The 1,153,433-nt window shown below is 36.0% G+C and overlaps 1 protein-coding gene, 2 long non-coding RNA genes, 2 other non-coding genes and 1 pseudogene across 13 annotated transcripts; 3 read left to right on the top strand and 3 right to left on the bottom strand.

The window, feature by feature from the left end:
* The first annotated feature begins 6,477 nt into the window (after positions 1-6,477).
* On the top strand, positions 6,478-7,025 carry LOC123784344 (enolase-phosphatase E1 pseudogene; annotated as a pseudogene).
* A 177,720-nt stretch (positions 7,026-184,745) lies between these two features.
* ROBO2 (roundabout guidance receptor 2) lies at positions 184,746-766,303 on the top strand. Of its 9 annotated transcripts, none has more exons than XM_087861722.1 (29): positions 184,746-185,766; positions 256,539-256,865; positions 594,293-594,450; positions 597,232-597,352; positions 609,388-609,526; positions 637,982-638,109; positions 642,651-642,662; positions 659,791-659,915; positions 663,801-663,972; positions 668,507-668,712; positions 673,033-673,114; positions 673,532-673,694; positions 675,275-675,441; positions 679,473-679,594; positions 687,217-687,448; positions 690,348-690,472; positions 692,837-693,008; positions 702,377-702,559; positions 712,717-712,759; positions 714,195-714,322; positions 719,747-720,019; positions 725,380-725,536; positions 734,018-734,278; positions 738,775-738,980; positions 748,899-749,081; positions 751,305-751,478; positions 757,843-758,115; positions 760,294-760,494; positions 762,391-766,303. In XM_087861722.1, coding segments are annotated over exons 1-29 (4,596 nt in total). In that variant the 5' UTR covers positions 184,746-185,705; the 3' UTR covers positions 762,393-766,303. The 9 variants fall into 9 exon arrangements, with proteins under 9 accessions (XP_087717848.1, XP_087717847.1, XP_087717846.1 ...); XM_087861721.1 differs by having other exon boundaries at positions 184,747-185,766; positions 719,747-720,028; positions 760,294-760,485; XM_087861720.1 differs by having other exon boundaries at positions 184,747-185,766; positions 719,747-720,028.
* Positions 530,917-531,032, top strand: LOC123784447 (U5 spliceosomal RNA). Its single transcript, XR_006777443.1, has one exon. It is a non-coding gene; the product is annotated as a U5 spliceosomal RNA (small nuclear RNA).
* Positions 766,304-778,431: 12,128 nt separating the features above from the next.
* LOC123784453 (U6 spliceosomal RNA) lies at positions 778,432-778,538 on the bottom strand. The gene has a single exon (XR_006777448.1). It is a non-coding gene; the product is annotated as a U6 spliceosomal RNA (small nuclear RNA).
* An 11,700-nt stretch (positions 778,539-790,238) lies between these two features.
* On the bottom strand, positions 790,239-797,115 carry LOC148110268 (uncharacterized). The gene is made up of 3 exons (XR_015724104.1): positions 796,939-797,115; positions 795,491-795,542; positions 790,239-790,504 (listed from the first exon to the last, which is right to left on the bottom strand). It is a non-coding gene; the product is annotated as an uncharacterized LOC148110268 (long non-coding RNA).
* Positions 797,116-843,283: 46,168 nt separating this feature from the next.
* LOC123784343 (uncharacterized) lies at positions 843,284-1,153,085 on the bottom strand. The gene is made up of 5 exons (XR_006777431.2): positions 1,152,657-1,153,085; positions 953,962-954,125; positions 929,104-929,192; positions 907,515-907,601; positions 843,284-843,394 (listed from the first exon to the last, which is right to left on the bottom strand). It is a non-coding gene; the product is annotated as an uncharacterized LOC123784343 (long non-coding RNA).
* Between the last annotated feature and the right edge of the window lie 348 nt (positions 1,153,086-1,153,433).

Here is a 1,153,433-nt window from a genome sequence, read left to right as displayed (position 1 = left end):
CTTGACAGGAATTACAGGGGCATTGACCTCTGTGGTTAGTGCCAGTTTCCTTAGTTCAGTTTCCTTAGCTACTTCTTGAGGACACAGTCGTAATTCCCACTACATTCTATTTGTATTCTTATTGAGCTATTGAGATTTTCAAGACTTTTATGTCAAAACTTTTGTGATGGTTTAAAGATTTGGTGGAATACACCTTCTTCATGTGTCTAAGACCTTGCTGCTACTTGAGAGCAGAATAAACAACATCTGGGGGCTTATTACAAATGCAGAATGTGGGGCCGCACCCCAGATCTCCTGAATTATACCTGCATTTTTCCAAGATCCCCAGGTGAATGGTCTGTACGTTAATATCTTAAAAGCATTGTTCTAGAAACCACAAGCAGTAAAAAGCTATGCTTTTGTTGGACGTAACTTTGATGTATAGTGAGAATAGGGGAAGATTTAGGATACCCTAATCTTGTAGCAAGAAGAGTTTGATTGCAGGAGAAAAACAAAGAAAAACAAAAGATCCGATATCCTTTCAGGTGTAGAAAATATGGGGGAATTGTTGAATTGTATCATTTATTAAATATAGAAGTTACACATTTAGTGGTTTTAGGTTATTTTATTGACTTAGTGAAGTTAATTTCCTTAGAAGTATTCTGGCTCCTTGTTGCTAAGGGACTTTGGCATCTTTGTTTGTTTGTTTCTCCAACACTTTACATTGTTTGTATAAATAGCATGTTTATTTAGGGTTAAAATGCTTCATGTAACATTGTTTGCAATTGAGTAAATACTAGTTAGTTTGGCTCCAACTGTTATAAATGATAGTATAATCTTTCGGGAATATAATATGGTTATCTAGTCTTCCTGAACAGGTTTCATATTACCAAGCAATTTTAATACAAATTCATCTGGATCAGTGACATTTTCACGTTAATAAATCAGGATATATAGAAAGAGCTGTGTATGTAGTAAGCCACGTATGCAAATTAAACTGCCTTATCAAGAGAAATGATTTTTCCCATCAAGGCTGTGGGGTTCAGACCATGGAGCAGTAGTAAGTGAAAACCATGAATAGTTTTGTGTGTGTGTGTGATTTTTTTAAGAAAAATGCTTAAATTATTGAATTTAACATTATATGCTGAAGTATCTGCCTTTTCCTCAGCAGTTTTTCTCTGAGCCTTACTTACACCTGGATCCCATTAGTTCCATAAGTGTTTTATCCAAATAGGATTTTGGGGTTCCAATTGCATATACCTTATAACATGCCTACAACTATGTACATAAAGCTATCTGTGTCTCTGGAAAGCAGAAGTTGCCATTGATTTGTATAGGATTCTATTTTCCTTTCTCAGCATTCAATCTATAAGTTTGACTTCTCCACCAATGTCTCCTTCTTTTCCCTAAGACTAAAGGAGAAATAAAAATCTAAGCCTTAGTGCACTGGCAATATAAAGATGTATTTACTTCATTAGAAAGATCAACAGAGTAGAGGCTTTAGGATAGTAGAAACAATGAATTAGGAATAGCAAATTGAAGGAGAAGGAGAGGGAGAGGAGAAAAGGGAGGAGGAGGAGGAAAGTAAAGGAGGAGGAAAAGGAGGAAAAGAAGAAGAGGAAGGAGGAGAGGAGGAGGAAAAAGAAGGAAGAAGCAAGAAGAGGAGGAAGAGGAGGAGGAGAAAGAGAAGGAGAAGAAGGAAAAGAAGAAGGAGAAGAGAAAGAAAAGACCAAATATTAAACCAAGAAGGAAGGCCTTCTGAAAGATTTTTTTTTTAAGATTTATTTATTTATTTTAGAGAGAGAGAAAGCCCAGACAGGAGGGGCAGAGGAAGAGTGAGAGAGAGACTTTCAAGCAAACTCCAAACTGAGCGTGGAGCCCAATGTGGGACCCCATCTCACAACTGCAAGATCACTACCCAAGCTAAAACAAAGAATCAGACACTTAACTGACTGCACCACTCAGGCACCGCTGAAAGATCTTTTAGACGATGTCCAAATTGTACTCTGGACCTTATATGAACATTCTCAGATTCATGAAAATATAGCTGTATTTTTTTTTAACTTAGGAAATCAAAGATTTCATAGCCTGCCACAATCTAATAACCTTGGCTTAAAACTAGAGTTAAAACTGCAATACCATAGTTAACAAAATGCAACTTTGGGTATTTTTAGCAATTTAAAATGCTTAACATCTCATCTATGTTCTAGAAATGATCTTATAGTTAGGATGTTTTAAAAAATGAAATGGGACTTAAGCCCTTCTGATAGGGTATGTTATATAAAAATCTTAACATGTTTAAAGCTTCTGAAAATTCTATACAATGTGAATAAAATGTAATTTGAGAGACTATTACCTTTATAAAAATTATTTTAAAAAATCAAAAGTAGTATATAGTGATTTAAAATTTACTATGTATTTTTACATAAATTACCCCAATTATTTTTATTGAGTTTAACTAAATATTATTAACATCTCCATTTTTTTGAATGAGATTCAGAGATATAGAATGGCTTAACCTGAGATCTCAAGGTTAGTAAGTATGGAACTGGGATTCAATCCCAGGTCTCCTGTTCCAAATCCTTTGTCCACAGCATCATACTATTATTACCTCCTTCAAGTTACTAAGTCTCTTGCTCTCTTTAAAACTTAACATACATTGTGTACCCATATTTGACTTTTTAACTCCTTTCTCTGTGGTGCTTCAAACTTTCTTCAAACACGTTTATACATAGATAACATTTCTTCACTTTTATGTTCCCGTAACCTTTTTTTTTTCAAATAATACAATGACCTTTATTTGTTCCTCTTGAATTTTATCATAATTCTGAAAACTTGTAGAATTTTTTAAGGTTATTTTATATTCTCATTCTTTTCTTCTATAGTGCTGGAGATGTCACTCTCCATAACTTATCTGCAAAATTAATGATCATATTCCCAATTCAATCATCAAAGTCACGGATTAAAATTCTTAATAGTAGATCTGGAACTAACCATTGTGGAACATGACTTATGTCACCTGAACTTGACAATGGGCAATCAAATACAACACATTGCCTATAATCTTATGGCTCTGTGCTGTAACCCATTGGTGGTTGAAACAACGCAATATATCCCAATTTAGTGATGACTTTTGGCAGGTGGTATGGAACCAAAACCTTTAAGAAAAAAATTGTATTGGATCTATTGCTTTTCCTTAATTGGTCACATCTGTCATTCTATGATAGATGCAATTGATCATAGGATATATAGATATAGATACAGATACAGATTTAGATACTAGATACACATATATACCTTACTGGGAATTAAGAAAGGAGTTATTCTTTCACACTGGTAATTAACAGAATAGTTATTCTGTGCACATATACCAGTCCCTGAAAGAAATATTTTACGTAGATTGTTTACAGCTTGTTGCAATGAATATGATATTCTGTCCAAATTTCACCATGCAGACCTTCTTACCATTTGCACTAGCTGGATTGTGTTCATAATGTACATATGGTAAACATCTTAAGATGTTTAGAAATCTAAAAACCTGGAAAATGAATGGATTTCTTGTGTTTCCACATTTGTATCTCCAAATGATAGTTTGAAGAGGCAATACAGTAATCCCCCCTTAATTACAGGGGATTGTTCCAAGATCTCAGTGGATGCTTGAAACTGCAGAGAGTACCAAACCGTGTATATTCCTTGCTTTTTCATATATATATATATGATATATAAATGATATATATGTTATATAAATATATATGTCATATACCTATATATACAACATATAAATATAAATATAAATAAATATATATATATGATAAAGCTTATTTTATAAATCAGGCACAGTAAGAAATTAAGAACAATAACTAATAACATAGAACAATTATAATAATATACTGTAATAAAAGTTGTGCAAATGAGGTCTCTCAAATACCTTCTTGTAGTGTGTTCACCTTTTTTTTTTTTTAAGATTTTATTTATTTATTCGACAGAGAGAAAGACAGCCAGCGAGAGAGGGAACACAAACAGGGGGAGTGGGAGAGGAAGAAGCAGGCTCCCAGGAGAGCAGGATCCCAGGATCCTGGGATCAAGCCCTGGGCCGAAGGCAGATGCTTAACAACTGAGCCACCCAGGCACCCTGTGTGTTCACCTTTCTTTTGACGATGTGGGATGATAAAATGCCTACGTGATGAGATGAAGTAAGGTGAATGATGCAGGCATTGTGACCTAGCGTTAGGCTACTCTGACCCATATGGATCTCTCCTCCTCAGAGGGAGGATCATCTGCTTCCAGACCACAGTTGACCACAGGTAACTGAAACTATGGAAATGAAAACCAGGAATAAAGGGGGACTATTGTACTTCGATTTACTATTGATGCTGGCACCTTATTATTCTCAATACTCATTATGTTGTCTGGGCCAAAAGTGGTTTGAGAATATTTTTGCTCTTTATGTTTGTACCTATTTAGTGGCTCTTCTGAGGTCATATAAGCTAAAATAAGCTATATGCTTAGCTCAATGAACTATTCATGATTCCTTATTCTTTTTTAAAGTCATTATAATTAAAAACTTCAAAGTTAGTTTTCTGCATGTTCCCTTGTCAATACACTGGCAGACAATGACAGTCAATCTATAACATATTCTCAGTGATCATTGCAGTCCGCTTTTTGACCAATACTGGTCTGTTTCTATAATTTAGTGGTAATGCTGGTAGACCTTGTGATTCACATCTTTCCTGGAACTTAATTAAATAATTGAACAACAATCAACTTATTCACTCTCAGTGGCCCCACAAGCTGGAAATGTCAATAATAATTCTCCTTTACAGAAGCAAATTCAGTGTTAATTTAGGGCTATTGGTCTGCTTTGTTAAATATACCAAATGCACACTTGGTTGTGTCTACTTAGTTGATTTACTACTGTACAAGGGTTTGTTTTTTCTCATGTATCTTTTTTTTTATTAGAAGAAGATGTGGCATAACACCCACACTGTTCCTGTTACATATTCAGAAATAGAAAAATAACACTTAAATACATTGACAATAGCTTTCTAGAAGTAATTACATGAGGAATAATGGTCTCTAATCTCACTTAAAATAAATGAACATTTTTAAAGACATTGAAATAATATTTATCGTAGTTTGAAGGCCACAGTGCAGTGTTGAACCCAGGATGTGCCAGACCAGCTACCAAAGCAGGTGTATCAGGCCAGGCTTAACTCAGTTTACCTTGTCTCTAGATAGGGTTCTCATTTTGCTCATTCTGAAACTGCATGTTACCAATACACAGAAAGTATCACACTCAGTGAAATGTACATGAGACTAAGGGATGAATCAAAATGACTATTAATTTTAATGAAAGATAACTGGCAAGGAGACAACATAATTGTATTTGCAGATTGCCATATATTCTGTGTATAAAAGTAATTCTGAAAAAATGTTTCTTATAAGAAATGTACTTGAGTGAGCTTAGAGAAGGAAGCCAAAACTTAGATAACCTGAAAAGTCATCCTCAGCTGGGAGAGCTATAGACGCTCTGTGGCCTTTGTCAATGCAACTGGGTATTCTGTCTGGCAACTGAAACTCTCTCAACATGGTTCAGAGCTCCGTTTTATCTGTTTCTTTTTCCAGAATATTATTCTTTCAATGGTTGATTGTTAAGAAAAATTAATATAATTATCATGTGCACGTTCCAAAGTACTCAGCCAGCTTGTAACAAAGCTTGTACTAATATGTAGTAAATGGTAATGTAAGACTGCAAAGTTTTCTTTCCTAGGATGAATTGTAGTGTATTCAGAGATTATATATTTTTATTTTTATTTTACTTTTCTTAGTATTAAATGTGCTTTCAGTCACGAAATTAAGATGAGAGATGACAAGAGGTTTTTTGAGTGATTTCATTAACAGAATAAAAATTGAAAACATTGTGATGGTCCCAGAATTAAAGAAAAAAAGATTTAGTTGCAAAAAAAATATCAGTCTGGACACTCCTAGTCTCCATCATTACTTCCTCATGCTGTAGCGTAGAACCAGTATTACATAAAGCAACACTTCATCTTTGGATTCATGTGGGTTTCAGACAAAACACTTTGGTCCTCTAATTATTATATATTGTGCAAATGAAGTGCTTCTATGCATAAATCTGGTGTTGAATTAAATTAGTTATGAGTTCTGGGATGCCTCATAGTCTTTGCCACCTAATGGCATACTTGCAAATGGTGCTGCTTAATGTTTAACGACAGGATGGAGAAGGGGGCAACTTGATTTGTAACACTGATGATTTCCATGGTGTGAATACTCCCACCATGATGAATTTCAGGTGACCAACATGAAGTCTCTTCACTGAACGTGGTCGTGAGAAGAGATGTGTGCAATCAGCTGAACAAGCTATCCTGGTATAAGCTCCAGAAAACACTGCCCCAATGTATCTAACTATTTTAGTTTTATTAGTTTCATGAGAAGCATATCAACAGTTTCCATTTGGTAACATCTGCCACATCTGGGAATGGAGCAGATGACCTGCAGCAGATGATCCAAGCCATGGTGGATAACGTGTGCTGGCAGATGTCTCTGGACCGAAAGACCAGGGCGAGGAAACAGCTGCAGGGCCATCTGTGGAGAGCAGCATTCACATCTGGGGGGGCAGGAAAGCAGAGTTCTTTGAAGATGTAATTCCCGCAGTCAGGAAAGGGACAGAGGCTGGAATGAAGGTGTGTATCTCATCCTCAGGGAGTCTAGAGGCCCAGAAGCTGTCATTCGGCCATTCTACAAAGGGAGATAGTCTTGAGCTTGATGATGGTCACTTTGATACCAAGATTGGATACAAAGTGGAGAGTGAGAGTTACCGAAAGATTGCAAACAGCCGTGGGTGCTCAACCAAGAATATCTTGTTTCTGAAGGACGTGACTCTAGAGCCCAGTGCTTTTGAGGAAGTGGATGTGCATGTCGCTGTGGTGGTGAGACCTGCCAAAGCGGGGCTGACGCATGATGAAAAGACTTACCACAGCCTCATCACGTCCCTTGGCGAATTGTACCTGCCTTCCTCAACCTAGAGGAGTTGTGAGGAAGACTAACCTGTCCTCGCAGAGTGGTCCTTGTAGTTTAGTTTTATTCTAATGGTAAAAGTAACTTACTTTTTAAAAATTTTTTTATTTATTTGTTTGAGAAAGAGAGAGAGGGCACAAGCGGGGAGGAGGGGTAGAGGGAGAGGGAGAGGGAGAAGTGGACTCCCAGCTGAGCAGGGCAGGAAGCCTGACCTGCAGCTTGATTCCAGGGCCCTGGAATCATGACCTGAGCTGAAGGCAAACCATTAGCAGACTGAGCCGCCCAGGAGCCCTAAAAGTAATCTGCTTTACAAAGACGTATATACACACCCACATGGGTATGCAAATGTATATATCTGTATGTTTACATTGCCTTCCATTGGCACCTACGTGAGAAAAATCTCAGTTCAGTGAAAAAAAAAATTTAAAGATGCTTCCAATGCAGAAATTGTTTGAAACCACAACTCTAACCCTTACTGAGGGCAAAATGTAGCTGATAGAAGAATTACTGCAATGCAGATCACACGTGTTGGGTTTCCCAAGTCGTGTGCCAGAATGGAAAGGTAGGTTCGAGAAGTTATTCAGAAGCCTTGTATTTTAAAACTGAGAGTAGTTCATAAACTTATTCCTATAATAATTCATTTCTCTTTTAAATTACCAGAAGATTACAACAGCTGAATTTCAAAATATTAGCCTCCCTCTATACAAAACACAAAGCTATTTGCTTCTACTCCAAAAGAGAGCAAACCTGGGAAAGGAAATTCATTTGAGTCTTTTTTTTTTTTTTAAGATTTTATTTATTTATATGACATAGAGACAGCCAGTGAGAGAGGGAACACAAGCAGGGGGAGTGGGAGAGGAAGAAGCAGGCTCCCAGCGGAGGAGCCTGATGCGGGGCTCGATCCCAGAACGCTGGGATCATGCCCTGAGCCGAAGGCAGACGCTTAACAACTGTGCTACCCAGGCGCCCCAGAAACTTAATTTAGTCTTGACAAAGCAAACATCTATAACTGAAGAAACTTGCTAATCATCATAGTACCCCCAGCAAGCGGTTGCCTTACCAATGAAAAAGGTGCATTGATGTAATAGCTAAAACAGGAATGTGGTTCTTAATGTTTAACAGAATAGTCCTAATCCTGCCAGTTGTTATTAGAGATTTTATAGTTGCCTTACTGACTACTTTTTAGCACAATTTGAGACTATATATTGGTATTTACTATTGAAAAAGAAAAGGTTTACTGAAATCATTCCATAAAAACCTTGTAAAAGAGCCCTAATAATGTAATATTTCCCCCCGAAATGGATGTGAAGAATGTAAATTCTATAACAGCATTATTTATCCTGGCTCAATCCTAATGGGATGTCATGTCAATTTCATGTTGTGATTAATAAAAAGATTTTCTTCTTCAAAAAGTAAAATAAAGTCAAGGAAATATAGTAGGCATCACATCTACCATATCTAATAGGAGCTCAGTGTGTACTGTAGGTGGTGTTAACAAGTGCTTTGGAAACTCTTCGTTGGAAAAATAAACTTAAGAGGAGAAGTAGTATATATTTTTTCCAACTCTATGTGTTCTCCTAAACTCTGATTTTCTTTCATGGCCATATCTGCATTGTATAATTCAGAAGACAACTAATTTTGCAGCTAATGTTAAACATAATAATATGTAAGAGAAGCCAAAGTCCTTAAGCTTCCATCTCCAGGTTTTAAAACGAAAAGTGATTCCAATATAAAAGAACTTCCATGTTAGAGTTAAAAATAATGCATTGGGGCGCCTGGGTGGCACAGCGGTTAAGCGCCTGCCTTCGGCTCAGGGTGTGATCCCGGTGTTATGGGATCGAGCCCCACATCAGGCTCTTCAGCTATGAGCCTGCTTCTTCCTCTCCCACTCCCCCTGCTTGTGTTCCCTCTCTCGCTGGCTGTCTCTATCTCTGTCGAATAAATAAATAAAAAAATCTTTAAAAAAAAATAATAATGCATTAAATTATAAATACTAATTTGAAATTGTCATAATGTATATATGTTTTTTAAAAGAAAATACGTAAAAACCTATTTATGCTTTGTGGTAGTATGATATAGTAATAACTAGTATATTGAACAGAGTATTGCGGTGAGGAATAATGAGTTGATGTATGACAATTATTTAGAAATAGGTAGTTGACAATCAATTAGTATTTACTGCTGAGAGTAGTAAGAGCTGTAAAGTATCAAAATATTATGTTGTTCTTTTGTCTATTATGTTGACAAGATTAAGTTATGACACTAATTTGGAAATCACTTATTTTGTGCCAGACACTACATTAGCTCCTGGGGTACAAAGTATTTTTATCTTCAAAAGGTCTTTGTTCATTAAGATTCCATGATTTAAAGATGGAAAGAACTATATATAATCTTAGTAATTGAACAACTACTGTAGTTTGAGTCTGCACTAAAAACTAAGTAGAGAGCAAGAGCACAAACTGGAGACGTCCCACTGATATGTCTTTGGCCTTGCTTCATCATTGAGATCTACTGATTTCCAAAAGCCTGGGAGTGTTGACTGATGAGAGCAGACAAATAAATACTCCAGATCCCTCATTTGACACCTCCCTTTGCCAAACTGGAATAACTCTAAACTGTGCATTTTAAACTATATCCAGATTTTTAATGTCCATAGTATCTGTCTTGATAATGCTTTTTATTATTACCCAACCTTCCCTACGTCACTCTCCTTCTGGTGTTCTTCATACCTTTCAAGTAAACCACCTGTGTTCTAATCCTTGCCTCAGGGTATCTCTGCTTCCAGGCAACTCCAAAACAAAACACTAGACTAAGCTTCCAGTCTCATGGGAAGATCATATACAGAGATTAATTACCCATAAAATTTTAGGATATTATGGCAAATATTACTGCCCTAAGAACAAAACTACATGAGCTCCAGTCCTTGATTCTTCACAATTTGGCTCTGAAAAAAGGAAACTTGTCTTCTCTGGACTCAGTTGTCTCATTTGTCAAGTAAAGTTTGGATGGCTGAATGATCTAGACTATCCTCCTTGGCTAACTTTATGATTCTAAGATTATAAATCTCTAGAAGGTTTGCTTCCATAAATGGTCTGTCCTACTTTTGAAAATGAAAGTTTGGGTACAGATAGATATTTCTTACAAACATGAGAAGTTTTGTGTATGCATGCATTCTCTCATTCATTTATTCCTCAGAATTTATTAAATATCTGCTCTGCATACATCCCTACAGATGTACATTATTAATAGGCAGCTACTAGCCACATGTGACTAACTTTAAATTTAAATTAATTAAAAGTCAATAAAATTAAAAATTCAATCGTCAGTCTCTCTAGTCACATTTCAAGTGCTCTATAGCCATTATGTGTCTAGTGCCGACTATATTGTATGGCACAATTATAGAATATTCCCTTCATGGAGAAAATTATATTGGGTAGAGCTGTTTGGAATGATGAAAAAATTAAATCAGACAACTAGCCTTCAAGAAATAATACCTAAAAATTTCAGTAAAAGTTGAATATGCAATTGGGCATAATTGATATCAAGTGTGTATTTTCAATCACATACTTTAAAGTCATTGGTATGTAAGTTTTCAGGGAAGGCTTCATGGTAGATAGAGAATCTGAAGGTTAGTCAGAAGAGCAGACTGTTGCAGGCTTTAGAGGCTTTTAAATAGAAATGGGTCAGGGAAGTTGTTTGAGATATTGATTTGACTTAAATTAATAGAGAGAAAGAAAAATAAACTATAGAGTAAGTCATAAAATAGTCAAGTAACACTGCTTTGAATATACCCTTATAACCACTAACATTATAAGACTATATAGATGAGAGTCACAGAAACAATTGAAAGTTTCTTTGTCTTATATATTTTAAGTTTCTTACTTGATATAAGTGGACACTATTTATAATAATAGAGCATTTTCAAAAATCTTGCCTTTGTATTAGCTTTTAGGTTTTCATTCATATCTTTCTTATTTGCATCCACCACAATACCTAACAGTAAATAAGAAATACCTGTTGGATGATATCATGGATAATTATCACCCTTCCAGTCTTGTAATCTTTCTTTTGGAAAAAAAATAAAATAAAATAAGGTGATTTAAAACATCTCTTTAATGTCCAGTGTAGTTTAGTTGTGTTTACATGTGTAAATTTCCTTGGTTTGGATTTAAATTCTCCACAAGCTCTGTGACCTTGAGCAAGATAAGTAAATCCCTCTTCACCTCAGTTTCCTCAGCTCTAAATGAGTTAATAATATTACCTCTGGGGCTGCTTGGGGGGCTCAGTTGGTTAAGTGTCTGACTCTTGATTTCAGCTCTGGCCATGATCTCAGGGTCTTGAGATTGAGCCCCCAGTCAAGCTCTGTGCTCAGCGGGGAGTCTGCTTGAGTTTCTCTCTCTCCGTCTCCCTCTGCCTCTCCTCCTGTTCACTCTCTCTCTCTCAAAATAAATAAATACATCTTTAAAAAAGAATAATAGTATTACCTCCATCGTGAGGTGGTTGTAAAGAAACAAATGGACTAAATAATCTAAAAACACTTAGAATATTGCTTGGCACATAACAAATTCTCTGTGAGGGCTTGTTTGTGAATATTATTGCTGCTCTTATTGTTGTTTTCAGATACTCATTAGGATATCTGGGATCCACTACAAATAAGACCTGAATTAAGATTTCTAGCTGTATAATCAGATACGCCAGTAAAATTGTCATCGATAAAGAGTGAGCACATACCTTTGTCCCCTTAAATGGGATACTTATTAGGAAGTGCTTCAGTTTACCTATCAGCTCCCTTTGTTCCTTTAAAAAACTGGGGGGAAAAGGTATTTTGATAAATGCTTTGATATCCAAAATAGATGTTATAGAATATTCTTTCCCATCATACCCTATAAATATGGATTTCATAGCTTCGTCTTTCTGCATTTATTAATTAAAGGGAAATTATATTTGTTACCCAGATATGAAGTAAAGTGCTGAATCTAAGACCTGCACCCTTTAAACCTAATCTTGACCTCTTAATAGCAGAAGCTCTTACTGCCTTATCTAAGAAGAATCTCTGTATGTTCTAGATGTGTGGTAATTATGTTGATTTGCCTAAAGGAGTGTTGTTGAGATCATGATGTCATCTCAAGGGTAATGGATGCTTCAGGGTTGTTGAATATTTAATTTGTCAGAAGAGGTCAAAGGAAAGAGATGTTAGGCTACTTTTCAAATGTTTTAAGACAGAGAAAATGAGAAGCTCAAATAAACACATAAAAATAACTGATGTAAACCTCCATATACACAGCCCCAATCTGAGAGAATAGTGATATTGTGTTAAGAACAAGATATCTGTGGTGCAATTAATATCTTTCTTTATATTGTAGTAATTATAAAATTTACATTAGCAAATACATCTATGTACTCTGTGTACTTAGCAGTTGATGTTGTATTCACTACTATTATTTTAAAAGTGTCATGATTATAGCAAATATAATACTAAAAGAAAGTCCATATACATGTACATAAAAGCATTCATTATCAGCTGTTTCCTATGAAATATATGTTACTTAATTTAGAGTAATTGTTAAGGAATTGTGTGCATTCAAACAGGTAGTATCTAAGAGACTTTTAGGTAAGACTCTTTTAAGCAAGACTGTTTATTTCTGGATTAATATATATATTGAGATTTATATCTTAACATAACATCAGGCCTCATCACACTCTTGAAACTAGTATCAAGTAATCTTTTTAAAAACATACAACTTCCATATTGTTACTCTTTAACTCTTGGACTGTAGTAACACTTTCTTAATATTTAGGTGTTGATTTTTTTTCTCCTCTCAAGCTTCTATTTTTAAACATTTTTCAGTGATGATAGAAATGTTGCCAAGGTACAGAATGACTAAAAGGAAGTTGGTAAGATGGCCACTTGGGACTGTAAATGTATTGTTTTTCAGAAGTTACTTGGGCTTAGATTATAATCACAAATTTCAATTTAATACATGTACTTATTCTTAAAGTCTTGTCCAAAGTGACTATTAGAGTCATTCCTATACATGATTTGAGAATGAAATGAATGATACTTGATTTCTACATTTATGTCATTATTCAAACAAGGGACTGTTATCCCAAGATTCATGGAGCATTAGGGATCCATGGATAGCCTTGGAGTGGATACAATAAATAAGTCCCCTGGATTTATTGCAAATTTGTGGATGTTTGCATGTGTGCAGTTTTGGGAGGAGAAGGCCTATAACACAATCAAATCTTAAAGTGTAGCATTGGCTGCAAAAGTTTAAGATATAAAATATAGCTGATTGGATAAAAGAACTAAATGAGAGGCCACTGGGAGGATATGCCCTAAATGTTCGTAATGCACAATGCTTTAATCTTTAGGATATGGTCGTTTGTTCTATATCTGCCTTAATCCATACCCTTTCATATTGTGGCATACTTTTGGAAATGAATTATTTGCAATTAAAATTTTATTTCTTATATTTATTTATGTAGTACATTTACATGATAAATATCTTTAAAATGCAAAAAGATTTAGTATGAAAAATGTGTGTATTCCTATCCCACTCACCTAGTAGAAACAATCATTGCTTTGAATCTCTTGTATATCCTGGACTAATATATAGATGATAAACAGAAAAATAGATTCTCTCTCTCTCTGTGGCTTACATTAAAATTAGAGCATATTATACACACAATTTTGTGGCTTGCTGTTTTAATTTAAAAATACACTTTAAGGGGCACCTGCGTGGCTCAGTCGGTTAAGCATCTGCCTTCAGCTCAGGTCATCAGGAGCTCTGCATCGGGCTCTGTGCTCAGCGTGAAGTCTGCTGTCTCTCCCTCAGCCCTTCCACTCCATTTGTGTGCTCTCTCCTTCTCTCTCTCAAGTAAATTAACCAAATTAAAAAAAAAAAATAAACTTTAAAGATCAGTCCACATCAGTACATATAGAACGACCTCATTTTTTTAATGTCTTCAAATACTCCATTGTGTGGGTGAACCATGATTTATTTCAACTGTCCCCTATTGATAGACATTTAGATTGCTTTCAATCCTTTGCTGCCACAAACTATGATGCAATGAATACTTTTGAATGTAGAAAATTTTTATATGTTCAATTCCTTGAAATGGAATTGCTGGCGTAAATGGTGTTTGCATCTTTAATTTTTATATGTTGGATGAATTATCCTCCATAACAAATGTTAGCAAGTTTTCCTCCATAGACAACATTAATTTACACTTCCACCAACAATGAATGAATGTGATAATGCGAACTTTTAAGGATTCAGCACCATTTACTTTGGTTTGTCAACCAAATCGATGTGTTGGGAATACATTTAGATCACTTCTACTTTAACTTGTTGGCATAGCTGAGGAACAATAATGTTTCAGATCTCTGCAATTCTCTTCAAATGCCTCGTCTTGTAGAAAAAAATGCCACGATTGCTGTGCCAAATATTTAGTTGAAATCTTACGATTATTGGGTGTAATACAACCCAAAGTCTTCTTGGTCTAATAGTTCCATTACTATTTTATTCAATTAATTAACATGAAACAGCCCATTAGTATTAAATATGTATTTATTTAAGCCATAAACTAAAAGGGGAAAAAATTCTATAGCTATTTAAAAGATTGTATCAGAGATAATAGCCTGAAAGGAGTCTAAAAGATAAGCGAAAAAATATCTGAACCAAAGAAGAATCAAATTATATGTGAGAAAATAATGAAATTATTTGAAATGTAGTTTTTATTGCTTCTGTGATCCTTTCCTTTCCTATAAATGAAAATGCTGAAGTGCTCCAGGAAATGTTATGTTTTCGTAGCACTCCAACCCTGGTAATAATCAGAAAGCACTAAAAATGCTCATGAAAACCATGTTCCACAAATTAACTGAAATTCACACATGGTTAAATAAGTAACCTAACATGCCTAAACAAACATTTTATATGGTTTCTCATTACTAAACCTTGAAAACAAATCCACTGAAGTAGTTTGTTATCATCCATTTAAATTATATCCTCTAATTTAATCAAAAGCTTTTCTTTAGGGCAAAAGAGTTCAGTGTGTGTGGATGTTGATGTAAATGTTGCTGAAGAAATGAGGCAGACATTCTATGTATGACTTAGATTGTTAATGAGTATCTTTACACGTGGCTTTACCATGACAAGGTGATAGATGTTTGGTTTCACTATCCTCCATAAACCACAAGACAGGGTGCTGCTCGTGGATACTGAGTTCAAATCTCAGACCTTGGAATCTGCAGGCATAAAACTAATGTTTTCACAATATAAAAGAAATAGGTCTTTTTTTGATAAGATTGCATAATTCCAAGATCAGCATCCATCTGTGTATATATTTTTTTCTCTTAGCTTATGTTAATAGCTTTATTTGACAATTTAATGTTTTCCTTTTTCCTCCTAACAGCAGGTGAAAGAATTCATAAATCTGCCATGAACAGTTGCCAATGAATATTCATATCTAGGATGTCTGATTGCAGCAGTTTGACATTTTTATTTGATTTCCATCAAGAAAAAGAAATGCTTTGTTTCTTAATTCGTAATGCATTCTAATCGGTTTCTGCACATTATACCACTGGTTAAGTTATTGTAATTGTCAGTATCAAACAACTAATTTACAAAATAAGAATATTTGATATAACCCAGAGAAAAATGCGACCAACATTTATTCTCACAAACTCATTGAAAATACTATACCTTGAGTTTTATTGGGTAATTTGTATTAAAAAAAATGTCCATACTGAGGACCTTCATTTCTTATCCTAAACGTATTTTCTATTGAATGTGCTGGTATCCCCTGTTGGATGAACTGGTCAGGTCTCTGTTGATGTAGGAGTCTCAAGAGTAGGTAACATAAGCTTAGTGGGGTTATTTCCTATAGATCATTGTTACATGAATAAGAAGACATAATTGGTTCAACCAGACCCCATATAGGTTTGGTACAATTTTAGTGGGTATTTGTGGTTATCTGTTAAAAGTCCAGACATTCTCAGCAGCAAAATTAATTTTTTTAAAGATTTTATTTATTTATTTGACAGAGATAGAAACAGCCAGCGAGAGAGGGAACACAAGCAGGGGGAGTGGGAGAGGAAGAAGCAGGCTCATAGTGGAGGAGCCTGATGTGGGGCTCGATCCCATAACGCCGGGATCACGCCCTGAGCCGAAGGCAGACGCTTAACCTCTGTGCCACCCAGGCGCCCCGCAAAATTAATTTTTTAATTAACTGCCTTTATATTGTTCTGATTTTGGATTGATCCTTTACCACAATTCTTAAATTTAAGATACATAAGACTCATCTGGAAAGCTTGCTAAAATACAGATTCCTGAGCCATAAGCCTAGAAATTCTTATTCTTTAAGAATTGGGTGGGGCCCAATAATTTTTATTTCTAACAAGTTCTTAGGTAGTGATGAAACTGATCTACCAGACTATATTTAAATATCTCATGGTGCTGACTATCTGTTGGCCTTCTATAAAATATACACAAGTCTTTGAGATGAAAACACAGCACAGCAAATGATTAAGAAGCATGTACTGGCAGACAGATTGCAGGAATTAAATGGGGGAGGAGTGTTCAGAACAACATACACATTCAACAGTTCAAGACAGAAGTGTTTTCTTTAATCCTGGTTCTGCGTAGTGTTGTTTACATATGGTTTATATTATATGCAAGGAGTTAAAAACTAAGAAGAATTTATTTTTTAAATCCTCTTATGAAGTAGCATCTGCATTCCCCAGCTCCATTTTTTTTATTGAAAAGCTGAATATAATGTCACAGTAAATTAATCAATCTCTATTCTTAATTATCTATGAATAAAATACAAGAGAAAAATATCTAACAAATTAGAAGAGAAAACCATGGGAATTAGAGGGCATTTCCCTAGCCTGTTACTGAATTCAAAGGATTTATTTTTACTTATATGATTTATGAAATGCTGATCTCTTTGTTTTGCAAAGTAAACCCATATTTAATTTTTTTTTATTTTAATACATCTTCGTTACCAAAAATAATTTTGTTGGCCTATTGGGTTTCTGCACTGACTGTGAACAAAAGTGTTTTTTTCCTGTGGGGGTGGTGGTACGGGTTGTTTTAAGCAGTAACTTTTCCCAAGACTTTGTGAGAAACCCAAATTTCTTAACTTGGTCTCTCTACTTCAGTATCATCCTTTCCAAGGGTTTTTCAACTCTGTTGCCAGGCATTTTTCTAAAACACAAATATGGTCATGGAATTCGTTATCTTAATTAAAACCTTTTGAAAGTCCCATTGCTTTCAGCATAGAATGAACATTTCTTAGTCTTGTTCACAAGGTCCCTCATAATTTGACGCCAGCCTACCTCTTTAGTTTTATAGCTAACCATTGTATTCCAGCCATAAAAAAAAGCAATTTAGGATTCCTTAAAAATACCACGTATCCTCAAGCTACTGATCCCCATACCTAAAATGTCTTCATCTCTTATCTTTCCCACTTAATTCCTATTTGTCTTTTAGGACTCAGCTCATTCTTCTGCTTCTTCTGGAAACTTTCTTTTCTGGCCTGAGTTTCTATTAAGTCCCTATTCTCAGGATCCCCATTATACCATTTTCATTCTTCTAGCATAGCACGATCTGCACTATTTATCCACGTCACTGTAGGTCTTAAACTCCTGGAGAACAGGACTGTGCCATGTATTGCTCTGTTTATCACAGTGCCAACATATAACAGAAACTCAGTAAAGACTTTTTTAAGACATTAATTTCCAACCATGTCATGAGTGATGAGAATAAGATTTTGATATCTAAAGTTAAATTGTAGAAGGCCTGCTAAGGACTCTCACAGTATTTTGAATGGGAAGATGACACAATGCAAATAGTGATTTAGGAAAATAAAGAGAATGTATTTAAGCTGTTACAGTAGCTCATATGTGGGAAAAGGAAGTCCTACATTTATATGGTGTTAATGTTGTGAAGCAAGGAGAGAGATGTTGAATGCAAGCCTTGATAACCCCACGATTTCTGTCCTGGAAGATAAGCTTGGTGGCGGGGTAATTGGAAATAGAGTGAGGAGAAGGAGGGGCATTTGTCTCCTGAAGGATGATGGAATTTTTGGAAAAACCAGGTTTATGTAGAGGTCAATGGAAAGCAAGGAGAATCTGTAAGCAATTAAAAATAAGACTCCATGGTATGAATGAGGTTCTGAGTTCGAAATTTTGAATATGGGTAACAGTTGCATAAAAATGGGGCTGATTCCATGAACACTGAGCATCTCCTTTGTCAGGTAAGAGGTCAGAGGATAAAGGACCATGATAACAGAAAAGAGATCCTGACCAAAAAAATATATGGCTTTCAAGAGAGAAAAGTCAATATTATCAAGATCGTGAATATATAAAACTTCTAAGTCTTTGTGTGCAATAGATTTTTAGTCATGAATGTTAGATATTCTAAAGTTTTGGACACATACAAAAGTGAAATGTCATTGTGACTAGCCCACATGGATTATTTTACTGAGTGACTTTTCTACTCTTCTGCTCTGGGCTTACCCCCAGGTATTCCAATCCAGGTACAGTGTGTGCAGCAGCACCGTCTGATGAGTCCTGCCTCCCCAGAGCTCTGCTTCCTCCCTCCTCTCCCAGCCTCTCCCTCATCCTTGTCCTTGGTACCTCTCCACTTCCTGTCTCCTAGTTCTGGCTGCCTTCCTGCCCCTGCCTATTACTTTGCATCTCTCCCGAGAGCCCCACCATGGAGGTCCATGAGGATGTGGCGAGACCACATGGGGAAAGCACAAAGATTTCCCATAAGTGCACTGAAACTGCCTCAGCCACAATCTCCGGCAACATCTTTTCCCCACCCCACCAGTGGTGGCCACGCATCTTCTCCCTGTTCTACTGGATAGCATATGGCAGTTAACCATTCTTTGTCCAACAGAGTCATGATCCCCTAGACCACTTCCTTTGTTCACAGCACTGCCTTGCTGTTTAAAATTAAGTGTGACTCATCAGAACAATAAGGAAACCAGATGTGACATCTGTAGCAAGTCTACCTCTCACCACCACTGAGAGATTTGGATGTGAATGGTATTCATCATTTATTATGCTGTTATTATCTTGTGTTACAAATGATATTTCATGATTCCCAAGAGAATTGCTTGCCTTTGTGTAGTGATTCATATTATCAAAGAATTTTTTGTAAGTTAGTTAGTTTGATACTTAAACAAGTCTTTGATCTCAGGACAATTATCCTAATCTTACAAAAGATGTGATCAGGATCCAGCTAGGCTGAGTGATTTGCTCTCAGGGACACTGCATGGATATGGCATAGCTGACCCAGAGCTGGGATTTTTCTCATGACACCACTTGGTAGCTTTCAGTTTATTCATGTGTCCCCTGATGATGATAAATTCGTGGAGCATATTCTTTTCTCAGAGGCTTTTTATTTCCATTTTTCATGCAAAAATACTGTTTCGGTAGGGCCACTTACAAATAAGAAAATTGAGAGATCATAATTCTAAGGAAAAGTTCTGTCAGTGAGTTTGTGGCAGAGCTAATACTTGAAACCAGGCTTCATAATTATCCCCATACTATTTTTATGGTGGATGCTGCCCTCTGGGTCCTTTTTGGTTCTGTTCCTTTTTTTTTTTGTTCTCAGAACATACTTAAGAATGCATTACTTTCCAGTAGTTTTTATTTTGTACTAACTACTAAAACATAGAGGAAATTCGCATTCATATGCTCCTACCACATAACCTATTGACGCCATTTTCTCCTACCTTTTCTTACAATTTGGCCCATGAGTTTTCCATCTTTCTTCTGCGTTTTCAAATAGTCTAATGGTTTCTTCACTATATATGATAAATCATACTTAATTCTCTATGATCTAACAACAAATTTTTTAAAAAGCCTTTGTCCCTATTTTTTTTTCTCACAGCCTCTCACCTTTAATTCACAGATGAATGGTATGCCCTTTCTCTCCATTGCCTCATCCACTTTTTAAAAACAATGCTTTTTTAAATGTGTGTGCATATGTGTTTGTGATAAAAGGGAGGCATGACTATGGACTCTGGCAAACAAACTGAGGGCTTCAGAGGGGAGGGGGTTGGGGGATTGGGCTAGGCCGGTGATGGGTATTAAGGAGGGCACATATTACATGGAGCACTGGGTGTTATACACAAATAATGAATCATGGAACACTACATCAAAAATTAAGGATGTACTGTATGGTGACTAACATAACATAATAAAAAATTATTATTAAAATAAATAAATAAATAAATAAATAAATAAATAAATAAAAGGAAGGCATGAACTTTCTCATCAGCCCATCCATATCAAACTTTGACTCACCATTCCACTAAAGGGGTTCTCGGTGAAGTCACTGGTGACCTCCAAAATTTCAAATCCAGTCAATGCTATCTTTCTCTCTTCCCCTGACTTCTCTGTAATATTAATAAGAGCCAACAACTTCATCATTTTCAAATCCTCACCCTTTCTCCACCATGATAGCACTAAGAGTATCTTCATGACCCTTTGAACATCTCCATCTATTTTGAGAAAGTAGGGTAGAATAGTGAAGAGGAAGGGCACTGGAGCCAGGCTAATGGACACCACCGACAGTGTCATACTGGGCAACTTCCCTTTTTTGCCTGCTTCCTTTAAAATGGGGGTAATAATAGTACTTCACTTATCAGTTAGGTACTACTGATAGCGTTGTTTTGAGGATTGAAAGTGTTAATACATGTAAGGTGCTTATGGAAGTGCCCAGCATCTAGTGATGCCTGAGGAAATGATCCGATTACTACTATTGTTACCACGGTCAGCACCACCATCACCACCATCACCACTATTGCTTCTTTTCCTCTTGCTCCCCATTTCTTCTATCACCCACAGCCTACACATTGGAGCTCCCTACATACAGGTCTTTCCTCAGCTCTCTTATGTTCTCTGAGTGGTCTCCAAGGCCATCATATCTATTGGCAAGGTGACACGTCCACTGCACATACTTTTATGTCTCTCAAATCTTTATATCCAGCCGTTCACATGAATTCCAGACTGGTATTCTTAACTACCTAGACCACTCCTTTTTAAAGTCACTCTGGTATTTTTAAGTCAAAATTTCTAAACCTAATGTCAGTATCTTCCCTCAGAACATGAATTTTAACTCAGTAATCATCCAAGCTAGAAAGCTCTACTTGCTTTTTCTCCTTGCCGCCACTTCTAACTGCTGCACCATTAGGAAGAGATCTTATTATAGGTAAAACGGAGACCTCAAGTAGAAATGGCTTGTGTATGATCCTTTATTTTGTTTTATTGATATCTTCAGAAACTCAGACTCTTGTAGGTCACTGTTCTCCTTTCCTAAAAAGGAGACTTCAAGGGAGCAGATAGATTTCCAGCAATCATGCCTATAGTTTTGGCAGCAATTAAAAGGAAGAGATTAAAAAAAAAAAAAAGCCAAACCTTCCATCTTGCAGGTAGGAATTATTCCCTGAAGCTGCTATACAATATACTTTCTCTTATATCCCATTCACCAGAACTTAGTCCCATGGTTACATGCCACCACAAAGCAAGCTCGGGAATGATGTCTATTCTGCATGGCCCTATTTTCATTTAACAATTGACATAGAAGAAGAGAATAATGTTTTTGCTTTTTAAATTTCAACTTTATTGACTTATAATTGACATATAAAATTGTAAGACTTTTAAAGTGTACATCGTAGTGATTATACACATACATAGTGTATGTGTATAAAGGCTCCTCCCACCTAGTTAATGAACAAATCCATCACCTGATACATTTATCTTTTTGGTGATTTAATGAGTGGTATCCAATGTCTAGTATCTTATAAACTATAACTTTAACAGCTTCCCATATTTTTCCTCTCTCCATTACCATTGCCACTGACCTAGTTTAATGTCATCATTCTAAAAAGGCTAACGCTATTAAATTTGGTCCTACATTACTGACAGAGTCAACTTTCTAGAACACATACCTGATCATTGCACCTCTCATCTCAAATTCTTCTTTAACTATCCCATACTATAACACCGGCATTTTTTGTTAGAAAGGGCAAAAATTGTACTTAGTAATGAACATCAGCCTAATTACATCAACTTAGCTCCCAACAGTCTTTGTAGCTTGTCTTGCAGCCACGTCAAATTATTTGCAATCTCTTGAGGTTGCTGTTCATTTATTTGTCTTTGTGGGTTCGTACATGCTATGTCAAAAGAGCATGAAAATTTTTCCTCCCCTTTTATGTCCTTCAAAATCCAGCTCAGACATTACTTTCCTATTAGTTTTTTGTTAGTTTTTTTTTATGTCCTTCAAGATCCAGCTCAGACATTTCTTTCCTACTAGTTTGTTGTTATTATTGTTTTAAATCAGGGTTGAGTAGCTCCACTTGTGCCTTCATACCGGTAGATCGCTGTTTCTTGATATATCACACATTCGAGTGCAGAACTTATTCTGTTGTCTTGTAAGGGGCATTTTATATAGCTTTTTTTTCCCATTTGAGACTGTGAGTGCCATGGGTACCTGTTGGGCTTATCTGTTTATCTGCAGTGTAGATACAGAATTGTAGGTACTCAATAAAGTTTTGTTGAGCTGCTAAATATCTGAAGTTAAATATATAAGCATATATAATTATTATAATAATGCATGTATGCCTGTAAAAAAAATAACTACTCCACCAAGCAATGTTTCAAGCAAGAAAAACACTACACTTTATAGGACCTCTAACTCTATACTTGAAGAATATAGTTAAATTGCCTTTTACTAAATAAATTCCTTTTCTTGATGTTTAACAAGATTTTTGTTCTTTAAATGAAAATAATCCTGATGAGACTCAAGGAATTCTACTGTCATGAAATGTAAATGTTTCTAGTTCAAAAGAATGCATGTTTCTAGGTGAGTGCACATTTCCCGGGGGCCCAGTGTAGTTCTCTGGTGTAGTAATCTACTACCCTTCATTCTATTGAGTTGAACAAAATCCTTCTCCAGACTGGGCTCCCTTATTTAATAAGATCTGGGTCATAGATTAAAAAAACTATAAATGCTTAAGATATATGTGGGAACTCTGCCATTCACAATATATTTTATTTGATGGCTACATGTCTGCAGTTTCTTGTGTTTACAAATCTGATTGTTGCTTTATAATATTGAGGATCTTTTCCTTGATTTATATTTTCAGTAAAATATCCCTCACTGTATGAAAGAAAGTAGATTGAATCATTTCTCACTTCAATCGTTTTGTTCTAGAATATCAGTTAAGGTACCAAACTTCCCTCACTTTATCTTGATGAATAGGAAAATTATTCCACAGACATCACAGAACTAATCACAAGAATCTCTTGGTCTCTGTATTTCATATCCCAGGTTCCATTTTTTCTCATCCATTATGTCTCTAAGGTAGAATTGCCAGAAACTCAAGTTGACATCATAGCATTTCTGACTCCCAGCGTGTGCCTTTATTTTGACATTCATCAAAAAATTGTGTCACTGTACTTGTGTCGGTACATGCAGGTCTCCACATATGAGCAGCAAAGTGCCATTTATAAAGAAAAGGCAGTTTATCTAGCCCTTGATAGTAAGTTGTGTTTAACTTTGATATCTGCAGCCAAAAAAATTTTTTTTTTCTTGCTTAACAATTAGCTAAATAGATTATCAGACAATGTGTATATTTGGGAACATAAACAACTAAAATCAATCTTTATAATGATCTAAACTTCCGAAATGCTGTTTTCCATCCATGTTACAAAAATGACCTGAGAATAGACTTGTACTAAAATAACTAGAAGTGGCAAATGACACAATGTGGAACTAGCTTGCAGTTTTTTTGAAGGTCAAGACAAATTTTAATAATGCACAATATGATACGTGTCTAATAGATTTAGCATAGCTAAATTGAAAGCACTGTTAGAATGGCAGAAAATCAGAATTTAAATTATTGAGCAATTGAGCTGTCATTAAAAATGTCAAGTATGAAGTTTATTTTCCCTTGAGAATATTCTAGTTCTACCCTGTGCTTTTTCTTTTCATTTTTTAAAATACATCCAAAAATAGAGGCAAGCTTATCATCTACCCCATCTTTTGTGAATTTGTTTTTCTTTTGCATTCTCTTTTAGCGCAATAGTTTCTATAATACAATCAAAGAAAAATAAAAAGGCAAAGCCATATAAATTAAAACCATCAATTCTTAAATTATTTTTTATGATCTATCTGCTGCAGATGCAGATATCCATAAATATTTGACACTTTATTTTTTTTAAGTAATCTCTATACCCAAAGTGGGGCTCAAACTCCTGACCCGAGATCAAGAGTTGCATGCTCTACCAATTGAGCCAGGCAGGAGCCCCCCCCCCAGTTTTTAAATTACTACTAGAATCAGCAGCAGAAAATAACTATTACATTGCTATCAATGCTCACTCTCAAGATTTGTGCCTAACACGCTGTGAACTGGTAACAAGCAGTTTGTGGACAATCATTGGTCCACGGGCCACGCTTTGAGTAGCACTGCTTTCACTAGGGCAGAACACATTCTCTGGCACATAAATACTGAGTCGATCTTCTCTGTTGTACCATAGTCTAGGTTGCTTAAGGGTATAGATCAGTTCACTAAGGTAATAACCAGATGTATTACACTAAATTTGCCATATTATTCCAGATTATCAAATAGGTGTCACTGATATTTTTGTCACTAATATTGGTTAGCCTAGCCCATGGTAGATAGACAAACTTTTGTTACAGGCATTGAATGACATTTTAAAAGCTATAAGGAGTATCCTGCTCTACCCACCCAGATTATTTCAAGCAGAGCTGATTGAATTCATGTTTTGTTCAAATGCTATATTACATTTTGAATTAAGAGGCATTTTATTCCTGCAGGTAGAATTTTAGGATCAATTATAGCTACTGTGTATTTTAGTAGGTACTTCAGTGTGATTATATTAATTTAAACATAAAAATCGGGCTCCTTATGCAGGAGTTGAAGTATGAAAGAGCTTCTCAATGGCTCCTTATTTTCAGCCTTACCAGCCAAATTACAGTGTGATTGCTTTTATTTGATCTTTTCCTATCTAAAAATTGTCTTGAGGGTGCATGTTTCACTCCATTTAATTTGATCAAAGAAAGAGAAGTCCATGAGTTTTTCAAAGAACTTCCAGATTCAAAGCAGTAAAGAATATTCTATGTATTTTTACTACTCCATATGGATAAGTAACTTCAACTGCTTTTAAAAGAAGGAAGGAAAGAAAGAAAAGACAAGAAAGAATGCACATAGGTCAGTTGTGCAATAAAGTTATTTAACTTCATATTTTGAAGACAAAACTAGCTATTTGGAAGAACACTGCTTATATTTGCCATGATTCTGTTATCAATCACATAAAGCCTTTGCCGTAAAACATAGGCCAACTGTTTAAACATTATTTTGTGCTTATTTTTACTCCAAGTTTAGAATTCTCAATATTACTATTTTAAAATATTATTGCTGCCAGACTAATTATATGCCAAAACGTTAGTTTTATTAACTTACCTTAAAACAAAGTTAATCCATTTGGGAACTAATAATGATACATTTAGCACTATCCAAGACTCCAAGTTTAGAGAAATATTGATGACTGTCTTTGTTAGTTAGCCGAGGTATTCCGTCTAGATATCTTCCTTACATTTAATTCTCAAATAGTATCTTAGGGTTTAAATCTTAAATCAGCATCTGTTCCATTAATCTTCCCTGCCATAGATCTGGCAGTTATTTTGTTTTAGTATTTCATTTTATTTTTGGCAAATAAAAAACAAATGAAAAATGAGAGTGATTGTTTATACGTAATCAGGCTGACTAAGAGAAAAGTAGGATAATTTTCATAATCCACACTAGCTATAAGTAGACGCACCTGCACATCTCAACTGCTACTTTCCAGTGCCCTGGGATTTTCTCAAGGGCCTGATCTTACTCACTTAATGAACTGTATGTTAATTGTTCAGCCATTTCTAGTGACTTACCAGGGTAAAGTCACTAAGTGACTTGGAATATATAATGTACTGTCTCACAACCAGATAGTAGCTACATTTAACTGAAAAGCATGACCACCGCTTATTTTTAAGCAAGGAAAGGAGAAGGGCATTGGTTCAATTCAACAGACATTTATTAAGCGTTTATATGTTGAAGAGTATTAACACTAGCCTAAATTACTGTTATTTTGCAAGACAGGAGGAAATGACATATAATGGACTATCAGCTTGACCTTTGCTCTCCAGGGAAATCCCGTTCAGTGAAAAACTTGTCATTTGGGCTGTGATAAGACATCCGTTTTTTACTTTAGTAAGAAATATAGGTGAATGGGCATTTCTACATTATACAGACAGCAGTCTCGGTCTGTTGAGTGGGAGTGCTACTGAGGCAGACAGGCTCAGGGATCATCTTCCAAACAAGACCATTTTATGAGGTTTATGTGCATTGTTGAGTGTTGCGCATTGATGTTGCTTCCTCTGCTTTATTTGTTTGGGTTAATCTTAGTTTGGATTTAAGCAAAATTTAGCCCATAGAAATTTAAATTTTAAAAGGCCACAATCACTGAAGCTCAATGGCAGGGGAGGGGCATTTTATTTAATTGCTGTTCCATGGGACAGGAAGGTTTCCAGGATGAACTTGAGTATTCATTCTACGTCTTTTCATAGAAAATGTCAGCATCAATTTCCAATGGAATGCATTATGGCTTCAGTCTTGTAAATTGTTTCAAATTAGAAAGGAATTCTAAAAAATTAAAGAAATGTTTATTTAGGGAAAAACATTTCCAATTCTGTTCTTGAAAACATGTTTTGGGGAAAAAATTAACACACTGCATGAGAAAGGGAAAGGGCAAGTGCTTTCAAAAAGAGAGAACCTTGTTTTCTCCATGGAGTTTTAGACATGACACCACGGCTGCCAGTAATACCTGAAGCAAATGATCAAAATATCAGGTATGTAATTCTTGCCAGGGACTCTGCTTGACACGCTCTGCCCTCCCTCTTACCACCCAAAGGTATTAGAGGCTTGACAATATCCTCTTCCCACCCTACACCCATACAAACTGATTTTCTTCAGTATAAATTATCAGGCAATATGCATTCAGCCCTACTTTAGGAGTACTCTGTGCATGTAACAGTATACATGTTTATAGGCAGAGGGCATAAAGGTAGATCTAACCCAATTTCAGATATAACAAAAGAAATATATATTTCAATTTTGTAAATTACAACTATTTTTCTTATTCAACACAGATTCTTTTTGGCAACCTCCCTAATTTATGAATGTTTGCTGCCCCTAAACATCTGCAGTTCTTGGGTTTCGGATTACGAATTTATAATCTGTCTACCCAAAGAATATGCTCTTCTAAATAATTTTTTTTCTTCCTCTCATCTTCCACTTTCTTCTTTTATAACATGTTTTTTCTTGATTCATTGCTCCTTAATGAACAACTAGCCACAAAGTCTCTTTTCGGAGTTGGAGCCCTCACCCTCAAGTACAAATTTGTTCCGTTCATCAGTGTTTTAAAACTTAGACAAGGCAACTCAAGACAATAAATCACAACTTTCAATTTATAAATTAGGGCAAATTGCACTGGTAAGTTTCTAATAGCATCTTATGAAATTGTATCCATACAGTTATCAGATGATACTCAAAGTTGCTTCTGTTGTTAAAATCACTAAGGGGGCACCTGGTTGGCTCAATCCATTAAGCATCCAACTCTTGATTTTGACTGAGGTCATGATCTCAAGGTCGTGAGATAGAGCCCCACGTTCTTAGGCTCCATGTTAAGTGGGGAGTCGGCTTGAGATTCTCTCTCTCCCTCTCCCTCTGCCCCTCCCCCCTTTCATGCTCTCTCTCTCTCTCTCTCTCGCTCTCAAATAAATAAATCTTTTAAAAAACTACTAAGTAAAGTGAATATAAAAATCTCAGCCAAAAAACTCAACAGGAAATCACAGGAACCAGATTATGTTTTACAACAATAAATGGATTAACAATGGTAACAATATGGGAATAAAAGGGAAATATCTAGATAGTCTTTAAATGCCACATTACACTTACGAAACATATAAAACCACTCCTTGCTTTTGCAACATAGAGTAGTAGGAACTAAATTCACATTTGTCGAATGAATAGCATGCATTGTGCTAATGCATATTTCCTCTTAGGTGTATCACTACATAATATTAGGAATAATTATCTCTAGCAGTAATATATGACTACGTGAAAACTTTAAATTCTAACCAGAGTATTTTAGTTCAAGAAAGAGAGATAGGTATGCACAAAAAAAGAAGTCAGAGAAAAGAGATAATAACACTCAGTAAACACTCATTCTGTGCATGGTTTTTTCTTCCTCAGTGCTTTACATTTACATTTACATTACTCATTTAATCCTCTGCAAACCCTAAGAAATAGAAATCATTATGCTGTTTATGTAGATGAAGAAATGTAGAAATGTAGATGAGAGCTCATGTACCTTGCTAAAAGTGACATAAGCAATAGACTTAGGATTCAAACCCAGTTACTCTTAACATTCTGTACACTGTCTTTACACTAGTAAGCATGTAGATCTGCACACACATTGTTAGGAACTTAAAGAACTTTTTTTTTTTTTTTTTTTTTGAAGCACAGGGATGTTTATGGCATTGGGGAAATATTTTTTGTGACTGGTAGATACTGACCACTTTTTTAAATTTATTTTACCATTGAAACTGAGAATATCAGAACTAGAGGAGTCCTGAAAAATAATATATTGCCTTCATTCATATTGAAAAAATAGTCATTTCATAATTGAATTTGTCACTTGCTAGGGCTATTTATACTTCTGACGATATGCTGGGAGCATAGAAGTGCAATCCAAGTTCTGTGGATTGGTTTCAGTTTGGTTGACTCTAATTTAGAAGTGTTCTTAACAATCTTAATTCTGTTCCTCCCACTCCGTCTTCATGCCCAATCCCAAGTAATTATGACACACTTAATATTTTCTCCTAATTGAGTTATTAAACTCTCAAAGACATTTTTAAATCACTGAAATATCACGTAACCTACCCAATTTCCTAAGACCTGTTGAATTAGGGCAAACCTAGGAGGAACTTCAACCCACATGATTAGGATATTGGTTCCCTGATCCCCAGACTGGAGAAATGTGGTATGATGACCCCCCCAAAATTCCCAGGGCAGTATTGGTTTCTTCTACAATCTTCAAGTGTCTGCAGCTTTGGCAATCCTGGGAGTTGAACAGATATTTGGCTTTTGCAATATTCCCAGAAACAAATGGAGGGTGATTTTAGCCTTGTAGTGCAGAGAGATCAGGGGCAAAAATGTTCCTAAAACACACCTATAAGCTACTATCTACAAAAATAATTCTATTTGTTCAAGATATCTTTAGAGAGTTTTAGAGACATATGTGTTTAAAGACATTATCAAAGTTGTATCCATATATATATATATATATATATATATATATATATATATATTTAGTAAGAAAAATATTTTGTTAAAGGTTTTACTGATGGTTGTGACAAGGATTAATGAATGTAATAATGAAGGAAAAAGATACTAATTTTAAATGGACACAAATGGTAAATTTAATGATGTTTTTGACTGAAATTCTTTGGAACTGAACAAATGCAGGGAATTTGTGTGGGTGAAAAGTGAGCGGGCTTTCCAATAGATAGTATCACTAAACTAATGGCCAACACCACTTTCCTATCCTTGTTTATGCAGAAACTTGTCTCCAAGGTATAAAAGATGATAGGAGACAAGGGATAAAACTCCCTGCTGGATACACAGCAAGACACAGTAAAGAAACAGACAAACAAAAAAGACTGAACATTGTCCTTAAATATCATATTATGCTTATGAAAGATCTAAAATCATGTACTAATTTTGCAACACAGAGTATCCTGAATTCCAAAAGCCTCTGTCAAAGGAATAGCTTTGTATTGTGCTAACATGTATTTCTTCTATTTGGTGCATGACAGAATAATATTTAGAAAAATTTTCTAATTCAATAGTATTACCACTATGTGAAAACAGTATAAATAATAGCTGTATGGTCTCATGCCACAAATGATTGACTTCTTTAGATATATGCCCCCCAAAAGAAGATTTTTTAAAAAATATTTTATTTATTTACTTGACAGAGAGAGACAGACACAGAGAGAGCACAAGCAGGGGAGCCACAGAGGGAGAGGGAGAAGCAGGCTCCCTGCTGAGCAGGGAGCCCAATGCAGAAGCTTGATCCCAGGACTTGATCCCTGGGATCATGACCTGAGCTGAAGGCAGACACTTAACCCACTGAGGTACCCAGGCACTCCCCAAAAGAAGATTTTGAAACTTGCAGCCATTCGTGAACTTCACTTTCATCAGAATTACTGAGGGGTATTTTGGGGGGCACCTGGGTGGCTCAGTCGGTTAATCATCTGCTCTTGATCTCAGCTCGGGTCTTGATCTCAGGGTTGTGAGTTCAAGCTTGACCCCCTCCTCTCCTGCCTTAGGCTCCATGCTTAGAAAAAAAAAAGAATTACCTGGGGACATTTTTTAAATTATAAATTCTCAACCCACCTCCATGCAATAGACATAATATGGACCTTAGGTATCTATTTTTTTTTTATGTTTTCCAAAAGATTCTCCTATAGCCAATCAAGACTGTTATTTAGAAACATGTGTTCAGATGATCTTGCTGTTTTCTAGAAAGACCAAGTTCCCATGATGTGTATGAGCTTAACTTTGGAGATTATCTCAGGTGTAAATCTGGGGAGGGATATCTCTGTACTAAACTATAGTTTCTCTCTGGACTATGAACTCCTAGAGACCATGTCTCATTCATCTTTTTTACCCAGGGTCTAGGACAGTATCTGGCATTCAATCAATATTAATTTAGTAAATTAAATATACCAACAAATCAACATAACTTCTTATATGAAATAAACTGTAATCTCTCTTTATATCCCTAAATTAAGAGAAATACATAAGTTAAGTAGCAAATACTTTGTAAGCAGAAAATGAATCTTGCCTAGTTTGCAAAATGTCAGTTTTCTCAAAGATAAGGCAAAATGACATAGATAGACAAGATTTTAAGTGTCCACATACTGAAACAAAAAATTAATTAATTATAACCCAGCTTCCCTCCTATACATCTTGTCACATTCTCCAATTACCTGTCTTTCCCATTGGCCCTTCCTTCCTTCCTTCCTTCCTTCCTTCCTTCCTTCCTTCCTTCCTTCCTTCCTTCCTCTCTTTTTTCCTATTTTAGAGATATAGTATAAGAGAGAAATATCTTTTGGCTTTTAAAATGAGGAAACATTAAAGGAACTCTGCCAAAAGCTCTCTCATCCACCACACAAAGAAATAAAATTGGGTCATAAAATATATTTAGTTATTTAGTTTTTATTTGATTAAGTATGGGAATTGTGAAATTAACTCGGAATGTTTCTAAAGTAGAACAGGATATGTAGAGAGTTCTAAATAACAGATTTACTTCATCAGGCTATGTAGCATTATACCCATAAAGACCAACAAAAATGAAGAAGGCATTAGGCTTATTCAGTAGTTTTGGAGTTGAAAATGATATATGACTTAGTGACTCTATTTTTGTTCTGGGTCATGTGGTGATCAGCTCTTCTCAGGAACTATTTTCTCTACATCCTTGGTCTTCAGCCACTATTTTGAATTCTCTAGATAATTCTATACTTTAGTCTCATTTTAATTCCTCTGTACTTTGTGGAGTTTCACCTAACTTAATCCAGGATTCTGTCTTTGAAAAATATTGAGTTAGCTAAAAATTCCAGCAATCACTAACTCACTTTAGGAAAATGATTGGTGGAATCTATAAAGAAATGATCACATTTTTTCATGGAAATTGGGAGCTGAGGAACAGGTCTGTGATTGTTACCTATTATTGAGAGATTCGTGACTGTGAATGGAAGCCAACTTGTTTCCTGAAAAGTCGGTGTCTGGCTGACTGTGCCGACAGTAGATCTGAAAGAGACCAGCCTTTGGTTCTATCAAAATTGGGCTGACCATGGCTGTAATTAGCAGGGAAGGGCTGTGGCTGCAGATGGCTGTAGGGATGTAAACCTGGCGGAAGTAATGACAGGGCTGGCGCTCAGCAGTAAGTCTTCATCTTTTTTTTTTTTTTTAATTTTCTTTGGTTCTTTTTTTTAATGAAAGCTCTAAACTTGGAAAATTGTAACACCTGGAGATTTGTCATAAATGTCACTGAAATATTAATTGAGTCATCAACAGAGAATAACAACTTTTGATTTTCTTATATTCTACAAAGATTGTATCTCTTAAATTTTAGAAACATAATCCAAAAATGGTATTTATAAATTGAGCAAAAAGAGCAACTCTGCCTAATAACTAAAGTTAACCTGTGATTTTTTTTTTTTTCTTGATTTGTCTTGCAGACCAGAAGCTAGTGTGTTTTTACCGGGAACACTTAAAATATGACTCGAATAGGATGTTTGGATAGTAACCTGAAAATTTTAAATACAAAAGCAACTCAGACATCCGTAAAACACTGAGAAAATACAGAAAATGCAGTGAAACTAGAAATTATTCATAACCCTAACACTCAGAAAAAAACATTTTTATTTCTTTGCAGTTATATTTGTGGATTAAAACCTTTTTATTTTCATTTTTGTCTTCAGAAAAAACTCTGCATATTAGCAAGAAATATATAAATTGCCCAAGGTCAATACTTTTTAAATTCTTATAATATTTTAAAATAATGTATTGCATTCCAAGAAGAGAATTTAATAGTCAACCTCTTTGTGAATTTCTGAAACTTAAAATCAATAAGGCCACAATCTGTGTAAGCTTTGGTAAGAAAAAAATCCTATGGCATCAGGAAATTTTTTCATATATTTTCCCCCAGCTTTAAATTAGAACTAGATGCACCTTTAACACCAAGTTTGTTTGCATTAAAAATATTCATACCTGTAGATCTAAGGTTTTGAATTTCATATATTTCTGATTCTAGAAAATAAATACATTTACTTTTAAGACTTCTGCATCCTTTCTTCTGTTGCTTTCCATTGCATCTGTTAAGTATTCTATATTTATGTAGGCCAGAGTCATCAATGTGTCTGGGCAGGAAAAAAAAATTGCATTCATTTATCAAAGTGAACAATAGCAGTATAAAAATCCTAAATATTGTTAGATGCGGACAATTTCAAGACTGTAATATAAAAGTGGTATTCTGCTTCGTTCATGCAAAGAATTCGTATGAATTTTGATGTTTTAAATATCCTTTATAAGAAAAACAAATCTTGTATTATTAACTCTTACTTGACTAAAATATATCCAAAAATTTTTTGTTCCTTAGAAGAATAACGTTAAACCAAGATTACTTTTAGTGCACATTAAACATTACATAGGTTAATAAATGTCACATTACAATGGATCAGTCAATATTTAAGCCTTTCTAAGGCAAAGTTCATGGGCTCTAGGGCAAGAAAAAAAGCTTCATAAATATTTTAATTATTTCAGAACCGGAATAAGGGTATATTGAATGACTTGTAAACCATGGGAATTATTTTTTTTATGTAGTGTCTGGAATCGATATAGACTCCTGAGAACACTCAGCATTTTAGAAACAACAAATCTCCTTGTATAGTCAACAAACTTTTGTTTGAATTTCCATTTTTTTTTTTTTTCCTGAAATGTGCTCTGAATTATGGAATGGAGTGAACAATGTGGTTTCTGGAAATTTGTGGCACTTCTCGCTTCCATAGGTTGTCTTGTACTGTCAGTTCCAGAAATGGGAAGAATTGAAACAACAGTAGCACACACTTTGAAGATATACTTTGCTGTGAAAGCTTTTTCATAAAATTTGCTCATTTGACTTAAGAGCGGCAATGCTCTCTTCATTCCTTCTTTCTATTTGTCAGAGGCACACCGGGTATTCTGAAGTTTACCACCCAGAAGGACCAGGCTTTGGTCTCCTTCTAATTTGGTTATCGACCCTGGTGGCCTTGAAATAGAGAATGGCACTAGCTGAATAAATAGAAGAGAGAAAGAGCCAAACAGAAGCCTAACAGAAGTAAGCTTAAGAATGTCAATTTCCCTGAGACTCCCAAGTTTAAGAGGAGAGCACGTTAGTGGGCCAGCCACATTTGATTGACTGAGAAGATAAGTCACCCTGGGAATTTGAGAAAAGGAATTTAAGTGCCATTAGGTTAAACAAAAGCTTTAGGTTAAACATTCTGTATAGAAGTTAGTTGTTTGTTTTCAGACCAATAAAAAAAAAAAAAAGTGCCTTTGACTTCCAAGAGCATTAACTCTGTTTTTGTCTGCCCACCCTTCATCTCACCATTAAGACTCTTCCAAAGCCAAATTGTAAGTTATTAGATGAAATAAATGATTGTGCTGCCATCAGATTTCTTGACTTTTTTTTCTCCTTAGATTAATTATTCATTATTGCCCAGAAATCTTCTTAAGAAATCCTGAGGGTGCTCCTGATTAATTCTCAAACTATATAAAAAGTTCCAGAGGTTGGTTTGGCATGGTTTTGTCTGAGGTCACAGATTTTCAAAGCCAAGACGGTCCTCTTACACTGATTCTCAAGCCAGTGGAGATGCTATTCCACCACCACTTCCTCCACAACCCATCACAGAAGTTCATGTCAAAGGCTAGGGGACAGAAGGAAATGATGGTTTTTTGAAACACACACACACACACACACACACACACACACACACACACACACAAATGCACTTATTTTACCATAATTCAGACAACTGGAATTAAAGTCTATTGAAATTTAAATAGAAGAGTAGGAGAAGCTTTGAAAGGGCATGGAATTAGTAAAGAAAATTTAAAAGATGATGATTTTGTTTAATTGCTTCATAGTTGATGCAAAGAAGAGGCAAAATGACTTCTAAAGTTACCCAGTTAGTCAATGACAGAGCTAAGACAAGAACACGTATCACCTGACTCCATGGGAACAGTTGATTGATATGCTACCTATGTAACCAAATTCACTCTTTCTGTGACTTAATTGCTTTTTTGATTTAAAGTGAGAATCCTTTCCTTGCTATGTAGAGTGTATGAGTTTCCTATTGCTGCTATAACAAATTACTACAAACTTAGTAGCATAAGACAATAGAAATGTAGTCCATTTGAGAGGTCAGAGGTCCAAAATGGGTTTAAAGTGCTATAATTGGGGTGTCAGCAAAGTTGCCTCTATTCTAGAAATTCTAGCGGTGGATCCATTCCTTGCCTTTTTGGGCTTGTAAAGATCACCTGCATTTTTTGACCTCACTCTCCACTCTACAAAAATAAGTGCCCAAGTATTCAAAGGAATAAGACCTTAACCAGAATAATTGCATGCAAGAAGTAAAATTTATGAAATTCTTGCTATTTCACTGCAATGAGAAGTTGCTGACATTTTCTTCCAGAACAATAAATTTAACCCAATCAAACTACAAACAGTTGCTATTTGATGACCTAAATGTTAATAAATAGATTCCTACCTGATACTTCATTTTTTAAGATAATCAAATTTAGAAAAAAACTTTTCCAAATCCTAGGAAGATATTTTATATTTTCCATAAAAGTGAAAAAAAAAAAAACCTGAACATTGTCCATGTTTTCCAAGACTCCCAAATTATACAAATATTTTATATGAACATGTAACATAAAATGGTATTATTTTATTAGTATTTGAACATTAGAGCTTCTAATAGCAGTAGCACTGAACAGGAAATATGGTAATGCAGAGACCAGTTTAATGTTAGCTTAAAGGTTTTTCTCAGAAATATTTTAGTTCTGGTCAAAGGATGGTAATCTGAATCATATGCAAACAATACACAGCCAAATTTATTTTTCTTTCAGTATAGTATGCTGTTAGGTCAGAAACCAAGCCTAATTAATTTTCTATTCTGTGCTTCATGGCCATGTAGAACTTCTAGAATACTAAGCAGTCAAGAGAGAGAAAAAAATTATATATCTATCTATATCTATATCTATGTATATATATCTTCTGTGAGGTGGGGGAAAGAAGGGAGTTGGCGGGAAGCGTGATAAATAGGAACTAGTAGTTGATATTTTAGAGCCTTTTTACTCCTAGTAGGAAATAATTTATGAGACAGGTTTGTTTTGTTTTTGTTTTTAACCACCATTTTCTACTTTGTATCTTCAAAAGTTCTATGACACACAGTAGATATTCTATAAATATCTGCTCTCTGAGTCAGATCCAGCTGCCATAACAAAACAGCCATAGACTGGGTGGCTTAAACAACAAAAAATGTATTTTAACATAGTTCTGGAGGCTGGAAGTTTCAGATCAAGGGCCAGCATGATCAAGTTCTGCTGACAGCCCGCTTCCTGGTTTGCAGATGGCCCTCTTTCACTGGATGTTCACATGGCCTTTCCTAGGTGTGTACACAAGGAAAGAGACATCTCTCTCCTCACCCCCATTCTTCTTATAAGGCTACTGATCTTAACAGATCAGGACCCTACCCTTATGACCTCATTTATCCTGATTACCTCCTAAAAGCCTTATCTCTAAATACAGTCCCTTTGAGGATTAGAGCTTCAACATATGGATTTTGAGTGAGCATTCAGTCCATAACTTTTCACCCTGACCTCCTAGACTCATAGCCTTCTCATATGCCAAATACATTCATTCTACCCTAACAATCCCAAGAGTCTTAACTCATTTCACTATCAACTCTAATATCCAAAATTCAAAGTCTCATCTAAATATATAAATCATATATGAGATTGGACATATGATTAATCCTGAAGCAAAACTCCTCTCTAGTTGTGAATCTGTGAAACCAGACAAGTTATTACTTCCAAACTACTATGAAGGGACAGACACTGATTAGACATTCCAAGTCCAAAAGGGACAAATGGGAAAGAAGGAGGCAACCGTTCCCAAGCAAGTGCAAAACCCAGCAGGGCAAGTTCTATTAGAACTTAGAGTCTTAAGAGACTCAAGAATAATCCTGTTTGGTTTGATGCTCTGCCTTCCAGGCCTACTGGGCTGGCAGCATCACTCCCAAGGCCCTAGTTGGGGGTCTCACTCCTATGGCTCTGCTAGGTTAGGGTCCAATCCCTAGGGGAAAGGCCATTTGGCCAGGTAAAACCAAGCATGTGGTCCTCAAGATTTCTGAATCACCTTGGGGGGGGGTGGAATCTCTCCTTCTTCTTATGTAATAGAGCTTATTTACAACTGAATAGCTCTCTCATCCTGTCTTGTCAAATCCATGAAATACAGCCCTCCTTCATTTCATCCTGTCTCCACCCCATCAAGTTCCAACTGGCAGTGTCTCCCCTTGTACAATCCCACAAATTCTTTAGCAAGTGATAGTCCAGCCATACTTTTGGTATTTTCTTCATAAATGCTTTCTCTTTCCCTCCCCCCCCCTTTTTTTTCCAATATGGATAGACTAAAAAGTTTCCAAATCTTTAAGTTTAGGTTCCTTTTTGCTTAATAATTTTTTCTCAAATCATTTCTCTTCTTTCACATTTTACCAAAAGCAGCAGTAGGAACCAAGCTGGTTCTTCAACATTTGACTTATAAGTCTCAACTAAATATCTCATTTCAATGTTTGCATGTTCAATCTTCCACAATAAACTACAAGACAGTTCAGTGAAGTTCTTTGTCAGTTACAGCAAAAGTCACCTTTCCTCTAGTTTCCAGTAACAAGTTCCTTATTTCCACCTGAGATCTCACCAGAATTGCCTTTAGCATTCATATTTCTAGCATGCTCCTTAGAATGTTTCCTGGCTGCACGCATTACCCAGTTCCAAAATTGCTTCCACATTTTTAGGTTTTTGTTGCAGGAGCACCACTCTCCTCTGTACCAAAATTGGTCTTGGTCTATTCAGGCTGTCATATCAAAATACCCTAGACTGGGTGGCTTAAACCACAGAAACTTCCTTTCTCATACGTTTCCAGGCTGGAAGTCCTGGATCAGGGTATCAGCATGGCTGGATTCTAGTGAGAATACTCTTTTGGCTTGAAAACATCTGCCTTCTTGCTGTGTTCACATGGCCGTGTGTGTGTGTGTGTGTGTGTGTGTGTGTGTGTGTGTAGAGAAAGTCTAGAGGGAGATTTCTTCCTCTTTATAAAAGGCCACGGAGCCTATCATATTAGGATCCCACCCTCACGGCCTAATTTAACCTTAATTACATCCTAAAAACGGAATCTCCAAATGTAGTCGCATTGGGGGTTAAGGGCTCATTATATCAATATTGAAGGGACACAGTTCAGTCCAGTGTATTCTGCCCCTATGACTCGTTGAGTACTTCATTTAGGGAACCTTCAGGCAACCTTATAAAAATGGATACAGGGTCACCTGAGTAGCTCAGTCCGTTTGTTAAGCATGTGACTCTTGATTTCGGCTCAGGTCATGATCTCAGGGTTGTGAGATTGGGCCCTGGGCTGGACTCTGTGCTGGGCATGGAGCCTACTTAAGATTCTCTCTCCCTCTCCCTCTTACCCTCTCCCACCCTCTCCCACTCAAAAGAAAGAAAAGAAGAAAAAAGAAAGAAAGAAGAAGAAAGAAAGAAAGAAAGAAAGAAAGAAAGAAAGAAAGAAAGAAAGAAAGAAAGAAAGAAAAAGAAAGAAAGAAAGAAAGAAAGAAAGAAAGAAAGAAAGAAAGAAAGAAAGAAGAAAGAAAGAAAGAAAGAAAGAAAGAAAGAAAGAAAGAAAGAAAGAAAGAAAGAAAGAAAGAAAGAAAGGAAGGAAGGAAGGAAGGAAGGAAGGAAGGAAGGAAGGAAGGAAGGAAGGAAGGAAGGAAGGAAGGAAGGAAAAAAGAAATGGGTACAGAGGTAAATAAAAGAAACTTTTAAATTCCAGCTAATGGTAATTTCACTCAAGCATTTTTAACAACTGGGGTTTTGGAAAGTTCCTTAAGAAGCTAGCCTTAAATGAAGTGAAATAAAAACTAAAATTGACTCAAAGGGACTTATCCATTATTCCACTTTACCAACGACTATTCAAAAGAATAGAAAAAGCAAAAAAAAGTCAAAATCTCTTTCACTAAAATTAATCCTTTTCATTCTAATAAGTGTATGTAACTGGCTTCTAATGGAAAATATTTTAGGCTCTCTTTAAACATTTCCCATGGAAATAAGTATAAAATTAGAAAAATAATCTGATACTTGTTTTATATTCAGTAAGTCAGATCATTGCTAAACTATAATACTGAATAAGTAAGTCTGAGCTAAGACCAATATTAAAAAATTGTAAACCAAAATTACCAAGTCATATTTTGCCAACTATCACTATTTTCCTTTATCATTTATTCAGTAGAGAGAAGAAACTTTTGTAACTGGAGACCATGTAGTCTAGAACATAATTCTGCATGCTCAGATGCCCACAGATACCATAAAAATAGAAAAGAAGCTGAAAAGGAAGCAAGGCTTTGATGTCTTGCAGCATAATCATTGAAAATTCTAAGCTTCAAAAAATAAAAAGAAAAGAAAAAAAGAAAATTCTAAGCTGCATGTTAATAATGTGAAAATGAATGGTGTAAATGTTTATTTTTAATCTCCTGATGATTCATTTCAGGCTCCCCTTTTGTCTTTGGGTGCTTACAAAGAGAGATAATATATCATGGTTCCTAAAATTAAAGAAAAATGTGAAACAAATAATGTATTCAGCTAGAATAACACACATATGAGAGGGGAATAATTTAATAAGATTCTTAAATTTAAATCTAATTTATTTTGAAATTCGAATGTAAATTTCAATCGCACCCAAGCTGGAAGACTTATTCAGCAAAACGATCCACCAGCTGATTTCTCTAGTTGTACCTTTGTGTAAACTTCCATTCCTCGACTGAATTTCCATGCCATTTCCAAATGATGTTTTTTAATTGGAAGTGCAGTACAGGAAATGTGTACGAAAGAGGAGAAAAATCACATACTCATTTTTAAGCCAGTATGTACTTGGTGCCAAGTGCAATGCTCCTAAAACTTGAGTGTGCATTTGGTTTTCCTGGGATCTTGTTCAAGTGAAACCTGTGATTCAATAGGTCTGGGTTAGAGGGAAAAGAATCTGCATTTTTAGCAAGCTTCCAGCTGAGGCCCGTGGGACATCATTTTGAGTATCAAAGTGCTAGAGACCAGATGACAATCCCTAAACAATCCCTGTAAGTGTCACATCCTTCTTGAAAAAAAAATAAGAAGACAAGAAAATTCAAATTTAAGGAACATTAAAAAAAATAAGCTCAGAAACAGAATGTATCCATAAAAGCCTCTAAGGTTATTTCAAGTCTAGAAGATCAAGGCTAACAAGGGCGATCAAGAAGCCAGAGCTATAGCAGCAGAACAAATCTGATATGGATTGTATACAAAGGGAGACATTCTGCAGCAGTAATTTAATAATAGTGATAATATGATGATAATAATGCTAATATGTTATAGCACCTTTATACTGTCTAGAATGTTTGCTCATAGTCAACTTGGATTATAATTAAATCTGAACCATTGTGTTCTAAAACTGCTCAACATCTGTCCCTATGAAAAAAAGATAATACTATTTTAAAAAGTGAAAGCAAAAATAAATTAGAATATGATATCTTTCATATTTGACCAAGTAAATTTTGCTGTAGGAGATACATGCATTGGGATTCTGTTGCAAATTATTCATTATAAGACAAAGAAAAATAATAGAAGTAGTTCTCAAAGTAATGATTTAGGGCTTGAATTTTACATGTTTTCCAAGGGCCTTTATGACTATACATAATTCATGAATCTGTATTTCTGTAATGTTAGATTTTTTCCCCCCTGGAAGTGTTTTTTAATGATTAGGTCACATGGCCAGAGCAGTCCTTTAATGTCCTTTAATGTCTCTCTTTTTCCTGGTTTATCATTTTTCCATTTTGCTTAGGAATACATTAGCCTTTGCTATATACCCTCAAAACATCTACTTTTGCAATCAGCTTGGAACAGAAAATGAACAGTGGGACCTAATTGAATATTATGTATTTAAGATGTCTAAAACTGATACAATTTTGAAATGAGGAATGCATGTACATATACACAATAAAGATTAAAGGATCATCAGCACAAAATAGAGGAATGTATGCCATCTGAACACATTTTGCTGTGTAGCCAAAAGTACTTATTGAATATTAAGAAAAGCATGCTGTCCTGAAATGATGCAAATCTTTCTATATGAAAAGGAGTTTCACAATTTACAAGTTAACTTTTACTTATAAATAGTTCATTAGACATGCTAGTATGGTTTTTAATTTGAAAAATTAAAAGGTTTTTAGAGGCTTCCTTCTTAAAAATTCTAGAAATTTAGATAAAAATTCAATGTCAGTGGTCTTTGTTTTGCCTCGCAGATCATTACTACTGGTTCTCATACCTGATCCTTAGTAGCTCTAAATTGTTTGATACTCACTTGGTAAATGGAGAAAAACAATCATTGCTGATTACCCTGAATGAAAACATTTATGAGTACAGCAAACTTAAAAGACTGTGCTACAGAACAACTACATATAAGTATTTTAATGCATTCTTTAAAAAGTTTGGACTTGGTGATACTTTAATAACACAGACTTTTTTAAATGAGAATTTGGAAAGAATCTTATTTTGTTTATTACTCAGTTTTTTCTCTCCTGGGAGAGTTTTCCTATATTAATTGCTTCTGTGCTCAGATGCTTCTAATTATTAACCTGCAGGTGTCTCTAATCACTGTGTCTTCCAGCAGAGTTTTGTTCGAGGGCCATTAGCTGTGATGCTTAATTACAATACACTGTACCTAGTTTTGTGTACTGTTTGATCTTTCAGATGGCTTACCAGACCTCAGAAAATAGTCATTGGCAATCATTTTCTACAATTAACCACAGTGCCCTGTATCTCTTTCTCTGTTAGGAAATTGGATCAGAGTGTATAGAATTATACAAGAGTGAATCCTTAAAACGGAAGAGACCATGCTCTGAAACAATAGCTAATGGTACTTAATCTCTAGGATATTTCAATGCAAAGAATGTAAATGTATTCCTATACTTTAAAATCTGAAATCTGATTTCGAAAAATATATAGTCACTGAATCTGGAAGTGTGCAGGGTTCTTAGAACTACTTCAGTTCTTACATTTTAAAATGAGAGAAGCACAGTTGCAACAGACTTCAGGTTAAAGGAGACTTCCGTTTCTGAGCCTCATCTGCTACATTGCACTGTTTGACTTACTGACTTTCCATGCCATTTCCAAAATGTTCAGGAATATGTTCAATTACGATATTTGGAATAATGACACTATTAGGACATATTCCTGCTGCAAAATTATTCTAGAGCTTCAAACTATGTATCGTCTATTTTACATCAGAATAAATTTCATGTTGAATAAAAATCAACATGCAAGTAAAGATGTTCATAGGTCAATAGTTTTCTCCTACTCAGAGTGCTTATTTGGATCTCTGAATATGTCTTTTGACCCAGACGTGGCATCTAAATGGGGCACTATGATTATGGCCCTGACTATGACAGAAAGAAAAAAAAGGCAAAGCCTGATGTGTGATCAAACATAACTCTGCTGGTTTCCATGCCTGCCCCCATAATTACTGTTTGGTTTGACTCAGCAAGATCACCAGGGCATTTGTTGTGTGGTAGGTTGATTTTCTTTGCGGGTAATATTTATCTTGTTTGGCTCTTGATCTGTCGGTTGTAAGTTTGGGTTTTATTGATGCTGTTATTATTAGTTACAGTACTGGTTTTAAGAATACAAATTCTTATAGAGGTGAAATAAGTGCACTGTCTATATGTTAATGTCACACTCAATGATTCTAAATAATCAGAATTATTTAGCAGGTTTCATAGCCTTACTTACCTGGCTGGCTTTTACCTCTTCATATAAAGTTAATCTTAAGCACATTTGAAAATACAATGTCATCACTCCTCTCTCAGATAATTCACTTTCCCCTCTGTCCTCTGGAACTTACATTTCAAATACTTTCGAAGTGACAAAATAGCTTTGAAAAACTCTTTGTATTTCTTTTTTCTTGAAAATAACGTTAGCATTTTTAGCACTTTCAGCATCTGTTACCTGTAGTGTGCTAAGCAAAAAATATATTCAAGTAACAAAAAAATAAAATGAACAAAAACACGCAGCTCTGATATAAATAAAAAATTGAGGATATGAGTAAATGATTTTCAAAATCTGCTGAGAACTTTCTAGAAAATAAGTTACTTGTATTAACTTATTGATGATTATTTACTACATTTGTGCACTGTTAAGTTTTTTTGCCCATCTATGAAATTGGAAGAGATTTATTCTTGTACAGAATTTTATCCTAAGAAACTTAAATTTTATCCTAAGAAACTTAAATTTTATTACACTCAAAACTCAACTCTTGCATAGAAGCTCTAAGCAACTCTGTGAAGGAGAATTTTGAAGATGAGTAACTCTTAAAAGTGGTATCTCAAATAGTGTTGGGTTCCCAGCATTAATTAGTTTCCATTATCAATTTGTTATGTCCATGTTAGGGACACTCATATCTGTAAAAGGATATTAACTTGGAGTTCTGCCTACAGGAAGAAGAATGACCTCATTGGCTTACATGATAGCAAACAAAAATATTATCATCACCCATTAGATCACTTATTTTAGAGCTGCTCTAATTTTTCTAAAGCATCAATCAGCTATATTATAACTGTTTAAAAGGAAATATAATGACTCTTCCTGAAATAATTACCCAAAATCATGAACAGTGATATGTATAATTTACTCCATAATACATGTAAGTATAAATGGTTGACTTAAAATTTTCATTGAAAAGTTCTTGTATATTGTTTCTCTTAATCTATTAGGAAAGTCTATACAATCAGATTAATTACTTCATAAGCTTACAAGAGAAAAACTACTATAAATATGTAAGAAATACTAAAATATTATTGAGACATATTCCTAATTACTTAACACTACTGTCATGCTCACATTTTGTGAGATATATATATAAATAATCTTAAACTTTGTAGTCATTAGCAAAGCCCTCTAATATGCTAGGAAAACAATCTGCAGACCTGTTATCTTCGTTCTTTATTCTAATCTTTCTGAATGATTTCAGTATATTAATAGTGTCATTTTCTGGTTTTTGTCCTCAACAGAGGCGTATGATGGAAACCATTTATCTCAAACCAATTTAGTATCACACTATAGAAGGAAGGAAGTAAATGGAAGAAGTCTTGTATTATGATTTATTTCATGCCATGTGATCTAAGGTTGCTAACTATCCATTTACTTTATCTGGTGTCCAATACAAGATTGCCTAATTAAATTCTGATGTCCAAGGAGTAGCTATTATCAAACCAATGGTTTCCTAAGACTGTTAAAAATATTTAGTGTAGAGTTGGTGCTGGAACTTGTTGTTCAACAATGTTCTCTTTCAAGATTGCATTAGGGAGTTTTGCTTAAGAGAGTCCTTGATTTAGTTATTCAAGTTGAAGCTACATTCAGGCAATAGAGCAATGCAATGAGAAAAATTCCATTCTGAAACTAGACACCAGCTGATTCTAAATGACCCAATATATATTGTCTTTTGTTATCTATAGCACATCCATAATAATTAATAAACATTTATCAAGCCTCTGTGTGAACACACTAGGGGGTTTAATTATCTCTTCTTGCTTAGTATGGGCATAAACAATATAATGAATCATCTAAGTGGCACATCTTCACTTGTTTTTTATGATAAATTAAAAAGCTTCTTAAGGAATTAAGTTTAAATTCAGCATAATTCTGTTTTATATTATAACAATTAGAAATACCAAATAAGCACAAATTATCTTCATTGTCAGTTAATGAAATTTAATTTAACATAACATACTTTGAGGGGATTGTAAGAATTGAGAAGATTTTATGTGGAAACATGGCATAACTTAAAAACTTTCATTATATCTTCAAACATTTATTGAGGACGTATTATCCTCTAAACTATGCTGGGCATCAGGGATATAAATATAAGAGATGGTCCCTGTTTTCATGGAACTCACTTTTCAGCAAGGTGGATGATTCTGGAGAGACCCAAGCACAATACTGTTAGAGCCCTAAGGAAATGCAGCAGAGAAGTCTTTGGAGGGGGTCAGCTCCTATGTCAAGGCAGGATTTACTAAACAGAATTCCCCGAGGACCGTGACCACTGCTAGCTTCAGTTCTCAGCTTTGCCGTCTAGGAACACAGTTGTCAGCAACTAAAAGATCAAGTCAGGGAAGGGGTCTTTATTTAGCAAATTACTAGAAACCTAGGGATGTTTGGGTTTTTTTTTTTCATGTTATTATTCCAGATGCTTTCCTATCAGATTTTATTTTAATCCTTCCTATTTTTAATTCTAACTCTAGTGTCTCTTTAAGGAGGCAAAACATTATATTCAAATGGAAGATGGCTGTAGGAAATGCCTCACTGTCATATCTCCCCCAAATAGACATGATAAATATGATAAACTGTCTGCCAATAGCATAAAGAGGGTGATATCAAAGTGCAAAGGAGAGATGGTTAATCTTTGTGAGAAGGTCTGGGTCGGTAGAGTTGAGTCACATACCTGACTCCATTAAATAAACAATAGATGCAAGTCAGCCTGAAACTCAAGGGCAAGAATGATAAAGAAATGTGTGGCTGATTTAAGAGGCTCAGAGCCACACAGAAAACACTGACAGGCCAAGACCTGGGAGATTCATACAGGTTTGGATAAACAAACTAATAGTTATATAATAATATAATAACAATACAATATATATAACGTAATATGTATGAATTTAATACTATTTCTAGTGGGCGTTTTACATTATTTTCATGGGTAATTTTGACTGTCCTCAATTTTTCTTTACAGAGGGACTTAAGAACTTAAACTAAAGTAAGATTCAACTGTACAATACCATCCTTAGAGACAAGATGACTTTTTTTTTAATTTAAGATTTTATTTATTTGTCAGAGAGAGAAAGAGCATAAGCAGAGGAAGCGGCAGGCAGAGCAGGCAGAGGGAGAAGCTCCCGGCTGAGCAAGGAGCCCCATGGGGGACTCAATCTCAGGACCCTGGGATCATGACCTGAGCTGAAGATAGCCGCTTAACCAACTAAGCCACCCAAGCGTCCCGAGACAAAGTGACTTTTTAATTTAGCCTTGAAGATGCATGAAGTTTTGTTGGGTGGAAAAGGCAAAAGTCCACTTCACATTGATGAAATGCATGTTGATGAAACAAATATTTTAAAAAATAACGTATCTAAAGAGTATAAGATTCCAAAGATTAAGCTGTACAAAAATAAAGCTGGTATCAAAATTACCATCATTTATTGATATCAGCGTTAAGAAAGTGAGGCCATTATTTCTACTTAAACTATCCCAGGATATGTATTACCTAAAAATATCTGTGTTCACACACTTGTGCATTCACTGTCCATAATTACCCCATCACAAATATAGAACTCAAATTAGAGGCTGTAGGCATGCCACCCTTGAGTTGTGGGGTCAGGGAAGAAAGAATAAAGCGGACGGTCTTGTGAACTGTATCAGAGACCTCTTCGTGGCATCTAAGAACCGCTTAGTAGGATCTCTCTCTGAAGCTTTGGACTATTTCATTCCAGATACTGCAACTACCGGCTTCGTGTGGGCCAACATTACTGCATCTTGCTTGATGCCCACGTGGCGCACTCCACCTTTCTCCTGGAGCTTTTCTTACTGTTTCCGAGACATGAGGTGTCATGGGACACAGTAGGGAGCCTGTGGGCAACCTGGAAGTGTGTGTATTTTCGTGGAGGAGGGGGGTATGTTAACAGCTCATGAAGCAAACCTGTGCAAATATAAATGCGAGTATGAGATATAAATTCTCCTTTCCTTACTTCAAGATGGACTGAGATTTGGTAATTCATACTACCTCTTAAAGATGGCGAAATTGTGCTTGGTACAAAGTGTAGAAAGGTTGGTAATTCACCTCCATAATTTTGCTCTCCCACTTTCCTTTTCCCTCACAGTGACTTCCTTGAAAAAGCACTTCCTAATACAATATTAGCATATAAGTTTTTGTTTGAGGTTCTGTGCCCTAAGGTCTAAGAGAATAACCTATTACAAAAGATCATATTAGCCCTATGTATTATAGACCCCTTTTAAACAAAGCTTTGGAAAAATAATGACAAAATATTTCTTTAAAATTATTTGTATTAAGCTTTAAGAGGTAAACCTTTACTAGACTTTTACTTTCTATCTCTTAAAAACAAAACAAAACAAAAAATTTTATCTGGTCCCAAATACAATAGAGAACAATAATCCCAGCCTCTGAATTTATGGTCTTAGATCTGGAATAGAACCCTCTGGCCACCTGAGAAGTATGTAATGTCAGTATTTATTTTTGCACAAGGCATAAGAACGAGAGCTGTCTCAGACATCACCCACTAAGACTCTATCAATCCAAATTTCATTTTCTCACTTTTTTCCAATTTAGTTTCCCTGGGTAAGTCAATACTTTTAACCACGGTCCCTCTTTAAAACACTAGTCTTCTGATTTTTAAAAATATTTCTAAATAGTCTGCTGGCATTTCCACTTCCTTCTGTCTCCTTACTTGGATACATTTAAATACTTAGTTACCAGTTTATTTTCTTCTTCCTACACATTTCCATAAAAAACCCCACAAATAATCATATGGCTTTACTATCCCCAACTTTTAGCTTGATTTGCCAGTTACATTCTCAATAGTCATGTATTACCAACTGCTTCTACGGCTTTATCACTTAGACTTTTCACACTTAGAGATGCCTCTGAATTTACTTGTACAGCATCATTTTCAACAAACATCGCCCAAAGTTTTGTTTACTTTCCAAATGTAATATCTTCGTTTAAAATCATATCTTATGAAAGACACATTATTTCTGACTACTCTTTTTTTTTTTTTTTAGTTCTATTCAACCCAATTATCAACATATCTTTCAGACTCACATCTTCTTTTCCATGGCCGCTTGAATGACTCTAGTCCAGACCATCATCACTTCATGCCTGACTATTAGAATGGATATCTAGGCAATATTCCATCTAATAATCAATTCATCATACTACTGTTAGACTGAAGTGTGGAATTAGCCTGTCATTACCCTGCTTGAGAGATGACGATATTTCTTGACATTGTATCCATGTTTTTTTCTGCCCAACTTTCAAAAATATGATTAATACAATTAAGTAGACATTTAAGCATTAATTTATTAATTCATTTACTCATTTGTTCAAAATACATGTGGCAAGTCATATGCTTGTTACTGGTGCAACTTTTTCCACAGAGACTCTCACACTCTTCTGGGTGGAAAGGGATAGCAAAAATACAATTGCCCTAGGCAAGATGAAGTGCTATCTACCTTAGGTAGACATTGTCTAAATAGGATTAAGGTAGGAAAGGGTTACAAGGAAAGAGACATCTAATCAAAACACAAAAGGTGAATAGAAGTTGGCTAGGAGTAGGGGAGTGAGAAATTAGGGAGTGATACTAACAGAATGACTCAAGTTAGAAGGGAATGGGAGTGATACTAACAGAATGACTCAAGTTAAAAGGGAATGGGAGTGATACTAACAGAATGACTTGAGTCAGAAGGGAACAGTTCCATTCATAAAACTGGAATTTTATTATGGAAAAGCTATAATGTGATAGGTGAGAGTGTGGTTAAAGATGATATAGAGTGGAAGTAAAGGACTAGGTCTGGGCTGTCTGACTTGATGACCCCTAGTCACATTTACATTAACTTACATGTAAATTAGCTAAAATTATTTCATTCCTCAGTCACACAAGCCACAGTTGAAGTGCTCATTAACTCCATGTGGCTAGTAGCCACCATATTGGACAGAGCAGGAACATCACAGGAAAGTTTTATTGGGCAGAACGAGGCTAGATCTCGGAAGATGTAGTGTTTTCCTATGGACTAACCAATAGTATTTGTTAACAGGTTTTAAGTAGTAGTGTTTGTTTCATAAGTACCTATTTAAAAAGAAAAAAAATGACACTTTCTTTTTTAAATGTGCATTTTTGGATTACTAGTGAGGTTGTTCTACCTTTGCTTCAGGAAGCTTTTTTTTTTTTTTTTTCTTTTTGAGGGTTGATGTGAGAAAAGCACTAGTCCAGATTCCAGTTCAAGAATTAGCCCTGTGATCCTAGGGAAATTATCTGGGTTCATGGCTTCTCTGTTGTTTCAGCTTTTAAATAATGACATTAAACTGCCATGCCCACCTGTTCTCAGCTTTAGGTAATAAATCATTTAATATAAAATTAATTAAATTAAAAATAAATTTTAAAAAGAGAACCTATTTTCAAAGCATCTTTTATTGAGTCCTAAAATACAGAGGGGTGTATTAAAGGTAGCACGGTGACAAATGGGGTTGGGGAGATGGTTAGTGGGATGGTCTTTACCCTCTGCCTTCCCCACCCAATCTTCATACTTCAATTAAAAAGAAACTTGGGTTATTAAAGTAAGATTCCAGGTATTGCTTCATTTAAAAATGTTCTGCTACTAAAACCAATAAATACAGTTCTCTCCAAACTCTTTTCTGATATTCTCTGATTCAACAAAACCTGAATTCCAGCACCAATATTCTCCAGCAATCACATTCCGGGTAAACTGAAGTGCATACTTTCTATGGTGTGCATGTATTAGTCAAGCCTTAGGAAGCCATCTTAGACATAACATCTCCAGCCAAGAGACTTGCCATATTCCCATTTGGATTATTATTTGCGTAAGATGGAACTAGTGAGTGGTTTGAAGCATAAAGTTTATTGGAACGAACCCCGACTGTTGAGATTGCTAACATACAATTATCTCTAAAACTCTGTAACTATAGATTTATATTCATCTAGGACGAGGAAATTCAAAATATTTCAGTTAAATACGTTCAAATTAAAATAGCATTGTTAAAGCATAGTAAGAGTCTAAGAAAAAGACTCTTAAATGAATCTAGTTAAGTATTATAATGGTGAACATTAGTAGAAGCAGAGCTAATACTGAGTTTCCAAAAGTCTTAATATAGATAAATGGAAAACGGGTATAAAAATCCAATTAAAATACATGTGAATATGGATTAGATGAAATTTTATAATAGCATCAACCAAATTCATATGTGTATTCCATCAGGATTATCATTGCAGCCATATATGGGAAGAATCATGTTAAGCAGATTTTGTTACCTTGTGACATTGCAGTCTTTACCATGTACGAATCACCATCACTCCAAAAAATGCTTTTGATTATCTCATGCCACTGAAAGATTTGGGCTCCAGGTTTTAGTCAATGCCAGTAAGAGTTAAGGAAGCTGATTTATTGGCTCATTTTCTTTTGTAAATGTTCACACGTGTGTAATGCTTAAAATCCTCTAATCTCTGTGGGGCTGCTTTGGTTCATGCTTCCTCCAGAAAATATTAACTGTTGAGGACTTATCACCTTTAACATAAAGGCCAATTTTTCCTGGATCTTGTAATGCCCTCAAAAGTTGACAGATTGTTTGGTCAGAACTTTAAGAAGTTCTTCATCATTTTTATTCATTCTTCACACCATTTATCCACCACAGTGGCTCCTCTGTTGGAGCCAGGCCTACACAACTTCCGATGAGCTTCTCCAAATCATAGCTGTGCCCCCAAGGCTTGACTGATGATAGGTGTTGCGAATCTGATTCATATTTACAGTGATAGAGAGAAACCCTTTCCCAAGCCAAATTGCTGCCTGAGATGGGACTGGCTCACTGGCTCAGGCACTGAGGCTGATTTTTTAGTCTTGGCATTTGATTCTCAAAGTAACTTATGGAAAATACATTTGGAATGTAGGCATTATTTTTTCTTTTAATTGTAACTTGTGAAAGCATAGGACCTTAAAGAAATGGATATCAAGAACTATTTGAGAGAGATCTACCTAGGATATTAACAAAATCACAGGTCAGGATAATCAAGGACCACCACATCTGGAAGGTAGCTTTCCTATACCAAGAATTAAAGGGAGCAAAATGATAAAATCATCATAAAAATATGCTCTTGAAACATGAACATTTTAAATATTTAATAGTCCATATTAATGCATGGAAATGAATTCAATAGCTCCAGTTCATTGTAATGTTGGAATAACAATCATTATAGTCATGTAACAAATATTTATTGAATATGTACTGTATGCCAGGCACTGTTCTAGATAAAGGGGGAAAGGAAAGAAGAAAACAGGTGAAGATCCCTGCCCCTGTGTAGTTTGCACTTTAGTAGGGAAGACAATAATAGATACTCATATCAAATATAGTGCTGGGGTGCCAGGATGGCTCAGTCCGTTAAGCGTCTGACTTCTGCTCAGGTCATAATCTCGGGGTTCTGGGATGGATCCCTGCATTTGAGCTCCCTGCTCAGCGTGTATATATATATATATATATATATATATATATATATATATAATGCCTATTATATAGTAATAATGGAAAACTATTTTTAAAAGAAAATGGGAATAGGGAGTGCTTAGGAAGGGAGTTTGGGATTTGTCTAGTTTTTCAGTTTTAGATAGGGTGGTCAGGGAGGTTCTCTACAAAAAGAGACATTTGAGCAAAGAGATGAAGGAAGTGAGGTAATAAACTTAGGGCAGAGTGCTTTGAGCACAAAGAGCGCAAATTCAAGGTTCCTGAGAAAGAAGTGGGAGTGGAGTAGAAGAGAGGAAACAGGAGACCAAATAAAAAGGTCTTTTAGTCCATTGTAAGGACTGCTTTTATTCACATGCAAAAGAAGTCTTTTAAGGATTCTGAGCCAAAGAGAGCCAAGGGTAGCAGTGGGGAGACTGGTTAGGAAGATATGGTAATAATCCATTAGAAAATGATAGTGGGTTATTGAACTATTGTCATGTGACCAACATCACACTAATGAATTTACATGGCATATCTCACTTTTAGTGACAGTCCAATAAAAATATTATCATTTTTTGTTGTTATTAAGAATATAAAATTGAGGATCAGAAGAGTGAAATTAACTAACATACTTAGTATATTGTGTAGTCAAGATTTGAACCCAGTTTTTCTGTTTTGAGTCCACATGATTGGCCACTATACTTCATTACCTAAAATCAGGCAAAAAATCCTACGAGACTAAGCAGTTTATGTATATAGTTTTATATATACCTGTACCTTTATATATACGTTTTTTTGAGTAAGCTCTACACCCAATGTCGGGGTCAAACTCACCACCCAGAGATCAAGAGTCCCATGTTCTACCAGCTGAGCCAGCCAGGCACCCCTGGGCTAAGCACTTTTAAAGTGGTGATATTAAGGGTGTTCTGCCTCCCCTAAAGCATCTGTCCTTCCAGAACAGAGGAATTTTCCCAACATTTTGATATAGGGCTTGAAAACTTCTTAGAATGAGTTCTAGTTTTTTCATATATTTTTGTTGCTATGGTGAATTATATATTTTCTATCATATTTTACCGATCGCTTATAATAACACTTTTTCTACATTGACTTGTAACACTGACTTTCCAACCAGTTTCAATAAAGTAGTATTTTTTCATTGATTATTTTGTGCTCAGTAGACACTATTATTAAATAATGACAATTTTGTGTCTTCCTTTTTATCACTTGCCACTCTTTTTAGACGTTTTTAAACATTTTAATTCCTGCGTGGTTAGCATAAAGTTCTATATTAGTTCCAGGTGCACAATACAGTGATCCAATAGTTCCATATATTGCTCGGTATCACTTGCCACTCTTAAATATCCTTATCTCACAGCTCACCTTAGTGGTAATGTCTCTAATACTTCACCATTAGGTGTGACATTTCTTGAAGGTTTCTGGTGGATACTCCTTATCAAATCAAGACAACTCTTTCTTTGCCAAGCTTGCTAAACAATTTAAAAAGTCTGGAATGGGTTTCGAATGTTATCAAATGCTTTTTCAACATCAATCAAAATCACATGGTTTATTTTTTCACGTTTCTCTCATTAGCATGATTGATGACATTTGTATAATTCGTAATATTTAACCACCTTTGTATTTTTCATGATAGATTTTTGTAATACTTCTGGGTTTTATTTGCCAGTGTTTCAGAATTTTATGCTTATCTTCATAATTCATATAAATTATCTTCCTAATATTGAACAGTAGTTTTCTTGTGTGCTAAATATTATGCAGTTTGTGTTTTAAGAATACACTACCTGGTAGAACAAGGTGGAGAGATTTCTATGTTTTTCTATGTTCTGGATCAGTTAAATAACTTAGGAATTATAAGTTTTGATCTTTCATAAAAATCAATGTAATGCCATTAGCAATTTGATGTCTTTTAGGAGTAGATATCTGATTACTTTTCCAGTATTTTCTATGGTTGTGGGTGTATTGGTCCTTTTACCTCTTCTTGAATTGTTATGAATAGTGAAATGTAAGAATTACGACAGGTGTGGTTTGGGAGGGAAAGAGAGAGTTTTCAGGCAAGTGCCAATTACTTATATTCTAAGACAAAAAAGCATGATGGAAAGGTCCTACGATGACCAAAACAAGTACTGTTGGTATATGGTTGGACTTAATGGTGTGAGCTCCATAAAACTAAAATAAATTGGAGAGAGAGAGGAGAAATCATGGTCTAGATTCCACTTTTAGCTGTCATTTCCTGTCTGTCCTGTCCAACCTATCCAGTGCCAAGATGCCAACAATATTTCCAATACTTTTGGATTTCTAATTCATTGACTCACTGTCTGACAATCCTATACTGCCTTCAGTTCTCTCCTTACCTGACTTAAATTTCCTGGACCAACCTAATCATCACTTCCTCAAATACATGCTCTCCTGGTTTGCAATGTTTCCCTTCATCTGCCCTCCTCAACTGGCAAAAATGTAAATCTGATTAAATTCCTCACCTACTTTTCACCTGCAGAGCTGGAGGGAAACACACAACTAGATTGGCTTCATTCATTTTAGTTTCGTGACCAATGAACTTCAATGGAGCCAAGAACTCCTTCTTCATTTCTCTAGCCAATTCATTTTCCCTCTTCCCAAGATGTGATACTTTTTCCACTCTCTGCAAACCTGTAAGACATCCTCTCCACCCCTTTCTGTAAGCTGATTATTTTCCTTGTTAATTCACTGGGGAAACATAAGCAATTGAAGAGAATTTCCACACACTCCAACAACATTTCAACCTACCTTCACGACCTGCATAGTGTGGCCAACCTCCTACCTCAAAAGATAAATAATTATTCTGGTTTCTGTTCAATGACAGCTCTTCCAAATAAAACACTGGATACCATTCCATTCCTGGGTATATCTCATAGTTTTATCAAATACTTAAAACTAACATTCTTGGCTTTTTGTAAGTATATATTAAACATTGGCCTGTGAATGATTTTTGCAATGTCATTATTATTTCTTGTCCCTTTGGCAAGACACTTGCATACATACATTCATTTAATTCATTTCTATCTCACTGGAGAGGGGCAGAATGGCCAGGGATAATCTTGGGAATGGGAAAGAGGAACTTCTTCAAAATCGACATAAAGTCTAATTGAACAAACTGATTATTTCCTCTGGAAAACTTTCAATTTGTTCATTTTTATTTTTATAAGCAAAATTTAAATAATTATCTTAACATGAAGCCTGTATTTTGATAAAAAGTTCTAACTGATATGGCAAAAGTTCGATTTTTCAGTAGTAAGGATTAATAAAGCATTCCCTTGAGCAGTCCTACCTCTCTCTTTTAGTCTATACTCTGCTATTGAGGTGGCAGTGTCAATTATGTCTGGAGAAAAAACATCCATTCCTCCTATTTCTCAAAACCTCTTACCATTACTTGCATTACAACTTGTTAATTCAATGCATTTCAGATCCTATTAGGTTTTTGGTATACAAATATGATCTTGTACATGTTTTGATATTTCAAAATGTCATCTCTGTGGATCAAAAATATGGTAACTGAATTATCTTTTTGCTATTGCTGTGGATCCAGCTGTCGTCTTCTAAAACTGATAAATGCCTGTTTAAATCATAGATGTCTGTGATTTAGTATATCTTTCTATCTTGAATTGATTGGTACATCAGAGTATATAAGAATGCCATTGTTTTGATGTATTTTTGAAGATAAAATAATTTCCAATTATTATTATATAATTTTCTTTCTATTGAAGAATGATGTTGTGTCTTTGAAAAACAGATCTATTTACTATGTTTGCCTGCCACTGGCAGTGTTGTCATATGAAAGAGATGTCTGAGAATGAAACACTTTACGACTTGAGCTAAAGTAGTCATAGCAAATTATGGCAGTTCTCATTTGAGTAGTTCTGGGCTTCTGAACTGCTTCCTAACTAAAAATTATTCTAGTCAAATGTAATCTTGCTCAGAAATATAAAAACATTTTCTCTCTTTATCAGAGTCAGAGTACCTGGAGAAAACATATTCCTCTATCCTGAATCACCTTATTTTTTGAATCATGACTGGTTTGACTTAATCCAACTGTATTAATTCAGAAAAACCCAATTTTTTTTTCATTCAACAAAACAAGTAGGATCATATTTGTACGAAAGAACCAGGATAGTTTTCCTTTAGGTAACTTTGTTTTGGGTTTTGTCCTTTTAGAAAATGTATTAAAAAGCATTGTGTTAATTTTTTCCATACTAAACATGTTAGTAAAAATTGAAACACTAGAAGCAAAAAATAGACTTTAGCTTCGAATTGCAGCATATCTGCCAGGAGTTCAAAAATCCCTTTTTGCCCTTTTCTTCCTCTATTGCCTACTCTTCATCATCCTATTTATCTTTCTTTTCTTATATTCTGTTCTTGAAGAATCTTCATGATTGATTATTTTCCAATGTTTTGGCCATAATATTATTTGGCTCTAAAAAGTAAACATGTAAAATAAGTTTACCAAACAAATCCATCAAGTGAAACAAATACGTGCTGATTGGTAGTATGCAAAATACCCAGCTGATACTTTCCCTAGTTGAAATGCTCTGTACCCAAATCATTACAGATTTTTAAATAATTTAAAGTTCGAGATAGTTCAAACAGAGGCCAGAGGATCACATGTTTAGTGCCATGAAAATTACACATTTCTATTGTATTTATAATTGAATTATAATACATTTGTTATTCATTAACATTTATCACAGTATATATTTATAGCACAGTGCTATATAATTTCTTTAGTAATTATTGGGTGAAATCTATACGATTAGGCCCAAGTACATGCTCACATAATGATGTTTTAAAAGTAGCTTTGAGAACAGTAGTAGGAATCTTCAAAAAAGGAAGCTTTACTTTCCTTTGGATTCGTAAGTAGCAAAGCTAAGTTCTCGGGATTCTGCAATAGTACACCAAAATAGCTAAAATAGCTTCAAAATAGGATTATATTACATCATAGGGCACTTGAGAAAAAGTTTTATGTTCCTATTTAAGAAGACACTTTTCATTTACTCCAGCTTGGTTATTTTATGGTTATTTAAAATTTTTCTGATTTGGAATAAGATATTTTTAAGTAATTTCATTTTGACAGCTCCAATTCTCCCAAGACTGCCCTATACATTCCTCACTTTGTCAAAACTGCACTTTTTGTTTACTTGACCTTTTGCACTTGGAAACAATCAGAATCTTTCCATTTGCTCTTTGAACAGTTTGCCTTCTCGTTCATCATAACCATGTGGGGGAGTTCTCACCTCGGCTTGGAGTTCTATACCTGATCCACCACGAGGAGCTCATTGCTTTAATTGCAATGTCACTGACAATTTTGTGTATTTGAATGAAGACTGTTTTCTCTATCTCTGGCAGAAGGAAAAGATCATTTCTAACCTTTCACCTATATATGAACCTACTTTCTACTATAAACTTTATATATGCTCTCAATAATTGGGTATGAGACATCAGTATTTCTATTTAGAGATTCCATGTCACTTAATACTAAGTCGATCTTTATTTTTTTACATTTTTTAAAAGATTTGTTTATTTGAGAGAGAGGAGGGGGAGGGAGTGCCTGTGCACACACATCCACACACAAGCATGGCGAGGAGCTGAAGGAAAGGGAGAGAGAGTCTCCAGTAGACTCTCCGCTGAGCATGGAGCCCGTCATGGGGCTTGAGCTCAAGACCTTGAGATGATGACCTCACCTGAAATCAGGGGTCAGAGCTGAACTGACTGAGCAACCCAGGTGCACCAAGTCTATCTTTCCTTTTCTTTCTTTCTTTCTTTCTTTCTTTCTTTCTTTCTTTCTTTCTTTCTTTCTTTCTTTCTTCTCTTTCTTTCTTTCTTTCTTTTTTTAAGATTTTATTTATTTATTTGACACAGAGAGAGAGAGAGCACAAGCAGGGGGAGCTGCAGGCAGAGGGAGAGGGAGAAGCAGGTTCCCTGCTGAGCAGGAAGCCACAGTGGGGCTCGATCCCAGGACCCTGAGACCATGACCCGAGCCAAAGGCTGACGCTCAACCAGCTGAGCTGCCCAGGCACCCACCAATTCTATCTTTAAATATAAGGAATTAAACTACCATAGCTGCCTGTGAAAAATTTTAAAACATGATATTTTCAGTTAAAATAGTAAAAGTAGGGGCGCCTGGGTGGCTCAGTTGTTAAGCGTCTGCCTTCGGCTCAGGGCGTGATCCTGGCATTCTGGGATCGAGCCCCACATCAGGCTCCTCCTCTGAGAGCCTGCTTCTTCCTCTCCCACTCCCCCTGCTGGGTTCCCTCTCTCACTGGCTGTCTCTTTCTGTCAAATAAATAAATAAAATATTAAAAAAAAAATAGTAAAAGTAGCCTCAACATTTGAATTGTTCATTTTACTGATATTTGAACTTTAGAACTTTGTATTTATTGGAGTTGTGACGGTGTATTGATTAAATTTGGCATTGGATACAAAGACAAATAATAATAATAATGAGATATTTTTATATTTTATGTAAATGTTTTTGGGTGAATAGAGTTGGGATAGATGATGTTATTTCACATATTTAAATGCTGTTATTTTCCATTTTAAATCTTAGAATAAATCTTATTCAGTTGATAAAATTAGTAATTAGAATTTTGTCAAGTCCGTGAATTAAAATTAAGCAATGAAATTATGGTTTTATATAACTTACTTGACACAGTTTTCATTTTCTGATGATATTGTTGACTGGGAGTTTACCATATTTTCATTAGACAGGAACTATTAAGATTTAAATATCTTAGGACATGAGCCCAATGATTGTGATGTTAAGTACTTAAGAATACCGAGGAGAATTTTTTAACATTTAGCAAATTTCTGAATATTTTTAAAATATTATATGTTACAGGGCGCCTGGGTGGCACAGTCGTTAAGCGTCTGCCTTCAGCTCAGGGCGTGATCCCAGAGCTCTGGGATCGAGCCCCATGTCAGGCTCCTCTGCTGAGAGCCTGCTTCTTCCTCTCCCACTCCCCCTGCTTGTGTTCCCTCTCTCCCTGACTGTCTCTCCCTCTGTCAAATAAATAAATAAAATCTTTAAAAAAAATTTAAAAAAATATTATAGGTTAAGCTCTAAATGTTGAAATATGCAGTAATCAAATCTTGACTTCATTTGCTGTAAATTGCTACATCGCTGCTGGGTGATGCAGGGGTGCTAAATTACACTTAGCACTTAGTCCATAGTGTGGACAGCTGTAACTACTGTCTGTGAAAACTAAACATTGTACCGTGAGAGTCCTTTCAGATCTTTTAGTTATACATGGGTCTAAAAATCTGATGGACATTGAGTGTCCAAAATATGAGTACCCAGTTTACATATGGTTCGTAAACAGTATGCAAAGCAGTTTTCATTTTTACTTCATAGTTATGACGGATCTATCAGTAGTTGGAATAGGATTGAAATTTAGACACACATTAAAAATGCTAATTATATTCTTGTGTAACTGCATAACAACATCAGGAAACAGCTGTCTTCACAAAAAAACACTGGCTTTAACTTTTATTAAAGAGAGTTTCAGCAGTTTTGTAAAACTTTGAAACCCCAGTGAATTTTTTGATGATTTGTGTGAGGCCTGGAAATTCTACCCCAGAAAATGTCTAAGACACAGGAGGCTCATATTCTTAAAAAAGCAAAATAGAGGGTATGATACTGACATCAGTATCAAGCACATAGAAAAATCATGTCCTGCGACAAGTGCAGATGTCCGTATAAAGCTGCAGACACAGTAAACCAACCAACATGACTTGATTTTAAAGAGGTAAGTGCTAGGAGAATAAAAGAGCTAGCAGGTCCTGAAGGTCAAATTGACCTTATCAATGTGTATTTTTCCCTTCATAAATGTATGTCCTATTTCCCTAGTTAACATGAAAGGTCGTCAAAGACGGTGTAGTCTCCATTTTTTAAAAAAATTTTGAGTAGGATTGGAAATACAGAGTTTATATGTTGTTGACTAAATCAATAAACAACATGGAAGCTTTCTTTTCAGTTGCATGTCCAATGGGTACATCCAATAGTGGCACCATGTTGTCATATAGTTAGCCTATCTATATATTTAATTAATTAAATAAACAATTAATGACAAAAAACAAGCAAAAATGCTCATAACTGACTTGGTATAGTTTTTATACTTCTGTAGTTATTTTATATGGTTTTCTAAAATATATTTGCACATCAGAACACTCCAAATGGTGAGATAACCTCTTGACCACTAAAGGATATGAGTATATGTATTACATTGTCTCTCAAAAAGGACATGAGGGTTTGTTCATTTCCCCCATAGGATCAGCAGTAGCAGATATTCGTTATTGCTGGGTCTTTTGGTGTACTTTATTATTTAATTTAAAATATTGTATCCCATGGAGAGAACACAGGATAGAATACTTCCATAAAATAAATGTTATAACAATTACATGTATGTCTTATTAATATAAAATCTATATTTTTATAGTACTACAGTTTGAATTGCCTTTATATTTTTAGTACAGTTTTAACACAATTAAATCACATAAGTCAACCCCAAAAATATGACAAATGAATAATTCCAACAGATCCAATTAAATAAATTCATATAAATACTAAAAATTACTAAATTACAATTTTAAAGCAACTATCCTTAAGATGGGTACTGATACACAGAATGCATAGGTAGTGCGCATAGAGGAACCTGGAACACACATGAAGTCTAATTTATTATATGTATGTCAGTTGGTATGTTCTCAAAAAACATTGTGAAATAACAATGGCTTACATGCTAAGATCCTATGTTTGGTACTCTTAACCTCATTTTGTTTTTTGACTTAATCTCGTTTTGTCAATGAATATCAACAATTCCTAACTTAAGTTTAGACAAAATTTATATATAAGACAGGAGACTTTCCCCACCCAGCCACCCAATTAGGTTTTAGGAGAAATTTTACTTAGTCTTTATCAGTTCAGTGAATCTCCTTACATCTGTTTGAGACAGTGGAATTTCCTCAGGTAGTATGTACGGTGGTGTGAAGAATCACTTACCTTAACTTTTCTATATATATATGGGGTCATCTCAGGTGTTTCAGTAGCATAAATATTTCTTAGAAATATGTGTTCTACTATATCCCGTATAGAAAGAAAAAGACTATTTCTAGCTGGCATTTGTTATATTCCAATTATTGGTGGAAGGGAAGGATTCCATGCCAGGAACTGCAGACATTCAAGCACAGAGCCCTCATCTTCGAGGTATTTGGTGGGAGAGAAGAATAGGTCACGTGACAACCCTAAGATGTGGAAGAAGGGTAATTGCACAGCAGTTCCATGTGTTTTCAAAACCACCAGTACCAGATGCAGGAGGTATGCAACCATTCCTCCACTTTCCTCAAAAGGAAAATCTTTTTTTTTTTTTTTATAGCCAATCTAGTATAGCACTATAAATAAAACCAGATTTTTTTTTCAAGGGGGTTGGGAAAGTTTGATAGAGCTCTTGATCTGGCATTTCAAAGTCTGTTCACAATTTTTTCTCAATTGTTTATCTTCTAAAAAAATAGGGTGATTGAAAAAAGCAAAAATCTAATCCAGTTGCTATGTCAAAAGCATGCAAGCTCATATATGTGCAGATGATTATTATGTAAATAAAGAAAATACCATTGTATAATGAATGTAAAAAATGCACGGAGATTTAGATAGTGCCTCCTGCTTAAGATCTAAAACTTAAATTATCTCTTAGATTATTTCACAAACACTTGACAATCTTGCTATGTAGCACGAACATTTTAAAGTAATTTTTAATATTTTTTAATTATAATCTTCATAAATTATTTTTAAATTACTCAATTTCTTCAATAGCCATTTTCTTTCCATAAAAAAGATAATCCTTTAATTTGCAAGGATATGCATTAACATCTACCCAGATTTATTTGACATGAACAGATATTATTTTTTTCATTTATTAATCAAAGATTTATTGAGCACCTCTTGAGTATGAGACATTGTTCAAAGTGAACAATTTAGGCAAAGCCCCCACCTGGGGTGTGGTTAATTTCACATTTCGTTACCTCAATGTCACACACCCAAGATCATTTAGAATTAGATGAATATTAATGACTACTTATTTCACTCATTATTATACACTTTGTACTCATTAGTATATATTTTTGATGCATAAGGGAAGGTTTATTCCTCTGGAGCAATATTAATGGCGGATTTTATGACCTTCTGTCATGGAATGAGAGTGGACCCTTTTCCCAGTTTGACTAACTTTAATTTTGACTCTAAGCTTAGATAGTTGGAGAAGACCCTTCTAACATAATTCATGAGATGGTCTATCACTTCAGGTGGTGTCATAACGTGACACATGCATAATGGAAGTTGGGCCAAATCATTAAAAAGATTATCAATAGGAATTCATCCTGAGTTGTCATATTTTTTCCAAGACTCTGGAAGATTTTTTTTTCTCTGTAGCCCTCGATAAGAGTTAGACATAATTAACTTATTCTTGGTGATTTTAAAATCCCCAAAGGGAAAGCGACCTGCCAGCTAAGGCTAGAAATTGGGACCGATGCTGCTAGCCTATATGTAAAAACAAAACAACACATTACAAGAGAAGCTGCTGTTGATCATTAAGAAATGAACATTCCTGTGGTTCATTTGAAGGCAAATGCATAGTAGTCAGCAGAGGATCGATGTGACCACATCTGACGCCTGGAATTTTCAAGTTCCTGTGCACAATGAGAAACTGAGTACCACGGCAGTACAGATGAAGAAAAGATGGTGTCGAGCTGTTTCCTTTCCATCTGGTGTTTTACAGCAGCTATGCTCACAGTTACTCTTAAAGGAAAATAGAACGAAGAAAAATACATTCGCAGCCGTGTGTTGTTTAGGCTGAATCATCTAAGCCAAATTATTGCTTAGGAATAAATTAAATACTGAATAAAGCAGAGTCCAAACATAAAAAAGGTACCCTGGAGCAAAGCTTCTCACTGTAATGAGATCCTGAGTTAATCTGATTTTCTCAGGTGCAACAGCCTACTGATACCAGTCCCCAGTATGAGGGTTAACATGAATTTGGCCATTTTCACCCTATATTAAATTGCAATTCTCTGGTATTCTCTACCACTTTCCCTAATTTATTGTTGTCTATAGAATGTATCCCCAAATACCGTATTATATATTTACTTTTTATCTTTGTTTATATTCTTTCTTTGGCACAGGAATATAAGCTTCGCAAGAGCAAGGATTTCTAAGTGTTTTATTCCATTTTAAATTCTTGGCTTACAGTAGGCACTCAACATAAATCTTTTAAAGAAATAATAAATTAATTTTCTTTCTTTAAATATGATACAGGCGCATAATCCCTTATAGGTAATATACAATGCAACAAATATTTAGTACAGATGCCTTCTAGGTGACAAAGGACACTTCTGAGTCCTAAGGAAAAGTCTGTTCATTAATAATTTTTTTTTACCCAAATACTTCAGAAATATGACTGTTTTCTTTTTAAGGCACTTTATAATCCAATTTAATTTCTTAAGAAATATGTTCATATGTGTAATTTACAAATTTAGTACACATTTTTTTTCCTTTTTTCTATTTAGTGTGGCTTAACCCGCCCTTTTTCTCCCTGCTCCCTCCTCCAACCCACCACACACAACTAAGAACAACCATCAAATTCATCTTTCTCCCCTAGAGCACATGGTAATTTATATAAAGAATATTCAAGTGCTTTTTGTCATATTTTAAGGTTTTTTTAAGGTTTAACTTTTCGATAAATTTGCTGAAAACACTTTAATATATCCTTAAGGATGTATGCATGTTTGTGCTAGGGCAAAGACTTACTCAGTAATGGAAATCTAGGAATTGTTCATCATATGCAGAGAGTACAACAAAATCTATGAATTAAGGAAAAAGCTTTTCTTCAAATTTGTTTCAATGCATTTTATCATATTAATGTTGCTAAATACAGCAATTGGTTTTATAGGTAAGCCGACAAAATGTATTGAACCAAGATATAATTGAGGTATCTTACTCTTCTAAAAATATTTTAAGACTTAGCATCTACTAATGGAATGATTCCAGAGAAGATTTTGTTATCCAAGTCAAGTACTAGCCTTATACCTGTTCAGTCACAAACTCCTTTCTCACTGCCTCCACCTGCTGGCAAGTGAGACTGACAAATGTCCATCCTGGACGCCAGGGTCTACGATTTAAGAACTGGCAGGTCCCATAGTCCGTTTTGTCTAGAGATCCATCTTAGTTTGGTCCTGAATCTTTGATTTGCCTGTTCTATCTGTATTTATCCCATGAGTGTGAACCTTCAAGGGCACCCAAAATCTCATATTTCATATCTCCAGAACATTTTTGTTGCTCAGTGGAGTTTGTGACTGAATTTCCTATTTGCTTTTCCCCTGCCACCAACGATTATTTCTGCACCATGTTTCTCTAGTCCAGGACTAACTCTGGTAGAGATATTCTTTATGCATCTTTAATCTTTTCTGCCAAGGACATAGTTCTTTGAGAGTTTCAAAGCATTGCTTCTGTAAGTAGTGAAAATAATTTTTTAGAATTCACTCAAGCTACCTTTGAAGTTTAGTTTTGTTGTTTTTTAACCTAAGTATCACTGGAAGAGCAACTAAGTTTCAGAATTTCGCTTAAATTCTGAATGAGGACATAAACTTAGCGAGGACATGAGTGAGACAAAAAGAGTGGGAATGTACCAAGGAAATCGATGTTGTACCCCGGCTGCTGTGTATGAAGACACCTGAGAGGAGAGCCATGTTTTCCTCTTTGCTCTTTAGTTCCTCAACTACAGGCCCTGCGCACCAGAAACGAGAGGAATTAAAATTGGGATGAAGCAAGGGAATGAGATGAGAAAGGGCAAGGCAGTCGTATATTGAGGGCACACAAGAGAGAGGGAGTAGAGAAAATCCAGGTAAAACTAGTATAAAGTCAGGGAAGCTTTCATGATCTGACACTTGAAATTATAATACGCATTTTGACATCTACATTTTCAAGTATCAGATTATCTTGAGGATAGTAGGATTGATTCCCGCTAGTCCAAATAATAAGATTTTGCCTTAATCTCAAAGCACAGAAGAAGAGCCAAGACCCAAATCCTTTTTTCCAATTCCCACTTCAGTGCCTCTTCACTGTCTTGCCCTTGCTAGAGAATGCTTAATTAAAAAACATAGCTGTTGGGCGTTTGGGTGGCTCAGTCAGTGAAGCATCTGTCTTGGGCTCAGGTCATGGTCTCGGGGTCCTGGGATCGAGTCCCTCATCGGGCTCCCTGCTCAGCGGGGCGTCTGCTTCTCCCTCTGCCTGCTGCTCCCCTTGCTCATGCTCTCACTCTCCAGTAAATAAATACAATCTTTAAAAAAAACCAAAAAATCCCCAAAAGCTATCTGTTACCTTTTCCCATCAGGAGATGACCAGTACTGAAAAATTATAAATCAAGTATAAAAATGCAAGATATATGGGGCGCCTGGGTGGCACAGCGGTTAAGCGTCTGCCTTCGGCTCAGGGCGTGATCCCGGCGTTCTGGGATCGAGCCCCACGTCAGGCTCTCCCGCTATGAGCCTGCTTCTTCCTCTCCCACTCCCCCTGCTTGTGTTCCCTCTCTCACTGGCTGTCTCTATCTCTGTCGAATAAATAAATAAAATCTTTAAAAAAAAAAATGCAAGATATAACTTGGAAATCTTTTTTTTTTTTTTTTTTAATTGTCCACATAGATTGCTGTGGGTCTGCTACATGCTTGTTATTTCGAGTCCTCACTCAAAACCAGAGTGTCGTCCTGGGACATTCTCATGAAAGTATCTGTTACTATCACTGCTATAAAAATCTAGAACCCGCAGCTCCCGAATTTAGATCCTGGCATTAACTGCATTTTTCATCTTTTAATATCTTTGTTTCTGTCATCAAGTCATAGTTTTGAGACAAGTGTAAAGAAAGATTGATAGCTATCAATAAAAACTAGCAACTTCTTTTCTGCTCTGTGGCTTACGTTTGCTCTATCAGTCAGGCGGAAAATGAACTGCTTCTCCTAAATTCAACGCAAGTATGTGATGACATTAGATGAGATTTTTTAAAACATGTATGCTGGTGGCCTGTTTATTATTGTAGTTCACAGATAATTATGAAGAGCTGCCATGAGCTCCACTAGCAATTCTCATGTCAAAAACTAACTCATTTTTGCCTTGAATTTTTCCTTACAAAAAGTAAAACCTTAATATTGGAAATAAACATTATTCTTCAATACTACATTAGCATAAAATTATATAATTTAATTTAAATATTTCTGTATGTTTTATAACTGTGTGTAAAATAAATCAGATTGCCTATATATAATCCAATGCAGTATGTGTAGGTCTGGGGGATTTATTTCACAAAAAATACTGTTAGGACAACCGGGATTTCAAAAGAACTTCTTGATTCATTAGGTTACTTAGTTGCACGGACACACAACACATGGCTGATAATTCACTGAGTTCATCAGATAATAATAATAATTAGTATATGAAAAGAACCTGGAATGCAGTAATATATAATTACTGATTTATTTGATCCTCACAATAACCCTATGTGATATGTACTGTCATTTTTACCCAGTTTATAGTTGATAAAACTATGACGCAGAGATGTTAAGTAACTCATTTGGGGCACAGACAGTAAAGGGCCTTGTTGGAATTAAAACTTAGGCAGTTTGAACGCCAGAATCTGTTTTCTTAACCACGTTGCTACACAAGCTCTAGTAATATAATTATTTAAATGTTCATCCCTTTTCCCCACTGTGCTATAGATTTACTGTACCCTCTTTCATCTCTATATTGATATGTCCCAGTTTGACTACAAGTGTATTCAATGATGCATTTTGAATTTGTAAGTCTATTTGGTTAAGATCCCATTAGACTGCAGAGTAATTTACTTTTTATGAAAAATGTTAGTATTTAAGTTAATTTTCTGCCTTTCCTACATGAAGATGATAGAGTTTCCCTCAGTAAAGCCAACATTTTAGATTCTTAGTGTATAATGAAGTTGAATTCTATATTTTTTACATCACATATCTTTTGCCCCTCCTCGTTTCCTTCTCTCTTCTCTTGTAGCCAATAGCAGATATTTTTAATCAACTTAATGAGGGTAACAGATGCAGTTTTTCACCATGAATAAACAATGGGACAAAATAAGAATTCTTGACTTCTCAAAGATTCATTTAATCATTTGATAATATTTACTGAGTGCTTACTATGGGATAAGGAGTCTATTAGATACTGAAGCCAGAGAGAGGAACACAAATTTACATAATTCCTACCATAATGGAGCAGTCTAATGGGAACACAGTCATTAATTAAATGGCTAAATGAAACAATCCTCACAGATATTGGTACATGCACCTCTGTTTTTGATTTTTTTAAAGATTTATTTATTTATTTATTTATTTATTTATTTATTTATTTACCAAGAGGAGGAGGGGAGGGAGGGGCAGAAGGAGAGGGCAGAGCCAGGTGCAGAGTTCCATCCCAAGATCCTGAGACCATGACCTGAGCGGAAGAGTCAGGTTCTTAACCAACTGAGCCACCCAGGCGCCCCACCTCTCTGTTTTAATACCGTGTTCCATAAGTCAAAGCCATAGATAAATAGTCAACCCTAAACATTTTTTTTAGAAGTTTCTTTGTAACATTGATTTCTTTCTGTGCTTTGGACCAAGTTTGGTGTGTGGGGGAAAGAATTAGTGAGTTTTCTGGTTTCAGGTCTTATGTTCAGGTCTTTAATCCATTAACAGTTAATTCTTGTGTATGTTGTAAGATAGTGGTCCAGTTTCATTATTTTTCATGTGGCTATCCAATTTTCCCAACACCATTTATTGAAGAGGCTTTCCACATTGTATATTCTTGGCTCCTTTGTTATAAATTAATTGACCATATATGTGTGGGTTTATTTCTAGTTTCTCTATTCTATTCCACTGATCCATGAGTCTATCTTTTATGCCAGTACCATTCTATTTTAATTACCGTAATATAGTTTGAAATCAAGGAGTGTGATGCCTCCAACTTTGTTCTTTCCCCAGATTGCTTTGGCTATTGGGGGTCTTTTGTGGTTTCATACAAATTTTAGGATTCTTTGTTCTAGTTCTGTTAAAATGCCATTGGAATTTTGAAAGGGATTGCATCAAAACTGTAGATTGCTTTGGATACTATCTTTCCATTTATGTCTTCTTCAATTTCCTTCATTAATGTCTTATAGTTTTCAATATACAGGTATTTCACCTCATGGGTTGAATATCTTCCCAGGTGTTTTATTCTTTTTGATGTAGTTGTAAATAGGACTGTTTTCTTAATTTCTTTTTCTGGTAGTTTGTTTTAATATGTGGCTCCAACTGGGTAGTCCAAACATTTTGGCACTGTTCCAACTTTCATTCTTGACTAAAATGATAAAATGTAGTTCACCTACAAGGGAGCATTCTTAGCATAGACCCAGATATAGCAGACATTGACATGGAACCATGTGGTAGAAAAAAACTAGGTGATTGGTTTGAGTAAATGTCAGAGTATAACGATTCTCAAACCACAGCCTTGCCAAGTTTGTCAACATGACCGCCAGTCTTTTTTCTTGTGGCACTTACACTCAGGACTGTACACTAAGCAATTTACTTAAGGAATCCTTTTATGAGCAGCTGCTACTCAAGAGGCACAGAGAATTCAAGCAGAGGTGAAAGGTTAATTTGGGGGAAAAATCACAAATATGAGCGAAAGATATACTTTAAAAGTTTCTCCTTAGGAGAGTTAGTTATTTTACTCTTCATGTCCTATATACTTGTTTTTGAGGAACCTGTATATTAGGGAAGTTGATGGGAATTATACCTCCAAAGTGATCAATGTTCAAATAAAGGACTTGGTACATAGTATCAAGATACTTGCTTTATTCCTTTTATAAAACTAAAATAACACACCTTCTTATTAAATTTTATTTTTGGAATTTGGGACAATAATGAGACATTTTGATCCCCAAACTTTTAAGATATTGACCCTGAAAAGCCATATGTAAACAGATAGAAATGAATCCAAGGAGATTTTTATCTTTTCACACACACACACACACACACACACACACACACACACAGTGACAATAATATGCTGAGACAAGGCAAATGAGGGTATAAAGATCAATAGAATCTGACCTCAGCTGAATTTGGTCTAATTGCAGCATCCTTCTCCATTCAGTCATTAGTAGTAGATTATTTTTTAAATTGACATTTTAATTCAGAATCTTTTGGAATCCTTTTAATACTTAGGTCTTACTATTCAAAATTAAAGTTTCATAATTCTAGATTATTAAACTCAAAATTTAAGGCAAATTTTACCTCAGATAAAACTCTCAGTTGGTCTTTCCAAGAGACTAAAAATTCTAAAAGGAAATATATTTTCCTCTCATTGTCATACAATTTACTGGGGAGGCAGAATGATGTATGGAAAAGAGCACTGGACTTGAGGTCAGAAAATAGGGTCCTAGGTTTCCCTCTCGAGTACTATTTTTTAAAAATTGTATTTATTAATTTGACACAGAGAGAGAGAAAACAAGCAGGTGGAGTAGAGAGCCCTGTGTGGGGCTCCATCCCAGGGTCCTGGGATCATGACCTGAGAGGAAGGCAGACACTTAACCCACTGAGCCACCCAGGCACCCCCTCAAGAGCTATTTAAACTGAAACAAGTTCTCTGAGATTTCACTTTTTCCCACTATTTTTGGGAAGACCTAAAATCAACATGGAATCATGTTTATTAAGCATTGCTACAAAACTAGCAAATAACAGCTGTCATTACCCTTAGTAAAATCTGTGGAAGGTTGGGTCAAAATGGTTATAAAATTTCCTCTTACATACTGACTGTTCTCAGAGAAGCATTACTTCTGTTCCCTACTCAAGGTGTCTTAATCATCTGGTTGGGACACTGTTCTCAAAAATCTGCAGCATTTATTAACTCATTAGCTACTATAAAACCCTTGAATGTAAGGAAACTAATACATCCTCAACAACTACAGATGAGTCTGTTGAACTTTGATAAGCATGAGGCTATTAAAATTATTTTTTTTCTTTATACACTTATGAAATGATGAGAAAGCAGGTAAAATTTGGTTTGAATGGGCTCTGAAAAAAGGTTTTAGAAGTCACACACATTTTGACCATGTAAATAATGTTTACAGTCAATGAATATATAATCAGAAAGCATTAATCATGAATGTACTTTTCACATTATTTCCTTATGAGAAGAGGCAAGTGTCATGTAATTCTTTGAAAAAGAGATTTTGGGCAGACAAGTTCTTTTTTCATTACTTCCCAATGCTTAGAGTAGTCTACTTAAATACTCTTCACAAGATTGTCTCCTAAGTGATCTGAGAAAAATACATGGTTTTAATAGTGTATGTGTTGGTGGGCATTTGGAAAGTTTCTAAAATGTGCCATCTGTACTTCTGAGATAAACAAGTTTGAGATAATTTAGCAACTAAGCAGGAACTTACTTTAAGAGAAGAAAAAGTGTTGTGCTTTCTGGAGATTTCATTTTTAAGATCAAAAACAGTGTGACACACAGCAAAGTCCTTTCTGAGGAAATGGAAATGATTGTTAACAAGTGATATAATAATTTGTTTCTAACATAAGTCTTATTGATCTGATGTTACCTTTTCTTTATATCTTATAATGATATATTTGAGTCTCTTTGAAATTCATTGCCACTTTATATTTCCAAGAAGAACTGGAAACCCTTTCCCGAATATATTTTTTACTCCCTTAAAATCATGGGGGAAACATGGCAGTGGATTTCAGTTTAAACCCAAAATGATGGGGTGACTGGGTGGCTCAGTCAGTTAGGGGTCTCTCTTTGGCTTGGATCATGATCTCTGGGTCCTGGGATCAAGCCCCACAAGCTTCTCCCTCTTCTTCCCGGTTCATGCTCTCTGTTGCTATCTCTGTCTCTCTCTCTCAAATAAATAAATAAAGTCTTAAAAAAATAAATAGGAATTAGAGTTATATAATTTCAAGGATTAAGAAACGGGTTGTGGGACACCTGGGTGGCTCAGTTGGTTAAGCTCTGCCTTTGGCTCAGGTCATGATCCCCAGGGTCCTGGGATCGAGTCCCACCTGGGGCTCCTTGCTCAGCAGAAAGCCTGCTTCTCCCTCTGCCTGCCTCTTTGTCTGCTTGTGCTCTCTCCCTCTCTCTCTCTTTCTTGGACAAATACATAAATAAATAAAATCTTTAATAAAATAAAAAAGAAATGGGTTGGAATTGAGGCAAACTCAACAATGATCAAATGACAAAAGAACAATCAAAATTACAAAGAGTAGGGTAGGTGAGGAAAACTTGTTTTATGTAAGGGTTACTTTTGAAATTCAGTTTGTAAAGTAAGACTTTAGTGTACCCAATTATGCAACTCACTGAAGTTTGTCAGCAGCGCCTGTAACTATGGATGTTCTGTAGCTAAAAATTGCAGTTCTTCCAGATTCTTCAAATATGTGCTATTACTGTTACCTAATTTGAATGTGTTTTTCATTCTCAAAATTCATCAGTGGATTATTTAACTAGGAAATATTTTTGACCAACAATGTATACAATATCTATATCAGATGTTCTATAAGTTTTCTAAGAAGGCAACAAAAAACCCAACACTCCTCTAGTTAATCTCCCATAGGAGTTTTCAGTCATAGCCGGAATTTTCAGATTATAAAACCAAAAGCCAGTTCTGAAAGTGGCTAAAATGTTAAACAATAGACATAAGACCCAAGTTTCTAAAGATAATTGAGTCACGAGTTGTGTAGCCTGAGCAAATTATTTCTCTGTATATGTTTCCTTTTTTGTGATGGGAAATAACTAGATTAGATGCTCCCCAAATCCCTTAAATTTCTAGAGAGGTCATGATATAACAGCTTCTATCCCCAAATCACACCTGAGAAGTTTTTAGTTCTAATAGTACAATAAGGCTTATATTCAAAAATAAGATATAAATCGATAAGAAAGTTCTATTTATTTCCTTTCTGAAGTGGTGATTCTCTTTCTCGTAGTTTTTTGAAATTCTAAGTATCGTGGGAACAACCCAACATAAATTGCCTAAGAATATCTATCAAGGCACATAAGTTGCTCAGAAGACTAAAATTCTGTTTAGTCGATTAAATAATTTACAAACCTGTCCACTTTATCAGCATACAATACTCAGTAGCCAATTAGCATTCTAGGTATTCTTATAATTTTTAATCGATAACGTTTGCTCTGTTTTCCAATTACTGTTTCTCCAACTAATGACCCAAATAAAACTTCAAAAAGAAGTAGAAGTGAAAAAATCATATGAGAAACAACCTCAAAATTGTTTCGTAAGAAGATAATTTATAGATAAAACTTCTGTTTGAACTAAAGTTAATTGGGTAGCATAGTAGATAGTCCATCTTAGCCAATGAAGCCTTTTAAACAAAAAGTGTCTTTTTTTTTCCCCTGAATTGGGAGGAAGGGGACTATTATGATGAATTACTACTTTTGCTCTTTCCTCTGAGATTTCTAAGTTGAAATGGAGAAATACAATGATACAATCCAGAGCCCAGTCAGCTAAGATTACATTCTTTGTACCGAGGGAGTTTAAAAAAAATAGGCCCTAAATGTCCAAAGGGCACACAGATAACTTCTGAGTAACTCAAACATAAACAGGAAAGAAATTTGATAGAAAACCTTGGTGGTGGTCCAGATCAGGTCTAATTACTGCCGCTCCTTGTAAAAAATCTTGAATTAATAGGGTAGGAGGAGAAAGGAAATGGCAAAGCATGATGAGCTTCCCGACTTTATAATCTGAAACCTTGACCCTCTTTCCAAATGGGCCTCCCCCCATGAAACTGCCTGAGTTGATGTATGAATGAGTATTTTATGGGGTAGGAGAGGTCCTAATGAGACATCTCTCTGGTTATTTTACCTGTTTTGAAGATCATCATTATGGAGGTTGTCAGGCTCTCCCTACTCGTCAAAGAATGCAAGGCATTCTAAAGGCTTAACATTCAGTTACTCACAGGTGTCAATTTAAGTAAACAATTGGTTGGGTCTATTATTTAGCATTAATTAGGGACATGTTTCTACCTGCATGGTGTGTGTATATTTTACATATGAGTATTTCTTGAAACATCATTTCTATGTATTATCAGTGCTACAATAAATCAAGAAATCTGTGATTCAACATCTTAAGTCATTTTTTATTACAAAGATAGTTAAAAACTCGAAGAAGCTTTTTTTTTTTTTAAAGACAGACTAAATCTGGTGAATATGTAAATCAATGCATTGTGTGTGTTGAAGAGATTTATTTTTTTCAGCCCAGAAACACTGTGGCAGTTATTTCCTTCAGACACTCACTTGCTGGACCACTGCAGGGCCGTTCCAACCTCTTGCTGGTAAATAATGCCCCTTAAGATTAGTTAAGTGCAAAGCAGGTAGAAATTCATTTGGGTTCCTGATATAATTTTGTGAGTCAAAATAATAGCTTAAAAGTTAGAACTTTTGCCAAAGCATTTTGTGTTGGGAGTTTGTAACAATTATTCTTAAATACTTATATCCATGGGAAGCGCTAAGGTTTATTCTCAAATGCATGGAGTACGCCCCAGAACTTAAACGCAGAGCATGCAACCTCAAGGTTATCGGCATTACACAGACTTCCATGCCAAGTGCCTCCTGAATTCACCAACAAGAGTCAAATCCTTCCATGTTGACCAACTATTTAGAATTAAAATGCAAAGATATAATGGGACATAATCTCATCATTTCCCTGCTCAAATATACATAAGAAAATGTAAAGGAAAAAGGGAAAATTTAGGCTCTATTTAGTGTTACTAGTGTTCATTAGTATATTATCTTTTTTTTTAATATCATCAATAGCTGTTACCTATAGTTACTATGATATCAAAGGTACTCACTTTACTGAAGAGCCACAAGAGAAATAATTCTTGAATCTTGGTGCCGAGAACATCCATGTCACTTCTCCATAGTTAGCAAGTCTTTTACTTTTATTTTTTGGTCAATGCTATGCCTTTCTCTTTCAGAGTTGGCAGGAGGTTGAACACAGTAATTGCGACAAACTTATACAAACGTGCAGTGCCTTTTGGTATCCATTACAATACATAAGCTGGTATTACAGTGACTACATCAAGATCAATGGCAAATAAGCAGCTAATACTGCATATACTTTAGTAAGCTTTCTCAATTTGGTTATAGAACAAGGTGCTGGGTGCACGTGTTGGAAGAAAGAAAGCAAAGGAAAAGAATTTCAAAAGATGAAAAACAAGTGAGCTGTGTTCTAAGAAAAGAGGAAGGCATGGGGCCCCTGGGGGCCTCAGTCAGTTAAGCAACTAACTCTTGATATCAGCTCAGGTCATGATCTCAGGGTCATGAGATAGAGCCCCATGTGGGGTACCTCTCTCTCCTTCTGCCCCTCCCCTGCTTGCATTCTCTCTCTCTCTTTCTCTCTCACTGAAAAAGAAAAAAGAAAAGAGGAAGGCAGCAAAACATCACATTTTCACGGGAAGAATGTGCTCTTGTATCCATTGGACTTTGCCATTGCTGAGGTGAAGGAATTACAAAGGGGAACAGAAACTTCATCCCTCTAAACATCAATATAACTTCAGGGAAAACTCTCTCTCTCTCTCTTTCTCTCTCTCTCTTTTTTTCCTCTCCTCTCTTTTGAAACACCTATTTGTAGTTTTACTAATGTGGTACTTTATTCTTTCATAATTGTCATCACAGTTTGAAGCTTTATTTTTATTTGTTTATTTATTGTTGGTCTCTCTCACCGGAGTGTAGGTTGCATGACAGCAAGGATGATGCCCATTTTATTTACCACTTCATTCCAGTGCTTAGCCACATTGAGCAAGGAGTTTGAAGCATGCATGATACCCATGAATCATGTGTCTTCTGTGTACTGAGAAACCCATTATAAAAGGTTAAGGACAAAACATGAAATGATTTTAGTCTTATCACTCAAAGACAAGGGTAGAATGAATGAGGAGAATGACTTTAGCGAGCCAGCTCTATGACTTCCTCGTCCTTTCTGCTTACACATACCTTACCCAATACCTTACTGTCTTAGTCAATGTTAGCTGTTACAACAAAAATACCATAGACTGGGGGCTTAAAGAACAAACATTCATTTCTCACAGTTGTGGAGGATGAAAAGTCCAAGATCAAGGTGCCATTAATTCTGTGTCTGGTGAGGATTCTCTCCCTGGTTCGTAGATGGTCATCTCATATCCTCCTGCAGTGGAGAGCAGTGAGGAAGCAACCTTTCTCTTGACTTTTCATCTGAGTGTTAATCCCATTATGAGAACTCCACCTCTTCCCCTAATTACCTCCCAATACCTCCTAATACCAACACATTGAGGGTTAGGATTTCAACATGAGTTTTGGGGTGACAGACACATTCAGTCCATAACATGTATGGAATCAGTTTTAAAATGTAATAGTAGCTAACGGTTCTTTTGAATAAAGGTGGGGTTGTTTTAACAAGCTCATCTTTTACTTGACCTTTTGGTGTGAATTGCACAGATATTTGCACTTGAATGAGACATGGTTTTGCAACAATCTTAGCTTTGGTAAAGAAAGTCTGATACAGCAAAACAAAATGGTAAGACAATGGAAATGAAGGAGGCTTTGTAGACGGGCACTTTTTTCGTGTATTAAACACAATTTTTGCAAACCTGGGTATATTTAAAAATATATGTGAGGTAGTAAGTTGTCAGAGTGATTTTTATGTGGTCATTTGAAATTAAATAAAAAGAGCACATGACCTAATACCATAACATTTCCATCTTGTTTTTTGTTTTTTCTTTCTTTCAATATGTTCAGGTAACATTCATCATCTCATATAGTACAATAAAAGAAAGAAAAAAAATTTTTCTCCTTGTGATAACTCTTAGGATTTACTCTTTTAACAATGTCCTATATATCATACAGCAGTGGTAGCTATGAATTTCTTTCCAAGTGTTGTTCAAAAGGAAAATGAAAAAGAATAAATCCAAAGGGATTCTTTGAGTTCACACAAGAATGTGAGAACAAAGGTTTTGCCTCCCTCGCTTATTATGAGCCACCATATATGTTTTTTGGGTTTTTTTTCTTTTAATTAACAAATGTCTAACAAGTAAGGAGAGTACTAATCCATTTAAGGAACAGAGAGATGCTGGCTTATTTTTTTAGTTAATTGTAGGGTCATTCTCTCCCCCAAAGCACAAACTGACTAGAAAAACAGATATGCCTTAGCTTGAAAGGGGGCCTTTAAATTTTAGTGGCTCTTAAAGTCAGGTATTGATGATGATAACTGATAAACCAAGGCTAGGATCCATGGACAGGGTGGTATCCATACCCACAGGGAAGAACACTGCAGCTTGGCATCAGGCTCGTAATGTTTCTGCTTCGTTTTTATGTTCCACGTATGGTAATCAGGAGTCCCATTAAAGTAAAGAATGAAGTCTGGTAGTCTGTTGCTTATTATGCACTGGGATCATTGCTATTTGCTTTTTCAGTAATAGTGGTTTCTTTTCTGTTGAGAATTATGAATTTTCCAGGGAAATTCTTACCTTGAGAGAATTCAGAAATTGCAGTACCTTCAGGCAACATTTAACATGGAAACAAACAAAAAAAAAGTCAGAGTTTTACTGACAAGAAAAATGATTGATGAGTGTATGCTGAGAAAACCATGAAAATGTTAGGAAACCCAAGAAAACTATTCAGTGGAATCAGCTCTATGCAAATGAATATCAACATTTGCATATTTCCCTTTCCTGCTTCATACATTAAGAGGCCCCAGGTGGTGCTGAAAGAAGAATGCAGTTTGTTTGGGGATTCTGTAACAATTTGTGTCTTTTGCTCATTCACCAGCTGTGTCAAATATGGCTGGATGGCTGGTGGGAACTTCTCATTGAGGTCACCAAAAAAAAAAAAAAAAGTTTCTTTTAAAAATCTGGCTCCTGACAGTCATGCAAGTGGATAATCTGGTGAGCTAGAAAACTATATATTTTTTCTTATCTTGTTGGAAAATATGAGCAGGTGTAAAGAAAGGTAGGTAATCAAGGAGACCCAAAGCACTGGAAAGGGAAAGAGAAAGATCACAATAAGAAAATAGTACTATGGGGCACCTGGGTGGCTCAGTCGGTTAAGCATCTGTCTTCAGCTCAGGTCATGATCCTGGGATCGAGCCCCGCTACGGGCTCCCCTCTCAGCAGAGAGTCTGCTTCTCCATCTCACTCTGCCTCTCTCCCCACTCGTTCTCCCTCCCTCCCTCTCTCTCAAATAAATAAATAAAATCTTTTTTAAAAAAAGAAAGAAAATAGTACTGTGTTAACATTTCCAAATATCAAATGAACAGAAATGAAAATTTACCTCTTGCCTGTTTATTTTAATTAAGAATATGGGTATACAAGAGTGATCATGATTGGTTACATAATTTGTAGAGCCCAGTGCAAAATGAGAATGTAGAGTCCCTTCTTCAAAAAGTAGGGGGGAGGTACAGTTAAAGGTAGTAAGATATGGAACAATTTCTTTTAAAATAATTTATTACTTATAAAACATGATGGAGAACACATGAGTAATAACTTACAAATTTCAAAAAATATATTTTGGTGTCATAATTGTATACAGTACATTAGCACTTTGTTAATATGATATCTTGATTGATCATAAGATTTATTCTGGCTTTTTTTCTATGAATTTATTAAGTCATCCAAATTTATACTTTTAACAACTTCATTTTCAATCAGCATTATTCAGAATGGTGTCAGTTACTCTATGCAAATGTTTGATAGCAAACAACTTCTGATAACTTTTAATTTAAAAGTATTATTCTGAGGTGTGGGAGCAGTTAAGAATATTTTTATAGACAATATTGGGATAAATTTCTGATAAATTACTTTAAAATGTAAGTTTTAGTACATGTTTTATAAAAGTACAAGATTTAGTACACATGAAGCTGTTGATTCTTTATGGGAAATTTTTTCCTGAAGGTTTACCTCTTCATACAAATCAATTCCACATTTGTCTGAATTTAATTTTAAATGTAAATTTATATAACAGCATTTTCATGTTTTCTTTGACATTTCCTACAACTTGTAGGGGTCATACAATAAATAAAAAACGGCTTTGTGATTTATATATAACTCAAGCACTTGCAGGTGCATTCTATCGCTGTGTCTTTAATTGCAGAAAACAGTAATTGTCTTCTCCATTAATGATTGGTTCATCTAAACTTCGTATTGAAAATGGTAATCTTTTGCACTGAAAATCAATCTTAAATTTAATTTATATTTTTAAACCTAAGGCTATTTGCTTTGCAATGTTGCAGCAGTTTTCAAAACTAGAAATTCTCAACTCTTGGGGCGCCTGGGTGGCACAGCGGTTGGGCGTCTGCCTTCGGCTCAGGGTGTGATCCCGGCGTTGTGGGATCGAGCCCCACATCAGGCTCCTCCGCTATGAGCCTGCTTCTTCCTCTCCCACTCCCCCTGCTTGTGTTCCCTCTCTCGCTGGCTGTCTCTATCTCTGTCGAATAAATAAATAAAAAAATCTTTAAAAAAAAAATTCTCAACTCTGCAGAAATCTAATAACTCCTTGGTATGCTTTATTGCAATGTCATGTGTAAGCTTATCACAAAATAATGTGATAATTTACTGACAAAGTTTACTGCCCAATTAGTTATCTTTTTTAAATATTAAGATAAACAGAAAAAAAATTCCCACTTACCTATTTATTTTAATTAAGAAAATTGGACATATAAGACTTCAATCAGAGATGGCTGTGCAATTTGTAAAGCCCAGTTCAAAATGGAAATGTAGAATCTTGTTCATATAGCAGAGGGAAAAAGTGTAGTAATCCAAAATCCAGTAAATTCAGGCAACTTTTTTCCAACTAGTGTATCATTTGTCTTTCAACTCTTTCTTTTTTTTCTTGATTTTAGAATATTTTTTTCATCTTGTTTTTTTGAGAAGAAAAAAAACAACTTAGCCTAAAGTCTCAGTATTGTAATAGAAAACACAGTAGATCTCTAGAACTTATTTATCTTGCATTTAAAGAAAAGACCACTTTATACCCATGAGCAGCAATTCTTAATTTCCTCCCTCTCCTCCCAGCCCCTGGCAACTACCATTTTATTCTCTGCTTCTATGAGTTCAAGTATTTTAGATAGTTCTTATAAGTGGAATCATGTAATATTTGTTCTTTTTGATTAGTTTATTTCACCTAGTATAATGCCCTCTAGATACGTCCATGTTGTTACAAATAGCTGAATTTTCTTCTTTTTTAAAGATGACTAATATTCCATTATATGTATATACCACATTTTCTTTATCCATTCATCTACCAATGGGCATTTGCTTTGTTTCATATCTTGGTTGTACAATATAGTATCTACAGTTAACAATAGAGTATTATGCACTTTAAAACATATTAAGAGGATAGATCTTGGGTTAAGTGTCATTACCACATAGCACACACATACACATATGCACATGTATATCAAACGACATAAGGACAGTTTTGGAGGTCTTGATTATGATGGTGGTATCACGGATGTATGTGTATGTCCAAACTAATCCAAACCATTTTTTGTATATCAATTATACCTCAATAAAGCTTAAAAGAAATGATAACATTTACTAGAAAGTTATACTTGAAGAAATCAAAACTCACTTATTGATAAAACGTTCTCAAAATGAGATAGTTTAGAAGAAATATTATTAATAAATATTCTGTCCTCATTTATATCAGATTTCATTAAGGAATAAAATTTGAGTTAACTTTTTGTCACTTTTTGGTCAATAGCAACAACTAACTTTTATTACAGTTTAAAAGTTCACCCTTTCCTGGTCTCAGTTTTAAATTTTGCCATTTGGTCTCTTCTAGAGACCAGAAAAATCTTAAATTTATAATATGTAGTAAACTATAAAGCTATTCATTTGGTGCTATGACTACTGCACCAAGCTGATACTTTCGAAATTTAATTCAGTCTCTGAAATACTTAGACTTCCAAAGCTGTAGCTTACTTAAAAGCATTGCATATGAAAATAACATACTCTTTAACATGAATGTGAGTTTTGTTTTTAAAGTTTACATAATGCATGTGTTCAACTTTAGTATCAATTAATTGAACTAGTTTAGGTTCAAACCTTTTGGAAAGAAGATGCAAAGTGATGCAAACATATATTCCAAGCTACCAGTTAAGTTTGATTACTAAACAGACAAATTTAAATAGAATGAGTTTTAAATAAAAATGCAGTACATAAAATGAAAGCTAAAACACAGCAATGGTTTTAATAAAGGCTCATTAAAAACTGTGATTCTTGGCAGGCGTATCCATTACTACGTTAAACTATAAAATCTATATGTTCAGAGGGCAAACAGTATTCTCTTTGTTGAGCCAGAGAATGAAAAAAAAAAAAACTATTTCAAGCTACACTAATAAATTTTTAGTGAGTCCTTTCAAGTTCCTTGCCAAAACATTAGACAGGTTTAGGGGAATGCTTGGCTGCAAATTGATCCATAATAAATTGATTGATGTCATCACTTGAATATATGCTTTCCATGGTTGGTGATTTAGGATGTATTACAGTTGGATATGTGTTTGACCCATAAAGAATTCCTCTTATTAATGTCGTTTAATTATTAAAAATAAATGTAAAAAAGACTAAATGAGAAGTAGCCATTATAAATATACCCAATTTTGCTATGTACAAACTCAAATATCTGCAATGATAATTTGCATTGACTGCTTTTTAGATGATAGGCATCATTCTTGGCACTTAAGATACTGAATAAAATAGACCACAAATCAGGCATGAGATAGTCATATTGCTGCTATTGTTCTAAAAGATGAAAATGTTAACAGGATTGTTAGAATCATCTTTGACTATTTGGAGTCATGTGAGCTGGGGTAATTACCCAATTTTTTTTTCTTTGGTTTTAAATGTGTTGGGATGTGAGTAGGCATACCAGAAGAATCATAAAATCTCATCGTTTTTTACAAAGCAGAATGAAAATACTTTTCTATGAACAAATAAAAATACAAATAGAATGGAGTCAAAACAAATTATTACTACAGAATGTGTAATGTTCAGGCTACTACTATGGTAGAAGCTGGAAATTCTAAAGCTGAGGGAGGCAGAGTCCTACACTCTGGTATTTTTACTAACCAATTGGTTCAAAAACACAAGGAAGAAATAATAATTGGAGCTTTAGGTACCATTTTGGCATAAGTAATAAAACTGAGACCCAACCAAAGCATTCCACTGAAAGAACCTCACACCTTTGTTCTTTAAAGCATGAGAGGGGTGAGGGGAAGGTGTGATTTTGAGGTGGAAGCTGACATATTTCAGGAGGGAGGAGAGTGGGCCAGGAAGACCTACCTTGGAATGTGAAGTGAAAAGCAATTTTATCCAACCCAGCTTACAAAAAAATACCCACTTGTCTTAACATCTCACCGAGTTTGAGAGGCGAAGCTAGAAGTCATTCCTTATTACTTCTCCCACCGCGGATATCAGTGGACAGACTTTTGGGCCAGGGGCCTTCCAGAGTCCCAAGACTCATTGTAAAGGCCTCACACTCTACACAGAGCTTTTGGCTCCATCAAAACCATGTAGGACTCAATGCTGTGCATTGGGATGCTAGTACTTCATTTAGTCACTGAAACTCTGCCTCCCAACTTTCCTGACAGAGTGCAAGAGTAACATGTTTTCAATCTTCTTGTGATCAGGAATTCATTTTTATCCCCTGTCAAGACAACTCAATGAAATAAAGCTTTGTTTCCTGAAGAACACAGTAATAGTGGGGATGTTTACATTTATTTCTGTTTCTGGCTGTCGCACAGTTGCTTCGGGCATACAGGGCAGAGTATATGGGCTCCATTCCTTCTGGTGCTCCCAGGATTTATGTCTTCATCCAGGTATAAAGAGGCTGCTCTGACAGAGACAAAGCTTACCTCAGTCAGAGCTATCAAAAATATGAATCATTGCTGGAAGCTCAGAGGAAGGGCTCCCTGCCACTTAGCTTCTGAACACCATTATCATCCTTTCTGAAAATAGAGGATAATGTTCCCTGATAATGTACTACTTTGGAAAGGCAATATCTACATTTTAATTTTACTGTGATTTGCCCTAGAAAGAGAACACATGTAAATAGACATATATTATAACTAAATATAGCATAGCTAAAATGGCACTGTGGCCATACGTGTATATCTGATGATTATTAGCAATAATGCAGTCCCTATTTCATCAAATAGGCTCCATCCAAACTCAGTGAACTGAAGGAAATGACCATAATGAGAAAAGGAAAATGCTAATAATGCTAGCCCCTTTTTGGTTTATAATCAGAGTTCTTCTGGCTCACTGGCCTAGCTCATTGGCCAGGAATGAGGGAAAAGAGCAAGTAACTACTGGTAATCGCACTGTTCTGCAAAGTATCACTGATGCATCAGAAAGATTAAACGCAAAACACAGTGTCCTGTCTAGTACTGTGCTGACGGACCTGAAACTAAGCAGTTGTGCTTCTGAGTCACACTGAAGGGGTTTCTGGCAGCTTGACCCTTTCTCCTGTGCTTTCCCCACTTCAGATCTAGAAGATGAATGAGAAAAGACAATGGCATGAGGAACTAAAAAATGTGAACTTGAGTTTGTATGACCTAGAAGTGGTCCATTTCTTAACACATTGGCTCACGAACCAAAAATGAGTAAATCGAAAATACTAGAGTGTTATATCATAATTGTATTTGACTTTGGAAAATCATTTGCTGCTTTTAGGTTCCATCTTTTTTTCCCAGTTGTTCAATGAACAAAACGTTTGAGAATTTGAACAAAGATACATAGGCCCTCAAGCTATAAATTCATCTAAACAAGATTTTATCATATATTACAGTGGTAACAGACCTACATCTATCGTTGTGCCATACATTCTACCTTGTATTACTAGTATATTTATGTATCTATATTATTGCTTTTACCAACTAAAAGCTACTTAAGCCAGAATCCATATTCAATTTATGTTAGTATTCCCAATGGATACCTACCAGTGCTTTGCACAAGCTCCGTGAATCTGATTGAGACATGGTTGTACTTACATATTCAAGGACCTTAGATCAAAAAGACCATAAATAGGAATCCCAACTCAGCCAAATGACAGTGTATCCCCTCTGACACTTAGACTCTCAGTGCTTCATTTCTTCATGTGAAAAATGAGAATAAGTCATATATAGAATTAGTAAAATGAGAAAGTGTGTTTATATGTGTGAAATGCAAAAAAACAGTGACTAACATTAAAAAAAAAATTTCTAGTTCACTTCTCCTCTTCCAGTAAGTAATTTTTGGATAGATAAATAAGTAACTATAAAGACCTTACAATTTCTGATTTATCTTCTGGTTGCATTACGTATTTGGCTAATAAAACCCAAATTTTATGTTTGAACTTGAGTAAGATTTTAGGTACTTTTAGTCAGTTTCACTAAAACATCAGTATATTAAATGTCTTCCATATCAAAATGTTAACCATACCTAAATATTAAAGTGAAATCACATGTATTTGGGGGGATGGTACCTAAACGACATAGCAGAGGTGTCTTTAATTGACTAAAAGGAGTAGAATATTGTGTCACATTTACAATGTGCTCCTCATATTTTCTTGTGCTCTTAAGTGCATGATGCATAGAACGGAACACAGTAGTAGGGGGTGGAGGGACATTGGAGCCAGGGTGCTACTGGAGCCAGAGCAAATCCAACCCCAGGAGATGGAGCCACCTAGAAAAGAGGACTAACTAGAATTATGGAGATCACATGACTGAAACTTGCATCACCAAATCATGGTAGATTCATTCACTTGTTCAAAAATATTGAATGAGTGCCAACTACGTTCTATAGAATTACATGGATAAAGCCAGATCAGAAAAAGCCTGTACTACTCTGGACAAAGAAAAGATCAAACTGTCCTTCAGAGATGGAGCCAGTGGAATGATGAAGGGACAGACCTGTCTTAAGTGGCTCTGCATTCCTCTCCTGCAATGATTGTCTTAAAAACTGCCAAACTGCCAACAGGTTGGAAGACAGTATCTTTTTATTTCTATCTCAATTAAATCTGGTGACTTTAATTTTAACTTCTACCTAAGAATTCCATATTTCCACTTTGATTCAAATTGCCTTTCCCTCTACAGAGTCCCAGAGTTGCTGTCTCATAGAATTTTGACGACGTCTAAATGATACGAAATTCACAGTCAAATGTGGCCACATTTCTTGGTCTCATGTTTTGAAATTCCTTTGGTTGTATGAAATTTTTGGCTTCTTGTTGAGCATGAGGTTACTTAGGCAAAGAGGTTAGCATAAAAAAGTGATGGCATTGTAATGGTGCATGAAGAACCCAAGAAAATTGGTCCTAGGAGGTAATTATGGAAATGTTTCCATGGGATCTTTCACTGGAAAGAAGGCACCATACTCATCTATAAATCTCTTTCTGTCCATCTGGAGATTTTTATTTTTGCTTTAATTTTTATTCATAAAAATCATCAGGATAATGCATTTGAAGTATTTGTGAAAGTATATTGTCACTAGTAGTTTCATTATTCATTTTATAAAGCTTGGTTTCTCCCACCTATCTCATATCCATAAATAATTCACTTCACTGAAGTGGATGTCTATTCACTTTCAATGACTGAGTGTCAATACAAGGTACTAAGAGAGAGGATCCGGGTAGTTTCTTGAAGAGATGGGGTTAAATCCTCCACTTCAAAATATAGAAAGTTTTTTGAGTTTGAAATTGTCAATAGTGTGAATTGAGCTAAAGATCTACAGAGGGGAGTTAAATAACTCATCAGTAATAATGAACCCAAGTAATCTATTACTGAGGACAGTCTAGCGCAAAGAAACACCATTGTAATCTATTTGCTGGTTCATTTCATTTGAAAACAAAAGAAGATGAATCATTTTTCAAGCTTTTAAGGTCCAGCTGCAAATAATGGAAAAAGTCATTATTTTTGTCCAAAGTAATTTGCTATAATAAAATTTCTTGTTACCCAGTCTCACCTTAGACTAAATTTTTGCTGAACTTAAGAAATTACTAAGACTGCAGCAGTACTTATGGGAGCATTGCTGGACTCTGAATTTTTTCTAATTCCTCTCACATGATATAGAAAAGGACTTAATATGTAGTCAATTAATTAACATTGAATTTAAGTGGACACACCCCTAATATGTCCTCAGAATTAGCATTATCAAATACATTTCCACAAAGTTTATTGGGAAATTATCCTCTCCCTAACAACAACAGCAACAAAAGTTCTTGGCTCAAGTAAGGTTTTCCAGGAAATTCTTCCAAATTTCTAAGAACCTTTTAAGATAATTCCCATACAATACAAACTGTGCTAAACTTTACATAGTTTTCTTCCAATTTTTCAGTATTACAACCAGTACAATAATGGACATACTTGTACATAAATCATTGACATCTCTGATTATTTCCTAATGGTATATTTCTAGAAGTGGTATTGATAGAACAAATTCTATAAATATATTTTTTTTAATTCTTGCTACATATTGTCAAGTTGTGCAGGAAAGAAATACTGTTTTATATAAACAATATATAAAAACACTTTTTTTTCATCTGCACTTCTTCAACTTTGCCAATAAATAAAGAGTACAGCTTATTTTTTTTAAATACATATTTTTAAAAGTATAGAAGAGTATGGAAGCAAATATATCAGTAATTTGCAGTGATTATCTTTGGGTTATGAAATTGCACAGACTTTTATTTTCTTTCCATTTTTGAACCTTTGAAGGGAGCAAACTCATTATATACTTCATATGCTCCCTCCAAAACCACTTCACCCCTCCATCCCCCAAATAGTTTCTCAATTTAAGTTTTTGCTATTTATGTTGCTATTTATGCACTCGGTGTCTTGAGGTTGAGTGTTACCACAGATTTCTGTGTTCTGTAATTTTTATATCCACTGTCATCAAATTCTCTTGTTTTTTTGTTTTTGTTTTTGTTTGTTTTTTTACTTCACGTTCTGGTTTTCTTTCACAGTTTCTCTCCCATCTATCTTTTGAATTCCATTTCTAAACACAGTGGTCCACTTTAAATTATTGTAATCTCGAATGATTAAAATAAAATCTTAACAGGTCTTTATAACTCTGATCTTTTCCCTGTATAATCTATTTTATTTATCATGTTAGACTAATCTCTTTCCAATAGTGCTTTGATCACTTCATTTGTTCTTAAAAACCCATAATGACTCACTATTATTGAATTCCCACTCAGGTTTAAACTGACTATCTAGTCAGATAAAAAATAAAACTGACTTTTTAGTTTTTTTCCTAATAAAACCCTACATTGTGGTCTTGTGAAATCATGCATATAGTTTGGTAATGTCCTGCTATTCAGTATTTGCCTATTTATTGAAGATTTTAGTATGTTTATGCTCTATGCACATATATGCTGTTACAAAATGCTGAAGAGCAGCATTTTTATACTGTCACAGAACCAAGCACCTTACATTATATATAACATGAATTTAATAAATAATCATTTTATTTGAAGACAGAGAATTTTTTCACAGAAATGAGAAACATAACAGACATTTCCCCTAGTTTTACTGAAGTATAATTGACATATAACAATGTGTGGGTCCAAGGTATACAACATGACTTGATATATGTATATATTGCAAGATGATCACAAGTTAAATAACATCAATCACCTCACATAGTAACAATTTTCTCTTGTGATGAGCACTTTTAAGATCTACTCGTAAGAGATAGTGTTGCACTTCCCAGTAGAGATTAATAGCACGCAATAATTGTTTAGAGCATGAAAAATTATCAGTGCCACACAAAGAAACATACAGACTTCAACATAATTACTCAAGAAGGCCTATCTCTAAAGATTAGATTCCACATGTTGCCCTCTGTATAATTGTTATGACTGATTTTGAGCCAATATTGACATAAAATTCTATCTCACATATTTGTCTCATTAAACTTTATTGATGTCTTATAAGATTTTCCTAACACCAATTCCTATCCATGCTTCCTAACTTTGCTTCTGCCTGGCAACCAAAATCTAACTCTCTTTCCACCATTTCCTTCAAGGCAGTCAGCTGGCTTTGGCTCTTTCTTTACTTCTGCAACACAAAACAAAAACTGAACAATTGCACAACATTTCTCAATTTCCATAGAGTCAGTGTTTCTATAGATACACCTTTGTATGGTATCCATTTACATCCTAAACTTTTTTCACATGCCAAATTTAGGATTTTATTGCTCAAGGTTGCTTTGGCTATTTGGGGTCTTTTGTGCTTCCATATAAATTTGAGGATTGTTTGTTCTAGTTCTGCAAAAAATGCTGTTGGTATTTTCATAGGGTTGCATTAAATGTGCAGATTGTCTTGGGTGGTACAGACATTTTGACAGTAGTTGTTCTTCCAGTCCATGAGCATGGAATGTTTTTCCATTTCTTTGTGTCATCTTCAATTTCTTTCATCAGTGTTTTATAGTTTTCAGAGTATAGGTCTTTCACCTTTTTGGTTAGGTTTATTCCTAGGTGTCTTATTGGTTTTGGTACAATTATAAATGAGATTGATTCCTTGATTTCTCTTTCTGCTGCTTCATTATTGGCATATAGCTGTGCAACAGATTTCTGTATGTTTTGTATCCTGCAAATTTACTGAATTCGTTCATCGGTTCTAGCAGTTTTTTGGTGGAGGCTTTCAGATTTTCTGTATATAGCATCATGTCATTGGCAAATAGTGAAAGTTTTACTTCTTACTTGTCAATTTGGAAGGCTTTTATACTTCATCTGTTGCATATACCTCCCTATTCCATTTCAAGAGTGTAGCCATAATTGGTTAAGCAACAATATGTTTTATATATATTTTACTTTGTATATGAGTTGTACTGGTTTATTTACTTAAAAGAAAATGATCAGGCTTAGTGGAAAAATAAATATGCTGATAGAAATAACAAGAAAAAAAGATTTCTCATCCAAAAGCATTTTATATTCTCACTGCAGTAGGTGAAGTAACAGCCCCTCCCCAAAGATGCCCATGTCCTAATCCCCAGAATTTGTCAATGTGTTAATTTACATGGCAAAAGAGAATTAAGGTTGCAATGAACAAGGTTGTTAGTTAGCTGACCTCCAAATAGGCAGATTATATTAGGTTAGGCAGGTGGGTTCAGTGTGACCCGAGGGCACTCAAAAATGGAAGAAGAAAGAAGAGAGGGGGAGATGAGACAATGGAGGAATGGTCAGAGAGATGTAACATTGCTGCTTTTGAAGGTAGACAAAGAAGGATGAGCCAAGGAACATGGGTGACCTCTGGAAACCCCAAAAGGAGAAAGAAGAGCTTCAAAGCTTCCAAAAATGAAATGCAACCCAGTTAATCCCTTGATTTATTCCATTGAGACCCGTGTCTGACTTTTGACCTACAGAACTACAAGATATTACATTTGTGTTGTTTTTGAGCTACTAAGTCTGTGACAATTTTTTGCAGCAGGAGTAGAAGCTAATACAGTCATATAACTGCCTTCCAATTCCTACCCAAAGCATGTTTACATATTAGTCTTGTTCAGAACCTTAGGGAGACTTCTGTGCCTCCATTTACTTAGTTTCTCCTCTTCTCTGAATCCATCCTTATACATTTTCTCAGGGATCTCAACAACAGTACCAACTCAGACTGTCTTCATTAGACTTCCAGACCTTGCTGGTGTTATCAGCCACTTCTTTTCCTTTGCTGGTCCCTCCTCAACATCCTACACTCCCCCAAGCATCTCAAACATTAAATATCCAAAGCTGAGCTGCTGATTTTCCACCTCATCACCATCTCAGTAGGGAGAAACTCCATTCTTCCAGGTGCTTTGACCAGAAATCCTGGAGTCATTCTCTACTCCTCTTTATCTTGTGAATAATAACTGTTCGTCAGCAAGTCCTTTTGACACTATCTTCAAAACATATCCAAAATACAACCACTTCTCACTACATCCACTGTGACCAACCTGGCCTGAGTCACAATCATCTCTGCCCTGAGTCATTGTAACAGCTTCCCAATGATTCTCCCTGTCTCCACTATTACTCCTCCTCCTTCAAACTAACAGACAAGGTAACCCTTGAAAATGTAACGTGGGATATAAAAGCACTGCTCAGAACTCTCCAATAGTTTAGATCTCTCTTTAGATCTCACTCGGAATAAAAGGTAAAACCCATATAGTGATCTCCCATCCATTCTCCTGAGCTTTCTGACTTCATCCTGATTCATCTTCCTCTTACTCCCTCTACATTGGCCTATTTGCTGTTCTTTGAATGTGTCAGACACACTCCCATCTCAGGGAGCTTTCCTGCATGGAATACTCCTCACTGTTCATTGTGCATGTCTCTCACCCTCACTTCCCTCAAAACTTTTCTCAAGTGTAGTTTATGAAGTTTTAACTGAGCACCATATGCAAAATTACAACCACTGTCACCCAAGCACTTTCTGTTCATCTTCCCGGCCTAATTATTTTTTAACCACTAACATCATGTATTTTGATTAATTATCAAGCTGACTATCTTTTTCTCTCCACTAGAACGTAAGCTCTGGGAGTGTTGGGATGTTTGCCATCTTTTTGTTTCTGTATCCCAAGTACTTAGAGAAAGTCCTGACCCCCCCCCCCCCGAAAAAAGAGTTTTATGAATGAATAAATAAAAATAAGGGCAAGAGTTGAATAGAAGAGAGAGAAAGGGAGTATTTTCTGCTGCTATCTTGCAGAGTTCACAAATTTCCAGTTTTGGTATCAGTCCCTTTGTTTTGTTTGACGTTTAAATGATGTTTAAAATTTAATTTCACTGATTTAGTCATAAGTTAAAGGTTTTTTTTAAAAAACTTTGATTTGGGGCCAATTAAGGAAAAACTTTGAGATTAGTGAAACAGATAAACAAAACTAAAATCAATTTGCATTTTTATAGAAATACATAGCACATTGCCAGTCTAATTTTTATTCAGAGAGTAAAGTAGTAAAAACTACCAGTTTTCATTTGATTTCAATTCAACCCACATGTACTGCAGGTCAAACATATGCCTCTTTACCAACCCAAAGGAAGACATAAAACTTTTGATTCCTTTATTGACTTACATAATTTACTTATTTATATTACACTTAAAAATATACCACAGTATCATTGTATGTTTCATAACATTCACACATGTGTGCACACACATGCACGCCTGTGAGAGTATTTAATTTTAAGCTTATTATATTGTCCTGTCATTAGCAATATTTTCAAATATTTTTTATTAGCCTAGTACTCTATCTACAAGGATGTTGAACACATTTCTTATGCTAATATAAATGCCCAAATCTCAATTGAGAATCATCACGAAAAGGCTTTAAGGTAATTTATATGGTTGAATGACTTTCACACCACGTTGCTTTTTCAACTTTTCTTGGGACTTCTAAACATAGAATAGAAATAAAAAATTTATAGCATGTAGAAGTTATGAAGTCTAGTAGCACTCTTGCTTTGGAATTAGTATTCTGGAAGACACGAAAAGGAATATAAAATGTTTGTCATAATGGAAAAATAAAAGACTGAAAATACTTTCTACACTCATTTAATACATTTAATAAATAGCTCAGCATCTTCATACTGATTTAAAGTAGGCCTTTAGGGGCACCTGGGTGGCGCAGTCATTAAGCATCTGCCTTTGGCTCAGGGCGTGATCCCAGCGTTCTGGGATCGAGCCCCATATCAGGCTCCTCTGCTAGGAGTCTGCTTCTTCCTCTCCCACTTCCCCTGCTTGTGTTCCCTCTCTTGCTGGCTGTCTCTCTCTGTCAAATAAATAAATGAAATCTTAAAAAAAATAATAATAAAGTAGGCCTTTAGTCTATACCATTAGATGTTGCATGAGATAAATAGAAATAACATCTTATTTGCACAAAAAAGAAATGATCCTGCCTCATCTATTTGTATGCATGTTTAGAAACACACACACACACACACACACACACACATATGCGAGCTCGCGCGTGCGCAAATTCTCTGAAAAGAAATATAAACCATAAGTCTATTTTGCAACTCTAATCCCCAGTGTATTATGCAATGCCTCCACTCTCCATATGCTATAGTTATATTTTCCTCTTCACTTGAACTGCAAAGAATCTTCTGGCCAAAAAGAGAGCCATTTCCTTCCTTTTTTTTTTTTTTTTTTGCAGTTTAAAAATTTAAATTCAATTAATTAACATATAATGTATTATTAGTTTCAGAGGTAGAGTTCAGTGATTCATCAGTTGTACATTACATCAGTTGTATATAACAGTGCTCATTACATCACATGCCCTCCTTAATGCCCATCCTCTGTTACCCCACCCCCCCAAAAGAGATCCATTTATTTCTGATTGTTGCACAAAAGTACACCCATAAAAAAATAAATTCGAAAGAAAACAGACCTCCATTCTAAAATTTTATATTTACATAAGAGAACTATCTAAACAAAAATTGCTCAACTCTCAATAAAGTTAGTACTTAATCTGTTGTACTTTTAAAAAGACACAGAAGAATTGAGCTTTCACATTTCACTCTTCACATAGCATTGACACCTGTGCATATTCCTGGAAAATCTCCCAATTTCTGAATCCAATCTACTCTTAGATGTTCACAGAAAGAGAACTCTTAGCTAAAGGTAATGAGTCCACCTCCTTAAAAAAGTCTACTGTCCTTACTATTCAAGACTGAATTGAGTGATCCTGGACAAACATATTTTGTGTTTCAGGATACATGCGTTTTGCCAAGACAGGGGTATTCTTTTTAAACGTCTGCAACTGAAACTAGGTTTGAGGAAATGTATGGGAAGTAGAACATAAAATTATATTTATTGAAATACAAGATGTTAAATAGTCAAGAATTATGTCATAGTATTAGCATCATCACCAAGAATACTATAATCTTTCCCTAATAGTCATTAATTCTTCATATCCCACATACTATAGAGCTCCTAAAAAGTATTAATCTAAAATAGGATATATTTTATCACTCTACTTATCTCATTGTTTGTGATTTACTACTACAGCAAACTTATTACTTATTCTATCATCCTACATATTGTGCTGTGCTCCCTGAATAAACTGTTTCCAAAGAATTCAGCACATTTTTAGGGATTGATTGTCTTTCGGAGCAGTAATGCCCTATGGGAAATTTCTTTAACTTCATTAAGTTATCCATATAATTTGATGACCTTAGTTGCTCTAATGATCAATATAGGGTGCAAAATTGTGAATGAAACTCCTCTATTCAAAACAAAATATATGAGTAATGCTGGAATTGATTGATAGTCATTTGTGATCATGCTTGATTTTGATTAAATCTCAGAAGTCAGCCTTGTAGCAATGATTTCACACTTGGTTACAAAGACTTCCCCACTCTAAGTTTGGATGGTGGAACTCATCCATTATGTATTTCCTTTAATGACCCACATAGCCAAGGGATGGCACTTTAAATTGATGAAGGTTATACATTCATATGTAGAACAAATTAGTTTAGAGACAAATGAAGAATAGATGTGCAGTTGCGCAAGCATGAACTGTTACAATTATAGTGATTATTATAACCACAGTCTAATACCTTCCAGACATCAGCTGTCATTATATGTGTCTCTATCATAAAGACACAACCCTATCTCTCCTGAAACAACATTTCATTACAGGAATATTATTTATATAAAAATAGTTCAGATGCTGCCAGTAATTCCATGTCAATCCACAGTTTTCAGGAGTTTAATATTTAGTGGCATAAAATATGCTTTAAGGCATATCGAGGATTACAATTCATCCATTTAAGAGCTTTTATTGTATTGTGTTCTAGAAACTTTGTTTTGAGAAAGATTATTGAACATAATGACAATTTCATTCATAGTCAACATAAATTGCTGCCTCATTGCCATGTTGTCATATTCCTAGAAAGTGACCTATGGATAGCATGAGATCATAAGTAGGAAAAAATACAACACTTATTAAACCACCTTTAAAACTAGTTTTGGAACAACATTTCATAGATGTTAAAGGTTTCAAATCAGAAAAAATTTTAATGGGATAATTATATTTTACTCCTTATGAATTTTTATGATATCATATTTTTTAAATTCTTGTGGCATTTATGGTTTGATGAATTGAAGAAGTAGATGTATGAATAAAATTTAATCAGTGTCCTTTTGGCATTTGCTTCATGGGGAAAATCACTTCACCTTCGAAGTAATAGAAGGGTTACAAAGTATGATTTTACTGGTTAAATTTTCTGCAATGCCAAGATCTTTTGTAGGAACTATCAGAATTATCTTATGTTTTGCAAACAGAAAATACAAATTCAGGCCCTTTGGGCTGAGAATGTGGAATTTATTTTTCTTTATTTTAAAAATAATGTTATACTTAAAAATTTTTTGTTTTAAAAAAATTTTTTTGCAAAACATAATATCCATTATTCTCTTATACCTTTACTCACTCTCCCCTAATGTTTATCTGATTACTATATTTAACAATGATACACTACTATTAACATACCTACAGACCTAATTTAAATTCTGCCAATACTCCTGCTGATATTCATTTTCTGGTTCAGGATCCAATCCGGGATATTACATTGCATTTGTATTGAATGTCTTCTTATTCTCCACCAATCTAGGACAGTTCCTTGGTCTCTCTTTGTCTTTCATTACCTTGTCACTTTTGAAGAGTACGGTCAATTATTTTGTTGAATTTTTCCTCAATCTGGATTTGTCTGAAATTTTCTCATGAGTAGACTGGAGTAATGCATTTTAGCAAGAATTCCACAGAAGTGATTTTATGCCCTTCACATCAAATCATATTAGGTAGCACATGATGTCCATATGGAGAAAGAAGTGAGATAAAGGTATAAACCAGAGATATAAAACACAGAAGGGAATTTATGCTCTCATTAAAGAAATAGACATACTCTTTCCAGGACAGACACCTAAGTTCAGGGAATCATAGATAAATTGTAGCTTTTCAAAATAATGTGAAAATCTCTATCACAGAAAAGTAATCTGTTATATGTCCCCTTCTAACAGTGATTTGTATATTGTTATATGTATAAAATATCCAGATAGCCTCTAGTTGCATACAAATTTTGAAAGTTCAGTTAAATAGAAATTACATTTGCAATCGAAAAGAATTTTAAGTGTCTAAGTGTTTCATGTGTAACAGCTTCAAGGCAGAAAATGAAAACATTACTGTGAATGGTGTTGGTCCTCCAAGTCAGAGAAGGTGTGGCCTGAGTATTTATGAGGTGTTAAAAGCAAGAACTGATAAATTAATTTTTGGCTGGAGACAACTATTACAATTAGCACCAGTGTGTCCACATTAGTAGACTTTCTCTGTAAATGAACATCTCTTACATATAAAGATGCCCGTTATGAAAGTGTGGTCGTTCTTACAACATTGGTTGAGGAAATGGTTTTAAGAACTCATTTTAATCACAGCAACAGTGTCTCTTTAGACTTTATATTAATTATGTTTTTGGTGGTTAACACATTTTTAGTTTTTTACCTTCTGTATTTGTCTTTAGTTCTTTTTCTCTAAATGTAAAACCTAGTTAAATATATATATTCTTAGGAGCATATCTGATCCTGAGCTGGTTGTTGGAAACATTATTCCAAGACAATTACTGAGATTGCCAGAGAGTGTTAAAAGGGAGATTAGCATGTAGATTAACTACCCAAATTTATATAGTATTCAGTGACTCCATAAACCAGTATTCATGTTGACCTACCCCTCCTTAGCCTCAAACCACCACATTGATGGATTTTCCATTTTCCTGCTTGAACTTAGCAAAAGCCTAAAATGAAAGGTAGGAGTGAGATGAGATACTTCTGTAATTTCAGCCATTGATCCTTACAACAGAATACAAGTTCGGGCAGGTAAGATATATGGCTATCCATAGAACGGCTAGGTCATTTTACTCTTACGTAAGTATGGATACCTGATTCAAATGTCTACTCTACACATGCCTGATATATGGCAGATAATGCTATCTATTAAATTAAAGGTTATGAGAAAAGCTATGCAAAATAGTGAAAACACCAAAAAAAATTAAATTTAAGGTTATGAGAAAAGCTATGCAAAATAGTGAAAACACCAAAAAAGAAGAAGAAGAAGAAGAAGAAGAAGAAGAAGAAGAAGAAGAAGAAGAAGAAGAAGGGGAAGGAGGAGGAGGAGGAGGAGAAGAAGGAGGAGGAGGAGGGGGAGGGGGAGGGGGAGAAAAGGAAAGAAAGAAAAAAGAAAACCCTATTCTACCACCATAAAAAATTATTGAAGTCATGTCAAGATATACCCTTCAATTCTTTTTAATCATAGGTGCAATCATAATCTACTATAATCTTGCATTCTGTTCTTTGTTTTGATTTGTAATAAGTATATTTTCCTTTTCTTATGTAGTTTATTACTCTGATTAAGAAAATAATGAGTCCTTATTTTAGATAATGTAAACATAAAAGCCAGTGATGTAAAATAATAACTTATAATCTCATCAACCAAAGAAAACCACTTTCGCATATTTGATACCAAACTAACTATATGATTGTACCTTTTTAGCCTTTATTCCAAACTCAATGCATGCATGGGTAATGAGATTGTAATTTTCAGTTTTGTAGATATAACACCAATTATTTATACTCGTCTCAATTTTTTGGTATTACGCATAAGGTTAAATAGCCATCTTTACGTAGAGAGTGTCGTCCCACCCTCTACCCACCCATACACATTTGGGCGTAGTCACTTAGTACTGTCTTGTTCTGTTTGAAAAAATAAACTAGCTCTAGTAAACAGAGTGGTACTGGGTACGGTGTGTCAGTATGAGAATACAGGAATTATCATGGAGCCGATAGGTAGAGAGTACAGACAAACCTCATAAAACTGCTCCCGAGAATGGAGTCAGCAATCAACACAACTTTTCTTTCTTTGAGGCTTCACACTCTCCCTTACCTCTCTATCTCTCTACTCTTTAATTGACCTGCTTCCATCATCAACTGATTCCTTTGTCGGATCTTTTAGGTAGCCCTACCAGGGCCACCAGCCTACACTGTGTTCCTCCCAGCTGACCTGCTCATCTTTGAATTTTTACAGTTCTAGAAATTGGTAGATGGTCAGCTGATATGAATGACACCATACAAACCACAGGTGGCTGGACAGCGAATCCTCCAGTCCTTTCTTATAATTGTTGGCCACACATAGCACAATCAGCAGTCAACTGTACACACACACACACACACACACACACACACACAGGACAACAAAAACAAACAAAAACAAAATCAAACAGCCCTACACTGTTTCACTAAATAGGATGCAGTGTACAGAATGGTTTAAGAAAGAAGGGGAGGTGAATAAGGCAGGAAATTGAAAGATAATATCTGTTATTGATTTGGTATAATAAATTAAAGGTGTGTGGCTCTGTTTTAAATACTTTATATTAATAAAAACAAAGAAGAAAAGAGTTGCCCTATACTTACCACTAATTAGGTTTTGAAAATATGTTTATTTTTCCACTAACTTTTTTTGAGGTTTTTGAGATATTTCTTGATAAATCTTTATGGTAACATATGTGAAAGCAGGCATGTTTGTTCTGTGATTTAGAGAAATGGATTGTGAAAATTATAGTTTTTAGCATTGGTAAAACCTGTCATGAGGAAAACTTCTAATACATAGTCAATACTAATGATGAGGTACATGATTCCTTTCTTGTGAAATTTTCTTTTCCCCCCGAAATCTAAAGACTCATGAACACAGAGCAGAGTGTTCAACATCCCCATTTTCTCACCATTACATATAACAAGTTGCACACCCATGAGTTCTGTAGTTGACGGGATCTGTTACTAAGACTCTCTCTTAACACTATGTAAGTTTCTAGACCAGTTTATGTATCAACCATTAATTTGGGAGGAGGCATGGCAGATGGGGGAAGGGTCAATAAGAAATTCTGAAATTACCAAATATTAGAATCATAGACTTTTTTTTTTTAATTTGGGTACATTTGAGGCACAATGTTACATTAGCTTCAGGTGTGTAACAGTATTTTACAAGTTTACATATTATGCTATATTCACTACAAGTCTAGCTACCATCTGTCACCATACAACACTATTACAGTATCATTGACTATATTCTTTATCCTATGCCTTTAGTTCCCGTGACTTAGTCATTCCGTAACTGGAACACTATATTTCCCACTCCCTATTTCTCCCATCCCCTTACCTTTCTCCCCTCTGGCAACCATTAATTTGCTATTTATAGATCTCATTCTGCTTTTTGTTTTTTTATTCATTTGGTTTTTGTATTCTATTTATTTATTTATTTTAGATTCCACATGTAAGTGAAATCATATGGAATTTATCTTTCTCAGTCCGATTTACCGTATTTAGCATAATACCTGCTAGGTCCATCCATATAGTTTTAGAATGGTGTTTTGTTTTGTTTTGTTTTGTTTTGTTTTGTTTTGTTTTGTTTTGTTTTGTTGTTTTGCTTTTACCATATCAGTCTAATTGCTGTTCTCAGGATAGGGTCAACAATGATTTGGTCAAGTCAGGGAAGCTGTTAGGAGTTCTCACTAAAACAAAAACTCCACTTATTTTGCTCAAATTGCTTGTTTCACTCAAATTACTAGATGCATTTTACCAAAGCATTTCATTTTCTTTGATTGTATTCATTTTATTAAAATAACCCTTTCTTTGTCATTTACACTGAGTCCGCTTTAATTCGTCCCCATGTTACTCAATAGTCATCATATGCAGAGTTTGGCGACCCAGATTTGAAAACAGATTGAACACGCTCTGTAGCATTTGTACAAAATAGGCATTGATCTATAAGCTAGTCTCACTAACTAGGTTCCTATTTCCTTGTTCACTCTCTCCCCTGGTAACCCCACCATTCCAATGGCTTTAAATCCACCCAGGCTGAGGATGTCCAAATTTGCAGCTCTCATCCAAACCCCTTTTCTGAATTTTAGATTTATATATCCAACTGCCTGCTTGACTTTGTACTTAGATTTTTCAAAGGCAGCTTCGACTTACATATCCAAACTGAACCCTTGATTTCCCCCCCAAATATTTTCCATCCTTAATTTTTTTACTTCTCACCAACTTATGCCTTCAACCACACTTTTTCTTAAGTCTAAAGCTTAGGAGTCATCCTCAAAATGTCCTTTACCTCATCAGGAAAAGTTGTCAATCCTCATTCTTGATCTGTTTTGCCAGCGTACTCTTTTCCAGTCATCATTACAGTGTGATTTTAGTTGGCCTCCTTGCTTCCATTCTTGACTTCCTTTACTGCTTTCTCTGCACAATCCATAAGGGGAGAATTCTGAAAATAATTTAGTAAGTCATTCCACCATTTTAAGTTATTCAAAATGTTTTATGTTATTCATTTATATTAAATGTTTAGAAGGTACCCCATTATGGCATAAATTCTTCAGTGAGACTCACAAGGCCCTTCATGATCTGACCTCTGCCTTCCTCTCCAGGACAATATTAAGTCACTTTCTCCCTAACTTTCAAGGTTTCAGCTGCATTGGCCTTCCTTTAAAGCCTTAATTAAGCCAAGTTCTTTTAAAGCTGAGGGATCACACATGCTGCTGTCTTTGCTTGAAAGGCTTCTACTCCTTTACCTCGTTAACTCTTGAATTGTGCTATAATCTGTAATGATAGAAGTAATAATCTCTTGGACCCAGTGACCTTTTCCCTCATAACACTAATCTCTTTGTATTTATTATGTTTCTCTTTCTTACTTGTCCATAATCTTTGGGAGGGTGTTGCTATAACAGAACTTGATCTCTGCTTTATTACTAGAGCATAACCCAATGCCTGATACATAATAATTGCTTAATAAACTTCTTTTGGCTGACCAGCAAAGTTTAAAAATACAAATGTTTTAAAATTAAAGAATAGGATCTCTTCCACTACAGAAAAGGGACTCTCTTAGGATATAATTGGTAGGTAACTAGGAATTAAGTATTAAATAAATGACATTATTAAAAGTTTTCTAAAAGAAAACATTTCCTTGACTTAATAATAATACATGTTATAGTTCAATTTTCTAGAAAGACCCTGCTATATATTTCTGAGAGTTATACAGTCACTGTGTTATGAAAGAAGTTTGTACAAATGAAGAATTATTTAGATTATTATATAGGAAATTTATAGTTATTTAGAAACTGGAAATTTAAACTATTTAGTGGTTTCTACTTTTTTTTTTCCTGTTGAAACACATTGATTTGTTTTCCTTTTCATCCTTCACCCCTGCAGCTCTAAATTTGACATTTTTATCACCCCAATGGAATGCCTGGTTTTCATTTGCAAAGCACACCTCACTTTTACAAGTGAAACATTTTACTTTTACAAGAGAAACATCAGGGGCTAAGTAGCACATGCAAATCTAACAACCAGTTCTATTTTATTGTTCTGACTCCATATTTCCACAGACAGGGCATTTCTCTTAAGATAAACGTATTATATAAGCAAAATTCTTTTCAATGTAGAAAGGGAAGCTCTGTCCAGTGAGTTTGCTTCTGATTCTTTGCACAGGAAGCACCACTGACATTTCAGGAGTGTTGGCCTCACTTATCAGAGTGCTTATGGGAGTGCTGAAGCTCCCGTGTGCCTCGTCTTGCTTTTCTGCACTTAGTTACATTGGCTGGACATACCCATCTTCTTGACTCCAGGGAAAAACAAAATAGAAACCTATCAATGTGGCTCATAGGAAACACTAGCGCCTGGGAGTCCAGAAGTCTAGTTTTAGAGTTTTAGATGACTCCAATTCTAGTTCCATCTTTGACATTGAACAGTCCTTTTTTTTTTTTGAAGGTGTAATTGGTTTTATTAAGTGATTCATAAATTAGGCAACATCTCATATAGCAGGTAGAGAGATACACTTAAATTTTCCTCTTCATTCTTCATTTCAGCTCCCCCATCTATAAATAAGGAGTTAATCTGGATAGATTCCCAAGAAGTCTTTCATCTCTCATTTTCTATTACTCTAATTTTCCATCTCTTAGCTGAAAAAAAAAAACCAATAACCTTGTTGAAATATTATGTTCTATTTTATTATATTGAACCCCAAACTATGGCTAGAAGTTCATGTTCCTGTTCATTGAGAATCCTAAGATGTATACCTTTTTTATCATATATACTTTTGACATTATTTTCTTCTTATCCTACTATCAGAAGTATTTTGTAGATACATAGACTTTAATGCAATGCTCCTCCTTTAATGCTTACCTAACCTCATGTGAGTTCTTCCGCTGTGTGTGGAGAGGGAGGGAATGTATTTTCATATGCCAGGAATAAAATGTTTCAAATTTATTCTACTATTTCTTCAGTAGATTGACTTTCAGTTGGTCCTCTATAGAAGTCTGTACCATGGCCTATTGAAAGAGCTGACTCAGAGGATTGCTATTTGTGTTTGGGAAATTCCCCTTCCCCAACCCTCCAACCTTCTCTGTCTTGAACTTTAGGTACCACTCATTGCTGTGTTAGTAGGTGTGTCTACAGACCTGGCAAGAACATTTAAAGACCCCTCCTGTGTATTCTGAAGGTCGTCATTCAACTATATTTGTTCTTCTCACGTTTCCACCCTGCCTTTTAGTGATCGCAAACTTCCCAGATAATGAAATTTTGAATTAGATTTTTAGGCAAGTCAGAAAAATGCATGCTAAGTTTCTGTAAAACATATTGGAAGGTACCATTTAATCTACTGCTCCTTTGTAGTTGAAATCAGTTACAAAACTAGAAAATAATGACCCTATTTTATAACTGGGGTTTGCACAATAGATTTGATAACTACAACACACATTCACAGTTATCTAGAGCTATTGCAAGAAGCAAAAAGAAAAAACCCACTTTTTGTGTCAGTACTTTTTTCTACCTGGTTCCTTAGGCAGTTAAAAAAGTTTACTGAGATTTAGGATAGTTTCTGTCTTTTATCTTTACAATACACATTGCCCTACACACTGTGCTGAATGCTATTAGGTAATATTATGCTGTGTTATTAAATCCTCAAAGGAACTTGGAAAATAAGTAATATAAATCCTAATTTATAAACAAAGAGGAAACTGAAGGTATGGTAATATAACAAACTGACAGATAATAATTCAATCTGGACTTTCTTACCTAATTCAAACCTTTTTTTTTTTCAAGTAAGCTCTAGGCCCAACGTGGTGCTTCAGATCAAGAGTCTCATACTCTACCAACCGAGCCAGACAGGCACCCCTCTAATTCAAAGCTTTTTATTTTTTTGCTTTAAAGAATACTTTGGACTAATTGGAGAAAAATTTTGGTGAATTTATAGAAAGTCAAAATTATTATTTTTAAAAGTTTTAAATTTTAAAATATATATATATATTAAAGTTTATATTATTTTTTAAAGTTTTAAATTTTAAAATAGATATATGTGTATATATATATATATATATATATATACACATATATCTATTTAGAATTATCTTAGCAGCTAAGCTAATTTTTTTCCACTGAAAAGATCTGTTTATGTTAAATTCCCAGTTGTCTCATGTAAATACTATTTATACAGTTAGTGAGAGTCATCGAAAAATTGAAATTTTCAGGGCACCTGGGTGGGTCTGTCGGTTAAGCGTCTGACTCTTGGTTTTGGCGCAGGCCGGGATCTCATGGGTCTCGAGATTGAGCCCTGTGCTTAGCAGAGAGACTCCTCGAGATTTTTTTCTCTCCCCCTCTCTCTCTAAAATAAATAAATAAATAAATAAATAAATAAATAAATAAATAAATAAACATTTTTAAAAATTAAAACTTTCCTAAGCACTTTGTATACATGCTGTGGAGTTATATTATACTTTTACTTTATTTAACAAATGTATTTTATAGAGGGTGAAATGTTAAATGCTAGCCTTAGCCTGAACGAATTATCACAGATTTTAAAAGTACAGATGAACAAGGTTAATTACACTAAAAACAAAATAATTGTATTTACTAAACCAACAAAAATAAATAGTTGATATTTTCAAATAATAACATTTTCTCAAGTAATTTATAAACAAGGAGGAAACTGAAGGTATGGTAATATAACAAACTGACAGTTTCACACTCTCACACTCTACCAAACAAATGACGTACAGTTTTCTTGGTTTTTCAAAAAAAAAAAAAAAAAAAAGAATTTGTAATTTTATAAATCTATAGGTATTGTAGTTCCAAATTAAATCCTACAAGATTTTCACCATCAACTAGAAACATGGTATGTTTTAAGAAACTGAAAAAGGGAAGGAAGATATAAATTTAGTTATATTGGGGTTTTTGTCCTCTTTCCTATATTGGTTTCAAAATCCAGCAAATAGGATATTCTCAAGGCAATATAAAATAAGAGCTATGATCCTAATGTTTTTTAATAGCCATGGATAATGGTTGGACATTTCTGTATAACAAGAGAAATTATTTTCTTATGGTTAACTATGTATACCAAATTTCTGAACTTAGAATTACCCAAATCCTAATAGCTAAGATGAATATTGAAAAGTAGTATGGACAGATGGACAGATTAAAGATGACCACATATGCTTTAATGCTTCTCCTATCAGGAGATGAAGGTCTATGTTTCCCCTTGAATCTGCGTAGGTGTTGTGATGGTTTTTAATAAAAGAATATGGTGGAAGTGATGATGTGCTAGTTTGGGGGCCCAGGTCTTAAGAAATAAAACTATTTACATTTAAGCATTCACAGAATGTAAATTTATTAGTTTTATTACTGAGGTTATTGCTATGTACATCAATTTAAAAAAAAAACAAAACTAAAGACAGAGCTTACCATCTTTCTAATACTTCTTATGAAATCTGAACTGGAACCTGAAGTATCCTATCACAAATTAGGGCATTTGTTAGCTTGTACATATATGCTTGGGTTCATTAAGCTCCTTGGTTCTGTGGACTTATAATTTTCATCAAATTTTGAAAAAATTTGGATGTTTTTTCTTTACACATGTATTCAACCCCACCCCAAATACACCTCTTTTTTTTTTTTCTGAGAGACTACAATTACACCTCTATCAGACCAGCTGAAGTCGTTCCACAATTCACTGATGCTTGTAGCTGTGTTTTGTTGTCTTTGTTTTTCTCCTCTACTTTATTTTGAGTACTTTTACTGTTACGTCTTCAAGGTCTTTAATCTTTTCTTCTGCAGTGTCTTACTAGCTATTATGCCCATCTCATACATTGTAGTTTTCAGTTCTTCAAGTTCAATTTAACCTCCTTATTTTGTATCTCTCATGTCTCTAATTAACATGTTCAATCTTTCATCTGTCGTTGAACATACAGATTACAGTTATTACAACTTCTCTAATGTCTTCATCCACTAAGTCTACCATTTCTGTCATTTCTGGGTTGGTTTTGTTTGTATTACATATTGTGGGTTGTATTTTCCTGCTTCTATGAACTCCAGATAGCAAGAATTTTACCTTTTTAGGGACTAGGCATTTTTATATTCCTCAAAACATTCTCGAGCTATGTTCTGAGATGAGGTTAAGATACTTGGAAGTAACATGATTCTTTCTGGTCTTACTTTTAAGCTTTGTTAAGTAGGATTATGGTAGTGTTTAGTCTAGGTCTAATTATTGTCCTAGTGAAGCAAAGTTTTCAGGATACTTAACCAGATATCCCTTGAATGATGAGGTTTTCTCTCAGGCTTACCAGGTCAATAACTACTCCAAGCCCTTTATGATAATCAAAGATTTTTTCCTCTAGTTCTTTTAGATGGTTCTTTGTCTGGTGATGGGAATTTGCTCACTCATGTGCACTGATAGCTACTCAGCTGAATACGTGAAGAGAATCCTCTGCATGCAGCTCTTTTCTCTCTGGAACCCTTTCCTGTGAACTTTGGTCAGTAGCCTCCCCAGACTCCCAGTAGTGTCTCCTCAATTTAGGAAGACTGCTGGGTTCCACCTGAATTCCCCTCTCAGTGTGTAGCCTACAAATTCTCTCCAGCTATAAGCTAGGGACAAACCTAGGGATCCTTTCCCTTCCTCTCTCAGAAAGGCAATGCCTTTCTTTGCCTGATGTCCAATGTCTTGAAAAGCAGTGTTTAGTGTCTAGTATGATATTTTCATTGTTTCAGGTCAGAGCCTATATTTAGTTCTTGTTACTCCATCTTAGATGGAAGCAGAATTTAGAAACTATTATTCTTATCATTCAAAAATCACCATATGATTAAAAATTTCCATATATTTGTAGGTCTATTAATGGGCTTACTTCCTTTTTCACAAATCAAGAAAAAATATTTATATTATAATCATAATCCCAGAATAGTATCTCTTCAGAAGAAATATTACAATGTATTTAATCCGTCTGTTTGGTACTCGAATTTTTCCTGTAAGAACACATATAAGCAGCCATTCAACCTATGTATGATACCTCTAGAGACAAGAACATTATTTCTTTCTGAGGAAGTCCACTCTCTTTTAGAATGGCCTTAATGAAAACAAGTGAAATCTGTGCTTCATTGTTTCTTGCTCTACTGCCTGGTAGGATTCACAATAAAATATAAGTGTTCCAGTACATTACAGCATTTACAATTATTTAAGGAAGATTTTTATTTCCCCAAGGTTGTCTTCTCTTAGCTAACAGTTCCAAATCCCTTCAATTCAATCAACTGTATATGATGCACTTTTGTGCTTTGTCACCATTCTCATCTGAAAACAATACTTTATACTTCAAGTCACATCATTGTTTGGTTGTTGTTTTGCTGGGGGTTTTAATCTCCAAAGGTTCCAAATTATTTATTTGTTTTATAGTAAATTTTGGTTTTTATTTTCCCACATGTTTTTCTATGTCTGTGCTCATCATTACTTATTGCATCTCAGCATTTCCTTATGGGATATTTTTTCCTTTATTTTTGAGGAATGTTTCTAGGATTCCATTCTGTGAGTTTGTAGTGGTGGGCAACACTCAACTGTTACTCATATTGGTATGTGTTTCCTCGTGTGTTTTGCAATTTTGGATTAAGCATGTTGTGCCTTATTAGAATCCTGTGGGGTCTACATCGAGGCTATGTTTTTCCAGAGAATTCAGTTTTTGTTTTTGTTTTTGTTTTATCTAGTTCCACATCATCCCTGACCCAGTGCTAACAATAAAGAAAACTTTAGATTATTGACTTGAAGTTTTCTGGATTAAGCAGGAAGAGTGCATTTCTTATTTATTTTTATTTTTATTTTTATTTTTATTGAAGTATAGTTGACACACAATGTTATGTTAGTTCCGTGTGTTCAACATAGTGATTCGACAAGTCTATACATTATGCAATGTGTAGCTTCCATCTGTCACCATACAATGCTATTCCTGAATCATTGACCATATTCCCTTCCATCTCTGTGACTTATTCATTGCCGGACTGAAAGCCTGTATCTCCCACTACCTTCACCTCTTCACTTCCCTTCAGCCCTTTCTGCTCATCTTTCCACCCACCTCCCCCTGTGGCAATCACCAGTTCGTTCTCTGTAATTATGGGTTTGTTTTTGCTTTTCTTTTTTTTTTTTTTTGGTTTGTTTTTATTGATAGCAATTACATATTGATATAATTTGATAAATTTAGTTAAGATATATTTTTTCATTTTTTTTAATTTTTATTTTCGTTCCACTTAGTTAATATACAGTGCTGTACTAGTTTTGGGTGTACAATAAAGTGATTCAGCAATTCCATACATCACCCAATGTTCATAATGTCAAGTGCACTCCTTAATCCCCATCACCTATTTAACCCAAACCCCAATCCCCTCACCTCCCCACCCCCCCCCACCCCATAACACCAATTTGTTTTCTATAATTAAGAGTGTTTCTTGGTTTACTCTCTCAGGAAGAATAAATTTGAACTCCAAAATAGATGGAAGGTAGTAATGTAATTATGAACTCTCAGAGACTTTTTTTCTTAATCCAAGAGTTGGGTTGAGTCTGAGAGACTATCCACCTGTTTCCAATTGTTAGTGGGTTGACTTTGCTTCTAATATACTTTTTCACTAAGGTTGCAGCCCTTTAACATCCTGAATTCAATGGAACCAACTGGTTTACCTTGCCTCCTGTCCCCAAAATGATTATTAAAACATTACACTTTAAGGTACTAAGATTCTTAAAGATTCATTGAGCAGCTATAGCTTCAATGAAGATATTTTTTATCAGCTTTCTTGTTGCTACTTTGTTTTTTGTCTTTAAGGATGTCTTTTATTATCATACAAACTTTTTAAAATCATTATTATTTATTTTAGCAAGTATTCCCAAGGTTTTGTAATGGAAATATTTTTTCAGGTTTGCTTGTCTAAAACACTGTCGTATATTCCATTACTTCTAAGTCATTCAGGAGCATGGTTCCTGTGATAAAGATAAAAATGAAGTATTACATAGCATTTACTTAAGAACTGTGTTGTTTATGATAACCATAAAGCTTAATTATGGCCATTCTACTAATTTCCAATTCATTAAATTGTCTTTACATTCAGCCCTCATTCCTTCATCTTGTCCCCAGTACAAATAGTCTTCTAATGTTCAGATATACTGGGTGTAAAGTCAGAATTCTTTCAGTTTTAATGATAGAATCCCAAATCAAACCCTCTTAAGTCAGAGATGGGATTTTATTGGATGTTGTATTAGAAAAGTCCAGTAGTTAGAGTAGTTAATTTCTGGTGGATTAAAGATGTCACCAAAATTCTCTTCATGTCTCAGATATGCTCTCCATATGTGGATTTTATTTTTCCCTAAGAAGTGTAGAATGACAACCAGCTAACTCTCACAAATTTGGCACTCCCAGCCAACTTCAACCCCAGTTGAACTTCTCTTTTCTAATCGTTCTAGAAAAAAAAATCCATGTATCATTATCATTTGTTTGTATAAAATGTCAGTTCCTGCATCTGGAGTATAAAGTTAGCCCCATCAAAATGACATGAAATTAAAAGAGCAGGCAGGGCACACTCCCCGAAGAAGAGTTGAGTCTGCTACCACTATAAGGAATACTCTGCAGGCAAAATCAACAAGATTCCCACTAGTTTTGTGTGTACTCTGTTTTTGTGCTCTAACTGCCTAAAATCAATGCAAAGAGAGAGAAGAAATTTATTCTAAAATCACTTCTTAGTGAATCACACTGGACATAGTAATCATTGCTTTCTCAATGAGATTATAAACCATCTTAGTATGGTTAGCTGAACCTATTTTCTTCTACTTTATAAAATTAGAATCACTCATACACTTTTAATATCCCTTTTTTTTGTCACAAATTCTCCAAAATCCCTAAAATTGGCTCGGTGGTCATCTTTTGAATTGCCTGGGATGCAATGCACAGAGGCCAGATATTTTAATGAATTTACATTGGTAGGGGCTTTCTTCACAATTTCCTAAACTTTGGGAGATTAAAATCCCTCATATCAATATTTATTCTACAGTGTTCAGTTTGAAGATTGTGATCTATGACAGAGGTAATAAAACAGTAATTGAGGAATTACTCCATTCTTTCTGTCAGTGGAGTCATTTAGCTCCTACTCAAGTAAGAACGCAAAGTTGTCCATGGTTTTCTTCTTTCTCTAACAGAATCAGATTAGTCTTTCTGTTGCTTAGTCTTTTGTAAGCCTCAATTACCATGTGAGTAACATATGTACACATGAAACTCTCATTTTCTACAATGGAGAGTCTCATTTCAAAGCTATATATAATGAGAAAATTGTTATTATTCACTTCTAAGACATCATGGATTTTGTAAAATACAGTAAAAGTGAATTATTAGGATAATTATTACATATTAGAAGGTTGCAGCCATTTCAGTTGCCATGAAGGCTTCTGAACACTTCAATTCCCATACTCATCTCATGGCAGTGGTTCATGGGCCACACTTTGAGTAGCAACAATCTAGGGTGTGAATCAGGCCATGCTTAACTGATCCCCCCAGGTTATAATAAACTCTAGGATATGCTTTATTTCTTTTCATCGTCACTGTCTTAAGGATATGAGTTGAAGATAGATTCATTTAATCATCACTTAATCACAGTATAGTTATCATCAAGGTAATAAAAGTGAAGAACTTACCAGCTTTTATAGGTATACGGAAAGTTAAAACCACCATCAATACTACACTTGGCCTCAGTTCACTCTTGTGAACTCAATCTGAATTCCATCAACCATTTATTCACACATTTTAAGAACTGAAATTAATTCCTACAACTTGTATTTTTTTGCAGTGTATTTCCACTGTCCTATTTGTGAACTAACACTCTAGTTATATCATCTTCTATCCTAACAGATCCTATTTCTTTCACGGCGCTGTCATCTTCAATTATTGCCTTCCAGCCTTTAGGTTCACTCAACACTAACTTGATGAAATATTTGAATTATATTTACTTCTCTGCAATATATATATCACCTGAAGTAAAGGTAATATAGGAAAAGTAAACTTGAAGTTATGTGTGCATGTGTGTATGTGCTTTAATTATGCATTTATATAAAGATAGGAAAGAAACAGAGGCAAAAGATACTATTTTAAATCCCTTTCTTAACTTTTTAAAGTGACATACTATTTTTTAATCTTCCTCATGTTTGCTATTCCTTATGTTTGCTATTCCTTATGTTTGCTATTCCTTATCCTCATGTTTGCTATTCCTTATAGAACAGAAAGAATAAACTATTTTAAGCATGTTGTCTTTTTTGTTCTTTTTTAGTTTTTTGTTTTTTTTTAGTAAGAACAGGTAACTTCTTTAAAACAAACAAACAAACAAACAAACAAACAAACAAACAAACAAACATTGTCTTCTACCTGTTCATAAGATTTGAGCTATTCTTAGGCTAATACAAAGCATGATTTGAAAATTGTCTATATTCTCACTTTTCTTGTAACTAACTGGTATACCTTCATATTTTTTCCTGTTTCCAAAGCCCAAATAGTATATATAAATAGCCATTGACCAGGAAATTCTCGTTTTCTTCAATTTTCACATCAAGTTTTTAGTGGCAGCCTTTCCCCAACTTTGTTCTACAGGATGTAAAATGTATTCCTTAATCCACATGGTCCACGATTACATAGCTTTGGTAAATTGTGTCTGGTAATTTATTTTGAAAGTAACGTGTCCCTCTGAATCAACATAAGTCAATGGCATGTGAGATGCTAGGTCCATCACATAGTCAATATATTCTTGAAAACTCAGCCTACCTTCAAATTGAACATGTCTACTAATATTTTTTTAAGTCAGCTGGTACAGTAGTTAATTGTCAATGAACGTAAATAATTCCTGCCTCAGGTCATGGCAAAACAACTCTCCCGTTAACAGACTACTTTTATACCCAACCTGTGAAATACATTTTTGTAGAGTCATGAGATTATCACGTGGCATAGTTTTGTCTTCTCTATATTTAGCATGTTTCTACATGTTTATGTATATATTTATGTATAAAATATTTAGCAGTTATATTTGTAATAATAAAGAATACAATTTATAAACTACATTTGCTTTTCTCCCAGTTCGGCTGGAAGAATTTTAATTAAACTAAATGCTCTAATTCTATTTTAACTTGTACAGATGTCAATTTTTTAATTTATTGACTAAGATTTGCACACATTACATAAACTTCTACCAAATGGTAGTTAGTAATTCTAGCATTTTACTGTAATCAAACACCAGGGACTTCTGACAGTATTCATCACAAAACCTATAAAAAAAATTCCCATCCCCTTCCATTCTGACAAAAATCATGACAATGTACTAATGCTGAAATTTTAACAATTTCTAGATAGAAAATTAAATATAAATTCTATTCAGCATTTTAAAAATTGATTCTGAATATGTATCTCTTTATCTTTGAATAAATACCTCTTACTATCATAGACAAGTTTGTGAAGATTGACACTGTTAACTTCAGCTGTCTGCTGCTTGTGAATTACACCCATCTTGAAAGTCACAAAAAGAAATTTTAGTAAATGTGCATTTTAGTTTGAGACAAACAGATATGATTGTTCCCATGAAGGAAACTTGATGTAATCTAAATGCTTAAGCTGCACATCCATGTGAGGGCTCAATCAAGGGATGAATGTTTAGTGATCACCAGAAAAGGGCAGCATATGTCAATATTGTTGTAGTGTGCCTAGGCAGCTTTAGGGAGCAAATAGGACTTGAGGGCATTTAATTCAAACTTAATTTTATGCTGAACAATAAGGATTGGACCTAAAAAGCTGCAACTCTATTCTATATACTCAAGGACATCATTGTCTTCCTGGTATTCACATAATTCAATAGACTTCCAATTCAACAAGCACTCTTCCCTGATAGAATGTTGAATTTCGCTTTGGAAATGAACTTTTACAACAAAATGGTCCTTTCAATCTGTATTACTGGTTGAGTAAGTACAAGATATATCAAGCATCATTTTGTATTATTTGGTAGGGAATATGGTTACCTGTGAGGAGACCCTGTCCCACTGTGTCTCTCTCCATCTCTCTGTCTATCTCTCTCTCTCTCCCTCTCTCTCATTCTCTCTCTCTCTCTCTCTCTCTCACACACACACACACACACACACACACACACACACACACGGCTCCCTCCCTTATACTTTAATCTCAGTAGGTTAACATAAAAGACCAGATGTTCCTTTTTTAAATTTGTATGTGAATGTGTGTGTGAGTGTGTGTGTGTGTGTGTGTGTGTGTGTGTGTGTGTGTGTGTTACCATTGTACACAGAAAGGCTGGCAGCTTATGTTCCACTGGAGTAAATCTATACTCAAGTGCTCCTTTGCTAGAGGGAATTTTTAAATGCCATATAGCTGTAGTCTTAACCTTGACTGTCTTTCATTCTCAAATATCTATTCAGTTATATGTGCTGAGTGACTTGCAACGAAGTGAGAGAAAATTCAGTGACTTGACATTTACAGTTCCCAACTGATTCGTTTATTTATTCAACAGAGTAAATATTTAGGCAGCAGAATTAAATTGGAAAATGTTTATCAAGTTTGAGACCACCTTTCTTTCAATATGTAAAACATAAACCCAGAGGCCTACGCATAGGGAAATTTACCTATAAATGCGCCCTCTAGAGAAGGGCACATTTAAATGTCCCAGTAGGTTTTCATCAACCACTAGTTTGTTTGGGCTACTTCTGCCAATATTTTAGGACAGTGCAATTGAAATGGCACCTAATAAAACATAACTTACATTCAGTTGCACTTTATGAATCATTTCGTATAATCTTACCATACGAGCAGTTCTCTGAATGTATTTTCTCTCTCTGTTTTAGGCCAAGGATCTAATCTAGTTAGTTGCCACACCTGAAGTGTGTATATTTCTCTCACCACATGTAACACCATGTATTTATCTACATACTTGAGAGCAGATTAGCTCAAGAACTCCTATAACCATAAACAGAAGACAGACTCTTAAAACAGTGTCTCAGCACAAAAAGCATAATAAAAATAACAAAGGTTTGAGGTTTCTGCTTATGATAACACTGTATGATGTCCAAAAAATAGTTGCCAATGGTTCTTAGAATGATTTTACTGTCATTAAGGAATAAAAACAATAACATCATATAAATGACCTTTAAAATCTGAGAATATAGTTTGTCAAAATGGAGAAAATAATTACAAGCCCAGCTTTTACATCAAAGTCAGGAAGCATATAACTGCAATTTCCATGGACACATTCAAGAAAAAGAATCATATATGCATATATACTATATATATAAAATGTAAAATATAACGAAAAATTACCATTTTAATCATTTTTAAGTGTATGACTCAGTGGCATTAATTACATTTACAATGTTGTGTAATCAACATGAATATGTTTCTAAACATTTTCTTCACCCCAAGCAGAACCTCTATACCTCTATAAGCAGTAACTCCCTGTTTTCCAACCTCAGAACCACTGAATTAAGATCTTCAACGGAACATGAAAGGATTTACGTTTTTAATAATACAACAGAAGGGTCTTATGATTAGGCCAGTTTGGGAAACAAGGGAGGGTAGTGAGGTGTTGGTCTAAACTAATCTTAACAGCTAACGTTTATATAATTCCCATGTGACAGACTTCAAAATTGAGGGTCCTGAAAACTAACGATTGTGCCTTGAAAACAGAATCTAGGCTTTGTTTCAAATTCCATGTTTAAGCATATATATGCATATATCTCTCTATATATAGATATCTCTCTATTTTTCTCTCTTACATATATAGATATATATATATGTTTAATATCTAATTTTAAATACATCATCTCCTTTCAAAATATTGATAGTTTTGTGCGTAAACTGTTGACGTTTTAGTCTGTTGCTGTTTTTGTTTTTTGTTTGTTTGTTTTAAATACTAAAAATAATAGTGCATTTCTACCAGATAAATGGTAGAATAGTCTATCTGGATTCTGATTTTTATTTGCTTATTATGTCCACTTTCCTTCCAATATTCTCTTCTTTAGAAAAGAAAACTCAACTTAGTTCCCTTGAATATTCTTTTTTAATTTTTTTTTATTTTTAATTTGTTAATTTAAATTCAATTAGTACATATAGTACATCATTAGTTTCAGGTGTAGTGTTCAACAGTATTTCAGTTGTGTATAACACCCAGTGCTCATCACATCACGTGCCCTCCTTAATGCCCCTGCTTTTCCAAAGAGTAATCAATATTATGTTCCCAATATTAAAGGTAATAAACATTAGAACACATCTTAGGGGATGCCTGGGTGGCTCAGTTGGTTAAAAGTCTATCTTTGGCTCAGGTCTTGTTCCCATGGCCCTAGGATCGAGCCCCACATCAGGCTCTCTGCTCCCTCCCCTCTCCCTCTACCTGCTGCTCCCCTTGTTTATGCTCTCCCTCCCTCTCTGTCAAATAAATAAATAAAATATTTTTTAAAAGATTTTATTTATTTATTCAACAGAGATAGAGATAGCCAGCGAGAGAGGGGACACAAGCAGGGGGAGTGGGAGAGGAAGAAGCAGGCTCATAGCGGAGGAGCCTGATGTGGGGCTCGATCCCGTAACGCCGGGATCACACCCTGAGCCGAAGGAAGACGCTTAACCGCTGTGCCACCCAGGCGCCCCAATAAATAAAATATTTTTTAAAAAAGAACACATCTTAGGTCTTTTACTAGGACTTAGAATGCCTCTGTAATATTTGAATCAACATCATTTGTGAGTTTTTCCAACTAATTCACAAAGAATCAATGGTAGCTCATGTATACGAGTATCTACTGCCTTTGACATAATTAACCATTTTTGTTAAGAAAGTAGTAAAATTTAACTCTGGATGAACTTGAAATGAGGACATCGTGTTCATGACCAGATTGGAAGAAAGTGTGCAGTTTCCCCACATGGAAATCTTCTGAGCAGCGTGGAAACCCAAGTGAAGGAGCTGCCTCTCCTTTTCATTTCTCCTCCTTCATTTCTCTCTTCTTTCCGTCTTTTTCCTGAGAGCTTTCCTTCAAAAGTGGAATTATGGGTGGAATAGTGCCCTTTAGAATGTGAAAAAATGAAAGAGTAAATATTAATCTTTTCACTGCAGTGAAAGAAATATTTCAGACTAAAAGCTTTGTCCCAGCACTGCCATCATGATATGCTAAGGTTCTGAATTACAATTGCTTTTCTAAGTATGCAAGTCCCATCCAATATTAAAACAAATAATCTCTATTCAGAATATAGTTTGTGGTTTTTATCAGCTTGCTGTTCCTCTCTTTGCTCAAGTTTAGGCATCAAATCGCACTGAGTACGCACATTTAAAATCCCAATCCAAACGGCGCAACTCCGCCGCAGTAGTTCAGCCTGGAGTGTTACGTTATACTCGTGCCCTATCATGGGTTGGCAGACTTCTTTTGCTCATGGAATCCCAACTGTTTCCAAGTTTTAAGAAGGGTATATTTCACTAGAACTTTCTGAAGTTGCATTTTATCACAGAACTAACATGACCCTCTAGCCATTGCCAAATGCATATAGTTTATGCATTTGGAATGATTTTTAAAGCTATGTGTTCAGTTTAGTGCCAGTTCACATTATACTCAAGTGGTCAGGTTTTATCCACATGGTCACTTGATGAAGCTAAATATAAAGCCAATGCAAGAGGCTAAAACAACATCCATTTTTGTGCATCATGTATTTACGTATGTGTTCTGAAAGTAGTTGGGGATAAGATGTTTACCTTTTCACTATATTTTCAATTATTGGCATAACTGATATTCTCCATTCCTTTAATACAATTCCCTTCCCATCTCTTCTCCCTGGTCAGACTTGTACAGTTATCTCCATAGCAACGTTGCCATCTAATAGAAAGATACATCTTCTGAATGGCTGGCAATACAACATTAACTGTTAGAACATAACATATTTTTCATGTTGGAAACATCTGGAATTCACAACCCATCGAGATATATAAAAATGTCCGTGGCTCCCTAACAGTTACCCAAGGCTGAGCTTGCTTGCTTTGTTAGAATTCATTTACAAACAACTCTTATTAACCAGTTCTGTAGAATAATAAAAGAAACCTTTATTTCAACATCAGAAAAGAAGTTTAATTTACAAGTGAAGTTGCTTATAAAGACTCAATTTGCCCTTTGTGGAAAAGAGTTTATGGTGGAGTTGGGCTGTGTTACCAGCCTATTACTACTGCACTAATACCTCTATTTACTGGCTGATTATGTCCTCTGGCAAAATTCGGAACTGTCTACTACTCTGGTGCAAACTAATCAGTTTTCAAAATTAGTTATTGATCTCAGACCTATTGTGGAAGGACCAATTTAGTGGCTAGTTCATTGAGTACTGAAGTGACACCGTTTGCATAAGTAGCAGAAAAAGAGCGAATACAGTGTTCAAAGACAGTGCTCAAAGGTAGTTTTCTAGTGCAGGGAATTGACAAATACGAATATTCAAGGATGCTAAGTTTCTGTCATTACAGATTAATGATACAGGTACACCCCTGCCAGTCACATGAACTTACGCTTTTCATAGGTACGTTTGTTATTCATTTTCTGAATTTAAATAACTAATGGATGGTAAGTCATTTGTTTAAGCCTTAAGAAAACATTTCCTTCTGTTTCTTCAAACTTAATTTTTTATTGAATTTATGTGAAGGTGACTAAAAGGAGTTTTCATTTTACAAGTATAAAGTGATTATTTACCGATAAGCATACTGAAGGGAAATGCTGGACAAAATAAACCAGAAATTAGGAGCCCAAAGCTTCTGTGCCTAAATTCCACCTCACAGTTCTCATAATTTATCAATCATTATTATTTTATGGACTGTTTTTTTTTTTTCCTTTTAGAAATAACTTCTTAATGGTTTGCTTTCTATGTTTTACTTCAGGAAATGTTAGAGAGGATTGAGATTTGAAAGTTTTCGGAGTATCTCAGAGAAACAAAATTATGATTTCTATCACTTGGCTGGCTACCGAGGTGAAAATTATTCAAAAGTTGTCGTTGAGTTTTCTCATCAATTTTGCATTCCTGAGGAGAGGTTAATTTTAAAGGTTAAGATACAAAATTTACCCAAACAACGCTGAATAAGATTTGCTTATTTTTAGCTATAATTATTCTTAAAAATATATTCCACATAGACAATACACAAATCGACACCCACATGGAGACCATAGGTCAATATTGGGAAGAAAGTTAGAGGAAGTTACAGTAGAAATATCTTTGTATATTTCTTGTTGGTGTGGGTTGCTAATCATTTTCTAATCACCTTGGCTTTCAGCAATACACTGATTTTTTTTCTTTTCTCAACCCCCTTATAAATGTAGATGTGCATACCTATGTACTTAACTTGTAAATGTAAAATACAACTTTCAATAATTGTTTTAACTTAAAATATTTTAAAAATTTCCACTGAACTCTAGTATTAAGATCATTTTAAGTGAGAAAAAGAAAAAATATATTTAAATAAATACTTGGAGGTGAAACCTCACATCTAAATGAGGTCAACCTTACATGGAGTTCCTGTGAAATTAAGAAGGTATGAACAGCTCTTTAAGGTGTAAAAGTGATACAGGCTCTGTTGGTTTATATATTATCACAGAATTTCATAATTTAAGGAATCCACTTATAGCATTTTCATTATAATAACCTTTTTAATACCTGGCAAAAAATGTAGCACTATTTACATCTTAAAAATATAAAGTAATATAATCCTGGGAGCAAGAGAACTAAGAAAAAATATAAAATTTTCAGACCTTCGTATTATTAAAATTAAATCTCCTGTATAATGAAAGGTGCATCACTTGTCAAGCAACTAGCAGTTTCTTTAAGACAGCACTGTTAGCATCCAATAGTATATAGCACATGAAGACTCAGGCGGCATCGGCATTCGGCACAGTTAACAGATCTAGGAACATTAGTAAAAATTTGCCTTGGGCCAATGTTGGGCCCACATTCAATCAGATAATTTCTTTAGGACTGTGGTTTTTAACCTTGGCAATTCATCAGAATCTGCACCGAAGCTTGTTAAAAGACACAAATGCTACTGAATCAACATTTCCGTCAGGAGTGCCTGGGTGGTGCAGTCGTTGAGCGTCTGCCTTCAGCTCAGGGCGTGATCCCAGTGTTCTGGGATCGAGCCCCACATCAGGCTCCTCCGCTAGGAGCCTGCTTCTTCCTCTCCCACTCCCCCTGCTTGTGTTCCCTGTCTCGCTGGCTGTCTCTGTCAAATAAATAAAATCTTTAAAAAAAAAAATAAAACATTTCTGTCAATAGTTCTAAACATTTATATTTTATATACTAATGTGCCACGGAGAAAAGCCAGTCTAGATTTTCTCTGGACCTCAAAGGAAAATGTAAAATGAATCCAAATATGTGATAGCTAATAAGGTGCATGTATCCCAAGGTTGCATGTTTGTCAAGCATGCTTCCCAGAGACTTTTCGGTGCATGGACCTAGGGCATTGTTATCTAAATGTGTCAGCTGTCAACTTACAAATTAGCAAGTCAGGTTCATATGTTTTTACCCACGTTAATTTGGGGGGATAAAGGGAAGACTAAGACAATGGTTTAAAACATTAAGCTTTGTATATTAGGGTTAAAACAAAATGTTCTGGTCCTTTGAATACAGATTATTTGGAACTAGCCCTGGAATCTATATTCTCAGTAATATGATCATAAAATGTGTAAAGGACATGATTATGTGAACATGGTTATTTGGACCAGTTGTCTTAGTTTATATATTTCATCTTCAAAATATTTATTTTAATTAATTTTGCACTCTCGACTAACATTTTAAAGAGTTCTTATATAAAATAAATGCAGAATTAATCTGAAAATTTCAGAAAGCATATAGAACCACAATTGTGCACATGATAGATTAAAAATATACTTTTACCACAAAAGGAACTTAGTAGTGATGAAGTTCCATGACTATACAGAGTGATTAAAGAAGAAACGTTTTATGGAACACAAGCTTCTTCTCTAGACCTGTTTCTGTTTAGATATTTCATAATTTGGCAAATTTGAGCACTGGACTTTTTATCTCTATTTCCATATTAGCACTACTTAAACTTTTACAGACAATAAAGTAGTAGACTGTATAAAAATAAGCAGCAATTAAACTGTCCAAATAACTTCTCCTCTATTCATATTTATTATCCTTTGTTTTTCCAAGTAGTCCCTGGAGAGACAGCCTGTAAATCAAAAAGACCTAAATTATCAAAGTACTACAAAGAGCTATTAGGACATATGTAGATTTAAACACTAGAAAATTAAAGTTTTAAGCATAAAATCCATGAAGAACAGTCAAAGAAACAAAAAGTCAGAATAAGTTTCAGATTCCATCCTATTTATTTTATCCTCTCCCTGCCTCCAGGACCAACTGAGCTCAAGCCTAATTATAACATGGACAAAAAGGACTAGTCATTTCACATGAGTGAAACAAAAAGAGAAAGAAAATATGGTTTTGAGTTCAACTTCAAGGGTGAAAAGCAGATTAGAAAATTTCCCCAAAGAGGAACACATTCAACAGTAAAGCAGGACATTGTGGAAGGTTGTAAATTTTCTTTGGAAATGTTGAAAACCCAGGATTGCTTCTCCTGTGTATGGTCATTAAGGGAAAAAATGGATAGTACCGGAGCTGGCATCACATTGGGTTTAATTCATATTAAGGTTTAAATGATTGATCAAATTATTCGATAACCTTTTGAATTTCATCCAGCTCTTAATATACTCCAAATATATCATCTTCATTGCCTTAGTTGTCATCTAAATAAAATAATATGGTTTGAATAGATGACTGATATAGGTTGTTCTCTCTGATTCAGATCCTGTTATTCCCTTTGCAATGGTAGGATTTCTTTTCTATACTGTATAATGGCAAGAGTGCTAATATTTCCGGGTTGTTTTTTGGTGCTCTAGGAAGTAACACACTGGGTATCACCTAAAATTGTGAGCAGCAAGCAGCTCAGACTTACTTTTGTTGATGATTTATAATCATTATAATAACCTAGAAATTGACTAGTTACTAGCTTATCTCTTTAATGACTAGAAAACATTTCTGTGGGCCACTTTGTAATTAATTATTATAAAGATATCACATCTAAACATCTTTGATTTCCCAAATGGACTTTAAGCTCCCTTTGTTGGGGTGGGGGGACATTTCTAAAAGAGCTCCTATTGCTGTGCAAAAATGTCATATAAGTAAGTGGGTAAGGCTACAAGACGAAGAAGGAGACACAGTCACTGAGCCAGCAAAAGGCGTGAGCTGACAGCGTGCTTAGTTGAAAATGGTGAAATAGGAATGGAAAGGAGAATCTCCTGCTTATTAGGCTGAAGCCACACATCTTCTGGTTTATAACAGAGGTCTCCAGCCAAAATCCAGACAACCTGAATATCACCTCCATGGGCAGAGATGGCCTGTGTTCTGGCAAGCTGGCCTCTGGCATTGAGATAGGACAAGGTGTGTCTCCAAGGTACTGCTTAGAGATCAGTAACCTCAGCCTTCCTGACTCTCCTCGCCTTCGTGTCTGTGTGGGTTCCTTAAACATCTGCAAATGCTCCAGCTCCTGTTCCTTGGTCTTGGCATAGCTGTAGCTCGGGGCCAGGTCTCCACCAAAGGGAAGTTGTGTGTACCTGTGCTATGCAGGGAGAAAGACTGGAAAGTGGAAAGCATATAAGCTGTAGAATCTAAATCCTTGTTTTGACGTTTGATAGCTGTATGACGTTAGGCTAGAAGTTAAATTCCGAGTCTGCTCTTCCGTGTCAATAAGAGATGAAAAAGAATACTTCGTTAAGTTGTGATAAGAATTAGACATGTGTGTAAAGAAACTTCCACAATGACGTTATTCAAAAGGTAGCTGCTGAACCATTAGTATTTTAATGTTAATTATTCTTCCTTTTGTGGGCGCTGGTAAAGGAATATTCACATCAATAAATTTTTCCTACTTGTCCTTTTTTACATTTATTTAACGAGGCAGATCTTTTATTTGACTCATAAAAATTACTTGAATGCAGATCCTCATAGTTTATTTGCTATAAATGATACATATATAATATTTCTTGAGGCCCTAACCGGATTGAGGCACTGTGCTCGTGAGTTTTACCTGTGTTACTCCATTTTTTTTCCATTTTACTATGAGAAACTGAGTCATAGTATAATTAAGTAAAAATTTCCAAGGTCATAAACTAGTAAGGAGCAGAGCCAGAACTTGAGAGCAAGTAGGGTTTAAATCTTTCTACTAGACTGCCTCTTTCTGTGTTGGATATTAAGTCTTAATAATGAGAGTAAAAATGCAGAGAAGAGAGAATATGAGCAAATGCATCACTGATGAATGGGAAGATAGGGAGTGGAAGAGGTCATGGTTTACCTAATAAACCTATTAGTCACAGTTATTAGGCGGGGCTCAAATCCTAACTTTTCACTTGCCAGCTACGTGACTTCAAGCGAGTCCACTCGCCTGTCCTCAACCTTTCGTATTTCCAACTGTAAAATGAGGTTAATAATAGTGCCTCTATTTTGGTATTCTTGTGAGGATTCGACGAGGTAAAACAGGTGGTACACAGTAGGCGTTCAAACAGTATTGCAGATGTTTACCATGGGTCCAAAAAGAGGAGGTTTAAGGTGTAGAGGAGAATTTTCATCTATACATCACAATTTTACTTGTAACAGCTTGGTAACAAGGCTTTGCATTAAATGCCCCCACCACAGGAGACAACATTCATTTATACAGCAAGCAGAATGAATATGTTACACTAAATGTACTACTTATTAAACATCTATCGTGGCCTGGAGAGTTTGGTAGACACTTTGTATACAACCTCTGTAATCCTCACATCAAATTAGTAAGTTAACTACTATTGTGCCCATTTTACTGCGGATGTAAGGGGAAAGCCACACTCTGGAATTACACATGCACACTTAGTAGATGACCAAAATACTAATGCGTTTTAGAGAGACTGAGGACTTATTCTACCACGTACAGTTCTTTTTCACAATACTATTTTCGTCTTGTTCCAATTGCTTATTTACATTTTAGACACTGACAGTTTAGCAACAGAGGATCTCACAGGTCTTACATCATCGGTGGTGTTAGAGAAGTGACTGAGATATTTCCATGTCTTGACTTTGGAAGGCTTATATTTTATATGTTTTTGTTTGTTTCCTTGGTTATGTTTATACTTTTCCTGGTATTTGGAGTGAATTAGAAGGTTCATGACATGACTTGAATATCCAAATTTCTCATTAAACTCAAGCATCATGTATAAATTTTAATATTTCTAATAATTTTTAAATATTTCTAATAGTTGTCCAATAATAATTGAGAGACAACCAGTCCATGGTAAATTGATCTAAGTTAAATCTCTCTAGAATATATATGAGACACAGTGTCTTATACATTGGTCTTACAGATGTGTCTTATGTTTATAAAATTTCTAATATCATTATATGTAACAATGTGTCCCAGGAACCATCTACAACTCTTTAATTTAACCTGAATGCATGCTAATAATATATATTAACATGATAACATATATTAACATATTATGGAAGTCTCACAATGATCTAATTAATGTCTCCTTTTGGGAAATTTACATGAATGTAACATAACATGAATATGCATAAAGTCAATAATTATTGCTTATCATATGATGTGAGTCACATATATATATACATATATGAAATTTGAAAATGCAAAATAACTGATATTCTGGTTAAAGATCAGTGATAAGACAATGATTCAAACTTTTTATATGTTTCCTAGAAGTGTCTTACAATTTATTCTTTCTTGTTCTACTAGCTTCCAGTGAAGGTTAAATCTTGAATATTTCAATTTTTAACATTGAGGAGGGTCTACTATCATATGCAAGTTTTCATCAGGTTTGTACTGTTTGCCAGAAAACCATCATAAATATTATAATTTCATCAATGATTGATGGATACTGTCAGCTAACTATGCGACATTCTCTCTTGTTATGTACATTATCTTTTTTACAATAAGGTTTATATTTTAGAATGCTGTTTCAGTGGTTTACATTTTTCAAGACTTGCTATTTCCCTTTTAATCATTTTTAAAAGTTAATTCAGTGACAGCTGTATAACTGCGTGATCGGTCTCAGTTTTATTCTATGCAGCATGGATAGCTTTTCATTAATTTATATTTTAATCTAGGTATGTGTGTCTTAATACTACGGCATTTGGAGACTTATACATTCATTAAATAAAGACTTGAGGCAAGTGAAAGACATTTCTTTAACTGTTTGTAAGGTGGAGCTATCAACTGGTTCAATGAGCTTTGAAAATAAGTGAAAATCATAGAATTCAATAAGGTGGATAGGAAATCTGACCTTACCTACTGAAGATTTCAGAATCAATACATAAACATGTTAATATAGAAAACAATGTTAAAGTATTCCTTCTGGAGAATAATGAAGCTTTACAATTTAATGACTAATTGAAATACCAGGCCCCTTTTGTGTGACTGTGGCTTCTCTCATTATACTAAACCAGAAATTGGACCGGACTGCAAAGCACATACAGGGTCTTTGAGAGACTGATCTTTGTTGCAAGAGACTCTCTAAGCTCCAGTAAATTGTTCCAATAACCTAATTTTATTATTTTAGAGAATCTGATGTACTCTGTCTCTTAGTACCAAAGAACCACAAAACCTGAGACAGTACATTTGCTGAATCATATACCAAACTGAGAATGATTTGTTAAAAATAATTCTTTTGAAGAATATACTCAGCTTCAGTTCTATAGTGTCGGCTGGCCACATGCTGGTTTTTCTCTCTTGATTTCTACCCTTTTAGCTTTCCCTTTATGTCTTCTTCCTGGTTGTAAAGAGAGTATTCTAGCCTCTGATAATGACTTACAAGCTTTATTATAAATTATTGGGGGGCTTTGGAGATTTAACAAAGAGGACTGTTTTTGCTTAAGCTGTGTTAGAACCAATCATATCAGAAGGGTTTTGTGTATGTGCGTCTGTGTGTGTGTGTTTGCTAGTTGTAGAATTTTTGAAGCAGATGATTTTCCTTTGAAAATAACTGTGTCATTAATTTTTAAGAATATAATTATAGTGAGTGTTATAAGAGTACCTTGCAAATCTCTCCAAAGGGACAAGATAAAGCCAACATAGTTCAAAAGTTCAGAATTCAAAGCTTCAAAGTCTAAGCCTGGAAGAAAGGAAATTCCTCCGGGACCACTATCATTTTCTTACATTTCCACCAATGCTTTTCTGGTTTGTTCTGAGGAACCATTCTCCATACACCCCTCATTACAATTTCTGCTGTGACTGGCCACAGTCACTTGAAACTTGGGTTAAAACACAAGGTATTTATCCACGTTGTCATTTTGCTTCTCTGTGGTCAGGGTACTCATCACTTTCTCAAGGGCCTAACTCTACCATTTCCTTTACTTTCGGGAAAGGAGATTTTAAGAAAATGCCACTGTGTGACCACAACTTATTCTTTAAAAAGAAACATAATATATCATTTAAAGAGGGAAAATTACCAGGAGATAAATTTAGCCAGAATTCAGTTATTTAATTCATATTTGAGAGGTGACCTCACATTGTAGCCAAATCAGGACTAGAAGTACCCTTCTAAACATGGTGAAAAACTAATGTCTTCAAATGAGGGAGCCTTGTGGCCTGGCCGGGTGACAAGCCTTTGGTCGGCTTCCATTTTCACCAGCTTAAATCTACAAGCTGGAAAAGAGCTAAATGCAAAGTGACAGAGGAGTCTTTCCAGGAAACAAAACTGGTAGGATGCGTGAGGACTGATGCCTGGCTCAGGCAGTGAATCAAAGTAGTGAATCCCGTGTCAGCATCACAAATGGCTCAGTTAGAATACTTAATAAACCAGTAGCATTTCACTAAAATAGACAAAGGGCAAATGAGTATTTAGGATGTGATAGTTTCTAAAGAAGAAATTCATCTCATATTAACACTTCATGTGTTAGTTTCGTTAGATTTAATTATTTTTATTGAGTCTCTTTCATTAGCCATGTAATATCACATATATCATCGTGTTACTTTTCGTAGCAACTTTTATGAAATAATGTGTGATTGTTATTTCTATTGTATGGACAAGAAAAACTGAGTCAGAGAAGAATTAGGGAACTTTGGCTAACATTACATATTCCATACATAGATGACCCATAATTCAAGTTCTTAATCCAGGTTTTTCCCATTGTACTATGAACTTCTGGTTTGAGATTCATGTATTAATTTATGTATATTCACTTATTATATATAGTTACGTATAGTAATCAAAAACTCAAGAAAAATTATATCAAGGAATATCTTTTCTATGCCTTTAAAATAATAACAAAATCCTCTCCTTCGTTCCAAATATAATCTTCTATGATTAATTGTCCATCATTTCTCTCAGACATCTCTACCTCTCAAACTATAATTAACATTAGTGTTTTGCATCCTTTAATATGGAGATGATTCTGATAGGATTAAAAATCCTCCTATAGGAGAAAGATATCCTAAATATTACGGAATTTAAAATATATTGAAATTTGAAACATATTGCATTTGAAAGAGGTCTAATTACCTAACATCCATATAAACTGAACTTATATACCTAGGTATACTATCGATTTGGGAACAGTTGAATTAACATAAGTGAGTTTTATATGTGGGATGCATTAAAAAATGAAGGATAAACACATATGTTTGGCAGGAATGAACATCTCAATTTTTCCTATAAAAAAATGAGCAAAATAAAAGGCCACACACTGGGAATGCATCAATTTGACTTTAGCTGTCAGAAGAATGTTTCTTCACCTGTGTTATTTGCTTAGATAGACAGGCACATGGTAGTTTAGAGAGCTTAAAGGAAAACCATAACATTTACAATTTTGCATGGGGTTTGTAGTTCAAAAGAACTCTATTGTGGAGGCAAATTATTGAACAAAGGTAAGAGATGCCAGATTCAGCCAAAAACCTATTCACTTGATTCAGCGCACCAAATGGTGGTATACGGGCCCTCAGCGATTGGTAAGCGGGCAGCAAAGGGAGTCCCTGTGGCGGGCAGCGTAGAGGTAAGCAGGAGCAGGATCTAAGCTGGTGATTCCAGCGCAAGGCTGATTAAACCAGTTCAAATAACACGCTTCCTGAACTTCGTTTTGATCGTATGTAAATGCAAACTCTGACAACTTCACTGTTTAGCATCCGATGCTGACTTTCTCCAAATACCTTAATGGAGACTGTGTGTTTCTCCTTTCCCCTTTAGCTCAAGAGCCCCCTGAGAATCATAGCTAGCACATTAACAAATTCTTTAAAGGAAGTTGCTGCTGGAACCCTTTCTTACCCATTGATCTGTAAAACAAAAAGTTGGCAAGTTTCTAGTCTCCACAGAAATTTCACCTCCTTGGTTGGGCCCCATCCCTACAAAGCATTTTATGTTTGGGAATGAATCACATTTCACTACCTGTCATTCAAGAAAAATATTTATGTGAATGGATTTCCTTTGTGTAAGTAGGTTTAAAAAAAAACAACAACATCTCTTCATTAATCTGGAAAGGTTCATGTTTGTTATTTGTTGCTGATTTTTTCTAAGTATTTTTGAATATATAGAAGAGTGTTAATTGTATTTTATTTTTTAAAGTTACATTTTATGAGTAGGAAAGAGCATGACTGAGACTCTTTGTTCACATTCATGAACATATGTCCATATATGCAAGCATATATATTATATATATATAATGTACATAAATATGTGACATTTCTTATATTAAGGATGACTAACAGCAAAATAACATTATCAGCTGCTAACAAGTCAGATAAGGAAACTCAATGTTCTTTTTGTTCTTTTTTTTACTTTTTCTTATCCTTAAAGTTTTTAAAGAGCTAGTCAGTTATTTCATATAGAAGTTGTGTTTTTATTTCACAAGTTATGGAACAAATATTCAACTGACATAACCTTGGCTTGTGGTCACAGTGTTTATTTGCTTCCTCTTACAACAGGATAAACTGAGACCCAAGTTCAGCTGTGTCAAAGCCTAAAATTTGTATCTGTTCAAGTTTGGGCTTCCCACCCCCTTTATTTTTCCATTTGGACTTAAACTCTGCCCAGTCCCAGTGCCAAAATCTTAGACCAAGTCCTAGAAATTCAATGAGCAATATGCTTCAGTAGTCTGCTGAAAATTAGTACTTTATCTATTACCTACTTCGGGTGAGTATCTATAAAATTTTTGCCTCACCTGTCACCCTGAGAGAGGCAAAGAAGCACTAAAAATTGTTTGGAGAAAAGAAATCATTACAGAATTCAAGTCAGTATACAAAACATTATATTAACAACAATACCACAGAAATAATAAGTATAATATTCACATTATTATTAGACATAATCATTAGTACACAGCCCAAAGCCACAATCTCTATTATAAAGGAAGAAAAAGTCACCATGTCTTGTACCCTATTATCAATAATATTGTCTTCATGTATGGTGGGGACCATATTTCAATATGTCATGGGCAGTTAATAAAAACACAAGAGACATGTCATGACTTTTTCTGAAGAACTTTCAAATTTCAGTTTAATAGTGACCATTTACAAAGTTCTAACTAATTATGAGATCTGGTGCTGGGAATTCAAATAGTAGGATGATAATAAAAAATTAATTAGACATTGTCCCACCCCAGAGCCATTATGAAAGGCTCCCAGTCTTGCTCAAAATGCAATAGACAGTATCATCCTGTAAAGGGTTTTCACTGCATTTGACAAACTGCGGTTCTGAGTAAACTGGAGGGAAGGGATATGACAAACTCAAGGAGAAGGAACATTGCAGAATGAAGAATTTAGGATGAGTTGTGGCAGTATGAGAAGTTTTAAGTCTCTCCATCTTATAACAGGCAGATAACATTTCATAACACTTTTTCTAATTTTGATGATTCTGTTAACAAGTCACACTATTTCCATTTCTAAAAGAGTCTTTCTTGCATACATTAGCTTTTCACATCCATATAGCAAATGGAAAAATGTTATCTAATATTTTATTTGAAAGACAACAATTGACCTCAACATTAAAGAGACAAAAACTATAATAAACTGCTTCTTTTAGTATATATTAAAACTGGAGGCAAAGATTTTGGACCTATTTCTTAAGCCTTTCACAAACTTTTTTCTTGTGGGGGCAGGGTGTAATTCTATTACTTGGGAGAAAGATAAATATTTGATGAACAGCTGGCCAGAAACTGTCATAATCTGGTAAAGTCATGTGAATTAACTAATTTGATCTTCACTAAACCGGTGTTATTATTAACCTGGGCTTACACATGAAGAAAGTAACTTGCCCAAGGTTGATTATCTAGTAAGGTGGAGGACCCTGAAGTTATGTAATGCAAGGTGATCTGGTCACTGACCTCATGTTTCTCATAAATGTACTAATATATTTACTTATTTATTCTTCTCTACTCCGGGAACCCCCCTGATGTGACATTTGCCTTTTATGACCTTCATTGTAAATTTCTGTTTCTAAATTCCTACAAGATCTGCTGCTTGAAATGTGCCTTTTTCACTTAGTCTTTAAAACCATCTATTCTTAGAAATGTTTCTGGCCTCTCTCCCCCAGCTATTGGTAGCCCTTCAAGGGCTTTGTGGGATGGTAATGGTTTGCTACAGTCGGCTAAATAATACCATTCAGAAAAGCAAATGTAGGGCAGCGCTTAAAGGCAGCTAAGATGTGTCTTCATCTTCCCATCTTCCATAATAGTCTATCCTCACTCTATATGAGGATTCCTTTTTAGTTAAGAAAATGAAATGAACCCCCATAATACAGTAATAGTACCTTACGGAAAATAACAAGATGCTTAGAATGCAGAAATGCTTTAATGTGAACTTGTATCTTATTATGTAACATATGGAAGAAACCAGTAACAAACACATGGAAAATACATTGTACTTTAGTGTGTTCTTGGGACTTTGCAACAATTCCCAGCACTGCTCTATAGGGTGTTTCTGCACAGGGATTGGGAATGGCTGATGTAGACCAATATTATTACATCTCTTGTCTCAGTTTGACATTTCATATAACAGCGACAGTGATGTTAAAGTTGTTTACTCTATTTTCCCCAAGATTTCTTTCCTGATTTACTTTTGGAAGAAACTATTAGCTTTGGCCTTACAAAAGCATCTCCTGATTTATATTATTTTTAAATTCTGCCTTTAACTTTAACCACAGTCATTTCATCACTGTAGTTGTGAAAACATCAATGGTTTCTGAAATCTGAGCATATTTTTAAATTAAGTCAGTTTTCTTAAGAGTTAAAAAAGAAAATGTTTCTAAACTGCATACCACCAAAACTCTCTTTACAGACATGCCTTTAATTATATACAGCGGCACCCAGGTGCCTCAGTTGGTTGAGTATCTGGTTCTTGCTTTCAGCTCAGGTCATGATCTCAGGGTCCTGGGATGGAGTCCCAGGGTCAGGCTCTGTGCTCAGTGGGGAGTCTGCTTGAGGATTCTGTCCCTTTTCCTCTACCCTTCCCCTGCCCAAAATAAATGGATAATTTTAAAAAATGATATACATGTATTGATTATGCAAATGAAAGCAGGATTTAACTGTGTTATAGATGTAACTAGAACTCAAATATGCTAGATCAATGACAATGGAATAGACATTCCTAAAGTGGACAGCTAGGGGACACCCAGCTGACTCAGGTAGAGCATCCAACTCCTGGTCTCTGGTTGAGATTAAGCCCCATGTTAGAGATTAAAAGATAAATAAATAAAGCGGGCAAATAGGAAGTGGAAATATAGAGTCCCACCTGCCACTGAATTCCAGCTCTTTGAAAGGAAACTTAGCCCTCTGTCACGGGCATGCTATTTTTTTTCATGGTGTTTTGTTTAGAAGTTCTTAGAGAATATGAAGCGGCAATATGTCTTAAATATTTAAACCTCAAGCTCATGTCACAGAATGTGAAAGAGAAGAATGGAGATTTGAAATTCAATTTAGTCAATGTGATAGAAAACATGCAGAACAGACATTTTCCAGGTAGATGAAACATGGAAATATATTGAACTAGAGAACTATCTACATGTTATTTTAGAGCTTGTATCTCAATATCCTGTAATATTTTATATTCTACAATAACATAAAATAACCTTTTTGTAGGTTGAATAACACTTTCACATAAGCACACAGATCTACATTGCCATGAACATAATTTTTGTTAATTTGTTTTAATCGTGTAGTGGGAAGAGTGGAACATTCTCTAAATTGTGTGGAAATGACTGTGCAATGACTGGTATTTTCTATTTAATCTTTAGATTGTGTTTATAGTATGTCCATAGGAAACATTACAAAGAATGGCTGGTAAGCAAATTCACATGTAACATGAATGGTGACATTTTATAACAATTTATATCCTTGTGTATTCAATAGGACACCCCTGCCCCCCTACCATCAGCCCCAAACGGGACACATAATGACTTTCCATATAGATTTCTATTGAGTCACATCTTGAAAGCTGTTTAAATGAATGATTCATCGGAGAATATAGGGGAATGTTTAGAAAAGTTAATACACGAAAACAAAGCAAAACATTTTTATTTTTTTTTAAATCCCATTGCTAAGAAGAATTTCATATCAAGCAATGCAAAAATACATGAACATCATGTTGAACCTGAGTGAAAAGTAATTACTGACTTCACCTTATGGTATTGCTAAAAACTAGAGTATAACAAACAATTAAATCGGAGTATAAATTCCATATTCACTTTAATAATATATGATTCACTTTTGCTACTGAACATTTGCTACCGAACGACAATTTCTTTTCCAGGCTTTGCTTTATAGTTTTATGAATTTATTTGCTATTCACACTGGTAATGGCATCCCTATGTAAATGCTTTCAGGCCAGTTTGAAACTGAAGGGAGGGCAAGCAGTGCATGAATTAACAAGGGGTAAACTATCCTAGCTAATGTCATACAAGGAAGCTCTGTGTCGTTAGACAATTTCGGCAGCTCACTGTGTAGAGATTAAGTTTCCCCACCAGTTTCAAGGTCACTGTCTATTATGGATTGCATTATAACAAACCTTTTAAATGAAAACTTACCAGAGAGGAAAGTGTTTCAATAAGGAGTAATAATGAACATTTGTTATGATTTCTGAATATTCTAATTGATCTTGTGGGAGGGTAGACGGCCAATGTTGTTGTTTTTATAATGTCTAAAAAGGTAAATAAATTGTAGATAATTAGGGTATTTTTCATTATAGGCAGATGTAAATAGGAAGATTATTTTACAGAAAGCTATACTAAACTTTATGCTGATGCAAAAAAAAACACAACAATTCTGTCATGGCTTATAAGATATTCTTTGAGAGTATTTAGAAATGGAAATAGTGCTTCTTAGGGCAAGTTCTGATTCCCTTAAGTCAAGACAACTAACTTCATATATTTTTAATTCATTATTAAGCTTCTAATAAAGGGAAAGTGATAATGTAACTAGATTTCAGCTAACCATTTGATATCTACTGCTTTGCTTTAACTACAATTAAATTGATTTGTATCCAGCGTGCCTTGTTTTGATGTAAAGCATTTGACAGTCACATAGTATCCTTCTAAAAATAGTACTTCATAAATATAAGAAAATAATCTGTGAATTTAAGATAATAATATATCCTCATCAGAAAATATATATGTAATACGAATGTGCTTAACACAGACCAATTTATATTTCAAAGCGATCTCCAGAGATCTTTGGCGATACTCTAAAATATATGAATTTCTGTGCATTCGTTCAAAGCTCAAGATTCCAAACCTCAGTATTCTTTCATTTAAGTATGAACTTTCACGTTTGAATTATGTATGACCCTGAAAATATTCTTGGTTATCTCTGTGGTTGTTTTTTTGACTCTGTTAAAATTAACGGTACTAGTAAAGTGATTGAAAATTCAAACCTGAATAAAGCAAGTAATCGAGCTCAAGATAGTGAGAGTACATGTTCAAGACTCTGATTCAGGTTTCATTTTACATTATAAGCCTATTTGTTAAGTAGAAAGTAATTGAAATATATTAAAGGTTACTTTATACATCATTCCTATGGTCTATCTCAGAATAAAAATACTAATCCTACATGAGACAGAGCACTCTTTTCTATTTTTCCTGTCAAAATACATATTGACATCTTTTTATTCGGAAGAAAGAATATCACAAGTGCTCTTAATGACCTGAGATTTATAGAAATGCATTTGGGTGTCTTTTAACAATGAGTAAATGCTATGGATTCTTCTAAATAGCTGAGTTTGGCTCTCTGTTGCCAGGTGGAAACTATATTGCTCACAAAATCAAAATGAATAACCAGAGAAATCAATACATCTTGGATTTAAAAAATGAAAGCAACATTATAGCGGATATTTTCAAGGTTCTGAAAAACTGAGTTGTCTATGCCTGAGAAAAATCAAATAGGTAAGCAGATGCTTGACTGGTTTTGAGAAGAGAAACTGCAGCCCTATAATCAATAGTGGAAATAAAGTGTGTTATCACCTTGCTGTGTATGTGAAGTTCTACAAACAAATATACCACGTGTACCCTTGGGTTTTTAAAGGGAATTGCCCATGCAAAGGCTGACAAGGGTATTTCAGGGTCCTGAGGGCTCTGTTCGGTTTCTGTTTCTGTTTTGTTTTGTTGTTCACTGTGCTGGGAAAGTGAACAACTTCTTCTAATTACTTTTTTGTGTATGCACATGGGCGCGTGCACACACACACACTTACACTTTAAGGTCTTCATTTCCTCATGTATTTTGTATTATCTTCCTGATATTCTCTTTTATTCAGTGAGAACTCACTGCAGAGCAATTTGAGGAGATTTCTGACAACAAGATTTAGACAGTTTCTTAAGGTCAAGGACTAAGTAGGAATCAGTTACCGTCGTGGACAATTGAAGAACTCCCTGCTCTGAACCTTGCGTGGAAACCCAGTAGAAAATTAGTCTTTGCTGAATTGTTCCCCAAGGTTATCAAGGGAGTAAATTGAAATATTTGGCAATAATGCTAGAAGGACACGTGTCTGGTCCCAAACACCAAGAAATAACTTAATTTGATTCATGAGAAGGTGGTGAAGCTTAAGAAAGATGACATGTAAAACTCCGCAAATGGGGGATGTTTTTTCCGTGGCTGGTATTGGCTGCCTTCTAGCTTTCAGAGTGGCTCAATGTGATGTAGCCTAAACTCAATCTCAAAGGCTTTCCTTGGTCACAGGTGGCCACACCACATTGTTCCTACGTAACCAAAAGGAGAAAAAGCACTCCCTTTCTCACCTTAGCCTACTGAAGCCATGCTAGCTTTCTAAATCCATAAAAACAGCCCAAGATTGGGGGTGCCTGAGTGGCTCAATTGGTTAAGAATCTGCCTTTGCCTCAGGTCATGATCCCAAGGTCCTGGGATGAAGCCCCTCACCAGGCCATCTGCTCAGCGGGGAGCCGGCTTCTCCCTCTCCCTCTGCGGGCCACTCTGCCTACTTGTACTCTCTCTCTGTGTCAAATAAATAGACAAAAATCTTAAAAATAGTCCAAAATTGTAACCTAGAAAGCATCAGCTATCATGTGGTATTAAGGGTGTGTTAGATGGAAGCTGGAACATCAACTTTTCTATTCTTGCCCCTCATGCTAGGAGATTCAAAACAGAATACCACATATCATATTACTGTGAGAGCATAAATAAGAAAGAAATTGTTGAATATAAAGGGAAAATAAAATGCCTATTCTTCAAATATTTATGCAACTCGAACTGGGCATTTTTAGAAGTGGATTTAACATTGTCATTAAAGTACTTTTCTTTTTTATAGCAACATTGAATATAATTCAGATACCAGACAATTCATCCATTTAAAGGGTACAATTCAATACTTTTTTTAGTAGATTCACAGAAATGTACAAAAATCACCCCAATTTCTTATCATTTTCATCACCAAAAAGAAAGCCCCCACTTTCACCTTCAATCCACTCTTCCTACTCCCTCTCACTGGGTGACTACTAATAATCTTCTCTCTGTCTCTCTCTCTCTCTCTGCATGTTAGATAGATACTATATGGTAAACATATGTACTTGCCTATTCTAAGACATTTCATGTAAGTGGATTCCAATGTCATCCTTTGTGACTGGATTCTTTCACTTAGCATAATTTTTCAGGAGTCATCCATATGCTAGAACACATATCCCTATTTTATTTCTTTTTATTGCCTAATAATATTCCATTGTATAGACATGACACATTTTGTTTATCTCATCACCAATTGTTGGATACTTGGGTTGTTCCCACATTTTGGTTATTATGAATAATGCTGCTATGAACATTTATGTATAAAGTGGAAATGCTGGGTCAAATGGCATCTCGATGTTTAATCTTGTGAGGAACTGCCAGTCTGTTTTATCAAAGTGACTGTGCCATTTCATGTTTCTACAAACAGTGTATGAGGGTTCCCATTTCTTCACATCCACAAAAACACTTGTTATTTTAGCGATCCTAGTAAGTGTGGAGTGGTATCTCATCAGGATTTTGGTTTGCATTTCCCCAATGGCTATGTTATTGAGCATGTTTTCACATGCTTGCTTGTACTTTGTATATATTGCTTGAGGAAATATCTAGCCAGATTTTCTGTCAATAATTGGGTGATTTGACTTTTTATTAATGACATAATATTTTTAATCCTTTAGATTCTAGATATAAGTTCTTAAACAGATTTATGATTTGCAAAAATTTACTCCCATCCTGTGGGTTGTCTTTTCACTTTCTTGAAGTATGAAAGTTTCTAATTTTGATGAAGAACAATAAATCTACTTTTTATTGTTGTTGCTTTTGGTTTCGGCGTCTTATCTAAAAAATGATCACGAAATCCAAGTTCACTTAAATTTATCTCAATAGGGTTTTTTTTTTTTCTAAGTTTTAGCTTTTATGTTTAGGTCTTTGATTTATTTTGAGTTAGTTTTTGTGTATGATACGAAGTAGATATACAACTTTGTTCTTTTATATGTGGATATCCTGTTGTTCTAGTGTCATTTGTTGAAAATAATGACTCTTTTCCAATTAAGTAGTATTGCACCATTTTTGAAAATCAATTGACTATGGATGTGAGGGTTTCTCAGAACTCTCAGATATGTTCTGTTGATCTATGTTCATCTTTATGTGTTCATCTTTATGCCAATACTACATTGTCTTTTTTTTTTTTTTTTGCTATTTCCCTGTCATTATTTTCCCCAGTTTTATTGGGAAATAATTAATATATAATATTGTGTAAGTTTAAGCTGTACAACATGATGATGTGATACATATATATATTGCTAAATGATCACCAAAAAAGGGCAGTTAACATATCCATCAACTCATAAAATTCCAATTTTGTGGGTGTGTGGTGAGAACACTTAAGGTCCACTCTCTTATCAACTTTCAAGTATATAATATAGCATTGTTAACTATAGTCACCATGCTGAATATTACATCCCTAGAACTTATGCATTATGTAACTGAAAATTTGTACCCTTAGACAAACATTTCCCCATTTCCCTCACCCCATCGCCCCTGGCCACCACCATTCTGCTCTCTGTTTCTATGAGTTTGACTTTTGTGGATCCTGCATATATATGACAGCATACAGATTTGTCTTTCTCTGTCTGACTTATCTCACTTATCATGATGCTCTCAAGCCCCATCCATGTTACAAATAAAATGTCTTTCTTTCTTGTGATGAAATAATGTTCTGGTAATATATACCTCACATTTTTTTTTCTTTTCCCCCTAGATTTATTGAGATGTGATTGGCATATAACATTGTGTAAGTTAAACTGTTCAATATGATGATTTGATACACATCTATTACACCACGTTTTCTTTATCCATTCATTCATTGACAGACACTTAGCTTGTTTCCATGTCTTGGCTTTTGTGAATAACACTGCAATGAAGACAGGAGTGTAGGTATCTCTTCAAGACAGAGATTTCATTTCCTTCAGATATTTAACAAAAACTGGAGTTGCTGGATCATATCATGGCTCTATTTTTAATTCTTTGAGGAACCTCCACAGTATTTTCCCTACTGGTTTCACCTATTTGCAATCCCACCGACAGTGTACAGGGTTTCTTTCTCCACAACCTTTCCAATATTTTGCTATCTCTTGTCTTTGTGATAATAGCCATCCTAACATGTATGAAGTGATATCTCATTGTTGTTTTGATTTGCATTTCCCTGATGATTAGTGATGGTAAGCACTTTTTCAGGTCTCTGTTGGCCATCTGTATGTACTCTTTGAAAAAGGTCTCTTCATTTTCTCTACCCTTTTTAAATCTTATTGTTTATTTGCTTTGGCTATTGAGTCATATGAGTTTCTTATGTATTTTGGATACCAACCCCTTATCTGATATATGGTTTGAAATTATTTTCCAACGTTTCATAGGTTGCCTCTTCATTCTGTTGATTGTTTCTTTTACTGTGGAGAAGTACACTATCTTAATTAGTGAAGCTTTGTAGTAAGTTTTATAATTGGTAAGTATGAGTCCTTCAACTTTGTTCTTTTTTATCAAGAGTTTTTGAGCCACTCTAGGTATCCCCTGACTTTTCTTATGGATTTTAAGATTAACTTATCAATTTTTGCTGAAGTATATTTTTATTACATGAAGATATATCATGAAACAAACTTTGAGGGAGGGATATATATGTTAATTTATGCCTATTTATTTTCTAATTGCATATGGATAATCTCAAATTTAATTTTAGATATAATTGTTCCATGCAACATTAAAATATATTAGAAATTACATTGAAAGTGTTGTTTCATATTGAGGGCATCAATGAATGAATCTATATATATTTTTTCCATTTCACAATGGTCCATTAGGAGAATCTCTAAAAATCAATGCCCATTAGAAATCTTCTTATTTATTTGAATTAGAAAGTCATACCCAAGCAACAAAATATCCAGTTTCAATAATTGCTAAGTATTAAAGGGAATTTAGCATTGCTTTTATCTCAATTCAGTATTTAATTGTGAAATGTACATATTCAATATTTAAAAGCGAGGATAAGAATCACTTATTCAATAATTTTCAAATTTTCTCAAGGATTTGAAAGGTATATGCTTCATTTTGTAGACAACATATAATTTAGTGAATACATTTATCTAAATCAAATAAAAGTATAAAGTAAACTCAAAGGATAAATTATTCGTGTTAATAAAATTCATCCATGAACTCAATTGATAATGTCCACATTGATTGCTTTGATGCCTTTTTTTCCCCACCAAATATTAGAGTCTGATCTTATGTTTGAAGGAATATCTGAAGTATGTACCTGAAGAACACTGATTGTTTTAATAAATAGATTTCACCAGATCTTACTCAAAGATTTAAAATATATATTTATTGAGGGGCGCCTGGGTGGCTCAGTCGTTAAGTGTCTGCCTTCAGCTCAGGGCGTGATCCCGGCGTTCTGGGATTGAGCCCCACATCAGGCTCTTCCGCTGGAAGCCTACTTCTTCCCCTCCCACTCCCCCTGCTTGTGTTCCCTCTCTCGCTGGCTGTTTCTATCTCTGTCAAATAAATAAAATAAAATAAAATAAAATAATAAAAAAATAAAATAAAATAAAAATCTTCAAAAAAAATAAAGTATATACTTATTGAGAACCTATTATGTCGTTGACAATAGATAATGATGTGACTTCATATTCATGATCATATTTAGTCCACTCTGTCTAGATAATAATAACATGTCCTCACTTTTTGTTGTCGTTGTTGAGGAAAACGAATTCCTACAGTTTAAGTTACTTGACCAAGATCAGTTAAATAACTGGTAGAGTGGTGAATTATATTCAGATTATGACTGCAAAACTGTTTTTCTTTACACTTGCCATTCTGTCTCTCTCTTCTTTAAATTCCTTTCTCTGAATTTGAACTACTAAAAAGATACTTACACCAGCTGTTTTGCTCCCTACTTATTGGAGCTCAGCCTTCTTCTAAGACTCAATATGACAGATCAAACCATTTAAAAACAGAGTTTAAAAGAGGTTAGAAAAAATATTAAAAAAGCAAAATCAGATCTGTAGCCTGTGCTAAACCTATAGTTTTCCAAGGGCTCAACCATAAGCGACCCATATTCTACTAGCCTCACGAGTGTAGTTTGGCTCCAGGGAAGATAGAAGCTTTTACTGTAATCCAGAAAGGGTTTGGACTTTTGCTTTAAGTTAACCATTCTGCTGGGAAAAGACTAAAAGAAACACATGAAAAGGGTTGTGGGAAGGGCACAACAAATAGCAAAAATGATATTCATAAAATATGAAAAGAAGGATAAATTCTGATTCACATAGAATAGATTGGATTAGGATCAGGGTGGTACAGGAAGAATAAAAGAAGAAAATTGAGGGAGTGGAGTAATGAAGTACAATAAAGGGGAAAAAAGAGCTAGAATAAGGAAAACTATTTATACTACTATAATAATTTAATACAAAATTTTTCTAAATTATTACTTATATCCTTTCATTTTTCATTTGTCCAATTTTACACAAAAATACATATGTATATGTGAAAACATTTACTGCAATAAAACCTAAATACATATATGTATAATTTATCTTCAAACCAAAACGATGCATGCAGAATTATTAATCAATATAAAATTGATGTGAGTTGAATAACAATATAATTATTAATGAATACAGATTGATCTGAGTAGTCTCTATTTATGTTGAAACATACTTTTCTACTTTTTTTATTTCTTTCCTCTTTTGTTCACGTTCAGCCTCTTGCATAAATCATAGTATACTGAATTTACTGTGCTCAGCATTTTCAATTTTAGACTTTTAATTAATAGTTATAATTAATCTGAATAGCATTAAACATTGGAGATCATTTAAAATAGATATGTTAATTACTGAACGACTTTTAAATATCAGTTTTAGGAAAACATTAGTTAGGAAAATGGTAAAATGAAGAAAATCTCTATTTCCATAGAAGTTGGAGTGGTTCATTTCTGTGGTGGGGGAATAATCAATTTGATAATTATTGCTAATAATGCCTAATGTCCTTCAGAAATATTTCCATTGCATATTCAATGTTAACTCAACAGGTGAGATATAACTCAAGCCACAATGAGGGAACGGAGTGGAAATCTTGGCTATATATAGTTTCAAAAATAACATGCAATGCCAGTATTTCCTGAGGATTAATGATCAAGTGGAAGTGCCTGTGGTCCTAGGGCCATTAACTCCATGGGGCCATTAATTCTGTTGGAAATATCTTACAAGGACATTTGTAACACTTACTCCCCTTCTCTTAATACAATTTTTGGGCAGGACTTTTTTAATCTTCCTTCTTGAAGATGCTCTTTTATTTCACACTGACTACAAAAAAACAATGACTTTATGGTTATGCATCAGAAGCAGATTCAGATTATGATATTTCATGGATATTTTGACCCTGGTTTCTAGTACCACCATGATGGCAAAGATGTATTATATCCTCATTAACAAATGACTTCAAGTAATTTAAAGTCAAAGCACCTATTTTTTTTTCTCTCCCCACCCCCCAAAGCTCCTATTTAAATAATTTGCTATGTAGTACTCACTAGCCCATGATAAAATTTGTATAAATCCAAGTTACAAAATGTGGAGTGTTTATCTTCAGGGTTGTTTCCTACAGATTAAAATTCTGAGGAGTTGCCACTGCTTGAATTATGTTACTGCTTTCAAGATGCAGGTCAGATTTATGGTGAAGGTCTGATACCTAGGTTTATGTGGGTTCTATAAAGAATGATTTCTTCCCAAAATGTATTTTTAGTTATTTAAAAACAGAAAACAGTGTCTTAATTTCCTGTAACCCATCACCGTAATGACTAGAAAAGTACGAATATCCTACTTTAAATTAATTTTCTTAATTCTCATAGATAAAAAATACTCTTTTTGGTTATTACTAAAATAACATGAGATTTTTTGGTAATTCTTTTTAAAAGAGATGCTTTTAAAAATAACATTATAAAACCAATATGAACATGTATGTAAATATTAATCGTCACTTAAAAAATACGATGTTAAAAAGTAAAAAATTGCACAGTTATGCTATTTGCATAACTCAGTGTGGTATCATCAATTTTTATATTAGGCATGTATAGATAATTAACCTCCATCTTTAATTGATATATATATTGTTGAAACCAACAGGGAATATAATAAGGAAACTCCTAGCTGAAATAAGATGCAACAAGCAGCTAAAAACAATGTGCCAGATTAAGGCAGACTGAATCCCACACTATCTAAAATAAGCATTATATTATAAAAAACTGATGTCATATTGACAGTAAAAATGTCAAAAGCATACATGTTAGATTAGAGCTAACCTAATTGGAGGATGTGGGATGTTTGATGTACAGTAATAGAAGCAGCCGCTAATCTCTGTCGTGATACGCCATGTCACCACTGCTTGAAATTCCATTGGGCAATATTAATTCAAGCAGAGGTCTGAGCTACTAATAAACGAGGCAAATTGAGTCAATTACTAATTTCATGCTTTTATGATTTGGGGTTTAGCTAGATAATATCTGCAATTTAATACACTGCCCTCTAGAGATCTTGACCATTTACAAAGAACATGCTTTTACAGACCTATTTGCACTGTTCATTTTGTTTAAGCTCCACACCACCATGGGGTGTGCAGGGGAGGGGAAAGCCGTGGCCATGATGTTATTTTCTTTCTTAATGCTATAGTCTCTGTGTGACTTCCCTTTGACTGAAATCTTCATCAGGGTTTATAGCTGAATTCCTTGCCTTCAAACAATATTTACTTGCCCCTATTTGTCTTTGGGGAAAAGTAGTCACAAAAGATAAGGCAAAAACTATGTATTAACATATTTTACTGGGATGCTGCAAGGGAATTTATGCCATTAAGAATTCATGCACTTTTTGAAAGTTAGCTTGATCTTCCACTTTTATTATCATTTTTTATTATTTTTTAGAGAAAGAGAGTACGCACAAGTAGGGGGAAGGAGTAGAGGGAGAGGTTTGACCCAAGCCTCCAGGGCTACATGTGGGGCACGATCCCAGAACCCTGGGATGATGACCCGAGCTGAAGGCAGATGCTTAACTGACTGAGCCACCCAGACACCCTGAACTTCTACTTTCTTAAAAAGCCTGTTATATTTTATATTCAAATCAGTAATTCTAAATTTCTTTATTCTACACCCTATCCCCAAAATGATATTGTGGGTCTCACATATTCTTTGTATCAGTGCTGATTACCAAGTTATTTGTGCATAAACAGGTATCCCCATGCAAATAGCTTAAAGTTATCCCAAATATTCATCTCATTTAGCTTATAAGATTTTTTTTTTTTGCATGGCAAACATCAAATGAATTAAAAGTGTATTTGTTAATATTTAAAAGTTTTAACTCTGGCACATACAGAAAATGAATGAAAAACAAAGCAGTATGAGGGGATGCCTGGGTAGCTCAGTCAGTTAAGTGTCTGCCTTTGGCTCAGGTCATAACCCCAGGGTCCTGGAATCCAGTCTGGGCCCTGCGCAGAGGGGAGCGTGCTTCTCCCTCTCCCTCTGCCTCCAGCTCTGCCTACTTGTGCTCTCTCTCTCTATCAAATAAGTAAATAAAATCTTTAAAAATAAATTAATTTAAAAAACAGCATTAAAGTAATCTATAAAGATCTTTGTCAACATATATGCTTTTATTTTTGAAAATTATACTTTTTTGCATTAAAAATGCATAAATACAAGCTATACTTTATTTGGTTAAAAGGTAATTATAAGACAAACTAAAATTTTATGCAGCCTATTTATTGATATGGTCACTACAGCATTGCTCATCTTATTTCCTGTTAGAAAATCAGATTTTTGAAATAATCATATGAAGTACTCATTTGTACCAAATCTGAAGGTAGAGCTATAAATTTGTTTCCCAGTTTCACCAAGGACCAAATAAAACTATAGTTTAAATCAAGTATTTCCATCTGTGGTTAACCTGATTAGGAAGAGGTCAGTAGGGGAATGGATGGTTGCCAAAAATCCTCTTTGGCCACATCCCCACCACCAAAGTGAAGCAGTAAATTGAGAATTGAGTCAATTATGTGAATAAGTCAGGCTAAAAAGCACTTTCCACAGAACTCTATCAATAATTTACCTAACTTGTGTTTTGGGAGTTTGGGCCATGGTCAAGGTCAGAAATCTAGAAGATAATATTCTTATTTTCTTCTTCGTCGTCCCTTCCTCCCTCCCTCCCTTTCCCCCTTCCTTCCTTCCTTCCTTCCTTCCTTCCTTCCTTCCTTCCTTCCTTCCTTCCTTCCTTCCTCCCTCCTTCCCTCTTCCCTCCCTTCCTCCCTTTCTCCCTTCCTACCTTCCTTCCTTCTATTCTTTTGTCCTCCCTTCTTTTCCATTGAGTTATCTTGTTAAATTTCTTTATTTTCCATGTCACTCTGCTGGTGTAGTCTTTACTTCCAATACCCTGTTTCTCCCAGCGGAGTAATTGTCTTTGTTGCATAGAACTGAGACATGCATGCCTCTGATTCCTTGTTCTGACAACAAAGCCTAAAAACAACTTCCTTTCTGAACTGCAGTTTGTGCTCTGAGATCAAATGGATAGAGATAGCCCCCGCACTATGTTTCAGTAGAGTTAGTTGAGAAAAGAAGTGGTTACCCCAGTCCTGCCTGTTCTGATGCTACACATTTAGAGACCCACTTCAGTGAGAAGCTTCAAATTTCCCCACTGTGCTATTTAGAAAATTAATGTATATAGAGTAAAATATTAAGTCGTAATTCAGGATTTGTAGAAGAGATGTTAATCCTATTTTTTCATATTTATTACCTCCTTAAAGTCCTTATTAAAATGTTTCTTAAGTGCTAAATATTGACACTTTCTATTCTCATTTTCACTCACCAAAAGAAGAATTGGTCTCTTAATAATTTAAAAAAGGAAAATCACTTAATGTGAAATTGCTAAAATAGGAAAACAAGTTGCATAGAGTAGATAAGAATAGATAACATTTAATGAGGACTTATACAAAATTGTCGTATTTAAAGAACTTTACAAGAGATATTATTATATCCATTTTATGAATTGAGAAACTGAGGCACAGAAAAGTTAGGTAAACTGGCCAATGAAATAGAGTACCTTTTGAATTGGTACAGGCTGATCCCACTCTTAAGCACTCAGTTATGGTCTAGTGAGTATAAGCAACATATAACGTGATAAGACTAAAAAACTCAATTTCTATTACCCATTATTGTAATAGTAAATAGTTTGGGAGTGATTTTGTTTTAAGGTGCGTCCATATTTTAAGCAACATTTGGGCTGAAATGTGTGTTATTAACATACCACTTTTTTAGGATAATATTTGAAAAAATAGAAAAAAAAGAGTATTGTGCTATTGAAACAATATTTAATTTAAATTTTTAAATTAGTTCCTTGTTTTGAGAATATTTCCTCCGATATGCTCTGACTTTTCACCTTGCTGCAATCCCAGTATTCAATAAGACTCAGCCTTTAGTGCTGGAACACTGATGCAACAGTGTGGAGAGAAATTTGGCAGGATGTTTGGAACAAAACATTTCAAGTAGTTACAATGATAGATGAAATAAAATTTTCTTTCATGGTGTATGTGTGTGCTTTGTGTATACACACATAGGCACATGGGCATGTGTGAACAAGGAAATACTTGTGCTTTTACACCTAACAGATTTATTATTCTGTCTTTCTTCCTCCTGAATCCTATCATTAGCATTAAGCCTATGGATTTAAACTAATGAATGGTTTATATTTATGTTTTTTTTATCTTTTGAGATCCAGTAGATCTCAGAACGGTAACACTATTGTTTTCCTTCGCAACCCCAGTAATTTACTTTATGAGGCTTATTGAAGACTTTTTGTTTTAATTTCCCTCACTCTTCCCCTATTTATTTAAAAAATAAAATACAGGGCTCCTGGGTGGCTCAGACAGTAGTGCCTGCCTTTGGCTCGGGTCATGATGCAGGGGTCCTGGGATCAAGCCCCGCATAGGACTCCCTGCTTAGTGGGGAGCCTGCTTCTCCCTCTCCCTTTGCCCTTCCCCCCGCTCTTGCATGTGCTCACGCTCTTTCTCTCTCTCTCTCTCTGGCGTGCACACATGCACTCTCTCAAATAAACTTTATAGGGTTACTCTTGATTTAGTTTCTTCACCTCTCTTAAAATTACTATTCTGAAAGCCTTAGCCAGAAGGCTTTGTTTCTTCAATTTAACCAGGTAGCTTTCCTGCCCATGTATTTCCGGTGAGGACATGTGGACATAAGAATACACTGTCTACTCAAAATCATTAATAGTAGAAACATAGACCTTCTAAAATAACAAAGTTGTTTCATGTTTGAAGTTTTTCATGGATGTAACAATTTAGGAAATCAACATATTAAAGTTAAAAAACACTCATTGTACCGAATGTTGGTAATTTTTTAAAAATCATGATATTCAGCATATAATTCAATGTTATTAGCGTTAGCAAATAAAAGCCATAGAAACTTATGATTATTTTTTTCCTATGGGAATTGATGGTTAAGAGTTAAGTCAAACCATTGTGTAATATGCTGTATTGCAACATTCTAAATCATATAAGTAATTAATCTAAATGCAATATCATCTCACGGTATACACTGTTTTCTAGTTTTCACTTTCTCTATGCAGTTTGAAGTCATCAATACCAATTACAATGAAATGTAGCTCATATTTTTACAACCACCATCAGCTAGAATCTCTGTGTTTGTTCAAGGAAGCTGTATAAATCATGGTTCCACCTTAATGTTTTGTTTTGTTTTGTTTTTGTCATAGTATTTATTGAGTTTCGGGGATTTTGAAGAGATAATAAATTGGCAATCCAAAGAAGAGAAAAAGAATTTTTTTACCATAGAAAATATACATAAAGCCCTAATGTTAGATTAACATACAATGCTTTTAGCGTATTAATATGCACAGCATGAATATCCTGACACTTATTGATTTGCAATAAGAAACCAAGTGAATAGATCGTTAGTGGGAGTAGAAAGGCTTTAACTATCAGACAAAATAGAGTATGGCAGAGTCCAAAAAGCTCTGAATTCGTGTTTTTCATTCCAGTAAGGCTATTGACCCCAGCTTGGAGGACACATATCCTCAAAAGCAGGGTTATTTGAAAAGCTTTTAATCAGATATTCACTCTGCTGTACATATGGAAAACTATATAAATTAAAGGGGTTGGCCCTTATAAATTTCCATGACCAAACAGAACTTCCAGGTCTTCGATGCTGATGCTTGTTTTTATTATGAATGTGAAATTTATGCCACCCAGAACATAGACCTTCTTGTCCTCCCCAAAATTACTTACTATCCTGTAGCGTAAGCAAAATACATTATTAGAAATAGACCTACCCTCCCACAGAATTATTCATCCTATGCTAAAAGTAAGTGAAATAAGGGGCATGCAATATAGAGGAGGCATGAGACCAGTGGCATTAATGTGTTTTCACTCCTAGGTCATTTACTCCAAATACTCTTGCGTACCTTATCAACAACTCTAAAGAAACCATCTATATCCATATAGTAGCAAATACATATTTTAATTTTAACTTCAGTTAAAAAAAAATTGTAAACGCATTTAAAGCTCTGCTCTCCTAAATGACAGATACACATTACCATTGCTGAGACACATCAATGAAGACTTAGCACCACCTTGGTGAAAGTAACAGTGGGTTATTGAAGATCACACATTCTGAGACACATGGTGAGAAAAAAACAATGTAGCTGGACCAATATTTCATGAGAGAAACTTATTTGAGATCTTGGCATAACATTAAGTTTTTCCTAAAAATACAGGAATTTTTTTGTTTCTGTACACAAGGACTGATGTCCCCGCGGCTAAATAGAAATCTACCTCCCCAGGCCAGGATTAGCACTGCATCACAAGAAACCATAGAGTGTACAGGTCTAGTTTTCTGTTTTTACAGAGACTTTCTTTCTACCATGTTCATTCTAAAAAACAAGAACTCAAACAGTAGTTTGACTAGAAAGGAAAATGTTTTGAGAAAAATCAAAGCGCTCCTTGATTTCAAAACTTCCGACTTAATACCTAATCTTCCATTCATCCATTTTCGTTCCATATACCCTGTAATATGAGCTACTGATATCCATCAATGAGAAGTATTATTTTTAAAAAAACATAAAATTAGATAAATTTACAACTTGCAGTTTTTACTGTCTTGAAAAATGGAGGAATAAAGAATTTGTGAAATTCGAAGCTGTCTTAGAGAAAATGATCCTAAAAATCACATACAAATAATTAAAAATAAACCTTTATTTGTTCTAGCTAACTGCCCCCAAATGTCTTCACTCATATCATCTATTTCTTTTTTTAACATTACTTTGAAATAGTGCTTGAAATCCTTTCAACTAAGGTTTAGTTGGTTTAATGACCTACTTTAAAAAAAAACAAATGCAAATATCTCTCTTGAATCTTGTTAAAAGGCTTTCAGTCATTCATGCTTCAGTGTGAATTGGTTTAATTAGCATGTTTCCACCCTAATTGCTCTATTTAAACAGGAAGAGGAAAGAAAGGTAAGTTACTTGCCACTTTGATGGGTAGGGTTCCCGAGATTTTTGGGAGCCCTGAAGTAGGAGAAAGTTAAAAAAAAAGAAAAAGGAGGAAAAAAGCTGGTAAATGAGCCCAATAGACAACCTATATATATTTTGAAATGTTAGTATTGGACAACTCTGTAATAAGAAAAGGAGAAAAAAGTATTTTTTTTCTGTACAGTAAGACCATCAACTATCAGAACTTTGGATTTAGACTTGTTCCGATAGTAATATAATTTAGCTACGTTAATGATTAAATAGGAATTTGTGTTGTGGCCTGGGAACCTAATTATTTGTAAGGTTGTTTCTATGGAAAGGCACTTTTTTGAGTTACCAAATACGAACTATAAACCTTTCGAATGTGTTGTGTAACTTGGAAACTGCTTTAATTGGTCATCCTTTTCTTTCCTAATTATCAATAATTGACTAGAACATGATTGCAGTGAGCAAACAGGATTATAACAATATAATAATAAGCAAACATTTGTCTTATAACTTCTCCTGAAATTCTAATCTGAAGCCTTAATTAATGACTGAATCAAGATAGCTAGTGAGAAATCTTTTGTTCTTTCAGTCCCTCTTTATTGAGGACATATTATGAGTCGGATGGAGTGCAAGGCTCTGTTAAGATGTAGTTAGCTTGATACCTGCCCTTAGACAGATTGCACTCTTATGAAATTGTATCCTGTTTTCCTGGAGAAGCCTATGTTAATATTTTGTCCTCACTGTCCCATAAAACCACAAAAAAGTACTAAAATTTTTATATTTCATCAAAAACTAAAGAAAGCATTACAGTGAGCAATATAATAAAAACATAACCTAATTTGGCAAAATCTCATTTTAATCACTAAGTCCCATTTTTTAAATTTGAAAATGTTATTGTCAAATCTATCCCAGATGCTAATATAGGTAGAGTTTTCATTAATTTACAATTAGGAACAATTTGAGCATAAGGCTGATGTTTATTTTTACATTAAATGTAAATAAGTAAGCAAAATAAGAAATTAATATGATGACTGTTTACAACAATCTTTAAAGGAGGCTCCGTAAGATATATTTGGCCACATTCTGAATTGCTGCATGCAAGGGTAGGAGGGAGGAAGCGGATGGGGGAGGGAGGGAGGGAAGGACAGTAGGAAACAGGACTCAGCTAGATTGTACAGACATTAACCCGGGATGAGAAGGACAGCAAGAGAAATTGAAGATGTTTTCAAGGAATCTGGATGACTGAAAATGTAAAGTCAAAGAACATAGTCTCAGACAATATGAACAATGCTTAACTTACATCTGGTACTTCATAGAGTTTCAAAGGAAACTTACACATATATTTAATCCTTGCATGACAAAAATAATACATGTGTAATCTTCACAATAATCAGTAGGACAAATATTATTAATCACAATTTATGGGCATGGAAACTGAGGTTCATAACATACTGTGCATAGTAGTTATTTTAAATAAATCATATTTCCTTTTAGGGAAACAGTTATACGATTGAGTATTAAAAACCTTCACATCTTGATATTCTCTAGTGTGCACAACAAGCCTATGACTAATTTTCACGCCTAGGGGAGTTTGGTGATTAATGAAGCCAACATACTGGTGATTCTCTGGAAGGTTTGAATTAAGTGTACCTTCTCACACACTGCAGAAAGATTTGCCAAGAATATTGAGGGTGTAAGCCTGATTGTAGGAAACATTTTTATTTGCTTAATAAAACGGTTTTTAAATGACCTTAATAAACTTATTCTATTTATTGAAGCAGTCCCAGCAAGATTTCAACTTATAAGTATTTAATTAGCTCTTAGCTCAAATTAATATTTATAATCAAAATCAATGACACTGTGTTGAATTTAGTACTGGCCTCCCTCCAAATTAGTCCACATCCACGAGGTTTTCTGTGTTTTGTGCTTAGGAGTACTGCTCGGACTGATAATGTTGCATACGGAGTACATTTATAGTCATCTACTAATGGAACAGAGAAGATTTTTACTGCAAACTGGGTGATGATCCCAAACACCTATTTATTTGTTGTGAAATGTACTCCCTTAGACTCAGGATTGGCACTGTCACCTACAGCCCGGGTGGCTCTCCATCTGACCATGTGTGAGTACAAGAGTGCGCCTGAGGTTATCGCTAGTAAAGTCAATAACCCTCTTGGAGATAACTGGGGATACCTCAAGACCCTTACTCCAGATAACAGTGCCCTTTAACTTAAAATGAAAAACGTGTCCACTGTTATTTACACTTTTTTTTAAACCTATGTCTTTACAACTCAGCAGAGCCAAATGCTTTTGTCAAATGACTCCTTGTTAAAATAACATTACATAGTTTAGAAATGTCATTCTTGTTTTATCCCCCAGAGAAATTGTAGTCTAGTGAATGGTATTCCCTCTAGTAATAATTACAGGAATTCCGGTTCTTGACTAAAAACAGAAAAGACCCAGATTTTAGCAAGAAATGTGTGTCAAGACTGATAACATACGTGAGGAGCCCCTGAGATTTGTATGAAATACATTTTTGAAGAGTTGTACGCTTTCTGCCAGTGGGAAGGCTCCTAATGCAGGCCTTCTTTCAGTCCTGACCTTCTGCGTGTTCAATACGTACTTTCCAATTCACTATCAAAGCATATATCCCTGCGTATTCTGTGTCATGCACTGTTCCTTTATGTATTGGTAGATACATTGTAACTTGACACAGTAAATTTCACTGCTTTTGTAACCTTCGCTGCAACTCGCGTAAAATGTAATACATAGGTTCTCAACATATACCTCCTGGTAGATTTCTGGCAGTCTATACTCTATACTCCCAACATTTCCAGACTTATTTTATTCTTCCTTTATATTATGCTTCTACCTGGGACAAGATGGCCTTATTAACATCCACTGAGAGAGACAGAGAGAGAGCAAAAGAGAGAAGAAAAAGTATCAGTCCTTGACTTTGGCTAAGAATATGACCCCTGACCTTTAAGAACCCTCCCAGAGAAATAGGCCACTGAGAAAGTTATTTCACACATGATCTATAATCAGATATGGGTTTACTTTCTCAACCATTGTCTCACTGTCATATGTATGACATGTTCCTGCTAGGTCACTAAAGGTCTTTGGGTCCAATAAGAATTATTAAAACAGCAAATATTAAATGTCAAAGACCTACCATATACACGCCCTATCTCCAGATTTCCCCCCACATTTTGCGGGTATTGCAGTCTGAACGTCTTTTTCTCTATGTCTACATTTATTCAAGGTCCTGCCTCTCCTGTTAAATTTCACTTAATCCATGCCTTTGCTGGTCATTTCAAGCCAGAGTGGTCATTCCTTCTTCTGAAACCTCTCAGTATTTATGTTTGCAAACACTTATTAGAAACTTATTTATGGGGACGCCTGGGTGGCTCAGTCGGTTAAGTGTCTGCCTTTGGCTCAGGTCATGATCCCAGGGTTCTGGGATCAAGTCCCACATTGGGCTCTTTACTCAGTGGGGAGACTGCTTCTCTGTCTCTCTCTGCCTGCCACTCTGCCTACTTGTGATCTCTCTCTCTGTCAAATAAATAAATAAAATCTTTAAAAAAAAAAAAAAGAAAAGAAACTTATTTATGGATCGCTGATATTTTTAGCTACTTTTCCCCCTACGGTTGGCCTCTTGAGATATTTTAAAATTACGGCAGGCAGGTGTTTGAGGGAACGGAGGAGTGAATAGGCTGGACACAAAGGATTTTTCAGGCAGTGAAAATACTCTGTGTAATACTACAATGGGGACTATAAGTCCTTATACATTTGTTAATCTCAGAGCATCCACATCACCAAGAATGAACCCAAATGTAAACTGTGAACTCTAGGTGATAGAAAAAAAACCCTTGAGGATAGGGATCATGTCTTACATGTTTTTATATACACAGTTATTAAAGCAGAACTTTGAATATAGTAGATAATTGATAGACATTCGTTAATTATAACACTGATCTGCTGAGAGGCATCTTGAATGTAAAGAAGTGGAATGGGGGATGGAAACTGCAAAACAGAATGATATTAAAATAAATATCACTCAAATGGACATGGTTTTTAGATTAAAAGTACATTTGCAGATACTATCTCATTTGTTATATACATTTGTAATTTATGAATAATGAATTGCCTTAGATACAGAGGTACTTTCCAAAACCTGACCTGACATGCTATCAGTGTTAATCTATCCATTTCAGCACCATAGATTTAAAAGTCAGGATTAGATTTGGCAGGTTTACCCAATAGACACTGTGTGCCTGCTAACTTTCTAGAATAAGCACCAAATCTAAAACAGACTGCTGGCTTCACCTAAGAACAAAGAAGCCACAGTGCCGCCCCATTTCTTTTTCTTCCTAAAATTATGTTCCATAAATGAAATCTGATACTACTTTGAGCAAAAGTAGGGCAAGAACAGAGCTATTACTTTAGAACAGACTCATTTTCAAGCAGAAATCAAAATTGGAATGTCGGCTAATGCCAGTAGTAGCAGAGTTTTGGCTACAAAACCATCAGTTTACGGACTTATTAACAGTTCATAAAATGTATGGCATTCTTCTGGTTCTTGTCACTGGTGAACATATGCTCTGAATTCGCAACAGATTGAAGCGCCATTCCATAAATATTAAAAAGAATTGTGAGCATCACAATGGAACTATCTCAAACCACAGTATAAGTATGATTCATATTCTAAGATCAGGAGATCTTTCCAGACAAGGTCAGTGATGGATACCACTGGGCAACACAAGCGGAGGGGGTTTTGAGAGGGGATTTTCAAAAGGGGATTTTCAAGGTCTTCTAAATGGTGAAACTTGTAACTTCTGAATTTCATAGGGACATGATAAACCCCATTCTGCTTCAAATTTATGATTCTTCTCCACCAGAATTCAAGTTGGCTACTGGTGCCAAGATTCTTTATGCGTGGGCCAAGGGGTCCGTCCTAATGTCAAACTCGAACAGTAATGTCATTACGAACATACTTCTAATCCTGAAGGAGCTAATGGTTTTAGAACTATAAAATTACTGCTGTCTTTTTTGTTCCAAAAACACTGGTGCTTAATATGTTTTGTTGTACACACGTGTGTGACCATCTTCCTGCTTCCTACTCCGTGTTAGCGATCCTGTCTTCTTCTTTGTGTGTTCTTTCCACCTACTTAGTGTTAGCATAATGTCTAGCACAAAACTGAACATCAGTGAGAATTTTGTAAGTGAATGAAAGCATTTCAAATATATTATGTCATTGGAGAGAGTATGGTAAATACATCTGCAGACATGTGTATGAATCCTGTATTACTAATTATCATGCATGAATTTGTTTTCTTAAAATGAATTTTACCTTTCAACCACACTATTATTTTAGGTTTCAAGTTTCTTACTGTTCAGATTAATGCTTTATTTTGTTTGGCCTTAGATTATCACTCTCAGCTCTTGGTATGACCTCTATATCCCATATTATGGGACTTGACAAATTAAATCTAAATTTATTAATATAATTAGGATAGGCATTAATTTACACATCAAATAAAATGTTTCTTTTTCTGAACATTTTATCCTAACACGTATATATTTCCAAAATCCAAATCTTAAGGACTCTGGCTCTATTTAAAGATGTGAATTATACTGGTAATGAACTATTTTGTATTAAAATATTTGTCATATTCTGGATCATCTATTTTATAACCACAAATAATTCTTTGAAATTCCAAAACTGATGCTTTATTAAAGTAACTGAAAATATTCAAAAGTCCTTTAATACTAGAATAATAAGATAGTCATGATTCTGCTTATAACATTGTGTTGAAAGAGGACATCTTTATTTTCTAAGAAGAACTAACACAAATATAAAACTTCGTTTTAGCTTTGAAGTTTCTAGTCTTGTCTAAACACTGGCAAAGGACTTCAATTTGGATGTTAATCTTCGGTGATATCTTTTTGTCTCGGTCTCTAAATCCAACCCATAGATAATTATTAATTTAGTTGCGGTTTATGTTACCTTTTAATGTTTTCCTTTTTGATCTGGCACACCCATGAAAGCCAGAGAAATAGTACAATAATATTTATTTAGTACATGTCCAGAATATGTATTAAAGGAGGGAGGGGCACCTGGCCAGCTCAGTCGGTGGAGAATGCGACTCTTGATCTGCGGGTTGTGAGTTCAAGCCCCATGTTGGGCATAGAGCTTACTTAAAAAAAAAAAAAAAGGAGGAGAGAAATACTCAAAATTCATGTTTAATGACAAGATCAAAGCATTCTGACAAATGCCTGTATGTCCAGAAATACACTGCAATTAAGGTAGATGAATGGAAATATCCCCTAAGAATCTTGTGTAACCACGAAGAAAACTCAAAGGAGAAAGCAACCTCATTCTTGAGTATATTGACTATATTATTCTCTACTTTTCATCTCCATATGGAGAGGGTCTAATATTTTTCTCTATGAATCTGTGAATATGGTAGCTGCTGAATAAGCGTTCCTTGTTCTGTAGCACCTCTATAGTTCCTTACCTGCCTTAGAAGCAATATCCTCTATGAAATTAGAATCAGCACCACACTTCTACAGTTCTGGGAGCACATCAATTCCATGATAGTTACTGTCTCTACAGCTGGGGAAACATGGGAGCAAGAGACGGCCATATCCAGGAGTAACCCATGGGACAACAAAATAAGCCATTTCTTTCAGAGGAACACTTTAATGATGTTACATAACTCCTAGTGCTGTGAGAATAGATGAGATGGTACTTGTTAAATAGTCAGATAAGTATGTTGTAAATACCAGATTCTCAACAACAACAACAGAACCCTCAGTCTTTGTTCTTTTTCAAGCCACTTCTCTACCCAGTTAGACTAGCTTCAGGGCAGGCTTTCTAGAGATGGGGATTCTTCAATCAGATCTAGAGGATCTTTCCTGGGAATGCTGCGAAATCCATCTTTTCTCTCTCAGCCTAGAATTTATCGAATTGGCTGACCCACTAGCCATTCATTATGAACGAGGCAGCCCTAGAATATACAGCCACACTTAAAAATGTGTTTTCATGTAGAAATTCATGTTCACTTCTTTAATTGTATTTCAGTTGGTAAATCAGCTTTTTAAAAAGCTTTATAAAGTTTAAACTCTTATCTGAGTCAAAGATGATTAACTTTGAATATGTATATTCCTATGTAATAAACTCTGGGCACTTTGAAAATGTGCCTCAATAACAGGATTATATTGTTGTCATGTTAAACTTTTTAGAAACCTTGGGACTTAATGGCTATTGACATTAATAAAATCTTCATAGCTCTTTGGGTTGGCTTCTTAAATATCAGAACAAGCTTTGTGGCTTGTAATTCAGCCAATTGTATAAAATAAAGAAAACAAAAAGAAAAGAAAAGAAAAGAAAAGAAAAGAAAAGAAGAAAAGAAAAGAAAAGAAAAAAGGAAAGGAAAGGAAAGGAAAGAAAAAAAGAAAAGAAAAGAAAAGAAAAGAAAAGAAAAGAAAAGAAAAGAAAAAAAAAAAGAAAAGAAAAAAGAAAAGAAAAGAAAAAAGAAAAAGATATAAAGAAAATCTATAGGCAACAACGGTTTCAGCTTTTAGTTCTTTGTTCCTTGCTGGCATCTAGTTGAGTAATAGTTCAGGATTGAAAGTAGGAGAGACTGTAATTGAAGGTATACTTACTTCCACATTTTACTCCCTCTGAAAATAGGAACCCTGGTTAGGTGATTCACTAGCCTGGAGCTATATAATGTCTATGGTATTTCTAACTTATCCAGGGAACCAATCTAAACCAAATGTCTGAATTCAGTTGAAAGCTGCTTATCATCAAAGTTCTCATTCATTCTTTTGGGACCAGACTGATTACTGAGAGAACAGTGGCAAAAGTCAGAAGAAAGCCCCATTTATAGACATTTTGCCTTCAGTAAAATGTTTTGGTGCTGGTATTTGTTTCTTCAGATATTTTGCAGGTGATTATCTAATGTAATATCATGGTGATGACATAAACTTTTCTTTTTATAGATTCCACCTACCTTAACAGCTTTTCCAGCCCTCTTACCCTGCAATCCTCATCTTGTACATTTTAGGGGCAACATTTCCCCCAAATGCCATGCCTTTTCCTTTTTTTTTTTTTTTTTTTAAGATTTTATTTATTTATTTGACAGAGAGAGAGAGACAGCCAGCGAGAGAGGGAACACAAGCAGGGAGAGTGGAGAGGAAGAAGCGGGCTCCAGCAGAGCAGGGAGCCCGATGTGGGGCTCGATCCCAGGACCCTGGGATCAGGCCATGAGCAGAAGACAGACGCTTAACGACTGAGCCACCCAGGCGCCCCTGCACAGGCTTTTCCCAGGAACTGCAAATTCCTTCCCACTGCCCAGATCTTGTCAAACGTCTCTCCATTCAAATGGCATCCCCACTGGGAAGCACTTTCTAACTGCCCTTCTTTGGTGTCTGACACTGCATTTTAAGTATTTGACAACAGAATTTGCTTCCAGCCTCTCCAGGAGCTTCTTGAAGACAGAGCCCATGCCTTCTTTACATTTGTAGTGACAGCACCAAGCATAGATTCCAGAACAGATTTGACACTCCCTATTATCCTATTAAGTGACAGTAGTGTACTATTTGTTGGGTATACATTCCTTATATTTGTTAGTCTATATATTTTATAAATAAAATGGGTTTATGCTGGGGCACCTGGGTGGCTCAGTTGGTAGAGTGTCTGACTCTTAGTTCGGCTCAGGTCATGATCTTGGGGTCCTAGGATCGAAGCGCACATTGGGCTCCCTGCTCAGTGAAGAATCTGCTTGTCTCCCTCTCCCTCATGCTCTCTCTCTCTCTCTCAAATGAATAAATAAATCTTTTTTAAAAACTTTAATAAATGGGTTTATGCTGTAAAGGCAGGTATCATTCAGTACTGATTAATTTTATTTGTTGTTCAAATGGATTTTATATTTTTGATAATGTTGATAAGCTAGGTGGAAAAGAAAAGAGGTTTGTTGAAGGCATTTATATGCCTATGTACCCTTTATAAGGGCTAATAAAAAATGTACCTTATAGGGTTAAGGAAACAAAATAAGAATGACATAAATGAGAGCAGAAGGCTGAAAGGAGGCTAGACTAGCAACTAATGGATTAGCCGTCTGATGTTGATTCTTTCATGATAGCAGATTATTTATGGTTTGTGTATGTGATTCTGAGGAAATTTACCAAGAATGTGAATTTGCTTTTCATAGCTGTCATACCCTCAAATTCTTAAAGAAGATTATACCATAAAAAGTATGGAATCATTTCTCTTCTAATTGGAACCTCGTTTACATTAAAACTTGAATATCTACAAATATTCTGTCTCTTTGTCTTTCAAAGAACTCAGTGGTTCCGCAAATTTTTATTTTTTAATGAGTCAATTATTAGACTACGTGCTTTTCTTGAAAACGAATTTAGTGATACCTTTCTACTATATATTATGTAAGAAAATCAGAATAGCTTTACTTGGATTGTAAATACATTTGCTTGTGAACTTTTCTCAGGTTGTTTTCACTATTAGTTAATCTTTAACTGCATAAAAGGTGAGCACAGTCACTTCCATAGTCACTGAAACATGACAATCTGAGAAGATTGTTAGTTACAAAAAAAGATGAGCCAGGAATATTTCTAAACACTAAAGTTATAGTAATTAATAAAACAAACAAAATTTTTATTCATGATCTCTAAGGATATAAACCATAAGGAAGCTTATTCTGGAAGTAATGATAACAGACTAACTTAACCTACACCACAGAAACTTGCTCAGAGTTTCAGAAAAGCACTTGTTACATCTCAGGCACCATATCACATTGGAGTTTCAACAGTGGGTATGGACAGTTGGGTCCAGGAGTGGTAAGAGAGCATGGCAGGTTAAAAGGAAAAAGATCATCAAAAAAAGATGGCTTCCACCCTAAAGAAGATAAACTAGGAAGACTAACTTACGTGATCGGTTGTTCTGGCCCCTCAATTAAATATTTAAGGAAGCTCCTCTTAGATACAAAGAAGAGATGGATACTAGTTAGATACTATAAAGAAGTTTGTGAGAATTAAGATGTGATTGAAAATGAGATTGTTCAGATGTTTTCCCTTTTTGACAAAAACAACTCGCCACGATGTATGGCTCCTAGGAACAATCTTAAGAAGAAAAAGTTCAGGTGTCCTGTGGATAGGACATAATTGCTGGACACAATAGCCTGTTCTGTTATGATGGCCAAGGAGTCACTATACCTTTAAAATTCAAGTATTATCCAACCAGGACTCTGTATGGAATTGATAGAAATACAGAAATCAGAGAGAGATACCAGTGATGAACACACCGGCCAAATGATGATGGAAAATGAATAGTAGAGTACGCGTCCGTGTGTGGATACGTGTGTGTATGTATGGGTTCAAGAAAGCTGTGTGATTTTAAAATCTCCCTGAGAAGTTCTGATGTGAATCCAAGTTTGAGGAGAACTAAAGGAAAGATAAGGGAAGTGGGAGAAATGCGACAGTATGTAAGACTTTAAAAGTTATTTTAGAAAAATACCTGTGAAAGTGACAGCAAGAGGAAATCAGGAAGAGAAAAGGTCACACAATGTGATGGAGAAATCAAGCGGGCACCTGGGCAGCTCAGTCTGTTTAGCGTCTGACTCTTGATTTCAGCTCAGGGTCCTGAGATGGAGTCCGGAGCCAGGCTCCACTCTCAGGAGAGATTCTTTCCCTTCCTCTGTCCCTCCCCCACTTCTCTAATATAAATAAATTAATTTTTAAAAAAAGAAATGGAGAAAGTGATTTAGATTAAAATAATCCCAATTTGCTACTTATTGAATATAATCAAGTTCATGTCTAATGATTTCTCTGAGTCTGAGTCTTTGGTTTTTTTTGTAAATTGTATACAAGTCTCTTGACTTCTCTGAATATTAGTGTTTTATTGTGTTTTTTGTTGTGGTGGTAATGGGTTTTTTTATTTTGTTTGTTTTGTTTTTGTTTTTAAGAATAACTATTTGATAGGACTAGTAAACTTATTCCATGACAGTGTCTAAGAATGTACCTTATAAATGATAAAGCACTCTTAAAATATTTATTACCATTGCTCTATAGTGAGAGAAAAAATGAAATTTAGAGAAACTACTTTGGAGGTTTAAATCCTAGACATAAGAGAATAAAAACTAAAGGAGAAATAAAGTTTTAAAGTAAAATCATAAAACTGATGTAATGACAAAAGCATACATGATAAAAAATATGAAAGAAAATTATAAAAATCAAAAGGTAGATATTAATAAATATAACAAGAAGTGTAGTTAATAATTGTTGTAAAATCTCTATTAGTTAAGAAAAATATCAAAAAGATAATACAGCTTGCTTGGGAACAATGAGGAAAATATATGGAGATTAAGTAAAAGGTCAAAGGGAATTTGTACCTTAATCTATTGAAACTTTAAAGCAATAGACTCAAGCAAGGTAATAAGAATTAATTCAAGATCCAAAAATAGAAACCATACTTTCTTTAGTCAACATGTAAGGCTTTTATGAGGCGACAGAATTTACAGTCAGTGGCTACAAGAGCCATGTTGATGAAAGTGGGGATAGTTTTCTTTCAGCTGATACAGTAGCCTCCTCTTATCTGCAGGGGATACATTCCAAGACCCCCCAGTGGATGCCTGAGACCATGGATAGTACCAAACCCTATACATACTGTTTTTTCCTATACATGCATACCTATGATAAATTTATCAATTAGGCATAGCAGGAGGTTAACAATAACTAAGAATAGAACAATTATAACAACATATTATAATAAGAGTTATGTGAATGTGGTCTCTCTCTCTTACGATATCTTATCGGATTGTACTCACCCTTCTTGTGATGATGTGAAGTGGTAAAATGCTTATGTAATGAGATGAAGTGAGGTGAATGACTAAGTATTGTGACTTAGCGTTAAGCTACTACTGACCTTTTGACAATGTCAGAAGGAGGATCATCTACTTCCAGACCACAGTTGACCTTGGGTAACAAACTCTGGAAAGTGAAAGGCAGATGAGAAGGACTACTATCCTTTAAAAGCTGGAATAAGGAAATCTACTCCAGCTCAAATTCTTTGCTAAAATATGTGATTTTTATAACTGTTAATATTTTATATAAACAAGTCATCACAAATGAATTAATAAATTGAGGTGATAATTATGAATGCATTAAAAAATCGATACATGCCCATTTTTTTAACTTTCATTATATACTTTTCTTTTTTCCCACCAAATTTTCATTGTATAAAATGTTAAAATTATGAACATCTGTCTTCATATCATCCATCATTCCAACTACATTTCTCAGAGACTGTGCCTCTGTCCGTATTTTCATAGGACTCTTTTCTGTCTGTGTTCTCTGCATTTACTTACAAACACAGAAACACAGTTTATTTTATTAAGCAAATTGGGATTTTACTAAAGATAATATTCTGCAACTTACTTTTTTTAAAAAGTCTTCAAAATATTCTCATGCAAGTACATATAAAATCTGCTATAGTTTTTAAGTAGCTGTAGAGTATTACATACTATGGATATATCATAACTTACCCATTTCTGTACTTCCGGATTTTAAGTTGGGTCTAATTTTCTTTATTGCAAAAAAGTCCTGCAGCATTTTTGTATGTACATCTTTAAGCATATATGTGAGATACATTTCTATAAGTTACATTTCTAAAAGGGAAATCACTGGGTCTAAGTAAATACTTTTTTTTTTTTTTGGCAATTTTAGTCTGTTCTAAAGTTACTCTCCAAAAGGGCTTTGCTAATTTTCATTTGAATGTTAATTTTTTACTAGCTAAGAAATTATGCAAAACATTATTATTTTAAATGGATTTGAACATTGCATGATTTAATTCAGTCTGATATATATTATTATCAGAATATCTGGTTTATGCTAAAATTACAGATTTTTAAAATTTTCTTCTCATAGTTCATTTTTTCCCATCTGGAAACGATCAGAAAAATTAAATTCGAGTTCCTGGTGCTTCAAGCACACTGTATCAAAATTATTAGCATCATTGTGTTTTAAGAATATCACTCTATGATTTTTTTTCCAAGAATAAAAGTAGTAGGAAAGTTTGGCTTGCTGAATGTGTAATCTAAAACAAACCCCAAATCCAAATTAAACTAAACCTAATCTTTGCACAACTGGTGTTACAAAAAAAATCAACTGAGACCATAAATACAGGAAAGAGGGAGAGCAATATCTTTCCATTCGAGAACAGTATCCATATATAGAAATTGATTTTCTTTCTGAGTGAAGTCATTTTTAGCATCGTATGTGATTGTTCTCATCGCTGCACGTATGTATGTAACTGATGTATGTTCTGAAGGAATTATAGATAAAAGTGGTAAAATGTACATAGTTGTTGACTAATTGTTAGATGAGGTGAGGGAGAAATATATGTCAATCCTAATTCCAAATTTCTTTCCTTTGCAACTGAGAGAATGATGATTCTATTGATTGAGCCACATAAAATAATGACACGTTTGATTATAACTTTAGCCACTTTGCATCTGATAAGATGGCGAGCCATATACACAGAAAACACAGAGGCTGTCTAGAAAAAAGTTGTTAGCAGTTATTGCCAAAGATGAGCTACCCCCTCTAGGCACTGAAGTTAGAGTAATTAATGAAACAAACCCCCTGCCCATGATTTCTAAGGACATAAAGGACATAAAGCATAGGGAAGCCTCCTATGGAAACTAATGACTAAAGAATAGCTTAAACAACAGAAACCATAGAAGGTTGCTCATCATTTATGAAAAGCACTTGTTCCGTTTATTTTTAGGTCTCTGAGATCTAGGCTAGAGGTATAGAATTGGAAAAATCTGTTGCGATATGAATCTTAGAGCCTTGTTTCAGATTTGCTTAAAATCATCCAGAACGAAAGCACAATAAAAACTAAACAGAAAATGTAAAGGCCTAAATGGGGAATTTCCACAAAAGTTGAGATTTTTTTTCTCATTTTGTTCACTACTTTATCACTGGCACCTGAAATTAGGTATGACATGAAGTAAAAGCTCAAGAAATATGTGCTGAGTAGATGTCTAAACTATCGTTCATTTATTATTTTTCTACTCTGTTGATGTTAGCCATTGAAAAGTGAGGCTACATTCATTATAATAGAGTCTGTATTTTATTATCAGTGATTGTAAAATAACTGAAGCATGTTTCTGTCCAAAGAGAATAAATTAACACTGACTTCAAAAAGTAGAATTAAGCAATATAACCTGTTTAAAGGACTTAGCACAGTAATTGGTTTATGATAAACACTATAATGGTTACTATTGCTATTATCATTAATGTTAGATGGTGGACTAAGAATTCAGAGTTTGTGAATACTTACCCTCACTCTACCAACAATTCACTTAAATACTGAGAAAAAATTCATTGAGGGTCTGAATTTATTTTTTTCTTTGAGTAAATCACTGTTAACCAGACTAACTTATGTAAAAGTTAAGGTAAAATTTTTAACAGTGGCTAAAACCAAATTTTTAAACAATTAAAAAATAAAAATTCTAAGCCAATGTTCTTTATATTCTTGGTAGTTCTAATTTATTCATTGCATAAGAATTATAGTTAAGATACAGAGTTATTTCATAAAAAATATTTAAGTGCAATATGATGGTAATGACATTTGGTCACAGCTGGTCCTTACAAATTTGTATGTTGGTTAGTTAGAGAACCCCAAAGGATAAAATAATTTTTGAAAGGATTGTTCTAAAATTATACTTCTTTACCAAACAATTATTAATGAAAAAAATCACCTTTTTAACCAAGTTAGATCTTGGCTTACAGATATATTCAGCTTTTAAGTTTAATTCGTACAAATTCAGAATTCTATTAACTTAGTTGAAATGACTGTTTAAGCATAATCAGAAAGCTGACTCAAAGGATCAGTTATTAGGTTTAATTTTATGTCATTTTCACTGAACTTGGTTGATTTCAGAAACAAGAGGTGGGAGAGTTTGACCATTCAAAAGTCATATTAGTTGTTTGATTTCAATAAAATTGAACTACACATATAGGAATGATCTTCAACCCACATGCTGAATCTCATTGTCCTCACTCTCTCTTACCTACCACCAGGCCATACCACCATCATGTTTAGCCTGGACTGTTGCAATAGTTCTATAACCTGCTTTCTGCTTTTCTTGAAGGAAGAATAGCCAGATCAATCCTTTAAAAAACTTAAATCATAATTCTGCTGAAAGCTCTCCAAAGATATCTACTCACAATGAAAGAAACACTTTTCATAATAAACCACAGTTGCCCACGTGAGCAGGCCATATCTTGCCACTCCAACCTTCTCTCCAATCAGGCTCCACCATCTTACTGGCTCCTTCTTGGCCCTTTGTTTTCTTCCTTACACACACCAAACCTGTTCCAGTCTCAGGACCTTTCCACTTGCCCTTTCTTCTTCCTGAGAAGTCCTTCCTCAGATTATCCCATCGCTGTCTGCTTGCCATTTTGTGTATCTCACAGAGGATGCCCTTGAACTATTAAGTAAAACACCACTGAAACTCATACCACAGTCACTCTCTACCTTTCATCCTGCATTATACTTCATTAAACCTATAGCACTTAAAATTTTCTTTCTGTCTTTAGCTGTTTATATACAGAAAGCCCTATGAATGTAAGAATACTGTGTGTTTGCTTCACTATTAGATCTTTGGTGCCTAGCCCAGAGCCTTGCCCATAATGGGCACTCAGTAAATACTTGTTAAAGGAATGAATGTCTATCTGTACATGCAAATCAAAATAGGTATACATATTAGTAGCATCAAAATGACTTGTTCCCTGTGTTGGGTATCTTCTTGCTTGCTTCTCAAGATCCATCTCTACCCTTCACCCTGTTTGATGCCCTGGGAGACTGATCCATTTAGACAACATCAGCAGCTTGGGCTCTACTTGAATTTGGCCAATGGTAGGCACTTGCAAGTGATTGTAAAGCAGGATGAACTTGGGAATTTTTGCCAGGCTCCTTTTCAGACTTAATGACCCAAGTTGGCTTCATCTCTTCAGCCCTCTACAAAAGGCTACAGTCTTGTCAGAGAGACATCTCCGTATAGCTATCCTGCTTAGGACTAGGGGTGGTAATATATCCTATGACTAGCCCCAGGGCAATTTTCTTTAAGCCTTACATAAACTTTTGTAAATAATCCCTTTATTAAACTATCCTCAAAATACCAGTGAGAGTGTCCCATCTGTTTCCTGCTAGGTCCCTTATTTTGAAAATTCATTCAAAAGATTTTTTACCCAGATTTTTAAAAATAAGGAACTGATTTATCATTTGGTGGCATGTTATTTTTTTTTTTAAATGGGAGATATGAGCACCTAACTTAAAGCAATTTTATGTAGGCTTATAATTTCTTTGAACTGTATTCTTCTCCCTAAGAACAAATATATAGAGATACATACACATACACAAACGCACACACACACACACGAGGGATATATGAATATATAAAATGTTTTACTTCATAATATATTTGTGTCCATTATAATATAAATAAGATAAATAAATAAATTTGATACTTCAGGAGTATGCACATTTTATGCTGTGGTTTTCTGTATCCCTGGGTCTACTACTGTATATCTTAAAATTATTCATGGTCCATCTTAAGATGTATGAGTTCAGAGCAGAGAGATACCAAACAATGGAGATTTGCAACTTTGTCTTTGGGATTTTACCTCTTATGCTGGCTTTCCATTTCAAGGTGTCATGAAACTTCCGTATGAACTTGGGGAAGTTATGTTAACAAACAACAAATGTCACATGATTCTATGACACTATCCAACAAATCTGAATGACATATGTGAATTTAGTCTCCTGGAAATGGTAAGTATACTTTGTTGGAAATTGAAGAGTCACCTGATAATAGGAATTTCAGTTATGTGGATGGATTAGAAAGATAAGATAACCACTGCATGAGAAGCTTTTATTGTCAAAATTGGTCTTATGGAAACTTATAAATCAATGATTACCAAATTTGGCTGATTATCAGAATTTCTTATAAAATTTTTAAAATACAGGTTGTCAGGCCCAAGCCCAGAAATACTGAGTTCAAATGCCTATGAGTTGACCTGGTAGTCTTTATTTCAATTAACTCAAGTTCTCCTGATCATCAGCAGCTGTGATTACTTTCTATGGCATCTTCCTAAACCTAGTTCAGCTCTATTTCCCTTTGCATGGGCAGATTTTTATTAATTCCACTTTTGCATTTGCAGATTTCTGGTTCTAATACCTTTTCACTACCTGATTCCAGTTTCTTTAACAGCACTTTTTTTTTTTTAGAAAAAGTGTTTCTATTTTGATCTCAGATGTTAAAGTAAGAATTAGAAAATACAGTTGACTGTAGATATAGTCATTTAAGAAAAAGAAATAGAAATTTCTATAAAAATCCTTTTATCTTTAAGCATTAGCCAATATTAGTGTCATAATACAATTTGCGATCGCTAGGCATCACATCACTAATCTAATAAGAATTGAAATATTTTTAAAGGAAAGTAGAAAAATAATGATAAAATAAATTAGATTATAGGTACACCTTAATTTATAAGATAGATGTGTTTCTGAAAGATTGGCTGTCGAGGTAATTTCTATTAACTAAATTATATTTTCCCATTGACTTGGGCTTGTAATTGCAAAGGCATGGCTCTTACAGTGGGATGCAAAGAAGAATGTGGTCTAGAAAGCAAATATAACTTTGATGTAAAGTTATTTTACAAATAATGTAAATGTATTTAAATATATTTAATTAATTTATTTAAATATAATATAAATGTATTATGTATATGATTTATTTAAATGTATTTAAATATAAATTATAGATTTTGATTAAAATAATAATACAGTTGACCATAGAACAAGTTTGAGCTTCATGGGTCCACTCATATGCATATTATTTTCAATAAATATGGTATAGTACTTAAATGCATCAAGAAATAGTACATCTCAGTCGCCATGCATTTAAGGGTCCAGACATAGGTGAAAGATTTATGAAACCTGTAGAGAGATAGCAACTAGATAAAGCATATTGATGCTTCCTTTCTTTTGGGGTAAGGTAGTATCTCTGTATTCTTGGTAAATATAGCCTTTTTTAAGATCTTAAAACAAATTTTAATTAGCACAGGTGCCTCAATTATTTTCTTGTCCTGTCATATGAAAGGCTATGGGGATTAAGGGAGTGTAGTTAGAAACAGTGTCTCTAAAACTGGAAAATTTTTATGCATTTCCACTAACCTAGAACATTATGTAACATAAGTTACTCAGATTTCGTATTTTGATAAACATTAGTTTCTCTGTGGTTGCTTTTTTTCAGTGACATCTGCCCGAATACTTTTAGGGTGAGTCCCATTGTGTGACATCTCATTTTCCTTATTTTTGGGCCTGAATTTGAGAGGGTATAAACATTTGGTCTGGTAGACTCTAAAGTTTTAATGCATTAAAAAGTTTTTTAAGGGCTGCTAAATTGGCCTTTTCTCTTATTCAAGATTCCCTACACAACCACCAAATGGATTTCTTTCTCATTTGACATTCCTCTTTCCCAAGCAATTTAGGTAATTTGTCCACTGGAAGACCAGGGCAAAACTCTGATTAAGCTCACAATAGCAACGGGGAGGGGAGAGGAATGGGGAGGGGAGTTCATTCTTTCCCCAGCTACAGCTGTGCTTGAATAGGGAGTGGCCCAAGCTACTCACAAGGTGAACTGCACACAAGTGTGTGACTCCAAATGGGGCAGCCCTGTGATACAGATCCCAGCAGTTTTCACACGCACTTTCTAAGGTGTGAAACCCCTGAGAACCTGACATGGCGATGCTGGAAGTTCTTACTGTCAGACTCTTACATCTTTACTGAAACTGCGGCGTCACCAGCTCAATAAAAATGTGAGGTGCTGTATCAGAAAAGACGTGGTTTTGTTAAGGGAGGAACAATCAGGGCAGCTGGAGACTGGGGGTGGTCGAAAGACCACCTAAGTTTTATTCTGTTATCACAGACAAGCAAAGGAAATGTGGATTGATGCTGGCCTTTAAAGAGAGAGAGAGAGAGAGAGAGAGAGAGAGAGAACTCACCCAAATGAATAAGCAGAAACTTTTTCAACATTTGTGTTCCCGCTTTCTTACTTTTGCTGAATAATGAATCTTTCGCTCTATTAGTTACACTTCTGTTGTTAATTTTGTCACATGTATTACTACCACAAATCATAGATTATAATCATAAATATATAAGGAATTCTAATGAACTTCAGATATTTGCTTTCTAAACTGTATCCTTCCTACATATTAAAAGTTCAACTTACAAAAAGTCTTCTAGAAAAGAAAGTACTCATTTAAGAGAAAAAGGAAACATATTTCTAGCCAGCATTTCAGGAGAAATCTTGTCATTTCCCCCCAGTGCTGCTCATCATAAGAGCTCTAAGGAAATAGTGTTTAAAATCAATTAACCAAGGAGGCCAAAATCAATTTAACAAGAGTTAGCTAATGTTTTACTAAAGCAAAATCTCTTTTCTTTAAACATGATTAATATCGTTTAGGGGTTGTTATTAGTGCTGTCACTTCTAAAAATTGTGACCAGTTTGTAATGAAAAGGCCTTTGTGTACACGAAAGGGATTTATAGGAAGCACAGAAATGTAACGTGGTATTCGTGATTATATCTTTTCCTTGCCTTTGATATTTTAAGAGAACTCTCCATTTTTACTCTGTCTTCTTGGAATGCCTCCTAAAAGGTCACTGAAGGATCAAGAAATACTTAACCTATAACCACCCACGATTAAAACAACTCTATGCAAATTATATTCTAGGATGACATTTAGCAGTGTTGATATTGGGTAGAGTTATAAAAAATCAATGGATTTTAGAGATAGAAGGGGCTAAACGTATAGGCCAGTAATTTCCACATTTTTAACTGCTTATTTCTTATAAGAACCCCTTAGACGTACAATGCTAAAAATGTACCTGCTGAGACTGAAGGGAGATGCTATCTAAGCTGGGCCTAGATGGGTTTCTCCATCATCATACGCCTATTCCCAGCCCATGGCCCACAGTTTGAAAAACAGACAATGATCCCTTACCTTCATAGGAAACTAAAACCTTAACATATCAGGAAAGGAAAACCCGTTTAAATGACTTGTCATGTTAGCACAACACATTCATACATTTGAGACATAACTGGATCCATATCTGGTATTAATATTTGGTTTTATTGACTCATTGCTTTTGCCTCTCACTATCCATGTCCTCACATGTAGTTTTCACTACAGTTTTACACTTGATATTCATTTCCTTTGTCAGATCATGGTGCCACTGGGAATTAGACCCATACGTAAATCTACATCTCTTCTCTAAAAAAAGAACAAAAACCAAAAACCTGAAAATGCTTTACTGTTGCTTGTGAACAGCACCCTTTGACTATCTTAATATGCGTATAAGATTTTCAGCCACCAAAAATGACATCATATCCATTTATCTTTGTAAGTCCAGCTCCTGGTAATAGTAATTTAATACCATGTAACCGAGATATTACCTTCATGTGTGTTAGCTTGAAGCATGAAAAAATTGTCGATATTTGAACTTTCTAATCTACAAAGACATGTTCATAGAACTTAATCTAATAACAACCTCTAATCCTTAACGATAGCCCTGCAATGCAATTGCTATCTTCATTCTCTAGGTGAAGACTCAGGTCCCCAGAGAAGGGTTTTGTCCAAGGCCACTCTGCCGGGAGTGGTAGGGCGTGGATCTGGCATCCACATCTCTCCAAATTTCATGTCTTTTCTCTTGCACCAGCTACCCTATATGCTCAAAATGTTTGAATGTAAAGAGAGCAAGTTTATTCAAAGAAGAACTTAGTTCCATAGGTGCATGAAAGTGGGAAACCATTCATCTCAGACAGAGTAGATTTCTTTATGAAATGGGCTTCATATATTAAAACAATATTTACTAAGCTTTTGATCAGATATCAGTAGCATAGATTATCGAAGACTTTAAAGCTACCTCTAAAGCCCATAGCTACATCTGCTGTCAATCTCATTTAATTTACTGTATAGTTCATGTGCACAATAATCTTACCTCATGTTATTATCGAACCAGGAGATCTTTATTTTGTCTAGAATTTTGAACTAAAATAAAAACACATTAGACCAAAAAACAACAAAAGGAGGCTATTAAAACATGAGAATGTTGCCTTGGAATTTGCACCTAATTCCAGAAACCGTTAGGTGGAAAAATAATCAGACTTTGTGTCTATGACCTGTCATCTTATAAAGTCAAAGGAAATGAGTTAAAAACAAGACAACCACAACAGAAAACCTTCTACTGTAAAAGGAAGATGAAGTAAATAAATGGGGAAGTCACGCTGATTTATGAAAAGATTATTTGACCCCATCAGAGATAACATCAAATAGCTATCAGAACCCAAGAAATTAAAGTGTATCTGATGTAGATTGGACATGGTTTTCTTGCACAATCATTCTAGAGTTCAATAAAACTAGCTCTTTAACAGTTCCTTAGGCTGAAACAAATTGAAAAAAAATTCACATTTTATTACATTTTGTCCCATCCTTAGAAAAAGACTTTTAGGTCTCTTATATAAATCAATTTACTTAAAAAAGGACAAAATTAAAAATGAGACATATCAGGAAGAACCATAAACCCATGAAGATTCTAATACTATTTACTGTATTATTTGCATGATTTTATTTATTTTACTTTTGTTTGTGTGTGTGTGCGGACATGTATCTGAAGATCCCAACTTTATTTTTAAATATATGCTGTGATTCACACAATTTTTATTAAATATTCAATAAATAGTCAATTTCTTTTTTGACTTGCACTGTACCTGATAATCAAAAATACTATGGGCATAAGGCTGCATCTTCTAACTTTGTTTTATTTTTTATTTATATTAATAAAATATTGAAAGCCTAGCCTAGCCCAAGACCAAATGCATTTTGCATTTGAATAGAAAAGCTTCTGAACATGATGTATACAGTAAGGGAAAGCTCTTATCAGTTCAGAGCAATATTTTAAATTTATTCTCATTCTAACACGTATAAACTCAATATAGAGATTTTTTTTTAAATACAAATTAATGGAACATTAGGATAATCTGGCCGCATCTCCTGCCACCTAATGATTGTCATAGTTGATTCTGCCATTCTGGATTACCAAGAAAAAGCATCCTTCCCTCTCCATCTCTGATCCAGGGGTAGCCTTTCCCATGTGGGTGGTTGGCCAACAAGGTCGTCCTTCCAAAATAGAACATCCTTCTTCTATCACTGATCTAACGTACCAGTGGTTTCCTACTAGAACCTCAAAAAGCTTAGGATAAATTTTAAATGAGTGTGCCCAAAAATAAGTATTACAAAGGAAGAAGAATTCTCTGTGGCTTAAAGATATTAGGAAATTCTTCATAAACAGAGGGGCCTTGAAGGGAATGGGAGGAAGAAGGTAAATAGGAATGGTAAGCAGGGAATTCCAGGAGGGAAAATGCTACGTGGGAAGGACACAGTTAGGAATGCCCAAACCAGCAGACCCTTCATTTTGTGGATTTCATCACTTTAAAAGATTTTTGAGTGATTCTTTCATCTGCAAGTATTTATAACTTTGCTAAGAGATTGTTTCAAATTTCTGTGGAAAATTTTGAAACACAAATCTAAACAAACTAGTCGGTTTCTATAAAGTGATGTTTCTGTATTGTCTCTTGAAGTGAAGATTTTGGATCCTAGATTCAGACAGATTTGGATTTGAACCACAGTTCTACCACTCCTAGCTGGGTGATTTAATAAAGAGGAATCACAGTAACGGGGACTTGGTAATAAGAATCCAAAGGACAATAATCAAGTTCATATATATAAAATGCTTAGCATAGCCAACATAAAGCACAATCATTGATTCTAGTCATTATCATTTTCAATATACTGTTAGAACCATTAAAAGAGGCTTTGATGTTTTTAAAAGTAAGAGAGGAGGAATTATAAATAAATAAAAATTGAATAGGTTTCAGGAAACGTAATTGAGATGTTCACATTACTATATACTAAAATTGAAAAACATCTTGATTTCTACAGTTAAATGTAAAAATAAAACCACAAATGAAGCAGAAAAAACTGAGAACTGAGTAATTTATTAAATATTTGGATGGGGAGAACTTTCTGTATATAAAAGCATTATTGAAATAGATACTCTTATTCATGGCTAGTGAGAGTGTAAATTTTTAATGTTTTTCTCAGCATCTTTGCAGTGCATATTAAAAACCTTAAAAAGTTCATGTCCTCAGAGTCACTAAGTCAATCTATTTAAGCAAACACTTAAATTCTAATGAAGAAATGAAAAATGTGCACAATGGCTTATTGAAAATAAGTTCAAGTCAATGTTGGTTATTAAAGGAAACAAAGAATAATCCTGGAAATAACCTAAATGTCAAATTATAAGAGAATATTAAATAAATATGTTGTATCCATATTATATAATATCATATACCATATAAAATGGTAGTTATAAGTTTAATAATATTAATCCAAAATTATGTGGAAGAAAAGCAGGATACAGAATAATAAATATTAAACTTACAACTATAAAGCAATATGCAGAGAAAAATGGAAATGTATGAAAACATTGTTTATTTCTTGAATGGTAAGATGATGAGTTGTATAAAATTGTATCCTTATACTTGTATTTGAACATTTTCTTTAATAAGCAGTGGAAAAATCCACTTACCAAAGAAAACATGTAAACTCATACATTTTTTCAATTGTGGAAAAATATACCATAAAATGAAATTTAATCATTTTAGGAAAACGTAAAATTTACCATTTTAGCCATTTTTAAATGTATGGTTCCGTGTATTAGGTACATTTACAATGTTGTGAAACCATCATAACCATCCATCTCCAGCACTTTTTCCATTTTCAAAACCCAGACTCTGTACCTATTAATTAACAACTCATTCTCCCCTTCCCTCAGACCCCTGCAACCAACATTGTACTGTCTGTCTCTATGGATTTGACTACCCTAGGAACCTCATATAGTGAAATCATACAATGTTTGTCCTTTTGTGACTGGCTTAAGAAATAATATTTTTACAAACCATTTTTTTTCTCTCCAGGAAAGTCCTAGAAAGTAAACCAAATAGTGGATAAGGAAATAAAGTCATAAAAGGTCAAACAGCCTCCAAAAGATTGTAAAATAGTTGAGATATATTATGATTGGATTTAAAATGTCATGATGTACAATAATTTTAATAACCGTTTGTATGTCAAAGGTTTCAGTATTTTTAGAGTTCAAGGAATTTAGATACTGTGTTGAAAGGATACAGCCTCTTAGAGACAAGTATGAAAAAACCCTAATTACCCCCTTATCAACACAGAATTATTTTAAAATACTTCTTTCAAACATTTAAGTAGACAGAAAAAATTAAAATCTGCCCATACTAGTGAAATTCTCATGCCAAAGTATTAACTTTTCATTTTAATGAGTCTGTTAGTCTATAATATCTATAGCCAAAGGAGTGTCTAGAAATATTATGATCACACTTAAGTTACAAAATATGCTTAAAATGACACGATAAAAGGCATCTATATTTTTGAAAATTAAGAATATCTACAGTATGTTTTATAGTTACAATTAGACACCTTAATTTAATCTCTTGAAGTACAAAAATGTGGTGTTTAATATGACATTTTTTTCAGGACTAAGAATTCAGATTCTCTGTATATCATGTACATTTATGACAAATATATGCATAGAAGGTCAGTTCTATGTTGAAGGAACACAGAGACCAACAGGGTTCACTTAGTTACTCTAGGTTCTCAACCTTGCCCCCAAAACACCACTCTACACATTGATTTAGCATGTTCCTACCCAGTTAAATTTCTGAATTTAAGTTAGGCAGAGCATTGTCTGAATATTTCAACATCGATGGAATTATTATCTCAGAAATCTTTGAGAGGAGGTCAGGTGGAAGAAGATGCAGGATTGAGTCTCAGGGACATCAGATGGAAAGATTTAAGCCCTATATGTTTATTGTTCTGAAGATTAGTGTCAGTGCAGAAACAGGTCTGGCACTGCCCACAACCGTGTGGAAAGCGAGGCAGTCAAACAGGCAGTTTGAGTAGCTAATGTAGAGGGACAGGGACTGACAAAACAGGGAGTCATCTCAGCTACAAAAAGAAATTATGTCTGTATTCCATGAACATAAACATAGATGATACTATGATCAGTGTTGAGAGAGAATGGAGTACTTAGAGTAAAAGCTAATGTTGGATTTGTAGCCTCTCACTGTACTGAGAAAAATAACTCAGGGCTGGAGACGTGGGGATTCTGTATGTACCAGTTATGGATTGCATTTTGAATAATAATGAAGCAAAAGAAGAGAAAAAAGAAATTCAAATTTGCTTTCATAAGCTTAATCTTCATATCACCATTTGGGAGCATTTTCCTATGTTAACTATTGCTCTGGAAATCTCTATTTTGAGTTTGTGACTGAATACCATATTGGAAGAGGAAAAGACATGATTTGGAATATATGAATACCATAAAGTGAAGACATTGACGCATTAGTGAAATGACCACTAGTTTGACCTTTTCCTGCTTTGTTTTATTTTGTTTTTTTTTCTCTTGGACTTTTTTGAAAAGACAGAAGTTCTGTCCTTTGGCAGTAAATTAATTTAGTGTGCCTTCCTTTAAAGGCAGAAGACTGGGTGGCTAGCTCCTCCCTTTAGAATGTGTGATGGTTATGTTGAAAGGAAGTGGCCATAAACTTCTAACAAAATATTTCACTATAATGAAAAAATTATTTCTTTTAATTTTTGTTACTAGATGTTTTAGATCAATGGATGTCATTTGCATTCCAACCCTTAATTATTATTTTGGACTTGTCTTTACTAATGACTTCTTAAACCGGTCATTAGCTCATAAGACGCCTCCAAAATTGTCGCTCTTTATTTAGGGTTCTGCTACGATGTTACATCTTAAAATAAAATCAAACATGTGACACCAATAATTAGATTTGTGGGAGCTTTTCAGTTCTCCTGGTGTAACAAATTCAGATATAAATTTATTGCTAAGGTCAAAACCAGAGTAATGTCCTGTAGTGACTTGGAAATTTAGTTAACATGATAACTAACAAAAGTTTCTGAAAGAACAGACAAATTGCTCCCAACTGAACATAAAAGGGGATGACATAAGGTTAGACAAAAGATTCGTGATTTAAGTGAATGTCTTTTGAAATGCAAACAACCTCAAGAATCTTTACAACTCTCTTAGGGAAAATCTCCTGGGTGGTATCATTTGTGCCGAGGAGTGTTAGAATGGGCTGGTAGGGTGCTAATGGAAAGTATTACGGTCTTAGTGGTTAGGGATTAACATGTAAGAATCCCGGGAGCCCTTACTGAAGATGCCCATATCAATCTCTGCATCACTCCTTGAGAGGTAGTTTCCTTGTTGCTGCTTTTAACTTGATGTTTTACATAGTTTTATGCTTTAAGTGGTACCTGATAGGGAAACAGCCTTCAACAGTGTCTACAGGCAGATGTAATTCTGCTATGAACACCCCAACATTTCGATTTATTTATTTAAAAAATTTCCTTCCCCCCAATCGCCACAATCAAATCAACCGTCAAAACGGAATGTTCATTGTTAAGTAGATAGGCGAACGGCAGAAATGTATATATGATCATGCTTGGTCTTAAGTCTCTGTTTCTCATTTTAATCGTGAGAGCCTACTATAATTTTCTTCCGTCCTATAGGCTTTAATAATGTAACTCAATGGAATCCCTAGACACTACTTAACATCGACTGGTAAATTCTGACCCTTGTGGTATGATATATGTATCATTATAAGCTGTGTTATATCAAGGATGCTCATATCCTCTTTTATTTTAACAGAGGGTTGTGATATTAGAATAAGGCAGGTACATTATGCATATGTAATGTAGCAGACGAACCAGCAAGGGATGACCACGCCTTCCAGTCTACACCTGCCCCTGAAGAAACACTGCTAACACTCGAACAGCTGGACGTCAATATAAGCATAAAGGATTGGACTAGATTGGCCAATGAAAGACTATCAAAATAAACACCATCCCATATCACAGCTTTCAAAGTAACCTTATTTCACAGAATCTGACACTTGAGGCAATGATTATCTTCTGTAAAGGGCTCAAGCCCGATTATTAATACAAGAGCTGAAATTCTTGGGAATACGTTCTACGTGAGCAAAATTAAGTAATAGGATATCTGTTCTTAGGAGGGACTAGTCTTTAGAAGTCACTTGTCCAGCTCTCTCATTTTATAGATGAAGGAACTAAAATCCAGAAAAGCAATGTATGTTTATGAGGCTGACATTATTTCTGTTATAGCCTGGGACATTAGAGCACTCAATAAAAATTTGTTGAGTGAATTGAACAAATGAATCATTTCTTCCCCTGATCTTCTTTATTCTAACCACTGAAGTTTCTCATGCCTTAGAGATTTATCCAGGAATAGGTACAGGCTTTTGACTAAGATAATACATTTTGGTGTTTGTCTTTGGCATAAAAGTTACTGTTGTAAAGCAACAGCTTTCTGAGGGGGGAGGTGGTTAATGGATTTGTAGCTAGAAGAATAGAATCATACTGCTACTTATCAAACATTCAGATAAAAAAACTAAATTACATCAGCAGTGAAAAGTCATGTAGCTCAAACATCAATTCTAATTTAAAAGCATTTCTGGAGACAAGGCAAAATATAATTCTATTCCTCAGTTGAGACAGTACTGTTTCAAGGAAAATGAATATAGAAGTCTGACAAACAATAATGTTAATAACCCCTTATATGTCTTTCTGATGACAATAGTGATGACAAGATCATATTACAGAAAGAAATCTCAGTCTGAGGGAAACAGGTAGGAAGAAACCCCCTGCAGCTCCTAATACGGTTAGGTCTCTTGTCAGACTGATGGCCCAAACACTCAGAAGGTGACATCTCCAGGAAGCTGATATTGCGTATGTGAAAGGGGCGGCGAATGAATTGCTAACCTGTTGCTTCCAAAGTTCATGCAAAAGCACACACAGACGTTGCCAGTGTGGACACCCCAGAGAGCATGCATTGCAGCGAAAGTAAATAGGACAACCCACGTAAAACCAAATTCTGAGCAGGAAATTGCTACATGACACTAAGTTGCTTTAACTCTTTCACTGTAACGATAGGAGGAACGTTAAGGAAAATCTTTGCTACATTTATGTCAGCATAGTACTGGACTGAACTACAGCAATTAATATAATCCTCTAAGCAGTGAGAGCTCCCTTGAAGACCATGGAGAATCAGGTTCAGATCTCTGGTAAGGGTATGAGTCAAGTATACCTTTCTGACCCACTAGCAGATTTAACTTAGTGGGGCTGGGGTGGGGGGATTGCAGCTAAACTGGCTAAATCCAGTGGTGTAAACTAATGAGGCCATATCTCAGTTTTCTTACAAGACAAAAGTGAAGCGGGTAGAAGAAATCAGAAAGAAGAATCCTCACTAAGCTGAGAAGTGAAATTGGGAGCCCAAGGAATATGGAATCACGTCTTTCTCTTGCTTTTATCTTAGAGAAACCACGTTGATCCAACATTCCTTTCTACTGCCTCATTTTCCTGCCTTTCTGTCCCCCAGCTTTATTTACCTCTTCTTCTGTTTTATTTCCTTACTCCTTTTCATAATTGATTAAGACCAATAAACTAGGAACTGCTGTGAAATCCCTGATTTTGCTAATCTCCAGTGTTTTCCTCAAATTAAAAATATTCCAGAAAAAAAAAGTATTTGGCACACGCTCTTTATAGCTGGAAAACAATGATCAGCATTAAATTAGCACGATTTAGTAGAAATGAACTGGATTTGGATGTCAGTCAGGATTCAGCACTCTTATTCGTTTTTGCACTCTTTCATTCGTGTTACTTAATTTCTCAGAATCTCAATTTTTTTGTCATTCATAAAGAATAATCTTTTTCCCTGTCCCCAATCTGTTTTAGGTCATCCAAAAACTTAACAAAACCATCTGATATCTCTTGTCTATTTTTTTTCCTGGTTCTATGTACATGAGGTTTTGCACTTCCCTCCAACTCTGCTCCATGCCACCGTGCATGGGGCTGAATATTTGGGGAATGTGTTACTCCTTTCCAAAACCTCCTAACATCTATCTTTTCTGGGTTTGGTTTTGTTTTTATGTTTTGTTTGTTTTTTACTTTGGTGACTATAAGACAACTGATAAATTCTTTCTTCTTTCCACCGCCTCCCTTTCACACTGAAGTTTTATTGCAAAACATAGCACCAAGTCCTGTACAACAAATCATTGATTGGCATATCTATTTAGGAAGTTGGTTCAGATATTGGTCTGGACTTCATGTATGTTTCTCTGTATAAAATAGCTTCTGATACATTTCAGTCCTTGTTATTATGGATGTTCCTTTAGATTGAAAGTAACAAACTGATGAGACTATGTTCCTTCAACTTGGTAAGAGGCTCCACATCTTTATTCCTGTGCAGGGCAGGTGTTTTTATTGCTATTTTGTTAACGATCATGGTGATTGACTGGCTCAGGTCAGGGCTATGGTACATATGAAAAACGTTGCCAAGATAGGTCATGTGTTTGGTAATTTGGGGACGTTCTAAATTTGGAGAATACATTGTTTTTTAGAACATAGAAGAAAACTGATGGAGGAAATGGACTAGTGACGTAGAAGCTGAGATTCGGCTAATTCTTTTCTTTATTTTAAAACAAGAGCTGCAAAATGATGGGAATGAAGCCTTCTCCCTCTCTCAAACTATGTTCCATAAATCAACAGAGGAAATGACTTGTCTTCTATTCACTGCAGTTGTGCAGTGTGCAGTTGTGCAAATTTGGATCTGTGATAAACTACTGCATTTTGCAGAGGCATTCAGTAACAAACATCAATAAAACCAGGACCGAATATTGTTATTTATATTTCCACATAGAGACTATAGAATAGACTTTAGCATTTCTTCTAATATTTTCATGATATAAAGTTACTTTTTTATTTTGATAATTCTAATTATATGAAGAATTTAAAATGTGCTAATACGTATATACTAGATTTTAATCAGAAACCACTGGCAACTGCCATAACAATTAACGAAAGACAATATCTAAATTCTAAAATTGTCTTGGTTAAATTAATATGAATTTTAAAAGACTAATCTATGAATAAGATGTCTATTATTAAATTAAATTGCCCTCTTATCCTTGAGCTGTATAATGAGATTATGATAGATGATCTTAAAGATTCCCATTCAGTTCTGAAATTCTAAAATGGATCTTTTCAATTAAACTTTTTAAATTTAAATTTTTCTTTAATTTTAGTTTTCTTTGAATTTAGATGTATATGTGTCTATTTGTGTGTATGTACATATAGGATAAACTTGTGATTTAAACAGATATATAATGCATATCACCATTATTTTTGAAGGCTTCTACTAATTTACCAACTGTCCACTTGGCTTTATTTTATTTTTAAAGATTTTATATATCAGAGCGCCTGGGTGGCCCGTGCATTAAGTATTTGACTCTTGATTTTGCCTCAGGTCATGATCTCAGGGTCCTGGGATTCAGCCTAGTAGGGCTCCAGGCTCAGTGGGGAGTCTGCTTCTCTCCCTCTCTCTCTGCCCCACCCTCCTAAAATAATTAAATAAAATCTTAAGAAAAAGTTTCTATTTATCTATTTTGAGAGGGAGAGAGCACACGTGCACACAAGAGAGCTGGGGGAGGGGCAGAGGGAGAAAATCTCAAGCAGACTCCCCGGTGACCACAGAGCCAGACCTGGGGCTCAATCTCAAGACCCTGAGATCACGACCTGAGTCGAAATCAAGAGTTGGATGCTTAAGTGACTGAGCCACCCTGGTACCCCTCCACTTGGCTTTAGTAAGTAAAAAATTATTTTCCCATTTTGAATTTATTACAACAGGTAATGGCTGTATTAATTTCCTAAGGTTGCTGTAAAAAAGTACCACAAATTTGGTGGCTTGTAACAACAGAAATTACTCTTACAGTTCTAGAAGCTAGATAATCAAAGTGTGGCAAAACCGCGCTCCCTCTGAAGGCTCCAGAGAAGAATCCTTTCCGGCTTCTTCCAAGGTCTGAGAGCCGCAGGCATTTCTTGTCAAATGGCAGCATAACACCAGTCTCTGCCATTGTCTTCACATAGCTGTCTGCTCCCTGTGGCTTCTGTGTGTGTGTCTAAATTGCCCTCTTCTTCTTTATTTTATTTAGAGTCAGGGAGTGGGAGAGAGAAAATTTTAAGCAGGCTCCATGCCCAGTGTGGAGTCCAAGGCAGGGCTCAATCTCACAATCCTGAGATCATGACCTGAGCTGAAACCAAGGATCAGATGCTTAACCCCTGAACCACCCAGGTGTCCACCTTCTTATAAGGACACTAGTCATTAGATTAGGGCTCGCCCTAATCCAGTATAAACTCATTTTACTGGATTATATTTGCAAAGACGCTATTTCTAAATAAGATTACATTCTGAAGTTCTAAGTGGGCAAGAATTTAGAACCCTACTCAGCCCAGTCCAGAATCATATAATAGTCAGAGTATCTCTTCAATCTGTGATAACCCATATTGCCATAATGAATTTACATAATTCCTTTCAAAAGCAAATATATCCATAGGAAATGGATATGTGTGATAGTAAATAGAGTGGTGCAACAAATATTTCCAGCTTTCTGCCATTCATGAAGGGCGAATGCCTGGGTCCTGTGCCTTGCTTTGGCAACAAAACATAAACTATAAGAAATAGTGCCATTTGTTTCCAGCCAGAGGATTTAACAGCTATATTCTGCCTTTCCATTTGTTTAGAAAATGGGTTCTCCATGGGGCGCCTGGGTGGCACAGCGGTTAAGCGTCTGCCTTCGGCTCAGGGCGTGATCCTGCTGTTATGGGATCGAGCCCCACATCAGGCTCCTCTGCTGGGAGCCTGCTTCTTCCTCTCCCACTCCCCCTGCTTGTGTTCCCTCTCTCGCTGGCTGTCTCTATCTCTGTCGAATAAATAAATAAAATCTTTAAAAAAAAAAAAAAAAGAAAGAAAATGGGTTCTCCAGCAAACTAGGTCCTGGAATGAGAATGATGTAGAGCAGAGCCCCCAGTAGACTCACAATATATCAAGAAAGAGCCTTTGTTGCTTGAGATTTGGGGACTGTTTGTTTGTGTAGATATGCATTCTTAGTGGGAGGAATGTAAAATTGGTTCTTGAGGGCAGAATAAAATCTTACTCTTCTTATGTATAAAGTGCAAACATGCATATAATACATAAACATATATACAGTGTCTATTAAAGTTCCATGGAGAGGTGATTACAAAACGAAATGTCTAAACATGCTCCTTAGGGGAGTAACAATGAAAAAAAGATAGGAAAACTGTAGTAGAATAACCTAGTGGATTCTCAGTGTTATCATAGGCTTTGTTGACACTGGCTAGGTTTCTGTTTCAAATTTTGACACTTTCCAAGTTTCTTCATCAATTCGTGGTTACATTAACTACTCTGAAGTATGGGGCTAAAAATAATACAACCCTCTTATGCTTTGTGATAATTAAGACAATCAACATAAAAGATTATAGCGCTTGCCACATAGTAATTATTCTTAAAAACTTAGGTATTATTATAATTTAAATGTTATAACATTAATCATGGTTTAATGTCCTGTGAAAAAATGTATTGCATTTCCATTTACTTTAGGCAAAATTCAAAGGAGCTGGTCGTATTTGTTAGTATAAGCTAAGTGCTAAAACAAAGAATACTAAAACCTCAATAACACATTACAAGTTATTCATTGTTCAATTCATAGTCTCAAGTATTTGAGAGAAAGTGAGATAGTCTGAGCTATACCATCATTTTTTTCATTTTTCATTCATTTTTCATTCAGATTTTCCATCCGGTGGTTCAGTATTTTCTCTAGGATTTGACCATTAAGTGAATGACAGAACAGTCAGAGAGCACTGAGGACGGTATGGGAGGTATCTTGGAGGCCGGACCTAGAAATGCCTGTGTTCCGTTGGCTAGAACTCAATCACATGATCTCATTTAACTGCAAGGGAGGCTGGGGCATTTGGGAAATTTGGCCAAGCTCTGAGTGAAAGAAGGAAAGAGGATTGTGGGTTAACATTTAGCATCATAGCTGCCACCATGACAGAGATTCATTAGCACACTCCAATGACCAAAGTGTTGGAAACCAGGGAAAATGTATTTTGTGCCAAGGCCTTTAAGTGCATCATCCAAATGCTCTTCTGATTATTATTACCTTTGTTTCAGCTGAGGCAATTGTTGTGATCATACTGTGGGTAGTAGAACCAAGATTATAATCCAGATCTCCTTGATCCAGAGCCCAAGCTCTTAGCCAGCATGTTCTGTCTTTCCACATGTAGGTACCCATTCATCATCCCTTCTTGCAGAGATAAGGGAGTAGAAAGGCTACTTCACATTTAGATTAGAGAAAACTAAAATTTTCCTGATGACAAGTGAATGGTTTACTTAAGAATATTGTAAAATCTCTGGAAGTCTTTAAAATAAATTTTCATGTCTTTTTGATAGTTTAAACATGATTAGAATGAAGGCTGGAAAATAGACAACCAGACACCTTGTTCATCCAGCCTTGTGTTATAACATTTTTTTTTTTTAAGACTTATTTCTTTATTCATTCCAGAGGGTGAGAGATAGCAGCATGGGGGCAAAAGGGAGAGGAAGAGAGAATTTTTCAAGCAGACTCCATGCTGAATACAGAGCCTGACAGGGGCTCAATCTCACGACCCTATCATGATCTGAGCCAAAACCAAGAACCAGGCACCAACCCGACTGTGCCACCCAGGTGCCCTGATATAACATCTTTTTAATGGGTGTGTTTGGTGGGAAGTGGAGAAGGAAGAAACTAAATAATAGATTAGTAATAACCCGCACTTAAGTCAGCTATAGACACAATCTTAAAAAAAATCTCTCAGTGATCATCGTGCCACATAATTTTCATTGGCCCCGTCCATAACAATCAGTACTTCAAACACTCATGTTTGCCCGATCACTGAAGGAGAGAATCCTAAATGAGTCATCTTTGGGGGAAAAAAAAAGATAGAAATTAAAGGACAGAGATTTGGTGAAACTTTTCTCATTGTTAAAAACCATAAATTAATTTAGTTGCCCAACATATATTAGATAAAATGTAAGCATACTTAAATTTCATATTCCTGGGGCGCCTGGGTAGCACAGCGGTTAAGCGTCTGCCTTTGGCTCAGGGCGTGATCCCAGCGTTATGGGATCGAGCCCCACATCAGGCTCCTCCGCTATGAGCCTGCTTCTTCCTCTCCCATTCCCCCTGCTTGTGTTCCCTCTCTCACTGGCTGTCTCTATCTCTGTCAAATAAATAAATAAAATCTTTAAAAAAAATTTCATATTCCTATTAAATGTAAGGAACTAGTTATTGGAAATAAAGAAAATATATTAAAAATGAAAACAAGCTAGTGCAATCGGGAAACCATATAATTTGTATTAAGTTGTCAAGAATTGTACTACCACTTTTTAATCTTAATCATTTAGTCCATTGGTCCCTCGACATTAGTATTCGTATATAATAGAAAAGCTGAAATTACAAAAATCATTTATTTCTCCTTTTTGTTAAGTAAAAGATAAATCAGTAGAAACTGTTTAAAAGAGAGACTTTTCATCCAAATTAAAATATTTTGACATGAAGTAATTTATATGTCATATTATTCTTTCATTTGCAGGTTTGTCTGTAAAGTTGGACCATGATGATTTCGTCCATATATTTCACTTTATCACTTAAGGAAGAGAATGTGTATTTACATCTCTCATGTTTTTAAGCAAAACAATATTCTCTAGACTTCCTGATGGTATCTAACAACTAAAAACCTAGTATTCACTGTAAAAAAGGACTTCAAGTACTCCACAGGCAGTCAGAAGTTATTTTATCAGGCAGAAATAAGACAATTTGGATATTGGAAGAAAATCAGATTCTGCTCCCAAACAGATTAGTTCTTCTGTGTGATAGAAACAGAGGCAGTTCAATTGGATTACATGTGCCCTTGGATTAATTCCATGATATTATTGTGAAGGAGAATAAGCAACTTCTTTTGAATTTGAAGAATCCATTATTAAATATGTCTAAAAGGCCCTCGGTGAGCAGGTAACTGTAAAAATCTGAGACCTATAGATATGAGAAGCCTCTTCTCACATCTTTGACAATCCCTTCTTTTTAAGAACAGCAGAAATTCTCTTTTGGATTTTTAAAAATCTTCCTTATTAGGATTACAGTTATGCATTGCTAAAATTCAATTATACAAAGCCCAGATTGGAGCAGATGGACTTGAAATAGTTTGGCAAAGAATCAAAGGGATTTTCTTTGGTTCATGATATTGTGATGTAAAAATAGCAAAAAGTATATTACTTAACGTCATTGAAATTAGGCTATATGCTAAAACAAGAACTCAAAAGCTTTAAATAGAGATAATAAAATATGGAACAACAACAATAAAAAAAGCACGCACATGTGCAAAACCTAGCCTGTCATGGTTAGAGGACAGAGTTGGGCTTGTGGTTTGTGAGACTGACTACTTTGCTTATTTTATAAAAACACTTTTCTAATCTAGGTGAGAGGTTATCATCTTTGCTACCAACGAGCTAATTTTTAACTTTGGCACGGGTTGAGGGTTCATAGATTACTAAAATGAAGGCAGGGGAGCGGGATGGACAACTTCAGAATAAGGAGTCCTAACATTATGAAGATATAATATTTTCAGTGAACTCAGAGATGTTTTTGTGTGTTTTTAAAAATTCCAAATTTTAAGGTGAACACACTTAGAGAAATTAAGCCTCAATATTACACTTACTGTAATACTTTATTGATTCAATAACTATGTTAAGTTTGAAAGTATCACTTTCAATCAAGATAGAAAATGATTTTCCAAATTGATATTAATTCTAAAGAAAGGAAACGATTCTTCTTGATCACAAGTGATGGTATTTGGGAGGAAACGCTTTATTTTTATGAAAGATTGCTATATATTAGTCACCTTGAATTCCAGATTTCTAAAAATAGAATATCTTAATAATTACATGTGACACGTCCAAGGTACTAATCATCAATAGATACAGAGCTAAGCAGACTTACTATATATATAAAAGTATTGATGAATACTTGAAAGTGAATTGATTGAAATTAGATCCTTAGAACAAATTTCAGAAGAATAATAAGTAATTTATTTTTGCTCCCTCAATTCACTTTTGTAACAAGGTGGAGTGTAATAAAAAATAACATTGGAGGGAATGACTCATCCTTCGCTGATCTGGATTTTTAATACTCTGCTTATTTTAATTGTCTGCTATCCTTTTGTAGATAACAACCCATACCTTTCATCTAAATGTGGTGTTTCTGTATAGTATGCTAAGACAATCTTGCATAGAAAAATTGAAACTGAACAGATAATACATGGCGATCTCTTGGCTTTAAAACAATTCTTCAATTTTGGAAACAAAAACTGATTACATATTTCTGTATCTTTGGTGCATCAGGGATTTCCTTAAATGTATCAAACAAAGCAATTTATTAAAGTGTTTCTATAATGTGGAAGGTATCTTAAGTTAATCCTGGGAAACATAGCCTAACACTTAGAGTAGGTTTTGTGGTCAGATCTAGATTCAAAGGAGCATTGCACCTTTTATTAACTTGGGCGAGATATCTAATCTTCAGTATTCTCATCTGCACAACAAGAATGATATCACCCACACAACACAACTTTTATAGGAATTAAACACTATGATGAATTTTTAAAAACTAGGAAAATCCCTGACACAGAGTAAGTGCTCACCACATGGTGGCAGATATTAAAATTATCATCCTGGATCAGACCTTTGATTTGCCTCTATATACTATCTTACAATTATAACAAGAGTATATTGGAAAGAGTGAAAAAAATGGATTGGGGTTTTTCCATTTATACCACATTTTTGAAGAATCTGGTATGGAAAAGAAATGTTTAATGTTTTCCATCCTATATTGTGCAGATTGACTTCAGATGAGTATTTTATGGTTCTCCATGAATGCCAAGTTATAAGTACAATCGCAAAGAAGGCCATTTGATCACCTTACCCAAATTAGGGTTAATTATAGTATCTTACACACAGTTGTCTTTAGATGTATTAAAATATATATTTATCTGGTAGGCACATTTTGAGTACATAATAATACCATTCCAAGTTTTACATAAAAGGAGCTTAGATTTCTATGTACATCCTCTATCCAGCTGCTTGTTTAGAGAAGAAAAAACAATTCGTATTGGAAAGATATTGAAAACAAAAGCCCACTTAATTTTCTGTATCTTAAACTCTCTGATTTAGTGGTGGTGGGGCTTCCTTGTTCTAAGCCATCTCTAGCTTGTGTCTTACTGAAAACCTTAAAAAACTGTTTTTGAAACTAAAGCACTGCTAAAGTTGAATTTCCAACTTCTAGTAGAATGCTCAGCTTTTAAAGATTTTTCCTTTACTTCAAGAAAAAAATTAGAGCGGGAAATCAATTTTTTACATAGACAGTGCTCACTAGAAGTGTGCTAAATTTAATTGAAATATACACATTTCACTAATATGGATCTTATCAAATCTCCCAGAAGGAGATGTCTTTGTTCCCCTTGGACTTAACATTGTCCATGTTACATTTCTGTCAGCTGACTCTCACTGTTGCTGATAGTGTGAGAGTTTTGTTCCTAATCTTAAACCATCACTTGGTATAAGAGTCTTAAAATAAAAAAAATAATAACAACATCAGTTTTCCTCATTTAATATCAAATGAGATACTGACAAAGCATTCTTTTAAAATATCACTTATGAACTTATCTTGGAGAAAAGCAGGAAACATGAACTCCAAAAATTCCTTTGTTATAGACATTATTACATAATGTAGGTAATATCTAGCAAAAAGTGGCACCAGACAGAAATCACTGGCTTTCTTTGTCACTTTCAGTAGATAAAGTATTATGAATGCAAAATGATGATGCTTGGCCCAAAATGCCAAGTAAATATAACCAAAGCGATTTCCTTTAAATAAGCCTTTCTCCCCATGAGCTCATTTGTCATATCCTATGGAAGGACAACTTTCTGTAAGATATGAGGCAACACTTTTCTGCCCTAGAGGACAATAGTAAATGGTAGGTCATTCTCCTCCAACCTATCCCCCCTTCTTCCCACACACTCCCTTTCCACCTCTGAGTGATTTTATAGATCACTTAAGGAAAAGCATCTATAGATGGTGAGTCTATCAAGTATAAAATGAAATTTATCTTTTGTCCTATAAATTAATAGCCATGAGAAAACTCTTCCAGGTGAAATGTTCTAATATCTTCCTTTCTGAGATCTATGTTAAAGTTTAAGGGCTTAAAATCTGTATCATTTTAATTTCTGCATTCTTTTATTAGGGAGACTCTATTGTCAGAGTATTTTTATTGCACACATGTAAGGAAATTTGATTGAGAGAGAAATTGTGTGTGTGTTGGGGGCACATTATTTAGAGGAATGAGGTAGACTTTATAGTCCCTTGCTTTAAATCTTAGTCCAAACGTTTAAAATACATGTTTAAAGAATTATCAGTTATTTTTCAGTATTACAGATGGATAAGAGAGATGTTACTCCAATGAATGTTGGGTTTTTCCCAGACTACTGTATTAATTTAGATTTGGCCCTTTGGGAAAAAACAAGAACAAAACAAAAACAAAAAATACATGAACGTATTTAGCCCTTCTTTCATAGAGTGGTAAAACAGTAACACCGTCAGAATCATTACTGTGAGGACTCAAGTGATTTAACTTCAGCACATTAATGCACTTTTTATATTTTACAACTAAATAATGTAGATCAAAAGTGTGGTGAAATTACTCTTAATGCTTCACAAGAAAAGTGGTTTTATTCTTTTGCAAGACTATTTCATCACCATAATTTTCAAGCATGCTGAGCTGCCATAAGAACTCTCCTAATTGCTTAAGCGTCGCTGACCATTATTTTTTGAAACACACAATATCACCCCCATAATAGGCAAGGGAGAGCTAAATTAAGTGGCAACACCAAAATGTATCCACCAAACAAAAGGCTCTTCTTGCAGCCGCCTCAAACGGAGGGCCTCTTTCCTAATATTTTCCAGTAGGGGGAACTAAAGACTCACCATCCAGCGTTTAGCAGGGCTCGGGGACCTGCGTGAGTTCCCATAACCCGCCTTCTAATCACCGGAACAAGCATCAAACAGCTACCCGTGAGCCTGTGATCACACGTGGGCCTGGCCACACCGGCCACACCGGGGGCACCGCATACACTGGCATCCCTTTGATCTAACGTGGCTTTCCATAATCATCCCCAGTCCTGATGGCATTCACTTGGTGGTTTTTGCCTTCATTTTCAGGGTTTGTCATCTTTGGGCTGGAATTCGGCTCTTTTTGAGCTTCTTTTAGCTCAGTGGGTTTTCAGCTTTCCTCCATCCTGTGTTTTCCGAATTTACGTTCAGAGGTGCTAGTCTCTGGATAAGGGCTTCGGATACACCCCTCACCCCCAAGTCTCTGATCCCCTCTCCCCAACCTAAGCATCTTCTGCTGAACTCCTTGCATCCCACAATTCCTCGTCAAACTCATCTTTGAGGGATCATGAGGCGACTGAGTAACATAAGAGGGGATGCCACCCCTTCCCCTCCCTCCTCCCCCCGGGATTCCTCAGGGGGCCATAGATCTTGGCGAAAACGAGCCGGCAGAGGCTAAAGATTTCTGTACAACCCCCCCCCCTTTTTTCTTGTGCCTTTTTAACGACATAGGAAGCACCCACACACAACCTTTCCGCTCGAAAAGGTGGTTATATTTTGTTTCCTTTCCTTTTCGCCCTCCCGTTCAGCTTCTCATTTTGCTAAAAGGTGAAGAGTGACTGTTTGTGTGATTTTAACGGGTAATGAGGCTGCGCCCTGGGTCCTGGAGGATGAACCTTTTCCAGAAAGCGCGTGCATCTCCGGCAGACGGAGGGATGAATAATTAGGAAGGGCTTCCATGAAATCACTCACCGAGAAAATTACCTGCCCATTAAACGGGACGCCGCGAGGAGCAGGAGACTAGAGCCCACCTATCCCCTCCCGAGGCTAGAAGGAGGAGGGAATCAGGAGGCACGGAGAGGGGGAAGGAGTTGACCGGTGGCCTGGGCTCCAAATTTGTTAATTTCCGTCCCCCTAGGAATCTCGGCTCCCCTCCCCTCCGCCCCCCCCCCCCCCACGACTGCCCAGCGGGCTGGCGCCCCCTGCACGTGCGGGCGGCGGACTCCGGAGGTGGAAAGCTCTGCGCACCCCCTCATCACCCCCGCCCCCCTCCCCGGGGCAGACTCGGAGCAGCTTTCATTCCTCCCCACCCCTCCCGCCTCCTCGCCTTCCCTCCTCTAAGTCCTTCCACCCTCGGCAGCTGCAGGAGGAGGCGGACGCTCTGCTGCGGGGCCGCGGGAACAGCGGCAGCGGCGGTGGCTGGAGCGGAGGGACTGGCGGCTGCGACCCGGGCGGGCGGCTGGACCGCGCCAGGCGGCTGGACTGCGCGCTCCCTTTCGCGCCGGCTCTCCGGCTCCCGGGCTCAACTAGCCCGGCTCGGGAGTCGCCCGCCGCCGCCGGGGTTCACAGCCGCTCTGAGGCGGCACCGCGGGGGTGGCCGCTGCCTCAGCCCTGCCCCTCGTTCCCTCCCTCCCTTGCAGCCCCACCACGTAGGAGTTCGGATTCTCCACCCGAGTCGTCCTGATTTCTCTTTGCCTCTCTTTCGGAGACGGGAGTGGTGGAGGGAGGCAACGAGGCTGCAAAGGAGAGGCCCGCCAAGTCGGCCCGCCTGCAAAGTGTTGCTTTGACACATCCTTATTATGGAAGTTAAGTGAAAAAAAAAAATAATAAAAAAAATAACTCTGGACGTGGAGCTGCTACCGAGAAGGAGACCGGGGAAAGAACACCAGTAGGCAGGCCAATGGTTTTTCGGCAGCGCGCTGGCAAGTTTGTGGAACACTTTCTAGGAATTAGGTCTTTTTCCTCCCCCTTCATCTTCTTGACTTCTGAAGAAAGAACTTGGCTTTGGATGGCAATGGAGCCTGAGGAGAGAGGGTTAGACACACTTGAATAATCCCTCCGGCTGGGCTGAATTTGTGGGAATTTAGGAAGCCAGAGGGTGGAAATACAGCAGCCTTTGGAGTGCCCTCAGTTAATTTGGATGGATCTAAATGTGCCCCATTCAAGACCTCGCCACTAACCCCTTCTGATCTTACGATTTGCTCCGCTTGACTTTAATTAGCATCTAGGAAAGTCTAAACTTTGGACCTACCTCTTTTTTTGATACTTATTTTTGTACTTTTGCTCTCTGGGATTGGTTTCTTAAACAATCTGGATCCTTTTTAATATGTCAAAATGAGTCGGCTGATGTTTACACAACTACTGCTCTGTGGATTTTTATATGTTCGGGTTGATGGTAAGTTAAAAATACTTTTATCCTTACCCCCCCCCCCCCCCAAAAAAAACCCCATTTCTTTCTGAGTGTGTTGTGGGCTATAAATAAAATGACATTATGGCTGTTGGTCCCCTCTGAGCCGGCACAGGGGCTTTTTGGGGGCAGAGGTTTTAAGTCTTTGTTTCTAAACTGCTGCAAGTGGAACGTGTTAGTAGTCACCTATTGTTGTTATTGTTGTAATTTACTTAATTAATTGAGGAGTTGGATAATAAATAATGGGCTCTCTGGTCTCGTTAGAAAAAGGAACATTAAAGCAAATCTCTCTGATACTCTTGTACCTACTCCCTTTCAGTGTTTGTTCTTGTATCTGAACTTTGGCTTAGAAATTCAAGTGAAGAAAAATAGTAATAGACACTTCCACGAAGGTTCAATGGGTTAGGAATTTGAGACAGGGTATCTCAGGGATCAATGGGTATCACTTGTGTGCGGCTGAGTGCTCTTCTAGTGTGAAAGCAGAATCAAGAATTTAGATCATAGGGAGAAAACTGTCAAAAGTGAGACTGGGCGAGGCTCCAGGAAGGGGGAAACATAAGCTCTGGGCTGGCTGTGGGCACAGAACACTCAGCTCAGTCCCCAGTGGCAAACACAATGGGGATCTGAAACAGGTGCCCTAGGTGTCTCCCTCTAGGTTGAGTCAGTCTGTCAAGCAGACAGCATTCTGCCTCTGATTCTCCTCTCTTTTGTTCAGATATGGTTTCCTGGGATATTTTCCCAGAATGTCAGTTTCTTATGAGAGGATTACAAAATCTTTTTTTTTTTTTTTTTTACATAGCTCTTTTGAATGATGTGCGGAAGTAATCATTAACATGTTTTTTTGTTTGTTTATAAGAAGAAAGTGGAAAGAACGGTATTACCTTCTAGGGTCTTTACTTTTTAAATCAATGACAAGAATATGTATAAAGAGAAGAGTAGAGCATGTTGTTGTTGTTTCCTGAAAATGTGGACTGCGGGACTTTAGATTTGTAACTATTGTACTTGTAAAGAATCTGTGCACTGGTCCACCTATTTGAGCCACCATGGTAGCTTGTTGCTACATAAACTTTCCTCCAGCATTTGCATTGTGGACAAATTCATTTTTTGGGACACTGCCTATTTGTGCCTGCCTGTAGGAGCTAACTTTGTTTCTGGCAGCTGCCGCTGCATAGAACCCGGTGTGTCGGATTCAAAACAGGAAGGCTTTCTATAAACACGAGGCGATACAGATGAGTTTACCTACTGTCAAGTGGCTGTTTTCAATCATGGACTACATGAGTACCTTTGCCCCCAGCAACAGTAGGCAAGGCGTTCATGTGGGCACACTGCTTTTTCTTTTTCCTTTCTAAGTAGTAGTTGTTTAGGAATGAATCATTGTGAATCACACTGTGACAATATCCACAGTCATACCTAATCATTCACCATACATTTTCTTTAATACACTTACCTTTACAATATTTCTCCCAAGTGTGTTCGGTTATCATGATAAGAAGACTTTGATGTAACTTTTTGGATAATATATCCTCAGAAACCATGAATTTACATATTTCAAAACTGTATATTAGACTACAGAATTATCACCAAGTTTTTTTTTCTTTCTTTCTTTCTTTCTTTCTTTCTTTCTTTCTTTCTTTCTTTCTTTCTTTCTTTCTTTCTTTCTTTCTTCCTTCCTTCCTTCCTTCCTTCCTTCCTTCCTTCCTTCCTTCCTTTCTTTCTTTCTTTCTTTCTTTCTTTCTTTCTTTCTTTCTTTCTTTCTTTTCTTCCTTCCTTCCTTCCTTCCTTCCTTCCTTCCTTCCTTCCTTCCTTCCTTCTCCTTTTTTTTTCTTTTGAATTAGTGTGTAGCTAAGAGGAATACAATTAAATTGCTCAGTGGAAGTGACAGAGGGAATGAGAAGAGCTTGGTGTTACAGAATGTAATTAATGTACCCGGGTGTTTGGAGATATATGAAACAAATGCAATTAACCAGCTTGCTGGAACAGCAGTAGCAAGACATCATCTCCCTCCTTTCCTCTCTCCCTCCCTCCCAGCCTGACTCCCTCCCTTTTTTTCCTCTCTCCCTTCTTTTCTTGCTTCTCCCCCTGTCTCACCCCTCCTGCCCTAGAGACACACCTAGGACCTTTGTTCTGATATAATATTATAAGATAAGGAGGAAGTTTATGTCTGGATCACAGTTATGCAGCAAAATTCATGGTAATGTAGTGAAAAATGCCCAGGGTTGAGAAGTTGAAAAGGTAATGGTAAATTTGTGTGTGTGTGAAACTAGTTTTTATTTTTAGCATCTACTACTTGTAAAGCAAAGGAAGCTGTGGGCACTTACTGAATGAGTACATAAAGCATACATTTGACATTGGATTGCCTTTGGTTTACTCCAGAATGATGACAGACTCTCCATCGGGATTGTTGAAAATTTGGGATGTAGACAACACTGCCCTCTAGGCTATTTCAACACTCTGGGACTGAATGTTCACATATATAATGAGGGGGTTGGTTTGTAGGATCTCTAAGCTCTTTCTCTTCCAGGATTCTATGATTTCTATTTACTTATTATCCTTCTTAGAAGTGTGTGCTTATTCTCCCCATGAATTTCAAATTTAGAGAAGCTTGTACCATTTCAAAGATATACTGACTATCCTTGTGCTAGACACAGAAATTAATTTTATTCAGTGACAAATGATACATAGATTTGCATTGAAATTTGCTTGGTGGGTTATTTATATGTGCATTTTTATAGTATATGAAAAATGTTGGAGTTTTGCCTCCTCATAGGAGATATGTGCTAATATTATTTATGATTTTTCAGTATCTTGTGTCTGTAGGAATCCATAGAGAATAAACGTTAAGTTAGTTGAGAGCTACAGAAAAACTTTTCTATTTGGGATGTAAATAAAGATTTTCTCATTTGATACAGATTCATGAACCATATGCATTTTTTTCTTTACTGTTCCATAGGAGGATATGTATTGAATTTAGCTTTTGTTCTCCAGATTTTCTTTATTTTCAGATGGGACTATGGTTTTACAGTTATTTACGGGGAACTAAACATAAATTACCACAATGCTTTTTAATTATATCAACTTCCTGTGCATTGTGTCAATTTAGCAATTCTACAACAATTGTGAAAAGACGTTTTTAAAATGAGAATAATGTTCTTATCTTTAATTTTTAACTGTTCTTGAATGAAAATGGCACACATGATAGTTGGGGAGATAATAATGTGTGTGCATAGTGTAGATGCATAATCTCATACAGGTTTATACATTTTGCTGAAGTCTTTCTTTTAGTAATGGGCTCATTATCATAGCCATATGTAGTCCATTTCAGAACTTAAATTGCATGTAAGTAACCTGAAATTTGTTCTTACAACTATGTAGTAATATCACTTTGAATTGGCTTTGTTTGAATAACCTTTGATTCTAGGCAACATGTGGACCACAAACCAAAAGGATTTCTTAGAACATAAAAAAAAAAAGAGTATCTTAAAGGAAAAAAAAAGTCATGATTATACAAACTAATAATAATAATAATAATAATAATAATAATAATAATTGTGGTCATCTCATCCCTGAGCAGCTTGTATAAAATAGCATCTTTGACAATCAAAATATTGATATGTAAGCACATTGCATATGCTGGGATACATGTATAGTAATGAAGGGAACTTGGTTACGTGAGATGTGTGTGTCTAGTGATATCTGATTCAGTAGTTCCTGCAGTCTGTGCGAGACACATTTGCTTCAGATGTGCAATTTGGTTTTTTGAGTTTTAGGAAAAAAGGATTTTCCTTTTACTTATTTCTCCTCCTGCTTCTCTTCTACTCCTGCTCCTCCCCTTCTTCTTCTTCCTTCTCCTTCATTTCTTTCTTCTTCTCCTCCTTTTTTTTTTTTTTTTTGAACCTGATGGAAAGAATTAGAGAAACACTTGAAGAGTGAAGAAAATAAGTTTCTTGAACAACGATTTAGAAAAATCTGCCTTTAAAGGAGATGCATTAATAATGTTCTACCTTTGGATATATGCAATTGGGGTCTTGACTGTTATTTTTCTTTTATAATACTATATAACTTTGTGCAAACTTATTTTGCACAGATCCTGTCTTTTTCCAGTTAGACAAACAGGAGTCTACTGATCTGAGTTCAAACAGACAATGGAAATTTCCAGAGGGCCATTTTATAGATTTATTTTTGAAGAAGAATAGTGTAAGCTTCTTATAGTGTTTCCAGGTATAAACTTATCAATCTAAATCAATACATTGATACTGATATTGATTTTCTTTTTTTTAAATTATTGAATAAAGCTTGAATGAATGATTACATAAAGTCATTTAAGGGGGAATTCCCATCAATTCTTTCAGTGTTTTAAGTGTATGTTATACCATCACAGAGATCTAATATAGCATCTAATATATAGTATACTTACCCTAAATACCTATTTCTATTTATTTATTTATTTATTTATTTATTTATTTATTTATTTATTTGACAGAGATAGAGACAGCCAGTGAGAGAGGGAACACAAGCAGGGGGAGTGGGAGAGGAAGAAGCAGACTCATAGCGGAGGAGCCTGATGTGGGGCTCGATCCCAGAACGCCGGGATCACGCCCTGAGCTGAAGGCAGACGCTTAACCGCTGTGCCACCCAGGCGCCCCTTAAATACCTATTTCTAACTAAAAACTGTTTTGAGATAACCTAGGCCTTAATTCTTAGTATTTTCTCCTCCCTTTGCATCTAATCCTTAAGAATTCTTATCTAGTCACATGGGTTTTAAATCCATCTTAATGCTGATAATTCTCATATTGCTGTAATTGTGTGGGGGAATATAGCTTCCATGAGAATACACCTTGGCTTTTCTATATACTGTTGTATCTCCAGTGCCTGGAGGAGTGTTTGACATAGCCAGCTGGCTACTTGACATTTTTGCTTGATATCTAATAAGAGTATATTGAACTTGGATGGTAACTGGACATACTGTGGTGATCATTTTGCAATGTATACAGATATCAAGCCATTCTGTTGCATATCTAAAGCTAATCTAATGTGTCAATTATATCTCAATTTTTTAAAAACAGGAAAAAATATCCAACTCAAGCTGAGAATAGAATCTTCTTCTCATTCTAGTCTTTTCCAGCTCAGTAAATGGATCACTATTCACAGAGCTTTTTTGACCCCAAACTAGAAATCATTCTTGACTTATTCTCATAGTCCATATCCAGCTTGTTAGTTAAACCCTTTGGAATATATCTTGATACCAACGATTTTATGTGTGTTTTTGTGATTTCCCCCCAACATTTTCTTTTAAGCATTTTCAAACATACAGCAAAGCTGAAAGAATTGTACAGTGAGCACTCAGATATTCTCTCCTAGATTCTAGCATTATTTTACTGTACTTGATTACCACATATCTATCCATTTATCCATTCTTCTAAGCATCCATTATACTGTTTTTTAATAATGTTTTTAATTCCAGTTAGTTAGCACAGAGTTATTTTAATTTCAGGTGTACAATATAGTGATTCAACACTTCCATATATCACCCTGTGCTCATTACAAGCGCCCTCCTTAATCCCCCTCCCCTATTTAATCCATCCCCCATCCCATCCATTATACTGTTTTGATGCACTTTCAAATAATAAGATACCAAACATTTCTTACTAAGTTAACAACGATCATCCTGGTCAAAAACTGGACTGTTACAATAGCCTGAGAAATGATTATCCAACTTCCACCTCTGCTCCTCCAAATCCACACCTTACCCCATACGACTTAGCTTTCCACAGTAGCCAGAGGGACCTTTTAAAAGCATATACATAAGATAATGGCAGCTTCTTGCCCAGAATAGTGCAATGGCTTCTAACCAGAACTCTTGTAAACAATGGTTTACAGGACTATTCAAGCCTCTCTCTGCCTCTTTGATCTCATCTGCTCACATCCCCCACCTAGATTTGAAACTTTCCTTTTTGATGTTCTGTTTTTGACTTAGAGCTTTTGCATTTGTTCTTTCTTCTTACTGAAATGTGCTTCCTCAGATTTTTGCATGGGTAAATCTTTCAATTGATTTAAAAGTTTCCTATCCAGTATCATCTCTTCAGAAATATGAGCATCCCTATCTAAAATTACTTCCCTTAAAACAGTATTGGGCTGCCTCCTTTACCTGTCTTCATTTTTTTGTTTTCATAGCACTTATCACCTCCTGGAAGTGTGTGTGTGTGTGTGTGTGTGTGTGTGTGTGTGTGTGTAAACAGCAATGAAGGGACTGACACCTTACTCTACTTTCAAGCTAAGAAGTTAAGAGTGCCACAACTTCATGAATGCTGGGAGGAACATCTGGGGTCAGAGATGATGGACTTCATTGTCATGCCATAGCAAGCAACGTGATGTTATGTTCATTTCAATTTACCTTGCCCCTGAAGTGCCTTGGAGGCAGTGTAGTGGGGCCCAGGTAGATGATACACACATAGCGGGTTAGCCACACAGCTGAGGAAGCCTGCTCTTGGGAACCTGAATGTTTTATAACAGGCAATAAGGAAACTGCCTAACGTTTGCCCCAGAAGAAGACATTGCCTTGACTATATTGGATAATAAGCAAATCTGCCTTCTGTTCTCAAGAGAGTCCATCTCTAATTTAGAAGACTATTTGGCATATAAGTATACTTGAAAAGAGAGTTCGTAATAAAAGAGTATTAGTGACTTTGTTAGCAATGTGTGCAGAAACACGAAAGACCCATGGAGAATTTTCTCCCAACAATAAATAGGTAGAAATATTTATTTATTGTCTGACTCTTCCACTGAGCTCCTAGGGCAGAGACTTAGTTTTATCTGTCATGCTTCATAATGTTCTTCCAGTGCCTAGAGCACTGAATGACACATAGTAGATATTCAAATATTTGTTGAATAAATGGAAATGTGCTCCTGGAATGCTTTTGAGATGTTTATTTTCATGCCCTTCTTAACACATAAGACATTAACCATTTGAATAAAGTTTATTTATTTATTTTGGTATCTGTGTGTGGGCACCTATGATGTGTGTCTAGTGAGAGACAGAAAGAGAGAGTTCTCAAACACGCATATTTTGACACAAATGACATCATGAGTTCCAGTGGTTTAATATTCTGCTTTTCACCTGGCAGAAGATAGAGAATTGACCATTTGTTTTGATGAGCTTTTTTCCATCCAACCAAGAGTATTTTCTATAATGATGGTTTTCACAGTCACTCACCCCCCAAACCCCACACTAACACTGCTGTATTTTTAGCACATTGTTGAACAGTATGTGTATAAATAAGGAACTACTTTAAATGATTCTGATGTGCCTTAATAGGAGCATACACGTTCCCTCCCCACTAAGGAACGTTGACTTGTATAATGATATCTAGTTTAGAAATTGATACTTCTCTGTACATTTAGGGCAGCTTTCCATATATGCATTAGCAACAGAAAAGCGAAGTTTTAGAGATAGAATTAAGTGGATTACTTTTAATATTAGTCTCCAAATAAATGTCTCATTAATAGTTGAAAAAGAAGAGGAAGATTAAAAATAATATCCCCAGTAGTGGACATTGTCCTGCCCTGTTGTTGCAATCATCATATCCAGGGCCCTATTTATCATCATTGACATTAAACTGAAGAATGGTCAGGAATTAGGCAGGTTGGACCCTCTTTATAGACTTACTTTGGATTTTTAAGAAAAAAATTCAAAGGGCCTTCACTGGAAAATTTACTTTTTAAAAAAGAAACTGAGATAAGGGCCAATATAGACATCCCTAAATTTTGCTAATTAAATATTTTTTTCTCCTAACAAGTTTATTGAGATATAATTCATATACCATACACTTCACCTACACAAAGTATACAACTCAGTGATTTTTCACATATTCACAGAATTGTGCAACCATCACTACAATCTAATTTTAGAACTTTTTTTGTTATCCAACAAAAGAAACCCTATATCCTACTGCTCACCTACCACCCCTCTGCCAGCTGCAGGAAGCCACTAGTCTGCTTTCCATCTCTGTAGATCTGTCTGTTTTGGATATTTCATGTATAAGAACCATACACCATATGGTCTTTTATGACTAGCTTCTTTCCGCTAGTCTAGTTTTTTCAAGGCTCATCCATGTTGGAGCACATATCAATACTTCATTATTTTACATTGCAGAGTAGTATTCCATATCATTTATCCTTAGAATTAATCAGTTCATGTTGTTTCCACTTTTTGGCTATTGTAAATACTACTGTTGTATTTGTGTACTAATCTTTATGTGCCCCTATATTTTCATTTCTGGAGTTGATGGGTTATATGGTAACTCCACATTTAACCTTTTAAGGAACTGCAAGACTGTTTTCCAAAGCAACTGTACAATTCTACATTCCTACTGGCAATGTATGAGATGAATGTATTTTTTTTAAAGATTTTATTTATTTGAGAGAGAGAGAGTACAGTGGGGTGAAGTCAGAGGGAGAAGAAACCCGCCGCCCCCCCCCCCCCCACCGTGAGCAGGGAGCCCAACCCGGGACTCGATCCCGGGACTCCAGGATCATGACCTGAGCCCAAGGGAGATGCCCAACAACTGAGCCACTCAGGCGCCCTGAATGTATTCTTCTAATTCACCTTGGAAGAAAACATTGGGTGGCCTTTATGATTTGAATATGGTGTTTTATAGTGAAACAATTTTATATTATAATAATACACCTTCAATTTCCATCTGTACTAATTTCTAATCCCTTTCAATGATTGTCTCTCAAGTCTTCTCCAATCACCCTATAAAGTCTTACAAATGAAATTAACCTGAATTGAACTTTTCACTTTTAGCAGAGACTTCAGTAATACTAAATATAAATCATGGAACAATAGCACCTCAGAGCTAGAAGTTTTTGCAGTTATGCGTTACAGCTCTGTCATTGGTTGGACACATGGAGAACTGAAGCTCAGAGATTTTATGTGCCTTGTCACAGATCCCTTTGCTACTTAATGGTAGAGCTGTAACTAGGGTCCAGAGATGTTTGTTTCTATACCATGCTTCTCTTGAGAGACTGTTTCCAACTTCTCAGCCCTGGAACTCTTGTTAAAGAGTTTAACAAGAGTTCCAGACTCTCATTGCTGAAATGACCAGCTGTTTTCTGAACATGTCAACAGAAGAAATAGCTTGAGATACTTTGAGGTTATTTATTTGATTTAGCTCATCCTTATTGAGCATTCACTTATAAACAAGGCAACTTGCTGTGGGCTCTGTGAGGAACATAATGACCTGTGAAATAGTTCCCACCTTCAACAAGATCACCCTTTATAAGAGAAGATAATACATATTTGAGTTACTAAAGCAAAAGTAGTGTCTGATAAATGGTTGAAGATACATACAACATAGTGTGGGAACTCAGAGAAAGAAGAGATGATTTCCAGCTGGTGCAATCTGAGGGAAGTCAAGATCAAAGAGGTCACTTAGAGGAAGAGTGGGGTTTTAATAGGCAGAAAGATTGGAAATTGCATTAAAACAAAAGGAAAAATAGGAGGAATGGCACAGAGATGACAAAGATGTGCTAAGGGAAAGGCAATAAATCTAGTTGAGTTGTAACGTAGTTTGTCCATAGGGCACAAAGTGTAAGATTATTGAAAGAGAGTCAGTCAACAAACACTACTGAGTGAGTTTACATAAATATTTTAAACTTTTTATGCCTTTTTAAAAAAAGATTTTATTTATTTATATGACAGAGAGAAAGACAGCCAGAGAGAGAGGGAACACAACACAAGCAAGGGGAGTGGGAGAGGAAGAAGCAGGCTCCCAGTGGAGGAGCCCGATGCAGGGCTTGATCCCAGGACTCTGGGATCATGCCCTGAGCTGAAGGCAGACGCTTAATGACTGAGCTACCCAGGTGCCCCATAAACTTTTTATGCCTTTTTATCTGTAAAATAGTCATGGTGATAATATGTATCTCATAATAGTTGGTATGAGGAATAAATATGTATATATATAGGAAAACATGCATATATATGTATATATGTTATATAGAGAGAAATTATATGTAAAATATTCTGAAGAGTGCCTGGTTCTTAATAAGCACCATTTAAATGTTGTTTATTATTATTTTTATTATATTGTTATTCCCTTTCCAGTATCATCTACAAGTAATTTTCAGAGGACTTTGGCTGTCAAGCTAATTATGAACTATGTTTGAGATGCATTTCATGATAATTTTTCATATAATCTTTCAAGCATGAGTCTTCAGGTGACTGATTAAGAACTTTTGTTGCCTCTTAAGGGCAGTCATCTGTGGCCACACCTATGCAACTGTGACAAACGTACTATGACAGGTGTGTTCCCATTGCATCATATGCTGATTACAGAACAAATGGGATTCCCAAGTGAGTGGCATTATGAATGAAAGGAATAAATAAGAGAGACCTACTACAAATAGCAATTTGTTAACAAATAGAACATGCTCATATAAACCTGCATTTTGGTTCATATTGACCGATTTTCATATTATCCAGAGTATTTTTTAGTTGGTGTTTTTGATACAGAGTACCATGAAATCAATATTGTATGAGACAAACTTACTTTGTTCTAAGTAAACACTCCTAGTACAGAAAATATTTTTGTAAAAATCAACATTCAGTCTGCTCTCGTATTTTTTTTCTCTAGTCCACTTATCTTTCTTTCATTTAGTATAGACATTGATTCTAATAATTCTGACAATTATCCATTAATTAGTTTTCTATATTGAGTGGTTGTATATATCGGAAGGGATAATCTGAGTAAAGCAATATCATTACTATTGTGGAAGACCACACACTTTGGGTGGCTAGAAGCTCTGGACTGCAGCTTTTGCTTTCCTACTAATTAATTGCATGACTTTAGATCCTTACTTTAAGAAAGATGAGATCTGACTGTGTAATCTCCAGAATCCACTTAGCCTTAAATTCTATTATTGTAAGTAATGTAGCTTAATGTTTTATCATTTATGATTATGTTTGAGTACAACTGGAGGAGAAAATTTAGTCTGAAAAAAAATTATCCAAAACCATATACATCCGTCTTTGAAAATAATCAGTTTATTGTCCAATCCACATAGGGTAGAATCCTGTATTTTGATGTGGGCTACATGATGTGAATATGGATGTTAGGCAAAATTCACTAGTCTTATGATTTACATCCACTTTTATCCATTAATGACAAGCAGAACTCATGGTTTCTTTATTAATAAATTGAATTAAAAAATAATAATATTGAGAAAACAATAGTCTTAAGCCAATGTACTTACCATATGGCCACTGTAACTAGAACCATATGCAACCCAGCAGTTTCACTCAGGAGACAGAGTTAATAGCCACTTTTTAATTTCCATTGTAAGGATTGATGTGGGATCTTTTTCCCTAGTTTTTGGTCCCAAGTCTTTTTGGAAATGAACTGGAGAACATGGAATATAACTCAACTATGCATTACATGTCTTTTCAAGTTTAAACAAGAGACCCCCAGTTGAAGCCATTTTTTGTTTAGAAGATTTGTTGAAAACCTATGCAACAGTTACAATTAAAATGCTCATGGGTATGATCAAAAAAGGAACTTTTGATTTTCAAATAATTAAATGAAGAAGTTTTCTTTATAAGAAAAGGTTATACATTTTATAAATCAAGGTTATGGGTGCACTTTGAAGTTTTATGATATTTATTTCCAAATACTGACAAATGCTAAAATACAGTTAAACTAAATCATTTAGGCATATCTGATAATTACAGAATATAATTTTCAGGATTACATTAAATTAAGGGAAATTCAGTTTGAACCTGGCAACAGACATTCTAAGATGTGTTTATATCTTTGTTTTAAAGTGAACTTTAATGTATTGTCAACAGTGTGGTTATTGACAACAAGGTTCATTGTTGATCTTTTAAACTAGGGAAGGCTTTTCACCTTTCCCTCCTTAAAATATGCAACAGCTTGTCTGTTCTAAATTACCTTTGAATGTCAACAACTACCGCAAGAAGCCATCACCCAAATGCCAATAATGTGACGCCCTCCCCACCTGGATCATTGATTGGAAGAGAAACTGAGTAAGAAGGATGTAACCTTTGAAAAGAAAATGCCAGGTAACTGAGCAATTTCTCAGCACTGTTTTCTTCATGCAAAATGGACCGTGAAGAGTTAGAACATGAATTTGATGGTCTCAGAACCACTTTTTTTCACTGCAGTGATAGTCCCAAGAGTTAAAAGCTAACAGTGAAAGAGTATTTCCATGGTACCTGAGTCCCATACTCACAAATCTTCAGCCATCGTTCCGTTGATCTTTAAGCTTCCTTTCCTCCTCACAAATGCTGTTTAATATTTCACCAGAAAAGAAGTGCTAACAGATTTACCTGGGGAGTGCCTCGCTCACCGTCATGAAAACATGTCGGTGATTTTATAGCTAAGTATGTTTTTAAGTGTTCCAGTCCGCCTTTGTGTTTGACAGCCTGGATAATGTCGACTTGTAATACAAAATGAAAGAAAAAAGAATGAGAAAAATATGTACAACATGTGGGTACGGATTTTGGGCAAAGATCCCTCTTATCCCCCTACCCCATACACACATGGCTGTAAGATATGAATAAACTTGAGTTGTTTGATGCCTGCCCTCTCTCACAATCCAACAACTTTTATTTGAAGAAGAACATTTTCCAGGCTATAAATTATTATTGTTCTGTTCAGCTAAACTGTAACACCTGGATGTTCATCAGTTGGGTTGTTATAAAACTCTTTCCAGATTTTTGAGGCTCCCAGTCTGTGTGTCCCATTGTGTTAAGCTTAAATTCCAGGTTGGTTCGACCACTTTTCAGAAAGTGGTTTTTATCTTCCTAAGCAGCAGCTGTAGATGGCAGGCACATCAGACAAGCAGACACTTGTTTTATGGTCTGTCTTGGGATTCAGTTTAAGTGTTCTGAACACGGGGTGCTACAGTTTACACGTAATCTTTGTATTAGAACTAGTCCAGGAGGTGCAAGGATGTACCTGGGAGGGGCAATCTCTGTGAAGAAGAAGAGGTTGGGGGGGGGCGTGTGGAACGTTGGAAAAGTGGAAAACTGAACATTTGAATGAAATGAATTGAACTAGCATTTGAAACTCTACTATATAGCAAGTGGACAAGCTGATATTTAGTTCTATGGATTGTTAACATTCACATAACACAGAATTATTTAGCATTTACTGAATCCTTTTTGATAATCAATTTGGGATCAAATGCAAAAGAACATGTGTCTGGCTTTGTATGACCCCAAATTCTTCCGTTTTCCCTTTGAGCAGATGACATGCCTTCTTTGCGGACTGATATTGGTTGCTAGGAGAAGTGCACTGGGCTGGTCTCCTCTTATCCAGCAGTAAAACTAAAGAGTGTATTGAGTAAGAGAAAGAGAGGCAGAACACAGTACAGGCCATGAATCATGACTTGTCTCCAATATGTCCACTTTACTCCCCTTTTTTGTCTCTTTAAAAACTTTTGTTTTTACCAATGATGCTTTCTTTCAGCCACTATCTATAATCCTTTTGGAGCCTGAGGGGATGAGGGTTTGCTAAAGGGAGACTGTGCTGCTAAGAGTCCACTCAGAGCCATAATGAAAGCCTTGAGAGTTATTCATGGGGCCACATTAGTGAGAATGCCCTACTCAGTGAATAGCATCAGTCAGCTGCCTTTGAAATCGGGTGATTAATACCTTCTGTTTTTAATGGGGGGGAAAAGGCAGACAAGAAAGGTCTTCATACTACTTTGGCTCCTTTGCAAATTAGATCTTATACATTGTCAAAGCTTTAGACAAAGAAGTTGCTAAATTTTCACTACCTGAAATAGTCTTTTTTTTTTTTTAAATCGTGTTTCATGAACTGTTAAGATACAACTAAAATGGTGAGACTATCCCAAGTGAACACTTATAAACAAAATCATTTAGCCAGTCTTGTATTTTGGTGATGTCTGTGATGGTCATCAAACTAAGAGGTTATATTAGATGTTATATGCAAAACGTCTAAGCTGATCTCTTTCACAGCATCCAAATCACATTTTTTGTTTGTTTGATAAAGCAACTAATTACAGTACTCTTGAGATTTTAGAGAAGCATCTAATGAGAAAGTGTTAAGGGTGGCAGGTGTTAGTTTCCCATGAGCACTTGGATGTAAGGGACGGTGTGATTTACAAAGAAGTCGTTATTTATGTATATATATGTATGTATGTATGTTGACATCTATAGGATAGTTTAGCATAAGGGACTAGAGAGGCTATCATTATGATCTCTCTTCTTTTGATTGCATTGGGTATATGACATAGTTCAAATACAATTATTTGAGGTTTAGGAACCATGTCAATCATCTGAGATGCATCATTAGAAAAGATTCCAGTTTTGATGGCCTGTGTATGGCAACTAGAAAATGCAAGGTGACGCTTTTTCATACTATTTTTAGCATGATTCTCCTGTCATCTAGACTGGTAATATCCAGATGGTAAGGCAGGCCAACCCTTAGTGTTCTTTTGCAATCATTCTCACCCTGCGCTCACTTTACATTTTAACATTTATTTTTGGATGTAGCAGCCTTGTCTGGTCTTTGTACTCATGTTCATTGAAGAGCCTTTATTGTAGTCTGAATACAAACAACATTTAAAAAGCTCCATGTGATGCTTCCTGCAACCTGTTTTTCACTCTGTAGAAGTGAAATAGCTTGTTAAGACGTGGTAATACCCAAGGGCAATCAGAGATGAAAATGTAACGATTTGGTGGGTGATGTCTAGAGATCAGCTTCAAGTGAGGTCTGATTGAACATCTTTATTAGTGCTACAAAGGAGAGAACAAAATGGTAAAAAGAAATTATATATCCAATATTAGAAAGCTATCAGAACCCAACCCTCCCTGGCACACCCCTTAACCCATGAGCTTAGAAATGATTTGTAAAACTTCTTAGCAGAGTAAGAACTAATGCTTTATTTGGTATATAAATCTAAATGAATTCTTCAGGGAAATAATCTGAAATCTAGATATCTAAGTAGAGGGAGAAGCCAGAAAACCAATAAAACTGAAAGGGCCCAGGGGATAAATAGCAGAGTGGGTGCAAGGAGAGAATGGGATTCAGATTAGGAGGGTTGTGTCCCAATTCAAGGATCAGGAGATTCTAGTGCCCGTGTAGGCGGGAGCTGCATCACTGACGAGGGAGATCCTCTTTCAATGAATGTGGCTGAAGTGCAATTGAAATACTTCTCTCACCTTGCACTTCATTGCAAGACCGGGAGAGTCTGAGGGAGATAGAAACAGGAGCGAGTACAAAGACAGATGCTTTTGGAAAATCCCTGTCCACTGAGACTAGATGTACTTACTGTCTCTGTATATCCTAGCCTATGATCGTGAGAAACAATGTTAAGATGGACCCCATTAAACCTTTTCTTAAATATTGAAGGAAAAGATTGGCAAAAATGTAGCCATGTTTAAAATATTTCACCAACTACTTTTCATGACTGAGTCACAAAAATTTGGAAACAGTGAGTTAAGTTTAGGTGAAAAGTACTCATATTTTAAAATTATCCTTGAATTAAGTTATAGGAGATGATTAATACAAAGATGCATTGCATTTCAAAAGAAAGGTAGTAAACAATATGAGTCCAGTTTGTAAGAGACAAGAATTTTAATCAGACGCATTGGTTGAACAGGATCCAGAACATAATTCTTTTATTAGTTTCAACAATACTGAGGTCTTCTTAGGCATGCACCCTTTGGGGCTCTACACTTTAAGAGAAATGTGAAAAATTTTATAGTCTCTGTTCTATAGAGAGCTGCAAAATGGTAACTGGAATGGAAAATAATACCTAAGGTTGACGACCCAGGTTCAAATTCTTTTTTGTGTTTTTCTTCTGGTCTCATTATTTTTGCTAAATTATTGGTAGTGGGCACAACAATATCCTGAAATTGGATTTTAAAATCACCTTTCTCGGTTTAAAACATTTTCAAATGTTTGATAGGCATCACATGCAAGCTAGTACCTGAGCTTTGGTGATTATTTTATATCATTCATGATAAGCCCAAGAGAACAGAAAGAATGCAGAGCTGACTGCCAATGCCCATCAATGCCTTCCTATTCTTGTAGGCTCCTGTATCTCGGCTAGTCAGGGAAGGAGCATGATACTGTGGACTGGGTGTCTTAAAACTATAAGGGCCCGTAACTATTTCTGGCTTTGCTGATCCTAAGACCTCCCGTATCCCAACTACTCAACTTCACCTTTGCAGGGAGGAAATGGCCACAGACAATATGTAAACGAAAGAGCAGGGCTGTGTTCTAATAACACTCTATTTATGGACACAGAAGTTTTAATTTTCAATTTTTTTACATCACAAAATTTTGTTTCCTTTTTTTCCCAAAATATTGTTTTCTTTTGATTGTTTCTTTATGATTTAAAAGTGAAAAAAAACATTTCTTGTGTATGCGTCATAGCACAACAGAGGGTGAGCCAGATTTGGCCTGAGGATTATATCTTGTAGAATACAAAATACCCATTTTCATTAGAGGGGTAGAAGAAAGAATGGGATGGGGCAAGAGGCAGATGGAACCAGAAGATGGATATCCCCCTTCCCACCCCGTATTATTTCTCCAAATTCATCACTTTCCATCCATTCTTTCAGCTTACATTTGGAATGCACTTACTACGTGCTGTTGATTGAGCTCTTTAGGTCTCGAGCTGACTCACATAAGGTCAGTGTCCTCAAGTACGTCTGCAGCTGAGGTATGTGTACAGTCTGCTAAGAACCTAAAAAGCTGTCCGCAGCCCTGTGAGAAAGCTTCACCAAACTTGCGCCGTCAAGGAGCGTTGTGACTGCCATTTGGACAAATATTTCTAGTGCAGCGGATAGCGTGGAACGGGTATTTAAGGCATGAGCTTAATAGATATGGTGTTTCTTTTTTTAAGTTTTTATTTTAATTCCAATTAGTTAATATACAGTGTTATATTAGACACAGTGATTCAGCGATTCTATACATTACTCAGTGCTCATCATGGTAAGTGTGCTCTTTAATCCCCATCACCTGTTTCACCCCCATCGCCCCACCCATCTCCCCTCTGGTAATCATCAGTTTCTTCTCTATCATTAAGAGTCTGTTTCTTGGTTTCTCTCTCTCTTTTTCCCCCTTTGCTTGTTTGTTTCTTATATTCCACATATGAGTGAAATCATATGGGTATTTGTCTTTCTGACTGACTGACTTTGCTTAACATAATATTCTCTAGCTCATCCGTGTCATTGCAAATGGCAAGAGTTCATTCCTTTTTATGGCTGAGTAATAGTCCATTTTATATTTATATATGTATATATATACACACACACACATAAATATGTGTACATAATATACATACATAAATATACATTCATATACATATACATGTGTATATATGTCTTACGTATTCTTTATCCACTCACTAGTCAATGGAGCTTGGGCTGCTTCCATATCTTAGCTATTGTAAATAATGCTGCTATCCGCATAGGGATGCATATATCCCTTTGAATTAGTGTTTATGTAGTCTTTGGGTAAATATCCAGTAGTGCCGATTGCTAGTTCATAGGGTAGCTCTATTTTTAACTTTTTTAGGAACCTCTATACTGTTTTCCAGAGTGACTGTACCAGTTTGAATTCCCACCAACAGTGCAAGAGGGTTCCCCTTTCTCCACATCCTCATTCATACCTTGTGCTTCTTGTGTTGTTGATTTTAGCCATTCTGACAGGTGTGAGGTGATATCTCATTGTAGTTTTGATTTGCATTTCCCTGATGACCAGTGATGACAAACATCTTTTCATGTGTCTGTTGGCCACCTGGATGTCTTCTTTGGAGAAATGTCTCTTCATGTCTTCTGCCCATTTTTCCCTTGGATTATTTGGTTTTTGGGTATTGAGTTTGGTAAGTTCTTTATGTATTTTGGATACTAACCCTTTATCAGATATGTCATTTGCAAAAATCTTCTCCCATTCTGTAGGCTGCCTTTTAGTGTTGTTGATTGTTTCCTTCAATGTTCAGAAGCTTTTTATTTTGATGAAGTCCCAGTAGTTTATTTTTGCTTCTGCTTTCCTTGCCTCAGGAGACATACCTAGAAGAATACTGCTATGGCCTATGTCAAAGAAGTTACTGCCTGTGTTCTTTCCTAGGATTTTTATGGTTTCGGGTCACACATTTAGGACTTAATCCATTTTGAATTTATTTGTGTGTATGGTGTAAGAAAGTGGTCTAGTTTCTTTCTTTTGCTTGTTGCTGTCCAGTTTTCCCAACACCATTTGTTTAAGAGACATTCTTTTTATTACTGGATATTCTTTCCTGCTTTGTCCAAGATTAATTGACCATAGAGTTGTTTCTGGGTTTTCTGTTCTGTTCTGTTGATCTATGTGTCTGTTTTTATGCCAGTGCCATATTCTTTTGATCACTATAGCTTTGTAATATTATTTGAAGTCTGGAATTGTGATGCCTCCAGCTTTGCTTTTCTTTTTCAAGATTGTTTTGGCTATTCAGGGTCTTTGTGGTTCCATACAAATTTTAGAATTGTTTCTTTTAGTTCTGTGAAAAATGCATTTCATATTTTGGTTGGGATTGCATTAAACGTGTAGATTGCTTTTGGTAGTATAGACATTTTAACGATATGTATTCTTCCAATCCATGAGTGTGGAATATCTTTTCATTTATTTGAATCATCTTCAATTTCTTTTTTCAGCATTTCGTAGTTTTTAGAATACAGGTCTTTCACCTCTTTGGTTAGCTTTATTTCTAGGCATTTCCTTATTTTTAGTGCAATTGTAAATTGGATTGTTTTATTAATTTCTCTTTCTATATGCTACATTATTAGCGTATAGAAATGCAACAGATTTCTATACACTGATTTTGTATCCTGCAACTTTAGTGAATTTGTTTATCAGGTCTAACAGTTTTTGGGGGAGTCTTTAGGGTTTTCTATATATATAGTTCATGTCCTCTGCAAATAGTGAAAGTCTTAACTTTTTGCTTACTGATTTGGATGCCTTTTATTTCTTTTTGTTGTTTGATTGCTGTGACTAGGACTTCCAGTACTATATTGAATAAAAGTGGTGAGAGTGAACATCCTTGTCATGTTCCTGACCTTAGGGGAAAAGCTCTCAGTTTTTTCCCATTGAGGATGATGTTAGCTGTGGGTTTTTCAAATATGGCCTTTATAATGTTGCGATATGTTTCCTCTAAACCTACTTTGTTGAGGATTTTTACCATGAATGGATGTTGTATTTTGTTAAATGCTTTTTCTGCATCTTTTTGAAATGATCATGTGGTTCTTAGCCTTTCTCTTATTGAAGTGATAAATCATGTTGATTGATTTGTGAATATTGAACCACCCTTGCAAACCAGGAATAAATCCCACTTGATCATGGTGAATAATTTTTTTAAATGTATTGTTGGATTTAGTTTGCTAGAATTTTATTGAGGATTTTTGTGCATCTATGTTCATCAAGGATATTGGCCTGTAGTTCTCTCTTCTTTAGTGGTATCTTTACCTGATTTTGGTATCAGGATAATGTTAGCCTCATAGAATGAACTTTTCTTTCCTTTACTATTTTTTGGAATAGTTTAAGATGAATGGTATTAACTCTTCTTTAAATTCTCCTGTGAAGCAATCCGGTCCTGGACTTTTGTCTGTTGGGAGTTTTTTTGATTACTGTTTCAGTTTCTTTGCTTATCAGTCTGTTCAAGTTCTCTGTGTCTTCCTGTTTTAGTTTTGGTGGTTGTTTCTAGGAATTTATCCATTTCTTCTAGCTTGTGCAGTTTGTTGGCATATAGTTTTTCATAATATTCTCTTACAGTTGTTTGTATTTCTGTGGTCTTGGTTGTTACTGTTCCTCTCATTTGTGATTTTATTTGAGTCCTTCCTTTTTTTTCTCCCTTGACAAATCTGGGAGAGGCTTATCAATTTTATTGATTTTTTTCAAAGAACCATCTATTAATTTCATTGATCTGTTTTTTTTTTTTTTTTTTTTTTTAGCTTCTATACCATTTAAATTTGCTCTAATCTTTATTGTTTCCTTCCTTCTGCTGGCTTTAGGCTTTGTGTTTTGTTCTTTTTCTAGCTTCTTTAGTTGTAAGGTTGGATTGTTTATGTGAGATTTTTCTTGCTTTTTAAGGTAGGCCTGTGTTGCTATAAACTTCCCTCTTAGAACTGCTTTTGCTGCATCCCAAAGTTTGAACCATTGTGTTTTCATTTTCATTTGCTTCCATGTATTTATTTAATTTCTTCTTTTGTTTCCTGGTCAACCATTTCATTATTTAGTAACATGTTACTTAACCTCCACGTATTTGTGGTCTTTCCAGATTTTTTCTCATGGTTGACTTCTAGTTTCATAGCATGTGGTCAGGAAAGATGCGTGGTATGACTTCAGTCTTATTAAATTTGTTGAGTCTTGTTTTATGGGCTAATATGTGATCTATTTTGCAGAATGTTCTGTGTGCACTTGAAAAGAATGTGTATTCTGCTGTTTTAGGATGGAATGTTCTGACTATATCTCTTAAATCTATCTGTTATAGTGTGGCATTCAAACCCATTTTTTCCTTGTTGATTTTCTGTATAGACAAACTGTCCATTGATATAGCTCCCCTACTACTGGGGAGCCTGTGTGGCTCTGTCAGTTAAGCATCTGCCTTCAGCTCAGGTCATGATCTCAGGGTCCTGCTCATCGGGGAGTCTGCTTCTCCCTCTCCCTCTGCCCCTCCCTATCACTTGTGTACTCTCTTTCTCTGCTCTCTCTCTCTCAAATAAATAAATAAATAAAATCTTAAAAAAAAAAGTCCCCTGCTATGATTGTATTATCATCAATTAGTTCCTTTATTGTTAACTGTTTTATGTATTTGGGTGCTCCTATGTTTGGGTGCATAAACATTTACAATTGTTATATCTTCTTGTTGTACTGTCCCCTTTATTATTATATAGTGCCCTTATTTGTTTCTTGTTATTGTCTTTGTTTTAAAGTCTATTTTGTCCGATATAAGTATTGCTACTCTGGCTTTCTTTTTCTTACTTTGTTTTTTCTTCTTCTTCTTCTTTTTTAAAGTAAGCTCTATACAGGGCTTAAACTCACGACCCCAAGATCAAGAGTCACATGCTCTATCAACTGAGCCAACCAAGTGCCCCTTACTCTGGCTTTCTTTTGACATCCTTGGCATGATAGATGTCTCGCTGTCCCCTCACTTTCAATCCGTAGGTGTCTTTAGGTCTAAAACAAATCTCCTGTAGGCAGCAAATAGATGGGTCTTGTTTTTTTATCCATTCTCTTACCCTTTGTGCTCCTTTGACTGCAGCATTTCGTTCATTTACATTCAAAGTAATTATTGATAGATATGTACTTATTGCCATTTTATTACTTGTTTTGTGGTTGTTTCCGAAGATTTTCTGTGATCCTTTCTTGTCTTTTTCATGTTTTGCTGATTTTCTTCAGTGACATATTTAGATTTCTTTCTCTTTTTCTTTGCATATTTATTACTCATTTTTGATATGGTTACCATTAGGTTTGTATATAACCTCTTCTGTGTATAGCAGTCTATATTAAATTGATGCTGGTTTAAGCTGGAACCCATCCTTTACTCTTCTCCTCCCCATATTTCAGGTATATGTTATTATGTTTTATAGCCTTTTTTTGTGAGTTCCTTGGCTGCTTTTTTACAGAAATATGTTCATTGTTCTGCTTTTGTGTTTTCTACATTTATATTGTTACTTTTGGTCTCTCCTTTCCACTCAGAGTCCCCTTTAATATTTCTTGGAGAGCTGGTTTAGTGCTCATGAACTTCTTTAGTTTTGTTTTCTGGGAAACTCTTTATCTTGCCTTCTATTCTGAATGATGGCCTTGCCAGATAGAGTATTCTTTGCTGCAGACTTTTACTATTTAGAATTTTGAATATATCAGGCCACTCTCCTGGCTTGCAAAGTTTCTATTGAAAATCTCCTGCTGGCCTTTTGAGTTTTTCCTTGTAAGTTACTGACTTCTTTTATCTTGCTGCTTTTAAAATTTTTTCTTTATCACTATATTTTGCCAAATTAATTACAATATGTCTTGGTGTGGATCTGCTTTTGTTGATTTTGATGGGAGTTTCTGTGCCTCCTGGATCTGAATACCTGTTTCCTTCCCCAAATTAGGGAAGTTTTTAGCTATTATTTCTTCAAATAAATTTTCTACCCCCTTTTCTCTCTCTTCTTCTGGGACTCCTATAATACCAATGTTATTACTTTTTTTTTTTTTAAAGATTTTATTTATTTATTCGACAGAGGTAGAGACAGCCAGCGAGAGAGGGAACACAAGCAGGGGGAGTGGGAGAGGAAGAAGCAGGCTCATAGCGGAGGAGCCTGATGTGGGGCTCGATCCCACAATGCTGGGATCACGCCCTGAGCCAAAGGCAGACGCTTAACTGCTGTGCCACCCAGGCGCCCCATTACTTTTGATAAAGTCACCAAGTTCCCTAAATCTATTCTCATTTTGCATAATTCTTCTTTCTCTCTTTTGTTCAGCTTGATTACTTTCCATTACTCTGTCTTCTAGGTCACTAATCCATTCCTCTGCTTCTTTCATCTTGCTATTCATTCTCTCAAGCATGTTTCTCATTTCCTTTTTTGAGCCCTTAACTCTGCTATGTTATTCCTTATCTCTGTGTTAAGGGTCTCACTCATGTCTTCCACTCTTTTCTCAGGTCCATTGAGTATTCTTATGATCATTGTTTTAAGTTCTCTATCAGGCATGTTACTTATATCTGTTTTACCTAGATCTCTGGCCAATGGCTTTGACCTGCTCTTTCATTTGGGAAACATTTCTCTGTCTTCTCATTTTGTCTGCCTTTCTGGTCTGTTTCTGTGTGTTAACAAAGGGAGCTATGTATTCTGCTCTTGAAAGTAGTGACTTTATGAAGAGCAGGTCCTGGGGTGCCCTGCAGTTCAGTGTTCCCTGTTCACCAGAACCTGGCATTTCAGGAGAGTATCCTATGTGTGTTGTTTTCGCCTTGCTGTTGTGTCTGAGCCACTTTTCCTTTCAGTGTAGTCGACTGCGCTGACTCTCTGCCTGTTGTGGGCTGTGCTTGCCCTTTGTGGTGTTAGTGGGACACAGGAAGGCAAGTGGGCAGGGCTGTTAGGAAAATTTGCTCAGGACCACTAGCTCTGTTCCAGGTACCTGAAGCACTATGGTGGCTGGGGACACGAGGCTGGGCGCGATGTGTGGCAATAGCTGGGTGTACCTGGGCATGGTGGGGCAGCTGGGCATGGTTCATGGTGGCAGCTGTGCACCCCTTGGCTGGGTAGGGTGTGTGCACTAACAAAATTTGCCCTAAGCCCAGGGCCAAGGTTAGCATGGACTGGGAGAGTCCTCGGGAGAACTTGTGGGCCTGGCACACTGCTGGCAGTTTAGGCCTCAAGTATCTGTGTAGCCCCGCCTCCCACAGATGGCCCTGTGTTTATGCTGGGGGAGTGGGGGAGGAAAATGGCGCCTGCCAGCTCCCTGGGTTTCAGAGAAGTCCCTCAACACATTCCAAAATCAGCATGAACAGATCTGTCTCCTGTTTGCCCCCAGGTGTTGTGTAAACTGCTGTTTTCATGTTGCCTGTCTGTGCAGGGTGCTGTCTCTTTAAGGGCTGTGACCCAGCTTTCACTCATCCTCCAGTCTGGCCCAGTGCTGAGTCAGCTGACTTTTAAAGCTCTGGGCTCCAAGTCCCACTAGTTATACAAAGTCACAGATTTCAGCCCCTCTGGATTTTAAAGCCAAACGTTATGGGCGTGAGTCTTCCCCATGTGAGCTCCCTGATGCAAGGCCCAGTCTCTCTGCCCTCTCCGTGTGCACAGCTCCCTCTCTTCTGCTAGCAGCTCTCTCTGCCTTTCTGTCTTTCCTAACCTTTCTAGAAGCAGATTCTTTTCAACATTAGTTGTAGAGTTTGTTCTGCCAACCTTTGGATCACTCTCCAGTTTACTGACTTGTATAAGGGTGCTGTCTAGTTGTAAATGTGTGACGGGGGGAGCTCTGGGTACTCTGCCATCTTCCCGCCAATTCTCAGTGATGTGTTTCTGACAGAGGTATAGGGATAGAGAGGAGATTCCTCTGGGGAGCAGAGATGGAGCGTTTCTTGAGAAAGGTTCAGTCATGGAGAGAAGGCGACAAAAACCCATCTAGAGATTTTAAAGTGGGTTAACGTTATTCAAAAATACAATATGTGACCTCTATCAAAGTGTTATTAAAGATGAAAAGACCAAAGGCAGAGAAAGTCTTTTAGGGATAAAACGGTGAGATGGTAAACAAACAGAACACCACTAGATGTGCAGGGAGAGAGACTGATTCAAAAACTATAGTGGAGGTAGATTTGACAGAATTGGACTGGGTGGGGGAGAATACAGAGAAAGTGCAAGAGTAGATATATTTGAGGGTTCAGGTTTAAACTGGGAATTTGAAAAGGTGAGTCAAAATTTAGACACCCTCAAGTATACTTATATCAGTGATCTTTCAGCCTGTATAAGGGAAGATTTTTTCTTCATGTCCTTCTTTGCTGGTCTTCTAAATTTGAAGACAGTGGTAGTTCTTTGCTATGTGTGATTTCCTGTCTTTCTACTTATTTGAGCTTGTATAAATTTGAACTCAGCTTTAGATTTGATTTCTTGTCTTTCTACTTGCTTGAGCTTGTATAAATTTGAACTCAGCTTTAATCTGTAATTTAAAAGTATAACACCAGCTACTGTATACATGCTTTCCTTTGGAAAGTTCAAATAGTTCCACTTGTATAGAGAACATAGTATCTTCAGAATCAAGAACAAATTCACAAAGCTTTCCAGGAGATAGCTCTACTTTCTGTTAGGATACAGGAAGGCCCACGTTTACATCTTGGTCCATTTTATATCAGCCGAATTGCACAAAATAGGGCTCTATTAATTTTGAATGAATTAAATTGTCCTTAATAACAGTTTTTTTATGCAGAAGCTGATGCAGTTTATGCCATCTGACCCCAAATATGTTCATGAGTGAAACTCCCTATTGGAGTCAAGGATCTTGCTTCCTTCCATTAGAAGGAAGTAAGCCGTGGAGAGGAGGAAACCTGGACAGTGACTTTTCAAAGTAAATATGTCCTCTGGACCAACTTGGTGGTTAATAAGCTATGCAGCCTGAGAATAACGGTCGAGGGAAGATTGTACAAGTGAGATTCTTTGCTGGCTGTAAAACTGTGTTGGCTTCTTCCATCTAGTCTTGAGAATTCCTCATATTTTTTGTTCCTGGTGTAAGATAGTGATAGACAGAAATAGAAGACAGCCAGTATCTCAGTAATAAGAAAGTAAAAAATAAGTTAAGATGGACAGTGAGGTGAAGGAGGCCAATTCCTAGAGTTTCTAATTGGTCTTGTTTTGTCAGTTTTATGTTACTGTCATGCTGTGGGGCCACATCATAGCTCTCATTTGAAAGCATATGGGCAGCGTGCCAAACATCACTGCACCCAGTGCTTGAGAGAATTCTAACTCTACAGAATTTCATCAGTATGTATGTGCCTTCTATATATATTTGCCCAGAGTGTAATATATCAGTAATGAGATAATCGCCCTGATAATTATGTGCCTACATATTAAATTCGGAATCACGACACAGGAATAACTAGAATGAGAGAGGCTTTCATTCTTTTTTTTAGAAATAACACACAAAACCTACTCACCTGGAACACACCCTTCTGTGTTTCTATACGCTACTTTTATAGTTTAATTTTTTTAAAAAAGATTTTCTTTTCTATTCAATGAGCACCACCTCTTCCTACTAACATCAGATCCTTTTGCATCTGGTATCCATCGTTCTGTAACACAGAGCATGTAATGTTGGAAATGATGGCTCTGATATCAGGAGTCTCTGCGGAAAATTCATTCTCCTGGTTTTGTTGTTGGGCCAGTATATTGCATATTGTATTGATGGAGGGGCTTTGATTTTCATAATAGTCTGTGAGCTCTGGAGGGACTGGTTTGCTGACGAGGCATATAGAAATGATTAGAAGTATAGAGTGTCTCCCAATGAATCTAAAATAGAAATATAGATGCTGCAAAAGAAAATATAGTAGACCCTTTTTTCCTATGCATTGTGATTTCCTGACTTGTTATCATATCACAATACTCCTGAGTACCTTCAATTTCCATTCCATGCGAGGGTTATACAGAGTTTGAGAAAAATATGCAGTTAGAGGACTCATTTAAGTAAGTATATCCACATATAAACTGATATAAATTGGACTGAACTGTAAATTGTGTTATATAAATATAACTAAACTACATTTTCGTACCCTGAGGAACTAATCAAAATGAGTGAGGTAAGGTTATTACACCCTATCCCAATCAATTTATTCTGTAAATTTATATAACTATTATATCATTTCTTACTTTTGCCCCTCTAATGTTACAATTAGGGTCAAGTTAACCAAAGATACATTTATGAAGTGAACTGGTTTGGCAAAACAGTGATTATTATAAAACACTACATTTTAAGCAGCATTAACTCAACCAGGTAAATAGAGTAGTTGAACTGTCCTTATAAATGAGTACATGATATTAATAATGTCTTTTGGGAGAGGATTTAGGACATGCTTTGTATGTATTTATCTTACACAAACAGGAAAGTTTCCTTCTGTGGGAAAGCATTAGATTGTAGGAAGGCCTGAAATATTTGAGAAACAACTTGGTGAAGCCACACCCAATCTAAACAAGTTCCAACAAGATAAAGTCCTCAGAATAAGAAAAAGGGATGTTGGTCACAAAGATCCACTATCTCGTTTCCCAGCTTTCTCTATAATGTAGATAAGACCCTCATTGATGACATCATCCTTTCTGGATCCATCTGTGTAAAAACTTGTTCTTCATCCCTCTTTTTTTTTTTTTTTAAGATTTATTTATTATTTTAGAGAGAAAGAGAGAAAGGGGGGGGGAGAAGAGAGAGAAAAACTTGAGCAGTCTTTGTGCTGAGCAGGGAGCCCAAGGCTGGGCTTGATCTCCAGACCCTGAGATCACTACCGGAGCTGAAACTAGCAACTTCTTATTTATATGGATAATTTAAAAAATTAAGGACTGGATAATATTGGGAATGAAGCAGTTACAAAAATATATATAGTGTATTTGGTGTAATTTTCACAGCTCTAAATATACAGATCACTCAAAACTTAGGCATAAGACATGATTTTTATGACAATTTTGTTAAGGCTTGTAGGTAAAATAATGTAAAAATAACTACTTACTTTTTCAAATATATTGCTTAGTATATTTTTTAAATATTTATTTATTTATTTTAGAGAGAGACAGAGAGAGAGAGCGCGCACATGCAAGAGTGGGGGAGGGGCAGAGAAAGAGAATTGAAGTCGACTCCCTGCTAACCAGGGAGCCTGACCAAGGGGCTTGATATCCGGACTCAGAGATCAAGATCTGAGCCAAAATCAAGAGTCAGATGTTCAACTGAGCCACTCAGGCGCCCCATGTTGCTTAATATTTTTAAAATGAAACATAAATGGCTGAATTGAGGCCATAATCATAATAATCTATGCTCCATGTTTTGTAGATTAAGGAGTATACATGTACTCATATGTATGTAATATATGCATATATAGGCATGCATATATATGTGCACACATATACAAAGAAATGCGTGGATACACGCATACACACACATATATATAAATGCTTAGAATTTAGCTAAAAATTTACACAACCAAGTTCAAACACTTTGGCTCTTCTATCTTTTTGTCTTAGCATTCTTGTGAGTTAATTACTAACATACTAGTCATCCTTTTTTGCTTTGGATTTTATGGTTCTATGGTTTTTTAAGTATGTATTTTGATTGCAATTATGATTGAATTTTGTCATTAGGGGTGTGTATATGTGTGTGTGTATTGTTTTTACCATCAGGAAAAGAAATACTTACATTTGTTCCAATTTTCTTTTAAGAAAATTCTACTGCAATACTGGAAGTAAGAAACATCTTCAGTGCCTTTTAGTAAGCTCTCAAATATCTCCTGAATAGAGTAAATGAATAAAAAACTTTTACGCATAGATTATTTTAGCTTGATAGCAACCTATCTTCATTTAGTAGCTTGAGGCAAAACTCATATAGAAATTAAAACCATGGTACTCTAATATTTAGTTACCTGGAAAGTTCTAACAGAATATAAGTAATATTTGCAATAGCCTTGTTATTATAATTGAAAGAAGAAGATTATTGTGTGTTATGTGGTAGAGCTGCCCACCTGTCCCGTGACATCCCTGAGAAAGAGTCTGCATCTCCTCTGAAGGTTAGTGAAGACCATAGGTGATATTGTTAGTACTCTTGGAAAAGTGATGGAAAATAGATCTGCACAATATGGCACTAAGGGATAAGTTGCTATTTTTTTTAAATTTCATCTTGTTTTGCTATTTCCAAGTTTGTGACGTTTCTTAGTTTAGATGATAGCACAGATGTGCATTCATTCATTAGTTCCTTCCAAAGATATTTACCAAGCATCTGCATTGTTTTGGGGGCTTATAATAGTGTAGTGAGCTTTCAATTTAGTGAGGAAGATAGAGAATAATCATACTAAATATGTCTGTATTTTTAATTGAATTTAAGTCGTATAAAGAAAAAGTACAGTGTCATGAATGCATTTAAATATCTACAAAATTTCCTTTGTTGTGCCTGGAGGCCTCCCCGGGGAAGTAATGCTTATATTGAGGCCTGTGGGATTCAGGATAGTCATGTGAGGAGTGGGATCTGGGAAGAGCATTCCAGGCTGAGATGAGGTCCTGAAGGGAGTGGGGAGGAGAGACCCTAATATCAGTGAAAACCTAGAAGAGTAGAAGGGAAAGTTGTGGATAAAGGAAAGGTAGAAGAAGGCTGGGCTGGATGACCACGGATTATTAGGTAAGGATTCTAAATTTTATCCCAAAACAATGGGATTGTGATGCTGTTCAGAGAATTTCCAGGTTAGTAAAAGAGGTCCGGTGGTAAGTCTGAATAGTGTACATACAGTGTGATCAGCTCTAGTTTAGAGGTGGCCTTGGGATGCCATGAAAGCATATCATATAGGAACCTCAGCCATTCTGGGGATGAGAAAAGGATTCAGAAGGGATTACCTTGGGCTGAGTCCAGTGTTAGATTTAGCTAGATGCTATTCCCATTTTCCACCCAGACCAGTTACATTAAAAAGGTTTACATTATTCTACAATTATTTACATACATGCATTATGAATCACACTTATGTTAGGCTACTTCATGTCAGGAACTGTTTCCTCCTTGTTATTTCTTGCTGTGGGTAGCAGAAAGCCTTGCACATAAAAACTGTTCACTAAATACTTGTTGAATTAAATTAAAATGCCCCATTTAATTCAATTCTTCTTGGTCCTTACTTGTTTCAGACATAGCAAAAACTACTCATTAACCTTGGTTTTACTGAATTCATCAATAGTGTGTGCAAATTTAAGATGATCTATTCATCGCTTTCTGAATATACACAATTTGTGTATTCTGAATTTGATGGGGCTATCTCCTATCTATATTTGTGTGAATAAATTCAATTTCTCATTCATCACATACATTTAGTGTTAAAGTTATTAGTTTACTTATATAGAGGGAAAGCCACACCTGTTTTCTTTTAATTTTAAAGTCAGCAGAGAGGCACCTGGGTGGCCCAGTCAGTTGAGCAGCTGCCTTCAGCTCAGGTCATGATCTCCGGATCCCGGTGTGGGGTTCCCGGCTCAGCAAGGAGTCTGCTTCTCCCTCACCCGCTGCCCCTCCCCGCAACTCATGCTCTCTCTCTCAAATAAATAAATAAATAAATAAAATCTTTAAAAAAATAAAGCCAGCAGAAAAATTAATATGCTTATGTTACTGTTTTTAAGCTTTCTATTATGTAATGTCATGAAAAGAAATGCCTGGGTTCATTGTATTTATTATCACATTTTTGTCAAAAAGAATTGGCTTTATTTTTAAAAAATACTTTAAGAGGACAATGTATTAAATTATGTTAGTTTATTCCTTTCAAAGAAAGGAGAGTAGGGACATCTGGGTGGCTTAGTTGATTAGGCGTCTGCCTTTGGGTCAGGTCATGATCCCAGGGTACTGGGATCGGGTCCTGCATCAGGCTCCTTGCTCAGCGGGGAACCTGCTTCTCCCTCTGCCTGCTGCTCCGTCTGCTTGTGCTCTCTCATTCTCTCTCTCTCTGACAAGTAACTTTAAAAAATCTTAAAAAAAAAAAGAAAGGAAATTAAAATATGCAGATTAGTTTATAAGAACTTATAAAATAAAATTCAAGCATATGAAAAATTAGAGGTAAAATATAGTTTTGTGTAACTTAAAATTTATATTATATATATTTTAATAAAATTAAGAATTGAATACTAGTAATATTTCAAGATATTATACAAACATATTTCATTCCAGGATAAAATGTACAGAAGTTTGTAACAATTTAAAAATTGGGGACAGGTAAATACTTGAACCAGAAGCCAGTCTATGTAATAATGATTTGTGCTTTATCAATCAGTTATTTTGATTTTTTCCTTTGGAAGAAGAAAAGATGAATTATTTTCTGTAATAAAATATTTGTGATAACAATTCCCTGATGTTCTCACTTTCCATTTTTCCATAAGGTTGATGACCACCCGGGGGATAGGAAGGTCTTGATGGCATTAATGCTCAACTGAAGGCAAGAAATGGGTTTCTAGAAAGTGACCAGAATTGTGTGTCTCCCCAGATTTGGGTGGCAGGAGTGCTCACAAAGTATTTTTATTCAGTGATTTAAATGCACTAAATTCGTTTAAGGGTACTAAATTCGTTTGGGGAAAAAAACTGAGGGGACTCCATATAAAATAATGACAATCACAGTAATGTTTAGTAGTATTATACCACTCTTTCCCTAAGGAGCTTCAAGCAATTGGCAATTGTCTCATTAATTCTCAGAAGCTCCCTGGGAAGGAGTAGTGCAATAAATTACATGTTGAAAAGAAGATGTCTTAAATAGGAATAGTTGTATTTTTAATATATATAGGTTGTTCCTCAAAGGTTGCAACTCATTTTTATAGAAATAAAGTTTTTACTTTTCATTACACGAAATGAATGACCAAATCAAAACTTTCTTCCAAATTAATTGTGAAAAATAGCTCATTGTTTCGCTTTGTATTGTCATTTAAACCCAATTACCTGTCATTCCTATGACCTATTTTCAAAATTCCATTAAAGTCAGTGAGTAACAAGATTCTTAGCAATCTTTAGTCAGATGTCATTTGACTATCAGTGAGCAAGATTGAGAGCCCCTTAAATGAGGAGTTTCAATCAATGGCCATCATCCATACTATTGATTAAACACTTTGTTACCTGGGTAATGGCCCAAATTTTAAACATTTCTTAGAATTGGTTAATTTTAAGGGACAATTAAAATAGTCAAATAATATCATTGTTGCATAATTAATCGAAAAATTAGTGAAATATGAAGGTAAATATGTATGTTTCTCTTTGAAAATCTTGCCTTGTGCTATTATTGCTATATACAGATGACCTTTCCACTCTGAGGTCAGAGTTCAAATTAAGCCTTGGGTCCTAAGTAAATTGAGATGAATGGTTTGGCCTTTGTCCCTGGTGTAAAATAGTCCATATTGCAAAATCACCATACATCTGTTTTTGTGAAATTGGCGTAATTGGCATTCTCCTAGGATTTTGTTGGCATTGAAGCTGAAGGTATTTCCTGCTACAAAGGTGGATTCTTGTCTAGGTCATAGGTTTTTTAAAATTTCTATAAAAATGGCCTAGGATACGTTCATTCACTTTGAGAAGTGAAGAGCTATGTCTCATCATAATAGATTTGGTAATTCGTAATAGCACAATAACAATCTAATACATTTACTAAGATGATAGTGCTTATGGGAAATGATGAGATAAAAAAGTTGAAATAATGCTGAAGGGGGCCATCTTCTTGATTTTGCTAGTAGTTTTATAACTACCTTCACTCAATTATATTGAGAAAAATAAAGATTGCTTTATGTTCCAATGAATTGAAAGTTACTCATATTTTTCATAAACTTTAAAATTTGAATGTATAGGTATGATATTAGATGTCAAAGAAATTGGAAAAATTTGGTTTCAAAATCAACTCTTTGTTCCATAAGTTCCTCTGTTAATAACACACAGTTTATATAATTTTTCAAAAAATTTATCATGTATAATAATAGCAAATTAATTTGAAAAAGTGTCTTAGAAAAACTCTATGTGGGAAGGGTGTTTGTATATAGTGTCACCCTGTAAATCATACAACAATATGTGAACAGTAAATTAAAGGACTAAGAATGGAGGTGTATACATTAATGCTGAAGATGTTCCTGTTTCATTTATATAGCTAATCTAGATTTTTGGGGAAAATGACTTTTTGTTTTTAAGCAGTTTTTGATAGTACAGATTCTGAAGTATGTTTAAGGAATGGTTGCTTAGTGTTGTGTATTGGAAGGTTATATTAAAATATATAACAGTTAACCCCATTATCCATTTATTTACTCAGAATAAGACAAAAAACAAATCTTTGATATCCTTGCAGTAATTTTTTAAATTAACACTCAAGTTTGGATTATCAAATTTTAAACTCTTCATTTGCTTTTGATTTAAATATTATTTCAGCAAAAGAACCTCTTGGTTCCTTCCCTACCACATACCTCAACCCCCCACTCCCACATGTCCACACCCCAAAACAAAAACACAAAGCAGGTTGTATTTCTTGGTAGGGCTTAGCAACTTTTAGACATATTTTAAGAATTGTCTTTACTTCATTATTAGTGACCACCAAAGTTATAATGTTGGATGAATGAAGCCATCATTTCTGTTGTAAATCATACTGACTTTAGCCATATTCCTTGCAGACATCCATGGCTTACAAGGGTGTTCTAGTGTGGCGGGTGGGCACTCATGTTCCCATCAGCTGAATGTATACTCAGTAAGAATCAGTTTTGCTTATTCCCAAACATATTTTTTTTTTTGCTACTTGTTCTCAATATTTTCTTTATCATCCTTATTTAGTGAAAGTTAAGCCAATAGACAATTGCGAGTTCAAAAAGGAAGAGTTTAATCCATACTTACTAAATTAAAAAGAACTTATATATGTGTCTATAAAACAAACTGCTTTTGGGTTAGATGTGAGTAACATAATGAGAAGATTGGGGATGATGTTATGGTATTTTTGTGAGAACATTAACTGAGATAACACATGAAAACAACTAGCAACATGCTTGGCATGTACTCAGTGCTGAACTGAGTATTTGCTTCTTTTTATAAATTTTTTGACAAATGTCCTCAATTCTTTACTAACATATTATCTTCAGACTCAGAGGACATAGACTTTTAGGAAGTAGAGGAGAAAACCAGGACTGCTCTTAGTATGAAATCCCCGGGAATTAATCCAACATGGCACATATTCATTCATGAATTACCAGGTTGTCTCAGTTTCTAAAAAGGATATAGAGGATACTTCCAAACTTTTTTGTTTCTTGTTTCTTTTATTGATGACTACTTGATATATTGATATTTGAAATTGTCATTACTCGTTTCTTACAGTGTATACTTGTTGAAGATATCTACTTCAACTCTAACCAGTCCTGTCGAAATCTTTGCTTTATGTGTATTTCTCTCGCTGCTCTTTTTTCTTCTTTTTTTCTTTTTGTTCTTGGCACATTTTTAGTTGTTTTCAAAATAATTGTAAATGTATATTTGCAAAACTTTCCAACAAGGCACCATTAGCCTTTGTCCTTGTTGTTGTTATAATGTCATAACTGGAGGGAAGAGACTGTCCTATTTTGGAGCTCTGCTTCCCCCTCACCACTGCGAATGCACAGACTTCTTGGTTGATATTTATGTTAAGGGTGTGAATCTTAATTTGATATGAGAAAACATATTTTCATGATGAAAGAAAGCTGTCAGTCTTATGTGTCAGAAATGAGTAAAATTAAGACAGCACTTGGAGAGATGTTTCCTTCTGTTGTGCCATCATTTCCCAAGGGAGTGATAGAAGCCATTTTGTTTTGACTCTTTGAAGTGAGAATGAAGAAATACCCTATTGAGAATAATCTCTGTTTAGATGAGCATTGTATAGAATAAAGCATAATCATTTTTTTTCTAGTGCTAATTTCTGAAATCTCCTACCAACTAGTCACTTAAGAGTCAAGTTTAATAGTCACTTAAAGAGAAAACATATCTTGAAAATATAATTCAAGTACATTTTTCAATTGTGGAATAGGGTGAATGGTATGAAAGCAGCATGAGAAAAGGTAGGATTGGGAGCAGACTATGTGCATTAAGACTTTAATGTTTTTGTGAACATTCAATTCAATAATATTCCACAGTGTGATACGCAACCTACTTCCGCATCCTAGTGTGTTCCCAGGTCTTTATCTTAGAATACATTATCTGAAATAGAGGTGGGCACACCGAAGCCTTTGGGCCAAATTTGACCTACCACCTGTTTTTAAATGGCCCACAAACTATAATATTGTTTCTTTTTCTTTTTTATTTACATTTTGAAGTAGTTGAATAAAAATCAGGAGTAGAATAATATTTCATGATAAGTGAAAATTCTGTTCAATCTAATTTTCTTGTCCACAAATAAAGTTTTATTGGAACACATCCCTGCTCATTTGTTTACACACAGTCTATGTCTACCTTCCTGATACAAAGGCAGAGTCAAGTAGCTGTGACACACATGATATGACTACCATAGCCTAAAATATTTACTGCCTTGCTCTTTAAAAAAAAAAGGTTAGCTGATTTCTGATTTAAAATAAAAGAATGATGCTTTTGCTCTAGTGTGTGCTGTGAGACCATATATGAAAGTGCTAAGTTTTAAGACAGGAATGGACAAACTGGGATCCATTTAAGGAGATCTCTTAGGAGAGAGGAGAAGGAAGACTGAGATGGATTTTAAAACATGGTATGAGAAATGGTTGAAAGAATGATGATGCTTTGCCAGAAAAAGTAATTGGTTGAGCTCATAGTCATATCCGCTTCAAATATCCACCATCATGTGGGAAAATTGCTAACTTGTTATACCTAACACAAAGGCCTAAAGTTGGAGTCAAGAGAAATAGGTGCAAATTTTACTGAAACATATGTTGATTCAATGTGGAACAAAAAAAGAATAGGCTAATAAAATTATACTATTATAGTGGAATCTCTTTTTTTCTTAAGAGTCAATGACTTCTAGTCCTTCAATTATTCAAACATAAGCTTTGAAGCTCTTGGTCAGAATGTCTAAAGGTGGTTAGATTGAGTGACTTTCTTATTTTCTTGTTAATTAATTCAGCAAATATGCACAGGGTACCTCCTTTTAGGCCCTAGGATTAGACGATGAGCAACATAAACCAAATACCTGCTCTTCTAGAGCTGATGAGCTGGAGTCCCTGAGGAGAAGAGACACAGTATGTAAGCACTCAAATCAATTGTTAGGTCATTTTAAAGACAAATTGGTGTTTAAAGATACTATGTACGGTTATGACTGTGCCAGGCAGTCTGGGCCTTCTCGGATAGAGTCATCAGAAGAAGTCTTGGTGGAAGGAAATGTTGTAGCTAACACCTGTATAAGGGCCAGTCTTGCAAAGATCTATAGGAAAAGCATTTTAGAAGGAAGGGCCCATGCGAAACCCTTAAAGTGGAAAAGAACTTGATGTGTTCAAGAACGGGAGAGGAAGCTGGTATATTTGTTTTCGAGGGCTGCCACAACAAATAACCACAGACTTTCTGGCCTAAAAGCAACCAAAATTCCTTCTCTCGTAGTTCTGGAAATCAGAAGTCCAAAATCAAGCTGTAGGAGGAATCCTCATATGTATGCAGTGTGCTCCCTTAAAAAGATTTGTTGAGATCCTAATCCCCAGTACCTCAGAACGTGATCTTTTGTGAAAATAGCATCTTTATAGAGATAAATTAAAATGAGGCCATTAGGGTGGGGTCCTAATCTCATATGACTAATGTCCTTATAAAAAAGGAAAATTTGGACACAAAGACAAAGGGAGAATTCATGTGAAAATGAAGGCCGAAACTATCCCAAGCTAAGGGATGCCAAAGATTGCCAGCAAACCACCCGAAGCTAGGACAAAGGCCGGAAACAGATTCTCCTTTGCAGCGCTCAGAAAGAATCAGTCTTACCAATATTTCGGACTGGGGTTTTTGGCATCCTGGACTATGAGATAAGTTTCTGTTTTTTAAACCACCTGGTTTGTGGTACTGTGTTAAGACAAACCTAGGAAATTAAAATACCTTCCTTGCCTCTTCCAGCTTTTGGGGCTCCCACACATTTCCTGGCTTGTGGCAGCATAATGGCAATCTCTGTCAACTTCGTCACATGGACTTCTCCACCGTGTCTCTGTGTTTCTTTTTTTTTGTTTCTTATAAGGAGACATTCATTGGATTAGGAATCACTATAACCCAGTATGACCATATCTCCATCTTTACCTTAATAATTACTTCTGTAAAGATCCTATTTCCAAATAAGGTCACATGATAGGGTTCTGGATGTCCATGAATTTTGGCAGGATACTGTTCAAGTCTCCACAGCTTTATGTGCCCAGAGAGTTGTCAGCAAAGGGGATGGGGTGGTACAAAATGAGGGTGGGGAGAGGCAAGAGATAAAATAGGGTGTTGTAGATCCTAGTGGGGAGTCTGGATTTTATCCTAATATAAAGAAAATAGCTTGGAGGGTTTTAAGCACAGAAGAAGCCTCGTTTGATTTCCATTTTAATTTTAAGTATCTCTGGCTATTGTGTAGAGTGATGGGACAAGAGTGGAAAGAAGGGAAATCTAGTTTGGCCCTCAGACAAGAATGGCAGGTGCTCAGTACAAATGAGAAGAAAGTGGGACCAGGTTTGGAAGACATGCTGATGGATTAGGTTATGAACTAAGACGTGTATGAGTGGCGTGTTACAGAGTGGGGAGAAATCATGGGTGATTCCTTGATTAGTTGGCTTCTTTGCTTCCTTTTCTGTGATAGTACCAGCCGACTGTAAATCTTCCAAATGTTACAGAAGGTTGTGCTGTGAAAAGGAAGTCTCCCCTCTAGCCCTGTCTGACGGTCTCCACTCTAGCAGTGACCATTGTTAGCAGTTCTCTCTCCAGCCCTCTGAGGAACTATCCTGTGTAACCTTCTTTTTTTGAGATGACATATATCCCCTTCTAAGCTAGAGCTGTTCTTTCCCCATGAAATACAATTAATGAGCAAGTGTCTAGCCCAGACAAAACTTACCTTTTAGAAACACCTGTTCATTCAGTAAAAAGTATGTCAGTAAACTCTGAAGTAGGATGAAATTAAAATGAAACCAGTACTTTCAGTATAAAGGTCCCTTATGACTTGTATAATAGATACTTGTGACGTTACCTATAACTTTGTAGCCTAGGCTTTTTGCCTGGAAATAAGAAAAGTGATACCTCCCCCACTTGCCTAACTTGTAAGTGAAAAATGAAATGAATTCCCTCATCCGTTCTTTCTTCTCTCATTCCTTCGAAAGGAGGGATGCTGGTTTCAAAGCATGGCCGAGGGGCAGAGAGACTTCTGGGCATATTCCGTCTAAGGTGAAGGGGGTGCTGGTGGTGTGTGTAGATGCTCCCTCCAGTGAGCCACTGCTGTCTTCGTGTCTGATTCAGGGTCTTTCCAGGCTGTTTAAAAGTAATCAGGGAATCATCAGCTTCCATTGACAAAAGGACTCTTCTCTGGGTTATTGAAGAGCCTCCTGGTTGATAGCCAGCCTTCCACAGGACTCTTCTTAGAGTAACCTGTGTGGTTTTGAAGATGTGAACCAGATAATGTTACTTTTCTGAGGTGTTTAAAATGCCTCAATGGTTTCTATTGCACTTATGATACCACTGTAATCGTTAATGGGCCTTATAAATTCCTACATAGTCTTGGCCCTCATTTCCTACTTTTTAAACTTTATTTCACTATCTTTTCCCTTGCAGTATGCTGTAGCTACATTGATGTTATTTCAGTTTCTAGAACCTACCAGGGTCTTTCCCATTCAAGAGACCTCCTCTGTTGGATACTCTGCCAAGAATGTTCTTTTCCTTTCCTACCTCAACTGCATTTACCTTTTAGGACTCTGCTTAAGAGTCACTTAGAGACAACTTTCTTGTCCAGTAATTCAAATGAGTTCTTCCTGTTACAACCTTCTTTATGGCATTTATTACAATTTTTAAACAGATGCTTGCACACTGTATACTTACATACAACCAGATGGTAGTCTCTCTTTTGTTCATCAGTATATACCTCGTGCCAGGCTGGTAGTAAGCGCTCAACATATATATCTGTGAATCAGTATGTTCTATGGTTAACATGTATTAGAGATTGTAAACATTCATCGTCCCTAAAGTTTGTGTGCTTTGCAGCTGTGTCGCATAGTAATCTGTTTTTTATTTAAAATCAGGATTGCATTTATGTTTATTTACTATAAACATAACAGAGTGAAGTTCATTTTTTTAAATGGAAGAATGGTTAGGCCATCATGATTTTGTTAAATGCAATGATTACCGGAAGTCAAAAGGGAAATCATTTACAAAACATCAATAGGAAATGAATCTACTAAGCCTATATTATCTTTGTAATATCGAAGCTTTTGAGTGGTTTCGTAGATAGGTTTTGAGGAAAATGCTTAATAGATATGAAAACAATTGCCCTTTAAAAATTACAGCAAACAAGTATTTAATCCAAAGGGGGTTAATAAATTGCTCAAGGGAAAAGGGTTATAATTATTTTTAATCACTATCATTAAAAATAGTCTTTAACAGGTTGAATGCTTTTAACTCAGTGTTCTGAATACCTGGTAAACATCAACCATTATTTTTCCTATGTTTGCTTTGCCATAAAAAATGAGCAGAGTGAGAGGAACACATTTTTATTTGCTAAGAGATAAAAGAGCATGCTGTTTCTGAAATTACCTGTAGGGCGAAGTAAACAGGAGAGGAAATATTCCTTATAATTGTTTAAAATTCACTAGAAAGATTGCTTTTCCATACAAAAGAGGACAAAAGGTTGTGAGAAGCACATGACAGAAAACAAAGATCAATGGGACAATATGATTAATTTGAAGTTAAAGTAAGGAAGGTCCCTCATTTGTCACCCTGTGCCAATTTGCAGTAAACCTTAGCATTTCATCAAAGGGTTGCTTATGAACTACTCTAAAGCAATCAACTTTCCTGGAACTGGAACCTCGGGCCTTCCTGAGTCCTCTTTGAGAGCACAACGTCCCTGTGATTAATCTTCTCTTCTGTCAACATGAATATTAAGTGATTTCCTCCCTAGTGCATTATTAAGTTGTCTTATTTAATGCTACTTTCTGAGGACTACGCAGCTTGACCCTCACACTGAGGGTGAGCAGATAGGACTGTCCTATGGGCATGGTGTTCTTAAATGTGAAATTATGCAGTCATGTGGCTTTATGCCTAGCCAGAGATTATGACCTGAAAAGAAACTCAAAGGAAGAGAGTAAATGAAGTTTGTTAATTAGATCATTCATTCTAACTTATTCGAAACTAGCTATTTTGATAACCATTTGGGTATATAGATCTTAATAACAAATATAAGAGTGTACAACAATTACATTACCAATTAAAATCCTGTGTAGTACAAATGAATGCATTCTCATTAAACAGGTAGTGTTAATATTTCATTTTTATTACCAGCACTAGACCACTTATGGATTATAAATACAGATTTAAATTTAGATGTTGCATAAATATTCACGTCTGCTCTGTGTTTTTCCAAGTATTATTATGTGATGCAATTGCATTTTCTGTTCTCCACACCTGTGAAAGGCTACCTTTAAATGTCACAGTATCATCTGAACTTATGTTCTCTCATCTTTTTTCTAAGGTTTGGTTTTAAAATCTGTCCCCTTCCACCTGTACAATGACTCTAGAATATAAAAGAAGCAGTTAGGAACAGACGACTTTTTATGTGTCTTGTTTCCTTGCAAATGTCTACTAACACAATTAGTCACATTCCAGAGAGGGCCTTTGTATGTATCTATTAGATTTTGAACGGATCAAGTCATACTCTTTTCTAACACGTTAGAGTGTTTATTAGTTCAGCTGGTTTGCTGACAGATGTTTCCTTTAGGATGGCAGAAGAACTAATACAGCCAGTTCAATTAAAAAAAAAAAAATCATGGACTGGGTGAGTTCGTGGCTTTGTATTTCTGTCTAACTTTTAGAGTAATCCTTCCTAGAGAAAACATCACCTTTATTGTTTTTTTGTTCCTTCTGGGATGTGTATTAGTCACTGGCATGTTACCTATAAATAAATAAATGATGAATGAATGAATGCATGCAGTCCTTTGAAGAAATAATGTGATTTCAACATCAGCGTCCCTAAAGACGGAGTGAGATCATAGTGTAGCAGCCTTTTCCTCCAAAGAAAGTATTCCTTTGTGAGTAAAGTGCTGCCTTTTTCTTTATACAGTGTTGAGAAGAAAGACTTAAAAATGTCAAACTGTACACTCATTGTTTGTAATGAAATGGTTTCAGTTCTTATGTCTTTGTTGTATCACTTAAATTTTCATAACTGAAAATTTTGAATATAGCAAAACCTAGCTTATGAAAAACGGGCCATAAGTAGAAGGGGAGAAGTCATTGTCCTTGTGGTCAGCAATAAATACACACACATCTACATAAAATGCAACTCTTTATATGTTCGCACTATGATGTATATGTTAGCATTCCATATTAGCATTAGGGCATGACAAACTAGGTTTATTATCAATCATGTCTTTCTTTCCCAATTTCACTTGAGAATATGTTTTTAGTCATCACTGTCTCTGAAGGTACAGTCTGTGGAATGCTGTGTAGAAATAGGAATACCCCGGATAAACATACTGATGAGTTTGAGTAATAAAAGAAATCGGGAACATCAGTAAGATTTTAGAGTTCAGAGCAGTGTTTTCCCCCCTCTTACTAAGGCTGGGCAGTGCATTGAGATGATTTGGGGTTCCTGTCCACGTATTTATTAAGAACTTGGAGGTAAAGGGAGAGGAATGCTCTAACACAGTCACTATGTCAGGGTTGGGCCTTACTCTGTTTTCCTCTAATCAGTGACCTCCTGATGAAAATAACTAACAGAGAAAGTACCCTTCTGTGTTTTTTGTGTTTTATAGTAATACATACACCAAAATGTGGTCGGCGTGTTTACCGTTAGAGGGACGCTTTAATTATGTACTGTGATTTCTTTCTGGCACACTAATGGGACTTAAAATTACTGTTTTTTGCTGAGATCAGGAAAAAAATGATAATAGTTGGAAAACAGTTTGAATAGCTCAAGTACATTTTGCTGTTTTGACATTTTATTTAAAAGGGTACATTATTTTTATAATTTTCTTTTTTGACTGTATCATAAGATGTACTATAGAAATTCTGTATTCTTTTCCCCTGTACTATGGTTCTTGTACCCAAGTCACTGTGCTTTCTTGTGCTTCCTGCTTTGTCTTATGAACAGTCTTTAACTTTTTAGGGATTAAATTAGACTAGTTCATATGCATAGCACCTAATTTAAATGTCTAGAACGTGTTGGTGGGGAGGAAAATGCTTTAGCAAATATGGTAGAAAAACATCAAACAACAATTTCTGTTTTGGGTTGTTGTTGTTGTTCATTAAAGCTTGCTTTTCTAAGTGATAGAGATTTTAAAAGGTAAAGGAAACAAGTAAAAATGGAGGGAAGACAAATTGTCTTCTCTTACCAAGCTGTATCTCACCAACCACCTGTTATAAATTCTAATATTAAATAATGTGGCACTTCGCATCACATATAACTTATTATCACTTACAGATACATCTGTATGAAGCATTGATCATTTGCCTTAATTAAAACTATAGGCTTGGTATTTATACAAAATTTTGAGTTTGCTTCTCCAATAAAAGAGCTCCAGTTTTGCCTTAAAAAGTTTGGCAGACTGATATTGACCAGTGCAAATTCTGTAAAGGGCTGTGTAGGGGAAGAAAATATCTTTTCCTTCTACCTTTCTAAGTTCTTGGCTGAGGCTCCTGTAACAAAACACAGATTAACAAAAGAAAAGCATGCACATTTATTTAATGCATGTTTTACGTGACCCAGGAGACTTCGTAAGGAAATGAAGACCCCAAGAAGCAGTTAAATCTAAGTGTTTTCACGATAGGTTTGATGAAGAGTAAAAAGTCCTGGGAAGGGGTGACAGGTAAGTGTAGTGACTTGGAGGAAACTTAGCAAAGCCTTTTCCGAGATTCCTCTCTGTGTTCCTTAATCTTCAGAGATAAGATGCACCTTTCCTTCAGGCATGAGGGGGGCACCTCTCCCTATGGTGGTCTGAAGACCTGTTTCAGGGGAGGGTCAGGAAGTCCTTGGTGCACCTACCATTTCTCGAATTCCTTCAGCATGAAATATTCAATGTGCCAAAGTGCCCTATTTTGGAGTAGCATGTCCTGAACCCCATCAACTATTTGAAACTGGTGATGCTGGCACTTCTGGGTGGCTCAGCTCGTTAAGAGTCTGCCTTGCGTCAGGTCATAATCCTAGGGTCCTGGGTTCGGTTCCACATCGGGCTCCTTGCTCATCAGGAAGTCTGCTTCTCCCTCTGCCTCCTTCTCCCCCTGCTTGTGCTCCCTCTGACAAATAAATAAAATCTTTTAAAAAAATAAAAATAAATATACCTGGTGATGCTGAAGCTTTTAAGTAAAGGAGTTGATAAGGGGGCCTTCAAAGATGCTACTGGAACAGCTCATTTAAACAAACCACTACTCTATCCTGATAAATGTACTGCCTCCTAAAATCTTGGAGAAAAAATATAATGCCAGAGCACATTTGAAGTGTATATTCTTCTTGCGTTTTGAAAAATAGAGCACAGAATTTTCTAGTATGTTTTGCTTATCTTGAGTACTGTGGATATGAATCTGTGTGAGCTATTTAAATTCTTGGATTTCTCATCTGTAAAACAGGGATAATAATACAATGGTTGTACTGAGAATGAAATAAAATAATCTTTGTAAAACACCTGGTGCCTATTCAACAAGGTATAACTATATTGATCATTGTTGTGATTATTGAATATTAGTGTTATTGAAAATGAGTTAATATTTGTTAAACATATGCATATGCCAGGATACTGTGCTAGGCACCAAAAATACCGAGTTAAATTTTGTAGAAGAATCAAGATCTAAATAAATAACTAAAATTCTAGGACCATGATTAATAAAAATACATCCTGTAGTCTTGCATGCAATTTACCAGCAAGGCTGGACAATTCTGGATTTAGTTTAGGTGGGTGATTGCTGGGAGGGTCTTGGGGGGTGGGTGTTGGCACTGAGAGGTCATTGGTAAAAGGTTGGAGAGGAAATGATTGATATCAGCTGGGACTATGACCCTTCACCAACTGAATCTTCCAGTCTTATCTAGATTTTCGGGGTTTTGTTTTTTTGTTTTTTCTTCAGAAAAGCATCTGTTCCTCTTGGGGGTTCTTTTTATAATAGATATGAATATGAATATGTTATTTAATAAATCCACATACGTGCATTCTTATTCATCCAGGGTTATTCTTTGTTTATCAGAGGTGTTGCATGAACAGGGTAGTCTGTACCAGGTGGCTCAGCAGAGTACAGAATCATTCCTGCATGTTCTAGAATCTCTGCTCATTTCTACCCCTACATTCTCCTTGGGGCCAGGATCGTGAAAATTGAGTTCTTGATTTACAGATTTACAATTCTGAGTCAGTTATATGAGCTTCCTCGGCATTCATGGAAACACATGACATGTCTGCTTTAGATGTTTTACTGCCCAGAGGAGAAAAAAGGTTTAAGCACTGTGTCGGGGCACAAAACTCTGAACTCCTTGACGTTGGGGCTCCCTCCCTCTAGCACAGTGCCTGGCACACAGGATACAGGAAGCATGTCAGTAATTAGTAAAATGACTGACTTCACTGAAGTCACTATTTTCATAGGAGAGACAACTAAAAGTACTTTGTAAACCGTATTTTCTATAGACTGCATTGTAGCCTCTGAAATAATTCTTTTCTTACAACTCAGTTTGCTTTTAATATTGAAAAGGACAATGCCATTGAGAAAGTAGACACTGCTCTTTTGCTACCAAAGTTAATGTACCTTCAAACTTATGTGAGAACTGACAATACAAAGACAACTTCCTTCGTTTTTATCCTACACCTGATACTTATGTTTTCTTGGGACACTGTCTCAGGCACTCGACTACGTATATGACATGTATTAATTCATTTTCTTCTCCTAATATGAGGAAGGAGATAATACATCATGATTTAACACCGAGTTACCAAGAAGGTTAGTAAGTTGCCTGCACTTTCCCAACTCCTAAGTCTGGATCTCAAATTTGAGTTCAGACTCCATGTTCTTCAACGGCTTTCCTGCCTTATATTTATATGGTGACTTATAATTCAAAAAGTGTGGTTTACATGTATGATCTCCTTTTATCTTTAACACAGTATATAGAAGCAGATACAATTTTCAATCCACTTTACAAGAGGAAACGATTCAGGCTAAGAACAGCAAGTGTGAGACTCAGCTGGGTCCAGAAGTAGTTGGTTTGATTCGCTGAGTGGTTGTGTCACTCACAATCTTAGTGCTGAGATAAGACACATGGATCACCAACTCTAAGTGCCCTCCCCCCCCCCAGTTTACTCATTCTTACCAGTTTCTCAGAAGGTCCAGTGATGTTGCCCTCTGACTTCTCAAACTGGGATTCTGTAGTCATTTTGGGTGCCCCGTCACTCAGCCACCTCAAAGCCTCGTCTTCTTTATCTTATTCTAGTCAGAACTGAAGAAACAAATTCACTTTCTATTGTTTAATCCATTTGTTTATACTTTATGTTATGCTTTATGAAAGCATTTTGACACTTCTCTGTTTCATAATGTGAGTGAGACTGATTTTTTTTTAGACATTCTTCACTCCAAAATAGACTATGTTCTAGAGTTAATGATTTTCTTGGCTAATCTTTCAGGTTTTTCTAACAGCAAAAGTTTTCTTAAGGTCAATTCCTTATGTGGCCAAATTGAATATTGTAATAGTTCTCTTTATGATGTTTTGAAATTTGAAAAAAAATCCTTAAAATATTATCAAGACACACTGTGTAAGAAGAATGGCCATAAATTAATAAAACCAATCTCGTAAGTCTTCGCATGAAAATCAATTCTACCCCAAAGTAGTTCAGTATGTTCGTCTTCATATGTCTTCATCCTTCATTTATTTACATTTTTTCTTAATTACTGTGTTTCCAGAATGTTGTTTATTCTACAGGTAGTGCTGTCCAGTCTGCTCATAGGGGAACGTTTGATTTGTGACATTAATTATAGATCACAGTGGAACTTCCATGGGAGTGAAAGTCAATGCTAGCCAGGGGCTGTATTGTTTATATCACATATGTTCTGGTGAATAAATTAGTGTGCAGTTCTGAAATTCAGAAGCTTATTTTAAGAATATGTTTGTTAACCAAAATCGGGTCCCAGTGTGACTTTGTGATGATGAGACAAAACTCTTCTCTTCCCATAGCGTGCAGAGGGTCGCTTTTTAGACCATGCACTATGAAATAATATTTTCATCCCACCTTTGTTAACCTAAACAGAAGACAGATTGAATCGTAAAGCTCATTTGACAAATGAGCACATTTTGCTCTCTTCCTGTAGTTTTCTTCTCTTTGCTTTTGTGTCCAGTGTTTCTTCCCAAGCAGTGTTATGCAAATGAACCAATTAATGATAGATAAAATGGTCTTCCTACCTCACAGAGTTTGTAACTGGAAGGGCAACACCGTAAGTCACGTACCTATTCAGGGGGCTCTATAGGCCACTGTGAGGGTCTGATTAGCTTGACTGTGGAATACAATCGCAGAGGCATCTGCTCGGTTAATTTTGAGAGAAAATTTACCAGATGGAGGCTGAAGATTTAAGTGATTAGAAGGTAGTAGATTGGAATACAAATTGGATTAAGAGAAATTAGATTGATATAAATCGAATTGAGTCACAACAGTTTGTGTTGTTCGTACCAAGGGGCAGTGGATTATGGGAGAAGCAGATGCTCCAATGAGATAGGAATTAATGTGGCTTTGACAGTCCATCTGCGAAGGTCTGAATATCGAGTACATCCCTAATCTCTCTCTCCATTTATCAATGCCATAATGTTAATTAGTACTTCATTCATTAAGTTACTTACAGAAGAAAAAATCTCACCCCTATCCCCTCTCTGCTTGAGAATTTGTTATTCTGCCAAGAACTGGAAAGCTCTCTTCAGCTGAGCGAGCTACAGTTGACTATAAGGGGAGACCTGTGTCCTTTTCCTCATGCATACAGCTGCCTTAGGCATGCGTGCAGTGAGCTTGAAAATCTTTGCTCATATAATTCTCTTCATAAATATATAGTTATTTGAAGCCTTGCATTAATAACCAGGCACAATTCCACTTAAAAAGAGTGGCTATAGGGGCGCCTGGGTGGCACAGTCGTTAAGCGTCTGCCTTCGGCTCAGGGCGTGATCCCGGCGTTATGGGATCGAGCCCCACATCAGGCTCCTCCGCTGTGAGCCTGCTTCTTCCTCTCCCACTCCCCCTGCTTGTGTTCCCTCTCTCGCTGGCTGTCTCTATCTCTGTCAAATAAATAAATAAAATCTTAAAAAAAAAAAAGAGTGGCTATATTAAATAATATAATTATGTCTATTCTATGTTTTGTTTTTTTTAAGATACTGGAGTTATGTGTTTTGTTTAATGACTCAAGTATTTGACATTAATGTTGAATGTCAGTTTCCTACTAAAGAGAAAAATGAGAAGAATTATTTTCCCATAATTCTGTGACTGTGTTTCTACCTTGCGTGTGTGCTGTTTATATGCTAGTTGATGGAAAATGGCAGGTTGCTGATACTGTCATCCATTTTAGTATACAGTATTTGGACCTGATCGTTAGAGAAAAAAGTTGAATGAAACAAGATTAAAAGAAACACAACATTTAAGGTGCCTATGCTTATATTGGGAACACGACCCTGTAAAATCCAAAAGGTATAGATCCAGGAGCCTCGTTATTACATCATTGGCCACAGCAGTGAAATTCAGCATAAGGCAGTTCTGTCTTGGATCCCAGCCAAAGGAACTGAGCCAGTGGAGATCCAAAGGTGAGCTCTTCTGTAAGGCAGCCCAAGAGTATGGAATCTAAGGACAGCCATGCAGAAGTGTCCCTGTGTATTAATAACAGTCAGGCAACCAAGCTTCTGGAGGCTAAAGTAATGAGATGGGCAAAATGGAACATCGAATCCTATGATGCAAGAAGCATACCATTAAAGGTTGTGCCAAGTCATTCAGAAATAATCATAGTACGGGCAAATGTGGGCTGCCTGCCAGTGTGCAAGCAAGAAGAATTTCTATTTTCGTTATGTGGAGAGAGGCAGTGACTTGTGCAAAAGTGTATTAAGTGTTTTAAAATTTTTGGTTTAACAAAGAAAATTCTACAGGCAAGGAGTTCTTCAGGCAATGTTCCTAATGTAAGAATAAGATATATGATATATAATGATATATATCATGTATTTATATATGTATCATATATTTACATATATCATATATCATATATTTATAGCATATAAAATATATGATATATATTTATATAAATTGCCACTCCTCCTTCTCCCCCATGCTGACCTGGGGCTTCTCCTACATCCTTCCCAACTCCAATACTAGGATAGCTTTTGGAGACACTCTTACTATTGGCTAAAGAATCTGATGCTCGTATCTTCTACTTCAAAAATAACCTGCCGTCTAGAAGCCAGGGTTGGGCCTGAGGTCTGTCTGAATCCAGAATCTATGCACTATCTGCTTATGGCCTGTATTTCTAACTGTATATTCATTGATACACGCTGATCATAAAGAAGGAGGGTATCAAGCAAGATTCCAGCAAAATTTAGAAGATAGTAGAAAACCAAGCTAAGATATAAGCCTGCAAAATGTAAAGTGTAAAGCAGAATTCCTTGTTGTAGTAAAAAGTGACCCCTAAAATTGTTCTTTTGCTATTGTGAGAGTGATTAAATGCCACCTAAAAATAATTTAGTATTCAGGGGTCAGTCCCTTGTTCCTGTTTTGACACTTCAGTTTTCAACCTAATTGTCAGTCATCTAATTGGGGGCCTTGTCTTCATTAAGAACATCAGGACATCAAGGTGGTGCTTATTGAGCCTGGCAGAGGCAGACAGTGTGCTCTTATTCATGCCTTTGTTTCTGTGACTGATCCTTGGGTGTTTAATACCTTGTTGAGCCCCAACAAGGATAATTAAAGGAATCACTTAGTTGTCAGCTAATGACCAGATATGCAATCTCCTCATTTTTTGATGGTTGATAGACTTTAGACAGTGGATATAGTTTTGCTGTGAATTGTGTTTCAGTGTTTTGTTTTGTTTGGTTTGGTTTTTAAAGATTTTATTTATTTAACAGAGACAGCCAGCGAGAGAGGGAACATAAGCAGGGGGAGCGGGAGAGGAAGAAGCAGGCTCCCAGCGGAGGAGCCTGATGTGGGGTTCGATCCCAGAGCGCTGGGATCACGCCCTGAGCTGAAGGCAGACGCTTAATGACTGCGCCACCCAGGCCCCCCAGTGTTTCAGTGTTTTTATATACTTGAGTTCAAATTCCATAAACCAGACCTATAGATACGGAGTCTAGTGAATGCATGTCAAGTACAACAATGCTACTACATGGTTTCATGTTCTTTATTATTTGTTTTTGCTAATCATCTCACGAAAAATGTTCAGAAATTAATCTGAGACCCCTACTTACTAGGTAATATTTCTTTGTTTTACGTTTAAAGGTGATGGGCGGGGACACCTGGGTGGCTCATCAGTTAAGCATCTGCCTTAGACTCAGGTCATGGTCCCGGGGTCCTGGGATCCAGTCTGGCATCAGGCTCCTTACTCTGAGGGAGACTACTTATCCCTCTGCCTGCTGCTCCCCCTGCTTGTGCTCACACTGTCTCACACACTCTCTCTCTGACAAATAAATAAATAAAATCTTATGAATAGATAGATAAATAAATAAATAAATAAATAAATAAATAAATAAATAAATAAGTAAAGATGATGGGCATTAAGGAGGGCACATGATGTAATGAGCACTGAGTGTTATATGCAACTGATAAATCACTGAATTCTACCAGAGACTAATAATACACTATATGTTAATTAATTGGATTTAAATAAAATAAAATTTAAAAAATTAAAAAAATAAAATAAAGGCACTCAAAAGCCAAATAGAAAACATCAGCCAGATTTCATCAATACCTGCACATCATTTTTGGACTTGTATAAAGCAGCTATCCCACCCGCTTGATTTCAGTATGGGTAGCTTAGATAAATATATCAGGTATAAGCTACCTCAGTGAAACGGAGGGTTCTGCATCCTATTTTTTTCCCCTGCAGTTGACGTATTTTTTCGAATTTGCAGTGAACTCAGAAAATGGAGAAACGTGGCCAACTTTTAATATAGTAAGTGATGTTCTGGCACCTTTGACTATAAATCAGTGTTGCAAAGACATTATGGCAGCATGAGGAAATACTGTCCAAGTCAACACCGAGCCTGGGCATGCTGGTTCAGAGTTTTGTGCTTCATCATAAGACTCATGGGGCAATTTGCTTAATCCTGGATGCAAAAGCTGGACTTAAAAAAGTGCAATTTGTAATTCAGCTGGCTGAGTAAATGGCTTTCTACTGGCCAAGGGAATGAGAAGAATTTAGAACACACATGGAAGTTTGAGATTTACTTGGCTATCCTACTTCTTTGTTTGTTTAAAAAAGTTCCACCTAGCTCTCTAAAATCCTTATATATTTTTTTCTGGCTACAGAGTGACAAGGGAGAGGAATAGCATTTACTTCAAACAGATAAACTATGAAGCTTTTGGAATATGACAGTGTGAAATCGAGTCTGGACAGTGATGAAATTGAGAGGCAGATATAAAGTGAGAAAAAGAAGGAAGAATCCATAGGAATCTATGCCTACATGGATGTGAAGGAAATTAAAGAGTTAATCCTCACAAGTGGGATTTCTAGCATTAGGGACCTGAAGTAAATGGACTTATGTCAGGAAGAAGAGAGGGATGAGGTATAGAACAAGGAGAGAAGTGAGGGATTTCTTTTGAGATTTATAGAATTTGAGATTATAATGGAACGTTCATGTGGGCAACTGAACCAAGTCTAGAGCTTTCCTTGCCTGGAGATCTGACTCTTGCCATAGAAATGATACCTGTCACAGTGAGCGGGAATGGGGTCCCTGTGGTAAGCATCGAAGAGAAGAGCAGAGGTCTAATCACATACCATAGGAGACATTAATGGAGCCAGAAATTATTAAACTCAATTCAAGCTTCTAATTCAGTAGTTTACATATAACTCAAAGATTTTTTTCTCCCATTTGTGATGGAAGTTTTTAATAAAACTAACTAGTAACAATGTTGTGTAATTTTGTTAAACGTCAATAAGTAGTTTGTATATCCCTTAAAAAAACAAAGCACTGCTATTATTGGCTTTTTTGAAAGTAACATCCCTACATGGAGGATTAAGCAAACATCATTATATTCTTTTACAATTCACATACTTTTCATTTTCTTTCAGATTTTCAGTTTCTGCTTGTTTATAAAATCCAGCTTGTCAGAGTTTGATATACTGAGTGCTTGACCGTAAAAGCAACTTCCTACATTTAAAAAATAGCACCCAATTCTCAGCTATTGTTATTCTTGTCTTTCATAATTGCTATAACTCTATACAGTTTTGTTCCCCTGCCTGTCAGTGTTTTCTTTTCTGTTAGCATAATCTAGAATAATTCTGTGTGTTTCACTCCTTTTGCTTTGTGAAAAGAAAGCATTGCACTTTGAGAGTGGCTAGATGGAGGATAATTCCATATCCACATGGTAATAACCTGGGAAAACCAGGGGATGATTGGTTTCATTTGATCCCTCATCTGATAAGGCTTCAAAGTAAATGAACTGAGTGGAAAATAACATTTTTTGTGAGTTTTCTAGAAGCTGCAAATGTTTTTTGAGAGACCCAAGGAATTGAGTCTCTGACATATTTTAGTGAGACATAATTCAAGCAGAAAATGATCATTTTAAAACATTTATAGCACTCCCATTCGCTGCTTTTCTCCATTAAGTAGAAAAACAAGCTCGTTTTTCTCGGTGCACACCACATCTTTTAACTGAAAACTATACTCAGTATTTCTGTTGCAGCAATGATGTTATCTGGTGGCCATTTTGCTCTGAAACAAGACATCCCTTGAAAGGAAATTTAAAGTTTTATTAAATCACTCACTTTTAAAAGGCATCAACAGAACGGTAAATAAAGAAAAATGAAGACGAAGTAGGTCCCCAAATGAAAAGTATCCTGGTAATTAAGGTAACTCATATTCTTTATCTACTAGACTAAAGCAACTCTGATTTTCAGTCTAAATTTAACCAGCCATTTGTATAGCCTTACAACAGATGTCATATCAAATTCATTATGATTTACTAAATAAAACTGGATAGAATTTTTTTAAAGAGATTAACTTAAGTTTATATTGATTTCTTTAATTCAATGCAGTACAGAAAGTGAGGCACAAAATGCTGATCTGAAATTTTTCTACAATATCCTAATGATTTAAAAACATATTTCATTCCAAGCTTAAAAGCTATTCTCAGCCAATTAAATATGGCCTCTTTGTCAACCTATTCTGGATCAAAATTTTGTCCAGGGTGTTTTTAGTGGAATAAACACTTTAAAAGTGAATTTTAGTGTGTCTCCTGCAAATAACCCTGCAGAAATGTGATGCTGTCACTTCCATTCAGTTTGGTCAACTGTGAAAACCCATTCACTCTGAGTGTGGCAGTGAAAGACAAAGCGATAAGTACAAGTTGTATTCAGCTACCTTTATAAACTGCATTTACTCCCCAAGGTATAGGCTTCAGAAAAAGAATTCCAACCTGCCATTGCACAACACAAAAAATGCTGAATTTAATACGGTTATTCCCACCACTCAAGAGAAAATCTTTCTTTTCATCTTTGGGATCACCATACTCATCATTGACTTGGGTCTTTTGTTGCAAGAGGTGTAGCCTTATTTTAAAGATACACAATTTCAAAAAATGGTAATTTAGAGATTTCAAGGAAGAAATATTTTGCTTTAAAAGGACGAAAATGATTTTGTTTTAATCCCCCTTTAAACTACTGGTAAATTCATTTCAGACAGTATTCTAATAATATTCATGTTACTGTCATGTCATTTAGGTGTCATTAAGTTATTGTGCCCTCACAAAATTTCTTTTGATATTCTTTTAGTCTCTTTAAACTTAAGATGGAAAACAACCCCAAAGTAGAAGCTTCTCATGTATTCATCACACAACGTTCTTAAGATATTTATAAAGAAAAATAATCAATATTGGCATAATCTATTTCAAGAAAATATTTAAGAGGGACATAAAGAATTATTAAGCACTAATATTGGATTAAATTTCAATGACTAGAATCTACAAATAATTTCTTTAGCATGCCTAGACAGTAATTTCTGGTACTAAAGTTCCACATATCCAATTTGTCATGACCTGCAGTGGAAGCATGCTTAAGGTGTTTTAGAGTTTTTTGATCAAAATCTAGCTCCATTAACAGAATAAAAAAAAGGAATATACTTATTCATACATTTATATCACATATTGATTGAGCACCTAATATTTTCATCTTTAGAACTTAATACAGTATGTGGCAAATCTGAGTGCAGAATTGCTGAAAACATGGAGCCTTCAGGGAAATGTAGGTAGGGTATATCATTCAGAATGACGTCTAATTGGTAGGTAGGAACAAGCAGTGGTAGAAAATCACAGTACAGAGATAGAAGCTATATTTTGAATGACATGATATTACATAAAAAAGACTATATTTTGTGGATGGTAGTCCTTTATTTTTATAGGGCCACAGATTCCTTTGAGTATAGTGATAGAGATTATCCTAATAAAATAATTATACTTTATACTAACATTATTTGAGTAAACACTTACTGAGTGCTTACTTTGTGCTCAGCGCATAGAAAGAACTCATTCAGTCTTCGCAGCCATGTTATTAGGTTGGCACTGCTACATTTTCTAGATAAGGAAAACCAGATGTGGTGAGAGTAAGAAATTTGCCTGCATTCACAATCCTATCCAGCATTTGGAGAAGAGCAAATTCAAGTCCAAGTCCTCTTGTTGGAGAGAATCTCTAGTAACTGCCAAAGACATACCTTATCATTTCTTAAGAAGGCACACGCACAGATGCTCACAAAATTTTGCATCTGATTCCATTCCTCATAAGCCCACCGATGGCTAAAGAACCATATCAAAAAATGATAATAGAGTAATGCAATGAGATTCATATGTTAGGTCAACTTCTTAAGGACAACTACCGTTGGCCCTTGAACAACATTGGTTTGAACTGCACAGGTCCACTTATATGTGTTTTTTGTTTTTTATTTTGTTTTGTCCTGGCTGTAAAAAGTTTTACTGCTTTCACCTGGTCCACGTTTTGTGCGAAGGCTGCAGGGTGGTTAAAAATCTTCCCAGTGGCTGCAGGGAGAGGCCCAGGCAGAGGCTCTGACTCTAAGGGAATGTCCGAGGGACCCCTCAAGAGCCACTGGGCTCTGGAGGCTCCTATTCATGCTTGAGAGTGAGCCTTTGGAAGAACTATCCCCAGCCCAGTGTCGGACCTGCCAGCCAGCCTGTGGAGGTTAGTCAGGTGGTCACCATCTTCTTGATGAGTTTCACTCCCTCAACCAGGAAGTGATTCTCCAGCAAGTCACAGAGATAGGGGTCTGCAAGGCAGAACCCAGGGCATGCAGATCCAGAAGGGCTTGGTTCAGTTTCTTCTTCGGGACCATGGTGGCTTCCATGGCATCCTGGGTTTCACCCCTCACATTGGGATAGCTTTTGCATTTCCTAGAGGAGAGCACAGCTCCTGGGCTGGTTTTGCATCTTCAAGAGACACTTGGCACCCTTGAGCTTCCCTCGGCCAACTCCCTGAATTAGCACTTGTTCTCCTGAGCCACTTGTGGTTAAAATAGAAACCCAGAGAGAGGTAAGTGTAAGAGGACTGTGGATACATGTTGACCTGGAGATTGTCTGTGGCCCTTAGTGGAATAATTCTGAAGAATATGGGAGTTCACGGTTGGTCAGCAATAAGGAGCTAAGTAAGCTCAACAAACAAAAACAAAAACCCAAAAAACAGTGTTGGCTGGTCCTGGAGGCAGAGGATAGCTGAGAAGATGGTTCTGAAGGTTGTGGCTGGAAAAGAGGTTGGAGGGTAGTCAGAGGCTGGAAAAAGGGCATCTCTGGGTCTGTTCTGTCTAAACACCATTGATGCAAGAAACAGATTCATTATAAATGTATTTTCCTTAAGATTTTCTTAACAATCTTTCCTTTTCTCTACCTTACTTTTATAAGAATACAATATAAAGTACTTGTAACATACAAAATATGTGTTAATCGACTGTTTATGTTATTGGTAAGGCTTCCGGTAAACAGGAAGCTTTGGGGAGTCAAAAGCTATACACAGATTTGTAGATTTTGACTGTGGGGTTGAAAGGGTCTGAGAGTTGGAACCTCCAACCCTCTCCCTGAGTTGTTCAAGGGTCAACTGTAGTCGAATATCGATAGGAAGTGAACAAGGCTCAAATCAGTCGTTGTGTGCATTGCTTAGACATGATGTAGCTAATATATTTGGCTTATGGCAGTTGTAATTTTTGGGGTAATGTTATAGCAATTATTCTCTTAAAAAACTTTCTGAATTGTACTAACATTTTCAACTCAACATTTTTTAGAAAGTCCTTAGTATACTATACAGTAAAGGAAGCTTGTCAGCATTTCGATTTAGTCACTGAATCTCAATTTAAGATGATAATAAAATATTTAGGTTAGAAGAACATATATCAAGACTTCTACACAAATTTAGCAGAGACTAAATATTTAACAAAGCTCAGCGCATGTGTAAAGTATCAGTGCTGGTAGGAATGCAGTTTTGTGAAGCTGACACTGGGGTCTTCGGAATCTACAGTTACAAAGATTAACGCCATTGCTACAGAATTTTCAAACTACTGCTTAGGTAGGAAATAGAGTATAAGGTTGACTATTATCACTCCATTGGGAGCTTACATTAAAAGAATGCCATTTTTTTTAAACTAGTTCATCTCTCCATGAAATACACCTTGAGGTTTTAGGAAATTAAACATCGTTAACAAATTTAATGAGTTTGGAGATTGTCCCATCACATCATCTTTTATAAAGCCAAATGCAATTTTGAAACCACATTGAAATATTATAAATATGACAATAAGAAGCTAAATTTCAAGGATATCTTCCTGGACTAGAGATTGCTTTTGTCATTGTAAGGCAAATCTGCATAACCCATGAAAACTCTGATTTGGTGGCAAATTGCTCTTTAAAAAATGCCTTCAACCATGGTAAGGTGTAGCAAATTGATTTGAAATAGTATTGGATGAACGTCCAGGTTAATACCTTGGCTCCTCACTGAATTGTTGGAAAATGAATTTACAAAGTAGGAAATTAATTTATATCTCAAGAGGAAATCACTCCTAGAAATTGCTAGTAACCTTTCAGATTTGTGGTTTCAAAATTTCTCTTCAATGTTACATAGATAGTCTCATGTGTCTACTCCTGGCTTAGATTTCCTTCTGCAAGCTACTGGTTCTAACTTACCCAAGCAGTTATGCCTTCCTCTGGATGCTGGTGCTCTGTTGTCTAAATCCACCTGCTAGGTGAGGTCAGTGGCCTAGTGCATGGGAGGTAGGCAGCCAGAAAATGTATAATAAACAATTAAAACTTACATAATGAAGTCACTAAATAACATGAGGTGGTGGAGAAAAACAAAATAGGGAAAATGTGTCCCGCTTTTAATATTTTCAGCAATTTCTGTTAAGAGTACTTAAATAAAGTTCTGAAATACAATTGTGAAATTCAGAGAAGTTTTATGAAATCTGCCTTAGTTACTTTCTCCTAAAGTAGCAACCTCCTTACCCTGAATAAAGCAAGAAATGTTAAATATCTTTGACTAAAGTTGTATTTTAAATAATTGATAAACTATTTACTTTTAAGATAAACATCCATATATAATCAGTTGGTCTTTGGTTAAAATGATTTATGGAACCATCTATTTATTAGCAATGTAAATAAATTTCTTAGAAATGTAAGAATAAATTCCAAGGGTTACATGAGCTATTTTTTAAACAAAATCTTTTAAACCATTATTCACTTTTGGAGAGTTCTCTAAGAAAGTATTTGATAACCCTTTCTTTTGATAGTAGACACAGACCTATCAAGGCAAACTTTCTAGTCTATCCTTTTATGAAAACTATGAGCATTAATCTACAGCATGTAACTTTAAAAATTTGCTTTGTGGTAATAAATTTAAAACTGCTACATGTTATGTTCTCTTTTAGTTATATCCATTATGATGTGACAGCCATTGTCATGTTGTGGGGCTCCTGAAACAATGAATTTATAGCACTTTACTCTTCCAATTGCCTCAATTTTAGGATAAAGAAATAGTATTATAAACGAGTTTAGGTAACTTGATTCAGGTCATACACCTAATCATACAGTGATACAGAGGAAAAAAACAAATTAACCAAACCAAACCCAAACTAAATTGCAATCTAGTGCTTGGGACTTTCTATTTTAAACTTCTAAAAGAATGAGTAAGAAAGAGGGATCTTGGGGAAGGAAAACCCATCCTCAAAACAGAGCTTGGACTCAAGCTAAGGCAACTATGTTCTTCTAGTTTCAGGTTGGGGAAAATTTTCGGTTGTTTTGTTCTCTATTTCTTTTTTCTTTTTATCTGTAAAGTGGGGATTTGGGACAGGAAGGTCTTTGGTGGCTCAGGCTTCTTCCTGTTAGACCTAAAAGACTGGCTAATAGGGATGCTGCTGGGTGCAGTATTGCACAACTGAAACTTTCAGAATCAAGGCTGCCTGTTAAGTTTGACAAAAAACATCTTGCATACCTGTCACTTCCCTTTCACACACTCTGCCCTTTAGTTTTATGACATTGAAAAGCCGTAGAGAAATTTTATAATAAATTATTTTTTCTAGGTCTCAATTTCATGGAGTTTCTAATTTAAACTTATTTTTAACATGGCACTGCTGTGCTTCTAGAAGGAATGAGAATCTTCTAAATTTATTTAATTCATTGCCAAATCAGATCATCTCCTGAGAGTTTCAGTAAGGTTCAAATGGATAAAACAGTTTTTGTGTTTCCCAAATATCAACTTTCTCACCATATCCTATCATATATAGAACTTCTAGGGGGAAAAAAGTAAAGGAAGTACACTGGAATTAAGTCATCATGAAGAATTTAAAGATAGAAAAGTTGTGGGGCACCTGGGTAGCTCAGTCGGTTAAGCTTCTGACTCTTGATTTTGGCTCAGGTCATGATCTCACGGTTGTGAGACCAAGCCCTGTGTTGGGCTCTGTTCTGGGCAGGGAGCCTGCTTGACATTCTCTTCTTCTCCCTCTGCTCCTCCTCCTTCCTTGAAAAAAAAGAAAAAAATGATAGAAAAATTTTAAGGACAGACTTGATAGAGTGATTAACTCAATTTCATTACAAATTATGTTAGCTCACTAATCAGTGTGGACGGCATTTAGAGTGCCGTTGAGATATATTTCTTTCCACGGAGATAGCATTTATTTTGGCAACAACTTCAGTTATTTTGAAATCTAGCATAAAAGGATCAGCCTGGTCTAGCTAAAATTTATCATGCAGAAACAAAAGTTACTGTAACACTCACTGAAAATGAGTGGTTATTGACTAAATAAAACTAAATTTAAATATATTTATGAATTACGATTTTATACTTCTCCAACCTTCTAAAATTTGAAGAGCTAATAAACTACTTGGTTTGTTTTTTATTATTTTACCAAAAGTCATTTCAAAATCAACTCTTGTTAATGTGATTAGGGTTTTAAGGGGGAAACTCTAGGGAAAAAACTTCCATTTATAGAAGAGAAAAAATAAGATAAACAATGCTTACTACATGTCCTGGTAGTCTATGTAGGGTTTCTTTTCACCATCTAAACTGGCTGTTGAGTCATTTGTATTCCTATTTGCACCTGGTAAAAGTGAGGCATAAATATTTGCTGGTTAATAACCCATATTCTTTCTTCCTATCACAATGCTACCTCTTTATTGTCATGGGTCATGATTCCTTCATTTATTCACGTAGCTCTATGTACCTCTCTGGGGGCGGGGGGACTTCAGGAGGTATTTCTGGTCACATTCAGAATTTGAGTAATCATAGAGAATCTTTCTGGCTTAGTTCTATTAAGATTTTTTTGGGGAAAATATTCACAAATGCCTTAATGTTAATGCTTTGCTAGAGGCCAGAAGCAATCTGAGCCTGACAATAGCCAGACCTCCAGGATCCTGTAAGACTTTCTTAACTTCTGAAAATCCCTTCAGAGACTTCCTATATCTCTGTCCCTGCAACTTAAACGTATAGAATTGTATAATCAATCGCTCCTCACAATCACAGTGCAGTTCTTTCTGCCCAAGGTCCAAGTTTTTGCACATGTATGAAAAAATGCCCACAAAAAAACAAAAACCAAAAACAAAAAAACAAAGCACGTAGTTATTATGAACTAGGACATGATATTGTGTGTTTTTAGGGGGGAAAAAAAGATACTACACAGAAATTTCATTGGAGGGAGTATATTTGCCAAGAATTTTTGAGTGTGTTGTTTAACTTGACTAGATATGACTGTCTAGTATATGAGTGAAAAGTAAGGCTTAGTTCAACAAACTACTATATTCCAAGTCAATAATGAGGCAGGAGCAGTTTTTCTTCAAACGCATGAAATGAAATCAACAAGTGTTCTTTTAGGTCCTTCATTCTCTTTTATTATATTATGTAACTGAAATCACTTCTGAAAACAAAAGTTACTGTAACACCCACTGAAAATGAGTGGTTATTGACTAAATAAAACTAAATTTAAATATATTTATGAATTACGATTTTATACTTCTCCAACCCTCTAAAATTTGAAGAGCTAATAAACTACTTGGTTTGTCTTTTATTATTTTACCAAAAGTCGTTTCAAAATCATTGTTTGAGTGTCTCTGAGAAGCAGAAATAACCCATTATGTAAATTTGGATGCTTAGAATCTTACTCAAAGATGCTTCTGTGTGTAGCTGACTAATTTGATGTTTCTGTGGAATGCTTACATCTAGCCAAGTCTGAGTGCATGACCTTCTAGGCCAGGTCTAGCCCAGGTCAGAGTGCCTGACCTTCTCCTGGTAAGCATGCCAAAAGTGAGCGTCTTAGACACCTTCCATTTGTAACTTCTGATGCTTTTGTTCATTGTGGGGACCAAGAATCACATTTTAAGGAACCATCCCAGGTAATTCTGATACAGGTAGGCTGAGAATTACACTTTGGAAAACAAGGAAGATGTATTATGACTAAAGGCATCCACCTGATTGATTGTCCTGCAGTCATCCTTAGAAAAGGGTTTTGGAATTAGGGTAGTTGTAATGTGCGTTCTTTACTTACTCTTACATCCAGTTTTTAAGAAGCCTGCACATCTCAGATGAAAGGTCCTAAGCTCTAACTCTGCTTTTTCTAGCTATTTAATTATGAACAGGTCACTTGACTATTTTATAGCTTATTTTCTTGGTTAGTAACAATCACAATTTGGATGTTCATCTTTAAGACCCTGCGACTAAGTTCCATTGTTTTTTTTTTTTAATAAGAGATAAGGACAGTTGGATAAAATGCTTTCAATATTAAAACTTGACTACATGGTTGCCCAATTAATAATGGAGATATTAAAACATATCTAGACTTGCTATCAGCCACAAGTCTAGTTAGACTTGCAGAAAAATCTTATGCTTTGCTGAGACTATCTGTTCGTATAAGGATCCTGAATAATTACGTGAGCAATATTAACATTGCAGTCCAAGTTTTGTTTGTTTGTTTTTTCCATCTGATATCTGGAGTTAACAGTTTTGTGATCCTGTGTAAAAGAAATATAAGTGAAAAAACTAGAGTTATTAGTGGAAAGTGACGAACAGGTACTCTAAAGAGGGATTGGCAAACTTTTTCTGTAAAGTATTAGCAGATATTTCCAGCATTTAGACCTCCTCCTCAGTCTTCTAACAACACTAAAAATGTAAAAAAATTCTCTGAGGGCCATGCAAAAATTGGTTAGAGCGCTGCTTCTCAAACTTTCCGTGCATAAGCATCCGGGGGGGGGGGGTCTCGTTAAAATGCAGATTTTTTGATTGTGTAGGTCTGGAGTTGGTCTGCGGGTCCTGTAGTTCCAGTATGCCTTTGGATGTCAAAGGTCTTGGTAAAACAGTTTCAGGGTGCGTCATGTAAGGTACAGCCCCCTCTACTGTTCAGTTTTGAATCGCCAATGAGTTTAACTGACAACTCAGCAGTCTTTGTTTTTTGTTTTTCTGTTTTCTTGGTTTTTTGTTTTTTCTAATGAAATAATGGGTTTGTTTCACCCGGTAATATAGAATACCTAGTAGTTTAGTGCTCCTTCCTAATTTTAAAGACTCAAACCTCTTCGCAAATTTGATGAAAGCTATGGTTCCCCTCAAGTTTCCCCTGTCCTGCCCACACAAAAATACCCATTTTTTATTCAATTTAAAAGAATTCATAACCTACCTAAAGCTTAGCCACCTTAAGGTCACTGCTATATTGTGTAATGGCTGAATTTAAGGGAGTTCAGAATTAATCCCCTTACTTTTTTTATAATTTTTTATTATGTTATGTTAGTCACCATACAGTACATCCTTAGTTTTTGATGTAATGTTCCATGATTCATTATTTGCATATAACACCCAGTGCTCCATGCAATATGTGCCCTCCTTAATACCCATCACTGGCCTATCCCAATCCCCCACTCCCCTCCCCTCTAAAGCCTTCGGTTTGTTTCCCAGAGTCCACAGTCTCTCATGTTTCATTCCCCCTTCTGTTTACCCCCCCTTCATTCTTCCCTTCCTTCTCCTATCAATCTTCCTGCTATTTCTTATGTTCCATAAATGAGTGAAACCATATGATAATTGTCTTTCTCTGCTTGACTTATTTCACTTAGCATAATCTCCTCCAGTCCCGTCCATGTTGCTGCAAATGTTGGGTAATCGTTCTTTCTGATGGCTGAATAATATTCCATTGTATATATGGACCACATCTTCTTAATCCAGTCATCTGTAGAAGGGCATTTTGGCTCCTTCCACAATTTAGGTATTGTGGACAATGCCGCTATGAACATTGGGGTGCATATGGCCCTTCTCCTCACTACGTCTATATCTTTGGGGTAAATACCCAGTAGTGCAATTGCTGGGTCATAGGGTAGCTTTATTTTTAATTTTTTGAGGGACCTCCACACTGTTTTCCAAAGTGGCTGTACCAACTTTTATTCCCACCAACAGTGTAAGAGGGTTCCCCTTTCTCCACATCCTCTCCAGCATTTGTTTTTTCTTGCCTTGTACATTTTTGCCATTCTAACTGGTGTAAGGTGGTAATCTCAATGTGGTTTTGGTTTGCATTTCTCTGATGGCTAATGATGTTGAACATTTTTCCATGTGTCTGCTAGCCATTTATATGTCTTCATTGGAAAAGTGTCTGTTCATATCTTCTGCCCATTTTTTGATTTGATTATTTGTTTCTCGTGTATTGAGTTTGAACAGTTCTTTGTAGATCTTGGATACCAGTCTTTTATCTGTAGTGTCCTTTGCAAATATCATCTCCCATTCCATGGGCTGCCTCTTAGTTTTTTGAACTGTTTCCTTGGCTGTGCAGAAGCTTTTTATCTTGATGAAGTCCCACGAGTTCATTTTTTCTTTTGTTTCTCTAGCCTTTGGAGATGTGTCATGAAAAAAGTTGCTGTGGCTGATGTCAAAGAGGTTGCAGCTTTGTTCTCCTCTATGATTTTGATGGGTTCCTGTCTCACATCGAGGTCTTTCTTCCATTTGGAGTTTATCTTTGTGTATGGTGTGAGAGAGTGGTCAAGTTTCATTCTTTTGCATATAGCTGTCCAATTTTCCCAGCACCATTTATTAAAGATACTGTCTTTTTTCCACTGGGTGTTTTCTCATGCTTTGTCAAAGATTAGTTGCTCGTAGAGCTGAGGGTCCATTTCTGGGTTCTCTATTCTGTTCCACTGGTCTATGTGTCTGTTTTTGTGCCAGTACTTTGTGATCACAGCTTTGTAGTATAGCTTGAAATCTGGCAACGTGATGCCCCCAGCTTTGTTTTTCCTTTTCAACAATTCCTTGGCGATTCGGGGCCTTTTCTGGTTCCACACAAATTTAAGGGCTGTTTGTTCCAGTTCTTTGAAAAATGTCATTGGTATTTTGATCGGGCTGGCATTGAAAGTGTAGATTGCTCTGGGTAGCATAGACATTTTAACTATGTTTATTCTTCCGATCCATGAGCATGGAATATTTTTCCATCTTTTTGTGTCTTCTTCAATGTCTTTCAAGAGTGATTTGTAGTTTCTAGAATATAGATCCTTTACCTCTCTGGTTAAGTTAATTCCAAGATAATGTATGATTTTTGGTTTTATTGTAAATGGGATTGATTCCCTAATTTTTCTTTCTTCAGTCTCATTGTTCGTGTATAGAAATGCAACTGATTTCTGAGCATTGATTTTGTATCCCTCCACATTACTGAATTGCTCTATAAGTTCTAGTAATTTGGGGGTGGAGTCTTTTGGGTTTTCCATATAGAGTATCATATCATCTGTGAAGAAAGACTGTTTGACTTCTTCTTTGCCGATTTGATTACCTTTTATCCCTTTTTGTTGTCTGATTGCTGGTGCAAGGACTTCTAGTACTATGTTGAATAATACTGGTGAGAGTGGGCATCCTTGTCGTGTTCCTGATCTTAAGGGAAAGGCTCTCAGCTTTCCCCCATTGAGAATGATATTCGTTGAGGGCTTTTCATAGATGGTTGTTATGAAATTGAGAAATGTACCCTCTATCCCTACACTCTGAAGGGTTTTAATCAGGAAAGGATGCTGTATTTTGTCAAATGCTTTTTCTACGTCAATTGAGAGGATCATAAGGTTCTTGACTCTTTTCTTGTTGATATGATCTATCACACTGATCGATTTGTGAATGTTGAACCACCCTTGCATCCCAGGGATGAATCCCACTTGGTCTTGATGGATAATCCTTTTAATGTACTGTTGGATCCTATTAGCTAGGATCTTGTTGAGAGTTTTGGCATCCATATTCATCAGGGATATCGGTCTGTAATTCTCCTTTTTGATGGGGTCTTTGCCTGGTTTGGGGATCAAGGTAATACTGGCCTCATAGAATGAATGTGGTAGTTTTCCTTCTGTTTCTATTTTTTGAAACAGCTTCAGGAGAATAGGTATTATTTCTTCTTTAAATGTTTGGTAGAATTCCCCTGGGAATCCATCAGGCATTGGACTCTTGTTTTTGGGGAGGTTTTTGATCACTGCTTCAATCTCTTCATAATTAATCAGTCTGTTTAAATAATCAATTTCTTCTTGTTTCAGTCTTTGTAGTTTATAGGTTTCCAGGAAGGCATCCATTTCTTCCAGGTTGTTTAATTTATTGGCATAAAGCTGTTGATAAAAGTTTCTAATGATCCTTCCTATTTCATTGGTGTTGGTTGTGATCTCTCCCCTTTCATTCATAATTTTATTAATTTGGGTCCTTTCTCTATTCTTTTGAGTAAGTCTGGCCAGTATCGATCTTATTTATTCTTTCAAAGGACCGGCTTCTAGTTTTGTTGATCTGCTCTACTGTGTTCTTGGGTTCTAATTCATTGCTCTCTGCTCTAATCTTGATCATCTGCCTTCTCGTGCATGGGTTAGGCCTGTTCTTCTGTTCCCGCTCCAGCTTCTTAAGGTGAGCATATAAAAACTGCATTTTAGATTTTTCTATTCTTTTGAGTGAGGCTTGGATGGCTATGTATTTTCCCCTTAGGACTGCCTTTGCAGTGTCCCATATGTTTTGGACCGGTATGTTTTCATTCTCATTGGTCTCCAAAAATTGCTTAATCTGATTTTTAATTTCCTGGTTTACCCAATCATTCTTGAGCAGGATGGTTCTTAGTTTCCAAGTGTTTGAGTTTCTTCCCAATTTTTCCTTGTGATTGAGTTCCAGTTTCAAAGCATTGTGGTCTGAGGATATGTAGGAAGTAATCTCAGTCTTTTGGTATCAGTTGAGACCTGTTTTGTGACCCAGTATATGGTCTATTCTGGAGAAAGTTCCGTGTGCATTTGAAAAGAATGAGTATTCTGTTATTCTGGGGTGCAATGTTCTGTATATATCTATGAGATCCATCTGGTCCAGTATGTCATTGAAAGCTCTTGTTTCTTTGTTGATTTTCTGCTTAGGTGATCGGTCTATTGCTGAGAGCAGAGTGTTGAGGTCCCCTACTATTAACGAATTATTATCTATATGTCTCTTTATTCTGGTTAAGAGTTGGCTTGTGTATCTAGCTGCTCCCCTGTTGGGGGCATAGATATTTATAATTGTCATATCCATTGTTGGATACATCTGTTAAGAATAATATAGTGCCCTTCTGTATCTCTAACTACAGTCTTTAGTTTAAAATCTAATCTGTCTGATATGAGAATTGCTACCCCAGCTGTCTTTTGAGGTCCATTGGCATGAAAAATGGTTTTCCATCCCTTCACTTTCAGTCTGGATGTATCTTTAGGCTCAAAATGAGTCTCTTGCAGACAGCAAATGGATGGGTCATGTCTTTTTATCCAATCTGCAACCCTATGGTGTTTTATGGGAGCATTTAGGCCATTCACATTGAGAGTGATTATTGAGAGATATGATTTTAATGATGTCATGTTGCCTGTGAAGTCTTTGTTTCTATAGATTGTTAATTTCTGTTCTGTATCACTCTTGGGGGTTTTTACTTTTATAGAACCCCTCTTAATATTTCTTGTAGAGTTGGCTTGGTGGTCACATATTCTTTCAGTTTCTCCCTGTCTTGGAAGGTCCTTGTCTCTCCATCAATTCTGAATGACAGCCTTGCTGGATAAAGGATCCTTGGCTGCATGTTCTTCTCATTTAGAACTCTGAAAATACCTTGCCAAGCCTTCCTGGCCTGCCAGGTCTCTGTAGACAGGTCTGACGGTATTCTGATTTTCCTCCCTCTGTACGTGAGGATTTTCTTCCCCCTGGCCACTTTCAATACTGTATCTTTGGATCTAATATTTGCGAATTACACTATGGTATGACGTGGTGTAGGTGTGTTCTCATTGATCTTGGGAGGGGTCCTCTCTGCCTCTTGGACACGAATGCTTGTTTCCTTTGCCAGATTAGGGAAGTTCTCAGCTACAATTCGTTCAAATATCTCTTCTAGACCTCTCTTTCTCAATCCCTTTGGGGATGCTGATGATTCTGACATCAGAACGTTTCGTTGAGTCAGTAATCTCCCATAATCTACATTCTTGAGATTGGATTTTTTTGAGCCAAGTTTCCGTTTTTACATTCTCTTCTACCATCCCATCTTCCAATTCACTAATTTGTTCTTCTGCCTCATTTACCCTGGCCATCAGAGCATCTAGTTTAGACTGCATCTGATTCAGAGCATTTTTAATTTCTGCCAGATTTGCTCTCATTTCTGCCCTTAGAGATTCCATATTCTTGTTAATATTTTCATTAATATTTTTTTTAAGCCTACACATCATCTTGACCATTGTTACTCTGAACTCCATTTCTGACAATTTGGTTATATCCATGTCCATCATTTCTGTGTCAGAGGCCACAGTCTCTGTGTCCTTTCTTTGCTGAGGGTTCCTCCTCCTTGTCATTCAGATGAGGAGAGGTTTCAGGGATGCACAGAGCCCAAATTATTGACCAGGACCCAGGCAGTGTGCACTTGTTTTATAGGGACCTTAGGGATGTGGACTTCTTGATTTTTCAGCCTGCCTTCTGGAGGATGGATCTGCCGCACTTATACTCAGGCAACCCTGTTTGGGTAGAGTTGCCCTGTCCCCTGCAAAGGGAAATGGGGATGGGCACAATGTGAGCCGGTATTTCCGGGCTTTTGTTCTCTGGCAGCTTTCCCTGGCGGTTTTCTGTGACTCTTCTGAGACTCAGAGCAGCAGTGCCCGTATCCTAGCCTCTGTCTCAGGACAGAGAGATTGCAGTCCACTCTCTACTGAGCTCTCCTGGCCTCTTTAACTCTGTTTCTGTCAGTGCTGCTAAAAACCGTGCAGCATCCCGAGATGTGCTCCCCATAGCCGCTCTCCCAGCCCTCACTTCCAGGGCTGGCACATCTCTGTCCTTTGTGTTTCTAACACCGCCGGCTGCCCCCGGTTCTTGCGCATGCTCTGGAGCTCCCTGTTTCAGTGTGGTTCACGCATGCTCCGGAGCGCCGGTTTTCCATCTCGTCTAGTTGCGTGCGCACTCACGAGCTCCCGGTATCAGTCCGGTTCCAGTGAGCGCTCCGGAGTTCCAGTTTTCAGTCTGGCCACGCGCGTGCGTTCCCAGGCTCATCGTCTCAGCGGCTTTCCCACGAGTGCTAGTCCGCGGACCCGGCTTGCGCCCCAGTGCAAGTGGCTACTGCTTCCCGGCGCCCAAGCGCAGGGGCTCCCTCCCCCTTCTGTTTATCTTCCGATATCTGTGCACGGATTCATGGCTCCCTGCTTCGTACCTGAATACTCAGCACTGGAGATATTGGTTTGTAGAGATCCAGATGTATCTTCCTATGTCTCGGGCTGATTTCGTGGGTGTTCAGGATGATCTGGTAGATATCCAGCTTGACTCAGGGGACCAGCTGAAAAAAGGGTCCCCTACTCCTCTGCCATCTTTTTTCCCAACTCTAATCCCCTCACTTTCCGTAGCATCTTAAAAATTTAGATGTAGCTCTGTATATCTCCATGTCTCTCTCTGTTTATCTATCTATCTATCTATCTATCTATCTATCTATCTATCGAGACATTTCAGCTTTTTTAACGCCCTATTGGCTATTGCTGACCTGATGTTTATATTTAAAACTAAGAATTATAAATGAGGAAAATAACCTAGCAGTTGGTGTGAGTGAACACGAACTCTTACTCCTTGTATTAAACTTGTTCACAGTGCCTTACCCATGACTTTATTGAGATATAATTAATATGCTACACATTTCACCCACTTAAAGTGTGCAATATAATAGTTTTTATTATTTTCATGGAGTTGTGCATCCATCACCATAATCAATTTTAGAATATCTTCATCACCTGCTGAAAATACCCTATACCCATTCATGTCTGATCCCTATCCCCCACCCTAGAAAATGGAAACCTACATTCTGTCTCTGTGGATTTTTCTCTTCTGGACATTTCATATAAATGGTATACGATATGCGGCCTTTTGTGATTAGCTCCTTCCACTTGGTATAATGTTTTTGAGGTTCATCCATGCTATAGTGTGTATAAGGACTTCATTTTTTTTCTGATTGCTAAGTAATATTCCATTATGTGGATATTCAACATGTATTCACCTGTTCATCAATTGATGGAGATTTGGGTTCTTTCCCTTTTTTTTTCTTTTGTTATTATGAGTGATGCTGTCATGACATTACATTACATTCAGGTACAAGTTTTTGTATGGCTATAAAGTTTCCTTTCTCTTGAGAATATATACCTAGCAGTTGAATTGCTGGGTCATATGTAATTCCAAAACGTGTCAAGAAAATCCAAAATATTTTCCAAAGGGGTTGTACCTGAACCATTTTACATCCCTACCAGCAATGTGTGAGGCTGTCACGCTTTCCACATCCCCGGCAATACTTGTTATTTTACCTTTTTTTTTGAGTATTGTCATTCTTCTGGGTGTGAAGTGTATCTTGCTGAGATTTGGTTTGCATTTCCCTAATAACTAATCATGTCAAGAATCTTTTCATGTGCTTACTGGCCATTCGTCTGGCTTTTTTGCATAAATGTCTATTCAAATCCTTTGCTCATTTTAAAATTTGGTGATTTGTATTTTTATTGAGCTATGAGTTCTTTATATGTTCTATATACAAGACCCCTATCAGATATATGACTTTTTTTTTTTTCTGATTCTGTGGGTTGTCTTTTCATTCTTTTGATTTTTTTTTCCAAGCACATATATTTAAATCCAATGAATCCAATTTATCTATTGTTTCATTTGTGGGTTGTGCTTTTGGTGCCTAAGAAAGTTTTGCTTACTCAAGGTCATGAAAATTTGCTCCTGTAATTTCTTTTAATTGGTAGTTTTACCTCTTACCTTTAGATTGTAGATGTCCTTTTGAAATTTTTATAACAGTGGGAATAAAATGACTACAAGAATATCCAAATGTGACAACACTAGAATAGGTTTACATATGTTGTAGTGATAAATGGGTAAAATTCTGGACATGCTGGATTCTAGATCTTCTTGCTAAGCAGTTTAGATATTTTGCCTTTTTTCTTTTATGAGTCAATTAGTTTATATTTACTTAATAAATAGTAGTGTATTTTAGGTCCTCCCCAGGCCTTTTCTGGGCCACCTGCCTAATAAGGTGGGGAACTATTTGGTAAACTAAATAGCACTCTAATAGCATGGATGATTGATTTGCTTAGTTTTATTAATAGAACAACTTTGACATAGGGAAGCTGTAGATAAGTGCATGTGGGACATTAGAGAAGAACAAGAAAGGTATCTAAGCAAGGTGATTGTAGCCTGTATGCCTGTTACATAAAAAGTGAGATTAAACTCCTGTTCCATTTTAGGATCAGATTCTATGGGTCTGAGTCTGGACCATTACATTTGAGAATACGTAACTGATTTGCAAACTGTGATTAGCCATTCACATTTAAATACTTTGAGATCCTTTTTGTTCATTTCTTTTAAAAATAAATCTTAACTGGTTATATTCTTTAAATTCCTCATTTGCTTTAGGGACTCAGTAATTTCAATGTATAACGTTCTTTATTATTGTGATGCACAGTGAGGTTACCTGTCCATATTTAAATGCTTTGGGTTTCTTTAGTACTTTAAAAAAAAAATTCTGACCTGTGTATTGTAAATTACTCTTTGGTTTTAGGTGCCCAGCACTTGAAATGTGTAAGTTCCTTCTTGGATGTGATGAGATAACAAATGGTATTCAACAACCTTTAAAATTAATCTTCCTCAGAAGAGAAAAGGTTCATTCACTACCAAATTAAATACCCTTTATTAAATTAAAATATGAATTTTTAATTAATAGTGAAAATAAAGTGGAATAACATCGAGGAGTAAATATTTATTGAGCTGAAATGTGGTTCTATTAGATGATTGGTTGGAAAATGTTAAAGCTTATGTCTAGACTCTCCTTTTGTCCTCAGACATGGTTATTTATCTCACCATCTCCTTTAGATTTATGTGCAGGAACGGCTAAGACCCTTTCACAAATAATGGCCAGTGACACCTTACAAACTAAAAATGTTCATAACAACATATTATGCAAATTTTTCATCTTAAAATACCAACAGGCCCTTCTCTTCCTATTTTTTTCTACCCTTTAATAGACCCACTTTCATTACACTCACAAGGAAGTCATTGGTGCCCATCACTCTTTCTTACTGTATGGTGGTATACCAAATTTTATGATATGCCTTGTATCTTTCTCTCTATTTCTCTCTTTTTGAGTAAAGCAACAGATGTTTATTAGCAAGGATACAGAAAAAGCTCTCAGGAGTGAGAGGGGTCCCAATAGAGCTGCCATATTTCTCCTTTTTTCTACCTTCAGCATCATTTCTCAAAGTCAGGTTCTTTTTATTATTCTCTGTAATAATTAAGTAACTTTCAACTGTCCTTTTACCTCCATGGCTCTTTATCTTTTACACTGCACACCAAAAATAACTTTCTAATACACAGATAGTCATGTCACTGCCCTTTCAAAATCTGTTAGCCTTGTAGAATGAGGATCCCAATCATTAGTGTAGTATTTAAAGCCAATTTGTCTGGGTTCCCAAGACTACCCTTCACTTCTACCTGTCATATCAACTTCCTCCCTTATTATGAAATATATGATGCATGTACTCTCGTGGTCTCATATTGTTTCTTCAATTTGAATGTCTTTTTCCCACTATTTACATAGTTTTATTCTTTACCTCTCAATTTAAATGATGCCTTTTCAGTGGAGGCCTCATTATACTGTAGTTAGAATTAACATTCCCCCCCCCCCCCACTTTCTTCCTATAATGCATTTCTTGGACCTCCGTGCAGTATTTATTTTATTTTAACTTAATGGTTTATAGTTGAATTCCTCAGTGACATGTCCTAGCATTCAAATCCTGCTTCAACTGCTTATTTCCTGTACATTTCTGGGCAATTGATATCATTTCCTAGCCTGCTTCCTCATCTGTTAAATTAATATTTGTACATAGTTCGTGGGTCTCTTTATATGTGAAGTCTGATGACACAATGCCAGCATGATACACCGCATTGTGTATTCTGGGTACTTGCCCACTTGGCTTTGTTCCCCAGTAGATAGTAATCACTCTGAGGACAGGAGATTAATCTTGCTCATCTTAGTACCGAAAAGAAAATCTCATACTCTCTATTACTTTTCTTTGCCATGATTCATGGAACATTTAAACCTGACTCATTAGAATTAACCTATTAATTTATTGTTATATTATCACATTCCACAAAGGAGTTGGGATGACTTAGGAGATGGATCAAGAACAAAAGTATGAAATGTAAATAAAATAGTAACAAGTGTATTTTGAATAATTGAAGAGTTTAATTTCACCAATGTGAACCCAAGAAAAACAAAAACTTTAGATAAGAAAATGTTAACACTTTTCTTCATTCTCTCCTGTTTTGTAGGATCTCGTCTTCGCCAGGAAGACTTCCCCCCGCGGATTGTGGAACACCCTTCAGATGTTATTGTCTCTAAGGGAGAGCCCACCACTTTGAACTGTAAGGCAGAGGGCCGGCCAACGCCCACCATTGAGTGGTACAAGGATGGTGAGCGGGTGGAGACTGACAAGGATGACCCCCGGTCTCACAGGATGCTTCTGCCCAGCGGATCCTTATTTTTCTTGCGCATTGTACATGGGCGCAGAAGCAAACCCGATGAAGGAAGCTACGTCTGTGTTGCAAGGAACTATCTCGGTGAAGCAGTGAGTCGAAATGCATCTCTGGAAGTGGCATGTAAGTAAACATAATGAATCTCGTAAATAACGCATACTTTTACTTTGATTTATTTTTAGTAAGCTTTGATTTGTCCCCATGGGTACTTAATACCTAAAGAAGAAAACAATCAGCATGTCACACATAATTTTACTTTGCCTTCTCCAAAGAAAGCTGGTCAAAATCATGTCAAGCCATGGTGTTGCAATAAATTTATTTCTACTGAAGCCAGGTGGAAATTATGTTTTTATATTAAAGCAAAGTGGCGATGATGCTGCTCATATTTAAAATTCGAATTATTGATGAGAGATATAATGAAATATTAAAGTCAGCTATATTAAAATGAAAAGTTTACATGTAACATGGCATCAAATACAGGGAATAAATTCAGTATTCTGCCTATTTCTGTAACCTATTCATATATAACTGTTATATATATTATATTATATATATTTCTAACTCTAATTTTATCAAACAACTTTAAAAAGAATATACTCTCTAGGTTATATTAACTCTTTTACTTCTGGTCTGAATTCAGGAATCATTACCGGTAGGCATGTGGGGGAGAATACAGGAACAATAACAACAGCTATATTTCTTTATTTTTTTCTATCAATAAAACTCATCAGAGAAGAGATTTGATTTTTGTGGGGACAAAATGTTCATACATGGAGGAGTCTTGCTCAGTCTTGGTAATCAGCAATAGTTAAGGGCTTGCCCTGCCTTTGGCATTTAAAAAATATATTTATTTATTCATCAGACAGCCCATATACCACTAGTAAATCAAGATATCAGTACTTTGTATCTATTTGAACATTGACATCATAACTTCATCCATTGTTTTCCAGAACAAATTAAAATATATGATAGATATTTTTTTGGTTTATAGATAAGGATTTGGTGTCATAATTTAAATAGTACCATATGACATTTTGATATTATTTATTCTGAGGAAATATTTTATCTGGAATTGATCATTAATAAGATGGCAACAGTTGGGTATGAAAAAAGCTTGTACTTTCTAACTTTCTGGATGTATCAGTAGGTCTTCATAGATAAGAAAATTGAGTTATTTCAAGAGGCTTATGTCTTATTTATATAGCTGGAAAGGGAGTGCTAAATAATAGCTCATGGTCTCGTGTCTGTATTTAACTTGGTACTCGTACTCACAGGCTACATGGTATCACACTATATTATAAAATTTGTGTGTATATGTATTACAATTCTCAGCAATTTATCAACTTTACGTAGGAAATCATCTTTTAGTAAACAAAGTCATACTATTTCTTCTTCAGCTACCTCAATGAAAGCTTTTGTTCTCAAGAGTCTGGTCTTTTGATTTATAATTTGTACCAGGAAATCTAAAACCCGCTAATGCTTGAAGTGTGTAAATCCAATAGGAAAAGACTAGAGGAATCCTAAAACCCAAATTTGTTTTGTGAAGTACTTTGTGATAGGAGCATTAGAACCTTAGCTAGCAAGGCAATTTTGCACAACGCACCAGGTAATTTCATTTTTATATCTTAGTTCAAAAAAAGCAAAAGAAGTACAGTTTAGTGAGATTTGAAATATATACACAAAAGCTCAAAAATAAATATTCCTAACTCTTTTATTTTAATTTTGAAATATCTTATTCCTGGAAAATTTCAAACATATTGAAATATTTCAATGTCAATCCATTGATTTTTTCCCCCACCAAATCCCTTTATAGTAAATATAACAGGCATTATTCTCCCATTTTATAGATAAAATGAAACCCATGGTAGTTAAGTGATGACGACTCAGGCAATAAATTAATGGAAATTTGAAGACCAGATCCTGATTCTTCTAATTTTTAGTTTTAGTGAATTATGCCATGTTCGGGAAAACACTAAATGAAATTTGGCCTATTACATAAATAACAATTACAAATTTTTTAATCGAAACTTTTTATTTTATCTACTCAGTAGTAAATATCTATTTTTAATTCTCAACTAACTTTTCTTCTTAGTGTTAAAGTTTATCTAAATTGGCCAGTCATTTTATTATTGGGCAGCTATAAACATTTTTTTCCCCTGAAACTTAGCTTTTTAAAAATTCTTCCCAGCGCACATACATCTTGTATTTTTATTTAATCTGAAGATTGCTCTCTTTCCTAATTGCATCATTAATAATGAATCAAGCTGTTTTAGGAGGAAAAATTTAAACCATGATTTTTTTCTTGTGTAATGTGACAGTAGCACTTTTTATTTTTAAATCAATGAGCTTTGAGAAATGCTAAAAATACTTTTGACCTAGAGAGGAAAACAAGAAAGCTTCTAAATTGGATTTAGCTAGTGAATAAAATTCTTTCTTCTAATGCCGTGTCAACAGTTCATGCCATTTGAGGCAACACAAGATCAAATAATACCCATTTATATGCTACTCATCTCTTTCACATTAGATCATCAGTCATCTCTCTTTCCTTATGTATTTCATAAAATGTATTAATATGGAAATTTGGGTCAAAGCATTGTGCTTTTTCAATATTATTTGTTACTAAAGTATATTTTTTTATAAAATGATGGACGAAGAACTATAGATTAGATCAATGTTTGGCTTTCATAATTTAGAACACTCAACATAAATGCTCAATCATGACACATCACTGTTTCAGTAAAGGAAAGAAATGGAAGTCTAGCGACGCTGTGTATTTGGAGAACTGTAGGTAGCATGATGTAAAGTTAATAGGCATAATTTGGAAAGGTAGATTTTTTTTGTTGTTGTTACGTAAAAGGAATTTTTAAAAAATAATTGAAGATTGGGTTACAGGGAAGATGATTGGAGTCAGAGAGGAGTTAAGAAGCTGTCAAATGATTCAGAAAAGAGTACATATTAGATTTTGAACTGAAACTAGCAATGAAGATTGAAAGAAGGAAATAGTTTGAATCAGATTTAGAAATTATAAATCATATCACTTAATGGTCAGTTTTGGGATTTAGGGGATAGGGGATGATTCCCAGGGTTTGTTTTCATTTTTTGATTTTTGTTTGCTGGTGAGTGACTAGGTATATAGTGCTACACCCATAGGGATGGCAGGTATAGGAGAAATAACTGTAATGGGAACAGGAGAGTTACATTAGCTTTGGCTGTATTATTTAATATGCCAGTCAGACATCAAGGTACAAATATCTCATGTTTCATTAAAAAGAGAACTTCTAGAACCGAGAAAAGACGTCTTTACTACATGGAGGATAAAGTGGTGGGAGTAGATAAAGAGGTGGACATGATTGCCCAGGCAGGCTGTGTGCTGGGAGTGGTTAATAAGGGCTGAGATCACTCCTGTTGCTTGGCACCCCCAATATTTAAGGGTGGGCAAAGGAAAGAAATACTGGTGGAGGAGGCTCTGAGGAGGTATCAGAGTGATGGCCTATGGGGAGTGAAGTGACAGGAAGAACAAGGAAATGATTTTAAGAAAGAAAAAGTGTGTCACAATGCAAAGGCGGCATGGTGGTTAAAGAAAAAGTACTCTGTGCACTCTAGGAATGGAAAGAGAGCATGGCGGCTGAAGAAGGAGTAAGTGGTGGAATTGGGTGGCAAATGCTGCTGTTCTCCCAAGAATTTAGCTCTGAACGGAGTGTGAGGGAACTAGAGCAAGCTATCTAGGTCTCCGCACTATTGCCCTTGGGGTTGGAGATCTCTGTGTTGTGGGGCTGTGCTCTGTTGTAGACTGTTTAGCAGCATCTCTGGCCTTTGCCCAGGAGCTGCCAAAAAAGACCCCCCAGCCCCAGCTGTGACAACAAAAAATATCTCTGGACACTGCCAAATGTCCCCTGGGAGGTCAAAATCAGTTGAGAATTACTGATCTCTGGTATCTAGGTAATTAAGAGTATATGGATAAGTAGCAAACAAACTTGTTACAACTTTTATTGTGAAATATGATTATTGATGAAAAACATGCACATTTTTGGACTCTCCTTGCTTCACCTTGGTTTTCATTTTAAATTTCAAGAATCTTGGTTTCTGCGGTCAGATGAAATGTGCAATTGTATTGATAACCGTCTTTCTTAACAGGTTATATAGAAAAAAGTCAGCCTGTTCTTTACCATACTGTACATGTTTTTTTTATTGTTTTCCTTTAGTACAAACTTCAGTTTTATGTAACAGAATAATACAGTGAAGGGAAAAAATATTCAAGAACAGTCATTGATATGGAGCGTTCAATCACTTACCTCATATTTGCCTTTTGCCTCTTGGTTTGAAAAAGAAATAGTAATCCAGAAAGTACTTTTCAAGTCACTTGAACTCAAGAAAGGTCTTTAGGTGAAAGCAATTTTTACATATTTGGAAAACAGAATTGCAGGGTCCCCAGCAAAGCACCCGGCACTGAAGAAGTTAATATGCAGTTTTCCGATGAGACCACCAAGAGAGCAGAGGCGTAGCTGGTGCAGATAGGATTTCAGTTTGAACACCAGTTCTCCCTGTGTTTGGAGCAGAAGGAGCGTAGGGGTCCTTCCACATTTCGTGGCTGCCTGTGCTACAGCCTGAGTCAGTGGCAGCCCCTCGAGATAACAGCTGTAGCCCCAAGTGGTAAATATATGACAGCAGCTTGATCTATCGACCAGGGCAAGAGGGGGTTCGGGCCTAAATGAAAATTCATGAAAAATTGATGAAGTCCCCAGATTATGTTTTCTGTTTCCTTTTCTCAGCACTATACCAGTGTAGAGAGGGAAGATTAAATGAGGTGCTGAATGCTTTAGTGGCGAGGAGGTTGTGGTTCAAAGGTCAGGGGTCACAGAGAAACGGATCTATTTTGTTGTTGTTTTGTTTTTCTTTTTTTTGCTTTCCTTACTTCTAAAGCAAAACACAGAAACTTTTCGGATTGGCTGTGATTCGATTTTGCTTTGATAAAAATAAAAGAACATGGTGAAATATTTAAAAATTGTCTTTTGATGCAACTACAAAAGAGTGGACAGATGTGACTCATAATTTAATTGGGGAACTAGAAATAGATTCAATTCCATGACTGTGGGGTGATTTTTTTCTTTTCTCTCTTTTCTTTCTTTCTTTCTTTCTTTCTTTCTTTCTTTCTTTCTTTCTTTTTCTTTCTACGTATCAAGACTCATGCTGCAAGAAAGTCATTTAGAGAAGGAAAGGTCTTGCATTATTTATAGGTCACAGATTGCTAGAATAGCAAAGCTATGGAACACTCTACAAACATAATGATCCTGTTTGCTTTAAATCCAAAACTAAATTGATGTTTTATCTATACAAGGAAGAGAGGTTACAGAAGTAGACTGACTTTAGTAATAGAGGTCACAGGTGGCATTAAAAATGAACACAAGGTAAATTGTTTCCCTGATATTTCCAAGTTAATAAATATGTGACCTTTTTTCTTTTATTTTGGCTGTAAATGAATGTTATCCAAGCCGATTACCTTTATACTCCGTAAAGACACAAATATCCAAAAAAGCTAAACGATAGAGAATTTTTATAAAAAATTTGCTTTATTGAGATACAATTCACTTACCATACAATTTACCATTGAAAGTGTATGATTCATTGTATTTTAGTATATTCACAGAGTTGTCCAACCCACACCACAATTTAATTTAGATCATTTTCATCACTCCTAAAGGAAACCCTATACCCATTAGCAGTCAGTCTCCATTCCTTTCAAATCCTCCTGCCTCAGCTCTGAGCAAACACTTATCTACTTTCCATCTCTCTGCATTTGCCTAGTCTGGACATGTCATATAAATGGAATCATACAGTATATGGTCTTTGTGACTAGCTTCTTTTCCTTCATATAATGTTTTCAAGGCTTATCCTTGTTGAAACACTTATCAGTACTTCATTCCTTTATATTGCTGAATAATATTCTATAAGACGGATATACCACATTTTATGTATCCACTTTTGATGCATATTTGGGTTGTCTCCACTTTTTGTTATGAATAATACTTCTATGAACATTCCTGTGTAAGTTTTTGTGTAGACATATGGTTTTATTTGGGTATTCTCTAGGGTATATACCTAGGGATAGAATTCCTGAGTCATATGGTTGAAGTCTGTTTAACTTACATGTAACTTTGAAGTTATCACATCATGACTTTCCTAAACAAATAAACAGACAAACAAACCTCTCCATCTAAATGCATAAGAGACAGTGAGTCAATCTGGAACTGATATTCGTAGATTTTGACCATAAAGAATGTAGGTGCAACTGATTTTTTCATGATTCTTCTATATGTGTTTCTACAAATTTTAAGAGAGAATTCAGAGATTTTTTTTTTTTTTTTTTTTTTTTGGCAGGGTAGGGAGGATTAACAACTGAAAAATGCCTGTAGTCCAAGGTACTTGGGCCAGGTTAAGGGGTGAACTGTGTTCCCCCCAAATTTGTATGCTGAAGCCCTAACCCTTAGTACCTCCGAATGTAACTATATTTGAGGGAGAACCTTTAGAGTGGTAAGTTAAAATGCAGCCGTTGGGGTGGGTCCTAATTCAATCTGACTAGGGTCCTTATAAGGAGAGGACATTTGGACTCATAGAGAGACACCAGGGATGCAAGTGCAGAGGAAATAGCTTGTGAGAACGCAGCAAAAAGGGGCTGTGTGCAAGCCAGGGAGGGAGACTGCAGAAGAAACTAAACCCTATAGCACCTTGATCTTGCACGTCTATGCCTCCAGAACTGTGAGAAAATAAATTTCTGTTGTTTGAACTACCCAGTCTTATTGCAGCCCTAGTAAATTAATACAGGCCATTAATCTTAAAACAAGAATAACCGCTACCCCCCCCCCAAAAAAAAAGGGTGCCTGGGTGGCTCAGTTGGTTAGGTGGCTGCCTTCAGCTCAAGTCATGATCTTAGGGTCCTATGATCAAGTTCCACATCAGGCTTTCTGCTGGGTGGGGAGCCTGCTTCTCCCTCTGCCTCTCCCCTGCTTGTGCTCTCTCTCTCTCAAATAAATAAATAAAATCTTAAAAAACAAACACACAAAAAACAAATTAGAGTAATCCCTACTAACATAGTATTAAGAAGAAATTAATGATGAGAATCAAATATTGTTTGCATTCTATAGAGTTTGGTCTGCCCTGTATCTACAATGTTGGTCTGAGGCTGTTTTAAAAGAAATCTGTAAACTCAATTGGATGTATTATAAGCCATCAATGTATAGGCACCAAGGAATCAATCTAAAATATCTTTAACTAGGGGTGCCTGGCTGGCTCAGTTGGTAGACCATGCAACTTTTGGTCTTTAGGTTGTAAGCCCCACATTGGGTAGTTAGGTATAGAGATTACTTAAAAAAAATATATATATATATATATATGTGTGTGTGTGTGTGTGTGTGTACACATATGTATATGTTTTGTAGATGTAGATGATTGTAGAAGTGTGCGTGTATGTGCACATGCATATGTATATCTGTGTTGTTTGGGCTGTTGTGTGTGTGTACCTTTTAATTTTGTGAAACTCTGTCAAATTCTTTCAAATACAGATCTCTTCCTTAATCTTCACAAGTGAAGGTGTGAAATTGCTGCTCCTGGGGAACATGTTTGAATTTATGATCTATTTAAATATGTATAATGCTATATTTTGATATCAGGTTTCTGTTGATTGAATTGACTGCATGCAACCCTTCTTAGTACAAGTCTCAAGTTGCTATTCACTCAAATTAGCCTGAGTTAACTCTGACTCCAGGGAAAGCACATAAATGAAGTAAAATCTTGATGTCCTCTACTTTATTCAAAAGATTATTTCTGAAAACAGTATTGTCCTGAGTTCTGCAAACATGTAAATCCTACCCATGGAGTGATGGTAAAACTATTCGTATTGTTGCTAGGGTGGATCCAGACAGAGCATGCTGTGGTTGGTGTTTGTTTTCAACCCCAGAAACCTCTTTCAGATGTAAAGAAAAGGAATCTTCAAGGTTTTGGAGGGTTTTCCATCTATAAGCCTTCAATTTATTCAATTTCCACTGGTATGTACATATAAGTTGATTTTAATAAAAATGCATACAAGTTGACATTATACTTAGAAAATGTAATTTAGGCTGCAACTTGGATGCTTTTCTCTCAAGATTTGTGTTTCAGCAGAATAGCCGGTCTCCAATTTTCTTCTTTAGATTGAATTCATTTCTGATAAGTATAATACGCACCTTTCTATTCTGAAGCAGCCCCCACAAGATTTCTATAATTATATAAAAAAGATCACCCTTCTTTCATGCATGAGTCGGTATCTATGGTGAGCTCTTTATAGGAGTATAGAAGTAAAAACAGTAGGTGAAATTTTGTTCAACTCTGTGAGTTTATTTTTGCATAGAAATTTGTAGCAGTTTGTGGTTTAACTGCTAAAGGGTGAGGTTCAATCGTAAAATTGATATATTCTTTTACTCTGTATCATTGGAATTGGTTTTTTTCCCCTTAGGAGATTTTCAGAAGGAAAAACAACATTCCCAGTCACCCATTTAAAAAAAAATATTAGAAGATATTTATACATTTTTGTCAATTGGATATATGTTTCACAAGAAATAATTTGGGTTCCTGCTTGGGGTGATTTCTATTAACTCTCTAAAGTTCCCTAGTACCACCTGGGCTACTCAGACATCGATAAGTTAGTATTTATGGGCCTGGGTAGAAATCAAGCAAGGATTGTAAGGGAGGCAGGGACTTTGATATTGTGACAGATAGATATATAGGCCCAGACCCGGGTGAATCCTGACAGGGATTTTGGTATTTTCATTTTGCTTTTGCAGAAAATCTATCATTTGTAGGCACTTATTCCCTGATTAATCTATGCCTGTTATATAACCAACAAGCCAGCAAGCAAGGTTGTCAGCTGGATTGCATGTTCTAAAAGTCTGATTGGCTGTTAGTCATTGGCCCATTGAGTCCCATCACAAATAAAGTTTTGGGAATTAAGCTTACATTAACATCTAAGAAGAGGAGGAGCTCTTTTTTTTATCATCTGTCCTTTTTTTTTTTTTTTTTCCTGATAATCACGCCATTCCCAGTTATACAAGTACTTCCTGGTATTTATAAAGACAATCATTAAGTTTTTTTATGAGGTTATCTAACATCAAAGTCTATGCCAAGACTTTATAACAACTTTATAGTTTATAAGTGGAAACAATGTGACTATTTTATTTCCATAATAGAAGTCTTATTTGATACAGGCCATTTTATGTATATATCACCCTGCCTTACTTTCCCTCTTCTTGCTTTCTCTGCTTATTCATTTCGAGTGAACACATTCAGTGCTTTTCCTTAAATAACTTAAAAACTCTTTATTGGGTTTCCTAGTTGTTAGGAATTGAGAGTGATTTTAAGAGGTCCATGTCCTCAGTGGTGCTTGTGTTATTAGTGAGAGCCTGGGTGGGCAACTCATCGAAGGACCTTCCACTGCTATATGGGTCAGGGAGTGAAATTCCACTGCGGTGTAGGGTGAGGGCCTTCAGACGGAGCAGTCCATGGGGAGGTAGGAAGGGCACCAAATGCTTCTGGATGAATATGAATGCAAATGGCCTTAGGAAACTGGAGAGAAGTATAAAAGCAAAACCCTGAGGCTGTACTGGGCTAGCTTGGAGAAAATGAGTACACGTTGATTTGGAGAATGTTTGTAGGGGAGTAGAGGGAGATCATTTAAATAGGGAAGTGGAGATTGGTAATGACTCAAACTGAGGAGTTTACTATTCTTCTCAAAGACTTAAGGGAGCCCTTTCATGTTTTTGATTGAGGAGTGCTACTTGGAAGTGTGGCGTGAAGGAGATTTGTTAAACATAGCGTACACTAGATGGGAGCATTGGGGAGCCTGGATGGGGAGATCTGTAAATTAAGGTACAATAGAATGAGGGTTGAGATAAGCTGATGAATTAAGTTGATATCAGAAAGAGGAGAGATGGCATTCTGAAAGAGAACTGGTAAAAATTTAAGTCATGAATTTGTGGTTCAAGGGATGATATAAAATCAGTTTGCTATATTTTCCTACAGTACTTTCCAACTGCTAAGTACCCAGCTAGGTATTGAGGATATGGACATTTTGAACAAGAGTTATTGTTTAATGTGTATAAAGTTCCATTGTTGTAAGATGAAAAGGAGGTGTGTTACACGAAGGTGTGAATACACTTAACACTGCTGAACTGTACACTTATAAATGGTCAAGATGTTATATTTTATGTTCTTGGTTTTTTTAAACCTCAGTTAAAAACAAAACAAAACCCAAAAAAAAAGCAGAGCAAGACTCATGCTGTCATAGTGTGTTAACAGGTTAATTGAAAATGTGTGAGTCCTTGGGCTGACATTCTGAGGGGATTCAGAGGAAGGGGTTCATTCTGCCAAGAAGATTATGGAAGGAGTCGAATGATTTCTCAGGTAGGAAATGAGTAATACTAATCACTGCTGCTTACTAAACTCCAGGCTTTTTTAAATGTTTTATACTGATGATTTATTCAGTTCTCAGAATAGCCCTGTTATTTGCTCTCTGTTATATCTGAGGCCCAAAGAATTCACTTGTGATTTTTTACACAGCAGTAAGGCAGGATTTGAACTCAGGCAACCTTCCTCTAGAGTCTGCTTTGCTAACCACTAAGGGAAGAGTCCTCCTTGAGTCATTTAAACAAACAAATAAAATCATTTGACACATAGAGGAAACCATTGCCATTTGTTTTAGTTATTTTACTCGGAGAGGATGATCTGATTGTATACATACAAGGAGGGTGCTGGACTAGATGAAGTCTAAAGCTTTGTTTTGGTGTTAAAATTCTGTGAATCATGGGGTATTAAAGAAAAGAAACAACAGGAAGGGTTATCTTTTCTTTCTTTTTTATTTAGTTATATATTGACATTTGAGAGCTCATTAGTTTATTCAAGTAATTTGATTTTCTCTGTACAGTTCCTAGTTGTCAAATATCAGTATCAGGAAAATCCATCACCTTCAGTTCTTATTGACATGTTTGCAGGCCAAAGCAGCTTGAAGATTAAGAATCCAATTCATAAGATGAGCCATCTATCATTTAATATCTGAAGATAACTTGACTAAGTTTTATAGAAAATGGGGCATGATAATAGCAATGATACCTTTATAATATTTTCTAGAGTTCTTGAGAGTTATTAACATACTCACAGGCATTTATTTCATGGTATATGTACTTGTAGACATTTGCTGACTTTGATAGTTTCTAAGTTCAGTACTTAGTATCATTAACATTGGTCAGTTTGGCTTTCAAATAACTATTTGTTTTTAAAATGGATTAAAAGAGGACAGGTGGTCTTTCCAACAAATGATATTGGAGCAAAACCCTCAACTTAAACCACACACATTATAGAAGAATAAATTAAAAATGGATTGTAGATTTAAACAAAGTATAAAACTAGAAAACCTTTAGGAGGTAAGATAAACCCTTTGGTGTCTGGAGTTTGGTGAAGAGTTCTTAGACATGATACCATAACCCAAACCAAAAAAATAGATGTGACTTCGTTAAAATGAGAAACACTTGTTCTCTGAAAGATCCTGTTAAGAGGGTAAAGAGATAAGTAATATACTAGGAAAACATATTTGTAAACAACATATATTCTTTTTTTTTTTTTAAAGATTTTATTTATTTATTCGACAGAGAGAGAGACAGCCAGCGAGAGAGGGAACACAAGCAGGGGGAGCGGGAGAGGAAGAAGCAAGCTCATAGCGGAGGAGCCTGATGTGGGGCTCGATCCCATAACGCCAGGATCACGCCCTGAGCCGAAGGCAGACGCTTAACCGCTGTGCCACCCAGGCGCCCCAAACAACATATATTCTAACATATATCTGACAAAAGACTCATTTAGAATGCATAAAGGTCTTTTAAAACTCAGCATTAACTCAAACAATCTAATTAGAAAATGGGCACGAGACTTGAAGAGACATTTCACCAAAAAGGACCTCTGGACGGCAAATAAGCACATGAAAACGATGTTAAACAGCACTAGCTTCAGGAGATGCACATTAAGAGTGGAAAATGATATCACCGTATACCTTTAGACAAAATAAATAAATAATAAAATTAAGTAAAAATTAGAATAAAATAGTGACATGACCTAATTCTGGTGAGGCTGCAGAGAAACTGGATCTCTCATACATTGTTGATGGGAATGTAAAATTGGACAGCTACTCTGGAAAATAAGTTGAAAGTTTCTTAAAACACTAACTGTATGCTTCCTGTATAATAAATGTCCACTCCTGGGCACTTATCTAAGAGAAATGAAACTTTCATCTGCACAAAAACCCATACACAATTTTTAATGGCAATTTTATTTGTAATAGCAAAAAAATGGAAACAACTAAAATGTCCCTCATTAGGTAAAGGGTTAAACAAAGCATGCTATATCCATACCATGGAATATGACTCAAAAATAAAAAGGAATGGGGTCCAGTGAGTTGGATGGATCTCAAGGACGTTTTGCTCAGTGAAAAGGGCCATTTTAAAAGGTCACATATGGTATAATTTCATTTTTATAACCTTTTCAAAATAACAAAATTATAGTGATAGAAAATAGATTAGGGGTTGCTGAGAGTTAGGGATGGTGAGGGGTAGAGGCGTGGGTGTGACCATGAAGGGAGAACAAGAGGGTGATCTTTGTGTTGATGAAATAGTTGTGTATCTTGATGGTGATGGTGGTTACATAGAGGTGTATGTGTGATAAAATGATATAGAACCACTTACACACACACGTACCGATGTCAAAGGCCTAGTTTGGGTATTGTACTCTCATTATATAAGATGTAACTGTTGGAGGGGAAACTGGATGAAGGGTACACAGGACCTCTGTACTATCTTTATAACTTTCTATAAATCTGTAATTATCTCAAAATAAAAACTTAAAAAAAGGAGCTGTCCAACTTTCTTAAGTATACATTAAAATATAAATAACAAATATCTTATTAGGAACTGATTGATTGATTTTAGAGAGGGAGGCTGGTAGGGGCAGAGGGAGAGAGAGAATCCCAAGCAGGTTACACACCACGTGTAGAGCCCAACTTGAGGCTTGATCCCCCAACCCTGAGATCATGACCTGAGCCAAAATCAAGAGTCAGATGCTTAACTGACTGAGCCACCCAGGCACCTGAATAATTTATTTTATAACTTGTAAATATTTAAGTGTTTTGCTTAAATACTGATGATTTCATGTTTTTTTGTGAATTGTCCATGATCTGTTTAAAACTGCTTAATCAGACTTACAAATTCATTGTTTGAAATTCATAAATTCAACATGTGGTCCATTCTACATACAGTTCTGTGAATTTTCCTTCTGTTTTTCATTTTTGCTCCATCATCATTTTTGAGTTTAATGATAGGCATTTTTTAAGGGGAAGCAGAGGTTAATGTAAAAGGGGTGTGGCTGTTCATGGGAGTAGAGTCCCTAATGTATGATAATGAATGGGGTCCATTATATAGCTGCTGAAAGTCTATTACTCTAAACTGCATTAATAGTTGAGATTAAGAAATGTGATCCAGCTTGATTCTTTTCTGCTAAAACTATGGGTGGAATATTGTCAGTAGTTCTGAATGTTAACTTAAATTCACCGTGAAACGTGGAGTACCTCTAGAAGAGAGAGATCAAGGGTTTAAAACTGTCACAAGTAGGAAAAGTGGAAGGAACTGGGATTATTGAACCAGGAGCAATGAAGACGTTGGTAGGTCTGGTAGTTCTAACTAAGCACATCTAGAACTGTCAAGACCAAGAGAGAATATACTTGTTCTGTTGACCTTTGAAGAAAGAAAAAGACCAGTACATGGAAGTTGCAGATTTTGCCTAAATGTGTTGGGCAAGGATTATTGTGTATGACTTCTTTCTTGGGATCTTAAGGAATTACAGGCAAACCAAAACCAATGTGATAATGCGGTCAGAAGAGAACCTTAAAAATTATGTGGAACTATATATTTTGGTATGGCTTTGCTTTATGTTTTTCCTCAAAGGAGAAATCAGCCTCCACAATAATGAAACAAAGTAACAAAACAGTACTGGTGACCTATTCAGTTGCAAAATAATCCTCATCACTTTCCTATTCACAAGGAATTCCATAAAGTAGAAATAATTTCCTTAAATTTAGTATTATCATGTTTCATGAAAAGTCCTTGGAAAAATCCCATTTGTGCCTACGTCTTACACATCTTATTTTGAAATCCTCTGAGATTATAAGCAATTAAATTAATTGCATTTTGTAGCCCAACCCCTCATTTATAACATATAATTCCCCAGGACCCACATGTCCAAATTCAAGAGCAGCTTGATAGAAAGGCTGATTTATTTTTGTTTTCTTCCTGGATCTGCTTTGAATATTCTTAAAAGAAGGGGGGGGGGATGCTGTGTTTAATATTCATATAGGATTTTCTTTTAAAAGCAGCTTCTCTCAAAAGCCTGCTGTTAAACAGGACTACCTAGAAAGGGGTCAACTTGTAAAACCCTTCCTAAGTATTGTTTGGTTCTTTAGGATTGATGGATAAGCTGATAGAATCTAATCTTCAAATGTGTATGTCATTAATAGAGATGTAAGAATCTCAATTTACTTTGTCTTTTTCTATTCTGTCACATCATAAGGAAAAGCTTTACTAATGAAGTACCCAATGGTAATAACCCATTATATGCTAGAATCTCTCTTTATATCAGATGACATGCAAATGAACTGTTCTATTTCTGTGGAGAAAGAGAGACAAGGAGTGGTCTAGTTAATCATACTTGAGGGCTGCCATAGTTGTCTTCTGGGAAATATTATCATTATTCATTCTTATTTAAGGGTCCTTATCCTGTGCATAAGAAAATCTCCCATTCATTCCATTTGGGTTTGATGTTAATTACAGGGGCATTAATGGAAGCTTTCTCATAAGAAATGAATATGGGATTAAATCAGAAAAAAAAGAAAGAAGCAAACTTCGGGTGCATCAGGTCATCATAAAACCGTGCATTTAGAAGCTGGCAGGTTGGAGGAACTTTAGAGATCATCAGTCTTATTCAGAAGTAGAAACTGAGGCCCTGAGAAATGAACTGACTTAATCAGAGCCCCTAGCTGAGGAGAGGCAGGCTTGAGATGACAAATAGGGGAGCCAGTTTCATGAGACAGCAATGTAGGGAAAAGGAAATTCTGGGAATTTCTTTTTCCAGAAAGCACCAGATTCTGGCTCTTTTAACTAGGCGCATGATTTTTGGCAAACCTTTTAATCTCTGTGTCTGTTTTCTTGAATTTAAGGTGAGGGGGTTGGACTAGATCTTTTATCCTCCAGAAAAGGGAAATCAAACTGAGCTAGTATAGAGGGTCATAAATGATTACTGAACTAAGTTTATTGGAAAAATTTCTAACATATCATTTATATTTGGCTTCAAGAAACTGAGAGGAGCCAATCTTGGGTATCAAATAAATTTAGCAGCAGTCTTTAACTGTCTTGTTCTCCAGTCTGTGCAAAGACTTTCTTCTTAGCTCAAATAATACCTTTTTTTTTTTTAACCATTTCTTCATGTGAATTCTGATTGACAACAAGTAATTGATAATATTACTGGTAAATGAGGTTTTCCCTTAATCTTCTGTGGCTTTTAAGGAATTAACTGATCATGTATCCACATCTACACAATCCCTAGTCACCTTGTCACCATGTAATTAAGTCATTTTTTCTTTCAATCAGGCATTCAGGTCTAAGGTAATTGGTGTTTTATGAAAAATTATGTACATTCTGGACTAGTATTTCTGGTCTTTTTAAGTTTAATGCAAATAAACAAATATAAATTTCTTGTATATAAATTGGAACTTGTTTAAGAAGGAAATGAAGCATTTTTTTTTTTTACTTATGTTTCACTAAGTGTATAAAGTGTTCTATTAGAAGTGTCCATTTGCGATTTACCACAATATTTTCACCTAAATTTTACAATTTTATATATAAGCAGGCATATATTAGACCAATATTACATTTCTCTTCTCTTTGGACCAGTATTTATCTGAGTTACTATACAGACCTTTCTGCTGTGCATGTCTCTTTTCTTTTTCTTTATTTTGCATTTTATTTTGATATGTTCTTCTGGTTATATGTAATATATTCTTATTTTAGAAATGCTAGAAACTATAGAGGAGCTTAAAAAAAAAGATTACTGTCAGAAATAAGCATCATTATTTCCACTGTGTTTTTATTTATTTGTCAACACTATCACTGTAATAATAGTCAGTCTGTGAAATGGATTCAATTTTGTGTAATACTTCAATAAGATAAAAGATAGACATACTATATATATAAATAAATAGCTCTATTACTTGGTCATAGTGGATAAGATGTAACATAATTTTAGTTTTTATTTCTTCAAAGAATTAGAAATTTGGATGTCTCATAATAATGGCTTGCACATGTCCTCAGGAAATAGAAATAATCTAAATTGCAAACATGTTTAATAAGTCCTTCCAAATTCTAATATTGTGGTTTCTTGAATGTTTTCATGTCATGGTCTTACTGCCAACTATTTTATAATATCTCTGTAAAATAAATTAAAATCATTAATTTTTCTGTCACACAAAACAAGTTGTTTTTCAGCTTTCTAATGGTGGTGATACCTTTGTGAATACTAGCCCTTCCTCTACCCTTTTATACCAGTTAACATATATGATAGGCCAAATTTTATGTGGTAAACAATCAGCACAGTAATTGTTAATTCATGAGCTAACTAGACTTCAATGGCCTCTTTTACAATTTTTGTCTTTTTTTTTTTTGCTTTAGAGTTTATAGATGGTTTATTCTTCATTTCTCTTTTTAAATTTTTTTCATTGATTTCTTTTCAAAATTTTTTGAAGATTTTAATTCCAGCTAGTTAACATAGAGTGTTTTATTAGTTTCAGGTGTACAACATAGTGATTCAACAATGTATTCTTCATTTCTTCAAACTATTTTAATGAGTAGGTACAGTTGGCTCTAGAAAGCAAATTTCAAGTAGGTTTCTTTTCATATGTGATGTCAGTTCTCAGAAAAATCAGTTCATTTCATCCAACTGGTTTTCCTTTACCTATCCAGAGTCCTCAGTTGGAGTGACCTTTGGAGTGACTGGTGTCTTGAGTGATGTAGTTAATGAGATCTAGCGACATCATGACCCTGACCCCTTCATGGCCCTGACTCCTCTCATCCATCTTCTTAACCCCACAGGCTGAGTCAGTGTGTAGAATCAGGATTAAACAAGTGTGAATAAACAAGTTCAAGAGTTTTCTGTCATGACTGCCAGCTCATGGCAGTGGCAAAGTAAGACATAGAGAACTTAATACCGAGGGTGCTCTTTTGTGCACCTCCATGCATCCTGCCGGAGAGACCCCACTGTTTGTGGTCAGTGCAGTGCATCTAATCTCAGTTTGCTCCATTCCTGGACAGTGATGGCAGTGGCCTTTATAATCACATAGCTGTTGGCACATTCAATGAAAGGATGGCTGATCTATCACTTACCCAATGTCACACGTTAGGAAAGCTTTTATCTCATTAACTATGATTAATGTTTGTATGTAATGGGCTTGTCATGTAACTGTTCATATTCAGCAGTTTTGAATCCCTTAGCTTACTTGAATGGTGAAGGGTATTTCTCTTTTCAGAGGAGAGCTTTACCTTCAAGACCGAGTGGGCTTGTTCTCAAATCACTGATGCCACATGGCAAAAAAATAACCCTGTGATCAGCTCCTGCTTGACTCGTTCTCCACTATTGGCGTTTCAGTGTATTACCTGTCATTGAACTTGGGATGTCTTTATATAACCGCAGTCTAATTGAAAAATAGGAATGGTTTGGTTTATATAGAAAAAAAAAGTAGAAGAAAAAGCAGAACTTTAAGGAAACATTTGTCTGTTCTCTCTTAGCCAAAAAGTTGCTTTCCTAATACGATTTCCTAAGTCTGTTTTCCCAAAGTGAGATGAAAGGGGTAGAGATAAAGGATGCAGTTACTTTCTTGCCTATGGCTGTGGTTCTCGCTTTATCTGTTCTACATTTGACAAGTCCTTCCCCTTAGCCCAGGGCACCATTTGATAAGTTGACCAGTCAGTGATTAAACATATTTATTTAGTTCAATGGGTCAGAGCTATTGCGACAGATAGAAAATTACTGATGGATGATCAATTTCAGCACCTCTGACATCTGGCCTCAGTGTAGTCCATCATCAGAGGACTCATAACACATTTGCTTGGACAATAACATGCTCAGCTACCTGTGTGATCACAGAGCTGGATATTGGAAATGTTTCGTTCAGAATTAATAAGACCAAAGTCACAGGAATTAGAAGAGTTCTGTACCGACACTTGAAAACTTAAAAGCACCCAGTAGCTTACACTGTTTATGGCCCCAATGAGAACTGACTTGTACTTTAAATATGCTCGCCGAGTTTGGTGATGTTTTTATTGTTTCTTTAATAAGCATATTTTGGAATTGATGAAATAGGTATTTGGAAATACTTTGGAAACAAGATTACATATAAAAAGATTACTTGTGTCAAAATACTCTATTTCATGAAGTAAAATAACAGTCTTAAGTTTGGGTCTACTGAAGTTACACGATTAGTAAAATAAAACAACTCACCTACTATTGAAATTCTTTCAAAAAAGATTTGTAAACACCTTCATCTGTTTATTATTACTGTTTGTGGTTCTTTTATCCCAAATGAATTCTAATAATTAAGAATAAGAATCCTTTAGCAAATACTAATTGAACATGGAGATATATTCTACTCCTCTGTCCACTTCATTAAAATGTATTCCAATGCAATCTTCTTCACATTCCTATTTCAAACTTCCACATAAAATTCAGGAGTAATCTTTTGATGAGTTTTTTAAACAGATATGATTCAGGTTAGCAGTTTGTTTTACTATATGCTCAGATCTTAAAATCTGGCCACACTTGCTAAGAAATTAATAGGTCACAACAGACAATAAGCTTTAACTTTTATTTCGGCTCTACTCTCATTTGTAAATATTTCATGTGACTATACCTATATCTTTATGTTCCATGTGTCTAAAGGCCTATGTGATGACAATCCTACGTTTAATATTTATGTATGCTGTCATAAAAATATTTGTGAAGCTCAATATGATTCTAAGTCTTTAAATAGCTTACTTTCGCACATTTTCCTGAACTTTCAAGCTGATAAGAACTTAGAAATATTATCTTTACTCACAAAATAAAGATTGACCTCATTGACATTACAGTTTTTATTTATTCACTAAACACACACCTGAACTATTTGCCATAAAATTGACAGGCCCTGTAGAATATCCCCCTTTCTTTTTTTTTAGTTTTCTTTTTTTTTTTAATTTATTTATCCATTTGAAAGAGAGAGATAATCCCCAAGCAGACCTCTCACTGAGCGTGGAGCCCACCAACATGGGGCTTGATCTCAGGATCCTGAGATCATGACCTAAGCCAAAATTGAGAGTTGGACGCTCAACCAACTGAGTCATCCAGGCACCCCTGAATGTCCAGCTTTTTTATAATATGTGATAACTTGGCAATATTACAAGCCATATGGTCATTTTTTTATTGCTAAAGACTTCCTCACTTGTCTTAAAATTAAACGAGGTTTCTTTTATAGTTCTGTGGAACCTTTAGCAGCTGACTATAGCATTTAATCAACCCATCTCTCCTTGGAGAACTCTAAGTTGGCTTAACTCTAAAATTTTTGGATGAATCCGAGTTTCAGGATCCTTTCTTGAATCTAGATGTGTGAGTCAGAAAAACTGTCATAGATATTCAGATAAGACACAATTAAAAAATAAGGGAGGTCAGTTGAGAAAAACTGAATTTGATTTGGAGAATTGATTTGAGTAGTTGCGGGGAAGTCATTGTGACGTTTTCCTTAAAGACCAGCCCCTCTAAATATCAGAACATTCCACAGTTGTCATTTACTTCAAGTCCTTAACTGTGATGACCAACACTTAATGCTTTCTCAGGTATATTACACTGCACTTTTAAATTTGGGGGAGGCATCACCCTGTGCTCCATATTTTGATTAGTTGTTAAATGCCTGCATTTGCCTTTCCCTTTTATTTTACACTCTACTTCTCTCTGAAATAACATGAAATTTTTTATTTACAATATCTGGCCTATAAACTGTATGTAAGTTGCCAGAAGTAGGTCAACACTAATTTCCATAAAAAACAAGCAAACAACATGGGAAAGTGATATACATTCTTTTGGAATAAAGATCATGTGGATCCATCCATTACATGAAAACTTTGATTCCATCAAAATGAATCAACTGTGATGATAATATTCAATGATATGAGTTGATGTGTGTTGAAGTTTCTTTGGGTAAAGGAACAGTCCTACATTGGATTGCCCAGTGTTTTCACATAGGAAAGGACATGATCATCTGTAACCTCATAGGGAGACTGAGAAATTAAGCAAAGTAATGCATGCTAAAGTGCCTTATGAACTATAGAAAGCTCCAACAATGTGAAGTATGTTATTTACAAGTTGTGCAGGTTTGTTGAAATGGATAGTGAGGAAGAGAATACCCAGCAATCCATTCTTAGAGGCTTCTGTGCCGACAGTCTAAGACTTATGGTTTTACAGAATTCGTATTGACATGTAATGATTTTTCATGCAAGGACATTAACATTGGCCAATTTCATGTACTAAAATGCAATGCAAGAAGCTGCTCAGAGCCACAGTTTTTTTTTTAATTTTTTTTTTTAAAGATTTTATTTATTTATTCAACAGAGATAGAGACAGCCAGCAAGAGAGGGAACACAAGCAGGGGGACTGGGAGAGGAAGAAGCAGGCTCATAGCGGAGGAGCCTGATGTGGGGCTCGATCCCAGGACACCAGGATCACACCCTGAGCCGAAGGCAGACGCTTAACTGCTGTGCCACCCAGGCGCCCCCAGAGCCACAGTTTTTAAACGCTGCCTTCTATATTGCTCTTGTAAGCATTTGAATCACTAATTTGGAATGACTTTTATCCTCGTCTATTTTTTTTTCATAAACCCTAGTTAGTGTCAATGATTTTTTTTTACTTCTTTTAAATTATTAGATTAGTGCTTTGCATCATCAACAACCATGATTTTCTGCATTTAAATTACATCTTTTAAGCATTGTGAGGAACAGTTATGGTAACAAGTGGATGAACGCATGATTAATTTAACTTGTAACATGCATTGGCATTTATTCCAGTGTGTCCTGCATATGCATTGTGCAGGCTAACTTTGGGAAGATTTGACAAAGGACTAAGACAGTGATGCTGACATTGCAATCTAATAATTTTACTTGGGTGACCTAAAAGGATTTAGGCACTGGGGGAATTTTGCAAATTATGAAGCTTCTAAAATGCGTGCTGAAAGGATACAAAGTAAATCACATTATGCCTCTGATCTGGATTGATTCATATTATAATTACCTCTCAAAAAACTGATGATATGCTAATACTAAATTAATAGTTGTAAGTTGATAGTAAAATTTTAAATGTGGTGTAGCTACACAAAATATGGAAGGAAAGTTTGCCTTTATTCTATGAATTTAAGATTAGCCTGGCACCATTATGATTTCTAGCAGTTACAAAGATAGAATTCGATAGCATAGCTGGAATTACAATAATAGAAATTGGCTTTAAAAGAAATTATGAGCTAAGTATATTGCCCTCTTCTGTATTCAGAATATTATACATCTCAGCTAAGTCTGAATACAGACTTTAGGACAAAATGCTAAGAAGAAACAATTGAATAATCATTTTAGTGAGTTGAAAGGGCAACTTAAACTTGGAAATTGATCGTAGCTGTTGCGAGCCTTGTTTGACACATTCTTTGTGATGAAGAAGCCCCCAAAATGTCTTATTAGTCAGTGTTTGGGTGAATTAATAGGTTTGAGTATTATTTAGTAGATGTTTAGTAGTGTTATGTCAATGTGAGTGTATGCTGTGAATCATATTTTTTTGGAATACTTTTACTAAGATCCATTTCACTGTCTATCCAAGTAAGTCCCTCACTTGTTGGAATTGAGGGAGGAACGATCTTGTTTTAAATACTTTCCAGTTAACCTAGTTAAGCCAGATTTCTTTGGCTTGTTTTGTTTAAGCCATGATGCTCTGTTGGAAATCATTCTTAAAACTTTTATTTTATATTATGTATTTTATTATTTTATATTTTATTTAAATTTATTTGTTTAAAGAAATTAAAATATTTATTTTATATTATGTATTAGTTGGAATTTCTTGGGTAATAATTCTGAGCATTAGTTCTCCTTAAGTTTATAAAATCTTGAGTATACATGCTCTGGTATGTGAGTGAAAAATTCAGCCTTTTCTTTACATAAGTCTAACACTGATTATGTTCTGGAAATTTTCATACACCATTTTATCATCACTTTAAGCCAATGACGTTTAGGTTATTATTTTCTTTTTTTCTTCATGAGGAAATTAAATGTCAGGTTCTACAAAAACTCTGCTTAAAGCCATATAGCTAATCAGAGGGGATTTTTGTCACATTTCCCAAGTGTCATTTCAATGATCTGGATTTCTTTCTACTTAAAGCAATATCTAGAGTATTTGATCTTAGGGACAATTGTTAGGATTGATCTTTTTGTGAGTATGAAGTGCAATAAACAATTCTGATTTTGTGAGCTCAGGATCTTGGCTTATTGAGGTATAACTCTCGTTCTATGTAGACGAAGTAGATCGCTGTTCAAAATACGAGTGTGTGCACATGTGTGTTTATATGTGGAGAGAGAGCAAAAAAAAATGGTATCCAACATTAACCTGTTTCCCAACTCCACAAATGTGGACTGTTTACTTTGTGATCACAAACACAGGCACTTTGTGTTTGTTTTTAATTTCAGACTAGTGCCCCTCGCCATCTAAGCCTGCAGATGTAAGCAGATGCAGATTTGGTGGTCGTGCATACACACGTGTGCATGAGTAAGCATTGCCTAGGCAGAGAGTTGAAGTTATCACTTAGTTCTCGCCATCCCTTCCCTTTTGTGTGAACTGAAATAGTTAACGTGTAAATTCTTCGTGAGCTCTCGTACTCAAAGAATATGTAGAAATCCCCAAAGTTAGCTAATTTAAACTGAGATTATTGCCACACCAGTACTAAACTCATAGAGAATGGCTGCTCCGGAGGCTGAAGTCCAGTCAAATCTCTTTCTTACAGTGATGACAATATAAAAAATGAAGCTATGATGCTTCACTCAGAGCTTCCTTCTCAGATCTATTCCACATGTGGCGTTGCGGTAATATTGCAAGCAGTGAAGTATTAAAACCGTTTTGTCTTGTATTCTTTCATTCTGACAGGCCAATGACATAATGTCGACAAGCCATGTCTGATAGATTTGAAATTAAAAGTGAATGCCCTGACTTTTTTTTCCCCCTAGCTCTTGCCTAATGGCCTTTGAGCCAATATGCTATTTCACTGCTTCCGACATACTGTCTTCCACAGTAAGTCTGGGAACAGCTTGGGAGGGTATTTTCTCAGGCTGCAAAGGATGGTTTGATCAAAACCATATTACTTTGTTATTAAAAGAGAAGAATGGAGAGGAATCAGCAGTAACAACAAAGTCTAGTTCAGGAGCCAAACTCCAAAAAGCAGTTTGCCGATAAAGATGTTAGCCATATATATATATAATTATTATATATATATTATATATTATTATATATAAATATATTTATATATATTATATATATTTATATATAATATATATAAATATATATAATATATATATATAATTCTTTCACAACAAAGTTAACCAGTTGGTTTTCATAACATCCACAGAACAACAGCATTTAGACCACTAAAGTAGAAATTTAAAACACTCTACAAAGTGCCTTTTAGTTTACACTATATCGTGTAGCTCTACTATAGAATTAATTATGTAGTAATTGTGTCATCCAGGAAAATGATAACAGTGTATGGAACCGCAACTTTAAATATCTCCCAGGCAGATATGTAGTTTTTTTGTTTTTTGTTGTTGTTGTTTTAAAACCATTTTTTAAAAAGATTTTATTTATTTATTTGACAGAGAGAGTGAGAGAGAGCACAAGCAGGGGGAGCTGCAGAGGGAGAGGGGGAGAGAGAAGCAGACTACCCACTGAGTAGGGAGCCCATCGTGGGGCTTGATCCCAGGACCCTGGAATCATGACCTGAGCTGAAGACAGACGCTTAACCGAACTGAGTCACCCAGTCGCCCCTGTTGTTATTGTTTGTTCTTATTTTTATAGTTTTTTTCACTGAACCAAAAGTTTTCCTTCCCTGGATATATAATTTGAGATTTTTTTTTTTTTTAGATTATTGCTTTTGTAAAGACATGTGGAAGAACTTAGAGAACTCAAAAACTAATTGAGATTGATTATTAGAAAACTTTGCAAGTTTTTTGTTCAATTATGTATTTAATTAATGAAGTACTTACTACAGTTTGTTATGAATCTAGCCTAAGGTGTGGTCCTTGCTTTTTGGCTGCTTATATACTAATTGGGAAAATAAGACACGCACATATGAAATTGTTGACCATTATAGACAGTGGGCAAGTAAGTCATAAATATAAGTAGATGCTATAGGACAGAAGTTTTAATATACATACATATACACACACATGTGTGTATGCCCACATGTGTGTGTATAAAACATTTAAATAAATACTTCCACAAAAGAAATTGTTCTAGGAAACCCCAGTGTCCAAAGGCCAGGTCAGAAAAGCAGGGGATGTCTATTCCTTCCTTTCTTGAATCTTCTGAGGGTTCAAACAGTTTAAAACCATTTTCATAGGATACCAGGGAGTCCTGAGCTAGATGTGGGCTATGGTGTAGAGGAGTTGGTGAAGCCTTCCTTGTTGGGGAGATGTTTCTTGAACCAAACAAAATTCAAGAAATTGGAAGAGAGGAAAATGGGGCATATTCAGAAAGGAAGAATGTTATGAAGGCAGAAACTTTGAGCCATGAAGAAACTGGTTTTTGTTTTGTTTTGTTTTGTTTTGTTTTTGAAGAGGTATAGGAAGACCAGCTTGGCAGGGGTGGAGTTCGAAATATTGACTTATAAGGGGCCACCTAGGTCACCGAGGTCAGGTAAAGCCAAGTTAAAGGGACCACAAAGGTAGAGTTTTTGTTGTTGTTTTGTTTTGTTTCATTTTTCTAATATCTAAGAAGCAATATGACTCTATCCAGGGCATCATTGAAAGTGGACATGACACAGAGCGCCTGGGTGACTCAGTTGACTAAGCGTCCAACTCTTGATTTCAGCTCAGGTCATGATCTCAGGGTTGTGAGATCAAGCCCTGCATCAGGCTCCACACTGGGCCCTACTTGAGATTCTCTCTTTCTCCCTCTCCCCTTGCTCCTCCCCATCCCCCTCTCTCCCACTCAAAAAGAAAAGAAAAGAAAAAAGAAAAGAAAAGAAAAGAGGCATGACACAATGAGATCCATGTTCTATGACTTCACATCTGATGGACTTGTGGGAATGGGTTACTGTGCAAAATAAAGTCAAGGTAGGAGGAGAGTAGAGGTGTTCGCTGGATTCTTGTGTTCACTTTGGTAGAAGAAATACTGACTTTAGGAATAGTAGTGCAGTTATCTTTATTTTTATGTCCTATGTTAACTATAAAATAAGTGCATACTCCAGTATACGTCTTATTCGAGCAACCATTTTTAGCTCTGATTAAAAGTAGCACATTGATTTATCCGTTAAAATTGCTTACAGCTTCCAAGGACTTATTTTGCTCTTTTTCTCCCTTCCTCCCTTCCCCTTTGCTCTTTTCTTATTTTCTGTCTTTATTCTCCCTTTCTCTCTTTCTTTCCTTTTTTCCTTTCTTCTTTCTACATTTCTTTCCACCATACAGGATACTGGCCTCTTATTATGAATATTAAGCTCTAATATGAAGTATTTATGATGATGAAGTAAGAGTATATTATCATGATACAGGAATAACAGGGTTTAAAAGGGGAGAATCCAGGCACTTTTCAAATATTTAGTTTAAATAATGATAGGTCCCTGTTTCTGCTCATTTTCTATGTAGTGTTTAGATGCAAACTTTATTTGCTATGAAACCTGAACTCTAATTCAATTTAGGCCAGATATGCATCCTTAGTGGAAAGCCATATTAACTCTAAAGCTGTAGTCTGTCTGCCCAATGTCACGATCATTGTCACATGAACATCTCTGGATTCATCCCTCTCGGTGCTGGTCAGGTAGATCCAGGTGATGTTGAAGGAATAGATTTGCCTTTGAAGCTCACTTTCAGTCACAGCTTTCAACCTTTTCTGGGAGTTGGATAGTCCCTTGGTGTTGGTTTCATTGATTATTTTCATTTCTTTCAGATATGCTACTATTGTTTTAATACGTTATTATTAATTCTGCTGATTTTGGGGCTCTAGCCCAATTCTAGCACTTTTTCACTTGCTTTACTAACAGGCATTTACTACTCTCTCTTATAAACAAAGAAAAGATTGAGAAGTACAAGAAAATAGACTGTCTAGGCTGCACACGGGTGCTCAGAATGCTTGATCAAAGGTGTGATATGAATGAGTCTAAACTTTTCATCATAAGGAAATATGCAAAAAGATGTTTGGACATAGGAAGAGTTTTCTTCAACAAAAGGATCATTTCTTTTGACTGTATATATTTACCAGTTATATGGTGTACAATAATTTCTATGAAATTTTTTGTCATGTGTAAATTGATTAACAGTGGATTTTACAGAATGCAGTTCTTCGGAATTGACATCGTAGAATAAAATGTACAGGATTGTCATAAAAATATGTCTACGTTTAGTTCGTTTCTACTTCTGATGTACTACTAGTTGTTTAGCTTACATAATTAAAGGAAAACATGTTAGCAGAGTCTACAGCCTACACATGCAAAACAGGTTATTATTATTTATTCAGCTCCCAGCGATTGCACACATTTGACCCTAAATGACAAAGTAAATGAAAGCCCTTTTTCAAAGTAATACAATCAGTTCGAAAAATATTGTGCTAATAAAGTTATACATTCTAATTGAAAGATTGATGGCAATCCATTTAGTTGTTACTAGGTTATTTGTGACAGACAGATGCAGAGTAACCTCATTACAGTCAAAATTGTGATGACTTGTAGCTGAAGAGAGGAATAAAGCTGAAACCATTGTCACAGTCCATTTCCAAAATGTATTCAGAAGATGATTTAAAAGAAAATGTACGGCCATTAAATATAAGTTCGAATCGGTTACCTAGCAGTGTTATTATAGAAGCAATGAAGTAATCATCTGTTTGATCCGTAATTGGCCTACTTAAAATTCACAAATCAGATTTACTGATTCCAATTTATGTAAGAGAAATACAGTAGCAAACATTGGATTAAAAAGATTATCCCTTGTGGTTTGGTATTTCCAGTTCATATTTTTAGTTGTTTTCTTCTTGATTGTTAAGTCTATATCAGCGTATTTTTAGACATTTCTGTCCACAATCACCAGTTCATGATAAATTATTCAGCACTTTTCATTTGTATGTTCCCCAGTAGTTTAACGTCAGGCTTTCAGCACAAGTTCTCAAGGGAATTCTACCAACATTTTAAAGTTACGGTTGAGAGAAAGAAGGAATACGGATGCACAATAATTATTTTTATTTCCTTGTGAAAGATGTTGACATCTCTGTGGAATATATTTCCTGTATATTTGATTTTGAAACTTTTTTTTCCCTTGGTTAATTAAAAGTCACGTAGAAGTTGTAACCTAAAGAAAACTGTTTTTCCACATGCTTCCTTCTGCAACCCTACAATTTATACACACATCTCTACAATTTTGTGCATTTGGAAGGATTCTCATAGGTAGTCTTTTTGTTTCAAGAGCAATAATCCAGTGTTCCATCTTCCACGTGAAACCTATTTTCATCTCATCACTTCTCATTTCTGCTGTATTCTCACGCACAATTGGCCTCACTTCTCTTATATCTCTGCATCTGTACTTTCTCCCATTCCACAGCATCCTCTGTCTTTTCCCATGCGTCTTACAGTCACTGCAGTGTTGGGGCACCTGGGTGGCGCAGTTGGTTGAGCACCCGACTCTTGGTTTCGTCTCAGGTTGTGATCATGGGGTTGTGGACTTGAGCCCCACATCAGGCTCTGCGCTGTCGGAGTCGGCTTGAGACTCTCTCTCCCCCTGCCCCCGCACCCACACTCTCATGCTCTCTCTCAAAAATTAATAAATAAATCTTAAAAAAAAAAGGAAACAATCACTGCAGTGTCTTTTCATTACAGCTTATCTTACATCATGGATGACAAAGTTCTCTTATATTAACAGAGTTACCCTTTACGAGAACACCATTACAAATTTGATTTAAAGTTGGCCCTAATTTTTTTGAAAACATGCATTTAGGAAAAGTACATTTTCATTGTGTGGATAAATTATCTGTTGGGTATCTCTTATCTGCTAATAAATTTAACATGGTGTTTTTTCTAAAATAGTGTCTTCGCCTAAAGTAGGCATTTTGTCTGTCCTAAGAAATGAATTAAGAGGAAGACTATTATGACGGTGCTTCCTTATGGGTTATGTAATCAGTTAAGGGTAAAGTTTTGTCTTGCCCAAGTGAGTAAATTAAATAAACAATTAATATATATATTTTATTTAATATATATCATAGCTATATGATATGTCATATATATATAGCAAAATTTTGAGCAGGAGATCACCAGTCCAGATGAGGTTGTCGTTGAGGTGAGAGGCCAAAGGATGAAATGGGAACAGAAGATCTTCTACTCAACTCTAGTTACAGATCACTTATCAAAGATTACCTATTAACTATTATATAAATTCTTATTCTTAGTTTTTTTCACCTATAAAGTTGGATGATGATTCTAGCCTTATAAAGTGGTTGTGATAATTATACATGTAACTTTATAGTTTTGTAAGATTGATTCATTTATGAGTCATGAAGACTGGAAATGTTTAAAAAATTATACATACTTTTCATTCCTTTAAGCAAAGGATTATTGAGTGCCTGCTGGGTACCAGGTTCAGTGCCAGGTTAGGGATATGTCTGTGAATGAACCAGGAAAAAGTCATTTGTGGCCTCCTGTAGCTATATTCTCAGTGTTTACATATTCAATGCAGAAACTTGAAAAATATGTGAATGTAAATGTACAAAAATAAATTACTTGTAAGTTCTCTGTTAATGATTTGTGGATAACTATATTTTTGCATGTTTGTATGTGTGTGTGTGTGTTGCAGTGTTTTTCAGATTACCATTGTAGCTATGTCTTCTTGCTTATTTGCATTTTATTTTTTCTCACGTCATTTGGTTTTTCACCATGCTGCACATTTCCTTCCATGTTGTGTGCTAAGTTTCTTATTTTTTTATCATTGAATATTTAAGTCAGTTCTAATTTTCAAGGTTATATATGAATATGTGAACTATAAAGGACATACTATGATAAAAAATCCTTGTACACATTCCTGATTATTTTTCTCAAGTAAATTCACACACATAGAATTGTTGAGTCAATGGGTATAGATATTTTGAAGAGTTTTGTGAGTTCTTCAATAAGGCTGTTTCAATTTAAACTCAATAATGCCTGAGGGTCCAGGTTTCTCATACCCTTCCTTTAGGACATTTTCCTATACCTATATGATAAATGAAATCAACATCTCAGCAATTTTACACTTTATTTCGAGTAAGGCTAAAACTTTTGTTGTGTGAGTATTGTCTTTTTCTTTTCTCTTTTTGTGAATTGGCTTTTCATGTTGTTTAAATGTTTTTTTCCTATTACAGTGATTTTTTATAGATACTTGAGAACTTGTTCCATATGAAGTACATCATCTTCTTTTCATGTTCTTGTGTGTGTGTGTGCATAATTGGAGGTTTTCCATTTTTTTAAATAAAGATTTTATTTATTTGAGAGAGAAAGAAAGAGAAGGAGCAGGGGAGGGGCAGGGGGAGAGGGAGAAGAAGACTCCCTGCCAAGCAGGGAGCCTAACACGAGGCTCTATCCCAGGACCCTGGGATCATGACCGGAGCTAAAGGCAGACACTTAACCAACTGAGCCACCCAGGCGCCTGGAAGGTTTTCCATTTTTATACAGAAAAACAAAGTAACCTCCGTGATTTCCTAGTGATTACTTCAAAATCGATACATATATAATTCCCCATGATCGTTTGACTAATCTGTTATATTGGCCATATTAATAACATTGCTTATGTGTGAAATTCTTGTGTGTGTGTGCGTGTGCGTGTGTGTGTGTGTGAACTTCTTGTATTAACTAGTTACAGAAAAAGATTTTTAATTTGGATTTTGATTTTTCCTATTGGAGTGCTAGAGTCTCTTGTTGGTTTCCCCTTTGATACACATTATTGGAGAAGTTTTAGACAGCTAGCAAAGAGAAAATGACATTAAAGTGACTGAGATGTACAGATCCAGTGTATTCTTTACATGGGTGTCATTTCTACCTTTCTAATTACATAGGTTTGATACGATCCTAGACTTAAAGCTGATGGATGAAGGATATCCCCTCCCCCACCACACGCACCTTTCCCCTGAGATACACTGGAGACATTTGAATTTTCTGTCTTATTATTCATATTTTAGAACAGGTGGCCCAAAGGCTAAGTATAGATAGACTGTTAGCCTTCACAGTGTTTTGCTATTATTGTGTTCTAATTGTATATATGCTTTTAGGTGAGTCTTGTTCTCTCCAGATCTCCATATGCCCTACAAACCAGATTTACCCACAGCTTGAATGCTTTACTCATACATTACTTTGCTGGACCCAGGTGGCATGTAAATTTTAAGACAACTGCAATTAGTAACTAAAGACTGCCAGGAACAAAAGAGTCACTGGTCAAGAGATTTAAAGTCTGGTGCTGTAGGAGCTATTAAAACTGCCAATGACCTAAGGGGAAATATACAATCTTTGGGATACATAAATATGAAAAGTAAAATGTTGATAAGCTCTAAGTTCAATGAGGGCAGAACTATATATTTCTTAACTTTTAAAATCTATGACACATATCAAAGTGCCTGGTACAATTGTAAATGTCCAATTAAAATTTGTTGAATAAATATAACACAGTTTCCACACTCTTTGTTATAATTTACCTGTGAGACTAGGGAATTTAGGAACAATTCTTTAGTTTCCTAAGTTACTATCAAATTTGACCATTTAGCAAAGGAAGTATTAAATTAATTAGAAAACAGTTACTACTACTTTTTGGTAAAGTATTTGTATATTTTTTATGTGACTGTGTTTTTAAAAAGAATAATACTCTAAAATCTGGTTAAAAACAGGGAAAACACATTAAAAAATTATTAGGTGAATTCCTTTGAAGTCAGTCATTTAAAGTGTATTTGAAATGGATTAGTTTGAAAGCATACTTTCCTTTCGAATATGACCTAATATATTTCTGTGGCTTGCTCATAAAATTATGAGAATAAAGATAAGTATATTGTAATCTGTACCTACAAAATACATATGATTTATTATAGGGTTGTGATTTTTATTCAATGTCCTAGTATTGAATGATGGTGTTTAATAATACTGTAATACTGTATGTCAGAAGATTTATTGTAGTTTTAATTTCTCTCGGCCAGGAGACAGAGTACTCGAATGCGTTTGGCGATTATTGACTGATAAGCAATAAAATGATGCTACATAGAGCTTAGTAGCAAATGTTTCTCTAACTCTCTCTGATTAATATGGTCTTTTTGGTGTAATGTGTCAATTTTATCAGATTCAAATTTATCATCAAACTAGCTATAGTAGTTTTAACTCTGGGAAAGGGCTATTTTGACTGAGCTATCATTATACTCACAAATAAAATTGTTTATACCACAGGGAAAGTCCTTATGAAAAAGTCACTCTTCATTACTGCTTGATCAGCCAAAAATGCCTTTATAGACATTAGATGAAATAAATGAACTATGTATCAGTAGATTTGGAAAATTTTCATTATTCCTAATAGGCTAATGGAAGTTTCTATCCAGTCATTAAGTCTATTTTGACCACTGACTCTTTCAGTATAGCAGTCTTTAGTCTCTAGAGTATGGAAATGTCTCCAATAATTGGAAGTGCAAGAAAAATGAGGACTACTAGCAGAAATAAAAATTCTAAAGAGAGAAAATAATTCATGTAAACCATGCTTGATATACATAGAATATAGTTGAGTTTAATTGAACAAATATCTTTTGAACATCTTTTGTATGTTAAGCTGTATGCTAGGTTGCAGGTTTATAAAAATGAATATATGCTAAGAGAGAAATGAATGGATAGATGTTTATTAATCTTTTCTAGAATGCAACATATGAAATAACAAAGAATAGGAACATATAAATAACTTTTAACTTCCTGTTTCCTTTAATCTTGCAGTACTCATTTAATTATGTGATAAAATGCATGATTGAAATGTTTTGCAGTAATTATGGTTTATATGTACAATTTCAATTTTTTTCTGGGTGATAGAGACCAAAAAGCCATTTAAATGAAAGTTGAAAGGTGAAGGGAGATTATAGAATAAAAATTTCCTTTTCATGTCAGGTAATTTCTTGAGGGGACAGTGGTGAGTCCACTGGAGAGAGGGAACAGAGAATAATATATGTGTGATTTTCAAAGTAACAAAAAATTATGGAACCCATACTGTCCTATTTCTAAGAATTGCATCACTCCGTTGTTAATATCATGTACTAACAATAAAACTTCACTCATGAGGAAATTAGACTGCAACTCCTTTAAGAACTTTGAGACCTTCAAAAGAAATCATGCTACATACTGACCAAATGTTTGAAATCTAATATGTATAAACAAGTATATGATTACCAAAGGAATCATGTACCTCTCATGGATTGTGGTGTTTTGCAAAAGACAAACAGAAAGAAATCTAGTGCTCTGCTCAACTAAAACACAGTCTGTCTTGGGATTCCTTTAATTTCTTACGCTTGCTCCTAACAAAAATGTACCCAGTAATTTTAGTGGACATTTAAAAATATTATAATGAAGAAAAATTGTACATATTTGGTTGAGCATGCAGATAATTTATAAAATAGAACTATTTACAAAGGATGGTAATCTTTGCTAGTCTGCCATATTTGGTTATTAAATATGTTGGAAGAGACACCTAATCATTTTCTTATTTCTGTATGAGGAAAAAAATTCTGATGGCGCTCCCATGTTTGTAAAATTCCAACCAAAACTGTTCAGAAAAACAGAAGTGAAAACAACTGAAATTTATTCTGTTTTCTTTCCCAAAAGTTACATCAGAGACAAGAAGACAAGGAAAAGTGGTTCTTGTGAGAAAATACTTTAAGATTATTTCCACAGCATCTTTTCCACTTTTTGTCCATGATTTGTGACCTTTGAGAATCTGGAGGGTTTAAAAAATGCACATTTAATTTTTTATTTTTTGCTACTGATTTGGGTCAAAGCATTCTTTAATGATTAAAAACATGTAAGTGACTTTTAACCTACTGATCTCTTCTCAGACAGCATAACAAGGTGTCTTGCTTTCCAGATGTCTGAGACTATGGTGTGAAAAAGAGGAGGGAGAAATCAAAGGACAAAGGTTAGCTCATATTGGGATTCTTTCAAGAAGGTTCCAATGTTGGCATGGGCATATGCTATATCTACACTCTTTCAATTATAAACCAACATCTCTGCAGTGAGGATATTGTGAGTGTCCACATCTCTACCTGTCAACACTTCTGAAAGCTTTTCAGCACTTTGTGTCTCATTGTCCTCTTGATCAAAGCATGACCTGTTCACTAAGGCTTTTATACGATAATAATTTAATAACAAACTCTGAGCCTGAAGACAAAGGAAGACACTGTGTAGGAGGCCACTGCTAATTTCCCTCCCAACATAATCAAATCAGTACAGCTATCCAGCCAGGACTCATAACCCTTAATAAGTCACTCTACTCGATTAAGAGAAATTGATTTTCCTCTACCGTGGATCATAGTGATTATGATAAATATGGTATCTGCCGTTCATTGAGCATCCCTCCCCCCAACCCTTTGCTGCCTGTGGCTATTTGTTTGCAAGGCGGCAGGTATACGAGCTAGAGGATGACGCAGTGTCATTAACTGCAGTTGGTATCAGGGCTTTGACAGCTGTGGAATTGAGTGGTTCCATAGATCAGCCTCGAAGCCAGTCCTAAGAGCCTTGTGCTGCAATTACACACTCTTGACCATACTACTGGCAGCCTTCCACACGAAAAACTCCTGGGTCGTGATTTTTAATTGTTGGCAATGATGGAGTTTAAACTTTAGTTGTATCATATGAAAAGTTATGTGGGAGCCGAACAGCAACATGGTATTTGTCAGGGTTCTGACTTGATCTTCTATTTGGAATCTACTGTGGGTCTTAGTTCTATCTCTACAATCAAACCTAGATTTTCAGATGAAAGTGGTATCTTAAAATAATGCTGGTTGCAGAAGCTTTGGGCTTAGCTACCCTTCTGACCTTTCCCGTAACTCACACGAAGGATCTTGAAGAGACTGATTTTATTTTAAATGATTTTCCATCTCTTTACTTCATGTGATAACACTTGATACTCCATTTTAACGTAAATGGGGGAATAAAGAAAAGGAAAATATTCAGAGCAGACTTATAATTGCTGAGAGTTCTCATATAAACTTTTTGCGTAATATGTAGAACGTTTGTTTCCAAAGTTAAACATTGTCCTTGATGTCTGAAAGGAATTTTATGTAGCACAATATACAGAGAGAGTAGCAGTAATAAAGATGTGATTTTTACTGCTTTTCCTCTTTTTCAGATATTTTGGGTTTGGGAGTTTGTGTACATGATTAGTTTCTGGCAGATACCTCACATTTCCGCGTTGTACACAGCATATGGTATTACAGGGCGATGAATTCCAAAAGTGAAATGTTATTGTTAACTATGACAGCAGTAAATGGATTGTAAAGGACCTGCAAAATAAACCTCAGAGTTCTCTTCATTAAAAAAAAAAATAGATTTTTTTAAATTAAAATTTTATCTTGGCTTAAGTCAGATTTGGGATGTTTTTAAAAATAGCTTTATCATTAAATGCTAATGTACTATTTTTCCATTAGGATATCCTGAACTGTAGCTTCTTAATTGTCGTTCTTGTGGAGAATAATATATTCTAGTTGTTTTAAGGAAAACTACTCTAATTATATCTCCATATCTTTCACCTTTTTATGTACCTAAGAAAGGGCAAGAAAATGTGGTTTTTTTAGTCTTAAAAATGCCTTGGTGAGTTTCACTTTATTCTTGATCATATTACTGAAGAGTTTACTGTTCTTTAAAGTAACTATTATTATGTTACTTCTGAGCATTTCCCAAGGAAAGAAAGCCATCACAATGGGATTTAATGATAGGATATATATAATATCTTAAATTCAATTTTGCTTTTATTTGCATTTAACTTTTTGTGACTTGAGAAATAACAAACTAAATGATGATCAAAGTTGTTAAAACTCTGGCTCTACTCCCACCAGTTTTGAGGGCAGTGCTCCCCCTGTTAGCCAGGGGATTCTAATTGCACAGTCCAGTGAGCACAAACAAGTCTGCTTAAAAGTAACGCTCTAAATGGCTGCCTGTCCATAAGAGTTGATTGTCCAGTAAGGAAATGTGGAGGAGGAGATGTACTTTGCTCAGTCTATATGCCTAAGCTGAAAATTCAATGAATGAAATACAGCCACGGTATTCAGAATTTGTTCTCTTACAACTGGGCTATCTCCATAACTACAGTGACCTTGACAGAGAAGGTCTCTGTGCAGAGCCTCCAAGTAAAAACAATTAGATTTAACAAAAAGTTTTAGCATTCACAATATTCCAGACACCATGGAAAACTTGGGACACATAGATGGCTCTCACACCCATTTGAATTTGACAGACTATCATGAGCTTTCTTATTTCCTCTGAAATTTCCCTTGCAGTGTACAGTTTCTTCGTTATTATAATAAGGATAGATTATTTGAAGATATGGTCCAGTTGTTCAGACCAATACCATGAGCACTTCTAGTTTCTCGACTAGCTTTCATTTACTCTTCAATTGTGCACTGAAACACACAAAATCTGTTGAACAACCACAGTCTCTTTTCATTGTCATTCTATTTTATGAAAATACAGTTAATTACTCATACTATCAAGGATAGTACAATGCATCCTAGTGTCTACTGCGTACACTTAATTTACCAAACTACTTAAATCTGGTTTATGGAACCTGTTCTCAATAATTTAGGTACCCTGACACTGTCAAGATAATGACAAAATCATGAATGGAGAAGATCTGTTTTAATACAAAGATACAAACTGTTAGAGAATCTTTCGTGTATCTAGTATAGAATACTCCAAAACATATTTTCATGTTAGAGATACAGCCTGAACTATGATCATCAGAAGAGAGAGACCAATCATTACGGGAAGAAATCAATAAAAGGACTAAAATGATGATTAAAAGCCCCTAAATGTACTATGTGGAAGAAGGTTTTTTTTTTTTTTAAAGATTTTATTTATTTATTTGACAGAGATAGAGACAGCCAGCGAGAGAAGGAACACAAGCAGGGGGAGTGGGAGAGGAAGAAACAGGCTCATAGTGGAGGAGCCTGATGTGGGGCTCGATCCCATAACGCCAGGATCACGCCCTGAGCCGAAGGCAGATGCTTAACCACTGTGCCACCCAGGCGCCCCGGAAGAAGGTTTTGAAAACCTTTTGCGTGTGTCTGTGTGTGGTTACGCCTTGTTTAGTGTTCCATTTTAGGTCTAAGTCAACAGTACAACTAATAACAGAAATGAAAAGACTTGGAATGATGGTTTCTGTGTTCTGTTTGATGCCAAAAAGTGGCCACGAACAAGCAGGCAGAATGTGGAGTAACAGGAACAATTGCAGAGCTTAAGGAAGCTTAGCCAATTGTAGGTTTCCACTCCTCGCAAGGAGAAAACATATGCGTGGATACAAGACTGGAAGTGCCTGGCTGTGAAGAAAGAAAAATGTCTAGGTCTGTGTTGAGTAGTACAAGGCTGTCGATGCTAGACCATAAGTCAGCCACTGAACTGTGTTTAAAAGTATTTGTAAAATGAGAATTTATTATAAAATTACATCCTACTAAAGGAAAAATGGTCAGGAACAATGTGAGCCGTTCTAACCTCTGGATCTTTAGGAAAATGTGTTTGAGTAGAGAACAGACAAAAAGAGCAGTAGAGGAAAATGTGAAAGTCTATGTTTCAGTTGTTCCCGGGAGTTACTCTGATTATTCTCTAGAGTATGGAATGAAGACAAGCTGCTTTCCACAGCCCCGATGTGGAAAAAATATATATACATGAAAAATTTTAGATACATATGAACAATTTCCTGATGTTACAAACCTGGTATTAGGCAAAAAAAAGGTCTTCTGAATATTTTAATAAATAAACCATCTTTCATGTATTTAATTCCATTAATATACTCCATTCAAATTTTAAAATTATTGAATTTTAGATCCAGTAATAGACTGTCCTTGGAACAGTACTTCAAACCAAAACTTACCTAGGGTGTATTACTACTAAGCATCCTTGCAGTCCATTACACCAGCATTTTAAAAGCTTAACGTAGAAAGTAACGATTTGCTGCCTAAGTTTGTTTTTGAATCCTGCATCACTTGAGTGATTTGGAAGTGTGGTTGTATAAGGCAGCTTTGAAACCAGTTCAAGGAACTTAACAGTTCTGAGCTGTAAAGATCAACGCAGCCTCCCAGCAGACGCTCCTTCAGAGTGCATCAGGATCAGGGCTGTGTCGCACTCTCCAGTTCAGCTTTGTGTTCCTGTCGGCCATGTCTTCTGCGCTGCGACTTGAAAAGACCTCTCGTCCCCACTTTCTCTGAAGTTGGACAGCAGCCGAAGTAGCAGCTGCCTCTCTAGTCACTTTTCTTCCCCTTGTTTTGATAATTATGAGCAAAGGTCAATCACTTTCCCATCAAGGCGAATCCTGACAACGCCACATGTCAGAACCTAAGTTGTAGATGACATGCTTGTCGACATCAAAAAACTGGGAGTATATCTTTACTTCCTTATGACCAGCTGAAAGTCAGAACCCTACAGAAACCCGGAGGCAGGAGGGGATAAAGGCAGGGTGGCTGTGTGCCCTGCCTTTGTCAACTGCAGATATATGGTTCTGGGGAGATTTTGTAATTTTAAGCTCCACAAATGGACAATTACATTCCGCTTGTTAAACATGGACCATGAACACCCTGACGGAATGCAAATGCTTCTGTTAACAGCGTGACCTTGTAGTGCCTTAGATGGAGAGGCTTTAGCGTTATTGTGGCATTTTTTTCTGAACCCACAATAGTTTTCCAGAGGAAGATGAAATGTTTTAAAGCTGAGAGGGGAGCAAACAATGCTCTTTTTTATAACTGGATTCTGAATGAATGAAAAATTTGGCTAAGATCATTATAGGGATAAAGACACACAGCTCTGTTCACTAAACATTGAAGGGGTAAGGAGAGAGGTATTTCCTTCATATAATAAATTTGATATTAAATTTGCACTGCTCAGATTAAGTCAGGGATTCATTTACATTTAATTCTACAATACCTCCCAGTCTCCCTGGAATCAGCATTCATAGAAATATGCATTATTGAGTCTGCTGCTGACTGACACTGAAAACACAAAGAGAGCAGATCACAAACGCATCAGCAATGGAGAGTTTGTGCTCTAATGGTCTTTGGGTATTAGAATTCCTACACTCCTGTCAACATGTGAGTCCAGCCCAGGTTCAGGTGTCCCAGCGCTTTAACGTAAGACAATATGGTAGGAGGATAAAATGGGGTGTTTTCTTTATAAAATCAAATATTTTCCTAAAATTCTTTGGGTCACTTTTTACAAATACTCTAAGACTTTCTCTTGGAAGAAAATCTAGAGAAACTCCACTTTCTCTTCTTCTTAGAAGGTAATAAATCCTGGGGCACCTGGTTGGCTCAGTTGGCTAAGCCTCTGCCCTTGGCTCAGGTCATGATCCCTGGGTCCCGGCATTGAGCCCTGAGTCGGACTCTCTGCTCAGCAGGGGAGTTGGCTTCTCCCTCTCCCTCTGCCCCGCCCCCCAGTTCATGCTCTCTTTCGCTCTCTCCTTCTTTCTCTCTCTCTCAAAATAAATGAATAAAATCTTTTAAAAAAAGGGGAGGTAATAAATCCTCTGCAAAGTGAATCATTACTGGCAAGTCACTGTTCTGTACACCTTAAATTTACACAGTGCTGAATGCCAATTATATCTCAATAAAATGAAAAAAAAAATCTCTCCTCACTTCTCACTTGTTTAAATCAAAATTTTTATTTACCGCATCCTATGAGTGTTAGGTAGTGAGTTACCTACAGGTATGCTGTGGTAAATTCTCGTGGAACATTCACTTTCAGGATGAAAGAAACCATCACTTTCCCAGGAAGTTATGACCCAATGTGATAATTTGGGATTAAAAAGAAAGTGTGTTGTGTATTTCCTGAAATGCATAAATCTAACCTTATAGCGAGTCATATTTATCTCAGATTCTTAAGAATTAAAGTCTGTATAGAAATGTAATGAGTTGTGGATATATATTTCTATGTTCTGGCCGAGCAGCACTAGCTCTTTCCTTTATATTCTAACGTGAAATATGTAAGCCTCTCATAATAGATATACTTATTTTATCATCAGTCATTGTTCTTAGACATATATGTCTTCACACAGAATGATACACTCTTGCTGACCCTTTTGAGGACCATTGCTTTTTCTTCTTTTCTTCTCTATGCCCTGTTGCCTACATTCCAGTTGTTCACCTTTCTTGACACCCCCAAGAATGGAGTCAAAGACTGGAAAATACACAGGTGTTTTGTCACTTTTTTTTATCCCCTCCTCAGTTATTCATTATGGTAATGGCACTTTGTGATGTGCAATTTCTGGATTTATGACCCATTCTCGATAAGCGTGAATCCGGACTGCATGTGCATCTTTGATAAGGTTCTAATTGGATAGCAGTGACCTTTCTGAATGTAATTCAGGGAGGAAGATTAAAAAGCAGTCCAGGAAGTGACAGGTTTGGGACAATAACGTATGAATTCGGCTCTGCTGGCAGGCAAGAGATGTAAGCCGTGATAAATTAGAGGCAGACCAAACAGGCTTACTGAATGATTTTTCATTTCTGCTACATCCTTGGGTAAAACTCTATTGCAGAAAATGTGCTAACACTACTATATCCCCCTACTCATATGTTACACTCCTTGGTTACCGATGGGAAAAGCTGGCAAAGAGTTCAGCTAATGTACTTTCAAAATAACTGAGGAACATATATACTCAATTAAAAGTAGTCTCCAGTTAGCGCACTTCTGCATTCTTATAAATTGAAAGTTACTGAGTGTTTGGAAGAGAGCCACCAAAACTTAGAAAAATCTCTCTCTCTTTCTCCTTCATTCCTTCCATTTGTCACATCTGTATCTAAAGCCTATTAGATATATCCACGTGTGTATACAGTCAGATCCTGAGATCACCTTAGTCCAATTTTAAAGATTTAAGTTTAAATTTAAAATTAAATATACAGATGGATTCTAAAAGATAATTTAGTCAAGAGATAATATTCTTACAGTTGATAGTCTTAAACTCTTACTATATAGAGGAATATATATGGGGGATATATATAGGGGGAATATACTTGTATACACAAATATATTTAATTATATACTTAAGGGATAAGAACACACACACTCACATGTAAACACATATGTCTTCAGAGAAAGCTAGAGATTTTTTTCCTCCAAAGTGACCCTTTTCTTGAGCAGCGCCATATATGATACTTTAATCTTAGGTATATTACTCCAATAGAAATGCTAATAAAATAGAATTAACTTTCTAGAAAGGAGAAATGGTGAAGTCTGAAAGGTAGCTTTGCCTGATCATTTTGTGATGTCTGCCTTCCGTGCTACGGGAGCCTATTTCTTATACATGGAACACAAAATAAATTGTCCAAGAAGCAGGCACGTCAGTTCTTGGACTTCCCTACCAGGATTAATGGAGGGGGACGTTCTGTCCCTTCACTTCCTCCCCACACTTGGGCGCCTTCAAGGAGCACAGGTCTATCAATTCTCTATTTGCTTTAAAAGGGAGCCTTCTGCAGATTGCCATCGGAGTAAGGGAAGGCAGCTACCTTTTTTCAGGACTTGAGGTAGGTCAATGCCAGGCTAAGCCCATGCAGAATTGCATTCTGGCCTCACCATAGCTCAGGGTGGTGTGTTTTTACAGATGAGAAATGAGATCAGCACAGGGCTTGTCCCCCAGCAGTCACTATGCAAATGGAAAACAAAATGAGTCAGGCCAGGAGAAATGAAGTAATTCACCTAAGGTTACACTAATTGAAATCTGGCAAAACCAAATTTGAATCTGGGGTCTGTGTATCTTAACACAAGCAAGCAACAAAAGCAAACTTCTAACTGTGATGCCTTATGGCAGTTCTGCAATTCACCTCCCCGACACCTTTTTTTTTTTTTAACAACTTTTGAGATACCTGACATACTACACAATTCATTCACTCAAAGTGGTAGATGTCACTTTATCTTTTACAACTATCATGAGATCTGTATAACACACTGCTTTCTTCAGCTGTATTTAATACTTGTGGACCAAAGGCTTGTTTGTTTTTAACCAAATAAAGACAATAGGAAGTAAAGCATATGATCCCCATTTCCATCCAGTATTGTGTATTTTTGCTAACTTCTTGGATACATCAATATTGATATTCTTCCAGAATTACTCTGCCATTCATTTCCTGTCCTTTTTTTTTTTTTTTTTTTCACAGTCACGATTTTAGTATCCTCCTACGACAGAGACTGGCCTATTCCTAGAAACACTTATTCATACCCTTTCTAGACTTTTTGCTACCCCATTCCATGCTCTAAACTTACTGACAATTTATTGTCATGAAAAATTTACTTTCTCTTTGACACTTTTCTTAAAGCGCATTGTCTGTCGGATTAAGTTAAAAAGAAAGACCAACCTTCAGTGATTGACTGCGAATGCCATGCACCATCTGATCCCACTTTATTTATGAAACCCTCTTAATTCATAATTTCTATCAGGAAAGGGCTCTCTAGGTAGACCAAACCCCTAATCTCTCACTTTTGTTAGTGTTTATTTCTGACTGTATGCCTTTTCTTGTTTATCCAGTTTACCCTTCGTTTTCTTTCTTTTACAAGTGGCCTACAGTAAAAATTAAATAGTAGTTCCTATATCAAGACTTACTCTCCCACAGATCCATTATCTTGACCCTATCTGCTTGGAAGTCCTATTGAACTTACAGTTTTTTTCCATGTAATTTAACTCTTAATTAATGGTCTCATCTGTTTTCTTCATGAGTATTTCGTATGTGAACATGTTGCCTCTCTAAAAATTTTAAATTTTTTTTTGTTTTTTTTTAAGATTTATTTATTTATTTTAGAGGGAGAGAAAGCTCATGAGTGGAGGGAGGGGCAGAGGGAGAGGGAAAGAGGAAATCTCCAGCAGACTCCTGACAGCACGGAGCCCAATGTGAGGCTCTGTCCCAGGACCCTGAGATAATGACCTGAGCCAAAATCAAGAGCCAGCCCCTTAACCAACTGAGCCACCCAGGTGTCCCTAAAATTTTAAAAATTCTTAAGAACATGTTTCATGTATGATTTTTTCATAGCATCTTTCTTCCCAGTATGTCCTACTGAAAAAATGATACTATATTTTACTTGTGTATATTATACCTAAATATTCATGTACATAACCTTGTTTGAAAAGAAAAAAAAAGATTAACACAATTTATGTAAACTTCGTAAACTTCAATGAAATATTGAATAAAATATAGTAATATTTGACTCTCCAGATGAAATGATGACAAGATATGTGACTCTGGAGTTCTACAAAGTTGTATTACTAGTTTTTAAGAAGTATAAAAAGGTAACTGGAGGAAGGTGGTGAAAGTAAGTAGAATTTCCGTTAATGGAAGTAAGAACTTTTATGATAAACTTAGATATATTTTGTTCTCAATCAGGCTCAGGCCTCAAATATGGACGACAACGTGAGCCTGTGAAGTAATTATTTATTAATGCCGTGCTCAGTAGAGCGTGATGATAAAAATGGGCAGTAAACACTTCTCTGAGCATTTGTTTTGTCTTATTTTAATCTATCAAAATGTAAAAAGATGGATCATTGTAGGAAGCTGTCAATATCCCTGTCCCTGTCAGTGTACCTATATTTATCTTTTGCCATTTGCTTTTAAATATTAATATTGTAAATAATGATGTCACTTGGATTCACACTGAAGACTAATAGGGGAAATTTGTTGGCTTCAAGAGTTTAGAGTCCAGTGTTGCCACAGTGGAGATCTGAAGAGGGACTAGCACAGCTTAGCTGGATGAACATGGGCTCTGTGGATCATGCGAAGACTGCACATCTCTAGGAGCTAAGGAAATCAAACACAGAAGTTCTAAAAGCAAAAGGTGTTCATCCTCTCTTGATCTCTTAAAAAGTATTAAGATAAAATAACATGAATAAGTATTCAAGGGAGACATGTTTGATAATTGAGCATTTGGGCCATAAGGATTATGGCTCCAAAAATAAGTTTAATTTTCTAAGATCCTACTGTGATTCTTGTAGCTAATTTTCTAAAGGGGAAATACTGTGTTTTAGGTTATATACATTTACAAGGCATAGAAATAAAAATATCTAAATTGCTTTGTAAGTTAAGGGAGACACTATATAAAAATGGTAATAAAACATTGCATAACCTTTATGTGTTTCAAAATATTCCCACATGCCTTAAAAATAGGCAAACTATAGAACCACAATGGATCTTTTAAAATTAAATATAACAAGGTGGCACTCTTCATGGTGTAAGAAGGTCATTTTTATGGGTCTAGCCCCGCATCATCAATTGAATATGATAATTGATGAAGAGACCTGAAATAAATATAGCATAAAGTTGTGTGAAAGTATTGATAGAAAAGATGGCTTCCACATGTACAATAAACAACCTGACAGCAGTCTTGGTTTCTAATTAATACTTGCTCATTGTTAAAAACGATTTAAAATCTTACAGCATGCTTCTCGTTTGTTTGTCTGTAAAGTGAGCCATTATTGCTCTTCCTTGACAATTCTGAGGAATGTCGGGCACGGTTTGGGGCTTTGGGTGTCTTTAAGTTTCTGAGGTAATACTCACGTCCCGATCTGCTGAAGGTAGTGATTAGAAAGCACAGGCTACTGCTCTTTAGGTCATCTAAAAATTTCCTTCCTGTTACTTAAATGTTATAGGGTAGAGCTCTTTCAGGAGCTGCAGACTCCCAGCCTGCTGCCATGTCAGGAAGCCAGAGAAATCAAAGAGCCACCTACTGACCCTCCCCATTGTCTGGGCTTGTCGTCTTCTATCAGTGGTGTGCCACAATCAGCGAGATACACATGTACCTCCTGCCTGCTCCGGGTTTGGCAGCCCCCTGATCCCTGCACCTGTTTGCTTATACATGAGCTGTGCATGTTTGAATTTAAATAGACGCAGGGGGGTGGAGCGAGAGGGGGAAGGGCAATGGCTCTGTCAGAAGCCCTTCATTACTGCCTGCAGAAGAGCCAAAACCAGCTCATAGGGAGATGGGGAGGCATGATCAGACAGTATAGGTTGATACAAGATGAGTTTAATCTGTGAGAATAATCTTTGGGGGTTTTTCCCTTTAAGTTGAATAGGGGAGCGGTTCAGTTAAAACAAGGTTAAGACTCATTTTGGTGATGTTATCTGTCAATAAGTGATGTTTTCAATTACATTGAAAATTATAAATACAATGATGGATCGTATTACCTGGCGCCTTTTCTAAACTTACCTTTCCTTAAAAATGTCAAATGATGTCATTGCAAAAGAATAACTAGTCTAATGTTTCAAAGAGACAAGACATTCAGAAATTCATAGTAAATTTATATACTGTGGGCTCTTATCTGTGATATAAACAATACACCCCTGTTTCTATTAGGAAGTTATTTCCCTAACAAGAAACAATACTATCAGCTTTGTTTTTCAGCCTGTTTGCTACAACATGGCTTATTTCCATTCATTTCCACTCTTGTTTACTAGCTGCAGCATCCTGTGTCAAGTCTTCTAGGTTTTGAATCAGAAGATCTGAGACTGGTTGCTGCAGTTTGCATTTTGTAATAGTATTTTGTAGTTCTGTGACCTTGGGTGGGTTGTTTAACGTGCCTGAGGCTCAGTATTTTCATCTGTGAATAGGGGACTACTGGTACCTACTTGACAGCGCTACAGAAGGTGGAAATTTAATATGATAGTAGGGTTTTTTCAAATAGTAATGTAATATATAAGTTCTATTATATTAGACAGTGTTACTATTAATATTAATGTTGAATAAGAGTAGCCATGATATTCATAAGATAAAATACTTAGTTTCGTTACTAAACTGTCTTTATAAGGACAAATTACTTTAAAAACAACTTTGTTACCATAGTACTAAAAGTTGCATAGAAATATTTTCTGTGTAAAGCACAGTTTGTATGGTAAAATATTTTTGTGATGTACTTTCCTACCATATATGGTTTACAAAATACTTCTAGAAAATGAAAACAGAAGTATTAATATAATGTTACAGCTAATAACACACTTTGCTCTAACTTTGTTGTGCCAAGAATTAGTGCAAAAGTTACATAGACTGGTGCATCTTTTTTTTTTTTTTTTCCCTTTTGGGCGTTCAACATTTGGTCTAACAAAAAAAGATGAAATAACTGGGGAGAGGACCTGACATTTATAAATACACCCCCCCTACACACACACACACACACTCACATCCCCAAAAGTTAAAAAGATCTGTCGAGTTTGGGGATACCTTGAAAGACTTAAAGCTGTCAGCATTTCACTACCCCATGTGGTTTGAGCAAATGAGCAGCCTTGAACTTTGCGCGCAGAGTTCCAAGGCCCGGGCAGAAGGCAGTGCATCTGCAGGTCCTTGCATGACTAATTTCCTGTCAGCAAGTGATTTTATTATCATTTAAATAAGAATTTATAATAATAGCAGTAAACTTGCCAGATGGCTGAATTAGTAAATTTTAGAGGATATAGGTTTAAAACACTTCGGCATATCCGCCTTGAATGCTTTCTCCTGCTCCTCACCCCCTTGCAATCAACTATTTTGGTTACCACGTTTGATGTAGCCACTTTCATCATTTCTATTGATTAAAAGGATTTTAATAACACAATACTGCAGTGCCTGTTTTACAAGAAGACATATTGTGATTCACTGCGAGTTGTTGACATTGGCAATGGGGGAAACCCAAGCGTGAGTAGGCATGTCTTCCTGTCTTCTGATAATCTCTGCGTGGAAATTTTGTTTCTGCCTCTACTCCTGTAACATTTAACAGAAAAGAAAAACTAGCTAAATGTCTTGTTTCTAATTCCTTGTACAAAGTTAAAATAATACACAAGAAGAACCACTGTGCATTTATTTCTCAGGTTCTTTGTCCAAGGAAACAAATTTTTTAGTCATAAACACATGTTTAATGCAGCAATAAGTGAGGATAATCTTAAGGAGAAGGGAGATCCTGATAGTGCAGTTTTCACAGGTTTTCCAAGAGTAGAGACACACAAATAATTCATACCAGATGAGATTTTACAAATATTCAATACTCTTTTGTCAAAGAAATGCCATTAAATATGAAACTGAATATTGACACTATTTCATAATATAGTTATGGTTAACAAACAAATTTGATAGACTTTTAAGCTCCCAGGTTAGTTTAATTAAAAGGTATACTTTCCTCGATCCTGATTAAATAAAAGTAAAAGCATGTGCTACATCCTCTCCCTTTGAGATTTTTTAACAAAATGCTTGAGAAAGTTTGCTGTTAGAATTACAGTCACACAAGAATGATTCTGCTGATTCCTTTTGCTTTAAGGTATTAAGATCACTACTAACTGAAATACAGTCATTCAAAGTTTGGAGACACCGTGAATTCTAATGGTATCTTGCAACAACATACGGATGCAGATAGTGGTATTTTCTGTAGACTGGTGACCCTGGCTGGAGCATCAGTATCCGTGCAGGCTCTTGGTAAGCCTTGCTGGTAGCTGTCTCTAGGTTCAGAAAACTCAGCTTGCAACCTCTAAGGACAGCACATCTGTCAAGAGTTCAGTACTTGGCGCGGGGGCTTTATATTCCCATAGGCCAGTAGTGGCTTATAGGAGATTTAGATAGTTCTCTTGGCATTAGTCCGCTTCAAACCTGCCTCTCATCCAACTCACAGCTTGAACTTCCTCACCTACCAATGTGTGTGTTGGCTGCCTGAAAAGCAAACTGTTGAACAACAGCTTTAAGGAGAGTAGATTATTGATTTGGCTCCATTCAGTCTTGTCCCAGATGTGATCTATATTAAATATTTTGGTGATTAGAACTTATTCCTATTTTGCTTTTTTTTAATCCGCCCCCGCTTTTGTGATTCTACTATGGATTCATGCTCTAGTTCCCATTTCTTTTTTTTTTTTCTCTAAATTCTGCATATCTACTTCTTCATTGTGTACTGTTTAGGTGGGGTTATAGCTAATTTGTGAAATAAGAGGAAACCCCCCCCCAAAAAAAAGCAAAGCAAAAGAAAATGCTTCCTCAGGAAAATATGACAATTGGATGATTATTTTATTTTTGTTCTTGCCCCCTGCTTTCCAGTGGATATATAATTATATCATTGTTTCAGTAATGTGAAACAGAAATTAGATGTGGAGGAAAACTCTAAATAGGAAACCGCAATGTTCTTTTAAAATGAAGAATTTAACTAAACCACTCTAAACTCCCCTGCTGGGCTCAGGCAAGCTGAAATTAATTCAAGACGGCAGATAAAATTTTTAACCAGGCCGAGTGGAGATGACGAATGTGACAGCTCTCAGTTAAAATGTCTTTTAGTGCCAAATGCATGCGTATTAGTCAAGAGATGTGACATAACTGTCCCGACTGAGAGAAAATGAACCAATGACCATTTGCATTGAGAACAAAAGAAAAATTCTTCATAGTAAAATGTGGAAAAGGACAGATGAGTAACTCATTCATGTTTGAGGTCATTTTTTAATATCTTTTTACAGTAACAAAAAAAAGCCTCTGAAAATTAAGAGGAATGTTTTATTTCAAGCAATGATTCTTTTCTGTCTTGTCTCTATATCAGAAAAGAGAGGATTGTCAAATAATGTGATATCTATGGCCAAGAAAGAGAGGCTATCTCACACACCCCCCCCCCCCACCTTTTCTATAGAGAACAACAGAAAAGTATCTGTAGGTCATCATATTTCAAAGCTGGGCGGGGGAAGCCTTATAAACTGGAAACCCAGATTTGGCGATATTAATGAAATCCTGAAATGAGAAGTTTGTTGCTGTTGTTTCCATAAGGACACTGGCTCTTTATTTTTCCATTTCTCAAGAACAGTGTCAGTTTGGTAGTTCATTATAAAGCAATAAAAACAAACAAAAACGGATGTGCGTCTATGGCAGAATGTTAATAGGGAATGGAAATTTTTTGGAAACTATGTCGGCAGGATTTGACCATGTAAAAATCAAGTTTAATTAACTATAGGAATAGATGCTTTCAAGACATAATAGATACCAGGAAGAGCTGCAAGTATAATAGAGTTTTTAATAGTATACAGTTTATTTTCTCCATTAAAATCAAATTGCAATATCATAATTTTGTTATTAAATGTGACACTCCACGCTTTAACAGGGACACTCAAATAGGAACCTAGAACTTAACCTCTTTTTACCAAAATTGAAAGAATCATCCTAGGTGTATTTTTAGTCTCAAGACAAAAATGTATGTAATTATTAGTGTAGAATTTTGTTATTTCTTTCATAATCTATTACCTCAAAAGAATGTATAAGAACATAAGAAATTTATGACAATGTTATATAGGCCAAGGTAGAATTCTGTATTTGAATATTCAATGAAGCTGAGTGGGTTAAGAACATGCCACAGAAATAAAATGATGATTTATCTGAGGATTCAGGAATAAGTAGGTATTCCCCATCAAAAGAAGATTGTTTTTTATTCTATTTATTCTCTATTAAATAGGGAAATAAATTATTCTCTTACATCTCTGGCTTTTCTTTTCCTTCCTTGTTTGGAGGATTGCTCCTGTATACCAGATTATTAAAACTTTGAATTCCTTAAGGCTTGGTTCTATGCCCTTCTCACAATTTATACATGCTTCCTAAACCATTTCATCCCTACACATGACTTTAATTATAACCTGTGTGCTAACATGAAATTTATATCTCTAAGGTGCACCATTCTGCTAAGCTTCAGACCCATATTTCCAACAGTGCACTTAACAACTGTTCTTAAAGGTCTCAGGAGCACTTCAAGCTCACAATGTCCAAAATCTTACTAATGAATTCTCTCAACCTAAAAGGGTCCTCTTCACATACCGTTAGTCCAGGGAGTGGTATCCGTTTAGTTATGCCTCCTTGACTCCTGCCTCTCTTAACCCCCGTGTTCAACCCAGAACCAAGTCCTACTGATTTTACCTCTTAAAAGTCTGTTATAATCCCAGTTCTCTCATTTCCATCAAAAGAGCCATCATATCTCACCTAGACTACTACAATTTCTTTCTAACTCATAGTTCCCCTTCATTACATTCTCACCAATATATCAAAATTAAATCTGGTCAAGTCATATTCTGGATTAAATATCTTCAATAGCGGAGCGCCTGGGTGGCACAGTCGTTAAGCGTCTGCCTTCGGCTCAGGGCGTGATCCCGGCGTTCTGGGATGGAGCCCCACGTCAGGCTCCTCTGCTGGGAGCCTGGTTTTTCCTCTCCCACTCCCCCTGCTTGTGTTCCCTGTTTCACTGGCTATCTCTCTCTCTGTCAAATAAATAAATAAAATCTTAAATAAAAAAATAAATAAATATCTTCAATAGCTTCTTATTGTTTTAGAGGATTTACATGGGCTGATTCTTACTTATTTTCTCCTTATTATACTTCATCTCTTCCCCCTATGTTTCAGCCTCATATTTTAAATTTTATAAATTCATCGATCTCCTGCCCCAGAGCCTTTGCACATGCTGTGTTTTTTTGCTTGCAGTGTTTTTCAGCTCTATCCACATCCATGTGTCTAGCCATCCTTTCAAATGAGAACTCCGAGTCGTGCCAGTGAAGTCTTCATTGGCCATGCCCATCTTGCCCCACAATCTAAATTAAATCTCTTAAACTCATTAAGGCAACATTATCAGTTCTCATAGTGGGAAGTCCTCATCTATTATTGGCATTAGTGGCTTATTTTCTGCTATGTTCATTAGAACACATTTTTTAAGAGTACCAGGATGGCATAATATACCTGCTTTGAGGGGTCATTTTTATTTTCAGTAAAATTAATTAGTGAATATTCATGTGTGGTCATTGAGTTAAGGTTATGTGAATTTAAAAATTATTATATTCAGTTTTGCATTGAAAGTTAACTTTGCTGCTGATCTTAACAGCAACAATACTTAAATATTTTGATATAGTATCACTGAGTGCCTTTTGAATTGGTCTGGTGTCTTAGAAAAAATTAAAAAACAAAAAAGTAAGAGGTGAACCAAAGTTCTCGTTATCTTTGCCTGGTTTTCAACTTTTTTTTTTTTTTAATGCCCCATTTTGACTTTAACAAGACTGCAGTCAGTCACAACCTCAAAGTTTCATTCATCCACTTTGCCAGAATGAATGTTTTGTGCATCTTCTCTTTCTGATCGCTAGCATAATTTTATGTGGACACCTGTCTGTTTGCTTACGGTCTGTGCCAGCATACAGCTTTGATTTGCTGTTCATGCGGTCCTTCACTGAATTTGTAACAATGCTGAAGTATTTCTATTTTATGCTTACTTACTGATATAAGTCCCCAACACATCTTTCAATCAGAGAAAAAGACTCAGTTACCTTATTTCCCATTTCTAGCTCAATACCAAATAATATTTGTTTTATGTCTTATATTAAAATTTACATTTGCAAATGACATCTTTTGCTGAGGTTGAAGAAATTAAGCAATACTGATTTTACCTTTCCATAGTGTATATAGGTAAAATTTATATTTTGGCATGAATATACTGTTGGTTTTCATGACATCTCTCCCATTAAGCTCTGTCCTTTAGATTTTTCACCAGGTCTCTTGCTTTTGCCCTGCTCTAGTGTATACTTTCTACTGCTGTTATACCAGCACAACCCTCAGTTGTGTTATATTATATGAAGATTTACATTTTTAACAATTTCCTTCTGCTTATCTTTGACAGCACTTCTTAGGATTGCTATACCCAATATTTTGGGTATATTCCCTTCATTTTTTTGTTGTATTCATTCAGCAGCATACATTTGTGCTACAACTATGACCTGTTTACTGCTGATGACAACTAAGAATGTTCTTCATACTGGTCATGTCTTGTTGTATGTAGTTCATTCAACAACACAGTTTGCTGATGACTGAGAATATGCACTAGAAGAACAATGTCTCAGAAAAATAATATAAGCAACATAAATAATTTAACATTTTCTAGAAGCCATATTAAAAAGGCAAAAAGAAATAGGTGAAATTAACATTATATTTAACTCAATATCCAATTTTTTAAAAAGACTTATTTATTTGAGAGAGAAAGTAGGGGAGGGGCATAGGGAGAGAGAGAGAGAGGGTCTCAAGCAGATTCCATGCTGACCTCGGAGCCTGACACAGGGCTTGATCTCAGGAGGCTGAGATCATGACTTGAGCCCAAACCAAGAGTCCAATGCTCAACTGACTGTGCCACCCAGGTGCCCCCCCAAATTTTATATCAATATAGAATCAGTATAAATGTTATTAATGAGATTAAAACATTTTTTTCATGTTAAGTCATTGAGATCCAATGCATGCTTTACACTTGGAGCACATATTAATTCAAATTAGTCACACTTCAATGCTCAATAGCCACAAGTGTCTGGCGGCCACCATATAGGGCAGTGCTGACTCTAGGAACTTGCTAGTCAAAGTGTGCCTTTTGAACAAGCAGCATCCACATCACCGGTGACCTTGTTAGAGGCCCCACCCCAGACCCACTGGATCAGAATCTTCGTTTTAACAAGATCCCTAGTAGATTATATGCACATTAACAATTGAAAAGCATTGCTCTAGGGTGCCTGGTGGCTCAGTCATTAAGCATCTGCCTTTGGCTCAGGTCATGATCCTAGAGTCCCAGGATTGAGTCCCACATAGGGTTCCCTACTCAGCAGGGGGTCTGCCTATCCCTCTGACCCTCACCCCACTAGTGCTCTCTCTCTCTCAAATAAATAAATAAATAAAATATTTTTTAAAAAAGAAAGAAAGAAAAGCACTTCTCCAGCATTGATGTAAAATTTCTAGGTTTCCAAATGTAAAGAAAATCGGTATTACTCTAAATACCATGGATTTTTTATAACAGCTTTATTGAGAAATAATTGACATACATTCACACTTTTAAAGTGTACATTTCAGTGTTTTCTAGTATATTTGAAGTTGTGCAGCTACTATTGTCTAATTTAGAATTTTTTTCCTCTTCTAGAAAGAAAATGTATATTCCTTAGCAATCACTCCCCATTCCCTCCTGGCTTCAGCTTCTGGCAATCACTAATGTATTTTCTGTATGGATGGATTTTCCTATACTGGAGATATATATAGATATATAGATATATAATATATATAGATATCTATATCCAATTTTCTATATATATAATATATATATATCTATAGATCTATAGATACAGATCTATATATATGATATATAACTATTATAAGTGGAGTCATACAATATATGGCCTTTTTATGTCTGGCTCATTTCACTTTGCAAAATATTTTTAAGTTTCACCATGCCGTAGTATGTCTCAGTACTTTCTTTCTTTCTTATGGCCAGATAATATTCCAACATAAGGATGTACCACATTTTGTTTATTTCATCATTGATGGAAGTTTGAGTTATTTTATCCTTTGACTATTGTGAATAATGCTCCATGAACATTTGTGTGCAAGTTCTTGTTTGGATATATATTTTGAATGCTGTTAGTTAATACCTAGGAGTTGATTTAGGGCATATGTTAACTTTATGTTTAATTTTTGAAGGAATTGCCAGATTGTGTTACAAAAGTACCAGCATTGTATGATGGTTCCAGTTTCTCCACATCCTTGCCAACAATCATTGTTCATCTTTTTGAGTCTAGCCATCCTAGTAGTGATTAAGTGATATCTCATTTGTTTTTCATTTACATTCCCTGATTATTGATAATGTTGAACATCTTTTCATGTGCTTATTGACCATTCGTATATCTTCTTTTGAGAGATGTCCACTTACATCCTTTGCCAAGTTTTTTAAATAAATCTTTTTTTAATTTGAGAGAGAGAGAGAGAGAGAGAGAGATGGGAGGCACAGAGGGAGACAATCTCAAGTAGACTCCCTACTGAGTGTGGAGCCTGATGCAGGGCTTGATATCACGACCCTGAGACTATGACCTGAGCTGAAATCAAGAGTTCGGACGCTTCATCGAGTAAGCCACCCAAGCACACCTGCCAAGTTTTTAATTGAATTGTATCCTTATTGTTGAGTGATGAGAGTTCTTCATATATTTTGGATACAAGTTCCTAATAAGATTTTTGATTTACAAACATTTTCTCCCATTCTGTGCACTATCTTTAGGTGGGATTGTTTAAATTTGAAGTATTATCTATTATCTGTCATCTGTTTTCTTATGCTTTTGATATTATATCTAAGAAAGTATTGCTAAATTCAAGGTCAGGAAGATTTACCCATATATTTTCATCTAAGAGTTTTATAGTTTTAACTCTTACATTTAGGTAGTGATGACTTTTAAGTTAATTTTTATATATGGTATGAGTAGGAACTCAACTTTACTCTTTCCCATGTAGACATCCAATATTATTTATTTAAAAATTATTTTTTCCTCATTGAATTGTTTTTGTACCATTATCCAATATCAAATAGACATTGATATAAGTGTCTATTTCTGGACTATCAGTTATATTCTATTGATCCACATGTCTATTATTATGCCAGGACCACACTGACTTGATTAGTATAGACTTGTAATAAGTTCTGAAGTTGCAAAGTCTGAGTCTTCCAAATTTGTTCTTTTTTTTTTTTTTCTTAAGATTGTTTTGGCTATTCTGGGTCCCTTACATTTCCATATGAATTTTTAGATTAGCTTGCCAATTTCTGCAAATAAGGCAGCTGGGATTTTCATAGGAATTGTGTTGAATCTATAGGTCAATTTGAGAAGTTTTGCCATCTTTAAAACATTGTCTTTCCTTATTCCATGAATATGGCATATATTTCCATTTATTTAAGTATTCTTTTATTTCTTTCAGTGATATTTTATAGTTATTCATGTTACACTTCTTTGCTAAACTTATTCCTACATACTTTATTCTTTCTGATACAATTATAAAGGAATTGTTTTCTTAATTATATTTTCTGATTTTTCTATTTTATTTGTATTCTGCAACCTTACTAAACTCATTTGTTAGTTCTACTGGTTTCTTTTCTGTATGTGTGGATTCCTTAGGATTTCTTAAATATAGGATGATGCCATTTAGGAATGGAGAAAATTTTACTCTTTTCTAATCTGTATGTTTTTTACTTAATTTTCTTGCTTAACTGCCCAGGTTAGAACCTCCAGTACCAAGTTTAATAGAAGAGGGGGTGCTTGAGTGGCTCAGTCTGTTAAGTGTCCAGCTCTTGATTTCAGTTCAGGTCATGATCCCAGGTTCATGAACCCCATGTGGGGCTCTATGCTTAGCAGGGAGTCTGAGATTCTCTCTGGTCCTCTCCCTCTGCTCCTTCTTATCAAATAAATAAAATAAGTCTTCAAAATTTAATAGAAATGGTAAGACCAGACATCATAAGGAGAAGGTACTCAGTTTTTTACTGTTAAGTATGACATTAGCTGTGGAATTTTCCTGGATGGACTTTATCAGGTTAAGAAGTTACTTTCTCTTCCTTATTTGTTGAATGTTTTTCAGATGAAGAGTAGTTGGAATTTGTCAATTTTTTTTTTGCATCTGTTGGAATGATTATATAGTTATTGTTTTTCTTTTATTAATTGGTATACTACACTCATTGCCTTTTATATGTTAAACCAACATCACTTCTGGAATAAATACCACTTGGTCATAGTGTATACTTTTTATATGCTGATGTACTCAGTTTACTAGTATTTTGTTGAGAGTTTTTACATCTATAGTTATAAGAGATATTGGCCTACAGTATTCTTTTCTTGAGATATCTTTGTCTAGTTTTGGTATCATAGTAATACTGGTCTCTAAATAAGTTGGGAAATATTCTCTACTTTTTAGCTTTTGGAAGAGTTTGTGAAGAATAGGTGTTAAATCTCCTTTAAATATTTGTAGAAAACTCCAGTGAAGCCATCTGGGCCTGGGCTTTTCTGTGTGGGAAGTTTATTTTGGTTACAAATGTATTCTCCTGTTATATGTCTGTTCAGATATTTTATTTCTTCTTGAGTCATGTTCAGTAGATTGTGTCTTTCTAAAAATATGTTTATATCCATTCCATGAATGAAGTATTAAGTGAATTGAGGAAGTCAACACTTTTCTTTCACTGTTCTTCCATATAATATGCAGCAAAGATTATTCCCTATAGTAAGGATTATAACAGTACAACCAAAATGAGCTCCAAGAAGTGTATAGTTCTGATATTTAATACATCTTCATGAATTGTCAAGCCGTTGATGATGGAGCAAGTTTTTTTCCTTTAGCCACATTTGACTTCCTACTCCCAAGAACATTTAAATAATGTGGGAAAACTAGACAGAAAAAAGAGAATACCAGCAGTAAAATAATGAGTTGAAGTAACCTACATAAAAAAAAAAAAAAGACATTCAACAACACACAGAATATCAGATATGCATTTTCATAGTAAAGGTCACATCTAAGTTAAATCCATAGTCTAAATATTTGAAGAAACTTGATCATGATTTAATCCAACCTCCACCCAATATTATTTTTTTACATTACTATTTTATAATGGGGGTAATAGCCCTTCACCTGTTTCTTGGATACTTATACTAAATGGTAATTACTTCTCATAAAGTAATTTATTTTGTTAATTAGACAAGTCTAATATTTAGGAGGACCTCCTTTATTTTAAGCAGAAAACTACCTCCTAAGCTATGCACATTTGGTTTTGGTTCTGTCAATACGAGTAGTATGGAACAATTTACTTTATCTTCTATTTGACAACACTTCAGATATCAGAAGGCAGCAAAGCATTTTCTTCTCAGTAGATTTGTGACAAAAATATAATGGAATCAAACTAAAAACAAATTCTGAGAACATAATCTACACTTTAAATTCCCTAATGAATTTTCTCTTATGCATAAAGTATCTCCTACCATTTTCTTTCTTTTTTTTAAATAATTTTTATTTTGTTATATTTTCCTACCATTTTCTAAACATTTGTGGGGCAGGTTGAAGCTGCAAGTAGGTTAAGGATTAAGTCCAGATTTGGTAACATGGTTAAGCGATGCCATTTAGGGCCTGTGGTTTTCTTTGTAACAGAGCCTTCTCCTCTTCTTGCTCTAGGGGTCCTCATCTGCATTAGCTGCTTTTATTGTCACTCTTTCTAGATAGCATGGACATTTCTATTTTCAGTCCAGGCCACCCTTCTGAGCTCTATAAAACTCACTGCCAACTTCAAATCCCCTTTTCTTTGTCTCAAAGATTCTTCAATGCAACATCCCCCAAATTGAACTCATAACTTTTCTGTGCACATGACACCATTCTCCTCCTCCTTTTATAATCAAGGAAGGCATTACTTTTTAAATATATCTCCAACTGATCCTCTTTATTCCTGCTCCACCTGTATCATCCTAGCCTAGTTATCATCATTTCTTACCTGGACGCCAATGGGAATGACCCACCTGCATCCACTCTGGACTGTGTTCATTCTGTTTTCTACATTTTATCTATAGGCATTTTAGAGCGTCAACCTCACCATGTCCCACCTCTGTCTAATTGTTTCTCTTGCCTTTAAGATCATGATAGAACTCTTGCAAGTGCCAAGCACTTTTCCAATTTGCTAAAATACTTCAGTAACCCTACTAGCAAGTGAATTACCCTGTCCTCAATATAATTTTAGCAGCACGTTAGTCTCAATCACCACTTTTTACTTAAAATCATAAATAATAAAGAACCATGACCTTGAAAATGTAAAGAATAAACAATATGGAATGAAGGTCTCTAAACGTATCTTCCTAGTTTTTTCCTTCAGTATTGTCATAAATTATGTGTCCTTCTGGATAGATTGAGAAAGTAAAGGGGTAGACTGTACTTGGGAAGGAGTGCGGGAAGGTTGATGTAGGCTAGAAGTTGTGCTGGAAATGCAGTCAGATCTGAATTGACTAGAGATCATGTTAAATACTGTAAGATCACAACTTTATGCATATCAATAATTTTTCGTATTTTCCACAGTGAGAGTGATGTCAGTTTAACTGATGGCAATTGATGTCAGTTGCCAATTTTATTGAATCCCAGATATCAGCTGGTTTTGCATTCACTGCCTGGTTGAGTTGTTAATGTACAGATGTACCTATGACGTTGGAAAATGATTATTAGTTAAATCCATTGTCACACATATTAGCCATTAGAAATTTAGTGGAAAGAACATTTTCCTCTCTGTTGCAGTTTGGTGTGAGAAATTACAACTTTTTTTTTCAAAGAGTTCAGTGGCGTGTATGTGATAAAGTTTTCACCTTATTAAGTTCCTGTAATATCGTATTATTTTATAGCAGCTCATTTAATTGTTACAAATTTGTGCAAGCGTTGAAAACTCCTTTTTATCGATTCATTAGAACTTAGAAGGATTAAGCTAACTAGTGAGTAAAAGCCCTAGGATTTGAATATGCTTCTGTCTCTAATGTCTGTAATCTTTCTTCAATATCAGTGGTTTCCAAAGTGCGGTTACCACACCAGCAGCATTAACATCACTTGGGAACTTGTTTGAAATGCAAATTACTGAGCTGCACCCCAGACCTACTTAATCAGAAACTCTGGGATGGAGCTCAGCAATAAATATTTTAATAAGCTGTCCAGATGATTCTGATGCACACTACCTATTGAAAACCACATTGTTGTATCTCTCATAATGCACAGATAGGACAAACACCTAACATCTTTCTTATTATTTTTGACTTACTAATTTATGGCCACTAAAACAGAATAAGCAAATAAACCAATGTTTTATTCCAACTTACTAAGCAGGAGACACCAGACTTAATAATTAGTGTCCCCAATTATATTTAGGAGAGCATATAATTAAAAGGTTCAAATGTCTAAAAATTAATTGAATGTTCTTATTGTAAACTATATTTAACTTCAATGTCCTGTGCTAAAAGTTTTATTTCATTATGGAAACTTAATGATTCTCCAATTCCCAGGTTGAATTGCCAAGGGAAGAAACTTATAACAAGTTTATACTTGGAGGAGAATTCTTTTGCTTTCTGTGTGGGAACAGAGCTGTTCTTTTTACACATCTGCTCTACTCCCTTTGCAAAGGATAGGGTAACCCTGAAGGCTAATAGAGTTCGTGAAGTGGGGACTGGTTAGCAGTTAGTAACAAGTGAAGCTGTACATTCCTTGGTTTTTGGCATGTGATCACGAATTAATTTGAACACCATTGCTTCACTATATTGTAGGTTGAAGAGAACTATTGTGTATGAAGAAATACATTCTGTTCTCAAAACTAATTCTAAGTCAGCCTTTGGGAAACAGTTTGTTTCTGTATTAGAGATTAACTATATTTTATTCTGGGGAATAAACATTGCTACTTAGATGTTAAATTTTAATCAGTACATATTTCCTAAAATTTGATGGGAGTTGTAGGAGTGAGGCGATAACAGGGAACAGAAGAAATCCTGAAATGCAGCCCTGACTGCCCTAGCCTTTAGCTAAGACTTCATAATTCAGCCATTGGATTTACACAAAGGGAAGGGAAACATGAATTATAACTCAAATTTATCATATAAAATTAATCTCATGGTACCTCGCCTCCAAATCCAGTCACTGAAAGTATACTTAAATGTTCTCCTGTGGGCTGATGCAGGGATGAAAAAGTTTAACAAAACTTTGAAGGAGATTTAAGTTGGCAATGTGTGATGTGTGAGTTGGACACGTGCCAGGACCCAGTAAACCCCTGTTCCGACTTGGGGTAGGGCTTGTTGATAACCAGAAGTGGTTCGTAGAACGTTTCTCTGTGAGTAATTGGTCTCCCCAGCCTGTATGGGCATGGCCCCTGCTATCAGTGTTTGAAGACTATTACTTGCCCTTAAATAGCTATGATTTAGAAAGCTTCCACTCAGGCAGTAATGTAGTTGAGTGTGTGAAAAACAGACGGCTCACCGTATGAGGTGAGTTAATATATGTAATTGGGGATACTTTATGTTGAATTCTTTGGAGGAAAAGGGGTTTACAAATTGAATCCATTAATAATGAATATCATTACTAGTGTGCTCACGACATCAAGAATAGGACCAAAGGATAAAATGCTTCTCTAGCTTTTGTAACTCAAAGGATGTTTTCATATCTTTAGATAATAAATGCTTGTAGCAGGTATTAGCTCGTACCGAAAGTATGTGCTAGGAGATCTCCCCCTGAAGAGTTTGTCTTCTGACGTGCTGAATTGCCCCAGGGCTGGTGGCAGCTTCATAAAATATGTGAGTGTTCAGTGTGGAGCTGTGGAGTTATTTATTCCTCTTCTGATACCGCATGCATGAACTGCCACTGTTTGATGAATCACTGAAGAGAATGGGAGCTGACAAACAACTCTTCCTTTAGTGGCTGGTCACACTGACAGCATCAATAGAAAAACACATCATGGGTTCTAAAATGCCACATTTTCACCATTTACCCTGAATAAGACATGAAGCTCTTTAAGGAAAGCAGTAGTACGTTATCATTAAGGGCCAGCTGACAGAGAGGCAAGTGTGCTTTGAACTCTCTCAAGTCATCATTCTTAATTTCTTCTCTCCTTAGATGGAGGGCCCACCCACACGGGCTCTGAGCAAGGCAGGGACCATTGCACCTTTTAAAATCTCACTGATAGATTGGTCTCATCATCACCCATCCTGGCTCCTGCCCATCGGGAGAGACTCCTGTTCTCATTAGGGTCCTGTAATGTCTGCAGCTAACATTGTTCTCATGCAAATAGAATGGCAGGGAAGATAAGTGCCATGAAAATTCAATTTCCCCCGACCATCATTACCCTTTTTCTTTTAGTTATTCCCTCTTCAATCTGCAGGAGGTAATGTGTGCAATCTGCTGGTACTTTTGCAAGATGATTACTACATCTTAGTAATGAATTTCCCAGCCATTGCACTAGGAGGTGTTTTAGCAGGTTCCTGAGTTTTCCGAGTTTTCCACAGTACCTCGGCAGTGGATCCTCAGGATGGAGAACACCTAGCTGATAGAACTTGGATCCAGTACTTTCCCTTCTCTAGTCCTCAATGGCACCTGTGAAGTAGGTGATTTCTTTAACGTTGTCTGGAAAATGAAAATAAAGTGTGGCTATCTATCCAAATCGAAGGATAAAAACTCCTATCAGTAGATGCATAGTAATCTTTCTCTGTAGTCTATGACCAAACTTGGATAATTTAATAAGGATGTAAAATTCACGGTATCTCATATAAATATATTGTATTTGTAAAAGGGTGTGAGTTAAATAAATTACGGTTTAGAATGAGGGAGAATTCCTACTTGGGCTCATCTAAAAACTAAGAGAATTGACGGGTACAATTTAAAATTTCTATATTTAATCCTGTCCTTTATATTTTAAGTTCTTCAACAATGGGATTAAATATGTAAACATTGCCCTGCCAATAATATATCATGTTATCGTGGTTCTTTGTTTCTTCTGAAATTATCCCCCCACCAAGATCTTTATTAGCGTGGGAGTTAGTTTTAAGAAAAAAAGGAGAATAAAGAGAAAAATGTAGATTTAATCAGAGATAACAGATTTGTATGTGTGTGTGTGTTATAGACACAAATATAGAATATAAATTATAGCTTCTCTGATGACTGCTATCTTAATAGAAATTGTGGAGTGCAAAAACACAGGCATATGTTTTAATACACTTTATGGAAAACTTATTTATCTCCTAAATAAATAGAGATGTGCTTTCCCAGTGATTAGCAAAGCCATTCACCTACGATAGCATTTTATCCGTGAAGAGGAATAAAAGTTTTCAGAAATTTTAACACTTCTTTGAAAAAAAATGACACAGTTATAGTTTGTATAAGGCTTGGCTTGGAAAATGCTTTTCCCTTACAAACTGTGAAGCTATTTTTGTAGAGCATATGTTATTTATGTTATTCTATTTAAATGATCTTGAGATATTTTTAATGGATTAACGTGTTAGATGCATTAGCCATTTCTTTTACTACTGAAATATACTTATTTGATAATAGATCCCCAGAAGTTGAAGATGTTGATACAATGAAAAGAAAAAAGAAGTCAAATTATTGCTTTACCTGAATTACTTCATTTTACAAACTGATATATATAATATCGTTCAGTAATTAGGATGAAGCTATTCAGAATTATCTCTGGGGCGTACCATGCAGTTTAGATGTGAAGAGTTGCCAACATGTGGTACAGAAAATATATTTGAACTACAGTTGCAATACTGCTACTTCAAGTTAGACACCAAGCATATAATTATTGCATTCTTGGTATGTAATTACATAGGAGTTACAGTTTATATTGACCTCAAGAAATACAGATACTGTAATTTTAAACTAAAAAATAGAACTTGAATGTGAAATTGTATGTTGATTTTGAATGGCTTGTATTGTAAATTTGGTCTCCCGAAGAATAATGTATTGCTATGATAACTTCCCCAGTTTCCTATTAGAATAGGCATTCAAATATATAAAGTGTTATTAAAGCATCCTTTATGACTGAATGGTTAACTGGTTACACAGATAGGTAAAAGAAGGAGTACTCCAGTGGGTTGGAAGAAGCTGCTAATTACAACCCTCCCTCCCCGTAAGCTTCATGGTCTGCACTTCTCAGAAAGATAGAGCCAATGGAGCATGACTGCCTAGGGCTTCACAGTCCCTGGGGGTTTTCGTTGTTTGTTTAGGTGTTGAGAAACACACATTATGACCGTAATAATAATTATATATTTGGAATTGGATTTTTGCATCTGCACCACAAGCTTCCATCTTCCATAAAAATGCAGCCTCAGCACCATTTTTATGATGCTTCATTTGCATATGGAGCCAGAACTATTCAAATACGGGCGTTATTTGACTATGGGTCCACTATTGTTAATTTAACATAATATTAAATGTTCCCAGCGACCACTCTTCAAGCAATGTTTCAACTCTTTATTAAGGACCAGTATGTGTATACAGTCTTTAGTTGATATGAAAAGTAAGGTTAAAAGGTTATAAATTATTTTCTATTATCAGAGTAATATCCACCTTCTTACACTTGTTCACAATATGACAAAAGAAAAGTAGTTGAGCTTTGTTTATTTGGATGATTCCATATCAATTAGATTTTATTTTCTGAAAGATAGCCCAAAGATACTCTATTTTTGTCTCCTCTTAAGAGATCAGATTCAGAAATAAAAAAGAAATCAATTAGAAAATTATTTAATACTTTAGCTTTCATTCTCTCCCATGTATTTTCTAAAAATATGTCTTCTTTTCTTTGTTTCTCTTCTGACAGGCAACAGTCATTAGGGTTTTGTTTTTGTTTGTTTGTTTATTTTAATTCTCTTCTACATCCTTCCTATTATTTCTTATCCCATTCTCTGCTTTCATGTTTCTTTACTGAAACATGTAGTTTTTCCATATATTTATCCATATATGGAATATTTCATATATTTATCAAATTAGTAACTTCATCCAAATTATGTACAAAGCATGATCTGAAAGTAATACAGGAACAGAACTTCTCTATTGCAAATTCAGTGTGCCAATAAAAAAAAACTCTTTCTAAAGAAAATATAGATATAATTCATCTCTTCTAACATTCAATGTGTAAAAACTTTAGAGTTGAAATCCTAAGTTTTCACTTAGGGCATTTGTAAACTTTCTTAAGTCATGGTTCGCCCATATCACAAATAGAAGACATATGGCAAAAAGTGTACTCTGTGAAATATAATAGTTAAAAAAGAAAAAATAAAAATAAAACAGTTTCAGAATAAATATTATGTATGTACCAGTAAAAATTTTTATCAGATTTTTTATTTTCAAAGTTTAAGCTTTGAAATTGTTGGGTGCTTTAAGAATATATAATTCTGATTGGAAGGTGGATATTAAAATCATATACGACCTAACAAACATTGACCGTAAATGTTTAGGTATCCTACATAAAAGCATTGTGTTAGGACAAAAGCTATCATTGTCTTCTACATTTAATTAAAATAATTCCAAGCAAATGAAGAACAATGTTTCCACAGGCAAGATCCAAGAAGTACCATCTTATACTTGCCAAGTTTAGTGTCAGTGAATTCTTGAAATCTTGCTAATGGAAACAGTATACACCTGCCTGTGTGTCATTCCCTCCCTGATAAAAAGTGATGTGGCATTGTACATTAAAAACAATCTCCCTCCTATATGAATCATATAACTTATCTTTTATAAATGGTATGCATTTCCCTTTTTCTCTAGTAAGCTTGCAAGAGGTTTAAAGCATTTGGCCAGGAGGTGTGGGGGAGGGGGTAGGTTGGGATTGGCACTAGAGGTGGAAAACACTAAAAATCTTCCAGGTTAGGACTCAAGACTATTACTTTGGAGATTTCAGTAAAGTTGATGTTACAAATTTTGCTTCTTTTAAATATGTACAACGTTTTTGCACTCCCTGATGTCGACCACTTCCCCTAGCTTTGAAAATGTATACAACAAAAATATTCTTCTTGCCATCTAAACATGATATAGGAAGAAAGAACCCATACATAGATTTTCCAAATGTTATTTTATGTTATATACATCATGCACAAATATCAATGAATGAGTTCATCATTGCTGTAAGGGAGAATTCTAGCTGATTCTGACAGTAGTCCTGCAAATCATTACACTGTTAACTTACAGAGATCACAATAAGCCAATGACATATTGTGTCCTGGACCATTTATTTCATAATGCTGTATATTATAAAACTCCTTACAGCAGTCAGCTGTACTTGCTGATGTCTTTTTAGGATTCTCTGCTATCTTGCTTCATAGGACCGTCTCATTTCATGTTATGATATTTTTCATAATGTGAAATTATATCTGCATGTTCATTTGTTTAATATCTGTTTTCTCGATTGCTTTTATTTGTTAAACAACTTACATGTAATACCTAGACATGGTCTGGGGCACATATAAGAGCTCAAGAAAATTATGTTGGGTGTTTATAATAGTTTAAATGTCTTACTTTTTTTATATCTATGTTTTAATTTATTTTTGGCATAACCAAAAATGGTTCCTCTTGAAGAATGGATGGATAGCTGAACAGGTATACATAGAACTAAATGCAGGTATATTCATATGAACACAGAATTGTTTAGTTCTTAATATGAACATGTTTGAATCAACTAGGTATTTCATCAGTTCCCCAGTGCATTGAAATAGTCTGATAAGGAGAATCCACACTAATACAGAAACACACAGATAAAATAGTATGTGGGTGTCAATATCCTGGTTGTGATATTGTACTATACTTTTGCAACATGTGACCATCGATGGAAACTAGGTCAAGGGTATATAGCATCTCCGTATATCATTTCTTCTAACTGCATATGAATCTAAAATTATCTAAAATAAAAAGTTTAATAAAAATGGTACGTGGAATTTGTGTAAGAACAGTATCAGATATAGAAAATGAAAAGACAACTCTACTTATTATTACTGTGGCAATTGGAGATATTTTGTGTTCATAATTTATACATTTTAAAGAATGGGCTGGGTGTGCCTGGGTGGCTCAGTGTGTTAAGTGCCTGACTCTTGATTTCTTTTTTTTTTTTTTTCTTTAAGATTTTATTTATTTATTCGACAGAGAGAGACAGTCAGCGAGAGAGGGAACACAAGCAGGGGGAGTGGGAGAAGAAGAAGCAGGCTCATAGCAGAAGAGCCTGACGTGGGACTTGATCCCGTAACGCCGGGATCACACCCTGAGCTGAAGGCAGACGCTTAACCGCTGTGCCACCCAGGCGCCCCTGACTCTTGATTTCTGATCAGGTCATGATCTCAGAGTCCCGAGATGAGTCTGAGTAGGGCTCAGCACTCAGCAGAGAGTTTGTTTTCCCTTTCTCTCTCCCTCTGCTCCTCCCTCCCCTTTTCTTCTCTCTCTCTAAAATAAATAAGATGAATCTTAAAAAAAAAATAAGCATTGAGCCAGCCTAAGAGACATTTAAAAACATCAGTGATGATCTGTCAGTACGTTTATGAGATTTCCATAATGCCCAATTCCTGTATTTTAATAATTTCAATTAAATTATAACATGCATGCAGAAAAGTAAAAAAAAAAAATCATATTCAACGTGATGAATTTTTAGAAACTGAACAAACCTGTGTAACCAGCACCCGAAGAGATAAAGGAAACTCTGTGCTGACTTCTGACTCCATAGATTGAGTCTTTTTCACCCCTTTTTTCTGTTTTGAAAAATTTAGATGTATAAAAATGTTTTAATATTAGTGCATACACTAAATATTAATAAATATTTAAAATAACTAAAATATAACAAAATGTTAACAAATAAATATATATAATAAAATATTTACAAATATTGCCAAAGTTTCCTTATCTCTTTATATATACACACACCATTTGAAAGCTACTTGCAGGTAGGGACATTTGATCAATAAGTCCTCCAGCATGCGTCTCCCAAGAGCAAGAACGTTGTCCTACATGACCTCAATAAAACTTTCACACTCAGGAAATCAAAATTGGTACAACACCATCATTTAATAAAAAGTCCATATCCAAATATCCCCCATTATTCCAATTATGTCCATTATTACTTTTTGGTACAAGATCCAATTTAGGATCATGAAATTTTTTTTTAATGTCCCTTTACTCTCTCCCTCTCTTTCTCTTTTTGCTTTGAATGTTTTCTAGCCCTTTTTGTTTGTTTTTCACAACACAGAAATTTTAAGGAGTCCAGGCCAGCTGTTTTATAGAAAGATGTCTCATATCTACTTATGTCTTAGAGAAAATTTACAAATTTGGACTCATTAAAATATATGGTCTTTTGAAATATTTTCTTTTAAAAGTGTAGTTTAGCATCTGGCCCATATTAGGTAATAAATAGGTGATCTGGTTATAGTTCATTGGATTTCCAGGTAGAAATATCTGCATCCAACTCTGTTACAAACTATGTGAACTCAGGGAAATCTGTAGGTCTCTTTAGACTTTAAATTCCTCATATTTGAAATGGACAGGCTGGATTCCCTTCGATTCCTAAAATTCTATTATGTTTATTTAAACATTATATAAGACCATGGTACCGTATTTGAAATTAGTATTACTATTGTGGAATAGACAATTATATCAATACTTTGCCCTCTACTGCTTTGGGTAGAATAGCAATCAATCCTACATTCTTAGGAATGCTATGCTTGAGTATATTCTAAACTGAATTTCAGAACATTCTGAATTGAATTTATACTATGAAAATTTTATACAACTTGTCTAATTTAAATTTCCAAGCCATTAAAATATTTTTTTGAAGAGCTGGCTTTCTTCACCACCAAATATACTCTCTTGTTGTGTGCCTCACAGCCTACCTTAGAACTTTTCTTCTTTCCTTGAGTTCTAAGTTTAAGAGGGTCTACCAGAGTGGCAGTTAGACTATATATATATATTTTTTTGCTATGTACAGTTGACCCTTGAAAACGTGGGGGCTAGGGACACCCAACACCTTGTGCAGTTAAAAATGTGTATGTAACTTTTGACTTTCTCCAAACTTAACTACTTAGAGCCTTCTGTGGATCAGAAGTCCTGCTGACAACATAAACAGAGAATTAGCATATATTTTAGTATGTTATATATATTATATCCTAAATTCTTACAATAAAGTAAGCTAGAGAAGAGAAAATGTTATTTAAAAAATCATAAGAGAGAGAAAGTGCATTTGCAGTACTATACTGTAAAAAATTCACATATGAATGGACAATTCCAGTCTATATTGTTCAAGGGCCAACTATATTTTATTTTGTAACTATATAAATGTTTTTCTACACTCCTCAACAATCACTTAATTTCCTGTGCAATGTTCAGACCCTAGGGAAGTATGGCAGCATTAGATAAAACTTAAAAGCACGTTTGTGGAGTATATTACCATTGTTACAGTGGTGGTTCATTTTTAAAAATATGTGGTGTATTACCCCTCGGATCTTCTCACTTCACAATTTTGTCATATTTTTATGGAAGATTCTGTGTCACTTCCATCGGAATTATTGCAGTATGGAACTTTCTAACTGTCTGCAAAGAGAGGTGACATGATCTTTCGCTGCTGCATTAACTTTATTTTTCCCTGTAAAACATTAATGTGGCAAAACTCAGCTTGTAAATGAGAGACTTGTCTTCATTTTGATCAGAGAAATGAAATTTATAATTCAAAGGAGAAAAGGACATGAACTTACTGCTTGGCCTGGAAAAGTGTTGTAATGTGCCAATTTGGTTCTTATAAGGTTGATTCCAAATATCACCATTAAGGTGTTGATTGTGTCCCTTTAGTAAAACGCTGAGGGTGCAGTGAACTCTCCAGTGGCTTGACATTCCATCATTATACCTGGATCTCCACAACATTAAACCTTCCAAGAATTTTGCTTAATGTGCCATCTGTCCCCAAACATGATAAAGTCAATGGTAGAAGGGCTGTGTAACCAGTATGGTTCCTAACCTTGATGCTAGTTTTGTCTGTGTACAATTAAAAGAAGTATCAACATGTAATCCTTCTTTTTATAGAGTTTTCTGTCCTCCATGGGGAGTACTTTTCCCTCAATTACATTCGTGAATTTATAGCTTTAAAAACTAGCAGGTAAAACAGAAAATAGCAAGTCAGATTTGAAATTTTGATCTTCCTTTTCACCATAGAGACCCAGGCAGTGGAGCTATTGGACCTGGTTACATTGCTCACACTCTAATAGTAATTTGTTTATATCATAGTAATGTGTGTGTATATCATCAGAAAATTACATCTTTATAGCAGATAACATCCAAGTTTAATTTTTTGCCCCAGCACCTAGTAAGTGCATAACCCATAGCAGGGAATATAAACAAAAAAACTAGAAAGTCTGCTCAACAGGGGAGTATTTTAATGATTGAATTAAAAATGGTCCCAATTGTCCCTCCCAGTGAGTTCCCTTTGCACATGGAGTCCTCCTGCCTGTGTCATCTTGAAGAATTCTTTTTTTTTTTTTTAAAGATTTTATTTATTTATTTGACAGAGATAGAGACAGCCAGCGAGAGAGGGAACACAAGCAGGGGGAGTGGGAGAGGAAGAAGCAGGCTCCCAGCGGAGGAGCCCGATGTGGGACTCGATCCCAAAACGCTGGGATCACGCCCTGAGCCGAAGGCAGACGCTTAACCGCTGCGCTACCCAGGCGCCCCAAAATTCTAGAATTCATCTCAGGGAAGGACAAAATTGGTGCTGGACTGTGCAGACTTGTCCATTCTCATTTATGCAAATGTTTTCTACCAGGTTTAGGTAACTGTTTTGTGCCAAGTGTGTTTTGTCTTTAAGTGCTACCAGAAAATGGGTGGATACAGTGATTTCATTTCCAGTGTTCAAAGGAAAGGACTGAATGAGTACAGAATAAGGATTCTGTTCTGATTGTACCTGTACATAAACAAATGGACAACATTCAGATTTCAGCTTCTAAAAAATATGAATATATCAGATGTGTGTCTGTGCTCATTGAGCTCATGAGCAAATCATTAGGCTATGTTATAGATAAAGTGTTAGTTTTAAAACTTCACTTGGATACTTGGATTTTTTTTTTTTTTAGCATTCCTAGTGGGATGTTTTGGATCCCATGACTAAAATGGCCTTCTGTTTCATTTTTTGTGTTCCAAGCTTTAATGAACCTTTATCATTATCTACTAGACTGGAGTTCTAAATTAAAATAAAATAAAAAGAGATTGTAAGACTCCTGACTTGCCACTCATTTGTAAAACACCCTTACCAGGTAACAGAATTAGATTTAAACTCCTAAAAAAAGTTTCCATTAATATTAATAAAATTTTCCTATGCTAAATAGAATATTAGTTTATACAGTTGGAATTTTGTGAATACTATTACTGAAAATTACTTTGTCACTCTAAGAAGGTATTCATGAGTTAAAAGTGTTCCAGAAAGGCAGAGATTACAAGGGAAACAGACACAGTTCCCCACTAAGGTGATGGGAGTTGAGCAGAAGCCTCCCCATGGCTGTCCTCCCAGAGGCTCTTGGGGGTGGGATGGGATCTGACAGTGATGGGCTTCCCTTGGCTGGTTCCTTCCTTTGTACCTAACTCTGGTCCAGAAATAGAGCAGCACATCATGCTCCAAGACTGACACCAGGGAAGCTTCATAAATCAGCAAGTGAGTGTTCTGGCATGATCCTTTAGCCACTGCCTTCCCTCTAGAGCTGACACCTGTCACCTTTTAAAGAGTGTACATTCTCTGTCAGCTGTAGCTGAATTCTGTCTTTTCTTTATCTCCTCCCATATTCTGCCTTGGTGGTATTATCTGGGTGGCTGCCCATATATTAATAAATCCTTGTCATTATGGGCTAGGTTGTTTTTTATTTATGTCTAAAATCTTGGAATTTCCTTAGAGTCATTGGGTATATAGCCTAAAATAATCCAAAATACATTTCTTTTATAAAAGATAAGTGTATGAACACAGACCTAATTACATGTATTTTTAATCACTGTTAAAATATTGCATGTAATGGTCTTGTATGATAACTAATACTTTAGAGCATTTTAAATGATAAGAATCCTTAAGTATCTGTACGTGTTAGGGATTTGAAGGCTTTGAACATTAATCAGACTGTAACCATTGCCATGAAGTCAGTAACCATTGGTTATATTTTTAATTAAATAATATGTATCTTCCCTGTGAAACGCATTTCACTTTAGTTGAAAGGCATACGTTAATCAATTGTACTGTTATCTGGTTTCATTTTATTGTAATATATTTTACAGGTAAATAACACAATATAATCCTTTAGCTTTTAGAGATGTAAGGTTATGAAAATGTTTAAAAATTTGGCAAGTCACAAATCTACATGAGCAGAAATTTATGTCTCTCCAGTGTTTCCTATTAATGACATTAAAAATAAAATATTTAATACACATTGGGGAATTCTCTACCCCTCCCAAATTAATGTCTTAAATCTTACTGTGAATTTTAGTGATGCAAACAAGGACCACAAGGTGTTTGTAATTGGGGGGTATTAAGTGTAGAATACAAGTAGAGAGTGCTTAAAAGGGACAGAAAAAGTCAGTTGCCTATTGATTAGACTGTGGTGGGATAAATGTGTGGCTTCTGCCCTTAATGGAAGCTGATTGTTCGGGGATGTGCCGGCGAGACTGGTCGATTCTTGAGCTGTTGTTTACTGGGAAGGACAATATCAATTTTCCAGAGGGATGATTGGTGGGATGTCAAGGCTGTCACCCTTTTCTCCTCGTCACTGACAGACAGCCTAGTGACAATTACCAGTGATGGGACATTGCCTGCATTGGCATATACACTGGAGGATATAACTGGCAAACAAAAAAAAAAAAAGAAGAAGAAGAAGAAAGCAGTCCTGTAAAAAAGATATAATCAGCAGTTGTCAGGACTGGTTACATATATGATGTCTGAATAACAGGGCCACACCACATTGCCTTTACCTCTGATGTAACATGGACCCTGCCTCATCCTGCTTAGAAAATTAATCATGGAATTTTGGGGGTGGGGTAGCATTAGTTGTTGGCATTATTTGTTTGAGAGTTCGTATCAGAACAAAACATGTTTTCTCTTACTTTTTCTAATTAAAATAGACTTTGGCGAATTCAAATGGGCTTGAAAATAGATACTTTTATTCTTTAGAAATAATCACATTTGTAGTATATTTCATGAGTAAAGATAACTTTTATGACTTTTCTTCCTGGTCTTATGTTATTGGCCAAAGTCCAAATGTACAACTTGTGTATTGCGTTGATTGGTATCAGAATGAAACACTAACCTCCATCATTTTGGCAAAAAAGCATCATTAAAATTGCTGGGCAGGGTGGGTAGTACATATACATATCTATCTGATTATCTATAAAGGCTCATCTTTCCATTTCTCTGTGTTCTATTGTTTAGTAGTTTCAAGTAAGTTTAAAGATAAAGAGCAGTATTTCCAATTCCTACCTTTAGTTGTAGAGAAACTAACACCTAAACTAGTCAGACTACCTGGAGCATGGGAATTGCCGGTTACCTGTATTTTTTTTTTTTCCTCAGGAAGAGATTTTTCTTTGTATTAGTTTGTAATAGTCATTTATTTAATTAATTACATTGAGGCTAATCATTTCATAAATTTAGTGTATTCTACTGGAATTTTACTGTTTAGAGAAATTCACAGTAAGTATAGTTTTACACAGTCAAGTTTCTATGTATTTGTTTTGTATGAATTAGACATTTTTCCCTACTGCAGATTTCCTTAACATCAAAATGAAAATACCTATACACAGATAGATAAACACATTTTTGTCTACTTCCCCAGAAGAAGGATAGACTGGGAACACTTTCGAGGCTTATTCTCAATTGTCTCATGAGAGTTGCTTTCTATAGAATTGGTCACTGTAGAGATGAAAATAATTTGATATATGATGTTGGTTTTCTACAGTCTGTGTGGCATTTGTGACATACATCAGATATGTTTTTTCTTTGTGAAAAATATGTTCTTAAATACTATTTATATGATTTTGAAAGGAATGTTTTAATACAGAATTTGGCAAATATTAAAAAGAACAAACTACGAAACAAAAATTACCTACCATTTACAGGAAAATTGTTAGCATTTTCATATTTGTCCATTTTAAAATTTTATGTGTTTATATGTGTGTGCGTTCTTTTAAGTGCTTTCAGTGATGCTATTTTCAAGATTGGTAAATATATCGACAAGTCTATGATTTTGGTGGTATCCTTTTATTTTAAGCAAGTAGGTTACAATACTGTCAAGTGATTGCATATGGGGGTTATTTCTGATAGCGCTTGTAAGATGCCATACAAAAGTTATCTTAATTTCCTCTCATAAACCACCAGCTAATTGATTTTCCATTGCACTCATTAAAAATAGATACTTAGCTTTTCAGAAGATTGTCTCGGAAAACCAAGGCCCGGCACAAGTCCTCTGGGATGCCATCAACTGACCGTTCCATCAGGCCTAAAATAGTGGCCCTCCTACTTGTCAGAACTGAAGTATTTATCCCATTTCCCAGCAGATAAACATTTGCAAGGCAAATAATAAATTAGCCATTAATCAGAAGAATGTTTGCCTTCAATGAACTCTGAATGGAGTGGAGATGTCAGGTAGATAGACAAGGTAAATCAACAAGGCAGAATCAATCCTTAGGAAAAGCCACCATCATTTAGAAAGTGTGGCCTGTATGTTTAAAGACTTTGGAAGTTAAGGACATTTTGTGAAGGAGAAAAGCTATTTAGAAGGTACAGGTAGATTATAAGAATAGATGGCATGTTAACAATTTTTATATATTTAAGCCTCTGATATAATGATATGTCATTTAGAAGTTTGATTTTAAAAATGTCAAATATTTATTTTTAAAATCTTATATTGTACTATATTTTTTCAATCCCAGGAGAGTGTTCATGTTTTATGAAAAGTTTCCATGCCATTATTTTTTCAAGTTAACAATTTGGCAAGTATATTGCTTTGAAAATAAGAAATGACCTTGATATTTTAGTATTTTTTTTCCTCATTGCATTTGTCCTTTCACATGTTTGATCCAAAGACTCAGATTTGGAATCTGAGGGGCTTTGCTCTGCCACATAAAAATACCTCATTTTGACCTTTTTGACCCTCAATTTCCTTATTTGTAAAATAGGGATAATAATGCCCATCTCAAGGAGTTTTCATAAGAAATTAAATTATGAAACAAATGAAATATATGTGTGTGTGTGTATATATATATATATATGTATATATATTCTCCTAACACAGGCTTGACACTGTTATTTTTTTAACAAATAAGACGTGTGTGTTATATCAGTTTATTCTAAAGCATTATTAATATTTAATCATTTCAAAAACATTTTTGTAATCAGTTAGCAATGCATATTTTGTTTCTGCAGATATTATATCTGAAGGGTTTTAGCAGGCCCAGTGGTTATAAAGAGGGAATATTATCTCCCTCAATTCTCTCGAGGTTAGAAACTACAACCTTTGTTGTCTTAGAATTGACCAGAAGGGAAATTGCTCTTGATTCCAAACACCTACCATCTGGCTTGTTCTATCTTCTCATTGTGATATACAATGCCTCAGGCATTCTAAAAGTTAAATGCGCTATATATCCCCAACTTTCCACGTGTTTGTTATTTATTTATTTACCAAAAGTATAAGAAAGAATGAAAGTAAATGGAATAATCATAATCCTCTGCACTGTGTGCCAAACTCTTTATTTATCACTCACTCATGTTTTTTTTTTTTCTTTTATGAGTAGAATTCTATCCTCAAGCTAGGTTTCCTGAAATAGGTAGTTTATAAAGTAATGATACCTTTTAACCAAGACATTTACTGGGTCATAGGTGTACCATCCCCATAGCTTCGATTGACTAAGAAAATCCTTCTAATCGTGAATTTTAAAAAAGACTTGGAATGGTAATTAGCATTGCCTCAAGCATAGAGAACAATTAAAATGTTTTGAAATTTTAAAATATATAAATGACTCTTTCAAAGGAGAAGAGGTTTCCTTACACAACCCATAAAGTGGTATATTAACCTCCATTAATAGATTTTAAATTGAAAGCATTTAGGCCAAAAACTTTCCAACTCAGCCATTTTTTTTAACTTAGCTATGTTTTTTAACTTAAAAAAAATCTATTCATTCCTGTGGATCTCCCCTCTTCCCATAACACCTTTGTCTTTCACTCTTAGAAGATAACTTTAACCTGTATTTCACGAAGAAATATGGAGTCATTATATGTGAATTATTTCAGTTTTTTCCCGTTTATCTCAAGATTGCTCCAAAGTGTCTTTCTCTTTGGTTCTGTTCTGATACTCTTGTCTAAGACTGTCTTGTCTAGTTATATTTATGGTTTTCATTTACTCCCATTCTGTATTTGATACATATCTGTTCTTTCTGAAATTTCACTCTTTATTGAACACCCTTAAAACAGAAACATACCTCTCTTCCATGCCAAACTTAGAACAATATAGGTAAATTAAAAAAAAAAAAATTCTATAGGGCTTCCTAAAGAAAAAAAAATACGTTTGGAGTTGGAAAATAAAAAGGCTTCATAAGACAGTGACATTTTGAAGATATTCTTTAATATTTTAAAGCCTGTCATAACATAAATATGACTAATGGTTATCATGACATATTTTTTTAAAAAATATAACTCACTTTTAATCCCTAAAGCATACAATGAGTCACATAATCCAAATGGTTTCAATTAACAATGCATATATTTTTCACACCTTGTGAAAAGTTCCATTACTGTTTCCATTCTATAGATGTGGAAAGTGAGTCAAAGAGAAATTAAAAACTTGCCTGAAGTCATACATCTAGTAACTGTTAGAGCCAAAGCTTATATTTAGTTGACTCTAGAGTGTTTCCCTGACCACTATACTTACTACCTGTCCACACAGTACTTGCATATATTATTGACTATAAAGCTGTTGGGTCTATAAGCTTAGCTTTCCAAATTTATTTGCAGAGTTAGTTTTTTCTTTGTACGTGGAGCATCTAAAAGGGAGTGAGTAGCATGAGACAGGAACAGAAATGCAGGTTGGAACTATATCATAAAGGTTCTTGAATTCTAGACTCAAAATTCTTAGTGTGTAATGAGGAGTCATCAAAAGTTTTGAACATGAAGTGACAGTTCTGGGGTTTATGTGTTAGCAAATATAGGCTAAGTTGAAACAGAAAACATTGTTAAAATGGATAATCATTTGGAAGCTGTTATAGTAATGTGAGTGAGAAACTGTGAAGCCTAAATCAGGAAGATGATAGTGTAATGGAAAGGACATAAATATGTCAGAGTAGTTTAAGTAGAATTCATAGGATTTTCAAGCTGGGATAGTCATGGACCTTAGGATCAAAGGCAAGGGTGGAAAGAGATAACTCCAAGATTTTAAATCCATGACTGAGAAGATCAAGGAGCCATTAGTGCAAACTGGAATATTGGGAAGACAATCTGATTTGGGTAATATCTGGCTTGGTACATGTAAAGCTTGATATATTCATGGAAAACCCAGATAAAGATTTGGAAATGTCATTTTAAAAGTAGAGAGAGAAGTCAGAGGCAGAAAATGGTTTTTGGAACCATCTAGTTAAGGGAAGTTGGTGCTGTTTGAGTAGACAGAATCACTGAAGAATAAAAAGAGAGAGAGAGATAGGTTCTTAAAACCAAAAAAGAGAGAGAGAGAGAGAAGGTGCGAATTAGCCTGCAGTGGCCCTTACATTTAAGTAGCAAAGAGCAGGTGCAGGAGGAGTAGGAAAGGATACCTCCAAAAGGTTGAATGAATCTGGGGAGTCATAAACAATGAAAGAGGGGCGCCTGGGTGGCTCAGTTGGTGAAGCATCTGCCTTTGGCTCAGGTCATGATCCTGGAGTCCTGGGATCGAGCCCCGCATCGGGTTCTCTGCTTGGTGGAGAATCTGCTTCTCCCTCTCCCTCTGTGCTCTTTCTCTCAAATAAATAAATAAAATATTTTTTAAAAATTTAAAAACCCAGATATGTATATGATGTTTATGTGGACAGATTGTCCATTTGAGTACTTTCAGGGTTTGTGTATCTTTAAACTATTTGTTCATAAACACATAATCTCTAAAGTAAGTTTTAGGGTTTGTAATTGATTTTTTTTATTGTTTCAAACATCTTTAAAATTAAAATGCAACCCAATAGGGAAATATGAGCTGGTACACACTATTTATCTTATACATAGCATTTCAGAAGCATATATCATAATAAAGTAAGACCACAATGCAATTTGTGTTTTTTTTTTATTAATAATGATTTTTTATTATATTATGTTAGTCACCATACAGTACATCCCCGTGTTTTTTTAAATTTTATGAATTGATTATTCTTTATCTCTACTGCCAAAAATTTGTGGGACTTACTAGATCCACACATGCTTAAACTGAAAAAACAAAAAAAGATTTTAGATTAATGAAAATAAGTTGTTTCATTTTCTTAGGAATAAAGTGCAATATGTTGAAGCTATCAGAAATGAATTTTGGTCCAGAAGTATGTGACATCTTATTTTGGTTAACTGTGGTTTACTTTTATTATATAAAATTTCCACACTGAAGACTGAGAATCTGACCAAAACCGGGAAGCAAAAATACCAACTTGACACTCTGTACATCAAAACAACAAAATGTTAGACTCTTTATTTACAAAGAATATCTTTGAATTTGTTTTGTGAATTCATTAAGTTTTTGGATAAGAAAATACATAAAATACACAAACGTAGTTCAAACGAATGTCAGTGTTAGCCACTGGCTATTTGTTTACCTCCACCTGACTTTGTTTGAAGACTTTGGATCGATCTCATTAATTAGAATGGAAAATATAAAAACACAGCCAAAGTACTTTTGCATTTTCACAAAATTTTAAGTCCAAAACCTCTGAAGATTTGTTTAAATCTCGACAGATGAATATGAAATATGCTCTTCATCCTGTCCTTTGGTTTTAAGAACCTATCTGCTTTAACCACCAAATAATATTTTCCTATTTCATATTCTCTTTTCATGTAATAATAGGATCATTTCATATTTTTGGTGATAGTTTTCAGTATACCTTTCCATCTTTCTGATTAATCACATATATTGGAAATTAGATTTGTAATCAGTACTAAAGAGGATAGAAATGTCACATACCCTACAAAGATTGTGGGTGAATTGATTTAAGTAATTTTTTTTTCCTTCATGCTTTCCAGTTAAGCAACATAGATTTCCCTTTCATTCATAAATATGTATGTGTATGTACAAGAGAAGTGTTGCATTTATCATCCCAAACTTCAGTGCTTCCTAATACATTCAACTAAATGTGTATTGAGCACCTACTATATCAGAGACAGAACAGTAGATAATAGAGACAATGATTTGTCCTTACAGAGCTTCCATGTAACGGGGTAGGCAGAAGAGCAATGTACAAATGACATTAAATTTAACAATAGGAAGAGAGTAAAGACAACAGAAAAGAAGACAAGAGAATAGAAAGGGTGTTGGGGAGGGGATACTACAGAAGGTAGGAAAGATGGAAACAGCAATGGGACAAGGCAGGCCTTGCAGATATCTGCTCCATACTCTGTCAATAATGTATAATCCGTATTTCTCTTTCCCACTTAACTCATCATTTTGTAGAAACTGGAGTTGCCAACACACGGATTAGGATGTGATTTCAGAATACTTCAAAGCTCTATCACGTAGAACTAAATGTCTATGACTCAGTTGTAGATTTTGATATGTTAAAGGAAAATGCGCTCTTCAATGTGTTTGCCCTTAACCCATGCTCGACAGCCTTGATTTGAAATCTCTAAAACCTGCTTGACACAAAATGTACACATTCTGCTTTATTAAACAGTTGAGAATGTATGCTCAGGAGAACCCACAAAGGAAAAATTTTAAAAATCTAAGCAACTAATCAGTGTTTCAAATAAGTACCATTTTAGTTCATTGAAATAATATTTAACCTTCTCAAGGTACTTGTATGTACAAGTAATTGTTGCCATGTATATATAAAAATCCTCAACTACATAAAATTTTTTGGCTCATAATTGCATTTATATATTTTTACTAATGTTTTTAAAATATGGGGCACCTGGGTGGCTCAGTCATTAAGCATCTGCCTTTGGCTCAAATCATGATCCCAGAGTCCTGGGATTGAGCCCCGCATTGGGCTCCCTGTTCAGCGAGGAGCCTGCTTCTCCCCTTGCTCTGCCTGCTGCTCCCTGTACTTGTGCTTGCTCTCTCTGTCAAATAAATAAATAAAATCTTAAAAAAAAAGATGTAACTTTTTTTTTTTCTTTAGTACATTACAGAAATACCTTGAAAATAGAAAGTGTATGAATAATAAAAGCAAATTTAGTCTTTTTTCTTTCAAAATGGTAAGTTTGAGTCTGAGTTGGGACAGAAATATCATCTTGTTCTCTCTATTCTTGCTATTGTTTAGACATCACACTGATGCTAGGTGTGCTTGAATATTGATATCATGGTGGATGACTTGGGTATCTGCCAATAGTTCCTAAAGAATTCATTGTGAGGGACTTTGTATCTTAGGTATACAGTAACATAGAGTATGTGGTTAGTTAATATGTATTCCTTTTATTTCTGAATTAGTCATTCTCCAGATACCTGTGTGGTTCAGTCCATTAAGCGTCTGCCTTCGGCTCAGATCATGATCCCAGAGTCCTGGGATCAAGCCCTACATCGGGCTCCCTGCTCAGTGGGGAGTCTGCTTCCCCCTCTGCCCCTCACCCTGCTCCTGCTCTCTCTCTCTCAAATAAATAAAATATTTAAAAAAATAAATTAGTTACTCTCATTACTAGCCACAGAATATTCCTTAGAAACACTGAATATGAAAGACTTTTTTTTTAAACTGTCTTTTGCATAATGCAAATTCAGAGAGCTTTAATATTTAGTAACTGCCTATAGGTATAGTTTGTCAGTGTCCTTTCCATCCTTGACAATAGGCTTCAAAACTCCTGGTCACTTGCTAATAACACTTCACTTCTCAGGAGATTGAATTGCTATAGGCAAGTTTACTTAATAAATCTACAAAGAAAAAAAAAGTTAAATAGAAGACTCATGTACATATCTCCTTTTCAATTATTTTTTGCTATGTTGCCATGCAAATATATTTTATTCTTTCACATTCAGTGTATGAATGTGTATGAACACACGTTTTTAACAAAATTTATGTTTTGAAAAAAAATTGGTTTATTTAAAAAATCATAAAAATTTTAGGTGAAGATGGTAGGACCGGGAGAAATACCAAATCAAAAGTAAGAGGCAGGAAAAAAGTCACATTTTAAATTTGTGCAACAGCAAGGTAATAAGAATGAATGGCATTAAAAAGAATGGATTGATACCCTTTTCTGTTGCTATCCAGTCCTTTTTTTTAAATTTTACACATAAATACATAATCTTAAATCTCCCGTAGACTTTGTTGCCTTTCAAAAGGACACGAATGAGCAAACGTAACAAACCAGAGAAGAGGTTGCTTTTATGAAGGAAATCCCTGAGACTACAAGAAAAGGTCTGAAACAACGAGTAAAGTTTTGGTTAAATTGTCTCTTAACAAGTTGCAGTCCTGGGTATCCTCTGTTAAGGAGATACTTTCGTGAACAGGAGCCCATTTGTAATTAGATAAGGAAGACTGACAGCAACAGTGAGTTAGTGGCTCCCATGGAATGACAAGTATTGACTGAATACCGGGCTGGGTTTGAGAGGGGGAGGGGGTCGATAAAAGCATCAGTGCTTGTTTGGAGTACCACTGCCAGCGATGCATTAATTTACCGCCTGGAAAAGAGCCACAGACATTCTTGCCCGTGTTTAGTGTTGATGAGGTCTAACACTTACATTGAGTCTTCTGTTTACCACTAAGAACACTTGTAAGTGGTACATGGCACCACAAAGAGGAAACAAAACAGGGAGCATATTTGGCTTAAGCTCCATGGTGCAGAGCAGATCCAGAAAAATAAACCTCATTTGAGTCATCAAACCAAATGTAGAAGAAAAAGTTTAACACAAGCCAATCGAGAACAAAAGCGTTAAATGATCTGGGTAAGAGATAAAGAGTAGAAAGTGTTTCTAAACTATCTGTAGTGATCCGTTATACGTTTTTCTATATACCATTGCAGTTGAATGAGGGAAAATGAATTTAAAAGGAAAAGCCGTGAAGTTAATAAACACATTAGGGATGTGTTATCTCCATATCATTAAAGCTCTCATCTCATACTTCTGTTTAAAAGCAAATTCTTAAATGCTTTCCAGATATTTTAAAACTTGTTATATAAAGATGTAAAGAGAGAGAATGAGAGAGAGACAGAGGGAGGGAGGAAGGGAGAGAGATTCTAAAAAAAGAATATTAATGTATACTTTCATATGTGGCATTTGTTTGGCCCATAATATCCACCCATAAAATCCCACAGAAGCACATAGATGTTAATACTGACCTTTAGAGCTCTCAAGTAAAATGATAATTGGAAAAGCGTTACTTCTGGTCCAGATTCTAAGTTCCATTTAACTTGCTGCCAGAACTCAGTAGTGACCATTATAAAATTTGCACATGCTTATTACTACAAATTCTAATAATCCTCTACAACGACCTTCAGGGTCTAATTAAATAAGAGTAGCATTTAAAAGTACTAGATTGTTTAAATCTCACTTGATGGCCAGTGTTTAATGCTGCCCACCTGTTGTAACAGAGGGACTCTCAAAGGTAAACTGAATTGCCTTTTGGTTGTGCCAGGAAGCTTCAACAGCTTAAGGTTTTGTAGTGAATTCACACTAAACTTCTGTTAGGCTTGATTCGGTGACCTCCTGCCACGCTGTGGAGATAATGACTGTTGAAGGTGATGAGAAACAACTCCTTCTAACAGAAGAAGCTAATAGAGTGGCTCTTTCCTTATTTCCATGTATGTTCCAAAGCTGCGTGTCATTCTGGAGAAGGAATTCACCCATGACTGAGAACATTAGGTCTGAATTTATTAAGGTAGGATTGTCCTGCCGCTTAAGCATTTTATCTCAGGATATAATTTTAAACATGAAATGAAAAAACAGATCAGGACATAAGTGTAGTGTGTAGCTAATATTTTCTCACACATGCCTGGGCCCCCTAAGGTGTGTAAAGTGTATTTCCCTTTCTAAAATCTTTGCAGAAATTAAAGAGGACGGGGATAGGACTTAACCAAATTACTCTGAACATAACATGTTTAGATTGAAAATGCATTATTGACTACTATAACTAAGAAGAATGATGCACAAATATGTTGGCTTTTCAGGATGTATTAATAATGTTTGTTCTTAGTATTTTAGTGTAGATAATTGGTCAAATATTTAATTGGAAATATTTTGAAATTCAAAGTCACATGTAAATGGATAAACATAGTTTTGGGGTAAGTACAATAAAGTTGATTAAATCAAGCATTTCTTAGGTAGAACTATGAACATTTCTCTTACTGGTGCAATGATCGGTTTTAGTTAAGATAACCTTGAGTCCTTCATGAGCCACAGAAGTCAGTATAGTTTTAGCCTTTTGTATCCAGCTGTTATGAAAACTGATTCTTTGTAAATGGTTATTTCATGCATAGAGGCTCATTTTATTACTTTGAAAATAGCTTATATTTGGCAACTTTTAAACCAATCTTAAGGCCAATTGAGATTAAACTACTGCCTATCAAGAAATTTCCAACAGCTGAGACCAAATATGTGCAGAACTCATATTGACATCCTCCATAGTACTAACAATTTATATTTATGGTGGTGGGATCAGCCAGATAACTCATTCATTCACTCACTCACTCATTCATTGATTCATTCAACACATGGTGTTTGAGGACTAACAAGAGTACAGTCCTTGTGCTTTGGGTTGGGACAACAAAGATACACACAATCTTCATTTTAAAGGAGTCTTTAGTCTGGGAGACGAGAAAGACATGCAGATAAATTGTTGTAAGGCTGTAGTGTGATCAGCACTGTAATAGAGGTATGTGCAAGCTAGAACAGTAATTCTGAAGGAGGGAATGATTAATTCCGCCTGAGGTGGGGTGGGGAGGGATTGAATTTGAGCCCATTCTATTGAATAATACATGAGAGAGCAACAGTCCATCCTCCTAAATTGAGTAGTTTAGCCAAAGAGAGCTGCCAACCTATCGATCAGCTGATGAGAAGACAGACCGTAGACGGAGCAGGCCTAAATGAATAGTGAGCTGACAGAAGCGGGGCCTGGTGCCATTTGTAGCTTTATCCCTGAAAGTACAGTGAGTTGGTGAGCTGCACAGCCTCTCCATAAAGATGAGGCAGTCCCACAGCTGAAGAGATTTTTTAAAAACAAAGGTGTTAATAAGGAATGTCTAGAGATGTAACCAGGCCAAAAATGACATTGTCTGAGACCTCCTGAATACAAGCACTTTTTGTAAAATACAAGTCACCAAATTTGTCTTTCAATGACAATGTTGTGCAAGCATTTCTGAGTGTCCAACGAGTTATTCCTCCTATTTTAGGGGGTAGAAGGAATAAACAAACAAAATGTTTCCTTGATCTTGCTCCCTCTCCTACACTTTTATCCTGTATCTCATCAGATTCCAGACCATCTTTGCAATTCTCTGTTTCACCAATGCTAACTCATGTTTTATTGTTACGAACCCATTAAATGTTTTCAAAAGCAAAACAAATATAAATATAAAACACACAAACTAAAAAACCTTGCTTGTTCTTACCTTCAAAGCTTAATGCTTTTCTCTCTTTTTGCTCTTTTATAATCTTTGGAAATTCCAGGAGACTAAGTATTACTTCTTCTCCAGTGTTGCCACAGCAGTTACTTCCTCCACTAGACACATGACCTGGTAGTAAGAGTTGTTACTGGATGAATGTGTCTTTCCAAATTCATAGCTTGAGGTCCTAACTCCTAGTACCTCAGAGGGTAACTGTATTTGGAGAGAGAATCCTTAAAGAGATGATTAAGCTAAAATGAAATCGTTAGAGTGGACCTTAATGCCCCAGGACTGATGTTCTTATAAACAGGAGATTAGACACAGACAGCTACAGAGGGATGCTCATGTGAGGATGCAGGGAGAAGACAGCCATCCTACAAGCCAAGGGGAGAGGCCTGAGAAGGAAGCGTCTCTGCCAAAACCTTGATCTCAGATCATTTCTGGTGTTCAAGTTCCCCATGGGGTGGGATCTTGTTAAGGCAGCCCTGCAAACTTGTGTGATAGTGATGATAGCTCTTGTTTGTGTATTTTGTCGTTTCAATTGCCTTGATATTTCATACAGACTGGAGCCTCTTGATCACCTCTAGAACATGGTGCAGATCTCTGTTCACGTAATAAATGCATAATAAATAAATCACTGTTGAATTGATTAACTTTCTTATTTTCAAGTGATATGCTGTGATTCATAAAAATCTCCCCGCTCCTGTTGATTTGTACTATGCTGTCTATCACACGAGTGCACAGTGCCAATTTCTCTGCCGTCTTTAATCATCATGTATTTCACATTAGGTTGCATCTGAGGTTTATTATCTATTCCCTCATGGCCCTGGACATCATTAGATCCCATTAAACACCAACCAAACCTCCAGGATAAAAATATTTATAGATATGTTCGCTGAATGATTAGAAGCATGTTTATAAGATTGGTGTAATAAATAAGGACTCTGGAGGTTTTCTTCCTGCTGGACAACGTAACCTGAGCCTCTAGAGCTGATGTGGACTAATTATGAGGTGCATGTGTTTCATCCTTACAAATCTTACTTCATTTTTAAATTCTGAGATTCATGAAATATTTGGTCTCTTGAACATAATTCAAAACTAGCAGGGCAGCCATTCAACTGACGACAATTTATGAAGCCCTCTCAATGCATAAGGCACTGTGGGAGATGGGCAGATGAATTAGATGTCAATTTTGCCATTAAAAGTCTCACATTCTAATAAAGGGAATGCAATGTGAAGATAAAGAACTATGTTAGAGGGGAAAATATGAGATCTCAAAGTGGTAACAGGTGGAATGTTGAAAGTTCAAAGGATTACTTCGGTCTGTGGGAGCCAAATAGTGATGGATAGAAAGTTGGCAGTTTTGGTGTGTGTAAAATGGATGGTGGGGTTGGGTTTGCCCATCAAGGAGAAGGAAGAGAGAGGGTACTTCAAGCTGGTGGGACAATGTGAGTGAAAACAGGTAGGAAAATACATGTGCTTTCTTAAATACATGCACAATACATTTGTTAGGAATGAAAGAAAATGTTGAAATAGGTTAACTTCCCATTAGGGAATCCTTCAGCTTCAAGTAATTATATTATTGTATAGAAAGTAAAAATATGTCTAGTATTTCTGAGTAAGGGTTTCACATGAAAATATCCTGCTTCTGTTATCTATGTAATGAACTGGGGAAGAAAAGCTTTAGAGGATATTCTGGGATCTGCAATTGAGCAAATAAGACTGAGATAATATAATGCTCATTTTTACATGCTCAGATTCTAATATAATGCCTGGCACTTAGTGGTTTACAGAACTTGCTGATGAATTTAATTGTAATCACAGCCTGAAATAGCTAAGTAACCATAGAAATAGAGAATAATGGATGGTGGAGATACTTGAAAACAGATCTTGCGAAATTTGGCAAGTTTTGTGTGGGTTCAAGGCTGCCATAGAGATAGGTCCCATCAAAAAGAGTGAGGGTAGGGATCAGTTTATGTTGGAAGAAAATGTTTATTTGGGGATCTACCATTGGAAATATAAACATCTTAGATACACATGAAGTGAAAGTTATCTGTTGAGAATGGTAGTCAAAGACCAATTACCAAAGAAGAAATTATACAGAGACATAAATAATGCTGAAGAACAAGTTTTTGAAGAATGAATATTTTTGGAAGAGAGACAAAATCAAACCACAGAAGGAAACAAGGGACTGGTCAGACAAGTAGAAGGGATACAACATGTCAACATCACAGAGATTAAGGAGATTAGAAGTGGAAAAGATATCTGATGCCATGGGGGAACTGAAATGAAGTAAATCAGGGGAAGAGGCTCAAAGTTGTTAAAGATCAGAAAGTTCAGTGATGCTATTATAAAGAACAGATTCCATAAATTAATAACTTTCTACTCTAAATGGCAAGGGGGTTAAAAAAATAAATAAATGGCTCATATTAGCATAGGAGGTGATAGTTTGAAGGACCAGAAGGATGAAAGGACCCTGCAGGAGAGAAAGATGATCCAGGTAAGAGCACAATCTAAATTCTAACAGAAAGCAACTGATGGAGACTGGACTTTAATCCCATGCAGTTTCTCCAGAGCCCAGAGGGCTGCATAGGACTTTTGCAAAGACACAGGTTTTGTTTGTTTGGTTGGTTGGTTTTGTGTTCTGTAACAAGGACATGGTTTTTAATGATTATCGCTTTATACCTGAGAACAATTATTGAAGGTAGATATAGTGTTCCCATTTTACAGACCTGGGCACCGTGGTTCCATGGGATTGTATAATGTGACTCAAGTCATACAGCTATTTGTGCCAAGTTAGAATTCTAACCCTGTCCATCTGGCTTCAAACTTGCAACCTTTCTATTATTGCTAGTTTGCATTTTAATGTTTTTCCTTGCTGATTAGTTAATAAAAAGTTGCTTTAACTTCTTTTGATTAGGTATTATTATTTACAGATCTAACTGGTCTGCTGAACTGTTACATACATGTTATGTAATATGAACCACCATCAATATCAGTTGGTTATAAACTTGTACTCTTAATATTCTCAAGACAGGATGTAAAAGCTATAAATTTTCTGTAATCATTGTCACAAATGTAATCATAGCTATTGTTTCTCCTGCAAAATTCCCACTGAAATCAATGAAAATGAAGACAATAAGACTGATCCTTCATTGTAAAAATAAAAATAAAGCTGCATCTAGGACTAAATAAGCTATCTATATTAAAATATTTCTTCTATGGAGTGGTTAGGTTAGAAGAAGAATCTATAATTAGTATTTGATCTTGTTAAGCTAACTTGTCTATCTAGATTAACCTGAAACTTATGCCATTGAGGGAAGTAAAACTAATTCTTTCATTTTAAAATGTTAATGTGCACAGGTTTGGTTTTGCCATTCTTGGGAATTTGAAAGTTCTGTTTGGTGCCCAATGGGCCCATTTATCCAACACCCAAATATTTTGCACCTAAAGTTATCGAATGCCAATTTAAAATAAATATACTTAAGACAAGCCAAATCAATTTGAAATATTTAGTTAAAATCTTTATATTTATGATGAGGATTTTTATCTTTATAGTTGTCTTTGGTCTTGTTTTGACAGGCAGAGGAATATAAATGACTTGTTGCATTTATAAAATACTCCAGTACCACTGCAGAATCTGTAGAGTACTTTACATTGGATATTTTGTGAACAATTCTATACATTAGTACTTTTTAAAAAAAATTTTAAAAATCCTAGACCCTCTCTCCAATTCTATTTATTTCTGCAGAGTCTCCACAGTAAATTATAGGAAAAGCAATTATGCAATTCTTTTAAGTTCCAAATCTCAGTTGTTTCAAAAATAAAAACTAAAGTGTATTATGTTTGAAATGAATTTATAAATTTATAATTGGTATATATGTGTGTGTTTTCTTTCATCATAAGCCATTGAAATAAGTTTCAAAGAATGACTGTACCTCTTCATTTTAAAATTGAGTGAGGGATGGGGCACCTGGGTGGTGCAGTCGGTTGGGTATCCAACTCTTGGTGTCAGCTCAGGTCGTGATCTCAGGGTCGTGAGATGGAGCCCTGCACTGGGCTCTGAGCTCATCATGGAGTCTGCTTGAGTTTTTCTCTCCATCTCCCTCTGCCCCTCCCCCCTGTGCACGTGTGCCCTCTTTCTGTCTCTCTCAAATAAAAAAATAAATCTTAAAAAAAATTGAGTAAGGGATGAAGCCAATAAATTATAAAACATGTTAGATGTAATTGGTCTGATCCAACTACAAGAACACTGACTGTTACGCATGGATGCCATAAATAAAATGGCTTCCAATCTCTAAATTGCCATAAAATATAGGAATAATATTTTCAAATCAGGTAAATGAGTAAGAGCATAATTTTTATGATGTTAAGCATGAGAAGTTTCAAGTCTGTTTTGTTTTGCTTACATATTAATTCTCTTTGACATTATGTGGATCTTCCTTTGAATTAGCATGTTACCAAAAAAAAAAAAAAAAAGAGAGAGAGAGAGAGAAAAGAAAGAAAGAAAAGAAAAAAGAGAGAGAGATTTGAAATCAAGTAGGTTTATTCACTTACATATGATTTACTCTGAAGGGAAAAGCCAACTGAATGGACTTACAAACATATGGGGAAATTAGTGTGTATTATGTTGGTTTTTTTTTTTTTTTCAACCAGAGGATAAAGTAAAGAAGGAAAGCACTAATACTTGTCAAAATAGAACTACCTTTACCCTAGAGGGTTATTAAAGTCTAGATGTGTTTTATATGCAAAATGACCTGTCAGGATTATGGAAAAAAATTCTGACACCTGCCTCCTCATCAATGCCCTAGAAACAAAGGTGACGAGAGAGGTTTCTGGGTATGTGATTACATCGGGGGCTTACTGGCTTTGTCTGAGAATGTGTATGCTTTTATGTGGCATTTTCATACTTATCTATGAGTTCATGATTAGTTGAAGGAAGAAAAATTACCGCTAAAAGTATTATGTATGTTGTTAAAGCAAAATGTACTCTGTTCAGGATAAAACTAGCAATAACATTTTATTACATTGTAAGAGAACATTTTTATTATGTTTCTTTATAGTCTAGCATCCGTCTGCCTACATTTTATATTCATCAAAAATTAAAACATTTATTAGTTCTGAAATTACAAAAGTCTGCCACAGCGTTATTTGATTAAAATATTTTTAGATCTGTAGCCTTGACGGAGCCCAAAAGCAGTCTAGGAGAAAAGGATTCTTTTGATATATTTTTAAGCAATGCATCATGGGAAGTGATAACATTTCTAGTTTAAGAACAAATATTTCCAACTTGAAGCCAAATTATTTATATAACTTGGGTGTGTGTGTGTGAGAGAGAGAGAGAGAGAGAGAGAGAGATGGAGAGAGACAGAGAGAGAGAGAGACAGAGAGGGAGAAACTTGACTTTCTAGTTCAAAATACTAGACTTAAAGTCTAGATGTGTTTTATATGCAATTTTCCTTATATAAAACACATTTTTAAGTAAAAATATTGAATCAGATACTTTGTAAAAATTGACTCGTGCTATTCTAGCTGAATTAGGGTCTTCTCATGGGTTCCTTCATTCATTTGATCTCCTAAGGAAATCTTTGAGAATTCTATTTTCCTGGTGTGACAAATTTTATAAATGCTTATTATACTAATTTGCTTTGATTTGACACTGTGAACTCTTGTAAATAGGTATGATAGAGTTAAAATGTGGAACATCTTAAAGATTATATGGAAACTGAAGGAATTCCGAGTTTGCTGAGACAAGAACACTGAAGATAAGATTTGTAACAAACCCTCTTAGAAGTGACCATGGAAAGATGATAAATGATATTTACCTCATGTGTCACGATAACTGTTTTTTAAAGAAGATATCTGTGCCCTCTTTTATCGGGGGTATGGGACAATGTATCACTTACAAGCACTCAATCACAATGACAAAGAAATAGCAAACCTTGAACATGTCAAAACAGTGTTTGTTCAATCTACTTTTCTTGAATGCTGACTTTATTCTGTCTTATATCCCTGAAATAGTCTTTAAAATACGACGTTTATTTAATGGTGAGATTATATAAAACACATATGTAGGTATGTGAACATACACAATATATAATAACTTAATATAAAAATAAATTGTAGAGCAAAAGAAAATATTTGGATTGGACAGCAGTGTATGTCATTGTATCTTAAGCGGAATATAAAGGCATTAGTTTTAAACAAGTTGGTTGAGTTCTGTGGTACTGCAATCAGCTTCAGTTACTGATGTTAGCAGTCTTGTCTATGTTCTTTATCTCTCCATGAAAATAGTGCAGGATGATTTAGCATTGGATTTGAAACTACGTATCTGTTTCATGAAATATTTTTCTGTGGGAAATTTGAACCTTTTTTCTGAAGAATGCATGCAATTTTTGCAAAGAAGATCTGTATCTCTGTTAGTTCCAGTTCTACTCCAGACATTCATGAGAGACTAGAATACAATTAAAACTGAACGGTTACCTTAAAATTATTGGCAAATTTGGGCTGTGCTAGAAAATACTCTGCTAATCATTTGCAACTTTTTCAGGTTGGCTTTGTCTATGTGCAAAAGAGTAAACATGAATTCTGTTCTTAACTGCTCTGCCAGATGTTTCTTAAAATAAAAGATGCTGTCTCTGAAAGCTCTATAAACAAATCTTGACCTGAATGCCTCCTTTAGCATTCCTCCCAATTTATCAGATAAAAATGAACTCTATTTTCTTTTCCGACAAAACCTATATAACTTCTTTGTAGAGAAAACAGTGAAGCAGCATTATAATGTGTGAAATACACACCGGATCTTGGCAGGCGGCATCTAGCAAGGAAGCATGGTATTTTGGCTGAACAGACTTTATACTTTTGTCTTGGCTAAAGCCTTTTTAAAAAGAAATTTTCTTAAAAGCATTTGTTTCTGCTGTTCTATACTAGAATTGAAAAGAGCTTTATTCTGGAGTTAGGCTCTTAGACTATAAGAAATGTGAGGTGTGTACACAAAATCATTATACTGATGTAACTTGAAGGAACTTCTGAAATAGGAATATCTGTTTTCTTTCTATAATTTATAGTGGTGTACAGAAGTGCTACGGTAGTTTATCTTAACATAAATAGCCCTGCTGACAAGAAACATGTCCATGAACCTCAGGGAAAAAAAGTGTTTGCATCTCATGAGTACATTTCGTATAAATGCTCCTAGAAATATTTCAAACATTACACACAAACAAACATCTAAACAAAAACACAGAACTTTGAGAAGATGAAAATAAACTAACAACCTTGCCTTCCAAATACAGACTCTTATTTGATACTAAATAAACAGGTATTGTACATGTCTGGAATATTTGTTTAAGTTCTTGGGCTCAGTTAGTAGTAATGGAAAGTGAAAAAAAATAATGGAAAGTACTATAATACGAGCTACCTTATATTAAGGACTTACTGGGTGACAGGTATTATGCTTTGAGCATATTATTTTCTTTGGTCCTAAAATAACACCTAATGAGCAATGTAAGTTTACTGTGAGAACAAGTTATTGGGAGCACCTTAGCTTTTGACCTGTTGTGCCTCCAGTTAGTCCAGTTGAGAGCCATAAATTGAGCAGAGAGTCTTAATTGTTCAGGGACTGGGCGATAGGGCTAAATACTCATGAGGGATTTCTCTAGATCATTCAACTCTTTAAAAGTGCGACCTAAGGCAGATAGGAACCATGATCTCTGGGGATAAGAGGCTAATGCATTAAACTTGCACACTCTCTTGCCTTTGGTATTTACCATTTTGCCCTTGCTTCTCCTTTTTACCTGATAAAATTCAAAGCAGTAGGAATGTTTTAACACAAATATTGCTGAGTGCTTAATCCAATTGGGCGAAGACTATAATTTATGATTTGGTTGTTAATTAGACTTAAAGAACAAATCTAATGCTGTTCCATTTAGTGAGAAAAGCCTCTGAGGACGGGAGAACTGACCAATATTGGTTCTCCTGCTGGGAAAACACTATGCATAAACAAGTCCCCAGGGCTTCATTACTGAGCCTTTTAGACAAACACAAAATGCATTTTAGTTTATTTGAAAATCCTTACAATGAAGCTTTATTGTACATCTATAAATTTTTCACGTTGACATGTCAAAGACTTGTAAAAGTATACTGGCAAGAGGGATAAACATTATAAATAGCATTTTTCTTTTAAATGTAAGATGATTGTGGATAGTACACAGCATGGTCATAAAATGAATACGATTCTGTTTGCGGAAGCAATTGTGGAAATGAGTGGTAATATCTACACAGAGTGGTAAACTATACATTGAAGAAAACAAGCAATTTCACATTGTTTAGAAAAATTGGGTATGCAGTTTTTGATGCTTGGCAGAGAAGATGTGTCATTTCTTTTTTCTTTTATAAGACAGTTTAAAATTAAAATTTAAATGCCAATACACCCTCCATGCAGTGTTTCTACCTTCATAATTTTATAAAAAATATATTCTGCTTTGTGAGTATGTTTAATATATTGGCCATGTGGGGTTTTTTAAATGGAAAGTGTGCTTTCCTAAAAATTTAAAATGCATATTTTCCAATTCGTAAAGTCATTGAATTTGCACGACCACAAATTTCTCTACTTTGCTAAAATGTCTTTACACACCTATTGGAACCAATTCTTATGGAGTAAGTATAACTTTATTTTTTACTATCTTCTATCTTAATTATTTAAATTCAATTAATTAACATATAGTGTATCATTAGTTTCAGATGTCGAGTTCAGTGATTCATCAGTGGCATAGAACACCCAGTGCTCATTATGTCACATGCCCTCCTTAATGCGCATCACCCAGTTACCCCATCCCTCCATCCACCTCCTCTCCAGCGACCCTCAGTTGGTTTCCTATAGTTAAGAGTCTCTTATGTTTGTCTCCCTCTCTGATTTCATCTTACTTTTTAAGTTTTTTAAAAGATTTTATTTTTAAGCAATCTGTACACCCAGTGTGGGGCTTGAACTCACAATCCCGAGGTCAAGAGTCATGTGCTCTACTGACCGAGCCAGCCAGGTGGCCCTAGAATAAGTATAACTTTAACTTTGCACTGAAGCTATTCAGATTTAGTCATAATTGCAATATGAGCAAAATAGGTTATCTGACCATTAATTTGAACCACGAGGTAACTTTTATTAGCTAGTAATTTTTTAAAGCATTTTCCACTGGTCATAGAGGTAAGAAATGCGGTGCTCTAAGGCATTTATTATTAAATTTGAAAGATACTTTCCTCCTTGATGAAAGAGCACATTTTTATTTTGACATGTACTCTGCTTTACAAATATTAGAATATGGTTCTACAATATGTTCACAGAAGTGCCTGATTTGTATGTGGCATGCCAACTTAAAAGGTAAACATTCTTTCAATATGGTTTGAGTTTTCACTCTGGTAGGATAATCAAAACTGGAAGGAGTAGAAAATGGCTTTTAGAACACAATTTGTGATGTTATAGTTACTTCTTGGCTTCAGAGAAGATGCCAGTTTCCAGGGCAGAGGCCTACCTAGCTCTTTGAGAAATTACACAGAAAGGACTCTTCTTGGCATGAGGACTTACTAAGATGACCAGCAGGGAAATTTTGAGGAACCTGTGAACCTTTGGAATCTTCATGTATTTAAGTCAACAAAATAATTTAATAGACAAATTTCCTTCATTGTGCTAATTGGATCATGACCTTGGATTAGCAGAAAGTGAGAAGAGGCCATGACCTCATCAGCAAGGGTAAATAAAATGATATCATCACCCTAGTAGTCATCCTGGTAGTCAGTCCTTGGAAGGATTTCTTGTTTTAAACCCCATATACTTCTTAAAATTTATAAAATTATGTAAAACTGAAAAAATACAAGAACGAAAATGAAGCACTCTCCTTTTTTTTAAGCTCTGGTTGTTGAATATAGCTGTGCTAAGAATTATTTATTTTACTCGTGTGTATGTGTCTTTTTTTTTTTTTAATGTGGAAATCAGGAAACTTCCTGTTCAGATATTAGCTTAGTTTTGTATTCTGTTTTGTTATCCCCAAACAACTGTCGAAATCAAAAGCAAAACAACAAAAGTCACAAAGCCTAACTTATGTTATGAGATGACAGCTTATGCAAACACCAATGAGCATGGGATACTGATTCAAAGATTTGATTTTTATTACTTCACGTCCCACCCAGAAAAAATTCCTGAGTCTTACAGTTAGTTCTTATAGTTACAATTGATAGTCAGATCAGTGGCAGCTTAATCCAGGAGATCAATTTGCAGCCTTCCTCCAAATCCTCTGGGGGACTCTCCAGTTAAGCTCCTTCTTGTCATTGGCCCCATTCACTGCTAATATCTAATTGGCCTGTGTCTCTTTCATGTAAGTTCACGTGTGTCAAACTTAACATGGTTATTTGTTACCTTTAGTAACTTCTTTTTCTGAGTATTACTTAATCTCTCCTTCACATTCTCTGGTCATTCCAGATTCCATACTCTTTCATAAATTAATATTTTGTTATTGGATGCAATAGGTTTATATTTACTATTTCTTTCATTGACTGCAGAATATTGAGTTCATTTATTCAGCTCAGTAAGCGTTTACTGAGAACTCATTAATTGCCAGGATGGTAAATTTATAGGGTAAATCTTGTTGACAAATATTTGTAACTAATCTGAAAAAAAATATTGGTAAGTTTTCTGGAATCAACAGTAGGTTAACTGCCATTGTTAACTTACAGTGTCTTTGACTTGTTGTGTTTTTTAGTACTTCCCATGAAATCTCAGATTCTTGTCCTTCAGGCAAAAGTTGAAAAAGTAAGACTACATTAACGAGTTGTTAGAAACATAGCATTGGATGAAGGAGTAATTGTTTGTTTGTTTTTTAAGATTTTTTAATGTATTTATTTGAGAGATAGAGGGTGAATGAGAGAGAGAGCAGAAGCTGGAGGAGGGGTAGAGGGAGAGGGAGAAGTAGGCTTCCTGCTGAGTGGAGAGCCCCGTGTGGCTGGATGTGGGGCTTGATCCCAGTACCCTGGGATTGTGACCTGAGCTGAAGGCAGATGCTTAACCGACTGAGCCACCCAAGCGCCCCCAGATAAAGGAGTAATCATAATGTAAAGCTTGATTTGTAATATTTGATTTATATCAGAAAGTCTTTTTTTATAGTAATCATTGTAATTTCTTAGAAATTGAATATCAGATGGCTCTTGAAAGAAAGAATTTCAGAATAAAGGGGCAATGTTATTAGGATTTTCCATGTTGGAAATGACATAAAAATCTCTCATCTCTCCCTCCCCAAATCTTAACCCATGACATAGTGTGTCATTATCTTTCAGTGACTAACAGGTTTTTTAAAATAAGTTATTTTTCCCAATTTCGTTAGATTCAAATCAACAAGATACTATACAAATTACACATGAAATCTCTTTTTTTCCTTGTTACATTTGCCAAAGCAGCGATTTGTCATTGAAGCTTTCATGTTATACTTGACTTAATAAATAATATAAATAAATAATATAAATATATAAATATAAAATATTTTTTAAATTTTAATTTCTACATATCCATTACTGTGGTGAGTTAGAGAAGTATAAGAATTGATCAATGAGGGGTGCCTGGGTGGTGCAGTCATTGGGCGTCTGCCTTTGGCTTGGGGCGTGATCCTGGTGTTCTGGGTTCGAGCCCCACATCAGGCTTCTCCGCTGGGAGCCTGCTTCTTCCTCTCCCACTCCCCCTGCTTGTGTTCCCTCTCTCGCTGGCTGTCTATCTCTGTCAAATAAATAAATAAAATCTTTAAAAAAAAAAAGAATTGATCAATGAAATGTTAAGTAATCATTCATGAATACAGACTGTAAAATTTTTTTTTTAAAGATTTTATTTATTTATTTGACAGAGAGAGACAATGAGAGAGGGAACACAAGAAGGGGAGTGTGAGAGGGAGAAGCAGGCTTCCCACCAAGCAGGGAGTCCGATGCGGGGCTCGATCCCAGGACCGTGGGATCATGACCTGAGCCGAAGGCAGACGCTTGAAGGCTGAGCCACCCAGGCGCCCCTGAATGTAAACTTTTTAAAAAAGAGAACTTACCTAAAGTGCTTCTATACTGTTTTTCTATCTTCCAAATGAAGGTAAATGCATTAGTGATCAAGTTCAAGAAAAGAACTCTAAGCTGACAGCAAAATTATAAATAAACTTAAGGAAAAAAGGAGTAGATAGGATAAAATAATTTTAAGGTTACATTACTTCATTTTGAGAATTAATCAGGCATTAAGTTTTTTTAGAGATATCATAGTTAACAGCAAACATTTTAAATCTGTCATATCTATATTAAGAAAATTTTCTAGCTTTATTTTATAAGAAAAAAAATTAGAATGAAACACCAGCAATTATAGACTTCCAGATACAGCATGTACTTGCCTTGCAAATTTCAGAAGGAAACACACTTGTTATGGAAGTACTGAAATGTATAGAACCTAAATTTATCAAGTTAACTGTCAAGTTAACTGTCTTCCATGTTCTCTCCACCTACCAGGCCTCATTAAATTAATCTGAAAAGAACACTATCTCTTTAAACCTGGGAAAGTATTGTGCTGATGAGCCAGGGGCAGCCCACCAATTGGCAGACCCATTGGGTGATAAATGTCCAAGGACCTCTAGGCTGACGACACATTTTTCATCATTAATCCAGCCCATTGTAACCAGGGCCACTCACATTGATTCGAACTAGGGGGCATCATCTGCTGTTAAGAGGGTGATGACTCGCTAAAAATGAAGGCCTGAAACTAATCAAATATATTTAGAGCCTTCCCTGGCACTGTGCTGGAGGGCAGCAGTAGAGAGCTAATAGAGGAGCAAGAGACAGGTAGTGCAATGCTCCGCTTGCTTTGTATGAGAACGTGAGAAATCCATTAGAAAACCTGTTATGTGAGTTTAGCTATTATCCACTGTAGTACAACTGCGTGTGTGAATTAGTCCAGTGCTATCTGTATCCTAGTGTTTCATTAAAAATGTAGTTTTGAATCCTCTTGCTTTTAGTTGGAAAATGTAGGAATTCAGTTATAAAGAATCAGAATTCTCAAACCAAGATCTCTTGGGGATTCCTAAATAGTTTTTGTAAGTTTGTCATAAATTGTTTGAGAAAGATGTTAGTATTTATTTTACCGAATTAACAAAATTTGATGTGGAGAGCATCTCTTTTCCCCCGGCAGAATTCAACAAGCTTATTTAAATTCAGCTCTTTTATACTTTTATTATTGTTTTTCACCTAATAATTTAGTATGTATTATATCAGAATATACTTAAATACATTTTGGTAGTTCAAGGGTGTATATACATATATTATACATAGACATTTTATTATTTGTGTATATAAATACTCATTTTAGGTCATTCTTTCATTATTTTAATTTATAAGGGTAAAAAAGTGACCACGATTAAGTCATAAACAGAGATTCAAAAGATCATGGTTAAGCAAACTTTTGAGCCTCATACAAACACAGAAAAATACATATTCTTTATTTGCTGCTCATATCTGATTAAGCAAAATCAGGACCGATTAGGAAATAAATTTCAATGATTAGATTTATTCATTGGAAAACTTAACTCATATACTGAGCCTAAAAAAACTATATATAATAGAATCAAAAAAGGAAGGGGAAATTTGGAAATACCTTGGCTTAATTAAGAAGGAAAAAAGAGAGACCCTAATAATTTCCTTGTTATAAAGTAAAAAGTAGAAATGGGAAAAAGACAAAGTAAAATGAATAATGCAAAACCTCCAACTGTTCAACTAGGTCCAGTGTTCTCATACATGAAAATATTGGCTATCTCCTAAAATACTTTAATGGTATCATGAAGAAAATAGTTCTTCTGGACAGGAAGTCTTCCACATGATTTATCTGGAGGCAGATCATTGATTCAGTTTTGAAATCTTGTTTCTTTCAAGTTCCCAAGCTGAAATTTCACACCTACTGTGTTTGCAGGTTTAAAGAGGACTTTACCTGTAGTTATCAACCACTTGTAGTGTTGACTGAGTTTATGTGGACAGCTTCATTACTGAGCCACAGATGACCTGACTCTATCTGCCTGGTGATGAGTAATCACAGTCTGAGTATTCTTAAATGGGATTGTGCCAAAAGCGTCTGGTTAGTAAGCATCATGGAGGAGCAGAATAGAGACTGGTTAAATAATTATTTCTTTAAAAAACAAGTTTCACCGGGGAACCTGGTGGTTCCAGTGAACCACAAGTGGGAACTATTCAGAAAATGGCTGGAAAAAAAATTACTGACTTATATATTTTTGCCATTAGAATGGAAGCAAGAGTAAATCAAACATCCAAAGTTCCAAATACAAAAGAAAATGAAAAGTAATTCATCTCACTTCCTGTGGTAGGCAAAATAATGGACCTCCAAGGATGTCCACATCCTAATCTCAGACCTGTGACTATGTTGTCTTGCAGGGCAAAAGGACCTTGCAGATTTAATTAAGTTAGGTCCTTGAGATGGGGAGAATATCTTGCATTATCTAGGTGGGGCTAATCCAACTACAGAAGTCTTTTAGAGCTGAGAACCTTTCCCAACTGTACTCAGAAGAAGATGTGACTGTGGAGGGTGGGTCAGAGACATGCAACATTAGTAGCTTTGAAGATGGAGAAAGGGGCCACCAGCCAAGTCTATTTAGTTTGTTTATCTTCTGACTCCCCAGATACAATGTAAGCTTCACAGGGACCAGCAGTTGGTCCTGTTCACACTTGTATCCCTGGCACATAGCAGGTGCTCAATAAATATTTGATTGAATGAATAAGCTAGTGAACAAATGAATCAATGCCACAGAACATGGCTTTTCAAATTTTGTAACCCATACACATAAAAGAAAACTTAGGACCTCCTGGTTACATTAATTATTTATGAATAATGTATATTCATTAAACATTAAAGCAATGGGGGGAAGTGATTTATTCTAAGCACATATATTTCCCCAAGCCAGTCAAGAAGAATGCCCTCATAAAAAAATAAATAAATAAAAAAGAATTCCCTCTTGACTGTGACCTGCAAACATCTGCCGTCTTGCTGTGCTCAGAAGTTCGTCTTGGGGAAAAAGAGAAGCACAGTAAGGCAGATAGAACACCATGCGTTTAGAGATCTAGTATTCTATCCTTAGGTTAAGACCTCAAAGTTGGATGTGTCTCATATAATCCTGCCACTAAGGGACATTCTGTCATGGAACTTGCTTCTTCTGGGGAAGACACTAAACAGGAACAATCCATTTTCAGAATGATTAGAGGTTACGATACATGCTGGGGAAAAAATTAACAGCATGCAATGATAGAAAATAGCAGAGAGGTTTGGTCAGAGTGGTCAGCACTGAGGAGTTCATCTGCAGCTTGAGGATAAGAAGGAATTGGTCCCATAAAGAGCCAGGAGAAGAGAATTCTAGGAAGAGGACACCACCTGACTAAAGGTTCTGAGCCAAAAAAGCAGTTGGCTGATTTAAGAATTGAAAGAAGACTCAGTAGTTGGGTCAGAGTTCTCTAATGGGAGTGTGGAGGGCCATAGTCGCCTGACTACGTGGGCTTTTGAGGACCAAGGTAAAGAGTTCCAGTTGCACATGAGTTCCTTTGGTCAGGCTCTAAAATGCTTCTTAGAACAGCATTTCATTTCAAGAAGGTTTTTATAAAGAATATACTCTGTTTCTAAGTGCTTGTTCTTCAAAGATAAACTTAAAACGGTCCTTACTCTCAAAGACCCCAGACTCCAGGGAGACAGATGTGTAAACAGATAATTACAATACAGTGTGATACATATAAATGACATAGTAATCAATAGTAATGATTCCCAGAAGGATAATATTCTGTAGTGGATAAAGTGAAGTGTTAGCCCCTCTGGTGAAAGAGATCTTATAATCTCTTGCAGGATTCCCTCCTGGGTTTACATCTCCTTGGGTTAGTACTCCCTGAGTCTTTTTTTGATACAAGTGTTTTCTGATTTTGCTGTGCATCAGTGTTTTTGTCTAAGGTGGCTTGAATCATAAGCTCTTCGCCCATTTCCCTTGGCAACTGAGGTAGAGAACCTGGTTGCTCACTATTCTGGGAGCCAGAGGCATCAAATGAGCTAGGTGAAGATTTGAGTAAGTGCAGTGAGTCACTGCTGTCTAAATGGTGGTGTCTGGGTGATAACCAGGGTGCAAACACAAGGGTATTGAGAAAAAAAATCACAAATGCTAATTCAGCTTAGAAGTCAGTGATTCCTTAGTCAGAATGGTTGCTCTCTTGTCCCTCAGCTGATGCATCTGTCTGCACAGTAGGCAGGCAGTGGTGCAGGCCATCCTGACTCTGATAGTCTCTTTATACCACATGTAAATGGTGTACTTGTAGAGATTTATGAGTTGACATGGAAATGTCCCATTATACATTGTTGAATATAGAGAGTAAATGGGGGGGGGAAACGTGATTTTATTTGTATAAAACATTTTTTAAAGTTTTTTTTTTATTTGAGAGGGAGAGAGAACAAGTGTGTGTGGGGGAGGGGGGGAGGAGAGGGAGAGGGAGAGGGAGCAGCAGGCTCCCCACTGATCAGGGACCTTTACACAGGCTCTATCTTCAGGACCCTGAGATCATGACCAGAGCCAAAGGCAGACACTTAACCAACTGAGCCACCCAGGTGCCCCTGTATAAAACATTTTTAATTTCTGTGTTTGTACATGCATATGTATGTACAAGAAATGGTGTGGAAGGACTCGCCAAAGCTCCTCTTGGAAAGGGGATCACATTTAGACGGTGTTATGGACTGCTTTCATTTTTTTTTTGTTTTGTTTTGTTTTGTTTTGTTATTTGGACTGCTTTTGTTTTAACATTTTTATTTCAATGACTTCCAAGGAGATGGTAGTAATGAAATATATATTGATAGTGTGCATATATGTGTGTGTGTATGTGTCTAACATGTGTAATTGATCATATAGCCTAATTACTATAGGCAAAGGGCATAAAATGGAAAACATTTCAAAGATTCCAGACATGGTTACTTTCGGTAGCTGTCCTTGGTATCAGATCAATTTCAGAGCCACAAAGAGAACACAAGAAATACAACTTAAAAAAAATAAAAATTAAATCAGTATTACCCCCAATTGGTGATGTAAGTTTTTCAAAAACGGTGTTTACTTTGTGTTGTACATTGTTTGAGGTCCCCATTCATTGGTCTATTTGTGTCAAGTACAGATGGCCCTCTTCATCTAACATGCAGATCAGATGTTCCTTCAATTGTGAGATTTTATCAGAAGAGCCATAATTCAGCTTGACCTGACTGTGGAATAAGAAAAAAAAAAAAAAAAGACAGTCACAATAAGATTGTTCTTAAAAGAGGAAGACCCTGAAAGCCACTACATAGATATATATATATGCAGTGTGTATGTGTTTGTAGGGGAGGAAAAATCTCTCAACATCTTAGGATCTTATCTGGGGCTCTCTAACAAAAAATAGATTAAAAAGAGAAAAACATACAAATTTATATGAACAGGGAGCCTTTATAATGAAATGAAGATGGAAGGAAATGGCAAAACCTAAATGCTTATGGATATGAGATTGAACAAAGAGAGGCAGTTGTGGAAAAAAGTAACTGAACATATGGAGAGACTAAAGCAAGAAAAAAGATATATATTTTTTAAATATTTTTTTTTATTTATTTGAGAAAGAGAGAGAGATGGAGAGAGTGGGGTGGAGGGGCAGAGGGAGAGGAAGAGAGACTCCGCGCTAAACATGGAGCCAGACATGGGGCTTGATCTCACGACCCTGAGATCAGGACCTGAGCTGAAACCAAGAGTCGGGCGCTTAACTGACCAGCAGGTGCCCCAAGATAAAAGATATTTTAACAAGGTCTGTTTGTACAGTATTCTCTCAACCTGGACTCCTCATCTCTGGTGATAAGAACGTTTCTTTCCTTCTGGTATAGGGAGGCCATCTTTCACATGGGAGTTTTATCTCCTGCTTTCAGGAAGAAGAAGGGAGGTCAGTGTGCCCTTTCTGTACCTGCTGTTTCCCAAGTGCCTTTAGCTCAAAATAATCTTTATGCCAAAGTGGCATATTTTGGGGTGCTGTATTCGGTCATCCTTCAGGTAACAGTGACTGGAGAGTGCATATTATTTACTCATTGTCTCTAAATGACATGCCAACTGACAAACAAGGATGACTTCAGAGACTATAGGCCGAGCACTCCCTTCCCCCAGTGAAGCCCCCAGACTTCAGGCAATCCGTAACTGAACAGTTGCAGGTCTGCCATTGCTGTAATGAGTATTAATGATTTGAATATAATTAGCATACATGATGTCTTTGTCATTGCTTCTGTCCTCCTAGTTATCGTTTCTCAAGCCCCTACTAGGGGCTGGTTATTATTAGTGCTCTATCACTTACCTAGTTTTTTTTTTGTTTTTTGTTTTTTGTTTTTTGTTTTATCACTTACCTAGTTTTTTAACACCAACCTTGAAAGGTAAGATAGTACTATCCTCATTGTGCAAAATGTGGAAAATGACAGCTATAGAAATTTTAAGTAACTTGGTAAAGGACACATCTCTCATAAAATGGGGTGACCTGGAGTTGAGCACAGGTCTTTTTGGATTCTGTACTCTTTCTACAACTTCACACTCCGTTCCTTAGGTACCTCACTAATTCACTGTTAAAAGTTTTGTAGATGATATAGAATAATGTAAGAGGAAAATCCTCTCAAAAAGTAACAAACTCCATTGCAACCATCTGTGATTAACTTGGAATTTGAGCATATGATGTAAATTACGATTTAATTTTTATTATTTTTGTTATATTTATTGTGTTGCTCTTTGTGCCTCTGAAGTTGATTTAATAACAAGACGTCTGAACTGTGAATAGACCAAAGAACAAAATAAAAGTATTTTGGAAACTCATATATGTATATTTTTATAGCTGAGGCTATAATCCCAAATTTTCCATCTTTAAATTCTACATAAAAGTAGTTTGGTCTGCCTTGTATCACCTGTGCATGGCATTAGAACAGAGAATTTCTGCATGTCTTGGAATGTTTATACTGAACTGAGCTTAGAATATCTATTGCATTTGTCACCTAAAATGTATTTTTGGACCTTATGCATGACTGTACCCATAAATGAACTGTATGTTAGGGTAGACATACCCAAACTTTAAGAACTACTGAAGAATGTGTTAAAAATCTACATTCATGGACCCACCCCCAGAGATTCTGATTTAATGAGTATGGGGCAGAGACCAGGAACCTCCATTTTTAAAAAGTAAGTGGGGAACACATGTTTAGACTTTGAGGGAAATAGTTGGGTTATAAGAAGAACTTTCCAGTTCCAAATGTAATAAAACTATAATACAGGTACACACCACAGAGTAGTAGTTAAAGGTTGTGAAAAGAAAAAGGAAAAAAAAAAAAGGCAAGTCAAACTACAGAAAATGAGTAGACCCAGAAAGTAATCATGAGTGGGGATAGGGTACAAAGAAAATAAATATTTTTCTCCTGAATTTTCTTTGGAGATCTCTGCTATACTTCTATTTTTATAATAATAAAATATAATACAGTTTTTATAATAGCTGGATCTTTGTTTTAATGGCAGTGGTATTACTTCTATAAAGAAAGACCTGTATTCTAACATTTATATTAAGATGCAATGCTGTGTAACTACCAATAGCCCTCTCCCCAAGTATTGTTTATACGAAGATTGTACCTTGATCTTCAAAGACAAACAAATTACGGATGGCCTTCTGGATTTACTAACTTAAAAATTATACATGTAGTTTGCTCACAAATTCCTAAGATTTAAACAAATTGCATATACATGCTATTTGGAGTTAATTGGTGGGTGTGTAGATTCCCACTTAATCTACATTTTGATTAAAGTAGTAGCTTTAATTTTGGTGTGCTCAGGTAGGTATGCACCTACTTAAAAGTCAAAGAAAGAGTGATGAATAATATCAATGATCAGAGAGAAGCTAGCCAACTGTGAAATTACTGGTTGCTGGGCTTTTTCTCTGAGTTTTGACCATATGTTTCGAACTGCTATAGACACATTTTCTCAAGTGTGGAACACTTCTACCTCATGGTACTTTATTCTAATTTGCTCCATCTGATTACCTGTCTGTCTTCTAGAGTAAGAGAGAAATGCTGAATGGTTTGAAGAAAAACTTTTTAGTGCCATTTCAGGAGGGATGACACAGTAACAACTTCTAGCATCTTGATGTGTGCCTGTCCTATCACACCTACCACTACAACATGCGGAAACGGCCTGCGTGGGGCTCGTGTTCTGAAATATAGTTACTTCTGTCCGTCCAAGTCCATTATTGCTTTAAAATTTATTCTTCATAGGCAATTTGATTTTCCTTAGCATGAGTAATGGAGCCATTATGTAAGAAAGCCCTTACCTTAATACTTGATTTCCTTCTCCCTCCCTACCTCCCTTCCTCCCTTCCTCCCTTCCATTCTTGCTCTTCAGCACCCACTGTCGGTCCCCACTCCCTCTCCCTCTCTTTCTGTTTATATATCTTCTTCTCTTTCTCTCTTCTTTTCTTGCATTCATCAAATACTTATTTTTTCGCCTGTCAGGTATCTCTTTGGATGATGGTAGCAGCCCCATGAAATCAAATGATTCAAGTCTGAACGACATGACTGAATTTAACTGAAAAGCCTTTTGACAGGAGATACTCAGCAAGGATGGTTTCTAGCAGAGCTCTCATTTAGAGCTTCCCCAACAGAGATGTTTTCATCCACAGTGCCTTGTAGCAGCACGGGAACATAGATGCTCGGCCACTCATAAAGTGCAGCAGGAGAGGTTGGCAGCTGAGAATTTCGAATGCCCACTCATGCTGTAAGTCAGTTGGGATTTGGAGGAAGACCCGTCTGTCTTGACATTGCAGAGTGGATTGTTGTGTCCTACTGTGCTTCTGAAGAATCAAATAAAGCAAGTAATATGTTTCTCCAATTCCACATGTGCTGAAAGATAAAGCATTGCATATAAAGGTCCTATCCTTGCTGTGTGAAGGGATTATGCAATTGGTAGAATATTTTTGGCTGGAAGGTCACCTCACCCATTTTTTCTGATTTTGTTGATCAACGGTATTAAGTAATTCTTGTTGCAAATATATCATGAAATAATTGATCACATTCAGTTCTTAGGGGTAGAATGCAAACTGTTTATGGCATTTTGAAAGTTGGCAAATCATCTTAAGAATCTGTTGTGTTTTTTTGTCCTGGAACACTTATAAGATAAAAATAAATTAGGTTCCACATTTCCTTGGGAGGGAAAGTTAGTGTAAATGAGATTGCTGTGTAACTAAAGCATCAGAATCCAGTGATGGTGCTGACGTTTAAGGTGGTGGGTTTAAAGCATTTGACTGTACTTGTGTAAAAGTTCTTGAATCAAACTTGTGTATCTTTTTACAAAAAACCCAATGCCAGTTTATTACTTACATGTGTTTGATTTTTTTTTCCTTCCTTACTGCTTCATGTTTTACTGAATGAGGCTTTGCAGCTTCTCTACAAGTATTTTGCTGATGATTGTGTGTGGCTAAAATTGACATTGTTGAAATTGACTTACCTGGATTTCTTCATTCGGTCCTTACTGCAACTCTATCAGATAGGAATATAATCATCCCTATTTTGGAAAAGAGCACACTAAAGTACAAATGTCTTTGGAACATCTTCAGGACTACACAGTCTGTAGGTGAAGGAGCAATGTTCCAAAGCCTGTGCTCTTTAAACCACAAGGCAGAATCACCTCTGCATGAGAACTTTGATGACAGTAAGGTCTCTCTCTCTCTTTTGGCTACTTTCTTTCTTAGGACAGAATATGACCCACAGTGTGACCTGGCTTTACCGTCACCACCCTGAAAAAAGTAGAAAGTTAATCTGCTTTACAGTAGAAAGTAAATAAGAATGATTTACCTATACATATTATTTTAAAATTTGGCGGGGGATCTATTTTAAGTCAGAGCTCCCATCCAAATCTGGCTTAAGTTTGCAGGATACCAAAGGAGTGGCTAGAGTTGTAGGATCAACAGCCCATCAGGTACTCTGTTCTCTATTTTTGCACCTGCTTCAAAACCATTATGTAATATTGGATAGCATCCAGTGGATGCAATGAAAAGATACCACTTGTTTGTTAGCATACCATTTCTTTGTATTACCCCAAATTTTTACATCAAATAAGTGATATATGATGGTAACCCGTACGATAACTTGGAATTAAGAAAACGTTCCCCCTCCAAAAAAAATATAGGAAATAATTTTTAGAAGCTTATCTGTAACAAATAGCTTTATACCTTTAAGTGCCATGTTTTCTGTTACAGAATTTATAATTTAAAAATATCTATATGTTTAAATCTGTATTTTGAACATGTTTAAACTGCTAGACTTCATAGCAGACTTTTATAGAACTTCAGCTCTATAAAAATAGAAAAATGTTTCTATTATCCCTAGAATATGCAATTTCCTTTTTCTTTGTTGAGGTTTGACTAACCGATGTTCTACCTGACAGCACTTTTTATAATTTATTATTTTCTCCCTGTAAATGTGTAAAGGAAGAAACAAAATATGCTCTAAGAGAGATTATCTTTATTTTTCTTCCTTAAGAACCTGTCTAATCCTGGCCCGTGTAATTAACCAGATCTTAGGTCGGGAGGTAGGAATATGTCAAAGCTGATACTCAGTTGCAGTATTCTTAAAGTAGCTTAATAAATGTACTCTTGAAGGAGCTATACACTTTTTTAATGTATAGGCAAAAAAAGAATTACAACCGATTTTATTTCAAAGATGGGTTTTAAGGACTAATAAGCTTGCTTTGATGAGAGGGAAAATATTGAAATAAATTATATGGAAACCTTCTTCTCAGATCGGGGTTATGGGAACCAAGACTAGATTCCTGGGGCTACTGTAAGAAATGACTACAAATTACTACAAATGGGCGGCTAAAAGCAGCAAGAATTTGTTCTTTTTTACTTCCTACAGTTCTGGAAGCTCGAAGTTTGGAATTAAAGACCATGCTGTCTGTGAATCCTCTAAGAGAGAAGCTTTCTGTTCTCTTCCAGCTTCTGATAGCCCCAAACCATTCCTTGGTTTCTGGCTACCCCTAATTCCCACCTCTGCCTCTGTCTCCACGTGGCTGTCTTCTCTCTGGGCCTGTGTCTCCATGTGGTGTTTTCCTTCCTGTATCTCTCTCTCATTCTTTGTAAAGACACCAGCCACATTGGATTAAAGGCCTACCCTACTCTAGGATGACCTCATCTTAACTTTACCACATCTGCAAAAACCCTACTCCATATGAGGTCATATGTGTGGGTACTGGGGTTTACAATGTCAATATATCTTTTTGTGGACACAGTTCAACCTGTAATGATGAGGATATATATATATTTTAATTTTGATGTTATTTCCCTTTTGGAGTAAGATAATTTTAGTTCTCGACCTTCTTTACTTGAACGTAAATACTGTAGCAATACTCTCCTATAAGAAAATCTTATTCTCCATTTAGCATTTTTAAAAAATTTTTTCATGGACATTCCAAATTCACATACATATATATTCTTGAATTACTAGATGATGGCACACTGTTCACTGACTGGCTCCACACAAATATGGCACTTGGTGGGGCTACTTTTTTTTTTTCCTTTTATCACTGGATTGGTGATTTGAGGTAATCTAGCCCTGAGATAACATTTTATACCCATAAACTATAAATACAGAATATTGTTTAAATAACTTTACTTAAATATGGACATTATATCAATTTAATTGATTCATTTGGAAACAGAAACTATGATTATAGAGAATGTAAGGAAAATCATTATCTGTATGTGATGTTAAGTCCTGTTTCTCCCATCAGAAATTTAAGATTAGACGGGGTTTGGAGTATGAGGGGAAGTATTGAGAGAGTTATTATTTTATGTCTGTTTTCATTACTGAGGGTCATTCTAAAGTATACACTTTATATGATCTATAAAACCCATTCTGGCAGGCATACTATCTATATCAAAAATCAATTTTCACCCCAGTTTTATATGAAACAAGTCCGAATTATAGTTTTGATCTGAATTTTATATTTAGGTATTTAAACAAAATACCCAGTCATGAATTTATAGTTTTGCTCCTGTTAATTTCAGCCATCATTTTAATTAGAAAACATGCTTAAGAATATACATAAGCAGAATGTGATCTCAACATCATTTTGGGATAAGGGGTGGTTAAACAATGAGAGTGGAATTCCCATTGACATTTTTGTGTATGTTGTGACTAGATGAAATTCAAAATTATTTCCACTGTTCTGTAAACTCTGTTCTCTGTTCCGTTATTTTCACTGTTTCGCATGCACTATACACTGGGCATGTATATTTCCTCATACAGGATTAGAGGTGAAGTTCCAGTGATCAGAAAAAGACAGTCACAGGCTCTTAGTGTGTAGCAGTTTTCAAAGTATCCTTGGTTAATGTGAAGCAATTGCAGATTCATCGGCTCTGTGTTTAAACCTCTAAATACTTGGAGTGAAGTCTATTAATGATACGCCTTATCTGCCGCTGACATTTTAAGATCCTTGCTGCTTTTCAAAAAGTGTGGGCACTAAAGATGTTCTTACTCCTGAGAATTGATTTCATACTCAACAGGAGCTTATGATGATTCTTTCCTACTGTGGGAATTGTCTGTGGACAGCAATTGGCTCAGATACAGAATTTATCATGAGCTCTCTCCTGTAAAGAGTAAGATTTGTGCATTAGAACTAGCTGATGCTGAGTTTAATTCCTAGTCTCTTTTGTGATTCTAAACCATTTGTCAAAGCTCTATCTAGTGTGAACAGACTGATTAGGAAATGTATTCATCCCATGACCTTGCATTCATTTATATCCCTTTAAAAAGTATCTCACCTGGAACTCAAAGCTCCCTAAGAATTCATAAGTTGTGACTATATTGTTCTCTTAGTCTATAGAACCACATTTTTCTTTGGATGAAATGTGGTATTGGGGGAGACTTTTGCTTTGATATGGTTGATCAAGATTAACATTGTATCAGTTACTCTTATCATTAATTCATATTTTCCTTTGTTTTAAAGAACATGAAGATTGAATTGAAACTGATAAATACAGTTTTCACAAGCTGGCATGACAGACAACATTCTGTTGGCTGATAATGGACAGTATTATAATTATTAGTATGTTTTCACGGACTCTAACCTGTTAACACTGAGCTCCTGAGAACCCATTAAGCTGGACAAAGTTAATACTTAGTAGGCAGACACTATTACTACTATGCAGTCATAAATGAGAAATCAGTCTCATATTTGTTTGAAGACAGACAATAAGCTTCTGACCATATGGCTTATGACAAAATAACTCTCTGAGTTATTGGTGTAATCTGAAATTTTGGTTTTGTGTAAGAAAACCATGTTTTCATATTTCTCGTGATAATGAGAGATCTTGAATTTCTCACTGTCACTCATTAAAATAACAAGATATCTCACTGTCACATATTAAAATAACAAACTTATTTCATATGATGAAAAAATTTTTAATGAAACATTGGCAAAAAAATTGAAACATTGGCTATTATACTTTGTCCAATACCTATTATACATATTCATTCATTCATTCATTCATTCATTCATTCATTCTTCCCAACACTTTTTCCAACCGTGAATAAGAGAGACATAGCTCCTACTCTTCTGGAGATTATATTCTGGGGGGCAAGGGGGACAAGGTAACTTTTTAAAAATAAGCAAGCAAATATACAAACAAGTGAATAAAAAATTAGATAATCAGAACTGTTGTAGAGAATTAAAATCTACTGTGATAGATTTTGTTGATGTCATTTTAGACATGGCTGTTAGGCATGGTTTCCCTGGAGAAGAGGAATTTGTTTGAGGGAACCCTGTAAATCTCTGGAGCAGAAGCATGGTACGCCAGAAAATGCTGCTGCTTTCAAGACCTAAACGTATGAGAGCTTGGCAGACTTGAAGGGAAAGAAGGCCAATATAATTGGTTGTAGCAGGTGAGGAGAAAAACAGCAGAAAGTAAGTTCAGAGAGAAAGACATGTTCAGATCACACTGGTCTGAAATGAGTCATTTGGATGTAATTTTAAATGAATAAAGAAGCCATTGGACTGCTTTGAATAATGGACTGATACTGTGTATTTTTGGAGAGAACATTATGGCTGATATATTATAAATAGTTCCCCATTTTTGGTGGTATTTTTAAAGATTCTAAGAAATAGATCTCAAATCCGATTCTTTAAGAAGCAGGCTTGGTCTTATAAAGTTAATAAAGGTTTTTCAGAAAGATATTAATCTATTATTAATGACTTTATTTTAGAATTAATTTGGTAATGTTAGTTTTATGCTGCAAATATGAATAGTAATGAAAAAAATGGAATTCAGCACTTTTGTTTCATGGTCCATAAATCTTAGACCAAAAACTTAGAAGAAAAAAGAATTAAATATTTATTTACCTTGGACAATCTAAAAAACATTCATTGTTGCTGATTAGCAAAATGTTCATATCTTAGTGGACTGATGTCACATGAAGACATCTTAACCGAAGGCAAGATCATGTAAAAGTGTTTCGCTTTGATAGTTTCATCTAATTTTCAACAAATTCAAGGTTAAAAAAAGAAATGAGATCCAACTAGCAATAAACAGGGTTCATAAGGCATGTGCTCCACTTTGTGTGATCATGCAATGAATATCATTAAATAATCCAATTCTTTCCTGATTGCTCATTTAATGGTGGAACCAGTGGGCTGATTATCACATGGGTATGCCATATTGACAACAATTGAAACAAATTAATATAGTGGAAAGAACACTGGTTTGAGATTTAGAGGTCTCTATCTGCCTGTTTAACTAGAGAGTTGGGCAAACAACATAATGTGTGTGGAGTCAGTTTCCTAATCTACAAAATGAAAGGATTAGAGTAGGCAGTTTGCTCCAAAGTGCCCGTCCAAGGACAAATGTCAGGCTGGCCCCATCAAAATCATTTCAGAAACTTTCAAATACCACTAATTCCCAGATTCCACACTCAGAAATAATTATTTATTATGTCTAGAATGGGGCTGGGGGACAGGTATTTTTACAAAGCAATCCAGGTGATTCTGATGTGTAACTGTGTTTTAGAGCAGTTGAAATAGACGACTCCTACAAGATTCTCCTTTTTGAAAGAAAAGGAAAGAAAAGAAAACAACAAACCTTTAAATTCTGTGTTTCTCTGAGCTGTTTCTAAATATCTTTATATTATAAAGTAGGTCACATTTATGGATTTGGTGCTCAGGCTCTTAAGGCTGTACTTCAGAAGTAAGCTCATGTTTCTGTAGTTTAATAGCATCTTGTGCAGATATTTTAAAAATATCTCAAAAGATCACCTTTCCCCTCCCTATAACTTGGAAAATGACCTTAAAATTTGCATGTGCTTTAGTCTAGCTGCTTCTTTCTAGGGATTGATCTTAAATTGTGTTCAAAGATTTATGCAAAAGGATATTCTTCACAATATATTTTGGTTAGAAATTAACTTAAAATATCATACACACCCCATACCAAGAAGTTGGTTAAAAGAATTTTGCTATAACAATATAATATACTCTACAAAGATTAAAAATTCTGTTCTAGAACTGCATTTACTTTATTGATGTGGAAAATACTCACTATATATTGTTCAGTAAAAGAAGCAAATTACCAAATGATTATTATCTTATGTTTGTAAACAAACAAGATACCAAAATAAAATCTCACATATGCAAGGGGGGGAAAAAGCCTCTAAGGAAAAATACCCCGCTACTGAGTTGTTATTTCTATCTCTGAAGGGATGAAATTCTGGAAGATTATTTTGTGTTTTGTTTTGTTTAGACAGACATTTTTCTTCAAAATATGTTTGTTACTTTGTATTCCTTTAAAAACCCCCCATTGAGAGTGTGTAAGCTGATACGGGGAGAACAGTAGCATGAAGATACTTTTTATTTTTAGCCTAAAAATGTAAAGATGCATTTTAAGATACTGTGTGGCTCATGTTGGTGCCTCGAAGTACAGGAGATAATTTTGTCAAGGGAAAACTAGAGGATGTAAAGCTCACAATCAGAAATTCATAGGTGCGTAGGTCTTTTATTTTTCTATTGTCGACTTGAGGATACACATACTTAATAGTCAGTTTGGACCTGAGTAAGCCATGCATCACTGCGTGATGAATCTTTTTCATTCCCAGTCATCTTTTGTCAATAATTCTTTATTTATCCCCAGTTTCATGATGTGATTTTAATGGAATTATACTTGAACAGCTCAAAATTAAATGCTTAATTATGTTCAGCTTCAATTACAGTTATTAATTGATCCAAGCTTATTAACATGACACCTGAAGGGAACCAGTTACATAAAAATTGTAGGAGGTATTACTTTGGGTATTACACTCATGTGAGCTAGCAATCTAGATGAGTGTTCTTTTATTAATTTTATTAACGTTCACAGCTTTTGGATTCATGTGGAAACCTGGGATCTAGGCTTAACCCTTATTTCATAAAGAAGGAGAGAACACAAAAAAGTAAATTAATGTTACAGGCTGGAGTAGTTTTCCATCTAAATTAGTTAATATCTAATTACTTTGAAATTAGCTTATCTTCTTTCCATCTTGGATACATTATCATGAGCTCCTGGTTTTCCATGCCAAAGATAACTTTAAATCTCGAGAAAGACATTTTATAATAAATATATACATCCTTTACAGATTCCAAGAAAATTATGAGGCAGATTTAAGAGTATACATATCTCTGTTTAAATTGATAATTTGTAGGGTCCAATTGTCATGTATGAAAATGTTAAACCGGGGGCGCCTGGGTGGCACAGCGGTTAAGCGTCTGCCTTCGGCTCAGGGCGTGATCCCGGCGTTCCGGGATCGAGCCCCACATCAGGCTCCTCTGCTATGAGCCTGCTTCTTCCTCTCCCACTCCCCCTGCTTGTGTTCCCTCTCTCGCTGGCTGTCTCTCTCTGTCGAATAAATAAATAAAATCTTAAAAAAAAAAGAAAATGTTAAACCGCCTTGCCCTCTATGGTTTCCTACTGGACTGGACATTAAAAAGCAAGTCCTTTAACCAAGGCCCTTTGTGATCTAATCTATACCTACACCAACAGCAACCTCCCCTCACCCTACTCTCTTGATGTGCCAAGTTCTTTCTCACACATATCTGCCTTTTGCTTGCAATTCTCTATATCCGCATAGTCTGCTTGTCTAGTTCCTACTTCACTTTCAGAGTTCACCTCAAATTCTCCCTTACAGAATTCTCCTTATAGAAATTCTTTCAGTTATCATATCACATGATACTTTTCCTTTATAATTCCTGTAATATGTAGTGATATATTTATTTAATTAATATCTGACCATCCCTCTAGATTATAAACTCTATGACATCAAGAACTATAAATTTTTATGTTATACTCTATACCTAAAATCTAACACAGAACATGGCCCATTGAAAGTGTCTTTTTATAATTTTTAATTTTTAAATGTTTTCTGAAAATGTTAATTAAATGTTCATGAATGAATCAAATTCTCCTCTTTCCAATATCTTTAGTATTATGTTTATCACCTTCTTTTTGACTACCTGGACCATTATTACTCCTTTTCATTTATCTTGCACCCCCAGTTTGGTTAAATGACCAAACTCATTAGTCTTTATTTTACAAGTAAAATTTTGAAAGAACAATATTGACTACCTCAGTATATATATATATATATATATATATATATATATATATATATATATATATATATATATATATATATATATATATCTATCTCACGTTGGGTTCTTTCCCTTGGAGGATAATAGATTTAGGTAGGAAATTAAAGATTTGAATTGTGGACCTGCAATTTGACCATGGACCTTGAGGAAGTAATTTAGCTTCCATGAACATTAGTTTTTTGATTTATAAAATGGTTAAACAGTAACATTTTCCCTCATTAAATCACAGTTATATATTAGATATAGCATTTAAAAATGCTTTATAAATTTCACTTCATAGTAAAAGTCCAAACTGTACAGGAATTTTTTAGATCTCTAACTTTAAATATATTTATGATGTGGTAAAGAGTTGCAGTTTTCAATTACTCTAAGGCAAGTCCTTTAGTAAGATAGGAACGATGACATATCCAAACAGATGTTTAGATGACAATAAAAGATATTCAGAACAGGGCTTCAGAACACATACCTGTATTTCTTCACAAACTGGCAACTTCTCTGTACACACAAAAATTACATCCAGACATCAACTAAAATACAGATACACTTTCTCTTAGAAATATGGGGCGCCTGGGTGGCACAGCGGTTAAGCGTCTGCCTTCGGCTCAGGGCGTGATCCCGGCGTTATGGGATCGAGCCCCACATCAGGCTCTTCCGCTATGAGCCTGCTTCTTCCTCTCCCACTCCCCCTGCTTGTGTTCCCTCTCTCACTGGCTGTCTCTATCTCTGTCAAATAAATAAATAAAATCTTAAAAAAAAAAAAAAGAAATATGCCACAATACTATTACTTAATTCAAATTACTCATTTTAACTCAATGCTTTACATATATTAAAAAGTTTCCATTTCTATTTGTCATTTCCCCATAAATCTCAAATATGAGACTATTATTGTCTTTACTATTTTAATGAAGTTCACTTAGAATTCTTCATAGAAATTATAAATGATTCTTTAAAAAAATAAAGGCATGGATCTGTCAAGATGATTAAATGGACCTTTTTCCTAATGTAGTTGAACCATAGAATCTTCCATTGATGTATACTTAATATCATGTACGTTCTGAATACACTCTCATAGTAGGTGTAACTAGCTTCACCTGACTAATGAAGAGAGATTAGTATCTCTTTTATCATTCAGACGTTAATGAACTTTCAGTCTTATACAACACAGTTACTCATTCATCTTTTTGAAAAAGATTAATTATTGTTTAACTTGCATCCTAAGTATTATTATGTTGTATAACAGGAGAAATCACACATTTTCTGTTACAAAAATAAATAAGTGAACTAGACTCAATGAAAACAGAACCAAGTGATGGAGTCACAGGTTGCATTTAGTATTAAGTACAGTTTTTCAGTGACCTCTATGCATGCACTGATAAAGCTTTCCTATGCTCCTCAGGTCTTATGTGATCTAAATACTTTTGGCAAGGAAGACATCAATTACATGAACACTGCAGCCCCGAATATGACTGGTGCACAGCTCTGTCTTCCCATGGTTCTAATGGTTCAAACCTCTGGGTCTCCTTGTTCTTCACTTGGCTCCCTCTACAGTGCTCTGTGTGCCCCCCAGCGCTCTGCTGTTCCGCGCTGTATGGCTCTACAAGCTCAAATCCCATCCCTCAGATCAGTTTCAAGGTAGATAGAAGGTTATTTGCTCTTTAAAAGTGAGTTTTATAGGGTTTCATTGTATTACTTGGTAGTCTCTTGTTAAATATAACAAAAATACAACTTCCACCAATTTAAACTTAAAAGGGCTTTTGTTATAAAAGTGTTTTTGTTCATAGAGTGTCACTGATCCGATGCACAGAGAGGAAGCTGAGCCTACCCCCAGCATTCAGACCCTTATGCAATCTCGTTTTCCTCTCTCATATCTTCCTTCTGGTGTCTTTCTGTCTTTCCTCATAAACTGACCTTCTTAGGCATCTTCTTCAAATTCATCCTACAGAGCGTCCCTCAGATAAAAAGGACTCACTGCTCAGTTTAGTTCCAGTGTCCATCCTTGCACCAGTCTACTGGGACGTGGAAAAACATAGCCATTTGGACAGGAATTATAGGAGTTCCCAAAGGAAGGAGATTCCTGTGAAGATAGACAATAGTTGCTCAACAAATGAATTATATGTATTTGTTTGAAAAAAATGGATATTCCAATGAAATATTAATATACTATCTTACTTTATCCTCCTGTTTAAAAAGGTTTAACTGGGAAAGATAGATAGATAGATAGATAGATAGATAGATAGATAGATAGATAGATAGATATAATCTCCTAGCCAAAAACTGCTATAGAAATTTTGTCAATATGAAGAATTAAGTATAGAGAACAGTATCTGCTTAAGATCCTTTAATCTCACCAATCTGGTGTATCTTTTTCCAGTGGATTATATGTTAGCAATAGTCTCCTGTCAGAAGAATTTGAACATCACAGAGGATTTTCAAAGTGGGAATCACTGAGTAATAAAGAAATGAAAGATTTCTAGAAGGCCTTAAAAAATATTGTAACATTTTCCAGTATGAAAGAATGTAAGAACTTCCAAGTGAGAGAAATTTAGTTTGCAATGTAGAGTCGGGTTTTCCCTTCAGGTATTATTTATTGCTTTTTCTCTCCTCAAATTTTCTTTAGGTCATCAGAAACAACTGATGTTCAGGACATGTGCCTTTACATACATGCATTTACAAAGAAAACTTTTTTTAAGAGCATTTCTTTTCCACTTAAACTGTTTTTTTTTTCCTTTATTTTAAGCTGATGATGAGACAGCACGGTGATATGTCCATTTGCTCCCTGTGATACACATATTTGTTCTATGGGAAAATGTGGTCATCTCCTAATTTCATTTTCATTTCCTAAATAAGAAGACCCATTAAAAAGCAGACATCTGGTGTAGAAAGCACTTAGAGCTGTAGCTCCCAAGGAGTGCTTTCCTTCCTCTTTAAATATGTATGAACTGTTGTTTTGGTAATCCACTTCACCCTGTCAAAATAGAATCAAATAGAATGTATGTGTGACCTCTTCTCCTTCTACCCTGGGAAAATGATTTCCAAGATCATTGAGGTGTACAATACACAGAAACCTTCACTTGCTGTTTTATTCACCTTCAAAGCTTTTATGTTACACAAGCTGGAAGTTTAGGTGAATTTACTTTATTAATAGCTGTACTGTTTTACTAAAATGTTGGATCTGTGAGCTTTTAATGGTTCAACTAGAAAGAATAAAATTTCAACTTTCAAACAAATAGACCTTGAAAAGAATTTCAGAATATTTCTACCTTTGTTGATATTTTATATTGGAAAGGGTTCCAGTTTTTAAAAACTGTACAACAGTTCTAGGTACAAAGTAGTCATATTTCACGGGTACTGAGGCTAAATATTGTTAACTTGCTGTCCTAAGAGAAGGGAACAACTAAGCTAGGGATTTGAGCTAAAATTTTTTTTTCATGTGATACATAGCTGGTGTCCGTTTCCTTCTTTGAGGTTTAGACCCACATGCTCCAAAATCGTACCCTGCAGAATACTGATTGCCCATACTTGCCTACGCTGTTCTCTCTTCTGTGGCAAAAGGGTTACACAGTCCAATGCTACTTACCCTGCCTTCTGCAGATTGATGACTGAAATTTGTACATTACACTCTCTGCAAGGTTGTAGTAAAGATATCTGTGCTATCTGGGATCAGCTGAATTGCCCAGGTGTATTTAACTTTTGAAAATTAAAAACAAAGGACAGAAAAATCACTTTGGGAAACAGTGACATAGACCATGTTTATTTGCAGATCCTATTAGAAGTTAGTACAATGCTTTCTGAAGGCCAGAGGAGAACCTCTTTTTGCCTTCCTACTAATTTTGTTTGTTTGTCCACTTCAGTGTGATTGTATCAAGCTGATGTGGTTAGCTTGGAATTTTGTTTTGTTAATGTTCTATGAATTGCTGGGTTTGCCCTTGCAGCGCATCCTCACTGCTGTTCACATGCTTTAAAGTAGTTAAATATATATTTTTGTAATTGGAATTAATTTACAAGCTGTGTCCTTCTAAATTTGTGTAAACAAGGCTGTGCCACTTCTGTGTTTTATGGTCTGTTGTAATCAGAGTACTTCTAACCTATGATCTTAAAAGTAGCAGCGTCTGTTGGACTCCTAGTTGTAAGTCATGTTCTCTAACACTATTTACTAATGTGTTTTCAACTGATGTAAAGACAGCTCCTTCACTAGAGGAAAGCAAAAGGAGTTTAGAACCCTGGCACAAATTTCTGAATTTACTAATCATATAGTCCAAATCCAAAGATAATGGACAGTGTTTTTCATAAACCACCAGAGCTTGAAAACCAGAGCTGAAAGATTGCTTAATTAAGTAAAAATGGGGTATCTATAGGCTGGTTTAGGGAAAAGATACCTGGCTAATTTAAGATTATGCAAAATTGTGTCTTGGCTTACCTATTTGCAAAGAAATTCTTATTGCCTTAAAAAATGCATTCACACTGGGGCACCCGGGTGGCTTAGTAGCTAAGCGTCTGCCTTCAGTTCAGGTCATGATCCCAGGGTCCTGGAATCAGGCCTCCGGTGTCGAGCTCCCCGCGTTGGGCCCCCAGCTCCACAGCAAGCCTGCTTCTCCTTCTCCCACTACCCCTGCTTGTGTTCCCTCTCTCCCTGTATCTCTCTCTGTCAAATAAATAAATAAATTTTTTTAAAAAAATGCATTCATAAAATACAGAGAACAACATTTAATATTCTTGGGACTTACAGTCTTACAATGCTTCATAGCTATTAATAATCATTGTACCTACTGTAATAGTTGAATTAAATCTATGTTAATTCTTGAACTTATCCTGAAGTTTGTTTTACTGTTTAAGCAATTTGGGGGGGGGGTTTATTTTTTAAACTAAACTCACAAGTTTATTACTTATACTTTTCTCCTAAAATAATAGAAAGGATCATAGTCTGAGAAAAGGTAGGAGAATCCGTTTGAAATTCTTAATTATGTGGGTTCTAAATAAGACACACTTTATTAGACAGTTATTTCTACCTAGAGAAGATTCCTGATAGTGGCCTACAAGATTAATACATACCATTTGGTTGAGAAGTTTCCATTAAATATAGAAGAGGTTCAAACTTAGGTACAGATTTAACATAAATGGCCTAATTTATCATAATAGGGTCTTTTTTTTTGCCTTTTATTACAAAAATTTTCAAACATATACAAAAAGATAGAAAACAGCATAATGACCTGATGACATATAACCATGACCTAGATTCTACTGTAACTAATATTTTGCAGCAAATTTTATCTATTCTAAAGTATATTAAAGCATTTCACTTCATGACTAGATATTTCAGTAGGCATTTCACAACATATATATAGACTTTCCTCACAAATTTAATGAAATTTATTGTCAGTGTTTTTTTAATGAAAGATATAGAATAAATTGGCCTCCAGGCTCATATTATTTCATTCTATTGAAAACAAAGAATGGATTTTTTCAAGGATATTTCCTCCTATTTTGCTTTCATTAATGGATTCTAATACAGTCAATTTTGCATAATATGTAATCATGAAAAAGCCCCTTTTTATTCTTTCTAGAGAGCCTTTGGATTCTTTTGCTCAGAGGAAACTCATCTTCAACAATATACTCAGCCTGGGTGAAGTCCTGTTATTTTTTTTGCCCTTTTGTTCTTCAAAGTGCAATTTCTTTAATATACTTGCAGCCATGCATTACCCGGCAACCTTTTTTTAAAAAATAAATTCCATAATAAATTAAATAAAGCTCTGTGTGGGTCATTTTTGATTAACCTGATTTTTAAAAAATGATATACTAAAGAGATAGAGAGCAGAATACTACGTGCAGCTGAAATCAATTACGAGCATATTCACCATCAAATGATTGTGTAGAATAGTGTATTAAAATGCACTTAATAGTATAAAAAATGACTTTCACTGAAGCTGAGTTCACACTTGTAAGCTTACAATAGTATTTAAAAAGCTGTAAACATTTAAACAAAATCCTTCACTTTCATCCAGAAATACAATTTCTGTATGAGATTTGATGCTGTACAAGTTTCAGTATCACAGGAAGATATTCATGTTTTTTAATTTAGGATAGTATTTCTTGTTAAGTTGAGATTTTAGGGAGAAATATTTTAATTAGAGTAGAGTTATGTATTGTGAGTCTCAGTTAAGCATTGTCCTTATCACCTGAAAATTATTGAAATGAAAATTTGGAAATACAATTCTACTCCTCTGTTATTTGCAAGAAGTAATATAACATGAATCCTTTTTTTTTTCTATTTTAGGAATGTTATACTCATAAAAATATTGAGCTATGTTGAAATTATGCAAACCAGATTCAATTAAAGCTCTTTTGACTGAAATAACATAACTTATTTTTTGTTAAGAAACAAAGAAACAGCAATAAATTATTATCCTAGGAAAACAAGATGACCCTGTTAGAACTATGCAAACATGTTCTTTCTTTCCTCTTTTTTAACCGGTTTAATGCTTTCTCTTTAATTTTCACATGAGACTACAGTGTTGGATTTCATTTGGTCGCAGTTTTTCTCATTCCTCATTTCCTTTCTCTAGCCCCTGTTACCTTCTCCTTTCTGTTCTTTGCCCGCTTTCTGTCACACTGGTGCAGCTCAGATCTGCTGTGGGTCTTGTTGCCTGCACTAAAGTGCTCACAGGAGGAAGAATGGAAGTATCAGCTGAGGTAAATCTGCCTTAATTTAACTCCTCATATTGTCTCTATGGACAAGGACAAGGTCACTCAGTTCAAAATGAGTGGTGCTGACAAAGTTGATTTTTCTTAGAAGCTTGAATTGTGATGCCAATGTAAATGTAATTTCATTTAATGAATTCTTGACCTTTTATACAATGAAAAGAATTTCACCTTAAAAGCAAATTTGGTTTTTTACGAAAAGGCTTTTAGGCTTATCATTTCATTTTTATATTAGTGGAAAACACAGGTTCTGTATTTCTTTTTTGTAGTGTATAAAAGTAATCTTTCTTAAGTATTTTAATTACCCCAAAATATAAGTAAAAAGATAAAATTAAGAAATGTTGACTAAAAATGTCATCTAAGTTATCATAACCTTATTTAAAAACAAGTATGTCTCTTAAAATATTTATAAAATTCAGACATACAACTTTGTCATATTGCCTTATATCCCTGATTCCATTTAAGGCGGTCAAAAAAAATACTTAAAATATATAATTTTTCTGTTAATGGGCTTGAACAAGATTTTTCAAAAGGTTATTATTGGAAAGAGTTTACTATGATACATTTTGACTTCTAAAATAGGATTCTGGTAGAATCATTAGAAATTTGATTCCTTTGTATTGCTATTGGACAGATACTCCAACACTGCCCTTTTCTAAGGAAAGAACAAGTTAAGGTAACATTGAACACCAGGTTGAATTTTTGTGAAGATAGTTCTCTTCTTTAGAATTGCACTCAATAACTCTTCCCAAGCTAATGTCTACATGTTCAAACTAGTTTGTATGTGATGGGTTTGACTGACAGGTTGGATCAGGTTGAGGTGGGGCACTGGAGTGGACGGGGGAGAGGAAAGAAGTCATACTCTCCACTCAAATCAATCAAATAACCTGATTGTTCTTTCAACTGCCTTACCTTGTCATTGACTGTCAAGTCAGTCAAAATAGTGGAGCTAGTTTTCACATGTGTGCAGAGCTTTATTTGATGAACTCTATTACCTCACTCTTGCAAACACAGACATAACAAATATGTCAGTTCACGTGTTGAAAACTGTACACAAATGTTACTGGGTGTGGATTTGTGTAGGAGAGAAACCAGGCTGAAGTTAAATCCAACACTGTATTTCCCTAATATTTGACTTATTATTTGACAGCCACAAATAATATGTTAAACACACGATTAAAATTCTTCTTTACAGAACCATTTGATATTTTCTCTCCATTATTGGGGGCAAACTAGCAAAAATTCCAGGATTTTGTCAAGGGTTTGCATTAAATAGTTAGGAGAGTAGATACTGTAATTGACCCCCCCACACACAGAGAAACATACACATACACACACACTTTTTAAAATTTTACTTGCAAGATTAAAAATAAAATCTTAGTGAAACCCAGAGAGAAACACAGAACTGATCCAGTAAAAGACCTAATTATTTCTGATCTCCTGAAGAGGTTACTCTGTTGAAATGCTCTAGTCCAGGTTAAGCTCATTAAGTCAACAAAGTAGGGGATAGGACACAAACTTCAAAATAGTTGGGACTACTCAGTTTTAGTCCTCATGCTTTTATCTATGTGGCTCAATATTCAGTCAGCTGGGGTCATGTCTCACGTTTTGTTGATAAGATAACTGCTAACCCAATGAAAGGAATTGCTAAGAAACTATTTTCACATTTAGAACTGATGTAATTTCTAAGCCTTTAGCATGGTTTCTGTAACATATTTCTCTCAAATGACACGTAATGACATAAACACACCTATTGGTTATTGAGGGGGGTGTGTGTGTTTGCATTTGTGTATCTGTGTATGTATGATTCAATACTGAACTTTATAATGTAGCCATATATAGTTTGAGATTGCTTTATATACATTTCTAATTTGCTTTTCAGAAACATCCCCAGAGATAAGCATCATATGTGTTATTAAAGCTTTTAGATAAATAAACTGAGGCTTGGGAAAGTTAGGTGGGTGGGCCAAGTTGGATGAGCTCATGAGTGGGGTGGAGTCCATTGTTTGTAGGGTACACCATGTTTCCCTTGTGCTGCATATCTTTGTTTCCTTTAGGTGATGTAGATTTCAACCCACTGGGATCAGAAAGTTACTATTTTTCCTAACAACTTATATTCAGAATTCCCTCTGTGATAAAAGTTAGGTCAATTTTTTACTTCAGAGATTTGTACAATAATAAACATTGTTTAATCTGGTTGTCTTAGGTTGGATGGTAAAAAGTATATAGTGATTTATGTAAAAGTAAAATTATTTTTTTTAAAAAGTAAAATTATTGTACTTTCTGGTTTATGAAAACCTTGAGCTTTGTTAAGCGATTTTCCCCTGGTGCTGGGAAATACATGTTTTGGCAGTGTCAGAGAATCCTTAGGCTTATTACTTAAATCATTCGTGTTAGTCTACTTTTTAAAATATAACAACAATAATAATATGAACAGAAGTTACTCTACAAATGTAATATTAACATGATTTCTTGGAGGGCAAAAGTGAATGCAATGGGTTCCGTCAAAGATAACGGGAAAAGAAAGTTAAATGTATATTAATACTAGAATTAGATGTATGTGACTGTATCAAGTGGAGACCTAGTTATGAGAGTACCTTAATTTTACATTAGCTTACTTTTCTGTTAGGACCCTTCAAGTAAATCTTTTAAGTTGTTATCTGAAAACTGGTTTCTTTTTCAAATTGTCTTAATGAAAGAACTGGAAGGTTGGTTGCTGCATAAAGTATAGAGAAGCTCAAATTTCTCTAAAACACAGGTCATTTTTTAAAATCAAGAAAAAAAACATTGAATAGTTGATTGGTAGAGAATATTTCAAAGAACAATTTCTGTTTTTCCTTAAGATTAGACTTCTTTTTTAATGCAAAATTGTTCTTCCGTAAACTTTTTGGTGAAAATCATTAACATGGGTGAGCCTTTAGGTTCTCTATTTTGATTTAATGGTTTATTTTAAGCATGTTTCTAAAATGTTTACTCAAAATACAGTTTAATTTTTAGTTAATAAAAGAATTTGTGTGATTGAACATGTGCTTGAAAGGTTTGATTAAAAAAATTACTTTATTTAAAATTGTGAGTTATTATCTCACTAGTTTGGAATAATCCTATTCAGTAAGATCACAACATTTTTTGGTGGTGTGAGCCTTAGGATAAAGAAAAGCCTTACGTTTAAAAGGAAGATGTGGAGATAAATGCTAGGACCCCTGATCAGGTTCTCCTATTCTTTATTAGGTCTTTTAGTGCTATGCCTAACTCTGTTGTTCGAGTTCTTAAAAATCTTACCTCCTGCTTTCCAGAGAAAATAGAGGTAGCCATGCTAGAATCTTTGATCTCTTTTTACCTATAAATTCTTAATATGTTATTTAAAATTTTTCACTTTCCTTACAGTTTCAAAGACACTTCCACTCTTTCCCAGTGTGAACCCCTGAGCTGGTGTTTTATTTCTTAGATTGTTACCCTTTTCTGAAATGTTATGTCGCTTACGGCTCTCTTATAATTTCTATTTGTTTTTCTCCAGTGATTCTTTGTCCCCACTTTATCTGTTGAGCACCACTTGTGGAAGTGGATTATCCCAGATCTCTCTTCTTAGAGTCTAGTCTCCATCCTCATTGCTCTGGTGAAACCATCCTTTCCAACGTCTTTTCATGCTTTACCCAGTCTGTTTTCTCTCTAGCCTTCACGCTATTGACCATTTGATCCCTTTGAATATTTCTTTCCTTGAATTCAGTAATATTGTACCACCTTGGTTAAACTCCTATCTTCAGTCTTGCTGTGTTGTTCCCTCTTTTTTCAAATTCATTGATTTTTCTTTTCGTCACTATTTAATGCATACATACTAGGAGTCACAGGATGTTAGAGAAACTGGAGATACACAAGTTAGTAAGAAAGAAAATGTTCCAGTTATCATGAAGCTGCATGCTTATGGAAAGAGAGGGGGAAAAAATGAATTAAAAAGCATTTAAATAATATAATTAATATGGTGATTAAATCCTATGGGGAAATATAATAAAGCAATGGTATATAGAGTAACTGGATCAGAGGCAGGTATTTACCTGGCGTGGTCAAGACTAAACTCTCTTAGTGGGTGATATTCGAACTAAGACTCAAAGAGAGGCTGTTCAGGGCATCTGGATGGCTTAGTCTGTTAAGTGTCTGCCTTTGGCTCCGGTCATGATCTTGCGGTCTTGGGATGGAGCCCCGTATCGGGCTCCTGCTCAGCGGGGAGCCTGCTTCTCCCTCTCTCCCCCCCCCACTCGTGTTTGCTCCCTCATGCTTGCTCTCTCTCAAATAAATAAATAAAATCTTTAAAAAAAGAGAGCGAGAGAGAGGCTGTCCTATAAAAACCAAAGTGGAAGAATTCTGAAAGAGGAAAGAACAAGTGTAATGGTTTAGATACAAGAATGATGAATCTGATAAGAACAGTTCCCAAGTTGTGTTAGTAAGTGGATTAGGGCAATGGAAAATGAAAAGATGGAGACAATGTATATAAATTCTTTCTGAAAGTTGGCTCTGAAGGATAATGGTCATATGAAGCTTCTTGAATGCGTTGGCACACTTGTATGCTACAGGGAACGATCCAGGATTGGTGGAGAAATTGGTAGCATGAGAAGTGGTGCCCATGGTAGAAGAGTATCCCTGCTCTAACTGGCATGCTTGTCAATCTTCCAAAGCCTCATAGTGAAATCACTTTCTGTTAAGTTACTACACATCCTGCTTTCTCCCTAAACGTTTGTACTGGATTCTTTATCATATTAGTGGCCCCATCATTCTCCTTTTTTTTTTCTCCTGATCCAAGTCCTCTAAGGATATTTGGTTATTCCCCTTCATTCAGTATTCGGTCAAGATCCCTTTTCTTTGCTACCTACAAATACTCAGTAGCCAAGGCCTTTGTCATTTATGTCACATCTATCTCCTTTTCCTGTTAGTACTGGCACTTACCTGGTTCAAGCTGTCATCGCCACTGGCCTGGGCTATTGTACAAATGGTCTTGTCTTCCTCTGGACCTCATTCCTCCAGTCCATTTATTTATCTTTTTAAAAGATCTTTTATTTATTTATTTGACAGAGATAGACAGCCAGTGAGAGAGGGAACACAAGCAGGGGGAGTGGGAGAGGAAGAAGCAGGCTCCCAGCGGAGGAGCCTGATGTGGGACTCGATCCCGGAACGCTGGGATCACGCCCTGAGCCAAAGGCAGACGCCCAATGACTGCGCTACCCAGGCGCCCCTCCTCCAGTCCATTTATATACTGATTACAGATCTCTTAATCAAAAGGCTTCACCAACTTCAAGTTAGCTGGAGACCCATTCCCATTCAGTCAATTGCTACATTTGATTGAATCTCTTTTTCACAAGTCTCTGGAATCACTCTTTCATTGTCTTCTTCTCTACCATTGTCCAAGTTCAGGACTCACAAGACAGTCAGGGTTTTATCACATAGCATTCACACTCTTCCGTAAATTTCCCTGTAACCGACCTTTCCAGCCTAATCTCTGCATTTCAGTTTCTCAACTGTAAGTCTATTCACATGGAATCCCTGCTCTTCCTCCAGACATTTCTTGTACTTATCTGTCTCCTTGCTTTGTACTTACTCTCCACTTCTTTTCTCATCAAAACACCTCTTTTGGCAATCAGATATATTCAGTCCTTATTGACTTTACAAGATTTTTCAATTTTTTTCTCAATCATTTATGTATGTCTATGACTTCAAGTAGTTGGCAAACTCAAAATATTTATTCTTTGTTTACCCCATGAGCCCCCTGTCCAGCTTTTAGTGCAATACTTGAGTGTCTGTTGATTTCAGTTGCCTCAACATTTCAAAATACTTCTGGGTTTATGCCACTGTAATATATAATTTTCAAATTATTATTCCTTTAACATAAGCAAATTTTTTTTTTCTTTACTGGCACCAGTTGCTACTGACACATATTATATACCTTCTAAATTCAAGTTACTGTGTTTGAAACAAGTGTTTATAATATAAGAAACCAACCAAATATAAAGAAGTAGAATATATTTTCTCTACTTATGTGGGAAAACTGAAAGGAAGAGACGTTTACAACAAGGTCATATAATAGTTTTACTTATCTTGGTGGTCAGTTTTGATCTCTGCATAGCAAATCTGATTGATTTCTGCCTCATCAATTAATACATCTGAAAATTCCAAGTCAATAATATCGTGAACAGTTCAGTAATGCCAATGAGATGGAGCCTATTTGTATTGTATTTGGAAGGTGTTTTAAATAATGTGAAAGAGTATTTCCTGCTTTATTTTCTTCGGTAATTCTGTGGGTTATGGGTAACTTATGTGAGGCAGTTATGCATTGGTAAAGGCAGTGTGATTTACAAGAGCACACGATTGGGCGCTGGTGTCAGAGGACAAAGGCAACATCTGCTTTGTGGGCCTTCTGTGTTACATTGTCATCATATGCAAAAGAACATGATCTGGTGTATGGAATGGCCATAATAGGGCCTAGAAGTTAATGGGAATTTAACTGTATTTCAAATTTTAATATAATACTGGTATAACACTTTTGTATTGCTATCCCATGTTATGTATAAACTTTACTATTTTAAATGATATTTCAGAATTGTAGCCAAGTTGTAAAGAGTGTTTATGTAGATTTTTATGTTTTAAATTAATATTATATATAATCAGATGCTTATATTAAATTTAGAAAAGAAAACGTGAGCAAATTAATTCTCATTATTTAATTTAAATCTGTTTTTTTTCCTCAAGAAAAATTATACTTAAGGAAACTGAAACTCATTTGGCTCTTAATATCTATATACAAGACAAGACACATGTTAGTGAATCCTCTTAACATATACATACAGGTATGAGTTAATATTTGTACAATTTAAAAATATGCAGACTATATTTGTGTTTCTGTTTTAAAAAAAAATTAAAAAGAACCTTGGGATTTATAAATATTCCTGAAGAAAGTCCTTGTATGTTATAGTCAAATTCATTCTGTATTTGGCATTTGCTCCTTACAGCCTAACTAGGGAGAGGACCATTAGCTTTCTTGGAGCTTTGGGACCTTGGGCTTTTGCCTTTGGAAATTAAATATTTAATATTGCTTTGTCTGGGCTGGCTTTGAACAGGATCCTTCCTTCATTCCAAGGCAATGTCAAAATTCATAGAAGAGCAACAACTCATATTGTCTACTGAAATCAAACCTGACTCCTCTCTCCTCCCTCTCCCACTTCTGCCCTTGGGATTGTGACATCATTACCATCTCAGAAACCCTAGGGTAGTTGTTCATGTTAAAATGAAGTGAGATTAGGGTTCTAGGAGAGAGCAGTCAAATATTTGAGTACTAATCATGCCTGGATGTCTGTTATTACTTTTCCAACAGTGGAATTCTTTTGGCTTCCTGAATAATATTGCAGTCATTTCATGTGAATGTGGACAGAGAATAATACAATTAGGTGAATCACAGAGACAATCTGCTTTTTAGAGCATTCTTTGAAATGAAAGTTGCATCTATTTAAAGGTTATCTAGCATATGAAAGGGACATTTATCCCCCAAGGAGAGGAGGAAACTACTTAAAAGGAATAGACTTTTATTAATATTTTTCAATTAAATGTTACAATCTCTTTATCATTTTTTCTTTTGTAATTTTCATGTTGACCTATGTAAGTGCTTTGTGCATGTAACACTCGCTGTTCTGGGCAAGTCATCAGATGGGATGAGTTTATTGAAAGAGAAACAGAATTAAAAATTCAATGACAAAGGTTCAAATAGTGTCTGTTTAGAGCTTATCTTCTCAATGTCAAGGCTTTCATGGTTATTGGTTAGGGACTTTTGGGATTGGTTCCTTGATGCTCTGAGGATGATGTCAACATCAATGGAAGAGGTGACCTGACTTTAATTCTGGGGGTTTCTGATGATCGCTTGTATTTAAGCATTATGGCTATATATTTTTTCCACTGTAACATTAAAAGTTATGCATTTTTGTGATTGAAGTATTATAATTAGAAAAGACAGAGTAGCTCAATCAGACAAACTGGAAAGAGCTGTTCTTGTCACTTCTCACCCCCCAAATGACCACTGGAAAAGCAATGACTTTATATCACATTTGGGTAGATTTTATAATCTATTATTATAATATTTAAATAAGCTTCATTAAAATAAACAGTATGTTTAGGAGAAAAATGTAATACATAAAAGGGATGATTAGACATGAAAAATAAAATAATGTAAATACGAATTTTTAATCTCTAAAAATGAAAAAAAAAATGTTATATGACCTGGAAGGCTTTATCTAGCTCAAATCTTATAAATTTGATAATGTGAGAGGAAAAGCCAGTAATGGTGTAAGTAGAATTTACCTATAAAATACGAACTTGACCTAATAATTCTTTTATATATTCTTTTTTAAATGTAATACTCAAAATTGTATATTACGTATCAGCAAAATAATCAATTCAATTCTATATTAAACAGAAAGGTCCAGAGATTTAAGAATATTTTTTAAAACATTTCTATCATGCTTTCTGCCAAAATTAAAATGTGATTCAAAAAGCATTCATTTGAATAGTTAACCTTCTTTCTGCTAGAAAATTCTGGTACTAGCATTCAATGCCTTTTTGATACGACTTGTCCCTGAACACAAAGTCCACATCACTATTACTACTTTATATTTGGCCATTTTTATTGAGAATACTTATGGCTGAAGAATTTCTTTCAGTGATCTTTTAAAATTAAAATGAATCTGAGTGATTACTAATAGTAATCTTTTAAAATTAAAATAAATTTGAATGAAAAATTATTTCAGTGAAGATCATGTACTGTTTCTTTAAAATCATTTTAATTATGATTTCAGCCATATTTTTTATACAATTTTCTTTTTCAGAGACATATTTCATTCAGTAGACTAAAGATACTTTTCTATTACTCATTATGATCACATTTTTCATCTTTTTCTAAAACAAGAACTTGTTTAAATTTGGACCTTTTTAGGCAAATAGGCCTCCTTGGGCATCAACAAGTACTCTCTGCTAGAATGTGTTCGATATCTACTGTGTATAATGCAGAAGCATCCTAGTGTCGTAGACATCTACACTGGAATAATCTAGTTTTCTCTTCTGCAGATAGAAGAGGTAGCTGTTATCTTGAGAAGTATGTAACATTTTGATTAAAATTTTATATTTTTACAGATTTCAGGAATTATTCATATTTCTAATGAAGACGGAATACTACTATACTCAGAACAGGGATATGAGAACAAAATAGATGTGTTTAGGGAAACTGTAGACTAGACCTCAGATAAAATTGTAAACAAACTAAAAATGAACATCAGATTCTAGTAATTTTAAATTTCAGCTACAACTCTATTTAGAAATTTTGATTTTTCTTTGTGTCTGATAATTAGCCAAGAGGTCAGGGATAATTGGCAGGTATTTCACAAACTTTGCTGAATGAATAAATAAAATGTTTCTATTTGATGCAGAAATCTCTACTTTGTACATATTTGAGCATTTGTGCATCAACTGGCCTTTCGCAGACAGATAGATTCACTAAACATTTTACTGGTTGTCATGAGACAGTCATAGTCAAATATCAAAGATTGAATGAGGTGAATTATTCAAAAAGTTCTGTGTACTTTTAAGTCAAATTTGAACTCTGCAACATCCTCTTAAGTCTGGTGAAATAGAAGCACTTGTGAAAAATAACACTTTTTTGGGGGAGTGGTACGAACAGAATAATGATCTCATCTTCCTATTTCTAACTTTGACTCGCACCATAAAGTACACAAATTAAAAAGTAAAACGATTATTATAAGAAAACAAATTTTATTTCAGTGTTCTCCTTCCCTTCCAATTCAACTTGTGCTACTGAAAGAGAACACTATTTTCGGTAAAACTTTGTATTTTAAATGCCTTTCTGTAATTCCTCTACCTGACAGGAATGAGGCTAATAAATAAAAACAATAAGCACGATCCATTTGACTTTCATAAGATCAGAGGTAAATCATTATGGATCCCAATCGACAGAGGAGAAGATTGGGGCACAGACAAGTTAAGTCAGGTGGCAGGCTCACACAGGAAATAAATAGTGGCTATGCTCGTATAAAAACATCCATCTTCTGACCTCTAATTCAGGGCTCTCCACAACTGCAGTGTGATTAATCAATACCAGGAAGCAAACTAAGTATCAAGAAAAGATCATCCATTTGTATCAGTCTTCCCTTTATGTGATTAGAATCTAAAATACCAAGTGCATAAGGAATCAAACGTTGAAAGCTTTGCCTGTTTTAGTGACTACTGAGCAGTCTTTTCTTTATCATTATCAGCAGATTTGACGATAAACACGGACATGGACCACGCCCAAATCTATGAGCTCTTCATTAGATATTTTGCTAACGTGTGGAAAATAAACTCCGTCAGCGACTTATTTTGATTTTCTTGTATTTTTATACTAAGAGAACACTCAAATACGGGCTGAAATATGTATTGCCTTATGGATTGCAGTTGGCAGGGGCTGTTAGTGTTAAGGATTCACACGTTGCAAGTAAGATTGGATACATTTATATTTATGTCAGGAAAAAAAAAAGAGAGAATGAAAGAAAACGGTTACTTAAAATGTAACCAACAGGCAAAATCTTGGCATTTGGCCAGAGAGATGGCCACATCCTTCCCTGTCAAGGCTCCTTTTTCTAGAGCTCCATTTTCCAATCAAAGTTTTGGCAAGCAAAAATTCTTTGTGTGTGTGTGTGTGTGTGTGTGTGTGTGTGTGAGAGAGAGAGAGAGAGAGAGAGAGAGAGAGAGATATTCTGCTTTACCATCTTTGACTGAAAGGAAAAGATAATTATTTAGATAAAGCAATTTAAATCTAAGGTGTGGTAAGTTATTTAGTAGAGAAGCAAATACTCCCTTGCTTCTCTTGTTATCTAGAATATGTTCTCTTTTGCAGTTTACTGAAATAATTTCTCCAGTGTGTGGGAAGTTCCTATGCATCCAACTTTGCTATAGATATGACATATCAACAGTGACACGACTTGTTTACAAGAGGGTGGTATAAACAGCAAATGTTCTTCCTTAAAACAGCTTTCTTGTTGAATTTCAACAGAAAAAGAGAATAAATGTAGAAGGAAGAACAGAAGGGGATAATCTTTAACATGTAGAGTAAATTCTAAGGCAGAGGAGAGAGCAGCTGATGGTATCTTTATGTGTTTGCCTTTAAAAAAAGTATTACCAAGTCTACTGCCTTCCTTTTCATATTTAATGAAGGACATTCAAATTATATGCAGTTTTCAATGTGGAAGGTAATATAGTGGGCCTTAATATTTCAAGATATGGCCTGACTTCAGATTAATTAGATGAAAGCAAAAACATCAAATGGGGAGGGAGGAGAGAGAGAATGAGAACCCTAATACCTCCTCCAACCTGGTTTAGTCCACTTTCTGATGTAGGATGTTGCAGTAGACATTCTCTGAATGAATTCTAGCTATAGCAAAAGCCCCCCTCATCTTTTTGATCTTGGGTTAACCTTATTTCTTTTCCAAAAATAAAAATGATTTGCATAACACATTTCAGATTCTACCTTATCATATTGCAAAATATTAATTTATCTTACATGAGAAGTATTATTTAGCACAATAGAACCAGATACAAATAAAATAAGCCAAATTTTGGTCCATTCAATCATCATTGGGATTATCACTGCTAGCTGGTACCCAGGTATTGACCTACATGGTTATAACTCCCAGGACTTGGGGAGCCTTCGGAGTGTCTGTAGGAATACCCTGGTCTGGAGGGAAAGTTATCTGCCACAGTTCTCCGGAGCTGGGCATGAAGGCTGTTTTAGCTCCCCAGGTGTTAGCTTGTAAGAGAACATTATCAGGGTAAAATGGAGTCAATGTTCTGGATACGATATCTTGGCTTTGTGACTTGTCCAGTTTCTGCCAGGTTCCCTGGGAGATGCCCTTGTGCTTCATGAAGCGGTGGAGTAATTGAAGGTGCATAGTACGTGGCTTTTGTCATTAACATACTTGAGCTTGAACTCCAGCACTGTCACGTATTGGCAGGTGGGTGGCCTTTCCCACACAATTTAATCTCTCTGAATCTCTGCTTTCTGATTTATAACACCAGGTTAATGTTGTCTCCTCTAGGAATGTTTTAATATTAATGCATTAAAAATGCAAAACTATGAGATATCACGTCATACCTGTCAGAATGGCTAAAATCAACAACACAGGAGACAACAGGTGTTGATGAGGATGTGGAGAAAGGGGAACCCTCATGCACTGTTGGTGGGAATGCAAATTGGTGCAGCCACTCTGGAAAATAGTATGGAGGTTCCTTAAAAAGATAAAAATAGAACTACCTTACAATCCAGTAATTGTACTACTAGGTTTTTACCCAAAGAATACAAAAATACTAATTCGAAAGGATACATGCACCCTGATGTTTATAGCAGCATTAGCCACAAGGGCCAAATTATGGAAACTGACCAAGTTCCCCTCCACTGATGAATGGATAAAGAAGAGGTGACGTATATATATATACAATGAAATATTACACAGCCATAAAAAAGAATAAAATCTTGCTATTTGCAATAACATGGTTAGAGCTAGAGAGTATTATGCTAAGTAAAATAAGTCAGAAACAAATACCGTAAAATCTCATATGTGGAAATTAAGAAACAAAACAAACAAAGGGGAAAAAAAAGAGAGGAGGGTAAACCGTGAAATAGACTCCTAACTATAGAGAACAAACCAATGGTTACCAGAGGGGAGGTGAGTGATGGGGATTAAGAGGTGCACTTGTGATGAGCACTGGATGTCGTATGGAAGTGCTGAATCACTATATTGTACACCTGAAACTAATATTACATTGTATGTTAACTAATTGGAATTTAAGTAAGTTTAAGTATTTTAGATACTTTTAATCCCAAGGCAAATGCGTTATCATTGTGACAGGGGATGAGTCAGTGGTTTCTCCAGCAATTTCCTCAAAGCCTGGTCTCTACACTCCAGTTGAAAACTCCTTGAAGCAAAGGGACACATTCTGAAATTTAGTTGTGTTTTTTGTAGTACACAACATACACATATTGGGACTTCAGAATTGGATTGCTTCTTGGTAGTCAAGTGTCCAAATTCCTTGGAGCCACTGTAGTAAATTAGTGACAAAACAATAGTGATTGTATCATTGTGGTATGTGTAATTGGTCATGTGTTTTTTTTCTTTTTAACATCTTTTGAGTCCCTGATATGTATAAGGCCTCAGGCTAGATGGCTTAGGTTATGTAAGATTAAATAAGGGGAGGGGCGCCTGGGTGGCACAGCGGTTAAGCGTCTGCCTTCGGCTCAGGGCGTGATCCCAGCGTTCTGGGATCGAGCCCCACATCAGGCTCCTCCGCTATGAGCCTGCTTCTTCCTCTCCCACTCCCCCTGCTTGTGTTCCCTCTTTCGCTGGCTGTCTCTATCTCTGTCAAATAAATAAATAAAATCTTAAAAAATAAATAAATAAATAAATAAATAAATAAATAAGGGCTCTTTTCCCCAATAAAGGTAACTAGTAGACAAAGTAGATATTCCTAGTGGAGAAAATTAGTTAACATATGAAGCAGAATAAATAAATGAATTAAGTGTTAATAGATGAACAAGACACATATTGTAAAAAATCAGAAGGAAGAATAATTAACTTCTGATGATGTGGGCGAAAGAAGGTGAAAATCAAATTTTTGGACACAGGTAGGGTTGGAATAGTTTGTGAGACAAAAACACAGATAAGAAGCTGGATAGTCTGCAGAAAGTCAGGGATCCATAAATACCATTGGGTTTGACTAGGGATTGTTAGTAGATGGATAGAGGATGCTAAAATGCAGAGTGAGAAATCTTCCATAAATCTTTTTATTTTTTTCTTAGGTTTATTTCCAGATACTGATGGAAATGTTTCTGGGAAATGCAACTTAAGTACTTGTGAACAAATGAGTTAAAACTAGTTTTTATATGAAACATTAAAATTAAAATTAAAATTAAAAAAAACCTTTGGACTAATTTTACCTTGTTTGTGGTTACAAATATATTTCTGTTTTGATTTAAAATGATGAGGAGGATGGCTAAAAATAAAATGAACCAAGTTTTATGCATATTGCATTTTAACAAGTTGGATGTCTCATTGGAATGCACTGCCTTCTTGCTCCACATTTATTTTTGGAATTTAATAAGGCGCCTGTCATATCTGCCTCAAGGCTAAAAAACATCATGGGGGAGAAATCCAAAGTACTGTCATGTTTGAGTGACATGGAGCCAATTTTATTTTATTTCCTTTTCATGGAGGGTGGCTGAAATTAGCCAGCCTCACTTCTGAAAAGGCATCGCTATACCATCTGTTCTAAAGGCCTTGTGCTGGTTAACTGGTAATGACATTGACCAGTGACATTTGTCAGGTGGATTTGACTCAGAATACCGGTAGAGGACTTTCATTAAAAAATTAATTCTGTGCATTGTACTGCAAAGCTCATTCTCATGATAGATTCTGGTAGAGTGCCACATATTTCCAGAAGTGGGTCTCATTACCTGAGAAACTTGGGAAGGTAATAACTTCTTTATTTCTTCTTTGTGCTCCCAGAGCACATAATTAACATGCTGACTCATTTAGCTCAGCTCTCCTTAGGATGAGGCTGTGTGAATACGATGGAGATTTGAGAGAAACTGTGGCAAACAAGTATGGGTTCTGATTCTCATAAAGCTTGAGGGAAAAACTCTGCCATTTGCTGCTGCTTTCTCCTCAGCTGATGTTTAGTACAATGTGACTTTTAAAAATAGAACCGTAATATGTTAGGATTGAAATGGAACAATTTAAAGAATTTTAAGTTAGATCAGGTATCACAGAATGATCTTGCTATCGCTGAGTTATTTATAAAGTTGGAAATCATGGTGAGCTGAAGGGTCTGGCTGAGGCATAAAAATAAATTTTGTACCATTCAGTAGGTGTGCTGTTGTAATAACTGGGATAAGTAGAGTGTTTTGCTAATTAAATCAGAATTAAAGTTCATTTTTTTGGTAGTCACTATGGGCAAGTAAATTAGTTAAATGATGTGAACTAAAAACTTATGAACATAGTATTATTATGCCAAATGTATGTACTGTGAACAAAGTCAATTATTTGTAACTAGTCAGCCTTCCCTACCTTCATTATTTGGAATTTCCTGCCTCTTGGGTGAACAGAAAAGGAGTAGTGAATCTAAACGACTTTTTTAATGAGTTTGCACTTTCTTGGGCACAAGGAGAGATCTATGAGTTCTTCCCTGAATCCCAGAAGATCCCTGAGGTAGGACTGAAAATTGAGTTTGGCTTCAAATTACTGAGTGTGTATATAGATGTGTGTTGGATGGGTAGGTAAGAAGGGGAGAGGAGTGCTCTGCAGGAAAGTTGAACCCTGAGTTTGTGTGGCTACTCTAATCCCAATGATGTGGGTTGGATCAATCCTTATTTGTACAGAAGATAATTTAGTGGTAGGGCCACATCTAAACCATTAGATACTGAGCCACCATGTAAGAATAAATGGGAAATATGAGGTAGCAAAGTAAGCTCAGCCCCACGGCAAAGGTACTGCCCACTTTAGCATTCTCAAAGAAACATGAATCATGAGCCACCAATTGTCTTTTGACGGATTGGCTCTCAGCATTTTATTTTTCTTTCTTTCTTTTTTTTTTTTTTTAAGATTTTATTTATTTATTTGACAGGGAGAGAGACAGCCAGCGAGAGAGGGAACACAGCAGGGGGAGTGGGAGAGGAAGAAGCAGGCTCCCAGCGGAGGAGCCTGATGTGGGGCTCGATCCCAGAATGCTGGGATCACGCCCTGAGCCCAAGGCAGATGCTTAACGACTGCGCCACCCAGGCGCCCCTTATTTTTCTTTCTGATGGAACTCTGAGGCAATAGTGAGTAGATTCCCTAAAATATACTAAAAGCTATCAGGAAAGCAATTTAGCAATTTTTTGGTAAACAATGAATTCAATTTAAATACATGCCATTCCTTAGAGAGACTATGCCTCTTGATTATAGCTGGACCTCGTCTTATTTTACACAAGCTATCTCTGGCATAATTTTTCAGTCAAAGAAGCAGGAAGATATATGGGCGGTTTGATTTAAATGTTTATTTGCTTCCCCAAACACTTGATTGCTTAACTGGTCATTGACAACTGGTGCTGAAAGTCAAAGAGGGGTAGTGTGAATTATATTCAATTTAATGAAAGGTTTAAGGTAAATTCTCATGGAAAAAAAATGGCGGCAACCTTTAAAATATTTCACTCCTAGTCAACAATGGCATTTATTATTTGGGTGGTTATCTACCAAGAGATGAATCATTCTAAATAGATGGAAGTCTTTAGTCCATGTCACTAAAGATCCCATGCTTGGAACTGCTTTATTTAACTTAAATGTATCACTAATGATGTTGCTGTGGAACTGTGTAATGCTATTCCCATGAGCAGCTCAGAATAGCTCTCAGGCTTTGAGTCTAGTCTTTATTCCTGGAGCTGGCAAGAGTAGGTTGTCATGGAGCGATGGGGGAAATCAGCAGACGCTATTTATGTTCCAGGCGAGAGGATATTGTCTTCTGGAAAATTTCAGAATTTGGTTGTGCTTCGGGGTTTCGGTCTGAGTGCTTAACAGAGAATACTATGAATGTGGGGGCCTGATAATGTGGGTGGACGGTGATGAGAGTAATCGGATATTCACATCTCCAGTAGGAGGCCAGTTGCCATCCTTCAATTATTTTCTCACAAATACATGGGCTCCTCTTCTTCTCTTCAGTAAGAGTAATTGTGTTACTTATAGATTAATTTCCCCTACAACCAGAAATTCTGAGGGGATAGAATCATCTTCCTTGACAGAACTCTGCAGATGTTATGTGCTCTTTTCCCTTTGGATTTTAGTACTTTTTCACCATTTCTGTAGTGTTTCCAGGCATCCAACTGATCGGGATTGGAATCTCAGATCTGCCCCTTACTGTTTGATGTCAAACAGGTACAATTACATTGTTAAATTAGTCATAACACTGTGAAAGAAAGTTACTCGATAAGATGAGTTTGGGGAATCATTTGATAGAAGTGTTTCTGATACTCGAGTCCACCAATTTTATTCTCATAAGTGTAAAGTTTCTTCACCATTTTTTTTTAATTTGATTTTTATTTCACTGAAAACTAGAAAGCAAAACAACAAAACAGCTTTTTCTGGGTTACCTGGAAACCAGCTATGACAAAGTATTCTGCTATGATTTCTGTGTCTCTTGTTTCTTACAGTTGTTTTTGTTCCAGATGGTACTTCTTTAATGTTTGTGATCTAGAGAGAAATAACGTTTCACACACAGATGAGGTATTAGTGAAAAGCAGTGACTTTAAGGCAGCACATTATGCTGAGAGAGTAAAGTTTTTGCAGGTGTTTGAATAGAAAAGGATGGTTGCTCCCCACATAGTACCTGACGGTCAGCCTTATCTTCATATTGCAAGGGATACTTAGTTTCAGCTCAATAATATCACCCATCAGGGCGCCTGGGTGGCACAGCGGTTAAGCGTCTGCCTTCAGCTCAGGGCGTGATCCCAGCGTTCTGGGATTGAGCCCCACATCAGGCTCCTCCCCTGGGAGCCTGCTTCTTCCTCTCCCACTCTCCCTGCTTGTGTTCCCTCTCTCGCTGGCTGTCTCTATCTCTGTTGAATAAATAAATAAAATCTTAAAAAAAATAATATCACCTATCAAATTAAAATGATGTTGTTAATCTGAATTTAGAAATTAGTTTTATATTTAAAAATTTTGTAGACATAAACATCATTGGAACTTATGGAACTTAAACCTACTTTATATTTATATAATATAAAACAAGTATTAGTATCAGGAGTCAGAGAGAATGTTTCTTTTTAAAAATGATTTCTTAGTCTAATAAAATTTGAGGATAGCTACTGTAACTGTGATGATGATGATGATGATGATGATGATGATGATGATGATGATGATATCTAGAACCTGTATCTACAAGCACGGAAAACTGATAGCTCACTGTAAATTTATCAAGAATTAGATTTACTGTCTTTTCCCAATTTTCCCTAGGTAAGTTTTACTTGGGGAAACCTGCTTTTAAGGAACCATTCCAAAGAAATTTTCTTTTGTATACAAATACAGAACAACTCTGTTATATCATAGCACACTAATACCACACACGCAAGAGGTCAGAATTATAGCCCTAAAATATTGTTATCGTACAGTCATAAGTAAAATGACTAACCTACTTCAAAACCACTACAGTTCGGAGAAGCACTTTAACTTTAGGTCTGGAAAGGGCTAGAACTGAATTCTGTCTTGGCTTTTGATTGATTCACTTTGTAATTTTGGTCAAGTTATTTATCTTGGGGCCATTTTAAGTCTTCTCTGTAAAATGGAGGCCTTCAGGCTACTTTGGAAGATCCCTTTAAGGATTCTATCTGGTAATTGTCAAAGATGCCTGGACCGGACTGTCCACATTGGACTTTCAACAAATATTCAGCCTCCTTCCATTTTGTCTCTATCATTCCACGGGTGGAAATACCTTTCCCCCTTTTCCTTCATTATCCAATCTTCCTCACACCTCGAGCTGGAGGCAGGTCAGAGCTGGGACCATATGCCAAATGCAGTGCATCTCGGAGAGAAATCTCACATCCCCTGAGCAGATGGTTGGTTTTACTTTTCAGATTTAAACATCTTTTTAATCCTTTCTTAAAAGTAAATTCATCAAACTAGACAAGGTACATACAGTCTTTGTGCACCACGACTGAGCTGTGCACAGAAAATAGCAGAAGCAGACACAAGTCTTTTGCTTCAGAATCAGACACTGGAGTGTTAACTGACTGGAATAGGCATTCTGCTGTATATTGTCCACTTTGAAGTCCTTGGGCTTACTTTGGGATATACCTGGATTGTGTCTTCAAGACCACTGAGTGGTGGCACTTTTTGGTGTTTGCTTTTTTTTGCAGCTGTGATTCATGAGCAAGGAGAGACCACCCCTTCTTTTAAAAAACCAAGGGAAAAAAATATGGTGACTGAGAGTGACAAATGTGCATGGCTTATTCATAAATCATTTCATTCATTTTAAATGACATTTAGTTCTTTTTAACAAACAAACATATCTTATTTTTAAATTAGGAATAAACAGAAACTTTTGGTAAATGAATTCTAACTGATCACCTGTTTAGAAAAGGTGGATTACTCTATTTGACAAAATAACATTAAGTTAATTTATATGACTAGTTGTATTAACCTTCAATTTATGTTGTTTTGAAAAACATTTGGGTGCACTGAAGTTGGCATCACGGATGTGTATGGAGCATTTTAAGATCCAAGTCAAAGAAAACTAGGAAGTATTGCAAACAAATTTTTGAGAAGTAAGCACAGATTAGGAGCGTTCAAGCCAACATATCTCTGTTTCTCCAGATGGCCAACAGATGCTTATATTTGATTCTGTAAAAAGTGGACTGCCTCTGAAGTACACGATTTCAACACTAAATTTTGACTTGATTTAGGATGTTCAAAAGATAATGTGGCTCCTAGGAGACTTCTTCAAAAGCTGAAGTCAGAAATTAATTGTAAAGGTTCATTCGACCCAAGGAAGTATTTCTGTAAGTTTTTAAATATACTCGTATGGAAGGGGAATTTAAAATTAAATCAGATGGAGAAAAAATGATTTAATCTAGAATTTATTCACATAAAGAGCTATGTAACATAAACTGCAAGAAATAAGTTGAATATTCATTGAATAGCTCTATTGCAAAAAAATCTTACATTTTATCTTTTTAAAAATTAAATCTAGTATTACCAAAGTATTATGAAATGTGAGTACTGACATGAAACAAAGTTTTTCCTGGTAGGAAGAACCCAAATCTAGTTAGGCAACGAAAATCATACAAGGTGCTAAGTAGGCCTGCAGAACTTTAAAATGATGGAAAATCAGATTTCTCCTTCTTTCTTTCTCTTCCTTTCCTTTCCTTTCCTTTCCTTTCCTTTCCTTTCCTTTCCTTTTCTTCTCTTCTCTTCTCTTCTCTTTTCTTTTCTTTTCTTTTCTTTTCTTTTCTTTTCTTTTCTTTTCTTTTCTTTTCTTTTCTTTTTTGCCACTGAGAAATGACAACATGTCAGCAGTGGGTTAGTGGCGTATTCTTCCATTCTAAGTATATGAGTTATTTCCGTAAGTAGATTGTGGTTTTCACAGAGAGAGGTATGGATTCTAATCTCTAGATTCTGAGAAGGTAAACCAGAAATAGTGGTAAAGAAATGACCTAGAACCATAAATACAAATTGACACTTAAAAACTCCTAATATATAGGGGCACGTGGCTGGCTCAGTTGGTAGAGCATGTGATTCTTGATCTCAGGGTTGTGAGTTTGAGCCCCACTTTGAGATAGAGATTACTTAAAAATAAAATCTTTAAAAAATCCTAATATATAATATTTGATATATTTTGTTCAAAATAATATTAAAAAGACACATATTAGACGTAATTTTTCTTCTGTTGTTCTATTTTATATTTTGCTTAATCACTATATTTAAGGACAGTTTAGCTAAACAGAAGATCAGGAAAATGCTGCTTTGTTTTTTCTTTAAAAACATAATTTTCTGCTGCTGAATAACAATTGCTATATTAAGTCAACCTATTCGTATTTTAATTGGATCAATACAAAGCTTAATTTGTCTAATGTGGTAGTTATTTTCTAGGGAGTAAAAGGAGGACTAAACCTTAGAAGTAGCTTTACCATGTAGTAAGTAAGTAAAACAAATTTTTTCTTGGGTTTTTGAGAGAATGATGGTTTGAGCTCCTTTCTCTAAGCTGAGAACATAAAATCTAAAAACTAAACTACCAAAGATTCTTACTTGTAGTCTTATGTGACCTTGAACTTGAACCTTTCAAAACTGTTAGAAAAAAGGGGAGAATTGTTTTACTCTTTGTTTTTATTATAACCTGTTTTTATTCTCAATAATCTTTTTGTGTTGATTGTCAAGTTGTAGAAATTAAAGCACTTTCTAGTGTAGCATTTGTTAAAGACCTACTCTGTTCTAGGTACTTATTTCACTTACTTTTATTTAATCCTTATTTCCTTATTGAGCCAGCATTTCCCTTTGACAGAAGAGGAAACCAAGGGTCAAAGGGGTTAAGTGTCTTGCTCAACGTCACCCAGCAAAATGTGGCAGAATAAGGACAGGGTCCCAGATCTTCTGACCCAAGGTCTAATGACCTTTCCATTAAACTTCAATTGCCAATTTTGTGCATACTAGGAACAGGCTACTGTATCTTTTCTTAGAGAGAAAAATCCACTGAAACACAAAGTTTCAACTGTATTGTCCAAGGGAGAAGTAGACTTGAGAGTTTTCACTAAGATCCCAGACATCTAGGGAGGTAGAATTTAGGTTCATATTGGGGAGATTGAATTTTCTTTTAGTAATGGAAATATGTAAATGTGATATTATTCAGTGTAATATGAATTTAGGGGAACCAAAATCTTTTTTGAGGTTTTGAAATCAATTTAGGGTATATGAGTCTGAAAATATAGAAAGACTTTCTTAAAGGCACCTGTTAAAGGAAAGTGTTGGCAATGTGAAATTTTGTAAGAATTAATAAAATGAGCCTAGAATAAAGTATTCCATGTTTTAAAAACAATTCAACCAGTAAGTAGTAAATGTAGCATAAACCGTGAATAGCTCTAAGCCCCATTCTTTGAGGTTCCTAACCATGTGACCACAAATCTCTACTGCCACCTTGTGGTGGTATGTATATCGGGGAGACTGGCTCCAGTGAGGAAATTAACCTCTGAAGTGCTGAGAAATACCAGATGTCCAGTGGTAGCTAAACTTAGTTTCTCAACTCAGGAACCAGTTTGGGGTAACACAGTATACTTCTAGAGTTACTACCTAAATTCTTACTATAGTAATTCAGGAGCCCTGTAGACTTGGAGAGCAAAGCTATTTTATAGATATCACAGGATGAAAACCATTAGCAAGAATAGAAGCTAAATTTCGTTTCATAGTCTTCTGTAGTCATAGCAGAAGACGACATAATGTTTTTAAGTGGATCCCAAGTGCCAACACAATTTTTTTTCTGGAAAGTACATTTTAATTTATTCTATAGAAAGCCATGAGAAAACAGTCTTGCCAACGGAAATCCTATGGGTGTGTAAGAACAGAAGGCTTCCAGTTACTTCTAGACATTTAGCTGCATTCATAAAACTGACCAATGGTGTTCCTGTCTGGAGGTTGAGTAGTTACTGCAGGTTGTAAGCCAGCTTGTTGTCAGCCGTGAGCATGTGTTTCAATTATCACATCAAAAAATATCTTTGATTCCAAAATGATCAATTATTGAAGCTCTGTATGTGATAGCTAATGTGTCTATAAACTCATTAACCCAATGAAGCCACCTAATTGTCAACAGTTGATCAAAATTTTGTTTGTCTTTAGATAATTTGTCTTTAGGTGCCAGTGATCTCCCGTTTTAATGCCACTCGCAGAAATGGGATTAATAGATCAAAATACAGATGACAGCAAAAGACAAATCTAAAATTCTTTGTATTTTTATCATCCTAGGAACATTTGTAAAAATCTTCACTTATTTAATATTTCATAATGTTTAAAATGTTTGTAATATCTCTTATTGTTAAAAGCAAGTCTGTACCAAATACGAGTTATGTGATCTGGGAAAATTATTTAATCTCTTTTGTTACGCCCATGATACGGATAACATCAACATCATAAAGTATAAACAGAAATCAAAGGAGTAGGATGCTCAGTGTGCTTCTCAGTCGGTGTGTGTCTGTGTGTGTAAACAATAACCTCTCTCAAAAAATCTCCTTTGATTCAGCATAAACATCTCGATAGCTTCTTATATCTTATTTACGTAAAGATGATGGGAGGCTTAAGTATGCGTATAAAAAATTTGTACAAAAAAGCTTCAAAAATTGATCAATTCATACCATCTAGCACTGTATTTGTGAAGAATATTGGTGGAGAAAGGGGTAAAGAGGAATAAGCTTGACCCAAGAGAGCCTTTTGTTAGGAGCGGAGTATAAAGCCAAGGGTTGCGAGGAGCATGCAAACACACCCACCCTGGCAGTGTCCGAGGAAGCCAGCCTGCTTGGCTCGGTGATTTATGTTGTGTACCACTGATTTCTCAGGCAATTTTTAGAGCCTTTTTGAAAATGGTCTCCGAATTATGCACTCATACAGCACTGCTAATGAAAGCTCTCCTAGAACACAGCCTCATTAGCTCTCACTTTTTTTTGTTAATCCACAAATTCTATCCTTCTTGGTGGACACCTGGTGGTCCCCCTCCCCTCCCCATATCTCAGCAGAGATGTCACTGCCAAGGAGAGGAGCAAGGTTTCATGTTACCTAGATGCATGGCTTGTGCAGACTCTTCCGTGAGACTGTCTGTTGTCAATAATTAAGAGCTATCAAAACACTTGGCTAATTTACACTTGATAATCTGAAATGAGGGTCCCTATGATCACCAGCTTCTGTTTTATTATTTAAATATACATGGGGCACAAAGCGGACGGGGCCATCAGCAAGCCTTATCAGGCAAAAGATTGGCTTTTCAGCAAACAGGCTGTAGCCCAAAGGTTATGACCAGGCAGAACAGACACAGCCCCGTGAATGGTCTTTATTGCTGAGGAGATTCACAGAGCAGGTGGGATGGTAGCAGCTCTTTTGAAGGCTGAAATGACGAGACCTGGCAAGATTTAATTGGCAAGCTGTTGTAGTCAAATGCAGGGACCATGAAAACGGGCATGCGTTTTGGACTTGAGTAGGGAACTAGAACACTATTTCAAAAGGAATGATTGCTAGAAATCATAGGAAGTCATGCTATATTGACAGAACGCAATTAAAAGCATTAATTTTTAGAAATGCAAACTCACATTGAAAATAAAGAAGGATGATGTAGTCTGTATGTAAACAGTGAAAAACCCTTGGTAAAAGTGGTCATACTTACGTTTTCAGCAACATTAGCTTAGGATAGAGTTGACTGCCTAACTAATCTGATTCCTTGAAGATTTTTATGATTTTCTAATTCCGGTTTATGAGATAAGAGGTCAGTGGTTTAACTGAAGGTATTGTTACCAGTAGTGTTTTCAGATTACATTAATGGTTGAGATACAATACACATTGATGAAAAATAATCTGTAGTAAGGAATGATGCCGTAAACATCTTTTGATAATAATATGTCAGGGCATGTGATTTGAATCTATCTCATAAATAAAATGCTTTGCTATGAGGCCATTTAAACAGTTCTTTAGCGAAAATGTCTGGAGTGGAATCTGGCGCAGAATAACTTGTATCAAACTCTGCTAGACAGGAAGTGGGTTTTCTAACCTCTGGATGGGACACATTCTGTCAATTTGAAAGAAAGTACCAGCACATCAGAGGGAGTCCAGGGTGCCATGGAAAGTATGTATAGGAAATTAAAAAGGTAGATATAGTCCAAATCCAGTCGTATGGATTTCAAGTGAAAGGATATCTAGAAATTTCAGGTGACCCAAAAGTTAGAAGCAAGATTAGTGCTGGTTTAAGTAATAACCAAAATAATTTAAAAAATGCACGAAATCCTTTGGTGGGAGGGGAGAACATGGCTGTTAGGGAGGTTTATGGCTGTGTTACTTTTTATCTAATCATATGTTCTTCCTCAATTTTCTTAACTTTACTAGTTCAAAAATTATACGCACTTTCCTCAGAGGAGCAGATCATTTGAAAAGTCCAAGTAAGAGTTTCAAGAATTCCAATACTCATTTTTGCCGAATTACCCAAGATCCTCTTCTCTAAAATCCTACTTCTGCTTCAAAGTCGAGTTCATACGCCTTCTCAGGGACCTTCTGGCTGGAAACAAGCCAGTTCTTTCTTTTCCACTTCCAAAATATCTTTCTTTGGGACTTTATCCCCTTTATCTATTTATCTGTAGTTATGTGCCTATGAATCTCTCCAGTTCAGTTGCCTGGAAGACAAAATATCGTTTAGTTCATGAGTGCTTTGCAAAGCCCTTCAAGACTGGCCACGACTGCCTACCATACCTTTATTTCCTTCCATATTTTCTTCCTGTCTGCCATTCCACCTCTGCTAAACCATTGGCTGAGCTCTGAGCATTCCATTCTCTCTTCTTGAGTTGTTCTTTTCCTGAATGTTCCCCTGGCTAATTCCTTCTAAACCTCCCATTCTCTGCTGAAGTCTCTCTTCCTTTGCAAAGCCCTCCCTCATACTTTTGTTGTATGCATATCCAATTTAAAGACCCTTCTCTGTGTTCTCAGGAAATTATCTTCTGCGATTACACTTAGCATTTCACACACTTATTATTATTATTATTTTTTAAAGATTTTATTTATTAATTTGACAGAAAGAGACAGCTAGCGAGAGAGGGAACACAAGCAGGGGGAGTGGGAGAGGAAGAGGCAGACTCCTAGTGGAGGAGCCTGATGTGGGGCTCAATCCCAGAACGCCAGGATCACGCCCTGAGCCGAAGGCAGACGCTTAACGACTGCGCCACCCAGGTGCCCCATTCACACACTTATTATTGTCTGTTTACTTGAACAAAATTTCTTCTCTCTTTGAGATGAGAAATCTATGGTGTATGGTCCGTGCTTACTAAATACTGGGGAGTGAATGTATAAATTAGCATCAGTAGAACATATGCGTCGTGAGAGTTGGGACTTTGTCTTGTATATCCCTATACCTTTGATGCTTGGCCCATAGTAGATAATCAATAAAACAGTCGTTGAGTGAATAAACAAAAATATATGAATACAAATATTGTGCATCCGAAAAAGAAAAAACTTGGTTACTAAGAGGTTGTGTCATAACCGATTAATTATAGCTGAACACAAGAACTAAGAATTTAGATGATGACAAAACAACAGATGAGAGTAAGTAGAGCTTAATATTTGGAAGTGAACAAAATAACAGCAGGAACAAAAAAGCACAATTGCATCCTAGCTGCTGATCTTTGACAAATAAACTCTTAGTCCCTAAAAGTTGACCTTAGCATTTCAGCAGCTGACAATAATAAAAGGCGTAAGAGCTATGAGAAAGTACATGCCATTTTACAATCACTTCCGGGCTTTGTCTGTTTGCTCCATTGTGATGGTTCAGATGGTTCCATTTGACCCTAACCTCTAGCCGTTCCAACCTCAGAACCAATATTTATTGCCGCATATGGGCTCTGCATGGCAGCTGCAAAATCCAGATGCCAAGCTTTGGAATGTGTTTTTACGGCGGCACCATCTGGGGCTCTGGCCAGCCTTCTTTATTGTCTCTTGAATGTTTGCACTAATAGCTTTGCTGGGCCGTGCACTACCTGTGGGACATGCTGTGGGTCAGGCCGTTTATGAGATCCTCTTGTCATTCTGGTTAGAATTTCCTTTTAAATGACTCTCACATGGTATCAACTTATTCCTCTTAATGTATCCGCAATGTCCTACAGAAGTAATAAAACAGGTGGTCAGCGAAATTAGGAAAGGGGAGGACAGAACTGGGGTAAGATGTTTTTCACAGATCCTCAGCAGCCCATTTCTGGATTTGGGGGAAAATATGAAGACTCTTATAATTTATTGAATATGTCATTTAACACATTGGGCACGGAAGACACACCTATTATAACCCTTTATCCAACTTCTTGAAATAGCGTAATGTTCTCTAATTGAGGTGATAATACCTCACAGCATAACTGAACAGCGTTTTAATTCCTGTGAAATTGAAAAGAAAAGGTGGGGGGGTGTTATTTCTCAGCAATCAGTGGACTGAAGATTTGCTTGCAACTCGGGATGGAGAGCATGACTTTTTGGGATCGTTAGAACTGCGATTTAAGCAATCTCTCTAAGGTGAACCGAGTTGATTCACTGTTTTGAATTGCAGTAAACCCATCAGTTTAAATGAAACAGTACAGCACAAAGAAGATTCAGCTCAAACAGTAATTTAGTGTGTTATATCTAGCAAGAGGAATTGACTCTGGGAGTTTAAATGACTTACCCAAGGTCACACAGGCCATAGATCTGGAGTGGAAGTGAAGATGAGGTTTGTACAATTATTTGATGACGGTGGGACTGACAGGAGAGTCAGTCACGATAATTGAGTCCCTGAAATGATGAAATGACCTAATAATTGTGCAACATCCCCTTCACTTCAATGCTCCGACACTTGTGCTGCCCCAGTGGGTAACCTCACCTTTTGGCGGTGGCTTCAGGGGGAGAGGATGCAGAGCAGGCCCCGGCCAGGCAGGAAATGTGAAGGCAACTGCATTTGTTTGACCTCTTGCAAACCTCTTCCTGGTAGCTGGGCTTCATGGGAATTTCACGGACAGGCTGCCAACCCAGAATTAGTGATGAAATGAGGCACTCCCAGACTCCTGGTTTCTAATCGGCCTGTCACATAGCTGAAGCAGTATCTCAGGGCGAAGGGAGCGAATGGGAAAGCAATTTAGCTGGAGATCTGCCTCTGTTCTCTATGTCTGCAATAGAAACGAGGTGCTTCATTTTAAATAAATCCAGGAAGGGAAAGAGAGAGAGACAGGACTCTCATGAGTGCGTGTGGCCAAATGGCAAACATGTTCTTGGAGAGGGCAGGGGTGGTTTACAGAACCAATCTTACAAGTAATGTAGCCACTTAAGAAAACAGCGACACTTAGATCCAAGGGAAGGATAATATTCTCTCCAAAGACACTTTAAATAGGAATGAGCTGTTAAAGCTTTTCTGTAGACTGAGAATAGACCTTTTTAAACGATGTTTAGTCTTGGGAAGAACAAGACATATTGCTACACTGTGTTGTCAGTCCTCTAAGGAAATAGCTTAAAAGGGAGCTTTTATTGTAGCCTCATCCTTTGTTCTGGAGAATCCGTGCTTTTATATATAAGAATATATGTTAATCAAAAATCATGACAATATGACTATTCATATATCAGCAGTAAAATGCTGGAATACACAGACATATATGCTCATATACACATGTCTGTGTGCTGTATTTTTTTAAAAAATTGGTTCATTGCCTCAGTTGGAAAAAAGTCAGCACCATTATGGAAAAACCTCTGGCTGCTCTCTTGCTAAAAGAATGTATTTCAGATTTCATCATTTGTGTGAATGAGATGAGAGAACAGTTGATGGTACTCTAAAATATCCTTATACTGATTGACATATTCTCGGACCTGGCAAATAGGGCCTTAAAGCTGCCCACCTAGTAGTTTTTACCACTTGAGTTTTGTACATTCACAAAACTGTTATGGTTCGGAACAAATGCATCACCAACTCCATTGTTTCATACAGTAGCTGGAGGACATCTTTGAGATGAAGCTCGAACAGATATTCTCGAGTGACACAATAGGTTGTATGTGACAGATAATATTTAGTGATTGAAAAACACATCCTACTATTCTGTCTTCCTTTTGAAATCTAGGTTTTGCAAATTGAAAAATGGCAACATTGTGGTACTTAAATTGCTAAAGATGTGCAAGGGGTGAAAAAAATAGTTAAATGATCAAAATGGAACCAGGTTTTTATTGCACAAAGTACTCACAGAAGGGTACTTGTGCTGATAAGTGTACTGGGAGTTGTGCATTCACAATGAGAGAACATTCTCTCCATAAAAGTCTTTGGATGGACCTTGCCTATACATCCTTATAAGTAATAGATTACTACTGAAGAAACCCCTGGGGTTTCTTTAAGTTGAGCCTGGAAGTGCAAAGTATACCTCTCTTGTACACACAAAACATTCCAAAAATATATTTTAAAAACTCCCTAGAAAAAAACATTTAAAAAAATCCATAAAAGCTACTTGGGATGTCTTGCATATTTTAACCATTGTTCATTTCGTGTCAGAAATCGGAATTGGAATATTATAGAATAGGCAAATGATTATAGTAAATCTTTGCGAGAACAGATGAGGCTGGTGATGATGATGATCTTAGCTAACTTGGCTATGAACTGAGTGCTATTCTAAATACTTTAGTTATTAATTTAATCCCTCCAATAGTTCTTTTTTTTTTTTTAAGATTTTATTTATTTATTTGACAGAGATAGAGACAGCCAGCGAGAGAGGGAACACAAGCAGGGGGAGTGGGAGAGGAAGAAGCAGGCTCGTAGCAGAGGAGCCTGATGTGGCGCTCAATCCCAGAACGCCGGGATCACGCCCTGAGCCGAAGGCAGACGCTTAACCACTGTGCCACCCAGGCGCCCCCCTCCAATAGTTCTATATCATCCCCGTTTTACGTATAAAAAACACCTAAGATCACACAGTTACTAAATGGAAGATTCCGTTCTCTGTGTTGTATTGGGTCTCAGTGGAACAAGTTGCAAAATGAATTGCAGGGTCATGTGACCAGGTAAGGAAATTAAGAACTCTAAATTATGATAGAAGTAGGAAAAGCCCTATTCTAAAAAAAAAAAACAAAAACAAAAAAACAAAGGCATGCCTTGAAAGCTAAGTTGTAAGTTATTTATCTGCTACTTTTTAATGCAGTACTTTTAATCTCTGTGACTTATTTATTTTATAACTGGAAGTTTGTACATGTTAATTCCATCTACTTATTTCACCCTTCCCCCTCCCACCTCCCCTCTGGCAACCACCAGTTTGTTTTTGGTATTTAAGATTTTATGGGTTTCTTTGGTGCGTTGTTTTGTCGTTTCAATTCTACGTATAAGAGAAATATTGTGGTGTTTGTCTTTCTCTGTCTGACTTATTTCACTTAGCATCATACCCTCTAGGTCCATCCATGTTGTCACAAATGGCAATAACTCATTTTTAATGGCTAAATAATATTCCGTTCTTGTGCACATGCCCTCTCTCCTCTCTCTCTTTCCCTCTCTCTCTCTCTCTCTCTCTCTCTATATATATATATATATATATTATTTTCTTACTCCATTCACCTACTGATGGACACATAGGCTGTTTCTATATCTTGGCTATTGTAAATAATGCTGCAATAAATGTAGGGATATATCTATATAAACATATAGATATTTAGATCTTATTTATTTATTTGCAAGAGAGAGAGAGGAGGGGAGCACAAGCGGGGGAAGGGGGAGAGGGAGAGGGAAAGGGAGAAGCAGACTCTCCACTGAGCATGGAGCCCGATACAGGGCTCAATCCCACAACCCATGAGATCATGACCTGAGCCGAAATCAAGAGTCAGATACTCAACCAACTGAGCCACCCAGGCGGCCCCCATTTTTTTTTTTTTTAATTTGTGTTTTTGTTTTCTTTGGGTAAATTCCAGTAGTGAAGTTACTAGATCCAATGGTGTTTCTATTTTTAATTTTTTGAGTAACCTCCATACTGTTTTCCTTAGCAGTTGCACCAATTTACATTCCCTTGCCAACACTTGTTATTTCTTGTCTTTTGGATTCTAGCCATTCTGACTGGTGTCTTAATTGTAGTCTTTGTGGTCGTTGTAGTCTTAATTTGCATTTTCCTGATGATTGGCGATTTTGACCGTCTTTTCACGTGTCTGTTGTCCATATCTACGTCTTCTTTGGAAAGAATTCTCTTTGGTTCCTCTGCCCATTTTTTATTGGAGTGTTTGTTTTTTGCTGTTGAGCTATATACGTTTTTTTATGTGCCTTGGATATTAACCCCTTTTTACATATATTCTTTGCAAATATCTTCTCATTCAGTAAGTTGCCTTTTACCTTTGTTGTTGGTTTCCTATGCTGTGCAAAAGCTTTTTATTTTGATATAGTCCCAATAGTTTATTTTTGCTTTGTTTTCCTTTCTTGAGGAGACATATTCATAAATATATTGTTAAAGCCCATATCCAAGAAAATAATGCTATTTGTTAAATTAGAATTTCTAAATTTTCAAATTATGTGCTTTTATCCAATGGAACGTATGGCAATGATTTTTTTCTAAATTTTTTTTTTTAACCAAAGTTATATAAATCGTTATAGTAACAGAATGTTTGTTTGTTTGTTTCTAGGACCTGGTCTAGTTCTTAACTGTTAAAACATCTAGAGACAAACGTTTCCAGCTTTGTTAGTAAATCTCTAACATGGACTCTGTTTGTTGTTGGTCATGTCTATCCTCAGCTTCTCTTCACACCAAAGTAATTTTGTAGCAACTGCCATTTCACATGAACTTCTAGATTTTTTTTCTTTTCTACTTGTGTACATTTGGACAAAGTTTGTAATTTCCATCCAGATTTATTCTGTTTTATTCAGATTTATTCTCAGCCATCATGGGAGTGTTAACTTTACATTTTTATGATTTTTCCCCCATTTTGAAAAAGGCCTCTGCAGAGAAAAGTATCCTTCTATCTCTGCACTCGATCCTTCTTGAGAATTCAATGCTTTTTTGTTTTTGCCATGATCTTGCATCAGCATTCAGAACCTGTTAGAACCACAGCTTTACACTCTGGTTATTTCTAGTATATAGTTGCACATATAGTAAGATGAAGGTTTTTTTCTCTTTGTCCCTTTAACACTTTATGTTTCTTTGATAGTTTTATTAGTTATTGTAGTGCTTCTGACAAGTCTGAATAGAGAACCACCTTCCCATTTAACTGTTAAAATAAATGGGGAATATAGTTAAGATACTGTACTTTAACATTTTAAAAATTAAAATGGCATATAAGACTATTGCTTCAGGGATACCACTGCATAAAAATCTCTTACTTCTATTACTTCAGAAATACCTTGAACAACGAGAAAACTGTCTGGATTGATGATTGCCCATTTTACTACTTAAATACTGAATTTAGTTAATCTGATGGAACTGGAATAAGACATCATTAAATAATTACTGTAATTCAAAACCAATTTCTGCTAATGTGCTCCAAATGCTTCATTTATATTATCTGATTCATCCTCACATTCCATGACATAAAAAAAGGCAGGCATCAAGTTATCCCCATTTTCCAACTGAAGAATGTGGGAGAGGGAAATAGAGTCATTTGCCTATGGTTGCACAGTATGTCAGAGTCAGGAGTAGCAGAATATGTTAGGTTTGCTCACTGCCAATCCACCCTTCTTTCCATTAGTCCCTATTCTCCTTATTCCTTAAGGTGTAGGCCATTAGGGAATTGATATTGTTGGGGGAAAAAACATCTTTTAAAATTGGATGCCTTTTACAAGTTTATGTGCTTTGATATAATTTTAACAAGTATATCATTGCCTACTTTTTTATGAGAATGATATAAAGGTGAAAAAAATACACTTACAGAAATGAAATGAAAATAATAAATAAAGCCCTTTTCCATTTCCATTATTCTAAGTCATGCTCCTTGAGACTTCAATCTCAATATGATGTTAATAGAACCATTAGATATGATTCATACCATACATAAGACACTTCTATTGACAATTCCATCTTGACCAGGGGTCAATGGATCCATTACAATGCAAATCTTACTGTATACTTTCCATCTAAATCAAAAGACTTTGGTCTTGTGTCCACTCTAATATGTTTCATGAACTAGAGTCCAATCTCAGACATGAAGTACACATCTGTGTTTCTGATACTAAATCATGCTTGTGTCTATTTGCTCTCAATTTAAAAGGTAATTAATTAAGTTTTGCATTGATAGACTACTTTGGGGTATTTAAAGAACTGCATAGGGTTTGGGGGAATCCAGGTTTGCCCTTTTAACACATACCAACCCATAAGAAAAAAAAAATTCTGGATATGTATCTCAATATTTTTGTGTATATAAAGGTATTCTACATATTCTGTAAGATGTCCAGGATCAGAGTATTTTCCAAAAGGATATCCAGACCCAGTCTCATAAAGTATAAGAGCAAACTGAGATTTCAACCAGCTTTTCAAATAAGTTCAAGAATATCTCATTAGGCACAGGTATTTCTTCAAACTTCCTCTTTTTCTCATGCTATTTATTTCTAAGCTGTTCTGTCTTTGTCTCTTTTTCCCATTGATCTTGGGCATCACTCAAAATCCTGTTCTGCTCAGTGCTCCAGACAGCTTATGAGTTGAAACCTATCCTTGATCTGCACAATCACTGAGCCTATTTCTGGCCACATTTGAGCTTCAGCCATATACTGATCTCCAGTTACTCCTTCTCTTTTCTTTTTCTTAAAAAAAGGAAAATTATAATTAATTATTTTTCATTGAGGTATAATTGACATGTAACATTACATTAGTAGAGATCTACCCTCTTATCAGCTTTCATATATGTAATACAGTATTATTAAATATAGTCACCATTTTGCACATTATTTCCCCAAGATTTATTTATTTTATAACTGGGAGTTTGTACGTTTTGACCACCTTCATCTATTTTATCCATCCCCTGCTCCTGCCTCCAGCAACCATAATCTGTTCTCTGTATCTGTGAGGTTGTTTAGTTTGTTTGTTTAATTCCATATATAATCGAGGGCATATAGTGTGTGTCTTTCTCTGACTTGTTTCACTTAGTATAATGCCCTCAAGATCCATTCTGTGTTGTCACAAATGGCAAGATTTCCTTCAATTTTATGACTGAATAATATTCTATTGTGTGTGTATGTACATATTTACATACATATATATACATATATGTACATACATATACATATATGTACATACATATCTTCATTCATCCATACACACTTAGGCTATTTTCTTATCTTGGCTATTGTAAAGAATGCCACAATAAAATAGGGATGCACATATATTTTTTTGAGTTAGTGTTTTTGTTTTCTTCAGATAAATATCTAGAATTGGTATTGCTGGATAACATGGTAGTTCTATTTTTGAGTTTTTGAGCAACCTCCATACTGTTTTCCTTAGTGGTTACACCAATTTACATTTCCACTCACAGTGCATCTCTTTTCTTATCTGTATTACTTTTCTTCTTTTTTTTTTTTTTTTAAAGATTTTATTTTATTCGACAGAGATAGAGACAGCCAGCGAGACAGGGAACACAAGCAAGGGGAGTGGGAGAGGAAGAAGCAGGCTCATAGCGGAGGAGCCTGATGTGGGGCTTGATCCCATAACGCCGGGATCATGCCCTGAGCCGAAGGCAGACGCTTAACCGCTGTGCCACCCAGGCGCCCCTGTATTACTTTTCTTCTTGAACCAAACTACTGCTTCTCCCCCATTTCTGCTACCCATGAGTACTGCCTCTTATAGATGAGGTTAAAGTAGCAGGGAGTTGGTTGAACAATATTGCATATATGGGCCTTCTCTGCCCTAGAATTCCACGACTCCACAGTTCCACTGTGGATCTCACAGCTCCCTTCCATCTTCCTTTCTTTTTTCTTAGAAGATTGAGTGGTGGTGAATTTTAGACCAGGCAGAGCTCCCTATTTATCCCTGTTTTACCTCTTCTCCTGTGTGATCTTGAGCAAATCCTTTAATCTTGCCTAACCCTCAGTTTCGTCATCTTTAAAATAGTGACAATAATTACCCACATCAGAGGATTGTTGCAAGAATTAAATGAAGTGGTTTATGAAAGAGTCACAATACCTACCTCATGGAAGACACTTCTTCCTCTTCATCTTCTTTTCCATTTTTTCTCCCCAAATACCCTGCTTTTGTGAAAACAGGTTGGCTTTTTAAATGTACCACCAGCCAATCACATGTCTACAAACTGATGAACTTTTCCAGTAGTGATACTTTTTCAGAAGTGTTTGCTTCTTATTGAGTACCAAGTACCATATATTTTTTCATATTTCAGATATAAAAAAAAATATTCTCAGACCTACAAAGCTTTAATTTTTTTTAAAGATTTTATTTTTTTATTTATACAGCCAGCGAGAGAAGGAACACAAGCAGGGGGAGTGGGAGAGGGAGAAGCAGGCTCCCAGCAGAGGAGCCCGATGTGGGGCTCAATCCCAGAATGCCAGGATCACGCCCTGAGCCGAAGGCAGACGCTTAATTACTGCGCTACCCAGGCACTCCTAAAGCTTTAATTTTCTTGTGTGCAAAAGCACTGAAACATAAAACAAATAAGAGATTAGGCAATAAAACTAATAATTGAATTTACACAAAAAGCATCTTAGATAAGGTCTATTTTGTATGCCGATTCAAATGTGCCCAGGACTACCAGTTTCAAAGGTTCTCTCCACATCTAACTAGTAGTCAAAAGAACTAGTTGCTTTCATGCTGACAGTCTTAATTTGTAAATGAACAGCATCTAAAAATGCAAAGTACACTATTCCTGGAAGTTCCCCCAGCAAGCAGGCTATTGGGCATCCCAGGAAATCTCAGTGGAAAGAAATAAGATAAATTAATGTGTTGAAGTTTCATCTTCATGGGTTCAGTTTCTCATGGGCATTCTGACTTGCTTCACCTGCACCTTAGTTACTCTTTGGGACATATCTTATCACTCTAGAAAAGAAAAATGTACATTTTTAAAAATTAGGGTGTTTGTTAGTAGGTTGGAGTGACCATGGGAAAAAAATTCTACTGTGTAAAGATAGGTCACACCGTGGGGCCAAAATGAACAAGAATAAATAAAACAGTTTATTTGTAAGTGGGACTGATCCCTCTTGCTCATGCATTAGGGCCTGGCTATAGAAGAGTAGTAATTTATTGATGCAGATGGCTATGTAAAGTGCATGCAATTTGTGAGGGGGCTTGACCCTTGACTGATGGGCCATATGTTGTAAAGCCCTAGGGACGTCATTTGCCTCGGTTCTCTTCCTCTCCCCGTCTCTGCACCTATGGTCCTTGTTCAATCACCACATATTGAACTATAGACTCACTAACTCCCCCAATAAATCTCCAACTAATGGCTCACAAAGGCCATAACTTAACCCTTTCTACACAACAGAGCACATTATTTTGCATCATGATCACACTCAGTGAAATAAAAGATAAATATTATATGACCTGCATAGAACAGGAAAGCAAGTTGTTGTAAAATGCCATTCCCTGCTGGGTATTCATTGAATTTGGATGTAGTAGAATTGCTTTGAGCTTGCTGAATTATATCATTATTATACCATGTTATAATTACAGCTTACTGTTATAACATAATTCTTAAAGGGCTGTTAATACACTACACTAGAGAAACATTTAGTGTTTTTTAATTAGCCTCTTTTGTCAGGGTTTTCTTTTTTTTTTTCCCTAATAAAATGTGGAACTTAAGCTCAATGGAAAATGCGTATATTTTAATTCACACCTAGAAGCAAGTTTTTAAAAAGGTATTAGGACATTTATATGAAATAATGGGGGGAAAGTATAGTGTATGTTTTAAATACTGAGTGTGCTCCAGTTTTTTATCTGAGTCCATTCCAGCAGAAGAGCTTCATACCATCAGAGTAGTAATTCTCAACCTCAGCACTGGCATCTTCTCATATGTATAATGAATGCTTTCAAAGAGGCCTATCGTATGCCACCAGAGAGAAAACCATTGAGGCTAATACTAGAAAAAGTTCCTGTTTATATTGTATTAGTGTCATATTTTCCCACCAACCAGAGTAACACTCAAGAAATACCATCCAATGCCATGCTTATTAGTACAATTTACCTTATTTTAGGAAAACCAGTCAGTAAGCTGACACATGCTTGTGCCCATCTCGTGGATCAGGTAGAAAAAAGAAAGTGTCTTCCCTAGAATTCTGAAAGAACATCATTGCAGACCACAAGAGTACATCCTTAGCTAATTCGGAATCTTAAGTAACATTTTTATACTCACTTTCTCTTCTAAGCACAGTTCTTGGGAGATTTGGCAACAACTGAGAAGAAGCCAGAGGTGTGTAGGAAGAATGAAAGAGCCATGGATTCTTAGCCGGACTCTAGGTTTCCACAGGGCATCACCCATCTATACAAATAGCAAGACCTATCTGGCTATTCTTGTGCTTATAATAATAAGCTTCCTATAAAACAATTCATGTTCTACATAGCTTGCTACTGCAGTGTTCATGGTGGGTCCAAGATATATTTCATGTAATAGTTCCATCAAATGTTAGGTAGATATATAAAATTTTCATTGTTGCCATATTTGATTGCATTTCCTTTATTGGTATAAAAATATGTTTTCATACCTTCTTTATCAAATGAATGCTTTTCTCACACTACAGTGAAAATCCAGATCTCTGTGTCAATTAAAGGACAGATGAGAAGAAAGTTGACTTACACATATGCTACATGAACATTTTTCATTTTTCAGTCACTAGTCTTATCAACATGGACAAGTGATGTAGAAAAAATATTAAAATATACAGAAAAGAAGTCATTGTCTTCTGTCCTAAACCCAGAAGACTTGGAGCATACAATGCTGCCAGAAAGCAAATCAGCATAAATAAACCATGCATCCACAATTGAATTTCAATAATTTAAACATAAATCCTTTAGGCTTTGATACATCTTTTTTCCACATGGGCTATTCTTTTGGATTTTGGCACGTCTAGCGTTCATTTAGAATTCATTTGCAAGTCACAAGTATATAGGGTGCCTAGAAAACTCTAATAAACAATCTCCTTTGAGGTTATTGTTCCATAATTTAAGGAATTCTAATGAAAACATGGTTTAGCAAGGGGTTTTCCAAGATAAGGGGTCAATATATCTGCCTATAAAAGAGAACAGCATTTTAAAGCAAAAATTTCCGACTCTCGTACATCTAGCAATGCACAAGGGATGATCATCTATAATATATATTTCTGAGATTAATAACAAGCACGGATGAATCACTGATAGCATGAGTCCCATGTATTAGACAAAGTCCTGATGGTTTTCAGAAATTGTGTTGGCAGAAGAGCTCTTCTATAGCCTGGTATGATTTCTTCTCAATTATAATTTGGCAGCTAGAATTTATTGTGTGTTTTAAAAATAAGTGAAAACTATATTGCACATTATATTAAGTTTAGTTTTTTAAAGCCTTCTAATTAAAATTTAGACATAACAACAAATGGCACATGAAACATTTCAAAATACGAAAATAGAAAATTATGTTTTAAATTCAATGTCAAGCTTCAGGAAGTTGAACTGTGTCAACAAAAGTTGGTACAAATGAGGATTAAGTAGTTACCTTCATTTATTCTGTGTTTTATATCACTTTTCCCAGTTCTTCCTTAGTTAAATGATATAACTGTAATGTTTACACTCCTTAGAAACAACCCAAAATTAAGAAAATTCTAGAATGTTTCTTTAAGAACATTCTTTTCTTTAGGAACATTGTAGAATGCTCAAATTAATATCATTTCCTAAATTAACTTTCTTGTCTTACATTAAAAAGACTGCAGCTTTTGACCTACTTTTCATGCTGGCCCACAAAATGCCAAGTAATCTTATTATCGCCAGAGTTGACTCAGCCACATTCTGACATAGTAAGAAAATGGAGTCATTCAGATATAATTTGGTTCTTAGAATTATATGATTATCTGGTATTACATTGTTATACCATTGAACATGTTAATTAGAATGCCTCAATATTGAACTCAGTTGTTCAAAATATTAAAATAATATAGACAGGAATCCCTAATCATTGATGTTTGAAAACTGCTGCTGATGTATTTACTAGTAATACAAAAATTAGATAAATTATATAAGAATAGTTACTTATGGGGCACCTGGGTGGCTCAGTTGGTTAAGTGTCTGCCTTCAGCTCAGGTCATGATCCTAGTAACCTGAGATTGAGCCCCAAGTCGGGCTCCCTGCTCAGCAGGGAGCCTGCTTCTCCCTCTGTCTCTGCTCCCTGCCCCTGCTCTTGCTCTCTCTCTCAAATAAATAAATTAAATCTTAAAAAAAGAGAGAGAGAGAATAGTTACTTATGTTTGAGGGTCACCTGAGTGGCTTAGTCTCTTGGGCATCTGACTCTTGATCTCAGCTCAGGTCTTTGATCTCAGGGTCATGAGTTCAAGCCCCATACTTAAAAAAATAAATAAAAAGAAGGGTTACTTATGTTTGAAATGACCTACAAAATATTTAAGGAGAATTTAGAGTTGTTTGTTTTTTAAATAGACCTTTTATATCATAGATGATATGATTTTTATTTTGTACTTTTTGTGTAAGAAATGTCATTTTATCAACTTAAACGTAGGTTAGATTTTTACATGTTCAGTCTTCAGAAAGTTTGCGTTCTTTGTGTAAAAAATATGCATTATGGCAGTTATTTTATATCTTCTATTTAGCATCTACAATAAATCAACAGATATTTATCAAGAAGCTTCTCTGCATCAGGTATTGGGAAGATAACATTAAACAAGATTACCTGCTCTACCTGTAAAAACTTACAATGTATGGGGCGCCTGGGTGGCTCAGTCGTTAAGCGTCTGCCTTCGGCTCAGGGCATGATCCGGCATTCTGGGATCGAGCCCCGCATCAGCCTCCTCTGCTGGGAGCCTGCTTCTTCCTCTCCCACTCCCCCTGCTTGTGTTCCCTCTTTCGCTGGCTGTCTCTCTCTCTGTCAAATAAATAAATAAAATCTTTAAAAAAAAATTACAATATAAATACCTGAATATTTCCAATATCTCTCTAAGGATTCCTAAAAAAGTATTCAATAGTTTCCAGAAGCAGAAGGAAATGTCCTGGTAAAACTATAACAGAAAGATGTAGTAAATTATGAAGGGTGTGTTTGTTTTATGTTATACTTTAAAAACATGGCACCTCTCCTGACAGAAATGGATAGAAATGGATGTGTCAAGCATTAACCTAAAGAGTATTTGGAAGCAACAGCTGAAGGATTAAGGAAGCATCAGCACCGAGTAAGGAAGTAAGCATCAACTGTGATTAGATTCTCTGAAGTGTGCTATTCTTAGTCTTTTGCTATAAAATCACATCAATAATTTTTTAGTGACATTTTTTATTGCCCCTGTACAAAACATAATGAAGTCAAAGATAGAATCACAAGTGAAAAAAAAATCCCAGCACTGCTCAGATGTAGGCTGGTGTACTTTTACTGTTGGTTTTAGGTGCCCTTAATTACATACTAACAAAGAACTTCCTTGTAGCAAAATGAGATGCTCCCATGGGTCCTGACTTTACCTTTTTATTGTTGTTTCATCATTTCGAGAAATTTTTCCTTATGGTTAACCAACAGCCTTTTCATCTTCTGAACAAGTTCAGGAAGCAAGAGGGTTCGAGTGCTATTTTTAACATGCCTGTGTGAGTGGGGAAGAGTTTCTCCTTTGCCTGCTCTGTGATACACTTCCCTGCAGAGTGTAGAAGGAAGTACTTCATTCTGAGCTTTTCATTTGGGTTAGTAACACTGCAAGCATAGTGCAGGTGGCTATAATTTTACACCATGTGAGTGAAAATGTTCTTTTTCTTTTCCTCTCGACCTTCTTAGTTTGCCATCTTAAACTCATAGATGGAAAATTAGTGCAGTTCATGTTTTAAATTGAGTTGGTTTGAAAAATCTCCAAAAAGGAATCTAAGCTTTCTAATCAAAATGAAAAATTGTTAGCGATGGGGAAAGATTTATAAATATAGGGTTCAAATTAATATAAAAGTGGTAGCATTATCCATTAGGTACTCTGTTGCCAGAATATCTTTATCATAGATTATCAAAGTTTCATTACTGTAAATGTGGCTTATCTTTGTAAAAAAAAAAACCTCGTAGTTATTTATGAAATAAAGTCTTGTTACTTGGCAATTTTTAAGCCAGAGTCTTTTTTTAAATTCAGTTAATTAACATATTGTATTATTAGTTTCAGAGGTAGAACTCGGTGATTCATCAGCTGCATACAACACCCAGTGCTCATTACATCATGTGCCCTCCTTAATGCCCATCACCCAATTACCCCATCCCCACTCCCACCTCCCCCTCAGCAACCCTCAGTTTGTTTCCTAGAGTTAAGAGTCTCTTGTGATTTGTCTTCCTCTCTGGTTTTGTCTCACTTTATTTTCCCCTCCCTTCCGCTATGATCCTCTGTTTCATTTCTTAAATTCCACATATCAGTGAAATCATATGATAATTGTATTTCTCTGATTGACTTATTTCTAAGCCAAAGTCTTTTCTTGAAGGGTAGGAGATATCTGTAAATACTCTTGTCAGACAGACTTGAGCATGGATAATCCTTGCTGAAGTGCCAGAATCATGGCTGGATAATTTCAACTATAGCTGAAGAATATGCATAAATCTGAGTCTTAATATACAGAAAAACAAAAAATCAATCTAACAGTTTTACGAAGCTGTTACCAAAGTGTAGATGATGTCTTATATATAATTATAGCAATAATAAAATTTTCTCTGGGTTAATTCCAGGGTATTCCTCCTTATGGTTCCTATTCTTTTTGAGACTTTTCTCTTAGTTTCTAATTTGTCCTAATGGTCCTTTTATCTACTCTCATTTGTTTTGTTTCAAATATTCAAACATTTTTGTGCCTTAATTTATGCTGTTATTTGGTGTGTCTATTTTTTTTTTTTTTTTTAGATCTTCAACATGGCCATAAAAGTTACTTTTTTGTAGGGCAGATGTTTAATTTGTTTTTCTTTCTAGATGTAGGGCATGATGGAAAAAATTAAATACATGCTTGATAAGAAGCAAAATAAATCACATTAAAAAATAATAGTAAGCACAAGTTATGAGATATACTTCTTAAATATTGAGAAAGAATAATTCTTTATAAAATTAACTGTTAAGAAGCAAAACCACTGAACAAAGTGATCTAATTATTTAATGTACATAAGGTATCACTATCACTGATGCTATATGAAAATTAATTTCACCAGTTATGATGGAATAATGCTTCAAATTTATCTTCCCACCCTACACAACTAGAAAACCAGACAAAATATACAAAACAGTGTTTTTCAAATGTTGGATAGCAGGCAGTTCCAGGCAGTGATGTGTGAGGAAAGGGAAACAAAAAGAAGAGTCTTATAGTTTCTCTAGCTTTCTTCTTGGAGGTACTTTCCAGACTACTATAAAGGAGGGAAGCCCAACTGAGCCTGTTGGTCTCACTGAGATGAAACAAAGAGATCACAATTTGGACAGTCTGGTGAATCTAGCATTTACAAGGTAAAGCACTAAAGAAAAAGAAGTTTTAGGGTAGAGGATAAAAGAGTGAGCTCTGGAGAATTGCAGAGTGGTCCCCTCAAATCTTTGGCTTGGTGTTGATCAGTCCATAAATGGAAGGAAATTACCTAATGCCAGAACTGTTGTTACTCACATAGAAAATGATGGGTTAGAATTCAGAAAAATTAAATACTTGCTGTTCAAAGGACTGTTTTTAAAACACATATCTACTATTACAACTCAGTAAGAGGAAAACACGCAACTCAATTTTTTAAAATTTGTATAGGGAGTTTACCAAAAGAACACCTATGAATAGCAAATAAGTACATGAAAAGGTACTCACTCTTGTCATTAGGGATGATTAAATTAAACCACAATGAAATATTCTGCACACTCACTAAATTAGCTAAAATAAATAAGACTGACAATATCAAGTGTTGTTGAGGATTTGGAGCAACTGGAACTCTGATACATTGTTGATGGAAAGGCAAAACAGAACCCCTTAGATAATTGGCAGTTTCTCGTAAAGCACACACTTACCATGTGACCCAACACTTCCACTTGTTGATATTTATGCATGAGTAATGGTGATTATGCATGCACTTTTTTCTGAGTGTTATAATAATAGCTTTAATCATCATGGTAAGGAACAGAAATAACCCAAGAATCCATAAATGGGTGCATAAACAAATTGTGGTGCCCCCATGCAATGGAACACTACATAGCCATAAAAAGAATGAATTGGTGATTCAGACTGGTAACAGATGACTATTAAAAACAGTATACTAAGTAAAAGAAGCCAGATTCAAGCAATTACATGCTTTATGGCTATTTATATACACTTTTTGAAGAGGTAAAACTGTACTGATGGAAGGTGATCAGTGGTTTTCAGGATCTGGGTTTCAGGATGAGGAATAACTGCAAAGGTCGAAGGGGAACTTTGTGGTGTTGATGGAAATGGTCTTTATTGCAACTGTATCATGAGTATTGTGGTGTCTGCATCACAGTATAGAAATTTCAAGACCCATCCAACTCTTTATTAAAAATGGTTAATTTTATTGCATGAAAATTATATCCAAATAGGGTTTTAAAAACTTTTATTTCACTTTCATGTCAATCTTCTCTAAGTAATGTGACAATTTTTTCTGATTTTTCCCATAAGTTAAAGCTATACTAAAATTTTATTAATGAAGTTATTAATGGAATAATTTATAGCCCTACTATATGCCTCTGGTTGCTATGTGAGCATTTGAGCAGAATAAATTGAAGTATAAATTTTTAACCAAACTAAACACTTTTTTTCCAAGAAAAGTTTATCACACAAGTGCATATAAAATACATGTGTGTATATCCAAATTTGCATATAAAGTGTTGTGGGAGAATTAGGAAGCATATGGTCTTTTTTTCTTTTTTATTGTCTAAGAAGCACTAAAGCCAAATAACTTGGCATGATTCTTATAGTTTCACTCTTTTAAATGGCTTTATTGTAAGGCAGATGGGGAGTGCTAGCCACTTATTAAAATACACTTGTATATATTGTAAGAATGTTTTATATTTATTCATGAAAATAAAGTTTTTAGAATTGGCATTTAAAACTAGCAAAACCTATCTGTCATAGGGTTGAGTAACAACTGTACCTGTCACTTCCCAACCACTTTGAAATATGTTGCAGCATGGATGGCTGCCTAATGACTATTCTGAGATCCAGGTTCATTTTAATGATGTTTTTAAAAGCTCTCCATCTTGGAAAATAAAAGAAAATCACAGGCTAAGGATTGAAATAGATACAGAGAATGAATTTTAAGATGTAGCATCTCTATTCAGATTGTCTTGGTAAACATCATCATATTTCTCTTAGTAAGAACATTTTCCCCTTCTATGAGCTATTTAAAAATTAGTGCTAAGAATAGATAGTCATATAGCATCATTTTGTGGATAAATAAACTGAGTCAAAGAGATGAATTTAAAGTCACATGTGACACAGTAGACAATTAAAATATTCTTCTGTTTTGGGTTAGAATGAAAAGAAAGATTGATTTAAAAATGAAAGTTGCATATCTGTATTTATGCATCAGGATTTGGTACTAAGAATTTGAACAAGTCAAGGATGGTATTATTTTATATATCTAAAATGTGTATTGAGACATGGATATTTTTCAAACTATCTGAATTACTGATAACTGTCTTGGATTCACATCGCAGTTAGAGAAGTAACTGAATGACTTGATAAAGAACATTTTGAAAATCTGAAATTCCTATTTAAGATATGAAAATACATCTCATAATTCAACAGATGGACACACACACACACACACACACACACACAGAGCAACCAACCAACATACATAATTGACTTTGATACTTTTTTTTTTTAAGATTTTATTTATTTATTTGTCAGAGAGAAGGAGAGCAAGAGAGCACAAGCGGGGGAACGGCAGGCAGAGGGAGAAGCAGACTTCCCTCTGAGCAGGGAGCCCAATGTAGGACTTGATCCCAGGACCCTGGGGTCATGACCTGAGCCGAAGGCAGACGCTTAACTGACTGAGCCATCCAGGTGCCCCACTTGGTTTGTTTTGAAGCCAAAAATTATCTATCTATCTATCTATCTATCTATCTATCTATCTATCTATCTATTTATTTTATAAAAGATTTATCTATTTATTTTAGAGAGAGAAAGCATGCACACGTGAGTGGAGGAGAGACAGAGAGAGAGAGGGAGGATCTCAAGTGGATTCCCCATTGAGTGCTGAGCCCATTGAGGAGCTCAGTCCCAGGACCCTGAATTCATGACCTGAGCCAAAATCAAGAGTCGGATGGCTGACCAGCTAAGCATCCCAGGTGCTCCTGAAGACAAAATTTTAGACACAGCTTTGAGGAGATTGTGTGTGATGAGGCAATTTTTATAAACTTGAAGTCAAAACTAAATTTTCTGCCATTCAAATCTATCATGTGTCAAAACCTTTTCAGGTAAACTTCAGGCAGAATGCTAGCATCTCATAATGCCAGATCGCTGAGGAATTTGAGTGTATGCAGAGAACCTGCCAAAATATAAAGAGCACGTTGTCTGAATAATCATTAATATTGTGTCTGAAGCTTTGTGTTCCCCTCCTCCTCTCCCCAGCAGACTTGCTCTACACCTGCAGTTGTACGTGCAATTAGTGAAGAAATAGAATGCTTGAAAAAAAATTAACTGGTATATAAAAGCAAATATCTTCAGGGTTTTTTTTCATGCATCTTTTCTTTATCTTAGTTTACCCTTGTTTTTATTAACTCTTTGCCCCCATACTTACAGTATCGAAATTATGATTCTTAGCCACATAACAACATAATAAAGTTTTATAGTATAAATGGTCCAAAAAAAATTAATGTTAAGTTTGCCAGGGGCCCAGTTTGGTATACAATATGATATAAAATATGTCCTAAAAACTATTTTCTCCCAATTTATCTCTAGATGAAACGCCAGAAATGATGTAGTTTTGAAAGGGTTGTTTTAAATTGGGACTTGTTCCCATCTTGTTCTTTGGGACTTTCACCTTTGTCTACATGAAGCTATTAAAGCAGACGGAAGCATGTGTTTCCTAAATGATAGTGTCCAGTTGTTCTTTCCTTTATATGTGGTGCAGTGGAGATACTGTATGAGTTGTGCAAACATACCCATGCACTACTGATGCATCATATAATTTGAATCAGTTCACAGTCTATGGAGAGGTTGTGAAATCCCTAAACATTCTATATAAAAGTTGTATATGCGCCCCTTCACTCTCTCTATACATTTTAATTGTATCCATGCTTTTCTAGGTATGTTCCTTTGTGTCAGCTGTTAACAGATTGCAAAACAAAAACACAAACAAAAAACAAAACTCCAGTATCCATAGCATAGCATTTCTCACTTTTTTTTTCATTACTACCCCTGAAAGGAGTTTTTTTCAACAATTTTTCCTAATTGCTATCCCCATAAAATTTTAGTACTACAGATAAACTCTGTATCTGCTTATGTACTGTATGTATAGCTCTGCTATTATATGTTAAAAAAAAAAAAACAATACAAACCAACCTCCAATTTTTGCCTCCTCCCACCCCAAAAATATATGTGTTTGCCTGTTGGGGTTGATAGCTTCCCCATTCAGAATGCATGGTGTGATAGCTATAGTTAGGACGCATTCTCACGTATAGGGATTTTTCTTTTTTTTTTTCTTTTTCTTTTTCTTTTTCTTTTTTTTTTTTGTCATTCTGTATTATCTCTCCTGGCCTCCACCTAGAAATGCTTCCATAATTTTATAATTCGAGGAAATGCAGTTTTCTTTGTTCATTTCAGAAAGAACATGGAGGATAGGAAGAGATGAGAATAAATTAGCCTCTTCTAAGCAAAGAGCTTAGGTTTGGGTTCTCATAATTGACATATTTAGAGTTAATATTTGTTCCATGAGTGAAAGGTTATGTAAATCCATGGAAAAGGCTGTGCTAATGGACTGAGGTTACCTGTCATAATTAACTCCAGTAGCTCAGGTAGTCTCCCAGTATGTTAATGCTTATTTGAGCATCCTACATCCAAACTCAATTCTAGCTTTCCTATTAGCATGTAACTGATGTCTCTCCAAACCCTATAAATAAATATATGTTCAGGGGTTATATCCTGGGCTGAAGAATAGTTTTACTAGGAAATAAATATAATGCAAAAACACATATACTGATTTTACAAATTATGCTAATTTATGTAAGATTGTTGATATGTGAATGATTAGAGTTTATGAATTATTGTTATACATATTAAATATTTACAAGAAGCCAGGTACAAGGCTATTGACTTTACATAGATCTTCTAATTTTATCCTTGCAAGCCTGTAGAGTAGATACTTGTATTATCCCTATTTTATATGTAAGTAAAATAATATCCAGACTGCATTTTAGAGACCGGTTTTAATAGCTAATTTTATCAATGGTTATAATGAGAGATTATAAAGAGTTGACCAATTTGTGTTTTACTTTTTAAAAATTTTTATTATATCCATGCTTTTCGTGGTGGTGTCTTTCCACCTTTACTGTTGAGGAGATGTTAGCAATAAGTACAAGAACAAAATAGCCACCAGGACTAAAAAAGACAAACAAGAAATACGACTTAAACTCAGAACTTCAGAATGGGCTGTTTTGAAACTAACAACTGTCATAATCCTAATCGTGATAACAGCTGCCATTAGTTGACCACTTAGTAAATCATCATTACCTTCACAGCAGCACTTTTATTTTACTGAGGAAGAGACAGAAGGTCAGAGATGCTAATCATATTTCTGAGACTCTAGACCCCAGTATTTTATTAGTGATGTTCTTGATTATTTGTTGGTGTGAGAGGTATGAAGGATAATTAAATAGTGCTCTATGAAAACGGAAAATGTCTTACACACAGTTATCATCATATAAAATGAGTAGTGCTTCACTTATTTTTAACTGCTAAATTTTCAGAGCTGTATGTATTTTCTGAATATAACTGCCCTGAACAACAAACTGAATTCTTTGAGGTTTAATAAAATGTACCTTTTCACATTTGAAAAATTTCAGTAACTTAATGATGGCATAGCCTATACTGGAAACATTATGCAAATGTATTGCAATGAAGTCTATGAGTTTAGTTAAGCTTGAGAAAAAGTTTGTAATTAACAAATTAGCATTTGAAAAAGACGTTTTGAATATGTATAGTAGGAAATTCTGCTTAACTTGTGGGGTGTGTTCATAATGATTACTTCAAAATTCATGCATATGCATTTTTTAACATGCAAATATTTGAAACCTTAGTGGACTAGTCCAGATCCAGCTAGTTTGTTTTTTGCAGTTAAATGACTAAAATTATAAGTAAGGCATCACGAATACATATACTAACATGTGGAGTCTTCTTTACTCCTCTTTTTGATACGGTGTTTTCTTAAATATTAAGAACACAAAATTAAATACATTCTATTTATTATGACTTCAAAGTAGAAGAAAATAATGATATTAAGAATAAACAGCCATGTTATCTGTCTTTTCTTCCCAAGTATATGTTATAAACTAGAATATTGTGGTTAGGGCTTAGTTTATTTTGTATGTTACATTGTACTTTTTGGGGATTGTTTGGATTTTGGTGCCTTACACACAAATATGCACAGATATTCAGTTATTAATGGAGAGTGAAAAAAATACCCTATGGCTACTTTTTTAAAAACTGCCCTATATTTGCTTCAGTGTAAATTAAAGGACATTTTCTTAACTATTCCTTTAAGTTAGTTGCTCATACCCTTCCTCTGTTTAAAGAATTCACTAATTCTTGGCTAACCATCAGATATGATCTCAAATCTCTAGCATTGAAGGGTGTTCTACAATACAAAGCATCTTTCTCACTGCTTATCAGATGTTCCATTCTCATCTGACCTCTAGACTAATTTTATGTTTCCAATAAATGTGTGATCATTAAACTTTTGCCTGCCACCACCCAGAAGTTTAGGTGAACAACCCTTCTGCCAAGAAACTTTACCCAACTTGCTTAAGTCACAATGGTATTTTCTATTGCTGCATTTCTACAATATTTGTAGTTGGTTCATTACATACCCTACAAAACAGATAGGTAGCCAGTTATAGCTAATTTAAATCTATAATGGATAAATATGTGAATGCTTTGCTTTTCCAGCTAGAGAAGATAAATCAGGTCTTCCATTGGCTCGATCAACCCCTAAGCTCCAACAGACAGCTAAGAACAGATCTGGCTTGACTTGGCTACTGAGAGGATGGGCACATTTTTCTAATGAATTCTTTCAATTTTTGATCCATCTTGTAATAAAAAGGAATGATTAGAGCTATAAATCCAAAACGAGTCAAATATTTTTTTTCCACACTAGTTTGATCATAGTCCTACACTAGAAAATAAGATAACTAAGCAGTCTCATGAAGCTCCCACGAACAATATACTGTCATGTGTTTTATGTTCTTTTTGCTTTATAAGTTTATTACGACTCTCTGGTAATATTTGATGTTTAATTCTGACTGTAAAAAATTGATGTGGTTTTTCTTCCTTTCAGTGTTTTCACCTATTTTTCAGTTTATTGATAATGTCTATATAACCCCACTCTTTTGTATAGTGATGACATAAAACCAATCAAAATCTACTTTGAGAAAGCGTAACTAAGAATTAAAGTGAAGCAGTGCCTGACACTAGGTCCGAGGACTAGGCGAGTGACATTTGAGCAGAGTAGAAACAGAGGAATGAAAAGTATTCCAGGCATAGGGAACAGAATATGCAAAGACATAAAATAACAAAGGCCTCTGTAGAAATCAGGTGGAATATAAAGTTGGCTGGATTAGAAAGTGTCAGGTTAGAAAGGACATCATGGATGACGCTTATACTTTCCAATGTAACCTACTAGAAAAAGCATCCATTCAATGGTTGCACATTCAAACCTAACAGAAGACGCTTCAGTTTTCCATTTTCTTATGAGCATGACAACTGACAGTGGATGAGTCCCAAACCTGCTCTCTGTCTTGAGTTGTCCAGATCAGATTTGCTCTTAACTTTAGTTTTATTTTCTGAGAAATTTTCAATATTCCTTTGTTCTGTTAAAACCAGACTTTGACTTTCTAAAAAATCATATTCTTTTGTAAAAACAAAAAAGCAAAAGTTTTCCTCCAGACAGTTTTAGCATAAATTTTTTCTGACTTCAATACAGCAAGTCTCCGGTTAGACAATAAGTCTTCTAAGTCTCTATATTAAGATTTTACTTTGCATTAAACATAAGTAAAAAGAAAAAAAAGAATACTAGAAATATCCTAAAAAGTGAATATATTTTACAAGCTTTTAAAATCAACCATTGTAGTTCATTAGTGTAGTGTTTCTCCCCTCTTTTTATGACTGAATTTCTTTTTTAATAATTGAATTAAGACATGAAAATATAATTTTTATGTAATTTATAGGTATATATAGACAGACAATAGTATAGTATTCGCATTCTAGGTACCATTTGTGCAGTCGCCAGAACGGTAAGACTTACTGCATGGGCTGCTTCCTTCAGAAACTTCATGCTTTGGTGTTCAGCATTTACTGTGTGTCCATAATTATTACTATAAAGGACATATATTCTAATATACAAATTCAATTTTAATGGTGAGGACGTATTTCTCTTTATAAAGTAGAAGCACAAATTTTGTATTCAAGACTAAAACAAACTAATGTGCTCTTCGCAAAGCTATTCACACCATCCATTCCTTATGAAATGTAAGTTCAGTGTCAGGCAACTTAATTCTCAGTGTACTTAGCAAAACACAATAAGTATATCTACATGAATAAGGTCATAAATTAAACAAGGGCCAATACATTTATTTTAAGCATAATTTGATCTGAGTCACCATTAGGCTCAAAGCATAATATTATAGTCAGAAAAAATTGGGGTCCAATCAATTAATTTATAAATCTGCTATTGAATTGTTATTTAACCAGAGTGAATGCATTACTAACACATGAAGAGAAGTTTTACATGCAAAATGAAACATAATAAATATCTGATTTTTGGACTTTTCCATTAAACCATTGATTTAGTATAAAAAGCTTTCTTTTCTTTTTTTCTTTTCTTTCTTTCTTTTTCTTTTCCTCTTTTTTTTTTTTTTTTACTTTAGTTGCTGTTATAATCTTGAGAATACAAATGACAGTTGTGGCCGATTGAAGTATTTTCTTTATGACATTTTTTTTTTCTTTTTAAAACATTATTAATGTGTTAATATTTTCATCATTTTTCGGTGAGTTTATTTGGTCTGCATCTAGAACTACAGAAAACATGTATAATATATGTATCTAAAAGGGAAATACAAAGGCATGAAAATATCTAATTGTGTATACTGTTAAGCTAGAGAATGAAAGATGATGACCCCTTTTTACCATCCAGCCGAGCGTGAAAGAGCAAAAGAGATTTAAAACTTCATTAATTGCTCTCACACAACGTTACAGGCCACCTGCACTTGAAAGAATTTACATTGGAGCAGATGGATTGCTGAATGTGATATCAAAGATTTTCAGAATGTTTGTTTTAAAAATAAACTGGATTCTAAGACAAGGGCAAGCAAAGCATACAATTTATAAAAGTGGCAGAGCTTTTATTATTCAGACTTATTTTATATGTGGAAGGCACATTTTTATCTCTAAAATAAAAATATATGTACCAACGACTCTTTAAAATGATGAAAATTGCATAATTGAGTTCACATGATGATATATTCATACATTTTAAGTTTGTTCTATTTATTTGGGTCTTTTGAACCTACCTGACTGGTTTTCTTTACTTACTCCTAGACCAATAAAACCCAGCCTTTGCCCAATATGACAGTTTGCACAACTCTGGTTTTTCAAGCCCTACAATAAAGGTGGTTTCATATATAAAATAAGTAAGGGAAGGTTAAAGTTACGTTCTTTTTTTTTTTTTTTTTTAAGATTTTATTTATTTGACAGAGAGAGATAGCCAGCAAGAGAGGGATCACAAGCAGAGGGAATGGGAGAGGAAGAAGCAGGCTCCCAGCAGAGGAGCCTGATGAGGGGCTCGATCCCAGGACTCCGAGATCACGCCCTGAGCCAAAGGCAGATGCTTAATGACTGAGCCACCCAGGTGCCCCTAAAGTTAAGTTCTTGTTGCAGGAGTTCATTTTCACTTGGCCTTTGATTCTTGCTTGAGCTGAGCACTTGCATTGATGGACTCCAATCACGCACTATGGAAGAGCAAGTTGGGATGGACTCTAGCTAATGAGATGCTTTTGCGTTCAGATATATTCTGCTTTACTTTTGCAACATGTTTTGATATTTATGTTTGGCAAGTGTTTTTACGGCTTCACCCACAAATTAAGTTTTACTCAGAATTTGTGTTATGGTGTTTTCAAGTACTCTGTGAGCACTGATAGACTGAATCAGCGGACTATAGCCAGTGGGCTGAATTTGACCCAGGGGCTGTTTTTGGAAATCAGGCCTTATTGTAACACAGCCACGCCCATTAATTTCCTTACTGTCTGTGGCTGCTCTTGTGCTATAGCGGGAGAACTGAATAGGCATAACAAAGACAGTGTGGCCCACAAAACCTAAAATATTTATTATCTCACTCTTTACTGGAGTTTACCAACCTAGATAGAGTAGCTCGCCGTGTGATCTTAGGCAAGTTGTCTTAACCTCTCTGGGTGTTAATTTTCTCAATTATAAACGAGGGCTGATGATAGTACCTTCTTCATAATGATTTTTATGATGATTAAATGGGAAAATATAAGCATTTAGGAAAAGGTCTGACCTATGGTAGGTGCAATATAAATGTTACCCAGCACTGGCATCACATTTTCTAAGGAATAGTGATAGGTCATGGAAGCTGAGAAATGGGTTTTTCCATTTTCTTTATTCAAATAGTAATGTAGATAATGTGGTTTTTGTGTTATAGCCACCTCCTTTGAAGGTGGAAGCCTAAGTGTGAATGACAATTAACCCCTTCCTTGCTGTTTAAATAAAACCTTCAGTAAGTAAAGCAAACTCTCTAATCTTACCTATAAAATAATAATGGTAATAATAGTAATAACAATAATAATATCTCCCAATAGCTGGTATTATTGTACAGGGCAAATGAAATAAGAAATATGTAGCAAGGTGAATTGTAAAGTGCAATACAAATCAAAGATTTTAATGCCTAATTAACCTTTTCTCACTTCCATGATTTGCACTTAGGCTAATGAATATGTGTAATTATTTAGCCAAAAGAACTAAAAAGATTAACCCGTTTGTGTCAAGTGTTGCCATATGCATCAACATGCATGAATCCAATAGACATAATGAGTGAAAGAGGCCAGACCCAGAAGAGCTTGTGTGATATGATTCCCTTTATTTAACGTTCTGCAGCTAGAAAACTGATCTTTGGTGATAGAGAAGAATATTAGTAACCTTGGGTGTGTGTGTATGGGGGAAGGGCGTTCACGATGAAGACTTCTGGGAGACTGGTGATGTTACAGATCTTCATCTAGGGACAAGTTATGTGGATGTGTTCACTTCGTACAGCTTCATTGATCTAACAGTTATGATTTGTGCACGTCACTGTAGGTATTTATACTTGAGTTTAGATTCAAGAAGTTTTTAAAAAAAGGAAGAAAGAAAAAGAAAATCAAATAAGTAGAGTTGCTTGTTCTGCTTTCAACAATCAAGAAAAAAATAGTCTGCCATTGGATCCATTCACCTCATTTGAGCACTTACACACTTACACGGACATTACTCTCCATAGCTCCATGCAGCCTACCAACACACATGCGTGTGCACGCGCACACACACACGCACTGCTACAATCAAATGGGACTCCCTTTGGCCAAACTTGTCTCCATATGGTGGTCTGAATATGAGATTTTTGACACAATTGGTCTTTTATTTTTCCTTCTCTATAAATTCTATAATCTCTAATTTCACTTGAAGTTTTTTTTTTTTAAGATTTTATTTATTTGAGAGAGAAAGAGAGGCAGAGACAGGGCATGATCAGTGGGGAGGAGGCAGAGGGAAAGGAAGAGCAGATTCTCCACTGATCAGGGAGCTCGATGTGGGACTCAATCCCAGGACCCTGGGATCATGACCTGAGCTGAAGGCAGACACTTAACCGACTGAGCCATCCAGACGCCCCACTTGAAGTTTTTTTTTTTAAGTATTTAAGACACTGTGAGATTTATGGGACGCATGGATCCCATTCACTCCATATCATGTACTCATTGTTGTGCTATTTTCCAAACTTTTGTTTTTTACTTTATTTATGTACATATCACTCATTTTCCCAAAATATATACATGTTCCATGAAAAGAAGACCAAAATGTCTTCATCGAGAGCTAAGTTTACAATAGTAATCAAATATATTTTTAACATTAAATTTTATTTATCTTTAAAAAGATAATGCTTTATTAGTACAAAACCAAAAAAATAAAAACTACAAAAAATATATATATATAAAAGCTATGTAGGGAAAATTAAGTCTCTTTCCCACCCTAACCCCTAAGTATCCCATTTCCTTCTTAGAAGTAACAAATGTTGCTATTTTTCTTTTACAAATCTCTATTGACATCTGTGAATAATCTGGGCATATGCAGTTAGCTTTGTGTTTTATAAATTGGTAGCTTACTATAGCCATTATCTTATACCATGTTTCATTAAGCGAATCATATATCTTGAAGATCTTCCACATTGATAAATAAAGTGAATTAAAAATATCCAAAGAACCTATGGAAGCATGAAGACTCGAAATTATGAGACAATGTCATTTTTGCAAATATGATGAAATTGCCTTCTTGACATCATCACTGTAGACTATTCTTACACTCATTTTGTCATTTTGAGAGGAATTTAACAAGCAGTGTTTATGTATTGAACTATGCTGATATTTATTTTTTTCCATTTTGTCCATGTGGTTTTCCCTTATCCTTCACATGAGTGTACTGAATAAATATTTAGTCTATTGTTCTTGAAGTGTACTCTGAAAACTATGTGAAACATTCCTGATTTTTTTTAATTTGTTTGTTGCATTTTAGCCAGGAGTTTGTTTAAATTATATTTCAGAATTTTGGAACTTACTAGATGTTGAGTCATATGCTGCTGAGATAGAAGTGCAAATGGTTTCACTCTTGAATCCTCTGTACCAGCGAAAGACAACTTGGAATTCTAAACAGATTAAAAATAGAGGTTGACGTTCATTTGGGCTCTCTTAGAAAAGAAGGCTCTCTTTGACAAATCCCTCTGCTTATTAGACAAAGTGCAAAAGCATTACATCTGGAGTTCATAAGCCATTGTTTTATGGAACTGATTCATCATGCAATCCCTTCTACTCTTGAAATAAACCCATGAGTATTTGCTAAGTAAGACACTATATGCACACTAACATATACACATAAACGCTCACAAACCCCTCTATGAGCACATGATCCCTATAGAGTTATACCCTTAAAAAGACTTATAAAATGGAATTGCAACACGGTTTTCAAATTGGCAGATATTGTTTTAACGTTATCTTTTAATGGATTTCTGAATTCAGCTGCAGAATTATTCTTATTCCTCAAACCAGTAAGACCCTTATTTTTTTTTAATTCAAAATGCTTTTATGATATATTTCCTTTTGGTTGAAAAGAAAAAAGAAATAAAGCTGGGATTATTTTTGAAACATGCAATCCCCAGATACTTCAGAGTTTATTTTCCTTCCTCAAATCTTGAAGCACGTTATTTTTTTTCACATCTTTAGACTGTCAGAATCCAAACTATTGATTTGGCAAGAATAAAATTTAAGGAAACATACAGTAAAAGACTATTTATGTGGGACAGGGATTTTTAGAGGATTTCAGATATTTGAGAGGAGCCACTCATAGATTCTGCTGCTCTTAAAATTCCTTAAGATGCCATTCTAAAAGATGATTGCAATTCAGATCACTGAAATGCTTTGATGTCTTGTTTTTTTCTTTTGCAGATTGTAATCCACATGTTCACAAGGCCTCTCCCTAGAGTATAATTTAATGTAATTGACAGTCATTGTTCCTTGAAAAGTTTGAATTAAATTAACATAAGCATGAATGAAACTGACCAAATAACCACACACAGATTTTATTATTTTTTGTCCCTTTAGGATCAGTGACAATATTATGTATAAAATGAGCATTTGGCTATTAGATCCTCATTGAATCACCCCAAATTTGATTAAAAGTGGTATCTTGTGTGTAGTAATTTAGGTTCACAAAAAACTGTTAGGTTTCCCATTTAGTTCTTGGGTTTATTGAATCACAGGGTTATTTTATGTGTGTAGTGATGAATTTTGTTCTTTTTCTTTTTTACACTAAGATCAAATACAGACTGCAAAACTGACCGAGCATGAAATTGTTTTTAGAAATTGTGGGAGCTAGTTTAGATGGCAAGAATCAGATGAACAGTTGTTAGTAAAAATGTGTGTGTGGAGAAGATGATGGTACTGGATAGAGACGGATAAAAGTAGAGAGATAATAGTATGGAGCAAAACCATGCAAGTGACAGACATCTTTATATAGAGTATCTGCATGGTAAGCCAGCATGCTTAAAAGCATACAAGTTTTTTGGGGGACAAAATTCTCATTGTTTTGACTTTTCTTCACGGAAGACCGGTGAGGGTTTGGGGTCTTACGGTAACCGCCACTGCAAAGCAATTAGACTTCATTATGGCTGTGCTTAGGCAATACTAATTAACATGCCTGTTGTGCGGTTTTCCTTATTTGACCATGTGACAGCCCACAGGTCTGACACCCTCTGTGAACCAACAGCTGAGGAAAATTTCAACGTGGCAGATTTTGTACAAAATACACCCAAACAAAAATGTAATCACACTTTTCCTGAACAACTGCATTAACAGAATGTGTTACAGCAGATCTACAATTAGTGGATTGCATTCATTTGTACTGGGGAGACTAGGGATGATTCAAGACTATGCATACAAATGATTATACTTTGGGTCCAGAATTGAAAGGTGTAAAAACACTGTATTATATTATTATGGAGAGTAGCATTTTGCCAGTAAAATCAGATCTAGTAACGTTATCATTAAAAGTTAGAAGCAAAGTGGTCAATGTATTTATGACACCATTACAAATCTGTATGAAGACCAGATAATTTATTAAACCTGTATATGTTATGAATTTAAGAAGCTGGATATTGGCCAATTTTGTTTTCGTTTGTTTGTTCTTGTGGAACTGGGGATACTTTGGTTAACAAAACCAGATATAGTCACTGGCTACATAGATTGTACAGTGTAGTGTTGATGTTGGGATAGAGACTATAGCCCCAGTAATAAATATAAAATTGACACTGTGATATGAGGAACGGGGGTTGGTGCTGTGAGATTTTACATAGAGATATTAACCAGATTATGAAATAAGGAAGTTGTCCTTAGGAAATGAAAATTTGCAGAGACCCAAGGTCCAGTTGGAGGTGAAGCAGATGAACTGAGGACATTAGGACACTGGGTCACATACTTTGCTGCACATCAGAAAGAACTTAGGAATTTTGAGTTTCTTTAAATTTCTGATGCCTAGGTCTCATCTCTAGAAAATCTGATTTAATTGTTCAGAGTACGACCCAGGCATTGAGAGTTTTTGAACATCCTCAGGTGATTTTAATGCACAGCAAAATTTAAGAACCATTGGGGAGATGTTCTAGGCAGATGGAAAAGGCCTATGGTAAGATGAAGCAAAACCTTAATAAGGCTGAAAGGTGAGCTATTGTTTCTGGAAGGCAAAGAGAGGAGGGAGTCGGGAGACGCATGTGCAGCATGAGACTGAAGAGCTAGGAAAGAAGCCAGGCTGTGCAGGGGCTTGTAGGCCAAGACACAGAGTGAGTTAGGTCTTTGCTCAGTAGTAACGGGAGGCCATTCAACCCGTTTAGGAGACATGTTACCCACCTCCCACCTCCCAGCCCCCACCTTTATTCCAGGAAAAACATGAACAGGGTTGACTTTGCTTTTCTCTCATATTCTGACTTCTTGACTTGCCTATACTTTTAAATGAACAGGAGTGATTTTTTGAGATCATTTGTCACTGGAGAAACATAAAGCTTTTCCTTTTTCTTCAGTCTTAAGTTATCTACAAAGCTGGAAAATCGATAAAAGATCAAGATGATTCTTAAACAGTCACTAAATAAACTTCCAACCCTTCGGGTCTCCCAGCCACCAGAGGTGGCTCTATGCCAGAGTGACTTGTCAACTCCAGTTGCACATGGCAGTTACTTGGGGTAGATATGTTTATTATTTAGAGCAGTTGTATGTTCACCGCAAAATTAAGAGGAAAGTACAGAGATTTCCCATATGCCTCTGACCTCCACAGGTGCATAGCCTTCCCCCTTGTCAACATCCCCCACCAGAGGGGCATGTTTGTTATAATTGATGAAGCTACACTGACAAATCATTATCATCCAGAGTCCATAGTTTACATTTCAGTTTACTCTTGTTATACAATCTGTGGGTTTCATAAATATATAATGACATGTATCCATCATTATGTTATCATACAGAATATTTTCACTGCCTTAAAAATTCTCTGCGTTCTACAACTCATCACCCCCCACTTCCCAGCAATCCCTGGCAACCACTGCTCCTTTCATTGTCTCCATAATTTTGCCTTTTTCAGAATATCATATAGTTGGTGTCATACCGTATATAGCCTTTTCAGATTGGCTCTTTCACTTAGTTACATGCATTTAAAGTTCCTCCGTGTCTTTTCATGGCTTGATAGCTCATTTCTTTTTAATGCTGAATAGTATCCATTATCTAGATGTACCACAGTTCATTTGTCCTTTATCTATGAAGGACGTCTTAGTTGCTTCCAAGTTTTGGCAGTTATGAGTAAAGTTGCTATAAACATCCGCTTTCAAGTGTTTGTTTGGATATAAGGTTTTAACTGTTTTGAATAAATACCAAAGGGCATGATTCATGATTGCTGGAGGGAAATTTTTACAAATACTGATGTCTAGGCCCAAACCAGTCAACCTAGGTGTGATATCTAAGCATAATTTCTGAGATTCCATAGATGACTCTAATGTTCAGCTAAAGTTAATAAATATTGATCTACTGGATAAATCTTTTTGAATTTAGTTAAACTTTGGGCACATTGATCTTCAGACTGGATAGGAATCTCTTGGTTTTGGGAAATGAGAGGCCGTTAAAATGAGCACCCTAAGGTGTTTGTCTAAGTGCACTCTTTTCACAGAACAGAGATGATTTCTTTCAAGGCAGATCCAGTTAAAAGAAACAGCTTCCAGAATGCTTGTGATGAGATGACAGAATCCCTGCCTCCTCTGGAAGTTTGCCATTGACTGTCTCACATTTACCATATTGTATTTTCAATAGTCTGTCATCTAGGATCTAACTTTAAACACTTGTACTTCTATCACTTGGTTCTGATTATTTTCCCACATTTACATCGAGTCCACACCATTTTATCAGTGCTTCTGCTTTTCTAGACCCCAGTGAACACTCAGGGTCTGTACATTTAAGGGAAGACAAAGAAACTGGCAAACAAAAGCAGTAAAAGAAGTTTGTACAGGACAGAAAGGGAAGGAAACAGACCTTGAACATGGGTAGAAAGGAGAAAAACAGACCATGTGTGGGATAGGAGGCACATTGACATGAAGAGGCATACATATGAAGGTTAGAAAGAGTAAGAAGAGTCACTGGACAAGTGCCAAGGAGGTTGAAAAACCAGGCAGCAGATGCATGAGTCTGTCAATGGATGGCTACCCGAGGAGGCAGGGCATTAAGCTTGTGGGTTATTCAGCAAAGCCTCTTCAACCAAATAATGAATGGCATTAAAACCATCAAAGGGTTCAGTGATAGGGAAATGAAGCCTTTTGGGTGAAGAATTCCAGGGAAATTCTGAGGGCTGTGACACAGATGTAGGGAAATTCTCAGCATGAACTGAACAATATTCAAACAAAGTTTGAACATTAGAGCTCAGAATGAGTATTAGAACCCTACCAACCAGCACCAGGGAGGAACAGAGTCATTTAATAATAATTCTTCGGAACTCAGGCATGTAAAATGATTTTCTAAAGGTCAAGGCTAGCAGATTATGCCTTTCACCTCCACTGAATTTCAGAGCTGGGAAGGAACTCCCCAATCATCCAGCCCAAACAAGCGAGAAAACTGAGGCTAACGGATTTGCCGAGCTAGGAAATGTGGGAGAGCTGAGCCTAGAATCCAGACTGCTGAACTCACAGGCCTTTTGCCTTCTTACTCCGTCATGTTGCCTTCAGACCAGGGGAAAGTATAAGGAGACTGAATTGCAGTGGGGAAAGGTTTCCATCAGTCATGGAAAATCGGCATGAGGGTTATTTGATACTGTGGAAGTATAGTGTGGAAGGGCTGACTAAATAGCGACTTGCCATCAGCAGAGGAGTGAACAGAACATCTCGATGGGGATGCAGGGGACTTGAGTTCAAATTCTTTTCTGTTATGGACAAATTCATTCATTCATTCATTCATTCATTCATTCATGTACGTTCGTTCATGCATTCATCTACGCCTCCTATGTCCATGTCAGCATGCTTGGCACTGTAGACTAAATAGACGAGGCCCTTAAGGTGCTTGTAATTGGTATGGAAGATAAGATAAATGTGAACATAATTACAATAAAACACTGATTATGAAAAATCTGTTCTAATGTCTAGAATAGATCAGTAGCCAGGAAGTCTGAGAAAACGGAGGTGTTATTTTCATTTCTTGTGGTGAATAGAATTATGGGAGTCAAGGAAATTTCACAGACAAAAAAGTAGAATTTGAACTAGATTTTGAATAAGTAGGATGTGGATGGTGAGGAAGAAGGAGAAAGCGTTTTAGAAAGAGAGAGAAGAGAGGCATGTGTGAATGAAATCAGTGGTGTTTCACTGAATGCGACACGCTTTGAAAATAAAGTTTGGGAAGTGAATTGGAATTCCATCCAGGCAAACCGAAAATATCAGACTAAGTGTTGTTTAAAATCACATTGAAATGGAGGGTGGGACACTGGAATAGAGAAGTGGCATGGGTGGTGTCAGGATGTGTTTTAGGAAGAGCAATTTAGGAGACAGCCAAGGGTGATTTGGAGAGAACAAAGAATGAATGTCTGGAGCTGCGTTAAGTCATGGCCGCAAAATCTGAGTTCAGACTAATTGAGAGTGGGACTTGGAGGAGCAGCTGTAAGAATAAAGACTATGACACAGATGAAAGAGCAGAGGAATGACAGGCAAGGTCTGCCAATTAGATGGAACTAAAAGAAGGGAGATGGGGACTCCAAGTTACTTCAAAGATTTTGAGCCTGGGTGACACAGAAAAAGACAGAGTCGTGAAAATAAATATGAAATGCAAATATTTCCATAACACTCATCATATTCTCATACTTCGAAAAAATAACTCATTCTTTCAGCCATAAACATGTAAATCTGCCATACATGTTATATATCGTGTATACACAACATGGGTAGCAATGCATATGCTGTAACTTTAATCACTTTTGCAGATTAGCATAGATTCAGAGCCAAAAAGAAATTGATACAGAATTTAATATATAGTGCAGTAGGGAAATCACATGTTTGTTATTGCTCTTGTTCAAGCTATTGACTCTGCCTCGAGTTTCATCATTTGCAAAACTGTCTCACGTATTCCAAAATATATTCTAAGAAAGAGTTATTTAGACAGTTAATTTAGTCTATAGAGCAGCCACTCGGAATTGAAGATAATCAATAGTAGCTTAAGAGTCAGTCTCTAACTAGATCTTTAGGCAGGGACCCCAAGAGATGATTATTCCTTCTAACTCAATTCAGTACAATGTAGGAAGCATGAATGTAGCAGCCCAACCCATCTGTTCTTTTTTCTAATTTTAAAGAGGTTCTTTTTATATCAGTCTTTGGAGTTTTAAGTTCTGTCTCTGCTATGCTACACAAGATACTGATGCTAACGGGCTGAAAGAAAAAAAAATGTTGGTAAGAGGAAGAAGAAAGTGTGGTACATTAAACCTTGTCATTTTGCCATTTGGTATTCTTTCCCTTTTTGGGGGGATGGTGCTCCACACCCAACTTGGTGCTTGAACTCACAACACTGAGATCAGTAGTCACCTACTCTACCGACTGAGCCAACCGGTTGCCCTTGGTGTTCTTTACTTTTATTAATAAACCATGTCACCTTCTGCTTTTCTGCTCTGTCTCTTTCTCTCCACCTAGTTTTTTTTTTTTCCTTTTCATTTCATTTCATTAAAGCCTCAACATTTTGGAGAATGGTTATCTCCAGAATTTCTTTATAGGAGACGTTTAGGAGCTATAATCTGACTGAAATAGAGGCATCTGGGGATTTGTCTTAAATCTACATTGGAAGAATAGATGCATTCTAAATATTTAAATTATATGTTACTGATTTAAAAGGATGACAAAATTTTCTAAAGATATGTTTTTAAAATGTTTTATTTATTTATTTGAGATAGAGAGAGAGAGAGCAGGAGCAGAGGGTGAGGGAGAAGCAGGCTCCCCCGTGAGCAGGGAGCCCGATGCAGGACTCCATCCCAGGACCCTGGGATCATGACCTGAGCTGAAGGTAGATGCTCAACCGACTGAGCCACCCAGGCACCCTAAAGATATTTTTATTCATACTTTCCATAAGATTTTTAGAGTCTGATTCCCCAGTATGTTGTTATGTTGTTATAATTTGTAGTAATATTATTGTCAGGATAATTACTAATGGTGACTGGGAGAGATGCTAAGAAGATTCCATTGTTGCTGATAATATAATCAATTGCATTAGAAAACTGCAGTTTACAAAATGGTACTCAGTAGTGGCTTCTAACTATTTGTATGTAGCCTTTATAATGATAGAATGAAATAGATATATTTTATACCGAGATCCACGTATTTATTCATTTATCTATTTATCTACTCATCAAAGGTTTAACGAGTTCTGATCACACATATAATTGTGGATATCTAAATTCACATATGAACAAGAATAAAAATAGTTTTTGTATATCATTTACTTGCAAGGTTGTCATACATAGTCAAATGAAAAATTCCCCTTCTAACTCCCTTTGTAGTCCTAATAATGCCTAAAATGAGACTTCCCTTTTAGTTTAGAAACCAGTTGTCAAATATTGTAACTTCACATATTACTGGAGGCACAGTGTGGTCACTAAACACATAACTCTAGCTAAATGCTAAATTTTGGCACACACTAGCTCTGTGTTCTCAGGCAAGTTACTTGACCTCTCTGAGCCACAGTTTTCTCATTAATAAGATGAAGATAATAATAGTACCGACCCCAGAAGGTGGTTGTAAAGACTGAAGTAACACATGTAAATTATTGAGAATAGTGCCTTGTTCATAGTGAGCACTTAATTTAACTATTATCACTCTAAAGCCTTGCTTCTCTTCATATGAACTTAAGTATTAGGCCAAACCTCCTTTACTTTGCACAATCACTCCTAAATAATTGTGAGTTGTACTAGCTAAGCAAATAAAACCAATGAGCCAGTAAGTGTACCTGTGTATATTTCTGTGTATTTAACGTATATTCTTGGGCTGGAAATTCTTAAAAGTTCTGGTGATTGTGGACACCAAGTGTAGATGTTAATGCCATCTCACTTTCATTCTGAAAGTTTTAAAATCAACTGTGGTTTCAAGTGCCTATTGGAAAATACGCTAAATATCCTCTAAGTAATAAATAAAAGTATACATTAATATAGCTGAAATATGTACTTGGAAGGCAACAACAGCCGCTGGCTATGACCTTTATATTGAGAAAGTGACCCAGAAAATGGCTGAGGAAATTTCATCATTTATTTCCCCCTTCTAAACCAAAGTCTCAGATGCCTTTGCATCCCAGTCGGATAAAGTCAGCTTTAGATTGTGTATAAAATACAAATTGAGTGAGGGAATGTTTTATCTTTCCTGTTCAGATTTCTTTTTCATCAGCATCTGATAGGAAACAGCACTAATACTTCTCTCCTTAAAATGAACAAGTAACCTTTCATTTTAATCCCTCCATACGTGGAATCCATGGGACTTAATATGCTACCACATTCAATGATAGAAATTATTAATTCCCTCTGGGGGCGCCTGGGTGGCACAGCGGTTAAGCGTCTGCCTTCAGCTCAGGGCGTGATCCCGGCGTTCCGGGATCGAGCCCCACATCAGGCTCCTCCGCTATGAGCCTGCTTCTTCCTCTCCCACTCCCCCTGCTTGTGTTCCCTCTCTCGCTGGCTGTCTCTATCTCTGTCAAATAAATAAATAAAATCTTAAAAAAAAAAAAAGAAATTATTAATTCCCTCTGAACACACATTCGTTTCTAGACAGGAACATGCAACAGTGCCCCCATGCCCCGGTCTTTCTATATTGCTACAAAGCACAACAGGTCTACACTGACAACCCATAACCACAGCCAACACCAACCTGTTGGCTATGCTACCTGAGTGGGTCAAGTTGGAAGCTGCTCTTCTGGCCCCAGTCAATCCTTACTTAAAATGATCGCCACAATGGCTGAAATCTATCTGCAGCTTGTGAAAGACTTTGAGCCACAACTACCCTGCTCACCTGTGTCTAAACTGACTCCAGGAACTGTGAAATAATAAATGTAAATTGTTGTTTAATGCCCCCCCCAGCACAATAGGTTAAGCTGTATGTAGAGAATATGATGTTAATTTGAAAATTTGAATTCCTAGAATATTTTTCAGGTATGAATATAGATTGCACAGGATGAAAGGTTGAACACTCCATGAGTGAGTTGCTTAATGAGTAACAAAGGACAAGATAAATGAAATTCTTTGATAAACTGTGGAAGGCAAAAATAACCAACCCCTATGTTTTATTTGGGGTAAGTTAGAAGGATTATTTTGACATCATCTGTATTCTTATAATAGAAATATTCCATGTTTATAACAGAGTGGAAATGTCTGCATTTATCCGTGTGACTAATATTAGAAAGCAGCTACTGTGTAGATGTATGAAATAATCTACATTTCTTGCCTTCACAATGCTTACAGTTGGGTAGGGAAGATAGATAAATGAGACAGCAATAAAAATATAAAGGCAAGAACTAGGAGTAAGCAGCTAAGGTTTCTCTGGGAACACCAAAGATCATGGAATGTTTTCAGAAGAATTAAATCTCAACTTCACCATTGTAAGAAGATAAATTGCAGGGCTTCCTTTCTAAATGAGAAGTGGAATGACATAAAATGGACCCATGTAGCTCTCTTTAGTGAAAAAGCTTTCCTTCTCAACACGAAGTAGCATGTCTTATAGGTGTCCTGAAAGTTAAAACCCATAAATATTCTACCTCATTAAGCATAAGGACCAGCCACGGGCATATGCCACTAGTGTCCACTTTCCTTCAGAGATTTAGGGTGATGGGAAAGGAAAGGGTCTGCTTACCAGATGGAGCTTGTCAGATTAGCAATTGGAGCAGAGTAAATATCACTGTCATATTGTTTTTTGAAGCACAAAGAACCCCCTTTGTATAACGCATGTGCATATTTAATCGTTTAAAACAAAACAGCTCAGCAGAAGGTTGGCTGGTGGTTGTACCTCGAGCAGAGTGGCCATTGCCTGAAGGCACGTTTCTGCTTTCCTCATAATAAGGAACATTAGCAACCAGTGGCTCGAGAAAGGCAGAGTCAAATAAGTCTCCTGGGGCCCAGCCGGCCACATGAAGTGAGAGCCGTTAGACACAGCAATGAGATTACTGCTCCAGAAAGGGTTTACCACATATATTACCACATAGACTTTACAGGGCTGCCAGCTCACTCAACTTACAAATGTCAAACATGATTTAAAAGGTTATTATACTATCGAGGGGGAAGGAGGATGATTTTCCATCACTGAAATTTCTATTTCATTCTGGTGCACCCATAGTGCATCTCACAAACTCCAATATTGCTAAATAACCTGGGTTTATCTTTAATAAGTGTTTTATGGACCTTAAATTGGAAGAACCATTTTCACTTTATTTGTATGAGAAAATTTGATCTTTTCTAGTCCAATAACAGTGCGATAAATTTGGTATGTGCATCTTGTATTGTGCTTAGAAGATTATTCTTACAAGGGGCGTCAATCTATTTGCAATGTGTCAGTTAGGGAGAGGATACGTAGGTAAATGTAGTTTTTGGCAAACGCTTCTGTAAGTCTGCAGTATTTCTCACTAAACTGATCAGATGTAGTTCTCGATATTGCATTATTTACATCTCTTCGGGTTTTGTTATAACTGGTCTTTAAAGAGTCTACTTTCCCAGCTCTTCGGCTCCCCTGGGAATGCTTATTGCTCATAAGGACTCTATCAGTTGTCTTCAGTAATGAGTTAATTTAAGCAATTACGTTTGAAAAGTTGCTCAATAAAAGTAGATGGCTGTTTTGCTTTGATTTTACAGAGATTTTGACCCTTGTTTTGCAACATTTGAAAAATAAATAATCTTCGAGTGTAGCTGTTAAAATATACAATAAACATCCAATTGTCACTGTGGAATTTTTAAACACTGCATTCCTACAAGAGGTGTAAACCAAGGAATTTCAGCTGCCCTTCTGGAAGCATGCCTCATTTGATTTCCTTGCAGATACCCTGATTGCTTTTCTTAGTGGTAGACTATAAAACTGAAGGTTGCCTACATAGCCACGTCCCAGAACATGCCGCGCACAGCAATACGTCAGCACTATAAGCTGACACATGGTGGGATGGTGTTCTCAGATGGGACTTAAAAAGGATAGAAGAGTATAGTCTGTGGTGTTGAGATGTTGTTGGTTTCTCCCTTTATCTGCCACTCCGAAACATTACATTTAAATCTGTGAATTCACCCATGTTCACATGGACATTGTCAAAATTGAATTAAAGCCTATGGTAAAAAACAAAGCAAAGCAAAGCATAAACATCCTCAGCTTGAAGGATAACATCCTTCAGGTTCAGTGCCTACTTTAAAACGATCGTGTGCTGTAAGTACAGAAAAAGCCACACACACACACACACACACACACATACACACACGCACAAAGAAAGTGAAAGAAAACAAACAAAAAACTACTTTGGATTTCGAAAAATTGCCGAACTTCCATGTAAAAATAGAACTTAAAATTTTGAATTTTTCCAGTTTTTCAGATAGAGTATTAAATTAGTTTTATAGCATTTAAATGAGAATGAACCTGACTGTTTACCTAAGAATTTATGTGTGTATGTATCCCTTATGCTTTTTTAGGAAAAAAATTTTTGAGGAATTTATGTCGTATATATTTATTTCAGGTAATTTCTTTATTGTTATAAAAATAAATCAGTAAGACACAAATATTTTGGGTTGAGGAAATAATGAGAGCATCCTGTTTTCCCTTCTTTCACATAGTCACAATAGAAATAGAATAAATATTAAATGAAAATAAATATATTTTCTACTTCAGTTTTCAAGTTTGCTCAAATAGTAAATAGTGTAATAATGTATGCATTTATTCAGTAACCAATGATATATTTATGTAAGTATTGGATTTCAAAAGAATCCTGTTTAAATAAATTTCAAAATATTACTTTATTCTAATTGGGTAAAAACTTCCTTTCACAAAATCCCTCATGTTTGTTTGTTTGGGAGCTCTCTCGGTACATATAGAATACAATTTGATTAATAGAATATAACTCCATCTATATCTTTTTAAAGCATTCAATTATTTGGGGAAAGCAGTATATAGGTATACATTCAAGATTATAAAGTATGATTATTAATATCATGAGCTACATCTCACATTAAATTGCAATGTGTTCCTTCCATAACAAAATCTTAGCATCTGTTAAATGTACATTTAAAAAATCCAGTGTGACACTATTTCAAGAGGTAAGTTCACTAATAGATCAATAAACTATTTTCTGAAAGCCAAATTGAGTTTTGAAAATAAATCATTCTTTGAAAAAGATGGAGACATAAACCACCTAACATAAAACTTGTTTATGTCAGTATGTATGTGGGAGAAATTTACCTTCTTACTATGGTTCTACAATAACAAAAATTCTTAATTGAGATCTCACAGTTTAGTACAAGAATTAGAGAAATGTGCTCTCCTTTCTCCTAGAAACCTTGTTTTCAAACGTCATTACATCATTTATTTAGAAACCTTAGCTTGAAAATCAAATGTCATACTGGTGTTTTGCTCCCATCAGGAACCAGGGCATCATGTATGAAAGACATTATCTCTGCATTTGACGATGTAGAGTATTTCTTTTCGCTCTAGTTATCCTTGAAAAATGTTCAATAATGCATCCTCACCACCTCCTCCTCAACCTCAAAAAGGATACCTTGTCACCTTAAATATCTTATTTTACAAAACAATAGCAGCTTTGGACATACATAACATAGCTCAAGCAGGAGCAGAAAGAACTTCTGTTGACTGTCTAGTGGGCCTAGTGCCTCATGCTTCTGGAAAGATTCTGTCATCTACACTCTCCAGGAAGAAGCCACTGGATGATGATGAAAGGCTCATGAAAAGGATTGCCAGATTTAACAAATAAAAATATTTGTATTAAATTTGATTATCTGGCAACTCTCCTCCTAGTAGCTTGGCTCCCAGATTAATCTCCAGACCAGTATTTTTGGTTTCCTTCCCAGACGAGTGAAAGTAATTGCCCTGTCTGCAAAAGACAAAATGTAAATCTTTTCATCTCTAGAGATAGTGACCCAGATGAAACATCCTCTGGACAATCCCAGGAAGAATCAAACATTTACATCAGCAAGAACCACATTTGTGTCTGCTCTAGGGATGACGCTGATATTTAAAGCAATAAAACTTGAAAAACAGCAAGAGCAAAACTTAGAAGATTTTAATGATAAAAGTGATTCCCTTCATTCCTGAATATGAACTCTCCTTCTACAGACATTTCACAGTAAAAGAAAATGGGGGAAAAGTAATAGTTAGACATTTGCTCTTTCTTGTATTAAAAAGGGTTGAAAACTTGAAGTTCATTTTCTATGTAGGATGGCCATCCAGAGATTCGTCATTCAGAATAAGATGGCCTCTCCTATGATTCCAATGATTTAGAAAAGACATTCTCCTTATTTTACATTTCTCTCATTGGATCACAAACCAGATTTTAAGTACATATACACTCAAATCTGTAGCCCATTTATGGCAACATTAACTGTCTTGTTAGGAAGCTAAATCTAAACATTAAAATTAAGTCCCTATTTATAGGCTGATAGTCTCTGAAAAAAAGTTTTGGATTAAACTGTATTCCCTACATGTCTAATAGAGCATTGCAACCAGTTGAAAACCTATCAGAAATTAAATTGAGAAAGATATTTTTGGAGGCCCCTTTAGGAGACATGAACTTCTTTTTTTATGTACCAAGAATACGAAAACAGATAAGCAAGACAATGGCTCCAGTTGTGTTTGGAGTAGCAACTCACTACAACTGAGGATATACGAGAAGAAAAGATTTTGTCTGTGTCTATGGATCTTGCTTGTCAGGTCAAATCTGGTTCTAGAAAAGAGAAAAAAAAAAAAAATCCAGGGAGACTTAGTGTGTTCTTCAGAAAAACTACGCATTTCTTTCCATTTGAGATGTCTCAAAATTAAATAGTATTGCAAAAATTTATACAATCTTATTTTACTGAAGCTCTGTTTTCAAAATAATTATTCAATATTCTGATAGGTAAAAAATAATTTAGAACAATTCTATATTATATAACAAGATTTACAAATTCAATGTCTTACCATTTAAATATAGAATTTAATGTGGATAGTAGTGATGAGCTTTAAGTGGGGGAAAAAAAAAAAAGGCCATAATGGATTAGTCCTGATACAGCCTTTTGTCATGAGTAAAGAGGCTAATGTAATGTAAGCACTCATAAGTAAGCAGATGTCTTCTGATGAGTGAATTGAAATGTCATAGCAGAAGTAATCCACCATACATTTTATTATGAATTTTTGTGGGTAGATTTAAATTCATATTCTGACTCATTTAATTTATTGAATCAAAACAAAATCTAAGATGCATGAAAAAATCAATTTTGGTGATAAGAGATTTACCCCGATGTATGTATTCATCTCTAATTTTTCTTCTTTTCCTCATCAGCTGACTAGACTGTAATTTGTGTAGTCATTCTTTGCAGCTTTGTTTCTGGTTTTTGCCAAAGGCCACACAACTATATACAGCTAGCATTCCCAACAGTGTTGTATGATCATATGTACACTGGAAATATCTCCGTGTTTTCAGTAGCTCTGAGCAAGTGTGTCTTTGATATGATTTCTCAGATTCCATAGGTAAGCAATTTTTTTTCTCGTTCTTTTAATTTGAGAATAGTTGACACACATGTTACATTAGTTTCAGGTGTACAACATAGTGATTCAGTAACTTACACATTATGCTGTGCCCACCACAAGTGTAACTACCATCTGTCACCATATGCTATTATAGTACCATTGACTGTATTCCCTCTGCTGTACCTTTTACTCCCATGACTAATTCATTCTGTAACTGGAAGCCTGTATCTCTCACTCCCCTTCCCCCAATTTGTCCATCCCCCACCCCTATTTCCCTTTCCCCTCACAACCATTTGTTGGTTCCCTATATTTACAGGTCTGATTACACTTTTTGTTTGTTTATCCATTTGTTTTGTTTTCTAGGTTCCACATATAAATGAAATCATATGATATTTGTCTTTCTTTGACTTATTTCACTTAGCGTAATACCCTCTAGGTCTATCCATGTTGGTGTAAATGGCAAGATCTCATCCTTTTATGTGGTCGAGTAATATTCCTGTGTGTGTGTGTGTGTGTGTGTGTGTGTGTGTGTGTGTGTGTGTGTACCACATCTTTTTATCCATTCATCTACTAATGAATACTTGGGTTGTTTCCATATCTTGGCTATTATAAATAATGCTGCAGTAAACCTAGGGATGCACATATCTTTTTGAATTAGTGTCTTTTTCTTTGGGTAAATACTGAGAAGTGGAATTACGGGGTCAGATGGTATTTCTGGGGTTTTTTTGTTTTTGTTTTTTTTAAAGATTTTATTTATTTATTTGACAGAGATAGACAGCCAGCGAGAGAGGGAACACAAGCAGGGGGAGTGGGAGAGGAAGAAGCAGGCTTCCAGTGGAGGAGCCTGATGTGGGGCTCGATCCCGGAACGCCAGGATCACGCCCTGAGCCGAAGGCAGACGCTTAACGACTGTGCCGCCCAGGCACCCCATTGGTATTTCTGTTTAGTAGTGGCTCTACTAATTTATATTCCCACCGTCAGTGCATGAGAGGGTTCCTTCTTTTCCTCAGCTTCACCAACATTTGTTATATCTAGTCTTTTGATTCTGACTATTTTGACAGGTATAAAGTGATATCTCATTGTGGTTTTGACTTGCATTTCCCTGATGATTAGTGATGTGGGACATCTTTTTGTGTGTGTTGGCCATCTATATGCCATCTTTGGAAAAATGGCTGTTCAGGTCCTCGCCTTTTTTAATTGGATTTTTGGGTATTTTTTTGGTGTTGTTTTATATAAGTTCTTTATGTATTTTGAATATTAACCCCTTACTGGATAGATCATTTGTAAATATCTTCTCTTTTTCGGTAGTTTGCCTTTTTGTTTTGTTGATGGTTTCCTTTGCTGCACGAAAGCTTTTGATTTTGATGTTATCCCAATAGTTTATTTTTCACTTTTGTTTCCCTTGCCTTAAGAAACATATCTAGAAAATTGTTGCTATTGCCAACATCAAAGACGATGAGCCATATTTTTGTACAACAGTATTTTCCAACATATAGTCAGATGGTGAAGGTCATCATTATCTTTGGTGTGAATATAATTGTTGAAAATATTTTGAAGCCACTGGGTCAACAATTAAGAACAAAGAATTAGTCAATATTTAATAAAAGTCCTTATACAGCAGTCATCATGGCCATCATTATTCCCCACAGGACGATGGAATTCAACCAGACTCACTTGAATAAAACAAAACTAATTTCTCAAGTTTCTTCTCTTTGTTTGATAGGATATACCTTAATTTTGATCGCTAACTCTTTTCCACAACCAATTGTTCTTTACAAATAACTATCTCACTTTCTCATCATCCTCTCTCAAAGCAATTCAGAAAACTTAGTTTTCAAAAATTTTACCTCCTTTAGTAGTTATTCATATATATGAAAGGCAGTCAAACTCCAGATTTTCTTCAGTTTATTTTTGTAACATTTGATACTACATAAGTAAAACAAGTACAGAAATGATTTGTTTATTGAGTAATTTTGTCATTACATACCTAGGCTATGTTTTTAATTGTTTTCATTTTTATTGAGATATAATTGACATATAACATTACATTAATTTCATGTGTACAACATAATGGTTCAATATTTGCATACCCTGAGAAATGATTACCACAATAGGTCTAGTTAACATCGGTCACCATACGTAATTACAATTTAAATTTTTCCTGTGATGAGGGGCACCTGGGTGGCACAGTCGTTAAGCATCTGCCTTCTGCTCAGGGTGTGATCCCGGCATTCTGGGATCGAGCCCCACATCAGGCTCCTCCGCTGGAAGCCTGCTTCTTCCTCTCCCACTCCCCCTGCTTGTGTTCCCTCTCTCGCTGGCTGTCTATCTCTGTCAAATAAATAAATAAAATCTTTAAAAATAATAATAATAATTTTTTCCTGTGATGAGCACTGTTAAGATCTACTTCCTTAGCAACTTTCAAACATATAATATAGTATTATTAACTATGGTCGACAGGTAGTACATTTGATCTCTATGACTTATTTTATAGCTGGAAATTTGTACGTTTTGATTCCATTTACCCATCCCCCCATACTGAGCTATTTTTAAAACAACCTGGGGGCACCTGGATGACTCTTGACTTCAGGGCCATGAGTTCAAGCCCCATATTGGGTGTGGAGCCTACTTAAAAAAAAAAACAAAAAAAAACCTGTTAGTGACTTCAGGTATGTTTTGATCTCCATTATGCCTCGTATCATCCATGTATTGTTTGCAAATGATAAACTTTATCTGTATTACCTGGAAGTATTTTCTGAAGCCAGGTTTCTAAATGCCCTTAGAAGAATAGAAAAACTGGGGTGCCCTGGTGGCTCAGTTGGTTAAGCGTCTGCCTTCAGCTCAGGTCACAATTCCAGGGTCCTGGGATTGAGCCCCACATTGGGCTCCCTGCTCAGCGGGGAACCTGCTTCTCCCTCTCCCTCTGCCTGCTGCTCCCCCTGCTTATGCACTCGCTCTCTCTTTCTGTCAAATAAATAAATAAAATCTTAAAAAAAAAGAAGAAAAATAGAAAAATTCACATTCCTGTATCTAACCCAGGACACAAGAGAAAGTGAATGAGTCCTTTTTGTCTTACCTTTCAGTTCACACATAAACCTTTATGGAAGCAGTAAGACAGTAAAATAGAAACCTGTATCTCTTTTAAGAGTTTTGAGTGAGTGTGCCTTGAAAAGTCAGATAATTCATCATTTTTGTCCTCTGGCCTTATAGTATAAAAGATAGGTTCCTCATACAAGCTGAAGAGTTTGATGACTGTCTGTTTTCTTATGTGAATCTTCAACTATCTTAAGTGAGAAGTACACATAGTTTGTAATATTAGTGAGTGAAAATTGTCTACCCTGAGCAAAGAGAGGAAACTGTCCTTCTTCTATCATGAGAATGAAATAGAAAACCACACTTCGGAATTCAGTATGTCAGGTACTTATGAAAATGATTCAACACACACTTTTTTTAAAAATTCAGAAATCTTAATTATCACCAAATCTATAAATCTACGACCTTTATCCGTCTTGCCTGATGGCTTTTAGAGTCATGCTTAATTTCACAGCTGACAGTACGAAGCTTATCTTCATTTTCAAAAATGTCTAATTGGAACCTAGCAGCTGTTTTCAATAAAAGAAAATGCCTCTTACGTGAAAATGATATAACCTACTCCACCCTCCATCAAGGAAGATTAAAGGAACAAGATAAAGCATTCGTGTACATATATTATTTCAAGTACCAATTTTTATTTTATCAGTCAAGATGGGTTAGGGGTCCTGTGGTAACAAACGGTCTGAAATTTCAGTGATTTTTCAAGGCAAAAAAAAAGTTTTTGTCACTCCCTTGGGTTAAATACTTATTGCAAGCCAACTGGGACCTTGACTTTCCATCACTGTTGAGGGTGAAGGAATGTTGACACCTTATGACAATGGCAGAGGGAAAGGAGAGTTCCAGAGGCTGTGCATCAACATAAATGCTTTAGTCTATAGTAACACACATGCCATATTCTCTATCAGCTCATGGGCTGCAACAAGTCACGTGCCCATACAAAACCACAATGAAGTCCAAAGGTAGTCTAGTCGTGTATATGGAAGGAGGGGACAACAGCAACCATTTAGCATATTATGATAATGATTATACAGATATTAACTACAAATATCCAACCCCAGTATAGACCCATTTCTACCCACTTTATTTAGTCTAGGAGCTGATTTGACTCCATATTTAATCTATTGACCTTTTAAAAACTGCATCTTGCCTTGGCCTCATTTTCTTTCAACAGGGTTCTCTTCTATCTATTATTGATGTGTGTGTTTATTCATTTGTTTGGTTGTGGGAGGTTTTGTTTTGTTTTAAGGTATTTTGTCTCAGGTCAAAACAAACATTAGTCAATATGTCATTAGAAACTAAGCCCAATAATTATGACATTGATTCAACAGGATTATGATTTACACATAAGATTCCGCTATCAAAGAGTTCAGGGATATTTCCTGACCATTTCCTGAGACTTACAGTTTCTGTGTTTTGCATGTCATGTTGTAAGTATTGGAGAGAATAGACCGTGAATCATAGAATTCTATCACAGGGCTGACAAGGAAATGTTAAAAATGTGTCATCTACTTTTTATATTTCAACAAGATTGTACACAAAGCAACATATGTCAGTCCACTTTGGGTGGGAGGGCCAACAGAGAAATTGTTATCATACAGTTGTTTTATTGAATTCATTGGAAAGAAACACTAACACATAATACTGCCATATGGAATATGGTCTTAGGTTATTTATTAAAAATAAGCCTTTCTTTTGACCTTTTTGACTAAATGTCAGTAGTAGATTTCTTTTTTCTTACACCAATTTTCAGATCAATCTGTTTGGACATTTTATATTTACCTGCCTCGTTAGATCATTAGCATTATTTTGTAAGTGCAGGGACATTCTAAATACTAATAGTAACAATAACAATAACAATAATAATAATAATAAATGTGGTATAGGGAGAAGAGTACTAAACCACATTACTGTGACTTATAAAGTTACTTCATGTCTCCAATTCTCTGTTTCCTTTTTTGTAAGATGGAGAAACCAAAATTGACCTTTACAAACTAATGCTATGAACTTGGAACTGCATGAAGGTCTTGTTTGCAAACCAGTCTTAGTGTAACTACATAAATAGAAGCATTGTAAGTGTGACGGTATATGAACAAGCACACAATTTTAAATGGAAATTAAATTTCACTATTCAGACCACATTGATTTTATCTGATCAAACTGCTCTCACATATTTGAGTCACGAGGTCCAAGGGTGAATGGCATTCTGTGATGAATTCCAACAAGTCTGGGCTTTCCTTAATCAAATTTTACAGTGTTGGACCAAACAGTGAATGCCTATGAAGTTGACTTGTTTGTCTCTCTGTATCTTTGGGATGCTTAATCTAATAAAATCATAAAATTTAAGAGCTAGAAGGGACTTTGAGTTTATATCTTCTACTTCCTTACATTTCAGAAAATCAGGCTGTTATCAGTTAGGGATTTTATTCAACTGCAAGTTAAAGATATCCAAGAGTTCATGTCATAAAGAAAATTTGGATTAATGCACCCAAGGTGTTTGCAAGTTTTTTTTGGACTTCCTCTCATAATTGTGTACATGGTTTGCAAGAAGGTCCTCACAGCATCTTATTTACAGGATAATGAAAATGACGAAAAGCTAAAGGGTAAGTGGATAGTGAGTCTGTCCCCTTTGAAAAAGGGTCAGTGTTTTTGCCTAAAGTCTTTACCCAGCATTTATTACAAGGCCTCACATTGCAAGGAAGGCTGAGCAGTGTAGTTTTGTCACTGCTTACTATGCCCGCCCCCCAAACTAGGGTTCTATTAATAAAAAAGAAAAGGAAAATAAAAGCATTACACCAAAAACTGGTGGTCTCTGCCAAAGAGGCCTATTTTATCATAATGGATAATAATAGTATAATATTTCTATTACTTATAATTGCTATTTCTCTGGGCTGGAATCTCACCAAACCAGAGTTATAATTAACAAGAAACAGTGTAAACTGAAATTATAGGTTAGAGTGAAACTGACTTAAGTTCACACCAGGTCCCTGCCATTTCTGCAAATTACTTAACATCTCTAACTTCAGTTTTTTGTAAAATAAGATGGCATCTTCTTCACAAGTTCAAGTCCTAAATTAGACAATACATGCACAGTTGAATGATGAAACACAATGCCTAGAATACCGTAATCACTCTGTAAGTAGTGGGTGCTGCCACCAACCAGTGAATGTTTTTTCTACATTTTATGATTAAGAAGTTAAAGATTATTGATGTTTTATTGAAATTAATGTCAGGGTAATAATAATTATCAATTATTGTACTTCAGGTCATCAGAATGACTTTAGTGTCTTTAAGGTTCTTCTCTAAGATGAAAGTGGTTATCATTCATCTTCTATCAATCTCTATATTTTTCCATTTATATCTGGGATGTATCTTCTGGAGACATGACTAAGTCAATGATCTTGATTAGCCTGTGCTCCTTGTCCAATATTATAATACCTGGAAAGTAATTATGTTTCTATTTTTCATTTTAATTTGGTCTTACTTCATTGACAATATGGGTACCAGCCAAGTCCATTATGAGCTTAATTGCTCACATATCATGTGTTCAGAAATCCATCCTTTGAATCTGAAGAAAGCAAAAGATGAATCCACAGAACTCTGATACATTTTATTCATATTAATTTAATTATGGGCAGAGAAATAACAATTTTTTATATTCTGTATTTAATATACTTCTTTTATGCCTGGGAGTATAGATTCTTATTATAATGACTTCAGTCGCTGATCAGGTGTACCTATAGAAATTTCCTAATTTAAGTAAGAGGAGGATTTGTCCTTGGACCTGCCTAGACTTGCTGCAAACAGATACCTATGTGACCATGCTGACTGACAGAACAAGCACTGACTATCTATACACCCTAAGCCTTTGTTTGGTCATTGAGATTGATCCATTTGAAATCTGTCATTGGGCTGGGAAGTTTGTATTACAACGGACCCTTCTATTGGTAAGACAGCTTTAGTTGAAACCTCTGAAGAATGTAGGGAAACAGGAAAAGAAAAAGAAAAAAAAGATTCTCTAGTATCTTTTTCCACTATCACTAATGGCTGGGGCTGGCAGTGGTGGTGAATGGCAATACTGAACATGGCTTTTCTTTTTTCCCTGTAAAATTTCAATATGAAATTATTCAAATGATACTCTGGGTGGGTCATAATGCCTTCATTCACCAGTTATATGTGAGATAGATTCAAATGGAAGTGAAGTGGCTTCCATTTACCCATTTGTATTTTACATAGCAATTATAGAATCTGTTGAGAATGTTGCTTATCCTCCTTTGTCCTGATGCTGTTTAGTCTGCCCCCAAGTGGTGGAGAGCTGAGAACCTGGAAAGATAGTGTGGTCAGTTCATGACTTAGGCTTACTGCATTTGTGTGCCCGACGGATTTTTGTTGGGATAGAAGAGCTGAACAATTAGAAATTTATCACATATAATATGAATTCACCCGTTCAAATCATAGGAGTGTAATAATTTTTGAAAGTATGTCTGTGTATTTTAATTCACTACACTAAGTAAATAAATTTCAAGACATACAGTCATGCTCTACGAAATACATAGTTCTAAAGGTTTTATTTTGGGCTCATTCTCTTCTTCCTTCCCTACTTGTTTTACAACCCTTCTTCTCACTATGGGCTTATACTGGAAGACATTTTTCTGCTTGATTTCTAGCAGTTTCTAGCTGGTATTGTTGAATTTTAATATTCAGTTTGATTTAGAACTCTTACCTTTTTCAAGTTCTTAAGAGCTCCCTTTTGTCTCATTTTTAAACATGGCCTTTGGGGAATGGCAGCGATTGTGACAGATGGTAAAGGAATAAGATTGCACTTTGGCGCTGCTTCTGTCTTTTGCCTCTGATCTCTTTCCACTTTCTCAAGGCAAATTATAGATTTTCCCTTGCCTCTAGAGGGACGCAAACAGTAGTTGCCAGTTACATGGTTCTGTGTTTCTAGCTCTTAGAAAACAGGGCTCTTATTTGATTAAACATCGTAATCATGTTTGTTGTTAATAAAGGATACTGATTAGTATGTTGACCAAATACCTGACTAGACAAGGATGGGGACTTGTTGAATCACAAGGGGGGAGAAATAATTCTTCTTTGTGAGTTTGAAAGTAGCTTCCCTCTAGTGGTCAAACGTGGTATTTCACTTATAGACTACGATCCAAACAATTTTTGAAAACTTCCTTTCATTACCTTTTTAAAAACATTATCTGATATGTATAATTTATTAATTAAATATATTAAAGAATGTGGCTTGCAACTAAAATTGAGTTCCTTAAAACTTAGGAATCTCTTCAATTATTAAACTCAATTTCAGAAATGAAAAAATAGACAACAGTACTTTATTGTGAATTTGTTCTCCAGTAACCCGCAATTATAACACATAATTCCAACTTAAAGGATTCTTATTGACTAACAAGGTAATAAAATGGGTCTGGATATTTTTCTCATTTATTAGATGTGTTTAAAGTAATTAAACAGTATAAGTGTCAAGTTGTGCGATAGATATATTTGCAGGGCTTTTCTATATACTTGAAATATTTCAGAATGATAAAAATTTCAGAGAGAGGTAATACAATCACTAGATAGTTAAAATTTAAGCATTAGAATTCAAACGGCACTTGAGATGAGTACAGAGTTGTAATTATAACTAGAGTTTTTTTTATATTCACTTATCCAGTTGGAAAGTATTTAAGCAATACCAAGAATGTGCTATACCCTAGACAATGTGGAGGAAATAAAGCAAGATGAACGAGAGGCCAGGGAACAGATGACTAAGCGATGAGACAGAATTAGTGGAATTATCTATAAAGGATAAGAGGAGTATACCAAGGTTAGAGTGGCCACTGTCCTGAGTGCCAGGGAGGACAGTGAAGCACAGAAGAGTGGCTGAATTGATCAAGAGATTGGGCATGGTGCACAGGTGTTACCAAAGCAGAAAGAGTTTCAGGGAACGGTTGTGAGCAATCAAGGAGAATGCAGCTTCAAGTATAGAGGACTAATCTGGGCAGAGCTGAATGGAGTACTTGCCTTTGTAATTTTCCTAAAACAAAGGTTTCATAGCATGATAAATTATCAAATGGGAGAAGAGGTTTTTTTGGCCCCTCGGTGATACACACACATGAATATGAATAATCTTACAAAATTATAGATTCATTCTATAATTGACATTTTTGGTAAAATGACATTTTTGTGTTTAGTTTGATTTCTTAACCTAGTGTTTTTTGGAAGGAGTTCCATTTCTCACTCTACTCTATGACTTAAAGGAGACATAGAATGAGGGGGTACTCAGATTTGAAGTATTGCTGAGAAAATTTGCCTCCACGGAGGTCATGGTGATGAGAGTGTTAGCACAATCAAAGCTTTGGTTTTATTCTGAAGTCAACTGGAAGTTATCAGTTCTAATTGCAAGTATTGTTTACTTAACATACTGCTCAATAAAGCTTTTAATGGCAAGTTTGCACATTGATGTGAAGGAACATAAAACTCTGAAGATAAGATTAGAAGCAAATTTAGCAAGTAGATGACCAAGGGCTAGGCAACCATAGTAAAGAAATGGTGATGTCAGGAGATATATGAACACCTATTTAGATAATATCGTTAATTGATTCAATTGGCTATATTGTATGCATATTCTATAGATATTTTCAAGCTGGAATATTACAGTCTCTCAGATTTTCATTATGAGCCTCTCTCTTTCTCTCTCTCTCTATATATATATACACACATACATATATATATGTATAGTACCCTTATACCTGCCAACTATACCTATGTATGTTGTATATAGTATGTATATATCTACATTATATATATATGAAGTATATATAATGTGTGTGTATATATACACATATATGTATATAATAATTACAGGTATGAAAAATAGGCATAATTACTTGCATCAATAAAGTTTTATTACCCATGTCCTCAAATACATTCTCTATACTAGACACCACCCATGCTTATCCTCACTTTCACTACCCAAAGATCTCCAGCTGCCCAGGACTATCATATTAACCCTTCCTTGGAGATGCTCTCATGCTCTTGACTTTTCTCATCTGCTTTCCTGAGTTGAGACTTAATTGTCTCTTACAGCTGTTATCTCAAGCCCCTAATATAAAGTAGATGATGAGATCAAGTATGTGATCTGAGGAGCTACTCCATGCTAATAGAGTAACACATTTGCATTTTAACCTGTGCCTTCACCTCCAATTAACTGAAAGGAATAGTTTTTTTTTCCTGAACAAAATGTGCCATTTGATTAAGAAAATTCATGTCAAATAATTTTGGCATTACTTAATCACATCAAGTACCTACCTTTGGAATCTGCTTGTGTGTAAAGCTGAACTTGTACCTGATAAATATTTGCAATACTGACAGTTGTTTTAAGGAAAATTCTTTAGTTTGCTTTTATAAATGAAACTCCTGAGGATGGTTACAAAGCCCGTTGTTTCATTCTCTCTCTCTGTCTCCCTCAATCATGCACACGCATACACACACACACACACTCACATGCACATTTTCATGCTTTGAAAGACCTGTGTTAGACAAAGGATGTTGTGAGTAGACTTGGAAATCACTTGGCATTTTTGAGATTTGCCAAACAGCTTGAGATATTTTAAAATATTTTTGTTCAATCAAATCCCAAACATGTTTTTCCAAGTGCTTTTTTTAGGTCAATTTTTATAAGCATGTGTAATTTCAAGGAAATTTAACCCATATGTTTGTTTCTGTTACCATATATTCAAATTGATTTATAGCACAGATGTAAGTTTTTCCTTTGACACTGGTATATGAAGAAGGTGAGGGAGACTTGCAATTTGCTGCACAGGAAAGTCCACGGTGAGACTTTAGATTAATGATCATAGACTATAACCCAGTTCTAACCCCAACACACTCTTCATGATAAAAGTCACAGGGGACTGTCTGTAAGTGTCAGCAAAGTATGAGATCCAGGGACTGCAGTATGGTGATGAATGTAGTTTCCTAGCATGGGCTCAAAAGATGGAACTCTGATTGGTCATTGTACAGCACTATGAGATAGAAGCCCTTAAATGCTACCAAAGGTCTTCGCCAAGTGTAATGAAAAACTGGATCTATGAGCAGCGATATTTACTGGCAAAATAGGACTGAGAACAGCCAACACATTCCATTATTTTTTGTGGCATAGAGCCTAGAAATTGGCTTGTTGATGGGAAAGTTGAAACATAGTCAAAATTTCACCATACTTCATAGGCATAGCAAAAAAAGTGGATCTTTTAAATGAGCATATGTATTAACTGGCAACTAGTCTTAAATTTAAATAAAGAGAGAAAATCTCTAATAAGACTCTTAGATTCAACCAATATGTCACCATAGAGGTAAACGATACTTGCCATTGCAAAGATGCTGTGGGTGAAAATGGATAAGAGCAGGGTATCAGGGTCAGTGCCAAGTGGAAGGAAATTAAAGTGTAGTTATGATATAAGGGGGCAGACATAAGTAATTCTGAAAGCTGTAGCATTTAAGAAGTAAATAAGTGGTTCATAAGCATCACAAACTAGAGTTAGTAATCACGTGTGTACTGATGTCTGAATCTATACAAATTCTTGTAACGTTTGCAGGGTGAAAATATGCTCTCTGATCCTAAATCTTGGGCCTAACAGAGAAAATGAACCTGTCTAGCAGAGGGAGGAGTTTCAGTGATGGAAGAAGTCAAACAACTTACTTGAACTCCTAGAGCCACCTTGGCTATTCTGCTTCGGGGTTTTTAGCAACATTACGGCATCTTTATGAATGTTACCTTATAGGATGGTAGTTATACCAGGGCAGACCCAACCAGGAATTTGACAACCACACCACACTTTGACTGGACTGACATTTCCTTAGCAGTAACAAGCTGACACTGTCTGCTGCCATGGGGGCCCTTGGGCTTGATTTAAGAGCACTGATGTTGACTGCTTGTTATTTCATATCTTAGAGGTGTCAAGAGGCAACTGATGTCAGCATAAAATCATTTGATAGCTCTACATCTTGGGCAAAATGTGAACCTATCGATGTCCATAAAGTAGCCATCAAAGTCTTGGAATTGGGGGTGTCGATAATTGAGAATAAAAATTCACCTGGCTTATTGTAACGTAATCCTTTGTTTTCAATTCGGTTCAGATAAAGATGAATTGTAACCATCTGTGGGGCTGTTTGTGGTGGCACTTATTAAGCTGCATGCTCATGTAATCCTCGCAACAATCTTACAAGATAAATAGTAGTATTTTGATCTTCATCTGACAGGACAGATTACACTCCTTGAAGGCAGTTAGAACCAGGATTTAAATGCAAACAATCTAGTTCCAGGGTCCATGCTTTCATTGAGTTATATTGCTTCTCTCATGGAATCGAAAATTCTAGGTTGATAGAATTCTTTCACTGAGCCTCAATTTATTTATTTTTAGTTTTTTAGTTTTAGTGCAAGAAAATAATTGTTCATTTCATCCAAGGAAAATAGCAATTAACATTTGTGCTGTCTGAAAAATATTCACTGAAAGTTAGGATTTTGATCATCCTCAAAGCCTTCCTGGAGCAAGCTTGTATCTGATGGGATGATTCTAATCATAAATGGAACTCATCACAGCACATAGATTAACACATTCTTTGAGAACATGAAAAATTGGTAGAGTAGTAAATAAATGTGTGAGGACTTTTGTTGTTAATACAGAAAATCTCAGTAATGGGCAACGTAAGCAAGAAATAATATCTAATCTATAAATTGTAGCTCAGCTTGCCATTCTGTTTTTCAGATTATTTATTTTTAACCATAGTGATCATTTGCAAATACAGCCATTTTCTAAAGAATATATTTGACCATTTCTTAAAATCATCTCTAAACTCTAAAGCCTTTTCATGTATAAGGTTTTTGCATATGCATGGATGTTGTTTTGTGTTGTTTAAAAATACAACCTTTTTATGTTTCCTGATTAACCTGAACAATGGAAGATGACAATTTAATTTGGAGAATGCATTTATATGTATGTGTGTGTGAGTGTGTGTGTTTCTTTTTTTTCAGCCAAATCACAGAGATCTAGCGGAATTCTGATTCTCTAATTCTAGCTCAGCATATAGCAATTGAAAGCATTTAGTTGTGATTAAAACAGATTGAAGGAGATAATCCCTCTGAGAAAGCAGCTTCAAATAGCTTAGCCGGGCTTCTTCAGGGATAAGAATTAACACAACACAAGCTAATTCCTGCAAAGTATCCCCGGTGGTGCGAGAGGTACCCCTCATTTGCTGTTTTTCCTCCTTGTTGGGTTTTATTCGAATTCCTCCTCCATGGAAATTCTGCTTTGAAAACTGGCTTACTCATCCTCTGTTCCAAGAACCGACAATCAGCCTTTTGCTTTAACCGATGTGGTGAAAAGTACTTCATATCATAAAGGAACAGAGTGTAGACTGTTTCCAGTTTATAATTGAAACATATTTTAAAAGTCCATGGGTAAGTCATAGACAACTTGGAACTTGGGATGTCATTTACCATAAAAATATTGTTCTGTAGGGGGTGCCTGGGTGGCTCAGTCGGTTAAGTGTCTGCCTTCAGCCCAGGTCATGATCCCCCAGAGGTCCTGGGATCCAGCCCTGCAGCGGGCTCCCTGCTCAGCGGGGAGTCTGCTTCACTCTCTCCCTCTGCTCCTCCCCCAGTTCATGCTCTCTCTCACTGTCTCTCTGAAATAAATAAATAAAATCTTTAAAATATATATATTATTCTGTAAGAATGGGTTTCCTATAAGAATTGGGTTTTCTGAACAGCCCTCCAAAGCCTATTTAACCTATAATGTAGCTGAATATACTTATAACTAGTACTATCAAAGTCTAACCTCTTTGTATAATAATAGTTCTATAAGAATACTCCTAACCTATGCTGTAGATCCAGTATTGGAGGGGAAAATACCTTTGCTTCCTTGGGAATACCCTCAGTCGTCTCATGCAGTGTATCATTCCTAGGAGCAGAGACACAGGCAGGTCTGTATCTTCTGGGAGTGGTGAGCGGGACCTCGGAGAAACACAGAGAACTATGTTGAGGATAATTTATAGATTGAGGTTTTCTTATTTCCTTATCCCTTATCCCTTGTCCATCATTGCAACCTCATTTTGCAGATTGAGACCATACCCTTGAGAACAGGAACCATGTATGGGGAAGAGAAGAGGGAGGCACAGGCAGGGACCCCACTTGTCGAAGTCTGACAGCATATTTCTGGATCGTGGCAGCACATGGGGCAATATTTCTGAAATTATGTTTAGTAGCTACATTTACATGCTATAGCAAACAGTGAAAGACTGGAAATGTTCTGTTGTACCCACCTCATTCTGCTTCTCCCTCTATCCTCTCTACACGCCCCTTACTCCCCCACCTCCCCTCCCTGCTGCAATTGCCATAAGCCTTTTCCTCTCTGGTACACCCATAACCTGTGATGATGAGACACATAGGAAGCTACCATAAGGACTCAATGAATTGAGTAATTAACCACATGCTGCCATTGAGTTTATGAATAAAGTTTGGCCACATTGTGAAGCAAATCAATATTTTAAAACATGGAACCAGTTTGCTATGTCAGTTTTTTATGAGCTGGAACATATCCTATGTTCCTATCCTATCAGGTCACACTATTAAGCCCGAATTTATTGACTGACAGCATCTAACCAAAACTAAAGTTTTAATCTAGCTTTTTAAAAATATGAATCACCTGCCAGCATTTCATCATTTTTCTATATACCCTTTGCTATGCTATTATGTGGCAATTGATCTGCTGTTTAATTTACAGTAATGATGATGGGCTAGCATTAATAATAATGGCATATGTTAAAAATGTAACAGGGCACTTCAATGCAATAAAAGAGATAGATATATAGTTTAAAACCTTTTAACACTGAGTTGCCCCTGCTAATGTTTCACAACACTTTATACTCTGGGAAAAAAAAAAAAAGTGGCATAAAAATAGCATGTGAAGTGTTATTCCCACATGCTGTTCTTGGTCTTTGGCAGGCCTGTTTTCTCCGCATTTTCCAAAAATGACAAGAATGCATCCCGTCTGATACATCCTGTGAAAAATTTAAGAGCATATTTGAAAACACAAAATACTGTTTTCATAAACTGCTGAAATCTGTGATAGTTTGGCAGTAATCTCAGGAACAATGCTGGGACTCGGCTCTTTATTTTTTCCTTCCCCTGCATTCTTTTGTCAAAGCCACTGAACTTCTCTGTGCGGTATTGCTTTCTGATGTGTTGATCCGAGTTTCCCTAAAACACACATGTTAGTGCCTAAACAGGGCTTGGCAGTTAGATTTTCCACATTAATTAATGATCTAATGTTGATACTGATGGAGTCTTTCTTTTAAGGATAAAAATAAATAATATGAAGCTAATTTGGCATGAGGTAAATCAGCATCGAAGCTTTTAATAAGGAGAAAAATGATGGAATGTGAAATACCAGATGTAAGATTTGCTAGACAGATACATGTGGATAAAATTTGATTGAAGCGAGAGGCAGGCGGATTTCTGGGAACTTCTGTTTCTATTTTTATTCTTCTCCTACTGCTTAAGAATTTAAGATTCACTTCTTGCCCACATGGCCAAATATAACAAATACTACTGATTCTTATGTTCAGACTGATGCAACAACACAAACTCTTGTTTACGAGGCTCCCTTTACACTAAGAGTGATCCTGTGTCATTTATGAGACATAAACATCCTCCAGGCTGCCCTTTGCCCATAAGTAGAGTAAAAAGCAATTCCAAAAGAAAGAGTTCAGTCTGGTGAAAGTGAGTTCTTTGGCCTTGTCTCCAGAGTATTTTACCATTGTTCTGGTTCTCCACTGCCCTGTGCCTTTTGCTGGGTCTATACTTTTCACAAGGCTTAAAAAAGATGTGTATTCACCCAATTCATACAGCCAATTTTGGGAGTTAAGCAGACCCTGTAATTCCATTGATATAAACTGACCGTGTTGAGGTTATAACCTATGTCTAATTTTAGTATCATGTGAGGGGAAGCCCAGTGACATAAGCAATGGGAGCTCATAGTAATGTGTACTGTGCTTGATATATATTATTTAATTCTCATAACTCTGAAGCTTAGGGGCATGAAGGAAGGATTCATAGAAATAATGGGAGTTCAGTTAGGCTAACGTGCATAAGCTTTAGCATGAGACAAATTCAAACTGAATTCCTTCTCTACCACTTAGTAATTTTGCTACTTTCACACACACACACACACACACACACACACACCTCTCTTAATATAAGTTAAACCATTGGTCCCCCCCACTTCACCTCAAAGTCCAAATGTAAGACATATTGCAAAAGATGCCACTTAATTTGATGATTTGGTGTCCATGCTGTGACAGAGAATGGTCTAGAACTGGGTATGGTTTATATCTAGTAATTATACAGTATGTCGTGAAGGGTCATGTGTATATTTGAGCAGTAGTACTTTTGACCCAACCAGGACTGTGGTAAAGAAGCACATTTAGATAAACGAATAGGGGTAGACATTCATGGAGTGTGTGGAGGAGGTTATTAGAAGATCACGTTGAAGTACAGGTCTCAGGCACAAGACTGAAGAATGAGAAGTTCGGTGGGTGGTCATAAAGGCCTTGAAGGGCAACCAAAGAAATTTCAACTTTGATCTGATGAAAGGTTGTAAAAACGTGTATTTACGGAGCATTAATATTCTTTGTTTATTTGATAAAGCAGTAGTGCTTTTTTTTTAGTGTTAATGATTCTAAATTCCAACATGAAATAAGTTAGCCATGTGACATTGTTCCTCAATATTTGCTGGACTTGCATTTTTAAAGAAAAGGTAAATCAGGTATCATATGCTATCTGATGCAGATTTTTGTCACTCAGCGTGAAAAAGTTAGATGTGTCTTCTGTCATCGGAGAGGGTACTGTTGAACTGACCGACACAAGAGAGCCGCAGGGCATCAGGAATACACATTCTCGGATCTAGATTTCAAAATGTGCCCAAATGTTTGGGATATGACAGAAATGCATTAGGCCCATTACTATGATGATTATCAGAGTGATTTTTTGCTTCTATGTGCTCTGCACTGATTGCTACATAAATAAGATTCAAAATATAAACTTTCGTGTGTAGTGAAAGTGCCAGTGTCTATGTCTGGATTCATAAGCTCCATCTTAGGAACAAGGCAATTTCTGTTTACAGCCTAGTGCCTTAGGGAGACTGTTTAATGAGGAGCTGTGAAGCCTTTCGCAGTTTATTGTTGATGACATTTCGAGGACACTTGCATTGCAGTTGGGTAGTCTGAAAAACAATAAAGCTGGGTATTTTCTTAGATGTGCCTTATATGCCCCCGAGCATTGTATCAAATTTTATCAGTAATCAAATTTCTACTTGATAGCAATAAAAAAATCCCTTTTAGCAGCTAAATTCAAATATTTAAGGCAAAGAAAAAAAAACACTATTGCAAATCTGATATCCAGGTTTTCTGAGATTCAAAGAATCCCAATTTCACTAGCTGAGTTTAAAAGTTACTGCCACTTTTTTCACAAGCTTGAGCTGGCTACCTTTCCGATTAGATATGATATTGGTATAACCGTCGATATTCTTTGTTCTATTTAAATCCTCTGAAATTGCTTGAGGTATCCCTACCATAGAAATTAAATTAACACTGTTATTCAGATAACAACTGTGGTGTTGAATAAAACCCTTTATTTAATATTCATAGGCATGATGTGTATTCACCTGTATTGCTGGATACTTTTAAAATGAGAAAAGAAACCAGGTGGTGTATTTGCCTTTGCCTTTGTTTCCATCTGAAATTTTTGTGATCACCTGTCCTTGTCAAAATTATAAGGACAATGACCCAAAGGATATGGTGGAAGATGAGCCAGTAAGTCTGTGTGGTTAGCACAGAGGCTTCGTCATCTAGGCTGGTCCTCAACTTAGTGGATGGCTTTTTCAGAGGTGCTGTTAATGGAATGTGTGGTTTAAAGTTCTGGAATTGAACTCTGTAGCCTTGAATCCTGACCCCATCAATTTCTTACTATGTATCCTTGACCTAGTTAACGTACCGTCACTAGGCCTTTACTATAAAATGAGCAGTTTCTATTCATATCTTCTTAGATTATCATAATGATGAAAAGAAACAATTCATGATTAAATCAACAAATCTAAAGGTATTTACATTGTAAATACCTTAGCTCTCGTGTGTGGCACAAAATTAATAATCAGTATTAAGGGCTATTATTAATATTAGTGTTAGTACAGTTTCATCATCAGAAAGATGCTTGTTGAACACTAGATTAAAACAGAGGGAGATGGTGAGTTTTAATGCAAATTTCACCCAGGCCATGGACAAGTTCCTTGCTTTAATCAGGAAATGTGTCTGATGATTTGCTCCTCCCCATTTCTAGCTGGTGTTGAATTAAATCTAAATTCTTGCTCTGAGGTTCCTCTTTTCTATACTCTGTGCAGACTCCTTTCTTTCCCGAAAAAGAATTACTTGACAGGGTACAATGCACATGATTACAGTTCTGCTAGTTTAAGCCAGTTTATTATAATGGATTCAGTTGAGGCTTGGTTATATTCCAGCATTAGGCATTTTATTAACTGTGAAGAGGTTGCAGCTTTAGATTTGTTGATTCAATCATGCCTTCTAAAGATGGTGTCTGAAACACCTTAATTAAACCTGGCTCTTCCTAAATTTCCTCGGCCACTTCTTCTACTCTATTTCTAATTTTACTCTTAGAAGGGAAGTTGTCTGCTTCTATACAGTTGAAAACATAAAGAATCCTAGATTTTAGTGTGATTGGATTGATTATTATGAACAGAATGCAAGTATCAAAGCTTTTAAGTGAAATGATCTCCATGAACAAAAATCTATGCCCGTATTTTTGTCATAAACTAGTACCTCGGCTTGTGAAGGGAAGTAGATTTGTTATTGGAATAAATAGTGACAAACCATTGCCCACACGGCTCTTGAAAACAAACCTGGCAATGAGTTTTATCTCATGTGTTCAAAACTCACCATCACATATGCCTCGATTTTTTACAAATGTTGGTAGACTAGGTTGTTATAACCATCTGCTGTCAAATATGGTGTGTAAAACAAAGACCGACTTGTGTAGCACTTTCCTTGCTTCAACAATGAAAATCATCACATTGTTTTTTTTCACGTAATGATGCGTAGTTTGGTGTGAGGTGGACACATTTCAGAGTGCATTCTTTGGGGACACTTTCTTCTAAAATGTGCTTGAAAAGAGTATTAATCCATCATAGGCAAGGGGAGCCAGCAAGCCTCTGATTAGAATGCCTTTCCCAAACACTCAACCATAAATTCATGCAGATTTAGTAAGTTCTCCCTTTTTAAAAATTTTTTCTTTTTTTTCCTTTTTTCAGATTTTATTTTATTTTATTTTATTTTAATCTGAGACAGAGACAGAGTGAGCACGAGCCAGGAGAGGGGCAGAGGGAGAGGGACAAGCAGACACCTTGCTGAGCAGGGGGCCAGATGCTGCCCGGATTGCCCGGATCCCAGGACCCTGAGATCATGACCTAAGCCAGAACCAAACGCTTAACCAACTGAGCCACCGAGGCACCCCACTCCTTTTTTTTTTTTTTAAAGGCAGAATTTAAGATCCGTTCTCCTGCCCACACCTATACCTTAAAGTGAATTGTCTTGATAAAAATTATAGGTACTTTTCTCCAAATGCATAGCTGAAGTCAGCTACCCTAAAAGAATGAAAGTTTTAATTGGTAGGTAGGAAGTGATAATTTCAGAACTTTCAGTTATTCTTAGATTCGGCAGGCAGCCAAAGAGAAAAAAAAGAACAGTGAGATCAAGGGTTGAAAGAAGTATGACTCAAGATCTTGGGAGGACAGAGGCAGAAAAGAAAAGTGAGAAGAGGCCAAAGAAACCCCGAGCTGCGTAATGCTGCCGTGGGCACTGTTGACCGGTATGAAGCTTAACATCATCTCCAGTGACATCTTCGGTGGACCTGTCCCAGATTGCTTGCTCTTAGCTTCGGGCACTAATTTTCTTTCTTCATACAATCCAATCTATTAAATGTCTGCTATAGTTTTTCAGGCTTGAAGAGGGATTTCTTTTCTTTTTTGGGGGGAGGGTGGGCCAGGCCCAGGATAAGAGGAAGCATTAACTGCTTCATTCATTCATACATCACATATACACTTCTCTCCCACCTCCCCTTCCTCATTCCCCAACACACACAGGCACTTCTCAAGCTCTCTGATATTCCTTACAATATAACAGGCTTCCTGGCAGAAGAAGAGGCAATAGCTCTTTGGTTGTGCTCAGAGGAGTGACAGATGCTTTTAAGCCTGGCGGGAAAAAATTGACACAAGCTATTTTTCAGGAATTGTTTTTTGATGGTGTATGCCCTAGTGAGACACAGACCTGCAGAAAAGGTGGTAATTATTAAGCCCTGTAAGTCAAGTTTACTTGGAGGTCCTCAAAACTCTACAGAGCCCATAAGAGAATTCCCTATAGGATAGTATGAGCAAGGCACGTATCTATTTTGTAAGGTTATCTGTTTCATTACATTTGACATTTTCAAGTCTATGGCAATAGGCAAGAAAGATGGACCTTCACAAAGACACAGATCACACAAACAAAAAGGAGTTAAAACTTGAAGAGCCAGTCTTCTCTCCAAAGGTTGTTTAAGTACACATATGACTAATATGAATTTTCTTATGCTTTTGAATGTAGCCGATAGTTGATCATACTTTACACCTGGAAAAATCATAAAGATAGAGGCCAAAAAGTCTGTTCTTTCATCTCTATCTCTTTCTCTCTCTCTCTTTTTAAAGATTTTATTTATTTAATGGGGAGAAAGAGAGAAAGCGAGCACAAGCAGGAGGAGTGGCAGGCAGAGGGAGAGGGAGAAGCAGGCTCTCTGCTGAACAGGGAGCCTGATGTGGGGCCCGGTTCCAGGACCCTGGGGTCATGACCTGAGCCAAAGACAGACGCTTAACTGATAGCCACCCCTGTCCCTAGATCTTTTATCTCTGTGTCTAAGCTCTTTAACTTAATTACAAAACGAACATGATGGTATTTAGTTTTACATTGGGATATAAAGATTTTCTACTTCTAATCAGTCATCTAGATCAACTTCTTTACCACACATCCCAAACCCACTCATAACTCACCTGCCACCTAGTTGGGTCTACTCATGCTCCTAGTGGTCATAATTACTGAAGGATTCTTGGATATAAAGTATACTAAGTGCTAGGTCATTCTCTGACTTAGAGTAGACATCAAGAAGAAAGAAGAAACAAAACACAATCCCTTACTGAATGGCAGCTGAGCCAATGTGTGTGCTAGATAAGGCAACTTTGGCTTTAAAGTGCTGAGACTTGAAAAAAAAAATGCTGGCACTCTAATAGGGGAGAGATCAGCAAAGAGAGACAGTGCCACATTGTAAGTACTAATATTCACTTACTGAGCATTCATGATTTGATGGGAAAAACAACCTCATAAACTACACACGTGGAATTGTGATCATTGTGCAAGGTACTGTGGAATCACAAAAGAGAAGCTCTGTTAATAGCCTATTAAGGATAGGGTAGAATATAAAGCATGAGGGTTCCAGTGACTTCTTGGTAAAGAAAAGAAGGGCCTCAGAGTAATGGCGTTTGAGACGGGTTAACAAATGAGAAGGAATATGCCTGGTGGGAAAAAAAAAAAAAAGAGAGAGAGAGAAGGTAAGACAGAGGGGTCCTACTTGCACAAATGCAGTTTTTTTGAAAGGTCCTGTTGGGCTCTGTAGGTGAACAGAGAGCTACTGTGTCAGGAGCACAGTGTGCAGACTGTGGCATTATGGGAGGTGACTAAATAGGCTGAAGGCAGAGGGCAGAGGACCTCTTTGGTTAAGGTAAAAAGCTCTAGGTTTTGTCCTGTGGGCAACAGGAGGTCCCGAGGGACTTGTTTGTCAGGTTTTATTCTCTGTATCTCCCCATCTCTGCCTTTTTCTTCCAGTCTTCCTTGTTTCCTTTTGCCTTTCTTCCTTCTTTTTTTTTTCTTCTTTTCCCTTCTCCTTCTCATCTTTTTCTTTTGCTTTTAATGTAAGGATAATTCTAGCAGCGGTGGCGTGGATAGACGAGGATTGGGGGTGGGGGAGTCTGTTGGTGTGTGAAACAGAAAATGTAGCAGTAGTCCAGCAGGAAACTAATGAGCTCCTTCTACAGAAAGTAGCTGATAGAAGGAATGGGGCATTTCTCCACAGCCTTGGAGAGCAAAAGCAGGGAAAGCTTGCTCACCTTGCCTCCCTGAGCCGTGTGTGAATAAAAGCATGCTTTCTCTTTTGTGAAACTGAATCAATGGGTGAAGCCTTTGACCAAGGTCAAAAATAAAGGATGTGGCAAATATTTGTGAGGGAAAAGGGAGAGACAAGTTCCACTTTTGTTTTGCTAAGTTTAGCATGTCTCCAGGAAGAGGTGATATCTTTGTCCAACAAATGCTTGGAAATACAGGTTCTTGAAAAAAGGAAAGGAGGAGAGATGGTCCCCAAGAGATGACGTTTCGTCATATGTTTGTATAGTACAATTTCAAGTGCTGATTTTACATCCGGAAGCAATCGTTCACTTTCAGAAGGAGCAACACCAATTTCTAGCTATTAGAATGTCAACTACTATGTCTAGGGAGGCATTGCCACAGAGATAAATTTGGAGCCTTAAAATGTCTCTCTTTTTTCTTTCAAACCTGAGCAGTTTGCTTTTCCATCTATACGGCGGGCACAATTATTAGATATACATTACTTTCTTCCTTGGAAGGAAAACTTTGCTCTGAGAAATACGACACCTCTTTTCCAAGATTAGCCCACAAAATATTAGGCTAAGCATGAGGCAGCCAATTCTGTTCATGCTTATGACCAAAAAGGAAATTAGTTTTTTTTTTATAAAGGCTACTCATGTTCAAAAGTTTGTGTTTGAACCGCAAAATTCATTTTTATGTTGAAACATACTACATTACCTCAGCTTAAGTTGAGTTCATAGTACTTTTTTTTTTCTTTTTTTAAAGATTTTATTTATTTATTTGACAGAGATAGAGACAGCCAGCGAGAGAGGGAACACAAGCACGGGGGAGTGGGAGAGGAAGAAGCAGGCTCCCAGCAGAGGAGCCTGATGTGGGGCTCGATCCCATAACGCCGGGATCACACCCTGAGCCGAAGGCAGACGCTTAACCGCTGTGCCACCCAGGCACCCCAAGTTCATAGTACTTTTTAAAAAGGACTTTAAAAAAATACTATCATATGGGCTGCCTGGCTGGCTTAGTTGGAAGAACTTGCAATTCTTGATCTTGGAGTCAGGAGTTCGAGCCCCACATTGGATATAGAGATTACTTTAAAAATAAATAAATATATTTAGAGTATCTCTGAGAATAAATCCTTTAAAAGGATACTATAATATATAACATAAAATATAAAACTGTTGAGTGTTGTACACATGTAATATTGTATGTCAACTGTACTTCAGTAAAAACAATACTATAACAACAAAATACCTTATATGTATTGATTACGTTTCTTGAGTTGTTACTTTATTTTAATCTAATGATTAACTTGTGCATTGTATATCCCGTCCAAATAAGCTATTACTTTAGGTCCACGCAAAACATTAAGTAAGACCATTACAAAGTAGATTGATTCTGGCTCACGCAAGCATTTACCAATCTTGGTGCTGAATTCATTTCTTTTAGGAACATGTTGCAAAACTTAGGGGAAGACAAAAGTCTTTGTATTACTTTCTAGTATGAAATGGTAGAGCCTTTTAAATGTATGCATAAGCAGTATGAGGTGTTTATCCAAATAATTTTGTTAATTAAGTTTCCATTTCCTTGCGAGAAAATCCTCAAACTTGCCTCCACAAACCAATATAATCAGTTTTACGAAATAATAAATCTGTAAGTATTGGTGGAAGTTTAATCCCAGTGTCCTTGAACTTTCAAATTTCCAATAAATAACTATGGTCAGTAATAATATGCTTGGGTAGACAAAGAAAATGCAGTTATCTCCAATTCTAAAGCTGAGTTTTAGAAAACAAGCATCAGAGAAAAGGGACCACAGACCTATTTTTAATGTGTAAACAAGCTAGAGCCCATATTTTATTTTGATCAGGGGAATTAAGAAAAATCTTTGTTTGGAAGAAATATTTAACTTCAGAGTTTCCACGTTGGGTTTCTACTAGTTCTTGTTATTTGGGAAATTTTATGGAAATGCACTTTGTTTTTTAGATACCATCTGCTCCTCCCTTGTTTTGGTCAGCCCCCCACATCTGGTTGTTCTGGAATTGTTCATGAGATCTCAGACAGGATCATCATGACCTCACTAGAGTGGTTGAAAAAGGAGCAGATGAACATCAAGAAGACTAAGCTCATGTTTTTCAGATAAATAAGTCTTAAAGAGAAAACGCAGAATGCAAACACATGAACATAGTTGATACAGAGCAACGAGGCAGTGTTGTGGTGATTATTTTTAAAGAATTTATTAATCTTTGTAACATGAAAAGGGAAAAAAAACAGATGATGATCTTTAAGGAACCACAGAATTTAACTATTAAACTTAAGCATTGGTTTAAACATGTTTCAAATACTAAGTATCTGCAAAGATGAGTATTCAGTATTTTAAACATATCTTAATATATTTGGTCATAGTTCAAGAAAATTGCCAGGATTTGGTGTTTGAGATTAGCAAAGCAATACCAGGTTTTTCCTGAACTGTTGCATTTCCATTAAGTTGTTTAAATGATTTTTGGATTCCATATTTTAAGTGAGGCTGGGATAATAAAGCTACTATATTTAAGTAACTGATTTGTTTTGGAATGGCCTATCTAATAATAGAAACAGCTCTTGGGCAAGTCCTCAGTACCAAAGTGCTTATTTAATTTTCCAGATTGCGGGAGTATCTTGATAGAAAGAATACCAGGTTACTTAATCATTTATAATATATTTAATCATTGCTTGGTTACTTAATCATTTATAAAGTATTTACTTTTTCCTGTGGGGGAGGATGGAGACACAGAGATAGCTTTTCTTATCTTTAGGGCAAATGATAAATAAACACACAAAAAAACTTCATACCTTTTAATAATCATACTGTAAAAAAAGGATGTGGTTAAAGTAGGGGTATCCAGGACTAGATTATGGTTAGAAGGTACCTGCAGTTAACCTAGTAAATGTTGACCGTGACTAAATGAGCGAAGAGATTTTGATCAGGAGTCCAAAAGCCAGACAATTTGGCTACACGGATAATCTCAACCAAAAAGATGTTGAAATGGCCAGATAATGAAAGAAAGTGTGATGAGATTGAAATTTCCAATATGTTTCATTGTCTTTCTCATGTGGAAACCGTGTTTTAATTACTTGAATCTCAACCCTCTCAGAAATGTAACTTTGTAAATGTTGATGCTCTGCATAGGAAATCTTAGTGAAACCTACATCAATAGATAACATCAGAGCCTCAAAATGCAAGAAATGATCTTGGTCAGTATCGCATTAAAGCAATCCATCGAAAAGAAAGAAGAGCTGCTTCTCAGTTTTCCTGTATGTTTGGGCGATCTTTTAAAATCTATGTCATTTTTAGGTCTGCAGTAGGAAAACATTATTATTATAGCCTTTACATAAAATGAAAAGTTATGGGGAATGATGACCTACTCATGAATTGCTGGCTTTAGGCATCATAATATATATTAAAGAAAGAGTTGAAGAGGCTAGCAAACATCATGCAAACATTTTATGGGTTTATTTTTTTCTTTCCTCTCCAATGCATTTATTTGAAAACTGCTTATTTGCCTGAATTTGCCCTGTTGGCAAAATTTTTATACCAGACAGCTACTTTTTATTGTTGCTGCACATCACAAGTAACAGCTTTATTTGATGGCAAATGAGATGCCCCAAGTTGCAAGCTTTCCATAAACATATCTGAATTGTTCAATTTCCTTCTCATTGTATAAATTCCAACTCGGCCCTTTGCCTGCTGATATTCAGATAAAGATTTCATTCAAGTCATTTTCAAAACTGTGCTATGGTGCTTGCTATCATAAGTGGTAAGATTGTTCAATTCATACTAGCTATACAAGTACTATACAGGTTTTTATCAGATTTTTCTAAAATCATTTCTTTGTAATAAGTGGTAATGAGAACAATAAAAGAATGCCTCCAGTTGGTTTTCCAAACAGTGGTGGTTTATTGGCAATAGAATTAGTAATGTGACGGTGTAGAAGTCATTTTCTGAAGAAAATATCTTAATGAATTATTCTGTTTCCTTTTCTTTCATGTCTTGCTAATGTGGATTTGGAAACTATGATTGCTGATTGATTCCAAATGACTTGGCTCTTTGTTTCCCAATTAGGTAAGTGATTTTCATTCTTTGATACTTGTAGGAGTCCATGGTTGTATTTTTAAATCATTGTTTGTTGCCAGTTTGTCCTGTTGAGTTCTCTGGCAAAGTGAGGTAAAAATGAGACATAAAAAGACAAATCACCATTTTCAGAAATGCACTTAAGGTCTCTTGCATTAGCATGCGTAGGAAAAAACTAACAAGAAGACCCCGCCTGGTTGTTCCTGTTCATAGGAACCGTATGTTCAAATTAATGTAAGTCCTTTCTGTGGGATGGCTTTTGTTTTTAAAGGAGCTGTCAGATCTTGCCTGGAAAATTTCAGGCTGTACCAAACTAGTTACCAATCATAATACTAGTTACCCAGCTATAAGAATGCATGCCGTATGGTAGATAACGACAGCTTGAGGTACAGTGAGTCCCTAACAATTTCAATGATTCCTGAAGATATCTAGGCTAAAAAAGTTCAGCTTCAGAGTCTGAGGTATTGTCATCTTTTCTGTTCTAGAACTGGAATCGTGAACCTGTAGTCTATGGGCCAAATTTGGCAAGCACAAGCTAAGAATGCTCTTTATGGTTTTAAATGATTGGAAAAAAATCAAAAGAAAACCAATATCTTGTAACACAGAAATTATTTGAAATTTAAATCTTGGTGCTAAAACATAAAGTTTTATTGGAATGCAGCCATACTCATTACTTTACATTTTGTTTATGGCTGCTTGCACACGGCAACTATATGGCCCCCAAATCCTAAAATATGTATTTTTGATTCTTAACAAAAAGTTTGCTGACTCCCTTCTTGAGCACCAGCACACAAGAGGTTAATTCTCAAAGCCTCCCACTGTGGGGCTACTGATGCGAACAGAAATCATTACGTATTACACGACTGGCCTTTTCTTCTATCACCGGGGAATCTACCATACCTAAGATGACCGCATCAGACCAAATGGAAGAGCAAATCTTGACTGTACGTTTAAATTCACCTGTTGTAGCCTTTTTCCATAGTTGTATTTCTTGTACCTTTGAACCCTAAAACATTCAACACATTAAGTCTAATTTATTTTTACTACCAGCGATCTCTGAGCTTGCCCACAAATATCCAAAGCCCAGTGGCTAATGGGAACTGAGGAGGTATCATTTTGTGTGGCTGGTGAAGCAGCAGCACATAACATAATGAAAAAGAATTTCCTCAAACTTTTAAATGCTTTTCAAGGATCTGTGTCACCTAAGAGAATCCTAGCGTTCTATAGATACCAGCTCTTCTGAAGTATATATCACAGTATTGAAAAAGTATAGTGTTCATCATTGCAATCTAGCTGAGTCCCTAGTAAGCATGATTGTGCTTTGTGAAATAGATTGAGCAGAATTTTGCAGAGGCGATGTGGAATATGAGTGATTATACATTTATTCTGATGAAGACAATTATAATGTTATAAATACATTTCTAGTTCTTTTCCTCTTTGCATTTATTGGAAATGAATGCATTTGTAGTTTGAGACAGAAAAAAGTAAAAGCGAACAAAGAATGTTCTTGGAATATTGCAAGAAAGAGCAATGTAGGAATCGCTGGCTATTAAGAATATGCATTATCTCGTAGGTTTAGGCCACTGGGAAATAAAGCTTCCGTGCGCGTGTTTGCTCTATAAAGGCAGGCACAAAGAAAAAGGCAAACATACTATGGATATTCTGGTATGGTACGATTATATAGTATGTGTTCCAACCCTTTCATGAAAATTTGACATTGCTGTACTTCAGCGAGAAGCAGCGGGAGTCACCAGGGAAAGAACAGCTGGATACTTTATTAGGTTTTATGTTGTACATAAGGAGACCATGTTTTCCATTGTCAGTGTGTAAAAGAAAATGAAAGCTCTGGGCATCATTAAAGTCTCGAAAGCGTAGGATGTGTCAGCTCAGTTCTCTCAGCACCTGGATTGAAAGCGTAGTGTGAGGTCACTGTAAAACAAAAACAGGCCGTCTGCTTTGGTTGGAATTTCAAGAGTTGATTTAAAAAAAAAAAAAGAAAATAGGCCATAATTGTTGTAGAGAGAATTTTTCTTTTGGAACTAGACAGTTAGACGTATGAATATCTGCTTATGTAGCTGCTTGAACATGTTTTCCGCATCATTGCTCCTGAAAAGCTCTTTGCTGTACCCTGAGGGGCACTGGGAAGCTCCTTGGAGCCAGAGAAGCTGGAGACTCCCCATTTGCTGGTACTGATAGTGCTGCACTCTTGATGAATGATTGTCCCCAACTCTCCGGTTTGGCCCCCTTTGTTGGATCATTTTTGTTGAACATGTCCTCTCCCTGTACACACATTTTTTGACTGGTAGTCATTGTGTCCCTCCTTGTAAGTGGCTTTATGTTGGGGACCATTTATCATATATCTTTATAAGTTCCACAAACCCCATCACTGTGTTCCTTATACAATGGTTGCTTTTAAAGGACAGTTGACCCTTCAATAGTGTGAGGGTTAGGGGCACTGACCCTTTGTAAAATTGGAAATCCAGGCATAACTTTTGACTCCCCCAAAACGTAACTGCTAATAGCCTGCTGTTGACTGGAAGCTTTATAACAAACAGCTGAGTAACGCATTTTTGTATGTAATATGTATTATGTATTATATTCTCACAATAAAGTAAGCTAGAGAAAAGAAAATGTTATTAAGAATACCTTAAGGAAGGGACACCTGCATGGTTCAGTCGGTTAAGTGTCAGCCTTTGGCTCAGGTCATGATCTTGGGGTCCTGGGATTGAACCCTGTGTTAGGCTCTCTGCTCAGCAGGGAGTTTGCTTCTCCCTCTCACTCTCCCTGTTCTCTCTCTCTCTCAAATAAATATAATCTTTAAAAAAAAATAAAGAATACCTTAAGGAAGAGAAAATACATTTACAGTACTATACTATGTTTATAAAAAAAAATCCACATGTAAGTGGACCCACAGTTCAAACCTCTGTTGGTACAGGGACAACTGTACTATATATTAGTCTTCTCAGTCTGCCATATCAAAATATTAAACATTGGGTGGCTTCAACAGCAGAAATTTATTTTCCCACAATTCCCGATGATGTAAGGCCGAGATCAGGATGCTAGTATGGTTGGGTTCTGGTGAGAGCTCTCCTCCTAGCTTGCAGACTGCCAATTTCTCACTGTGTCCTCACACAGTCCTGTTGGATGAAGAGTCCACCCTTATGACCTTATTTAGCCTTAATTAATTCATAAAGACCTATCTCCTGATACACTCCCATTGGGGGTTAGGACTTCACCAGATGAATTTAAGGGGATATAATTCAGTCCATAATAAGTACTTATGACACAAATTGACTTATGCAAGATAGCAGACTAATTTGTTTCACTTGTCATATGAAGCTATAAGAGGTGTTTATCTGTAGACTTAGGTTACTGGTATCTTATCCATGAGTTGGAGTATTTTTCTTTAAATCTTCATTATACACTGATATTGCATCTACTAAATTACAAAACACATTCCAAATATTTAAGAAGGTTCTATATTTTGGCTATAATTTCTTCTTTTATCACCTTAAAGGAAACACAACAGATTGAACACTGATTCTATTTATCATTCATGAATCCACTTATTTGTATATTTACCATTGATAAAGTGCCCAACTATATACAGGAGGGGGATGGACCAAGGGGCATAGGGTCTAAGGAACAACATTCTGCCCTTTAGGAACCCATAGTTGGCAAAAATAAACAAGCAAACAAACAAATAAAATAAAAAATAAGACCGTTTCAAAGCAACATGTTAAGTGCCTAACATAATTTGCTATTGAAATAAACATAAAGCAGTGCCCATAATTCTTCATAAATGAATGGCTTTTCAATGGTGATAACATCTTTTCAATTGAAAAGAGAAAGGGAGCAAACACCAGGCAAAGGGAAAGGCAAGTACAAAGCAAAGATATGGGTGAATAAGTATAACCTCAGAGCCTGCAAACCAATGTGCTGAACAAGATGAAGACAATGAAATGTTCCAAAGTTATTATTTTTTTATTGAGCTTGTACCATCTGCCAAGTTCCAGGTTATGTGAATTGATGTCAGGCGGGAAATCAGACTAACATCCCTGTTCTCAAGCTGATTTTCTAGGGAAAAGAGACAATTAATAAACAAGTAAGTAAATGATCAAGAGTTATGAGTGCAGGGGCGCCTGGGTGGCTCAGTCGTTAGGCGTCTGCCTTCGGCTCAGGGCATGATCCCGGCGTTCTGGGATCGAGCCCCACGTCAGGCGCCTCTGCTGGGAGCCTGCTTCTTCCTCTCCCACTCCCCCTGCTTGTGTTCCCTCTCTCACTGGCTGTCTCTATCTCTGTCAAATAAATAAACAAAATCTTAAAAAAAAAAAAAAAGAGTTATGAGTGCAGAGAATATGAAAAATGACCTTGATAAAGAGCTACACTAAGCCTCCTCGGGTGGTCAGAGACGTCCTCCGGAGAACATAATGAAAAGGTGATGTTTGACTTAAAATTGGAATGACAAGAGTCACCCATGTAAAGATCCAGCAAATTAAATAGTTTCCTTAATACATCAAAAATATCGTTTCTTAAAATATGTGACATGTAAGTCTTGCTTTAAAATGCAGAAGAAAAAAACTGGGAAGATAAATGAAATAGTGTCACTAAGTGAGATGAGGGGGACTAACTGAGTAAGAAATCAGGTGGATATTAAAGATGGGGTGGGAGGGACCTGGGAGTCTGTTACAGGATTCGTTCTAATTTTATGTCTATTTGAAAATATCCATAATAAAAGCTAATTATTTTCAAAGTGCTTTATCTTCTAACCATCTGGGGGATTTGGGCATCAAACTATCATAATGAACATTTTGATCCTCTATTTTTGAGTTGGACTGCATTTGTTCACTATTGCGGTGTGACAAATGACCCCAAGCTTAGAGGCTTCAACAATAATCAGCATCCATTATCCTTTGCCATTTATATGGGTCAAGAATATGGGGTTCTGGCTTGTGAGATACCCCCAAGACATTAAAAAAAAAATCTGTTACGAGGTTTTAGTTTAAGATGTCAGTAGGGCTGATTTCAGGTAAACTGGCTTGATTGGGTAGAGGATCTTTGTGCAAGGTGATTTACTCACATGACTGGCAAGCTGATGCTGGTAGTTGACAGGAGGACTGTTTCTCCCTGGTGGGCCTCTCCACAGGGCTGCCTGTGTGCCCTCACAGTATGGTGTTTGGCTTTTCCTGAGCAGTCCAAGATCAGGTAGAAACAGCAATGTGATTTTTGTCTTACTCTTGGAAATCACATGTCCTCACTTCTATGTTATTGTATCGTTCACACAAGTCAGCCCTACATAGTGTGGGAGGGGACTATGTAAGGAAGGGAGTACCAGGAGATGAAGACAACTGGTGGCCATCTTGGACGCTGCTTACCTCAGGAAGAAACAGAATTTTTAGCATTTAAACAGTATTTGTAGTATTTAGTATTTAGCATTATGGAATGGATGCAAATAAATAAATAAATACCTAGTTAATTTGTGGTTTTCAACTAATAACTGACATAATTATCTTTGAACTTCAATATCCATATTTGGTCTCTAGAGTACACATTTATATAATAATGTCTTTCTTCCGATCAGGTACTTAAATTAGCTTTATTTAATGGAATAATGATATTAAATACCTTTGTAAATCAAAAGGTGAAAATATATGCCGGGAATAAATTATCAAGACTTTGTCCAGCATAATTGATGGTGATTATTTTCCAGTATACTCTTCAATTCATTGCTGTAATAATCTTTTCAACCAATTAACAGCCAATTTGGTCTATTATGTTAAAATGTTAGCCACATTATTTGCCTGTTAATGTAGGTTAAATGTTAATTATGCTGTTCTATAGCAACTAACATGGTACATTCGGAAATTGCACATATTATTGGTTGATTCTTTGGCTCTGGTATATTAATGTACCTCATTATCATTGTGCTAATTTTAGTATGAAGCACATCATATTCTATGGCATTTAAGACAAAACCACCAGTCTTCTATTGCTTTCCACCAAATATTAGATATTTTTGTGGTTTGGAGCAGTTTATATGATTAAACAGGTAATGATCTTAGCTTGCATTTAATGTATATGGGTAGCCTTGCTCAATATATTTTAAACATCTGTATGTCAAAGTGTAATCTTCTTTGCAACAAATACAAGTCATAATTTTAAGTTAAATGTACATTTAAGCTTCATGAGTGCTATGATTTTAAATACAATTATGTTTATTCCTTCAATTGTACTGCTAATAGAATGGAATATCAACTTACTTCCTGAGTCTAGTTTTATTACTCCTCTTTCCACTCTTAGAACATCAGGGTTTGTGTGTGTGTGTGTGTGTGTGTGTGTGTGTGTGTGTGTGTGCCAGCGAGCAGCCTTTGGCAAATAGGGTTTGTCTTAATTTTCTATTGGTACATAATAAAGTACCGTAAATGTCATGTCTTAAAACAACATCTATTTATTATCTTACAGTTTAGTAGGTCAGAAGTCCAGGCTCAACATTTTCTCTCCTCTGGGTTTTACACCCAAATCAAGGTGTTGGCAAGGCTGTGTTTCTTTCTGGAGGCTCTAGGGACAAATCAACTCTTCAGCTTATTCCGGTTCATGACACAGTTCAGTTCCTTGCTGAATGAGGGGGATGAGGAGAGGGTCTTTTGGAGGCATGCGTATCACCTAGACGCTGCCAGAATTCCTTGTCTTGTGGCCCATTTCCTCCATTTTTAATGCCAGCAACAGAGGATTGAGTCTTTAAAGTTAGAATTCAGGCAGAGAAGATTTTCTCCCTTTAAAAGCCATGTGATTGGATTGAGCCCATCTGTAATCCAGAGTAATTTCCCCATTTCACAATTGATCACCTGAATTCCACCTGCAAAGACCCTCCACAGCCATACCTCATTGATTAACCAGTGGAAGGGTATCTGCCAGGGATAACTTTAGAATCCTGCCTCCCCTCTCTTTCTCTCACTAAAATAAATGAATGAATCTTAAAAAACAAAACAAAAAGACAGACACCAACCAAACTGAGACAATTGCAACATAAATATCTTGTATTTCAGACCTGAATTTATTTCTGATTATATATTAATAGATAAACAAATACCATAGTTTTCCCTTCCTTATTCTTAAAAATATTGCTGTAGCAATGGTCTCCTGTCTTTTTCTCTGATCTAGACCACTCCCATCAGCACATGACTATGTTTATTTCTCTCATTAGACAAGCACACACACAAAGGACCTTTACTGTAAACATTCACCCCTTGTCTCTCTTTATCTATCTTTTCTGTCTGCAATTTCTTTCCAGTTTTTCCTCAAACCACACTAAAATCCAGCATTTTCCCCCAGTCTTTCTTTTTTTTTTTTTTTAAGATTTTATTTATTTATTTGACAGAGATAGAGACAGCCAGTGAGAGAGGGAACACAAGCAGGGGGAGTGGGAGAGGAAGAAGCAGGCTCATAGCAGAAGAGCCTGATGTGGGGCTCGATCCCATAACGCCGGGATCACGCCCTGAGCCAAAGGCAGACGCTTAACCGCTGTGCCACCCAGGCGCCCCTCCCCCAGTCTTTCTACCCAAACTGCCCTTATCATGAACCATGGTGACGTTCACATTACTAAATCTGATGGCCATGTCTGAGTCTTCCTCTTAAATGACCTATAATGAGCATTTGATTCAGATGATCCCTCTCTCATTCTGGATATACTTGCCTCCTTAATGACTTCTAGGACAGCATCCTTGCATTGTTTTTCTCCTGTTTGCCTTGCCACTTCTTCTTTGATATGTATGCTGGTTCCACCTTTCGCCTAAACCTTACATTTTAGAATACCCCCCCACCCATGGCCCTTGAATCTCCTCATTTTCTATCCAAATGTATTTTCTAAGTGATCTCAACAATTTTCATGCCTTTACCCTCTCTCTATGCTGAAAATCACCAAAGTAATATCTGAAGTCTGGACATCACTGAACTTCCAAAACTCTTAACTAAGTATTCCATTTAAAGTCCAAAATGAATCTCAAAATTAACATACTTCAAACTAAACTCCTAAAATTTCTAATTCCCTCTCTAAAACCTGCTCTACCCACAATTTTCCACTTACTTAGGCCAAAGATCTTTATCTTGTACATCTTTTTGTATCCCTCATCCAATCCATGGTGAAAAAGTATCTCTTCTATTTTCAGAATATATCCAGATATATTAATCTCCTTTGCCACCACCCAGCATCGATCAACCAATATCTCTTACTTGAATTATGGCAAAATCCTCCTGACAAGTCTCTCTAAGTCTGTCCTTCCCTCCATTTGGTAAAATCTTACATCAGCACCAGGGCCCACCACATCTCTGACCTCTTCGCTAATAGTCTCACCATTGCCAAGTCTGCATTCACTTCCTTTCATTTTCTCAGAGTCTGTGTCCTGGCTATTGGCTCTGCCTCATTAGCTCATTAGTAGATATCCATTTGGTCAACTCTCCCTTTCTTCAAGTCTTTCTTCAAAAAGCATCTTCTCCAGGAGGCTTCCCTTGTCACTCCTCTTTGCATTGTAATCACCCCATCCACACATTTCCTAGTCCCCTTTCTTATTTTATCTTCTTCTCATTTACCTATCATCAGCCTAAACTATAAACTCCATGTGGGCAGATATTTTTGTCTGCATTTTTCCCACTACATCAGTGCCTAGAGCAGAGGTTAGAATATAGTAGGTGGTCAGTAAATGTTTAATGGTGAGAAATAAAAAAGGAAATATATGAAAGTCATTGATACTTTGGTGCTGGCTACAACCCTTTATGGTAGATGCAGCAAGTATTATTTTCTTTATTTTCCAAATGAGGGCAATTATATGTCTTGCCCAAGGTCACAAAACTAGTTAAAGTGTCAGAGATTAAACCACAACTCAACTCTCTTGACTCCTAACCTGGTTTTCTTTCCACTACAATAGGTGCTAAAAATACAGTGTTGTCTGTTCTTGGGAACTAGAGTACAGTGTCCCCCAAGAACCTGGAAATAAAGAAATAAAATTGCCTTCTGAGAGTTACACTATGAAATCAACATATAATGAATCAGTTATCTTCCAGAACTAGAATTGCTTTTAAACCAAAGGGACCCTTCCTGATTAAATGGCTTACCATTTCTAAAGAGAAAGTTTTAATAAGATAAGGCAGACTTAGAGGCACTTCGAAAGAATACTCAGAAGCAAAAGTTAGTAAAATGCGTCCAAGGGAATGGAGCTTGATTCAACCAGTGAATTATGATTCCAGGACCTCTGTGTCTGTGAATGAGTCAGACTCTCTTCACGATGCCAATGAACATTGATTCATCTCACTAACCCATTTTGTTTTTCTCATTCCATAATTACCAAACAACTTTACGATTAATAATTGATTTTCCATGATCTCCCTTTCTATAGAAGAAGAATCCATGGAAAAATGTGCTCCCTGCAGTTTTGTTCTGATGTTAACTATTTCTTATTAAAAGTTAATAAATTGACCTTATGATTATGATTTGGCTTCTGTGAAGCTTACTTTTGGAAGATCCTCCTGACACACACATTCTGATTTATTTGACAGCTATGTTCTAAGGATTTGTTAAAAATTAGATTGTGATTTTATATATCAGTTTCCCTAACTTGGTTAATTGAATTTGAGTTTCTGTACCTCTTCCTACTTCCACTGAATATGGAAGTGCTTTTAATCATTCAGCTATAGAAGGGAATCAACCAATGCTTTCATTGTGTCAACTGTACTTGAAATGCTGGGCAAGAGAAGACCCTGAAAGGCAGTCCTAATTTAAAGAAGGAGGATGGACTTCTTTAAAATAACACTCCTTAGCAAGAAGTGTTAGCTGAAGTCTAGCAACTTTAGGAAATAGTTGGCCAAGGACGGCTCTGGTACTCAGAAGAGGGAGGAATTACTCTTGCAGATTAATAACTGTTATTTTGGCCTTGGATTTTTATCAAAAGGTGGTAGAGGGTCATCTGGGTGGTTCAATCGGTTAAGCGTTTGACTCTTGATTAGGGCTTAGGTCATAATCTCAGGGTCATGAGATCGAGGCCTGCAAGGGACTCTGCACTGGGTGTGGAGCCTGCTTAAGATTCTCTCTCTCCCTATCCCCCTTTTCTCCACTCCCCAACCCCACCCCGTACTCTCTCTTAAAAAAAAAAAAAAAAAAAAAAAAGGTGGTGGAGAAGGAAAGTTTGTGACTAAGGTCACTTACAAGAGGGAGTGGGGAGGAACAGGTGCAGGGAATAGGACACTAGAGAGGCCTAATGGAAAATTCCGTCTTTCTATGTCTTCACACAAGAAAACCAAATTTCTAAATACACACTTGCTGACTTCCTGGTTTACCAAGCACAGTTGGCCACAGGTTGTTTGTAATGCTTTCACTGATACATTTATATATGTTTCAGTAAGTTACGTTTTGGTGGTTTCCTCCCTTTTAAGTTTTGAATAATAGCTAACAGCATTCAGGGAAAATATTTCCAGCAAGAAAGCTTTCTTCCTCTTATTTGTTTGTTTTACTCCTGACTTGCCTTTTTAATTTATTTCATCTTAGAAGATAAATCTTAGGGAGGTTTATTGTGACAACTTCAAATTTCTATTCTACCATAGTCAGATCTTGAATAATTAATTTTAAGGAACAAAGAGCAACATAAACATATCAAAACATACTGCCATTGTGATTAAATAAGAACACCTGAATTTTAGTCTTGGAGTTAAAAATTCGTCTTTAAAGTCAAAGCACCATTCAGTTACTACAGAAGTGAAAAATGGGTAACAGAAGGTGAATAGAAAGGTGACATGACTGTGCTGGAGGGAGCATGAAAAGAATTATGATGGCAGGTGGAGGGATTAATGATGACGAGAAGGAAGGTTACCTCCAGGCCCATGAACTGGGACCAGTAGGAATGGGGGGTGAACTGAGATAAAGGGTTTGCCTTTGAGAACATTAAGGCATCTCATCCTGGACATTTTCCCTCAACAAGATGGTGGATCTACTTTGAAATACAAAAGAGGTGTGATGTGTTAGACATCAGGAAGTTTGCATTTATCTGCAAGCAAAAAGGAGGATCACTCTAGTAATTAACCATGTTTTCTCATTAGCCTAAAGTTGTTAAGAGTGAGTCTGGAAGGATATATTGTATCAACATTATAAGTAGAAAGAGCACTACATAATCTGGGGTATCTGGCAGCAAGATTTGCAGGTTTCAGTGTTTCACCCTAGCTTTCTAGAAGAGCTTGTATTAAACTCAGGCCAAAGCACTGCAGAGCTGCATAATGAAAGATGTAGACTTTTTAAGATATCACAGAATACCTGGGATTTGAGTTTATGGACAGGCATGACTATAGATGTGTTGTCAAACTTCTTGACTCAGGGATGATGACAATTCATTATATTTCATTATAATTTGTGCATCGTCCTATATTGTAGATGATAATCTTAAATGGGCTGTCTGACATCATGTGTCTGTGCACAACAATGTTTCCAAAAGGAGCAACATCAATTATAGGAAACAGTTCTATTTTTTCCCAGAGTCTAAAGTCAGTGACATTCTGACGGTAGATGTTACAAGGCCATAATGTGCTTTCTTCATTTGTTTAATAAGTCATGAATAATTAAGATATAATTTTTTAACCAAAGAAAAGTATAATATCAGTTGATCATTTTTAAAGCTTTTGTTGATGCTTGTTTTCTTTTCTAATGGGCAAAGCATTGAATATTAACCTCATCTTATTTTTTATGGGGTCAATGTCAGTAGCACCAGTGTGGCAATGAAGAAGTCATCAGTGGGAATGAAGTCTTTTTGTTAAGTTGATCTTATGCTAATTCAATACAGACATTGAAAGTTGGAAGCTATTTCTTTCTGTGTAAACATGACCAGATCCAGAGGTCAGGAAAATGAGAATCCAGAATATCTGGATTTAAACATCTCATTTCATGTGGTCCATCACAAAATCCATATAATTAGTTTCTGTTTGTTTCAACAGATCTATTAATCTCCCGGGTCATGTATTGCCTGTGTCTGATAGAATCTCCTGTTTACAGGTTATCAACAGACTTTTCGAAACTGATCCTTTGAATTCTGTGATAAAGGAAAAATTCTTATCAGCTCAGGCTTTTTCATAGGCTATTATTTATGTTAATTTTTTAAAGGACTAACTTATAAGCCCCTTTAATGAATTCTGGGCTCAAGTTCATATTGTAATATTGCAGTCTCTCCTGTCAGAAAATCCTGTAGCCAGATGATACAGTTTTGCAGTGTGGGACACACACGCTTTTGGGGTTTTGTTAATGACATGAGAGTTTGAACAAAGACTGCTGCTTCTGAGGAAGTGGCTTTATGACAAGGTCTTGTTTTTAGCTAAAGCTTGATGGGAAGAGATCATATGTCTGGGCATAGTTAAGAACCAGGAAGAATACAGTATACTTCTGTTCAAGTCCATCCGTTTTATATGAATCAAGATTGGCAGTGCTGAGACAAAAATGTTCAAAGGGGAGGAGTATTTGGCATCGAATTGTTTAGTATGCTTCAAAATTGTTTTTTCATGTATAGGATAATTTACCATGGAGACTTTTTTTTTTTTTTTTCAGATTTACTTATTTATTTTAGAGACAGAGAAGGAGAGAGAGAGCTCACACAAGAGTGGTGGGGAGGGGCAGAGAGAGGGGGAGAGAATCCTCAAGCAGACTCTGTGCTCAGCACAGAGCTGGACGTAGGGTTCAATCCCAGGACGCTGTAATCATGACCTGAGCCGAAATCCAGAGTCAGCTGCTTACCCGACTGAGCCACCCAGGTGCCCCAGAAACTTTTTTTAAATTCAATAACTTACTAACGCTGCTCAGAACATACATTGGAAAATATTGGAAAATACAGATTTTGAAAATCTGAAATCTTTTCTTGGTTTGAACTGTAATTATAGAAAAATGTGTAGATGAATTACATTAATTACTCTCTGTTACCACCACTGGTCTCTTCTGCAACTCCATGCCTGAATTGCTTTTACTGAATTGTATTTTGGAATTATACCCTTGGGCCACATTGAGAATCTTTAGAATAAACAGCCCTGAGAAACTCGTTACTTTATTTACTGAACGAATTTTGTTAAGGATGTTGTTCTCTGCATTGCCCAGTGGACACCTTGTGAGAACCCCCAGGAGAAATATATCTCCAGACTCAGTACCAAGAATAGTCTTCTCTTTCCTGAGCTAGTGGTTGTTGGTCTCTTGGACACTGAGAGTCATAAAAATGATTGCTTCCCAGTTTACGATGAAGCCAAGAGAATGCAGAGCAATTTAGGGCATATCTCTAGGATTCATACAGAAGATCACAGCTTTTTTGTCCTGGTCTCAGTGAAGGTTTTTTCTTATTTTCCCATATTAATTTTCCTTCACCTTGATAAATTCATCTACTTAGTTTTATTTGATGTTATACTAAGGATTTTGGAAGCCATTTAAAATTTTCTTTGGAAAAAGAGTATACATTAACAAACTACTTTTACAATGGTGAGTGAGACCAGGATACCTCTGGAAAGCCTAAGGCCTGGACTTCGATGAGGAATTTGATTGTTAATTGAAATAGCTCTATCTCCATGCAGTCTCACAGTGTGGAAGTATGTTGAATGAGAGTTTTGTTTGAATCAGAATCCCTGGGGCCAATGCCTGAACATAGGTATTTTTTAGAAGATGGTAATCCTAACCAGTACGACCACAAAGAAAGGCATTTCTGGCTTAGAAAAGAGCAAGTGCAGTGCCCTGAGAAGAGAACAAGAGAGTAAAAAGCCACGTGTGCTTGGGTCAGAATGAGTTAAAAGGAAAAGTGTGGCAGATGAAACTGAGAAGTAGACAGGCCTGATTTCAGGCAGAGCATTATAAACCGTGATAAGAAGCTACGTTTCAGGTGAAATAGGGGATGGGGATTAAGGAGGGCACTTGTCGTGATGAGCACAGGGTGATGTATGGAAGTGTTGAATGACTGTGTTATACACCGGAAACTAACATAACACTGTATGTTAACTACTTGGAATTAAAAGAAAGCTTTAAAAAAGAAAAAGCTACATTTCATTTCAAATACAGTAGAAGGCCACCAGAAGTTTCTTTGTTAAGTCAAGTTTATTGAGGAATAATCAACATATGGTAACATTCACTCTTTTTAGTGTAGAGTTCTATGAGTTTTGACAAACATAGGGAGTCATATAACCATCTCCACCATCAAAATGAAGAAAATGTTTGTCACGCCAAGGAAGTTCCACTGTGTCCTTTTAGAGTCAGCCCTTCCTTCCATCCCCAGTTCCTTGCAGCTGTGGTTCTGCTCTCTGCCTCTGTAAGATTTGCCATTTACAGACTGTTTTATAAATTAGAGCAAACTGTACGTAGGCTTTTTTTTTTTTAAGGTTTTATTTATTAATTCAACAGAGATAGAGACAGCCAGCGAGAGAGGGAACACAAGCAGGGGGAGTGGGAGAGGAAGAAGCAGGCTCATAGCGGAGGAGCCTGATGTGGGGCTCGATCCCACAACGCCGGGATCACGCCCTGAGCCAAAGGCAGACGCTTAACTGCTGTGCCACCCAGGCGCCCCTGTATGTAGCCTTTTGAGCCTGACTTCTTTCATTTGCCATACATTCATACTACCGAATGTATACCGAGAGCTTCGAGCAGACGGTGACACAAGCTGCTTTATATTGAGTGGAAATAACTCCATTGCTATGATGAGAGTCACAGTATCATGGTTATTAAGAGGTGATTGTAGCAGGTTAAACAAGGGGGATGGATGAAGGCTTCCATGGGTGGCAGCAGTGGAAGTCCCAAGAAACTGTTGATTTGGGAAACATTTTGGAAGTTGAACTGACAAGTTCTAGTGATTTAAATATGAGTAGCAAGGAGACTTATCCAAGTGGGAAAAAATAATTTTAGATAAAGTAAAATTTTTAATGTTAAAACAATGAAAGCACTAAAAGGATTCTTAGGAGACTTATTTAATATAATCTTAGCATGAAAAATAATTTCTTCAGCAAAACAAAAAATAAAATGTAGGGAAAATTTGCAATATAAAAAATCAAAATTTGGGGCCTCTGGGTGGCTCAGTTGGTTAAGCATCTGCCTTTGGTTCAGGTCATGATCCCAGGGCCCTGAGATCAAGCCCCATGTCCAAGTCCCTGCTCAGCAGGGAATCGTTTTCTTCCTCTCCCTCTGCCTCTCCCCCCACTCATGCCCTCTCTGGCTCACTTTCTCCCTTTCAAATAAATAAATAAAATGTTTAAAAAAAATGAAAAAAATCAGAATTTGCATAAGGAGAAAGATACCACAAAGTTATTAAACCAGTGTCAGCCCAGGATAAACATTAATAGCATATATAACTAAGTATTTTTATTTATTTATTTATTATTTGTTATTACCAAGTGTTGATATACATACTCCATAATGAACAGCCATCTATCTCTGAGACAAACAAACCAAAAGAAAAATGGGCAAAGAAGGAAAAAAATGGCTAAAGAAATACAGTGTCCAATATACATATAAAAGATGTTTATTCTTGGGGTGCCTGGGTGGCTCAGGCAGTTAAGTGTCTGCCTTTGGCTTAGGTCATGATCCCAGGGTCCTGGAATCGAGCCTCACATCACATCAGGCTCCCTGCTCAGTGGGGAGCCTACTTCTCCCTCTTCCTCTGCCCCTCCTCCCCGCTCATGTTCTCTCTCTTGCTCTGTCTCTAATAAATAAAATCTTTTAAAAAAGAAAGAAGTTTATCCTCATTAGTTTTTGATTCAGCAATTCTACATCTGCGACTCCATTCTATAGTAATACTTATGTATGTGAGCATAGATTATTTTGCATCAGTAGAGGAATAAATATGTAAATTTTGGTTCATTGGAACAATAAAATATCATGCAGCCATTAGAAAGAATGAACTAGATGTATTTGGTATCATGGAAAGTTCTATGTTAAATGAAGAACTTGAAAAACAGTTTGTTCAGCATCATTCCATTGATAGCTGACTAAAAACTGTTTGTGATTATGTATGTGAGAGAAAGATTAAGATTGAAATTGAGATTGAGAGAGAGAGAGGAGAGAGAAGAGAAGAAGAGGGAGTTAGTAAATACAAGGAAAAACAATTGGATGCACACCAAATGGTTAAGAGGTTAACAGGAGTTCACTTCTGCGGGAGATAGAGGATTGGGTATGATTATATAAAAAGTCTTTCGCAGTCTTCTTCATATGTTTTGTAATGCTTGGCTAGTTGCAAGGTTTAAAGATTTATTTATTTATTTTAGAGAGAGTGCGTGTGAGCAGGGGGAGGGGCAAATGGAGAAGGAAAGAGTGGAGCCTGATATGGGGCTCCATCTCAGGACCTTGAGATCATGACCTGAGCAGAAATCAGGAGTTGGATGGTCAACCAGCTGAGCCACCCAGGTGCCCCAACTATTTTCACAATTTAAAATAATGCTCTTACAGACATTGTTGCAATTATGACTCTTATTCATTTACTCTTGCAAATATGCATCAAGAATTGCTCTGAGATATTTATCTAAAAGTGAAATTACTGACTTTTAGATATATGCTTGTTCTCATTTATTGGATATTGGGAGTGAAGAAATGCATAAACAGTTGGAAAAACCATACAATGGGATACTTTACAGCTGTTAAATAAATTAGGCAGGCATACATTAATGTGGAAAAATCTCAAAAACATGATTTGAGTAAGCAAATTGAAGAAGTCTAATTGTATAGTATTTATGAATGTTTTTAAGAAAACAATTTTATATATTATTTGGGGAAAATACATATTAATAAATGGTTAAAATAGGGGACAATACTGTACAATACAGTGTAATTAACTATAGTCACCATGTTGTACATTATGTCCCTAGGACTCATTTATTTTAGAACTGGAAGTTTGTATTTTTTGATCACCTTCACCCATTTTGCTCATCTTCAGCCCCTCACCTCTAACAATCACCAATCTATTCTCTATATCTGTGATATTTTTTTTTTTTGTTTGTTGGTTGGTTTTTAGATTCCATATTAAATGAGATCATATGGTATTTATCTTTCTCTGATTTATTTCATTCATCATAATCCTCTCCACCCAGGTTGTCACAAATGGCAACATTTAATTCTTTTTTATGGCTGAATAATGTTCCTCTTTGTGTGTGTGTGTGTGTGTGTGTGTGTGTGTGTGTGTGTGTGTGTGTGTGTTTTACTTAGATGAGGACTAAGGGAAAAAATGGGAAGTACTTTGAGGAAATATAATAAATATTGCTTAAAATGGGGGGTGGTGAGAGAAGTGTTTGAAATGGAATGAGATGATACCATTATGATTTCTCTTGAATTATCATAATACAAACAATAAGTCACATTTTTTGAGAAGTTGCTGTATACGAAACACTGTTGCAAATGCCTTATGTATATTTTATCATTTAATCCTTACAAAAATTATATGAATCACAGATGTGGAAAATGGACCTAGAGAGATTTACAATCTTATCTGTGGTCACCCAGTAATCAAATAATAGAACTAAGAACTAAGAATAGAACTAACTCAAGCATTCTGACTCCCTCCAAAACCCCAACCTTACCCTCCATGCTCTGTCACAAATGCAGTTTTTTTCTATTGGAACAGGAAATGTGGAAGAGCCTGGGGCTAGCCCTAAATCAGATGAGTTAATAGGAGATGAGCTAAGGAAACAGAAAGCAAGATTTGAGGAAAAGTAGAGGAGAGGTACAAGCTAAAAACTGCCTTTCCTCTTAAAAGAAGATTAGCAGAGAATTAAACCTTTGAGAGCTTTAATATAGATGGGTGCACATTTTTTATTTCTACTTCTGAACTGCTAGTTCAGGCATAAGAAACAATGTATTCTCAGAAAGATCTTATTTCAGACTTTATCCCCTCTGAAACTATTGAAGGGTCAACAGGTGTATTACCTTTCAGGAGCTGTCACAACAAAGTATGGCAAACTGGTTGGCTTAATATAGAATTTACCCAATGAGTAGTTCTGGAGTCTAAAAGTCTGAAATCAGGTTTTCAGCAGGGCCATGTTCCCTCTAAGACCCTGGATAAAGTCTTCCCTTGCATCTTCCTAGCTTCTCGTGGTGGCTCTCAATCCTTTGTGTCCTTGGCTTGCAACCTAACACTTCAACCTGCCTCCATCTTCACAGTGCAATCTGTTCTTGTCTCTTCATATCTTTTTATTTTATTATTTTATTTTTAAAGATTTATTTATTTATTAGAGAGCACATGAGCAGGGGGAGGAGCAGAGGGAGAGAATCCCAAGCAGACTTTGCACTGAACATGGAGCCTGATGCAGGACATGATCTCAGAACCGCAAGATCATGACGTGAGCTGAAACCAAGAGTTGGATGCTCAACTGACTGAGCTACCCAGGCACTCCTTACATCTTTTTATAAGGACACGGATCATTTTTGATTTAGAGAAAGCTCCCTTCCCCACCCTTCCACTCCCGCCCCAAGTTCAGGATGACCTCATTTTAACTAATTACCTTTGATACTAATCTATTTCCATATAAGGTCACATTCAAAAGTACTGGAGGTTAGAACAACATACTTTTTGTGGGACACAATTCCACCCATAACAACAGGAAAACAAAATAAGGCCTTCTTTATAAGTGGCAGGTTTCATTCTTGAGCTTGGTAGATATTCAGCATTAAAACAAAGTTAAAATCATATTATATATATATGTGTGTGTGTATATATATATACATATATGCCTATATATATATATATATATATATATATATATATATATATATATCGGTATATGTATCCACATGCATCTGTATATAAGCTATGCTTTATTTCTGAATAGTACACACAGTTTAAATCATTAACATTTATTATTCTATATTGAGATTTTATATCTAGAAAACAATTTCGTTAGAGAAAGAGACTTTGAAGGCATCACCCCAATTAAGAAACCCGTGGCATAAAACTGTATTACCTTTCTTCAAATTCCTAATTCAGAATAGATTATAGTATGTATGTCAAACCAGTTATTGCATAAATAACCTTATGGTGATGTAAATTGTTACAGTAGGCCTACAAGACCTGCACAATCATTGTAGGAAAAACTGTTGCTGATTATGTTTTGCAATTCTTTTTATTTATTCCATTTTGTTTTGTTTTCTTCTCCAGCTGAAAGCATTCATGGGAACGAAATTGTTTTTCTCATGTGAAATGATTAGCGCTTTCTCACACTGACTTCCTGACCTATCTTGAGTAGAAAACAATGCAGGAGTATCTAAATAGGAATCAAAAGTTTTTGGAAAAAGATGTAAATGAAACAAGAGAACAACTGGATACTATCCGCTTCTCAGGGACATTCCCTTGTTCATTAAACTGCAAAGGCTGAAGTACCTGGGAAAATCTGCCTGGGCAAACAGGGATATGAACAGTAATAGAAAATGCATTTCCGTGTCAACTGAGACGGCTTGGAACTATTATATACTAGGGCTGGAATGTGATCAAGGGAAATTCAAAGGAGAGATTATTTCAGACCCTTATAGCATAATGATAAAATGTAGAAAACAGATGAATGTATCTGTCATTTCAGGCAGAAAGTATCTGTTTTGAAAAAAAACAAAATTTACCTATGCTGATTTAGAGACCTCAAATGTGCCTCCCCAGAGTACTCTGCAATTATCCTTGTCCAGTAAGCCTTTAGAAATCAAGAATTACTGAAGAATACCTTGACTTGTGAGAGCATGAGTATATGATGGTGTGTATTGCCCACCAGAACAGATAGTGTGGAGGAGACAAGAATAGACTCTCAAGACAAAATAGAAAAAAACACATTTTAAATACAGATTTCTTTCTTTTTTTTCTTTTTTGAGTTTATTTAAGAGATACAGAGAGCCCAAGCTGGGAGATGGGTATGGAGAGGCAGAAGCAGACCCCCCGACACTAGCTCCATCCCAGGACCCTGGGATCATGACCTGCACCAAAGGCAGATGCTTAACCAATTGAGCCACCCAGACACCCCCTTAAGTACAGCTCTCTTAATTCAGTCCTTAATTCAGAAATAGATGGATACATAGGTGCTAAGTGTCAAAATTGAAGTACTGAGTCTCTGCTGTGTTCCCAGTATTGCTAGGGATGGACTCCCCCAATTTCCACTTGAGCACTTAAGGTAAGACTCACTAACATCTGTTGGTCAGACCAACTCTTCCTTTGTCATCAAATTCAGGGAGTCCATTGTTGGGTGGCGGGGGAGTGGCTTAGGTATTCTAGTGGCAAATGCAGTAGTTTGCAAGAATTGGAATGCAATTAAACTCCACCAAAATTTAGAAGCTCTGGAAGGATTTATTTTATACAAAATTTGCCATGAATTTGACACATGTAGAAAATTAGCTTCATTGATCACACGTTTGGATTTTTTTGAGATAGAGGATAGAGAGGAAAGGTGGTGAATAGGGGAAAATAAATCCATCCAGGTAATTAAAGTCAACGAACTTTGTCAGAATATGTTGTTATTAAATGCTATAAATGCTATCTTGGGCTTGTATAGATAATGACAAGTGTCTGTATTTTATCCATAAATTCCTTTTTGATAGTTTAGTGTAAGCCTTATGTAAGCATTGAGAAAGTTAGGAGCCTTTTTTTTTTTTTTTTTAAGTTACAGACATAAGACTGACCTGTGATCTCCTATTAGCTTTCATTTCAAGCTACAGATATATTTGAAGAAGCAAAGTGGTTTTTGTGTTCACAAAGCTTCAGGAGCTGCTCTCCTAACAAAGTACTATGGCTGTGTCCCATCCTCACCTCCTCTCAACTTAACTCTTTGTGCTTTCATCTCCCCACAGTTTACGTTTTTGGAAGGATCCAAGGGTTTTCATATGGACTCAGAGCTAACATCTTATCTGCATGTAGCACGACCTTGGTTTTTTGTTTGTATTTGGTTTACAGTGTTTTTTGTCTGTGTGTCTGTTTGTTTTCTGCTTAGGTGAGGTGATCGGGTTTTTAATTCTGGTGATTTGCTTATTTCTAAGATGGTAACCTTTTCACTTCCATAGGCAAGCGTTATTATTTAAAATGCTATATCCCTCCATTTCTATCAGGCACCTTCTTTGATAATTTGTAAGCTGTTTATGCATTAGCCTACGTAGAACCTCAAGAGCCAAATCAAATTCACTTGTCATTAGTGACCTTTTTAAAACAGTGTTGCCGGATTGAAGGCAGGATGCCCAGTTAAATTTGAATTTTAGGTAAACAACAAATTGGTTTTTTTTTTCTTTGTATGGGGACGAAATATTTTCCATGGAACATAACTATATTAAAAAGTGGGTTTTTTTGTTCATCTTAAATTCAGTTTCACACACCGTTCTGTTTCATTTCTTTGAATATATCTTATTTTCATCTGGCAACACTAATTTAAAGGGAAAAAGTATTGGAAGTAATTAGTTTTAAAATGTTATACATCAAACCATCTTTTAAAATGTGTGTAACTGACCCAAATATCTTTTTAATGGTTGGGGGAGGGAGAAAAAATAAATTTAGGATTTTGTTAATGTTTCTTCATTAATTCATTTCCCAAATGTTCACTGCGTACCTAAAATGTCAGGCCCTAAAGGAGGAGCAAAACAAACATAATCCTTGCCTTCATGGAATTTATAACTTAATGGAAAAGAACATTAATCACATAATCTCACAGATACATAGTAAACTGTAATAAGTACAGTAAGGAAGGAAACTGTTCATAGGACAGGGGGCCTAAGTAATGGGTTGAAGAGAGAGGGTCAGGTAAAATTTCCCTGAAGAAATTTGGGCTAAAACCAAGGCCTTAATGGGACTAAATTGGGCAAATGGCAGGTTAAAAAAAAAAAAAATAGAAGTGGATTTCCAACTAGAAAGGAATGGAACAGGCATCTGTGGTTGAAATCCAGTGAACAATAAGTGTTACTAAAAAGGCTGCCGAGGAGGTCTGAAAAAAGATAAAGTGGGACCCAGTAGGCATTTTGATCTTCATTGTAAAAAACAATGGGAAGACTTTGCGAGGCTTCAAGAAAGAAATAAGATTTGCATTTGTAAAGATGAATCTAGCTGCTTGAAGGAGAGAAGATTAGAGCTAACTGGAAGGTTTATAAAGCATTTCCTGGGTGGTCAGTATATCCCTCCCACCAAATGATCAAGGTAATCTACAAAAGAGATTGGTAAATTCTTCTATAAAACGCCGTGGAGTACGTGTTTTAGGATTTACCGCCGTACAGTCTCCGCTGCAGCTACTAAGTACTTCGCTTGTAGTGGTACAGGAGTCGTAGGCGATACGTAAATGAAGTGTAGCTGTGCTTCAATAAAACTTTTTTTGATACTAAAATTTGAATTTCATAGTATTTTCATGTGTCATGATATAGTAATTTTTAATTTTTTTTTTTAATGCAGTAACCATTTCAAGATGTAAAAACCACCCTTAGCTTGCAGGCTATATAAAACAGCACTCATTCATGTTCTAGTTGCTTGGAGTGTAGTTAGGGAGGATTGGATGGTTTTGAGAGCTATTCTGGAGAGAAAATTAAGAGAAACATTGATGGCTTAAGTGTGGGAGTTGAAAAAAAAAAAAATAAGTGTTTGAAAATTCTCTCATGTTTCTGATCTGTACTGGAGTGCCATTCCCTGAAGCAAGCAAAGGAGCCTGAAGAAAGAAATTATGAATTAGGAAATGTTGGGCTTTGTCATGGCTCTAAAACATCCATGTGGAGATATTGAATATCATCAGGAAGTATTTCAGCTGGAACTGAAACATTGATAATTACCAGGTTATACCAGTCAACGGAAGCTTTCAGAGACTGACTTGTCTTGTCTTGTCTTTCCTTTCCCTTCTTTTTCCTTTCCTTACTCTCCCTTCTTGAGATATAATTGACATACAACATTATCTTAGTTTCAGTTGTACAGCATAGTGATTCGATATTTACATATATCACAAAATGATTAGCACAGCAGGTCTATTTAACATCTGTCACCATACATAAAGATATTTTTTGATGAGAACTTTTAAGATCTATACTCTCTTAACAACTTTCAAATATGCTGTGTAGTGTTACTAACTATAGTCACTGTGCTGTACATCACATCTCCAAGACTTGTTTCTTTTATAACCGTAAGTTTGAATATTTTGACCACCTTCCCCCATTTTGCCCCACCCCCAATTTCTGGCAGCCACCAATCAATCTGTTCTTTGCCTCTATGTATCTATGAGATTTTTTTTGTTTTTGTTTTTAGGATTCTACATATAAGTGACATCATATTTGTCTTTCTCAATCTAACTGATTTCACTTAGCGTAATGCCCTCTAGGTCCATCCATGTTGTCACCAAAGGATATAGACATATGGATATGGATATATACACATATATACACACATATCAGAGGCTCTGTGGATAAGATAGTAAATATTGGAAAGAAAATTGTTTTGGGACCAGAATGCTGGTTCTACCTTACACTAACTGATACAACCTTGAGCAAACAGTTTTTCTAAGCTTCAATTTATCAATTTGTGAAATGAAATAATGATATTAAAAAATTTTAATTCACTTGTGTGTTTACTGAGATTTTGTAAGGAGATAATGATTTTAATTCCTAGCATGGCTCTGGAAGGAAAACTCTTCTTTTATTAACTTAGGTCCATGATGTCAGGGGCCTGCAAATGGACTGAGAGCAGATTAACAGGAGAAAATATTTGATTCATATGAATGTGGGAGTACTCAGTAGTGAGTAACTCACAGAATAGCCAGGGGTAAGGGTGTGTATATACCAGCATACCCAGGGGTAAAGATTTATATATTAGCTTAACAAAAATGAGATTTTGGGGTTCAGTGGAAAAGTCTAGATGGTTCTCTTGGGCATTTTTATCCTGAAGGTAATGGGTAGTCTCCTTTTTGGCTGAAAGCTCTTCCAGAGGGTGTTTATAGCAGCTGAAATCATATCTCTCAGTGCTAAGAGTTAGTCTTCTCTCAAGCAGGAAATTCCCTGAGTGGGGGGTTAAGGGCAGCTGTATTTTCAGGAGACTCTGCTTAAGTTTAGATAAGGTTTCTTTCTGCAACTGTGGTTTGTTCAGATGTTTTCAGTTTAAAATAATCTCTGTACCATTCTGATGGGTTGTTGGTCCATTCAGTGGCTATAATAGACCTTTGTCTAAATAGTTGTCCCATACCTACAATTAGACTGGAAGGAATTGTCCTATCTTCTTAGGATGATTCATTGCTTTGTGTAACACCTCAGGTTCAAGAGACAAGTTAGAGGTGGAAAGTTATTACAGACTTCCTGACTACATGTAAACCACTCAATTTGGTCAGTAAGAAAATTCATAGTGAATTGTGACTCACTTTCTCATTTTTGTGCTAATATGATGATGCTCTTATGGTATGCCCTACATGCAATTAACATGCCTTCAGTGAATTATTCTAGTGAACCCAAAGACATAGAAATGTGAGTAGACCAAATATTGGACAATGTATTTCATTGGGGAGGACAGAAAAGTGTTGACTAACAAAATCCGAGGGAATTGCATGGACTAGAAAAATACTTTTGAGTAGGGAAAATTATTATTATTTTTTTCTTCTGCTACTTTTTAAGGAAATAGTTTGAAGAAACGTGGCAAGTCTTCTAGGAAATATAATTCAGATTGTGTGGGATTTCTGCTCAGCGTCCTTCCTCACTTTCATTGAAACCCTAGCACTTTCCCTTGTATAATCTCATTGCTTGTTATTGATTCTGTGGATACACTGCACTTTGGAGCTCAAAGAATCCTGGAGTACTATATGATCATGTTCCTGTGTGAATATATACATTAAAAAGTACAAGGTGGAAATCTGTGCTGACTGAATGGTAATTAACCAAAAAGTGATCAGTGATTAACCTAAGTGAAATGTTGTCCACTTGTAAGTGTCCATTTTCTAAGGAGATAGCTAGTATATTCCTTTATATCTATTTCCTTAATATCTGTACCCTTGTGAGTATCCTTTGAGTATAGTTTCACTTTCTTTCCCTGACCCACTCCTTCACCTTACACCCAATAAGTGATGGTTGGTTCCTAATACACACTGAGAATCATCTCCCACTTCGGAAATAATAATAACTCACTAAGGTTAGTAACTCAGCTCTTGATAGTTTTCTTAGATGAGTAATAAAAAAAAAAAAGACACTCAGCATGAAAAATTAAAGGTGTTGTGGAGATGCCAAGAGACATTTTCTTCATTTTACTATGAAATTATCAGGAGGAGATTGAGTCTCAACCTTCAAGAATAGCAATAGTAATTTTCTGTGGTTCCGTGGGACATGTTATGCTTAGCAACAGAACTGTGTGTAATAAACTCTGTGGTTGAAATATTACCTCTAGTTTCCAGGACTTTATTCTGTTTATCCTCTCAAAGGGATTCTGCTCTCATGTTAACTCTTAGAGTGCTAAGATTTACCAGCATCTGACACTTCAAGTATATCACTTGTGGTTCTTTATGTAAATATTTGAGTAGTGAGCTTCAGAATCTTATAAAAGTCTTTAGTAGAAATGGAAAATGAGTTTTTGGATGATAATATAGTTTTATGGAAACTTAAGTTTGCTTCCATGTAGGAATATTAACTTATGAAATTATTGGAGACAAAACATCTTATTTTATACACAGGATGGTATTTTTAGTGTCATCTGCTTGTCTGATATTTCTCTTCATTGTAAGTATTTTCTTTGAGTATTCATGATACATATGCTAAGTGTTTGGCTATTAAACAGATTCTGGTTCTCAGTCTTTAAAGGGCATAGTTTATAATAATCAGGTGCCTTGATTCTTTGTGTTTCATCCATACCAAATTTCCAATCATCATTTTCTTTTTTTTTGTTTTATTGCAAATTTTTTGGAGTCTAATACATTTTATTGCTTGTCATTCAAAATAAAAGAAGACCCAAGTTAATCATCTAAGAGCCCATATAAAATTTTTTATTCATTCACATGTGTTCATGTCACTGTGTATGTATAATACGGACACTTCATATGTGCCTACATATTTGAAAACTTTGTTCGTATAATGACAGACTCTGGGGTTCTGAAGTGAGTTTGTCTCTGACATACAACTGAAACAAAAAGAAAAAAGAAACTTGAGCGTTGAATCTACTCCTAACCGGTAGCTATATGGAATCCCAGTGATCATTTGCCCATTAGCTGATACTTTTCTGGATATACTATACTTAATGTTATACTTTGCTGAATATACTAAATTCAAAAAAGGGACTGTGTCAAAATACTAGATAATATGACCACTTGAGGTACAAACTCCATGTTACACACTCCTGTGCATACTCCCATGTTTGTGTATGCACGTTAATGCTTTAGTTGTATCTTGTGCCCTGCATATTTTGTGATATCTTAAAACGTTTACCTACTTACATTTGAAATGTGAAGATCCTTCTTTTTTCCTGAATTGATTATTTAACATTACAAAAGGTTTTAGTGCTTGCTTAGAGATAGCAAATATAACTCTTTATCTTACAGTTAACAATATTGATATATATGAATATATGTATAATATAATCTTTTCTTGAAGAACGCCCATAAAAATCACCTTGCATTAGTTTATTAATTCACAAATGGTGTGTTAAGTACCTACAGGGTGTTAAAATCTTATCTTGCATTGGGGTTGTAGACTCTGGCTACAAATACCTAAAACGTTGGTGATATTATGGTTTAACACAGAAAAAGATAGAGGTGTTTTCTTGTTCATTCAGGAAAAGTAGAACGATGTTGTCTGAGGTTGTGCTTGGGTAGGACTATGGCAGAGCTGGGGCCACAGTGAGACAAATATAGTGCCTGGGATGGAGTAAGGAGGCATTTGAGTCATGTAGGTGCCAACCTTATTCTTGGACAGGAGAGAGCACCATCTAAAAAGTCAGGTGCCTAGGGTGCAAAATTTAATGAGACTCCCTCTCAAGGTCATGAAGGTGTTACACAGGACCCTAAGATGAATGTCTGTTTAAATTTTGTACACTAAGTGCCTCGATTTCTTTGTTCTAGTCCAGTGCTGGGCTGCAACAGGTTTTCACAAAATGTGTTCCAAGGGAGATGCTACCCTACCATGAGTCACTGAGCTGTAGTCAGAGGCAGTAGAAGTGTTCTGGAAAATGAATGAGAGTCTCTTGAAAACAAAAAGATAGTCAAGTAAAATTTAAGTGATTCTGGTAGGTATGTGGCTATAGGCCATAACTGAGCAGGTTGCATGCTTTCCTGAAAGTGTGGGCCTTTTTCTGGTACCTTTCTAGGATAACTATGAACTCTTTATAGATAGAGGGAAGAAACTTTGCCAGAAGGCACAGGGGGCTGAAAACAGAGATCAGTGCTTCAGAATGACTCACGGAAGACAGTCAGTTCTAAAAGGCCATGGAGAAGCTGCACGCTCATCACTGGTGGATACCATAGAGTTATACTCACCTGTGAAAAGTAAAGAGATAATTTGAAATACAAATTGAAGTTTGTTAGAATCTTGGTGCTGATTCCTTGCAAGAGGATGCTACACTATCCATTGGAGTGACTGACTCAGGTTTATGTAGATAGTCCCAAGCCATATGAAGTATGAGATTGTCTGGTTATCAAATCGGGTAGAGTTTTCTCTTCCAAAAGTGACATTCTTACAAGAACTTGTTCCCTGACCTTTCTATGTAGATGAAAAGATGAGCATCTGTGGTTAATAAGTTGGGGTTTAGTGTTAGATGTCAGTAATATTTGAAAAGGGTCATCTGCACAATTTCATAATCGTTATGAAACCATTGATAATTGACATCTAATGAATGAACTCAGGCATTTGCAGAACCACCTAAAACTTTGGGTTTCGATCTATTGCTGATGTAACTGGGGGGATGCAAATCAGATTTTGAGGACCATGCTATTTCTCAGAAAGCTGTAATGCTCTTGAATTATTGTGATTTGTCTGAAGTAGTGGTTGTCATAGAGAATGGTGATGATCCTTACAGAAATGTAAGGATGGCGTGGTAACTATTCTAGTTAAAAACCTAACATCTGGGGCGCCTGGGTGGCGCAGTCGATAAGCATCTGCCTTCGGCTCAGGGCGTGATCCTGGCGTTCTGGGATCGAGCCCCACATCAGGCTTCTCCACTGGGAGCCTGCTTCTTCCTCTCCCACTCCCTCTGCTTGTGTTCCCTCTCTTGCTGGCTGTCTCTCTGTCAAATAAATAAATAAAATCTTTAAAAAAAAAAAAAAAAACCTAACATCTGCTTGGCCATTTGAATCATGGTGTGTAATGTGGACTGCATGTTATCTATCACCAAACACTTTCATTCATCATTTACTAGCCAATGAAACTAAACTAGGTGCTTAATGCAAAATTACCAAATTGCTTAGGGAGGCACTTGTAATAAGAGAGCACTAGAACTGCCAACAATTACAGGTCATTAATATTTTCTTACTCGTTCCCATGCCAGGATCTGAGTTGGGTGGATAACTGAAGCATTCCACTTTTTGCGACCCATAAGATCTTAATCCATACCACTGGCTCTGTATTATTCTTCTGTACATCTCCATACCTAGAGACGAATGTAGGCAGTACAAACTATGTTGAAGGAGACAGGAAGAAAGAAAGGGAGAGAAAGAATGATGGAAGGAAGGCCAGAGTGAAGAAAGGATGGGTGAACGGAAGGAAGAAGGAAAAGAAAAGGGCATTATTAAGGAGTGTCAGATTTATGCAGAGTCGATTTCTACAAAAAGGAGAAGATATCAAACACAAAAGAATGGCCCAAGTCAATTTTAAGAATTACTAAAAGAAACCTCAAGTTTCTTTCTATCTCTGACTTTGGTGTTAAGATTCTCCCCAAATATTACATTTTAACTATCTTCTTATGCCATTTATAGTTTGTAGGCAAGAAGGAAATAAGTAATGGAACCCCATTCTAAAGCTGAAAGTATCAGTCTCTAAAACATAACTGTCAGTAGCAAATTTATAAAGCTAAGTAGCTTTAAAACTATAGAATAATTGTTTCTGTCGACTTTGCAAAAGAACAGTGTACTATTCTTACCCAAAATGTAAATGAAAGCTGAATTTTTATTCTCCTTGAGTGGAAACATGCAATTCTCTCAGTAGGGGCAAACAGTGGAGTCTTGGAGGCAGACCTTGCTGGTTACTTATAGTTCAGGTGAAAACTGTTATCATTGGATTTGCATTAAATGCAGTTCCTTCCTCTTAAGATAGAATGATTGGCAGGGATTAAGGCTTTATTACTAAAGAGTTCTGAGCCAAGCTTCTTTTTTCATGAATAATATCTACTCTCTTATTTATTAATGGTGTTTTTGACAGCTGGCAGTTCAAGAAGTGTATGTACTACTGTGTTAACTGTTAAAGTTCTCTATTTAGATGAAATGGAGGTGCCATATACTTTCCATTGACCCAACCAGTTATGTTAAAATCATGGGTGAGAAATACATTTATCTTAATAAAGGCATAATTAAAACAAGATATGGTTATAATTTTAGACTTTTTTTTTTTTAAAGAGTTTATTTTTTTATTCGACAGAGATAGAGACAGCCAGCGAGAGAGGGAACACAAGCAGGGTGAGTGGGAGAGGAAGAAGCAGGCTCCTAGCGGAGGAGCCTGATGTGGGGCTCGATCCATAACGCCGGGATCACGCCCTGAGCCGAAGGCAGACGCTTAACCGCTGTGCCACCCAGGCGCCCCTAGACTCCTTTTTTTTTAATTTGGAAAGGACAGGACAGTATTAGAGGAAAAATGTGCAGATTATCAAGTCATATTTAATTATACCTTTGTCAGTATTACTCCATCTTAGTAACTGATTTATTTATGCATTAATGATGAAACTAAATACAAGGGATATTGCTTCTGGATTTCATTTTAACTTTGTTGAACTTAAATAATTCTATGTAAATGTGTTGTCTGTCTGTCTCTCTATTAATTAGCTTATTTTAAGTTACTAAAAAAAAGGCCTTGGCCTTTATTATTATTTATTATTATTATTTATTTATTGTGGAGTTTCCTAGCATATGAAGAAATTACAGTCCTTAAAAATAACAGTACAAAATTGAAAGCAAGTACAGAGATTGGCAAGTGAATTATTTCTCTCCAGAACAGCTACTTCCTAGTGAAAAGGGGAACTGGAAAAAAAAAAAGAAGTATGTTTTGATTGTGTGTATCAGAGAAATTATAGCTGCCAGCAGCCCTCTCTCTAGGGAGAAAATTCACAGTGTGGTTTTATCCAAATGAAGGAGAAAGGGTCATCTCCCATGCTTTGCTCTTGTCTGGGCCTGCACTTGGCATTCTTATTTTTTTCTCTTAGGAATGATTATACCAACCTTAACACCAAAGAAGATGAAAAAAAAAAAAAAAGTTGGACTAAAAAATCCAAAACAAACAATCTGAATGCTTTCTTCAATATTATGAGGTCAAGTGTACATTCTATTTGTTCTCTAGGTGTTTTTAACAAGAAAATATTACAAGCCTAGAAATTTGGGATTGAATCAAGAAAGAAATAATAAGTTGGAGCAACTAGAATAAATTCTGTGAAAGAAAGATGTTGAGGGGTTATTCTTAGGAAATTGATGTGGTTAAAAAGTAAATGGTTTTTAAAATTACATGTGATTTCAATGTCAGCAATTTATATTTAATTAAGGATCTGTTGACATTCTGGAGCCTTAAAGAATTGGATTCAAGGGAAAATATTGTCATTTAAACCTCTACAAAGATTCCTGCTGCATTCAATAGAAGTCACTATGCTTCCTTAAGTTTCTCTGAGTTTATTTACTGGAATTTTTCTGTATGGCCTTATTCTCAGTTCACTCTGAATATTGCTTACTGTTGCCATTATAGATTTTACTTTGTTGGTTTAAATGTACTTGCTAGGGGTGCTGGGTGGCTCAGTTGGTTAAGCATTTGTTTTCAGCTCAGGTCATGATCTCAGGGTCCTGGGAATGAGTCGCGTGTCAAGCTCGCTGCTGAGTAGGGAGCTCCCACTCCTTGTGTGCGTTCTCTCTCTCTCTCTCTCTGTCAAATAAACAAATAAATCTTTAAAGATTAAAAAAAAGTGTACTTTGCTGTCAGTTTACTAATAATGGAGATGTGCTGACTGAATTAGTAAGTACTGAAATTAGTAAGTACTGACTCAGTAACTTTGTTGTTGTTTTTTAAAGATTTTATTTATTTTTGAGAGAAATAGAGTGTGAGTAGGGGTGGGGCAAAGGAAGAGGGAGAGAAAGAATCTCAAGCAGATTCCCCACTGAGTGCAGACCCCCAGGCAGGGCTCCATCTCATGACCTGCTCCGAAACTAAGAGTATGACCTTTAAACGACTGAGCCACCCAGACGCCCCTGATTTAATAACTTTGAACTTTGAATGTTGTTGGCATCCAAGGATCCTTTACTAATCCCCAAATAATTCAGCAACAGTTATTTGACTCAGCAACTTCTTTTCTTGTTTTAATCATTGCATTCACTGTAAAAGTATATTTCAAAGATTTCTTTGAAACAACCCTTGCTTTCAGTATGGTAAGATATATGAATGGAACTAAAAATGTTTTCTGGGGGCCTCTTGTCACTGAGTAGAAGATGTATTTAACCTCCATTCAGTTCCCAGTGACAATAAGATGCATTTCTTCTTGGGGTGCCTGGCCTCTGACTCTTGGTTTCGGCTGGGGTTGTGATTTTGGGGTCGTGAGATCAAGCCCCACATCAAGCTCCATGCTCAGCGAGGTGTCTGCTTGAGTTTCTCTCTCTCCCTCTGCCCTTCCCACTCTTGCTCTCTCTTTCTCTCCCTCAAAAAAAAAAAAAAAAAAAAGGCAAGAAAAATCTCTCATTTTTGTTTTCCTTTCTGTCATATCAAGCAGCTGTCATATAAATAATCAAGAGCAGGACATTGAAAGGATGTACTTTTTTTATTTGTAAAATACTACAATTTTAATGTAGAACATCACTGTATTGCTTTCCAGATGATGATGCTGGTATAACTTTCTCTCTTCACACATGACTTCACTTGTCAGGACTAGTAATTTTTGGTTTAACCCTTTAGTCGAGACCTTCTTTACTGTGAAGATGGCTAAGCTAATAACGTGATTGGATTCAAGCTAAGCTATTCGTAATGAAGAGTTCTCAGATGTTAAGTGGGCCTCGATGCTATGCAAAACAAAGGTTCTCAACTGTCTTCTTCTTTTCCTTCAGGAAGACACCTTTACATGTGAGCTATCCCTACACATTTGTCTGGAAACTTGGTATAGACTGTACTGTAGCCACGTGCTTTCACTACAGGTGCTCACGGCTCACTCACTCACGCCACGGTGTACACTGGCATAATCACACAGAAGTACTTTGTAGAAGCTAAAAGCCTTCCTAAGTGCTCAGTGAAAAGAGCTGTTATTATAGTACTTCCAACTAGTAAAGAGCAAAGATCTGGGAAGCTAATTCAGACTATAAAATTCCTATCTCAGATAGACCGTCTTTGTCTCTGAAGACCCTAAGGCTCTTCGGCATCCATTTTGAGGGATGTAGGCACAGTCCAGGAAATATCCCCTTGGAGATACAGCCACTGGTAGCAGATCCTGTCATAGATACTGCTGCAGAAAGCAAATCAGCATTACAATAGGGATTATATAACTTTTATAAGGGTCATGTGCATAAACTACAATTCTTTCTGATTTTGCATTGTTAAAATATCATAAGCAATGAAGTGTCCATAAAGAAGTCTAGGTGTGTGGTTCCTGAAGGTCATTCTAAAGTCACTGTCCCATACAGCCCACAAAGCCTAAGCGGGTTGAATATCCTTCCTATGTATCTCCAGAATGCCCAACACTTAACTTGCCTTAACCTTGCTAAATTCTAATTACCTGCACATTTTATGTACCTCTTACTGCCACCCCCCTTGAGGGTACAGACTAAATGTTAGCGGAGTGTTGGGCATAGAGCTGAAGTTCTATAAATACATATTGGCTTTGGCTGTTATAATATCCAATGCCATTCACTTGCTCTACCATTTAAAATCAAATGCGGTTCTCTCCTGAAAGTAGTCTTACTCTACCCATAAGAAAATATCAGCCCAAATTATTCCCTCACTCTCTTTAAGCAGTAATTCTTAAGCCAGGTTTATTCTTTTCCAAATCTAATGTATTTAGGATAAAAGGTCTTTTTTACTAAAAATTATAATTTTATGTAGTGATTTATGAGCTTGACCAGAAGCTGATTTTTATTTCAGAAAATTTAATTATCCCTTATCTATATTGTTTTTATTTTTTAATATAAAGTAAACTTACCTGATTCAAAATTCAAAAGTACAAAAGAACAGACAGTACAAATTATTTTGTGAGCCCATCCAGTTGCTCTTCTCAGGGTTTGTGGTTTTTCCTCCTAAAATATTTTATGAAAATACAAGCAAATATATACATAAAAAGTACATTAGTCTCTCCCCTTTGTTATACAAAAGTCAATATACTATACGTTATTTTTTTGATCCTTGAATTTTTTGTTAATATATAATGGTGATCCTTCAATATCTGTACCAGAGAGCATCCTCATTCATTTCTATGGCTTGATAAGCATTGCATTTTATGTTGTATACAAACTGAGTTTTGTATCCTGAATTCCGTTTGTGGAATACAAATCCAGTAGGCATGTGTATATAAGTCAGTTATGTCCCCAAGACCACATGAAAGATGTTAGACCTTGGTCCTTGACTGGTGTGTCTGGCTGTTGTACCATGTTGTTAAAGTGACTGAAGGTTATTGACTTACTGTAATCGGAGTCAGATATCTGATTTAGTTGGGTATATCCATTTCAAAAGGAAAACCCAGGATTTTTGGTGTTTAATCCTTTGTGTACCTTCGTTTAACCCTTTGCCATTAGGTTGGACATAAACAGTAGTTAATATCAGTGACTAATGGCAGTAGTTCTTCAGCCTGACGGCAAAACAAAGCAGTTCAGAACTAATCAGAAAGATACAATCAGGTATATGCCAGAGGTGAGGGTTACTTTTTATTTTCTTTGTCCTGACTCTCTGGAGTATGCTCTTTGAAGTAATTTAGATCATGTCTATATTTCCTGGAAGAAAGTTGTATCTGTTGCATTCTTGAAACGGTGACGCCAACTAAATCTAGTTCTTTGCAACAGAAATTTGAAAAGATGAATAAATCTTAGATCTTTTTCTTTGTTTGTTTGTTTAAGATAGCAGATATAAGACTTGTCTTTCTTTTCTCATTTGGAGTTAGAAGGGAAGTAACATTTTTAGAAATTACCATTATCTTCTTGCAAATGAGTGGGTAAGAATTATTCTCTTCAATTTGTCACTGCAGCTTATATTTACTGAGAAATTTCTCTTTACCAGGTATTATTTTAAGAGCCCTGCATGTATTAAATCATTGAGCTTCATGAGGTGGGTAATGTTATTCGCCCCATAAAACAAGGGAAGCGGGGAGCAAAGAACTTAAGAACTTGCTCAAGATAATAACAGAACTAGGATGCAGTTGAGCCATAATTAAAACAAAATAAAACAAAACAAAAAAACAATGAGCAGTACTTTTAGCTCAGCACTCTTACTTTCTACCCCTGAACTGATGTTGCCTCTCAGTTGAGGAAACTGGTTCAGAAAGCTCAAAGCCATGTATCTACTAGGTGACAAAGCCAGGGTTTGACTCCCAGGTCTGACACCAAACCTGTATCGTTTTATTCACTAGATAGTTATGGGTAAATACAGATGTGGGTATAAACATAAATGTAGGTAAAGATATTTGACGTAGGTTCTGCATTACTGAGGTGAGTAACACCCCCCTTTGCCTTTACTGAAGCAATCATAAATTCTTTGAACTGTTTTTTAATTCCAGGTCACGGTCAACTATGCAGTTGTTTCTGCATAGATTCCCGTAAAATCTCTACTTAAGATCTGTTCAGTTATCATTTCCTCTGTGAAGCCTTGTCTGGTCATACCACCCCTGACCCAGCATGCAGAACCAGTCAAGGTTGTCCTCTTTCCTTGGTGTCACTTCTCTGCCCTTTTCCATAGCTTAGCCAAGGTAACTTACCAATACTTTATCATATGTATTTGTTCAACATATGTCTTCCTGTTAATCTGTGATGACTTTAAATAAAATATGGTGACTTGGTTTTTGTATCTAAGGCATGTGGCATATTATTTGGCCCCTGGTAGGCAGTCAGTGAAAAAATTTAAAAATTGATGATGCCTATACTGTCCTAAATGTCTCTATCTTAATATTTGCTTAACTTTAATGAATTTGAGCTATATACCTTGAAGAAATGTAATGTTGTTGGATAAAGTGAAATATGGAATAATATCTTTGTACATTCTCAATTTGGATAAAAAAAATTTTAAATAATTTAAAATAATTTTTATCTTTCATCACCATACATGAATAAACCCTATTATGCCTCTAAACTCTGACACTCTGAAATTCTTCTACTTGACCTGCTTGCTACCCGTTTTCAATGTACTCCTCTCTTGTGGAGCCTGTTCTTTGCTTCAGTGGGATCTCTCCCTGTTCTACCCATCACCTCCTTCCCAGCCTTGCTATTCCCAACTCTTCTCCCAGATGACGCTCCTCTCCAGGCTCCCATCCACCTTTCCAGGTCTCCCAAGAGGGTCTCTATCCTGTGGCAGCTCACTTTTTAGCTTCCACCCTCCACTTCACAGCCCGGCAGATAATCTGTCTTTATCTCCAGAGAGAAGCAAAGTTATTTGGATTGTCCTAAAACACTCAGGGAGACTTAGTGGGTAGTCACTTCTAAAGCTCATTTTCTGTTTCAACACTTTTACTTTGAGCATACTTTGAAATAGGGATAATATTCATAGGCTACTAATATTAAATTTATGAAATGAAAAATGTCGATCAAAATAACTCCATCAGTGAACCACCTGAATTGGAATTGCTTTTCTTGTAATCAATGGCAAGCCAAAAAAATGGTACTTTCTGTAAGAAATCAAAATAATGCAAATTTTACTTTTTGCAAAGTGAATTGTTTAAACTTCTCCTTCTTAATTATTTTTCCCATTATAAATATGGCAGCATTGACCTGGATGTAGGGACTTCATGGAATGTTGGCCAATTAATTATGTTTCTTCTCTGTCCATCACAGGGAAGGAAGAGAATGGAGAGGTTGAGGAAAAGGTTAAAAGACAGAGGACTGAAATAAAAATGGAAATAAAAGGGAAATAAAAGAGATAAATTGCAGCTGGGGATTTTTTAGAATTCAATAAGTAATAATTAGTACTTTATTTTCTTATAAACACTTTGAATTCTTAGGCTAAATTGCTTCTCCTTTCTCCTCTCTCTCTCTCTCTCTCTTTTTCTCTTTTTAAATCAGAGCAGTGAGTGTTACAGAGATTATTTTCCGTGATAAATCTGTGTGAAAATAAATGTTTCTCTTATTCTCCCCACTGATTAGTACAATCTCAAATGGCAAGTGTGAGAAACCTCCATCTTTTGATGCCATTTCTGCATCCCTACTCCAACCCCAAACTCAAAGAGAGGAAGATCAGAGTGTTCCTTTTCCTTTTTCCCCTTGAAAAAGAAACTGGCATTTCTCCCCATTTCTTCTGAAAGCAGACATTTAGAATAATCAAGACAGCATTCTTACATTTTCTGTTTCCATGGAATCTACAGAAGGTCTAAAGTATCCAGGATGCCCTGTTAGCCCATAAAGCCATTATCAGATTTCCAGTCTCTTGAGCTTAACTTAGATCTTCAGAAATATAATGCAGGCTGTTTTCAACAGAGAAACTCTGCATGAAGGCCCTTTAAATGATAGCTTCTAAACTTTCGGTATGCCTTTGATGATTTCACACTCTGACTATTTTTGCATCTTCCTGACATTTGCAGTTCCCTGGAGGCATGTATTATAGTACACACACTACCCATGGTTAGATAATCACAAGTTTAGATATTTGTGAATGTTTAGGTTCTGAAGAAGAAAAGTGACTTCGGGCAAGGATACTTGTCAACATAATCATAGAAAATCTCAGGAAATTCTATTTGCAAGTATTCACAGATGTGAGTACTTACTTTTGTTTTATTTTGTTTTGTTTTGTTTCACCCTCATATGATTTCTTCTTTATTTTTGCTATTGCTATTTTGTTTTGCTTGTTAATCCTTTTCTGTTCATGTGTTTAAACCATAGTAAATTTATCATGGAAATTTTCTGATTTGTTGAGAACGAGGAGAGCATGTGAAACTTGATGCCATTTTGACATGAAATCTATTTTATCTAGGGAGAAATTTGATGTGTCTAGGAGATTTCATTTAAAAAAAATCCCCCCCCCTTGGATAATACGCATTAAATGCCCAAGCTGAGTTTGTCCTTGATTCCTTGCAAAGAACTCAAAATTCCTAGTGGAGTCAGATATTTTAGGGACATACCAACAAATGAGCACATATTGAAATAAAGATTGTTTACTTCTTGTCTTATTTTCTACACAGAGGAAATAGCAAGCCTGCTGATTGAAAGAAAGTTGTGTATGATAGACTTGAACCTGTAAATGGATATCAAAAAAATAATTAAGATTTCAGATTAGACAGAGTAGACATTTCTGACATTCCCATTTTATATTCTGTTACACATCTATGATTATTTTCATTAATCATGACTTGTAAAGTCTTCCTTACTCAATCCTACATTGAACTGTGTTGAATTTCAAGGCCAATTATTAGGATAACTCAAAGTTGAGCTGAAAGTTAGCTACTTTTGGGGCACCTGGATGGTTCATTTGGTTAAGCATCTGACTCTTTTTTTTTTTTTTTAGGTTTTATTATTTTATTTGAGAGAGAGAGAATGCGAGCACATGTGGTGGGGAGAGGCAGAGGGAGAGGGAGAGAGCTGTGCTGAGCACAGACCAGACACAGGGCTCAATAGCAGGATGCTGAGATCATGACCTGAGCTGAAATCAAGAGCCAGTCGCTTAACTGACTGAGCCACCCAGGCACCCCTAAGCATCTGATTCTTGATTTTGGCTCCAGTCATGATATCAGGGTCATGAGACTGAGCCCCAAGTCAGCTGAGCCCCAGCTCAGCACAGAGCCTGCTTGAAATTCTCTCTCCCTCTCTGTCCACCCCTCCCCACCCTCACAGGTCTCTCTCTATCTCTCTCTTTAAAAAAAAAAAAAAGTAAATCCTTAAAAAAAAAAAAGTTAACTACTTTTTTGTTTAGGTTCCTAAAGGTAGATTTATTCATTTTTATCTAGAAGTTATTAAATCAAGAACCCTCTTCTACATTTTGCCAAGGAGGAAAAGGAGATTGGGGAGGTGCCACCTACAGGAAATTTAAGATGTGGGATATTTTCCTTTCTCTTTGCTTCGTCCATGTTTCTTTTTGACAGAATAGATTTTTATCCATTATAAGATCTGAGTATTTTTTTTTAAGATTTTATTTATTTATTTGAGAGAGAAAGGGCAGGGGGAGGGGCAGAGGGGGAGGGAGAAGCAGACTCCCTGCCGAGCAGGGAGCCCAACATGGGGCTTGATCCCAGGACCCCAGGACCAGAACCGGAGCCGAAGGCAGACACTTGACTGACTGAGCCACCCAGGTGCCCCCTGTAGTGTTTCATAGATGTTTATCACTTCAGTTCTAATAAACTTGCATAGGCTAGCTCAAATAAAATCACTAAAAATACTAAGGCTTTATCTGTGTGTGTGTTTGGGGAGGGAAGAGATTATATTTAGAACAACTTACTTACCTGAGGTTTATCAAAAATTTCAGAGGGATTCTAGAAAGAACTGGACAGTTGACAAAAACAAAATATATTCTCTTGAGGGTTTTCACATACAAAATACTTGCAAAAAAAAAATCAGGATTGGCTCTACTTTTTCATATACCCTCTTTACATACACAGTCATCATAAATATATGTGATATTTGGGGGAGTTTAGTGCTGAATTATTTCCCAGAGTGTTCAAATTTATATATCAACTGAAACTTGTTTTTTTTTTTTTTTAAGATTTTATTTATTTATTTGACAGAGAGAGACAGCCAGCGAGAGAGGGAACACAAGCAGGGGGAGTGGGAGAGGAAGAAGCAGGCTCCTAGAGGAGCAGTGAGCCTGATGTGGGGCTCGATCCCAGCACACTGGGATCACGCCCTGAGCCAAAGGCAGATGCTTAACGACTGTGCCACCTAGGCACCCCTCAACTGAAACTCAAAAGATCTTGTTAATGCCAGACTAAAATATATTAATTAATATTTCCTAGATATTTAGATAATACTTCCTCCTCAGTGTCTGACTAAATAACAGCTTTCACTGAAGTTATTAACCTAAGAATCTTTCTAGCAAATTCATCTCTTTCCTGATGTTGTAATCTGTAGAGATTCAGTATTTATTTTATTCAAAGTTATTTTCTAAAAAGGTGTCCAAAACTATATAAAGTACTGCTCAGGCCCATGTCTGGATAAATAAACAGGTCGTCTGAACAGAAGATAAGTACCTCTCTTCAACTTGTAGAAACAATCAAATGATAGCCTTGTAGTCAACAATTAGAAGATTATGCACTGCTTAAACACAGAGGTTGTGCCTTATTGGTCTGCATGGCCCTCCGTCTAGTACTTTACCTGAAACACAAGTGATACTCAATAAATGTCATTTTAATACATACAATAAGAAATTTGCAACATATATGAATGTTCCTTATAGAGTCTTGAACCATCAAGAAGATACAATTAGATTTTGAGTTATGAAAACTTGAAATATTGAGATGTAGAATAGGACTAGGTTTATGGACATTTCCACCTACAGTCAAAACCTTAAGTAGTGTAAACCTTCCTCTCTCTACCTCAGCCTCTTCAAAAATTTCCATTTTCAAAGCTGTGGGCTCATTGAATTGTTGACTCTTTCTCGGAGACAGTTTCCATTCTCTGATAAATAGAAACACCCACCATGTTTTATTAGAATCCAGGCTCTGTGATTTCAAATATAAAATGTGTTTCTTTGTTTTAACATTTATAGATCATCTGTAAGTGATTTGAGTAGTACTGTCCTGTTGTTTTAATGTTCACAATTTTGATCATTTCAGGTCTTTTCAATATCCATTATAATATCACTAATGTGACCTTTTAGGGGTAGTACATGGATCTAGAAAATGCATCTGAAGATAACGTTGGAAAAAGTTTAGCAATGATCAGAAACTATGAAGAAACCTAATCATCTACCTTTGGTATATCTGTGGAAACTCCTCCTCCAGAGATCTTTCACACCCTTTCCTGTGGGAAAATTGAGTTAACAAAACTTTTCCCTCCTGTGAGGACTTTGGAATTAACTCTCAAATAAAATAAGACACTTCTATTCACAGTCCTGCCAATTACATGAAGCTCTTACCACGTGGGAGGACCTTGCCGTGTTCTCCTGTCTCATGTAACAGTGAAGACACTTCAGGGAAGGGTTTTGATGATTTACTCAAATCTCTCGATAAAGTGAGTGACAGAGCCTAGAATACAGGAATCCTAACACTCAGTCCAGGGGTTCTCTATCACAAGATTTTTAATCCTAAATCTAGAAGTAAAATCTAACACCAGCAACAGCAACAACAATAGGAGAGGGAGAAACAAAAATATGAAATGTTGTCTTATGAAGTAAATTTGTAATGCCATTTATATTTTATTATCCTAACAGTAATGCTATGGATGCTGTCTAAAAGGAAGCACTTTGTATTGTAATAAGCATTTTATTTATATTTTATTGTTTTATCTTTACAGGAACCTTCAGAAGTGGCAATGAATACTGTCTTTATTTTACAAGTGTGAAAAATAGGACTTAGAAACTGAAATAACTTTCACAAGGTTGCACAGTTAGTGGCACCCTAAGTGGAATTGATTCAAATTCTATCAGACTTCAGAGCCTGTTCTTATAACTGAAACAGTAGTGAATGTTTACTAAAGAGCTGTCTGCTCAAAAAAAAGACCTCAAAACCAAAAAACCAAAAAAGCAAACCATAGAACACAATTAATGCTTTTCATTATATTTCAATTACAAAAATTTAAGTTATACACCATTGTGGAAACATCTAGTTTAGTGTTACGTTAGGTACATTTCTAGTAGCACTCGAGGGTCATAAGATGTTTTATTAAAACACATTTTCTTAATTGTTAAAGTTTAATTAATTTTTTCAACTAGATTATTCTCTTTTTTAACTTAGTTTTGCTTGCTCAAATTGGAGAAGTTTGAAGGTCAAATTTTGAAGTATTTTTGCTTTAATTATGAAAAAGAATATCAGCTGTCCCACCACTTACCCTTGCCAAGTGGTCAGATGTTTATAACAAATTTAATTATATTCTCTTCATATCTATAAGTAGCTGGCCCAAACTCTGTTCCTGTACGTTCATACACATACGTATTTTCCTATAAAAGCAAAATATTACTAAAATGTAAATGGATGTGGAGTTCTTTTCTCAATTTACATTGAATAAGAAAATGTTTTTGGGTTCCCTTCCACTATCATCAATATTATTACCCCTCTTCTCCTTCCCCATCCCTTTCCCTCTCCCTTCTTCCTCCTCCCCCACCACTGCCTTTCCCCTTGCCCCCTCTCCTCCTCCTCCTCATTCTCCCCCTCTTCTTTCTTTCCCTTACAATTAATGCTAAATTCTAGTTTCTGCTGGGAAGGAGTGATGTGTCTTGAGTACTTTATCACACTCTTCAATTTGGCCTTTTACCACCATAGTAAATTGACTGTAAATCAGGGAGGAACTTTAATGTACCAATAAAATCTATAAAAAATTGTTTCGAAGAGCAATGTTCTCTAAAAGCAATTTTTAGATGTAAAGAGGATTTGGCATTTGTAAATATAGAACATACAGCGAGCTCAGATTTGGCTACAGAAATCTTTCCTTTTTTATATTTAATTTCTTATTTAAAAAAAGCCCTCCATCCCAGATATATGCTACCAATTCAGTAGGCTCTAGTTCCATGTACCTATTGGCATTTAAATTATTTAAAATTAAATAAAATGTTAAATTTGCACTTGCCACATCTTAGCTGCTCAATAGCCACTTGTCTTGGTGGCTGTATCTTGATAGTACAGATACAGAACACGTCCATCATCACAGAAAGTTCTGTTGGACACCACTGCCCAATATGGCTGGAGGTTTGACTAATCAAGAAAATCAGAGAGTATTACAGAAATCAATCTAATATTTAGAATATGTGTGTGTGTGTATACACACATATTCCAGTTTATTAATTCTAATTCATTTATTTTTTTAATTTCTCTCTTTGAATAATTTTAATTTTGACTTAAGCCATTAACTTTTTTTTTCTTTTTTGATATTTCAGCAAGATCCCATTGGCTTAGCCACTTTATGTGCATGTAGGTATGTGTTTATGATATCAGTTGTAGCTGGTATGGATACTAAATCCAGAGATGTGCTCCTCCAGGCCATAGAAAGACAGGGTTGTACCATTGTTGCCTTACACTTCATAGTGTCAAACACATTCACTACGAAGGAATATAAAGAGGATTATAAACTTGTGATTTCAACTGATAGTGTATAATAAATACAAATCTATATCCAGAACAGAGGAAGTGGGCTTTCCCAAATATCCACCTTAGGGTTAGACCACCTATAGGGGGTAGGGCTCAGTGGGGATGATGATGGTAAGAACCAGGGCCTCAGTCCAGTCTCTGAGCTCCTTCATCCACATCAACCATGTAGCTTTGAGTGCATGCCAGATTGTCTATGTTACCTTACCAGCAGGTGATCTATAAACTGGTTAAACTCCTCCTGGAAAAACTAATATTGTTGTGTAAGAAAAAGTTCCAGTTAAGTACTTTAGTTTTCTTCCTGGTCTATGAAAGCTATAATCAAAATATAATATAAATGGAATAGACACCATATTTTAAAGTAATTTTTGAACATTTATATTCTAAAGGCATATGGCAGTCCAGATTATCCATTACTCCTGCAGACATCACATTCAGTGTACACAGTGTCCAAAGAAGTTCTTATCAGGTTGATTGTCCCCTGAGTCCTTAGCATCCCAACATCTCAGGGCATCTTTCCAGTCTCTTTCTCTCATTAGAACGTCTTTCAGCTTTCAGAGAAGTAAACACATGTTTCCTCTCCCTGCCCTACACTTTCTGGATGTGTTCCAGTCCCTTTGAATTCCAAGTCGGCCTTCACTTAGATGCCCTCCTGAGTTCTGAGTCTCCTAGTTTCATGTCTGCGGTGTTCCCCCCGCCCCCAAGGAATTAACCCCACCTTCCAAATTATTTCTCTTGGAACCCACGGGGCTGCTCATTGTGAAGAGAATATTATTGTATATTAATTTATTCATAGTACCAGGTATTGTGCTAGCCGTTGAGGAATAAGGGGGTATAAGACAAAACATCTCCCTGCAAATTGCTTGTAACCTCAAGTATTTGTTCAAATCCGAGTTTTCATTATAATTCCCTAGTATGTATTATCAGAGGACATGTACATATCAAATCAAAAAGGATTCCTTTAGGTAAGGTAAGAAGTGTACACACACCTTAGGGTGTTTGGACTAGCTTGTTTGCTTCCTAAGATCTATTGTCCATATTCTCACTAATCCCTTGAGACTTATTATTTCAAAAACTTAATTTTAGCCAGCTCATGCATAACAGATTTTTATCTATGGAAGAAATTTGCAGTGTGAAATAAAAAGTGTCGAAGCAGTGATATTTAGGGAAGCTTTGATGTTAAACTGAAGGTTGGCATTTCGTTTAGAAGTGTATTCATCTATTCTTTGATTCCATAAATCATATTTAAACTATTAGTGGCTACAGTAATGAAGTTACCGTGGATTCTAGAAATGAGGTATTGCTTGTGTGGTCTAATGTGTATCTTTAATAGACTGTTTTTGAATTGCTAAAATTCAACCTATTTGACTCTGTCAGAAGAGCTTTAATGTCCTTCATTGTGCAAACTTTGTTTCTGTCACCCTTGACAAATCCTAATGGGGATTAATTTAGTTCTGGGTGACAGAATAAGGTGCAACCGTAACCCAGCTTTGTGTCATGGATCCTAACTAGTTATGAGCCTTGCTTTTCCCGCTGCAGGCAGAAACTTTGCTAAACCTACAATGGACACAGAATTAGATGCCTCTTCTTTCTGTCTCTTACTCGTTCTTATTTAGTATAACCTCTTTCTTTCTTGTGTGGCCCAATTTAAAATTATATATTGTGGAGGTATTTGAAATTGCAGTAATAAATATGTGTTCTACACATTTTTAATCACTTGCCAGTCTGCATTAGCCTTTTAATTATTAATAAAGTGAAATCCATTGATTTCCTCCAGTTGTTCGAACATGAGTCTGACCTAATCCTGCCTCAGGCTTGAGGGGTTCTGAGATGAACAGCAAATCCTTGAGCTAAACATTAATTTTGTGGGATTTAAACATAGTACTATTTTTTTATTCCTGAAGGAGGTTACTCCTTTGTCTTTTTCCTACTGAATTTGCAGAAGTATTATGAACTTTGGTCTGTTTCATGTTATACATACAAAGTAAATCTTGGACAAAACAAGTTTGTGATGTCACTAAAATTTGACCTTTCTCATTATTTTGTTCTGATATTAGAAATTTTACCATGGATACTCATGAAATGGTACGTTCAGAAGACTTTAATACCATTTTTAGATTAAAATGAAGCACATTTATTAATAGAGCATTTTTTATTTTTATGTGTTAGAACTCTTTTTCTCTAGTTATATTTCCAACCTTATTCAATAACGTATTTGGATTTATTGCACCTTTTCTTGATGATATCTCATTTTTATTTTCCTTTGTTCATTGATCTAATGTCAGTTACATGTTTTTACTTCTTATACCTATAGAAATTGAATGGTATGTCAGTTCCCCTTCTCAACCTCCTCTTATAAAAGTATGTTAGTGAACCAGGGTGGCAAGATTGCTTTTGAATGGGAATTTATATTTGGTCTTGCTTCTTTATTTTTTTATTTTTTAGTAAAAGCACAGGTTAGAGTTTTGAAGTTGGTAAATAGCATGAACTAAAACTTCTAGAAGAGAATGACATAGAAACTCCCTCTTCATTCTGTAGGTTCAAATATAAAATATATTGTTTCTCAAGGCTAGAAGGAAAATTGCCTCTAAGTGTGGTACCACACAAAGACTACATGTTAGTAAGGTACTTGCAAATATATGAATGAATCTGTGAATGATTAACTGCTATATGATAAACTTCTCAAACAATGATGTTTGATGAAGACAGCTCTTTAGCCAGGGCAGTATCACATAGTTCAGAATAGTCATATTTGGAGAAAAATTTATTATAGCCTACTGATCCAAATGTTATAATATTATTATTCAATAGTTATTAATTTACTATTCATATGCTAACTGTTGCATATTTAACTTGATCAATTTGGTTGTTCCTCGCAACCAAAGGGGCTTCTTCTCTTAACATACCAAGCTTATAGAGTATAATTTTATGTTCGTCTTATATAGTATGTAATTTTATATACATCTATAAATCATTCTGCCAATTTATTAAAATCCACAGTAGACTTTTTTTAAACTTGTAGTTAGTTTAAACATTTACAATTGGAAGCTGAGAAATGAAGTTTACAAGTGTTTTTTTTTTCTTTTTTGACCAAACCACAGCCAAAAAAAAAAAAGGTTGTTTTTATGTGTGCAGTCTTTCCCTGCATGGCAAGCCCTCATAACTGCTTCTGATCCCAAATCTCAGGGAATTTGTTTTCAACACCATAATGGTCTTTCAAAAGCAACCATGATTATAGTAACTTCAAAGCAGCAAGCATCTGTACTTCAAGATGGGCCAATGGAAGCTAGCATCCATCTTCCATAAAAAAGGCAATCGTGCTCTTCCCTGCTGCCACTTACAGGGGCTTCCTCAGGGACCTTGTTAGATGCTTTCATGTGAAGACCGTTTGACCCACTTCTGATTAGTGTGCAGGTTTTCACGGCAATGGCTTCTGGGAGGGAGATGCCGTTGGCTGGTCGCCTCCTTATTCTTGAAGTGAAAGAAAACTCTCAGTGGAATATATTAAGGATAATAAAGAGAAGAAGAAACACCAGTTAAAAGAAGGTTGAAATATTGAACTACTATTAAAAAAAAACCAATGAAAACATATTTCTATACTGATTGTTAGGAGGATAACACAGTTGGTGTCACGGTTTCCTATTTTGTGTTCAGAAGAGTTTAACTTCTCCATTTCATTTTCTGGAAATAAGGGTTTTGAGAACACAGAGTAAGTGACTCTGGCTCATTTTTACCTTTGGTCAGTCAGTTTTCCATTCCCTGAATGCCCATTTTTCCATTTACAATAACACTAAAAAATATTAAAATGTCTTTAAAAGTAACAATAAAGATACCAAGAATGCCTAGAATGTTAACACTTCTAAAAATTGTCGTTATAGCTTTTATAGCCTAGGTAAAATCTTCCCTCACCAAATTTCTCTTGGCATGAATATCAGCAACTGTGTTGATAGTGAGATAGCAACAATTTTCTAACCATATTACGCCATCTTTAAAATTCAATGCTAATTTTTCTTTACTAACTGTTGTTTAATTTAGAATTTATTTAAGGTCCTGCTTGCATAAATAGGCCCGATATTTCTCCATTTTTTGTGCTAACAGGTTGCTTACACGCACAAAAACAATCTGCCAAGAAAATAATTTACTTAATGGCTTCTTGCTATTTTCATTTATTTACATATATATATATGAAAATGGTTTACCACAGAATCCAACATTTGCTCTCTTCCTACCCACACCCCACATAGGATTGCCACAGTCTAATTTTCCATTAGGATAGATTAATTTTAATGTAACTTAATACATATCACAATACATTCCACACACGGTGTTCAGGTACACCCATTTTTAATTTCTCCTGCTTTATCCCTTTAAAAACCACAGCTCTTCCTAGGATAACAAAAATGATGTTGAATAACTGCTTACTTTCCCACTTTCCCACAGGGGTGGGGGAACAGCAGGTAGCATAGCCTCATCCCCAAACCAGATGTTACTTTATTAAAAATTGAACGTTTTGGAGGGACTAGAAGGAGATTTATGCTTTAGGAGAGCAGCAAAATTGGAAGGGGTAAGAATATCAGATGGTCTAATTCAGCTTTTAAATTCAATCTTTGCTTGTATTTTATCGTCTGTGTTTTATTTAGATCATATTTTAGATGTTTGTGGACCAATAAAATGCCCAAGGTCTCACCTGACACTAATTCAGTTACCATCGTTAGTCAATCCAACAAGTTTTTTTGGATTCTTACCGTAAAATGACATCAGGATAAATTCTGTACAGGATTCTAATTATAATAGAGTATAATACAATATAGTTCTTCCCTTATGAGGGTCTAATTGTTAATAACAATTCACTAAGGTATTTAATTATCAGTAGAATTTTTAAAGGAATTTAATGTGTTGTGTGATACATATTAATCTGCCATTTAACTTTATTTCACTATAATTTTTTTAGATTATATTTTTCATGGATTTTTTTCATACTTCTTTAAGGCATGAACAAGCCATAGGTGTCAAAGTGCTCTAATTTTGTCTGTGTTCAGAACTTTTTTTTTCCCCTCTAATTCAGTTTAGAAGCATGCTGAAAATGTCAACTACTATAAAATCATTCTGCAGTAACCTAATCCTTTGGATATCCAAATAAACAAGAAAATTGTGTATTTTCAAATGTGGCAATAAGGCTTTAAAATTGTGTCTGAGAAATTCTTAAAGATATTTTCACATTCTCAATTGCATCCATCCACCCCCAAGTTAAAGTTCTGGGGATTTTTGTCTCCTCTACTTCCTGGGTTACCGTTTGCATTTCTATATGCTAAATGATGATGATAGGTTGTGCTTTCTCAATTACCACTCAAACACAAAAGATTCATAATTTCTGGGAAAATTACAGAAGAATAAGTAAAACTTCTAAAGCCAGGCAGTCTCTTATTCACTCTAAATAAATTTCTTCCTTGATGTGTTCCTGAGTTGTTTCATCTTTGAAAAGCAAATTACAAAAAGCCTCTTTAGCACCTTCCAATGACAATGTAGTAAAAAAGAGTAACAACATAAAACACTTGGTCTTTAAAATTATTATGTAATACTGTTGTAGTTACCATAGCCACTAGAGACTAATTGAGCACAATTATGCAGAATCATTGATTTTTAATTTTTTGTACTTAAACACATATCTATTTGCAGGTGTTGATATCAGCCCCCCCCCCATGCTAAGTGTCTTCTGGATACAATCATCCTATTAGACTCTGACATGATTAGATTGCTGTTGTTGAGTGTCTCAGTTATATAAGTCTGTCAACTGCCAGTGAGGACGGATAGTTTGAATCTTGCAATTAGTCAGTCAGCAAAAATGCATCATGCCATTTGTCTTAATGTGGTCAATTTTGTTTTATAGCATTAGATAAACATAGGAAAGGAAGACACTAATCTGGTCAAGTTATTCCATAATACTGTGAAACTACGAGTAGAATAATTTTAACTTTTCTTTATCGAGGGAATGGAGGGTTCATCCTTTGAGGTCTATAGTAAAAGTGAATGCATTGAGAAAACTGTGGCAAGTTTTGATTAAATATAAGTATACGTCAAAAGTTCCAGATTATAAATACTTAAAGGATATTTAAAGGTAAGATATCTGAATTTAAAAAAAACCTGTGTGTGTAGTGTTACTATATTATCTGGTTTTTCAAAGACAATATCTATAGTGTTACTGTAGAGATAAATACTACTTCTGAAAAAAATTATTTGTCCCTCCATCCAAAAGGGAATCGGTCTGTGCATATTGGGGAATTCCTATGTGACCAAAAAGGCCTAGTCAGTGATTTTGATCATGGTGTGTCCCTCTGTTGTACCCTACCAATCAAGAGATTTGGTGAATTCAAACTACATAAAAATCTACACAGTGGAAATTATCTTCACGAAATTGCATTTAAACTAGTTATAACTGATAGTAATCGAAGACCTTAGTTTCTATAGAGGATTGGAAATGCGTTCTCTAGGACAATTTCATCTTCACGAGTTATATCATAACATTAACTCTTACCTAGAAGGTTCTGTCCATCTTCTGGCTGATTACCCAGGTTGGAGCTGGAGCTTTATAGGTGAGAATATAATCAGTTAATTTGACAAAAAATCCTGAACAAGAAATCTCTTCAGGTACCTCTCTGTTTTTAATAGCCACACCATTTGGCAAAGATGTATGTCTTCCTTTAGGCAATGTGTGTATGTATGACATTTACGTATAAATAAATGCCATGAGTGTTCAGTATGATTCATAAAATATTTGTTGGCAATAAACTGGAGTTTATAAATAGCATTTATTTTTAAAGATTTTTTTTCTTCTACTTAATGTAATCTATAACATTTAAGGGCTTTAAATTGTCTTGAAGTGGAAAAAACTTAAGTGCTTTTCCTAGCTTTGTGTTGGGTTCCAAATTTACCTGCAAAACCATTTGATTATTTTAGTAATGTATGCTATTTTTAGAAGAATAAGGCAATAAGAACAAGCAAGGAGAGACAGACACATAGAAAGAGAAAAAAAATTTAAACACTTTTAAATCTTAGTACCAAAATAATGATTTTAACATTTAAGTATATAGTCTCCTTTTATTTTATAAACATGAGGAATTACATAGTACATTATAAATGCTTTATTATATATGTAACACTTTTATATATAAATTATATACACTAATATTTACTTCAATAAAGAGATAATGAGTCATTTTTAAGCCAATTATATGAACCTTCCTTTCTACACTTAACTGGGTTTTACCCATCTAAGCCATATGCAATCTCTTTGGACCCAGGGAAACCAAAATAGAGGATTTTCAGAGAAGATGCAGTAATTAGTTTGGAATGTTGGGTGGCAAGAAGTGAGTGTTTAGACTGAAAAGGTAGCTGTGGGAGGTCTTGATGCCAAGCCTAAGAGATTATTCTTTATTAACTCTCTGAGTTTTCTTGAAATTTTAAGAGCTGGCAACAGAGAAAGGGAGATTAAACTTTGTAGTCTATAGTTAGACTATATTTTGTACAATGTAAGATTATCTACAAGGAAAAAAAATCATTTACTTTGGTAAAAAACTTCTGGGTCAAGTTTATAGACAACATAGATTTTTACTGGGCCTCTTTTTAATGACTACATTAAAGTCAAGTCTTGTAAAATGGCCTGGAATTAACAGAGTTGTTTTTTTTGTTTTTGTTTTTTTCCTTTCTAAAAGTGCTAGAATTCAAACTCCTTTTTCAGAAACTAACAAAGACTTGATGCTACTTAGTATTTGGTTGCTAATGGGTGCTAATGGGAGCCTTTGAGAGTGTCTTTGAAAAGACAAGTTAAATTGCCAAGTTTGTTTGTTGGTTTTCATATTTCTCTCCTTCCAGTTCTCATTACAAGTAGATTCAGGAAAATAAATGAACTACAATGAGTAATTCTAGGAAGGTACTTAGAACTGTTTGTTAACTACTAGAATAGCCTAGTTAAATACTTTGAATGAATGACAGTTAAGTTTATTTTGGTACATTAATCTCCTTGATATCTAGAGTTCCCCCAAAAAGTTCAGCAGAGAGGGTACCCTAATGAAAACATTCTTTGGCAACAAGAGATATTTTTATGCTGTCCTTATAGTCAGTGATGTAGGAGAGATGTTACAGTTCGAAGCTGATGGTCAAGAAAGAATTCTTGAGATGTCTTTGGTCCAAAAAGGTGGTTTTATTAAAGTACAGGGACAGGACCCATGGGAAGAAAGAGCTGCACCTTGGTATGAGGAGTGGCCCTCCTCATGTTGTGAGGGGATTAAGTAAGGATAGTGTAAGTCTCCCAGGTATTTTAGAAACAAGGTTTCCAGGATCCTGAGGGGGCTAGCTATTGTTGGGAAAGGTCATTTATTACTGTTTCTTAAAAACTCAGTCATAAGAACCTTCAGGTGTATATCCGTAGGTCATATGCTTGAAGGATGATCTCCAGCATATATCTTGAGGGGTAGAGATAAAAGAAGTTTCCAAAGGAATTTTTATATGTTAAAGTAGACATACAGGATCCTGGGTGGAGGGTCAGGCTAAAGTTGCCTTTTGCCCTTAGCAAAGTATTAACATCGAGGCAGCTGAGTTCCTAGACAAATATCACTCTACCTGATTCAAGGGCTTGTCACTGGGCTGTAAGTAGTAAGGAAATTTAATAATTTTTCTTCTGCTGTTGTTTCCCACATCAGTCAGGACATGTTTTATGGAGGTCTCTTTGGAGGTCTCTTTGGAGGTCTCTTTGGAGGTCTCTTTATGGAGGTGATTTCTTTTTTCTTTTTTTTTTTTTTTAAAGATTTATTTATTTATTTATTCAACAGAGACAGAGACAGCCAGCGAGAGAGGGAACACAAGCAGGGGGAGTGGGAGAGGAAGAAGCAGGCTCACAGCGGAAGAGCCTGATGTGGGGCTCGATCCCAGAACGCCGGGATCACGCCCTGAGCCGAAGGCAGACGCTTAACCGCTGTGCCACCCAGGCACCCCTGGAGGTGATTTCTTTGACAACCCAATATTTTGTTTTGTTTTGTCTTGAAATCACAATTCAATATAACTTTAGCTGCTGAATTGAGTCTGGAATCCATGTTCTCTGCCTTTTAAAGCCAAACTCTGAGAAAGTACTAAGTCTCAAGTTTCTTGAGGATGAAATCATAACTTAATGAAAACGAAACCATTGCTATAGGCTGCATGTTTGTGTCTCCCCCAAGTTCATATGTTGAAACACTAGGCCTCCTGTGATGGTGCCTGGAGGTGGGACCTTTGGGAAGTAATTAGGTCATGATAGTGGAGACCTCATGATGGGATTAGTGCCCTTATGAAAAGTGACAGGATAGAGCTTGTTTCCTCTCTTTCTTCTCTCTGCCATATAAAGTCACAGCAAGAAGATGGCCATTTGCCGACCAGGAAGGGGACCCTCACAGAACAGTGGATCTGCTGGCAACTTAGTCTTGGATTTCTCAGCCTTCATAACTCGGATAAGTGAGGGGCATCCAGGTGGTTCCACTGGTTAAGCTTCTGACTTTTGATTTTGGCTCTGGTCATGATCTCAGAGTCCTGGGATTGAGCCCCACCTCAGGCTCCCTGCTCAGCGGGGAGTCTGCTTCTCCCTCTCCCCCTGCCCCTCCACCCCACATATGCTCTGTCTCTCTCTCTCAAATAAATAAATAAAATCTTAAAACAAACAAACTCCAATAAGTGAATATTTGTTTTTTAAGCCACTCTATAAATGATGATGTATTTAGCGGCTCAAACTGACAGAGACAACCATGTATCCAAAAATATATCCAAAAATAAATAGACCTAGGATTGCCATGATAATGACTGACACTTATGTGGTACTTAATAGTATTAAATATAATCTTACCCTTTTAAGGGTAAGAATACATATGAGGTGTGTGTGTGTGTGTGTATCCATCTCTATCTATATATCCTTTAAATTTCTTTTACATCTGTCAAAAGTAAAAGCTTATACTATCCCCAGAAAACAGACCACAGAAACCATAAGTAATCTGTGAAAATCATATAGCTCTAGGAGTCATGGTGCTAAAAATGAAATGCGAGCATCCTGACTCTGTGGTGTAGGGTGAAAGCACTACAGTGTACTGCCTTGGGCTGGGTTTTTCTGGGCTAGCAAATATTTTGCTGTATGGGTGGCAGGTGGAAAATAAGGTGGAGGGGACTGTGTATGGAGAGACATGATGAGAAAAATGGATAAGCATTTAGGGAAAATGATGGAATTAGGAACGGAGGCATTAAAGTTGATTTTTAAATTCTACTTAAAATTACCATTTTGTGATTATTCTAACCATAGAGCTTGACTTTGGTTAAAGTGATTCATTATTTCTGGCCCAGGATATCATTATGCATTCAAGAATTTAGGCCTTAAAAATGATAGGCTTAGCTCAAAGCAGAATGTATAGGTGACTTGAATAATCTGACTCTAGGTAAATTGTAATCAAGCAGAGCTTTTTAAATGTTTCAAAAACTTTAAGGACATCTTGAATAATTACTGGTAGTTAATATTTCTTTTTTTTTTTTTAAGATTTTATTTATTTATTTACTTGACAGAGAGAGAGACAGCCAGCGAGAGAGGGAGCACAAGCAGGGGAGTGGGAGAGGAAGAAGCAGGCTCCCAGTGGAGGAGCCTGATGTGGGGCTCGATCCCAGAACGCCAGGATCACATAACAACTGAGCCACCCAGGCACTCCTGGTAGTTAATACTTCTAAACTTCACTTAATTTCTTTCCTGTAGCTTTTATTAAGAATTGATAATGTGGGGCAGGAGCACCTGGGTGGCTCAGTCAGCTAAGTGGCCGGCTCTTGATTTCAGCTCAGGTAATGATCTCACGATCCTGCGATCAAGCCCCATGTCAGGCTCCCCGCTCAGTGGGGAGTCTGCTTGTCTCCCTCCACCTCTGTCCCTAACCCTGCTCTCTCTCTCTCTCTTTCTCTCTCTCAAATAAATAAGTCTTTAAAAAAAAGAATTGATAATGTGAAATCAACCATGGATTCTTCTGGAGTCACTTTGGGGACCTTGTTAAATAAATCAGGCATTGGGGAGCATAGCTCCAAGAAACCAGTAAATGCTCTTTAATTATTAAAAGTTATCCAGTGCATTTTTTTCTTCTAAATGTATCACTTTACAAATAATTGTTTTAAAAGAGCTAATTTGCGTATGTTTTAAGTGAGAAAAATAGTGATCAACTTTTCTTCTGAGGAGCTTCTCTTTGATAAACTGTGCTTATTATTGGTTCAAGAACACTTTTATATTGGCTAGTAGATGGCTTCTGTGCATTTGGGGTCTTAAGCATTTGGGAGTGAGCAAAATGTAGATAATTTAATCCTCACAGCAGCCCTATGAGACTGATATTGAGATTTCCATTTTGAAGATGACATAGAATGAGGTAGAGCTGAATTAAGTGAACTTTTAAAATGTTACCCTGAGTGGTAAATTTCTAATTACAATTCAACTCTTTTCTAAATACAAAACTTCTATTGTTCATTCCTGGGCCTTATGTTTTTGTGTTTTTGTTTTTGAAGTAAGTTTTAACTTATGTGGACAATTTTTATGGTCTTTCCTATCTTCCCTGGGAGGCTCCTTATAAGAATAAAAATATAGGACTGTGTGGGTTTTTCAGATTGTTCTTTGGATTCTTGGTTATTTCTTCCATGGCCAAGCCACAGACACTGGGGATACAAAAATATTATAGAAGGAATTAAATCTGTCCAGAATTTTTTTAATCTAAAAAATATATGTTTATTTATTTACTCCTATTTGTCCAGAAATTTTTGGTTAGATTACTTCTTCATCAGCCTCTACAATTTATTGAAATCCCAGTTCTGGGTGACTGGATTATGAGTTTATATTTCATGTCATTCTGCTGGTCATATGCTATCTTAGAGTTTTGTTTTGTTTTGTTTTACTTGAACTCACGGAGGAGAATTAAATCCTTAAAAGGTAAACCGAAGTTTGTTTATATTTCTAGAATTCAGCACCGATTCATCCAGTGTTATGGACCTTTTCACAAGCCCCAGTATTCTCTTCACAACTAGATTTTAAACATCTTCAGGGCACGGATAGCATATTTTTACATTGTCTTGTATATGTACTGGATACAACTCAGAATACTTTTTCAAATGCTTCTTCAGTTAGATTTTTTTTTTCAAAGATTTTATTTATTTATTTGACAGAGATAGAGACAGCCAGTGAGAGAGGGAACACAAGCAGGGGGAGTGGGAAAGGAAAAAGCAGGCTTCCAGTGGAGGAGCCTGATGTGGGGCTCGATCCCTCAACGCCGGGATCACGCCCTGAGCCGAAGGCAGATGCTTAACGACTGTGCCACCCAGGCGCCCCTTCAGTTAGATTTTGCACTGTAATTCATTTTGAAGACTTTCCTGACTCTTTAAACAGTGGGAGGCAAAATTAAACCTACTGGACATATAAAAGGGCTATGCATTTGAAAACTTGGTTGTCTGGTGTCCTCTAGAGAGCTATCAGAAAGAAGAGATATCAGAAAGGAAGCTCTAAGGGACATATTCTGCAGAATTTGTAACCAGTGATAGACCAAACATTTCAAAGGAGTAATACATCTAAGTGAGAATAGAGGAGTTTGAATCAGACCAAGAGAAAAAGGTTTTTCAATTGGCACGTGGTTCTCAGACCTGGATTGGTTGGAGCAGGTCAGGGTTCCATTTGATATTAAGCTTAGAAACGGTTGTTTTTCACTTGGCATTTGCTGTATTAAAACAACATTACAAATGGATGCATCCAATTAAAGATGCCCAAGTACCACAGTTCCTTTACAACTATGAAGGAATTGGGGGATAATAATTCCTCAGTACATTGAGGCTGCAAAAATTTTATTTGATGCTCTCTATATGGAATATCATTACTCATGGGTCCTTGGTTTTAAAATAAACATCAGACATGGGGAAGTCATTAAAAGACAGCAAAACTTTACGAAATATAATATCTCATGTGTAAGTTTATGTACATAACCCCTCTATATAAACATTAAGTGTGTGAGCTTGCATAAGATGTAAGGAGGCAAAACTGACTTTTAGCTGTGTTTATATAAAACAGATAATTTCATGATTACATTTCTTATTCTGTGTGTCACTTACAGTATTTCTTCTCACAGTTGTTGGACAACAAGCTTTGACATTTTAAGAGCCTACAGATGTCATAATTAAACTTAGTAATCAGTCTAGAAATAAACACATAAATAACAAGGGATCAAAAGGTCGGCAATACGGCATGGCATAAACAGGAATCCCAATGTTTGCTCCTAATATGAAAAAAATGCATTCTGCAGTTCAAAGCATGTCATTCTTCACATATGTTCCAATGAAATATGAAAGAGGGAAAACTCTCTCCAAATGATTAATGTAACATTTTACAAGGACATATGGATGTTCTTAGAATTTCATGGGGGAAGGGGAACTTACCTGGAATCAATTATGGGAAATTTGGCAAAATAGAAGTGAAATATTCATTCGCTCTTCTTCTTATAATTACTCAACATGTGTTATAAGAATTTTAAAAAATCCGACAGAATAAGATGAGGGTAATTTCAGTCAATGGGAATTAATTGTCTTCAGATGATCGCATGACAAAAAAAGACTTACTCAGGTTTTGGAACTGATTTTGAAGGACAGGTTTCAGTGTATGCTGAGTAAAGCTTGAGCCCAGGCACTGTCTTTGCCCTGAAGTTTTCTCAGACCCTCCCCAAGTGGTGGTGTTTCTCTCAGGTCTTGTGCTGCTTCAATCCATATACATGGACGTACTTCTCTGAGAGGAACATTCACGGAATTGTTTACCCGTCTATCCCACCAGACTATGAGGGTCTTGAAAGCAGCGACCTCTCTTATGATACATCTTTGTATCCCCAGTTATTTCTGATATATCAGGTGCTTCTTCTTTGATAGACTGCTAGGTCAGGGCTGAGAGACACAACAGGTAAAGAGTAAAAATTTAGAATTCAATGAAAAAAAGTGAATAAGTTCATATGTTAGTGAATGAATGTTGCACAGATATTTACTTATTTTGATTGAAGACTTCTTATTTCAATCACTAGGGAATGTTGAAATTGTACTCTTTCATAGGAATAAAATAATACTTTAAAGCTTTTTTTGTTAAAAAATAATGTAGTTTCTTTCAATGCTGCAGATGGGTTTAATTAACAAAAAATTAAGATTACCATAATACCTTTAATATCTTCATATTATCCTTACAGTTCAGCCTTAAATAACAATTAAGACTTTAAAGTAAGTGTGTGACACGGTTCTGCCCTAAATATAAGTTAACATTGCAGGTAAAATTAGGCAATAATTAAAAATGTGCAGAAGTCAGAATTGCCATTACTCAGTTAAGGATAAATGTATTTTTTAAAGATTTTATTTTTTAAGTAAGCTCTACACCCAACATGGGGCTTGAACTCAGAACCCCCCAGATCAAGAGTCGCATGCTCTACCCACTGAGCCAGCCAGGTGCCCCAAGGGTAAATATTAATTATAGAAAGTATAAAGTTTTGCCATGTAACTTTTTCTAAGTCTACTAAAGGATTTGAGATTTTTAGGAATTTAGGAGTTTAAGGTAAAAGAGGGGAATAACCCCCCACAATGTTGTTGGAATGCAAGAAATATTATTTAACGGTGCACAGGTCAGCACAAATTTCCCTTGGGTCAAATCTAACCACACCCAAAGCTGAAAATATTTACTCTCTGGCCCTTTACAGAAAAAGTTTGACTACAAGCAGTCCATTTGATTTTTACACATGTTTTTAAGTGCTAGGCTTCAGTATTTCTCCCTGTCCCCCCCTCAGTTAGATATTTTAAACTTAGCAAATGTCTGAACTTTATTTCCAGTTTAGATTGCAATGTGGTGAGTAGTCAGTGATGAGGCACCTTTATGAGGAAGAATAGGAGAAAAGGCTGTATTGCTTTTAATAGCTGTGACTCCCTTTATGTTTGTAGGTATTTATCAATCCAAACTGATGAGGAAATAGGAAGAGTTCACATTGCCTTCTGGTGTCAAGGAATATATGGTACAGGGACATCTGGAAAATGGGTTTTGGTGGATTTAAAAAAATGTTATTAGTGGTTTGGTCAAATATTTTCTTGTATGAGTATTACATCAACCACAGAATACTTTGTCCTGAGTCTTTTAGAAGAGCTTTTTGGCTATTTATATGACCTTATAAACATATAGAATGAAAAGTACTATGACAATCCACTGATACATTGCCTTGTTGAGAATATGGTTTCCATGCCAAGAACAACCATGAAAAATTGCATAATATCTCTGTAGCACAGCTAATCACTGTTCAGTTGTGTGCCCATCAGTTGATCTTTTGGAGGAATTAAGGGAAATTCAAAAGAAAGATTATCCTGTGCAAACAATGAGAGCTTAGATATCTTGCCTACTGGCCTAAGGTCTCTCCATCATTCCTGTAGGGTTTACTTTTTGTATCAGGAGTTAATTAAGGTGAAACATGAGGTAATTAGGGATAATCCTCCTGGCCTCCTGCTGGCCTGTTGCCTCCTAGGCCATTACCTACACCCAACTCTTCACAGTTTAAGAAAGAAAAGCAGATTTTTGTAAAAGTGATGCTCCTGCTTTTTTATGACGTGAATTCTCATCTTTAAGACAACTTTTTTAAAATAGCGCCTTTACTTGGTAAAGTGTAAAAATGTTTATCCTCTTCTTGAGTTTTGATTTAAAAAGAAAGGGGCGCCTGGGTGAGTCAGTCAGTTGAGCACCTGACTCTGGGTTTCTGCTCAGGTCATGATCTCATGGGTCCTGGGATGGATCCCTTCTTCGGTCTCCGTGCTCAGCAAGGAGTCCGCTTGAGATTCTCTCCCCCTGCTTCGCCCTACACTTGCTATCTCTCGATCTCTCTCTCTCTCTAAAATAAATAAATAAATCTTTAAAAAAGGAAAAAAGAAACAGAAAAACAGATTATTATATTAATACATACCTGGTCACTGGCAGGATTATGGAGTTAAACTTGTTCACTTTGCATGTTACTAACAGATGAAATGAAATCTACACCAGTTTGAATCTTTAGTTTTGATTATGCTGAAAATTTATGCTTTTCCCCAAACCCCCAAATTATATTCTTTGTACAGATGTGTCAGTGAATTGTGCAATTATAATTATAATAGTAATTGTATGGGGGCGATGAGGAGAAATGAAAAATAAAAGTAAAATTTTTCCTTGAATTACATCCAGGTATTTTATCTTTGAGGAACATTCTAGTCTTTATAATGTAGTAAACAAATATACCAGGTAGTTAACTGACTTTTCAGAATACATACACCTCTGTGTGTTTAGTATGTTTGTTCCATGATAAGTTTTTATATGAGTGTGTTTTCTGTGCGTGTGTGTGTGCGCACGCGCATGTGTGTGTTTAACTTTTACCTTTTCAATAAAGGAAAGAATAAAAAGATTTAATGTCCTTGTTGAGCTTTTCTAAGTTGAAAGGAAAACGCGTGCCCCTTTATACATACCCTCACCTCCTAATTTACCAACCATATTAGAATCTGTACTCTTACCAAGAGGCATTTTATTACGATGTTCAGATTTTAGAATTGACAGACCCCCATATTAATTAAATGGCAAATTGCTAGTAAGCAGTCATGACATTTATAAAGGAGGGCATTTATAGAAGAAGTAAAATCTTTTCTGCCATATTTTGTAATATCCTATCAGATTCTGGGCTTAAAAACCTGTTACCATATCTGGTTTCTCTTCAGATCGTATAAATCTTTCACTTTTTACTAAAGATTTCCGTGGAGAGGAACAATTCTGAGTGTTTACCCAATTTTTTGAGGCCTCGCGTATGCAGGGCTTAAAAAAAAATAAAAACAAACCTGTTACCATAAATTTCATGTTATTGTTGCTGTTTCCTCAATTGCTATCAGAGTTCTCACTTCTAAGCTCCCTTTTCTTTTTAGCTGTGCTTTAGAATTGTTTGTGCTAGCATCTCCAATACATACATGTTTTAAAGTCCTTTACTGAGATTATCATTGCTTCTGCGGAGTAAACCAGTAAAGATTATAGAACAGTTACACAGCAACAAGTTGCTAATTCATATCTTCGGTTTGAAACTCTGAAGCAGTTAATATGTATGTTGGTAGATATGCAACTAAATCATAAACTCTTATTTAGTAGTTAATTTCAAAACCCCCAAGTGTCTGAATCTTACTTTTTTTTTAATGAGAGAGAAAAAAAACCACATCCTTTTCATTCTACAGGTTTTAAGACCAAAGGAAACTGAGGGGAAGATTATTTGTGTTTATTTAGTGAATTTGGCGTCAGCCCCTTAAAGTGGAAGTGGGGCCTTTTCTCCTGCAAAATTGCAAAGAGAGCATTTGCACTATGGCATTTAAGAATATATCAGATGAGATTTTCTATTGATCCGGTGGCAGGCATGAGTGCCCTGAGAGAATAAATGAGCCGCCTTTATGAGGCTCCTTGTCAGCAAGGATTTAGCTGTTTCATTTGCAGATTCCTGTAAATGTTCACCAGATTCATGACCAGTAATTTTCACTGGAGAAGGACTGGACCATGGGTAAGCAAATGCCTCTTTGTCATTAACGGTTTCAAATAGCATTAAAAATGTTCTGGCAGCTCAATTGATTCTGATGAAGCTCTGGAGCCCCATCACAATGTGTCTCTAGCTAATATTTCCAATTATCAGGCCAAGGAAAGGACCAAAGTGAGTAGTGCATAATACACATGCATGCACACACACACACCCCCACGCACACGCACAGGCACAAATTCTGATCACATCATTTTTCATTACAAAACTGAAATTGAAATCTAGAGATGTTAACACTTAGAAGAGCACAGTAAAAATACATGTAACCCAGAAACTACTTCTTACATAATGTATGTCGCTAATCTTTATTTCCTTAATTGGGTTATCTTATAAGTGATCAGTGAATTGCATGCAATAACTAATTTACATGCCCTGTTAGAAATGGTAGCTGTGGTAGCTGTGTAATGATTTTAAGTGTATGTACCAGCGAGTGTACCAACATTGGTTTTGAATTAACACTCGATGCAGAAATCTTCAAAAAATGTGAAGCCATGACAGATAATTAGATAAATACATCTGTCTGTGGAATTTGTTTCTGTATAGAGTTTTCAGCATCTGTGATAACATATAAATTACCTACCCTTAATGTAAGATTTCTATTTCCAAAATTATTATTATTATTATTATTATTATTATTATTATGGCTCTTAAAATTTAATTTAGAAGTATGTTAGAAAAATCTATAGTGCTTATTTTTTTCTTGCCTCTATCGGTTCTGGTATGGGCTGCCTCGCAAGTATGACTGTGTTACATCCAGTACAGTGAAGCTTTCAGTAATTTTTAGTTATCATAAGCACAGAGTAAAAATAAACATATTTGGTACCACTTTCAGGGTTCTCCTGACTCCTGTTACCCATTTATCCCTGTCTCCCAGGAAAGAAGTACCCGTAGGCTATTTGCACATTTGTCCGAAGTCATCCCTGAAGCCCACTCATGCATTGCCGGTGTGGGTACAAAGTAATAAAACCTTTATTGAGGACAAATTAGCAATATGAATTAAATGTCTGTAACCTTAGACCCTAGAATTCCACTTGTGTGAACGTATATTTCAGATAAATTGGTGTGTGCACAAAAATGGCATTTTATGTGCAACGTTATGCATTATAATGTTGTTTTAAATAGCAAAAGATAGTCATCAACTTAAATACAACCAATAGGAGACTTGAAGAAGGCCTTTATGCATTGACACAGGAAGACTCCCAAGATACTTTAATTAGGCAGGAAAAATAATGGTGCTGAATTATACATTCCCATTTTAAACTATTGTTTAAAACTAAGAAAATTGAACTTATAGGTACATATATGAACATGTATGCACATTAGCTCATACATGCACAAACCATACCTGGAAGGACACAGAAGAAATTGATGTATTGTTTGGTAATGGGCATGAGAACTGGGTGAAGCTGAAAGACAAGGCTAGGAGCAAGCCATTTTACAGTGCACTTTAAAAATGTTTTTATACCATAAAAACGCATGCAAAACTGTATTTCATCCTTTATTGTTTCCTTCGTGACCTGATATAGCAAGTTTGAATGTTCCAATTACCTTTTTTCCTCCTCCCCACTTTAGTGATGTTGACTTTGACTGGCTATTAGAAAAACAACCTAAATTCTTATTAGTATGTGGTTGACGGATAGCCTCATACCACCCAGAGATGTGTCTGATATAGAAGAGGAGAGTTGTTAACTCACATGGAATTCTCACTGGTTAAGCTTCAGGCAGTAGATTCTGAAAGCACTTTCCAGGCCGCTGCGTGTGCGTGATCATTTGATTAGAGCGAGCCCAGCTAGCCAGAGACAGCTGTAGGGGCTTTAATCCACATCCCTGACAAAAGGAGGAACATCCACAGCAGTCACAGCCGGCTTTGAACTGGAGATTGATGCCCAGAGGGCTCCCAGGGAACCCCATGTTGGGAAACCAAGAGGGGACAATTGCAGGTACAGAAGGGACAGAGCTGCCAGCTCTGGAGCCAGAGTAGCTTCAATTGTGGTTATGACGTATGTTTTATAAAGACACACAACACATGACATTTGCTTTATGCTGGGATGTTGTTACAAATAAAAGCTGCCCGCTCCCTCTTCAAATTCTACTGACTCAGACCCTGTACAGAAGAACCCGGTTTTGGGTACTGTTGCTCCATGACTGAATCTCTGGGTCAGTTGCTTCCTGGATCCCAGTAAATGGTGAAGAGTGGAATCTCAAACCAGAAGTATTCATTCCTGGAACACTCAAGCTCTGGGCAATCTTTGAGCAGCCAAGGCCAGGGTTCTCTGTTAACGATCTGAAATCTTTGCAAAGGCTCCAAAAGCCCCATCCTGCCAGGACTTTTCCCAGAAATGATTCCCTAATCCATTTCCTGGGGGCTCTCTGCTCGCTCCTGGCCTGGCCCCACACTCCTGTTTTATACTGAGCTAGCATCTGCCCCGGGCACTGAGTTAGTAAAGGGTGTTCCTTTCCCACTGTAGCTAATACCTCTTAGCTTTTGGGGATGAGTCAGTGCAGTAAATTTTCTGAACTGTATGCATTTATTTAAAATTTTTTACCAAGCGTGACTCTGAGCCCAGTACTTTTCTAGGCACTGAGGATTCAGAAGGGAACAAAAGAGATCAAAATATCTCCATGGAGCTTTATTCCTAGAAGTGGATATGACAATAGAGGCAAATAAAGAAACATATTGTTTGGGTGATTGAGTTGTATAACAAGAGAGAAAGCATGAAACACGAGAAAGCATGTGTGTCTGGGGGGTGGGGGGTGAGAAGCTGGGGAGTTGTGATTTCAGATCGAGTGGCCAGGGAAAACCTCCCTGAGAAGGTGAATTTTGAGTGAAGCCTTAAGGGAAATTAAAAAATAATAATAATTAACTATGTTGGGGATGAGGAGTGTGGGTGGAAAATATTCGAGGAAGAGGAGAGAACAAGTGCAAAGGTCCCAAATTAGGAAGTGCTGGGAGTCTTGTGCAAATACAAGCAGCCTGGTCCAGGAGAAGGTAGGCTGAGGGATGAGGTGAGAGTAGTGAGCAGAGGCCAGGTCAGGCACTTCCCCTGGGGACTTCGGCTTTTAGACCAAGCTAGACCACTGAAAGGTTTTGAAGAAGAAGAGACATGATCTGTCTTATGTCTTAAAAGGATTACTCTTGGCATTGAATTGAATTTCCCACATGGGGGCAAGAACTGAGACAGGGAAGGAAGTTACAATGATTCAGGTGAGAACTAACCAGGTCAGGGCAGTGGAAGTATTGAGAAGTAATTAGAATCATATATATTATGAAGCTAAAACCATCAGGATTAGAGAGCTTCTGTGAGATGATGAGAAAAGGACAGGAGTCAAGGATGACTCAGCTTTGATGGGCTAAACTAGAAGAAGGGAATTGGCATTTACTGAAATGGAAAGACTATGAGAGGTGACAGTTTAATGGATAAGTCAAATCTGACATTGTCTGGTTGACATATAACAATGGAGACATGAAGTAGGTGGTTGGAGGTATGAGTCCAAGGAAGAGGTCTGGCTTGGACTTTTGGAAACCTAACAAACAGGTAGTAATTAAAGTCATGAGAGCTGATAAGACTATACACAGAGTTTATGTAGAGGTAGAAGAAATCTCAAGACTGAATTTTGGGTCACTTTATTTTTAAAGGTTGAAAAGATAAAGAGGACCTAGCAAAAGAGAGAGGAAACACAATCTGTTTGATAGCTGGCAGAAAATGAAATGAGTATGTTATCCCTTGGGTAATTGAAATAGATATTTAAAGATGGAGAGAATATTCAACTGTGTCAAATGCTAGTGAAGGGTCAAAGAAGGTGAGCAACAAGAACTGATCATTGGATACCACAACATGGAGGTCATTGGTAACCATTATAAGAGCAATTTTGCTGGAGTAGCAGCAGACAAGTGTTTATTGCAAAGGGTTCAAGAGAGAATGTGAGAAAAGAAATTGGAGACTCTAAGTAAGGAGGTTACTCCCAGAGTTCTGCAGCACAACAGGGAAGAGAGACATGGAGAGTATCAGGAGAGGAAAGCTGGGACAATAGAGGAGTTTTGTTTTCATCTGTTCTTAAAATGGGATAATTAAAAGCTTGTCTGAATGCTTATGGGAATCATCTAGTAAAGAGGGAAAAACTAATGATACAGAAGAGAAAGAGGAAAATTGCTGAAGCAGGTCCTTGAGTGGGCACAAGGAGATGGGAGCTAGAGACAAGTGGAGAAGTTGCTGTACTCTAGACACATAGACAGATCATCCATTCATGAGACAAGGTAGATAATGGGCCCATATATGCAGTTGTATGGGTAGGGGTGGTAGACAGTCGCATATGTTTGATTTTTATAGAGTGCAGTTCATGATGCAAGATTATTTTTTCACATTAATGTTTGAAAAAGAAAATGGAAACACTGGCTTACATTGTTTTGTAGAGGAACAATGAATTGTGTTGAAAGAGAACAGATTTCCAGACAGTGTTGAGATCTCTGGTAATCTATCACATGTGGCTCCTTTCATAGTCAACTTGTATAAATAGAGAATTCCTTTTCCAATCTGGTTTAATTAAACAAAGAAACAGTGAGTGCTGTGATTACTGAGACCCCACCCTGCCTTCAGGGAGCTGCCTATCTGGTGGGACGAGTCCCAAGATACAGTGACCTTTTTTTTTTAAATAAAAATCATGACTGATCACCCCACCCATGGGTTGACAACAGGAGAGAATATTTAACATGAAGACCATTCAGGCATATTCAGGGCATATGTTCACCATTATTGTAATTAGTATCAGATGTTGGTAAGTGCGGACCCAGAGAAATAAACAGTGTTACAGAAGAACAGAAGAGTGAATGTTCAACTTTGCCTGGGAGGTGTGGGAAAGCAAAATTAAGGCTTTGAAAATGACTGAAACAAAAGGAGAACCAGGAATTCAGCTTGGACAGATAGATTAGAGTCATAGTGAATGAGTATGATTCTAAGGAGTGTGGATATTATTCTATAAACATCAACAGTGACATAATCATGTCTGTATTATAGAAAGATATATTTGGTAGCAACGTGGAGCAGGGATTGGTCAAAACTGGAGGTCATAAACCATTCAGTGCCCTCTGCAATAGTCCAGGCAAAATATAATAGGGAGATGACAAGAAAATGGCAATAGAATTGGGGGGAGGAAGGGGTAGATCCTAAAATGATTTTTTAGAGGAAGGGGAAACAGGACTTTGAGACTTATTTGGAAAAAAAAAATAACAATGACCACAAGGTTCTAATTGGGGTAAAATTACACTTTGAGGTCATTTGTCAAGGTCTAGAATACTGAGGATGAGCAGTTTCGGTCAGGAGGTGAGCAAACATAATGAGTTCAGTAGGTGCATGTTCAGTGTTAGATAATTTCAAGCAGCTGGAAAGTCTGGGCTTTTTTTTTTTTTTTTTGACATCTTTCTTTTAGTAGACATTGGGTTTATCATTTGAACTCAACAAAAGAAGAAAAGTAAAATTAGCAGTATGTCGGTGCAATTAAAATGATGTGAAGGACATTCAATACTGAAGAACAAATTCATTCATACCTAGCAAAAGCAAGAGTACCCAGTGTTTTTCATGGAAGGTGACCACATTTTCTTGATTGAATTTTTTTGGTTTTTTATATTGTTCTGTTTTGTTTTGTCAGTTATAGGATTGGCCAGAAATATTTTACTTTCTTCTTTGTTATTATGTATTCACATTCAACTAATCCATTGAGAAAAATAAAACAAACCTGGAAAGATGGCTTGAAAGGAAATGGTAATACACCACAAAGAGGAGAAATAGTTCACTTTTCTTTCATAGATTATGTGACCAGAGGAAAATGCTTTGGGGTATAGTTTTAAGATTTCCAAGAACTTCAATAATGTATACATAATAAATACATCAAGCTCCCTATTGCATTTCCCAAGTCATTAATTATACACCAAGACCATTTAATGACAGAATAGAATGCTTATTTGACCAATCCACAAAGACCACATTGATCTGTATCTTTCTGGTTTATGTAGTTGATATATTATAAAACTTCAAAAATTAGTAAATTCATTTTTAACAAAGAATGCCATGATATGCCACAATATTTTCTTCTGTTTTCTAACTACACGATCATAATATTCTCATACTCAGAAAATGGTACCTATAGTGGCGCCTGGGTGGCTCAGTCGTTAAGCGTCTGCCTTCAGCTCAGGGCGTGATCCCGGAGTCCTGGGATTGAGCCCCACAGCGGGCTCCTCTGCTGGGAGCCTGCTTCTTCCTCTCCCACTCCCCCTGCCTGTGTTCCCTCTCTCGCTGGCTGTCCCTCTCTCTGTCAAGTAAATAAATAAAATCTTTAAAAAAAAAAAAAAAGAAAGAAAATGGTACCTACAGAAGGTAGATTTCACATGAATTTGATATTATTATTTTTATTGTGACATCAGTACTCAAAGCAATGCTTTTTTTCCTAGAAACTTGGAGCTAAATTTAATGAATAATCATGGCAAATACATTAACTGCTTTTATTGTTAATATATTTACAATTTTCTCATTTTACCGGTTTTTTAAAAAATTTTCTTTTCAGTTCTAATATTTTTATTAAATAAATGGCTTTATTATATATTAATGTGCTTTGGGTTTTTTTTGTTTGTGTTACAGAATATTTTGGCAGCAAAAAAAATTAAAGAAGGACCATATGAACATATAAACTGAATTAAGAAATAAGCCCTGTTGCTATGCCAGTTTTTTTGCTTGTTTATTTCACTTTTAATCTCACCTTGGACAACATTCATAGCTCACTGAAACTAACATCCTTCTATGATTTGCAGACCTGTAGAGAGGTAGATGAAAAAGTCACAGCAGCCTTTTTGGCAGTTCTGTTGTCTGAAGTGATGGCAGCTTGGTCTAGCGTGGGGTGGGTAGAGTACCGGAGCAGCAATTTTGTTGGTGTTCTTTAATCAGCCTTCCCTTATTCAAAGGGGGCTCTACTCTTATTATAGCACCATAATTTTGCAACTTATTGGGTACATCTATATCCCAAAGCAAGTGTACACTTTTATTGCAGATATAAATAGTAACCTTTCTAGTTATATGGTATTTTTTATTAAGCATGGCTCAACTTACCAAAGATAGCTTAAAATTAACTTAATAATATTAAATTTTACAATTTATAATTTATTCTATTACTTTCATTTATATTTCTCTCTTTTTTTTTTTCATTTTATTTCGAGAGTCACACTCCAAACATTATTTGACCCCAGATTTCTTTAAGAACACTGAAGAAAAAAGTTGTGTTTGTGTATTCATATGACTGAGACTTCTATGCAAACTACTGTTATACTAGGAGTTAAGGATTTAAAAGGATAAGGCCAACCTGCCTTTTCCAAGAGCTAATAATATGGTAGAGGCAGCCATTTAAACAACACAACACAATTCAATATGTCTGTTGTAGCATTTTATTTTATCTTTTAAAGATTTATTTATTTGAGAGAGGGAGAGAGAGAAAGGGTGCGTGTATGGGGGAAGGGGCAGAGGGAGAGGGAGAGTCTCCCAAGCAGACTCCCTGCTGAGCTCAGGACCTTGAGATCAAAACCTGAGCCAAAACCAGGAGTCAGACGCCTAAGCACCTGCACCACCCAGGCGCTCCATGTCTGTTGTAGCATTTAAAAAAATGATAACAGTGAGAACATCAAGAAAAAATGGTTTAGGGATCAAGAAAGCTTGACCAAAGGTGGCGTGTTCCATATGCCATGAAGGATGAAAGAAGAGCTGTCTATAGTTGGAAGAAAAAGGGTTGGAAGAAAGAAATAATGGGTGCAATTGTTTCCCAGCTGACAGAATAGATTAGCAGAAACTGGGTGGCTTAAAACAGAAATTTATTCCCTCTTTGTTCAGGTAGTCAGAAGTCTGAAATCAAGGTTTGGTTCCTTCTGGAGGCTTTAAGGGAGAAACCATCCCATGTCTACTCATGAAGAATAACAATTTCTCATTATTTATTGTTTTAATTTCTGAAGGAGAAAGAGGCAGAGACTGTAAAGGTCTTCCAAGGGAATGTAAACTCGTATGTGTGGTTTCAGTAATGTTCTGTCATAGGAAAACTTAAATCATACTCTGTCAGCTTGTAGAGTGACATTGACCTATCTAACAGTGTAATGATAAATATTATTAGCAATAGCTATCATGGGGGGCCTGGGTGGCTCAGTGGGTTAACCTTCCGACTTCAGCTCAGGTCATGATCTCAGGGTCCTGAGATCGAGCCCTATGTAGGGCTCACCGCTCAGCAGAGAGTCTGCTTTTCTTTCTCCTTCTGCCCCTCTCCCCGGCTCATACTGGCCTGTGTGTGCTCTCTCTCTCTCTCTAAAATAAATAAATAAATCTTTAAAAACAAAACAAAATAATAGCTATCATGTATTGAATATAGATAAGGGTTTTTCATATATTATCTCATTTAATCTTTACCCTAATGGTAGTACTAGCATGTTTTTGGTAGAGATAAGAAAACTGAAGATAAAGAGGTTAATTAATGATAGTACCTGAAAACACCTACATATGATAAGCAGAGTAATAATAAATTGAACATGAGAACCTATATTACTATAAAAATTGAAAAAAGAAACGAAGAATACATAGACATAAATATTATAACAATAGGGTGGCATATGATTGAAGAAGTGTATTATAGCAACCTACTTTTTAGCACTTTCTGCTTCTGCCTTCTGTAATAAAACCCATTCCACAATATAAAAATATTATATAGCCACTTACTATAACAATAAAAATGAAAGCTACAGTACACATAGCTTTGAGACCCTACTGTTTGGGACTGAGAGCTTTAGCTGGTAAACTCGAGTTTAATATGAAATGCCATTATAAGGAAATTGATATTTGTTAAAAAGGAAATAAACCAAGAACTCCTCTAAAATGATTTCATTTCTATGCTGGGACTAAAGTTTTTGAGCTGCCTTGTCCGGCTGTTATTTCCCAAGTATGATCTCCATATGGACTTCCTGAAAATGGGGGCTGGAGGATTCGTTAAAAATCAGATTACTGTGCCCAGCTCCACACCTTCTGAATCGGTCTCAGGGACCACGATGAGGCAGTCTGCATTTTACACGAAGATTCGGGATAATTCTTTAATACTAAACACTTGAGAACCATTGAACTAAGTTAAATATAGGTACTCAAATTATTCCACCCCATTAAAAAAAAAACCCTATTTCCTTAATTAACTCTTTTATAAAAAGATGATGCTAGTAAGATGGGAGAGAAGACTACAAAATCAAAGAGTGATCTGAGTCCGTAAATTCCCAACTTCAAAGGAGTTGTATTAAGTAAATATCTAAGGTAAATATTTTGCCTGCTACCTTTTGTTAATCAAGTCAGTATGTTTAAAAAGTCACTGTTTTAAATGCTTTTTAATATACCCAAATATGTAGACCTATATGGTATGTGTAGTGTGTTTCTCAAAGCAAAATAAAATTAAAAGGTAGATTTTGGTCTGTCTCTTGCTATTCAGTAAGAAGGGCTCCACCAATAAGGCCAGATTTCCTGGGCACACATCCTTCTGGGAGTGGCTGCTCGCTTTACTTCCCATTTAGCAGCTGTACAACTGGGAAACGTCCAAGAGAATGAAAGCCACCTGCTCCTCTAATGATTTCAGCCAAACGGGTGGGATTGAAGCTTTACCAAATGTGTTGTCTGTCACTCTGATTCAGTTTTTAAAAGGAAATTGAACTGGTCAGATATTCATATAGAAAATATGTGCTGTTAGCTAACTCCTGTTGTGTTTGAGGTTCCTTTCAGGGTACCATGTTCCATGGATTTTGAGATGCCCTCCTAAAGGGAAGAGTAGAGATCGTTTGGAGGTCAAAGTCCCATTAGAATTTCCAACTCACCTCTTTACCCACTTCAGTCTCTTAAAAAGAGACTGCAGGATAGGATATTATAGAAAAAACAAAGTCACAGGCTTTCCTGTGACATAGACGTAGGGTTAGAAGCTGGCCTCTCCCGTAATTTGCTGTGTGGACATGCGCATTTGCCTCTTTGAGCCTTAGTTTTACAATCTGGAAAATAGGGTTATTTTATGGATTAGACGTGTCTGGAAATGTCATGGAACATTTGTTTTCATGTAAATATTTAGTATTATCTTTTTTTTTAGATTTTATTTCTATTTGTGTTTTATATAATTATCTACCCCAGTGATATCTACATCATGACAAAATCGAGAGAAGGTCCATTTCAAGTTTTCTCTCATTTCACCCCAACCTGACCATGTATACCAACTTTTATTTTCCGTCATCGTCTTCAACATTATGCCCTAATACCGTTTGACAGAGGGTGATGCAACGTCAGTATGAATTTGTATGTCAGAATATTTCCATAATAATCAGGGATTAATGCTTTGTAAGGATTAGTTCATATAATAGCATTAATATAAGTAGGGGGAAAAAAACCCACAAAATTTTGCATAACAATTTCAGGAAAATGCTCTATGTAGGCATTTTTTACTGGGCCTCGGGTTTTAATCATCAAAAGCATTGAGCTAGTAAGCACCTTCAGTGTGCATAAGACTATTACAAACTCTAGAAATAAGTTAATTGAAGTGGATATGAAAGAGGAAAATGACAAGTAGAAACAGAAAAATAAAAGTCGATCAATAGGAATTAATAGTAATCCATTCATTCTCTTATATTCAGTAGTTTAAGTAAATATTTTATTATAATGAGAAAATGAAGTATATATAACCTTAAATAATTTTAAGTGTAAAAAAATGTCTAGTGTTAAAGCATGTTATCTTCCCTTCTACATGACGCCTCTAGCTTGGAGCTCATCAAACTGCATTCCAGTCGACTCGAAATATCATGAAATATCAGATCCATGTGCTGATTTGTATTCTTTTGTTTAATGGGCACTTTGCTTTATACTCTTTGGGCAATTTTCACTGCTGAGGTAGCACCACGGAAAACGCTACGATCGGCAGACTAGTTGCCAAAGTCAAGAAGCCATTTAGCTAATTACGGCATCAGTCTTTACAGCTGCCTGTGCGCTCCTGTGGTGCTAACACTTGAAGGCAAAGTCAACTTGGTGCAGACAGGATAGAGGATTAGCAGGGCCTGAGTTGGACATTTTGCACCTCTCACTTCCCTACTAGACCCTCTCTAGCTTTTCATGTCAAGACAGTCTTTCCCAGAAAGAGACACGAAGGCTAAGAAGGAATTTATCACTCGTAGGTCATACCTTTCTGCCCAATGTCGTGGTTATCTTTGCATCTCAAACTCTTCCCGGCACAGATTGGGCATATGGTGGGCATTTAACACACATTTTTTTAAAATGTCTTTTCCATGTCCTTCTAAGATAGAAGTATGACTCTGGAATCAATTTGCTCCCAAACTGCTGTGTCAAAAATGACAGCTCAATGAGATCGAACCACAGAATTATTTAAATAGAACTATGTTTCAGGCACAGATTTTAAAAATATCTTCCTAGTATTTTTCTGCAAAACACAGCTAATGTGTTTCTTTCCATTTATCTGACCTCCCCTCATTGAATTACCCCATCTTTGTTGCAGAAGCCTGCAAGCATTGCTTGGACACTCGCAGTGATTTGCACCTATTTTTCATGGATGTGTCAGCCTATGATTATATAATTATATGACTTTTTATAAAAGCATAGAAGGCTTGGAAAATGATGTGCCCTCATTTTATGAATGCTCAAGTACTCTTTGAATAAAACACTTTACTCGCTTTTAGAGCTATGCCACTGGAAGGCAATCATTGAGTCTTTTATGTAAATTACTATTTTTCATTATTTACTGATTCCCAGTTGCCCCATATATAGTCTAAGTATATTCTCTGTGGCAGTCAGAATGGTATAATCTAGGAGTTAAATGATTAAAAAAGCAGATTTCCTGGGATTAGATGCAATATAATACTATGTTGACATAAATGACTGGCTTCTTTTTTTCCTATTACTTATTAGGCAAAAAGAAAAATCATCACAATGTATGGTAGTTAAGTAAATGATGGTCTGTACTTTTAACCAGTTTATGAAGGAAGATTTCTTCAACTTTACTATTTAGTGTCTACAATGCTATTCAAATAAATCACTTTTAAATGAATTATCATGTCATACTAATTATATATTTAATGAGTAGCTACTATTTCAATTCAGTGATATTCTTCTATAAGAAATGGACCTTTTATGCCATGGGTTTTCAAAGTAATTGCAGAGTCAAGACACAAATACAAAATACAGAACACTAAACACCATAAATAAAAAATTTAAGCAATCACTAAGGTTATACTTGATTGAAATACATGAAATTGCGCATTTTAAACTGTTGTCAACCTAGTATAACTACAAACTTATAATTTTGCCTAATATCCTACTTCCTCTCAATTTCATGTCTCAGTCCTTGTGGGTCCCTCTGCCTGGAAGTTCTCTCCCCACTGTACAGTTTCAGCTAAAGCACAATACGCTCCAAGTATCTTTACTGAAATTCACAGCATGGGTGAGATACTGCATTATTGATTGCATGCCTTTTACATTTAAAATATTTCAATGTGTGGCAGTATCCTAGAGTATGTGTTTTCATATACCCCTACCCCATCCTGGCCCTTCTTCAAAAATAATTCCTCCAGGGTAGTGTCATAACATATTTGTGTCCTTCAGGGTAGATGTCACAGCATATTTGTATCTATAGAGCTTATTAACATGATTGGCATCTGGCCAGGGCCAAGTAAGTGCTGAATGAATGAATATGTGAATATGTTAATAATTCAGTAACAACATATTTTGAACTGGGTGAGGCATTGCTGATTTTCTACTTCTGCCCCTCATTTTGCACATGAGAAAATCGAGGCTCAGAAAAATAGCTTGCCATTACTCTTTAAGAATTGAATTAGAGCTGAAATAGTACAAGCAAAGTGTTAAAAATCATCCAAAAAATGTTAAAAATCATCTAAACTTATATGGGTATAATATATTTCTTTACTGGTATATCCGTGCTCACTAATCTCCTATCTTATTCTAAGCCAACTTGACTTCACCTTCAGATGCCCATGTCTCTAATACTTGGGAGATAATTAGCACAGCTATTTACCCAAAGAAGTAGTAACTCTTGAATAACTCTTGGCAATGACAGTCAGTGAAGATTTTGTAGAAGAACTGGGATTTAAACTGAATCTTAAAGTATGGGTCAAATTAAGACAGGTGAAGGAAATGGGAGAATGTGAGTGGAATGGTATGAGCAAAACATTAGGGCAGGAAATCCTAAAATGTGCAGAGAAGAGTAAACAAAGAGAATATTAAACTAGTCAATGCTTGTCCTAGTGTCCTTGGAAAGTATATGGTTTTGGTTTTACATATATATATGTGTGTATATATATATATATCTATATAGTACATGTATACATATATATAATGTGCACATATATATGTGTGTGTGTATATGCGTGTGTGTGTGTGCATAATGCTAGAGACTGTCCTATCTAGGTTGAAAAATAAATATCGATTTATAACAGTATCCTACATTAAAAGTTAGAATAGTGTTGAAAGTTAATTGTAATGTCAGACTTTAAAACTTGCTTTATACATAAATATAGTCCTACTTTATTAAAACAACTGGCCTTCTGGACTTGATAATATAAACTGTTTTTTTCTTCTTCTTTTTCTTTTTTTTTTTTTTGTTCCCACCAAATTATGTCTGTTTACTTCAGAAAATACTGAGGAGATTTTTACATAGTTTCATTCTCTTTTATATGTTTTTCAGAGATAAATGTGAACGCTGTGTGTGTATGTGTGTTTGTGTATGTGAAGTCATAAGGAGGGGCCTTGGAGGGAGTTGGTGGAAAGAACTGTCCCCTTGAAAATGTAGTTTAGGATTGGTACCTGAGCCTTCCATGTACCCACCTTTCCATAGCATGACATCTACAGCTAATAGATTTTCTTTCTGTGTTTAGCCTGAGCTATAACATTCTCCTAAAAAAAAAAAAAAAAAAAAATCACCATAGGTACCTTCTCTTAATTATTGTGAATTGAATCAAAAGATATATTTATCAAATGGTTTAAGAGTATTAATTTTTAAAATTATATATGTGTCCGCTAAACTCATACTCATGACTAATATCTAAATTTTTCCTCTACTGAGTCATTTTCAATTGACTTAACCATTTATTGAGTGCTCACTATGTGTTTATGAGCACTTTTGCTGTCAGGGATGCAAAGGAAAAAAGAGAGAGAGAGAGAGAGAAAGGCATGGACTTTGGGCTTTGCCCATATGGAGTTTTGACTTAGTGGGAGATACATAATCAACAGCTGAATAATAAATGAATACATATATTACAAATTACTGAAAGTATTCTTAGAGAAGTAAATGGTTGATGTGGTAAACTGGTTTGCAGAGTGTCCTATTTTGGAGAAGGTCACTGAAGATGTTCTCTCTGAGGGGGTGACATAGAAACTGAGCCCTGAGGTAAAAGATGGAGCTACCCATACAAGTGACAGGGAGAAAGTGCTAGGCAGGGCGGTGGGACCATATATGTAGTGGTCCTGTGGTAAGAACTTTGTAGGCTAAAGGAACCTGTGGTAGACCAGCAAGGGGAACTCATGACTGAGGGATACAGGAGGAGATTGCATATGAAGAGGATGGATGGTCCGAAGCAGCCAAATCTGGCAGTAATAGGCAGACCATGCTAAGGATTCAGATGTTATTCTGTATGTGATAAGAAAGCACAGGAGTGTTTAAAGCAGGGAAGGGCTTTAGCAGGAAAAGATCTCTGTGATTATCAATTATCAGTTATCCTATTGAGGATGGATTGGAGAGGAGGAAGAGAGAAGTAGAAATGTCAGTTAGAGGGCCATTAAGTTGTCCAGACAAGAAAAAATGGTGGATTAGACTATGATGACAGTGGAAGTGGATTGAAGTGAGCAGATTCTAGAAATACCTGGGAGATGATGGAGCTGTGAGAACTTGATGAAGTGCTTTGTGATGTAAGGGAAAAGGATGGATGCAGGAGAGCTTACAGATTTCTAACTTCAGCAATAGAGTGAATTGCTGAGCCATCAACACAGATGGGAACCATTGGGTAAGAAGGAGAGTTCAGCTTTCTATGCTTTATTTGAGATGCTTGATTGTTAGTCAGTGTGACACTTTGTAGTGTTTAGAAATCAGGAGTGAGATTTAGATGACGGATATAGATTTGAACAATGTGAATGTATAGAAATTGGGCTTATAAAATTTCTCTTTTTCTTGATGATAAGAGGGAAATCAAGCCCTATTTGAACAGGTGTATAATGTAACTACAGATGAATATATAAAATGTAAGTATATGTGCTTGCATGTATGCACGAACAACACACACACGCACACTCACTCTCACCTCCTTAGGGAGTGAAAAGAATAATTGATACTGTTTGGATAAGAAGGAGAGAAGGGAGGGGGGAAGAAAGGAAGGGAAAGAAAAAGGGAGGAAGGGAACCTTTGCTTGCCTAAGAAAAACTGTGTTCAAATCAACTTCAGAAATTCAAGTAATTTACCAATTCCATTTATTTTCCCTCCAAAGCTGTATATGAATGTAAAAAGAAACTTGTAAAAATAGAAATTAGATTAACTCAGCTTCCCAAGTTCACACAGGGTGAGGATATTTGAATTTCTTGTTCTATCATCAGAGTCTTATTCATTTCATCATTTACCGACAAGGAAGTTCACATTGTAATTTAATCCTACCTGAAACCTCTAGAAATGCCATTGCTACAGGGAAAATGATCTGGCTTACTGGACAGGTCATCCAGAATGTGTGGAATATGTAGGACCAATTTGTAGGTGTGTGTAGGCAATGGAACACAGATTAAGTTAACCCTAAAAATCTCTGCATTTGGGAGTTGCCAGAGTGGCTACCCCGCTGCCATTTCTAGTGAAGTCACATCTGATAGAAATATTGTGACGACAGAATGTTTCTGGCTAGTGAAAAGACAGGGCCAAATTAATAATAAAAAGAGCCAGTATGTATTGTATCTCTTACGTGCTAGCCAGGATTATAAGCAGTTGATGTATCATCTCATTTAATTCTCACCTTATCCTGAGACGGATGCAATTTTTATGTCTATTTTATAACTCAAGAAATTGAGGTGAGCTCAAATTTGCATAGCTGGGAAGTGGTAACGCTAGGGTTTGAGCTCCTGTGCACATGAATAGATATTATTTGTTGATCGGGAGGACCGCATCAAGGCAAAAGTTTCCAATCCCGAAGGAGAGAAGGGCTGGTTATCGCGTGCAGTGGAAGGCTTGCCGGCCCCCACTGGCGAAAAGGGAAAGAGAAGGAAATAGCAGCAAGTTGTTCATTCATACACCGTAATTTTCCCAAGTGCAAGGCTAGCAGTTTCTGCACCTGGTACATTGCTGACTCATCTCACCTGAATCATTTCAGTCAGCTTCATTGTGTTTGCAAGATCTGCTAATTACCTCACAGGAATAATTTAAACTATCAATAAAGAATGCAATAAATCATTAAAGATAATGGTTAATAAGGAGAAATAATTTTGACTATTCAGCTTGCATTGATCCTTGATATAAAAAGATTAATTTTATGTTCTATTTTTAAACTTACAGGCAACCATTAGCCGTGTCTTTTGGCAGAGTTGAGCTGAGCTGGTTTTTCATTAAAAACTTGGCATTTATCTTATCATTGAATTCTTAGTGTGATATCTCATTCCAGGAACAGAAAAATATTGTGACTTAACAAGAAAGTGCAACAAGACAAATGTTACCTGTTTAATAAAAATCATTGCGGCATAGCTTTGAAGTACATGCGATATTAGTGGAATTACTGAAATCTTTATCATTTTGAACCTACCTAAGTACACAGAGTCCTTACTCTCCTTAATTTGGAAGATTGATCTCTTCCTCGTAGACCTAAAGGAAGTATGTGATTTTTATTTATAACTGAAATTTAATGGGGATACAGTATCAAACTTATGTGATCTGAAATACATAACAATGGAAATATTTTATGTTTCGGGCATTCCCATCAAAGCTTAGGGAATATTTTAGTGTTAATGTCCATTTGAACGTTCTTAGAACAGTGCTCATTTTTCATTTATTTTTATGTTTTTGCTATGGCTAGACAAAATTGTATATAGCAAGAAATACTCTGTAGTTATGTTGGTCCACTGCATATCAAGATTACATTGCATAATGCATATATGTGTGACATCAAGAAGTTTTAATGCATCAAGAATTTTTTTTAAAGATTTTACTTATTTATTTGAGAAAGAGAGAGAGAGTGCACATGGGGGAGGAGGACATAGGGAGAAGCAGACTCCCTGCTGAGCATGGAGCCAGCCATGGAGCTTGATCCCAGGACCCTGAGATCATTACCTGAGCCAAAGGCAGACACTTAACCAACTGAGCCACCCAGGTGTCCTGCAACAAGAAGTTTTAAACATTGTCATCTTGACAGTCTAATAAAAAACAGTACATTTTTTTTTAAAGATTTTATTTATTTATTTGACAGAGATAGAGACAGCAAGCGAGAGAGGGAACACAAGCAGGGGGAGTGGGAGAGGAAGAAGCAGGCTCATAGTAGAGGAGCCTGACGTGGGGCTCGATCCCCTAACCCCGGGATCACGCCCTGAGCCGAAGGCAGACGCTTAACCGCTGTGCCACCCAGGCGCCCCAAAACAGTACATTTTTTGTGTCAAAACACATAACTGTGGAAGAGAAAGTCAAAACTATACAATTTTGACTTTTGTTAGATTAGGACCAAATGAATAATTAATACTAATCTAAAGTTATATCAGCTAAGTAATTTTAACTTATGAAAAAGCTCCATTTTGCCAATCTGAAAATTTTAGAAACATGTATAACAAAGCAACAGAGCAAATTTTAGAAGCATAACCTAACCTAAAGCACATCAGCCATTTAATCCCCAAATACGAGTTTAAAAGTATCTTCAACTCCTCTTGAATATGAGAGAATGGTAGGTCACAGATACAGTCCCTCTCTGTTTTACATCCTCATTTACTGCTTCTGTGAATAGGCCAGCAGCTACATTTATTACCACCCTTTAAATGCACATGACTTGTTTTATCAGCCTTTTCCACATACTTTTAAGCCGTCACATGGCCCCAACCGGTACCCAACTGTTCGAAATCATAAAATGGAAATGAAGACTAGCAAATTGGTATTTCCTCCCTCCCCCAAACCTGATGGGACGTTCTTTATGCAATCAACCAATCAATAAAATCTACTCTGTTGGTGTCTGAGGAGAGTCCAACAAAGTATAGAGGAGGATGTTACTGTTTTGTTCCATCCATGCAACTTTTGGTTGAAAGTAACAGAAAAAATGCACAATTGCTCATGTGAAAAACTGTTGTATTACAAAGCTGTCCCCATTATTTCATGCAATTAAGGACAGAAAGTGATGTTGAAAGTAGCAAAATTGAAAAACAAGGTTGTAGTCTTCTCTATGAAATAGTGTTCTCTCCTAACCCTATTTCCCTCTGCATTTTGGTGTCTCTTAGTTCTCTCTGTTTAAATTTCTTACCTGTGATGTGAAATGGCCCCATCCAAGTTACAACTTCATGGCCTCTCAGCTCCGGTGCCAACTAATGGTTGTGAACAGTTGAGAAAGAGAGAGAGAGAACCTCTGGATTAGCAGGGCAGATCCAATGAGTGAGAGGCTCCCCTGGTCCACTCTGCTTTGACCATGGGATTGGATCAAGTGGGTTTAGTAGTGGAACAGACAAGGATAGGCATGTATCCTATAATCCTATCCCCTATGCCTGGAAACATGGCATAGACACTGAATGATAGCTGGAAATCCAAGCCAGGTTTGATTAGTGGTTTTGAGTAAATTCTGTAGGGAAGGGAGGACTTGAACCAATTCTTGAAAGATGAGTAGAAATTGACAGGTGGGGAGGAAGGTAGATCAATTCAAACAGGGCGAGTGGTAAGAGCAAAGTCTAAAGATTGGAACCCGCAAGAGAGCTTTGTTGTATCGAGAAGAGTGAGGAGAGCCAGAGGTCTGCATGAAGATACGGTGGAAGCTTGGGAAGGAAGTTTTGTGGAAAATCTTGCAGGAAAGGCTAAAAAGTTTTTACTATTTGTGAGGACATCTTTGAAGTTTTGTTGTCATTGTTTTTGCATGCATGTGCGTATATTAGCAGGGCGCGGCTATTAATCAGAGATGTGCTGCTATATGTTTAATAGACAAGTTGCCAAAACAAAAGTATGTATGTGTGTACATATTTACTTACTCTAAATTTTACTGGTGTGAGGATATGGAACACACAATTTATAAATAATAATAAAATATAAAATATCCTTTATTGTAATCTTATATCTCAGAGTGCTTTCATTGATTTTTGCCAACTCTTATATCTATAGCCAATCTATGGTTGCAATTCAACCATAATTTACCAAATGGAGTTGCATCCTGATCTGTTAGTTCTTTGCCCACTAATATGTGATCTACTGTCAAACTATTTCTCATTCTTATATAAATTACAGTCTTCAAATTGAAAACTTTTTCAGCATTAGTACCAGTTGTAAATGTATATAATTTATCAACAAACTCACAAAATACTGGAAAATTTAGCAATTGGCTCTTGTGGCCCAGAATAAGCTGGCTTCAGCAAACAACTGCTTAATATATAAGAGGTGATGATAATCTCAATGTTAATGGAAACAAAATTTGCATGTGGGAAAATCTGCAAAACAGTCAGTGGGTGATGGGACGTGGAAGCAAGATGGAGATAAAGAAGATTTCAACAATTTACACAGTGGGTGAAGGGGTTATAATGATACCATAACTGAGAAGGGATATAAAAATCCATTCATGGGGATGTGTTTTGTGATTGGTCAGCATGTGGTACTTACATAAAAGTCCATTCATTCAACAAGTGTCTATGGGAGAGCAAATACTAATGAGGAAAAGTTCAACATTCTATACGCTCTACAGGATAATTTTCTAATTAATTGTTGAAGTCACCTACAGTTCAAAAATAGATGTAAATAATTATTGATTTCTATTAAATTCAGCTTCTCTTTTCAGCTTTTAGTGACGACCTTATTTGCACGTTCTTCCTGAAATGGCACCCTCGCTGGACTCTGAGCCTTCCCAAAGCACAGTCTATCTTACTTGAATCCTGTGTTCCCAGCATCTAGCTCAGTATTTGGCTGATACTGTTCAATAAATATGGGTTGAGTTAAGGAATACAGAAGAATCTATACTTGGCTCCGTAAAAGACAAAAGCTGTGATAAAAGTGATGAAAGGGGGCAGGCTAGTTGACTTCAATTCTTAGTCCTGGAGAAGATGTTGACCTATGCTAAATTTAGAGAGGGGCTTTGTGGTGGTTGTTGTCATTCCTGTCAAATCTTAAGAGTCTACCAGTCTATGAGGAAGTCTATACAGCAGATTCAATAATAAACTTATATGACTTGATGCTGATGTTTCACTATTGCCAGAGTGAAACCTCCAACATTTACTGGATATAGAGACACCCTTGAATTTCAAAACCTGGCACTAAGGGTGAGGATTAAGAGACTTGTGTTGGATATTGATATAGCTATAAATATTTAGCAAAACAAAACAGAACAATTCACTCTGCGGCATACGGTGTGTGTATGATTTGCTTTGTACTTTTTTTCTTTTTTTAGCAATTTGGAATCAAATCTTTGTAATATCTTTGACTCTTCTGTTTCTATTAATGAATATACTCAGAATAAGGACAAAGGGGATTATAGAATAAAATAAAATCATTTTCATATTCAAGCTGGAGTGGTGACATTTAAAGAATTTTATAGGAAATATAAGGAATGGCATTTTTCCCCTTTTAATCCTGTATACATAAAGTGAATTCTGTATAAGGAATGCAGATGCCCTCTGTGAATTTATTAGGTTTCAAAAATTCATTTGTAAACAGTAGTTTGCAATTTTGCATAGAAATAGTATTAGATGTAGTTTTTAGTTACCCCACACCAGTCTACACAACTTGATTTAGTTCAGTGCCTGAAGGTTAAGAAAGCACTAAATGATATTATAGACTAGGGGTTGGCAAACGATGATTTGTGGGCCAAATCCAGTCCACCTCCTAATTTTTTAAGATAATTTTGTTGGAACACAGCCATGCTTATTTATTAGCATATTGTCTCTGGCTGGTTGAGGGTCACAGTGACAAAAGTAAGTGGTTGCAACAGACCTTTTGGCCTATAAAGCCAAACTTTCCAGAGAAAATGTTTGCCTATCCCTAGGTAGTTCTTCATTAATCCCTAACACCATAAGGAGAGTGAATTGTGGGGAATTTTATTCAGAGTTTTGACTCTGAAGCTCAGGTATAGATTTTTCTTGACCAGAGCAGTATGCCGACTTGATGTGGCTCGTAACTCGCCCTTATATTTCCTTGCCCCACCATTCAGTGATATGTACAATTCCATGTGGCCAGAATTATTTCACAAGGTCTGAGAAGGAGAGGACTCTGGCTGGACATAGGCTGAAGACCTAAGGGAGTAGAGCTGGGCTAATTTTTTCCATGGTTTTCTGGTCTATTGGAGAAGTGAGGACATGTGGCTAGATTGGGGACGTTGCCCTCTATTGGAGGCTAGTGATGAAGGACTCACTTGCAGGGTTGAATCTTCTCTGCTTCCTTCCATCTCACCACCACTGTTCCCACTATTAGCCTCTCTGACTCTCACACCCTGCTCATGATAGTTCTTGGGGTGAGGTATCATGTGGACATGAATTAAAAGATTTTGTCTTGGGCAGGAGCCAATAAAACAAGTATGGGATAGATAAAGAGGATCTCAGAGGCAGCTGTGAGGAGGAAAATGGTATACCTGGGCCCCTAGGGTATCTCATTTTCTTAGCTAGGAGAGATGAACATAAACAAGGCGGTGCTTATTCTGTATTAGACTTCCCTAAATAGTTCTCTATTATGCTCTATTATTCTATGTTAAACTGGTATCGTCACTGCTCCATGACACTTATATAATATTTGCCATGGGCCAGGCAGGGTGCTTGGCATTCTCCAAGACTCCACTCCAGTGATTTTCCTTTTTCTTCTCTAGCAACTGCTCCTCCTCCCTCTTAGATGTAGTCGTCATTATCTAGTCGTCATTATCAAATCATTCTTTCAATGATTGAGTTCCTCTAGACCTAGTTGTATGTGCTCTCAAACTTCTCATCTATCTGATCTCCCTAGACAATCACATCTACCTATGGCCTCAACCTTCTATAAACCGATAATTCAAATGCATAAAAGATGAGTAACCTATCTTCTGAGCTTCAGGTCTAGATATCCAACTGTCTACCTGGAAACATTTCCATTTGGCTCACTCTTGCTTTTGTTTGTTTGTTTTGTTTTGTTTTGTTTTGTTTTGTTTTGTTTTGTTTTGTTTTATTCTGCTAGCCCTTAATTTCCTACCTTAGTGAATGTCTCCACCGTTATGAAATTCCTTGGTCCAGGAATTGCCAAGTCAATCTTGTCCCTTCCCTCCCCTTATTTTCTGGATCGCATCAACAAATTCAGTGGATTTTCTCTCCTTGGTATCATTCCAAATCCATCTGCTTCTTTCTATTCATGCTGCCACCATCCTGGTCAAGGCAGCAGCATTTCTCCACAGGAATAAGAAACAGCTTGTTATCTGGTGCACCTGAAGCCACTCTTACTCCGATTCATGTTGCTCTTCTCCTTGAAACTTTTTAATGACCTCCTTTTGCTTTTCAGAAAAAGTCCAATATTGTGAATGTTACCTACCAGTCCTTGCAAGGTCTTATATAGTCTTTTTCACTTCCTCTCACATGCTATTCTTCTTTCTCTCTTTGATTATGTGATTCCCTCTGCTGAGAAGGCTCCCCTTCCCCATAGTAGACAATATCTTGACCTCTTTCTCAGCAGAACTTAAGTTGTATCTTAATGTGATTTTTTTCAAGAATTATCAGACCAGTGAAGGTGCCCTAAATTTCCCATGTATAGCTGTAATCACAATCATGAGAATTAAGTTAGTGCATAATTATGTAAAATCTGTCAGCCTCACTAAAATGTAATCTCTAGGAGGACAAGGGCTATATATTCCTAGTTAGGGCTGTGCTTCTGTCCCCTAACACAACAACTCTATAAATATTGAAAGAAACCAATCTACTGGCTGACTGATTGAATGAATAGCTCATTTAACAGGTACAATCTTATAAGATATTTACTGTTAACACCATTCATGGTAACTAAGTAAAACTGTTTTAAATCTAGGCTATGGGACCCTCAAACTGTGCACTGTAGTATACTGCACAGAAGGCTTAGGGTTTATTTGCTCTCCTTCATGTTCCCCATTGGCGTGCATAATGAAATGTTGATGAGGTCCAGCAACTGGATCCTAGGTAAAGGAAGAACAAATCAATATGTAACAGTGTTTTTGGTGTTAGGGGTCAAACCGAATAAATTGTGTACCTTATTACTGTTACATGGATAATGGCTGCACTGGATATCACTCTTTGATTTTAAGGCCACTTAGTCTGCGTATTATTATTTTTAATGCATTCACATATAAAATGAAGAAATGGCCTAATAATGAATACTTGATCCCCAAATCATGAAATCAATTTTAATATGCTTGGAAGATTTAATATTTTCTTAGTGTGGTGGGATTGATGAAGTCCTGTTAATGATGTATTGATGAGATTGAAGGAAAATGGGTTCTATGGTCTTTTGTCAGCAGTGAGATGAACCTGTGATACAAACTAAAAAGTAGGTAAAGAAGGTTTTAAAGCAACTGTGTTAAGTGTATAAAGTTAATTCTTAACTTTCTGGGCTTTTTTACAATTATAACTGTGCATTTTTATGTAGATAACAAACATAGCTAATTTTGTCAGAAAATTTATTTGAAATCAATACATTTATTTTTAAGTATCTTAAATAAATACTCTATGAATCCATTTATTTTCTTTCTAGACTAGGGATTATATCCTCAAAAAGAACTTCTTTTCCTGATACATCAATGGAAAGTATTTTATTTAAAATCATATTTTATTAAAAATCTAATCTAATAAGAAAATGTCTTTTCAAACCAAGTATATACTAAGAAATGTGAAAAGTAGCTGTTGTTTCAATTACAATTTTCTTTTTAAAACATTCATATTTTGAAGGTAATTTTGAATACAGATTTAAGAGTGTCAAAAGATTTTTTCCATCTGAAGTCTACCCATCAAGCTGTATTCCCATGTTAACTAGCTTGAGGACAGATACTAATTGTACCACCAATTTGTAATGCATCAGTTTAGCACTATTGATCTACTTAAAAAAATGAAAGTAAACTAAGCAAGAGCCAGTCTCAATACCAAAGGAATGATATATTGATTTCATCTGACAATGCTTTGTCTACAGATCAATGTGTATATGCAGCATAGACCAGTTAAGAATGAAACAGGGTGGGAAAAGGTCATGAAAGAAACAGTATCCAAGATTACTGGAGACCATGAAATGAACACATCTTAAAAGTTTATCTGATAGGTGTTAATAAAGGAATTCAGTAGACTTTCCGTGCAAAAAATTCACAACATAAATATCTAATGACTAAAATGCCGTATCACCAACTACTTTGAAGAAATTAAGACCTCTTAATTAAGAATGAATTTGTAGTGTATTTGTGAGATGAAGTCATGTTGTGAACTTAGTCTTCCTATCATTTTACCATATGGGGAAACTTTGCTGTTCAAAACCTGTTCCTAATTCCGTCTCTCAAACTCTTGGGCTCAAATGTCCTGAAGTTTAGAATTCTCTGACACCTCCCTCTAGGCCTTATTTTAGAACCTAATGGTTGACCTGTATAATCCTCTGGGAACCAAAGGTTGTGTTTACCTTTCAGTCTTTTCCAAGTTCTTATTAGAATAGGCGTACATTCTTTCAACCTGACAGCAGAATTTAATGTGGGACATAAAATGCCATATTATTCAATACATCTCTTGTGTCTCTCATGCTATTTTGGTACCATCGAGTTGACCCCCTTCCCAAGCAGAACCATTTATTTAGTTTATAATCTGATCAGCTCTTTATAGACTTTCCTCTTTTGAATCTTGATTCATTTCCTTAAAATATCTTTCTTTCTTACTTTAAACATATGTATCAAGCACATATTATGACTTTGGATTTAATCCTCCAATTAACGTTTATCTTACAGCTATGCTTGTTCTTGGAGAGCTTAATGTGTGTGATTTGTAATGCCGGTGCCTCTTAGGTTCTCCAATCCATGTTTTATATTACCTTAAGATTTTCTCAAGTTTCAGATTTTAAAAAATCCAGTATATCCAGCTAGGCTGGTAAAAGGTTGAGAGAGGGAAGAAATATTTTCCAGCATAATAATAAATTACTATTTCATCAGATACTAGCTTTCTCCCCTGTGGAATAAAATTTAATATGCTGTAGTAAAATATGTGCATATGCAAAAAATTCTCTTTTCATGGTTTTAACCTCTGTATTATAGAACCAGAGAAGGCTAATTGCAACATTATCTCTATGGGGGAAAAATAGCCTACCACGACATTTCTTTTTATCCCCCCATCTACAGTTTTTATTTTCTGGGACTTACTGTTTTAAGAGAAAAACTGTCATTCTGTATCAACATCGGTACTTTAAGAATAAAGATATTCTATTTTATTAATTATTCAAGTTAGCAAGTCTGTGGGGATTTTCGAGGATTCTAATAGGGTCACATGTGAACTTATGAGATGATACAAAAAGAAAATAGAATCGAATTTATGTGTATCCATATGGGATTTCAGAATAAAGTAATATAAAAAAAATCAGAATATTGTCTTCCAAAAAATATATGCAATTTGGCGTTTTCTTATTTTGATGTTATCTTTGTTTTTCAAGCCAATTTTCACGGTTGTTTTTATTTAAAACCTAAGGAATAAAGACAAAAACTACTCCCCAAAACTGAACAGCATCATCAACAAGCAGCTAGGATAACGTATGTCCAGAGGAAATATCTGCCAACTCTAGGAAGCAATAGCTGTGCAATAATGCATAGGGCACGTTCGCTTGCGTTGTTTGTGCAATTTGTATTAGCATTAAGCAGTGTGAGTCTTCTATACTAGCAATCCTTGGACACTCATATACGTACTTCTCTACTTCTAGCTCAGGTCTAAAGGAATATTAACACATAGCAATTGCGATCTATGCAAGAAAATATGTTCCCAAATACCTTGCATAACCCAAATTTTCTGTCCTTCACAATTCACCAAGGATGACAGATTTTTGCTTTTAACTGCTCAAGTGGTCCTATCCTGTGGTGATAGCGTAAATCCAGTTCACCAGTAAGTTGGCCTGTCAGCTTTGAAACTTTCTGAATAATTGACAAATTATTGTTTTTTTTATTTGACTTCTGAAATTTTGTTCATAATATGAGGATTTATTTTTTTTTATTTGATGCCATTTCAAATAAGCTCAAAATGCTACTGCACACTATTTCCTTTCATCTTACAAAACTTGTGCTCGAGAATTGAAATTATAATGTGACTAGGGTCATATATTTGGATTTAAGTAGAAGTAGTGGTTATTACCTTATAAACAAAAATACATCATAATCATTAATAGTTTAGTTTTTATAAGTTAGCAAAAGAAATACATAGTTTTAAGTACCTCTAAGAAAGCATCTAATTTTAGTTTATTTCTTTGGTTCTTACACTTACATTAAAAGCATATTTGCATAGAACTGGAGAAGGTCTAAGTTTTCTAAGTGAAATGGAACTAGAAAAATTCCTTTATTAAAATATCATCCATCACAACCTTGCAGATAGTGAGAGAATTTGACATTGTTTTCACAATCTAGCATAGCAAATGGCTGAGTTTTTGTTTGCTAATTACCTACTCCCTGAAAATTCCTCTTGGAAAATCAAAAGAAGTCTCATTTGAAAATGTCCAAAGTAAAATATGGCAGCCTTCTGTGAACTCACTGCGTTCTCTGACCAATCTATTCTTGATCTTAGTATTTGCATATCAGAAAGTCTATCAGTTGGAAGCCAAAAGAGTATGGTATGAAAACTAGGACAGTAAATAAAATGTACCAATATGGTAATGAAAATCTATGCCTTACAGTGACTTAAACATTCTTAAGGCTTAGGTTATCTTGTACATGATGTCTGGGAGATTTGCACTGTCTTACAATACACATTCTTCTTTGGTATATACTCAGCTTCGTATACAAACTTTTCAGCCTCTGCAGCCTTGATTGGTCTGAAAATTCAAGCTTGCCCTTACCATGCTTTCTCTATCTCCTTCTCTTTCTGTGTATTTCAGCGGTTGTCTCTGAGGTGGCTGAGCAAACGGCAATAGTGACAACATGATGGACAAGCAAGACTAGCAATTATCCAAATCACTGCCCACCTACACTGATTTCTTAGCATTTCAAACCTGACATTGAGTTTTCTTAGATATTAAATTGGTATAAAATGTATGTAGGGAGAGAGTGCATATACACGATGTGTGAATGAGCACCCTTACTTTGCTAGAACATTTAAGGCTATTTAGGCTCACAAGTGTGTACCTGAAAAGGCATATATACCAAAGGAAAGGGAACACACACACATACATATGTGATATTATGTATGTTACACTTGACCCTTGAACAACATAGGTTTGAACTGTGTGAGTCTACTTATAGACAGATTTTTTTTCAATAAATACAGGGCAGTACTGTAGAAGTATTTTCTCTTCCTTATGATTTTCTCAATAACATTTTCTTTTCTCTAGCTTACTGTATGGTAAGAATACGTGTATAATACATTTACAAAATGTGTATTGACTGTTTATGTTATTGGTAAGGTTTCCAGTCAACAGTAGGCTATTAGTAGTTAAGTGTCTGAGAAGTCAAAAGTTACAGGTGGATTTTCACCTTCCTTGGGAGTCAGTGCCACCAACCCCATGTTGTTCATACACACATATATATACAGTATGTATATATATACACACATGTATATAATATATATACATGTAATGTAATATATAATATATGTAATATGTAATATTTAATGAATATGTAACATAATATATAATATATACATGTAATATATATGTTGCATTAGCATTAATAGATATGTTAATTATATATAAATAGATGTATCTATTATATTATAAATAAAGAATATTATGTATGTACTTAACCATATAAATTGTTACCATTTAAAAATGTAAATAAAACTCTTATCTCACTAGCTGTAAGAAAATGGGACAATAGACCAGTTTGACCCATAGGCTGTTATTTGCAGACCCCTCTGCTAAACTATACTTTAAGTACATACAAAATAAGAGATAACTTTTCTTGTGTGTATGTGGAAGTTGAGTTACTGAATAACTATCCTAGGAAACTGAATAACTCATACTGACTTTATAAGAATTGAAATACTTTCTCAAAGTAGTATTACATATACAGATATCAGATAGGTACTATTCTATATTATTAATGTCATTTAAAATAAAAACATACTTAGAAGTTCAGGGAAAGGCAATAATTATCATTATAATTGGGGAGGACATTATTATATACCCATATATATATATTACATATAATACATATATATATTAAGTTTTACAATTACCATCAGCTTTGGCAGTTAATTTTCTCAGTGTTAATCAAATAGAATATTTACCATTATCCATTAGCCATTAAACTAATAGCAAAAAATGAATGATATGTTGTAAGTCATTAAGAAGCAATTAGTATCTTAAAATATCCAGACTCTGGACTCATAGCTTTATTGAAATACCACTCTGCCTTATCTGCTTTGTTTGGGACTTGAACTTGATGATCAACGACATATGTTAAAATATGAGCAATATGTCATTTATAAAAGGGAATAATCTGATGATTTTTCCATTGCATTGAATCTGTGTTTTATCGAGCTCTATAGTTTTGTGACCTCTTATCATATGAATTAGTAATTTGATATCCATATTCGCTCTGGAAAAGATGAAGTACATTTTTCCCTTCCTCTGTCTTCTGGCATATGCTGAAATAAATCTTTATGGTGCTCAGGGTAGAATAGAACAAGATCCACAGAAAAAAATGTCTTCTTTAAGCTAGAAGGAGGGTTCCTTGCATTAATGCAATTTCAGAGAAGACATCATCTTGATTATCCCCAGTGGGGACTGCAAGGCAACACTCTAAGGCAAGGATGTCAGTCAGTTTTGAGAATTCCATTTCCTTCAGCATCGTCTGTTCCTTTCTTCCCTCTCCTATTTTTCTCTCATTTCTTTCCCCTCCTCCTTCTCTTCTTTCCTAGAAAAGCATTTTGAACAGAACATTTCACATTGCAACATGTGGTAGGTCTCTCCTAGATAGACACCCTTATACATACAATACTTTGTTCTCTAAATGGATTTTTCTTTGGCTTTATTGAAGTATCAGCAAATAAAACTATAAGATATTTAAAGTGTAACGTAATGATTTGATGTACTCTAAATGGCTTTTAACCAAGTTAAGCACTGATGTGCCTGGTCCAGCGGGCAGCAGAGTAGTGTTTGCGGAATAAATGATATAACAGAAAAATATGCACATGCAATTTAATTTTTACTTAATCTAATTTGAGGCAAATAACATACATGTAGCTAAAATGCACAGTTGTTTCCTTTCATGTTAGCCTACTATATGTTTGCTATAACAATGAAAGATAGTTCAGTAAAATGACCATTGCTCATACCATTTCCTTTCTCGTGATGCTCTTTACCTGGTTTTTACACATGATACATTTTTACATCATTTGGTCAATACAAAAGCCCAATATTTTATGTAGATGGCTAAAATGTACTTATTGAATCTAGAATTTTGTCCCTATAATTACTTTCATATGCCATTTTACATCTTTCTTTGTATTGAATAGCAAAGTTCATTGATGACTTGGGAGTCTTTTGATCTAAATAAAAATTAAATTGCAGCAATGCCTATTGACTATTTTTCAAATAAATATAATAATATTGCATTTACAGTAATAAAGACTTCTTTTTTTATAAAGAGTTGTGCATATGGTTTTAGTAGTTACAATACACACTGACTATCTCAGGCAGTATGTATGAGTCATGGCCTGATAAATTGAAGCTTTTTAAAATTTTTCATTCTATTCCAAGTAATATGAACAATCAAAGAATTAATTCACTGTATTTATAATAAAGTAAACATTTGATAGTTTCTCATGGCCTCTCCTTGAATAAGATGTCTTAAAATTTCCCTGAATCTCATTACTTATGTGAAACTCCAATTTTATTTGTCTGTTGATTCTTACATGGACACAAGGAAAGTCACAGCCTAAAGTCCAGTCTTTGATATTGATCAGTTTTTGCTAGGTCCCTTTTCCATTTCCACTGTTGTGAATTAACCTGGTTCTAGAAACTCCCTCTCCCGAAATATCTGGGAGTGGGGGGCAGGGGGAGAAGGATGAGAGGTGAGGCTCTTGCATTGAGCCCTCAGATCCAGGAAGAGCCTTAAGTCAACCTTCTTTTCTTCCTTGCGTCCCTTTTTTTCCTTTTCTTACCCTAAGTCTTTTTTAGATTTTCCAGAACATGTTCTATTCTACCCTGAGCACCATAAGGATTTATTTCAGCATATGCCAGAAGACAGAGGAAGGGAAAAATGTACTTCATCTTTTCCAGAGCGAATATGGATATCAAATTGTTGTGCAATTGTTTCTGACAAAGATTTTTATGGAGTCTGGAGAGTCAATGTCTAAGGGAGAAGATACCAGTGAGAAGTGTAGAGTAGTGAGTAGAATATAGTTCTACATGTCACCGCCTCCTTATGAACATTTTCTCTTTCATCCTGGGGCTTGGCCTCATGTGACGTTCATTGTCCAACTGTTTTTTGTTTGTTTTGTTTTGTTTTGTTTTAATGGAGAAGTTCTTTGCCATTTCTCTTCATTTTGAGCATTGTATTCTTTAATTTAATCCAAGAAACATGTTTTGAAGTGTGCTGTGCACATGTAATGTGTCCAAAAGAATGACAGGAATGTGTATGTGTGTATTTATGTACGTATATATATTGCAAAAAATAATATGTAGTAAAAATAACAATCGTAATGTTAAAAATACCAACACTTCTTATTTAACATTGTTGTAAAATAGTGCTCAAAAAGCATTTGGGGAGGGTTAAAAATGAGATATAAGAGGAAAGTATGTATTTTCATGTCTGAATTTAAACAAGGAAAGAATTCCTTTATACACTGAATTGCACTGCATGAGAAATCGGTATTCCAGAGGACATCTGTAGAGTGAGGCCTTTGGGATCAAACTGAAGAAAAATGATCACCCAGAGTAAAATTTACAAGATAAACGTCTTTGGTCGAGTTTCTCAAAGTGACTTTTTTGCCTCTGGTAGACAACAAACTGCTAGTTTCTAAACTTTAAAAATCAATTTTGGTGACTAGACGTAAAGACACTGGAGCAATGCTATCTTAAGCTATTATTCTTGGCAATTCAAAGAAACCACAAATTTAGAAGGATCATTTTTGCTGAGGTTTATCAACATTTTGTTTACAGAGTAAGAAAAGCTTTAAAGCATTTTAAATTTGAATTTGCTTTTTTTTAATAGAAAACATTTTAGAATTGATTTCTAAGTATTAGTTAAAATGTAAGAATAATATAAAATTTACAATCATGAATTATTGCATGCTGCTATTTCTGGTTCAAAAATAGAACATAGCCAGTGTATTATACAAGACCTTTCTGTTATGTAAGAGATAACCCTGTGTAATTGAACAGTATTTAAAGAGGTATCATGATTATAAAAGTCTGATGATAAACATCTAAAACTGGTGACTATTAAAATAGTCTGTAGTATAATTTCATGTTGGTGTGACTAATGTTATATCTTTTGGAATTAGTCAAATAACTGTAGCACTGTGACACACTCTACCCCACATAGCAGGTGCCTCTAAGCATCAACTGGCTCTACCAGAGTTTAGGTGTGTAGCATTCTCATTTGCACCATTTGACAAGTGACTAAGTTTCATTTTTATTTTCCGATAAGTGAACAAGCTTTCAATAAAAAAAATCATAAAACCGAATAAGTCTAAGCCTTCTGATCCAAGATCAATGGTAATGTAATGTATGTGAACATCCTATATAAAGTGTCTGAAATGGTTTTGCAAACTTTACAGTGCTATATAAATATCAGTGATAATAAGCACTTTAATTTTGCATTCAGTACTTAGGAAGACTTTGAGTTCAAGCTCTGAATGAAGTCAGTTAAATCGGCAGCACCTTTGATAGATTTAAAATGTAATGTACCTTAGTGCATGTTATTTTTTATTATATTTAAAGATAGTAAGAAACCTACTTTATTTTTTGAAAGATTTTATTTATTTATTAGAGAGAACAAGCACAAGCAGGGGGAGGGAGAGGGATAAGCAGACTCCATGCTGAATGCGGGGCCCCATGCAGGGCTCCATCCCACAACACTGAGATCATGACCTAAGCCAAAATCAAGAGTCAGATGCTTAATGGATGAGCCACACAGGTGCCCTGAAACCAACTTTAAAAATGGAATTCGAGTCTAACCGTTTTGGTTCCCTTAGACACCTCTATGGACTACTAGAGTTTGGTTGGATACAATCAGATGAAAAATACATGTAAAATCAAAAGTCTTATTGTTGCTTACAATAACATTGTAAGTTTATAGAACCATTTCATACACATTATGTTTAAAAATCTTCAAAACAAAATTGTCAGATATATAGGATAGGTTGGTTATTATGATGATCCTTTTTTTTTTTCTTCAGAATGGAAAATAGACTCAGAAGAAAAATAACTTCAGTTTGATGTAGATTTTTCCACCTTTCAGGCCTTAGATTTCCGAGACCTTGTTATCTAAGAACTTAGATAAATGTGGCAACATCACTTGGATCTTCTGGTGCATAAAACAGTCTGTCTCACTCTTGTTGACTCAGAGCAGTGCAGTTCCATTCAGTATTTTAACTAGTAAGCTATTGTCCGTACCAAGAAGCACCATCTCCGAATAATATTGGGAGGATCAATGTATATGCTTCTGGAGCTCCTATTTTCGAGGCAGCACACTTCTACTGAAATTGAATTTTACATTAATAGAACAATTTGAGGGGAAAAAAACCCACGTAATTATCTTCATTTTTCCTCCAAAACATTTCTATCCTTATCAGATACTAATATAATTTATAATTTAACATGTTTTTTAAAAAGATTTTATTTATTTGAGAGGAGTGAGTGCAAGCCAAGGAAGTGGCAGAGGGAGAGGGAGAGAGAAAGAATCCCAAGCAGACTGAGTGCTGAGTGCAGAGCCCAATGCAGGGCTTGAGCTCAGAATCCTGAGACCATGACCCCAAGCCAAAACCAAGAGTTGGGTGCCTAACCCGCAGAGGCACCCAGGCACCCCTATAATTTAACATCTTAATCACTCCTCATATTAATAGAAAGGATTTAGATACTCTGACTTTCTTTGGAGAATTCTCTCATTCCCCAAGTCATAGCTATGTACCCGCATAGCATTAAGATGACCATCCATCTTGGATGAAAGAAGGAATAAAAATAATGCCATGAGTTATCTAATACAGAGCCCCTCCCTCATACCAAATATTGTTTCTTTTTCTTGATTCCTATCTCATTGTTGCCAACTTTACAGCCTTCTAAAATAATCTATATGTAGCATCCCAGGCTGCATGCTTTTACAAATCAAGCTGATAATGTCCCCAATTATTCTCACCTCTTTTCTTCTTCTGGTTACTTCTGCATTTATTTCTCATTTGCTCTTGTCCATACCTTCATCTTTGATTTAAAATTTTCTCTTCTATTTATTCACCATTCTCCTTTCAATTTCACATAAAGTAGATTCAGGAATACTGCTGAGTAGAATTTTAATATTCATATCTCTCCTTCCTGCCCATATATTTGCATAAATTCGGTTAGGTTCATGTATTTATATATTTTATTAGAAAGACTAACTTCCTAATTAAGACAGAGGATGAGGTTTTAAGAGAATATAAACTTTTTATGGTGCTTGGTAGGGTTGAGTATGTAATTATGCACTTGCTCTGATTAGGTGGATATGTATGTATAAAACTCTCATGTTTTAATGGACATTTTGTGTATATTAACTCATGTCTCCTTGTAAATATCCTCAATAACTCTGTTGAATGTCCTCTTATACTTGTTTCTGCCTGCTGATGTTTATTAGTCTGTCCTTTGATGGGAAATTATACTTTGCTATATTTAGTTAGTTGAAACTAACATTTTGATACCCTGAGAAGTTTTCAAGAGGAATAAAGAGGTTGAAATGTTCATGGGAATTCTTGATTTGCAGCATTGACTTTTCTACAAAGAACAGTTGCTGCTTGTACAGTGAAGTCTGAGTGAATCAGACATAAAATCCTGTACGGAAAAAAGGTGGCAATTACTGAAAAAAGCACATCTGTTCATATTGGGCTTTGGGAATTAGGAAAGACCTTTATTTACATTGTGTAACGTATGGAGGAAGAGCCCAGGTTTCCTATCTGGTTAGTTAGTAGTATCTCGAGTTAAGAGTTGTCAGCAGAATTGTCACCAATGTTTGCAATGTCAGGAGGCATCCTTTCTAATTGCTGTGACTGAATCAGGAGGTGCTACGTGTCTGCTTTTCAGTTCCAAAACCTGAGCTGGTTTGGAACCATTCGCATTCTTTAAATGGCATATTGCCCTTTTTTGGCAAATAAAAATCAGTATGTGATTGATGTGGCACACCAGTTTGGTGACATCCCCTGCTGTATCACTGACATATTTTGCTTTTTTCTTGGATACAGCCTTTTCAAGGACTCAGATAATTCGGTGTCTTAGGGGAATGACTGACATGAAAGCAGAAAGCCTCTGGCATCATTAGCCACTCTGTGCTAATAGTAGCAAGATACATTTTAAAAAATGCAATGCTTTTTTAATTTAAGGGAAAATATATTGGAAGTAAGAATATGTCAGGATTGCTAACAGCCAGGTGAACAAATAGAACATCGAATAGTTGTCATACATCTCTAAGTGGATTGGTAGAAGTTAAAATGAACAAACAAACAAACAAAAACTAATTTGGTGTAATAAGAGCTTGTTCACTGTCCACAAAAGATCCCCTTCCCTCAGTTATTATATATACTTTTTTAATACTCTCACCCTTAAATAGCCATACAAAAATTATCATAAATGCTATCCAAAAGGGACTTTTGACCAAAATTCATAAAACGATGAAGAAGACTCTTGCAAGAGTAAATGATCCTGTAAAACAAGGTTAGGGATTTTAGAAGTTCATCCACAGGGTCTCTCAATAAGGAAAATGCACAGTTTAAATACAGATGTAAGCTTAACTTGGTAACTGTGAAAGCTAGAATTTCCATGGTAGTTCTTAGAAAGAAAGATGTATAAAGTTATGTTTTTGTTTAATTCATTGTCCTAGTATTAAAAAAGTACCAGTTGCTTTCCAACAATTTAAAAGTGTGTTTTTATCAATTTTAAGATAGCAAGACTTAGCTTTTCTTTGAAATATAAAACATATTTTAGAAACTATATGTAATATGCTGCCTAGGTGAAATAATTACCGAGGATGGCATATAGTAATTGGCTCTGTAACTCCATTACCCTGAGGCACTGACTCATTTAGACTTATGCCTTTATTCATCGTGTTTGTGAGATAAGCTTTTCCGTAGAAATAAATCCAGAGTAACTTCCCTTGAATTCAAGGATTCCACAACTCTCCTCTCTAGAGAACCAGTGAGAAATCATTGAATTATTTGCTAATTGTGAGCAAAATTTGTATTGATTTTTTTTTTCTCTCTCTAGCTGGCGTTAATAGCATCATACTTCAGGTCATTAAATACTTTTCAGCACCATCTAATTGTCAAAGAATCACTTACTAAGACAAAATTGTAGACATCAAAGCCACACACACGTGCATACAAACACAAAGAAAATGATGACACAGGCAGTTAATATTCTCTTCTCCACCTCATCTGGTAATATTTCACAAAGGATATTACATGATTTGAAACCAATAATGATTCTAAACAGTATTAAAACTGCTATATCACCAAACTCTAACCACGCCTGATTTAACTACTGGGAGCTTATTAATTTTTTATCTCACCCCAGTGCTGCTACTACAAAAAAAAGTACAACAACAAAAAAATAAGCATATATCCAAATTTGTTCATTATTCTGTCATGTCCTTGGAAGTTCGGTATGAGCATAATTTCTGATTTTCTTTTAAAATCACTTTATGGATGTAAAAAAATATGTATTTTTCTATACTGTTCAAATGCTAAGTGTGGTTTCTAGTAAAACAAAACTGTTTCCACGTACTGTAATCTCTACAATACATTAGCAGAATGTTTTAAATTAAAGATGCTTGTCAGTTCTTTGCACTGATACACAAAACTATTGCCCAATAAATTTGACTAAATTTAGCAAAATATGGCTATGGAGAAAAACAGAAAACAATCCTTTGGATGCTAATGATAGGCTTTTACATGGGAAAAAACTGTTCCTCTCATGGCCCCTAAATAGTTGTTAAAACCAATGTACCTCATCTTTGACATCTGTTTGAGCAGGATGAATCCATTTTAAATCCCCAAATCACTTTCACTGTGACAGAACGCAGTAAATGAAACAAAATGGTTTGGGGAAATGAGAAAGTGTAAACAAACCCATCAGATGCCATTTAATTTCCTGGAGAAGCAGAAGTTTTCTCAAAGAAAAGTGAGATCACACTTTGATAAAGGAAAACCTCCTTATAACCCATCGGTATTTAAGGGGAGTTTCTCTCACATATATTGAGATTCAAATCGATATATGCCCAGAAATGTTTCATAGCAACAGCCAAGCCTAATAAGTTACTTAGCAGTATTGCTACACAGTCCATGAAGACCTATCTGTTGTATATACAGGACAAAAAGCACCATTAATATTTTTGATGAAACTTGCTGAACTGAGAGGCATAGTATTCTGATTGCCCCGTGTTGGAGTATTCAACACGTGTGCTTTTTTCCCCACCCCTTAATAATGATAAGGTTCTTTTCTAGGATCGTTGGATTGTTAACATCTGTTAAAGTCTGAGAACATACAATAAAAACAAACTGTTAAACATTGAAGATTTTATCCACTAGACTAAAACTTAGCAGTCCTTCTTGCCATGGATAACTTTGTCATTACTATCAAGATGAAGTACATTTCTCTACTTCTTGAAATTAGGCTGGCCTTGTGACTTTCTTCGGCTGATAGAGTGCCGTAGCATTGATAATCTAAGCACACACCTCACGGGGTCTTGCTGATTCCACATTTGCCTGCTTGGAACATGGATGCCACCATGAAGTAGCTTGGTCTAGACCCCTTGAGATTGAGAGACCAAGTGGGGAGAGTGGTTCAACCACATAGCCTATGGCCATTCCCGTGACCACTGCCAGCACCAACTCCTAGAAATGTGAATCAGGCCATCTTCAACCATTCATTTCCCGTAGAGCCCCGAGATGACTGTAGATGGATGAGTGGCCCCAAACAAGATCAGAAGAACCACTCAGCAAAGTCCTGTCCTAATCATTGACCCACACAAGTATGAGCCAATGAAATAGTTGTTGTAAGCCACTAAGTTGGCTTTTTTTAAGCCACTAAGTTTTGAGGTGGTGAAACATCAATAGAGTCACCTCCAGCCTCTCACTGAGTTCTGGGCTTGAGACCAACAGTCAGTGTTTTCCTCATAAAATCACTTATACGAGCCAGGATAAAAATATGTGTCTGCAAATCTATGTGAAAAGAAATTATCAGAGGAAATTTGGATAAAGTCCATCTATAATCCATTTTATTTAATAGGATTATATTGTTTTATTTGAAATACAAAATTATTTTAGATATTTATAGGTATCTATGAATTGTTTATGAGTATCTTATCTCTCTAAGGTAAGTTTTGTGGTTTTACTGGTCATCAAATGAAAGGTGTAAACATTTCTAAAAATCCTGTATATCCAGTTAAATATGTCAATTGATTTAACGTAAGGTGTAAAATAATCATAAAAACTGTAATTAACTTGATTTTTCTTTGGAATTAACATTCATCAAATATTCTATTCTATAACTCAATATTAATTAAATTTTACAAAAGAAAGCTTGAGCTTGAAGCTTATAGCATAAAATAATTACTTTTAGTGAAAGAAACAAAAGGTTATTAAACTTATAAAAATAAAATAGTGATAAGAAGAAAGAAAGGGTATGCATTTTTAATTTTCATCTGAGTTTAAAAAAAACATATATGGAGGTAATTGAATTTTTAAGTTATTGGATATGCAGTTAGATTGGCAAATATATTTCCAGTGAGGTTAAGGGAAAATATACATCCTGTAAAGTCTATCAGACTTTGAAGTATATTAGAAAAGGCATTTTTTTCTATTTACCAAAAAATGTGTTAATTTTAATCACAGAGGACAGTTTTGGTTGAGTTTCATTCAAAGAAAGGAAAAGAAATCTGCATCTTTCATTAAAATCTCCCACCAGCCATGTTTCCATTAGAGTTCACTGAAAAATGACTCATAAAACCAACAATTTTATGCATCAGGTGACAGGTTTTGACAGAAACAGCTCTGCAGTTTTTGCGATATGCTACATTTTGAATGCTTAAACTGTGTGATTAGGTGTGCTTTATATGACTTCCACGTGCTTAGCTAGCAAAATTTGAGTTTATTTATACAAAATTATTCAAGTGAAAAAAATGGTGTCTCTCAAGTGAGCAAAGTCAGACCTCAAAAAAGACCATAGGGGATTGGCTAGCATTTTATTATCAAGTGAGCCATTCTAGTTGTGTTAAAAGTAAGTCACAAACCTTCTTGGTAAGCACAATGGACTTCTTATTTTTAACTGACGCAAAAATAAAAATAATGAATTCCACCATTTAATAAAGTACTTTTCTGTTTCAGCATCTACTAGTTCAGTTCTAGTTTAAGAAAAGTCTACAAGTCTTCTATAAACAGAAAAAAAATATTCTGTATTTGTAATATGTGTGCCAGAAGCTTTTGTTTTTCCATATGAGAAATATCTGGTTGCTAATCTTTAGATGCTCTAGACACTTTTCTCTGGGCATATTTTAGAATAATTGCATTGTAGAGTCAGCTGTTTTTTATTTAGAATTGAGAATCCAGTTGTTAAAGTGTTCAAATCAACATCTTCCACTTTGTTGTTGAATGAGGCACTTCACTCCTTATTGTTAACATGGAATATTAATCATGCAACTTAAACTAGCATAAGCCCTTTCCTAGTAAAGGAAGTAAAAAGAGTATATGCTTTAGAGACAAAGAGCCCTGGGTTTCCAACTCTAAGCTATATTGCCTTTGGAAAGTCAATTTCTAAACCTCAGAAGCATGCGTCTTTGCCCTGGAGGTAATCTTTTGAAAGGTGGTGTGAGTTTTGGAGGTTATGTACCCAATATGGTGCCTGTTGATAATATTACAAGAATGATGATGATGATTAGAACTGGTATATGTAATAAATTTTCAATTATTATTTTTATTTGAAAAAATAAAAATATTTTTATTATTTATTATTTATTATTTATTATTTATTATTTATTATTTTCATTTATTATGAAAAAATAAATAAATATAATTTGTGGCTACTTATACAGGTGATTTTTGTTTTTTCAGTATCCAAGACGGCAAAGTAAGTAGAACAAGTCTAAAGCCTTTATCTTTTAGAAAGACTAGAGATTTCCTTGTTGCATTCATAAGCCAAAGCAAGGTAAAGGTAAAGGTAGTGAGAGAAAAAAATGCCTTGCTTACATGTTGTATATTTGGAATAATTTTTTGAGATAATAGATAGCATTCAATATAAGTAATTAATTTTTTTTAAAGATTTTATTTATTTGAGAGAGAGAGAGAGCACAAGCACGAGTTGGGGGAAGGACAGAGGGAGAAGGAGAAGCAGACTCCCCACTGAGCAAGGAGCTCAATGGGGGACTTGATCCCAGGACCCTGGGATCATAACCTGAGCCGAAGGCAGACACTTAAGCGGTTGAGTCACCCAGGCGCCCCATTAGTTAATTTTTGACCCTTTGAAATTAAAAGTTGAAGTATAGTCAAACTTACTAATTGTTGAATGCATATTTGAAATTCTACAAAGTTAAAAACATATCCCAAACCCCGTAGTTTTCTTTCATATTTTATTACATTCATTAGTTTCAGTAGTTATATTCTTTTTAATGTCATATATAATTTTTCAGAGATCCAAATGCATTTGAGAACAGTCTGATTCTCAAAGGTAATCGTAACCGATGTTATATAAATGGGTTTCTATCTGTTCTTAATTCCCACTTATATCAAAATTTGTTTCAATAGCTTGAAATTCATTATAAGCAAGTTTCACTAAGCAACATTTATAATTTCCAGTGCTCTCCATATAATTCCTTTGAATTTTGTAGCTTTAAAAATCATCCCTGTCTATAAAAACTCAAATTTTCAATTGATATTCTAAAAGGATCCCACAAACTTAAATAAAAAAAAAAAACCCTCTTTTCTCCCATTGTTACTTTTTCCTTATTTCTTATGATCTCATAGTGCTTTACTCTGAACTTTCATATTTTTTACTATCTAGGTCACACAATCTTGGCTTAATGTCCTCATGATGGGAGGGAATATTTATTTCAGTCAAAGTCTACAAGGTTCATGTGTGTGTTGGCTCAGCACTGCATTCCCTGCTGGCACAGTGCTTGCCCAAAGTTGGTTTTTATTTAATATGTATTAAATGAATAAATAAGAAAATGATTGCAAGATCTCACTCTTTGAAATTTGAGTATTCTGCTATTATCAGGCAAGATGTGCTAAGTCTGTTCAATTTCCTCCCTATTCCTACCCCCCTTCTTTCCTGCCTTTGTCCCTTTCTTTTTTCCTTTCATTTTTCTTCCTGCCTTCCATTTTTTCCCCCTAGGAAAACAATAAACACCTTGCTGAATTACATTGTAAGTGGGAAATAATTTAAAAAATTAGTTCATTGGCAAAATAATGTAAAAATCATTCTTGAAAATCCATAAAGTATACTCACTAGTCACAATCAGAATAATGAGATGCTTACATCTCATGTTGATTTGGAGAATGTGAGAGGAGAACAGATTTCTGAATCCAATTTCATAGGAATAGTGTTTGGAACTGACCGAGTTATAGAAATACAGTCTCTCTCTCCTTCCTGAGTATGTTAAATTCAGGTAAATTCAATGTGCTTCTGTTTCAGTCTTTTATAGTGAATACAAAGAGCATGGCTTTGGGTAAAACAGACATGGATTCCAATTTCCCAGTTACTCTTTACTATCATGGGAACAGTGGGCAAATAATTACCAGGTATATATTTGTATGGCTAGATATTCTCGTTAGTAAGATGGCAATTTAACAATATCCATCTCTGGGATTATTTTTAAGATTAAAACAGATAATGCCTGCAAAGTGTTTAGAACAGAAACCAGTATACAGCAACTACTCAATAAGCGTTAGCTATTATTGTAACAAATCCCAACTTATAGGTGGCAAAATTAGTTTTAAAAGGGTCAGTGTGATGAATGTGATGTTTTGTGTTCTAAACCCAAAATGTTTTTTTCTATAAAACATGATTTAATTATAGAAATCCATGGACAAGTTCATTCAATTTGCAGAAATATGTTTGAATATCAAGAACACCCATATAATTCAAGGTGAATCAAATTGCAGTAAACTTTACAGTTTCCATTTCTTCAGCTTGGTCTGTAAATTTGGTGTTTCTTAGAGTTCTTTTAAGGACTTCCACCATATCTGTCAATGATGCCTTTTAATCTCAGATCATCAGTTCCTACCTGGGTGCCCCCATTTCTTCAGCCTAGCTACCACAGATCTGCATATCCAAACCTACTCAATATTACCACTTGGGTGTGTTATAGACATCTTTACTCTATTTTCTCACTTGTCCAAAATAAATGTACCACCTTATCTATTAAACGACTCCAAAAATTTGCAAAATACTTGTAAAAGAAAATGAAAATATTATATCTGCTCCATAAATGATCTTCCATATCATCTCTTTAATTCAGTAAGCATTTAGTGAGGAGCTTCCTAATCACTATATTAGACTTTGGAAGGGCAGAGTTTAGTAAACAATGGTTTCTCCTGAACACTCAATTATATGATAGATTCTTTAAGTTACAGTTTTAGAGACTGTTTTTTTTTTACTCTCATCTAAATTTCTAATCATATCCACTAACTGGAATTTATAATTTCACATTCACTTACTATACTTGCTTGTTTCCATTACTGTTTTATTTATGGCATAGGTTGATGTAAGGGCTAAAAGAAATAATCTGATTCCTCAATTTGCAGATACTAATTGAGCTTCACTAATTTGAGATTTTTGCTGCTGTCTAATAGCTATAATAATAAAGTACATAAAATTTAGTTAATATTTCTCATTATTTCTGAAAATTATAAAATGTCTCCTCTTTTTTAACCATGGTTTCCATTAGACTCCTAGATCATTGAGGACGGAAACTGTATTTATTAACTGTTATTTTCCAGGTGCATGGCATGGAGTTGTAATTGAACAATCATTTGATTAATTTACATTAATTACCCAAATCAAAGGCAAATAACAAGTTGACCTTTTTATAATGTGAGCTTCTAGGAAGAAAAGTGAGGATGAATCACTAGGAGATTGCAAGATTTCTGATGTGTTTCAAGTATCTCCAAATGCATGCCCTTTCTGTTGTTCCTTCTGTTAAACCAGCACATTTGCTCTCACTCCTTATTCTCATCAATGATTAGACCTGGATTAACCAGATACCCTCATTGAAATTTAAACAATAGAACTTGTGTGTAGCCTTATTTGAGACTGGCATCTCCCTCAAAATCTTCTTACACTGAGCCTTTCTTTGATACCATTCCCTTGAATAGTTTGTCCATTTATAGCACAATAACTGTTATTGCATTCCTTTTTAAAAAACATTTGTTCTGGTCATTGTTGTGTATTTCGTTTGCTACTCTGTTGTTATCAGATAAACATGATTGTGTTAGGGGGGCAAGAAATGATGAGTGTTCAATTTAATTTCTCTGTTTTTGCATTTTCCGGTATCCTGCCTTGCTAAATGTAGCAGTCTCTAGCAGGCCTCATCAATTTCTATACATTTGTTTCCCACCATCATCACATTGGTCATGCACTTATGCTGAACCCCAGACTCCTTTGCAATCAGAACTCTCCTGATTGCATACCAGGTTTTATATTCAGGAACCTTTTCATTTAGACATTACTTACACTAATATATCTTGAGGCATAAAGATGGAAATATTTATATTAATCTTCTACACAGGAAAAATTTATGCTATGATACCACTTTAATTCAGTACTGGTACCATCCAGACAGACATTTATTCTTAATCCATGGTGTATCTAGCTCACCTATAACATTTCACAAGTTGAAAGGTTGTCCTTTAAATATTTCTTTGACATTCTTCTAAGGTCCTAAGAAACCATCGTATACCCTAAAAATTTTTAGAATTATTATTTTTCATTATAGCTTATTTTCTCTATTTTTTCTCCCTTTCTGATTACTTATTTGTTATTTGTTTATGACCATTCACTTGCCATGGAAGTGGACGTGCTGCTAATTAAGTTTGTTGGGACACCATATGAATCATCATGGTTTGGACAAGTTAGCTTTGCCTTGTACTGCACTCATTCTTACACCCAGGCTGTACCTGTAATTTAGTCCACCATTCCCCACGTGTGTGGCGTAATACCAGGAGATGGTAAGGGAAATTGCTTGAGTAGTTTACTGTTGCTGATTAAAGGTGCGGGTTTTTTTGTTCGTTTGTTTGTTGTTTTAATTCTATGGCTTGTAACTTCAAAAGGTAAAATTATCATGGGTAATAAATAGAAGAATGAAACTATAATGTTGACTCGAAAGCAACCAGTTTAATTGAATTTAAAATGAATATAATTGCTATTATAACTATCAAAGCTTGCATATTATTTGATTAATGACAAGAACTCTTTTCACACTTTTGAGAAGATAACATAGATTCATTAAATAAAACATAAAATAAAACTCACTCAAAATGTTTGAGCAGTTCCAATCATTAATGAAAAATCTTTTAAGTTACACTAACTAGGAGAAAATATATAGAAACATTCAAAAAGTGGGACACTTAAAAAAAACACCTCATAGAAGCTGACATTGGATATCAACTAGAAAAAAAAACAGTAATGTTAAAACCTACTTCATAGTTTTTACTTGTACAGTGAACTTTTTCATAGTTTGACGCAGCAAGCGAATGGAACGAATCATTGAAACTCTAACACTAAGAGCGAACAGGAGTTGCTGTCTTTAGACTTGAAGCATAATTGTTTATGTTTTGTTGGCGGTACAAGAAACCTCAAGGGTTGGCTCTGCTTCAAAGGAAAGAATTGGTGGAGGGGAGGTAGGGGACGGTCTTGGAAGTGATGGGCAAACATTCATGTGAAAATAGGATGTTTTAATAAAAGCTAAAAGATACAACGTGCTGAGATTTGTGTGCAAAACTTTCATTCTGTTCCAATTAAATATCGAGTACAGAAGCGAGACATTCAGTGGCAAAACTAAAATGAAAAGAAAACAAACAGACTTCTTTTCATCCCGATGTGCCTAGGCAGCAGTCCAAGCAGAGATCTTAGGCACCATATGTGCTGCCCTCCCTATGGAGATGAGGTTTTCAACTTCGCTGAAATGACTGGGCTTGTCTGATTCTGCCAGATCCTTTTTTGCCTCATTTCAACATAGCATGGCTCTTCCCGGAAGCATGTGCTCTCAGAAGACTCAACGTGAATTATCGTAAGGAAGGCTCAGTGAGGCCAGTGCCTTTTCCTGTCATTCAGGTCCCATCGTCTAACACAACTCAGGGTCACAATCTAAATATGGCAATAGGAGGCACCTCCAGGAGGTCTGCATTTATGCCCCGATTTTCCTGGCTCATGTTACACGTCTTCCCTCTGTCTCAAGAGTGCTGAAGGATTATTTGTTGCTTTTCAGATAACCCTTAGTTCTTGCCCCCACATGGAGTAGAGATTAGACTCTTCCTCCAGCCCTTTTAAAGTCCAACTCACCCAGCTTTGCCATGTGTGAGCAATCTGCAGGCACTATTAGCCCCGCTTGAGTAGCTCTTGATAACACTCTCTAGGAAGTCAATTAAAGATGTCAGGGGGTGTACTGGACTGCTTTTCTTTTACTAACAGGCGTTTGGAGAGTGGAAGATGGAACTATCAGGAAGGTAATTTGAGGTTCTCTAGGAACTAAGGCCCCAGATTTGTTTGGTTTTTTTCCCTCTCACTAGTTCAACTTTTTTTTTTTTTTACTCTTTGTGATCTTGAAATAAATGATCTATTTTAATCTTTAATCAGCAATAGTTATGTAATATTGAGAATCAGGTACCCAATTTGATAAACAATGAAATCACGTGTTCAGTAGTTAAAAATGTGAAGAGACAAATGTCATAAATTTGAGCATTATGAAAGTCTGTATTAAGAAGCTAATTTTTGCATTAAAATATCTACATTTAAACCAAACTAAATGGTTGGTCACTAAGAATTAGGCATAAAAATTGCTTGGCATTATTGTAGAGTCATTTTTTTACATCTACTTGCTACACATTGTGATCCCTTCTTTTGCTAAAAAGCTTGACCCACTTGTTCTATGTGTTTTTACTAAGAAAGTCTACCCAAAAAGTGAGTGATTATTTTTTCTTAATTAATGTAAAGCAAAATTAAAGTGTCTTCATCTAAATGAATTAGTGTAAATATTTAAAGTGATTATTTAAGCCCAATGAATATTAGTTGCTTATGCAACATATTGAATGTTACTTACTAAATATTACATTATTAAATGAGTGTGATAATAGAGAAATTTCCATTCTATTGTATGTTACCTACAATTTTTTTATATACTTATTAACTTAATCAAGAGAATTATCACTGTGAGGAGACGTGTACTTTCTAAGGGCAAATATATAACTATAAATATCTCTATTTGATTATGCAAAGCCATGATAATGAATGAATACTCCTCTTTGCCAAGTATGTGCTAAATGCCAAAAATTCTTTCACTTAACCCTCATTGCCACCCTGGATGATGGTCACCATTATTCCCATTTCACAGATGAAGAAGCAGAGGCTTAGAAAGGGAAAATAACTTGTCCTAAATTCCATGGCTAATAAGTAATGATCCCAGGATTCAAATTGAATGATTTCCTTCACCAAAACCTGTGAGGTGGTAGGGCCTACCCTGCAGAGGGCAAGGAATAGCTGGAGATGCAGAATTCTGGCTGTACTTGTTGTTGCAAAAATTATAACCTCACAGTGACTATATGATTCTGAGAAGTGAAATATCCCTGAGATGCCCACATCTATTTTCTAATATTCCATAAAAATTAATGAGAAAATAGAAAAGATTGAAGCTGCATAAAGATTTACTTTTGCTGAAAGAAGAAATTGACTTATATATTAACAAAAGAAAGAAGAAAGAAAGAAAGAAAGAAAGAAAGAAAGAAAGAAAGAAAGAAAGAAAGAAAGAAAGAAGATAGAAATTCCCTAATCTCGAGGGCTTGAACATACCCTTAGAAAAGCCACAATAGTTCATTACACAGAAAGACAGCAGTGTCCTACTGGTCAGCAATTCACTTACCGTTAGCTTTTGTTCTTTGGGTTTTTCTGAAAAAAGCAATTGTAGAAAATCTAGTTCGTATTAGAGATTTAGTCAAAGAAGCAAGTTTCATCATGAATTTTGAATTAAGAATAGACTTAGCCTAATGTTTGAAATCACCGTCTCACAGCACGATACGATAACTGATTATAACAAAGATCTTAGTTACCAAGTTAAATTATTTTTAGTATATTTAATAATTAGGTACAGAAATTATAAAATATGTCTGTTATGCCTAAGTTTCCACTACAATAATCTTAAAGTATAGGCTCCGGAATAAAAACAGAAGATTTATTTTCAAATTCTGGCTTCTCCTCTTATTAACTGAATGAAGATAGCATTTTGGAACTCCTGTCTTTTCAGTCATAAACTGACCTATCTCCCCGGGTCATCATGAGGTTTCCACTCACCTTCTATGCAGGCCGTCTTGACAATTATTAGGTTTTGATTTTTCCCACCCTACCAGAAAACTGAAATATTTTCAAATATTCAGAACATGATCTTGAGAAGTTCATAAATGGGAGATCATTCCACAATAATCTCTTTCAAAGCATACTGTATCATTTACCAAAATAAAGAACAAGAAACTCTCTATACATTTATTGAGTAAAATCATTGAATCAACTTAGGAAACTTTCTACTAAAGATGCATATGTAATAATCAACAATATCCAGTTTAGCTAATGACAAGAATTGAAATTCTTAACTCATCTATTCTTTCAATAAATATTTACAAGCACTTATTTTGTGCCAAGAATATCATTCCAGACCCTTGGGATACAACAAAAGACAAAATGAACTTAGTCTCTGCTTTCATGGCATTAGCTTACATTCTATTGAAGGCAGATAGATAAGGAACAAACAAACAAACTATAATAATTTCACATAGTGATATGTGATATGCAGGGGGAAAATACCAGAGAGATGTGATATGTGTGATCTTGTTCTTTCGATTGGGTCATCATAAAAGGGGAACCCAAAGATTTGACATGTAAACTGAGATTTGATGGACAAAAAGAGGAGACCTAAAAGGAGATCTTAGGGGAAGAAAATTTCAGAGTGAGTAGTGTAGGAATAGGGCCTAAAGAAGTTATCTGCATTGCTAGAAGAAGAGAAGGACCAAACTCATTGGGGGAGAATGGAGTAAGAGGCAAGGGTCATGGAAGATGAGAGCCAGACCCCAAGATGCTTTGTAGGCCAAAGTAAAGAATTTGGGTATTGTTCATTTGTTTATTTATCTGTTTTTTTGAAAACATGATGAATCCTTTGGATAATTTTAGGTAAAGGGATGACAACATTTGTCTTATAATTTTAATGATATTACTCTGCTTTGTGGAGAATTGACTGTAAGAGAGGCAAGACAAAACTAATATTGTTAAGAGTCAGCTTCAGTATTTCTGGTGAGATGATAGTGACTTAAACCAAATGACAGCGATAGAGGTAAAAAAAAATTGATTCTGAGGAAGTTTCAAAGTCATTTAGGTCTTACTGATGGACAGGATAGTGTGTGTATGTGTCCATAGTGGACAGAAGTGGAGGAAAATTAATAACTTCTTGAGCAATTTGTATATGGCAATACCATATACAAAGACACTGAAGATTGGGGAGATGAACATTTGTGTGACAAAAATCAAGAATTCCATTTTGGTCACGTTAAATTCAAGATACTCTTAGACACTCAAGTGGTGATGTCACGTGAGTCTGGAGCTCCAGGGGGCTCAAGGAAGGAGGCATTCACTTTAGAGGCATCAGCATGGAGGCAGGACTGGCAGAGGTTAACTTGGAAGAATGTATGTCTGAGGACACTCCATTTTTGAGTGACATTGACTATGCTTTAAGGACAGAAAGTTTCTGGCAAAGTACATGCAAGAGTAAATGGCTAGTGGGAGGAAAATTAGGGAAGTATCTTAGGATACAAGATAGGAAATATACATTAGAATTACATATATTTTATGCAGTGCTTTAATGGTAATGGTTTTATCATGTCTGATTTGGAAGAGAATTAAAAAAAAATCACTTATACGAATTTTCCACATCTTAACTCTCAGAAATAATATCAAGTATTTACTCTGGCTAAGCTACTATGGGGGAGAAACATGAAATGATTACATCTGCATTGTAGATACAGCTAATTTCCAATGTAATTTCTACCTGACTTTCCATTCTTACAAAGTATTGATGTATCTAGTGAAGGCAATTAATTGCAGCATTTGATTAAGCCATCCACTATTGTATGGAAATCCTATTCTAGCTAGACATTATAAACATTGAAAAAGAAATAAACTGTGTTAACATATTTTAGTATTATTTCAAATTATTTTCTATTTCGAATATGGCCACTTTTTCTAAATGAAGAACAACCAGAATTCTGCAGTAACAAAGTCATTTTTAGAGAACACATTTTTAAATTATTGGGCTGCTTAATACTTGAAGACTATTGAAAATATACAGTGAATCTTTTTATTATGCAAATATATTCAATTCTGAAAACAATTAAATGATAATAGAGCATTCTCTTTTTCTTTACCTCGTATTACAGTAATGAAGCTGTTACCTCTGAGTGTGTGTTTTAATGAGTTTTAACTAACATTTTAATGAGCTGACATTATCATAAACCTAAGGATTAGACAAAATTGAATTTACTGGTATAGAGAAAGTTTCCTAGAGAGTTAATTATATTGTTTAAGATGGAATATAATTCATTTTATGATATACCACCAACTATCATCCTATAAGAAAAGTTATATTAAAGATTGAGTAATATCATTATGCTTAATCTGTACATATATGAATCCTGTTTCTTCACTTTTAAAATAAAAAGCTAGGAACACCTGGGTGGTTCAGTTGGTTAAGCATCTGACTCTTAGTTTTGGCTCAGGTTGTGATCTCATGGGTCATGGGATTGAGCCCCGAGTTGGGCTCCTGGCTCAGCGGACAGTCAGCTTGAGGTTCTCCCCTTTGCCCCTCCTCCCGCATGTACCCTCTCTCTCTCTCTCTCAAATAAATAAATTAATCTTTAAAATAAAATAAAAAGCTAATGTTTTTATATATTCAAATTATATGAAATATAAAAGGCATAGACATAGCAAAGATAATAAACCAAAATCTTTATAAAACTGAACAATTTTTTTAAACATTTCCAATAAAGAAAACCACATGAAGGGGTGCCTGGGTGGCACAGTTGTTTAAACATCCAACTCTTGGTTTTGGCTTAGGTCAGCTCAGGTTGTGATCTCAGGGTGCTGAGATGGAGCCCCAGGTCAGGCTCCACTCTCAGTGGGGAGTCTGCTTGGGTTTCTCTCTCCCTCTCCCTCTGGCTCTTCTCCTTGTGCTTTCTCTGTCTCTATAATAAATAAATCTTTAAAAATAAAGAAGAAGAAGAAAGAAAACTCTATGAAGAACTTTCAAATGAAGATAAGTATTTTTAAAGAAAGAATCATTTATAATTTTCTTGATTCACATATTTAAAATGTGTTTATAGATTCACAACTTACAATTTGGGAGAGATGAAGAACTTTTTCTAAGTAAATGATATTTTGGCTTTTATGCACTCTGTGAAGACAGTTAATATGCAATGGCATCAAGCCTCTCTCAACTAGAGCAGAGGCACCACTACTTACTCCTTCCTCCATAACTTTCTTGCTTTTTATCCGGTCCTTTACATAGGCACTAAGAGGCCTAGGTCTGGATCAAAAGGTTGTCCTCTTCCTCACCTTCATATCTCTTGTATGAAACTCATGGTAGGGCTTCAATTAACTTTCCATGAAAAGAAGCGACCTTCTCAACATTCAAGTCTTCTGAATTTTTATTCTTAGAAAAGAGCTAATTAATCAAATTATATATTTTGATCTCTAAGGTCAGGCTTATCATCATCCTACAGATATTCTGTTGACATTTATGTTCCAAACCACCATTCTTCTATAAACTTGCACTTTGTGTCTCTGCGTTTCCATAACCTTTTTACAACTCTGTTGAATCCAGTTGGGACAGATCGTATACTTTGAAAACACACATAATCAATTTTATTTTTACTCATATGTTGTTAAATATAAATATTAATAAATAATTACTACATTAACAGGGTTGTAAAATCAAAAGGTATAAGGTGAATATAGTGAAGTCTTCCCCTTCCATCTTTTACTTCCCAGTTTTGTTTCTCTCTGCAAAGGCATTTGTTATTATTAGTTTCTTAGGTATTGTTCCAGAAATTGCTTTATGTGCATGCAAGCACATTCCAGAATGTTTCTTTTCTTTTTGTAATTAATTAAAGCATATGCTGCATATTCCAAACCCAACTCTGAAGCTGGCTCCTCTAAAATGCCTTCCTTGTTGAATTCAGTGTTTCTCTCCTTTGGGCTTTAATGCATTTTCAATATACCTCTCAATGTAGTTACTGCATGCTTTTTTTTCCCCTTTCTTTCAGATTGTAGATTTTGACTTATACATGGTAACTCTCCTAAATCTCTTTAGCTCCCTGAAGTCAACATCTTGACTTGAAGTATCTCGTACTCCTAAATGTGTTGCCTATCACCTTGCAACAACAAAATATGCAGTACATACTTATCAAATAAAAAAGAAGTGAGGGGAGCATGGCTGGCTCAGTTGTTGGAGCATGTGACTCTTCATCTCAGGATTGTGAGTTCGAGCCCCATGTTGGGTGTGCAGATTACTTAAAAATTAAAAAATAAAATAAGGAAAGAAGTGACTGATTTAGAAAATTCTTCTGTTAAATAAAAGTTATAGTTACAACTAGAACTGATTGGAAAGTGAAGAATCTCTAAATTATTTGGTATCATTTAAACAAAGCAAAATTAAATATTATGTTAAAATCACCTTTTAAAAATGAACTGTATAAAATTTACCAGGTAAACATGAACTTTTCAATTGGGAGGAATCAATGACATTTTATTGTCCTGTTAATACTTAACAACATAACATAAATATCTAAACATATTTGATTTTGGATTATGCTATTGTATATAAATCCCAACTCCCATAGTACTCACTTCTAGTTATTATCATTGTCTAGTAGCAATTGCATAGAGTTTGGCTGTCTGACCATCAGGTCCTTAAAATAGGAAATATTTTATACACAGTGTTCTTGAACATTACTAAGTTTCTGACAGACACAGGAATTAAAAATTGACACTTAAACTCACTTAAAATTCAAGGGCACCTGGGTGGCTCAGTCATTAAGCGTTTGCCTTCGGCTCAGGTCATGATCCCAGCGTTCTGGGATCCAGCCCCGCATCGGGCTCCCTGCTTGGCGGGAAGCCTACTTCTCTCTCTCACACTCCCCCTGCTTGTGTTCCCTCTCTTGCTGCCTCTCTCTCTGTGTCGAATAAATAAGTAGAATCTTTAAAAAATAAATAAAATAAATAAACTCACTTAAAATTCAATACAAAAATGGAATTACAAGGTCCTTCTTATTTACCAGTATTTCTAATTCCCAGTAGCAATAATAATTCTCATTTATGAGGTCCTTCTTTTATGTCCCAGTGTGCTTTACAAAGACCATTTTTTTAATTCTTCATAACAATCCAAAGCATTATTATCTCCATTTTTCCGATGAAGAAACTCAGAGATTATATAAGACCATTCAGTTAATAAAGTAGCAGAGCTGAGATTCAAACACAGTCCTCTGACAAAATCCATTATTTTAACCACAATGCCATTATTGCCTCCTTGCCAAATAGTGGTAGTCTCAGAAGCATAAATTAAATGCCAGTTGCAGGTCCTATGAAAGCACCTTGGCAAATGGAGGAGAGCAAGTAGGATATTCAGAATAGTTATAAATTTGACTATTCATTGACAGCATAAGAAAATATTTCTAATTTTACCATTTATAGATGGTTTTGGGGAAGAGTGGGATGAAGCAATTGATATTTGATGCATGAAAATGGCCAAAATTTGAGATTATAATAATTTGATAATCTGGTATCACAAATAGCCTTGATAAAGACAAAATAATGAAGGCTTGATAGACTCTTTGATAACTCTTATCAAGTTTTGGTACCCTCTCAGGTAGAGAAGATAAAACAATCACATGCAATGAATGAGGCAGTTATTTCTAGGTAGGGAGTTGGCACCTCTCCAAGCAGGAAGGAAGTGGCTCTGTTTATTCTTTGTCTTAATTTGGGAATGAAAATGTACGGAGTCCTTGTCCTCACACTACCAGTGGAACCCAGAGAATAAAAATATAGCCAGAGACTCCGAAGACAATTTGATTTATTCCCTTATTGCTGAGCACGGCCAAGGTTGACTCCAGAGTATGTCAGAGGAAGGGAGGGATTTTTTTTAAAGACTTCCATGCTTAAGATGATATCTTTCTAGTTTCATTTAAGGTGTGAAGTTCTAATTAAAGTATATGTGAATGTTTAAATACTTTTCAGGAAAACACACAGTAAATTTTCATCATGAGGACTCAGCATTACTTACACCTGAAAAGATATTCAGTATTGGTTCCTTGGTATCAGTTTGTTTTCATAGAGAGTTGATGGCAATGGGCGGAGTGGGGGTGGGTTGTGGACTTAGCATCAGGGATAAGAGAAATTGTGCTTTCAATAGGTAAACAAAAAATGTCAAGCACGTTGTCTCCCAGTTGTTGTCAGTGGTGTTATATATATGAGTTTTCTGAAATAATTTAAATGTGGTCTTTAGCACATTTGCATTAATAAAAAGTGCTTGCGGGGCGCCTGGGTGGCCTAGTTGTTAAGCGTCCGCCTTCGGCTCAGGGCGTGATCCCGGCGTTATGGGATCGAGCCCCACATCAGGCTCTTCCACTATGAGCCTGCTTCTTTCTCTCTCACTCCCCCTGTTTGTGTTCCCTCTCTCGCTGGCTGTCTCTATCTCTGTCGAATAAATATTAAAAAAAAATAAAAATAAAAAGTGCTTGGATATACTCCTTGCTTTCTCTTGTCCTGCTCACCTGTCAAAACATGGTGATGCTTTTGAAGATTCATGGTAGATGTGTAATGAGATTACTGAATATTAACTGTGGCATTCAGAATTCATTTGGTGGCAAAAGAAAAGAAGGTTACTGGGTCTTTGGGATAGAAGAGAGAGATGATAGAGCTTTTTTTAATCAGCCTATTTGAAAATAAATATACCGTATTCTGGATTAGGAAACATTTCAAGTTTTGTGTCATGTAGTAATCAAACAGAACATTTCTAGAAGAATATAAGATGTCACTTTATATCCATTTCAGCAAAATTCATGACAGCTTAGAATAATGGCCATATTTTGTGGTGTGGACATATGCAAATCTTAAAATATTGGATGGGAAAGACTGAAGAGTCCACAGGCTTGTGGGACATAATTTTTAAAAAATGTTCTCATTGTTGCATTAAAAATTTAAATAAGTTTCATGCTGTTAGTCTTTGGTCTATGTTCCTGTTATGTAAAAAAAGGAAAGTAAACAGAGTGCTTTCAAAGAGGTCATTTTTAAGTTTATGGAGGGACTCACGGGTACCCTCTAAATTGACCTCTACTGGTTATGGTTATGAAATGTGTTGTCAAAATAGGTGACATGATGAAAATTGTGATATCAGCATAATTGAGTTGAGAGTCCATAGATGCATTCTAATATATATTCCTCTTATTCAGAGATTTCATTGAGTTTCAGGTAAAGGGGAGAAAAGATAAAGCAACAGTAGTTTCAAAGTAACTGGCATTCTTGACGAGGGAGGTTGACCTTGACCTTCCTCTCCTTCCAACCCTCATTTCATCAGCAGGGGTGAGATTACATTGAGACCCTGCCAATAGGTAATAAATAACACATAAATTCCAGGACACCCTTGCACTGTAGGGTGCCCTAATGTGTAATAATCCTTAGACTATTGAGTTTATAACTCATGACATCTGGCAGTTACTTGGCATTGTAATTCATGTTGATCATGCACATCAGAATACACCATGGGAGAGAAACATTGGAGCAATAACCCGTTGATGCTAGGACAGGGTAGAATGACAGGAAGATGCTGTCGAGATTGAGTACCTCTGTGAACTATGCAGTGTTAGAATGCTGTAAAAGCTAATGCCTTAGATAAGGACTAACAAGGCGGGAGAAGGGCGGCAATCTATTGGGATCCAGAATAAAGCAGCACATTAATATTCACTTGATAGCACTCTTTATTCCTTTATTCAAATTGACATATGTAGCTATAAAGCTGTGATGAATCCTGAAGTTAGAATTTAAACATATACTTGTGTTTATTTTAAATTTAAATGTGCACTTAAATATATTGATTTTAGGGTTTTTTTTTCTTTTGTTTTCGTTTTTGTTTTGTTTTTTTGCCTATCTATATATATGATATTTAGTCCTCTCAAACTTTTATTTTCTTTGGTCTAATAGTGAGGGTTAAATGAGAAGGAAGAGAAAGAGAGGGATGTGGAAGAAAAATGGGAAGGGCAGAAACAGCATTGTGCAAAGCAGTTGTAACAAGCCTTCCTGAAACCTAGGAGCCTAACTGCTTTGGCTAAAGACTTGAGGCTCATGGGACATGAACCAGATTGAAAAGCTAGAAGCAGACAGATGGCTGTTTGTAATCATCCTGTAAATACAAATCCTGTAAAGATGTTGTGATTATTTGTTTGTTTGTTTGTTTATACTCAAACCTAGATCTAGAGAAAGTAGGAGGCAGTATCATAAGCTTGAAAAATCTGGTATTTCCCTTGTTACCACCTTTTCTCTTTTCTAAGTTTTATTTATTTAAGTAATCTCTACGCCCAACGTGGGGCTTGAACTTATTACCCTGAGATCAAGAGTTGCACATTTCTCCAACTGAGACAGCAAGGCCTGTCTCCCTGTTACCATCTTGAGAAACATTACTTGATGCTATTTTTTTTTTAAATGCTAGCCTGTGTAGTTCTGTATTTTGAATTCAATGTGCTATTTTTTCCATTACCCAAAGTTGTAGGCATCTCTGTAACCAAGACTGGAATTAGCCCTAAATGGGGCAGGTGCTAGAAAGAAGTTATTTGGATAGTAGAGTAGAATATTTTGAGGGTGTTGAGAGGAGGTTTTTCTTCTGAATAGAGGAAAGCTTTGCCTTGAAAATGTTTAGGCTAATACCTGCTGTTCCAGACACCATCCTCCTCCTCGAGTACTATATTTGGGCACATCTCTTAAGACGCTCTCATTCCTTTGAGCTCTCTGTGATGCTGGAAACATCAATCCCACATGAGCAGTTTTGTGGATGATGGCACTTTAAGGAAGAAAAAAGAGGAGCCGATTAAACATTAATTAGCTCCTATCCACAACTTCCTCCTAAGCTAATGGATAGAGTATGCAGATCCCTGTCAAATATCAGATGCTAGGCTTTGCCAAAAATAGGACTTCCAAGTGTTGAAGGTATGCCAACTGCCGGCTCCTTAACTCAAACCAGAGGAAATGATTGCCAGAGACAGGCCTCGGAGTCTGCCGTGGTCAGATGTCACCAGTTTGCAGTGCCACATGCGATCCAAGAGTTTATGAATGATCTCAACACTCGGTCCCCGAGGAGAACATATGCATTACAGAGGTTACGGATACAAATTACAGAGAGCAAGATGTTTCCATGCAATTTCTAAGAATCCTTCAGCAAGTTTTAAACATTAATGGAAAACATTAAGGAAGACTTGGCACTCTTAGCAGGCCTTCAAATTATATTGCTGGTGAGGACAGAACAGAGCTAAAAAAAAAAAAAAAAAAAAGGATTCAAGAATAAAGGCTTAGCTAAGAAATCTGGAGCCGGCCCTTCCTCTTGTGAATTGTGTATTTGTGTGTTTTATTCCCTGCAGAATACCAGGCTGCCCAAAATGCTATGACTTGAAAATGAACAAGTCACAGGGCACCCTTGTTTATTCAGCATGCTCCAATTCGTATCACTGGTTGATCTGGATAATTTGCTGAGTGAATTTGCTTGCACCGGGAGTCATAGTAGAGATGGGGGGGGGGGGGGAGAGCGTCTCATTTTGGAATTGTCAGCATGCTGCAGAGGTGCCAGAGTGCCAGAGTGTCAGCTTGCACAGCGGTAGCAGGATGTCTCCCCACTGAGTTCTTTCTTTCTCGTTCCCCTTCTGTGCAGAAGAAACCACTTATGACTTGTCCCCTAAATATCAGATTTTATCATCTATTTAGCTGGTGGCTAGCCTGTGCCTTCCGCCCCTATTTTGTTTGATTGTACCAAATATAATAAAATAGTTTGTTGTGAATGATGATTCCTCTTTTGATATATTTGGTCTTTCCATCATAGAAACTTCAGAAAAATGCAGAATTATTATAGCTTGTCAGTGAGGAGCTTTCAGTTGAAAGGGGAAACTCAATTTAAACTGGTCTAAGTATGAAAAAAACTCATTTAGATCATGTAACTAGAAAGTCCAGATTTGGCACAGTCTTCAAGATTTATTTGTCCAGATAGGTCATCAAGAACTCAGATTTTTTTTCAAGTGCGTAGCCTCAGTTTCATCCTGAGGCTGGAGCTCCCCCTGGGGTCACAGCATGGCTGTCAACAGCAACCATTTAGTGCAGCAGGAAGAGACAGTGTTCCTTCCTCAGAAGTAGAATAGAAGACTTGAGCTTCAGGCTGGTTGGCATTACAGCTGCTCATTCCCCGTGGTGCTAGGTGGTGGTGCTAGTGATGGTAGGGAGAGAGAAACAATATGTACCAGCTATAGGAATAACTATTACATTTTTTTCTAGTCCATTTTAATACTGACAGTGTAATTTGATCTAACAGTTTTACTAGTTGGCAAAGATCTGTTGTGTCTTTACTGATTTAATCTGACCCTCTTGAACTGCCTGGATTTTATTTTAGAGCTATATGAGCTTGTGGGTAGGCAAGTCAAGTATGCTATCCCTTAAATCCAACCAACTAGAACAAAACAAAACAAAAGTGTTGTGGTTTATTTGATATGAGAAAAAGACTACAACACACCTCATGAAGAGCAGTTCTTCACTTCAGTCAACAATCAAGACCATTCGATGAGGTCTTCCATGCCCTTCAAGATGGGAGTCCATTAGAGGGTTACCTAGTCCAGTGTGAGTGTAGAAGGAAACTTTTCAGATAAGTCTGAAGCTGACACTGAAAGAATGGTATGCGTCTGAAGGAAGAAATAGGAAAAAGTAAGGAAACAAAAAGGAATCTGGGGGAGATTTCCAAGCAGAAAGACCACCAGATGCTAACGTACATTGATAATTAGATGTTCCTCTCTTATGTTTTCTACTGAGAAGTCTTGAGCCACACAGCTCTGACAGCTCATGGGCACATACAGAGAGAAACCCTGCTGGCCAAGAAGGCTTGTTATCAGTGTCGATCGGAGTTGCTATCCATTTCAACTGCTGCTAACAATGTTTTTATTTGTGATTTCCTTTTAGATTACCTTTCTCATAATCTATTTAGTTTGTAATGGTTGGTATTCTTTATCCAATAATGTGTATGACTACTTTCATCGGTAATATTTTTAGTCTCTATATTACTAAGAACTACTCTGAAACCTGTGTACCTTAAAATTCAGAAATACATCTTTTGGTCTCTTAATTACGTAGCCTTGTCTCATTATTATTGTTAATTTAATTTAATAAACTAACATGGAAATGTCTGAGCAATGATTTGCCTTGCCTTTGTTGACAAAATATAAAATAAAAATGTAAAAAATATAAAATACAAAATATTTTATAAAATACATAAAGATATAAAAAGTATAAATTATATATTTTTTAAATTCTTGAGCACTGTTGATTTGGAACAGAAGGGAGAGGAGTTGGAGGTGAAAGAAGATGATATTATGAGAAGACAGGAATCAAAGATATGTAAGCTCTAAAGGCACAACTAGATGTAAAACTCTTTTAGGGCATTATATGAGTTACCTATTGCTGTGTAACAAACTACGAGACTCAGAGACTTAAAATAACAAACATTTATTTGCTGCCTGTGGATCAGGAACCCAGATAAGAGTTAACTTAGTCATCTGCTATAGGATCTCTCATACGCTGCAGTAAATGTGTTGGTCAGGGCTGTGGTATCATGTGAAGGCTCAACTGAGAAAGTTTCTGCTCTCAAGCTTATATGGTTTTTGGTGGGATTTGGGTCCTCCAGGGTAGTTGGACTAAAGCCTCAGTTCCCTGTTTGCTGTTGCCTGGAAACTGCCTTTAGATTATTGTCAAATGGGCCTCTCCATTGAGAAACAGGGTATCTTACATGATCAGAGGAATCCCATGAAGAGAAAGAGGGAAGGACAGAGACAGAGAGAGTAAAAAAGATGACAGTTACAATCATTTATAACTTAATCTTGGAGGTGACATTCCATCACTTTGCAATAATCTATTCAGTAAAAGCGAGTCACTAGGCCCAGCCCACAGTAAAGGGGAGGAGATTGCATATGAGAATAAATGCCAGAGGAGATGGATCATTGAGGGATAGTAGAGAAAAAGCTTACCACAGACATTATCATGTCATTCTCATTTTCTATTTCTTAACCATTTTATAGGATAGTGCCAAGCACATTGTTGTGTTTGGTATGTTCCTGGAGAATTGAATTAATTTGTTACAAATCTTTATGTCATGACTATGAACTATATTTTATGAAACACACAAGTAATTCAGAACTTTCTGATCTTCCAAAATAACTTCCTAAATCATAGTGCCTGTCAATGTAAAAAGAATGCAAGTCTAATCTAGGTTAGGAGTAGCTGGGTGAACTCTCATTTGTGGTTTTCAGCTCATATACAGAAATGAATATTTTGGTTCTAGCCAGTGAGAGTCCACACACCCCTCCCCCCCCATGGAGACTTGAACCCTTGTATTCTAAATTTAGCTCCACAAGAAAATTCTGTATCAAAAGTATATATCTATTAAATCTTTTTTTTTTCCTGAAAGCATAACCTCATACTACCCTCTAAGCTTTTGTCATTGTAACCAGATTTTGTTTCTCAGTTAATCGGGTTTATTTCTTTTCACTCTGCTTAAAGACCTGTTTGGAGCTTTAGTTATTACACATATAGCTGCGTACCCTTGTTTTGGCTTACTTGTCAAGCCACATCAAAAAGGTAGCTCTCAATTCTTTCTATAATAGGGGCTCAGGAGAAAAAAAAAACCAGGCTGAATTTGGACTTGCTTTGCTTTTCTACATTTGCAAGACCGTTTTACTTCCCTTCATCTAAAATGCATGAATTCTTTACTATAGGGAATACTTTCTTTTCTTTATCAGCTGCAATAATGTATAGGGCAAAATCCAAGACAGAAATGAAAAATTAGCACAAAAACTGGAAACAATAGTTATTATTTCATTTTACTTTGCTTATATTAAGGAATGGATCGACAAACCTCAGAAGCATGTAAGCAAATATCAGAACATACCTATCCTTTTTGACAATTTGAGAAGAGTAAAAATGGCTTTACTTTCCACTAAGAGTAAGTTTTTGGTCTCCAATGCTAGGACCTGATGAAAAGGATGTGTTCCCCTTGAGAGAAAGAAGAAACCATTTTATTACCCCAAAGACTTAGGGTAAAAGAAATGGTATCACTAAGCAAAAAAAATGAATTAACTGAATGCTATACAAACCCCAAAGAGCATTTTCCCAGTTGAAGAGGGTACAGTACCAATTATACTATTATCTCACCCTACTCTCTGGGTGAATAGTCTGAAAGCCTGAAATTACAGTTGATGTTAGATTTCTTGGGTTCATTTGCAAATTGGAGTCATTTTCTTTTTTGTGAATGCCATAAACACATGTTATATTGTTTAAGAGTAGCAGTCCTTAGTTTGTTATGATATTTTTCTCCTTTTTGTCCTCCGTGTCAAAGGACCTTTATTTTATTTTTTTTTTCTTAATTTGGCTTGTTGCAAATTGATGTAACACTGTGTTTCTGAATGATTTGCAGTGGCCTTAAGTACCATTTGAGCAGAGGCTTTTTGGCATGGCATTTGTTAAGAGACCAGTTCTAGAGAAGGTCCTTCGACTGGCCAGATGTGTCATTTTGGAACAGATTGAGGGCCTGCCAAAACACCATTTGTTGCCAGTTCCGGATATTGGTGGGGTGCTCTCCACTCTGTTACCATATTTTTGCATGTCTTAACATTGCATAAATAGGCAGCTGTTCTGTATTTAGAATATAAATGAGTCACCAGCTTGCTTTCCCAGGAGGATTTACCTGCAAAAGGGAACCACAGTGTTAACCCCTTCCCATCCCCCTGCCTGAATGTCACATTTAAATGCACACTTCTCTCAGCCCATTCAGAAGCAAATCCTTATGCATATAAATCACACCTCTCTTGCCAGTGAGACAAGAGAACCAAAAAATGTGCAGTTCACCGTGCTAAAACCGAACACATTTCCTTAGCAGCAAAAGCAGTAAATTAATCAGCTTATAAACTGAGAGTGAGCAATTTGTGCTGAATTCTTTCTTACTGTTCCTTCAATAGGAGACGAGATTCTCTAATCTCGTAAAGGCCGTGACTTCATTACGATGGAAACCCCTGTTAAAGGATGTGTTGCAAGAGACAAGAGAAGAAAAGCCCTAAAAGTCACTCAGTTGTCTCTCTGGAGCTATTTGCAGGGCAGGGAATTTTATTTATTTTGAGAATGACAATTAACCTAGAGACTTTGCCCAACAAAGGAGCAGAGTGCTGAAGTAGGTCTCATTATAGGACACGGAAGACAGTTGGTGTGACCCAATCCACATTCGTAGCAGATGATTCACAAAACAGGCTAGCAGAAGCTACCTAATTTTGATTTCAAACAGCTTGATGAATTTATGTATAGACATAGATATAAGACACTGTCCGTGCATGTGTGTGTGTGTGTGTGTGTGTGTGTGTGTGTGTGTGTGTGTGTTGCTCTTTGATACACTTAGGAAACAAAGTTGTCAGTGTCGGAATACAAAGGAATAGGAAAGTCAGGCAGTTAGAAAAAGCAGAGGCAGTTGAGGTATATGGTATAGGCCTGGTCTTGACTACTGTTTTGAATGTTTCCCCTAAAATAGCATAGCCCTTCTTTGCTAAAGTAACGCAGCATTCTGCAATCTGATAGGACAAGTCATTTCTCCAGGCTTTTCATCTTGCCAGCCAAAGCAAAGCACACACAGATAGATAGGTGACATTTGGAGAGCCAGGCGTGCCAGATTTTCGGAGGTTACAATGGAGGTCCAACCTGCTGTTCTCCTAATGAAAGGAGGAGAAATTCAGACTGGCCAAACTGCTATCAGGGATATCTCTGCTCTGAATGTCACGCTGCCCAGATGTCACTTGGCAGGTGGAGATGCACGGAGAATGAAAATGTAGCCCTGTGTATGTGGGTGCTAGTGCGTTGCGGGGTGAACAATGAGTCCGTCTTCTGAAGTGTAATGAAAACAGTGTGGATCTTGTCCATATTCATGTCATGAGAAAGGGCGTTCTCAAAGAGTTCTCACCTCACTTCCCGTCCCAGATTGACATGCATACGTGCTCACAGACCATGTGCACATGACTTGTTTTGAGGTTTTAAGTATAACTTGACAATTTATTTTAGTGTGTGTATATACGTATAAGTATATAGGCTTTTTCTTTATAGAAAATGGGATCATACTGCATGAACAATTTTGTACCTTGAGTATTAAATCTCAAAACTATATCATGAGTATTTCTTATTTTCCTTAGACTTTTCTTATATTTTAAATCAGATTTTATAGCAAAGATGCACGATCCTACAGTCAGCCATTTCCCTGTTGAACATTTAGGTTGGCTCTAGAATGTTTTAAGACAGACGTGGCTATGTTCTCGGTAAATATTTAATTTTTATTAGAACAAAGTAAGTAAGACTTGAAATGACCTTTTGCAAGAGAAAGCTAAAGTTACTGTCATTGAATTTTCTTTCACTGCAATTGTTTTTCTTCAGTGTTACGAGATGACTTCCGGCAAAATCCCACAGATGTCGTAGTGGCAGCCGGAGAGCCTGCAATCCTGGAGTGCCAGCCTCCCAGGGGACACCCAGAACCCACCATCTACTGGAAGAAAGACAAAGTTCGAATTGATGACAAGGAAGAAAGAATAAGTGTGAGTTAAATTAAAATTAATGCCTACAGAGATTGACTATCAAGTCTTCAAATGGGTATATTTTATCACTAATAAAATTGTAGACCTGCCCTGAATGCTAATTATGGTTACACTGCATTGAAAGGAGTGAGAAAGAAAAAGCAAGAACTAAAACTTCACAATGAGGCTTCAAAGAGACAAAAATCATAGAAATCAGGTCTAGATGATATATTAATAATTATATCAATCTGAATATGAAAATATACAAATATGTAAATATATATGACTATGTAAATACATGTATATATATCTTTGCGGCACAAAATGACAAAGCTCTTTTTAACATCTCAAATGCATCTTTTGGTCCTGTAGAATCACATGAGTGATAAAGGGTAAATGATGGCCGTAGCCATATTCAGTAGAACGTTTCTTGTGACACTATTTTCAAAATTATAAGAGATGATAATGTGAAGTAATGAGTACTTCAAGCACCTTCTCCAGTCTTCAAATTTAATATTTATAACTAAAATTTTATACATGAATTCATTTCAGAGTTTAAGAGGTATAAAGTAAAATCAAAGTAAACATGACTTTTTTTGGTTCTGCAGTTTAGCTCTTGTAGAAAAATAGTCTGCTTTCAAGGAAAATTGATGATTAGGTTCATCACTTGATTAATATCAAAATGAGGCACCCAGAATATTGTAAAGAGGTACAGAAGGGGAATGGCATATAATTATTTTATATTTTTAGAGGATCTACTCAACACTTGTTTGTGATGCCTATGGGAACCAGTTCACTGAAATAGTAGGTAACGCTTCAAACCTCTGATGCTATTCTTAGTAGAATTTTTATATTCAATATAACTATTGAGAATAAATATGTTTTACTTAAAATAATGTCTCATTTAACTGAACAAATGTGCCACTTCTATAAAAAGTCCATATAGTCTGGTGTCTGTTATCTTTAAAAATATCTTATAAATGAAGATTTTTTTTTTATGCATGCATCGTGATTACATCAGAACATAGAACCGGATAGTCCATATAAGAGATAAAAACAAATATTCATGTGATTCTGGCTTGAACTCTTGACACCATGAGGATCTACAAGGCCAGGGAGAATTTGGTCCTCAGTGGTCTGTGCTTGGATACGAAACATGAAAATATGCTCCTGGTGATGGAGTAAAATCAGTGTTGAAAGGTTTCTAGTTCATGTTTGCATCATTCAATTTTCGCTTTATAACAAACCACCACAAAATACAGTGACTTATAATAACCATTTTATTTGGACTATGATTCTGTGGGTAAGATGACAATTCTTTACTCTGGGCCAGCTTGGCTGGTCTTTGCTAGGTTTTCTCATGCTTCTGTGGCTTAGTTACAAGATGTGCTGGCGGCTGGATGTACTCACATGTCTGGCCGTTGACACATACCCAGCCGGGCATCTTGGTTCTTCTGTTGGCCTTTACTTTTCCAGCAAGCCAGCTCGGACTGGTTCCCATGGTGGTCTTAGGATTCCAGCTGCAGCAAGGAAAGACCAGTCTCAATCTGAGAACACTTTTCGTCTACTAAAACACTGCTTTAGTTTTGTTGGTCAAATCAAGTCATATTGCCAAACTCGGCTTCGGGGGAGGAGAAATGGCCTCCATGGCCATTTTTATAACCTGCAGTTTATTATACTGCATATAAGTAAGAACAGGTTGGCAGTCTTCCCATGTAAAAACAAAATTGAAAGTCCCTTTCTGTGACATGACAAGTTTTAGCCTGACATATATCTGTTGAGAACACACTGCATGGGTTTGTTTGCGTATGAGAAAAAACAGAGGAAACCAGCGTGTTCTTACCTCCTATCTCTTTAAGAACATTCAGTCACTGTGATGCTAATATTGTTGAATGATATAAATACAAAGAAAAAAATTGGAAAAGAAGCCGTGAGTTGGTGATACACATACTGAAAATGTAATTCTACTTCAATATCCTCTTTAACAAATAGACATTTTAACATATTACATTGGTTTATTTGGTCAATAAATGCTTCACATTTAAGAAACAATTAGGAAGCACCTTTTAGAAACCAATGATTTACACCAACTCATACTGTCATCATTTTTAAAAATTTATTTTTATCTGACCTGCCCTTCTCTTCAAAAATTATCTCATACATACAATCAAGGTGAGACATAGATAATTAATGCTAACAATTGAAATTTAAGCTCCACGAAGGCAGAGGTTTATTATTATTTGGTTTACTCCTGAATCTCAAGCATCTAGAACACTGTGCAGCCCATAGAGGTGCTCAGTAAATGCTTGTCGAATCCCTGGGTCAGTTGGATTTCATTATATTACCAAAAGCGGTTATTTCGTGCTCCTTTCTGATAACAAATAGCAATAGCAATTCATTCAAGCTACTTCAGAGTGAAGACCAACCATTAGGATTTGGTGGAAGCAGTCACAAGAGTCAAAATAGGACCAGACAAGAAAGAAAAAGAATGGCCAAAAGCATTTTCTAGCAGGGGAATATGAAGGCTTATCTTGAGGGAGAAGTTAAGAGAAGAAAAAACACATGCGGATGCCAAAATAGGGGGAAAGTTTTGTGTCTTAGACACCGAGTTATTTCCTTTAGGGAAAAAAAAAATGTCTGCTTAAATATTCAAAATTATTTATTAGTCACTCTTCTCTTTGCTGTTTACTTTCCATTTTCTTTCTCTCTTTTCTTTTACTTTCTTTTATTTCTTTTCTTTTTTTCCCCTCCCTCTTTTCTTTTTCTTTCTTCTTCTTCTTCTTTTTTTTTTAATTTTAATAGATCCGTGGTGGAAAACTGATGATCTCCAATACCAGGAAAAGCGATGCAGGGATGTATACTTGTGTTGGCACCAACATGGTGGGAGAAAGAGACAGTGATCCAGCAGAGCTGACTGTCTTTGGTAAAACTCTCTTTTAAATTATAAATTGCTATTTATATATACTTTTCCTTTGATGTTAAATATATTTGTTGTTACTAAACACCAGGCCTTATAGGGACAGGTAATTATGACTTACTGTGAGTAGTGAAGGACTGGATTTGCCTTGTTTTCTGGTTCTGTCTTTCAGATAAAATTTTTGATGTGAAAAAAAATAGAACTTTTGAAACAATAATTCATTTACTTTATTCATATGTATTTATAGGATTTGCCTTTCATAAGAATGTAAAAACTTGATTTTTCTCAAAGTCTGTTTGAGATTATTATATCTGTCTAAATTTTATTCATTGTGATATATTTATCAAGTATGCTTTATATGCAAGACAGAGGGTAAGTTTTTTTGGTTTTCTTGTTTTTTATTAGTGTAGTGCAAAGACATTTCACTTGTTTTCTACTTTAAAAAATTTCAAATTGAAATATTTACAGTGTAGCTTATGATTTAAAAAACTAGCTACACACACACACACACACACACACACATAAATACATATACATAATCAAAATTAGGGAAAAAAACCAAAAACAAATAAACTGTCTTGCTGATGTAGGCAGGCTGGGTCCAAGAACCCAGGGGAAGATCCCACAGGACCAGCCTAGAGGGGCCTTGGCTTCACGCAGGATGGAAATCAAACGTGAGCCAGAGAAAGTGAAAATAGAATTTATTGAATAGTGTAAGTGACAGACAGAGAATAGCAGACGAGCTGTCTGGGAGACTCAGAAAGGAGAGAAGAATGAATTTTGTTGTCGCTTTTGGCTAGGAGTTCCTACTAGAAAAGGGTCTAGGGTATGTGTTCGTCCAGGAATCCAGGGAAGGTCCAATCGAAGGAAGTGTCAGGTGAACAATAACGGTTATTCCACGTATGACTGAGGGTAGGGGTATTGATGGCAGAGTCAGCCGAAGTTTGTTTGAAGCTAATATCCTGGAACATGTTTGGAATCTGGCTCTTCTTGGGTGTTAACAGATGTTTGGGGCCTAGGACAAAAACTCAGAGAATGATTCACTTTTTTGTTTCCCCCTTGATGGGGGAACAGAGCTTCTTTGGCTGATTCAGAGGCAAAATATGGAACGTGAGTAAATGGCGCCTCGCAGGAAAACAGCAGAGACAGATCCTTTCTACAATGGAGCCCATCAGCTTCTCTACTTCATTGCTATGATATTCATGTTTCTTTAGATTTAGGAACCAAGGGATTCTTTATTGGAGTAATATGATTACACACACACACGTATGTGTATATACGCACATACATATATACATATATACAAACATACTTATGTGTGTAACAAACTCTATGTTAAAAGATTTAACTATGGTAGATATTATGGGATTTTTTAAAAGATTTTGTTTATTTATTTATTTATTTATTTTTGAGAGAGAGAGATTATGAGTCTGCGTGCGGGGGGGGGGGCAGAGGGAGAAAGAGAATCTCCAGCAGACCAGCAGACTCCCTGCTGAGTGCAGAGCCCAACGTGGGGCTCGATTTCAGGACCCTGAGATCATGACCTGATCAGAAATCAAGAGTCAGATGCCCAACCAACTGAACCACCCAGGCGCCCCATATCATGTGATTAAAAAAAAAAACAACAACAACACAGGAGATAAGTGGAATATTTAAATAATTTTTTGTGCCAGCCAAATAATCTTCTGGTTCTAGGAACTATGGTAAGATTTTATTGCCGGTCATTGCTGCAGAACATGTTTGAGGGTAGTGTCGGAATCCTGAATACTTTCTGAAAGAAATTTCTTTTGCAGTTTGAGATGTGCCATCCCGTGGTGCAATGGGAGTGCCACGATACGAAAGAGCCATAGTATGATTTCCATTACATTTAGAGCGTTAAGATGTGCTTTGTGAATATGTACCCAAGTGTGGGCCACTCTTTCCAATCACTCTGAGTACCAAGTAATCTCTGGTAATATTCCTTATGGATACTAAGCAGCTTGAAGTCCCAAATGACAGAACCAGGAGAAATCCCATAGTTCATTAACGGAATTGAATAGCAAAAATAAAATTGTTCAAAGTATGCACGTAAATTTCTGTCCTGCAGAGCTCAGACAAGTATCAGTTTGCCCTTAAATTTCATGCAGTCAGCCTGAAGAGTCTCAAAATGTGTTTCACTCCATAATGAATAAAATACAGTTTTGCCTGGTAAGATATGAAATTAGTGGTCACTGAACATTAGCATTGAAAACCCACAAGTACAGCTGTTCTATTTAAAGAAACACTCATTACTATTTTTCTCTAACTGCCACAAGCTTAGGAACAGAAAAATGTTGAATTATAACAGTACATACTGCCTTCAGAAGGAAATTGAAAGGGTTTAATGTCATAACCCAAGCAATTAGACTTAGCAAAATGTGACTGTGTTATGAAATATTCACCCTGTGTTCCCTAAAGATGTGACGAGAACTACAGGAGATCCTTAAATATGTCAGGAGTTATAGTGGAATTTCTGAATTATTTTGAAAATACCTATAAACCAAAAAGATTGAATGTGTCTAATGGACATACCTCTGGAAGAATTGATTTCAGAAGCTGAGAACATTTATCTGAGGATGTAGACTAGTCAGAACCGACCCCAGGGGTTATAAGTATAATATTAAGTTGAAGAGAAAAACCAAAATCTCCATTACTGGTAAGAAAACAACACCCGAACCCGGAAATAAAACATAAAAACACTAGTGATTGTCCAAGTCAAGGACCTGACAAGGATTGCATGAGAAAGATCCCTTTTGTACTTTGCTCAATTCTGAGAGAAAAGAACTAGTGTGCTATGAAGAGTGGGGACTTCCTTATTTTATTTTGGTGCTTTTGTGTCCAGTACATGTTTTCTAATAAACTTCCTCATATTTCATTGTTAGATATTATTATTTCTGACCTAGGGTTTATAAAAGTATAACTGGTTACACTTTACACCCCCCCCCAATTTTATTGTCAGGTAGCAACAATTCTGCTTTAAAAAATTTGGCTACCATAACCCCACTGTAGCTACAGAAAATTTTTACTTGTCCTTTGCAACTCCATCTTTAAATATGTTATAAAGAAAAAGTAACTGATAGATTAATTGCTTAAAAAATATAATTCACTTAAAAATGGCAAGAAAAACAGCAAAAGGAGTAATAGGTGTTGGCTAATACAAAAGCCTTCGGCAAGTATTTTGTACTCTTTAGTAAGTAAGCTTGAACTTAGAAGTTTTTTTAGTTTAAAAATTGCGCCTTCTATTTTAGAGATCTCCTATTTAGACAAAGACATGATCAGTGTAACTTCCTTTTCAAAATATTGCTCTGCCCTCTGCCATGCATCACTTATTCTGTTTGTTTTTGTTCTTTAATATTTGTAGGCCATACATAACAGCTTAGTTAAGTGGGCAGTGCCAAATCTAAAATTAAGAAGTAGGCATCATAGTGTTAATGGACATTAAAATCTATGACACCCTCCAGATGCCTTCATAAAGAATACTCCCTAGCACTGTACATATGTTAATTAAGTTCTAAAGATCCTGAAGTCAGAGAAACTAGAATTACATAATTAAATTTCTAATTATGGGTAAGTTTGGGCTATCTGTCATCCAAAATTTAACTGTCACTTAAAAATAACAATTTTTTTTCAAATGATTTTTATTTATTATTATTTTTTTAAGATTTTATTTATTTATTTAAGAGAGAGAGAGCACGAGGGGGGCGGAGGGGCAGAGGGATACGCAGACTCCCTGCTGAGCACAGAGCCCAACAGGGGCCTCAATCCCAGGACTCCAAAATCATGACCTGAGCCGAAGTCAGACACTTAACCTGCTGAGCCACTCAGGCGCCCCTGAAATGATTTTTATTTTTTATTTATTTTTATTTTTTTAAAGATTTTTATTTATTTAGTTAAGAGAGCATACACAGAGGGAGAGTGAAAGGGAGAAACAGACTCTCCAATGAGTGGAGGCCCGATATGGAACTTGATCCCAGGACTCTGGGATTAACCAACTGAGCCACCCAGGTGCCCTGTCCCCCAAATGATTTTTAAATGCTTTCCAAAGTAATCCATGAAAAAAAGATTTCATATGTTACACTTCTAATAGACATTAGAAGTATTACTAAACTTACAATGAAGTACAGAAATATCTAGCCCTACCCCTCCTTGCAATATGTGCGTGCACACACACACACACACACACACGCACCCCCACACACCTCATCTTGGAGCATTTCTACAAGCCTGTTTTATCTTTTTCTTCTGGGATTTATTCCTATATTTCTAAATATGTCCTTATTCTTCAGTTTTATACATCATTTTGACTTCCTATTTGTAGGATAATGATTTGGCCCACTTATATCCCCTTCCCCACCTTCTCACTTCCACTTTCCCTTCTATCTGTCCTTCTGTATATTGACTTTAGAAACATTGGGTATGGTAAGATTCAGCATTTGAGTTCTTATAACCATGTAAATGTGGACTGAGCTTAGTGTTATGCTATTATGATGGCATTTCTTTTCTGGCACTTATTTGTTCTTCTTTGAGTTAGTAATAAGCCTCTTTTTTTCCTTTTACATGTGTTTGTCTACATCTGTCATGCGTTCTTGAAATCTCTAACAGAAGGCTTAAAATCCTCTAAATTCTACTTAGCTATTAAGTCCCCCCTTGCTACAGTCTTCCTGGAGGCCTCAGACCTCCTGCCAGTCTGACTGGGCTCGATGCTGTTTAGATCTACTCCAGAAGCTCATGCTGATGTTTATTTCCTCTTTTCTCTCACGCTGGATTCTGTTTCCTGCACCCTTTGTTTCTGTCTTGGTTAAGTCCTATATCAGAACAGTGTTTCTCTCCTGCCTTCTATTTGACTGGAGCCTAGAGCAAATTTCAGAGCAAAATGTGTGTATTCTTTCTGAAACTTGGTTGATACTTTGGCTGGTTATAAAATTCTAGTTTAAAAATGTTTTGCTCAGAATATTACAATCACCACTCCAATGTCATTCAGCTTCCTCTGTTGCTCTGAGAAGTCTACTGTGCTTCTGACTCCCGTGTGATCAGTTTTTCTTTTTCTTTCTTTCTTTCTTTCCCTTTCTTTCTTTCTTTCTTTCTTTCTTTCTTTCTTTCTTTCTTTCTTTCTTTCTCTTTCTTTCTTTCTTTCTTTCTTTCTTTCTTTCTTTCTTTCCTTCTTTCTCTTTCTTTCTTTCTTTCTTTCTTTCTTTCTTTCTTTCTTTCTTTCTTTCTTTCTGGCTTGCTTGCTTGCTTGCTTGCTTGCTTGCTTTTTTCTCTTTTTAGTTGTTTCAATACTATGCCTTGGTTTGGCACTTCTTTCTTTTACTGGCTGGACACTTGATGAGCAATTGTAATCTAAAAACTCTCTGTCTAAACAATCAGGGAGTTATACTCTCCCATCTTTTTTATTCAGTTTATATGTCAAACATGTATTTGTTAATATGATGTTAAACCACCCAGGTCTTTCTTTTCTTTCATTCTTCCTTGTTTATAATATTCTGTTCTTGTTTCATAGATAGCTTAAACTTTCTTGCATCTTAGGATTTTACTAACCCTTTTCTTAAATAAAATTTCCTTGTGATCTTCCTGCTTTTATTTCTTCTGACTTCTTCCCCACCCCTTTCCCTACATTGTTCTATCTTTTACACTGGAGGCTTTCTTCAAATGGCAAGTGATCTATTGTTGTTCATTCATATTTGATTGCTATTCACTAAAAAGACTATTAGAATCTCTGTGTCAATTGATGGCTTTCATGGTAGGGTAATCAAATTGGGAAGTAGCCATTTCATTGGAGATGAGTACAGAGGGTGGGGCTGGTGATGTTGATTTTTAGTTATTAGAGGAAAGATTATAGGCGGTGGCCTGAGTGTAGTTGAGATACTGGGAGACAAAGCTGTGAGAGAAGAGATCTTAGTACTACACCTTAGGAAATGTCTTAAGTTTTATTGATAAAACTTGTGACTTTATTGATAAACCTGTGGCTTTCATGTAAGAATTCCAAATATAAGGCATCATTAAAATCAAGATTGAGAGCAATACAATTCTTTTAAATAATATTTACTTGCAAACTTTAGAACTGCAAAGTATTTTTTATTCATTCCCTCATTTAACAAACATCAATTGAGCACCTCCTATGTGCCAAGCCTTGTTTAAGTGTTTAATAAAGTAGTAAGATGAACAGACATGTACCCTGCTCTCGGCAGACCTTTTGCATCACGGTATCAGCAATAACATGAACCTTTGCCTGTAAAATGTGGTGAGAGAAGCATTTTCCCTTCTGAAAACATTTACCTATGTTTGTCTTTGCTTCACAGGATGATTTCTCTCAGACAAAGAAAATTCTTGGCAAGAAAATAAATTAATGCAGCCAGGATTTATTTAATCACATTCAGACAGACTGATCATTATCATCCAGTCTGTTTTGGAAGGGCACAATAATTCACATTCAATGGCTATCATAACCCCGTCCTCTCACGCGTGCCCAGTTAAATAAAAAGAGACATACTAAGGCTAACCATCTGACTTCCCAATTTAATAGACACCATAGGGTGGCGAGTACTTCTGGGTCACCTGAAGTTAAAGATAAGGTTTACAAGCACTGGTTAGCTCTACTGTCCTTTTATTGCATAGCTTTGGTCTTGCAGGACTTAAAGGACTCTACCTATGTAATTATTGCTGCAACACCACTTTCATAATGTCACACAAAGTTTATTTTAAAAATTGTTAAGATGATCCTGGTAATAGCTGTCATGACACAGCCATTGCCAATTTTATAGCCATAGTCAAGGACTGCCTGCAGTTGAGAAATTTGTTCACTGGGGATTTAATTTCCTTCATTGTCGCATGTAAATAAGAAATGTTAGAGATATTATGCAACCACATTTCAGACTTATCGTATTTTGCATGAAAGTGAACATTTTGTTTTCTGAACATTATTGACATAACGATAGTGAGACTTGGCATTTGATTTTATTACAGCCACACACGGAGTTGGATTTTCCAGAATATGCCAATTTGAAACTAAATTGACCTGACTACTTGAAAGCTGTACTTTTCATAGTACTACATTGCCAAACAACACTACTGTCTCAAGAGAGATTAACCTTGTAAGCAAGTTATGCAGGTGATTCAAATCCAGTTAATCTCACATTAAAAAAAATGTTAATTGCATTGGCAAAGACATTGCCTCTGATCACTCCATGGCTATATAATTAGGGATCAGGCCATTCAGAGGGACTCTAATCTAATTGATAAGCAGTCGGAAAACAGCCCTTGAGATTTCTCCCCCTTATTTTCAATATGTGATCGGACATAAGGTGGTAACATGGAAAAATCAGTGACCTTATTTTACATGCCTCAAAATTAAGTTTGCTCATGATTTAGTAGTTCAGGATGTTTTCATACATATTTATTTTAATTGTGCAAAGCTTCATGGGGTACAAACTCCATGAGCATTAATGGGTATTGAATGTGATTACTTATCAACTTACTTTCTAATCCTTATAACTTTACATTTATTTGCAGATGATTTTGACAGAAAACAGTAAACCCCAAGACATTTCCTTGTAATTATGTGTCTGAAAGGGGCATGGCTATATGTTTGGCTTATGGTGATAGTAGCCACTGCAGTGACAAAGCCTTCAAAAATCCATTTTCTACCCGGACAACTTCTTTAGTCTTTAATATTCATGTTTCTGGTTCTCAGATTTTCTGGAAATAAAGTCTAGTTAAGGAAACTGGAAAATAATTCTTACAAAAAAAGTATTTCCATTTAAATAAATGTTAGGCAAACCTAGTTTTTAACATAGTGTTTTTTTGTAGGTGGTTAAAATTGAGGTAGAAAGTGATTTTAGTATAATTAGCAGAAAACAATTGGAATAATGAATAATACAATTTAGAGATAATTACTGTAATGGGTGCTATGGAAATTCCCAGAATAACACTTTAAAAGTTGTGACCAAACTCTAATATATTAGTACATGTCTGTGTCACTTTGTTGGAAGGTACAACCAAAGATACTCCAGTATAAAACCCATCTTGATGTGCCCTCTATGTGCAAATGACTTTTATCTGGCTTATTCTTTGCGTTGTCTTTTCTTTTTTTCTTTCCTATCAATTGAATTACATTTTCCATCATGAGCCAGTGTCAGGCTTCCAAAAATTCTATACCACATACTCTCCTGTGGTTATCTAGTTGCTAGGCAACTAGACTCTGCTTGAGGGCAGAAGGGAAAAGTGGAAGTTCATTGTGAAGTTGTCCACCCCTGCTGAGTTCATCAGAACAGCAGCAGGGGATCCTATATCTTCCTTCTTCTTGAAATTATAAATTAGGTGCTTCCACGTGTCTCCATACAAAACGGTGGGGCTTAGGACACATATGATAGCCAAAAAACCCTCAAGGATCCTGATGGTGTCCCCCAGATGAAGAGACAACTTTGCTTTTAGTAACTTTGATTTTGTAACAAGTCTAATGTAAAGTTTAACCTTTGGATTGACTATATTCATATGTTGCAATTTTGTGACAGGTAACATGCTAAGGGAAGCATATAAAAACTTGGCCTGAAAATATTTATGTGTGTTTTAATGGAACTGGTCTCACATACTGTTATACAATTTACTTTATAGTTAGTATCATGTCATGAAAATTTTCCATGTTAGATAGATGATAGACATATAGAGATAACTTTATCATTCCAATGACTTACTAGTTTTGCAATGTATGAATCTGCTACAATTTTTCATACAAGCACCCATTTTCCAGTACTACAAGTGTTGCTACAATGATCCTATGTAGTTCTTTTTTTGTTGCAATAATCAATTATCAAAATTATTATTCTGTTCTCCAATATTCATACTTCCTTTCTTTTTCTTATTGATCATTAATGTTGGCATGTCCATCTTATTCCTGATCTTAGTAGGCATGATTTTAGCATTATACTTTTAAAAAAAGAAGTTTTGCATTTAATTTCTGAACAAATATCTTCCCCGTGCTTAAGAAGTTTCTTTCGATTCCTTTTTTATTAATTTTTTTAAATCCAAGAGCTTTTCTAAATCTACAGATACAATCATACTTCCTTTTTTATTTTTTCCCTCCTATTATGTAAGTAGCCTCCTTTATCTTCTTAATTAAGAATGCATTTAACTTCACATAACAGAAACCTGACCACAATGGCATAAGCATAAGGTGTTCATTTTTCTCATGTCTACCACTTTCTGTGATGAAAGAATCTACACACACATACACACACACATCCCATATTCATTCTTTACCTGCCAATCTGTTCCAATTTGCTAAATAGAAATGAGGATCTTTCTAGACTTGTCTTCTTCAACCTCCACATCTGATTGATCACTCAGTTCTGATCTCTCTTCATTCTGTGCCCCTTTCCATATCCATAGAACCACTGTATCAGTCGAAGCTGAAATAATTTCTTACGAAAACTATTTGACCTAATTGACTACTTCGCGTTTCTCTTCTAGGTCACCTTTCACCGATCTGCCAACACAGTCTTTTCCACGTGTGATTTAAAATGTTGCTTCTTTATTTAAAAATCCGCAGCAGCTCCCTTTCTCTCTCAGAGCAGAGTTCATATTCCTTGAAACGGCCTATAAGGCCCTTCAAGGTCTTGCCATTCCCTATCTGACTAGCTTCATCTCCCACCACTTTCCTGATGAAACCAAGCTGCTGGTTATTCACCAGCTACCAGACTCAAAGCCTGACATAGGAAAAGCTGTGTTAACAAGTGCTGAACGAATGAGCGGATGAGGGAGTAACTTCTCTCCATACACTAGGTTGTAGCACAACACACCCATTAAAATCAGAGTGTGCGGGAAGAGTCTACTGACAGATGATTTCTCAATCTCGAGCCATATTAGCAGTAGCTTAGCTCTCTTTTAGCATTGGGTTATTGCAGCTTTTAGGTGAATTGGATGAACATCCCCAAGTGATTGGAAAGAAAAAGTTAATCCTGCCTTCTGTGCTAATGATTCATTTTTGCTATTAGCATTCCAAGCACTCGCATGGAGTTACTGTACTGCTGCTGTTGTCTATTTGCTCCAGAAACAATAGCTCAGTATCAACCAACCAGTGCTAAAAATAGTTGTTTGGCGCACATAGTGTCCAGAGTTCAAAAGGATAATTAAATCAGGGCACCTGGGTGGCTCAGTCGGTTGAGGAACTGACTCTTGATTTTGTCTCAGGTCATGATCTCGGGGTTATGTGGTCGAGCCCCGCGTCAGTCTCCGTGCTCAGTGCAGAGTCTGCTTGTCCCTCTCCCTCTGCTCCTCCCCCACTCGTGCTCTCCTCTCTCTCTCTTAAATAAATAAAATCTTAAAAAAAAAAGGATAATACTAAATCATTCCATTCAACATGTGGATTTGCTCTACTGTCTTTGGGAGAAGGGGCACTTAGCTGCTAATTGATTGATTACCTAAAATCTTCAGGAGCAACCTTTTTTTTCCTTCCAAGTTTTTATGGATTATTTCTAAATTCTGTGTTTTAAAAAGCTCTCCATGAAAAGTTCTATTTGCCTGTTTTACAGCTTGGGATTTTGAGGTGTCAGAGTGCAGCTATGTAAGCATATGCAAGTTGCTATTTTAGAGAAAATTTTGATCCGTACTGTCAACTTCACTGTGAGAGATGGAGTTGTCTTCCTTCTGAATGCCAATGATTGTTGACTTTACTACAATACGTTTCTTGCAACTTACACATATATTTTATAAATATAGATCTTTATTTAGACAATAAAATTACATACTTCCATCCTATACTCTTAATATATGCTATTTGAAGTGATTTTTTTTTAAGATTTCTTGCTATATATGTTTCAGTTTTGTGCCACTTGTTTGACATTTTTAAATTGGATTTGAAGCTAAAGTCTTAAGTGACTAAATATGGCCATATGGCCAGATAAATTGTGTCAAATCCCAATGGATTTCATCTTTCTTTTCCTTGACTTCTCTTTCTACTTCAGTAAGCACTATTGCACTGCCTATAATTTGGAGACATGTGCTAATAAAAACTTAACTGGTAATGTTTCCTGTATCAGACCATTATCAAAAAGGGAAGAAACTAGATAAGAACTTAAAGTGCTTGTCATAAAAGTACTATTTGTTTTGTATTTCTCTTAGATGGTAAGATTTTTATGGACAGGGATTGATTGTTTTCCTAGTGTTATGTAGAGGGGTGCTGAAATGCAGAGTAAGGGGATAGATAGGTGCACAGTAACAACAATGAAAATACATGATGGGAAAATTAAAACAGAATACTAGAGAAATAAACGTAAAAGTTAGGTAAAGAAAAAATCTGGAATGCTGAGAAGATAATTGGAAGTGGCCCAAGAAAATTATATATGACAGTAAATAGTTTACAATAATTCATAATAACAGTATTTTTTACTTAAGAAAAAAATCAGATTGACAGCTTTTTTATTTAAGAAAAAATAAATCAGATAGGGAGCTTTCCGTACATGAAGTGAAAACATTCACGAAAGTATTGGGTCCTTGTGAAATGATAGCCTATGTGGAACAATTTAGATAACACTGTTGTGTGAGAGCACAACTTTTTGTTTGTTTCCTCTAGCATTCTTTTGTTTTTAAGTTTTTATTTTAACTCCAGTTCAGTTAATGCTAGCATTCTTGATGGAGAATTAAAATTAGTTTCCTCTTTGATATTTTCCATCGGTTTCTAGTTTTAATTTTCCCACTCAGCCATTGTGATAGATTAGTCATTTTTATCTGTTTCCTTCTTTCTGTGGAATACAGTGTTCAGATTTTAATGATAGGATTTACATGATTTAGCTCAGGAATTCATTGAAAAATCAATTTAATATTTTCCAAAAGATTGTATAGTGTTATATACAAATTGTAGCTCCTTCTGTGTTCCAAAATATTTTATTTCATTCAATTACATGGGATTCATAACATCTTATCAAGACATAGTTGCGATACAGATTTATGTTTTTTCTTTAACGTACTTAAAACGTGCACAACATTCATTTCATTTTACCATTGTTGCTTTTTTTTTTTTTCTTCCTAAGAACGACCCACATTTCTCAGGAGGCCAATTAACCAGGTGGTGCTGGAAGAAGAAGCTGTAGAATTTCGTTGTCAGGTCCAGGGAGATCCTCAACCAACTGTGCGCTGGAAAAAGGATGATGCAGACTTGCCAAGGGGAAGGTAAGAACATCATATGGGTGGAAAATTGTTAGATAACCATTGAATAATTAGGAAAAAAATAGACATCCTGATTGTACCACCAGACACTCATATCTCAGTGTATTATTTCCACATACACAATTTTTACATATGTAAGCCAAGTAGCTGCTGTTTAATATACTGAACTCCTCCAGGCTTTTAATGTCACTCTTTCATTGAATTTTCACATAAATGCCCAATCCTCCATTCCATCTACTATCTCCAAATATCAAAGATTCCTGAGGTGGGACCTTCCAGGTCTGCCATTCTGCTCGTGGTGAACTCTTGGCCACCTAGCCTCATTGCCTCCGACTCCTGCTCTGTTGCCGTGATACTTCCCCACACACTGGATACCGTCTGCCTTCCTTTCTTGTCCAGAGCATCACTAAGCAAAGGCTGCTGTGTATAGCAGACTTTAAGGTCTGGAGTAAACTAGAAGTTTCGTGCAACACAATACTGAAAAGGCAGCGGATACTTGACATCACTATCCACACAGAAATTTGTCATTTAGGGACTACCTGTCACTTTTTCAATCTCCATCTCTTCATGGACATTTTTCCTCTGTCTCTTTTCTATTCTTCCTATCACCAAATCCCCACCCAGTCAGTCAACTCTCTAGGGGAAGTCCAAAAATGTTTATCATCCTTTTATAAAAATATTTAACTTTTTTATTGTCTAAATCTTTCCAAGACTGTGCCCTTTATGACCAAATGAATCATTCAAGTGTTTTTTTTATATATAATGAGCAAGTCTAGCTTTTTTTTGAAAAAGATTTTATATATTTTTTAACACAGAGAGAGAGAGAGAAAGAGAGGGAGAGCAGGAGCAGGGTGAGGGGCAGAGGGAGAAGAAGGGCTCGATCCCAGGACCCTGGAATCATGAAGTCTAGATTTAAGATTTGTTTTGTCTTCCTCCTAGTCTTACCTTCTGAAACTATAGCCATCACACCTACTACAATCATCATCAGCATAAAATTTCACATGCTGCCTTTTTAGTAATTTTTTTCTAAAAACAAAAAAAGAAATTAGGTTTCATTCAACTGACTGAAATTAAACATGCTTTCACAGACATCAGTTGCCTTTTATCTGCTCTCACCAGCAACCGCTATGGATGCTTTACTAAATGTATGCATTCATTTCAAAATTTTGATTTATTTATCCCAAACCTTCTGATACTATATTTTCTAAAGTTATATCATCAACAGCACTGCCCTGAAATGGACCAAACATTTTAAATAGTCAGCGAGAGGTTCTTTGCAATTTATAGGAATAAAACAAGTGAAACTTCTAATTTGGTTGGTTTTTCAGCCTAAATAATAGGGAAAGTCACCTCTTTGTTTCCTTCATCACTTTGCTGTTAGAGATCTAGACTTAAAGGAGTGTTGTTACAGAAGTTTGTGAATGTGAGGTTCCTCAAGTCTTTTCAGTGGAGAAGCAGGTTAATAAGCATGAAGAGTTTATGGAGCTGAGTTATTAGTGTCTATTCTCTATGTGTAGTCAATAATTTTCCTCAAGTTTGAGGGCGCTTAATGTGTAATTTTAAAATGTTGATGTAAGATTGAGAGATGAATTATGTAGTAAAATTTGGCCTACTGTAGACAAAAGTTAATTTTCAATTACTGGGAGTAAATAGCCTTGTCCATTTTTTTTTTAAAGACTTTATTTAATTATTTGAGAGAAACAGAGAGAGAGAGAGCATGAGCAGGGGCAGGGGCAGAAGGAGAGGGAGAAGCAGATTCCCCGATGAGCAGGGAGCCAGACGGCTGGCTAGATCCCAGGATCCCGGGATCATAACCTGAGCCAAAGGCAGATGCTTAGCCGACTGAACCACTCAGGCGCCCCAGCCTTGTCCAGTTTTTAAAAACAAACAACTTTTATTTTGGAATATTTTTGGCTTTATAGAAAAGATAGTACAGAGAATTCCCATATACCTGATACTCAGTTTCCCCTATTGTTATTAACATCTTACATTATGATGAAACATTTGCCATTTCTAATGAACAAATGCTAATGCATAATGATTAAAGTTTATATATTCTTTTGATTTCACCAGGTTTTCCATTAATGTCTTCCTTCTGCTCCAGGATCCAATCTAGGGTATTTATTTAGTTGGGATATTATAGAATATTGCATTTACTTGTCACATATTCCCCAGTGTTCTCTAGTATGACAGTCCTCAATCTTTCATTGTTTCTATGACCTTGACAGTGTTAAGGGGTACTGGCCAGATAGCCTATAGAATGTTCCCCAAACTTGAATTTGTTTCATGTTTTCTCATGATTAGACTGGATTTGTGGGTGTGAGAATTGTGAGAATGCCCTTTTGTTACATGATATCGGGGGTTTACATGATATCCACATAACATCCCTCATAATCCTGCCATTTTTAATCATTTAACAAGATCCAGTTCACAAAAGTTTCAAAAATAAAAAGTTGTAAGAGTGTGTTGCATTTTAATGGGTCTATGTCTTTGAATTAAGGTAAAATAAAACTTAATCAATCCCAGTTTGATTTGTTCCCAGATTTCTCTAGGTGTTAGATCATAAGCCTGACACCTTTAGTTGCTACAATATTCCCCAGTCTTACCAAGTTCATTTGCTTCAGAGTTCAAATAATAAAACTCAAAGAAAAGTATGAATATTACATGTTTAGAATGGAAGATAGAAAGGCTCTAAAGACAAGGTTGAAATTTTGAGAAATCTTACCTCCACTAACTTTCCTTAAAACATTGTGATAGGTTTCCGGCCTCTTTATTTTTCTATTACTGGCATGATCCTACTACAGTGCTTTGTGTGACCAGCTAAATATTTTTAAAGTATTAAGCAAATGGAAATGCTGTGTAAGCTTTAAACTGTATGTTAGAAAGGCTTAAAGTAAGGATCAGTGCAGTATAGAAATTGAGGTCAATATTTTTATCATGATAGAAGCCATGTACTTTTTCTCGAATTCTCAATCGTTAAATGGTATTTCAAAGAAGCTTATTCATTCTTAGATTTGTATGCATTAGCATAAGCTTCACTTATGCATAATGAGGGGGAAATAGACCTCTTTACTTGGTGAGGAATAACAGTAATGACTTTTAACCAACCATAGCCTAAATCAACAACATTGATTCTATTACATTATTTAAGTCTCAGACTAGGGAGATGGCCATTGTTCTTGTGTAAGCAATTGTGTGAAGTGGTGTGGAGGATGACATTTCTTTGGCTTAACGTTTAATGCAATTTGAATAAGGTTTGTGTCGTGGTTCATGCTTAACACATTTATAGTAAAGCTTTGTAGGGCAGCTGCATAGCCTGTAATTACTGTGTAAGTAATATGTGACTATTTTTCTTTCGGAGACAAGAAAAGCTTTTCCATTCAAGTTTAACTTTATGAAATGCTGTGATAGCTGTTTAAACCTTCGACACAGAAGAAGATATCGGTGCCAAACTTTCAGTAACCAGAGATGAATTAAGGGCGTATTTTTTTTGGCCTTTACTGTGAAAATATTTTTTTTAGTGGTACTCATATACCTCTTTCTTTGTTTTAGCCTTTAAACTCCTGACCTTTCTCAGTAACTATCTTTAATAAAATTAAAATATACCCTTGGTGAGTTGTATTAAAGACATTTTTTGATTAGATGAGTGTTTTGGTGAGGTGGGAAAAGTAGCAATTCCTAAGGCTAGCAATAACCCTAAGTCCCAACCAGGGAAAAGTTGTTTATTTGGCTATTTTCCATATAACAAAGGGACAAAATAGAAAGGAGCCTTCACCTTATTACATGCTACTGTCAGAATGTTAATTGCTTGTAGAAACTTCTGAAGATGCTACTATTTCACAATTGAAGGTTTTAGGAAGAAAAAAGAAGTCACCACTTTTGTTTGCAACTCTGTCAAGTATCAATATCTTTTTTCCACAGGGTCTCAGTATATGTATGCTCAAATAAATAAACATCGACTCGTCTGTTAGGGACAAGAATTTTACACACCAATATAACAATAAAGTGGGTAGAGGGAATAAAATGAGATAAGAGGAAAGAGGGTTACGATTTTATTGTTTGTAATGATTACTTTTTTTAAACACAGGTTTTTTTTTAAAGCATAATTTAAGTTGTAAAAGATACACTTTTGGAATCACCTATATTTATTAAGTGCCTACTATATTTATAACGCTCACTGATAGTCTATTAAAAAAAACTCATTTTAAGCAAGATAAATATACCGTTATTGTTTGTTTTATTTTTTATGCTAACCAGATTGGGTGATGTGGAAAAGTATTTACATACACAATACATTAAAGAAAGTCAAGACTAAAGTAATCCTAGTTTGTTCCTTGGGTACCACATCTTTTTAATCAGGCAAACCTAGAGCTTTTTGCTAATTAATACTCTTTTGATGACTAGTGCCTTCAGCACATTTTTCCACAAAGTGTTTCATGTGATAAAAGTTGCCAGTATTTATAAAACTAAAATGATGTTTCATCTTCTGCTGTGTTCCATTTAACCATATGGATAGTGCATATTTTTTACATCAAAATACAAATACATATATATGTAATATACATATGTGTCCTGAAGCTCTATGAAAATTCCATGTAGTAATGTGAAACAGATAATAATAAATTTACAATGAAACAAATAGAAATTAAATTAAAATACAGCAACACTACAGTATTCTGTTCAATCTAATAATGGTGAGGAGAATAAAAATATCCCTTCTCAGAAATTAGTTAAGGAGGAGTGCGATTAATCTAATTGTAATTTCTTATCTGGGCCTGTCAGTACAGATTGTGTCTCAGTTAATTATTGGCAGTCTTTTAAAGAATTGCAAACAGGAGATTTAACATCCTTCATCATTCATATAATTTTGTTGTATCACCATATAGTTAGCTCCATGATTTTTTTAATTTCATTTTTATTTATTTTCTAAACCAACTCTAAAATGACACTAACTTTCTTAATAAAGATCTAGAGTACAGAAAGGAATGTTCATAATAGCTTGTCAGAGCAAAAAGGAAATAAAATATGCCATTTACATTCTTATGTATGCCTGCAAATTCTAAATGCGGTTGATGGCTTGCACATAGTGGATATAATTCATGAATATTTCATAAAAATAGAAAAAGGACTAGAGAATAAGAGTTGCAAGATATATGGTGCAAAATTCTATCAATTTTCTTGAAGCCACTGACAAATTCCTTTTTCTAAAGTGCAAGTCTATTTTAAGAGAGATTTTTTAGAGTTCTTAGTTCCATGAAATGTGAGATTCACATAAATACATGAATCCTTAAGAAAAGAAACTGAATAGAACCACTTATAATCCCCCCCCCTTTTTTTTTGGTAGCATTTTTACACTAAGTGGCTCTTTTCACTTAGTGCTGGAAAATGTTCTTATATTAATTGTTTTGAAGCTCCATTGTTTAGAGCGTGTGCTTCTGGGATGCAGAGATGCTGAAAAGGTGCTCTGACACCCTGCTGAGGAGATAGGCCTTCTTCACAGACACTGTGTGCTTCAAGGACATGTGGTAATTTGGGCTCCTGATAAATAACCATGCTGATTAGGTAGGCTGGTCAAGATTGGTCAATTAACTTTTTTTTTTTTTTTAAAGAAGGAAAAGAACTGAGAGCAGGAGAAAAGCAATGTATATAAAACATGGTATGTGACATCTGAAAAGTGGATTGGTTCCTAAGGTTCAGAAATACAAAGAAAAGTATAAATGAATTACTCTATGATTTTTCAGCTATCCAGATGACTCAGCCATTTCTGTCTGGAAAAAAAATTAGAACGACATGCACAATTACTGTGAGATCTTTTAATATAGCTACAAATAGTATGAAGAATGTTTTGGCTATCTCCAGAGATGTTAGACTTTGGGCTTGCTCTGACACTGTTCAATCATTTATCTGTTTAGTTATACCCCTATGTTCTAGAAATGGTGTTTGACAGATTTCTCTACCATTAACTAGGAGTATGACTTTGAAGAAGCTATTTAAACTCCGTGTTTTACAACCCAAAGATACAGACCAGGAAAGCAGTGGAACTAATGACTAACCTACACTTTCATTCTTACAGGATGAATAATTATGCCATCCATTCTAACTCAAAGGGTTATTAAAATTATATAAGTAATTCAAAGCACTGTATATACTGTACCATGGATACACATAACAAGTGCTCCAGTTTTATAAATTCAGCTGATTGGTGGCATTTGTTAGTTATATAGCAAACTATAAGAGAAATATAGTGAAGGTGAAAAACATAGAGTATGTAATTTCTATGGATATTCTTTCTTTGGGCAATTTCTATAGAAACACATAAAATCCTATTGATTTAATAAATATAACTTTTGCCTTTAAATCATATAGATTTATTTATAAATTTTGCCAGCCAGTTTACCAAGCTTGAAAGTTACCATCTCTGGAAGATTGTGCATTGTCCAGGTATTTTATCGTAGCCCCAGTTCAATAAGATACCTGGGTTGGGACTTTCAAATTTCACACATTATATCATTTGTCAGCTCATAATAAGAAAACCGTCACTTTTGTGAGAAGATTATGAAACAATAAAAGCAAGTATATTTGAAGAACGTACTATTTGTCACACACTTTTGCATGTAAATTACGTTATTTTCAATATTGTTCTAGTGTAATACAAGTCCCCATTTGAGGGATATAGAAATAGAAGCTTAACTAACTTGCTTCCAAAGTCACACATTTATACATGTTAGGGCCAGGACTTAATTTAGAATCTGTCCAGCATAAAATATTTTAAACTAATGGGCTTCGTAATTATGTGATTATTAATTATTTATTGACTTGAGCCACTTAGAAATTTTATATTTAGATCAAATTTTAGATAATCAGTTAGAAACACTACATTACGAATAACTTTATAGGAACACCATATAGCATTAATGTAAAGGGTAATTTTTAGACCAATTTCATAAACCACACATAAAGTGTCTTAGTGTTTTGAAAATCTAACTTTGGACCAGGTCAAAGTTACTTTATTGGAAGTTGAAGATATAAATTTTGTTTACAAACAGAATTAATTAGCAACTTTCAGAGGGATGCCAAAATGGTACTTTCTCTATGTTTTCATCAAATAGGTGCTAATAGTTGCTGTTAACACAAAACTAATTGCCACTTAAGTTGAGGAGTGCAAGTTGCCCCATCCTGTGACCACATTGGCCCATCTGTTGAGAATCTCAGTTCAGGAACAATACAGGAACTGGCATCCAATTTGGGCTCTGGCCAGTGGTCAACTAACAAGCTGAGACACACTTGGAATATGAAATGCCTTGAAGTCAAAGATGTCCATTAACTGGCAGCTCTTGTGTTGTGTCGAGGCAGAGCCAAGACCAGGTGCCAGTTTACAGAGCAAAAGGATCCCCCTGAGTGCCACCTGTCATTGGCATGTGGGTGTTGTCCAACATAGGAGACACAGCAGGTTTGTTTCATCCATAAAAGTGTAGCATGTTAGAGAATTCACTAGACAAGGGTCAGGACTAGGGCAACATCTTCCTTAGCCCAAACTATAGGACAAGTCAAAGACTTACCAAGACATAGCCACTGTGTCAAGCCACAGGTGGATATATTGGATATTTACCATTGGAGACACACTTTCTAGTACCTAGATTCTTACCTTAACTGTAAACAAAATATAAAAAGGAGAAAATTCTTTAACTGACTATATTAACACACGTCCTTGCCTTCTATGACAATTGGTGGTTAAAATCACTTAGATGATTTTTAATCACCCAGGGGGTTATCTTAAGATGCACTTCTGTTTGATTTTTGCTGTTGTTGTTCTTAATAAGTTGTATTGGAATGTGGGCCTACAAGGTAAAGTCGAATTTAGGAGATTAACCATCTTATCCCAGCTCTGCCAAAATGCATCATGCTGTTTTAAATAATTTACAAAATACATTGAGTACCAGAGTCCACATCTGCAGAACGTGTAAGTTGGATTGGATGGCTTCTGTGCCTTTAAATTCTGAAATGGTAGGGTTCTTTGAATGGCAATAACTCAGAACATTTTAACAAGTATGCTAACACATTTTTATAGGAGGAAAAAATCCAGAAATTTAAAATGGGTGGGCCTAAAGAGGAAAAGGAAAAGTACCCATGTACCCATATATCATTGACATCTACTGTTTATGTTTTGCATATATCCTGTCAGATTTTTATGCATATATGGGCATATTTTAAAATTCAAAATTGCCTTTGACTTTAAATGCTTATTTAGGTTTTTATGGGAAAAGTCTAGTATTGATTCAAAAGACTTGTTTTTTAATGCATTTTCCTTTTCTGTAAATGTAATGTTAATAAATTATACTTATATTGTGCTTACTCTGTACCAGACCTACACTAGGTGTTTTACATTAATACATTTATTCTTATGACAACCTTATGATATAAAATCTATTATTATTTCCATATTACAAATAAAAAAATGAGACACAAAGAGATTAAGTATGACAAAGTTAGTCATCTAGTAAGGGATCTAGGATGTCTGGCTCCAAGGCCACACTCTTGACCACCAGCCAGAGGTTCTGGGTGGAAACAATGTTTTTCCATTCTCCATTTGGGGTTTAAGATCAGGAAAAAGCAGCTTAGTAGATGCTTACCTATCAGATGGTCACAAAATACATCAGTGTAATGAAGTACATCTAGATGATTTTATAACCTTTATCATAATGTCACTTTCAGTAATGTATAATATATCATATTAAATAAGTATGCATGATTTTAAAAATTATCATTACTTCCCACTGCCCAGTGAAACAAAGTTTAAAATAATTATGTCTTTATTATCACAGAATATTTGAACTCAATATATTCTTATGTTCTTCTTTAGATTTTATTTATTTATTAATTTATTTTAGTGAGAGAGAGAGACTGCGTGAGCACAAGCACAAGCAGAGGAAGGGACAGAAGGGGAGGGAGAGGGACAAGCAGACTCCACACTGAGCGGGGAGCCCAGTGTGAGGCAAGACCCTGAGACCCTGAGACCCTGACACCACAACCCTAAGACCACAACTGATCAGAACCAAGAGTCAGATACCCAATCAACTGAGCACCCAGGCACCCCTATTCTAATGCTCTTCTTAACACTGTATCTGGAAATAAAAATGAAGTCCCTGAGAATACAAAAGAAGCTAAACAAATACTTGCTGTGAGAATTAATAGTATAAGTATATAAATTTAGAACTATGGACTTTGCTAGAGCATGATAATTTAACTCATCTTTTCATCTGCATTGCCTAATGGCAGTCAGACAATGGTTGTATTTAGTAAAAGAGCATTATTTTATATTTTCTTGATAATATTTGATTATCAGCGGTTCTATGAACAGTTACAAATTGACAGGCTGAGTTCTAGACTTTATATTTTCTAAAGTGTGAGCTATCATCATCACTATTATTATTGTTATCATTGTTATTATTTCTTATAATGGTCCTTCTAGAAAACTTGTTGGTCAACCCAATTATTCAAGTCAACTGTTATGAATTGAAAAGGAAAGGAAAAAAAAAAACCCACAGAGAATAACTTGAGACCTAGTATTACAAAAACATGATGAATGTTTTTGTTAGTGTGTGAAGGAGATACAATTGTCAAAGATAAGAGACAAAAAACAAATACTTTCAAAGCATTGTAAGATTATACCCTACTCCACAGAGTAGAATCAATTATTGGAGAAATTTACTTTGGCTGGTGCATAGTATCAACTCATTGGAATTTCATTCTCAAACGTCATATTTGGCAGTAGGACAGGAGTGGGGGAGGGGAGTGGTTTGCTCCTGTTGAGACACAGTGAAACTTTGTCAAGAAATTAAAGTACTAGAAGTGTCTTATGACAAGGTGATTCATGATATAAATCTATGGGGTAGACCTGTGACAAGATCTCAGTGTAGAAAATTTACCAATCATGGGGCGCCTGGGTGGCTCAGTCGTTAAGCGTCTGCCTTCTGCTCAGGGCGTGGTCTCAGAGTCCTGGGATTGAGCCCTGCATTGGGCTCCTCCACTGGGAGCCTGCTCCTTTCTCTCCCTCTCCCCCTGCTTGTGTCCCTTCTCCTCCTGGCTGTCTCTCTCTGTGTCAAATAAATAAATAAAATCTTAAAAAAAAAAAAAAAAAGAAACTTTACCAATCATTCTTAACGATTATTGTGACTGTTACAATTATAAAAGTTACTGTAATACCTTTTAACAAATTTCATTAAATGTATAGATGTTTGGAGGCTTTATAAAGAATTACCTGGTTAAGTATTCTGCACCACTGCAATTCGTATGACGAATGACACTTGCTATAAAAAATATGTTTGATGAAACTATAAATATTTCATCTATTAATCCACATTTTCTAAGAGTTTTGTTCAACATTTATACCACAAATAATAGAAGCAAAAAAGTTGATCAATACTCTTACCATTATTTGAGAAATTCTATAAAGAGAGAGAAAGAAAATATTTTTATCCTTACTATGAACACAATTTATAGCAAGATGTCAATTGTCTCAAAGGAATAATAAAAATCTCTAATATAGACTAATAAAATATTACATTTCAAAAATTCAAAAATAATCGTACATGTTCATTGAACATTTTTAGTGTTGTTAGTGCAACAGATTAAAAAAAGATGAGTTTGTTCTCAAGGATTTTAGTAAAAGGTATGACATATGTATAAAATTAACTATTAAATAAGGCAAACTACATAAAAATTATGATATACAAGACTCTTTAGGGTTTCAGAAAGGAAGAGCTGCTTTAGTCCCATGTGACATTAGAGATGGGTCTGAAAAGGAGAAGAGAATTCTCCTAAGTGGGGCTGCAAAGAGTATTCCAAGCAGAATGGAATATTCCAAGCAATATGGAAGCAGGATGAAAAACCTTTGGTGGTGGAAAGTATAAGCCAACAATTAGCAGTTCATTTTGCTTGAAGTGGAGTGGAGTGGCACTTAAGGCCAACAAGGTTAGTTGAGGCTTTATTATGAAAGCCTCTAATTCCAAATAAAGTGTTTATACTGAACACACTATGAAATGAGGATTCACTGAAGCACATTCAATAGAAATGTATCTTTGTCTCTATGTTTAAAAAATTGATTCTCATATTTTATGTAGGAGAGTTCAGAGTAGCGAATGTTTGGAGGTAGGCATACCTGGGAGGAAGTTGTTTAAAAGGTAGTCAGGGGACTCCAGTGGGTTATTTCCTATAAACATATAAATGTGGATACTAATGCAACTGGCAGTACAAAGAAAAGCTTTTTTTTTTTTTTAAGAGATCGATTATATGTCAGGATTCATGGGAAAAGGGGGATAAAAGTAATACTAGGGTTTATAACTTGGTTGCCTGTATGATAAGGGTTGTCTTTAATAAACATGGAAGTCAAAAGATTTGTTTAACCCAACAATTTATAATCACATAATGATATCATATGTCACTGAATTCAGGCTCGAATTGTTTGTAAGATCCAGCAGTACTTTTTCTCTGAGTTAAGGAGAAAAAATTGCCAAATCAAATATGATATATCATCTACGGAAAATGATTCCTAATGTCAGAGATGTTAAAATAGGAAAAGTGTGTATCTTAAATTGATTCAGGGAGTACAAGCTAATTTTTCAAATGCTTTTCATGTAAAGAAATCATTTAATTTTCACTGTTTCCTCATGAAACATGTATTCTTATCATCCTTACGTTCCAAAGGAAGAATTTGACAGGCAAATTCAAGTGGTAGAGAGAGATTTGAACCCAACCAGACACTCTAGCCCTCAAGTCCACCCTCTAAACTGCTACACTGAAATAATCCATCTTTTTTTTTTAAGTTATATTTTTAAGTAATCTCTACACCCAACGTGGGGCCCAAACTCACAACTTCAAGAACAAGAGCTGCGTGCCCCTCCTACTGAACCAGCCAGGTGCCCCTAATAATTCATCATTAAGTGAATTATATTATATTATATTATATTATATTATATTATATTATATTATATTATATTATATTATTCATTTATTTTAAGTAGGCTCCATGGGAGCCCAATGTGTGGCTTGAATTCACAACCCTGGGATTAAGACCTGAGCCGAGATTGTCAGTGTCTTAACTGACTAAGCCACTCAGGTGCCCCAAAGGAAATTATATTAAAGTAATAACAAACTGTATTTTTTAAAGATTTTATTTATTATTTATTTGAGAGGGAGCACAAGGCAGAGGGAGAAGCAGACTCCTTGCTGAGTAGGAAGTCATTATGGGCGTTGATTCCAGGACCCCAAGGTCATGTCCTGAGCTGAAGGCAGATATTTAACTGACTGAGCTACCCAGGCGCCCAGAAACACTGTATTTTTTTGAGGGCCCACTGGTTTTATGCTAGGTGTTTGCACAGTTACAATTAATCTTCCCAACAGCCTTGAAGTATGAATCCTCTTTTTAACACTGCAGGAAACTGAAGCTTAGGGACAAGGAGCATCGTTGTGCTCAAGGTCACAGGACTTGTGGCAAAGCTGGTTTCAAACCCCAGGTCTCTCTGACATGAAAGTTTGTGCTCATTTCCCATTTTGGACTGGAACACCCTTCATTCCATGTTTTACTGAACAGCGATCAGCTATTTTCTTTTTTTATTTCTGTGTAACTAAGAGAAAACCATGTTAATCTCATTATTGTCATTTTTTATTTCTCTGTCTCCCAACTCCCCTTGCCATATTTATCTTTAGTCTCAAATATCCAGCTCTGTATCTGATATGTGGTGCTCACTGGATATATCTTTAGTGCTGTGGTCTTGACTAGAGCTAATTTTGCTTCTGCCATTCCCAGAGGGATATTTGGCGATGTCATTTTTTATGACACCGGCAGACATTTTTGATGGCCGCATTTGGGGGACTCGGTGCTACTGTTATCTAGTGCGGAGAGGCTAAGAACGCTGCGACATAGCAGACTGTGCACAGGACGACCCCCACAATAAAGATAACCTCGCCCAAAATGTCAGTAGGACTGAGGTTGAGAAACCCCGATCTGGTAGAAAAGATGAAGTAGGCATTGATTATCTGAATGCTATTTTATATCATTTTTATTTTTGTTTTATAATGTTAGGGCAAAAATAATAGAATATAGTTCAAAGAAACAGATTTCAAAGTCTTTCCTTCTTGACTTAGCTATGAAGGTTATACCAGTGAGATAGACAGATAATACCACGGCTGGATTTGACAGAAATATGTCATCATCGAATATAAGAAGGTCCTTTGGTTCACTAATGACTTGAGATGAATGTATATTTTTGCATATTTTCTAGAATATATGAGGCATGAAATGTTTCTTTATATTTCTTGCTCATTAAATAGTTGCTGAATTGATAAAACTAGTTAAGAGTAGCTTAATTAGAGAAGGGTCTGAACCTTCTATTTTCAAATAAATCTAGCAACCTACACTTTCTGTGACACACTTAATGATGACAAGTGCCCCCATGTAGCTGTGTTGAATTCCTAAATTATTCCAGAACCTATATTTCATGAGGAGGCTTCTGTGGGCAGAAGAGGAGAGAGAGCCTTGTGAATCTTCCATAGCACAGTCCAAACTGAACTTCCCTCTGATAATGCAGAGCACCCCTGCCCCTCCCTCAGCTAGTACTCACTTTGAACACCAGTGGAGTCTTCTGGAAGTTTATCCAGTGAGGATCATAAGGCCACTAAGTAGATGACACATCCATAGATCCATTTCACTCTGAACTTGCAGTCCCCATTGCACAGAGTTCATTCTCTACTCAGAAGAGTATAAGAAGGGGAACTGCCTGTCAGAAACGTCTGCTCTGAGCTGTGGATTTCGTGGATTGTTGTGGATTTAATCTCTGAAGTCATTTTCTAACTGAATTTAAAGTTGAGATTAATTTCTAACCAAATACACAGCTATGAGATAGATCCACTTTTCCAAACCTGATGCTATAATTCTTAGTCCTGTTGTAAAACCAAATTGTCTTAAATGAATTTTAGCCAAAAATTAGTTCTAAATTGAAGGATAATTTAACCTGCCTCCACCACTTTTTTGGTTCCAACATGCTTTCCTTAATTGTGACTTGTTTGCATTTTTTACCATAAATTGTCATGTTCTAATTAACAAACTTATGGAAATAATACTACTAAGTTTTAAAAGTATTTCAAGTAATCCATTTAAGGAATAGCAGATATTATTTTATTTGAATAAATCACAAGGATGGTTGCATATTAAGGATAGCAATGCAAAGAATTAGATATTCTTTTCTGCTATTATGAACCAAATGAAAATCCTAGTATCTCTAGAATGGTTTAAATTTAATCTTATATAAATACAGTACAAAGTGGTACATGGTACACACACACACACACACACACACACACAAAGTTAATCTGTAAACTTTTAAGGGATTTAAATATAGTGAAAATCAGTATAAGTATGAGGTGGTATTAAAAGTTTTCTTCAGTTTTTAAAACAATAATGTAATTATCAGTGATAGGTCAGTGACCTATCTGCAGATAATACCAAAAAGAAAGAGAAAAACAAAACAAAACAAAACAGCCTAAGTAAAAAAAAAAAACTGTCTGCCAAGCAAATAGTGAATATCGTGTCAATAATAAAAGTTCTAATTTTAATATTGTAAAGGTAAACCCTTTAATGTTAACATTTGATCTAATGAAAGATTATCAGTGATAAAATATACTTTTATCATGTAATTTTGACCTAAAAGTTAATTTTTATCCTGAACTTTTGGGACCTCACTCTTTTCTTACTGCTGTATATTGAACTTGAGTTTCGTTATCTGGGCTACAGATTAGATCATAGAACAAGGATAAGTATGAGCAAGGGTATCCTCTGTAACTTCATCTCCTTTAACCATGCATTGCTCTGGGGCCCTGTGCACTGTATTGTTAATTGTGGTATTAGTCAATGATTTGGAGACAATGAACACAGAAAATGTTTTGAATAAAAATTATGAGTAGAAGATATAATTTAAGTAAACTCAATCAAAGTTCAGAGAACAGAAAATAAAGTGATTATTGTTTTTAAAGATATTATTTATTTGAGAGAGAGGGAGAGGGAGGGCACAGAGGGAGAATGAGAGAGAGAAGCAGACTGCCCACTGAGCAGAGAGCCCGATCCAGGGCTGGATCCCAGGACTCTGAGATCATGACCTGAGCAGAACGCAGATGCTTAACCCACTGAGCCCCTGGGGCTCCCCTAAAGTGATTCTTCAGCCTCTCTATTCTACAGACTTGGCATTTTGTTATCAGTGATGTTTGATCCTGGGGAAAGATATCTTCTTCCTGTGTATGTACAGCCTTAATTTATTCCTTCATGAACAAATTGATCTTGACTACCTACTAGATTCAATTCACTGTACCATGATCTGAGGATACGACTGTGAACAAAGACATGACCATGCCTTTGTGGAGCTTCAACTCTGGAAGTGTGGAGAGACATTAAACACATTAATTTTGTGTCAGGATAAGCAGAAATAGTTAGGCCTTAGGGAGACAGAATGGGGGAGTGGGGAGGTATGGAGAAAAGTCCAGGTGTAAAGACACAGATATGCAGAGATTCAGGAATAGGAGAGAGCCTGAGAATTCTGAGTACAGTTGGGGGCTTGACTGAAAGGTAGCCAAGATGGGACTGGAGAAGTGAGCAGAGACCAGGTCAGGTCTTCTTGGGCAGGTTCAGAAGTTGGGACTTTTCTCTAGAGAGCCAGTTGAGGGTAAATTGAAGCATTTACAAGTCTACTCTTGGTATATAAAGAAGGGTAGACTATTACAGTAATACATAATTGGGGCTGGCTGGGGAAATGCGACACAGAGGTAGTAACACAAGAAAAGTAAGGATGTTGGCAAGCAACTAATGGAACATAGAATCTAGGTAGGATAGAGGAGGAAGTGATGATGGAAAGAGTTGATAGAAACAGAGGAAGAGGTTCACTTTGTAAACTATTAATACAACAGGAAACATCCGAGGTTATGGCAGCATCAGACTTTGAACTTCAGATTCCAAAAGTGAGCCATTCTGTTTGAGAACAATCTCCAAGATCTGCAATGAGATGATGGCCAAAGGAAGAGGGAGATATTATTATTGGAGGAAGAGATATACGTGAAGTGAGGGGCAGCCATGAATAATCTCAGGGGACATTTAGTGAGCATTTACTATCTACCAAGTTCAGGTCTCAAAACTAAATGTTTGAACTAGTTTAGTTCTTAAAACAGCCCTATAAAGTAAGTCCTATTAATTACCATATTTTTCTAAAGAGGACGAAATTCTTAAGGTTCCATATGCAAGCTAGATGACATGATTCCCTTTCAGTGGGATAGGATTTTGGTTTGTTTTATTTTCATAATGAGTGGATAAGCCACTCATTTTAAAGAATATTCACTGAGTAGTTCATGGTAGGCATCAAGTAATTGGAATAGCAGAGAGGATACTTCCCACATCCTTTCCTCCTCCACCCTTTCACCAACTCTCGAGAAAAAGCCAGATTTCCATTAAGGAAATCTTCCATGAGGTGAAGGTAAAAATCTGCGAGAGAAGATAAGGAGGTTTTTACAAATCTGTGAACCAGTACTTCAGAAGGCACAGTGAAAAATATTGTGGAGGTGGTTACGAAAAAAAAATTGTGAGAGGTTGTATCAGAGGAGACAAAGCTTGCTGCAGAGGTGAAACATGAGAGAATAAGATAACAAGAGAAGATGGAAACGGGGTGGTGACTAAGGACAATGGGCTATGAACTTTACAGTTGTTCACAAATTTACCAAGAGAATTAATCCCTGGAGGCCCTATTGTCTGTCATAGGAGTAGAAGATGGGGGGACAGGGGCACTCAACACACAGCAGAAGCCCACAGTGATTAAAACTTGCAGGCACTCCTGGTTTGGGGTGAGCAGGATGCTTTGGCCTTTCCAGAAGGGCTCAGCTGCAGTTTGGTTTAATTGCTCAAGCTCCAGAGAGAGGCTCTGGTTTTAAGGTGGTCGGCGGTGTCCGGGATCCCCGGCAGTGTTCTTTTGGGCCTGGTTATCCTGGGATCGGAAATCTGCACTTCATTAAATCAACTATAGTATTTTTTATCCTGGTGGGTATTGTTGAACATGTTTTGTGTTTGTTCTCTTTCAGCTTTTTAGTCAGAAAATGCCCTGTTCTCTCTGCTGTGCTTAAGGGAGACCATGGTAGAGGGGTTTTCCATCTGTGGTCAGGCTGACAAGGAGGGAGGCCCCTATGCCAGGGATGGAGGTAATAAGGATAGCATTTAGGGGAAGCCAAGAGAATCTAAATATTGTTTTGTTATTTAGGCAGAGTCAAATGCCGTAATATTTTAAGTTTCATTTTGGCTTTCGAGCACAGCAAGTTCTCTTCGGAGACTGTCTTGTTGCTTAGTATTTCCCTACAAGTCTAATCTCCCAGGATTTTTGTTTTCTTTCCTTTTCCAATGAATATTACACTAATTTTCATTTTTAAGGAAGATATCGGTCCTTCATACTGGTCTTAGGTGCCCTGCCCAGAAATGCTTATGACCTGAATCCTGAAGGAATAGGTAGATAATTCCTCTTCCAATATAAACCTTAGCTTTTGTAACTGTGGTATATAGTAGTGTGTATGATAATTAGTATATTAGTAGTAGTATAGTTGTAGATAAAAAGAAGAATGTGACCCAGGTTGGCTCTAAAGTATAGAAAACTTGACCCAGTATCCCTTTTCCAGCAAAATAATGGCCTATTGTGCTCATTTTGGGGTCCCAGACTTCAATTGTTAAAGAGTTTGACTTTAGCATATACTGAAGTATTACAGAGTATGAAAATATCAGCTGGAACTTGGGTTGCTAAGAGGCGCTTACATGAGTTTTAATAATAGTTTTAAGTGTTGTCTGTGGAAGAATTTAGTTTGAAAAATTGTGAGCAGAAAGATTATGTTAGGAAAATTGACCAGCTTTTTCTACTTTTAGTTTTTAAGAGTGAAAAAAGCAAAGATTTAAATTTCTCCAAGAAAGTTGATGTTTTATATAGGAGTGCCTCAATTCAAAGTTAGCATGCACTGTTTTGAACAACTGAAAACCACCACCACTGAGCTCTAACTGGCTGTATCTCCATGTCTACTGTAAGCCATACTGTGCTTTCATTTAGTTGATGGCTGTGTCTTTAATTATCCATGAATGACTCCATAAGATTAATGAGTAATTTTTATCCTGAAAATCCTTCTGTTGAAAGCAGGCAATAGACTTTGTGACATTTTTATATAAAATCTCCGTAGTTAAAGTTTCATTGACTTACAGAACTATGGCATGTTCATGAATTGTAGACATTTCTTTAGTTTCTGCAAGAGTTTAAAAGGTGTAGGGTGATCGTTAGCTCTTTAGATTGAGTGTATTTTGAAAATATAAAAACTAACTTTTTAACTCTCCCTAAAAGGAAAGGCATATTTACTTACATAGCCATTAGATGTTTCCTGGTTCAATTCATAGTTTTTACTATTGGCCAACGTAATGATTAATAAAGCAGATACATAATAAAATTTTAAGTGCTAATTCAAAACATTTGTTGTAGAATTGGAGCCAGACATCTTGCAGCAAGAAGTAGTAGGTGATTTCAAAAAGTAAAGATGTGAGAAAATAAATTTCCTTCCATGAAAAACAAAGGTGCTTTTGAAACGACAACAGCCGTGCGGGAAGTTTTATTAGTGGGGAATCCTCATGTAGTTCAAGCAAGGCGACGAGATACACGGGCTTGAACCAAACATGGTCAAATCACACTTGTTAATAGAAATCATATTGTGTTTTCTCTTGTTCTTTTCTCCTCCCAAATTCTACAGCCACTGTGGAAGGCTTGGAGGGAGAGGTCCCTAAATTATCTGAATTATATGCACAAAAGGCAGAAAATAAGGAAAAGGTCATGCCCTAGAAGCTTACGATGCATCAGGGATCGCAGAGTATGAGAAATGTATGAAATGTGGTTATGTTATCAAATTTTGCCAGTTTTCAAAAATCTTGTTTGATATTTCCAAAGTAAATTTAGATGTATAGGAAATCTTCCCACTACCTAGGAAAGTTTTGTCCTGAGAAAGAAATAGAATAGACTGTTTAAATTTAGTAGCGATTTGAGAAGATAGTACTCTGTTCCTTAAAAATGAATAATATTTTCTCTTTGGAAATACTTTTAAGATTCATCATCAAATATGAGATCACACACCAACAGAACCGTGCACATAAACTGTTGTTTTCAGTATTAAAATAAATTTATTTTGTTTTGTGGATTATTTAGCTGAACAGATGGTAATGGTTTTGACACAATTCAGTTTCCTTTTCCCTTTTTTTTTCTTTTTCCTTTTTTTTTTTTTTATTTGGGAAAAAATAGAATACAAAACCCAGAGCTTCTTTTCCCACTTTGTCACAGCTGGTTACCAATCAATCTCAATTCACGGTACAGTGATGATAGCACATGTTGTCCGGGGGCCAAATCTGATTGGGTTGCATTTTTCAGCAGTGTTCCGTATCAGGAAAAAAAAAAAGGTATCTTTATGGCGGGGACTGTCAGCACATGATTGTACAACTGTCATTAATCAAACCTGGCAACAATGACTGCATTTGCGCCAGTCCGAGACTGACAGATTTTACAATCAAAATCACCCAATTTCTATCAGGATTTCCTCACCGGTACTGTTTTGTTGGTTTTTTTTCATCTGTTTCATTGTTTTTCTGCTTTTCATTAAAGTCAGACAATACCTCCTACATGGTGATCATGTATATTGTACCATTATTACGAAATAGCTGTTTTATATCAAAGTATGCTTTAGGTATTTAAAATGTATTCTGAACTATTTAAAGAAGGCTAAGAGCAAATCAAGACAAAACTAAGTACATTAGATTGCTTAATGAAAGAATATTGTAAAGCATGTATGTATTAGTAAACACATTTATGAACCTCCTAGGATTACAGTGAATTTTAGAGTAATAGTGAGTAAAAAACTGGTAAAGTTATTTTCTGGAATTTTTGAAACTCTGAATAAGATCACTAGCACAGAAGTACACACCTGCCCAATGCACACATGTACAGAGTGATAACACACATATCAAATGGAAGGGAGCGTGTCGCTCTGGATTAGAAGAATGAATGCGCTTGCCGCAGAGGACACTGATTCTAGTCTCTTTATAGTTCAAGACAGCAATCTCAGCATCTTCTATAAAATGGTGTTTGGAAATAAGCATTTTTTTCTAAGTCATTTACTCTTGTGAAACCATGTATTAAACTCTGTTGTAAACTAAAAAGATCTCTCTAAATGTAAGGAACTATTATTCATAATTTTGTATATTAGTCAATATTCGCTTTCTAGGAAAAATGAAAATTTCTCCAATTATCCAATGTAATAGTGAAAAGCATCAATGAGATTCCTATGACGCATGTACCAACTTACCCAGAAAGAAATAAAAGAAATCAGGCCACCTTTATTGGGCCGCTGGAAATATTTGCCATCCAATTGCTTGTGAAATATGTAGTTTTAGGAAGCAAATTATTGTCTCAGGAATATTGTGACCCATTAGAGAAAACAGAGACAGTAGTAGATACTCAGGACAATTTTTCCCGATTATGTTTGCCTCAATGCGTGGCCTTTGGGAAGGAAATTTGTCATTTTTTGCCTCATATTGCCTAAATGTGAAATTAGTAATGAGCCACATATCTACTTCTTTCTGGGTTTTGAAGTGTTTTTAAAGATTTATTTATTTGCGAGAGAGTGGGAGACAGAGAAAGAGGGAGAGAACACACATGTGCAAGTGGGGGGAGGGGCAGAGAGAGAGAATCTTCAGGCAGACTCCCTGCTGAGTGTGAAGCCCAACCTGGGGCTGGATCTCAGGCCCATGAGATTATGACCTGAGCCAAAACCAAGAGTCAGACACCCAATCGACTGAGCCATTCAGGTGCCCCTTGAAGTGTTTTTGGAAATAGTATCTTTAAAATCAATTCTTGCATTTCCTATGTTTTTGCATGTAAGAGTTAATTTGATCACATTATAAGTTTATCATCTCTGACACAAGATGCTTCTTATTGTGAAAATTGATAGATACACGATGTGCTTGAGTCTCCTGGGCTTGTCAAGATACTGTCAGGGTTCAGGCTAGAAATTAGCACAGTGGTTGAGTGGTGTTAGAAGGGAGAGTAGTGTCTCCAGCTATACAGTGTATCATTGCATTAGATCCATTGGGCTGGCAGTGTGATGAAGGAGAAAGAGTATGTGCTTTGGAGTAAGCTAGACCTTGATTTGAAAATCCAAATTTGTATGTGCAAATGTCAAAATTTTAAATGATGTCAATTATTTCAGTAATTTAAAACATTAGTGAGCCAAACACACACCCACCCACACATAGATACACACACACACACACACACACACACACACACACACACACACACACCTTGCTTTCATGGATATTTCAGCCCACAAATAATAAAATTGAAATTATGTACTAGATAGTATACATTTATCTAGTGTAAATTTCTATACCCAGATCATGAGGCCTGAATTCTCAGCCATTAAAAGCTTAATTGTACTATTGACCATTTATTTACTAAAACCATTAAGGAAAAATTTGTGGGAGCTCTTGCCATTTTGGTAGTAAATCCCACACTTACTTTAATGTTTCTCCTATATATTTATTCATCATGATTTTTTAAAAATAAATTTAAGATTTATGCTCTTTCTTGGTAGAACGTTAAACCTCTGTAATCTAGTTCATAAAGAATCTAGGTTCTAGATTCCAATATGGTCTAAACCTTTGCTACCGATGAATTTTAGGGTTCTAGATAACAAAGCGCTATTTTTCTAAACTTACACATAGGACATTAAACTAGACTCAATAATTTTTCAATTCTTTACTGTGTCTCAGAATTTATAATCTGTTAGCTTCTTAGAATAACCAATTTCTATATTTTATAAAAGTATATTTATTAATGAGATGTATGGTTTGCCTTGAGGCAGGTTGGATTTTATATGTATAAGTTTTTTTATTTTTAAAATGGGGGAAATAGTATTTTACCTCCTTACCTACCAGAATTTTTACGAGGATAGATTAAAGAGTATATTTGAGAACACCATGCAATATATTTTTTATTGTCATTATTTTATTTTCACAAAATGTGTGATTAGAAACCACCCTAGTTGCCCAAATAATGAGATACTATATTTGAAAGCCTTCAGCAAAACACAACACTTTAACTCTGTTTTCTCATGGTCTTCACATTTATTTTAGATATTCTTCCAGAATCATATCATTTATTCTGTTGTAGGAAGAGAGATTATTCATATTAATAATTTACAGAGGGGAATTTTGTTAATGATAACTTGTAAACCAAATGTCTAGATTGCTGGTCAAAATTTGTTATCTTCTTTACTTTGTCTGTCTTTCTAGTAGCATTTATGTATTAAATACTTTGAGTTCTTACATTCACAATATAATGTTGATATTAATTTAGCCAATGTTTCAGAGCTAACTGCTGATGTATAAACCTAACAGTATTACTATATTTCTTGATAAAGGAGAATGGTATATTTCAAATTAGTTAATCTTTCCATTCTACATACACTGATTTTACTAGTAATCCTGCTATGAAAGAACTACAGAAGAATTTTAGGCATTGGTTGGGTGGTTCATCATTCATTCAATTTACCATTCATTGAACACATCCAAGATCTCGGACTGTTTGATAAGACTTGGGGTACCTAGTTTAGAACAAGAGAGACTTAGTTCTTATTCTCATGGAGCACACATGCTCTTGAAAAGACAATAAACAAGGAAACTAAAAACTTGAGAGAGATATTGCTTTAAAGAAAAAATAAAAGTAGCAAAGGAGATATGAAAATAAAAAGAAATAAAAGTAATTTTTAAAAGTCACTGGTGGGTAGAAAACTACTTCACATTGTTTGGGCAGGAAAGACATCTTTGAGGGAATATTTGGTAACCTTAAAAGTCAAGAAGGATTAGCAATGGAAAATGGAGGGGAAGGGCATTCCATGAAGTTACAAGTAGTATGAAGACACCACGGTAACTAAGTGGTTATGTTAAATAAAGAAAAGAAGAATCATGCGGTTAGAAGAGGGTGAACATGAAGTTGGACTGGTAGGCAAAGAGTAGATTATCTAAAACCTTGAAGATCATAAAAATAGGTTTTATTCTGAGTGACTAAATAAGAATTTATTGGATGGTTTCAAATAGTAGAATCACATAATCATATTTAGGTATATAAACCAGTGAATTTGTATTGATGCTCTTCATTCTTCTAAAAACCCTTAGATTATATAATTGCTATCACATTATACAGTTTGTTGTTAGAAATAGTTGACCTAAAAATGAGATAATTAATAAAAAATGCAAAATTCAAAAGGCTGTCATATAAGAGAGAGAGTGCACTTTTCTGGTTGGCACAGGAAGTAATAGCATTAGTAGGAACTTCTGGAAGAAGTGTTTTTGTTTTATCATCCATAGAAAACCTTCTAATAGAGATCAGAAATGTTCAAAATGGTCATTCGTCATAGGAATTAAGTTGGAAGACTGGTTGGTAGATTTTGGCACATAGGATTCAAAAGGTGATGGATTGTTGCAGAAGGGGAGGTTTTTAAAGTTTCTTTTGATGGAAAGATTCAGTCATTTTATATATATCCAAAATAGTTTTGTATAAATCCATAATGCTGATGATATTCACAGTCTTTCCTCAGGCAAAGATCCAGTGAAAAATGAGAATTTAAAGATTCTGAGCAACCCGGGATATCTGAGGGTCTTCAAATCTGTTTTTTGTTATTGTAGTTCTTGTTTGTTTTGTTTTTCAATTTCAACACCACTGTGTGATGGGAGCCATTAGGACTAGTGTATTGTAGCCATTATTTCTAATTGGGATAAGACAGCATGGCCCTCAGAAATGTGTTCATATCAAACCTTAGGACTGGGGAAAGGTACGTGCTGGAGAAAGTCTTAGAGGTAGTTCTGATAGACCTTTGTGTGGAGTCGTATCTCATCCCTTCTAGCTGAGAATCATTTTACTATGCTTGGAGTCAAAGAAGGCATGTATCTCATGGGGCACCTGGGTGGCTCAGTTGGTTTAACGTCTGCTCTCGGCTCAGGTCATGAACCCAGGGTCCTGGGGTTGAGCCTTACGTGGAGTCCCACGCCAGGATCCTTCCTTGCTCAGCAGGGGGCCTGCTTCTCCCTCTCCCTCTGCCTGCTGCTCCCTGTGCTTGTGTTCTCTCTCTCTTTCTTTGTCTGTCAAATAAATAAATAAAATCGGAAGGCATGTATACCCAATTTTAATGCAGTGCTTGGCATGTAAGAGACATGTAAGTCTCCTTAAATGTTAGGATTTCTTGAATAAAATAATTGAAATAATTAAATTTTCATTATAATTTTCTCAGACGTCAATGATTTTCAAAGGTAAATTGAAATGAGACAATGCTTAATAAGTATCTACTAATTCCAGTGAAGAAGCACTTTATATAGGGGAAGATCATTAAAAATTATCACCCCAAAATCTCTTCCCACTCCAAAGCTTATGGGCCCATTACCTGGTGTATGTACTCTTGGTACCGAGTTGGAATTCTGTAAATATTCTACAAGAATCTCCATAGCACCAGATCATTGTTCTTTTTTTTTTTTTTTAAAGATTTTATTTATTTATTCAACAGAGACAGAGACAGCCAGCGAGAGAGGGAACACAAGCAGGGGGAGTGGGAGAGGAAGAAGCAGGCTCATAGCGGAGGAGCCTGATGTGGGGCTCGATCCCATAACGCCGGGATCACGCCCTGAGCCGAAGGCAGACGCTTAACCGCTGTGCCACCCAGGCACCCCCAGATCATTGTTCTTATCCAGAGTTTTACAACCTATTTCTGAAACACTGTCTATTAGTTAGAAAAAAAAAGTATGCTTAATATTTTCTTAAAATGGCATGGTATCTTCGAAAGGTAGTCTCTTTCATTTTTAGTGAAGATTAATTCATTTTATTCCTCCCAAGATATATTTCATTTTTCATTTTTCTTATGAAAACAAAGTTGCAATCATAGAGTAGAATGCACAGTTACTTGTATCCCTGATCCTGAAGTGCTTAAACAAAAATCAGTTTAAAAGAACAAAAAAATTAAAACACTGATGCAATGTTCCCATTCTATTCTTGGTTTTCTTAAATACTCCTTAAAGAAATGAGAAATCTCAGCAAGTCTGATATTAGACATATTTTGGGTTCAAATATTATGTAATCCGTAATTTATAAGTAAATACTTTTACCTACTAAAGCAAGATAAAAATAGTTCTCTCACTCTGTTTATCCCCCATGTTGTTCCCTATATAATGAATTCATCTAACCTGAGGTAAAATCTGCCAGAAACTATAACTAAATGTTTGCTGAATATGAAATTATATTTCTATCCAAGTGATATAGATAATGTGGCATATATGTCTTAAGTTAGCACTTAAAAACTCAACAGGGGCACCTGGGTGGCTCAGTCCATTCAGCGTCTGTCTTCTGCTCAGGTCATGATCTCAGGGTTTTGGGATCCAGCCCTGCCTCAGGCTCCTTGTTGAGCAGGGAGTCTGCTTCTCCCTCTCTTTCTACCCCTTCCCCACTTTTGCCCTTGCGCACGTGTGCACCCGCGCTCTCGCTCTCTCTCTTGAATAAATAAAATCTTTAAAAAATTTTCAAAGTATTTTACTGAAGGAAAGGGGTACACACAGAGTGGAAAAAGTGCTGGGTTAAGAGTCAGAGTTCAAGATTTGAATTCTGATTTTTCTCTTCAGTAGTAAAATGACTTTGAGCAAATCATTTCACTTAACTAAGAGTCAGTTTCCTCATCTGTAAAATGACAATTTCTGATTCAAGAAAATTAATTTGAGGATGCTATGAGCTAATGCATGTGAGTCTTTTTTGTTTGTTTAAACTGTGAGACAACATACAGTTTTTGAATCTTTTTCCTCAATGACAAATCAGAAACCAAGTATAAGTATCTTTTTTTAAAACTTAGAATAACGTTGTCATGTGTGTTTGATCCAGAGAGGGCTTTATAGACATTCAAGTTTATCTTCCCCTCTTTTAGCTTTTGATAAAACTTCAGAGAGCTCTGAAGAGACTTTACCAAGTTAAACAAGAACCATGACAAAATTCTAACCAGAATTCAGATATTGAGATGAATTAGAAATGTCTGCAAAATACATTATTTTTATTCAATCCTTGTATCTCAGAGCTAAGCATGTCCCCCAGAAATAGACTAACCGTAGGACAGATGATTTTTATTAGGCAATAAATATATCACCAGCAACTTTTCTGAACCCATCGTCAAAATCATTATTTTTCTCATTTTTAATTGGCCAAGTTAAGCAGAGCATATTTGCATGCACTGTTACTCTTATGCGTGTCAGCCCAGTCCTTGCCCTAAGTTGTAAATAAGGTTTTCATAAGAAAACCTTAATAGATAAATGTGTCAAATTTGCAACCTTGCCATCATTTAGGTTTGGTTGACCCTTGTATCTATAAGAAACAAGATATTCATCAAATATTCAACCAATATTTCTTGAGCTCCTACGAGTTATAATAAAAAATATCTACTATGCATTGTGCTTTCTGTATGCCAGTTTTATGCACTTTATATGTTACAGCTCCTTCAAAGTTCACTTTCACTCCATGAAATAGGTGTTATTATCAGCACTGTTTTGCTAATGAAGAAATTGAGACCCAGAGAATTTAAGTATGTTGTCCATTTTTATAAGCATTGGAGGAGGTAGAGCCTGAGATTAAAACTCTGGCCATTTGGCTCCAGAGTCTGCTCTTAACCACGTGGTTATGCTACTGGTTGTTGAAAGCGCTGTGTTAGGGGCTGAGGATATAGCAGGGAGGGAAGCAGACAGGATCTCTGCCTGCATCAAAATAGACAATAATACAAAATGTAAGTAAGTACGCAATGCTCGTATAGCAGTAAGTTTCAAGGAGAGAATAATTAGAGTTTTCTAGTGTAGTAACGGATGGCTTCAAAGAAGAGTTTGAGAAAGCTTTCCTAACGACTTACAACATTGTAAATCTGCAAAAGTTTAACTGAAAACATGCTGACAGAAAAGTAACCACCATAATTGGAGGATAGAAGAGCATGGATAACTAAGTTTAGTTGGCAGGATTGGTTCACAGACATTGCTTTTTGTCATGCAAAGTTCTATCAAACAGAACAGTTATTAGGTCTATGTCTTCCGTTACAGTAAACCTGAGCTATTATTCTTTTAGCTAAAGCCAGACGTAAAAGAAATCTGATTATAGTAGTCTTTAATGCAAGCCTGAAAAATTTGTTTCTGTCCTGAAAGCAACAGGAAATCACAGGTAGTGTGAGTAGATAGAACCAATTAAAGTAATGTTTTAAAAATACAGCTTTATCTGTGTAATATAGATGAAGAAGAGAGGCAGTGTGAGCAATCAAATGCTATTGTAAAATTATGTGTGTGAAATAAGAAAGACCATCAGTGAATATCAAGAGGAAATATCAGATATGAAAAGATAATAGCTCATTATTCTGCTTGTGTAAATGTAATCTCTTAGAATCTAATAAGGGTATATTCTTATATGCAAGTGTTTCAACAAATTCATGTTAAAATTTTAGAATCTTTTTCTGAACTAGTGCGTTAGTCTACTTGCTAAAAAAGTGGAAGTGAGAAAATAAATATGCGTGAAAGAGCTGAGGATGTGCATTTCTTGAAATCATTCCCAGGCATGTTGGTGTTTTAGGAGTTAATATTACTAATTTTTAAAAAAATTGGCCCCTTCTTAATTCTTTCAACAATGTATTTGTGTCAATTTGCCAACAAATAAGAGAAAAAAAATGTTTCCTTTAATATATTTCAGCTCTATAGTCAAGATGCCCAAAAAGTAAATCATATATTGAAGTGCAGTGTAACTTACAAAATAATAAAATACAAGTCACCTAGAAATTGAAATATACACTATTCCTTACTATCTAAGAACTACCACCAAAAGAGGTCAAAAGCTAATAATGCCTTTGATAGTTTTGATGCAGTAAGAGTTGTTATACATATATAAAATATGGGTAACTGGTCATGAGGCTGAAAGAGATCACATATGAAATTAATGATCTTATTAGTGACACCTTTAATCTAACAATTGCACTTTGTGGCTGAATATTATGTGTTTGGTTTTAGTTAAAATATGATATCAAAAGAGAAAAATGAGGGGCGCCTGGGTAGCGCAGTCGTTAAAGCGTCTGCCTTCGGCTCAGGGCATGATCCCGGTGATCTGGGATCGAGCCCCACATCAGGCTCTTCCGCTATGAGCCTGCTTCTTCCTCTCCCACTCCTCCTGCTGTGTTCCCTCTCTCGCTGGCTGTCTCTCTGTCACATAAATAAATAAAATCTTTAAAAAAAAGAGAAAAATGAAGATGAGTATGTAGTGTTATTTTAATACAGCTAATATGTTATTTAATAAAACCAGTTCATTTCTATTACAGGTATGATATCAAAGATGATTACACACTGAGAATTAAAAAGGCCATGAGTACGGATGAAGGCACCTATATGTGTATTGCCGAGAATCGGGTTGGAAAAGTGGAAGCCTCTGCTTCTCTCACAGTCCGAGGTAAGAAACTTTAAGATGCAAAATACAATTGAATCAACAGACTAATATTTGGTTAAATTGGTAAGTGAACTCACAGTCAAAATAATAGCTTACACTCTTTTATTATTATTATTAAAATGCCTAGATTTTGTGTCCTTTCTATTATTAATTGAAATAAAATTACTTTCAAATGGGGGTTCAAAGGGATGATTATTTGAAGGAATTATTTTTTTATTTCATAAATAATAGCTAAGATGGTTTAAAAGTAAATCTTAAGAATAGAAAAGATTTATACTTATCTTTTATGTACCCACTGTTTTGAAGTGTTTACTGCTTTTAAACATCACAATTTTAAAGGTACTCTGTTTTCTGTTTACTAGTTTGTCAGTTTATACTAGGAGAGTACTAGTTTGAAATTCTCTTTTATTTCAGCATCCAAAAAGCAATAATAATAATAATAATAATAAAAACCCAACACTGCTTCCAAAGTGAAAAATGGGTACAAATGAGCTCCCACAATGAGAAAATCTGATTTAGAGAGTGATTTGTGAAGTTCATTGGCCTTAAATAATTGAAATAGTCAGTGTCGCTCCTGTAATAACTTTCACTTTCTGGGTGTCATGCACTTTTTCACTCATGGAATAATGTTCATTTATAGACTCCCTGGAATTGCTTGTAAGTGAAAGAGAGCATTACTTAACCCTACAGTGAGGCAGAATGAATTAACTGTGTTCCTGCGTGTTGATCCACATGAGTAAACTGTATAGCCCCAGGTACCAAGTAGTACCTTGTGGACATCTACACTTATTCTTGCCAAATAGACATCACCCATGGCATCACTTACACTCACAGGACTTCGAACAGAGATAGGCGTGCACATCCCCTGCTCAGTCTTTCCACCTTTCTTCCACCACCTTTAACTGATGCCTCCTCCTGTCATCCTTTGTGAGAAGGTCAGCTGCATGCTTTCCGCCCAGTCCGTTATATCTCACCCTGTGTAATCAGCTTTGCTTCCATAATTCATAAGACTGGTGAAAAGGTTTGGAGGAATTTGCACTGGTGAGAAATGTAAGGGATTCTCATGTTGGTCCTCCATCGGCGCCATGATTTTTTCTGATCTATGATTTCAGCACCATATCATAAAACAAAAAAGAAGGAAAAAAACAAAAAAACAAAAAAATTATCTTTCTCCAGCTAGCTCTTAGGAGACATGCACTTTGGATAACTTGGAAAATATTGATGATTTCCACACTCCTCAATCGCTCCACTTCTGTTCCACCGAATCCATTTTTTCCCCCATCTGGACATACTGGTGTGAATTTAGGTACAAAACAAATTTAGACAAAATCGGCAAGTTAGTGGCTTTAAAACACTTTCGTTCCTCGTGAGTTAACAGATCATAAAAAGCTGTGATCATATACCAATCAAATATATAGGCCGATTATATATTATCAAAATCCGATAAGCCACATTACTACATTTAATCTATGTTCTTTGTAGGTGATTATATACTTACATATATTTGTTCGCTAGGCAACCCTTTGGGAAAACAGTTCACCTGACCAAATTTTCCCCAAAGCTTGTTTATTTGTTGTTTCTGAAGTGAGTGGGGAAAAAAAAATAAACAACCCGCCAAGAAATGTTCCATTTAAAAAATATTTGCTGACTAAACAAATGGTGAGAAAATGTGAGGAGTTGTTTGTTTAAAGAAGCAGCAGGGTTCTTTTTATACTTGAATGCTTGGATGAATGAGACGTGAAGTGGTCTGTTTGCTTTGAGATATTTCCCAGCTAATTGTTTTCATAATTTGTTGAAAGTTGCAGGTTTAACATTTCATTTAACAAAGCATGCTCCTCTCGCATGGATGTTTCCAGCTAACTTAAAAAACTAATAGAGTTTTTTTGTTTTTAATAGGATTTTTTTTAAATCAGCAAACCTTAAATGGTCTCTCCCCTAATCTGTGTCCTGTAGATGGATTAGAGAGTTTAATCTGTGTGGTATGTATTTATTACTCATCTAAGACTGAAACCTCAAAAACAGGGTTAAAGAAAAAGAAAATCTCCATGATACAAAAATAGAATGTGGAGTAAAATATTGTTTAAAGATATTTTTTACCATTAGGAAAAGCAGTTGGAACTTCTCATGCTAAGAGGTTAACAGGAGAAAAAGCATATTATCTACGACTTATTTTTTTCTGTGCTCATTTTTCTATGCACATACATGAAATGTTAGCCCTTCCCTGGATTGTTTTATTAGAGCAGGGTCAACTGACCCAAGAGGCCACATCCATTTTCATCCATTTAATGCAGGGACACAGTTTAGTTTAATTTGCTGATTTTGAAAACATCCACCTGCTGGGTTTTTTCCGGATAAAACGTTACTATGTAACAAAAACAAGAAGTTTAATTGGGATGTTTCTGCTAAAATTTTATCATGATGTTCAATTGGGGAAAAGGAGAAGGACTTTTGTAGTCAAAATCTGAAACAGAGATTTTACTCAGTTGTTTTCCATTTTAAAATAAGGTGAAAATAGACTATAAAACTAAACTTAACAGCAAGTAGCTCCCTTTGCTGACTTGACAAACATTGAATTAGAAAGAAATAATGCTTGATAACAACCAATCTCCTAGCATTTATATTCTAGTCAAATAATTCATGATCTAATAGAGCGTTTTTAAATGGGTTCAAAATGAGTTAACACAAACTGCATATTTGTAAACACATTTTCCCCCATTTTCAATTGTTCATATTGGCTTTGCATAAATCAAGACTTCATTGGAAAAACTACCTTGCTTTTAGGGCAACAAAACCTTTTTTTTTTTTTTTAATTACTCTAGACTAAGTGAAAGAGAAATATGTTTTACTTTTTTAAGCCTGATTTTTTGCCGCGGTTTCTTCTTTTTCTCTCTTTAATATCATAGATTCAAAATGCCTTTCGGTTTCTAAAGGAAATATTATATTGGGGATTCAGCCTGAGGTGGCACCTGAAAACTGCAAATTCAAAACGAAAAGACAAAGTTCTTTTCCTACTGGACATTGACAAAATTAAGAGAAATACCTTTCGAATGAGGCACAACTTTATGATGTTAGTCTATTGTCTTGTTCTTGGCTGTTATTTTTGTGCACTCCTCCCCCCAAGGAAGGAGAGAAATTGTGCATGGGCAACTTTCTTCTTTTCTTCCTCTTGCTATGGTAACACCTCATAAACAGTAGGACACACCAGAGGGTCCCTAAGCTAGGATTTTTCATCCTGCTGCTATAATTGCTTTATTCTTCTTTGAATTATCTTAATCTCCCCCTTTGAATAGTAAATAATATTTTAACACCAGGAATCTCCTACAGAGGCAAGTCCATATCAGTTCAAAGAATGCACAAAGCTAGTATCATGATGTAGTGGTCGAGTGAATGAATGCCTATATGTGCTTTCAATGGCTATATCTATCTCGTCATGTCCAATGAGACATCATCAAGACAAAACTGCCCTAAATTCTAGAGTAACATTATATACGCACTAAAACCTTATCCACGGGGACGTGGGTGAAACACTTATTTGCTGTGTAAGTTTATATTCTGAATGTAAGAGTTCATAATAGTTCAAATGCTACTGAATATATTTCTTCTTCATTTGAATAATGGCACCATATGTTTTATATTTGTCCATTGCTTTTATATAAAGTGGTTTACTATCTAAATTGATTTGACATTATTCTCTTTAAAGAAAGTATTATTAAGCCCATGTGTGTCTCTCACATTTGCTGTGCATTAATAACAGGCCAGCCTGATTTTAGTGATTGAGTTATGGTATAATAAAGAAATAATAATAATTTGTTGAAGCGGCAGTTTGAAAGCCATTCTCAGTGTGAACAAGAATCAACTTGTCAGTCATTGTTTCCTGCCCTCTGCCAAAAAAAAAAAAAAAAAGGAAAAAGAAAAAAGAAAGAAAGAAAAAAGCTTAACAGTAGTTAGGGAGCTACTCAGTTGAAATCTCTAAGGATGTTCCAACCTATTTGTTATATTTTCATCCACCCTGTCCACGGATGAAAAGTGATGTGATCTTAACTTATTACTGGCTGAAAAGCAGCGTCAGGGGCTTTTCTGTAGTCCTTGTAATGGTTCTGACTAACCATGCTTAAAATCCAATTGCTATTTAAATCAGACAGTGAGGCCTTCTTTTATTGACATGACATTTGCTAGTCTGTGACTTGAATAGTTATATTCATCAGGTTCTTAACTTTGGGGTAATACAGGCTGTTTAAAAAGTTCTTTGAAATTAATAACTATAGTAAGTGATGACAATAAGACTTTACATAAAAATCTCTCGAATCGCATAGAGCTAATTCTGGAATGCAAAATAATTATTTTCTTAGAATTATATTTATAACTTTCAGTTTTAGTCAAACTCAGACATCCTGTTCATACTTGAATTATAAGACTAGAGATCACTCTACTGTCCATACTTAAATGTAACATTACACATCATGCATTCTGATAATTTTCTTTTCTTTTTTTTTTTTTCTTAATTTCTTCTTTATGTTCTCACCACACCATTGTAATGTCTACAGCTCGCCCTGTTGGTAAGTAGCCATCCTTCTATCCATTTAGCATGGCTTTGTACAATGCTTCATAACTCATGCATAGTAGGATTTGATAGAATGAAATATGTTGATTCACCCATGTTAAAATATTACTTGTAGGTCTATCTTCTGTAAAAGTTGCTCCTGACCTATTCATCACTTTGATAAGCCATTTTGTAGTGACCTGTGGTATTAACAATGAACAGTTGATAATTTTCATGGAAAATAATATATGAATGTTTAATACTTAAACTGCTAATTTTTCTTAAAGAGAAAAATATAACAATTCTTTTTTTCTGCATATGTAAAATAATCGTTTACTAGTTATGCTTGATATTCATTAAGATAAATGATTAGGAACTAAATTAAGAAGCTAGATTACTTGATGCACTTTTTTGATTTTAAACTGCTTCGAGTCCTTGCTTTGTAATGGCATTTTTAACTGCTGTATATTTATTGTCTGTTTGCCTATTTAAACAAAATTTGGTGGAATGCTTCAAGTTATTCTAAGTAGATGCTTACACTAAGAGGAAAAGAGAAGGATGAGTTGTGTTCTTTGGCATGAAAAGTTGGTGGTTTTAATATATCTCATCCTTCATTTGGCTTTACAAGATTGAAGTTAACAGTTTGCATTTGCAGTAATTTAAGTGGTAATTACTTGTAAACATTTGGAAAACAAGATCTTTTCAAATTCATTGATTTAATAACCTTTCTGAATCTCTTTTAAAGTTTAGCTTAACCAACCAACAAATGTGTTTAAATAAAACAAATCTTGGTAATTGTGTCATAAGTAAATATACAGATGGATGCATAAATAGATGGATGAATGGATGAATGAATGAATGAATTTACTTCTTTAATGTATCAAAAGATACTTTAATAAGTTATTTGATTTGACACAGCTTTATAAATGGTTCATCTAACTTCAAAAGCTTTCTTAATACACTGGTTTGACATTGACATTTGATATATTTGGTCCAAACACATAACATTTTTCTCCATTAGCTGAAACATTCACAAACTTATTGGTATGTAGTATATTCTTGCATAGATAGCAAATATAGAAAATTGAGAACTTCGGTTTCCCAATCTGAGTTTCTGGTCTGCTATTTCTGAGCAGTAATTCCTTTTTTAGCTGTTTAATACCCCTGATCCTAGGTCACTTCGTCTATAAAACGGAGAGAGTAGTATTGACTTAGCAAAGCTATTGTAGGAAGGAAATAAGCCCAAGATTGATTATTTATGTGAAAACGCTTTGTATGTCAACATTGGTTAATATATTCCTAATTTCTGAGACATATGTTACTTCATATTTTTATATTTTTTAAAACACAGTTATGGCTTACAATTAATTTGAACATAAAATGCAGGCTTTTTTTTTTTACTTTAAACACAATTATTAAATTGATCATGCTTTTTACAATTGGGTAGGTAGGAAGTTGAGGAATATGTTAAATTTTTAACCCTTATTTTTTAGTATTTGCATGAATTCTTATTAATGATAACTGACTATCTGTGGTATGATATCTAAAAGTAAGAAGTGAATGGGAAACAATAAGATAACTTTGCAAGTTAACAGAAAAAAATAACATTTAAATTGTAGATCTTTATATATAGAAACCTTATGCCAATAAACCATGACCACTTGATTCATATTATTTCACAAGTTCCCAGGACAGAAAACAATAAGTTAATAATTTCTAATACATTTAAAACTCATACATAAAAAAAGATATACATTGATTAGAAAATATGATGTACAGGGAGCATTGAGATGTACTTGTCACCTACAAGGCATTTCAAACTTATTTCTGTTTTTATTCTTGTTTAAAATGATTTCTTAAATTCCCATTGGGCTGGAACTAAAGAACAGCTTCTTGACACATTGTATTTTATTCTGGGAAATTCTGTCATTTCATAAATCTATCTCCAATGACTTATGACAATGTTCAGAAATATGAAGAACTATACTTTAAACTTGACAACTGCTATTAATTTTAGAAACTGAATGTTGGATATGCTTTTATTGGATCACCAAATGAGATGGATAATGAGGAAATTAGCTTGCTTTTTCTTTGCATAAAGTTTTCACATGAATTTTAATTCAGGAGCTATAGATATGCCAACCTTTTTTGTAAGGTCAGAAGGTACAAATAAAGTAAATCATAAATTAAGTAGTCAAATAATAGAAAACTTCATGTAGTTTTCTATTAATGTATATTAATATTTGTTAGTTGACTAAAACACTAGTTTTTCAACTCTGAAGCTCTTAGCAAAGTACATTAATATTTGTTAGTGGTTTGAAATGCAAGTTTTTCAACTTTGAAGCTCTTAACAATAGCATAAAGGGTATTCCACAAAGCAGAAATCAGAGAAAGGGGAGAAAATCCAGCTTTGAAGTCCAATACAAATTGGGTGGAGAAATGTGTACCAAATATCTAAATTTAGAGAAAATTCAAAGGATAGTTCCTGTGTAAAGTTTTTGAAAGAAAATAAGAAATATATGCAAGTTCTAGAATACTTACAGCTTCAGAAATCAATAATTACATTCCATACAGGATTTAAAAAAAAAATTTGCTAGTCTGTGTGGAAAGCCCATTTAGAAATCATTATAAACCCCCAAACTGGGAGTTTTGTCTAAATGGATAACTCTTATGACCTGCATTTGAATGAAAGAATTGGCAACTCTATGCAATTTGCAGTTGGAATAAACACCTTCTGGTCGGCTTTTAAGATTGTAGGAAAAACTCTGGACTTAGAGGATCCTCAGTGGGGGAAGTATCACTGAAAGCAGATAATCACAGACTTGCCAATGGAGAAAAGTATTCTCCAGATTTCACTCGCTCGTCGGCAAAGTCAACATTTCAGAAAGAGTCCTTTAATGCAGCTTCCATAATTTGCTGGTTACCACAAAATTGAGACAAATGCCACTTTGATTATTCAAAGCCTGCCAGCCCTTCTTGTGGCTTTGACTTTTTACTATTCCAAAGGCATTCTTTGTATGAGAAGCAAAAGTACATCCTAGGACAGAGTTAACTAAGAATGCCGAAATATTCATTTATTTGGAAAACTCTTCTGATAAATTCTGATAAGGGAACTGACAGAAGAAGATGGTCTAAATAGGAATAAATATCTTGCTTCCTATACCCATCTGTCTTATTTTCTCTTGGAAGCCTTTCCCAAGCTTAAAAATAAAAAAGAACATCTATTTTGGAGATGGGCAACACATTTTTTCCTAGCAGCAACTCAAAACATGATGAGTAATTTGGAAAAGAACTGTCAAATCTACCAGCTGTCTTGCTAGTGAAGCTGAGCCCTGCTCCGTTTTCCATCATGTATACCATATGCTGGCTGCTCACTGCCTCCAGTATGGATGCTAAAAGCTGTGTGCATCAGGTGAAACTTGTTTAAAATATCAAAAACAAACTGACAATACACAACTTTATGGAATCTTCTAAGTTTTTCCTTATTTAGTGACTCAAAGGATGTTTCCTTTTGATGGAATACTATGATTGGCCACACAAGAGTTTGTTGGTATTGAGAAATATATATGTTTGAGGCAAAATGCACATTTTTGAATTATTACTTTAAAGAAGTAGCCACTGTCTAAACAAAAATCTGTAGGGACATTGTTTTTGTTTTTTTTTTTCCAATCTTTTCACTACTTAAACACAAAAATTAAATATATCCTCATTTTAGAAAGTTCCATTTAAGCTGAAATGTAGTTTTGTTTTAACATGCTTTAAAACACATTATTTTGGACCACCAAGAGGTCCAAAAGAAAGTGAGTATTTGAAAACTTCATTCAAGGCAAATTATAAAGCAGACATTACATAGAAAATAATGTAACTGATCTTTCTGACACCACCACCGTCCATCCCACCTTGAAATCTGGGACATTTTATGTGCTGTATATAATTTAACTTAATATTGGAAATATTCCAGGCTTTCTTTTTTTTAATCAGAAAACATGTAGGTATTATATATGAACCCTTTCATGTCAAGATCCACTTTTCTGCAAAAGGCGTCCTGAGTGTGTCTTGGAAGGAAACCTATACTTTTATTCCCTGCAGACTTTCTTCTTTGGACAAGCTGTTACCCCATGACCTGAGGTAATCATCTCCCTCCTACAAGCACTTAATGTTTCCAGCACCTGGAGCTAATTAGCTACCTTATGCAGAGTCCCATTTAATTTTTATTAAGCATCACGTTTTTCATTGCTCCATATGTCTTGATTAAGTTGTAGGTTAAAAAAATGCATTCTGTTTTGTCTTGTACATTCCAACAGAGTTTCCATAATGTGAAACGTTTAAAATATCTTAAGCTAATGCTAATTCTTAAAGTGAAAAACAAGTGCTGGCTACTTCTCATGCTTGGCTGGTTTTAGTCACTGACTTAATTCTTTTGAAAGGGCCTGTGTGTTTGACAATGTCTGTTCGTTGACTCGAAAGTAGAGGACAGGGATAAAATTATTAAGTCATATTTTTTTTTCCCAAGCCTTGGTGAAAATCTTGGATTGTTTTAGTATTGGAATGGTACTGTAGTGAAGTCTGAGGTTTATGGAATATTTTTATCTTTGACTGACATTCCCTTTTATCATTTGAAGACCAATGTAATCCCTTCTTCTAGAACCTTGCTGGATTATATCTTGGTCCTGATCACCCTGTATCTAATATCCCCAGGACACAAGACCCTTGAATCTGCAGATTCATGCTTTAATTTACTCTATTTCAAGAGTGTTTTCTTCTCTTTTATCTTCGACTATTTTTTTTTCTGTCTCCCATGAGTTATGTTGGATTTCCTTTGTCTTCATTCCATATTTATTAAATCCTGTATAATCATTTTAAAGTCATCATTTTTATTTCATATTGTCTGATTTCTTAATGCTTATTTTATCTCCCTAACTTTTCCAATTGCAATTATCTTTATTTCTAAAATATATTTCTTAAAATATATTTTATTTATTTAATTTTATTTTCTCTTTTCATCATTTCCTTGCTAACCTTAAATATAATAGTCTTCACCTCCAGCTGCCTTTGAGCTCTTTTATCCCATTTTGAGGGTTTTTTTATTTTTTCAATTTGATTCTTTTTGAAAAGAGAGGCCCAGTGGTATGTAATTTCATTTAGATTATGGGCAACTATTTAGTTTAAAGTATTTCTGTGTTTTCTTGGGTAATTCTTTGAAGATAAAGATTCTTTTTCTTTCTTTGACTAATTGATTATGTTCTTTCTGTCAATAATTAAACAATTAGTAAATGTGCAGCTTGTTTTATTTTATTTTACATAGATCCTGTTTTTAGACCCTATCCAATTATTAATCATTTATTTAACTGCTGAAGATTAGAGTTTGTGTGTTTGGAGAAGAGAAAATGGGATGTACCAGGGTCATTCAGAGCCTCTGTGTGGACATTATCTTGAATAGTTTATCAAAAAGTATTTTATTTCTTCTCCATATGCTAGTGACCCTGATGGTAAATAGCAGATCTCTTTAAGTTAGAAGCTCTCTGTAGTCCATATGAAATTCCCTCTGTCTTTCTTCATAATCCCTGCTTCATAATAAAGATGGTTTTAGATGTGTTAGTTTTCTGCTGCTGCATCACATATTACCGCACATTGAGCACCTTCATTAGCCCCCATTTATTAGGCCACAGTTCTATAGGTAAGAAGTCCAAACAGACTCATGTGAGTCCTTTGCTAAGCACTTCACAGGCCAAAATCAAGGTTGTGATCAGGTTGAACTCTTTTCTGGAAACTCTCCAGAAGAATCCACTTCAAAATTCATTCAGTTTTGTTGGCAGAATTAAGTTCTTTGTGGCTATAGGATTAAAGTCCCCATGTCCTTGCTGGCTGCCAGCAATGCATCCCAGTTCACTTGCCAGCCTTTGCACATGGCCATCACAACCTTCAAATTCAGCAATGGTCTGTTGAATCTTCCATGTGCTTTGCTTTATAGCTCTCTGACTTTCCATTCTGCTATCAGCTAGAGAAAATTTCCTGATGGAAATGTCTCATCCACTTAGATTCGGCCCATCAGATTATTCTCTGTATCTTAAGGTCAACTGATTAGTAACCTTAATTACATGGGCAAAATTCCTTTTGTCATGAGATAAAACATAATCATGGGAATATCTCCAGGAAGTGAAGGCTACGGAGGCCACCCAGCAATTTTGCCATTCACATTAGGCTTGGCTTTTCCTTTCTTTCAGCACCTTCTCCTCAACTTCTGCATTTTAACTGGTTTTCTACAAAGTCATATCTCATATTTCCCAAGTCTCCTTCTTGACTCTAAATGTTTTCTTCTTCTCATCAAAGAACTATGGGATGGGCTCTCACATTGTTGACAGATAATTTTTGTGAAATTGGTATTGATAGGGGATTGTGAATAGAGGCTAGTTGGTATTTACCATGCTTCCTCATTTTCTACAGACTTGACTATGTTTGGCAGGAGTTCTTTACCATTTGTGGTTTTGGGCTATGGTAGTTTATCTATATTATTAATTTCTCTTGTAATAAATAGAAGAAAGTGGAACAATAAGCCTTTACTCCATTATCGTAACCTAAGTATCAAAAATCTTAAATACTCATTAATTTTAGAGTTTATTAAAGTAAGAATACAATAAACCCTAAATATGTTAGCTTAGTAATTAAAATTAAAGTACTATAAATATTAAACATCAAAATAATATAAATATTCTGTACTGAAACAGTGTTAGCAGATTAGTATTAAGAGATTTTACTGGCTATTGCCAGAAAGAAATAACAAGAATATTTTAATCACACCTTCTAAGAAAGTCAAAATTTTCATTTACATGTTATAATAATTTGTAATTTGACAAAGAGATATCATGATACATATATATGTGTGTGTGTATTTCTATGTACTCTAAAATAGATATTAGTATGTACATTACACCTAAAAATTATATGCATAATACTTGAATTATGACACTACTTATTTAAACATATTAAATGTCACTCAAGGGAATAGCTCATAATTAGATTCATTAAAAATACATAAGCTAACAAGTTAAATTAAATTTTGAGTTAAAATATATCTGAATGCCTTTTACAATCTCTTATGGCAAGCATTGCTTTCTAGATTTATTAGGGATATTATTTTCATCTGTCTTACAAAACTATTAACTCTTTGTTAGTAAATACATTGTTGTATTTATCTTTCTGCTGCCTCTAGGTCTAGCATAACACTTACATGTGGTAGGGGCAAGCCAAATGTTGGTGCAGTTAATTGATACACACATATGCATACATAGGTAATACTTGCCTAGAAAATGTTTATGCAAGCAGCTTTGAATAGTGCTGTAAAAAGATTAAGCAACATTAATGGTAGCAGGCCAATCGCATAGTCCCCATTCTGCTAGTAGGAGATAAAACACAACAAAAAGAAGGCACTAATGAGTTAGGATGGTGCCTTACTAAGCGTGTAATTAATGTTATTAAGAAACATTGCAGTTGCATATTAAAATTCCGTTAACTAAGCAGCCCTTCAGCATCAGTACATTTGTTTCTTGGTTGCAAGTTTTTTTTTTCCTTTTTTTTTTTTTTTCTGATTGGCATCTTCATGCAATCTTTCTCTAAAAAAAATGAGATAATGGGATGTGATCAGCCTTCGTGGTTTAGCTGGAGTGCTGACATGACAGTTCTGGCAAGTTGACAGGTTAAGTGAGTGAAAATGGATGTCTTGTCTCACCATTTACTTGAAGAATCTCCTCCACACCCCCATACTTACAGCCCCTTCTATCCGCAATGTGAAGTCTAGTTTCCCCAGCTTAGGATCTAGAGAGAATTTTTTTCACTACTCGTTAAACTATTCTCTTTCTGTTGGTGAAAAATGAGATCATTTAAAAATATAATGTAAATATTGCCTTCTTTACTAATTCATTAGCTTTTAAGTTAATAGTTTGTTTTTGTTTGTTTGTTTGTTTTTGTTTTTTGAGAATGAACAGTCCCATAGAGAAAACAAAATTTTATTTTGTTCTCAGTATTTTAGTCAGTTAGGAAAGCAAATAGAAAAGTAAAACTACTATTGATAATGGACAGAATAATATAGGAAAATGTGCTTGACAATTCAGAATTTGTTTAAAATTTTGTCAGATTTTTCTAGGCATTCTCAATTTATAACTTTTGTAGAATTCAGAAGGTCTATGAAATTTGCATGTTTAATCTCAAAATGATTTCCTGTAGTTATAGGATTTCCTATACTAACCTATAATCGAAATGAAATCTATTTTAGTAAACTAGTATATAATAAAGTTTAAAATATCTTAAACATATCCAACTTAGTTACTTTAAGAATTAACTATTATGTTTATTGCAGTGTAGAAATATTTAATACCATTAGAGGATTAAATTGGACTTGCTAAAGCCAATAAAGATTATTTACATGGAAAAAAATCATGGTTCCACCAACATAATCCTTCAGTTTAACAAACAGACTGATCTGGGTTGCCAAAGATGGTGATGCAGGCTGGTCAGGGTAATAGTTGTTGCAGTCTGAGAAACTCATAACTCTGTCATAATGCATTTTTCCTTCTGTGAAGAACAAATTCCCACTTTCCCTTCCTTACCTACTTAATTTCAAAGGAACAATTCAACCTCTCTCTCTCTCTCTCTCTCTCTCTCTCTCCCTCCCCCTTTCTGCCCTCCATTCTCCATGCTTTCCCCAGTTGTTGGAGACAGACAGAGTCAAGTTATTGTCATAATGGTGGGACATCCTGTATTACAACCCTCATCATATTCCTCATGTTGTGTCATATTTGATTGTTTCCATATGAGTTTCCTCTATAGCCAGTGAGTTCCAGAGAACAGAGATCCTAGTACCCTCAGACCCTGGCGCAAAATAAAACCAGTAAATGTTTTGGTAAAATAATTAAGTAGTATTATGGGTCAAAGTGCCAACCAACATTTGAATTCATTTCTAGCATAAATTTTATTACTGTGATGTGTTATCTTTAAAAAACAATTGAGACCAAATACAAATGGCTATGTGCATATAGCTGTTCATTATAACATTGTTTTTTATATGCTTGCCTATAAAATCCAGAAATTCAAGATATTTTGAACCAAATGAATTTACTCTTTCAAAGGCATTCTGTGCTCTCTAGAGAGTCATAGAATTATTTCATTTTGATATTTGCACTGTTCCTTTTCAGGGAGGAGTATATTATGTGTGAATATAAATTTTGAAAAATGATTTTCACCATGATTATCAACTATGCATACTTGGGTGTGTGTGTGTAACACTTACTACTAAAACTCAGTACTTTTGATGCTCCTTGGAATTGCTTTCTGTATATGTCAATTTAGAAGGCCACTTATATTATTTAATAGTCACACTGTATAATGCATTTGACTAACTCCATGGCTTAATTTAACCTTCAGATTTTGAATAACTATGTGTTACTTTTTGAGTTCTAGCTATTAGATGAACCCTCAAAAAGTAGTCTTCCCACAATTAATGAATTCCAAAAAAGTAGTTCTAAAATAGCTGCATAACTGCAACATATCTTTATTCACACAAGATTAAATAAAATTTGTATATGTGAGATGTTTCATAAGTAGAGTAGAATGCGAAGTCTAAATAAATGAAGAATATAAGAATTGTGATTCTTTGTAGCCATTCTATTGGCCTTGAACATTTACTTTACTTTTCATATTTAGGAAAGCAGTATGCCATTTAGTATGTTTACTTTTTCATACTGACATTAAGGAAGCAAATATATAGATAAATTTATATGTATTTATATTTATAAAGAGATATTAGATTATTGAAGAAGCATATAGATAGATAATTACTAGAGTATTATTGAAAGAAAAGGTATATAGATTTTGGAATTTTACCATGGAATTTTTAATATTAGCTAGAAGTAAGGTACTGGCTAAGAAAGAAGACATAGCACTTATCTAGAAGAGTTATTGCCATGGACTCAGTAAGGAAGAGGTTAACTGGAAAGGTAGGTAATTTAGCAATTTGATTATTTGTATTCCTTGAAAATAATGACAAATGAATAAAATGTGATTAAACAGACTTTATAAAAGTGATTATTTTAAATCCTATATCCCTAAATTATGTTTTCCATTATAAATGCCCTGCTTCCTCTGAGATGAATTATGTGTTAATAAGCTTTAAATGAAATATTTTATGACATTATGCATTTCCAATATTATTAACAGAAATTCTTTTGAAGTCAAATGAAGTGTGAAATAGTAAAAATTAAATAGAATTAAGTAAGTTGAAGAAACAATCACTTATCAATTAGAAGTTAGTCTGTTCTGATGATAAACTAAGTAACATTCATCTCTTATTCCCACTCTATATTGCATTTTAATGAAATGACTTCTCACTGTTTATTGTTGGTGGGGGTAAGCCTATTAACTAAGCCTTTTCAGGAAAATCTAGAATTAGTTGCGTTACATAATTCCTCTATTTTTCTGTATTATTGTTGTTACTCTGGGATGGTGGCTACTCATTTGTGGTCTTTGTGTCATAAGTTTCCAATATGGTACAGGGTCATTCTCTACAGAAGGACATATCAGAATCAGTTGGGAGATTATTTTCAAACAACATATTTTGTTTGGTATCTCTCCACCCAAATTACTACAAAAGTGAGTCACTGGCTCTGGTGAGAATGTGTCCTATCCTTCCAGTATGATAAAATGGAAAAAAAACAAAAACAAAAACCATTGAGTATTTGCTTTAGAGCAAGAACTTTTTTTTTTTTTAATTTCCTATTTCAAGACATTCATTTAGCATTCACTATTTGGGGCTTTTTCAGGCCAAATAAAGATTCCATTTCAATGCAACATGGTAGCCCCCCATTCCAGTAAGAGGTTACAACTGAACTGAGGAAATAAGACACCTTAGCAAGGGGAAGAATAAAGACAAAAGGCAATGCAAGCAAGAGCAGGTACTTTAAAGTGGAAAGAACACAAGACAAGTACAACATAGAGTGTGCTCGGGTTAATCACTGTCAACAAGTTGGATCAAAGAATAATAGATAATGAGATGGGTGAACCGTGGGAACAAGCCAACACATGTGTGAGTGTTCAAAAGTAGACTCTTCTGCTGAAATACCAGAGCTGGTCTGGAGACGAGTGTCAGGATGGTAAAATCTCAGGCCGGGAAACGGAAGCTGGAATGCTACACTGAGGGGAACAATTTGCAAGCATTGCAAGGGCAAGCTATAGAAAAAGCAGTGTAGGTTTTTGAATAAAGAATGACTTGAAATTAGTATACTTGAGAAAGGTTGTACTTTTCAGTAGTACAGAAAGAGCACGATTGTAGGTTTTATGCTACTTTAATAATCAAAGCAATTACTCAGGAAAAACATAATGTTATGATTTTAACATCCTTATACCATATCAGAAATCATAGCGTATAATTCTTACCCTTCTGTGTGGTACTAGAGATGGCAACTTTTAGTCAGATCATGGTTTGAAGTCAACTGAATTAATCTAAAAGCTCAGTGTTTAAGAGGTCCAACTATGGCATTAGATGGACCATAAGTCAAACCTGACCTCCGACCTAGTGCTTTAATCTTTAAAAACCTGTGTGCTCTTTATAAGATTTAGTTTGATGATCTTCATATCATAGTGGTAGTAGTTAACACATAGGGTTCTTTGAGTATTAAGTGAGATAATGCCTGTGAATGGTTTAACACACTGCCTGGCATTTAATGAACACTCAATTAGTGTTAATTATTGCCCTTGTATTAAGCAATTTGTGACTCAGCAAATCTTTAACACAAGTATATGATAAATAAGTGTGCTTTTCAAATATGCTTATAGAATATGTTAGAATTTAACAAGCAAAAATATTAAATAGCAAAAAAAATATTTTCTACTTGCTTAAGATACAAACAAAATGTTTATTATTGCAGAATAAAAAGCTTACTCACTCAGGCGAATATTATACCCAAAGCAAGATCTGCTGAGTGTGCCTATAACCATGCTGTCACATGGTAATATATGCAACTGCTGTATGACTGTCTCCATGCTCATGCCTGCCATAGAAAGTCATATTTTCCTGTAAAAACAACTCAGAACATGATGTGATTAACCTTTAGGTCTCCCCATCCCCTCATCTCCAAGCCCACCTCACGCATGGCCTATGCTTCCTACTCATGTTCAGCCATCTGATTTCCATAACACCCACTCACTTCCACCAGCGGGCATTAGCATAACAGAGCTGTAGCCTGACTTTGATTGAAGCCAGCTTGGGCTGAATGCAGTATCAAAGCATAATTTAGCAGAAATCAAATCTAATTTACCGTGCATTGTATTTAAATTCTCAAAAATGCCGTTTCAAGTGAACAATACCAGACCTCTAATCTCAATTGACCTTTTTATATTTGGGTCTACTTTTCTGGAAATCACACAACATGCTCTCCTTTAAAGCTATTGTTTTTAACTTGTAAGTATCCATCGAACACTGAAGTGTACCGCTGTTTTCTTCATCTCATTTCCTGTGGTAGCTGTAACAATAAGGTATAATCACTTAACAGATTAAGCAACTATGTTATTATATCACAACTACAAAAGATGTGTCTACCGCTTTTGGATTTTAGAGAGGATATAAATATGTATTTTATAGTCTTCTTTCTTAGAAATATGTAAGAGAATTGCCGTTTCTATAACTAGCATATTCTTCTGGAGTTTATAACTCAACCTCTTTAATGCACATTGGGTTTAAATGTGTGTTTGGAATTGTCATCTTGAGGACCCAATCATGGTTTTTTTTTATGTTTAATGAGAGCCATCATAGAGAATCCATTTTATGTAGAGCACACTTTGTAATACCTTGCTGTATTGATAAAATGCCACCTCTCAGCCTACTCCCTCCCATCAGTGCCATCAGCCAAGTACTGTCTTTTCAAACCATTTTCACTGCCACCTGGCAGAAATACTGAAAATGGGAAATGTTAGCAGAAGAATTATTGATGCAGTTTTTCATTTTAAAACCTCAAAAATAAATTCTTTCAGCTGATAGTCCTTCACAGGAGATTGCAATATAGATCTTGAGCAGAGGGAGTCTACAGAAGTAAAAGTGATTGATGCAATTTGTTTTGGTGGTCCAACTTTAAGTGACAATAGGAAAGGATGTACATTTTCAGACACTTAAATACTCTTAATTTTTTTTGCTTAGCTTTAATATCTGTATTTTGTTTGTTTGTTTAACTTTAAAAATGATAAGGTAAGTCCAGTTCCAGTGAGAGCATTGTGGCTTAAGTTCTGATGACTAGAAACTATTTGGGTACTTTAGAAATAGAATGTATTTATAATAACTTGGAATAAAAGTACAATATAAATAAAAATCACATGAAAGAATACTTCACAGTATGAATAATGCAAATACTGATACTATTTTGTTAGGGTTATTTAAAAAAATTCAGTATTGGATAAAAACTCAAAAATTTGATGATTTCCTGGTCTTCTTAGGTCATATCATTACTAGTAAATGTTACATTGTAACATTACAGAATTTCTTTGTCCTTTAAGAGTTCTTAAGGTGCTACTATGACTAACAAGTCTCAACTGGATTTTCTGCCCCAACTTGCTAAGATTTTCCAGCCTCGCATATCTCCTTTCTCTTCTACAAAAAGCATTCTTTCTAAAACATCAATTTTGTTACATCTTTCTTGCGTAAACGTCTTCGAACAGATTTCCATAGCTTCCAGGGCAAAATTTAAGCTCTTTTAGCATATATTATCTGGCCCTAATTTTATCACTTCTGCATGTATGATTTTATTCTTAAGACCATTTACACTCCCCTAACATATCCAGCTCTTCATGTCTCTGCCTTATGTCTACTTCTCTCTTTCCAAGTGACCTTACTCCTCTTCATCCAGTGAACTCCTACTTGTGCTTCGAAACCAACTCAACCGTAGCCCTCTCTGGCATCTTGCCTCTTCTTTCTTCATCACCTGGTCTATTTGCTGCTCTACCAACCTTTCTCACCCAGTGCCCTCTGCTTTTTGTATTATTATACAAATCATACTCTGCTCCATTTGTGTTTGTTTACCTATTTACTTGGAAGTATCTGCCAATTTTTTATTTGGCTTTCCATTTCCTGTACCAAACAGAATGTCTCATAATTTGCAGTCAATCAGTGCATTTTGAATGAATAAATGAATGAATCATATCTTTTCAGAAAAGTGGAGAGTTAGTTGTGGTCATTTGCCAGTCCTTTTTGGGGGGGGGGGCGGCTATGTTTTTGCAGCTGGTTAAAATTGTAGGATCTAGATTCCAAAAGCATTTTGCAAAATCACTTATCTACTAAAAAGTTCTTAAAAGCTTGAAAAATTAAATACAAGGAAGTATGTGATTATAATTAAAGTATAGATGTTAATTTTACTGAAGTAGATGGGTAGACAGATACAGAGTGAGCATAATATACTTAAGACTATAAAGTATATTTTCATTCTTTTCATTTGGTGTTTCATTTGGTGACTTCAATCACGTGTATTCTCAACTATTACATTTTAAAAATTAATTATATAAAGAAGGACTTCATAGCAAAAATGGGGCTCTAAGATTTTACCAACTAGTTATGTGAGCCAATTTAAATTCTTTCTAGTCCAAAGCAGTACAAATGAACAAGTAAGCTGAATGTGTGACTTTTATCAGACTGTTAAATGATTTTTTAAAATTTTTGATAATGAGATACAAGCTAAGTTGCTCTATACTTCTGGTTTAGTTAGTATCCATATTGGCACTAAACTTGTCTTTGGTAAGTTTACTAAGAAGTGGGAACTATATTTGATCTTTAAATTTTGCTTAATACATATTATTTTTCTTGGATATTAGAGATAATAGAGACCAACCTTAAGTCTTTTGGGTATAAATAATCTGGTGGTTTCATATCTTCTGTGAAAAATGAACATTGCAGTGTTTTAAGACTTGTCCCTGAAGTAATTTTGTAACATTGATTTAATCTATCATTCCTATTAGAAAACATGGAACAAAAATCAATGTATCTGCTGATTCAGTGAAATTGTGTAGAAATAACAAGAAGATTGTAAGAAGCAAGTAATCTCCTGAAAATGCAAGGCAACATAAACCACATTCCGTTCAAATAGATCCATAAATCTGGGTTCTCCATTCTGTTAGACTGAGGCTACTGTTATCTATAGTTATAGAAGAAAATTTCACTTAGTAGATTTATCCCCACTGTCCCTGGGGTGTGTGTTGAATGGGTTGAGTTAGGAGGCAGTATAATAGAACACCAAAAACTAAGTCACTACAAATCTCAGTGAATTAAAAAAAAAAAAAATGCTGCTGCTGCTGTTTCTATACTAGCATTCTTGTAAGAATGAGTCCTTGGTTGTATGTTTGAGGCTACCCTACATTTACTTTGTTCTTGGAGCTGCTCTTGTATATTCCCAAAGGGCTGAAAGAATTCTGGATAAAGACTTTTACTGAACGTCACTTATTTTTCTAATTCTTTAGAGTTCAAATTTTAGGATGGTTGCCCTGGACAACAGGTTTTAAAAATTAGAGTTGATTTAAAATTTTTTTTCATCTTCCATTTTCTAGACTAACCAACGATTTAGAGTGCAAACAGATGATGAGAAAAGTCATGGAATAAACATACTGTTTTCTTGTCAAAAGGAGTGGGTTTTGGTATGAAGATGTCCTTGTGAAAACTTCACGTTATACTGTCTATTGTTTTTCACTTGGCTCCCAATTTAAACTTGAACTTTCTCAGGATTTTTACCCACCCCCCACCCATCCCTTTAAGTTATTTTCTATTGGAGTTACTCATGCCTAGGTCTCATTATCTTTGCCTACATCATTTCCCTCATCTTCCAACCAGCGTTCCTGCTTTATTGACTGATCTGCCTCCCTCACAATCCGTACTATATTCATAGAGGGGTAAGGTTTCCAATGATTTTGCTTTGCATCTGTCACTTCTTAGCTTAGAAAGATCCTGAACAAAACCCCCACTTTGGCTTCTCAGGACTTCCTTAGGCTACATCCAAATCTATGTTTTTCAGCCAATTGATGTTTACACAACTGAGACCCTTCATTTCTGCCAGATTACACACTGTATGCTAGATGTGTTCTTGCTTCTTGCACTTTGCTCAGTAAGCTCCTTGCTTGGAATGTGTTCATTCCTCCTCTTATCTAAACGCTGCCCTTTCCTCAAAGCCCCCATAATGTGTATTTTCTGTGAAAAGCCTTTCACAGCTGCCGTAACACAAAGGGATCCTTCTCTCCTGAAGTCCTGTCACGTTTCTTATATGTACTATGATTTAAATGCTCCTATGCTGTGCTCTGAAAGCATGTCTGTCATTGAACTTTGCATAGTCTTAGGTAATTGTTTTACCTTGCTTTTGCTGTCGTCATCATCATGTTTTGTGTTTCCCATTAGGTTGTGAGTTCCTTGAAGGCTGCAGGATAGATATTTTTTAACTCTGTATCTTAGTGTCCAGTAGGGGAACATAGCAATTGTCTGACTAATGCTTATTTATCTAAATGAAATGAATTAAGTAGAATCAACCACTTTCAAACATGTCATTATATAGTTAGTTATCTTTGTATGTAATTCCCAGCTCTTTAATTCTTTGATGTCTTCAACACTTTAACTCATTCTAGAATATAAGCACTTTGATGATAGGGATCATATTCTAAGGCTTCTGGTATCCCGGCGCATAGCACAATGTTTTATAAATATTACAGGAATGGTCAATGTCTGTGAATAGACTAATTTCAGAGGAAGGAGACACTTGAGTAAGGAAGTGATTCTTTTTTACCTTTATCTATTTAAGTCGCAAAACCAAATTGGGAAACCATATTTTTCTTTAAAAAACATTAGAACATCATTAAAAATCTATTTTCCTCTGCAAATATATGGGCTACAGGATTATTATGTACAACATTTAGGAAGTGTCTATTAATAAGTTTACTTTTATTTTCCTTACATTTGATAGAGTGCTTTTGTCCTTTCCCCATTGTGTTTTGAAAAATGCTTTCAAAATAGAAAAAAATTAAAAACCGTAGCTTCTGTCTGGCTCTGAGCAATCCACCCAGTACCAGATTTTCCCTTTGATATCTTTTTCTTTGTCGATGGTTGATATTTATACACTTTCTTTCCTTTTAAATTATAGCTCCTCCACAGTTTGTGGTTAGGCCAAGAGATCAGATTGTTGCTCAAGGTCGAACAGTGACATTTCCCTGTGAAACTAAAGGAAACCCACAGCCAGCTGTTTTTTGGCAAAAAGAAGGCAGCCAGGTGAGTGTGAACCTTAACTGCTTTTCTGAAATCTCTGAACTCTTCCTGTCTCTGGTATTCCTCAAAGTTTGTCTCACCTTGCCTGTTATCAATGTTGAATTTATTTTCTAAAAAAGAGAACAGTTAATTCTAAAATAAGTGAGAATCAGATGTTCTAATATAATTTTTTTTTATTTTCTAGTGTTAATTGTCCGAAATTCTGTATTTTACATAGAAGAGATGTAACTCCATGTAACTAAATTATCTTAAAAAATCTAATCGAAACCTCTGTAGCTATTTAAAATCAATGAACAGAAAAATAATTTTAGTTCCTTGCAGCAAGCTACATTGGGATTATTAAATGAGTTTGTACATATAAAATGCTTAGAATATCCTAGGCACACGTAAAACAGTCAAACAATATTTCCATTATCAATCCACCTAGAAACCAATTGCAATCCCCTTTCATAGATAGAGATTATAAATACTTTTTCTTTATCATTAACTTAAGGATACTTCCATCTAAGAGTGGGAGAAGTATTTACTTTTATCATCCCTTCTGGATTCGTTCGCAGTGGGGTGAGATAGGAAATAACACATTATATACCAGAAGGAATCAGCAATTGCCTGGTCTTTGCTATGCCCCGATTTGTCCACTCATGGCCCTCTCTGGGTAGCATGGCCTTTCAGACTCTGTTCTAAGTCAATTGGATACTTTTTTTTTTTTTTTTTTTTTTTCACTTAGGCCTTGTCCAAACTTGGAAAAGCACTGAGCCTCTAGGTTCTCAGGCAATGAATGGAATTTCCAGCTTAAACCAAAAACTGTTCTTTGCCCAAGAACTTTTTTAGACTATATTAAGTTTTTAGACTATATTAAAGGACCTATTGATCAGAATTTATGTATGATTATCTGGATAGAGAAGCATGAGGAAGTTCCCCTTAGTTATCATCTTCATACTTCTGCTCAGGCTAGGGCTGCCAGGATCCGAGGTGTCCCACTGCCCAGACACTAATGCCCAGCAAGAAGGAGAGGCTCAACACTACTCTGGTTACCTCTGCCCCAAGACCTACACAGTGCCTGGAAGGCTGGGATGGATGAAAGCTGGAGAGCCCTGGTAGCTTGATGAGATTTTTTTCTCTTTCCTGTAGCTCTTTCCCTCCACCCGCCCTGGAGGCTTTGGGATCCATCAAAGTTATTCCGTCAAGCCACTGATAGTAAATGTAATGATATGAATATATTACTTATTTGTCAATTTTGTAAGTATAATGATGTAAAGCAGTTTGTTGCAAATTTACACTTTAAATCCATTTATTGACCCAAATCCCATTTTTCCATATCTCATTGTTATATAAATATAGCTGTGTCATGTGTAAATCACATGCCCTAAAATAGCTCTAGGTTGATGTAAGATATTGCATGTGTATTGGTTCTGTGGCCCAATAAACATGGTATTTAAATATGCTACATTCTGCTTTAATGGTTTTTAAAGATAATCAAGTAGCATTTCTTTTTCTGTTTGTTTTTGACAAAGTGGCATGTAACAGAGATACTAATCTCTGGAAAAAAATTCCAGTTAGGTAATTTGATTTGATTATAATCTTAGGTCTGGTTTTCTTTCCTTCATCTATCTCTCTTGCATCAGAGAGAGAGAGAGAGAGAGAAACTGTGAATGAGAACAAAAGAGAATTGCCTAAGCAAATTGTAAAGTTTCAAATTATGAATTGGAATATTAGGAAAAATAAATTGGTCTTACTGTCTCCAGTATCCAATTTTTACAGTGATCTATGGCTCTCCATCAGCAGAGAGAGTTAAGAGCCTGGACTTAATGGTCCATATTCCTCAATATGTGCTGATAATGCCAATTAGCACTAATAGGATACCTAGGTACTTCAAGGCAAAAAGAGCTCTGTAGTATTCGTGGGTTTTGCTTGTAATCCATTTTCTTGTGCCTATGTCACACAAGCAGGGAATAAAGATGATGGGTTAACCTCAATCATATGCCATTTTCCATGTCAACGAATCGTTTAGAAGGTGGACTGATATTACATTGTAGAGGAAGAGATCCCAGAGAGAATTAAGCCCATCTGATGTATTAGTGCTATGTAAATTAGTATTCTAATGGCTAATTGTAGGAAAGTGCATACTTTGAGTTATTGTATCATTTTCAAGTGGCTTTAAAATTTAGACCCTTCTCTTTTAGATGGTTTATTTCAGTAATATATTTGGATTCCACAAGAGAATTAGCTTGTTCTCGAATTGTTCAATATGCATGAAAATGTCTAGCCTTATATAGTAATACAAGTTTTATAGGAGGGCAATAGCATTTTGAAATTATATTCCTGACATGCTCACAAACATCACTTCTTTTAGAAAGGGTTTAATAACATGGTAATGTTTATGTAAAGTGGGCTTATAGTGTCACACTCAAATCTAATAAAGTGGACATCCATCATGTTGCAATAAAGAGAAGAGCTTCTAATTAAAGTAGGACATCATTCGCAGGATTAAAGTCATTTAGCGTAATTGAAAAGTGTTAATACCCTATTTTATCCTCTTCCATTGGTATTACTTCAAGGGTAAAAACATTTTAAGGTGAAAATGTGTCTTATGCCTTTAATTGAATGTTATTACCTCCTGATTGTAACGTATTGAAACTGTTTAATTACAAACCTGGAAAATTAATTACTATGTCGAGAAACAGATCCCAGAGGGTTATAATGTTCTTTTTTGTAAGTAAATACAACATAAAAATTGATATGTTCTTATTTATAATTCAACTTGGAAACATACCTCAATATGATTTGTTATACCCAAATGTTTTTCTTAATTGACCAACAGTAAAGCAACATAGGTCATTCAAGTTAACATTCCTGGTCTCATATAGGAACTTTCAAAATTTTATGTGTTAGGCTGCTTGTGTTTAATGTGAGATGTATAATAAAGCAAAGTAATTTTTCATAGGAAAGAAAGTCATATTATGAAATTCTTTAAGGGCACATGCACACTTCAGAAACGTTCTGTATCTTCTTTTTATTTTCAGTGATTTGCTTCACCTTGCATAGATGGTAGTATTTATACCTAGCTCCTTTCAAAGCTATTACAATCTGCAGAAATTCTATAGCAGGAGTAGATTTGGCTATCTCTCTCTGTCAGTCCCAGCCACACACTTTTGAACATCTTCATAGGAAATTCAGATAATGACATTGAGTATTCAGAATGAATAGTGAAAAGTCTATTTTGCATTCCATAGTAATGAGCAGTTTGTAAAACCAAGCATAGTTAATGTTACATTCCACATTATCACAATGTCTGATGAGTCACATGAGTATTGTTATGCCCATTTTACAGATGAGGAAATCATGTTTCAAAGATGTTAGGGAGAAAGTAAGTCAGGGAAAAAGTAAAGGATTAAGATAAAGATCCAGGGTTTGGTTTTTTTGTTGTTGTTGTTTTAAGATTTTATTTATTTATTTGAGAGAGGGGGGGGGAAGAGAGTATGTGCACACAAGGTGGGGAGGGGCAGAGGGAAAGAGAGAAGCAGACTCCCTGATGAGCAGGGAGCCCCACGCAGGGCTTGATCTAAGGACCCCAAGATCATGACCTGAGCAGAAGGCAGAAGATTAACCGGCTGAGCCACCCAGGTGCCCCAAGATCCATGGTTTTTAGATGATTATTCCTTCAGACTAGAGCATGCTGACTTCTTGAAGCGTATTATTTTCCTATGATTTGGAAAAAGTTTCCCAGTGAAACTCAACCAGGTGGCATTTAATCATTTCAACACAATGTTTTTATAATAAATGTATTTTCTTTTTCCAACCATATTCCAATAATTGTAATAACTATTGTTAATATATTTTTCCTTCTGAGTGGGAAAAGATATTGATGAGATTTTGTTTCTTTCACAGAACTTGCTTTTTCCAAATCAACCCCAGCAACCCAACAGTAGATGCTCTGTTTCGCCAACCGGAGATCTCACGATTACCAACATTCAGCGCTCGGATGCGGGTTATTATATCTGCCAGGCCCTAACTGTGGCGGGAAGCATTTTAGCAAAAGCGCAACTGGAAGTTACTGATGGTGCGAGTTACTATTAGATTTGTCTTAGGAAAATCGTAATTTTTATTTCAAGATCCTTATTAACCAAGTAAAATTTTCTGACTTGCTAAACATGTAAATGAATGCTTACCTTCTAAGTTTGAATCTAGGTAAAATAACATTTTTAATAGTTTCTAATTCTATATGTACTGTCTCAAAGAAGAATATCAAAGATTATCTATTTTATTTTTAAAAATAGAGTGATTCTTTATTTTAAAGAAATGACACCACACTCCCAGTGTATAGATATATCATCTGCATATTTTCTGGTCTTAGGCTGACATGATTGCTTCTAATGGATATTAATATTTTTATTTCATGAGAGGAGGAAGAGATACCATCTTTAATATTATCAGTGGAAACAGAGATGAATTCTTAGTTAGCTAATCACATTATGGCATCCTATGACTTTTTAATTATTCATTCACTAAGTTAAATTAATTAAATACGTTCTAAACTACTGACGGATGCTAAAATTGTTGGGTTTTTTTTTATTTGCACATTATATACTATAAATCATAACTGAGGCACCTACATTTATAGTGATTGTTGAAAAAGATGTAAGGATCTTCATAATCTGTTTTTATTTCCCCGAGAGCTTATATGTTACATTTGATAGGTAGGGAACTTTAGATATTTTGTGAGCTTCTGAGTATGAATTTAAGCTGTGTTCTTTGATGTCTTAAGCTAAAAATTCTCTCTTGTTCTCCTATATTTGTGAGATTTGTGGGCCTTTTATTTTCCCCTGGTGCTGGTTTCTGATATATAAGAACTTTGTTTTGTGACCTCTCTGATTCTCTTGCTTCTCTGCTCATGAAATTTGATGCACTTTTATACAATTCAAATTTACATGTAGATTAAATGGCAATTTAAAATTAATAGAAAGGAAATATTTTTTAATGTCTGTCCATGGTATTGCCTGATTCAGCATCATGTCAAGAATAGGAATAAATGGAACAGATAAACATTGGCTGTGGGAACATTGAGTCGTTAATGGCTGCACCTGCTGATGTTGCAGAAATTTACTGCCATGGAACTGAAAGAAGTCAGGTTCAAGGGTAACAGTGCTAGGAAATTCTCCCTTTAGATGGGCAAGATCTTCGGTCCTTCATACCTATGCATTTTTTAAAAGAAGTAGAAGATAATTATTCATCTTTTTTTAGAAGTCCTTATGCTTTCCAGCATTAACAAAAATGTCCAGGTCCATATACTGGGAAAAGAAGATATTCTTAGGCCATATCCTAAGTTGTGTTCTATATATAAGAATAAAACATTCTAAGTATAATGATGAAAACCTCCACTATAATCTAGCTGCTTATATTATTTTCCAAAGAACAGACTCTAAAATGTTTCTAAATAAAGAAATTGTTATGGGAAAAGGCAAACCATATTTATTGATGAATTAGAAGAGCCAGATGATATGACAGATATTCAGAGTCATTTCTGATGAATGAAAAGGAAAACTTCTGTTTTGAGAACTTGTGTTGGTTGATGACATAATCTCACAAAACAGTAGGTATTCTAGCTTTGTTTCTGAAAACAAGTTTAAACCTGATGAGTGAGATGACTGTGAACAGTTTGCTAAAACTGGCTTGAATATTAATTCCTACATTGATTTTTACTTAAGTAAGCAATCACAAAGTCAAGATCCTTCTGCAAAAACATTGAATGAAGGTTATGGAGTTATTGATTTTGACAGTAAAGAACTCTAACTTTAAGACCTAACCACACACACACACTCACACACACACACACACACACACACACACACACACACACACACACATTATTATTGTTACAAAAAACTCTAAACACTACTTGCTACATCAGCTGATGACTTTAGCTTCTATTCATAGTTTTGAATTTTTCAGATTGGTTAACAATTTAATGGTACGTGAGCTATCATTTTCATTTGGAACATTTTTTGGAGGGTGTGACCCAGGGTAATTTAGAGCCAATTGAAATTCCAATGTAGAATAAAAAATGTATGTCACATTCAGAGAAACAAGCAAAACATCTATACCAGTGTTTCTGTTGCTACATTTTTGTACTTAGACTCCTTTCTTGGAGGTATTTTTAACTCAAGTGTTCATATAAGATGAGATTGCTAATGGTGATGAAATGTTCTGTTGAGTGATAATTTTACTGATTATAGGTGGAATGAAGATGTTTCAATATGCTTGAATTTCAAAATATCTTTTAGAAGACCTTCTCATTAATTCATTGGCACTATTCATTTCTTCTTTTCTTCTGCTCTTTTTCTCTCAGAAAATTAGAAAATTATAATGAGAATTCTGAGTACAGCCAATAGAATCTAAAAGGACTGGAGAGAAAAAATGTATTTATTTATTGTGTTGATAATAAATGTCACACTATGATCTTATATGAATGGTTTATTGAGGATTTATAATGCATAGGTAGAGAAAACCGTGGAGTTGTTCACAGATCACTGGAAACCCTAAATGTTCATTTAACCTTTGACCTCAGTGTCATGGAAACCTGTGGTCATCTTTCACCCATAATATCTTTGAAACCGAAAATTGCTTCTGGCCAGGAGATTTTCAATTACTTTATTGATCAAATTCATTAAAAAGACATGGAACTACTCATTTGAGCAATAAAAAGAAAGAAACTAATTAGATGTCCTTGGCTATATCTAATGATTTCAGAGATATAAAAATAAAAACAGGTTATAAGAAGTTACCTGAATTCTGTAGAGATATTGAATTTGAAAGAAGTAAGAATATTTAAAATTAAATAAATAGGTTCTACTCTAGTAATGCAGACCCATTTTTCTCATTGAATTTACAATTATTCATAATGTTTTGTGAATTGGCCTTTCATTTTTGACCCATAATGAAAATAAATTCCATGAATATTCAGTTTGAGTATCTATTTGTGCAGTATGTGTCAGAATTAATATAACATTGTATTTTCACATTATCTGAAGATTATTTTATTTACTTCTAAAATAAGAATTTGATCAAGAAAATAATGAAAGAAGTGGTTCTAATTTTTGTAGATAATACACAAAATTTTATTTTTTTTAGTTTTTTATAAGGTTTTTATGTATGTATATAGACATACATACACATTTTAATACGTATTTTGATATAGTAGGTCTAGGTTGATTGGAAGCCCACTGTATCTTGATATGCACATGCAATGCTATATATTTCATAACTTCTATTTTAAATTAAAATTGATTGGCTTTCTCATGGTAGGCCATAGAAAGGCTGCTTAATTTAATGTTTTTCCCCCCAAAACCTCAAATTCTAATCATAAAGATGATGCATATAGATTGGGAAGTAGACAATCTGGTGGACAAAGGAGTTTAGAGAACAAGCAAAATGACATTGTGATAATGTACATTGTAACACAACGTGACTTTCTTTATAGACACTTTGTCCTCACAGTTGCTTAACAATCCCTAAATCCACAATTGTTTTTACTTTCTATGAAAGTTTTATTTTTATATATGATATACATATTTTTGGTAATTATATAATAGACACAATATAAATATAAATATGCATAAATATTTTGGGTAATTAACCAAAATCCATGCTGAAGTTTACAGAACTTTCTCTTAACAAAGCCTTCCTTGGACCTGAACATGTCAGTTTTGTTAGGAAGTGTTCTTCTAATGAATTCTGAATGAAAGTTTGCATCCAATTGACTCCATATTTCCATCACCCACTTAAATAATACTACACATTCTGATATATTTCCTAAATCATTATGAAATGCTTTAAAAGGCACTGAAGATACTGCTATGAAACAATATTCAATACATAAAATCACTGAGCTAGAAGTTTATGAAATTGTGGAACTTTTACCCAGATGAACACAGGAATTGATATATATATACACACACACACTGATTTTTACAAAAAAAACCTAATTTGTTATACCATAAATAAATAAAATATAACTAATTACTGCTTAATTCTAAGGACTAGCTAAATCCTATCATCCAGATTATAATACTGTAATCTAAGGCCCAGCGTCATAATCTTGGAAATAAAGTGTTTATATCTAGTAATTTAACATCAACCTATATATCATAGTCTATATATATGTAGCAAGGTGCTTTGAAGGGCAAAATTATGTATTATACTTTTATTTTTAATGAGAGCCAAAATGAAAATTGTTTCTACCCATATAACACTGTATGGCTTTCTTAAATATGCATATAAGAGATAAAATGTACATTTTGTGAATAACTACCATGAACTCTCCATATTTTTATTTTAATTTTAGTATGATTAAGACTTTCAACAATATTATAATGTCAGAATTTATTTTATTGTCATCTACTGTTGGTAATTCAGAGTAAGTTATAAACTATGGTATGTCCTCAGTAAATATGCCGTAGGTATATTATGTATAGATGATAGATACATAATGGACATAGAATATGCAGGATAAATTATAAGTAATATGTATGTAATATACATCTAATAGTATAACTTCTAAGAAGTTAAAATGTACTGAAAATATCCTTATCCTTTAGTTTTGACAGATAGACCTCCACCCATAATTCTACAAGGCCCAGCCAACCAAACACTAGCAGTAGATGGTACAGCATTACTGAAATGCAAAGCTACTGGTGATCCTCTTCCTGTAATTAGCTGGTTAAAGGAGGGATTTACTTTTCTGGGTAGAGATCCAAGAGCAACTATACAAGAACAAGGAACATTGCAGATTAAGAATTTACGGGTAAGTAATGCTTGACTTGTATTTGGATCTTCATTTCAACATAAGTATTGCCCTAGGGAAAAATTGCTTTGTGAACTTAAAATCTTCCATACTAGCAGAGTTGCTGTACCTTTTATTATAGGCCATGTTATTTCTTATTTTACAAATGATGAGTTGATATTAGAAGGAAAGTCCTTATGTTAATGATAAGATCATAACAGACCTAGAAACTTTTTATTCTCTCATTCCAACTCATATGTATCCAACTGATAAAATAAAAATCTTAAACACATGAAGTTAGTGATAGTAATGGGATATTTAAAATAATTTGAAAGTGTCAAATGCTTTTGATTTACTGTTGTGAACAAAGGAAGTTTGTAAGGAAATATGAATAATTTGGCTTGGCCAAGCTATGATGTGAAAAAACTACAGAGATAAGATTGAGTACATAAAAGGTAGATTTGATTAGTTGGTGGAAGATCTTACATTTTAGGTTTAGTTGCTGTGGAGTTTAGATTTAAAGCTGTAGGCAAGAACAAGTCATTGCTGTTCTTTTAACAGAAGACAGCAACCATTCCTGCCAATTTAACAAATTAAACTTACTTCAGAAGCAACTCAAATGCCTATTTCTGAATATTGTATTAGCCATCTATTGCTATTTAACAATATTAGCAAACACTTAGAGGCTTAAAGCAACACACATTTATTAATTTATAGTTTCTGTGAGCTTGGGAGCCTAGGCATGACTTAACTGGGTCTTCCTCTTCTGGGTCTCACAAAGGGGCAATCAGGTATCAGGGTTGTGGTCTCATCTGAAGATTGAATGGAGATAGATTTGCTTCTGAACGACATGATTGCTGGCAGCAATCAGTTCCTTATGGCTATCATATTGATTACCCTCAGCGTCTTGTTTGCTGTTGACTGAAGGTTGCCTATAGTTCCTTGCCATATTGATATTCCCATTATGACTACTTGCTTCCTCAAAGTCAATGAGAAAGGGAGTCTCCTGGCAAGGCAGGCATTATAATCTCATGTAACATAATCACAAGTGTGACATTCTTTCACCCTTGCCATATTCTGTTGGCCAGAAGCAAGTCAACAGGTCCCACACACGTTCAAGGTGAGGGATTGACTATACAAGGTGTGAATACCAGACGGGAACCACCTGCCCTCTACAAGTATATTTACTTTATTCAACAAAATGTACAGAGCCTCCCCTCCATGTGGCAATCACTATGCTAAAACTGAAGAGTTTGCTAGAATAGTCAGAAGATTGGTAATGAGAGCCAGAATTAAAATGTTTGATACAGTGCATGAAGAAAAATTAACAAAAATGATTTGGTGGAAGAATAATTAGTAGAGTCTGTTATCTAGGTAGAAATTGGGAGCCAAGATAAGATAAAACAAAACAAAAAAACCCCGGAAAAACAATGTTTAATTTTCCTATCCAGAAGCCAGGGAGGAAGCTAAAATATTTTTCATTACATGTATTTTCAACTGATTACAACATGGATTATTTCTTCTCTTAAAATACAAATATATTTGGGGCGCCTGGGTGGCACAGCGGTTAGGCGTCTGCCTTCGGCTCAGGGCGTGATCCCGGCGTTATGGGATTGAGCCCCACATCAGGCTCCTCCGCTATGAGCCTGCTTCTTCCTCTCCCACTCTCCCTGCTTGTGTTCCCTCTCTCGCTGGCTGTCTCTATCTCTGTCAAATAAATAAATAAAATCTTAAAAAAAAATACAAATATATTTACAATCACATGTTTATTTGGTATTTGTCAGTGTATCACCCAGACATTTAAAAAAAGGAAGGACTCTTTTTGTAATATGTACATGCACACTCAAAGCACGCAAACCTTTTTCAATTTGTGTATTTAATAAAATTAATATATATATATTTTATTTTAATTCTGAAACAGAGGCATTAATTATTGCTTTAAGTAGAAAAAAATGCTGTCAAATTCAGTTAAAAGACAAAGAAATTGATACAGATTTTAGCCTGTCTCTTTATTGATTCTAAATTAATTGTTAACCTTCTTTGAACAAATGGGAGTTATTAAAAAATTAATGCCAACTCTCCTTGAGTAAACACTTTCACCTCTCTCTTTGGGGTAAAGGCAGACTTGGGCCATGGAGGTTAATGCATTTTCACTGTTCCGCTGAATTAAAGGGTGTGCTTGAATAGTCAAGATCCCCAGTAGTGTTTGAAAGAAGCAATTAAAGGTGGGTGCTTGATGATGTCAAACAAACTTCGAGCCCCGTGTCAGGCTTCTCAGTTGTCTCTCTCAGATGCAAGCTCCCGGGGGCTCGTCAGCAGCCAACCACACAAGGAGAAAAGCAGGTGATGGAGTGTGCCGGCACATTAATCTCTTTTTAAAGCACTTGGTTAAGGATAAAAGGAGAAGGACAGAAGAGAGATGCAGCACTCATGACCCGAAAAGAAATTATTTAAAGTTAAAGGAATAAGAATGATGGTGATGATGATGGTGATTGAAGAGTGAGTTTTAGCAACGATACTTCAGCTTTTGATATGGCTTTTGATAAACTCCAGTATGAAAATGTTGTTCTTTTCCTGTAAGATGACTGTCTTTAAAGGGAGATAAAAATGCTTTTACACTACCTCACTCATATAGTCAAGAGAGGGTTTCTATAGGTCATATTCCTTTGTGTCTCACTATTTCTTTCCTTCTTCCTTTTTTATTCTTTACCTTTTTTTTTTTTTTGGTACATAATGCAAGGACGGGTGTGGGGGGAATAATGTGATGAACACTGTGTTCTCATAGTCCAGCTAATTGGAAACCGAATCTGTATCTTTTGAAAAGTAGAATATTCCAATACTCATTAAAACCTACCTACCACAGCTAATGTCAGACTGTGTCTCTACTCAATGACAAGGAGATGCAGTTAAGAAGCATTACCTACATACACTTCTTTCAGCATTTGCACATAATAACAAGTGCTACATTTTAGTTCAATGGCTATAATAAAATGCAAATTCTTTACTCTTTCACAGACCATATTCAAATGAACGTCGTATTAAAGTCCAACCTGGGCTCATTATATTTAGTTTGTGAGTGATGCTTCTTAAATGGAGAGATTTCTAATGACGATAATGCGTGCACAGCCACATTTGAAAGAATGGCTCTTTTTACAATGGCTATCCCCCATCATCCCGCTGTATAATAGAAGACAATCATACGAAGATAATATGGCAGAGAACCATGTGCCAGAGCAGTTTGAAACTCGAGTTAAAATACGTAATGACATTTATAATCAATTAAAATGGTGCCACAGCAGTAACATTCACACACTAATGACTTACCTGAGACTCAGGTGTGGAAGCTTGAGTCATCAGTACAGTTACACTGTGGACCCAGCAGACACGCTCCCCCAGGAACCCTCATATTTCATCAACAGTTAGACTCATGTTCATCACAGAATTTTAATTTTGCATCATGTGACTTGCCTTATTCAGTTTGGTCATTGGTTTCTCTTCCCAGCCTCACCTCCAAACTAATGTACATAAATAGGTTTATACTCTAGGCGCACAGGACTCAACCACAAGGAAGATTTCGGACATACATTTTTTTATTGATTTGCACCTTTTGCCAAAGTATAATCACAGAATGTATACCTTTTACGTTTGTATGAGGTTATTTGCATGGCCCCTTTCAGCTTGCAGTGATTCCATAGATGTGGTTTGTGTGTTTGTTTATGATATAATTTTATTTTATTTCATTCTGTCACGCTACTCAAGTTTAAATATAAGTGAATACTAATCTATTTAAAGGGAGAGATTTAGGGGTTTTTCTCCTTCACTTTTCTCCATGTCTTAAAAAAAAAAAAAAAAGTCAGGCCCCTGTTCTCTCAGTGGTTATTTACTCCTGAGTACATTTTATCCATTGAAATATAATGTATTGAAGGTGGAAGGGACAGTTTTGCATTACTGATCTCTGAATATTTATAGGATTCTTAAAAATTCTGTCCTGAGTTGTCCATATGTAATTCTGACACAGCGAAAGCCCATCATAAATTGGATTTATACGACGATGAAGGTATTACCATGGAGGCAAGAGGAACAGATAAATAGAGTTTACCAGACAAATAACATTATTTGTAGAAATATAATAAAAAATCATTGAATTCCTGTTATGAGTAAAATAATATCATATGAGTTGATTTTAATATTTTGTGTGGACATGATAGACTCTAATGAACAATTTGAACAGCCAAATGATACATCAGATTTTAAGAAATTAAATATTACCTTCTTGAGATTGAGTAATTACTCTACAAATTAATTAAAATAATTGAATTCTCTCCCTTCCTTGCACACTAGATTTCTGATACTGGTACTTATACTTGTGTGGCTACAAGTTCAAGTGGGGAGACTTCATGGAGTGCTGTGCTTGATGTGACAGGTGAGTCCTTGGGAATTATCTCAACAGAAGAAATCTTGAGCCCATTTCAGTGGTTAGCTCATCATCAAATAACAATTGAAGGAGAGATCAAGATTTTAAATTCATGGAATGCAAAAACTAAGTCATATGCCACTTTTTAATTTCTCCACATAACATTGCATATATGCAATTTGATACATTTGTCCTTGATAAATTTATTTCTTCTACCTGAAGAGCAAGCAATTCTAGTGATCTTGCGTGAGAGTAAACATTTAGTAACATGTAGGAAAAGCAAATATTCATTTACATACTTTTGATTCGTGAAGATGAATTGCTCATTGTCTAGGTCAACTTCTTTAATAGACTGTTTTCCTTCTTTTAAGTGTTATGGCATCTTATGCAATCAGGACTGAAGCATTTTCTGTTTGTCCTCCGTAGAATCTGGAGCAACAATCAGTAAAAATTATGACTTAAGTGACCTGCCAGGGCCACCATCCAAACCACAGGTCACTGATGTTACTAAGAACACTGTCACCTTGTCCTGGCAACCAGGTACCCCTGGAGCCCTTCCAGCAAGTGCATATATCATTGAGGCTTTCAGGTATGGGACAGTTCCTTTTTTTTCTCCATTGGGTTGTTCCTTTAGCTCCTATATCCTAAAATCTCACGTGAGCTATCCTGCTGTTTTATCTTAAGAACATGTTTAACAGTGCACTTTAAGTATTTATCTGATTTTATTCAAGACTAGACTCTAGGTTTTTTATTTTTCACTTATAACTTGATTATAGGATTAAATATGTATTACCCATGCCTAAGTCTATGGGGATCTAGCTCATGACCTAATCACTTAGCTCCTTTCTTTACCCTGACCATCATAAGGATGTAAGATGAGAATTTTGTCATTAGAACTAGGCAGAAAATAATTTAATTAGGCAAGGCGCTTTTTAAGTTCTGCATTGTTTTTTGAGGCATGGAACCCTGGAACTTAAAATAATTCCACTGTTTTTGTGCTATATATTTTAATACAGCTAGTGGGTGTGCCTAAGAAAAAAAATGAAAAGCTACAGTTAAGGAATTGATTCCATGCACTTTTGGTTGCTGAAAGGAAAAACCATATCCAATTGTTAATTGAAAAAAATCATCATCGATATAAGGATATAGACTATAAGTTAGCAAATGTCATAATAAAGTCATTGTGAGAATTTGATAAAATGCTTACACAAATGGGAAAATGAAGTTCATATGGTTTCAATGTGCTTTTATTTGCCATTATAAAGATAGCAATAGCCACTGTCATTTTTAAGCGTTAGGACAAACTATTACTTTCATTTTAGGCTTCCCTAATCTATTTAAGGTAACAATCAACAAATACATCATTTCCAACTTTCAAAAGACAGCATTTCTGTAATTTTCATGCTTCGATGTATAAGAACTTTTGAAAAGCAAACGGCCAGCCCTGAAAAATCACATTTTCTCCTCCTTATGAACAAAAGCAACATTTGACCTTAGACAAAGTTTTCTAAATGGGCATCCCATCTCTAGTTGCTGTTAAGGGGTTTCCACATCTAGATTCAGAGGTACTTCACCATTTGGAGATGAGAAATCACATATTATGTAATGTACAGTTTTATTAAAAATGTGACCAAAGGAAAATATTCCTTACATGCTTCCTTTCTTCTTTTACAGATATGTAGTTTTAGAAGGCTCTATTATAATATTGCATGTGGAATTGATGCAAAAGAAAACACACCTTGTAACAGGAAAATGTATTGGCATAATTTACTCTGTAGTCCATTTATTCTTTCTACAGGTTAATTCTTTTCAAGGTATATATATACATTTACGAGGACCATATTTATTGTATAAACTTGATGTTGTGATCTTGGCCTCTGTTCCTTTTACAGGTATTCATTTAGTGGGCTGCTGTGCATTAGCAACGGGCTGTCACATCTCCTGGGCTGAGTTTAATTTTGTTGTGCATGGCACTTCCGTTAGGTGGGCTCGGCTTTGTTGTTGAATAAACCGAAATCATCCAAATGTTTCATTTATTGGGCTTAACACTTCAAGTGTTGTGCGTGTGTGTGTTTAATTTTCAGCCATTAACTTTTGTCATTGATACCCAACTCCATTGCCGACACCTTTATGACTGTTCTTTAAGTGAAAGTTCCGTTCCTGTTTCAGCCAATCGGTGAGCAATAGCTGGCAGACGGTGGCAAACCACGTAAAGACCACACTCTACACAGTGAGAGGATTGCGGCCCAATACGATCTATTTATTCATGGTCAGAGCGATCAACCCCCAGGGTCTCAGTGACCCAAGCCCCATGTCAGATCCTGTGCGCACACAAGGTAATTTCAATAGCTGTGAACTTGACTGGTTCTGGAAGGAGGCATTCAGCAGATCTTTAAGAACAAAGGGGTTGCAGGAGCAAAGATAAATGTGTCTGCATCACTTGTTACAATGATTCATTAGACCTGATCCAGGGAAAGAAAAGGGAACTTGTTGTTCACCTTAGTGAATGTGTCCTCTGGGAGCTTCCAGGGTCTGTTTAGTAAAAAAATAAATAAATGAACAAAATAACTGGTTATATTTACAGAGTAAATCAACTAAGTTAGGTCTTTACTATATTTCAAAAGGAGGAAACTTGTCTCCTTCTTTGAAATTAATTATACAAATGCAAGAAGTGACCTTTAATGGATACAACACCCAGATAGGGATAATCAAAATTACTCCTGTTGTCCAAGAATTCTATTTTTATAGGGCAGTGGGTCTCCAGGTGGAGCTCCCACGGGACAGCGTCTGCATCACCAAGGACCATGTTAGAAATCAGACTCTCAGGCCCCAGCTCAGAAGCTCTGGGGGTGTGGCCCAGCAGTCTGAGTTAAGGTGCTCTCCAGGAGAGGCTTCTGCTCAAGTCTGACTAGCATACCTATGGTGTGTGTGTGTTTTGTTGTTGTTGTTGTTGTTGTTGTTGTTGTATGTGTGTGTTTTAATCAAACCAGATGTTTAAAGGAGCAATTTGTTTCAGAAAGGAGTAAATCAAGCTTTCTTCCTGAGGTATACAATTCTTTTGACTAATTAAAAAAAAATTAAGAAACAAAACAAACGAGTAAAAAAGGGAAGAGAGAGATCAAGAAACAGACTCTTCACTTAGAGAACAAACTGATGGTCACCAGAAGGGAGGAAGTGGGGGATGGGTGAAATCCGTGTTGGGGATTAAGGAGCGCACTTGCTTTGATAAGCACCGGCTGACGTATGGAACTGTGGAATCACTATATTGTACACTTGAAACTAGCATTACACTGCATGTTACCTAACTTGGATTTAAATAAAAGTTTAAACACCCAGAATATTATCATTTCAAAATTGAAGATTTTTCTTCTCATCTTTAGTAGCCTGCATCTTCAAATTAAGAAGTCACTGGAGTCGAGGGGTTAATACAAGATACTGCATTATAATTTCCCTTCCTACTAGTAGATGGAGGGAATTAATAAAATAGACATTGTGGCTTTATTATTTGTTACAACCGACTTCCCACAGAGTTCTTGAGAAAGGGTTAATTATTTCTTATTTGTAAAAGGCTTTGAACAAGATATAATTCAAAGTAGTATTTTTATGCAATGAAAAGCACCATACAGCCATAAAAATATTATTATAATTACAATGTAGTTCAGTGATAGTAACTAGTATGCTATTATAACAGAGAAGGGTGCCTTAAAGGAATCCAGTGAAATAGTCACCACGTGATTTTGGAACGTTGCTGACATGATGACAGTCAGGGGAGGAGGGAATGCCACTTTGCTATTGTTCTCCAAGCAGTAATGTGATTAATTTTCCACGGTGATAAAGGGCCTGTAGGTAAAGAACCTGTCTCCAGAGAAAGAAAAAGTACAACAAGGAATTTGAAGATCTGAAACTGGTTATATTTTACCTTGCTTGAATCTGGTCGCTTTTAGTGTGTCTGAATTTAATGAGTAAATTAAATTATGGGACTTGAAGATGTATATGGCTTTAACTCAAGAAATCAGAGGACCAAGATCATTTTTACCAGTGTAGACAGAAGCAGTCAGTGTTTGTGCATAGCTGTAATGGAAGACGGAAGATAAAGAGTGGGGAAGACTTTGGGTGTGATTATATCCGGCAGACCTCCTTGATCATTCAGTAACTCTGCCAGTCACTAAATCTTGACTCATAAAATAACTTCTCGGTGAAAAGGTCAAAAAAGATTAATGAAAAGTTGTTTGTGATCTGGCTTGTTCCAGCTGAGAGACTATATAGAGCAAAAGACTTATGTTCTCTTAACGGATATTTAATAGGAAAACTCATGTTTTGTGTCTGAATGTCAGGATCATTTTTTGACACCATACTTTCAGCAGCTTCGCATTCTGCAAAGCACTTCTTTTCAAAGAACACTTTGCTGTGTGAGGTCTTATTTGGAAAGATATTAAGTATCATAGAATTTAGAAATCTTTTATTTTAGGAAGACACCAATACTTGTAGCATCAACATCACAGTAGACCATAGGTGTGTCAAAAAAGGTTGATATTATTCACATAATATTAATAATATTTTTTTCTAGATCAAGTAAAATAGCTCTGCTATTTATGTTAAGGATGAAGAATGATAGAACTGGGGGGGGGAAAATCACCAAAGCATAGTTCCCAATTATTTATGTCCCAGTTTTTTCACTCATCTTTTTTATTGTTTACATTATACATTCTCCAAGTAACAACAGCAAATATATATCCTGAGTCATGAGATAAGTTTGTGCATTACTCAAATTGGTATATCTCAAATAGAAGAGATTTAAGGTATTTTAATCCTGCTATCTTACTTAAAATCAAACTTGTAAATTGTTGATATAAATTCCAAATACTAAGTAAAAGCAACACTTTCATTATATACTGTAATGTAATGCCAAATTTATATTTTATGCATTCTCCCATGTCATGCTAAGGTCCTTGAGAATTTTATATTTTTTTCAATTTTTTTTTTGGTATAGTTGACACACGCTATTACATTCGTTTCAGGCATATAACACGGTGATTCAATTTCTCTATACATTACGCTATGCTCACCACAAGTGTAGCTACCGTCTGTCACCATACTATGCTATTATGATATCATTGACTATATTCCCTATGCTGTGGCTTTTATTCCAGTGACTTATTCATTCCATAACAGGATGCCTGTACCTCTCACTCCCCTTCACCCATTTTGCCCATTCCTCAACCCAACTTCTCTATTTATGTCCCAATTTGTTAGTGCATCCAATTTAAGTTATGGCTGAGATATGCACTTACAAATATTTTTGCCAGTGTTGCACTGTGGCCTGAGAAAATAGGAGAAAACAGGATTAAGAAAATCAATTATTTTAAATTAGACTTCCTTTCTTAAAAGATAGTTGGAGGGAAAAAATCAACTTAATATTACAGTGTACCAGTTAAAGTAGTTTATTTGAGTTTGTGTGAAATTCAATATTTGATATCAATTTGATGAACTCGGAAGTCTATAAATTTCTCTTTTTTTCCCCCCTTAATGGGCACACAGAACATAAACCATTATATGGAACAACAGACTAGTATTATGTGAATGGTGAATACTGGGCCAGCTGAGCAATGTATGGGGCTGAGAGTATATCATTCTAAATATTGCAGTTCTTTCTCTTTCTCACTTCCCCCCAGTCGCTTCCAAAAAACAGCCTAATTAATTTTTTTTTTTTTTTTTGGTCAGACACTGAAGTTCTGCTCAAAATTGCTTACTTTAGAGCATTTTATCAGTATCCTAAATTTTTCAGTCAATAGTATTTTTGTGAATTTGGGGGGCTTTTTCCCCTTCTTTCCCTCACTTTGTTTACCTTTAGTGACATAATTCACTTCCCAGTCTCCCTGATTATTTCTTCTCCATGCTTCCAGTCTGGAATAAGTCAAGGAGTAAGAACACACAATCTACCGATTGGGACAAGGGACTAAACAAATTCCTAAACAGCAGTTTTCAGATATAGCTCCATTAACTACTCGGGAAAGGCCTTCCAATGTGCCAGCATCTATAGGAAACTGATGTTTCTAGAGAAGTCTTGTGGCACATACTTTATTCTTTAATAAGCAAATAATAGATCTTCGACAACAATGAAATCGAAGGGAGTGAGAGATTACAAACACTTTTATTAATATTATTTTAGTAAAGATAAATATCATCTCTCAAATGATGTCCTAGCATGGATGGTATGTATATAAATATGCTTTAATGTTTTTTGTCACAAAGGATTTTAGTTTTTTGCCCTGCCGTTATCTCTAATGACCTAATAGTAATGGCTTGTATAATATACATTGGAATTTTACTAGGAATTTTTAAATATTGGGAATGGTTATCTCTGTAGACATCAGCCCACCAGCACAAGGAGTGGACCACAGACAAGTACAGAAAGAACTAGGAGATGTCCTTGTCCGTCTTCATACTCCAGTTGTGCTGACGCCCACCACTGTTCAAGTCACGTGGACGGTAAGTTTTCAAAGGCAGTATTAATGGCAGTTTCTTTTATTCCTTTAAGAAAACAAACCATAAAAGGAAAAAGTAAATCCACAAACAAATAGTAATAGAAACCCTCACCATTTAAAATCAAGGTGTAATCAATGGCTAAAAAGAAAAATATTCCATAGAATAAAAGAGTAGAATAAAAATTGATTGATTGCAATAGAACTATGACATGTTTCATTTTCTTATTTTTTTAACAGCTCTATTGAGAGATAGTTAACATATCAGAGTTAGAATGTACAACTCCGTTTTTGGTATATTTACAGAATTGCACAATCATCATCAGAATCTGATTTTAGAACATTTCATCACCTGAAAATGTAACCCTGTGTTTGTTAGCAGTGTTCCTCCTTCAGTCCCCCTACTTTAGCCCTTTGCACCCACTAATCCACTTTCTGTTGAAGTAGATTTGTCTATTCTTTTGTCTGTTCTTTTGCTATGAATGAAATCATGCAATAGGTGGTCTTTTGTGTTTGGCTTCTCTCACTCCGTATAATGTTTCTGAGGTCCAACCATGTAGTAGTATCTATCAGTACTTTGTTGCTTTCTATTACTGAATTGCATTCGATCATACAGATATATGATGTCCTCTGGTTTTTCATCAGCTGATGCACTTTTCAGTTGTTTTCATTTGTGGCTAACATGAATGAGGAGGCCATGAACATTTGAGAACAACTTGACATATGTGCTCATTTTTCCTGGTATCTACCTAGGATTTGCTGAGTAAAATTATAACTCTCAAACATTTGGATAAACTGCCAAAATGTTTTCCCAAATGGTTCTACCATTTTGTTTCCGCCAGCAATATTTGAAACTTCCAGTTTCTTCCACACCCTTGCCAGATTCTCTCACATCCTCCTCAACACTTGTTATCCTCTGTCTTTTTGACTCTAACCATTCTAGTGGGCGCAGAGTGGTATATCCTTGTGGTTTTGATTTGCATTTCTTTAATGACTAATGATATTTTCCACTGTTTCCTGTGCTTGAGCATTTGTATGTCTTCTTTAGAGAAATGTTTATTCAAATTCCTTGCTCATTTTAAGTTGGGTTTGTTTGTCCTTATTATAGACTTATGGGTTTTTTTTATATATTGTGGATACAAACTCCTTATCAGATATATGATTTGTAAATATTTTCATTCACTCTGTGGGTTAGTTTTTACTTTCTTAATGGTATCACTTGAAGCACAAACAAATTAAATTTGACAAGGTTTTCTTCTGCATTTAAATAAATCATCTGTACATTCCTTTAGCTGTATCTCATGTAATAGCACCAAAACATGAATATAATTTTAATAATTTGAGTTATATAGTAAAAAACTAATGGATTTTAAGAAATACATTTATATTTTAATATATGCTGAGACTATTCAATTCCACGCATTATTAAATGTCAACCTGCCCACTGTTATATCAAAATGCAAAATGTTTTGATCACTTGATAGCCACTGCAGTGGAAACAACAAATAGCATAGAAACAGCCACATTAGAGGATACTAACACTTGTGTCTATGTGTGTGTCTATGTTTTGAGAAGAGCCGGGTAATGTTCTTCCACATGTGTAGTATAGCTAGTGCCAACTTCTCATTTATATCTAAAATTTCTCTATTATAACCTCTAAAAATCCTTTGTTAAGCCCTCTTTTTATGTGATAGATCTTGTACATTGTATAAGTAATGGATATTTGAGTTAGGGATACCTAGGAAATCTTTTACTTTAACTATAATATTAATGGGAAAATATTTATAATTATGTCCCTATTGCTGTTATTGTTGTTTTGTTATAGTAGAAGAATGACTAAGTAAGAAATTGGATTCTCACCTTCTGCTTTTAGAGGCCGAGTTTCTTTTTTTTTTTTTTTTTAAGATTTTATTTATTTATTTGTCAAAGAGAGAGAGAGCACAAGCAGGGTGGCAGGCAGAGGGAGAAGAAGGCTCCCTGCTGAGCAAAGAGCCTGATGTGGGACTCAATCCCAGAACCCTAGGATCATGACCTGAGCCGAAGGCAGACGCTTAAGTGACTGAGCCACCCAGGTGTCCCTAACGTCCAAGTTTCTTTTGGGAAATTACCATTTATCAACTCCATCAACAAAGGAAGTTGAGAAAGGAAAACTGGTTACTTTTCACCAGTTCTTAATTAATTATATATTTTTTTCTTAAGATTTTATTTATTTATTTGACAGAAACAGCAAGAGAGGGAACACAAGCAAGGGGAGTATGAGAGGGAGAAGCAGGCTTCCCACCGAGCAGCTAGCCTGATGTGGGGCTCGATCCCAGGACCCTGGGATCATGACTGAGCCGAAGGCAGATGCTTAACGGCTGAGCCACCCAGGGGCACCTAATTAATTATATTTGAAGTGTAAAATGCAATGAAAGAGAATTATCCCAATGTCCTTTCAATAATAAATTCATTGAACAAATCCAGTTCAACAAGCATTTTCATGGACCAGTTTTGTTCTAATTGTAGAGAACTATATAAAGAGACACAAATCTATTTGAGAGACACATGGAAATTCTCAACGACAGTACACGGGGATAAGAATTGTAACAGATATATATGTACCCTATAGAGAGAGGTTTTAGTCAAAGAAGTGATTAACTTTATCCTCGGGTACCAGAAAAGGCATCACCACTCATTTTTATCTATATGTGGAAATGTAAAGGCATTATCATATTAGAATAGGAAAACCTAAAATAATGTTTAAGGCTGTTTAGTTCTATAATTTTATAAAAGGAAGCCAATGTATTCAGGTTGAATGATGTTTCTAATATCCCACACCTACTTTAGAGGTAAAGATAGGATTAGAACTTATTTCCTTTAAATCTGTGTTTTGTGCTTTTTACTTAAACTTAGACAAATATTTATTTGAAAGGAGTATATTTTAAGGGTGATTTGGCATAGGGTCCTGGATGGGGCATTTTGTTACTTCTTAAACCAGACCATGTGGTCAAAATTTTGACCTAGGAGTACAAAATTGGATAATACTTCAACATAAATAAGACTAAGTTTATAATATTTTAAGAGTAATTATTTAAAATTACATTGTTTCTGATTCCATTTTTAATGTTGTTTTGCTTAGCTTTATTCTGTTTTCTCTATATAATGATTTCTATTCTTCTGTTCCCATGGAGGGCACATAATAACCTCATCATTTTTCCCTTGGCACAGCAGGGGTATTATCTGCCTTGCCTCTTCTATCTCTCTGTAACTTTGACCAAATATAAAACTAGCAAATCCATGGAAATAATTGTATTTTTCATAGCAGATTTTTCCTCACTCTCAATTGAAAAGTCTTCTCTGCTCTGTTGGGAGTTTTGAAGGGGCCTTTTAAGCTGCTTCTAAATGTGGAAATTATTTGGGTAAGAATCAAAGTCATTATGTTTATGAAGTTAATCACTTATAAAGTCACTGAGTTTAAAAGAATAAATCAAATTAGATCAAAATTGCAGGTTTGTAGTCTGGGAGTTCTTCCAGGAGAGGAACCTTGTCATATTCATCTCTGTATCCCACGAAGCTTGTCATTAACTAGTTTGCATATCTCTCTCTCTCATGAGCTTGAGTTCTGTGAGTCTGGAGTCCATGTTTTTCATTTTTGTTTTTTCTGAGCAGAGCATCTATTATAAAATACCCTTTCAATAACAGTTTTGAATGATCAATATTTTTATACATTTGTATTTTTGTTTTTAAAAAGAAAGTGTTCAATTATATCAAGGGTGTTGTTCCCCATGAGTTTGTAGTTACACCTGAAATTAAGAATGTGTTTGAGAGGTCAATTTAGTGAAATAAAATTGGACTGGGGCTGTGGTCAATTGCTAAAGAAATTATAACCAAACGCTTTATTTCCATGCCATATTTTCAACTTGCTAAACGTGTGTGTTCTTTAAAGTCTTACATTGTTAGTATTTGAGTTACAGATGTGTTATTGGAGGAGAGAAATATATTCCCCAGCCTATGTAGTTGGACTTGGGGCCAGCTAAGGTGGTTTACCAAGGCTAATCTTGAAGTAACAAAAGTTAGCCACGGCCGCTTTCTAAAAGTGACTGCTCTCATAACAACGGTGGCCAAACATGATAAGGAATGACTGTTTCACAAAGAAAATAGCAATAAATCTCTTATTTTTTAAAAAAAGCAGTTATTCTAAAAAATAAAAAATAGAACAATGGTTATTCTAGTGGGGGGGATTGTTTTTGTTCAAGGACAAGAAGAATCACAGATCCTTTGCCCCTTAAACATCACAGCTGTTGAAATTGAAAGCGTGCATTGACAAACTAGAATTTCAGAACCCAGCTTCATCCAGATCAGTCCTTAGCAGGCTAAGCCCAACAGATAAAATTCACTTTGAGTTTTCAGTTTAAATGGATTTTTTTTATTTTAAATAGAAAAGACGGTGGTGAGCACTTGCACATTTTAGTGGAATGTGGTTTTAATGGAACGGTAGTGCATGTTCTAATGCACTAACCTCAGGTCACATACGGACCCCTTTTTAAAGTCCATCCCTTACCTAACAATGATGCTTTATCATTGTGCATCCCTGAAACTTGCAAAGTTCTTTAACTTACAATCGTCGCTTAATTGTATCCAGGCCCTTGTAATATGAATATTATTGAGTGAATTGAGAAAACGGAGACTCAGAAAATTTAAAAGGCTGAGCTGTAACTCAGTTGGGACCTTATGACTGGACGATGGAAACTTGCTTTATCATTTCACTTTTTTCCTTAAGACAACGGTTTTTTATTCATATTTCAGATAATACGAAATTTTTAAAAAAATTCTACAAACCCATGGATTTGTGGCCAGACTCTGATTATAATCGACACTAAAGAAAATCCTACTTCTTATAAACAGAGTGTTAATAAAACTAGTAACAAGCATATGGTTTAACTTGAAAATGACCACCTGTCAAAATGTGCTCTACAAATCAGTGGTGTAGAACACATACCCAATAAAAATCCCACCTATTTTTTTAAAGGTAATGTTCAGCATTTTCATTTTTGCTTCCACCTGTAACAACAAATTTTCTTCTGAAAAAGAATGTACTGCAACGGCACAAAATCAAGTCAAACTATTTAGTTATTAAGTCGGCCATTAGGATATACTGGTTGAAAGCAGTGTACAATGAAGTGAGCAAGGCAATGTTGTGTAGTAAACATTAGCTTCATAAAGTCCCTAAAACACTTAATTAATGAAAACCAAACATGGATAAAACCAATTTACCCTGATTTACAGACTCTCTTCATCTGGAAACAGCTGCTTAATGTTCTTCTTAAAAACACAGCTTGCTTCTTTCAGTATTAACAAGCTATTATTGTGAGTTATGTCTTTCTTTCAGTATATAAATTCACTTAAAGCGAATGCAGCGAAGTTTATAAAATGCCAGCTTAATGTTGTTTTAACATATGCTGCAAGGAATTTTTGAACATTGACAGTTTTGATTAAAGGCATCTCTCTTTGGCTCTCATAAATTTAACTTTTTGCTTTTGAGTCGCCTTGCTTTGTAATTGTCAGAAGAACTGCTTCTCAAAAACTACATGTGTTGGTACAAACACAAGCTGGTAGCATGGATGACGATTCAGAGATCATGAGCTTTGGCATCAGAGCTGGGCCAACCTTCTCTTGACAGAACCTCATACAAGTGTAGCACTAATTCCAGCCAGTCTTTGAGGGTAAGAATGCTGTCAGGTGGATGAAGGAATTCTTAGTTGTTAAGACTCGTCTGCGTATAGAAACACATATGCTCAGGCCCACCGGCTCCATGGACTCTCTCACTTGGACATTCTAAATATAGAAAAATGTCCCTTCATGCCACTGTCTTTTGATTGAGTTCCTGGGTTTTTTGTTTTTTTAATTTTCTGCGCCCACTTAAAATAACTTTTAGATGCTGCAACTGTAGAATAAGGGTTAGAAGTTAACACGTGGCACTGGGGCACCTGGGTGGCTCAGTTGGACGAGTGTCTAGCTCTGGATCTCCACTCCAGTCTTGACCTCAGGGCCATGGGATCAAGCCCTGCATCGGTCTCCGTGCTCAGTGCAGAGTCTGCTTGGAGTTTCTCTCTTCCTCTTCCTCTGGCCCTGCCCCCACTCATGTATGCATGCTCGCTCTCCCACTCTCTAAAATAAGTAAATAAATCTTAAAAAAAAAAGAAGCTAATACATGAGACAATACCTTTTATTCACAATGTGCTAACAGTTGGATAGAGAAATTTTTAAGAAGTTGAAATAACGATTTTCATCATCATCTCCTTCTCTGTTTCTTCTCTCCTCAACCTTCCCAAAATGAGGTTTTGCCATCTCTTCTCCATTAAATTTTACACTGTATTTGACAGTGAAATTTGTCAAGTTAAAGGCTTCTTAGAATCTGGCTATTAAGCTACAATATATGGAAAATTAATTGAAGAAGTTTCCGTGATAGTTACTTTTTTAAGTCCACCAATTCTAGAAAAATGGCAAGATATTACAAAATTATTAAAAGTTAAAAATCCTTTTCTCCCTGAAAATGAAACAATGGTGAAACTCTAATAGAGATTTTTCAATAAATGTATAAGGACATGTTTTATTTTTAGCTTGCATTTTTTATATATTCAGTTTTCATGTAATCATTATGAATGAACAAAATAACATTTTAACATTTTTATTTGATAGGAGTCTTCAGATTCAAAAATCTGATTTTCATTAAAACAGCTGCTTATCCTCCGTACCTTTAAATGAGTGAAAGAATCAAGAAAATTGTGAAATTGTGCCAATAGTGGGACTCTTGAAGGAGCCAGAAACTGATAATGTCTTTCATTTAATATTTGCTAGTGGGTACAAGCTTTTCAAATGCCTTTAAAATAGATGCTCTAACTTCACAGCTCCTCGTCTTCTCACACACTTCCTTCAGGCGTGGGAATTTTATATGGGCTGTTTCTACACTTCTTCCTCTGGAATAAATGATCCTACTCTCCTTGCAAATCTCAGCACTTATTCTTTTTTGGGGAAATGCTTTCTCCCCTTCCTGATTCTGTCGACTTCCTCTCCCCTCCAGGCTTTCTTAGCTCCTCGTCCATCTCATTCATAACATTTGTTTATGGATATTAGTTAGGAATGTTACTTGACCAGTAACTTGATTAGTAGGAACTCAAAAATTGATTGGAGTGAGTGAAGGTATTAATGAATGGACAAAAGAGAAGAATGGAAATTCCCGAGCAATAACACATTACATATCCAACCATAAAAATAGGAACTGTTGAATATAGGAAAAGGGTGATGAGAAATGAAGTTAGACAAATTGGCAGGTCTAGGCCTGTCAGGCCTTTGTGCTATTTTAAGGAATTTGAATTAATTAAGTAAGCATCCTAGATACTATGGAGTATTTTAAGCAAGAGAGAGAGTTGTCCTGCTCTTCATTTTGGAAATCATAACTTAGGGGCAATGTGAACTCAGAATTGGACTTGGATATTAGAAGCAGGGAGATGAATTACAAAGCAATGGCATCACACAAGTGATAGTTGATGAAGACTGAAACAGGGACAAGAGAAATGAGGATGGACGGTTTCATTGTCATGTCTAAAACATTTCCATTTAGTTTCAAAAGCTTTTTGCTGTGTTTTTCAGGTTGATCGCCAACCTCAGTTTATTCAAGGCTACCGAGTGATGTATCGTCAGACTTCAGGCCTGCAGGTGACATCAACATGGCAGAATTTAGATGCCAAAGTTCCAACTGAGCGAAGTGCTGTCTTAGTCAACCTGAAAAAGGGGGTGACTTATGAAATTAAAGTTCGACCATATTTTAATGAGTTCCAAGGAATGGACAGTGAATCTAAAATAGTTCGTACTACTGAAGAAGGTCAGTATTCAGATTTCTAACAAAAGCCAAACTTAAACCATAATGAAGACAATTTCTTTTTTTTATTTTATTTTATTTTTTTTTAATCAGAGAGAGAAGAGAGAGTGTGCACAAACAGGGGGAGTGGCAGGCAGAGGGAGAAGCAGATTCCCCGCTGAGCAAGGAGCCTGATGCAGGACTCAATCCCAGGACCCTAGGCTCATGACCCAAGCTGAAGGCAGCCGCTTAACCAGCTGAGCCACCCAGGCATCCCAAGACAATTTCTGTTGAAGTTCTAGCTTATCATCTACCTTAGAGGAATAACAAGAGAGAATATAAAAAGTGAATTCAGGAAGTGGCATTTTCTCATTTTATTCCAAGAATCTCATAGAATCTGAGAACTTTAAAAAAATGACATTCAAGTAATAGGATTTTTTTTCTTAAGTGAACATTTGTTCCAAATTTTACCAGTACACTGGAATTTGATTACAATATTTTCCCATTTTTTTTTCTTAACATGGATTGAGTTCTCTTGGCTTCATTAAATAGGGACAGGTTACTGGAAACTCAAGAATGCAGGCTGTTCATTGTCACTTTCCTGTTTTTGATGTAGTAAAGCATGACATTTTCTTTTATAAGCTTCCTTCCCTGTGGGCTCTGCCAGTCTGACTCATAATTTCTAATCAGAAGGCCACTTACACATTTGCAACAACATTCTTATTAGTGACATTTTCTCCCCCACCCCCATTTGGAAACTTTCTTGCACACAGATACTTTAAAGTCAATTTGTGATGGACATGAAATTAATGTAGATTTGAACCAGTCCCTGTACTAGTATCTCCTTCACTAAACTGAGGCTTATAATAAATGGTGTTATCAAAGTACAAAAAGTCAGATGCCAAGTGTAATAGCCCCCCCTTTTCTGCTTTTCTACTAATTTTATTTACACAGCTCCTAGAAAAAAAGCCCTTTTTCGTAAATCAATATGAGGGCAATCTTAAGAAAATGTATATAGGTTGCTTATGCTACCATAGATGTCCGTATTTGACAAAAGAGCTTTTATGTTGCACATATCCTATAATCAGCATCACAGTGAAAATGTTCTATCCACACTGGTTTACGCTGTGATACATGGGCACGAACAGGAAGTACGTATCATTAAAGACGTTAATCAACTTTTAGGATGTGTAAAGAAAAAAATTACTAAAAATTAATAATAATATCTTCATCCACCATTAAATTTTACTTTATGTTGAAAATGTGTGGTACTAATGAGTGCAGTGGGTGAATTTAATATAGAATGCTACATTTGAAGCACACTTCCAAAAATGAATTTCACCGAAGTTGGACTTTTCCTCTGGATTAGACTTCTCTCACCGTTTGGTTGCGTTCATTTACAGTTTATGTGGCCTTCTGAAGGTAACAAATGGAACTCAGCTGGGCTGTGTGTGGGAATGATGAGCAGAGATTTGGGTTCCTTTACACTGTAGAAGAAGCTGAGCACTGGAATAATTGACCTGTCAGGAAGCAGGCATGGTGTTCTCTCCAAGCCAGCAGCAGGGCAAATGAGAAACCAGTTTTCAAGTGCTATTTTTCAATACAGTCTACTTAATAACTACAAAACTGGTGAAGATGTGTTTAGATTTGTGTCATCGTGCCATATTTTGTAGCAATATTATCAGAGGAATAACACAGAGTAATATTGTGCTAACGTGTCTGTATATATCCTATATCTCAGTGCATGTATGGGCATACCTCAGTGACAAATTTATGAAACATGGGAGACTTACTTGATAGGCTTTTAAAATATCTTTTACCATTCAAGTGTACATATGTTCAAAGGGCTAAACTGTATAGAGCCATAAAAGCATTGATCCTTTTACATAAAAAATCCTTTAGTACCACAAATTCTTTGAATTTTGTTTCAACTCGTATTTCATTTTGTTTTTCCTACTCAAAGATTTAAGGAGAATTGATAAATTTTCCTGTAAAATTAGTATTTTTCAGCTCTCAGAGAGACTGGAGAGCAGATGCTGCAGTCTAAAATCAGAAATTTTTTCTCACTCATCTTTTCTCAGTGTGATTATAATTAGTTATAGGAGAAACCATAAAGGATGGGAACTGTAGGAAATTAAAATCTATCCATTTCACACTCGACCCAACATGAACTGTTTTCATTTATGACTTCAGAGTTTCTTCCCCATCAATATAAAATAAGTTTTAAGTCTTAAATTATGTCAATGTATAAGTCAATTATTTTTCCCGATACAAAAAAAAAGTATTTTTTTCTTGTGTTGGTGAAATTTATTGCTGTGTTTCTGTTTTTATTTGTTAAACACAAAACAAAACAAAAAATAATATTATTAATGACACCACTCAGAGATAATGGTTGATGAAAATTTGGAATACATTCTCTCAGAATACTTTTGGTCGGAGTGTTTTTTCAGAAAGAGAGCCTGCCTGTTGGAGTCAAATGGATCAAAGTTCTAGAGCCAGACATACCTGGGTTCAAATTCTGTCTTGGTGTTTGACTTGGATAACTCGCTTACAGTTGTCTTCTTCCTTTTCTGTAAAGCTGAGATAAGAGTTGTTAGAGTTGTTTTTACTTCTTGAGGTTAGTGTGCTCATTAAATATGACACTTAGCTCAGTGCTGGGCATATAGAAAACACTCATTAGCATGTTAGCTGTTAAATTTATTATCGAGCACATATTAGCACAGCTGTTGTGTTTGCTTTAAATCCATCCATTATATTTCAAGGACATTTTTTTAGAAAACTGTCCCTGTTGAACACTACGTGCAAATCCGGAACGACTGGAAACCAGACCTCTTGCTTCTTGTCTTTATATTCGTGTTCTATAAGCAGTATTAATGCACACCGAGACCTACAGTTTGTGTTTATCCTAATTGCTTCCTTGCAGCCCCAAGTGCCCCTCCACAGTCTGTCACTGTGCTGACAGTTGGAAGCCACAATAGCACAAGTATCAGTGTTTCCTGGGATCCTCCTCCTCCAGATCATCAGAATGGAATCATCCAAGAATACAAGGTAGGGCCTGGGTGGAGAAGCGAGGCTCACGGAAAAGCTTCCCAGAGAAGTCTCAGGGCCACATGCATGAAGCTCATCTCCAGAAGCCCTCTTCTTGAGTCTGAGTGTAAAGTAATTTTTATATCCTTGTGTGACAGGTAAAGAAACAAATGCATAGGGGATTGGAACCTAACTCCAAGACACAGATAACAAAAACTCACTTGGACAAGTAAACCATAACAGTGATGTGTTTTTGTTGTGTGTGTGTGTGTGTGTGTGTGTGTGTGTGTGTGTGTGTGTGTGTGTGTTTTGTGGGGTTTTTTGGTTTTTTGTTTTTTTTTTTTTTTTGGTTTTTGTAGAGCATGGTTCCAGAACCTCAGAGATTCAGAGAGATCGGGTACAGAGTAGGTCATGAAGCCCTCATCCCAGAAATGTCCTGTATCATTGTTATTAAATTTCTGTGTGAGGGACCTTAGCAGGGGTATTTTGAAACTGTGGGCTCATGAAAAGATGCTTCCAAGGTTTAGAGAGTTGGGGTGGGGATAGGAGGGTGGGAAGCACCAACTCCCACTCTTAAGTTCTGCTTTGGTCAATTTATTGAGGTTTTGTAAAATATTTCACTTGAGAAAGGGGTGCCATTGAAAAAATAAATTATGGAAAAGCTTACTTACAAAAATAGTTCATTATCTCATTTTTCAAATGATAATTTTGCTGCTGTTTAGAAACTATAGATCCATTGCTTCCTTGCCATCCTCTGATGTTTAAGAGACAGAAGATGTCTAACTTTGGGAAATAAGATAAGATTCTGATTAGCTGTGATGTGATTAGACCACATATGATAGTAAAACCCCTCATTAAATCTTATATAAATTCAAAACTATGATTTTGCTATTAGTAAATGTATGTGGAATTCTAACAACATGCTAGGTAGATCTATTAGAATAGAAAATAGACAGCCCATCTCACCCTAAAAGTTTAGAGTTGGTATGTAAAATGAAACCAAATAATTGCACTGAAAGCATTGCAGATTGAATTATGTTATTTCTAAGAAAAAATAAAATTAGAATTTTTTATATTAATGAATAACTTACTGAAACAATGTGCATGAGCACTTACTCTAAAATTATCCCCATCACTTCATAAAGAAACATGTGCAAGAAGTATAAGAATAAATGTTTTACAGTATCATAATTATATATAAATATTATATATGTATATGCATAAATTTTACAAGGATTAGGGCACATTGTTTTAATAGCAAAGAACAATCTATTCTGGTCTGTGTATTTTAATGAGGTTAGGATTTTACTTTGTATCATTTGGAACTAAATATCTTGAACTTCCATTTATTGCAATACCAATTTTGATTATAACATGGTAATTTTTGTCATAAGTTGTAAACTTTCACACTCATATGAGAGTGCCTTATTTTGGTAACAAAGTGTATATTTTGGTTAGGCCTAAATATTCCTACATTAGTAGCATAGATATCATTGTGTAAATAAAAGAAATCGTTCACAGGAATTACTTTAAATAAAAAGTTTCAGGAATTTACCTGTTTCAGAAACAAACCATGTGTGTTCCCACTTATGTATCTCCATGTAGATTATGAAATACTGTAGATTATGAACGTAAATATGTGTACACAGTATGATTCTTTTTATAATGCATTTGACAGTAACAGATATCCAGGACAAAGTATGCCTTAAAGTGTGATTCTTACTTGCAGTAAAAGCCTGGGTTCTCTCACATCAGTCTTTAAAGGCTTTCCACCACTTTGTTCTCACGCATGTATGTCTGTGTGTGTACATATGTTCTGATCAATATTAAGATTTATTATTGTCAATGTAAATATTGGCTTTAATTTCATCTCAGTCAATACTTATAAGTTAGGTCAATTAATCTTGTTAACTACTTCTGAGTAAGTTAATATTTTCTTAAATAAAATATAAATTACTTAGATGTGCACCTATATACCTTGGATATTACAACTAATAATCACCATATTTTAATAGATCATACACATAATAAATCTTGATAAATAAATTAAGCAGAGAAATTTATGTGTTTTAATCCATACCCAAATACTGTTTGCAACCAAGGACCACTTCCCAGAAGTGTTAAGGGAATCACTGCATTTTAAGCATTCAGTGTTGATCATAAGATAGAAAGGAACATGGTGTAGTTTTAGCTTCCTTGTTCTTCATTTAATACGCACATACACACACTCTATACACAGATCTAAATAAACTGTAAAAATTAGGCTTCAGAAAATGTCATTTACAAATACGAGAGAATACATTAGTCACTACTAAAAAAATTGTCATCAATTTAACAGGAAGGATAATTTTACATTCTCTTGTTATTCACTTTACATTTCTATAGATCTGGTGCCTGGGGAATGAAACACGATTCCATATCAACAAAACCGTGGATGCAGCCATTCGATCTGTAATCATTGGTGGATTGTTCCCAGGTATTCAATACCGGGTAGAGGTCGCAGCTAGCACGAGTGCAGGGGTTGGAGTAAAAAGTGAGCCACAGCCAATAATCATTGGTGAGTACTCTGTGTGGCCTGTGCTTCAGAGTTAAACTGGTAACAAGGTAGACGATATTTTTAATCTGAATCCTAACAGTGAATATGCAGCAACGAGTGATAGGGTGCACTCATATAGGCAAATAGGTTGACTGACCAGGGTTTCTTATAAAAATAATTAGCAATTTCTTGTGCTCTTAAGTTTCCTACAAACTTCTTCAAATTATAATCACTTAGTGTTTAAATGCTGAAAGTTGGTTTGAAAATAATTTTTAATCAATTTCATTAGCAATTTTGACGTCATTGAAATATAATAGGTACTCAGGCAGTTACTGGAGAAAGTGCACTATGTTTCAAATCTGTATGCTTCCTCTAAGCGAGAAAAATGTCAAAATCCAACCAGAAACAGGCCAAAAGAAACTGTAATCCAATTATATTATCCCAAAGAAGAAATCACTATTAAATCTACTATCATCATTACAGAAAATTGTTCCCTATTAGCATTGATTATGTTTGCCTGTTCTTGAAATATATGTAAATGGAATCACACAGAATATAATATTTTTGGATCTGGCTTCTTTCACAAAACTGTTTTGTTTTGATACATCTCAAAACATAGATGTATCATGCAATTCATATGTTTCGTTTCTGAGCAGTATTCAATTGTGTGACTTTATCATATTTTGTTTCTCTGCTTTTCTTTTGAGGGAATGAACATTCCTGTATAAGTCTTTTTGAGGACATATAGTTTTATTTCCTTTGGAGAAATACCTAGATGTGGAATTTCTGGGTAATAGGATTGATATAGTTTATAAGAAACTGTAAACACTTTTTCATATTATTGTATAAATTTATACTTTCACTAGCAAAGAATATGACTTGCAGTTTTTCTACACCATCACCAACATTTGATGTTGCCAGTCCATAATTTTAGTCATTCCAAGGAGTATGAAAAAGCACCTCACTATTGTTTTCACTTCAATTTTCTTTGATGACTAGTGATGTTGAACAACATTACACATGTTTTATTGGCCAGTCACATATTTTCTTTTGTACAGTTTCCAAGTCTTTGCCTTTTTAAAACTGTGTTGTTTGTCTCTTGTTATGTGATAGGAGAACTGATATATTCTGGATACAAATTTTTGTCATATATTTCTAATTGCAAATATTTTCTCCTGGTCTATGGATTCCCTATTTCTTAAATTAATAGTGTCTTTTGATAGCAAATTTTTATATTTTAGTGAACTACAATGTACCACATTTTTCTTTCATGTTTAGTGCTTTCTAAGAAATTGTGTCTGATCTGTAGGTAGCAAACTTATTTTCTTAGATTTTCTTCTAGCAGCTTTATAATTTTAGCTCTTATGCTTATGTCTATAATTCATCTTAAAGGTATTGCATGTGTTTTGAGAGTTGAGGCTTATTTATTTTCCTAAGTATATCACCACATGTTTTATTAAACTTTTCCCTATTTGATTTTTATATTTATAAAATTTCCCTTTCCACTTGTTCTATATTATATATAAACTTAATTTTATATATTACCCTTTCATCTTACCTCACTTATTTATTTTAATAGTTGTGACATATTTTTTCAGGGTGTATTCAAACAATATTCTGTCTCCTTTCTTCTTATTTGTGTTAATATGGTAAAATCTATTGAGTCATTTCAAAGGTGAATAAATCTTGCCTTCTTGGGATAAATCCCACTTGGTCAAAATATATTATGTTTTCTACAAATTTACTGGATCTAATTTGCTAACATCTGGTAAAGAATTTTGCATCTATGTTCATAAGGCATATTGATCAATAGTTTTCTTCTAATCTCTTTATCAGGTTTTAGAATCAGGATGGCTAGCTTTATAAAAAGGGGTTGGGAAATATCCCATTCTCTGCTACAGTCTAAGAGTTTTTGTGGGCCTTTTATTATTTCTTCCTTAAATTCATTCTATAATCAGTTATAATGTCTGTGCCTAGAGTTTTCTTTGTGGATTCTGTTTACATTTATGAGTTTGCATTTATTTAGAATTGTTATTATTTCTGTTAGTTGTGTTAAATGGATTTTTGGTTTTGCCATCAGCAAATTTGTCTAATCTATCTAAGTTGTTGAATTTATTGTTATATGCTTATTTGCATTATCTCCTTATTTATAATCCCCTTTAATTGTAATGTTGCAGGATATGTAGTAATGTCATCTCTTTTATTCTTTTTTTAAAAGATTTTATTTATTTATTTATTTGAGAGAGCGAGAACACAAGCAGGAAGGAGGGGCAGAGAGAGAGGGAGAAACAGACTCCCACTGAACAGGGAGCCCGATGTGGGGCTTGATCCTAGGACCCTGAAATCATGACCTGAGCCGAAGGCAGATGCTTAACCAACGGAGCCACCCAGGCATCTCTTATCTCTTTTATTTTTATGCTGAGAATCTATGTTCTCTCTCTCTTTCTCTTTCTTCTCCCCCCCTTTTTTTTGCCCCCTTCAATTTCAATCAGTCTTGATAAGGATTTATCAATGTTTTTAACCTTTTCAAAGTATAAACTTTTGGCTTGTTTTATTTGTTTTCTAATTAATTTATGCTATTTTTCTCTACTTACTTTTTGTTGCTTCTTATGATAGAAGTTTGTATCAATGATTTAGACCTTTCTAATACAGATATTTAAAAGTTATACATTTCTTACTAAGCACATCTTTAGCTAAATCATACACATTTTGAGGTGTTATGTTTCCATTTATCACAATGTTGAAAATACTTTCACTTCACCTAAGGATTTCTTTTTCTTTGCAGAGGTTATTTGGCAGTGTATTATTACATTTCCAAATATTTTGGGATTTCACAAATAGCTTTTTCTTTCTGATTTGTAATTTAATTCCACTGTGGTTAGAAAATGTACATTGTATGAATTTAGCCTTTTAAATATGGAGAATTATTTCATGGCTCAACATTTGGTCTTAGGGAATGTTCCTTGTGCATTTGAAAAGTATGTACATTTTTTCTGTTCTGGAGTGGAATGTTCTATAAATGTCATGTCAAATTAGTTGGTAGCATCATTCAGCTCTTTACTGTTTTTCTGCCTGTTTATTCTTTCAATTAATAGGGAAGGAGTCTGGAAATTTATTGTAATTAAAGATTTTTGTATTTCTTCTTCCCATCTCTAAGTTTTTGTTTCATATATTTTGCTACTTGTTTTAAGTGAATACATCTTAGGATTGTTATACCTCATTAAGGAACTTACCCTTTATCATTATGGAATGCCCCACTTTATTACCTAGTATAAAATTCTTTGTCCTGAAATGTACTTTGTCTACTATTAGTATAGCTACATTATCTTATAAGTTTTTGCATTGTTTGTGTTTTGTTTCCATCCTTTTACCGAGAAATTGTACATTTCTATTATTTATATTGCATATTAAGTCTTTTTTAAATTCAACATGACAGTCTTTGCCTTTTAGTGGGAATGTTTAGACCATTTACTTCAATGTAATTAGTGATGCATTTGGGCTTAGAATTACCATCTTGCTTTTATATTCTATCTGAATTTGTTCCTATTTCCCTAATTTCTTTTGGATGATTATGTAATTTTCTGTAGTCTATTTTTATATCCACTATTGGATTCTTAGGTATAATTTTATTTTTAATAATGGTTACTCTAGGATTTGCCTATCAAGACCTTAAAAAATATAATTCCATTTTCATTCCTCTCAATATTTTTGCTATTGTTATAGTTTTACTCTTATACATGTAGTAAATACCAATATGCAAACTAAAGTATTATTATTATTTGCTTTGCTTTAAACCATTAGTTATCTTTACCTTTTAAGTAAATTAAAACTAAGAAAAAAATTTTATTTTACTCAAAATGTTATTCATTTTTTATCAGATATTCTGTTCTATAAATTCAATTTCCTCAGTCTCCCTGAGTTCCTCTATCTCTTTAACTCAGGAATTTTGTTTAGCCACGTTTGCATTCCCCTTCACTGCATCACATTTTAGTATTGTCTTTAGGTCAAAAGCTATGAAAATAGTATTTACTCCCTTGTTTATTTCCCCTTTCTCACGATCCTGCCTTTTTTTTTTTTTTACATATTTTGCCTACTTTTCTACTTATTTATGGTGGGATTACATGTCCCATACCTGTTTTTTCTTTATGGGCAGAAATGGAAGTATCCAGTGAATTATTAATTTTATATAATACACTTTTCTGTTATAGAATTTCGATTTGTTTTCTTTTACATGTTCCGTTATTGTAATAGCTACTTTAAAGTCCTTTTTGCCTAATTTTAACATCTGTGTCATCTCATGGTCTATTTTTATTGATTACTTTTTCTCTTGACCTTTGGTTGTCTCTTCCTTGTTTTTTTCTTCTTCTTTTTTTTTTTTGCTGTTGTTATTTTGCTTGTTTTTGCATGCTTAGTAGTTTTTTACTGTATACTGTACATTGCAGATGCATACCATAAAATTTTGTGATCTGCTAAAGAATGTTGGGTTTTATTCTAAAGGGAGTTATGTTACTAGCTGACCATCTTGATTTTGTGGGGGCTTGGATTTTACCTTTGTTAGTATGGGACTGTTGAAGTTTTGACCTTTTTCTCAGAGCAAAATCTCAGTTTGACATTTACTTCTAAGTCATGGCCCTTAAGAGGCTTCAGTGAAAAGCCTAATATGTTGATCTGGTTTCCCAACTTGATGAAATTCAAGGTTTAAACACAATATTCTCTACAGTGGACATCAGCTGAAAAGTCTATTCAGCCTTTTCAGCCTTCTGGCTTTTGATATTCACCAGACTCTTGGACTCTTCTTTCTGCATGCACGGTTAAGAGTTCATCTTATGATTGAGGAGGACTTCATACAAAGATTGGGAAACATCACTTTCATGTGGCTCTTTCACATGACTTCCCAATGAAATTTTCAGTCACTCTGTCATCTCAGAGCTGTATCCTCTGACACCTCATAGCAATACAATTGAGGTTTTCAGTTTGGGTTCTAGCTGCCTAGCACTGTATGGTTTGAAATCTTTAAGGGAAAAGAAAGCCTCATAAGCGCAGATTTCCCCAAGTGTATTTCCCTTCTTTCAAGAGACAAATACCTTCAGTTTTTCCTGCTTTTCTTTGCTTATTAGTATCTTTAATATGTTTTTAAATATTCTTCTTAGAGTTTGCATATTTTAAGAGTACTTACCCAGAGTTTGATACAATAGAATGTGGCAGTCCCATTACTATCTGTTTGTTTTTTGAAATGATGCACACAGAGTACACTTCCAATTTCTGGGAAATTATTACAAAATATTTATTGTATATGAAGAGACTTAACATTCAGTCATACTGTTGATTTTTTTATGTTCTCCAAATTTTTGTTCTTTTATATATTGAAAGCATTAAAGAGAAAAAGTTATAGTATTAACTTTCCTTTAAATTGCCTTCCCTTTCTTAATTAGTCATACAGACTGAATTAATTTCTTAACCTGAGGGAACCTACAATCTTGCCCTTCTGAGATTTTCTAAAATAAATTGGAATAGGAGAGAAGTACAGGTACACCCAAAAGGATTTAACTGATACACACACACACACACACACACACACACACACACACACACACACAATTCTATTTAGAAGTAAGCCCTTAATTTTTCCCTTAAAAATGTTTATGAAACATATTTAAAGGGTATTGTTTTCCATGAGAACTCCTAGATAAATAAACAAAGCTTTGTGGGTTTTTAATTATTTTTTTTACTCTCTATAGCATATATGAAATGGAATATTTCTAATCCAGATTATCAAGGATCTATATTTTTCTTTCCTGTATTTTCTATTATTTTTATTAAGAAGTATAAATCTCAAGCAAGGTAAAGTTGTTTTCTTTTTTTTCTTTTTTTGTGTGACTGTGTGTATTGTTCACACTATTTGGGGGATTTATTGCACTTGGAAGCAAGTAAAGCATTACAAGAATACCATTTAACCAAGCTCATGCCATGTCAATTAAGAACTTAGCAACTGTACAGTAACTTAAAAAAAGAAAACTAATTTAGAGTATTTTCAATCAAATAGAAAGTTTTGCTTAAGTTTCTGGTATTTTAAAAAGACTGTCTTCAAATGTATAATTAGTACCTTTTTTTTTTTTAGTTTATTGTACGACTGTTTCCAAATTTTCTATGAAATAAAAAAATAATCAAATAAGTGATACATCTGTTTCCTATTCGGGTAGTTAGAATGTGCAATATTCAAGATGTGATCCAATAGAATTGTACCACTTGGTATAAATGCATGCTCACCCATGTGCACACACACACACACACACACACACACACACACACACACAAGCAAGCACAATTCAACACAGAAAAGACTATTTATACTCAAGAGATCTATTTCTTTTTAATATCTAATGTTGTACTGAAGAAGCCTTTAATTGTTTCTTTAATTACTCCTGCACATCTACCTTAACATCTTGTCTGATAACCTTATCTATACAACTGTTATTCCTTAGTTGAAAAGTGATTTAGTGACAGCTAATCTCCTTTTTCTGTTTCAATTTGTGCTTTCTCTATTGTCTGTTCAGTACTAGAAACAGCACTCGAAGTGACTCAAGATCTACCTCATTTCCCCTTTGCTTTAATTAAATCATGTATTGGCATTTGATGTAATTTATGGCTGATAATTTTAGATTTGTCTTATGCCAGACTATGTGCTGTTTCACCTATTCCTTCTCAGTTTCATTTACATTCCAGAAAGTTCCATTAAGAGAATATTAATTAAAATATTATATAAATATAATAAATAGCCATACACAGGTTTAAAAGCATTATTGTTCTTTTGTCTGTATTTCCCACTGGTAAGATGACTTTACGTGAAAGTGTCCATAGTTCTTCTATATCATTGCACTTGCACACACAGAAATGCAACCACATGCATTTACATAAATAAGCATCAAAGAGTATGCCATATAACAAATTTACTTTGACTTATAATTTTCAGTAATCTTGCTTAATAATATAGCTATTGTTTCTTTAATCATTTGGCCATTTAACGCTTACCTTATATAGTTGGTAATAATATGTGGAACAGCTGCAAACTTTCACAGTAATAGGTACAATCGAATCTGATGTGTCTAATTAATTTTTAGTCCAACAAATTAGTTTTGTTCTTCATTACTCTCCAATGGGAGGAAGACATTACATTTCATTATATTTTTTGTCTGCAAGAACAATGGAGCGTTACAGGTCACACACATCCCTTGTCTATGCTCTAATTAGCCCAACTGACAACATTGTTTCAAATATACCAGCAGCATAAGAAATAGTAATACACCTTTGCTAACATAAATATTACACTATATAAAATATCATATTTTATGGACCTTTTACACAAAGGAAGGACAAATTTTCTATTCTCTTTGTTCTATAATATGTTTGTTTTCTTTTTAGTAACTCTTAGCTATAAAAAATTAGCAGCTGTGTGTATGCTTCGTATTGAAAATATGAATTCATTTTAAATATATTTTTATCTAAGTTTATATATATATAATTACTAAGGACAGATAGATTGGGAAAGTTAAGCAGGTTTATTACATAAGTGAATCTGGGTTTTATATCTGGAATTTAACACAAGAGACATTTCAGAAATGAAATATAAGTATGTATAAGAAAAATGCGGACAGCTATAACAAACAAGCCTGTATAATGATTGGCTTAACAAAATAGAAGTGTGTTTTTTGTTTTTTGGGTTTTTTTTTTTTTTACTCATAGCCCAGACTAACATGGATTAGCAGAATGGAGGTTGGAGTTTTTACTCCACACAGATATTTTGGAACTTCAATTCTTCCAATAAATAGCTCTGCCATCTCTTACAGGAGTCAGAATCCTCCAAAGATCCCTTCTTTCTGTTTAACACTAGGAAAGAGAGAGAATGTCAAGCATTGTCACAGTAGCATATGGGTCAAGTCTGTTGGCCAATAACTCAGTCACTTTGCTGCACTTCAACTACAAGTCAGTCTGGAATATGTTGGCTAATTTTCTGACCTGGAAGAAAGGAGGAACTGGCAAACAAGTCATCTGTAGTTTTCAGGACTCTCACAACTTACATCGATGAGGTTCCCTGAGTGGCTCTTACAGTAACCCTTACCCATACCTGGGTCAAAATTTTGACTCATAAACTACTGTGTTCTTATCAGCCTCTTTACATTACATGATCTTAAATAAGACTCCCAAATATTTGAAATAGTACTGTTGCCAACTAACAGAAACAGGTACTTGAAAAGAGTAAGTGCCCTACATAAGGTTATTGGTTATTTAAGTTGGTCAGTGCCAGAGATGATATACAAACAGAAACTTCAAAGACCATGTTCTTTCCAATATATTATAATGCCATGATAACTAAAACAATGAACACGTGATGTGATATGCTGACATTTGCCACTTATATTTTTATTTCAATTTATTTTTAAAGTCTTTGATTAGTAACTAATAGGATATGATACTGACATTACAAATCACTTAATTCCCAGTGCGTAAATATCTTAATCTTTTAAATAAACACCTAATCTTTGCTTTTCAGTGATTCTATGATTCCATAAGTTTTCTTAATTATCTCTGAAAGGTCTAAACTCACAAAACCAGGACTATTTCTAGAGTGATAGTAGTCCAGATTTTAATGTTTATTTTAGTAACATAGACCTTAGAATTACTATTAAAGTTGTCTTCTTAATTCAACTTTCAAGTGGATTTTCAAATTATTTTAGTTTTAAGGGAATATATGAGTTTTACCTTTTCGTGATTTATATATAGAGATAGATAGATATAAAATAGATACTATATATATATATACTATATATATACTATAGATACTAATCTCTATGAAGTACATAGTTACCATTGTTTTATACAGTAGTTTTAATGCATTCCAAAAAATTAGAGGGTGTTTGATCAAAATAAGGACAATATTAAATTACATATTTTTAAGCCATGAACATTTGAATTTAAGCAGTGCTCTAGAGGAAAGACAATTTGCAAATTTTGTCAGTATTGTAGTTGGTTTTTTTTTTTAACTATCTTAAAACATACTTTACCTAACTAAAGAAAAGTTGCTGTTATTTTGCACCCTACACTTATTTTAATACTTATTTATAAGGCAATATTTCAAGAAGCAGTTCTGAATCTAGTCACAGTAAACCAAAACATAAGGGAGCCATGTTCTTAATCACAGTTTAGACCCCTAATTTGATTCTTCTTCTGAAATTTATTAAATATGCTTATCAATAATTGTGACACACTCAGAGCACAAATATTACCTGCCTTCATAGGAATTTTCTAATTTTCTGTGCCTTTGGTACACCATGTATGCATGCCTGTGTTTACTTTCATAATAATGTTTACTAAAACTATTATTTCTTCCACAGGGGGACGTAATGAAGTTGTCATTACTGAAAACAATAACAGCATTACTGAGCAAATCACTGATGTTGTGAAGCAACCAGCCTTTATAGCCGGTATTGGTGGTGCCTGCTGGGTAATTTTGATGGGTTTTAGCATCTGGTTGTATTGGCGAAGAAAGAAGAGAAAGGGACTCAGTAACTATGCTGGTAAGAGACTATTTCTACCTAAGAAAATCTCCTGTCTTTAAGAATGTGATGAAATGGAAGAGAGGGAATGGGACTGAATAATGAGTGAGTGAATGAACGAATGAATGAATGGGTGTTTTGGCTTGTTTTAAACACCTGCTCTGTAAAATGCAATTATAAACATGCTTTAATGCATTTCTTTTCACCATATCACATTATGACCATAAGGCAAGCTTTTTGCTTGTATCTCCAATGAAGCATAACAAGAGTGTACACAGACAAATGTGTAACCATTTTTCTCAACTAGTTCTTCAAAATACACACACACACACACACACACACACAGACTGCATGCTATGAAGCCATTATCTGAGAAGTGGATTTAAGCGAGATCATTACTAACATGCTCAGGAAGAAAATATTTGAAATATAGCTTTTAGTATTTCAAGAAGCAGATTACAATAGGAAATGTCCCAGATGACAAATAAAAACAAGGAAAAAATCTCATCAGAATTAATAAGACTGATGAAGCATGAATTAAGTGATTTACTAGTCTAGTCTATCTCTTTCAAGGTGACCAATCAGCATTTTAGAAGGGAAAAAAGGGAGAAGAAAGAGTGGCAGAAGGAGAAAAAGGAGATCCTAGATGTTTTAGCTATTTGCAAAAAAAAATGTTTTCTTCTTAGAATCTGAAACAGAATTTCAAGCATGTCAAAAATTGTGGCCTTCAAAACATTTCCAAGGCAGAGAGGGAGACAAACGAGGGGCTGGAATTAACAAATCAGTGATTAAAAGAATGAACTCCGTAGTGAAGCTATGTTCAATAACAATTTTAATTGCAATTCATTTTAAGTGTTTCCTCTAACAACAACAACCCATAGAAATACATTGTCTCACAATAGTTTACACTTTCCAAAATTTACAAGGGAACAATATTAATTTAACATCATCCTACAAATACTTCAGAATTTTTTGACACATTTTATTCTATCTTCTATCTCTAGTTTTAAGTTTAAATGTTTATAAATGCCTTAATAACTGATTTTGACAGAAGGTTCATAGTTTATTAAGCTTATCAGCTGCTCTAGCTTGTAGGCTTTTTAGCCACTGATAATGTCTAAGTAGTGCAAAATAGAAGATATAGCACCCACTTGGTTGTCTTGCTTGTTATTTCACAGCATTTAAATATGATTTCTATTATAGCATTGTGGCTCACGTCCATATCTTATGAAAATTAAGGTTACTATTTACCATTAGAGTAAATTTCCATGACTAGAGAAAGCAGGACAGTGTATCCATTGAAAAGGGGGATTCCATGCTTTGCAACTTGCAATCATTCTGCCTTTCTCGTGTCTCGTTGGTTGCTGATGGCTTCTTCCTTGTGCTTTGTCATCTGACTGCTGTATCACCGCATCATTGAGGGATTCTTTCCAGCAAGGGATGCTAGGCAATAACTAGCATCAGAGTCTTGAACATTCATGATACTTTAATGTTCCTTCTTGTTCTGTAGTCTACTCTTCTACCTTCATTCCTTGTAGGCATTGTCATCAACCCATCTGTTTAATCAATTGCCGTGTTACAATTCATCTCTGTGACATACATATGAATCATGTAAATCATTGGGAAGAACTGATTTAATTTACGGGCTAGTTTGTGTTTATCCCTTTGCTTGACTTTAGTGAAAATAATATAAGATTGACTGCTCTAGTTTCAATGCAGAGTTCTAAGATATCCATATTCGAGGTGTTGCATTTTTATCCTCCACACTCATTTGCTCACTCCTATAAATAACATAGTTCTCATAACTGGTAGGTTTGTGCTTTTAGTAAAATTGTGTCAGACAGACTTCTTTTTTCTTTTTCTTTTCCTTTTTTTTTTTTTTAATGGCAGTTCTTTTCAAAACCTATGCATTTAATTTGAAAATATCTGTTGGTCTTTGAACTTGACAAGAATAGTACATTTCCTATTATCATTTCTCATCGTGATTGATATCCATCTGCTTATAGAGGAACTGCTAACTCAGAAGGTGCTATGCCCTTCAAATATTTTGGAATAAGGCCAAGCCAGAGAGCAGCCTTTCAAAACCTTTATACTTAATTGATAGATGGCTGACTCTCAGAATGGATTCACCTTCAACTAGTAATTTGCCTTCTAGCAACTGCTGTTCCCTTCTAGGTGAGAAGCAAATGAAAATCCAAACCGTAGGTACCTAGCATTGCATATCTGCCTTGGTGGAATTTTTTACACATTTCCCTCCATATATAACCTATCCTCCACCTGTTAAAATTTTCATGTTCTTGTCCTTATATAACTTTTAAAAATGGGGATTTTTAAATAGGGATGATTAGTGGAATATGTATCATAGGTTTAAATTTCTGATATTTCATGCATGAGCTAATGATTCATTTAAGATCACAAAGATTTCATACAGGGCTATTTTTTTCTTTCTTTGAAGTGTGTTATAAAAATTATAGAGAATATACTCTATTTGTACTAGTGCTGTTTATATTTTGATTTTCATAAAGAATTCTGTGGGAATCTTATAAACTTTATGAGCATGGAGACAATGATTTTACTCACAAAGTGAAAAGACTAATATTTTCACTTTTTCACTGCATGGTAATGTCTATATTGTGTCCAAATGTTGTTAATTCATGAGAGCAGTGTAGTTTTTTTCCTAAATAAACAAAAAAAATCTACTTTTGGATAAGTATTTAGATTAATTTTGTAACATAAGATACTTCATTTATTTCAACCCCCAATTCTGATCTTAGATTATACTTAAACAGCTGATGCAATTTACGTATACTAAGATATACATATATATGTGATGCAATTTACATATATACATGCATTTTAATAAAGCTTGACTGACTCTAAGTAGAATTGTAAAGCAGGTAAAATTTGATTTCAGGACTCCCTTTTTCCTACTTCATTCCAAATCTCTTCTTAAACACTAGAGGTAGAACAGGGAAGATTTTAACTAGTGGGAAGATATGTAAATACCTTTCAGGTTAGAGATTCTGACTTTCAGCAGGATGCCTTCCACTCGCCCTGTGCAGACAAAAACTTACTGACTTATTATGGCTAGTCTTTGGCTCTCTGTCATGTGGAAAATTATATTTGACTGTCTAGAAGGAAGAAAAAAATACGTGCTGCTCAGTATTGATATTTTTCTTATATATCAGAGTATTTAACATATTTATCAAAAGACACTAGTGGAATGACACCTTACATTATAAAAACAACTATCAAGAATCAAATGCAAACTTATATATTTAAGTGATCTGGGGGGCACCTAGGTGGCTCAGTGGGTTAAGCATCTGCTTTCAGCTCAGGTCACGATCCCAGGCCCCACACTGGGCTTCCTTCTCAGTGGGGAGTCAGCTTCTACCTCTCCCTCTGCCCTTCTCCCCGCCTTGTACTCTCTCTCTTGCTTGCTCTCTCTCAAGTAAATAAATAAAATCTTTTTAAAAAATGATCTGAGAGGAGAATTTGGCTTGAACCTATTTTGCCTCTTTACACAGCAGGTAGTGGAGATTTCACCAGGGCAATGTTACACACTAACTTCTTATTCAATTTTTTTTTCCTGTTTATCCTTTATTTAAATTCTTCAGACACAATCACATGCCACATCTTTGCACATGGTACAAAGAAGGGCAGCTGTGACAAAAAAGGAATCCTTATAGTTCATATTCTATGTGAAATCATGTTATACTTTCATTGAGCATCATACAATGTTATTTATCGTACTCTCCATTGAGCGCTAGTAGTCTTCTTGCCACCGATGGGAGGTTCCTGGCTGCTAGAATAATTCACCACCTAAGTTGTAGCATCAAATGAATTGTAAAAAGATTTGGGCAGAAGGTACAGAGAATATTAGGTGATTTTTGAATCTAGCGTAAATGTTTGATCACATGTATAGAAGTGTTTGTGAATAGATAAGTGAACAACATAAGTTTGGGTAAAAATCATGTAGCTCTCATGAAGATTATATATACATATATATATATATATATATATATATATATATATATATACATATATATATATATATATATATATTATGCATGTTCATGTATATCCATTCTATAATCCTCACAAAGGTTACATGACTCTTTTCAAACTTACGTTGTTCTCTTTTATTCACAATTTTTCATTCATCAACTTTGTAATGAAAGTATATATATTTTCACTTGTAAAGGGGTGAGTGAGAGTTTGTGAGTATAACCTCCAAGAATAACAGATTCCATGAAACAGCAAATATAAACAATTTAATGAGTGAGCAAATTGTGAAGTGCTAAACACTTCTTGAATAGGCTTTAAAAACCATTGGTGAAATACAAATTATTTGACTATCCAAAGACAGCTAAAAGATTTTACGGAATTTTTATACTCTGATTATCTGGGCTGAGTTAATGCTTATTAAAAGAGGATTAATCTACATTCATATTTGAGAAATAGCTTATCAGGAAAGGGAATGAAGCTTGGCTGGCAACATTAAAGTTTCCATTTGGAGTAGGAAAATGTGGCCTACTAGAGATAGGCACTCTGAAAGCTTCCTTACCTCAAAATGTTAATTTACCACATTGCTATATTTCCCTTCCCCCTCAGTTTTAGCAGGCATGAGATTAGGATTAATCCTCTCAGATAATAGTAGACGTACTTTCTGTATGATATAAACTTGCAAAATCTCTTTACCTTTTATCCTTTATAAATATTGCAATAAATTCAAAATATTTAATGCAATTCTAAAACACTTAAGGTTGTGGTATCTGTAGAACTTTTTGGACACCTTAGCACTATTCCAGTTAGTTTTAGGTAAAAACTTCTATATGTTGTTCCCTGAAAGTTCTTAACTTTAGATACTAGCAGGGACTCCTTCCTGGTAAGGATTCACACTTCTTTCAAATTTATCTCTGGTAAGCACAAAGTTATACACTGTGATTATAAAAATTATTACTAGAGCAAGATTGTCCAATGACCTCTCCTTCCATCCCTCTTGCTTTTAGATTCAAGAAAATTCAACATTTCATTGAAACGAAAGCTACCGCAAACAGCTTTCAATTTGCTGTGGAATTAATTTATTTTTCTCTGCACAAAAAGAAAAACTGAAAGAAAGAGAAAGGAAGGAAGGGAGGGGAGGGAAAATGCTAATCAAAACTCCATATATGACTTCTATTTTACTCATTCTAATTGCTTATCCTTATTTCTTTTTTCTTTTTTTTTTTTTTAAGTGGTTGAAACCGCACTACAGCTTTACATAGGCATGTCAGGGAAGGCTTTCTTGGGAAGAGGTCTTTTTTTTCTTTTTAAAGATTTTATTTATTTATTTATTTGACAGAGATAGAGACAGCCAGCGAGAGAGGGAACACAAGCAGGGGGAGTGGGAGAGGAAGAAGCAGGCTCATAGCGGAGGAGCCTGATGTGGGGCTCGATCCCATAACGCCAGGATCACGCCCTGAGCCGAAGGCAGACGCTTAACCGCTGTGCCACCCAGGCGCCCCGCTTATCCTTATTTCTAGTCTATTTTTCATCTCATGGTCTAATACGACTCAGCTGTGACTCAGTTACTTTTGGTCCACTTTTCAAAATGGAACAAATCTAAAAGTTTGGAATATGGGGTAAAAGAGAAATTTGAATAGTCATCTTTTTTCCCCCTTACTTTACAAAGACAGTGAATCAACCTTATTATGATAAGGGTTGTTTTTTGTTTGGTTGGTTTTAGTTTTTGGTTTTCTTTTGTCATGGAAGCATACAAAATGGAGAATTTTCATGTATACCAAATTCTGTCAATGGACCATTTTAAGTTGGTCATGTATTTACATAATGTACTGTTCATTTTTGCCTTTGTATAGTTGGTATGTAGAGGTGCAAAGATAAGTGTCTCTACGGAATATTTTGCCAAAAACAGTCTCTAGAAAGATTTGAAAGCAGATTTTAATGATGAATGGAACACCAATAGAAACTGGGTATATCTTAAGTGCTTTGAAATTTAAGAGTATTTTACTCACAATATTTAATTCTTAATTGATAAGTATGAACCTTAGCATAGTGTCCATATTCTAACATGTCTGTAAATTAATCCTGATGATGTTTTTCCCAGTTTTCTATTGTGTTAAAATACATATAGCATAAAATGTACTATCTTGACTATTTTTGAGTGTACAGATTGGTGTCATTAAATACATTCATGATGTTGTGCTATCATCACCACCATCCATCTCCAGCACTCGTTTCATCTTCTAAATTGAAATTTTATACCCTGTAAACAATAACGCCCATCTCCCCCCTTTCTCCAACCCCTGGCAACCACCATTCTACTTTCTGTCTCTATGACTTTGACTGTTCCAACTACCTCGTATTAGTGGAATCATACGGTACTTGCCTTTTTGTGAGTGACATATCACTTAGCATGATGTCCTCAAGTTTAGCATATGTCAGAATTCTCTTCTTTCTTATAGCTGAATTGTATGTATATACAACATTTTTCTTATCCATTCATCCATTTATGGACATTTGGATTGCCTCCAGGTTTAGCTATTGTGGATAATGCTACTGTGACCAGGGGTCCACAAATATCTCTCCGAGACCTGGCTTTCAATTCTTTTGGGTATATACTCAGAAGTGGAATTGCTAGATCATATGGTAATTTTATATTTTTAATTATTGAGGAACCACCATACCGTTAACTGTTTTCCACTATGGCCACACCATTTTCTCTTCCACCAACATTGCACCAGCGTTCCCATTTCTCCACATTCTTGCCAACACTTGCTATTTCTTGTGTCTTGCATAGTAGCCATCCTAATGGGTGTGAGGTAGCCTCCCTTGTAGTTTTGATTTTTATTTCCCTAATGACTGGTGATGTGGAGCATCCTTTCAAGTGCTTAATGGCCATTTGGATTCTTTCTGTTTGATAAGATTTTGAGTGTTGCCTTGTAAGTTTAAATTTTGCATTTAAAAAAAAAGATTTATTTATTTATTTTAGAGAGAGTGCTGGATTTGGCCAGCAAACCCTGAGGTGGCGAATGAAAAGATTACTCCAGACACCTAAGTAGGAAAAAAGAGAGGGCAAGGGGACCAGATGCTCTAGTGGTGAAAGGTCCCAAGCCAGACTCAGTCTCTGCTTTTATTGCAGGTCCTATTTATACATCAAGTAAGAGCAGAAAAATAGAAAGGAATGTTAGGCTTTAATAATCAAGACATAGATACACAGGGCAATGCATGACTGTAGCAAGCAGTGTTCGTGATGTGTTTGCAGGCTAAGGGTATGATAGATACGTGACCATAAGGTAAGGGTGTTCTTCATCTAAGTTAAATATTTGTGCCCTAGCTGAGAGCGTTAAGCTGCAATAAGGATCTGGCTGTTTTCAGCCCAGAAACTTCAAAGGAGACCCAGCATTCCAGGAACTCCTCCTTAGCTTTTCAACCAGTCTCACCTCTGGAGACATATTTCATTTAAATCTTATCTATCCAGGTACGATGAATCCCCACAGAGAGAGAGAGAGAGAGAGAGAGAGAGCACACAAGAGGGAAGGATAGAAGAAGGGGGAGAGAGAATCTGATGCAGACTCCACACTGAGTGTGGAGCCTGATGCAGGGCTTGATCTCACGACCCTGAGATCATGACCTGAGCCAAAACCGAGAGTCAGATGCTTAACCAACTGAGCCACCTAGGAGCCCCTAAAATTTACATTTTGTGAAGAATTTACCACTGCTTAGTATGTAAAAGTTAAGTGCAACTCTGCTTCAGTTGTCCTCCTTTTCTCTACTATTACTTACTGCTCTAGTAATAATGGAAAGTTTGGGTGGGGACAAAAGAGCATCTAAATTAGGAGAAATACTTAGCTTCTAAATACATGTCTTCTAAATAGCACATTTTGAGGTGTAGCCCATCAGTGCCTGCTTATTTTCATATTCACAATGATATTCACAACATTATCTTTACTCTCTTTTAGTATAGTAAAACAATCACTTGGTAGTCCTTTAAAAAAACCACATAACTAGAAAATCACATCAGATGGAAAACTAATTAGCTACACTGTTTTCACATTTTGTGTGCATATTTTTTTTCCCCAAATCAGGACTTTATTTAATAGCTCCAGTGCTCAATTTTTTCCATTAATTGTTTCTTCTTTTGTTGTTGTTAAAAGCAGTTATTAATGGGACCCAATGTGGTATGGACTGCTGCTGATTCTTGATTCTCGTCACTTAGGCAAGCTGTCAAGAAACAGAGTAGCGATCAGTGTTCTTTCATCTTCTCTGAGGAACCGTCCATAGCCAATCCGGGGCAGATACAAAGGATATGTCAGGATTGTTTTATAATGAATCTGAGATGTTTCCTGAAAAATTGATAAGGCAGTATACTTCAGGTGCCAGCCAGATGTTCCTCAAAGCACTACCTCCTGATAGACCCTGGGAATCATGATCATATCACCCGATTATGATGTCATGAGACATATGTCATTAAATGACCTTAGAGAAAGGACTAGGGACCTGAATAATGGAAATTTACAAAATTTAAAGAGCAATCATACTTCATAGTCAAAATTTGAAGAATAGATGAATTATGGAGAGATTATTCAAATTAAGAAGTATTTATTATATGTATACTTTAAGTGACAATATATCCTCTATTTATTTAAAATATGAATCAAGTCATAAAACTTTCTTTTATTTTTTCTCTATTTTTTACTTATTAGGAAATCATGGTAAATATAATCAGTATTTTCCAAATATAAGACATGTTGGATTCACATCTGTGCAATTTTTTTTCTTAAGTTTTTGTTTTGTTTAGTTTTTTATGTTTCAAGTTTTTATGGAAATTCCAGTTAGCTAATAGTGTACTATTAGTTTCAGGTGTACGATATAGTGATTCAACACCTCTGTATGTCACCTGGGGCTCATCACAGCCAGTGCACTCCTTAATCCCATGACCTAGTTTTCCCTTACCCCACCTCTCTCCCCTCTGGGAACCAGCAGTTTTTTCCTTCATCCCCAGGAACTGGTTTCTCTGATCTATATTCACTTTAGTCAAAATTGCAATTTTGCAGTCCATAAACTTCTAAACACCAAATTTTTTCCCATGATCTTCTAGTTAACTCATTTTGTGGCAAAATTCAATCCATGCTAATGTGCAACTATTCATAGACTTTATCCCACCAATCATGAATATTTATATTTTATTGCAAACACATTAAATAGAGTTTCTGACTTAGATTCTCTCTGTAGTATGCATTGTATTACCTTTCTGAGATCTGAAACATTTTGAATTCCAAATATATTTGGCTACAAAGATTTTGGATAAGAAATGATGGATCCACACTGATATTTACATTCTTTGGCCAAGCCTCGAAACCCACTTTTTTTTATGTTGATAGCTTTGCAGAATGGAATCTAGTGTCCTGAGAGAGTGCTTCTCCAGGTATAGCTCTACAGGATGCTTGTTGGTGTGAATAATAAGTTCAAGAGTTTTATAAAGGACTTAAGTTTTTGCAATTATTACATACAATACAGGTAATATACTGAATATATTCAGTATCAAGTTTTTGAAAATTTCATTTTTTGTGAGGATTGGATGATAAAACAAAGCACTCAACACATTATTCTCTATTAATTATAGTTTATGTCTATTGTAATTGTAGTTGTTCAACTCATAGGGATTAGCAGTACCCGAAAAGGATGTGTGATGATGAGGAATATGTCGTCAAATCAGTACCTGTTATTCTTTTTCACTGGCAGGATGTTATTTTGTTTGTTTGCTGTTTCGTTTCAATTTCTGTTATGTGCATTTTATGTTGTGCCTTCTAATTAGGACACCCACATATTAAGATTAAAAGTCATGATTTGATAATCCTCCATAAGTGCATGTTGATCTTCCAATGACACTATATATACCAATTGTAACAGTTTTTTGATATCCAAACACAAATTGCCCTTTCAACGTAACCATACATTTGGCTTGGAGTATTTTTAAATGTCTTATTAAAGTTGGAGCAAACGATGGCTTTGCCCTGGGCCAAACCACTGCTTCTTATTCTCTGTACAATTATGTTAATTATATTTTGTTAAAATTCCCAGAGGCCTCAGCTCTAAACTAAGGACCAATATGTAGTTGGTATTAATCGTAATTAATATTGACTACTTGTGTGTGTGTGTCTTTCTTTTTTTAACAGTTACATTTCAAAGAGGAGATGGAGGACTAATGAGCAATGGGAGGTATGCTAAGGAGATTCTTTTTTATTATTATTTTTAATCAGGACTGGGGAAACTATAGTAAGAAGCTATTATTGTAATAAACGATCACTTATAAGTCTGAGAATTCTAGGAGGAATTAAATGGCTTACCACAAGGTTTAATGATCTATCTGTTGTGCACTTTAGAGGAATCAAGTCCAGATGTTTCATATCTCCCAGATGCCCCTGAAGAAATTAGTAGTAAATATCACAAGGAATGTGTTCATTTGTTAGCAGGATGTTTATTGCATTAATTAGACATTAGCAAATGAAGTTGCTGTTGTTTAAGACTCCTTATTGGCTCTCACGAAATTGCTGTGAGTGAACAATTACACATAATCGATCACAAAGTAAATGATTCATGGATGATGAATAGGCTGTAGATTGATAGGACTGGATTCCACAACTTTAGATACTCAATTGAAATTGATAAAAGCTGATAACAAACCCATATATCCTCATCTATTTCCCCTTTGCCAATATGGAGATGGTAATTAGGCTCTGGTAATAACTTCCAATCTCCCATTTAATCAATATTTTAGCAAAGGAGATTAGGTCTAATGAGAGCTAGTGCATGTAGCAAGCAAGCAGTTGGGTCTTCTTATTGTAGTTTCCATAGAAACTCATGTTTCTCTTAGGGATTTCACAGAAACGGTCTATCAAAAATAAAGTGCAATGATTATAGATGTTGCTATTTCTTTGTAAATATGCTAATAATCTGGAAAGGAATCGGATTCCCATCTTTTATATTGAAAATGGAAATTCTTTATTCAATACGATGTGGGAAAAGTTTTTCTCATAGACTATACTCACATGCTGGATCAGATCACAGTGAATCTTTAATTACCTTAAAAATCTTTGATATACCCCTAATATCTTGCAATTTAGAGAATTTGGAAATGTGCTATTGATAGAGCAATATAAATACTGTTCATTAATTTCCCTCAAGTTCTTTGCCTCTAAATCAAGCATGAGGGCTCATAACAGGGGTTACAACCTACAGGGGACAGATAAATATGGGGCTGTAGGAATCGAGGAAGCAATAGCCCAAAGTCTTGGAAATGGCTGATACTGAGTAGTCACTCTGAGCAATTGTTCCCTTGAGGTGCCAGTTCATCATCAAACCTTGTTTCGGGATCCTGCTATGTTACCAATTCCCATCAGTTTCAGGGCAGACAACTGAATTCATTTGGATGTCAGCAGAATCCCAGGCAGGACGCTTCTGCTTCCATTGACAGGCTATATATAGTCTTAATGAACTGCTGAAGTTCCTTAATTCTTGAGAACCTACACATTTTAATTTGAAGTGAATTAAAATCTTATTAAATTCTTTCATCTATTTTAAAATGTGCAGGAGACAGGTGTCCAAATTTCTCATTGAGCTCCATGGGTTGATTTCCTTTTAATCTCTGTTTCAGCCGTCCTGGTCTTCTAAATGCTGGGGATCCCAGTTATCCATGGCTTGCTGATTCGTGGCCAGCCACGAGCTTACCAGTAAACAATAGCAATAGTGGCCCGAATGAGATTGGGAATTTTGGACGTGGAGGTAAGTTGTGCTATTCAAAACTTTGTTATTTGTGTTCTTGGCTTTCGTAAATGTTTTAAAAAATACATATTAGAGAGTATTTTCTTCCACAATTCAAATTACTAAAGCACATGTACTAACAGTGCTGTATATTCACTAAATATTTTATATAAGACTATTGTGTCTATATTACCTTGAGTAAGACTAAGCTTTAAGGAAGTCATTACTAACCAAGATGACAAATATTCATAACACATTTTTGTTTTAGGACTATTAGCACAAGATTAGTAAAGTCTGAAACCATGCTGCTAAGTAGGGCTTATGATTTTCAACTAGTCATTTCTGTTCTCTACATGTAATTCAACATATGTTTATTAAGTATGTCCTATGTACCTGGCATTATGGCAGATGGTAAAAATAAAATATCAGTATAAAGAGAGATGGTGTTTATCCTCATAAGATGTATGTTATAGAGAGTAGACACTCCAATAAATATGACATGTTGACAGAGAACTTAGTTTTACCAGTGGTAACTGGTACCCCAAACGAAAGACAAAAAGGTGCTAAGTAGCTGATATGCTAAGGTCTCCAAAATTTGGTGCTAGGGTTCTCTCTGCAGAAACAGAATTTGACCTACTATAAATAATTACAACCTCCCCACTACCACTTTTTTATCCATTCAGTAGGAGAGTGATGTATTTACAGAAAGATGGGGCTGGAGAAGTCTGTCATCCCAGTGCTTAGTTTGGCAGAAATAGATGAGTTTTCCATTGGCAGAAACTTTTGCAAATAGTAAATGGGCTGGAGCTGCTCTGTCGGTACCCGTGAAACATGAAAAAGCTGCCCATTGGGAATAAGAAAGTTCTATGAATGGAGTGTTATTATTTAAGTTGACATCTGAAGGAGAGGTAGAGATTAGGCAGAATTGTTTGAAAAGTGGGTGGAGAAGAAATGTCCATATTTTAAGTATTTTAAGGTCTAGAAAGAAGAGAGACATTGACCTACTTGAGAAATGAATGAAATTCTTAATGAGTATAAAGTACAAGGCAGCAGAGGTGATAAAAAAAAAATACTGGGGGACAGATAATAGAGAGCCTTCTAAGCCACACAAAAACTTTAAACTTTGTCCAAAGGGTAGTCAGAAGGCATCAATGGATTTGTAAGAGGAGAACACTAGGCTCTAAGTACAGAGTTAAGTCATCCAGCCTACGGCCAGGTGGGAAATGGAGTGCGAGTAGAAAATGGAATGATTAATTAGGAGAGTAGTTCTATAATCCACGAAAGTGTGGATGAATCTGCTAGAGGGTTTCTAAACCTCTGGGTAGAATTAATAATGGAGGAGACCCAGGGCTAGACTAACCTATTATAAGCCTCAGTGGTGGATTTCACAGGCATGAGTATATAAATATACTGACTTAGAAGAATAATCATGGATACTGGCATTTTCTCTTTATGGATGGAATACCAATAAGTGTTTGAATATAATTAAAATAGTATTTAAAAAAATAAAGCTACTAATTATTGCTTAAATCTGCATTCTGTCAATACCAACTCGAAGAAGGGGAGCTCTCTCCCATTCTCCAAATAAAATACAGAAAATAACCATCCCCCCGTCACAGGTGTGTAATGTGGATTAAATGGATGATTATATATTCAGGTTTAGCACAAAGCTTGACATACAAGCGGTGGCCAACAGGCATCAGTATGGTAAATGAGAAACCAAAAATACATTGCATGACTCCTCAGCTTTTGGCTTGCCCTGTGTAATCACCCTGTTTAGGGTTCTTCTTTGTCCAGAACCTCCGACCGTGGCTGCCTTCCCTAGTAACCAAACTCGGAGCCCTCTGATTCTAGGCTATTACTTTTTCGTGGGTAGGCTCTCTACATGAGCACCTCCTCACTGGGAGAGCAGAATATTCCTCTCTACCCTACCCAGAAGGATTTCATCAAAGGAAATTCTGTTCTGAAGGCTTTTATCAATCAAGGATTTGATCCCTCTTCTACGTGCTATATTTATATGTTATAAGTCACCATTCACTTTACATCACGAAGTGTATCTTTAGGCAAAGATGGAGAAAACGTTTTGTTTTGTTTTTGTTTTTTTCAGTTTCTAGCAGGCTACACTAACATCCAAAATGTCTCAGTCTAGTTTAGCCAAAGGGTACATTTGTAGATTTTCAAGGTTTTTCTTCTATATCCACTGCATTTTTATGATATGATATATTTCACAGGCGAACATCAAGGCCAAGACAAAGTTTTTGCAGGGTTTACTGTATTTCTCTTCAGTGTGATAGGCATGGTAAGCATTTACTATGCACCAGAAATAGATAGGCTTTTTTGGTACATTTTATTTCATTGTATTGGCATAATAAATGTGTGACGTAGATAATAGATAATCATGTTTACATTTTTAAAAGGCCAAGAAACTAAGGTTTATCAAGATGAATAACTCGAGATCTAGGGGCAGAAGGCAGGTCTAACACATGTTAAAACCTCGGTTCCTTTATCTACACTGTTCTGCAATCCTCTAGGTGGAATTCACATGTATGATTGTGTAACTATGGTCACTTAAAAGAATTATTGTGTATACTGACATTTCCCTTTCAAGAATGGAATACTAATGCATGTTTAAAGTAATGAAAATAGTATTTTGAATAATAAAGTTACTAATTGTTGCGTAAGTCTGCCTTTTGTCAATACAAACTATAAAAGAGTCATTTAATCATTCAGCGAGTGCTTACCCTCTGCAAAACACTAGGTGAGGAATTATGGAAATCCAGACATAAATCCTGTATGTTCCTGTTCTTAAGTATCTTATAATATGATACAGGAGACATTCATTCATTCAAGTATATCAGGCAAAAAGAAATAAATGCATGGATCTCTAAGGTGCTGAAAACCGCAGAATGAATCATGAGTAATTCCACCTGGAGGGAAGGGTTCCTGTAATTCAGAGGTTTCAAACTCAAATATTAACAAGTGCCAGTCAGCCCAAAGCACTAAGGAAAGGTAGGTGTGGACAGTGAGAAGTGGAAACTGGAAGGTCCTGCCTAAAGATGGCAACACCCACTCAGGTCCAGGCTGTTGGAGGAAGGCGGACCCAGAGTTCCAAACCTCCTGATATTATAGGATGATCCCCCCACATCCAGATATTCATGTATAATCTTCCACGTTTGGATATAATTCAATTTATTTTTCGAAGATGTAGGAGGGACCCAATAATAGTTGAAGGAAATATGCAGCCCCCAAATCAATACAGAAGCACTTAGACCTGAAGGCTGGCTGATTTCGTCCAGCAGGGAGCGAGAGATTCTATTTCTAGTGCTGTAGCTTTAGTTGTGGCAGGATAACGTTCTGTAGGACTAGGTCCTTGGACAACTTTTTTCCACTTTTAAACATTTGAACACACAACCATTTCAAAAGCTTGCAGTTAAAGTGGCTCCCAATCTAAATCGAAAGTTTTAGAAGGCCTCAAGTTCAAAGTGTTGGGAAGTTGGGGCTCGTGCTGGGAAAACATGTCTGTCTGGTTAATATTATCAATAAAAGACAGTGGAGGTGGCAGAAACAAAACTCGGAAAATTTCCCCAGAGTGAAGAATCTATTTTCATAACTTTGATAGATTATTAAATATTAAATGTTTTTGAGAATGAAAATGATATTGACATTTGAGGATGAAGTACACTTTTTCATTATCAAATTTTCTAATGAGTTTGTAGGTAAAAGCCAAAAGGGCAAAAAAGTAGTTATGGGACTCCGAAATCAAAAAACACTTTTACTTGCTTGTACGAGTTTGTGAAATATTATATATTTGAATCTTTTAACAATTTCACTGATATGCATTTAAAATATTTACTTCAATAAAGTTATGTATCCACTTACTTATAAAGCAAGTTGGAATTCCAGACTTCAGAAAGATCTAAATTATGCAGTGTGTAAAATGGATTATAAATGTCTTGTTGCTATTGCTAAAGAAGACATTTTTAGCTTTTGTAAAATGCAAAAGCAAAATTAATATTTTTATAAGAGTCTTTATTTCAAGTACTTTTGGATATCACCAAACCTAAAAGTTTGAGGATATTTTGACTAAGTTTCACTTTCTGCTTTTTTCTTGTCATGATAATTGGTTTTGGGAGCAAAATAATTTGGTTTATTACTTAATATTACAGTAATTTAACTAGTTGAAAATTTCCTATAATGAAGAAATCATTGATGAGCTCAAGTACTATGAAGTGTGGCTTTCAGAACATAGATTATTAAGGAATATATACTATAATTAGATTCACTTTTAACTCTATATGATTGAAAATATGTCATTTAGTGTTGTTTGTTTTTTAAAGATTTTATTTATTTATTTTAGAGAGAGGGAGAGCAAGTGTAAGCAGGCGTAGGGAGGGAAGCAGAGGGAAAGAGAAAGAGAATCTCAAGCAGACTCCCCGTGGAGTGTGGAGTCTGACGTCGGTCTTAATCTCACAACCCCAAGATCATGACCTGAGCTGAAATCATGAGTCGGACACTCAAGCAACTGAACCACCCAGGTGTCCCAGTATTGTGTGTTTTTTTTTTTTTAAATTCTGGTATCTTTCTTCTAAGAAAGGAAAGAAATAAGAGCTCATGAGGGAGGTGGCAGTTTTGAATTATAAAGCATCACGTAAGATAATTCAGCACACCAAAAGATAAATGGACTGATTGATATTCAGTGTTGTTACTAAAGTTTAATTTTACTCTTGCTGTATTATAACTTGAAACTATAATTCTCCACTTCTAAGAGTTAGTAGCATAAATTAAACTCACTGATCACTCAGATTGCTTTTTCTATAGTTAAATCCTGCTGTATTGTGAAAATGACTTATTCATGAAAAATTTCTTTTGTTACCCAAGAAAAAAACATTCCTACCATCCGCTCCACTCCATACTGGAACTGTGAAATCAAATCAGAGAAACAGCAAGCTGGAACTTCAGAAAAACGTATCTCCTAGTTTGCTTGTATAGTATAATTTTGGAAAATCTGGCCTCTATTCAGCAGCTATATTCTACATCTTTTGGGGTAAAGTGGAAAAAGATGTTTTCAATCCATGATTTGTAGATTCACTTTTATCATTTCTGCTGTAAGGAGCTAACAATTTCATTGGTTCTAAAAGCAACATGCACAACTGAAAGCATTTTTTGGTAGTGAAATATCCCAAACATCTCATTCATGGTTGAAGAAAATGGGGGAAGGGACGCGTTAAGCAGTGAGACGTGAAGGACGAGCAGTAGGCCTGCCTGTCACCGAGGCTGATAGCTTGGCGATGGTTGTACATCATCTACCCTTCATTGACTCATAAAGCCCGTCTCAGCTGAAATGCAAACGTGCGGCATGACACTTTTATTTTTCATCTTCAATCCTGATAGTTTTGGGCTTCCCGTGCATCATTAAATTGTTTCATTTCCCTATGTTCACCACAGATGTGTTGCCACCAGTTCCAGGCCAAGGGGATAAAACAGCAACAATGCTCTCAGATGGAGCCATTTATAGCAGCATTGACTTCACGACCAAAACCACTTACAACAGTTCCAGCCAAATAACACAGGCCACCCCATATGCCACCACACAGATCTTGCATTCCAATAGCATACACGAATTGGCTGTCGATCTCCCTGATCCACAGTGGAAAAGCTCAATTCAGCAAAAAACGGACCTGATGGGATTTGGATACTCTCTACCCGATCAGAACAAAGGTAACAATGGTGAGTCAGGTTCTTACACCCCGAGGAGTTCTTTTCATATCATTTGTGCATGAGATAGAAATTAGTATTTGTTGTTCAGTTTAGTGACTCATTACCAGGTTCACTACCTAAACTAAAAAAATATTCTTGGCATGTATTCAGTACCTTGCACAATCCCTACCACCACCACCGCCACCGCCACCACACACCAACACCAATCGGTTTCATCCTTTTAGCTCTTTTTCAATAGAGTGGTCAGTAATCCATCTCAACTTCCATTAGGCAGGATAGACGGAACATTCCTCCACTGTCCCACAACATCTGCTTCTGAGTTGCTAACTGCATGTTCTGCATGGGCTTGTGCTGTGAACTAATCACATGATGCCACTATGACCTCTGCCCTTTAACCCTTAGCCTTACTTTACATCCCTGACTACCGATTGGCTGAGGGATTGTCTAATAGAATGCCACACAACCAGTCACAGGATTTCAGCACCACCAGCTCTCACAACAGCTCAGAGAGGAGTGGCAGTCTCTCAGGTTGGTCTCATCACAGTAAGGAGAAATATTTTTTTGTCACCAGCATATGACCTGTGTTCCTAACAACCGTGAAGAAGTACTGAATCACAACTCACTGTCAGGCATTTATCTTTCAGATGACAATAGCAGTTTATCCTAATGAAATCATGCTCTGGGAAGGGGGGAGATAAAAATCCCTGTCACTCTTTATGTACTGAGTGTACGACACCATATTTACTGAAAAATTGTGTCATTTTCCTAAATATTATTTAGGAAAGAGCAGATGAATTTGATCTGCCTTGAACCCGACCTAAGAGCCAAGAGAACTTTATAATAAAAAGATCATACAGGAAAGTCAACTCCATGTCATGGGCAGCAAATGATGAATTCAGCTAAAATGCAAATCATTTGGGGCATTTTTCATAATAATCAGATTCCAGAGATGGGACTTTCTATTTTTGGACAATCTTTTCAAAATAGTATGTAGCAGGATTTATCATCTATTGAACGATATTTAGAAAAAGGTGCTGCTACCATGCAAACCAAGAGTGTTAATATGATATTAGTCTTCACGCTTAATTTCCAAAAAACTTATAATCTTTCATATGGATAATTCTTTTATGCTATAGATGTTAATATATACTAGAGATATATCCACCAAACCTAGCATCTATAGGTATTGTATAGCATATATCAGGACAGATTTTTACTGGACAGAAATATATGCCTATCATAATGAAGAGCACTGATATCCTTCAGGCTCAAGGATCCTCACTTCTCAAATAAGGAGGTCGTAGTAGACGCACTCTACCTTCCAACCATAACATGTACATCGTGTGACTGATGACTTTATCTGCACATTTCTAATTGATTCCATGATCTTATTTGCTTATTTTTTTATATTAATGATATGCCATTTGTTTTTATTAATTTTTTTATCCACAAGTTCTTAGTAAAGGATTATAGTGTATTATGATATGTCACAGGCTCCTAGGCCATAAAGAGTTAATTCTTTTACATCATTAGGGTAACATTTGCTAAATGACTTTTCCTCAGGAGATAGAACCCTTTCAGTTTGAAATGTCAATGCTCTCTATTCCCTCCAAAATGAGCCATTTGCTCTTCTTACCTATTGGTAGAATTAGATACATTATAGAATCCAGAAAATTTTAAACATCTGTTATGAATATAAACTGGCTTAATAATATAGGGGGATATTTTGAATAACTTTATATGTCATTTATACTGTCATTTATTTATAATGAGTCCCACAGTTGTACTGAATAATTAAAAAGTAATGTATCCTAGGCCTATTCCATTCAAGATCTATAAAGTCCCAAGCAATATACATATTTTAAAAATCTATATATTTTAAGCCATGAATTAATAAGACCTTTTGTGAATCCTTCGTTAAATATTCTGTGTATGTTGATTGACACTGAGTTTTAAAAGTTACCTTTTGAGTAATTGTAAGCAGAACATGATTCACAATAGTGCTTACTGCTTTTTTTTAATCCATTAATCTCCTGAGTGACATTTATATATATCTATGAATTATATTAACTACTTCATCTACATTTGAATACAAAATTACTTAAATTGGTAATAGAAAGCATTCTTTGGGAGGTGAGAGTGAAGTGATTATTCCCTTTTAGTTTAGTCCAATTGAGTTTAATATCACAAAATTTGCTTCATTCTTATAATCATAGATGCGTTTTCTAAGGCCCAAATTTAAGATCCAACTGCCCAGTGGATATCTAATCATATATTATAAGATCTTCTTAATTTGTGCATACGAGTAATGAAATCAATTTAAAATAATCACAATAATAAAGAAAGTTGGACATTTCTGAATTATTTCAGTGAATTTCTCATCCTCTTTGAAACATTATAATTTATTCCATACGTAAGTTCTGAGCACTTGTGTTAAAAATGCAACCACTAAAAAAAAAAAAAAAAAAACCAACAAAACTCAGATCTCTCAAAAACCATATGCAATCATAATTATATATATGTAGCACAATATCAGTAGTAATAACGAAATATTTTTACACACGAGTATTTTTTGAAATAGAGTGTGTGTTTAACTGACTTGAAAATGATCTATTTTTATAATTTTCTATACATAGAAGTTGTTTATTCAGCATAAATGTCAGTTTAAATATTTACATTTTGAGTTGAAGAGAAATGGGTCAGATATGTTTGCCAGTCTTCAAAATATGTTCCCCTAAAGCATAATGCAGGCCGTTCTCCCCTTAAAATGCTTGGGGATCGTTGGTTGCAAGTAACTGGCTCACTTAGCTCAAGGTATAGATCTTAGATAAACATTTAATTTCGTTAACTTATGTTATATGCCCACCACCATGCTCAGAGCCCACCTCTTAGGTCAATGCTAAGAGAGGACAAAGCTTATTGATTGATAGTCCTACCAGGACACCCCACAATGACAGAGCAGAAATTTCCCAAGGAGGGGAAAGTGGGCATTGGAGGAAAACCTTATAAATTCCGTCTATGAATCAGCTTTGTTTCCCCAATTCATTTTTAAGTCTGATATTTGAAGAGTTGATAAAGCCTTTTTTGACCTTGGACAAGAACTTCAACAGAGTTGGGTTCAGAGCTCCAGAAATAGTAATTTCTAGTAAAGCTGCTGCATTTTAAATTGTTTTTTTTTCTCTTACTGCATGAATATGGACCACGTAACATTTAGAAAGAACCTCTGTTTTCTCATCTATTAACTACTTCATCTACATTTGAATACAATATTACTTAAATTGGCGATAGAAAGCATTCTTTTAGAGGTGAGAGTGATTATTCCCTTTTCGTTTAGTCCAACTGGGTTTAATATTACAGAATGTGCCTTATGGAGATGTAAGAACTTCCCTATTTGTATCATTCGGTCTGGTGGTGATCATATAACATTTCTAAAGCGAAGAGTGAAGAAAACATTGCATACCTATAAATATATAAGGAATAAAGGATGCACAACTAGGGGAAAAGCCACTAAGGACACACAGCCCAACACATTCCTCTTTTAATTATTGAAATACAGTTCTGAAACTGCACGAAAGAGATGATCCTGGTTTGTGATTTTGATGAATGATCAGGAAACAAAGGATTAAGGCTCACCTACCTTAAACATAAACATTGTAGACTTCTGTTCAAGCAGGTTTATTATTTTTATTCCTAGAATCAGACTATTTCTGGGACACTCATTGAGGTTGGAGAAGTCAGGTGTGACCAAAGGCTGTGGAAATGGCAAGAACCATGTTTGCTCTAAGATGGAGGAGATGGGAAAGGGTAATAGTGGCAGGCATTTAGTGAGCTTTCTGTACAAGCTGAGCCCTTTCCATGCTCTATCTCATTCAATCCTCAAAATACCATAAAGATGTAGGAAGTTTGTATCTGTTTTACCTGTGTGGAAATTGAACGGATATCTATTGAGTAATTTACCAAGTGAGAAACTAGTCTTCAAACCAAGATTAAGCCCTTATCCTTGAAGCAGAAGATACCTGCTCTGCTTTCTCTTAATACCTCTCCTACTGCAAAGGTGGGAAGTTAAAGGAAGGGGTGAAAGCATTTTGTCTGTAGGGGTGCTCTTTTAAGTATGTGTGTTTATGTGCACATGACCTAGACGAGAGACGTAATTCCATAATTGGCAACAGTGTCTATGTCCAGTTTAGGAGTTTCATCCCTTTCTGGCACTTGAATAAGTTATTACTAAATGACATAATTTTCTGAGTTGGCTGATGCAGATTAGTAATCGGTAGAAGAAAGGAGATGAGACTTCTAGTAATCTCTCTGTTGATAGCCCTGCTGCAAGTATTCAATGTTCACAAACTGCAGTGCCAAAAGATGAGGTCCAAGGGGTCCATACCATGTTTTTGGAAATAGAACTATAGGCCATAGTGGGAGTGAAGGAAAGCTGCTGTGTTCCATTGAAACAAAATCCTTTGTTATGCTCTTCGAGAAGTGCTCATTCTTGCAATCAACTGTGGTCCATTTAGGAAGAACCTTGATTTACTTGGATTTTGGAAGAGTGAAAAGTATGGCACTATACAAATGATGAATTTTATTTTTATATTTCATTAAGCTCCAGTAATTCCAGAGTTGGTTTATATGCTGCCAAGTTATTTTTTGCTCGTGTTTTGTGCATGAATTCATTTGTATTAACAATAGTACTGAAACTGATCACTGCATTTCCATTAATTATCCTGCTCTTTTTGGAATTTTAGGAAACGTTATGCTTAAAACATCTGGGAACTACTCTCACTATAGGCAAAAATAATGACGCCATTTGTTAGTTTAAAATTCTATAAAACTTGTCATTGTGAAAGATTTACAAGTATCCAGATTATAGTTGACTGATTTTTATCAGTCACTTTTGAGAGAAAACTGTACTCTCCTGGATTAATTAAATTGAGTAAATTCTAATGGAAAAGTTTAGCCTGTATCCTTAGACACTGCATTTTCCACTGAGAGAGATTATGCAAAAGAGCATTATAAACGCACTAAAATCTGACATTTGAAAGAATTTGTTATGGCCCATTATTTTATCTAACAATGAAAATGTAGAGGCAGCAGACATGAATAAATCAATAAGTGTGCTTTTGCTTCAGAAAGCCATGTTTTTGGTTTATTCAGCACTGTAGTTAATGCATTGGGGAAAAAAACAGTATAATTTTGAGCGATTTGTAAAAACGTTTTTCTGATTATATCATCTCATTGTTTATAGCTTTTAACAAATGTAATATACTGATTGTGGTGTTTTGGAAACATAAATACATCCTCCCATCTGATGTCCTCTGTTTCTACGGATATTTGGTCTATCTGAATAAATGCATTATTACTTTCAGGTGGGAAAGGTGGAAAAAAGAAGAAAAATAAAAACTCTTCTAAACCACAGAAAAACAATGGATCGACCTGGGCCAATGTTCCTCTACCTCCTCCCCCAGTCCAGCCCCTTCCTGGTACAGAGCTGGAGCACTATTCACTGCAACAGCAAGAAAATGGGTAAAACTGTTTCCATACCAACGAAATGCCCACGGCTCTCCTCTTCTCTCTCTTGGGCTTTTTTGTCTTTCTCTGGTGGTCTCTTACTCTTTTCCCTGCCCCCCTTCCCAGCACGTTCATTGCCCTCCCCCTGTTGTTTGCACTGTCTATGTATTTCAGCTGATAAATACAACACAGCCCATATGGAGAACCTAGAATCCTTGGGCGTCAAGTGCCTTCGATTGTCTGCAATCATGGTAATGCAGCCTCCATTTATAATATTGCTTGTTAGTTTGAAAGCGAGTACCCACAGCTCTGTGAACTAAAGAGCCACTCCTGAGCGGGGCTGAAGGGGAATTAAAATAACCGTCTTCATCATCTCTCACGGGTTTCTAATGACTTGGTGTCTGGCCGTAGCAGAGTATCCACTGTTGAGCTCCATCCCGTGGTGTAATTGTAGGGACTTTAATCATTAGCTGCAATGGGAATTTAGGGGCCAGAATGATGAAAGAGGTTCAAGCCAATGCACGTTCTGTAACAAAACCTCTCTAAGTTAGAAAATTTCCTTCAAGGGCGTTTAAATGTGCCCTGTTTCCTTATTCCTTCCCAAATACGTCTCAAGAGTTAGTGTTTCTCTGTTAAAGTGTTATTCGATTTAAAACAGAAAGACATACTTTTTATTTTCTAATAAAAAAAAAACAATAGCAAATGAAGAGAAATATACTCAGTCTTTTTTTTTTCTATTTTAATAATTCTAATTGCTCTGTCTTCCTCACAATTTCTGGGTCACCATCGCTTTTGAATGAAACTGGAAAAATATATAATAAAGACAGGTTTTCTTTTTCCAAATTTCTTTAAATTTTGAAGTATTTAGATGTTAAGACACCTCAGTTTATTTGAATAATGGTCTTATCTCCTCTCTTATTTTATGTAAAGATCGTATGCACATAATTTTTTGGCTCCATCTCCTTTTCTTTTAAACAAGTGCTATCTTTGATGTCTCCAGATTAATTTTTTTTTTTTTTTTGAGGAAGGGGGAGAGAAAGAGAGAGGAGGAGGCAGAGGGAGAAGGAGAGAATCTTAAGCAGGATCCACACCCAGCGCTGGGCCCGAAGCAGGGCTTGATCTCACGACCCTGAGATCAAGACCTGAGCCACAATCAAGAGCAGGGTGCTTAATTGACTGAGCCACCCAGGTGCCCCTCCAGATTAATATTCTTGACTGGAACTTGCTGTTACAACATTTGCTTCCTTCAAAAGACCTCATTTACCTTTTTAAATTATGTAATATGTATACATATATACTATATATATACATTATACACACAGATGCTAGGTAGATATGCATATGTGCATATATGTATTCATACACACATACACATATATTCACATACATACCTTTATATTTTCTTCTCTACATCCTTCTTTTTCTCCAAAGGTCTTCACCTGCTTCTGTGGTATTATAACTCCCATATATATGCACAGCATTATTATTTTACTTTTTTAAAAAGTTCACATTCGAAATAAGAAATTAAGAGCACACCCTCTTTTCTCTGACTTTTTATAAAAATGTTTAATTTTGCCCATGATCTTATGTAAAACATATCAATAATGTAGATGTGCCACATGGAGTCTGTCAAAGAAAAACCAAAGATGTGTATTCTGTAGGAAAAGATGATTGCAGACTTTAGGAATCTGCTCTTCCTTCAAAACCCCATCCTAGTCTAGTTAAGGTGACTTGCCTTTCTTAATTCTTTTATTCCTTAAGCTTGCTTGTCAATTGTAGTACTCATCGCATTGCATTCTAATTACTTGTGTGTTTCCTTCAGCAGTTGGTACCTGCTGTATGAGGTTTGTTGGGTTTGAAATATTCATAGAGTAGGAGATGATCTGAAAAGTTGCCTTGAAGCCAGTTGTGAAGCCTCATATGTCATATAGGGAGTCTGATCTTTGGATGTAGATGATGGATTGAAGGGCATGAGGCTGGGGCGGGTACATCACGTCTGGAATACTGCAGCAGAGTAGCGGATACCATGAAAACTGATAAGGCAGTAAGATAAGGCAATGGCAGGAGGATGGCAGGAAAGGGATACATTTTGGAAATATACCTAGCCCAGAATAATCTCAGTCTTGAAAAGGTAGTCTTTTACTTTTTATTACAATGTTTGATACTGTTTCTAAACCTTCGATATTATTCAATTTCTTTCTAAGCCTTTCTTGGGTCACTCTCCCCCACAGAACTGAATATCAAAACTTATCATCATTGTCCAGACAGAGAAGTATTTAATTGTTAATTCAATGTTATAGCAACAATAGTAAATGTTCTCTCTCATCAATATGCCTCTCTCAGCTTGATAAAAAGGTATCAAAATGTATTTATCCTTAGCTATAAATATAATGTATTTTTATTACTATCATAGGATGCTAGGAAGAATTCCGGAGGAATCCAATAGAAATCTGATGCTTTGCTTTCTTGCTACACTTTGAGATTGGCGAGCTTTTGTGGGTGTTGAACTGTATTGTATTTTTATTAGTAATTCAGTATTTGTATCTGGCCTTTAGCTAGTTCACATGCAACATTGATTTGTTGTCATCTTTCTCATTATTTCCCAGGCAAGACGGATAATATGATGCCTCGTACTTCATATGTAAAAAAAAAAACAAAAAAACCTTTTCTAGGAATGGTTGGCCAAAAGACTTTTGGTTTGACATCAGAAGCATTTTCACAGTCTTCTCTGTTACCACAAGAAAAAGTTGAGGGTGCCTGGGTGGCTGAGTTGGTTAAACATCGATTCTTGGTTTCAGCTCAGGTCATGATTTCAAGGTCATGGTCTCAAAGTCTTGAGATCAAGTTCTGTGTCGGGCTCCTTCACTCAGCATGGAGTCTGCCTAAAACTCTCTCCCTTTCCCTCTGCCCCTCTCCTCCCAAATAAATAAATAAGTCTTAAAAACAACAACAACAAGAAAAAGTTGAAATTCCATCCTTCAAATAAGATATGTATCTGTAAATGTGGAGGAAATGCTAAAAACTGAGCTACACTTTTCTTAACATTCATGGTCATCTGTTACTTTCTTGTCATTCTTCAGAAACTGCATACCTAGTATTTATTGTTCTGGAATGAATTCAGATATGGATACCTCAGAGATAAGGAGCGGCCCTCCTGACCATTAACTATGCTCCATGTCCCAAATTCCTTTCCTCTATTCTCTTAACAGCCTTCTCCCAGTCTTTCTTTTATTCCTTCTCTGTTTTCCAGTTCTTGCACAAACCAGTGAGATGAATCCAAGGGACTTCCCTCAGCTTTGCATAAGTGGATTTTGCTCACTCCTGTTCTCGATTATCTTTGTAGAAAACACTTGGAAAAAGTGATAATAGAAACACTCATTCTAACTAAGTGGAATAGCTACTGGAATATTTTTTAGTTATTTAATACATTTTGCAATGTGTTTAATTTTTAAAATAACATTTATATGGCTGTGCTCTCCTGATGGTATTTGAATAATAAAAGAATGACCTGAGTACAACTAATTACAATTTTTTCTATGTAACCTTAACATATGATGCATATAATATCATTTCTTCTTTCTCTTATGTTCTCTACGTATTTTCATTCCATGCACGTGTTCCCTTTAGATTATTGGAAGCAAGGATCGTTTACTACTTATGAAGTAGGGAAATTTTAGAGAATACTTCCATTTGAAAGATTGAATATATAAACATGTTCTTTCTTTATTCCAATGTGGGAAATCCTTTTCAATAAGCCATATAAACAAAGGAAATACATGCTCTAGTTTATGGGGGAAAATCTGATATTTTATGAAGGAAATTTAAATATAACTATTGATGAAGTATAATAGCACTCACATTCCATCCTGAAAATGGGCAGGTTTTCTTACTTTGTTTTTGTTTTTTTAGGATTCTTGCTCATATTTTTGTTTGACTTTATAATATAACATTTAAAGTCAAATAAATAAGTTAAGAAAAGAAACCTAAGCATTCTTTGTTTTTTAATTTAAATTCCAGTGTTATATTAGTTTCAAGTGTACAATATAGTGATTGAACAATTCCATATATCACCTGGTGCTCATCACAAGTGCGCTCCTTAATCCCCATTATCTGCCTCACCCATCCCCCTATCAACCTCGCCTCAACAAACCATCAGTTTGTTCTCTAGTATTAAGAGTGTTTCTTGGTTTCTCTCTGTCTCTTTTTTCCATTTGCTCATTCGTTTTGTTACTTAAATTCCACATATGAGTGAAATTACATTTGTCTTTCTCTGACTTATTTCACTTAGCATTATACTCTACTTCTATCCATGTCATCAAATCATAAGCATTGTTATTAATGAATCAGTTTGTGTGTTTTCATTTCAAATCAATAAATAGGCTTATCATCTACTATTTTTAAAGTATTATGTCAGGTGTGGCCAAACAAGAGTAATTCAATGTCATAATTGTAAAGTAGCATAAATCACTTGAGGAAAAGATACTATTAACATGTGAAAGGTTAAATTCTCAAATATATTAGGCAATAGTTAAACCAACATTGGAAATGGCATAACATAGCATATAATCAATTTTCAAATAAATGTGCAAAAATGTCAGTGCAAGTTCGGAAGAGTAATATATCAGTGCTAGTTGGCCTCATGTGGGAAATGTTTATAAAAGTTATGGGATATAGCCTGTAGCTTGAAGGATTTGTAAGATTAAGGTAGGTGAAATTGGAAGAATACAGTTCATTCAAAATAAGTTGAATACCTTAAACTAATAGACCACGATGGAAAAGTACAAGAGCAGCAGCAGCAGAAGAAGAAGAAGAAGAAAAGGGAGGAGAAGAAGCAGAAGCAGAAGCAGAAGCAGAAGAAGAAGAAGGGAACAAACCAATCTATTTTGAGTAGAAAATTCTTTTTGAGAAACTGGAAAAACCATCTAAAATGGTAGGCTGAGGCTTAGACATATTTAGTGGAAAGAATAGAATGAGCAGAAGTGAATGTTTTATTCAAACAATTCTGATGTTTTCATAGACCAATTGGTAAATGGTGTGAAGGATTGATTACTGGATGGGAAAAACAAGAAGCACTGAATCTAACCAGGACCATGGGTGGCAAACTTTGTACATAACAGAATTTTTCTTTTTTTTTTCCAAATGAAATCTTAACTATGATCTCCAACATATGAAACAGATCAAAATGGCATCATTTTAGAGCAATGTATTTTTTTCAGGTCAGATTGGTACTTAGATAGTTATTTGATGGAATACAAGTTTGACCAATGGTATTTTCTAGTATATAAAAATCACTATCGGTAACATATTAAAGTGTGCCTGTTTACACTACAGTATAAAAGACATTTTGGAAGAGATATTCCTATCGGAGTGTACAGGGCTGCTGAAACAAGCTCTTCAGTTCACAGCTCACCGAGGTAGATTATTCAGGTAGCCTCAACAAGAGAGGAAAATTGAACAGCTACAGATGATTCCCTGTAAAAAACCTCTCAGTGACTATCCATCACTTAGAGTCCTTCTCAGGGCTGATGAGGCCCTGTGTGATCTGGCACATCCTCACCACCCCTGCCTCAACTATGGCCAATTCTCTTTATTTGTCAGCTCTTACCTATTAGAGTTCTTCAAATACTGTTATCTTTTCTTTTTCTCTGGGCCACCTTTTAAAATATCCATTTTTCCTATAGTCAGCATAGCCTTGTCCTACCCCCTGAATTAGTTTCAGCCTACCTTCTCCCTAGTTCTGTAGGACTTGGTATTGTTGATTCCTTGCTTGGTATCAGTCTACCCTACTGGATATTGCATGCTCTGTAAATAGATGCAGCTTCCTGACACATGGTTGTGGAATATACAAATGATCAACTCAAGGATTTTTTTAAATAGACTTTATTTTTTAGATCAGTTTTAGGTTAACTACAAAACTGAGCAAGAAGTACAGAGATTTCCTATATACTCCCTGCCCCCACACATGCATAGCCTCTGCCACTATCTACTTTCCCACGAAAGTGATACACTGTTCAACTGATGAACCTACATTGATATATCAGTATCACCCAAAGTCCATGGTTTACATTAGGATTCACTCCTGGTGTTGTACATTCTGTGTGCCTGGACCAAGTATAATGACATATATCTACCATTACAATATCATATAGAGCAGTTTGTCATGAAAATCCTCCATGTTCTGCCTATTCATCCCTCCCTTCCCTTAACTTCTGGCAACCACTGATCTTTTTATTGTCTCCATAGTCTTGCCTTTTCCAGAATGTCATATACTTGTAATTATACAATATGTAGCCTTCTCAGATTGGCTTCTTTCACTTTCTTTTCATGGCTTGATGGTTCATTTCTTTTTAGCACTAAATAATTTTCCGTTATCTGGAGAAGCTTTGAATTTGGCCCGAGGGTGAATTTTGTCCCAGTTTATTTATCCATCACCCACTGAAGGACATCTTAGTTGCTTCCAAGTTTTGGCAATTATGAATAAAGCTGTTACAAACATCCGTGTATAGCTTTTTAAATAAATTCCATTTTAAACAAGATAAGTAAAGATACTTGAGTAAAAATATTCAAAAAATATTCAAGAATCGAAAATATTCAAAAAATATTCAAGAATCATCTGGGCATTTACAGGTCAGCTTTTGTAAGGGAGAAGATACACTATATACACCTGTAATATATATATATATATATATTACACTACAGTATAAAAGACATATATATATATTTTTTAAATATGCATTTGATTTTTAGTTTCTTTAATGAAATCTTCTATATACTAGATACTGTATTTGGTACTAGAAACGCAAAGTTGAGAATTACAGAGTTCTTGAATTTAAAGACCTCATAGAACAGTAAGAAAAAACAGAAACAAATAATCCCAATAGAAGTGCCTGGGTGGCTCAATTGGTTAAGCATCTACCTTCAGCTCAGCTCATGATCCCAGGGTCCTGGGATCGAGTCTCCCATCAATCTCCCTGCTTGGTGGAGAGCCTGCTTCTCCCTCACCCTCTGCCTGCTACTCCCCCTTGTGTACTCTCTCTCTCGTCTGTAAAATAAATAAATAAAATCTTAAAAAATAATAATAAAATCTTAAAAAATAATAATCCCAATAGAGTATGGGGAGTACCACAATATAAGTATTTTAGAGTTGTAATCAATTCCATAAGGCAGAGGCAGAGAAGACTTCACAAAACCGAGGACATTCGAATTGACCCGAAGAAAGAGCAGGAGCTCACAGGCAGATGATGCAAGAATAGTTATATATAGACCCAGAATTCAGAAAAAAATATACAGGAGGCTGATGTTGGGGAAATAGTGCGGATTTAAGCTAGAAAGATGGGCTGATCTGATGGGGGAAGGGTCTTTTAGTCCCTGCTAATGAATTTGAACTTTTTCTTATATTAGTGATAATCACTGAATAATTCAAAGCACAGGTGTGATGTGAATGAATATTTTAGAAATATAATCCCATTATCTGTATGGAAGATAGGTAAAAGAGATAAAGATGATGTCATAAGAGACCAGGAATGCCAATGGGCTAGTTCACATCAGAATGATTCTGATCTGTGATTATGGAAGTAGAGGTGAAGTAGGAGATTCAATAGATATTTAAGAAGTGGAATTTATGGGACAATTACATTCAATAATATTGTTTATTCTATCCTTAAGTCTCCTTTTAAAAGTACACTAGGATCTTTTTGGTTAATGAAAACAATAGTATATGGAGAAGATGTAAATAGAAATGCCACTGATGTTGTGTCACAATGAAAACTGTTTGGATTAATTTTCTATATTCCCTGACCAGAGTCCTTAAAAACATACTGTTTTTATAAATTATTATTTTCCTTTTTAATATGTATTTTATCAGGCTAGCTTTTGAACTTCTGTTTCATAAATTTTAGATGTCAAGATACAGGGAGGCATGAATTTCCACTGAGAAAATTAGAGAGCTAAAAGCATCAAAGGGCCATCGAATACATTTTGTAGCACAAAGTCTTAATGACTGACATGTCATATGGACTGAAAGGGTGGCATAGATCTAGAATAAGAGTAAGTAAAATTTTCAGACACTTCTTTGATGATCAATATTGGCGTATTCTGTTTGGTATACAAGGATGAACAGCAGAAGAAAGTAGTTAAATCTATAAGCACTAAATTAATTCATTAATTGTCTTTAATTAGCAATTTGGTTTTTCCACGTGAGTAACTTTGTTGGGAAGTTATTGCCTTTTGTAACTGTGGGGTAACAATTAGCTAATAAGATCTCCCAAGAATAAATTGAGATATTGAGATAGCAGATGTCATTATGATTAGAAATTAAGATAACAGCCAGGTGATTTACTGTGGGAGCACCGACAAATTGAAATCAGGACGAAATCAACTGAGAGAACATTGTGGGTGCTGTCGTTACCGTTGTGGTTGTCATGTGTTGCCAGTATCATTGTGTGCATGTGTACGTGTGTATGTGTCAATATGCTTTTTTCTCTCATTAAATTTCAGATACGACAGTGATAGCTGGTGCCCGCCATTACCAGTACAAACATACTTACACCAGGGTATGGAAGATGAACTGGAAGAAGATGACGATCGTGTCCCAACCCCTCCTGTCCGAGGCGTGGCTTCTTCTCCTGCTATTTCCTTTGGACAGCAGTCCACTGCAACTCTTACTCCATCCCCTCGGGAAGAGATGCAGCCCATGCTGCAAGCTCACCTGGATGAGTTGACAAGAGCCTATCAGTTTGATATAGCCAAGCAAACATGGTAAATATTCTCGTTAGGTCAGGGGACCCAGGCCTTCAGCACAAGGATAAGGAAATGTTCTCTTACGATCAAGGCACAAGAAGTTCTCATAGAACTATGCAGCTGGGTTTAGAAGTGGTTTTGTGCAACTCATTAATCATCCAGATAAAGAAATTGGCTAAGGAAACGTTAAGTAATTTGATCAAAGTCACAGAACTGGTTAAAGAGTAAACCGGAGCAAGAATTCAGATCTGCTGAATTTCAGGGTAAACGGCTTTTGGCTACACCAGAATCTTTTCTAATTTACAGGTTAGCTGCAATTAGCTTATCCTTGAACTCACTTCCAATGCCATAATAAAAGACTCCTTTTAGATTCTTCAAAGTGCCTGTGATTAATTCTGTATGTGGTTGTGAATATGTAAATGTAAGCTTCTGCAAATCACATATGGTCAGTGTCAGTTATTAAAAGATCCCTGGGCTGAATTAAATGAGACAGAAAAAAACCAGCAATATTAGTAGATGCATTAAAAAATAAAACCTAGAATAAACTACAAATCCCAAATTCCTTTTTTCTAATCAATCCACACCCTTTCCTGGGTAGAGATGGCAATCTACTTAGATATGCTGTGCAAGCATGGAAAGAATACAAATAGGACGAGATCTCACAATTTTGTACAAGTTTTTTCATGTGCTCTCTCTTCTCCCAAATAGTGACATATTAAGTCTGACTCTTGAAATCGCAATGACATACCTCTGATTATCTTCTATTGATTTCCATGATGTGCTTGATGTTAAATTTTTATGAAATAGAATTTGCTTTTCTTTTTGATAGTTTTAGATACTAAGATAGTTGATAATGAGATAAATCTCATTCTCAGTGTTAATAAACTGTTTCTTTAAAAAATACAGCAAAAAGACAGTAAAACCAGGCCAGTCATATAAAGCTTATTATGAACATAGGTTCTTTTCTTAGAACCAGAGGTTTCTAAGCACTTTTTTTCCTCAATCATCCGATGTTTTTTCAAAGGCCAAGGACAATCTGCTGTTAAACAGCATTCTTTTGCATTAGGCTGCTTCATAAAATACCACTATTTACGCTGGAGCCCACTGCTTTAAGAGCCAAAGGATTTCCTTCAGGTTAACTAATGCAAGCATGTACTTTAGTCATTTAAGGCACAGATTCTAGCTCAGGTGCTGTCAAATTTGCCTGCATTTTGGAATCACCTGGATAACTTTACAATATAGTGATACCTATGTACCACCCCCAGATATTCCAGATTGCCTGGTCTGGTGTTTTACTGAGGGTAGTTGTGGTTGGAACCACTGGCACTCTCACTACTTATCTGCTGTATGACAGTGAGCAACTTGCTTACCCTTTCTGTGCTTCCACCTCCCATTTGTGAAAGGCTGATGCTAATACCAATGAGCTCATATACGATGTGAGAGCATAGTCTCCAAGACCACCCTCAGTTCCAAGAATTCACTAGAAGGAGCCATAGAACTCACTGAATACCATGACACTGAAAGTTATGGTTTATTATATTAAAAAGATACAGATTAAAATCTGCCAAGAGACGAGATGCACAGGAAGGAGTGCAGGAAAGTTCCAAAGCTAGAACTTCCATTTGCCCTCTCCCAGTGGATTTGTGGATAGCATTACTTTCCGGCAACCACGTATGACAATATGCATGGAGTACTGACAACCAGGGAAGCTCATATGAACCTTGGGTTTCATGGTCTTTCTTGCAGCTTTGTCACAAAGACATGGTTGGCTGTCTGCATGGCTGACCTCGATCTTAGCCCCTCCAGAAGGCAAGCTGATACCATGTGACTGAAAGCCCCTACCGTAAATCACATTGTTAAACTTTCTGGAGAAGCCTAAGGTCTCCAGGTGAACAAAGACACTTCTATCAGATAGGACATTCTAGAACTTAGAGATTATCTCCCTGGAGCACATGGCAAAGGCCTAAGTTCTCTTTGGGCGAGGTCAAATTCTTTATTACACATCACAGTTTTTGTGAGAATTAAGTGAGTTCTGCCTGGCTCAGTTGGCAGAGCACACAGCTCTTGATTGCAAGGTTATAAGTTCCAGCCCCATGCTGGATGTAGAAATTATTTAAAAATAAAATCTTTAAAAAAAAAAGTTAAATGAGTTTGCTCTTAAACAGGACCTAGTCCAGTATCTAGCTGTATTATAGCTGTGATTATTCAGAAGGGCTTGGGTTTCTACCTCAGTTGTTCACTGCTGTCTTTCCACTCTTAGAAGAGCACTCCCCTTAGTGTGTGTTGCATAGATATTGGCTACATGAGTGAACAAAGTAGTTTTCCACCTGCTCCAGGTACCCATGGGGCAAACCCTGTTTCTTTCACTGAGTATGTTTCTATGTAGCCCAACAATCCTCCAGGGTGTCATTAGCAGCGCCTTTTGTAAGAGTTATGAGCCTGTGTGTGCTCGCACAGGATCTTGCCCTTCAGGAATAGAATGCCCTCCCCATCTGAGCTGCACATCAACATCACAGGAAGAGCATTTTAAGAATGCTAATTCCCAGGCTCCACCTCCAGGGATTCTGTTCATATTGACCCATGTAGTGCATAGCACAGTGCTTGTCACTACAAGAGATTTATAAATGTTTTGCACCCTCTTCCTATTTCAGTTTATCTCCTACTCCTGCTGAAGTCAAGGAGTATATTTTATGCCTTAATGTATATTTGTTCCATTCAAGAGGTGTTAGCAATGATGTAAGACTGGAATGTTGGTTTCTTTGGTCCTTTCCAGGACAAAAGTGCACACCATTAGAGGAAAATGAATCATGTATGTAAATATCACCTTACATTCCCTTGCTTGTGACTTGACTCAGTCCATCCTTGATTCACAAACAGAATTTGAGACAAGATGTCATCAACACTCAAGATTTTCTGTATTGGTAGTGTAGAGACTTCCTGATGTTTGCATGAGCGAGCTATGATGAATGCCAGATAAGGGCTTGGGACCTCAGGTTCCTGATCTGTTAAATTAAAGATGTGGCTCTCAGAACTAACATCTTAGGGTTTTGTTTTCTTTTGTTTTGTCTTAACATTGAAAGATTTAGAATCTAGTTAACATTGGAGTTTTTTGCCAGTTCAAGAATGCAGTTGGGAGACTGATGTTAAACAAATTCCAGAAGAATGGAATATTTTCCCCAAAAATGCAAGTGTTAAAAATCATCTTGTATCTTTAATTCAAAAACTTAGGGTAAAAATGCCTAACAGTTGACTTACATGTGCCTTAAATAGACTCTTTTAAATACTTTGTATCGAGGCGAAAAGAAAAGACAATGTGTTAAGACATGTAGTATATTCACTCCTTAATGACAGTAACAAAACCATGACTTTCATACATATCATGGCATTTATAATTTACAAGAAACTCTTAAGTAGTCACAAAATGATTCAACTGAACCCCAATGTCCAGCTCCCCATTTTGCTAGCCCCGCTATTTGAAACTGCTGCTTAAATTGGAACTTCACTTTAACAGATTCTGAGACAAAGGGGATAGATAATACAAGTTCCGTCTACTTCATGAGGTGGAGATTAAAGTTATTCGTGCATTGCAAAGGGTATGCTTAGCATACCTCCCATTCCAAACGCTGAGAATGCTGAGATGAATCTTTTCTACATTTGAGGTATTTCAGACTTTGGTGGGTAAAACAAAGGCACAAATAAGTAGCTAGAACATAAAGGAGCCATTTCTACTTTAAACTGGCTTAAAGTGGAAACAACCACTCAGCCTGGTTCATGGGGGACTCATAGGAGGAAAGCCAAGTAGGACAGGCAGTGTGCTTCTGGCTGGGAGAAGGGTTATTGGTATTAACCCTTCGTGTGACATTTTTTCTTCATGAAGGCCAGCAGGTCACATGGACTACACAGGCTGAGTAGAATTTTGACACTAAACTGTAAATAAAGTTATTATATTCTTTTGGGACCAAAAAAAAAAAAAGAGGGGGGCTTTAAGCAGTTATTTGTGGCAAATATCCATATTCTCCTTTGGATGATTTATTTACACAAAAATGCTGGGTCTGTATTTTTTCTCCATATATTATCCCATAAATTCCAATGAAGAGTGTAACAGTCTATACTGTTGTTGTTTTGACTAGCCATGTATATACATAGCCCATTGTCTCTGCTGAAATGTAAAAAAGTACTGTAAGCTCCAAAATTAGTTAATAGAAAGCAAGAAGACAGGGCGCCTGGGTGGCTCAGTTGTTAAGTGTCTGCCTTCGGCTCAGAGCATGATCCCAGGGTCCTGGGATCGAGCCCCGCGTCAGGCTCCCTGCTCTTTTGGGAGCCTGCTTCTTCCTCTCCCACTCCCCCTGCTTGTGTTCCCTCTCTCGCTGGCAGTCTCTCTCTCTGTCAAATAAAGAAATAAAAGCTTTAAAAAAAAATAGCAAGAAGATAAAATGAGTCACCATAACATGCTGTTTAATTTTAATTTTGTAGGATGTTAATGAATTCCCCTTTTTCCCCCATTTGAATTCCAGGCACGTTCAAAGCAATAATCAACCTCCACAGCCCCCGGTTCCACCATTAGGTTACATGTCCGGAGCCTTGATTTCCGATTTGGAAACAGATGTTCCAGATGATGATGCTGATGATGAGGAGGAAGCTTTAGAAATGCCCCGGCCCCTGAGAGCACTAGAGCAGACACCCGGATCCAGTATGGACAATCTAGACAGCTCTGTGACAGGTAACAGAACTGACTTAATAGGAATAACTGACCTATTTATAACATTAAAATGCATCAAAAATCAAATACTTTCTTATGGAAGATTTATTCCACTCCAGCTATTTCTATAACATTTTAAATATGTTAATATTAAACACAAAATTCAAAAAGGATTTGGAAATACTTTTGCTTTGCTGCAAAAATGATAAGAAAATTCATGAATTTTAAAAAGCTTTAAAGACATGAAAGAAAACTCAATTATATCCAGGGCTTTCATGAAAAGTTCACTCTACTGGGGAACCAAGTCTATTACATAAAAAACCTTGACTTTAGAAATGATATATTTTGTATATCAGGAGCAACATACAAAGTGAATGTAATCTTAAAACGCTTCTCGATATTTCACTCTGTAAAATCATGCACTGATGAAAATAAGCAAGTCTTCAGAATGAGCCTCTCTGAGGTTGCACAAGGCATTATTTTTGGAGTGGAGAAAATGTATAGCGAGATAAGCCGTACACTTACACATTTCATATCATCGGACTCAATAATTGCTCCTCTCCCAAGAAATATAGTTATTTTTGCCGTTTACTCCTCCAGCGTCCTCTGGCTTTGTTCACCATGTGAAAGGTTGCGGTCGCTACTCTCCTAGGATGATCCCAGAACTGCAACCTATTGCCAAGGATTTCAGTTTATCCCATTTTGTTGAAAAAACTTGAGTCCAAATGTGTACACAATCAATATGGAGAAACATAAAAATTTCCTCTTTCTATTCCAGTAGGCATCCCTTCTTTGACACATACACAAATGTCTCCTATAGGACTATAAAGACGTAATTACCACAAATGTAGATCTTGCCTTTGCATGGCATTGGGTCTTCTCAGAAAACCACCCATTTCTGTTATTTATCTTGATGATATCGTCTTCGTCCTTGGAGGCATTTACCACAGTCCCTCCCAACGCACACAGATTTTGCACTACGCGTTAGAGTTCAGCCAACGCTTTTGGGAACTTCTTTATGGCAGTGATGGAGAAGGATAAGGACCGATATGTTTCCTCCGTATGCCTTCCTGAATAACGCAATGTGTGATGCTTGAGTTCACTTTTTTTTTTGTTTTGCGTCTTCCCTGGGGGCTGTCTGCTTGCCAGGCTAATCAAGATTTAAGGACTGCAGATATACTGCTGTGATTTGAAATCCAGACCCAACTGAAGGTGGCAGAGCAAAAGTTTAAATCTTTGAATGCAGAGAGCTAACTTATTAGTGCACTATTATGTTAAGCCCCTTTGCCTGAATTTGTAGCATAATCTCCTTCAGGGTAAAATTCTGCATATTTTTGCATATCTCAGTAATGATACTGAACTCTTTTCCATTAGGAATGCAGTAAAAAATGCAATAATAACACAAAAATGGGCAGCTATAGCCTATGTAGTTCTTTTATTAAGTATCATAATGTCAGAGATGATAAATACATCTATAAATCAGGAGACTGCCATTTCGTACTTTTCCATGCTCACCTGTTAGGAACACGTTAGGGTATTTAATGTGAATGTGGTTAAAACCGATCTGCCTTTCTCCTTGTAGTGAGTATACTGTTCATTCCAAATGAAGCTTTTATTGCTAAGAAAACAGTCTGTTTTCCTCCTTGAATTCACTGCTTAATTACTGCCGTGTATAAAAACCTCAGGGTGTTTAGGTATGTATTACATGATGAATTTACCCTATGAATAATACATCTTCTCAGTAAAGGAGTCGTACTTTATGAAAAGTAGCCAAAGAGGAAACCGTTTACTTTCTTTCTTTTTTTTTTTTGGCTCTGCGATAACTTTGTGGGGAAGATATGATCAAAGATTAATTTGTCCTCTAATACATAAGTATAATATAAGTAAATATAAATTAAGAGTAAATATATTTTCTCAAAAAAGTGTGTGTGTGTGTGTGTGTAGGAAGTGTGAGTAAGTGTATGGATGTGTATGTAAGAGAGTATAGATAGGGTTTGTGGTTATATCTGCATGTGAATGTATGCAGGAGTGTGTGTGTGTGTGCACACATGTACATGTATGTAGAGACGGCTCTGAGGTGAATATATGTACAGACCAAATGTTATGGAAATCAACATACTGATGTATATTATTCTAACGTGCTTATGTTTTCTTCAGACACTTAAAGCTAGTTTAATGGTGCTAAATGAGGTGGGCAATAAAACAGACACTGTTTCCATTGGCTTTTTATGTTTTTAAGATGCTAAGTGCCCACAGAGAGGATTCTGATCTTAGTGTAAATTACTTGGGGTTCTAAATTTGTGTGTGGTATGAGGAAATCAGGCATTACTTTCACCTAAATCGTCTGGTAGGGATTTTCATTTTCATGAAACTAATACCCATTTTTATTAAATGGCACAAACAGTTCTATTCCATTCCGTGAAACTCTAAAGCCCACCAGAATGATAGTCCAATGATAATACAGAGATGGGCTAATAAGCCTGTGTATGCAATTATTCAGGATTTTACTTGGATATATTACGTTCCAACCCTTAACCCCATTAGGTAATATCAGCAGCTGATAAGGTGCAGAATCCATCTTTATAAAGAAATAATTATATTAATTCTCAACATTTTCATAACAACAGAGTAATTTGTGATAGACATCTTCAATTTTGAAGTAATGGTTTATGAATGGAAAAGCAAGAAAAGAGGGAAATATCTGTAGTTCCATATCCCATGACCTCATGTCTTAGCCTGGTTGGGCTGCTGTAACTAACCAAAGGCAGTAGACTGGCTTCAACAAGAAGCATTTACTTCTCACACTTCTGGAGGTTGGGAAGTCCAAGATCAAGGGGCCGGGAGAGACAGCCATCTGTGTGCTGTGTTTTCACATGGCAGAGAGAGACAGAAAGCTCTCTGGTCCCTCTCTCTCTCTTTTTAAAAAAGATTTGACTTATTTATTTGACAGAGAGAGAGTGAGAAAGCCAGAGAGCCCAAGCAGGGGGAGTGGCAGAGGGAGAGGGAGAAGCAGGCTCCCCACTGAGCAGGGAGCCCCACGTGGGGCTCCATCCCACAACCCCGGGATTATGACCTAAGCCAAAGGTAGATGCTTAACTGACTGAGCCACCCAGGCACCCCTAGTCTCTTTTTATAAGGTCTCTGATCCCATCATGATGAACCCATATTCATGGCCTCATCTAAACCTAATTACCTCCCAAACACCCCACTTCCCTATACATTAGGGATTAGGGCTTCAACACATGGGTTTTAGGGAGAAATCAACATTTGGTTTCCAAAACTCAGTAATGTGGAAAATGTATTTGCAAACCTGCTATATTATATTTATTCCCACAACAAACATTTATCAGATGCCTATTCCTTCCAACCTGTTGACCAAGAATTTAGATATAATAATAATAATGATAATGATAATGTTATCAACAACAAGAATACTGGCTTGCACGTATAGAGCCCTTAGTAGGTACAAGGCACTCTCCTAAGCAGCCACCTGTTTTTCTGCTGTGGCTTTGTGAGCTAAGAATGTTTCCTACCTTTTTAAAGGATTCTAAGAAAACATGGAACAAACAAAAACGAAAAAGGACAGCAAAGCCTCAAATATAGCGTATCTGGCATTTTATAGAAAAGTTTGAAGATTTGTCCTAAAGTTTTTTTTTTATTTTTAAAGATTTTTATTTATTTATTCAACAGAGAGAGAGACAGCCAGCGAGAGAGGGAACACAAGCAGGGGGAGTGGGAGAGGAAGAAGCAGGCTCATAGTGGAGGAGCCTGATGTGGGGCTCGATCCCAGAACGCCGGGATCACGCCCTGAGCCGAAGGCAGATGCTCAACCGCTGTGCCACCCAGGCGCACCTGTCCTAAAGTTTTAACGTATATTAATTCACTTAACTATCACACCCTTTTTTAATTCTCATTTTATAGATAAGGAAATTGGGTCACAGAAGGGTTTAGTCTTTTTAAGTTTACCCACCTGATAAATGGCAGAAGAATTTTCAAAATAAATTGTTCTTACTCTTAAGATAAATTACCATGATCCCTTCTCGGGATATGCCCAACTTTTTTTTTTTTTTTTAAGTCTCTGAATTTAACATATTTGAAAAGAAAATGATTTCCTGGTCTATTACTTAACATATGGATCTCTGTCTCTGTCTCTCTGTCTCTCTTTCTTCCTTTCTGTGTGTATGCATGTGTGTGTGTACACATATGAATAAATATACACATATATACAACTACAGCATATAATTTTATCTCTGGAAACATTGGTCCTTAACCCCTATACGCTTAATCAAGATTTTTTAAAAAATCTTAATTTTTAGATGTAACTTTTTCATTTATTTACTTACATTTAGTTCTATATTCAGTTATAGTGACTCATGCTGTCAAAAATCAACTATATCAGCACTTTTTATAGGAAATCTCCTTTTTAATTTGATTTATACTATAATTTTAACCTATTTGGTTATAATAAAGTATAAAACTATCTTGATTATAGCACATCACACTCTGTTTGGGGCTAGAAAGTAAACACCCAGAGTTGTTTCAGTCTCCAGGAATATGCTTGCCGTATTTCCTGCTGAATGCCAAATCCGCCATCTTGGGGTAACAGGACAGGGAGAGGAGTTAATACTTCTTTCTCTATCTTCCATGATGGGAGTCCAGGGTAAATGTTTCCTGACTTTAATGACTCCACCACAGGAAAAAAGAAACAGAAGGCAGTGTGAGAGAGGACAGAAGAAAAATGTCCTGTACCTGGAGCCAAGATTCTAACTGCTTCACTGATCACAGAAAGTACAACGAAGAGTGAGTGCCATGAAGCGAAACGAATAAAAGTTTCCTTAACTGCTGGACCCCACATAAATACTAGGGCTGAAAAGGAAATCATGGCTTTATATTTTCCGTATTTTATGTCTTTGGAGGTTTTTACTGGAACTCCCAAACCAGATCGTTTTGAAAACAATAAAACCTGGCAGCCTCACTACCGTCCTCGACCACACAGCTTTTAGAGAATTGGCCACTTAGAAGTGTGACCTGATGCCTTGCTTTTGTTGCACAAACTTAAGGAAAATATTTTAGAATTAGATAATATATTATATTATCTAATATATTCTATTATATAAAATATGAGAATTTCAGAGATAAGTCTACAAATAATTAAATCCTGTTCTGAGACTACTTCAACAGCTGTGATGTATTTAAAAAGAAATTAAGCGTATACTTCAGAATTTAACAGATAAAAGGGGAATAGCATATATTCAATTTTATCTGAGTGGGACAAGTTAACAGGTGCCATATGTCCCAAGAAAGAAATTTTGTAATGACTTATTTTGCTTTTCATACATATTACACATTCTTTCCCTCTAAGGAATGTAGGGGGAATCGTTGCATATTCAATATGTTTGAGTGAAAGAAGGATTTCTAAAGATTAGACGTGTTTTTCTACATTTATGCAGAGGTCAGTATCTGGATTGATTTGTCCAAAGACACTTATAGCTGAAGATTTTATTTAACAGATATTTAGACTGATTGCACTTAATAGGAAGAGTTCCTGGATTAAATATTGGCTGAAAAAATGAGGGACAGCTAGTTTTTGTATCTCATAAAAATGGTAATGCAACAATTAGCAGGGTCATATTATAAAGCACAGACTTTACTCTAGCTTAATGGATCTAAGGATAAGCATTTATCAGCAAGGAAGGATTTAGCATAAAGCGGCATGTAAATGAATTGATGACTGATCATAAATTAATTTTAGTGCTGAAGATGTAATAGAGACACAGCAAGATGCCACTTTATCATGGTATTTTACTGCTCAGTAACGTTTGAGCAACAACTTAATGTCCTATATGCAGTTCTTCTTTAATAGCTTGAATAAATTTGAGATTTTTTGGCCTTTCAGCAACTTTAAACCTGAGAAATTTCCAAAGATTGAAAATGTAAACACAAATAAATTTGGCTATGTGACATAAATTCATTTTTCATTAAATGTTTAATATGTATTGATGATGTTTGGGGCTATAACATGTCAAATTGGTATGGATTGCTTATAATTTGTAAAGAATCTCTACCTGAACTTATTCACTAGGTGTTCATTTTAAATTTTTATGTTTCTATTTACATTTGTGAAAGAAAACCAGTTATCCCCAAACTTGCTTACTTTCTAATTCATGAATCAGTGTGTTTCTTTCCTTCCTATCATTGTCTTCTTTTTTTGTAATGGTTTACACAAATGTTCAGATCATTCTTGATGCTTAAATCTAAAGAAAGAACAAAAATGGTAGCCACAGAGAGGTGAAATCAATGATTGCTAAATAAATGTAACAATTTTACAACATGGAAGATATTTAATGTATGTTATATACTTTTTTCTTCATGGTGTATTGCAAATTTTCTTTTAAAATATTCCCCACAAATACACCCATTCCATAGATCATACTTAAATATAGATGAGTGGCTATCAAAGACAAAGAGTGAGGGACAAAGAGGAAAGAAATTTTATTGCCTTCTTTTTTTTGTCTCCTTCTTGCCCTCCATTTTGAAGGTGAACTCAACTATACTAAACCCCGACGGCACTTGCCTCTCTTTTGCTTGGGGTAATGAGGCTTCCTGTTGCCCACCGAGGCCAAACCTGTATAGCATGTGTCTCTTCAACTTTGAAGTCATCTATCTAGTTTCTTAGCTCTTAGAGTAGCAAAGAAAACATTTCTTTCTATATTGATCAAAACCTATTTGAGGCCTTGTCTTCCATGCTGCTTCCTCTTCTCATGGAAAGAAAAAAGAAGGCACCAAAGAACCCTTCATGAATAACTGAGATTTCTGAGGTCTTGGCAAGGAGCATTAACAATGGAGATAGTCAGAGCAAAGACACAAAGGCTGGGAAGTAGCATGTGTTTAGGGGCTGGCAAACTTGTAAGTTGAAATCTGCATGTGAAGGACTCACTACCACAGGAGGTAGAAAGGGTGTTTTTGAAAAAACCTAACCTAACTTTTTTTTTTTTTTTAAAGCTAACTCTGTTAAGAGATGTCACTGAGTGGCATTTCTTTAGTGACACTGCTGTGGCATAAGATTTTTCCTACTTTTTCAGGTTCAGAGACTGTATTTGTCAAAATGATAAATCCTGAAGCTCGAACCACACAGCTAGCCAACTTGAACAGGAAAAAAAAAAAAAAAAAAAGACCCAATTATTTCTTGGCTGGTTATAGTGGAGAAAAGAGAATTAAAACAAACAAAAATGGGCAAAGTACATTAAAATAGATGGTTGAGTGTGGGTGGAGAATTCAGGGGGAAAAAAAAGCAAATCGCCACTTCATATAACATTATTTTCTTGAATTAGATATTGACAAATGTTAATTTTCAAGTGTACCAAAGCATAGCTAAGATATGTATATTAATTAATTTTTTAGTTTTCCCTTTTGGGTAATAACTCACTTCTTTTCCTATTGTCCTGGTTATCTGCAAGAGTTGACTGACATATTCTTTACTTAATACATTTTCTACAAGTTCTTATGAGTATATTTTTTTCTGTAAATAAAATAAGTTCATTGCTAGGAAATGGCACATGGGATAGAATTACATATAGTATTTATGGTGAATAATGAGAACACTGAAGATATTTAATTCAACATGCCTGATGTTTGTTGAATTTCTACTGGGCAAAGCCCCCATAGAAGAAATATGAAAATGAGTGGAGTCCCTAATATCCAGACAGTTCCACTGTCCAGAAGAAACATTTATATGCAACAAACTGTAGTTTGTAGAGACCTGATAGGCTACTGTATGCATACTGTTTGAAAAACACAAGAAGTAGAGAAATTGATTCTTCCTAAGACAGAGTTAAAGGTGAGGTGGAATCAGGGTGATGAAAGGAATATTGATCTGGACTTTCAAGTTTGGCGGTGGTCAGTAGAGTTAGTGACAAGCCAGAGGTGTGTCAAAAGGACCAGAGGTAGTGCTATGTATGTGGGTCAGGCAGTGGGGCTACACAGGCTAGAAGGGGGTGTAGGGCTGGAAAGGTAGGCTGGGCCAGATAGCGAAGGATCTCAAATTCTTCACTTGGTATCTGGATGTGGCACTAGCAAACTGGGTAATGTTTTGAATGGAGGAACAAAATTCGTGATAAATGAGGGAAATAATTCAGATGACAATGAGGAAGACAGAAGGGACCAGAAGGCAATCAGGAGGTGCCTAAGAATGTACCTGGAGATGGAGCAAAGGAGATGCTTGTTCCGAGAGGGGGTTTCAGAAAGTATAACATAGATTTAGTTGCAGATGCTCAGCAGACATTTAGAAAAACGGAAAACGGTACCCAGAAGGGACCAGGGCAGAGCTTTCACAGATTTCAAACCTATCCTCAGTTCTAGGGTTTCATATTCTCCGGCGACCACTGACTGAATCACTTTGATTTTTTTCTTATCTGCTGTAGCATTATATTGCAGAGCCCATTGCATCATTTCTCCTTTCGTTTTGGGCTGTTGGTCCTTGACTTGTGATTATTTAACTCAGAAATGGTTCTCTCAGAGGAGGCTCAGTTGCTGCTGTTATCTGGGCTTTGCTTGCAGTGCCCCGTGTCAGGGGAATTTGTAGGGAAAGTAAAAAGTGTATCTCGGTGCTTTTGACAAATAGAATCAAAACTCTATCTTTCTCTGCTACACTTAACACCCTTTTAACTTCTCAGATTCTTCTAACCCCTTTGGTTTCTGTTTTCTCTCTCTTGAAAATGCATGAACCCGTGTGATTGTATCTTGGCACCTCAACTAAAAATACAAATACTGCATCACAGCAACACTCCTAATATATTGTTGTCTCTTCAACACTGGAGAAAAGGGGGGGAAATCTATGGCACTTGGTTTTAATCTCTTTTTTGTGAATATGTAATTGGTTGATGTAGAAAGCATAAATGAGCTTCTTATAAATATTTTTTTTTGCCTCTCTTTTTTAAAAAGGCTAAGCTACACTTGACACTTTGTTGTGTCATAAATTAACGTACACAACTTAAATAAATATTGTGATATTAATTGTATTAAGTAATAGATTAAGGTTTCCGTGTGCCTTGGTCTAAGAAAAAAATCTAAACTTGTAAATGACTTGCTGAAAATTAAGAGTAAAAGTATTTCTCAATATCTTCATATTTTGCAGCTCTTCACACATAAAAGCGCAATTCTTTTCCTCTATTGCCATGTTGCGTTTTGTAGAAAAATCCATATTAATGCCAGTTATATCCTTCATGATGGTTAATTTTCTAAAACAAAGATCAGTAGTAAAGAGAAAATGGGAGTTCTTAAAACAACTAAGAGGCAAAGAAAGCATCCTGAGCTTTGAAATTAATAGAAATTTTTAAAGATGCATTTTTTCTTTTGTTCTAAGTCTATATGCTCTGATACTATTTATCCTTTTTTGTTTATAGTGTTTGTTGTTATATTTCCTGATTATTTCAATTTGTATTTTAAAATCTTGAAATGATTCTAGCACTTCTACAGTATACCAGGGTATATCGAAGGGAAATTACCGTTTGAGTCTGCATTAAATTCAAAATACATATTCACGCTCTTCCTTCATCTGAGTCCTTGATAAGTTTACTTTAAATACACTATAATTTATTTCAATAAAAGTGTTCTTCTCTGAATTGGAGGACTTAAAGTGTACCTAGCAATTCTCTTTCAGAGAATTTCAATTTGAACAATGTAAGAACGGAACCATACAAAACATGTTGTGCTTATGTGTTGCAAACAGGTACAGGTTTTAAATGAGATTCATTCTTCGGCACTAGGAGTGTTTAAACCCTGGAGGATGCTTGCATGTGGCTGCAGAAGTCAGGAGGAAAGCAGACGTGCCTCAAGGAGGAGTGAGGAGTTGAGGCAGCCCACCTGTTCCTTAGTAGAGTGTGTGCAAGGAGATGGGCTCTCCAGTATATAAACTCACTAGACAACTACATTTGTTTTTAGGTTCAATGGTAAATGGATGGGGCTCTGCATCTGACGAGGATCGTAGCTTTTCTAGTCGTAGATCTAGTGTAGGTAGCTCCTCACATGGCTCCATCCTTGCCAGCGGCAGCTTTGCGCAAGCACTGGTGGCAGCAGCAGATAAAGCTGGTTTTAGGCTGGATGGAACCAGCCTTACGAGAACAGGTTGGTAGACTCTGAGTCAACGCTCTTTGCATGAGAGAATCTCGTCCTTTAGACACTGCACTGTTTTTTCTCCTGTTCTTTCTCCTGAGTGAGTCTGACTGCAGGGCTTTCTGTAAGATGCATGACCACAGTTCGGATCCTCTATTACCAGAACTTTCTTCTGATGCTGCTTTTGCAGAGCCAAGAAGAGGTCCTACTCACCACCTTCTCTCCGTTTTTTCCCTTTCCCTTCCTGGCTCTGCTGATTAATCAGAATATGCTTCCTTTTCATATTACAACCAAGCTGCAACTGAGATTGCCATTAAATATGCAATAACTCACACTTTGCAAAATTCTCACACAATCAATAATGTGCCCAGTGATGAAAATTATTCAGCTTTTATCTCCATTACTTTCCTTTGCTCCATTTCTTTCTGAAAATGCATTTTCTGGGAAGGCTTCCTCAGCATGGGGTGAATGGGTCTAAGGCTGTCAGTCTAACAGTTCAAATGGCTGATGGTCTTATTAATTGTTTGGCTGTTAAAATGTTAACCTAATAATTTATTAGTTGTTTTAAAGGATGCTAATTAAAGATACACCCACTGCATTTGCAACTTGAATAAAATGATGACTACATGTGTATTGCTCTTCGGCATAATCTAATTGGGGTGTCTGAGAACATTTGAGTACCAATTAAATAATTTTTCATGTATCTGATTCTTTTCCCCAAAAGTGAGATTCATTCTAATAATAGATCAGTAATTTGTGTTTGTTTGTTTTACCGAAACAAAATAACCTTGGCATGATCCATGCTGTTATATGACTGTGCTTCTTAAATGCACTTATAAGAAGGTTCTAATATGCGAATTAAATGGAGCTACCTTACAAAACAAACTAATGAAGCTTTAAACGCATTTTTGAAATCTTAATAGTATTCAACTAGTAAAGCGAAGAAAAACGATTTTGACCCTTTACTAAACTCTCAGGTGATAAACAGGAGTTTTGGAAATTTTCTTTGAATTATACCATCAGTATTCCTTTTGAGTATGCATTAGGAATCTTCAAGCGATATAAAAAAAATTTTTCCAAGCATTGCAGAGGTTTATTTTTCATATAGCATCCGAACTAAAATATGTTGTAATATAACCGTTATTTGAATTTTCTTGCTTTATAAGGCGTAAGTCAGAAACTTTATGTTGCCTGAGTGCTTTTTGTGGCATAGCTATAAGCACAGCAGTGAGAAAGTGCAAGGAAACTAATAAATTAGAAGGCATAGGTGCATTTCTTGCATGTATGCTAATAGCTAATAAAGCATTAAGCAATATCATGTCACATTGACTTAAGAAAATGTAACTACATACAATAATTTTGTGTGAAATGAAAACATGCACAAGAGAATAAATACATGCACATAAAACAACCCTCACTTACCATAATAAACATTATATTAAAATCATAAGATGTTGAACATTTATGAGCTACCCTTTTCACAAAATAAATTTCCCTGCATATGTACTAAACCTCAAGAAAAGGACATAACACAATTTCATTTTTCAATGAGAATTTGGAGTCTGCTCAGATACAATACTATTCATCAGAAATTACCTATTGCACTTTGGATATGCAAGGTGAAGGTAACCTGCTATCTATCCTATACTGTACACTAATGTTATTGAGTTTCTGTAGAAGAGGTAAAATTCATTGTGTATTTGTATAGGTTGGTAAGGTCAGTTTAATATATGTCTCTGAGCAGAACTTTCATGTACATTTTTCAAATGCAATTACTTCAGGACCTTTTTCTGTGCTCAAAGAGAGTTTGTAAGATTCCAAGGATAAAATTTGATTAAACAAATAAGACAAGTATGTAATTCATTTCAGAAGTAACTTCTTTAATTTTAAGAAGTAAAAGCAGCATGCATTTGCCTTTATCCATGAAAATATCACTAAGATTGTCAAGGTTAAATAAAAATATAATCAAGTAATATCAAGTTTTTGGTTGGTGGATTTGTTTTATATTCATTTGTTTGAATTTTTTCAGTGGACAGTATGTTGGTTACTAAAAATTGGGTAAAATAAATGCAACAAGGCATATTTTTTAATGGAGATGCACCAGAATTTGAGATCTTCAAATGGCATCTCTAGGCAAGTTTAGATGTTAGGCTAAGTAAGAGCAGAAATACAAAACAGGCAGAATCACTGCCTTGTAACATTCTCTATACCCCATTCCCTTTGTTTTCTTTTTAGGCAAAGCTTTTACCTCCTCTCAAAGACCTCGACCAACCAGCCCATTTTCTACTGACAGTAATACCAGTGCAGCCCTGAGTCAAAGTCAGAGGCCTCGGCCCACTAAAAAACACAAGGGAGGGCGAATGGACCAACAACCAGCCTTGCCTCATCGAAGGGAAGGAATGACAGATGGTAGGTTTGTTTCCTCCTCTCTTGTCTCCTCACTGACAACATGCGCTCTGTGCAAATCATTAACTTAGACTAAAGTAGCTATGGTAGATTAGGCATTGCCTCATTACATAACAAGGCAGAAAACCTAGCAATATGGTCTTGTTCAAACAAAACACCGTCTTTTCTAACGATCTGGAATTATTTCTGTATTACCAAGCCCCAAGAAATGTATGCCATACCACTTTTTAGTGTTGACCTTGCTGCCATTCTGGCATTTTCCATTAATGCTTTTTATTGAACATTCTCCTTTGAGGTTAGGAAAGAAAACATGGTAGCATGTGCACTTACCATGCATTTCTGATATTAAATTTGGGACATTTCTGACATCAAATTAAGGTAACCTACATGGTATTTCACTTTTGAAAAGGACCATGAAGCGATTTGTAATTTTGCAATTTTTTTAGTTTCATGAATTTCAGGGCTAAAAGTATACTACAGATCATCTGGTGGGTGGGTCAGCAAACTTTTCTGTAAAAGTCCAAATAGTAAATATTTTTGGCTTTCCCTGGACATACAGTCTCTCTCACAAACACTCAACACTGCCACCGTAGTGTGAGTGTAGCTATAGAGAAAACAAAAACAAACACGAATGGGTGTGACTGATTTCCAATAAAACTTTATTGATAAACAAGCAGTGGCTGAATTTGGCCCATGGACCATAGTTTGCTGATCTATTTCAATTCTTTTATTTACGTATAGCATTCGGTCTTTGAGTATTTGCTTAAACACTGCTGGTTTCAGGAAGCACAATGTTACTGGGAGATGTCCTTGTTCAATAAAGAGTAGTTTATCTCTATAAAGCAGGATCTATTTCCCATATGTTCAACTTAACTCTCATATATTTAAAAATAGGAATATAAATATTTGTCTAGATGTTTTATTCTAAGTAATATTTATGATTTATGTCAAGAGCCTAGTCTAATGCCCAACCCAGAGGTACATTTCTTCCCCCTTCTCAGCACTATCGCCTATAGGCACACAAACTTTATCCTGAGTTCGTCTTACTGAACACCAAAAGGATGAACCTAGCTAAGCCGCACATTAGAACCATCGAGGGAGCTCTCAAATTTTACCCTGGGGACTGTGATTTAATTGTTCTGGGTGAAAACCAATTATGGGTATTTTTAAAGCTCCACGAAAGAATCTAATGTTCAGTCCGCTTTGAGAAGCTATGATGGAGTCCTTCGCATTCATTTCAGTCTCTTTGACTTATCATTATGGGACAGAAGGAGGCCTAGTTGGGAAAGAAGTACTTACTCTTTATTGGTTTGGGGGGAAGGGTCTGTATCTGGCAGCCATCTTTGTGCTCTCTTTTGTCATTTTATAATGCAAGGCAGACTTTAAAAGTCAACCATAACTTGTTCTAAAAGCTTTCGAGCTTACTTATCTTTCCCGTTACCTTGTTTTCATTGGGAAGTGTTTCTGTGGAATTTGAGGGTCAGGGTGCACTCAAGATTTTGATTCCTTTATAAACGAATATGCTGTGGTGAAAAAAATGCTCACCACAGCCTTTCTGCCTCAGATGATCTGAAGATTAGTTGAGTACCTTAAACAGTCAATAGTGTTGATCTTCTTCCCTCTAGATAAAAGGGACCACCCCCATTGATATGGTAGTTATAAATCTCAGAATTCATAATTTTACATAGTTTTCCTGCTATGAATGTTGTGGAAAGAGAAAAGAAAAAAAATTTTTTCCGAAATATTTGAAGATTATATTGAGAATATGTGGAAGATAAAAAATATAAGCCAACAAAATAGAGAGTGTTCCTTTTCTTCCTAAAATACTTTTCTTGCAAGTTTTTTCAGAATGTCTGGTTAAAGCAAGCTGCCTCCTAGTTTAAAGCATGATCAGTATATTGCTTATCTTTCTAAACAACAAACAGGTCCCTCACTCTTAAATTTGGCAGCATTTCAAAAGGTTGTGCTGTTAGTAGATATATTTTGAAAGTAGTGATATTGCAAGGGAAATTTTGGCTCCCACGTCTTCCCAAGTTTATGATCCAGTGATATTCTAGTTATAACATGAGGACATTTATTATGGATGGCACTCTATAGATTATCCTTAAGGATGTTATTTTATAGTAAATGTATGTGTCCTAGATTTATATTGGTGTGAATCCATGCGTCAGTAATAATTTTATAGTATTTGTATGTAAAATTGAACTGTTCTTTTAGGGAAGGTTACTGTTTAGTAGCACTTAGTGTATAAATATTTTGACACTAAAACTTTTGCTTTATAAGTTTAAAAATTATGTTTGGTGAGTAAATTAATCAGGGTAATTATTGCCAGCAGCTATACCAATGACTTCTATCCCTCAGTGACTTAGTACGGCAAGTTTGTTGCTTGTAGACACAACAATTTATAAAGGTCAGGTGGCTGTCCTCTAAGTAGTAATGTAAGGATGTACGCTTCTCCAATATTGAGATACCATTATTTTTAAAGTGAGACATTTATGGCTTCTGACTGAGGGGAAGACAAAATCTGAGTGATCCCTTGGGAGGTTCTATAGTCAGGCCTGCAAGTGACACATATCCCTTCTCATTTCCTTGACAAGAGCACTGGCACATGACATCATGCCAAAGACTGGAGTGGAAACGTAATATTTTCTTGTGTCTAGTAAGAAGAGTTGGGAATGCTGGAAAACATCAGTCTTTGTCTCAAAGGCAATGCAAAACCCAGCACACATCAAGGAGGCGTCTTCTCCCTTGAATAAAGACTCTCCTACGCAGGCGTTTCTCGATCCAAATCTTCCATTCCATTTGCATAAGCTAAAGAACACCTTTAAAACCAATATATTGACAAATGCTGAAGAAAGAAGGCAGAGAAAGTAGCTTTCTATCTGTCAACCTTTTTTCCCAAGATCATCTCCTTCCAGTCTGTTCTCCCCTCATTCCTAATGTCCTGGTTAGACTCTTTCCTCTGCCACAAACTAGCTTGGCCACAAACTAGCTCTGCTGCAAACTAGCTTGTACCATTAAGCAAATTTCTTTATTCATTAATCTATTCATTCCTGTACCCAAGGATAGTCTGGAAACCAACAGGCAAAATTCCCTGCCTTTCCGGAGCTTACATTTTACTGAGGGAAGATAAAGGCCAACATAAATATGTAAGAGAAAATAAAAGCCAAGTGTCATGGAGACAAAAACATAGGAAGTGAGTTGAGAAATACCAGAGTGGGGGGGTGGAGGTGACTTTTTTAAGTAGGGTCTCAGGGAAAGCTTGACCAAGAAGATGACAGTAGAGAAGACTGGAAGATTAAAAGGGAAAGAGCAATGCTGATATTGGGAAAAGGTCATTCCAGGACATGAGAATAGCAAGTGGAAGCCTGAAGCTTATTTGCTGAAAAGTAAGAGAAGGAATGTGACTGAGGCAGAAAGAGCAACAAAATAGAAAATGAAGTTAGGCAAGTAAGTGAGGGCCAGTGTTTGTAGGGCCTCAATCTTCTGTAAGGACATTGGCTCTTACTTTGAATGGAAAACAACTGAAGCGATGTGTGTGTGTGTGTGTGTGTGTGTGTGTGTGTGTGTGTGTAAGGCGAAGGAGTAACATGATCTTACTTATGCTTCTATTTTTAAAAAAGCCACTCTAGCTGTTATGTCAAGATAGACTAAATGTGCTTCTGTGTGGAAGCACAGAAACCACGTAAGAAGCTGTAGAAGTCATATAGGGAAGAGATGTGAGAGGTTCCTCCCGAGTTGGAATCAGTGGAAGCAATGAGAAAGATTGAATTCTGGCTGTAGCTTGACAGAGCCCACAGGATTTGTTCATGAAATGAACACAGGCTATAAAGCAAGGAATTCAAAGATTACTCCAAAGTTTTGGTCAACTTGTAGAATGCAGTTGCTACCAAGTGAGGTGATGAACACTACAGAAGAAGCATATTGTGTAGAGGAAGGTCCAGAACTCAGTTCTGATATATGATATTTTAGATGCATCTAAACATCTAGGTTGAACTCCTCAGTATGGATTTAGTCACGTGAGCCTGGAGTTCATGGAAGGAGAGCTCCTAGCTGGAGGTATTCCATTTCTTTTTCCTTTCTTCTTCTTCTTCTTCTTCTTCTTCTTCTTCTTCTTCTTCTTCTTCTTCTTCTTCTTCTTCCTTCTTCTTCTTCTTCTTCTTCTTCTTCTTCTTCTTCTTCTTCTTCTTCTTCTTCTTCTTCTTCTTCTTCCTTCTTCCTTTTTTACCCTGAGAAAGAGGATAATAATGGCACATACTTCATTGGACTATTGTATGCCTGACAATAGGAAATCCTCATAGGCCAGAGGCTGACTCTGTAGTGAATTGATTTAGTTGAAATGAATCAACATGGAAAGGAATAATACATTTAAGTAAACATATTTAATTACATACTTTTAGTTTGGACACAGTCATCCTTAATCCCATCCTTTTCCCTGTTTATTTCGATGTGCATGCCATGTACTTTCTTCTTAGAATACACACACTCCAAGTATATTACTTAATTATGTAGCCATATAATTTCAGGTTAAATTAAATAGTAATCTGAATTTTGGCTAGCATAAGCAGGTGCCATTTTGGTCATTTTAAAAATGAAGATGCTTTGATGGAGAATAAAAATCAATGACCATATATGTTATATTGAAAGCAAATATAATAATTTCTGCCTCTCCCCATGACTGGCAGTCTTAAGTCCAAACACTCAAATGAAATAATTACTTTGCATTTATAATAATGCAAACTGAAGGAAGTCAGCATTGAATATAAAGGAAACACTAAACTCATTGGTGGATTATTCTATAAACAGATATTGGATTAGCTCTTCATTTTGGAAGAAATGTTCCAAATGCAACTTTATTCTCCCAGATGGAAACACTGTTCCTTTCAATAATTAGTAATTCATAATCTAACAAGAGGACATACATAAGAACTGGGAATGCTGCTTCAGCGTGGGACCTCCCAAAGCAGATGCAAAGGAGAGTATTATTGTCAATTCAATGGAGGACAATTTCATTTTTCTCATTAAGAGAGAGTATAAAGCTTCTTAACAAAGCCTTTAAAAAGAACAACTTAGCCTTCCTTAAGGAAGCTATCTTTTGCTCACAAGAAATTTATGCTTTTTCCTTTCAAATTTCGCAAACAGTTATTATTAGAAATAAGAGCACAAATACAACAATGGCGTGGGAAATAATGGACTAATATTACGTGCAACAGCCTCTATTAATAATATAAGTATGTAGTGCATATGATATGTGATTTTATGAGCAAATAATGTAATCACTGGTATTCTAAAAATGAACAGAGAAGTTCACAGTAGTATGCCAGAAAAATTAGAAGGTAATCCAAAAGAATGTTTAGAATGTTCAGATTTCATAATCTTCAACAAAGTGATTTTAGAACTAGTGTAATGGTACAAGTCATATAATAGAACTAGTAGAATACTTAAAGAAAGATGAAAGAAGAGACTAAGATCCCAGTTGAAGACAATCAAAATACAAAGGTGTCACGATCCGAACAGCTACTGAAAGGAAAATGAAAAATTAGCTGCACATTTGTACTTTTGATTTTTTCGTATCTTATATTTAATTTAAAGAGCTTTTTTGCAAAGTTATCTATTCTACCACATCTCAAATTTTTATGATGCCTTGTCTATTCTAGCACCATGAAGCATATTCTATCTGTACTCTGAACATTGGTTATTACTTATTAAAATTAATACATTGGAAGATTATAATGTATTAGTTGTAACTCATTAGCTAACTCATGAAACGAACAGCCAGAATTGGTTGTCAGGCAGAATGTTAATTGCATTTAATAAATGTTAGCTTAACCCTTTGACAGTTGCTAAATGTACCACATACATGGGTAAAGCAGTCATATGTTGCATATGATACGGCATATAGTTCTTAATTTCCCGAGGGCAACATTTCCTATGGAGATTGACAGGACAGCTTTTATTCCTCCTGGGACCTTTATTAACACAGCTGCTAGAATGTCTAGTCATTTTGTGTCATGATATTTCTACTTTGGGGAGGTGGGGTGGACAATGGAGAAAATATGGAGAACACATAAATTGCCTTTTATACCTTGAACATTAGCCTCAATGTGCAGTTGAAAACACGTTCCACATATAATAGTTGAAATCAGTTGATTTTGTTTCAAAGGCACTGTGATCCAAAGATAGCAAAGAGTTCAATAATATACATTTTAGATAGAAATAACTGACCTTTGCCCCCCCCGCCCCCCCAAATTTCTTTTGCATGAGTGAGACTTTTAAGAGGGCACGGTTTTTTTTTCTTCATCTTGAATTAAAACCTGTATTTTTCATTAAATTTTAGTCCATTCTAAATATTATTCACAATTTTTAGATCTTCCACCACCACCAGATCCCCCTCCAGGTCAGGGTTTAAGGCAGCAAATAGGCCCGAGCCAGCATGCTGGTAACGTGGAAAACTCAACAGAGAGAAAAGGAAGCTCTCTGGAGACACCACCAGCATCCAACTTAGAAGACACAAAGAGCTCATTGGATTGTCCATCTAGAACGTCCCTAGAGTGGCAGCGACAAACCCAAGAATGGATAAACTCCACAGAACGCCAAGAAGATATACGGAAAGCCCTACACAAACAAAGTGTTGGACCAGGTGTGTTCTACACAGTCCCAAGAAAGTGTGGACTTTTACCTTTTGTTTTCCTACCAGGTGTTTTAGAAATGGCAGTTATTTAAGTGCCTCTGAAAAAAGTTTGCCTTGAATCACTGAAAAGTTAGGATTCCTCAGCCGAGTTCACCAACCCACACCTTAAGGCTGATTCCCATGGGGATATTCCTCAAGTTAACCTCTCCATAGGGGTCTTTGAGCTCGAGAGACCTCCAGGCTTCACCTGCATTGTTCAGGAGACAATTTGATTTTTTGCCTTTTAATGTTTATATTGAAATGCTTTTAAGACTTCTAAATTTCATCTTAGTGCCAATTTATTTTTTATTTATTTATTTATTTTTTAAAGATTTTATTTATTTATTTGACAGAGAGAGAGACAGCCAGCGAGAGAGGGAACACAAGCAGGGGGAGTGGGAGAGGAAGAAGCAGGCTCCCAGCAGAGGAGCCTGATGTGGGGCTCGATCCCAGAACGCCGGGATCACGCCCTGAGCCGAAGGCAGACACTTAACGACTGAGCCACCCAGGCGCCCCCATCTTAGTGCCAATTTAATCCCTGCCTTCAACCAGTTTCATTTTGACTGAAGTAACCAGTCATTTTGAAAGGAAAACTCACTTCAGTCAAATCTTTGAATTCACTGAAATAACAAAGTTGCACAAGAATGCGTGTAAATATCTCAGGATAGAAAAGGTTACGCTGGGCCTGCGCTTTCTCCAACTGGTTAAATTTAGGTGATTGTGAATACTTCATTGGGAAATATTCTTGTTTATAAATCAAGCTTCCTGGAACTGTCACAAAATAAATGTCATTGTTTGTGGTTGGATTTCTTTTTTGGAAGGGTTAGTGGCTGTTAGGGCCTATTATAGAAATATATTTTCTGGAACATTTCTTCTCATATCAGGATTCATTTTCATTGAGTATTAAAACATATACACAAATACACAACAACATTTGAGAATTTCTTTACACATTTATTTTTTTAATTTGGACTCAATCTTTTGTAGATATGTCCACTACCCATGCATTTTCAATAATTATACGATGTCACAACGTGGTGGTTAAGCTTTTAGAAAATGTAATATATACAAGATCCAAAATATGTCAGTTTTAATACCTAGATTTAGTGAAACATTTAGGAAGTTTACATCATTCAGGCTGTAAGAGAAAAATCATGTGATCCTTCAGATTTCATAAAGACCATCCAAGGAGAGGAATACTCATCACAGTAATAATAGCCCATACCTAGAAAGAAAGAAAAAAAACAGAAAAGGTAGAGAGAGAGAAAGAAGAAGAAAGAAGGAAAGAAAGAAAGAAAAAAATGTTTCAGAATATTAGGTACTTAATAATACACATTGTGTTATTTGTAGAGAGTGCATACATAAAATATGTTTTCATTTATTATTATTATTTATTTATGAAAATGTGTATTTCTCTTTTTCTTTTAAGGAAATACACAATCTTTAAAATAATGTGTTTCTATCCCCAGAAACAACAAACATTTAGGAAGCTTATTTCAACTAATATATAGTTCTTTATCTAAATTGATTGAGAAAATGTTTCTACAATTTAAAGTGAAGCAAAAATCATGTTTCTTCAGTCTTAATTGAAAAATATAATGGGAGCCTCACTGAACTCCAAAAATTATACTCAAAAATGCTTTTGTTAAACACTATGGTTCATTGTATGTGGCTCCCTTTTATTAATGAGTTTAAATTTTGCAAATGAGTATATAATATTGCATTTTTATCCCCTGATTTTTTTTAAAGATTTTATTTATTTATTTGAGAGAGAGAGAGGATGAACAAGGGGGGAGGAGCAGAGTGAGAGGGAGAAGCAGACTCCCTGCTGAGCAGGGAACCCAACACGGGGCTCCATCCCAGGACCCTGAGATCATGACATGAGCAGAAGGCAGATCCTTAATAGACTGAGCCATCCAGGTGTCCCCTCCCCATATTTCTTTTAATTTAATCCTGTTTCAGTTCCTATTATCTGCAGTGTTGTCTGCACAGGGAAATTTTTTTTTTAATATTCGGGCTTATTAAACCTCTTATTTTTAATTTTACTTAACAGTGAAATGGTAAAATACCCCATCTTGAGCTTGAAATTTAAAGTTTATTTCACCTCCATGTTGCTGTCCAGCTTAGCACCTTGTGTTTCTTTTTCAGAGGAGACATTGGTGCCCTACAGCAAGCCCAGTTTCCCATCTCCAGGAGGTCACAGCTCATCGGGAACAGCTTCTTCGAAAGGATCCACTGGACCGAGGAAAGCCGAGGCGTTGAGGGGAAGTCACCAGCGCAATGCCAGCGACCTTCTCGACATAGGATATATGGGCTCAAATAGTCAAGGACAGTTTACAGGTGAATTATGTAAGTGCTTTGGGACACTTAAAAGGCTCTGGTGACTCAGAATGAATAGTGGATTAATAATGTAGGGGACGAAAAAGTTTCCTTGACCCTCTCAGGGTCCCCCGCTGGGTCTGAAATTTAAACTGATCAAGACAGATTAACAAGAGAAAAGCCACAAATTATATTGAATTTTTACATGTCCGTGGGTGACTTCAGAAGAGCATGAAGACCCAAAGAAGTGACCAGAGCAGAAAGCTTTTATATCTTTTAGGCAAAGAAACAATAAATTTGTGAAGATTTTATGAGACCGAGGAGCTTGGGTAGGGGAGTAGTCAATGGTAAAGAAGTAACTAGAAAGATAAGGGTTAGTTTAACAAGGTTTGTTTGCACAGATTTCTCGGCCCCATAACTGCCTGTGTCTGGGAAAAAGAATGTCTTCCTTCCTCTTATAGAGGGAGGGTAACTTTCACGTGGGAATTTATGACTTATTTCAGAGAAGAAGAGCGAGGGGGAAGGAGGGAGATCAGAGCGACCTTCCTGCCTCTGTTGGTTTTCCAGACTCCTTCAGCTTTGGATATTCAGTATACCAAGGTGTCATATTTTGGGGTAGCATGTCCTGAATCTCATCAATAATATTGGTACAATGAACAAATTTCAGAAGAGTAGCAATCTTGCTTTGCTATGAGAAAAAAATCGATTATGATTTTGAGCAGTTTCAGTCATAAGGTAGACCATTACTATTTACAGCCATCTATTAAATGAATGTTTCTTCTATCTCAAGTCTGATTTACCCTATATGAAAATTACCTATATTTAGGCAATCAATCTTAATATTTATAAGTTAATTAAATATAGTCCACTTTGTAGTTTTCTCTGCCTTCTAAAGAACCTCAGGAACTCCTCATTCCCTAGTTGCTCTTCATTTACTTATTTTTTTTAAATTTAGGCAGTCGACCTTGTGAAGTCGTTCTTTGATTTTAGTTAATTTGAAATACTTTGATTATAATAACATATTCTATAAATAAATTTCTTTTTGAATAAGGAACCAGCATCAGTAGTATAATCTATAAAAATAAAATACCAGGCAACAGAGAAAAATAACATGTCACAGTATGTCACAGTAAGAAGCACTGAGTTCTTTGTGTTAATTTTTTTTTCATGAAATTTACCAATTCTACTATCTGATGTCAGAATTATACTTGCTGAGTATTTTCAGCCGCTTGTTTGAATTCACGTTAAAAGCACTGCTGAGGGGCGCCTGGGTGGCTCAGTTGTTAAGCGTCTGCCTTCGGCTCAGGGCGTGATCCTGGAGTCCTGGGATCGAGCCCCACGTCAGGCTCCTCTGCTGGGAGCCTGCTTCTCCCTCTCCCACTCCCCCTGCTTGTGTTCCCTCTCTCACTGGCTGTCTCTATCTCTCTCAAATGTATAAATAAAATCTTTAAAAAAAATAAAAATAAAAAAAAAAATAAAAGCACTGCTGAAGTAACAGCCCTGGGTTCCAGTCTTCTCAACCCAGAGCAAGTAAACTACCTTCCCCCTCTCTCTACTTCCTGATCTAAAAGATTGCATTACTATTACGCTTACATCACAGACTGGGGGATGCCATGAAATAATATTATTAAAATATGTTTCTAGTTTTTAACTTGATTCATGACTACTTGGATTTTGCCTTGACTTTTATTTTAGAGTAACTATAAACTCACAGGAGACATGCAAAGATAGCTCTCCCTGGATTTTCAATCTCCAAATTTTACAATGTTTCTTTCTTTCCCTTCCCCTTTACACGCTCCCAAAATGTATCTGATGATGTTATTTTCATTTATTATCTGTTTGCTTTGCTTTTTGTTGTGCCTGGCAAGATAAAAGACTACTTAATTGCAATGCAAACTTATTTCTGATTTTTTTATCTCTTTGTAGAGTAACTGAGAGGAGACGTGCAAAGCTGCTCTGAAGGACCACCAGGTCTGAACTCATGGAAGTGATGACACTAAACAGTGCAATGAACAATTTCTTTATTTATGTACTATTAAAAGAACTGTAAATGCAATGTAAAGACACACAGCCACACATATCCCACAGATATTTTACTTGTGTTCTTCTCTTAAGTACACCACCCACCTTAACTCTTTCTTGTCAGGAGTATATACAAAAGAAAGAAAACAAAACTCGCCCTCCAGGAAGAAAAGGATTTTCCTCTGTATATAATTTCTTTTGTGCATTGCTATGCAAGCTCACTCTTTTTAGCTCTGTTCATACTATTGTCTGTTTTTATTGGTCTGTTGTACTCTATGTGAATTAATAGGGCTGTGGCGCCATATATTAACTTTTAATTGTGTAACTTTTATGTTTAAATTTTGCACTGCAATTTTATTTGGTGATAAGCACAAATCTCTACTCCTCGTGACATGAAGAACAAGACTGAATGTGAAGGGAGTTTCTGTACTGTAAGCCAGGCTGGATATACTGGTCGGAACCAATCACGTTAGATGGTTTGCAGTTAGGGTGTAGGAATAGGAAGATGCGAAGGAACAGTGGTGTTGGCAAAGTCTTCTTTGAATATCAGGGACTGAGTCAATAAAATGAAAAGCAGAAGGGTGGCTTTTACTATCGACAAAAAGCAGGGGTCAAAGAAAGAAATTTAAGTCTTAAGGCTAAATAGACACTACAATATACAGGTAGCAAAGATGTACTAAGCTTGCTAAAAAAAAAAAAGAAAAAGAAAAAAAAAGGAAATTAAGGTTACATGTAGAATCAGCTTAACCTGTCATTGTAATTGACCCATCTGAGAATTATAACAAGCAAAAGGAAATTAAGGTGTTTCACAAGAGCTGTGTTTATATTACAGTTTTTTAAAAAAACATTTTCTGAATTACCATAATTAATCTCTCCAACTCATTAAGTCAGAATATAATATGAAGTTCCCCAAGGAAACAAACAAAATGAACTCCAGAATATCTAGCAAATAGTTAAAGAGGCAATTTATTATTAGGACATACTCGGGCTGCTTCCAAATGCAAAAACTCTATTGCAATATCTCGTTTCATCTTTCTAATACATGTACAGTACACACTAGAGGATAGAGCTGCATCACTTAAATTTATGACTTTGAAAAAATAATGCAGTCTATAGACAATTTTTTGTTTTATTTGGTTAAGAAGTGAAGTTTATGCCACAAATGTATAGCCAAATTGTAAGTGCTTACACAGCAGTGCTCAGAGTATGTTCAGTTCACAGTAAGTAGATTTATTGGAATAAACCTTTTATGGTACATTCTCAGAAATTGGCCACCAACTAAAATATGTTTGACCCATTTTGAATGAGTAAATTGGAAAGAAAAATTTAAAAGGAGAAAAATGCATGTTTATACACTTTTTAAATAAAACCAAACCTCGTTAAGTGGACATTAATAACAGTGTCCTGCCTCATTTGTTTCCACGACTTTGAGAAGAAGAAATTCCTGAACATCAGTCATGTATGGTCAAAATGAATATGACTTTGAAGTATATGTCAGCCACTGTACGTGTATAGTCAATCAGGCAAGTAGAAGAGAACTTCCCTGAAATTCCCACTTGTGACATTTTTTCCATGTGCTGCCTACACAACTGTAAATTCTATTTCTAGTTACACTTTCCCATGTTTTTCCTATGATGTGTTCAGTAGTTGGTACTTTGAAAAATGTTCAATGTAATGATTAGAATCAGTTCTAAAATACGGGACCCACTTGAATGACAACTCATACTCCCATGCATTATTGGCTCACTCACCAATTCTATATCATATTGTTACAGCAAAGGAATAACATAATTCATTTTTTAATCTTTTTTGTTCCCTGAGACTGCATCAACACAGGCAAAAGTGGAGGAACGTAATGTTCTTTACGGGCCCCAACATCTTCTTGGTGCCATGTAGCTCATTTCTTGGCTGAAGAGAAATCTGAGGCACACTTATTAAATGTTTCATCAACTTTCTACCAGCAGTGCCTGGATTTTAATGCAGTTTGATTTTTTGGGTCAGATTGTCTAGGGAAGATGAAAAGTTCCTGTGAAGAATGACTACATACTATACACAACTGTAGGATGTGAGGAATTTGGTTTTTATTTATGCAGTTCCCTACTTTGCTCTTTCTATTTAAAAGCAAACGAAGTTTTGTTCATTTGTGTTCCCTCGTTATGCTTCTCTGTAACCCACTTTAGATTAAAGCTTTAATTCATTACATTTATTACACATAGATGTTGATCCCTAATGTGACTAATAACCCAAGACTTCAATGTAGAGTATGTGACTTCTGGAATGTAGAGAAAGTGGCTTCTGGAATAACGCAGGACATAGCATCATATCTTCCTGATTATTTTCAGTGTATAAAACATAACCATTTTGGTTAGATTTTGGCAGTACAGACCTTATGGTTACTAGGATGTTCTTTTAAACATTCCACATTCCCTGTGAAATCTAGTTTTATATAAATTGGCTAGTAAAATCTTGCACCAGTATATCATCCTCACACAGATACAGAGCAAGATAAGAATGCCGTGGCTATCCAAATGAAGTCAGGAATCCTATCAAAAAATCAAAAGGTTTTGTCAACTTACTGTATGTGAAAAGCTTCTCATCAGTATGTCAGAATGTCATTAGAAGAATACACACATGTATAAGACCTACCGTATTTTTTTTTTCATTTTGTATCCCATTGAATGAATGTGATTAGAAATTCACTGAGCTCACTCTTCTGTGGGTCTAAACAAGGCCTGCATAACTTGTCAGAAGGAAATCTTGGAGAGTGTGAACTCGCCTTGCACTCACGGGCCATGCCACTATGCAGTCAAGCCCCTAACAACACAGCTCCATTCTCAACATGCCACGTCTCCACTGGGGAAAGCCGATCAGCACCCCAACTCAGGTATGCCTCCGTGTGTGCAGGCAGAGTCAGCCCACCCCTCTCCAGATCTTCTCATGCCATATTTAAAGTGGGATAGTGCAGGGGCTTGAAAACAGCAGATTCCTTCACAGGATTTGAATCCAGTTCAAGGGAGCATATAGAAAAAATCAAGACCAACGTTTAAGGTGTCCTACAACCAAAGGGAAGTAAAAACATTGCAAGTATGCTTGTTCTAAGTAACAAAACAGATAAAATGGTGTTCCATGTCATAGTTTAACGCTCTGGGTATTTAAAAAGATCTTCATTGGGATTCAAGTTGAAAGTTTGTATGAGCTTTGATAGAACACCTCCAAATTTCTATTCAACAAATTTATGGCATTGTTCATCGACAACATAATTATACTAATACCGATGAGCTCTAAACTGTGGTTTATCTTCGCCACTGGAAAGTGATTGTGTGTCAGTATTAAAGATATGAAGAACCATGACATTCACTAATTTGTACATCTGCTTCTGTACTTTGTATTTATGAAGTTACATGACGAGAATTGGTGTAAAGCAACGTCTTTCCACATTATCTTAGAGATGAAGTTACTTTTATTTTGCTTTTCTATAATGTGTACTTCAAATGAAACCCCAAACCTTTTTCTCATTGAAGTTCAATTTACTAATTTTTCTTATCTCATCATTTTCAAAAACATTTATTGTGACTTTAAAGTGTTGCAAGATAAGGGATTTTGTGGCCGTGGGTAGACTTTTTATACTTTGTTTTATAGATGGACTTTTTTTTAACTAGTCTGTTTAAGTCACCAAACAGCGTCCAAAATCTTAATGTGTTTCATTTGATGTTGTTAGATCAGAAAAGAAATTGGCATAAAATTGGTTAATAGTATTGTCAAAGAATTGTGTATTGTGTACTCACTGGGAAAAAATAAAATATATTCACATTTCAAATTTGTAAAAAAGCCATTTATGTAAAACAAACTTGCCTGTAGAAAAACACAGACCATTCTGTCATTGTTGCAACTCTACATTGATATTTTGTGACCAAATGCATAATCTGATTTTCTCCTTTGGTAATGGGTTGGGTGGTAGTAGCTAGAAATTGACATTGACTTACAGTAGTGACTTTACTGATGACACTGATGAAGAGTATAAAAAGCATTTGAAATTACAGTTTCCACTCTCTCAGCCCTACTCTCCAGATCTGATCTTCCCCACACCATAAAGACCTTCAGGTAGATAGAATACAAACTTCTCATCTACAAAATCACCTTTAAAAATTATTCTTTAAATATAAATAAGTATGAGAATTGGAAGACAGTGGATATTTCTTAATTGCCTTAGAATAGCTAATAATAACTTTTTCTAAGATGATGGATGTTGAAAAGTTATATTAGGGACTGGGTAGAAAAGAGAAATTCCCTATTTTATTGTACTTCATGAATATTTCATTCTTTTCACTAAGTACAATTACAAGATCAAATTATTTCTAAAAATAAAAGAAGTTCAGGTATTCTTTCAGATAATATAGTATTGTTAAAAATGAAATAAAAAAAACTACTGAACTCTAAAACAGTTTATTTAAAAATATGTTTAAAGCACATGGTAAGTGGATAATACACTTCAGAGTTTCATTTAGTTTAGATTAATAGTAGGAAAATAAAATAGTATTAGAGGAATTATAAATAATTTTGCATTAATGTAATACAACGGTATAATACGTGTGATTAAAGACAGATGTATCAGTTACCAATATGATAAATAGAAGAGGAACTATGAAACAATCATTGCTTTATTGAATCTGGGTGCATTACGGAAACACCTACAAATGGCAAAAGGGCAAAATTATCGGAAAGGTTTATTAAAATCATACATTTTGGTCTCTTGATTATTACATATTAGCTGTATAAAAGATATACCAGTGGTGCAGGAAAGCATTTTCACAAGAAATAACATTCAATGTCCTCAATTTGTGAAAGTGTATTTTATATCTTCCAAAGAGAAGATCAGCCAAGTTCATGCTAAATTTCACTTCGTAACAGAGATGTGAAATAAACCTGCAATAACTGAAAAGCCAGTTGCAAGAATTCGCAAGAAAAGACACGTAGAAAGTCTTCGTAGGGTGGGAAGACAACATGCTGTCTCCAGGGGGTTTCAAGAGCCCTTTCATCTCAATGAATTCACTGGAGGCTCGGTTTCGGCTCTTAGCCTCAGGGGGAGTTTTCTTGAGACCCCGAGAAGGAGTTCAGTATAAGAGAGGGTTGCAAAGCCATCAGTCCGAAAGACAGACGTGCGACAATTGTAAAGCTGTGTGTGACCCGCCTTTGGATCTTCCAGCCTACTCGCTTTCTCCAGGCAGCAGTCAGGCTACTAGAAACATATATATTCAGTTACCTTGGCAATTAATCAGGGACAGGCACTTGTGGTTTGTGATTCAAATACCATACCCGGGGCGCAGGTCAATGTCCCCGATAAGGAATTCACAGGCCAGGGTGACTGTGCTCAGATCAGGACACCATAGACTCCTTCGCCTATAAAATGCTTTTGATGGATGCAACTTCTAGGTAGTAGACAACTTTTTTGGACAACTTTTACACAATGTTTCTCTAGACAACATTTATGAATAATTTGTTTCTGGCAAATGGCTTGTTTTTTGTTTGTTTTGGTTATTTATTTATTCATTCATTTTGCAAGCTAGTACCGAGACATTGTGCTAAGAAACCTACAGAATTTTCAAACAGAAATCGCTTTTGTCTTCATAAATAGATATCTTCTGTGAAGTGGGGCCCTGATCTCTGGGAAAGTATCTTTTTGATGAATGTTTTTGAGCTAAGAGGAAAGAGACAATGAGCAAGTCTCCCAAATACATTTGCAAGCAATACAATCTGCATTAGTTTCACTCCCCCTGTCATGGTATCCATATTCTAGTCTTTCTCAAAATAGTCTGTGGAATTTTAATAGGTATTTTAAAAATAAGAAAACAGGTCAACATGTAAAGAGATTTCTTTACGACTTCTTTTCAAATTTGCTCAAATTTTATATGACATAAAACCCTTTGTCCTGAGGAATGGTACTTGGTGACACCCACTTAGAGAAATATCTCCTAGAAACTTCATTCTGTCCCTAGGCTCTACATTAGAAGCCCAAAAAAATCCTTGCTGTGTTTTTGCCTTTTTCTTGCTGAGTTTTTTAAAATCAATATCAACTCATGAGAAAGAAAAGTGTGAATCTCAGGTATTCTGTGGAGACAACAGGAAAAGGTGTTCAGGGAGACATTCCGTGTATCCTTCCCACTTAGAGTTTAAGTACTTAATTGAGATCAGTGCTCAGCACTTGAGCAACAGGGATGATGGCATTATGTTCTTTAGCTTTTCTACAATCCTTCTGTATACAGTTAAGACTCCAAAACACTAGACTAAAACTAAAGCAGGAAAATACACTCATTGTCTCCCCCTCCCAACTCACAAAAGTACAATTTATTCACTTTCAAGACTCCTCTATGATTACTGCAAAGTTCTACTTCAAATGGAAGTTCGCTAAAAATAATTTTAAAAAATAGCAAAACAACAAAAAAAATTTGTGGCTCACACAAAATTTAGGGAGAGAGGACTTAATGATTTCTCAGTAAGACAGTAAGTCCCTGTGGAAAGCAAAATGCAGCTAATTAGTCATGAAAATCAGTGTACTCAGAAATAAATATGAAAGTTCGGAAGAGAAATTGAGGATTACTGTTATATGAACTTTCACTGGCACTAAGTATAAAAGAATATGATATAAGAGAAATTAAAATGAAATGGGGGGAGTTGGGATTTAAATTTACTTAATTAATTTTGAGACGGTAGATGAACGCAATCAATAGATTAAAATGCCCCAGCATAGGTGATGTGAGAGTGATTGCTGATGGGTAATGGCTATTCTAATAAAAAGGATGGAACAGACAAATGGAAGCAGCCTTAAAAAAAAGACATAAATGGAGAGTAGCATTCAGCTTAAGAAGAGCGATTAAAACATTTCAATAAATGTGCAAGCATTTCTTGTGCAAGTAATTATCTGTCAGGGATTAAGCCTTGTTTCCATTAATCTTGATGATATTCATTTTTCCTAGCATTTTCCTGACATTTAAAGTATTCTACAACTATAGCTAAAATGTATAACACAAAATATGTATAACCCATATACATATGACAACAAACTTAATGAAATATGTGCCAAATATTTAATACCATATAATTCTTACTAATATCATTTGAATAGTTATTATTTAAAAGTTTAAAATTTATTGGGGCGCCTGGGTGGCACAGCAGTTGAGCGTCTGCCTTCGGCTCAGGGCGGGATCCCGGCCTTATGGGATCGAGCCCCACATCAGGCTCTTCGGCTATGAGCCTGCTTCTTCCTCTCCCACTCCCCCTGCTTGTGTTCCCTCTCTCGCTGGCTGTCTCTCTCTCTGTCAAATAAATAAATAAAATCTTCAAAAAAAAAAGTTTAAAATTTATAGTGATGTTATGAACTGTTTTCATCAATGAATCTCAAGTGGACAGATATTTTGAATCTGTCCTAATAATAAGCCAAATAAAAAGAATTATATACCTAAAATGTATTATATAGCCAATACATGTAGTAAGAAATTCACACATCCATGCACATAAACACATATACATACACATACACACATAATACATATATATGTGTGTGTGTATATATATATATATATATATATACACACACACATATACATATATAAATAATTTCAATTCAGTAGAATCTAAGGTATGATGAGTAGATTCATAGACTATGGAAAAGAGGCACTAACAAAGATTATGGGGGTCAAGACACGCATCCCAGACAGAATAATGCTTCCAATAATCTCTATTTCTCTAGACAAATTATGTATGTATTTCTATGTATGTATACTTATAATAATGTACATTTATGTTTATATATGCACTTATATTTGCATATATGTATACATATGCTCATTTATGTATATTTATATGTATACATATACTCATGTGCACATATAAATATATGTATTATATACATCACATATATATAATACATTCATATGTATATGTGAAGGAATGGATATTTTGTCATTCGAATGACCAAATGTTTTAAAATGAATAAACTAATGTTGTATACATAGTATTTTGCTTGGCACAGTGTAGTGGAGCCTGGCAATAACAAATCGTAACAATCTCATTATGAACTAGTTGGAGGCAATATAAGGCACAGAGTGAACATTATATTAGAAGTAGAAAGTGAAGCAAATCATATATGATTGTGAGTGTTGCAGAAATCAATTTCAGGAGTTCACAGGTGGCACGGAGGTTTGGTGTTGGCAGGTGAGATTTCAGTGTTAAAAGGAATTTAGTTGAGGAGATAGCCTGGAGGAGGGGAAGCCGACAGGATACAGTCTCTACCCACAGGATACTACAGTCTGATGAAAGAACCAGTGAACTGAGCCAACATCTCCCATTTGGTGGAATCCAAAATATGATCAGTGCAGGCAGAGTGTTACCCTGGCGTATGGAAGGTGGGTACCTAATTCAGACTCTAGGAGTTGAGCTAGCATCCCAGACTGAAGAATACCACAGTCTCTCTTCTTCCTAGACAAAGAAGATAAATGTGAGGGCTGCACTTTCCCTATGCAAAAGCATGGGGGCTTGAGATGCTACGTGTAGTAAATATAGAATAGTAAATGGTAAGTCAATGGTATGCGATGTTTGGAAAACAACAATAGAACAAAGATGCAGTGGAGAAAGAGTGAATGGAAGGAAAAGAGGTAGAGTAAGAATGCCTAGACTTAGTGAAGACCTAAAGAAACTTAGTCTCCTATGCCCCCTTCAAGAGCTTCCTTTTCCATTCTGGGGAGGTAAGGACATCTCATTCTCAAAGGGGATTTATGCTTTTGTAAATGGGAAAATTCAATTCTATCTCCAAATTTTATGTATCCAAACTTGCCATGCATGGGGTAAGTTTCCCAATAAAGAATGCTTTTTAAGCTGAAATCTACAAGCTAAATAAATATCGTGATTATAATATAGTGTGAAATATTCACAATTAGAAAATGTATAGTTTCATGTAAACAGTAACAGGAAATACCAGACACAAGAAGAATGAGACCAATTATGATTAATACAATACAACCCCAAGCGGGGCAGAGCGACTTTTTACACATGTGCAATTGAATGCAGTAGAGCCAAACCAGACCCCAGGGCTCAAAGAGGAACTTCATTAGGGTAAATTAAGAACAATACACAATGCCGATAAATCTGGCAACAATAATCTCCCTGAGGACCAACTACAAAAGGAGCACCAACAAATAAATCTATATCCTGCAAAGAATACACAAACGAAAACAAGAATAATAATGTGCAAATAAAACTTAGTAGGGAAAAATGGATTTGAAAGCAAATCTTGGTCTTCCTGTCTTTCCTCCGTCTCATTGTGCCTTCCCCCAGGATCCTAATGGGTTGTTGATTATTTCTTTTTAAAGACCAACTACAGAAAGCTTAGAAACATGAAAAATAAATAGAACATGAGACTAAGGGTGGATAATTATGAAATGGCAAAATATAATTAATCATCCATTCCCTGCAAATGTCTTTTCTAAAACAACTCCATACTTTTAAAATGCACAAGAACTTTGATTTTGTAATATCCCCACACACTCATAAACATACACATAGAAACAGCATGCAAAACTATGTGCTGACAAAATAAACTTGCTCTAAGACTTAGGGGCAACATTCAATGTACTCTCGAACGTGAGTTTGCTAGATGAGCTCCCCAGGCATAAACTGTACCTGCCCCACACTTTGATATGACTCTTTAGTTATAGCTTGTCATCAGGGATTTCAAGTTTTCCATGTTTGAATTTAGTGCTATTAGAGATGATTGTTTTCCCCCTTGAAGACATGTATATTTATTTTCCTAACCATTTGAGACTTGAGAGCGGGTTTCTAAATAAAGATTGTGAAATATTTACAAATGTATGACACTAAAACACCATGTCTTATACTCCTTTTGCAACTGCCAGTTTCTGACACAACAGTGAATTGAAGGGCTGCCTAAATATTGAATTGATTTGAATATCCTGGCACCCACTGAATTATTTTACCACATTAAGTTGAATGGCATTGTGACTTTTCTCGTAAAAGCATTCATTCCGTTCGACTAAATGCCCTAAGAGCTTAAAGTCTAAACATTTTGCAAAACAAGCTAATTAGTAGTGGAAACAGAATAGAAGGCAACAAGAGTGTGTTTAGAAGCTAACGGAGTTGCTGAATAGTAAGTTGGGACTTAAACCCACCTAAGAGGAGCAAAACATCCTATCGCATCATTTTACCTCTTTATGTCAAAGTAAATAGCATGAAACTCCTCTGAAGAGACAAAGAGATTTATTCTGCTAAAATCTCATGCCAGCAAAAATTTAGTAAGAGATTTTCTGTATACATGGTGAGTAAACCCATACCGCTATCTTCAGCTGCAGCTTTGCAAAAGTCAGACGACTATTTTTCAAAGAGATCATTTTTTAATATAAACCCTTTATAAAAGCTGAGGATTGAAGTCACAGTAAATATTACCTTATTCAAGGCAATTTTATTGGTGGTGTTAAACTGTAGGCAGTAGACCAGGATTTTTTACCTGGAGAGGTCAATCCACTTAAGCAACATATACTTAGGGAGCAAATAGAGTCAATATTTTTCTGTGAGAAGATCCTTGCATCATCCTAAGCATTTAGCAAATGCCTGAGTATTGCATTATGTGGAAGAAATTGTCCTTGAGCTAAAAATGATTCCTGCATGTGCTCCCACAAAAGAGCTTCTCACTAAAGGAACTCAGCTGTGCTATGGAATACGCACGACGTAGTCGAGCCCCGCAGAAGTCGCTCAGTATACTCTTAGGAAACAAGACACTCATCAATTAAATGGGTGAAACTGTGTTTCTCCATACAGGTGTTGACGAATGGGCAGTTTTCCTCAGTACAATGACTGCTCAGTGGTAATTATCAGGGAAAACAAGGCAACAGGTTTCAGCCTTCTTAATATTTCAATTCTGGTTTTCTCATTTACTATAGTAAGAGTATGTATTTTCCCCTTAAGTATCAATCCAAATTGTTAAAGTTCATATTAAAAACAAGGGGCAAATTATAAGAAAAATTCCATTTTTATTAAAAATGTTGTCAGTAGAATACTCCATGTATCAGATAATGCTTTTGGATGCAAGAAACAGAATATGCCTCAAAGAAAATGCTTTAAAAATACAGACTTAATATAACTTAACAAGCTGTCAATGTATAAATAGTGTCAGAGTAGTCACAATGAATGAGTTGGCAACAAAATCGATGTAATTAGTTGTGGAATAGTTTTGCCCCAATCCTACCCGCTCTTTCTCATTAAATTATGGGGGAAGATGGCATAGAGTTTTAAAACTGTGTTCAAAACAATTTTTTTTTCATTTAGAAATATAGTCATACAAAAGGAGACTCGTGTGATGTTGCTTATTCTTAAGTAATCATGTTTTAGACAGATTCTGAAACATTCCAGTGTAAATAGGTATCTTAAGATCTTTCCAGATTTGTGTGAATCATCAGACATTTTTAGAAAAGATGGAGTTAGTGGCCTCCCAGAAAAAAGAGACAAGGAATAATAATGAGAAAATGAAGTGTTTAATGTGGATAACCTAGTGGTTCTCAAAGTATCTTTCCAGTACCCTGGGTGTCCTCGAGACACTTTCAGAGAGATTGTGAGGTCAACACTATTTTTATTATAATACTAAATACTTGTGGAAAGCTGACTAGTTCTTGTGTCTTTATATGGTCTTCCCTCTGTGTCCTTCTATCCTTCTATTAGAGGGTCAGAAGTCATAGTGGATTAAGGCCCACCCTAATGTCCTCATTCTAAGTTAATTACCTTTAAAGACCCTATCTCCAAATACCTTCACATTTTGAGGTAGTGCTGGTTCAGAATTCAACACATTTGTTTTGGAGGGGACAGAATTCAGCCCATGATATTCACCATCACGCAATTCCCTTTACAAAAAAAAAGAAAGAAAGAAAATTCAATAAAGCAGGAAAAAGTATTGATTTCTTAAATCTCAACCCCTGAATACCTGTCTCTTTAATATTATATGGGATGAGGTGGTTGGGAAGTACCCATAAAGCACTTTTGCTTCTCACCAGCATATGAACGGGAGTCCCAAGATGAAACATGTGTTTTCAAAATAGAACATATTTACTTAAAATAACTAGTGCTTGCTTGACACTCAACAGACTTTTTTTTTCAAAAATGAAAGATGTGAGTCTAACACTTCAAGCAAATACGAGAGTATTATTAATGCTGACATTTGAGCTTTCAAGCAAAAATTAGAATTTTTGAAAACTTGCATGGTTTTCGTGCACCATAAATTCGACAACTTCCTAATACTTAAAGGCATTTCTAGTAACACTGGTAATGATATTGGTATATATGATTTTTGATATTATGTAACAAAACGAGCCAACAGTTGGAAGATCTGCGTAACTCCATGAGTCAACATTTTCCAAATGGCTAAAGCATGGCACTTAAAGTCTTACATAGACAAAGTGTCTATTCAAAGTGCATGATAGACTAATGGATCTTAATGTAACAGAGTTAAAAAGTTCACTGATATGGTTTCAAATTTTACATTGCTACTTAATTTCAGAAAATTCCACTTGTCACGTTTTACATATTATCAGAAAAAGACTATCCATTATTATCTGAAAGGACAATTAAAATACTCTTCCTTTTCCAACTACATACCTTGATAAGGCAGGATAGAAGAGCAGGGGTGCCTGACTCTTGAAGGATTCTTCTCCTGCTGAGGCATTGGAAGAGCCATATATTTCTGGGGGTGAAGTGACGAGGTTCTGGAGACCCCATAGGCCTGGATGGCTCAGCGAGCAGCTGGAGGACATTCTCATGATGGGCACGTGCCACTAGTGAACAGGATTAGTACACAATTTTCCCAGTGCAAATGTGATTGTACTGAATGAATGCCACTGAATTGTACATTTAAAAAGGGCAAAATTCATGTTACACATATTTTACCACAATTAAAAAAAAAAACATATTGAAAATACCAAGATGATAACAGTAGTTAAACCAAGCATTGGCCCTTCTTGAGCATGGGGCCTTGTGTGACTGCCTGTTGCAGGCCCGTAAGGTTGGCCTTATTAGGAAGAAACAAACCTTCGTTGTATTAAGCCATTGAGATTTTAGTGTTATTTATTATCATGGCATCACCTGACATGTCCTGAATAATAAAGAGCCAAAGAAGGCTTAACTAAAGAAATGACTCTCTAAACTGATATCCAGAGAATAAATAGGAATTAGCAAATTGAATAGAAGAGAAGACTTGCTCAAGGAGAAAGAACGGCAGGGTCGCCTGGGTGGCTCAGTTAGTTAAGCATCTGCCTTTGACTCAGGTCATGATCCCAGGGTCCTGAAAGTGAGCCCTGAGTCGGGCTCCCTGCTCCAAGGGAAGCCTGCTTCTCCCTCTCCCTGCCGCTCCTCCCTGCTTGTGCTCTCTCTCTCTCTCTCTGTCAAATAAATACATAAAATCTTTAAAAAAAAGAAAAAAGGAGACAGAATGGCATATGCTAAGACCCTTAGTATGGAGAGATAAACACAAACACAGCACAATGATACCCCATTTACTGGCTATTGCTATTGACCCTCCAAAATATTCTTCACCATCCAGCTTTCTGCCCCAGGAGCTGACCTGCATAGGCTTTAATAACGGATTCCCCTAACTTTGGCGTATAGCTCGATTCGGCCATTGGAGAGCTCTGATATTTTTTTTCTTTTTTCTTTTTTTAAAGCTGAGAATGAAGAAGCCAGGACATTTATTTCTCTGGCCTTCTCTATGGGGTTGTCCCAGGTAACGTCTCAGGTAATGCCCTTCCACTAATGGCATTCAGGTCTTCTCCAAAGGGATCTCTCTTCCCAGGTTCCATAGCCACTTCTATCCCACAATCCCTTTGGTCCTAAGGATGGTAGCACTTTTTGGTTCTGGTTTCGATCTATCTTACTCACATATTTGTAAATAGTTCCTTCACTGAGCCCTCGTTGAATTATCTTGTTCTAAGAGGCACCCTATTGTTCCTATTTGGGCCCAGTATGATAATGCCAGTATCAGAGAGCACAAGAATGAATACAGCTTGAGATGTGGTTAGAGAACAATGCAGAGTCCGGGTCCATGTGGATACGTGAAGCCGTTTTGCCCATCATTTTTTAAGAGAAGCCACTGAAATACATGCTGGAGGCATGCTATAAATGTAGGTACACTTGCTAGAAGAAAGCTATTAGTACATACTACGTTTGAAGAAAAATACAATATAGACTCTTCCAGTAGATATATTAATCCTTGCACCCCACATATTTAAACCCATTTTTTTCTGCAAAGTCAATCACAAAACACTTGTCATTAGTCTGTACAAAAAATTATAATATATATGAGTTAGAGAATAATGTAACCAACTCAGCTGTCTTCTCTACAGAAGAACAGAAGTGTATAATCGGTCTAGAAGGACAATCCTAGAGGTAAGAGGGCACATGTTTTTAGGTTTAATTATCTCTAAACTCCAGGTAATTATCCATAATTTCAAAGTAAATCTCAATTACATTACCTAGTTTATATTTTTCTCATTCCTGTAAAGAAATTTGCATCATACTTGTATTATAGTTAGAAGAAGAATTATTATAGCTACCAGTTGAACCATAGATTTGTACCTCATTGTGGCTAATAATGGTACCTAATTAGAATAACCTGACTAGCTAGAATAATTGGTTACCACCTGGAATAATTTATTATAATAAAAGGAAATTATGCTATCTATTCATGTTCATTCATGTCCATTTATTAAACCCCAGGAATACTTATTTCCTTTTCATCAAGTTGTGTTTCAGAAAAAGTTGTATGTTGTGTACAGTCCTTCTAGGAACTGAATTGTGACCTTTTCTCCCCCAATCATATGTTGAGGTCCAAACTCCCAATATGACTGTATTTGGAGATAGGACCTTCAAGAGGTGATTGAAGTTAAATGAGGTCATAAGTGTAGGGCCCTAATCCAGTAGGATGGGTAGGCTTATAAGAAGAGTAGAAGAGAAACATGCCACAAAGGAAAGGCCATGTGAGGAAACAACATTAAGAAGGCTGTCTGCAAGCCAAGGAGGGATCTCTTCCCAGAAACCAACCCTGCTGGCCCTTGATCTGAGAATTCCAGCCTCCAGAATTGTGAAAAATAAATTTCTATCATTTAAGCCACCCCATCTATGGTATTTGTTATAACAGCCCAAGCTGACTAACACAGACTTGGGGACTGAGAATTGGAGTGCTACTGTGACAAATACCTATAAACAAGGAAGTACCTTTGGAACTGGGTACTGGGTAGAGGCTGGAAGAGTTTTGAGGTCCATGCTAGAAAAACCCAAGATTGAAGAGAGGGAACTATTGATAGAAATGCGGATGCTAAAGGTAATTTTGGTGGGAGCTCAAAAAAGCAGAGGGGAGCTGGAGAGAAAGTTTCCATCTTCTTAGAGAATACATAAATAACATGAACAGAATGTTGGTCAAAATATGGATGTAAAGACCATTCTGGTGAGATCTTAGATGGAAAGGAGAAATACGATTTTCCCAGAAAAGCATATGTCTGGTGACATCTATGAGCAGTTTTTAGGGGAAAGAATTGGCAGGGCCCCCATTTTGTGGGTTGGAACCAGAGCGAAAGAGTTGGGGCAGTTTTGAGGTCTGCCTTGGCAGAACTGTGATGTTCCCTGCACCCAAAGAGATTGAAAGGGACTAACTGGGCTGGGGGCACTAGAGAATCTGATATTCCCTGTGGTCTTGTGGCTATCACGCAAATGGGTGCATGTAAGGGTAGCTTGATGGCTGAAAAGCGGCACCCCAAGACAAGTGGGTTGGTGGCACGTAAGGTTTGAAATCTGTTTGAGACTGCCGTAGATGATCTAAGGCTGCCTGGGGCGTATTAGCTTTGGGAACTTTGTTACAGTGTAGGCTGGGAGGCTTTCATGATATTCATTCTCTTTTTTTCTTTAAATACAGAACACTTTACGAATTTGTGTGTCATCCTTGCTCAAGGGCCATGCTAATCTTCTCGGTATCATTCCAAGTTTAGTATGCGTGCTGCCAAAGCGAGCACTTGATGTCCATTTTTTCGGTGTGGCCTGGGAAGTGGATCCAGGTCTCCCCCCTCCCCTGCCCTGCCCAGAGGCATTTATACAGAGCCTACAATTGGAAGAATAGGTTGAATTGGCTGTTTGGGGGAGGTATTGTGCCTCCTTAGGGGAACCTTGGTATTACCAGTGGAAAGTGACAGCAAACAATATAAGAGCAGAACAGGGATCCTATTTCACAGTGGGCAGGTCTTTTTGCTATTTACGTTTAGAGCCAATTATTTAAGCACAGAAATCCATGTTTAGGATTTGATATATACCGAAAGAAGGTTACAATGAGAAAGACAAAGATTAACCAAAAAAGGGGTGATGATTGTATTGTGAGAACAAGGCATCAAGGGCAGGGACAGCTCCAGGTAAGTAATGATTTCTGACCAAGTAAATTCAGAGACGTCACCTTGAAAGAAAATGTTGAGAATGAAGTCTTGGAATTGGGAAGGAGAAATCATGAGAATTTTGGGAAGAAAGTATCTAGGGAGTTTTCCTAAGATAATATCACACAATGACTGAATACAAGAGAATGGGGATTGGCCAGATTCATGGACCTCTACATCTCTGGGTGTATATCACCTGAGTCTCATTTGAATAACAGTTGTAGATCTCCAACAGCTCACAGCTGTGGTTGGTAGAGGGCTCCTCATCTGTGGCCTAAGCAGTTTTGATTCTGGAAAGGTGGATCCATAGGGAGAAGCCATGAAATTTTACCGCTATTGTAGTGGTCAGGAGAACTTGATAGGGCACAGTCCAGACAGGTTCAAGTGACTTTTGTTCTGTGAAAGAGTCTTAAGGTATACCCAATCCCTGGATATAAGTTTTGGATGTATTTTACCTGAGAAAGAGTGGTCAGGTTTTCAACTGCACTGGTTTTGGTGGTCATTAATGGTAGAGACAGTTTGTCCTAGGGATACAACATACTGCGTGAGATGGTGACTTTTGGGGTCTAATAAAAGATTTCTCTGGTGGAAAAGTCTCTCATAAAGAACCTCAAATGTGCTGAGATGGGTTGTGGATTTTGGGGTGATACCTGACCTTAATAATGCAAAGGGAAGGAAGGTCAACCAAGATTATTGAGTTTCATGCATAAGTTTAGTGAGGAGCCTTTTTATGATTTGGTTGGTCCATTCTACCTTACAGGAGGACTGTGGGTGCCATGCTGCTACAGAAGGTATGTTCTCTGGAGGACTTCGCTAACTCCCTGTGTTATTTGAGAGACAAAAGGTGGGCCAATGTCTGACTGTAAAAAGTGGGAAAGCCTAAAACAGGAGAGGATGTGATCAAGGAGAGGAGTGGTGACCTCTGAAGACCTAACTGTTTTAAGAGTAAAGGCTTCAATCCATCCCATAAAGGTGTCTACAATGACCAATAGATACTTGAACCCTTTGCAGAGAGGTGTGTGCTTAAAATCTGTATCCCAGGCCTTCCCTGGTAGAGTCCCTCTTCTCTGGATAGGTTGAAGAAGTGGGGGAGGTTTATGGGCTGCCTCTGGTGTGAGGGGACAATAGGTAGAACATACCTGGGAGATGGGGAATGTCTGCAGGGTTTGGGGAATGTCTCAGGTTGACTGATATGAGTTATGAAGAAATTTCCATTGTAACATTCCCAGAAGTAACAGTTTATTATGGGGGCAATGCAGCCAACCTTCTGGGGTATGGGAAAGCCCTTTTTAAATGTCCATTGGGTTTCTTCCTGAGTATATTGTGGGGAGAAGGGATTTAGGCTAGGAACCAAAGTGGCTTAAAGGGGCAGCCTGGCGACTGGCTTTGCTTCTCTCTTAGCTCTGTTATTTCCAGCAGAGACTGAGTCATTATCCTTTTGATGCGCCTTGCAATGAAAAATAGTTATTTGGGCAGGGAGCATAACTGCCTCTAGCAAGACCAAAATTTCAGAGGCATGTTTAACTGGGGTATTTTGGCAGAAGCTGAATCAGTATATATGTTTAGTTTCATTCTTGCGCCCATTGGGAGTCTTGGTAAGAGCAATTAGTTCTGCCTTCTGTGCTGAGGTACTGGCACCTGGCAGAGCTCTGGACTCAGTAACTTCAGTTAAGCTAACAACAGCATACCTGGAGACCCGTCGTCTTGCTCTGAAGCTGCTGCCCTCCATGACCCATACAGCGTCCAGGTTATCTACAGACACATCCTGAAGAGCTGGCCTGGCCCTGCAAGTCAAATCTATAGTGTCTTAGCAAGAAGTTTCCAAAAGGGCATTTGTTGTGGGATCTGACAGTAAGGTGGTAGGATTTAGGGTCTGACATGGCCTAAGGGTTAGTTCCAGTGTTTCTAATAAAAGGGTTTTGTATTTTGAAATTCTACTATTAGAGATCCAATGAAATGCCCTAGAATTTAGGTTGTCCAACACCTGATGGGGTGTATAAACGGTCATAGCTCATCCCAAGGTTAATTTAGAGGCCTCTCTTATCAGTAGGGCCACGAACACCAGTGCTCAGAGGCAGGGAGGCCTTCCCTGAGCCACAGGACCTAGATTCTTAGGGACGTGACCAGGCCAGGGGAAGGTGCCAGCATTTGGATCAAGACTTCAAGGTCAATTCTTCTCCTCTCATGTGCATATAAGAAGAAGGCCTTCTGGAGTTCTGGCAGGGTGAAGCTGGGGCCGTTGTAAGCGCCTGTTTGAGGGCTCCAAAAGCTTGCATTATTTTAGAGTCACACTCCAAAAGCTCCTCCTTAGGTACCTCAGGGCCTTATAAAGAAGCTTTATTATTAATCCAAATTGGGGTATTCATAGTCAACAGAACCCAGCCATACCCAAAAGGAACCCAAAAAGGAACATAGCTGCTGTTTTGTAGAGGGAGATTTCATATATAAAATGAGACCCTTACAGTGGTCAGAGAGTTCTTAGTCCCTGGGGGTTAATATTAATCCTGGGAATTGAACCTTCTCAGAGGAAATTTGAGTCTTTGAAGAGGAGACCTTATATAGCCCCAGGAGGCCAAGCTCCAAAGTACCAGGATGGTGTTTGTGTTGGAGGTGTTCTCACTGGGGCTGCGGATAAGTAAATCATCAACATATTGAAGTAAGGCACTGCCTCTGGGGAGTTGAAGGGTGGACGGATCCTTGGCTAGGGGTTGTCCAAATAAATGTGGACTGTCCCTAAAGCCCTGAGGGAGGACAGTCCAAGTTGGACAGTGCTGTTGGGTAACATGGGTGGAGGGGTCCTGCCACTCAAAGGCAAAGAGGAACTGGGAATCTGGGTACACTGAGATGCAGAAGAAACTATCTTTTAGATCCAACACAGTATACCAAAGAGTGTCTGAGGGAATCAGTCCTGGGAGTGCGTAAAGGTTGGGAACAATCGGGTGAATAGGGATAATTGACTCATTAAAAGCTCTTAGGTCCTCTACCATTCTGTATGGGCCATCAAACTGTTTTACTGCCACGATGAGGGTATTACAAGGTGAACTGCAGGAGTACAGAAGTCCTATTGCTAAGAATTTTCCTGTGAATAGCTGTAGACCCTGTCTGGGTTCTGGACATAAGGGGTACTGGGATTTTCTGGGGAAAGTAATGAGGATCTCTAAGTTGTATCCTTATGGGGTCGTCAATAGAGAGCACCCTGGAATGGAGGTGTCCCATACCTGAGGGCGCACCTGTTGGAAAATGGAGACCTTGATGTTTGAAGGGGCGGAAGACTCAGAGGACAAGAGTGCCAGTGGGGGGCAATCAATCTCAGAAAGGCAAAGATCAGTTTGTACCTTTGTCATTATGTCCCTTCCAAATAATGGAGTGAGACGATCAGGTAAAACAAGAAAGAAGTGGGTGAAGGTATTGTTACCCTAAGAACAAATTAATGGGGAAGTGAAACATCCCCTCTTTGGGTACTTGACTCTGCCAGTGATGAGGATGGAGGACTGGAAGTAATGCCTGAGTATTCATTAAGGGCAGAATAAGTGGCTTCCAACTCTATTAGAAATTCAATTTGGTGTTGTACCACATCCAGGGTTACCTGAGGGTCTGTCATAAAGATGGAGAACATGGGAGCCTGCACAGTGTCTGGGCCCCGTCAATCAAAGGAAAGGAGATTGTTCTCCCCTGTTCCATTGGGTTCTTCATCATTGAGGTACAGAATTAAAGGCAGCTGCCGGTTGCCTAGAGTGGCCTCGGCTTAAGGCTGTGGATTACCTGGGATGGCCTGTGTTTGGGGCTTTTGGGCCTGGGATGAGCCTCCTGCATGTGGGAAGGAAGGGCAGTCCCTTCTCCAATACCCTGATTGTTTGTGGGCCCGACATGGTCCCGGTGGAGGGGGCATTTGATGCTTCCAGGCCAGATGCCCTTCTGGCGACAATGGAAGTAGGCTTGAGGAGCTCTTGCGGAAGGGGGGAGGGCTTAACAGCTTGTACCTGTAATGGCTTCTGCCCCTGGGTGGACCCAGAGAAGGGCAGGGAGCTTGTGATAGCTGCAGCCATATACTGGGCTTGCTGCTTGTCTCTCTGTTCCCTATCAGCCCCTGAGGTTCTCTCTGGGTTATTGAAGACCTTGAAGTCCGTATCCAAAGTGTGGGGAAAGAGGTCTGAGGTTCCTGATCGAGCTTTGGAAGCTTTTGTCTGATATCAAGGGAGGCCTGACTGGTGAAAGGCGTTGCTAATATTGCCATGCGTGCCGGGCCCTGAGGATCTGGATTAGTGCACTTTCTCATGGCCTCCACTAAGCGAGAATGAAATAAAGCAGGATTTTCATTTGGGCTTTGGGTTATTTCTTTAAGCTTTGTATAATTTACGGGTTTTATGACTGCTTAGGTATGCCCTCAATTAGGCAAATTATCACGTAGTGCTGATTAATTCTGCCAGGGTCTCCTGCTTGATAATCCCATCTAGAGTTGGCATTGGGCCTGCCTGTACCCCCACCACAGCGTGGTCAGGGATACAAGTGTGGGCCTCATCAGCCCAGCTATGAGCCAAAGACCAGATACAGGTTCTTTCCTTATGGGTGCAACGCATGGTAAAGATGATATGAATGTCCTGCCACATGAGAGCAAAGGCAATTGTGAGGCTTTTGAATTCCTTAATGTAATGGGAAGGATCTCGGCTTGAGAATTTTCCCTCAGGCCTTAGGGGTCGAATTTATTCCAATTTTTAGGAATACAGCCCACGAGTGGGTCCAAAAGAATAAGGTTTGTCCCTTGGTGGGAAAGACCAGCTGCCAATTCCCAAGAGGGTATTTCACCAAAGGAATGAAGCTCTGACTAGTGTTTGCAATTTCAGTCAGGGTGTCCCACTGACCTGCAAAAGTAACGGACTTTATGTGCGGTGACTGACTACAGAGTGTCCCACCAAGGAGATGGTCACTGCAAATGGCAACAGCAATTCCTGCTGGGACATCCTCTGCAACAGGGAAAGAAGATACCGGTTGGCTAAACCTGGTCAGAAAAAGGAGGAGGACTCACCGCTCAGACTCCTAGGAAGGTGTTTTGCCGGTAGATCAAGATGGCACCTGGGTCTGTTCAGAGAAAGGATAAAAGGTGGGGGGGGGTGCAAAGGAAGCAAGGTGGCTGAGAGTCAGCTCAGTAAAGGGTCCCAGCAGAGCCTATGACATGGGAGGATTCACCCTAGACAAGCTGTCATGGCCAGTTGTGCTGCACCATGGGAATGGAGGCCTCAGAGGAATGGAGGAGGAGAGGAGAGGAGAGGAGGGGTGAGGAGGGGAGGGGAGGGGAGGGGAGAGGAGAGGAGAGGGGAGGGGAGGGGAGGGGAGGGGAGGGGAGGAGAGGAAAGGAGAGGAGGGGGGTCCTTCACCCTCACAGGCATGGGCAGTGCCACCTGTTGGCCCTCAGAATTTCAGACTACATTGGGGGGCCACCCTGGCCAGAGACCTTCAATGGTCTGAGGAGTACAAGTGTTAGACTGCTAAAGGGGCAAAAAGAGAAATGAGTGGGAGGGAACGATCCCTCCAGAGGGCAAGAGGGGAATCCCTCACTCTTTATGGCAAGGGCAGCCTGGCTGGTTCCCCGTGGGACTTCAGATCCTCACCAAGGAGTAACTTCAGCTGGAGGTCATCAGTTTCACAAGGAGGCAGTCCACGGAGGGAAAGTTCTGAGAAATTCTTGAAGAATCCACAGACAGCCCCGGGCCAGCAGAGGGTCCCTGTACAGGCCACCAAACGTGGGGTGACCGATCAGGTGGAGGCCGGAAGGGCAGGTGGTGAAAGAGTTCACCTGAGGCAAAACAAAGCAGATCGAAGTTCATTGAACACACTGCAAGGGAGCAGCAGGCAGGACACCAGAGGAAAGACTCTGCCACAAGGCAGTGGGGGAGGGGGGCTGTAGTGAAGGGGGGAAGTGAGGAAGTATGGGAACATATGGGTTCTTCCTCTTTTAGTACCTGTGTCCGGTTGTAAGTAGCCCATTGGTCAGCTAGGGCTTATGGGTATTTTGAGGTGGGTTGCCTTATGAGCCTATTTGTATTCACCTGTGGAGGCATTGGGCCCTTTTACCTCACTCTGGTCTCCACCGCTCAGGCCTGCAGCCCGAAAGGGGCCTCTTCAAGTGTGAAGCAAGATTTGAACCCACTATCTCCATAGAAGGCAGGATCAGAGAGGGGATTATACCAGCAGAAACACGGGACCAAAGGAAACAGAGAAAACAGGAGGGATTGAAGGAAGGCTGCAAACATGTGTGTTAAACTTGGAGGAAAAGGAAGGTTGACTCCAGAGTCAGTTCAGAGATCATGAAGGACGCCCTCCCACCATAGTCCCGGGGGCAAGCCTACTTCCTCCCCCTTTTCAGTGGACAAGGAGACCACTGCTAACTCATGAGGAAGGGCCCTGCAGAGAGCCACATGGGTAGGGCCAGGCTGCAGAAACAAAGGAGGAAGGATGCCCTTCGCAGTCATGGATGACTCCGCAGGCCTGGAAGGCAGAGCATTAAAGCAAGGAGGGTTATTTTTGAGCCTTAAGATTGAATGGAATTTGCACTCCCAAACTTTGAACCAGCTTGGGGCCTGTCACCTCTTTCTTCTTTCCAGTTTTTCCTTTTTAGAATGAAAATGTCCCTCCCACACCTCTCCTAGCGTTGTAGTTTGGAAGTACCTCATCTTTCTGGTTTCACAGGTTCACAGCTAGAGACAAATTTCGCCTGTGGGATGAATCAGACCCTGAATCTCGTTCATACCTGATTTAGAGGCTATTCAGATGGGACTTGGACTTGGGAATTTAGACTTGATGCTAAGATTTCGAAAGTTAAGACTTTTGGACTGTTGAGGTAAAATGAATATATTTTGCATATGAAAAATACATAAACTTTAAGCTATGAAATGAATTCTCACCCAAAATTTATATGTTAAAATTTATATGTTAAAATTTATATGTAAAACTTATATGTAATTGAGGTTAAATAAGGTCATATGGGTGGAGCCCTATTCTGACAGGATTGTTGGCTTTATAATAGGAAGATCTCTCTCTTTCTCTCTCTTTCTCCACACGCCACAGAGGGAAGGCCATGTGAGGAAGGAGCAGAATTCTGGCGGCTATCTGAAAGCCCCGAGGAAAGTTCTCTCTAGGAACCAAATCAGCGGGCACCTTGAAGTGGGGCTCCTGTTCCCCAAACTGTGAGAAAGTCAGTTTCTGCTGTTTAATGCACGCAGCGGTATTTTGTCACGGCAGCCTGAGCTGGCTAAGACAAGACTCATTTTAAAACTTTAGATAATAAAAGAGAAAAAAAGAAATTCCTGTCTCTCCTGCCTTACCACACATTCTACATAGCTTTGGTCTTTTTTTTTTTTTTTTTTAACTGAACTCAGTTTAGGTCAGAAGCCTGGATTTTGGGGATCGGATGAAGCAGGACTAAAATAATGTAAGGCCCTGGCACTACTCGTCTCTCCTGTTTTTTAGGCCAGATGGTTAATGGTGCTGCTGCAGGACTCTCCACGAAGACTATTATTATATGTATCATTTGGCAGTAGCTTTGCTTCCCCCCCCACCAGTTGCCAGGGCAACTGAGTATTGATTGCTGTCTTTTTGCTTCTGTTAGTTGCCTTTGCTCTATCTTCCGAGTTTGCTGACATCCATCTAAAGGAGGTGATAGGGATGTGTGTGGGGTGTGTGTGTGTGTGTGTGTGTGTGTGTGTGTGTATGAGAAAGGTACTTTTTCACTTGCAGTAATCCTACCCATGTTCATTTATTTGGTTTTTCCCTGTATGACAGGTAGAACTCTACCTCTATTTGGACGTTGTAAATTCTCTAACAGCAGCAGAGCTGTCCTCCAGTGTGCTTTCCAGGATTAGCCGTGGGCTTTCAAGGCCGGTGAGACACTGCTGTACATCCTAGATTGAACTTCAAACAGATTTTCTTGAAGAATGAAACCTACTGGTAACAGTGTTACCAGTTCGGCTTTCCTTATGCTCTAAGTTCTCACGAAGGTCATCTAGAGGAAGGAGTGTGGGCTTAGGAGTCAAAGAAACTTCTAGCTCTGGCTCCACCACTAACTAGCCGAACAGCTTTGCACATTGTCATTTAGCCTTCCTGGGCCTCATTGATTTGTGAAATATTGTTCAAGGACCCACAGGATGTCAGATGCTGTTCAGAGCTGCCCTAGATTTCTGTACCCAGATCAGAGCCTCGTTTTCCTAGGAAGAGGAAGTCTTTTGGAAGGTAGAGCAGAGAACTGAGATACTTATTAGATGCAACAAATGCCAGGTGGAAAGAACAGTTTACCAGGAGGAGCCCTGAGGCTGCAGCAGCAGAAACCCAGAGGCGGAGACTCATCTTTGCATACAAGCCATGTCCGCCATGTCCACAGTACTTGAGAAGTGGGTGGGCTGTCTTTGCAAGAACTTCCTGTTTTGGAGCATCATGAATGTAAGGGAACTGAAGTAACAGATCAATTTCAATGCTAATACAACCTCTATGGAGTTTATGGAAACTGAATGGGGCCATACAGATTATATACAAAATTATCATTAACATATAAGAAATATCTGATGAATGTTGGTACAAACAGCTATGAGGACACATAAAGGTTTGGAATTAATAACTCCTGGAGGATTTGAGGAAGGATTCAATAGGAGAGGCTATGGTTCATCATTTTCTTAAAGGTAGAATAACACACTTCATGTAGGGAAGGAGGAAACATTTTAAAAGAGTCAGTGTAGGAAAAGGTATGGAAAAATAATCATGGCCCCATGGAAAAACGTATCAGTTAGGAATGTTACCCACTGCAAATAATAAAAAAGTCAGTAACAGTAGTTTAAACAAAGAAAAGTTTGTTTTTATCACATAAGAAAAAACTCACAATAGGACTTTGCTGGATATGGTTCAGGAAATAGGGTATGTCTTTCCTTTATGGTGGCAAAGTGGCTGCTGGAGCTCCAAATATCACACATATATACTTCAGTCAAGAGGAGGAGAAAAGACAAATTGGCCATACCAGCCATCCTATTTTACCTGGAAAGATAGAGATTTGCTAAACCTTCCGCCCTTCTCCTCTGACTTAAGCTAGAAGTCGCACATTCCCTTTCAGCTTCCCCCCTCTCCCTGCCACCTCCATTAGCAACAAGGCAGTCTGAGAAAGCAAATATTTAGCAGAGAACACTGTTGTATTGGAAAAACCCCAAAGAATTCTGTTAGGAAGAATGAAGGATGAACCAACAGAGAATAGGAAAAAATGACATGGCTGGAACATATGGGAGGCAGGGAGAGCTTCAAAATGAAGCCTAGAAGTAAAGTTGTGGTCTGATTTTAAAAGCCCCCTTTAACTATACTTACAAGTCTTTGTTTTGTTTCTTGAAATGGGGAATAGACTAATACTCTTTTAACTTCACAGATTCTATAAGATCCCTTGTCAATAATCTAACATTCTATAGAGTGTCCTTATTCAAACATCAGCAGTTTTCTCTTATTCATTAACTTGCTGCTTGCCCCATTTTCCCTAACACCCAATAGGTGTAGAACAGGAACACGTCTTCCTCCTCTTTCTCCCTCATCACGTCAATACTAGGACCTTGGCCACAGAAGGATTAATGTAACTAAGAGTTACAGTGAAACGAAAGTGAAGAGCAGAGCATGTGCGCTGACACAGATATTCGCAGCATCAAGGAGAAGCAATGGAATGAGTGAAGGACCCAGAAGCAAAAACGTCTGTTCAAGTCCTGACTGTGTGGCTTAGTGCCACTCTATCCCTGGACTGGTATCATAGAGGAAAAGCTCAAATAATACAATGGAACTAGTAAAATTCTAGAATCCCTTCTAGTTCTATAATTATTTGTTGATTCATTTCCTTTAGCTCCTCCAAGTAGGCACATACACTATGGCTGTATTTTTTAAAGGACTTATAGAATGAGATTTAATGGGGAAAAAAATCAAGGCAAAAAAATTCCTCATTAGGAGATAATACGGATCCCTAACTTAAATAGATTTACAGTCTTTGTGCAGCTGACAATTTTGCTATAAAGGAACCTGTTAAACAATATCCTCTTCGTTTGGGGTCTTACATTTCTATGAATTTATTTTCCTCTTTTTTCACTGTCCTACGTTTTGAAGTCTTGGGTTTTCGGGTAATTCTGTTGTTTCCTTCAGAGCACATTGCTGCCCATTAAGCTTGGAGCTGCAACCTTCATGTTTCTAGACAGTCACAAATATCTTTAAATGTCTTTCAGGCATGACTGTGCTTATAAGAATGAGGAGGTTTTGCAATTGGGTTCAGGGAAATAATGACCTCTCTGTCATTTATCATCAATAAGCCCTTGACAATAGCGCATGTAGGCACTCTGTTGGACACAGATGCCAAGCGAGGCTACTCAACGAGCATCTAGGCTCTTGTTGTTCATTGCTCTTCTTGGATCATTTCCTTTATTTAATTTTGGCGACTTACCAAAGTTAAAGAAGAAATTTGCTGCTGTTGTGGCTGAGATCAGCCCACTTGTCAAACAAACTGATTGTGAGATTTGGGGGGAAACTTCTCCATGCCAGGGACCAAAGACAACAATGTTCACTGATGGAGAAAATCTTTATTGCTGTGAGTGTAGAGCATGCCATTGTTGCAGGAGAGCTGTGACATTTTTCTAACTGGATTGCATCTGCGCTTTTAAAAGACAGACAACTAGAGTATCACTGGGGATAATAGGATCTGGGACTGGAAAGCCTTCATATTTTATTAGGGCTACACTGATCCCATTTCTTTAAGTCACTGGAGTGTTATTTCACATTCCAGTGTCTGCATAACTGTATTGCCTTTGTTTCTCAGTTCCATTAAAAATTCCCTGGCATATCAAAGCTAGTGAATGTCAGTGAAGATAACTATCAACATGTAATAACTTCCAACTACAGGAACGTGTAGCTTGAAAACACTTAAATGAACAGGTCTTTCTGTAATAAGTGGGAGCCAAGGGAGGACAAATTAACTCCAACCACTCTGTGTATGTCAGATTTCATTTAAGTTTTGACTGCATATAGACACAGACGTTCATTGCAGATGGTCAAAGAACTGGAGTGTGTTCTGGTGAGTAATAAGGCTACGTAAACCAAATGAGAGACTGATCGCCTACATCACAGAAAATCTTTATATCAACCAGCCTCAAAATCATGTAGGAACCAGGAAAAGATATAACTCAAATTGGAACTATAAGGAAATCCTACGACGACAACTTAATTTACTGTCTTGCTTAGAACTCTGTTTTGGTTGTCTGTTGTTGCATAAGAAACCATGACAAACTTAGTGGTTTTAAGCAACAATTTATTATTTCCTTTACTGGTTCTGCGAGTCTCCCATGAGTTTGCAGTCAGATGTTGGAAGGGTCTGGACTCGTTCGAAGGTTCGATTGGAACATTGAAGGATGGATATACCAGATGACTTCCTCAATCACAGGTGCATCATCTGCCTGCGGTGGGACAACTTCGGACTTCCCAGGCATCTTTCTCTCCATACTCCTTCCCCAGATGAATAACTTGAGCTTCCACAGAACATAGCAGTCTGAGGGAGCTGGCTTTTCCTGGAGCATTCATTTCAAGAGAGGAAGATAGAAACCACAAGAGTTCTTATGACCTAGCATCAGAAGTCAGACAGTATTATTTCTGTTACATATTATCTATTTACAAGTGAATCATACATAAGAGTCAGCCCAGATACCAGAGAAGGGAATTATACAAAGGCATGAATATTAGGAGGCTTGGTCCTTTGAGGTTCATCTTTAGAGAATAGCTACAAGAATCTAACAAGTTCACTACCTAAGTGAATTGTTACAGCTTACTATGGGCCAAGTACTACATTAAGTACTTTTAAATAGATTTTCTCTTCTAATCTTTACAAGAATCCTGTGAGTTATGTAGGTTTATTATCTTCATTTTATAGATAAATTAATTGATTCAAATATTTATCGGTGGCAACTCTGTAGCAGACTGGTAGACAGAATTCTAAGATGGCTTCCATGATCTCTGCCCCATAGTGTTACTCTTGGGACTATGTTATACAACCTGGCAAAAAGGATTTTGCAGATTTAATTGAGTTTCCAAATCAGTTAACCTTGTTGTAGAGAAATATTAATTCCAACTACTCTATGTGTACATCAGATTTAATTTGACTTTTGACTGAACATAGACATAGACATTCCATCAGAGATGGTCAAGGAACTAGAATGTGTTCCAATGAACAATAAGGCTGCATAAACCAAATGAGAGACAAATACCTTACATCATGGAGAGGCTTCCTATCAACCAGCCTCAAAATCACATACCAACTAGGTTCTTATACAGTAGATGAGCCTAACCTGATCTCACAAGGCTTTTCTCCAGTTGGTAGCAGAAAGGAAATTCAGAAATATGAGGTACTTGAAGGATTCAAAGGGTCATGGCTGAAGATAGAAGAGGACATATGCAAAGCTGTAGAATAGTCTTTAGGAGTTGTGAGTGCCTCCTGGCTGATAGCCAATAAGGAAACAGGGACTTTAGTTCTACGCTTGCAAGGAACTAAATTCTTCCAACAACCTAAATGAATTTTGAAGCAGATTCTTCCCAAGAATCTCAACATGAATTCTCTCTGGCTGTAATTTTGATTTTCGCTTTGTAAACCCTTAAGCAGAGAACACAGTTGAGTCTGCCTGGGTTTCCGACCTGCAGAATTTGAGCTAAAGTGGGCTTTTTTTTTTTTTTAAGTCATTAAGTTATAGTAAGTTGTTATACAGCATCAGAAAACTAATTTGGCAACTAGAAGAATATTCTAGATATTATACCCTTGCTTGACCTTCCTTCTTTTCAAGTCCTATTACCCTACTTTTACACCAATTTGTTTCAGTTATTACTCTCTAATAACTCCATTTCATACAAATCTTATCTCAGAGTATGATTCTGGGGAATCCAATCTAACACAATTGTTAACAGAGATGGTTTAGGAAATAGATGGTCAAAAGGGATTTTTGGAGTGATGTCACTTACCAACCAGATGTCAACAGAGGTGCAATTACTGGTGAAAACTGGATGGATGGTAACTCCTGGCATAAAACTGCCTTACAATTACCAAAACCTTCCTTTGTGGTAAACTAGAATGGACTGAAAGTGGAAGATGGTGTATTGGCTTATGCAGTATCTCTAGCGTTCAAGTAATGTAGGAGTAATGGTTATTTTTAGAATTGTGGAATTGATTGCTTTTTTGCTAGGTGTCACTGATGAACTAAAGAAAGAGAATGACAAATCCAGATAAGTCAATGACCACCTCAAGGCATAATATGAAAGTGAAAGTTCTTCCATGCACGTCCATGCACTAACAGAGACTCTTCTCACCTAGAGTCAAACAGCGGACCCCACTAAGGCTCAGGCCTAGAACTCAAGTGTGAATCTAGCAGAGCTATAAAGAATGATAAATCCGTAGCCTTGGCAAGTCTCTACTCAAGTCTGGAAGAGAGTGGAATCCCATAAACTCTATGGAGATATTTGGGTAGATGTGCTTGAATACATTGAACCTAAAATTACTTGGAAACTTCTGTGTCTACAGAAGTGGGAACTCATTATTGCTTGAAGATAGCAATATCTACTTTCCTAACGACCATCCAGAAGCATCTGTTTTCCTAAATCCATTCTGAAATCTCCCCCTGAAAAGTACCCCTCCTGGCTAGGACATCAATAACTAGAATCAAGTCTTAGGATGACCCAGCTAGGAAGTACTAACTCTCCTAAAGGAGGATGAAGGTTATTCACCAAAGGAACAATAAAACCTGGATAGCATATCCAGCTAGAATCAAGGAAACTTAGCTAGGAGTGGACTTGAGGATCCTGGAGAAATTGAGTTGTATCTAAATCTGGATTGGGAGGATTAAATGATATGGGGCTCTCTCTCATGATTCAGGTTCAACACCCTAACAAGTGCTTGGACTTAATACACTGTTTAAATGGCTCCTGGAAGGACAGTCCACATTATGATGGTCCACGTTAAAGTACTTGGAAATGACAGAACTACGTTAGTCAGAATGTTGAGGAAGGAACAAAAATACTCAGAGAAGTAGATATGCAAGAATAGATCTATTATGATAGCTTAAACAACCTACCAAATAGCTATGTTTTCTAAAAGGGCTCAAAGGACACTTCTTTTACTAATAAAAGCACTGAGTGAAAGAGGAACCAGCAAATGGAAGCTCGGTGGTGGAGTGATGGCTATCCACTGGAGGCCAATATTAATAATAAGAAATGCTGTTGTGAAACTGCACCTGCTGTAGTGGGGATGATATGATTACAGAATAGCAGAGGCTACTAGGCGGTAGCATTTAACCATCAGACACAGAGTGTATTTACCATTATGGGTAGTAACGCTGGAATAGAAACCTGGAGGCTCTGACCCACAGGACCTATGGTTATGGCTAATTCAACATGGTATTCGCAAGAACGAGGAAAATGAACAACCAACAATGTTTAGCTTAATATAGATAATAAAAAAAAAGATTAAAGTCAAATGAGCTGATATTAACCACCCTGGTGGAAAACCATTATTCCTCATCCAGCTTCCAGACCTGAGCTTGACTGAAGAAGATACAAGTGAATTTGAGGAAGGACCCTGCTATGCTACAGCCATTCATCCTTTCCCAAAGGAATCTATGTAGATTGGGGGTGATGGAATACCCAGAATTTTTCAAAAGTTGTTGGTTAGAAGTTCCAGTTATAATGAGACCAAGGACCCCAAATCCCATTGTGGTCACCCATTATAGTGAAATGCCAAGTGATAAATGGAGTTCTTGTCCAATTCCAGAGAAAACATGGATTCACCCTGTGGTCATTTCCTAGCCCCTGAGTGTTTAACGGGATGGATATATTTACAGCCAAGGCAGACAGTAATTAATATACATTCCAGTCTTGATCAATGATACTTTAACTTTCTTGCTTTATGCCATGGTATGGTCCAAGGGAATCTTGATGGTCCTGTGCATAAGGAATCCTGAAAGACAGTGGCAAGAAAAAAATTTTCCCGGGGGCAGAGTTTGTGTAGTGTATCTGGTCTTCTCTCTCACAGGAAGAAAGATGTGGCCTGTGATAATGACATACCCAGATTCCTGATCAGTTGGAAATGATTTGGCTGATTGATCAGTAGCTTGGAAAAAGCAAGATTGAAAAGAAAATCTAGAGAAAGGCATATGGATATACTCATGGGTGTGTAGATCTTTGCAGCCCAAATTAATGCCAACTAGGAGGCACTAAACAAGCTAGTGGCCAGGATGACTCATCCAGCATGTCAACTACCCTCTGTTCTCATCTGTGCCCGTGCTCACACAGTAGACGCATAAATGGACTAGCCATGGTAGAAGAGGTGGTGGTTTTGTATGAGTCCAACAGCATGAGCTTATTCTACCAAGTCTGATATAGCTATTTTGTTGCTAAATGTCTGCCTTGCCAGCAACACAATTTGATACTGGGCCCTTGAAGAATTATCAGTTCTCAAAATTAATCAGCCACTTGGTGGCAAGATGACTACATCAGACCTCATCCACCCTGGAGTGGGCAATAATTGACAGATGTGCTGGTATGTGTCTTCCTTTCCTGCCCTTAATGTCTTGATCACTATTTAAAGGCTTACAGTGTGTCTGATTGACATTTTATCTTGTATGATAGTTCTTCAGATCAAAGGACACATTTTTCAGAAAAGTGATCATAAAATTGAGCACCACCCAAAGGATCATTACCCTTACTATTTTCTAAACCACTCAAAGCCTTACAGTCTAATATAATGTCACAATGACCCCCCAAAGGCATGCTTAAGTTCTAACTTGCCAATAATACCTTGCTAGTTTGGAGACTTGAATTCAGGTATGGTACTTACTTATAGCTAAAGGCCATTTTATCCTGAGTCTCTGATACTTGGAATATATGAGTCCAGATGATGGGATGGAAGCAGAAGTAACCCCTCTAGCCATCATTCCCAGTGGCCCATTTAGAGACTACGTGCTTCTTGCCCTAGCAATTTTAAATTTGGCAGGTCTAGAGTTCTAAAATTAGGACTTCCACCTGGCCATTTTAAGTTCCTCATGCCAATAGACCTGCACACAAAAATGTTACCATATTGGCAATGGTAATTGACTCTGATCATTGTGAGGAGGTAGAATTGCTTTCATACAAAGCAGCAGAAAGTAGTATAGCTGAGACTCTGGAGATCACTATGGCATCCTTGGTGATCTCAAGCCTTGTTTTAACCGGGAACAGACCATAGCCAAACAAGGGCACAGTATCAAGAGCTCAGTCACTTGAGGTACAGAGATCTAGGTCACTCCGCCATTTCATTAACCCAGAGCAGCAGAAATGTTGGCCAAGGGTGAGAGAAAAGAGGCAGATGATGAATCTCACATAAGACTGAGGATCAATTACAGAGTGGAGGCTGCTGATCTGTAGCTTAACCTGCTGACCTTTCTTTTGAGTCTTTATCTTTTTCTTTCTAGAAGTGTTGCCAAGAACCTTCTTGAGGAATCAGTACAGTAAATTTAATGTGAGGTTTGAATGGATCTCACCATTGAAATGGGTAGAATGTAGGAGACGCTGTTTGTCCTTTAAGCACATCCCCTGAAAAGAGAAAAGAAAAGAGGGTCACCTGGGTGGCTCAGTTGGTTAAGCATCTACCTTCAGCTCAGGTCATGATGTTGGGGTCCTGGGGTCTAGACCTGCATAGGGCTCCCTGCTCAGCTGGGAGCCTGCTTCTCCCTTTCCCTCTGCCCCTCCCCACTGCTCATGCTCTCTCTCTCACGCTGTCTCTCTCTTAAATAAAATAAAATAATAAAGAAAAGAAAAGAAAAAAGACCTGATTCATTGCACCATGGCATCACTAAAAGTAGAATAGATACGTGCCAGATTGGATCCGATGTACAGATAAGAGCCAGCTCCAGCACGCCATTGGGTTTGGCACAGTGCTTCACATATAATATGTATCCATAACTATTAGCTATTGGCATTCCTATTTGTACATACATTCTACTTTGAACCCCGTATTACATTGTATGTTTATGTGTCAGTTTTTCCTCCTATATGTATTCTTCTTGAGCTTAGGGATCATGGTTACATGGTTTAAAAAAACCTAGTACGACACTGATCTCTTTCCTTAGGTCTTTCTCACCCCATTTCAGGAATAAAAACCCATATCTTTTTTATGACATATGGATATGGTCATCCTGTTTACCTCCATCTCTCCCAAGGCTGAACTGGCTAAGTCATTTTTGCTACCCCCATTGCCTCATCTTTTGTCTTTAACCTAAGCCTCCTTTTACCTGCTGCTTTTTGAAAAATATTGACTAAATAAATGAATTACTGAACTAATGAACTAGGATGGGGGACCATAGAAAGAATATCAATCCTGAAAAATAGGGCAAACACCAGAATGTTAGTTTGAGCTATATAGATGCACTCATCATTAGGCCCTGGAAGATAATGCTGGCAAATAATTAGTAGTAATAATAATAATGATAGGAAGAAGGCAAATAATAAATATAGATATCACTAATAAAAATAATAAATATAGATGTACTACGAGGCTGGTTTGTCTAAGCATTTTCTCTCCATTTTAAAAATTAATAATCACAGCAGCCCCATGGGATATACAGCATTATTTCTACTTTACAGAAATTAGCAGCAAGGGACACTTAGGGGAGAAATAAAATGACTGGACCTTTAATGGTAAATATAGGAACATAATGATTGAAAGCCCCATTCGATTAGGTTGGAATTAAGGACAGGGTCGTATGACTGCTGTGGGAATTTATTCTGGCTCGATTGGGACTAATTCAGGAAAATTGGGTATGCTGAATCTGCATAAGGAAACGAGTGGATCTATTCATAAAAAGTTGAAGAAGATAGAGAAGAGAAGGCAAAGGCCGATGGTGCATGTAAAGATCAGAAATCGACACAAATGTGAGGAAAGGGTCTGGGATGGAGAAAGAGCTCAGTTACATCTAGCACACATTTATACCTTCTCTTTCTAAGACACTTGCTTGAATTTGAATTGCTTTTATTTTCACAACCCAACCTTCATCGGTAGTTATTCTTCTCTCATATCGCTCTCTCTTTCTCTCTCTGTGCTGTTGGGATTTCACTGTTAACTTTCTTCCACAAGGCTATGAGTTCTTTCTTCATTGTTTGCTATCTGGTAGCTGCTATCGCAGTGACTCTGAACAAAAAGCAGGGGCAATATTATAGAACTTGCTTTGCGAAGAGATAGACAAATCAAACCTATTTTTGATTTGTCACCTTTATTTTTACTTAGTCGTCACCCAAGTTTGAACTAATTTGTATATAGAAAATCTACAGTTTTTGGTGAGATGGGATAAAAAGAGGAATGATCTAGTATCTTCTATTTGATATAATCACATTATAAGAGGATTAAAATTATGCTTGTACTAATTTGTGTAACACTGAACTATCATAAACTCTTCAGCATAATGCTTGAAATAGAGTTTATATAAATAATTTCTTTAAAAAAGTTTTGGGGGCACCTGAGTGGCTCAGTTGGTTAAGTGTCCGACTTGTGATCAGGTCATGATCTCAGGGTTGTGAGATTGAGCCCCGCATCCGGCTCCTTGCTCAGCAGGGAGTCTGCTGGAGATTGTCTCTCTCCCTCGCTCTCTGCCCCTCCCCCCTCTCAAAAATAAATAAAGAAATCTTTTAAAAAAAAGTTTTGGTCAATTCTAGACAGAAACCTTGTACCATAATTTTTTACATAGTACATCAGAGTTAATACATAACAATCCTTCTGTCCAGATTACCTGAAAATCATTGACCTTAGCAATTATATTAGTTAGGTTTCCAAATTACAAGTGACAAAAATCCCAAGTTGGCTTGTTTAGACAAAACAGGCAATATTTTAACTCAAGGAATGTAAAGTATAAATGAATATCCAGTACGTAAGAAAGTAGGGGACGCAGGTAAGGCTTAGGAACTCCCCGAAACAGGGCTTGAAGGAGTCTATGCACTAGCTCGGCTGCCATTTGCCTAACTATATTTTTCTCAATATTAAAGCTATAAAACTTTCTTCTATGTGGCAGAAAACATGGCTTTTAGTACCTTCTGTGTTTTTCATCTTAAGGTTTTAAATCTCAGAGACTTATCCTGATTAGTCTATGGTCAAGTTCCTAGGCCTGGACCAATGACTTAGACCAGGAATCAAAGAACTCTATTTTTACCAGCTTTGGTCAGATTTATACTCTTGGACCAAAGATGGTGCTTAAAAGATGGAGTCATGAAAACATAGCCTTCATTGACAAAACCCTTAATTGCTAGCGGGAATTCTAGAAGGCAATAGCTACCCAGTATAGGAATATAAGACACAGTGTCCAGTTCTTATATCAATGGTTTCTGGGGACCTGGTAACCTTTTTAATATGGTTCAGAATGGTCCTTGACTACCAGCTCTCAGACTGCACAAGGCTCTTTTTACAGATTGAATCTATCGGGCATAGCTCTCCTCCTTTTTGTTATTCCTTCTCACAAAAGGACTGTTAGTATTCACAACAACACTTGCTAAAATGAAATCATGTGTTTACTCAATACTGAAGGCAGTGTTAGATATTAATTAACCCTTGTTGTTGCTATAGAAAAATAATAACAACAGTCCTCTATTCTTTATTACTAAGATTGTAATTTAGCAGTACTTCCATTCCTGAGTCTCTTTAACAGGCAGTGACCTTTAACAAATATCCACAAACAACATTAATATTTTCCTTCTCAGTCCTTGCCCTCTCCACCCGTTGTCTCAACTCTGTCTTTCAAATCACATTGGGTCATACAGAGGACACATGCTAGATGTTTGGATTCTAGAATTACAAGCTTCACAGCCAATTTATATTTGCATAAAAGCAGACTCCTTTCTCAGACATTAGACACACATAGCAGCATTGAGCCTGCCAACTTTATTACTGTTCATTTCACCATCCCACACTCACTTTTGCTGAAAAGAGTAGCATAAATCTCAGCAGTATAAAGGTAGTATCCCATTATCACTCATCAAAGAAATAAGATATTATCTTATTCTCTGATACACATCAATGATGGGGTATTTGTTAAACAATTTATGATTTGGAAACAAAGGTAATAAAATCTGATTGAATATCTGAATCAGATATTTTGAAGGATAAAAAGGGAGCTCAGGGAAATAATATACATATCTTTTCTTTTGTCTGGGAGTGCTATGCCCGTAACAGTATCAAAATACTTAGGTACAAATGTGGTAACATAACAAAAATGCTTGAATAGGGACAGATTATCCCATATATTTTAAAATAGACACAAACACACACTCTACATACAATGTGTTCACATTCCAAGTCCCATTCTGTGACTTGCTGAACCAGCTACTGGGTTCCTCCATATTCAAAGATTCACACTAAGCCTTTTCTTACCAATTTTCCTTCTGCTGCAGGAGTTACTGATGCTGACTGAACTCAGTGGCTCAATAAACAACTTTGCTATCTCAAAAAATACACCGTCTTTGCCAGCAAGATGATTGGAGTCATTCCAAGAAAAAGAAAAAAAATTCTAGTCAACAGAGAGAAGGGACCACATTGAAACGTCTGCACTCCTATTTTTACTCTGGTCATAAATCATTATCCACACTGGCATTGATTAATTGGCCTTCCTCAAATCCTCCAGAATTCTTATGAAAATCCAGGATAAAGCACGATTACCAATATTAGGAGCCAACAGGAAGGGATACATTTCAAAATGTTGTCTGGAGATAACGGTGTGTAGACAAAACTATGTCACATTGGAAGCAGCTTTCTGATTATTTACATTTTTCAAGTGATTTAGTTCCTTTTGTCAAAGTCTTCATTCACTCGCTTTCTTATCTTAGGTCTACAACCAAGCCCGAGAAAGGTGAGGATGACACGCTCTACGTAGTCCACCTGTCAGTGTGACACCAGGGCATCCTGGACCCATTGAAAATTGCTATGTTATGATGTCTAATTCTTCAGGGTTTATTGCTAATGATCAAGTTTTGCATTGGTAATGGAAGCTAGTATCTTAAATAGATTATAAATGGGCTAAAACAGCTGTCTGAATGTCACATACGGTCAGTCTCGTGTGTAATTCTAACAATAGTTCCACTTCGAGAATTAATAAGCTTTTCATTTGAGGGCTGTTTGCTGATTCCTGCTTTCTGTTGGCTCGCTTTCTTCTTGCCTTACTTCGCTCCTCAGCGATTTCATGTCTTTCACTTGTGTTTGTTTGCTTTAAAGTAAGTTTCTCATTTCATTCTATGGTTTGATAGTTACCATCCTGAGGATACATTATTGCTTGGTAAAGATTGGCTATTTCTATAAATTTATAAAAGTAAAAAAGTCTGGCAAAGCACAAGAAAAAAAAATAGACCAACGGATTATATTCAAGACTCCAAATCCAGAGTCATGAACATATGGACATTTGGTATATGACAAAGATATGGACATGTCTTTATATGGTTTGCCATAATATATTTCACTGGGAAATTGGCTACTTGTATGGATAATGCAAAATTAGATGCCAATTTTACACCACACAAAATTTTAAAATTTAGGTGGATCAAAAATTAAAGATAATACTGTAAATATAATGAAAATTTAGAAACATATCTCTGTTCCACCCCTGAAGTGAATAGAGATTTCTTAAGATCCCTGAAGCAAAAATCCTGAAGTAAATATTTAATGTAACTAGATTAAAATTAAATGGACAGTATAGATTAAGTTTAAATAATTATATGATGATAGTAAACCACCTGAATTTTAAAACTTAAGAGGATTTAAAAGTAGAAGGAAAAATATAAATGGACAGACTACTGTTATTCCTAAAATGTTAGGTAAATTGGCAAAACTGAACTTTTTAATTAATCAGAAGAGGAAAGTAGTCAAAGTATTATCACATGGCCATATTTTAATTCACAAATGTCTTTACAGCACAAAGCATGTGGCAAAACATTGTTCTAAGTACTGTTACAAATATTAACCACATCACCCATTGCAACAATCATATGAAGTTGATACTATTATGGTCATCCCCATTTTACAAGCGAAGAAAGTGGAAAGAGGTTTGTAACTCATCCTGAGTAAGACAATGAAGAAATGGACTCACCGAGATATGACCCCAGGGAGTTCAGTCATAGATCTGCCACGTCAATCATTAACCTGCATTGCTTTCCTCAAAATTTTGTATAGCAATAGCAATTAACATTAAAATGCTTTTCCTTCTGGAAAATATTTGCCTTTTGCTTTGTTTTCTTCCCTCTTAAAGATCTCATATACTTTAGCTACAATAATGGAAAAAAGAAAGCAAATATTCCATTTAGTGACAGTTTAAATATTTCCAGCCTACCAATATAGCCTTGTGACAAAAATCCCTACATCTTCTTATAATTGCAATATTTTTCCATTCTGCTCCTTTTGATGTTTTCTACTAATTAATCTATAATTTAATAAAAATAGCAAATTAATTCTTACCCTTCTTAAATATGTGAAATTAGCATGAAGAAAAATAGAGTAAGTACCAGAAGTGAATTAAATGAAAATACATTTGGAAGAATTGGAGTTGGATGAGATGGAATTAATAGTCTCAGTCTCTTAAATGTATAAAACATGGAGCACATGTGGGCTCTTAACAAGAAGAATGAATTAGTGAGTACAGAAATGCATGCTGAGACTCTCAGTCTCTTTGAATGATAATTAAAAATGGAAATACCCCAATATTTAAAATTATAAGAAAACTATATGAATTATTATTTTCAGAGAGAGGGACCACAGAGCGGTATAAGTAGTGTGCTTAGAAAAGATATTTATTTCTCATAAGACTGCAAACACATGTTCTTGTTAAGTCATAGAATCATAGCATCTTAATTTTGGAAAGGTCTTCGTCTATCATCTAGTCAAAAACCCATCCATCCTTGTTCTCCATTATATTACACTCCTGACAAGTAGGAAGTCACGCTCTTTGAAGAGCTCTGGAAGTAGGAAAACCAAGACTTCCCAACAAAAATGGTGTAGTGGAAAATGAAGTTAATTAAGTTTCAGGATTCCTTGGTTTGGGTTCTGCTTGAGCCATTAAAGAGTAGAGGAGCAAATCATTTAACCTTGCTGAGTTTCCATTTCTTCATCTGGAAGATAAAAGAATTGACATCATAACCATAAGGTACAGTTCTATCAACATTAAACATGCCTATTCTATGATTGTATGTTTTGGATAGATTTTCACTATAAAAAATCTTTTTATAGCCAGCCAATATTGGACTCCATGTAATTGTCACCAAAATCATTGTGAGAACAGTTCAAGAAGTAACTATTCTTTGTTTTGGATATTTCTTACATCATAACAAGCCACCTACAAATCTTATGGCAAAAACAAAAACAAAAACAAAAACATAAATTTTCTTCATGATTTGCAAGTTGGACAGAGCTTGGCAGTCATCAGCCCAAAGACTGATTGCTGAAGTGTTGTTCACTCAGATGTCTGGTGGTTGATTCCGACTGTTGATTTAAACCTTATCCTGGGCTGCTGGCCAGAACATTTACATGTCTTTCCATGTGACCTGAGCTTCTTTCCTCACAACATGATGGCTGGGTTCCAAGGATGGCTGTCCAGAGAGGTGATCGGGTCAGCTCCACCACCTTGTACGACCTGGTTGTGGAAGTTTCACAGTGTCACTTATTCTTCGATCTATTTCTGAGAAACAAGTCACTAATATTCCAGTAATTCAAGGGGAGAGGAATCAATCTCTACCTTTGTTAAATCTTCTAAATATTTGAATATGAATATCATGATCCCTTAAATTTTATCTTTTTTTTTTTGCTAAATGTATCCTTCGGTTTCTTTAAACTTTTTAATCATAATACATTTTGGGTTTCCCACACCATCTTTCTGACTTCAAAAAAATATCCTTTTTATCATCTGTGTTAAATGACACTGCATTTCTCAAAATTATGAAGCAGCAGTTCTCAAAATATGCATCTGAGATCCTTGGGGGTCTCTAAGATCTTTTGGGGATGGGTCTGCAATGTTAAAACTACATTTCAATAAAAGTAAGCCATTATTTTTATATTTTACTCTCATTCCCTAAGAGTATACAGTGAAGATACTCTACATAACAAGTGATTTCACTGTTAGAAGATATTTTTTGTTTGTTTGTTTGTTTGTTTTTAGAAAAAGGTAAAATCATAACTCTCCTTTGGCTATAAAGTGATCATGCATTTAAGATGTTACTTTGTTCATTAAACTGAGAGAACCAGGCATATGAGGGAAAAGAAAAGTCAAAAAGTCCAAATTCATATGGGACAAAAGAATGTTGAAATGAATTGCAAACAGAGGCAGAACTGTTTTTTTCCACAGGGTTGAGGGGAAGATATTTGAACCTCTACCAAAAAAGACAGGCTTTGTACATCTTCCAGGCACCTACAACTACCTACAGAATGGGAAATAATTCCCACAGAATCAGAATCTGAGAAGGTGGACAGGTGTGTCACGGACAATGCCTAGATAGTTGCTCTCTTGAAGCACAGTAGAACACCAGCTGTTTTCTCTATGTCACAGCACGGTGAATGCAAAAGCAGATGTGAGAATTTATCTTCCATGAAGCCAAACATCAATTTGTAAAGTGTAAAAGAAGACACCGCTTCTTACTATTTTTTGTTTTGAAAAAATAGTTATTTTCATAAAATATTTTAACATATAATGGGTTTATTATTATTATTGAAGTGAATTTCTCAGTTTTAACTTCTAATACAGTAAATATTGATTAATACAATCAATATGAACAAAAGGTCTTCCTAGCCTCAATAAATATTAACAAAATAAAGGATTTTAAGGCCAAAAATTAGAGAATCGCTACTTTAAGATCTTTGGTTATGAAGGGCATCAGAATGTTACCCTGAAATAGGCCATTTTGGTTTATAAGGATTATTTTGAACCAAAAGTAATTGAGAATCAATATATGCAGGAAGAATTCTCGGTCCTCCCCTTATCTATCTAAAAGCAGAGCAGGACATCAATTTCCCTTTGTGAAAGTGTTCCCTCCCCCTATCCCCATGCGCCACCTCCCGCCTTCCTATCCCACCTGAACCAGGAAGAGGACCGTCAACACCAAGAAAAACACCAAGTTTGTATGTACAAACTTTACTGAAATTACCCTTATCTTCCATTAGCTCCTCCTGTATTTCCTTATCACTCCCCACAACTTCCTATTCTGTGAAGCCCAAATCTCCTTTCTTTCGTTAGAATGGTATATAAGCTCCCAAGTTTAACCACTTCTTTGAGTTTCACTTTTTAGTGAACTCCTGTGCATGTGAAATATTAATAAACATCATTTGCCTTTTCTCTTGTCAATCTGTCTGTTGTTGGTTTAATTCACAGGCCTGCAGTCATTAAGCCTAAGAGGGTGGAGGAAAAGCTTTTCCACCTTGGTAGTTAATGATTCCTTTATCCATTTTCATAGTAAATTCATGGGCAATTGAACTCCAGACATCCTGTATGTCCACTTTTCCCTGATCATCCAGACTTACCAAACTCGACAAAGTCTGACCTTTTCTTAGAAAATCGATATAGGTTCTCAATGAGTAACATGCCCTCCATTGAGTGCTTAGACATCTTTCGTTCAACATTCCTTTTGGTAATCTTTCTTGATATTGATGTCAACATTCATTGCTCTGTATCTGCAAGCATCCAAGTTTTGGCTCTCTAAAGAAAGATGGGATTACATTTTTTCATCTCCATTCTTTTGGTACCTCTTTCATTTTCTGCCCCTTTTTTCAGGTTACTGATAGTAGTGTCACCAGCTAGACCCCAAAATATGGTCTTTACTGCCCACCTGCTTGTACCCACTAACTTTTGTCCCACATTTTTTCTTAAGCTCTTCTTTCCAGCTATCTCTCAACTCAGGCAAAAGACCTGACAGCATAGCATCCCTTGATGGAAAGTGAAACTATCCCTCAAGCAGTAACAACTACCCTGATGAAGAGCTCTGGGGGCCCAGACCACCACCCAGACCAGTTTGAGCTCAACCCTCGACTCATGCCTCCATGGATGGACCATGAAATGACCCCTAAGGTGACTGACTCCTGCCTTTACCTCATTATAATGTTTCAGGATTTCTTTTCCTTTAGTGCCTGGGGTTTTGGGTCATGCTGCTTTGAAGAATGAAGAGGTAGACCAGATGAAGAGCGGTGAGCAGCAAAGCAAAGATTATTGGGCAAAGCTCCTGAAGAGGGAGGGGATCCGAGAAGGTTGCCATGGGAGTTTCTAAGTCTAGGGGGTTTTTATGAGAATGTTGGTGGGTCGTTTAATCTGATTAACCCTTCATGAACCTGTCACCCAATCAGGTTTTTGTCCACACTCTCATCTGCCTATCAGGTAGTTGGGAAAGGGTGAAGGGCTCCTTCCAGGGTGGTGTAGAATAACAGGATGGGGTCTTTTTCCTTTTAAGGGTAGGTAGGGGCCTCATGCCCTTGCTTGCCTTTCTTCGGACTATCCTCCATTACTAATACTAAAATCTCCACCCAGGAGGAGCACAAACCTCGTTCACATAACACACAACGTATGTACAGGTATGTTTCCTCTAGGCACATGCACCACCTTATGCCTGTCTCTAGACATGATGACAAAACTTTCTTTCCTGAATATTCACCTAACCCTAAATCAAAGAATCCCACTTACCCTTGTTCGGGGAGTCACTACTTTGGAAGTCATTCCCTATGATCTCCTGATCTGCTGCAAATAAACTTTCCTGTGTGCCACAACTCCACCTGGTGCAGTTTCCATCTGCGGTGCACTAAGGAGTGAACTCATGTTAGTTCAGTTACGGTGGTCCAACTAGAGGTGATTTCTATAATTAGAGTTCACTCCGACGTCAAAGATTAGCCTTGAGTAAATATTTAGTGACTAATTCAATTTACTTTAGGCATGGCATTTCAGTCTTATCTGTACACTCTATGACCTACTAAGGTTGCTTTCCCCATCTTTCAGATGATTTTAGATCTGGACCATTATATTCTCCATTATCTCCGGCCTCACCCCCACCCCTTTTTTTTGGTCTATGGAATATTCCTTGATTCCTTAGAACAGTGATTTTTGAAGTGTGATACCATATCAAAATATACCCTTGTTTGGCTTGCTTAAAAAATACACATTCCTAGACAACAACTACTATGTCAGAAAGTCTGGTTTGAGTTAGATTTCTGTCATTTGCAACCCAAAGATTTTTAACTGACATTCTTCTAACAGTGAACCTTTCAGGAGTTTTAGCTATCTTACTCATTTAGTCCTCATAAAACCTTATTAGCCTTGTTTTATGATTGAAGACACTAAAGAACCAGCTCAAGGTCACACAGCCAGTAATTATCAGAGTTGGGAATCAAAGCAGAGCTGTATTTATTTGGTTTTTTTCCCTCCTAATTTTGCTTAAGCACATTAAACACCTGAGGGGTACTAGGAAGGGCTTGGTGGCAAAAAATCACTCTCATTGGCTCTGCCTCAGAGTCTGAAATCCTCAGCCTTCTCCACTTCTTTCAGTTAAAGGCAGCTGTTTAAATGCAAATTATATCTGGGAAGGGTGTCACATTAATAGCTACCACCAGCTATTAACTCCTAAACACAAATCAATGTTCTTGTTCTCTAGACTAGACAGGACTCTTAAAGAATGTAACATTTGGAGGAAATTTTTGAGCTGAGGATGAAGGCAATGGGAAAGGTTGGAAGCATAAGGGTGCTGTCATGGTGGGGACTTTGGACAAGTGACAGCGCACAAGTGCTAGGGGGTGAGCAGGCCATGACAAGTGAGGGTAGGAGGAGGGCGCATGTTGAAAGGGATGTTAGACAGAGTGATAATCGCAAAGATCACCTGCTTTACATTTTTGCATAGAACCATTTAGAACCATTTCAAATTCTGGCATCCATTTTGATCACACTTTACTCTTTATGATAAAACACAGGAAATTTCCCCCTGGAATGTGTAGTGTATGTTAAATATGAAGAATTAATCCAAGACTGCCAAACCTAATACACATAAGGTCCCAGCATGAGCTCATATTCGATGATCATTAACATTCTTAACCTATTCTTCAATTTCTTTAATGAATAAATGTATCTTATTTCCTTCGAATGTAGGACAATTGGACTGTTTTTCTTCAGTGGTGTATACATATGCAATGTAAAATATGACATTAAAAGGATTAAATCATGTAATAAACATTACCATGCTGCTTTGTTGTCAGAATCGTAACTGAAGAATGATGCTTGAAAGGTGTTGTTGAAACGGCTCTAGATTTATAATTTTTCCAATGAATTACTCATAAAAGGAGATTCTGTAAACCGATAAAGTCATTCCAGGGCTGCATAAATTACTAAATTATTTGTTAAGTTAAAAAATAAGTGACAAAGCTTTTTGCGCCATAGTGGCGAATGTCAGTGCCTAATAAATTTGTTATACAATGTTATAGGATTTAAAAAAAAAAAAAAAACGATCATCATTTAGCCTCGGATTAACAATAAAAAAGCAGAAGCTTTTCCTAAAGCTCTAGGTGAACAATGGCACTTGAAAATGAAACACTGGCAAATTGCCCATCTCCTGTGGGAAAAGGAGGAAGGAGGCAGCAGCATCTTTGTAAGCAATCACACTGGAGAAGGCAGGCTTCTTCCTGGGGCATTAACAACATCTCAACAGGACTCAGAGATTTTTGTCAAGAGCCACAATTTACACAATAATTACACTCATTGGAGCAAATACTGATCCCAAATTGCCTCCTACTTCTTGTCCTCTCCCCAAATCAAATGTTTTGTCCATGTACCCAAGTTGTTTCAAAGGATTAGTTAATTCATGTATTCATTTACCAAAGACTAGCTTTTGTGAGTGTGTTTCATTTTTCTAAGCAATCAATTCATAAAGCAGACACCATTTTCTTTTCTATTAATGTACTAAAGGAAAATAAAGAATATGATTCTGGAAGCTTCTGACATAGCTAAGCAACGAGTCTGCTATGTCTTAAAGAAAAGAAGTATTTTTAAAAAGTGTGGCTACGCACGCTCACTATAATTTATTAAGCAACACAAACTCAAAGGCAATGAAAGACAAGTTGGATTTATGTGGAAACTGAAAAGATCATATTGTGCATTTTACGAGACAAAGGTCATTTTTTCCAGACTAGTAGTTGCTGGTTCTTCAAGGACAGATGCAAAGTTATCAGTTTTGCAGATGAAATAGAATGAGGGAGCAAGGCACATTTGCTCTGGCCTATGCTCACATGCTTACTGTTGTTCACAAAACATCCACCTATGTCTGTCTTGACAACATGGGAATTCACTGAGCCCATGATCAGACTCTGCCTTCATGATGACATGAAAGAGAAGGGTAATTTTAGTCCACTACAGCTCCAACTATTGATGTCCAAGCTCATTATGCATTATTAACTTCTTTATGGTGTTGGGACACCAAAGAGAGATCCTGTTAAGAAGCAGAGAGTGCAAAACAGGATCAGTGGGATATTGTAATCAGGTGGAGGAGTAACTAATGTGCCTGGGAAAAGACCTCCAGATGGTGATGAAAAAAAGATGACCTCCAATGGAGATACTACACAAACTCCTGGAGGGGAGTCTCATGGCCACAAGCTGGGAAGGGGGTCTAAGGGAGAAGAAAGAGCAGCCAATTTTTCCTTCGAGGTAGAGATCAGGGCCAAAGCCTCCTTGGGGATAAAGTGTAAACCCTTTGAGCCAAAGAAGTTTGTTGTTGATTATTTGTGGATTTCCATCATCCATACACATTCCCTGCTCCTGAGCAGCAAGAATTAGGTGATGTACATATGGATAAAAATATCCTTGCCTATGGAGTTCATAAGTGTTGGTATCTCTACGTGGTATGGCTGGGCTCTGCTGTCTCTTCAAAGCTCTAAAGAAGTAAAACACCAAATCACATTCCAGGAATTCTCTTTTTGAGGCTAACTGAATGTTTTTATATGAGAGGTTTTTTGTTTGTTTGTTTGTTTTAAATTTCTGCCATTGGGAAAAACATCAATGATTCCTCTATTAATAATTTTTCTATCCATAGGGTAATGAGAATGAAATAAACTGGTATTTGTTTTAATATTTAAAATGCTGTATAAATATGAATTGCTTTTATTATCCTGTTGACATTGAAATCCATGTATTACCTATTCAACTGATGTAAAACTTCCACTATGAAATGGTAAAGCAACTGCTTAATATTGGATGCTACTACTCCCCTCCAGATTTCCATCCTAGTTGACAATAGGTTCCTAGAACTATGAAATGAGATTATCCTTTTTAGAGTGGGAGTAAAAAGAACTGATAATATAATGGTTAAAATTAACCATTGATAACATTACCCCAACCTAAAAGAAATTATAAATAGTGCCTTAGGAGATTTAAGGACATGATACCAGTATGCTGTTTGAAGCTGTATGTTAACTTTTTAAAGTTAACTGAAGCTTTAATGTAACTGAGCATATCCAATTAGAAACAAATACACAACTATATGCAAATGGATTAGTAACAACAAATTCAGAAATACATTTCACCAGGAGATAACTGTAAAATGACAAAAATAAAACAACTTAATAATGAGTTTGATGTGGGATGCCTGGGTGGCTCAGTTGGTTGAGCCTCTGCCTTCTGCTCAGGTTGTGATCCCAGGGACCTGGGATCAAGTCCCGCATCAGGCTCCTTGTTCAACGGGGAGTCTGTTTCTCCCTCTGCCTGCCACTCCCCCTGCTTGTGTTCTCTCTGACAAATAAATAAAATCTTTAAAGAAAAAATAAGCTTGATGTAATGCATTTAAGGTAAAACTATCCATGGACTGGGGGAGTCCAGTGCCTAACAAGCATTTTTTCAGAGGGATTTTGGGCAAGAGTGAGTTTTAGAGAATGTTAGAAATAGCACCATGGAAAGAAGACATGATTGGCCAGGAGGTCAGAGATTTTCTTTTTAGATTAGCAGGTCTATATTTTAGAGTAAGGTAAGCTAGCTAAAGCTGAGTTGGAGGGTTGTGATTGACTTCCTTGATAATGAGGCATTTCCCCAGATGCCAGCTGTGATATGGGCAATACCATCGGAGCAGCCTCCATTTTGTGGACCCCAATAGACAAATCACCTTTATCACAAGTTAGAGGCATATTGTAGAATCAAAATAAAATGGAGTCCCTTATGCCAAGGACAAAATGGAGACCATCAATGCAGGTATATAAAGGAAACTAAACCTAATCTTACAGGAATTTATAGCTTTTCTTAGGAATCCTAATAACCAGCCAATCCTCAAAAGCCAAGTTTGTTCATGTCATCTCTAGATTTCCTTGTTCCCTAGACTCACCTATCCTGATCCAAATAAGAAAGAAGACCACTAGGCAACTAATCAGCCAAAAAAGCCAAATAATTTTCATACTTAGTAATGAAAGTCTCTTAGTCTGTGAGCAACTCAGAACTCATTGCTCTTGTAGGCTTGAGTGTTTCTGCTTGCAGTTTGAAACCCTTCAGTATGTCAAGTTTGGTTTTTGTGACTTAGAGACCAGAAGACTAGAGCTTCGATAGAATGTTTCTGTAAAATGTACAATGACAAAGGGAGACCGTCTTTTGGTCTGGTAAGCCGAACCAGTTATAAAATTTGAGATGGGCTTAGATGATCCTATTACTTATTCAAAAAAGCAAGAATAAATCATGAGGTAAAAAAATGATCTAAATCTCTGTAAAATAGACTGCTATGTATTGTCCTCACAATGTACACACTGAGATCCCACAGTGAGAGTGTGGGAGGCATGTGCGTGCTTCTAGAGGTCGGGAAATAGTGGAGGGCCATGTTTGGTAGGAGTCATTTCGTGCGTTACATTATGCAATATTATCCGAAAAAAATGAAATACATAAAGGATGGTAGGTGTGAAATGCCAAGGTATGTTTGGGAGAGTAGGACCAGTCTGATCATGCCAAACCATTAACTGTGAGCTATTGTAAGAATGCAAGAGAGGAACAAGGAGCCATCTTTTACCTGGTTGGAGAGACAGGGGCATTTCATCATCCTGCAAGCAAATCTCACCTTTCCATCCTCACAATATCTTTTTAAATATTTATCTTATGTTACTGAAACACAATTGCAACTACTTGTTAGTTTATTGGGGGCAGATATTTTCTTGCTTATCTCAAAATCTCTATCCTTAGCAGGGTACCTCACAAAACTTGACACTCAGTAAGTATGGGAAGTGAGAGAGATGAGGGGAAGGAAAGAATCAGAAATCTGAGACCAGTATTTAGAGAATCTGACTGCCTCTACCAGGATCCATGACAGAGATTCTGCTCCATCTTCAGCTTCAAGGTAGTGGCTCTGTGGCAAAAGGGGGAGGCACCGAAGATGCCTCACAGGGGCAGGTGCAGGCTTAGCTGTTAAAATCAGCTTACAGAGGATGTTGCATCTGAAAAATAAGGTAAGGGGAGGCCTAACTAAATGGTCCTAAGTCTCTAACCTCCTGCCACCTCTAGCATTCCGAGACTACATTCAATTGTCTATTGGTCAGATGCAGACAGCATTATGGATGCGAAATGATGTCGTTAACAACAGAACTCTCATTAAAGCAAGGTTCTAAAAGTGAAATGCACTATTCCTAATAACCAGTAAAAGAATCTGAAATGGGCTTAATTTAATTTCACTCTAAGGAATTGTAGGGCTATATCGCAAGCTGTGAATAATCTGCTTTAGATCACTGCAGAAAGTGCTGTGTGTCCAAGTAGGGGAGAGAGAACGTTTCGGTCCTTTCAGTGGGTATAGATTAGTGTGGTCATTAGCACATTTCATAAACCCACCCGCTTAGAATTAGAGAAAGCTGGAAGGTCACAGGCTGAAATTTCTCAGAGCGCAGCCCATCTGAGACATTTCAGAAACGGTCTTATAATTTCTCCTTGAACTCATGTGCTTTCTGCATTAGACTATTTACATTTTGACACACATCGTGTCAGTCAAGTAAGAGAAGATAGACATCAAGTGCTCGAGGGCCCTAATATACCATTTAGGAGGGAGCCACCAGCTGTGGCAATGAAAATGCGAGGGAAGAATACAATCTTTTTAAAGAACCCTTTGAAACATAAAAGAAAAATTACAGTGTGCCTTGCTGCTTGATTGTCTCCTGTACAAAGGCAACTGACACTGACTAGAATCTGTGGCCTTGCGCCCACGTGCCTTCCAGACGATCTAAATTACTCAGGCTTGAAATGAGAAAACTCGAGGCCTCGTCTTGTATGTAGACTGATGTAGGCATTTGCTTGTTTTCAATCAAACTTCAATATGAAGTATCTCTCAGTCCCCTCCTTCCCTTACTCTCTTCAGACAAAATCAAACCAAAATTAAAACCTGACACGAAAAATGTTATTTTGATCCTTGTTGAATATTATCCGTTGAAAACTGTATCATCGCTTTCACAAATAAATGGGTACCAGTATGTTCCTGATGATCATAATAATATTAATATTGACTCTCGACAGTGTCATTTCTAGGCTGGCAAATGGAACGTACCAGCCTTCTTCGGAATGTCACCAGTTCTGAGTTTGGGGCTGAAAATAATCAAGCGTTGCTAGCTGAATATTTATCGGGGATCTCACCGTTCCCATCTGTAGACAGTTTTTAGCTAGAGAAAAAGATATCTACTCCATCCTGTTCAATGCCAGTCATCAGCTTCTCTGAAGAAGTAAATGCAACAGTTGATTTTGACAGCACACACCATTTATAGGATGAGAGTTAATTTGTGTTACCAGACCCTATACTCCATCTATTGCTTCACTGACTAAAATAGATTAGCCCAGATAAATCCTACTTGTTAAATTCTTTTTCATAAGAGCCTCAGTATCAATATCTGAATTGGAGATATTTTGTACATTTTAATGGAACTGTATGGGAAGCAGGTAATCAGCACTTACAGTCTACATAGCGATCCAAGGCATCACAACGCGGGCAGCGTTCCCAAATCTCGGTGTGCATCAGATCTCCTGGGTAGTGGTTGTTAAAAATGCAGATGCATGTGCCTCACTCCAGATCTGCAAAATGAATCTCGGGAGGTGGGTCTGAAGCTATGGTGTGGGGAGCATCACGGTGATGCAAGTAGACTTGGGGTCTCTATTTCGAAAAAACTGGTTTGTGATTTAGATAGAATCCAGCAGCATTGAAGAGTGAAAATGGTACTGGATTTAGAAGAAAACTACCTTCCATTCATAGTTCTGCTGTATTCTTGCTGATTAAATTAGCATCATTAGACCTTAGTTTCTTTATCAATAAAACTAAAGAGGGTTCTTTGCCTGGGCCTCAGTCGGTTAAGGGGGCTGCCTTCAGCTTAGGTCATGATCCTGGGGTCCTGGGCTTGAGCCCCACATCGGACTCCCCTGCTTCTCCCTCTTCCCCCTGCTTGTGCTCTCTCTCTCTCACTCTCTCTCTCTCAAATAAATAAATAAAATCTTAAAAAAAAAAAAAACAAAAAACAAAGAGGGGCTAAGATAGTACGTTCTCATCCTTCAGGGTCCATCTAGCAGTATAACTCAATTCACTTTTTAATGTTGTATTATAAAGAAATATTAATCTTTGTTTTTTCTTTTTTGTTTTTTTTTGGGTTGTTTTGTTTTGTTTGTTTTGTTTTTTTATTGGTTTTTGGGGAAAATAGTCTAGTTTAGGGTAGTATCGAGAAAATTTTCATTCTCAGTGAACACTTAATAATAATGTTCACCATACACTGCTCTTTGAAAAACTGCAATTCTAAAGTAGATACATGAAAACGAGCTCCATTTTTATTTACACAGATTTGAAGTAGATCACTGTTAGCAATATGGTACATGGCCAAGAATGGGTTCTGGTATGAGTAAAACAAACAAACAAACAAAAGAAAACCAACCGTCTTAGACGTCAGAAAGTGTGGCAGGGCCAAAAAAACAAAACAGAACTCTGGGCTTGGTAATGACATGCAACACATTGGAAGTCTAGGCCCTGTTCCAGAACTCAGATCCCGGTAATTTGTAGCATCTACCCCCAGCCTCAAAGTTAAATGTCAAAAGAGGAAGAAATTTACAAAAACGCACCCTTCCTTTCCAAAACTATACTCTTTACACGATTCTAAAGTAATATTAGCTCTGGAGTTAATAGCTTATCTCATTGCCTTACTGTGAAGAAATTATTATTATGTATTTAGCAATTGGAGTCGTTGCCAGGGAGATTGTCATGCATGCAAGGAGCAACTAAGCTTCTTGAAAATTCCCCATTTACAGGCACTCCCCACTCCCTCATCACTTAAACAAAAAGAACATTCTGGTGAAAAACATTATTTGTGTACTATATCCACTCCTGCCTATGCCAGAAGATTTAATTATATGGATGGAATGTTATGTACCATCTTTGCAAAGGAAGCTTTACCCATGCAACTTTGCGAGGGCAGGGTTAGGGGTAGGGAAAGCCATCAGAATAATTTCCGACTGTTCAAGATTGTATTCACGTAGTTGAATATCCTTTGTTTCTATAATGTTTTTCTAGTCTTTATTTATAATTAGATTTTATCAAAAGTTAACACAAATCAGACCCATGACATGGTCTTCAGAATCAGAGGAGTACAAAACTAGGCATTTGGCAAATCATCTGTGGATTCGTTTTGCACCTGCATAATTCCTTTCTGGGTTATGTACTTGGAGGCCTAATGCCATGCCTCAAGGGTAAATCAAGGTGTTCCCTGGCAGCATCCTTATAATACATTTCCCAGCACCTGCAAATAGTAATTGTTAGTCGAATTTAGACAGCTGAGGTAGGCAAGTCCTTTTTTGCATCTTTTCTTCCCCCATGTGGTTCCAATCACAATTAAGGGTAACTAGATGATGTTTGACATTAATAAATGCAAATGCACTTCTAGGTCAGGTTAGTTTCTACAATATCAGAAAGGAGAAATGATATTCTCTTTAGCGATTAGAATTAAAATTTATTGTAATTATCAAAAAGAAAAAAATTAGTGGGCTAAATATCTATGATGAGACAATGTGTAAGAAGGAATTAAATACTAAAACACGTGTATGAATCTCTAACACTGGTAAAAATTTCAAGATGGGGGAGAGACTGAGGTGAGAAGGCCAGAAGCAAATTCTGCAAGAAGGAGATTAGAAACAACACTTGTGTCCCAGGCATGAGTGGTAATCGGGTGCTGCCACAAGTCGGTAGAACTTGGGTGACTCTATCTGTTTAAGGGGCAGGGAAAGACCATACCTGAACCAGTGCTCTTTTTTTTTTTTTTTTTTTAATCTCCAGCACTCAGCACAATGTGGAATACAAATTTGAAGCCCCATAAATATCTGTTGAGTGAATGAATAAGTCAATAAAGCATTTCTTAACTTTCTCTTCTGAACATGATGATAAAGAACCTGAAGGTATGAAAATGAAAGATTTTCCACCATACTTTACATGCATGAAAATATTCTTCGACTATTGGCCAATATTTACATTGTATTGCCCAATTCATACATAACAAGTATTTTTAAAAATTAGTTTTCAACATGGGGCAGAGGAGAGGGGTCTAATAGACTTTTGGGGAACTAGGCTAGGCACAGAGTGTTACATACACTCTCTCATGAGATAGATGTTATTCCTCCCATTCTACAGCCTATGAAACTGAGGCCAGACTAGGTGGCAAATCAACATGCTTTTACTAAGAGGCAAAAACTACTTAATGCGCTTTAGGAAAGGCTAGAGAAGTAGCTTTGCCAAATAAAACAACAATAAAAATGTCTTTGAATGGCTTTTTAAATACATTCTAGGGTGAGCTTTGTATAATTAAATTATACACACCCTTATTTTGTTTTTTGTTTAGACTCTATGTTTGTAATCTATGGTTATAAATTAAAGCAATGTGCAAAATGAACTATCAATGCACATGTAAATATATATAGATATGAATAAAATGAAGAATAAATAGGCTTGTAAGCAAACCCCATACTATTAAAACACTCGATTCTACATTTCAATCAAAACCATTCACTGAGTAACAACTATAAGGAGTCTCAATGATTAAGACTCTCCATCGGGCTTAAAGAAGTGAGGAAGAGAGATAATTAGAGAAAATTACTGAACTATGTCACGAGGACTATCATGGAGGTATGTAAATGGTCTATGTAAGCAGGAGGAGTGGACAACCTTTCCATCAAGAGAGAATGTGAGCGGAAAAAATGCAATGAATTGAATAACCTGGACACGCATGTGTGCTCACTCATGTGCGTGTCCTCTCTTGCACACACTCAATTTTGTTTGGTGGAATTTATGTCCTCCTTATTTTTTTTTAAAGATTTATTTATTTATTTTGAGAGAGAGAGAGAAAGAACATGAGAGGAGGGGAGGGGCAGAGGGAAAACGACAGAGAGAAGCTCAAACAGAGCCCCTGCTGAGCAGGGAGCCCAACTTGGGGCTGGATCTCACCACCCTGAGATCACAACCTGAACCAAAACCAAGAGTCGGAGGCTTAACCAACTATGCCACCCAGGCGCCCCTATGTCATCCTTATTGTGCTCAAATCTATTAAACATTGAAAAGTATGGACCTTTTTATAAGATAAAACTGGTATACTATTTTATAATACTAAATTGCAAAATAATTTGTATATAAGATGGTAGTGTCTTTTTAAAAGAGACAATGATGTGATCAGATTATTCTGTTATCATTGTAAAGAACGACGTGGAAAGAAATATACTGAGTCCTCGGTGTGTGGCAATAAGCAAAGGGCCCTAGCAAGAGATGATAGTGGTTCCACAGAGAGCAAACAGGAAGGCAGAGTGAGGACAGTCATTGAGAACATGGTAAGGGTGAGTCGTGAGTAACAAGGCAGTTTTATAGGATGTTGGATGAAAATAAACCACTAAAAGGGACAGAGCAAAATTTTGTTATACTACCCTCAAGGCAATCAGACTCTACCTTGAGACCACTCTCTCTTGCCACTTTAACTTTGGGAATCTTAAAAAGAATAAGGTTTGGAGATACAGTTTTGCAAAATATGACATGGCTGGTTTGTAGAAACATCTTTCCATTTTTTAACTGCATGATGCGTATTTTCTGTTTTTCCTTCCAGACCCACTTTGCTCTCTTCTCCCCAAATTCCTGCCTCACCTTTGCATGCTATGAGGTTGACCTTTATGGACACTCTGGCCTGGTAAATATCCCTGGATCTGCACCATTGCCTTGCTTGCTCTCTGAGTGGTGTGGCCCTAGCGAGGTCTAACATTATTCTGAGGATCAGAGAGCTGGACGTTTCCTGTCACCGTAGGCCAAGAGTGCCTCTGTTCGGTGGTTCACTTTCCTTTAGATTGCTCACTGGCACAACCCCACAGAAGCTTGGTTCATATTAGCCACCTCTTTTCTTGCATGCTGCGGCTTCCTCATTGCTGCCGAGTGGGAAACACCGTGAGACCGCTCATTGCCCATGCGTGACAGTCCAGATCAGAGGGATTGACACTTTGTGGGGCTATTATTAGCCAATGGGCCCCTTCAGACTCCCGAGAGACATCATAGCTTCATAGCACCTCTCTGGAGATGCTTTGTGAAACCAAGCAATCTGCTTCTTGTGAAGACAGGACTATTTTAATAAAGTACCTTTGAAATATTTGTTCACCCTTTGTCACCTCACTCCTTTTCCCCTCACCCACTTTGCTTCCCAAAGAATATGTTAGCGTAGGCTATGTTTTTTATTTTTTATTTTTAGAGAGAGAGAGAGTGCAGTGGGGGGAGGGGGCAGAGGGAGAGAGAGAGAATCTCAAGCAGACTCTCCACTGAGTGCAGAGCCTGACCTGGGGCTGGATCGCATGACCCTGAGATCATGGCCTAAGCCGAAACCAAGAATCAGATGCTTAACCAACCGAGCCACCCAGGCATCCCAGCATTAGCTATGTTTAAAACATACTTCAGCTAATACACCATCTGGCCTCCAATTTGGGACAATGAGAGGTATGGCACGATAGCAGGTAGCTCAGAAGGAAGTGAGTTTGGTGTTTTGTTTCCCTATCTTCATCCTTGCCAATTATACTGCAGACCTCTCTTATAGCTCCTTGGGTTCCAGTATCTGTCCCATCCCTGGCTCCTTTAGGCCACCTGGAGGTAATGACCCCAGGGTACCACACCAGTTCTCATAACTCTGCCCATACCTTGTCTCATTCATTAATAACATATCCTCAGTTACCCTGTTGATCTGTCAACATCTTACTTGAAAAAGATTGCAACAGACCCAGGGAATATACCTCATCGGTAAAGTTGGAAGTTGATATGTTGATAACCCTAGAACAGGAACAATGGAGAAGGTCTGCCAAGTGTACACAGGGTGTAGGTGAAGAAAGGGATTGGCAAACCTGGTATAAGGGTTGAACTACACCATCACTAACATCTGCCAGGTCTAACGTTCTGCGATGCCAGCTCATGAAGCAACATGATCGCCCGTGCTAGTCACAGCTAAGGAAGGAAACAACAGAGCAGACAACTGGGGTAGTTTTTCCTATTTTGAGTTATGTTGGTAAATGGTCCAAAGCAAGCAGGAAAAGTGTGCTGATAATATGAAAACATAAAGCAAAAAGCCTTCAGTTTAAAATCGGAACAGATGAAATAGAGCCAACAGTGAGATGCTTATTAGCTATTTGACACTGACCAAGTCATTTTCCTACCCTGAATCTTAGTGTACTAATACGGAAAATGGGGATTAAAATGCCGTGCCACATGGATCACCTGCTCATTCTAGGGACTAAGTAAGATGAAGCATGGGAAAGTACATTATTTTGCTAGAGCATTAGTGACTTAGTAAATATGCATGTAAATGCTTGCCCTCCCTGGAAATAGCCTAATAAGCACAGAAGAGTTCAATCTAAAACTATGAAACAGAGAACACTGGATATGCCATTTTCTTTGGGAAGAGAACAAGTTCTCTGCTTATCCATGGTGAATTTACCTTTTGATATAAATTTATAAATCTTTGTCTAAATAACGCACACTTAGACACAGTGCACCACAGAAGCAAAGAAAAAAAACCAGATTCATTTGACATTATTTCTAACAAAAATATTCCTTTTTCTGGCCATTATTTTACCGAAATATTTCCCTGATCTATCTGCCTTATTATTTCTTCCTGCCACTCTTTAGCATTTATCCAGTGTAGTGAGAAAAAAGGTCATCTTTCCAAAGCAAATAAGATGTGTGCCTTTGAGGATGACAGCCACAAGCATAGACCAAGCCACAAGCAAGCCCTGGTCCGAAGGTAAGGCTGAGAGCCAGTTCCTCGGGTTCCACAGGGCTTTCCCTTATTCTGTGGATAATCAAGCTGCTTTGAAGCCGCTATTCATGGCTTCATGGACAGACTCTGTCTGAAACTGCAGCATATGTTACCACAGCCCTTGGGTTCGCTCTTATTTCTGAGACTAATTCAGAAAGGGCATTTATCAACTGTTCCTGTTTTCTTTGGTTCACATGTTGAAGTTTTGCTGACATCCACTGTAGAATTGAAATCAAATTCAATATCCCATCAATTTTCAGCATAGAAAAGCAAGCACATTTCAGCTGTGTCACTGCATCAGCAGTAAACATATTTAATAATATCAATTACTGACTTCAACACTTCCATGATCTGGAAAAACATACAGCCTCTTCTAGACAGAGCTTTTTGCAACCAAGAGAATAATGCATTCATTATGGAGTATGATACAAACATTTTCAGTGGGTACTAATTATGCAGCTACAGGAACAGCATAATCTTCTCTGGTTCTTTATTTTGGGAAATAGAAATCGAGGATGAGGCACGAAATAAATCATCTAATTTCTCCAGATACGGTTCCTTAAGCAACCATTGAATTCCTTTAGAGGAGCTATGTTTAAATATTCCAGAGAGGTAAATTAATTTTTTTTTAATTTGTAGGAAATTCCACACTGATTCTTGGAAATTACAGTTGACTAATTCAAAGGTTATTAGTTGAATTCAACATAATGATAAATAAGTGGGTTTGTTATTTATCGTGATGATCACCATACTGTTAGCGGCTTACATCCTTTCTCATTTTATTATATCAAAAGTCATATGAAATAGAAAAAGTTTACCCACTTTATAGACGAGGAGACGAAGAGACAGTAAATAATTTAAGACCAGAAACTAGTAAGAGAAAGACACGTTTTAAGTCATTTTCACTAATTTAAGATTACTACTTTTTTCAATGATGTTCTGCTGCTCTTTGTTCCAGGTGAGGATGCATTAGGATTGATTTCCTTAAAATCTTGGTTTCTAAGACTATTTAGGCAGTCTTCCTTTCTCAAAGTAAAAGTTTATACACTGCTCTCCCTCCTTGTGACCCTGCACATAATACTACTCTATACAAGAAACTCTCTAGGTGATATTTTCTTGGGGATTATAAGTTTAAAAAAAAAAAAGTGCCTAGCCACAGTCCTTTGTGGGATCTAATATGCTTAGCTAAGGGTTGTATTGTGAATACCTCACCTCTGGAAGCAATAATAAAATGAGGGCTCCAAAACTTAAGAAAGATAAAAAAAAAATTGGAGTTTTCAGAAGAATGGGGAAGGGGTCCTGATTGAAGAAACATTCACCCAGCCGAAGGAGATAGGACAGACACCCAGTTCCCTTCCCTACCATCTCCCTCTTCTAGGTTTATGAAAAATGTGTTCCCATTAACAAGGTAAACCAGTTGGCCCTGCACTAGTGGTGCCGGTGACCTTAGATTTTCATGACCAGGAATGTGATGGTACAGTTCAGTATCTCTGGATGAAGAAACTGAATACATAGGACTAGCCCTCGGGGCCCACAGAACTGAAATAGAAACTGTCTGGTTCAACTTCAGCTAGCAAAATGGTCAAACAAAGCCTCCATCTACTAGTGTCAGATACACGAAAGCAATAAGGGATCTAAACACAATGCAGAGATGAGAGGTGAGAGGTGAGAGGTCAGACATGGGCTCTTGGAACCCGTCAATCTCCATCATGGAAAAAGAACCTACCCACCTGGTGAAGAAAACAGACTGGAGGCAGGGGGTGAGCCAGTTCTCCACCTTGACATGATTTCACACCCTCAAAGAAGTAACCTATGATCATGTTCTTTACCAGGGCTTGGGGAAAATAGAGACTGGTGCCTTCTGTGAACTGAAACCTAGGACACAATCCAGTCACTACCAGTCCTATGGGAGATGTAAAACATACGTGGAAACAAAATTGGGCACAAGTTCACTTCAAAATGAACGTGAACCTTGGTGAATATCACCACGCTCAGAGATGGTTGTGTGTATGACTCCTGCACCTAATATATGTGCTCAGGGCTACTGAGCGGTTGTCACAATTAGAAGTCAAATCGTTAATATGGATTTCTTCTTTAACTTTTAAAAACGAACCTTGTCACTTGAATTATAAGCACACTGTGATTCTCCAAAATATAAACTGCTCTCATTTATCATATTTTATTTTTAGAATGATGTGCAAAAACTGAGGTGAGAAAATGACTTCTGCATATTTATTTATAATTCAGACCTGTTAATGGCTTCTGTGTGTATCAAATATTATGAAGGTAAAAAGAAAAAGTTAGTTACTTTAAAAGTTGTCAGCCGAAGGACCAACCAGAAATATTTCAAAAAGCTAAAATTATTAAATATCAGAAACAAATTAATTTAATTTATTATTTGCTCTGAGAAGTGGAAGGAGAATGAATGGATATTTAAGACAGGGGGACTGGGGGGCCAGGCCCCCCTTCCCCATCAGGAAGGCATGCCTGCTGCATGGATTCTATTCAAAGAGTTAAAGCACTTGTCTAACTTAAAGATTTCATTCCAAATTCATTATTTAATTAACTGAGAAAACTTTGCCGTTATTTGATCTAGAACTATGCGATTCCCCCTGCCTCAATTGCATGCCTGTTTTATCAGCTATTTTTGGCTCCTCTGACCACCCCATGGTTCTGTACTTTCTCCCATTATCTTCATTTAGATCTCATTATTGTGCCATTTGGAGGCTCTTGTCCCACTGACAAGTAACTGCCTTGTACCTCAGAGACTGGACTTGATTTCCTTCTGTTGCCTTAAATCTGCTGTCCTCCCGTGGTGTTACTTCTCTCATATCCATTCTTTGCCTGGGATTCTTATTCCTCCCTGCCCTACATAACAATGGGACCCAGGTTGAGATGGTATCCTCTGCATCCCAACTACAACTGTAGTCAGTATACACTGATCATCTGACTTTTCCACCCTGATTCCCACCATCATCTCGGAGAGCATCAACATGCATGTACATGACTCTAATGTATCCCGGTTCCTCATCGAGCGGTGAAGACGTTCACTAGACTTGGTTGTAGTCTCGAAAGTGTTTGGTTCTGGAAGATTAAGCATCAGTACTTCTGAATACCATACTCTACACTTCTAAGGCTTTCATTTTGTTATTTTTTGAAATTGCTTTGCTGATTTCTATGTAGTAGCAAATGTCCTGATTTTTCTTTGTTCTTCAAATGTATTAGTCCATTCTTTGATTAATGTCTGTGAATCCCTACCTGGCACCTTGTGTATTTAGGGAAAACTACCTTATTGTTAGTGGTGCTGGCTTTGTTTTTACTACTATAATTAATGTCCAGAAGGGCCTGGGGTTTATCCTTTTGGCCATTTTCTTATGAGTTCTCTTAGTTCTTTGACTTTTTCTTCCTTCACCATCCCCATCTGGCAAATTTCGACATTGTTTAATTCAAACCATTGCTTTTCTGATTTACTCTCCCCTTCTCCTTAGCAATTTGTTCCGTACCCTCATTCTCCTCACATTGTTCCCTAACAACAACTTATCCCAACATTAGCCTTGTTTCCAGTTCACATTAGGAAAAAAAGATATAGATGCTGACAGTGGAATAATACATAGTAATTAGAAGCAATTGACTAGCTGCTTGCCCATCAGCATGGAGAGATCGTGAAAACATATTGGTGACACACACACCCCAAAAAAATAGTAAGAAAGAGAAAGAATAAAATAAATATTTGCACAAATTAAAATTATATATATAAGAATACAAAATGACATCAAACATTTTATAAGAAGCTAAGTTTCTTCCCTCATTTCTACCCTGGTTTGTTGCACTGGTCTATTAACTGGTCTCTCAGTTTTAGCCCTTGGCCTATTACAGTCGATTTGTTAAAATTCTCCCAAGGTTTCCAAAATCCTACAGGGCCCAACAAGACCCAACACAGTTTGGCCACTGTCTCGATTTCCTCTCTATCTATTCGGACTACAGGGGCTTATTTCCTTAAACAAACAAGGAACACTTTTCCCTTGGCCCGCTCCCCTTGGGCATCTCCCACTTGCCTCCCAGATATCCCATGGTGTGTTCCCTCTGCTCATGTGTTTCTCAAAAATGTATTCAAAGCCTACTTCTCTAGGTCCTGCAGGGAGGAAGTGGGTGATTGGTGAGTACATACGCGAGTAAAACAAAATAAATATTCCTGGTCCTCTCACCCAGAAGCTCACTTTCTAGTGTGTGTGCCGTGGGGGGGCTGGGAAGAGGAGTTGATGGGAGACAGATAATAAATAAAAGGAGCAATTTGTATAGCATTTTAGAAAGAGATACATTTTATGGAGTAAAATTAGGCAAGGGAGAGGGATAGGGACTGCAGGCGTGGGGGCAGAAGATACATTAACATTTTATTTATTTATTTATTTTTTTCAGATGATCCAGTGATTTTTATTCACTCCCTTTTCCTGAGGGTTGAAGGACCTCATAGCTGGAGAGCTGGACAGGAAACCAGGCAATTGTTGTCTCAGTGTGGGCCATTAAAGGGAACAGAGGGTATCTTGTATCTCTAGGTACCCTCTTCCCATCCACCATAAGCACGGGCACAATGTATCTCCAGTTTTTGTTCAGAGCATCTAGCTGCTTTATTTTAAATGCATGCTCAGGGCACGCCTTGTTGGGAAAGTGACAATTAATCAAACAGTAGAAGAAATAAGGAGGTGAGCTGTTTGGATATCAGCAGGAACTGAGCCCTAACTGGAGGAGGAGCCAATACAGATTCTGCTAGGTACTGGTGTGTTCTAAGAGCAGCACAGATTTTACTGTTTCTGGACCTCAAGAGTGAGGGGGAGTAGGACCAGACGTTGCAGAGCTGGAGGGTGGGCAGGGGTACAGGACTTTGCAGGCCTTTCTAAGGATTCATGCTTTCTGCTGTGGGTAATGTGGGCAGCTTTCCAAAGGTTCTGAGCAGAGAAGAATCTCGGTCTGTCTTCAAGTATTTGTTCCAATGTCACTTTCTCAGTGATACTCTGACTGCTCCAATCAGAACTCCAGCCTCACCTTTCCTGGGCACTCCCTATGCTTATTTTCTGATTTCTTGTTTCTTGATAGCACTTCTAAGTATCAAAGCTAAGTATCAAGCTATATGCTTTACTTATTTAATTTTTCTCTTTTCTGCTTCCTTTCCTCATATTAGAGTAGAAAATCCATAAAGACAGTGCATTTTTTGTTTTGTTTTGTTCACGGACATATTCCCCAACTGCATCTACACATGCATATTTTAAGAATAATACACCATCAGATAGATAAATATCACAGGTAAAAGACATTTGAATAAATGCCTATAGGGGCAGAGTAGATGAATAAAAGTGGAAATAGGGATAAAACTAATGATTAAATAAAATGGAAGAGGAAACTTACATGGATTTGTGCTACCACATGTTGAGTAAAATGTACTCAGCTCTTGGCAAACAAGAAAAAATACATATATACATGTCTAAATAGAGAGAGGTTCTCAGGTGCGAATTTCTTTAAATTCCTGATCCTCTGTGATAAACGTTACTGCCTTTGTGTCCATTTTCACATCCACAGCCCTCTCAGCTTAAAGACAGAGTCTCTCTCTTATGCAAAGTGAATCCTTTCATGTTTGCTCAAGATTACATTCCCTTCATTTTTCTTAGGGACATTGCTTCCTAATTTTATCCCCTCTATTTTCAGACTTTTAACCTTTTACTCTCCTAAAAAGCCTTCCTCTTCATTTCATTGATATGTTTATGTCTTTCCCATCTTAAAAAACAAAAATGAAAACAAGCAAATAGAAAACTTCTGACTCCACATAAACTCCAAAATGCTGCTCTGTTCCTTTCAGAGCAAAGCTTTGAGAAGTGGCCTAAACATTGTTTCTGCTGGGCAACTTCCAGTTCACAGGATCACTTGTAAAACAGATTCCTGACCAGGGTACCTGGGTGGCTCAGTCAGTTGAGCATCTGACTCTTGATTTTGGCCCAGGTCATGATCTCGGGGTCATGGGATCAAGCTCCGCATCAGGCTCTGCACTCAGAGGGGAATCTGCTTGAGGGTTCTCTCTTCCTCTCCCTCTGCCACTCCCCGTTCATGGGTGTGCACTCTCTCCTCTCCCTCTCTCTCAAACAAATAAATAATCTTAAAAAAACAAGCAAACAAACAAAAAACGGTTCCTGACCTTATTATACACCTAAAGCTCTTTACTTAGAAATATCATGCATTTGTTCATTTTTGTGATAATTTAAAAGACAATTGCATATATGTAAGATGTGTCTTCATTCCGCTGGACACTGGGAATGCAAATGTGGCAGGAGAGTTTTCTCACCTATGTATTTGTCACTACCACCTTCTTGGGCATAAAATGCATCACTTCTGGGTGTTAACTGAGGTAAAATAAAAGATGTAGGCTTTTAAAATAGAACTCAGAGAAAGAAAGGAAAAAAGAAAACTCTCTCTCTCTGCATAAAAACACAGCAGTTATGCTATGAAAAGTTTGCTCTACAATGTAAATGGCTGATTTTCTTATTGATATTTGATCCTGAGGCTGAAACAGTTATTCTCTCCTTCAATATTTTCTCTAATCTCAGAGATCCAAAACTTCTCAATTCCATTTTAAGAAAAATTAAGCCAAAGGGAAAGCTTGTCAACCAAGAATGGAGTTTGAGAAAAAGAGGCAGGAGCGTAGGGCAAGAATCAGGGAGCAAAATTCCATAATGGACTCCAGTGCATGTGAGGAAGGAGTGAATAGAAAAGAAATTTACAGGGGGGTGAGACACCCAAGTGTACTGGGAGTTGAGAATAGGGAAGAATGAAACTCTTCCATGTTCAGGAAGGAACTGGTGGGTGAGCTGAGTAGGGCTTATAGGGGTCTTCTCGTCCCCCACTCAAAATAGAATCTGTATGGAGAAAACTTGGACCAGAAGTAAAGAACTTCCCTGCACATTGATCTGAATCTGGGCACTTGATTTATCCACTAACAATATAAGAGACTTGATTCTATAAAGAACTCTACTAATGTCTCCTTCCCATGCTAATGACATTATATAAGAAGTAAGATGCTGCCTGAGCCCTCTGGGAATGATAGCTTACTGCAGAGGGACACTTCAAGTAAGCTGTTGGAGCTAAATAAGGCAATAACTTTAATGGTGTGTGTGCCAAGTGCAGTAGAAGGAGAATTATCAGGAGAAGAATTATCCAAATTTGCCCTTCAGGTGCCAAGTTCAACATCACAGAGAAATACAGAATTCGAGCTGAGAGTTTTAAGATGTAAAAAGTTGGATACACTCCTAATAGAAAAGGATAAAGGCAGAGGGAACAGTGTGTACAAAGGTAGAGAGGGGCAAGGCTTTTTCTGTAATCTACAGGCAGTTCAATATCGTGGCATTAAATGTAGGAGATCATAGCTAGGGAAAATAGAGGAGGGCTATGTGGTTGGATCAGGAACTAAGAGTTAAATGTTGAAAGGCATAAGTAAATAAATACATAGGTAAAATATTATGTCTCACCAAAGAGTTTATATTTTTGTCATGTAGGCCAATGGAAAACTATTGAGGAATTTTGGGAAGGGGAGGACCATGGTAAGATTTGCATGCTGGCAAGCTTACTGTCTTTCTCATGGCAAGTAGACTGGGGAAAACTGAAACATTTCTCAAATAATCTTCCACGGAACATGGGTTTTATGTGATTTTCTTCCGAGAAAGTATGTGGTAGTTAAATACATTCAAGGAAAAACTGCATACTTTATCTTCTTGGAAGGCCACCATGCACATTAAATATGCTAAAGTTGTCTTTGGTAAAGAAAACTGCATCATAAACTTAACCCCGGGTTTCCCAAACTTATTGAATGTGTTGTTGGTCGGTGTTGTTTATCGCAAAAAGGAGATGCCACTCGGGTGAGTTTAAGCACAAAGGTAGTTATTAAAAAATATTAAGCAACTGACTGATTCTCCAAGAGGGCCTGAGAGCTAGGATTGTAAGCCCTACAGAGAGTAAAAGCCTCAGTGGTATACCACAAGGGCTGCTTCCAAGGAAAAGCATTGCTACTACTTAAATCCATGACCTCAGTTCATACCAGTGAGAATCAGGATCACACATCAGAAATTCTTCTATAAGTGCTTCAGCAAAGCTGGCCACCTCCACTGCTAGCGTCTACAAAAGGTTGATAATTATATGTAATTTTGCTCTGTCCCCTCCTAAAACTAATTATGTAAGTGCATCTGATTGGAGGAGCCAGGGTAAATGTGACCATTCTGTCTGCAAGAAAGACTAAGAAATTGAGTTCAGACTCTGACAGAGGAAGCAGGAGTCCAACTGAAGGAATTTAAAATGTAGATTCTTCCAAACATGGTGAATTACCACGATATAATTAACATCCTGAAGTGTGACTATAGAACTTCTTTCCTACCGACTGCTTATTCACTAATAACTTCTTGGAACAAGTATCTCTTGTTAACGTACTTTGGGAAACACTGAATCAGAAGCAAGGAGACTAGTAAGAAGGCATAATAAATAAGCCAAAATCCTTAGATCTTTGCAGTTTCTATAACTCAATATTTCCTCTTAAACATTTCCCATCCTTGTAATGGGTAAGGATTTAGCTAAAATATGATCACTTGCAGCTGTCCATTTTATGATAACTACCCAACAACCTCAATATTGGTTAACTATATATGGTAAAAGTATATGGAACAACAGACAATTTTTTGGTAGAGAGGCAAAATTTTAAAAAGATGCTGTCTTCTTTAGCTTTTTAGTTTAAAGAAATCCCTTCTCTGTTGCTGGCCACTATTGCATGTGTTCAAGGGTAGGTGAGGACTGTGAATAGAAATTTTTATAGGGGTACATTCCGAAAGAATCTGCTTCTGTACCTGACTTGCTTCCATTTTCCCATATAAAGTGTGCTTGGAAGGAAAGGGGGAAAAAAAGAATTTAGGGGGAAGCTAAATTGCAAAGAGGAAGAATGTATTAGTTTCCTGAAGCTGCCATAACAATTGACCACAACTTGGTAGCTTAAAATAACAGCAATGTCTTCTCTCATAGTTCTGAAGGATCGAGGTCTGGCCTTGATGTGTCAGCACAGCAGCATTGCCTTGGAGTCCCTGGGTTCCCTCGGAGAATACGTTCCTTGCTCCCTCCTGTTTCTAGTGGCTCTATTTCTTGACTTGTGGCCACATCCCTCCAATCTCTGCCTGAAGGATCACATTGCCTCCTTCTCTTCTGTCTCAAATTTCCCTTTGCTTTTCCCTTGTAAGGACTCTTTTCATTCAATTTAGAGCCCACCTGGATAATCCGCATGATCTCTTCATCTTAAAAGACTTAATTACATTTGCAAAGATCCTTTTTCCAAATAATGTAACATTTACAAGCTCCACACATTAGAATGTGGCCATGTCTTTGGGAGCAGGGGGAGGGTCACCATTTAATCCACTAGGGAGAGGGGAAAGTAAAAGCCAAGTTCAGTAACCTTTCTACTTTCCAGGGTCACTCCTGCAGGAAGTAGAAGTTGAGGCAGAGAATCTCTTTGATTATTGGGGTGTGGCATATTAGTCAGGTTTCTACAGAGAAACAAAATAGGATGTGTGTGTGTGTGTGTGTGTGTGTGTGTGTGTGTGCGTGTAGAGATAGAAATATCTATCTATTTATCTATCTTTTAATCTATCTATCTCTCAAAATATTTATTTTAAGGAATTGATTCATGAGATTACGGAGTTGCATGTCCAGAATCTGCAGAGTATGCCAACAGGCTGGAGACCTAGACAAGAGTGCCAGTCTGAGTCCAAAGGCAGTCTGCTGGAAACATTCCTTTTTGCTTGGGGAAGGTCAGTCTTATGTTCTTTTAAGACCTTCAACATATTGGATAAGACTCACCCATATTATGGAGGGTAATCTGTTCACTGAAAGTCCACTGATTTAAATGTAAATCTCATTTAAAAAAATACCTTCACAGAAATGACCTTCAGCATAATATTTGACCAAATATCTGAGCACTGAGGCCCAGCCAGGATTACACATAATACTAACTATTAAAGTTGAGGTGATTCTAAAATAAAAAAATAGTGCCTGTCTTTGACTGGAAATTTCTGAAGTCAGGGGTTCATTGAACATTACTTTCCAGGACAGCTTGGGGAATTGTAGTGTTCTGTTTAGGTAGGAGAGCATGGAAGAGACACTCCTTCCCTCCTCTTTTCCCTACCAATTGTCCTTGGATGTCAGCATGTATCGATTATAACCTACTGGGCTCTTCAGAACCTGAGAGAGAAGAACCAGAGCCTGAAGTCACTCAGTTAAGTGATGACACATAAGACCTTCTGAGGGTTCAACACTTGATGCTGACAGAAGCCAAAAAGAGAAAGGCTAAGGAGCCTCCAAAAAGTGAGGAAATGGACATTACCCTTGCCAAAACCACAATCACAGCAAGAACCAATGACATCAGGTCAAATCAAATCTAGAACCTATGTACCTTCCTTCTACTCATCAGTGCCAAGTTGGAAGTGTGGGCAGCAGTGGACTCTGCCAGAACCAGGGACCAGATTGGGGGAATATTGATGTAGGGAGTCAGTTGTAAAAGACCTCCTACCCAATACCCGTGCACGTACTGTCCTCCATGAATACTTTCTCCCAATATACAGATTCCAGCTCAGAAAGGAAAAAGAATCTTGACTGTGATGTAAATCTAATCCAAAGGAGATTCAGTTTCCTTTAATTGTAAGATTAAGGTTTTGCATCATCACTGAAAGTTGACTTTCCTGAGCTAAACTTAGTTGTTGAGATGTGTTACCTTCTTAAATTTCAAATATCATGTAAGCAATGGAGTACTAAAGCTGTATACAATTTTATTATAGAAGTATATTTTATTACATCAAAAATATTTATTATATATTGTTAAATAAAAAACCTGCAAATTATGAAATAGAATATATATATTTGAGTATCCTTTTTTCTGGTAAAACTAATATAAAATAATATAAAAATAATAAAGCAGTATACATTAACTATATCGGAATTAAAATTAAAAAAACTTAGTAAACACACACACATAAACACAGAATAACATATAAAAATATGCATATAAAGCCTGGAAAGACATACTACAAAGAGATGAGTGGTTCTCTCTGGGTGGTGCACCTGTGGTTAATTTTTATTTTCCATTTTTGGTTTATCTGTATTCTCTAGATTTTCTTTCTTTCTTTCTTTCTTTCTTTCTTTCTTTCTTTCTTTCTTTCTTTCTTTCTTTCTTCTTTCTTTCTTTCTTTCTCTTTCTTTCTTTCCTCCTTTCTTTTTCTTTCTTTTTTATTTAAAGATTTTATTTATTTATTTGAGAGAGAGAAAGAGAGAGTGAGAGCACGAATGGGGTTAGGGGCAGAGGGAGAAACAGGCTCCCCTCTGAGCAGGGAGCCCAACGCGGGACTCCATCCCAGGACTCTGGGATCGTGACCTGAGCCGAAGGCAGATGCTTAACCAACTGAGCCACCCAGGTGCCCCTGTAGTCTCTAGATTTTCTACATGAACAACTCTTATATTGGTAATAAGACAAAAATAAATACATGGAACTTGATTGCCCTCTCCACTTGCCTGGATTCAATTGACCCATTGACATAAACTTTAATATTCAGTCTCTTTTGAGTTTGTTAGGTATACGTATGTCTTGGAATCCGATCAACACTTGTGAATTGATAAAATCAATTCTCTAGATGTGATCAACTGTTTTCTAAAGGATCCACTTGTGATGGATAAAATAATGTACCCATACTTCATAGCAGGAAGTGCCAACCAGAAGAAGCAAGTTGTGAATTCAGTGTTTAAGGTTCAGTGGCACATACCTGAGTGACCAGTCGTACGCTCCCTGTGCATTGTCTGGCTTTGCCTCACGTGAAGCAACACTTGAGGACTGCTGAACTTTAATTTTTGTAAATGTCTAAAATTGCTTCCCACTTCTTAGCAGCACTATTTTTAAGATGTTCAAATCGTGATTTAGTGTATCTTCTTGTAAGTTTTATTTTCATAGCTGTTTCCTATATTAATGGCTATTGCCTTTTCTTTTTTTTCCATTTTATCTTAAGCTCCTGTTAAGGGCAGAGCTCTGTGATCTATTGTTCCTAGGAATGACTTCAAATTTTCTCATTACTGCAAGACATTAAGTTGCCAAGATATGATTTGCTTTAGTAAGTGGCTTTTATGTCATCTACATTGGAGAGTTTTTGTGACTGTTATTTAAATTTCATTTCCCTGGCAATTTGTCTCAGTGTTAAAAAATAAAAGAAGAGACTAGGTGTTGGAATCTACCAAGACACCGAAAACATTAGACGACCACCACTGCCTCGTTAGGCAGACACCGCCACAACAGACCCCATAGCCCGTGAAACCAGGGCAGCCCTTGGATAAAGCTGAGGAGAGGGTACTCCTCGGCTCTGCCTTTCCAAATGTGTTCCTATCAACTGCACACATTTCAGAATATGCTGAAGCAAAGAGAAGACCACAGAAGTGGAAAATTGGAAGGCGAAAAAAAAAATCCCCTCAGGCAAAGATTTAAAGTTAATTTTCAAGAATGTTTAGGTGGAGAATGCTTGCTGGAGCTCGATAAAAGTAAAGTGTACAATAGAAGCCTTCTGTTCCTATGCTGAGGGACTGTGTTGAATTGGCTGATAAGAAAATGAAATTGTGTCAGCAAACATAAGGTGACGATGAAGGGGTTCGGTTGTGCTGAGAGCTTGCTAAGCAGGGCTCAGAAAACTGTCACCATCTCCGTCTGAGAAAGAGATGTTTTACATGTTATTACAGTGCAATAGTTGGAGTAAGAAAAATACAAGGTTGATAGAAAGAGTCGAATTTAAATGATTTCTCCATTGGATGGCAAAATATTCCAATATTTTTATATAATACATTAAGCAAGAGCAAAGAATTTGAGTTGTTGGGTTAAAACAAATATTTAAGGGAAGCAAAATAATAACACATTATATATGAGTATTAGTTTGAAAGTTGCTAAGATAATTTAGTAGTCATATTTTATTTGCTGATAATGTCTATGGCCATTATTATTATTCCTTTGATTTATAATGTGCACTTACTTTTAAAACCTCTAGGAACATGTAAATTACAAAATCCTACATGATTTAAACAATGGCATAACTAACAATGGCACTTAAGAATTGTGTTAGCACTACAACATCACTGTTACTCACATCGGCAGACCTTAGGTGTATTATCTCAGAAATTACGTTATTGAATTATTCCCATTCTTGTCATCATATATATTCCTGTTCAATGACACTAACCTAAAAAATCATTTAAATGTTAAGAATAAAACTTTTAAGTCATGTTTTCCAGAAATATCCTTAATAATAATTTTATAGCTGGTCTCAGTATTTTTTTTTTCCTACAGTGACACCATCTTCAGAAATCGCCTCTATTAAAATAATAATGGGCAGGTGCTATGTGCCATATGATGCACTGTAAATATCAACAATCTTACAAGCTAAGACTATTATTGTATATGTTTTTGGAGAGGAAGGAAATCAACACACAAAGAGGTTAAATCATTGTTTTCCAGTATCACATTGCGGATAGCATAGGCTTAAACCCAAGCTCTCTTGGTGCGGTTTTGAAACAAAGAAGAAACACTTCCCCTTTCATCACTCATTATTTCACATTAATTTAATGTGTTTTTTTCTCATTTTTTTAAGGCAAATAATAACAACAACAAAATATTCACTGATGTTGCCTGTAGCATGAATTGTCAATTGCCAAACAACTATATGTTTGGAAACATTTGTATTTTGGACCAAATTTTTCAACTTTCTGTCTCTGTATTTCTTTTTTTACTGTTGGAGTCCAATTGGTGGTTGGGCAAGAGGGACTGAACAGAACAAAAATGATGAGGCAGAAAATCAGGAAAAGTTCCTAAAGCAAGCAATGAAGGAAGCTGAAACAACTAAAATATTCTGCAGTTAAATAGACAGATGTCCTGGCAGGTGACAGAGTTTGGCAACCAAATCCCATAAAGCCATTAGCATGAGGAAGATACACTCAAAACTATCGCAACCCCAGCCAAATGGTATTCAGAGGCATGTGCCCGGGTCTTTAGAAAGGAAACGAAAGACTAGTGCCATTGGACAGAAAACCCAAACAAGTAGGATAGTTGGATCCAATGAATAAAATAAGAACCTGAGATTCATAGCATAGGCTCCTTTGGATCAGGAACAAGATGTGAAACTAAAAATCAGTCTTGCTGATAAGACTGTGATGTTCCTAAAGGAACATCAAATATTTTTCCAATGGTTCAGGGACAAAGCTAACAAAAACAGTGTTTCTAATAGAGTCATACCCAAGGCCACACCACACCCAAAATATTACTAATGACCAGTTCTTCAGAGTGACTGCTACTTTCTTACCAAAGACATCCATAGCCCTGTTTCATTTCTCCCATTTCTTGAATAAGATTACTAAAATACTGAATTGCAGAACTATTCCATTTATTGAATGCATCCATCTCAAAATGGGACCCCAATGTCCATGTCCCTGCTTAGAATCAATCACTACCAGCTAAAACCCTATGAGATCCTCTTCTTTCCTACAGCCCTTTCCAAATTGCCCCCATAATAGTTCTGGTATGTGTTCTCTTTTGCTTCAGGAAACTAATTAACCTCACCCAATTCCCAGATCCAATTCCAATGTTGGGGGTGGGGAGAGGTTCTTCCACACATAAGCCCAGGAGGGTGTCCAAGGTATCCAATAAATTCTGACATTCTCTACCTGAAGATAGCATCAGACTAAAGGTTAAAGGTTAAAGGTTCAGTCTATAAGTCTGTCCCTCTACACTACACTTCAAATAATAGTCACAAGCCCTAGGCTGTTACTTAAGCTTCTGATGACCAACTACAGATTGGAGGTTCCAACAACCTCCTCCTTAGGTTCCATAAATTTGCTAAAGCAGCTAACAGAATTCACAGAAATATTTTATGTTTACCAAGTTTATTAAAGGATATGATGAAGGATATGAATCAACAGCCAGACGATGACATGCATAGGGTGAGGTCCCCAACAAAGGAGCTTCTGTCAGTGTCGAGCTTGGGTGGCACGTGGAAGTTTTCTGGTTCCCCAAGCATGGAAGTTCTCCAAAAACAGTCCAAAAAGCTGTCCTTTTGGGTTTTTTGGAGGCTTCACTACATAGTCATATTTGCCTAAGTCATTGGCCATTTGCTGATTTGACCTCCATCCCCTCTCCCCTCCCTGGAGGTTGGAGGTTGGGACTGAAAGTTCCAACCCTTTAGTCACATGGTTGGTCCTTCTGGAAACCCCCTCCCCCTTGGGTGGGGTCCTTAAGTCACTTTCATTAATAACACAACACTTATTCATGTGAATATTTATGGCTCTGAAGCATATTTAGAAACTATGGATAAAGACCAAATATATCTGAAATATTTATGTCTTGGTCATCTGAATGAACAAATATATATTTCTTATAAATCATTTTATCACACCTCACTTTCTTACACTGCATTTGTGTTTCTGGTTGTCTTTGGTCAGTGGGCTTCAACAACCAAAAGAGATCAGTTCTTAGAATCAACAGGCTTGGGCAAAAAAAGATTTGTTGTTTCCATGAGACGGGCATACAGTTTACCTGACCAGAGTGAAACTTTGGTCCAGAACATTGAGAGGAGCTACTTGATGAAATTAAGTGGCCCAAGCTACAAAGTTCAGAAAGATTGAGGTGCACAAAGTCAAGAAGATAACTATAGCCAAAGATCATTTATACCATAGTTCCTCAATTTACTTATACTTTATGTGAGAATTATAGAGACTTGAGATTAAAGTGGTCTTTTTGGTAATACACTATGGGAGCCAGACACTATGTTTGCTTAAATGTTTCATCTTAATGTCAATTTTGTGATAAATATATTTTAAAAAATCTAAGATGATATCAATGGGTTTTTTAATTTGTCTCTGTTTTCTTCTGTAAAAGAAAGTTCAGAGCTTGTAATCATTGTCTGAGAGATTCTATCCTTGACCCAGGGGCATTTACGTTTGATATAAATTTCCTTAGCGAGGCTTTCATGGACTGTCAGGTTTGTTATGAGGACAATATGAGCAGAAGAAATGCATGGCTTTATCCCCCCAAATTTCCTTATAAAACATAAATATTCCACAACATTTAAAACATGGGACTCAATCCACTACAAGTATAATCTTGAAGATGTTTCTAGGCCTCCCTGTTTATTTACCAAAAAAGTGAAATGAAAAGAAACACAGTACCTGAACCTCACTATAAATTCCTGCGCGTGCAGTAAACGTGCAGCTGCTAGCTATTCATCACCTAAACTTTGCTTTGTTTCTATTGACAGATCATTTTAATAACCACAATTCTCCAGTTGATGTAAAGTATTCCACATTTCCATGCTTGAGCAATTTATTATCTAACTGCCTGAAATAGGAAATTTTATTTCTGCACTTCTCCCTGGTAATTCTTCTTCCCAGTACATTTTTTTTCTCTTAAAAGTGCACTGAATAACAATGTTGCCTTTTCAAAAAAATTTCAGCCTGACAGTGTAATCAAACCTGACAGACAGCGTGAAACTATTTAAACAGAAGGTACTCAGTGTCATGTGACCTGTGGTGCTTGAGAACTGTTTCCTATGTTGGTTGACCCAACTGGTGATCTCTTTCTGTCTGAATTTACAGAGTGTTTAAATTAAGTATTTTTTTTTTATTTTTTATTTTATTTATTTATTTATTTTTTTTTAAGATTTTTATTTATTTATTTGACAGAGATAGAGACAGGCAGCGAGAGAGGGAACACAAGCAGAGGGAGTGGGAGAGGAAGAAGCAGGCTCATAGCAGAAGAGCCTGATGTGGGGCTCGATCCCAGATCGCCGGGATCACGCCCTGAGCCGAAGGCAGACGCTTAACCGCTGTGCCACCCAGGCGCCCCTAGTATTTTTTTTTTAAAGTGGGAAAAGCAAACACGTATAAATCAGGGACAATGTTCAGTTCTGCACTGAGGAGAAAGAAAGATAGTTGCGTGTCCACTGCCTTCCATCTTCCTGTGGTTCAACTTCACTCTCAAGCCTTCCATCCCTTCTGCTTAATGAGAGGTGGAAGGCAGCGCTAATTCTTTTCATCATGGTTGGTCTAAGAATCAATACTGCAATGACATTCTTTTGAGCAGTAAGGCATCTCTCCCATATTGTACTCTAAGTTAATGATGTGACAAGATCCTAGAGAAAATATACTCCAGTTTTGTTTATGACAACAAATGAGGCTTGGGTTGTCAACTTGTTCACTTTATATATTGAGCTATGAAGCTGAAAAATACTTACTGCACATGAAATAAGAAATCACAGTGTTTTGTAGAGATGAACTTCATCACGTCTCTTTCATGCCATTAACTAGCTGAGTGCAAACTGACTTGAGAACAACCTGATAAAGTTTATATTTTTAGTCTGGGAGAAAAGCAAATGGGAACTCAAAAGGCTATTTTCATCGCCCTTGACGATTTTGTTCTTCATTGCATTTCTTTATTTCTTGCTAAAGCTATTTTGCTAAAGGCTACAATATACTGAGTATTAGAGCTAGTGGAGTGGAAGTAAGTTGGCTTTGAAGCTAAGTGGCCAGACTGCCTCCCTCCGGCAAAAGTATCTCCTTATGATAAAGCAGAATTCCTTTATAATGGGCCTGGTGAACTTCTAAGAGTTTACCCAAGTGTCAGGCCCAGTTTAGAATGTACTTAGGATGCCATTTGGAAGGAAAAAAATGCCATGTTTGTTCAAGTAAGCCTTAAAAATAACATTCAAGCTTCACTTTCTTTTTCCTTCCTGCAGGCAAGGCAGAATGAAGTTAAGGATAAGGGGAAACCTATAATCAGCATTGGGGAAAGGGCTCTTGACAGTACACTTTTGAAATATAACAAAGAGTTTGGGGAAAGGAGCCTAAATAACTTCTATGTCTGGCTTCACCAACTTCTGGTTCCATATAAGGTTTTAGGCCTTCTAGTAGTCAAATCACTATGGCTTTGAAACTTCATTGCTTGATTTGAGAAAATCTTATTCTGTTCCTTAGTGTCTCTTCCTGAGATATTCTCCAAAGCCCACTAGAGTTAGTTTTGAGCAAGTGGAAACCAATCCCGGTTACTGTCATTGGAAAATCTTACTGGTCTGAGGTAGAGTCCATTGCCAACATTATCTCATTGCCAAGATCTGGGCAGACTAAACTGTTTGGATCAATATTTACTGACCATGTCTCTATACCCCCTTCACAGTTCCCCAGGATGTAAGGTTGAGGAACCTAAAATCAGCTACATACTCTACTCATCCTTTGTTTTTTTTTTTTTTTTTTTAATGTGTACTGTGTGTTCCATTTTTTTCTTTTCTTTTTCTTTTCTTTTTTTTTTACAAAAGATAAACCAATAGTGCACAGGAAACTTCCCGAAAACCTCTGCTGTTTCTCCCAAATGACATATTGTAGAGGTTATCAACATTCTTATTTATTTATTTATTTATTTATTTATTTATTTATTTATTTATTTATTTATTTCAAGGAAAAAAATCATTTCTAAGATTATTGCCTGGCTATAGACAAACTTGACTTACATAACTCTACACAATCCATCAGCATTTCTATTCCAAATTAGAAGACTTCAAGTTTTATCCCTGAACGATCAGTGGGTACTTGTCTTTCATGTATGGAACTGAAGGACCTTTCCTGGTGCCTTTCCTGAAGCAGAGAAAATTTAGCTTCAAAGGTAAATTATACCTTCTAAAAATCCATGTGGTCAGGCAAGATAAAGAGGCATTCCTTTATTAAAAGCAAAATAAAATAATAACATAGATGTAAATAAACCATATTCTTAAATCATTTTTACTGGGAACCAACCTATGTAATATGTGCCTGTTATTTACCTTAGTGCTTGATACATGGCATCTGTGGTATCATCCCAGGAACTCTAGAGAAGTATAGTTCATAAGAAGCAAGAAATTGTAAAAAATTATCACTTTTCTTCAAGCATAAACACTTAATATTCCAACTCAAACAGCAGGTTTCACAACATGGTGGATATATAGCCCATTCATTTGTCCTTGGGCTTAGTCCATTGATATGGAGGCCTCACTCCAAAATTTTCAGAAAAGGCTGTGTGGATACCTCATAATCAAGGAAGAACATTCCTTTTGGACCTTATTCCTGTTCACTCCCAGTATAATTTCTCGGTCCTTTTGTTCCTTTTTACTCATACTCCCCACCAAGTTTCTACCTCCTCTTTGCCTGGCCTCCGGCTTGAATTATTAGGCATTTTCTGTTTCCTTATCAGTGGAAGCAGGGGTAAAGAGAAATATGGAAGAAGATGCTTGTGGATATTGGGAGAATCTAATAGAAAATCAGTAAATTTGTACTTCAAAGATTAAGGTCCTCTGGCATATAGTAAATACTTCATTAAAACAAGAGTGTCTGTCTCTTCTTCAACATTGAGATACCTTACAGATGTTCCTTTTCTACTACTTTAGACTCAGAAGAAGGTTAGGAGGAAGAAGGTAAATCTGTTACAACTTTGTTCTCCATGCCTATTTTAATTCGTTCACAGTTAACTTGAAGTGATGGACTCATTCCATTGATAAGTGAGAGAGTGTGTAAACTTATAGCAAAGAAAAGGTTAATTGAGATATCTTGGAAGACTGAGAGAGTTCTTGATCCCAGAATTTATCTTTAACTAGAACTATTGAAACTAAGTTCTAAAGTTCCAGGGGGACAATCAAAATAAATGTATCTATCTATTTATCTATCTATTTATCTATCAGTCATCTATCTATTCAGTTCATTAAATAAGCAGAGACAAGCCAAGCATTTAGATCCATTTTTTAATATTTCATGTAATCAGAAATCATTAATTTTCCTGGCTACAAATTTTGGAGCTACTGATACCTCTTGAGAATGATAGCCTAAGCAATAACAAAAAGAACAATTTCCCAGAAGGTCTTATATATTTTATTGTTTGTAAACATATATATGTATATATATTATATATATATTTATGATATATATTATAGTGATAATATATATAATATATAATAATATAATATATATTACAGTGATCTTGCCTGAATCCAATGATCTGTTTTGATTTTCTTCTAGGGTAGTGACATTACTAATGTGAGTTTTTCACTTATTTTAGCAAATACTTTATTTTAGTTGACTTATTTCCCAGTCGTTTTGCTGTTCATTAATGTCCTCATCATTGGGTAGGGGAGTGTGGGAATGAGAGGGAAGTACAGCAAAAAAGGAGAGATTTAGCTTGAACGAATCAAGTTTGCATCTTATTATGAGAAAGCATAAGCGTATAATTTTTAGTTTTTATTTTTCTTGGGGGGAAGTGCAGATGGAGAGGGAGAAAGAGAATCTTAAGCAATGCAGGGCTCAATCTCATGACCCTGAGATCATGACCTGACCTGGAATCAAGAGTTGGTGACTTAACTGACTGAGACAACCAGGTGCCCCTTAAGTGTATAATTTTTAAAAAAGGAAGTAAACCAAGGGTTTAAAAACAGTAAATAATTATTTGCATTTTTACCTGTTTGTATGTTTTCCATTAATTGTTATATATACATTATAGTTTGCATTATACTTTATGAGCATTTTGAAGTGCACTGAGATATGTTCTGACTAACATTTACGATCATAAAATATTTCTAATAAATGTCAAGTTTATGAAAAGTCTGCTTAGGATTGTTTTATTTAGCCAATTGACTCCATAGATATACACAACTTTTGATATAATTACTTTAAATGCTACAATGCTATAATGAATCAACACAGATATTTTGGATCTTCACTACTGAAGGTACTACACTATGGGTTAGTAAAGTTTGTGGACCGGAAATTAACATTACATAAGAAGTAAGCACAAAATAAGTGGTCAGCATATTAAGAAATGTTTCACTGTACTTCAAATATAGCATTTCCCAAAGGGATCTAATTATTTTTCCTCAAATTCTCATTTTTGGTCCTGAAGGACTACCATATGTCTTCTCCTGGAGTACAGTCCATATACTACACATGCTCTCTCAAGAATCCTCAACTAGTCAACTAGCTTTTTTCTCTCTCACACTTTCCTCTGAACTTTGCAATCACCAAGTCATATCAATTACTGATTATATCTCCACGAACACATTGAGTTTTTGTCCTTTTCTTCCACTGTGCTAGTTCAAGCTCTTAATGTATTGTCATGTCAAAGTACCGTAATGTATTTCTTCTTACTATCTCTAGTCCCACTTTCTTCATCCACTAACTACAAATGGGTCAGAGTGAACATCCTAATGTAGAGAGATGATGGCATCATTGCTCTTATAGAAAAACCTTAGGGGGTGATCCATTGTATCAGCCAGGGTTTGTAACGGCAAGCTCAGAAACCAGTCCTGGTTTTTCAGCAATGAAAATGGAATATAATGACAGGTGTAATGGGAAGCTGGCAAACCAGATTTGAGAAATGTGTGTGAGGATAGGTCAGTTGGGAGGGCTTTTCTAGAAATAACTGTATTTTAGCAAGAACAGTTGGGCCAGGAAGCTGCTATTGCTGCTGGAGGATGTCATCATCGGCAGGCAAGAGAGGCATTTTTCCTATTGACTTCCATAGTGTGAGAAGAGCTATTGCATCGTATAGATACTGAGTACAGCGGAGAGGCCCCAAATCAGGAGAGAGGTTACATGCTAGACAGTCACTCCAATTAAGCCCCCACCTAAGAGGGGAGGAAAAAAAAAAAAAAACCTGAGAAACACTTGTGAAGGTCACAGTCCAGAAGCATAGGCTCCCTAAAAGACCAAGGACTAATCATAGGACTATATAACACTTCCCCTCCACTCATAACTCAATATCACATCACTAAAGTCCTATTTATAGCAGTTCTTTTTACTCATTACACCATGTGCAACTGTCAAAAAAAAATACAAGGTATATACTAAAAGGCAAGAAGCACAATTCAAAGAGAGCAAATGTTAGAGCCAGACATGTCGGGTTCATAGGAATTTTCTGACTGGGTATTTAAAACAACTATGATTAATATGGTAAGGGCTCTAATGGATAAAGTAGACAGCCTGTGAGAGCAGATGGGCAATGTAAGTAGAGCAGTGGAAATTCTAAGAAAGAGCCAAGAGAAAAATGCTAAAAAAAAAAAAAAAAAAAAAAAAAAAAAAACCTGATAGGAAGGAAGAATGCCTTTGATGGGCAACCTAGTAGACTGGGCATGGCTGAGGAAATAATCTTGACCTTGAGGATATATGAATAGAAACTTCAAAAGCTAAAAAGCAAAGAGAACAAATCTGAAAAAAAAAAATTCAAGGGCTGTGGGATGACTACAACAAATATAGCAGTAAATAGTGGGAGTACCAGGAGAAGAAAGAGAGAAAAGAACAGAAGAAATACTTGAAACAATGAATGAGAATTCCCCCAAATTAACGTCAGACTCCACAGATCCAAGAAGTTCAGAGAACGACAAACAGGACAAATGCCACCTCCCCCCACCCTAACCACCAACATACACCATGGCATATTATTTTCAAACTACAGAAAGTCAAAGAGAAAAAATCCTGAAAGAAGTCAGAGAAAATGTTGGGTGAGGGAGGTATAGACACTTTTTGTACTATTTTTACTTCTTTTGAAGTCTAAATTAGTTCAAAATTAAAACTTAACAAAAATTCTCTGGATTATCCTCATCGATTCCTCCAGTCCAGTGTTTCTCAAAGTTTTTTCTGTTATTGTACTTTGAGACATTTTTCCTAATTGTCCTTCCCATAAATTTGAAACACCACAGATAGATTGCATATGCTTATTTACCGTATGTATATACCGTATGTATATCTCTGCTTTATATATAAAAAGGGTAAATGTTCTTGCTCCCCAGCCCTGAATGCTCCCATTGAGAATGCTTGCTCTGGTCAGAAGTAGCGATACTTTCCTCTGACCTTCCATAACTCTTCACTTCTGTTGTACAGTTATCAAATGTTGTCTTGTATGTATGTCTTTCCTACCAGATCCATTAGCTTCTTAAATCAATGGTACTATATCATTCATTTTATATTCCTTCCCCAATGGCTGGCACACAAGTCACTCAAAAATTGAACCGACTTGAAGCAGAGATTAAATTCAGCTGACTTGTGTATTTAATAAATGTGGTGGAATTAAAATAAGCAGGAAATACAAGAGGTCATATTTAAAGTAAGGATCACAGAGTAAGAAACAAGGAGAGTTTGTTAAGTGTTGATGATTATTATTGGACTAGAAGTTTATTTGGGCGAATACTGAGAAATTAGGCCGAAAGATAGGTGTGTGGATTTGTAGTAAATTCATTTACAATGTGATTTATTAAAAAGAGCACACAATTTACAAAAAATAAAATTTAAACAAAACACAGTTGCTGCCTATGTGACTATGGACAGAATGTTAATGTTACTGTTAGTCAGGAAGTTTGGCATGAGTGACAGGAGGATGGACCTTAGACGTCCTGATAAGAGCCCCAACCAAGGACTGCCCAGGGACCACCCCATTCCAGCCATCTAGCAGTCAGTTTGTGGTGATAACATCCCTGCAGAAGAGTTCAGTTTGTTGTGTTTGTTGCCCGTGGGCAGAGAGCAGCCACTTGTTCTTATTTGACCCATGTCTCTAGAATGGAAATAAAGTTCCAGTTTCCTACCCCATGGAGACATTTAGAAGACATCTTGGGAAAGGACATATGTAGCTGGATAATTATTATATAATCCAGGCTTGTCACTCAAATGTTATGGCCCTAGGACCCACTCAAAAGAAAAAAATTGAGGGGCGCCCGGGTGGCACAGCGGTTAAACGTTTGTCTTCGGCTCAGGGCGTTATGGGATTGAGCCCCACATCAGGCTCCTCCGCTATGAGCCTGCTTCTTCCTCTCCCACTCCCCCTGCTTGTGTTCCCTCTCTCGCTGGCTGTCTCTATCTCTGTCGAATAAATAAATAAAATCTTAAAAAAAAAAAAAAAGAAAAAAATTGATATAAGCCCACATCCGGTACGTTCTGGGGCCATTGTCACTCTTGGCTGACCTGCTCCTCCCTTGGAGTGTACTTTTAAAAAAACGTGGCTTTACCTTTATTTTGCTGTCCCATAATTCTTTACTCTGGCAGAGAAAAGAACCAAGGCTTCTTTCCTTTTCCATCTCACTCTCCATCACATTACCTGGATTAGAGAGACCGCATATGGAACCTAGTTAGTAGCATACATTGGGCTCAGTAGGAAAACAGAAAGCAACTGCAATCCCATTCCCTTCTTGTTTTCTTCTCTTATGTGAAAGTCATTCATGACCCAATGCTTTTCCAGATAATTTCAGGTGACTATGGATTTTCTCCTTTTCTTAGTATTCAAAATCTAGCCCCATATCATATTAAAACTCCAAACTTCACCAATGAATTCTTTTCTCAACCAGCTGGGATTTCCCTCAGGCTGGGAAATTTGCTGTGGGATAAAGGTCATGCATTCACCTCCTTTAGATTTTTCATGGGTGACAGAAGCCAGACCCTTTGTCCGTCAAAGTCCAGGCAATATACACCATGCTCTTCAGGGGTCCTCAGGAAGCCATCCTTACTTGGCTTGAGAGGAGAGGAAGCCCTATCCTGCTCCTGCTCCACAGGAGGGGGCAGAGCACACAGACCAGTCTCTCCAGGGAAATCCTCACCACAATTGTCCTCAAGTCTCTGTCACTCCTGCCTCTCACAGAGAAGCTAGAGGTAGGTGATGGGGTAATGTTGACAGAAACAAGCATTGAACAAGTCTGGCAGAGATGATAGAGGAATCACTTTAAAACTGGAAGTGTAATGACATCCACTATATTTTTTCTGGCCTTAGAGATATTGGCTAGGAACTCTGAGATTATAGGAAATATATCTGGTTATATTTTAAAGCATGAGTACTGTATCTGGCACACAGTTATACTCAGGAGATATCAATTAGTTTTTTAAATTCTCACTATTCTCTCCCTTTGCTTAAAAATCCTTCTCTGAACTAAATTTTTTTTCCAATCCACAATTTCAATTCTACAAATGTCCTCTCTTATAAATACATCATATTGCATATTTCTTTTTTTTTTTAATATTTTATTTATTTATTCAACAGAGATAGAGACAGCCAGTGAGAGAGGGAACACAAGCAGGGGGAGTTGGAGAGGAAGAAGCAGGCTCATAGCAGAAGAGCCTGATGTGGGGCTCGATCCCATAACGCCCAGATCACGCCCTGAGCCGAAGGCAGACGCTTAACCGCTGTGCCACCCAGGCGCCCCTCCATATTGCATATTTCTGTACATTTTTATCAATTCATTTCCATATCATGGAGAAGAAAAGAGATTAGGTTTTTAAATAAACATCATTAAGGAATATTATTTATAAATATGGAGTATATGGAAAATTAAAAATTATATCTTGTGTGTTTGGAAATAACTAAGAATAACAAAAATATACTAAGCACTTCCAGAGATTTCTATTTGTCTCTCACTTTCCTCAGCCATAATGAGAGTTTAGAACTAGATAATGTAATTAATTTATAACTGAAAATAAAAAGATGTCACAATGGGTAGAAGTACATTCTACCTCCTCAGCGCTCTGTCTCTATCCACTTAGGGGTGTTTTATGAAAGATCCTCTGCCATAGTAACAAGGAATATTGAAGTCTTCTTTCCTCCTTTATATATTCCCATAGACTTTAATAATTTTACGAATTTGCAGATTCCCATGGATTTAATGGTTTTAATGTCAAACCTTCTCGAACCTATTTATAGTTCTATAGTCTACCATTTACAGGGTAGTTTTACTATTATACAGAGAAATACTTGCCATTTTTTGAATGAAGTCACCACTTTAAGGTCCAAGGAGTGTCATCTAAAAACCCTAAATCACCCACCAACAAGAGCTAACGTGGCCTGAAGGAATTTCGGAAGCTGCTATGCTGGCGTGTCCGAGCAGTGGTCAGTCAGAGATCAGATCAAGAGAGCATCCAGACCCGTGAGCAAAGGAGTAACGAGTGTGTGAAGTCCAGTGAAATAATGTGAAACTCCTGGCAGGCAGTGAAAATAATTGAAGAGAGCATCTTTGGAAGGGTGAAAGGGAAAGGTAATTGGGGATGGGAGTGAAGCAAAGAAGAATTTTGATACAGAGCCAGTGCACTGTCTTGGCCTCCACCGTCTTTATATTCCTCTCACTTGGTTGAGATTCGGTCCTGACTGAACCTGGCTCGGAACTAAACCTGGTAACTACAAACAGCTGCTTGGCTGCCTGAGTAGCAGACACTTAATCTACGTTTGCCAGGGTGGAGGACAGACATATTTCTCCAGCAGAGGCAGTTCCTCGACACTAATATCAGTGAACACGCTCCCCGTGCCTCTCATGATATTGTAGCCTTTGATCACTGTTGCTTCATCTTCATGTTTGCAGGCTGAATGAGTCTTTAGCCCTTCCACATGTGGCAGGCCTTCTTTCCCCTCAGTAATTTCAGTTTATAGTCCTCCAGACGTCCTTCAACTCCGTTATTTCTTGAGGTGGATCGAGATTTTCCAGGTGTGGATTCTCCATTGTTTTGAACAACGACAAGGCAATAATTTCTTTTATTTCTCAATGCTTTCTTAAGGAAAAAAAAAAAAATCCCAACATGCTTTGTAATTTTTTTAAGGCCTTTTAGAAAATCTTAATAGTATTCACTTATAATTCTTCTCTTTATGATTATTTAACACCTGTTTTTAGGATTTCTTTCATGTAGGGTGAGCTCCACTATTTTAACAGTCCTGCCTCTCTCCAGCTCCTTATCTGCTAATTGTAAGTACTGGAACAAACTGGGCATGAGAAACTTAGCCTCTTCTCTCTTTTGTGGGGTCTGTTTGCCTACAGAAATCTTGCTCTTGGTTAAGGGATCACCGTAAAAGCACAGGCTCTGCCCCACGGAAAGGCTCGTGGTGGTCCAGGGCTGTGAGTGATTTTCTGGGATCAATAGTAGGAAGTCTATCATTGCCAGTTGTCCAAGCCACATTCTACAAGTCCAAGTTTAGTAGCAATAGAGGTAACATTTGGGTTCCCTCCTCTATAATCTTTTTGTCTTCTCAGTTGTTTCATACTTTGGCAGAGAAGAGAAGTAATATTGACTTGACTGACCTTTGAGCTCAAGCCTTACTCATCATCGTCATTCCTTCAGAGAACCCCAGAGAGTTAGTTCTAACAGGAAATGGGTTGTTTCCTCTTCATGGTTAGTATATATGGATTCTAATATCTATTAATAATCATCCCAAACTCAAGACTTTCAGAATTCAGCTTGAAAAACAACTGAATTCACGCTACAACTTCCATGTTACTACAATGGAGTAGTTTGCAACTCAATCACTCTCAGTTACGTACTCTATAAAATGGGGATCAAATGTCTGCTCGTCTACCTTAAAGTGTGACTATAAGGTTAAACTTAAATGCATATGAAAATGTGTTGACAAGCACAGAGTGCAGCAAAAATGTGTGTCATTATGTAAGAATTCTTTACATGTGTAAATAGGCAAACACACATTGAAAAATTATATGACATTGCTTTCAATTGTATTAACATTGCTTCTGATAATAGAAAGCTGGAATTTAAACTGTTCCTTTTTTTCTACATATACCATTAACTCTTATTTATTGGGTCATATTCTTATTTCATACAATAAGATACACTTTCTTCTAGAGTTACTTTTTGCTGTGAACATTAAAAATGGATCATTTTTATATCTAAGCACTATGATTGGCTGAATGTATTTCTTTGTCACATAAAGATGTTTAAAGGTGAGTTATGTTTATAGCACTTATGTAGTTTTTTTAATGATGTAAATATCACCTTGTCGTATTGTTGCACATTTTTAGATTTATTACTTTTAGTTATATGAGGTGTCAAATAACATTTGTTAGCCTTATTTCAGTACAGACACTTTTAAAATGTCAACCAAACAGATGTTCTACTATAAACATGAATAAAAATGAGGGCATAGTGAGGCTAAATATAGGATATTTTGCTATGTTAATATTAAAATTACTTAAGATACAGGAGTGATGAAATTACATATAATTAATGAAAACGATAAGAAAAAAACACCCAAGTTTGTAATTCTTTAAAACAATGTTTGTACTTTTAGCTCTATTTTAAGGTTAAGAAGTAATTTAATAATTTGTAATAGCAAGATTATGGTAGATACGATTTCTAGTGTTATTGTGTTATTCTGATCATATCTGATTTTGGAATCTGATACTGATTTTATTTTTTCATTCTCATTTTATGGTCTGATTTCTGTTCTGATTATTTTAGATTCTGATTCTAATAGTGCTAAATCTCAATGCCATCTCCAGTTCAATATCTAAGTGGACATAATACACTGATATGTGCATATTACTTAGTCCATAAAAAAAAGGTGGGAAGGAGAAAGACCCATATGCAATCAGAGAAAAGAAAACATAATTGTAATTTTTTTTCAGTTTTGTATGTATCATAGCATCTAAATAACTTACTTAAAAAAAAAACAACTGTATAACTAGCTTAAAACGAAAACCAAATATGTTCAGTTAAATTAAAATATCTCATAAAACAATTAAGTTGTTCCTTTAAAACTTTAACTGTTTCTCTGACTGGATTAGAAACTTATAAAGTGTGTTTGCATTAATATGAGTCTTACTCTGTGTGAATCTATATGAAGATGTGCATATAACATTTTGGCCTTTTCTAAATTGATTACAATAGTGATAATATAATAATGTCATATAGTTCTAATTTTTTATTTTACTCTAGCTGTTTCTATTTCTTAAATGCCTACCCTATTTGGGTAGGTACCTTATATGTGTTAACCTATTTAATGCATTTGTTTTTAATTGAAAATAAATTGATAACATCATTTTATCTTAAAATACATTTTTCCTAATTCAGGACAGGAAATGCATGAAAAGTGTTCTTGAATTTTGAAACTTATCTGTAAAGAAAACGCACAAGTATAAAAGCAAACAATTCCAAGATTATTAATAACATGCATTCTTGTGAATATTCATAATGAGCTAAAAATAGCCTTTATGTGCATGGAGGGACTTTGTTCTAAAGTTTAAAGAAATATATGCACATGGAAAAAAATTGTTGTTTTTTTTTTCTGGAGAATGCTCCGTAGTTTCAGCCTATTTTTTAAAAAAATATATTGCAGACACTTTATATATATATGAATAATTCTTTCCTGTTGGTGGTTATTCAAAGAAGCTGTTGGGTGATTTATTTCAAATAAATACTAATTCCCTAATCTGCCCTGTAAGTCTAAATTGTTGTAAAGTAGATTTCCTTAAAAATAAGGAATACCTGAGAATCCATTCTTAATTGTTCTTAGTTCATACACAAATTAAAATTAACTTTAAAAGTATTTCATTTATTAAAATTTGAAGCAATTTTGAATGAAGCAAAAAAAACTGTGACTTTATAATTTGTAATTCCAGACATTTAAAAAATAAATCCATAAGTTAAATAAAATATTTTTCTTTTTTTCCTTCCTTGGTCAACAAGGATTTAAACAGATATTAAAATAATAATAAAATAATCAAGTGAAAATAATAAAGATTAACATTGCTATTATTTTAGAATTTACAATAATTGTCATTTAACCCCCATAGTTATCCCATAAATTAGGTATTATTATTTTCGTTCCTTTATATATTTGCAATCTGAGCTTCAGAGAAGTTAACTTACCAAAGGCTGCTGACCTAAGGGAATTTAGTGAGGTTAGAGTTAAAGGAATATCTTAATTCTCATTCAAACAGGGATGAAAATATATCATGTTAGACAGGATGTCTTTACTGACTTCCTACTAAGCTATAAATTTTCCACTTTGTTGTCAGAAAAAAAAATCCGCTAGAAAATGTTGATAACTTTTTTGACAAATTTCCACTGAAATGTTATTTATCGTTTGGAGAGGTTACCAACCACAAACACTAAAGTTTTTTTGAAGTTTTAAAGTTAGGTTATTAGTTTTTTTATTATTGCTGTAACAATTATTAACACAAAGTTAGTGGCTTAAAACACGACCTATTTATTCTCTTACAGTTCTGAAGGGCATACATCCAAAATGGTCCCCACAGGTCCACAGGTGGAGAGGATTTTTGCCCCAGGGTGAATTATTTCTAGAACCTCCCTCATCCTGAAATTAGATGATGAGGTTTGGGAATTTTCAGCTGATAAGGCTTATTGGAAAGTCTGAACTTGAATTGATGTAATGGGTTGAGAAATTTGAAGACCTTGGATGAGGTGAACGTATTTTGCATGTGAGATGAACATGAATCTTTGGAAGTCAGAGGGTGGCTACTGCTGAGCTGACTGAAGGGATCCACGAGTCACACACCTACTATCTTCAAAGGCCCTTTGTGTCACTGAACAATTTACTTTTTGATCCTTCAGAGGCATTAGCAGAAGGTTATCAAACAGAAATTGGCTTTCTCTCGAGAGCATGCTTCCTGACAGAGACTCCAATGCAGAATTTTTGAGGAATCAGGATAGGCTAAGAATTCTCCCAGTCATAAATACTAGGTCTTTTTTGCTCAATAGTTATTACCTCAATCTATCTCTATCCACTTGCATTTCACTATGATTAGCAAGAATAAACCAGGCTGCACCTCCAACACGTTCCTTGGAAATTTCTTCAGCTAAATTTCCAACTTCATCACTTGTAAGTTCTGTTTTTTACGTATCTATAGAATAGGGTTCTGCAAAGTTTTCTGTCACTGTATAATAAAGATACCTTTTCCTCTAGTTCTGATAATATGTTCTTCCTCTTTTCCTTACAAGATCTCATGAGCAGCACCTTTACCCTCCATATTTCTATCAAGCAGTCTGTTTATGACATTTTAGGTATTCTTTAAGATAGGCTTTATAAAGTGCCCCTCACTTCCTTCTGAGTTCTCTCGACCAGAGTCATTATTATCTGTATTTCTATAACAGTGTCTTTAAGTCAATTTACATTTTTTAAAATTTCATCTTGAAGATTTTTTTTTTTAAGACTTTACTTATTTAGGAGAGAGGGAGAGAGAGACCAAAGTGGAAGGGAGGGGCAAAGGGAAGGGGAAAAGCAAACTCCCCGTTGAGCAGGAAGCCTGACGCCAGGCTGGATACCAGGACTCTGGGAGCATGACCTGAGTAGAAGGCAGATGCTTAACCAACTGGGCCACCCAGATGCCCCCGTTTTGAAATATTTTTAAAAATTGTTTGTTTAATCAACATGTATTTCTTGGAAGCCTAGTAAGTGCAAGGCATTGTTCAAGAAATAGGGGACAGAGGGGCGCCTGGGTAGCACAGCGGTTAAGCGCCTGCCTTCGGCTCAGGGCGTGATCCTGGCGTTCCAGAATCGAGCCCCACATCAGGCTCCTCCGCTGGGAGCCTGCTCTTCCTCTCCCACTCCCCCTGCTTGTGTTCCCTCTCTCACTGGCTGTCTCTATCTCTGTCAAATAAATAAATAAAATCTTAAAAAAAAAAAAAAAAAAAGAAAGAAATAGGGGACAGGGACGCCTGGGTGGCTCAGTCTGTTAAGTGTCCAACTCTTTATTTTGGCTCAGGGTTATGATCTCAGGGTCCTGGGATAGAGCCCTATGTCAGCTCCACCCTGGGCATAGAGCCTGTTTAAGATTCTCTCTCTCTCTTCCTCTCTCTCTGCCCCCCCCTTTGGAAAACAAATAGGGGACATAACAACCATCGATACAGAGAGGAATTTTGTTCTTAAGGAGCTTGTATTGTATTTAGAGGAGGCAAACAATTACATAATTTACAAGAAAATATCAAGTAATTATAATGCTAACTTGATTTGAATTGAACATTTTTCTATAGAATTTGTATTTTTTTGTATCATGCTTCTTATAATTTTTCCAGCCATTACCCAATTCTAAAACCACTTTCACACTTCTGGGTATTTTTACAGCAGCGCTCCTCTCCCTGCTGTCAAAATCTAGATTCATGTCCTATGGCTGTTCTAATAAATTACCCCTAAATTAGTAGTTTAAAATAACACACATTCATTTTATTACAGTTCTGGGGGTCAGAAGTCCAAAATGAGTCTTTCTTAGCTAAAATCAAAGAGTCAGCAGGACTGGTTCCTTCCAGAGGCTCTAGGAAAGAATCTGTTCTGCGAATCTTCCAACTTGTAGAAACGGCTGAAGCCCTCTAGCCCCATCTCCACCTCGGTTGTCACATTACCTCCTTTGTCAGGTGGATCTCTGCCTCCCACTTACAAAGACACTTGTGATTGCATTGGCCATCCTCATAATCCAGGATAATCTCCTTGTCTCAAGATTCCTTACTTAATCACATCTACAAAATCTCTTTTACTACATATGGTAACATATTTGCAGGTTCAGGGATTCAAATGTCGACAATTTTGGGGGCTATTATTAAACCTACCATAGCTTGATATTATCCCTCATTGTTTTTTTTTTTTTTTTATCTTCTAGTTTTAGTTGACTGTGAAATGTAATTATGTTTTAATGATTTGGAAATGTGATATTATAAGTTTGTTACTGGCTATTTTAAGTAAATTAAGTAAATAGTAATTAGTAAATAGTAATTAATAGTTGAGCCATATATTATCTAGCTAGTTCTAACTTTGTTGAATGCCAGCAGAAGATTTGGGAAGAGCTTTTGCACTGTGGGTTAGAATTTATTATAGGTAAAAGAGTTATTTTGATCCTATATATGCTTGAAAGAGTTCCCAGATACAACACAGACACATTGTTTCTCTAACTTTGCTAGAATCAGGTGTAGACAATTAATCATGTGATTACCTATCATACATCCTGTGTCCTATTCTACTGGTGAGCACCTCTATCTAGAAGGGTAAAAAAGGGACAGTGGCTCATTCATGTACTTTGTGTAACAGGCTTGTCGTGAGAGTAACTCTAAAGGCTGATGTTTATTATTACCCAGGAAATTAGAAACCACATAGAGAGAGTAATGGACTAATTCAGGAAGGGCAACAAAGGCCTATTACAAATTAAGATCAGTGTGCCATTGTTTAAGATAATCCTGGTTTACTTTCTATGCCTAATTTAGATCCACGTCGTAGAGCCAGCAACCATCCAGATGGTGGTAGTTCTTTGGGACTTGACATTATTTTAAAAGGTCACCACAGGCAAATTATAACTGGCACCTCATTCTTATCAGAGACCAAACATCTGTGAACTTGCTCCAATTTTGAATCATTGCAGGAGTATTTTCCCATGGTAGCTCATTGCCGAATTTCTTTCTGGGTGAACTATGTGAACTAATATTTTTCCTATTAAAAATTGTCACATGTATTTATATACAGGCCCATAATGTTCCTAAAGTTTTGTCACTTAAATTTGAGTCAAAGATACTAGGTTTTTTTCATTTAGAAGCATGCCATAGATTCACTCACAGTAACATCAAATGTTTAAGAAATGTCCCCTATGTAAGCTGTGTTTCCTTCCCTGAAGTGTCGTTACATCCAGCAAACTTACAGCATTTATTCTGGTGCCTCAAAAGCATTGTGTAAACAAACAAACAGTGTGTGTGTGTGTGTGTGTGTGTGTGTGTGTGTGCTATATTATATATATGCTATACTATTATATACATAATGTTTAAATTATATTTCAGAAGTTCTATTCTCCTTTCAATGTTAGAGAGTAAAAGTGTATGAAATTATGAGTCAATTGTACACTCTCTCACACGTACTCTCATCCACAGATATGCAGATCCCTAGGTTTTCTGTTATATGTGGGCTTATATTACATGTATATGTCATGGGAAGAGCCCGGTTGGGGAATGGAACTGTATCTTTTTTTTATCACCCGGAAATATTTACGACCACTTTGCCACACCTGTGAGAATTAATGCTTGTACTGAGGATTCAGAGGACATTAATTATGAATGAAAGCTTAAATCATGCTCAGTATAGTTTTTGAATTTAGTGAATTTTATTGTTTTTTGCCTCCTTCCACACCCCTATCTGAATAATATTTAAAAAACCCTGTTCCGTATTAAGTTCTTGTTCTGAACCCTAGCCCTATACCTAAGGTCTAGGTTCTTTGCTTGGTTTGTGCTAATAAACTCTCTCTCCCCTTCTGAGGAGATGGGACTTTACCCTAGCCCCTAGCTGTGTAGACATATTCCTTGATATAGACAACTCATCCACTTGACTTTTGAGTATAAACCAGGTAGTAAAGATAATTCTCTATACTTCTTTGATTACTGTCATTGTAGTTTGTTTACTAAACACAATGCAATGACTATCTATAGCAAAGAAAGCAGTTTTAGAAATCACCTAGGTGTGTTGTAAAAAAAAAAATATGGATGTCTGGAGAGGGGCCTGGAATACATTTTTATTTAAAGAGTCTGAAGTGTAGCCTTATTTGACAGCCATGAACTACTCCTGGAATATAAGCTCCCTAAAGGTACACACATACATATAACCTCTTGGTAGAATTCAACAACCGTCCACTTCCCCATTTATAACTGCAGCTTCAAGGCCATAAATAGGTTACAGTGATAGGTGATAGAGCTTTCAGACTAAGAAATTAGGGGGCCTTCCATATCAAGTGATCATTTTTCTGTTTGGAATACTTCTTTGGTTACTCTTCTCTTTTGGAACTCTTGGACACATGGATGGATCCTCTCCCATTTTGGAGGTGATCTTCAAACCACAATGAACTTAGATGCTTGAAAGAAAGACCTACCAGCATTATCATAGATCCAGATGGAAGGAGGCAGTAAGTAGATTTGAATTTTGTGGAAAAATGCTATTTTCTTTTTTTTCTGTGACTGACTCGATTACTCATTAAAATGGTTACATTTTGAGGATCAAAATGATTTTGGGGAGTGGGGATGTTGGTCTCTTTCTGAGCTCCAATCTCAGCTCACAAATAGTGTTAGAGTAGGAAAGCACCGAGAAATTTCAGGCCAAAACCTGCTCAATAACCCTGTTTTTCTAAAGTGTCGTTCACATAATGATACTCATTGAGAACTACCTGCATCTTTATAGTTCCATGATGATTTCAAGAATCTGAGATTTAACCATCTTTGTATTAGACATTCCGCTAATGCTTAATCTACTGTCTTATATTTATGCCCATTCTTTAATAAAGACTTTTTGAATGAATAAAAAAACAATTTTCTTTATTGACTCCTTATGTGTAATGTTCTTGAACTCTAAGAAAATGACTTAATTCACTGAAAAAGTGAAATCATAATTTCCTCCCTAATTGAGCTCATCCTCTCTGTAATTTGCAGATAGGTAAGTTTCTGTATATGGATTAGGATAGTCATGCATATAATCAATCTCTTTTAGTGTTTGGCATCTGCCCAAGTGGAATTTCAAATCTAATATTTAAAAAATGGATAGCTACATGGCTACACATATAATCTAACCTCCGTAGCCTGGCCATAGCAATAATAAAAAAGATATCTGAAAATATTCTGACAAAGAGTTCAGATTCCTGATTAAAAACAGACATACTTTGTGTTTATACATTAGTAATTCTGTTATTCACAGGAAAAAAATGATGATTCACCATTATGGTTAATTGGTAAACAGATGAGGAAGAATATTACTCACTTCTTTTGTTTTCTTTTTAAAGAAGAAAAGGTCATTTTCTTCTCCAACTTGAAGTGTTTGAGAGCAGTGTAACAGATGTGGCCAATTTCATTTTTTGAGTGGAAAGGGACAAAGCAAAATATTTGGATGTATAGTATCCTATTCTGTGTAAATCATGGCCAGAATTTAAAATAAAATACAGTTGACCCTTGAACAACACAGGTTTGAATTTTGTGGGTCTGCCTGAACAGCTTTTTGTCAATATAATACAGTAGTATAAGTGTATTTTCTCTCCTTTATGATTTTATTAATAATATTTTCTTTCCTCTAGCTCACTTTATTATAAAAATATACATACAAAATATCTGTTGACTGTTTATGTTATCAGTAAGGCTTCTGGTCAACAATAGTCTATTAGTAGTTAAGTCTTTTGGAGGTCAAAAGTTATATGCAGGTTTTTGACTACACAGGGGTCAGCCCCCCTAAGCCCCATGTTGTTCAAGGATCAACTGTATATTAAAAAAAAATCTTCAAAAAAAAAAAGAATTTCAGTATTTAGGATCCTGAGCTCATCAGTAATCAAAGTTTCACAATGTGTTTATTTTGGAAATGTTGTTTTTAAAGGTATCAACAGGTATTACTTAAGATAAAAGCTCTGTCGGCAAATATATTTGGGAAAAACTGGTTTAAATAAGTCAGACAAATTTCCTTACTGCAATACTTCTCAGAAACTTTAAAATGTCAATTTAGGCTGTTATATATATAAATGATATATATATATATACAACATATATATATATAAAAACACACACATGTATAAATAATATAGACACACAAACATAATAAATATATATAGAGAGAGACCAGTTTTCAAATGTATCTATTTTTTTCTTCTTTTTAGAGCATCTTATGGAGTAGGGTTCTTGTAGACCTATACTTAAGAAAACGGACATAAATCCTTCCTCAATTCACTCACTAAGTTCTTAAGATGGCCATGGTGTACTGATATTCATTAATAAATAGACTAAATGGTGTTTAACTGGTCTGAAAATGTCAAACAATCTCAGATAAATGAATCACGTACTGGTTTCTAGCTAAATTTTGGTTAATTTTGTCTAACCTGTGGAAGAAAGTCATTATTAAAATGTGCTTTAATTTTAACCTAAAAATCTTTGTCTGTAAGAAGGAGGAAAAAAGGAGCTTTATTTTTGCCCTGAAATTATACCAGACTATACCTCTGGTTAATAAAATACTTAGATCCTTGATGAAAGAAATCATTGTAAGAAATCATTGTAATAACAATATTTATCATCATTATTTTTATTTCTTCAGAAAGAGAATTGGCTTTTGGGTATTCTTTGACTAATTCCATCTGCCACCACAAAATTTGGACTTTGAAGCAAACGCATAGGTATTTCCTGAATCACATCCCCAGATAATGAAGAGCTTCATTATCTATAGAAAGCTCTCTATACCCTCTGCCTCCCGCTGGTTTGATATTTAAAAGCTTGCACTAGATACAGAAAGTATATTTCCATTATCAAATCCATAAAGTTGCTTAGCATGTTGTATGAGAGAGACTTGAGGTCACGCTATCCATCAGCCAACAAGGGCTAGTATTTGGATTTGACTCCCTTCTTTGCCTGATTTCAATTAAAAAGAAACAAGAGCAACAATAGCAATGACACAAAACATTTCAAATCCAGTTTTCAAGTAATGATAACTTGTATTTCTGCAAGAAAGCAAAAACGTTCCAACTTAAAACTATGCTAACATCTGCTCTGGCTATCTTTCAGATCCATGCAACGCAGACAAAAACACCTATCTGAAAGGGTATAAGCTGAAAAATGAACTAGAAACCTGGGTAAATCTGCTATGGAAAATTATTGGATTGCATAAAAGTCATAATCTATAAATAGGATTTAAGTGAGAAAGTCAGGCGAGGTAAAATGCTTTTCTGACAGTCTGCAGGTCTAATCTTCAGTTCCAAGGTTCTGGGAATTAAGGACAAGGAAAGACAGTAGATGCCTGAAGAAACATCTTGCCTGACAAGGTTGAGTATTTCCTGTGTATCCTTTAATGGTAACTTTAAAATTGCTATTTATAAACTTTCTAATAACCTATAAAACAGGTAAAATCTATTGTAGGAATTCGAATTATCTGAATAAAACGAGCATTTATCATGACCTATGTAAAAACAAAACTTGGCCAGATTGTGTAAGGGTATATATGTCAAATTGTGTGAAATGGCCAATATTTTACTGTTTAAACTCAAAACATTCAGTTTTATACTGTTTAATAAAATGGAAACTAAATGTCATAGTGGATAACAACTACAAAGTGAAATTTCATATTTTCTTTTTATTTCTTTTTTTCTACTCTTCTTTTTTGTGTCTTATTACATGTAACTCAAAGAAGCCAATTTACATTATCAGCACTCAACCTAGATATTAGCTTACTGATAAAGTCAGCAGATAGTCTGTCTCTTAATTATGAAACAAAGACTGCTTTGTTTCGTTTTTTCTTTTTTTTAAGATTTTATCTTTAAGTAATCTCTACATCCATCATGGGGCTTGAACTTACAACCCTGAGATCAAGAGTCACATGCTCTACTGACTGAGCCAGCCAGGTGCCCCAAGACTGTTTTCTTAAGGTAACAAAAGCATAACCTTATTGGACATATTTTGGTAATTTTTATTATATTAAATTAAAGTCATCTGTATTTCAAGATAACCATAAACAAAAAAGAAATACAACAGACCTAAAGAAGATTTTTGTAACTCATATAATAGAGTCTATAACAGGGGATTATTAAACAAAATGTACAAAGAACTACAAATAAATAAGCAAACCAAGCAAACTGATAGAAAAATGGGCAAGGGATAAGAACAGGTAACCACAAAAGAATAAATACTGTCTAATTCTATAATTGCCATAATAAATTACTATAAAGTCAGTGGCTTAAATAACAGAAATTTATTATCTCATAGTTCTTGAGCTCAGAAGTCTGACACAGTTCTCAAGGCATTAAAATCAAGTCATCAGCAGGCTGTATTTCTTTCAGGAGGCTGTTTGGGAGAGCCTGTTTCCCATACCTTTGAGTTTTTGGCAGAATTCTGTTTCTTGAGGTCACAGTACCAAGATACTCATTTTTCTTGCAAGCTGTAAACTGAGTCATTCCCAGTTTCTAGAGGATGCCACATTCCTTAAAAACTGGTCCCCTTCCTCCATTTTTAAAGCTAGCAATGGTAGGTGGGGTCCTCAGATGAGTTTTCTTTGACTCTTCTTCCATCTTTTATGCTGTTAGGAGCTCATGGGATTGGATTGGGAGAATTCAGATAGTCCAGGATGATCTTCCCATATCAAAACCTTTAATTTTAATCTGCAAAGTTTCTTTTTTCATATAAGGTAACATGTTCAGAGGTTATGGAGATTGGTATATGGATATGAGGGGGACATTATTCAGCCTACCACAGCTAATAAACATATGATACTAGTTTAAATTCATTTGTAATCAGAAAGTATAGATTAAAACAATGAGATGATTGAATTGAATCCATTGAAAATGGCTAAGATTAAAAATTGGTGTTTTTTAGTCTTTGAATTGGCAAAAATTAAAAACAAGACAATATCAAGTGTTCACTAGGATGTGGGAAAACAATATATTTTATTGTACATATATATATTTTATATACCACTGGTATACACTGGTATAGGTAATAAACAAATGGCAGACAGCCATACTCATATGTATAAATAAAATATCTATTTCGTTTATGGATTTGTTATATATATGCTTATATTCATATAAATATTTTTCAAATCCAAAAATCCATCAAAATCATCACAATGATTTCCTCAAGAAAAGAGAGTATAAAGAGAAGGTGACTTTGGGTAGTAATAAAAATAAGCTTTATTTTATCTGTAATTTATACATCTTTTTTAAAAAATCCAGAAGTGTAAAATAATCACAGGTCTTTATTGTGGGAAATGAGATACAGGGTTTGTTTTTATCTATCTATCTATGATCTATCTATGCATTTGAAATTTTTTTTTCTTGTAATATAAGTCTATCTGAAGACAAGAAATAGGAGATCTCTTTAGACTATACACACAAACTCACCAAAATATAGTCTAGTAATTGTTTAAACCAGGGGTCAGCAAAGTTGAACTTTTGGGCCAAATCTTGCCTGATGCCTGCTTACATAAACAATGTATATTGGAAAAGAGCCATTGTTAGCATGTTATCTATGGCTTCTTTCCAGATACACCGGCAGAGCTGGGCCATTGCAACAGAGACCATATTACCCACAAGGACTAAAATATATACTATCTGGCCTTTTTTATCCTTTTTGCTTATAAAGGACACCTTAGTAGAGTTGGCTAGGGATTTGTAGGACTAGAGCTCATTGCCTAAACATGGGTATTTGGGTTACAGAATTATTTAGCATCAAGTACATCAAATCACACCTTGAAAGCAAAGATGATCATGATGTTTGGTTCAGAATAAGTGCCAATGGAATAATAATAATAATTATTATTATTATTATCATTATTATTATTATTTTAAAAAGAATACGTCCCAATGAAATTATTAAATGTATAAATCAAATCTTTGTACTCAGTCACAGACTCTTATATGTAAAGGCTGTACTGAAAGGTAGAATTTTGTTTGGTTCCTGACTGGGGATCGTTCCTCAATCAAATAATCATAATCAAATCAAGTAATTATGCTTCAGTGTGTTTGTAGAGAGCTCTCTACCTAAGTCTTTCACAAATAGTTCTCAGTTGAACTTTTTAGCCTATAACTCAATGATAGGACTAATATTCTCATTTTAAAGCAGTAGAAACTGAGGTTCTAAGAAATTAGGTGGAAGTATTTGAATAGTACTTGACATGCAGACTAGAGCTCTCACTACTTGTTACCCAGTGTGCATTTTTTTCTATATAATGTTTTCTTCTCTCAAATGAGGATAAGGAAAGTGAATATTTGATGGGTAGAAACTGCTGCTTTTTTTAAAAGACAAAGAACACCATGTGAGGATATGGCTTTGTTCCAGCAAATAGAACACTTGGAAATCATGTATATTCTCCTTGTAAACCAAATGTTCCCAGCCCTCCCTAACCAACAGGTGCAGCTGAGGTCATCTTTAGGTTATTACTGCAGTATTCCCAGCTTGGAGCTCCTAGCTGCTCACACAGAAGTTCTCTCTGTTACAATTCCCTACCGGTATTGCTGGTATTTTTCACGTTGATCATAAACCAGTCTAAGCTTCTCCTCACCATGGTGTTCCTGACACACAATCTCTCCCTTCGGGCACCAAAGTAGGCTTTAATTGCTCTATTATCCTCCTTCATTTAGAGCCCAGCCAATGCTGTCAGCTTTCAATTTCTCTCTCTCGAAGTTCAATACAGCATGGCAGTCTCTTGAAAAGGGGAAAGAATGTATCTTGCTTTCTTTTGATCTTCTTGCAGTAGGGTTCCTAGAGCACCAAAATAAAAGCTCTTTCTATTCGCTCACTCAGTTCTTTTTCTCCTCAGGGTCTACAATGCCATCAGATGGTCATATTGCAGTAGATTACTGTAGCTGCCACCTCTTGTATCCACCATTGTCTTCGAGATGCCCAGGCCTTATAGGTAAAATGTTGAGAGTATAGGTTCTTATTTCCCTTTGGATAATTTTCTCCTGGGGTCTCTATGACCTTTCTTGAAATACTGTTTCTGTTACCTCACCCCAATCTGATAGTCATAACAAATGTCTGAGCCCCAAGAGTGGACATGAATAAACTACCTTTCTACCCACTGGTGACAGCTAACTAAAAATTACCTTGCCACCACCTACGAACTGAGCCTGAGCCTCAGTAGAATGGCAAATCAGTGAATATAGATAGATATTGTTGTGGGAGGAATATTCTAACTCATTATGCCAAAATACTATACCTCCACTCCTTGCTTAAATATGAGTATTATACTTAAATTATGTGATGGTTAATCTTATGTGTCAACTTGGCTGGGCCACACTGTGCAAATATTTTTAGTCAGACACTATTCTGGATGCTTCTGTGAGGGTGTTTTTGGATAATATTTACATTTAAATTGGTGTGCTTTGAGTAAAGCAGATTGCCAGTTTTAATGTGGGTGGGCCTCTTCCAATCAATTGAAAGCCTGAATACAACCAAAGACTGATCTCTCTGGAGCAAGGGGGGTTCTCCAGCACACTGCCTTCCGACTTGAACTGAAACACTGACTCTCTTCTCTTTCTAGGTCTCTAGCCTGACAGTCTTTGAACTTGACCTTACAACATTGGCTATTGTGTGGGTCTCCAGCCAGCAGACCCAACTTAAGGCTTTTGAGTTCCCAGCCTCTATAATCATGTGAGTCAATTCAATTCCTTAAAATAAACTTTTTCTTTCTTTCTTTCTTTCTTTCTTTCTTTCTTTCTTTCTTTCTTTCTTTCTTTCTTTTTCTTTCTTTCTCTATATATCTCTCTACACACACACAAACACACACACACACACACACACACACACAGACCCATCCTCATGCACACAACATATCCTATCAGCTCTGTCTCCCTGGAGAACTCCAATGTATGTGATTCGTAAAATATGTTATTAATTGAATATATTTACATTTAAAAATTCATGCTAAATATAGGTACTCAATAAACCCTTAGGCTACAACACTTAACAAGAAAAATATGACACGTTATCTGGAAATCTTTCAACCATTAGGGTATCCAGATTCTAAGATGGATCCCAATGATCCCAGCTTCCTAATGGTATTCATATCTCTGTGTAGTATCCTCCCGTATTGTATCAGGACTAGTCTGTGTAACTAACAGAACACAGGAAAAGCAATAGTATGTTACTTCTGAGGTTAGGTTATAGAAGGCACCGCATCTCCCATTTTGACTGCCTTCTGTCTCTACCCCAGATCTTTTTGTCTGAGAGTTGTGAGCAGACGTTATGGGGATACCCTTGTGGAGAGGAACCGAAGCCTCTGTCCAATAGCCAGTGAGAAACACTGAGCTCCTGGGGCACCTGGGTGGCTTAGTAGGTTAAGTGTCTGCTTTTGGCTCAGGTCATGATCTCAGGGTCCTGGGATCGAGCCCCGTGTCAGGCTCCCTGCTCAGCCCTGCCCCCCCCACCCTGCCCCCCCCCCCCCCCCGTGCTCTCTCTCTCAAATAAGTAAATAACATATGAAAGAAAGAAAGAAAGAAGAAAGAAAGAAAGAAAGAAAGAAAGAAAGAAAGAAAGAAAGAAAGAAAGAAAGAGAAACTTTTAATTCCTGCCAATAGCCATGATAGAAACCATGGGAGTGTATTCTCTAGTCCCACTCAAGGCTTCAGATTACTTCAACCCAGAGGAACTTCATGACTGCAACATTATGAGAAGTTCTGAGAATCATCATCCATTTTAGCTGCTCCTAAATTCCTGACCCTCTGAAAATTTGTGAGATGATAAATATATGGGTTTTAAGCTGCTGACATTTTGGGGTAAATTATTACACAACAGTAGATAACGAATATGGATTTTGCTACCAGGTATGTGGTGCTATATAACAAATACCTAAAAATGCGGGGGTGGCTTGGAAACCAGGAAGTGGACAGAAGCTGGAAAGACTTTGAAGAGAACATTATTGAAAGTTTAATGCATCTCATGGCCTTCAAAGAGGCTGTCAGTGAAGGCGTAAAGGAGGGATGACTTTCTATCTTATTAGAAACTAGTAGAAAGGGAATTCCCCTGCACTGGCAGAAAGTTTAGCAACACTGTTGCTTTCAGTAAAGTGGAAAGTAGAAAACTGACCTACTGAACAGCATAATTTAAATCAGGAGAACTCCAGCCCAGAGTGTTGAAGATGCTGCCTGGTATGTTCTTGAGTTTATGCAGGAAGAAAAAGATAAACTAAAGAAAAAGTGCTGAGCAGGAAGGAACTGGAACTTACTTGATTGATGGTCTGGAATGCTCAGAGGCTTTCCAGGCTACAAACAACGCTAAAATTAAGATATGGGTTCCTAGCAAAGAGTGATTCAGGCATCATGGGGGGGGGGGGTGTCTTGAGATAAAGTAGAGGGCGTACCTCTGAAATCCATTGTTCAAACCTTCCTAAAACCAAAGTTGAAATTTCAGAGTACTACTGAGTCAGATAAAGGGTTTTCTAAAGATGTCAATGATATGACTCACAAATCCCTTCAAACAATAGGGCCCTGAAGAAGTTTAAGGGAGTTTCCCCTCAGCGATTTTAGCAGCTCAGGTCAAGAAAGACTTCAAAGTGATTTGTGACTGTGGTTTTTGTTTAATGGAATGAACCTTAATAGGATTCAAGGAGACCAAAATATTTTTTAAAGAAAATTATATTGGAAGAATCACAGAAAGCTTGACTGAAAGAGAGTAGAAAATGAAAGCCTTTGGATTTTCAAGCTTCTACAAACAGGAAGCAGCTGCAAACACACATTTCCTTTTGCGAAACATAAAGGATAACTCCGCACAGAACGAAGATCCCAGAGGGTGGACCCCAGAACCAGAGTAAGTCATTTACAAGCAGGAGTTGAACAGAGTCTTATGAAGGAATTTCCATTGTTTGCCTGGATGGATTTTAGAACAGCTGTGGATCAGTGAGTGTGCCTCCAGTTTCTCCAATTTTTGAATAGGAGTTCTTAGAGTAGCTCGCCTGTGCCTGCCCTGCCATTGTATGCTGGTGTGTGTGTTTGTGTGTGTGTGTGAGTGTGTGTGTGTGTGTGTGTGTATGAGGGACAGGATCATGTGTCTCTTTGTTCACAGAACTCCAAATGGAAAGGATCCAGACTCAAGAAGCTTTTCTTAAGGAATTATGTACAAGAAGACCTCCCTGTACCTGGACCTGATTAGATGACAAGAGTCTGGAAATCACACTGAAGTTGTAATGGGGTTAAACTCAGGGGCCTTGGAGAAGGATGAGAATATTTTGCATGTAGGATAGACATGAATTATTGGTGGAGAGGGCAGGCTGCCTCCAAGATAGTCCCCATGGCCTGGAATTCAGATTGTACTGCAGTCCTGTCCCACATTGTAACAAGGTTGGGCTATGTGAGAAATTTTTAGAAGTAATGGTGCTTAAATTCTTTTCTTTTTTAAGATTTATTTATTTATTTGAGAGAGAAAGAGAGTGGGAGAAGGACAGAGGGAGAGAGAGAATCCTGAGGCAGGCTCCATGCACTTGGTGCTGGCTTCTAGGACCCTGAGATCATGACCTGAGCCGAAATCAAGAGCCCACTGCTTAACTAACTGAGCCACCAATGCATCCCAATGGTGCTTTACTTCTAACATAGATTACATTAGATACTGTGCCTTTCATTTTGCTGGTCTCTCTCTCTCTCCCTTTCCCACTTCCCTCTTCCCTTAGATCACTTGTTCTGGGAAAGTTAGCTGTCATGTCATGAGCAGCGTAACAGAGGTGTCCAAGTGTTGAGGGAACGAGGGCCTCAGATCAACCCCCAGTGAGAAAGTGAAGGCTGCTATCGACAGCCACATAAATGTGCTTGGAAATGTGTCCTCCAGTCTCAGTCAAGCTTTCTGCTGACATCAGCCTAAACATTGACTACAACTCCTAAGAGATGTCAGAACCATCCAGTTAAACCACTCCCTGCTTCCTGACTTCCCTTCTCAGAAAATGTGATAAAATAAATGTTTTCCTGTATTAAGCTGTCAAGTTTTGGGTGTAATTTATTATATAGCAACAAATAGCTTATACAATCATCCAAGTGTTTATTGATATCTTACTAGATCTCCTACTTTGTATAAGAAGCTGTCAGAGATAATGAAACATAATACCTGACCACTGTATCAATCAGGGCTCAATGCTGAACATAGAAATCACTGTAGGAATTATCAACTGCAAGAGTTTTAACAAAAGGATATAGGTGCTTAGAAATACTTCGGAGAGCTTCAAGTGCATGGTCAAGGCAAGACCTTCAGGAGCTACTGATCTTGATTTGGTTGATTTTTTTTTTTTTTTTTTTTGCTGGTGCCAGGAGTTAAAAAAATACAAGCCTGTTGCTGGATGAGGCAGATGGGGTAAAAAAGCCACCACCATAGCTACTGCTGCTGCTATTGAGGCGTGTCTGTCTGGTAAGATGGAAAATGGACACAAGAATGTTGCTGCAGGAAACAGCACATACCTAGTAACATTCCACATTAGCATAATCAACGAGGTGAAAAAATGTGGCTTCTGCCTCATTCCTACCCTCCAGTTCTTCTCAAAGTAAATCCAACTAGCGGAACCTCATTCTCTTCTGGAATATTGGTGGTCAAGAAATCTGGGAATGTTTTTAGCTTTCTGATTTCTTCAGCTTGAAAGGAGGTAGAAGGGAGGTTGAGAGAACCAATTCTCACTCTTCCCCATAGTCTGTGCTCACAAGGGTTTTACAAGCTTAATGGAATGAGAAGATTAACATAATGTGACAAAATTAGGGATGGGGCATGTGCTAAATGGAGTGTTACAGCTTAAGTTCAAAAGAAGATCAGAAAAAAGGGAGATTAGAGTAGCATGGAGAATTCAGAGAAAATTTCATGTAAGAACTCAAACTTCAGTTGAAACTTAAAAAGATGGGAGGAATTGAACAGGAAAAAAAAAACGGTATTCAGTGCAGGTGGATGTCAAGAGTAAAGGCCTGGATTAATGCAGATGGCAGCAGGTAGTTAGCCTGACTCTAGCAAAGAGTAAGTAATGCCAGGTGGTGATAATAATGGACTTTGAAATATAAAAAGCCTTAAAATTGGAAATAAAGTTCAAATACATTGCATATGAGTATGCATGTTCTAAATGTCCATAACACATATCCATATGATGATGTAAGATTATGGATGCCATTGTCATTCAGTAGATTTGTTTTTTTTGCCAGATGATAATGGCACCTTGACTGAACTACAGAAAGAGACATGTCCACAGATATCTCAACATTTTCTTCCTTAATCCCAGTTACCTGTGCACAGTCACTGTGACAGTCTTAAGCCTTGTTTTGATTCATTACAAAAAGCTTTCCTTGAACCCCCTAATCTTGCCACTTCTTTCCCTATTAAGAGGCTATGCTTTTCTTCATATTTTCCTACCTAATGCCTGTGGTCCTGTTTCTCAATGGACAACTTGGGCAATGTCATGGGAACTTGGCTGAGTAGTGCATATACCTAGAAGCGACCTGCTGCTATGCTTCCTCATTTAGATCAGATCTTCATCCATCTTCTTATATTAATAATAATAATACTCATCACTTTTGAGCCTGTGCGGTATTTTAGGAAAGGTATTAGATGCTTTCCAAAAACTTTAAATCCAAATGTTTTTCTTTCCATTTCATAGATGAAGGAACTATTGGGAATTGTTTAATGCCAGAGCCTCCACTGTCATCTTTCCACTATATCACAAATATTGGAACACAAAATCTTTCCTTGATGTCATAGCATCTCAGATCTCACAGATTACAAAGTATTGCTGTTGTTCATTATCTCATTTGAGCCTCAGAATAAGCCTAAGAAATGAGAAAGGTAAAGATTTACTCTTCCCTTTTTTATAGATTAGAGATACAACTAACTTCCAAGTTACCTGCCCTAGGCAAGCTGACTATTGAATAACCATTATTGTATTTTGATCAAGTCATGGATGAAGAAAATTTTTATTCCATACACATTAAATAGATAGATACATAGATTAACTGATGGCTAAATAGATTCATTTAAGGATTTGAAGGTTAGAGAATTAAAAGTTTGGAATTATTTTTAAGCTTTTATTTATCTATTAGAGAGAGAGAAAGAGAGAGAGAACAAGCCAGTGGGAGGGGCAGAGGGAGAAGCAGGCTCCCCGCTGAGCAGGGAGCCCAACACAGGGTTCAATCCCAGGACCCCGTGATCACTACCTGAGCCAAAGGTAGACGCTTAACAGACTGAGCCACCCAGGTACCCCAAAAGTTCGGAAATTTTCTAATATCACAAGGAATATATATATTCTGTCTCAATAGAAACCAAAAAATGGTAGTCATAAAGCTATTTTTCTTATATAACTGATACAGTTTTGGTTGCAATTATTTGTGATCCTCACCTGTACCTGAATGCCACATGTCACATTCTGGACAAAGGAAACAAATCAGACATCAGTCATCTTTCTGAGTTTCTAACCAATCACTAACATCTTCTGTTAATTAATGCATTATTTGTAATGGTGCAAGAATCAAAAGAACCCCCACCACTGTCTACTGCTATAGACCTCAGAAGAGTATTCTTCAGCCAACTTATACATGTATGTTTACATTTATGTTGGAAGATGAGTTTTCTACTGGGGTTCACTATACACAAGATAGTTGTCTTTGAAAGTGTTACTGCATGAAGCAAACTAAGAAAATAAAATTCAACTTCAAATTTAAAAAAATGGAATTTTGGTTTTTTGTCGGGATGTGGGAAAGAATTATAACTTCAGAATGACCTCTAGTTCTCAAATTTCATCTTTTCAGCAATTAGTTTCCACAACCAGCCTGTCCTCTTCCGATCAAGAAACAAAAATTTATGCCTATGTAGCATCAAAAATTCCTTGGTTATAATCAAGAGGAACATAAAGGTGAACATTTTCATTAGTGAATGTCATGAACATTGTAGAAAAAAGAATTATAACACATCCCAGTCCAATCCATCTTCCCCGAGAAGCCGCTTAAGGGAGGGGAGTGGGGGCAGAAATCCTTGGTAAAATACCAAGTAACTAAAATAGTTACTCTAATTCCTTGAAATAAGTTCTAAGAAAGTTCTTAAGGAATAGCAAGGCTGCTTGATCTCAGTTAGAGCCAGCTGAAAAAATTTCTAAGTTTGAGACTAATGATTTTACATTAGGAATAATGTATTCAATTCTAAAATCAGTGCTATTGATTGAAATCCAAGAGATAGATGTGAGACTTAAGCCTGGAGAAAGACAGTTAATACATTTTTCCAAATATTTAATTAATCATGGTCATTACAGGACAAAGAATTAAAGATAATACATCATTTGTCTAGGCCTTATTGAACAGTTTATAATTACATGAAATTTATATGAGAATTCAAATATTTTGCTTTTAAATCACAGGGAAGGAGCTTGTAGTTTAACCCTGAAAATTAAAAGTTGTTGGGAAGGAATCAGTAGTTGGCTCAATAATAGTATATTACTACTTCTGTAAAGATCACAGAATCACCTTCTAAACTAACAGAATTATTACTAGATATCCAAGTTGTTATTGTGTATGTGTATCTTTCTGAAAGGAGTAAATTTTCAAGTTGTCAACTCTGAAGCCTGTGTTGAAGAAAATTAGATTTTCTTTTTTCTTTTTTTTTTTAAAGATTTTATTTATTTATTTAACAGAGACAGACAGCCAGTGAGAGAGAACACAAGCAGGGGGAGTGGGAGAGGAAGAAGCAGGCTCCCAGCAGAGGAGCCTGATGTGGGGCTCGATCCCGGAACGCCGGGATCACGCCCTGAGCCGAAGGCAGACGCTTAACGACTGCACCACCCAGGCGCCCCAAAAATTAGATTTTCTTAACTCGTGGATATAATTACTATAAATTTGACATTACATAGGGCAGAGCATTCTAGATTCCTGTTTGCTTATCCTTGTTGATATCTATAGTTTTAATTATACTAGAATAATTTTTAAAAGCTGAGAAAGGATCTGATCTGGAGCCCAATATTTTGTAGAATACAGAACATGTACTGATCAACTTTGTGTGAGACACTTCACACGTTTCACATTATCTCATTTAATCCTCACAATCACACAAACAATCTTTTATGGTACGTATCACATTCTTTGCTTTACAGTTGAAAAAACTAAGCTCAAGATCATGTAGATGGAATTTGACTGAAAGCTACTTATACCTAAACTTTGCCTAATTTCCAGTTTTTGGAAGATTGCATATCTGATTTTAAAATCCTCATACTTCCCTGAATCCACCCCCTTCATAGATCCTCTTTTAGAGGATCCACCAAACCAATTGTTTGGTGGCCTGAGTTTATCCATGGGACTTGCTTTGATCAATGGAATTTTGGCAGGCATAATACAAGCAAAGCTTGAATTGAGTTTACACAATGGAACTTGATCTTTTAGGTCTCCATTGTTGCCATAGAATAATATATCTCATTCAGCCTTTTGGTTCCAGGAAGAAGAAAAGAGACATGAGGAGCATAACCTCCCTAGCTAAGCTACCCAAAGTAAGCCAGTAAAGAACAGAACTCTCTTGGACTAGCAAATTGCAAATGAGTAAGTCCACTCAACGCAGCTAAGTTTAGCCCAGACCAACTGTGTCTAAGAAGATTCAAATAAAGAAAATCAGAAATTAAAGAGGAGACATTAAAGCTGATAACACAGAAATACTGAGGCTCATGAGGCAACTATGAACAATTATATATTCACAAATTGGACAACCTAGAAGAAATGGATAAATTCCTGGAAACATATAACCTACCAAGACTAGATCATGAAGAAACAGAAAATCTCAATAGACTAATTACTAGTAAGGCTATTGAATATTTGTGTGTGTGTATATATATATATATATATATATATATATATATATATATATATATATATATATATATATATATAAATTCTGGATCCATTCATCCAAGGATGAACACTTAGGTTATTTCCACACTTTGGCTATTGTGAGTAGTGCTGCCATGAATATGGGAGTATAAATATCACTTTGAGACAGTGATTTTGTTTCTTTTGGATATATATCCAGAAGTGGGTTTTTGAATTATATGGTAGTTCTACTAATTTTTTGAGTAACCTCCATACCATTTTCCGTAGTGGCCATACCAATTACATTCCCACCAATAATGTGCAAAGAATCCCTCTCTCCACATTCTTCTTAACATTTCTTATCTTTTGTCTTTTTGATGATAGCCATCCAAACAGGAGTAAGATGCTATCTAATTTTGGTTTTGATTTGCATTTCCCTAATGATTGGTGATATTGAGTACCTTTTTACGTATGTATTGGCCATTTGTATTTATTCTTTGAAAAAATGTTGAATTAGGTCTTTTGCACTTTTTTGATTCAGTATTTTTTTTTTTTTGCTCTTATGTTGTAGGAGTTTCTTGTATATTTTGGATTTTAACTGTTTTTCAGATATGTGGTTTGCAATATTTTTTTCCCCATTTCATACGTTGTCTTTTCATTGTCTTATGATTTTTTTTTCCCGTGAAGAAGCCTTTCAGTTTGATGTAGACCCATTTGTTTTTTATTTTGTTTACTTTTTTTACAACTACTCGGGTAGTTGAGACAGATCTTAATGGCTCCCCAAATTGAAAATATTTACTATCCGGCCTGTTTGGGAAAAAGTTTGCGTACCCTTGCTCTGACGTGCTGTGGGAAGGCAAGGCCGGAAGGCTGGAAGACGTGGGACGGGGTCAGGAAGTAGTGCTAAGGGTGTTGACAGATGGCAGCATACGTGTGGTTGTGGTTGTGATTGTGGCTGCAGTGATCGTAGTTAAAAAACGGGAAAGGAGAAGTGATTTCAGGGAATTCTGAGTGGGTCTATTGTCAGGTTTGAGGCCAATTCTTCCGTCATTTGCTTGTGGCAGAAAATTATTTCTTGGCTTACTTTCTTTAATGAAGCCTTATTTTGTGGCAACATGCTTACACTGCTGGTGTCATCTGAGAGATTTTATTTGCTATCCAGCTGGAAATTTGAGCCAAGACTAAGGAGACATTTTTAAAAGGTAGCTCGTCTCAGATCGTATTCTCTTTAAAATATCATGTGTGTATGGGGTGCGTGTGTGTGTGTGTGTGTGTGTGTGTGTGTGTGTGTGTGTTTTAAAGCTATTTCTCAGACACTGTCCCAATAGTACATATATAATATTTGGATCTAGAGGAAAGTGTGTAATTTCTTACAAGGTATATGCTGTCTGACTGTAGGTAAGGGCGCTGTGTTATATGCATCCCTCGGCCCTGACAAATCCTGAAGGACCAAATACCACTATTCTGTCCACTTCAAAGTTCCTCTGAGTCCTTACTGTTCAGATTACAGTGGTGGCTAAATCCCCCTTTCCATTTGCTTGTCCTTTGTCTGTTTTCACAGTCCTCCTGGCTGTGTAATCACTCATTCTCTCTCATTCATCACGGCCTTTCCTGGTCTTGACTACACTATCTCCCCATTTTTGTCATGGTGCACTGGTACATTACAAATACAATTAAACCTCTTATGATACTGCAGCTTTTGGCCAACACATCCCAGCTTCAAGGTTGAAAGATTTCTGATATTACCTCTGATATCACTTCTTTCCCATTTATCGGCAGTGTCCGGACTAATGCAGTAGTGTTGCATTAATTAAAGGAAGCATCTAGTAATACTGCTGTTTTTGCCAGTCTGACACTGAATCGGGAGCCTGATGCCTGCTCATGTTTTAAGAACCATTTATCACCCATGTCATCCCAAAGCAGCCAGCTGTCTGAGCCAAGCCTCATTTGCATTTCATCAACCACGGGCTCTCTTTCCCCCATTTCATTCTCAAGTCTTTGTACCACAGCTCCAATTTTTTTTAAAGCGCATTTTTCAAAGAAGGAGCTTAGCTAAAATTAGTATGCTACGTAGAAAGATGATTTGAATACCAGACACAAGTCTCCACACTGATTGTGGCCAAAATAAGTGACAGAGACTGTGTATTGGATTTGCTCTTTCTCCTGGTGAGGTGGGGCGCGTTGTAGGGACTACCCCACTCCCCGACATTCCCATGTGCATCTCATCAATATTCATACTCGATAGCAAACATAAAGATTCAATTTCATTCCTGATTATGAAAACAATTTTTACAGTAACAAATGAAATGCATTTGATCCAATTTCATCCTTCATTTTGTATGTGGCCCACTGTTCTCATCCTCTCTCCAATCGCACATCGTAGAACCTTTTTTCTACCCACCGAAGCTTTTTAAAGATATATCTCCACAATGGCTCAAAATTTCCCAAACCCGATAAAATCAACTTATGAAACTGCATTTTGCAACTATTTTGTAATAAGTTTTGTGCTTTTATTCATAATTCCAAAACCTGTGTAATGCACACATTTTCCTTTTTCATATGTAAGACTTTGACATATCATTCTTTTCTATTTATTTATCCATTTCTAATACCTCTTGAGAAAATTTAGGGTTTTCCCTCCTTTCAAGGCAAAATAATACTTCCCCGTTTCCCTGAATGATCTTCATAATAAATATCTTTTTATTACGTTTATGTGTTTATGTATGTGTGTATGTGTGTGCATGTGTGTATGTGTGTGCATGTGTGTATGTGTGTGCTGTGGAGAGAGAGAGAGAGAGATTATGTTAACTCACTGTGCATAGACTTGCCCACTCTCAATGTTTTGCCTAAACCGAATCTCTGGCGATCATTTTAAGGGGTAATCATACCCTTTTATGTCCTTGCTTCTTAACCCAGATGGTCAACAACAGTGGACACCTGTCTCTCACTGAGACCATATGATAAAGGTCATTTAACAGCCTTTCCTGGTAATGCTCTGTAGTCCCTGCGGGTTTGGTTTCAGATTCCATTCAGTGGCCTAGAAACTTGAAAGCTCTGCATCCATAACTAATCCTTTGGGATTTTTAGCCCTCAATAGGTAATTATTTCAACAAGTTTCTCTCTGAAAAGAAAGTGGTCTTTTGGAATTCCTATTAAACTGAATAAGATTAAAACCTTTGTATTAATTTTAGTTTACATCCAAAGCGCATTTTAAAATTAATATGATTTAAATTTTAGTCAGCCACACATTCCACTTAGAGCAAGAGAACAAATACACTTTAATAAACTCTGTAATAGGTTCTAATTTGATTTTAGGATAAATGTTTGTGATTTATTAGTATGTATTTGATAATCTTTCAATCTGTTCTCAAAACACCTTGCATTTTTAAAGCAGCAAAATGTGTTTCAGTAGGGAAAATTATGTTCTAGAATCCCTTTTAATTGAACCAGGATGCTATAATTTATTGCCTAAACAATATGAGTTTCTTTTCCATTGACTTGAAAATTCGATGTTGATAACACTGAACTGACACTCATCACTTAAACAGTAAACTGGTTTTTCGTAGCTCTTGTGTTGCCATGCATTCACGAAGATTCATGAAAGAGACATCTATTCTTCTACATTTTTTTCTATCTTCTAATGCTTTTATTTTCTACCTAGTTCCCTTTAGATTTATGAACTAAGACCTTAATGCTTGAAGTTGAAGCTTTCTCCCTCAGCTTTCGCACTTGTAAATCTTCTTACGTTACAACACTTCCTCCATATCCAAGGATATTACATTACGTTCACATTTGTGTAGGTGGATTATTTCATTAATAACATTTTTGTAAACACTTTTCCTTTGACTATTTTAATTTACTTTTGTATTTTTTCATGATCCATGCAATATCATGGATTTTGAGACATGAAATAAAGGTTTCTGACATCAAGAAGAATGGATTTAATGAAACCAGCTTTTTCCACTTCTGAGGAGATTATTATGTTCCTCTTGAGCAAAAATATAATAAAAGTGTAATGGAAGATTTCTATTGGTGGTCAAATGGATTGCCTTAAACACGAATTGAGTATGTATATGGAGCCATTTTTTCAGATAAATTTTTGTTTTAGAATTGTTTTGGAATGACAGAAAAGTTTTATACACACACACACACACACACACACACACACACACACACACACACATACATATATATGGCACAGAGAATGCCTGTTTACTCCACACCCAGAATACTTTCTTATAAACAACTGACATTTGATAGGGTAACTTTGCCACACTAAGGAATCAATATTGATATATTATATTGACTTAAGTCTGTACCTTATTGAAACGTATTTTGTTAGTTTTTGGGTTTTTTTTACCGAATGTCACAGGACCATTTGATAAGAGAAAAAATTTATGGTGTATATCTATAGGTTGACCACCTCCAAGAAGGGGGTGGGTGGTGGATAAGAGTCTCTTTGTCTGAGCTGGAATTTCGAAGTTCACAGTTCTAACCTAAATTCATTAGCCATGTGATCTTAGGTTACTTTGTCTCTCTGTCTTAATCCGTTTATGTAAATGTGAGTAAAACATAATGCCTCTCTCCCGAGTGGAGACCGGCGTTGAGCATTCAATTAAATGTTACAGATAAAGTTCTTAATGCAGCATCTGGAACATATTATTCTCAAAAAATGTACTCAATAAGTGTTGGCTATTTTTCACTATATTGCTAAATTTGAAGGCTGGGGAAAAGGTAGTAGCCTGAGAGTGTTCAGAATGACAGAATGTTTGTGTTGCTTCAAAATGATCAGTATCTTCGCACAATGAATACTCACCTCATTTTCAGGAGACACCTGATCTACCAAACGGCCCAACAGACAGCCCGCAGTGAAACTAAGTTAGAAAGGGAAAATCCTGTTCTAGCTGGTTTGGCTATAATTGTGGCTGAGTTTTTCACTTTTAGGAAAATAATAGTGATATTTTCATCTTTGAAGTTTTGTTTTACCATTTTCAAAACATCTTGGGATTGTTGTGAAAAAGGGAAACTAAAGAGACCCCGTGAAAAACTGTTTTATTCCCTCCTTTTCTTGCTTCCATTTTTGCTGGGACCCACACCCGCACCTTACACACACACCTTATAGAACATATTTTATGTCCTTGTTGAGGTCAAGGATTTAATGATTTCTTTGGAGTCTTCCAGCGCAATAGATGACATCTAGGGTGTGACCAGATGGGGTCATCATGAATATTTTCTAAGACCAAGGACTCATCAAGACCCCTGGCTCCAGGGCATAAGTGACTTATGGAGGACATCTAAACACTCATCTTTGTTCCTAGATTATTGAGAAGACATATGTACCAGACCACCATCCTCAATAAAAACTGTAGGCCCCAAGCAAAGACAACACTTCTTTTCTTCTCCCCAGCCCTCCCTTTCCTTCCCTCCCCTCCTCTCCTTTCCTGTCTCCCAGATGCTCTGTCTGTATCTACACTCTCTCTAGGTCTTCAATAAACTCTACTCTTACTTCCTCTTGGCTCAAGTTTCATTTCCATCCTATACAAAGCCAAGAACACTCTTGGCTGATCCTGTGGAACCCCCTCTGGGTCTTGGGAACCAGCCAACCTGCATCAGTTGTGGAAATGAATGAAATGATATGATAGTAACAAGCACATGATCATCTGTCATTCGCACCTTATGATTTTCAAAGTCCTTGTCTATTCATTATCATCATTATCATTATTATTATTTTACTCGTTATTTCATGTGAGTATGCAGTAGCCCAGTGGTAAGGACTTCAGATGTCACATTGAGTGGAGACTCCATTCTACCATTAGTTTAAATGTACTTAACTGTTCATTTCCCCCTCCCCTTCCTTCACTACTTAAAATCCCAATCATGGGTTCTAAATTACACACAGTTTTTTTCTCATGTAGTTGTACCTGCAAAAGAATTGTACTACACAAATCCACCTATTAACACTGTGGAGGGATAGACACAGAACCATTAACACTAATTATCTTAGTGCAGGAGGGATTTGAGGAGGTAGAAGATAGGGGAAATGAGATTATTTTTCTCTTTATGCAATTTTACCATATTTGTGCAGATACAAGGCTCATGAATTATTTGTAATGAAACACCAAAAGTACAAAAAACGCTCATGTATTTAATGTACTATAAAGGAAATATAAAATCACAAATACAAACATTTATTTTATTCCACAGATAATTGATCCTGATAAAGGTCAAGCCATTCAAAACTTGTATGGAGATATTTAAACAAAAACTATAGAAAAAGGAAAAATATTGAATGTGTTTTTCTTTATTATGTAATCATTGTTGATAGATTGAAAGCATCTAATTTATAGCTCCTGAATTAAATCTGATCTTTTCTTGGAGAGTAGTGAGGAGTGGTGAGGATGGATAGGGAACAGAGTATGGTTTGAAAGATAAAATTTAGAGAAGCTTAATTTAAAAGCTCCTTGTGTGTCAAATAGCTATTAAACATAATTTTCATGATTTTAATATAAGTGAATCTGAACTAGCATATGGACAAAGTTTCTTTTAAGTTGCACATGGGTTTAAAATGTAGGGGGAAAAGATCACTTGGCAAATATGTTTTTGGTTTTGAAAAACTTCCAAATGTTTAAAAAGTAGTTTTCAAATCAACCATATCCATATGCATCCAGGTTTTCTCATCCTCACTATTGAAGGATAAAAAGAACTAGAATTGGGGCAAAATGGTTGGAGATGAGATACATATGCTGTAAAACTAAAAATCAGTTGATACTCCAAGGAATTGGTTAAAAAAATAAATTTGGTCCTTATGGCAACCTTACCAAAAGAATCTAACACTTTTATTCTTAGCGATTTAGGATCATGGATGATATTAATCTGTCACAAAATGATCCTATGACCATTTCCAGAAATGGAAAAATGCAGAAATAGAAAATGTGTATAATATTGCTATTTTATTTTGTTCCAAGTCCTGTTACTATCTGTGGAAAGCAATGTTCCAAGGGAATGAACATTTAGATGAATTATGACATGGAATATCATTTTCAATGCTTTATGCATAGATAAATTAATAATAACTGAACATTGTTGGCATATGGCTTCCAGACACAGTAAAGTTTCCCTCATAACATCTGAAATCTAAAAATATGTGTATGCCTACTTTTTAAAAAATATAAAGAAATTAAGTTTTACCAAAAAGTTATTTTGAATGTTATTTGAAAATAAGATGTTATAGTTTTAATTATTTTTTTTAAATAAGAAGCCATATTTTGGGAATTAGTTACCAATGTTTTTTTTTTCTAAATAATGGATAAAGTATATTTTATTTTTATTTTTTTAGATGAATTTGAATATATTGATACAAAACAAATCAATTGGCTACAAGTCAAATATGGGTAGTGTTAATAATTCCCAAACATCAAATAATATTCAATGAACTTCCATATATTCCTTTGGTAGTTCATTATTAAACTAAGAAATAAACATATCATTTTCCTACTATTGTTGTCTTTGTTGATTTCTTTCATTTTCACTACCTCTACCAAGTAACAGGTAAGTGTGACCAAAGATATTTGGTTAGTTTCCCAATTCTTATTAGCAAATTTCTTTTTTTTTTCCTTTTAATTATGTAGAATCTTCAGAAGTCAGTGAAAATAGATCCTATAGTAATACTCATACGTATATTTGGTAAACATAAGATTATTATCTTTAAGTCATCCAACATCAAACATACTGACAGGTAAATTTGATGAAGAAAGTAATATTTTAGCTTAAGAATGAGACTTCTATTAGAAAATATATTTTATAGTACCAGGTATGTGACCCTTCTATACACTCACATTTTGTTTATTTTTGTACCTTTTTTGTACTTTTTCTCTTCAAAGAGTGTGAATAGAAGTTTCTTCATACTTAGTCATTATATTTTCTACTGTAGAACCACCTACAAATACATTTTCTGGAATATGTTAAGGGGTAAAAACCAAAGAAACTACACAGCATCAAAATACAGTAAGTGTCTGGGAGAGTGAGATATTACGTGTAGTTCAGATTGTCCTATGCATGCACACGGAGCACAAAGTAGCGCTCACCAATAAACTCACTTGGGGCAGAGACACGGTCAAGTGATGCATACTTTTTATCTTTTTTTAAAGCAAGACGTGGATGTGTGGGTGAGAGGCATGGAGTGCAGACGAGAAGCCTGGAGTGCCGTCTAAATGGTAAGTCTGATTTCAATGTTGCCTTCTCCAGCTGAACCCAAACATTGCCATTACCTTCATTGTCCTGAAGCATGACTCTCCACTCAGGAAAACTTCCATAGTTTACGTTTACATCCAAAAATTCTTATACTACATTTTAAGGTCCCCTACATTCTCAATACAAATATACTTATTTTTCTCAACTCCTGTTTACCACATCCCACTCTCTTTCATACCTATACCCCAGCTGCATTGCTCCAGACTGTAAGCTCCATGAGTACAGGTTTCATATTTGTCAGTTTCTCTCCTATGTAATGGTGGACTTGATACACTTCTAGTATGTAGGCAGTTGTTCCTTTTATCTATTGATCTTGCAACATATCACCCTAAAACCTAGTGGCTTAAAACAAAAACAATATTTTGCTCATGAATATGCTTTATGAGCAGACTAAGAATTGGTGAGATTGGCTTGATTTTGCTTCATATGACACCAGTTGGTACAATCTGACTGGGGCATGAGGATACATGTCAAACATGGCTTATTCTTATGGCTTGTAAGTGGGTACTGGCCATCAGCTTGGTACTAAGCTGGGGTGGTTGTGCCTTGATTTCTCTCCACACGGGTCTCTTTACATTGCTTCTTAAAGTTCTTCACATTGTGGGAGCTGAGATTTAAAAGCTAGTATTTCAAAAAGAAAGGAAGTAGAAGCTGCCAGTCTCTTGAAGGCTGGGCCCAGAAACTAGCACAGCATAATTTTTGCTATATTCTATTAATTAAAGAAGAGCCTTTTAGAGTCAAGGGAAGGAGTGTCAAAAATTTGTTACCAATCTTTAGTCTTTAACAGAGAAGCTTGAAAATTATTGAGTGAATAATTATTTAACATTTCCAAATATTTCTTGCATTTCCCACATCCTTGTGTCTCTCCTTCTCTATTCATCTGTCAAGGGATGACTTTATATCTCTTAATCCTTCAAGGAATGCCTTTCTACCAACTCTACATGCCAATGTCTTAAACACTATCACCATGAAATTGGTCATATTCTCTTTTTCTTATTTTCTCATTTTGTATGTGTATATGTGTGTTTAATTACTTTATTATCACTGATCACAATCTGCTTTGCTTAATTATTGAGTATGTGCCTTCCTCTCTCATTAGGCTTTGGACTTCCTACAGTTAGTTTAACTCTGTTCCAGTCCGTAGATACATTTAAATCAATGGAAAAATGGGGCTTTTCCAGTAAGAATATAAGCGATAGAGTCATATTCAGTTACACAAGCAGCTGGAAATAGAACTTCTATCTGCTTAAGAGGTGACTTGGTCAAGCAAATTCCAAGGACTTTTCTTCTTCTTCTTCTTCTTCTTCTTTTTTTTTTTTTTTGTTGTTGTTTAAAAAGTGAACTACTAGTGACTTTATGAAATGTGAGATAAGAATAAACTTTTAAAAAATATATTAAATGCTTTTGAATACTTTCAAGCAAAATCTTAACATCTTCTAATTCTTATGAAAAAAAGCTAAGTATTAAGACTTTGAAGAACATATCATGCTTTCTTTCCCTCCATTCCTGTAATGTTTAAAAAATATACATTTCTGAGGAATGGACTAGCTCAAGCCATGTATTCACATGCTTTCCTTTAACAGTTGATCAAATCACATTTTTCTCAGGTGAAGGAAGATCTGTCACATGGTAAATGGCCAAGGTGATTCTTCAACCTCTAAGGCAGCAATTTGCAAGAGTTACCTGCACAATCAACCATTTGCATGCCATCATTCCTTCACTTTTATTATACAAGTTACCGGAATCAGACAATCTAAATCTTGCAACTGCGAGGGGCTAGGGATAAGGGGTGGAGATGAAGTGAGTTCCTGGTGGGCACAGGGATGGGGACCAAAGAGAAACACAGCCACAATTACTTATTCTTGCGCTATCTTAAATTTGAAGTAAGGTGTTTTAACTGTAGAATTGTGGGATTCTCGCTGAAAATGAAATATTTTAGTCGCAGGTAAAATGCACCAAGAAAAAAATATTGAAAACTAGCAAACATCCCTTTCCATCATATCTACCTGTATCTATCATTTATCTACCTATGTCTATATTTACCTTAAAAATAGAAAAGGAAAAGAAAATGAGAGCATTGTTACTCATTTCTTAAAATCTGCTGACTTAGTGGAAATACTGCAACAAATGGTCTATGAAATGAGAGGCTTTGCACAAGCCAGTGAGCTTTACAGGCACTGATGGTATTCTACTCTGCAATTCTCTACTATGTGAGGATTCTGCATTTCATTATAACCAGAAAAAAATTGTGTTATTCTGTTTCTAATTTTTTAGTCCCTGTTGCAGATAAAGTGTACGCTACCTCAAATGCATTAATCCAGAGCTTGAAAAATTGTCCTTGACCTTCCTCTGGATGTTTTGGATGCAGTACGATGTGTAAAAACACCTGGGCTCAAGCGTGGCAAATGAAACCATGAGGTAATTGGTTAATTGCAGGTGAAATTGGCCACTCACCTCTTTTATTGAAAGAGCAAGTGACTAATTGCACTTGTGAATGCTCTAAAAGAACAAATAGTTACCTAATTATGGAGTAACGTAGGTTTGGTGGGCATGCAGAAGGCCATACAGGAAAGAAAGCCATGACATACATACACGTATATCCTAGATCTGTCCACTGAGAGGACCTGGAAATGGTAATAATCAATAGAAATGATAGAAATGTGGAAATGTACCAGGGTAGCAAAGGGAAAGTACAAGATGAACCTAGAATATGCTATTATGCCAGAAAGCAATGACACACTTAAAGAACGATGAGAACGTCAAAAACAAACAAACAAAACACACACACAAAAGCCAACTAGAAGGCCTACCTCTGGACACATAGGAGACACATTGAATATTGAAACAATGATAAAATAGCTTATGGCCCAATGAATGCATTAGAAAAACACAAATCCATACCAATAGATTAAATAAATGAGTTAACTGAAACTTTGATAAGGAATGTGAATATAATATTTACATAGTTTCACAGTACCTATACTTTTCACCCCAATTCTTACCATTATCAGTCAGAAAGGGATGATGTGCAATTTTACAATGGAGAAGCTGGCAGATGTCATCTTAAGTAAGTGATCAAAATTTATCATCAACAACAATGGGACAAATAGAAATCACATTACACTTTTGATGGAATGCCATGAGAAGAAAATAACATCATTTCTATGATATCCCTGCCAAAGATGCATAATCTTATTCTCTAATCATGAAGAAACATTCCACAACCCAAAAAGAGACATTCTACAAAATAACTGGTCTGTAAACTTCAAAGATATTAAGGTCAAGAAACCAGTGAAAAATTGAGGAGCTATTCTAAACTGAAGGAAACAAGGCATGACAATTAAATTCAATGCCTCATTCTGAAATGGATCTTTGTGCTATGAAGACATTTTTTAGAACCATTAAGAAAAATATTGTTCTTTCCACGTACTTTCAATTTCTCTGAAAGTCTGAGACTATGTAAGTTTCTTTTCTCTCCCGTTAACAGTTACTTTCACTACTTCTTGTCATCTAAAATGGTCAAAGGATTTTAAAGCTTTGTCTTGTTACCTAGGCCATTAAATATTTTAAGATATAGTAAAACAACTCAGTCATTTTTACTCTGCTCTATTTTCCTAGAGAAAATAGAAATATAATTTCAGTTAGAAGATGTAGCTCTCCTTCTGGCCAAATCCTCACAATTTAGTTTTTCAATTTGGCAAATGACTTTTCTTTACTCAAATTTAAAAATTATGACTTCAATTTTGGCCAAGCAATTAAGGTTGTTGTCTCATTAAGACTTTGTTATATGTGTATAAAAGCCCAAGATTCGTCCTTTTATTCATTCAAGAAATACTGGTTGACGCCTTATCCTGTTCTAGGTGCTGAGGGTGTGTCAGGAAACAAAACTGATGCAAATCTCTGACCTCATGAGGCTCACACTCTAGTGGGGAATGTAACAAACAAGTGAATCATGTTATGTGTTTTGGATCTATGCTCAGTGGAGAAAATGAAAACAGGGAAGGACAAATGGAATTGTGGGGGCCCAGAGAAGCTTTAAATGGAGTAGACAGGGAGGACATTATGAAAGGGAAATATTCAAGCAAAGACCTTAAGAAGGTAGAGAACTGTGCCATGCATATGCTTGGGGCTAGGATGCAAATTTAAGTTATGTTGTTTTAGTTAGCAGTGGAGTGGTTTTTTACGTTTCCAGTATAGATGAATCATGCAATTGTTGAAAAGAGACTGCTGATTGAATCTCTATATATACAACAAAGAATCAAACTTCTGCTTATGGGGCTAAGTATCATATTGGAAAGAAGAAAGGGAAAAACAGAAATTGAGAAAGAGAGAAAAAGGAAGGGCAGGGAAGGGAAGGATGAATAGATTATGAATCAAGAGAAGAAAAAACCTAGGATGGGGTGGGGAAACTTTTTCTCTAGAGGGCCAGGGGGTAAATATTTCAGGCTTTCTGGACCAAAATGGAGCTCTGTCACAACTCTTCAACCCTGCCTTTATAGTGTAAACTCAGCCACAGGAAATACATGAGTGAAAGGATGTGGCTGTTCTCCAATTCAATGTTACAAACACTAATGTTTAAATTTTGTATGTCCAAGACACATCACAAATTTTTTTTTATTTTTTCATTTTTTTCAAACTTCTGAACGTGAAAAGAAACATTCTTATTATGGATTCTACAAAAACAGTGCATGGGACTTGACCCTTGGGCTGTAGTTTGCTGATCCCTACTCTAGAGTCACAGAGGCAAGTCACGTGAATCAATATGGTACAATGGGAGATGGAAAGCAATCGTGTTTTTGTCCTGGTTGGACAGCTTGTTAGTCCTTTCGCTCTGAGCAAGTTTCCACCTCTCAATGCTTTACTCTTTCAACCAGTGAAATGAGGGTGTTGTAATAAATGAACACCAGATTCTCTTCCTGCAATAAACTTTGTTTTACCACCTTTCTTTCAGAACTAAGAATGGACATCTATAAAGAAAAGAAAAACATTTGATTTCAGAGTTCACAGTTTCAGTTCTATTCCGTGCAAAAATCTCTTCTTAAGACAAAAATGTTTTTCCACCCCTTGGGTGTAGAAGTTAGTGCCTTATGCCCTTTAGGATGTTGGCGTCACCATGATCTCAACGCTACCTTGCTGGAAAATCCCTGAAACGATCACTCTCAGCTGCCATGAGCAAGGCTAGAATATGGCCCAACGAGACGTCAGTAGTTTATTTCTAAATAAAGCCATTCTTAAGTGGTGGGTGAAAATTCTCATGCTTACCAGTTTATCTCATTCATTCCAGTTTACATTTCTTTGAGAGGCCAGGTGTGTTGAGTTTAGTTTTGTAATGAAGCACGGGCTTCTTGTTGAAACAGCTCTCTCTGCACTGCTCTAGGGCAACCAGGACACAGCTTCTGACTTATTTAACTATTCTTCAGGATGATTTCCATTTTATATATTGAGCGAGGAACTTTTCCAAAATCTCTCTCTCCTCTCTTTCAGAGATAATGTCTGTAAGTTTTGTCATGATTTTAAATGTTAATTCTATAAAATATATGGCATTTTTAAATAGCAAACCAAAAGAGAGTTATTTTAAATTGTGTGTCTAAAGATGGCCACAATAACATCTCCCTTTCAACTCTGACATGAGGCTTTGCAATCTATTTTGCCCTCCCCTTGAATGTACTCTGGTGAGTTGGTGTTGACCGACAGAATTAAGTGAAACTGGCACTGTAACTTTTGAGGTCAAGCCTTGTCTGCAGCTTCCAATTCCTCTCTTTAGAAGTCCTTATCTGCCAGAGGAAAAGGTCCGGCTGCTTTATTGAAGAGATGACATGGAGAGAGAAAGAGAGAGATGCCCAGGTGGCCCCCAGCCATTCCACCATTGAAACGGAGACGCCATGCAGGTGAATGAATTCATCCTGGGCATTTCAGCTCCTGCTAGGCCAATGCCCCAAATTAACCCAATTTCTAGATGATAGTCCTTCTAAATGCGCCAAATGGGGAACCCCAGGAAATGCCATAAGAAACGCCCGGTCAAGTACACCTGTCCGTTGAATTCCTGACCCACAGAATCTTGAGCAAATACAATGATTCTGATTTTAAGCAATTAAGTGTTAGGATAGTTTGTTGAGCAACAATAGATAACAAAAACAAACTTTAGCCTAATTAAATTTCATAATGATCAATTATATCACCAATTACACTTCAGGTGACTATACACAGCTTAACGACTAGCTGCTCTGTGGTAAAACATGCTGAAATCTGTAATATTCTCACTCTATGTCTTCTGTATTTTAAATAGTCATTGTTCTTTAGGCAATATTTCTTGCTGGCTAATATAATTAAAAATTTAATGCAACTAATAATGAAGTAGCATATATCAATTTTAAAATTTAATTTAAAATTATGAAATTTAAAATTATCTAGAATAAATTTAACATGAATTAATTCTGGTTTATTATTATCAGAATTAGCTATTTTATCATAGTGCCAATAAAAATGGAATTATACTGTTCTGCAGAATGTAGTGTTTATTCCACATGAACATAAATATATTTTAAAATATAAATTTATTTTTAAAATAGCTGGAAATAAGTATATATTTTTAAATAACTAGTAAATCACAGAAAGATGGAGATTTATTTAATTCGCATGTTACTGTAATTAAAAGACTTTTTTGCTTAATGTTGTGGTAACGTTGCACTATATAAAACTATGTATGATGGCATGATACATGTGACTTTCATTACAATCATAGTTAATTTGAAGTTGGCCTAATGTTTTCTTGATGCGCCTTCTTCATGACCCCCCCCCAAAAGAGCAACTACTTAAATAGTGACACAAATTGATTTAATAAATTAGTCCATTCATACAAGGACTCCCAATTTTACTGCTAAAAGCACACCATTATATGCAGCACTTTGTAGTGTAAAAGGCATACTGATAAGTGCCTGTATTCAAATCCATTTCTGTGCCCTTTGTATTCTTATCTTTCCCAGGCCAGCAGACAATCCCGCTTTTCACTAACCTTTGGCGCTCCACCATCAGCAATAAACCCCCACTCCTCCCCGGTCCCCGAGCTTCCTTAATTAGCATCACCTGTGGTACGTTCCATTTGGAGCAGCCCCATCAGCCGCGCACACCTGCTTTCGTGCCTGCAGGTAGAACAAGGCTGAGTGCTTCAGGGCTCTGGGGAGTCCATCTGCGAGCCCTAAAACCCCAACGAACACCTATCATTTCGCCGAGCTTCCTGTAGTCTCTAATCCTGACGATTGTGCCTCAATGATGTAGAAATAAAGTGATAAACAAGAACCGGAACGCATCCACCGTACGGTGGCCCAACACATTAAGTAGAACATTTCCCCTCTGTTTTCAAAATGAAAAATACTTGCTTTTAGCCAGCAAATTATGTCAAATATTTTTCTCTTCAAGAGGAAATATTGTTTGTTTATACATTTATATTTTCGCTTAAGTTCTCTTCCATAAGTCATGGAAGTTGTAAACATTTAAATCTTTTTTTTTTTTTGGTCACAATATATTTTTAAGCATAAATTTGGAAGCACAGCTTCAATAATATTCAAGGTCGTGTTTTTCCTTAAAATACTTTAATGGTATGAAGCACTTCACATGAACGTTAGAAGGGTAAAATTGACACATTTAAAACATTTAAAATAAAAAATACATAGCAATGAATCGTAAAAAATGTAATGAATGTCTTTTACTGAACAATGGATGAAATGTAGGTTGTTAAACCAAAGGAATTTTAAAAGGCTTAATTTGTGTTCTTCTCACGAACTCACACTTTTCTTTTTTCATACCTTTTTTCTTTGCCAAGGAGAATTGGCTGTGACACTTAATGGGTATATTTTGTTAAAGCTAAGTTCTTTTAATGTCAAGCTATTATATCTCCTACATACAGAAGAGAAATGGTGCCAAGATTTCTAACAAGTAGGTACACATTCGTCTTTAAACGGAAAGGCACTAAAAAACCTTTGTGTTGGTAGATTGATGTGTTGAAAGACATGCAAGTCAATTCTGAATCTATTAGACTAAAGGCTGTTTTTAAGAAAAAAGCCTACAGATTAATATCATGCTAAAAACAAAACTCTCTGATCTCCTTGCCCAATTTGTAATAAACAACACATATTTTTACCTATAAAAATTTGACGACAAAGGTAGGGTAGAAATGTTGCCTTGTTGTACAAGGTTTTACTAAAGAAATGGAATATCATAGTCTATTTTTGTTTATATATTTTTAAGTAAAAGTAAAAAAAAATAAATACAATTTTAGTCTTCAATGAATTCCATATGCAGTGGCTTATATGTTTAAGAAAGGGATAGCCATCATAACTTAATACTTACCAAGTTTTGATTTCTCATTCTGTGCCCAGGATGAAAGATTCTAATATATGAATCACACACTCTTCATCTTACATATGAGAAACTGCGACTCTGAAAATGACTTGTCTGGGATTATACGGTTATTAGTGATTAGGTTCCCGTGTCTCTATCCTTACTATAGTGCTCTTTCCATTCTTTACTGAGTTTGAGTTTCTGAGCATCAAATGAAAAGGAGGAGGTGAATTTTAATAAGTAAGTCTAAATTAAAGCTATCAACTGTATGTAACTTTACAATTTGTAATAAGATGCATCTCTCTTACAAAGCGGGCTGGAAACAAGCCAGAGTTCTAGATTACGAAGCCATGCCGCCGTAGTTATAAAGGTGTCAGTTCCTTTAACATAGATCATTTTCATCACCAACGGTCATCAACCCATCTAGACATTTTTCAGGTAAAGAAACTGACAACTTAGACAAGGCTCTAGCTCTATACATCAGCAGAAGGAAAAGAAAACAGAATACATAAACAGAGAAGTTTGCCAGGTTGTAGCACTGAATTTGATTGGGAATACTGACAATACTTAACATACAAGATCAACCAAAGGTCCTTTGTTGTACGTATGGATGCAGCATTGAGTAGTGTTTTTCAAAATATGCTTTGCAGGGGTGCCTGGGTGGCTCAGTCGTTAAGCGTCTACCTTTGGCTCAGGTCATGATCCCAGGGTTCTGGGATCGAGCCCCGCATCAGGCTCTCTGCTCAGCGGCAAGCTTGCTTTTCCCACTCTCCCTGCTTGTGTTCCCTCTCTTGCTGTGTCTCTCTCTGTCAAATAAATACAATCTTAAAATATATATGTATATATATATACATGCTTTGGAGAATGTAAGTTCCTCAGAATATGAAGAGGTTTTAAGTGAAAACAAAGTTTTCAAATTTAAATATACTAGAGAAAAATTGCATACAATATCCCTTTCTTGATATTTATATTCCATGTGAGCACACGAAAAGCTCTGCAAAGTTGTACACTAAAGATGCCTATTTAACTGTTTTAACATGTCCCACACTTACTTGACTACAGAACCTTTTTTCCCCCCAAATAATAGCATTTTACAGAACACAGTGGGCAACACTGATTTAGCGTGTAGCCTATGTACGTCCTGGGAAGCTGAAGCAAGGAATTCTTGAGTCCATCCTCAAGCAGAAGTGTTGTTTTGGATCTCTTTCCTGAGAATAGGTGATACACAAAATATCATTTCATGATTAACAGCTCTCCTTTACTTCCGCTTTCCTTTTCTGAGCCCCCTCAAAATTAAAAACCCACAAGAGACAAAAAAAACCCCATAATATTTAAAGTGGCTACTTCAGTAGGTAAAAAAATGAAAGCCACATCTTTTCATTTGCTTACAAAGGTCACTGCATCTGTCATGAGGGCCAATCACTTTAGGTAAGATTATGGATTATCCCCTGTCCCTATCCCTAACACACACACACACACACACACACACACACACACACACACACACGGAGTCTGTTTTATGGCTATATGTATTAAGTGTGTCAGAGCTGTCCGGAGCTGAGTGCCCCGAATTCTGTTAGGTTATTTTTTATGAGTCTTCATTTTTTTGCTCCTGTCCCTGTTAGTAGTGGAAGTCAAAGAGCAGGTTTCCTGCATAAAAGTTATGAATAAACAAACTCGGAAACAGAGTCCCCTGTGGAACAGAAATTTTCAAATGTAAAAGATAAAGAAGAACTTGGCAAAAGCAGTCTGTGGATTGGCTTTAACAACCCAGGAAGGAGTTTTTCTAGCTAGTTGCTAGTAACTTGGAGGAACAGCTAATAACCACTCTTACTCCCTGCTGATGGGAGGCCTTAGCTGCTAACGGTCCTATCAGGACATAAGCGTTTAGCCTTGTTCTGTACAGAGCAGATTTCTATTAGATTATGTGAGAATGTGTAAAATACTGTTAGTTAGGATTCTGCTTTCCTATGCAGGCTGCACGGGACGAGGGTGGGAGGGAACATGTGTGCCTGTATAGTCTGGAAATTCAAGGCTCCTTTTGTTAACCGATAGCAGAATGAGCAGAGGAGCTCAAACTGGCTGAGTATTGTTTTACTTGCTAATTTTTTTCAGTTCAAATTTAACATTGACTTCTAAAGTGATAGGGGATGTTCCTAGAAAGGTGATTTAACCAAGTATTACTGAACAATTTAGCATTACTTCAGTATTGAACTATAAGCTTCAGAGTAAACCAACACCCAATGATAAAACCGTAAGTGGTCTCCCTCTGTCCTCATAGATGTATGTATATTTACATTCTCAACAATTCACCGGGCATGGACAGGGAGCTTTGTTTAATGCAGAGTCTGGCCATGTGGAAAATACGGGCACTGAAGTGGAGAATATTTTCGCATTCTTCTATGCCAGCGTTGCCCTTTTCTGTCAAGACGCACATGCACGTGTCCACAATAGAAGCGGTATTTACAAGCTGTCTTTTACATAATTCCAGGGAACCACTATCTACTCTTCCACCGAAGAGAATTCCCTTGGCACTCCTGCTTGCCATCCTATCCTGCTGGTTCGTTTGTCCTATTGTGTATCCTGCAGAGTGATACATTGCAGCATCTTTGCCGGTGGTAGCTGAAGTGGAGTCATCCATCATCCCAATCACTGGAACTGAGGACCTTATGGACTGGGAGTAAATTATGAAGCGATGAGGAAGGTGATCATTTTTGCAGAAACAGCTATTTTATGTTCCTGCTCTCTATACCACCCTTTCTTTCTTGTTTGGGATAATGAATGAGTAAAAGCCACAGGAGCGGTTTGTGTCCCCTGGATTCATACTGAAATAAGAAAATAGAATCAATAAAAATGCACTTAACATGCCTAAGATTGACTGGTCTTTTTCTTGTTTATTTTGAATTTCAGATGTCATTTTCTGTTGACCTGCTGCTAATGCCATATAGCTGTAGATTTCCCAGATTTAAGTGTGTTGTAAATGGATAAACTTCACCACATGGGATGATTTAAACTGATTTGAGATCCGGTCTGGGCACTACAAAGGGAAAGTTGTCAATTACCCTAGTAAATTTCAGCCATGTGGAGTCAAACTCGATAAGTTATTCCTCTCCTACGCTCTCTGTCTCTTCTCCCGCAAGTGGAAGCATCAATTAATGGCTGAAAACTTGCCATTTTGCTTCATGTAATTTATACAAGTCTTTATTTTATTCTAGTAAATTTAGACTCAGTTAAACATGCAAAATATAGAAAAAAAATATGTTTAAATAACTTCAAGAAAATTGAATAAGTTCCCAAATATTATTAAGGGAAATTGAAATTGAAGATAATTATTAAACCTTAAAATTGAAGTAGATCTAACACATGACTGCTTTGACTGAGCATTTGGTTTTCCTCCAGTTACTCTGCAGTTATACAGTTCGATCTTGTAAAACTCGCCAGTATTGATCTGCCTTCATTTATCTTTAATACATACGTGTTGACTACTTTCTAATGGAAGAGCGCTATATTGCTATTATGGACACTTACTAATTCTTTAGTAAAAACTTTTAAATCTGAGAAGTGGTTATTAGAGCTAAGGAGCCTCACTTTGAAGATGGATTTTCTTTAACATAAATAATGTGATAACACTTCAATATAGTTAATTTAAAATGGCTTAACGAGTAGAACAAGTCATATTTAATCAACAACATAGTAAATGTAATCTAAATTAATATTTTAAATTTGGGAGGCGCACACTTTTATGAATAATAAGACACGAAAGCATTCTAATTAAAAATTAAACACTGGAAAGAAACTTAACCTTGGTTACATCTGGTTGCTATATAGGAGAGATAAATATTTAACACAAATTAAACTATGTGTGGTATTTTTGAAGCTAAATATTTGCCTTTTATTTAGGATGACCACATACATGCTTTTCGTACTTTAGCTACTGAATGTTTATGCAAAATGCCAACAGATGCAGTAGCAATCAAGTCTAATGGAAATAAAAGTTGGAAAAGAAATTAAACTTTCTTTGAAGGGGGGAGTGATTTTTATATGAAGTGTAGCAAAGCAAGCTAATCTTACCATGTTTGAATGCAAATTTTATTGAGACAAATCAAAGGCAATGAAAGGCAGACATAATAGTTTCATTCTATTTTAAACTACTTTATTGGCTTCAGCTGCTGTTTTTGAATGAAGCCAGTCTCTTACACTTTATTGACAATAGTTTATACCCAATCTTCCACTAAGGGAGAGAAAGTTCACTAACCTGAAGAACCAACCCTACCATCACCTTTTCTTGCCAATTAGTAAAATAATGAAAGAGGGACTCTGTTAAAATTTCTGTTTGCATATTTTTAGTTAAAAAATTGAAAACGAGTGTTTTACAGGAATTACGGAAGCACTAACTAAATATATATGGTTCCTGAGATGCTCTTAAATGTTGCATCCATAATTTTCAGTTGGGTGGGGAGAGCTGTTCATCTAAGGGTAATTCGGACGGGGTGCTTTTAAAATTTGCACAATGAGCTAAAATCAGGCCCTAGATGGACAAGGTTCTAGAATTTCACACGTCCTTGTAATAAAATATTGTGACTCTTATTTCAAAGATAGATTTATAGGCTTGTATGTAACTTAGGTTTCTCAAATTTCACATGAATATCCAAAACCAGATTAAAATGCGTATGGTTTTCTGTATGGGAAGTAAAACAGCTTCGGATGTACCAGCTTCTTGTATCTGCTTTTACTAAAAGCTAAATCACATAATCCATAGTTAGAGGCCTCTGACGCTTAGGAAGTATCTTTACTGTTCTTTGTAAGACAGCTTCCAGGCCCATAGCATAATTTAAAAACAATCTAGGTAATTGACAGAGAAAGAGATCCCCATGTCATATCTTAGACAACCATTTGGCTGACAAGTACTCTAACATGACTGAATTCTTCCAGTAACGCATTAATTCACTGCATAAAGAACTGATACAATTCGTGTTGAGCTAGTTTGAACTAGGGAGGCAAGTTTGTCTAATCCTTGGCATACATATATTTCAAATATATGGGATTACAAAGTACTGCACCTGAATCAGACAATGTAATGTTATCAAATATTACTAGTTTTGAGCCCTATCTTTAACTTAGAAAGTAATCTCCACATATAAACTAAAACAGCTAACTTAAAAGTTATAGGAATATGATAGAAAATCCATGTTTACCTCAGAAGCAAGCAAATAAAAAAATACTATTGCTCAGTGTTGTTTGACTTAAACTATTTCCTGCTTAAAATTCAGAAGTTTCTCTTAGTAGGTTTCTGTGCTCAGTATTCTTATAATGCAGCACAACTGTTTTGATATAAATCAGAAAGCATAAATGGCTCTTCTTTCATCCATCCACTTGAAAATGTCTTCACAAAAATAGCCTTTAACTGTTACAAAACTTGGTTTTTATATTCCCAAGAGGAACCCCATTTTCTATCTGAAGAACATTGGGATTATTATTTCATAGGAAAGCAATCATTATGGTGCCTTTAGCACCTGTGACTGATTTTCTCCGTTTACATGTTCCTACACATCGTTAATCCTTCCCTTGTGTACTGAAAGGCATATGGCATTAGTCAGCAGTGAATTAAAGATCTTCTGTTTGCTTCAAAGATAACTTTGAGGCCCTATATTCATGATGTAGAAAGTGCATGATTATTCATTTTTAAAGCCTGCTGTGTAATTTACCTAAGGTTATTTTTCAAATTAAAACATTAAAATACATAGAACAAAAGATAGGAAATAAAGTTAACTCTTACATAGCTGTATAATAACAAAGGATTTCCACCTTCCATTATTGAAATGATTCTCAATAAAGTATAATTCATGTAAGAATCGGTACATTTTATCAAATACATAGTCTATTTGGCCCATTTTTGCGTTTGATAGAGTCACCAAAAAAGATAATAAAAAAACACAAAAATATTTGTGCTGACATCCCATATAAAAATAACATAGAAAAACAATTTCGGAAATCTAAGAATACCTTTAGAACATCTATGGATGGTCAAGAAGTTTCCAAATACTCTATGTTCAATAGCGTGCAAAAAGTTTTCTTGATCCCAGTTAACTCATAATGCTTAGGAATCCCAAGCTAAACTTTCCTCTGGGTATTTCTTGATCTTTTTATGTAGTCTTTTAGCTCTATTACTACTTATCTGCCCCAACTCTGGTGAAACGTATAAGAAATCTGTCTCAAGTATCAAGCAAATGACTTCTTGGTACTTTTTTAATTTTCATTTCTGTGCAATGATTTTTACAGCTCATGGAGCTGGAACCCATGTTAAGACTTGGTCAGCTATTTTCATTTGTTTGTAGCAAAAAGGGCCAGAAGCCATATTGAGGATAGCCAAACAATGCACTACATTTAAGAGTTCAGGTGAGAAAATCAGATTAGCAACTATAAAGAAATCAAGAGACCAGCCATCTTGTGCATTAAAATACAGGTGGAGAAACCACTAGAATTTAAGGTCTATGAAGGTAGGGATTTCCATCTGTTCTGCTCACTGTCATAACCAGAATAGAACAGAGTAAGCACCCAATGGACATTTGTTTAATGAATCAGTGATATGTACAGCACAAGAGCAAACAAAAGATAGAGCAGATAGTACCACAGAAGAGGAGGTAAGAGCAGAAAGGCCACTCACTAGAAATAAAACTGATCAGTGAATTACAAAGGAAGCAGGTATACAGACTGGAATCAGGAAAATCCCAACAGATGAGAGTGAGGCAGGCATTAAAAAACTTTACAATAAAGCTGACTTTTTTGGAGAACTTACTGTTGCTCTAAGTGTTTTTACATAGATCATCTCTCTTTGTCCCTCATGCTACAGACAGGAAAATAACTCACAAGAGGGCTCCATCTTGTCCAAGGTCTTGATCTTAGAAAATGGTAAACATTACATCAGAATCCAGGGTTTCTGCCCCCGAACACTTTGCTGTACTGCCTCCTTTTGGATTCTCTAAAGATTATAAATATTAAATAGGGCCTGGGAAAGCAAGCAGAACAATGGATGTACAAAACTAGGAAGAGAACTTGATTTTGAGCCAAATATCTAAGCCAGCCAGGAAAATTAATAAATTGGATTACTGTTTGGAGTTTAGCTGACCCAGGACTTCATGTTAAAGCGACATGGAAGCACATGGCAAGATACGAGCAGATTAGGATAGCAGGTTGTTTTTACCTTTTATGGCATGCATCATCCATTTTCATTTTCTTAGTTGAAAAATTTCCAATATATTTTTTAGCATCAAAACATTATACGATTACCAAAGATTAGTATTTTTGCTTTTGTACTTGACCTGCTGATTGGTGAAATATATATATCAAAACCCTCCTAAAAATAGTGTTTTGCTATGCATTTGAATTTTAAACTTTTAAGAGCATCTGTATAATTTGAGAAATGGAAAGCCATCCATTTAAAACATATTCCTTGTTTAATTAACAGGCATGCTGTTGGAGAATTTGGATTGTTGAACCATTGGATGAAATAAGATGGCCACTGAAATTTATCTGAAGAATAGATTTTAAGCTATTAGGGTCACTCCCATTTATTAAGATCTTAATTGTCTTTGCCTGTAGTAATTAGAGCCAGTTTTCTCAACCTTGATACTGTGGATATTTGGGGTAGGACAGTTCTTTGTTGTGGGAGGCTGCATTATAGGATGTCTAGCGGCATCCTTAGCCTCTATCTATTAGATGCCACGAGCAACAGCCCTTAAAAGTAAGGTGCTTAAGGTATAAAATTTAATGCCCTCTCAGGTCACATCCCACCTTGCTCTGGTCCCAGACCTGGCACATGTTTCAAATGTCTCCTTGGAGAGGTGGTAGGAAAATTCTACTCAGTGAAACACTGACTGAGAGGACTACCAACAGTTTTTAACAAGTACCTTACGAAATGCATAAATGGGCTCAATAATATGGAAATTCATCTTCATTCAAATAACAGTTTAAATATGTAGTACTTGCCATGAAAGGTTTTTCTACATGACTGTTCAGGGACTGTTGGAGGAGGTCATCCAAAGGATGTGACTGCCTGTTGACATGGGAGCTGGATTCAGGCAATTGGAGTGCTCCTTACACTCTCCCCTGTCCTTCGAATGTACCTTCCACCCATCATTCCCATAGTAGGAGCCATTTCAAAAATGCCCCCTTGAGAAAGTAATATGTTATTGAGACCACCTGAACCGAATATGTCACTGTACTCTGTTAAGGTCTCTATAAAAATTTTAAGATTCTGGCAGGCAGGTGGGAAGATCTATTCATCTTGCCACTACCCAAGGCAAGCCTCATACTTAAGTTCCCTTGCTTACTGAAATGGCCACCCACCAGTTGGGAGGGGCCTGCCTCTTTCTTTGGTGGTCTCTCCTAATGCTCCATGTATGGAGGACTGGGGAGCTCCCAAGGTGGTGAACTAACAGGGACCCAGGTTCTTTCCACACTAAGCCTTCACCATCTTCTAAAACCTCTTATTTTCTGTGACCAGTTGGTAGAAGGGGAGGAGAACATGGAAAAGGCAAACACACTTCTTAAAAGCTGCATCCCAGATGTAGGATACTTTGTCTCATGTCCCATTGGCTAGAACTCAGTCACATGCCTATGCCAAAGAAATCCAAGCAATGTTTTGTGTGCTCGAAATAAACAGGAAACATAGAGTTCATGAACAGCTTGTACATACACCCTAGAGAACACAGAGGCAATGTTTGTGAGGAGAGGAAAAGAGAGAAAAAGAAAGACATACTCCTCCAAAATTTGTCCTAATTCAAATCACATTGACCAAAAAAAAAAAAGTGAATAAATAAACTGAGACAAATTCACATAACTGGATACAATGTAACCATAAAAAGACATAAACTACACTAGTCATGACTGCAGGAATAAACCTTTGGAAACATATTAGGGCAACATTATAAGTCTTGGCAGACAACACACAATATTATAGAAAACTATAGAACTTCAAAACAAACAAAATGCAACAATAATACATACATCAGGCACATGATAAAACAATAATACATACATCAGGCACATGATAAAACTAGCAAATCTACAAAGCGGTGAACACGGAATGAAGAATAGTGGAGACAGTGGGAGTGGAACAGGAGAATGGCACAAAGGTAGATGCAAGTAATTGGAAATGGTCTAGTTTGGGGGTTGAGTGGTGGGTTCAATGTTACTGTTCATATTATCATTGTTTATAACTTACATATGGTATTGTTTATGTATTTAATAATGCATTACAATATAGAATATTAAAACAAAAAAATCAAAATAGAACAAGCACACTGGAATTTATTATTGAACATTATGTATTTACTGAGCATTTGCTGGTGGCAAATTTAACCAAATTGTTAAAGCTTTAAGACTTGCACTGCCAATTATTTCAGAAATCTTGAAGCAGGATGAAGCAGCTAATTAGACTGCTGTGAATTTCTGGTACTATATTTCATTTTTGCTTTAATTACTTTTGTTTTGTGATTTATTTTGATTATAACACATTAGTTTTAATATTAAGATTTATTAGTACACTATTTTGAATAACTTGGAATTGTTTTTCACTCTATTATACATTTAGAAATGTAATTTTATTATTTCAAGGAAGAGGTTTTACTTCAATATTTTAATTTTTAATGGGATTGAAGAGCAAGTAAGAGGAAAATACAGAAATGTGTTTATATTAAACCCTATATTAATAGGTTTTAATTAGATGAATAATATTAAAAAGAAAATTTTTTTAAAAAACCCTCTTTGGAGCATGTTGATAAAAAGTCTATCTGTGCACTATAGAGTTAATTCCTACTGGGGTGAAACACCTAGAAATAATCTTTGGAATCATAGGGAAAGGCAGTAATTTACCAAGATCAATGTTGTTTGGCCTGTGGGCCAGATAATGAACAGACCTTTATTACATTCAAATACTCTCCTGTGAACTCAACTTAGAGTCACAAAATCAGAAGATATCTAGACTTAGGACTCCTGCTACCACCTCAGAGCCCTGTTCTATGTAATTTCTAGCCTTCTGTCTGAGACTATCTAATTGGGGATCACAGAAACTGAGAAAATGCTGGGGCCAGGAAGAAAGGAAGAAGAGAAATTCACTTAACCTTCTTTTTCCCTTTTCTTTTCTAATATCATAAGGAATTCGTCTAGGTACCCATTTAAAGTGCAACATCAGAGAAACAGCTTTTAATCTAATTAAGAATGGGTGATTGATAAGACTATATTGGAGAACTATTTTTTTAAAGATTTATTTATTTACTTGTGAGAGAGAGAGACAGTAGGGTGAGGGGCAGAGGGAAAGAATCCTTAAGCAGACTCCCCACTGGAGTGTGGAGCCTGTCCTGGGGCCCAACATGGGGCTTGATCTCACGACCCATGAGATCATGATCTGAGCGAAAACCAAGTGTTGGACGCTCAACCCCCTAAGCCACCTAAGTGCCCCAGTGAGAAGTATCTTTAAAAAGATTTAACATGCTCATTTATATTCCCGTTTATATTTAGTTATCGTTTAGGTATGAGCATTCACAGAGACGCATATTGTTTAAACATCTTGTTTTGGCAAAAGTACATAAAAAATCTCAAGCAAATAAATTTGCTTGGGGATGGTCATGATATTTTGACAAGTTTAGGATGGATAAATATAAAACTGACGCAGAAACCATGATAGACATTGGTGTTTGCTTCATTATTGTCATGGAAATTTTGTATAAAAATACATTTGACAAGCTTTGTTATGTTTGGTGCAATTGAAAAAGTTGTTTGTGTAATTCCTTTGATGATTAACTGACTGGAGTTTTAATGATGCCATTGAAGAGAAAAACAATGAAGCATCATTCCTAACAACTGGTACCCGCAGCATAGAAAATGATTTTCACATTTGGCAAATTTACCTTGAATACAGCTGTTGGATGAACATAAAATTTGAATAGTTGGAAGAAAAATGAGATATGGAGCCTGGCATTTATAATGAATTATCAAATGTGAGTAATTGTACTCAGTTGAACCAAAACACTGAACTTTTAGAAGCTGACTCATCACTTTAATAATTTCTTTTTAAAAGCCATTTTATGCCTATAAATCCACAAAACATCAAAGTGCTAGCATGATCAGTGCTATTTCTTTCACTATATGGGGAAGGAGTGAACTTTAAAGTTAATTTTCCCAGAAAAATATTTTTCTCCATAATATAGTGATTACCACACTCTTGATTCTCTCTGCCTGTTCATGATTTGGCTCTATGAGGTAACAACTGCACAATTATACAGCAGTTCTTCAAGCAAAATTTGGTTCCCAGAAACAAGAAATGTGCCAAAGAAAAAGACCCTGAGAATATCTGCAGGATGAAACGGGATGTAGAAGGAAAATCTTGATCTTTACCTTTACTAATGTCCTAGTCGTTCAGGGCCAATTATCCAGAGCCCAAGATCTGTGAACTTAAACTCAGTTGGCATAACTCTCTCTATCAGGGATAATCATGGTGTCATGTTTTATCATAGCTAGAGGGGAAAATATCATTAATACTTACTATCATGTCAAAGAATTAATGGAATTTGCAAAATTACTGCCTTTTTCCAGAATTTACAATAAGACAAAGGAGTCTTTTTGATGTGGCTTTTTAATTTTGATTTCCTCTTTATAAATAGTGTTTATTGGAACAAATAAGCTCCATTAAATGGCAAGAAGGAAAATACAGGTTTGGGTCATCCAAACCTTTATAACTTGTTTTCTTGGTCAGGAACATTATGACATAGAAAAAGTTTAGCACTTAGGGACCAAAATAATACATAGAAATTGCAACCACATTGGGTGAATTTAAGATTAGGGCATCAGCAAACCAGGCTGTGAAGCATTTTGACTTTTCAGGGTCATATTAGAAAGTTGTAGTTGGTGTTAGGAGACATAAGACTACTTGTTGGTTGGCAAAGATTTGCCAAGAAAACTCAAGCCTGTTGAGCCTTGTAAAATTTGTGTTGCATTTTTAAAGTTTTACTGCATCTGTTTTTATATTTAGTTAATTGGGTTTTTAAAAAATTCTGCATGTTTTAATGCATATTAATTAAATCATACTACAAATATTCTTCAGAAGCATGAATTTTTTAAGCTAATTGTCCCTGCGATTGTCCCACATTGGTCCTTTTAGCTGTGATTCATGATTCTCTCTGCTGCATAGTATCTCATTACCTGGATACATCAAAATTTATTTACCATTCTTCTGCTTATAGATGTTTGAATGTGTCTGGTTATTTTCCTAATGTAAACAATGCTATTTGAACATTCTCCTACCTTTTTTCCTGGTTATTTACAGAAGTTTACCTGGTGCAGTGGCTTTCAATAATGTTTAACCATGACACAGAATATGAAATTTGTTTTACGTACTAAGTAAACAAAATTTTCCCCAAACAACAAAAATAATTCTTATTTGGTGCAGTCTCATATTTTCTATTCTGTTGTATTATATTTATCATCTATCATATATTCTTTTAGTTTGTAAATCTTTTGGTCACCTGAGAATCATGACCATAAGATCATGACAATTAATGTTCAAGTTCATCTGATTTGGCAAATGAACCCAATTGAAGACTCGATTACTATTAAATGAATGTCTCTGAGATTCCTCTTTCACAGAGTTTGGGTCTTAGAGGACTAAATTTGTCCATGTAAACCATTGGTGTATCAAAATCCCTCTTCTCTGCCTTGCCTGCCTTCAAGCAGAATGAATTCTTTTCTTGCTCCTCTTCCAAAGTAATACATATCCTGTGATCTATCCTCCCCTACAATGGAATGGGAGTTGAGGAAGAGGCTGACGCTCTGAAATTCTAACTGCAACCAGGTACACAAATTCAGCTTGGAGGAAGTACCATATCCCTGCAGTATTTCTAATCTAGTTTTACCAATAATGTATCCTTAGATTTTCATTTGGCTTCTCATGTCTGCTTTCAGTTGACTGGATTTAAAATGGTTGCAAATTCCTTGGCATTCCTTTCATTGGTGTTGGTGTCTATATCCCCTTCCCTAGGAACTGAGTGGGGAAGTGATGCTATATGACTTCTAAGGCTACAGCATAACAATGACATGTGCCTTCTACTTGGTTCTTTTTGGACATTCACTCTCCAGAGGCTTCCTCTTGGGTATCTCAGAACCCCATTGCCATGATGGGAGAAAACCAAACCACTAGGGAGAGACCATATGAGAGTATGTAGTTGACAGTACAGCTGAGATGAGGTTTAAGTTCTCTTTTCCCAGGCACCAGACATGTGAGTGAAGAAGACTCCAGAATAATCTAGCACCAAAGTATTTGAGTGACCCCCATCCATTTGAGTCTCTTCAGCTAAGGCTCCAGAATTGTGGAGCAGAGACCCGACATACTTGCTGGACACTATCTTGACACACAGAACCTAGGAACATATCAGATGGTGGTTGTTTTAAGCCACTAAGTTAGGGATGGTTTATTTAACAGAAATGATGACTGGAATAATTGGAGAAAAGAAGGTGTAGAAGAGGGGAAATAAAAAAAGCTTTCTTCTAGTCTCCAACAATATGTTCAGGCAACAGATGAGTCACACAAAGGAAAAAGACAATTCTTGGGAAAGGGAACTCTCAGGTATGTATATCATTTTTAAGAGTTCTTCAAGGTTTATCTGGATCTAACCAGTCAGGATAGTTTACTAGCAAGTAAGCCCCTAATATTTATAAACAGCTATTAGAGGGAGTTTGAAATGGCTTTAGGACTGCGATTTTGGATGACTAAGGCCAGGTCGTAATAAATATCACCCACCTGGCCAGTTCTGTCTGTAGCTTGGAATGCAAATATATGTAGGATAAAAATGATAAATACATATAAAATATACATGCACACTATACATACACACACACCTATTTAGAGGAAAAAGCAAATGACTCCAACCCCCCCCCCAATTCATATCAAGGTTTGGATTTAGTAATAGATACTCGTCTTCTGATAATCCTGGATTTAGTGCAAACCACACACCATCCCTTATACTGTCTACATTGATATCTGTATTTCTGAACAATAACAATTAGCATCTATTTGAATTGAAGATCCAAGATAATTAAATATTTATTTTTTTATTATATGTTACCAAGAACATATGTTAAAACCTAAACATTTCATAAACAAGGACGAAACAAAAAGCAGTAAGGTGAGAAGCTGAGGTCATAGAAACCATATTATTCCCATAATTTTATAATTAAAGCTTTCCCCCTTTTTATGACAGCATATAGGTTGCAAAATTTATTTTGGAATTTTTATATATATACTCTATGCCATTTTAGTGCCTAATTTATATCCTTGGGGGAAAAAAATTGACTTTATCTCTGTACTGGTTATTAGGACTCTCAGTTTCAAATAATAGGTATTTACAGGCACTAGTTTAAGCAAGTTTTACTATGGTACAAGAATATCTTAGATAACTGAAAAGTAGGTATACATTTAGCTCTTAGGAATTGCCTGGGAATGGGAACTAGAAGGTTTAGTGCCTGCTTCAATTTCCTCTCTCTCAAAGATAAGCTTATTCTTATTTTTCTGACCATGTAACATGTCAAAACAAAATAAAAAAGAAGAAAAAAAAAAAGAACACAAAACTAAACCAAAAACCCTCGGATGCTGATGAATCCTGAGTGGACATGTTGCACCCTGCAGTTGATTTTTCTTTCACAATCCCAATGTTAAATTCCTAGGGAGTGAGCCGTGAATATCTTGGCTAAGTGATCATCTTTAGGGAATAGAATATGATGGTTCTGCCTTGGGTGGTGAGAGGACAACGTCCTGTTGTGCAAACTATCCATCCAGACTGACCCTGGCAGGGCTGTGACAGGAAAGGAAAGGCAGGCCCCAAACAAAGATGGCGTGCAGAGTGCAGAGATGGGGCCAAATTCCCTCCCCAGAGGAAGCCATTATGAATATAAAGACTTTATTTGAAAACTCTAGAATGATTTACTAGAGAAACCAACAAGTTAAACAAGAGTCTTGTCCCCCTATGCTAGGCATCTACCAGTTATACTGATCCATTCGAGAAGACTCAGAATAAAAGATGTGTCTGTATTGTCTTGCCACATCCTATTCGCTTTCCACCGGCTATGTAGTTAACAGAGAATTACTGCCTAGCAGTTTATGCAGTGACCAACAGGAGAACCCCACATATGAGGGACACACCATCCTAGACTGTGGTGGCCAACCCTTCAAGGTACTCCTCAAGATGAACTCGAATTGAAATTGTTCACAGTGACATTAGAACAATTAGACAGCTTTCACATCGACATTCAGCTTAGGTTAGCAGGTTCAGCAGAAGCAGCTAGGTACCCAAGAGGTAGAAGTATTTCCCTAGAGTCCAGACAGTACCTGTCTCTGCAGAAATGACCAGTAGAACAGTAAAACTATGGCCAGTCCAACAGAGCCAGGGTTGCATGAGGAACAGTAAAAAGTTATATTTTAGGTCTGGAATGACTTCTAAGATTACCTCCTATTTTTCTAAACATTCCTGTATATTGTAAAAATAAGCCTTGACTATTGGAAGGTAACTAATGTGATCTAATGTGCTTCTATACCATGGAACTTTAAAATGCCTAACTGATACACTTCTCAGGATACAAACAGTACTACTGACACTGAGCGAGACCAAAATGATTTTAAAGTTTTTTGTTAGGGGCGCCTGGATGGCTCAGCCAGTTAAGTGTCTGCCTTTGGCTCAGGTCATGATCCCAGAGCCCTGGGATAGAGCCCCACATGAGGCTCCTTGCTCAGTGGGGAGTCTGCTTGTCCCGCTGTTTGCCTCTCCCCCAGCTTGTGCTCTCTCTCTGACAAATAAATAAAATCTTTAAGAAAAAATAAAACAAGGGTTTTTTTGTTTGTTTGTTTGTTTTTGTTTTTAGAGAGAAAGAGAGAGTGGTGGGGGGGGGTGGGAGGAAGGGGCAGTGGGAATCTTAAGCAGGCTCCATGCCCAGCGTGGAGCCCAACAGATGCAAGGCTTCATCTTGAGACTCTGAGATCATGATCTGAGCCAAAATCAAGAGTCAGATGCTTTACCAAGTGGGCCATCCAGGTGTTCTGGAGACCGAAATGATTTTACAGTATATAATTTTGCAGAATGTTTTCTTAGTAGTAATAACGAGAAAAAGTAATAGTAATAACAATGACAATGGTACTAGCTACTTTTTATTGAGTGCTACGTTCCAGTGGAGAGCACTTTACAGGTATTATCTTAATCTTAGCAACACAATTTTCCTATAATGTAAGTGTAACTGTTTTCACTTGCATCTTGCAATCATGAATCAGGCTCAGAGAGGTCAAGTTTCCAAAGATCCCATAGCCAGAAAATGATAAAGCCAAAAATGTGACTACAGAATGTGAGCACTTAACCACTTTGCTAAACTGCTTCCCCCAAGGGATTTAAAAAATACATACAGTATTGAGAACAGATTGCAATTTTATTTTGAGAAACAGAGTAAAGTTCAATATACAGACACTCACATAGAAGACTCCCAGTAGCAAATGTGTGGTAACCTTTCTCCATATTTTCTGAAATATTTGTCCTTAGATACTAATCCTAAAGTTTTTCAACATCTGGTTGAAATTATGCATTTTGCTCTATCTATAAAACTGTAAAATGTTATGTCATTAGCACCAAGCAAACATGTGTTCTTCATTATGTTTTATTCTATTCATATTGAAATAGTTATTAAAATAACATGACACAGTTTCTCTATTCTCTTTATTTGTGCTATTTTAGTAGCAAATAAAGTGTTTTGCTGTTAGCATAAAAATCCACATTGAAAATTTTGGAAAACTTTTTTTTTATTTTGTTTTTGCAAATTATCAACTGTGATACAATATTAAAATGTTGTAACCCAGAGTTATTAAAAACAAGTCCCACTCCAGTAATGCTATACTTCCAACTGTAATGAATTATTGTTTAAGAAAAATTGGAAAGCTTTTTAAGAAATAGCTTGTCTCTATTGCCATTTTAGAAATCTTAACACTGTGGGTCACCTCTTTTTTTTTCTGATGAAAATTTTCCTTTTTTGATTTTTTTTTTGGATATTCTATTCTGGTCCATTTACCTCTCTGACTGCTCCTTTCACTCCTTCTATCTTAGCACAGCTGTCTTCCAAAGCACAGATTTTTGCTATTTTATATTCATCCAGGAAAACAAGAGGTGTTACTGTGACTTCATCATTTGCATGTGAACCTAAGGAATATGGTCCTGCACTGACATTTCCGGGATTCAATTCTCTCTCCTGTTACTGGATACCTGACAAAGGGTGGGATATCCACCATCTTCATACATCAGTTTCTTTATCTGTAAAATTTGGAGAATCATCATATTTTGCCCAGAGGGATGCTTAAAAGGATTAAAATGAGATAATGTGAGTAAAATGTATGGTGCATTGTAAGCACTTAATCAACAAGGACTGTTTACTGGATCCCTGACTTCTCAATCATACTCCAATTCCATATTTCTCTCTCCCCAACCCCACTCCAGACAAAATACTTAGTAGTGGGGAATAAAGACTCAGTTGGGAATAAAGATAATAAGAGTTGATAAAAATATTTTAGGAAGAGTAGTGAAGTGATGTTTGGGGCCTTTGGGCAGGAATACCTGACAGATGGCTGCTGTGGTAATTCAGCCATGAAATGGGGGGGGGGGTCTGAACTGAGGGGATGTTAACAGACGTGGATGCAATGATCTTTTAGAAATGGAGCTTTTATGACTTTAAGACCGATTGCATGTGTAGGATAAGGAGAGAATAAATAAGTAGGATTATTTCCAGTGGTTGGAATACTGTTTAACATTCCTTAGTACAGACAAGGGAGATTGTTGAGAGAGGCAATGAGGGCAGGAGTAGAAGGGGTGTTAAATTTAGTTTTGGACATTCTAAGGATGAACCTTCTATAGGAAATCCAGGTATAGCCACTCATCAATGCACACACACACACACACACACACACACACATGCATTTACACACACACACATATGCATACAAATAAATACTATATGTGCATATATGTTATATACGAGTTCTAAAGTATATGTATCTAAAACTCTGTATATACAGTATTCTAAAATTCTTTCCTGTGTGAGGTATAAACATACATTTATCACTTATTAGTACATGGATATGCATAAGATCACATAGTACAGAATTTGGAGAGTGAAAAGAAAACTGAACCAAGAAAAGGAAAGATCATAAAAAGATCATTGTGTTTTGGATTTCTAGATTGAAAAATAAAATAATGTTATAATTTTTGAGATGTCAAGAGAGAAATATAATGAATTAAAGACTAGAGACTGGGCTGGAGAAAACTTTGGCAGAAAGAAACAGGAAGCATATATAAATAGATTTTTTGGGTTCTATAACATTTTCCTCAATTATATGAAAGTAAACAAACTCCATTTGATCCACTAGGATACACTGCAGTGCATAACCCCTTTTACCAATGATCTGAGACCTGGATTCTTGAATGAAATAGATGCCTATAGCTACTCATTCTTTCTTTCTGGACTTTATTTTGAATATCCATTTCTTTTTAAAAAAAATGTTTATTTTATTGAAATTCAATTAATTAACATGGTGTTTTATTGGTTTCAGAGGTAGAGTTCAGTGATGAATTTCCATTTCTTAATAGGGACTTGCAACTCTAGTTTGTGTTAATAATTCAGCAATTATGTCTATCTTTTGTTAGAACTCTGTTGTTTTGGGATTTATTCTGAAAATAAATGGCCTAGCATGTTTTCATTTTAGTTTGGGTAGGAAAATAAAAAGCAAACACCACAGTGAATGGGTTCTTTGAAATTCTAAAGCATTTAATGTTCATGCCCCTGTGCTCTGAAGACTGTAAAGATGAAATACTGATGAAAAAACTTGGCAATATTTTGCAAACCATGGAAAGAAGTTAGCCAATCACTTTAGGGCTCAAATAATATCTTCAAAATTTCGTTTTGTCTTTATGTTTCAGGTCAAGTCCCTTTATTAACATTATTATCTTTAATTCTACACTTAAGAGACTTGCATTGAACTTACTCATACTTGTGGTTTTTCTTCATCCTTCTAAAAAAAAATATTTCTTTATTTACTTTTGAGAGGGAGAGAGAGAGAGAAAGAAATTGCACATGCAGTGGGAGGGGCAGAGCGAGAGAATCTTCAAGCAAGCTCCATGCTGAGCTTGAAGCCTGATGGGGGTTTGATCCCAGGACCCATGAAATCATGACCTGAGCCAAAACCAGGAGTCAGACACTCAACCAACTGGGCCACTCAGGAGCCCCTTCTTCACCCTTTATTAATGCTATTTTAACTTTGGTAGCTCTGCGCCCTAAACAGGTCCAGAAAGAAAAATAATTGAAGGCAAACAAGCATTATGTGTCTTCTAGAACACTTTCCCCGGAAGTATGAATAGGCCTAATAGCCCTTGTACTTAATGTTAAACCCGCATTTAGGCAATTGTGAACAGGAAAATGAAATGTATTTTAATATTCTGAATAATGCTAGATCTGAACAATTCAGTTAACTACGTTTGTAAAGTTCTCTATATTTAATTCATTTAAAGACAGGTAGCATATATATATATATATATATATGTTTTATATAATGTACTATATACAGTGTATGTATTTATATGCATGGTTCATCAAATTGGTTATTTTTGCTTTTGGGAATAATTATACTATTTCTTCATATAACTTATTCTAAGATTTCTTAGGATTAAATAATAGCTTTAAACAAGTTTAAGTGAGATGTTTTAAGAGTACTATCAGTTGAGTCAACAATATTTCCACCCCTTGCTAATGAAATTTCCTATAATGAACTAAAAATAAATAAATAAATTTGATAAATGATAGGTAGATCACGTTTTCAGATTTCCTTGAAGGTGGATTTCCATGCAACTGTGTTTCTTCCAAGTAGGTACAAGCACGTGGGCTCAGAAGGAGGACGTGAACAGCGCAAGGAAGCAAGTATACTCCGGGACGTGAGCTCTATTTGAAAGCATGGTGGCAGACACTTACTGCACAGATGCCTTCTTCATCTTTAGTACAACCGCATCTGTGCAGTTCCTATCATCCTAAGTGCCTACTACTATAATGAGCAGAGTTGGAGCTTACGTTAGAAGAGAAAAATATGATTTTCCTAATTTCTGTTGTTGCTGGATTTCTTTGAGATTCTTCTAGCTCTCTAATAAACTTCTTTCTACTTAAACTAGCTGGAGAGAGAAAACAAAGGACAGAGACCAATAATGAAAGAGGAACTTCTTTTGGCTAAAAACTACACTTGGATAAAAGGAGTAGCCCTAGTTGGTCCCTAGGGACATGACAGAGGGGTGGAGGAAGGACAAAGTCTAGAAGGAAGGAGAAGAGGACATAGAAGAAGAAAAGGAAAGGGTTGAGGGAAGCAATGGGGAGTCCATGCATCACAACAGCCTCAAAAATGTCTGTGAAACATTTCTAGACAATTCGCATTAACTGATGGTGGTGCTAAGAGCAGGCTGCTTTTCAGTTTGGAGTCACGTGCTATTAGACCTTATTTACAGCATCCAGATACCAACTGATCACTTCTATGCTCCACTATCTCCTAGAGTCAAATGTTTAGGCATCTTACCTGATTCACTATCCTGCCTCAGTGTCCCAGGACTCCCCAAGAATCCTACTCTTATTTGAACAACAGCAGTTCAAGTGTAACCAGATTTCCATCTGGGATAGTGTATCCTTTAAGTTTGATCCATTTCATATTTATTTTCTAAACACAGACCTCTTTGAGATTAATCTGTAGGTCCATAGCTCATCATGATTTCTTTTTCCTTAGGAAAATACTCTGCATTCATTATCTAGGCCATCCTATGGGGGGAGGGGTTGTTCTGAATCTTTAGCAGGTCTTTCCTCTTCCCCTGCAGCTATTTTAAATACCCGTTCTTTACAGGATCATCTCAGCCTCTCCTCCATGAAGCCTTTCAGGATTACTCCAGCAGGGACTCTGTATTTATTGAATTATACTTGTAGCAGCTATTGCCTGCACTTTTTTTTTTTTTTAGTATATATATAGGCTGCTTTTTTGTAGTTGTTTGGTTTTGTTTGTTTGTTTTTTAAGATTTTATTTATTTGAGAGAGACAGAACGAGTCACGGGAGGGGCAGAGGGAGAAGCAGACTCCCTGCCGAGCAGGGAGCCTGACGCAGGACTCTATCCCAGGACCCCGGAATCATGACCTGCGCCGGAGGCAGATGCTTCACTGACTGAGCCACCCAGGTGCCCTGCTTTTTGTTTTTTACTACTTCATTTTTTGACGTATCATCTGACTCAGTAGACTCTAAGCCCCAGAAGGGCAGAGACAAACAATATTTTGGTTTTCTTTGATGTACCAGCTTCACAAATAATGAATGAAATACAGTAACAATGACAAAATAATCAATCCACATGGACAGTGGTCATGATGATTGCAAACAAATAGACCAGAAGCATACTAAATTTGGGGCAACTGTATTGCCAAAGAAATCCCAAATATTCCTCTCAAGGAGGTCTGACAATTTACAAATAAAACTCTGGGCCTTTAAAACTGCAACAGGAGGAAGCAAGCTATGTGTTCAGTATAGCCCTCCAGAAGGGCACCCTGTTCGGTACTCACCTCAGATACAGTCAGGAGATCTTAGGCAAGGAAGATTCTCTCAGAGGTCAAAGTCAGGGCCTTGGAGGAAAATGAGCAGGTGATAACCTGTGCAAGAGATAAATCAGGGCCTATCAGATTGGCCAGTCAAGAAACAAATTCCACGGCCAAAGCCAGGCCTCAAGGCTATTTTTATTAGGTAGCATTTGACTACCCTGTATTTCTTATAATCCTCTTGTAGCATTTTAATCTACAGGTCACAAGAACCATCCCCAACATAATGTGCATGGATCTTCCTGTTACTCAGAGTTCCTGGGCCTTGAGGTCTAGGCAGAAATTCTGTGAGACCTTGGGGCTGTTTCCTTTGAGAGAAGGTTGTGTTTCTTCCATATATGGGGAAAAAAGGTGCATGTTGATGTTTGGGTGGGCAAATATGCAGCTGGTTTCCTGCCCAATATTCATTCTCCTTTTCTCGCCAGCACAACCCTGGGCATTGTGCCCAGATGAAGATAAAGATAGGGGAGCCGACTGAGATTTAAACAGATGTTGTGTGAAGATTCAAGATCAGGATTTTTTTTCCTGTTCCTGTGCATCTTCCTTTCTACTGCCTCAGATGAGAATATGATAGTGTGTTAAGAGTTCCCAAACCACCTTCAGAGCTGTTGATTGGCTAGAGGGACTCACAGGATCCAGGACTTCTGGTTTTCATGGTTATAGCAAAATGACATAACACAAAACTGGCAAAGGGAAGAGGTTCATGGGACAAAGTCTAGAGGAAACCAGTCTGAAGCTTCCAAGATTCTGCTTTCTGTGGGGCTGCACAGCATCTGCTTAATTTCTCTAGCAACAATTTGTGAAAACGTGTACAAAGTTTTTTACTATCAGGGAAGCTCACCTGTGTCTGAACCTACGTATCCAAGGCTTTCAATGGGGATTGGCCGCATGGACATACAACGCCTGCAGGACTTAACCGCAGTCCCTCCAGATCACCAAAGCAGGTGTTCACTCCTACTCACACTTGCACAATTTATCTAGAAAAACTGGTGCCACATGGTTAAAGGCTCCAAAGCCTACAAAGCCTACAAAGCACCTTTATCAGAATATCCAAGACCTCAATTGCTAGGAGTGGCCAAGGGCCAATCTTTTCACAGACATGCCCACTGTTGGGCCTGCTGTGCAAGGTTTGAGCAGTTCAGGCTGACTTAGTTAACTCTTTCTGGCACAGATGGCTGGTGCACTAGCAGCTGTCTTGTGATTTTGGGAGTGGAAACTAGAGCAAACTTAGATGTCTTCCTGGATCTACCCAGCCTGCCTGACTCTTCATTCTGTGTTTGTGCGTACGTGTGTATGTGTAAGAAAGAGAGTGACCTATCTTGTATTCCAAAGCTACTATTAATAGTCATCTCCATTACCATTGACCAAATCCAATTTTCAATTCTTAACTGAAACTAAAGTGAATGTTTATCTACTTCATTTCCTCAGTTTAAAAATTACAACTATAAATTGGCCTTTGAACAAGATTTTATTCCTTGATAGTTGTCACTGAGCTATAAATTAAAGACATATTTGAATTTTCTATGAAGCATTTCATCTGTATAATTCCTAATTCTCATTACCACTTGCTTTGAGTTGTGAGAAAACAGAACAAAAATATCAGGAGTTACTCTAATGGAATCTTGAAAAACACAATTTTGCGTTATGGACCAACATTGCCTTATGATGACTTCATGTAAGAGGTATAAACAATGATGTTTATATGATTCTGAATGCCCACATAGCCAGTGGTATCCACTTTATGTCCTTTTCCTCTCTTTCTCTATCTCCCCCTCTTCTTCGTTACATACTTGGAGTCCTTAGGTTCTGCTTCACTCAGAGAATTTTGATTACTACAACACTCACATGCCTGCATCACTTTCCCATCAATATCATTTGGATTTAAGGCAACTATAAAATGCAGGCTCCAATACAGAACCCAAATCCTGATTCTTATTCCTTAGACTCTGCTCTAGGAGTAGAATTATTCTGAGTTATCAGCTGAAACAACATCAGAAATAAATTGAGAAACAAAAGACGTGTGGATTCAGAAATTCCTCAGAGAGCTATCTTGATAGAATACTGAGAGGTTGCGAGCTACTTTAAACAATTTTCAAAGTGAAGTTTTTAAGAGCATATACATAATGGAAATAAAATAAAATAGCAATTCATTATATATAAATATATTAAATAATATCATATGTAATAACAATATATACAATAATTATAATACATACTATATATTATGAATAAGAGAAAGACATTATTTTATCTTAATGATGCTTATAATTTTAATGTCTACTGAAATATATTTTTTAAATGTTTATGGAGATTTTCTTCCTGAAAAACTTTTCTAATTTTTATCATCTTTCCTAATTCTCTTTAATTCAAATGTGCTTTCGAGCATAATCAAATTTGATTTTAGAGAATGGACAATAAAATTTCAAGAAAATGATGAAAAAGTAAAAATAACAGCTTTACACTATTAATTGAATATTATCCATAAAGTACTCTTTCTATTAATTCTTTTATTTTAAAACTCTACTGTGATGTAATGGAAAGAATACCATCTGTAAGTTTCAGAAATATTTTATCATTACAAAAAATCTAAAACAACAAAAAAGCCTCCTAGCTCTAAAAGTTATAAAAATTCCCCAAATATAAACGAATAAAAATGTAAAGAAACAAACAAGCAGAGCTTAGCAAAGAAAAGGTGCTCAATGAATAGTTTTGAATGAATGAAGGGCCAGGTGACCGAGACTTCGTACCTCTTGGTCTGTGTTACAGGCAAGTACTTCCTAGCTAGTTAGTAACCCAGGGCTAATATGGGAAACCTCAATATAGTTTATTAAACTCCACAAACGCGCGTTCAGTTTTCCACGTTGCTCCACAGATTGTGGACGTTAAATTTCTGAAAAATTTTATTATTTATTTATTTAAGATTTTAAAATTTATTTTGGGGGGGAGAGAGCAAGTGGGAGGAGGAGCAGAGGGAAAGGGACGAGCAGACGCCACACTGAGCAAGGAGCCCTATGTGGGGTTGGATCCCAGGACCCTGAGATCATGACCTGAGCCATCATCAAGAGTCAGTCAACCAACCAACCGAGACACCCACGTGCTCTTAAATTTCTGAAAAACTTCAAATAAAATCATGTCAGTGTCTCTCTGAATTGGTAACAAAGAGTTTTTAGCTTTTTCTTTTTTATGCCTCAAGCGTCTTCCTGAATTTTTATTCAACTCCTGATACAATTTTTGTTCTTCCACTCATACTTTTCCTTTAAATCAATGTACTTAGTTTAACCATGTTCGAAAAGATGGTTTAGACATCCTTCAAAAATGTAAAATCTGTATTTGAGCTACCTGTGTTCAATCATAACATTCAAAAAAAGTTTTATGCGGACTCCATGGCTGGCTTTGTGGACAGCTCAAGAAAAGCTGAAACTTAATGGGATAAAATGAAGCGCAGAATATGGCTTTCAGTCCTGAAACGGCCTGGTTCCTCAGTCTTAAGATGTAAAGGTCAAATTGTAATGTCATGCCAATATATTTTGTAAAGTATTCTGAGGGTACTGCATTTAGAGAAGCTAATTTGCATGACAAAAATTGTGACAAGAACCGAGTTTGGCACAAAAATCAATACATTCATGTGACAAGCACTGCAATAAATAATAGAAACGAACAACTGGGTGAATTTAGCCCAATTGTATTATAAATTAAAGTCAGACTAATATCTCACATTACTGGCTCTGAGCAGCATACCCCGAAAAATGCAGGAAATTATAAGTTGTTCATTGGATAATTTTAGTTTTTACTCATTCTCAAAAATAACAATTGAAAAACGTTTCCGACCTTCACCTTTATATATGAGGTATGATACCTGTGTGAATCTATAAATTGGCTCGATTTTACATAACACGAACATAATCGGGCCATAACGCGCATAATGAGAATTCACTCAGCATGGACATCACACTTCATCATGTAAACCCAGCAACACCTCTTCCCCTTGGGATCAGCTTTATTTTCATACTACATTTCACAAATAAGGAAACTGAGGCATGAAAATCATTAACTTATTTTTTGTAGGTCATGAGAAAAAAATCTGTGCCAGATATCAAATTATGATTCCTAGCTGCTGGAAGCAGGATTCAAGATCACTCAGTCTTTAATCTCCTGAATTTTTACTCCTTGGGTCATGTCACCATGGATATAATTGCTGATGCACACAGGCTAAGGGATTTTCTGTCAGGGAGATTTTCCCAATTACTCAAAAAGTCACAGCTATGAAAAACCAGCTTCAGTTCCAAGAATAGCATTGCGATGGCTAAGAGACAAATGGGCATGTCCACAAAGAAATGCATGTGCATTTTCAAAGTTAAAGGAAGTTAAGTATGTGAAAGAGAAAGCTCACATATAAACCTAGAGTAGTAAACTTTCTTCTTTGTGTAGATATGCAGTCACTATGACCTTGTCCATGGTCATCCTTAAACCTGGAACATTTAATCAACCATAGACATGACTACTGAATGTTTTGAATTATCTAGAACAATCTCAATTTAATATAATTACATTCTTTAAAAAAGATAGTTCATTGCCTATGCAAATACATGTGATTTATTAAAACGTAAATGCCTTTTTGAGATTTTCCATTTGCAGAAATCCATAAATATTAAAAATGTCATTGACAAACTTTACATCCAAATTTTAAGTGTATTATCAATGGAGAGTAATGAAGCCAGGGAAATTATATATTACATTTCCCAAACTCCCAAATACATTTTAATTGCTTTGGGTAAAATCAAAACAGCTTCAAAAAGAAAGGATAGCCATGTGAAAGGCAATTTTAGGAGGTATAGGTAGTAGGGCGAAAGAATTGCCTTGGTGATTCTTTTGGGAGATATTATGATAATTTTATTTAGCAGCTGCTGTCTCTTAAAATATGATATGATGTCAGAAATAATGAGTCCCTTGAATTCCCGAATGAGAACACTCACTGCGACATGCTACCAAAGATGGTTCTCTCCTGAATTTGAAAAAAAAAGTTCAGGGACACTGTCTGCCTTATTACTGGAAACAAGTTGAAATTCAGAAAAAATATTCATATATTTCTAAAGTTTATCCATGAACATGAATTTTTCCAGGAATATCTATACGTAGATGGGTATGGATGAATATGATTCACAGTATAGACATTTCATATATATTTGTATTACATATATAAATAAAATCATATATATATAAAATCTTATTTCTATCTGGCATATAGTGCATAGTAATTACACTTTGAATTTTTTATCCTATCATTAGGGACATTTAACAAAATAATAGCGATGGATGCTACTGCTGTTATTTGAGCTGAATTAAGAATATGAAGAGAGAAAGAAATAAGATCCTTAGCAAGAATTGCTGTTTTCTAACAAGGACTTGTTGTGTTTAATTCCTAATAAGTTCATCATCTAATCATCAGTAAATTTGAAGTCTTAACTGTAGCGATAGTCAGGAACAGACGCAGTATGGTAACCGCAAACTTGCTTATTTTGTGACTTACCAGTCTAAGGTTGGATTATTCATTTATCTACTCAGAATTTAATGAAATAAATCACTTTATTTTTCACTTGGTCAGTTACAGCTCCTTACTCCCCTATTCTTCTTAAACAATGTCATGACGCTATGAGATAATCTTGGTGGGGCTGCGTGAAAGCAATTAAAACCCCAGCAAGGGACTCAGTTACACTCATCCTCCAGATTCCACAACATATCTTCCTGTCACTTGGCTTTATAAATAAATAGAAAACATTGTCCTAACTGACACAAAGTCAACTTGATCAGAGTTCCATTGTGTCTCCCCTCTCATTCTCCATCTTCTCTTATTTCTCCTCCACCTCTTCTTTCCCTTCCTTTCAGTGATGCCCTGAGGCCCAGAGTTGCCAAGAGGTGGAAAGAGAAGCCATGTTAACAAGTGACAAGGTGGCGGGGGCAGAAGCAGGCCACATTCGAAGGAGAGTCCACTGCTCATCATGACATCTGCTTTCCTGACCCTGTTTCCCACACTTAGGCTGTGCAGCACCTCTTCTGTAGGTCATATTTCTTCCAATGAAATTTCGCCTTGTAAGCACATAGAATTACCTATTTTCTTGAGATTTTGCCTTCATTAAAAACCTACTTCTTTCCTACTCACCTCCTCATCTCTCTCTCTCTCTCTGTTTCTTTCATCTTGTTCTCTTTCAGATTTGGAAGCAAGCATCCCATTATGCAATTTGAATCAACTAATCTCCCCATGACTTCTGAAGTCCATGAATATTGAGCCTAGATAAGATTGTATTATGTTGTGCTAGTTAATACTTCTTAATACTTTGTCAGATGAAGACATGAATATTTGTTGAAAAGTAGCATACGATCATACAATGCTTAGAAAACACTGCATAGTTTTGTAACATTGTGTCCTTTACAAAAAAAAGTGCCAAGAATGGCCAGCAAACCCTGTACCAATGGATGAAAGATGACTCCAAACTTTGCTGTGAAAGAGAGAAGGCCAGGGGATAAACGCTCAGAGACGAAGACCCTTTGGTCTTTGCTCCTGCTTTTGTTGGTCCTTCAGGATAATCACAAATCTTTATCACTGTTCCTCAAGCACATGATGTGTGACAAGGGGTCTTACTGAAACTGGGAAGATCTGTTCATGGGAAAGATACGATATGCTAATTTGCACGTTCTATGAGTTCTGCTAAACATAGCATAAGGGACAATGCATACATCTCTTAGATAACAGGGCTGCTGTTTGGGCTAAAAAAGTTTTGGGAAGGCTACTCCTCTGGGCATTCCAACAGCAGAGTGGTCATGCAGGCCTCGGCATTCCAAAAGCCTACGCCCTTCTCTGAAACCTTCCATCACCCCCAGCGGCCTCTGTGTTTCATTTTAGCAAGCCAGGTATTATGGCTGATTTCATGCTCTACGTCAACCCCAACAAAAATGAATACACAAAATTATGATTAAGAAAATATTTGAATCTTCTTATAATGCATTGGGCTTTTACGTAGTTCCATTGTCCTTCCCTTCCCTTCCCTTCTCCCTTCCCTTCCCTTCCCTTCTCTTTCTTTTTTTATTTAATATTAGGTTTGCTCATGGGACTTGCTTCTAAATGTGAACAAGAATGATATGTGAAGAACCAGGCCTCAATTTGCCAAGCTGCCTTCTTAAGGATGACTTTGAAAGCTTCTCTCTTCGTATAAGAAGTCTGGCTCTTCATATAAACACAGTGAGTAAAGTCTCCTAATAACCTAAATTGGTTATGTGTGAGAGAGATAACATTTTGTAGGATTAAAATATTGATAATTTTTGAAGACTGAAGTAAGTATCCTATGTGTAAATACTTATACATTGGAGACATTAAGTAAATGCTCAATAAATGTCTTCTCATTCATAATCCAAGTAATATATTCCATTCCAAAGCAAGAAGAAACTTTAGATTTAGTTCTGGTCTTAAATACTTAAAAAAAAAAAAGTTTATCTATTTATTTAAGTGATAGAGACACAAAGAACGAGTGAGCCCAAGCAAGAGGAGGGGCAGGAGAGAAAATCTCAAGCGGACTCTGCACTGAGCACAGAGCCCTGAGCGGAGCTCTATCTCATGACCCTGAAATCGCTACCTGCACTACCTGAGATGAAACCAAGAGCCCGAGGCTCAACTCACTGCCCCTCCCATATGCCCCAGATTTTTTTAAAAAATTGAGCTGTAATTGGTGTTCTTTCATCAATGTCTTATAGCTTTCAGTATGTAGTTCTTTCACTTTCTTGATTAAATTTATTCCCAAGTATTTTGTTATTTTTTCATGCTATTACAATTGTGACTCCTTTCCTAATTTCTCTTTCAGATGGTTTATTGTTAGCATATAGAAACACAACTGCCTTTTGTATGTTAATTTAGTAATCTGCAAATTTACTGAATTCACTTATTAATTCTAAGACTGATTTTTGGTGGAGTCTTTGGGGATTTCTATTTATAAGATCATGTCATCTGTAGACAGAGACAATTTTACTCCTTCCTTTCCAATTTGGATATATTTTCTTTCTTTTCCTATTTAATTGCTCTAGCTAAAACTTTTAGGGCTATGTTAAATATAAGTGGCAAGAGTGGGCATCCTTGGGTTTTTTGTTTTTTTTTTCTTCCTGATCTTAGAGGAAAAGCTTTCAGCTTTTTACCATTGAGTGTGATGTCAGCTGTGGACCTGACATAAATGGCCTTATTATGTTGAGGTATGTTCCTTCTATACCCAGGTTGTTGGGAGTTTTTACAGTGAAAGGAAGTTGAATTTTATCAATTTTGTCAAATGATTTTTTTCTGCACCTCTAGAAAAAAATGTTAATATTTTGTGAACATTTCCTTCTAATGTTAAAACCCTGGCAGAAATTCTTATACCTAAGTTAAATTCCATTTTATTTGATTTAAGCCACCTTGTCTCTAGTGTTATCTTTTCTAAAGAGAGAGAAAAGATTGTCTGTAAATGTCCTAGCAAATTCTTCATACATCTTCACCAATTTTGTTTCCTCTGCCAGAAAATAAAAAACCCTCCTTTCCCCCAACACATAAACACATACACATGCACACACACTTACATGTGCACACACACACATATACACTACAGTGAAGAATAACTCATCCTTGAAAATTCAGTTCCAATATTAATTATTCAAATTTGCCTAGTCAGAGCACCATCAGTTTATATTGTTTCTTATTCTCTGTTTTCCTCTAATGTCTTGCCATGCATTTCTTACAGTTTTTGTAACATATAAGTGGACATATTTCCTTCCTTCCTTCCTTCCTTCCTTCCTTCCTTCCTTCCTTCCTTCCTCTCTCTTTCTTTCTTTTCTCCCCTGTTTTTTTCTCTGCTCCTTCTGAACAAGCTCAATGACTCACTTGTTACTGTATTTCCAGTGCCTAACACATTGCTGGAAAATAGTAAAAACACAATACATGCTGTTTAAATGAATAAATTAATAGAAATGAATGAATTTTACTTCAATCACTATCTGTTGCCTCTAAAGTTTCTTGTTTCAAGTCATGAATTTATTCAACAAATGTTGTTTGAATGCTTCCTATCTGCAAAACATGGAGCAAGAGTATACAAAAAACTTATTTAGAATAAAAAACACCTGACGTTAAATTTTCATCTTCCATCAATTAACATTTGTTGGGTATGTTGTTTGTGGTATCCTTTTTAAAATGAAAGAGAGAGAGAGAGGAAGGGAGAGAGAGAGAGAGAGAGAAGCAATAGTCCAATTAGAACTATGTGAATATTCTTAATAAATTGGATTTGTGGACAAAAAAGAACTTCTATTGTCTTTAGTTATTGTGTACTGGAGCTATGCTAGTGTATTAATGCTTCTACTCAAAGAGCTAGTGTTCCCTCCCTAAATTTAGAGGGTGTATTCCTATGTTTTAAGTCATACTTTTGATGAACCAGTTCCCAACTAAGCAGGGATACTTGAATTATACTTTTGTGTCTTGTAGTGTTGGCAGCCTTCCAAGATGATAATGGACAATGCGCTCATTAGGCTGGTGGATGAGGCTATCTCCCAAATCATTGATTAAATGTTTGAAAAATACTGGGCCTTAGAGCAGACCACAGTGGGATAGCTCTCAATTTGTGACCCTAGTTTTTCACATAATCATTGATCACCACTTATGGGTGTAAACTTTCCTGCAATTATACATTGACCTTACAAAATATTCCAAATTTCTTGGTAAAAATGGCATACAATTCTGTGTCAGGCCTTGCTAAAACCTAGAAAATGTCTTGTTCTTTTTTAGCCATCACTGTCATGGAGAAATTAAATTGTTTCAGAATGATTAACTTTCACAAAATCATATTAAGTTATGGTTGAATACCTGTGCTTTTCTAGGTATTTGCTAGCTAATAATTTTATGATTATATCTAGTAGCTGTCTAAATATCAAAAGTAGTCTGACTCATCTTTACTTAAGATTATTCTTATTATATTCCTTAATTTCTACACTTTCGTTTTCTATGGCAACATGTCTGTCCCGTCTGATCATACTTCTTAGATGCATGGTGTCTTCTTCCCTCACTTGCTTATTGCCCATCCCCAAATTGCCTCCCTACTTGATCACAACTAGTTCAGTCCTACTCTCATCAAAGTCATCAGATTTGTGTTGGTTTCTTTGTTCAATTGTTCCCTTTCCAATGTCGATCGTTCTGATAATAGAAACATTTCTGCATCCATAAGAGCCTGCAAAGACTGCATAGTGGAGATACTTAATCAGTAAACAAAGAAATTTATTCTCAGACTTTTCCTTAAATATTATTTCCATTTATTTACCTTTCCCTCAAAACAGATTGTATCTGGCTGCCTAATGTGTTCCTCCAGGAATCTATAGTGACAGAAAACATTTGCACATTCCTTGCTCTCTGCAAATGGCCAGAATGCAGACATTCTACCCTTGTCTTTTCTTCAGTTCATATTAGCAAGGTTTGCTTGCTGTCCTTTAATATAGTCATTTACCAGTGACTCAGACATTCTTTCTGTTTCTGTAGTGATTTCAGCACCTGGGCTACATCACTCTCTGTCTTGCCTCTTGCATAGTTTACGACTGAATGGAATAATCCAATCACTTCACAGTTCCTCAGTCTCTTTGACTCTAGTACCTTAATTTCTCCTAGCTATAAGCATAAACATATAACCTTTCAAATTCATGAACACTGATTTTATAGTTTCTCATGTATGACACGTTCTTATTCCGCATCTAGGCATGCTGATCTAAATATTACTACCTTTAGAAAATATTTTTAGAGATTCCCTTAACATGAAGAGGGTAGGGAAGCTGCGTTTGACAAGAAGGAACGTAACTACTGCTTGACACCAGTAAAATTTCCTTCAAATAACTTCTGAATCCTTTCCCAACTCACACCCTAATCCCCACACCTAATAAATGCTAACTTATTTCCCTGAGATGTAATTCAATGTCTCACATGTTTATTGAGCATTTTTATTTACAAGATACAGTTCTAGGAACTTGGCACACATCTGAGCAAAGCAGATAAAGCTACCTGCCACTTTGGCATTAAAATCCTTTGCTTTGGTAAAAACAAGACAAGAGACCCCAAATGCAGTCACTTGTGCTAAGCCCCATGTCACCAAACCAATACTTAATTACAGTTTCAGGCATTACAGAAATGGAATCTTAAACCAGTCAATCAAGAATTGCCTAATCAACAATAGTTAGAAAATCTGCCTGGTAGGAGCCTGCCATCCCCTAAAGGTAAGCGATCTTACCATAGCTGATCTACCTTTTTATCTAGTGTGACTTCCTTGCTCCTTCCCCCTTCTGTCTATAAAAGTCTTTCATTTTGTACAGCTTCGTGGAGTTCCCTTCTATCTGCTGGGCTGGATTTTGCCCGATTCATAAATCATTGAATAAAACCAACAAGATCTCTAAAATTTACTCAGTTGAATTTTGCTTAACAGCCTGAATTTTCCTGCATAATGTATCATATTTTGTTTTGTATTGTACAGATTATTTATGATTTTATGAGCTGCCGTGTTCGATAGAACTTTGGAACCAGAAGAATCTTGCCATTTCTAGCTTAAGTAACATCTCTAAATTTCAATTTTCTCTTCCATGATAAAAACATGTAACCTCATGGGTTTGTGGACGGGTTAAACAGGATAATGTTTAGCATGTCTTGGGTAGTGCCTAGTGTATAAAGCATTCTGAAAGTTTAAAAATAATTATTGGTATTAATAGCACTAAAAGCTGTAGTATATAATAAATTTTAACTTTTTATACTATCAATATTTTTACATAGCATCTTTCTGCCAAATAGCCCCCTAAAGTCAAGGATCCCCCCCCCCAACTTTGTGAACTTCTATGTGGTTGGCATATTGCTGGTATTCAAAATTTTCTGCAGTATTGAATTTAATTTAAAATTTATAAATTCATCTGTTTAATTAAAAAATTATAAATTCATGTGTTTATTTTTTCTCAAATTTTTCCAAAATAGTCTGTTTTTAATTCCTATCAATTCCTTAAAAAATACCTGGAAAGCAAATTAAAAGATTTGAAGGATCTAAATATTACTAGGTTTAGAAAGGAATTTCAAACTTCACTTTCCTATCAAGAAAGTTATAATTGATTTTCTTTTTTTTTTAAGATTTTATTTATTTATTCGACAGAAATAGAGACAGCCAACGAGAGAGGGAACACAAGCAGGGGGAGTGGGAGAGGAAGAAGCAGGCTCATAGCGCAAGAGCCCGATGTGGGGCTCGATCCCGTAACGCCAGGATCACGCCCTGAGCCGAAGGCAGACGCTTAACCGCTGTGCCACCCAGGCGCCCCTATAATTGATTTTCTGATTGTAATTGAGATATACTTAAAAGATAGACAAATTATGATACATGTGAAAGTTCCAGCACTGCTCATTGAAATGGAATGTAGAACATCTTACTGTCTAAACCTAGATAGTCATTTATAGAGAAGCAAATCTGAGAAATGTACACATTGGAGTTTATCATAAAAACATTTTTTTTTTAAAGGTACGTATCCATGCAGTTTGAGGACAGCGAAATCTAGCCTCTAACCTTTCCAGGCCGGGATATTTCATATTTGGTATGCTAATGACTAATCAAATCACAATCAGTGTGCATTTTAAGCCACAATGCAAATATGGATCTTCATTTGGTGATGTAAATACGTGATAATAATTATGGAAATTTCTTTGGGTGAAGGGCAGCAAATATTAGTACAACTAATATGGTACTTATTTTATTAGGTACTAACTGCTTCAATATGCCAAACGCTGCTAAGGAAGCTGTTACCTACTGTCTTATTTTTTCATTCTCATTGCTGAAAAACTAGAAAAGAACAACATTCATTGTAAATGAGCCAGCCAACATTGACATAGTCCTTAATGGTTTAGCTATGCTCTTCTAGATTACTTTATGATAATTATACCATAACTATGTGGTTCAGGCTGTCTTGCTTCAGTACTCTAGCTTGTCAATACAAATATTTGGAAGTGTCTGGCATGTGTATGATAATGCATTTGAAAGAACAAAGAGTCAAATGACCAATATTGCCTGGGACTATTCTTTAGATTTGTCAGCAACCTGGTAAATGAGCTTTCCTTTTAGAAAATGTGAGATTTCTTTTGCAATATTGACTGGCGACAATAACCTGAGTCTGAAGGAGTTAAATCTGGCTGCTATAAAAAGTGGTGTCTTATCTCTGGAAGAGCCATTTACTGCACTGTCTTCCACCTGGAATTAGAGGTGGGCAAGATAACCTTATCAATAGTTCAAAGCAAATTCTTCTTCAGATTTTAAATTATGAGATAGCTCTACACATTGCAGAGCAGTCTCCCCTGAATTATTTCAAATTACTCGCCCAATTCTATAAAACAGATTAGACATTTGTCAGACGAGAAAACTGAGGAATATGGAGCTGAATTACCTTGGTTACTTGTCTTTATGGACAAGCTCCCAAATTATTTTATTTATTTTTAGTCCGAAAATTATATTTTTTCTTGTATGATATTAACATGTATTAAAATATACCATATAAAACAAAGTTCAAACATTAGAGAAATATATAATATAGGAGGGGAAGATCCCTCATAATCCACCTTGCCACACCAAGAGCTGTTTTCAATTTCTATTTGTTCTATACAGATTTTCTACATATATTTTCATTCCTTTACTATGAACAAAATGCAGTGATAAATGAATTCCATTTTGTGCATACTGTGAAAGAAACATGTTTCCTACCCTCTCTAATAATCCTTATACTTTCTTTTCTGTGACTGTATGTGTACCTGGATCAAATTCAATTTTTCACTACTAATCAAAACACCATAATAAGCATACTTAAGCACATTTTTTTCACTCTCAGGTAAGTATACTTTTTTTGTTTAATTTAAGAAACATGAGCATGTATCAATAAGTAATATTGTATGTGTTACATATGCTACTTTATATAAATATTATATACGCTATTTTTACCTTCTACCGTTCCTGACAATATACATTAATTATTGACTAAATATTGGGAGCTGATCTGAAGGATTAAGATCATATTTTTAAAACTTATTTTCTGAAAATGCCTTTATAACCTATTTGAAGTAAATTGGTCAATTCATATACATTTAACTGATAAGTCAAGTGAAAACATAGTTACTGAGTATTCACCAAGAAAAAGTTGTAGGCTACATACTCATAGAAGGGGAGAAAAGAGGAACTAAGGCTTATTTAATCTCTATTATGCTTCTCTTACTGCATTAGACATTTTTTCTCCCATTTTAAAATCTATTGACAATCCTATACATTATGCCATGTTAATGATTTTTTTAATTGATAAAAAGTCTAATGCTTAAATTGGTAAACTAAGTGAATAAACTGACAAATAAAACCCAAGTTTACAAATGTTGTTAGTGATAAAGTTGAGATTTGAATCAAAATCCCTGACACAAGGTTGAATTCTCATTATGCCATACTGTACAAGATGTAAGGCAAAGACATTCAGTATTTTCTGAATATATGGTCTATTATCTACTTGTTTGCTTATAAATGATATATTATACAGAGATATAGATATGATACATGGTTGCTTCTAACACAATGGGGTCTCACGAATTTAATAATACATTTTTCCTGTAAAGAGGAATATAACTCAGCTGATTGATTTTTTCCATGGGATAGATTAGATACAAGTGTCAATGTTGCAAATTTAGATGGAGACATCTTCTTAGAATCCAAATATTAAGTTTCAGTGAAAAGCTAAAAGTGGAAATGTAATCTCTTTAATAAGTCTAGGTTTCTACTAGCAATGTAGAGAATGTTAAAAGGGACATTAGTAAAACACTTTGCAGAGCAAAACAATCAAGGAGGATTTGCCAGGAATTAGAGCAACATGATGAAGCATAACACAGACAAAAATTACTTGAGTTTATTTATTACAAATAGCTCAGAGTGGTTAATGAGGACTCCTATCATGTTCTGATAAATTTTAAATCATTAGTTCAGCTCCAAGCCCCTGTTTATTGTAAGTGTATCTACACTTCTAATCACAGCTGCTGGTTTTTCTTCCACACTTTTAAACTGGCAATACATATCAAGAATCTATATCTGCCATAGAAAGATCTCTTATGAAACATTGTAAGTATTTATTTCACTTTAAGGAATAGTATAACTCTTATGGATGGTCTTATGGTGTATAGTCTCCTCTATGACTGTTAAGTATATATATCTATGTTAAATGAACCAATATCTCCCAGATGCCAGAAACCCACAGAGAACTTTTTTTGTGTGTAAGCAAGTACTCCTTGCAAAATGTGGAAAGCTTATTCCCCAGGAAGTATTTACTTACCACATCAGGCTTATTTTACCACCTGCACATTTAATAGAATAAAATCCTGTGTAAAGGAAATGTATCCAAACAACATAAGGTAGAAGCAGTTAACCATAAATATCTCTTTAAAAAATGTGTTGAATTTCATTAAAATAAGGCAGAGTCACGTGTATGAGATTATGACTAAATTATGTAACTTTAAATAATCTTTCCCTTCCACAGTTGTAAAATGCCACGATACATGGAGAGCAAAGGGATCAAAGCCTCAGTAAAGTTTGCCTAGATCTTTGTTCCTTGTTTTTATTTCTCTTTAACAGTTTGCAACATTAGGTCAGACTGTATACATTTCACAAATGAGTTTATCCTGGTCACCTGTGAGCATCTTGTGTAGATTGGCAAAACCACAACCTACTCTTGGATTTCACTAGAAAGTTCCCACTCACTGAATTTTTTTGATTCTGGAAGATGTCACAGTGTGATAGAGGTTTAGGGACCTTCCAACACAGACCAACACCCTGGAAACGGGCAGAATTTGCTCCAGTTTGTTGTAGAAACTGGACAAGGAGGAGCTGGATACTGTGTGCATAGAAATAATCTCATTTGCCTTTTTTTTGTTCTTTGCATTATCTTACTTGAAAAATATATCCACCATTGGGTTTGCAGCTTATGAAAATGGAAGACAATGGGCAAGGGCAGGAGAAGAGATTTTGTAGTAAAAAGTCTGGATTCTTCCTCTGATCAAGTTGAGGAGCAATTAAGCAAATCCTTAACCTCTGAAAATGCAGTTTTAACACCACTGGGGGATTACTCAAGTCAATGTATGTCAAGCATCCAGGACACAGTTAACTGGTTCAGGTAGACACTTAATTTTAAAAAGTTAAAAAAGATTTTAATAAACTGATTTCATATTATACTGTAGCAGAGGACCTAGAGTATAAGCTTAGATAGGATATTACTAAAGGGCATGCTAGAAAATCTTTGATGACAAATTTGTCCTTGGTGGGGGGCAATAGCCTTTGCCATGCTTTTTAGAAGGTCATTTTGTTAGGCCTGAGATTGTAAAACAAGTTGCTTAAAACCATGATGTAAATTATGTATCGCAAGAATTGAATATTCAAGTGTTATTAAATTAATTGATTTCAAGAGAGTGTTTCTTTGAATTGATGCCATAACTTTGTTAGTTTTGCTCCTTGGGGAGAACATCAGCCGGATGTTCTAAATAGTTGCTAAAATGCCATTAAAATTAAGGGACAGTGACCCTACTGCTTTGTAGCCTTTGGTCTGGCATCAGACTCTCTCTGAGAGCGTGCAATTAAAGCCTACGCATTCATCATGAAGTGTCTAGACCCTAAGGAAGCTGACAGCCACTTTGACAGAACTTTTGCCATAAGGTCTTGAGTTTTTTCCTGGTATTACTCCTCCTTCAAACTATAGAGACCACCCTGCTCATGCCTGAGATCTCAAGAGCCCAGAACAATTTATCCAATTTTTACCACCTGATGAATTGACATCCAGAGGTACGTGTGTAAGGAGATGTGCACTGTGCCAAAAAGCTTTGTTTCTCTCTCAACAGTGGGAGTTATGGGCAGTCGGTGGCGGTCACAGTACCACGTAGTGCCATGGCATACAGGAGCAGAGATACAGAATCTAATGCAGAGGAAAATTCTGCCTCCATTTGTCCTTTGGATGATTCTCCAAGTAATTATCAAGATAATATGTAGCCAGAAACATGTGGTCTGAGCTGAAGCAGAACACTTTGAGAACACAATATTGAAATGGTTGTGCCTACTTTAAGATGGGCAAGATTTTTAAGCAAAGTGTAATATTATGGATTCTGGTTACCAATGGATGAAAGCAACATAATTCTCACCTCCCTAATGCTAACTGGTAAAAAAGATACAGTCCATTTCTATGCTTTTCTTTTTTTTTTTTCCCCTAAAAATCATGTATGTATTACTTTGATAATCAGAAAGAGAAAATAAGGGGCACCTGGGTGGCTCAGCTGATTAAGCATCTGCCTTCAGCTCAGATCATGATCTTAGGGTCCTGGGATCGAGCCCTGCATCGGGCTCTCTGCTCAGTGGGAAATCTGCTTCTCTCTCTGCCTCTCCCCCTGGCTTGTGCTCTCTCCCTTGCTCACTCTCTCTCTCTCTCTCAAATAAATAAATAAAACCTTGAAAGAAAGAGAAAATAATAAAATCATTATTATTGATCCATTAGAAGTGGCTTTGTTTCTAAGAAAATTTCACCTATCTCCTTAAATCATGATTACATATGAGTTTGGTAATACTGACAACAGTTCAGAGATAAAACGGACACCACAAAGAAGTGAGGATATCTGCTTTAGATACTGCTTGTCAACAAAAACAGTTTCCTTGCTTGCTGATTTATTTGGACAACCATCCATCCATTCATCCATCCAACCGTCAATCCATCCATCCGTATGCAGAGTGGTGATGAGGACTTTGCTAAATTGTAGCACATCAGAAAGCATATATCACACTGTTCTATCAAAATGGCTGATGGGCCAGCAGATGGGTCCATTGGGTATGTCTTTTGGCTAGCATTTGGACCCATTAATTTATATAAGATCTAAACAGTTTCTTCCTTCCCCCCATCCCTCCCTCTCTTTTTCTTTCTTTTTCTCTTTTCTTTAACTTTTTTATGTTGCAATAATTTTAGATTTAAAGATATGTGGCAAATTAATGCAGGGCATTCACATATACCCTTCACCACACGTTCCCTGATATCAAAAATTTACAGAATCATTATGTAATTATCAAAACCAGGAAATTAACATTGATATAATATTCTAAACTAAACTACAGGTCATATTCAAGTTCTATCAATTTTTTCATTACTATCTTTCTGTGTCCAGGAAATGATCCAGGATCCCAAATTGCATTTAGTTGTCTGTCTCCTTAGCCTCCTCCAATTGAGACAACTCTTCAATCTCCTTATCTGTCATGACCTGGCATTTTAGATAAGTACTGGCTACTTATTTTGTAGCAAGTCCTTCAATTTGGGTTTATCTGATATTTGCTCATGATTAAATTAAAGTTATACATTTTGGCAAGAATATGACAAAAAATGTTATTGTGTCTTTTATGGTACATCATGTTGGGAGTATATCATGTTGATATGTCTTATTATTGGTGTTAACTTTGATCTCTGGGTTTTAGTGGTGTCTGCTGGGTTTCTCCACATAAAATTACTATTTTTCACTTTGTAATTAATGAGGTGGATACTACTTTAAGACTATGCAAACATTTTTTTTCTTCAAATTTTTGCCTACTGATTTTAGCATTCTTCAATGAGTTTTTTCTGCAAAAATCATTGCTATAGTGTTTGCCTATGGTGATTTTCTATTTCCTTAGTCCCATCTACAGTTTTCAAATTTTGAAGTCTTATCTAACAAAGAGCTGTCCCTTTCCCCCATTTATGTATGTATTCTAATTCCTTACATTGATATGGACTCATAAATATTGTGGGAGGCTGAAAAATGGCCCCTCAAAAGATATCCACATCCTAGTCCCTGGAAACTATAGGTGGTTTATATATATATATATATATATATATATATAATGTGATTATATGAAGGATTTTAAGAGGAGAGGACTATCCTGGATTATCGGGTAAATCCTAAATTTAATCACACATATCCTTCAGAGAGAAACAGATTTTCCTGCTTTCTGCCCACAGCTCAGCCACCCCGTACAGGTTACAAACTACTTGAACTTGTTTTATTCTTGTGTTTATTTTGCATAAAAAAGAAGATAGATGTATTTTATTAAATCTCCATTTCTTGCAAGAAGCACAGGATACTATCAATTTTCTTTAGCAATTTCATTTTTTCACTTAGTATATCATGGAAATAATCTCCATATCATCTCACAAAGTACATCTGTATAGCACTGCATTCTATGAATGTAATATAACTTATTGAGCCATTCTTCTATATGTATTTAGATTGTTTCTAATATTTTACAATTATAAACAATTTTGGAATGAATACATTCTTCTATATGTATTTAGATTGTTTCTAATATTTTACAATTATAAACAATTTTGGAATGAATGAATATATATATATGTATATGTATATATTATTATCTGAGGTTTATCTTCAGGGTAGATTCTTAGAAGTAGAATCACTAGGCCGAAAGGTAATTGCTTCATATGTAGTTTTGGTTGGTATTACCTAAATTCCTTTCAGACAATCAGGCTACAGAGCCCATGCTCAAAACTATCAACTATGAATGCAGTGGCTAAGAGTTTGATTTTCTAAAATACAGATTATTTATCTGGAAACATTTAAAAAAAAATCCAAACAGCAGAACTGTACAAAAAGATATTTTAAAATACCTATTGACTTTTTCATAAGATAATTGTAACAATTTGATAATGACTTGCTACATTGTTCAGTGTATGATGATGGTATTTTGTGAAAATTTTGTTGAGTGAATTCTTTGTAGACTAACGTATTTTATACAGACTAGTGTGTGGGTCACAGAGAATGAAAACAGTGAATCATCTTACTGATATTAGTAAGTTTCAGTGGTCCTTGTTGGCTTAAATATTTAGGAAGTTAAAAACTCAAAGTATTGACTTGCAATTATGTTAATATAAATAATATATTCAATTTCTTTGCCATTATCATATAAGACAACAATAAACCCAAGAAAATGTATTCAGAAAATGTCTGGTCTTTAATTGTTTTTCTGGGAGGAAAGATTGTTTTTCATTCAGATTCCTCCACTTATGGTATCTTTTTTACAACTATCTACTTCTTTAAACCATTTGGGATTTTAGAACATCAGATCTAGGGAGCCTAATATTTAGTGTGGAATGTAACTAATTTTGCCTGTTTGTTCTCAAACACTGTCTCTTGAAGTAGTTGACAACTGTAGGTCATTAAAATATTTAATGAATCAATTAATAAAAAAAAATGTCTGGGGCTAGATCAAGAATTTTCAAATATTTACCTCCTTTGCAGTTAAAAATGTCTAAGTTTGGAAATGATTGATTAATCAGATCAGGAGAGGACCTGGATGAAATAGATAAATATTTGTCACTGCACTGAATGATTGTATCATAATTGGGGAATAAAGCCCTCAGGTCCCTCTAATCATGTTTCTTTTGTAACACAGGGAACTAACACACTGGGAAGGTAATGTGGAAAGAGAAAACAGCATCCATCTCAGGAGACCAAAGATATCACATGAGCAACCTGGGATTAAAAGAAACACAAATCAAATGGGAAGCCCAGTGTGAAGGAAATGTAGCATGATACTGAGAAGTCAGCAGGCTATGTTCAGCAATATGAAACATTCCACTAGGTGCTTTCAAAACTTATCATGAAAAATGTAAGTGTTTCAAGGGTATTTTTACTGTGGATGGTAGGAATGTTTATTATTGGGACTGTTATGGAAAAAGTATAAACAATATAACCTGTAGAAAAGAGTTATAATACTTTACTTGAATGGTTAAACCAGAATCCAAGGAGAATTCTGAACATATGGCCAATTATTAATTGCTAGTAACTAAGATTTAGCTGCTGTAATAGCATGTACCATAACATAATTTCAAAGTTTCCCTGAAATATTCCCAAGGCTTAAAACAAATATAAATATATCATTTGGGTCCCTACATACAACTAAAATGATTGGCAATATATTTATTTGATTTTTAAATTTTGGTTAAAATTAATCTGTAAAAATATTCTATCAACTCGCCTTCACTGCTGGTGATCATGTACATCTGTATAATCAATTTGGTGATATTTAGGAATATTGAAGACGGACATAACCTGGCACAGCAATTCCACTTAGGATATAGTCTAAATATATCCCAGATATGGTACAAGAAGGTCCCTCCAAGAATGTTTATTTTATCTATAAGGGTGAAAATTTGGAAACCATTTCAATCCCAGCAACAGGACAATGGATTAATATGTTGTGATATATTCATATAGTTAGAATAGTGTATAATAATTAAATTAATAAAAACTATACAAATTCAATGATTTTAAAATCATATTTAAATATAAATATTTAAGAAAAAAGTTGTGGAATTATGACTATAGTATGATACTATTTATAGAAATTATAAAATATGCCCCAAAGAACACATACCTGTTTATGGACACTTGTATATGTTGTCCAATATTTTAAAAATCTGCATGGGAATTATAAGTAAAAATTAAGGGGATGCTTACCTCTAGGGAAGTGGAGAGGAAAGTGAATGGATTTCCTCTGGACTACATAAAGGCTTCAGTTTGTGTCAGCATTTTGTTCATTTAAAAACCTGATATAAATATGAAAAAAACATTGAAAGAATTAGTAAGTGATACTTATTATGGTGATAGTAACTTTTAAAATTTCCTCTAGTTGAAAATAAAAAATATTCTTTTAAAAATTCCCTTCACTCAGGGGTTCCTGTGTGGCTCAGTTGGTTAAGCCTCTAACTCTTGGTTTCAGCTCAGGTCATGATCTCAGGGTTGTGAGATCAAGCCCTGCGTCAGACTCCTCGTTCAGCAGGGAGTCTGCTTGAGATTCTCTCTCTCCCTTTCCCCCTGCCGTTCCACACCAAAACATAAATAAATAAATATTTAAGAAATGGTTTAAAAATCAATTCACTTCACTCAATATTTTTGGCCTACTCCCACACACCCAGTTCATTTCCCATAAAATTAGGGGCTCTAGGTAAGACACAGGCACACTTGTACAGGAAATATAAGGTTACATAGAACTTGTTTTTTTTTTTTCCACCAGTTGAATTTCTTTCTATGAAAACTACATTAATGTCTATTTCAGTTCTTTTGCCTGAAATTAGAATTAATTAGTTGTAATTACCTGTCTTTATATACCATATTCTCTTCATTGATAGTAGATAGTAGATAACCCACAATAGATAATTTTTGTAGTAATAGCTACATTCAGTAAAATTTGGGGGTGATTTCATAGGTTGAAATCAAATAATGACTGCTATCTACTTATGTATGTCTATACATATATATATATATACACACACACAGACATACACATTTATCATATGTGTGCATATGTAATGTATATCTATATGTGTGTCTGTGTATATGCATTGCCAACCAGTGGTTTTTGTTTGAAATATTCTAGGAATCAGTTTTGGGGTGGAAAGAAACCAACTTCTACTATTTAAAAATGTTATAGTACACAAAGAAGATAATTGAGAGAGTACTATATCGAAATATAAAGATGAAAGTTACGAAAACTAAATTAGTAAAATTGTCTAAAATTTAGAATCATTCATTAAGAACTTTTATTAAACTTGGAAAAAAGCTCTGGCTGGCTCAGTTGGTAGAATATGTATGTGACTCTTGATCTCAGCGTTGTGAGTTCAAGCTCCACATTGGCAATAGAGCCTACTTAAATTTTTAAAAATTTTAAAATTTTAAAAAACCCTAATTTTGTAATGTTTAAGGTACAAACTTGAAAAAAAACTCTATAGACTATATTCACTAGCTCAGTTAAAAAGAATGAAAAAATAGACATCATATTGCTATGCTTGCATGAAATTTGATATATCCAATTACAGTGACATAAAACATTTAAAGTTATAGCTTATATTTTATTGTATTACTCCTTTTAGTAAGATTGTAAACACAAGATTTTTTTAAAGGATTTATTTATTTATTTATTTATTTAAGAAAGAGGGAGAGGGAGCGCAAGCAGGGGGAGGGGCAGAGGGAGAGGGAGAGAGAGAATCTCAAGCTGAGCATGAAGCCCAACACAGGGCTCGATTTCACCACCCTCAGATCACGACCTGAGCCAAAACCAAGAGTTGTACACTCAACCGACTGAGCCACCTGGGCACCCCTGTAACCACAAGATTTTTAATATAAAGTCCATGAAATTCTTCCTATACCTGAGACTTTATTCTGTGTATCTGAATATCATATATGAAAAGAAATTATTTTTTAATAGTTAACTGTATGCTTAATCAATTTTGTTTCCATTTGGGAATTGGATGCTAGCAATTTTTAATCATCAACTCATATGGTTATGACACATGAAAAGATGCTCAACGTTACTCATCATCAGGGAAATACAAATCAAAACCATAATGAGACACCACCTCACATCTGTCAAAATGGCTAAAATTAACAATACAAGAAACAACAGGTGTTGGCTAGAATGTGAAGAGAGGAGAATGCTCTTGCACTGTTGGTGAGAATGCAACGTGGTGCAGCCACTCTGGAGAACAATATGGAGGTTCCTCAAAAAGTTAAAAATAGAACTACCCTATGATCCAGTAATTGCACTTCTAGGTATTTACCCAAAGGATACAAAAATAGAGATTTGAAGGGGTACATGCACCCCAAGGTTTATAGCAGCATTATCAACAATAACAAAAGTATGGAAAAAGCTCAAGTGTCCATCAACTGACAAATGGATAACGAAGATGTGGTCTATCTATCTATCTCTCTATCTATCATCTATCTCCAATGGAGTATTACTCAGGTTTCAAAAAGAATGAAATCTTGCCATTTGCAACGTTGTGGGTGGATGAACCTATCAAAGACAAATACCATATGGTTTCACTCAAATATGGAATTTGGGAAACAAAACAGATGAGCATGTGGGAAGAGAAAAAGAGAGAGAGAGAGGGAAGCAAGCCATAAGGGACTCTTAATGATATAGAACAAACTGAAGCTTGATGGAGGGAGGAGGGTGGGCTAAATGGGTGATGGGTATTAAGGAGGGCACTTGTTATGATGAGCACTGGGTGTTATATGTAAGTGGTGAATCACTAAATTCTACTTCTGAAAGCAATATTATACTATATGTTAACTAACTAGTATTTAAATAAAAATTTGGAAGAAAAAAAAATCATCGACCTAAAATTCAGTGTTGGAGGTATGTATTAATACATTTAAGAAATGCTATACCTCATTTGCAGCATTTCAAGTTTGAAGAAGCTTAGATTTTCATCCATATTGTGACTCATAATTTGAAGTATGTAGATAGATATGTATTTTAGTTCCTAGAAGTTTTTACAAATACATCTTGATGATGAATGTTGTTTATATATAGACAATACTCATTTCATTTAAAACTCATAAAACTGAATACAAACTGTTGTTCATTGTGTAAAGGGATATTACCAAGAGATAACAAAGGTATCATGTCTGGAGGTAGAGTAGTAAGTAACATGAAGGTGACAATGTGTATAGCCTTAATTCTGTATACACAACATATAGAAGAAATTCAGCCATGAGCGAATAATGGTACAAGACATATCATCCAATGTTAACAAATAAAAATCTGAGAAAAAATTATATATATTTTTTTAAAAAGCTGCTTTCAGACATTGGAAAACAGCATAAAACTCTATTCATCATGGATAGGAAAAAAATGAACTCTAAATACAAACACATAATAAGTTAACAATAAAAGGATCAAAAAAACTATACCATGCAAACACTAAACATAAGAGGGCTGAACTGAATATATTAATATCAGCCACAGTCAACTTTAGGAAAAGGAACATAGGGATGAAGAGAGACATTTTATAAGGATAAAAGAATTAATTCATCAAGAAGACATAACAATCCTAAATAATATGCAAGGAAAAACAGCTTCCAAATACATGAAGCAAAACTTGACAGACCCGAAAGGAGAAACAGACATCTCTACAATTAGAGTCAGAGATTATAGCACTCTTCTCTCTGTAATTGACAGAACAAGTACAAGAAAAAATCAGAAATAATCTAGAGGATGTGAACAACATTATTACCTAACATGATCTAATTGACAGAGAATACCCCATCCAACAAAGACAAAATACATGGAACATTCACAAAAACAGATATATATGGGACCATGAAACATACTGCACAAATTTTAAAAAGTGGAAATTATACCAAATGTGTTCTATGACACATACATAAAAGATATACAAATTGGAAAAATGAAGTAAAACTGTCTTTATTTTCAGAAAGCATAATGTGAACACAGAAATTCTTGATCTAGGAAAAAGGCCACTAGAACAAATATTTGAAATTAGCAAAAAAGATCAATATATAAAATTCAGCTAAATCTTGATATTCTAGCAATGAAAGCATGGAAAACAATTCTATTTACAATAACATCTAAAAATTAAATTAGATATGAATAACAAAAAAATGTGGAAATTCCCCAAATATTTAGAAATTAAACATTACAGTCTATAAAATGCATGGATAAAAAGATAGCTCAAGGAGGATTAGAATATATTTTACACTGAAAAATATTGCAAACATAGTGTATCGAATTTGTGGAATACAGGTAAGGTAGTGCTCCGGGAGAAATTTATATATTTAAATGTTTAATTAATAAAGAAAAATGCCTAAAATCATTGTTCTAAGCTTCTGCAGAGGAAGGAGGGAAAGAGGGAAGGAAGGAAGGAAGGAAGGAATATTTTATTGCTAAAAAATGCAAACGAGCATCCAAGCTTTCAGTGAGTCACTATCTTTTTGCTGGTGGAGTGTCTTGCCTTAATGTTGATGGCTGCTGAGTGCTCAAGGTGATGATTGCTGAAGGTTGGGTGGTTCTGATCATTTCTTAAAATATGACAACAATGAAGTTTGCCAAATTGATTGACTCTTCCTTTCACAGTTTTCCTGTAGCATGTGATCCTGTTTGGTAGCATTTTATCCACAGAACTTCTTTCAGAATTGGAGTCTACCCTCTGCTTTATCAACTAAATTGATGTCATATTCTAAATCCTTTGTTGTCATTCAACAATCTTCATGGCATCTTCACCAGGAATAGATTCTATCTCAACAAACTACTTTCCTTGCTCATCCATAGGAAGCAATTCCTCATCTGTTCAAGTTTTATCATGAGATTGCAGTAAGTGAGTCACATCTCCAGGCTCCACTCCTAATTCTAGTTCTTTTGCTGTTTCCATCACATCACATACTTCCTCCACTGAAGTTCTGAACCACTCAAAGTCATCCATGAGGGTGGGAATCAACATCTTCCACACTTCTGTTAATGTTGATATTGTGATCTCTTCCCATGAATCATTGATTTCTTAATAGCACCCAGAATGGTGAATCCTTTCCAGGAGGTTTTCAATTTACTTTGCCCAGATCTATCAGAGGAATCACCATCTGCGACAGCTATAGCCTTGCAAAATGTATTTCTTAAATAATAGGACTAGAGAGTCAATACGACTCCCAATCCATGGGCTGCAGAGTGGGTGTTGTGTTAGCAGACATGAAAATAACATTTATTTCGTTGTACATTTCCATTAGAAGTCTTGAGTGACTAGGTACATTGTGAGTAAGTAGTATTTTGAAGGAAATATTTGTCCTGAGGAGTAGGTCTCAACAGTGGGTTTAAAACATTCAGTAAATCATGTTGTAAACAGATGTGGTGTCATGCAGGCTTTGTTGCTGGGAAAGGTAGAGCACAGGCAGAGGACATTTGGCATAATTTAAAGGGCCCTAGGATTTTCAGATATTAAATGAGCAATTGGTTTCCACTGAGTCACCAGCTGCATCAGCCCCCAACAAGACAGTCAGCCTGTCTTTTTAAGATTTGAAACCAGGCATTGCTACTCTTGGTAGCTATGAAAGTCCCAGACGGCATCTTCTTCCAATAGAAGGCTGTTTCATCTACATCAAAACTTGGTGGTTTAGATTATTTTAGCTAGATCTTCTGGATAACTCACTGCTTCATCTTGCACTTTTATGTTATGGAGATGGCCTCTTTCCTTAAATCTCATGAACCAACCTCTGCTAGCTTCCTACTTTTCTTCTGCAGTATCTTTACCTCTCTCAGCCTTCATCGAATTGAAGAGAGTTGGGCTTTGCTCTAGATTATGCTTTGGATTATGAGAATGTTGTGGCTAGTTTGATCTTTTATCCAAAAGATCAGCTAAAACTTTCTCCATATCAGCAATAAGGCTGTTTTGCTTTCTTATCATTCGTGTGTTCACTGGAATAGCCTTTTTAATTTCTTTCAAGAATGTTTCCTTTGCATTTGCAACTTGGCTAACTGGTGTAAGAGACCTAGCTCTCAGTCTGTCTTGGCTTTTGGCATGCCTTCCTCACTAGGTTTAATCATTTCTAGCTTTTAATTTAAAGTAAAAGACGATGAAACTCTTCCTTTCACTTGAACACTTAAGACCATCATAGGGTTATTAATTGGCCCACAGTCAATATCGTTTTGTCTCCAGGAACAGGAAGGCCCAAGAAGAGGAAGAGAGATGGAGGAATGGCAGGTCAGTAGAGCAGTCAGAATATGCACAACACCTATAGACTAAGTTCACTGTCCTATGTGGCCACAGTTTGTGGTGCTTCAAAAGAATTACAGCAGTAACACCAAAGATCAATGATCACAGGTCACCATAATGAATATAATAATGAAGAAATTTGAAATGTGAGAATTACCAAAATGTGAAACAGAGTCATGAAAAGCAAATGCTGTTGGAAAAATGGAGCCAAAAGATTTGGTCCATGTAGGGCCAGCACAAAAACCTTCAATTTGTAAAAAATGCAGCATCTGCAAAGCACAATAGAGTGAAGCACAATAAAACAAGATATGGCTCACTTTTAATACACAGGTTTGTTTCTGAACTTGATATATTTTATTATTTTATTAGTAGTAGCTATCTCACAAGATAATTGACTACTTGTGATTTGTAACTTTATTAATGGTATCAATAAACACTTTAACTTTGATTTGTGTTTTAATCACACACCTGCATATAAAGCTATGATCAGAAAGTTTTGAAATGGTTTATCTTTGGTAATTTTTAATAGATTCCTGAGATACGAACTTGGTATATGAATAGGAATTATAGAGATCACTATCTTATGAAAAATATATCCTCCCACCTGAAAAATAAATCTAGCATTTGCTAAAACAGGTGAAAAAAGGTATTATGCCTAAATCCTTCTACATTTTTGCTGTTTGTAATGTGCATGGAATTGAGCAGCCTTGTGCAATCATGGCACTTTCTTAGAAATGGAAGTTGGACTGTCACATAATATAATTCTGTTCGCAGTTTTGTTCTGAAACACAGTTAACTTTAGAATAGTTCAAGAAGGGTATGGCTTTCAAAATATTTTTGAACTTGGGAGAAAATCAGTATGGCCAAAAGATAACTAGTTGTGTCAGGTTAGGGAAGTAATTGGTTTAAGAAATTAAGTAGTGAAACCAAATAGAGTATATTTCAAGCTAAAGGCAATGCTAACCATGGGCATAGAAATAGAAGTGTTATTTGAATGTGAATCTTTATACTTACAATAACTATGCCTGCATTAAATACGTTGGTTGCTATGCTTGAGAAAAAGATGGAAATCTTTGCATTTGTATCACAAATGTCATCAAATACAATGGACTTCTTACAAAGAATGGGAAAGAACAGCAGAAAACAAAGCATTTTAAGAATATGAGTTCTGGGGAATGAAGAGATAGCACAGAGGATGTACAGGTGAAAAAATAACCACCTCTATTACCTGGGAGTTTTCTGATAATAACCAGCATTGTTTTAAAGTGCAGACTATGTGCCACACATATGTGTTTTCTGTAACTTGATAATCATCACTAGCACTCTGTGTGATAGGAACTTTATTGTCATCATCTCCACTGGAGAGAAAATGTGAGTGACTTGCCCAACATCATATAAAAGTAAGTTATGAAGCTGGGATATGAACCTCGACACTATAGATCCAAAGCCCATATGGTTACCACTAGCTATTTCTTCTTACATCTCCCTACTCTATCTCCCTGCACAGTGAGTGAGGGGCTCTCTCAAAGGCTTCTTAGAACAGCATACTCTAAACATCCAGAATCTAGCTGAGACCACGGGTGGAGGATGGGGGAGGGAATTCTGCCCCAGTGGCGGGAGCTATAAGGCTCTTCTGATGACTGATGTGTGTATCTCTTCTGGGCCTCAGGGTCCAGTTGGGAGGTATGGGCTAATTGCCTACTACAAGTCAGCTGAAAAAAAGTATACATCGTAATTCATAATTATTTGCTGTGAGGACAATATGGAGGATTATAGTTCTAAACTGACATGATCAAGTTCGTAAGTACCATCTAAAGCAAATATGTATCCAAAACGGAAAGAAAGCATAGCCTTACCCTACACTCTTTTCACTATGTACTAAACATTTACACTGACTTGTATGGGCCAAGTGCAGTGTTAGAAGAGGTCAAGGAGGTATCTCCAGTGATTTTGAAGGCAAACAAGAAAATAAAGACCTTAAACTCTGGAAGGAATTTGCAATGTTATAAAAACTGATTTCTGTATAATGGTTTATAAAAATAGATTCATGCCTAGGAAAAAAAGCGCATCTTCATGAATAAGACTGTTTTTTATGTTTGGTAGCAAAATCATTAAAAACAATAAAGTAGACTTACTCATTATTTATTCCCAGGGTGAAGTACAATGCATGATACAAAACACATATTCTAATCCATATTGCTTACAAGCTCATGGAAACAGAAAGTAGAATGGTGGTTGCCAGGGACTGGTGGGGGAGGATAGGAAGATGTTGGTCAAAGGTACAAATATCCAGTTATAAGATGAATAAATTCTGGGCATCTAATATATAAGCATAGTAGCTATAGTTAATAATACTATATTATATATTTGAAAGTTGCTGAGAGAGTAGATCTTAAATGTTCTCACCAAACACAAATGGTAATTATATGAGGTGATACAGGTGTTAACTAATCTTATTGTGCTAATCATTTAACAATATATACATGTATCAAATCATCATGCTATATAACCTAACTTTATTCAAATTTATATGCCAATTATATTTCAATGAAGCTAGAAAAAATAAAATAGGAATATATACATATGATATATATATTTTAAATGATATATATATCACTTGTATATATATCTATATATAGATATATATCTATATATAAAAATGATATATAAATATATATAAATGATGTATACATATATATAAATATATACAAATATATAAAAATATATTAAAATACATATTTTTAAATGATATATATATATCATTTAAAATGATTAGAGTAAGATGTGAAAAAATAAAATAATTTACAGATTGAAGCCAGGAATTCTTGGAGAGCAGATTCAAAAAAAAAAAAAAAAAAAAAACCACAAACAAAACTCATCTCTTTAGAAGAGTAGAGACCAGCCATATTTCCTTCATGTTAAACAGAGAAAACGTTCGATAAATATATATGTTATAATCCATACTAGGTTATGAAATCCATCAGCAAAATTGAGTGTATCTCAGAAGACTATTGAAGTTGCGGAGAGAACTGGGGAAGAAAAAAAATGCATTGAGGATATGTAACAGAAAGAGAATTAGAGAAATGTATACAGAAGAGGATTTGGTAGATTGAGTATTATTGCTGGAAGGCCTGCTGTAACTTCCGTCATGAGTTTTTCAGAAATGCAGAATCCCAGGCACCAATTTAGACCTACTGAAACAGAAACTGCGTTTCAGCAAGATTCCAGGGTGATTTATATGCCCATTTACTTTTGATAAGCACTGAGCTAAAGACATCAAGCCTTCTCTCAAAGGATTCTGTAAGAATCCTAGAGCCATTGCTTAACTCTCGACAGAGGAAGCAAAAGTACAACCCTGCTTATTTATCTTACTAAGCCACATTAATCCAGAGAGGAAAATGACAAAATGTCTGAATCTAATTCACCCTGGGTTATTGGCTCTTAATGGCTAAGTGGAAAAATCAAATAAATTTGAGGGACTTGAAAAAATTTCTCAGTGATCAGTATCCCAAATGGCTGTAGTTGTGTCAGGCTATAGAGTAGTTCAGACTCCAAAGATTGAATTGTGGATTTTGATCAATTTCTGGGTTAGGGCTGTGTAGTTAAGGCATCTGGTGAAGCAATCTGAAAGACCTTTCTTTATTAGGAAAAGTTAGCTGCAAAAACCTAGTGAGAGTCTTCAAGGTGCTATTTGCAATGGGCAAAGAACAAGAATTGTGACTTGTTGCTTTTTGCCTGAAGACAGAAGTTGCTTGGAGGGAAATTTCTCCACTGTAACTGAATGCCTCCATAATATCCTTCAAGCAATTTAGTTTTCAAAATTTGTGACTAATCTTATTTCTTATTATATTTATGAATCACACCACTGTTAATGAAGATTATTTTGAACACTGAAAGGACAGTCTATGTTTCTTGAAGAATAACTAAATTTATTTTTTATTCCACTTAGAAATAAAGTGACTGACTTTCAATTTATCCTTTGTTAAGTGTCATAATATATAAATCAAATAGATTTCTTTTTTCCCTGAGGCTTGCTTAAGTCAAGGAAAGAAGGAAGGAAGGAAGGAAGGAAGGAAGGAAGGAAGGAAGGAAGGAAGGAAGGAAAGAAAGAAAGAAAGAAAGAAAGAAAGAAAGAAAGAAAGAAAGAAAGAAAGAAAGAAGAAAGAAAGAAAGAAGAAAGAAAGAAAAAGAAAGAAAGAAAGAAAGAAGAAAGAAAGAAAAAGAAAGAAAGAAAGAAAGAAAGAAAGAAAGAAAGAAAGAAAGAAAGAAAGAGAAAAACTGTATTCCTCCCCTCTTTTTGATCTGGTGAAATCCCCAAAATGAAATTAATATTGATTTACACTAAGAAAGGACAGATGTTTTAGGTAGGTATAGATGTTTATAATAGGCCTATTATTGATGGATGGTAAATCCAGGCACATCGCTAAAAAGTGGAATTATGATTCAGTCACAAAAAGAAGAAAGCAGAAATTTAATTTTGTAAGGCTCCAGGCCATAACTAAATCAAATTGTTTTTCTCAACAGTAATTCAAACAACATAAACAATCAGTAAGGACTACTGGATTCACATATATGACTTTGTCTGTATATGCACAATCTAGGCATTGTCTTTATTTATAGCCATCTACGGTAGGCAGAATATTGGTCCCTGGAGATGTCCATGTCCTAATCCTTGGAAGCTGTAAATATGTTAAATTACATGGATTGCTAATAAACTGACACTAAATAGAGAGATTATCCTACATTACATGGGTGGGCATAATATATTCACAATAATACTTAAACGTGGAAGTGGGAGGCAAAAGTGAGAGCCAGAGAGACAGTAGCATGAAAGGGACTCAGCTGACACGCTGGTTTTGAGGATGGAGGAAGAGGGCCATGAGCCAAGAAATGTGAGCATCCATTAGAAGTTGGAAAAGGCAAGAGAATGGATCCTCAGAGCGTTTACAAAGGAACACTCTGATAATACTTAGATCTACGCCCTGTTAAATCTGTGTTGAACTTCTGACATTCAGAATTAGATTTTAAAAAATTGTGTTGTTTAAGCTGCTAAAAGTATGATATTGTCACAGCAACAATGTAAAATGAATACACCCTCTTACCATGGCTTCTGCTCCCACACTGCAGCTACAGAATAATACGAGCTATCGTGTAGTAGTATACATTGAGCATCTTCACTGTGCAAGGAACCCAAAATTTATCATCTTAGTTCTCACAAATCTCTGCAAAAAAAATCCCTGGATTTATGAATGAAGAAATTAAGCCTATGTAAATTAAATTGCCATCAAGTAATAGTTGAGCAAAGATTTTAACATAGGTATTTCTAACTTCTTTCAAAGTCTGAAAACTTCCCACTATATCTGCTGTCTCTTAATCTTGCTTTAGTTGAATTACTCAGACAACTGTATGAATCATCACTAGATAAGAACTAAAATCAGTAACTGTGTAGCTATATGTGATTCACTAGAAACAATCCATAACTTTCAGTAATTAAATAAATTAATTTTTATAGGATATAGTGACAAAAATCTGTGTAGATAGAAATTGAACAAATGTGTAACTGTCCTTTGAAGGCTATACTTAGGCTTTGGATTCATGCATTATTATTTGTGCTGAACCAAAGTAATTATTTCAATTTCTTAACAAATGACCAGAAAGGTCAAACTTATGGCCCAAATGCTGTTTTACACTACCACATGTTCTTTTACAAGAAGGAGAATGTTCTTTCCTAGCTGATAGAGTACGCATATATCTCCTTCAGAAAGATGTACTACTATGATTACATTAGAATAATAATCCACTGTTTTCTTTTTATCAACAAGGTATCCCTCATGCATTATTTTATCTGCAAGGAGTATTTCCTAGTACTCTTCTGTCTTCTGGTGTTATTACCTGGTAAACCTGCAAACCTTGCTCTATAATCTGTGATACTGCTCTGTATTTTCCCTTTACACTTCTCGTTCCTTTGCTGGGGCTGGGCCGGGGAGCTGGCCAAGGGAGAGATACCAGTGCAGTCTTTATTTTTGCTGAAAGCAGTACAGATAGCTCCGATTAAAAGTCAAGCACTCATGTTTCCAACAACATCACTGTTTTCCGACAGCTGACTCAAATAGCTCAGCAGGCACTTTAAGTACCATCTTGCCAGGTATGCGATTTTCACTTGATATGTAATTCAGATTTTGGCCTCTCACTTCCTTAGCTGTCAGAATGCAGGCCTCCAAGAGCAGCAGATTGCTCAGATCCTGGAGGGAAAGGACTGCCGCCCATTCTTCAACAGACCATTAAAGCGAGTCCCATCTGGTAGACTTGGTAGCTTTCTATGTTCCTGTATGAAGCAGGATGGGAGGACATTAGAGTGGTGGCAAAATTAATGAGGATTTAGTGAGGAGAATGAACTTTTTAATGATAATTCAGAACTAACCAGAAATGTTTACTTCTGCTGTATAAATAAAATTTTAGAATGAATTGAAATTTAAATTAAAACAAATTCTTATTCTTATTATTGAACATATACATTTAAAGAAAATGTTTATGGTGATTAAATTTATTCTACTTGTGTTAGGCCAAAAGAAACATGTATTATAATTTTTTTCAATATCTTTGATTAAAGGCTCTCTTTTTACTTGACTCCAGAAGGTTAAAATTTATTATTCAAATGTAAATGTTTTATAACTGGCATATATTTAAAAATACAAACAAATTTTTAAAGTCTGTTTTTGATACTCAGGGAAGGGCTGAAATTTTTGAGTGTCAATATGGAGTCCAAGAAATAGACCAACTCTTTCCACCATGTAAAGACAAAAGTAATTACTATGTCTTGCGATGTGTTTATATAGGTATGAGAATACCCAAATCCTTCTTTTCACAAGATGTTAGCTATATTTGAAAATCATCAAGCTATTTTGGAAGATATACAAATTCTTCCAAACTCCAAAGCTCAAATTTATTTTTGAAAATGAAGAACCAAGATTTGCAAGGTTACATAATACACAAATATTTTCAATTTACCAAGAGTAATTTATAAGAAAGGAACAACTAAATCATCATACTTTAATATTGACTTTATCATATTTCAGAATTGTGTTTTTTCAACTGTCTCGCCAAACAGAATTTAAACTCTCAAGGCAAAGGTCTCACCCTGGTATCTTCCTAATAAAATGGCTTCCTTGCATAAGGAGTCAAAAAGAAAAAGGAAACTACAACAACAGCTATTCTGCTGCTCATGCATAAACACTTCTAGATCTCCCAGGCCCAAATACTTTTGAATCAGATAACAAGCTCCCACAGCTGTGTGCTATTTTGTCCACATTCTTCTTGGAAATCACCACTTCATCACCACTGTCTTCTTGGAAATTCTCCATCATTAAGTCCTCATGGTGTTTATCTTGCTTGTCTTCAACCCAGGAACCATCGTTTTGCCTAGCCTGGTTTGCACTATGGATTTAAAATCTGATCGTCTACCTGCTGCCAATCTGGCATCCTCCAGCACATTGCATTGACATTTGTTTCTCAGAGTTTCATGATGCATAACTCCAACTTTTGATGTCATTACACTGCCCAAGTCCCTGAGGACACTCTACATCCAGACCCCTCATGTCTGGTGAAAAGAAACGATGTACTGAAAACTCATGTTGATGTTTTCATTTGCCTTAATGGCTTTGTGAGTGAGTAAATTGGAAAATAATGTTCCTAATGTACTGTTGTTAGGAGGATGTTTAATGGGGTAACACAGGAAATATCTCAAGAGAGACTCTATGTTCAGGTTAGGCCCCAAAATGTAAGTGACTCTTTCTGCCAAAGACACCAGAGTAAAACACCATCATTCCTAGGGCGAAAAGAAGGCAGATTGTTGTCAGGATATGCAGGGACAGAGAGGGCTCGAATTTGAAAATGAAAAAGCCATTCTTGCAATAATAAGGTAGGCAGACAGTAGGTTCAGGAAAAGTTCTTTGCTTCCCTTTCAACTTCCTGCTTATACAAGGCAGAGAGTTATTAAGAGAGATTCCTCATTACCTAAGAAACTTATCTGCATAATAGAACAACCTCTGATTTCCAAACATCTCCTTTCACCTTTTTGCTAATGGTCTTTCCCTCCTTTGTATCCTCAGACCCCTACACTGTTCCTTAGCTTATATAAGCATCAGGTTGCCTGAATGTCTTTGGAATTTCCATGTCTGTGTGGATTCCTTATACATATGCTATTAAATTTTATTTTTCTCCTGTTGATCTGTCTCATGTCAATTTGATTCTTAGTCCAACTAGAAAGATCTTGAAGGTTGACAATTTTTCCTCCCCAACAATATAATTAGTGAGATTTAAGATCTGGAAATTCAGACCAAGAACTAGTAATGAGAACCAATCAAGGAGTAGAAGGTTTGAGGCAATAAAGAGGAATATATCGTTCCTGGAAGAAGAAAAAATTGGATGCAGAATCTTTTATCTATATGGCTTAAATTTCTCTAATAAAAAATCACCAGGGCCCCTGGGTGGCTAAGTTGGTTAAGCATCTGACTCTTTATCTCAGCTCAGGTCATGATCTCAGAGATATGAGATCAAGCCCCACATCAGGCTCCATGCTCAGCGTGGAGTCTGCTTGGGATTCTCTCTCTCTCTGCCTCTGCCCCACCCCATTCACTCTCTCTTTCTCAAAATTAAATAAATAAATAAATTCTTAAAAAAAAAAAAAAGGTCACCACAATTTTATAACCAGAATTCCACAGTAAATCCTTTATGAGTTTTATATATAATTATGCTCAAATTCTCTGTATAGCAAAATATAGAATTCACACTCTAAATTGTTGGATTCAATCACTTTCAACCAATCCTTTTCTTGGCATCAAGTAAGTTGTTGTACATTCTTGGGATGCTGTATAATGGTGTGTGTCTCAGGAGTTCCTTCTGGGGGATCACAGATCTGATTCCAATACTTACTATTGGAGGTGAGGGAAAACAGCAAAAATGAGCAAACAAATGTAGATAAGTGATATTCCTAAGGAAACGATGCCTTTAAAAAGCTTAGTTTCCTTTGTGTCTAGAACACACTGAGAAGGGAATAATCCCTTTTCTGCTCCCAACATAGCATCATCGTTACACAACAGTAAGCATGCAAGCCCATGAAGATGAAAACACTGGGATGGTAGCTTCACATACCCTTTGTAGCGTGTGTTGTTGGTAAGATCTTGGGCTTTGGGATGAAGCTGCCTGGGTTGGAATCCTAGTATTGCTTGCTTTTATTTTTGTCATTAGTGAGGATAACCTATACCTAGTTTTGTTGCAGATGTTGTCTGTCTGTTTATTTTTACAGGGCAATTAGAGAGATTCGAAAACTACCTCTCTACAGCTACCATCTTCCCAGAATCCCCTTTGTTTATTTTTGAAAAGGAGAAATTATCTTTCTTAGATACATTCTTTCTTATCAAAATAAACATAGCATGTTGATTATTTTAAGAAAAATTTGGGGGGGGGTAAAGTCTGGTAACCAGACATTTTTAATGATATTTAAATTTTTATGTCATAAACTTGTGCATGTGTGTGTCTATGGGTGTTCACCTGCCCTGTCTAGTTGCTTTTGAAAGGTAAGAGTCTACAGGCATCAGCTGACTGGACTGCAGGACCTGAGGGACAGCAGGCTTTTGTCTGGGGCTGAGGACAGCTTCCTCAGGTGGTAGAAACCACAGTCAAGAGTTGCTTTGCTATACTGGGCCATGAGATGCCCAGGGTCAGTTTTGGGCACACATACCATGGCACAGTCTTACCTACATATTGAGGCAAGAGATTATGTCATAAGTTTTGAATTTCTTTATTCTCTTTCACCCTGGAAAGAATTTGAAATATTTGAACACAGGACATTTTGTTGAGCTATCATTTTATAAATTATTCCAAGTTTAGATTTCTCTTTACAAATATATTATAATGGACATATTATAACAGATATATGGTTAACGCTTGAACAACCTGGGGATTAGAGGTGCTGACCTCACACAGAGTTGAAAATCCACATATTACCTTCTTTATTTTTAAAGATTTATTTATTCATTTGAGAGAGAGAGCACGAGTGGGAGGGGCAGAGGGAGAAGGAGAGAAAATCTCAAGCAGATTCTGCACTCAGCATGGAACCCAAAGTGGGACTCAATCCCACAACATTGAGATCAGGACTTGAACGGAAACCAAGAGTTGGCTGCTTAACTGATTGGCCACCCAGGCCCCCACACAAATAACTTTTAACTCTCCCAAAATTTAACTACGAATACCTATTAACTGAAAGAATTACTAGTAACATAGCCAATCGACACATATTTTGTATATGTATTATATGCTGTATTCTTATAATACAGTACACTAGAGAAAAATATTAGTAAGAAAATCATATAGAAGAGAAAATACATGTACAGGACTGCACCTTATTATTGAAAAACATTTACATATAGATGGACCTATGCAGTTCAAACCTGTGTTGTTCAAGGGTTGTATTAAAATCTATAAACATGCATTATTTGGATAAAAATGCCCCTGACATTTTTTGGAATAAGAACACCAAATAGAAAGCAACAACAAGGAAATAAAGATTATGAATTTATAATAACAAAGATGACCCAAGACCAATACTGCTATTGAAAGAGCTTATAAAACAGATACCCAGTAACATATATCTCCCATAAATTATCACATATTATCAATAGTATGGAGCTTTAGATTAGTCCTTTCTTAGTTTTGTTTGTCCTTACAGTAGTAACAGAGGTAATTTTCTATTAAATTAAAATAAGCTGTAGGCACTTCTTCATGGATCATAGTACGCTTTAATAATAAGGTCTATTACTGTTAACGGGGGAGAGCGATTCTACCAGATGACAAACTTGATGCATCCCTTGGTGCTCATTTATAGTGGTTAAATGGGATTTAGTGAATTGTTAACAAACTGGTATAATATGTATAAATGTATTTTATTACCACTCTTGAGATAAAAATATTTTGATAAATTGAATTTCTAATATTTCATCTCCTCTAATTCAAATATTACTTTGTCAGTAATTAACTCAAAAATAAAGAGGCAAGGTTGAAATGAGATAGCTTTCGATGCTTAATAGAGAAGGACCTACTCATAATTAGAGCTAAACAAGATAGAATGCCATACTTAAAAATGTAGTGAGCTTTCTTTTATCAGAGGCAAGAAAACAAGGCTACAAAATGATAAAAATGTAGAAAAGATTCACATATCTGATAGAAGTTGAACAAGATGTCTTTAATATTACATGTGAATCTGGACTGCTAGTATTTCATGGCCATGTTTGAATCCGTATCAAGATTTTGTGTCTAGGACAGTGCTGTATACTTTACCAATGTAGTTATAATTGCAAAGTTACTTTTTTGCCATAAATGTAATATAGGTAAAGTAAGACATTTACATGGTAACAAGAAATCAAGTAATACAAATTATAGCAAAAATGAAATTATCTGGCCTTTATCCTCATTCCCATCTCCTCAATGTCAGATCTAATCATCACTGTTTAATATTTTTAGTTAACCAAAATCAGAATAATATGCTTATGTCTATAATCTTTATTATATTTAGATATATTGTTCTCTTTCCAATGAAAATAATGAATTCATAACCATTACTTGTCTCCTGCTCCCATCTTCCATTTAAGTTGTTATAATTTAATTCTATTTGCTACCCTCTGTTTCAGTTCTAAACTGTAGTTAGTGTCCCAACAATTTTAAACAAACTTTACTCTCCACTTTCACACTTGAATAAATGAAGACCTTAACTTCCTTCTTTTTACTTGTATACCATCAGAGCTTATAGTATTTATATTCTGTTCTGCTACTGTAATGAATTCTTCTGTGCTTTGCCTATAGATTCTAAAAATTGAAATTCAATAAACTCTGCTTTCAATTGGGTATTTTTTTACACATCATACACTAGAACTACATAAAGTAATTGGGCTAGAAGAACAAAAATATGCTATTCTTGTGCCATTCAAAGGAGAATATTGCAAGTTTCAATGTCAAATAGATTTATTTATTCTTACAATTGCTCCAAATTATGCTGATTTGGGAGATTCAGTTTCCCTTACACTCACTGTAATCAATACTATTTTTCTTTTTCATGGGAAGCAAACTGGATTGGAACTGAAAACTATGTATTTTTTAATATGTCACGGTAAAATCTGTTTGCTCTCCTTCCAAAAGAAATATTGTACATTTTATAACGAGGGGCCAGTAAGATAAAAAGGAACGAAAATCATGTAAAACACCTTATTTTATCCAAATGTTATGTTTGTGTTCTTTTTAAATTTCCTACTAAAGAATAGAGAGGGATCGGCACAGTGACACTGTCTCAAATGTGGTCATCGAGCTGTGATTGGATATTATGGCTCATAATTTATACCCCAGGGAATAGCAAAAGATTAGAATAATTTCTCCATTTTAAAGAGTTCCCTGTAGACCGCACAAAGCTTTGTGACAGGTTAAGGGCAAACTCCTTGGTATCCCTTGAAGACCACCGGAGTCTGGCCACTTGGTACTTTTTCCTTAGCAAACAAGATATCAAACAATACAGATAATATCATAATGTTGCCTAATATTTGTGGCTGAAACTATCATGTTCACTTATATACATTTGCTCCTACAGTTCGGTTCGCTAGGGAACTCAATGAAACGTGGGTAGAAGTGACAGATAGCCCTTCTAGGACAGGGCCCTAAAATGTCCTGCACTTTCTATTTCCCATGTTGATCATTAAAAATCAAGAACTCTGAAACTGCAGAGCCACTCAATGCAAGGACCATGGTTCTCAGGGTCACTATTTACAGAAAGCACACAGAAGGGCAACTTGACCAGCATTCATCTGTGATAAAACCAGACATAAATTTGTATCGTGTTAAAAGTCATGAGACTGCAGGGTTTATTACGGTAGTATATATTAGCCTATCCTGACTTGCATATCATTGTTTTATGAAGAAACAATGGTACACTTGACTGGTCTCTGTTTCTTGGTGTCTTGAAACTTCTATCATGTGTATTTTTAAAGAACCAAAATAAAACATAGCTCAGAAAGTTATTTATACCTGATTGTAATGCAAATTTAATCTGCTTTGTATTTGGACCAAGTCTTCTTATGGAGATGTTTATCTAGAGTTTTCATCTTTTGTTAACAAAAATATATTATGATTTCTTCATTATTATTAAGATATTCCATCTTCTTTTTTTTAATGTTTTTTTTATTATATTATGTTAGTCACCATACAGTACATCCCTGGTTTCTGATGTAAACTTCGATGATTCATTAGTTGCGTATAACACGCAGTGCACCGTGCAATACGTGCCCTCCTTACTACCCATCACCAGCCTATCCCATTCCCCTACCCCCCTTCCCTCTGAAGCCCTCAGTTTGTTTCTCAGAGTCCATAGTCTCTCATGCTTCATTCCCCCTTCTGACTAACCCCCTTTCTTTATCCCTTTCTTCCCCTACCGATCTTCCTAGTTCTTATGTTCCATAGATGAGAGAAATCATATGATAATTGTCTTTCTCTGCTTGACTTATTTTACTTAGCATTATCTCCTCCAGTGCCGTCCATGTTGCAGCAAATGTTGAGAACTCGTTCTTTCTGATAGCTGAGTAATATTCCATTGTATATATGGACCACAACTTCTTAATCCAGTCATCTGTTGAAGGGCATCTCAGTTCCTTCCAAAATTTAGCTACTGTGGACAATGCTGCTATGAACATTGGGGTGCATATGGCCCTTCTCTTCACTACGTCTGTATCTTTGGGGTAAATACCCAGTAATGCAATGGCTGGGTCATAGGGTACCTCAGTTTTTAACTTTTTAAGGGACCTCCACACTGTTTTCCAGAGTGGCTGTACCAACTTGCATTCCCACCAACAATGTAGGAGGGATCCCCTTTCTCCACATCCTCTCCAGCAATTGTTGTTTCTTGCCTTGTCTATTTTTGCCATTCTAACTAGCATAAGGTGGTATCTTAGTGTGGTTTTGATTTGAATTTCCCTGATGGCTAATGATTTTGAACATTTTTTTCATGTGTCTGTTAGCGATTTGTATGTCATCATCTTCTTAAATACAAGGTTTATTTAACAGAATATACTTCCTTCCTGAAGGCATACTTCTGTGAGCCCTTTTGTTATAATTCGTGGGATTTCACTATAATTTAGACCAACTGATTTTTAGCTTTTCTATGTCTGCTGAACAGCTGTCATTTCAAGTATTCTTTTTTTTTATTTTTTTTTTATTTTTTAAGATTTTATTTATTTGACAGAGACAGCAGCGAGAGAGGGAACACAAGCAGGGGGAGTGGGAGAGGAAGAAGCAGGCTCCCAGTGGAGGAGCCTGACGTGGGGCTTGATCCTGGAACACCAGGATCACGCCCTGAGCCAAAGGCAGACGCTTAACAACTGAGCCACAAAGGCACCCTCAAGTATTCTTTTCAAAGTTTAGATCCTCTGTTTCCACACATACTATGTTTTTTTTTTCTTTTAGTACTCCTTTTGTATTTTTCTAGATAATATCCTTAATAGTTTTTAAGAAAATATTCAAAGGAGATACACTTTTTGACTCCTTGTGTTGCTAAAATTATTATTAATTTCACAAATTATGAAGGGCTTGCATAGGTTCAGAATTTTAAATTCAACATCATTTTCCTCAAATCTTTGACAGCACTGTTCTACTGACTTGGTATCCACTGTCATAATCACTGGTCTATTATATTCTAAATGCTCTTCTTTTGGAGGTAATCTGTTCTTGTTCTCTGGAAGCTTTTTAGAGGCTTTCTTTAGCATTAATATTCTATAATTTCCCAATGACATGTCTAGTGTTAGGCAATTAAAGTTTATTTTGCTCAGCACTTGGTAGGTTCTTTTGAACCTACCTACCTTTGTTTGAACCTTCCTTTCTTCAGCTCTGTAAAACTGTCTTCCATTTTTCTTGGATGATTTCCTTTTCTACATTTCTTGGTTCCTCCAGAACACCTCCTAGATATACATTTAATGTCATGAATTGATGATTCGTATCTTATTTTCTTTTTCTATATATCCATGTTATTAACTATGGTATGATACTACCTCCTCAAAAAGTATATATATAAATATATATATACACACATATATACATATATACACATATACATATATATATATGTATATATATTTTTTAAGTAAGCTCTAGGCTCAATATGGGGCTTGAACTCATGATCTCAAGATCAAGAGCTGCATGCTGTACTGATCCAGTCAGCCAGGCACCCTAAAATATGTTTTTTTTCTTAAAATAAATATGAACATTCTGCCTTTCTCATCTCCAAACGATTCAGAATTACTGAGATTTTATCCTTTTTATTTTTTTAAAGATTTTATTTATTTATTTATTTATTTATTTATTTATTTATTTATTTACTTATTTATTTATTTGACAGAGAGATAGAGAGCACGCACAAGCAGGGGGAGCGGCAGGCAGAGGGAGAAGGAGAAGCAGACTCCCCACTGAGCAGGGACCCTGATGCAGGGCTCCATTCCAGGACCCTGAGATCATGACCTGAGCCGAAGGCAGGTGCTTAACTGACTGAGCCACCAGGCATTCATTATCCTGTCTTTTAAAACATGCTTTAAAATATATAAAAATTACTACCTTCATAGCTTTTTAACCCACATGTAAAAATGCTTCATAAATAACTTTTTGAAATAGGTCAAACTAAATTGATTTTAAATTTACCTTTTCATCTATTTTTACTACATTTTCATTTTTTCCTCTAATACTTAAACCTCAAATTCTGGGAAAAATTCATAAGGGACATATATGCCTGTGGAAAAGGGTTCTCACACCACTGGATCATAAACCAGAACTTTCAGAAACTACCAAACTCTCTCAATCAGTTGGGACTATTGAATGTATTATATGGTAAAGCTCAGGAAGAAAGCTGACCGTTAGGGCCCGTCTTTCTTCCTGGAATCTCTCACTGATAGTAGATGCTCAGTCTATGCTCCCAACAGTCAGAGATTTCTATGTGAAAACTTCTTCTACATGCATCATTATGCCTCTAAGATGGGAGTATATCCCAGGTAACATTGTTCAGTTTTGGCATATACCTGCATATGTTTTTGCATTTGTATCTTAGACCTAACTAATAAGTTTCTGTGGCACTAAGAACATACCTTTTACCTTTGTTATTTCTGCATTTTCCCAGAGTCTAGTTTCAAACATGTGTATACAAACACACAGACATATATATTTATTTATTTATAAACACTTAGTGGGCGCCTGGGTGGCTCAGTCGTTAAGCGTCTGCCTTCAGCTCAGGGCATGATCCCAGGTCCCTCGTATCGAGCCCCGCATCTGGCTCCCTGCTCCACTGGGAGCCTGCTTCTTCCTCTCCTACTTCCCCTGCTTGTGTTCCCTCTCTCGCTGGCTGTCTCTCTCTCCGTCAAATAAATAAACAAAATCTTAAAAGAAAACAAAAAAAATACTTTGATGACTATGGAAGGAGAAGCTATGTTATGGTCATCAATGCTAACGTGGTAAGGGAGCTCTTGCATATGCCCTGTGAGCATTAGTTCGGTGTTTAACTCCACAGTGTAGTTCAGGCTTACAGTGTGCCACTTACTAGCCTCTATGATTCACAAACGGCTGTTTCTTTATTTACTGATTTCTATAATTTCTATTATTATTTATATATAATAAATAAATATACTTATTAAATATAATAAATCTATTATATTTATATATATTTTTATGGCTCATTCTCTCCATTCATTCTTGCTTCTCACAACATCTCTCGGTTTGGAGAGCACTGTCTGCCATCTGCTCTCAGCTGAGCCAGCTTCTTGGCTTGCTCTCACTGATGACTGTTAGCCTCCAACTTTTTTATCTACACTGCCACATATGCATTTCTACAGTAGGCTTCATTAAAGCAAAAGGTCCTAAAATTTCACATTTACATTAGGTACAGTTATAAAAAAAAAAAAATCACTCTTCTATCCCCACTGGGCAATGTGAATGCTATCTTATAAAAGCAAAAAAAAAAAAAATTTGTTTTCCCAAGAATCCCTTTGGCATTCACATTTCACATGGGTAGCAATTAGTAGTGAGTACTGTGGTATAAGCAAGGCATTGACACAGAAACAGAGAAACAGACAAGCACTGGGAGCTGAGGCCTTTGTCCTTTTGGGGTGTGTGTGTGTGTGTGTGTGTGTGTGTGCGCGCGCACGCGCACGCACACCTTCAAATATCTTCCTCCTCTAATTGAAGAGGGCTTATGATGGTGGGTAGAGGGGTCTTCAATAAATAATTTGAAACTTTCTGACTAAGCTAAGAACATAATTTATGCTATTTCAAGTGCATATTATAGTTAGCTCCAATTTAAAGTTCATTTTATGATAACTGTCTAGTTTATACTTCTATGAGATAAAATATAGAATCATTAAGTAGAAAATATAAAATGACATCATTTTCATCAGCTTCTACTTAAATAGAAATTCTATCCAGGTCAAGTTCCTCAGGTTCAGAGACTATAGAAGCAACTATTTATTTACAATAGTGCAAGTGATATGTAAAATTTAAAGAGAAGACCTACTATAAAACATTCATAACTTGAAATATCCTTTTTTACTAATAGCTAATAATTAATAAAAAAAAAAACAAGCCTGTAGTTTTGTAAAGCAAGAACTATTTAGGACTTACTAGCTACATGCATAATAACCCTAGAAAAAAGAAACCCAAAGAACTCTTATTTACATGCATTATAAATGAGAATGTAAAACCTGTCTATAAATCAGGCTTTGAATTTTACTATAATTGTGCTTTTCAAAGTAGATAATTAAATTGCTATGTCTTTGGGAAAAGGTCGGCTTGTTGGGATAGCACAGATTAATCTCTCTAGGGCATTCGCTCTTAATAACCATGAATTGCAGTTTCATAAGCTTGAAGGCTTGGCAAGATTTCATCCAGCTTAAAATACTTTGAAAATGACAGAAATTCACTAAGAAACACTCTAATAGTTTTATTTAATCACCAATTAACCTGCATAAGCACCTTTGTGTTATCATCTACCAGTTAACCTACACTATGATCAGATATTTGGGAAAATGAGAACATGAAGCCTCCTGGGTTTCTTTGTTCATTCCTATGTTTGGCTTGGTGTTGGTGCCCTGAGCTAGATGTAAAGGGCAAAAGATATGAACTTAGGTTCAGACAGAATAAAACCTCTAATTCTATAAATTATTATTGAGTACCTGTCATCTGATTTTGCATTTCTATTATAATGTTTCCATGCTGTACCTTTGTAAAAATTACTACATAATTTCTAGGACAACTTTTAAGAGAGTTCCAAAAGAACCTTTCTAAAATACAATGACAAAATCTATGTCTCTGAAAGTAAAATTAAAGTTTTTTATTGCAAAAATATCAGTCTCGAGCCCTCCTAATGAGAGGAAAGAAAAAGATAGCTAATTTGATACTGAATTATGCAACATGAATATTCTCATGTTGATGGGATTATCCAGCATTCCATTCACATAGGCTAAAACAAAAAGAATAAATTGATGATAAACTATAGGTGAAATAGGCCATTTTTTAAAGCATAACTGTTAGAGACATAAATACAATTGTGCATTGTTTTAAAGTTGTGAGCCTAAACTTCACTAAATTCCACAACATACTCTTGAATTACCAGAAGAATATTGAATCTCAGTAGGAGATCATATAGTTGCTGCTAATGTATGTTTGATGATTTTTTTTTCAAAGCTTACCTAATGGCAACTGGGATCTCCATTATCTAAAATAAGGACTCTTGTACTAAAATGAATACCTGTTTGTAGATCGTCCTTCCTGACCATGAAGGAGCTTGTGCTTTCTAGTAACATTCTCCGAGTTCTCTGGGGTATTAAAGATGATTTTCCTTGTCTTGATATTTGAAGAAAGGAGTCTTCTCCTTGCCCTAATGCCTTCGATGTATGTGTTGGCATCAACAATCTGGAATTGTGAGGGAAATGTTTTTAAAACCTTGGTACAGGAAAGCAGCAAAATGGAGACTATTTCTAAGAGAAAAATCACATTTTTTTAGTAATCTTAATTATCAAGTTTCATAACAACAATAAAAAATATACTTGTAATTGCTTTCTTCTCTGAGCTAGTAAGGGCCCCTTTCTTGGCTTGCTTAAATTATAATTTAATTGTAAATAATTTTGTTAATTGGCGTTTTATTTAATCATCTTACTTTGTGAGCAATGACTGTTGAATGTTGTATTATAAAAGTTTAAAAATTAAGGAATGATTATTATTGTTACGTGATTATATCAGCTTGAAAACATTTATCATTTAGTAAATCATTGCACAGAACATCTGTTCTGAACCACCAAAATATCCACAGGACAAAGTATAGAATAGTATTTTTCTCATCAGTAATACTTCATCGCCATTTAGTATTTACTATGTTTTATTGCTATTATTAATAAGCTTTTCTTTTTATCACTTGCTGACAGAAGGATTTTTTTAAGTTGACATTTATTACTTTTTAATACTAATTTTCTTGGTTAGGTGCCAGCTCTTTGCAAAATATTCTAAATAAACACAAGAGCAATTTCTGTTGAAACATGTGAAGCTAATGGACAGAGGTTGTACCTGTAAACAAATAGCTGAATTATATTTTCTACCTATTTACTGGAATCCTAAGCAGGGCTGGCTAAACTTTTCATAATCTCCTCTTATTATACCTGGTTTTCAATAATTAGTAAAAGACATTTATTCTGCATGTCACATTTAGTAACACCTCCCAAAATTTATCTGTGCATCAAAAGGACTGTTTCTAAAATAAAATGGTCTTAACTTGCAGCGGGCTGACAAATCACACCTGTCATAATGTAATATAAATATAACGTGTATTGTTAAAGCATACAAAAGGATTCCAATTTTTGAGAAGCTTTTGTATATTTTAAGATCACCTCTGTAACGGTGTTTGATTTTAATGTTATGAATAATTTTAAGAATTCTTATTTTTGGTCGCTGTTTGTTTATTTAATGAAATGAACTGTTACTTTCATTCTAGTCTATCATTTCTAACAAAATGGTAAAAAGTTATTATACCTCAAGGCTGTTTGGATCTGAAATTAATTTTATTTCTCTGCTAGATCTTTTAATACCAATTCCTTTAGATCTCCCCACCCTTTGCAGGTCATTTGTTTCATTTACCACTAATAAACTCATTAGCCTAAAGAGTTGTTGTTTAAACTGTGTTTTCATGTGATGATAGCAATCCAAAAAATCATTTAATCATTGTTATGTCCAAGATTCAGTTATTACCATTGAGGTAATCACTCTACCTTTAATTTTGCTGCCTACGAAGGCATACAATAGCTTCTATTCTGAAAGAATATCCCTTAAAGCAATTCACCTCAAACTATTAAGCTAAGAAATTAATGACTCTGTCTACTCTGGCCGTTTCTGGCAGATTACTTGAATAAGATAAAGTTTTTTGTGTAAAGCACATTCTTTTTCCTTTGTCCTGGGCTTGCAATCTATCATGAAGTTTGATGACCTTCCTCCAACTCATCATTCTGATCAAACTTGGCCACTGATGCTAGCCACTTCCTGTGGTGCATTTTAGCCAGAGTGTGTGCACTTGGGTGTGTATTTGTATAGGGCAGAGAGAGTTACGTTAATACTGTCTTAAAGAGTCATATGACAACACTAATGAGTATACATATTAGTAAAAGAAAAATAAACCAGCTTTTTGCCCCTGGCTTTTAACTTTGTCTTTCTGAAACACACCAAAAACTTACCTAATCCTCTTTGTCTGATCTACCCCAGAAGAACTTGCTTTTAGAAAGGAATTTGATGAATTCATTCAAACTGAGATGTAAACGATGGATCCAAATAATGTTAAGGGATTTTATAATGTTTTTAAAGAAATCCCCTATAAATGTATAAATTTATACTTAGTTAAGTAGATTAGTATTTCTTTTCAAAAATAATACCAATGATGGTCATAATACTTCCTTTGTATTAAGAACAGCATGGGTAAGACACAATTCTATGGGTTTTATTTAATAATGGCTCTTTGAGGTGCATATTATTATTCCTATGTGCATATATGCATGCTTAGAGAAGGTCCCTGAAATTACTGAAATCACAATGCTGGGGCAATCAGCACAATCTTTTAAATCACCTAACCATTTGGGGGTATGGTTTTTACCTTCATAGTTTATACTAAATATTTAAAAAGAAAAATATTCTGTGGCAAATACAAACATATTATTGCTTACTTACTTACAACTTAAAATATAATGGTACTTAAAACTCTGGGGAAAAAAATAAAAACTACTTGAAAGCACTGGAGAACAACCAAAAGTAGGCAGAAATGGGATGAGAACCTAATCCTGGAGGAAGGCATTGGGTGAGTCTAGCAGATGTGAAACTGACCTCCCAAAAGGAAAGAAGATAAATAATGGGGGGGGGGGGGGGAGAACAGAAAATTTAGAAATAAAGGCAAAAATTTCCCCAAAGTTGGTGAAAGTGAAGTTGCTGAAAGCTAAACATTAAGAGAAAAATGTTAAATTAGCCAAAGAAAAACATGACATTAATAATAGGGGGATCAAAATACGAATTACTGGAAACTCGTCATGAGAAATATGAAGGGCAGAAAATAGTGGAAAGATACTTAAATTGCTGAGAGAAAAAGTAGTCAACTCAGAAGTTTATACCTGTTGAAAATAATGTTCAAGAAGGAAAACAGGATACAGTAATTTATAGATAAAGTACAAAATAAAATAATTCATCATTAGAATAACTACACTACAGAAATGCTGTAGGAAATTATTTATTCTATGGGGAAACTATACTATACTGAAACCCAGGTCTTCAGGAGGGAATGAAATAATTAGAAATAGTAATATGAAGGCAAATATTAAATATACAATTTTTCTTGTTAATTTATTTAATATATATGTAATTTTGTTAAAAAGTATAAATTTGAATTATATGGTTTATATAACAGTAACACAAAGGACAACTATAGCAGAAAGAATAAACGGTAGTTGGCCTACATGGCTATGAGTTTCTTAAAGTTTACATGAAGTGGTACATTTTTAACACTGAGCAAACTGTGAAATGTTAAAGATACATATTGTAATACATAGACCAAGCACTAAAAAATATTGCAAAAAGAGTCAGTAACAGTTAAATAGTTAAATAAAAATGGAATTCTGAAAAAAAATACAATAACACAAATTATGGCAGAAAATCTTCAGTGAAACTGACAACTTCCTTGGAAATCATCACACCAAAGCTTACACAAGATTAGTAGAAAACTTTAACATCCCTATATATATTAAGGAAACTATGTTAATTATCAAAAACTTTTTCACAAGGAAGGCTGCAGTCCCAGATGGATTCACTGGTGAATTCTATCAAATATTTAAGGAAAACAGAATACAAATCATGTACAAACTGTTTTAGAAAATTAAATAGGAAACATTTCCACTTTAATAAAACAATAATTTCACTGACAACAAATCAGACAAAGTTGTTACAAGGTAAGAAAACTACAGGCCAATATCCCTTGTGAACATAGATGGGAAAATTCCCTACGAAATAGAAACAAATCAAATTCAGCAATACATGTTAAATCAACATAATTACCAAAAGGGTAATCATACTAGGAATGCAAAATTGGCATAACATTTTAAACAGTCAATGGAGAACTGAAACTCATGCCTCTCTTATCACCTGAAACTTTCATGTCATGTGGGAGAAGCTGGTATCTTTCACCCAAAGCTACATATGCACTTGGCCCAGAATTCAGAAAAGCTGAAGGAGGAGATCCTTTGAGAACTAGAGGAGCTACAGACCCCATTGCCACCCCACACTGACAAAGTGAGGTAGCAGATGAAAAATAAGCTGTCAATATAATTTATCCCATTAACAGAGTAAGAGAAAAATCATACCATTTTAATAGATGAAGAAAAAGCCTTTGGAACTATTCAACCGTCCATTCATCGTGAGATAGCAAATAAGAATAAAAGAGAATATCTTCAATGTGATGAAAGAAATATACTCAATACCTTCAACTAATATGATACATAAAGGTCAAAGACTAACCACTTCTCCCATAAGATCAGAAATGAGACAAACACGTTTGCCTACACTACTTACATTAAACATTGTATTGGAATTATTTCCTAAGGCAACAAGGCAAGACAAAGAAATACAAGGAAAACTGATCAAAAAGGAGGTAGTAAAATGCTTGACACGGTTTTTTAAAATGTAAAATATATTAAGATGTTATGAAACAAATACTAAAACTAAGTGAATTTAGCAAAATCACTAGATGCAAGGTGAGTATAAATATTAATTGTGTGTGTGTGTATATATATATATATATATATATATATATGCAACAAACAAAGGAAAATAAAGCTAATTTTTTTAAACAATGCAACTATGGTAGAATAATAAAAGCCAAAATATTATGAGTACATTAACAGAAGAAGTGCAACAATTTTACACTAAATACTACAAAATATTGCTGACAAATATTAAAGGTATCTAAATAAAAGAAGTTACATACAATGTTCATGGATTAGAAGACTCAATATTGGTAAGGTGTCACTTCTTTCCAGATTAAACTGTAGATTCAATGTAACCTCAATCCTGATTCTATCAGGCTTTTTTTAATAGAAATTCACAAGCTAATTCCAAAATTTACATAAAAAATAAAAAGGATGTAGAATATCTTAAACATTCTCACAAAAGAAGAGCAAAGTTGGATGATTTATACCAGCTGACTTTAAGACTTGCTATAAATCTTCAGTAGTCAATAAAGTGTAGTACTGGTTTTACAATAAGCAAGATCAATTGAACAGAATAGAGTGCCCAGAAATAGCCCTCTCTTCAATTAATTATCAGTTCATTCAATCAATTTTTGACAGAGGGGCTAAAATAATCTAATGGGAAAAGTGTATTCATAATGAAAGAAACTAAAATAAAACTCAAAGTCCAATTTACACCATAGAAAATAATTTAAGATGAGTCATAGCATTGAATGTAAAGTGACAACTATCTAGCTAAATCCATATAACATCAGAAAATCTTCATGACTTAGATGTAGGGTAAATTTTATTACAGAGGGCACAGGAAACAATAATAATAGAAGAAAAACTATAAATTAATCAAAATAAAATTCAAAATTTTGCCCATTAAAAGATTCTCTTAGGAAAAGCAATAGATAAATTACAGACTGGGAGCAAATATTCACAAACATACTATCTGTCAAAGGACTGGTATTCAGAATTCTTAATGAAATCATACAATTCAATAATAGCATAACAAACAACTTGATAAAAATGGGCAAAATATTTGAACAGACATTATTTTATAAAGGAAGGTACATAAATGGCCATAAGCACATGAAAAATACAGAAAATCATTAGTCATCAGGGAAAGGCAAATTAAAACCACAGTGAGATAGCATTACATAGCCACTGGAATAATCAAAATCCGAAAGAATGAAAACACCAAATTTTGATGAAGCTGATAAGCAACTAGAATTCTAGTGTTATTTGTGATATTATAAAAGGGTACAACTACCTTTGGCAATATCTTATAAAATGAAATACATATCTTCTCCATGATCCTTCTGAATTACTAAGCCTAGGAGGAAGGGTCAGTATGACTCTTATTTTTTTTAATTGCTGGTTTAGAACACCGTTTCATTACTGCTGTTCTGCAAAGACCTCCTCGTCTGAAGTCCTTAAAGCCCTCCATTTTCCTTCATCTCTAAATCCTGTGGCTACCCTTTACTGCTATTCAGATGGACCTTGATTTCATTGAGGTTTTCTTCCCTGTATTATTTTACGCCTTTCTATTTAGTTCATTTATCAACTACTTTGATGACCTATACAGCATCCCAGCACCACAGCTCCTAGACCTTTTCAAAGGCAATGACTTACAATTAAAGAGTAGTCATCTGGCAAACCTCCATCTCAGAGCTTGCCTACACAGTTGGAACTTGAAATATTTTTCTGTGACTCAGAGTCTTTAATTCTCTCCATTTTCCACTTTCACTCTGCTGTAAGTCTTCTTGACTCTTTGCTCTTGCTGTGACCTCTGTTCCTTCAGCACCTGCTCATTTTCCTGTTCTTTTTCTTTCCTCACTTATTGGGACCTAGCATTGGCCTTGAAATTGGAGACCTCCCTTACATATTTGTTAAACTGAATTGAATCCTCTCATTTCTCTGGTTTGGTTGCATATTGTGATCTGTCATCTCAAGTTCCCCTTTAAGGAACCCTAGAATCACTCATCCCCTTGGCCTGTACTGCATTCCTAAACCCTTAATCACATGTACCTGTAGTATCCTCTGTTCTTTCTTCCATTTCGTTGACAGTTGGTGTACAAAGTCCATACACACACATGATCGATGATACATAATAATTACTATAGCTAAGCTCAGAAAGCTTAATGGTCCTTACATTCATCTTGTGTTCTATTCCTAGTCTATCCTCTACAGTAGCTACTCTAATATATTTTTTAAATTTCTTCAAACCTCTTGTCCCCATTCCCTCTCTTTTTTGAGGAAAATCATGATTCTCCTGTTTTCCAGTGTTAATAATTCAAGCTTAATCCCTTTCATCCTGGCTTCAACAAAAGAGCAGGTTTTATCAATAATTATCCCCTCATTAAATTTTCAGTATTGTTTGCATTAGCGCCTTTCCCTCTTTCTAGAAGGTTACTCAGATCTCTCTCTCAAAAAACAAATACCCCTTCACCCTTCACAAATATTTTTCTGTGGTACCCCACACTATTATCTCTAGTGAGATAAAATGCAAGTCTGCAGTCACTACTTCAATTTCTTCAACAATTGTAAATTCTTAGCCTCTGACCCCTTAACTAAGTCTCATCATTTGTGCTATGCTTTGAGGAAGCCCACTGGTGATCTTTTCACCAAAATCAATGTCTTCCTCCACCCCCACCCTGACTTTGTTTTCATTCTCTTTAGACTGCCAGGGCATATGACACTCTCATTTTTCAATACTTTATCCTTGATCTGGCTCCTGTACTTGGATTCCATTTTATCTTATATTTTATTTTTAAATATCTTTCTCACTGATATTATTTTTTCCTTCTCCACTTTTTTCTCAAAGTTCTATTTCATCTTGCTTTTCTTTTCAAAAGAGTAATGACTAGCCATAGCTGTTGTGCTCATCTAGTTCAAAAATCTCTTCCTAAAAAAAAAAAATATTTTAATGAAGAACTTATTTAAAATGCAAGAATAAAACAATGCAAGATTTAAAATAAATTATACCCTGTTTAATTGATGGTTAATTTAATCAATCTCTCTCTTTCCCTTCATTCCTCCCTCTCTTCCTGACTCTCCTTTTCCTGCTACAAACACACACACACACACACACACACACACACACACACACACACGCAAGATAAATTGAACCAATTATACTTGACCATAACAACCAAGTAATTCAATTAGTGACAATATATTTGTGTGACATTAGTACTGGCGAGGTCCTTCATTACCAGTATCTGGGTCCTAGTTCTTCCCTATCTCCAACTTCCAGTAAACTGTTTCCTAAATCTATTCCACTTTGTCCACTTCTGGGACCCATATGTTCTAACTCATTTGGATCTGTGCGGAATATGTAGAGATTTGGTACATAAAAGAGACGCGTTTTCTCTGTGCTTCCCAGAGCCTGACAACATGCCTCTAGTATAACTATTTCTTTTTATAATTGCTATTATACGAGTCCAAGGAATTTCTTCACTGTGGTTTCCCATCTCTCACTTCCAAATCTTCCCTGGCAGTAGAAGCTAAAATTAAGGCTATCTACTCTGAGCAAATGCTGCCTCACTTCCTACTGGCCAACAATGTAAGAATTAAACAATCATAAGATTGCTTTCCGCTTAGTGAATCACATTTGCTTCCATCAATTCACCATACCAACTCTGAATTCTCCTCCAAAATTTTCAAATTCTCCATAAATTTGACCAAGCTTATGCATCAATCTTATTTTTATTCCAGCACATAGATGCACTGTCCCTGACACAGCACAATGACTCCCGGTCAGCACACCACCTCTAGTGGAGTTTACTTCACCCTGTTGGCTCTCCCCTCTTGCTTGTACATTATTACTTCTATCTGCTATTCATAACCAAACTCAAGACTCAGTTCATCAGAGACCATGCCCCAATTATTGTATTTTTCTTGTCTTCCTTTCTCTGGGAACGTTTCCTCTGCACCGCCACTGAGTATTTCATCACAAATACTGTTGTGTTGCTTTGTTTTTTGTAACCTACATTGTAAAGTTCCTGCTGCCAGGTGCTTTATTAAATAAAAATATTTATTGACAGAGGGAAATCGACATACGTTTCAATCGCACATATACAGCACGTGAAATACCGCATATTTAGAGGGTTTGCTGGGTGCCAGATGCTCCCTTAAATTCACTGAATCCTCATAACCACACTCTGCAGTTGTTGTTGTTAAATCCATTTAATAAATGAGAACTGAGGTCAGAGAAGTTAAATCTCCAAGGTCAGATAGCTAATCAAAACCAGCCACGTTTGATGGCAAAGCCTATAATCCTTTCATAATACCTGGAAGATTCCAAATTCTTGTGAAATGATTATTTTAAATAAAAAGATTGAATTGATTTAATATGATGTCAAGTATTTATATGCAAATATTATGCCTAACTTTGAGTCTATATTCTGAAAAGGATTCTCATTTTTATTTTTTTTATTTATTTATTTATTTATTTATTTATTTATTTATTTATTTATTTATTTATTTATGTTGGCAGTGAATATCTTTTCTGCCCAAAAGCACCATTTCAACATGTGGAGTTCCACATAACTGAAGTTTCTGGTGTGTATTATATGGTAAAGAAATCTAAAGTTCAAATGATTAATGATAAGGGACAGTCCACAATTACTGGAAAAATACCATCTCTTAATGACAAGCAGCAGAACAATAAAAGCAGAACATCCTGCAAATCTGCTAGTATTGTTCAGATTAGATGAATAAATTATTGGTGTTTTAGTAATAAGTTCTTTTTAAAGGGAACATTACAATATTTACCTCATAGAAAACATGAAAAATGGCAATAAGGTTAAGTCATTTAGAAATTTCCAATTGTACTTTGTGCAAATAGAATAAGTTCTCACCCTTAGGGTGGAAAAAAAAAAATTGAGAGAACTTCAGAAGACAAAAAAAGTGTCATGTAAGAAAAAAAAAGAACTGGGTCAGGGAAATAGTATTTATTTGACTGTGGCAGCTATGACTATTCCTGAGAAATATATACGGAAGAAAAAATACATATGGAAGAATGAGTTCAGCAATGGAGTTACTAGATGGAAAACCTTCAAAGAGAATCAGATTCTATCAGTGTATGTGAACGGCATCTTAACTCCAGAATGCTAAAGGGAAATGTAATGGATGAACAAAGGAATTTAGAACTTTGTGGAGACTACATTCAGCAAGCCCAGGAGTCTGTCACTTTCTAAGAAAGTTGATATCATTATGCGATGCCATCAGAGCTTTTAAAGAGAATGAACTCAGCTTTTCTTCCCCGTTACCCGCTTATGTCTTGTGTGATTAGTGAATCAGCCTGAATTTTCTTTTCCTAGCCCTGGTTAAGGATCTTCAGAGGCTGATAGGAATGTTTCTGGTTTTGTTTAGAAACATCCCAGATTTGAGGGTCTACGGGGTCTTCCAATGCCTGGAACGTTTGCCTCAGCCCCAGGTACGGGGCACATCACCAGATCCCCTACTGCGCTTTGTTTCCAATGACTCTCACAGTCATCCAGACATCAGGCATTGGCCTTTCTTATCTACATCATTCTGTGAGCTGCAGAAGACTTGAAAGAAAGAAAGAAAGAAAGAAAGAAAGAAAGAAAGAAAGAAAGAAAGAAAGAAAGAAAGAAAGAAAGAAAAGAAAAAGAAAGAAAAGAAAAGGAAAGAAAGAAAGAAAGAAAGAAAGAAAGAAAGAAAGAAAGAAAGAAGGAAAGAAAGAAAGAGAAAGAAAGAAAGAAAAAAGAAAGAAAAGAAAAAAGAGTGTCAAGTTAGAAAAAAGAAAAAGAAAAGCAACTTAGCTGATATCAAGGGGCTTTGAGGCAAATAAGAACTTTCAATATAAGAATAAGGCAAGGAACATGACAGAGATGACAAAAAGACATATCTTCCTGTCAACAGCCTTCCTTCAGTTCCGCTGAGATCCATTAGCAGCTGTGAAGTGTGAAAATTAGGAGCTAAAGCACAGAGGATATTTTAAGGCTGAGAATGCAGCAAGCTTTCACATTTCCTTATCACGTCCCTTTTATTTCATCAAACATGTTATTCGTACTATTTTTTAATGATTTCTCAACAGATTCAAATATTGCCTCAGAAGTCTGATGAGGGTAATGACCTGGTTCGGAGTGAGAGCATCAGGGGCCTATTTCCCAAGAGAATGTTTCAAGGGGACAGGGAAGGAAGCAGATGTTTTCCATCAGCAACTGATGCTGGAGAAGTAACCATGACTCCCTTGCTAACCACATGCTCTAGGCCGTAATCATGTACTCCCTTCTTCTGCTTTCATAGACACAGCGGCATGTCATAATTCACATCCTGTCTTGTTGACACAGCTTGCTTCAGCTGTTCACGTAGCAAATTGTTTGTTCGCTGAAACCAAAGACACAGCAGCTCTTTGTGGAGTGACTAAAAGGAGCTGCAGAGTTCTGGATGTTTGCAGTCAAGTGCACTGCTGGGTAGGGGTCCAGATACATTACACAAATATGTTTACACTTACAGTCCCAGCTACATATGGGGTGTTTCTTCCCTCGCTGCCATCCCTGCAGCTCACGTCAGCTAAAACAGAGCCGTGCAGCATTTGCATAGCCTTATACCACTGCCGAAGCAACTCGATCCAAGTCTTCTCTGCACCAAAATGTAACCTTGTTTTAAATGAGGGAACAAATGCGAAGGGGCAAAGGCAACAAAGACTGTTACAGAAGAGATAAAAATCAATCTCTTTTTAGAGCAGTGTCAATTACAATATACCATTGGCATCACCTTTGAGGAAGCTGAACACTCCCTGTATTATATATATTTACTTACTATTAGGGACAACTTATTCAGGTTGTTTATCGCCAATATACTTTATGTATTTGTGCCCTAAAATGTCGTTGGCATTAGTTCATGGCAGCAAGGCTTAGTGGACAGAGAACTGACCCAGACATTTACATGCTGGGTCATGTCCCAGCTGCACACAAACTATGTAACCCGAGCCAATTTGCTTGAAGAGTCAGTTTCCTTATCTATAAAGTGAGATCTAAAGTATCTCAAAAACTCATTTAAGTTCTTAAATTCTATTTTCTCTAAATTAATGCTTGGTAATCAAAGCTGCAAATCAGGACAATTGCAATCTAATCATCTTTCCAAATGATTACAAATACTTTTCAAAGACAAAGTCCATAGGCCTAATTGTCTCTGCTCTTCGAAACTTACATTCACAACTCCCCTTTTCCAGGGTGTAAGATACTTCTCTGTTGCCTGACAAATCGAGTCGAAATTATTTGGTCTAGCCACCTTTGTATTTTTCTGAGCAAATCTTATAAATGCTCCAGAATTACCCACCAGGGCCAGGTCAGCTTCCTCACCACCTTCGCTTAATCACTGTCCTTTGTGGTCTTTTATTCCCCTCATGCCATTTATTTGTCTCCAATTCCTTGTCTGTTACACTTGACCTAACTGGTTTCTGTTCACCCTTCATTGCGCAGTGCAAGCTCCTTCAGGCTGCCTCCTGCCAAGACCTCATGGGGTTCTCCAGTTTCTCTTACTTCTCTGAGCATCGAGAATCAAAAATGGCATTTTAGGGTGATAAACATGAGTGCTTCCCCTTCCCACCCAAGGGTGGAATCACATGAGAAAAAGGGGACTTGAAATATCAACTCTATTTGAGGAAAGCCCAAATTGGAAGTTGTGACCTACCTAGGGCTAAGGCTGCAGGGAGCTTGACATTCATTTCAGCCCAGAATTGGACGACCGCAACTTAGAGTCTGGCAGATTGCTGCCCGGAGTGCATTCGCCCTGCCAGCAGGCCAACAAGGAGGAGGCTGAGCTCCTTCTCCTCAATGTCCCAACCAGACGAGCCTCTCCTCATCCCCTGAGATCAGAGAGAAGCCATAAATGTAACCTATGAGAAGTGACTTCACATAGAAACTTGCCACATCTACTTCTTGGTCGATCTAAAAGAGCACACATATATTGACCCAGTTTGCTTAAGAGGGCATGAACCATTATCTGTATTTCTTTTTCATTCCTCACTGTACTAGGCCCATAATGTGGGTCAAAAATTAAATATTGCCTGATTGCTTAACAAATTCAGCTATTCTTATTTTTAGAATTAAAATGTATATTATAGATTTGTATGCATCTTGAATGTGAACAAAAATATTTTCAGATGACAGTAACCTTGAGAATAGTTATCACATACATGTCTAAAATAAATACATCTAAAGGGAAAAAAGCCCTATATAGAGACTATTTTTATTGAAGTAGGTAGTTTTATTAAAAGATATAACCACTGACGCTTGTTTTCTTTCATTCTTTTTTTTTTTTTTAAGATTTATTTATTTACAATGGAGAGAGAGAGCACAGGAGGCAGGGGCAGAGGGAGAGAGAGAATCTCAAGCAGACTCCCTGCTGAGTGCAGAGCCTAACGTGGGGCTCAATCCCATGACCCTGAGATCATGACCTGAACCAAAATCAAGAGCTGGATGCTCAACCCACTGAGCAACCCACTGAGCCCCACCAGTGAAGCTTGTTTTATTTCTACTAGAGTATAAAGGAGCACCGCCAACAGTGAAAATGATAATCAAGCAAATCTTACCATACTTTGTTAGCTCTTTGTGTTAAAGAGGGAAATCAAAGTGTTTATCATTCTGCCTTAATGGGATACTGTTAGTCACACATTTTACTAACATTATTGAGAGAGCTGAATCATTTCTTAACCATAACATGGTGGATGTTTGTGTCACAAAATGGGATTAACTTGAAGAGAGAATAGAAGTGTTTAAACTATTACACCAAATTTTTAAAAAAATTGCAAAATGGGTAACAGGTAAGATAATGCGTAAGATAATAATCACGGTCAGTCCATCTTCAAATAGTAAAGCTAGATGTCTTTCAAGAACTAGCTGCTCTTGGCAATTTTTATAATGTTATAAAGTTATTCTAAAATTTCTTAAACTGCAAAATTTCTTACATTTTCTTTCCGTTTCTATCTTGTTAAATTTTTTCGGATATGTGTGGAATACCTAATGGGGAGACAGAGAAACTATAAAAAATGTTTATATATAAAAATGCATTTAATATATAAATTTTATATATTGTAATAAAAATATTATATATTACATATTTTTTTCTAATTGACATTCTTTTTTTCTTTGGAAAAAGATGGAATTGTGTTTTGCTTTCAATGTTGTTTTTGTCTATTTGCTGAGGGACATTATAATCAGCTAAAGCCTGAGCTGCCTATCGATAAGACATACACGCAACAGCTGAATGTTGTATTCTAATAGGCAATTCTCCAGAGGAAATTCAGGTCTCTTATGTCCTCGATCCTTTCTCATACATAATAAAGGGGTCTCTAGTATGTTGATTCTCTGGCAAGCATATCTCAGTTATAGGCTGTCCTATTTAAGAAGACAATATGAAGTTCATTATTTACTAGTAATTGAACATAAGTTGTGTAAATTATCATACAGCTAGGGAGGGCAATGTGTAAATTTGTGTGTGTGTGTGTGTGTGTGTGTGTGTGTGTGTGTGTGTATGCCAAGGGAGTTCAGTGCTAGAGCTATGATAGGCTGGCAAATTCCCCCACTACCCACCTCATCCTGGCCATTGATGCCCATATGCTAATCCTAAGAGCCTGTTAATATATTACCTTACATGGCAAAAGGGATGTGAAATGTGATTACATTAATGATGTTGAGGTGGGAGGTTATTCTGGATTATCTGTGTGGGCCCAATGTAATCACAAGGCTTTTTATAAGAGGGAAGCAGAATGGTCAGAATCAGAAGGAGATGTGACAAGAAGATGGTCAGAGTCAAAGAGTAATCTGAAAATGGTATGCTGCTGACTTTGAAGATGAAGCAACAGATGACCAGCCAAGGAATGCAGGTCAACTCTAGAAGCTGTAAAGGGAAGGGGACAGATTCTTTCCTGGAGCCTGTGGGGGAGCATAGCCCTGCTCATATATTGATTGGGGCTCAAGAGAAGCCATTTCAGACTTCTGAGCTCCAAAACTAGGAGATAATAAATGTGGGTTGTTTTAAGCCACTAAGTTTGTGGTAATTTGTTACAGCGGCAATAAGAAACCAATACACCAAAACTTGTTTAGAAATAGGGGGAAAACACAAGTAAAAGTTGACTTCATATTTATGAAAACATTTTGCTATATTAAATACATGTATTAATCCTCACAAAGGTTTCCAGGCATTTTGAAACAATTGTTATATCATTAGAAAACATTCCTAGAGGGGCGCCTGGGTGACGCAGTCATTAAGCGTCTGCCTTCGGCTCAGGGCGTGATCCCAGCGTTATGGGATCAAGCCCCACATCAGGCTCCTCTGCTGGGAGCCTGCTTCTTCCTCTCCCACTCCTCCTGCTTGTGTTCCCTCTCTCGCTGCCTGTCTATCTCTGTCAAATAAATAAATAAAATCTTAAAAAAAAAAAAAAGAAAACATTCTTAGAGCTTCTGTTTTTACTTTTTAAAACATCCAAAAACATTTCTAAAGCCAACTGGAATGTATATCCCGGTTTTAACAATCTCTATAGATTTAGGTCTCAGTCAAATGGAGACTGAAACCTTGGCTTGGAATACTTATTAGTCAACAGAATCAGTGTTTTGTACTTGTAATCACTTGTAAGCTCCCCAGCACTCAATTTAATTTAATTCTCACTACTTTTTGGTAATGTATATTCCTAAGCACTGTAGATTTTTAAAAATTTACTTTTTAACTTACCTAAACAAAGCCTACTCTTTCTGGTTTTGTGAATTTTGAGAAATGCCTATCTTTTTCCATCCACCACCAGTATTGCAATACAGAATATTTCCCCAACCCACAAATCCCTCATGTTACCATTTTGTAGTCAAGCCCCACTCCCAACTCCAGCACTTGGTGACTTTTGTCTTCCATCCCTACAGTTTATGGTTTCCACAATGCCTTACAAGTAGAATTATAAAATAATTTGTATAGTCGCCTTTTGGACCTGACTTCTTTTACTTAGTAAAATGCATTTGGGCTTAAACATGTGGTGGAGTCCATCAGTAGCTCATTCATTTTTGTCATGTTTTCTGTTGTATGGATATAACATAGCTAGTTTACCCACTCCCAGTTAAGAGAGGTTGAAGTTGTTTTCCAATTTTTGGTTATTACAAATAAAGCTTCTGTAAATATTGTGTGTAGGTTGTTTTATTTAATACACTGTTGACTTAATTTCAATTTCCCTAATGAATAATGATGTTCAGCAACTTCTTACATTCTTATTTACACCTATATACCTTTTAAGATGAAATATCTCTTCAAATCTTTTGCCCATTTTTAAAAATCAGGTTTTTGTTCCCTCACTGTTGAGTGAGAAAAGTCACTACATACTCTAGATATAATTCCCTCCAGATAAATCATCTGCAAATGTTTCTCATAGTCTATGGTTTGTGTTTTCATCCTTTTAATATTGTTGTTCACAGAACAAAAGTTTTTAATTTTGATAAAGTTCAATTTTTAGCAATTGTTTCTTTTATAAATCATGCTTTTGGGAGGATCATATTTTAAAAAATCTTTGCCTAATTTAAGACTACAAAGATATTTCCTTTTTTTATTAAGTTTTTAATTTTAATTCCAATATAGTTAACATACAATGTTATATTATAACTATAATATATATTTCATATTTTATATAATTATAATACAAAAGTAATATATATTAGTTTCATGTATGTTTCAGTAATATTATCTATTAGTTTCAACAATTCTATACATTATTACTCAGTGCTCATAAGTGCACTCATAATCCCCTTCACCCATTTCACCCATCCCCCCACCTTTAAAATGCTTTATTTTATATTATTTTTTTAAAGATTTTATTTATTTATTTGAGAGAAGAGAGAGAAAGTACAGAAGGATAGTGAGAGGAAGAAGAAGAACCCACTGAGCAGAGAGCCTAATGTGGGGCTCCATCCCAGGACCCTGAGATCATGACCTGAGCACAAGGCAGACACTTAACTGACTGAACCACCCAGGTGCCCCTGATATGCTTTATTTTAAATGAGTACCCTCAGTTACAGTTATTTTTTTTCAACAAGAGATGTTTTCATATGTGTAGAAGTTTTATAATTTCAGGTTTTATACTTAATTCTATGATACATTTTGATTTAAATTTTGCATAAGTTGTGAGAGATGGCTCAACTTTTTGTTCTGTTTTGTTAGCATTTAAATGTCAACAGTTCCAATATAAATTTGTGAAAAGACTCTCCTTTCTCCAGTCACCAGCCTTTGCAACTTTGTCAGATCAGGTTATTTTACTAGTGTGGTTCTACCTCCTGACTCTATTGTATTCAGTTGATACATGTTTCTTTTTGTCAATACCATACTATCTTTTTTTAAATTTTTTTGTAGATTTAAAACAAGCCTTGAAATAAGTAATATGAGTTGTCCAGCTTTGTTTTTCCATTCTAAAATTGTTTCAGCTATCCTAATGCCTTTGACTTTCCATACGAATTTTAGAATCAGCTTCTCAATTTATATAACAGTCACTCTAGAATTTCTATTGAAGTGACATTAAATTCCAATTTGAGAAGAATTAAGAATACTATTGAGTCGTCTAATTCATAATAATTTCACAAGTTTCTATTATTTTTGCTTTTCTTTGATTTCTTTTTCTGTAGTGTTCAGTATACTGGTTCTACAAATATATTGTTAGACTTACTATAAATATTTCATTTTTCTTTTGTGTTGTTGTAAATTATATTCTATTTTACATTTTGAATTCCAATTGTTCATTGCTACTATTGAGAAACACAATTAATTGTTATTTTTTTACTATATTGACCTTGCATATTTCAACTTGGTTTTATTGCTAAACTCACTTATCTCTAGGACTTTTTTGGTAGACTTTTTAGTGCTATAAACATATACAATCATATTGTCTGTGAACAGAGAAAGTTTTGGTTGTTCTTTACAATGTGGATACCTTTCTTTTCTTTTGTTGTTTTATTGCATTTTCTGACTTTCAGCATGAGGATGGCTAGGAATGATGAAAGCAGACATCATTGCCCTGTTCTCCATCTTGAGGGGGAGAAATAAGTCATAAGTGTGATATTGGGTACTTTTGTAGAAGCCATTTGTAAGTTTCTATTCCTAGTTGCTTGAGGGTTTTTATTAGTAATGGAAGGTGGAATTTGGCTAAATGCTTTTTCTGTGTTTATCAAAATACTCATGATTTCTCCTGTTTAGCTTACTAATATGAGGAAATGCACTGATTGGTACTCAAATATTAAACCAGTATTACATTCACAGAATAAACTCTGCTTGTTTGTGATGTGTTACGCTTTACTTACATGTTGGTGGAATTGGTTTTATAATAACTTGAAGATTTTTATATACAAACTTATGAATGATATTGGCTTGTGATTTTCTTGTCTTTTAATGTCTTTGGTTTTGATATACAGGTACTTATGACCTCATAAAATACCTTGGGAAGAGTTCCCTTCTATTTTCTTTTTTAACTATTTTAACTTACTATTTCTTCCTTGAATGTTGGATAAACTTCACTAGTGAAACCATTTATATCTAGCTTTTTTTTTTAATCATTGGGAGATTTATAACTACTAATTGAAATTTTAAATCATTTTAAGAATCTACAGATTATTTCTTCTTGGTTAAACTCTGGTAGTTTTTATCTTTTAAAGAATTGGTCCATTTCATGTAAGTGTTTTTCATGCTGTTCCCTTATTATAACTTCATGGTCCATGAACTCTGTAGTGATGACTTCTTATTAATTATTAATATATTGTCATTTTTCACTTTTTCTTTTTTTAGTCAATCCATCTAGAGGCTTATTAATGCTATTGATCTGTTCAAAGAAGACAACTTTGGTTTGGTTAGCTTTTTCTATTGTTTTATGTTTCAATTTCTTTTATTCTGTCTTTATTATTTCTTTTCTTCATTTGTTTTAGGTGTTATTTGCTTTTGCATTGCTTTTCCTCATTTTTTTTTTTTTAAGGATGTTTAGCTTGCTGATTTGAGACCATCATCTTTTCTGCTATAAGCATTCAATACCATCGATTTCTCTTTACACATCACTTTAATTGGGTCCCATACATTTTGATGTTGCATTTTTATTTTCATGTGTTCATAACGCTTCAGTTTACTTAAACTTATTCAATTTTTTTGAGACATTCTCTGTGACCCACAGAAGTGTGAATTTTTTTAATCCCAAATATTCTGGTATTTTCCAAATAGTTTTCTGTTATTGATGTCTGGTTTCCTACTTTCATGGTCAGATTGGTTTCATTATAGCCTGAAAACACACTTTGCATGAGATCTATATTTTTAATATTTATCAAGGTATATTTTATGGCATGTAATATATAGATTAGGTTGAATATTCCAAGTACATGAAAATATATGTATTTTGCTGTTGTTGGGTAAAATATCCCATAAACATTAAGAAAAGAGATATGGCAGTTCAGGTCTCCTATAAACCTGCTGATTTTACATCTACTTATTCTACCAATTATTGAAAGAGGAGTAAGTCTTCAACTATATTTGTACATTCAATAAGTTCCCCTTTCAGTTTTATCAAGTCTGATGTATTTTGAAACTATGTTGTAAAGTGAATATACATTTAGGATTGTTATGCATTCTTAGAAGACTGGCCACTTTGTCACATAATATCACTTTTTGTCCCTATTTTTTCTTATTTCTATAGTTTACTTTGTCTGATATTAACATAGTCATTCCAGCTTTGTGTTTGCATGGTATATCTTTTCCCATATTTGACTTTTAAGCTAGCTATATGTTTAAAGTGTGTTTACTATAGATAACATATATGTCTTCCTTTTAAATCCAATCTGACAACCATTTACATTTAATATAATTGTAGATACAGTTAGAATAAAATCTATTTGCTAGCTACTTTCTATTTTTTAATCTGTTTTTTTTTTTTTTTTTTGCTTCACTCTTTCTTTTTTCTGAATTTCCTTGGGGGTAAATAAGCAGTTTTTATGATTTCATTTTATCCCCATTCCTGGCCTATAATTTATACCACTTCTTTAAAAAAAATGCAGTTGTTCTAGTATATATAGTAAGTATTGTTAATTACATAGTCTACTCTCAAAGAATTTTAAAAACAGTATTTTCTTTTCTTTCTTTCTTTTTTTTTAGGGGTGGAGGGGCAGAGAGAGAGAATCTTAAGCATGCTCCATGCCCAGTGCAGAGCCTGATGAGAGGCTCCATCTCACAACCCTGAGATTAAGACCTGAGTCAAAATCAAGAGCAGAAACTTAACTGACGGAGCACCCAGGCACCCCTACAAAAGTGTTTTCTAATTCTTCTCTCCTACTGTTGTGCTATTCTTTTAGCACATTTTAATTTTGCGTATGATGTAAGTAGATCATATTGCTGTTATTCTTACTTTTAGACAGTTATCTCTCAGAGCAAAGAAAAGTAAAATAAATTTTATTTGCCTTTATTTATTTCAGTTCCAGTCTTGTTTATTTTTTGTGTAGATCCAGGTTATTGTCTGGTGTCACTTTCCTTCTGCTTGAAAAATTTCTTTTAACATTTTTTTGAAGTGGAGGACTACTGGCAATGACTTTTCTCAGTTTTGGTTTGCCCCAGAAAGCCTTTATTTCTCTTTCTCTTATGAGAAATATTCTTGCTGTGTATAGATTTTTGTTGTTTTTTCTCAGTGTTTTCTTTCATCACTTAAAAGATGTCACTTATGGTGTTCCATCTTGCATGGTTTCAGAAGAATGCATGGTTCTTTAATTCTTATCGTTGTGCCTTTGTAAGTGATGTGTCATTTTTCCCCCGGCTGCCATCAAGAATCTCTCCTTATGTTTGATTTTCAGTAGTTTAACTATGGTGTATGCCTGAAAGTGTGAACTTATTCATTTCTTTATCCTGCTGTTGTTCTCTGATCTTCTTAAATACATGGTTTGATATTTATTATTAATTTTGTACAGTTCTTAGCTCTTGTTTCTTCACAGATTTCTTCTGTTCTGTTCCTTCTCTTCACCTTCTGGAAGTCCAAACACGTGTATGTTAGACCATGTGACATTACCTCACAACTCTTGGATATTCTGTTCTGCATGGTTTTGTGTCTTTTTTCCTACACTTTCCCCCTCTGCTTCAGTCTGGGTGATTTCTACAGACCTACCATTGACCTATTCCCTAGCAGTCTTGAATCTACTGAGGAGCCTGTTGATGGCATTCCTCATTTTTACTTAACTTTTTATTTCTATCATGTCCACTGTTTCTTCTAGTTTTTATCACTCTACTGAAAATGCCCATCCAGCTTTGCATGGTTTCCATCTTTTCCACTGGAACATTTAACTACGACATGAATATAGTTGTTTTAAATTTGCTGTCTGATATTTCCAGATACAATTTACCAGATACCATATACCAGATACCATACCAGATACTTCTGTCATACCTGAATATGGTCCATTGATTATTTTTTCTTGGCAGTACTTTTTTTTTTTTTTTGCTTTTTAGATTAGTTACTCTGCAACCTCAGCTTTCTGATGGGCTCAGGAAAAGTTGTAAAATTGCAATTTGTCAGCTATATCATTGTTATTTTTAAGGGTGGGAGTGTTACTCTTTCCTGTTTTCTGTATCCCAAGTGAAAACCCAAACCAAGAGTGTATACATTTAAAAACTAAGCAAAACCATCTCTTCCTTGAGGCAGCATATAGGCTACTGTGTATATGTAGTGGGAGTAAGGTAGGGGAATCATAAAGGAACAGATACCCAAACAACTATAATATGATTAATTTTATTCAAAGCATATTAGTCACATACATACACTGTCAGACCCAGTGAAAATTTAAGCAAAATAATCACTGTGAAATCAGAGGCTTGTTATAATTATTAGTTTTGCATACTATAATAGCTTATAATATAAGTTAGTATTTATGTCAACATTGAGAATAAATTATTTCTCCAATGTCATATAAATGGTAACTATTGAGACCATGAGTCAGACCCATATCTGATATGCCAAAGTTCATGTGCACCCATCAAATTTTATATCCAACTGGAGGCTGGAGGCTGAATGAGAAAAAGTCTTACTAAAAATACACCACTGGGGCACTTGTTGTAATGATCACTGGGTGTTACATATAGGTGATAAATCACTAAATTCTACTCCTGAAATTAATATTACACTGTATGTTAACCAACTGTAATTTAAATAAAAACTTTGAAACAAATGAAAAGTAAATAAAATAAAATTTAGAAAGAAAAAAAGAATTTTAAACAAGAAAAAAGTACACTACTTGAGATAGAGAAATATTAAGACCAGATAAGGTCTTCTGAAATAATTCAGATTAAAGATTAATTAGGGATGTGGATATATAATTAAAAGAGACAGATGAATGTTAGAATTGTATGGAAATCAAATCTACTGGACCTAGGTAGGGAGTTAAATAGAACTCAGCTGGTGACTGGAAATGCTCAGGAAGATGTATTGAACAAGGGAAGGATTTAAAGAGAAGAGGGAGGTGATGAGGTCAGTTCAAACAAATATAATATCTTGAATTGCCAAAAGTGTATATATGGCCTCACATCCAGTAGATACATAGGAAGAATTAATCTGGGAGAGGAATGAAATAGAGAAATAGACTTGCTATATATCTACAAAGAGAAAATAATTGAACCTATGGAAGAAAATGATACTCCAGAATTATTAGGCTGCTGATAGGGATACAAATATGTCAAAACAAGTCTTAATAAACATCTGTATTGAGAGAATGGGAAGAGAATGGGAATGTTCAAAGGAGACAGTCAAAAAATGGGGAAGTAATCAGAGAGAAATATTTGTTATAAATGTGAAAATAGGATAGAGATCTAAAAAAAGAAAAAGCGAGAAAGAAAAAAAATAAGTTTATGTCAAATGCTCATGTGGTTTTGAGTGGGGAAAAGTATGTAAAGTCTTTAGGATTTCTTGATGAAGACATTGTTAGTGGGCAATAGTTCAACTAGTCTTGTGGGGAAGAAGCCATAGATAGGAAAATATATTCTTATATCTGATTTCTATTAAAATATGCATGTCCAATTTATAAAAATTTATCCAAGCATCCTTTAATTCAACAACATATATATTGCTTTGAAAAAGGCTTACATTATGTACAAACAGAATAATTTGAAATTGATATGCATTGTTAAAATACATTTTATTTTTGCTTTCCCCAAATTTTAATAACATTAATGCAAAAATGGAGTTTAAGATGTTTTTCAGATTATATTCTCTTTCTTCTTCCTTATTATTGCTTCCCTGGAATTCATCAAAATATGGCCATGATTGTAGTACCCATCTTTTTTCATTTTTTCTACACATGAGATAAACATCTCTTTAAAAATTCTTAGTTCAGGTTCACTTGCTTGTTGTTTTATTTGTATAGGCCTATTTTGCATTTTTTTGGTTAGCCAGGCACATTGCTAATTTCAATTGGAATATTGGCCACTCAGGATCACACCATGTTTCAGTATCATTTGTATCAATTATTTTGGTTACCAGATTGTTCATACTAAATTCACTGAAAGCAGTGAAATATTTAGCAATGTCGAGCCTGAAAGAGTTAATTTTCAAGGCTGAACTGTTCCCATAGTTCCTACTATAATTGCTGCTGATTATTTTTATGTTGTAATGAAGCAATAATGATCAAAGCACAGGGCATTTCTTAGGGATTCATGACTGGCTGCCTTTGCCTCGGGCCATTAGCCCCAGTCATTAATTCCCCTGGAAATGCATTGTGCTTAGGTCATTATTGTTAGTAACAGAGCTGTATGAAAACATTTGCACACACTCTGGAACAAAACTGTTGATTATTTTCTGTATGTACAAGTTTTGTGATTGAAAAACTTAAGAGTGATGAAGTTTGGCCAAGAGAGAAAAATAATTGTTCAGCGGAGAGGAATAAGATTCCTTAGATAGATAAGATATTCCTTAAATAGATAGAATAAGATTAGATAGATAAGATATTCCTTAAATAGAGGAATAAGATTCCTTAGATAGATAAGATATTCCTTAAATAGATAAGATATCTATTTAACATATGTTTACTATGATATCATATTTTTGTGTATTTATATATACACACATTTATCTAAATGCTTTATGTGAACACACGTATAAACATTTTATCTTTATTTCTTATCCTTGGCTGGATAAACATATTTAACTCTTAAATATGTTACATATCATTTGAGGATTTTAAAAACCACCATTTCTAATTATAACTACATTCTTAATTATGAAAAATAGATACTAAGCAAATGTACTTTTTTTTCTCCTACTATATATTTGTTCCTCCTTAATACCACTGGCAGAGTGAATGTGAATAAAAATTTCTCTGAAAATTAATTTTCTATTCAGTAACCAAAAAAAAGGTACCTCTGTTCTCTCTCAGGTACAATTCCTTAAAATAGTGGCACTGTAATTATCACACTCAAAATGTTTTATTTTTTTAATATTCTGTATACATATCACTAAAGTTCTCACCAAAAGAACAACCACGATGTGAGCTATAAGACTGCTTGGAAAAATCAAATAGCAAAACAACTTAAACTCTGTCTTGAAGTTCAAGGACTACACTCCTAATCAAAGAGCTATAATTGCAACCTCATTTTAGGGTTTCCCTAAAGGGCAACCAGTTGCCCTCAGAAAGAGGTGAGAGACAAGGAGACACCAAATGGTCAAATCAAAATCAAGCAAAACAAAAAATGCTGTCTTCCCTTTACTCCCTTGTAAATGAAGTTGTTTCTGTGACAGACCTCAGTCACTGCTGAAGTTTACCTTACTGAGAACAGTAACTGCCAATTTTCACTAAAGTTTAAATTTGCCCTTTTAAGACCATTGTAGGTAATTGCTACCTAGTTTTTATCTTTTATATTTTTCCACATTTTAAACTTAATAGTGAGGAACATAAGCAAACCAAAAGAAACAGGATATACCCAAGAGCAGATTTCAGATATTATCCCTATGCAAATTTGCTCTATCTAATAGAATTGGAAAAATATAACTGAAAATGTTAGGGACGATACAAATATAAACTTAAAAGAAAGTAACCAGCAAGAAAACAAGTTGGATGAAATGTTAACCCTGAAGACAGTAGAAAACTAGTAATTCAGTCTTTATTTTTCTAATAGGTGCAAATCAATGGAATGTGAGTTAGTGGAAAGATCTGTCCTCATTTTACAGTTGAAAAAGCATGGCTCAAGTAGCTAATTTAACTTAAACAAATCACCTACAGAGCAGCAGAACTAAGATTTGAACTAATCAAAGGCATACTTCTTTCCCTTTTTCTACTTGATTTTATATCAGAGAAACATTCACTATTGTGTCTTTTAAAAATACTTTGTATAGACCCAGATGACAATATCAACACAGCTATTTTCAGTAGATGGTGAGATGGTTAATCTTATGTGTCAACTTAGCTGGGTCATGGGGCCCAGATATTTAGTAAAGTATTATTCTGGTTATTTCTGTGAAGGTGTATTTTGGGTTTTTGGTTGTTGCTGTTTTTGTTTTTGTTTTTTAAATGAGGTTAACATTTAAGTCAGTGGACACTGAGTAAAGTAGATTTCTCCCCATAGTGTGGGTGGGCCTCCTCCAATCAGGTGAAGGCACTAATAGAACAAAGACTGACTTCCCTTAGAGGAAGAGGAACTTCTGCCAGCAGAGTGTGTGTAGGTATATACACACACCTCCTACTGGTTCTGTTTCTCTGAAGAATCTCAACTAATACACATGGGGGGAAAGAGAAATAGGAAATGGTGTGAAGAACCAAAAGTATGTGAAAAAAAGTACAGATGAAGAAGACATAATAGGAGTCTGAGAATACTGTTGAGCGTGCTTCCAAAGGGATCCCTACACCTACCTTCAGAAACACATAATCAAACAAAACATCATCACAATCTCTGGGTTGAGTGTGGGGTTGATATGAAGATCTAGTGCTGTTTTATTGATACTTTCTTCAACAGTGAAATACTAAAACTCTTTATGTTTGATATACCTAAAACCTGCTTTCCTTTTTCAAAAATCTAGGTTCATATACACTTTAAGATTTAAAATACTTAGAAAATGCCTTTTCTAGAATAATTTTTGAGCAGGACATGAATGAATGAATTTGTGTGTATGGGTATATATGGAAACAATAATTAACTAAATAGGTAAATGTGGAGGTTGGAGAAAAAATGTATCCTATGTGATACATATTTTACAAAGCCTCTATTTTTTTATAAAATTAATTTGCCTTAGAAAAAGTACCTGAAAGCCCTTTAACAACACATCATCTCTCCTGGAGGCCCCATATCATTTCAATTATGTCTAATTATACACACAGGCATGTGTGTGTGTGTGTGTGAGCGCACGCGTGTGTATTCACGTCGATATGCAAAGTGGCCCATTTGCAAAGAGCTTCATTTTATACTTTATTGTCTTATTAACAGACCACCCACATATGCTTCAGAAATAATTGTACCTATACAGCTGCTTAGTGGATCTGTCTTCTGTAATACTCTTAATACTGAGGGAGGTTTCCTTGAGAGCAGAGCATCATGCGTAAGGGAGCTTGTTTGGGTTGGCAGCATCCGGACGAGTCAGGGTTCTTTATTCTGTACTCAGCATTGAGTAAAAAGGCTCCTTGTTTTTGAGGGAAATTTTACGTGTTACTCCTACGGAACTAATCTGTTATATTGCTCAAACGTATCTCTAAAATATCATTTCTGGTGGTGGCAAAGAGGGGAAATGTGAGATAAATGAAAAAGAAGACAAAACCCCAGGAGGAATAATTGGGGTTTCTTTTTGCCATAGATGCCGTCCTCTGATTTTGCCTGTCCAGAAAGTGTTTCACGTGTTTAAGGAGAGATGCCGTCACATCCGCGTCTCTAAGAACCTGTGGGGCACGGATTATGGAAATTGCTCCTATTCTTAGGCAGCCCCTTTGAATGGTGCCACCTGGCCTGCCTTCTCGGAAGTCACCCCTGTGTACAGCATCTTCAGGATGGAAGGGAGGAAAGACCTCCCTCCTTAGGAATAAATACACATGGATGGAGAAAGTCTGCAGATAGGTGCTGCCTCGATAGCTACTTCGCCGAATAGAAAAGCAGCAGGTGCATCTGCATTATTTCATTCTCTGCAGGGCCTGTCCCGGGAAGAGCTCAATTTGATCATTCGATGATGAGTTACATGATGATCAATGAAAAATGAAGTATTAGTCATGATAATTAAGGGATTAAAATTAAAAGTTTTTATTTCAGAATGGTGCCAGAAGCAAAATTACACAACAGCGTTATCTATCCTTGCTGACGAAATAGGCATACTTCCCTATGAGAACGATTTTAAAATACTTGTTAACTGCTATTCCATTCACAAATGTAACAAAGACTTCCACAATCCTACCACCCCAAAATAGCATTTTTCTCTTCTTTTCATATTTACATATAATAAAAATGGTACTATGAAAACACACAAGTATTTCTGATATTATTTAGTGCAAGAATGCTGTTCAGTACAGAATACTGGAACACAATGACTAACATTTGACAAAGACGCTATGGAGCTTCCAGTGGTGATGCAAATATACTATAAATACCTTACTTGCCATTATAAAATACACTCTCTAACAAATACGTCACTCTACCACTCGTTATCTAGTTCCTCAGGACCACATTTCTGTGAAATTCTTGCTGAAATTGTAAGATTATCTTATATTTATACGTTTTTATGCTGTTAAAAGTACTTTCGTATTCATTATCTCGAGTTTTCTGTTTCATGAAGATAATAGGCAATTATCTCTTATTTTTTCAGGTGTATAAATTAAACCTCATCAGACTTATCTAAGTTTTCACAAATAAGATGATGGTAGTTAAGCCTAGACTAAAACCTAAATTTCTGGTTCACAAAAAAAAGTCATGTGTTACATCACAGATTCCAAATTTATTCGTATGAATAATCATTAGCAATTTCTTAAAAATTGGAGAATTTTAAACCCATTATTTTAGGCTACTATTCGGTTTCTCTGATCATTTGTTTCACTGGCCATTATGGAACTTTCTTGGGTTCCAGGACTCTTGATCCATGCTGCCATGTATGTCTCATCATTTTAGTGCCCCCAAATGACTTCTGCAATAAGATCAACTTCTTTCCTCCAAATTAAATGCAGTAATTTATTTTCTTATACAACCCTTTATTTAGTGCAACAAAAGTTCCAACCTAAACTGAAGAGCCACTGGAAGGTCAAACAAGTCCGGGAATAGTCTAAGCTTACAGAAAGTGGCTGGGCAGCGACGATAAGAAGGGGAGAGAAAAAAGTAAATGTTGTGAAGGGCAACTGAATTTTCACATTAATCCAAATTCTCAGGCTACTCGACTCCTTGGGACAATGGTTGGACGTGAATTCCCAAACCAATGAATTAAATCCTACTGTTATACTCAGTTTCTCAATTCTCTTCTGGCCCATCTCTTTCTTAGAACAAGACCAGAGCCTTGGGGGTGGAGACCATAATTAAATTAAATAAAATCCTTTATCATTAGGGTTCTTGTATCAAATTATGATCACAATTTTGGATCCAGGCAAAGAACTATAATCTAGGAGAGAAAGTTGTTTCTCATTACCAACTTTAGCATCAATATTGCAGGAAATGAAGGCAAGTGGGGATAGATAAAGCACGACAGTCAATAAAATGTCCCATCAGCTGCTCTGGGCAAAGAAATTGTAATAGCATTCTGCCCTCTGGGTTGTGGTTACAGGGCTAAAGTGAATTCATCCTTGAGAGTAATTGAGGAAGAACACTGTGGTTCATCTGAGAGGGAGAAATTTATGTTTTCGAGAAAAGGTAAGTTATGGGGGTAAAGTGATTTCACTCACTGTCTCTATTCTAGGATAGCCTGAGAATTTTCTGTTACATGGGAATTAGGTGTTTATCTCTGTGCAAGGTCCCGTGCCATGCTTTGGGGGAACACCAAAAGGAAAATTCCTTGAATTTAAATATAGGTGCTTGCTTAGACTCAAATTAAATGTCAAAAAAGAGGAATAAATAGAGAAGGAAAACAAAAATATGTATAGAGAATTGAGGGGGCAATGAACGTGGAAATGGTAATCTTTAAGCTGGATATTGAAGGGCATGGCCAATTTTATCACATAGCAAAATAATTAGGCATCTGGGTTAAGTCATGTTGACCCATGATTATTGTTTTTAACTGTCCTGAGATTTGGATAAAACCTTCAAATTATATGGAAAGTAATTATTAAAAAGATCCCTATGAAATATGCTGTTGAAACTATTCGAGAGTATGGTCATTGTTCTTTATAACATAGGGTCCTGAGAAAAATTGCCAGAAACAGTTCTGCTTAATTATTGGTTTTATTGAACTCTCTAAATTTTGTAACTGACCAGGTTTTAATTTTAACACAGGCTGTTAAAAAGGAAATGTGTGGCCCAGCCGTAGTTCTGGCTTTATTTGATAATCCTATTCTTGTTCTCCTTTATTCTTTTGCCCCCTCTTAAGTCTGCTTATTAAATTTTATATATCTTGCCTTTAATCCTTTCTGGATGATGTAGAGTAAATACGGCATAAGAAAAAACAAAAAAGTAACATAGGGAAAAGATTATTTTAACATAGAGATAACCAGATTCTAAACACTGATGTTGTTTGGGGAAGTCTATAATATCCTTTAAAGCATACTATTTCTGCTTACTTCTGAAGAGGTACTATTCTTCTGGTAATGGTTGTGGAAAGCGGTGGCATCAGATTTTGGGTTTGGGGAACACTACTGAACCAAAGAAAGACTGAATCACTTGAGGATTTTCAGTCCAGTGCTTGCATGCAGAATTGAAAGAAAGTTATTCCTTAGCTTCTTGGGTTGTGGTAAGACAGCCAAGATGGCAGGAGTAATACTAGTTCCCTAGGGCTTCCGTAGCAAAGTATGACAAACTGGGTAGCTTAAGACAACAAACGTATTGGCTTTTAGTTCTGGAAGTTGGAGGTCTGAAATGAAGATGTCTGCAGATTCATGCTCCCATTGAAGGCTCTAGGGAGGATCCTTCCCTGACTCTTCCTAGCTTCTGGTGGTTGACATTCCTTGGATTCCTTGGTGTGTGGACACATCACTCAAATAGTTGCCTCTGTCATCACATGGCATTCTTCCCTATATGTGTGTCCAAATTTCCTTCTGCTTTCTAAGATCCACTACTATAAACACAGTAGTTCTTCAGAAGTAAGAAAAAAGTTTATGCTCTAAAGGTTATCTACAGACTCTTACAAACAGCATGTGAATTCAGAATTCTGGTGATCCTATGCTAAAAACTTCAATGACCACACATTCTCCACTTCTTTTTTCCCCCAGTACCTCTCTAATCCAGTATGATCTGATCTTCGCTTGATGATGTCTACAAATAGTCTCTTTCCAAATAAGATCAAATTTAAGTACTCATGGTTAGGAACTGAATTTGAACTTACTTTTTGGAAGTAATTCAACCCATAGCAAGTAGTAACAATAGTAATAATACAGTAGTAATCATACTTACTACAAGCCGGGTTTTGGCTTCCTCCTCCAATAAGTAAACTACCTATTATTCAGTTCAAGTAGCTGCGCAAATTTATACTTGCTATGCTCATTTCCCAACCTTTTCACTTGCAGTGACACCTGGTCTCTGTCTCTATACGTATTTCTCACTGTGTAGCCCCTTCAGATGAATGATTCATTGGCTGGGATAACCATATGATTATTTCAGCTGCTAATAAGATTCCTCCTTCCATGTGACCCACCCTGGACTCCAGGGAGCAAGTGATAACGCCTAGACTCGTAGACTCGAGCTCCTGGACTATTCAGACAGGGGACTGCACACAAGCCACCTGGCTTAACCAGAGAAAGGAGTCTCTGTTGACTCCTGTTCCAGTAGAAACCTTTCTCACCCAAACATGCATGGAATTTGGGGCTAGATGGAAATGAGTTCAAACTCTGATTTTACAAACACAGATGTCGCCTCAGACTGTTCTGTGGGTCATCTGGGCTTGGAGAGGCACAACCATGTGTAGAACTGAGTCCCAGGTTCCCTGACACACCAACGCCAAGAGTAAAACTACAGTGAGTTCTGTGACCCTCCTAGGAAACATGCCAGTTCATCAAGAGAGATAAATCTTGTTCACATACAGCTCTAGAGTAATTGAACAAAACATACATTCTGGTTTTGCCACTTCTGAGGTGTGTGAACTCATATATTAATTCAACCCCTAAAATAAATTTTTTTGATGTATAAAATGAAAGAAAAAATAGCTTATAATTTGGGAATGAGAAGTCAAGAAAACAACATTTAAATTTTCATCGTTGTTCTGGCACACAATGGATGCTTAATAACTATTGGTTCCCACACATCCTGTGTAAACATCAATAGAGCTCACAATGCCATCAGTGATCATTCTAGTATGCTCAGCTTTGGGATGGGTTTTATGGCATGTTTAAATGTATTTTGCTGAATATTTGTGTCCATGGTATTCCAACAAATTTCCTTTAATTTCTTTCAATAATATGTATTTGTTTACACACTTATTTTTTTTCCATACTCAAATTTGTCACTTACGTTTGCACAGATTTTGTGAGCCAGAGCTCTGAGATGACCCTTTTCCAACCTATCCAAACCAATAGTTTTTAAATTATCAGAATGAAATACTACCTAGAATTAAAGTAGGCATCTTCTGCTCTGAATTTTCAAGTCTCCAAAGGCTCCATCAATACCTAGTATGAAACAACTTGGAGGCAGAATATCATCATTTGAAATATGCAAAATCCCCCTAGTTGTTGGCCAAACCTCTCATTTCAAGACACAAGATAAAAGCAGCAAGACCATGGCAAAACGCAAGAAAATTTATCTGAAAACTTTAATGAAAGGAACACTAGTTTTTAGACATTGTTATCAAAAGGCTGACTATGTAATTCACAGATTACATATAATTTCAAAAAATATCATATGTAAGTGCTGATCAATATGGCTCATTTGTTTGTAATTTATAAGTAATGGTAACACAGTTGCAATAAAGTAATTTGGGTTTTGTGTTGTTGTTGTTGTTGTTGTTGTTGTTGTTGTTTTAAATAAGAGACTAAGTATCGCTTGACTCACATTGAAAAGCAGATTAATCTACCAGAACTCCTTTTCCGGGGTGGAGAAAGGGAAGTAGGAAGAAGAAAGAAAACTTTTTAAAATGGCAACCACTTAAACATTGATACATTGTTTGGAAAAACAATTTAACAGATAATAAAAGGATAATGACATACCAGTGAATGCTGATTTACTTATAAAATCCCCTCCTAATGGTATCTGTCTTCAACTACCCATAAACTGAACTTGGTACCCAATAAGAATGCTACAACACCCTCTATATTAACAAAAATGTGATTACAGAATTTATGGCTCTTGAAGTTTATAGTGTTTCCTGCTTTGTGAAATCAAAATAAAATCTGCTTTCATTGGTAAATTTGTTATATTAGGGTCAAGGTAATAGAGACTCAGAGTGACAGCTTCTGAAGAGTTAAACATGTATTTCATGCTTCAAAATAACTAGTCTCGGCATGTGTGCTTGGGAAACATTGGAAAATGTCATAGTGATATTGATATATGCTTCCTTAACTTTTAGTATAATTTTAGTAACCTCCTCAAAATAGTTTCCTTTCTGTAATTGGCATTATTTCTGTTTTCTGTCTTGTGTTTTATCTAAATGAGTATCAGTCTGGTTTCTTGGTCTTTCATGAAAGCATGCTATATTTTGAGCATGTGAAGAAATTACATTAACAAAAATATAGAAATAGCATTACTATCAGTACAATGTGCACTTTTTAAACTCATTCATTCATATGTTCGGTTCACAAATGTTTAGATGTCTAAAGTATCTGAATCTCCATTACTAAAATGTGATACTATACTTCTTACTGTTTACTTGGAAATAATTCTAAACATACAGAAAACTTGCAATATAGTACAAAGAACTTTTGTATACCCTTTACTCGGATTCATCAGTTGTTAACATTTTTGTCTTACTTGCTTTATCATTGTGGATATCTACATGTCTATATATTTATCTACACTTTTTTTTTCTTACCCCTTTACTCATAAATGCTTCTGGGTGTATTACCTAAGAATAAGCATATTTGTTCACCACCACCGTATAGTTAAAAATTTTAGGGAGTTTAATATAGATTCACTTTATAGGTTTTCTATTCTACATTTTCTAGTTTTGTCACTAACGCTTCTTACAGCATTTTTTTCCCCTCCTGAATCCAACATCACATACTGCATTTGGTTATCATGCTTCCTGTTTCCTTTAATCTGGAACATTTCCTCAGCCTTTCTTTGTCTTTCATAACAATACATTTTTTGAAGACTAAAGACCCTCTTTTCTCTTTAATAGTGTGTTTTAATGCATTTGTTAAAACTTTCCTCATATTTAGATTCAGCTTATACATTCCAGGTCTAAATTCTACATAGCAGATATTGTGCCCTATTCAAGGTGTCAAATCAGGAAGTTCACAGTTGTCTGTCTGTCCAATGGTAATACCAAATTGGATCAAGAGGTCACAGTACTGCCTGAGTTTCCCACTATAGAGTTACCATGTTTTCCTTTGCTTCTTATAAGCAATCTGTAGAGAAACACTCTAAAACCATGAAAAATTATGCTCTTCATTAAAATCCCCCTCCATATTTAATTGGAAAAAATCTTCGTTATGATGAATGCGAAATGATGATTTTATAACTCCCGTATTTTCTCTACCTTTTGATTAGCATTCTATTTGAAGAAAGATCTCTCCCTTCTTTCTTTCATTTACTTACTGATTGACTGATTATCACTATGGATCCGTGTGTTTCTATTCTTTTCCTGGTGGTTTATAATTCATTATTCCTTTTCTAATTACCTTGTTCTCGACTTGAGAGTGGGAGCACCTTCAAGCCGATGAAGGTATCCTTTCAACAGCTCTTCATTTCCTTCTGCACATTTTTACTTTCTAACATAACAAATTATTCCAGACTGAACTTAAACCTGTTCTAGACCATGAGTTGGTAGGTTCTCTGAGGATTTCTGCTTATTGGTCCATAGGAAGTGTTACAGAGACGTGTGCATTCTACATACGCCCGTTGTCACTGGAATTTCTTCACTTCTTGATCTTTGCAACAGACAAAACTAGTATTTCTACCATAAAATCATACTGGTACTTCCAACTGCTATCCATCTCAGCATGGTTCTTCCCCTCCTTACCCCTGCCATTACATTTTTCTTCATTCCTAGGAAGGACCCTGGCTCCCAGCAATATCGATACACTCACTCACGTGCTCAAACCTCCAGATCACCTGTAACAATCTGATCATTGCTTCATCTACACTACTGCAAAAAATAATTTATTAAAAGAGCTCAAGATTTGTTTGCATTTCTACCTCAAATCCCAATATCCCTTTCCTCCACTGAGTAGGATATAATATAGTCACACGTTGTGTTCAAAAGTTATACTTCGGTTCAACTTTGTTTACCTTTGGTCTGCTTTTTAATCCCTTTATTGTAATATTCTACTTTGATATACAGCTGGGTTCATTTGTTTCAGTTTTTGTTCTTTTTTTTTCCCTTCTCATTGTTGACTTATTTTAAATTTTTGAATAGGTAAAACATTAACCTGCTTCTAAAAGTCAAAACTATGTAAAAAGGTACACTCAGAAAAGTGTACCTCCCACTCCTTTATCTTCTCCTCTCAAATCATATCTTGTCAATAATAATTCCATAGTTTTCTAGTTTATTCTTTTTGTATTTTCTTCTAAGAACAGACACATGCATGCTTTACTTTTTACCCTTGTTTCCACATATAGGTATGTACATATAAAATAATATAAATATATGTAAATATTTTTGCCCACATTTTTTCTTTGAACAATATATCCTTGGAGGAACAGTGATCATTTATTCAAGATGGTATCAGCTACATGGAATGTGTAAATAATAATATAGAACAATGTAGGAAAAAGAAAAAAGAAAGAACAATATAGGAAAAGAAGAAAGGCACACAGACCATAAATTGACAATAGTAAAGTAATTTCTGTCATTCCATCAAGCATACCCTGTGCCAGGCCACACTGAACTACATGCCTCTTTCAACGCCCCACTTATAAAACTAAAAATCACCTTTCATTTTGCCTCCTATTATCTGGCGGAAGGATTGTCCTTTCTTCTCTCAAAGGCTACTCTTTAAGACTTTGTTTCTTCCATTTCATTCTGGCTTTCCTGTTTTATCAGTATGGATTATTTGCCTTATAACAAAACCATTTCCCACCATATCCCACGTCTGTTGGATTACTTGCCTTATAACAAAACCATTTCCCACCATACCCCACGTCTTCACTGCCCCGGTGCTCTCATATCTCCTCTTGACATCTCAGCATTTCACCCCCACTCTTCATCGTAAAACTTCTCAGACAAAGGGTTTATAGTTCATTGACACGTCTTCGCCTTCTTTTCACTTTGTAATCCATTTCAGTATTAATTCTTCCACACCATTCTAAATTTCCCTTTCTAGAGTCATTCATGATGGTAATGATGACTGTTATTTCCTTGCTACTCAAAGTGTGGTCAAAGAGCCAGAATAATCAGCATCACTTAAGGACTGTATTAAAATGTAGCATAGACACAAGAGAAGGGGAAATAGAGCTTCTACTTGGTGGAAAAACTGACAATATATCTGAAAGTTTTTAATCTGCCACTGACTGAGTTAGAAGGAGAGGAAAAAGGGAGTCAGAAGAGCACATTCCTTTTATGGTCCCCAATGTTGAACCTCCCACTTTTGCTTGTAAACTAAGTTACATGGTCACACTTACACTGAGTTTGAAAAATGTAGTTTGTTCGTTTTTTTCTTTCAGGAGGCCACATGCATTGGTAAAAAGTGGGATTCTATTAATAAAGAAAAAAAAAGAGAGAATAAAAACTTGGGACATCTAGAAAACTTTAAGTCCTAAGTGTCCAAAATGGAAAGCTTCAATATTCTTTCCTCACACATTTCAAATAAGATTTTTTTGTCCGATCCCAATTCTTCCCCTCTCAGAAATTTGCACTGGTACTCAAGCTTGTTATTCATCGTTGTTATTTCCTCTTTCTCACCTGTCCCAACTTATCAGAAAGTCTTACGCATATCTTATATATTTTATGTTTGTATCTGTCCATCTCCAAAGCTGCCTTCCCCCCAAGCTGATGTCGTCTATTTTTGGTTCTCTATAATTCTCTTCTATCTGGTCTCACTTCTACACATTTGTTCACTGACCATCCCATTATCCAAAGAGATGTCAGTGATCCTTCAAAAATGGAAATATTATATCATTCTTTCATTTGGAAGTGCAATTATAGGAAGCATAAAGTCCAAAAACCTCTGTTTTGAGTTTTCTGAGCTGCTTCCTTTCCCACTCATTTTGTATCATTGTCCTTACTGGCCAGATTTCAGTCAATTTGGCCTTTTGTTCTTTCATTCCTCAAAGGTACAGGGCACTTGGAGCTTATTGTTCTCTCTACATGATAAATTTTTATTTCTTTTTCATTTTGTCTCTTTAGCACTCTGCAGGGGGGGGATATTTCTCATCTTATTGGTATTACGTCTCACAAGACCAGAATCCACCTTCTCAGAAAAGGCTTTCCAGACCAACATCTCTAGAATGGTTCACTCTAGAATTACTCTGTATCAAATCAGCTCTTAGCTATCCTTTAGACATTTATCTGATCTATAATTACTCCATGTATTGGTTTATTTATTTACTGTTTATCTCATCTTAGTGTAGGGCAGAGTCCTAATCTGTCTTTTTTACAACTTTCTCTAAAACACTTAGCACAGTGCCTAGCATACAGAGAGGCTCAAATAAATATTTTCTGAGTGAATGAATAAATGATTGAATGGCTGTCCCTTTAAAAGAACCCTCAGTTAAGAGAACTATTATGTGCACCTCAGTCCAAACTACTTCTGAAGCAGCTGGATATGTGCAAGGTAAGGGAGAAAGGTATCAGTACCCCATAACCCTGTTCTTTAAACAATTTACTCAAGATTATCAAAGAGAACCATGAGATTAATATTAACATTAATAATTATAATTAATATTACTATTATTTTAACATGAAGCCCACAGGCATATGTCAAAAATTCTACCAGCTGATTTTATCTCTTCCTGGTTCTTTTTTTTTAAGTTTTTAAGTCACTGTTGTAATTCTTTCTTTCTCCTACAATTGTAACCCCTTTCTTTACCTTAGTCTCTTCGTCATCATTATGCTTTTCCTCCTCATCATACATATCCTTTCTGTCGTTTCTTGGATTTCTATCATTATAAGCAAAATTTAATATTCTGTTTCAATCCGTGAGCATGTCAACTTCATTTGGAGAGTCTGGGAACTTTTTTTTTTCCCAGTGCAAAAAGGTGCATTTATTATAGCACATGGACAGTGGGTAGAAAGAGCTGCCCTGGGATTGTGAGGAGTAAGGGACTATACACCTTTTAGTTCCTGGAAGTTAGTGATAGTGTAGGTTTCCAAGGAATTTGTGCATGTTAAAAAGCAAGGTCTCCAAGACCTTGGATGGCTAGCTCTTGTTAAGATAAGGTTGTTTTTAGTCTTTAATGAAACATCAACAGTAAGGCAGCCTTGAGAGACTAAAGCATCTTGAGGAGTTTAGGTCCGGAAACACACATCCGGAACTCAATGTCTGCATTGCTTTCATTACAAAAATGACAAATTTGCCTTTTGCATAGAAGCTTTCTAAAGTCTGGTCTTGGCAGTCTGTGGAAACATAAACTAAGAAATACTTTTTGTTATTATTTCTACTCCTACTTGTATTCTCTAGTGGACCCTGCTTTTCAGAATATAAAATTGTTATATGAACAGACAATGCAGTAAATCATTGCTCTTAAATATTTCTTTTAAGGGCCACGTATCTAGGAACAATTTCTTAAACCTGACAAATGAATTATTCCTGTGGCTACAATTTGAATTATATTCTCTCTAAGTAGAACAACAAGCCACTCAGGAAGCACATTTTTACTTAAAGCTAGTATCAGCATATGAACATTTTAATAGGCAATGATAACTTGTTTCTAGACAGCATTACAATTTGAAACAGATATAACAAATCTCAGCCATATTCTGAATTTCCCCACTTGCTGCTTCACTCACTCCATCATAAATACTCTGATTTTTTAAAAGATTTGTTTATTTGAGAGAGAGAGAGAGAAAGAGAATGAGAAGGGGGAGGGGCAGAGGGAGAGAATTTCAAGCAGACTCCCCACTGGGCATGGAGGTCCTGGAGCTCCATCCCACAACCCTGAGATCATGACCTGAGCCGAAATCAAGAGTTGGATGCTTAACTGACTGAGCCACCCAGGTGTCCCTCATGTTTACTGATTTAAATACAATCTCAGGAATTGAAAAAAAAAAAAAAGTCCCCCTTGGGTTTAAGTACAAAACAGATTTTTAAAAATCTACTGTGAGTTTTATAAATTGTTTAATAATAATGTTTCTAGGTTATTCCATTCCAAATAGCCAATGGTTTCCCTTTAATTCTTATATGAAACGCTTTTTAAACATATAATATATACAGTATGTGCAAAATGAGAGGCAGGTTTCTGGTCATTCTATTTCTTTCCAGTTGAAATTAGGATTCAGATTAAGTTGTAAAGGTTTTTTTTTTCTCTGATGGAATAGTTTCAGATATTTGCAATCACATGTTCTAAACTACCAAGAGCCAAGTGTAGAGCAGAGAAAGTCCCAATTTATACTTTGAATCTGGTTTCTGTTACTGAAATCCTATTTTCACTCTTCTCTCAAATGGTGTAAAGAAGTAGACAATGCGCCATCAAATTTGGATAAAGTCAGAAGCCCAGAAATATCTGTATCCACACCAGTGTTAATTATTTTATCTATCCATTTATTACAGAATATTTATGGAGCCCTTACTGTGTGCCAGGCACTGTTCTAAGTGCTGTGCAATAGTGGAAAAGCTCTTGGCCTTCATGACACTTCACTGGGGATCAACAGATAATATAGAGGTCAACAGTAAATGGACAAGATGATTTTAAATGTTAAAAAAGTGTTATGAAGAAAATAAAAGAGGTGATATGAAAGAAAGTCAACGTGGGAATTATTTTAGATTGGGTAGCCAAAGAAAACATAAATAAAGAGACAGCATTTGGCCTGATTAATGAGAAAAATCAATCAGAGCCGGGGCAAAAGCATCCCAAGCAGAAAGAGCAAGTATAAAGGTCCTTAACTAGAATATATATATATATATATATAAAGGTCCTTAGCTAGAAGTTGACTTGTTTGATGAGAGGAAAGAGTGGCAGGGTGGCTGATGCTTGGGGGTGATACAGATGGTACCGGGCATTAAAGGAGGAGAGGTGGGTAGAAGCCAGATCATATATGCCTGTATAAGCCATGATAGAGATTCAGGCTTTTACAAGGAATGAGAAGACTTTACAGGGACATGATATTCCATTGTCACTACTTCCGCTACATTTCTTTCTACTAATGTGTTAGTAATACAATGCCCTATGAGTGGACAAATCCCTCCCTATTGATTGTTCGCTTTCAAATTGAAACTGAATATAAGTCCTACTAGTCTCATCCACCCAACACACACACACACACACACACACACACACACACACACACACACACACCACCTATTAGAATATATTAGCTTGGAGTTCTTGAATCTTTATTGGTCCTTATTATAGATATGTGAAACCTGGTTCCTAAAAATATTCAGTCACTTCATCACACTTTCAAGTTAGCCCTAGACATGTAATCCAGCATGCCTGATCACAAATCAAATTTCAGGAGCATATTTTCCTTTCATGTCATCCCAATTCTGTTGCTTTAAAAATGAAACAAAAGTGTGAAAAATACACAAAATAAAACTACAAATATGCCTAGTAATCTATGAAAACATTTTTAAGAACTTCAAAGATGCAGAAATATCAAAAGTAAAAATTAGAAGTATCTTCACCCTCCCTCCCCACATTTGACCTCTCGTCCCTAAAGACATGACTAATATCAGTTTGCATATCATTCCAGACCTTATTTTTATGCATTTATAAGGAATATTTGTTTATAAACAAGTGTTTTATGTTCTATACTGTAAATTTCATGTATGTATTTACAGCTTGCTTAATTCAATTTGAAATGTAGCTTGATGATTGTTTGAAAATCTTATGAATATATGTAAACATATTCTTTGTTTTTAATGGCTGCATAGTATCTATTACATGACTTCCCATTATCTAAATTTTTAAATTGCTGGGAATTTAGTTATTTCTGTTTTTTTGTTTTTCTTTTTAAGATTTATTTATTTGAGAGAAAAAGAGTATGTGAGCATGTGAGTGAGGGAAGGGGCAGAGGGAGAGGGAGAGGGAGAGAGAGAGAGAGAAAGAGAGAGAATCCTCAAGCAGATTCCTCACTGAGCATGGAGGCCAACATGGGGGTTGATCCCAGGACCCTGAGATCATGACTTGAGCTGAAATCAAGAGTCCAACACTTAACCAACTGAACCATCCAGGTGCCCCAATGTTTTTTTATTTTTCTATTACAAACCATATCCAGTGAACAAAAGTAAAAGACAAGTAACTAATTAATAGAAAATACTTGCAATATATAAAGTTACCATCCAAAATACATAAATAAATTCATAAACAACCAGGAAAAAATACATACCAAAAAATGTGCAAATGATATGAATAAATAATTTACAGAATAATAATGTATAAATGGGCAATAAAATGTAAAAGATACTCAACTTTATATGGACAAAGAAAATGTTTTATAGATACACACACATGGAATATTATTCAGTGATATAAAAGAATGAAGTTTTGCCATTTGTGACAACATGGGTGGAATATGAGGGCATTATGCTAGGTGAAATAAGTCAGACAGAAAGACAGATACTATGAGACCTCACTTATATGTGGAATTAAAACAACAACAACAACAACAACAACAAATAATCTCATCGATAGGAAATACAGATTGGTGGTTGCTAGAGGCAGGCTTGGGGGGGGTGGGTGAAATGAGTCAAAAGGTACAAACATCAGTTATAAAGCAAATAAGTCGTGGGGATATAATGTGCAGCAAGGCAGCTATAGTAAATAATACTACACTGCATATTACAAAGTTGCTAAGAAACTAGATCTTAAAAGTCCTCACAAGAGAAAAAAAAATTGTAACTGTACGATGAGGCTGTTATCTAGACTTTTGTGGTGATCATTTTGCAATATATGTAAATATCACATAATTATGTATACCTGAAATGAACATGTCAATCATACCTAAAATATAAAAAATAGAAAAGCAAAAGGCTAATTCTCCTTATTAAAAATAAGGGAAGAGACATCCCATCTCCCTATTCTTGAAGCATTTTCTTTGGTAAGCTGCAAACTTGTAAATTCTTTCTCTGTCCTTTTGAGTTGTAAAAAAAAAAAAAAAAAAATGTTCCCGGGGCCAGTTCTACTACCTCACTTTCCATACACTAAGGGTCACTTTCTAGGTATGCACTCATTTTAAAAGCATTCATCCTAAAGAGTGAAAAACTGTTACTCCTTGAAGTGATCTTTAAAAAGATTATAAGACAGGATTCATGGTAAACTATTGGGATTGTATAGAATAAAACAACATGAAATGAATTTCAGACGTTATGAAACATTTTCAAGCAGGAGTCTTGAAGAGAAATGGGAGCTAAGAGAAGCCTACGTTTCCTTTTTTTTAAAAGGTTTTTCTTCTATGATGAATGAGGAGAAAAAAATATACATTCTTTTGCCTAAAATTTTTTTTTCAAAAGAAAAAATATAGGCATAATTTACAGGTTTTTATGGTTCCTTTCAGATCAAAACTATTAAATACTTTATATTCAGATTAAATAAAGTATCACAGATATTCTCTTTCCATGCACTCAAGTTATATGAATTTTCCTACTTTATATGATCTATTCTGTTGAGATTGTATGACTTATATGCCTAAGCAAATATCACTTTTTTCCTGTGTGTGTTTTTTTTAAGTTGCAAGTTGATTGATGCACCAATTATAACAAGTATAAATATCATGACAGAAAGGGTTATCAGGGTCTAAGTAAACTTTAATGACTAATGAAGGGCTCAAGCTAACTGGTTAAGAAATGGTGTTTCTGGATGAACTGTGAAAATGTCATTGCAACATTTTCTAGATTATCTCAATTTGATAAAAAGAAAAAGAGTGATTTTTAAATAGATGTTGCAAATTATTTTTTTCCTTGATGTTTCTTGATACTTATTGTCTAAAATGTCCTCTCAAAAAATTAAAAATGGAAAATATCATTCTATGAGGGTACATGACATTAAATAATGAAAACATTTATGTAGTTCATACTTCATAAAACCATGACTTTTATAATTAAAGACATGAGACTACAAATACATATTATCCCTTCTGAAGAAGACAAGTACATTCAAGTTTTCTAGAGCTGCTTCTCTCCTAAAGATATGTAGTTGGATGCTACTTGACTTAGAGTATTTACCAAGGCTATCTGAAACCCTATAATTCAAGTTAAAGAAATTTGCTGAGTAGAATATGGTTTAACAGAAGCTAAATTAGAGAAAATTCAATTCACAAATTGAGGTTTCTTTCACTTCAATTTCCAGACATAGCTAACAAACATTCAACCCTGACAGTTCAGAATAAGAGGTTTTCTTACCAACAGTCCTGCTTTATTTACTGAGCTTTGTTATATATATATATATATATAATATTACATATTAATACTAATATATTATTATATAATATATTTACATATATTATATATAAATAAATTATATAATATTAATATTAATATAGTTATACATTTATATATTAGATTGTTATAAATATTTATTTAATATATTTATATAACATATATATTTAAAGGAGGTAAAGACAGTGTTCTAGCATCAAAATTTCCTGTTCTATATGAAAAATGAAGTCAAATATTTTCTTTCTCTCCTTTTTGAGGAAAATAATACATTTTTGCAGAGTCATTTCAAGCTATGTATTAGTTTTGGTTATAGATGTACTTTTAATTACATTAGATTAATGACAGTCAATCTCAGCTCTATAAAATTGATCAGGTGTTTGGTCAAGACCTAATATTACTTCATTAATATTCTGTGATAAGTTTACAAATGGAGGTATTTCTCCATACTATGCTGATTCTACATAATAGGCCATTTTCCATCAAAATTGTACAACTATTAACAAACTTTGCCATGTTCCCTGAGTTTCTGCTATTAAAATGTTTAATTTAACCCTAAATAATATTGACAACACATATTCTAATTCTGAGGTAGATCAGATTAGGGTTCTCTTCCTAAATAATAAGCAGAATGGTTATGAAATCTTCAGTCATTAAATAAGAATTAAATGATAGAGATTGTGATTCAGCCATTAAAAATACTGTAATTGCTTTTTTAAGTTATGGAATAAAATGCTGCTATATCCTTGAGTGAGAAAGGGGTGAACCAAAATCAATGACAGAATATTACCTCCCCAACATAGAAGTGAAGTTGACCAGGTGTTTTTTTCTGAGCACCTTCTCATTTTTCGATGTTATATATATACAACATACTTTTGTAAAACTAAAGCCACGAGTGTGGATCTTTTTGTACTAGTCTCATGCCTCCATTTTCTATGCCATAACATTTCATGTCAAAAGTGAAACGTTTTAAAGAAAATTGAAGGCTGCCAGAAATAGTTTCTGATTGCCTCTTCTAGATAATAGTTACTGTGAGATAGATTGAGAAGAAAAATCTTCAGCTTCAATATGAACATGCATGCAAATACTGAACTGTACATACAGCAAATTAAACTTATTTCTTTGAGAATGGCCTAGAATGTGTATAATATTAATTACAAAGTATAGCTCTAAAGAAACATGAGCATTAACATTATTGTTTATCATGGAGCTACCTAATAGGAAATATACAATATAAACTTTTTCATTGAAATAAAATTTTGAAAAATCTGTATAACTAACTGTATCATCATTAATAAGCAAGAATGTTTGGATTTAGACATCTTATACATGCAAATTTCTTAAGAAAAATGTAGAACTTCCAGTTTCTTGTCCAGCATGTAAGGACTTCGAAGTTATCCCTCCATCCTAACAAGTTAAATGCTAACCAAACTGCAAAATCAAAAACTATTCTTAGATCCATCAGAAAAGTGATATTACAGAACAAACTACTACTCCAAATATTGGAGAGATGGCAAATACAGAGAATGAGAACATACCAAAATAAATATGTATGAGCAGAAACCTTTGCAGGAACTAGTACCATAGTAGGAAAACCTGAACTATAATTGACAGAATCCTGAAGGCTTGGTGTGTACAAATCAAAGAATTGGGAACTCCAGGGAAACCAGTCATAGTCCAGGCCCCTGTGGTAGCAGGTGCCCCCATGATCTGGGGAATTTTAGTTCTAGGAACTCTACCAGGTTCTTACGGTGAATATTGGAACAAAATTCCCTTGTGGTTCCAGTAGGGGAAAGAGGATAATTAGTCCTTTTTGATATGTGTCAGGGCACTTTGTTTTTACCAAGGCCAACCTTTAAGGGAAGCTGTTTTTGTTTTTGTTTTTTAACCAAAGTTTAACCTACTTAGGGGAAAGCAAATACTCAACTTCAGCCAGCTCTAATCTTTCATGTGGGGGAAGGAAAATATTCAACTTCAGCTCACACTAGACTTCCACAAAGGGGAAAGAGAAATAGCCAGTTCTTGTCCCTTCTAGACACCCTGTCCCACCTAAAGTATGTGTGTGGGGGGGAGGGGATTTTATTCACATGTGTGAAGTTCATAGTTCAGGGCCACAGGCTCACCAAAAGACTAAGACCTCATCATAGGACTATAGCACACTTCCCTTTTCCCCACACCTCAACACTACAATACTAAAGATCTATTTACTTCATCACTCTTACACAGTACATTATGCAGACCTTTCAACAAAAAATCACAAGGTATATGAAAGGCAAAAACATGGTTTGAAGAGAATGAACAAGCATCAGAACTAGAATTGATATGGCAGGGATGTTGGAATTATCAGGCTAGAATTTTCTTTTTTTACACTATGGTTATTATACTAAGGGCTCTAATGGAAAAAGTAGGCAACATGCAAAAAACAGATGTTGATAATGTAAGAGAGATGGAAGTTCAAAGAAAGAATAAAAAAGAAATTCTAGAGATCCAAAACACTGTAATGGAAATTTTTAAAAATGCCTTTGGTGAGCTCATTAGTAGTTTGGCCTTGGCTGAGGAAAGAATCTCAGAGCTTGAGAATATGACAATAGAAACTTCCATAATTAAAAAGCAAAGGGAAAAAAAAAAGATTGATGAAAACAGAATATCCAAGATCTGTGGGACTACAAAAGTTGTAACATATACTTAATAGGAATACCTGAAGAAGAAAGAAAGAAAAAGGAATAGAAGCAATATTTGAAGCAATAATAACAGAGGAGAATTTCCCCAAATTAATATCAAACACCAAGCCACATATCCAGGAAGCTCAGAGAACATGGAACAAAACAAATTCACACAAAACAAAACAAAACAAGACACCTAGATTTAGGCACATCATATCCAAACTGCAGAAAATCAAAGATAAAGAAAAAAACTTGAAAGAAAAGGGAAGGGGAGGGAGGAGGTGGGTGGGTGGGTGGAGAAACCTTGCCTATAAAGAACAAAGATAAGAATTACATCAAACTTATAGGGAATAGGCTAACGTGATTAGGGTGGCTGAGAAGTTGGAAGATGTGCAGTTGGTAAGCTAGAGACTCAGGAGAGCTGATGGTATATAGTTCCAGTCCAAGTATGAGTCTGAGTTCAAGGCAGAAGAATAAAGTTCCAGTTTGAATACAGTAAGGCAAAGAGAAAACAAATGCTCCCTCACTCAGCTTTTTTGTTCTATTCATGCTTTCAGTAGTAGTCTGAGGCCCACCTATGCTGGGTAGGGCAATCTGCTTTACTCAGTCTACTGATCCACACGTTAATCTCTTCTAGAAACACTCTCATAGACATATCCAGAATAAGGTTTAACCAAATACTTGGGCATCCTGTGTTCCAGTTAAGTTACACACAAAATTAACTAGCACAAGTTAACCACTGTCGACTTAGCAACTATGTGCATCCCCTTAAACAATATTAATCTCAAAGATAATAACAGGGTCATAATTTCACCTAACATAATACAACTATCACACATACAACTGAAAACACATTAACCCCTTCCCCAGAAGAGGAGGTCTTTGATTGATGTTTACCCTTTTATGTGATAGCCCATAATTAAAATATTATGATGTAAAATTAACGATACTTAAATACTCTGATATAAAGTCAATATATCTTATGTGACATGATATGGGAATGAGAAAGGAAAGCAAAGATATTTGTTTAGTATATGTATATATATGTATATATCTAAAGATATTCATAACCAAAGAAAGAGGAAATACTCATGAGAATCACAATTCTTATTTCTGTAACTGGTCACATGGTCAGCTTGATGTTTATAACTACCTTCTTACAGTTACCAGTGTATTCCCTTTGTATTCAGTAAGCAACTTAGCTGGTTCTGGTTTTTTACCTGGTGGAGTGTTCTAAACCTTCTATTTTGAAGGGTGTAGGCCATTAGTGATCCTGTTTGGATAAGCTAGCAGAGCATAAAATCAGGTCCAGGAAGCAAAAATTCTGCTAGTGGCTAACTAGGGGTGATGGTGAGTAATGTCACTCTTTTTCCATTCCCTGATTCCTGGACCATTGAACCTGGCTATAGGAAAAACAGAATTATATATTGGATTAGATGCTGATTCAGAATATATACAGCCTTGTGGAAAACCTTGCCCAAGATGTGCAAAGTATTCCACCTAACTGATGTGTAGTTGTGTTTTCAAAAGAGCATTCCACAGTTCAATCAAGCCAGTTTCTTCAGGATGGTAGGAAGCATGGTAAGACCAGTAAATTCCATGAGTGTCAGCCCATTGCCACAGTTTTTGCTGTAAAGTGATTTCCTTCATCAGAAGTAATGTTTTATGGAAGACTGTAACAGTAAAGAAGGCATTTTGGAAGCCCACGGAAGATAGTTTTGGCAAACACATTGAGTATAGGGAAGGCAAATCCATATCCAGAGTGTCTATGTCAGTAAGAACAAAAAGCTGCCTGGGAGGAGATATTTGCAAATGACACTACAGATAAAAGGCTGGTATCCAAGATCTATAAAGAATTTCTCAAACTCAATACACAAGAAACAAATAATCAAATCAAAAAATGGGCAGAAGATATGAACAGACACTTTTCCAGTGAAGACATACAGATGGCTAACAGACACATGAAAAAATATTCAACATCATTAGCCATCAGGGAAATTCAAATCAAAACCACATTGAGATAACACCTTACACCAGTTAGAATGGCAAAAATTGACAAGGCAAGAAACAACAAATGTTGGAGAAGAGGTGGAGAAATGGGAACCCTCTTACACTGTTGGTGGGAATGCAAGTTGGTATAGCCACTTTGGAAAACAGTGTGGAGTTTCCTTAAAAAATTAAAAAGAGATACCCTATGACCCAGCAATTGCACTACTGGGTATTTGCCCCATAATACAGATGTAGTGAAAAGAAGGGCCATATGCACCCCAATGTTCATAGCAGCATTGTCCACAATAGCCAAACTGTAAAAGGAGCTGAGATGCCCTTCAACAGAAGAATGGATAAAGAAGACGTGGTCCATTTATACAGTGGAATATTACTCAGCCATCAGAAAGAACGATTACCCCACATTTGCTTCAACATGGATGGAACAGGAGGAGATTATGCTAAGTGAAATAAGTTAAGCAGAGAAAGACAATTACCATATGGTTTCACTCATTTATGGAACATAAGGAATAGCAGGGAGATTGTCAAGAGAAGGAAGGAAGGGAAAAATGAAAGGGGGAAAACAGAGGAGGATAGACTATGGATTCGGGGAAACAAACTGAGGGTTTTAGAGGGGAGGGGGGTAGGGGATGGGTTGGCCCGGTGAAGGATATCAAGGAGGGCATGTATTGCATGGTGCAGTGGGTGTTATACTTGTTATGTTTGCACAATGAATCATGGAACACTACATCAAAAACTAATGATGTACTGTATGGTGACTAACTAAAAAAGAAAACAAAACAAAACAACAACAAAAAACAAAGAACAAAAAGCTGCCTCTTCCATGATGGGAGGGGTCCCGTGTAATCAACATGCCACAAGAGAGCCGGTTGATCACTCAGGGGATGGTTCCATACTGGAAACTCAGTGTTCATTTCTGTTGCTGGCTGACCCAGTGCTCAACAACAGCTATATTCAGGTCAGCCTCCGTGAGGGACAGTCCATGCTGCTGAGCCCATGAATAACTTTTATCTTGGAAACCACTGTCACTTATTTATGAGCCCGTTGGGCAATGACAAGGGTGACTAGAAAAAGAGCTTGACTAGTATCCACAGAATAAATTATTCTATCCATTTGATTATTAAAATATTCCTTTGCAGAGGCAACCATTTGATGAACATTCACATGAAGGCAGCTATACCCATGTGTTTTTGTTTTGGGGTTTTGGGGGTTTTTTTTGCCCATACAGAGATGTCTATCCACACACCTCTTCCCTAAATTTCATTCCCACCAATTTTCCTTTCAAAATCCTTTCAAGTCCTGACCATCCAGCCAATCCATTGGTCATAGCCCATTAATCAGTATATAATCGCCCGTTTAGCCAGTTATCTTTCCATCCAAAGTGAGAAAGCAGGTGCATTGTTCAAAATTTCAGCCCACTGGGAGGATTACCTTTCACCACTGTCCATCAGGAATATCTCAGAAAAGGACTGCAGTGCCACAGCTGTCTCCTTTCAGTTGCTACCTGCATAGCATGGGGAACTATCTGTAAACCAGTGTAGCAGGAGGGGGACCATGAGCATTTATGCCTCTTCTTCCTGTAACTTCCTTGTGCCTCAGGACACGCTCAGCCTGCTCATATATATGCCACTTCCATTTGTTGCTGGAATGTAGCTGTACACACACAATCTTATGTAGCTTGGTGGGTAAGATAACTCCTAGTTCTGCTGGGCATTCTGGATCACAGACGAACTTGGTGAGTCATGGTTAAGAGTTTGTTCTCTACTAAGGCTCAGCAGCAAGCCAAGAGCTGTTTCTCTGAAGGAAAAAACACAGGGATGGCAGGATTTTGCTCTGAAATCCTATGGACCTGGACTGTGTGATTCACATAGGGGCTTCCCAAAGCCTCTAAACAACATCCTTATCCAACACTAATACTTCAAGAAACACTGGATCTGCTGGATCTTATGGACTGTCTGAGCTGCTTGCATAGCAGTCTGACCCATTGCAGAGCCTTCTTTTATTCTGAGCACCACACAAAACAAGCAGCTTCGGGGGCTTTTGATAAATGGGTTGAAGTAACACACTCAGAGGAAGAATACGTAGCCTCCAGAACCCAGAAGCTCACTAGGCGTTGAGATTCTCCTTTGGTTGTAACAGGGGCTAACTACAACAATTTATCCTTCACCTTAGAAGGGATTTATTGACATGTCCCACACCACTGGACCCCTAGAAACTTTACTGAGGTTGAAGGCCCATGAATATATGTGGGATTTACTTCCCACACTCTTAATATGCAAATTTCTCACTGATAAGTCTAGAGTAGTTGTTACTTCCTCTTATTAGGTGTAATAAGCATAATGTCATCAATTCAATGAACCAATGTGATAAGGAAAAGGAGGTCAAGATCCTTATGAAATAAATTATAACACAGGGATGGAGAGTTGATATATCCCTGAAGTAGGATAATAGTGGTGAATTGCTGGTCTTGTCAGCTGACAGCAAACTGGATTCTGGTGAGTCTTATTGATAGGGATAAAGAAAAACACATTCTTGGAGTCATGGTACCTGGCAGCATAGCATTGGACAAGATTTTCACTATTAGATTACGCTTATGAAAACACTTAGAACTTGGCCCGAAGGGAAAGAAAAGGAGTATAACAGAGATGTTCTTTTCCTTTGAGGGAATAGGTGTGGATCTACCCAAGGTCGGGGGTAAGACAGATGTGTCCCCTTTCTAGAACATCCCTCCTTTCTCCACCCAAATTTGTAGAGAACATCATTCAAAACATTCATTTCAGTTAAACAAACAATAATCAGAAGCAACTACATGCTAGATCTCTCTTGAAGCCATGCAGAGAGTAAATTTGCAGGGGGGGGTGCCTAGAAATAAAGGAACTAATTGGTAGGTAATAATCTAGGTTATACGTGGTGAGGGTATGATACAGGAAAGAGACAATGGCAAGGAAGAGGAGAACTTATCATGGCTATTTTCCATCGAGTAATGAGGGCAGAAGCTAGATCGCCATGGCTTGAGAATTTAATATTTTTTTCAAAACTAAACCACAAGAGAGACAGTGAGCAACCAAAGCTTGAAAGACATCCTTTGGGATACGTTGACACTCATACGGTCAGAAGTTGGCAGAAATCTCACAATTCCATTCCAGAGGTCTTTCCATTGCACTACCTGCCTTGGCCTCAGCCTCAGCCTCTGCCTATACAAGGAAAATATTTTCTTTGAAAGAGGGAAAAAAAGTGAATTATGGAATGATTTCTTTTACAGCCAAGTACTTCTGTGATCAGAGGCTGTAAGTAAGAGTGCTGCTTAATATGGTGTTTTTACTCTCAGCAAGAAGTTTTCACTTAATCATATGTTGGTCTGCTTGATTGCCGTTAGATACGTGCTTCTGAATTCATGTTTCTTGATCAGATCATCTGAAGGTTATCTTTTTTTATCACCCATGTAAATAATTCCCTTCCTGTCTTGTGGCTATTGCCTCTAATTGCTGGGAAAAGTACCCGTGGTGTTGTGTTTTGTATTCTTACTTACATTTTTCCTTGTGGCATCTTCTCATTCTTTCGGTTAGCAAATTTTTTAATGGCCTATGTGATAATTATTCTGCCTTTTCAAAAATATTCTGATATTCTTCTCTATCTGGGTGTGGTAGAATTGCTATACCCTGAGCATTTTGAAATTCAGGTGGGGCCACGTGATTTGCCATTGCTAATTAAATGTGAGCAAAGCGATCCATCTCATTTCCAAGAAGACACTCTGAGAACCAAGCAGTGAGTCCCCATGTTCTCCTTCCTGCCACAATGAAAACAGAAGCATGTGCAAAGATAGAGCCTAATTCTGCCTACGTCCTTAAGTGAGAGCTGCAGTGCATTTGTGGTCTGAGTAAGCAATAAGCCTGAGACTCTCGGGCTATTTGTTACTAAAAATACTGAATTTTGTACTTTGAGGACTGTTGCTCATGTAAACAGAAACCTAAAATGTATGTCATGGTTTATAGTGGTCTAATAGTGAGAAACAGGAAAAAAAATATTGGAAGATTAAAAACAGAAGATTGATGTTTTGAGCTAATTAAAGATTGGATAAAACTATCTCCTGCTGTAACTGAGAAAGAAGAACAAAAAGCCAATGAGCTTGTAGCTCTAGAAGAGGTCTGAAAAGAGACTATCTGCATTGCACAATACGTTCGAAGAGAAGCTCAGAAAAGATTTGACGCTTGAGAAGGATTTAAAGTAATAGGAAGTGTACATAAAATTAGGGCCTTTCGAGGTTGAAAGAGGCAACTGCTTCTCATCCCAATAAAGATGAGAAGAATATTGACCAACAAAGGCCTATTAGAATTCAGCATTGCAGCCGAATTAAATCAAGTAAAAAGCCAATACACTTACTGGTAAATCTTCGGATTTGGTTATGGTATCCCAGAAAAAGAATGCAGGATGTGATCTTGAGCAAATACTTTCAAATGGAAAAGAAAAACTATCCTAGAAAAATTGACAAAATATTGGGAAAATGCTAAGCTTAAGTTTTCCATCTCTAAATCTAAAGAGAGAAGATAGGATTAAGAAAGCAAAAAGGCATCACAAATTAAAAATAATGTCTAGAAAAGAATGCCGTTTAGAAAAAAAAAAAAAAGACTGAGCATGGATTTGGACACAGGGAGGTCATTGGAAGCAACTAGATAAGAACAGCAAAAAGCCTTTTTTTGAGAGTTGTTTATCCAAAAGAACCAGTAGCCTGGACAAAAAGAGACTGTTGTTGTTTACAAGGTAAAGTGAGCTGTGGGACCCCATCCAACCACAGGCAGGGAGTGGGCTGAGAAACACCTCAGGGCCCAGGATAAGCACATTCTTCAATGCCTATTTCAGTTATGACTAGGAAATGCGTTTCCTAGAAGGTAGAGCAAAGAACTGTAGAGAATATGGGACAAAGGGAGTATTACCAGGAAGTGACTCAGGTACTCTCCATCCAGAGGGCGGGGTCCCCAAAATGGCCACCCATCACCCTATCAAAATTGCTACTGCCACAGCCTGTGGCATGTATCCCTTTCTTCCCCTCTTTGAATGGGGATGTTTACATTGGTGATTTCTTTTATCATATGTGTCTATCAAGTACCATCTTTATCAGGCTACTAATTCTGCCTACTCCATGTCTCTGCCTGAACTGTTAATATCAGTGGGAATGACAATGAAAAGTAAACAAATTTGCTGATCGATCTAACTTTAAGTTGAAGATTACAAATTTCAATAGGACTCAACAATGCCTGAAAAGCACACTCTTTATTTTTTCGAATGCTCAATTTTGCACTTTCTGCAACTCATTCTTTCGCCACTCAATTTAAACATTATTATCTTCCAGCCCTGCGAGCTGATGAGAAAATAAACACAAAAAGAGAGGAACTCCTTTTAGTTTTGTTGGTTATTTCCTTGGCTTTGCAGAAGCTTTTTATCTTGATCAAGTCCCAATAGTTCATTTTTGCTTTTGTTTCTCTTGCCTCCAGCAACATATCTAGTAAGAAGTTGCTATGACCGAGGTCAAAGAGGTTACTGCCTGTGTTCTCCTCTAGGATTTTGATGGTTTCCTGTCTCACATTTAGGTCTTTCATCCATTTTGAATTTATTTTTATGTATGGTGTAAGAAAGTGCTCCAGTTTCATTCTTCTGTGTGTTGCTCTCCAGTTCCCCAACACTATTTGTTAAAGAGACTATCTTTTTCCCATTGGATATTCCTCCATGCTTTGTTGAAGATTAGTTGACCATTTGGTTGTGGTTCTATTTCTGGGTTTTCTATTCTGTTCCATTGATCTATCTACAGAATGGGAGAAGATATTTGTAAATGACATATCTGATAAAGGGTTGGTATCCAAAATCTATAAAGAACTTATCAAATTCATCACTCCAAAAATAAATAATCCAGTTTTAAAATGGGCAGAAGACATGAATAGACACTTTTTGAAAGAAGACATCCAGATGGCTAACAGAATGAAAAGATGCTTAACATCACTCATGATTAGGGAAATACAAATCAAAACCATGATAAGACACCACCTCACATCTGTCAAAATGGCTAAAATTAACAACTCAAAAAACAACAGGTGTTGGTGAGGATGCGGAGAAAGGGGAACCCTTTTACACTGTTGGTGGAATGCAAACTGGTGCAGCCACTATGGAGAACAGTCTGGAGATTCCTCAAAAAGTTAAAAGTAGAACTACCCTATGATTCAACAACTACAATCCTAGGTGTTTACCCTAAGGTTACAAAAATAGAGATTTGAAGGGGTACAAGCACCTTGAGGTTTATAGCAGCATTATCAACAATAACCAAAGTATGGAAAGAGCCCACGTGTCCATCAGCTGATGAATGAATAAAGAAGATGTGTTTCATACACACACACACGCGCGCACGCACACACACACACACACACACACACACACAGAGGAATATTACTCAGCCATCAAGAAGAATGAAATTCTGCCATTTGCAGCAATGAGGTTGGAGCTAGAGTGCATTATGCTACACAAAATAAGCCAGAGAAAGGCAAATGCCATATGATCTCACTCATGTGGAATTTAGGAAGGAAAACAGATGAACATATGGGAAGCGGGAAAGAAAAATAGAGAGGGAAACTAATCGTAAGAGACTTAATAATAGAGAACAAACTGAGGGTTAATGGAGAGAGGTGGGTGGGGGATGGGCTAGATGGGTAATGACTATTAAAGAGGGTACTTCTTGTGATGAGCACTAGGTGTTGAATGTAAGTGATAAATCACTGAATTCTACTCCATAAAACCAATATTACACTCTATGTTAACTAACTAAAATTTAAATTAAAAAAAAATAGGGAACTATCTTCCCATCACTAACTGAAACAGCATATTTCTCACTCTCTCTTTCCTCCATTCTGTTATTACTTATGAATTGTTCTTCTATCAAAAGCCTATACTCCACTATGCACATACCGCTTCTCTCCTGCATCAGAAATTTCTTTCCTTCTACTGAATCATTCTTACAAGCCTTGAAATATCCAAAATCCTCTAGTATTTCCCCTCTACAAATTTTCCATTACTGTTGATAGTAAACATTTGGGAGAGTTGTCTCTAATTTCTCTATTTCTGCATTTCATACACTCTCCTCAATCCAGTCCACACAGGCCTTCATTTCTTGACTCTACAGACACTACCCATGTCAAGGTATTTAAGGAACACCATGATGAAAAATCCAGTGGTCACTCTTGCTTTTTCTTAGTTGAACTCTCAGTATCACTCAACCCAGCTTACCATACCTCTTCCTTACAACTTTTCTTTTTTTGGTCTCTGTCACCTCATACCTCTCAGATTTCCTCCTATCTCATGGCACTGCTTCTAAGTCCTCTCTCGCTCAGTTCTGCTTCTCTGCTCGATCACTAAGTACCGAGGAGCCTCTGACCTCAGTCTTAGACCTCTCTTGTCTATTTCCATCCTTCTGCTAGATGATTTCACCCAATTCCATAGCTCTAAATAACACTGATATGTTGTTAGCTCCCAAATTCATACTTCTTAATCCAGAACTTTCCCATCATCTCCAGACTAATACGTTCAACCACTTGTTTGATTTTTTTATGTGTATTTTTAATAAGTTTTGGAAACTTGAGGTCAGCAAACTAATACTTCATTTTCTTTCCCAATAAAACCTGCTCTTCCCTGACCTTTCCTAACTTGGCAAACAGTCCCACCATCTAAGTAGTGCTCTGGACAAAAGTTAAGAGTTTACCTTGAGTCTTTGTTTTTCCTCACTTTGGACATCCTTTCACCAGCAAGATCTATTGACCGACTATGTATGGTAAACATATTTAAACACATCTACATCTCCTTCTCTCTACCACTACCATCCTAATCCAAGGCATTGCCATCTTTTGCCAGGTCAATGATAATAGTTTTCTAACTGCCTAATTTTTTCTTTCATTGGCTTTCAGTATACTTAGTATCAGATCTAAATGCCTTACTTCGGCTTTTACAGCCCTCCATAAAATTGTCCTACCTTTGCAATCTTGTCCCTTTCCCTGCTCAATAGGATCTATCACCATTTTTTTTTTCGTCTTTTTTGATACACTAAGGTGGGTTCTTCCACAGGGCCTCCATACTCTCTGTTCCCTCTGCAGAGAATGATTTTTCACCTTCCTTTTCATCATTACCCAACTCTGAAATGTCAGTCCCTCAGACAGCACTTTCCTGAAGACCCTAACAGAGCCCTAACATGGTCATCTCTAACACATAAATGTATTGTGTTTGATCTATTTTTCTCACCATCTAAAATTATCTTTTCCATGTATTTCCTCATGTTTACTTATACTTTCCACATCTGAATGTCAGTTCCACAAGGGCAAAGACTTCAATCTTTTTCACTGAATTTCTTCAGTGTCGTTGTAGTTTGGATTCTATTTTATTTCCTAATACTTACATCATTTTTTTAGACATTTGAAAATCTATTCTATCTCAGTCCTTAAATTTCTCACAATTACAGGCCTTTATCTGCGTCACTGACTCTCTCCTAGACTCCCACATTTCTCTTCAGTCTTCTAGCTTTTCCTCTGCTAACTGCCTGCTCATCCCTGCATGAAAGTGTTTTTCATTGAGTATAACATAAAACCGTCACAAGAACCGTTCCTGTCATTTAAAACTGGTGAGCAAAATATGATCTGATTCCCAGGCATCTTAAAGCATTAGCCCCAATTTTCACTCATGCAGCAAATGAGCAAGAAATACAAGAAGGGAATCAGAGGAATGTGTTTATGGAAAAAGCAAATTAGAAAGAAGCTCAGAGATGATGGAAAAATTATTTAAATGAGTTTGTTTTAATTCAGATATTGTGTTTTATTTATAGTGCTTTTCTTTCAATGTTTCTGTATTTCTACATCATTATTCTCTTCTAAACCCATAAAGTCAAGAATTTTTTAAAAATGTCTTTAATTATTTTCATGATTAAAATATGTAAGTATATGAAAATGTGAGAGCACAAAAGCATATAAAGAAATTACTTAAACGTGACTGTTTAAAACCTATTACATCCACACACACACAAAACTGTTACATCTACAAGATAACTGGAGGCGCATCATAGACATTTAACTTCCAAACATACATATTTAGCCAGGCCTGTGTTGACAATAGGAAAGTGTTTGAGTAGTACAGTTAATCTTATTTTAAAGCCTACCTTTTTTCTTCCATCCATACAGTAAACATGATAATATAGTAGGACTAGATGTAGTTCTATATAAATATATCCTCATCTAAAAGTAACTTCAGGATTCATGTTTTTAATTAAACTGGTCTCCCTGTTTTTTAGTCTGAAGCAAACTGCTTCCATATTAGCCTTGTAAGCTATATAATGACTCCAGTACAACTGCTCGCCTCAGGGATACTTAGGGGGAAAAATTCATTAAATGCCCTATTTTTGCCAACACATTTGCTTATTTCCTTATAAAGCGTCTGTCCTTTTTAAATTTCTTTTGGTCAAATCAAGGACTTCTTGGTCCCGAGCAGCAGGTCACAGCTGTGCTTATGGTGTTGCTGACAAGAGAAAATGCCCCGCATGCTCTGAGGCCGGAGCAGAGCTGCTACATAGAAAAAATAGGACAGGGATGAATTTCAGGACTAAGGAATTTCATTAACCATCCCCTACTTCAGGTTTTCTCTTTTTTGAGATAATAGAAAAGAAGTAGCCTTACCATACTAAAGACAATTACTTAGAAAGCACTTTTCAAATAACTTTTTTTTTTTAATTTGGGTTCATGTAAAGGTTTTATATAATTAATTACACCAGATAGATGTAAGGAAATGAAGCTTCAAGTAAGACTACCACATTTTCCCCCAAAGGATTAGTGACGATTTTCCTAGATTTAAGAAAGAACAGTAAATTAAACATAAACAAAAAGTAGAAAAAGGAAGGGGTGCCTGGGTGGCTTAGTTGGTTAAGCTTCTGCCTTTGGTTCAGGTCATGATCCGGAGACCCAGGATGGGCTCCCTGCTCAGTGGGGAGTCTGCCTCTCCCTCTGACTCTCCCCCCCCTCATGCTCTGTCACTCTCTCAAATAAATAAATAAATAAAACTTTTTTAAAAATTGCAAAAAGGAACATCAGGCTTATACCTGGAATTAAAAATGGGAATCAAAATGATAGAATTCATTCAACTCCGAACTGAGGTTGAGGAGTGAGGGAGAGCACACTGAGATTAATAGAAATGAAAGTGGGGTTTGAAAATACTCTTTAAAGACAGTTATGCGTTATTTTGATACATGGTGGATGAAGAATGTAAACTGGTACATTTTTTTTGGAGGATAATTTGGCAAGAGGTATCTAAAGATATAAAACTGGAGATTTTTCTACTTTGCAGAAGGAAACCTATCTAAAATATTTTCATAAAGTAATTTTCTCCCTAATACAATATTTCCATCTTGGAAATGACACGTATAAGAGCAGTGGTGATTCATCTACAGGATTAAAAATATCACCAAACTCCCTAACTGCCCAAAAGGGATGTACAGAAAAATAAACACTCCTTTAAAATTTTCCCCTTTTACTACAATGCATCTTTCCTTTAAAAAAAACTAATAGAAAACCATCATGGCACGGAATGTACTTTGTCTTTCACAGACAAAAGAGAGCTAACTGAAGGACTAGCTTGCCACAGGCGGCTGGGAAGAATGAATAAAAGGCCATGGCTCCCTCTCTCTTCCTTATTAACTTTTTTTCCTTTTAACTACATTGTCCTCCAGCCTCTGAATTGGCTGGCCCAAATGTAAATTGGACTGAATTGCTATGGTACAAATATATGCTTAGTCGATATTCCAGATAAATGATATTTCCCATGCTTTCTCTGCTCTGTCCACAGAAAAATACTAAACCATCCCATTAGCCACTATCTCCCTGGTTTAAAAAAGAAGAAGAAATGATATGATAAAACCCAAAAAGGATTAAATTCCTAAATGTCAATGCCACATTTTCTGAATTTGGTACTTACTTTGTATTTTACTTCTTTCGTCTCCTCTATCAAAACAATGATATCATCTAGAAACTAGCAAACATTCTCTATTTTTCTCCCTAGCAAAATATATTTCTCAGCATAAAGCAGGAATATTATGGAAAAAATTAAGGATGTTTTAGAAGAAGCAATATTTAAATTAAGAAAAGAGAAAGTAAGGAAGCAAATTACAGACAAGTTTTCTGAAGCTGAGAGCATATACTGTTTAGTTTTTAATTAATCACCGATTTTAAAGACACAAATATTGATTAGTAACAACTGGGTACTAGGGACTACAATGGGAAGGTAAGGTTTTGATTGTTGAACAGATGTGGAAGGCCAATTTTCAGAGCACCTAGAAGCTAGTAGAAGGTTATGCAAATCAGGAAGTCACATTTATGTAAAAAGAAAAAAGGTATCGCCCCATCTATAAGTAATAAGAAAGGGACAATCAATACATATGCATGTGTGCATATAAATTGAATCCTGTAAGTATTTGGATACACCAAATATTTATGGTGACTACCTCGGGAGAAAGAAAGAGCAGGAAGATTAATTTGGACTGGGTGACTATGAAGGTGGAATGTTATATCTTATTCCATATAATTCTGTATTACTTAATTATTTTATAACAGAATATAACTGCATTATTGCATTATTTCAAAAAAGCCAAAGTCTGGAAATGTGGAAAGCAACAACAGTATAATAAAAAGGTAGCATGTGTGTGAAACTGCACAAAACCTTAATCACAAACTACTCAGTGGGCTTTCCACCGCTCTGGGTGTGAGGTGGTAAACTTCTTAGTAGGAAGGCAGCAATGGATAAGGAATAATGGTATCAGAGAAGAAGGGGAGTAGTCAAAACACCATTGAAATGGAGAAACATTAGCAGATAAAAGAGAATTAAATATCAAAGCTAACTTTAAGGTTTCCATCTTGACAGCAGTGATGATTTATAACCGATGTAAATGGTTTATATATGAAGGTGACATGCTTCTTTCAGTGATATTATTATTTCCATACCGATGGGCTACATTTGGGATGATGCTAAGACAATCAGGTAGCGCTGTGTGTATATGTAGCCGGAGCTGCCGCCTTAACAACAAAAGTTAAGATGAGAGATTTTCTGGTTTCACTATTAGGAGTAAAATATAACAGTTGAATCCATGAGTCTGTGTGGGGATGGAACAAAACCAGAGAGGACCAGAAGGCTGAACACAAACCTTAAAGAGTCATGAAAGAACTAGAAGCTAAGTATGAGAATAAAAAGTGTGAAACACACAAAGGACTCAAAAGAAGGTAACATTTCAAGCAAAGCTGAGAGATGAACAAACTCAGATTTTAGAGTGATATCTAGGATGAGTGTGTTTGAGAAAGTCCTTTGAATTTGACAAAAAAGAGTTATTAATGACCTTGAAAATAAAAGTTTCTGTAAATATAACTTTCCCTTTTAGGAAAAAAGGTTATATGCTAAAATAGGCAACACTGTACGAGTAAATATACTATACCATATTAAACATATTCTGTGAGAAGAAGCTAATATGGGCAAATGATATGAACATGATAAACAGAAAGTAAACCACAAATAGCTATCAACTATATGAAGAGATCCTTAAGCTCATTTGTAATCAGAGAAATGCAAATTAAAGTAAAATAATTTACCACTTTACAACCATCTGATTGGCAGAAACTAGAAACTTGAATAGTGGTAATTATTAGTGGGGATGTGGAGAAACCAGACAAGCTTAATCTTACTCAAGAGCACTCTAGCAATATTTATTCAGATTAAAACTGCTTACACCCTATGTCCTATTCCCAGTTATATAGCCCAAAAATATTCTCACAGAGGACTAAGAAGGGGCATCTCTGATGATTGTATTAATCAGGAGAGATCAGATGATGCAGTGGTAACCTCCAAACCCCTTCCTTGTAATAACATAGGTTTGGTTTTTGTTCACACTGCAAGTCCATCACAATTTGGCAGGCCAACCCTGCTCATTGGATTCACTCAGTCTGAGGGTATAGCCCCCCATCTTGAACATCTTCAGCCACTGTGAAGAGGGAAAGATGAACTCTGGAGGGTTTCAAATTGGCAATTCCATGCTCCAGGACAGAAGTGACACAAGTCACATCTGCCCACACCTATTGATCAGAAATATATATAAGAAGTGGTCAGACAGTACAAACCTCCTGAAACGTATTCACATCCTGTGATAACCAGAAATATCTGTGAACAATGCCAATGTCTTTCCAAAAACAATCAATGAGTCACTGTAGTAGCAGATATGTAGTCAATTAAGGTATCCAACCCCAAGGGTATCTCAATGAAATAAATTATTGTGGGTTTTCTGTGGGGCACTATGCTGCAATTAGAGGCCAAGAATGGATATACATGCAAAAAAGAGTAGATAATAAAAATAAATGCTGAGTGGAAAAAGGAATAAAATAACAAGGTTTTTAATACAGTAACACTTATACAAATTAAACATATATACTTACACCAGACAACCAGGATATATACAAATTTGAGGATACATATCCAACACACGTAAGTTAGTTGATTATGAAGTAGAAGAAAGAAATTGAGAGTAAGAAAAGGGGGCAGAAAGTTACGCATTAATAAATCAAGCAAAAGGGCATCCCATACTGACCATCGGTGATAGGTGCCATGATTGGAGGAACAGGACTATTTAGGCGTCTCACATGAGGTTACATACGAGGAGTAAATGGCTTATTATGATACAGGTCATGATAAAACTAGGCACTGTATCAAAAAGAGCCCGGGCAAATTCAGAATTCACTGGGGAAGTTGAAACTCATTCTACAAAGTGACACTTGCCTACTGAAGTGAGGCAACATTTTGAGAATTAAAGGGGAAACGCGGACTGTTGTACAAGCAAAGAGGCAACAATGGTTGTGGTAGAACGCACGCATCAAGTATTGTCAGTTGATGAGAGAAAGGAAAAAGACGGAGTTGGAAAAGGGACAAATCAGTGTTTGAGCAAATATATGCCCTTTGCCACCTTTTATGGAGGCCACTTAGAATCACAAGCGAGGGAGAAGAAAATGCTAAGAATGAGAGCTCAGGATAAGGCATAAGGCAAAGTATTATTCACAACAGCTCTTTGGAAGTTTTAAATCAATAAAGAATACCAGACTGCTGCTCTAAGTTGTTAAAGAAACTACACGTGCTAATGTAGACAGATGCAAAAACTCAGCACACGTCACGCGTGCTCCCTGTCTCTTGGCATCAAAGGCAGTCTCTCCTTAGCGCTGTGGCCGTAACTTCTACCGCCAGACTCTATTTTTGGTCGCTGCTGGGCTGCTTTCCCTTCTTGGACTTGGGTTGTTTCTCCTCAAAATAAAGTCACCCTGTCTGTAATTTGACTCATGTCAGCATGGCCCATCAACTTCTCTCGCTTTGCAGAAATTAATAATTATATGGTGTTTCTGATGATTTTCAGGCTGACTTTAGACCAGAAATGCCCATCTTGTTTTTTTTTTTTTTTAAATTTTATTTATTTATTTGACAGAGATAGAGACAGCCAGCGAGAGAGGGAACACAAGCAGGGGGAGTGGGAGAGGAAGAAGCAGGCTCATAGCGGAAGAGCCTGATGTGGGGCTCGATCCCATAATGCCGGGATCACGCCCTGAGCCGAAGGCAGGTGCTTAACCGCTGTGCCACCCAGGTGCCCCAGAAATGCCCATCTTGTGAGCACCTGATGCCTACCTATCACCCTTCCCTACCCCACTACCCATTCCATACCCACAAACAGTACCCATACAAAAACTCCCTGGGGGTCATGTTTCTCCTCTTCCCCTTATTACATATCAGGCTGGTGGACTGCCAGAAGTCTATAACCGCATCTTTAGAGGACATGCTGGGAAAGATCGTGCCTTACGTCACCTTACTTTTATGATATACTGAGCCATTTTTTAAAAAGTGTTTCTGCATTTACATGTAGGACCTTCCTGAATTTCCTGGTTAAATGAAAGAAAGCAGAAATTGGTAAGTAGATAAAATTGTGGCATTGAAACAGCTGGAAATGATTCTTGTAGTTAGTCAAAAGTTTCACAGTTCTCTTTTGGGAAAAACATGACCTCTGTTTTATAGATCCAGAAGTTGATGCCACCTGGAAATATATTCAGACAAAGGAGAGAAACAGCAATGAGAGGAGGAAGGGCAAAAGGACAGAGTTAAAATCATAGGCTTCTTGTAAAATAGCTTATTATTTACTTGAATTTTTAATAAATCCACATTTGACAAAGGGTTTGAAATAAAACTTAGGAGCATTAATTCTAATATTCATGCGACCTTAATGATAATTTATTAACACTTGCTTCTATGTAGAACACAAAATAATATTCACATCAGAAAATATGTTATTAGCTGGAGATGCATATGGCTTATAGAGATTATAATAAACAAACATTGATTTTTGCTGAGGTGAAGATCAAGGTAAAATCAATCGATATTTTTCCATTTCAACAAAATCTTAAAATCACCAGCATCAAAATCCAATGAGTCTGATTCCTTGTTCTTTCCACTGGAGAGCTTATGGGAAATTGCAAGATCTCCTGTAGAAGTGAGAAAATTGTTTCTCTGGAACCTTCTTGTATACGTCTTTCACCATCTTCCTGCCTCCAAATTTAACAGCCTTGTCCAGATTCTTTGGCAAGAGTTAAATGACTAGACATCAAGGGAGGGATGTCTTTTCTTTAAATACTCCCTGCTACAAACTAGGAATAATTCAATAATTTTTTTTTAAAAAAAGGAAAGAATGAAAAAAGAAAGCAAAATGGAAACAGAGCATTATCAAAAGCACAGTAGAGAGTAAGTCAGTTGCATTTCCACATGCTTCATTCAAATCCTACAGAATGTTTAACAAACCCTTCGAATACCCTGTTGTCTCCAAAGCTTTTAAGAATAAACTCGGGGCGCCTGGGTGGCTCAGTTGGTTAGCATCTGCTTTCAGCTCAGGTCCTGATCCCGGAGTCCTACGATGGAGCCCCAGGTCAGTCTCCCTGCTCAGAGGGGAGCCTGCTTCTCCCTCTCCTCCCCACTCATGCTCTCTGTTGCTATTTCTGTCTCTCTTTCAAATAAATAAATAAAATCTTAAAAAAGAAGTAAAATTTAAAAAAATTTTTTAAATAAACTATACAAAAGTTGATGAATGGCATTTCCACTATCATTATGACAACAACATTTAATTTTTGAAACTTTAACTTTTTTAAAGATTTTATTTATTTATGAGAAAGAGAGATAGTGTGTGCATGTAAGAGAGTGTGAGCCAGGGGGAGGGGCAGAGGGAGAGGGAGGAGCAGACTGCCCACTGAGCAGGGGGCCCAAAGTGGGGCTCATGCCAGGACCCTGGGATCATGACCTGAACCAAAGGCAGACGCTTAACCAACTGAGCCACCCAGGAACCCCAAGAATAGTAGCCTAGAATTAGCATCCACGAACATGCAACTATGTTAACATTAACTGTAATAGCTACTATGTTTAGCTATTATTTGGTGTACTGGACATAATTTTAAGTGTGTCACATGCAGTAACTTATTTAATCCTCAAAACAATTCCATCCTTATTTTATTATTCTTTTTTTTAAAAAGATTTTATTTATTTATTTATTTGAAAGAGAGAAGAGAGAGCAAGACAGAGCACAAGCAGGGGGGACAGGGAGAAGCAGGCTCCCTGCTGAGCAGGGAACGTGGTGCAGGACTTGACCCCAGGGCCCTGGGATTATGACCTGAGCCGAAGGCAGATGCTTAACTGACTGAGCCACCCAGGCACCCTGAAACTTTAATTTTTTACTTTGATTTTGTATATATCTTCGAAATATAGACTTTTTCCTCCACATTAGATGACCTGGATAATCAAAACAATTTTTACCCATTCTTTAACTTTTACCCTTAATATTTACAACTATAAAATCACTCCAATTCCCCCCCAAACCTGTCAGATTAGAAAATAGGTAAAATGCACCCACATACACACTCACAGCGCAGACAATGGACATTCCAATGAAAAGACTGCAATGCCCGACCCTGTGAAATGCCTTTTTCCTCCTTGCCCTCCCCTTCTCACCCCATTTGAAAGGAAAGATCGAACAATGGACTGTGAAAGCATATGCTGTGAGCAGGTGGTACCTGCTTTATGAACATAAGCAATGAATCAAATCCCACAATACTAGAGCTGGAAGTTTTCATTATATGCCAGTCCCACCTGCTCATTTTATAGATAAGGAAGTTATTCAGAAAGATTGCTGCAATGCAGAGAAGAGGGCAGAGCTGCGAACAGAAAGGAGGTCTCTGGGATGCAGCTTATGTGAATAAGGTCTCCAGCTTAGAGTTTGAACCCTTTTCCAAACATGAAATTGAATTTTGAGAAGGTTCTCTGTTTCCATTAAAGGGAGGTTTGAGAAAGTGGAGACATTTTAAGGAGAAAGAAGAAATGGGAAATAGTTGCTCAGTTCTGACACTTTCCAAGACAGAAAAGCTTGTTCACAGTTTGCTCTCAGATTATTACTGAACACTCCTTATTCTAAAACTTACCTTCCCTTGACTCTCTTTCCTTTCCTGACTTGGCCCAAGAATTTGGAAGTGGCTGCTACCACTGAGCTGCCATGAACCCCTGGCAGCCTTGCTAAAAAGTAGGACCCTGGAAATTCCCTTCTCAGTATTTACTTTGGCTTGAGGCAGCTGTAACACCAAAACGCTGAGAACTGAGTTCAAACCACACCCTTTCCTGAACCACCTTACAAGCTCTGTCTAGTTCTATTAAGAAACAATGCCCTCCATCAAACATTAAGCTTGATTCACACTGAAATTAACATGCACATGTCTTTACCCGCAGGACAAGTGGCAACACCAGGTGCTGATTCAGAAGGTTTAGTCTTAACTTTCCACTTAGAAAGGTCTGCATTTCGAAATACGGCACATTTCCTCTCCTTCAGATGGCTACGTTTGCTATGTTCTCTTCTCACTTATGCTTATTTGCATTCTAAAGAAGTCACCAGATGCATGAAACAGTCATTCGTATTAAGGCACCATTTAGTTTACGTGTTTTCTATATGTCATTTTCCAGATATTTAATTATGAATAACAACCACTGTTCCCATCTTATAGAAGAGGGAATCGAGACAGGGCAGTGTTAAGATGCTTGTCTAAAGTGCCTTCACTGGTAAAGGCACTGGCTGAAATCTGGTGCTAAGTTTAGTCAACAGTACCTCTGTGTTGATGCCTTTCTCACCGTGTTCTCCAACCTGCGCTCTGCCCTGCCCTTCTGACTCATGCATTCACTGCCCACTTGACATCATTGTTTGGACGTCTGGTGGAAATCTCAAGCTTAATATATCTATATAAATGAGGCTTTTAATACCACATTCTTTCTCCGCCCCTTATTTCTACTTTATTAGTAAATGTTACCACCATCTACTTAGCTGCTCAAACTAAAACCTTAGAGATCTACCTATGAATCTTCCCTTTCCTTTTGTCCCATCATGCACACCCAATTAACTAGGAAATCTGGTCAGTTTTACCTCCACAATATATATATATGTATTTATTTTTATTATTTACATATAAATATTAATATTAATTATTAATAATAAACAACACATAATATAATAATATATAATATATTGTATATATTATATTAATATAATAAACAAATATTAATATTGATATATAATATAATTACTATATATATAATTATATATATCTTATCTAATTCTCTCCATTTCCACATTTCTCCCCAGTTACCAAGATACCCTGGTACCTGTTCAGAACTACTGCATCCTAACTAGGCTCCCTGCTTTTACTTTATCCTTAAATAAGCAATTTTCACCAAACAGTTAAAAAATACAAATCAATTGACTTTTTGGCCTAAAGTGTTTTTCCATTCCTCTTAAAAATCCAAATTCTTTCATTTGCCTTTAAGTCTGCCTGATTTAGTTCCTGCCTTCATCACAACACTCTTCTCTTTTACTGTGCTGTACTGATGTGCATTTTAATATCTAAATTCCTCTTTCACCTCTGGGTCTGCACACGCCTCTTTCAGGGATCTCCCCACAGCCACTGATGGCCCGATTATTCTCATTTCTCAAGACTGAGAACCAAAATTATCTTCTCAAAGCAGCCTTCCCTGAACAGCCTACATAAAGTAGCACATATTGTTGTACTTTATCAAAATTACCTTGTTTTAGTTCCATAACTTTTATCACCATCTGTCATGATTATTTATTACATGTTTGCTATTTCCCTCACTGAAACATAAATTTCATAGAGCCAAAAATTCTTCAGTAATGCTTAGCATAGGAGCTGGAACATATTTGTGAGATTTCTTTAAGAATACAAAATTACAACTATAAAATTAAATACCTATTAAGAATGAGAAAAGTATGTAAGATCAGAAACTGTAAGTCCTGCAAATATCACAAAATCAGAGAAGTAGAATAATGCTATTTAGTTAACTGGCTGGTGGCTCCATGTTGTCACATCATCATCACTGTGGACACGTCCACCCAGTGATAGGACGGGTGTTTCTGAAAGTCACTCCATATTCCTATCTACCTAATTATTCCAAAACTGACTGCGAACCACATAAATATATTAACATAAATTCTACCTATCCTCAACTCAACTTCCTCTCACCAGTTTCAAAAACTGGACCACTAGAATGCCGCCTGATTACAGGGGAGGTCTAACAGAGGGAAATTTAGAGTGCAAAGAAACTGTAACCTTAATGAACTGTGGTTAAAATATCCCACTTCTGCACATTTTACAGACATACCATCATGTGACCACATTGGTAAGGTCTCTTGCAGTAGCATGGAAGTCGTATGTGCAAGTGGTGGGTGCTCGAACTTAACCTTCATTGGTTTCATAGCAATCTGCCTTGGATTTGTCCACAGTCATACAAATAGTGGCAGGACCTGGACTAAAACTGCATCTTACTGATATTCAGTCCCCTGTGCACACAAAATTCCTAGCAATAGAGTAAAAAGGCTAGTGAAACATATATCTGTGTGTGTGTGTGTGTGTGTGTGTGTGTGTGTGTGTGTGTGTTTCGTTATGTAATGAAGGTCTATTGACAGAATTTAACTAATAGTTTTCAATCCAAAAAAAAAATGTGGAAGTTAGCTAACATGTGCAAAGGTAGTTTGTATTCATTAAAAAAAAAAAATGTGCTCTATGGGCTATGAATAAATAAAGCTGTAATTGGATATTATACTAGGAATATTAAGAAAGTAGGTTGGAACTTGTTTTGTGTAAATTAATTTGGCAAGGATGTGCTCCTTGGGAAGCCAGGCATGTTTTGGAACAGTGCTGAGGCTATGAATCATAGTCTCGTTGTTGACAAAATACCCAAAATGTGGAATCAGTTCGTTAATAAAGTCATGTACAGACAAGTACGGATGTTCCTATCCTCTCTATCTCTCCCTCTCCCAAACGCTTTCACTCCTGCTGTCTTAAATGAAAGAATATCTCATTATAGACAATTGGTTATGTGGCAAAGATATGAATCCATAAACAGAGGCTAGAGAAGAACCAGGGGACGTAGGTTAGATCCTGAAAAAGGGGTAAGAATAGGCAACCAGGGAGAAGAATGAACCCTTTCGCCATATTCAATGGTCTGGAAAGGCTAAGGCAGAATTTTCAGTGTTCTGAGGAACAGGAATGGAAAGAACAGGATTAACACAGATAATCCTCTAACACAAAAGCTTCCACCGAAAATCATATAAGTACACAAACAGAGGCTCTCTTCCTGGACTGGATGGGGAGAATTACAGAAATGGAAACTAGTGAATTTGCTCCAAAATTGTGATAGTATCTGAAAGAATATAGGCTATTAGTATCACCAGTTTTAGGAATTTTATTATAAATGAAGATACAATTTTCTATCATTTCTGGGAATTTTAATATTGTTACAATCAGTTTCATTCTGAGTTTTTATAATGTTAAATTGATATCTGAAAAACACTCAAATTGAACAGCAGGAGGGTGACTTGGATATCTGAGTTTTATTAAGGATGGAAATTCTATCTTTATTTTAAAGGATAATCAGAATATATTGATTGGTCTAATCTTCTATTTATTCTTTCTTGACAATATTCAGAGAAGTATTTTTTTTGTTATACCACTACAAACCTGCAATCAATTCTTGGTGAATCCAAAAAGCTCTGATTAAGAGTTTGGTGTATTTCCCATGTCTTAAATGATGTTTCTTTTTCTTTAGGTTACCTGCACATAGAGAGTTTTTCAGTCAAAAGGTATAATACAAATAAATTATATTAGCGATTGTTAGATTCCCATACCTTAACAGATGGAGACAAATCTGTAGATTTTCTCTTTTAAAATTTGTAACCAACAAAATAGATTATGTAGGTTTGTTTCCTTAGGAATTATATCATTTGTATTACTAACTTCCATATTGCTTATTTTAAAATTATGTACATTGATACCATATACAATTTATAGTTAAGTAAATTAACTATAATAAAGACATTATTTTTTTGCCTAGTATTTCATATCAATAAGTTAAGTCAGAATTGGATCTTTGTTACCTGTTCTCTGGAAATTTTAAAACAGAAAGAAAAGAAAGGTAAATTTAAATTCAACTTGTAGACAATAGGCAGTTTATTGCAGGGGAAAAAAATCATTGGTTTGGATGTCAGTCATATGTGGGTGTTGTATGACAGGCAAGAGGGTTTTTGTGTTTTTTTTTAAGATTGATTTATTTGAGAGACAGTGTGCCCCGAGCAGGGTGGAGAAGCAGAAGGAGAGAGAGAAGCAGACTTCCCCCGCTGAGCAGGGAGCCTGATGTGGGGCTCGATCCCAGGACCCTGAGATCAGGACTTGAGCCAAAGGCAGGTGCTTAACCGACTGAGCCACCCAGGCACCCCAGCAATAGGGTTCAGAAGTGGACTCCACATTTTCTTATTTGTTTTTAGTGCATTTTGACGAGTCGATAATTACATGACCAGATGCTTTATTTTCAGGGCTTCTAAGCATGCAAAAGAGGAGGTGATAGGGACATGAATCCATAACAGTATCAAAAGTAGGCAAGTGCTAGGGCGCCTGATGGCTCAGTTAGTTAAGTGCCCGACTCTTGATTTTGGTTCAGGTCATGATCTTGGGGTCCTGAGATTGAGCCCCCATCAGGCTGTACACTCAGGGCAGAGTCTGCTTAAGATTCTCGCTCTCACTCTGCCCCTCCCTTACCCCTCCACCGCCCTGCTCATATGTGCTTTCTCTCTAAAAAAAAAAAAAAAAAAGTAGGCAAGTGCTTAAAAATTTCAACTATGAGTGGTTGGATTTATGGGCCAAAGTACACGAGGATTAAGTGGGTGCTTGCAGAGCAACCTGGTCAGACGATGCACCAGCAAACACAAGTGAGCAAGAAAATATCAAAGCTGCCACATTTTGTATTCTTGGTATGGATTTCTAGTCAGGTATGATCTGGAGTAAGAAATAAAGATGATCTAGTCATATCTGAAAAGAAATCTGGCCAAAATAATCAAAATGAGCAATAATTTGTACAAATGGAACCACCTACTTCTCTCTGACTAGCTGGTATCTCACTAGACCTCTAGAGACACATAAAGATCAGAGCCTGGAAGACTTTTCCTAATTCTACTTAATGAGGATGACTTTCATTGCAGGGACATAAATGCTGCAGGTAAAAAGCTAGACGCGAGGAGAAAGAAGTTCTGTGATTATGTTTCCTGGGCAGTCTGAGTTTATGATCATGTCAAAATGGCTAAAGTTAAACGAGATACTGATGGTGATGGATGCGAAAGCAGGGTCAGATTTATGGAATGAGAGATAAAGAAAATTTTTGGATTGTTGGCTAATAGATTCATAATTAAGATTCAGGGAAAAACTATCTATATAAAGATCATCTTTTCCATCTACGCACAAGACATTTTGACGGTTGATAAGGAGTTAGGATAATGAGGTCCTGGGAAACTGTCCAAGGACAGTTTGAGAGATCAAAGGATGGAATAATTTTATAATCTATGATGAACTATAGAAAAGTGCAGTCCAGTGATCTGGGAAGGCAGGAACATCAATTGAGATCCTAGTTTTGGAACAGTCACAGCTATGGACTATATACAGAGTGCGGAGGGTACACTGGAGAAATTGGTACTGGTGTTCAGGTATGGGTAGTTTCTGTTCACTGGTTTTTATTATCGGTAAGAATTTTGGACTTTTTGGGATTAAGTTGTAGTTTCATCATCTATTTTATATAACCCCTAAATTTAAAAATAATTTTCTTTGTCTCATCCCTTACTTTTTTCTAACCCCAATAAATTAATTATTTGACAATTTGACTATCATGGAGGAATCCTAGCTAGTCTTTAAAACTATATTATTCTCCATGCTTCCTGTGGCTTTATGTTATTTGAAAAAATTCATAATTTCTCATGTTATCAGTCCCACACAACTCTCTTAAAAATTTAAGTAAAGCTCCATGATTATTGTTTTGAGATTTGAATTAAAGCTATAATTTTTTGGCAATTATGTTTTTTGTTTTCATTTTGTAAAAATGTGTCAGCTCTGTTGAATAGAAGTAGTTTGTAAAGCTTGCATCCTCTAGTCTTCTATTTTTATTCATGCTTCCTGCCTCTAATTTCTTTGATTTATAAAAGCAATGATTATAAAACCCAGAAGAGAATAATTCTGTTAAGTCTCAAAAAACTGTCCACTGTCCCCCAGATATCCTGGTAAATCTGAACCATTTTGCATTTCACCTTACTTTGATAGGTTTCCCTGAGTCTAAAATCACTTGAAACATTTGTTTAAAATAAAGATTTCAGAGTCCAACATAGATCAATTCCCCACGTAATTCTCAGGATGAGCCAAATTTGGGAAACATTACTTCATATGTCATTGCCCTACTCTGTACACAGAGACAAAATAAATTAGGAGGATACCTTTTACATATGCAGAGAGTCTTTGCAGAATCTATTTCATCAATAATGGCATTTGGGGACTTGATTTATCTAGAAAATTTACTTCAGTGATAGACCTTATTGAGAATTAGTTTCAATAGAATCTATGATATTACTCTACTATCCACTGGGAACACTTTAATTTAAAATCTTTAGTAACTAGAAGTCTCCAGTATGGTAAGTGATTACAGCTGTGAATTATAGTTGCAACAGCTCAGGACTGAGACAAGCACTGCATGACAATATGCAGAAAAAAGACTTGACAACTTTCATTTAAAAAGATTAATTAGAAAGTGTTGCTGAAAACCGTTCTGGTGTCTTTTGGCTTAAGTTAGATTAAGAGATTCAGAAGTGACAAATATGTTTTTGAACTCAAGAGGTTTAAGGCGAACGAATAAGACATGGTAGCCTAACTTATTTGTATCTCAAGGTTTAGGAGAAAATGTTTCTTCTGAAAGTAAATCATGTGTTATGGGTTGCTTCCTGAGTTGGATTCCGATTCTACCACTGCTCTTGTCTACCCACACCTGTAAAATAATCTTAGGACAATACATGTTTGAAATGTCTGAGATTTTTGAGCTGGATCAGAATTCGGCAAATCGCGGACACTAATAAATTCCCCCAAAACCCATATTCCTATTACTAGTTTCTTTTCTTTCTCTAGTACTTCTTTCTCTTGCCTATACTTTATCGTAAACACCAACCACCTGAACTACCATATTTACAAATGCACAAACAAGCAGTGGTGTTTCCCATGGCTCTATACCAGTTGCTCTAGTGGCCAGGGTCACAACTGATTTAAGTACCTGGGGCCACCTCTCATTCTCATCTAAACAAAAGCTTCACCGCAGAGGACAGTAGAGAGGTTAAAAGACTTATTGGAGGAGAGGTGTATCAGGTAATCAAATCAGTAGAAGATAAGACTCCCAGCTCAGCCACCTATATATGAGGTGACACTCCACTGGGGCCTAGGGTCCTTCTATAAACTCAAGACATCCTCAGGATATCAGGTCACCAGGTACAATGCGATGCACACCCCCATCCATTCCCTCTACACAAGGTGGAAGCCACCCAGACTGCTTGTAATGTCAGAAAGATTCCCCTTTCTCCTCGTGATCTTTTTCCACAAATTTCTTTTGAAAAAATCACATGCTGAAAGAAAATACTTTCCCAGTCACAAATCAACGAGCTAACCTTTAAGAAAGCTGTCATAATAGGGACTTTATGGCTGCTTGGAACATACCGAAAGATGACTCACTGTGATCAATCTTGTAGGGTTGTGAATGAAAATTAGAACAGGAGCTCACAATAGTTACCTCGTTCCGACTGGAAGAGACTACCTGAGGCTACCTCTGCTGTCATTTGGTTCCTTCCTGTAGATTGAAATGGACTTGGCACACCCTTGAGAAAGAGGTTTCTTACCATTTTATAATCATGACCCCCTTGAGAAACAGCTAAAAAGTGTCTCTCCAGAAAGATGCATAGATGGACATACTGAGTAAAGGTTGTCTGCAGCATTTATAGGCTCCACCCCCATGGTTTGCCATGTCCAGAACAGGAACCCCTGAGGGTCATGAACTTGTAGTAAAACATTTGAACTCCGAGACACTGGGGACAGTCCCTCTAAGTTGTGATTGCAATGTGAAGATTCTTTTTTTTTTTTTTTTTATAACCCTGACTTCTTTTGTAATGTGATCACCGATCACTGGTGACTCTAGGGGAAAACTCTCAATATAATTGTTTCTGCACTTTCTCAGGAAGATTAACCTAAACTAATCACTCCCTCTGTATCTCTACCTTATGATCTATATGAAGTGATAGAATACTATATATAAAAAGAAAATTACTTATTTAGCACCGGGTGTGAAATGGCAAAACAATTAAATCTCTAAGTTGCTGTACCCAGAGAGGATAATTATAATGCTTTAAAAATAGTTGTCAAGGAGCATATGGGTTTGCCCAACTGGGTATCAATTTTAAACTCTAACTCAAAATTGAAGGCTTTTTTTAAAAAAAAAAAATCAGAAGTAAAATGCATGTCCAATTACTGAATGCAGAGGATCTTGAAAACAAATTGGAAATAGGACAGAGCTCAAGATTAAACCATTCCATAAATGAAAAAAAATATTTATCGAGCACTTAAACTATGTGCATACAAGAGGTTCAGTGCCATACAAAATAAAAATACCCACAAGGTTGGATAATTTGCTCCTGTTATGTATTTTCAAGGAAACTTATACTTGGTCTGTAATAATATTTATTGACCTTTACTGGTTACGTTGTTTAATTGTCTGACCTTCCTGCTACACTAGTTTCACGGAGGTAAGGATTACATATGTCATGGTACTGCCTGTCTTATCCTGTTTATAATTCTTATTAGGAATAGTATACTTTTATTTGTAATAATAAAAGTAGCAGAATTCTAAGTATGTGCTAAGTTCTGTACTGAGTACATTTTCATTTATATTTCCTTTAATTGCAATTCCCATGAGAATGTTTTATAATTTAAATATAGTAGTATATAGAGGATCTATGTATTGATATATATTTTTGACAATATATTAATTTACTTTTTCAAAATTTATAACAATTTTACTTAGTGAAGTTATAGTAATTTAAATAACTGAAGTGATATTTTTTGCAATTGGTAATTGGTATCCATATATGGACACAATATGCAGAAGACAAACATGAAGGATACACTAAGTCAAATCAAAACCAAGAAAATAAATTCAGATGTGATTAATCTAAGGCAGAGATTATTTCCTTGGCCATATCTTGCAAAGTATTATCAACATTTTCTTGGTGAGGAGAAATTGAAAGATTACACCAAATCTCCAGATTTATAGTTTATATCATTTACAGTTTAAATAAATAATTTTTGCTTTAACTACCACAAATTATGTCCATTTCTTAATCTAAATGCAGGTGTATCCATTTCTAATCAATTCCCTAACTGTGTTCAAGAAATCGCAAGTCAAGAAACTGTTCCTTGCATTATTATAAGCAGATATTGGAATGGAATGGGTTCCTTAATCATTACTTTGAATTTCCATGCCTCAAATGAATAGAGGTGAGCACCCCTTCCACAAAGACTATCTTAGGTATGCTCATTTCTGCTTACCTGTGCTATATATTACAAAACCCAAGGGACATATAGAATGTCCTTACATCTAGAGAAGGCCATCAGATAGCTTCTTGTTGTTCTAATCATCACAAAGGTACATGTGTGTTAATCCACTTTATTTCCTCTTCTCATACCCAAAGCTATTGGGAGGCCTATCTTGCTCAGGCTAATGTCTTTCTCTTGCAGACCTACCACCTCTTTGCTTTGGAATTTGAAAGCCTAAATACAAAATAAATCCCTCAAGTACCCTTAGGGTACCTCTGTTGAATCATCATGTGAAATGTGAGTGTCAAGGTGAGGACTTCCTGCTTTTCAGAACTCAGTTCTAACTCAAACTAAACTCTCCCATTACAACAACTGCTCCACCAGCTGCTTCACCTGCCCTGCGCCTCTGTTCCTCTGATTACCTTTTTGTCTTCTAAAAGGCTAAAAATATGACTAGAGCATAGCATCCTCTTCATCCACTAAGAACAAGGCACCTCAATTCCAAAACCCCACCATGGTGCTGAGCTAGGGAAGAGAATGGAGAAAGCCATACATATAACAGGGACAAAATTGACTTCTGAAATCAATGGAAATTATACTTGAGCCGTGGATATTTATCCCTCCTCAAGCCTTCCATTTCTCAAATATTTAAATGATGACTTTGCAATACCACTTTCACTTCATCAGCGTCTCTGCGGAAATTGGAAATTACAGTATGTGATACAATTAAAATGTATATCCACAACCACTCAGAATAATCATGGCTAATTAGAAATTATGAATCATTAAAATGACATGGTTTTCTGTCAGTATGTGTGCACAGCACATTCATGTCTTCTAACTTCCCAATCCAATCTCAGTAAATCTAAGGAGGTACATTTGTTTCAATATTTCTATTAAGCCTCTCCATTAAGTAAATTACCATTACAGACAAAGTTTAAAGGTTATCTGGGCTAGCAAACTACTCAACATAGCTAATACATATAATTAGCTGTGGTGAGATTCCACATTAAACTTTTCCACCTCTATTCTGTGGATTTCCAAAAACAAATCATTTATGCAGGCTTATCAAGAACATGACAGTCTCCTGATGGAATTCAAATATTTTTTTCATAATAAAATTCTAATTTCTATTTTCTCTTGTATCCATCATTAATTTTAAAGTTGACTTAAAAAAAATCAGCCAAATACTTCAATTCAGTATTTCTGAAACAGTGGGATGTTCTATGAGGAAAAGTGGAAGTGTATGAAAAAAAGAAAAAGAAAAACAAGTAGAACTGAATTAAAATTATGAAATTTTTCTTTGAAAATTCAAATTGTTTTTTAACAAACAGTTCAGAATTTAAAGAAAAAAACATAAAACTTATTTCTATTCAAATAGGCTAGATTTAAGGAATTTTCTCAGAGAAGTTCAGCTGTCCCGTTTTCATATTAAATTCTTCCTATGGGAGAGATATTTTGGTGAGGAATTCCAAGAAAGATAGCCACAGAATAGGTCTTCTCTCCAATTGCCGACAGGGTCTACGTATTCACTTATCTCTGCTAAGCCAGAGTACAGGCAGCCCAGGCTGGTGCAGCTCCTTTTCTTTCTTTCTTTCTTTCTTTCTTTCTTTCTTTCTTTCTTTCTTTCTTTCTTTCTTTCTTTCTTTCTTTCTTTTGTTTTTTGTTTTTGGAGAGAATGAGAGAGGGAGCAGGGTGGGGGTAAAAGCAGAGGAGGAGGGAGAGGGAGAGAGAGAATCCCAAGCAGAATGTGTGCTGAGCACAGAGCCTGACACAGGGCTCAATCCCATGACACGGAGATCATGACCTGAGCCAAAATCAGGAGTTGGATGCCCAACCGACTGAGCCACCCAGGTGCCATACGTGCAGCTCCTTTTTAAGCCAGAACCACCCAGGCAGAGGGTATAATTAATATGAAGGAAAATGATGAACACAGACCTGTTATCTCAGAAGAAACTGATGATAGTTCTGAATACACAATTCAAAGAAAAGTTTCAGATGCCTCCTTTCCTGAAAGGGTGATCAACATGCTCCAAGGTCTAAGCAGAATGTGATTCCAGAAATCTCCAACTTGAGTAGAAAGAACTTTACGTACAATGGCTTAAGAAACTAGTGGGTAGTGAGATGGGATTGAGCGTAAGTGGCTGGTGGTAATTTGCGTGTAGATGGATGTGCTTCTGTCATTGCTTCTATGGATACAGATAAAAACCCACTGTTAATGCATAAAATATTCTCCAGCTGATGCAGGATTGATGCTGCCATCGTTAATATCCTGGATATTAAGCTGTTGTCTCTCAGCTTCAGATCCACGCTTCTAGTCTCTTCTTTGTGATGCTAAGGTTAGGACTCTATAATAAACTTCATTTCTGCTTTGCCAGCTGGAAACTTGTTAGACTTTGCCAGTAGCGGCCTCTGAAAGGAGACTGGATGGGTAGAGGAGGAAGAAAGCCCTTATTCCTCCTTGTTTTTGCATTCTTTTCCTTCCATTGTTACTTCTGCAAATGTTCTTTACCTCTGGACTGGCATCTGGTGCCTGTTTATAGTTTGTATCTCCACATCTCAAGAATGAGCCTCCTCATGGTCCTCGCAGAAACCAGCTCTAGCTAGCCAACACTCTTTCCTCAGAGTTCTGGCTCCCAGCACTTCGGGGTCCCCTCCAAGCTTCCAGGTTCTGATAATCCCAACCTTTTTTGGGGAGTGAAGTGTTCTCCCAGACAAAAGAAGCTAGCTGTTTTTTGTAGTTAGCACTTCAGAGATACCTCAGTGATTTAACTAATTGTCTACATTAAATTCTCTGTTAGAATAACTGATGTCATTTTCTGACTGAACCCTAATATAGTAAGTAAAAACTATTTTAATATTGATGCATGCAGACTTGCTCTGCAATTCATGGACTGGTTTGATGTCCATCATGGTGGACATAAACTCCTGTTCCAGTATCCTTTCCCTTGGTGACTATCTCATCCTCATCCTTTGGTCCTCATGGGGAATTGGGTGGTGCTGTCAAAGATGGTATCCCATCCCTATGAGAGGAATAGACTAGGCCCAGACGGAACAATCAGATCTCCCTAATCTTCTGCTACAGAGACTGGCTATGCATGAGATGGAGCTGGGCTAGTCAGTCTTGCTTGGGACTTTACTATTAGAGATGGTGATGTCATGGTCATGTGAGAGATAAAAGTTGTAGAAATTAGCTTTTAATTACCTTCTTACATGGGATTTTCATCCATAGTAGAAGGAAATGAGAGAAGCAACAGAGAGAGAGAGAGAGAGAGAGAGACAGAGAGAGAGAAACAAAGAACAAACTTTATCTGAACACTTAGGTCCCGTGATTAAGCCACTGGGGACTACGCAGGCATTTCTGAATCTTGAAACCAAAAATTGTCCAACTAATGTGCATCAGCAAGAGTCATGAGGAACTAAAACATTAGTATTGGACAAAAAAGAAAAATGTTTCACTGAAATAACCAGAAAATACACACTTCAGGTTTACAGAGTCTTAATCAAGCTACTTTCACTTTTTTTAACATTTGTTTTTTTAAGAATTTTTTTTAAGGCTATTTTTTTTAAATATTTTATTTATTTATTCAACAGAGATAGAGACAGCCAGTGAGAGAGGGAACACAAGCAGGGGGAGTGGGAGAGGAAGAAGCAGGCTCACAGCAGAGGAGCCTGATGTGGGGCTCGATCCCATAACGCCGGGATCACGCCCTGAGCCGAAGGCAGACGCTTAACCGCTGTGCCACCCAGGCGCCCCATAAGCTACTTTCACTTTTATTGCTTAAAAGGTGAGCAAAATGTATTACCAGTGTTTGGGAGACTGGTGTAGTCATTTTGCTCACAAGTGACATCAGCAGGAAACATTATGTTGGCTATTCCGCATGTTTTAGAGATGCGTTAGTAATTAGACAGGCGTATTTTGTTTATTGTGCCTCTCAGAAGGTTTATGGCAACCCTGCATTGAGCAAATCCATCAGCGTCATTTTTCCAACAGGGTTTGCTCACTTCCTATCTCTGTGTCATACTTTGTTAATTCTCACAATATTTCAAACTTTTTCATTATTATTCTATTTGTTATAGTGATCTGTCATCAGCAATCATGACTTGCTGAAAGCTCAGATGATGGTTAGCATTTTTTTAGCAATAAAGTATTCTTTAATTAAGGTGGGTACATTGTTTTTGAGACATAATACTATTGCACATTTAATAGACTAAGTACAGTGTAAACATAACTTTTATATGCACTGGGAAATGAAAACATTAATTTGATTTATTTATTGGGATATTTGCTTTATTGTGGTGGTCTAGAACTGAATACCAGCAATATCTTCAAAGTATGTCTGTATACACAAAACTAATTATAATTCAAAATTCAACCTTGCTTACGGGTACATCTAAGAGTAATAAATCCTTGGTATCTAAGAGTGACAAATCCTTGGTTTTACATGTCTCATATGACCCACCGCAAATCATTAGAGAATCATATCTTTCATGTAGCAGTGTTATAGAAGATAATTATACAAGATAATAAACAAATTAGAACAGCTAGGCAAAATTTTTAAAGTACCGAGCTTTAGAAGTCTCCCCAATATTTGAATTTTCACTACACACTCTTGTAAAGTAAACAGGTATTTCTCACATGCCACTCCTTCTACAAGCTGATGGTCTTCTTCCTTTTATTTGATGTAGAGCATCACAGAGGTGAAAGAAGTTCAAGGTGACTTGTGATTTCTTTCCTGAGATAGAAATTTCTCTCCGAGAAGAAGTTACTCCAGCCATGAGAGGGGATTCCCTTTCTTTAGGGTATGCAGCCAAACAGATTTCCACATCAACTCAAAGGGAAAGACTCCAAGAAATTAGACCTTAATTCTGACTGCTCTCTTCACCACTGGAAACAGAACATCTGCCAAGTGATTTTTCATCTTGCTCTAGTGGAATCTTACTGCATCTGACAGCATCTGACAGCTGCCCCTCAGAGATCTTCAACTTAAAAGCCAGGAAGGGTTCTAGCAACGCACACACTTTGTGTGACTTATGATATCCAAAAGCCCATTCCAATCCAGTTTTCTTACCAGTGTTACCATGCTTATTTACACAAAACTCACAGTCCAGTAGGCAGAAGCGATAACACATTTCTCGATCTTGGGTTAGACACGTGAGAATCAGATCTCCATTTTTTAATGGAATTTTCCGGTCCCCCTCTCCTCACTACACACACCTTGGAACTCTCAGATGCTTTTTCTCTTTGAGCCTATGCTAAATGCCAGTCCTGCAATTTATTTTTTTAAAATCTTAAACTAATATTTACATACGAAATTATGCATCTGTTTGCATCCACACAATTGTGGCAGATTCAGAAAGACTGGAAAGATGCAATCCTGTGCTTCTATCTTCCATCCCAGATGCCCATGCCTTCACTCTTTATCCCTCTCCTCCAGTGCCTGTAGACCGTAAACAAAACGAAGATGACTGCAGTGAGCTAGCATGACTGAATCTTATATTTTCAGTTTCTGCCGTGGTCATAAAAAATAGGATTTCTCTCTAATCTTGAGGGTATTCATGCCAATTTTCTGTTCTTTAACTGGGCCATGAATATATTGTTACCAGGTCTCTAATTTTAATTTTCCTTCTCTATTTTTTCTATCATTGCAGGAGAGAGCTGCATCATAGCTTGAACATACCCATCTATCATAACAAAAAACATTTCCCAGTGATTTTGCAATTAACTGGGTGCTTAAATTTTGTTTTTCAATCAAATGGTGTTAAGAGCCCCAACACAAAGACTACCATCTATCTACACACGATCAATCAAACAGGTCATATATTATAGTTACATAAATTTTTCAAGTATTTAAAAATATATGTGAGTCACCTTTTGTGCCTTAGGATTTTTTAATCATTGTTGTTAGGAAGATACAACCATAATCAATCAATTAAACTGAGTAGTCCCTACAATGTGCTTATTGGTGCTTTGCACATAGTATCTACTAATGTCAATTATTAGTATTACCACTATTAATTAGTCTGTATTTAGGCTACCTTTGAAAAGTTTTATAGAATTGATTTTCCATTTTCAAAAGGAGAATTTCTTCCAAGCATTCTGCATTATTTGTCTCTTTAGCATCGCAAAATTCTTTCTTTTTTTTTTTTTTTTAAGATTTTATTTATTTATTCGACAGAGATAGAGACAGCCAGCGAGAGAGGGAACACAAGCAGGGGGAGTGGGAGAGGAAGAAGCAGGCTCCCAGCGGAGGAGCCTGATGTGGGGCTTGATCCCATAACGCCAGGATCACGCCCTGAGCCGAAGGCAGACGCTCAACCGCTGTGCCACCCAGGCGCCCCAAAATTGTCTTTCTAACATCCAGGCTTAAACATTTATTTTAATGATTAAACAAGTTTATGGTCTCTGTGAGCAGAACAAAATATCCACTTACCTAAAAATTTTGTGCTCAAAATTGTAGTGATATTATGAAATTCACTTAATAGCAATGATGCTTGACAAATGAATTTGGCAAATAGATGGCTGATGACATTTACCCGAAAGTGTCATTGGAGGGATGAGACAGGAAGCCTGATTTCAGCCTCCTCCTGTGGATAGGAGAAGAAATGAAGGCGTTGCAAGGCAAATATAACGTCAAGTAGCTTAGTCATGAAGGGACATAGACATTAAGAGACTTGAGGAAGTCTGAATGTTTTATGTATACATGAATAATATGTTTTTCAAATTAGAGAAGATTTAAGCACATGCAATGGACTGAATTGAATCCCCTCCAAATTCATATGTTGAAGCCCTAATCCTCACTGAGACTGTATATAGAGATAGGGTCTTCACGAGGTAATTACAGTTAAATGAGGTCATAGGGTGGGGCCCTAATCCAATAGAACTGTGGCCTCATAAGAAGAGAGAAATTTAGGGCCCTACCCCAGGCTCTCTCCCCGCACCATGTGAGGACACAATGAAAGGGCAGTTGTCTGCAACCCAAGCAGAGCACTCTCTCCAGATACCAACCCTGCTGGCTCATTGAGGGACTTTTAATCTCCAATACTGTGAGAAAATTAACAGATTGTGTTTAAGCCATCTATTCTATGGCATTTTGTTATGGCAGCCCAAACCCAGAAAGACTAATATAACACTTTTTTTTCTGAATCTGAGTCATAATAGAAATACTAATATGAATTTTTAAAAGTATGTCTTTGTTATAGTTAATAATGTTTGATGCTGGGATTTTTTTTCATTGGCAAAGATGTTAATATATATTTCTAGCTCCAGCATTTCTAAAACTCAAATCTATTTACTAGCGAATGGTAACAATTTGAATTTAGGCATTAGGTCTCCCTGATCTGCACCCCATCCCTTTAAACTACTTAGATTCACATATATTAGAAGCTAAATGCTTGATTATGAATTTGATTGAGTTTAATGATAAAACGGTGCCCACGCTCCAGTGCCTCCCAGTAAACCTAATAGAAGCGTTTTGGTGAGAAGTCGGAAGGTGGTGGTAATTAAATAAAAAGGTGCAGGTTATAGACAGACACGCATGTCAGATTACTGAGAATAAGAGTCCATGCTAACAATTTCCTTTTTCTTCAGCATCTTGTGGTATTTGTTTTTTAATCCCAGACTTTTTGTCTAAGTCTTAGGATGATTTTATTTTACCTACAGTATTAAAAAAAAAAAAGTACACTATGACAAGATACTGTTCCCTCCTTATAAGACAATGCGGCAACTCAAGATTTTCCAATTATGTTTAGTATCAAGATAATTTATTTTGGTTATTCAGGAATGAAATTCAAAAATTAAAGTTGACAATGGGAATGGAAAGTCATATTTCCCTCCCAAAGCAAGCTCCCCCCCAATGTATTCCTACTTTCAAATCAAAGCCAGAAAGGGAGGCGAGAGCAGAAAGGGTATGTTAGTTTCTCCAGGATGCTGTAATGAATCATCACAAAGCCAGTGGCTTAAAAGGACAGGAATTTATTTTTCTACTGCTCTAGAGGCTGGAAAGGGCTGTGATCCCTCACAGGGCTCTCCGGGAAAATAGGCTTCATGCCTCTCCATGGTGGCCGGCTCCAGCATCCCTTCAGCCTTTCCTCCAGGGTTATCTTCCCTGAGTCTCTCAAAGCACCCTCTGCCTTTCTCTCACAAGGTCTGCGTAATTTTTAGGTCCCACGGAGCTAATGCAAGGGAATCTAAAATCTTTACTGTAATTACATTTGCAAAGATCTTTTCCCAAAGAACATTTAGGAGCTCCATGGATTAAGACTCAGTATCTGGCCATTATTCAACCTATACAAAGGGGCTTTTTTTTTTTTTAATCTTAAAAAGTGAGCTGTCTCAAAGAAGACATACACATAAAAGTGTAGAGCAGTAACAACAGGCTAGAAACAACACCAATTCCCATTAAGAGGAGAATGGATAAACTAATTACGGTATCATCAAATAATGGAATACTACTCAGCAATAAAAAGCGAAGCACTGATGTATGGATGGACATGCTACCCCAGCAGTTCTTGCTGAGCAGAAGAAGCAAGACACAGTAAGTACATACTGTATAATTCCACTGATATGAAGCTTCAGAAAAGATAAAATAGATCCATAGATACAGAAATCAGAACCGTAATTTGGAGTGGAGGAACAGAGGACATTGTTAGGAAGTGAGTTTGAGAGAACATTCTAGAATAGCATAAATGTCCTGTATTTTGATGAGGTATGGATTAAATGCAAATATACATTTGTTAAAACTCATAAAACTGTACATTTAAGATCTGGGCATTTATTATCCATAATTATACATCAATTAAAAGAGGGGATCAAGGGCTGAGCTGAGCAGTAGTTATCTGGAGAGAAACAATGTCCATCACCCTCCTTCCACTGTAAAATGAATCTTAGGCTCTGTCCCTCTGTGGATATTCCCCAGACTGCAGTCTCTGAAATATGTTCTCTGGCATATGATCAAAAACAAAATCACCCCGACCATCAAAAAATACATCTGAATTTCTGTCTTTACTCAACATTTCACTTGCTTGCTTGCTTTTATAATTGCTAAATCCCCAATATATTCCAAGAAGACCTATTCTATCATTTGTATTGCTGGTAGTTTGTAACACTACTGGTTAGCCAGTGTATGCCTAGAGTTTATATGGTCTGTTCACAATTGATTTGAGGCAAACCACGACCTCACTCCTGCATAATACCCTGGTAAATTGAGAGTCGACTGTGGTTGTCTCATTTGATCCTTCTCCTCATATATCCTACAGAATTTACATAAAAATCCTATAGATTTCCACTTCATAAAATTATGCTTTCACTTCTTTGTACACAAATTTATACCACCACTCCCTTCCAGGTCACCTTAATCCAATGACCCAGAATATGTCTTTCATTTTCTTTCATTTATTTTCATCATATGATTTTCAATTTGGATTTAACATGTTGTCAAGTGACCTTTATTTTTTCTTCCCCCGTCACTAGTTAAACCAGATTCCTTTGTGTGTACGGTATCATTCTACTTGATCTCACTGCAATTGTTTTGAGTTTTATTTGTATTGGATACATAGCAGCCTGAATTTTCGTTTTAAGAAAAAAATAGCTAAAAAGAAAGCTATACTGTTTTGTAAGGAAATATTAGCAACAAAAGAACATTTAAAAATGTAGAGTATATAGGGCTTAAATATATACATATATGGTGACTAAGATCCAGATAAATACTAGAAAATACTTCTAGAAACAGCAAGAGAATGAAAATAATTCTCTAAATTTATGTGGAGGGAGGGAGATTAGGAGTGAATAGCAGATAGAAATTTGGTTTGAATTGCTCACAATAAATGTTTTAGGGAGGATTTGGAGACCCATCTCCCTATTAATTGTAGCAACATAAAATCTATGTGAGCTGAATTATACACTGAGGAGAATCTACAGGGATTTAGTTGGGTTAGTAAGTGTCAACTTCCTGGGACTATGAAATAAGCTGGAAATAATTTGCGAAGAAGTTTCTTGAATATGAAGTGGCTTTAATAAGATAGCTTGATGAGTAAATGAACCAGAAAATTGAGGCTAAATTTTCCTTACATTTCAGACATATTTGCAGTGATAGTAAGGTCAAAACATTTGGATTATAATTTGAGAACCATCACCTCTTGAGGTAAAGAATATTTAACCAAGTCATTGTCAGGCACTAAAATAAAATCATGAATCCCACTAATTCAAATGCAATTCATGGGTCTAGAGCTCATGTTTGAGAAAGGAAAACTGAACCACACTGTTGTACATATTATTCAAATACATAGATCAGCAGCAATATTTTGAGATTGAGGTGTGCAGAAAATCATGTCTACTACTAATCAAGTATGTAAATCATTTTTAAGTAAAATTGAATGAATTTCAAGTTCATTTTATAAGACATCATATACATTTTTATGAAATAGTTCCAAGGAACACAGATACTTAGAGACAATCAGGAAATTTTCTCCTCACTGCTAAGATTGTGTGAATGATTGCTGTGATCACAAGTTATTGTAGTTCTTTACTTTCTTGAACATAGAAAAGACTGTTTTACATTTTGTAAAATAAAATGGTCAGGCCAAGGCATTTTGTAATTTTGAATTTTATTTTGCAAAATATAAACATTTACCCAGTCTTTCCTTATTGATGACTTAACGTGTTAACCTTACGAGAGTTCTTTTTTCATGTTTTTATAGTAAAAATTAACAATATGGAATATTGAGAGCTCTGATAAAATTTTAATTGTGCATTACTATACTACTAAAAGAAATTAAAAATACAAACATGTCCTTTTAAGCTGTTAGCTCTTATAAATTCAAATATAGCAACCAATTACACATACATTAAAATAAATTTTTATACCAAATTAACTATTAAAATTCATTAATATGTTATATAATATTAGGGTATTTCAATTAATCAAGTCAACATTATAGTCAAGTTTCATTAAGATAGAAGAGAGTAATATTTCGAGTCTGCTCACATAAACATTTAGGCTATATTTTACTTTTAAACCATAACATGTAAGTGAAGAAAAAGGAAGAGAGGGAAATACTGGTTGGCTTGCAAAAAAAGTATCTGTTACTAATAATACAAAGCAACCCTGTGTGCACTAAAAATAACAATACACACCAGAAAGTACATGTCTCCGTAGCAGTAAATAAAGGCTTCCAGGTGAAAATACTGTCATAATTATCAAAACTTTCTTAATTATTGTTATATTAGTCAGGATGATTTCAACTGTAAATAACAGAAACTCCAGGCAGAAATGTTTTAAAAAGTATTAGCTTCTATAACAGGAAATCAAGAGGAAGATAGATGTCATGGATTACTAATTCACGAGTTTAAGAATATCATCAGGGACTTCAGTTCTTTCCCTCCCTTTGGTCTGTTGTTCACATTGTTGGCTTAATCTTAAGGCTGGTTACCCTTGAGATCATGTAAAGGCTCTTAGAGGCACATGAGAATATGCCTCCTTACTAACACCAAGGAATGTGGTCCTTTCTCCAAGTCTGAACAGCCAGAATTTCAATAATGGTATATGCTTGTTGATTTAAACAAATCACAAACCACCATTACAAGTGAAGAGGGAGCCAGCTTCTCCAAAATGAAATGGCTAATTAGTTTGTCATCAACATCTGAACAAATCTCGGTTTGGTTACAAAGAAGAGAGTAGGGAATAGAATCAAGCTAGGCAAATAACCATGCTTTCTACAATTGTGAGTTTCTTTCTGTCAAGTGATTTTTTTTTTAAGATTTTATTTATTTATTTGACAGAGAGAGAGACAGCCAGTGAGAGAGGGAACACACACAGGGGGAATGGTAGAGGAAGAAGCAGGCTCCCATCGGAGAAGCCTGATGTGGGGCTCGATCCCAGAACGCTGGGATCACGCCCTGAGCCAAAGGCAGACGCTTAACATCTGAGCCACCCAGGCGCCCCTCTGTCAAGTGATCTTAAGTACATTCCTCATTATTCCTTCATCATAGCACCAAAACAAGAGTTCATACTTGGTTGGTACTCAACAGATGTTTCCTTGTCCTGCCTGATGGGGAATTTGAAGGAAGCATCCCTATTATAGATAAGAATTGGGGAAGAATTGAGTAGTGAAAAGTAAATATTAAAATGTTGGCAAAAATTGACTTGTTATCTTGGATTTAATAATGGCCATGCTGGGCATAATCAAAATATGTATGAGAAGCTTTAGAAAAATGATGTGGTTCAGTCTCACAGAAGTGCCGTGGACCATAAAACAGAACCTATGCATTCAAAAATAATTTCAACATAATCAAATCCTTTCCTTACACTTGTTCACCCTCATGATCTTGTAGCTGACTGGGGGCTGCAGCTCACTGCTCTTGCCCAGCATCACGGGAGAATATCGTGTTGCATATCACTAGCCTGGGAAGAGATTAAAATTCAAAATTCGAAGTACAGTATCTACTGAATGTGTATCACTTCTGCACCCTCATAAAGTCAAAAAATCGTTAAGTCAAAGCATTGTAAATCACGGACTATTTGTACTCCATCCCTTTCTATTCGGGCCTTGACACATGAAATGTTGGTCACTGTTTAGGAGGTGGAAGGACTACCCATCCTTTTACATTAATTGTTTTTGTTTTGTTTTTATAACATAGTAAATAAAGGGGAATTGAATTGCAAGAATGTGAATCACAAAAAAATGAGTTCAATGCTCCCTGTTCACCAAAACGATTTATCCCCAAATAATGAAAGCAGATGAAATGTCTGAACCACTATAAGTACTATGGGATAAATTATGCAGAATGGACATGATGCCATTTCAGTGGAAATTATCTAATTAGCATATACATATACATATTCTCATAACCACAGGTTTTGTTTTGTTCTCTTTTTCCTTTTTAATGACAACACTCAGTGCGGTTAACAGGGATGAGATAGTGTGCAGTAGGACATGCACTCTCATACACAGCTGCTGGAAGTGTAAGACTGTTTCTAGGTCAGAGCCTTAAAGTGCTTGTATGCCACTTCTCTAACTTAAATAAAAAACACACAGTGCAGAAAGACCAGTCTACATTTTTCTCAATGTCATTCATAAGTGTAAATTATTTGAATAACCTAAATATATAATTTCAAATCTATGATTTCAAAGCTAATGATTAAATAAATTCTAGTTCATCCATGGAAGAATAGAATTTAGCTATTAAAATGACATAGACAACCACATTGAGGATAGCACGGCTGGGAGATGAAAATAACCTGAGTTCTTAATATTATTGAGCTCTGAACTCACCTAAATATTAGTGTGTCCTACTCGGACTTCTTGTTTTGTGAGCTAATACATTTCTCTTTTTGTCTGAATCAATTTGAATTAGAATTTGTAACTAATTTCAGCCTAAATTATTTTAACTAATTCAATGACCACATTCAATAGGGTGTTAGAAAAATCACATATTGTGACCAATGGATTTACCAAAGAACTTTAGAAGGTTTCATCATTTAAAAGTATTTATTAATTCTCTAGATTAAATGAGTAAATATATATATTTAATCATCTTCTAACACTAAATCTTTAAATAATCTTTCAAGTTTTATATCTGAATAAAAAATTATCACAGTAAGCTACAAATAGAAGAAAATTTCCTTAATGTGCTAAAGATGTCTACAACAAATATTGGAAATATTTTCTTACATTTTAATAGTTTCCAATTTTCTAATAGTTTTGAGTCTAATATTTGGAAATTTGGAATAAAACAACGATGTCTGCTATCACTTCTACTTTTCTTTTTTTTTTTTTTTTTAAAGATTTTATTTATTTATTTGACAGGATACAGACAGCCAGCGAGAGAGGGAACACAAGCAGGGGGAGTGGGAGAGGAAGAAGCAGGCTCCCAGCAGAGGAGCCTGATGTGGGACTCGATCCCATAACGCCGGGATCACGCCCTGAGCCGAAGGCAGACGCTTAACCGCTGTGCCACCCAGGCGCCCTCACTTCTACTTTTCAACATTGTTTTTTTAATACCACCATTTAATCAATAATGTAGGAAAAATAAATGAGTTCTAAAATTTGTAAAGACTGAGATAAAACTATTATCTATATGTGGTATGATTTTGAAGTTATTCAAACAAAAAATAAAAGCAAGATGAATTAGGAAGTAGAGCTAGGTATATATAGAAATACTTAAAGCAAATACAAAAAAAAAGTCAATGAATTAATTCAGGAAATGTGTGTGGGTGGGGGGATGGGGTTTTACATCCCCAATAGCAATAAAGCTGTATTTTTGATCTACAAAAAGACGTATTTCAGGCCTATATAAAAAAGTAATTCTTGACATATGGGCCTAAAAAAGAATCAGGAAAAAATGGGAAGATACATCATGTCCTAGAAAGGGAAGAACCAATAGTGTAAGATATCATCCCTTCCCAAATTAACTTATAAATTAATGTCTTCCTAATCAAAATCTCCGTGGGTGGAACTGTTGAATTGCTATATCGTACACCTGAAACTAATATAATACTGTATGTTAACTAACTGGAATTAAAAAGAAACACAAAAAAAAAAATCTCTGTGGGAAACTGAAACACTGATTCTAAAGTTCATCTACTGCAAAGATGCAAAGAGTTGCTTTTTTATAAGTAAATATTAATTATGTTAAATATAAAAAGTAATAGAAATACGTCACCATGTGAAAAGTAATAATCACTGGGTAACAGGAGAATAAATGAGTCTCATTTTCTTCCTTAAATTTAAATTAGCTGTAATAGATAAATAACTTCTATTTTCAATTAAAATATTATTTCGTTTTCTAAAACAAAAGTATACAGATTCAACAAATTAACAAAAATAGTTGAATATAATCACAATTTTATGAATTGTTATTGTAAAATATTGTGAGGCATTAAAATTAGCCACCATACATAGAGCACCTACTCTGTCAGACATGCTTTTATATTAGTACCATATTGCACAAACATTGCAATGTTGAGTTGTTTCACATAGAAGAAAATTACAGATTTTCCTATTTAAGAATTATTTTAAGTTTATAAGAAGTTATATCAAAACACATCCACATTAATGAATAATTAGTACTTAGGTACAGCTTTACAGAACGAATTCAGAGTTTACTCACATCTTAAACTCTACAAGTATTTCATGTGTGGACAATTTGTATAAATCAAAATAAATCAGGAAATTAATTCAGAATGAGGTCATATATAACAAGAAAGCTTATTCATATTATTTAAATACTCCCTCTGTTTTCTATTACAGATAAACCTTTCAATACTTTGTTCATTAAACACTTTTGGACCACATTTTATGACTAAGAATTTCAAAATAAATTGTTGCATTATGTAAATATAAATAAAAATGAGATACCCCTTTCTGTTATCTTTACCACAAAAGTAAGAGCCTTATAGAAAAAATAGGTGAAGAAAATTTCATTATACGAAGATAAGAAAGAAAGATATGTATTTTTAGGGTGGCAAAGCTAAAAATCACAGTTCTAAAATCTGCAGTTTTTAAAGATGTAGATTAACAGAATAAACCTAAGACTGGAAAAAAAAAAAGCTGAAATGAGCAGACAGAAGGCTAGGAATAATAGGCAAGGGGCATTGAACTATTCAGATAATTAAGGTTCATCTATTTATTTTTTCCTAATTATATCTCCATCTGACCTCAGGGTCTGGTCAGGTTCCCTTGACAAGCTATTAGATTTGTTTTCAGATATTCCAAGGGGCATCAGGGGTTTCTGAAAGCATCAAAGGACAATGTCAATATCAAGAACCAATAGAATCTATCATAGCTGAATTATGTCACAAGATCCAGGAAACATGATACTGACTAGAGTGTTGAAATAGTCAGCAAGTGGGATTAGGTGCTTGGACTAAATAATCCCTAGATTTTACCCAAACATCCCAGGAGAAGATGAGCATATCCTAGGCAGAACCAGCAATCTCCTGAAGACTAATCCTGAGCCAAGGTTGTATAAGGCAGAAACCTCAGATATATTTATCTCAGATAGAAATGAAATTCAACAGCAGGAACATAAACTGGGGGCCAGGAAATCTTGTGCTTATTTTTTTCATACCTTTGCAGATTGTGTGTTGACCCATGATTAAAAGAAAACAAAAACAAAAACAAACAAACAAAAACACTTATGCTTTCATCTCCATAGATTCATTAGGGAAAAAATTAAAGCCAGAGAGAACTCACACCTGTTTCAGCCACCAACCATGAGATGCCTGTCTGAGAAACTGAATAAATCATTTGTTGTGACTATATAGTTCCTAGGTGACAAAGTTTTGATCGAATACTGTTGTGGGGGAAGATACCTAAAACACCGAAATCTGTTCATTTATTCAAACACTCAGTCTTCATTCTTATTAACTCAACAAGTATTTTTCAAGCACCTACTATGGTGCTTGGCTCTAGAAATACAACTGGGAACAAAAAGGTAATATTCCTCCCTACAGAAAATCTAGAGGCAGTTTGCCAAAGTAAGCAAGCAATTGAATTAAATAATAGTAACTGCAATGACAGAAGACCACCAACCCTGGACTGGGAAATCTTTCTAAAAGAGTTGACAGATGATGTAAACCCTGTGATGTGAATGTCAGAGACCATGAGCCAGTAAAATGTGTTGCCATGTGTAATGGGTGTTAGAGTGGGACAATGGGATTTGTCATCCAAGGTGTTGGATGCAGACTGAGGATCACATCTAATGTCCCAGACATAAAAGCATGTGTGGCTTCTCTGTGGGAATGAAATTCTTCATTCTGGCTGCATCTCGATTTGATATGAGTGGATAAAATGGAAAATAAAAGCTAGATGCAAGTGGGCTCGTACGCCCCTTTTGTGGCACTCAAGAGTTTGGACTTTTGAGATCAGTGGGAAGCCCTGGAAAGGTTTACTATCAGGGAATGTTATGATCCAATTCACATTCTAGAGTAATCACTCTGGCTACAGCAGCATGGACTGTCTTCCAGCAGGCAAGGCTGAACTTGACCAATTTGAGGGCAGTAGTAACATAGTAATTGTAGGAGTGATGTAGGGAATGCAGTAAAGTTGATGATGGTTGCAACCCAGTCACTGTTACAGGGACTAAAATTGGCTGTGGATGCAGCCAACAATAAGAAATAAATACTGTACTTTCTTCTTTCAGGGTTTAAAAGCTGGATTATTTCCCTGCTTGGCCAATTATCAGCTATTTAATGGTCTACTAACTGGTTTCCACATTCATCTACTCTGGCCACTCCTTCCACACTGAAAACAGAGTTACGTTTAAAAATATGAAAAAGACAGTCTCTTTCCCATTAGTTAATGGGAAAACTGGACAGCAACAGGAAAAGCATGAAACTGGACTACTCTCTTTCATCAAATACAAAAATAAATTCAAAATGGATTAAAGATCTAAACGTGAGACCGAAACCATTAAAATCCTAGAGGAGAACAAAGGCAGTAGCCTCTTTGACATCAGCTGTAGCAACTTCTTTCTAGGTATGCTCCTGAGGCAAGGGAAACAAAAGCAAAAATAAACTACTTGGAACTTCATCAAAATAAAAAGCTTCTGCACAGCAAAAGAAAGAATCAACAAAACTGGAAGGCAGTCTATGGAATGGGAGAAAATATTTGCAAATGGCATACCTCATAAAAGGTTAGTACCCAAAATATATAAAGAACTTACAAAACTAAAAAAAAAAAAAAAAAAAAAAAAAACATATAAAACTCAACACCTAAAAAATGAATAATCCTATTTAAAAATGGGCAGAAGACAGGAATAGACATTTTTCCAAAGAAGAAATCCAGACGGCCAACAGACACATGAAAAGATGCTCAACATCACTCATCATCAGGGAAATACAAATCAAAAGTACACAAGATATCACCTCACACCAGTCAGAATGGCTAAAATTAACACAAGAAACAACAGGTGTTGATGAGGATTGGAGAAACAGGAACCCCCTCACACTGCTGGTGGGGATGCAAACTGCTATAGCCTCTGTGGAAAACAGTACGGCAGTGCCTTAAAAAGTTAAAAAATAGAGTTACGCTACAATCCTGCAATGGCCCTACTAATATACAAAAGTATACAAAGTATACAAAAATACTAATTTGAAGTGATACATGCACCCTGATGTTTATAGCAGCATTATCAATAATAGCCAAATTATAGAAAGAGCCCAAATGTCCATCAAATGATGAATGTATAAAGATGTGGTATCTATATACAATGGAATATTAGCCATGAGAAAAATGAAATCTTGTCATTTACAATGATGTGGATGAAGCTAGAGAATATTATGCTAAGTGAAATAAGTCAGAGAAAGACAACGCCATATGATTTTACTCATATGTGGAATTTAAGAAATAAAACAGATGAATTTATGAAAAAAAGAGAGAGAGAGAGAGAGAGAAGCAAACCAGGAAACAGATTCTAAACTACAGAGAACAAACTGAGGGTTACTGGAGGGGAGGTGGGAAGGGGGATGGGTTAAGTGGGTGATGGGTTAAGTAAGTGATGGGTTAAGAAGGGCACTAGTATTGATGAGCACTGGGTGTTGTATGTAAGTGATGAATCACTAAATTCTACACCTGAAACTAATACTACACTGTATGTTAACCAACTGGATTTAAATAAAAACTTGAAGAAAAAAGAAAGGATGAAATAAATTGAAAATTGAAGATGACACAAATAAAAAGATATTAGATGTTCATAAATCAGAAGAACCAATGTTGTTAAAATGTCCATACTCTCCAAAGCAATCTACAGATTTAATGCAATTCTTATTAGAATACCAAAGACATTTTTCAAAGAACTAGAATAAATAATACTAAAATTTGTATGGAACCACAAAAGACTCCAAATAGCCAAAGCAATCTTGAGAAAGAGGAACTGGAGTTATCTCAATCCCAGATTTCATAATATACTACAAAGCTGTAGTAATCCAAACAGTATGGAACTAACAGAAAAATAGACCAATGGAATGGAATAGAGAGCTCAAAAATAAACCCACTGTTATGTAGTTAATTCATCTATGACAAAGGAGGCAAGAATATACAATGAACAAAGGCAGTCTCTTCAACAAATGGCAAATGGTGCTGGGAAAGTTGGGCAGCTACATGCAGAAGAATGAAACTGGACTACTTTCTTACACCATACACAAAAATATACTCAAAATGGATTAAAGATCTAAATGTGAGACCTGGAAACCATAAAACTCCCAGAGGAAACCATAGGCAGTAATTTTCTTGAGAGTGGCAGCAGAAATGTTTTTCTAGATATGTCTCCTCAGGCAAGGGAAACAAAAGCAAAAGTAACCGTTGGGACTACACCAAAATAAAAAACTTTTGTACAGTGAAGGAAAACATCAGCAAATGACAAGGCAAACTACTGCATAGGAGAAGAGATTTGCAAATTATGTATCTAATAAGGGGTTAATTGCCAAAATATATAAAGAACTTATACAACTCAACACACACACACACACACACACACGATAGATAGATAGATAGATAGATAGATAGATAGATAGATGATAGATAGATAGATAGATAGATAGATAAAACAGGCAGAGGACTGTTTAAATATGATTTAAAAAAATAGGCAGAGGAACTGAATAGACACTTTCCCAAAGATGACATACAAATGGCCTACAGACACATGAAAATATGCTCAGCATCACTAATTATCAGGAAAATGCAAATCAAAACCACAATGAGATATCACCTGACAACTATCAGAATGTCTAGAATAAAAAAGACAAGAAATAATAAGGGTTGGCCAGGATGTGGAGAGAAAGGAACCCTTGTGCACTCTTGGTGGGAATGCAAATTGGTGCAGCCACTATGGAAAACAATATGGAAGTTCCTCAAAAAATTAAAAAGAGAATTACCATATGATCCAGTATTCTACTGCTGGGTACTTACTCAAAGAAAACAAAAACACTAACTCAAAAATATATGCACTCATATGTTTATTGCATCATTATAAAAGCCAAGATATGGAAGCAACCCAACTGTCCATCCATAGATGAATGGATAAAGAAGATGTGAGATACGCGTGCGCACATACACACACACACACAGACACACACACACAGTAATATTACTTAGCCATAAAAAAGAATGAGATCTTGCCATTTGCAACAACATGGATGGACCTAGAGGGTATGACGCTATATGAAGTAAGTCAGACAGAGACAGACAAATACCATATGATTTAATTATGTGGAATTTAGGAAACAAATAAACAAGGGGGGGAAAAGAGAGATTAACAAAAAACAGACACAAACTCAGAAGAAAATGGTGCTTACCAGAGGGGAGGTGGTGGGAGATGGGTGAAATAGATAAAGGAGATTAAGAAAAAATAATAGTAATAATAAAGCATAATTTATTTTTTTAACCGTGCCCTCCTTAATGCCCATCACCCAGTTCCTCCACACCCCCACCCACTTCCCCTTCTGCAACCCTCAGTTTGTTTCCCAGAGTTAATAGTCTCTCATGGTTTGTTTCCCTCTTTGTTTCTTCCCACTCTGTTTTCCCTCTCTTCCCCTATGATCCTCTGTGCTATTTCTTATATTACACATATGAGTGAAACCATATGATAATTGTCTTTCTCTGATTGACTTATTTCACTTAGCATAATACCCTCCAGTTCCATCCACGTCAATGTAAATGGTAGGTATTCATCCTTTCTGATGGCTGAGTAATATTCCATTGTATATATGAACCACATCTTCTTTATCCATTCATCTGTTGAAGGACATCTCATCTCCTTCCACAGTTTGGCTAAAGTGTGCATTGCTGCTATGAATATTGGGGTGCGGTTGCCCCTTCATTTCACTACATCTGTATCTTTGGGGTAAATACCCAGTTTGCAGTTGCTGGGTCATAGGGTAGGAATAAAGCATAATTTCTAATTAATTAGGTAATAATTCACTAGGAAAATATATTTCTGAACATGTATATACCTAACATTATTGCCAACATCTATAGGTGTTTATATATATAGTATAAATACATATTGTATATTTGCATATAATATAAATTTATATATATCATACATGATACAAATATAATTTATGTTATGCATAATACAAATATATAATGTAAAATATATGTACACAAAGAGATATATGAACTTACATATACATAAGGCTTGAGTTAAGACACATATATAGAATACTCGATTGTAAGAACTTATAAGCAAACAATCTTTAAAAACATGCCTGAAATATGTATAAATTACAACAATACGGCCCCTTTGAAGAGAGCAGTTTTTACCATGGTTATACCAGAAGTCAGGTGACAGACAAGAAAAAGAGGGCATCAGTGAACGAGAGGACCCTATGTCAAGTGTCACGGGGGTGCAGTAAACTAGAAGACAGTTCGAGGTATACTCCTTCTATTTGTTAGAATTGGGTTACTTATTTAATATAAATATAAGAAATGAGCTGTGTAAATTATCAAGGAACTATATTATTATTAGCAAAGTTAGTTTGCTTTGAAGTGAGTTGCAGAAATAATAAGGAAATTTGTATTAGCACTGTGTGGTCATTTCCTGTTCTGCATACTTCCTGAAGAGCAATGTACAAAGACACTGGGGCATCTCAGTGTGTTTTTTAAAGGTTAAAACCGTAGCTGAGAAAAAACAAACAAACAAACAAGACAGAAATAAGTTGTCATCCTAAAATAGCATATTTGAATGTTCCTAATAATTCTATGAATTGATTTGCAATGTCATGGAATTTTTATTGGTTATGCACCTTTGTAAATGTAATCATGTGCACATTATTGAATAGTCGTAGAACACAGCCTAAATTACCCAGATATATTCAACTTATTTCCTGCCCCTATTAAAATACACGCATGGTTCCCACCCACCCTTTAAAAAATCTTAATGATTTATCAATAAATAGAAAAAATATGGAACAAATTAGGATAATCATCTGAATCATCCTAGTAAAAAAAGTCACCTTTTACTGGTATACTGAGTCGATCGATAAAATATCATTAACTTCTACACCTTGTGATGACTTGGGAAAGCTGTGTTGAAGATTGCCTTTGCAGAGTCAATTAGGTAAATGAGCCTTTCCACAAATTAATACTCTAAATAAGTGAATTGTGGCCTGTATGAGTTAAGGGCAGATAATTGTTCTCACATATTTATAAACCCAAGTTTGGAAAGAATAATTTTGTAGATTTAAGGAATATAGTATCATAAAAATATATTATTATATTAACATATTGCTTATACAAATATTATTACGTTATAATGCATTATTAAAAGACAATTACATTTACTAAGAAATATCTCATTCAATTGCCTATCTTTACCACATTATTGTATTTGAATGTACTAGTATTATACAGAATCTAATGATATGTCAGTGCCCTGAAAATAAATGGTAGTCATTACTGCTCATCCTTTAATTTTCAAGGTCAGAGATTCATTGTCAAATTGGTAACCTAATAAACATAAATTAATTTCTCTAAATTTAATTAATTTAAATAATTGCTTTGTGGGTAGAACTAACCAGCTCGTGTAAGCAAAGTTGAATTTTACATGCCTATGCATGAAGTTCTAAATCCTGATTTCTACCCCCACCCTCCTTTGTCATCCTTCTATGCTCCCGTCCATCTTTCATCTATCTACCTATTTACTGAGCTATCTCGTAGCTCTGGCTCCCTAACTATAAATCATTTCTATCATTAGTCCCATCCCACCTAAAGAAAACTCTAACAAAAGTGTTGAGTAACTTGATTAATGGCACACAGCAAAAAGTAGGAAAGCTGAGAGTGGAGCTCAAAAATGTCCACTTTCAAATCCATTGTCTCAGTCACTGGACTGGACTGCAACCACAGTATCTCTGACCTAGAAGTCCCAAAACCATTCCCCAATATGCTGGCAAACGCTTACCTCCCATTCTCGCTCAGCCTGTTCCACACACCCCAAGGTCCGTCACTTACATCATCAGCCTTTCGAATTTTACAAATTGCTCATATCTTTAAAACGAGATAACATTCACTATGCCTTTTCCAATTCTTCATAATAGAAATCTTTTTGTAGGATTCTTAACCATTGACTCTATTCCCCTGCTGCGTCATTTATCATTATCTGCCCTCTTTTTTTTTTTTGATAAGTACTCTCTCCTCGACTAACTTGTGAGCTCTTTGATAAGAACAAAATTGCTATTTTTTTAAATCCATCAAAATTTGTAGTAGTTTGCTGAAGGACTGAAAACAAAGAATAAGCTATCCTTTTTCTTCAGTTTGAAGACTAATTTTCATTGTATACATATTTTTCAAGATTAAAATTTTCTTTTCCTAACAATCTTTCACCAAAAAAATGTATTTACATCTACATTATAAATATTTCTGTATTTAAACAGCAAATTATATAATATCCAGATCAAAATGTGAATGTCTTTAATAAAGTCTAGGCTGGGAAGCAGGGGAGGAGGGAATCCACATATTTACTGCGATAACTGGCAAAATAGAGCAGAGGCAAGGGTTATGTTTGCAAAGAGGTCTAGAAGGTCTAGAGGGAAAATAGGAAAGAGGGATTTAGATTTGATTCTAAGGTCCCCAGATGCCAGGTTTAGACTATCATGAGTAGGGGTGGGGATGGGGGGTTGAAGCTCCTTCATTGTCATGGGTGAAGAATGAATTAATTCATTAGAGCAGAAAAGACTCAGTGGGCAAGAGCTGATTTTGGGAGAAGACTAATTTCAGGTTAAATTTGTTTCATCTTTCTATCCACGTCTGAGGCAACTGGACATAAGTTTCTCAAAAATAAGAGCTCTATGTAACTGAAAGAAAGGGATAAATATACATGCTATAACATTGAGAATATCTTTTAAAAAATCAGGAACTTCCATTTCCATTACAGGAAGCCCAAGCATGGTACTAGCAAGCACGGAAATGAAGCCTTTGTTTTAGTGAGAGAAACATGATTCATGACAAAGGTAGGAAGATCACCACCAGTAATTATGAAAGAGTTCATACTGTGAGAACAAAATATCCCACGATCAGGCCACATAACGGGAACACGCGGTAGAGCTTGGCAGTGACATAATGAAAGAAATTGATGCCCACAGGTTACAGAGGTTAATATCAAAACCTGCTAAAGAGAACCTATCAGAAACCTAGCTCCATGCCAGGACATGGAAGAAGCTATGAGAAGCTGGAATCCCAATCGTTCTGCTTGGCACAACTTGGGCAAAGAGTTAGACGAAAAGTATGTCTGCAATTGTTATTCTTGTAATCATACCTTCCTCAGGCTCTTTTGGCTAATGTAAAAGCATGCGCTACACAGCATAAAATAAACATTAAAAGTGGAAGATTACAATGTCATTATTAAGTTATTAATTTTTGAAGTATTCTTTCAATTATTAAAAAACAAACTGTTAGCTGATCTAAGCCACAAATCTGGCTTAAAAAAAAATCAGCAGGGGGGTTCTTTGTTGTGTTGTGACTTCTGAGAACTTCATGCATAAACTCTCAGCCCAACAGTCCTTTGAAAACATGCTTCTCCACAGGAATGCCCCAGTGTGTCCACAATGTGATGAGTTGACATTGACCAAGACTCGCCATCTTTTCAGTTTAGGCCTGAATTTGTTATATCATCTCTTCTCTGACCTCTTCCTAGCCTCCACAGATTTAAGGTCACTTCCCAAAGAGCCTACCACCAAAAAAAAAAAAAAAAAAAAAAGTATTACCTGTCTCTTTTTCTAGAGATCATCTCATTGGGCAGGGAGAGCCAAAAATTTCATTGTGGGTAACTATTGTGATCAAATGTTAGCAAGCAGGTCTGATGTGGTTATAAAGATCTTCAAAGTGCGTGTATCAATCTTCAGATAAGCTGATTCATCTCCCACCGCACACTACATCCACCCCTCTCCTATGGACCTGTTTGGTTAATTATTTCTCTCTGTTATACTATAAATTCCACAAAGTAACCCTGCAGCATTTTCTTTGTAAAATAAATCATTATCTTTTGTCAAAGGAGTGCATAATTGCAACAAAATAACAGTTCAAAACTGCTTACAATTGGCTTTTTACATTTGACGTCTGCAGAAGAGAACAATTGCCTAAAGACAATGTATAACCTTGATTTAAATGACTTATTACGCACACTTTGCATGTATGCAGTGAAAATAATCTTCACTCAAAACAGTTTCCCCTGCTGACAAATGATTTTGTTAGGTTGAAAACAGTAAACATTTACAATCCCTTTGTCTGTTTTATAACTTTGTGTATCTCGCATTCACTCCCTTTCACCTCGTTGCCCTATTTTGTAATCCAAGAGATTATTTTTCATCTATGTTAACTTTTTAAAATATAATTCAGTGCAAGTCTGAGAAAAATAAAGAAGAAAATCATACAAATAGGACAGAGAAAATGAAGGTAAGAATAGTATTCATGTTCTTTCCCTCCCTCTAAATGTACATACCGTTAAGCCACTGTGACAGCCACATGGAAGGGTAGGCAACAGCATAAGCTGCTACCAAGTATCACTTCATGCCCCTTAGACCATCAGACAGCATAATCCAAATAAGAGGACTCCAGTTTGCCTCCATTTCTTTCATAACAGGCAATAATAATATTTCTCTGAATGTTGAAGGTTTTGTAGGGCATTTGGGGGAGTTAGAAGCAATCTGGAAGGATAGATTCCTCACACACTTCCAAGTCTCCTATCTTAAGTGTTGTCAGATGATCAAAATGAACTGGAACCCAAATAGAGTGTTGGGAGAGAAATGTCTTACTCCTCTTGAATAAGAACACCATTAAAACAGGAAAACGAAATGTTAATAAGAGAGAGGACAGACCAAAAAAGTCTTCAAAATATTTGAGAACGCCTATCATGTTTTGATATTACTAGCTGCCTTGTTTTTTAGTAAAATGCACAGTCCAACCATCATTAGGTTGTATTTAAAGCTTTGCAGATGGTGGTCAATATTAATAGATGCTTACTTGTATCAAGTTGTTGGAAAGTCCAAAGTAAAAATTGCTCAATGATGGGATATAAGTAGAGAGAGGAAGGTTCCAAATGGTTTGAAAACTTTGACATATGGAGAAGAAAAACCAAAGATCTAAGGATCAGAAATAGAGGGCAAAAGCAGCTGGTCCACAGGCAGTGCATCTGGGCCCTTTTTTAGCAAAGACCTACTGATATTAATATCATCTGAGCTTTCCACCATTGGAGGAAGTGGCTGTGCCTGGGCAGAGTATCCTTGCCAGACCAGAGTTTTTAAAACAGGACTCAGTGGATGCCTGGCTATCTCCACGGGGTTCTGTAAGGTCTGTATGAGAGGGATTTAAGAAATGTATTGCTTTAAAAAATAGATAAGACAAGCGTATTCTGGATGATTTGATCATTTTATCATAAAAGGAAGTACAATGAGGTACTTCAAAGCAGGCATTTCAATGTCATTGGATACAACTAGATCCAAATGTCTATTCATCATTCATTTATTCCACCAGATAGATACACACCTATGTATATATATGTAGGTGTATATACATGTACACACATGTGTGTGTGTCTCTGCTATGTGCCAGACACTAATTGAAGACTGAGCATACAGGAGTAACAGACAAAATTTTTGTTTCCATAGCCCTTCTATCTCCCATGATAATATATAGGATAGAACAAATCCTATCCAGAGAATTAAACAGGGCGGTGTGATCACAGAGCAGGCCTGAATACCGACTCCGGATAAGGAGTTCTGCAAACTCTTCTATTAGGAGATGTTATTTAAAGTGAAACATGCATAATGAAAAGGAGAACACCAAACAATAAAAAAGAGTTAAGAGAAACCCAAGCAGATGATTTAGCCGGAGGACCATCAACACCAACAGAGAGGAACCAAGAAAGCGCACCGTGACTAACTCGGTGAGTGTTGATATTACTTTGGTGAATGGGGACCAGGTCATCGCAGCTCTGAAGTCCAAGACAGAGTTTCTGAACTCTTCAAATTGCAATGAAAAGGAATGCACATTTTTAAGCTCCAATATTGCTATTTAAAGGGTAGTTCTGACTCCTAAGTGGATAATGGATTATGGTAAGGATAACAAAACTTCAGTTAGGGGAGCTCATAGGAATCCATTCAAGAAAGAAGTACAGCTTATCCTATGATGCCAATAGTAGATATGGAAGAAGTCATGGATTCATGTGGTGAATGTGCAAAATGAGAGGATGAACAGTAAAGGAAGAGCAACGAGTCCCTGGTAATTCTCTGATCACATGGATAGACAACGTCCTATTTTCTGGGTGGCAAAGACTCAGAGGGAAGCAGTTTCATGGATGAAGGGTACTGGGAATAAAGAGTTGTGGTTCGGGCACTTAAATTTTGAATTGCTCATTAGTCATCCAAGTGGAAAATTCAAGTAAGCAACGAAAAAATGGCCTGAAGTTTCAGGGAGAAAATTCAGGGCAAATCAATGACAGAGGAAAAATGATAATGCTGTGGATGTTTTAGAATTGTTGAAAAGACTGAGAGACGCTCTTAGAAAAGTAAATGATCCACTTTACAATCGCATTGCTAATGTCCGATGGAAAGTGAAGGGTACGGTGTCATCCTTTTAACTAGCTTACTCAAACACGAAAAGCCCCAAATCAAAAAGGTCACACTGGGATAATTTCTTATGCAATTTTATAATTTGTACATCTTTGCATTTATAATCTAAATATTATAAAACACAATAAACATACGATTTATTTTTTTCCAAGATAATTTCCGTCAACGCTTTTTAAAATCATGCCTTTTGACATTTTAGTGCCCATTTATACAGATTCACTTTAATTGTTCAAATTCCAGTTCTAAATTTCTTAGTATAATTCGGAACCTTCTGTACTATAACTTATTTACATATCTTCTTCTTATTGAAAATTTACCTCTCTTTTCCAATTTTGGCTATTTATGTGTTAGATATTGACATTTAAATAAATGACTAGCTCTGGGTAAAATGCTACCAGAAAGGTTGACCTCCTGTTATAAATACTTTTTGTTCTATGATTGTTTTGTAGCAAAATATCATTCACTCCCCCACTCATCTCCCCTTCCTACAAAAAAATTGTACTTTTGCCAGCTACTTCACAGTTAAACTGTTTCTTGCAACTTAAAAATGGGTTGGATTTATAGTGATCGTATTTAAATAAATTCTTTGTACCCTTTTTTTCATTGTAAAATATGGTTTTAGTTATTAGCTCTTAAATAAAAATGTTTGAAATGTAATTTACTTTTAAGAATTGAATGCTTTGAACAAGTCACACTGTATTATATTCCTATTCATAGAATACAGGGAAAAATGAGAAAACTTTTCTGCTACTATTTTTGAAGTTTGATTTTTAAAAAATCAAATGTACAGATGAATCTGTGAAAATAAATATTTTAAGATGAAAAAGATGACATTATTTATACATTTCCTCTGATGATCCTAAAGATGATTTAATGATAGCTTCCAGCAGGAAAAAATCCCTTTTATTAAACTACACATTTCTCTGATTAATATTAAGCCACAGTTTTCTAACTTGTTCTTGCCAATCACCTGCCAGCCTCACTCAGCCTGTCTTCTTGGCAGAACGTTGTCCTGTAAGTTGGTGGACGATGTTGCCCTCTGCACTTACCATTGTCCTGTCACTTCCAGTCTCCATGAAGAATCCAGAATGACTTTTATAAGATATTTATCACATCACCTTATTCTTCTGCTTTGAATGTTCCAGGGTTTTGTTTTGTTTTTCATTTTATTTAATATAAAATCCAACTCTTTCTCAGGGCCTATAATGTCTTATACATTTTGTCCCTGTTTCCTTCCCAATCCCATCTCATACCAGCCTTCTCCCAGTTTACTAAAGCTCTGGGCACACTGGCTCTCTTTCTGTTAATTGAAAATAAATAGGGTGGGGGGATGGGCTAGCCTGGTGATGGGTATTAAGGAGGGCACATATTACGTGGAGCACTGGGTGTTATACGCAAACAATAAATCGTGGAACACTACATCAAAAACTAATGATGTACTGTATGGAGACTAACATAATGAAAAATTGATAAATAAATTAATAAATAAATAGACTGGCTCCTGACTTGAACTTGCTTTCCCTTCCACTTAAAACACTAGAATTATTATTTAAGTTTCCAGTTAACTGTCATCTCTTCAGAGACATGGTCCCTGACCACATATCCAAAGTAAACCCAGTAGCTTCCATTGTTTTTAAAACCATATCTATCCTTATTTCCAGTTTTGCTCCATACTCATGACTACCTAAAATGATTTTTTTGAATTGTATATTTCTACTTGAAATAATCATTGACTTGTGCATTGTCAAAACATACTTTTTTTTGTAACTAGTGCCCAAAATAGTATGCGTCACACAGAAGAGAATCAGGAAATATTGATTAAATTAATTGTTGATGGATAGCTTGAGGGACATTAAAAAATTCTAAATCTAGTAAATCTAGTAAAATGAGCTTCCATCACCTTCAGCTCACAAAGGCTAATGAAATTCTTACATGACACCCTTTTTTAAAACCGCCATTAAAATGCTTATTTATTGCTATGTTGATTTACTGCTATGAGGTAGATGACATTTTCTGATCACCTAGTTATTAAGAAAATTATGGAGTAATTGTAAGAAAGGAGGAGAGAACTCGCATGTATCTAAAAATCCATTATGTTCTGGAATATTGAGAAGTTTATCAACTAGACATAGTTCACTAAATAGATGTAACTACTCTGCAAGCTGCACGCAGCTCCTCCTGGCCTCCATCCTTTACGGTCCCTTGGGATGGTTTGGCATGTGGTCAATGCCTTGAGCAAAAACAAAACAACAAATTTTTCTCCTCCTCCAAGAGGAAGCAAACTACACTAGAGAACTCTGCTTGGGAAAGAAGTGTGTCTCTGAAGTAAATATTATTTCTTTCTGTAGATAAAGAAATTGGGGTTCAGAGGAGCCAATAACTCCTCTAAGGTTCAAGACTGTGATTGTGAGAATTCGACCGTCTTCAAATATTTTTTCCTCACTGTGCCAGGTTTTGAAACACCTCCTCAAGATCATTTCTGGGATGTTCTACAGTCAAAGCCAAATGAATGTGGGTAAAAACAAATTCATTGTCAGTGTTCCTCTTCATACTTTCTCTATTTCAGAAAAGGAAACTTATTTACCTAGTGAGTTATTCCCCATCTAAATATGCAACAGCTATTTAATTCTATGTATCCTTCTTCCTAAATATCCCGTTTCTGCACAATCTTGCCTATATGACCAGCATTCATTCCCTTCATCATGACCATAGCTACATCTGAATCCAACACAGAATTAGAACTGTTGCAGCCCTCCAAATTCTACTCTCATGATCAACAAATGACCTTGTTAAGGGAAATGTTAATATTCATTCTTCTTCCTTAAAATACTACTATAATTTTCCAGTTATCTCTAGAATAAATTACAAATACCTTGACTTAATTTTTAAAAGTCCTTCATTTTTAGGGACGAACCTTCTGCACAAGTACCACACAACCACCGTTGCCTCCAGGCATGTTGCATCACACAGCAATATCACTTTCTCATATATTGAATGTCCTTCCCAGTCTCCATTCTTTCAAACTTGTTGCCCCCCCGCCCAGTCTAGAAATCCCATCTTCCTGACCAAGTTCTACTCTTCTTTCAGTTCCCAACTCAAATGTCCCATCTTCGGGAAATGCTCCCTAAACCTCTACATTTGAATTAGAGATCTCTTTTCTATTCCTCTTCACCTTTGGGTACCTATTTCTCAGCATTTACATTCTGTTCTAAAATAAAGTAGTTGATTAAACTCTGAACTCTGGAAGGCAGTGAGTGGTTCTCTTTCAGCTGAGTGCCCCAGGATCTCAAGTAGCACAATGCCTAGTATAGAGGCGTGTGTTAACATCTTAACACATGTTGAAGGCACAAATTTTTAAAAATTATGAAAAAACGTACCTTCCCATAATTCACAATTCTGCCTGGTATCAGCCTTAGTAGGCATTTAGGAAAAGTAAAGCCACTGGATGAGACAATCATTCTATTTCTGCTAAATTCAGTTATTTTTGCAGTTACTTCCTGGTTTAAATTTAATCGGCATGTGGGTTGTCTATCTGCTGCTTCATGTTAGTTACTGCTATGTTCTTCCTTAGAAATGAACGTTCCTAAGCTTCATGTCTGCATCATCACAGAATCTCCGGGACGTTTGAAGCTGTCATGAGGTTACCTAGTCCAACTTCAAAGGAGCCCAAATCATCCATTTTAACAGGTGTAGTATTCAATGATAATTTATTACCTATCTGTAATTATGCTGTGACAAATTTTATGTAAGTAATGAAATTTTAGTAATCCAAGACAGCTCCACTATGATCTCTGCAATTAAATATGTTTTCTTTGTGATATGAAGCCCAGGGAGAAGATATTAAAACTACTATTTCAATGAAGTTGAGGGGGAGGGGTGTTCAAATTTATGATATGATAATAAATGGGTTGCAAGTTAAAAAAAAGGAGGAGTATATAAAATCGGTTGTTAGAAAACAAAATCATAGTGAAAGATTTGTTAATGGTTTTATGATTGAGGTTTTGCATCAAGGGCTTTCTTTTCACTTAGAGATTGTTATACTCAAAATAAAAGTGTGGTTATTTATGTAAGAGGAGAAAAAACACACAAAAAAACATTTATATAATTGAACTAATTGAAAGTTCTTAGAAAAGGATAAGGGAAGCAAAGTTTATAACCTCTTAATGTGTTTCTTTCTTCAGTTCAAGACCCAGAGAGATAAATGTGATAATTTTAGCCAATTACATGAACATATTCTAAACTTTCCTCACCTTTACTACTCTTCTTTGCTATTCTTAACTAACCAAATTTTCCTTCCTTCTAAATCCCATATGAAAACCATTAAGTAGTGTTATTAATAAACCTTAGCAATATCTTTTATTTTAGTGAACACAGAGTTAGAAATAAATATTAACCACAACACATTAAAAAGGGCACTATGAATTCCATAATTAAGGGGCTTCAAAAAAAACCCAGCAAAAATATTTTCATTTTGATTGTAAAATATTAACTCCAACTCCATAACCTTCTGCCCTATAACTTATACTTGAATAGAGTGGAAAATCAGAGTAATTCTGAAAGCCAATACAAAAAAAAAATTCCAAATACCTAATTTTCTCATAATCTTCCAATTTTACTGCCACTGTTAAAGCTTAAACTTACATCATCTTTTATCTATACAAATAAAATGTAATATCTCACATCCAGTGCAAATATATATATCATGTTAGAAATACCTTTTGCCATAGCAATATTTTCTCATTTAGTTATCTCATTAGCTCAATGATGGACACTGAGTAGCAACTGATAAATGAATTTTCGGGAAGATTCAAAATGGAGCTTGCAAATGCACACTTTAGTCCTGATTCGGGGATGGTTTCCCCCTCAAATCACATCTGATCATTTTACTTTATTGTGGGTTTTAGACAACTTCTTTCATATGGAGACATCTTAAATAGATGTGGTGCTTTTTGTACCTTGAAAACAAGGTTATCGATTTCATCCCTTCTTTTCTTTCACATAGCCCAACATCAGTACATGATTTCGTTATCAAAATAATGTAAATCCTACATGTGAAATAGGACAAGATGAAGGAAACCAGTCCTCAGATTAAAGGGGAAATGGATTATTACTAGTTAACCATCTCATGATGAAATGTGAAAAGGTAGAGGATGAGGGGGACCTACCCAGGATAAATTTCACTAAGGGCCCTACAACTTATGCTGGGTAATCAATTCCATTTACCTCAATTATGCATCTGTTCTAAGCCTCCTCAATAATGTAATTTTTATTTAACAGATACTAAAAAGATCTCTGGCTTTTATCATGGGATAAATTTCTTTGCTGTCCCTACTGAGGTATAATTCAAAAGGAAAAACAAGAATCAATTACTAAATACTATAGAAGAAACAGCAATTTTGTTCATATTTCTTTCTTTTTTATCTCTTCACTTACTTATCAAGTGAAGAAACCAGTGAGAAATGATGTCAGACGTTTCTGAGACAATGTGTCTTTAAAAGCCAAAGACCTGAGTATAGTGGTGACTCCGAAAAAATCTTTCCAGAAATGCCTGGTCATACTGAGAGACTATTTAGTTGCTCTTGCTTTTCTCATTAAAACTTTCAAAGTGAATGAATGTGTGCTCCTACAATATCACCATTTTAAATCCTGCTTGTTTGGAACATTTCACAGTCAGCCCATTGATACCATCTTAACGGATACACAGCTGGAACTTTTGCCATATGAGTCTAATGACTTTTTCCTTGAATACTCTACCTCCTTCAGTTCCGCCTTTCTAGACAGCACAACATACTGAGTGTTGATTTATACCAGGATACAGGCTGTTCTTGCCTTTTCTTTGTCCAGATTGTATGAAGGTCACAGTGAACAACAACTTCTCTCATGTACTTGTGCAATATTACAGAAGCCCAGGGCTTCGCTCGGCTTCAGGTTATTATTTGGAGATTTGAATCCTGACTTCTTCAGCTGCTTGATTTATTTCTTGCCTTCCCCTAAATTAAACATACTACTGGTGCCTATATATTTCACTGCATGTTTTCATCAAGTTTTCAAGTTTTATTTGCTTTTTCACATTGTCTCTCCCATGATATGAAGAGGAATGTAAATTTCAGTGAATTTCTTTATCATAGCAAATAAATACCATCTTTATATGAAACACAGTTCCAGTTCTTCGTCCATCAGTTTTACTCCTGCCCCTCTCTTTAAGAAACATGGAAGTTCAGGATTGAAAGGGAATTAAAAATCAACCTCGGGCCCAATTAATGCTTGGACATCTGGAGTTCTGCTCAAACACGTCCTGTTTTACGGAACTAAATTCCTCACTGAGCAACACATTCCATTTCTCAAAGGCTCGTATTCTGAAAAAATCCAACCTTTTATCAAAACTAAAACTGTTACATTCACCCACTGTTTTTTTTATATACATTTTGAGCAATATAGAACTTTCTAAATTCTTTTCCCCCAGATAGTCCTTGAAGACAGTTCTTACACTTCTTTCTTCTACCTGCTCCAAATACTTCCTCAAGTTCACAAGATCATCAAGCAGCCCTCCCCGTGGTACAAACTTCCTAATTTGCTCGAGGTTGTCAGCCTTCCTAACCCACAAAATCAGCAAACGGTACTGCTATATGCAGAGTAGAACACAATCATATCATTTCTTTCATCCTATTATTATACGGCCATCAGTGTAAATTAAGTTTAAAATTACCCCTTTTTTGGGGGGGGGGAGCCATATCATGTAATTTCCCGGCAATTAAACTCACTAAAGTCAAATTGCATAACTTTTGTCCTGTAGAATCTAAGTAGGGTTTTTGTACCCAAACTAGAGCATTACACCTATTTTTATTAATTTTCACTTGTTAGGTTTGACCTGATCTTTTCCAGAGACTCCCACCGAAGTACCCAATCAAGGCACGGTGGGACCTTGAGAAAGGCAGCTAAAGCAAACTGTGGTGTGGACTGAGAGAACTTTACAATGAAGCACCTCGTGAAGAAACCTGTCTTTCACTTGTCAAGGGAAAATCTGAGAAAGGAATGAAATGAAAGGAGGAAGAAAATTCTTCCTCAGACTTTAGACTAGAGAATGTGTGTTCCTTTGCATATGGCAGAAATAGATCACTATAATATATGATGCTATGATTGAAATAACCGTGTGTTAATTATTGAATAATCTAATAAAAAATTACATTCTGGTCCTCATAATAGAGATATTTATCAGTCGGCAGCACAATTATTAAATATAAAATCTAAATATTTAGTCATAGAGTTTGTTATTTCTATCTGCTATTTCTATTTCTATCTGTTAAGTAGAAGATATCCCAGGGAAGGAAGGTTACATAATGTATGTAGCATTTAGATAACACTGCCCATATGCAAACTTAAGTCTTTCTGTATGCCTAATAAAAATAAAGCAAAAATAGCATGACAATATTGTAAATAAAAGAATGCAAATATTCTATTTGTGTGAGAAGAGGAAGGACAAGGTGAGTGTGAGTCCAATTATTTTCCTGAAAAAATAAAGGAAAGTTGACTTAAAAACAATTCCTTGAGCAATATACCATAGAATGTACCAGCCGTTGTTCTAGTTCCTAGGCAAACAGAACAGACAGTAACTCCTCAGAGGAGAGATGCAGAAATATTAAATAGTCAGCTGATGTTGAAAGATAGAGGGAAAAAATAAATCAGGGAATTTGGACCAAGAAAGCCAGATAGACAGGATATTCAGTTATTAAATAGGCTCATAAAGTAGGAGCGAGAAGAAGTACTTGGGTATTATTTGAAAGAGATGATAGAGCCAGTCAAGAAAATATTAGAATAGCATTCCAAAGAGAATGAGGTGCCAATGCAGAGGCTGGAGAGTTCCAGGGGTGTTGAGGGAACTACGAGAAAACAACTGTCTATAGAACATGATGAGCAAGAAGCAAAATAAGGAGATGTCAGAGACACGATGGGGGTCCCATGATAGGACTTTGGTCAGTCTTTGAAAGGGCTTTGGTTTTCACTTTGAGTGAAGTGAGACGGCACTGAAGGGTTTTGACAGAAGTGATATAATTTGACTTATAGTTTAAAAAGGTTACTCTAGCTGCTCTATTGAGCTTAGATGGCAGGGGGATGACACGAGAATAGAACCAGCAAGAAAAACGAGAATGAGATCGCAAAAATTTATACAGGTAGTAGTGGTATCTTAAAACAAGGGTAGAGCAATAGAGCTTGTGAGGAGTTGCCAATTCTGAAGCTATTTGGAAGGTAAAACATGTATTAATACAAATTACACTGGAAAGCTTTTCAGAAAGAGAATAAAATCCATGCAGGTCTTTATTCCCTTAATTTTATCCCAGGGTAAATTCAAAGAAATCAATATATGAAATAGTAAGAACTCAAAAAATATTACAGAGTCAGAAATTCAGCTGTATTTTTCTTATCAGTGAAGCAATCTTTGATCAACCTAAAAGAAGATAGTTTGTCTCTACTTTCATCATATGCATTATCTATAATATGCTAAATATCATCCTGATGTTATAATTACGTGATGGGTTAAATGAAACCAACCCCCAAATCTCAAGTAACATAAAAAGAAAGAGAAAAAGCAACTTAATGCTTATAAAATTGCATGCATGATTCTAAAATGTAAAATTTCAGTCTTGTTCTTTGAGGGGAATCATAATATTTAAAAACAAGCACTGCCTTTTATTTTTATTTTCCTCTTGTTTTGGTGTAATAAAACATGTCTATGGGAAGTAGGAAAACACTATTGCTTTTTGTTGACTTGTTGACTGACATGATAAGCTTTATTTATAGGCTAAAATTAAGAAAAAAGAAAGAAGAGGTAAATTAAAAAACAATGAAATCAAGTTCTGTGTTCCTGGATGTTATAAATATATAGCTTCTGGTAGAAAACCATCTCAAGTAGCTCCCAACGAACTTCAGCACTCAGTAGTATGCACACTCTTGTCCAACCCCTTTCCCTTGAGTGGGAGCTGACTCTAATGACTTGCTTATAATAACTGGAATATGGCAAAACTGATGCAATGTTACTTCTGTGATTAAGTTACAAAAGACTATGACTTCCATCTTGTTATCATTGTCTCTTGATGGTGCTCTTCCTTGTCCTCTCACTAACCTTGCCATGGTGCAAGACACTGTATGACAAAGCCCACATCACAAGAAATGAGGTAGGCATCTAGCCAACAGCTCATGAGAAATTGAGGCTCAGCCCAACACCATGAAAGACTGAATCGTCCAATGCCCATCGATCGACAAAGATCCTTCACAGAAAAGTCTCGAGATGACTATATCCTTATATTTCTAGAACCAGAGGACCCAGCTAAAAAGCATGTGGATTCCTGACCCAGTAATCTGCAAAATAACTGTGAGTTAATGAACATGTGTATTTTAAGATGCTAAGTTTCAAGCTGCTTTTATGCAGTGATAGACAACAAATACACACTTATTTTAGTGTATGGGCATATTTAGGAGAACTGTCATTTAACTGTGAACAAATATTTTTAAGTAGATTGCCTATGAATTTAGTGTCCTGGTTTTAGATACCATTCTTAAGAGATAATGGTCAACTATAAAGGTTGCAGCAGTGAAAATAGGCTTTTGAGAATAATAAACCCAAGTATATTGAGTTGAGGTAATGGTTCAAGCCTAATGAGAATATACTCAATAACTGAAATGTCAGTCACAGTCTTCCATTTTACTTGATACCTGTAACTATGCAGTAGGTATGGCACGTATGAGTTTACTATGATTCTGCACTGTTAATATGTTTCATGATTTCAAGACTCATTAAAGTCAGAGAAGTATGTTATACTTCCTTGAATTTGAGGGATGGGAGGAAGTTTTTCCGTTTGATATTCCTTTTCCATTTCCCCCTGTTTTCAACTGTCAATTGCTAAAATTTAACTGGTCATTTGCTTAAATTCTCTTGAAGAGTATCATTCTAAGAGACTATAACTCTGTTTACGACAGTTAAAATATCTTCTCTGTATTATATCTTAAAGTTAGCCAAGAAATATGTCATAAGGGAAATATAAGTATCTAGTAAACATATTAATAACATACCCTATGAGGAGTTGTATCCATCCTTAGTTGTACTCAATGTCAAGATTATAAAGATGAATTTCTCTGAAAGATTTGCTTTCTATCCTCAGTGAAATATTTTTGCTTTACGTACAATTCCCTCAAACAGTAAGTTCTTGCATTAGTTTAAAATAGAATGCTATTCTCAACACAACTAGCCAGCACCCATTAACAGTGGGAAATGGGATAACTAACGAGTTACTTCCCATGCTTGTTTTTCAAAGTCTGAATGAAACATTCATTCAGCTGAACTTCATTCTCCGACATTAGCCCTTCCAGCTACAATTCTCAAAACGTAGAAGTCTTTATGCTACAGATCATAGATTATTTAGAAAACCGCTATTGCCACTTGTCAGCAATGTGATCTTAGGGGAGTTAACTGATACTTCTGAACTTTAATTTTCTTATCTCTAAAATGGGGTCATAAACTATAGCACACATGGTTTAATTTTTTTTCATAATCATACAAGATAAGAAAAATAAGATTTAAACTCAAAGTTTAACTTAAAAGCATGAAAAGTATTGGTGTTATATAGTGTGTCACACTACAGTGTAGTAGGAATGGAGACATGAATATTTTCTCTCAAACTTATATGCTTTTTGTTTGAAAAAAATAGATTATTATAATCAGTCTCCATTAGAGTCAGTAGTAAAATAATGATCATAAAATTTATCTTCTGCTAATATGTTATTAAAACACAACACAAATAAAGTTTGTAATATCAAGGAATATAAGTTCATGTCCCTTACAAATGAAGAGTTAACAGTAAGTAGTCCAAATACATTGAAGCAAAATAGTATCTTGTGTTTCTTGTATTCATGCCTTTAAATTCAATCTCAAAAGAAATCACTTGAAATAGAAATATTTGCAGTTTTCTCATGGAGCTCACTAAACCCTTAGCCGTGGGTTAGCTTTTGCCTTACACTCTACAGAGAAGTTTTCTCTGCATTTTATCACCCTTTCATTTGAGGAAAAAAAGACCAGGAAAGCATATTCAAAACATAGTTTTTCTTGAGTGAACAGGAATGAGAGACTTCTGAGATTCTTGTATTCTGCTTTATAGACCATCAAGAATAGATATACATGATTAAAGATTGATTTTGCTTAAGTAAAAATGACTTCAATATGAATGAATCAAGGGTCAGTTTCTGGCACTGTAGGCTCATTGGAAATATTAAACCCATCATTTACTGTAGATAATTTGTGTAAACCAGGGCCTTCCAGATTGCCGACTTAGTCTTCTTAATAATATTTTCTAAAAATAGTATACTTTATTTTCTCAATAAGAAGGCCATAAAAATAAAAAATTAGAAAAGAGAGACATCTTAGGTAAGATATTTTGCCTTCAAATATTTAGATTTTATTTTTTATATATGTACGAGAAACTTCTGGATAGAGCTGCCAGAGTCAAGGCATTTCTATCTCACTCTCTTCTCTGAAATCTATCCAAACTACAAAATGCATGAAGCTCAAATAGAAATTTTCTATCTTCAATGAAAGCATGAAAAGCCAACTCAACTTCAAACCCTAATCTATAAATAAGCTGCCAAGAAGAGTGATATTGAGACCAATTTGTGGCATGATGCCTAGACTTGATTTCTCTGTGTCTGTGTCTTTATCTATATCTGCATTTGCATCTCTAGATGTTAATATACATGAAACCAGATAGCATAGATCTAAAATGTCTATGACCTAAATAGCTGATGATCAATTACTGATCTGAGATAGTAAGTTGAAGGAGCTGGATGGCTTATGGGAACCATGTGGCCTTATACCACACCACAGAGTGGCAGAGAGTGAGGCCAAACAAGGAACTGACAAATATTCACAAGTACAAGTCTATAAATGGGAGGGAGTGAAGGGGACAATCTGTCACAACAGCCAATTGTGATCCACTAAAGAAACCTGTAAAAATATAAGACCATCAAAAACAAAAGTTTTTGAGAGAATGACTCCATCTGGCCTGTTTACTTCCTTTTCACCCCAAATACTCAGAGCGCTGAGTGGATCGTGGTGTATACATGTGCTCAGCATGTATGGGGTAAGAAAATGTTCAGAGAAATATTTCCTTCCCATCGTATTTTTCAGGAAAGAGCTGATCCTGACAGAATAGACTTCACTTAAAAAATGAATCAAAACCGGAAGGAATCTGCACCCAAACTGGATAAAGAGAGCATAATATAAAATGCACAAAGTAATACAACAAATGAAGAGAAAACAAAAGCAGCTATTAGAATTAGTGAGAAAATTAAAACAAAACAAAACAACACTCCATGTAAATGTTTTCAAAGAAACGTTTTAAAACATGGCCCAGGACAAAACATCAAAGAGAAAAAATTAAAAATTAATAAGACAGAAGGAGTTAAAAAGTAAGCTAAGGCAAGGCAAGGACACATACTAAAAATAAAACAGAATAAAAAAATGGAAGTAAATATCATCTTACTAACTGCAAGAATTATAACACACATACTAAAAACATAAGCTTAGAAAAAAGCATAGAAAAAAGAGTTGAGAAAAGTGAGCCAAGTAAAAGTGGATTCACAGATCCAGTGAGAAGCCAGGACTTTTCACACGCCTTGGCCTTGAGTAAGACCCCTGGGAGAGCCCAGGTTCTGACAAAGTTTCAAGCATGGCTGAGAATGAGATTACAAACAACATTGCAAGGTCGAAGCTCTAAGTGAAAGGTTGATATGGCAGGATTAAAGGATGTTAGATCCAAAAACTAAATCATATAAAGTTCTTAATTTCCTACGGAGCTGATATGATTTTCTCATGTATCCCAAGCTTTTGGGCAAGGGAGAACCTTCAACCTTTCCCAATTTATTTTCTCATCATCTCTTCTGATAGATAAAGTTTTTTGTTTTTTTTTTTTCAGTTTTAAATAGCCTCTGCTCTTCTCTCCATCACGTTCGTTCCTCTCGAGATGCTGTTTTGCTATACGACAGAGTTTGCTGTATACTTTCATGGAGGTGGGACAGAGAGCCTCGCATTCACATAGGAATCCCTTTACTGATCTCTGAGTCTTGGTTTTTCTCTTCAGTGATAGTAGTCCTGGTCCTTTTGGTTAAATTTTGCCCTAAAGCAGTGATATTCCACGCAGGCCAAGTGTGATGTAGTCAAAGTTGTATCCAATACCATTTTTAGATTCAAGAAAGAAAGCCTCTGCCATTGGGTCCTACAATTTAAAAAGTTCCACTCTAGCCTTATTCTAACAGTGCCTCTCTCCTGGAGTGAGGTATCCCCTGAGCCAAATGAAAATGAAAACCTGGAACACCTGTGCTCATCTTTAGTAACAGACCAAGCTCCTATGATCCAGATATTTCTTGTCCAAATGGTTCCTGCGCCCATTTCCAAGCTAGGCATGAGCCTGTTCTGCTCCAACCTTCTAAGAGCAGTCTATACCACTTGTGTATGCACCTGAGACAGATAGACTTTAAAGGCAATGCCTCCTGATGTTCTTAATTTGTGTAATTCTCAATCTTCTCCCCTTGAATGTAAGTAGAACCTGTGAGTGCTTCTAAAAAATTGAATATGACAAAGATAATGGGATGTCACTACAGTGATTACATGTTATATGGCAAAAGCAATGGTATGTTATATTGAATATGTATATATGTAATATAGGATTACGTTATATAAGACTCGGTCTTAGCAGGCAACTCATGATAAAGTCTTACTCTCCTGTTGCCTTTGAAGAAGCAAACCATAAATGCTACCCCTTTAGGGAAATGAATTCTGCTGATATGCTAAGGGAACACATAATCAGATCCTTCCCCAGTTAAGCCTCCAAATGAGAATGTTGCTAGGCTGACACCTTAAATGTAACCTTTCAAGATCTATGCAGAATATCCACTTAAGCTATGCCTCAACTCCTAACCCAAAGAAACTGTAATATGATAATTATGGGTGTTTTGAGCCACTAAGTTTGTGCTTCATAGAAAATTACTACATTATCTCCAAGGTCTCCAGGGTGGCGTTAAGGAAGGGTAGTTAGGAGGACTGAATGTTTGGGTATGTGGGCTGGGTATGTGGGCTGGGTGTCCTCAAGCATTATAGGAGGCCCCGTGCAGAATATGAAGGAGCCAGAATGATGGGCAGGAGAAAGTAGGAGAGAGGCAGGCTGGGATGGCTTCTCCTACACTGCTTTGGTCTGATACAGAACTCCAAGGAGTGCTACAACTGTAAATCTAAATATGACCTTCTTGGTTGTGCTAAAGGTAAGACATTAGAACACATTTCATCTGATAATATGTTAACATTAGCTATAGCTTTTAAATAATGGAGACTATGATATATAGATCTTTCTTTGTACTTAAGTCCTGGGCCATCCCCGCTACATCAGCCCTATTTTGGAATTGGAAGGCTTAGACTCCTGAGGTCCAGTTGTTAACATCTTTGGATTCCCCGTAGAGTAACCTGCCCTGATGCCCTCGGTCAAAATCATTCCAAAGGGTACAGAGACCCAGCCAATCCCCCTGCCCATGCATAGCTTGATAAAAATCACATGCTGAAGGTAAGGTAGGATTTCTTAGTACTTTAAACATTCAAGGGGAGATTTAAAAAAATTAGATGAAGATTTTCTCTCTCTTTCTAACCGGGAATAATTAATATTTTACTTCATGCTGCTTCCACGAATTGGTACAGAAAATGGGAGGGGATAGGTTTTCTGCAGTATGGTTTCTCCAAGAGTCTTCAAAAGTCTGCTAGGCAAAAAGTCCTCCTTTCCTTTCGGTTTTCTCGTCAACCAAGCTAACCTGGTTTCTCCCCCTGATATTTTAGTTGAGAAGAGGGAGGTTAGCACATATTGACCCCCCCACCACCACCAATTCCATTCCTTTTTACACATTCTCCCTGGGCAGAAGAGCTGGGCTTTCCATTATCTCTATATGATGTCATGAGTTACTCAGGCCTATAGTAAGGTAGCACGTCCTTGTTAGATAGGACTGATTTTTTAATGGTATATCGGTCATGGTACTGTTTTTCTATGATCAAAAGTCACCTGTGAAACAAAGTTGAAAAATGACCTCTTTGTTGTAGGAGGGATTTTCCAATCCTGGGACTATACACCTTAGAGCTAAACTTTGAAGGTATAAGGCTAGAAGGGTACATGAAGAAGAAAAACTGGCTTAACACCACCCAAATGAAACAATACAACCAAAACATTTCCTGTCACTTTAACAGAAAACTTTTTTTTAATGTAAGTTTGTATGCTGAGTGTAGTATTGCTAGATGCAATCATTATAACTCACAATCTTAGCTAGCATTCCACCAAAATGTTATGATTTTGAAAGTGAACAGATAAATAACTTTAGGAAATGCCACATTAAATTGCCATGGAAGCAAAGACATCCTGGGGCTGTGTGCACAACAGTAACAATAAAACATGTCTAGCTATTGCAAAAAGAAAAATATATATATCAGAGTTACACTAAGTGGTCTAAATGGTAACAAAAGAAACACCTAGCAATGCCGTGAGATTTAACTGAAGGTGGGAGGTGAAGTGCAGAGGAGCATCCAAAGCTATTATGGATGATTCTCTTCTTCCCCCTTTTTCAAATAGTGTCAGGCAAGACAATGGGAGAGGAAAAAGGAAGAGGCTGAGACATAGGTGAGTGCACGGAGGTCATTTGTATCTGCAGCTGAGAAATTGGTTTTGAACATAAAGTGTGTTTATTTTAAAGACCAGAGAAATTTAGACATGTCTAATGGCCTGGGTCAGTGCTTGTTTGTATATAGAGCTTGTTTGTGGGAGGGTCTCTATGCCTCCCTGGACAGAACGCCTTTTGAGGGGGAAGAGAATCGAACACATAGGCTATGCCCAACTACAATGCTCAAGACATGTAGGACTCTCTGTATTTGCTAATCACAAAAAGAAACCCCGAGTGCTGTTGCCAAGTGATTGACTAATTCTGGAGGGAGTCTGGGTGGTTGGCAAAGAGAGACTATGAGAACCAAAAGGAGAATCAATGTCTTTTCAGTTCTGCAGAGAATACTGTGTGCATAGCTTTGCTATGCTGAGAGCTCCAGGGAAATGGTCATACTCCAGGAGAACAGCCATATCTGAGAGTTGTGTCTAGAAGCAACTGAGGTTCTTACCAGGAAGATGGGGTCAGGAAGACGAGTGACCTAATTGTGAGCAATGGAGGAAATGTCTGAATGCCTCATCCAGCTTTTCTGGGAGCACATTCAAGGGCTGCAGGCTCTAGGTTGACAGGGGACAGTGGACCATTTGTTTGTGGACACAACTGAGAAACCACATATGGACCCAAAAAGATATGTAGAAGAGATGTAAAAGGAACCAAAAGCACTGAAAGTCAGGCTGATGCAAAACTCCACAGAATAAGGTACATGAATCGTAATGTATCCCTATTTGTACACCAAGATTAATGTGTCCCAGGAGCATGGGCTAAAAAATCCTACAGATCTTCCATTTGTCAGAATTTTATATATAGCACAACACCATGTGCGTAAAGAGATTGCATATGTATATGTTTGTCTATGCATAAAATATCTCTGGAAAAAAACACAAGTAGCTGATAACAGGGGCTGCCTCTGGGAACTGGGAGGTGGTGTGTGAAGGGGAAGTTAACTATTTTTAACTTTTTGCATGAGTCTGACTTTTGAACATTTTTACCATGCACATATTTCTTATTCATAAAACCCCATACAATCTAATTATAAATAGAACAAAACAAGTCTTAGTGTTTTTAAAACCCATTTTTTCAGCAGATAAAAGGTCCAAAATATAATGTCAATAAATGAGAGCAGCCAATGCCTCAATTTTTAAATAGTATAGAGGCCAGTATGTGGGTAAATCTATTGTTTCAGAATAGACAACAATGTGATTGTAAAGATTCCAAAAGTCTTACAGGCCAAAATCCATTTTTCCCATTAGCCTTCAGGAATCGCCATTAAAAAAAAAAAAAAAAAAGATTTGATCTGATTATGAGATAATTTCTTAATGCCTCATTTTTCTTTCCTTCTACCTGCCAGGAAACTCATATGGACAATGCTAAATTATAGTTCCTGGCAGTTATTTCCCATTTCCTTTCTGACAATTCTTATCTGTATTTATCTTTATGTTTGTACAGCTATTTTACGTAGTGGTTTGTTTTTATTAACAATCCCAAATGTATTTTGGCAGTAGAAACTGCTTAAAGTTACGTAATCAAAACCAAAAAACCAATAATAATAATAATAATAATAATAATAATAATAATAATAATAATAAAAACCAAGTAAAATAATGAATTGAACAACCAATACTGAGACAATATATTCAAAGACTTTCAGGTAAAATTATAGGGCAATGCATATCCATTCTCTTTTTTAAAAAGTATATACTCATCTGTAATCCAACTTCAGTTATTAGAGAAATCTTTCTGTGAAAGGCATTATTGAGAAGTCTTTCTGGGCAGGATAAATAACAGGCATATCTAGAACACATATTCAGAGCTGGCTTACCTTAGAAGTTTGCTTACCTGGGAAGTTATAAATTAGCTTTTAAGAATTCTTGAGAGACACTGAACCAGGCTCAGTATTCCAGCAGCTTGAGAATAGGAAGCTCATACTGGAGCTGTCCAGGGTCCAATCTACCTGGTCTTATGTGATCTTATGTGGTTCTCAGCTGAGGGTGCTTCTGCTCCCCCTTTTCCTCCAAGGACATTTGGTAATTGTAGATACATTTTGGGTTATCACAACTGGGGAGGAGGATGACATTGACAATTTATTGGGTAGAGGTAAGGATTGCTACCAATCAACCTACAATTCACAGGACAATTTCCCACAACAACGGATGATCGGCTCCAAAATCCCCGTAGTACGCAGACTGAGAAATTCTAGTCTAAATGTATTCCTCTCTTGGGTTTTGCTGCCTCTCTTGAGGTATTGTGAGACTATTGGGCACACCTTCTTCTCTTTGCCCCACTTGATAATTAAGAGAAGGTGGTGGGTCAAGAATGGAGAGGATTCACTTACTTTCCATGCTCTTGGCCACAGTGCCACTGTATCTATACTCAGGGATATTTTCACAGTCTGAGGAGAAGGCATTGAAATGAGAAGGAAAAAAAAAAGGTTTTTTTAAATATTTCATCCCTCTGGATTCCTCCTCTGAGGCAAGAAGTGCACAGCAAATCATTTGCTTGAATAGGGGTATGGATAGAGCAAAATGCAAGGAGATAAAGAAATAGATTAATAAATACTGTTAACAAAATGTTATATTACCCCTCCTATATTATAGAAATGCTAAAAGCATTGAGTGAGAGAAGGTATGGAGCATCTGATTTCATCTGGCATATAAAGAGGCTAAAATGTAAAAATAGAATGAATGTAGGACAAAGGTATTAGCCTAGAGGCAGGTTGAGGTGATCATGAAATGGTTGGATAGAATTTAGAAAACCCGAAATCTGGATAATTAAACCCATGGATTTTTTTGCAAACCGAAGTTTTGCTTTAGGTCTTTTCTCCTTGTATTCCGATGATTTTTTTTTTTTAATTAGGGGAGGGGTAGTATTGGAAGTAATTTTTTTCCCCTACTTTGTACTTTTCTAGAGATAAGTATAGAAATACGTAAGGAACAATAAAGAAGTAGATATATGGGTCCGGCCAATTCTCACATTTGTTAAAGCATTCTCGAAATCATTGCACATTAGAAATATACCTTATCTGTTCCCAAAGACCAGGTAAAAATAGACATGAAACAGAAGATGAACAGATACTGAAATTCTAAAATATTAGCATATTCACTAATATATTCACTAATATGTTATATTTACTAATCTTCATATATTTCATCTCTTTCAAAATTTAATTTAAAATGATAGACAAATATTTAAGAGCACTTCGACATTTGCTTTTTCATATAATTTACGTTTTATTACAGGTAATGATAAGCTTTTAGTGCTACTCGTTAGAAAATGAAGTTCATCGATGTAACAAACGATAGATTTTGAAGGGCAGCAGAATGTGCTACCCCAAAATATGCCTCTTTGACATAAGGACTGTTTTGAGCTGATTATTTTGAGAAACAGCAGACACAAGAGAAGCTCTGGAAACCGTAGAAGTACCCTTCTGTAAAGGAAATCTGCATTTGTAAAGTTATCTCCCTCTCTGTAGGGGATAGAGAAGGGTAACTCTAAGTCACAAGAAACACTTACCAACAGAGAAGTTACTGACTTAAATTTCTTAACCCTTGCTACTCCTAGTAACCTCTCAGAACTGGCCTCCCACAGAAACATCTTTTCTTTCCACTTGTATTTCACTAAAGATGGTGTTTAAGCTGGTGATTTAGGCCACCCCAAAGGGTGACTCATTTTTCCCTGGATATCTCCCATGTATACATGAGGTATATACTTTAATAAATTTCTGGGGTTTTTTAGTCGATCTGTTACAGGAGTCTTAGCTAAAAAGTCAGAGGAGAAGGAAAATTATTTTTCCTCCCTTACACTCCAAAAAACAACAGTAAGAAAACAACATACTGCTTGATTTTAACATTTTCTCCTCCCAGGGAAAACTTTTCACAGTAAGAAAATATATTCTAGATACTGGTACAAAGAGAGATGGTCATTAATGTAAAAACACAAAGGAAGGAAGGGTTACGGTGTTTATCAATATCTTATTGTAACTTCCTTTATCTCAATTACACAGATACTAGGTTTGCAAAATGCACTAATCTGTTGGACCTGCAACCACTGGCTTCCCAGAAAACGATGACTACTTCAACTATGTATTCAACTTCTTCCTCTTCTTTGTCCTAATCACTCCTCTCCCACAAAAAGGGGTGAAGGGGCTTGCTTTCTTTTGAGAGAGGACTTTCAAGGCAACTGTGTAGAGATAAGTTTCCTATCCCTATGTATTCTTTTGCTGACACCACAGTAGGGGAACATAATAAAAATATAATCTGTTTTCATTTTCTTTGGGAGCAGTATTTTAGTTCTGTTTTTTTGAAATAGATTCTTTTAAATGCCCTTTTAAATCTTCAACTGCATTCTACTACTAGCTTCTCAGAGGTGGGTCCTATACTGTCATTCCTTTTTAAACACCATACTTTCTCTAGAAGAGCTCAACAGTCATTAACATCCAAATGTGCACAATTTTCAAATTAGATCTCAATTTCATTAAGATGTGTATTTCCAACTGCAAGGTTCCTGATACTTAGGCTTGCAATTCATCAGGTTACCTCAAGATGGTGGTGAGGCTGTTAGTTTGCATAGACTGTAGGTTGAGTATATCATTACCTCTCCAGAATGAAATGTGTCCACAATCTAAGCAGGATTCAGGAAATACTTTTTTATAATTCTAATAACAAAATCATATTCGGTTTCTGTAAGAAGTAATAAAAGAAATACTCACAGGAGAAAGACTATAGAAATTCAACAATGTAGGAACTTAACAATGCTTACCCCTCACTAATTTAGGGACTCCAAAGGCAAGTAATAGACATTTCTTTCTACTATCGGTGAATTTAGTGACCTGCGAGTAGCTTTAGGTACTGAATTCAACACAAAGCTGGAAGCATAAGGTTTTTCTAGCTCTTCTACTTGCAGTTTAGTCTTCCTGTAGACTTATTTTCATCTTTATATTGAAAAGAAAAAAAATGCCTTTGTGTTATTGTTGCATGCCAGTATACCTAGCACAGACGTAACAGAACCATGATGGATTTGCTCCATAAAGAACTCTGAGACATTGATAGTAAAGAGCATCCAATAGGCCCAGATGGAACTGATTCCCATCTCCATGCTCTTGGCTACATCTTTCCTTCCTGATAGTTGAATTTAAGTTGGTAGTATTGAGACACATGACATAAGGATAAAACTAAAATCTGAAATCAGAAGAGCTAGGTTTTCTCCAGAGCCAGAGAAACATTGTCCCAAGTCAGCCACAGGCACCATGAGATCTGATACCAGGGCCTGTCTTGTTTACTAGTGACTCTTCACATCACTATGACCCCATCCCTAGCACCTCGTACAGTAAAGAGCAGTGAGTCTGTGCTTACAAATACCACTAACTAAATGATCACATGTTACAAAATTTACTCGTCATCCCTATGCCACAGTTTCTTCATCTGCAAAAAGGGGAAAAAATATCATCTAACTCAAAAGAGTTAATATGAGGGTCAAAGGAGATAATGCATGTTATCTGCAGTGGGCAGAGGAAGAAGGAGAGAGCGAATCTTAAGCAGGCTCTATGCCCAGTGCCAAGCCTAACATGGGGCTCAATCTCATTACTCTGAGATCGTGAACTAAGCCCAAATCAAGAGTCAGAGGCTTAGCTTACTGAGCCACCCAGGTGCCCCATGTATGCATGGTTTTTAAACTCTCAAGTGTTATGCCAAATTAGCTGAAGTTACTCTTATTATTTATTAAAGCATCTAGATTCAACAACAACATCATCATGCTAGAGCTAAGAGCTTTGTAACTAATTACACTTTTTTTGTCCTCCATCCTCCCCTGGCACATACCAAGCCTGAATAAATTCAGCCATCAAGGGCTGTGTCTGTGTCTGCAAACACACCAAAAAAAAAAAAAAAAGGAAAGAAATCAAACAACTCAGCTGATGAGTGTTCTGGTTTCTAACCACCTCTGGTATATCACATAGGATAGGCTAGGTCACACTGCAGTAAGAAACAGCCACAAAAGTTTATAGAGCTTAAAGCAAAGGTAAACTACTTCTTCACACTACAGTTCATGGTGCTAGGCTGGGGGTTCTCATCCAGGACAAAGTTGTGACCGAGCATGACAAAGTAGTCACTGTTTGGATTATTTGTTAATTGTGACAGAGGAAAAGAGTTCTGGAAGGTTTTCCACTGCCAATTAAATCTTCCTTCCTGCAGTAACACTGGGCTCCTCTGTTAATCAATTCATTGGCTGGAAATAGTTCCATGAGGGACAGAAGATGAAAGCTGGCCGTGAGCTAAGAGGCTGAAGAGCTGGAAATACAAGATGAACATTAATGGCTACCACACTTGGACCCTCAAAGAGTCCCCCCAAATCCTACCTGTTCCAATCTTTTCCCTTTTACTTCTTTGCGACAGCCATTTGCAACCTTCTTTTTTCTTCAAATTTCCTACAGGTCTCTCTCTAGTCTCTAAAGATGTTCTCTCCACCTACTCCATGGAGAAATGGAAGTTATCAGCCCCTCTGGTGTGCTAAGATCTGTGAGGACAGGGACGATAACAGTCTTCCTTGCACTTACATCCTTTCTGCCTAACAGTGTCAGCACATAAAAGTTGTCAAGTAACCATTACACAAATCTTTCCCTATAAATATCAGGTCTTTCCCATTGATATCTGTGGTAAGCTAAAAAGTAGCCCTACTATGACATCTGGCATTTGTGTTACCACATACGACAGCAAAAAAAGGATGTTTGCAGATGTGATTCATTTAAAGATCTTGAATTGGGAAGGTTATCCTGGGTTATTTGGCTGGGCCCTAAATGAAGTATATGCATCTTTATAATAAGGATGCAAAGCGAGATTTGACACACAAAGAAGACTATGTGAAAATGGAGTGGAGAGAGATCTGAAGAGCCAGGCCTTGAATATTGGATATTGAATATGGCAGCCAGGAATCAAGGATTGGCAACACCCACCAGAAGTGAGAAGAGGCAAGGGATGGATTATTCCCTAGGGCCTCTGGAATCATTATGGCCTCTCTGATGCCTTGATTTTGGCCCAGTAATGCTTTGGCTTCTAGAACTGAGAAGAAATGCCACTGAGTTTGTGGTCATTTGTTGTGAGAAACTAATACATATCAGATTTATGTAGGATTTATATTTTCTAAAATGTGTGCATTGGGCAAAACGTCTTCCTATATTTGAAAAGGCTTAATATTAACACAGAAACTAAAAAATTAGTTGTGATTTTTATTAACATGGGTTTGCTACATTTCACGAAGTTATAGTACTTGCAGTATTGTTTTACTTCCTTGAAATTTAGGGTGGAGTTTTCAAAGTATCGAAATTATGCTCAGCATATAGTTGACTGTCTCCCAGATCTGGATAGTTTAAAATATATTCATTATAATTGCTACAGTTTGTGGAGGTAAAATTGCAAATGGTTCGACTTTAGTAGTCGTGGTAGCAATGAGGCTTACCAAAATTATGTGTTTGTTTATTGAGTTTGCTGCCCTCTCTCCATCTTGTCTTCTCTTTTTACGCATTAATAATGTGCTATATTTATTTTGCTTCTCCATCAGTTCCTAATTCACTTTTCTTCAAAATATCCAAAATCTAATAGCCCTTACTTACATATATTGGCATTGCTACAATAGAAATTCAATCCCTTGAAAATATAAGGAATGAATATAACTCTACAGAAATCTTTGAGTTGTTCTTTAGAACTCAGGCTACAAGTATAGAACATATCTATTCCAGATATGAAAGCAAATGAGGCTTTCACATGGAAATGACAAACTATAGTCTTTTTTTTTAAAGATTTTATTTATTTGAGAGAGAGTATAAGTGGGGGCAGGGGAGGGGGAGCTGCAGAGGGAGAGAGAGAAGCAGGCTCCCCACTAAGCAGGGAGCCCAACATGGGTCTCCATTCTAGGACCCCGGGATCTTGACCTGAGCCAAAGACAGACACTTTAACACCAACTGAGCCACTAGGTGCCCCAAACTATAGTCTTCATGAAAACTAGAATACCTAAGTACAATTTAGAGAATTGTTGAAATGGGCTCTGCGAAGGAATTAAAACTCTTTCTTAAACATCTGCATACTTGCCCAGTTATCTAAGCAGAGATTTTAAACTCTCAAGGCATATATAGCTACAATTTTCTGTTAACATACAGTAATATTTACCTCTTAGGCAAATTACTTCATGTACAATTCTCGTGTATGTCCATTTATGCTTTATTTCATTACAATTTGATTTTTAGAAAATAAACCCTACCACAATAGATTTCTGGAAAAAAATTTAATCAACGTAATGCCTCTTTGTAATAATCGGGTGCCACTGTAAGCTACTTCATAAAGTAATAAGAAAATAATTCGCTCTGTGATATTTTGTTGGTCTATAAGCATTATATTGCCACTTCTGGAATGGTTTTGCTTACACTCTAAGGGTCATCAATACAATGGGAGTTTAGAGCTCACTCTCCTATTTCTGGGTGTTCCTTATACCAGCAGCACAGAGATAATGCTTTTGTTTCTATTTAGATTGTAAATCCTTTGTGCATTCCAAATATTAATCAGTGTTTATTTCACTTCTGGATCCTCCCTTTTCTTCCCCATCCTGCCCTCTATAGTTTTCACTGGCTACATAATGAGACACAGCTGATGCTGTTTATTCCTGTCGGGATATTTTTAACATCAGACTTTTTCTCTGTACATTCAGCTTCGCTCACTCTCATTTGAATCGAAGCCGTGCTGCTCTTTGACTTGCCCCTCAGGAAGTCTCATCTATGCACAAAACACCCTTTGAAGTGAAAGGGAGCTTCCCTCTTCAATGGTCTTCCTTATCCAGGATGCCAGGAAAGAATAGGTTCCTCCCAAACAACTGAATGTAGGGGTTGTGTCTTCTGTGTTTGACAGGATCCCCATGTCCCCACTTCTTCCAGAATGTAAAGTGGTGCCAGCCGGCTCCACCACCCACATGGGCGTTTCTTAAATGTTAAGTGCATGGCTGAATGAAACCTAATGTGAGACTATGAGAAAAGAAAAAAACCCCACAAAACGAAAAGTTAATTCACATTTTCCAGTTGTATCAAAAGCAGTCTGTCTCTGATAATATATGGAGGCATTTAGCAAAAAGAAGTAATTGCAGATGGAACCAGTAAGTGATCCCAGAAGAGCAACAGACTTCAAACAAAAGGGATCCACTGCATTCTTATTGTGTCTGTATTTCCCAAGAGAGCAAGACCCTTGCTTTATTTGGAAACATATTTAATTCCACTAGAATTTTTAATGTGCTATAAGTCAGCAAAAATTTGTATCACAGAAAAGCTATAGTGAACCAGGAAAAATAAAAGGTGAGAGTGGGTGGTGGTTGGTAAAATAAAATGATGAAGGACTATTTAGCTTGAATTTATAACTGCTACTTAGGGTTTTTTTCCCCCACATTTTCATTATCACAGTATTGTAACACTTTTTAAATGTTTATGAAGTATTATTTTTTAATGAAGCAAGTATTATTAAGAAAACGATTCTAGACATCATAATATTTCAAAAAGTATTGATAAAATGACAGGCTTAAAATATGAGATGGCATGGAAATGGAGGAAGAAACAAAGAAACAATATATTTGAATATATCACTTGAGGAATGGAGGCTTTAATGCTCCAAACTGGAAAACCTGAAAGGAAACACTGAACCTCAGCTATGACATTCACCTGTACCTTTCAGTGTACGCATATGGCGAAACCAGAATAATGGAGACAACCAAATACTGGCTATTGACACAAAGAACATAATCAGCAAATCAAAATGCTCAACTAGATTCTAGATCGAGATTCTAGAGATGGTGGTTCACACGTGGAAGGCACATTCAGATTCTAGAATCCTCCTCCCCCCACCCCCTGTCTTTGTCACAGTAACTAATTGATGTTATCATGAGAACTTAAGAAGCAAAAGGGCAGTTTGCCCTAACGGTTCATGTTAGGAAATGTCAGATGATTCTTCGCCAAGGTGAATAATGTGATAGGGTGGTGGATGCCTTAACAGAAGAGAACTGGAAAACATGCCAACTCTGTCCCTGCCTGCCTCTACTCTATACTTCTTAGAGTGCCCAAGGCCTGACTGAGAGAAGTAGTGAGTCACTTCTATGACTGGAAGACAAAACACCCATAGTTTAAAAAGTAAGCCTCGAACCTTTTTGATTCTAACAAAGCTGCTTCCTATTTCCAGAGGAGAATCTCACGCAGCTGGATTCACGTGGTTCTCTCAGGAGCATTCTAATTTCTGCAACTCTACCATGCACTGTTTTCCTATGTCTTTCCCCAGTGAGGATCTCCATCTTTTAGGAGTAATCCCTACTTATTGCCATTTTTCAAGGAGCTCCCAAATTTGGCATCTGTTTGATAGCCCTCCTGTCCCATGATAGCCATTATGAGCCAGACTTCAAAGCCATTTTTTGTCATCCCAAATGTCTTGCCCATCCTTTAAGGCCTATTTCAACCAACACTTCCTCCAGAGACCTATCCATATCTTCCAACTGCCACTACCACCACCACCACTGAGCTTCCCAGGACTTGGCAACGTTTTCCTGTCCCCATTTATGGCATTTACAACTTTAACTTAGACCAGAGATATGCACAACTTTAACTTAGACCAGAGATATGCACGTAAGAATTCTTTCCCCCCACCAAACCACAAGCTTCTTAAAAGAGAATCAATGAGTAATTCACTCTTATATGAAATTTATCAATAAATGAATAAATGAGTGGAGAAATACTGATTCCTTTCACTGTATGTGCAGAGACATGGTACCAAGGCACAGTACTCAATACCAGATCCATTAAATATACAACCGTCCTCAGCCTGGTCTAGTCACTTCAGTAGTTAAATGTTTCATTAGTGGAAGATCTGATCCCCTTTACATGAAAATACCTAAATTTTTGCATGGCCTACAAGAACCTGCAAGTTCAGCTGCGGATTTACTTTCTCTCCCTTTGCATCTTTTGACTTTTCCTCTTTACCTTCCGACTTCTATATCCGCAGGCTTTATTTTTTAATCCCCAAATACACCAAAGAGCTCTTGAAAAATGCTATTCCTTTTTCCTGAGAAATAATAACCATCTTTGAGTTCCTGTTTTTCATCTGTTTAACTCTTATCATGCTTCAGATATCAACTATCACTACCTCAGGAAAGCCTTCCTTGACCCTTTGAACTCAGTTCCTTTTTAAACACACACAAAATTGTATTCCATTCCTTCAGAGTACTTTTTATATAAATGACATACTACATAGAGTCAATATCATGATTATTGGCTGAACATCTGATATCTATACCATAAGCTCCCAGATAAGAACGCCCAGGTCTGGCTTTGCTTACCAAATCTATCTCTAGCATCCTGCAGAAACCTAGTAGACAAAGGACACCCAATAAATGTTTGTTGAAAAAAAAAATGGATGCATGTCCACTTTGTACCATAAATGTTGACTGTACCTCTAGGATGATACGTTTCAGTATTATGGCTTTTGCGTCTTCAGACTTGTCTAGGTTTGGATTCGTGCTCTTCTATTAACTTGGAAAATCAATTACTCTCTCAATTGGCTCAACTAAAAAAATGAGAATAATAATGTCATTTGATGTATATACAAAGGTGTGTGATATTTATTGAGAAAAGACGATGTTTAATAAAAACCAATTTCCTTTTCCTTTCCTCAGCGAATTCTGAGCTCAGTGACAATAGCTTATTTGACTCCATGTAATCAATTAGCAGGATTGAAAGAGTAGATCTTGAAGTATATAGACTTCATAGTCAAAAGACCAAGTGTGTATTTGCTTTCATTCATTTAACAGAGAAGTAACAGTGGGAGTTAGACCATGTAAGGCTTTGTAAATAATGAAAACAAATTTTGATTTTACTCTGAGCACAATGGGGAGATATTAAAGAACTTTCTTAAGAGCTGCAAGGAAGCTTTCTACTACCAGATTTAGTACTAGAAAATGGCAAAGGCAATGCGATGGCACAAGTTTTTTGGGCATTACACTTCTTAGGACAGAAACAAAGAATCTAGAATGTGTTACTCAGTTCAACCATTGTTAGATTAAATCTTTAACAGAAAAGAACAGGAAAATTTGGCTTTGAAGATACCATTTGCAAAAATTTCCTTAAAGTTACCAAATAGCTGGGACAAGGCTAGGTCATAGGTGTAAACAGTTAAACATTTCCAATTTCTAGGTTACCAAGGGAAAAGCACACACAATAATTTAACATAAATTTTCTGTGACACAGGAGGTTTCATAAGGAAATACAGACCCCCCAAAACAGTTAGACCTATATACTTTTATGCTGGGTTTGGTGAAAGGTGAAAAGAGGAATATGTGGTGGAGGAATATGATAGGTTAAGAAGTATAAGGTAATTTTAATATACTAAGGGAAACTTGGCAAGATCTGTTAGGATTCTTCTTGGCATCCTTTTGTCTTCAGAGATAAGACTGTTCCTTTCCTCTAGGTATAGGGATGGCATTTTTCACATGACCCTTTTAATGGCCTATTTTAGGGAAGAAGAGTGAGGAGGTGAGGAGGTCAGAGTGACCATCTGCTTCTGCCATTTGCTCAGACTTCTTTAGCTTAAATATTCAATATATCAAAGTACCATATTTTCGAATTAGCATGTCCTGAATCCCAACAATATTGGTTGTTGAAACTAAAAATGAGCAAAGTATATATCTATTACATATTCTTTAACCATCTCTAAAGTCAACTGAATGACCCCTCTCTCTCCAAAGTCTAACTTATTTCCCTAGGCTCATGTTTGAATAACATTAATTTCCATAAACTCTCAAACTGCTAGTTCATATTCAAACACTTTTCCCATTGAAATAAAATTAAGGTTAATTAATTTGTAAGGGAAGATTAAAGGTATTAAATATGTAAAGTAGAGCTAAGTACCAAACAAGGTGCGAGATAATGATTGTCTACAAGTATTTGAAGGTGTAAACATCAAAAAGACTAAAGAGCATCTAACACAGAACAAGATTTTGGTAAAATTAAGAAACTAGCATAATATTGACAGGATCTGGACTATGAATAAGATTTCATGGAGCAGAACTACTGAAAATCAAATTATAAATTCTTCTTCCCTAGTGAAGATAGGACACAAAAATGTTTTTGTGTAGAAGCATGTAGAAGGCCCTGAGAAAACTCAGATCAGTAAGTATTCGTTAATAGTTCCCCATGATTTGGCAAAGGCCATTCCTTTCCCTTATGAACAGGGGTTCTCCTCACTACTGTTGTTCTCAATGACTCATAAATCCTCATAGAAGCCTTTGAGGTAGAAGATCACATCAAATAAAACAGGCCTGTACTCTGTACTTGTCTCACTGGTAATGCACTTGGATACCAATTTTCCACCATGAACAGAGGAGGCAGCTTAACCACACCAAAAATGTTTGGCCCTCTCCCAACATCATATTTTTATTAAAATCAGTCAGGAATGGGACTTTGGATGTCTCCAGGTCCAGATACCTGAGGTACGAAAGAGCAATTACATTTCTTATGACTACACAATGTCAAAATACTTAGTGATCTTACAGTAGTTGCATTTTATTTATACCAAAATCCCTTCTAATAACAAATGAGCTAAAAAAAATTTGAATTTAAAACAAAATCAGTTTTCTATAATATTTTATGGATTAGTGCATCTCACCATCCATCTCATAGACTACATGTACATGAGGTTATTCCCACATATAATATTGATCAAAAATCTGATGGAATTATATGAAATACAAAAGCTTCTGCGCAGCAGAGGAAATCATCAACAAAACGAAAAGGCAATCTATAGAATGGGAGAAAATATTTGTAAATCATATATCTGATAAGGGGTTAATATCCAAAGTATAAAGAACTCACACAATTCAGTGGCAAAAACAAAACAAAACAAAATCTGATTAAGAAATGGGCAGAGGGTCTGAATAGGCATTTTTCCAAAAAAGATATACACGAGCCAACAGGTACATAAAAAGGTGTTCAAAATCACTAATCAGGAAAATGCAAATCAAAACAACAATGAGATACCACCTCACACCTGTTACAACGGCCATTATCAATAAGGCAAGAAATAGCAAGTGTTGGCAAGATTGTGGAGAAAAGGGATCACTTGTGCACTGTTGGTGGGAATGTAAGTTGGTGCAGCTATTATGGAAAGCAGTATGAATGTTCCTTAAAAATAGAACTATCCTATGATCCAGCAATTCCACTTCTAGGTATTTATCCGAAGAAAATGAAAACACTAAAAGATACATGCACCCCCATGTTCACTGTGGTATTATTTACAAGAGCCAAGTCATGAAAACAATCTAAGTGTCCACTGATGGATAAATAAATATAACTTGGGGTATGTGTGTGTGTAATATCATTCAGCCACAAAAGAGGAAATTTTACCAATTCTAACAACATGGATGGACCTTGATTACATTATGCCAAGTGAAACAAATCAGAGAAAAACAAATATCATATGGTCTTGCTTATATGTAGAATCTAAAGAAAGAGAAAAAAGAGGAAGAGGGAGGGAGGGAGGGAAGGAGAAAGGAGGAAGGAAGGAAGGAAGGAAGGAAGGAAGGAAGGAAGGAAGGAAGGAAGGGTTACAGAGAACAGAATGGTAGTTGCCAGAGGTTAGGGATGGTGGGGGTGGGCAAAAACGGGTGAAGGTGGTTAAAAGGTACAGACTTCTAGTTATAAAATAAATAAGACCTGGGGATGGAGTGTACAACATGGTGACTCTAGTTAATAATACTGAATTGTATATTTAAAAGTTGATAACAGTTCTCATCACAAGAAAAAATGTGTTAACTATATGTGGTGATAGATGTTAAATAGACTTGTAATAATTTCACAATACACACATGTATCAAATCATTATGTTGTACATCTAGTGTCAATTATATCTCAAACAACAAAAATCTAGTAATCTTGTAGAAAACAGTATTCAAGCATGACTTGTTTTAAGTGACGCCATCCTGGTGCTCTCTGTTTCTGCTTATTTCTCAGGAATCACAAGTAATCTGAGATTAAATCTACTCATATTTACCATATAAGCAAAGATCAGAGAGATAGATGAATGAACTCATCTGAGAGCTCTAGAGTCTTCCCCGAAAGCATGAAGATACTGTAAAATTCTCCCTATTCTTGAATAAATATGAAAAAAAAGATATATTGCCTAAAAGAAGTTTTCAAAAGCCCTGATTAGCCACCCATATTCCTGAGGAACAACAGGGCAGAATCAAATACTATATCGAATCTGTATAGAAATGAAGGTGAAGTGAAAAATGGAATGAGTTCCTGGATTAACAAACTGCCATCCTCAACCATTGCGATAGCCTAATTCCCACACCAGAAAATTCTCTGCAGCTCTGTAATTGTTCCAGTTTAGGCAGTGATGAATAAAAGTAGAGTGCCCTTGGAAACATTTTGAACGTGTTGAAAAAAAAAAAATCCAAAAATTAGAGCAAGCGATTTTTTTATCTTTGAAAAATAATATGTATAATTGCCTCGTTTATCTATTTCACTTTAGATATGCTGATATAACTTTCAAAAAACTTTTCCAGCCATGAGAAAAATCTCAATTCTATTACTCCTGAATTTTTCATATAGGCTTCAATTGCATAAGGCTAGAGGTTTATCACAGTTTTCTGAAGTAAAAATGCAAATTTGAAATCTAAATTTTTATTGTTTCCCCTTCTTGCTTGCTGTAGGAAGTGAACGTGATGTTCATTCCACTGAGAAGTTAGAAAGTATTTTAAGAGGCCACCTAAAACAAACAAACCAACAACAAAAGAAAACGATATGCATCTGTGATGGTTTTGAAGACTGTTGAATGTCAGGCCAAGAAAAAAAATGTGATTATTTTAGAGTACCTACAGCATTTTTCAGGAGCAGCCTCAACCAATTTGATAGGTAAAAACCTTCCTGAAATCATGCTGGTACTCATTAGATAATCATATTTATGAAACAGCCTCTGATTCGGAGATAAACGATGTATACAATTAAGATCATCTCAAAGGTTTAGTGGAAAATTTTGATGAATGCTGGGATATCCTATCAAATCTCTAAAGTGTTTCAGCATTTCAATCAGTGATTCTTTTCTGAAAGTTCTTATAAGTGCACATGAGTCTAAAGACATCAAGGTTTTAGTTGAAAAGTTGTCACTACTTATTCTGGGCTCAATTGTTTTCTCTCAGGCTTTTACAGGGGTTTTTGTTGTTGTTTGTTTGTTAAGCGATGCAGTGTAAGCTATACCTATCCACTGAGCACATGATCCTTTTCAGCTACAGAGAGCACAGCCACACGACCTACGGTCTGCAGAGGTCAGACAGAAAACCTTTCCTCTGTCTTCGGAGCAACACTGTCTTGTGTGTCCTGCTCGCCTTTTCAAGTATGATTCTCCAAAGTAAACACACAACTTCTGAGTCACAGTAGTTTATATTTGGTACGTTTGGACAATTTTTGAAGTTATTTGTTTTCCTGGATAATATCATATGTGCCCATTTCATTGAGCTTTGTTTATAAAACTAAACCTTGCAAAAGGCCAAGAGAATTCAAGGGCTTGGAATTCTCCCAAGGATGCAACTCGCATGCCTTCTCTGATCAAGAGACTCACTCCAGCTCACACAGGCCGACTGGCTCAGATACTCTTCCTTTCCCTTCGTCTTCTCCCCCACCTCCACCTGCTCTACTACAAAATGGAACGACATGCATGTTCTCAGGTCTAAGGGCACATGCAAATGGTTCTTACCGACGCACTGACAGCTTTATACTGAGATACCTTTATTAATGGGTGGTTACAAGCTCTTCTTTTACTTATAAAGCTACAACTGCTCATTTTAGAGAATCTGTCTCTATGGTGAAGACCCCTAAGTAGAAATGTATTGGCCTGGAGACTTACACTTTACACTATACAAATCATTTCACATAAGCAAAAGGGAGCCAAATTTGAGTTCAGAAGTTTCCTGAAGAGTAAAGAGAAGAGTAGAAAGAATTCGCACCACATTAGAGAAGGAGCAGAACATTATGAGCGGGTGGAGTCTGGTTAGGAAATGGAAAGGTCACACTAACTTCACAGACAACTGAGGGAATTTTTAATTTTTTGAATATATTTGAATCTCGGATATTGTTGGAATTCAGAAATAAGCACTTTCCCCAGAAGGGGAAGCCAGTAGTTTAAGTAAACTAGCGAAATAGCAAAAGAATGGTTAAGCCTTCATCAACAGACTAACAGACTGTATGCTACAGGATTCGAACTTTAACACTATCTACGTGTATTGGGTATTATTTGCAGGGTTCAATAAATCAAAGCAGCAAAGAAACCAACTGCTCTTTAGTGATATTCAACGAGAACCAAAAGAGAAAAGCAGGGTGATTACTCTCAGACTAAAGAGGGTCAGATCAATGAATGAATCATGTATTCTCCAGAGTGGGGACAGAGAGGTGTGGATAGTTTTGATACCTCTTTACAAACAGATGTTAGTAAACTCTGTGTGTCCAGGAACAGGATGACTCCTAGGTGTTTGGCTTGAACTACTGTGTGGATGTTATTACCATCTGCTGATCTAGAGATAAGGCAGTAAAATCAAGAGCTCCATTGTGAACATTCTGAATACGAAATGTCAAATAGATATTTATTGGAGATGTCAAGTAACATGACAGCTATTGCTCTATGGAGGGGTAAGGATGACAGAGATTCCAGAGTAATCACAAATAGAAAAATTTAAAATGATCGGAATGAATGAGATCACAGAGGACGAGTTTAAAGAGATGTGACATTGTCCTTTCAGCATTTGAAGATAGGATAAAAAATAAAGAGCCATCGAAAAGGAGGTAGGCGGAAAAAGGAGACCATGGTGGCATAAAAGCAAATAGTAAGGAGGCTTTTTTTTTTCCAGGAGGAAACAATCAATTGTGTCAAACACTGCTGAGAGATTGATTATGATGAAGACAAGACATAAAGATTAGCCCAGAGGCTTCCATAGAGTTTTAGGGAGGAAATCAAGACCTGAAGGATGTGAAAAATAAATGACTGGTTATAAAGTGGGGCAATAAGGGTAAAAATCTCATTCAGGGAGTTTGCAAAGGCTGCAAAATAAATGCATCAGCAATCAGAGATGAGTGGAAGTAAAGGAAACTTTGAAGATGGGAGATATTGAAGCACAGTATGGGAATATAGTATGAAAATACGAAGCAATTACTCCGCTATCTTCAAATTTTTGTATGAAGATTCCACATGAGACCATGTGAATTCAGCTGTAGCTGACTGAAAAAGAAATAAACATATTTTACAGGCTAGGCCCATCGAATTGCCACTCTGAAAAGCTGGAAGTAGGATACAAGAATACCTAAGTGGGAATCCGCGAGGCTTGAGTGTGCTTCCTATCCTCATACGGCAGTAGTGGAATCTTCTTCCAAATCCCTCTGTTTTGTTTAAATGAATTGAATTCCTCTGTAAAGTTCAAAGATCACTAGGAACATGGAGCTAAACCTTGTCGAAAGTTTCAAAATCTATAATATGCTCTTTTACATTGTGAGTCTGCAATGAAAAGACAGAACTAGTGTTTCCCAATATATTTGGCCATAAAATAATTTTTGACGAGTATTCCAGGGGACTGACTAGTGATCATATGAAAACAACTTGCATTATCTAGTGTGTACTTTTTTCTCAAATTACTTGGAGGTTCACCTCTATGCTTCTGGGTTTGCTTCCTTCTGTTTATACTTTACGCTTTTCTTCACCTTCCATCTATTTCATCCAAATTCCATATTCAAACCTTTACTTTTTCACTAATTGTTTCCCTGATCCCCTCTGAATCTTTGGGAGACTGAGAAATCACTCAGATTTACTCATGAGGTAAAAATTTCATTGTCTTCCACAAGCCTTCTCGTTTATGTTCTGGGAAGTGTTGCCTCCAAATACTTATACCAATTTTTGAAAATCTAAGCAATAACAATATATTTTCTTTAATATTATAATGGAAGAAATTATAACAGAAAATAGTAACCATCTAAATCAATACTACTATTTCCAGTTTTCTTGAATCAGAGACTACACATCCCCTATTACAGAACCTCAAAATGCTTTATTTTCATAGCTTCCAGAAGCTGGGAGGGCTATAAATACAGTGCATGCCAAACGCTAATTTCTTTTAACTGTGAGGTGGTATTTGGCTTTGTATGGCAGAGCGGCATGTTTCCATTTTAATGATGTTTGAATTTAGCATAGGGATTGGATCGTCTTTCAAATCCACTACATTGAAATTCCACCTGCTTACCCACACCTCTTACTAAAAATTAAACTCAATGCTCATGGTTAGGAAAAAACAGTTAAGAACTTCCTAAGCATACTTTTTGGGACTTGTATTTATATCAAACACTTGTGGCAATGACACATGCTTTGCATTTCAAATCAGAAAGCCTAGCTAACACACACTTTCATGCATTTATAGCTTTAATCAAGACAGGAACCACTTGCTTTTCACATGGCAATTAAAATACAGAAACAATTCAGGATTTTGCTAAACAGCTCCCTGTAGTTTATTAAAGTTTACCCTACGTTGTTGTTTTTTTTTTTTTTTTTTTTTTTTTTTTTGTGAGGAGGAGCTATTTTTCCTGCTCGAAGCTCGATGATCTCCCCAGAGAGTGGAAATGAGCATTTGTTGAGGAACAGAACTGAAGGTGAAGCCCCTGGGAACGGGAATGTGAGACAAGGTAAATGGGAAACCAACTCTGGGAGCAGCAGAAAACCTTCCACGCAGAAAGCTCAGCCCCGTCATCAGCTGCAGCTCCCACAGAAGGTTTTAAGAGCTCACTGAACTGATGAGGTGTTCGTACATTCGGTCCCTACAGAAAAGGGAAAAAGTGGTAAGCAAGGCACAGGAAATATACAGAATTTAAAAAGGTAGCAGATAAGGTAGGAAACAGGGAAGAGTGAGAAAAGAGGAAAAAGTGAGGAAGAAATTAACAAGAGAATGGGGAGATTTCTTAGCCAATCTCACTACAGGATAATTGGGAAAAATGGTTACCCGATAACAATCTTAACGGACATTTTGGATTTTACATGGCTAATCTGACTAAACTGTATCCAGATGGTTAACTGTCTACACTAGATTTAATGATTTTTAGGAGGATCAGTGGTCCATCTAGGTGTATGTTTAGGTGATAATTTACTTATTTTAGGAATGGGAAATATTTTCAGTTGTTTTACAGAACTGTGAGTGTATTAAGAGAATAAATCTGTATTTTACAATTGCATATATGCACACACATTTATACATACATACATGTATGTATATATATACACACACACATGAAGTTCTCTGACAGATAAGTACCATATGTATGCAAGATTCTTTGCCTTTCAAAAAATGGTTAGCTACGTGAAAAAAAATATTGACAAATATTCTGACACTTGGATTTTCATTCATGCAATTCTTAAATGAAGTCTTTGAAGTTGATATTTGCTCTGTTCTTATCTAAGACTGTTTTTACAATAGCTATGTCTGCCCTCCTTCATTAACATCTAATTCAGTAAGAAAAAGGCTGACTTTGATTTTATATGAAACAATTTTGAATGTATTTTAGAAGTTTCAAAATTAAAATAGTTTCTGAATTTTTAAAATTATCTTTATGGGAAAAATAAAGGATTAAAATCAAAAGATAAGCCTGACTTTGATCTTCAAAGCCAAGCTACATGCTTGCTGTGTGAGGCTTACAGGAAAACAAGAACACCTTCTCAAATCTGCCTGGTACATAACTAGCCCTTAACAGCCCTGCACACTGCTGCTTATAACACAAATTAGGCTTTTGGATGAACTAATTGATTGGAATTAAAATGTATGGCTTATGTGTTGATGTTTCAGTGAGGCAAATAAACAGATATTAGAAAATACGGTAAAATCTAAAGATTAAATTTGGAAAAGAACATTGCTTTTAGTAGTTGTGTTTATACTCCGTGTGATCTGTCTTCATACACATGTATACCCATACACATGGACACAGTCAATATAATCATAATATGTCAGACCCCTTTTCGCTCTTCAAATATGAGATTCACCCAACATTTCCCAATAGGCCTGTTCATCTTATCTAATTCTTCATTGACATAGCTAGGACTCCCTTAATTTCAAGAGCTGAAAACTCAACGCAAGCGGTTTAAAATGGAAAAGAAATACGTTTTGGGCTCATGTTATTGGGGAAGTCAGGAGTGAAGCTGGTATTAACAATATCTGAAGCCATCGACTCGATAAATATCAGGAGTCTTCCTCTTCCTCTCTCATAAACACAAACATTCTCACACCTTTGATTTTTCTCTACACATAGCTGTATTCTCCCTTGCTGCTGATGGGCTTTTTCTACAGGGCTTTCTATAGTGGCTTCCAGAGGCTGATTATTTGCACATTGTTATAATGCTTTTCTCCATGCTTACCCATCTCCGCCCTAAAATCCCTAGTTAGTGTTTTTATTGGGCCACCTGGTTCATGGGCATGTGCCTATTTCTGGAACAATCATTGCGGTACAAGCATGAGATCCTCTTGCCATGGCATGAGCCACTCCAAGTTAGTTACCTATTCTAATAGCCAGAGCATGATCTTACCTGCAGAAAGATGAAAAGTGAAAGTGGTAAAGAGAACAGACATATGTTCATGACCACGGTCATTATTTCTCCTTTTATGAAACTATATGGTTCTCCAATATAATGTCTACATGATTAATTCAGAAAGATCACTGAATACTAGTTATGAATCACTATAATCATTGCCATCACACACACTAATGGTTATTTCTTATCTCAGGGCAAGTGTACAGGATGTTTTTCTCATTCTCTCCTATGATGCTCTTCAATAATTATGAAATAGACTATTTGTGTTTTATATATTTAAAATTCTGTGTGAACCATTCAAACAATACCACCAAAAATTATAAAGTGTATTCAATTTGGACTATGTGTAGTAAGTAGATCAAAGACCTCAAATACAATAGTGAAAGACATGATGATGGTACAGGATAGATTTTAGGCCTCTGAGAAACTTAATATTAGACATGTTGATGGCCTATAAGACAACACAAAAACTCAGCAATAATTCTAATGTAATCGTCATCACATATAAGACTAGGTTCAATTGAATATTACCAAATCTGAAATAGTGACTAAGACACAATGTTAGTTTTTTCTCATGTAAACAAAGTCCGGGGGAGAAGGCAGTCTGTTTTGGAACAATGACATCACAACCATCAGTGATCCGCCCATACTGCTGTGCTTCCTGTTCCAGCATGACTATTCAAGAGACAGCTGCAACATTCCAGCCATCAGAAAGATCTATGTAGAGGGTACAACACAGGTGTGTCCCTCTCCCTTTAAAAACACTTCCCAGATGTTGCACGTAACACTTTCAGCCAGCACTTTACCACATTGCCACATGTAGCTACAAGGGAGGCTGGTAAATAGGATCTTTATTCTATTCAGTCATGCGCCACTCAAAATCTGGATCCTCTAATAGAAGAAGGGGAAAGTGGATATTGGAGCAGGTGGCTAGGAGTTTCTGCCAAGAACTCTCTTATCCTTTCTTCTGCAATGTGTCACTGATATCACTCTTGCCTGGCCTATTATTGCCCTGGCCATATTTCTTTACATGGTCAAAGGGCAAAATTCTCACCTATTTTATTAAACATAAGATTTTTCTTTGTGACTTAGTAGAGTTATGCTATGCTTATTTCTACAAATTTAGTCTTCTCTAACTGCTTTGCAAAAACTCATTAAGCTCTACATACTCTCTCAAATCTAACTGTAATATTTCCAACTACAGTAAAAAATAGATTTATGCTGTAGTAAATTGTTTTTAAAAATGCCTGCAAGGGCATTTCTTATCCTGAGTATGCTTCCAGAAATCTGCCGTTCCTGCATCAAGGAATAGAGTCATTTCCCATCCCCTTGAAATTGGGAAGGTCTTTTTGACTGTTTTGATGAATAGAATGCAATGGAACTGATGCAGCCTATCTCCTGATACTAGGTCACAAATAGCAGAAGAGCTTCCACTTGATTCTTTCTCTTTTGGAATGCTTGACCTTGGAACTCAGCAGCCATGCTGTGAGGAAGTCAAGCAGCCATATGGAAAGACCACATATAAGTGTCTGGCCACGGCCTTAGCTACTCGAATCAGCCAACAATCATCATCAATTAGAACAGCAAAAGAGTGAGCCTTCTGATGGTTACTGACTCCAGTCATGGAGCCATTTCAACTAACACCTAGTGAATCAGAGCAAAGTTATCCCACTGAGCCCTGCCCAAAGTGCACATTAGTGAGCAAAATATATGTTGTCATTGTTCTAAGTCACTAAGTTTTGCAATGGTTAGTTATATAACGCTAGATAACTGGAACATAGATATTGATAAAAATTTAGCAATATACCTGTAAAAGTACACAATTTAAGAATAGAACAAAAATATGAAGAGTTACATATCCAACCATCTCATTTTAAAGACGAGAAGACCCAGGGTGAGTTCACTCAAGTAAGTTGCTTAAGGCCATAAAATCATTGAGTATAGTATACCCAAAAGTCACTCCCCCAAATTCTAATTCTTCCTATGCATAATTTTCCCATTACTTTGTCATATCTGAAATATGATTTTTAATTTTGCCATCAGATTTATACTGCTAGATATGAACCAGAGCTCAAGGATTCTCTATTCCCTCTATGTAATATAATCCTCTATAGTTCTTCTGGAATCATAGACTCCTCCGCACTATTGCAAGGCTACCGAATGAGAATCTCAAGGGGTGAGTGTGTGTGCACATGTATGTAACCATATACCAATTCTACATGCATTTCTAATGAGCAGACACTGTTGAGACTTGTTGATATGGATCATGTTCCCGGGAGGGATGTTCCTTTATAATAGAAAGTTGCAGGTAAGAAATATTTGATATATTCAACTCTGGATCTGCCCTCAGATCCCATTGCTTTTATCTACATAAAACAAAGTGGAATATCAATAGACCATATTTAATAAAAAATAAAAAGAGCAGACCATATTAGATAAAAAAAAATAAGAAGAGGAAAGTTGTTCTATTACATAATCCTTTCCTATATTATATTTCCCTAAGAGTCTTCTGTGCATTAGCTCTTCTGACACACTAGGCAGAAACTATGCTTAGCAATGAGATCTTGAAAAAGAAAAAGACCTGCCAGCTTAATGAGGTAGGTTTTTGGAAAGTTGGCAATTTCAAGTTCATGTGAAAAAGCTATAATAGTGCTTACAGGCTGTGATGGTGCCACAGAACAAAGCCTCTTATTTCAACCTAGAAGCACTTGGAAAATTTCATAGAGGAGACAGTACCTAAGATGACTCTTAAAGGATCAATCATAAATGTTATCTGGAAAAGTAAGATGAGCATGTTATTTGAGAGGAGGATAGTTTAGTGCAGGGGTCAATAAACTATTGTCCATGGGCTACATCTGGTCTATTACCTATGTTTGTAAATAAAGTTTTATGTGAACACAGTCCTAACCCATTGTTACAGCAGAGTTCAGTAGTCATGACAGAGACTGTAAGCCTCACAAAGCCAAAGATAATTTACTATCTGGGCCTTTGTAGTAAAGGTATAGAGAGACCTTGGTATAGAGAGAATAGTGTCCAAAGTACCACTATATGTTTAGAAATTACGAAAGTTCAATATAACAAAACAGAGAAATTAAAACAGAGAAACGAAGGGTTTTGAGTCTGAAATCATAAGTAAGAGACATGAAGGACTGTCTGTGTGATGTTAAGACACTTGTGTTTTATTCTTTGTGTCATGAGAATGAAGTATGAGTTTTAAGGAACAGAGTGACATGGTCAGATTTTAGCAAAATTGCTCTGGTTGTATCATAGAGATATTTCAGAAATGCGAGATAGAAAACAAGAGAGCAGTTAAGAAGTGAGATTTCCTTAGGACCTGAAGTCAGACAAAGAAAAGGGGTGAGTAGCAGGGGATTGATAGAAGCTCTTTAGTAAGTAAAACTAGCAAAATTTGCTGAAATTCATCTGTCCTGATTTTGAAATAGGTCTGCAAATTTTTGACACTCCTCCATTCAAAAGGTGGAGCCTAATTACACTTCTCTTGAATGTAGGCCAGACCTTGGAACTCCTTTTAACAAACAGAATGTGACAGAAGTGATGGTATGTAACTTACCAGGCAAGGTCATAAAGAACATAACTTCCACCTGACTCTCTCTCTGCTCTAGAGGAAGCCAGATACCATGTCATAAGAATTCTCAGGCAGTTTTAGGTCAGTTCTATGGAAAGAGGATGAGCCCTCCTGCAAGCATCAACACCAATTTGCCAGCAATGTGAGTGAGATTCCTTGGAACCAGATCTGACAGCACCATTTAAGCCTTTCAGTTGACTGTACGCCAGACCAACATTTTGACTACATCCCCATGAGTGACCCTGAAAGAGGATTTCTCAGCCAAGCTGCTTTCATATTCTTGACTCCATGAAACTGAGAGCAATAAATGTTTATTGTTGCTTTCAGCCACTGATTACAGCAATAATTTATTATGTAGCAATAGATAATCAATATATCATCACTGTCTGAAGTGGAAATGCAAGGGGAGAAAAAACTGGGCAGCAGGGGAGTGCTATGTACAGTTTGGGCCATGCTGACCTGGGGAGATCCAAATGAAGAACTTAGATATTGACAAGAACTTAGATATTGATAAGAACTCAGATATTGAGAAGAACTTAGATATTGAGAAGAACTTTGATATTCTCTCCTACTCGGATACTTGGAGACTCGCCAGAGATCAGACCAGTGTTCCTTGAGGTACGTATCTGTTCTAAAGTACAATTTCCAAACTCTCTTCAATTTCATTTTTATTTTAGTGAGGATATCTCCATTTACAGCAAGTGGTTTCCCTTACGCTTTACTTTGATGTCCATTGGTATGTAACATCTCCCAGTTCAGCAAATAGCTTATAAAAATGAAAAATTTCTAAAAAGAAGAGAACTTAAGACAATAAGGCTTTCAGCTTTCTGGCTTATATTCAAATCTCCTGATAAAGACACCAGGCTCTCAATCTACAACCAATGTACCCAGGAGCTAGAAAAGGTTTCCACTGAGATCTAAGTTATAGACACTAGACACTATCAGTGAGTCATAGGAATTCAAATCCCAAGGTTTGATAATATTTTCCTTAGATACTCTAAACATACTCAAGTGGAACATCCTCAAGCTGGAATTTGCTTGGATATGTTCAATAGATAGGACCAATGTGGTTGGTGAAGTGTCCAAATATATGCATAGCAAAGATAGGAAATGACTGACTCTATGATGAATTCCTAGGCTCAGCTTCCAGCTTTTCGCACAAATATGTCCCTACCACCGTTCTTTGAATATCAGCAGAAATGCTCTCTGCCTCAGTTGAGAGCACTGAAAAAAATACATACGTAGCTAAATATTTATATATCAATGAGGAGCATCTACAGAAAATACACTCACTGTACTTCATAGATTAAATTTGGGAATCATAAGAAAAATATGTATCTCAAATACTAAATGGACTAAAAAATATATAAATGTCAAAAAACACAATTTGTAAATTAATACCTATCATTTTAACTCTTTAAAAAACGGACATGTTTAGCTCTTTGCATTTGCTCATTCAACAAACATTTAATTAGTCACCATCATTCCTGAAGCATCGTGGTAGGGACTGAGGACATGAGGTTGATAACACAAAATACTTCCCCTGAATAGCAGATGATCTCTACAAACTGAAATGTGTCTCCTTTTTCTACTATTAAGGAAACCAAATTGTTCATGTTCACAAAATTAAACACACACGCAGATGCAATTTCAAAGAAAAACTGAATCACTCTTGTCTGTGTCAGACATGAGTTCCAGTGCCCCTCTCAACAACCACAAACTGCTCGGCCAAGTTTGAAGCAATAGCCATACGCAGCTTTACTTGTCTTTAAACTTTCTTATTTACCATTCTCTCCCTGCACCAGTGTAATTCCTTTTTTCCTTCAGTCTCATTTCCTCTTCTAAAAATCCACGAAAATAATTAATGAATTACTGAAAGAAACTTTCATCCTGGATCAAGTTTACTCCATTACTTTTAAGGGTGTGGGTGGCGAGCAGGATTTCACTTACTCAGAAGACCCAAAAAGTTAGTGCATCTTTTTAATACTGAATACAGAATGGAAATTAATTTCTCACCACAGTGGGCGATAGATGTGGTCAACAAGAAGAACAATGGCCTGACTTCAATTAGTTGTGGTCAAAAAAGAGCACAGAGATTTTACTATCCGAAATTAGATGATGCTAATAGAGCCTACTTTATCCTAAAACTGCCATGGAATTAGAACGGGATCATCCCATCTGACTTAAATTTTCCTATTAAAACAACAGTGAAGTGTTCTTGAGGTCCTTGTGAAACTTTTAAAGTTTGTACCCCACCCAGCTAAGTGGGGAACCTGCAGGGTTGTCCAAGGAGGGGGAACTGACAGTTCCCTAATCCATTCGGACAGAACTCCAGTGAGAGTGAATCATAAGAGGGACACAATACCCACAGTTCGTACTCACGATGTCATCTCCCCCTTACAACTCACCCTCCTCCCCCAACAATATGCACATAGCACCACATAGGATTTTGGTTGGATTGTAAAATAGCTTAAAGTCCAAATCCATAGATAGCAAACAGTAAAGGCAATCATCCCTAATCGCCCTCAAACATGCCAAATGGGAAGTTTTTTCAGAGAGACCTGCACAAGAATGATTTTTTTTAAACGTCTGTGTTCTGACAGAATTGTTTTTATGATTGTAAACCCAATTTCCTCTAAAAGACTCTCTTGAGGTACTTCTTGAAGACTAGAGGAAAATGAACAAAGGGTTCTTGGGGTTTATTAGAGAAAAACATATTTAAAGGATCTCAAAGGAAAGAGGCAGTTTTCCCATTTGAAGGATAATAAGGATTTAAAAACAAAACCTCTATGATATTCATAGATGGTCCCAAGACTTTTGTTTTATTCTCAGGAAAAAAGCAAAATTTAAGCTACACAATCAAGATTTTCTTGGGCTTTATTAAAAAAAACAAAGTTTATTATAATTCCTATTTTGTCTTTGCTTTTCGTATTTGCATTACAAATATGCACCTTACATATGTATCTATTTTCAGAAACCAGAAGTTATACTTGTGCAGCTGCTTATTTTTAAAAGTGCTTCATGTTCCAGAAAGGTGTTATGACTTGTCCTCAATCCATGTGAAGAAAGAATAAGTGTGTGAAGAAGCGTTTGCTCTCTGTTCATAAATAAGTTGTTAGGCGCTACATGTTGAAACTCCTGACAGGGACAAAGGACTGAAGGAGACTTGCAAGGAGTTAGCTCATAATTCAAGTAGGTGCCATTGCATTATGCTAGGAGACTGGAAGGTTGCAGTAGAGTTGCATGAGCAATCGTCTTGGTTGTCATAAATCAGTGGGTAATGCTTTTATTAATTATTTGTTGAGTCCTGCTTTTGGTTTTGCACAGAACGTTAGCTTTGGAATGATTTTAAGCCAGAAAATAAGACCACACCCTCATTAGGTCATAACTCCTTTCTAACTAGATCTCTGGAACATTATTTATGTAGGTAGACTTATTAGCCTCATTAACGATGAAGTAATCATATTTATTATCCGAAGTTAAACATGATGTACTTTTGGCTTTTTGTCAATTGCAGATGAGATGAAAAATTTTGGTGTATATCTAAAATATCTTACGTGACATGAGATACTTATTTTTCTTGGTACCACACCCAATTATTTCTCTGAGCACAATAAATGAATGGACTCCTCTGAAACAGAACATATGAAAATAGAAGAGGGGGTAGCGTAAGGGATTACCAAAGAGAACAGCCTGAGGTGAGGTGAGTGGATTGATGCCCCACTTTAACAATTTTAATTTTGTTTCAGAGAGTCTTAGATAGGGTAGGAAGGGTTAACCCAGTGAACAAAGCCTTGAAGCAGAAAGTTCACCATGGCATGAGCAGATAAGCAAAAGCCTGAGAGTTGGTCATGGAGGGAGGTGAAGATAAAAAAGTAAGACCGGGTGAAAGAAGTAGCGGTGGCTGCACTATACTAGGAAGAGTTGCTTTGCTACAACTACCCAACAATTTTGCCAAATACCAACCACTTGCAAAGCACTGTATACTAGGGGCTCTTATGCCTTCAAGTTCTGATTATGAGGAGGAGGTAAAAATGAACAGTTATTAAGCAGCTGTATTTATGTATTATCTACTTTACAGCAAGCATGAAAGGCAAATATTGATATTTCCTTTTTCCATAGGTTCAGGAAACTAGGTAACTTGCTCTAGGTCAAACCTCTACATAAAACTCTATTTTGGACGTGTGGATTCTTCTCCAAAAATCCACAGTTTATTAATGGGTTTATCAGTGAGACAAGTTCACAAAAATTGTATGAAACAAGCAACTTTGTACAAAAAGATTCAACAGCATCTAGACTTTTTCCAGACAGATAAATTTGTGCATCTAATAATGCAAAGATAAAAATTTTATGTAGCTTTAAATATATATTTGACAGAAGATGTGAAACTCGTGGTAATAACACACATGCCAATTTATAAAAGTTGTCATTTATTCTATAAAGAAACTTAATGTCTCACTTAAGCCTCATATTCTATTTTGTTTTGTTTTTTTCTAGCTACTACTAGGGAAATTCAGAAAATTTCAGAGATATCTAAGTTATTTTGGCTATAAGACCTGAACTTTCTCAAGAGTTTCCCTGGGTTGGAGGTAAACTGTTAAGTTTGAGTAGAAAGTAGGAAGGTTTAAACAACTAGTATTTAGTCATAGGTAGGGAGGGACATCTACCTCCAAATCAAGAAATACCTATTTAATGACTCTAATATTGGCCCTTGCTCTACATGCAACTTGTCCCATTTGCTAGTTAGTCATGTCTCAAACCCTGCTGGCAACTGGCTGAGAGTGAGCCAGTCTCTGGTGGGACTGCTCCACGTAAGAACATTTAAGTGACCTCCCGCAGCATTCTGGACAACAGAAAACCCAAGATGGTGGTCTCTGAGTCTCTTGTGTCTATTTAAGCCATGACACTGATCTTAGTCCATTCAGGCTGCTATAACAGAATACCATAAACTAGATGGCTCATAGACAACAACAATTTATATCTCCCAGCTCTGGAGGCTGGAAGTGCAAGATAAGGGTGCCTACACAGTCGTGTTCTCGTGACCCTCTCCCAGCTGCAGACTGCTAACTTGTCACTGTATCCTCACATGGTGGGAGGGACAAGCTAGCTTTCTCAGGCGACTTTTGTACGGGCACTAATTCTATTCATGAGCATCATGAATCATATGCCCTCACCATTCAAAATCACTTCCCAAAGGCCCACTGCCTAATACCATCACCTTGGGGATTAGATTTCAACATAGAAATGTAGGGGGATAGAAATATTCAGACCATAGCAACATCCTTTCTATTCTGTGGCTAATGTCCCATGACAACACGGCACTTCCCTCTGAAGCCTGTCATCTCCTTAGTCTGTCCCCATCTAGGAAATGGGGCACAGATTCTCTTTAACTGGTCCCTCAATTTAAAGAAGATACTATGTCATTTCATCCTCCCCTTCAGAGTTAACCTGTGAGTAAAGGTGGCTCTTGGGGAGGTAGGATGTCTGCTCCTAACTCTATATACGATATTCTTCTCTCCTTTCCCAAACAGAAGTATTTTACATTATATGGGGAGGGAAGGAGACATGCTGTCCTTGCTGACCCAGGTCATTTAAGCTTAAAGGGTAGAAATGTGCCACCTTTGTTCTCTTGTCTGTTCCGACAATTCCATCCCCTGACTCCTGGCAATGGTGGCTCTAAGGACCAAATCTAAGAAGGAAAAGTCACAAGGTAAAAGGGGGCATACAAAAGAAGAAATAAATACTTGGAATTAAATTATATTTCTACCATGATTTGTCTCTAGAAATTCCATGCTTACACTCAATCAGTATTGCAGATACTAATGAATTTTAAGCACAGTTTTAAACTGGGAATACTATAGCACAGGCACCTGGATGGAAAGAGAAATATTTAGTCAGTGACCCAGATGTTTCCAGATATTTAGTACTGTGTATACAATAAAAATACCTGAATCTCTTTCCATTTTGGGGAGTGTTTGGAGAACTGTATACAATTTTATAGAACATAGTTTTAACTTTAAAATCAGTGTGGAAATAAACAGTATTCTTTAAGGAACCAGAAGGGTAGGAAAAAATAATTTGAGAAATTTAAAAATACATATATAATTATATAAATATATACTATAATAAATATAATATTATATGTATATATATTAGAGAGGGAGACACTTATTTTTTTCTTCTAGTACTCATTCTACCTGATGGGATGGTGAGCTGCATTTTAATTGGCTGTGATATTTAATATAGTAATCTTATAAAGAAACAAATACAATGCTGGTTCTTTTCCTATGTGTCAAAACTATTTCTACATGATTAAGTTCTTATTTATTTTAGGTATAAGAATCAGAAAATGTGCAGAAATACACAAATTTCCAAGTCACTAGTTTCATTTTTATTAAATTCGATTCTAAAAAAGTCTATTACTACATAAACCTCCAATACAGGTTGCATATCAGAGAAAGTCAATAAGCCTTGATGATCTAATCCTTTACATCCTAAAATCCATGCAAACATTTTGCATAATAAATATCTTGACACACATATTTTGTTTTACGAGAACCGCAATCTATTCTGGGGACATAGTATTTTTTTAAAGGCAAAATGTGGTTTATACCATGATCAATTATTCAACTACAGCTTTAAAATGGTTATTTATATATTGCTTAATATGGTTGCCTTGTTTAATGGTTATTTTCATTATTTATTAGATTACTGTTGTAAACACAGTATTGATCCAAAGGGCAATGCTTTTCATAAAATATATCTAACCGTCAAATTGAGCAATAAAAGTTGAAATATAAAAACTCCTAGGTCCATTTCATTATCCCCTCAGAAATGTGTAAACTTTTGTGCTTCTGAAATATAGACACAGGGGACAGTTTAAATATTAGATGCACAATTGTCAAACATCATCACCATTGGGCCAATTATCTTTTTGAACATATTTTAATTCTGTACTTTTTAGGAAAATATTTCAATTTAGAATATTCAGTTTAATAAAAAAAATTCATATATGCAAAGAATATAGTGAATTACGACATTTGAAATTATTTTGCCCTGATACTCTTAAATTTCTGAATGCTGAGACCCAGAGACATTGAAAAATTTCCAAAGCATCATAATGTGTAATAAACTGACTTACCATTTTTCCCACTTCACATACACCCAGTTATCCCTACCTACATGCTCTGGCAATTTGATCCAGTTTTTGATATTGCTTATTTTAACAGCAAGTTCTCATGCTATTTCTCTTCCTTTGAGTGAATTTTCATTCCTAACACAATTTGTTCTCTTTATCAAACCACCATAAAATTATTACAGTAAACACTCCTGTATGTGTTCGGCCTATGAGGGGTCCCACGTACTTAGAAAATGTGAATCATCTTCAGAATGTCTCTTGCATAGACCTGTTTTCTGTTTCCATTGCTAACTTGGTACTGACCATCTTAACTTCTCGTCCACATACTGCGACAGTCACCTCACTGGTCTCTCCGATCAATACCCCACGCCACGGCTGGAGTTATGGCTAGTCCTGCTGTTGTAAAATGTTCACATCCCATTGCCCGTAATAAATAACCAATTACTTAGCCAAGCATTTAAAGCTCCCCATTCTGTAACCCAACCTATATTTCATCGTTCTCCCTCTGCCTCCACATGTGGCTATCTCTTTGCCATTCCCCATGTTTGCCTGTATGTTGTTCTTATTGTTTCCGGCCCAAGCTTTCTCCGTCTGCAAGGATCAAATAGATTCGTGCTTCAGACGACATCTCACCCTCCCTCAAGCCAGTTATAGGTGTCACTGTGCAGAGTCCACTATCTGCTCTCCTATACTGTCATAAGATTGTTTCAGTGTTAATCATAGCACGTGTCGCAGTCCTCTAAATGTGTTCATGTATACCTCTCTCCCTCCCTGGAATAATAGCACTTGGAGGCAAGAGAGGAAACTCACTTTGTTTCTATGAGTCGACAGCGTCTTCAACAACAAACATGTACCAGTTGATTTGACTGAAAGCTTGGGTGATTTTTAAATAAGTTACATTATGCATATTTTTGCCTTCTTAAAAAAAATGCTATATCATTTCCCTTTTGTTGATGATTCAGGGAAAATTCACTGACATTATACATTGGGCTAGAATCCCTGGAGAACCACTAAATCACGGTCAGGTCCTTGGTCTCCAGAGTCAATGGCTACAAACTGCAGAGACTGGATTCCGGAAGTTCTCTATACTGCAGAGACTGGATTCCGGAAGTTCTCCAAACTGCAGAGACTGGATTCCCGGAAGTTCTCCAAACTACAGAGACTGGATTCCGGAAGCTCTCTATCCTTGCGCGCAATGCCAGCGGCTTTATTTTAATCAGTAGCCTGGGGGTAGGCCTGAAGGCGTTACTCTCCCTCCCTCACAGAATGAACATCAAGGTCTCTGTAGCAGCGGTGCGCTTCTGAGCCTTACTGCTCTGACAGGTTGCAGGATGTTCCTGAAATGCTGTAGAGCACTGGCTCCAAAGAATAGCCTCCATGAGAAAGAAACAACTGCTTTATGTTTGGGAAAGAACAAGTTGGAGTTTGGTTTTTATAGCCCCACTTCTCATTGGGATGGATACTCTAACTTTCAGAGAACAGGGGAGCCAGGACTGAAGGCTAGCACTCTCAAGAGAGAAATCCCGTCACAGGGGCCCCATTGCCTCATCCCTCCTTCGTATGCACGGAAATGGAGCGGAACCTTCTGGTGGTGGTCGCTCTCTGCCCAGCAGCCTCGCTATTATTGCCTCCTTCTCAGTAGGAACGCAAATTGTTTTACCGCGGCTGTGCTGGCTGGAAGGTCATGGGGCGTCAGGTCAGCAGAGCCCTCAAGGGAGGTAAAATATAGCAAGGGCGAAAACCCAATGCCATCTGAGGGAACGTGGCTTTGATTTCCTCCGGGAACTTCCAATTATGTTCCATGCCTCCCTCTCCCCGCTCTCCCCAAAGTTATAACTTCTGGATTCAATAATTGCTACTGTTCATTTCTTTTTGGCTTTCCCTGTACTTTTCCAAGCAACCTCGGTTTTTCCAAGTAGATGTCTCTTTCTCCCTTGAAAGTAGATATATTGATTTCACATGAGCAATCAGGATAGTACAATAGTATTTTTGCTTTAGTTTTTTTTTTTTAACACAAAATTTGTGTTTAAGACCTCTTTTGAACATTCTTCTTGTGAACAAAAATCGTTCTCGGTGGCATATGGGAGCACATGAAGCATATTCACAGAGGGAAAGAGAGGAGCCTGTTTGTCCTCCTACATTTCCTCCTGGAGCTCAGCTCATACTTGGCTGCCAGAAGGAAATGTTTCTCAGAGCAGCTTTTATGTGGTCAGAGATCTGAGGTCAGGCACTGCCTCTCTGGTTCTTCAAAAAATGCTTTCTGTATAAATGATTACAAGTCCAGAAATCCAGAAGTTTGTTCTTGTTCTGCTTTTGTTGCCAACACATACTGATCTTTAAAAAAGTTACTAATATTTGAGCCTCAGTTTCCTTCTTTGTTAAATTGAGATTAACAGTCTTTGGCCTCCTATCTGCATGGCACTGATGTAAAAAGGTGAAATTGGAAGAGAAAAACACAAAAATACCTAAAACATCAAGTATAATAACGAGATAATTTATGTGATCTTACTTTGTAAACTCTAAAGAGATCCATAAAAGCAATTATGCTTTTTGATTGTAATTGCTCCCTAAGAATATGGAGGACATTAGCTAACCTGCAAGGTCAGGGAGAATAACACCTAACATTTAAAGATTTTATTTATTTATTTGACAGAGATAGAGACAGCCAGCGAGAGAGGGAACACAAGCAGGGGAGTGGGAGAGGAAGAAGCAGGCTCATAGCAGAGGAGCCTGATGTGGGGCTCAAACCCAGAACGCTGGGATCACGCCCTGAGCCGAAGGCAGACGCTTAACCGCTGTGCCACCCAGGCGCCCCATCACCTAACATTTAGTTGCTACTTTTCTGGCCTTACTACACTACACTCACCTCCTGAATGCCCTTCAGGAAGCTTTCTCCTCACGATTGCTCAAGCCAGTTTCTTGTCTGTAGCCAAAAATTAAGACTTTTATACCTTCAATGCACATAAGTAGGCATAGTAAATATAAGAACATTTTTGGAAGCTCACCCAAAATATCTTTACTGTCCTCATCCTTGGAGACCCAGAGACCCTCACATTATTTGTGATAGATGTCCTGGGAAGACAGTGGTTATTTAAAGCCCATATGGCATGCAGATCAGTGGGGGACAGAAGAAAAAAGTCACCTTCTTAGATCTCCCTAGTTAGACGACCAATTAATTATTCTCCTGGAAAATTTCAGTGTGTAAAAATCTGTGAGAGTTTGAAGTTGCTGTTGTACTTTATATCTATAAAAGCTTCATACAGAGACAGAGCCTGATATTTTCTTGGCAAATTTTGGCCTGAAGGGATACGGCTGACCCCTGCCATGTGGTAATACCAAAGCACTACCAGCAGGTCTAAGCAAACAAAAACTTTGAGGTGAATATCCTGTCATCTTTTCCCCCACCCCTCAATTGTCATGTATCCAAGGCGAGTCCTACCAACGTGCATTTGATTTTGAATTAGCCTGGAAGGTAGGTTTATTCCAGTGCCCATTGACTGGCCCTGTTTCCTCCATTCAAGAACTTCAAAGATTTGTCACAAAAAGATCCATTATTATCCAAAAGTTATATTTTTGCTGATTGGGTCTGTGTTTTGTCTAATTTAAATTTTTTTAAAAAATTATTAGATTGCATTTTTCACTAAACATTAAAGCAATTTAAAGTAAATGAAGGCTTTAAATCAAGAGATGTACTTAGCATCCATCCAAAAACAACAGAATACACACGCTTCTCAAGTGTACATGGAACATCCCCCAGGATAGATCATATATTAGTACACAAAATAATATTATTTTTTTTTAAGATTGCATTATTTGAGAGAGAGAGGGAGAGAGCACACATGCACAAGCAGGGGAAAGGGGCAGAGGGAGAAGCAGGCTCCCCGCTGAGCAGGGAACTCCACATGGGGCTTGACCCCAGGACCCTCGGATCATGACCCGAGGTGAAGGCAGATGCTTAACCAACTGAGCCACCCAGGTGCCCACAAAATAATATTCTTAATACATTTAAGAAGATTGAAATCATATCAAGCAGCTTTTCCAACTGCAGTGGTATGAAACTAGAAATTACTCACAGAAGAAAAATAGAATATTCAGACAAATGTAGATATTAAACAGCATGCTACTCAGCCACTGGGTCAAAGAAGAAAGAAAAATTTTAAAATACCTTAAGGCAAATGAAAAAAGGAAAACATACCAAAACTTATGGGATACAGCAAAAATGGTTCTAAGAGGGAAATTTCCTACATTAAGAAACAAGAAAAATTTCCAACAACCTATCCTTACACCTCAAAGAACCAGAGGAAGGGCAAATGAAGCCCAAGCTTAGAAGGAAGGAAATAAATATCGGAGTGGAAATAAATGAAAGATCAATGAAACTAAAGCTGGTTTTTGTTTTGTTTTTTTTTTTTTTTGAAAAATTAAACAAAACTGACCACCTTTAGCTAGACTCATCAAGAAAAAAGACAAGACTCAAAGAAATAAAACCAGAAATGGAAGAAGAAATATTCTAAGTGACCATCTACAATAGTCAAGACATGGAAGCAACCTAAGTGTACATACAGTGGATGAATGTGTACAGAAAAATGTGGTAGCTATATACGACGCAATAGCATTCAGCCATTAAAAAGGAGGAAATCTTGCCATTTGCAACAACATGGATGGACCCTGAGGGTCCAAAACAAAACAAAACCGAACTCATTCATACATACAGAGAACACACTGGCGGTTGCCAGAGGTGGGGGCTGTGGAGAATGGATGAAATGTGTGAAAGTGGTCAAAAAGCACCAACTTCCAGTTATAAAACAAATAAATCCTGGGGATGTAATATGTAGCAATGCAATTATAGTTAACAACGTCATATTGTATATTTGAAGTTTGCTAAGAGTAAACCTCAAAAGGTCTCATCGCAAGAAACAAAATTGTAACTATGTGTGGTGATGGATGTTAATGACTTACTGTGATGATCATTTCACAATATATACAGATATAGAATCATTATCTTGTACACCCGAAATGTGTTACTTATCAATTATATCTCAGTAAAAGAGAGATACACTTAATAGTCACAACTAATGGTATCCAGAAGTTAAAGTCCATACTCTGAATTAATATTATTGTTTCTCTCTTTATGAACTAGTTCGTGATGCTTATAAACAGCACCTACCTACACATGTTTGTTCCATCATATAGGGGTATCTCAGTCTCATTCGTACACTTGGTTTTGTTCAAGAATCCCACATTCCTTCTAAGTTTACTTGGTATTTCATCCTGAACTGTTGCTATTGTGAAATATTTTACTCTTTCCAGGTCCCAATCCCACCTCTAAGTCCACAGATAAACCAAAGGGTTAGTGCACGCAGAGCAACATGGTGATAAATGGTTTTATTAATATTTCTTCATCTCCTTTATTTCCCAGGCATCAAATCCTATCATGTCTAATTCAGCAATGTCTCTTTGTTACTCCTGTTCTGTGCCCAGAGTAACTCACTATCCTATATTAGAAGACCCTTCTTCGGGATCTCCTCACCTCCAAATTCAATCTCAGCTAATGTGCTCTTCACACTGATTCCAGGATAACTTCCCTAAAACACAGGTCAGATCATACCCTTTCCTTCCTCACTTTTTCTTCAACAACTTTCTATTACCTAAAAACAATCTCTGCCATGACTTTGAAGTTCTATAGTCTGACCCTCAGTATCTATCCCTACCTAATTATAGTTAGTATCTAATAGCTTATGGCTGTTTTAGGATTTGAAAATGATCAGTCTGATTATTATATACTCAATGAAATAGAAGAGGCAGAATCTGGAACCAGAAAAAAATCAACTAGTGGGTGGTTGAAAGTATAAAATGTAAAGTAGAGAAGAGCTCAAAAAAATAAAAAGAAAAAAAAATGAAAGGTGATAGCATTTAGAGTTTGATGGGTATAATATTTCCATTGTGTCACTAATTGCTTACTTTTATTTGCTCTAAATTTAACCTCTTCTAGGTAAGGTGCTGGCGTGTCTATATGCTGCATTTTCTAACAAGGACATACGCAAAGCCATATTTGCTCTAACAATATCTTTTCCTGTAGACTTGTCTTTTTCCCTTTTCTGAGTTGAGATCATTTTCAGTTGAGATGTCACATATGGCCAACATCTCTTCAAAATGATGGCTCCTTCTTTGTTCTAGTTTAGTTGTCCTTCTAGCTGTTTCCAGGTTTAGATACTAACTATAATATGTAGGAGGGAAATTAACCATTGTTTTTCACAGTAGTGTTTTAAATATTGTTTGCTTTCCATGTTTTCTAATTTATTAATTCATTTGACAATTTTTTCATCAAATATTTATTATGGGCCAAGTACTATCCTAGTCATGAAAGTAAAACAGTAGTTGACTAACATACGCAATCTCTAATTGTATGGAAGAAGTCTGAGTCTATTAGAAAATTCATCAGGAATTACATTATCCAGATTATGTATAAAAATGTCAAATTTGCTCAGGCAACAGTTCCAGGATACCTAATTTCAACTTCAGTCTCCTAATTTTCTATTTGTTATATTCCCTATCTGTAAGGATTTTTTTTTAAGATTTTATTTATTAATTTGACAGAGAGAGACATCCAGCGAGAGAGGGAACACAAGCAGGGGGAGTGGGAGAGGAAGAAGCAGGCTCCCAGCCAAGGAGCCTGATGTGGGGCTCGATCCCAGAACGCTGGGATCATGCCCTGAGCCAAAGGCAGACCTTAATGACTGCGCCACCCAGGCGCCCCAGGATTTTTTGAGTAAAAAAAACCTCCTTATTTAAATTCTTATTATATCTGAGATACTTAAATTTTTTTAGACATGGAAGTATATTAAAGGGTATATTAAATTCTAAATGAATATAATTATTGTTACCCACTTTTTCACAGGTTTATTAGATGGCAGCAAATAGTCCATATTCCTAGGGGGATAAGATTGCAACAGTGATTTTAGTATAAAACACACTAGACTGAGAATGTGGATAATAACTTATAAATTATAATCATAGAGATACTTGAAATCGGATTCACACTATGTCACTTTCAGAGTTTGTGAACATGAGCAAATTCTTAGACATTGCCAAACCTCAGAATTCTCATCTGTGAAACCAGAATACTCATAGAGCTGAAATAGGCTTAATTTAAATTTTAATTTTTAATAAATTTTATTTTAGTAATGATTTAAAAATTTATATAAGGTGTCTTATGCAGTGTCCAGCATATCATGGGTACCCAAACGTACCTATTTTTTTTTTTTAACTATTAATACTTCAGCTTTCGACCAATTTAGTTGAAGTCAATAAGCATTAGGGACATTAAGAAGGAATTTCTACCACATGGAACAACATAGATGAACCAAGAGGACATTACACTAAGTGAAATAGGCCAGTCACAGGACAAACATTGCACAATTCTACTCATTAAGTATTAAAGTAGTCAAACTCATAGAAGCAAAGAGTGGAATGACAGTTGCCAAGGCTGAGGAGAGAGGGAAATGGGGAGTTGCTGTTCAACAGGCATAAGTTTCAGTTCTAGAAATCTTCTGTACAACACAGTGCCTATAGTTAATAAAACTGTATTGTGCACTTAAAAACTTAAGAGACTAGATCTTATGTTGAGAGTCTTTACCAAAAATAAATAAATAAATAAATAAATAAATAAATAAATAAATAAATAAAAGGAAATTTTTGGAGGTGATGCATATGTTTATTACTTGATTGTGGTGCTGGTTTTATGGTTGTATGCATATGTTCAAACATCAAATTGTATACATTAAATATGTCCATTTTTAATATAACAACTATATCTCATTAAAGCTTTTTTTCCCTAAGAACAATATGTTCCAGGCTTTATGATAAAGAAGGGAGCAAAAATAAATGACTATACCCCAGCTTTTGTGAAGTTCCAATGCCTAGTGGAGGAGATGTACTCATAGACTTCATCGTAAGCTCTCAACCTTAGGGACTGCGTCTGTTTTTGCATACCACTGACTCTCAGAGCTAATCACAGTGCCTGAAATACTTATTTGCGCAGGGAAGGGAAGCCAGTCATAATCCCAAATATATTACATTAATCAATTCTGATTTTCATCTTTAAGAACAGTCCATAAATGGTCAAACCAGTAGCACTGGCAACAGAATATTTTATCTCCTTGCCCAGAAAGCCAGATTTACCATGAAGCCAGTGAAGCTTATATCTCAGAGTTCCCTACCTCTTAATTTTATATTAATAATTCACATTCTTTTTTTTTTAAGAGGGCCTTCCAAATCATAAACTTCAGGCAACAAAAAACCTGGATCTACTATCCTTGCTAAGGTTTACACAACTCTCACTTAAAATGGGAGTGGGATTAAATTAAAAAAAAAAAAAAAGAAATGATAAAATAAAAAGTCATATGGGATAATGAAAAAAAAATGATATATGTGCTAGAAGGGGCTGTTACCTGTTAATACTACTTCTGCCCGTTGAGAAAGTACTATAAGTACTGGTATAAACTGTAGTTGTGTCTTATGATTAGAATAGAAACCTTATGAAAAATGGAGATGTTTCTAAAATTATTTCAGATACAACAGTCAATATTTCTTTTAAAACAGAAACACAGGGGGCTCAGTCTGTTAAGCATCTGACTTAGGCTAAGGTCACGATCTCAGGGTCTTGGGATGGAGCACCATGGTGAGCCCTGCAGCAAGCTCCTTGCTCAGCCGGAAGTCTGCTTATCCCTCTCCCTCTCCTTCTGCCTCTGCCCCCAACCCCTCCCCTCCACCGCTTGTGCTCTCTCTCTTCCAAATAAATAAAACCTTAAAACTCAGAAACACAGAATACAAAGTGTTTTATTTAATATATTCTACTAAGTGAACTCGGCGTAGCATTGTTTATTTCCCCTTATAAAAAGCACAGTCCTGTTCAGAATCACCCTGAATTAACATCTAAGTGTCCAACAACCTAAAAATATTTTTAAAAAGACCTACTTATCATTTACCATTAAGTGGACCTTAATATGCATATCTGAGAAACTGTAGATAAATATGGGTCTCCTCACAATGAACAGCAAAATACAGTTTTAGTTTATAGCTATCTTCTCCGAAGATAAAGCTTTAAATATGTATCTATTCAATAAGATAATTTTTCTACTAATTTCTCTCCATATATTCTTTTGGTGGTGTATAAACCCAGTTCTCTCTCAAACCACCAAACTTTGAGTTTAAAAGATGATTGTTTAACACTCAGAGCAACAATCATAATCATTTCATTTCTTCAGTTCCATTAAGATGAAAAAAAGTTATCAAGTAGAATATACATACCGTTCGCAGCACTTGCTGTTTCCAGCCTAATTTCCAACCTAATTTACTTTCTAATTAGAAAGTCCAACAGTTAGTCCTATCAACGGAATCATTTCTAGCCTGAGTAAAATGCTTATCATTAATTCTGATAAATCTAATAAGTAACTTTGGAAACATGTTTGTTTTTATTCCATTGTATTCCAAAATATCCTGAAATATGGGCTTGTCCAAGTAGAAAACACTCAAGGTTTAAAAAAAAAAAATGTTTACACCAACATTTCCAAAATTAACTCAAATATCTCTATATAATCTCTTAAAATATAAATAATACGTTCACCTAAAATAGGGTGACACTCAGATCTTTGTTTCTAATACTATTCTCCAATTAAAGAGGAAATGACAGATTTTAAGCCTGGCCCTGGAAATATACAGAATGAGCCTGGAGCATTTATAGTGATAGAAAGTAAGGAAGTGCTCAAAATACACACAGTCACAGAAGAAAGCTGAAAGGATACTACCTGTGCCAAAGAGCCTCTTCCTCACCAAGCCTGCAATTTATCTAAAAAAAAAAAAATACCTCAAACACTAACTCAAAAAGATATATATATATATACACCCACATGTTCATTGTATCATTACTTACAAAGGCCAAGGTATGGAAGTAAACTACATATCCATTGGTGGATGAATGGATAAAGAAATGTGGTTTATATATCTATATATATCTATATAGATATATATCTATATAGATATATATCTATATAGATATCTACATATATATATCTATATATATGTAGATATATATATAATGGAATATTATTTGGCCATTAAAAAGAATGAAATATTGCCATTATGACAATATGGATAGACCTTGAGGGCATTATGCTAAGTGAAATCAGAGAAAGATACAGTATGATCTCACTTCCATGTGGAATCTAAACAAAACAAAACAAACAGCCCCAAATATAGAGAACAGACTGATGGTTGCCAGAAGTAGGGGGTGGGGGAACAGGTAAATGGATATAGGGAGTCAAAAGATACCACAAAAAAAAAAAAAAAGGAAAAAAAGAAAAAGCCCACAATTTTCACCCGATACTAGGAATGCCCAAGAATGTATAATACACACACACACACAAATCTTCCTTGCAGGAGAACCCCAAAGAATTTGTGTAGATAATCTAACCTCAAGAGGTGGAACAAAAGTTCCTACTCCTGAAGGGTGGGCTATACATAGTGATACCCTTCTACAGAGTGCATCATGGAAAGGAGGGAAAGAAAAGCACTACAGTTGAGAAACTGGACAAATACTTCAGCCAGATGATCAAAATTAACACCAATAGTAATGAGTCATGTTGGCAGGATGGACCTTTGCCATGATGCAATGAAAATGGCACTTTACCTCTGTGGTATTTCTCCCCAAAACCCATAACCTCTGTACGATCACGACTAAAGGGAAAAAATTGGAGGGGGGGCTATAAGTTAATATAACCATTCTGGAAAACTATTTGCCAATATATACTAAAGGTAAAGATATGCATACCCTATGACTGAATAATTCCAATCCGAGGAATATACCCATCAGAAATGCATAGATAGTAAATACATGCTCTAAAGTGTTCATAGTAGCATTATTTATAATAACAAAAACTAGAAACTTTCCAAGAACAGAATGAAGAAACATTGTGGTATAATCACACAGTGGAATACTGTACAGCAACAATAGTTAACTATTACAGTACCCAAAATATAAACGTATTTCATAAACGTGTTGAACAAATGTAGACAGACACAAGATTACATAAAAATATGATTCCATTTATAAAAAGTACAAAAATGGGTACAATTAATATGCTGTTAGAAGTTAGCAGAATAGTCTACTATCACCTTTTTTGGGGGTGGGGAGGGTAGACAGTAGATTAAGAGAATAAGGTTTACAAAGATTAAATGACTAACCTGGTATTTTAACATTTGTTTGCTCATAAAACCTGTGACCCTAATCCTCAAATATAGTAAGGGGTAGGATGAGGGCAGCTTATTTGACACATAGTCAATGTGTGAAAATGCGTGGGGCTTTATACTTACAGTGTATCCACTTTTCTTTCTATATGTCTATGATTTAAAGAAAAACAAAAAAACAAAACAGTGTTGTCAAGCCACCTGGCTTGAGTGATATTCTTCTGTTTTACGATATGATTATATCTACACTCAGATTATGTTTTCTCACCTTTCATTGATTTTTGCACCTCTTCATAAATTTGGTAGGCTAACCAATAGGAGCTTTCGTGTGAAGAGAACTATTTTCATGTATATGTATTACATTTATATTATTTATGTTGTATTTTATATGAACAGATCTACAATAATGAGAATATTTTTATATTTACTTTTTGCCAAACTTCGCTCTATACTTCCTCTCCTACGTCTACACCATTCACCCATTTAAAATGATCTTTTAAAAGAATGTAGGGGCGCCTGGGTGGCTCAGTCGTTAAGCATCTGCCTTCGGCTCAGGGCGTGATCCTGGCGTTCTGGGATCGAGCCCCACATCAGGCTCCTCCGCTAGGAGCCTGCTTCTTCCTCTCCCACTCCCCCTGCTTGTGTTCCCTCTCTCGCTGGCTGTCTTTCTCTCTGTCAAATAAATAAATAAAATCTTAAAAAAAAAAAAAAAAAGAATGTAAACTCTAATGTCAGATATTTTTCAGGCCCACTTTTTTTTTTTTTCTTTTTTTTAGGTCTTTAATGCATGGGGATGAATTCCTGCTTGAAAGTTAAAGATCTATGTCACACGCAGGCTTTCTAATAAAAACCCCAGAGGGATGCCTGGGTGGCTCAGTCGGCTGACTGCCTTGATCTCTGCTCAGGTCATGATCTCAGGCCCATGTAGGGCCTCCCTGCTCAGTAGGGAGTCTGCTTCTCTCCCTCGCCTTCTGACCCTCCCACTGTACCCTCTCTCTTTCTTTCTAAAATAAATAAATCTTTTAAAAGGAAAAACAGAAAAAACATCACAAAGTAATAGATTATATAGGGGTAGCACTACAAAATGATAAACAATGCTTAAGCAGACTTCTGTATTTCAGTTAAATGTTACTGGATAATTTGAATTCTGGTTCCTAGGCTCAATAACTATACCCATTTCAGAGTAATAAAGCTAACCAAATGCTAAAGGAATAAACAAGCAATAAACTTAGAATGACCACAGGACTTCCTTGGTTTACATAACAGTTAAGAACTAATCAATGAATCTTAAGTAATTGAAGATCAATAATAATTTATTCCATGCTTAGCAGGTAATGGGCACTGTGCTAAATACTTGATATATGTTATCTTATTTAAATCTTACAAATCCTTTTTGGTTTTTGGTTTTTTTTACAGATTAAGACAGTAAGTCTTATAAAGATTAAGTGACTGACCTATGACCTGGTATTTGAAAACATTTTTTTCATAAAGCCTGTGTCCTAACACCAAATATATAATCCATCGATTATAGCCATTTCCTTCAAAAGAAATGACTGATGTGAACAAATAGAAATGTTTCATGTTTTCATAAAATTTAAGTTCTAATGGAATTATTTGTTTTGGATACCTAAGTCTGAACCTAAGACTGAACAAACAACCCTGATATAGACAATATTCATTAGTCTAATTTCTTGATACAAGTAAATATTTATTAGCCTGGAACCATAGATGTTTTATTTGTTATGATTAAATATCCTGATATTCTGCTGATCAACTTAAAAATGAGCATCCTATATTTCTGTGATTGTTCACTAACAACAAGACAAATTAAAAGAACATAAAAGTCACTTCAAAGTTCACCCTTTAGGTATGCCTACTGTGAGCATGTTGGACTTTCTTCTAGACATATTCCAATTAACCTATTAAGACATTGTTTCATATCTTTAATAGCTGCTAAATAGTCTATTATACAGACAAATCAAAATTTATTCAACTAGCTCCCTAGTGATGGACATTACCTCATTTTTTTTAAATTTTATTTTAGTTTTATTTATTTATTTTTGTGTGTGTGGTAGGTGGAAGGAGAGCTTCTATAAACTTTACAATGTAAATATCTCCATGAGGTCTTATGCAATCATCTCTTTAGTGCCACATTTTCTTATCCTTTGGCACATTACATAGAAAATAGGATCTGTAGCTCTAATGAAAATACGGCAACAAATTCTCACCTGTCCAAGCTGACTGTAGGCCTCGTAGTGGTGGTGTTCAGGCAGCCTGTGTGTCTGTGCAGAGCTGCTGGTCCTGAATGCTCTCATCAGGAATTCCACAGAACAGTCTCAACAAATGAACCACATGGGTTGGCCTGGGTTTGTCTCCAATTACCTGGGCCCATTCCTGAGTAAAAGCCATAGCTCTTTCTGAGAATACCCATGGACAATCCTTTTCAATTGTATATTCAAAAAACCAACCACATTTTCACATTCCAAACACAGTGGTCTAAAGTCATCTGTTTTATAGTCATGTTGAATTGGCCTGTTTTTAATTTAAAGCTAGAAAATTCCTCTAACCTATGGGATAGTCTGGTGACAAAATGAGAAAGTCTTACAAATGGTTGATGCAAGGGGATATCTCGAACCCCAGAAAAGTATTTTCCCAGGATTCCTACCAAAAACTTCCACCGTGTAGGTTTGCTGTGATGGGACTAGAAAATTCTTAGCTCCATGTCTGATATAGTAAGAGACCAATAAAGGTTAGTTATTACATTTTCGCAAATTGTCTATATATCCCCTTGACCCACTTCCTCTAACTGAAATTGTGTTCTCAGGAATTTCTCTGCCTGCCCAGGTATGTATGTTGGGGTGGGAAGGGTATATTTTCTTCCCATAAAGTCTTGTCAGTTCTACTGCCAAAAAATATTATGAGCGTATCCACTTCTTATCGAATTCATCCCAAAATTCTAATCCAAACATTTAACCTTTCACATACAAATTACTTTTATAAACTCCATGGGGCACCTGGGTGGCTCAGGGGGTTAAGTGTCTGCCTTCAGCTCAGGTCATGATCCCAAGGTCCTAGGATTAGAGCCCTTTGTCAGGTTCCCTGATCAGCCAGGAGTCTGCTTCCCCCTCTCCCTCTGCCCCTTCCCACTGCTTGTGCTCACATCCTCACATCTTTTTTTTTTTTTTAAAGATTTTATTTATTTATTTGACAGAGATAGAGACAGCCAGCGAGAGAGGGAACACAAGCAGGGGGAGTGGGAGAGGAAGAAGCAGGCTCATAGCGGAGGAGCCTGATGTGGGGCTCGATCCCGTAACGCCGGGATCACGCCCTGAGCCGAAGGCAGACGCTTAACCGCTGTGCCACCCAGGCGCCCCTCACACCCTCACATCTTAAACCAACAAGAAAACAGACTCCTTACTGGTCCCTATATCTGATCAAATACCCTTATCCTTCTATAGAGAGGCAGAATGAGGTTTTCATTTTTTTTTTTAATAATGATTTTTTATTATATTATGTTAGTCACCATACAGTACATCCCCGGTTTTCGATGTAAGGCTCGATGATTCATTAGTTGTGTATAACATCCAGTGCACCATGCAATATGTGCCCTCCTTACTACCCATCACCGGTCTATCCCATTCCCCCACCCCCCTCCCCTCTGTTGCCCTCAGTTTGTTTCTCATAGTCCATAGTCTCTCATGTTTCATTCCCCCTTCTGATTACCCCCCCCTTTCTTTATCCCTTTCTTCCCCTACTGATCATTCTAGTTCTTATGTTCCATAGATGAGAGAAATCATATGATAGTTGTCTTTCAGAATGAGGTTTTCAAATGCAAATCTGATCTTGTATTTTCCTTGTCAACCACTTTGAGTGACTTCCCTTTGCTATAGGATGGGGTCCACATAGGGGTACCTGGGTGGCTCAGGCAGTTAATCATCTGCCTTCAGCGCAGGTCATGATCCCAGGGTTCTGGGATCAAGCCCTGCGTCAGTCTCCCTCTCCCTCTGCTTTTATGCCTGCTTGTGATCTCTCGCTCAAATAAACAAATAAAATCCTTAAAAAAAAAAAAGATAAGGTCCACACCTGTACCATGGGCATTCTTCTGTAATCTCTACTTCTGCCACACTGGCCTTCTGTTAGGACCCCCAAAGGACCAGGGACCTAACTGAAGATGGTTTTGCCTCTGTCTGAAAGCCCCATCTCCTAACCCAACACCTGTCTACATGATGCCTTTTATGTTTCAAATTTAAGCTTAGAAGGTGTTTTTTGACCTTTCCCACCCTCTAGTTAGGCTCAGATTCTCTGCTGGTAATCCTGAGGCACCTCTTCACAATCGCCATCAATTCATTGTTAATGCATTTGTTTTGTCTTACAGCAGCTTTCCACGCTCCAGTCTGAACTCCATCAATTTCAGACCCTAGTCTCCCTGCTCTGTCTCCTCACCTCATACAGTTCCGGACAAACGGCAAATGCTCAGAACTACCCGCTGAATGAAAGTTTACAAAGTTAGGTATTTGGAAGTCAAAAGCAGCTTATTTATATTCTGGCAGTATATCAGCTTCACCAGAATGCTCTCTGATGAAAATATTTACTTATAAAAGCTGAGATAACTTAATATTAAAACCACCCAGTAACAACATAAACAAATACCACTATTCACATATAGGGTAGAAGAGAGATTTTAAAAACTGGATATGTCTATTCCTAAATATGGTATTTTCATTTCAACACAAATGGAATGTAATATTTATCAAAGTCTCTGCAACACTCAATGAAACACCGTTATCTATTTGTCAACAGGTAAAGGCAAATTAAATCAAATACATGGAACGTGTTGTACCAGATTGCTAGGGTTGTGGTAACAAAAGACCCCAGACTGGGTGGAAGGCTTAAATCACGGAAATCAATTTTCTCCCAGTTCTGGAGGCTGGAAGTCCCAGATCAAGGTGTTAGCAGGTTTGTTTTCTTCTTGATATGGTTTTGGAATATAGGTGAGGTTCAGTGGGGTGGAGTCCGGAGTCAACAACCTAGAAAGAATTTGAGATGTGCAAAGTGGTGTTTATTAAAGCCCAGGGACAGGACCTGTGGGCAGAAAGAGCTGCTGCCTCAGGGTTGTGAGGGGTGGCTGATTATATACCATGGGGTTGGGGGAGGTAAGGAAAAAGGGAGGCTGAGAAAGTACTTTCATATGTTAGAGAAGACTCACAGGATACCGGAGGCCTTGCCATTGTCAAGTTAAGGTTGTTTTTCCCTCTAGCAAGGCATTAACACGAAGATAGTTGGGAAATTCCTAGAGGAACATTATACGTTGCCTGCTTCAAATATCCGTCAATGGGCTGCAGGTTATAAGGACATTTAATTGTATCTACATTTCCTTCTGGAAGCTAGGTTATTGATAGAAATGTTTTGTTCTTGTAGATCCCTAAAACATTTGTAAACTTAGGGAGACTCATGTCTTGCAGGATTGCGATCTCTATAAGCTATTTGTTTTTCCTTTAGGGCAGCCAAGAGTGCCTGAGGAATGTCACACATATCCCATGGGGGAGGGGGGTGTGGGGTGTCAGACTCTGCTTTGTCCTCAGCTTGCCTTCTGTTCCTCATCATTTTGAGTACTCTCTCTCAGGCTTGTAGATGGCTGCCTTCTTCCTGTGTCCTCGCATGGTGTTTACTCCGTGTGTGTGTGTGTGTGTGTGTGTGTGTGTGTGTGTGTATTTGTGCAAGTTCCCTGTGTCTCTCCCTCCTCTAAGGAGGCCACCAGTCCTACTGGATTAGTACTCCCACTCCTATCCCTCACAACTTCATTTAAACTTAGTTATCTTTTTAAAGGTCTTATCTCCAATAGTCACCTCGGGGGTTAGGGTTTCAACATCTGAATTTGGGGGAGACACAGTCCAATCTATAATAGAAGTCCAAATTCTCTTATCTCAAAGATTGTTACTGATGAGGGAACGGAAGGCAAGCTGAGGACAAAGCAGAAGCTGACACCCTGCAACACCCCCCATGGGATGTATGTGACATTCCTCAGGCACTCCTGGCTGTCCTAAAGGACAAAGAAACAGTCCTTACTACCTATAGCCCATTGACAAGTCCTTGAAACAGGCACGGTGACATTCCTCTAGGAATTCAGCTGCCTTGATGTTAATACTTAGCTAAGGGCAAAAGGCAGTCCTAGCCTGACCCCCTCCCCTCCACCAAGATCCTGTAAGTCTACTTTAACGTATAAAAATTCCTTTGGAAACTTCCTTTATCTCTAACTACCCCCCCCCCCAAGATACGTGTTGGCAATCATCTCCCAAGCATATGGCCCACCGATATACATCTGAAGGGTCTCATGACTAATGTGTTATTAGATGGTAATAAATGACCTTTTCCGAACAGTAGCTAGCCCCCTCAAGGTCCTGGAAACCTTGCTTCCAAAATTCCTTAGAGACTTAGGCTATCCCTAACCCCCTCCCAACTTGAGGGTATATAATGGGCCATTCCTCACAACCCCAGGGCAGCAGCTCTTTCTGCCCACAGGTCCTGTCCCCGTGCTTTAATAAACCACCATTTTGCACCAAAGACGGCTCAAGAATTCTTTCTTGGTCGTCGGCTCCGGACTCAACCCCACTGAACCTCACGTATAGCTCCCCAACCTCATCAGTTACCACAAATAGAAGACACGCACCTGCGGAGCAATCTGTGCCATCAGTTACACCAAGTATATGCTACTGAGTCCTGTAGTGTTGATAAGGCACAGAATACATTTTTGTGTGTGTGGTTTGCAACAATTAGGACAAATTCCCCTCGTTGTTATTATTTCTAGGATTCTGCCAACAGAAACCCAGCAGATCACTGTTGTAAATAATTATTACTGCTTGGATGTGCAGACTAATCCCCAGAGCCATACCAACCGTGTGTGTGTCATTTTTTCCCCTCCTGTCACCCTCTTTTGACCCTGGGAGCTCCACCATTCTCTTGGGTATACAGTGAGAAAGCTGACAGAGTAACAAATGTTACAGTTAAGTTTAACACTGTGGTTGTTCATCTATAAAAAGCCCACATTCCTAGTTAAAATTAAAGGCATATTTTACATAAGATTTTCATAGTGATTTTAAATTTTTTAAGAATTAAACATTTCTTTATTAACTGCTGCCTTCAAGAATCCTGATAACTAGACTATACATCACATCAAAATTTAATGATTATTTATTTACTAAATGGAATATTACTATTTAGAATAACAGATTTCTATCCTCACACGCATATTTTATATTCCCCTAATGTTTTCCCGGTTGAGTTTCCAATCCTTACTCCTAGACATCTTAACCTTAATCATGTTCATTTCAGTTCTGTGCCCTGAATACAAATAGCTCATTTTGCAACACAAGCATATAAATAATTTTACCTTTTTTTCTTCTTTCCGACCAAGTTTCTTATTTTGCAAATCTACCTTCCACCTATAACCCTAGTTCAGAATCCTTTTCTACGCGGTTGTTAGTTATAAACATACATTTTATGTCTTAGCCCGTGTAACACCACCACTTTGACATCTTTGAAGAAAGAAGGATCATCTAACTCAGGAAGGATTATTTCGCCATTCTGATTTGATCTTCCTCTACCTCTAATTTCACATCTCTTAAAAGTGCCTTTTTTTTAATCTTTGCCTTTGTGGAAGAAAGTCTATTAATCCACTCTTCTAGGTATAAGGACCCAAAAGTCTATTCAAAAACCAGTAAGATTGTTTTTATTGCTTATTCCTATTCCTGAGGCGCTGCTACTCTATTGCGTTCAGAAACCAGAATGTTTCTCATCCCTTATCTCTGCCACAAAAGGTTTTTCTTAGAAATTTAGGATATCGGGCAATTTTACTTGCTGCTTCCTACTACCTGGCTTGCAAAGGTTGGGAGGGAGATGAGAAGGGAGACCCTAAGACAGTAGTTTCCAGAGAGATGCTCCCAGTTTGGAACTGTCTCTGCAGATGTCAGAGAACAAACATATGGATACTTCCGGGAGGTGCCAAGTTACAGTGTTAGGGTTTTCAACCACTCAATTCATGTTGACACTTTCACAATATGCAAGAAAAAAATGAGTTCCCATGCTATATCTATATATTTAAGATGTGCTTATAAAGAGCTACATAACAAACACTGTTACATTCGGTAATTTCAAAGTAAAATCGTATTCCATGAGAAAATAACATCTACACACTTGACGTTTGTATACACATGGGAAGGATATATTATGTATTCAGTCAACAGGCTACACTTTCTATGTATCTGAAGGGTTATTACCCCTACGAATAGTGACATAGTGCCTCTCCTCACTCACACCCTCAGAAACGAAGGCCACGACTCGGAACCCAGTATGAGACATAAGAACTGAATTATCTGCTCCTCTTTGGCTGTGTGATTTGGGGCAAGTGACTTTGCCTCTTAGGTCACTGAGTTTTGTGAGGCTTCAAATTAAGTAAGATAGTGTGTATAAGAGCCCTCCATTCACTGACAGACAAGATCTATGGGCAAAGGATACTTATCTCAAGGCCCAGAGAAAAAGGCCTGGATAAGGACTGCATAGGATATGATCGAAAGGCTACAAATCTCTGGCATCCCCTTTGGAGGACCACCCCTGTGGAAGTATCTTATGGACAGCATAACAGACTTTCTGGCTTCCTCTTCCCTGGCCCGAACTCTCTTCCGGCTGAGATGCTGAAAACAGAGTGGGGCAGCCCCTCTTAACTAGTCCCTGCTTCCATATTTGATAACATACCATGTTAAAGGCATTGTGCTGGGAGGAAGAATTTCTTTCCTCTACCCTTTTCTAAATCCTTGACTGGGACACCTGCAGCAAAGACGGAGCATACAAATTTATGACAAGTTCTACAGGATACAGGAATCTTTACAAGAAAACAAAGATTCAAAGAAGCAGTTAAGCCTCAGTGTTTCTCTGCCAGGCCTGATGAAGAGTGGAGTTGTGGAAAGATGTGACAGGACAAAGGGGGCGGGATGAAGTGCGACGCACTGGGACGAACACAGCAAGCCTGTTCCTTCGTATTTTGCTTTTTGTCCCTTAGTCTTTGGAGACAAGGATGCTCCTTTACCTCTGGGTATAGAGAAGGCAACTTTCACATGAAGGTTGAAAATGTGCTTCAGAGGAAGGTCAGAAAGTCCTTCCCTGGAAATGGTCAATATGCCACTGCATCATATTTTGAGAGACTGTATCCTGAACTCTGTCACTTCCAAGGATCCCTCTTACCCTAGTTTCCCACTGAAACTCATTTTACCTGCGTGCAAACACAGCACAATTTAACAGGTTAAATGTTTTCTTCGGAATATCATTGGAAGAGAGAAAGATATTAGAACAAATTTGTTTGGGGTAGTTGGGAAAACGAACGAAAGGAAGTTTTTCCAATTTATAGCGTCATGCCAAGCATTGGAATAAATCTATAAATTACTAAAGGCACCTCAGTGTTCAAAATAATGTCTGAAATATTTCAAACTCTTGAATGATGTGAAAGTGAAAAACAAAGGCGGAAGGAAATGTAGACAAAATTCATTGTCCTTACTACCTGCCTCCCGTTGATAAATACTTGAGGCAGGCAGAGTACAACAATTCCTCTCGGAAGCTCCCAGCTGTCTTAATGTTAATAACCTTGCTAGAGGGGAAAAACCAACCTTATTTTGACAATAGAGCAAGGCCTTGGGTGTCCTGAGTCTTCTTTAGCATATGAAAATCCTTTTGGAACTTCCCTTACCTTTACTTCCCCCAGTCCCAAAGTATATAATCAGTTGCTTCTCACAATCCTGGGGCAGCGGCTCTTTCTTCCCATGAGTCCTGTCCCCGTGCTTTAATAAAATCCCCTTTTTGCACCAAAGACATCTCAAGAATTCTTTCTTATTGGCCGTCAGCTCCGGAACCCACCGACACAACATTCCAAGAACTACATCGAAAGGAAATTTAATTCAGGTCACTTAGTAACACAGTTCTGAGTGTACTCAAATAATAATATGTATACTATTTAAACAAAATCAGATTATACATTGATAGGTATGATTTGTGAAAGCATCACGGCTATAGAGTTTTCAGTTCAGAAAATATTAAGCCAACTTAATGAAATAACCAACAGAGGTGTCATTTAGTGCCAATGTGATCAAGGGTGTGTCATGCTTGGTAGGACGCTATTTGTCACCTTGGGCACCTGTCTACTACTAAACAGAGTGCAACCAAGTCCACTGCCTCATTTATTGAGAACATTATGAAGCCTTCCACTAGTAATGGTTTTCAGTGTTCGCTGATCTAGGTCAGATTTGAACTGCTGACCTGGACGTGCAAGATTCCAGAGCTGGCCACTCATTACCTGTGATAACAGGGGTTGCAAATAGTCTTTTGGAAAAAAAAAAAGAAAAAACACTTAGAAAGGGGATATATATTGCTTCAATGTCTTCAAAGGACTTCCTTTGTATGTTGTTTCAAAATAGCTCTTTCACTAATTTGCTTCAGTGATTTGCTTCCATTATTAGTATTTAGAATTCTGAAAGAATGTTTTATGCAAAGAAGGGATTATAGGGTTGAACAACCAGTCCTGCTGAGAAATATAATCAGTATTTATTCTTTAAATTTTCCTAAAAAATGATGGAAGAGAGTACATGAAAATTTATATTTCTAGTAGTCAGTCTTACATGCGTTTAAAAGCTACCAGATCTCTCTCAAATGCAGCAAACTGGAAACCAGCTGAGCAAAACAATATCTCCTAAGTCTTATGACACTGACAAATTAAAAATTAAGTATCTCACAAAATAGATCAGAAGCAAAGGGTATGAGTAGATAGATGAAAAATGCATGTATAGCTTTTGCCGCTTCAGTCTGTGCCTCCTCCATAGCAGATTCTCCTAACTTAGCGAATATACATTACCCTGGGATAGTAATTAGATGCAACCTTCAAAGCAAGCTGAATAGCTGAATACCTTTGAGTAAGGGATTTCATAAATACACTATTAACATCATTATGATAATTTATAAGATTCTTATGTAAAGATCTTTTCTCACACTTTGTAAATTATTTCCTGACCCTTCCTTATAGATATGTTATTGCTTTTCTTACTACAGCATGACTTTCTGACAAGCCCCGCTGATACAAATCTCTCCCCCATCAGCCTCTGTGGTATGATGCAGGTTTCTCTAATATTCAATTCTAGTGCATTTCCTAGAAAACTATCACCCACACGCTCCAGTGTAAAATGAAAATCACATTTAAGTGACTCTGTTAAAAAACAAAAAACAAAAAAAATAAACTCCTTAGAGTCATCTCTTTGAAACTGAAGGGGAACCAAGTACACGGTCCACAGCAACTCTTGAGTATTTTCCAATTCTAGAACACCCAAGCTCCGGAAGATTCTTATCATCTGCCGTCTAATAGCATCTTTGTGAATTTCAACTGACCTCATGCCTACCATCTTGCACTCTACAGCATGTTCCTTTCTGTACTCTGTGACCTTCCAGGTAATGATCTGGCAAGTCACATAACCTGCACTTCAGAGCCCATTCTAGAAAGGCAGTTCATCTGCTGCCTTTTTTTTTTTTTTTTTTTTTAAGGAAAGTAGAGAAGTAGCTTTTCTCTTTTTTCAGAAGGTGAGAATGCACAGATGTATACAAGGCTGGGGTAAGGGTTATGCTGAAGGCAGAAGAGTAACTCCTACAATGTGTTGGGTTTTGTTTTTGTTTCTTTGTCTCACACATTTGATTGAAACTCAGAGATGATATTTTTGCATCCAACAGCAAATATAAAAAGTCTATATGGCTTATAGGTTTGTGAGTAAACTGGCCTTTTATGTTGTTTGGTTATATTATGTCTACAATAGAGTTTGTTTAAAAGAAAAAATTTAGTGACACTCAAATGATTGTTGAGAAACATAGCTCAAACAATTATTGTGTTGTGCAGTGTGCTAAGTGCCTTTACATACAAAGCTCATTTTATTCACAAAGTACCTGTCAAGAAATATTTTACTTTGAATTTTATAGATGATGAAGCTGGGCTTGAATCACTTAATAATTAGCTAATTGTTCGTATGGAAATGAAATACTAGATTTAATATACCAGAGTTTGTCTCTAGAGCAAAATATTTTATTTAATTAATTTATTTATTTTAAAGGTTTTATTTATTTATTTGACAGAGAGACAGCCAGTGAGAGAGGGAACACAGACAGGGGGAGTGGGAGAGGAAGAAGCAGGCTCCCAGCAGAGGAGACTGATGCGGGGCCTGGGACCCAAGACCTGGGACCATGCCCTGAGCCGAAGGCAGATGCTTAACGACTGAGCCACCCAGGCGCCCTAAGAGCAAAATATTTTAAACACTGTTCTATCCTCCATGACCACTATAGAAGAAGGAACCCTTATACCTTCTATTATTAAATGATATTGATGTAGGAAAGATGTTAGGGTTCAAAGCTGATGGCCAAGAAAGAATTCTTGAGATGTCTTTGGTGCAAAAAGGTGATTTTATTAAAGCATGGAGACAGGACCTGTGGGCAGAAAGAGCCACGCTGGGGTAATGAGAAGTGGCCCATGATATACCCTCAAGTTGGGAGGGGGTTAGGGATAGCGTAAGTCTCTAAGGAATTTTAGAAGCAAGGTCTCCAGGACCTTGAGGGGGCTAGCTATTGTTGGGAAAAGGTCATTTATTACTGTCTAATAAAATCTGAGTCATGAGACCCTTTAGATGTACATCGGTTGGTCATATGCTTGGGGGATGATCAACAATATATATCTTGGGGATAAAGATAAAGGAAGTTTCCAAAGGACGTTTTATACGTTCAAGTAGACTTACAGGATCCTGGGGGTTGGGCTAAGATTGGCTTTTGCCCTTAGCAAAGTATTAACATTGAGGCAGCTAAGTTTCTAGAGGAATATCACTCTGCCTGTTTCAAGGACTTGTCAATGGACTGTAAGTAGTAAGGAGATTTAAGTTTTTCTTTTGCCTTTGTTCCCCACATCATTCCCCCGTGGAACAGTTTTGATCCTTAAATCTTTAAGGTTGCTGAGGATGGAAGGTCTCATCTTCTGTAACTTCTTCCTGCTGAATAGGGGCGTAGAGAGGTCCCTCCCTATGGGTCAACATTGGTCAGTTGGGGCTGATATAGATAAAGGAATTATGAAAACAGAGGCAGTTAAATCCAAGGAAGACCACACGTGTGGATCTTCCCGAATGCAAAGGATCCTCTGTCGGCTTGAAGTTATGACAGCGAAGGAGTCTCATCACCAAGTAGAGAGACATTGGATAAAAGAGCAAAACGTGATTAGAATAACAAAAAGAAAAAAGAAGTCCAAAAAAGAGCCCTTTGATAGTTGACAAAATCCCTCTTCCACTCCAGAAGTTTACCCAATCATGAAAAGAAAGCGAGGGATTATTTAAAGTGCCAATTTGAGTATTCATATCAGTTAGAAACCCAGAAGTATTTTTGTGGTAACTTGGAACGTTTGTTCTTATAACACACGGTCCACCTTGTGCAGCAGTAAAACCACCGATTGCCCTTCTGTTTGTAGACTGCTTCGCGCATTTGTACCACTTCAGTATTTAGTAGAGAAATGTTATTTTGAGTATCACTCAGGGCTTTGACCATATACTTAAGAGCTTCCATGTGCCAAACAACATTGTCCAGTCCCAAAGAGGGAACAAAAATGGATGTTAGGTGGTCATACCAATGAAACACAGGACATGTTCACCATCATTTTAAATTTGGAAGGTTGGCTGGGATAGTAATGGTTTTAATAATGCGTCCATGCATCCAGGGAAAACCCAGAGTACAGTGGCCTACCCAGCCTGGGGGAAGCCACGGCCACAACTTAGAGCCACATAGCCACTGGGTCCTGTTAGATGACAGTCATCTAATTCTGGGCCTCCTTTAAATGAGTCAAGATATCAAGGGCTATTCAGTTTTGGAGGATCATCTTTTGAATTTGTGTAACAAGAGGAGGACTGTTGTCAATTTGTAGGGACCAAGGGAGTCCAAATCTAGGGACAATTTCTTATCACCTCAGTAGCCTTCTTACCCAAATGAGTAGCCTGGTGTAAACCTTGTACTTCCTTCCATTGGGTTTTTTTGGGGGGATATAAAGATTTTTCCCTCATTATAACAAGCCAGTCCTGTGCACTTTTTAAATATCCTCATTCCTGGACTCTGTGAATTTCTTGGTCTGAAGAGACTGGACTTATGGACTTTATTGGAGTTAAGACTAATAGAAGACTTAATATTTGATTATTTTATTCTGCTTGCTTGGCTACACAGTCTGCCAAACTGTTTCCTTTAGGTTCTAAGGTCACATACTTCAGATGTCCTTTGAGGTGAATTACAGCAAGCTCCTTAGGTAGGTATACAGCCTCAAGAAGAGTAATAATTTCAGGCCCATATTTGATTGGGGAGTTATAGCTTGATAATAATCCCCTTTTCTTCCAAATTGCTCCATGGGCATGTAGGACTAGGAAGGCATATCTGGAATCAGTATAAATATTAATTTTTAAGGCTTTGACAATTGCAAAGCACAAGTGAGAGCTATAGCATACCCAGCTTTTCTTATTCCCTTTTCCACAAAACTATTGCCATCAGTAAACCAATTGTCATCTGCATTTTCAATAGGGGAATCTTTTAAATCTGGTCGACTAGAATAAAAAAGACCAATAACCTTATACATTATAGAAGTACAATGGTCAGATTCAGGTATAAGGGTAGCTGGGTTTAAAGTTTGACAGGTTTTAAGTATTATATCAGGCATATCTATAAGCATAGCCTGGTATTTAAAAAGTCGGCCTCCCATCATCCATCAGTGGCCTTTGGCCTCTAAGAGACTCTGGACCTGATGTAAAATCATTACAGTCAGGGACCGTCCCATAGTGAGATTTGAGGCTCCTTTTACCAGGAGAGCTGTCAGATGCTTGGCTAAAGCCTTTGTTTGCAATTCTACCTCCATGGAAATGGCTTTTAGGAAAAATATGACTATGTGATTAAAACCATCAAGAAGCTTTCTTCGTTTGAGGCCTAGCCTTAACAGTATCCTCATTACGAGGAATCACTGGCAAGTGGAAGAAGACTTGTCTCAGGAGATAAGGGCATCCCCAAGTGCATTATCCAATCCAATCATCAAGTGGGGTCAACTATTACCTCCACAAATCCAGAGTTAATCCCATGAAGTGGGGTATGCTCTGGCCTTTAAGGAGCAATTTTGTCATTCCAGCCACAAAGACTTGGTCAAGGTGATAGCTGAGTCATACAGTTATTGGGGCATCAATCCCATTTTTCAGCTATTCAAATAATCATATGCCCATCGGGTCCTGTTATTATCCCCACAGAATAACAAGCAAGAAGATTGTCTAGGAGCTATTGTGGCAATTTCTCTGAAGTTTACTTCAAGTTGTCTTACTTAGGTAAACAACAAACATTTAAAGACAATCAGATCTAGAATTTAACATCCACAAAGGTGTGTTATTGAATCCTAAATTTTCTCTCTAAAATCACTCCTGTTTCCAGAAATAGCCAAATCAAGACTAACTTGTTTACAAAACAAGTCCAATTTTAACAAACTTGGCCAAATTATTTACATAAGCTCAGCAAGAATAGTGATTGATACAGATCTTTTTAAAATCTGCTTTGCTGGAACTTTTATAAGGAATCTCTAGGTTGAACTTTTAGTAGTCTCTCTAGGACAGAAGCCAAGTCAACTACTTGCCATCAGACATGCCTGTATTACCTACAGCTATGGGCAGATTCCCTTCGTGAGGTTCCCAAAGTATTCTGAGCTTCCTGCACCTGCCAGGAAGTGACATTCTTTACTCACCTGGTGAGGCTGCTGGGAACTCCCTAAGCAGGGTATCAGGCCAACAGTTTCAAGGAGCTTTACAGCTCTAGATTTCAGAAAGTCAGTTCCTTAAAGCTCTTTGGTCATATCTGAGTCTATGCAGGTCTCTCAAATATGACATTCCAGTCAAAGCCTTGGTAAAAAAACCAGTATTTCCAATGGTGTCCCATTACAAGGAAAACTTAGCAAGTGACTGTGATTGCCATGGAAGAAAGGATACTTACTGAGACCTTTTGAATTTATACACACACACACACACACACACACACACACACACGTGTGTGTATGTATATATATATATGTAACCAAAAAATATATATACATGTGTATATATACACATAACCAATATCTGTATGTATATATATATATATGTATATATATGTATATATATGTGTGTGTGTGTGTGTGTGTATACACACATGCACATATATAATTATCTCCCCTTTCTAATTTCTTTTTTTTTTTTAGATTTTATTTATTTGACAGAGACACAGTGAGAGAGGGAACACAAGCAGGGGGAGTGGGAGAGAGAGAAGCAGGCTTCCCGCTGAGCAGGGAGCCTGATGTGGGGCTGGATCCCAGGACCCCGGGATCATGACCTGAGCCGAAGGCAGACGCTTAACGACTGAGCCACCCAGGCGCCCCTCTCCTTTCTAATTTCTATACATTTCCCTTTCATGAAAATGATTTTGTGAAGTTCATTATGTTTTCGTAAAAGTGTAAGTTAAGGACAGAGGAAAGCATTAAATTTGAATTTCCTTGGTTTTAGTCCTGAGGTGATTCAAGCCATTAAAGCTATTTAAACACCTTTCCTTTGGAATTCAAGATTGCAGCATGCTGTCTTGAGGCAATGTAATGCTGAAAAACAAGACTTTAATGATTAAAAAAAAAGAGGAACAAAGACTGAGCTACTCTTGTCAGTGTCAGTAGGTAAATAGCGCTAATCTGTCTTCATTATTGCTATGCATGCTGTAATACCAGGTGGGAGAATGTGTAATATCTTTTACCATTATCCAAGAGCTAAGTACCATGAAGAAACTTAAAGGCAGAATTATCTTTGATCAACAAAAATGTGGCAATCATTTCAGTCTGAAATTGCCTTCAGAGGATTTTGACATCTTTCTGTGAAGACGCAAAGACCTCTCACTTTCCCATATTGTCATTATTTCTTTAGATTGTAAAGTTTGTTAGATTTGAATTCTTAGCACAAGCTGCTTGGGGGGGGGGGGGGCGGATCTCCAAAACAATAGAACACCTCTATCAGATTCTTTTGGTAATCCCCCTAAAGTCATAAAAATTAATCTAAGAGAAAAATCATGAGATTAAAAAAATGCAAGTACAGTCAGAATTGAATTATTAGTTCTTTTGAACAGTTTCATTTCTGACCTGTATATTCTTGATTCCTCTAAAAGATAATTTTCATTTACTTTTGAAATTTTGCACATGACCCAGATTTGCTAAACCCCAACTAATCAAAATTGGCCCCATGCAGAGTTGTTAAATGACATTTGCCTCGGGGTTCTTTTTAGTGCCCCTTTCCACTGCCTGTAGGACATTCTTGAAAGAACTCATCATACCCAAAAACCAACCTATGCCTCTCCCTTTCCTCACACCCAAGCCCCACTTCTCACCTCGACCACCATCTGCTACTCGAGTGTTCCCCGTGTTTAGTAATGGACTCATCATTTGCCGAGTTATTAAAAAGATATGTACTCATCCTTGATTCCACATCTAATCAATCTTCATGTTGCTAATTCTACCTTCTAAATATTTCTTGAATTTGTCCCTTTTACTCCATTCTTATGTAAACTTTCCACTATCTTATGTTCCTCTTTATCTGTTCTCCACCAGATAACCATGCTGACCAGTTAAATGAAATCTGATTCTCTCACTCTTTTGTTTCAACTCTTCAAGGGATAGCATAAAAGCCACATTCTTTTATGTTAAAAACCCCATGTAATCCTGGCCCTACTTACATCTTCAGTCTTTTTTCTTAGCTCTCAATTATTTTCTCGGTTACTTCCAAATCTGCTCAGCGACTAAGTATAATTAACCATTAAAAATTAGATATATACATAGCAAGTCTGGTAACCTAGGAGTAGTTATTGTGGTTTTAAGGTACATTATATGAAGAGGTTTAGAGAGATAAAGTTAGACTAGTAAGTTGTGATTATTCATGGAGAGACATAATGACATACTAAGGAATATGGATTTGATTTATTCTAAAGGAAATGGGAAGCCAAGGGGAGACATGATCAGTGTGATAGTTTAGGATAATAAAGCTTAGAGCAATAGGTAAAATTGGGTGGAGTGTGCAGGGCTGGATTGGGAAACCAGTAAGGAAGCTATGAAAGTGAACTAGAAGTAATGAGAACTTCCATTATGGTAGTGGCTGTAAGAATGGAAGGGAAGAAATCAAAGGGAGAATTATAATGAAGGAAAATTGATAGTTCTCAGCAAGTGATTGCCTGAGGGAGACAAAAGGAGAGAGAAGAGTCAAAGGTAACTGAGTATTTGAGCATAATGAGTAGGAGGAAGATGGCACCATCAACCCCCAAGACATACTGGAAGAACACACTGTGTCCAGCTCCAGCCACACTGGGTTTGAGCAGTATTGTGACATGCCATTCATGTAATGTTCAGAGAAGAAGACTGAAAATTGCAAACAAAGTCTTTTTTATTCTGAGTCACAGATTTTCACGGATTATTATTTTTTTAAATACCCCTTCCTTTGGTCCTAGTATGGGAGAAAAAAAAATTACATAGCCTAGACATTTATAATTCTGTAAGGGAATATTAAAATCCTAGTTGGTATAGCACAAAGCAGGACTGGCTACATAATTTACAGAGTTTGGTGCAAAATGAAAATTTGGGGTCCCTGGTTTAAATATTAAGGATTCTAAGACTATAACATTAGTAGACCAAGTCCAGAGTCCTAGCTTCTAAGCACTGAGATCTGTGCAACTACAGAGATTTCACACCTGTGAAGTCAGCCTGTGCAAGGATGGAGTGTTCTACCTCTCTTATTTTCATGATTACTAGAAGATTTTAAGAGTCCATATATATCCTCTTGCATATCTCAAGATGCCCTTTTAATCCTGATCGGGCACAATCAGCTTTACTCATATTGAGTGTGTCTGATATAACCGTAGTTAGTCAAAGTACATCTTCTTCTATACAACTCTTGACACATTTACTATCTGTCAAAGACATAGATATTATGGGGAAAAAATGGAGAAGAAAAAGAAGTTGAGAAAAGTAAAACAAAAATCTCATTTTTGCTGTATTTCTTCCTGTTACTAAGTTAAATTATTTGATATTATTTTATTTTTTAATAAGCATTAGCTAGGCTTGGTTCTAAACCCTTTACAAATGTTAACTGGTGGTTCAGAACAAATGTATGAAGCAGATCTATTATCCCCATTCTATAAGTGAGGAATGCAAGGCACACAGAGGTTAAGAATTTGCCCAGCATTATACAGCCAGAAGTGGCAGAGACCAAATTTAAAGTAGGGCCCCCTAGCTCCAGAATTTATGTTCTTATACTAATATACTGTGCTATTACCTCAATATGGTACCACGTCCCCACAAACTAAAACAGGGGTAGAATAAATTGTTACTTATTTTTAAAATTCCAGGGGAAATGGCTACTTGATATATATAAAATATTTTTCAAAAAAATGTCTTAAGTAGAATGAACAAAAATTATGAAACATTATTGATAGTATCCAAGAGAGAAACAGTGGAACTCTGGGTAAATTTTGAATACAGCATATTGAGGTAAGTTAGCATTACAAATAATACACTATCTTTCATTTAAATTCCCACAATTATCTACAACTAAAATTTAAGTCACTAGCTTGTCATCTAATGTATAAAGTATATTAAATGTCTGCTTTGAGGGGAAGGGGAGGAGGAGTTTCTTTTGTATTTTTTAATTGACTGCTTGGTATCCTGCTACCTCCCTGCCTCATGCCTAACACAGTGAAGAGTTAAGGAACTCTTGTTTTATTATTTAGTATTCTGTACCATAATATAAAACCATTAGACCAGAGGCCTTAGGTGTTTCAAGAGGTTGGAAGCATCTGGCAGAGAGATGCTGATGGAGAAGTCTAACTGGGAATAGACACGAGTTGGTGTGCAGTCAGGCTCCTGGAGAATAGTCTAATTCTAGTTCTTTGGGAGATCAAAAAGTGTATGCTAGCTTTCTGACATATGAAAGAGAAAGCAATAACTTCATACTAACATCTCATTAACATTCACTCTTTACCTATCTTCAAACTTTTCTAAAATCTAGATGATGATAAAATTTATCTTCTAAAACATGGAGCTGTTATAGGAATTGTTTTTCTTTAGTTCCTGCTGTTCTTGGTCAGGCTGCTTCAGAGAATGAAGAGGTAGACCAGACGGAGTGGTGGGCAGCAGAGCAAAGTTTATTGAGCGATAGTAAAGTGATAGTACAAAGCTCCTGAAGAGAGAAGGGAGTTTCCAAGTCTAGGGTCTTTATGGGCTTATTGGTGGGCTGCTTCAATCTGATGAACCCTCCCTGTGCCTGTCATCCAATCAGGTCTTTGTCATCTATCTATCACATGGGAAAGGGTGGAGTGCTCCTTCCAGGGTGGTGTAAAATCCTTTTAAGGGTGGTTTCCTGGGGGGCGGGGCTTTTCCCTGCCTGCTTTTCTTCCACCTTGCCTTCATCAGAACTGCTTTTGAAAATAAAAGTGAGTATTATTAAAAATTACAGTGCGATAACAGGTATATGCCAGGACGATCCCAGCAAACCACAGTATATGGTCACTTGATCTATAACCAATTCAACCTACCCATCTTTACCTTAGCCAATTATTCCATACCCGATCTCCAAAAAAAAAAAAAAAAAAATGAAAGCTCATTAAACTCACTCCAAGCTGGTAACATTAGCTAATTGGCCCAGGTATAACCATACGCATTTGGTTCATTTTCTGTGACTCAACACATGCAAGAGCAAATGTTTTTCAGCTCATCCACTCTTACTTCTCAGATATAGGTCAGTAGGAAATAGAAGTTTTGAAAACTGAAATTTCTAGTTTATCATGCTTATACCAATTTTGAAAGATATGAAAGAAAGATGAGGGAGGGAGAGAGGGGAAGAAAAAAGTGAAATAGAGGTCAACTGGCCATTTGGACAGATGAGAAAGGTGACTGCCAATTTTCATATTAATACCTGTGAAATCTGGTCCAATAATTTGATTTTTATCAATAATCCCAGGTCTGATGAGGCTTAGAATTAAGAAACCATGGTCAAATTTAAAGTAATACCTATATATCAACCACACGTGAAAATATACTCTAGACTCTGATATTTATAGATTTAACATTTTTGTTTTGGCTACTTATATGAGACCCAAGGCTCTAGGACATTTATGCATTTGTGATCTTGCTGATTCACATATTTTATTTATAAAATGAGTATGGAAATAAACCACTTAGCTAGCAAGCGACCCCAGTTGACTGTGGTCATCACATCCACATCTGAAAATTGGTGCTAGTGTTCTTCATTCACCATTAGCAAGTATTTTACTGGAAGATTATATGCTAGGATAATGTCCAATAATTCAATGGCTTAGTGTTCTATACAATGAAACAAAACAAAACAAAACAACAACAACAACAGCAGCAGCAGCAGCAAACTCCCTTTTCCAAGAATCAAGGTCAACTGTGTGCACAAGCAAATCCCTGCTAGTGGGTCAATCCATTTAAATCCAAAAATGTAAGTCATAAGGCTGTTTTGGATAAACTAAAATTTGGATAGGGAAAGTTGGATGTTCTTACAGGATAGCATGAAGTTATGTGAATTGATGGATTGTCCTACTCCACTCCAAGAATTTTTCTACCTAAAAAATTATGGCTCCTTGATTCAGAGCACTGCTTTCCCTATACAGTGTTGGATAAACACAGAATTCATTGTCTGCAGCATTTTTTCTTTTTGAGTGCCCACAAGCACCATTACATCAATCAAGCAAGGTACAACCTTATTGAATAGCCTGAAATTTTCTTTTATATCAGTCACATTTCAGGCCTATTTGAGGCTATAACTTGGTTACCTTGATCAGACATAGGCTAATCCCAGGTCTCTATCATCAACCCATTTATAAATCATTTCTTAGGTATGGGATAACTTCAGCTCCCCCCTACCTCTTATTAGTATAAGCTGTTTTTTTGTTTTGTTTTGTTTTTTGTTTTTTTCCTGTTTCAGTCTTAGAGTGAGATTTTCTTCCAAATTCTGAGGCCTCCTTTAATAACTACAATGATCCAAATGCAGTTTTGGGGAAAATTTAATTTCATATTTAGACTTATTCTTTGAATAATTTAAGTCCTTCACAGGAGATCGGTTTTACTAATCTGCCAGCTGTGATATACATTGTTAATCATTAGAAAAAGAAAGCTGAAAATTGAACCAAAAAATAAAATTTTACTTAAAAAAATTGAGTTTTATATAAATTAAGAGAGGCAAAGAATGGCATAATAGACATTTTGGCAAATAAGAATCTTTCAAGTTTTTCTTTTTAAAAAACATCTTTGTGTCTCTTTTTTGGTAACGGTTTCAGATGGAGCAGAAGGATTCATGTCACTATGTACTTTATCTAATACTTTGTAACTAGCCACCCCAAAATTTAGTGGCTTAATACGTTTTTTGTTTTCTTCATGATTCTACAGCTGGCTAGACCCAGCTTAATGGTTCTTCTCTCCCTGTGTTACTGGCTAGATTATTCACGTGGTTGCCTTCATCTGGGGATTCAGTAGTACAGCTATGGCTGGATGCCCAAGAAACCTCCTTCCTAGATCTGCCAGTTGATACTGGCTATCAGCTGGGTTACACGTTTAGCCTCCATGTGGCCTTTCTCTTTCCAGTGGCCTGCACTTGCTTCCTCAGAAAGTGGCAGCTGGGTTCCAACAGAATGAAAACAGAAGCAAGCAGGCCTCTTTATGCCTAGATTCAGAACTGGCACAGGCTCACCTTCACCATTTCCTATCGGTCAAAGCAGTCACAGGACCAATCCAGACGCCAGTGGATTGGAAATGGTCTTTGCCTTTTAGTGAGAAGAGAGGCACGTGCATATAGAAATGGGTTTGGGACAGCTGTCTTTGCAGATAATCCACCACTCATGCGGTACCTACTTCTGACGTGAAGTCCTCACTGGAGAAATAAAGGCTATACACCCGTCTGTACTGAAATCAGGGAGGCAAAAAATGAACTGGATGCTTAACAAAATTTTCTCCCTTGTAATCATGATATAAATTATCTCATAAGAGTTACTCCAAACTGTCTTCCCTTAAGTTTGAAGTAAATCTTCAAGTCACCAGGTTACTTTGGTATTTTTATACATTTTCCCAACTTCTCATTTCTTGAAAAATGTCTGCTCTGGGAAGATTTTTTTTCTAAGGTAAAACCAAGAAAATTCATAACCTTTCTCTATCTAGCAGAGATTTAACTAAGAAAAACAAGTGTAAATAATGTTTATCCAAACTTAGTAATTAGTTAAAATATCATTAAGTTCAGTCTATATTGATACATTTCTCCTCACAAAATTATATGTAGCAAATAACCATTAACTATCATATGATATCACTCCTGCCTTATACAAAATTCTAATCAAACAGGTCTTAGTTCTGAAGAGTTGCCAATGTAGGGGCGCCTGGGTAGCGCAGTCGTTAAGCGTCTGCCTTCGGCTCAGGGCGTGATCCTGGTGTACCGGGATCGAGTCCCACATCGGGCTCCTCGGCTGGGAGCCTGCTTCTTCCTCTCCCACTCCCCCTGCTTGTGTTCCCTCTCTCGCTGGCTGTCTCTCTGTCACATAAATAAATAAAATCTTTAAAAAAAAAAAAAAAGAGTTGCCAATGTAAATATTTAGTATCTGAAGCATATTCTACTTTTAAAAAATAAAATTCAGAAAATAAAACTCATGAAGAGGTTTCTTATTCTCCAGTATTATATTGTTTGAAAAGAATGTCTTCCTCTTTTTCTTCCTCCACAAAGTATAGCAATCCTAGAATCACTCAGCAACAAATTCTAAAGACAGACTATCTGAGAGGAGAAATGAAGAAACTCCTGTCTCCAAATGGCAAAGTCCACTCACACAAAGGGGTGGAATACATCGTCATCTACTGGAAAGTTCTGTTGGTCTGATCTGACCAGGCAGAGAAAATTCATGGTGTATGTTTTATTTGGCTCCAACCCTTCACAACACATCTATGTCTATTTACCTGGACAATTTTAGGTTTCCTATATGTAAGAGGTGGTTAGAAGACATAATACATAAATTTTTACAAATAAGGATCAACCTGATCTATGCCCTTAAATAATATTTATGTATATACATACACACAAACACGTGTATATATATATATATATATACACACACACACACACGTTTATATATATGTATATAGGTTTTTAAATACTATTACAGACATAGGGAAAAACTTTCAAAAGCTGTATGCATCCAAAAAGTTATTTGAAAATTAATCATGGAATATTTCAGATTCTAAAGGCAAAAATTAGGTATACTTTTAAAATGATTTTGTCAGAATGGAACAATGAATAAGTTTCATTAAAATTAGGAGGAAAAATAAGTTGGTCAGCTGTGGTAGGGAGAAAAGTGCCCTTCCACCCTAAGATATTCATGCCTTAATCCCTGGAAACTTTGGACATGTTCTCTCACACAGTAAGATAGACTTTGTAAAGGTGATTAACGTTAAGAAGCATGATAGGAAAAGATAGTCTTGGATTATCTGGGTGGGCCCAATTTTAATTACATGTGTCCTTAAAATTGGAGGACACTTCCAAGCTGTGGTCAGAGAAGAAGATATGACTATAAAAGAAGAGTCAGAAACATGCGATATGAAATGACTCAACCTGCCATTCCTGGCTTTGAAGCTGCAAGACAAGGGACACCAACCAAGGAACGTGGCTAGCCCCCAGAGGCTGAAATGGGCAGTTACATGGATTCTCCCTGTGACTCTCCAGAATGAAACAAAGCTTTGTCACCATATTGATTTTAGCCCATACTGGACTTCTAACCCACAAAACTGGAAGATAATAAATTTGTAATTCCTACACCATTAAATTTCAGGCATTTTTTATTTCAATTTTATTTCAATTATTTATTTATATATAATGTTACTACCATCCAAACCTAAAAACACATAAAATATTTAGGGCATACAAACTATTCTTATATATTCTAATCAGTTACCTAAGTTGAAAATTAACCTGCTGATAAATTAACATTGCTTAAATAAGTTCAATCTGTATTTAGACTGCATGTGCTCGTAGATATGTTAATACATTTAATTATAGCAAATATTCTTTGAAAGAATACAATAGCAAACTTTCGACTAGAAGTATTAGTTTTTCCTTCCAGTGATAATATGGAAGAAACTATCATTACTTAATACTTATATCTACCTCTATCTTTTCCACACAGACCCCAATTTTGAAGCAGGTAGAACCCTTATAATTTCAGACGACGATTCATAATAGGACTAAAACTACCATTACTATGGTCCTATCCACCCTGCCTGTGGCGGGGCCTAGGGTTGGCCATATGGCAAAGGAGAATAAACAAGAAATCTTTTAGGGGACTTCCACAGGAAGAGCTTTGCATCCTACCTTTGCCCTTAAATGAAATGCTGATGTCATGAGTCACAGCAGACACCTTGCAGCTAGAAGGAAATAGAAAAGCACAACTACAAAAAGCCTACATGACAATAGTAGATAGAAGAATAAAAGAACGTGCTTTGAACTGCCTTTCCTGGTCTTATTTTTGAATATTTAAAAGATTTTTTATTAAATAAGCTACTATTACCTGATTTGCTGCTACTTACAGCCAAACATATGTTAACATGTATAAGTGAGAAGACCTTTCTTTAGACACCAAAATATATACAAGTAGTCATAAACAAAGCTTTAAATTAAAAATTCTTATCTGTTATATCCGCTACGAAGTCTAAGCTGGCTCAGTTGGTTAAGCATCTGCCTTCAGCTCAGGTCATGATCTCAGGGTCCACATCAGGCTCCCTGCTCAGTGGGGAGTGTGCTTCTCCCTCTCCCTCTGCCCCTCCCCCTGCTCATTTTCTCTTTCTCTCTCTCTCAAATTAATAAATTAAAAAATCTAATTTTAAAAAATAAAAATAAAGATAAATAAATAAAGAGGCAGGTCAGGGCTTTGGTAAACATCTGGGATTCTCAAAAGTTGCCCTCTGTTACAGGAATGTTTGGGCCAAATCCACTTTATGGATTTGCTGTAACTTTTGTAGAGGATTCAGTATTACTTATTCACGGGCTACTGGTTACTATGAGTTGATAAACGCAGCCATGCAAAGAAAAATACTGTTCAAAAGTGCTCTGTTCAGTTTTTTGAATGAAAAGATTTGTGAGACAGACATCTGACAAAGGTCACGGAGCCTGATGCTGCGTATACAGAGTTGGCACTACTATTCTGTCACTGGCAGAGCCCCCCAACCCTGGCCATCATGACGCCCCCGTCTCCCTAACGCTTCCCGTATACACCGCCTCCAAATCCATTTCTAGAAGGGGAAAAAAGTCTGTTTGGGCAGTATTGCAGGGTCTCTTAAAACAAGCATAAGTTTAAGCAACTCTGCATATAAGAGGAGTTTCTATAAAAAAACAGGCTTGTAGGAGAGCTTTCAACAAAACAGCGAAATAGGTTGAATCTATGTTTGGTGCCTTTTCCTGCTCCTCCTTTATAGATCTATGCATTTCTTTTTTCTCTTTTCTTCCTTCTTCTTGTTCTTCTTCTTCTTCTTTTTTTTCCCTCTCCAATCTCTTTTCTCCATCCTCCAACTTTTGGCACTGTTTTCTCTGTCAAAGATGCCAATAACCCTCTTTCCCTTCCCCCAAATGCATATTAGTCCCCTCATTTCTGCAACTGATATCATTTAAGAAGAAAATAATTTAAATTCATTCACATTAAAGAATGACTGGCTGATAGGCTCAACTACCCCCATAATTATTTTTATTTTAAAACAAGGAGATTATTAACCTAAATTACACTCATTAAAGAAGCAGCTGGCACATAGGACTGTTTGCATCTACGCTCTGTCTGTGTGAAACTGACCATGTCACTCATTCACATCAGGATGCACTTTTATCTTCTAAAAGACAAGTTTAAATTAGAAAATTGTTACAGCTTCTAAAAAAAAAAAGTCAATATCCTATTTTTTTTTTTTTTTAACATATGGGAAGAAGAGGATTTCAAGTGAGGGGATCTGCATGGTACACCTTTTCTGGAGCATGCATGTGAATCATCTGACAGACTGATTCTATAAATTCTCTCAACTTTAACCACAGAGATGATAATATTAAAAAATAAAAAATAAAAATACATTTTTAAACAGGAAAGAATATTCTCATCCCCAACATTTTCTTCTTGGTAATTAATTGGCCCAAAGAGTTTTTCAGTTACTGCCACACTGAGAATGAAAAAAAAAAAAAAAGATTTATGTAGGGGATGATATGTGATCGTTGGATTCATTTATTCATTAAGGACAAACTCCAGCCCTGTCACGGGTGTGAAAGGCGACAGCTGTAGAAACACACTGCTACAGGAAGTCCCACACCTGCACATAGAAAACTTGGAACTTTCACCATAATCTATGGTGTTCCTTTGCAATTTGACTTGCTACTGTGTCCTAAGTAAACAATGACACTAATTAAGGCTAGCATGCCTCCTTCAAACAAACTCAACTCCAGTTATAAAAAGGCAATATATATACACATATTGTCTAGATTTTAATTGGCTAGATTTGCTATCCATCTCTGTTTGTGATGAAAGGTTACCAGATGGAGAAAAGCAGCAGTAAATTCTAGTTATTGCTCAGGAAATTGCTGTGGCACTTAGTTTTAAATGCAAGTCAAAGTGAAATGCTATTAATAAAAAGGCTCATGACATGAAAAGTTTTAGAGTGGTACAATGCAATTTCGAGTGCGGGAATTCCGGCGTGGGATGTTAGACTATTTACAGAGTACAAGACGACTTGCACTGGGGAAACCTTGACCATGATTGAGATCAGTGAGGATGTATGGAGTCTAATGCTTTTTATATGTACTATGTCTCTCTCAGGATGCTTACTACTAAACAGCTGAGGGAAAAGTTTTAAATAGGGAGCTTAGAGGCATAGGAGATTTAAATTTAATCAGAAACCAATGAATGGGGGCGCCTGGGTGGCTCAGTCAGTGAAATATCTGCCTTCAGCTCAGGTCATGATCCCAGGATGCTGGAATCCAGCCTCAAGTAGGGCTCTCTGCTCAGCAGGGAGCCTGCTTCTCCCTCTCCGTCTGCCTGCTGCTCCCCCTGCTTATGCTCGTACTCTTTGCCAAATAAATAAAATCTTAAAAAAAAAAAAAGAAAAGAAAAAGAAAAGGAAATCAATGAATGGCAAGAGTTGTACTGTGTTGATACATTTTTACAGCATGGGACAGTAGTTTGGAACTACATTAGTCTTGCTTAAAAAAGAACAATTGACCCTTAATTTTGCAAAGGTTTCCAGTATGGGTTCCAAATTCTTCAAACCTCCTTTGGACATATCCCATGGCATATCTTCATGCTATATATTCTAAGTCCAGGTTTTCAAGCATTTTCCTAAGATCTCATTTGCATGACATAAACTGAGACACACGCAAAATTTGAATCCAATTCTTATTGCACTCAAGGTCTTGTTCCAATTCTTTGTAGTGTAAAATTTAAGATCACCCACTCATTTCAAAAGAATTGGAAAAGATTTGTGTCAGATGATGAATACTTGATACCCACAGGGGGATTATAAATGGGGGAAAAAAGATAAAATACAAAAACAGGGCCATTCTATTTTTGTATACAAGATTAATTTCTTGGTTTGGCTCTTTGGCATCTATTTGTAAGACACAGCTTTGCAAAAGACAGCGCCATGTTACCAACCATGTTGAATGCTAAATACTGTGGGTAAAAATGGGGAGGTTTGTCTCTTACATGCACTCAACAGAACCCACAGTGGATATATTTCAAATTTCCAGTGAATTCATCAGTTCCTTTGGGCATGTTGGTAGGCACTGGCTTTTTTTGTTGCAGAGAAGATCTATTGCCATTTGCATGCCAGGAGACTCCTTTGCATGTCACCATGTCTCTCTCATCATGCTGTGATTTTTCTCCTGGGCTTCAGCCTGTTCTCCACTTTCTGCTTACTCACAGCACTGAACATTCCCAGGGTAGCTAGCCCAGAGGAAATTCAGTCTTCTCTTCTTTGCTCATCATGACTTGGTTGTGTTTCAGGAGTTTAATTCATTGTACTGGCAGCCAATCATGTAGCATTTGAAGGAAATGAGTAATGGACTTTATAAAATTGCAAGCAGCTAATATGATTGGTCTAAAATACAGGCATTGACACTGGCCATTGTTTTTGATCTTCAAAGCAGCACTGTTTCTATCCCCACTTCATGATGAGCAAAGGGAAATGCAGGAAAGAAACAAGACCCGTCTATGGTTACTAAATGTCAGTCAGGAAAGCACAGGTCTTTTCTATCTTGGTAAAATGCATGTGACTTTGCCCATCAGAGGTTGTCAATCCTTGATCTTTAAACTATGTTAAATTTATAGCATTTATCTGACCCTATGCATTAGTTCATAATTTCACGCACATCTTTCTCGGTACACTTCATGGGAGAAGTTACTTGCCAGCATGCAGTGGTTTCTGGCTTCTTTTCACACTGGCTTCTGAACACAATTACAGCCTAAAGACTGACAAGTTTTCCAGTACCAGTGTTCTATTCTAAAATGAGTTCTACAGATCCTTTTTATGCATGGCTGAATGAAAGGAAATGGAAATAGGAGATCACCATTCTTCATTCTCTTGTTCAATTTCAGGTCAGTATTTTCTGAGAGCCTACTATGTGTTACACTCTAGGCTTCCATAAAATTATAGATACAATTTAAAGCTATGACTACTGAAGAAGATACTTGATACCCACCAACTCTGGCTGGCCTCAAACACCCTTCTACCTAGCCTTGGGGTTTCGCTATCTTTTTCCAAAAGGGAAGCTTGCTTAACATGTGCTGGGGCTCAGGTTTACTGATGTTAAGTGCTTTGTAAAACCAATAAATATAGTTCAGAAGTTTTGGTGTTGATCTTTTTCTTCTTCTTTTTCTGGAAATCTGCAGAGATCATGAGCACAATGGCATGTGGCTCGCAAGCACATTGCCTATCAGTTCCTGCATGTTTGAAGATGCAGTCAGTGGCAAAAAAATAAAATAAAAAATTGTCTCAGGCGTTGCCAGTAAAATATAGACACAGGAGTCTTATGCCATGAAAATCAGCTTTTTGACCCATTTATCTTGATAGTCTTGATAAAATAGATGACAGATAGATAACATGCTTTTATGTTAAAGAAAAACGGTGCAATCCTTGAGTAATGCCTTTAAGGATAGTGCTGTATTGTTTTATATTTTAGGAAGATAACTAATAATAGTGTGGAGGATAAATTGGCTAAAATAGAAACAATGAGTTAAGTTAGAATACTGTTGTGATAATGCAAACAAAAGAAAAATAAGACCTGAAAGGCTACAGGGGCATTGAGACACTGAGTAGCTTTTAAAGAAGAAGAAGAAGAAGAAGAAGAAGAAGAAGAAGAAGAAGAAGAAGAAGAAGAAGAGGAGGAGGAGGAGGAGGAGGAGGAGGAGGAGGAGGAGGAGGAGGAGGAGGAGGAGGAGGAGGAGGAGGAGGAGGAGGAGGAGGAGGAGGAGGAGGAGGAGGAGGGGGAGGGGGGGAGGGGGGAGGGGGAGGAGGAGAAGGAGAAGGAGAAGAAGAAGAAGGAGAAGAAGAAGGAGAAGAAGAAGGAGAAGAAGAAGGAGAAGAAGAAGGAGAAGAAGAAGAGGAGGAGGAGGAGGAGGAAGGCGGCGACAGAAGAAGAAGAATTCGGTCGAATTTTTAGACACAGTAAAAGGTTAAAATTTGGGAAAATATTTCAAGACTTCTAATTGAGTCATAATGAAAAATGATGTTCTTAGCATAGATAACAGATACATGAAGATCAGTTCGGAAAGAAGATATGTTTAGCTTCCAGAGAGATTAGATTGGGGTCACCTTGAAATATCTATATGGAGGGAGTAGTGATCCAGAAGGAACAGGGATAATGATTTGGGCGCCAACAATGTTTAGACTAAATGAAAGTCATGGGGACACAGAGTGATAAAGGAAGATGATGGGCTGAGATTGGAAACCTGAAGAAATACAACACTTGCAGAGGCAAGGGAGAGCCACAGGATTTATGAAACACTCTGATCAGTTTGGAAAAGGAGAGTGAAAGAAAAAGAGCTGAAAAGATATTTTTCTTTTCTTTTCTTTTCTTTTAAATATCGAATGCTGTCAAATTCATTTAAGAATTTAAAAAGCAGGCTTTGAATCTTAAAACATTTTTTCAGGCAACTTAAAGACAGTTTAGAGTAATGGAAGCACAAGGCAGGGCACTGGGGAATGGAAGAAGGAAGTGGCGATCACTTGTAGGAAACCAATCTTTTAGGAAGCTAACCCCAAAGGCAACAAAGGAATGAATATTTATTGCTATAAAATAAAGATTATTTGAATTGAAGAGTAAAAGATAAAGTACAAAAATAAAAGCCATTGCAGTTATCAAATATTCTGATTCTTTTACTCTGAATTTTCTAAAAATTTTATAAAATCAGTAGAGGCTAGTTTTATAAAAGAAACTCCTACTTTGCAGAGGAAAATCTACATCTTACTAAGTGTGAGTATTTAGCTTGTCAGTTTTGAAGATTAAATTTGCAGAGTTATTCCGGACAAGGGGGCAAATATAAACCAAAATCACTCCAAATATTATTTCCATAGTTTTTAGAAAAGTAGCAAATACCAGAATACTGACACTACAAAGTGAAGGTAGGTAGATATAGCTATCAAAACAATAACAGTTCGAATTGTTGAAATAAAGTAAAATTTAAATAGACATTGCTATGGCAAGATCTCCAGGGTCTATGTGGTCAAGCTTAGGAGGTATTTCTAGTTCTCAGTTTAATTAGATCAATGTAAAATGTCATGGTCAGTACATCAAATATTACTTGGGATAAAATGAATTTCTACGGGTCTCTAAGAACAACTTGAACTTATGGTTTTAACATTCACTATTATTTTAACAAGCAAAATAATATTTGTAGAGTATTTTATATACCTATACATATAGCTATAAATTTTATAGTTGTCTGACTACCCTTTACTTTGCTCCTTTCCAAGGTAATAAATTTCACTCCGGACATATGGTCTCCAGCTAGAGAAAACTCTCCACACTTCTTTGTGGCCAGGTGGGGCCACTTGACTCCATTTTCCCAATTAAAGTGAAAATTTTAAAAATTGCTTTCTCTTCCTTTGCATTCTTTTCCATTGCCACAAGATAGAATAGTGATGGGCTTGGGACACATTTTTCATTGTGTTTTGGTTCTGAGGCATATTTTCCATAGTATAAAATGCATATTTTCAGGGGATAATTTTGACAAATGTGTGTGTGTGTGTGTGTATACATATACATATATATACATATATACATATATATATATATATATAATTTAAATTAACATATAGAATATTATTCCTAGTTTCCACATGTCACTTCTCCATTCATGTTGTTGCATGTACTGATACTTCATCTATTGTCATGGCTGAGTAGTAATCTTTTGTGTGACTATCCTATAATATATTTATCCATAATATTTTCATCCATTCTCCTATTCATGGCAATGTGGGTTGTTTTCAGTTTGGAGCTACTATGAAAAGAACTGTTATGGAAACTCTTTTTAAAATTTTTGTGTGAACATATGTTTTCGCTTTCTTCAAGTAAAACCTAGAATGGAATTACTACTGGGCTCTAGAGAAAGTGGATGTTTAACTTATACTATAGAAACCTCCAGAACAATTTCCAAAGTGGCTGTACTATTTTATATTCCCACTAGTAATATAATTGGACCAGATTTTCACCATGCAGATGAAGATTATGCCCTAAGGGACGGGGAAGCAACTGGATGGGAGAAAACTTGGTCCCTGAACACAGCAATGACTGCTACTATCTTTGGTCACTTACCTCCTTTCTATTCCATTAGAGTGAGATAAACAGTGACCTCCCAAGGAGAAGGACAATGGGTTCAGTCTCTCCTGCGCAGGCACCAAGGGGGGTACACTTTTTGCAGAGAACTAATAAAAACATTTTGATTAAAATCCAGTCTGGTTTTTTGGTCATCCTATGTTTAATTTCTAAAAAAATATCAGTGATAACCTTTTCCTCCAGACCAGGCAGACCACTCATATGCCCTGCCCTTGGTGTGCCACTAAAATAAATGACTATCATGACCAAGCCAGTCTGCATTTATAAAAATACTTATCTATTCTCGGTCTTTTTCTTGAAAATACCTAGATTTAAGATGTACCTCCTTAGATTATTACTTTCTTAAAACCATACAAATATTATACAAACATTTAATGTTAACAATTAAAAAAAAATCAAAGTTTAGAGTATATTCTTAAACATTTAATTATGAACTGCAATTTAAATAGTCTATCACCTACTTTTTATAGTATAGATCCAGAATAGGTTTTATAGAATGAACACCTTTATAGGAATTTAGAGATACTTTATCATTAGAAATAACAAGACCTGTATTGCATAGAAGTATTTCAGGCCACTGCCCCGTCTGAGATCCTTAAGCAGTGAGCCCACCCCAGCAAGCCTTGCAGAGTGTCATTTCAAGGCTCGTACAGTATGTAACCTCTCTGTAAGTCATTTCTCAACCTGACTGAAGAAAGTGACGTCAACACCCAAACCAAACATCATCCACACCACTTTACTTTCTTGGACAAGGACTTGGATGCTTGGCCTCCTTTAACACCTTTACTTCAACTTTACAAATGAACAGGTCTTCACTTTTCTGGCTTCCTCTAAATGTAGTTCTTCATGACAGAGTCACATTCACAGACTAGATTAGTGCACTCACCAGGCATGACACAAATGATATGAATGGAAAAAGGTAGGTACAAGAAAGTTCTCACAATTCCTTCTAGATTTGGGTTATCAGACTTGGTTATTTGGGATACCTCTAATTATAAAGTAAAAATAAATTGCACAAAATACCTAACTGCCTCAAGAAATGTATTTGGATATACTTCCTGGCCATGTTATGCAAAGACTTCCAGGACCACACCTGTGGTTGGAAGTTTCATTTGTAAGTCATTGTAGAAATGGAGAACAAACATCATGGGGCACTATGGGACATCTCAGCAAGAGGACTTACAAGATTGGAGCTTGTTTTAGGGGATTCGGGGGAACTTCAAAGGATGGGGGGCTTTATCCTAGATTGGATGTGGTCATGAAGCAAGTATTTGGATTTTTTTTTTTTTAATTTTATTTATTTGCCAGAGAGAGTGAGTGAGCTCACGTGCGTGAGCACTCAAGCAGGAAGAGCAGCAGGCAGAGGGAGAGGCAGACTCCCTGCTGAGCTGGGAGCCTGACGTGGGACTTGATCCCAGGACCCTGGGATCATGACCTGAGCCAAAGGCAGATGCTTAACCAACTGAGCCACCCAGGCATCCCAAATATCTGGATATCTTAATAGATCTTACCTAGGAGCAAAGACTCAGCAAAGCTAAAGCAGTAATTTGTAAAGCAGAAGTAGTTCACTCATATCCCAAGATGGGGGGATGGTGGGTCATTTTTATGGTTAAAAGGTCATGCTTTTGCTGGCGTTCAGACATGATTACAGAACTTTTTTTTTTTTTTTTATCAAGCCATCATAGTCACAGTGTGGCCTTGTTAGATACTGATGTTCTGAAAAACCTATGTTCAACAGGGCATCAAGGCCTACCTATGACTGCCTTCTGTCTTGTCCTTCTGTTTTGGTTTCTTATATCTGCAATGACTTCTGTCCTTCTATTTTGGTTTCCTATTGCTGCCATAACTCGTTATCATAAGCCTACAGGCATAATAAATATTGTCTTACATTCCTATAGATCAGAAGTGCAACAGGAGTTAAAATTGGCTTTGTTTTAGGCATATTAGTTGGGGTGGAATGGAATTGTCCACCTCACTACATAGAACAAGCACTTCTCAGCCTCTGCTCCACTGAGTTAAAAAATTAAAGTTCTAAACATAATAGGGTACATTGAGTTAGGTGTGGTCAACAACCAGATGATTGTTGGTCAAAATATACCCTTGTGAACTGTCAAAATGTCAGAATCTAGGCAGGTTTAAAAAATTAAAGACAATTATAGATACCCATGTTTGTACAAGCAATAAGTCAGTAAGTAATAGAATATATAAAAACTAGAGGACATAGATTTTAAAGAGCAGGACAAATAGTTAAAGCCAACAGACTCGATGATCAATAAGGAGAGACATGGCATTGATGAGCCTAGAGGAAAGTATCAGGAAGGTCTTTATAATAGAGATTAAGCTCTCTCCTGGTCCAGTGCCTGGCACATACAAACTACTTAAATATTCTAGAATGTAACATAATATATACTGTAAAGGAAAAACTTATTCTGAAGTGCTGCTAACCTGAGATATGAGGGTGAAATTAGATAAGTGAGATCATCTGTGACCTGTAAATCATGGCTTATCATGCCAGGAAGAATAGCTAGAGATGAATGCAGACAACACAAATAATATAAAATAACATCAATTTCTCTCAAGCTCAGTAGGAAATAGAATTTTGTCCCAAAAGATTGCTTTAATTGGGCTATTATTTTCTAGTTTAGTTTGCATTTTTTGCTAAAAGAAAATGAAAAAAAGAAAAAACAAAACAAAACATTAAAGTGACTTCCAGTTTCTGGTCTGGCATGTAAAGGGATTAGAAGTTGCCAGTCCATCTTAACAAGCAAAAAGCTGAACAATTTCTTTTTTTTTTAATCAACAACTCTTTTAAATCCATTAATGAAGCGAGGTCACAGGGCAAACCGTTGCCCACAAAATTGGAGACAGGAGGATACAGAGAATCACAACTCCCCTGAGCATATGAAACCCACAAGCAGAAGCTTTCATGGGAACCAGCGCTGAATGGTCGTTGTTCCATTGCTGGAGGCTCAGTGTAGACAAGTCTGAGAGCTAAAGACTCCAGGGGATCTAGTCATTGGAGGACCCCCACATTGTTGTTGAGTTTTACTCCTGGACTCCCACCAGGTTTTTATTTTTTGTTTGAAACAGTGAACATAGGTGAAAAATCCTCTCATGTTTCTGGCAGGGGCAGGAAACAAGGAACCATTCTGAAATATGCCAGAGCACTTTGTTCTTCTTAACAAGGTCTGCACTCAGGAGAAACACGTTTACCAGAAATTAATTTGCTGGGGTTTATATGAACCTCACTGATCTGGAAGAAGTAAAATACCCTACTCCAGGACACAGGTTCACCAACCACTAATCATTGGATTACAGATGCTTTTCCTCCCCCACACATTACCACCACATTACTAAAGACTTATTTACTGTAGCTCCTTTTACACAGCATACCATGTCTACCTTTTAACAAAAAGTATAAGACATACTAAAAGACAAAAAAACAAACCAACCAAAAAACAACCCAAAAATGCAATTTGAAAAGACAGAACAAGCATCAAAAGCAGATCCAGATATCACGGAGATGCTGGAATTATCAGACCAGGACTATATGGTTCATACATTAAGGTCTCTGATGGGAATGTAGAGATGGAAATTCTAAGAAAGAATTAAAAAGAAATGCTACAAAACAAAAGCACGAACAGAAGTGACGAATGCCTTTGATTACCTCATTACTAGACTGAGTATGGCCAAGGAAATAATCTCTGAGCTTAAGGATATGCCAATAAAAACTTCCAACGCCGAAAAGCAAAGCAAAGCAGACTGCAAGGCAAACCTAACAAGAAAAACGGAACAGTATATCCAAGGACTACGAGACAACTACAGAAGGTGTTACATGACATAAGAAGGAGAAAAAAGACAGGAACAGAAGCAATATTTAAAGAAACAAAATAAAGGCTGATAATTTCCACAAAATTAATGTCCAACACCAAAGCACGAATGCAGGATGCTCAGAGAACACCCACCCAGCAAAACAAATGTCAACCCACCCACACCCAGGTGCATCATACTCAAACTGCAGAAAACCAAAGATAAAGCAAAATACCTTAAAGAGATAGTTAACCGACACCAAACATTCTTCCCTCGGTTTTAGGAGAGTCCCCCACCTACTTGAATCTTCATCTATCATTCTCTTCCTCAAAAGAAGTAGAAGAGATTTTTACATGAGCCAACTCAACACTTCGTGTTTACCATTAGGCATCAGAGAACCTATTTCACGGGAGAGTTCAACAGTGAATTTTATTGAAATGAAACCGGCTTCAGATTCAAACACCTGAATTTAATTTCTTGCTCAGCCTTTAACTACATTTAACATTAAAAAATACCTAATTTTACTAAGGCTTTGTTTTGACCTCATAAAAATGATAGTAGTATTTTGCAGGGTTATTATGAATATTAGAGATTACATGTATAAAACTAGTATAACTTCTACTTAACAAAATTAGCTGTTCAGTAAATGATAGGTGCTATAATCATGAGTAGTGGAAGGTTATAGTCATATTGAAATAAAAAGAAACAGAATAAAAAATGTTTTCCTGATGTGTGTGTGTGTGTGTGTGTGTGTGTGTGTGTTTTCTAGCCATCTAATCCTACCTTAGCTCCATGAAACGCTGGAATAAAATCCTGTCATTCCAGACAATCTCAAAACAGGACAGAGACTAACGTCACGAACCCACTCCAGTTGGGGCTCTTTCCTGTCCTTCATTTCTGTTAGACCTACTTTCTCACTAGGTTATAAAAACAACAGAATACTTTAGCCTTTAAAAAAAATTATTTGCTAATCCAGTAAGCCAAGGAATAAACATTAAGAGAACGAGAGTGAAAAATCACAGAATTAAGAACAGTCCTATCTCTGGTCAAAACTTGATTGCAAAACCTTCTTGGCCCCCGAGATGAAAAATTCCTCCTACCGTTGGAAGCAGTGGTCTCTCTCCTTGGCCTTTCTGGAAGTTTTCAAGGTCGGTAGCTTCAAGGCAATATGTCTCAATCCCGGATGCACTTTAGAACCAACTGGGGAGTTTTAAATAGACTTCTGTCTGGGCCCTGCCCTAAGTAATTTGGGGTTTAATTGGTCCCTAGTGGGGCCTTGGAAGCAATGTTGTTTTTTAAAGCTCTCCAGGTAATATTAATGAAACTTCAGCGCTGAAAGCCACTGTGTTAAGGCAAACTTTCACATGGTTTTCAGGCCAATCCCCCTGTTTATCCCAAGGCTCATCTTCTGTGCTTGGGGTCAGGATTCACTTCCCCTATAGCTGCCACACTTCCCTCTTGGGATTTAGTCTGGTTTCCTGATGCTAATTTCTTTACTAAATTGCTTCCGAATTAGTTCTCCCTTTGGTTGTGAGTCAAGCAAATCAATGTATCAGTGTGTTCCTCAATTATCCACCGATTCTTGGCATCTGGAAATGGCTTCTGGGGTGTGGGGGGGGGTGCGCTTCTCTGCACAGGTGCAAACTATGCATTTTTAAATGTTGACTGTTTCTTAAAGAAAGATCAGGTAGCTTTGAAATACGGGATAAAGTGTGCACCTTTCTTAAAGGAGAGACAGATTTCAAGCACCGTGCATACACAGGCACTCTGGAAAGGCCTGGTAAACCACATTGGCTTCTTTGCCTCGTTTTTCCTACTGTGCTGAATTTTTGTGGCTGTGGAGTCCAGCGCACCAGTGCCCAAACAAATTACCTCTC

This window comes from Ursus americanus, chromosome 4 (genome assembly GCF_024610735.1).
Source record: "Ursus americanus isolate L20-20 chromosome 4, mUrsAme1.1.p, whole genome shotgun sequence".
NCBI classification, from domain to species: domain Eukaryota; kingdom Metazoa; phylum Chordata; class Mammalia; order Carnivora; family Ursidae; genus Ursus; species Ursus americanus.
Note: the sequence above shows the minus strand (reverse complement) of the source record. Positions and strands in the feature narration are given on the sequence as shown.

Bases quoted from the DNA above. Each gene is read 5' to 3' on its own strand.
- ROBO2 (XM_087861720.1), top strand. From the start codon at position 185,706: ATGAGTCGGCTGATGTTTACACAACTACTGCTCTGTGGATTTTTATAT. The intron at 663,973-668,506 runs GTGCGAGTTACT...CTTATCCTTTAG, and splicing joins GCAACTGGAAGTTACTGATG to TTTTGACAGATAGACCTCCA. The intron at 668,713-673,032 runs GTAAGTAATGCT...CTTGCACACTAG, and splicing joins TGCAGATTAAGAATTTACGG to ATTTCTGATACTGGTACTTA.